The 1,153,433-nt window shown below is 34.7% G+C and overlaps 28 protein-coding genes, 11 long non-coding RNA genes and 1 pseudogene across 84 annotated transcripts; 20 read left to right on the top strand and 20 right to left on the bottom strand.

Annotated features, from left to right (window-relative positions):
- Window positions 1–58,958: 58,958 nt before the first annotated feature.
- LOC126917972 (furin-like protease 2) lies at window positions 58,959–79,828 on the bottom strand. The gene is made up of 4 exons (XM_050725471.1): window positions 79,733–79,828; window positions 60,433–60,632; window positions 59,720–60,001; window positions 58,959–59,452 (listed from the first exon to the last, which is right to left on the bottom strand). The coding sequence occupies exons 3-4, from the start codon at window positions 59,988–59,990 to the stop codon at window positions 59,223–59,225; spliced, it is 501 nt and encodes a 166-aa protein (XP_050581428.1). The 5' UTR covers window positions 59,991–60,001; window positions 60,433–60,632; window positions 79,733–79,828; the 3' UTR covers window positions 58,959–59,222.
- An 825-nt stretch (window positions 79,829–80,653) lies between these two features.
- Window positions 80,654–81,242, top strand: LOC126917977 (uncharacterized). Its single transcript, XR_007711153.1, has 2 exons — window positions 80,654–80,976; window positions 81,048–81,242. It is a non-coding gene; the product is annotated as an uncharacterized LOC126917977 (long non-coding RNA).
- Window positions 81,243–81,418: 176 nt separating this feature from the next.
- Window positions 81,419–108,641, bottom strand: LOC126917965 (40S ribosomal protein S6-like). Of its 2 annotated transcripts, none has more exons than XM_050725461.1 (5): window positions 108,516–108,641; window positions 83,667–83,871; window positions 83,456–83,601; window positions 81,842–82,042; window positions 81,419–81,740 (listed from the first exon to the last, which is right to left on the bottom strand). In XM_050725461.1, exons 1-5 carry the CDS (start codon window positions 108,519–108,521, stop codon window positions 81,543–81,545), a joined length of 756 nt encoding a protein of 251 aa, XP_050581418.1. In that variant the 5' UTR covers window positions 108,522–108,641; the 3' UTR covers window positions 81,419–81,542. The 2 variants fall into 2 exon arrangements, with proteins under 2 accessions (XP_050581418.1, XP_050581417.1); XM_050725460.1 differs by lacking the exon at window positions 108,516–108,641 and adding an exon at window positions 86,723–86,872.
- Window positions 87,373–88,832, top strand: LOC126917964 (importin-11-like). Its single transcript, XM_050725459.1, has 6 exons — window positions 87,373–87,503; window positions 87,595–87,721; window positions 87,925–88,025; window positions 88,116–88,229; window positions 88,311–88,717; window positions 88,801–88,832. Exons 2-6 carry the CDS (start codon window positions 87,599–87,601, stop codon window positions 88,815–88,817), a joined length of 762 nt encoding a protein of 253 aa, XP_050581416.1. The 5' UTR covers window positions 87,373–87,503; window positions 87,595–87,598; the 3' UTR covers window positions 88,818–88,832.
- Window positions 89,776–178,565, top strand: LOC126917975 (uncharacterized; annotated as a pseudogene).
- On the bottom strand, window positions 99,817–166,320 carry LOC126917971 (furin-like protease 2). 4 transcript variants are annotated; one of them, XM_050725469.1, is made up of 4 exons: window positions 166,071–166,320; window positions 101,038–101,237; window positions 100,325–100,606; window positions 99,817–100,057 (listed from the first exon to the last, which is right to left on the bottom strand). In XM_050725469.1, exons 3-4 carry the CDS (start codon window positions 100,593–100,595, stop codon window positions 99,828–99,830), a joined length of 501 nt encoding a protein of 166 aa, XP_050581426.1. In that variant the 5' UTR covers window positions 100,596–100,606; window positions 101,038–101,237; window positions 166,071–166,320; the 3' UTR covers window positions 99,817–99,827. The 4 variants fall into 4 exon arrangements, 3 of the variants coding, with proteins under 3 accessions (XP_050581426.1, XP_050581427.1, XP_050581425.1); XM_050725470.1 differs by lacking the exon at window positions 166,071–166,320 and adding an exon at window positions 123,319–123,437; XM_050725468.1 differs by lacking the exons at window positions 99,817–100,057; window positions 100,325–100,606; window positions 101,038–101,237 and adding exons at window positions 121,610–121,850; window positions 122,118–122,399; window positions 122,831–123,030.
- LOC126917978 (uncharacterized) lies at window positions 102,409–103,035 on the top strand. The gene is made up of 2 exons (XR_007711154.1): window positions 102,409–102,769; window positions 102,841–103,035. It is a non-coding gene; the product is annotated as an uncharacterized LOC126917978 (long non-coding RNA).
- On the bottom strand, window positions 103,212–108,334 carry LOC126917969 (40S ribosomal protein S6-like). The gene is made up of 5 exons (XM_050725466.1): window positions 108,223–108,334; window positions 105,460–105,664; window positions 105,249–105,394; window positions 103,635–103,835; window positions 103,212–103,533 (listed from the first exon to the last, which is right to left on the bottom strand). The coding sequence occupies exons 1-5, from the start codon at window positions 108,223–108,225 to the stop codon at window positions 103,336–103,338; spliced, it is 753 nt and encodes a 250-aa protein (XP_050581423.1). The 5' UTR covers window positions 108,226–108,334; the 3' UTR covers window positions 103,212–103,335.
- LOC126917961 (importin-11-like) lies at window positions 109,166–111,985 on the top strand. The gene is given in 10 exon segments (XM_050725447.1): window positions 109,166–109,296; window positions 109,388–109,514; window positions 109,718–109,818; window positions 109,909–110,022; window positions 110,104–110,510; window positions 110,594–110,857; window positions 110,932–111,087; window positions 111,195–111,235; window positions 111,340–111,707; window positions 111,780–111,985. Coding segments are annotated over 8 exon segments (1,473 nt in total). The 5' UTR covers window positions 109,166–109,296; window positions 109,388–109,391; the 3' UTR covers window positions 111,607–111,707; window positions 111,780–111,985.
- LOC126917980 (uncharacterized) lies at window positions 124,202–124,828 on the top strand. The gene is made up of 2 exons (XR_007711156.1): window positions 124,202–124,562; window positions 124,634–124,828. It is a non-coding gene; the product is annotated as an uncharacterized LOC126917980 (long non-coding RNA).
- LOC126917967 (40S ribosomal protein S6-like) lies at window positions 125,005–130,459 on the bottom strand. Of its 2 annotated transcripts, none has more exons than XM_050725462.1 (5): window positions 130,309–130,459; window positions 127,253–127,457; window positions 127,042–127,187; window positions 125,428–125,628; window positions 125,005–125,326 (listed from the first exon to the last, which is right to left on the bottom strand). In XM_050725462.1, the coding sequence occupies exons 1-5, from the start codon at window positions 130,312–130,314 to the stop codon at window positions 125,129–125,131; spliced, it is 756 nt and encodes a 251-aa protein (XP_050581419.1). In that variant the 5' UTR covers window positions 130,315–130,459; the 3' UTR covers window positions 125,005–125,128. The 2 variants fall into 2 exon arrangements, with proteins under 2 accessions (XP_050581419.1, XP_050581420.1); XM_050725463.1 differs by lacking the exon at window positions 130,309–130,459 and adding an exon at window positions 130,016–130,280.
- LOC126917958 (furin-like protease 2) lies at window positions 164,358–732,133 on the bottom strand. 3 transcript variants are annotated; one of them, XM_050725443.1, is made up of 17 exons: window positions 731,297–732,131; window positions 723,055–723,628; window positions 344,749–344,853; window positions 339,278–339,481; window positions 334,720–335,014; window positions 330,068–330,240; window positions 328,879–329,544; window positions 327,256–327,472; window positions 326,389–326,468; window positions 326,000–326,274; window positions 324,616–324,803; window positions 323,876–324,124; window positions 321,942–322,410; window positions 321,454–321,653; window positions 320,743–321,024; window positions 320,250–320,467; window positions 317,648–319,915 (listed from the first exon to the last, which is right to left on the bottom strand). In XM_050725443.1, the coding sequence occupies exons 2-17, from the start codon at window positions 723,247–723,249 to the stop codon at window positions 319,808–319,810; spliced, it is 3,924 nt and encodes a 1,307-aa protein (XP_050581400.1). In that variant the 5' UTR covers window positions 723,250–723,628; window positions 731,297–732,131; the 3' UTR covers window positions 317,648–319,807. The 3 variants fall into 3 exon arrangements, with proteins under 3 accessions (XP_050581398.1, XP_050581400.1, XP_050581397.1); XM_050725440.1 differs by having other exon boundaries at window positions 326,000–326,468; window positions 731,297–732,132; XM_050725441.1 differs by lacking the exons at window positions 317,648–319,915; window positions 320,250–320,467 and adding an exon at window positions 164,358–164,602 and having other exon boundaries at window positions 326,000–326,468; window positions 731,297–732,133.
- Window positions 167,100–167,580, top strand: LOC126917979 (uncharacterized). Its single transcript, XR_007711155.1, has 2 exons — window positions 167,100–167,314; window positions 167,386–167,580. It is a non-coding gene; the product is annotated as an uncharacterized LOC126917979 (long non-coding RNA).
- Window positions 167,757–173,081, bottom strand: LOC126917968 (40S ribosomal protein S6-like). Its single transcript, XM_050725465.1, has 5 exons — window positions 173,061–173,081; window positions 170,005–170,209; window positions 169,794–169,939; window positions 168,180–168,380; window positions 167,757–168,078 (listed from the first exon to the last, which is right to left on the bottom strand). Exons 1-5 carry the CDS (start codon window positions 173,064–173,066, stop codon window positions 167,881–167,883), a joined length of 756 nt encoding a protein of 251 aa, XP_050581422.1. The 5' UTR covers window positions 173,067–173,081; the 3' UTR covers window positions 167,757–167,880.
- On the bottom strand, window positions 178,455–180,303 carry LOC126917987 (uncharacterized). Its single transcript, XR_007711184.1, has 2 exons — window positions 179,367–180,303; window positions 178,455–179,076 (listed from the first exon to the last, which is right to left on the bottom strand). It is a non-coding gene; the product is annotated as an uncharacterized LOC126917987 (long non-coding RNA).
- LOC126917962 (endophilin-A) lies at window positions 178,947–209,133 on the top strand. 10 transcript variants are annotated; one of them, XM_050725449.1, is made up of 13 exons: window positions 178,947–179,067; window positions 187,669–187,766; window positions 197,666–197,734; window positions 198,008–198,224; window positions 198,473–198,606; window positions 198,767–198,833; window positions 199,783–199,848; window positions 200,435–200,535; window positions 200,706–200,809; window positions 201,284–201,402; window positions 202,684–202,776; window positions 203,526–203,641; window positions 204,040–209,133. In XM_050725449.1, the coding sequence occupies exons 2-13, from the start codon at window positions 187,722–187,724 to the stop codon at window positions 204,157–204,159; spliced, it is 1,251 nt and encodes a 416-aa protein (XP_050581406.1). In that variant the 5' UTR covers window positions 178,947–179,067; window positions 187,669–187,721; the 3' UTR covers window positions 204,160–209,133. The 10 variants fall into 10 exon arrangements, 9 of the variants coding, with proteins under 9 accessions (XP_050581406.1, XP_050581405.1, XP_050581407.1 ...); XR_007711145.1 differs by lacking the exon at window positions 178,947–179,067 and adding an exon at window positions 183,933–184,590 and having other exon boundaries at window positions 202,684–202,883; XM_050725448.1 differs by lacking the exon at window positions 178,947–179,067 and adding an exon at window positions 183,947–184,590.
- Window positions 183,206–183,884, bottom strand: LOC126917988 (uncharacterized). Its single transcript, XR_007711185.1, has 2 exons — window positions 183,572–183,884; window positions 183,206–183,484 (listed from the first exon to the last, which is right to left on the bottom strand). It is a non-coding gene; the product is annotated as an uncharacterized LOC126917988 (long non-coding RNA).
- Window positions 203,257–204,040, bottom strand: LOC126917989 (uncharacterized). The gene is made up of 2 exons (XR_007711186.1): window positions 203,792–204,040; window positions 203,257–203,691 (listed from the first exon to the last, which is right to left on the bottom strand). It is a non-coding gene; the product is annotated as an uncharacterized LOC126917989 (long non-coding RNA).
- On the bottom strand, window positions 213,740–245,491 carry LOC126917960 (SKI family transcriptional corepressor 2). 2 transcript variants are annotated; one of them, XM_050725446.1, is made up of 7 exons: window positions 245,016–245,491; window positions 238,138–238,237; window positions 237,141–237,433; window positions 236,198–236,790; window positions 234,569–234,894; window positions 219,034–219,163; window positions 213,740–216,625 (listed from the first exon to the last, which is right to left on the bottom strand). In XM_050725446.1, exons 2-7 carry the CDS (start codon window positions 238,231–238,233, stop codon window positions 216,525–216,527), a joined length of 1,539 nt encoding a protein of 512 aa, XP_050581403.1. In that variant the 5' UTR covers window positions 238,234–238,237; window positions 245,016–245,491; the 3' UTR covers window positions 213,740–216,524. The 2 variants fall into 2 exon arrangements, with proteins under 2 accessions (XP_050581403.1, XP_050581402.1); XM_050725445.1 differs by having other exon boundaries at window positions 237,141–237,442.
- On the bottom strand, window positions 254,258–268,548 carry LOC126917970 (probable mitochondrial import inner membrane translocase subunit Tim17 1). The gene is made up of 3 exons (XM_050725467.1): window positions 268,345–268,548; window positions 255,061–255,346; window positions 254,258–254,778 (listed from the first exon to the last, which is right to left on the bottom strand). The coding sequence occupies exons 1-3, from the start codon at window positions 268,510–268,512 to the stop codon at window positions 254,579–254,581; spliced, it is 654 nt and encodes a 217-aa protein (XP_050581424.1). The 5' UTR covers window positions 268,513–268,548; the 3' UTR covers window positions 254,258–254,578.
- LOC126917963 (fork head domain-containing protein FD4) lies at window positions 268,728–273,030 on the top strand. Its single transcript, XM_050725458.1, has one exon. The coding sequence runs from the start codon at window positions 269,061–269,063 to the stop codon at window positions 270,276–270,278; it is 1,218 nt and encodes a 405-aa protein (XP_050581415.1). The 5' UTR covers window positions 268,728–269,060; the 3' UTR covers window positions 270,279–273,030.
- Window positions 732,134–732,871: 738 nt separating the features above from the next.
- Window positions 732,872–733,908, top strand: LOC126917973 (40S ribosomal protein S17). Its single transcript, XM_050725472.1, has 3 exons — window positions 732,872–733,013; window positions 733,288–733,439; window positions 733,589–733,908. Exons 1-3 carry the CDS (start codon window positions 733,011–733,013, stop codon window positions 733,827–733,829), a joined length of 396 nt encoding a protein of 131 aa, XP_050581429.1. The 5' UTR covers window positions 732,872–733,010; the 3' UTR covers window positions 733,830–733,908.
- A 1,099-nt stretch (window positions 733,909–735,007) lies between these two features.
- LOC126917959 (ubiquitin carboxyl-terminal hydrolase 3-like) lies at window positions 735,008–744,815 on the top strand. Its single transcript, XM_050725444.1, has 6 exons — window positions 735,008–735,564; window positions 739,718–739,865; window positions 740,384–741,170; window positions 741,975–742,217; window positions 742,557–742,750; window positions 743,128–744,815. The coding sequence occupies exons 1-6, from the start codon at window positions 735,474–735,476 to the stop codon at window positions 743,288–743,290; spliced, it is 1,626 nt and encodes a 541-aa protein (XP_050581401.1). The 5' UTR covers window positions 735,008–735,473; the 3' UTR covers window positions 743,291–744,815.
- Window positions 744,816–751,537: 6,722 nt separating this feature from the next.
- Window positions 751,538–756,577, top strand: LOC126917488 (uncharacterized). The gene is made up of 2 exons (XM_050724394.1): window positions 751,538–751,870; window positions 753,901–756,577. The coding sequence occupies exons 1-2, from the start codon at window positions 751,538–751,540 to the stop codon at window positions 756,295–756,297; spliced, it is 2,730 nt and encodes a 909-aa protein (XP_050580351.1). The 3' UTR covers window positions 756,298–756,577.
- Window positions 756,578–772,957: 16,380 nt separating this feature from the next.
- On the top strand, window positions 772,958–797,390 carry LOC126918135 (LIM/homeobox protein Awh-like). 4 transcript variants are annotated; one of them, XM_050725788.1, is made up of 7 exons: window positions 772,958–773,206; window positions 774,076–774,270; window positions 784,900–785,183; window positions 793,061–793,278; window positions 793,769–794,017; window positions 794,556–794,729; window positions 795,117–797,390. In XM_050725788.1, exons 3-7 carry the CDS (start codon window positions 784,915–784,917, stop codon window positions 795,221–795,223), a joined length of 1,017 nt encoding a protein of 338 aa, XP_050581745.1. In that variant the 5' UTR covers window positions 772,958–773,206; window positions 774,076–774,270; window positions 784,900–784,914; the 3' UTR covers window positions 795,224–797,390. The 4 variants fall into 4 exon arrangements, with proteins under 4 accessions (XP_050581745.1, XP_050581743.1, XP_050581746.1 ...); XM_050725786.1 differs by lacking the exon at window positions 774,076–774,270; XM_050725789.1 differs by lacking the exon at window positions 774,076–774,270 and having other exon boundaries at window positions 795,156–797,390.
- Window positions 797,391–797,683: 293 nt separating this feature from the next.
- Window positions 797,684–818,471, bottom strand: LOC126918134 (LIM/homeobox protein Awh-like). Of its 3 annotated transcripts, XM_050725785.1 has the most exons (5): window positions 818,225–818,471; window positions 814,093–814,194; window positions 804,814–805,130; window positions 799,512–799,966; window positions 797,684–799,029 (listed from the first exon to the last, which is right to left on the bottom strand). In XM_050725785.1, the coding sequence occupies exons 3-5, from the start codon at window positions 804,990–804,992 to the stop codon at window positions 798,821–798,823; spliced, it is 843 nt and encodes a 280-aa protein (XP_050581742.1). In that variant the 5' UTR covers window positions 804,993–805,130; window positions 814,093–814,194; window positions 818,225–818,471; the 3' UTR covers window positions 797,684–798,820. The 3 variants fall into 3 exon arrangements, with proteins under 3 accessions (XP_050581742.1, XP_050581741.1, XP_050581740.1); XM_050725784.1 differs by lacking the exon at window positions 814,093–814,194; XM_050725783.1 differs by lacking the exons at window positions 814,093–814,194; window positions 818,225–818,471 and adding an exon at window positions 812,186–813,492.
- Window positions 818,472–838,086: 19,615 nt separating this feature from the next.
- LOC126918030 (protein arginine N-methyltransferase 9-like) lies at window positions 838,087–841,307 on the top strand. Of its 3 annotated transcripts, none has more exons than XM_050725586.1 (7): window positions 838,087–838,502; window positions 838,568–838,694; window positions 838,817–839,218; window positions 839,292–840,293; window positions 840,366–840,522; window positions 840,631–840,696; window positions 840,771–841,307. In XM_050725586.1, exons 1-7 carry the CDS (start codon window positions 838,340–838,342, stop codon window positions 841,110–841,112), a joined length of 2,259 nt encoding a protein of 752 aa, XP_050581543.1. In that variant the 5' UTR covers window positions 838,087–838,339; the 3' UTR covers window positions 841,113–841,307. The 3 variants fall into 3 exon arrangements, with proteins under 3 accessions (XP_050581543.1, XP_050581544.1, XP_050581545.1); XM_050725587.1 differs by having other exon boundaries at window positions 838,354–838,502; window positions 838,568–838,591; XM_050725588.1 differs by having other exon boundaries at window positions 838,481–838,502; window positions 838,763–839,218.
- LOC126918031 (serine hydrolase-like protein) lies at window positions 841,288–842,666 on the bottom strand. Its single transcript, XM_050725589.1, has one exon. It carries the CDS (start codon window positions 842,277–842,279, stop codon window positions 841,392–841,394), a length of 888 nt encoding a protein of 295 aa, XP_050581546.1. The 5' UTR covers window positions 842,280–842,666; the 3' UTR covers window positions 841,288–841,391.
- A 999-nt stretch (window positions 842,667–843,665) lies between these two features.
- Window positions 843,666–852,957, top strand: LOC126917729 (polycomb protein Sfmbt-like). 4 transcript variants are annotated; one of them, XM_050724948.1, is made up of 10 exons: window positions 843,666–843,730; window positions 844,272–844,540; window positions 844,639–844,873; window positions 844,956–845,155; window positions 845,227–845,421; window positions 845,538–845,802; window positions 845,895–846,631; window positions 846,825–847,080; window positions 847,483–847,832; window positions 848,110–852,957. In XM_050724948.1, exons 1-10 carry the CDS (start codon window positions 843,709–843,711, stop codon window positions 848,437–848,439), a joined length of 2,859 nt encoding a protein of 952 aa, XP_050580905.1. In that variant the 5' UTR covers window positions 843,666–843,708; the 3' UTR covers window positions 848,440–852,957. The 4 variants fall into 4 exon arrangements, with proteins under 4 accessions (XP_050580905.1, XP_050580903.1, XP_050580904.1 ...); XM_050724946.1 differs by having other exon boundaries at window positions 843,667–843,730; window positions 844,248–844,540; XM_050724947.1 differs by lacking the exon at window positions 843,666–843,730 and adding an exon at window positions 843,731–843,879 and having other exon boundaries at window positions 844,248–844,540.
- Window positions 852,958–853,647: 690 nt separating this feature from the next.
- LOC126917730 (helix-loop-helix protein 11) lies at window positions 853,648–1,013,793 on the top strand. Of its 3 annotated transcripts, XR_007711047.1 has the most exons (7): window positions 853,651–854,968; window positions 873,288–873,612; window positions 993,878–994,028; window positions 995,121–995,386; window positions 995,520–995,974; window positions 997,140–1,000,986; window positions 1,001,056–1,013,793. XR_007711047.1 is itself a non-coding variant. In XM_050724951.1 (6 exons), exons 1-6 carry the CDS (start codon window positions 854,886–854,888, stop codon window positions 997,462–997,464), a joined length of 1,602 nt encoding a protein of 533 aa, XP_050580908.1. In that variant the 5' UTR covers window positions 853,648–854,885; the 3' UTR covers window positions 997,465–1,013,793. The 3 variants fall into 3 exon arrangements, 2 of the variants coding, with proteins under 2 accessions (XP_050580908.1, XP_050580907.1); XM_050724951.1 differs by having other exon boundaries at window positions 853,648–854,968; window positions 873,291–873,612; window positions 997,140–1,013,793; XM_050724950.1 differs by having other exon boundaries at window positions 997,140–1,013,793.
- On the bottom strand, window positions 973,751–978,172 carry LOC126917733 (uncharacterized). 2 transcript variants are annotated; one of them, XR_007711052.1, is made up of 3 exons: window positions 977,850–978,172; window positions 974,390–974,682; window positions 973,751–973,831 (listed from the first exon to the last, which is right to left on the bottom strand). It is a non-coding gene; the product is annotated as an uncharacterized LOC126917733 (long non-coding RNA). The 2 variants fall into 2 exon arrangements; XR_007711053.1 differs by lacking the exon at window positions 977,850–978,172 and adding an exon at window positions 974,759–974,998.
- On the bottom strand, window positions 993,306–1,018,628 carry LOC126917732 (uncharacterized). 3 transcript variants are annotated; one of them, XR_007711051.1, is made up of 3 exons: window positions 1,016,596–1,017,286; window positions 1,016,410–1,016,528; window positions 993,306–993,324 (listed from the first exon to the last, which is right to left on the bottom strand). It is a non-coding gene; the product is annotated as an uncharacterized LOC126917732 (long non-coding RNA). The 3 variants fall into 3 exon arrangements; XR_007711050.1 differs by lacking the exon at window positions 993,306–993,324 and adding an exon at window positions 1,017,566–1,018,628 and having other exon boundaries at window positions 1,015,276–1,016,528; window positions 1,016,596–1,017,497; XR_007711049.1 differs by lacking the exon at window positions 993,306–993,324 and adding an exon at window positions 1,015,276–1,015,367.
- Window positions 1,018,629–1,018,767: 139 nt separating this feature from the next.
- On the top strand, window positions 1,018,768–1,022,662 carry LOC126917731 (TBC1 domain family member 13). 2 transcript variants are annotated; one of them, XR_007711048.1, is made up of 11 exons: window positions 1,018,768–1,019,214; window positions 1,019,283–1,019,356; window positions 1,019,482–1,019,607; window positions 1,019,867–1,020,020; window positions 1,020,088–1,020,244; window positions 1,020,401–1,020,599; window positions 1,020,661–1,020,862; window positions 1,020,935–1,021,057; window positions 1,021,129–1,021,186; window positions 1,021,335–1,021,491; window positions 1,021,583–1,022,662. XR_007711048.1 is itself a non-coding variant. In XM_050724953.1 (10 exons), the coding sequence occupies exons 1-10, from the start codon at window positions 1,019,195–1,019,197 to the stop codon at window positions 1,021,410–1,021,412; spliced, it is 1,191 nt and encodes a 396-aa protein (XP_050580910.1). In that variant the 5' UTR covers window positions 1,018,768–1,019,194; the 3' UTR covers window positions 1,021,413–1,022,662. The 2 variants fall into 2 exon arrangements, 1 of the variants encoding a protein (XP_050580910.1); XM_050724953.1 differs by having other exon boundaries at window positions 1,021,335–1,022,662.
- A 4,846-nt stretch (window positions 1,022,663–1,027,508) lies between these two features.
- Window positions 1,027,509–1,028,270, bottom strand: LOC126917489 (uncharacterized). Its single transcript, XM_050724395.1, has one exon. The coding sequence runs from the start codon at window positions 1,028,268–1,028,270 to the stop codon at window positions 1,027,509–1,027,511; it is 762 nt and encodes a 253-aa protein (XP_050580352.1).
- An 11,054-nt stretch (window positions 1,028,271–1,039,324) lies between these two features.
- LOC126917587 (sialidase-like) lies at window positions 1,039,325–1,064,112 on the top strand. The gene is made up of 4 exons (XM_050724623.1): window positions 1,039,325–1,041,464; window positions 1,053,990–1,054,135; window positions 1,054,814–1,055,148; window positions 1,063,654–1,064,112. Exons 1-3 carry the CDS (start codon window positions 1,040,123–1,040,125, stop codon window positions 1,055,027–1,055,029), a joined length of 1,704 nt encoding a protein of 567 aa, XP_050580580.1. The 5' UTR covers window positions 1,039,325–1,040,122; the 3' UTR covers window positions 1,055,030–1,055,148; window positions 1,063,654–1,064,112.
- LOC126917593 (uncharacterized) lies at window positions 1,055,021–1,062,864 on the bottom strand. 6 transcript variants are annotated; one of them, XR_007710993.1, is made up of 5 exons: window positions 1,062,591–1,062,864; window positions 1,062,449–1,062,514; window positions 1,060,175–1,062,352; window positions 1,059,380–1,059,705; window positions 1,055,021–1,055,145 (listed from the first exon to the last, which is right to left on the bottom strand). It is a non-coding gene; the product is annotated as an uncharacterized LOC126917593 (long non-coding RNA). The 6 variants fall into 6 exon arrangements; XR_007710994.1 differs by having other exon boundaries at window positions 1,062,449–1,062,520; XR_007710995.1 differs by having other exon boundaries at window positions 1,060,175–1,061,232; window positions 1,061,309–1,062,352; window positions 1,062,449–1,062,864.
- A 363-nt stretch (window positions 1,064,113–1,064,475) lies between the features above and the next one.
- On the bottom strand, window positions 1,064,476–1,076,039 carry LOC126917586 (phosphatidylinositol 4-phosphate 3-kinase C2 domain-containing subunit beta). 6 transcript variants are annotated; one of them, XM_050724619.1, is made up of 27 exons: window positions 1,075,665–1,076,039; window positions 1,075,464–1,075,548; window positions 1,074,693–1,074,940; window positions 1,074,399–1,074,608; window positions 1,074,062–1,074,299; window positions 1,073,914–1,073,964; window positions 1,073,466–1,073,727; window positions 1,073,163–1,073,383; window positions 1,072,975–1,073,080; window positions 1,072,736–1,072,894; window positions 1,072,423–1,072,652; window positions 1,072,251–1,072,350; window positions 1,071,731–1,072,150; window positions 1,071,444–1,071,645; window positions 1,071,133–1,071,306; window positions 1,070,804–1,071,064; window positions 1,070,534–1,070,722; window positions 1,070,201–1,070,426; window positions 1,069,981–1,070,127; window positions 1,069,647–1,069,895; window positions 1,069,139–1,069,575; window positions 1,068,910–1,069,066; window positions 1,068,061–1,068,296; window positions 1,067,746–1,067,946; window positions 1,066,599–1,066,795; window positions 1,066,274–1,066,521; window positions 1,064,476–1,066,181 (listed from the first exon to the last, which is right to left on the bottom strand). In XM_050724619.1, the coding sequence occupies exons 3-27, from the start codon at window positions 1,074,938–1,074,940 to the stop codon at window positions 1,066,008–1,066,010; spliced, it is 5,343 nt and encodes a 1,780-aa protein (XP_050580576.1). In that variant the 5' UTR covers window positions 1,075,464–1,075,548; window positions 1,075,665–1,076,039; the 3' UTR covers window positions 1,064,476–1,066,007. The 6 variants fall into 6 exon arrangements, with proteins under 6 accessions (XP_050580576.1, XP_050580575.1, XP_050580577.1 ...); XM_050724618.1 differs by having other exon boundaries at window positions 1,075,385–1,075,548; XM_050724620.1 differs by having other exon boundaries at window positions 1,074,062–1,074,296; window positions 1,075,385–1,076,039.
- Window positions 1,076,040–1,076,422: 383 nt separating this feature from the next.
- On the bottom strand, window positions 1,076,423–1,083,086 carry LOC126917588 (cytochrome P450 6B5-like). 3 transcript variants are annotated; one of them, XM_050724625.1, is made up of 6 exons: window positions 1,082,851–1,083,086; window positions 1,081,259–1,082,474; window positions 1,080,329–1,080,899; window positions 1,078,789–1,079,010; window positions 1,077,532–1,077,783; window positions 1,076,423–1,077,044 (listed from the first exon to the last, which is right to left on the bottom strand). In XM_050724625.1, the coding sequence occupies exons 2-6, from the start codon at window positions 1,081,592–1,081,594 to the stop codon at window positions 1,076,878–1,076,880; spliced, it is 1,548 nt and encodes a 515-aa protein (XP_050580582.1). In that variant the 5' UTR covers window positions 1,081,595–1,082,474; window positions 1,082,851–1,083,086; the 3' UTR covers window positions 1,076,423–1,076,877. The 3 variants fall into 3 exon arrangements, with proteins under 3 accessions (XP_050580582.1, XP_050580581.1, XP_050580584.1); XM_050724624.1 differs by having other exon boundaries at window positions 1,082,789–1,083,086; XM_050724627.1 differs by lacking the exons at window positions 1,078,789–1,079,010; window positions 1,082,851–1,083,086 and having other exon boundaries at window positions 1,081,259–1,082,587.
- On the top strand, window positions 1,082,347–1,083,637 carry LOC126917596 (uncharacterized). The gene is made up of 2 exons (XR_007711003.1): window positions 1,082,347–1,082,484; window positions 1,082,581–1,083,637. It is a non-coding gene; the product is annotated as an uncharacterized LOC126917596 (long non-coding RNA).
- A 3,285-nt stretch (window positions 1,083,638–1,086,922) lies between these two features.
- On the top strand, window positions 1,086,923–1,097,054 carry LOC126917585 (uncharacterized). Its single transcript, XM_050724615.1, has 14 exons — window positions 1,086,923–1,089,312; window positions 1,089,550–1,089,738; window positions 1,090,075–1,090,310; window positions 1,090,492–1,090,703; window positions 1,091,265–1,091,341; window positions 1,091,485–1,091,681; window positions 1,091,861–1,092,021; window positions 1,092,401–1,092,569; window positions 1,092,842–1,093,035; window positions 1,093,116–1,093,245; window positions 1,093,332–1,093,521; window positions 1,093,601–1,093,743; window positions 1,094,086–1,094,606; window positions 1,094,710–1,097,054. The coding sequence occupies exons 1-14, from the start codon at window positions 1,087,686–1,087,688 to the stop codon at window positions 1,096,175–1,096,177; spliced, it is 5,514 nt and encodes a 1,837-aa protein (XP_050580572.1). The 5' UTR covers window positions 1,086,923–1,087,685; the 3' UTR covers window positions 1,096,178–1,097,054.
- Window positions 1,097,055–1,153,433: the final 56,379 nt, after the last annotated feature.

Genomic DNA, 1,153,433 nt, shown 5'->3' on the forward strand with positions numbered 1-1,153,433 from the left:
GTTATGCTTTATATCGTAATACTATATGGCGTTATACGTTATACCGTAATAGTATATAACGTTATGTGTTATATCGTAATGGTATATAACGTTATACGTTATGTCGTAACAGTATATAATGTTATACGTTATATCGAAATACAATACAACGTTATACGTTGTAACGATATACTACATAACGTTATACGTTATATCTTAATACTATATAACGTTATACGTTCGAACGGTATACTACATAACGTTATACTTTATATTGTACTAGTCTATAACGTTATAAGTTATATCCTAATACTATATAACGTTATACGTTATATCATAATGGTATACAACGTTATACGTTATGTCGTAACAGTATATAATGTTATACATTATATCATAATGCTATATAACGTTATACGTTATATCGTGATACTATATAACGTTATACGTTCTAGCGGTATACTACATAACGATATACTTTATATTGTAATATTATATAACGTTATAAGTTATATCGTAATAATATATAACGTTATACGTTATATCATAATAGTATATAACGTTATACGTTATATCGTAATACTATATAACGTAATACTACATAACGTTATACGTTATAACGTAATACTATATAACGTTATACGCTATAACGATATAGAATATAATGTTATACGTTATAACGTAATACTATATAACGTTATACGATGTATAGTATTAGTATATAACGTTATACGTTATACCGTAATACCACATAACGTTATACGTTATGCCGTAATAATATATACCGTTATACGTTATAACGTGAAAGTATATAACGTTATACGTTATGACGTAGTACTATATAACGTTATACGTTACAACGTAATAATATATAACGTTACACGTTGTATGACAATTGTATATAATGTTATGCGTTATATCGTAATAGTATATAACATTATGCGTTATATCGTAATAGTATATAACATTATACTTTATATCGTAATAGTAAATATCGTTATACGTTGTAACGATATACTACATAACGTTTTACGTTATATCGTAATACTATATAACGTTATACGTTCTAACGGTATACTACATAACGTTATACTTTATATTGTAATAGTATATAACGTTATAAGTTATATCCTAATACTATATAACGTTATACGTTATATCATAATAGTATACAACGTTATTCGCTATGTCGTAACAGTATATAATGTTATACATTATATCATAATGCTATATAACGTTATACGTTATATCGTGATACTATATGACGTTATACGAACTAACGGTATACTACATAACGATATACTTTATATTGTAATATTATATAACGTTATAAGTTATATCCTAATACAATATAACGTTAAACGTTATATCATAATAGTGTACAACGTTATACGTTATATCGTAATACTATATAACGTTATGCTTTATATCGTAATACTGTACAACGTTATACGATATATCGTAATACTATATAACGTTATACGTTATAACGTAATACTATATAACGTTATACGATATAACGATATAGAATATAATGTTATATGTTATAACGTAATAATATATAACGTTACACGATGTATAGTATTAGTATATAACGTTATACGTTATAACGTAATACTACATAACGTTATACGTCATAACACAATGCTATATAACGTTATACGTTATATCTTAATACTACAGGAAATTGTACGTTATATCGTTGCACTATAGAACGTTATACGTTATATCGTAATACTATAAAACGTTATACGTTATAACGTAATACTATATAACGTTATACGTCGTAACGATATACTACATAACGTTATACGTTATATCGTATTGTTATATAACGTCATACGTTGTATCGTAATACTATGTAACGTTAAACGTTATATCGTAATACTATAGAACGTTATACGTTATATCGTAATACTATATAACATTATACGATGTAACGGTATACTACATAACGTATTACGTTATATTGTAATAGTATATAACGTTATAAGATATATCCTAATACTATATAACGTTATACGTTATAACACAATGCTATATAACTTTATACGTTCTAACGGCATACTACATAACGTTATACTTTATATTGTAATAGTATATAACGTTATGAGTTATATCCTAATACTATATAACGTTATACTTTATATTGTAATAGTATATAACGTTATAAGTTATATCCTAATACTATATAACGTTATACGTTATATCATAATAGTATATAACGTTATACGTTATATCGTAATACTGTGTAACGTTAAACGTTATATCGTAATACTATAGAACGTTATACGTTATAACGTAATACTATATAACTTTATACGTTGTAACGATATACTACATAACGTTATACGTTATATCGTATTGTTATATAACGTCATACGTTCTAACGGTATACTACATAACGTTATACTTTATATTGTAATAGTATATAACGTTATAAGATATATCCTAATACTACATAACGTTATTCATTATACCGAAATAGTATATACCGTTATACGTTATATCGTAATACTATATTATGTTATACGTTATAACGATATAGAATATAATGTTATACGTTATATCGTAATACTATATAACGTTATACGTTATAACGATATAGAATATAATGATATACGTTATAACGTAATACTATATAACGTTACACGATGTATAGTATTAGTATATAACGTTATACGTTATAACGTAATACCACATAACGTTATACGTTATACCGTAATAGTATGTACCGTTATACGTTATAACGTGATAGTATATAACGTTATACGTTATATCGTGATACTATATAACGTTATACGTTCTAACGGTATACTACATAACGATATACATTATATTGCAATATTATATAACGTTATAAGTTATATCCTAATACAATATAACGTTATACGTTATATCATAATAGTATACAACGTTATACGTTATATCGAAATACTATATAACGTTATGCTTTATATCGTAATACTGTACAACGTTATACGATATATCGTAATTTTATATAACGTTATACGTTGTAACGCAATGCTATATAACATTATACTTTATATCGTAATACTATACAAGGTTATGCGTTATATTGTAATACTATATAACGTTATACGTTCTAACGGCATACTACATAACGTTATACTTTATATTGTAATAGCTATAACGTTATAAGTTATATCCTAATACTGTGTAACGTTATACTTTATATTGTAATAGTATATAACGTTATAAGTTATATCCTAGTACTATATAACGTTATACGTTATATCATAATAGTATATAACGTCATACGTTATATCGTAATACTATGTAACGTTAAACGTTATATCGTAATACTATAGAACGTTATACGTTATATCGTAATACTATATAACATTATACGATGTAACGGTATACTACATAACGTATTACGTTATATTGTAATAGTATATAACGTTATAAGTTATATCCTAATACTATATAACGTTATACGTTATACCGTAATAGTATATAACGTTATACGTTATACCGTAATAGTATATAACGTTATACGTTATATCGTAACAGTATATAATGTTATACATTATATCGAAATACAATACAAAGTTATACGTTATATCGTAATACTATATAACGTTATAAGTTCTAACGTAGTACTATATAACGTTATACGTTATAACATAATACTATATAACGTTATACGTTGTAACGATATACTACATAACGTTATACGTTATATCTTAATACTACAGAAAATTATACGTTATATCGTTACACTATAGATCGTTATACGTTATATCGTAATAATATACAAAGTTATACGTTATAACGAAATGCTATATAACTTTATACGTTGTAACGCTATACTACATAACGTTATACGTTATATCGTAATACTATATAACGTCATACGTTCTAACGGTATACTACATAACGTTATACTTTACATTGTAATAGTATATAACGTTATAAGATATATCCTAATACTACATAACGTTATTCATTATACCGAAATAGTATATACCGTTATACGTTATATCGTCATACTATATAACGTTATACGTTATAACGATATAGAATATAATGTTATACGTTATATCGTAATACTATATAACGTTATACGTTATAACGATATAGAATATAATGATATACGCTATAACGTAATACTATATAACGTTACACGATGTATAGTATTAGTATATAACGTTATACGTTATAACGTAATACCACATAACGTTATACGTTATACCGTAATAGTATGTAAAGTGATAGTTATACGTTATAACGTGATAGTATATAACGTTAAACGTTATAACGTAGTACTATATAACGTTATACCTTACAACGTAATACTATATAACGTTATACGTTATATCTTAATACTACAGAAAATTATACGATATATCGTTACACTATAGATCGTTATACGTTATATCGTAATACTATACAAAGTTATACGTTATAGTGAAATGCTATATAACGTTATACGATGTAACGATATACTACATAACGTTATACGTTATATCGTAATACTATATAACGTTATACGTTCTAACGGTATACTACATAACGTTATACTTTATATTGTAATAGTATATAACGTTATAAGATATATCCTAATACTACATAACGTTATTCATTATACCGAAATAGTATATACCGTTATACGTTATATCGTCATACTATATAACGTTATACGTTATAACGATATGGAATATAATGTTATACGTTATATCGTAATACTATATAACGTTATACGTTATAACGATATAGAATATAATGTTATACGTTATAACGTAATACTATATAACGTTAAACGATGTATAGTATTAGTATATAACGTTATACGTTATAACGTTATAGTATATAATGTTATACGTTATACCGTAATGCTATATAACGTTCCACGTTGAATAGTAATAATATATGACGTTATACGTTATACCGTAATACCACATAACGTTATACGTTATATCGTAATACTATATAACGTTAAACGTTATAACGTAATTGTATATAACGTTATACGTTATATCGAAATACAGCACATCGCTATACGTTATATCGTAATACTATATAACGTTATACTGTGTAACGGTATACTACATAACGTAATGCTTTATATCGTAATACTATATGGCGTTATACGTTATACCGTAATAGTATATAACGTTATACGTTATACCGTAATAGTATATAACGTTGAACGTTATATCGTAACAGTATATAACGTTATAAGTTCTAACGTAATACTATATAACGTTATACGTTGTAACGATATACTACATAACGTTATACGTTATATCGTAATACTATACAACGTTATACGTTATAACGTAATACTATATAACGTTGTACGTTGTAACGATATACTACTTAACGTTATGCGTTATATCGTAATACTACATAACGTTATACGTTCTAACGGTATACTACATAACGTTATACCTTATATTGTAATAGTATATAACGTTATAAGTTATATCCTAATACTATATAACGTTATACGTTATATCATAATAGTATATAACGTTATACGATATATCGTAATACTATGTAACGTTAAACGTTGTATCGTAATACTATAGAACGTTAATCGTTATATCGTAATAGTATATAACGTTATACGTTGTATCGAAATACTATACAACGTTACACGTTATATCGTAATACTATACAGCATTATACGTTATAACGTAATACTATGTAACGTTATACGTTGTAACGATATACTACTTAACGTTATGCGTTATATCGTAATACTACATAACGTTATACGTTCTAAGGGTATACTTCATAACGTTATACCTTATATTGTAATAGTATATAACGTTATAAGTTATATCTTAATACTATATAACGTTATACGTTATATCATAATAGTATATAACGTTATACGTTGTATCGAAATACTATACAACGTTACACGTTATATCGTAATACTATATAACGTTATACGATGTAACGGTATACTACATAACGTTATGCTTTATATCGTAATACTATACAACGTTATACGATATATCGTAATATTATATAACGTTATACGTTATAACACAATGCTATATAACGTTATACGTTATATCGTAATACTATTTAACGTTAAACGTTATATCGTTATACTATAGAACGTTATACGTTATATCGTAATACTATATAACATTATACGATGTAACGGTATACTACATAACGTTATGCTTTATATCGTAATACTGTATGGCGTTATACGTTATACCGTAATAGTATATAACGTTATACGTTATATCGTAATACTATATAACGTTAAACGTTATAACGTAATAGTATATAACGTTATAAGTTATATCGAAATACAGTACATCGTTATACGTTATATCGTAATAGTATATAACGTTATACGTTGTAACGGTATACTACATAACGTAATGCTTTATATCGTAATACTATATGGCGTTATACGTTATACCGTAATAGTAGATAATGTTATACGTTATACCGTAATAGTATATAACGTTGAGCGTTATATCGTAACAGTATATAATGTTATACCTTATACCGTAATGCTATATAACGTTCCACGTTGTATAGTAATAATATATGACGTTATACGTTATATCGTAATGGTATATAACGTTATACGTTATAACGTAATTCTATATAACGTTATACGTCATAACGTAATACTATATAACGCTATACGTTAAAACGTAATACTTTATAACGTTATGCGTTCTAACGTAATGCTATATAACGTTTTACGTTACAACGTAATACTATATAACGTTACACGTTGTGTGGCATTTGTATATAATGTTATGCGTTATATCGTAATAGTATATAACATTATACGTTATATCGTAATACTATACAACGTTATACGTTATAACGTAATACTATATAACGTTATACGTTGTAACGATATACTATATAACGGTATACGTTAAAACGTAATACTATATAACGGTATTCGATCTAGCGTAATGCTATATAACGTTATACCTTATAACGTAATACTACATAACGTTATTCATTATACCGAAATAGTATATACCGTTATACGTTATAACGTAATACTGTATAACGTTATACGATATAACGTAATACTATATAACGTTATACGTTGTAACGATATACTACATAACGTTATACGTTATATCGTTATACTATAGAACGTTATACGTTATATCGTAATACTATATAACGTTATACGTTGAAACACAATGCTATATAACGTAATACGTTATATCTTAATACTACAGAAAATTATACGTTATATCGTTACACTATAGAACGTTATACGTTATATCGTAATACTATACAACGTTATACGTTATAACGTAATACTATATAACGTTATACGTTGTAACGATATACTACATAACGTTATACGTTATATCGTTATACTATAGAACGTTATATGTTATATCGTAATACTATATAACGTTATACGATATATCGTAATATTATATAACGTTATACGTTATCACACAATGCTATATAACGTTATACGTTATATCGTAATACTACAGAACGTTATACGTTATATCGCAATACTATATAACGTTATACGTTGTAACGATATACTACATAACATTATGCGTTATATCGAAATACTATAGATCGTTAAACGTTATATCGTAATACTATATAACGTAATACTACATAACGTTATACGTTATAACGTATTACTATATAACGTTATATGTTATAACGATATGGAATATAATGTTATACGTTATAACGTAATACTTTATAACGTTATACGATGTATAGTATTAGTATATAACGTTATACGTTATAACGTTATAGTATATAATGTTATACGTTATACCGTAATGCTATATAACGTTCCACGTTGTATAGTAATAATATATGACGTTATACGTTATATCGTAATACTATATAACGTTATACGTTATAACGACATAGAATATAATGTTATACGTTATAACGTAGTACTATATAACGTTACACGATGTATAGTATTAGTATATAACGTTATACGTTATACCGTAATACCACATAACGTTATACGTTATACCGAAATAGTATATACCGTTATACGTTATAACGTGAAAGTATATAACGTTATACGTTATAACGTAGTACTATATAACGTTATACGTTACAACGTAGTAATATATAACGTTACACGTTGTATGGCAATTGAATATAATGTTATGCGTTATATCGTAATAGTATATAACATTATACGTTATATCGCAATAGTATATATCGTTATACGTTATAACGTAATTCTATATAACGTTATACATTATAACGTAATACTATATAACGCTATACGTTAAAACGTAATACTATATAACGTTATACTTTCTATCGTAATGCTATATAACGTTATACGTTATAACGTAATACTACAAAACTTTATTCATTATACCGAAATAGTATATACCGTTATACGTTATAACGTGAAAGTATATAACCGTGTACGTTATAACGTAGTACTATATAACGTCATACGTTACAACGTAATACTATATAACGTTACACGATGTATAGTATTAGTATATAACGTTATTCGTTATATCGTAATACCACATAACGTTATACGTTATACCGTAATAGTATATAGCGTTATACGTTATAACGTGATAGTATATAACCGTGTACGTTATAACGTAGTACTATATAACGTCATACGTTACAACGTAATACTATATAACGTTACACGTTGTGTGGCATTTGTATATAATGTTATGCGTTATATCGTAATAGTATATAACATTATACGTTATATCGTAATATTATACAACGTTATACGTTATAACGTAATACTATATATCGTTATACGTTGTAACGATATACTACATAACGTTTTACGTTATATCGTAATACTATATAACGTTATGCTTTATATCGTAATACTGTACAACGTTATACGATATATCGTAATACTATCTAACGTTATACGTTATAACGTAATACTACATAACGTTATACGTTATAACACAATGCTATATAACGTTATACGTTATATCTTAATACTACAGAAAATTGTACGTTATATCGTTACACTATAGAACGTTATACGTTATATCCTAATACTATAAAACGTTATACGTTATAACGTAATACTATATAACGTTATACGTTGTAACGATATACTACATAACGTTATAAGTTATATCGTATTGTTATATAACGTCATACGTTGTATCGTAATACTATGTAACGTTATACGTTGTAAAGGTATACTACATAACGTTATGCTTTATATCGTAATACTATGTAACGTTAGACGTTATATCGTTATACTGTAGAACGTTATACGTTATATCGTAATACTATACAGCGTTATACGTTATATCGCAATACTATATAACGTTATACGTTATATCGTTATACTATAGAACGTTATACGTTATTTCGTAATACTATATAACGTTACACGTTCTAACGGTATACTACATAACGTTATACTTTATATAGTAATATTATATAACGTTATAAGTTATATCCTAATACTATATAGCGTTATACGTTATATCATAATAGTATACAACGTTATTCGTTATGTCGTAACAGTATATAATGTTATACATTATATCATAATGCTATATAACGTTATACGTTATATCGTGATACTATATGACGTTATACGTTCTAACGGTATACTACATAACGTTATACTTTATATCGTAATAGTATATAACGTTATACGTTATATCGAAATACTATACATCGTTATACGTTATATCGTAATACTATATAACGTTATACGTTGTAACGGTATACTACATAACGTTATGCTTTATATCGTAATACTATATGGCGTTATACGTTATAACGAAATGCTATATAACGTTATACGTTGTAACGCTATACTTCATAACGTTATACGTTATATCGTAATACTATATAACGTCATACGTTCTAACGGTATACTACATAACGTTATACTTTATATTGTAATAGTATATAACGTTATAAGATATATCCTAATACTACATAACGTTATTCATTATACCGAAATAGTATATACCGTTGTACGTTATATCGTAATACTATATAACGTTATACGTTATAACGATATAGAATATAATGTTATACGTTATATCGTAATACTATATAACGTTATACGTTATAACGATATATAATATAATGATATACGTTATAACGTAATACTATATAACGTTACACGATGTATAGTATTAGTATATAACGTTATACGTTATAACGTAATACCACATAACGTTATACGTTATACCGTAATAGTATGTACCGTTATACGTTATAACGAAATGCTATATAACGTTATACGTTGTAACGATATACTACATAACGTTATACGTTATATCGTAATACTATATAACGTTATACGTTATAACGATATAGAATATAATGTTATACGTTATATCGTAATACTATATAACGTTATACGTTATAACGATATAGAATATAATGTTATACCTTATATCGTAATACTATATAACGTTATACGTTATAACCATATAGAATACAATGTTATACGTTATAACGTAATACTATATAACGTTACACGATGTATAGTATTGGTATATACCGTTATACGTTATAACGTAATACTACAAAACGTTATACGTTATAACACAATGCAATATAACGTTATAAGTTATATCTTAATACTACAGAAAGTTATACGTTATATCGTTACACTATAGAACGTTATACGTTATATCGTAATACTATACAGCATTATACGTTATAACGTAATACTATATAACGTTATACGTCGTAGCGATATATTACATAACGTTATACGTTATATCGTAATACTATATAACGTTATACGTTCTAACGGTATACTACATAACGTTATACCTTATATTGTAATAGTATATAGCGTTAGAAGTTATATCCTAATACTATGTAACGTTATACGTTATATCATAAGAGTATACAACGTTATACGTTATGTCGTAACAGTATATAATGTTATACATTATATCATGATGCTATATAACGTTATAAGTTATATCGTGATACTATATGACGTTATACGTTCTAACGGTATACTACATAACGTAATACTTTATATCGTAATAGTATATAACGTTATACGTTATATCGTAATACTATATAACGTTATTCGTTGTAATGGTATACTACATAACGTTATGCTTTATATCGTAATACTATATGGCGTTATACGTTATACCGTAATAGTATATAACGTTATACGTTATATCGTAACACTATATAACGTTGAACGTTATAACGTAATAGTATATAACGTTATACGTTATATCGAAATACAGGACATCGTTATACGTTATATCGTAATACTATATAACGTTATACGTTGTAACGGTATACTACATAACGTAATGCTTTATATCGTAATACTATATGGCGTTATACGTTATACCGTAATAGTATATAACGTTATACGTTATACTGTAATAGTATATAACGTTATACGTTATATCGTAACAGTATATAATGTTATACGTTATATCGAAATACAATACAAAGTTATACGTTATATCGTAATACTATATAAGGTTATAAGTTCTAACGTAGTACTATATAACGTTATACGTTATAACGTAATACTATATAACGTTATACGTTGTAACGATATACTACTTAACGTTATGCGTTATATCGTAATACTACATAACGTTATACGTTCTAACGGTATACTACATAACGTTACACCTTATATTGTAATAGTATATAACGTTATAAGTTATATCCTAATACTATATAACGTTATACGTTATATCATAATAGTATATAACGTTATACGTTATATCGTAATACTATGTAACGTTAAACGTTATATCGTAATACTATAGAACGTTAATCGTTATATCGTAATACTATATAACGTTATACGTTATAACGATATAGAATATAATGTTATACGTTATAACGTAATACTATATAACGTTAAACGATGTATAGTATTAGTATATAACGTTATACGTTATAACGTTATAGTATATAATGTTATACGTTATACCGTAATGCTATATAACGTTCCACGTTGTATAGTAATAATATATGACGTTATACGTTATACCGTAATACCACATAACGTTATACGTTATATCGTAATACTATATAACGTTAAACGTTATAACGTAATTGTATATAACGTTATACGTTATATCGAAATACAGCACATCGCTATACGTTATATCGTAATACTATATAACGTTATACTGTGTAACGGTATACTACATAACGTAATGCTTTATATCGTAATACTATATGGCGTTAAACGTTATACCGTAATAGTATATAACGTTATACGTTATACCGTAATAGTATATAACGTTGAACCTTATATCGTAACAGTATAAAACGTTATAAGTTCTAACGTAATACTATATAGCGTTATACGTTGTAACGATATACTACATAACGTTATACGTTATATCGTAATACTATACAACGTTATATGTTATAACGTAATACTATATAACGTTATACGTTGTAACGATATACTATATAACGGAATACGTTAAAACGTAATACTATATAACGGTATTCGATCTAGCGTAATGCTATATAACGTTATACCTTATAACGTAATACTACATAACGTTATTCATTATACCGAAATAGTATATACCGTTATACGTTATAACGTAATACTGTATAACGTTATACGATATAACGTAATACTATATAACGTTATACGTTGTAACGATATACTACATAACGTTATACGTTATATCGTTATACTATAGAACGTTATACCTTATATTGTAATAGTATATAACGTTATAAGTTATATCCTAATACTATATAACGTTATACGTTATATCATAATAGTATATAACGTTATACGTTATATCGTAATACTATGTAACGTTAAACGTTATATCGTAATACTATAGAACGTTAATCGTTATATCGTAATAGTATATAACGTTATACGTTGTATCGAAATACTATACAACGTTACACGTTATATCGTAATACTATACAGCATTATACGTTATAACGTAATACTATGTAACGTTATACGTTGTAACGATATACTACTTAACGTTATGCGTTATATCGTATTACTACATAACGTTATACGTTCTAAGGGTATACTTCATAACGTTATACCTTATATTGTAATAGTATATAACGTTATAAGTTATATCCTAATACTATATAACGTTATACGTTATATCATAATAGTATATAACGTTATACGTTATATCGTAATACTATGTAACGTTAAACGTTATATCGTAATACTATAGAACGTTATGCGTTATATCGTAATACTATATAACATTATACGATGTAAAGGTATACTACATAACGTATTACGTTATATTGTAATAGTATATAACGTTATAAGTTATATCCTAATACTATATAACGTTATACGTTATATCATAATTGTAAATAACGTTATACGTTATATCGTAATAGTATATAACGTTATACGTTGTATCGAAATACTATACAACGTTACACGTTATATCGTAATACTATATAGCGTTATACGTTGTAACGGTATACTACATAACGTTATGCTTTATATCGTAATACTATACAACGTTATACGATATATCGTAATATTATATAACGTTATACGTTATAACACAATGCTATATAACGTTATACGTTATATCGTAATACTATTTAACGTTAAACGTTATATCGTTATACTATAGAACGTTATACGTTATATCGTAATACTATATAACATTATACGATGTAACGGTATACTACATAACGTTATGCTTTATATCGTAATACTGTATGGCTTTATACGTTATACCGTAATAGTATATAACGTTATACGTTATATCGTAATACTATATAACGTTAAACGTTATAACGTAATAGTATATAACGTTATAAGTTATATCGAAATACAGTACATCGTTATACGTTATATCGTAATAGTATATAACGTTATACGTTGTAACGGTATACTACATAACGTAATGCTTTATATCGTAATACTATATGGCGTTATACGTTATACCGTAATAGTATATAATGTTATACGTTATACCGTAATAGTATATAACGTTGAGCGTTATATCGTAACAGTATATAATGTTATACCTTATACCGTAATGCTATATAACGTTCCACGTTGTATAGTAATAATATATGACGTTATACGTTATATCGTAATGGTATATAACGTTATACGTTATAACGTAATTCTATATAACGTTATACGTCATAACGTAATACTATATAACGCTATACGTTAAAACGTAATACTTTATAACGTTATACGTTCTAACGTAATGCTATATAACGTCATACGTTACAACGTAATACTATATAACGTTACACGTTGTGTGGCATTTGTATATAATGTTATGCGTTATATCGTAATAGTATATAACATTATACGTTATATCGTAATACTATACAACGTTATATGTTATAACGTAATACTATATAACGTTATACGTTGTAACGATATACTATATAACGGTATACGTTAAAACGTAATACTATATAACGGTATTCGATCTAGCGTAATGCTATATAACGTTATACCTTATAACGTAATACTACATAACGTTATTCATTATACCGAAATAGTATATACCGTTATACGTTATAACGTAATACTGTATAACGTTATACGATATAACGTAATACTATATAACGTTATACGTTGTAACGATATACTACATAACGTTATACGTTATATCGTTATACTATAGAACGTTATACGTTATATCGTAATACTATATAACGTTATACGTTGAAACACAATGCTATATAACGTTATACGTTATATCTTAATACTACAGAAAATTATACGTTATATCGTTACACTATAGAACGTTATACGTTATATCGTAATACTATACAACGTTATACGTTATAACGTAATACTATATAACGTTATACGTTGTAACGATATACTACATAACGTTATACGTTATATCGTTATACTATAGAACGTTATATGTTATATCGTAATACTATATAACGTTATACGATATATCGTAATATTATATAACGTTATACGTTATCACACAATGCTATATAACGTTATACGTTGTATCGTAATACTACAGAACGTTATACGTTATATCGCAATACTATATAACGTTATACGTTGTAACGATATACTACATAACATTATGCGTTATATCGAAATACTATAGATCGTTAAACGTTATATCGTAATGCTATATAACGTTATACGTTACAACGTAGTAATATATAACGTTACACGTTGTATGGCAATTGAATATAATGTTATGCGTTATATCGTAATAGTATATAACATTATACGTTATATCGCAATAGTATATATCGTTATACGTTATAACGTAATTCTATATAACGTTATACATTATAACGTAGTACTATATAACGCTATACGTTAAAACGTAATACTATATAACGTTATACTTTCTATCGTAATGCTATATAACGTTATACGTTATAACGTAATACTACAAAACTTTATTCATTATACCGAAATAGTATATACCGTTATACGTTATAACGTGAAAGTATATAACGTTATACGTTATAACGTAGCACTATATAACGTCATACGTTACAACGTAATACTATATAACGTTACACGTTGTGTGGCATTTGTATATAATGTTATGCGTTATATCGTAATAGTATATAACATTATACGTTATACCGTAATGCTATATAACGTCACACGTTGTATAGTAATAATATATGACGTTATACGTTATATCGTAATACTATATAACGTTATACGTTATAACGATATATAATATAATGTTATACGTTATGTCGTAATACTATATAACGTTATACGTTATAACGATGTAGAATATAATGTTATACGTTATAATGTAATGCTATATAACGTTACACGATGTATAGTATTAGTATATAACGTTATACGTTATATCGTAATACCACATAACGTTATACGTTATACCGTAATAGTATATAGCGTTATACGTTATAACGTGATAGTATATAACCGTGTACGTTATAACGTAGTACTATATAACGTCATACGTTACAACGTAATACTAAATAACGTTACACGTTGTGTGGCATTTGTATATAATGTTATGCGTTATATCGTAATAGTATATAACATTATACGTTATATCGTAATATTATACAACGTTATACGTTATAACGTAATACTATATATCGTTATACGTTGTAACGATATACTACATAACGTTTTACGTTATATCGTAATACTATATAACGTTATGCTTTATATCGTAATACTGTACAACGTTATACGATATATCGTAATACTATATAACGTTATACGTTATAACGTAATACTACATAACGTTATACGTTATAACACAATGCTATATAACGTTATACGTTATATCTTAATACTACAGAAAATTGTACGTTATATCGTTACACTATAGAACGTTATACGTTATATCGTAATACTATAAAACGTTATACGTTATAACGTAATACTATATAACGTTATACGTTGTAACGATATACTACATAACGTTATAAGTTATATCGGATTGTTAAATAACGTCATACGTTGTATCGTAATACTATGTAACGTTAAACGTTATATCGTAATACTATAGAACGTTATACGTTATATCGTAATACTATATAACATTATACGATGTAACGGTATACTACGTAACGTATTACGTTATATTGTAATAGTATATAACGTTATAAGTTATATCCTAATACTATATAACGTTATACGTTATATCATAATGGTAAATAACGTTATACGTTATATCGTAATACAATGTAACGTTAATCGTTATATCGTAATAGTATATAACGTTATACGTTGTATCGAAATACTATACAACGTTATACGTTGTATCGTAATACTATATAACGTTATACGTTGTAACGGTATACTACATAACGTTATGCTTTATATCGAAATACTATACAACGTTATACGATATATCGTAATATTATATAACGTTATACGTTATAACACAATGCTATATAACTTTATACGTTCTAACGGCATACTACATAACGTTATTCTTTATATTGTAATAGTATATAACGTTATGAGTTATATCCTAATTCTATATAACGTTATACTTTATATTGTAATAGTATATAACGTTATAAGTTATATCCTAATACTATATAACGTTATACGTTATATCATAATAGTATATAACGTTATACGTTATATCGTAATACTATGTAACGTTAAACGTTATATCGTAATACTTTAGAACGTTATACGTTATAACGTAATACTATATAACTTTATACGTTGTAACGATATACTACATAACGTTATACGTTATATCGTATTGTTATATAACGTCATACGTTGTATCGTAATACTATGTAACGTTATACGTTGTAAAGGTATACTACATAACGTTATGCTTTATATCGTAATACTATGTAACGTTAGACGTTATATCGTTATACTGTAGAACGTTATACGTTATATCGTAATACTATACAGCGTTATACGTTATATCGCAATACTATATAACGTTATACGTTATATCGTTATACTATAGAACGTTATACGTTATATCGTAATACTATATAACGTTACACGTTCTAACGGTATACTACATAACGTTATACTTTATATTGTAATATTATATAACGTTATAAGTTATATCCTAATACTATATAGCGTTATAAGTTATATCATAATAGTATACAACGTTATTCGTTATGTCGTAACAGTATATAATGTTATACATTATATCATAATGCTATATAACGTTATACGTTATATCGTGATACTATATGACGTTATACGTTCTAACGGTATACTACATAACGTTATACTTTATATCGTAATAGTATATAACGTTATACGTTATATCGAAATACTATACATCGTTATACGTTATATCGTAATACTATATAACGTTATACGTTGTAACGGTATACTACATAACGTTATGCTTTATATCGTAATACTATATGGCGTTATACGTTATACCGTAATAGTATATAACGTTATACGTTATATCATAATACTATATAACGTTAAACGTTATAACGTAATAGTATATAACGTTATACGTTATATCGAAATACAGTACATCGTTATACGTTATATCGTAATACTATATAACGTTATACGTTGTAACGGTAAACTACATAACGTAATGCTTTATATCGTAATACTATATGGCGTTATACGTTATACCGTAATAGTATATAACGTTATACGTTATACCGTAATAGTATATAACGTTATACGTTATATCGTAACAGTATATAATGTTATACCTTATATCGAAATGCAATACAAAGTTATACGTTATATCGTAATACTATATAACGTTATAAGTTCTAACGTAATACTATACAAAGTTATACGTTATAACGAAATGCTATATAACGTTATACGTTGTAACGCTATACTACATAACGTTATACGTTATATCGTAATACTATATAACGTCATACGTTCTAACGGTATACTACATAACGTTATACTTTATATTGTAATAGTATATAACGTTATAAGATATATCCTAATACTACATAACGTTATTCATTATACCGAAATAGTATATACCGTTGTACGTTATATCGTAATACTATATAACGTTATACGTTATAACGATATAGAATATAATGTTATACGTTATATCGTAATACTATATAACGTTATACGTTATAACGATATATAATATAATGATATACGTTATAACGTAATACTATATAACGTTACACGATGTATAGTATTAGTATATAACGTTATACGTTATAACGTAATACCACATAACGTTATACGTTATACCGTAATAGTATGTACCGTTATACGTTATAACGAGATAGTATATAACGTTATACGTTATGACGTAGTACTATATAACGTTATACGTTACAACGTAATACTATATAACGTTATACGTTATATCGTAATACCACAGAAAATTATACGTTATATCGTTACACTATAGATCGTTGTACGTTATGTCGTAATACTATACAAAGTTATACGTTATAACGAAATGCTATATAACGTTATACGTTGTAACGATATACTACATAACGTTATACGTTATATCGTAATACTATATAACGTTATACGTTATAACGATATAGTATATAATGTTATACGTTATATCGTAATACTATATAACGTTATACGTTATAACGATATAGAATATAATGTTATACGTTATATCGTAATACTATATAACGTTATACGTTATAACCATATAGAATACAATGTTATACGTTATAACGTAATACTATATAACGTTACACGATGTATAGTATTGGTATATACCGTTATACGTTATAACTTAATACTACAAAACGTTATACGTTATAACACAATGCTATATAACGTTATAAGTTATATCTTAATACTACAGAAAGTTATACGTTATATCGTTACACTATAGAACGTTATACGTTATATCGTAATACTATACAGCATTATACGTTATAACGTAATACTATATAACGTTATACGTTGTAGCGATATATTACATAACGTTATACGTTATATCGTAATACTATATAACGTTATACGTTCTAACGGTATACTACATAACGTTATACCTTATATTGTAATAGTATATAGCGTTATAAGTTATATCCTAATACTATGTAACGTTATACGTTATATCATAAGAGTATACAACGTTATACGTTATGTCGTAACAGTATATAATGTTATACATTATATCATGATGCTATATAACGTTATAAGTTATATCGTGATACTATATGACGTTATACGTTCTAACGGTATACTACATAACGTAATACTTTATATCGTAATAGTATATAACGTTATACGTTATATCGAAATACAATACATCGTTATACGTTATATCGTAATACTATATAACGTTATTCGTTGTAACGGTATACTACATAACGTTATGCTTTATATCGTAATACTATATGGCGCTATACGTTATACCGTAATAGTATATAACGTTATACGTTATATCGTAATACTATATAACGTTGAACGTTATAACGTAATAGTATATAACGTTATACGTTATATCGAAATACAGTACATCGTTATACGTTATATCGTAATACTATATAACGTTATACGTTGTAACGGTATACTACATAACGTAATGCTTTGTATCGTAATACTATATGGCGTTATACGTTATACCGTAATAGTATATAACGTTATACGTTATACTGTAATAGTATATAACGTTATACGTTATATCGTAACAGTATATAATGTTATACGTTATATCGAAATACAATACAAAGTTATACGTTATATCGTAATACTATATAACGTTATAAGTTCTAACGTAGTACTATATAACGTTATACGTTATAACGTAATACTATATAACGTTATACGTTGTAACGATATACTACATAACGTTATACGTTATATCTTAATACTACAGAAAATTATACGTTATATCGTTACACTTTAGATCGTTATACGTTATATCGTAATAATATATAACGTTATACGTTATAACGATATAGAATATAATGATATACGTTATAACGTAATACTATATAACGTTACACGATGTATAGTATTAGTATATAACGTTATACGTTATAACGTAATACCACCTAACATTATACGTTATACCGTAATAGTATGTACCGTTGTACGTTATAACGTGATGGTATATAACGTTATACGTTATAACGAAATGCTATATAACGTTATACGTTGTAACGATATACTACATAACGTTATACGTTATATCGTAATACTATATAACGTTATACGTTATAACGATATAGAATATAATGTTATACGTTATATCGTAATACTATATAACGTTATACGTTATAACGATATAGAATATAATGTTATACGTTATATCGTAATACTATATAACGTTATACGTTATAACCATATAGAATACAATGTTATACGTTATAACGTAATACTATATAACGTTACACGATGTATAGTATTGGTATATACCGTTATACGTTATAACGTAATACTACAAAACGTTATACGTTATAACACAATGCAATATAACGTTATAAGTTATATCTTAATACTACAGAAAGTTATACGTTATATCGTTACACTATAGAACGTTATACGTTATATCGTAATACTATACAGCATTATACGTTATAACGTAATACTATATAACGTTATACGTTGTAGCGATATATTACATAACGTTATACGTTATATCGTAATACTATATAACGTTATACGTTCTAACGGTATACTACATAACGTTATACCTTATATTGTAATAGTATATAGCGTTATAAGTTATATCCTAATACTATGTAACGTTATACGTTATATCATAAGAGTATACAACGTTATACGTTATGTCGTAACAGTATATAATGTTATACATTATATCATGATGCTATATAACGTTATAAGTTATATCGTGATACTATATGACGTTATACGTTCTAACGGTATACTACATAACGTAATACTTTATATCGTAATAGTATATAACGTTATACGTTATATCGAAATACAATACATCGTTATACGTTATATCGTAATACTATATAACGTTATTCGTTGTAATGGTATACTAAATAACGTTATGCTTTATATCGTAATACTATATGGCGTTATACGTTATACCGTAATAGTATATAACGTTATACGTTATATCGTAACACTATATAACGTTGAACGTTATAACGTAATAGTATATAACGTTATACGTTATATCGAAATACAGTACATCGTTATAGGTTATATCGTAATACTATATAACGTTATACGTTGTAACGGTATACTACATAACGTAATGCTTTATATCGTAATACTATATGGCGTTATACGTTATACCGTAATAGTATATAACGTTATACGTTATACTGTAATAGTATATAACGTTATACGTTATATCGTAACAGTATATAATGTTATACGTTATATCGAAATACAATACAAAGTTATACGTTATATCGTAATACTATATAAGGTTATAAGTTCTAACGTAGTACTATATAACGTTATACGTTATAACGTAATACTATATAACGTTATACGTTGTAACGATATACAACTTAACGTTATGCGTTATATCGTAATACTACATAACGTTATACGTTCTAACGGTATACTACATAACGTTATACCTTATATTGTAATAGTATATAACGTTATAAGTTATATCCTAATAATATATAACGTTATACGTTATATCATAATAGTATATAACGTTATACGTTATATCTTAATACTATGTAACGTTAAACGTTATATCGTTATACTATAGAACGTTAATCGTTATATCGTAATACTATATAACGTTATACGTTATAACGATATAGAATATAATGTTATACGTTATAACGTAATACTATATAACGTTAAACGATGTATAGTATTAGTATATAACGTTATACGTTATAACGTTATAGTATATATTGTTATACGTTATACCGTAATGCTATATATCGTTCCACGTTGTATAGTAATAATATATGACGTTATACGTTATACCGTAATACCACATAACGTTATACGTTATATCGTAATACTATATAACGTTAAACGTTATAACGTAATTGTATATAACGTTATACGTTATATCGAAATACAGCACATCGCTATACGTTATATCGTAATACTATATAACGTTATACTGTGTAACGGTATACTACATAACGTAATGCTTTATATCGTAATACTATATGGCGTTATACGTTATACCGTAATAGTATATAACGTTATACGTTATACCGTAATAGTATATAACGTTGAACGTTATATCGTAACAGTATATAACGTTATAAGTTCTAACGTAATACTATATAACGTTATACGTTGTAACGATATACTACATAACGTTATACGTTATATCGTAATACTATACAACGTTATACGTTATAACGTAATACTATATAACGTTGTACGTTGTAACGATATACTACTTAACGTTATGCGTTATATCGTAATACTACATAACGTTATACGTTCTAACGGTATACTACATAACGTTATACCTTATATTGTAATAGTATATAACGTTATAAGTTATATCCTAATACTATATAACGTTATACGTTATATCATAATAGTATATAACGTTATACGTTATATCGTAATACTATGTAACGTTAAACGTTATATCGTAATACTATAGAACGTTAATCGTTATATCGTAATAGTATATAACGTTATACGTTGTATCGAAATACTATACAACGTTACACGTTATATCGTAATACTATACAGCATTATACGTTATAACGTAATACTATGTAACGTTATACGTTGTAACGATATACTACTTAACGTTATGCGTTATATCGTAATACTACATAACGTTATACGTTCCAAGGGTATACTTCATAACGTTATACCTTATATTGTAATAGTATATAACGTTATAAGTTATATCCTAATACTATATAACGTTATACGTTATATCATAATAGTATATAACGTTATACGTTATATCGTAATACTATGTAACGTTAAACGTTATATCGTAATACTATAGAACGTTATGCGTTATATCGTAATACTATATAACATTATACGATGTAACGGTATACTACATAACGTATTACGTTATATTGTAATAGTATATAACGTTATAAGTTATATCCTAATACTATATAACGTTATACGTTATAACGTAATTCTATATAACGTTATACGTCATAACGTAATACTATATAACGCTATACGTTAAAACGTAATACTTTATAACGTTATACGTTCTAACGTAATGCTATATAACGTCATACGTTACAACGTAATACTATATAACGTTACACGTTGTGTGGCATTTGTATATAATGTTATGCGTTATATCGTAATAGTATATAACATTATACGTTATATCGTAATACTATACAACGTTATACGTTATAACGTAATACTATATAACGTTATACGTTGTAACGATATACTATATAACGGTATACGTTAAAACGTAATACTATATAACGGTATTCGATCTAGCGTAATGCTATATAACGTTATACCTTATAACGTAATACTACATAACGTTATTCATTATACCGAAATAGTATATACCGTTATACGTTATAACGTAATACTGTATAACGTTATACGATATAACGTAATACTATATAACGTTATACGTTGTAACGATATACTACATAACGTTATACGTTATATCGTTATACTATAGAACGTTATACGTTATATCGTAATACTATATGACGTTATACGTTGAAACACAATGCTATATAACGTTATACGTTATATCTTAATACTACAGAAAATTATACGTTATATCGTTACACTATAGAACGTTATACGTTATATCGTAATACTATACAACGTTATACGTTATAACGTAATACTATATAACGTTATACGCTAACGATATACTACATAACGTTATACGTTATATCGTTATACTATACAGCGTTATACGTTATATCGCAATACTATATAACGTTATACGTTATATCGTTATACTATAGAACGTTATACGTTATATCGTAATACTATATAACGTTACACGTTCTAACGGTATACTACATAACGTTATACTTTATATTGTAATATTATATAACGTTATAAGTTATATCCTAATACTATATAGCGTTATAAGTTATATCATAATAGTATACAACGTTATTCGTTATGTCGTAACAGTATATAATGTTATACATTATATCATAATGCTATATAACGTTATACGTTATATCGTGATACTATATGACGTTATACGTTCTAACGGTATACTACATAACGTTATACTTTATATCGTAATAGTATATAACGTTATACGTTATATCGAAATACTATACATCGTTATACGTTATATCGTAATACTATATAACGTTATACGTTGTAACGGTATACTACATAACGTTATGCTTTATATCGTAATACTATATGGCGTTATACGTTATACCGTAATAGTATATAACGTTATACGTTATATCATAATACTATATAACGTTAAACGTTATAACGTAATAGTATATAACGTTATACGTTATATCGAAATACAGTACATCGTTATACGTTATATCGTAATACTATATAACGTTATACGTTGTAACGGTAAACTACATAACGTAATGCTTTATATCGTAATACTATATGGCGTTATACGTTATACCGTAATAGTATATAACGTTATACGTTATACCGTAATAGTATATAACGTTATACGTTATATCGTAACAGTATATAATGTTATACCTTATATCGAAATGCAATACAAAGTTATACGTTATATCGTAATACTATATAACGTTATAAGTTCTAACGTAATACTATACAAAGTTATACGTTATAACGAAATGCTATATAACGTTATACGTTGTAACGCTATACTACATAACGTTATACGTTATATCGTAATACTATATAACGTCATACGTTCTAACGGTATACTACATAACGTTATACTTTATATTGTAATAGTATATAACGTTATAAGATATATCCTAATACTACATAACGTTATTCATTATACCGAAATAGTATATACCGTTGTACGTTATATCGTAATACAATATAACGTTATACGTTATAACGATATAGAATATAATGTTATACGTTATATCGTAATACTATATAACGTTATACGTTATAACGATATATAATATAATGATATACGTTATAACGTAATACTATATAACGTTACACGATGTATAGTATTAGTATATAACGTTATACGTTATAACGTAATACCACATAACGTTATACGTTATACCGTAATAGTATGTACCGTTATACGTTATAACGTGATAGTATATAACGTTATACGTTATGACGTAGTACTATATAACGTTATACGTTACAACGTAATACTATATAACGTTATACGTTATATCGTAATACCACAGAAAATTATACGTTATATCGTTACACTATAGATCGTTGTACGTTATGTCGTAATACTATACAAAGTTATACGTTATAACGAAATGCTATATAACGTTATACGTTGTAACGATATACTACATAACGTTATACGTTATATCGTAATACTATATAACGTTATACGTTATAACGATATAGAATATAATGTTATACGTTATATCGTAATACTATATAACGTTATACGTTATAACGATATAGAATATAATGTTATACGTTATATCGTAATACTATATAACGTTATACGTTATAACCATATAGAATACAATGTTATACGTTATAACGTAATACTATATAACGTTACACGATGTATAGTATTGGTATATACCGTTATACGTTATAACTTAATACTACAAAACGTTATACGTTATAACACAATGCTATATAACGTTATAAGTTATATCTTAATACTACAGAAAGTTATACGTTATATCGTTACACTATAGAACGTTATACGTTATATCGTAATACTATACAGCATTATACGTTATAACGTAATACTATATAACGTTATACGTTGTAGCGATATATTACATAACGTTATACGTTATATCGTAATACTATATAACGTTATACGTTCTAACGGTATACTACATAACGTTATACCTTATATTGTAATAGTATATAGCGTTATAAGTTATATCCTAATACTATGTAACGTTATACGTTATATCATAAGAGTATACAACGTTATACGTTATGTCGTAACAGTATATAATGTTATACATTATATCATGATGCTATATAACGTTATAAGTTATATCGTGATACTATATGACGTTATACGTTCTAACGGTATACTACATAACGTAATACTTTATATCGTAATAGTATATAACGTTATACGTTATATCGAAATACAATACATCGTTATACGTTATATCGTAATACTATATAACGTTATTCGTTGTAACGGTATACTACATAACGTTATGCTTTATATCGTAATACTATATGGCGCTATACGTTATACCGTAATAGTATATAACGTTATACGTTATATCGTAATACTATATAACGTTGAACGTTATAACGTAATAGTATATAACGTTATACGTTATATCGAAATACAGTACATCGTTATACGTTATATCGTAATACTATATAACGTTATACGTTGTAACGGTATACTACATAACGTAATGCTTTGTATCGTAATACTATATGGCGTTATACGTTATACCGTAATAGTATATAACGTTATACGTTATACTGTAATAGTATATAACGTTATACGTTATATCGTAACAGTATATAATGTTATACGTTATATCGAAATACAATACAAAGTTATACGTTATATCGTAATACTATATAACGTTATAAGTTCTAACGTAGTACTATATAACGTTATACGTTATAACGTAATACTATATAACGTTATACGTTGTAACGATATACTACATAACGTTATACGTTATATCTTAATACTACAGAAAATTATACGTTATATCGTTACACTTTAGATCGTTATACGTTATATCGTAATAATATATAACGTTATACGTTATAACGATATAGAATATAATGATATACGTTATAACGTAATACTATATAACGTTACACGATGTATAGTATTAGTATATAACGTTATACGTTATAACGTAATACCACCTAACATTATACGTTATACCGTAATAGTATGTACCGTTGTACGTTATAACGTGATAGTATATAACGTTATACGTTATAACGAAATGCTATATAACGTTATACGTTGTAACGATATACTACATAACGTTATACGTTATATCGTAATACTATATAACGTTATACGTTATAACGATATAGAATATAATGTTATACTTTATATCGTAATACTATATAACGTTATACGTTATAACGATATAGAATATAATGTTATACGTTATATCGTAATACTATATAACGTTATACGTTATAACCATATAGAATACAATGTTATACGTTATAACGTAATACTATATAACGTTACACGATGTATAGTATTGGTATATACCGTTATACGTTATAACGTAATACTACAAAACGTTATACGTTATAACACAATGCAATATAACGTTATAAGTTATATCTTAATACTACAGAAAGTTATACGTTATATCGTTACACTATAGAACGTTATACGTTATATCGTAATACTATACAGCATTATACGTTATAACGTAATACTATATAACGTTATACGTTGTAGCGATATATTACATAACGTTATACGTTATATCGTAATACTATATAACGTTATACGTTCTAACGGTATACTACATAACGTTATACCTTATATTGTAATAGTATATAGCGTTATAAGTTATATCCTAATACTATGTAACGTTATACGTTATATCATAAGAGTATACAACGTTATACGTTATGTCGTAACAGTATATAATGTTATACGTTATATCATGATGCTATATAACGTTATAAGTTATATCGTGATACTATATGACGTTATACGTTCTAACGGTATACTACATAACGTAATACTTTATATCGTAATAGTATATAACGTTATACGTTATATCGAAATACAATACATCGTTATACGTTATATCGTAATACTATATAACGTTATTCGTTGTAATGGTATACTACATAACGTTATGCTTTATATCGTAATACTATATGGCGTTATACGTTATACCGTAATAGTATATAACGTTATACGTTATATCGTAACACTATATAACGTTGAACGTTATAACGTAATAGTATATAACGTTATACGTTATATCGAAATACAGTACATCGTTATACGTTATATCGTAATACTATATAACGTTATACGTTGTAACGGTATACTACATAACGTAATGCTTTATATCGTAATACTATATGGCGTTATACGTTATACCGTAATAGTATATAACGTTATACGTTATACTGTAATAGTATATAACGTTATACGTTATATCGTAACAGTATATAATGTTATACGTTATATCGAAATACAATACAAAGTTATACGTTATATCGTAATACTATATAAGGTTATAAGTTCTAACGTAGTACTATATAACGTTATACGTTATAACGTAATACTATATAACGTTATACGTTGTAACGATATACAACTTAACGTTATGCGTTATATCGTAATACTACATAACGTTATACGTTCTAACGGTATACTACATAACGTTATACCTTATATTGTAATAGTATATAACGTTATAAGTTATATCCTAATACTATATAACGTTATACGTTATATCATAATAGTATATAACGTTATACGTTATATCTTAATACTATGTAACGTTAAACGTTATATCGTTATACTATAAAACGTTAATCGTTATATCGTAATACTATATAACGTTATACGTTATAACGATATAGAATATAATGTTATACGTTATAACGTAATACTATATAACGTTAAACGATGTATAGTATTAGTATATAACGTTATACGTTATAACGTTATAGTATATAATGTTATACGTTATACCGTAATGCTATATAACGTTCCACGTTGTATAGTAATAATATATGACGTTATACGTTATACCGTAATACCACATAACGTTATACGTTATATCGTAATACTATATAACGTTAAACGTTATAACGTAATTGTATATAACGTTATACGTTATATCGAAATACAGCACATCGCTATACGTTATATCGTAATACTATATAACGTTATACTGTGTAACGGTATACTACATAACGTAATGCTTTATATCGTAATACTATATGGCGTTATACGTTATACCGTAATAGTATATAACGTTATACGTTATACCGTAATAGTATATAACGTTGAACGTTATATCGTAACAGTATATAACGTTATAAGTTCTAACGTAATACTATATAACGTTATACGTTGTAACGATATACTACATAACGTTATACGTTATATCGTAATACTATACAACGTTATACGTTATAACGTAATACTATATAACGTTGTACGTTGTAACGATATACTACTTAACGTTATGCGTTATATCGTAATACTACATAACGTTATACGTTCTAACGGTATACTACATAACGTTATACCTTATATTGTAATAGTATATAACGTTATAAGTTATATCCTAATACTATATAACGTTATACGTTATATCATAATAGTATATAACGTTATACGTTATATCGTAATACTATGTAACGTTAAACGTTATATCGTAATACTATAGAACGTTAATCGTTATATCGTAATAGTATATAACGTTATACGTTGTATCGAAATACTATACAACGTTACACGTTATATCGTAATACTATACAGCATTATACGTTATAACGTAATACTATGTAACGTTATACGTTGTAACGATATACTACTTAACGTTATGCGTTATATCGTAATACTACATAACGTTATACGTTCCAAGGGTATACTTCATAACGTTATACCTTATATTGTAATAGTATATAACGTTATAAGTTATATCCTAATACTATATAACGTTATACGTTATATCATAATAGTATATAACGTTATACGTTATATCGTAATACTATGTAACGTTAAACGTTATATCGTAATACTATAGAACGTTATGCGTTATATCGTAATACTATATAACATTATACGATGTATCGAAATACTATACAACGTTACACGTTATATCGTAATACTATACAGCATTATACGTTATAACGTAATACTATGTAACGTTATACGTTGTAACGATATACTACTTAACGTTATGCGTTATATCGTAATACTACATAACGTTATACGTTCCAAGGGTATACTTCATAACGTTATACCTTATATTGTAATAGTATATAACGTTATAAGTTATATCCTAATACTATATAACGTTATACGTTATATCATAATAGTATATAACGTTATACGTTATATCGTAATACTATGTAACGTTAAACGTTATATCGTAATACTATAGAACGTTATGCGTTATATCGTAATACTATATAACATTATACGATGTAACGGTATACTACATAACGTATTACGTTATATTGTAATAGTATATAACGTTATAAGTTATATCCTAATACTATATAACGTTATACGTTATAACGTAATTCTATATAACGTTATACGTCATAACGTAATACTATATAACGCTATACGTTAAAACGTAATACTTTATAACGTTATACGTTCTAACGTAATGCTATATAACGTCATACGTTACAACGTAATACTATATAACGTTACACGTTGTGTGGCATTTGTATATAATGTTATGCGTTATATCGTAATAGTATATAACATTATACGTTATATCGTAATACTATACAACGTTATACGTTATAACGTAATACTATATAACGTTATACGTTGTAACGATATACTATATAACGGTATACGTTAAAACGTAATACTATATAACGGTATTCGATCTAGCGTAATGCTATATAACGTTATACCTTATAACGTAATACTACATAACGTTATTCATTATACCGAAATAGTATATACCGTTATACGTTATAACGTAATACTGTATAACGTTATACGATATAACGTAATACTATATAACGTTATACGTTGTAACGATATACTACATAACGTTATACGTTATATCGTTATACTATAGAACGTTATACGTTATATCGTAATACTATATAACGTTATACGTTGAAACACAATGCTATATAACGTTATACGTTATATCTTAATACTACAGAAAATTATACGTTATATCGTTACACTATAGAACGTTATACGTTATATCGTAATACTATACAACGTTATACGTTATAACGTAATACTATATAACGTTATACGCTAACGATATACTACATAACGTTATACGTTATATCGTTATACTATAGAACGTTATATGTTATATCGTAATACTATATAACGTTATACGATATATCGTAATATTATATAACGTTATACGTTATCACACAATGCTATATAACGTTATACGTTATATCGTAATACTACAGAACGTTATACGTTATATCGCAATACTATATAACGTTATACGTTGTAACGATATACTACATAACATTATGCGTTATATCGAAATACTATAGATCGTTAAACGTTATATCGTAATACTATATAACGTTATACGTTACAACGTAGTAATATATAACGTTACACGTTGTATGGCAATTGAATATAATGTTATGCGTTATATCGTAATAGTATATAACATTATACGTTATATCGCAATAGTATATATCGTTATACGTTATAACGTAATTCTATATAACGTTATACATTATAACGTAGTACTATATAACGCTATACGTTAAAACGTAATACTATATAACGTTATACTTTCTATCGTAATGCTATATAACGTTATACGTTATAACGTAATACTACAAAACTTTATTCATTATACCGAAATAGTATATACCGTTATACGTTATAACGTGAAAGTATATAACGTTATACGTTATAACCATATAGAATACAATGTTATACGTTATAACGTAATACTATATAACGTTACACGATGTATAGTATTGGTATATACCGTTATACGTTATAACTTAATACTACAAAACGTTATACGTTATAACACAATGCTATATAACGTTATAAGTTATATCTTAATACTACAGAAAGTTATACGTTATATCGTTACACTATAGAACGTTATACGTTATATCGTAATACTATACAGCATTATACGTTATAACGTAATACTATATAACGTTATACGTTGTAGCGATATATTACATAACGTTATACGTTATATCGTAATACTATATAACGTTATACGTTCTAACGGTATACTACATAACGTTATACCTTATATTGTAATAGTATATAGCGTTATAAGTTATATCCTAATACTATGTAACGTTATACGTTATATCATAAGAGTATACAACGTTATACGTTATGTCGTAACAGTATATAATGTTATACATTATATCATGATGCTATATAACGTTATAAGTTATATCGTGATACTATATGACGTTATACGTTCTAACGGTATACTACATAACGTAATACTTTATATCGTAATAGTATATAACGTTATACGTTATATCGAAATACAATACATCGTTATACGTTATATCGTAATACTATATAACGTTATTCGTTGTAACGGTATACTACATAACGTTATGCTTTATATCGTAATACTATATGGCGCTATACGTTATACCGTAATAGTATATAACGTTATACGTTATATCGTAATACTATATAACGTTGAACGTTATAACGTAATAGTATATAACGTTATACGTTATATCGAAATACAGTACATCGTTATACGTTATATCGTAATACTATATAACGTTATACGTTGTAACGGTATACTACATAACGTAATGCTTTGTATCGTAATACTATATGGCGTTATACGTTATACCGTAATAGTATATAACGTTATACGTTATACTGTAATAGTATATAACGTTATACGTTATATCGTAACAGTATATAATGTTATACGTTATATCGAAATACAATACAAAGTTATACGTTATATCGTAATACTATATAACGTTATAAGTTCTAACGTAGTACTATATAACGTTATACGTTATAACGTAATACTATATAACGTTATACGTTGTAACGATATACTACATAACGTTATACGTTATATCTTAATACTACAGAAAATTATACGTTATATCGTTACACTTTAGATCGTTATACGTTATATCGTAATAATATATAACGTTATACGTTATAACGATATAGAATATAATGATATACGTTATAACGTAATACTATATAACGTTACACGATGTATAGTATTAGTATATAACGTTATACGTTATAACGTAATACCACCTAACATTATACGTTATACCGTAATAGTATGTACCGTTGTACGTTATAACGTGATAGTATATAACGTTATACGTTATAACGAAATGCTATATAACGTTATACGTTGTAACGATATACTACATAACGTTATACGTTATATCGTAATACTATATAACGTTATACGTTATAACGATATAGAATATAATGTTATACTTTATATCGTAATACTATATAACGTTATACGTTATAACGATATAGAATATAATGTTATACGTTATATCGTAATACTATATAACGTTATACGTTATAACCATATAGAATACAATGTTATACGTTATAACGTAATACTATATAACGTTACACGATGTATAGTATTGGTATATACCGTTATACGTTATAACGTAATACTACAAAACGTTATACGTTATAACACAATGCAATATAACGTTATAAGTTATATCTTAATACTACAGAAAGTTATACGTTATATCGTTACACTATAGAACGTTATACGTTATATCGTAATACTATACAGCATTATACGTTATAACGTAATACTATATAACGTTATACGTTGTAGCGATATATTACATAACGTTATACGTTATATCGTAATACTATATAACGTTATACGTTCTAACGGTATACTACATAACGTTATACCTTATATTGTAATAGTATATAGCGTTATAAGTTATATCCTAATACTATGTAACGTTATACGTTATATCATAAGAGTATACAACGTTATACGTTATGTCGTAACAGTATATAATGTTATACGTTATATCATGATGCTATATAACGTTATAAGTTATATCGTGATACTATATGACGTTATACGTTCTAACGGTATACTACATAACGTAATACTTTATATCGTAATAGTATATAACGTTATACGTTATATCGAAATACAATACATCGTTATACGTTATATCGTAATACTATATAACGTTATTCGTTGTAATGGTATACTACATAACGTTATGCTTTATATCGTAATACTATATGGCGTTATACGTTATACCGTAATAGTATATAACGTTATACGTTATATCGTAACACTATATAACGTTGAACGTTATAACGTAATAGTATATAACGTTATACGTTATATCGAAATACAGTACATCGTTATACGTTATATCGTAATACTATATAACGTTATACGTTGTAACGGTATACTACATAACGTAATGCTTTATATCGTAATACTATATGGCGTTATACGTTATACCGTAATAGTATATAACGTTATACGTTATACTGTAATAGTATATAACGTTATACGTTATATCGTAACAGTATATAATGTTATACGTTATATCGAAATACAATACAAAGTTATACGTTATATCGTAATACTATATAAGGTTATAAGTTCTAACGTAGTACTATATAACGTTATACGTTATAACGTAATACTATATAACGTTATACGTTGTAACGATATACAACTTAACGTTATGCGTTATATCGTAATACTACATAACGTTATACGTTCTAACGGTATACTACATAACGTTATACCTTATATTGTAATAGTATATAACGTTATAAGTTATATCCTAATACTATATAACGTTATACGTTATATCATAATAGTATATAACGTTATACGTTATATCTTAATACTATGTAACGTTAAACGTTATATCGTTATACTATAAAACGTTAATCGTTATATCGTAATACTATATAACGTTATACGTTATAACGATATAGAATATAATGTTATACGTTATAACGTAATACTATATAACGTTAAACGATGTATAGTATTAGTATATAACGTTATACGTTATAACGTTATAGTATATAATGTTATACGTTATACCGTAATGCTATATAACGTTCCACGTTGTATAGTAATAATATATGACGTTATACGTTATACCGTAATACCACATAACGTTATACGTTATATCGTAATACTATATAACGTTAAACGTTATAACGTAATTGTATATAACGTTATACGTTATATCGAAATACAGCACATCGCTATACGTTATATCGTAATACTATATAACGTTATACTGTGTAACGGTATACTACATAACGTAATGCTTTATATCGTAATACTATATGGCGTTATACGTTATACCGTAATAGTATATAACGTTATACGTTATACCGTAATAGTATATAACGTTGAACGTTATATCGTAACAGTATATAACGTTATAAGTTCTAACGTAATACTATATAACGTTATACGTTGTAACGATATACTACATAACGTTATACGTTATATCGTAATACTATACAACGTTATACGTTATAACGTAATACTATATAACGTTGTACGTTGTAACGATATACTACTTAACGTTATGCGTTATATCGTAATACTACATAACGTTATACGTTCTAACGGTATACTACATAACGTTATACCTTATATTGTAATAGTATATAACGTTATAAGTTATATCCTAATACTATATAACGTTATACGTTATATCATAATAGTATATAACGTTATACGTTATATCGTAATACTATGTAACGTTAAACGTTATATCGTAATACTATAGAACGTTAATCGTTATATCGTAATAGTATATAACGTTATACGTTGTATCGAAATACTATACAACGTTACACGTTATATCGTAATACTATACAGCATTATACGTTATAACGTAATACTATGTAACGTTATACGTTGTAACGATATACTACTTAACGTTATGCGTTATATCGTAATACTACATAACGTTATACGTTCCAAGGGTATACTTCATAACGTTATACCTTATATTGTAATAGTATATAACGTTATAAGTTATATCCTAATACTATATAACGTTATACGTTATATCATAATAGTATATAACGTTATACGTTATATCGTAATACTATGTAACGTTAAACGTTATATCGTAATACTATAGAACGTTATGCGTTATATCGTAATACTATATAACATTATACGATGTAACGGTATACTACATAACGTATTACGTTATATTGTAATAGTATATAACGTTATAAGTTATATCCTAATACTATATAACGTTATACGTTATAACGTAATTCTATATAACGTTATACGTCATAACGTAATACTATATAACGCTATACGTTAAAACGTAATACTTTATAACGTTATACGTTCTAACGTAATGCTATATAACGTCATACGTTACAACGTAATACTATATAACGTTACACGTTGTGTGGCATTTGTATATAATGTTATGCGTTATATCGTAATAGTATATAACATTATACGTTATATCGTAATACTATACAACGTTATACGTTATAACGTAATACTATATAACGTTATACGTTGTAACGATATACTATATAACGGTATACGTTAAAACGTAATACTATATAACGGTATTCGATCTAGCGTAATGCTATATAACGTTATACCTTATAACGTAATACTACATAACGTTATTCATTATACCGAAATAGTATATACCGTTATACGTTATAACGTAATACTGTATAACGTTATACGATATAACGTAATACTATATAACGTTATACGTTGTAACGATATACTACATAACGTTATACGTTATATCGTTATACTATAGAACGTTATACGTTATATCGTAATACTATATAACGTTATACGTTGAAACACAATGCTATATAACGTTATACGTTATATCTTAATACTACAGAAAATTATACGTTATATCGTTACACTATAGAACGTTATACGTTATATCGTAATACTATACAACGTTATACGTTATAACGTAATACTATATAACGTTATACGCTAACGATATACTACATAACGTTATACGTTATATCGTTATACTATAGAACGTTATATGTTATATCGTAATACTATATAACGTTATACGATATATCGTAATATTATATAACGTTATACGTTATCACACAATGCTATATAACGTTATACGTTATATCGTAATACTACAGAACGTTATACGTTATATCGCAATACTATATAACGTTATACGTTGTAACGATATACTACATAACATTATGCGTTATATCGAAATACTATAGATCGTTAAACGTTATATCGTAATACTATATAACGTTATACGTTACAACGTAGTAATATATAACGTTACACGTTGTATGGCAATTGAATATAATGTTATGCGTTATATCGTAATAGTATATAACATTATACGTTATATCGCAATAGTATATATCGTTATACGTTATAACGTAATTCTATATAACGTTATACATTATAACGTAGTACTATATAACGCTATACGTTAAAACGTAATACTATATAACGTTATACTTTCTATCGTAATGCTATATAACGTTATACGTTATAACGTAATACTACAAAACTTTATTCATTATACCGAAATAGTATATACCGTTATACGTTATAACGTGAAAGTATATAACGTTATACGTTATAACGTAGCACTATATAACGTCATACGTTACAACGTAATACTATATAACGTTACACGTTGTGTGGCATTTGTATATAATGTTATGCGTTATATCGTAATAGTATATAACATTATACGTTATACCGTAATGCTATATAACGTCACACGTTGTATAGTAATAATATATGACGTTATACGTTATATCGTAATACTATATAACGTTATACGTTATAACGATATATAATATAATGTTATACGTTATGTCGTAATACTATATAACGTTATACGTTATAACGATGTAGAATATAATGTTATACGTCATAATGTAATGCTATATAACGTTACACGATGTATAGTATTAGTATATAACGTTATACGTTATATCGTAATACCACATAACGTTATACGTTATACCGTAATAGTATATAGCGTTATACGTTATAACGTGATAGTATATAACCGTGTACGTTATAACGTAGTACTATATAACGTCATACGTTACAACGTAATACTAAATAACGTTACACGTTGTGTGGCATTTGTATATAATGTTATGCGTTATATCGTAATAGTATATAACATTATACGTTATATCGTAATATTATACAACGTTATACGTTATAACGTAATACTATATATCGTTATACGTTGTAACGATATACTACATAACGTTTTACGTTATATCGTAATACTATATAACGTTATGCTTTATATCGTAATACTGTACAACGTTATACGATATATCGTACTACTATATAACGTTATACGTTATAACGTAATAGTACATAACGTTATACGTTATAACACAATGCTATATAACGTTATACGTTATATCTTAATACTACAGAAAATTGTACGTTATATCGTTACACTATAGAACGTTATACGTTATATCGTAATACTATAAAACTTTATACGTTATAACGTAATACTATATAACGTTATACGTTGTAACGATATACTACATAACGTTATAAGTTATATCGGATTGTTAAATAACGTCATACGTTGTATCGTAATACTATGTAACGTTAAACGTTATATCGTAATACTATAGAACGTTATACGTTATATCGTAATACTATATAACATTATACGATGTAACGGTATACTACGTAACGTATTACGTTATATTGTAATAGTATATAACGTTATAAGTTATATCCTAATACTATATAACGTTATACGTTATATCATAATGGTAAATAACGTTATACGTTATATCGTAATACAATGTAACGTTAATCGTTATATCGTAATAGTATATAACGTTATACGTTGTATCGAAATACTATACAACGTTATACGTTGTATCGTAATACTATATAACGTTATACGTTGTAACGATATACTACATAACGTTATACGTTATATCGTATTGTTATATAACGTCATACGTTGTATCGTAATACTATGTAACGTTATACGTTGTAAAGGTATACTACATAACGTTATGCTTTATATCGTAATACTATGTAACGTTAGACGTTATATCGTTATACTGTAGAACGTTATACGTTATATCGTAATACTATACAGCGTTATACGTTATATCGCAATACTATATAACGTTATACGTTATATCGTTATACTATAGAACGTTATACGTTATATCGTAATACTATATAACGTTACACGTTCTAACGGTATACTACATAACGTTATACTTTATATTGTAATATTATATAACGTTATAAGTTATATCCTAATACTATATAGCGTTATAAGTTATATCATAATAGTATACAACGTTATTCGTTATGTCGTAACAGTATATAATGTTATACATTATATCATAATGCTATATAACGTTATACGTTATATCGTGATACTATATGACGTTATACGTTCTAACGGTATACTACATAACGTTATACTTTATATCGTAATAGTATATAACGTTATACGTTATATCGAAATACTATACATCGTTATACGTTATATCGTAATACTATATAACGTTATACGTTGTAACGGTATACTACATAACGTTATGCTTTATATCGTAATACTATATGGCGCTATACGTTATACCGTAATAGTATATAACGTTATACGTTATATCATAATACTATATAACGTTAAACGTTATAACGTAATAGTATATAACGTTATACGTTATATCGAAATACAGTACATCGTTATACGTTATATCGTAATACTATATAACGTTATACGTTGTAACGGTATACTACATAACGTAATGCTTTATATCGTAATACTATATGGCGTTATACGTTATACCGTAATAGTATATAACGTTATACGTTATACCGTAATAGTATATAACGTTATACGTTATATCGTAACAGTATATAATGTTATACCTTATATCGAAATGCAATACAAAGTTATACGTTATATCGTAATACTATATAACGTTATAAGTTCTAACGTAATACTATACAAAGTTATACGTTATAACGAAATGCTATATAACGTTATACGTTGTAACGCTATACTACATAACGTTATACGTTATATCGTAATACTATATAACGTCATACGTTCTAACGGTATACTACATAACGTTATACTTTATATTGTAATAGTATATAACGTTATAAGATATATCCTAATACTACATAACGTTATTCATTATACCGAAATAGTATATACCGTTGTACGTTATATCGTAATACTATATAACGTTATACGTTATAACGATATAGAATATAATGTTATACGTTATATCGTAATACTATATAACGTTATACGTTATAACGATATATAATATAATGATATACGTTATAACGTAATACTATATAACGTTACACGATGTATAGTATTAGTATATAACGTTATACGTTATAACGTAATACCACATAACGTTATACGTTATACCGTAATAGTATGTACCGTTATACGTTATAACGTGATAGTATATAACGTTATACGTTATGACGTAGTACTATATAACGTTATACGTTACAACGTAATACTATATAACGTTATACGTTATATCGTAATACCACAGAAAATTATACGTTATATCGTTACACTATAGATCGTTGTACGTTATGTCGTAATACTATACAAAGTTATACGTTATAACGAAATGCTATATAACGTTATACGTTGTAACGATATACTACATAACGTTATACGTTATATCGTAATACTATATAACGTAATACGTTATAACGATATAGAATATAATGTTATACGTTATATCGTAATACTATATAACGTTATACGTTATAACGATATAGAATATAATGTTATACGTTATATCGTAATACTATATAACGTTATACGTTATAACCATATAGAATACAATGTTATACGTTATAACGTAATACTATATAACGTTACACGATGTATAGTATTGGTATATACCGTTATACGTTATAACGTAATACTACATAACGTTATACGTTATAACACAATGCTATATAACGTTATAAGTTATATCTTAATACTACAGAAAGTTATACGTTATATCGTTACACTATAGAACGTTATACGTTATATCGTAATACTATACAGCATTATACGTTATAACGTAATACTATATAACGTTATACGTTGTAGCGATATATTACATAACGTTATACGTTATATCGTAATACTATATAACGTTATACGTTCTAACGGTATACTACATAACGTTATACCTTATATTGTAATAGTATATAGCGTTATATGTTATATCCTAATACTATGTAACGTTATACGTTATATCATAAGAGTATACAACGTTATACGTTATGTCGTAACAGTATATAATGTTATACATTATATCATGATGCTATATAACGTTATAAGTTATATCGTGATACTATATGACGTTATACGTTCTAACGGTATACTACATAACGTTATACTTTATATCGTAATAGTATATAACGTTATACGTTATATCGAAATACAATACATCGTTATACGTTATATCGTAATACTATATAACGTTATTCGTTGTAACGGTATACTACATAACGTTATGCTTTATATCGTAATAATATATGGCGTTATACGTTATACCGTAATAGTATATAACGTTATACGTTATATCGTAATACTATATAACGTTGAACGTTATAACGTAATAGTATATAACGTTATACGTTATATCGAAATACAGTACATCGTTATACGTTATATCGTAATACTATATAACGTTATACGTTGTAACGGTATACTACATAACGTAATGCTTTATATCGTAATACTATATGGCGTTATACGTTATACCGTAATAGTATATAACGTTATACGTTATACCGTAATAGTATATAACGTTAAACGTTATAACGTAATAGTATATAACGTTATACGTTATATCGAAATACAGTACATCGTTATACGTTATATCGTAATACTATATAACGTTATACGTTGTAACGGTATACTACATAACGTAATGCTTTATATCGTAATACTATATGGCGTTATACGTTATACAGTAATAGTATATAACGTTATACGTTATACCGTAATAGTATATAACGTTATACGTTATATCGTAACACTATATAATGTTATACCTTATATCGAAATGCAATACAAAGTTATACGTTATATCGTAATACTATATAACGTTATAAGTTCTAACGTAATACTATACAAAGTTATACGTTATAACGAAATGCTATATAACGTTATACGTTGTAACGCTATACTACATAACGTTATACGTTATATCGTAATACTATATAACGTCATACGTTCTAACGGTATACTACATAACGTTATACTTTATATTGTAATAGTATATAACGTTATAAGATATATCCTAATACTACATAACGTTATTCATTATACCGAAATAGTATATACCGTTGTACGTTATATCGTAATACTATATAACGTTATACGTTATAACGATATAGAATATAATGTTATACGTTATATCGTAATACTATATAACGTTATACGTTATAACGATATATAATATAATGATATACGTTATAACGTAATACTATATAACGTTACACGATGTATAGTATTAGTATATAACGTTATACGTTATAACGTAATACCACATAACGTTATACGTTATACCGTAATAGTATGTACCGTTATACGTTATAACGTGATAGTATATAACGTTATACGTTATGACGTAGTACTATATAACGTTATACGTTACAACGTAATACTATATAACGTTATACGTTATATCGTAATACCACAGAAAATTATACGTTATATCGTTACACTATAGATCGTTGTACGTTATGTCGTAATACTATACAAAGTTATACGTTATAACGAAATGCTATATAACGTTATACGTTGTAACGATATACTACATAACGTTATACGTTATATCGTAATACTATATAACGTTATACGTTATAACGATATAGAATATAATGTTATACGTTATATCGTAATACTATATAACGTTATACGTTATAACGTAATAGTATATAACGTTATACGTTATATCGAAATACAGTACATCGTTATACGTTATATCGTAATACTATATAACGTTATACGTTGTAACGGTATACTACATAACGTAATGCTTTATATCGTAATACTATATGGCGTTATACGGTATACCGTAATAGTATATAACGTTATACGTTATACTGTAATAGTATATAACGTTATACGTTATATCGTAACAGTATATAATGTTATACGTTATATCGAAATACAATACAAAGTTATACGTTATATCGTAATACTATATAAGGTTATAAGTTCTAACGTAGTACTATATAACGTTATACGTTATAACGTAATACTATATAACGTTATACGTTGTAACGATATACTACATAACGTTATACGTTATATCTTAATACTACAGAAAATTATACGTTATATCGTTACACTTTAGATCGTTATACGTTATATCGTAATAATATACAAAGTTATACGTTATAACGAAATGCTATATAACTTTATACGTTGTAACGTTATACTACATAACGTTATACGTTATATCGTAATACTATATAACGTCATACGTTCTAACGGTATACTACATAACGTTATAATTTATATTGTAATAGTATATAACGTTATAATATATACCCTAATACTACATAACGTTATTCATTATACCGAAATAGTATATACTGTTATACGTTATATCGTAATACTATATAACGTTATACGTTATAACGATATAGAATATAATGTTATACGTTATATCGTAATACTATATAACGTTATACGTTATAACGATATAGAATATAATGATATACGTTATAACGTAATACTATATAACGTTACACGATGTATAGTATTAGTATATAACGTTATACGTTGTAACGTAATACCACATAACATTATACGTTATACCGTAATAGTATGTACCGTTATACGTTATAACGTGATAGTATATAACGTTATACGTTATAACGAAATGCTATATAACGTTATACGTTGTAACGATATACTACATAACGTTATACGTTATATCGTAATACTATATAACGTTATACGTTATAACGATATAGAATATAATGTTATACGTTATATCGTAATACTATATAACGTTATACGTTATAACGATATAGAATATAGTGTTATACGTTATATCGTAATACTATATAACGTTATACGTTATAACCATATAGAATACAATGTTATACGTTATAACGTAATACTATATAACGTTACACGATGTATAGTATTGGTATATACCGTTATACGTTATAACGTAATACTACATAACGTTATACGTTATAACACAATGCTATATAACGTTATAAGTTATATCTTAATACTACAGAAAGTTATACGTTATATCGTTACACTATAGAACGTTATACGTTATATCGTAATACTATACAGCATTATACGTTATAACGTAATACTATATAACGTTACACGATGTATAGTATTAGTATATAATGTTATACGTTATAACGTAATACCACATAACGTTATACGTTATACCGTAATAGTATGTACCGTTATACGTTATAACGTGATAGTATATAACGTTATACGTTATAACGTAGTACTATATAACGTTATACGTTACAACGTAATACTATATAACGTTAAACGTTATATCTTAATACTACAGAAAATTATACGTTATATCGTTAGACTATAGATCGTTATACGTAATATCGTAATACTATGCAAAGTTATACGTTATAACGAAATGCTATATAACGTTATACGTTGTAACGATATACTATATAACGTTATACGTTATATCGTAATACTATATAACGTTATACGTTATATCGTAATACTATATAACGTTATACGTTCTAACGGTATACTACATAACGTTATACTTTATATTGTAATAGTATATAACGTTATAAGATATATCCTAATACTACATAACGTTATTCATTATACCGAAATAGTATATGCCGTTATACGTTATATCGTCATACTATATAACGTTATATGTTATAACGATATAGAATATAATGTTATACGTTATATCGTAATACTATATAGCGTTCCACGTTGTATAGTAATAATATATGACGTTACACGTTATATCGTAATACTATATAACGTTATACGTTCTAACGATATAGAATATAATGTTATACGTTATAACGTAATACTATATAACGTTATACGATGTATAGTATTAGTATATAACGTTATACGTTATAACGTTATAGTATATAATGTTATACGTTATACAGTAATGCTATATAACGTTCCACGTTGTATAGTAATAATATATGACGTTATACGTTATATCGTAATACTATATAACGTTATATGTTACAACGATATAGAATATAATGTTATACGTTATAACGTAGTACTATATAACGTTTCACGATGTATAGTATTAGTATATAACGTTATACGTTATACCGTAATACCACATAACGTTATACGTTATATCGTAATACTATATAACGTTAAATGTTATAACGTAATAGTATATAACGTTATACGTTATATCGAAATACAGTACATCGTTATACGTTATATCGTAATACTATATAACGTTATACGTTGTAACGGTATACTACATAACGTAATGCTTTATATCGTAATACTATATGGCGTTATACGTTATACCGTAATAGTATATAACGTTATACGTTATACCGTAATAGTATATAACGTTGAACGTTATATCGTAACAGTATATAATGTTATACGTTATATCGAAATACAATACAACGTTATACGTTATATCGTAATACTATATAACGTTATAAGTTCTAACGTAATACTATATAACGTTATACGTTGTAACGATATACTACATAACGTTATACGTTATATCGTAATACTATACAACGTTATACGTTATAACGTAATACTATATAACTTTATACGTTATAACGATATACTACTTAAAGTTATACGTTATATCGTAATACTATATAACATTATACGATGTAACGGTATACTACATAACGTATTACGTTATATTGTAATAGTATATAACGTTATAAGTTATATCCTAATACCATATAACATTATACGTTATATCATAATGGTAAATAACGTTATACGTTATATCGTAATACTATGTAACGTTAATCGTTATATCGTAAAAGTATATAACGTTATACGTTGTATCGAAATACTATACAACATTACACGTTATATCGTAATACTATACAGCATTATACGTTATAACGTAATACTATATAACGTTATACGTGGTAACGATATACTACTTAACGTTATGCGTTATATCGTAATACTACATAACGTTATACGTTCTAACGGTATACTACATAACGATATACATTATATTGTAATATTATATAACGTTATAAGTTATATCCTAATACAATATAACGTTATACGTTATATCATAATAGTATACAACGTTATACGTTATATCGAAATACTATATAATGTTATGCTTTATATCGTAATACTGTACAACGTTATACGATATATCGTAATTTATATAACGTTATACGTTGCAACGCAATGCTACATAACATTATACTTTATATCGTAATACTATACAACGTTATGCGTTATATCGTAATACTATATAACGTTATACGTTGTAACGGTATACTACATAACGTTATGCTTTATATCGTAATACTATATGGCGTTATACGTTATACCGTAATAGTATATAACGTTATACGTTATATCATAATACTATACAGCATTATACGTTATAACGTAATACTATATAACGTTATACGTTGTAGCGATATATTACATAACGTTATACGTTATATCGTAATACTATATAACGTTATACGTTCTAACGGTATACTAAATAACGTTATACCTTATATTGTAATAGTATATAGCGTTATAAGTTATATCCTAATACTATGTAACGTTATACGTTATATCATAAGAGTATACAACGTTATACGTTATGTCGTAACAGTATATAATGTTATACATTATATCATGATGCTATATAACGTTATAAGTTATATCGTGATACTATATGACGTTATACGTTCTAACGGTATACTACATAACGTTATACTTTATATCGTAATAGTATATAACGTTATACGTTATATCGAAATACAATACATCGTTATACGTTATATCGTAATACTATATAACGTTATTCGTTGTAAGGGTATACTACATAACGTTATGCTTTATATCGTAATAATATATGGCGTTATACTTTATACCGTAATAGTATATAACGTTATACGTTATATCGTAATACTATATAACGTTGAACGTTATAACGTAATAGTATATAACGTTATACGTTATATCGAAATACAGTACATCGTTATACGTTATATCGTAATACTATATAACGTTATACGTTGTAACGATATACTACATAACGTTATACGTTATATCGTAATACTATACAACGTTATACGTTATAACGTAATACTATATAACTTTATACGTTATAACGATATACTACTTAAAGTTATACGTTATATCGTAATACTATATAACATTATACGATGAAACGGTATACTACATAACGTATTACGTTATATTGTAATAGTATATAACGTTATAAGTTATATCCTAATACCATATAACGTTATACGTTATATCATAATGGTAAATAACGTTATACGTTATATCGTAATACTATGTAACGTTAATCGTTATATCGTAAAAGTATATAACGTTATACGTTGTATCGAAATACTATACAACATTACACGTTATATCGTAATACTATACAGCATTATACGTTATAACGTAATACTATATAACGTTATACGTGGTAACGATATACTACTTAACGTTATGCGATATATCGTAATACTACATAACGTTATACGTTCTAACGGTATACTACATAACGATATACATTATATTGTAATATTATATAACGTTATAAGTTATATCCTAATACAATATAACGTTATACGTTATATCATAATAGTATACAACGTTATACGTTATATCGAAATACTATATAATGTTATGCTTTATATCGTAATACTGTACAACGTTATACGATATATCGTAATTTATATAACGTTATACGTTGCAACGCAATGCTACATAACATTATACTTTATATCGTAATACTATACAACGTTATGCGTTATATCGTAATACTATATAACGTTATACGTTGTAACGGTATACTACATAACGTTATGCTTTATATCGTAATACTATATGGCGTTATACGTTATACCGTAATAGTATATAACGTTATACGTTATATCGTAATACTATACAGCATTATACGTTATAACGTAATACTATATAACGTTATACGTTGTAGCGATATATTACATAAAGTTATACGTTATATCGTAATACTATATAACGTTATACGTTCTAACGGTATACTAAATAACGTTATACCTTATATTGTAATAGTATATAGCGTTATAAGTTATATCCTAATACTATGTAACGTTATACGTTATATCATAAGAGTATACAACGTTATACGTTATGTCGTAACAGTATATAATGTTATACATTATATCATGATGCTATATAACGTTATAAGTTATATCGTGATACTATATGACGTTATACGTTCTAACGGTATACTACATAACGTTATACTTTATATCGTAATAGTATATAACGTTATACGTTATATCGAAATACAATACATCGTTATACGTTATATCGTAATACTATATAACGTTATTCGTTGTAAGGGTATACTACATAACGTTATGCTTTATATCGTAATAATATATGGCGTTATACTTTATACCGTAATAGTATATAACGTTATACGTTATATCGTAATACTATATAACGTTGAACGTTATAACGTAATAGTATATAACGTTATACGTTATATCGAAATACAGTACATCGTTATACGTTATATCGTAATACTATATAACGTTATACGTTGTAACGATATACTACATAACGTTATACGTTATATCGTAATACTATACAACGTTATACGTTATAACGTAATACTATATAACTTTATACGTTATAACGATATACTACTTAAAGTTATACGTTATATCGTAATACTATATAACATTATACGATGTAACGGTATACTACATAACGTATTACGTTATATTGTAATAGTATATAACGTTATAAGTTATATCCTAATACCATATAACGTTATACGTTATATCATAATGGTAAATAACGTTATACGTTATATCGTAATACTATGTAACGTTAATCGTTATATCGTAAAAGTATATAACGTTATACGTTGTATCGAAATACTATACAACATTACACGTTATATCGTAATACTATACAGCATTATACGTTATAACGTAATACTATATAACGTTATACGTGGTAACGATATACTACTTAACGTTATGCGTTATATCGTAATACTACATAACGTTATACGTTCTAACGGTATACTACATAACGATATACATTATATTGTAATATTATATAACGTTATAAGTTATATCCTAATACAATATAACGTTATACGTTATATCATAATAGTATACAACGTTATACGTTATATCGAAATACTATATAATGTTATGCTTTATATCGTAATACTGTACAACGTTATACGATATATCGTAATTTATATAACGTTATACGTTGCAACGCAATGCTACATAACATTATACTTTATATCGTAATACTATACAACGTTATGCGTTATATCGTAATACTATATAACGTTATACGTTGTAACGGTATACTACATAACGTTATGCTTTATATCGTAATACTATATGGCGTTATACGTTATACCGTAATAGTATATAACGTTATACGTTATATCGTAATACTATACAGCATTATACGTTATAACGTAATACTATATAACGTTATACGTTGTAGCGATATATTACATAACGTTATACGTTATATCGTAATACTATATAACGTTATACGTTCTAACGGTATACTAAATAACGTTATACCTTATATTGTAATAGTATATAGCGTTATAAGTTATATCCTAATACTATGTAACGTTATACGTTATATCATAAGAGTATACAACGTTATACGTTATGTCGTAACAGTATATAATGTTATACATTATATCATGATGCTATATAACGTTATAAGTTATATCGTGATACTATATGACGTTATACGTTCTAACGGTATACCACATAACGTTATACTTTATATCGTAATAGTATATAACGTTATACGTTATATCGAAATACAATACATCGTTATACGTTATATCGTAATACTATATAACGTTATTCGTTGTAACGGTATACTACATAACGTTATGCTTTATATCGTAATAATATATGGCGTTATACTTTATACCGTAATAGTATATAACGTTATACGTTATATCGTAATACTATATAACGTTGAACGTTATAACGTAATAGTATATAACATTATACGTTATATCGAAATACAGTACATCGTTATACGTTATATCGTAATACCATATAACGTTATACGTTGTAACGGTATACTACATAACGTAATGCTTTATATCCTAATACTATATGGCGTTATACGTTATACCGTAATAGTATATAACGTTATACCTTATACTGTAATAGTATATAACGTTATACGTTATATCGTAGCAGTATATAATGTTATACGTTATATCGAAATACAATACAAAGTTATACGTTATATCGTAATACTATATAACGTTATAAGTTCTAACGTAGTACTATATAACGTTATACGTTATAACGTAATACTATATAACGTTATACGTTGTAACGATATACTACATAACGTTATACGTTATATCTTAATACTACAGAAAATTATACGTTATATCGTTACACTTTAGATCGTTATACGTTATATCGTAATAATATACAAAGTTGTACGTTATAACGAAATGCTATATCACTTTATACGTTGTAACGTTATACTACATAACGTTATACGTTATATCGTAATACTATATAACGTCATACGTTCTAACGGTATACTACATAACGTTATACTTTATATTGTAATAGTATATAACGTTATAATATATATCCTAATACTACATAACGTTATTCATTATACCGAAATAGTATATACCGTTATACGTTAAATCGTAATACTATATAACGTTATACGTTATAACGATATAGAATATAATGTTATACGTTATATCGTAATACTATATAACGTTATACGTTATAACGATATAGAATATAATGATATACGTTATAACGTAATACTATATAACGTTACACGATGTATAGTATTAGTATATAACGTTATACGTTATAACGTAATACCACATAACGTTATACGTTATACCGTAATAGTATGTACCGTTATACGTTATAACGTGATAGTATATAACGTTATACGTTATAACGTAGTACTATATAACGTTATACGTTACAACGTAATACTATATAACGTTATACGTTATATCTTAATACTACAGAAAATTATACGTTATATCGTAATACTATATAACGTTATAAGTTCTAACGTAATACTATACAAAGTTATACGTTATAACGAAATGCTATATAACGTTATACGTTGTAACGCTATACTACATAACGTTATACGTTATATCGTAATACTATATAACGTCATACGTTCTAACGGTATACTACATAACGTTATACTTTATATTGTAATAGTATATAACGTTATAAGATATATCCTAATACTACATAACGTTATTCATTATACCGAAATAGTATATACCGTTATACGTTATATCGTAATACTATATAACGTTATACGTTATAACGATATAGAATATAATGTTATACGTTATATCGTAATACTATATAACGTTATACGTTATAACGATATAGAATATAATATTATACGTTATAACGTAGTACTATATAACGTTTCACGATGTATAGTATTAGTATATAACGTTATACGTTATACCGTAATACCACATAACGTTATACGTTATACCGAAATAGTATATACCGTTAAACGTTATAACGTGAAAGTATATAACGTTATACGTTATAACGTAGTACTATATAACGTTATACGTTACAACATAATAATATATAACGTTACACGTTCTATGGCAATTGTATAATGTTATGCGTTATATCGTAATAGTATATGACATTATACGTTATATCGCAATAGTATATATCGTTATACGTTATAACGTAATTCTATATAACGTTATACGTTATAACGTAATACTATATAACGTTACACAATGTATAGTATTAGTATATAACGTTATACGTTATAACGTTATAGTATATAATGTTATACGTTATACCGTAATGCTATATAACGTCACACGTTGTATAGTAATACTATATGACGTTATACGTTATATCGTAATACTATATAACGTTATGCGTTATAACGATATATAATATAATGTTATACGTTATGTCGAAATACTATATAACGTTATACGTTATAACGATGTAGAATATAATGTTATACGTTATAATGTAATGCTATATAACGTTACACGATGTATAGTATTAGTATATAACGTTATACGTTATATCGTAATACCTCATAACGTTATACGTTATACCGTAATAGTATATACCGTTATACGTTATAACGTGATAGTATATAACGTTATACGTTATAACGTAGTACTATATAACGTCATACGTTACAACGTAATACAATATAACGTTACACGTTGTGTGGCATTTGTATATAATGCTATGCGTCATATCGTAATAGTATATAACATTATACGTTATATCGTAATAGTATATAACGTTATACGTTATAAAGTAATTCTATATAACGTTATACGTTATAACGTAATACTATATAACGCTATACGTTAAAACGTAATACTTTATAACGTTATACGTTCTAACGTAATGCTATATATCGTTATACGTTATAACGTAATACTACATAACGTTATTCATTATACCGAAATAGTATATACCGTTATACGTTATAACGTAATACTTTATAACGTTATACGTTATAACGATATAGAATATAACGTTATACGTTATAACGTAATATTATATAACGTTACACGATGTATATTATCAGTATATAACGCTATACGTTTTAACGTAATACTACATAACGTTATACGTTATAAAACAATGCTATATAACGTTATACCTTATATCTTAATACTACAGAAAATTATACGTTATATCGTTATACTATAGAACGTTATACGTTATATCGTAATACTATACAACGTTATACGTTATAACGTAATACTATATATCGTTATACGTTGTAACGATATACTACATAACGTTTTACGTTATATCGTAATACTATATAACGTTATACGTTCTAACGGCATACTACATAACGTTATACTTTATATTGTAATAGCATATAACGTTATAAGTTATATCCTAATACAATATAACGTTATACGTTCTGACGGCATACTACATAACATTATACTTTATATCGTAATACTATACAACGTTATGCGTTATATCGTAATACTATATAACGTTATGCATTATATCGTAATACTGTACAACGTTATGCGTTATATCGTAATACTATATAACGTTATACGTTCTAACGGTATACTACATAACGATATACATTATATTGTAATATTATATAACGTTATAAGTTATATCCTAATACAATATAACGTTATACGTTCTGACGGCATACTACATAACATTATACTTTATATCGTAATACTATACAACGTTATGCGTTATATCGTAATACTATATAACGTTATACGTTCTAACGGCATACTACATAACGTTATACGTTATATTGTAATAGTATATAACGTTATAAGCTATATCCTAATACTATATAACGTTATACTTTATATTGTAATAGTATATAACGTTATAAGTTATATCCTAACACTATATAACGTTATACGTTATATCATAATAGTATATAACGTTATACGTTATATCGTAATAGTATATAACGTTATACGTTATAACGGAATTCTACATAACGTTATACGATATAGCGTAATACTATATAACGCCATACGTTAAAACGAGATACTATATAACGTTATACGTTCTAACGTAATGCTATTTAACGTTATACCTTATAACGTAATACTACATAACGTTATTCATTATACCGAAATAGTATATACCGTTATACGTTATAACGTAATACTATATAACGTTATAAGTTATAACGATATAGAATATAATGTTATACGTTATAACGTAATACTATATAACGTAACACGACGTATAGTATTAGTATATAACGTTATACGTTATAACGTTATAGTATATAATGTTATACCTTATACCGTAATGCTATATAGCGTCTCACGTTGTATAGTAATAATATATGACGTTATACGTTATATCGTAATACTATATAACGTTATACGTTATAACGATATAGAATATAATGTTATACGTTATATCGTAATACTATATTACGTTATACGTTATAACGATATAGAATATAATGTTATACGTTATAACGTAATACTATATAATGTTACACGATGTATAGTATTAGTATATAACGTTATACGTTATAACGTAGTACTATATAACGTTATACGTTATATCGTAATACTATATAACATTATACATTTTATCGTAATAGTATAGGGTTATACGTTATGTCGTAATAATATATAACGTTATGCGTTGTAACGGTATACTACATAACGTTATACGTTATATCGTAATGCTACATAACGTTATACGCTATATCGTAATTCTATATGTCGTTATACCATATAATGTTTTACTACATTACGTTATGCGTTATATTTTTTTTTTATTCATTAGAATATTTACAATAAATTCTTGTTGAGAATTTTCAGTAACTTAGTTTGGCGTGATACAATGACATGGAATATAATAGTTTTATATTGTTGGTTCTAGTAGAAACTAAGGATTTAATCTAGAGGGTATTTTCTTTTTAGTCTGCGGATCTCGTCCGCCGTGTCCAGTAGTTGGGCGACTAGTGGGTTGTGGTGGTTGTTGACTCTTGTGTTATATCTGCTTCTGGCCTTGTGTATTTCATCATTGACTGTAGGTATCTTGGGGTCACGGTGGATTGTTTCGTTGGTAACATACCAGGGTGCATTTAATAGGGATCTTAGCGTTTTCGATTGGAAGCGTTGGAGTACTTCAATGTTGGAATTACTTGCTGTTCCCCATAGTTGGATTCCGTAGGACCAGACAGGTTTTATTACGGCCTTGTAGAGGGTTATTTTGTTCTGTATGTTTAGTTTGGAGCGTCGGTCCGTGAGCCAATAGAATTTTCATAGTTTTTCCTTTAGTTGCTTTGTTTTTTCGGAGATATGTTTTTTCCAAGTTAGCCTCCTGTCCAGGATCATGCCCAGGTATCTTACGGAGTCCTTGCTTGGGATTATTGTGTTGTTAATGGTGACCTGGGGGCAGGTTTGTTTTCGGAGCGTGAAGGTTACATGAGAGGATTTTTTTCGTTTATTTTGAAGCCCCATTTTTGGAACCACTTTTCCATGGAGTCGAGACATCGCTGGAGAGTGGATGAGGCAATTGCCGGGTCTGCGTGGGTAGCTAATAGTGCTGTGTCGTCGGCAAATGTTGCTATTGTTACCTCGTTTGATATGGGTAAGTCGGCAGTGTAGATGGAGAATAGTAGGGGTCCGAGGACACTACCTTGCGGTATGCCGGATTCTATTTGGAATGTTGCGGAAGTGGCGCTAGACATTTAACTATGAATTGTCTGTTGGTAAGGTAGGATTTTAAGATGGAGTAGTACGGGTGGGGTAGGATTTTTTTAAGCTTGTAGAGTAGCCCTTCATGCCATACTTTATCGAATGCTTGTTGGATGTCTAGGAATACGGTTGAGCAGTATTTTTTCTTTTCAAGGGTCTGGCTGATCATGTGGGTTATGCGGTGGATTTGCTCTACTGTTGAGTGTTGTTTTCGGAAGCTGAATTGGTGATCTGGGAGAGTTTTCAATTCTTCTAGGAGTGGAAGGAGACGATTCGTGAGCATCCTCTCGAATAGTTTAGAAAGGGTAGGTAAGAGACTGATTGGGCGATAGGAGCTGGCTTCATATATTGGTTTACCTGGTTTGGGGATGAGGGTGATTAGTGAGATTTTCCACGCCTTAGGAAAGTGTTCAAGGCGGAGGATGGCGTTAAAGATTGATGCGATGAGTGCGATCCCTTTTATGGGGAGTTCCTTGATTGCTTTATTTCCTATTAGGTCGTGACCTGCTGCTTTCTTGGGGTTTAGGCGACTGATTGCTTCTATGATCTCTGCAGAAGTGAAGGGTTGGATAGGAGGGGACATTTGGAAGGGAGTGTGCAGGTATTCGGTGACGTCTGCTGCAGCTATGGAGGAATGAGGTTGGAATACTTCAGTCAAGTGTTTAGCAAATAGGTTGGCTTTTTCTATAGGGCTACGCGCCCATCCACCCTGCGGGCGGCGGATTGGAGGTATTATTTGTGGGGGGCGCGTGAGTTTCCTGGAGGCTTTCCATAGAGAGTAGTTTGAGTCGGCTGTGGGGGACAGGCTGGCGAGATATTTGTGAAAACGGTCGTTATTCTAGTTCTTTATGGTTTTGGATAGTTTTCTAGTTGCGTTGTTTAGTTTGCGTTTGTCCTCCGATGTTCTATGGGTCTGCCATATTCTTCTTAGTCTACGTTTTTCTGCTATTTTTCTTAATATATACTGGGGATATTCGTGTTTGCTGATGGACGTTTTTGCCGGTGTGGAGAAGCGAATAGCGTTTATTATGCTCGTGTTTAGGTATTCCGTGGCTGCTTCGATTTCTTCATTGGTTTTTAGTGAAGTTGAGGCTGAAGTTGTGTGGGTAAAGACTTCTCTAAAGAGCTGCCAGTTGGTGTGTTGGTTATGAATGGAGCCATTAAGTGTATTCTCGATGATAGTTGAACTGACTGTTACTATCACGGGGGAATGATCAGAGGAGAGATCCGCCGAGGAATTGATTTGGACGTGTCTTGACGAGATATTTTTAGTTATGAGGAAATCAAGGAGATCGGGTATTTTGTTTGTGTCGGTGGGCCAGTATTTGGGTCCGTATGTGGTAAGGTAGTTGAGGTTGTTGGTTATTATGCTGTTGAGGAGGTTTTTGCCTCTTACTGTAACCAGTCTGCTGCCCCATTGGGTGTGTTTGGCGTTGTAGTCTCCTCCAGCTATGAATCTATTGCCCAGGGTGTCCAGGAAGTTGTCAAAGTCTTCTTTGGCGATGGAGTGTCTGGGAGGGCAGTATACAGCTGAAGTGGTGATTGTGCCATAACAGTCTTCCATTGCAACATTTGTTGCTTGGAGGTAGTCTTTCTGGAATGGTGGAAGTTCGTAGTGCTTAATGTTTGATTTGATTATGATTCCAGTGCCGCCGTGGGCCTTTCCGCTGGGGTGCTGGGTGTGGTAGAAGTTGTAGCCGTGTATTTTGAGGTAGTTTTTGTCGGTGAAGTGGGTTTCGGATATGAGCATCACGTCTATTTGCTGTTGTTTTAAGAATAGTTCTAGTTCAAATTTGTGCTGAGCTAGACCGTTGGCGTTCCACAGAGCTATTCGCATTAGTTTTATTTTGCTTCTATGCGTATGAATTTGTCCATGAAGAGTGTGAGAATTGACAGCAAGTTGTTAATTTGCTCAGATTGCTTCTCGATAAGTTTTTCGAGTCTGGTGAAGTTATCTGTGTTTTGTGGGGTGGGAGCACTATTTTTTGTGTGTTCACTGTGGGTTTTCGAGTTGTTTACGTTTCCTTGTGTTGCCTGCGCATAGGATACTGATGGTGTGGTGAGTTTTTGGGGTCTTGGTTCCTGTATGGTAATCTCCTTGGTTCTCTGTTTTGGATACTTGATATTATGTAGCGTTTTATAGGCTGAGCATCCTTTGTAGTTCGCAGGATGCTCTCCTTGACAGTGGATGCACTTAGCGGGGGTTTCAGGGGATTTAGTGCATTGGTCATTGGGGTGATTACCTGCACATTTTACGCACCGGAAGTTATAATTGCAGTATTTCTGCGTGTGGCCGTACCTTTGGCACCTTTTACATTGTACTATTTCTTTCTTTACAAGAGGTGGCTCGAACTTAACTATGGAGTTCATCAGCCGGTTGACGTTGTAGATTTCTTTGTTATTTGCTTTTTGTTTTAAATCTACGAAGAATAGCGATAGGGGATTTTTTGTGACTCTATGTCTAATGTTGCTGATGTTGGTTACCTCGTGGCCAAGTGTTTGAATTTCGAACTTTAGTTCGTCTAGATCGACTGAGTGGTGGATATTACGTAGCACCACACGAAAGGGTCTTTCTTGTTTGAGCTGATATGTGTGGAATTTTGCGTTCAAAGTTTTTAGCAACTTAGTTAACTTTCTATAGGCGTCTGGGTGGGTCGGCAGAACTTTCACGTGGTTGTTGTTAATTTTTAACTTGTAGTCCTCTTTGCTGATATCTCTTTCAATGGTCCTTATCATTGACTGTATGTCGATTACGTCGTCAATGAATATTGGCGGGGGAGGGGGAATTCTTTGGGTATGGAGATTATTTACCGTTTCGGTTGTATTCATGGAGTCTTCCGTAGTCTCCAGTATTGAGAATCTATTGAAGGTGGTCACCTGGCTGGCTGGTGGTTTAGCTTGACTCATATTCACATTTGTCTTGCTTGGTTCCAGCTTGCGTTTTTTTGAGTGATGGTCGTTTACCAGGAGAGATGTGTTGCCCCCTTGCCACAGGGGAGGAAAAACGGCGGTGTTATGATTTAGCTCCGAAGAGCCTGTTTGGAATGTTAGAGCCATCATCGAGCTAGTTAATTCAGTATGAAAGAACTAGTCGAGAGGCTGTTAACCCTTAGCTAGGTTTGTTGGATTCGCTTTCGACAGATGGGCGTCACGTGGAGTTTTGTGAACTTCACAGGGCACTGGACACACGTCTGCACGTTTCGGCACTCAGCAGCAACTGGATGGTCACGTGCTGTTTTGTGAACTTCGCAGGGCACTGGACACAGGCCTGCACGCTTCGGCACTCACCAGCGAACTGCCTACAAATTGAAGAGCATATTTATAATTTCGGTTCTTTGATGGCAAAACGGATAATAATATTTTAAATGTAAGATTGAAATCGTATATTAATTTGTTTTCGATTTTTGTTTGTTCTCCAATACAGCAAGAGCTGTTTTTATAACGTATTTTTAAGAACTATAAAATAGCATATGATTAATACTTTAGATGCTTTTTCATAATTGATTGGTTTAGAGGATCAATTTAATGGAAAGGCATTTGGTCAAGAATTAAGAATGAAAATAATATAATAGATAGATTGGTTGTATAAAGAGATAGATTTGAACTTTCGCATAACATAAATCAGGTACATACCTGAAGAGCGACGAATATGGTAGCGAACAGAGCAACAGATATGAGACAAATGGCGACAGCTATAGTCGTAGTCGCTCTTATCGCCAGCGAAGCCGAATCGTTTTTATCGGTCGTTCTTTCGTAGTTTGCATACACTTCAGAAATAGCTGTGTCAGCCGAGGCAAATTCTGTTCCTGGCACTCTTCTTTTACCAGCTGGTGAGCTGTTCCTGCAGCCACCTGTATTAACGTTTAGAAAAACATTGATTAACGCTGATTAAATCCATATTGAGCGAAATAAAATTCTGTAAAACAATCCAAAATTGAATTTGATTTTTTACTAATTCCTTACCACATTTGTACTAGGCTATTATTAATATTGTAGTGCGTACATTCATGGAATTTTTTTCTGATTTCGAAATTATATTCATGAATTTAAACCTTAGAAAATTTATGTTCTCAAGTTATTTAATATTCCTCAGTCCAATAATGACTAATTTCTCTTACCAGTTTCCGGATCACAAAGACAGCACTCTTCAGCCAGCGCCCCCTTCTCGTTACCCATGCAGCAAGGAACGCACTGATTGTTCAACTTATCCAGATGCAATGGTGGCGAACACGCCGTGTAACTAAATTTTCCTGGACCAGTACATCTTCCACAATCGGGAAGGCAATTTTTACAGAACTGCGTCAGGGGATCGTAGTATTGCGCTCCAAGACATTCCATGCAGAGGCCACCCTTTAGCATCGAATGGGGTGGGTAAGAAGTACATTCCATCGGCCCTTCTCCTGTAATGCATTCACGCGTTAATCTTTCTTTCACACAGACACACTTATATGAGATATACTACTGCTCATAAATATGCAGACATTTTAACTGATTTATGATGATACATAGTACACGTACATTGGTAAAGTACATAAATTAATGAGAAATGAATGGCTAAAGATAATATCCAACTATAGAATACAGTATTTATATAACAGTTAACAATTTTTAACTTATAAAAACTTCTTAAAAGATTCACTTTTAAGTGCAGTTTAAAAATTACGATAAAAATTGATATACTTTTCTTAATTTTTGCTTTTTATCAATTTTCATGAAAATGTACATATATAAATTTCAATTGTTTAATACACAAAATTAACCGTGATATCTCATGAGAATTTTTTTGTCATGTTTGAAAAAACCGAAACACGCTGGTATTTCTCTTATATACCTTTGCAAGTACGACAGTAATGGTGACACTTCTGGCAGCCGAAGTTAGATTTGAAGAATCCTTCGGGACACTCCGAATGACACTCGCCCGCTGCTAGTTGCCAACCACGAGGGCAGATCACGCATTGATCTCTTCTGGGTCCGGAACACGTTTTACACGACAGGTAGCATTTCGCGCACTGACCTCGATCGCTGTAATATCTGCGTTGAAACAAGATCTTTCGTTTCATGCATTTATCGACGTTCGTGTTATATAAGATCGTAGAAGTTTTTAGAATTTTAGATTTCTCTGTAAGGAAGGGGTTGAAATATTTCAAGTTCTATGATAATTTAGTAAAAACGTTTTAGGTTTGATAGAAGATCATCTCTCAGTTGCTAATTCCTTATCCAAAAACTAATATATAACAAAATAAAAACTCAACGAATATACCAGAAACGAAAGGTAAAAGAAAACAGGAAAAATATTTGATTTTTCTAAAACAAACTTACCCCTGAGCACAAGAGGACCTGCACTCTCCACTCTGGAGCTGCAATCCATCTTGACAAGCAGTGCAGTTCAATCGAGACACGCACGTTTTGCAAGTATGCAAGGTACGCAAACGGGTCTAGAGGGCTGCGCCATTGAATAATAACCATCGTCGCACTGATACACATAGCGTTTCCCTTGAAGGAGCAGCGATGTTTGACAGGAGACACAATGATCTTCACCAGGTCCAGCGCAAGTTTTACATGAAGTATGGCACTGCTTGCAGTGGCCATTTTCATAATATTCCGATGTATCACAACGATCACGATGTTCAGGAGAGCAGAGGCTTTCTTCGTTCAAGCTCCAGCCTTCATCGCAACTTGTGCAGGTTGACATGGAGCAGGTAACACATCCGGGTGGACATGGAATGCATTCGCGACGCTTTTTGTCCGCTCCATAACCCGCTGGACAAGACGCTCGACATGATCCTGGGATTTATAAAATTCATTTTAAATTAAAGCTTAAATTGTACCGTTGAGTTATAGCTGACTATAATATTAGGTAGAATTGTGGTGGCACTCGACAAGCCAAATATCACCACTCGACACTAACTAGTGTTGGACAACGGCAGCGCAGTGGTTAGCGCTTTTTTTTACGGAGTTGACCGTAATCCTCCGAGCAGGTCGGACCTCTCGGCCCTAAGGGATAAACAGGCGTAGGCCCTAACAGTGAGCGCGGCAAGCTATACAGTGCACAGTAGACAGTGAGAGAGCAAAAAAAAAAAAAGGAAAAACAAAAAGAGTGCTAAACAGTGAAAAAATAGTGATAACATCAACCACTCTAGAATCAATTTAAAAATAGAAGAAGAAAGGAATGAATTCGAAACCAAGGAGGCGGAATCCGCCATAAACTCGTCAAAAAAAGGAATCAAAAGAAAAATTGAAAAACAACAAATAATTAAAGATAGCAGCATAAGAACTGCTACACAAAAGACGCGGAAACTCAATCCGCCCCCAAACCTGGTAACCAGGAACAAAATAAACCCCAAACTAGAAAATTTAAAAGGAGAAGAAAGCGACTCACAAGAAGAGCGCGACGATAGAAACGAAAATATTTTTTTTTTTTTTTTTTTTTTATTTATTAGAATATTTACAATCAATTCTCATTGAGGATTTTCAGTAACTTAATTTGGCGTGATACAATGACATGGATTATAATTGCTTTATATTGTTGATTCTAGTAGGACTAGGGGTTTAATCTAGAGGGTATTTTCTTTTTAGTCTGCGGATCTGGTCCGTCATGTCCAGTAGCTGGGTGACTAGTGGGTTGTGGTGGTTGTTGACTCTTGTGCTATATCTGCTTCTGGACTTGTGTATTTCATCTTTGACTGTAGGTATCTTGAGGTCTCGGTGGATTGTTTCGTTGGTAACATACCAGGGTGCATTTAATAGGGATCTTAGCGATTTCGATTGGAAGCGTTGGAGTATTTCAATGTTGGAGTTACTTGCTGTTCCCCATAGTTGGATTCCGTAGGTCCAGACAGGTTTTATTACGGCCTTGTAGAGGGTTATTTTGTTCTGTATGTTTAGTTTGGAGCGTCGGCCCGTGAGCCAATAGAATTTTCTTAGTTTTTCCTTTAGTTGCTTTGTTTTTTCCGAGATATGTTTTTTCCAAGTTAGCCTCCTGTCCAGGGTCATGCCCAGGTATCTTACGGAGTCCTTGCTTGGGATTATTGTGTTGTTAATGGTGACCTGGGGGCAGGTTTGTTTTCGGAGCGTGAAGGTTACATGGGAGGATTTTTTTTCGTTTATTTTAAAACCCCATTTTTGGAACCACTTTTCCATGGAGTCGAGACTTCGCTGGAGAGTGGATGAGGCAATTGCCGGGTCTGCGTGGGTAGCTAATAGTGCTGTGTCGTCGGCAAATGTTGCTATTGTTACCTCGTTTGATATGGGTAAGTCGGCAGTGTAGATGGAGAATAGTAGGGGTCCGAGGACACTACCTTGCGGTATGCCGGATTCTATTTGGAATGTTGCGGAAGTGGCGCTAGACATTTAACTATGAATTGTCTGTTGGTAAGGTAGGATTTTAAGATGGAGTAGTACGGGTGGGGTAGGATTTTTTTAAGCTTGTAGAGTAGCCCTTCATGCCATACTTTATCGAATGCTTGTTGGATGTCTAGGAATACGGTTGAGCAGTATTTTTTCTTTTCAAGGGTCTGGCTGATCATGTGGGTTATGCGGTGGATTTGCTCTACTGTTGAGTGTTGTTTTCGGAAGCTGAATTGGTGATCTGGGAGAGTTTTCAATTCTTCTATGAGTGGAAGAAGACGATTCGTGAGCATCCTCTCGAATAGTTTAGAAAGGGTAGGTAAGAGACTGATTGGGCGATAGGAGCTGGCTTCATATATTGGTTTACCTGGTTTGGGGATGAGGGTGATTAGTGAGATTTTCCACGCCTTAGGAAAGTGTTCAAGGCGGAGGATGGCGTTAAAGATTGATGCGATGAGTGCGATCCCTTTTATGGGGAGTTCCTTGATTGCTTTATTTCCTATTAGGTCGTGACCTGCTGCTTTCTTGGGGTTTAGGCGACTGATTGCTTCTATGATCTCTGCAGAAGTGAAGGGTTGGATAGGAGGGGACATTTGGAAGGGAGTGTGCAGGTATTCGGTGACGTCTGCTGCAGCTATGGAGGAATGAGGTTGGAATACTTCAGTCAAGTGTTTAGCAAATAGGTTGGCTTTTTCTATAGGGCTACGCGCCCATCCACCCTGCGGGCGGCGGATTGGAGGTATTATTTGTGGGGGGCGCGTGAGTTTCCTGGAGGCTTTCCATAGAGAGTAGTTTGAGTCGGCTGTGGGGGACAGGCTGGCGAGATATTTGTGAAAACGGTCGTTATTCTAGTTCTTTATGGTTTTGGATAGTTTTCTAGTTGCGTTGTTTAGTTTGCGTTTGTCCTCCGATGTTCTATGGGTCTGCCATATTCTTCTTAGTCTACGTTTTTCTGCTATTTTTCTTAATATATACTGGGGATATTCGTGTTTGCTGATGGACGTTTTTGCCGGTGTGGAGAAGCGAATAGCGTTTATTATGCTCGTGTTTAGGTATTCCGTGGCTGCTTCGATTTCTTCATTGGTTTTTAGTGAAGTTGAGGCTGAAGTTGTGTGGGTAAAGACTTCTCTAAAGAGCTGCCAGTTGGTGTGTTGGTTATGAATGGAGCCATTAAGTGTATTCTCGATGATAGTTGAACTGACTGTTACTATCACGGGGGAATGATCAGAGGAGAGATCCGCCGAGGAATTGATTTGGACGTGTCTTGACGAGATATTTTTAGTTATGAGGAAATCAAGGAGATCGGGTATTTTGTTTGTGTCGGTGGGCCAGTATTTGGGTCCGTATGTGGTAAGGTAGTTGAGGTTGTTGATTATTATGCTGTTGAGGAGGTTTTTGCCTCTTACTGTAACCAGTCTGCTGCCCCATTGGGTGTGTTTGGCGTTGTAGTCTCCTCCAGCTATGAATCTATTGCCCAGGGTGTCCAGGAAGTTGTCAAAGTCTTCTTTGGCGATGGAGTGTCTGGGAGGGCAGTATACAGCTGAAGTGGTGATTGTGCCATAACAGTCTTCCATTGCAACATTTGTTGCTTGGAGGTAGTCTTTCTGGAATGGTGGAAGTTCGTAGTGCTTGATGTTTGCTTTGATTATGATTCCGGTGCCGCCGTGGGCCTTTCCGCTGGGGTGTTGGGTATGGTAGAACTTGTATCCGTTTATGTTCAGGTAGTTTTTGTCGGTGAAGTGGGTTTCAGATATGAGCATTATGTCGATTAGCTGGTGTTTTAGGAAGAGTTCTAGCTCAAGTTTGCGTTGCGCTAGACCATTGGCGTTCCACAGAGCTATGCGTCTTGGCTTTATTTTGTGTCTGGGCGTATTAATTTTTCCATTATGTGTGTTAATAGCAATAGCAAATTGTTTATTTGTTCTGATTGTTTCTCTATTAGCTTTTCCAGTCTAGAGACGTTGTCTGTGTTAGGTGAGGTGGGGGCACTATTTTGGGGAGGATCCCTGTGGCTATTTGGTGTATTTTGAGTGCATTGTACCGCTTGGGCATAGGAGTTTGAGGGAGTGGTGAGTTTGATAGGGCTGGGTGTTTGATTGGTTGGGGGGATTGGGATTACGGTGGATTTCGGCGTGCTGGGTGTTTGGTAATTTTCCTCTTTTGTTCTGATTTTGGGGTATTTGCTTGAGTACAGGGTTTTGTAGGCTGAGCAGCCTTTGTAGTTGGCAGGATGATCACCTTGAAAGTGGATGCACTTCGCTGGGGTTTCCGGTGATTTCCTGCATTGGTCGGTGGGGTGAGTACCTGCACATTTGACGCAACGGAAGGTGTGGTTGCAGTATTTCTGTGTGTGCCCATATCTTTGGCACCTTTTGCATTGGACTATCTCCTTTTTGGTTTGCGGTGGTTCGAATTTAACGATGGCGTTCATTAGGCGACTGATACTGTAGATGCTTCTGTAGATACTTCTTGTTGTTTGGTTTCTGTTTTAAATCAATGAAAAATAGGGATAGCGGGTCTTTTGTAACTCTGTGCCTTATATTGCTGACATTGGTGACTTCGTGGCCGAGTTTCGATAGTTCTATTTTTAGTTCGTCGATGTCTGCGGAGTGGTGGATGTTTCGTAGCACCACCCGAAAAGGTCTTTCTTCTTTGAGTTGGTAGGTGTGGAAGTTGGCGTTCAGGGCCCTGAGTGTTTTGGTGGGCTTCCTGTAAGCTTCTGGATTTGTCGGCAGGATTTTTACTTGATTGTTGGCTATCTTCAGGTTATAGTCCTCCTTGGAGATATCTCTCTCTAAGGACTTGGTCATTGTCTGGATGTCGATGACATCATTAACAAATATTGGTGGGGGAGGAGGGCTTCTCTGTGCTTGTTGGTTTGGTGGCGGGCCTGCGATTTCCATGGCGTCGTTTGTGGATTCAAGTATTGTGAACCTATTGTGGGTGTTGAAGTGTGTTGTTTGCTGTTGGTTTGAGTTTGTATTTGGTGGTTCAATTTTACGTTTTTTCGCTTTATTGGCATCGTTGGCGCGTGGAGATCTGCTGCACTTCTGCCACGGGGGGAGTAGTGCGGGGTAGTTGTAAGTTTGCGTGGGCGAGCCTGGTGGTAAAAGCTGGGCCATCATCGAGCTAGCTATTTCAATATAAATAACTAGTCGTGAGGCTATGAGTCAAGGTTCGGGTAGGGGTTAGCTGCGTAGGCTTTTCTTCTCTCTGGCGGATAGGAAACACTTGGAAGGATAGGAGCACGTTATGTTCACGTTCGACGGTTGGGTGACACGTGTTGCTTTCGAACTTCACTGGGCACTAGAGACACGTCTGTACGCTTCGGCACTCAACAGCGAACTGAGAAACGAAAATATGAAACAAAGAAGAAGCCCACAACCTCAACCAATGACTATCACATTAAAAAACAGATTCGATGCCCTCCAAGCCCAAGACCCCAGCACACCGCAACCGCATGTAAACATTATCGATAACATTAAAAAAAAAAACGACGTATTAAGGGAAAAGGCAACCAGACAGCCCACTCCCCCGGTCACGTCACCAATAACCACAAGCAAAAGCCATACCGCCCGGACAAGCACCCCCCCCCCCCCCCCGCCACCCCGCAGAAAAAAACAACACCGCAACCTTCATCAGTACTGAAAAACCAAACGCACAAGGGCCTGCCACCCAGCCACCCCTCTGAAGACCAGGCAGACCACCCCACATCAGCAAAAGGGGCCAGGCCACCCCCCATCAACATAATGTTACAAGACCCGAAAGACACAATAGCACTCATGGAAAAGTCCCTCAAAATCAAGAACTTCCATATCAAAAGAATCCACTCAGGTAAGCACGTACTTTATCTGCAAAACCTAAATGACCACGCGAACGCAAAAAAAATACTGACCGCAGCCAACACGGCCTATTTCACATATACCCCAAAATCTCAAAAACCCCACATATACCTACTAAAAGGGCTAGGAAACAGCTACACAAAAGCGGAAATCCTAGAAGACCTAAAAGCCCTGAAAATAGAAGAAGTTAACTTCACCAAAGTGACGCGATTCACAACAAGAAAATCAAGGGAGAACAACACATTGCTCCCAATCTATATAATCCAAGTCTCCCCCGATAGCAACATTGGGAACCTACTAAAAATAAACAGACTCAACTATCTGAAAATAGCCTGGGAAAAAATTAAAAAAAACGATATCACGCAGTGCTCAGTTCCGCCTGGGCAGGCGACCTAAACGGACGTGCGAAACAGTGCTCCAGTGAAAGTGCGGCAAGAGAGAAGAGATAGGGACAAAGTTAAAGCCAAAAATAGACAAAAAGTGGAATCATGCAGATTCCACCAATAAAAATAATTAACTCCGGTGAAACATTTTTCATAAATAAAGCTACAGACTCTACATATGTAGAGAAAAATGATGACATTATGGAAACAACACAATCCGACGAAGAGCAAAACATACCAATACACCAGGAAGAAAGCTGGACGGTGGCAACCTCCAGCAAAAAACGGAAGGTAACCCCGCTCGCAAGCGCGAGGAAAATTGATACATATGAAAAAAAACAATGGCTACAAGATATCAAACTGCACAATCCATTCAGCGCACTGCCAGAAGAGGCAGCAACGGACCCAACGGAAAGTCCGACAAACCGTACACCCAAACCACCACCAATATACGTAGACGCAAAAATAATTGACCCCCTCATCGAACTGCTAAACAACATCGCAGGAAAACACAACTACATCATCAAACAGATAAAAATAGACCAGGTTAAAGTACAAACCAACACCCCAGAAACATTCAGAAAAATTACAAGATCACTAAAGGAAAAAAATGCAGCATATCACACTTTTCAGCTCAAAACAGACAAAAGCTACAAAGCAGTAATCAGGGGACTACACCCAAAAACAAATACTGGAAAAATAAGTGAAGAACTGGCAAAAATCGGACACCAAGTAAGGTCAATAAATAACATAAACAAATACGATACCAAACAACCACTACCGCTATTCCTAGTTGAACTAGAACCTAAAAACAACAATAAGGAAATATACGATATAGAAAAATTACTAAACACAATAGTAAAAGTGGAGCCACCCAGGCATAAAAAAGAAATCCCACAATGCATAAGATGCCAACAATACGGACACACCAAAAATTATTGTAATAGAACCCCGGCATGCGTTAAATGCGCAAAAAATCATCTCACGACACACTGCCCATCCACGGGAAAAATTGAGGAGGTTAAATGCTACAACTGTAACGGAAACCACCCAGCCAGCTATAAAGGATGTGAAGTAAGAAAACAATTACAACGTAAACTGTTCCCGCCCCTACGAAGCAGAACAATCACTAACACACAAGCCCAACAGGACAGCACAAATCCTGAAATAATTCCAAGTACAGAGCAAGCAACAAACACCAAACCTATCAGCACCAACACCATTGGCGGTCTAAGCTATGCTCAAATAACCAGCCAATCAACACATACACACAACCAATACCACAGCAATAGTAACAATGACACTGCAGAAATCAAAGAACTACTCAAACAATCCATAAAGAACACCGAAATGCTAACCAGAATGATAAGCGAACAAAATGCAGTATTAAAACAGCAAACTCAACAAATCACAGTCATGCTACAACTAATTACAAACGTGCCAAGCAAAAAATAAAAACGGACACTCTAAAAATAGCAGCCTGGAACTCAAATGGCCTGCAACAACGAGCCCTCGAAATTAAAACATTCATATACAATAACAATATAGACATACTACTTGTCTCAGAAACACACTTCACTACAAAAAGCTACTTGAAAATACCATACTACACCATATATGATACCAAACACCCCTCAGGAAAAGCTCACGGAGGGACAGCAGTGATAGTCAGAAACGATATCAAACATTATCTACACAGCCAAGTTAACAAAGAATATTTACAAGCAACCACTGTCACAGTTCAAACTAGCAGCAACTACTTCCAGTTGTCAGCAGTATATGTGCCTCCGCGACACAAAATAACAACACAAATGTGGGAAGAATACTTCCAGGACCTAGGGGACAAGTACATCGCAGCGGGAGACTACAACTCAAAGCACACGCTTTGAGGGTCAAGAAACATTACACCTCGAGGTAGAACACTGGAAAAATACATAAGAAATAATAACCTCAATATATTATCCACAGGAACACCGACACATTGGCCGACTGACCTGAACAAAAAACCAGATCTTCTGGACTTTGCAGTTACAAGGGGACTAAACACAAATAAACTAAAAATAACACCCAACCTCGAGCTCAGCTCCGATCATACACCCATAATAATTGAATACAGAAACAAACCAATTCACTATAGCAAACCAGAAACACTATGCAACAAAACCACCAAATGGCAAACTTTCAAAGAAATAATAGAAAGCAAAATAAACTGCAACATCCCGTTAAAAACTCCTGAACACATAGAACAGGCAGTAGCAACATTGACAGCAACTATTCAGGAAGCAGCAAGGACAACCACTACTCCCGAACCAACCAGCAGACAAACAATAACAATCCCGCAAGAAATACTCGACAAAATCAAAGAAAAAAGAAAAGCAAAAGCAAAATGGCAAAAATACAGAACCCGAGAAAACAAAAAACACTTAAACAAACTTGCAAAGGAAATAAAAAACAAAATAAAGGAGCACAACGATAACGAATTCGCAAAGTTCATAGGGACACTCTCCACACACGAGAACACCAACTACTCACTATGGAAAGCCACGAAAAAAATAAGGAAGCCAATAATACCCGTCCCGGCAATCAGAAAAGCAGATAACACATGGGCAAGAAGCAACGAAGAACAAGCTGAAGAATTCTCCAGTTCGCTGTCGAGTGCCGAAGCGTGCAGACGTGCCTCTAGTGCCCAGTGAAGTTCGAAAACAACACGTGTCGCCCAACCGTCGAAAGTGAACACAACGTGCTCCTATCTTCCCAAGTGTTTCCTATCCGCCAGAGAGAAGAAAAGCCTACGCACCTAACCCCAACCCGATCCCTGCCGCATAGCCTCACGACTAGTTATTCATATTGAAATAGCTAGCTCGATGATGGCCCAACAATCACGACCAGGCTCGCCTGTCCAAACCCATCACTACCCCGCGCTACTCCCCCCGTGGCAGAAATTCTGCAGATCCCCCCGTGCCAACGACGCCAATAAGGCGAAAAAACGCAAAACCGAACCAGCAGACACAAACTCGAACGAACATCCACCAAAGCAAATTAACACCCACAACAGGTTCGCAATTTTGGAATCCACCAACGATGCCATGGAAACCGCAGGCTCACCACTTAACCACCACGCACAGAGACGCCCCCCTCCCCCACCAATATTTATTAACGATGTCATCGACATCCAGACAATGACCAAGTCCTTAGAGAGAGATATCTCCAAGGAGGACTATAACCTGAAGATAACCAACAATCAGGTAAAAATCCTGCCTACGAATCCAGAAGCTTACAGGAAGCTCACCAAGACACTCAGGGCCCTGAACGCCAACTTCCACACCTACCAACTCAAAGAAGAAAGACCTTTTCGGGTGGTGCTACGAAACATCCACCACTCCGCAGACATCGACGAACTAAAAATAGAACTATCGAAACTAGGCCACGAAGTCACCAATGTCAGCAACATAAGGCATAGAGTCACAAAAGACCCGCTATCCCTATTTTTCATTGATTTAAAACAGAAACCAAACAACAAGGAAATCTACAATATCAGTCGCATAATGAACGCCATCGTTAAATTCGAACCACCGCAAACCAAAAAGGAGATAGTCCAATGCAAAAGGTGCCAAAGATATGGGCACACACAGAAATACTGCAACCACACCTTCCGCTGCGTCAAATGTGCAGGTACACACCCCACCGACCAGTGCAGGAAATCACCGGAAACCCCAGCGAAGTGCATCCACTGTCAAGGTGATCATCCTGCCAACTACAAAGGCTGCTCAGCCTACAAAACTCTGTACTCAAGCAAATACCCCAAACTTAGAACAAAAGAGGAAAATTACCAAACACCCAGCTCGCCGAAATCCACCGTTATCCCAATCCCCCCAACCAATCAAACACCCAGCCCTATCAAACTCACCACTCCCTCAAACTCCTATGCCCAAGCGGTACAAGGCACTCAAAATACACCAAATAGCCACAGGGATCCTCACCAAAATAGTGCCCCCACCTCACCTAACACAGACAACGTCTCTAGACATGAAAAGCTAATAGAGAAACAATCAGAGCAAATAAACAATTTGCTATCGCTATTAACAATCATAATGGAAAAATTAATACGCCCAGACACAAAATAAAACCAAGACGCATAGCTCTGTGGAACGCCAATGGTCTAGCGCAACGCAAACTTGAGCTAGAACTCTTCCTAAAACACCAGCTAATCGACATAATGCTCATATCTGAAACCCACTTCACCGACAAAAACTACCTGAACATAAACGGATACAAGTTCTACCATACCCAACACCCCAGCGGAAAGGCCCACGGCGGCACCGGAATCATAATCAAATCAAACATTAAGCACTACGAACTTCCACCATTCCAGAAAGACTACCTCCAAGCAACAAACGTAGCAATAGAAGACTGTCATGGTACAATCACCACTTCAGCTGTATACTGCCCTCCCAGACATTCCATCGCCAAAGAAGACTTCGACTACTTCCTGGACACCCTGGGCAATAGATTCATAGCCGGAGGAGACTACAATGCTAAACACACCCAATGGGGTAGCAGACTGGTTACAGTAAGAGGCAAAAACCTCCTCAACAGCATAATAACCAACAACCTCAACTACCTTACCACATACGAACCCACACACTGGCCCACCGACACAAACAAAATACCCGATCTCCTTGATTTCTTCATAACCAAAAATATCTCGCCAAGACACGTCCAAATCAATTCCTCGGCCGATCTCTCCTCTGATCATTCCCCCGTGATAGTAACAGTCAGTTCAACCATCATCGAGAATACACCTAATGGCTCCATTCATAACCAACACACCAACTGGCAGCTCTTTAGAGAAGTCTTTACCCGCACAACTTCAGCCTCAACCTCACTAAAAACCAATGACGAAATCGAAGCAGCCACGGAATACCTAAATGCGAGCATAATAAACGCTATCCGCGTCTCCACACCGGCAAAAACGTCCATCAGCAATCACGAATACCTCCAGTACATATTAAAAAAAATAGCAGAAAAACGTAGACTAAGAAGGATATGGCAGACCCATAGAACACCGGAGGACAAACGCAAACTAAACAACGCAACTAGAAAACTATCCAAAACCATAAAGAACTACAATAACGACCGTTTTCACAAATATCTCGCCAGCCTGTCCCCCACAGCCGACTCAAACTACTCACTATGGAAAGCCTCCAGGAAACTCACGCGCCCCCCACAAATAATACCTCCAATCCGCCGCCCGCAGGGTGGATGGGCGCGTAGCCCTATAGAAAAAGCCAACATATTTGCTGAACACCTGACTGAAGTATTCCAACCCCATTCCTCCATAGCTGCAGCGGACGTCACCGAATACCTGCACACTCCCTTCCAAATGTCCCCTCCTATTGAACCCTTCACTTCTGCAGAGATCATAGAAGCAATCAGTCGCCTAAACCCCAAGAAAGCAGCAGGTCACGACCTAATAGGAAATAAAGCAATCAAGGAACTCCCCATAAAAGGGATCGCACTCATCGCATCAATCTTCAACGCCATCCTCCGCCTAGAACACTTTCCTAAGGCGTGGAAAATCTCACTAATCACCCTCATCCCCAAACCCGGTAAACCAATATATGAAGCCAGCTCCTATCGCCCAATCAGTCTCTTACCTACCCTGTCTAAACTATTCGAGAGGATGCTCACGAATCGTCTCCTTCCACTCCTAGAAGAATTGAAAACTCTCCCAGATCACCAATTCGGCTTCCGAAAACAACACTCAACAGTAGAGCAAATCCACCGCATAACCCACATGATCAGCCAAACCCTTGAAAAGAAAAAATACTGCTCAGCCGTATTCCTAGACATCCAACAGGCATTCGATAAAGTATGGCATGAAGGGCTACTCTACAAGCTTAAAAAAATCCTACCCCACCCATACTACTCCATCTTAAAATCCTACCTTACCAACAGACAATTCATAGTTAAATGTCTAGGCGCCACTTCCGCAACATTCCCAATAGAATCCGGCATACCGCAAGGTAGTGTCCTCGGACCCCTACTATTCTCCATCTACACTGCCGACTTACCCATATCAAACGAGGTAACAATAGCAACATTTGCCGACGACACAGCACTATTAGCTACCCACGCAGACCCGGCAATTGCCTCATCCACTCTCCAGCGAAGTCTCGACTCCATGGAAAAGTGGTTCCAAAAATGGGGTTTTAAAATAAACGAAAAAAAATCCTCCCATGTAACCTTCACGCTCCGAAAACAAACCTGCCCCCAGGTCACCATTAACAACACAATAATCCCAAGCAAGGACTCCGTAAGATACCTGGGCATGACCCTGGACAGGAGGCTAACTTGGAAAAAACATATCTCGGAAAAAACAAAGCAACTAAAGGAAAAACTAAGAAAATTCTATTGGCTCACGGGCCGACGCTCCAAACTAAACATACAGAACAAAATAACCCTCTACAAAGCCGTAATAAAACCTGTCTGGACCTACGGAATCCAACTATGGGGAACAGCAAGTAACTCCAACATTGAAATACTCCAACGCTTCCAATCGAAAACGCTAAGATCCCTATTAAATGCACCCTGGTATGTTACCAACGAAACAATCCACCGAGACCTCAAGATACCTACAGTCAAAGATGAAATACACAAGTCCAGAAGCAGATATAGCACAAGAGTCAACAACCACCACAACCCACTAGTCACCCAACTACTGGACACGACGGACCAGATCCGCAGACTAAAAAGAAAATACCCACTAGATTAAACCCTTAGTCCTACTAGAATCAACAATATAAAGCTATTATAATCCATGTCATTGTATCACGCCAAATTAAGTTACTGAAAATTCTCAACGAGAATTGATTGTAAATATTCTAATAAATAAAAAAAAAAAAAAAAAAAAAAGAATTCTCCAACCACCTCTGCAACACATTCACACCACACATTATCAACAACAGCAACCTCAAAAGTCATACGGAGGAGGATCCACAAACCACTACTACCACAGCCGACAAGGAATACACCATACCTAAAACATCGGCACAAGAAATTAGAAACATAATTGATAAAACAAAAAACAACAAAGCGCCAGGAATCGACCTAATCAATGGTAAAATCTTGAAAAACCTTCCGCCAAAAGCAATAAGACTAATTACAATAATATTCAATGCAATTCTAAGAATTCAATACTTCCCCAAACCATGGAAATTAGCACAAATCAAAATGTTACATAAACCAGGCAAAGACCCGCACCAAACTGCATCCTACAGACCAATATCACTGCTCCCAGTATTTTCCAAAATACTGGAAAAGATAATATACGACCGCATAAAACCAATAATAGAGACAAAAAAACTAATACCGGATCACCAATTTGGTTTCAGAAACATACACTCCACGATAGAGCAAATGCACAGGCTTATAAACGAAATAATAGTAGCACTAGAAAACAAGGAATACTGCTTTATAGACATAGAGAAAGCATTCGATAAAATTAACCATGAAAGTCTACTATAAACAATTAGGAAACAATTCCCGGAGCAAATACACCACTTAATAAAATCCTACCTAAGCAGCAGAACCTTCGTAATAAAAATCAAGGACACACATTCTCAAGTTAAAGACATCAAGGCCGGGGTACCACAAGGAAGCGTCCTAGGCCCAATACTATACACATTATACACGGCGAACATACCAACAACTACCAACAGCACAGTATTGACATTCGCGGACGACACAGCTATACTAGCCAGGCATACTAACCCAGAAACGGCAGTCAAAATACTACAAGAACATATCGTAAAAATAGAAAATTGGCTACAAGAAAAACAATTAAAAGCAAACCCCAATAAATGCAACCATATTACATTCACGCTACGGAAAAAGATACCACCAAACATCCTATTGAACGGTACGCATATAACGCAAACAAAGCATGTCAAATACCTAGGACTCCACTTAGATCAAAAACTTACCTGGAAACTACACATCAAATCAATAGTAGAAAAAATACAGAAAATAAGGAGACAAATGTATTGGCTAACAAGCCGAAAATCCAAACTAAGCACAGAAAATAAAGTAAAAATATATAAAACGATCATAAAACCAATCTGGACGTACGGAATACCACTATGGGGGACGGCAGCAATGAGCCATATAAACAAAATAGAGGTAATACAGGCTAAAATCCTCAGAACAATAGTAAACGGACCTTGGTACGTCAGAAACGAAGATATACGAAGGGACCTGGGAATGCCAACGGTCAAGGAAGAAATCAGCAGATACTCCGAGAAATACAAATCAAGAATAGCAACACACATAAACCGGCTAGCTGCGGAAGCATACAAAATCACAAATATGGACAGAAGACTAAAAAGGAAGCACCCAGCAGACCTTATAAAGGACATAACCTAACAAACACGAGGATGGTACCCCGCTGGGGGTAGCCACCAACATGCTAATGTAACCGCTAAAAAATTCCACCAAATGTCCAAATTGGACAAATAGTGAATTTAAATAAATAAATAAAAAAAAAAAAAAAAAAAAAACGCAGTGCTACAAATGCCAGCGAATAGGCCACACAGCACAAAACTGTAACCTAAACTATCGCTGTGTAAAATGCACTGAACCGCACGGGCCAGGCGAGTGCAAAATAAAAAAAGAAGCAGCAGTAAGCAAAGAAAAAATCTAATGCGTAAACTGCAAAAACTACGGACATCCTGCATCATACAAAGGATGTCCAAAACTCGTCGAATTACGGAAAAAGATTAATGAAAAAATCACCAAAGCAAAAACAACAAAAATCGAAAGAATCGCCAAAATAAGCCGTAAGTACGTCCCCGAGCTAAAGTTCGCGGACATAGTAAAACAAAGAACAAGCATAAACGAGACAAGTCCGCAAGTAACAAACATAGCGGCACAAGTCAAACAAAACCCTAACCCAACAATAGACTCACCCCAAATAAGCATAATAAATGTCATTGAAGACTTCAAAAAAAGCATACTAAAAACTCTAAGCGACCAACAAACACAACTAAACGAAATCAAAAAAGCACTAAATACGCATGAAGAAAGAATCGATTCCATCTTCAACATCATCGAAAATATAGACGAAGATTAGCCAAAACACACCCGCCCACCAATCACAGCAGAAAATAAACCAGATAAAAGTTAAACATCTGAAAATCATATCAATAAACGCCAACTCACTAATCTCAAACCAAAAAAGATACAGCTTGCTAACATTAATTAAGAAAGAAACCCCCGACATAGTACTTATCTCAGAAACCAAACTGAACTATAGACATAAGGTGCAATACAAAAACTACTCTATAATAAGACACGACAGACCAAACGCTACCCAAGGAGGAGGAACGGCAATCCTCATAAAAAAACCCCCTGAAGTTCAAAACAATACAAAACGACAAAATAACAAACTTCAAAATCCTAGAGACGACGATCATAAAAATAAAAATAAACAATAAGGAAAACTTATTTATCTCCGCAGCCTACGCAGCCTACGGAAACCAGAAACAATTTAACGACGAATTCGACAATCTCTTCCAACTTTTACAGCTCGACAAACAGGAAAACTACTACATAATAGCCGGTGACCTTAACGCCAAACATACCAGCTGGAAAAACGAAATAAACAACACGAGAGGAAACTCCGTCAGAACCTGGCAAAACAATAAAAGCATTTTCTACAAAACAAACCTCTATGGCTCCGAGCTACCCTCTTACCCAAAAGGACGCTCCTACCTAGACATATGCCTAGCAGACGCCCGAATAAAATTCCAAAACTTACGACCAAATAACACTCTCAAAACCATAGACTACGACAGCGACCATAACGCCATAGTATTTCAGATAAGCAAAAGCACATCCGACTACCTAACACTCGAAACGCAGACCGAAACACCCAGGTACAACTACAAAAAGACAGACTGGAAAAAGTTCCAAAACCTGCTCGAACAGAACTGCGACCTAAAAATCTACAACAATGTCAACCTAACAGACAGACAAATCGACTCGTTCATAGACGAAATAGAAAAACATATACAAATCGCCCTACAAGAATCCGTACCGACATTTAAAAAAAAAGACTCCTGCGAGCCATATATAAACTATAAAATAAAAAATCTACAACGAGATAAAAGCTACATACTATCGAAATTAAACAACCTAAGACTCAACTACTCTTACGACAAAAGAGAAGACATAGAATTCCTAAAGTACCTGCTACACGAAATAAAATCACAACTAAAACAAGAATTCGCAAACTCTATAAATCAATACTGGACAAATAAAATAAAAAATATCTCCAAAAAAGACTCTGCTAGCATGTTCCCGCAGATAAATCAAATTTTCAGACCAAAGGAACAAAACTCCATCCCGCCCCTCAAACTGCCTCCAGAAAAAGCCTCCCTCATCCAAGAAACAGGCATCGAGATACACAACACCAACAAAGACACAGAGGGCAACTTCATAATATCAAAAACAACGGAAAAACTAGACATTATCGGCACCCACTTCGCCAAAACTCACACACAAAACGAACACATGGGCCGAGAACAATTAAACAGAATTATCATCGCCGAAACAAACATACTAAAAAATAAAATAAAACAAGACATAGCGCTAAACAAAACAGTCTGCACATTCTCAAACGAAAACACATTGGACGACCCCAAACAGCCCGACCCAGAAATAAACTACTTTACAAACTTCAATCAACTAAGTACAATCTTCTCCACGCTAAACAACAAAAAATCCGCCGGCTTCGATGGCATCCCAAACATCTCGCTCAAACGCCTACCAAACAAAATAAAATGGTACTACACAGTACTGTTTAATAATGCACTAAACAACACGTACTTCCCCAAAAAATGGAAAAAAGCCAAACTCATAGCCATTACAAAAAAAAATAAAGACGGCTCATCACCTGTAAACCTACGACCCATAAGCCTCCTCCCCAACATAAGCAAAGTATACGAAATGATCATAAACAACCCCCTAGCAGCCTTCTGCTCAAAAAATAAGATAATCCCGGAAAACCAATTCGGCTTCCGCCACAAACACTCCACAATCCACGCAATAAATAAACTTACGTCGGATATCTGCTGGGCACTTAACGCAAATCAGCGAGTAGCCGCCTGCCTAATAGACATCGAAAAAGCCTTCGACACCGTCTGGATCCCAGGACTCATTTATAAAATGATTAAAAAGAACTTCCCCGAATACCTAATCAAAATAGTATGGGACATGATAACAAACAAAACTTTCATAATGACCGACGGCTCGCACACTTCAAGCAAAGAATTCTCCATAGAGAACGGCCTGCAACAAGGAACAGTAAATTCCCCGCTACTCTTCAGCATCTACAATAACGACTTACTAAACCTCTTTAACCTCAACACATCCACACACAAACGCTCCATAGCCTTCGCGGATGACCTAATCATCTACGTAACAGGCCGCAAAACCAAAACGATAAGAACAGAACTGCAAGAACTCTTTAACAAAATCAGCGATTACTATCATACATGGAAACTAAAAATTAACGCAAGCAAATGCGAAACCATACTATTCAGACCCATGACAAGCAAAATCGGCCCAGCTGAAAGGGAACAAGTCAGGAAATTCCGCCTAAAAGAAAAAGCAAACGAAGAGAACCTCATACCACACAAAAATTGCGTAAAATACCTAGGAATAAACATAGATGAAAAACTAAATTATAAGCAACACATCGAAATCCAACTCTCCAAAGCCAGCAAAGCTTTTTGGAATACAAAAAGGCTGTTTTATTCCAGAATTCTCGATAGCAAAGTAAAAATCATGTGCTACCAATCGCTAATAAGACCCATTATAACCTACGGCTGCCCAATATGGTACAACATACCAGCGTCAATAATGGAAAAAATTCGCATATTTGAAAGAAAATGCATCAGAGCTTGCCTGAGCATTTACAGATCAGAACACAGCGGATACAGAAAATACATAAAAAACAAAAAAATATACGACTTAGCCAACATCCACCGCATCGACTGTCACATCCTAAAACTAACGAGAAATCACTTCTCGCAAGCCGCGAAGATCAAAGAAAACAGCCTAATCTTCGGCTGCTTATACCCAAACGACGCATACTTCAAAAACACTCTGTTAACAGGCTACATCCCCCCCGAAGCCTTTCTATACCTAGACGAAAGAAACTATCTCCAAGACCAAAACAACATACCCATAATTTATCATATGCAAAGGAAAATAGGAATGAAATCTATTCAATACGAGGAAAACCTAGATGGCCGCACGGCAGATACGAGGTGGAGATACAACATGGCCCTCCCCCAAAAGGATACAGAAGACAAACACAGAAAAAACACAAAAAAATATTGGTGGATACGGAACCCACAACAAAAAACAACAAGATAAAGAGCCACAGAACGGCAACGCTCACCGAATAAAAGTGTAAATATGTAAATAGATAAACAAATATTATACTAATCCCACAGAACATCAAAAATATTTGATTTTTCTAAAACAAACTTACCCCTGAGCACAAGAGGACCTGCACTCTCCACTCTGGAGCTGCAATCCATCTTGACAAGCAGTGCAGTTCAGTCGAGACACGCACGTTTTGCAAGTATGCAAGGTACGCAAACGGATCTAGAGGGCTGCGCCATTGAATAATAACCATCGTCGCACTGATACACATAGCGTTTCCCTTGAAGGAGCAGCGATGTTTGACAGGAGACACAATGATCTTCACCAGGTCCAGCGCAAGTTTTACATGAAGTATGGCACTGCTTGCAGTGGCCATTTTCGTAATATTCCGATGTATCACAACGATCACGATGTTCAGGAGCGCAGAGGCTTTCTTCGTTCAAGCTCCAGCCTTCATCGCAACTTGTGCAGGTTGACATGGAGCAGGTAACACATCCGGGTGGACATGGAATGCATTCGCGACGCTTTTTGTCCGCTCCATAACCCGCTGGACAAGACGCTCGACATGATCCTGGGATTTATAAAATTCATTTGAAATTAAAGCTTAAATTGTACCGTTGAGTTATAGCTGACTATAATGTTAGGTAGAATTGTGGTGGCACTCGACAAGCCAAATATCACCACTCGACACTAACTAGTGTCGGACAACGGCAGCGCAGTGGTTAGCGCTTTAGGTTACGAACGTTTGGAACCGGGGTTCGAATCCCGACGACCGGAGTCCGATTTTTCTTCCACGCACCAAATAACGGAGGAAAAATCAGCAGTACCCCAGCTGTGACATCTACGGCTCCTAGCGACAATTACTCCGGACGAGGCCCAACAACTACAACTATCACGGACAACAAATACCACCTCAAACTGGTGACCCCGACGTGACCGACAGCGAAACAGAGGTATGACCGTGATAGCACTACCGAGAGACTTCCATCATCGCGAATCTAAGACTGTGCAAGCTGGACTTACCGCTACAACGAACACGGAACGGCCCTTCCATCTTCAGCAAACCTGGACACCTCACCTCCGATCGACGCGCAAAGCAGGTGACAGAATACGAGACGATGACCAAGCCAAGAGTGATGTAGCCATCGCAAAGTTCATGGGCATCACCACCAGCACGTCATACTAAAGAGAGGAACAGAGTCCTACGACCCTACCCACCGTACAGAGGAACGCCCTGCACCGTACCGAGAGGTATCCATAACCATATCGAAGACATCGCGCAACATCTGCAAGGATAGGACAACAATCGGCTGACGCTTTACCACATTAAGATCTATAATGTTATCTCTGGTAAGGGGGTATTGTAGCGGCACTCGACAACAAATACCGCTACTCGACACTAACTAAGCAACTAACTCTAGGTTTCGAACGTTCGGGACCCGGGTTCGATTCCCGGCGCCCGTGATCCTATTTTTCTTCCACGCATCAAAATGGAAGAATAATTAGCAGTATCCCAGCAGCGACATCTACAGCCGGCAATTACTACTATCACGGACAACATATACCACCTCTACAATACTAATTAAGAATAATATTAAAATAACCATTGATGTTGATGATGAACTCTATAATTCCACCTTAATCATTTCAGAAACTTTAAAAATTACTAATTGCTTAAAATGATAAGCTTCTACCTTACGTATATGCTGTATAAATTTAGACGAGTATAATAGTGTATATATGAACATTACGAATATGGAACATGTAAGTGATATTACAAAAAGACAAGATATTACAAAAAAAATATAAATATTTATTAGGCTTATATACAACTAATATTTAATAGGTTTATATACAACATATTTGTATAGAATTTGTTAGTTTCATATTGTATTGGACGGTATCATTGCAGTCTTTTACTTTTGAATGGCGGGTGCAGACTGACTGCACGATTTGGAATCTCGTATAGAAGCACTACGTCTTCGCTTTAGTTCTTCTTGATGTCTATTCTTAGCTTCCTTTTGCCGTTGTGCTAACAGCTTCGCATATTCTGCTGCTTGTTGCTTGCGAGCCAAGCAACGCCTCCTCTTTAGAGCCAGTCTATGCCTCTTTCTCTATATAAACATATTTTTATTTTACTATAAACTCCATACTTTTGGAAAATTTTAACTGAAACAAAACAACAATATAAATATAGATACATATATGTACAAACCTGGAGTGTAAGTGGAGTAATAAGACGTTGAATTTTAGGGGCTTTCGACCGCTGTGGTTTGCCCTCTTTTTGAATTGGTCGTTTCACAACGAATCGACGGACATCATCTTCCTTGGATAAGTTAAATAGTTTGCGAATTTTGCTCGCTCTCTTGGGTCCTAAACGGCGTGGGACTTCTTTGTCAGTTAAATCCGGGATATCCTGTAAGAATTTAATCAACTTATACATTAAATGCTTCTTAGCATTAAAAATGTTCTTTAACACGTTCACGTGGGCGCTGCTATTTGTATTTCTCGCCGTGGGGCAGCACTCGTATGGATTATTATTTGAAGGCCACATGCAATTTATAGATAGCTGTTATACGAGTGTGCCCTTGGTTGAAGAAAAAAACTTTGGCAGAAAAAAACATTTATTTGTGGCACTGTAAAAATAAACAAAAAATTTCTACCGCCACAGACGATACAAAAACAAAAACGGGGCCACATTGTGAGTTTTGAAAATCGTAGCAGAGTTAAATTTTTTAAATGGATTGACAAAAGACCAGTTTATATGTTTACTACTTCTAAGAATCACATGTGTACAATTATTCAAGGAAAAAATGATGAAGTAAAGTCTGATGTTTTTTTATAACGATGCAAAAAGGGGTGATGACTTATCCTATCAAATGACATCGTACTGTAGTTATTTACGGAAAACCGTTAAATGGTACAAAAAAATTATTATACAATTAATATGAGGGACTTGCCTCATAATTCCGTGGTACATATATCAAAGATAATTTAATAAAGATATTAATATTTTGCAATTTAGAGAAAAAATTATTGTTCATCTTTGACCAATAATCACCACATTGCAGAAATGGCTATTGAAAAGCAAATACCTTCACAAAATGTTCACATTTTCTCCATTCACATAAAGGATCTGTAAGAAAGTCAAGAAAAAGAAGTAAGGAACGTTATAAATGCTTATATAAAAAAAATTAGAGATTATGCCATGAAAAAAAATAAAAAAATTACGATATACTGCAATCATTGTGAGAGCCAACCAGCACTTTGTTTCAAATGCGTTTAAAAATTGCAAATAGAAATAAATAAACAATTAAGGTAAGGTAATTATAATATTGAATTGCTGTGTTTACTATCGAATTTTTGTTTTGTATGTTTATAATATTGAGATGAAATAAAATAAATCCTACTTCTTTTTCATTTAATAGACGTCAAATTTCCATTTAAATTTTCAAATATTTCAAATGGCGATTTTTTCTAGTTACTAAACGAACTACATTTTTGATGGTACGCACCATCTGATAGAACATTCAAGTGTGAGTCAAGTGTACGCTGCCTGATACGAGACTCAAGCGCGAGCCACCAGTGATACGCGCCGGCGTGAACGTGTTAATAACTTAACTCACTGATCATTACATCCACAGATATGTTGACTTTTAGTGTATCGCTTGTACACTGAGAAAAAGTGTAAATTACATAACACAGTCTCCCAAATCAAAACACGATAGTTAATCTTCCATGTTTACGATAGTATCATAAGATAATAAGACAATTCTAAGATACACCCTGAAACATGGATAATAGATAGAAAGTACAGTCAAATTAATACCTTTTCTCCTTTTTTGACAATGACGAGAGCGAGTACTGAAAGGTTGGAATCGACAATGCATCCACGAACAGATTTACGTTTACGCTCACCATCACGTCTAGGTCTGTAGCATGAATGTCCTTTTGAGAGCAATAAACGTACGCGCCCTAGTTACAGGAATTTTTAAAAAATTAAAATCAAACGAAATTAGAATAAAAAATGCTTGTGTTACCATTAGTCAGAACGCCCTGTTTCATAGGAAATCCTTGTTTATCATTGCCGCCGGAGATACGAACGACATATCCCTTCCATTCGTTACCGAGAGCATCAGCCTCTACTTCTGCGCCCATACGCTTTTCATAAAAAATTCTCAGCTTATGTTCATCGGAGATTTCAAACAGTTTTTGACATCCTGTTGCAGGATACGATACGTTCAACTAAAAAACACAAATATTATACAGCATATGCAAAGATTTATCAGCCGGTTTATTTAATGTACATAATCAAACAAAAATGTTATATATACATAGCCATATAAAGCTTTATTAAAAAGTTAAAACAAAAATTCAAAATACAAGGGGACTAGTAAGAAACTCGTTATCACTATGCTATAAAATAACAGTAGATACAGCACCTTGTAATAAGGCTTAAATTGACTTATACTTATGAAGCATTTTTTGCTTGATAATAGCCATAAAATATATTCACAAAGGTCGGCTGTTTATACTTGTAGAGTGAAACATAGGTTAAACGTCTAAGACATTTTAATGAGGTTATGCTTACTTTCATAGTATAACAATGAAAATTGTAAATCTTAATGCTCTATATGAAGAAAATTTAGCCTCTTGCCTTATGATTTAAGTTCCAATAGTCTGTGCCATAAACAACAAGATCAGTCACATGTCAAACCAATTTATGATTTGGCTGAATGTTCATGTCTTTTTGTAAATGCATGTGTAAGGCACAATTAATTTTACTTTGCAGAATGTTTGATAAATAAATACTACCAACTGATCATTGAACAAGTAAGATTTATTATCTTGAAGTCAATAATAAATCTAATAAATCAATAACATTTTTATTACAATTTCTAAAAAAACATATTTTAAATTATGAACGTCTTGATAAAATTTACAAAAATTTAATAATCTTCAATCGTGTGATATCTTTCAAAGCGTATTGGTACATGTAATGCAACTTTACATCTTTTGCACTCCCACGTTGTTTCACTACGTTTTTTATGTTTTGTGCAAACATTACAAGCTCTTGATGGCTTTGATTTCGATGGTGTTGGATCTATATGCTTGGGAAAATGACCCCAATGTTTCCCATCCAGTCTCTCTGGTAAATCTCCATTCGATAATCGTCCTTTTCGTATATATTCTGGTAATGGTACATTTTTTAGTAATGATTGGGCTATTTCAATTCTATATTCAGCATAAGTCTGTTTTTTGTGAGTATTTATTTTGTTGAATAAAATGTACGAGTTAAACAGAGCAATATCAAAGAGGTAAAAGAAAACTTTTCGGTATCCTTTCATACATTTCCTCATCACAGGGAAGCATGCTAGCATTCGGTCTTGCAGGTCAATTCCAATCATTCCTTTATTGTACTCAATGATACATTGTGGTTTCGAAGTACAATTGAATTAATTTTTTTCTGGTTCAGTAATTTCTGCTATTTTGTGTTTTGTAGAAAGAATATAAATGTCTCGTATATCCTTCCGTTTTAATGCCATTATTCCATTGCAGCTTCTCATTATATATTCACCCTTTTTTAATTTTACTTTACAAAAATCTTTTGGCATATTATTTCTGTTCCAGTGCACTGTTCCAACAACATTAGTTTTATTGTTAATTAAAGTTTCAAACAGTTTTGGAGAACAATTGTTTAAATATAAAGTATGTCCTTTATATAATATTGACTGTGATAGCTCTTTGACAACACCTTCAAATGCACTGTCACCAGAATTTATTTTATCACTACCAGTGTATATTTTAAGGTCATAGCAATAACCTGATTTTGACTCACATAATTTATAAAATTTTATACCAAATCTTACCCCTTCTGATGGATTAAATTGTTTATAGGATAAGCGTCCCTTATATTTCATCAATGATTCATTGATAGTAATGTTCTCTTGCATTGTATATACTTCTTTAAATCTTTGATTCAAAAAGTTTATCACAGGTTTTATTTTACATAATTTATCTGTATTGTTAGCCAAATTGTTATCTGCAAAATGCAAACATTTAGTTATTTGCAGAAATCTTTTGAACGGCATTGTTTTTCAGAAAATTGGAGTTTCTATAACTGCTTTCTTAGACCAATTCATTTGAATTGTTGGTTTTTTAACTTCAGCCATTATTATACATAGTGCAAAACATATTTTGATTTCACCACAGTCTATAGGAAACCAAGTTTTATCTATTTTTAGTCTTTTATTTTCATTGTTCATTATTTGGTTTGCGTATCGATTCGTCTCCATGACAATATTTTCCCAAAATATATTATCAAATATTATATTAAAAAAGTCTAATTCTTTTTTGTTTTCACCTAACTGACTCAAAATTGCCACTTTTATGCCAGGAATTTCTGTATAGTTCCAGATTTTTGGATCATTAGTTTCTTCTTTCCAAATCCATAGCTCTGATTGTTGATGATTACTGTGGTCTTCATCGTTGGTATCATCTTCAATAATCAGTCGCTTACAACGTTTTCGTACAGGAAGTGAAATATCACTACTGTCACTATCACTATTTAAAATATCTATCAAATCACTTTTTGCAATGTTAGCTGAATTTACAATATCCCCAACAACGCTTAATATTCTTTTTGAAGTCATTTTTGAGAATAAATTTCTAATATTTTTCAAGAAAACATATTTGCATATCCGAATGCGGCCAAGAAAATTAGTAAGTATTTGTCGCGTGTAGCCCCAAGAACGTACCACGTTTCTCACACGTATTATTTACTTTTGGTCCGAATGACTTACCATGTCTCTCACACGTGTTATTTATATTTGGCCCGATCGACGTACCATATCTCTCACACGATATTGTAGGATAAGGGGTTAAGTATTCTACGTTTGGATATGACTTGCTTCATGCTACTTATGCCGAAGATAAATAAAATAAGTCTTATTTTAACATTGGTTAGGTATACAGATAAACGAATGTTTCATAAATTATATATATCTAAAATTGCTTATAGCATTTCAATATATAAATTTTTATAGTAACTGTTTGTAATAATTGTTAGATTTTGAAATTATTATTGGATACGTACCTTCATTGTGAGAAGTATCAAGCAATGCAGCGAGCTATAAACAGAAAGACCGTATATCGCACAAGCGGACACTGAATGCGTAGTAGAGTGCGTGCACCGGATATCCGGTTTAAGTCCAATGAAATTTTAAAGTGAAAATAGCAATAAACAAACTCCTTATAAATCTGTAAACAAATCATATCAATACTTATGTTTTCATAGAAATTATAGCTTAAATTTTTAGTAGTAAATTAATTCATCAACGAATTACATTTCTCTGACAAACAGATGTGAAGAAAATTAATAACATTTCTTTCAAATATTTAAAATCACTAATGTATATGTACATATTTTATTATATAGAAAATATATAAATGCAAGAAGAAACATTATTGTTTCTTTATCTTTAAAAGATAAGTAAATATTGAAACATATTCTATCAACAGTATTATTTATACTGTTGTCTATTAGAAAGAACTAGTTTTTAGTTCTGGGATAGCTCTTTGGAAATATTAGAATTTTTGCTTAAATACATGAGTAAATAACATTATCATAATAGGTTGATCATACCTTATACGATATATGAATAATGGATAAATAAATCTAGACAAGAATCGCGTTTTACGAGTAATAAGGTGGTTTACACTATAACAATAACTGTCATTTTGTAGAAAGAGACGAAAGCAGGAGGGGGGCAGCGTTCTGAAATGCCGACTTGCGGGCGTGTGTGACATTTTGATGTAGAGTGTCTTTGATGATTTTCGTCATGTATTGATTTAATACATAGATATTTCCGAAAAAAGTTAAGTTTAGTCGATCTTTTCAGAGGAAAACAAATAACAATGAGCTATTTGAATTTAATGTAAAACATTGAATATATTAATTTTTTGTAGGAAGATGGATGTCGCAGTGATAGAAGTCCTTCAACAAGCGGGTAGTCAGGATCCCACTATTTTGAAACCAGCTGAACAAACTCTAAAACAATGGGAAACTGAAAGGGGATTCTACACTGCGTTATATGTAAGTTGCATGAATAAATGTAAAATAAATTTGATTAGATTGTAAGGAGGCAAAAATTTATTCCTGATCATTTTTATTTTAACTAGCATATATAAGCATATACTATTTGCTTATGTATGTAAGATTATTTTAGGTTATTTATTTTCATTACTAACGAAAGTCTAATTATTATATTGAGAGTAAAATATTAATAATTATTTCAGAATGTGTTTTCTAATCATTCCTTGAGTATCAATATTAGATGGATGGCTATTTTATGTTTCAAAAATGGTGTTGATAAATATTGGAGAAAGAATGCTCCAAAGTAAGTATTCTTTAACGCAATCAAATTTGGCTAATAGTATTAACATCTTAATGTAAATTAATAATTAAATAACATGCATTATTACTACAGTGGAATTGCAGATGACGAAAAGGAATTTCTTAGACAACGTTTAATAGTAAACTTTGAAGAACCTGTAAATCAGTTAGCTATCCAATTGGCAGCTCTCATTGCTAAAATTGCAAGGTAATTGATATTGATTAAATAATTTGTGTTTATTTTTCTCTCTGATTCATAAAATAAGTTAAACGAAATAATGTTGTGCAGATATGATTGGCCTAGAGAATGGCGCTCATTAATTCCAACCTTATTGGATGTTATAAGAGGACAAAATCCTTTGGCCCAGCATCGGGCACTGTTAATATTACATCATGTTGTTAAGTGTTTAGCCTCTAAACGTTTAGTTCCTGACAGACGACTCTTCCAAGAATTAACCAGTAGTGTGTTCAGTTTTATTCTGAATGTGTGGAATACTTACACAGAATCTTTTCTTATAATGGCATCAAATGGAGCAGACACAAATCAGATACAGGAAGCTTTGGAAAAAGCGTTACTTCTATTGAGAATTCTTAGAACACTTATTGTAAATGGGTTTAATAAGCCTTCAGAATCCCATGATGCTATGTCATTCTTAGAAATTGTCTTTGAACGTGCAAGAACTTGTCTTGAATGTCGTTAGTATATTTCTCCTCTGATACTACCCATAATATCAGTTATATATTTGTCTCTCTTAATAATGATTTTTATATAATTCTAGGAAAGACATTAATTTGAAGAGGTATACAGATGGAAGTATGCGATAAATTTATAATTCATTTAACTAAAGTATTAATAGGAGTATTAGAAATGCATCCATTTTGCTATGTAGAACTAATACCAACATCATTAGAATTTTCTGTTTTTTATTGTTTCACTGAAGCTGGTCAAGCCATAGCTTTTGAAAGATTTGTTATACAGTGTTTAAATTTAATGAAAGGCATTTTATTATCTACATACTATAAACCAGCTAAAGTTCTCAAAGGTATATATGATGGATAATGGTATTTTGTAAATTTATGGGTGTGATTTATTAAGCTTGAAAATTTGTTAATACAGATACGAAAAATCCTTTAACGTTGAGAGCAAATCAATTGAGACAAGAATTTTTTACACTTGAAACATTAGCAGAAATTTGTTCAAGGCTGGTAACACATTATTTTCTTTTAACACCTGCTGAATTGGAATTATGGGATACAGATCCAGAAAGTTTTGGTAAATATTTGTATATATATATATAAACATTATACGTACATATATATATATATATATATATATATGTATGTACAATGTTTTATATTTTTTATTTATACTGTTTTCAGTTGTCGATGATGGCGGTGAATCATGGAAATATAGCTTAAGGGTAAATATTTTATAGCCAACTATTTACAAATATTTATAAATGAATTATAATTGTAAAATTATACATTTTTATTTACTTTATAATTAATATTTTATTTTCTTTAGCCTTGTACGGAGTGTCTGTTTGTAGTAATTTTCCATCATTTTGGAGAAGTTCTTGTACCAGTTTTAGTTGAATTAATGCAAAGACATCATCAACCAGTTGACCCGAATAATTTGCATGCTATTCTAGTAAAAGATGCAGTATATAATGCAGTTGGTTTGGCTGCATTTGATTTATACGATAAGGTAAGAACAAAATATCACAAAAAAATCAGTGTAAATAGTCAGTCATCCAGTTTATCACGCTTCTATTTACTAGGTAAATTTTGATCAATGGTTTTCAACTACCTTAAAAGAAGAGTTGAAAATTCGAAGTAACAATTATAGGATTATTAGAAGACGAGTATGTTGGCTTATTGGGCGCTGGACAAGTAAGTAAAGTGCAGCTTTTTAAACAAGTAGGATTTATTATGTAATAATCTTGTATTGTAATAAAATTGCAGCTGTTAAGTTAAGTACAGAGTTAAGACCAGAATTATACAAACTTATGGTTGAAGTTTTGAGTCCTGAAGAAGATCTGGGTGTTCGCTTAGCAGCAAGCGATGCTTTAAAACTTGCGATAGATGATTTTCAATTTAATCCGGAAGAATTCTCGCCATATTTAGAACCAGCATTCTCTTTATTATTTTCGCTCCTAAAAGAAGTAAAAGAATGTGATACCAAGGTATGTATGTATATACTGTTATATGTTACTTTTAAAATATTGTTGTAGTTCGCAAAAACATATTTTAAATAATTTTCAGATGTATGTGTTATACGTGTTATCATTTATGATTGAACGTGCTGGTAGTGAAATAAACCCACTTGTTGGAGCCCTCAGTTCATATTTGCCAGCACTTTGGCAAGAATGTGAAGAACATAATATGCTAAGATGTGCTATAATTTCAACACTAGTACATCTGGAAAAGGTACATCTTTTTTATATTGTTTAATGAATTAAACTATATTAATATAAATCAAATTATTAATTTTGATATTGATAAATCAAATATATAATTCAATGATTTTATTGAAAATTTTAAATAATAGATAATATTTGAATTATTTTTTAGGCTTTAGGTTCTGAAAGCGTCCTTATAGAACCACTAGTAGTAGGTGTTATTGCATTAAGTTGTGACGTCAATCAAAATTGTCACGTTTATTTGTTAGAAGATGGCTTGCGATTATGGTTAGCTTTACTGCAAAATGCAGCTGCGCCAACATTGGCTATAATGGAACTGGCTAAAAATTTGCCTGCTGTATTAGGTTAGTAAATAATTCTATTTGACTATGATTCTTATAAACATGCAGAAAACTTGATAATCTTTATATTTTTCAGAAAAATCATTTGAACATTTAAAATTATGTTTGTATATAGTTCAAGCATATGTAATATTAAGTCCCCAAAAATTTTTAAGTCAAAGAGGAGCGATTATAATCGAAACACTTAGGTCACTTTTAGGAGATTTGAACACGGAAGGAGTTGTAATGATAATGACAGTGTTTGAAATATGTTTATGTGCTTCACCTCGGCAAGGTGCCGAACTTATTAAACCTGTTTTGATAACTATATTTGAGTGAGTATAGTTGCTTCAATATGTTATAACAAGTTATACACATTAATATTTATTTGAATTTTGATCGAAATATGTATAAGGAAGAAGAAGTTACGATGACGATGACTATGTATTTATCTATCGTGGCAACACAACGTTATACGATATGTCGTAACAGTATATAACGTTATACGATATATCGTAATACTATATAACATTATACGTTATATCGTAATAGTATAGGGTTATACGTTATGTCGTAATAATATATAACGTTATGCGTTGTAACGGTATACTACATAACGTTATACGTTATATAGTAATATTATATAACGTTATATCGTAATATTATAATAACGTTATATCGTAATGGTATATAACGTTATACGTTATATCGTAATGCTATACAGCGTTATACGTTGTATCGTAATACTATATAACGTTATACGATACATCGTAATAGATATGTAACGTTATACGTTGTAACGGTATACTACATAACGTTATACTTTATATCGTAATACTATACAACGTTATACGTTATGTCGTAATAGTATATAACGTTATACGTTATATCGTAATACTATATAACGCTAAACGTTATATCGTAATACTATATAACGTTATACGTTGCAACGGTATACTACATAACGTTATACGTTATATCGTATTGTTATATAACGTCATACGTTATATCGTATTACTATATAACATTATACGTTGTAGCGGTATACTACATAACGTTATACGTTACGTCGTAATACTATATAACGTTATACGTTGTAGCGATATACTACATAACGTTATACGTTATATCGTAATACTATAGAACGTTAAACGTTATATCGTAATACTATATAACTTTATGCGTTGTAACGGTATACTACATAACGTTATACGTTATATCATATTGTTATATAACGTCATACGTTATATCGTAATACTATGTAACGTTATACGTTGTAACGATATACTAACGGTTTTAACGACATACATATCGTTATACTTTATATCGTAATACTATACAACGTTATACGTTATATCCTAATACTATACAACGTTATACGTTATATCCTAATACTATACAACGTTATACGTTATATCGTAATACTATAGAACGTTGTACGTTATATCGTAATACTACAGAACGTTATACGTTATATCGTTATACTATAGAACGTTATACTTTATATCGTAATACTATACAACGTAAAACGTTATATCGTAATAGTATATAACGTTGCACGTTATATCGAAATACAATACAACGTTATACGTTATATCGTAATACTATATAACGTTATACGTTGTAACGGTATACTACATAACGTTATGCTTTATATCGTAATACTATATGGCGTTATACGTTATATCGTAACAGTATATAACGTTATACGTTATATCGTAATAGTATATAACGTTATACGTTATATCGTAATACTATACAACGTCATAAGTTATATCGTAATACTGTATAATGTTATACATTATATCTTAATGGTGTATAACGTTATACGTTTTAACATAATGCTATATAACCTTATACGTTATATCGTGATAGTATATAGCTTTATCCGTTATATCTTAATACTATATAACGTTATATCGTATTAGTATATAACGTTATACGTTATATCATAATATTACATAACTCTTAACGTTATATCGTCATAGAATGTAGCGTTATACGTTATATCGTAATAGTATATAACGTTATACGATATGTCGTAATAGTATATAACGTTATACGTTATATCGCAGTAATATATATAGTTATACGTTATGTCGTAATACTATATAACGTTATACGTTATATCGTAGCAGTATATAACGTTATACGTTCTAACGGTATACTACATAACGTTATACGTTATATCGTAATAGTACATAACGTTATACGTTTTATCGTAATAGTATATAACGTTATACGTTATATCGTAATATTATAGGGTTATACGTTATATCGTAATAGTACATAACGTTATACGTTATATCGTAATAGTGTATAACGTTATACGTTATATCGTAATTTAATATGACGTTATACGTTATATCGTAATATAATATAACGTTATACGTTATAACATAATGCTATATAACGTTATATGTTATATCGTAATACTATATAGCGTTATACGTTATATCGTAATACTATATAGCGTTATACGTTGTAACGGTATACTACATAACGTTATACGTTATATCGTAATAGTATATAACGTTATACGTTATATCGTAATAGTATATAACGTTATACGTTATATCGTAATATTATAGGGTTATACGTTATATCGTAATAGTACATAACGTTATACGTTATATCGTAATACTATATAACGTTATACGTTATATCTTAATAGTGTATAACGTTATACGTTATATCGTAATACTATGCAACGTTATACGTTATATCGTAATAGTATATAACGTTATATGTTCTAACGGTATATTACATAACGTTAAACGTTATATCGTAATATTATATAACGTTATATCGTAATAGTATATAACGTTATACGTTATATCGAAATACTATACAACGTTATAAGTTATATCGTAATACTTTATAATGTTATACGTTGTAGCGGTATAATACATAACGGTATACTTTATATCGTAATACTACATAACGTTTTACGTTATATCGTAATAGTATATAACGTTAGACGTTATGTCGTAATAGTATATAACGTTATACGTTCTAACGGTATACTACATAACGTTATACGTTATATCGTAATAGTATATAACGTTATACGTTATATCGTAATACTATGCAACGTTATACGTTATATCGTAATAGTATATAACGTTATATGTTCTAACGGTATATTACATAACGTTGAACGTTATATCGTAATATTATATAACGTTATATCGTAATAGTATATAACGTTATACGTTATATCGTAATACTATATAACGTTATACGTTGCAACGGTATACTACATAACGTTATACGTTATATCGTAATAGTATATAACGTTATATCGTAATAGTATATAACGTTATACGTTATATCGTAGTAGTATATAGCGGTATACGTTATGTCGTAATACTATATAACGTTATACGTTGTAACGGTATACTACATAAGGTTATACGTTATGTCGTAATAGTATATAACGTTATACGTTATGTCATAATAGTATATAACATTATACGTTATATCGTAATACTATACAACGTTATACGTTATATCGTAATAGTATATAACGTTATATGTTCTAACGGTACACTACATAACGTTAAACGTTATATCGTAATATTATATAACGTTATATCGTAATAGTATATAACGTTATACGTTATATCGTAGTAGTATATAGCGGTATACGTTATGTCGTAATACTATATAACGTTATACGTTGTAACGGTATACTACATAAGGTTATACGTTATGTCGTAATAGTATATAACGTTATACGTTATATCCTAATACTGTATAACGTTATACGTCATATAATAATACTATACAACGTTATACGTTATGTCGTAATACTATGCAACGTTATACGTTATGTCGTAATACTATATAACTTTGTACCATATAATGTTGTACTACATTACGTTATGCGTTATATCGTAATAGTATTTGACGTTATACGTTATAACGTTCTACTACATAACGTTATACCTTATAACGTTATGCTACATAATGTTATACGTTTTATCGTAGTTGTATTTTCGATCTATCGCGGGGAGACGCGATCGTTAGATTACGCGTCAACGGGAGTCGTAAATTCCCGTTACGATTAGAATATTCGACACCTCGAATCGTTCGAGCCCCGTATTTCGGTTAGGATAATCGGGGTAGTTGTTGCTGTATAACACTGGGTGTCACAGTGTTATAATAATGTATATTTCCAACACTTTATACAATCACACAAAGTAATAACGCCGTTGATTAAGATACAGGTAACGAAGAGAAGATTTATTCTTAGGTGAGAGAAGCAGAGCTATAGGAGCTCTAGGCGCTTGAGAGCTGTAGGAGCTGTCGGACTTCTGGATACTGTGAGAGCCGTAGGAGACTCTATGCCTTGTAGGCACTTTGAGAGTTGTAGGAAACTCTGAGAGATATAGGAACGGTGAGAGTTATAGGGATTGCAGGAACTCTAGGCACCGTGAGAGACGATCTAACTCTGAGAGATATAGGAACGGTGAGAGTTGTAGGAACACACTGTGAGAGGTTTTTTTTTTATTTATTAGAATATTTACAATCAATTCTCGTTGAGAATTTTCAGTAACTTAGTTTGGCGTGATACAATGACATGGTTTATAGTAGTTTTATATTGTTGGTTCTAGTAGAAACTAAGGATTTAATCTTGAGGGTATTTTCTTTTTAGTCTGCGGATCTGGTCCGTCGTGTCCAGTAGTTGGGTGACTAGTGGGTTGTGGTGGTTGTTGACTCTTGTGTTATATCTGCTTCTGGACTTGTGTATTTCATCTTTGACTGTAGGTATCTTGAGGTCACGGTGGATTGTTTCGTTGGTAACATACCAGGGTGCATTTAATAGGGATCTTAGCGTTTTCGATTGGAAGCGTTAGAGTATTTCAATGTTGGAGTTACTTGCTGTTCCCCATAGTTGGATTCCGTAGGTCCAGACAGGTTTTATTACGGCCTTGTAGAGGGTTATTTTGTTCTGTATGTTTAGTTTAGAGCGTCGGCCCGTGAGCCAATAGAATTTTCTCAGTTTTTCCTTTAGTTGCTTTGTTTTTTCCGAGATATGTTTTTTCCAAGTTAGCCTCCTGTTCAGGGTCATGCCCAGGTATCTTACGGAGTCCTTGCTTGGGATTATTGTGTTGTTAATGGTGACCTGGGGGCAGGTTTGTTTTCGGAGCGTGAAGGTTACATGGGAGGGTTTTTTTTCGTTTATTTTAAAACCCCATTTTTGGAACCACTTTTCCATGGAGTCGAGACTTCGCTGGAGAGTGGATGAGGCAATTGCCGGGTCTGCGTGGGTAGCTAATAGTGCTGTGTCGTCGGCAAATGTTGCTATTGTTACCTCGTTTGATATGGGTAAGTTGGCAGTGTAGATGGAGAATAGTAGGGGTCCGAGGACACTACCTTGTGGTATGCCGGATTCTATTGGGAATGTTGCGGAAGTGGCGCCTAGGCATTTAACTATGAATTGTCTGTTGGTTAGGTAGGATTTTAAGATGGAGTAGTATGGGTGGGGTAGGATCTTTTTAAGCTTGTATAGTAGCCCTTCATGCCATACTTTGTCGAATGCCTGTTGGATGTCTAGGAATACCGCTGAGCAGTATTTTTTCTTTTCAAGGGTTTGGCTGATCATGTGGGTTATGCGGTGGATTTGCTCTACTGTTGAGTGTTGTTTTCGGAAGCCGAATTGGTGATCTGGGAGTGTTTTCAATTCTTCTAGGAGTGGAAGGAGACGATTCGTGAGCATCCTCTCGAATAGTTTAGACAGAGTAGGTAAAAGACTGATTGGGCGATAGGAGCTGGTTTCATATATTGGTTTACCGGGTTTAGGGATGAGGGTGATCAGTGAGATTTTCCACGCCTTAGGAAAGTGTTCAAGGCGGAGGATAGCGTTAAAGATTGATGCCATGAGTGCAATCCCTTTTATGGGAAGTTCCTTGATTGCTTTATTTCCTATTAGATCGTGACCTACTGCTTTCTTGGGGTTTAGGCGACTGATTGCTTCTATGATCTCTGCAGAAGTGAAGGGTTCAATAGGAGGGGACATTTGGAAGGGAGTGTGCAGGTATTCGGTAACGTCCGCAGCAGCTATGGAGGAATGGGGTTTGAATACTTCAGACAAGTGTTTGGCAAATAGGTTGGCTTTTTCTATGGGGCTACGCGCCCATACACCTTGCGGGCGGCGGATTGGAGGTATTATTTGTGGGGGGCGCGTGAGTTTCTTGGAGGCCTTCCATAGTGAGTAGTTGGAGTCGGCTGTGGGGGACAAGCTGGCGAGATATTTGTGAAAACAGTCATTATTGTAGTTTTTTATGGTTTTGGATAGTTTTCTAGTTGCGTTGTTTAGTTTGCGTTTGTCCTCCGATGTTCTATGGGTCTGCCATATTCTTCTTAGTCTACGTTTTTCTGCTATTTTTTTTAATATATACTGGGGATATTCGTGTTTGCTGATGGACGTTTTTGCCGGTGTGGAGAAGCGAATAGCGTTTATTATGCTCGTGTTTAGGTATTCCGTGGCTGCTTCGATTTCTTCATTGGTTTTTAGTGAAGTTGAGGCTGAAGTTGTGTGGGTAAAGACTTCTCTAAAGAGCTGCCAGTTGGTGTGTTGGTTATGAATGGAGCCATTAAGTGTATTCTCGGTGATAGTTGAACTGACTGTTACTATCACGGGGGAATGATCAGAGGAGAGATCCGCCGAGGAATTGATTTGGACGTGTCTTGACGAGATATTTTTAGTTATGAGGAAATCAAGGAGATCGGGTATTTTGTTTGTGTCGGTGGGCCAGTATTTGGGTTCGTATGTGGTAAGGTAGTTGAGGTTGTTGGTTATTATGCTGTTGAGGAAGTTTTTGCCTCTTACTGTAACCAGTCTGCTGCCCCATTGGGTGTGTTTGGCGTTGTAGTCTCCTCCAGCTATGAATCTATTGCCCAGGGTGTCCAGGAAGTTGTCAAAGTCTTCTTTGGCGATGGAGTGTCTGGGAGGGCAGTATACAGCTGAAGTGGTGATTGTGCCATAACAGTCTTCCATTGCAACATTTGTTGCTTGGAGGTAGTCTTTCTGGAATGGTGGAAGTTCGTAGTGCTTAATGTTTGATTTGATTATGATTCCGGTGCCGCCGTGGGCCTTTCCGCTGGGGTGCTGGGTGTGGTAGAAGTTGTAGCCGTGTATTTTGAGGTAGTTTTTGTCGGTGAAGTGGGTTTCGGATATGAGCATCACGTCTATTTGCTGTTGTTTTAAGAATAGTTCTAGTTCAAATTTGTGCTGAGCTAGACCGTTGGCGTTCCACAGAGCTATTCGCATTGGTTTTATTTTGCTTCTGTGCGTATGAATTTGTCCATGAAGAGTGTGAGAATTGACAGCAAGTTGTTAATTTGCTCAGATTGCTTCTCGATAAGTTTTTCGAGTCTGGTGAAGTTATCTGTGTTTTGTGGGGTGGGAGCACTATTTTTTGTGTGTTCACTGTGGGTTTTCGAGTTGTTTACGTTTCCTTGTGTTGCCTGCGCATAGGATACTGATGGTGTGGTGAGTTTTTGGGGTCTTGGTTCCTGTATGGTAATCTCCTTGGTTCTCTGTTTTGGATACTTGATATTATGTAGCGTTTTATAGGCTGAGCATCCTTTGTAGTTCGCAGGATGCTCTCCTTGACAGTGGATGCACTTAGCGGGGGTTTCAGGGGATTTAGTGCATTGGTCATTGGGGTGATTACCTGCACATTTTACGCACCGGAAGTTATAATTGCAGTATTTCTGCGTGTGGCCGTACCTTTGGCACCTTTTACATTGTACTATTTCTTTCTTTACAAGAGGTGGCTCGAACTTAACTATGGAGTTCATCAGCCGGTTGACGTTGTAGATTTCTTTGTTATTTGCTTTTTGTTTTAAATCTACGAAGAATGGCGATAGGGGATTTTTTGTGACTCTATGTCTAATGTTGCTGATGTTGGTTACCTCGTGGCCAAGTGTTTGAATTTCGAACTTTAGTTCGTCTAGATCGACTGAGTGGTGGATATTACGTAGCACCACACGAAAGGGTCTTTCTTGTTTGAGCTGATATGTGTGGAATTTTGCGTTCAAAGTTTTTAGCAACTTAGTTAACTTTCTATAGGCGTCTGGGTGGGTCGGCAGAACTTTCACGTGGTTGTTGTTAATTTTTAACTTGTAGTCCTCTTTGCTGATATCTTTTTCAATGGTCCTTATCATTGACTGTATGTCGATTACGTCGTCAATGAATATTGGCGGGGGAGGGGGAATTCTTTGGGTATGGAGATTATTTACCGTTTCGGTTGTATTCATGGAGTCTTCCGTAGTCTCCAGTATTGAGAATCTATTGAAGGTGGTCACCTGGCTGGCTGGTGGTTTAGCTTGACTCATATTCACATTTGTCTTGCTTGGTTCCAGCTTGCGTTTTTTTGAGTGATGGTCGTTTACCAGGAGAGATGTGTTGCCCCCTTGCCACAGGGGAGGAAAAACGGCGGTGTTATGATTTAGCTCCGGAGAGCCTGTTTGGAATGTTAGAGCCATCATCGAGCTAGTTAATTCAGTATGAAAGAACTAGTCGAGAGGCTGTTAACCCTTAGCTAGGTTTGTTGGATTCGCTTTCGACAGATGGGCGTCACGTGGAGTTTTGTGAACTTCACAGGGCACTGGACACACGTCTGCACGTTTCGGCACTCAGCAGCAACTGGATGGTCACGTGCTGTTTTGTGAACTTCGCAGGGCACTGGACACAGGTCTGCACGCTTCGGCACTCACCAGCGAACTGCCTACAAATTGAAGAGCATATTTATAATTTCGGTTCTTTGATGGCAAAACGGATAATAATATTTTAAATGTAAGATTGAAATCGTATATTAATTTGTTTTCGATTTTTGTTTGTTCTCCAATACAGCAAGAGCTGTTTTTATAACGTATTTTTAAGAACTATAAAATAGCATATGATTAATACTTTAGATGCTTTTTCATAATTGATTGGTTTAGAGGATCAATTTAATGGAAAGGCATTTGGTCAAGAATTAAGAATGAAAATAATATAATAGATAGATTGGTCGTATAAAGAGATAGATTTGAACTTTCGCATAACATAAATCAGGTACATACCTGAAGAGCGACGAATATGGTAGCGAACAGAGCAACAGATATGAGACAAATGGCGACAGCTATAGTCGTAGTCGCTCTTATCGCCAGCGAAGCCGAATCGTTTTTATCGGTCGTTCTTTCGTAGTTTGCATACACTTCAGAAATAGCTGTGTCAGCCGAGGCAAATTCTGTTCCTGGCACTCTTCTTTTACCAGCTGGTGAGCTGTTCCTGCAGCCACCTGTATTAACGTTTAGAAAAACATTGATTAACGCTGATTAAATCCATATTGAGCGAAATAAAATTCTGTAAAACAATCCAAAATTGAATTTGATTTTTTACTAATTCCTTACCACAATTGTACTAGGCTATTATTAATATTGTAGTGCGTACATTCATGGAATTTTTTTCTGATTTCGAAATTATATTCATGAATTTAAACCTTAGAAAATTTATGTTCTCAAGTTATTTAATATTCCTCAGTCCAATAATGACTAATTTCTCTTACCAGTTTCCGGATCACAAAGACAGCACTCTTCAGCCAGCGCCCCCTTCTCGTTACCCATGCAGCAAGGAACGCACTGATTGTTCAACTTATCCAGATGCAATGGTGGCGAACACGCCGTGTAACTAAATTTTCCTGGACCAGTACATCTTCCACAATCGGGAAGGCAATTTTTACAGAACTGCGTCAGGGGATCGTAGTATTGCGCTCCAAGACATTCCATGCAGAGGCCACCCTTTAGCATCGAATGGGGTGGGTAAGAAGTACATTCCATCGGCCCTTCTCCTGTAATGCATTCACGCGTTAATCTTTCTTTCACACAGACACACTTATATGAGATATACTACTGCTCATAAATATGCAGACATTTTAACTGATTTATGATGATACATAGTACACGTACATTGGTAAAGTACATAAATTAATGAGAAATGAATGGCTAAAGATAATATCCAACTATAGAATACAGTATTTATATAACAGTTAACAATTTTTAACTTATAAAAACTTCTTAAAAGATTCACTTTTAAGTGCAGTTTAAAAATTACGATAAAAATTGATATACTTTTCTTAATTTTTGCTTTTTATCAATTTTCATGAAAATTTACATATATAAATTTCAATTGTTTAATACACAAAATTAACCGTGATATCTCATGAGAATTTTTTTGTCATGTTTGAAAAAACCGAAACACGCTGGTATTTCTCTTATATACCTTTGCAAGTACGACAGTAATGGTGACACTTCTGGCAGCCGAAGTTAGATTTGAAGAATCCTTCGGGACACTCCGAATGACACTCGCCCGCTGCTAGTTGCCAACCACGAGGGCAGATCACGCATTGATCTCTTCTGGGTCCGGAACACGTTTTACACGACAGGTAGCATTTCGCGCACTGACCTCGATCGCTGTAATATCTGCGTTGAAACAAGATCTTTCGTTTCATGCATTTATCGACGTTCGTGTTATATAAGATCGTAGAAGTTTTTAGAATTTTAGATTTCTCTGTAAGGAAGGGGTTGAAATATTTCAAGTTCTATGATAATTTAGTAAAAACGTTTTAGGTTTGATAGAAGATCATCTCTCAGTTGCTAATTCCTTATCCAAAAACTAATATATAACAAAATAAAAACTCAACGAATATACCAGAAACGAAAGGTAAAAGAAAACAGGAAAAATATTTGATTTTTCTAAAACAAACTTACCCCTGAGCACAAGAGGACCTGCACTCTCCACTCTGGAGCTGCAATCCATCTTGACAAGCAGTGCAGTTCAGTCGAGACACGCACGTTTTGCAGGTATGCAAGGTACGCAAACGGGTCTAGAGGGCTGCGCCATTGAATAATAACCATCGTCGCACTGATACACATAGCGTTTCCCTTGAAGGAGCAGCGATGTTTGACAGGAGACACAATGATCTTCACCAGGTCCAGCGCAAGTTTTACATGAAGTATGGCACTGCTTGCAGTGGCCATTTTCGTAATATTCCGATGTATCACAACGATCACGATGTTCAGGAGCGCAGAGGCTTTCTTCGTTCAAGCTCCAGCCTTCATCGCAACTTGTGCAGGTTGACATGGAGCAGGTAACACATCCGGGTGGACATGGAATGCATTCGCGACGCTTTTTGTCCGCTCCATAACCCGCTGGACAAGACGCTCGACATGATCCTGGGATTTATAAAATTCATTTGAAATTAAAGCTTAAATTGTACCGTTGAGTTATAGCTGACTATAATGTTAGGTAGAATTGTGGTGGCACTCGACAAGCCAAATATCACCACTCGACACTAACTAGTGTCGGACAACGGCAGCGCAGTGGTTAGCGCTTTAGGTTACGAACGTTTGGAACCGGGGTTCGAATCCCGACGACCGGAGTCCGATTTTTCTTCCACGCACCAAATAACGGAGGAAAAATCAGCAGTACCCCAGCTGTGACATCTACGGCTCCTAGCGACAATTACTCCGGACGAGGCCCAACAACTACAACTATCACGGACAACAAATACCACCTCAAACTGGTGACCCCGACGTGACCGACAGCGAAACAGAGGTATGACCGTGATAGCACTACCGAGAGACTTCCATCATCGCGAATCTAAGACTGTGCAAGCTGGACTTACCGCTACAACGAACACGGAACGGCCCTTCCATCTTCAGCAAACCTGGACACCTCACCTCCGATCGACGCGCAAAGCAGGTGACAGAATACGAGACGATGACCAAGCCAAGAGTGATGTAGCCATCGCAAAGTTCATGGGCATCACCACCAGCCCGTCATACTAAAGAGAGGAACAGAGTCCTACGACCCTACCCACCGTACAGAGGAACGCCCTGCACCGTACCGAGAGGTATCCATAACCATATCGAAGACATCGCGCAACATCTGCAAGGATAGGACAACAATCGGCTGACGCTTTACCACATTAAGATCTATAATGTTATCTCTGGTAAGGGGGTATTGTAGCGGCACTCGACAACAAATACCGCTACTCGACACTAACTAAGCAACTAACTCTAGGTTTCGAACGTTCGGGACCCGGGTTCGATTCCCGGCGCCCGTGATCCTATTTTTCTTCCACGCATCAAAATGGAAGAATAATTAGCAGTATCCCAGCAGCGACATCTACAGCCGGCAATTACTACTATCACGGACAACATATACCACCTCTACAATACTAATTAAGAATAATATTAAAATAACCATTGATGTTGATGATGAACTCTATAATTCCACCTTAATCATTTCAGAAACTTTAAAAATTACTAATTGCTTAAAATGATAAGCTTCTACCTTACGTATATGCTGTATAAATTTAGACGAGTATAATAGTGTATATATGAACATTACGAATATGGAACATGTAAGTGATATTACAAAAAGACAAGATATTACAAAAAAAATATAAATATTTATTAGGCTTATATACAACTAATATTTAATAGGTTTATATACAACATATTTGTATACAATTTGTTAGTTTCATATTGTATTGGACGGTATCATTGCAGTCTTTTACTTTTGAATGGCGGGTGCAGACTGACTGCACGATTTGGAATCTCGTATAGAAGCACTACGTCTTCGCTTTAGTTCTTCTTGATGTCTATTCTTAGCTTCCTTTTGCCGTTGTGCTAACAGCTTCGCATATTCTGCTGCTTGTTGCTTGCGAGCCAAGCAACGCCTCCTCTTTAGAGCCAGTCTATGCCTCTTTCTCTATATAAACATATTTTTATTTTACTATAAACTCCATACTTTTGGAAAATTTTAACTGAAACAAAACAACAATATAAATATAGATACATATATGTACAAACCTGGAGTGTAAGTGGAGTAATAAGACGTTGAATTTTAGGGGCTTTCGACCGCTGTGGTTTGCCCTCTTTTTGAATTGGTCGTTTCACAACGAATCGACGGACATCATCTTCCTTGGATAAGTTAAATAGTTTGCGAATTTTGCTCGCTCTCTTGGGTCCTAAACGGCGTGGGACTTCTTTGTCAGTTAAATCCGGGATATCCTGTAAGAATTTAATCAACTTATACATTAAATGCTTCTTAGCATTAAAAATGTTCTTTAACACGTTCACGTGGGCGCTGCTATTTGTATTTCTCGCCGTGGGGCAGCACTCGTATGGATTATTATTTGAAGGCCACATGCAATTTATAGATAGCTGTTATACGAGTGTGCCCTTGGTTGAAGAAAAAAACTTTGGCAGAAAAAAACATTTATTTGTGGCACTGTAAAAATAAACAAAAAATTTCTACCGCCACAGACGATACAAAAACAAAAACGGGGCCACATTGTGAGTTTTGAAAATCGTAGCAGAGTTAAATTTTTTAAATGGATTGACAAAAGACCAGTTTATATGTTTACTACTTCTAAGAATCACATGTGTACAATTATTCAAGGAAAAAATGATGAAGTAAAGTCTGATGTTTTTTTATAACGATGCAAAAAGGGGTGATGACTTATCCTATCAAATGACATCGTACTGTAGTTATTTACGGAAAACCGTTAAATGGTACAAAAAAATTATTATACAATTAATATGAGGGACTTGCCTCATAATTCCGTGGTACATATATCAAAGATAATTTAATAAAGATATTAATATTTTGCAATTTAGAGAAAAAATTATTGTTCATCTTTGACCAATAATCACCACATTGCAGAAATGGCTATTGAAAAGCAAATACCTTCACAAAATGTTCACATTTTCTCCATTCACATAAAGGATCTGTAAGAAAGTCAAGAAAAAGAAGTAAGGAACGTTATAAATGCTTATATAAAAAAAATTAGAGATTATGCCATGAAAAAAAATAAAAAAATTACGATATACTGCAATCATTGTGAGAGCCAACCAGCACTTTGTTTCAAATGCGTTTAAAAATTGCAAATAGAAATAAATAAACAATTAAGGTAAGGTAATTATAATATTGAATTGCTGTGTTTACTATCGAATTTTTGTTTTGTATGTTTATAATATTGAGATGAAATAAAATAAATCCTACTTCTTTTTCATTTAATAGACGTCAAATTTCCATTTAAATTTTCAAATATTTCAAATGGCGATTTTTTCTAGTTACTAAACGAACTACATTTTTGATGGTACGCACCATCTGATAGAACATTCAAGTGTGAGTCAAGTGTACGCTGCCTGATACGAGACTCAAGCGCGAGCCACCGGTGATACGCGCCGGCGTGAACGTGTTAATAACTTAACTCACTGATCATTACATCCACAGATATGTTGACTTTTAGTGTATCGCTTGTACACTGAGAAAAAGTGTAAATTACATAACACAGTCTCCCAAATCAAAACACGATAGTTAATCTTCCATGTTTACGATAGTATCATAAGATAATAAGACAATTCTAAGATACACCCTGAAACATGGATAATAGATAGAAAGTACAGTCAAATTAATACCTTTTCTCCTTTTTTGACAATGACGAGAGCGAGTACTGAAAGGTTGGAATCGACAATGCATCCACGAACAGATTTACGTTTACGCTCACCATCACGTCTAGGTCTGTAGCATGAATGTCCTTTTGAGAGCAATAAACGTACGCGCCCTAGTTACAGGAATTTTTAAAAAATTAAAATCAAACGAAATTAGAATAAAAAATGCTTGTGTTACCATTAGTCAGAACGCCCTGTTTCATAGGAAATCCTTGTTTATCATTGCCGCCGGAGATACGAACGACATATCCCTTCCATTCGTTACCGAGAGCATCAGCCTCTACTTCTGCGCCCATACGCTTTTCATAAAAAATTCTCAGCTTATGTTCATCGGAGATTTCAAACAGTTTTTGACATCCTGTTGCAGGATACGATACGTTCAACTAAAAAACACAAATATTATACAGCATATGCAAAGATTTATCAGCCGGTTTATTTAATGTACATAATCAAACAAAAATGTTATATATACATAGCCATATAAAGCTTTATTAAAAAGTTAAAACAAAAATTCAAAATACAAGGGGACTAGTAAGAAACTCGTTATCACTATGCTATAAAATAACAGTAGATACAGCACCTTGTAATAAGGCTTAAATTGACTTATACTTATGAAGCATTTTTTGCTTGATAATAGCCATAAAATATATTCACAAAGGTCGGCTGTTTATACTTGTAGAGTGAAACATAGGTTAAACGTCTAAGACATTTTAATGAGGTTATGCTTACTTTCATAGTATAATAATGAAAATTGTAAATCTTAATGCTCTATATGAAGAAAATTTAGCCTTTTGCCTTATGATTTAAGTTCCAATAGTCTGTGCCATAAACAACAAGATCAGTCACATGTCAAACCAATTTATGATTTGGCTGAATGTTCATGTCTTTTTGTAAATGCATGTGTAAGGCACAATTAATTTTACTTTGCAGAATGTTTGATAAATAAATACTACCAACTGATCATTGAACAAGTAAGATTTATTATCTTGAAGTCAATAATAAATCTAATAAATCAATAACATTTTTATTACAATTTCTAAAAAAACATATTTTAAATTATGAACGTCTTGATAAAATTTACAAAAATTTAATAATCTTCAATCGTGTGATATCTTTCAAAGCGTATTGGTACATGTAATGCAACTTTACATCTTTTGCACTCCCACGTTGTTTCACTACGTTTTTTATGTTTTGTGCAAACATTACAAGCTCTTGATGGCTTTGATTTCGATGGTGTTGGATCTATATGCTTGGGAAAATGACCCCAATGTTTCCCATCCAGTCTCTCTGGTAAATCTCCATTCGATAATCGTCTTTTTCGTATATATTCTGGTAATGGTACATTTTTTAGTAATGATTGGGCTATTTCAATTCTATATTCAGCATAAGTCTGTTTTTTGTGAGTATTTATTTTGTTGAATAAAATGTACGAGTTAAACAGAGCAATATCAAAGAGGTAAAAGAAAACTTTTCGGTATCCTTTCATACATTTCCTCATCACAGGGAAGCATGCTAGCATTCGGTCTTGCAGGTCAATTCCAATCATTCCTTTATTGTACTCAATGATACATTGTGGTTTCGAAGTACAATTGAATTAATTTTTTTCTGGTTCAGTAATTTCTGCTATTTTGTGTTTTGTAGAAAGAATATAAATGTCTCGTATATCCTTCCGTTTTAATGCCATTATTCCATTGCAGCTTCTCATTATATATTCACCCTTTTTTAATTTTACTTTACAAAAATCTTTTGGCATATTATTTCTGTTCCACTGCACTGTTCCAACAACATTAGTTTTATTGTTAATTAAAGTTTCAAACAGTTTTGGAGAACAATTGTTTAAATATAAAGTATGTCCTTTATATAATATTGACTGTGATAGCTCTTTGACAACACCTTCAAATGCACTGTCACCAGAATTTATTTTATCACTACCAGTGTATATTTTAAGGTCATAGCAATAACCTGATTTTGACTCACATAATTTATAAAATTTTATACCAAATCTTACCCCTTCTGATGGATTAAATTGTTTATAGGATAAGCGTCCCTTATATTTCATCAATGATTCATTGATAGTAATGTTCTCTTGCATTGTATATACTTCTTTAAATCTTTGATTCAAAAAGTTTATCACAGGTTTTATTTTACATAATTTATCTGTATTGTTAGCCAAATTGTTATCTGCAAAATGCAAACATTTAGTTATTTGCAGAAATCTTTTGAACGGCATTGTTTTTCAGAAAATTGGAGTTTCTATAACTGCTTTCTTAGACCAATTCATTTGAATTGTTGGTTTTTTAACTTCAGCCATTATTATACATAGTGCAAAACATATTTTGATTTCACCACAGTCTATAGGAAACCAAGTTTTATCTATTTTTAGTCTTTTATTTTCATTGTTCATTATTTGGTTTGCGTATCGATTCGTCTCCATGACAATATTTTCCCAAAATATATTATCAAATATTATATTAAAAAAGTCTAATTCTTTTTTGTTTTCACCTAACTGACTCAAAATTGCCACTTTTATGCCAGGAATTTCTGTATAGTTCCAGATTTTTGGATCATTAGTTTCTTCTTTCCAAATCCATAGCTCTGATTGTTGATGATTACTGTGGTCTTCATCGTTGGTATCATCTTCAATAATCAGTCGCTTACAACGTTTTCGTACAGGAAGTGAAATATCACTACTGTCACTATCACTATTTAAAATATCTATCAAATCACTTTTTGCAATGTTAGCTGAATTTACAATATCCCCAACAACGCTTAATATTCTTTTTGAAGTCATTTTTGAGAATAAATTTCTAATATTTTTCAAGAAAACATATTTGCATATCCGAATGCGGCCAAGAAAATTAGTAAGTATTTGTCGCGTGTAGCCCCAAGAACGTACCACGTTTCTCACACGTATTATTTACTTTTGGTCCGAATGACTTACCATGTCTCTCACACGTGTTATTTATATTTGGCCCGATCGACGTACCATATCTCTCACACGATATTGTAGGATAAGGGGTTAAGTATTCTACGTTTGGATATGACTTGCTTCATGCTACTTATGCCGAAGATAAATAAAATAAGTCTTATTTTAACATTGGTTAGGTATACAGATAAACGAATGTTTCATAAATTATATATATCTAAAATTGCTTATAGCATTTCAATATATAAATTTTTATAGTAACTGTTTGTAATAATTGTTAGATTTTGAAATTATTATTGGATACGTACCTTCATTGTGAGAAGTATCAAGCAATGCAGCGAGCTATAAACAGAAAGACCGTATATCGCACAAGCGGACACTGAATGCGTAGTAGAGTGCGTGCACCGGATATCCGGTTTAAGTCCAATGAAATTTTAAAGTGAAAATAGCAATAAACAAACTCCTTATAAATCTGTAAACAAATCATATCAATACTTATGTTTTCATAGAAATTATAGCTTAAATTTTTAGTAGTAAATTAATTCATCAACGAATTACATTTCTCTGACAAACAGATGTGAAGAAAATTAATAACATTTCTTTCAAATATTTAAAATCACTAATGTATATGTACATATTTTATTATATAGAAAATATATAAATGCAAGAAGAAACATTATTGTTTCTTTATCTTTAAAAGATAAGTAAATATTGAAACATATTCTATCAACAGTATTATTTATACTGTTGTCTATTAGAAAGAACTAGTTTTTAGTTCTGGGATAGCTCTTTGGAAATATTAGAATTTTTGCTTAAATACATGAGTAAATAACATTATCATAATAGGTTGATCATACCTTATACGATATATGAATAATGGATAAATAAATCTAGACAAGAATCGCGTTTTACGAGTAATAAGGTGGTTTACACTATAACAATAACTGTCATTTTGTAGAAAGAGACGAAAGCAGGAGGGGGGCAGCGTTCTGAAATGCCGACTTGCGGGCGTGTGTGACATTTTGATGTAGAGTGTCTTTGATGATTTTCGTCATGTATTGATTTAATACATAGATATTTCCGAAAAAAGTTAAGTTTAGTCGATCTTTTCAGAGGAAAACAAATAACAATGAGCTATTTGAATTTAATGTAAAACATTGAATATATTAATTTTTTGTAGGAAGATGGATGTCGCAGTGATAGAAGTCCTTCAACAAGCGGGTAGTCAGGATCCCACTATTTTGAAACCAGCTGAACAAACTCTAAAACAATGGGAAACTGAAAGGGGATTCTACACTGCGTTATATGTAAGTTGCATGAATAAATGTAAAATAAATTTGATTAGATTGTAAGGAGGCAAAAATTTATTCCTGATCATTTTTATTTTAACTAGCATATATAAGCATATACTATTTGCTTATGTATGTAAGATTATTTTAGGTTATTTATTTTCATTACTAACGAAAGTCTAATTATTATATTGAGAGTAAAATATTAATAATTATTTCAGAATGTGTTTTCTAATCATTCCTTGAGTATCAATATTAGATGGATGGCTATTTTATGTTTCAAAAATGGTGTTGATAAATATTGGAGAAAGAATGCTCCAAAGTAAGTATTCTTTAACGCAATCAAATTTGGCTAATAGTATTAACATCTTAATGTAAATTAATAATTAAATAACATGCATTATTACTACAGTGGAATTGCAGATGACGAAAAGGAATTTCTTAGACAACGTTTAATAGTAAACTTTGAAGAACCTGTAAATCAGTTAGCTATCCAATTGGCAGCTCTCATTGCTAAAATTGCAAGGTAATTGATATTGATTAAATAATTTGTGTTTATTTTTCTCTCTGATTCATAAAATAAGTTAAACGAAATAATGTTGTGCAGATATGATTGGCCTAGAGAATGGCGCTCATTAATTCCAACCTTATTGGATGTTATAAGAGGACAAAATCCTTTGGCCCAGCATCGGGCACTGTTAATATTACATCATGTTGTTAAGTGTTTAGCCTCTAAACGTTTAGTTCCTGACAGACGACTCTTCCAAGAATTAACCAGTAGTGTGTTCAGTTTTATTCTGAATGTGTGGAATACTTACACAGAATCTTTTCTTATAATGGCATCAAATGGAGCAGACACAAATCAGATACAGGAAGCTTTGGAAAAAGCGTTACTTCTATTGAGAATTCTTAGAACACTTATTGTAAATGGGTTTAATAAGCCTTCAGAATCCCATGATGCTATGTCATTCTTAGAAATTGTCTTTGAACGTGCAAGAACTTGTCTTGAATGTCGTTAGTATATTTCTCCTCTGATACTACCCATAATATCAGTTATATATTTGTCTCTCTTAATAATGATTTTTATATAATTCTAGGAAAGACATTAATTTGAAGAGGTATACAGATGGAAGTATGCGATAAATTTATAATTCATTTAACTAAAGTATTAATAGGAGTATTAGAAATGCATCCATTTTGCTATGTAGAACTAATACCAACATCATTAGAATTTTCTGTTTTTTATTGTTTCACTGAAGCTGGTCAAGCCATAGCTTTTGAAAGATTTGTTATACAGTGTTTAAATTTAATGAAAGGCATTTTATTATCTACATACTATAAACCAGCTAAAGTTCTCAAAGGTATATATGATGGATAATGGTATTTTGTAAATTTATGGGTGTGATTTATTAAGCTTGAAAATTTGTTAATACAGATACGAAAAATCCTTTAACGTTGAGAGCAAATCAATTGAGACAAGAATTTTTTACACTTGAAACATTAGCAGAAATTTGTTCAAGGCTGGTAACACATTATTTTCTTTTAACACCTGCTGAATTGGAATTATGGGATACAGATCCAGAAAGTTTTGGTAAATATTTGTATATATATATATAAACATTATACGTACATATATATATATATATATATATATATGTATGTACAATGTTTTATATTTTTTATTTATACTGTTTTCAGTTGTCGATGATGGCGGTGAATCATGGAAATATAGCTTAAGGGTAAATATTTTATAGCCAACTATTTACAAATATTTATAAATGAATTATAATTGTAAAATTATACATTTTTATTTACTTTATAATTAATATTTTATTTTCTTTAGCCTTGTACGGAGTGTCTGTTTGTAGTAATTTTCCATCATTTTGGAGAAGTTCTTGTACCAGTTTTAGTTGAATTAATGCAAAGACATCATCAACCAGTTGACCCGAATAATTTGCATGCTATTCTAGTAAAAGATGCAGTATATAATGCAGTTGGTTTGGCTGCATTTGATTTATACGATAAGGTAAGAACAAAATATCACAAAAAAATCAGTGTAAATAGTCAGTCATCCAGTTTATCACGCTTCTATTTACTAGGTAAATTTTGATCAATGGTTTTCAACTACCTTAAAAGAAGAGTTGAAAATTCGAAGTAACAATTATAGGATTATTAGAAGACGAGTATGTTGGCTTATTGGGCGCTGGACAAGTAAGTAAAGTGCAGCTTTTTAAACAAGTAGGATTTATTATGTAATAATCTTGTATTGTAATAAAATTGCAGCTGTTAAGTTAAGTACAGAGTTAAGACCAGAATTATACAAACTTATGGTTGAAGTTTTGAGTCCTGAAGAAGATCTGGGTGTTCGCTTAGCAGCAAGCGATGCTTTAAAACTTGCGATAGATGATTTTCAATTTAATCCGGAAGAATTCTCGCCATATTTAGAACCAGCATTCTCTTTATTATTTTCGCTCCTAAAAGAAGTAAAAGAATGTGATACCAAGGTATGTATGTATATACTGTTATATGTTACTTTTAAAATATTGTTGTAGTTCGCAAAAACATATTTTAAATAATTTTCAGATGTATGTGTTATACGTGTTATCATTTATGATTGAACGTGCTGGTAGTGAAATAAACCCACTTGTTGGAGCCCTCAGTTCATATTTGCCAGCACTTTGGCAAGAATGTGAAGAACATAATATGCTAAGATGTGCTATAATTTCAACACTAGTACATCTGGAAAAGGTACATCTTTTTTATATTGTTTAATGAATTAAACTATATTAATATAAATCAAATTATTAATTTTGATATTGATAAATCAAATATATAATTCAATGATTTTATTGAAAATTTTAAATAATAGATAATATTTGAATTATTTTTTAGGCTTTAGGTTCTGAAAGCGTCCTTATAGAACCACTAGTAGTAGGTGTTATTGCATTAAGTTGTGACGTCAATCAAAATTGTCACGTTTATTTGTTAGAAGATGGCTTGCGATTATGGTTAGCTTTACTGCAAAATGCAGCTGCGCCAACATTGGCTATAATGGAACTGGCTAAAAATTTGCCTGCTGTATTAGGTTAGTAAATAATTCTATTTGACTATGATTCTTATAAACATGCAGAAAACTTGATAATCTTTATATTTTTCAGAAAAATCATTTGAACATTTAAAATTATGTTTGTATATAGTTCAAGCATATGTAATATTAAGTCCCCAAAAATTTTTAAGTCAAAGAGGAGCGATTATAATCGAAACACTTAGGTCACTTTTAGGAGATTTGAACACGGAAGGAGTTGTAATGATAATGACAGTGTTTGAAATATGTTTATGTGCTTCACCTCGGCAAGGTGCCGAACTTATTAAACCTGTTTTGATAACTATATTTGAGTGAGTATAGTTGCTTCAATATGTTATAACAAGTTATACACATTAATATTTATTTGAATTTTGATCGAAATATGTATAAGGAAGAAGAAGTTACGATGACGATGACTATGTATTTATCTATCGTGGCAACACAACGTTATACGATATGTCGTAACAGTATATAACGTTATACGATATATCGTAATACTATATAACATTATACGTTATATCGTAATAGTATAGGGTTATACGTTATGTCGTAATAATATATAACGTTATGCGTTGTAACGGTATACTACATAACGTTATACGTTATATAGTAATATTATATAACGTTATATCGTAATATTATAATAACGTTATATCGTAATGGTATATAACGTTATACGTTATATCGTAATGCTATACAGCGTTATACGTTGTATCGTAATACTATATAACGTTATACGATACATCGTAATAGATATGTAACGTTATACGTTGTAACGGTATACTACATAACGTTATACTTTATATCGTAATACTATACAACGTTATACGTTATGTCGTAATAGTATATAACGTTATACGTTATATCGTAATACTATATAACGCTAAACGTTATATCGTAATACTATATAACGTTATACGTTGCAACGGTATACTACATAACGTTATACGTTATATCGTATTGTTATATAACGTCATACGTTATATCGTATTACTATATAACATTATACGTTGTAGCGGTATACTACATAACGTTATACGTTACGTCGTAATACTATATAACGTTATACGTTGTAGCGATATACTACATAACGTTATACGTTATATCGTAATACTATAGAACGTTAAACGTTATATCGTAATACTATATAACTTTATGCGTTGTAACGGTATACTACATAACGTTATACGTTATATCATATTGTTATATAACGTCATACGTTATATCGTAATACTATGTAACGTTATACGTTGTAACGATATACTAACGGTTTTAACGACATACATATCGTTATACTTTATATCGTAATACTATACAACGTTATACGTTATATCCTAATACTATACAACGTTATACGTTATATCCTAATACTATACAACGTTATACGTTATATCGTAATACTATAGAACGTTGTACGTTATATCGTAATACTACAGAACGTTATACGTTATATCGTTATACTATAGAACGTTATACTTTATATCGTAATACTATACAACGTAAAACGTTATATCGTAATAGTATATAACGTTGCACGTTATATCGAAATACAATACAACGTTATACGTTATATCGTAATACTATATAACGTTATACGTTGTAACGGTATACTACATAACGTTATGCTTTATATCGTAATACTATATGGCGTTATACGTTATATCGTAACAGTATATAACGTTATACGTTATATCGTAATAGTATATAACGTTATACGTTATATCGTAATACTATACAACGTCATAAGTTATATCGTAATACTGTATAATGTTATACATTATATCTTAATGGTGTATAACGTTATACGTTTTAACATAATGCTATATAACCTTATACGTTATATCGTGATAGTATATAGCTTTATCCGTTATATCTTAATACTATATAACGTTATATCGTATTAGTATATAACGTTATACGTTATATCATAATATTACATAACTCTTAACGTTATATCGTCATAGAATGTAGCGTTATACGTTATATCGTAATAGTATATAACGTTATACGATATGTCGTAATAGTATATAACGTTATACGTTATATCGCAGTAATATATATAGTTATACGTTATGTCGTAATACTATATAACGTTATACGTTATATCGTAGCAGTATATAACGTTATACGTTCTAACGGTATACTACATAACGTTATACGTTATATCGTAATAGTACATAACGTTATACGTTTTATCGTAATAGTATATAACGTTATACGTTATATCGTAATATTATAGGGTTATACGTTATATCGTAATAGTACATAACGTTATACGTTATATCGTAATAGTGTATAACGTTATACGTTATATCGTAATTTAATATGACGTTATACGTTATATCGTAATATAATATAACGTTATACGTTATAACATAATGCTATATAACGTTATATGTTATATCGTAATACTATATAGCGTTATACGTTATATCGTAATACTATATAGCGTTATACGTTGTAACGGTATACTACATAACGTTATACGTTATATCGTAATAGTATATAACGTTATACGTTATATCGTAATAGTATATAACGTTATACGTTATATCGTAATATTATAGGGTTATACGTTATATCGTAATAGTACATAACGTTATACGTTATATCGTAATACTATATAACGTTATACGTTATATCTTAATAGTGTATAACGTTATACGTTATATCGTAATACTATGCAACGTTATACGTTATATCGTAATAGTATATAACGTTATATGTTCTAACGGTATATTACATAACGTTAAACGTTATATCGTAATATTATATAACGTTATATCGTAATAGTATATAACGTTATACGTTATATCGAAATACTATACAACGTTATAAGTTATATCGTAATACTTTATAATGTTATACGTTGTAGCGGTATAATACATAACGGTATACTTTATATCGTAATACTACATAACGTTTTACGTTATATCGTAATAGTATATAACGTTAGACGTTATGTCGTAATAGTATATAACGTTATACGTTCTAACGGTATACTACATAACGTTATACGTTATATCGTAATAGTATATAACGTTATACGTTATATCGTAATACTATGCAACGTTATACGTTATATCGTAATAGTATATAACGTTATATGTTCTAACGGTATATTACATAACGTTGAACGTTATATCGTAATATTATATAACGTTATATCGTAATAGTATATAACGTTATACGTTATATCGTAATACTATATAACGTTATACGTTGCAACGGTATACTACATAACGTTATACGTTATATCGTAATAGTATATAACGTTATATCGTAATAGTATATAACGTTATACGTTATATCGTAGTAGTATATAGCGGTATACGTTATGTCGTAATACTATATAACGTTATACGTTGTAACGGTATACTACATAAGGTTATACGTTATGTCGTAATAGTATATAACGTTATACGTTATGTCATAATAGTATATAACATTATACGTTATATCGTAATACTATACAACGTTATACGTTATATCGTAATAGTATATAACGTTATATGTTCTAACGGTACACTACATAACGTTAAACGTTATATCGTAATATTATATAACGTTATATCGTAATAGTATATAACGTTATACGTTATATCGTAGTAGTATATAGCGGTATACGTTATGTCGTAATACTATATAACGTTATACGTTGTAACGGTATACTACATAAGGTTATACGTTATGTCGTAATAGTATATAACGTTATACGTTATATCCTAATACTGTATAACGTTATACGTCATATAATAATACTATACAACGTTATACGTTATGTCGTAATACTATGCAACGTTATACGTTATGTCGTAATACTATATAACTTTGTACCATATAATGTTGTACTACATTACGTTATGCGTTATATCGTAATAGTATTTGACGTTATACGTTATAACGTTCTACTACATAACGTTATACCTTATAACGTTATGCTACATAATGTTATACGTTTTATCGTAGTTGTATTTTCGATCTATCGCGGGGAGACGCGATCGTTAGATTACGCGTCAACGGGAGTCGTAAATTCCCGTTACGATTAGAATATTCGACACCTCGAATCGTTCGAGCCCCGTATTTCGGTTAGGATAATCGGGGTAGTTGTTGCTGTATAACACTGGGTGTCACAGTGTTATAATAATGTATATTTCCAACACTTTATACAATCACACAAAGTAATAACGCCGTTGATTAAGATACAGGTAACGAAGAGAAGATTTATTCTTAGGTGAGAGAAGCAGAGCTATAGGAGCTCTAGGCGCTTGAGAGCTGTAGGAGCTGTCGGACTTCTGGATACTGTGAGAGCCGTAGGAGACTCTATGCCTTGTAGGCACTTTGAGAGTTGTAGGAAACTCTGAGAGATATAGGAACGGTGAGAGTTATAGGGATTGCAGGAACTCTAGGCACCGTGAGAGACGATCTAACTCTGAGAGATATAGGAACGGTGAGAGTTGTAGGAACACACTGTGAGAGGTTTTTTTTTTATTTATTAGAATATTTACAATCAATTCTCGTTGAGAATTTTCAGTAACTTAGTTTGGCGTGATACAATGACATGGTTTATAGTAGTTTTATATTGTTGGTTCTAGTAGAAACTAAGGATTTAATCTTGAGGGTATTTTCTTTTTAGTCTGCGGATCTGGTCCGTCGTGTCCAGTAGTTGGGTGACTAGTGGGTTGTGGTGGTTGTTGACTCTTGTGTTATATCTGCTTCTGGACTTGTGTATTTCATCTTTGACTGTAGGTATCTTGAGGTCACGGTGGATTGTTTCGTTGGTAACATACCAGGGTGCATTTAATAGGGATCTTAGCGTTTTCGATTGGAAGCGTTAGAGTATTTCAATGTTGGAGTTACTTGCTGTTCCCCATAGTTGGATTCCGTAGGTCCAGACAGGTTTTATTACGGCCTTGTAGAGGGTTATTTTGTTCTGTATGTTTAGTTTAGAGCGTCGGCCCGTGAGCCAATAGAATTTTCTCAGTTTTTCCTTTAGTTGCTTTGTTTTTTCCGAGATATGTTTTTTCCAAGTTAGCCTCCTGTTCAGGGTCATGCCCAGGTATCTTACGGAGTCCTTGCTTGGGATTATTGTGTTGTTAATGGTGACCTGGGGGCAGGTTTGTTTTCGGAGCGTGAAGGTTACATGGGAGGGTTTTTTTTCGTTTATTTTAAAACCCCATTTTTGGAACCACTTTTCCATGGAGTCGAGACTTCGCTGGAGAGTGGATGAGGCAATTGCCGGGTCTGCGTGGGTAGCTAATAGTGCTGTGTCGTCGGCAAATGTTGCTATTGTTACCTCGTTTGATATGGGTAAGTTGGCAGTGTAGATGGAGAATAGTAGGGGTCCGAGGACACTACCTTGTGGTATGCCGGATTCTATTGGGAATGTTGCGGAAGTGGCGCCTAGGCATTTAACTATGAATTGTCTGTTGGTTAGGTAGGATTTTAAGATGGAGTAGTATGGGTGGGGTAGGATCTTTTTAAGCTTGTATAGTAGCCCTTCATGCCATACTTTGTCGAATGCCTGTTGGATGTCTAGGAATACCGCTGAGCAGTATTTTTTCTTTTCAAGGGTTTGGCTGATCATGTGGGTTATGCGGTGGATTTGCTCTACTGTTGAGTGTTGTTTTCGGAAGCCGAATTGGTGATCTGGGAGTGTTTTCAATTCTTCTAGGAGTGGAAGGAGACGATTCGTGAGCATCCTCTCGAATAGTTTAGACAGAGTAGGTAAAAGACTGATTGGGCGATAGGAGCTGGTTTCATATATTGGTTTACCGGGTTTAGGGATGAGGGTGATCAGTGAGATTTTCCACGCCTTAGGAAAGTGTTCAAGGCGGAGGATAGCGTTAAAGATTGATGCCATGAGTGCAATCCCTTTTATGGGAAGTTCCTTGATTGCTTTATTTCCTATTAGATCGTGACCTACTGCTTTCTTGGGGTTTAGGCGACTGATTGCTTCTATGATCTCTGCAGAAGTGAAGGGTTCAATAGGAGGGGACATTTGGAAGGGAGTGTGCAGGTATTCGGTAACGTCCGCAGCAGCTATGGAGGAATGGGGTTTGAATACTTCAGACAAGTGTTTGGCAAATAGGTTGGCTTTTTCTATGGGGCTACGCGCCCATACACCTTGCGGGCGGCGGATTGGAGGTATTATTTGTGGGGGGCGCGTGAGTTTCTTGGAGGCCTTCCATAGTGAGTAGTTGGAGTCGGCTGTGGGGGACAAGCTGGCGAGATATTTGTGAAAACAGTCATTATTGTAGTTTTTTATGGTTTTGGATAGTTTTCTAGTTGCGTTGTTTAGTTTGCGTTTGTCCTCCGATGTTCTATGGGTCTGCCATATTCTTCTTAGTCTACGTTTTTCTGCTATTTTTTTTAATATATACTGGGGATATTCGTGTTTGCTGATGGACGTTTTTGCCGGTGTGGAGAAGCGAATAGCGTTTATTATGCTCGTGTTTAGGTATTCCGTGGCTGCTTCGATTTCTTCATTGGTTTTTAGTGAAGTTGAGGCTGAAGTTGTGTGGGTAAAGACTTCTCTAAAGAGCTGCCAGTTGGTGTGTTGGTTATGAATGGAGCCATTAAGTGTATTCTCGGTGATAGTTGAACTGACTGTTACTATCACGGGGGAATGATCAGAGGAGAGATCCGCCGAGGAATTGATTTGGACGTGTCTTGACGAGATATTTTTAGTTATGAGGAAATCAAGGAGATCGGGTATTTTGTTTGTGTCGGTGGGCCAGTATTTGGGTTCGTATGTGGTAAGGTAGTTGAGGTTGTTGGTTATTATGCTGTTGAGGAAGTTTTTGCCTCTTACTGTAACCAGTCTGCTGCCCCATTGGGTGTGTTTGGCGTTGTAGTCTCCTCCAGCTATGAATCTATTGCCCAGGGTGTCCAGGAAGTTGTCAAAGTCTTCTTTGGCGATGGAGTGTCTGGGAGGGCAGTATACAGCTGAAGTGGTGATTGTGCCATAACAGTCTTCCATTGCAACATTTGTTGCTTGGAGGTAGTCTTTCTGGAATGGTGGAAGTTCGTAGTGCTTAATGTTTGATTTGATTATGATTCCGGTGCCGCCGTGGGCCTTTCCGCTGGGGTGCTGGGTGTGGTAGAAGTTGTAGCCGTGTATTTTGAGGTAGTTTTTGTCGGTGAAGTGGGTTTCGGATATGAGCATCACGTCTATTTGCTGTTGTTTTAAGAATAGTTCTAGTTCAAATTTGTGCTGAGCTAGACCGTTGGCGTTCCACAGAGCTATTCGCATTGGTTTTATTTTGCTTCTGTGCGTATGAATTTGTCCATGAAGAGTGTGAGAATTGACAGCAAGTTGTTAATTTGCTCAGATTGCTTCTCGATAAGTTTTTCGAGTCTGGTGAAGTTATCTGTGTTTTGTGGGGTGGGAGCACTATTTTTTGTGTGTTCACTGTGGGTTTTCGAGTTGTTTACGTTTCCTTGTGTTGCCTGCGCATAGGATACTGATGGTGTGGTGAGTTTTTGGGGTCTTGGTTCCTGTATGGTAATCTCCTTGGTTCTCTGTTTTGGATACTTGATATTATGTAGCGTTTTATAGGCTGAGCATCCTTTGTAGTTCGCAGGATGCTCTCCTTGACAGTGGATGCACTTAGCGGGGGTTTCAGGGGATTTAGTGCATTGGTCATTGGGGTGATTACCTGCACATTTTACGCACCGGAAGTTATAATTGCAGTATTTCTGCGTGTGGCCGTACCTTTGGCACCTTTTACATTGTACTATTTCTTTCTTTACAAGAGGTGGCTCGAACTTAACTATGGAGTTCATCAGCCGGTTGACGTTGTAGATTTCTTTGTTATTTGCTTTTTGTTTTAAATCTACGAAGAATGGCGATAGGGGATTTTTTGTGACTCTATGTCTAATGTTGCTGATGTTGGTTACCTCGTGGCCAAGTGTTTGAATTTCGAACTTTAGTTCGTCTAGATCGACTGAGTGGTGGATATTACGTAGCACCACACGAAAGGGTCTTTCTTGTTTGAGCTGATATGTGTGGAATTTTGCGTTCAAAGTTTTTAGCAACTTAGTTAACTTTCTATAGGCGTCTGGGTGGGTCGGCAGAACTTTCACGTGGTTGTTGTTAATTTTTAACTTGTAGTCCTCTTTGCTGATATCTTTTTCAATGGTCCTTATCATTGACTGTATGTCGATTACGTCGTCAATGAATATTGGCGGGGGAGGGGGAATTCTTTGGGTATGGAGATTATTTACCGTTTCGGTTGTATTCATGGAGTCTTCCGTAGTCTCCAGTATTGAGAATCTATTGAAGGTGGTCACCTGGCTGGCTGGTGGTTTAGCTTGACTCATATTCACATTTGTCTTGCTTGGTTCCAGCTTGCGTTTTTTTGAGTGATGGTCGTTTACCAGGAGAGATGTGTTGCCCCCTTGCCACAGGGGAGGAAAAACGGCGGTGTTATGATTTAGCTCCGGAGAGCCTGTTTGGAATGTTAGAGCCATCATCGAGCTAGTTAATTCAGTATGAAAGAACTAGTCGAGAGGCTGTTAACCCTTAGCTAGGTTTGTTGGATTCGCTTTCGACAGATGGGCGTCACGTGGAGTTTTGTGAACTTCACAGGGCACTGGACACACGTCTGCACGTTTCGGCACTCAGCAGCAACTGGATGGTCACGTGCTGTTTTGTGAACTTCGCAGGGCACTGGACACAGGTCTGCACGCTTCGGCACTCACCAGCGAACTGCCTACAAATTGAAGAGCATATTTATAATTTCGGTTCTTTGATGGCAAAACGGATAATAATATTTTAAATGTAAGATTGAAATCGTATATTAATTTGTTTTCGATTTTTGTTTGTTCTCCAATACAGCAAGAGCTGTTTTTATAACGTATTTTTAAGAACTATAAAATAGCATATGATTAATACTTTAGATGCTTTTTCATAATTGATTGGTTTAGAGGATCAATTTAATGGAAAGGCATTTGGTCAAGAATTAAGAATGAAAATAATATAATAGATAGATTGGTCGTATAAAGAGATAGATTTGAACTTTCGCATAACATAAATCAGGTACATACCTGAAGAGCGACGAATATGGTAGCGAACAGAGCAACAGATATGAGACAAATGGCGACAGCTATAGTCGTAGTCGCTCTTATCGCCAGCGAAGCCGAATCGTTTTTATCGGTCGTTCTTTCGTAGTTTGCATACACTTCAGAAATAGCTGTGTCAGCCGAGGCAAATTCTGTTCCTGGCACTCTTCTTTTACCAGCTGGTGAGCTGTTCCTGCAGCCACCTGTATTAACGTTTAGAAAAACATTGATTAACGCTGATTAAATCCATATTGAGCGAAATAAAATTCTGTAAAACAATCCAAAATTGAATTTGATTTTTTACTAATTCCTTACCACAATTGTACTAGGCTATTATTAATATTGTAGTGCGTACATTCATGGAATTTTTTTCTGATTTCGAAATTATATTCATGAATTTAAACCTTAGAAAATTTATGTTCTCAAGTTATTTAATATTCCTCAGTCCAATAATGACTAATTTCTCTTACCAGTTTCCGGATCACAAAGACAGCACTCTTCAGCCAGCGCCCCCTTCTCGTTACCCATGCAGCAAGGAACGCACTGATTGTTCAACTTATCCAGATGCAATGGTGGCGAACACGCCGTGTAACTAAATTTTCCTGGACCAGTACATCTTCCACAATCGGGAAGGCAATTTTTACAGAACTGCGTCAGGGGATCGTAGTATTGCGCTCCAAGACATTCCATGCAGAGGCCACCCTTTAGCATCGAATGGGGTGGGTAAGAAGTACATTCCATCGGCCCTTCTCCTGTAATGCATTCACGCGTTAATCTTTCTTTCACACAGACACACTTATATGAGATATACTACTGCTCATAAATATGCAGACATTTTAACTGATTTATGATGATACATAGTACACGTACATTGGTAAAGTACATAAATTAATGAGAAATGAATGGCTAAAGATAATATCCAACTATAGAATACAGTATTTATATAACAGTTAACAATTTTTAACTTATAAAAACTTCTTAAAAGATTCACTTTTAAGTGCAGTTTAAAAATTACGATAAAAATTGATATACTTTTCTTAATTTTTGCTTTTTATCAATTTTCATGAAAATTTACATATATAAATTTCAATTGTTTAATACACAAAATTAACCGTGATATCTCATGAGAATTTTTTTGTCATGTTTGAAAAAACCGAAACACGCTGGTATTTCTCTTATATACCTTTGCAAGTACGACAGTAATGGTGACACTTCTGGCAGCCGAAGTTAGATTTGAAGAATCCTTCGGGACACTCCGAATGACACTCGCCCGCTGCTAGTTGCCAACCACGAGGGCAGATCACGCATTGATCTCTTCTGGGTCCGGAACACGTTTTACACGACAGGTAGCATTTCGCGCACTGACCTCGATCGCTGTAATATCTGCGTTGAAACAAGATCTTTCGTTTCATGCATTTATCGACGTTCGTGTTATATAAGATCGTAGAAGTTTTTAGAATTTTAGATTTCTCTGTAAGGAAGGGGTTGAAATATTTCAAGTTCTATGATAATTTAGTAAAAACGTTTTAGGTTTGATAGAAGATCATCTCTCAGTTGCTAATTCCTTATCCAAAAACTAATATATAACAAAATAAAAACTCAACGAATATACCAGAAACGAAAGGTAAAAGAAAACAGGAAAAATATTTGATTTTTCTAAAACAAACTTACCCCTGAGCACAAGAGGACCTGCACTCTCCACTCTGGAGCTGCAATCCATCTTGACAAGCAGTGCAGTTCAGTCGAGACACGCACGTTTTGCAGGTATGCAAGGTACGCAAACGGGTCTAGAGGGCTGCGCCATTGAATAATAACCATCGTCGCACTGATACACATAGCGTTTCCCTTGAAGGAGCAGCGATGTTTGACAGGAGACACAATGATCTTCACCAGGTCCAGCGCAAGTTTTACATGAAGTATGGCACTGCTTGCAGTGGCCATTTTCGTAATATTCCGATGTATCACAACGATCACGATGTTCAGGAGCGCAGAGGCTTTCTTCGTTCAAGCTCCAGCCTTCATCGCAACTTGTGCAGGTTGACATGGAGCAGGTAACACATCCGGGTGGACATGGAATGCATTCGCGACGCTTTTTGTCCGCTCCATAACCCGCTGGACAAGACGCTCGACATGATCCTGGGATTTATAAAATTCATTTGAAATTAAAGCTTAAATTGTACCGTTGAGTTATAGCTGACTATAATGTTAGGTAGAATTGTGGTGGCACTCGACAAGCCAAATATCACCACTCGACACTAACTAGTGTCGGACAACGGCAGCGCAGTGGTTAGCGCTTTAGGTTACGAACGTTTGGAACCGGGGTTCGAATCCCGACGACCGGAGTCCGATTTTTCTTCCACGCACCAAATAACGGAGGAAAAATCAGCAGTACCCCAGCTGTGACATCTACGGCTCCTAGCGACAATTACTCCGGACGAGGCCCAACAACTACAACTATCACGGACAACAAATACCACCTCAAACTGGTGACCCCGACGTGACCGACAGCGAAACAGAGGTATGACCGTGATAGCACTACCGAGAGACTTCCATCATCGCGAATCTAAGACTGTGCAAGCTGGACTTACCGCTACAACGAACACGGAACGGCCCTTCCATCTTCAGCAAACCTGGACACCTCACCTCCGATCGACGCGCAAAGCAGGTGACAGAATACGAGACGATGACCAAGCCAAGAGTGATGTAGCCATCGCAAAGTTCATGGGCATCACCACCAGCCCGTCATACTAAAGAGAGGAACAGAGTCCTACGACCCTACCCACCGTACAGAGGAACGCCCTGCACCGTACCGAGAGGTATCCATAACCATATCGAAGACATCGCGCAACATCTGCAAGGATAGGACAACAATCGGCTGACGCTTTACCACATTAAGATCTATAATGTTATCTCTGGTAAGGGGGTATTGTAGCGGCACTCGACAACAAATACCGCTACTCGACACTAACTAAGCAACTAACTCTAGGTTTCGAACGTTCGGGACCCGGGTTCGATTCCCGGCGCCCGTGATCCTATTTTTCTTCCACGCATCAAAATGGAAGAATAATTAGCAGTATCCCAGCAGCGACATCTACAGCCGGCAATTACTACTATCACGGACAACATATACCACCTCTACAATACTAATTAAGAATAATATTAAAATAACCATTGATGTTGATGATGAACTCTATAATTCCACCTTAATCATTTCAGAAACTTTAAAAATTACTAATTGCTTAAAATGATAAGCTTCTACCTTACGTATATGCTGTATAAATTTAGACGAGTATAATAGTGTATATATGAACATTACGAATATGGAACATGTAAGTGATATTACAAAAAGACAAGATATTACAAAAAAAATATAAATATTTATTAGGCTTATATACAACTAATATTTAATAGGTTTATATACAACATATTTGTATACAATTTGTTAGTTTCATATTGTATTGGACGGTATCATTGCAGTCTTTTACTTTTGAATGGCGGGTGCAGACTGACTGCACGATTTGGAATCTCGTATAGAAGCACTACGTCTTCGCTTTAGTTCTTCTTGATGTCTATTCTTAGCTTCCTTTTGCCGTTGTGCTAACAGCTTCGCATATTCTGCTGCTTGTTGCTTGCGAGCCAAGCAACGCCTCCTCTTTAGAGCCAGTCTATGCCTCTTTCTCTATATAAACATATTTTTATTTTACTATAAACTCCATACTTTTGGAAAATTTTAACTGAAACAAAACAACAATATAAATATAGATACATATATGTACAAACCTGGAGTGTAAGTGGAGTAATAAGACGTTGAATTTTAGGGGCTTTCGACCGCTGTGGTTTGCCCTCTTTTTGAATTGGTCGTTTCACAACGAATCGACGGACATCATCTTCCTTGGATAAGTTAAATAGTTTGCGAATTTTGCTCGCTCTCTTGGGTCCTAAACGGCGTGGGACTTCTTTGTCAGTTAAATCCGGGATATCCTGTAAGAATTTAATCAACTTATACATTAAATGCTTCTTAGCATTAAAAATGTTCTTTAACACGTTCACGTGGGCGCTGCTATTTGTATTTCTCGCCGTGGGGCAGCACTCGTATGGATTATTATTTGAAGGCCACATGCAATTTATAGATAGCTGTTATACGAGTGTGCCCTTGGTTGAAGAAAAAAACTTTGGCAGAAAAAAACATTTATTTGTGGCACTGTAAAAATAAACAAAAAATTTCTACCGCCACAGACGATACAAAAACAAAAACGGGGCCACATTGTGAGTTTTGAAAATCGTAGCAGAGTTAAATTTTTTAAATGGATTGACAAAAGACCAGTTTATATGTTTACTACTTCTAAGAATCACATGTGTACAATTATTCAAGGAAAAAATGATGAAGTAAAGTCTGATGTTTTTTTATAACGATGCAAAAAGGGGTGATGACTTATCCTATCAAATGACATCGTACTGTAGTTATTTACGGAAAACCGTTAAATGGTACAAAAAAATTATTATACAATTAATATGAGGGACTTGCCTCATAATTCCGTGGTACATATATCAAAGATAATTTAATAAAGATATTAATATTTTGCAATTTAGAGAAAAAATTATTGTTCATCTTTGACCAATAATCACCACATTGCAGAAATGGCTATTGAAAAGCAAATACCTTCACAAAATGTTCACATTTTCTCCATTCACATAAAGGATCTGTAAGAAAGTCAAGAAAAAGAAGTAAGGAACGTTATAAATGCTTATATAAAAAAAATTAGAGATTATGCCATGAAAAAAAATAAAAAAATTACGATATACTGCAATCATTGTGAGAGCCAACCAGCACTTTGTTTCAAATGCGTTTAAAAATTGCAAATAGAAATAAATAAACAATTAAGGTAAGGTAATTATAATATTGAATTGCTGTGTTTACTATCGAATTTTTGTTTTGTATGTTTATAATATTGAGATGAAATAAAATAAATCCTACTTCTTTTTCATTTAATAGACGTCAAATTTCCATTTAAATTTTCAAATATTTCAAATGGCGATTTTTTCTAGTTACTAAACGAACTACATTTTTGATGGTACGCACCATCTGATAGAACATTCAAGTGTGAGTCAAGTGTACGCTGCCTGATACGAGACTCAAGCGCGAGCCACCGGTGATACGCGCCGGCGTGAACGTGTTAATAACTTAACTCACTGATCATTACATCCACAGATATGTTGACTTTTAGTGTATCGCTTGTACACTGAGAAAAAGTGTAAATTACATAACACAGTCTCCCAAATCAAAACACGATAGTTAATCTTCCATGTTTACGATAGTATCATAAGATAATAAGACAATTCTAAGATACACCCTGAAACATGGATAATAGATAGAAAGTACAGTCAAATTAATACCTTTTCTCCTTTTTTGACAATGACGAGAGCGAGTACTGAAAGGTTGGAATCGACAATGCATCCACGAACAGATTTACGTTTACGCTCACCATCACGTCTAGGTCTGTAGCATGAATGTCCTTTTGAGAGCAATAAACGTACGCGCCCTAGTTACAGGAATTTTTAAAAAATTAAAATCAAACGAAATTAGAATAAAAAATGCTTGTGTTACCATTAGTCAGAACGCCCTGTTTCATAGGAAATCCTTGTTTATCATTGCCGCCGGAGATACGAACGACATATCCCTTCCATTCGTTACCGAGAGCATCAGCCTCTACTTCTGCGCCCATACGCTTTTCATAAAAAATTCTCAGCTTATGTTCATCGGAGATTTCAAACAGTTTTTGACATCCTGTTGCAGGATACGATACGTTCAACTAAAAAACACAAATATTATACAGCATATGCAAAGATTTATCAGCCGGTTTATTTAATGTACATAATCAAACAAAAATGTTATATATACATAGCCATATAAAGCTTTATTAAAAAGTTAAAACAAAAATTCAAAATACAAGGGGACTAGTAAGAAACTCGTTATCACTATGCTATAAAATAACAGTAGATACAGCACCTTGTAATAAGGCTTAAATTGACTTATACTTATGAAGCATTTTTTGCTTGATAATAGCCATAAAATATATTCACAAAGGTCGGCTGTTTATACTTGTAGAGTGAAACATAGGTTAAACGTCTAAGACATTTTAATGAGGTTATGCTTACTTTCATAGTATAATAATGAAAATTGTAAATCTTAATGCTCTATATGAAGAAAATTTAGCCTTTTGCCTTATGATTTAAGTTCCAATAGTCTGTGCCATAAACAACAAGATCAGTCACATGTCAAACCAATTTATGATTTGGCTGAATGTTCATGTCTTTTTGTAAATGCATGTGTAAGGCACAATTAATTTTACTTTGCAGAATGTTTGATAAATAAATACTACCAACTGATCATTGAACAAGTAAGATTTATTATCTTGAAGTCAATAATAAATCTAATAAATCAATAACATTTTTATTACAATTTCTAAAAAAACATATTTTAAATTATGAACGTCTTGATAAAATTTACAAAAATTTAATAATCTTCAATCGTGTGATATCTTTCAAAGCGTATTGGTACATGTAATGCAACTTTACATCTTTTGCACTCCCACGTTGTTTCACTACGTTTTTTATGTTTTGTGCAAACATTACAAGCTCTTGATGGCTTTGATTTCGATGGTGTTGGATCTATATGCTTGGGAAAATGACCCCAATGTTTCCCATCCAGTCTCTCTGGTAAATCTCCATTCGATAATCGTCTTTTTCGTATATATTCTGGTAATGGTACATTTTTTAGTAATGATTGGGCTATTTCAATTCTATATTCAGCATAAGTCTGTTTTTTGTGAGTATTTATTTTGTTGAATAAAATGTACGAGTTAAACAGAGCAATATCAAAGAGGTAAAAGAAAACTTTTCGGTATCCTTTCATACATTTCCTCATCACAGGGAAGCATGCTAGCATTCGGTCTTGCAGGTCAATTCCAATCATTCCTTTATTGTACTCAATGATACATTGTGGTTTCGAAGTACAATTGAATTAATTTTTTTCTGGTTCAGTAATTTCTGCTATTTTGTGTTTTGTAGAAAGAATATAAATGTCTCGTATATCCTTCCGTTTTAATGCCATTATTCCATTGCAGCTTCTCATTATATATTCACCCTTTTTTAATTTTACTTTACAAAAATCTTTTGGCATATTATTTCTGTTCCACTGCACTGTTCCAACAACATTAGTTTTATTGTTAATTAAAGTTTCAAACAGTTTTGGAGAACAATTGTTTAAATATAAAGTATGTCCTTTATATAATATTGACTGTGATAGCTCTTTGACAACACCTTCAAATGCACTGTCACCAGAATTTATTTTATCACTACCAGTGTATATTTTAAGGTCATAGCAATAACCTGATTTTGACTCACATAATTTATAAAATTTTATACCAAATCTTACCCCTTCTGATGGATTAAATTGTTTATAGGATAAGCGTCCCTTATATTTCATCAATGATTCATTGATAGTAATGTTCTCTTGCATTGTATATACTTCTTTAAATCTTTGATTCAAAAAGTTTATCACAGGTTTTATTTTACATAATTTATCTGTATTGTTAGCCAAATTGTTATCTGCAAAATGCAAACATTTAGTTATTTGCAGAAATCTTTTGAACGGCATTGTTTTTCAGAAAATTGGAGTTTCTATAACTGCTTTCTTAGACCAATTCATTTGAATTGTTGGTTTTTTAACTTCAGCCATTATTATACATAGTGCAAAACATATTTTGATTTCACCACAGTCTATAGGAAACCAAGTTTTATCTATTTTTAGTCTTTTATTTTCATTGTTCATTATTTGGTTTGCGTATCGATTCGTCTCCATGACAATATTTTCCCAAAATATATTATCAAATATTATATTAAAAAAGTCTAATTCTTTTTTGTTTTCACCTAACTGACTCAAAATTGCCACTTTTATGCCAGGAATTTCTGTATAGTTCCAGATTTTTGGATCATTAGTTTCTTCTTTCCAAATCCATAGCTCTGATTGTTGATGATTACTGTGGTCTTCATCGTTGGTATCATCTTCAATAATCAGTCGCTTACAACGTTTTCGTACAGGAAGTGAAATATCACTACTGTCACTATCACTATTTAAAATATCTATCAAATCACTTTTTGCAATGTTAGCTGAATTTACAATATCCCCAACAACGCTTAATATTCTTTTTGAAGTCATTTTTGAGAATAAATTTCTAATATTTTTCAAGAAAACATATTTGCATATCCGAATGCGGCCAAGAAAATTAGTAAGTATTTGTCGCGTGTAGCCCCAAGAACGTACCACGTTTCTCACACGTATTATTTACTTTTGGTCCGAATGACTTACCATGTCTCTCACACGTGTTATTTATATTTGGCCCGATCGACGTACCATATCTCTCACACGATATTGTAGGATAAGGGGTTAAGTATTCTACGTTTGGATATGACTTGCTTCATGCTACTTATGCCGAAGATAAATAAAATAAGTCTTATTTTAACATTGGTTAGGTATACAGATAAACGAATGTTTCATAAATTATATATATCTAAAATTGCTTATAGCATTTCAATATATAAATTTTTATAGTAACTGTTTGTAATAATTGTTAGATTTTGAAATTATTATTGGATACGTACCTTCATTGTGAGAAGTATCAAGCAATGCAGCGAGCTATAAACAGAAAGACCGTATATCGCACAAGCGGACACTGAATGCGTAGTAGAGTGCGTGCACCGGATATCCGGTTTAAGTCCAATGAAATTTTAAAGTGAAAATAGCAATAAACAAACTCCTTATAAATCTGTAAACAAATCATATCAATACTTATGTTTTCATAGAAATTATAGCTTAAATTTTTAGTAGTAAATTAATTCATCAACGAATTACATTTCTCTGACAAACAGATGTGAAGAAAATTAATAACATTTCTTTCAAATATTTAAAATCACTAATGTATATGTACATATTTTATTATATAGAAAATATATAAATGCAAGAAGAAACATTATTGTTTCTTTATCTTTAAAAGATAAGTAAATATTGAAACATATTCTATCAACAGTATTATTTATACTGTTGTCTATTAGAAAGAACTAGTTTTTAGTTCTGGGATAGCTCTTTGGAAATATTAGAATTTTTGCTTAAATACATGAGTAAATAACATTATCATAATAGGTTGATCATACCTTATACGATATATGAATAATGGATAAATAAATCTAGACAAGAATCGCGTTTTACGAGTAATAAGGTGGTTTACACTATAACAATAACTGTCATTTTGTAGAAAGAGACGAAAGCAGGAGGGGGGCAGCGTTCTGAAATGCCGACTTGCGGGCGTGTGTGACATTTTGATGTAGAGTGTCTTTGATGATTTTCGTCATGTATTGATTTAATACATAGATATTTCCGAAAAAAGTTAAGTTTAGTCGATCTTTTCAGAGGAAAACAAATAACAATGAGCTATTTGAATTTAATGTAAAACATTGAATATATTAATTTTTTGTAGGAAGATGGATGTCGCAGTGATAGAAGTCCTTCAACAAGCGGGTAGTCAGGATCCCACTATTTTGAAACCAGCTGAACAAACTCTAAAACAATGGGAAACTGAAAGGGGATTCTACACTGCGTTATATGTAAGTTGCATGAATAAATGTAAAATAAATTTGATTAGATTGTAAGGAGGCAAAAATTTATTCCTGATCATTTTTATTTTAACTAGCATATATAAGCATATACTATTTGCTTATGTATGTAAGATTATTTTAGGTTATTTATTTTCATTACTAACGAAAGTCTAATTATTATATTGAGAGTAAAATATTAATAATTATTTCAGAATGTGTTTTCTAATCATTCCTTGAGTATCAATATTAGATGGATGGCTATTTTATGTTTCAAAAATGGTGTTGATAAATATTGGAGAAAGAATGCTCCAAAGTAAGTATTCTTTAACGCAATCAAATTTGGCTAATAGTATTAACATCTTAATGTAAATTAATAATTAAATAACATGCATTATTACTACAGTGGAATTGCAGATGACGAAAAGGAATTTCTTAGACAACGTTTAATAGTAAACTTTGAAGAACCTGTAAATCAGTTAGCTATCCAATTGGCAGCTCTCATTGCTAAAATTGCAAGGTAATTGATATTGATTAAATAATTTGTGTTTATTTTTCTCTCTGATTCATAAAATAAGTTAAACGAAATAATGTTGTGCAGATATGATTGGCCTAGAGAATGGCGCTCATTAATTCCAACCTTATTGGATGTTATAAGAGGACAAAATCCTTTGGCCCAGCATCGGGCACTGTTAATATTACATCATGTTGTTAAGTGTTTAGCCTCTAAACGTTTAGTTCCTGACAGACGACTCTTCCAAGAATTAACCAGTAGTGTGTTCAGTTTTATTCTGAATGTGTGGAATACTTACACAGAATCTTTTCTTATAATGGCATCAAATGGAGCAGACACAAATCAGATACAGGAAGCTTTGGAAAAAGCGTTACTTCTATTGAGAATTCTTAGAACACTTATTGTAAATGGGTTTAATAAGCCTTCAGAATCCCATGATGCTATGTCATTCTTAGAAATTGTCTTTGAACGTGCAAGAACTTGTCTTGAATGTCGTTAGTATATTTCTCCTCTGATACTACCCATAATATCAGTTATATATTTGTCTCTCTTAATAATGATTTTTATATAATTCTAGGAAAGACATTAATTTGAAGAGGTATACAGATGGAAGTATGCGATAAATTTATAATTCATTTAACTAAAGTATTAATAGGAGTATTAGAAATGCATCCATTTTGCTATGTAGAACTAATACCAACATCATTAGAATTTTCTGTTTTTTATTGTTTCACTGAAGCTGGTCAAGCCATAGCTTTTGAAAGATTTGTTATACAGTGTTTAAATTTAATGAAAGGCATTTTATTATCTACATACTATAAACCAGCTAAAGTTCTCAAAGGTATATATGATGGATAATGGTATTTTGTAAATTTATGGGTGTGATTTATTAAGCTTGAAAATTTGTTAATACAGATACGAAAAATCCTTTAACGTTGAGAGCAAATCAATTGAGACAAGAATTTTTTACACTTGAAACATTAGCAGAAATTTGTTCAAGGCTGGTAACACATTATTTTCTTTTAACACCTGCTGAATTGGAATTATGGGATACAGATCCAGAAAGTTTTGGTAAATATTTGTATATATATATATAAACATTATACGTACATATATATATATATATATATATATATGTATGTACAATGTTTTATATTTTTTATTTATACTGTTTTCAGTTGTCGATGATGGCGGTGAATCATGGAAATATAGCTTAAGGGTAAATATTTTATAGCCAACTATTTACAAATATTTATAAATGAATTATAATTGTAAAATTATACATTTTTATTTACTTTATAATTAATATTTTATTTTCTTTAGCCTTGTACGGAGTGTCTGTTTGTAGTAATTTTCCATCATTTTGGAGAAGTTCTTGTACCAGTTTTAGTTGAATTAATGCAAAGACATCATCAACCAGTTGACCCGAATAATTTGCATGCTATTCTAGTAAAAGATGCAGTATATAATGCAGTTGGTTTGGCTGCATTTGATTTATACGATAAGGTAAGAACAAAATATCACAAAAAAATCAGTGTAAATAGTCAGTCATCCAGTTTATCACGCTTCTATTTACTAGGTAAATTTTGATCAATGGTTTTCAACTACCTTAAAAGAAGAGTTGAAAATTCGAAGTAACAATTATAGGATTATTAGAAGACGAGTATGTTGGCTTATTGGGCGCTGGACAAGTAAGTAAAGTGCAGCTTTTTAAACAAGTAGGATTTATTATGTAATAATCTTGTATTGTAATAAAATTGCAGCTGTTAAGTTAAGTACAGAGTTAAGACCAGAATTATACAAACTTATGGTTGAAGTTTTGAGTCCTGAAGAAGATCTGGGTGTTCGCTTAGCAGCAAGCGATGCTTTAAAACTTGCGATAGATGATTTTCAATTTAATCCGGAAGAATTCTCGCCATATTTAGAACCAGCATTCTCTTTATTATTTTCGCTCCTAAAAGAAGTAAAAGAATGTGATACCAAGGTATGTATGTATATACTGTTATATGTTACTTTTAAAATATTGTTGTAGTTCGCAAAAACATATTTTAAATAATTTTCAGATGTATGTGTTATACGTGTTATCATTTATGATTGAACGTGCTGGTAGTGAAATAAACCCACTTGTTGGAGCCCTCAGTTCATATTTGCCAGCACTTTGGCAAGAATGTGAAGAACATAATATGCTAAGATGTGCTATAATTTCAACACTAGTACATCTGGAAAAGGTACATCTTTTTTATATTGTTTAATGAATTAAACTATATTAATATAAATCAAATTATTAATTTTGATATTGATAAATCAAATATATAATTCAATGATTTTATTGAAAATTTTAAATAATAGATAATATTTGAATTATTTTTTAGGCTTTAGGTTCTGAAAGCGTCCTTATAGAACCACTAGTAGTAGGTGTTATTGCATTAAGTTGTGACGTCAATCAAAATTGTCACGTTTATTTGTTAGAAGATGGCTTGCGATTATGGTTAGCTTTACTGCAAAATGCAGCTGCGCCAACATTGGCTATAATGGAACTGGCTAAAAATTTGCCTGCTGTATTAGGTTAGTAAATAATTCTATTTGACTATGATTCTTATAAACATGCAGAAAACTTGATAATCTTTATATTTTTCAGAAAAATCATTTGAACATTTAAAATTATGTTTGTATATAGTTCAAGCATATGTAATATTAAGTCCCCAAAAATTTTTAAGTCAAAGAGGAGCGATTATAATCGAAACACTTAGGTCACTTTTAGGAGATTTGAACACGGAAGGAGTTGTAATGATAATGACAGTGTTTGAAATATGTTTATGTGCTTCACCTCGGCAAGGTGCCGAACTTATTAAACCTGTTTTGATAACTATATTTGAGTGAGTATAGTTGCTTCAATATGTTATAACAAGTTATACACATTAATATTTATTTGAATTTTGATCGAAATATGTATAAGGAAGAAGAAGTTACGATGACGATGACTATGTATTTATCTATCGTGGCAACACAACGTTATACGATATGTCGTAACAGTATATAACGTTATACGATATATCGTAATACTATATAACATTATACGTTATATCGTAATAGTATAGGGTTATACGTTATGTCGTAATAATATATAACGTTATGCGTTGTAACGGTATACTACATAACGTTATACGTTATATAGTAATATTATATAACGTTATATCGTAATATTATAATAACGTTATATCGTAATGGTATATAACGTTATACGTTATATCGTAATGCTATACAGCGTTATACGTTGTATCGTAATACTATATAACGTTATACGATACATCGTAATAGATATGTAACGTTATACGTTGTAACGGTATACTACATAACGTTATACTTTATATCGTAATACTATACAACGTTATACGTTATGTCGTAATAGTATATAACGTTATACGTTATATCGTAATACTATATAACGCTAAACGTTATATCGTAATACTATATAACGTTATACGTTGCAACGGTATACTACATAACGTTATACGTTATATCGTATTGTTATATAACGTCATACGTTATATCGTATTACTATATAACATTATACGTTGTAGCGGTATACTACATAACGTTATACGTTACGTCGTAATACTATATAACGTTATACGTTGTAGCGATATACTACATAACGTTATACGTTATATCGTAATACTATAGAACGTTAAACGTTATATCGTAATACTATATAACTTTATGCGTTGTAACGGTATACTACATAACGTTATACGTTATATCATATTGTTATATAACGTCATACGTTATATCGTAATACTATGTAACGTTATACGTTGTAACGATATACTAACGGTTTTAACGACATACATATCGTTATACTTTATATCGTAATACTATACAACGTTATACGTTATATCCTAATACTATACAACGTTATACGTTATATCCTAATACTATACAACGTCATAAGTTATATCGTAATACTATATAACGCTAAACGTTATATCGTAATACTATATAACGTTATACGTTCTAACGGTATACTACATAACGTGATACGTTAAATGGTAATAGTATATAACTGCATACGTTATATCGTAATACTATATAACGTTAAACTTTATATCGTAAGAGTATATAACGTTATACGTTATATCTTAGTGGTGTATAACGTTATACGTTTTAACATAATACTTTATAACGTTATGCGTTATATCGTAATAGTATATAACGTTGTACGTTATATCGTAATACTTTTTTAAGGTTATACGTTCTAACGGTATACTACATAACGTGATACGTTAAATGGTAATAGTATATAACTGCATACGTTATATCGTAATACTATATAACGTTATACTTTATATCGTAACAGTATATAACGTTATACGTTCTAGCGGTATACTACATAACGTTATACGTTATATCGTAATGCTATTTAACATTATACGTTATATCGTAATAGTATAGCGTTATACGTTATGTCGTGATAGATTATAACGTTATACGTTATAACATAATGCTATATAACGTTATATGATATATCGTAATACTATATAGCGTTTTACGTTTTATCATAATACTATATAACGTTATACGTTAAATCGTAATAGTATATAACGTTATACGTTATATCGTAATATTGTATAACGTTATACGTTATATCGTAATATTATATAACGTTATATCGTATTAGTATATAACGTTATACGTTATATCATAATATTATGTAACGGTTTACGTTATATCGTAATAGAATGTAGCGTTATACGTTATATCGTAATAGTATATAACGTTATACGATATGTCGTAATACTATACAACGTTATATGTTATATCGCAGTAATATATAACGTTATACGTTATTTCGAAATACTATACAACGTCAAACGTTATATCGTAATACTATATTACGTTATACGTTGTAACGGTATTCTACATAACGTTATACGTTATATGGTAATAATATATAACTTCATACGTTATATCGTATTACTATATAACGTTAAACGTTATATCGTAAGAGTATATAACGTTATACGTTATATCGTAATACTATACAACATTTTAAGTTATATCGTAATACTATATAATGTTATACATTATATCTTAATGGTGTATAACGTTATACGTTTTAACATAATACTATATAACGTTATACGTTATATCGAAATACTATACAACGTTATAAGTTATATCGTAATACTTTATAATGTTATACGTTGTAGCGGTATAATACATAACGGTATACTTTATATCGTAATACTACATAACGTTTTAAGTTATATCGTAATAGTATATAACGTTAGACGTTATGTCGTAATAGTATATAACGTTATACGTTCTAACGGTATACTACATAACGTTATACGTTATATCGTAATAGTATATAACGTTATACGTTATGTCGTAATAGTATATAACGTTATACGTTATATCGTAATACTATACAACGTTATACGTTATATCGTAATAGTATATAACGTTATATGTTCTAACGGTATACTACATAACGTTAAACGTTATATCGTAATATTATATAACGTTATATCGTAATGGTATATAACGTTATACGTTATATCGTAGTAGTATATAGCGGTATACGTTATGTCGTAATACTATATAACGTTATACGTTGTAACGGTATACTACATTAGGTTATACGTTATGTCGTAATAGTATATAACGTTATACGTTATATCCTAATACTGTATAACGTTATACGTCATATAATAATACTATACAACGTTATACGTTATGTCGTAATACTATGCAACGTTATAAGATATATCGTAATACTTTATAATGTTATACGTTGTAGCGGTATAATACATAACGGTATACTTTATATCGTAATACTACATAACGTTTTACGTTATATCGTAATAGTATATAACGTTAGACGTTATGTCGTAATAGTATATAACGTTATACGTTCAAACGGTATACTACATAACGTTATACGTTATATCGTAATAGTATATAACGTTATACGTTATATCGTAATACTATGCAACGTTATACGTTATATCGTAATAGTATATAACGTTATATGTTCTAACGGTATATTACATAACGTTGAACGTTATATCGTAATATTATATAACGTTATATCGTAATAGTATATAACGTTATACGTTATATCGTAATACTATATAACGTTATACGTTGCAACGGTATACTACATAACGTTATACGTTATATCGTAATAGTATATAACGTTATACGTTATATCGTATTAGTATATAACGTTATACGTCATATCGTAATGCTATACAGCGTTATACGATGTATCGTAATACTATATAACGTTATACGTTATGTCATAATAGTATATAACATTATACGTTATATCGTAATACTATACAACGTAATACGTTACATCGTAATAGTATATAACGTTATATGTTCTAACGGTACACTACATAACGTTAAACGTTATATCGTAATATTATATAACGTTATATCGTAATAGTATATAACGTTATACGTTATATCGTAGTAGTATATAGCGGTATACGTTATGTCGTAATACTATATAACGTTATACGTTGTAACGGTATACTGCATTAGGTTATACGTTATGTCGTAATAGTATATAACGTTATACGTTATATCCTAATACTGTATAACGTTATACGTCATGTAATAATACTATACAACGTTATACGTTATGTCGTAATACTATGCAACGTTATAAGTTATATCGTAATACTTTATAATGTTATACGTTGTAGCGGTATAATACATAACGGTATACTTTATATCGTAATACTACATAACGTTTTACGTTATATCGTAATAGTATATAACGTTAGACGTTATGTCGTAATAGTATATAACGTTATACGTTCTAACGGTATACTACATAACGTTATACGTTATATCGTAATAGTATATAACGTTATACGTTATATCGTAATACTATGCAACGTTATACGTTATATCGTAATAGTATATAACGTTATATGTTCTAACGGTATATTACATAACGTTGAACGTTATATCGTAATATTATATAACGTTATATCGTAATAGTATATAACGTTATACGTTATATCGTAATACTATATAACGTTATACGTTGCAACGGTATACTACATAACGTTATACGTTATATCGTAATAGTATATAACGTTATACGTTATATCGTATTAGTATATAACGTTATACGTCTTATCGTAATGCTATACAGCGTTATACGATGTATCGTAATACTATATAACGTTATACGTTATGTCATAATAGTATATAACATTATACGTTATATCGTAATACTATACAACGTTATACGTTATATCGTAATAGTATATAACGTTATATGTTCTAACGGTACACTACATAACGTTAAACGTTATATCGTAATATTATATAACGTTATATCGTAATAGTATATAACGTTATACGTTATATCGTAGTAGTATATAGCGGTATACGTTATGTCGTAATACTATATAACGTTATACGTTGTAACGGTATACTACATTAGGTTATACGTTATGTCGTAATAGTATATAACGTTATACGTCATATCGTACACTTTACACCGTTATACGTTATATCGTAACAGTATATAACGTTATACGTTCTAACGGTATACTACATAACGTTATACGTTATATCGTAATATTATATAACGTTATATCGTAATAGTATATAACATTATACGTTATATCGTAATAGTATAGCGTTATACGATATGTGGTGATACTATATAACGTTATACGTTGTAACGGTATACTACATAACGTTATTCGTTATATAGTAATATTACATAACGTTATAACGTAATATTATAAAAACGTTATATTGTAATAGTATATAACGTTATACGTTATTTCGTAATGCGATACAGCGTTATACGTTATATCGTAATAATATATAACGTTATACGTTATATCTTAATAGTGTATAACGTTATAAATTATATCCCAATAGTATACAACGTTATACGTTGTATCCTAATACTATACAACGTTATACGTTATATCCTAATACTATACAACGTTATACGTTATATCGTAATACTATAGAACGTTATACGTTATATCGTAATATAATATAACGTTATACGTTATAACATTATGCTATATAACGTTATTTCTTATATCGTAATACTATATAGCGTTATACGGTATACCGTAATAGTATATCGTCATACGTTATGTCGTAATACTATATAACGTTATATGTTATATTGCTGCAATATATAACGATATACGTTATGTCGTAATACTATATAACGTTATGCGTTATATCGTAATAGTATATAACTATTATACGTTACATCGTGATAGTATATAACGTTAAACGTTATATCGTAATAGAATGTAACGTTATACGTTATATCGTAATATAATATAACGTTATACGTTATAACATAATGCTATATACCGTTATATCTTATATCGTGATACTATATAGCGTTATACGTTATATCGTAATAGTATATAACGTTATACGTTATATCGTAATACTACATAACGTCATACGTTATATCGTAATACTATATAACATTATACGTTATATCGTAATAGTATAGCGCTTAACGTTATGTCGTGATACTATATAACGTTATACGTCGTAACGGTATACTACAAAACGTTATTCGTTATATAGTACTATTACATAACGTTATAACGTAATATTATAATAACGTTGTATCGTAACAGTATATAACGTTATACGTTATATCGTAATACTATACAACGTCATAAGTTATATCGTAATACTGTATAATGTTATACGTTATATCTTAATGGTGTATAACATTATACGTTGTAACATAATACTATATAACGTTATACGTTATATCGTGATAATATATAGCGTTATTCGTTATATCGTAATACTATATAACGTTATATCGTATTAGTATATAACGTTATACGTTATATCATAATATTATATAACGGTTTACGTTATATCGTAATAGAATGCAGCGTTATACGTTATATCGTAATAGTATATAACGTTATACGATATGTCGTAATACTATATAACGGTATGCGTTATATCGTAATAGTATATAACGTTATACGTTTCGTCGTGAGAGTATATTACGTTTTACGCTATATCGTAATACTTTACAACGTTATACGTTATATCGTAATAGTACAGCGTTATACGTTGTGTCGTAATAGTATGTAACGCTATACGTTATAACATAATGCTATATAACGTTATATCTTATATCGTAATACTATATAGCCTTATACGTTATATCGTAATAGTATATAACGTTATACGTTATATCGTAATACTACATAACTTCATACGTTATATCGTAATACTATATAACATTATACGTTATATCGTAATACTATACAACGTCATAAGTTATATCGTAATACTGTATAATGTTATACGTTATATCTTAATGGTGTATAACGTTATACGTTGTAACATAATACTATATAACGTTATACGTTATATCGTGATAATATATAGCGTTATTCGTTATATCGTAATACTATATAACGTTATATCGTATTATTATATAACGTTATACGTTATATCATTATATTATATAACGGTTTACGTTATATCGTAATAGAATGTAGCGTTATACGTTATATCGTAATAGTATATAACGTTATACGATATGTCGTAATAGTATATAACGTTATACGTTATATCGCAGTAATATATATAGTTATACGTTATGTCGTAATACTATATAACGTTATACGTTATATCGTAGCAGTATATAACGTTATACGTTATAACGGTATACTACATAACGTTATACGTTATATCGTAATATTATATAACGTTATATCGTAATAGTATATAACGTTTTACGTTATATCATCATAGTATATATCGTTATACGTTACATCGTAATAGTATATAGGGTTATACGCTATACCGTAATAGTATATAACGTTATACTTTATATCGTAATAGTATATAAAGTTATACGTTATATCGTAATACTATACAACTTTCTACGTTGTATCGTAATAGTATATAACGTTATACGTTATATCGTAATAGTATATAACGTTATACGTTGTAACGGTATACTACATAACGTTATACGTTATATCGAAATTCTATACAACGTCATAAGTTATATCGTAATACTGTATAATGTTATACATTATATCTTAATGGTGTATAACGTTATACGTTTTAACATAATGCTATATAACCTTATACGTTATATCGTGATAGTATATAGCTTTATCCGTTATATCTTAATACTATATAACGTTATATCGTATTAGTATATAACGTTATACGTTATATCATAATATTACATAACTCTTAACGTTATATCGTCATAGAATGTAGCGTTATACGTTATATCGTAATAGTATATAACGTTATACGATATGTCGTAATACTATATAACGTTATATGTTATATCGCAGTAATATATAACGTTATATGTTATTTCGTAATACTATACAACGTCAAACGTTATATCGTAATACTATATAGCGTTATACGTTGTAACGGTATACTACATAACGTTATACGTTATATGGTAATAGTATATAACTTCATACGTTATATCGTAATACTATATAACGTTAAACGTTATATCTTAAGAGTATATAACGTTATACGTTATATCGTAATACTATACAACTTTTTAAATTATATCGTAATACTATATAATATTATACGTTATATCTTAATGGTGTATAACGTTATACGTTTTAACATAATACTATATAACGTTATACGTTATATCGAAATACTATACAACGTTATAAGTTATATCGTAATACTATATAATGTTATACGTTGCAACGGTATACTACATAACGGTATACGAGTTCCGCCTGGGCAGGCGACCTAAACGGACGTGCGAAACAGTGCTCCAGTGAAAGTGCGGTAAGAGAGAAGAGAAAGGGACAAAGTTAACGCCAAAAATAGACAAAACGTGGAATCATGCAGATTCCACCAATAAAAATAATTAACTCCGGTGAAACAATTTTCATAAATAAAGCTACAGACTCTACATATGTAGAGAAAAATGATGATATTATGGAAACAACACAATCCGACGGGGAGCAAAACATACCAATACACCAGGAAGAAAGCTGGACGGTGGCAACCTCCACCAAAAAACGGAAGGTAACCACGCTCGCAAGCGCGAGGAAAATTGATACATATGAAAAAAAACAATGGCTACAAGATATCAAACTGCACAATCCATTCAGCGCACTGCCAGAAGAGGCAGCAACGGACCCAACGGAAAGTCCGACAAACCGTACACCCAAACCACCACCGATATACGTAGACGCAAAAATAATTGACCCCCTCATCGAACTACTAAACAACATCGCAGGGAAAGACAACTATATCATCAAACAGATAAAAATAAACCAGGTTAAAGTGCAAACCAACACCCCAGAAACATTCAGAAAAATTACAAGATCATTAAAGGAAAAAAATGCAGCATATCACACTTTTCAGCTCAAAACAGACAAAAGCTACAAAGCAGTAATTAGGGGACTACACCCAAAAACAAATACTGGAAAAATAAGTGAAGAACTGGCAAAAATCGGACACCAGGTAAGGTCAATAAATAACATAAACAAATACGATACCAAACAACCACTACCGCTATTCCTAGTTGAACTAGAACCTAAAAACAACAATAAGGAAATATACGATATAGAAAAATTACTAAACACAATAGTAAAAGTGGAGCCACCCAGACATAAAAAAGAAATCCCACAATGCATAAGATGCCAACAATACGGACACACCAAAAACTATTGTAATAGAACCCCGGCATGCGTTAAATGCGCAAAAAATCATCTCACGACACACTGCCCATCCACGGGAAAAATTGAGGAGGTTAAATGCTACAACTGTAACGGAAACCACCCAGCCAGCTATAAAGGATGTGAAGTAAGAAAACAATTACAACGTAAACTGTTCCCGCCCCTACGAAGCAGAACAATCACTAACACACAAGCCCAACAGGACAGCACAAATCCTGAAATAATTCCAAGTACAGAGCAAGCAACAAACACCAAACCTATCAGCACCAACACCATTGGTGGTCTAAGCTATGCTCAAATAACCAGCCAATCAACACATACACACAACCAATACCACAGCAATAGTAACAATGACACTGCAGAAATCAAAGAACTACTCAAACAATCCATAAAGAACACCGAAATGCTAACCAGAATGATAAGCGAACAAAACGCAGTACTAAAACAGCAAACTCAACAAATCACAGTCATGCTACAACTAATTACAAACGTGCTAAGCAAAAAATAAAAACGGACACTCTAAAAATAGCAGCCTGGAACTCAAATGGCCTGCAACAACGGGCCCTCGAAATTAAAACATTCATATACAATAACAATATAGACATACTACTTGTCTCAGAAACACACTTCACTACAAAAAGCTACTTGAAAATACCATACTACACCATATATGATATCAAACACCCCTCAGGAAAAGCTCACGGAGGGACAGCAGTGATAGTCAGAAACGATATCAAACATTATCTACACAGCCAAGTTAACAAAGAATATTTACAAGCAACCACTGTTACAGTTCAAACTAGCAGCAACTATTTCCAGTTGTCAGCAGTATATGTGCCTCCGCGACACAAAATAACAACACAAATGTGGGAAGAATACTTCCAGGACCTAGGGGACAAGTACATCGCAGCGGGAGACTACAACTCAAAGCACACGCTTTGGGGGTCAAGAAACATTACACCTCGAGGTAGAACACTGGAAAAACACATTAGAAATAATAACCTCAATATATTATCCACAGGAACACCGACACATTGGCCGACTGACCTAAACAAAAAACCAGATCTTCTGGACTTTGTAGTTACAAGGAGACTAAACACAAATAAACTAAAAATAACACCCAACCTCGAGCTCAGCTCCGATCATACACCCATAATAATTGAATACAGAAACAAACCAATTCACTATAGCAAACCAGAAACATTATGCAACAAAACCACCAAATGGCAAACTTTCAAAGAAATAATAGAAAGCAAAATAAACTGCAACATCCCGTTAAAAACTCCTGAACACATAGAACAGGCAGTAGCAACATTGACAGCAACTATTCAGGAAGCAGCAAGGACAACCACTACTCCCGAACCAACCAGCAGACAAACAATAACAATCCCGCAAGAAATACTCGACAAAATCAAAGAAAAAAGAAAAGCAAAAGCAAAATGGCAAAAATACAGAACCCGAGAAAACAAAAAACACTTAAACAAACTTGCAAAGGAAATAAAAAACAAAATAAAGGAGCACAACGATAACGAATTCGCAAAGTTCATAGGGACACTCTCCACACACGAGAACACCAACTATTCACTATGGAAAGCCACGAAAAAAATAAGGAAGCCAATAATACCCGTCCCGGCAATCAGAAAAGCAGATAACACATGGGCAAGAAGCAACGAAGAACAAGCTGAAGAATTCTCCAACCACCTCTGCAACACATTCACACCACACATTATCAACAACAGCAACCTCAAAAGTCATACGGAGGAGGATCCACAAACCACTACTACCACAGCCGACAAGGAATACACCATACCTAAAACATCGGCACAAGAAATTAGAAACATAATTGATAAAACAAAAAACAACAAAGCTCCAGGAATCGACCTAATCAATGGTAAAATCTTGAAAAACCTTCCGCCAAAAGCAATAAGACTAATGACAATAATATTCAATGCAATTCTAAGAATTCAATACTTCCCCAAACCATGGAAATTAGCACAAATCAAAATGTCACATAAACCAGGCAAAGACCCGCACCGAACTGCATCTTACAGACCAATATCACTGCTCCCAGTATTTTCCAAAATACTGGAAAAGATAATATACGAACGCATAAAATCAATAATAGAGACAAAAAAACTAATACCGGATCACCAATTTGGTTTCAGAAACAAACACTCCACGATAGAGCAAATGCACAGGCTTATAAACGAAATAATAGTAGCACTAGAAAACAAGGAATACTGCACAGCCCTCTTTATAGACATAGAGAAAGCATTCGATAAAATTAACCATGAAAGTCTACTACAAACAATTAGGAAACAATTCCCGGAGCAAATACACTTAATAAAATCTTAATAAAATCCTACCTAAGCAGCAGAACCTTCGTAATAAAAATCAAGGACACACATTCTCAAGTTAAAGACATCAAGGCCGGGGTACCACAAGGAAGCGTCCTAGGCCCAATACTATACACATTATACACGGCGAACATACCAACAACTACCAACAGCATAGTATTGACATTCGCGGACGACACAGCTATACTAGTCAGGCATACTAACCCAGAAACGGCAGTCAAAATACTACAAGAACATATCGTAAAAATAGAAAATTGGCTACAAGAAAAACAATTAAAAGCAAACCCCAATAAATGCAACCATATTACATTCACGCTACGGAAAAAGATACCACCAAACATCCTATTGAACGGTACGCATATAACGCAAACAAAGCATGTCAAATACCTAGGACTCCACTTAGATCAAAAACTCACCTGGAAACTACACATCAAATCAATAGTAGAAAAAATACAGAAAACAAGGAGACAAATGCATTGGCTAACAAGCCGAAAATCCAAACTAAGCACAGAAAATAAAGTAAAAATATATAAAACGATCATAAAACCAATCTGGACGTACGGAATACCACTATGGGGGACGGCAGCAATGAGCCATATAAACAAAATAGAGGTAATACAGGCTAAAATCCTCAGAACAATAGTAAACGGACCTTGGTACGTCAGAAACGAAGATATACGAAGGGACCTGGGAATGCCAACGGTCAAGGAAGAAATCAGCAGATAATCCGAGAAATACAAATCAAGAATAGCAACACACATAAACCGGCTAGCTGCGGAAACATACAAAATCACAAACATGGACAGAAGACTAAAAAGGAAGCACCCAGCAGACCTTATAAAGGACATAACCTAACAAACACGAGGATGGTACCCCGCTGGGGGTAGCCACCAACATGCTAATGTAACCGCTAAAAAATTCCACCAAATGTCCAAATTGGACAAATAGTGAATTTAAATAAATAAAAAAAAAAAAAAAAAAAAAACGTTATATCGTAATACAATATAACGTTATACGTTGTAACGGTATACTATACAACGTTATACGTTATATCGTAATTGTATATAACGTTATACGTTATATCGAAATACTATACAACGTTATAAGTTATATCGTAATACTATATTATGTTATACGTTATATCTTAATGGTGTATAACGTTATACGTTTTAACATAATACTATATAACATTATACGTTATATCGTGATAGTATATAGCGTTATTCGTTATATCGTAATTCTATATAACGTTATATCGTATTAGTATATAACGTTATACATTAAATCATAATATTATATAACTCTTTACCTTATATCGTAATAGAATGTAGCGTTATACGTTATATCGTAATAGTATATAACGCTATACGATATGTCGTAATACTATATAACGTTATATGTTATATCGCAGTAATATATAACGTTATACGTTATTTCGAAATACTATACAACGTCAAACGTTATATCGTAATACTATATTACGTTATACGTTGTAACGGTATTCTACATAACGTTATACGTTATATGGTAATAATATATAACTTCATACGTTATATCGTATTACTATATAACGTTAAACGTTATATCGTAAGAGTATATAACGTTATACGTTATATCGTAATACTATACAACATTTTAAGTTATATCGTAATACTATATAATGTTATACATTATATCTTAATGGTGTATAACGTTATACGTTTTAACATAATACTATATAACGTTATACGTTATATCGAAATACTATACAACGTTATAAGTTATATCGTAATACTTTATAATGTTATACGTTGTAGCGGTATAATACATAACGGTATACTTTATATCGTAATACTACATAACGTTTTAAGTTATATCGTAATAGTATATAACGTTAGACGTTATGTCGTAATAGTATATAATGTTATACGTTCTAACGGTATACTACATAACGTTATACGTTATATCGTAATAGTATATAACGTTATATGTTCTAACGGTATACTACATAACGTTAAACGTTATATCGTAATATTATATAACGTTATATCGTAATAGTATATAACGTTATACGTTATATCGTAATACTATATATCGTTATACGTTATATCGTAATAGTATATAACGTTATACGTTATATCGTAGTAGTATATAGCGGTATACGTTATATCGTAATACTATATAACGTTATACGTTGCAACGGTATACTACATAACGTTATACGTTATATCGTAATAGTATATAACGTTATACGTTATATCGTATTAGTATATAACGTTATACGTCATATCGTAATGCTACACAGCGTTATACGATGTATCGTAATACTATATAACGTTATACGTTATGTCATAATAGTATATAACATTATACGTTATATCGTAATACTATACAACGTTATACGTTATATCGTAATAGTATATAACGTTATATGTTCTAACGGTACACTACATAACGTTAAACGTTATATCGTAATATTATATAACGTTATATCGTAATAGTATATAACGTTATACGTTATATCGTAGTAGTATATAGCGGTATACGTTATGTCGTAATACTATATAACGTTATACGTTGTAACGGTATACTACATTAGGTTATACGTTATGTCGTAATAGTATATAACGTTATACGTTATATCCTAATACTGTATAACGTTATACGTCATATAATAATACTATACAACGTTATACGTTATGTCGTAATACTATGCAACGTTATAAGTTATATCGTAATACTTTATAATGTTATACGTTGTAGCAGTATAATACATAACGGTATACTTTATATCGTAATACTACATAACGTTTTACGTTATATCGTAATAGTATATAACGTTAGACGTTATGTCGTAATTGTATATAACGTTATACGTTCTAACGGTATACTACATAACGTTATACGTTATATCGTAATAGTATATAACGTTATACGTTATGTCGTAATAGTATATAACGTTATACGTTATATCGTAATACTATGCAACGTTATACGTTATATCGTAATAGTATATAACGTTATATGTTCTAACGGTATATTACATAACGTTAAACGTTATATCGTAATATTATATAACGTTATATCGTAATAGTATATAACGTTATACGTTATATCGAAATACTATACAACGTTATAAGTTATATCGTAATACTTTATAATGTTATACGTTGTAGCGGTATAATACATAACGGTATACTTTATATCGTAATACTACATAACGTTTTACGTTATATCGTAATAGTATATAACGTTAGACGTTATGTCGTAATAGTATATAACGTTATACGTTCTAACGGTATACTACATAACGTTATACGTTATATCGTAATAGTATATAACGTTATACGTTATATCGTAATACTATGCAACGTTATACGTTATATCGTAATAGTATATAACGTTATATGTTCTAACGGTATATTACATAACGTTGAACGTTATATCGTAATATTATATAACGTTATATCGTAATAGTATATAACGTTATACGTTATATCGTAATACTATATGTCGGAGATGAAAGAATACTGGAACCTTCCCTTCGGAACTTTGGGAAGACCCCTAGTATTGTAATTTAGATTTCACCATAGCCGAATTAAGAAACTGTTGTCATTCGATTCGACTGTACTTATTTGAGATTTATGATAGTGACCTCGGGCTCGAGGCGACAACCAGTCGCCGAACGTAGTCGCGGTCAAGGGATGAACGTTTTGTCTAACAAAGGCATGAAGTAACCCTATAGCTCTCCTTAAAAGAAATACTTAGGACGGGGCACGACGGTAAGCATTTCAACGATTTCTGTCCCGTGGCTCGCCACACGCAGACTCTATTCTTTGAGTAAGATGATTACCAGATGTCGACGCGTCTCCACAGTACATGTTCAGCTAGCCCGAGGACCTGCTATAAATCTTAAGGTCTGTTTAACTAAAGTCCTTCAAACCGACAAACAGTCCTCGTCCCAGCTACGAGAAAATAGGAGAAATCTATTTTTCTCACCAACGACGCTTCCTCTTCTCGAACTTTCTCCTAAGGGCGGCTAGCACCCTTCCCTAACCACCAACATGGAAATTGACCAATTAACAGTAACGCCAATTTCCCTCACTTTCCGAATGAAGGCTTTTCTCCACGAATCCGATGATTTCGTGCCCTTGGGCACACCCATCATAGTTTTCCTCGACAGCGTTACCGTGATGGAGAACCACTCTCCGGTACGATCTCAAAGACGATTCAAGTAACTCTCAGATACGTAGTGATTGCCTCGTGCATTAACATTGAGTACAACTTAGACGCTGAGGAAAAGTAGAGTCTGTCATCCCCTTGACCGCGGATTCGTTAGTGAGCCTAGGATCATTGTCATTAGCTTCTCGAGTACCTAATTATCCTATTACTTGTCCAATTCCATCATAGTCATATTTGCACTAGTAAATATCTCCTCTATTGCATAATGATCACGTCTAGCGCCAATAGGGATTCGTTTCACGCCCTCAACCCTAACTCAAATCTTAACGCCGCCCCGACATCAGAAGTGGGATCAGTGCCGATTATAACAGTGCTAGAACTTACGATCATCGTGCTCAAGTCGCAAGTCGTGCGCAATTCAGTCGCTAGTGCAAATCGAGTGTGAGACCTAACAATTATCGCTACCACGTTTTAACCCTTAAAATCGCGTGCTCCGACTCCGCTGCATGGGGCGCAGCTGCCAACCTGATTATGGAAGGAAACTATAATTTCGATAACGAGTGGCGAGTCGACTTCTACGTACTGGAAGCACCAACGGATAGATCAAGTCATCTGGGTGAGTCGTTTCCATTTTACTCCGATTCGGGAGCCGAGCGTTCACTAATTAAAGTGTCCGCGGCCTCGAGATTTTCTGGCAAAGGAATGACTGACATATTAGTAATGCGAGGAGTAGGGAATACCTGTATTAAACATACGCCTCCCATTTGTTCATTGTGTGTATTAATGATTTTTACATCGAAGATAGTTTCTCATGTCCTTGCTGATAGTTATTTGAAATATGATGTCGCGATTAGTTGCGGAACTCTAAGTCTGGTTTTTGACGTAACATTACACAAAATAGCCTCGCTATGTGTAAAACAAAAATGATTGGTGTCTGTAATGAAACCACTGCAAACGAGATCGTCGTTAATGAAGTTGACGCTGATGTACATGGTAATAATAAAAGTCGATCAATTTCTCTTCTCGACAAATTCAAAGATTCATTCGTTACGGGTTTCCTACGTATTCGCGTAAATGCAGGCCGGTTAGAAATACGATTAACTGATCCTAACACCACCGTAGGAGGAAGTCCTCATAGACTTAGCGAGGAGGAGCGAAGAGCGGTACGTGAGAAAACAAGCGTTCTAATTAAAGCAAAAATTATAAGGCCTAGTAATTCGCCATTAGCGAGCCGTAACTCGTGAAGAAAAAAAACGGCTCAGATAGATTACGAGTGGATCCCCGAGATCTAAATCAAAGTATCGTCGCGGATCGGTACCCTTTACTCCTTATTGCGGATCAAGTCGCGAGATCGCAAGAGGCGAGATATTTTATTAGCCGGGACATGGCCAGCGGGTTTCACCAAATTTCTATTTATCCTAATCCAACGAAGTTTACAGCGTTCGTTACCCCGACAGACAATATGAGTAGATAACGATGCCGTTTGGACTGAAAAATTGCACCGTCCGTCTTTCGGAGGGTCATTCGCAAGGCCTTAGGTGACCTCGCTCATTCGTATGTTGTTATTTATTTCAATGACGTCCTAATTATTGCCAACTCGATAGATCGAGCTTTGGAAAGATTGAACACCGTATTAGATACCCTCGTAAAAGCCGGATTCTCTTTTAATTTTGCGAAACGTTCTTTTCTAAAGACATCGGTGCTCCATTTGCGATATGTAATTCATAACGGAGAAGTTCGTCCTAACCCGGGTAAAATACACACCTTAAGTTCTTCACCTGTGCCAACGACCGTTACACAACTCAGGCAGTTCATAGGGTTAGCTCCGTACTTCCGAAAATTCATCCCTAAATTCTCACAGACGATGAAATCCCTGTATGCGCTCATCTCAGATAACAGAAATATAACTTGGACAGATAGACACGAGAAAATAAGACAACAGGTAGTTTCCGCCCTGACCGACGCGCCGGTGCTAACGATATTCAACCCCAATTACCCGATAGAACTACATACTGACGCTAGCTCGGAGAGTTACGGGGTGATTTTGACGCATCAAGCCGAAGGTAAGAACAAGGTAATAGGGTATTACAGTAAAAGAACCAGCCCCGCGGAATCCAGATATCACTCCTATGAACACAATACATTAGCTATCGTAAACGCCATAAAACATTTCTGTCACTATCTATAGGGACGGGAATTTCTTGTCGTCACGGATCGCAACTCGTTGAAAGCATCGAGTAATAAAGTACATTTAAATGACAGGGACCATAGGTGATGGGCTTACTTGCAGACTTTTATTTTTGACATTATGTATCGGGAAAGTAAACGGACGGCTCACAAATTTCTTGTCGCGAAACCCCACAGGCGTTGACCCTATTAAATTCGACAAAATCAAAGAGAAAATAGTTGACTGGCCGAAATTTCGGAAGATTGGCTATTAGCGGGACAACGTTGTGATTCTCAAACCTTGGAAATCGTCAAGGGATTGCAAAACGATGGACTCGCGGAAGACATCGCGAATACATACGAATTACGGTTCGGTACTCTGCACCGTAGGATACAAAGAAAAGGCAGGATTCTCTGTGTACCTACAGTCCCAAGATGTTTTAGATAGTCTGTTATTAACCATGTGTACCAGTCAGTTATGCACTTAGGTTGGGAGAAAACGCTGGAGAAACTATACGAGTATTACTGGTTCGAAGGGATGGCGAAGTACGTTCGCCGATTCATTGAGAACTGTCATGCTTGTCATGTTTCGAAAGCTAGTTTAGGTAAGATACAAGCCGAACTGCATTCTATACCTAAGACCAGCATACCCTGGCATACGGTCCACATGGACATAACAGGCAAGTTGAGTGGTAAAAGCAATTCAAAGGAGTACGTCATTGTTTTGATCGACGTCTTCACTAAATTCGTATACCTGCATCATACTCGTAAGATAGATTCCCTTAACACCATTAAAGCGCTTAAATCCGCTATATTTTTATTCGGGAGTCCCTGCCGGATAATAGCAGATCGGGGGAAGATGTTTTAAGGGTAAAAGAATTTCGAGAATTCTGCGAAAGCAAACGAATTAAAGTTCACTTGATAGCGATCGGTGCTAGTAGGGCCAATGGACAGGTAGAGCGTGTTATGGGTACATTGGAAAATATGTTCACGGTAGTAGAGACGACCGGGCGGCCGTGGCAAGACGCGATTGGGGAAATACAGTTGGCTTTGAATTGCACCACCAACCGCGTGACAAACTCGAGCTCATTAGAACTACTAATAGGTAGAACGGCAAGACTTCACGATCTGTTGTTACCCGATAACATCAAAAGTATCGATATCTCCAATATAAGACGACAGGCAATAAAGTGGATGGAAACTAGTGCTAGGTATGATGAGGATGGATTTGACAAAGCTAAAGCTTAAGCGGTTAGGTTTAATCTCGGTGATTTCGTATTACGCAAGAATGAGGAAAGGAATCAAACCAAACTAGATCCAAAATTTAGAGGTCCATTTGTAATAGCAGAAGTCTTGGAAGGGGACAGGTATATCTTAAGGACATTAGACGGTAAGCGACCGTACAAGTACAGTCACGACAGGTTAAGGAAAATGCCAGATGGTTGCACCCCTGCCGAGTTGGATGTCTGTAGTGAAGGCAATAACAGTGACCATGACGATATGAGCACTTCGACCTCGGAAGATCAGTAGCACTATGCCAGTAACACCCGGCAGAGCGAGTTCGCACGTGTTTCGGGGAAATAATGTGATAAAGCTCAGAGAGAACGTGTGATGTAGTTCAAACGCTTTTGTGGTAATAGTGTGATGAGGCTCAGTGAGAACATGCGATGTGACTCGTATGCATCTCGGGGCGACAGTGTGATGAGGCTCAGTGAGAACATGCGATGTGACTCGTATGCATCTCGGGGCGACAGTGTGATGAGGCTCAGTGAGAACATGCGATGTGACTCGCATGCATCTCGGGGCGACAGTGTGATGAGGCTCAGTGAGAACATGCGATGTGACTCGTATGCATCTCGGGGCGACAGTGTGATGAGGCTCAGTGAGAACATGCGATGTGACTCGCATGCATCTCGGGGCGACAGTATGATAAGGCTCAGTGAGAACATGCGATGTGATTCGCATGCATCTCGGGGCGACAGTATGATAAGGCTCAGTGAGAACATGCGGTGTGGTTCGCATGCATCTCGGGGCGACAGTATGATAAGGGCTCAGTGAGAACATGCGGTGTGGTTCGTATGCATCTCGGGGCAACAATATGGTAAAGCTCGGTGAAACCGTGGAACAAAGCTCTATGTGCTCACACGATCTAGAAGACCGAGATCCTTTGGAGTGCGAAATCGAAAATGGTCCATCATGCCGATACGATCCGACTAATAACCTGCAGAATGCAACTATCACCTTGAGTACTAACTATAACGCTACTAATTTTCATTATCTTTTATTTCTTTGCTGCCAAACCCCCGAACAGGATTTGTTGCTACACTGGACCCTTGCCTTATTCGAACATCTAGTTAAATTGTGAATAATGTCAATTGTATCGAGTCTAATGTTAGGAAACTCAATATTTTAGTTACACACGAGGACGTGTGATAGTCAGAATGGCCGTGTCGGAGATGAAAGAATACTGGAACCTTCCCTTCGGAACTTTGGGAAGACCCCTAGTATTGTAATTTAGATTTCACCATAGCCGAATTAAGAAACTGTTGTCATTCGATTCGACTGTACTTATTTGAGATTTATGATAGTGACCTCGGGCTCGAGGCGACAACCAGTCGCCGAACGTAGTCGCGGTCAAGGGATGAACGTTTTGTCTAACAAAGGCATGAAGTAACCCTATAGCTCTCCTTAAAAGAAATACTTAGGACGGGGCACGACGGTAAGCATTTCAACGATTTCTGTCCCGTGGCTCGCCACACGCAGACTCTATTCTTTGAGTAAGATGATTACCAGATGTCGACGCGTCTCCACAGTACATGTTCAGCTAGCCCGAGGACCTGCTATAAATCTTAAGGTCTGTTTAACTAAAGTCCTTCAAACCGACAAACAGTCCTCGTCCCAGCTACGAGAAAATAGGAGAAATCTATTTTTCTCACCAACGACGCTTCCTCTTCTCGAACTTTCTCCTAAGGGCGGCTAGCACCCTTCCCTAACCACCAACATGGAAATTGACCAATTAACAGTAACGCCAATTTCCCTCACTTTCCGAATGAAGGCTTTTCTCCACGAATCCGATGATTTCGTGCCCTTGGGCACACCCATCATAGTTTTCCTCGACAGCGTTACCGTGATGGAGAACCACTCTCCGGTACGATCTCAAAGACGATTCAAGTAACTCTCAGATACGTAGTGATTGCCTCGTGCATTAACATTGAGTACAACTTAGACGCTGAGGAAAAGTAGAGTCTGTCATCCCCTTGACCGCGGATTCGTTAGTGAGCCTAGGATCATTGTCATTAGCTTCTCGAGTACCTAATTATCCTATTACTTGTCCAATTCCATCATAGTCATATTTGCACTAGTAAATATCTCCTCTATTGCATAATGATCACGTCTAGCGCCAATAGGGATTCGTTTCACGCCCTCAACCCTAACTCAAATCTTAACGCCGCCCCGACATATATAACGTTATACGTTGCAACGGTATACTACATAACGTTATACGTTATATCGTAATAGTATATAACGTTATACGTTATATCGTATTAGTATATAACGTTATACGTCATATCGTAATGCTATACAGCGTTATACGATGTATCGTAATACTATATAACGTTATACGTTATGTCATAATAGTATATAACATTATACGTTATATCGTAATACTATACAACGTTATACGTTACATCGTAATAGTATATAACGTTATATGTTCTAACGGTACACTACATAACGTTAAACGTTATATCGTAATATTATATAACGTTATATCGTAATAGTATATAACGTTATACGTTATATCGTAATACTATGCAACGTTATACGTTATATCGTAATAGTATATAACGTTATACGTTATATCGTAATACTATGCAACGTTATACGTTATATCGTAATAGTATATAACGTTATATGTTCTAACGGTATATTACATAACGTTGAACGTTATATCGTAATATTATATAACGTTATATCGTAATAGTATATAACGTTATACGTTATATCGTAATACTATATAACGTTATACGTTGCAACGGTATACTACATAACGTTATACGTTATATCGTATTGTTATATAACGTCATACGTTATATCGTATTACTATATAACATTATACGTTGTAGCGGTATACTACATAACGTTATACGTTACGTCGTAATACTATATAACGTTATACGTTGTAGCGATATACTACATAACGTTATACGTTATATCGTAATACTATAGAACGTTAAACGTTATATCGTAATACTATATAACTTTATGCGTTGTAACGGTATACTACATAACGTTATACGTTATATCATATTGTTATATAACGTCATACGTTATATCGTAATACTATGTAACGTTATACGTTGTAACGATATACTAACGGTTTTAACGACATACATATCGTTATACTTTATATCGTAATACTATACAACGTTATACGTTATATCCTAATAATATACAACGTTATACGTTATATCCTAATACTATACAACGTTATACGTTATATCGTAATACTATAGAACGTTGTACGTTATATCGTAATACTACAGAACGTTATACGTTATATCGTTATACTATAGAACGTTATACTTTATATCGTAATACTATACAACGTAAAACGTTATATCGTAATAGTATATAACGTTGCACGTTATATCGAAATACAATACAACGTTATACGTTATATCGTAATACTATATAACGTTATACGTTGTAACGGTATACTACATAACGTTATGCTTTATATCGTAATACTATATGGCGTTATACGTTATATCGTAACAGTATATAACGTTATACGTTATATCGTAATAGTATATAACGTTATACGTTATATCGTAATACTATACAACGTCATAAGTTATATCGTAATACTGTATAATGTTATACATTATATCTTAATGGTGTATAACGTTATACGTTTTAACATAATGCTATATAACCTTATACGTTATATCGTGATAGTATATAGCTTTATCCGTTATATCTTAATACTATATAACGTTATATCGTATTAGTATATAACGTTATACGTTATATCATAATATTACATAACTCTTAACGTTATATCGTCATAGAATGTAGCGTTATACGTTATATCGTAATAGTATATAACGTTATACGATATGTCGTAATAGTATATAACGTTATACGTTATATCGCAGTAATATATATAGTTATACGTTATGTCGTAATACTATATAACGTTATACGTTATATCGTAGCAGTATATAACGTTATACGTTCTAACGGTATACTACATAACGTTATACGTTATATCGTAATAGTACATAACGTTATACGTTTTATCGTAATAGTATATAACGTTATACGTTATATCGTAATATTATAGGGTTATACGTTATATCGTAGTAGTACATAACGTTATACGTTATATCGTAATAGTGTATAACGTTATACGTTATATCGTAATTTAATATGACGTTATACGTTATATCGTAATATAATATAACGTTATACGTTATAACATAATGCTATATAACGTTATATGTTATATCGTAATACTATATAGCGTTATACGTTATATCGTAATACTATATAGCGTTATACGTTGTAACGGTATACTACATAACGTTATACGTTATATCGTAATAGTATATAACGTTATACGTTATATCGTAATAGTATATAACGTTATACGTTATATCGTAATATTATAGGGTTATACGTTATATCGTAATAGTACATAACGTTATACGTTATATCGTAATACTATATAACGTTATACGTTATATCTTAATAGTGTATAACGTTATACGTTATATCGTAATACTATGCAACGTTATACGTTATATCGTAATAGTATATAACGTTATATGTTCTAACGGTATATTACATAACGTTAAACGTTATATCGTAATATTATATAACGTTATATCGTAATAGTATATAACGTTATACGTTATATCGAAATACTATACAACGTTATAAGTTATATCGTAATACTTTATAATGTTATACGTTGTAGCGGTATAATACATAACGGTATACTTTATATCGTAATACTACATAACGTTTTACGTTATATCGTAATAGTATATAACGTTAGACGTTATGTCGTAATAGTATATAACGTTATACGTTCTAACGGTATACTACATAACGTTATACGTTATATCGTAATAGTATATAACGTTATACGTTATATCGTAATACTATGCAACGTTATACGTTATATCGTAATAGTATATAACGTTATATGTTCTAACGGTATATTACATAACGTTGAACGTTATATCGTAATATTATATAACGTTATATCGTAATAGTATATAACGTTATACGTTATATCGTAATACTATATAACGTTATACGTTGCAACGGTATACTACATAACGTTATACGTTATATCGTAATAGTATATAACGTTATATCGTAATAGTATATAACGTTATACGTTATATCGTAGTAGTATATAGCGGTATACGTTATGTCGTAATACTATATAACGTTATACGTTGTAACGGTATACTACATAAGGTTATACGTTATGTCGTAATAGTATATAACGTTATACGTTATGTCATAATAGTATATAACATTATACGTTATATCGTAATACTATACAACGTTATACGTTATATCGTAATAGTATATAACGTTATATGTTCTAACGGTACACTACATAACGTTAAACGTTATATCGTAATATTATATAACGTTATATCGTAATAGTATATAACGTTATACGTTATATCGTAGTAGTATATAGCGGTATACGTTATGTCGTAATACTATATAACGTTATACGTTGTAACGGTATACTACATAAGGTTATACGTTATGTCGTAATAGTATATAACGTTATACGTTATATCCTAATACTGTATAACGTTATACGTCATATAATAATACTATACAACGTTATACGTTATGTCGTAATACTATGCAACGTTATACGTTATGTCGTAATACTATATAACTTTGTACCATATAATGTTGTACTACATTACGTTATGCGTTATATCGTAATAGTATTTGACGTTATACGTTATAACGTTCTACTACATAACGTTATACCTTATAACGTTATGCTACATAATGTTATACGTTTTATCGTAGTTGTATTTTCGATCTATCGCGGGGAGACGCGATCGTTAGATTACGCGTCAACGGGAGTCGTAAATTCCCGTTACGATTAGAATATTCGACACCTCGAATCGTTCGAGCCCCGTATTTCGGTTAGGATAATCGGGGTAGTTGTTGCTGTATAACACTGGGTGTCACAGTGTTATAATAATGTATATTTCCAACACTTTATACAATCACACAAAGTAATAACGCCGTTGATTAAGATACAGGTAACGAAGAGAAGATTTATTCTTAGGTGAGAGAAGCAGAGCTATAGGAGCTCTAGGCGCTTGAGAGCTGTAGGAGCTGTCGGACTTCTGGATACTGTGAGAGCCGTAGGAGACTCTATGCCTTGTAGGCACTTTGAGAGTTGTAGGAAACTCTGAGAGATATAGGAACGGTGAGAGTTATAGGGATTGCAGGAACTCTAGGCACCGTGAGAGACGATCTAACTCTGAGAGATATAGGAACGGTGAGAGTTGTAGGAACACACTGTGAGAGGTTTTTTTTTTATTTATTAGAATATTTACAATCAATTCTCGTTGAGAATTTTCAGTAACTTAGTTTGGCGTGATACAATGACATGGTTTATAGTAGTTTTATATTGTTGGTTCTAGTAGAAACTAAGGATTTAATCTTGAGGGTATTTTCTTTTTAGTCTGCGGATCTGGTCCGTCGTGTCCAGTAGTTGGGTGACTAGTGGGTTGTGGTGGTTGTTGACTCTTGTGTTATATCTGCTTCTGGACTTGTGTATTTCATCTTTGACTGTAGGTATCTTGAGGTCACGGTGGATTGTTTCGTTGGTAACATACCAGGGTGCATTTAATAGGGATCTTAGCGTTTTCGATTGGAAGCGTTAGAGTATTTCAATGTTGGAGTTACTTGCTGTTCCCCATAGTTGGATTCCGTAGGTCCAGACAGGTTTTATTACGGCCTTGTAGAGGGTTATTTTGTTCTGTATGTTTAGTTTAGAGCGTCGGCCCGTGAGCCAATAGAATTTTCTCAGTTTTTCCTTTAGTTGCTTTGTTTTTTCCGAGATATGTTTTTTCCAAGTTAGCCTCCTGTTCAGGGTCATGCCCAGGTATCTTACGGAGTCCTTGCTTGGGATTATTGTGTTGTTAATGGTGACCTGGGGGCAGGTTTGTTTTCGGAGCGTGAAGGTTACATGGGAGGGTTTTTTTTCGTTTATTTTAAAACCCCATTTTTGGAACCACTTTTCCATGGAGTCGAGACTTCGCTGGAGAGTGGATGAGGCAATTGCCGGGTCTGCGTGGGTAGCTAATAGTGCTGTGTCGTCGGCAAATGTTGCTATTGTTACCTCGTTTGATATGGGTAAGTTGGCAGTGTAGATGGAGAATAGTAGGGGTCCGAGGACACTACCTTGTGGTATGCCGGATTCTATTGGGAATGTTGCGGAAGTGGCGCCTAGGCATTTAACTATGAATTGTCTGTTGGTTAGGTAGGATTTTAAGATGGAGTAGTATGGGTGGGGTAGGATCTTTTTAAGCTTGTATAGTAGCCCTTCATGCCATACTTTGTCGAATGCCTGTTGGATGTCTAGGAATACCGCTGAGCAGTATTTTTTCTTTTCAAGGGTTTGGCTGATCATGTGGGTTATGCGGTGGATTTGCTCTACTGTTGAGTGTTGTTTTCGGAAGCCGAATTGGTGATCTGGGAGTGTTTTCAATTCTTCTAGGAGTGGAAGGAGACGATTCGTGAGCATCCTCTCGAATAGTTTAGACAGAGTAGGTAAAAGACTGATTGGGCGATAGGAGCTGGTTTCATATATTGGTTTACCGGGTTTAGGGATGAGGGTGATCAGTGAGATTTTCCACGCCTTAGGAAAGTGTTCAAGGCGGAGGATAGCGTTAAAGATTGATGCCATGAGTGCAATCCCTTTTATGGGAAGTTCCTTGATTGCTTTATTTCCTATTAGATCGTGACCTACTGCTTTCTTGGGGTTTAGGCGACTGATTGCTTCTATGATCTCTGCAGAAGTGAAGGGTTCAATAGGAGGGGACATTTGGAAGGGAGTGTGCAGGTATTCGGTAACGTCCGCAGCAGCTATGGAGGAATGGGGTTTGAATACTTCAGACAAGTGTTTGGCAAATAGGTTGGCTTTTTCTATGGGGCTACGCGCCCATACACCTTGCGGGCGGCGGATTGGAGGTATTATTTGTGGGGGGCGCGTGAGTTTCTTGGAGGCCTTCCATAGTGAGTAGTTGGAGTCGGCTGTGGGGGACAAGCTGGCGAGATATTTGTGAAAACAGTCATTATTGTAGTTTTTTATGGTTTTGGATAGTTTTCTAGTTGCGTTGTTTAGTTTGCGTTTGTCCTCCGATGTTCTATGGGTCTGCCATATTCTTCTTAGTCTACGTTTTTCTGCTATTTTTTTTAATATATACTGGGGATATTCGTGTTTGCTGATGGACGTTTTTGCCGGTGTGGAGAAGCGAATAGCGTTTATTATGCTCGTGTTTAGGTATTCCGTGGCTGCTTCGATTTCTTCATTGGTTTTTAGTGAAGTTGAGGCTGAAGTTGTGTGGGTAAAGACTTCTCTAAAGAGCTGCCAGTTGGTGTGTTGGTTATGAATGGAGCCATTAAGTGTATTCTCGGTGATAGTTGAACTGACTGTTACTATCACGGGGGAATGATCAGAGGAGAGATCCGCCGAGGAATTGATTTGGACGTGTCTTGACGAGATATTTTTAGTTATGAGGAAATCAAGGAGATCGGGTATTTTGTTTGTGTCGGTGGGCCAGTATTTGGGTTCGTATGTGGTAAGGTAGTTGAGGTTGTTGGTTATTATGCTGTTGAGGAAGTTTTTGCCTCTTACTGTAACCAGTCTGCTGCCCCATTGGGTGTGTTTGGCGTTGTAGTCTCCTCCAGCTATGAATCTATTGCCCAGGGTGTCCAGGAAGTTGTCAAAGTCTTCTTTGGCGATGGAGTGTCTGGGAGGGCAGTATACAGCTGAAGTGGTGATTGTGCCATAACAGTCTTCCATTGCAACATTTGTTGCTTGGAGGTAGTCTTTCTGGAATGGTGGAAGTTCGTAGTGCTTAATGTTTGATTTGATTATGATTCCGGTGCCGCCGTGGGCCTTTCCGCTGGGGTGCTGGGTGTGGTAGAAGTTGTAGCCGTGTATTTTGAGGTAGTTTTTGTCGGTGAAGTGGGTTTCGGATATGAGCATCACGTCTATTTGCTGTTGTTTTAAGAATAGTTCTAGTTCAAATTTGTGCTGAGCTAGACCGTTGGCGTTCCACAGAGCTATTCGCATTGGTTTTATTTTGCTTCTGTGCGTATGAATTTGTCCATGAAGAGTGTGAGAATTGACAGCAAGTTGTTAATTTGCTCAGATTGCTTCTCGATAAGTTTTTCGAGTCTGGTGAAGTTATCTGTGTTTTGTGGGGTGGGAGCACTATTTTTTGTGTGTTCACTGTGGGTTTTCGAGTTGTTTACGTTTCCTTGTGTTGCCTGCGCATAGGATACTGATGGTGTGGTGAGTTTTTGGGGTCTTGGTTCCTGTATGGTAATCTCCTTGGTTCTCTGTTTTGGATACTTGATATTATGTAGCGTTTTATAGGCTGAGCATCCTTTGTAGTTCGCAGGATGCTCTCCTTGACAGTGGATGCACTTAGCGGGGGTTTCAGGGGATTTAGTGCATTGGTCATTGGGGTGATTACCTGCACATTTTACGCACCGGAAGTTATAATTGCAGTATTTCTGCGTGTGGCCGTACCTTTGGCACCTTTTACATTGTACTATTTCTTTCTTTACAAGAGGTGGCTCGAACTTAACTATGGAGTTCATCAGCCGGTTGACGTTGTAGATTTCTTTGTTATTTGCTTTTTGTTTTAAATCTACGAAGAATAGCGATAGGGAATTTTTTGTGACTCTATGTCTAATGTTGCTGATGTTGGTTACCTCGTGGCCAAGTGTTTGAATTTCGAACTTTAGTTCGTCTAGATCGACTGAGTGGTGGATATTACGTAGCACCACACGAAAGGGTCTTTCTTGTTTGAGCTGATATGTGTGGAATTTTGCGTTCAAAGTTTTTAGCAACTTAGTTAACTTTCTATAGGCGTCTGGGTGGGTCGGCAGAACTTTCACGTGGTTGTTGTTAATTTTTAACTTGTAGTCCTCTTTGCTGATATCTTTTTCAATGGTCCTTATCATTGACTGTATGTCGATTACGTCGTCAATGAATATTGGCGGGGGAGGGGGAATTCTTTGGGTATGGAGATTATTTACCGTTTCGGTTGTATTCATGGAGTCTTCCGTAGTCTCCAGTATTGAGAATCTATTGAAGGTGGTCACCTGGCTGGCTGGTGGTTTAGCTTGACTCATATTCACATTTGTCTTGCTTGGTTCCAGCTTGCGTTTTTTTGAGTGATGGTCGTTTACCAGGAGAGATGTGTTGCCCCCTTGCCACAGGGGAGGAAAAACGGCGGTGTTATGATTTAGCTCCGGAGAGCCTGTTTGGAATGTTAGAGCCATCATCGAGCTAGTTAATTCAGTATGAAAGAACTAGTCGAGAGGCTGTTAACCCTTAGCTAGGTTTGTTGGATTCGCTTTCGACAGATGGGCGTCACGTGGAGTTTTGTGAACTTCACAGGGCACTGGACACACGTCTGCACGTTTCGGCACTCAGCAGCAACTGGATGGTCACGTGCTGTTTTGTGAACTTCGCAGGGCACTGGACACAGGTCTGCACGCTTCGGCACTCACCAGCGAACTGCCTACAAATTGAAGAGCATATTTATAATTTCGGTTCTTTGATGGCAAAACGGATAATAATATTTTAAATGTAAGATTGAAATCGTATATTAATTTGTTTTCGATTTTTGTTTGTTCTCCAATACAGCAAGAGCTGTTTTTATAACGTATTTTTAAGAACTATAAAATAGCATATGATTAATACTTTAGATGCTTTTTCATAATTGATTGGTTTAGAGGATCAATTTAATGGAAAGGCATTTGGTCAAGAATTAAGAATGAAAATAATATAATAGATAGATTGGTTGTATAAAGAGATAGATTTGAACTTTCGCATAACATAAATCAGGTACATACCTGAAGAGCGACGAATATGGTAGCGAACAGAGCAACAGATATGAGACAAATGGCGACAGCTATAGTCGTAGTCGCTCTTATCGCCAGCGAAGCCGAATCGTTTTTATCGGTCGTTCTTTCGTAGTTTGCATACACTTCAGAAATAGCTGTGTCAGCCGAGGCAAATTCTGTTCCTGGCACTCTTCTTTTACCAGCTGGTGAGCTGTTCCTGCAGCCACCTGTATTAACGTTTAGAAAAACATTGATTAACGCTGATTAAATCCATATTGAGCGAAATAAAATTCTGTAAAACAATCCAAAATTGAATTTGATTTTTTACTAATTCCTTACCACAATTGTACTAGGCTATTATTAATATTGTAGTGCGTACATTCATGGAATTTTTTTCTGATTTCGAAATTATATTCATGAATTTAAACCTTAGAAAATTTATGTTCTCAAGTTATTTAATATTCCTCAGTCCAATAATGACTAATTTCTCTTACCAGTTTCCGGATCACAAAGACAGCACTCTTCAGCCAGCGCCCCCTTCTCGTTACCCATGCAGCAAGGAACGCACTGATTGTTCAACTTATCCAGATGCAATGGTGGCGAACACGCCGTGTAACTAAATTTTCCTGGACCAGTACATCTTCCACAATCGGGAAGGCAATTTTTACAGAACTGCGTCAGGGGATCGTAGTATTGCGCTCCAAGACATTCCATGCAGAGGCCACCCTTTAGCATCGAATGGGGTGGGTAAGAAGTACATTCCATCGGCCCTTCTCCTGTAATGCATTCACGCGTTAATCTTTCTTTCACACAGACACACTTATATGAGATATACTACTGCTCATAAATATGCAGACATTTTAACTGATTTATGATGATACATAGTACACGTACATTGGTAAAGTACATAAATTAATGAGAAATGAATGGCTAAAGACAATATCCAACTATAGAATACAGTATTTATATAACAGTTAACAATTTTTAACTTATAAAAACTTCTTAAAAGATTCACTTTTAAGTGCAGTTTAAAAATTACGATAAAAATTGATATACTTTTCTTAATTTTTGCTTTTTATCAATTTTCATGAAAATTTACATATATAAATTTCAATTGTTTAATACACAAAATTAACCGTGATATCTCATGAGAATTTTTTTGTCATGTTTGAAAAAACCGAAACACGCTGGTATTTCTCTTATATACCTTTGCAAGTACGACAGTAATGGTGACACTTCTGGCAGCCGAAGTTAGATTTGAAGAATCCTTCGGGACACTCCGAATGACACTCGCCCGCTGCTAGTTGCCAACTACGAGGGCAGATCACGCATTGATCTCTTCTGGGTCCGGAACACGTTTTACACGACAGGTAGCATTTCGCGCACTGACCTCGATCGCTGTAATATCTGCGTTGAAACAAGATCTTTCGTTTCATGCATTTATCGACGTTCGTGTTATATAAGATCGTAGAAGTTTTTAGAATTTTAGATTTCTCTGTAAGGAAGGGGTTGAAATATTTCAAGTTCTATGATAATTTAGTAAAAACGTTTTAGGTTTGATAGAAGATCATCTCTCAGTTGCTAATTCCTTATCCAAAAACTAATATATAACAAAATAAAAACTCAACGAATATACCAGAAACGAAAGGTAAAAGAAAACAGGAAAAATATTTGATTTTTCTAAAACAAACTTACCCCTGAGCACAAGAGGACCTGCACTCTCCACTCTGGAGCTGCAATCCATCTTGACAAGCAGTGCAGTTCAGTCGAGACACGCACGTTTTGCAAGTATGCAAGGTACGCAAACGGGTCTAGAGGGCTGCGCCATTGAATAATAACCATCGTCGCACTGATACACATAGCGTTTCCCTTGAAGGAGCAGCGATGTTTGACAGGAGACACAATGATCTTCACCAGGTCCAGCGCAAGTTTTACATGAAGTATGGCACTGCTTACAGTGGCCATTTTCGTAATATTCCGATGTATCACAACGATCACGATGTTCAGGAGCGCAGAGGCTTTCTTCGTTCAAGCTCCAGCCTTCATCGCAACTTGTGCAGGTTGACATGGAGCAGGTAACACATCCGGGTGGACATGGAATGCATTCGCGACGCTTTTTGTCCGCTCCATAACCCGCTGGACAAGACGCTCGACATGATCCTGGGATTTATAAAATTCATTTGAAATTAAAGCTTAAATTGTACCGTTGAGTTATAGCTGACTATAATGTTAGGTAGAATTGTGGTGGCACTCGACAAGCCAAATATCACCACTCGACACTAACTAGTGTCGGACAACGGCAGCGCAGTGGTTAGCGCTTTAGGTTACGAACGTTTGGAACCGGGGTTCGAATCCCGACGACCGGAGTCCGATTTTTCTTCCACGCACCAAATAACGGAGGAAAAATCAGCAGTACCCCAGCTGTGACATCTACGGCTCCTAGCGACAATTACTCCGGACGAGGCCCAACAACTACAACTATCACGGACAACAAATACCACCTCAAACTGGTGACCCCGACGTGACCGACAGCGAAACAGAGGTATGACCGTGATAGCACTACCGAGAGACTTCCATCATCGCGAATCTAAGACTGTGCAAGCTGGACTTACCGCTACAACGAACACGGAACGGCCCTTCCATCTTCAGCAAACCTGGACACCTCACCTCCGATCGACGCGCAAAGCAGGTGACAGAATACGAGACGATGACCAAGCCAAGAGTGATGTAGCCATCGCAAAGTTCATGGGCATCACCACCAGCCCGTCATACTAAAGAGAGGAACAGAGTCCTACGACCCTACCCACCGTACAGAGGAACGCCCTGCACCGTACCGAGAGGTATCCATAACCATATCGAAGACATCGCGCAACATCTGCAAGGATAGGACAACAATCGGCTGACGCTTTACCACATTAAGATCTATAATGTTATCTCTGGTAAGGGGGTATTGTAGCGGCACTCGACAACAAATACCGCTACTCGACACTAACTAAGCAACTAACTCTAGGTTTCGAACGTTCGGGACCCGGGTTCGATTCCCGGCGCCCGTGATCCTATTTTTCTTCCACGCATCAAAATGGAAGAATAATTAGCAGTATCCCAGCAGCGACATCTACAGCCGGCAATTACTACTATCACGGACAACATATACCACCTCTACAATACTAATTAAGAATAATATTAAAATAACCATTGATGTTGATGATGAACTCTATAATTCCACCTTAATCATTTCAGAAACTTTAAAAATTACTAATTGCTTAAAATGATAAGCTTCTACCTTACGTATATGCTGTATAAATTTAGACGAGTATAATAGTGTATATATGAACATTACGAATATGGAACATGTAAGTGATATTACAAAAAGACAAGATATTACAAAAAAAATATAAATATTTATTAGGCTTATATACAACTAATATTTAATAGGTTTATATACAACATATTTGTATACAATTTGTTAGTTTCATATTGTATTGGACGGTATCATTGCAGTCTTTTACTTTTGAATGGCGGGTGCAGACTGACTGCACGATTTGGAATCTCGTATAGAAGCACTACGTCTTCGCTTTAGTTCTTCTTGATGTCTATTCTTAGCTTCCTTTTGCCGTTGTGCTAACAGCTTCGCATATTCTGCTGCTTGTTGCTTGCGAGCCAAGCAACGCCTCCTCTTTAGAGCCAGTCTATGCCTCTTTCTCTATATAAACATATTTTTATTTTACTATAAACTCCATACTTTTGGAAAATTTTAACTGAAACAAAACAACAATATAAATATAGATACATATATGTACAAACCTGGAGTGTAAGTGGAGTAATAAGACGTTGAATTTTAGGGGCTTTCGACCGCTGTGGTTTGCCCTCTTTTTGAATTGGTCGTTTCACAACGAATCGACGGACATCATCTTCCTTGGATAAGTTAAATAGTTTGCGAATTTTGCTCGCTCTCTTGGGTCCTAAACGGCGTGGGACTTCTTTGTCAGTTAAATCCGGGATATCCTGTAAGAATTTAATCAACTTATACATTAAATGCTTCTTAGCATTAAAAATGTTCTTTAACACGTTCACGTGGGCGCTGCTATTTGTATTTCTCGCCGTGGGGCAGCACTCGTATGGATTATTATTTGAAGGCCACATGCAATTTATAGATAGCTGTTATACGAGTGTGCCCTTGGTTGAAGAAAAAAACTTTGGCAGAAAAAAACATTTATTTGTGGCACTGTAAAAATAAACAAAAAATTTCTACCGCCACAGACGATACAAAAACAAAAACGGGGCCACATTGTGAGTTTTGAAAATCGTAGCAGAGTTAAATTTTTTAAATGGATTGACAAAAGACCAGTTTATATGTTTACTACTTCTAAGAATCACATGTGTACAATTATTCAAGGAAAAAATGATGAAGTAAAGTCTGATGTTTTTTTATAACGATGCAAAAAGGGGTGATGACTTATCCTATCAAATGACATCGTACTGTAGTTATTTACGGAAAACCGTTAAATGGTACAAAAAAATTATTATACAATTAATATGAGGGACTTGCCTCATAATTCCGTGGTACATATATCAAAGATAATTTAATAAAGATATTAATATTTTGCAATTTAGAGAAAAAATTATTGTTCATCTTTGACCAATAATCACCACATTGCAGAAATGGCTATTGAAAAGCAAATACCTTCACAAAATGTTCACATTTTCTCCATTCACATAAAGGATCTGTAAGAAAGTCAAGAAAAAGAAGTAAGGAACGTTATAAATGCTTATATAAAAAAAATTAGAGATTATGCCATGAAAAAAAATAAAAAAATTACGATATACTGCAATCATTGTGAGAGCCAACCAGCACTTTGTTTCAAATGCGTTTAAAAATTGCAAATAGAAATAAATAAACAATTAAGGTAAGGTAATTATAATATTGAATTGCTGTGTTTACTATCGAATTTTTGTTTTGTATGTTTATAATATTGAGATGAAATAAAATAAATCCTACTTCTTTTTCATTTAATAGACGTCAAATTTCCATTTAAATTTTCAAATATTTCAAATGGCGATTTTTTCTAGTTACTAAACGAACTACATTTTTGATGGTACGCACCATCTGATAGAACATTCAAGTGTGAGTCAAGTGTACGCTGTCTGATGCGAGACTCAAGCGCGAGCCACCGGTGATACGCGCCGGCGTGAACGTGTTAATAACTTAACTCACTGATCATTACATCCACAGATATGTTGACTTTTAGTGTATCGCTTGTACACTGAGAAAAAGTGTAAATTACATAACACAGTCTCCCAAATCAAAACACGATAGTTAATCTTCCATGTTTACGATAGTATCATAAGATAATAAGACAATTCTAAGATACACCCTGAAACATGGATAATAGATAGAAAGTACAGTCAAATTAATACCTTTTCTCCTTTTTTGACAATGACGAGAGCGAGTACTGAAAGGTTGGAATCGACAATGCATCCACGAACAGATTTACGTTTACGCTCACCATCACGTCTAGGTCTGTAGCATGAATGTCCTTTTGAGAGCAATAAACGTACGCGCCCTAGTTACAGGAATTTTTAAAAAATTAAAATCAAACGAAATTAGAATAAAAAATGCTTGTGTTACCATTAGTCAGAACGCCCTGTTTCATAGGAAATCCTTGTTTATCATTGCCGCCGGAGATACGAACGACATATCCCTTCCATTCGTTACCGAGAGCATCAGCCTCTACTTCTGCGCCCATACGCTTTTCATAAAAAATTCTCAGCTTATGTTCATCGGAGATTTCAAACAGTTTTTGACATCCTGTTGCAGGATACGATAGGTTCAACTAAAAAACACAAATATTATACAGCATATGCAAAGATTTATCAGCCGGTTTATTTAATGTACATAATCAAACAAAAATGTTATATATACATAGCCATATAAAGCTTTATTAAAAAGTTAAAACAAAAATTCAAAATACAAGGGGACTAGTAAGAAACTCGTTATCACTATGCTATAAAATAACAGTAGATACAGCACCTTGTAATAAGGCTTCAATTGACTTATACTTATGAAGCATTTTTTGCTTGATAATAGCCATAAAATATATTCACAAAGGTCGGCTGTTTATACTTGTAGAGTGAAACATAGGTTAAACGTCTAAGACATTTTAATGAGGTTATGCTTACTTTCATAGTATAATAATGAAAATTGTAAATCTTAATGCTCTATATGAAGAAAATTTAGCCTCTTGCCTTATGATTTAAGTTCCAATAGTCTGTGCCATAAACAACAAGATCAGTCACATGTCAAACCAATTTATGATTTGGCTGAATGTTCATGTCTTTTTGTAAATGCATGTGTAAGGCACAATTAATTTTACTTTGCAGGATGTTTGATAAATAAATACTACCAACTGATCATTGAACAAGTAAGATTTATTATCTTGAAGTCAATAATAAATCTAATAAATCAATAACATTTTTATTACAATTTCTAAAAAAACATATTTTAAATTATGAACGTCTTGATAAAATTTACAAAAATTTAATAATCTTCAATCGTGTGATATCTTTCAAAGCGTATTGGTACATGTAATGCAACTTTACATCTTTTGCACTCCCACGTTGTTTCACTACGTTTTTTATGTTTTGTGCAAACATTACAAGCTCTTGATGGCTTTGATTTCGATGGTGTTGGATCTATATGCTTGGGAAAATGACCCCAATGTTTCCCATCCAGTCTCTCTGGTAAATCTCCATTCGATAATCGTCCTTTTCGTATATATTCTGGTAATGGTACATTTTTTAGTAATGATTGGGCTATTTCAATTCTATATTCAGCATAAGTCTGTTTTTTGTGAGTATTTATTTTGTTGAATAAAATGTACGAGTTAAACAGAGCAATATCAAAGAGGTAAAAGAAAACTTTTCGGTATCCTTTCATACATTTCCTCATCACAGGGAAGCATGCTAGCATTCGGTCTTGCAGGTCAATTCCAATCATTCCTTTATTGTACTCAATGATACATTGTGGTTTCGAAGTACAATTGAATTAATTTTTTTCTGGTTCAGTAATTTCTGCTATTTTGTGTTTTGTAGAAAGAATATAAATGTCTCGTATATCCTTCCGTTTTAATGCCATTATTCCATTGCAGCTTCTCATTATATATTCACCCTTTTTTAATTTTACTTTACAAAAATCTTTTGGCATATTATTTCTGTTCCAGTGCACTGTTCCAACAACATTAGTTTTATTGTTAATTAAAGTTTTAAACAGTTTTGGAGAACAATTGTTTAAATATAAAGTATGTCCTTTATATAATATTGACTGTGATAGCTCTTTGACAACACCTTCAAATGCACTGTCACCAGAATTTATTTTATCACTACCAGTGTATATTTTAAGGTCATAGCAATAACCTGATTTTGACTCACATAATTTATAAAATTTTATACCAAATCTTACCCCTTCTGATGGATTAAATTGTTTATAGGATAAGCGTCCCTTATATTTCATCAATGATTCATTGATAGTAATGTTCTCTTGCATTGTATATACTTCTTTAAATCTTTGATTCAAAAAGTTTATCACAGGTTTTATTTTACATAATTTATCTGTATTGTTAGCCAAATTGTTATCTGCAAAATGCAAACATTTAGTTATTTGCAGAAATCTTTTGAACGGCATTGTTTTTCAGAAAATTGGAGTTTCTATAACTGCTTTCTTAGACCAATTCATTTGAATTGTTGGTTTTTTAACTTCAGCCATTATTATACATAGTGCAAAACATATTTTGATTTCACCACAGTCTATAGGAAACCAAGTTTTATCTATTTTTAGTCTTTTATTTTCATTGTTCATTATTTGGTTTGCGTATCGATTCGTCTCCATGACAATATTTTCCCAAAATATATTATCAAATATTATATTAAAAAAGTCTAATTCTTTTTTGTTTTCACCTAACTGACTCAAAATTGCCACTTTTATGCCAGGAATTTCTGTATAGTTCCAGATTTTTGGATCATTAGTTTCTTCTTTCCAAATCCATAGCTCTGATTGTTGATGATTACTGTGGTCTTCATCGTTGGTATCATCTTCAATAATCAGTCGCTTACAACGTTTTCGTACAGGAAGTGAAATATCACTACTGTCACTATCACTATTTAAAATATCTATCAAATCACTTTTTGCAATGTTAGCTGAATTTACAATATCCCCAACAACGCTTAATATTCTTTTTGAAGTCATTTTTGAGAATAAATTTCTAATATTTTTCAAGAAAACATATTTGCATATCCGAATGCGGCCAAGAAAATTAGTAAGTATTTGTCGCGTGTAGCCCCAAGAACGTACCACGTTTCTCACACGTATTATTTACTTTTGGTCCGAATGACTTACCATGTCTCTCACACGTGTTATTTATATTTGGCCCGATCGACGTACCATATCTCTCACACGATATTGTAGGATAAGGGGTTAAGTATTCTACGTTTGGATATGACTTGCTTCATGCTACTTATGCCGAAGATAAATAAAATAAGTCTTATTTTAACATTGGTTAGGTATACAGATAAACGAATGTTTCATAAATTATATATATCTAAAATTGCTTATAGCATTTCAATATATAAATTTTTATAGTAACTGTTTGTAATAATTGTTAGATTTTGAAATTATTATTGGATACGTACCTTCATTGTGAGAAGTATCAAGCAATGCAGCGAGCTATAAACAGAAAGACCGTATATCGCACAAGCGGACACTGAATGCGTAGTAGAGTGCGTGCACCGGATATCCGGTTTAAGTCCAATGAAATTTTAAAGTGAAAATAGCAATAAACAAACTCCTTATAAATCTGTAAACAAATCATATCAATACTTATGTTTTCATAGAAATTATAGCTTAAATTTTTAGTAGTAAATTAATTTATCAACGAATTACATTTCTCTGACAAACAGATGTGAAGAAAATTAATAACATTTCTTTCAAATATTTAAAATCACTAATGTATATGTACATATTTTATTATATAGAAAATATATAAATGCAAGAAGAAACATTATTGTTTCTTTATCTTTAAAAGATAAGTAAATATTGAAACATATTCTATCAACAGTATTATTTATACTGTTGTCTATTAGAAAGAACTAGTTTTTAGTTCTGGGATAGCTCTTTGGAAATATTAGAATTTTTGCTTAAATACATGAGTAAATAACATTATCATAATAGGTTGATCATACCTTATACGATATATGAATAATGGATAAATAAATCTAGACAAGAATCGCGTTTTACGAGTAATAAGGTGGTTTACACTATAACAATAACTGTCATTTTGTAGAAAGAGACGAAAGCAGGAGGGGGGCAGCGTTCTGAAATGCCGACTTGCGGGCGTGTGTGACATTTTGATGTAGAGTGTCTTTGATGATTTTCGTCATGTATTGATTTAATACATAGATATTTCCGAAAAAAGTTAAGTTTAGTCGATCTTTTCAGAGGAAAACAAATAACAATGAGCTATTTGAATTTAATGTAAAACATTGAATATATTAATTTTTTGTAGGAAGATGGATGTCGCAGTGATAGAAGTCCTTCAACAAGCGGGTAGTCAGGATCCCACTATTTTGAAACCAGCTGAACAAACTCTAAAACAATGGGAAACTGAAAGGGGATTCTACACTGCGTTATATGTAAGTTGCATGAATAAATGTAAAATAAATTTGATTAGATTGTAAGGAGGCAAAAATTTATTCCTGATCATTTTTATTTTAACTAGCATATATAAGCATATACTATTTGCTTATGTATGTAAGATTATTTTAGGTTATTTATTTTCATTACTAACGAAAGTCTAATTATTATATTGTGAGTAAAATATTAATAATTATTTCAGAATGTGTTTTCTAATCATTCCTTGAGTATCAATATTAGATGGATGGCTATTTTATGTTTCAAAAATGGTGTTGATAAATATTGGAGAAAGAATGCTCCAAAGTAAGTATTCTTTAACGCAATCAAATTTGGCTAATAGTATTAACATCTTAATGTAAATTAATAATTAAATAACATGCATTATTACTACAGTGGAATTGCAGATGACGAAAAGGAATTTCTTAGACAACGTTTAATAGTAAACTTTGAAGAACCTGTAAATCAGTTAGCTATCCAATTGGCAGCTCTCATTGCTAAAATTGCAAGGTAATTGATATTGATTAAATAATTTGTGTTTATTTTTCTCTCTGATTCATAAAATAAGTTAAACGAAATAATGTTGTGCAGATATGATTGGCCTAGAGAATGGCGCTCATTAATTCCAACCTTATTGGATGTTATAAGAGGACAAAATCCTTTGGCCCAGCATCGGGCACTGTTAATATTACATCATGTTGTTAAGTGTTTAGCCTCTAAACGTTTAGTTCCTGACAGACGACTCTTCCAAGAATTAACCAGTAGTGTGTTCAGTTTTATTCTGAATGTGTGGAATACTTACACAGAATCTTTTCTTATAATGGCATCAAATGGAGCAGACACAAATCAGATACAGGAAGCTTTGGAAAAAGCGTTACTTCTATTGAGAATTCTTAGAACACTTATTGTAAATGGGTTTAATAAGCCTTCAGAATCCCATGATGCTATGTCATTCTTAGAAATTGTTTTTGAACGTGCAAGAACTTGTCTTGAATGTCGTTAGTATATTTCTCCTCTGATACTACCCATAATATCAGTTATATATTTGTCTCTCTTAATAATGATTTTTATATAATTCTAGGAAAGACATTAATTTCAAGAGGTATACAGATGGAAGTATGCGATAAATTTATAATTCATTTAACTAAAGTATTAATAGGAGTATTAGAAATGCATCCATTTTGCTATGTAGAACTAATACCAACATCATTAGAATTTTCTGTTTTTTATTGTTTCACTGAAGCTGGTCAAGCCATAGCTTTTGAAAGATTTGTTATACAGTGTTTAAATTTAATGAAAGGCATTTTATTATCTACATACTATAAACCAGCTAAAGTTCTCAAAGGTATATATGATGGATAATGGTATTTTGTAAATTTATGGGTGTGATTTATTAAGCTTGAAAATTTGTTAATACAGATACGAAAAATCCTTTAACGTTGAGAGCAAATCAATTGAGACAAGAATTTTTTACACCTGAAACATTAGCAGAAATTTGTTCAAGGCTGGTAACACATTATTTTCTTTTAACACCTGCTGAATTGGAATTATGGGATACAGATCCAGAAAGTTTTGGTAAATATTTGTATATATATATATAAACATTATACGTACATACATATATATATATATATATGTATGTACAATGTTTTATATTTTTTATTTATACTGTTTTCAGTTGTCGATGATGGCGGTGAATCATGGAAATATAGCTTAAGGGTAAATATTTTATAGCCAACTATTTACAAATATTTATAAATGAATTATAATTGTAAAATTATACATTTTTATTTACTTTATAATTAATATTTTATTTTCTTTAGCCTTGTACGGAGTGTCTGTTTGTAGTAATTTTCCATCATTTTGGAGAAGTTCTTGTACCAGTTTTAGTTGAATTAATGCAAAGACATCATCAACCAGTTGACCCGAATAATTTGCATGCTATTCTAGTAAAAGATGCAGTATATAATGCAGTTGGTTTGGCTGCATTTGATTTATACGATGAGGTAAGAACAAAATATCACAAAAAAATCAGTGTAAATAGTCAGTCATCCAGTTTATCACGCTTCTATTTACTAGGTAAATTTTGATCAATGGTTTTCAACTACCTTAAAAGAAGAGTTGAAAATTCGAAGTAACAATTATAGGATTATTAGAAGACGAGTATGTTGGCTTATTGGGCGCTGGACAAGTAAGTAAAGTGCAGCTTTTTAAACAAGTAGGATTTATTATGTAATAATCTTGTATTGTAATAAAATTGCAGCTGTTAAGTTAAGTACAGAGTTAAGACCAGAATTATACAAACTTATGGTTGAAGTTTTGAGTCCTGAAGAAGATCTGGGTGTTCGCTTAGCAGCAAGCGATGCTTTAAAACTTGCGATAGATGATTTTCAATTTAATCCGGAAGAATTCTCGCCATATTTAGAACCAGCATTCTCTTTATTATTTTCGCTCCTAAAAGAAGTAAAAGAATGTGATACCAAGGTATGTATGTATATACTGTTATATGTTACTTTTAAAATATTGTTGTAGTTCGCAAAAACATATTTTAAATAATTTTCAGATGTATGTGTTATACGTGTTATCATTTATGATTGAACGTGCTGGTAGTGAAATAAACCCACTTGTTGGAGCCCTCAGTTCATATTTGCCAGCACTTTGGCAAGAATGTGAAGAACATAATATGCTAAGATGTGCTATAATTTCAACACTTGTACATCTGGAAAAGGTACATCTTTTTTATATTGTTTAATGAATTAAACTATATTAATATAAATCAAATTATTAATTTTGATATTGATAAATCAAATATATAATTCAATGATTTTATTGAAAATTTTAAATAATAGATAATATTTGAATTATTTTTTAGGCTTTAGGTTCTGAAAGCGTCCTTATAGAACCACTAGTAGTAGGTGTTATTGCATTAAGTTGTGACGTCAATCAAAATTGTCACGTTTATTTGTTAGAAGATGGCTTGCGATTATGGTTAGCTTTACTGCAAAATGCAGCTGCGCCAACATTGGCTATAATGGAACTGGCTAAAAATTTGCCTGCTGTATTAGGTTAGTAAATAATTCTATTTGACTATGATTTTTATAAACATGTAGAAAACTTGATGATCTTTATATTTTTCAGAAAAATCATTTGAACATTTAAAATTATGTTTGTATATAGTTCAAGCATATGTAATATTAAGTCCCCAAGAATTTTTAAGTCAAAGAGGAGCGATTATAATCGAAACACTTAGGTCACTTTTAGGAGATTTGAACTCGGAAGGAATTGTAATGATAATGACAGTGTTTGAACTATGTTTATGTGCTTCACCTCGGCAAGGTGCAGAACTTATTAAACCTGTTTTAATAACTATATTTGAGTGAGTATCGTTGCTTCAGTATGTTATAACAAGTTATACACATTAATATTTATTTGAATTTTGATAGAAATATGTATAAGGAAGAAGAAGTTACGATGACGATGACTATGTATTTATCTATCGTGGCAAGAGTTTTATGGTTTTACAAAGATATTTTTATACAGGTATTAACATTTCATATATTGTATTTATGTATTTGTCAATTTGTTAATATAATTTGTGTAAGCATTAAAATAATCATTTAGGTGATAAGCGAATTAACCAGAAAAATGGGTGGAAACGAAGTTAGAGAAGAAGTTGTATTGGGAGAAATAATACGTATATGGGTTAATCGAATGCCATATATTCCTCTACTAGAAAGACGTAAATTATTAGCTCTTGCACTTTGTTCACTTCTTGGACCTGATAGTCCTCCCTGCGTTCTTCATTATTTTCCACTAATAATATCTAATATCGTCGGAACTCTCAATGACATCACCAAACTTGACGACATAAAATGCGAAAATATTGGATATGCCATTGAGTACGTAGAAATTATTCGTACAATACATATAATTGCAATAAAAATCATACTGCTATAAAAGTTAGCATTTTTACTTATTTTAGATCTTTGTCAATTAGTGCGCAGTCTAGTCCATCTCAGCATGATGATGAAGAATATGGAAATAAACACGAACAGCGAAAAAGAAGACTTGATTTTAGTGATCCTTTGCCTAGTATATCTTTGAAAGATACATTACAAAATCAGGTAAAGAGATAGTTCACTTTTAGTTACAATTATGTACCTATTGTATGTTAGAAACCTCAATTATGTATTTGTTATATATTAAAAATCTTTGTTTTTATTTCAGTTACTTACTTTACGCAGATTAATTGGAGATAACCAGTTCAATCAATTGATGTTAACCCTTCACCCAGAAATTGATAAAGAACTTAAACTTTACGTATCTTTATGAAAAAGGAGAAAGTCTAATTGAAAGAGAAGAAAAACAAAATATTATGTTAAACGCCACATTACGTGTAAAAAAAAGCTTTACGGCGCTCTATTATAAAACGGCACTATTTTATTGTATTATATTAGCTGTTTCACTGTACTAATAATGTTGATAATAAAAGACTTGACATTTCAAAATTCTATCTTATTCATTTGTTTAAAGTATATATATAAGTTCTAATAATTGAAGTGTTCCCGCAGTAAGGTAATGCTATACTTAAATTATTTTTATTACAAAGGAAAGAAAGACTTTCATATACAAATAGTTATTTGATTTTGAGCTGGTTTACTCAAATTATTACAAATACTATAATTTAAGTAGTATAATTATAGCAATTGATTGTGAAGAATTATATTCTAATAATCCAATAATCTGCAGTTAAGAATATAATAATACTATAATTATATTTGTTCTATTCCAAAAATTATTAAATTTCGTAATATATATAAGAATGAATATTTAAGTAGAAATAGGCATTTTTAATTCATAATTTTTCCCGCTTCTTGGTGGTTATGATTAAGAGCAATCTAGCGTTGCTGCTGCAAATTACAAACAGCTGTCGTCTATGTCAAATCGTAGCTGGGGGTTTGCCCATTTCCAGTTTCAAATAGTTCTCTGTTCTCACTAAATTGAGGCAAGGTGAGTACTCTAAAACAAATTACATTCATTATTACCCTTAAAATAACTAATTTTCAAGTTTTGTGCAAAAGAATGTTTGAATCAGAATCTTTATTCAATACACGGATGTACTCTAGATAATATTCGATTGGTCGGTGTACTTGTTTGACATATTCATTGATTTTATCCGTTTTTTTGTACATTCAATAAACAATTCAGTAAACACATGTATAATGATATTGCGACTTCATAAATTACAAAATAGGTTTAAAGCGAAAACAAATGTTAAGTAGACGCCATGTTCATTTTTGGTTACTTACAGTAACATCTGTGATTGATGGCGTGGTATCATTGTTATTATCGTTTTAAATTTCGGTGAAATATTTAAATTGCAGACAATACACAAAACACGTAAGATTAAATTGTAAAAAAATTATATACAAGTCTATGTATTTTTTTGATTACAACAAAAACATTGACAATGTTACTGGTTCTATAAAATAGTTTTCACGCTGAATATTATCTAATAACAAGATATGTACATGTGTAAGTAAGTACATTATACATATAGAAATATACTTTCTAGTCGCTAATAACTGATTAATTATGAATGACTTAATATTTGTTGATGATCGTAGTATACGATGCGCATTCAAAGTATATACAGGGTGTTTCAGTAATAATGTACAATCGGCATGAAGGCGATTCCACATGAAAAACGAATTAAAAATATAGATTAAAATTTGTTCATATAGTGTTTCCTTTTCGATAAAATCAAATTTGGAGATTTGGTTCGTATATGTGATTTGGCTAATTCATGACTGAGTACAAATAGGCAATCAGCAGGACATTATCCTGTATGCATAGATAAGTAAAAAATGTAGAATAAAATGTCGTCGTAAAGGTTTCGTTTTCGAGAAAATAGAGATTGTATGTGCTTAGTTAAGAATTTATCTGACACTTGATAAATTTTCAAATTCCATTTTCTCGGAAACGAAACGTTACGTGAGCAAAACTTGTTCTTCGAATGCTTCGAATCTTTTTTTCACGTAGAATCTTTCCCTTGCCGATTGTACTATGATTACTAGGACACCCTGTAGCTCTCGCTCTTGGAATCTTCATTGGACAAAAACAGATGTCATTCATTTCATTCTTTTTATGTAAAATCTTTATATTTTTTAACACTAACTTTTTTAACATTAGTATCCTACTTCTAAAATCAGTATAAGCAGGCTATTTATCAAAATAGCAAAATAAAATAGCAAAATAGCAATAAAATGTCATTAGTAAAAAAAAAAAGAAAACTATGATACGTTGGCATGAATATTCGTATATATGAATTGAAAATTTGCTATCTATTATTTTTGTACAATTCTAGATCTTTCGATGGAATTAATTATAGATACGTACAGGTTTATCTTTGTTAGCATAGATTCTGATAAATGATAAATTGTTATAAGTGACATAACATAGGTTTGTTTTTTAATCTGTATACATATTTATTGTTTACTTAGTAAAGCGACAATCTCAAGAGATAAAATAAATACATATATCGTAGATAGGTTAGTTTTTTCTTTATAATTAATTTCTTTATAACCTTGCAAAGAAATTAATTATAAAATGAATATCGTGTCCTAACAACATCTATAATGATACCATATTCATGATAGAATGATAAAGCTATATGGTTGATACAATTGTAAACAAATCAATTGCATAATAAGAAAATGATATTCAATTTTTTTAAATAAAATTCATGATCGCGGAGCTATATTTTTAACAAAATAGAAAAATGTTATTTGAACATAAAGAATTAACAGAAAATTGCAGAGATATTTCACGTTTCGTTGCGATATCATTGTTTCCTTTTCTGTGTTTATTTTACGAACGTTAAAGAGAGTTCATAATGGAAAGCTGCTCTAGAAAAATGAAAGTAAGAGTTATTTCAATTTTGGTAGATTAATATTGTCTCCTGCTGAACCGGCATATATTTTTAGAACTATTTTCAAGAAACCCGCGTGGGGGTGGTTTGTATAGCGGATGCATACTCAGTATAGGGGGCGTACAAAGCGACAGAATGTTATCGAATGATAGCAGTACCATGACTTAATCGTATTTCTCTTATGATTCTTCGCTGACCAAATGTTTGAGATTTACGAAATTTTAACATTTAATTTTCTCACTTATAGATGACACTTTTATTTTACTTTTTACCGAAGTTATAATTATTGTTCTTATATTAAGGTAATAGTAATTCGAAGAATGAGTTCATGATAAATATCATAATAAATATCATGAGTTCATGATAAATATCATGATAAATATTCATTTGGGACTGCGATAAAAATATTTCGTATCGCTTCTTTGCCCTTTCTTTGCCAGTGAGAGTCATGAGTTTTCAAACAAATATACTTTCTCGCGCCCCTTTCGTTGCATGTAACACCGTGGCCTTTTCATGTAAAATCCTTTGAATTCCCGAGGTGCTAGTGCTGGTCCTAACGAAGAACACCAATATTGCGTATTGCATCATAGACATACCAGAAAAATTAATTGAAATTAAGTAGGTATTAGATAGTGTTTTTCTCATGGATTTGTATATAACTATTCCGTTTTCGTCTATTTCATATTAAAATAGTCTAATTCATATTAAAATATTAAAATATATTCTTTTACCAAATATTATCAATCTGAAAAACTAACAAAAATGGACTTATCACATTTTTTCCTGTGGTTTTTATTTGGAATGTATTTTTAGCAATAGAAATGCTCAAGCTTGTTCACTGAGTATCAAAAATCTTGTTAGTATTTGTTTACTTCTCATTGATTATATATAGTTACATTAATCACTATAATAGATTAGCGATAATTGAAATTATAGATTCAGTTTTATCATTTTTGGAAACAATTGGTTAGTTAAAAAAATTGTAGCAAAATGTTTTAAATTATTTCTTATAAAAGAAGTGTAAATATCAAAGTATGATCTAGCATAGTATTTGATAACGAAAAATAGAAACGAGTTGTAAAATAAAAATTTCGCTATATTATAAAAACGGAAGAAAACGGCAATGTTTCTAACTAAAGATCGATTTTTTCGCATTTTCATAATTTTTTGTTATAATTGGAATTGAACATTTTGTAGTGCATTTCTTTTTTTCGCGACATTGTGAGTAGGAGGAAAGGCAAAACTAGTGTTGTAGATATATAATGTGATGGCGCGAAGTTTCGAGTCAATAGCCTGTTTATAAAAAGATTTCAAAAATTGTAAACCATAAGAATTGTAATAAGATATTATTGTTTTTTGGAAAGCAAAAACGTCAAATTCTCATATCGAAGTAAACGTTGAATTGTATCTTACAATATGCCATTTTTCTATAATAAATTTTTTCTGTCTACCTAAATAATAAAAGCTTTCAACATCAACTTCTTACACGTTTTTCAAAATCTGATTCTGAGGTATCCCATACACAGCAGGAGATTCACGTTGATTTACATCACTTATATAGTTGAGGCAAAAACAGAAAGGAAGAAAATATAGTAAATATGGGCAAATATATGTTGGCAAGATATTATACCTCGACGAATGTTCAAACTGGATCAATAAGAAACAGCGCAAAATCTAACAAAAACTTGTAAGCTACGTGTATTTTCTGCTCGATAAAATCATTCTAAGTAAAGGCTCGTATTCAATTAGTTGATTTGTTGTTTCTGTTGCATAGTTTTGACATATATTATGCCGTATAACCTTTATTAATAATCTTCAAAGTTAACCAAAGTTGAAATTCCCATCAGACAAATATGGGAAATTCGTACAAAATGATGATTCGTACAAATGATACTTATGATTCTAGGTCTAACTTTTTAGTTTATGTAACAAATTGTGTAAATAAAATTATATTTGTTAAGTGTCTTCACAATTAACATAAAGTAACAAAGATAAGTAAAAAATGTAGAATAAAATGTCGTTGTAAAGGTTTCGTAAAGTAAAATTCAAAAGTTTAAATATAGCGCTCAAATTAACGGCAAATTAAATCTCTTCTCTTCTTGATTTTAGCTCTTTGGCTGGATAAGCTGTATATATTATACAATATTAACCCCGGATCTAAACTAAAAACGAAAATATTGAAAATCATCCAGTATTTTGGATTCACAGGCAGTGTAGTTGTCATATGTCCAATATATTTATTAAACACATCTTACACACTATATACTATCTTCATCTAAGTGGCTTAGTCTATATTTTTCGTGATAATATATGTAAGTTATTTCCATTATCATCATGTTTGTTTTAGTTTCTTTATTCATCAATTTTCGTCTTTCAACTATTATTGCCAAAAGATTAAACGATTTTTAATGAACAATGGTTCGGAATACAATACTTCACATAGTGTTTTTATTCTGTATAATCCCAAGACTTACAAACAGAATTTCCTGCTTAAACCTAAATGTTAATATGGGACTGATTGGCAATGATTTTAAAAATACAATGTAAATAGATACTGTTAATATGTTTATTCGTATAACTTACCTACCTTACCTATGCAATCTTCAATGTTACTTTCCTATTTTGCTTATTTCACAAAGGGTCAAACCTAACCTAATCTAATTTTTATCCAGTATTACTCTATTAATTCCACAGAAACATCGTTTTTTGTTTTCTACCTATTATTTCCAATGTCTTTCTACTTTGTTTGTTTTACAAGCAATCAAACATAATCTAATTTATACCTAACATTACTATGCGTGGAATTAATGAATCGAGTCAAAATGAACACTATTCTTCGCTTCGTTTCCACGACCCTCAGCGCCACTTTTCTTTGCTGCCTTCGCAAGCGACAAAAATGCGTGGCTGATCCCGTAAGGGGTTGCGATTAGACGGTGCATGGGCGTAAGTCTAGCGACACGCAGCTGCTTGCAGAAAAAGCTGTAGAAAGAAAAAAAGCGTGTGCACTTGGAACTCATTGGAAGTCCAGGAAAACCCACGGAGATGAGAAAACAGGTTGAAGGAAGGAACGAAAAGGGAATAAGGGAAAGTGTAGTGAATACAAAAGCTTGAGATAATTACGACAAAGTGGAAATAGGAATCGCAAACGAGACAAGTAGTGGGGATACGATGTAGCGAATGTTGAACAGAGATATTCATGTAATTTTTGTGCATGTGACAAGAATAGACAATGCGCGTGGAAAGGGAAGGCATGAGAGTGAGGGTAGAGGGAGTTGGCAAGCGTGAGCGTGAAAGAGTGGGGGAAGTAGAAAGAGATGGAGAATGCGATATACTCTACCATGTTGGTTTGAGAGAGACAGATTGATTTTGGTCGCTGGGTATCGATCGTCGCGTTGAAAACTACCCCTCGAGTCGGAGGCGCAGTGTGCAAAACCGACTACGTACGAGTCGGTGGTGCTCGTGGTGATCGCGGTCCACGCGGATCTCTACGCTTTAGGCTCCTAGAGTTTTCACTTGCGTGTTCATCGCGATTTCCTCAGTTGTGGACTATCCACGGCACAGATCATCAACGGTTTTAAAAGTGCCGTAAGGACGTGTATAAGGTGAGATGTCTGCTCTATCGTTGTATTTGCATCTGTTAAGAATCTTTCAGAAGTTCGATCTATCGTTAGTCCGTGTATTATACTCGATATACGTTGCTTCTTTGGTCCGAGTGTCTTTTATTTGTAGAAAGGAAACAAATTATTCTGGAATGTTTAGAGTTTAGAGTAATCGCCAGTCGTTTGGTTTTCTTGATGCTCTGCACGAATTTTGGCTCATTGGTCATTTTCTGACCAATTTTGCTTGCGGATAGTTAAGAACATATTTTATTACTTTCTTCGTGTTTTCAACATTATCACGATGGTTAACTTCCAGATTGCGAATGACCTCTGTAGCTCAAATCTTAGAAAACTGAAGTTCCCTGCATTCGATTTCAAATATATAGTATTAACTTTTCGCATTTTAATTTTAATTTTACTTTTGTTGTATTTTAATCTTAGTATTGATTGCTCATATTTTAATTTTAATATTAATTATTATTTCGGAACACGTTGTACGACATAACTTTACTTATAAGGTAGAGGATACTAAAAGAGACATATTTTTAACATATTTTTACATATCTTGAAAGATGAGAAAAATGCTAGATTTTAGCTAAATGAATAGAATTTTGGGTGTTTTTAACACTGTCACAAATAAAGGTGAACATAGAGCGGAGACCAGCGCTGTCATGTCAGCACGGGGTCAATTGGAAGGGAATTTAGTTCTATGTAACATCAGTGTATACTTGTATTATTCTTGATGTTAACTGTTAGCAGTCATTATTAGCCCGTTATTAAATGCATAGGTGAATTCTTTTCCCTCCAATGCAACCTTTGCCCTTATTCGTCTGACACTTGTTCTGTTCTCCTCGAAGAAGCACGCGGCTTATTAAGAGGGACGCCATTCGTTAATTCCTCTTTATGAACGTGACACTCTATTTTTGGAGTCACGGAGTTGCTCCATGACGGAAAGGCCTTATAAGAATCTTGCTAGGACTAAAATGTATGATGTAATTTTTTATGAAAATTTGCGTCAGGATTAGCGATGAGCCTGAACACACTGTGAGTAGCACATTCATCGATTAGATTCGAACTCTGTATAAGTGTATTAGGTTATATAGAAAGTTGATAGCATTTCTATTATATGAATTTCTATAGAATAGTGGAACGTTCGAACAAATATTGTTTTTAGTTGGATAGTTTTTGGTTAACGAGAATTAAAGAGAAATGTCGAAAATTTGTTAATGAAACAGCTTTCTTTTTTGAAGTGAGACAACGTTGAGATCTGTATATCCAAGAAGTGTTGAATCGTAGCTAGCATGTTCACCTCTATTTGTCTCATTCAACAAATATGGCAGTGTCTCGTTATTGTTTATCATGGTCTTTATAAATCTTATTCAAATGAAATAGATGAAAAATGAAATACACCAGAAGGCTATAGAAGTTATATGATGAGATTTATTAGTCAAGACGAATAATTTTTTATGCCGACACTCATTGGTAAAGCTACAGATTGTAAAAGGATTAATTCTAGATAAATTTTTTTTAACATTCAGTATGAACTTTTGGTACAATCTGGTATTAATTGTCTAATTAAACAGATAATAGACCTTTCAGATTTACTTATGTTTTCGAAAGTGTCCTAGTACTTATGAATTTATATTTAGTTTCAATTTTATATCGTGTAAGTTTATTTCTGTGATCATTATATTTCTAAATTGTTCCTTTGTTCCATTTCCTCCAAATAGTTTCTCCAAAATAGTAATTGTTTTGTAAAATGATGAATATATTATGATACAGTTATTATTATATTTTCATATCCATGCAAATATATGCAATATTGGAAAGTATACATTACAAGTATGTTCAAACATTGATCAATGAGGTTCGAACACTCTACATATAGGTATCTTGAAAGAAACTACTTTCAACTAGACTCGAACCTAAACGCATCAGATTCGCATCTTCTACAAGTACTTTAGCAAATAAAAATAATAGAGTAGTCCCAAGTAGAATCGATCGAACTGATCGAATAAATTCGATACTATACGATCGCCTTTCCGGAAACTCTCCAATCGCTTAAAGTCATTTTTTAAATACTTACAAGTGCAAAATGTTCAAATAAAATTTATACGAATTCCATATATCATCTACAATTCTATAGATTTTTTCTTTTTTTAGAAAAATTCAACAAGATGATAATGTCTTTCTGATTCTCGTAATTCGATTGCTGATATTGAACTATTCGTTTCGAGTACTCGTTCCAGAGTTCGAAGCCAGCTTGTAAGGATTAAATATTTGGCAAGTAGAATTAATGAAACGTTGTATGTTACAAGTATTATTCGAATTCTATGAAATTATTTATAGGATTTATAAGTTACATATGTATATATAATATTGAATTTGATGCTATCACTAGTGTACAGTCAGTTTCATCCATGAATTTTTATTTTATTATTTCAAACTTGCTTTCATCTCAGCAAAAAGAAAAGATTTCTTTATTCTTTTAGAAGATGTTTATCTTAAGATAATAATATTCTTTTTGTATTTTGTTCACACTTGAGATATTTTTTAGCATCAGAAGAATACAATTAAGTTGAAAATGATTAAAATGCAATAGGATTGTTTAGAATTTTCACTTGAAAAAAAATCGTGAATATTTCTCAAACGTTACTAAACATATATGCAAAAAGCCAATGCAGAAAGTGTTCCAATTTCTTGAAAAAAAAATCTCAAAAAATATCTGAAACGAGGTAGGTATTCTAAAACAGAATACCCTCGTTTAAATATTTTCGTAATTTCTTAATCATTTCTGATGAAATTTTTTCGTCACACTGACTCTGTATACGCGTGTGTGAAATATTGGAACATGTACATGTGTGTCGGCATTTATTACATCAGAAGTAAGTCAGGATGCTGGAAAACGTGGTCGATCGATAACATTGAAAATCATCCGTCCGTGGATGGCCGGATCTGGCGAGCAACCAACCGACTAGTCATAAATTCAAACCCTTCCTCTCTTCGTTTTTCGAAAATTTGCTGCGATCGTTTCGCGACACACGCATCGATTATCCTTTTTTCTCTTTTTTCTGCTTGCAGGCTTCCTGCTTATTTCTGTCTAGAGAGAGAATAAAAGTATCATCATCACCACCATGGCGTTCGCAGGCTTAAAAAAACAGATTAACAAAGCAAATCAGGTGAGTGTATAACTTTATTTAATATTTGTTTATATCGCATTTCTCATGGTACAATCAAAAAGGGGGCTGATTTTATGTGAAAAAATAAATCAGGAGTAGACAATAAAATTTATTTATATTCCACCTCATTTTTGATAAAACTGAATTTGAAAGTTTGCTTAATAACGTGAATTTGTTTATTTATCGTCTGGTACGAGTAAATATAACCAGCAAGAGGTTATTCCACGTGGAAAAATAAATGAAAAATATAGAATACATATAATATTTTCGAATCTAAGGCCTTGTTTTCAAGAAAATAGAGTTTTAACATGTTTAATTAACTTGAATATGAATTTAATTTTTGTTAACCACTTTATTATAACATTCTATATCTCATTGTAGGACAGAACAGGAATACTTTATAATTTAATAACGTAGTAAAATACTGTGGAATGAAAAATTGAACGTAAAATTTAATATATTCAAATATTAAACAGAACTCTATGTTACAATGTTACAAATTAGACAATTTTTCGATTCAAAAAGAATTTCAAGTCTTTAGCACAGGTTCCCAATTTTGTACAACACTGAACACGCAATGGAGTCAGTTGAACATATTATCATAATTAGCAGTTTTGTTTTAATACGCGGACCACCAGTGACCGATTCAGAATCAGAGTTGATCACTTTTTATTTGGAAAAGAAATAATAGACGAAAAGATCAAGTATTTGAGATCGAGTATCACTAAATAAAATAATAAGAAAGTTTATTTGAAAATAAAACCATTTGCAAATAAATTCCAAAATCGTATTTGAAATGATTTATTTATGAATTTGAATTATTTCTAAATAATTTATTTACCAAATATTTGATTGTTTCAAATAATAATAAGAGATAAAGGATAACGAATAATTGTTTTTCGTGTAGAAGGGATGTTAATTACTTTATATGCTGATATTTAACACTGTCCTTTGAAAATCATTTCGCGATCCACACTTTTGGAATCTATGGAATAGCATGTTACTTATGTGTCGGTGTTCAATGTCTCTTGTAATGTAATTACGGTATGCTATGAATATGAGAGGTGAAGTCGCGTTATCCTCGCCTACGCACGGTTAACTGACCGAGATTCGTGGAGTTTTTTGAGGCCAGATTTTCAAGCTTACTTCGTCACCGGGGAATCACCGCTGTCCCTTTGTAGTCGCACGTATATCGCTGACTTTTACTAGGTCACGCTGCGATTTCAATTGCATTTCACCGTTTGATAAATCATTATTATGCACGTATTATGATTTCGAAGACATTGCATATTTCGGTATTACAATGACAAAGAGACGAATAGAATATTTCTTTTTGTTAAACTGGGGTTTGGATATCTATCTAATATATATTTTTTTATTTCAATTTATAATTAATACATATAAACATACATACGTAAATGAATGAAATTCCTTTCTTTCTCTTTGCTAAATTGAGATTTTAAAATTAAATTTTTTTTAAATCTAGAGATTTTAATATACTCCTTTATTGTATTTTTTATATTCAGTTCTTGAAGTATAATTTTTGGTGGTAAGGTATACATTAAACATATTTTCGAATTATTGGATCATCACTTTCTCCTTTCCTTTACTGCTTTATAGTTTTGTAATAAGTCAGAGTGATATTCGTGAAATTATATGGATTGGAAATTATACGGATACAATGCAACAAAGTTTCATCTTATATAATTATCGAACGAAATGTAAATTGATCGTAATGCGGTAACTAACGACACGGATAGATTTTAAAATGCACTATTGAGGTTTCAAATGCAGGTTCAAATGCTATTTTCACTTTAATTCTCGATAATATTTTACAAAGTACTTTTAACAATTTGTTCCACTGGAACATATCGTTATTTATGAAAACTGTCCATAGAAGCATTAGTTATAATATGTAAACATTAGAAAAAGAGAAAGTTTACGCAATTTTTAGTTAATAAATAACATCATACAACTACGTTAACAACATTTAAAATTGTTATAATTAATATAATTAATAAAAGAATTTTTAACTATCTTCTTTTTGAAAAATTTCAAAACATAATAATCTTTTAAATTTAATTTTTATTTATATTCATTGTAACTTCAAATATTCAATTTTTGCTTAAATAATATTATGTTAGTTATTTATACAATAATACTATATTTTATATGTTTACCATAATGTAATAAATTATTATTATAAAGTTTCCACTTGAAATAGTACCACGGAATATATCTTATTAAACTTATTCATTAGAATAAAAGATAATACTCTTTTATAGAATTGAAAGATTATCTACGATCAATTATATAATTTATTTCATGCATTCATAATAATCTATTGATTCTTAATCGATTTTAACAGAAAACTGAAACAAGCAAGTTGTCCTTGGAACAATACGAAGAACATAACAAACAGTACATTAAATCAGTCTTGCAGTGCAATTTGTATCGTTATATCGTTCCTTAATGATCAATTTACCGGTATCCTAAACTGCTTAACGGGTAGTCCTTGTCGATAATTAGTTTTACCGTTATACATGGTTTTATCGTAAAATAATTCTGTATACGTTCACGTCCAACGAAATATTTTATAGAAGTACTTTAATTAAATATTATTAGTATATTTTATTAATAATAATAATATTAAAGATACATTCACAAAGATCAAAAGCATACATTAGTTTAACTTCATTGAATTTCTACATCAGAAATATTTAAATTTTCACAAAATTCGATACAAACATTTTTAATGTGGAAATTTGATGAAGTTAAACTGATATTGCTGACTGAATTCAATTCAACCAACAGATAAAAAATATGGAATTTTCAACGCAGATCGAAATACAATATTTATTTCTTTCCTGAAACTCAATTTGCCTGGTTTACTATCGATAATAATTTATATTTGTTCTTTTCCAATAAACTTCTCCCTTTTCTATTTCTTAGTGTAATTACGATATTATTTTACTTATACTTGCTAAGTTTTTCTTCATTGACGATTAAAAATGAATAAATATTCGAGGTAATTTACTTTTGAATATCGATTTCTCTCTGTTATATCATTAGACTCCACTTGAGTTTGATTCTATCTTCTCGAAGCTTATTATTGTTATTTTTCATTTTTCAAATATACAACATTAATATGAATTAATTCGTTAAACCTCTAGTTCGTAATCGTAAAAGGTCAATATTAAATAAAGGTAAAGTATGGCCATAGAGAAAGTGACTAAGAATAATTACGATTTCATATTGATCGACGTTCCAACCATTAGTACAGTGTTTTGACCCGTGAACAGGAGTCTCGTTCGTCATAATGCGCCTTGAGTGGAACAATTAATTCTTATTTAGGCTGACACTTATTAAATTCGAGATGGAAACGTGTTCATAGTTGTATATGGTTAAAGATAAACTTTCTCAAACCAGGAAAAGTATTGCAAAGAACAATAATTGGACAAATATAATCTTATATAATATTTCAAAAATTATAATATTTTAATCATTACAAATTATATTATATAAAAGGATTTGCTTTGCAATGAGTGATATTCATAGGTATGTTTAAATAAATGAAATACTACTGTACTTAAACATGTACATTATGGTATTTTCAGTTGCAGTCACTAACTATTATAGAACCATTTGTATACAGTTCTTTTCTCAGTGTTTCAGCGTCAAACAATTTATTTTTGCGTAATTACAAAGAAAATATTCAGTGAAAAATTAATTGAAATCGTTATATCGCGAAACAGATAAATGTAATTATTTTGTTATACATATGTATAGTGTAGAATGAAAGAGAGAATTTATGGCAAGATTGTTCTATGAAGTAATGCAAATAGCGGACGATTTCAATGAAGTTCTCCGTGTATTTTATACGGGGAAGACCTTAATTCAAATTTACCGGCTTTTTAAACGAGTCTGGGAAATGATACTCGAGGTTGCTAGAACGACTTTTATTTCAATCATAGAAAGACAATATCCAATTCATGAAAATTTATATTCGCCAACCAAGGGCGTAAATGAATTTTTATCCTTTTGAAGTCGCAGTTCTGAAAGTTCATCATGGCATGGTTTTTGTTAATGTATTAATTAACTTTTAGAGTTACTGTGTATTACTCACTTATTGTTCTTAATGTTCAACAAAAGAAAAGAATAATTTTAAATATACTACAGAAAATTGCAAAATAAAATTATCTTGTAATCTTAAATAATTTAGGTTTGTCAGTTTATTTTTTTTATATACTAATTACAAATATAAAAGTATTATTTTTATAATTAAAAAATCAGGAACTATATAATGGTTTATTTGTTGCGTCAAAGAATCAAATGCTTGTAATAAAAAGAATATGAAAAGAATTCTAATGATTCTCTTTTAGAAATAAACAATCTAAAATATTAGGTATGGTATAAATTATGTAAAATTTACAAAATGTTTACTTTTATTATAGATATAACATAGCTTTACATATTAATTTTGACATGCGTGTAACAATTATTTAGTTTTGGGTTTTACGTAATCGATTTTGTAGCAGTTACATTTAAAATTTTATCTACGAATATTTTAACTACGAATATTATAGAAACGGTGTAATGTAAATTTTGCATGAATTACACATTTACTCAAAGTATCGCAATTATTGCATATAGGTAATAATAATTGCGTTGGCAAGTGCTATTGGTAATAGATGCTCATTTGCCCTTTATAAACATGAAATATGTAAACTAAGCTATAATTATATTTTAATTCTTAATTGTGTTATGTTATATATTAACCATATATTATATATATAAAATAATTATTATATTATTATTATTATTATTATATAAAAATAAGTATATATTAACGTCTGAAATTATTGTGTTTATTTTGTGTTTGATTACGTATTAATAATGTAGTTCCTTCGAGGAAAGAGATTGGAACAAACCAGCTATCTGTACATCTGTTAATTTCTTCAGTGGTCGAGGTTACATTTTTATCTTATCCTAACCCTTTTTTTTTATCCAAAGTGAATATTCGTGGCGAGTAGAGGAAATATACTCGCAGTCATGTGCACTTTAAAGAGAAGGTTATAAGGAAGGATATGAGGAAGATTTCTTCGTACTTAACGTCAATGTATTTCGTCCTTCGTAAACGAAGAAGATTTACAAGAAATGAACTCGTTTGCGCACGATCGAAATATTATTAATACTATTTTAAATATTATTAATACTAAATATTATTAATACTATTATTATTAATACTATTTATAATGACAAGTTATAAAAGCTGCCAGTATCAATAAGAATTTATCCGTGCACAACAGTAACAAACTTGATAACAAAACAAATAAAATTTCATAAGCGGAGTTGAAAAATTATAAGTTATCTGTTTTTATTTTTTGTTATTCTTTACTACTTGAAATTTGTACGTTAGCTTAACGTTATTTATATTGTATCCTAATTCTAAAAAAAAAACTGTTTAACAATAAACGTGCAAAAGCCAGCCATGTGCGCTGTAAGGAAAGGTTTAACGCGAGTAACTGTATTTACCGAATAATTCCTTGAAGCCGGATTTTCATGGTAACCATTCTCAGAATATTTCATCGGCAGTTGTAACGTCGCGAGCATTACAATATAATCGGTGCATAAATTCGAATCAAACAGTATGTAATATTGCAACTACCGGATGTGGGTCAGATCTACTCTAGGACAACATGTAATCGGCAACGGTGCGCTACCTATGTTTCTGCGTGTGATGCCGCTCCACAAGTAGGTCACTGTTAAATATAGGTCACGGTCGTATGGAACTTTCGTCAAATAATCGTATTGCCTGGCTTTTACACTTTTCAAGGATCCCGACATAGTGTTGCTCTCGTCTATAACTTCCGACTCAATTACAGACGACTCGATATTCGCGATTATCTTAGATTTGCTATATTAAGTTACGCGATCACTTAATAGAAATAAACGATTTTCAACTTAGCTTTAAACCGAAAGCTTCTATAATTATAAGATTAAAAGTTAATAACGGTGAAGTGGTTTTAGTTTTTTAGACTTTCTGCAAACATGGATATGATATTATTTATTTCCAGAGTTATCTCGGGATAACTTCATAAAAATGAGAGACTTTTAACTTATTCATTATGCAAATGAATCTCACATATAAAAATACAAGAATAGAAATGCTACCTATAAATTACGAATTGTTCAATAGGAAAAGAATTAAAGTACACATGTGATTAACAACACTCTTGCGATGTTGTTTGAAATTCTATTATATTCATTATATGGAATAGTAGAATGAAGATAATTTCGAATTAAACAGAGCTGAACAAAAACGAGAAGAGAAAGAAAGATTGTGGGTGGGTTCGCGATGCGATATTCGTTGTTATTATGTAAAATGAATTGCTTTCATTTCGCGTTTCAAACATTGTAGACGATTCATCTTCCTCGAGAAAAGATGTGTAGAATATTTTGCTTGTTATTGCGAAAGGGCGCGTAGTAATGTTTGCAATCCTCATTCATACGTTCCCGTTTCATTGAAATTACTTGCATGTTTCTCAAATGAAAAGAATTAAGCCACCGTGATAATCTTTATTCATATATGCAAAGTAAGAGAGAAGATCAAGGAATGGCACGAAATGTATTTATTAAGAAAATCTTCTCGAACTTTTAGATGGATTAAAATAAGTGAAGTAAATAACGAATGAAATAGAAATTATATTTGTATAATCATTTGAATAAATAATAAAAATATTTCACTTCCGTAATGTCCAACTTTGAAACGATATATTTAAGGGATAAAAAGATATAACCGCTCTAGAAAGCTCGTTTGTAGGCCGGATATGATGGACAACCGGAAACTGGCCCGTCTGTCGTCATAAAAGAGAGCATCGTAGAAATCTCGAGCACATATATAGTGATAGTCGATTGGTCAATGTTGGTTAATTGCTCGTAAACCGAGATGATCTTGAAAGATGAAACGAGATTTCCTATGAACGAGAGATACCCGTAGGTCAGAGGCGAGGGCAAAGGATATATGCAGTATGGTAAGATGTTTGAAAAGGGAAGAAAATACCACTGCCAGAACCGATAGGCTCTCCGGATCAATAATACCCGTTGTCAATTGATCTAAAGTGATGTATACCTCTGAAATCTTGGCAACTAGTACGAAGGAACTCTCGACCGATATTTAACTATTTTTATCATGCAATTATCACCGCATAATAATCAATAATCAATATTAAACAAAGATATTTGAAACTATTAATTCATTACATAATCAAAGTCTATGCTATATGAGTTATTAATATAACTGTTTCCATTTTAGATTTATCTAATCGTCATATTATACAAATACATTTTGTATCGTATCTGTATAATACAAATATCTCCACTGTTTTTATTATCGAACAAAAGTTCTTGAATAACATTAACATAAACTTGCATATTCAAATGTATAACGTTGCGAGCAATAGAACACAATAATAAAAAGCAAGAGATTGAAATCTATTGAAATCTATCGCGCGATTAAATTGACGTACTTCCTTCTCCTCAAATAGCAAAGGTGAATTTAACGAGCAAAAATCGAATAAAATGAAAAGCATGTCTATATAATATGAGATATGAAAATACAAGAAAAACAAAACAATGAGTATTTATTTTTTAGTGAACGGTTACAAACCGAAAATGTTCATGTTAGATAATGTTAAATATTTGATATGCTAGTTAAAAATAAGAATTGCGGATCATTCACCCGGTCGAAACGAAAAATGACCTCACTCTTCCTACTTTCACTATTTCTGATTAATAGAGATAAGTTTGCGTTACGTCAAGAATAATACAACTTTTAACAAAAATATTATAAAGTTGATTAATTTTAATAAATTGATAAGTGTAAAAAATATGCTAAATGTAATTTCTATAAATCCAACTGCTTTTTCTAACCAGTTACAATTTTAGGCAGAAAATTGATACGAAAGTTACAGTTTGAAAATTAAACAGACTAAATTAAGCTAAATTAAATCAACTAAGTTTAACAAATTGTAAAGTACATCATTGAGGTTTCAGATATGATTGGAGACACATTATGAAGATTTTAAATGCAGTTTTAAGTATATCATGAAGAAGATAATTATTGTTCTTCGTAACTTTGTTATTGCTTTAGAAATTCATTTAACCAACTTATCCGGCTCGTTTATGTACAATCAATTTCCTGAAACATAATTGATAGAGAAAATATGAAAGAGAGCGTGATAATTAAAGTAGAAATTATACTACTTATTAAAGCAGCGTTAAAAAGATGGGAAATAATACAAAAATTTGTTTTTTTTTTTAATATTTTCTTTTTATAGATTATGAAAATAAAAATAAATGTTTGAAAATAATAAGGAATTGATTGACATTGCGTTCAACTTACAAGAGTAAAAAATTTGTGATTTTTACGAAAAATAAGTAATATAAATTCTCTTGTATTATTTAGTAATCAACATGAATTAACGAGTATTATTCAAGAAATTAAAAATATGCGCAAATAATATTCAGTTCCTGCATAATTATAATCAGTTCAAAGAAGTTCTTTTTTATTTTTAATCAAATGTTCGTTTATACATTTAATAAAAATATGCAATAATGAGTATACATATATGACATGCATTAATGTTGCCGGTTATTATATAATTTATTATATAATACATTAAATAATGTATTATATAATACATTAAATAATGTATTATATAATAAAAGTGTAAATAAAAGTGTAGTAAACATTCATAGAATGAAGTTAATAAAAGAAAAATTTTATTAAATGTGTCAGAGAATATTTACGTAATATACGTAATTATAAGGAAACAAGATCGAGAGGAGGCGAAGATCGTGAAACTTGATTAAGTTAATGAAAAACTCGTTATTAATTTACCTATTAAAAAATTGCTAAATTATAAAATTTCAAGTATTCAATCTCTCACATATAAAGTTAAAAACAATAAAAATTTCTCTAATAAAGACATTAAAGAAGTGTGTTTCATAACTTCTTTAAATTCTATTTATCAGTAATTAGTAGTCGACATTATTTATTGTGAAATTAATAATTTGCAGTGATGGTCACATGTAAGTCAAATGTAATTTGCATTTATTTCAGTAACGATAAATGCAAATGTACTTTGCATTTATTTAAGTAACTCTGCATTACACCGTTATTTATAAGTTCCAAGCACATTACTGCAGACGTATTTTAAGAGTCTTTTCCTTTAATTATTTACGGTAAAACCAAGGATTACTTTCGGAAAAATAGTTACGCTCATCCATTCATGCTTTTGCATTATGATCTCTTTTGTGAATTATTATAAAAAACACTAAAGATTTGTCATGATATGAGACATTTTTCATTCATATAAATTTTATAATAGATAAATCTGTAATCTTATAGACATTTTCGAGTTATAAATGCTCGTCTGTATCCATAAAAACATATATTTAATCCCAGAAACAGTTAAAAAGTTAGAGTTAGAAACATAGAATTTTAAAATTATTCCTGTGGTCTTCAGTTCGAAAAGCAAATAACAACATTTGTTATTTTCGCGTGTACCTGCAGATTTTAAGGTTTTTATGTTTCATGAATTTGAAGGCTTCCTGAATAAACAAAATGTAATCTTGTCATGATTTTCGAATTACCACGGATCGACTGTGCTTAACTCTTAACTGGTATTATTGGATCACAGGCAACCATAACAATTTGGAATTAGATTATTGAATTTGAAGAATGTAAAATATAAAATAAAATTAGATATGCTAAGTTTCAGCAATTTAACATAAGTTACAATAGTTGTACATACATAATCCAACAATACTATTTGAAGGGTAAAATTATAATGTTTAATCTTATTATTTAATTCTAATGAAATTTGTATTTTCAGTATATGACAGAGAAGATGGGCGGAGCGGAAGGAACCAAGCTCGACGTTGACTTCATGGATATGGAGAGGGTGAGTACACGTTTCTACATTTTTAAGGTTTCCGGAAAGTGTTCTTGTTGCATCGCCTTTAACCTTCGATCAATCTTCTCGCCAATGAAACCTTCTTGATGAAATTTGTTCGCATCTCTTTTACTTCAAATAAATGAACTCCTTATGTACTTTGAAATATTATGTAGAAATAGAATTTAGGGAAAAGAAAATAAGAAAACGAAATAAAAGTAGAAATTTGATAATGTAATATCATTTAAGCTAACGTACAGTATGATATAATTTTGATCGTAGAAAACGGATGTCACGTATGAGCTGGTAGAGGAGTTACAAATGAAAACGAAAGAGTTCCTTCAGCCAAATCCAACTGCAAGAGCGAAGATGGCCGCGGTCAAGGGCATCAGTAAGCTCAGCGGTCAGGCAAAAGCCTCGACTTACCCCCAACCAGAAGGTGTTCTCGGCGATTGCATGCTTATTTATGGAAAGAAATTGGGAGAGGATAGTATTTTCGGTACGTTTATTCAGTTCATATAGTTAGACTTAATTAATAATTAATTGTTATTTTAAAACATTCATATTCACCTCCTATCATCAAAAAACTGTGCCGCTACTTTAATTTTCGGAGGACATTCGCATCTCAACCCATAACTTTCGTAACTGCATACCTAACGAAGAAACTAGTAGAACAGACGCATAAATTATGCATCTAAGTACAAGTAAACATTCGGCTCATTAATCTTTCCTAATTTCTGTTCACAGCTCAGGCTCTGGTTGAAATGGGCGAGGCAATGAAGCAGATGGCGGACGTGAAATATTCTCTGGACGACAACATTAAACAAAACTTCCTGGAGCCTCTGCATCATTTGCAGACCAAAGACTTGAAAGAAGTGATGGTAGGTTGGTTACTAAAAAAAGTTGGCTTTTCTTCTTGACTCGTTGAGTAGCGTTGTCCCAGTTTAACGCGACAAGAATACGCGACGAGACAGAAAGAAAGAAAGAGGGGAAAAGTGCATGTATTCGTGAACGGGAATTGATATCCCTTTTTGTTTTCAGCATCACCGGAAAAAGCTTCAGGGACGAAGGCTGGACTTCGATTGCAAGCGGAGACGTCAAGCGAAAGGTATACTTGGACGCGAGTTGACTTTATCTCTCTCTGCGATATTTATTGATTTATTTAAGCACAACACATTGGGGCCGTGCACATTGTGTCCTTGCACACCGTGTACATACATCATGTCCTTGTACAAAAACTCGATGCGTGTCGTTTGCAATTATACGCACGTAGAGTGGCTCACAAAAGCGTTCGAACACTTCTGAAAAACTCTTATGGACATACTATACTTGTTACATATTTTGAAATTTCATTGGTATTGTAGTAAGATAATAGTATGATTTACGTTGGTAAAATATAAAACAGATATACAGTGGCTACACAAAGTATTTACACGTCATTGTATTTATTATTGCATTTACTTACTAATTAATTAGATTCGATTTCGTCATGTTATATTTTATATGGTAATAACAATTTATGACTAAGAAGGAATATTTTAATATATGACAGATAAAAGTTCTGTGTTATGATAGCCATATCTCACTACAGTATTAATGCAATTTCAAACAGTTCTGTATAACACACATAATACATTCATAGAAGATTTCTATAAATATTCAAATAGTTTCATGGGCCACTCTACTAAAAATAAAGATAACATGTAAAGATAAAATCTAAAATCGGACAAGAAATGCAGCTTTATTAAATGATTTATGCGTGTTCTTCCTTCATTTTCAGTTCATTGTCTTAGTTTACAGCCATTCCATTCGCACGTTCTGCTGCATGTGCACTTTGTCATAGATAAATTATAGTTGGTTGATGTTACCATGATAATTTTCTATTTGTTTATATGGGGTGTTTCATCGAGTTAAAATGCAGATCATTTATTGCAGATGATCTTATTGCGTATGAAGGTCCATATTTATTTGCAAATTATCAATCATTGAGTTTTTCAGTTTAGTATGAGAGAAAAATATTTGTTTTCCGTTTGTTTGTCTGCATTCTTAATAATTAGCAACTGGAAAAAGATCAGCCAGTCCTCATTTTGGAAGTCCAGTGAAGTCTTCTTCACCATACACTGGTACGTGATTTCCCTACGTGCAATAGTTATTAAATTCCTCACTTTATTTCCAATTTTTTAGATTTAGTTGCTTTTTTTAGAAACATATAGAATAATCAACACTTTAATTATTTCCCTTTAAATCCATAATCATTATGTTACATTATGTTCATATAAATAACAATCCAAGTTATGATCTTTCTTTTTTCATCTTTGATGTATCTTTGTATATTTTTTTTCTAAAATAAATGTATGTAGATTTATATCATAGTAATTCACAATCGTTTCAGATGATTATATAAAAAATACTAAGTATAACAAATATAAATATATTCAGAAGTGCACTAAAGGTACTGCGAATGTTGAATGTGTTGTACTTATTCTGTATATATTTTCTAGTGAAACTTCAATATCTGTATTATAAATGCTTGTGTTTCGAGAAAGAAGGAATGTACACGATCAAAGCACTTAGGCGTTTCGTATGGTTTAATTTCGCTAACTTTTACTCCTTGTTGTGTGTATATCTTATAATGTATCAAACGTAGGCATTTAAGCAACCCTGTAGTACAATTTTTAATACCTTTACCGGCGCAAACTTTGCGAGCAGGTTCTCACGTTTCAGACGACGAGATTCGTCAAGCAGAAGAGAAATTTGCAGAGAGTCTCCATCTGGCACAATTAGGCATGTTCAACCTTTTGGAGAATGATGTAAGTAAAAAACTAATTGAATGTGTATTAATTTTAACTTGAACAAGTTCTTACATAGAGAGATACTAAATCCTTCATGGAAGAATTGAGCAATTAATGATAAAACTCAAGGATGTTTGCTTATCATTGTTATATTGCTATATTGTTACTTTTCATTGCTTTTTCCTTAGGTTGAACAAGTGGCACAGTTGGCAACATTCAGTGAAGGTCTCCTGGAGTACCATCAGCAGTGTACTGAGATTCTAAGAACACTAACAGAGACACTTTTGGAGAAGTATGTACTGATACAGTATACATACCTCACCAGATTTAGAACATCTTTTATTTTTTATGATTCTTTATAAGAAAATATATAGAATATAAATGTTAATTAATAAATTGTTAAATTATGGCAATTTATATAACATAATTTTCACTTTCTTTATTGCTCTAAAAAGAATTTTGATTCTTTGTGTAATTTATGACTATATTATGTACACAGTATATGAATACTATTGTTAAAGATCATCACAGTGCGACATTATACTTCTGGATCAGTGGAGGTTTGAAATTCGAAGTTAAAACCAATTTTGTAGCAACTTCTTTAACGAAACTCTATCGATCCAAAGATGTAGAATCGCACTGTAGTGGTTTTTAACAATATCTATACATCTTTTACTTTATTATATGAATTTTTGTTTAATTTCTATAATTTTAAGGTTCCTAATAACATTACTTTATGCTATTGTATTTTTATATTTAATCACAGGAAAGACGAGGCAGCGAACAAACCAAAAATGGAATTTATACCGAAGACATTGGCCGATTTACACGTCGATGCATTACCTACATCGGATGCTATGAACGGTGGGAACTTCTCCTTCCACGGTAAAACACATTCACACATATGTTCACATCCAAAATAATGACTCTTGCGGGTGGATTGGCTGTCTGTTTCTTGTTTCCTCTGTCATGCAACATTTCTACGTGTCCTGCAACTATACACTATAGTCGTATACATTGTACTCTTTCCTGATTGAATTTCCCTCGCCATTACTCTGACTGCCAACGGACATTAAGTTTTTGTTATCTTTTGCACTCAAAGGAATATATTACATACACACTAAAATATGACATAATAGTAAGATATAAAAGTCGATGAAATCATATTTGAACTTCAATATGGAGATTGATCTTTTTTTTTTATTATGGTTTCACCGAGATTGTAATAGAACTAACAAATTGAATAACAGAATTTTCCTGCAGTTTCATATTAATTTTGATAAATAATATTATATAATGTCTCTGGGTTTAGCATTTCGTTTTTTCAAATGCTAGAAAGTTATTCTGTATAAATATATATGTCGGAGATGTAGGGACATCGGGCCTTTCTTTAGGAAGATCCCCAATACTTGGGCTCGAGGTGACATAACTGGTCGCCGAACGTAGTCACGGTCACGGGATAAACGATATGTCTAACAGAGGAAGTACCGATGTTGAGGGACACGCTGTATTAATAATCAAGCCCCGGTCAGGGGCAATGTTGGTTTTACGCGGGAGTGCCTAGTAACGGTGCTTGGAAATTTGTTGATATTCCCGATCAATATGTAATTGACAAATGTGGCCGTATCTGTCTTTTATTTTACAATCACCTTGGAGAGTTTACTGTTATCGACTTGGCAGTCAGTCTGAAAGTAACCCAGTGTTTGAGTTAACGCGTCTGCGTGCTACAAAATGTATTCTATTGTACAAAGAATTTACCCGTTGACCGTGGATTCGTTATTAAGCCCAGGAACAATGTCAATAGCTTTTGTTATACTTATTAATTATTACGCGCCTGAAATTTCTAACGAAAACCTGACATATATATATATATAAATAAGGTGAAATTGCTTCACTTATTATTGCTTCACTTAATTAAACATTTAACACGATTACTTACCTATCATCTTAAATGCATTTTATTTTACTGTTTCGAAGCTAAGCATTAACTTTTTTGTATTTTTGATACTTTGAGAAATAATTGTACGCAAGTATGAACTATGTATATATTGACTCACCAACGTAATTTCACGAAACTCATCTCTAACACATTCATTACACGTTATCCGACTGTTCTGTGTGTATACTCTCGTATACCTGAATGTCTGTCCTTTTGACACAATGTAGGGGCAAGTCGAGCCGGGTCTCCGATTCATGGGGATGGGAAGCGCTCGCAGCTCGAGCTATTTCCAGCCGGAAACCCGCCACAATCTGCCAATGGTAAATTTTGCATGGGGTTGGTTTCTCCTATCGTAGGTTTCAATCGATCGATTAATTATTCAATTTCAATTCTATCGCTTTTCGTGCACCGCAAACAGGGCAAGAAAGTAATTACTATTTTGCTTCTTGTGTATCTTCTATCAATGTATTCTAATTTAGCCATTTAACGATCATTAAGTATATACATGCATGTTTATGTAATGGTTGTACATTTCTTTTTGTGTGTGCTGTTATGGAATACTTTGTTTTTCTTAATTTTATAAGATATAGTGATTCACAATAAAACTATGTCAAGGCCGTTATGTTGTTTACTATAATATTATATATATTATAATATATAATATATAATATATTATATTATATATATAATATAATATAATATTTATTGGATTGTTGTAGATTTCTCTATAAAAATTATATAAAAAGTCTGCTTAGAACCAATAGAAATCTAATTTTCTAATTTAATTTTCACTGCATATATAGATCTCAGACATTATCGTATTTATATATTAATGTGATTCACTATACTTCATAATTTTATCTAGATTTTAGCGAGAACAGCTGTTTAAGTTGTTCATCAGATATTACCATACATTTAGTTTTGCATTATGTTTTATTTTATTGAAGATAAAATTCAAATTATTTAGATACTGTAGTGCTCTAATTTAAGACTGTCACAGCAAGCCTAATATTTTGTTGCATTATTTATTTGTATCTAATATAATTCTAAAATTCTTGATGGTTTCTAGCTTCACCCTTGCCATCTCCGAGCAAATCGCCAGCCAGGACTCCGATGACAAGACAACCTTGCTGCACAGCTTTGTACGATTTCGAGGCAGAAAATCCTGGAGAACTCGGCTTTAAAGTAAATATAACACAATTTTCCATTTCTGATTCTTTCTTTGTTTGAGTAATCTGAATTGGTAAATGTATTTAATTAAATAGTTTGTAACTTAATTTTTTGTTATCGTAATTGAGGCATTAAAAATAAAAGTGAACTAACATAGAAACATACTCAAGTGTAAATCACAGATTTTAATGAAACTTATATAGTATGATGTAGTTCTTGAAAAAGTATTTGACACATATCTTTTTATGTACTGATATTCATGTTGAAAGAGTGAAAACAGCTCCCGAAGTTGGATGTTGGAAACATATTTGACGGAATATCTCCGAAGCTATTAGGTTTAGAAAAATTGTTCAAATGTAAAAAAAATGTTTTTAAACAAGTAATGTATCTAACAACGGTGTATTATATTTCAGGAAAACGATACGATCACTTTGACCAAGAAGATTGACGAGAACTGGTTCGAGGGTAGCCTGAACGGTCGTACGGGTTATTTCCCAGTAACTTACGTGCAAGTCGTAGTGCCATTACCTTAAGGAGACGCGGTGCGTCTCGAAACCAAAGACCCTGCATTCGTTCATCAGCGTTTACCACGAGAATTACCTTAAATTAACAATTAGCCTAAAAATCTCTCTTTCAAGATTACTCTCTTCTCTACTGAAATCACTTATTGCGTTATGGTTCGCTTATTCGAAACGGATGAATCCTCAAGTTCTACTCTATTTACTTATTTTATTTCTTTCCTTTTGTCCCCAGGAATAGCTCTATACGCATGTTAATGTACATATATAATGTTATAGTGTCTTTTATCGACGTAAGGACCTTCGCGCGCGCAGATACATATATATATAACACATGACTTACAGTACTACAATTAAGTATGAATACACGTATACACGTACACGAGATATACATGTACACACAATATTATACATCATGAAGTACCTACGATGGCAGTCCACTGTCAAGGGCGGCTCTTTTCTCACTTTTTAATGTCGCCTTATGTGTCATCGATTTAATATCATTAATTTCTCACCAAAGTTTTATTGCACAAAGACATCAGAGCGCCAAGACTGCATTGAAATTTTTCGAAATACTTTTTACCTCAAGTATTTTCCCGTTCATTCGATCAACAATCATATACTCGTTTAGTAGACATAGAACAAAATAATATTGCCTATTAAGTGATCTGCTCGGAATCGATTTTTCAATCATAAATATTTAAATCACTCGATACATCACGTTCATATTTCATGATTTCATTGAACGTTCATGTTTTCATGTTGTATATTTTTTTCCATACATTTGTTATTTGTTCATCATGTTCTCAAGTGCATTGTTCCTAATATAAGGGGAGAGAGAGAGAGAGAGAGAGAGAGAGAGAGAGAGAAAGAGAGAGAGAAATAATTGAAATCATGTCATCCATCTTGCGTTGGTCCGCACGGCGCAGCAAAGAAGAAGCCACATAATTCGTATTATTAATATGGATTCGTATGTTGTATAGTAATTCCTTTTCATTCCTCTATCATTTTTTCAACGTTTATCTCGTATCATTTGTCATTTTTTTTTAATCGTTTAGGTGACACTGACTAGAGAGTTAGAATTTAGTTAAGCGACCTTCAAAATGGCGGCGAACCTCTTCCACGAAGTCGTCGATTAATATTTAATGAATAATTAGAGATATTCCATGTTTTTCATTCTGACTGTTTCGAGTCGTGACGCAGAATATGATTAACTATGTATTTCTGTCAGTCAGCATTTCTAATTCATTTAAAACTCGTTAATTCTGAGTTCCTTCTGTGTTATATACTCAAATTGTCTTCTTTTTTTTAAGATTTTAGTTCTTGTTAAGTGTAACTTTTTAGCAAATTAATTCGAATGACTAGTAAAACGCAATACTTTCGGAAGAAAATAGATTTTACTTTATTAAGTATTTTTAAGATTAGATATTTTAATTTCTATCCTTCCTGGACTTTGTACGAGAGTTCAACCGCCAGAACAATGAAAGTAATTAAGGAACTTGGTTATTTGTTGCCACGTGGATTTTAGGTAAAAAATCTTCAAACAAAATATTTGCTAAGCATAATATTATGATAATGTTAGAGTATATAACTTACATATTATATACATATACAATATATATACATATATGTTGTCGATGACGGCGACAACAGTGATGACTACGACGATGGCATTATTATTACTGGTACTCGTATATTTTTCCATTTACTGTTACAATGAAAACATTTTCCATGATGAAAAACGTTCTTGGCCTTACCTTATATTTTTAACTGTTCCAATATAGTTTCATATAGTTGGTATTTTATGAATTATAACAGTTCGCTAAGAACAACGTTCCAATGTGAGTGCGTTCCATGATTAAAAATTTTATGACTAGGATCTTTCCTAATGTAGAGATTATAACAGATTACAAAATTTCAAATCCGCATATAATTTACGATAGCTTATGTAAATTCATATTTTTATGTGTATATGGATATGAGGACTTCTTTCATCCTCTAAATATTGTCGTCGACACTTTGAATATTTTGTATACTTTTTCATTACATACATTTCCTACAAATGCATAAGGTCTGCAATCTAATTATTAACCATTTAATGTACATATTCGCGATACACATTTCATTTAATTTAACCAATATTAAAATTTAATCTATATAAATTTTTATAATATAACTAATTTCACTGTTTATTTTATGAGCGAAATGAAAAGATTAACAATTATTACCTGTTGATGTTTTCCTGAACTCGTTTTGGTTGTCATGATGATAAAAAGGAAAAAGAGAATCCTAACTTCAAGAAAGATATAAATTATAACACGTTTTATTTCTTGAAGATACAAGATATAAGAATCGAGGAGAAATGAATTGTGACGTTGTTCTTACGATGTTTAAAATTCTTAAGAACGAAACCTAGTTTGACTTGCCACTTGGAAAATCGTTCCGAGTTATCAGCTGATGTATTTGAATACCACACTACTATCGTCATCAGCGTTCAGTCATTGCGAAGATGAAACAGAAAGAGAAAAAAAGAAAACGAAGAAGAAGAGACATTCATATAATTTTATCTATTGTAATTCATCATAAGTCGCATAAAATCTTTTCTGACAAAAAAAAAAAAAAAAAATCGAAGTGTTATCGATGTTGTGCAATATTAAAATTTTAACGTCATGCTGTTTAAGTCACGATCGCTGGATCAGTGTTTCTCAAAGGCACGATTGAAGAAAAGGAAAAGATAAATCTGATAATAGATAAAAAAAATGCCTTCGATGTTAGATATCAATGATCTTTCGAATGAAAGCGTAATCTTATTACGTATTTCTTCTTTCGAGCAATAGAGAAACAAAACTCTCGTTCTTTGTGATTTTTGTCTTCGGCAGAGCAAAACGACGCGAAAGAACGTAACAATTGTAGCGACTAGGTGCCATACAGAGAATGTATTCGTAATTATAATTGCCGAAAATGTGACAGCTTATAGCTACAAAACCACAGGTTGTGATAGCCTTATGTTCTTTCGAGCGTTAGCCGCTGCTAGAGAATTTCGTCAATTAATAAAAATACGCGAATTAGTGAGGCGTGAGTTTCATCTTCCAAGCGTTGTCGAGAATCGTTGAGAGATATATAGTTAGATAAAATCATGATTGGGAAGGTTGGGAATCCTGTAACTTGCGTCCACATGCAAACGATAGCAATATAAGTATCCTCCTGGAACGAGAGACATATCATCGAGGTTATCTTTTTGCGGTTTGAGAAACACTGCACTGGTACATACATACATATGTACGTTTAAAAAAAGAGTATCATGAGGGATTTATTCTCATTGAGTGATAATTATTGTTGCCCTCGCGGACCTGTAACAACAATCTCTGTCAACTGGGAATTATAATACGATCGACGATCGTCGAGGAAAATAAAAGGAGAACGAGATGAAACGATCTATGAATAACTAAAAATAACAGATCGGTATCTTACTCTATAAATGTTGGCTATTGTTAAATGTTGAATATTGTTCTGCGGAGGGCTTGCCTCCTTTTCGAACGATGTAGCACGCTCGAAGCTTCGAATTGACTATTCATTTTAAAGAATTATTTTAGCAGTTTTATAGTGATTATTAGACTGCGAATATTTATGTATTGAATTTATATTATATATTTATGGAAATCTCAAAGTGCAAAATTACATAAAATATTCGAAGTATAGTGAAACAGATCTTTGCTTAGATTTTATTTTCTTAATTATATTAAAAAGAGTGTAAATGCTTACAGTCTAGTAATCGTTATTCTTGTTTTTCTTTTTTTTACCTTTCTTAATAGCGACGAAGAAGCATTTTATATATATAAGTACATATGTATGCGTATGTTTTCTAGGTTATATTTCTTATAGAAATGCGTTATTTGTAATATGTATATGTAGGTAGATTTATGATTTTAGTGTGTTCTGAAAATTCGTAGCGAAAGTTAAGAAAAATTTAACTGGAATTGAAATTTTTGCAATCTATAATTTCACGAATTTATTTTTAAAAAATAGTAATGGGTTTCCTTAAATAGGTTTTACCGCCTTCTAGAGTATTTCACTTTTTTATTTTTCGAATAAGCTTTACAAAGAGCGCAATAAATAACAATGAGACTATACCATATTCAGTGAATGAGACAAAGGTGAATCTATCAGTTACGACTCAAAATTTTTTGAATGTATGAGATTTAACATCGTTTCAATGAAAAAAGGAAACTTATTTTATTAACGTATTTTCGGTGTTCCTCCTTAATTTTCAGCGAACGTTTCATTATTCAATAGAAATCTATAATAAAAATGCTACGAACTTTTTGAAAAAAACATTATTTCAAGTAGCGTATTTTATGTAGAGATTAACTTATTTTCGAACGCATAAATTTCGTTCGGAACGGCAAGCTCTCCGCATTTTAATTGTAATCTAACTATTTCGGGGTCGGGCCGACATTGAATCTATCGCCCCCCGCAGTCACTGAGCATCCTTGGTCTGGAAAACTCGAATTACAGACGCTATCCTTTTTTCTTCCTATCTTATATAGTTTAGCTATTCATTGTTCTTTTATAACCCACGGTTCTTTATTCGAAACTCTTCCTTTCGAATTTCTCGTGATTCTGGTCCACTTATATTTTGTAAGCGTCAAAATGTTTGGAATCCATCGAGAAACACGAAAGAAAGAGGGATATTTTTCTTCCTTTGTTCTTTTTGTAGGTTATGTTTTTTAAGTTTCTTGTCTCTGATCTCGTTTTCTTGTTAATTTGTTTGGTTGTCCTTGACAAAGTGCGAAGAGACGACCAGTGGATGCAACGCAGTGATACTTTCAGACAATACATTACAAATAATTACACTTATATTAATAAATTAATCTATTATGATTATTGAACTTCGATCGAAGAGGAATATACGATATGTACTCGATTTCGATCAATGCTAAATAATTATTATCACTAATTAAGAAATAAAGTGTGCTCTATGTCATGCTACCTTCGGTCTTCAATGATTTCTTAGATCTTTCATTTTTTACATTTTAAAGTAGTTTATTAAACATCTAATAACACTTAATATACTCTACAATTCATTTCAATAAATATTCTATATATTTTCTAACTATTTATTCTATTTATTTCAATCAGTACAATTAAATGCTTTTTTTTAACTGCTTCATAATTGAACTTCATTTACAGAAAACCTAAAGAGTACTGTTAACTAATTTATTCTCAAGTAAAATATAGTAAATATATTACATAATGGAAATAAATATATTACGTTAAAAACATAATGATGTATACTAAAAAGTAATGTATAATAAAAGTTTAATTAATTTTAACACTAGATTTACCGACATTTCGATTGCGTTAAATTGATATGTATCCGAAGAGATATACCACAAAAGTGCAAAACGAGAAAGCTTTGAAGAAAATGAATTTCGATATATATTTATCTCGTTAAATGGATAAGTCAGAACAAATGGTAGAAGAAAAATGTAAACCGTTCGTGTAATTTTCCTCGTGGAATTCAAAATGCATCAAAATGACGGGTCCCCTAAAATATTTAGTTAAATATTGTACTAAATTAAATTTTAGTTATTTTAACTAATTTAATATTTTTTATTATTTATTAAAATTTGTTACAATTTTTTATGCGCAATACATACATGATAAAATATACAAAAATATACCTCCATTTTATAATACTTTTACTATTTTTTACTTTCCAATAGATACAACCAACAAATATAAAAACAATAGTTCTTCATCTCAACAGTCACATTAATTATTTCATTTATATCAAATATCATTCTTAACCTCATTTCATACACATTTGAAATTTAAAAAAAAGTAGTATCAATCGTAAAAAGAAAGAAGGCTTGCTTATCTTTGGGAAGGTGGTTAGGCGTGATTCTGCAGATCATTTGCAGAGTTAACCAAGCCTGCGACATGATTTACTGGGCATAAAAGCTGCATCCATAATGCATATCTGCCCTTCGGTGGACATAATTGTATATGATATTACCCGAGGGAGCACGGTTCTTCCCGGTAACAAGGCATACCATCAACTCAAAAAGAACCCTCATAAAGCATCCTCTCCACGTGGCGTCGCTTCCACATGCTAGTTCGCGCCGCAAGATCGAGCCTCTATTCGCGTTTTCTTGAGCTGCGTTATTATCTGGCTACCGCAAACTCAGCTTGTCCTGAAGTTAACCGCGGAAAATACAGCCTTTTCATGCCCAATTACAGAGCTAGTTTTTCTTTATGTGCTTCTGGTCGTGGAATTTTTTTCACCAGCGTTTAGCAAGCTGAAAAGTCTCAAGATGAATCTCAGGATATATTAAAGGATTTAAGTTATGTGTGAAATAATAGGTAGGTTAATTTCATATTTATTTCAAGTTTTATTAAATTAGAACTTTTTATACAAGATGTTTCAAAAGTAGGCTTTTTTTATTTTGTTAGGTTATGGTATTCATCGAAAGGGATAAAGAAATGTTTAATTAATATACACAGAACATAAAATCGATCAACGAAATAGTAGTTTTTACATTTATAGAAGTTGATAAGTTGATATTTATGGATTACACAATATGGACTGATATACTTTAAGTAAACTACCGTCCAGAAGCATGTAATTTAATTATAAAATTTTTACAGATCGAGATAATTATTCTGAATTTTGTATCTATTTTATACGAGTCATTTTCAATAATTTTAGATTAGCTTAGGTTCCTTTTGTAATGCTTTTAAATAGGTTTTACAAATATTTACATTTTTATTTTGAATGAACGTAAGAACTGAAAAAGAACGTAAGAACAAAAAATAAAAAAGAAAGAGGGAAAGGAAGAGTTCCAGAAATTTGCAAAAAATAAATATCTTTAATCTCATCGAGAATGCCATTTTAATTTGATATTTCAATTGACAACGGTTTGACAAAACAACATCCTTCTGAATACCATTCATTGTTCCTCTTCTACAGTTTAAGAAATATTCGTTCAGGGACGCTTTTCTTCGAGGGAAAAGTCGAATTACTTTCTGGCAGATACAATACCCGCTGCTTGTTCGCATCCCGTAACAGGAGGGTCGTTTTTATTAATGCATGCGAGAGGGGGCACGTAAGCGGCTTACCTCGTGCAATTAAAATGTTTCTTTAAATACTCAGCTTGTCGACTTTATTGTAGATGACTGAAAGTTGTGTTTAAATCCTTGCTTGTTATACTGGTTTCCGATACATTCTTCGCCTCTGCACGAGGGCTATAGGTAGAAACATCATGTTTTTCCTCTCTTCTCTTTTCCAATATAGTTTATGATTCAAAGTTCGCAACATTCGCTTGCATAATGTTTTTTATAATATTAAATGAAACGATTATATTTAAACATATTTTTGCATTTGTTATGACACATTTTGTCATATGGTAGAATTATTTATAAGAATTAATGCAACGCGACGATTTAAATTATAATGGGTTAAGTTAACCCCTTAACCTACGATTTACGTTCGAGAATTTTGGGCCGAAAACGTAAACAAGCTCGCGCAGTCTTCGAGCTATTCGCACGACTTGTGTAGTACGTACTACGGGCTATGCCCGTAATATTTACGTTTGGTCCGATCATCTACTACGGGCTATGCTCGTAATATTTACGTTTGACCCGATCATTGTACTACGGGCTATGCCCGTAGTTGTAGGTTAAGGGGTTAACATATAACGTAACATTGCTATTACTATTGTCATCACTTTAATTGTTTCATTATGCAAACATTTAAGATTGAAAGTCGGCAATGTATTGGACAAAATTACTTCAAAATTTCTGCATCATGTAAGAATCGAAGTCACCTTTATCGATCTCATTGTGAGTGGATTCTATTTTGTGTATTATTCATACGATATTGACAATTGAAAATTTAACGATACCAGTTAACAGTTAAGAAAAATGTAGTATTCATCAAATAGATTATCAATCTGTATATTTTTTTTTATTGTTGGAAAAGAAGCAAGTGGAATTTCGTGAAGTATCTCTATCGATTATAGTCGATCGCAAACGGGCAATATCAATAATAGGCATCGTTGAAGAAACACCGTCTGCGGCTAATGTTCCGGCAAATTGGCTTCGCGAACGAAGACACCGTTGCCTCTCGGGAGGAATCTACAAGTACGACTGGCTTTTCTCGCGCTGACTTCTCCCGTAACTACCTCACGTTCCGACAATACGTGCTCATGTGCCACTGTAAAGGGTCATCTAGATTTTGAAACCGGAAGTATTTGTAAAGGTTTGTTTCGTTCAGGAACACGGAGTGTCCTGCAGAATGTGTTACAAACTATTATATACATAAAAAGGAAACGTGGAATTGACGGTTAATTAGGATTTATATTAGCATTAGATATGTATATTATGCAAATTTTGTATAATTACTATTGAAATATTTTTTTAGTTTTTAATGGCTATCATTTTTATAATTGAATATAAAATTCTGAATATTAAATGCTATATTTTATATTTAATTTATTTTAGTATTATAAAATGTATGTGATATTTTTGAAAGCCAGGAACATTAATTCTTCTGAAACCGTATTTAATTAAAATGGAATTAAAATGATTTATATATGTCGGATTAATGTAAAAATTCAAGTACCTTCATTTTCATTATACAAACTATGAATAATAATTAAATTTACAAGCATAGAGTCAATTAAACTCAAGAACTTAATTTCGAATAAAGCGATTAATCTTATTTTTTTATTATTTTTTATTATCTTAATTACTTACGCAAGAAGTATTAAAAAACATTTTATACTTTCCTATAAATAAAAATTTTAGAAGAAAACTACAATTTTCAAATTTCGTATTTGAAAAAATATATAATATGACTGTTGCACAAACTTCTTTTCTAAACGTTAAAGGTAACTCTCCTCTGCATGTAAGTAGATAGCATACGATCGCGTATATTTTATGAAAAGACGATTGAGTTCTTCATATTTCTGTTGCCGATACGCTTACGAAAATAGTATCGTGAGTACCATATGTGGTCGAAATCTGAAATTTTGCTGACGATCGTCCAGGGACTACAAGCTGTATCTGTTAAGGGTTTCTGCTCATTGGAGCGTCCTCGTGTAAGCGGGAGTGCTCCCCGAGGATTTCACAGCCAGGATACATCCAACGACCAAAATTACACCGTGCATTCTACTATACACCAGTTTCTCCAGTAATCGAAAGAGATTTGTTTTTTTCTGGTTAGTCTAATGTATCTTTGTATTTGTTACATTTACGTGATTGCTTCGTACTTTTGGTTTTCTGCTTTATAATTTAATTTAACTTTGCTGTATATTATATAATATCTTATCATTAATTATATATCTATATTGATATTTTTATATAAAGATTTCCGAAATTAAAAGTAGCATAGATACCATGGAAATATTCTATTTTGTTTCTTTTACGTCTTTTTATTATATGCAAAATAGTTAAAAATTGTTGTGCACGTCAAAATTTTGGAGTTTTAATGTTAACTCATCTCCTCATCTCTCACAATTTATAGGTTAGGAACAAAAAACAAATCGATGAAATAAAACACGATTTATGAATAAATAAAGCATAATCAACATACACCAGTGATCAGAACTTTTATTGTTATTCGGATTACACATAGTGTTTCCATATGCTGCCGCTTACACTTGTTATGTACTTTATCAACAATACGTTTCGTACCACCTACACGGCATCCTTTACAGCTGTGTTGCGTATACACCGGTATTCTACGAGATAAAAAGCAGAGGAAATTACTTTCATCGAATACCGTACCTCACGATACGATATAATAACACAGATTCTCCCCATTGACTGTAATATTTCATGTATAGGTAATTCATTTCCTTTATATGTAGATTCGTAGCTGAAGACCACATGAGATAAATGATAAACAATAAAAGACGAAAACAACCAGTTGAATCTGAAGATAAAAACAGATGATAAATAGTTGAATTTTGATAATTTGAGTCTCAAGGGGAGCACGGAAGAACTAAAATCTTCTCAGAAGCAATTAAAGGGGTGAATTAAAAACAGGGTGATTAGAATTTTAATTCTTAAATAGTATTGTTCTATAAAGTTTAGGTTATTTCATTTTATTTTGTATTTCATGTTCTCTACAAAACTAGAAAATAAACTAGTAGTGAAACTAGTAATAAAGTGAAATTAAATTAAAAATTCCAAAGTTAAGTAACCTAATCCTAAATTGTTATGGTCCCAAATGGTTTAAGTATACCAGTTATGAGTTAAAATTGCCATGAAACGCGAATAATATAACTTATCATGTTTTATCCCTATGGTCTTCAATTCCAAAAGTGTCAATGAAGAGAATCTGTTGATATCTTCATGTTAACTTTCAGGAACATCCGCTCCATACATATTTTCGCTATCTTTTTTATCGGACAAGCGATCGCAACGACTAACCATTCGCTCGAGAGGCTAATAACCGTAAGAAGTACCTATATTGCACAGCATATCAACTCGCGCAGAGAAGCCAATTTCAAGCTGCATTAGCTCCTCGGTGCACTAAGTAAAGTAATTATTACAATGTAAAGGAATCCTCGAATGCATGTTTGTGCATGTATGTATGCTTAGTGAATCGTACTTAACCCTGGAATTCATATCAATGATCGTGAAATCAAAATATGTTTCGTTGCAGAAGTGCTTCAGTTCCGTAGTATGAATATGTTAGGTAGGCATTAATTAATCTCATATTGCCACATGAATAAAATAATGTGCATGAAATATACAATGGCAAGCACAGATTCTTATATTAAATTTTCCTTAATTTATTTTATAATTATTTACTCGAAATAAAAATTTGAACATTGTTCTTTATTTAGGTACAACGTTTGAAAGTATAAGAAATTTTGTATCATAGAAATAAATTCTTTCGTAATACAATTTATAATTGAATTATATAATAATATATAGTTGAATTTACAAGTAAAATTTCTATATTTATACACTTGTCATTGTATATATGTATAATCATTATTGAATTAATGCTGGACAGATTGATTAGACAAAAGCTAAAAATGCTGGAATATCTTTGTAACAGACAATGATAAAAATTGTCAAAGATAGTTTTTGATATGAATTCTGTTTTTTCTTTGTAATTTCTCTGTAATTAGTTAACGTCAAAGAATAATTTATTTTAATTCCAGGGAGAAGTATAATCGAGTATTGATCGTCCTTTCCACAATCAAGTTTCTGTTATCGTATTTGAAGTTCGTGACTAACTGCATTTTTCCTGCCATTTACACACGTCCGTACAGTTCAATTGTTCGTAAAATTACAAAGTTTTGTAATACAACCAATTCTCTATGTGCACAAAACTTGATGATTATACGCATTCATATAGTTCACCATAAGAATCGAAAATAAATATCTCTAGATACGTACAAGTTTTGAGCGAAGTTCTTTATGTATATGTATCTATATCGTGGAAATTAGTTACACGAATATTTATAATAGTGTTTCTTGTGCGAGCGTAATTGATCTACAAAATTAATTCTGAGCGTAAGAACGAGGACGACGATCAAATTTTTTTTGTGCTTTTTTCGTGTCTTCGTGCATTTCATGAGTTTGCTCAATAATAAAAAATACGTAACATTTTTATCCACACTACTCGATTAAGACTAGTTTTGCTACGTCTCCGCGGTGAAAATTGAATGAGATTCGCCTGGTGAAAAATTGCGTCGATGGAAAAATCGAGAGATTAGAAAGTGAAATGATTATTTAAAATAAGGATCTCCATCGTCTAACTTTCTGGGCCTTCGTGCGCAATAATTTATCAATTAATAAATATAATGAATTGTATTGATCAATTCTTACTTTTATTAATTTTAACTTTACCATCGAGAAATTTTGAAATTAATTATAATTATTACTGGATATAGTTTCATTTGTAAGTTAGAAATTTCATTTATGACTTATAAAAGCCAACGTACTTTAAATGAAAATTTTTCAAGTATATTGTTATAGAAAAATCCTGGATATTTGACATTTATTTTTTTAACTTAAAATTTATAAATTCCTAATTTTCTCATTGTACACTTACAAAAAGACAAAAAAGTAGAAGAGAGCCATCAGATCAACGCGCTTTAAACTAATTGGAATTCACCGGATCCGAAGCTGAATGCCGACGGAGACCCCTAATTTACAGTGTCTTTTTGAATTACTCTCTACCTCATTCCCTCTCTTTTCCTCTTCTACTCGTCCGTTCTCTCTTTTCCTCTTCTTTTTCTTTCCATCTTTTCTCTCTCTCTCTCTCTCTCTCTCTCTTCCTCTCTCTCTTTAACCTCCATCCCTCACACTACTTCTCTTCATCCTCTTTCAGCTGCTACTGCATCTCGTGTCGATTAATTAGTGGGCGCAGACGGACTATGAATCTGGCCGTAAAATATTCCTCGTGGATGGCAAGCGGAACAATCCGCACTCGTTCTCTCGTTCGGCTCACTTCCTGCAATCATCATTGTTGAAAATTAACAAAATTCCGCTCCGCGTGCAAAGCCAAATCAAAGGAAACAAACAAAATCGAAAAACCGTTTCATTTATTCATTTAGATTGAATGGGTAATGAACCGGGCGAATAGTCCCCGGCGAAATTGAAAAGTTAGTCGAGCAAGTTGGGCGCGATTAAAGGTGAGCTCTTTCGATCGGTTCCGTCATATCGATTGGTATCTTTCTCTTTCTCCTATTTTTTTCTATGAAAAATTTAGTATAAGAGCAATGTAGTTTTAAAAATAAAAAATAATTATGTTTTGTGGCAGATTAGAATCATAGTACATATTGTGAGTCAAAGATAGTATTAGATTGTGGTAAGTCGATTGTTGTTTTTTGGAACTTGATCGTCGCTAAGAAATTGAGTATTTTTAATGGGAAAAATATCACGATGGATGTGCATATACAGGTTGAATCTAGTAACTGGCTTGAACTATAACTTTGTTCCTATTGCAAATGGAACCAAATTGAGGCAAATTTTGCATCGTTTGTCAAGTTCTATCATCATGCAGTGCGATTTTTTTCAGAAGTGTCTCGGTGTAGTTGCAAGGTACAATTACGCTTTTTTTAAAGGGAACTCTACGATTTTATTTGCATTAATTGATTCCTCGTGAATCATTGCGAACAAAAAAATATTAGGACAAATTTACAAAAAATTGTTTTGTCTGCAACAAATGCTCAGACGTTCCATTGCATTCTGAACATTTCCTCGCTCGTTTCTCTATCTTTCCCATTACATTGTACGGAATTTTTTATTACATTTCATGGAACATTATTGGATAGTTGTAAATACGGCAAATTATATTCTGTAGGGATTCGATATAATAGACAAAAGCTTTCTCTTCAAGAAGTCTACGTTAGTCAAAGCATTTTCGTTTGTTATCGATGATCTCATGTTGGCATTCATATATAAGGTACATCGATTATCTCGTTATTTTCAGCTTACGGTTGTTTTCAATGCCGTGATTCCTGCTCCAGCCGAAGTATTACATGCCTTCATATAAGTAAACGTATGCAACACACATATACATAATATTCTAAACATATTTTTCATTGATTATTTCTGTATCTTTATCTCTGTGTTTTCTCTATGTTTACACGTTAGTATTAATGTTTGAAGAGAAAAACTGCAAGAGAAAGGAAAAAAATATAATGTATACAAAAAAATATATACAATTATGTTATGTACATGCTAAATTATATAATATTAAATTATATAAATGCTATATATGCTATATTATATGCTATATATACTATATAATAGTATATTATATATACTATAATGCTATATATACTATATAATATATGCTATATTATATAATATTAAATTATATAAATTATATACATAATAGTAAAAATATATAAGGAATCAAACCCGATAATTCCATAATCTTTTATATTAAAGAAAATTAGTTGCAACGATCTCTATAATTTAAACAAAGTTGTAGACTGTATTTAGACATTTTTTTAGAAACAAGGAAGGAATTCGTTTCTAACGGAAGGAAAGTTTAAACTTGATTGCATCGTACCATACTTGAACTCGAGAAGCGAAAATGCGCAAGCGTCGTCGGAAATCACGCCTCCTCGTCGAGAGAGGAGTTCACCCTCAACCCCTTTTCCTGTTATTACCAACTCCAAGATCCACCCCCGCGTCTGATATCGAGGCAACCCTCCGTTCTCAGTTAACACTCTGGTCGCGACTAATTACTCTAATTAATTGAAACTCCCGAGCTTCCTTTGCACCACTCGTGCCACGCTAATTACTAATTGCTAATAACAGAGGAGAAACATAGTCCAAAATACCAAGCAGATTAAACGTTTACCAAAGCGATGTTTATCATTTATATTATTTAGCTGTCGAATGGTAATTATTTTACAGAATTGTCTCTAAACGACGATATTTGGATATAATTTCTATTGCTTAGTTGTCGAATGGTAATTATTTTGGAAGATTTTCTCTAAGTGGCAAGCGATAACGTTAGAGATGTTAGGCAGCAATTTCGTTCCTGCTTGGTTTCTGGAGTTGGTTGGAAATAATCATAATGATGCATTGGAATTCTTGAAAATACGTCGAGGATATTTCCATGGATTTTAGTAGGAATTATTTTCGGGTTAAATAGTTGATAATTGATGTTATATGTAATTTGTATTTGTATATTATATATTTTACTATCGACTGTTGAAATTAAATAAATGAATTTATATATATCTTTCCTAGATAAATTCTGTTAACATGATTACCGCATATATTTTTACTTACAACATTATTACTTATAAATTATAAAGATTATACTGTTGACAGAACATTTTATAAGTAAAAAGAAACAATATTTATTTGATATTATGTGACTATATATATATTACATACCTTTTATTACATTGAGATGCCGGTAAAAGCTATTCCCTTGCCAGGTGTCGGGACTTCTTGCAGGTTGAAGTTCTGGTTTAACGTCACGCATAGCTGCTGTCTCCTCTGCTATCTTTTCAGCTTCTCGTTCCTAAGACAGAATCAATCGGAATATCGATTTTAGTTTTTCGAAATATTTTCACATTAATAAGTAGCAAAGTGTTCGTTTTAGTAAATGTTGTTTACAAATATGAAAAACGTATTACATTTAGGGCGCTCAGTAAACCTATTACAAAGCACTATCTCCGTTATTTTTAATATGGTGAAATGCTTAAGGAATGAATTGTTTTGTTCGAAGAAACATCCTATGATGCGAAACATTTTGTTCGTAGTCAAATTTTTCGAGATTTGGAATAATCTAGATGTTTCCGTAATTTGTAAAGATGAAATTTTCTATTTTTTTATATATCCTTATCTTATCATTCCCTGTCTTTCGTACACAAAGTTATACAAAATTCTATGTAATTAAAGTATTTCTCCAATTATTACTATATTACTATATTGTTACGAACACATACGACAAAAGGACGTTTATTTTTCAATTGTTCAGAAGGTTTAACCACTTGAACCATAGTAATCGGATTTAAAAATCGAAGAATGATGTTAAACTTCAGCCATAAACACGTGTCCAGACGTGACGTTCACTTTTTACCGTTAATGACAAGTGACTGAATGGAATAAGGACAGCTAACGTGAACATGACCATCCAATCATCATGAACGACCACTCAGTTATGCAACGATGGCCACAATCCTGTTGATGTGTTGTGACCAACGTTGGTTTACTCGACGATCTATAATCTAAAACGCAGCTACCTGTACAAGCGGGACGCGGTACTTTATTTAATGTTTCCGCCGATAGCAATCGTCAAATTACTTAAATTAATTTAATCCCTCGACACGGCGCCGATCAATTCGCGTGAATTATTCCTGGTTCCGGAAGTTGTCGTCCCTTTTTACTATATGCCACCATTTTCGCGTTTTGGAAATGGTTGGATATAAAGTAGTAGTTAGTGTCAATGTGCTATTTTTTGTATTTTTCATTATTATCATTTGTAATTCAATTATCCTAATGTAAGATATAGTCTATGCATAGTTTTTTGCGTAATTTAAGTCCATTTAAAAATTATTTCAGGGAACATTTCAGTAGCTGCTATAGTACATTTATTTTATGTTTGTCATACGACAAATGAAATAATAATTCGATTTTATTTACTCATATTTTCAAACAATAATAATTAATTGTAACTAATGATTCATTTGACATTATTTATTTATATTTCGAAACAATAAATGAACTAATAATTCACGTTAGTAAAAAGTACAAGGCTGAGACTTTTTAAAAATACAACCTCGCGTGTCGAATGCCTAGTATTCATAGTTTTCGCGTGCTTCGTGTCACGAAACGAACGGAGATCAGGGTATACGCTGATTTTTAAATAATGTCTGTCACGCGGCTGTTTCATAGAACTGATTTAATCACTGAATCATATCAGAAAAATCGATGACACATAATGTGTTGCAAGCAAACCTGCTGTATAATTTCAGAGCATCGACTTTTCTGACTAACATCAGATACTAATCGTACATTTTACTTAAATAAGACACTCGATTGGGAAACGTGTTTTTATGCCCAGTTCTAATTTAGTAAATTGAAAACATAACATATTGGCCGTTCTATTGTTCTAATGTTAATTATTGCTTGGCAATATCAAATATTGGTGTATTAAATGTAGATAATTGTACATGTACATGAAAAATTATTATTAATTAATATATTTTATATCTTATTATAAAATTGATTATACAAAGAAACTTTAAAAGAGATACAATCTGAAAAACATTTATCAAGTAATAAAATAAAGATAGAAGTCGATTATTAGATGCGCGCACGTATAGTAGAAATGAACAATCATAATTTTAATTGCACTTAATATTTATTATATTCTTGCACGCTCAAATCTTTATTGTAGCTATCGTAAAAACAATGAAATATTGATTTATCTTTACAATACAATACTGTATTAAATGAGGATCGTAAAATTGCAGGAGAAATAACAAAATTTATGACGGTTGATATTAAAAGCCTTAAATGAACGAACTCGTATATCGAGGAAAATGTATAATCAATTAATTTTAATCAGTTAATATTTCACATTTGTTAGCACCATTTCTCTTTTATGAAACAAAAGGTTAATAATAACGCTTCGCTATAATGTAGGAAGATTGGAAACATTATCGGAGAATATAATAAAATGTTTAATTTCAGCTACTTAATATTTATTAATGTTGTATTTTTAAATTCCTATATTTATCTTATAAAAACTTGCCTATTTCAATTATATTTTACGTATTATCTTACATGCCCTTTATCACACAGAAGATAAATGAAAAGTAACATTTTTACTGGAAAATAAATTATTTTCTATTTCCTATATTCATTTTCTCTTGCATCATTTCTTTGAAAACTTTAAAGAAAGCTAATATAAATAATAGTACTATGCAAATAACGATAAGATCAGTTTTCCACCATAGATTCTTATAATATGGTTTTTACAAAGATGACTCATTGAACGTTAAAAGAGGCTTCTTAATTAAAATTTTTAATTCCATTTTGTCGTTCATTGGTCGTTATTCGATACTATAATAGATCAGGACGAGTAAGGCGCCGATAAAATTTTCATGGTGTTTGGGATTTCAAGTAATTACGTTTTGTGTACACAGGAGCTTGAGACGCGCTAGGGGCATAAGAGGGTCGATTTATCTATTGTGAAATAATTCAACGAGTCGAAACATTAGAAAGGGTAGATTTTAATCGACAGACGTTGCTCCAAAACATATTTCTTGTGACTTCTTTTCATTTATTATTGTATTTATAGATTATTTGTTATTTAATTTCTTTTTCCAATTTTTATAATGTTTAGCCTGTATCTCATGAAAATTGAGATAATCCTTAAATAAACTGACAAAATACCTACATTCAAAATTTAGCCTAATTTAAAGAAAAATCCGAAGTTACAGTTGTAAGATATTTATTGCAAGTTTATAGCTGTTTATCTTAGTTTGCTAGATGAGATACACCTTAACGAAAATTCCTGTAGCGTCATAGGGGAATCAATAAATCTATCATCATCGTCGTTTATTACTGCAATGAGGTCGCTGCTCGACTATTTTCAATATTTCGAGAAATTTCTGTTTGCTAGAAAATTCCTCGCAATACTATAGAGGTTCCGTGGAGCGTGCATTAATGGCAACATGAAGGTTGTTAATAGACAGCGGTGACCAATCTCTCGCGGATCACAAAGTAAATGTAATCGACGTGGCTTCCGTGGCGGTGTTACGTGACAACATAATCGTTCTACGGCCGAGTTGAATATTTCATTAGAGACTGATGGAGGCATCACGCTTTGCAATCGGTTTTGCCTGTTCGATATCTAGAATCGTGCATCTCTGCGATTGCTGTGACGCGCTCCACGTTACATTTTGAGCCATGATTCTCACGATGCCATGCGGATTGCGAAATTCATATGTTCCGCGCGATTTTACTTCTAATCTCCACTGGTAATTTGTACCGTTTAACTGTCTGGGGCGCAAAATTTTAAGACAAAAAAGAAAAAAACCATAGTCACACAGAAAATTTATTTATGACTACGATCGTTTTGGATGTGTTGTGGACACGTATTGACCAAATCAGTAAGTAAGTAAATACATGCGTTTACCTGTGCGTCCATCAAATATGCATTAGTTATACCTATGGCGAGATGAAGTCGATAGTGTTACTGTGTTTCGACCTTATATTTTAAGGAGGGATGAGAAACATTCCACTTTGAATGTATAAGTAGCTACCAAAGCAAGGGGGCTCTTTATTCCATTATGCATCAAAGAGTTAATTAGATTGCGGATTTTTATGTATTTATAGAGAATTTTAAAATTGCACAAAGTGTACATATGTAGGCAATATGAAAAGTTACTTAAATTACCGAAAGTATAATGATTACAATATTCGGTAGATAATCTTTCACGATATTTTACAAGAAAAGCTAGTTTGCGCCAATACTTTTGTTCATCATCGTATTTGTGTACAAATTTCCTAATTTCTGTACTCTAGTGTTAAGGATATTCGTTTCTCTGCAAATATTCATCGCACAAAACACATTGTATCCAATAATTAAACTATGGGTGTTTATACAAATGCATATTTTTATCAATTCATGTACAAAGATTGGATCTAAAGAGAAATATCTTCCACTCTGTAAACGTTATATGTAATTAGTACTGTGAATATTTTTCCTATTTTCGAATAATATGGGTATTTTATAAATTTTCATGTATTTAAATTTCCTATGACTGCACAAACATCGGCAGTCTAACAATAGTAGTACACGCGTAAATTCGCATAATGGTAACGGAACAGAGCTTGCTAGCGTGATCGGCGAGAAGTATGGTTTGGGAATGCGTATGGCAACGAACAGGTGTTCGATGGAGTAAGGTACCCTATGTATCCTTACAATTGGCACATATGTTGTTCATAACATCCGTGCAACCTCGTTGTATGCGCGAGCAAATCTGAGCGATGAACTGGCTTTTCGTAACCGATCGATTCGTTACGATAATTTACGGATTTCAACACCGTATGCTCCATAATCAATAGAAATGATCGACCTCAGTATCATCCTTTTTATTAACTTTAGAACTAATTATATTAGGAAATGTAGAAAATTATTAGATGTAGAAATATAAAAGGCATAGGAAATTATTTATGGTATTTACTATAAAATAGTAGACGTAATAGCGTGATACTTTGTTATATTCTTTTGGAATGCTTTTCACGTACAAGCCAAAGATAAATAACTGCGTTTTATCATCGTAGGAGTTGCGCATTGAAGACGCAACGAATGACATAGTGTTTCGTTTTTTTCTCCAACTTCCCTGCACGTTCTCACATAACCCCTTGGGTAAATTGTCCGAATAATAGATCTTGGACAAGAAACAAAGGGTGAGGTTAGAAAAAGTAGAGACGATTGCGAAAATTCAAGGTGTACTAGCCAAGCTACGTATCTTAGCAGATTACCTTGTTATTATATCGCTTGTACGTGATAAGCATAGCTGCCATCAGTACTTTTACAGGCATTGGAGAGTTTCAAAAAATTTGAGAACGATTCGTAGGAGAGAAATAAGATAAAACCGAAAAGTAAATAATACGGTATCCATAGATGAAGATAAAGAAGTATGATAAAAATGTATTGATTTTTGGAGAAAATTTTGTGAACATCTATAGCGTAGTATTGGCAAACTGATCAATTATTTCTTAATAAATAAATATCTGCCATTAATTATATATATCATGTAAAATATTTAACATGAAAGAATTAAATATTTAAAAATTAAACAATCCAATTAAAACGTAAATCAGATTATTGTAGCCATCTATGATCCAAAGATACTATTTAACAGTTAAAGCAAACATTTAAAGTAAAGATTTCTTCAATGAAAAAAAAAATATAGAGATGGGCCAGTTACATGTTAGCAGCGAATACGAGATACGTTCTTTTTTCAAATAATCCAAATTTGCTCGAGTAGATATGGAAAACGATCTCATAGTTTCTTTTATTACATTTACATCCCTTGAATCTTCAAAAATAACGAAACATATTTGAAACCTATTATGTTTGCGTAAAATTCGCCATTTATATTATACAGTTTTATATCAATTCCATTATTCAAGAGCTGATATTTATTAAATAATTATCATAAGAAAATTATCATATATAATAACCACTCTACAACACACTTGAGACCTTCTCTGGAAGGATCTTTATCCCAAGAAAGGCGAAGAACCGAGCAATTCAAATCCTTATTATATGTCTTAGAAGAGGAAAATAGGCAAATGTCAGAGAGCGATTTTAGGCGAACTCTGTGCAATTATTCAGTAATTTAGTACGAGAACTTCACCGTATTTAGTACTATTACCAAGGAGGAAATTAGTATTTTTATTTATGCGAGTACGTAGAAGGCGTTGTGTACTTTGCAAGAACTTAAACACGATACTATATGGAAGACTATTTCCATCATGATGAAAGCTTATTATTAAAATTTACTGACAGAACTCAGTCTTCCCTCAGCCCGCCCAGTTTCCGAAAAAATACTCCGCAAAAACCTTTTACAAAAATGAACACCCCTATCACAACGTAACTCACCTCTATCTTTCCATCTCTTTCTGTATCAATTAAACTCGCCGTAGTTAGATGAGAATTTAATCGTTCAGGCAATCCTTTTCGTACAACCAATCGCAAAAACTGCTTTGTAGTACTACACACTGACACGCAATTTGATTGCGCGACAATCGGTTCGTCCCTCTAAAAAACGTCTCTATTCTCCCCTTTGCGTATCCATATTGGTCGAAACTTTTGCTTCTACGTTTACTGGCTAACAAAAATCCATTGCTGTACAGAAACGAACAACCAATGTAGAGAGTAGAGAGAGTAGGAGGAGGAAACAGGGTGAAAGAGGTGGAGGAAGGTGGAACGAGGGGGATGTTGGCGCACGCTACGATTGTTTCTCCGTAATCCTTTATTGGATCAACGGGGCTGAAACAATTGAGCGAGCCATAACGCGAGGATGGGCTGCTGGTACAGGGGCAGACGAGCGTGTTGAGTTTTCGGTCTGGCGATGCCGATGGGCCTCACTTCGTGTAAAGCGTTGCAAGCAAGGGTGGAAACGAGATAGAGGGGGTGTATAAGCGAGGCTGGGCTCCGATGATGGGGGCGGGAAAGGATTTCTACCTACTTTGCTCCGGTTGAACGGAGTTACAAATGGGAGAACGCGGAACTCATCCGCGAGAGGGGATTCTCAACTGGTGCTTTTCTATGTTTTTGGCTTGCCGTTAGATGGATCGGTTGGCTAATTCTAAGATTCGTCTTCGTCTGGTGATTTATAAGTCTGCTACTGTTTCGTGGCTACGTAATTGGTTAGGTTGGGTTGTTATATAGTAAAGTGTTTATAAAATTTTGTCCTATGTTATTATTAATATTAATTCTGTTCAATAACAATCTAACAAATATCCAAGTAATAGGCATTGGTTACTTCTAATGAATCGTTAACTATTTCCTATGTAGGTTTCCGATATAATGAAATTTTAAACTGTCTAAGATTATTCGTTACGTTCCATGTCCTTTAAAAAGAAGAAGAAAAAGACGAAGAACAGCAAGGAGAACGGTAAAAGACGTAAATATATTTAGGCGATTGGTAAAATGAAGGGAGAATCTTTCTGTCGAGGGGGTTAAAATAATGGGACATAAGTGCGATTTGTACAAGTTCGGATCTGGAATGTGAGCCGCTCGTCGCGTGCAAAGTTAGTACGCAATCGTGTTAGTCGAATCACTTCCAGTCGGTCGATCTTGACCAAATTCATAGCGTGTTGCGGAATTATGCCGGGGAATTGATTATGCTGTCTATAATGTCGGCTTTATTCGAGAGCGTTGTCCGACCGATCTCGCGCCACCGGGATTCCCTTCGTCCGCGTTACTTCTGTTTCACTGAGGAATTTTTTAATTTCATCCACTCGTTGATTCATACCATTTTACTACGTCCGCATTTAGTTATAATTCTTGTATGTTTTATTTAAATTTATTATAATAATTATATTTATTTCGGATATTTTTTAATTATTTTTGTTACAATTTCGAACTTTGTAATGTAATTTTGCGAATAATATAATTCTCTTTAATCCTACATATACATATATTTCGCTGATGCTTAAGAATGATTTATTTCGGGTATTTTTAAATTATTTCTTTTACAATTTCGGACTTTGTGGAATAATTTTAGTAAATATAATTTGAACGCCATATTAGATTGGCATAAATTGATATTTTCTTGACAAACGAATTCCATTAAAAATTTTTTTTTTTTTTGAATGATATTTTAAATTAAAAAACAGTGATTATGTCGCTCAGAGATGTAGAAACAAATTTTACAATTATTAAGCCTATGGTATTAAGAAAATTTACTGATGTCGGGAAACATGTAAGTATTGTAATTTTAATAAATATTGAAAATTTAATTTTGTTCAAATTTTGCCAATGTAAGATATACATACCTACTTTGATTTTAAACAGATTTTATTTTTATTTAAAAGCCAAAGATGAATTGTTAAAAAAATGAAAGTGTTTTTTCAAATTTTCTTTAACAACTCGTTATTTAATATCATTATATAAATTCCAAATCTTTCATTTATTAATTTAACTTGCAATACATATATACAAAATTTTATATGAAATACAACGGATACTTCCGGGAATGATAAAAATCATATTATTATAGAAAACGTCTTTATAAATTGCTATGGAAGTAGAGACATTAGACTGACATATTAAGCAGATGTCATGGTCACTTTTTATGCAAATATAAGTTGATCATGATAGAACCTTCATTGCATGTCGGCACAAAACACAGCCGCCATTAAAGTAACAGTAATAAATTAGATGATTAATAGTCTGCATAAATGTTCATTTTATCCACAGAAAAATATCGTTGATTATCGTTATCCAGTAATATTTCTTCGTTAGTTGTATATCTAATGAAAGTAATTTTAGAGCATAACGAGTAGCTAATAAAATAGCTTAGTATGAATTAAAATTAATATTATAAATAAAACATGTGTTATTTGGTAATTATAATTATTTATTATTCGCAACTATTCTTATAGACTAAAAAAATACAGAAATATGTGAAACTAAAATTACAGAAGCAACTTCACAAATTCTTCAAAATTCAATATCATTATCAAAAAGAGGAAAACATAATTAACGAGAAGCGTAAAAATTTCCATATAGGAATAATCTTTCCTTTTAAAATATATCCAAAAAATTATGAAAATGAATCGTTTGCGTTGGAAAGAAGAGAATAATGACATTTTAATTCGAGGGACGAGTAGTAGCATATGGAAATGTAAATTACGCGAGTGTAGTGGCCGCCGCTTATCGTGGTGGAACATTATTTGTAGATTCTCAATTTCGCATGGGAGTTATGAAATAATTTTTCCCTGAAACCCTCTTATTCAGACAGCTGTACTGTGAACACAGCACCAGGGGTTAACGAGTTTCATCCTCGATGCACCAAAATTTCGTCGCCTTTTCATCGATGGTCCGCCCAAATACATTTTATTTTTCGACAGTGTTCAATGCGGCCGGATCATGTTTTTTACATACCGATCGGCAATTTCCAATCGATTCGAGCCTAGTGGAATGGAAAATTAGAAAGAATAGCGCTAGTGTTTACGGATAAGACAATATTTTTATCCATTAAATTGCCATTCAAAGCTTAAGTTCGAAATTTTTAATTAAGCGTTCAACATTAGCCAGCAATTAGCCAAGTTTAAGTAAATTCGACAAATTTTCAAACCCAATTTTCTCGGAAATGAATCGTCGTGTGAACAAATCTTATATCTTTGACTTATAATTTTCACGTAGAATCGCTCCCTTGCTGATTGTATTATGATTACTGAAACATCCTATATATCTTATATTTATTACATTTACCTTTCAAACGGAAAAAGAGCAAACGAAACAAGCTGAATAGTGGAACTCCTTTGAAAAAACCCTATTCGTGGTGAAAATTATTCAGCGTTAGGGCACGTGGCATGCAATTACACGCGTCGCCTGCATGAAACGAGGCTACATACATATTCTCGTGTATATTCTTGTTGGTCTAATGCGATTTGCGCGAGATGCCTGTGGAGAAATGTCATCGTGGGACGAAACGAAGGTCCGCTATGGAAGTTGTGGGCGGTGACTGTTGATTTAATTATAATCGTCAGCTCCGCCCAGCACCCTTCAATTCAATCCAACTTCCACCCTTTATTTTCCCCTCTGCTCTGGTTCACTCAGTGTTTCTACCTTTTCCCTTACCATTTCAAAATGTTTTCACCGAAAGTCTTCATCTTTTGAACGCTACACTTTGTTTAAAAGGAAGGGATCTGTCTCGATTAACTTTTCATTGCGATGGTTAATTTGCATTAAAAGTAGCTATGTAGTAATTTAAAAGAGCATTTGATGTGGGTTTTGTGAGATGATTTTTAGTGAAAGGTTTATTTAATTCCAGTACTTTTTCAAAAGAAAATCTTTCTTAACTGATCCTATATGTAATACAGTTAATTTAAATTTCTAAAGGTGAAGATATGTGTAATTAATAATTTTCTCAAACATCTTATTTCAAGTTTACTTTGTTGTAATAGATATCTGCTGTTATTTCATGATTTGCTGTCTAAGAGTGTTCTTCGTTGTTTCATTTGAATAAATAGAATTATATTACTTTAACACTAAATAAAGTAAACTAAACTAACTAAATAAAGTGTTAGTCTTCCAATAAATGTAAGAAATATATATGCCAATATTTATGGTCGCTATTGTTATGTACATACAGTAAATTATTTTTTTCAATTGTATTACCTACTACTCTCTTAGATTAATGTGTTTCACAAATGTTTGAGATGAAGCGATTTTGAACGATGTAAAGCGATAGGTACTTGAACGTAGCAGGTTCGTATCAAGTGAAATGTTACCGGGTTAACCTATCTTAGAAAATGCTCGTGAGTAGATATAACGTACGTACATTCGTGCGATATAGTCAATTTAATCACAGAGTCCCGAAGGGTTTCATAGTATATAAGGTCAAACGTTGGCATTTCATTTTAAGCAGGGAGAAACTTTGATGATGCTCAACGATTGTTAAAAATGCCAGCTGGACCTTCTTAATTAACGTTTGCCAAAGATAAGATGTAACACGTGATATCCTAAGTATCTAGTATGTTTAAACAATTAAGAAAATATATATAATTATTCGTTAATTTTCCTTCTTTTACTTGGTGTTTGGTGTTTGCTTTACTTGAAAAGCATTACACTAGCATTGCTTGATATGAAAACATATCTTTTTGCATAAAACCATTTATTTTAACATTTTTCATCGCAATCTACATGTTTAAACTATAATTGCTTATTTATATGTTGTCAACGTGTGGTATATTTTAAAACATTTCCAATACAAAGAAATAGGTTTCTGTTACACGTTTCTCAAAAGTACATAGTTGCTTTTTTCCCTCCTGGAAAAGTTTTCTTTCATATGAAGTTACAAGACATGCATATTTTCCTTTAATCCATCCTCTTCTGAGGTTGATATCTTTTCACGTTTGATATCCCTGACGTTTCGCCTTCGCCAAAGTTGGCAACTAGTAACATAGCTATTTGTCGAATAAATTTTAAATGAGTAAATTTGTAATATTACGTAAATCTGTTTTTCTATTTTATCAAGCTAAATCTTGTTTTTTGTCTATATATGTTTAATTATTCTGACTGAGAGCCAATCACTCTAATCATTTGTTTATCTATTTTTTACCTATATATCTTCATCACGATTTACAAGTTACAAAAGAAAGGAAAGCTGACTGACTAAACGACTGATTAAAAAAAAAAATCGTTCTTTGTAGTAACATTTTATTAATGTTTTATAAATATACATTTTTACAAAATATTCGTAGTTAGGTTTTCAACCAATTCTCGCATTATCGTTATCCCAATTTGATTATTTACGACAACAAGTCAATTTCTTTTACTCGAAGAGTGAGACGGCATCACATAATAAGAATTCCAAAGAAGTCTGTATAACAGTTGACGCCCCTTCGAAAATCTAATGGCTCTCCAGACGGTCGAAGCGCAATTAAAAGTTGCGGTCGAAACTAACTAAACCAGCCGAAGTTTGATTTAAACGTTTCCTGGCTGCTGTTCCTCTTCCTGCTTCTACGTGACACCATTTAATTGCATTTAAATGGATGTTGGAGAAGATCTGCGAATGTCTTCGTGTGTTTCCTCTTTAACGAAAACTCGATGCGAGGAGAATTGACGCGAACTAGGGATGTTCGTTAATCACGATCGACCAAAAGGATCTTAATTGACCAGAGGAACATCGCGAAGCGATAATCGCCTCGTCCTTATTTCGTGGCGTTCGAATACATTAAACGTTTCTCGCTTCACTTTTATCCTCATTACTATCTGAATGAATCTATTGCGACGGCTTTTGGAAAGAAATTACGTACTTTTCCTCGGGGTAGTCACATTTTGCTTGGAAATTTACTTTCCTATACTTCCTTTCCCTTTAACCCTGCTACGATCGTTTTAATTTTGATATTTCGATCTTGTTGTTAGCTCAACGGACAGATAACAATTCTTCTATACGATACGATCGCAAGTAAAGTAAGAGTAAAGTTTGAAACAAATCTGAAAACGGTAAAAGTTTCCAAAATATTTACTGTAAGCATAGTGAGCTGTTGTACACAACTAACCACCACCTTAACCATACTACAGATGTGTGGCGAAAATGAAAATACCAAATCCCCGTGTAGATTCCTTTCCTCGACCGATCTGTCCAAGCGAGAAATAACTGCAAATAACGTTCGGGGATTACTTAGTTACCGTGATACACTTGTGGCCCTCACTCTGTGTGTCGCGCGATGCAGTAACTGGGTTTTCCACTTCTCTTGTCCGTGTGGGTACCTTTGTGACTGATATATCTATGGCTACGTGAACCAACATATATACATTCGATGTCGTCGAGATGAGAAGAGAGGAAGGGAGAGAGAGAGATAGAGATAGAGAGAGAGAGAGAGAGAGAGAGAGATTTTGGTGAGTCTCTTCACAAAGTACGGATCTGTCCCACTCGACACCAACAAGGGGGAATTGAAAAGCTGCCTGGCAATCCGGATAGCTTATCTCGGTCGAACCCTAACCTTCTTGTATCTGCCTCTTTTTTCATGTCTTCCTCTCTGTTACTCATTTCTCCACCCTTCATTTAACTCTCATGGATAATTATTGCTAATTGTTAATACTTCTTTTAGATGAGAGTAAGAGGGAACGACGAGTTGAGATTATAGAGTTGTCTCATTAATACGGCTTCGAGAGGAACGTTTTGGTATGAATATGATGTCGCTCGAGGCTTCCGGGTTAAATCCGTATACTAGAGGAATTGCATGAATATTATGCAAAATACATATAATTATACAATTTGCAATAAATTATAATTAGAATAAGAAGTAGCATATACGTCTTTCGTGTATATGATATTTAGAATGAGATCTAAATGTAGAGTAATATTATCTAGAAGCCGACAGGCTCGATTACAGTAGATTGCTGGCTACAACTCGGTTTAATTCGATTAACTTGGTGCAAACTTGTTTGCTAGGTATCACGTAACTCCGAGTTATCTCGTTTTTCGTTTACAGAAGGGGACGGCGTTCACGGGTGGAGCTACTCTTTTTTTTTTTTGCTAACACAAATATACTCCGTTATTAAACGATCAGAATATATAGCTTTATTCACTACTCAATGATTAAAGATCCTCGCTGACGCTCTAATGTATTACTTTCTGAAACAATGTTTTCTGAGAAAACATAGTACATACACTCTTTTTAAATACGTTGGTGGAGGTATTAATAGAATGATCGGATAGTCGAATGACTTTCATTTAGAAGAGTACCTAGTATATTTTTGGTTTCGATATGATAAATGGATATTACGTCTATGTTCACTAAGTAGTCGCAATCTTAATTTTAGTTTTATCAAGTTTAGTCTAGTTACATACTTTTACGGGCCTGTGTATAACCAGCGCTTGCAGAAAAAATCCACAAGATTAATAAAGAATTATAGAGGATAAACAGGAAACTTGTTTTCTCAAAGTGGGCTCGTGCTATTTTGCAATTCCTGCTTTCGATTACTTTCGTGATTTCCTTAATATGATAATTAATTTCCGATGTGCTCGACTCGCAAAACGACAGTAGTCAAGTTGCATGACACTCCATGCATAACGCCAACATAACATCGCGGTCGTTCATTTAATTATATCGCCGGCATAAGTGTATCTACACGCTGTGAGCATATTATGTCCAGTCGATCGCGCGAGCCCGTTAGTTCGTATGGTTACGGAGTATTTACTGACACAATAATTATCGCAATTGACGGGGGCAGCCGCACGAGCAGTCAGACCGCAGAGCAAATTCTAGGGACGTCGAGTAGTATTACGTGGCAGGAAACTCTCACCCTCTTTGCTCTATTCTCTCTCTCTCTCTTTCTCTCTCAGATTTACTTGGTTCGACAGCTTGTATCGACGGTAACGAGAGGGCACAGGACTCCTGTATACCGATCATTAATATTGGACCGAGTTCTGGCTATGTCAAAGAGAACGCTCCTTCGAATCCGATATTCAAGGTGTTAATGGTGTTTGAACTGAAGGAATGGTGAAGGGAGAACTTACGAATCGGGCAGCTTGTTACTCGTAAAAGATTGCTGAAATTTGTGTGATTCGACGGAAGTGTTCATTGAGGTTTGTAATATATTATGGGAAAAGTATCTTTGATTAATATAGAAGAAAGATATGTTAAGTATCTATACACTTTGTCGATTTTAATGAAATTTTAATGTGACACAATTGAAAATAAATCTGTTACGTCCAAAGATGTAAGTCATTGAAGAATATCCGATAGATGAAGCCTGACTTCGAAGACAAAGGTTTCTATTAAATAAAAATTCTAGAAACATAGTGATATTAGTAGCATTAACGATAAGAAGGGTAGTTCGCTTTGTGTTCGCACGTAACTACAGAAACATATGTAAGAAACAAGATGGTAGATAAACTAATTTCACTCGCATTGCTTTTTAACCCTATATTTCGTGTGGATGGGCCACGTGCAGAAGTACCTACTCGAATTAGGACGTGATTGTTGCGAATTACCGATCACGAGTTTGTGTACACCATAAGGGTTAGTCGACATATTTTCAGGAAAGACTTGTAGAGTGCCAAGTGTTTGCGGACCTATCGGTGCTGATAATGGGTGACGATGGGACCTTTCGTAACTTCGTTATGCTTGAAGGGTATAACAATGGTCACGTGCCTGTCGTTCGAAAACATTGTACTGCCACGCTTTCGATTCTAATACTGGGTTAATGGAGTCTCCATTAATTAATACAATGCTTGAAACTACGTCCATGAAGGTCTTTAATATATTGGTTTCTATTTTATTCTCTATTTTTGTTTAAGACCGATGATAGATAATCGAGTCATTAATATAAAGAGCATCGATGAGATTAGGTCTTCTTTTAATTTGTCGATTTTGTTTCTTAGGAACGATATTGGAAAACTGATTCGTTCTCTGATCTGTAAATAATCCTAGCACATAAATAATTTCGAAATAAATTGTAATCTATTTGTAATTAATTTATGCGCTGAATAATCGTACGATGAATAATAAAATTCAGCAATGTCGAATTGTTCAAATTAGAAATTTACTTTTTGCATCCATAAATAATTCTAATGCTTTCTTGTTGATTTTAAGTTCTCTAAAGAATTTGAAAACGGCAGAACGTATCATTTATTTTCATTGTAGACGAAGATTTTTTATTTGATTAATTATCTTTGAAATCTATATTAACTACCCATTATAAATAATCACTCACCGTTTCTCGAGGAGGACTCCAACACTGTGGCGAATTACGACCACTATGACTACTGGTAGCTGAATTTGAAACGGAATGAAGATTCTGTGCAGTAATGTTTAAAGGTGTCACTGGATCGTCTTCTGTTGTCTCTATATCCACTTCGTCGTCAGAATTATCTTCTTTTTGAGATACCGAGGTATCCGATGGTTGTTCTTGAGTCACCGATTCAACTATCGGTGGCCCACGAATTACAGGACGAAAGGCAGACTGATGCAATGATGGATTCACCGTTGGCATAAGCGGTTCTGTTGGATTGGAACCGCTTATTGGCGGTGGTAGAGGACCTTAAAGAAAAGAAAAATGTTATGTTACACTAAGTGTTATGTTAGCTTTATGAAGAATATTAATTATTACGTTAATAGAAAATACAATGATTAGAAATATTTCTGACAAATCTATATGAATAAGTCTCTGAGAAAAAGCTATATGTGGTTGGAAGGCATTTGATTTGTCATTGATGGAATAATTCTAGAATAATGTGAATTAATGTAGTAGAATAATGTAGAGAAAAAGATGAAGAAAAACATTTGACGATAAATCCATAAAGATTTGTAAAAAATCAAAATGTAATATTATTAAAAAATAATGGGAAAAGTAAACGTTCAAAAATAAAAAGTCCGAAAATCAAATAACAATACAATTTTACTAACATGTCATCTGAATGCATAATTGAATTTTCCAATTCTTATATGAAAAGTTCTTCTACGTAAAAATTAAAAACTCAATAACTTTTCTCCCTTCCACGTTCTTCAAATGTGTATAAAACGTCTCAAAGAAGCAGCGCTTCTTTTATATGATATTTTATAGAAATAGGTACACACAAAATATACTACGCAAATAGATAGGTACAGTTGTACATATATTGTGAGTAATCCTGGCAATGAATTCAAAACATTAACTAACGATATTTGTTCGCAGCAACGGTTAAGCTAATCCTCTAAATAGCTTGTGCATTTACGGCTAAAATTCGTTAGTATCACTGGTAACTTTTGCACGCCACTCGAATTAATGGTCGGTTCTCTTTGCACGAGAAATTTTGTCTGCTATTAGTTAAAACAATTTTAAGTGATTAATACTAACTCTGACAAGAAAATGGAAATAGCCATGTTAAATCGATCGCGCGAATACACATATGTATGACTGCATAGTGGAACGTGCATTAATAATTATTATCAAAGACCATTACCTTACACGCGTGGGAACATGATCGTTGCACCGATTAATAATTTTCGTAGCACTCTTCACATTCACATATTCCCTGTAATTATACTAATGAACTCTGCTTCCGCAATGTAATTTCTGCTCGCGACGCGTGTAATCTGCCATATTACGCATTACAATCTGCCTAAACTGCGTTATTAACTATAGAAACGCAAATCTATAGAATTTGGGCTAATTTAAATATAATAAAATATACACGTTCTAGTAAAATATGTCAAATTAAAATATTCCACAGAAATACACCAGTCAAATATACTAAGTGTAATGAAATATATCGTTAAAACGCGTAATTAAATGCACCGAAGATAATAGATCAAATGCAATATCAATGCCAAAAAGCAAATCTCCAAGATATCACGAACTCACCAGGAAAGAGCACTGGTCCTCTCTTAGCGAGCCACGGGAGAGCGTAGGGTGAAAATGGAAAACCGGGTGTCTTGGCGGCAGCAACAGCGGCAGCCTGTTGATGTTGATGCCACACATAGTCCATCACCAAGCTTCTAGACAACGGCAAAGGTAATTCCGGAAATGGAGGGACACGTGGATGCGTGGGCGACGGCACGAGGGTTGGAATTTGCGCCGTAGGCGATGATCTCGGCTGCTTTGCAGGACTTGGCGACTCCCTTGACGTTGGATTATTAAGTAATCGCTTTCTAGTGCCGCCGTTGAACATTGCTTTCACATCCTCCCACGCGTGCACCACCTCGTCCGGCGGATTTCCGGAAAGTTTCATGTGACGACGCCAGGAATTGAAGTTCGCCGCGTCCGGTTGCACGTACTTGTCCGATGGGCCGATTCGGTGTGAATGGAAGATGAACTTGTTGGGGGAGAAGAAGAGGCCACAGTAGGCGCACTTGATGCATTTCGCACGCGAACTGTTATAGCGAGCTGGTAGAAACGCGCCTCGACAGCCCCAGGCGCATTCGTGGTGCACCGAGAAAGCGAAGTCTTCTGGTAATCTTGAAGAAAACAGAGTGTCATTGAATAGCGATGCGGCGATTCTAAATGTGAGAAATTTAGATTCTATGTGTTGGAAGAAAATGTATAGTTCGATATGTACCAAAATGATTAGGTTTAAATAGGTTTAAAATTGTGCATATTTTCAATAGTCGTAAAATAAAAAATTCGTCGCTTTGTCGATTTTGATAGTTCTAGCGTTAAAAATCTTTATATGTTAAGTTAAGGAATTTATTATATTATATGTTTTTATGTCAAAGGAGACACCTTTACATGTTAAAACACATTCTATGAAGTGAAGCAATATGATTCCTAACAATTTTGTGAGATAGCTTGATAAAAGTAAACCAACCTAGGCGGCGCATTGTCGCCGAGGAACGATTTGCAGAGACGCTCGGCTTCCCTTCGCGTAATCATGCCGCATCTTCTGGAGGAAACGGGCATAGCGCCGGCTCGACGGAGGATTTCTAACTGGACGGGAGTGCATTGCACGCAGGTGATGCCCAAAGCTACCCTGCGATTGTGGATCTCGTTGTAACTGAACTGCTTCAGCAACGTGTTGCTTATCTGAGCCAAACATAGCCTTTCTTGACCCTCGATCACCAGGGACACGATGTGAATGCCATAGAGAGATACAGTGCCCACCTGCAACTCCTGATGGTTTAGGTTCACAACGTGGTTCTTCGATGTTAAGAACGATACTACACGAGATACGAACTACAAAGAAAGAAGTAAACAAGATGAAAATTATAAACCAAAGTAAATGTATCTTCAGATTTTATTTTAATCTTTATAATTCTATATACGATCCTTGTATAACAATAATTTACAATTAATTAGCCAACATTGAGCGAGACAAACACGACAATAAAGAAATATGCAATGTTATTTCGTTTGTAAAGTGTTTCATTTTCCCTATCCCAATAAATAATACCATATAATAATATGTAATAATAATTCCCTTGATTTCGCAGAAATTTCACTATATTTTAATTTCTACAATTTCATATATAATCGAAATCTCATATAATGACAACTTACAATTAATTGGCTAACGCTGAGACAAAGAAATAACGTTACTTTGTTTCGGAATATCGCGTTTTATCTGCCCTATCCAAATAAATAATATACAATAATAATTCCTTTGGCTTCGGAAAAATTGTTCAAAAATAATACTAAAACCTTCTACAATAATAATTCACAATTAATTGGCCAATACTGGGACAAACGCGTCGCCAAAGAAATAATGCGTTTTATCTTCAAATAAACGCGGATAATTCGTGATCGCGGAACGTTCACCGGAAACAATTATAAAATAAAATCCCATAATATAAAAACACATGCGATACCTGATTGGATTTCGAATGCGACTGTGGCTGCGGCGATTGTGCTGATTTTTGGGGCGCGGTTATCGGCGGCATCGATAATACCGCCGGCCCATCCATTCTACTGCAACAAAAATAAAAACAGAAGAATATTCCTGAAATAACAATCGAGTTCAGTTTTTACAGGCACTCATCATTTCGCAAAGCCCACTTGATAAATTATTTTCTCTTTGTCTCTCATACATGTATATATACGTACACGCTAATGAATGCTTTTCGAATTACACCGATCGGTTTAAATTCTGTAATATTTTTCAATATGAATGTAATAATACTATTGTTCAATGGAAAAATGTAATATGAAACGCCGTATGTTATTATTGTTCTGTATTGTTGGCATTATTGCATGATATTATTGCGCTTCAGTTGTTTCCGTTTTGTGTTTCCATTGTAATTATACTTATTACGCTCTATTGATCATCTGACTGACCAATGAACATCATTAAATGCAATTTAGATTGATGAAATTATTTTTGTCATGTTCTGACTATTTTGTGGCTGTTTAACCTGTTTATAACACTACATTGCGTTTTATAATTATAAATTCACCTAACAATTCTTTACGTTGTGGTTATTATCACGAAAAATGAAATACGCCATGTTTGAAATCGTATTGAGACACGATCGTAATTGAGCCTCGCAGAAGCCAAATCGATCAACTCCACTTTTTATTAATTAAATACATAAAAAAGTACATCATCGCATTCTTTCAGTTATTTCCTACAATTTCCCCATTGCTAATACCGATATGTGACAAACTTTTCCGTCGCGACGTACGAAATTCAGAATTCCTCAAACACTGCTTTATCTCCAAGCAAAGGTGGCCTCGTCGAAAAGAAATCAGTGACAAAATATAAAAAGTACAGAAGAGGAAGCAGAAGAAAATACGATGGGAGAACGAGTCGCATCGGGTTCCTTATCCTCTTACACTCTTTTCTCTCACTCAGAAGATGGAGATCTGAAATAAGTGCTCGAGTGCTACCAGCAGAGCCTCTTTCCATTAGTTTAACGCGCGGCGAAGATTTCATTTCATTGAGCCCGTGAATTTTTCATGAGAGGCCGTCCGCCTACCAAATAAACCGGTGAAAAAAGGACCCCAAAAATAAAAACAGAGATAGAGAGAGAGAGAGAAGTAGAGGGAGAGAGAGAGAAGCAACCAGAGAGACGCGATGTAGATATAACAAAGAAAAAAGAGAAATAGAGGGAACGATCTGATTTTGCGCAGTCAGGATAGAAAGAGAAAGAATGATCGATTCAACCAACAGACAGAAACGAGAGAGTAAACCAACGACAACCAGAATGCTATAGAAACTAGAGAGAGATAGAGGGAACCCTCGATGTTGATTTTAATTGAAAACGCCTCCATGAAGGTATAGCGTGTATACCGCTACACGTACAACGGTGCACGCAGATAAAACCCATTTACAAGCGGGCATAGCCCTGACGTAGAAGCACAGAGAGCGCCAGTGCTCCAGCAAACGTCCCCGGGGACCGTAGAACGAGGGGGTAATTCAATTTGACACCCCCACCCACGCTTAAACAAGCCAGCACCCATCCAGCCCTCAACTCTCTTCCTCTGTCTTTCTTCCTGTCCTCTATATACGAGATATATACTGCTCTTTGTCTATGTTTCTTTCTTTTCCCTCTTTCTTTTCTTCTGTTCTCTATATTTGTCCTCTTCTTCCATTTTGGTCTCTGGATATATATGTTGTATCTGTATTTCACTCTATTTTTACCATCTTCCTCGTTCTTTCCTTCTGTTCTTTATGTATATATACATATATATATATATACACACACACAGTATTACTTGTACCTTTTCTAGCATGATGGCAGAGGTTGTCTCTCTCCGTCGCGCAAATTAAATTCTCATCCACCGTGAAACAATGCCAGTACCCGAGTCGGAACAACCCCCTACTTCCAGTTCAGCTACCTCCCTCTCTTCAGTTCACCTGCACGGTTGGAAACGTTACAACCCTCCACGACTGCAATCCCCTCTTCTCTATAGAGAAGACTCGGATGCCGTTGGTCAGCGGTTCGACAGATCGGACTCGAATCGACCGCATTAATTACTCGCTACTTACAATTAGTACAAACTAGAAACGGCCGCGTACGTTCTACTAATGGTCGTGGCGTTTGTTCTCCCTACTTAGTGGCACATTCATTAGCTAATTGAATCGCGATCAAGAGAAGCGAGTCTTGCTGTAGGTTTTTTCTTGGTGGCAGAAATTATATCCGAATGGAGATTGAACAAGCGAAAGCTCTTGGATAAGAAGAGACGTTGTCCATCTTTTCAAATTGATCGATATAAGTTACGCTCGATAGGTTAGTTCCAAGATTTTGGAAATATTTCTAATGTAAGCAATTTCGAACTTCTGAATAGAAGCACAAGATAAAAATATGGTAGAAATAAAATAAGGACCTGAAATAATTAAGACCTGTGTTTGACGATATCACTAAAAGTGCCCACAATTAATTTATACGGTCGTCATTATGCGTATTCCAAATTTCAATTGAGATTTTGATCAAACATTTCCAAGTTTTCTCATTTATCGAGTTTCTTTTGCGACTCTTAGCTTTTATAAATTTATACGTCGCTACCTTGCACGAATGCAACAAATCGCGATTGGTTAACTATTTGCTTTATAATGAATTATCGCACTTTATATGAAACCAAAAACTCTTCTAACATTTATGAACTACAGTGTATGCGTATTCAAATACACTTCGTTACCTAACCAATAAGATTCATAAAAAAATAATAATAATTTCTGCACAATGAAACCGTGATTGAGACTGAGGTTGCATCCTAACAGAAAAATCAGGATAGAGATAGAAATAAGACAAGAGTAGAGAGACAGGAGTCGAAAGGTATAGTAAGAGGTTGCAGAGGCAAAAGCGAAAGAGAGAGAGAAAAGATGGATAGACGAAATGAGAGCACGATGTAGTCATAATGGAAGCGCAGAGATTTAACAACGTTACAATGAACGAACAAGCTTACCCCGACCCCGTCTCTGGACCCTCGGAAGCCTGCCGCCGCGCCGCCTCCAGAAGCCCGAGGATCGCAGATTGAATTGTAAAATAACCGAGAGGGGAACAATGCGCCTCGGTACAACATTGTGTTTGCATTTAAATAATCCGCGAGCCCGCGGGTACGCTTATCCTCGCGACTTCGTTCGCCGACTACTACCCTCCACTGCATACAACCATCCCTTATCTTGTATCGTGTCCATTTGTCTCACGTGCACTCTGCTTTTGCGTGCTTATTTCTCCGTGGAAACGGGAAACATTATTCCATACAGTTACAAACAAGCGTATATATGATGGAAAGAGGTAAACAGAGGAGAAAGAGATTTTTCACTGGCTATGACATGGTACGAGAAAATAGTAAGATCGGATCCTCGTTGTTGTGTGGGAAACCTGTACGGAAGCGTATATTTAAGGCTCTAGGTCTATAACTTTTTAATTTGTGGCACGTAGGCTTGTTAGGCCAGCAGGGAATTAGAAAGGGAGCAATTAATATAGAAGAGATATTAAACGAAGTAGGAAAGGGCAGAGCTGTGGGTGAGGAAATTGGGAAAAAAGGAAAATGAAAGGCAAACAAAGAGAGAGGATGTGCAGTTAAGTAGGTAAATTAGGGAATTAGATAAACATTTATAACAGATAATAGGTATATATGGTTAATAGTCAGATAGATGATAGATAGTAAATGCGTAATGGCAAAATAAAGATAAAATGAGGTTTTGTATGTAGATGATTAGAGGATAGTGAATCAAAATTGTATTTATTGTATTTTAGAATACGTTTACGATGAACATAAAATAACTGAAATAGAATTCAAAAGTTCATACATAGTGCTCAAATTAATGATAAAACAAAATCTCTGATATTCGCTGGTTGCTTGTATATATAGTTTATGTAACAATCTATCTATTCGGTTACTTTATTAGCCGATAATAATAGTATGTTACTGATAAGTAGCATAAGTATACGATTTTATCGAATAAAGACGAAAAATCACATTGACCATTGCAATGAATATATCTGATTATTTCTTATTTAAAAAATGAGAAAATTGTGGTGAGACAATAAGCTCGCAGACAAACGGCAGTTTCAAATAAAAAATTCGTAAAACGTAATCAGCAAATAAATATAAAATACCTAAATCAATCGACATAACTACTAGATTATTAATTATATATTTCAATTCAATATTAAATGCTTTTATTTTAACACGAGCACGAGACTGTTTTTGTCTTACATCAGGTTTCTTTTGCAAGCCATTCGTTAATATAAAAACATCTATATTAAGATTCAAAGAACAGCTCGCTACAGTTGAAGGATTTACCCGTCGCAGCAGCGTAACAAATTGCGTCTCTTTTGTAGTCAGAAATATTTACGTTATCCTAAACGGGATGCATTTTAATTCCTCTTTACAGACGTCAAACGATGACTCGTTGCTTCGACAATCTCCCAAGAGGATTACGTAATTTAAACAAGTGCTGTCTGTTATATTCCGCGTACCTAATGAAAAATACGAGAATAATAGGAGAGAAAGAACGAAGTTCCGATAACTGGACACTCACAAATTTTAGATATTTAAAAATTGCCCCCTACAGTCTTTAAAGAGAATGAAACAACCAGCCCGTAATCTTTGCAACCATCTAACAACGGTTAAATATCTGTTAGAGGAAATTTGCCTCGACTTTTAGTGCATTATCTTTTTTCCATAAAAATGCTATAAAGACGTTATCATATTAAATATATCCCTGATTTGTGAAAATTATATAACTATATCTTGGTGCGTAAAATTTGATAGATTTATCGTTCATTTTTAGAAGATTTATGACCCTAACGAGTAGTTATCTTAGTTAAAGTTCAAAAGAATCATAAAAGGTGAACATGTTATGTTCTTTCCTGTATTTGCTGTTCGTATATAAATCGAACGAAAAGCATGATTGGTATGCACACGAGAAGATGGCGGACATATTTCTCGACGATGCAGATGGTTCGATGTCTCGACAAAAAAAGAAGCAATCGTTTACGAGTAGCCAAGCGAAAAATTACTGGAACACGACGGAACTTTAGTAACTCGTGAAATTGCTCCCAGATGCTTGTAATATCGGCGAAACTTTTTCCCTGGGTCACCTGAGCCCCGAAGGCGTTCAACTAATATTAATTCGGACCCTCTAAAACAGGTTGTTGTTTTCAAGATCTTTCGCGAGTTAAATCCAAAGCGATGCACGGCTAATCTCTGGGCAAACAGTTTATGGTGTTTGCTTGGCTATGCAACGTACTATGGGGAAACCAAGCCCCCTTTCTGCTGGATGTAAGCCCTCGATGTCCCGCGGGACCAGTTTACCCCCGTCTCGTGAATCGGCTATCAATTTACTTAGAAACAGCCGTGAAGTGTCAAGCTACAGATTTTTATAGCGCTTTGCGTATTCTTTGAGTTGGTTAGAATCGTTGTTAAAGGAAAACAAAAAGATCGAAATTTTACAATAACGTATAGTTGGTATAAATTTATTTAAAAACTGCCTTGAAAGTGTTCAGCTGCAAATTTTTATAGCGCTTTGAGTATCCTTTGAGTTGAGTCTTATTTAACGATTACCAGTATCATATTTGATAAGTAGTGTTTATATAGAGAATGAGATTTTGATTTTTCATATTTTGTGTTAATGATGCTTTTGATTTAGTTTGAAAGTATTGAATGTTAGAAGGTACAATCTTTTTACTTCCAATTTATAAAAAGTATCTAAAATATAATGAAAATAAAATAGTTTGAAATACAAATCATATTTTAATCCCCATAGGCGTTGATATTAGTTTTGCCAATAGCATTTACATATTTTGAATAATTGCGAAAAATGAGAAATTAAAACCCGACAGCTTTGGTTTGATTAATCATTTCCACATTTCCAAACGTATGTATCTCGCCTGTTTCTTATGACAATTTTAGTAAATCAATTTAGTTAGACTTCTCTAAAAGTCATAGAAAAGGTACATGTTTTACCAAACTTTGGAAGAGTTTGACTTAATTGGTTCTAAAAGAAATTGTCAAATATTCTTCACATTTGTAGAAATATTTTTTTTATGGGTTTTGTAGGAATTTAACTAAATTGGTTTGTAAAAATCGTTATAGGAAACACGCGAGGTTTGCGAATTTAAAAATTATTAAATAAACCAAAGCTAACCGGTTTTAGTTTTTAATTTTTAGTTTCCCGTTTTGTAATTTGAGAAAAATTTGATAATTTTCGTTAACTAATTCACGCACTCTGTCAAAACCGACAAATATCCACAAATCCGAGCCAAATACAAATCAACCCAACGAAACTCCATTCAAAGCACGTGCATCTCACACTTGAGTCTGCACAATCAACTCCTTCCACACTATCACCAATCTCACATATCTAAAATGCGGATATTCATGCAAATTCATATTTTTATGAATTTAAAGTAGATTTATTTTACTTGTTAAATATTGTAATGAATATCACAATTTGGATTTTATACATTTTTGCATTCTATGTGCATTCTGTGCGCTATTGAACTTTTAATTTTACAGTGGCCCGCGAATATTCCTATTCCAATTGCACTCTTGTATCAGTAATTAAAAGAATTTCTCATACTACAAGGAAAACCTTGACATAAGATCGAAACGAAGAATCACGCACATCAATAATGATTCTATTATATTTTTTTGAAACCGGAGATATTCTTTTTATAATAAAAAGATCACGCATGGAAAATAATAGAATTATATTTCTCATAAACGTATAAAAATTTACAGTCTATTAACATGTACTTCTGTCCACTAAAAACTCAATCAATTAAAGAAATACCTGTTTAATCAAGCCTTCCAAATCTCTTCCTTCGCCGATCACTGATCCTGAGTCACGTATAATCCGGCCACGAAAATCCCGCAATCGAAAATCAACCCTCTTTACCTATTTCTCTCTCTTGCAATTTGTCAAACCGTTGTATTTCGAAATATCGCGTTCACACGAATCTACATAACAATTTCTTTCTAACTTACTGATATGCGTTTCTTCATAGTAACTAAATCTACTAATATGTTTCTGACCAGCTCGTCAAACCATAAGGGAATATAAGTTTCACGATAAAACGCAACGTCGCGGAAGATCGAAGAAGTCTTTAGGGATCACCACGAAAATTTCCTAGGATCGTTCCTGCAATAATTCGATCTGTAGAAAATATTTCTCTTTTCACCTCGCTGAACCACGAAGAAACGGAGATCCCACGAAAAAGTGGAACGGACGCGGAAGATCAAGGAGCGCGTTAGGGATGACTACGAGCGACTGTCCGCGTCCAGCATTTCGCTACACTTTCCGAAACGTTCTCGTCGTCTCTTTCCTTCGCTGTAACTTGTTCCTTCGTCGCACGTAGAGAAAAGAGAGAAAGATACAAGGGTAGGTTGAACGTAAAAGACAGAGATAGAAGAGGGTAGCGAAGAACCGCCCCCGAATGAGCTCGTCGCGTAACAACCAACCCCATAGCGACGATAACGGGGATGAAGGCGGAGCTTGGGGTAACTTGGCCGACGGGGGTGGCTGGCTCGCCTCAGGGGTAACTACAAACACGTACTTACCGAACATTATGATCATACTCGAACTCGAGCCACGCACACAGAAAGGACTTCCGAATGAGTGAGGGAGACATGATAAACGTGCACTCAAGGAGACTGTGTTTTCCAAAATGATATTTATTCTTTTTAAAATTCTTTTTAAAAATGATCGAACGAGATTTGTGTTGGAATAGTTTTTCTGATTTTTTGCGAGAGTTATAATTTTGAAAAAATTTGGTTTTGTGATTATTAAACTGCAAACGTTTATACATTTATGAGTAGCATTGAAAACGCAAAAATACGCAGTATATACATGTAGTATACGAAAGTGTGTATGTAAAATACCTAAAATTCAGTGCTCGTTGTAATATTTGATATGTAAAGCAATTTTATATTTTTGTTACGTTTTTTTAACTAACTTCATAGAAGTATAAACTCGCATTAAACCGACTCGCATTACTGACCGCGGTAGGAAATTTAAAAGCTCAAAAATATACAGAAATATGTGAAATATCTAAAATAAAATACTCGTTATAATATTCAATGCATGTCCATTAAGATACGAAATTACATAAATATCCATGGTTTAATTGCGTAAAAGTCTCTATCTTCAAAAATAAATACGAAAATCGTATTTCTTTTGGTGCTCTCAGATGCCCGTATGTAGAGCACGAGCAACCTTTCACGCTTAGTCGGAGCAACCATAACGGAATATCATTTTTTAACCATCGACTATACCCAGTGTGTTCACAGTAACGTCACTGGTGACATTAATAAAATAATGCAGTCACGGATTTCAGGACACTCGAATGCACGGGGCTGGTTGAGAGAAACCAGGGGGATGTGAAACTGAGACGCGACCTTATGTTCGTATATCGTCGCTCTCGTCTCTCTTTCTAGGCGTGTCGAGAGTGAAAGGACGCGTGTCAGAGCGAGAAGGAATAATATAATTGGCAGGGGTCCGCAACAATATTTATTACACGTAGGGGTAGGAAAAATTCTAATGACCAACTGGGGTATAAACTGCACCAGCCTCTTTGCGGTTCGTTAAACGATATTTCGTTAGAGGGACTACGCCAGTTACTTGCAAAGATGCGCACTGACCTTTCTTCTATTCTTTTCCGTATTTCTTGTTTTTCTTTTTATTCAGTTTTTGATACATACTTATACAGTGGCTCGATAAAGTATTCGTACACTTATCACGGAAAACTGTCATGTGTGCACTGTGCATATTACGTGGAACATTTTGAAATTTCATTAGCATTATAACGAGACGCGACTGTCATGATTGCATTAGCAAAATTTGAAGCCAGTCTGAACATGTATATAGAAGTTATATTAGGTGAAAAATTGATATGCTGTATAAATAGCATATAATAAATGTTAAAGATAGACTGAATACTGAGAGTTATTAATATTGCGGCTAATTAATCGTTTAAATGCTTTTGTCATGTGTGCGAAAAACGTATATACTTGCATTAAATAAGGTAAATGTTGAATAAGTGCAGGAAAATCGGGACCCAAGCCGGGAATCTATACAAACATTTTCTCATACTTTAGATATTTTATATATTTTTGCACAACACATTCGTTCTGTGGATTTTCGCATTTTCATAAAAATTCGTAATCTACCACTCTACAATCATAAATTTTCATTCTCTTAGGTCGCTAATAACCCGTGAAAACGATTCTTACGGCTTTAAATAATGGAGAAAGGAAAGTACAGTGGCAAATCAAACGTGTAGCTATAATTACGCACCAACAGTGCAGTCTATAAACCACCATTAACGCTTTGTATCCTTAAAAACGTATCCGAGCAACAGCGAATTACTCACGACTACCACTTATCTTCGGTATCGCGATTGGTTTTTAACAGCATTCAGCCGGATTTGATCGGTATCGTGAAACCCTCTGAAAGCCTCGTGTCTCGTACAAATCAGCCGCACGTTTAGCTGGTACAAGAAGCTGGCTTTAATACCCGACACACAGCCTCATCAAAGCGATCCTTTCAGTACCGATAGGCCACCAAGGGCTACAGTTAACCGTTCCATCTTCTTTTGTCCGGGACCTAGTTTGTGGTAGACTAGCCTCTACACGTTTACCAATAAGTATCTATGTTTCACCAAACAGAAGATTAATTCAGTATAGTTTCATCGTCTGTGAAAGATATTTGTACATATAATTGAGCGATTAACCCTCCTTTGACGTTTTATGTTAAAGTCTTGCTTTAGTTTCGAGATGAATATTGACAAAAATTTGAATATTTCACGACCCAAGGATCAACGGAAGGAAAGTTTCGAAATTATAAAGTTTCCATATTTGAGCGTCCCAGAAGCCAAATTGATTGATCATTAATCGATACTAAAAATACTAAAAATGAGCAAAAGGAAAAAGAAAGAGAAACGAATAAATATCAAGATTACAAAATCACCGTCTCTGCGTTAAAAAACAAAAGTCTGCATTTTTCTCCGATAAACTCTTCGAAAGTCTAAGATCTTTAAGAAGGCAATTCTAAAAATATAGTAATGCTACGTCATCCACAATTTTGTTCTCGTCTACTTGTACGTCGTACTTGCGATACGGCATTAGCATAACGAGTTTCGATTTCGAGATCGTTTGTTCGGAGGTGACGATGCGTGACTAATTTCTGCACGAGGGTTGCACGACGTCACGAGACGCGCAGGTTTCATAGTCAAAACGCCTTGTTACATATGGGAAACGTCGACGACTAGAGACACCATTTCAACCGTGTAACCGTGCAAGTATCGCTGCGGGCACACTGGCATACTGCACAGTCAATTAGTTTAATAGGCCAACAGTTGTTACACGACTAGAGAAAGCAAGGGTGTCCCCACGTCCACTGTCACGCCCCTGAAGAATCCTATTACCGCCAATTGATCGATTTATCCGCGAAATCCCTTGCATTCTCTTTGATTTCTTCACTTTCGCTTGTAATCAGAAACTAAGAACAATAGTTATTTCTTAAATTTTTACGCAAAAAGTTATTGAACAAAAATTAATTTCTATTTAATTTCATTATCGATAATGATTACCAACAAACGAAGAATTTTCCGACCGCCGATAGCCGTTGCCCGTGGTTAAAGTAATTTCTGTCATCCATAACGGCTACCAGTAACCGACAAAATTTTGGTGATTCTTAACCAAAATCATTTGAATCAAGATGTCAATTCTGCAACTCTTGAAATTTTCTATATAACCCTTATAAATTATATATATATATATATATATAATATAAATAAAAATATATAAATTATTTATATTATATATATATTTAGTTATATAAATATATATAATATAAATAAATTATATATAATATAAATATCCCTGATTAAGGTACATCTCCGCAAGATAAAAAATGTCTCTCGTATATTCATATATTTTCATCTTACAAATCGAAAAAGCCAAATCCAACAAATTCCATGAGGTCGAGAAAATAGAGAGGAATCTCTGCAACATGGAACTAACGCGAAAGGTCTACAGCATACGATAGAATACGTCTTAACAGGAAGCGAGATTTTAATTAAAGGGGAGACAGCAGAGGTTCGTTGCGCGCAAAGCGTTATGCATAATGTTATTCGGCGTATCTACTGTAATAAGTGTAATCCGCGCACCCCCGATCCTCTCGACACTAATAGTCCACGGATAATACAGATTATAACCCCCTTCCGTTCCTTCCCAATGAAACTACCCTTCGAGCTTGAAAGCCAAACCTGCTTGTCTGAACTGAACGTGTTTGCTGCTCGAATAGCAATCTGAAACAATTCCGAAGCAATCGTATAAGGTATCGTCGTGGTCAGCACTCTTCCTCCTCTGAAATCGATTCGCGATTATTCGTCTGTTTCCACGATCGCAAATTTCTCTCTCTTCCGTGGCCAGATTGCATATAGTGATTATGGTTTTCGAGATGATACTTTCTTTGTCTTACTTTCTTTTTTCATTTTTTGATAGATAGAAATTTTGTTCTTTTCTTTTATATTAATATTGATGGCGGTAAAAATTCGTTATATCTTACAGAGTAGGGTACGATTATTGGAGTCAAAATGATGTCCGGGTTAAACTAATCCAAGAAATTGATAATTCTAACGACGAATTAACTCGCCTTCTTGGATTCCATTTCTTTAGTTGTGTTTGTGAAAATATGAATGTGTACAAAGGTCGTTGCACGTAATAGATATTTCAAATAATATCTATGTAAATCTAACTTAAATGGCGCTAATAAATAATGTAAGTGTGCGTGTTAATATCTTGACTAATTTAAACTATTAGCAGTTTACTAATTATGGTTAGGTTACTTATAATTGCGTAATTTGAAAATATCCAATTCGGAAAGGTGTGTAATAGGAGAACACAGGGAGGCAACCCTCGGTTAAGTGTTAACTGTGCCAACAAACCCTGTTCCTTTCGCAACCCCTTACAACGTGGCAAAATACACGATGACCCTTTCCACCCTATGAACACTCGAACCTCAAGAGAGCTCGCCACTCAAACGATCGTAAACAAACTTCTGATCTCGTTTTAAACGTTTTCCACGCGTGCGAATCAACCGTCGACTAGCGAATCACTGCAAACATTTCCTTCTTCTTAAAATATAAACTTTATATCCGCACAACAGGTTTCTTCCTTTTCGGGCTTGTTAAAAAAAGCATTTATATGGAAAATCTGTTTCATTTCGATTAAAGAATATTAAAGAAAAAGGTATAGGATATGTATCAGGTTGTTCGAAAAGTATGTAACAAAATTTAAGGAAAAGTACATAAAAAAATGTCAAATGAAGATAACAATATTTTATAGAAGAGGAAAGAGAAGACTTCGCATTTAACGTTAATATTTATTTTTAGTAATTTAAATTTTACTTATATTTCAATCTAAATTTTTTAAAACGTAGTATTGTATGAAATACGACGAAAGCACAATAGAAAAACTGAAAATATCTTTTAAACGAATCACATATTTTCACATACAAGTACTTCAGTGTTTTTTTCTAGAAAAAAAAGACTCATCGATAATTTGGTATATAAAAAAAATCTCTGAGAAATTAGAGTTATTAGAAATGAACTTCTTTTATTTGTATCTATTATGATAATAATAGTTTTTTAAATTATTTATTAGTAGAAGGTTTGTGAATTTATGAGTAGAAACCAGCAATATCTTTGCAGTATGATAACAAAAAATTAAGCTCCGTAGTTTAAACTGCATGATACTGGGCTATTGATCTGATCTAATGCATACCAAATTTTGTAAAAAGTAATTTCATGTGAAGGCCATAGTGTGCTCATCACTGATATAACATCTCTACACGACAATTGACGTAAGTTCATTCATGTTCTCATTTAATCATTCATAACAGTCATTAAACTAAATATAATAATAGAGTACGATAAATTTCATAATAATTTAATAAATACTGTAATTGCATTTGCTACGTGCACGTTTTATCATAATTGAAAGTAATATAGGATAGAAAGAGAGTTTGGGAAAATAGTTAGCCGCAACTAGGCTAGGTATTTACTATTTCAAGGTTTTGTTCGTGGTTGCTCGTAAAGGCTATAATAGGTATCGTCTACAATAGAATATAACCATCGGTGGTAAATTATGTGGGGCACGTGTCCTGGCATAAGTATAAAGAGATTGAGCCAAGCTTTTGTTCGACCCGTTTTCGACCACGTCTCGAAAACGTGTCGAGTTGAGGCATGGACATAAACGTCTCAATAATGGCTTTATTATGCGCTCATTTATACACGTTTTCGGAGAAATATCAAATAAATATGCCTGTCAGGGGAATTTGTTATTTTCTTTTACAATACATATGTATTATAGGTTTATTTGAATATTTTGTTAATGCTCTTTGGATTCTTTGAATTTGCTTAATATCTTTTTATTTTATTCTTTTTTTTAGTATGTAACATGTATAAATTGACGTGTATTATATGTCATTAGAATAATATTAATTTGTGAAATTAAAAAACTTTTATTTCTTTTTTGTCATAAATACAAAACTTTGTAGAGTATTATACTAGATATGAAAATTGATAGAAATATTTAATATAAAAAAAAATGTTTTTTTGTACATTATGTTGAAACAGATTTTGAAATATAAATTATACTTTACAAACGCTTTCCGGAAACATTCATTTTATTAAAAATAATATATGGTATAATTTTCGATACCCATAATATTTAGAAATTAAATATATGAAGCTCTTCGTTAACTTCTAATCAATATGACGCTACAGAGTTTTTCTATTCATTGTCTCAAATTGATTGATATTGATACGATTGTCTCCTGTCCTTTTTTTCCAATATTCTTTGTCATATGATGATACATTTTCATGTTATGGAGTTACCTGCCGTTTAAAACGAGGGCAACTGTTAATAATGTTGAGAATTTGAATATAATATATATTTAATTTATTGCTGATATAAGATAATTTACCACCAGTTGTATATAATACTTCTGAATTTATCGACCGAAGGAAAAATTGCATCATATTGATAGAGTGTAGGTAATTCAGACTTCGTTTGCGATCAGTCAATTTAAAAAAAAAATGGTACGTACATTAGTGACACTGATTAAGAACAGAGTGACATGTAATGCTTTTTCGTGTCCAACATTTTAGGGGTTACCTGACTCTTTTACCAGTTTTATGTCAAATGCGACATTACCGATTTAGTGGTTTGAATTAAAACTAGTCTTGTATGGTACGCATCCCACGATATTTTTACGATATTACACGGCGTCCCACGACGAGTTATCAGTTTATAGCTTAATTGTTATAAATTAATAGTATAGATGTTGTAAATTGATTGTTTAAACTTTATAAATTAATGGCTTAAGTGTTATAAATTATTAGCGTGAATATTATAAATTAATAATTAAATAGTTAAGTTGTGCTGTACAGTCAATACATTGACTAATTTTGTTAATGGTGATACCTGTTTGGTCGGTAAGTACCATAGAAGCTAGTTTACCGCATATTGGTAAATACCTATTATATCTAACGATAACTTAATGGTGACATTTGCATAATACATTTGTACTCACAAATTAAACACATCAATTACATTTATTTTATATTTTAAAATTTAATGGTATTTTAAATAAATTGAATTAAAAAAAATTATTTTACATTCGTAGACTTTCATGCTTTATCGAGTTCAGTCGATAAGTACCATAAGACGTAAGTGATTTGTTCTTAGTACTTGGTCAAGAAATGTATCTACAATAACACGTACTTAGTTTCCTAATTATGAAGTTTGTTAAGAATGTACGCATTAGGGGTTAATAAAAGTACAAAATAAATGTTTTTAAAAATATTGTACATATTTTTTCTGTGTCCTCTACGCTGACTACATATTTGACGTAAAATTTGACAGTGTATCTCGAACCAGGAACAGCATCATAACCATCTTTTACCGGCCGAATTAACAAGATAAAGGAATAACATTTCCACAATTGTTACAGGAATGTTTTTACACATTCTCATAACGATAACCTGAGAAATATGTTTTTCGAGTTTTGAAACAAGTGTGTTATTTGTAGAAAGAAAGACCAATCGGAACTGTGCGTTCCTTGTAATTGTCTACATTACTACATTATCTTCGACATCTCTTCTTTGCCATCAATGAACACAGATCTGGTAAGATAAATCGGAAGAGGTCTAGATCGTTTATTGCAAGGTGATAATGACTGTTTTGACAGCGGCTCGCGCTTCGACCATCATAAACCGTTCTGAATGATGCCTCTTCCAGCCCCATTGTCGTCGACACCGATTGGAATCAATATTTACACTCAAGCCCGTGTAAGCCATGGATTACCAGAGGCTCAACCGATCCTTCCAACCCTTTCTCGATTGAGTCAGCACAGTCAGCGACCGTTCACTGAGAAATTTTGCTTGAAAAGGGTCCCGTACACGCTTTCGTTGTTAAACAGTCTTTTTCGAAGCAACTCAAAACTGTATCCTCGGTTGAGGCCAGTTTGAACGATATATCAAGTAGTCTTTTTCAAAAGTACTCAAAACGATCAAAGGCCACTGCTATGCTTTTGAACGATTTTTCACGCCTTTGAAAAGGGGTCCTCAATCCAGAAGTTAGGTTAAGTCCTCTCATTGTTGGGTATTTATACGGGCCGAGCATCGAACAATACGAAATTTCGTCGATCGTTATTGTAGCGTGTTCAACTGGATGACGATCGCGATGCATCGGTGCACGCGCGTGAAAGCTGCCCTATTCGAGCCGTGGATAATTCGGAATTGGATTATCGCGGCCGATCTGGGAATCCACGATCGTTCTTTAATCAAATAGATGTAAGGTAGGGAGAATGATACTGGTTTGTTTCTTTCTAGTGGGAAGATAGAAACAGAGATTTTTGGAATTTGTATTTGAAGCTGTCTCGTATTGAAATTTTAGCTGATATTTTTAATTGGACACTAATACTTTATAATAGAAAACACTTTATAATTGCTTCAATAGTTTATTACATAACAATAGATAAAAATCTAGATACAGTTGCAAACAAATATCACATACTTTTAACAGCCACGCGCAGATAATGGATCAGTACTTTCTTCTAAAAACTACATAAATCGTTTCTCACAAAACTTACTTTCTAACAAAATTTCCCGCGTTAAAACTTAAACGAAATATTCTTCGCCGCTGTAAACGCTTTGAAAATCACAAAGAATTTCTTTCGCAAGATGCAAATACAATTTGTACAAATACATAACCACTAACCTCACTGCCAAACCTCTAAAAACACTTTTAAAAAATAGAATAGAAAATAAAGAAACTTAAGAAAAGTCCTCATCTACCTTTGATCATATCAACCTCCACGCTATTACCATTCATCTGCATCGGCACATCCACGTTAATCGGCGCACCAGTGAAACCTATCCTCGCTTTCGGCGCAAGTCCGGTGAACTCCGGAAGATTCTCCATTTCGTACATCTGCATGTGTTGAGCGAAAGAATCTGCGTGAAGTCGCGTCGCCATTATTCCGAATCCTTTCGAAATCAGAGATAAAACGTAACGATTATTTTTACAATTTTTACGAGAACATCATCGAGTAAATATCAATTTTCGTTTAAATGGAAGATTGCGGTTTAAGTAGCAGAATATCGGTTAAGGTACCGTAAAGATGATAGATAGATAGAAATGAAAATGAAATACTTTGTATTTCTTTCGAGTGAAGTGTTTCCTTCTCTACGGTATAAGTGTGATGTTCGCACTACGGTGATTTTTGACCGTTAATGGCTAATTTGGATTATAATAATTGCGATGCTTGCCTTCAACGAGAGCTAAGAAGATGCCACCAACGGTAGCGCTGCCTATCATCGATACAAATCCGGTTCTCGCGGCCAAAACGCCTCCAGTCAGCGCTCCGCTCAATATGGAATTCCACGGATCTTCTTTACGACGACAGCGGATCAAGGTGCACTCGATAGCAGAGAAAAGGCCGCCCCAGACAGCAAAGTTGCCGGAGATTTGAGGAACACGGTTTTTTACTGTCGTTAGGCCGCCGTGGAGGCGTCGTTGGAATCCCGATGGTGCGTTTCGGAAACCGATAGCGCTCTGCTCGAAGAGAAAAATGATTAGCTCTCAGCTGGTATACTGCATGTTCCACATAATTAGGACAAAACATCATTGGACAAAATTAAATGAACAAAAGTAACACATATATCCATTCTAGAAGTGACCGCGCTTTAAAGATTTTAAGGTTGCAGTTATTCTTTTAAATAGATTTATACAAAGTTCTGTATAGATTAATCGATGTTTTGATTCTTTAAATGAAAATAATAGGATACTTGTATCTAGAAATGTGTAGTTTATATTTTTAGAATTTCATCAAATTGAACGAAAGACAAGGAAAGTATAAACACGAAAGCATTGCGTTACCCCTTTTCCTATTTCATGTTTGCAGTATTTTATAATTCCTCTTTTACCCTTTTACTCTTTCTTTCTTTTCTTTTCCACTGTTCTTACATACAGTTCCATTCATTTTTACATTACATTTTCAAACTGGTTTTAAATTCTGTTAATAATCATGCCAGTTATGACTCATAATACTGTTAATGAAATTTCAGGATATATTATATACTACACGCATAATATATACATACAAGAATCCTGTGGTAAGCGTTCAGATAGTCAGTGAGCCATTGTATATATATATAAATGACTTACTTGAAAAAGTGTACCACAAATGGCGCCCATGGTGAAGGCACCTCCGCAATCATCCACTATTCTCCAGGGACACGGTTCACGATTATATTCCATGTTGTCAATTACTTACAAGTTGTCTTTGAGACAATAATGGTAAGCATAACCGATCAGTACTATTCTCAACAATATTTCTTCATAAATTTATCGCTCATGGTTTTACCCTCTATTACGTCTGTAACGCTATGTATTATAAACCAAAATCTATTCACAAGTCTTCTTATAATGGTTATAAAAAGAGTATTAATATAATTGTAAAATATTTTTACAAGATTATCGTGAAGTTAGCCTACCACACCCTACTATCGTAAATCACTTGAAACTATTAATGAATGTTATCGATTTCTACCGGCTATTAATTTGCATCCATCTCTGACATATATATAATATTAATATAATAATAATAATAATAATAATATAATATTATATATATAATAATATTATTATTATATATTAATATTATAACATTAATATAATTAATAATAATAATAATATTATTATTATTATATTATATATTAATATTATATACATGTTGATGTTAGAGTTGAAGATACATAGACAGCATCAGGTCCTATATTTCATTTTCATAAAATCTTTCTTTGTTATATGAAAGTTCTACCAAACAATATGGAATTTAATATATTTGGACCTAATTAATTAATACGTAAATGTTACAATAAATCCAACGACGTGTCGACATCTTTTGTAATCATCGTAAACCTTCCCATGATAAGCAGTTTGCGGATGTTCGTGCTAAGCAGAAATTTGTTTTATCCATTAAACGTTATAACAAGCGTTACCTATACTTTGAATGTTTTATATAGTTTTGCATATTCTATGCATTCCTGCAACATTAAGTATAAATGCGTAAAAATCCGCTATCTGATAACAAGTGCCCGAATACTTTTATGGGCCATAATATTTTCACGTAACACTTGTTCGGTAGAACTTGGCTTACTCAACGAAGGGGTTAAGTTTGGTAAAAGCTCAGCAGGGAGCAAATAGTACGTGAGCATCCTAAGTGAATAATAAACATCTCAGTGGGGCTAGACACTCGGGGTTGCGCGTTTAAGGTGGCCATATTGGTCTCTTAGCCTCCGGCTTCGGTTCTTATTTATCCGACTAGCGTTCATCGTGGCGACCCTCCTTGTACAAATGATTATTCGGCTATTATACGATGATTACCCAATGGTACGTGGGTGTAACACGAGAAATAAGTGTGCAGTTTCATGTCGCCACGGGGTCCAATGACAGACTGAATAAATCCATCGAGTGTTACCGCGTATTTAACGCCGCGAAACACATGTTCGTACATCTGTACGTATAAGTATTCTTTTCGGTGTCGCTTCCCTCCAGTTGCTTTCGTAAATAATTATTTTTGGTTCGTAATATTGTCCTTAGCTTATTAACGTAATTTGACTCGACTTTCTCTTTCAATGATAAAACGAGGTATATATGAGTTATAGTTAATATTGACCAATAATTAATTCGTTTTAATTTCGGTAAAGACCGAAGAAGATCATTTAAAGTTACCTGAAGATACGTGAAAAAATCATAGTACATATACATATAGTACATATGCAAAACTTATCTATTTGAAACACCCAATTAATTTAATCATTTCACAATTCAAAATTTCGCTACAATTTTAAGTAGATATATAGAATAAGGATTGTCCGAAGAAGGAAAGCACAGTACATGCATGGCCAGGCTTTCCGCTACTCTTTTTCAAATTGAATCTCACGAGCCGACGTGGTTTATGGCATGCAAATTGGGTTCGACCTCCTCTGCTACCCTTTCTGCCAAATCCTAATCCAATCCGCTTCTACGTAGTCTACCTACCCTACACTTTTGTACGAAACACCAACCTGAAAAGCATAAGCACCTTACTACCAACCTTCATATGACAACTGTTTCCACGAATTTTTCGTATTTTAACGTCATTTGTACCGCTGCTCTTCAATCATAACTTTGCATCGGAATGCTCGCATAGAAATGCATTTTCGAATTACCTCTATGTAATAAGATAAATTTATACAAATATTTTAATTCACTTACTTTCGTTTTACTTACTTACTTTTTCTTATCTTTTACGAGAAAAACGTAAATATTACACACATCCTGTTATCCGATCGCTATACACACAAGTACTATCTACCGTTCTTTGTATAAAAATTCCCAATTCAATTTCAATACTTTTCGCACAAAAATATACAAATTCTTATGTGCAAATGAATATAAGAATATTACAATTCACAACAGAAATGAAAAATCGCGAAACAACCAACGAATTCCGAGAAAGGATGAAGCTAACAATAAGAATCTATAAGGGATAACGAACAAAGGAATCTATATGACAATAAGGAATAATAATTTGCAGTAGACATCGGGATATCAAGATCGAGAGACATCGATATTATCGGACAGCTGTCGCGTGGCGTGGTGGTTGTCTCCGTGGCCGGAGTCGGCAACAAAGGGGATCCCCTGTTTTGTTAATCGTTCTCCATAATGGAAACTGAAAGGGGTCCTTGTGACGAGTCGCGACGTAATGTTAAATATGTACGTGTAAACGGTCGTATCGCGGGGTGCGGCCAAACCACGCATAGTATTCTTTGTAATAGAATATGAGATTGAAGTATTAGGTATAACATGAAGTATTAGCGATTAAATGACTGGTGGACTTGTGTGGACGAGTACGAGGTTATCGATGAAGATATCGAGAATAATAGAAAACGCAAACTTTTTTTACTCTGACCTATATCAATCCTATAAATAGTATCGTTACATTATCGATGACTGTAATAATTTACGTTTGATTACTAAAATACACTTCTGTTCTGTACTCTAGACTCTCCGTGATAAAGATTTTAACATAAGATTTAAAGGCTTTATCGTAAATATTAATATTGTGATATTAATTAAAACACAACAGAGAGACGTTTAATTAAGGAATCGATGGGAAATCATGTAAAACAATAATTCGCTTCGTGATTTACGTGTGTGGAGACACGGCACCCTATTTCTAACTTAACCAACCGCTTAAGCACCTCGCACGAACGACAAAAGGGTTTCATCCCTGAAACTCCTGGACGTACTGATAGATTACACAAATGCTCTTTGCGGGAACAACATCGGGAGGGTTGCAACATCAACGGGATCCCATCGACAGCGGTTACCCTAAAATATTCATTTGAAACTTCGCTGACGTTGGCGACATTTGGACGTTAACCATGACAGTAGAGTAGCTTTGATCTTGTATTCCTGATTGTCGATCGGAAAGGACCGTGATTTTTTCAAATCCCTTGCATCGATCTTTCTGATAGCTAATCGTCCATCCTAGTATTTATGTCGACTGTAATAATATGTCGAGTTCTGTTATCAAACACTGTTAGTAGAAATAATTCGTGTCTTGAGATTAATATTATTTCGAACAGGCTCTATTTCGAGTGACTGTCAATTGATATCGTCTATTTTTAACGACTTAGGTTTTTGAAAAACGATTGTTAATTAGTATTATTTTTAACAATGTTACGTAAAACTCGTGGCGGTCTATGAAATTGTTATTCTCCACAGATTTTGGCTATGTACGTTGACACGGTTCACTAACTGAAGCCTCTGCTATGGTCCATATTTAGGGAACCTAGGAAAACACTCGACTTGTTGCAACAGCCGTCCACAACCCTGTCTATGTTTCAGATCGTTCTGAATACCATTGTGTTCCTGGGCCTGGTCCACTAATAATAACGTGTATCCACGCCGACGGTGTCATGATTCTTTCGAATAAGCAACTCTTCGTTTCACAGAATCAGGGCTACGCACATTTTATTTGAAATGAAGATAATATGGAAGCCGTACAAAACTGTGTTGCTTAAGGTTCTAAGTCTATAAAGTAACTTTTTCTTTTTTATGAAACAAATTACGTAATAAATATTATATCTATTAAATTCTTTCGAAATGAGCGTAAACTAAAAACGAATTCAAAAGAGAAACTTAATGATTCGCTGTAGCCTTTTTGTACGTATTTTGCAATAAATTATTATTGACAAACATTTCTACAGAGTGAAAAGTAATCGCTAAACGGTCGCTGGCTTTTTTTTAAATTAGTTATAGACGGTTATGGGTTTCCTCTGAGGAGCAACAACCTCGTGTAAAGATGAATGTGTCATGCTTGGAAATGAAAGCAAATTACCGTCGTCTTCAAATTGAAAATGATTGCTACTCTACAGATGAGTATTAGTTTCTAGCGGATAATCTTGGAAATAATTTCGGGATAATTAGAAATTGCTAGGATTGCACGCTACTAGAAGAATTTTTTGAATTCAATAAGAGATTTTGTTGCGCGGTTATTTAGAATTAGTATATGGAAGATATCGTACAATGGTTTTAACTATTTCTTAGATAATGCACGTTTTTATACAATCTTAAGCCTTCATCGCTATAATTAAAGAGATAGAATCTAAGCAAAGATATCTTTCACCTACTAAATATTACGCTTGTCGCTGTACTTCCAATATTCTATATAATTTCGCATCTTTTAGTTTTCCATAAATGTATAAACATCCGCGAGCTAATCATATTAAATTTGCAAATAAGAAGGAACGAATTTTATTTATACTATTAACGGTCGATGCATTTTTTTGGAACTCATTGACGCTTTGTTTCCACCGATCCGAGAAACTTAAAATTTGAATCAGTTAAAATCCAAAAAGGGGGACGAACCAACACTTCCGACCACGTTTAAATCAAAATTTTCGCGCGAAGGCGCGCCAGAACCCAAGCGGAAGTCCTCGAGATCTTTCGAACCACCTTCTTGATTTCGTTGTCGACGATGTCCGCTGAAACGTGACCGCTTGGCCGTGTAACAGGATTAGAGGGAGGGGGACAGATTAAATTTCGAGATATTTAGCCGGACCGCTGCACCCGTCTACTCTTTCTGCTAGTATGGCGATGTCCATCGAAGGGAATAGTAGGATTTTCGGCAATATTTTGGGTGTTTAGCCTTTGTCGCGGGACACTGACCATTGTCGCGTGAAATGATGGGCGTGGAGTTACCGCGTGAAAAGAGGAACCAGCCACCTTCTTCTGTCCTTTCCCTCCATTCTCTTCGCCCGTGTCCCTTACGCGCCTCTTTTTCGAACCACAAAGGGCCTGTGGCCCGATACTTAATTTGCGCTGCACGCGTTCCGATGACTCTCGAATTTGCCATACTTTTGCGGCCTTTTCGAACGTTCGAGTTCTATGGCGTTGGGCTGATTGTCGAGGAAGCGGTCTTTGAATTGTAATGTTGGTATAGTACTATGGGCAGCCATAATGGAAGCCATCAACACGTGTATCGTGCATTTTCACTTCTTACAGTGCTGCATTTGACAAATAGTTCTCATATATACAATACTTTCGAAACTTTATACATATTTATGTTTATCCGACGTTCGATTCAGAAAGTGGGATAATTCGAAAAACGCGTTGTTCGAATTGTCACTGTAAGCATGTTACAGAGGCAACAATACGACTGATTATGAAAATTTTACTCTTTTATCTTCGTAATTTGGTCGGTGAAGGATGGTTATGACACACTTCTTGTGTGTGATTCGACTGAGAACGTGCAATTTTATATAGGATACCTCTATCGATTGACTTGATAGCGAAAACCTTCACGTATTATCGTAATTTAATTAAAATAATAATTTTCGAATTTCACAAAGTTTGAGAAGGCTTTCTCCATATCATTAAATAATCATTTTCCAAATATTTTGAGTGTAACGTATAAATTTGACCAGGAACTTTATTCTTTCCTTGAAGCATTCACCCTCGAAAACTCTATTACGTCTATCACGTCTCGTTAAATCTCGAAAGGCCACAGATGTAAACAGAAATGGCATCCCGTGGAGCGATTCCCTTCTTCCTTCGCTTCCGCTTTCAAGTGGCGATTCGTTATTTCATCGTTGCGCGCGTCATCGCCTTCTCGAGGGTACTCCGTGTTCTCGAGTGCTTCACTCTCGACAGTTTCACGCCTTGAAAACGAACTACTAATCGATGTTAATAGCGTTTCTTTCGGGCTTTTTCGAGTACGCGTGCTGGCAGTTTCGCTTTCTTCAAGATGTTTGGTAAATATCTGTATTGATCGTTGAAGGGTTAAAGGATTTTAACAGATGAAATTTCTTTCGGAGATTGGGTTGGACTGCATAGATTAAAAATGATATTATAGAAGGACTCGTTACAAAGTGGCAGATACGTTCCGATGTGTGTAATTAGATTACAGATTTATGTAAATTCATATTTCTAAGTTGTGTAAAGCATTATTTCACGTGCTGAGTCCTATAAACGGTATTATACTTTAGATATTTGATGTATCTTTGCAGAACATGTGCATTTCTCTACCTTCAAATTTTCTCTAAACGCATAAAAATCCGCGGTTGATATATGTATAATATAACATGTAACACACACACCCATATATATACTACGTATACATTAGATATAACATGTTACGAGTAAAACACTTCAAAATCCATTAAACTCCCATACAACTTGTCACAATTTGCCACATAACCATTTACCTACATTATCCCCAAAAGAAGATCCAAGAATCTCGTGAAATCTCATGCCGGGAAACAGGGAAGCCCCCGACGGGACTGGCACGATAGAGTTTATAAATTATGAATATTTAAGCAGAGAGCGAGACAGCGAGCGCAGCGTTCTCTGAAACGATATTTTCCTATCTCGGTGCAATAACGTCGCGCAACGTAAAAGGGATGCTTAGGAAACAGGATGGTACACGTCACTAAAACGGTAGCATCCCTTTGAGAGCCAGCGTCAAAGCTAATGGACCTTCTCTCTTCTCCACAAGGTTCTATCGTGTTTCTCTTCGCCTTGTACCGTTTTCTCTCTTCCTTTTCTCTTCGGTACACAGGGTGTTCCAGTAATCGTCGTAGAATCGACAAGAGGCCATCTTAACGTGAAGAAATACACCGAAGACATATAATACAATTTCTTCATATGGCGCTTCGTTGTCGAGAAAATCGAATTTGAAAATTTATTTAGCGCATGCGAATTTAGATATAGGTAATAGTGCATAATCGACGAGAGATTGTTAGGTGTGGAAAGACAAGAGAGACGAACGAATCGTTGTATGGGTATGTGTGCAATGTAAATGTATATGTAAATGTAAAGTTCACCTGCTCTGTGCCGCGAGGCCGAAAATTCAGTAAACTTGACTAATTGGCAGGAGGTTGTTCTAAATGCGAAAATAGGCGAAAAACGTAGAGTAACATTCTCTCGTTCGGGGCTTCATTTTCAAGATAATAGAGTTTGGACGTGTTTAGCTAAGAATTGACACAGAATTATACCTGAATAATTTTCAAATTTCATTCTCTTCGTAAACGAAGCGTCCTATGAAACGTTTGATTCTACCTTTTTCGACTTACTTTCACCGGAACAGTAACCTCTTCTCAATTATTCGTTTCTATCCAGTCCGGAACTAGCCAAGTCTAAGTACGCTTTCAAACTTGATTTTTTCGAAAACGAAACGTCAAATGAAAAAAAATTATTCTACATCTTCGACTTACCTTTCATATAGAACTACCCCTGTCTTATCTGTATCATCAATACTGAAACACCCTGTATTCTCTACATGGTTCTTCATTTTCCAGGCTGGCTCTCTCTCTCTCTCTCTCTCTCTCTCTCTTTCTCTCTCTCTCTCTCTTTCTCTCTCTCTCGTTATAAAGGGCGTCACGGGGGCCGAGGCCAGAAGCCCTGCTAATGTTTAGTAGCAGTTGATTACAAGCTCGTTAGAATATGCATAAAGCACCGTTGTTAAATGCTCTTTCTCTTTGCGTGGTGTGCTGGAGTGAATTTAATGGATGCGTGGTGCTACTCCTGAGCCGTGTCTGAGCACGCGTGCAGCCGCAGAAATGTTGCTGGTGTCGCTCGATTTGGTTCAGAGTAGGATTTTCAACGGAATGGAGGATGTGGGAGGGAGTGAAGTTAATTATGCGAAGGGAGGATGGTGGTTGTATGGGAAATAATATCTGTAGTTATAAGACGTTAAAGGGAATTGGAATATTGTTCGGGAGAATTGAATGGGTTGCGAGGAGGATGAGATGGAAAATGGGAGTTTAAGGAGGAAGTTGTACCTAGTATAGCTTTGTGAAATATCTGCTTGCCTCGAGACATTCAAAAGTGTTAGAACATCTCCTGTTTTCAGTAAAACTTCGAACAAACACTTTTTAATAAAATTGCTGGTATACTCGCTTTATCGTAGAAAATATCAAGTTGAACGAATAATGAAAATATAATTCATCTCTAATATTTTCTAGTTTTCCAGCAAATACATATAACTGTTTCGTGAGTTTGATGCGTTCTGTTAGCCAATCTGACTGGTATCGCAATGGTATGTAAGCTATTCAAAGTTTAGTATTATCTACATCCCATTTCTTTTATTCACAGAAACGCGAATTCGTAGTAAAAATTCGTAGTTTAATTAGAATGATACACTAATTATACTTTTAATTCTAAGTAGAATATTATGTATTGAATTTAATTCACGCGTTGTTATTTGGATTCTCGACGATTTCAAAAGCTCGTTTCCGTTGCCTGGAAATCTTCAAGTTTGGTTTATCGGATCCTACGTTTTCGCGAGCGTTTAGAGGGAGTTTGAAAACCGATTAGGAGTGTATTTTGAAGCATCAAAACTAACAGATACCTTGTGCAGTCCGGCTACACGAAACTCGACCGTCCATGCCTCGAAGTTGCTTGGTCGCCTCTCTACCATGACATTTATTAACCTTGCCATCGAAGTTACTCGGTATCTATCTGTTCTGCCCCTGGATTACATACCTGGAGTATTGGCAAAGCAGAGATTAACGACTATGTGGTTTAACAAAGTTACAAATAGCTCACCATCTAACGATAAAATTCATTGTCCCAAATCGTGTTCCATTATATTCCAGATTTTAAATGATATCGTTGCGTGATTTATTTGGAAATTGTCCAAGATGAAGAGAAAAATAGGTGTTTATGATACTTGTATTATAGCACTATAAAGGAGAACGACATTCTTATGCAGTCAGTTATAAAGGCCTAAATACATCCTTGAAATATAAAATATTACAACAAAGACATTAGATGTACGAAATTTTCTGATGCATCAAGGTACATATTATTAAATTGTTACACAATTTATTCGGTTTTAGCTTTATTAAGGAAAAGAAAGCCTCGTAATGTCTGATGTAATTTTATGCCGAAATTACCAACAATGTTTCAACCTTTTTAATATTCGTATTCTGTATTATGTTATTCGTATCTGATTTGCAATAGTTCAAACATACGCTTATTTCGAAATAAGTAGAAATATTCATCGAAGGAATGCTTACTTAAATATCGCCCTAATATGCTCTGTCTAGAGAAGTACCAACATACTCTATGCAGAAAAGATAAATTAAAGGAAGAATACGAATCGGCAACAACCGCGAGGAAAGAAATGGGAGAAGCTGTCAATCGAGCGCCATACATCTGCCACTTACCCGGCCTCGATCGTTACAGTACCTTTTTTCCCACAATGACGCTCCATTTCGTCACAATTATCGCCATTATTCGCCGCGAGAAGAGCATTTTAGCCACGCTACACAATGGACCGGTATCTATATACATTCAGCCGATGCTTGCTATATCTACACTTAGCTAACACACACACGCACACACACAGACGCGCGCATAAGAATTATTCACATACGTATCGCGCGAGTTGGAGCCGAAGCAAGGGCAAAAATCGTGCGGCGATCTTCTTTCGTGGATCGTCTCTCGTTTTATTGTGTTTTGACAGCAGGTTTCGTGTGGCCACCGTTGCTTTCTTCACGACAAATGATACTGTTTCCTTGGCTACTGCCTTGAGATCTTATCCGAACGAGTTTTTTGCCGCGAAAATAACAATACGGACACTTGAATGATTCCTATTTCACAATCGTATCTGATCGGTCCTAATATAGAGTTACTGGAACATCGGGATGAGATAAATGGGATGTTGGATTTGTTAACAAATTCTTCCTTTCGTGAAGTAGGTTTTGTCGCGAAGGTAAACGGTGACAGTTCGCTGTTTGAACGAATGACCATTCTTCGTTAAATTCCGATTTCATTCGATGCATATGCTGCTTCCAATTGACACGAGTCGGTATTTCCGTGGACGATACATCGAAACGGAAGAACGCGGGAACGCGACAGTAGTAGGGGCGATATCAACGAATCATGAAGAGGTGGGGGGCAGTGAAGGGGGCAGAAGGGTGAAACGAGGGTCACGGAGGGGCGCGAAACTGTTATTTGCAATGAAACGCAACAATTGCAATCGGAGTCGATGCACGCCGTGTCAGCGAGTTCTGTAAACGCGCCATATTGCAGCTGGGCCGCTCGTGAAAAATAGTGTTTTTGTGCAAGCCGAAACGGCAGATATGAAACCAGCATGGCGGATGCTTACAAATAGTTGCAGGGCGGCGCCTCCATATAAATGCGCGTACCGGTTCATTTTTCTCTCTCTTTCTGCGCCTCTCTCTTTCTTTCTCTCTCTCTCTTTCTCTCTCTCACTCTCTCTAGTTCTGTGTCTTTTGTTGTAGCGTTCGTATGTAAAGACGAAAAGGATCTTGTGAATGAGGGACCGTGTTCGTTGCTACGAGTAAGTGGAGGGAATTCTGAAAAGTGGCCCTCCCCTTTTTGAATTAGGTACCTAACACAGTGACTAAATAGGTGATTTGGAAGTTGGAAGTTTGGTCGAAGTTATGGAGCAATGATTTCTCTGCTGGGAATACGAGAATCGATTAAAATTTGTTTGTCACAAAGAGTACATACGGTATACAAGTAGGTACCCTCTCGGATATTCAGCAATCATAAATATACGAATACATTTCATATAATATAGAATAGTTGTTATCTCCACGTACAGTGGTGTGATAAGTTATCATCAAAATAGATTCTTTGTTTTATATTCCAAACGTGATACCTAAAAAAGTCTTAACTAACATTAAGTATGGGAAACATACGTAATCGTATTCATCAAATTCTAGATTTATCAGTTTTTCATTCAGGTACGAAACAAATTATGTAACCCTAATTGTATTTATCAAATGTCTTCGTAATGAACATGAAATAACAAAAATAGAAGTCTACAGTGCAGTTGTCATATACTCATTCGCAACAGCTTATTTACTATAATTATTACTATTTATTATTTAATATTTTCGCAACTCATTTGTTAATTTACATTAATATTACATGGTGCAAATATATTATTACAGTATTACGCAGCAAAATCAACTTCGAGTAACTACTTATAGACTCGACTTTTTGTTACAATTACGGAGGAAAGAAAAAAAGTACCTTTACCATTAGTAAGAATTATGTAATGAAACACTCCCTAGCTGAGTATGAAGATTAATACATAAGTAAAGAACGTTACGTGTTCAGATCCGTTCTAAAGGAACGGAAGTAACAACGTGTGAAAGGAAGAAAGTGTTTCTGAACAGGTAGGTACTTCCGTACCTATAAGAAATGTTCTTGGTTTAGAAAGTATCTTAGTTTCTACTATAGTTTTAAGAATCATATAAAAACATTTATTGCAATTTCATGTAGCTGATTATAATTACGATAATATTCGGTAGTTTTTCATAGCAAATGTAGAAAGTTGAAAAATTTCGACAAGTCGAAAATTATAATCAGACTGTGGAAATTTATATAAATTCATATTTTTGTGAATTTAGTTAAAGCAATTATATTTGTTTTACACCTGAAGTTTTCTTTAATTCGCGATAACGATAAAATCACATCGTACATTCCATGCTACAACCTAAACTCCTTGTATAGTAAAAATCTATCACAATACCAGTCACTCACACAATTTCATCCGAAACCTCTTCCCACGACATAATCGTACAACAAAACTTCGCTGCTCATCCGCACAATATGTCGTAACTAGATCGCAGATTTTTACGAATTTATGAAAAATTTAAAATCACAAAATTGCAGGGAACGCGTATAGTGCGCTAAAATGTGTAAAATATTCATGGTACAGTACTGGCTACAATATCTATTACATGAATTAATCATGTCGCTATAAAGCTAGTTATAGTTTCTTTCTTCCTTCTTTTATCATTAATAAGACATTATTCCAACTTACGACTTTATCGATGAAATTATATGCGTGGTTCCTGTTGAAATTCTTTCGTTTTTTTTTTTTTGGACGATAATAATATCAAATAAATCTTAATCGCTGTCTTGAGTGAATTTCGTGTCAAGAGTGTCACAAGTCAGAACGACAGTATGTAATAAGGAACAAAGGAGGATAGTGTAATAAACGGAAGTATACTTACCCCATACTTGGGTCCTTTGCTACTCAAAACACATCGTCTCGTCTCTCCAGCTGGACTTCGATCGGCAATGATATCGAGCTTCGTATCGAAAGATAAGAGAACCGGGCAGCATCGGCGAGTCGCGCCGCCGCCCCCGCAACAGATACGAAGCTCAGGATCAATATCCATGGTGGTAGGTGTGGCGGGATGGCAGAGGGTTCCATCTTCGACCGTCCTCTCTGTGCTTATTGGTCGGAGGATCGTTTCACGGGTTCAGGTCTCGGCATACAAAGCCCGCACTCTATTCCGGGTAAACGGGCGGAGCTTGTCGTCTCTCCCCTAGCACCTAGTGGGGAGAAGCCATCGGTGCTCTCCTGGCAGACGGCCGAATCGTAAATCATGACCAGTCGGTCGCTCGAAGCGCATCGTGGCAAACAGCCTGAAAACCTACGGAAAACATCGGTCGCGATCGATCCACACTCCGTACCGATCTCTAATTTCGTTTTTCACTTATTCCAATACCACTGTGCTTCGTCGAACTCAAGCTCAAAATTCATTCGTGCTTGCGACATTACGAACTATCATACCAGTGACACCTATTAAATGTAAAGATATTTCATAAAAATTCCCGTTATTGACATATGAATTATTATTAAGACACTGAATGAAGACTGTGAAGTTTCATGATTGTGGTAGTGATCTAGGATCCTAGACAATTGGTTTCTCAAGAAACGACCATGTGCAGCAACGAGAGCCCACCGCCAGCCAAGGAGCCTCTAGCCGTCGGTCTGGGCAACCCCATGACAGGCTTCTTGCCTGGACTGGAACACTATAGACTTCAATTATACCACTACGCAATGGCTGAGAGACTGAGGCTGGCTCAGCAGCTGCATCCCCAACATCCAGGCGTGGGGCATCCTCCATCCAGTGCTCCAACACATCTAGGGATGGGCCCAGGGTTTCCTGCGCCGCTACCATTATATCCGGCTGCAGCGGCTGCTGCCGGATATCCTAGTCGGTTAGCTCTGTCCATGGCCCTTCTTCATCCTCATCATCAGCGGATACCGGAAGAGCCCAAACCTCAACATAGTTACATTGGCCTTATCGCCATGGCGATCTTGTCTTCGCCAGAGAAGAAACTCGTACTATCGGATATCTACCAGCATATATTAGAACACTATCCTTACTTTAGAACACGGGGACCAGGCTGGAGGAACTCAATAAGACACAATTTGTCACTGAACGACTGTTTCGTTAAATCAGGAAGAAGTGCTAATGGAAAAGGTCATTATTGGGCTATACATCCAGCGAATCTAGAAGACTTTCGACGGGGAGATTTCAGGAGACGCAAGGCTCAGAGGAAGGTGAGAAGGCACATGGGTCTAGCCGTCGACGAGGAGCCAGATAGTCCAAGCCCACCTCCGTTACCAGCCACGCCACCTCCTCCAGCTACTTTAGGACCCCCAGTGGCTTCTCAGCCCATGCCGGGAATCTGGACACCGCATCACCATCATCCACACCATCAACAGCAACAACAGCAGCAACAAACATTCCAGAGTCAAACTCTGAGGCAGTCATCGACTTTTCAACCTTCGAGGAAGAGACAGTTCGACGTCGCGAGTCTCCTTGCGCCTGATGACCAGCATCAGATAGAGTCCGATCTCAGGCCACAGAAGGCAAGGAGGTTTAGTTGCAGTGAGGATGAGTTACATGATCTTCAGGAGCCTGATCAGGATGAGGAGGATGTTGATGTGGATGTTGTGGCTGAGACAAATGCTCTGCCGTCGCCCAACACGCCGTCGGCCAGTCCTGAGGCTAAGGTCATCTCGACGGCTGGTCACTGGACCAATCAGGGCATTCAGAGTGGGCAGATTTCGGGACTTCATATTCAGAGCCATCTGCAAGCGAGGAATTATTACGTGCCGGCGACCTCCAGCAATGGGTCCAACGTTTAATGGAAGATTTCGCGTTTATTACTCGAGTTCTTTCTGGTTCGAGACTAATTACAAACTGTTCGAGGTGGTTGGAGGATTGTGAAGGTGAACGATGCTGGGAGTAAGCGACGTGTAGAGGTGGATAAAGAGGTGATGGATAAGAGGTCGGGAATTCTTTTGATGGACGGCTTTTGGCCTTCTTTTATATTGTTTAGAGGGTTGGTATTTGGGAAGTTTTGAGGCACAGTGGTCCACGAACGAAATTTAGAATAAAATTTAACTAGATGATACGAGAAAGGGAACGATTATGGACTGTGAATTGTGGATTTTTATGCAAGCTCGTTATTTTCACGAGTACAGCAGCGCCTTGATTATTTGAACTTACTACTAATTTATACTGTTTAATCTGTGCATAATCGAATAACTTTATTTTCATATCAAGGAGAATTATTTATTTGATTACGATTATGTTTTTACTTTAGTAACTATTTTATGAATGTTGATATTAGATAGAAATAAAAGCTTTCGAATAGAAGTGTCATAATTTCATCCAATTTCTATTTTTGTTTTGCAATTTTTGTTGTCAGAGAACATTCCTAAATTTTTCACTAGTCATGATGTTCGAATAATTGAAGTTTTGCTGTACAAGAAGTATGGAACTGAAATAGATATTTGTTTTATCTATAAAAAATTAGAAAATATTTGAAAATTTAAAATATGAATTAAAATTATATTTTTATTTTAGATACATTGTATATTTTTGTGTATTGATGTATTATTTATATTTTTGCACTTTAAAATGTTGGGTAAATGAATAAAAATCCATAATTTAATAATAATCTTTAGTTTACAGATTCTTTAGGGCGATTTTCCAATAAATTTAACGATCTTTGTATTAATAAATTTTGATAAGTTAAAAATAAACCAAAGGATAGAAAATTAATCATTTTAGTCTGTAGGATAAATTTTAGTTATCTATAAAGAAGCAATAATTAAATATATTTAATCGCGAGAACAAAAATTTACTGAATTAATCAAATTTTGAATTGTCTGATTTTAAAGTTATATCGTTATTCAACTCTCGAATGTCGAGTGTGATAATAAAATTCATTAAAAAGTCCCTACTCCAATATCTTTTCAACGTACAAGAGTCATTAGTAGAAAAATTCGGAATTATTTCACCCGAGTATGTTATATATTTTAAGATTCTGACTCGAGTAAATCCAATTTATTTTTAGAGCACAAAATTAGTTAGTATAAAGATCCAAAATTATTTTAATTTTATGCTCCAAGAATCTAAGTCATGAAATTTCGATTTTGGTCCAATGTGCGTCGCTAAACTAAGCTGGTGCTAATTAGTCGTGCCAAATTGCGAAATTGTTTTAGTTCCTTCGACTATGCCAATTCGATCCTTCACCTTGTAATTAGATTAATATTTATCTAATTGTCTTTGTAAATATACATATGGCGGTTTTTGTTTACTTGGAAGTATGCGGCGCAATATGTTATTTTCGCGTATTTTTGGATAGAACGAACGAATTTCCCACTTCTCCATTAATTGGCTGTTCGAACTGATGTCCCGTCGCTTCCGGTACGAATCACGATGTATCTTTCAGTTCGAGTCCGGTACTTGAATCCACGTATCGTGCAACACGTGTTAGGGGAGAGTCTATGTGTACTATATAAATATAAATGTATAAGAATACGTGTAGTCGAAGATTTTGAGCTTAGAATTCCATTATTCGCGAATGAACATCAAGATGGACTATTAAAAGATATCGTACTTACTTCCTTATAGATATACGTTAAAATCACTCAAAAGTTTCAGCACTTCTCACCTTTTCTGTAAAATTGTGAGACCTGAATTCTTTTTATTAAATTAATAAGTAAGTTAGTCATATATTTTTATCAGTCGATATAAAACTACGTGGTATTTATGGCACGGGGGGGGGGGGGTCGTAAAGTAGCTGGAGGTGGTATTTATAAAGTATTTTTAAATCAAGTATTTAATTTAAACGTTCTTTACTTCCAGTCCTAAAATCTCCTCGTTAAGCTGCAGTTCATTGTCATAGAGGGTAAAATTATCAAAAAAACTTCTCAAAATGCAAGAATAATAACGAACGTACATTAATTATAAATATTTGCGTTGATAGTGGAATTCTAGCTTGGGAACTAAGAAATTTGTGTAAATAGAAGAAGGATGCCGTAAAATAGAAGATAATATGTCTCTATACGTAATTTCATACGTTTTTCCGTAACTATGAAATTCCAATGTGGGGCATTACATCAGACTGAAAAGCAGACCCGCCTGTTCAAAGTGTAATATACGAACGTTCGAAGGTTTACCGATAGTCTCGTCTTTATTATAATCCATATATCGTCTCGGACGATATACACGATATATGAAGAATATTATTCTGTGCAACTTCTCGCCCCTTCTGTATGTATGTATATGTACCTATGTATACGTGCCTACGTATAATTGAGATGTATCACAATTAACATACAAACAAACACAAACACATGCAGACGCGAATAAATATAAATTGAACATACACGAACACGAACCATGATAGACAGATAGATCGCGGTTCTTACGATTCGTTCGTAAATGAAAAATGGCAAATGAGTAAATGGAAAGAAATATAGACGGTTTTTTAAAGATTACCTCAAATAACACAGATACGTGGTCGATCTGTCTCTCTTGATTCTCAGCGCGGAACTGCCGCATCTCGATGCAATTGAAGCTGAATAAAGTTTCTGTTCCCATGAATTCTCGATTCGTTTTATTCTTCACCTGCCACATTTTCAACGTGGTTCGACAATTTTTAGTTTTAGACAAGAAAGGAAATCTGTACAGGACTGTATGGTTAAGGTTCTAGGTTGATAACTTTTTTAGGTGGAAACAAATGTTCATTAAGACAATTTTCTAATTTGAATTTCGCTAACGCAAGAGAACATTTGAGAAATTTGAATCAAGTAGTCTGAAGAATCTTCTTCCCTTTGTAAGAAAGTTAAATTGATTCCAGTTCAATTCGGCGGGAAAGAGATATACTTGTTATGAACGAGTGCTATGACCAAAAATATTGCAAAGTTTTATTGCTCTATTTTGTGTTTAAGACAAAATAAAAGATTTGAAAACAAAGCACAAGCAGTAAGCATAATAATATATAAGAAGCGTACAAATATCTTGACATAGATAATATGTATAGTCCATTAGAAGGTTGAAGATATCACGCATAATGATTTGAACTATGAATTCAGTGAACTTTGGCTGATGATAATAATCTAACTCTGCACGTACATATCTCAAACAAATGCAGGAATATAACTATCTTTACACAATTGATGAATCTCTCTCTCTCTCTCTCTCTCTCTCTCTCTCGATATAAAGTTGTCAGTTTTTACAATGCAATAGATCGGTTACTGAAATCACGTGTTAATTCGTTATCAACTAAACAAATGTTCATTTACTAAAACAAATCTTTTATCGGTTAATGTAAACTCTTTAAAAGCAATAAAATCGAAATGAAGATAAGAATAAAAATACTAATAACTACATGAATTATACGATATGATATTATTGAATGTTATTCACTATCCAATAAACAAAAAAATGATATTAAGTGAATACGAGTGATGATCATAATTACCAGGAGCAAAGTTGCTTTCAATCATAATTCTTGACAATAATTATACCTGAGTATAAAATAATTAATAATAGACGTGTATACGCGGCTTTGGGTCCGATAGGATTAAAATCACGTTACGATAAATTAATCCAGAAATATCGAATATAATTATTCACTAATAGAATAAAAATACTGTTATTTCAAAAGAATTATTCCTAATTACCAGACACTTCATGTTTTTAATCTTGTTCCAGCATCTCGGAAGCATTTACATATTTCGAACACGCGTTGGGAAACTAACAGCGTTGCTAATCCTTCAACACACGAGAATATCCGTGAATCCTTATCGTGTTCTTACGTGCATCGACTAAATGGCCACGATAGAAGCGTTTGTTGTTACGACAAGTAAAGTGCATAGCCACATTGGCCACTCAGGATTTTCCATCGGTGCACAAATGTACACGGAATGTTTGTGTCAACTTTTCGCATTTTTCTGCGTGTCACGAAACCCGTTTGAGAAAAAGGCGGGAAAAATAACGAAGGTATTCGTGTTAAGAGCGGGATTGCACGCGGTTTGTTTTTCGAGGCATTTCTATCGGCGGCGGCTTAAAATCATCGATGATTCGTTCCCGTCAGAAAACAACATCCAGCACACGATTCAATACACTTTGAGGCTGTTTAACGATTTAACGATTAATTATGCAGAACGTTTCGTATATGCGTTTTGATGTTGACTCGACTGAAACGTGTTTAGTACATCTTTTATCATTAGCTTCATTCGAAGATCGGAAACTCCAAGGAATAACGTGTCTTTGAAAGAGACAAATTATTTGGGAACTTTTAAATACAATTATTGGAAGGCTGTTTTTGTCAATAATAATCTTATATTATAAATATTCTCCATCGAGGGTTACGTATAAATGAAAAACTCTGCCTTTTAAATAATTTCGACTAAAGTATACCTGAAATAACAAATTTTCACGATAACACAGTATTACCGACTACTTGGACATTTTGAAAAATAAAACATTCCGGATATTATTATTAAAAATAATTTGTTATATTTATCTCTCGACTAATGTCTTCTCTACTACTACTTTTTTCTTTCACTTGTATCGTAGAATAATTCAAGCTGTGACATACTTCATGAACTCTTGTTTTATCAATCAGTTTTTTCTTCAAATCATCGCTTCAATTTTTCAGATTGCAGAACGACACAAATGGAATAGATAAATATTATTTACATTCACTTAAATCATAAAGTGCGTCGATGTGCTTAGTATATCTATGTATACTTGTGCACAGTGATGACTAGTCGATCGTTCATTTGCTTATTGCACATATTATACTTTCAATTATTGCAACGTAACTTCTTTAGATAATCGTATCAGTGCTTTAAGTTCGATAAGGGGACGCGAAAATCATATGACAAAATGTTTTAACATACAAATAAGACAGAAGCGATGTTCGAAACGATTTGCTAAAAACCTGTCTTATCTAATAATATACTCGAATGTAAAATATAAGTGGAACACTTAACAAAGACCTGGTTTACGATTATCATGGTACAATACCAGTAAGATGACGAATTATTAGTATTATATTTTGTAAAAAATATTACATATATCAAAGTTTCTATATATTACGTACATATTATGTTTCGAATTTTTAATTGAAAATATATATACCTTGCAAAAGATCATTCAAATCAAAAATATAAATGTGTATGTTGTAAATTCACTGAAACGTTCATTAAAAATTATGAATTATTAAACTAAATAATATGATATGAAATTTTTATTCCAAGTTTATCAAAATAATATAATATGAAATTTCTATTAAAAATCATGAAATATTTACGAAAATTGAATTTGAGATTCGATCGTGAATCTATATCGGTATACCTACGAGACAAAAATAAACGAGATATTTTTTAATTTTCTTTATATTTTTGTATGAAATTTTATAAAAAGAATTTATTATTATAATGCACGTTAAGTAGATATAATCGGGTTTAAAATCGATAAAAATCGATGCTATTTTGCAGGTGTTTGGTAATGATAATGCGACGATAATATTAGGCCGTGCTTAAAGCGTGCTTTCAAGAATATAATCATTTTGTTCGGTGCAGCTTTTAGCCGAGTTTTTGATTTTAACGGTTCGCTATTAAAAGTTTTGCGAACAATTTAGCCGACGGAATCGTGTTCAAGATACAGCGTTAAAATTCGTAATTAACCGAGCTGCGGCGTTCTCGACGTGCTAAATATGAATCTCAGCTGCCATTTGAATTTTCACGGGAAATCGAATTCAAACGCTTCGACGATTCCACAAAACTTGTAAAATTTTAACAATATCCTACTTACCATATTTTATAATAATATTCAAATGTATTTGGAATATTCGAAATTTATATGCAAAGCTAGAAGAAGTTTGTCTAATCGAAATTTAGAATGAAATAACAACAAATACGACAGAGAAATTAATAATACGAATGCCGATATCGATTAAAATAATAATCGAGAGATACGCTAAATATAAATGAGAAGAAATTGAACGTTACATCAGCGTAGCCTTAAAAATGATTTAAATCTTCTTATTAAATCATTGAGAAAAGAATTTCAGCAACCTGTCCAAGGATACGATATCTTCAAAATCGAGGATTATAATATTCATGCAGGGGGATTTGATTGAAAAAATTGAGAGGCTGAGGGGATGAGTGGTCGAATCAGGGATAAGGCAAAATATTTTTTCCCTTATAATAATAATAGGAGAAGATTTTAATGCCAGGAGTATTATAATATATAATAAAAATATTACATACTATTTTTTTTTAAATATAATACAAATAACAATAGTGAAGGAAAATATTTCTAAAATATCTCTAACAATGTATAAGGCTATACGACACGATTTCGATCTATCATGCTGAACAAAGAAGCATTGAGAAAACCGCATTTCTTTTCCATCTGTCTCCCGGTTCGTGATTTCGTTTTATGGTCAGCGTTACGCTACGTCATTATTTGTTAAATATTCGAAAACTCGGAACGATAGTTCGCTTAGTGGGTTCGGAACAACAAACCAGAGCAACGTTTGCATAGTTACAATGGGCTTTCCGGCAAGCAAACGCATCTGACTGTTTTTCTAACACCCTGTTCGTGGTATAGAATCTTCTGGGAACGTAAAGAACTAGTTCGAAATGGATACAAGGAAGAATTTTCACATGACCTACGTCAAATTTTAGTTTAGTGGAAACTTAAGAACAAAGTAAAAATTTTGAAGGAAAGGTATTACTTGATGTATAACTACTACGTAAAGTTATAATTCTTCCAAATTTAACGATAGAAGGTAAAATATGTCTAAAGTCTAGAAATTTTCAATTAATTTTTCTATCTGAAATGTTGTCTTGCCTATATTATTGTATCATAACTTACAAAGCACGTTCTGAAGATTTGTATTTAACGTCTTATCGTTAACCACTGTTATTAATTTCTCTTCTATAAAAGATTATTTAACAAGTTTTAAACAGATCAATCTTTTTAAAAAATTATAAAGTTCAACCTATTATAGTATTTGATCAAACGGTGAAAAGCTTGAAATTCATAAACCTATATATAAAACCACATGAAATCATAAATATTTGCCATTAATCGAATTTTTCCAATTTTTTATACCGGATTGTTAATACAGAGTTGTTAATTATTTTTCAGAAAAACATTTCTTATTATTTTAAAAAATATTTATTTCTTTAAAAAATCATATTTCTTTAAAAAATCGCTAATATCATTTGAATCACTATTATTAACGATATTTTAAGGGATGTGTAACTACTACATAGTCGACATTCCAAGTTGCTGAGATTTATTCACGTTGAAATATTTTCAGAATCTTGGAGAAACGAACAACATCCTGTCCCGTGTCCGTGTCGTTTGTGATTGTCGGAAGCAATATTTAACAAATTGCTTTCGTTTCCATCGCGGGGCTTCCCTCCTTTGTGCCAGTGTACTATTGAGGATCAGGTTGTCGCTCGCAATACGATCGTTTAAGGTTTCATTTGATGAATCGAGAGACAATGGAACACTTTATCACAGGAACTGGTAAATCTTGCATTGTTGCTGGCAAAGAACTGGCAGGAAAATCAGAATACTGAAGTACCGCCTGATATTGTCACGTAAACATTTCTATGTTATAATGAATATTTAATGAATCCTTCATAAACGAATATTTGACGAATTATTTACCAGAATCACACGTTATTTAACGTTGAAAAGGAAATCGGCTTGTAGAATGTTATATATCTACTATTCCATCGAACGTGCACGATGCACCTCACATAACGATCAGATCCTTGTGAGCGAAACAGTTAAGAACCGTTCAAGGAAAACAGATTATCTTATGGATTTTCAAACAGCTTAGAACTAATGTCTTTCTCGTTAGGGAAGATTTATTCAGCATTATTTGCGATAAGATCAGACAACATCAGTGATACACGAACCAATTTTTTAAACTATTGTCTAATCCTGAGATGTAATTTTTATACAAAACAAATTATTTATTAAAATTCTGTATATAGAAATCTGTGTATTTAACTTATCACAAGAAAATGCAAACATATTTCGTCATAAAATATAATATAAATAAAATATAGCATAGAGTGACTCATTGTCGTTATGCAAACGATAGCATTCGTTATAATATCTGATAGATAAAAACAATTCTTTATTTAGGTGGAATTTTCATAATTATATTCGTGTAGATATGAATGTCATAATATTACATACAATATTGACTATATAAATTCCGTACAGTGTAAGGTCACACACAAAGTAATAATTGTTAGAAGTTCTAATAATTTCTCAGGTGGCCCACCATTTCATTTCTCATAAATATCCCAATATGTGTTTATGAATTCAAATTTTCACTTTATACAATCCCACCATCGATAATACCTAACCACAAAAATTCAGGAACTTCCACAAATTCTTCTCATGTCGCGCTTCCCTGATTCCTCGACAAACAGGAAGACAACTGTCAAACCTGCTCCATTTTCACGTCTTTCAGCCAACAGCTCAACCTTTTAAAAATCGACAGAAAGATCGCAAGTATGAGATAAAAAGTAGGAAAATCGGATGGAAATCAGCGTAGGTTCGCGATGCGTATCGTCGCCGGACGTATTTAGATCAGATTGCCGGATCGACCGCGTCCGTTCGCGTTGTTTGCTACACGCTTGCAACGCGTCATGCATATACATGCACATAACCGATGATGCAGCCGGAGCTGGAGCGTATGCATGTGGCGAAACTGGCTACGATGCGACCCGTGTCATACACACCGGATGCACGGTGGTACACGTATGCACACGGAGTAGAATACACACACACCTGTACACATGCATATACGCGCGCGCACAAATATGTATAGAGTGATTCTAAAATCGGGCTGCAACTGGGATTGATGCGTGAATCTTAACGTAAAAAAAAGTGAGAAATTTAGAATAAGATTCCTTTAGAGGACGCTTCGTTCTGGGGAAAATGGAATTTGAAAATTTGTTTGGAAGGCTAAGATAGAGTTAAGTATTTGAATCGGAGAATAATATTCGGGTCGAGTTAAGTAATTTTTATTGGAATTTTAGAATCATTGAACCTTACAAATTTGTTGCTTTGAAAAAGGTGGTACGAAAAAACGTTACACTTTTCGATTTATTTCTACACAAGAAGTCATCGTCTTCGCGACTATGATTTTGGTAGCACATTGTATACATATAGACCTATGTACACAGATACCTACACATATACGCAGGTATGTATGCGAACAGAGTTCGATCATAGATGATGAAGGTACAGTAGAGCAGAATCGGCCGGTGATCTTGTTACCTCGATAGTTGTTACTCTGCAAATGGATTTGCGGCTGCGTGGATTAGGATCGCCTATGCATCGAACCACTGACGCCAAGGATGCTTTCCGCTTCCCTCGTCGGAAGAGGCGGTATTGTGTTATCATTATGGAGTAGCCTTTGAATTAATCGAAGTACGTAGTTGGTTTGATCGTGTTGCTTGTTGATTATGAGGCTTTTTGATTGCGTTAATTGGGGGTGGGAAAATTGGTTACCCGTTAATTACTGTCATAGGTAGAGGTTCCCTTGAGAGAAATTTGTAGCAAAGGTTATAGGAATCTTTCAGTAACTAAACAGACCGGCTTCACTTTTCGTTTTCTCAACTTTTTGGCTTGGATACGTGATTACGGTTCAATTTCTATGTAAAAAGAAAAAACCAACTGATTAATTCTTGCTCCTTAATAGACTGCGAATATTTATGCGAATTCATATCTTTATTAATATAATTAAGGAAATTGTCATCTCCTAAATATTATAGAAAGTACTATATCTTGCATATTTTCTATATTTTATCCTATTATTTATATATATTCTGTGGAATTTTGTGCTTTTCAATTTTCCATAAACGTATAAAAATCCGCAGTCTGCTCATTACGAAATATCGCGAGCCACTTTCCCATGAGACACGACCGAATGAATGCGAAGGGCCTCGGTCAACACTTTTGTCCCGCGGCACGCAGGTAAAATATTAGTCGATCCTTCGAGCGGCGAACAGGACGCGTAAAATGGGAACTCCCTGGCGGTTGGCTGCACGAACCAAAAGCCTTTGGAATGCCATGGCGTGAACTCGGTCTGGCCTTCCCTTCGTATCAGGTGTTGCGCGATTCCAACGCCTAATAATCTATTTATAGCCGCCATTGTCAAAATTGGCTGTCCTGCAATGTATTTTTAGGATCGACCCACTCGGCAATTGACAAATAGATCGCGATTCAGGAATCGAGAGCGAAGATGTTTATCTGGCTATTTGCGCGTTTCCGGTGCACGAGAGGCGACACGCCGAACGTTTTACAAAAGAATCGTATCTTAAATGATGAATGATGAAACGAAAATGGAGCGGTGAGAAGGCAAATGGCTAGAACGAGATGGAAGAATACAGCGGAAAGAGGGTGGCGGTTAAACATTTGGTATTTTCTGGTCGGATGTGGGTTCTTGAAAGTGAGGTGTGAGCTTTTGGAGAGATGAAAAGTTACTTCCGGTTAGTCGACGGTGGATGTTGAAGGTTTTAGGAAGATTATTTTATTAATTATTCTGTTATCAGGTGTTTCATAATTAGTTTATTATTGAAGGATTTTGGAGTACGCTCGAAATACTAATCGTCACTGTGAACAAAGATATTACGAAAAGTAAAATTCTTAATATCTTGTGTTTCGTTCTTTCTACAATAGCAAACATAAGCTTTGGAAGCGATATTACTTCGTTTTTTAATATATTTCGAACGAGATTTTGCTCGTTCTTTCTCAACGCAGTATATTGCAATAAGAATTTTAAATTGACGCAATATACAAGACGCGAGTTTGAAGCAGAATATGAAAGAAAGTCACAGGGAGTATTCAGCGACTGTTACTGTTACATAATCTGTCGCGTTTGCACTGAACGTTGCCATCAAATCACAATATTGTTAATTGGACGCGTTGAACTGTGGTGTTCACGCGTGCCGTGACTGCTTTTGTCGCTTACAGGCATTACCGTTCCCATCTCGCGCAATTATTTTTCCTCCAGAATGATTTTCGTTGCCTCGATACCTCCGAACAATTGAATCGTTCCGGACTTCCGATAGAATTGCCAGCGAAAGTCGAGAACCCCGCGGCGACAACAGCTGCATCCGCAGAATATTTCTTCGTCGCGAGATACAAATACACCAAACGTCGCGACAATGGCTTGAAAAACATTTCAAGGAACCTACCCAGCACTGTTGCAAACTACTTTATTATCGCTCGTTCGTCTCGAAATAATTTCACCCCGTGGATTTCATCGCGATTTTCGTTTATTTCAGATTGCCGGGCTAAGCGAAAATCTGTTTTGTTGGATTTGCGTCGAAAGAGGAGGAACAATATACGATTTGTATTGTAGTTGATCGTGAAAGTAACGAATCAAATTTTGTATTTTTCAGGTTAGATTTGTGTTTAAAGAAACATACATTTCATGCTTTATGAAATTGTATTTTCGTATAAGTTTCGCACCTTATCATGTGGTATTTTGATGCGACATTCCTACAAAAGTAAAACGATTTGAAAATCGTGATTTTATTTCTATAAAAATTTCATTTAAATGCCACGCTCAGCTTCGCATCTTACTGTATACCGAAAACACGGAAAAGAGTAAAATAAAATAAAATACGAAACAAATAAAACAACAGAATCATTTGGGGCATTCAAAATCGATGAAACTATAACGAAATTAACTGGTTTGATCTGGTCGAATGGAATCGTGGAAATTTTGGGAAATCTGAACGCGGGCAGACACTGCTATACACCAAGCCGCTGTTAGCAAATATTTTCCAGCGACATTCGCATTATGAAACGGCGTCGTGTTTTGCGAGAATTCGGCTATTTTCTGTGCTGGGAGTACGAAGCGAGCCGCGGTATCGACGCCGTTTATTTATCTGTAGCCGGCGTTGGATCGCGCGAATCAATCAATAGCTGCGTTCAATTCGAAACGCGCATTTGTCGACACGACGATGCGTTGCCGTGTATCCTGTGTAGAACTTTTAACACAGGATGCACGGGGGTAGTCCGCACGCAGCCCGGTTTTCAAATTCGGGAAACCTTTGCACCGCCTATTATCGTCGCGTTAATGCACCCTCTAAAGGGGGCGCAACTTTCCATTTTTCCATTCGATCATGTGTGTTTCACGTATGTGTATATGTAAGCTATGGTGTTTTTTTGTATCGGAAAAATTTGGTGTATTTTTTCTTTCTACGTTTCAACGTCGCGTGAACTGTACATATATGGTTACTAGCGACCGATAATGAGGATTGAAAATGTTATTAGGTTTTGTTGTATAACATCGAACCGCTCGAAAAGGAGACTCATGTTTTATGATATGTAGCGTACGAAGCGATTGCACGTGGAATATTTGGAATTGATAAGTGATAATTATGTTATTTGCGGGATGTATGTGACCTTGAAATGTGTTTTAATGAAATACTTTATCTGCAACTTTTATCAGGCTGAAGTTAACTGGAAATTATTGAAATTATTTGAAAGTCGGAATTTTCGTTCTTTGACGACGTACTTTGAAATGGAATGCAATTTAAAACAGAAATGCAGAGTATTTGTTACTTTTTCGTGACGAGTGTAGTGCAATAACGTTTCACAGACGAGTTATGCGGCTGATGAAATTGGTGACTGTAAGATAATGCACGCAGTTTCGCGCAGCGCCATTGCTGAACGCGATTTTCGCCATGTGGAGGAAATTTAGCATGGAACTATTGTTATGAAATTATGGCTAGCCTCGGTATAGCAACGGCTTATGAAAATAGAGTTTATTACGCGTGTATGTTCGCGTAACCGTGTAACAAAGCAGCCAAAACTTGTAAATATATCCTAAAACACGCTGAAACTTTTTTATCATCTTATTTTACATTCTCCGAATGAACCTTTTCATTTTTTTGTATTACATAATGATTAAATATCTTACTCTAAATAATACAATAGCAATAGAATTACATTTTCATCATATTTCATAAGACTTTAAATTTACAGTGGGTTAATTTTCACTAATAGTATCAATTAAGAGTTAACGCTTATTGTTAGTGGTTTATGGAGTTGCTATAGGTATTGTACTTTGTCTTTCATATAAACGAAATGCATTATAAATATAAAAGACGTTCTACTGTATACAATTTTATGTTATTTGTGTTATCGCCTAGTATGAAATTCTATAATATGTGATCATATATTATCATAAGATCGTTATACAGAACCACTTAAAATCATTACTTAGCATCATTAAAACCTAGTTTAGAATACTAAAGAGTCCTATATAGAGAAGGAACGATTCGAATTTTCCTGAACGATGGCAGGGAACGGGAAGTGGGCACTCGTGAGGTATTAAAGGACACTCGATTGGCCACCGTACTTAAGGGTGTAACCGACCGCATAATCAGGGTCACGGCTGCTCTTCCTCGAGAACTCTCTTCCCGTCGGCCAGCCGAATAAATCGGAAACAAATTCGACATGGAAAGGCCTCCATGCTTCGAGGGCCGCCGGCAGGGATTGTCTCCTGCGACATAATGACATTCGGCCGTGCGTGAAGCTGCCTGGTTAGATTCAAAGTGGTCCATGGAAAGCGTCTCGAGAGGGCAACACGCCGCAGCCCGATTGTCCCGGACGACGCCTCTATGCAGCCTGAATTTCGAATTCGCGTAAACACCCCAGTGTATTAAGACGCTTACGTGTCCTGCCGTTGCGCTCTATTGGACATTCGAGAAAGAGGATGATGTACGACGATCATATGTCGTAGCTAGATTGCGGGCCTTTATGCATTTCCATATTTTTACAAATGCAACTAAAAAAATGGAACCTACGTAGTGATATTTTTCTAACTCCTGGCATGAATATATATTGTAACAAATTGCACAATATTTTATGTATTTATATATTCTTGCATATCATATACAATTCTGTTCATTTCTATATCTTCGAGATTCGTAAATGCATAATGCATGATCACCGCAAATGCATAAACATCTGCAGTTTAGTCGTGGCGAGTCTTCGCGTGTCCATTTATCTAACCATCGATGTACTCGATGCAATGGAACTACAAAACAATTAACCTCGCGGACTCAAACCCGAGAAATCGATCTTGCAATCGATGAAAGGGTTCAAAAGCTTCATCTCGTCATACTCATATATAAGCTAGAACCGGGATACTGGTTACTCGAGACGTTTCAAAAAGCGAGCAAAAGATGAGAACGCCACTTGTACGAGATATTATATGCACACACAGGCAGCAGTTGCTTTTGCCGTATGTTTGCCATGCGGCTCCCGGTAGCCATGCAATCGAGGTGTCTTCCACGGTATTTCTTTACACACGCACGGCTTTCTTTGCTCCTCGAGCGTGTACTTTTCCACGCGCTCACCGGGATCGAGAGGTCGAACGTAACCGCGTGGCCGGCTAATGGACGCCACTCGAGACCACTTTGACCGCGGCAAACATCGACCACGTTTCTTGAAAACCCATCCGCGACTCTTGCCTCTCTTCTCTTCTCGCTTCCCTTACCTGCGACTTCTTGCTTCCTGCCTTGTGTACCGAAAACGCTCCACAATTACGCGAAGTTATATAGTGAATATAAAAAATATTGTCGCACATCCTTACTTTTGAGCGAAGCATTTTTGTTTTCATTAGACTCTATACGTTTCATTTTCATAGTCTCAGATTTGTTTTAAAAGAGACAAATTTCTGAAAGGGTTCATTCCATGCAGAAACGAAGTCGTACAGGTTCAAAGAATGTTCGAGGACATAAAGTAGCAAGGCTGCTGTAATACGCGTATTAGCTAGCTAAATGCTCGTTGTTCGACTTGTCCCGGGAGAGCAGAGGGTAAAATTTTGCCCGAAGGCCTGGCAACCATCTTCCCAAGGGACATGATCGGCACCTCGACTCTGAATCGGACTATCGAGTTTCGTTTAGGGTAACCTGACAAAACTAGCCGCCCTTAGGTTATTAAACTTATGTTCGTCGAAGATCAAAAACTTCGCGCTGCGAAAAATTCCAAGTCGAAGAAGGTTGAACTTTGAGAGTCAGCTCTTTCAAAGTCATACGCGGGTTCGTGAAAGTACGTGTAGAAACCCCTTCTATGAATATATCATTCGTATTATAAATGAAACACAGTGAGCGTTACAAAATAAATAAGAACAGTATTCATTTTTTCGTATTCACAGTTTGTCGAAGAGATCAAGTTTTTCAGAGAATGTCCAATAGACGCACGAATCAAATAACATTTCCAACGCAAACGTTTTAACGTTTTCCGCGAAGACTTTCAATACTTGTACAACGACCGTTATGAAAATAAATCATAGTTACATATTTAGCACGCTTCTGTAAAGAGAAGATATATAAATGTTATTAAATATGACACAATTCGCTTAGATCGGATTTCCCGTGTGGCATTTCTTGATCGATGCTGATTGCGTGGCTGTTACACGAGGAATAATTGATCAATCCAGATGTCATTGCACTACCGCTGGAGAGCAATGTGTTCCACGATACTCGGAATCTTCTGAATGATTACCATTAATCTGACACGAAGTAATTACGCATCTGATAATCTCTGTGGTTTTTTTATTTATAGGTATCTGTGTCTTAATTACGTGGCTTGTGTATTTAGAAAAATTAAAGGGAGAATCTTAGATAGGTGAATGTAACGTTAAACTATAGTCGATGAGGTATACCTATTTCAATAGCAATTACAGCACATAATTATAGAATTTTCAAGATTTAAATAATACATTTTTATTTGGCTAAAATTATAAAAATCCGATTAAATTTTCATCAATTTTGTTACTTGTCGATGCAGATCTTGGTTATTTTAAATGCGTTACAAATATGTATGTTGCTTTTTAATGATAGTTTTCTTTATGGAATAAATTTCGTCATCAAGTTTAGATAAAGAGCCTTCTAAACAATAAAACAACCTCACAAACTTTAATAATTACCAAGTCTTTTACATTTACCTTTTAAAGAACCAATTTTATTGTGTCAGTTGTTTCTTAATAAAATTTCCAAGATGGTTTGTTTCTTTTCTTACCACTAGACTATGGTTGTTTCTGTAAATTCGTATTTTCATAAACTCGATTAAAGAAGTGGAATCCAAGCAAAAATTCAGTTCGCTTACTAAATATTACGACAAGTACTATACTTTGGATACTTTGTATATTTTTGCATATTATGCGCATTCTATGAATTTTGGCGCCCCGGGGTTTCTTACAAATTCATGAACATCCGCTGTCTTCTGACCACATAATCGGTGTTTCGTACATGAAACATATATAATATAAGAAGAAAGAAGAAATATATAAGAAAATCTATAAAAATTGAAAGTTTTTCGTTAATGTCATAGTTACGAAACACAATGTATACCGTGAGTTCTAGTCTGGTAATCGTGGCTGATTCTACGGGGGTAAGAAATTAGTATTCAGGGGCGTATCCGCGAGCGTTTATTTTCCAAAGACCGGCAAATAGGTCTGTCTGATGGTGGTGGTGGGAAGCACCAAGGGTATTCCATCGTGCTACGTACTTTCTGCCTGAGCCGTTTTGCGAAAAGCACGACCCGGTGTAATGGGCATGTCGTCACAAACTGTTGGGACGCTTAACCGACACAGGCGTCGCGACAAAACGCGTCGTCTCGTCATTCCAAAGGGCAAGGCCGTCGAAGGGAAGAAGAAGGACGACAGAATATAGGAAAGGGATGGTGAAAGAGGGAGAGGATGAGGGATGAAACGGGAGACAGAGTCAGGGGCGGTGCATGTCGGGAGCAAACTACAGCCGCCATCTTGCACGTGAACGGAATTTCTAAGGGTATACAGCGATCACAGCGTGCCATCATCGACGACGTTGCTCCGACTTGTAACCTGCGACGGTACAGTAACTTACGAATGTATTTCAACTCTTTTGGAAACCTTTCGCGAATATATTATGCGCCTGTTGTATAAGTAGACTGCGGATTCTTATGCATTTATGTAAAATTTAAAGACACAAAAATTGCAGAAAATGCATAAAAATGTAATAAGATGTCCAAAGTACAGCGTTCACTTGTTATACTTTTTAATAGGTAAAACGAATTTTCATCCTCCTTCCTTCTTCCGAGTTATACGTCCTTCATTGTATCCACAAGAATATGAATTTCTGTAAAAATCTACTATCTACTTATCGCTATTTCTTGTTTCGTACCATTCTCTTAATCTAAGTTAAAATACTGTAATAATAATTCGTCTCCAACGATATCAAATATTCTGCCATCACGCCATTTCAAACATCAGATCGGTCAAATTATCTCAACCCAAAGCCAAAACTGAACCCTATACAGAACGTAACTGGCAAGCACGGCTCGTATTCAACGTATCCTTTATTTCACTCTATGCTTGAACGTGTTTCCCCGAAACAATAGCGAAACCGGCGACAGGCCACCCTTCGAAAACGTCCTCGTGTGCTCGTATGTCCTTACACAGTGGCAGCGATTAGCATTGGGTCCACGTAGACTCCCTAAACACTATACCCTATTTAGGCTAACTTGGTAATGACCGAGGGGCTGCTAATCGCTAGACAGGGTTACTATTTCGTCGTACATGCCAGCCTGCGGGTAATTACAGGACTGGTGACGTTGAATAAGCTCATTAGATTTTTTTTTCTTTCCTTTGTCTCTTTTCTTTCCTTGTTTAATCGAGAAGCACGCGTCACGGGTATTTTAAGATGTTCCGACGTTAATATTGTTATTAAGACGTTAATATTAATTACCTACATGTAGCGTTGGTTGTGACAGCGGTAAATGTCAACTTGAGAAATAGAAAGGATTATCTGTGCATCTGCAGCAGGTGCGAATCGTTGCTTCGTTAGGATGTGACAAGTGACATTTGACGGTAACAGGAGGATTGATCGGAGGAGAGGAAAAGAATGGTAAATCGTGAACTTTAAGGGATGTCGAAGCGTTTGTCGATATATTGAGGATTGTACAGAGTGTACATGTCTATATAAGTACATTGACTGTAGAAGATATTGGCATACTATTGTATTTATTATAGAATTTACTTACTAGTTAATTAGGAGTGAGTATATTAAATTTCACGCACTTAATTTAGTAATGCTTTTCTGTGATAATGAAAATTTGATATCTACTATGAAAATAAAATACACGGAACGAAGAAAACGCCCCATTGAAAAATAAGCATATGTACCAATATCTTTTGTAGCCAACGTAGGTATGTAAGGGAAACCTGTACGAAATCGTCTACTCAAGATTTATAGGTTTATAACTTTTAAATATTAACAAATTGTGTAATTAAAATTATTCATTAATAAAGTAAATTTAATAGATTTCAATACCTAAGTGTATAAAGTTTTGTAATATTAAATATGGAATCTATCATGCTTAATAATACAATTCTACCTTAATTTAATCGAATAAGTATTTCTCTATTTATACGTTCACCACCGTAAGTAAATTTCAGTTAATAATTTACACAACCTTGAACAATAACCCGCGAAGGTATGTTAATTAGTTGACACAAATTCGGTAGTCAGCCTCGAAGATTTCCTTTAAACTCCCCTCAGATCCCTGGAGAATCTCCGAAACTCGTCAAGTGGACGAACGTCCAAGTTTTTGTAAACGATCCAGCAGCTCGCCGTGTATACCAAGTACACGCACACAAACTTGTGTAATGCTTTTGGCTTCTTCTGTTGAACTTTCTCGGAACGGATTAACACATTCGCTGCTACTAAAATATGGCTACTCCACTCTACTTTTCAACTCTTACACGTCTTTTTCATTAAACTAAGACTATCTTTTCACGTAGAATCACATCTTTGTCGATTACCCAGACACTTACCGAGACACTCTGTATTTTCTTGTATTTAATAATAATTTTCAATTAATGATCTCCTTGTATTCAATAATAATGAAATAATTAATCTTATATCCTTCGATTTATTTTTAATATATCGAGATTTATTGGTAGAAAACTTCTTAATTATCGCAACTATATAAAAGGCTATGCCACTAGATTTCGTCTCTGACCCAGTATATCTGAAGATGTGGCAGTGTGTGAGCGCGTTAGCACACAAGCTGGGTCGAAATGGTCCGTTTGTCGTTTTCGTCGCTGCTACCGCCGCGTAATGGAGTGCCCACACTTCAGACTTTGTGAGTTGCTCCACGGCTATATGTATAAAGAAACATTATCAGCGGTCTTTGCTTGTCCACTGGGCAAAGATAGCCGGTTTTGTTGTGAACTGGAATGGTTAAAACGCGTTTTTTATCTTATCTGTATTGGTTTGTGTTACGTGGTGGATTTATGGTATAGTTTCTTTGGTTGTTTTATGTTTGATTTGTAATTTCGATGTTTGGTGAGATTAAAATTGTATATCCTTTTTATTTCTTTAATTATAATTATACATCTTCCTTATATTAATATATTTGATATGAAATATGCATTTGCGAAGAAACATAATCCTGCACGTAATATATTTATGTTGCAAGTTGTATTTGTTTCACCTCTTCGATGATAAAATTAAGGATCGAGAAAAATAATGAATTCCCATCGTTCTTAAAGAAATAAGGCACGTACATATACAAAAAATAGCCATTAAAACTCAATAAAACATTCATCTATTTGTTTAATCGTAGGAGGATTTTATTCGTGAAAGTACACTCGAATAATAAACTCGTAGAGTGTGAGTGAGCAACTCCGTTATAAAATGTACCATAATGTACCATAGCGGTACAGTTTTGTGTAGCCAGTTGTGAAATCTTGAAAAGCGGAAGCAAAAGATTAAATTCGGCTTTTTGTCGCGGCGTTAAGAAGGATCAAAGTTGGCGGAACTAACCAACCGTAAGGACCTCTAGGGAGATACTGCACGATCTTTAAAACTAATTCTATAGCTTGGCTGTGTGAAAAGAATTATTGAAAAACGATGACAATGAATACCTTACAGAAATCATGAAATCTGTAGCTGGAATAAGAAAAAAAGGAAAACACAAGATGAACGTTTGTTGAGTTGATAAAATTTTACTGCGTTTTAAGATACGTAGCAATAATATGTAATTAATGTCGATCAATAATTTTAGACAAGGCGAAACTATTTTAAAAGCTGCATGCTCTTCAACGATTGCTTCATTTCTCGATCATGCGCGTAAAATAAAATTCATTCCTCTCTATATAAAGAAGAACTCAATGTCTCCGTCTCTATGAACAGCATGCAGCATTGTTAACATTTCGATTCACGCATGTACATACAGACAGACATAAAGTCTATACACAAGACTTTTGTGACTATAAATGCATGCGATATCATCGACAAAGAATGACGTCGGTAGCTCGTGAGGTTGATACGTGCATCGTGGTTTGTTAGTTAAATAAACATCGTGAAAGTTGCTCTATGTCTGACAATATCGGCGCCATTGTTGCGAATCACGACAACTGGCCATCGTGGAACATCTTAGCACCTATTGATATCGTTTCCTTTCGCGTAAGAACTTTTAAAATACTACTGACTATACCGATGAGTTTGATCTATGTAAAGACCGAAAGATTAAAGTGTTGATGTAAGCCGAAAGTCAATTCAGGAATGCGGTCGAGAGTAAATATCTGTTGAGATAGCCTACCTCTTTGTAAAAAGAGGTATTGACAAGTTTTCGTTAAGAGTAAAAAGGGTAAACTGAAAAACACGCGTTAAAACGATTTTAAGGGAAAAATCAAAGGTTTTAATTATGGAAAAACGTGAAGTGCGTTATAATAAATATAATCAATACTTAAATATTATTTATGGTTTAAAACGTGTATATTTTTCTACCTATAGAAAAATTCATTCTCGATATACCGATAGAATCTTATAATGAAAATTATTTCGAATAACGTGTAGAGCTTCGATCAATCTTAAAACTTAGAATCTACTCGAACGTACGTTTGCATAACAAACTTCCTATAAAATAAAAGCAGAGCGATTTGTCGCACCTCGAAGTAGCATTAAATATCGTCAAACCACAAACACCGTTCTTTCAGAGATGGAAGGATAATTCGGCTTCTATAATTCCGAAGCTAATAACAGACGAGTAGATTGGTGGCATTCGGCTTAAGATCGAAATTAAAAGAGCCGGATAATATCATAATTATATGTCGTAAATGATAGCAACGCGCGATCGAGGGATTCACGTTGAAAACCGATCCAGACATCGAACGTTCAATAAACGTCGAATCACTGACAATATTGTTCCGCTGTTATTTTTATTCGAAACGAAACACAAGCACAAGACAAGAGATTTACAGAGAGACGGCCGGGTTGGTATTTCTAGCCTCGTATCTCCATTGTGAACGTTTGAAAAGCGGGCTTATATCAGTGTCAGATCGGGGACCAGGTACAATGGAACGAAAAGAAAATTTCAACTAATTCCAAGAGATGGAACCCACTCGACTGGGTAATTTCGCGCGATGAGTCGGATGGTTCTGTGCTCGGTTTCGAAACGGTACTTCATCCTCGTCCATCCGTTTCTTCCTTCTGGACCCGTTCCGATTCGAACCACAGAGAAATCTCTGTGTAAACGTCGTAAACACTCGACTCTCGATTTTCGTTGTTTCGAAGGTGATTTAGAAACCGAGTCGGGTTTCAATCGTTTTCTCAAGAGACGACTGATGCACTAAACGACAAAAGGATAGCACGAAAAATTTAATGTTTCCACGATTTATACGCGATAAATATATCTATTTTTCAATTCCAATTTTCCATACTCCAAAAGAACGCTTTCTTCCAAACGATGCGCAAACTCTAACAAAATCAAATCACGCAAAAATTAACAAATTCTCGTAAGCAACGTCCATCTTCCTATAATTAGTCTTTACCCTTTCACATCTTGCGATTGCAAGTTTTTCCCGATAATTCCTCTGAAGAGCCGAGGATGGGAGAGGTGATGGTTCTTTTAAAATGGCAACAGCGGTCCCTTCCTTCCTGTCTTCCGATTAATATTCCGCTGTTTCGACCAGGCCGCTCGCCGAGAAAAACCAAGAAAAATAATTTCCCATCTCTCCGGCTGGCCTGTAACCTTCCAGCTCGCAACCCCTTCGCGCCACCCCCCCCCCCCTTCGCCGGGGCTGGCTGCAGCCAGAAAAGCAAGCGGAAAACGTAGGCAGAAAGCTGAAACCCGATGGGCGCAGCCAGGACGCGCTAAAACATGCAAAATCATGCAAATTGCGTTCGTTCGAACACCCTCCACCTCGTGTGCCTCCACCTCCATCCTACATCAGCTTTCTCCACGTTTTACCGATCCCATCGTGTGTCTTTCTCTCTTTATCCTCGTCTTTTTTCATCGTCGTTTGCCTCGTCTTTAGCGATGGGCTCAAGTTCAATACCGTACTTACGAATCTGAGTCAAATCAAATAACAAAAGTTCACCCCATAAAGTTAGAATGTTACTTTTTAAAATTAAACTTCATTAGGATTATTGTATATTATATCATAATTATATTAAGAAAGAAGAAACTTACTGCAATGGTAGTTTATTCGTTTCAGCTTATTAGCTCAGAAGTTTAATTTGGTTACGTAGGTTGCTATTATATGTTTCTTTAAGAATTATCTTAGCTCTAGAGCTGTTTTTGGTTTTGATATAAAGCACGTTTATTCCTTAAAACTACCTTAAACTATCTCATAAACTACTATTTACATTTCACACTTTACGCAGTCTCCTTTGCTCATCTCCCCTGCGCCTTTTTCTGCTTTAGAAGAAATGTATTGTGAGTCACTTATATTCAGTACGAAGAAAATTTATAATACTTCTCGCAACTTTTAAAATATCGCTCGTCGAAATATTAGAATATTCCGAGTACCGAAATACTTGATATCAACAAATTTGTTATATCATATTTTCAGATATCAACAAATTTGTCGCTGCGATTTACGCCCTTAGCTTCTGTGAAACCTTTTAACGGGCTCTTTTCGCTATTTTACGATAAAATATTCGCTCTTTGACGTAAAGCGACATTGGAGTCGAAACATCAGTGAAAATGCGTTAACGTCAATGTTCAAACCTACATGCAACGTACTTGAGGCCATCACTACTCGTCTCTTTTTCTCCACGTTTTTCCTCACCCTTCGCTGTCCTTCTTCTGTTCTCGTTGCCTGTTTGATTCTTCGAACGTTTCGCGTGTCTCTGTTCATCTTGGTCGCATCCCCTCGCGAGTGCCAGCGTCAAAAATGTTTCGACGATTGCGTGCCGTGGCGTTTGTTCCTTTATTTTTGCCGAGGGGTGGAATAGCAGGCTGGGCGGGGCTGCTGCCCCCGGGACACAAAGGGGGATGAAACTTCGCCCGCCATATTTACGTCTCTACGCCGAGTGGGAAACGAAAAAAGCTCCGGAAAATCGTTGTTGAGCCATTCAATCCTTTTTTCGTTCTTCGCTGTCATCGGGGACCAAGAGTTCCACCAAGCGAGACATATACTATAGATAGTTACAGAAAAATTCAAAATTGTATTTTTGTATAATTGTTCCAGCGGAGTAGAATGGAAGGTTGGTTAGAGGAATGATTCTTATATAATTTGATACGTGCATCTTTCCTTTTTATACTTTAATCTTTTTATATACATCAATTCATGAACACGTGTTGTTTGTTTGCCGTTTCTTTCGTATTATTGTTTCAAAATTATATTACTGATATCGTGTCTTGTGTTTCACAATTTTATTATTTCTCTCGTTCCAACGAAATGAATAACACGAAATGTTAGGTGCGTGTAGGATAATAAAAATCAGTGTATAAAAAAGATCTCCGTGATCGTGCTACGAACGTCGATAAAGGGCGGTTTAATTAGTAATTCTAATTAATCCTATAATGAAGATATGTAGGTCCGTGGGAGATGATGCTTCCCGACATTATATATCCTTTATGCATGAAGAATAATGCGTGTTCAATTATAATGGCTCTACTCTCAGGAATTTGGCATTCCGTTTCTTTTGTGGTCAACGAGGCACGAGCGACTGGAAAATAAAAATAGATGGAAAAGAATGAAAAAGGAGGAAATAACAGGAAAGGGAGGAGAGAAAAAAAAGAGATTGCACGGCACGAATGAACGCCCACGCGCGTATTATCGGCTATACTTGCAGCAACCTACCGCGAATTCGCCAGTTCGTCAAATGCAGCCATACGTCGTCGCGGTTTTAATCAACGCCGCTGCAAATCCCCTCGGCGTCGACTCTTTCATTTTTTTTTCCTCTACGTTTTTTTCGTCGGTCCATCGGCCGCCTCTTCTTTTTTCCACCAGCTCGCTTTTCTTCCTCCTTTTTTTAATTTCATTAGCCGAACAGCAGTCGGATTACGCCGGACCGGATCCCGAAGAGGGATTATTAAAGCTCGGAAAAACTGCCGGCAAATGCGGAAAATATGCGGAGAAACGACACATGTGTTGGTAATGGAGTATCGCAGGATTCTATCGCGAACAAGATAAATCAGACGCAGTGATCGTGGAATGATCAAATGATATTGTTTATTTGTTACAAGAATGATACGAGGGATCAATTTCATTTCTCCAAATATCGTGTTAACGCCGAAGAGGCTCTCGTTGAAATCGTCTTGAGCGACAATGACGCTATCTTAACTAAATCTTTATCGCGAATTTCGCATCAAGAGGACACTTTAAAGCTTAAGGCAGCTTTAAGGGCAAATATGAATTTCTTGAATTAGATAAAGATATGTGTATCTTGAATTCGACTTGTATGAAATCAAATAAGTATACTGACTATAAGTATCGACTAATCAAGAAGGAGTTTTCTATAAAAATTTCGCCTCAATATGTAGCGCCGCACCACGATATGTGTATTTCGAATGACGTAGACAATACGTAATGACGTTCATAATAAAAGAATTATGTAACAATCTTTATGTAATAACAAAAATAATAAAAAATTCAACAGTAGAATAGCACTATACACCTACATATATATTTAAAATCATAAATTCATCATTCGTAATAAGAAAAAGAGTTCTATATAATAGTAAATATTCATCTTCTATGTATCATAAAATAGATGTTCGTATCAATTCAATTATGATAAGTTAAACAAACATATCATCGTCTGATTACAAGTTGAAGGGATGCAACGATGTAATAAAAAGTGCCAAGTGAAAATAGCGCTATGATACGTACAGCGGCAAGACACGAGTTCAATAAAATTGGACAAAAGAGATACTCTGGAAAGAAAAGACGCGAAACTGGTTACAGAGGGCTAGCCGATTTTCTGGATCGTGGCACATAGGGCGGTTCGCGCGTGATTTGCGCGATTACCTGTAATGACGCTCGATCTCTCATAGGGGTCGTGAGCGATCCCAGTGTGTGGGTACAGCTTCGTGACAATGGTCGCTCATTATCGGCTCGCTATTGGCCTATTGTTGCCGGTGAGAGAGCCGGAACGGCCTTACCGACTGCGGCGAGGAGTGATACCGGCTCCACCGCATCAGTGACTCGTCCTTTTTCGACTTGTCGCCAACCGAATCGTATTCCAAATGCCGCATGCCGCGAATCCGTGGTGAATGATAAAAGGCGAATTTCAAACGATCTATGATTTTAATGCGACCTACGCAACCCCCTTCCACCTACTCTGCCCGTTACCAGAGTACGAGTCGAGGCATAATGCGATGACACCAGGTGAACGTGACACTCGTCTGCGATTTTTCTTGAATAACCAGTGGAAGTTGGATGAAAATTAATAGACGGAGATTACCTTTACATCTTTCAATATTTCTAAGAATTAATAAAAGTTAGATGGAAATTAGGAAGGTTCAGATGGAAGTTAAATTTTCGATTGCGATGAGAAATGAAAGTTCGTTCATTGGGTATTAACGCATAGATACAAGCTAATAACTTATTACATATACAGATTACTCTTTTGGAGAATTCTTCGATGACTGGTGATTACTTAGTAGTAAGGATCCTTATAATTATATAGGATCGGCGATTATTTTATGGAAAATAAATTTGTTGTTAGAAAAATAATGCTATGATATTAAGTGAACGTGACACTCGTCTAATAACAGACAAGTTTTTTCGCCGATTCAAGTAATATATTTTTCATATTTTTCTTGTTGAATCTAAAACAAGTACAGGATATTTCCTTATTCTTCCGTTACTATATTAGACTAGTATTGTCTGATAATTAGAAAACGGATATCTATGGGAAATTTAAGAGTATAAAAAAAATCATAGAATGCACGTAGTTTGCAAAAATGTAGAGAATATCCAAAGACAAATGCTTGTTATAATATTTGACAGGTGAAACGAATTCGCGCTAAGTCCTACTCTTTTAATTGTGTTCAGAGAAATATGAATTTGCATAAATATGCATAGTTTACTCGTAATATATGAATTTGATTATTTTGTGCGAATTTCATGGTTGAGTTTTAAGACGTAGAAGCTTAGCTGACAGAAATACAGCTACCTTATCCTCTACTCTACTTTTAAGGGTTAAGAACGTTAAACGTAAATCTGGAGTAACAACGGTGGAGCACCTGTCGATTCGCCGTAGGCAGTGGCTAAGATGTTTGTAATGCGAACAAGTATCGGAAGGTCACGAGGCCAGTAGTACCTGCCGGAAATTTGGCAGCCTGAACCTAGCCTTTTTGTAATGAAGAAAGTCCTGCGCCCTTTAAGATTAAAGCCGCCCCATAATCGGCTTTGCCGGAACAATAAAATCGTCCTGAAAAATTTAAAAGAGGTAACCCAACAAACAAACCTCTTTTTACTAGCACAGTGACAGAGAAAGAAGCGTCTGATCCGGATTTACTAATTTCCTAACTTCTCTGCATAACCCTCTAAAATACTCTAAATGCTTGAGATTTGAGATAAGTTATATCTACGTTTGCCTTTGCGATTGGAAATCTTATTTGGAGGAAGAGATTTGTAAGGTGGAGTGATAAAAATCTGGTAAATAAATACATAGGATATATCTATAGTGATTATGGTTAAAGTAGATACAATGAAGTAAGTACTTTGGTAAATTTGCGACATATTAGGATTTGAAAAGAAACAATGAGGTCCTTAAGTAAGTAAATATTATTCCTTTATCACACTGCAACGGTGATAAGTTGTATTTGAACATTAAAGACAAAAAGATGTTTCTGTTTCGTTCAAAACACAAAAAGTGTTCCAAACTTTTGTTTCATTTAGTTCTACCTATTTAGTAAGAATTATTATATAGTATTATTTAGTAATATCTATAATATACATGCGCATGTACATGTGCATATACAACGTACAGAAGAAAATTATAATAGAATATAATATAATAGTTGTTAGTACCTAATATATATAGTAGAATTTTTATTAGCGTAATAAAATTTATTATTAATAGCGTAATAATCCGAAATTATAAAAAATTTAACTTTCCCTGAAATAAAAACATTTCCTACTTATAACAGCGATATAGGTAGCTCAAAAATCCTAAAAACTTCGATTTCCCTGAAACAATAAACAAAGAAAAATCAATAAATAATTTCCCTAAAATAGTCCAACAATAATTGAACTCATTGCTTCCTCGGCTCACAGAAGACAAAGTTTACACTCGAAAGCAAAAACGAAAGGCAACAATGGAACACAATACTAGTCGCGGTTCGTCTTTTCAAAGAGAGGTCCGTGTGGATGAAAGAAAGAAAGAAAAGAGACGAAAGAAGAACGAAACGAGCAAAAGAAACGATCCTGTGAAGTGCAGTCAAAGATGAAGACGCCGAACAGACAGGAGAGAAAGAGAAATTGACCAAGGACCAGTAGGAGGAACTCTCGAAGGATAAACCTCAGGTTGGCGGGGAAGGGACGAGGAAGAAAAGAGCAAGAAAAGAGGGTGGAAAAGGAAGGAGGATTCGAATCTCGAAGCAGGCAGGATAAATAAACGCAGCGCGCCGCCCTCTCATCTTGAACACCTCTATTTCGCTGTTCGAGACGCAAGTCATCGTTCGTTTCTGACCGTAGGTATCCGTTGGAGGAAAAAGAAGCAGATGAGAATGTGGAGGGGCCAGGAGAGAGCCATCTTCACCTTTCGTTGCCCGCTATGGCTGCTCGTCATTAACCTTTTCCCCGATGATAGCGTTCGCTGTAGCGTGCATGATACAATGGTCGCGCATGAAGAAGTTATATGGATTGAGTTTTCAGAATGAGCTCGATTACCGTTGGATTATTTTTTTTTTTTTAGATTGGACCTTTTGGAATTTCTGACACATACTTTTATCTTTCAATGAAACGCCTTTTACGAAAAATATGGAATATTTTTAGACTACCAATATGTTATATAATATTACAAATAGTATTTGTAGACTTACTAAGTGGTATGAAATTTAACATACATGCAGCTGATTAATTGGTATGCGAATGCCACAATAAATACGATGGTGTGCAAATATGTTTTATAGTAGCTGTAGTTGCAATAAATATTGTCGAATTTTTCGTTAACTTCGCGTACATTTAATAAATGTATATGTCGCAGTATAAGTGTAATTTATTTCAACAAATTGCAATCCATTATAACATTTTTACATGATCAATTATATCCTACCACATCGTTCGGATACTTTCGTTACTCACTATATGTCTGTTGTCGTAAGGCACGATGTCTCAGGTTCTATGATGATGGCGGCATCGCGAGGTGATTACAGGGCTCGTCTCATCGGTTGAGTTGCAAGGTCGAAAGCTCGTCGAATCCAAAGAAGGAAAGAAAAGTTCATAAGCAACTCGCCGAAGGTGTCTGTGGATAACGCAAGCGGATGGTGATCAAAACCGGCATGAAGACTGCACGAAGGGGTTAAAAATTTTGCTTATATGTACAACGGGTAAGGGTGAGAAAGATCATTGAGAAGGATAGAAGAAATAATTTACAGCGGATAGAAGTAGAATGGAGGGTAATTTATTCGTGAAGTGGCATGATTTTATATTTTCTAGAGCTTTACTTTGAATCAAGGGTTTTGTTTTCATTTGAAATTTCTTCCGATAGAAATCGTTCCTATATTTTGTTTATAATTACATGATGTAATAATTTTATAACTGGATGAGTTACATTATTGCATATTATAGGCGCATAATGAACATTCTGTAAAATTACGTTACTACATGGCTCCGATTAAAGTGCTGATGACACGCTTTTTAATTGTTAATGCGAGAATTGTTGGCCTTTTTATGAAATAAGATTACATAGGAATTTACAGAGATTCAGAAATTTTCTATAAAAATAACTTTACAAAATTGTTAGTATTATTTACAACGTCATTCTGTTTTTCGTAGCTTTGTATTTGTTAATATTAAAGAAATAATGTTTCATGCTTACGAACTCACGTGTTAGAGGAGTAGCAGTGTGTTATTACCAAGTGTAAATCAATACTATAGAGAGAAAATGCAGAGTGTAATACGAAATTCGATTAAAAAAATTAATGTATTAGATAGAAAATTTTGTTTTACTTTCACAAACGACTAAAAATTATATATTTTGTTATCTCGAATGCATTAATAACAGATATAGTCGAATATATGTCTGTTCGATCAACCGTATAAACGCCGTGACGAATGATAGTCGCTTTCCTTGCTTAAGGGGTTACGGAATTGATTCTAAATCTTGATAGTTACGCTTTAACGAAGCGAACATTCTAAATTGAATCTAAGTGAATTACTTTGAACTCCTGCGTCAATCGACCGTTTTTACGTGCAAACGTTCGCGAATTAAATAACAAAAATAAATAATAATTATTAATGTTGAACAATTATCTTAGATCAATTAATTTTTTCAGCTACACGAATCAACGTTTTGCAACGACAGAATTATAACTAAATTCATTACTGTTTTAAATGTAAAAATATTGAAAATTTCATACTTAGTTTCAGTTTAACTATTATTATTAAATTTCTGCGTATACTGCGTATACTCAAAATATTTCACAAGAACATTATTGTGCACGTAGTATAGCTCCCCTAAACCTCATTATTGCAAAATATCAGATTCAGACTTAAGAAGCTATATACTTGCACGAAAAGGCACAAAGAAGGAAATTGATATTTTCCAAGTTTTACAATATAATATTCCTAATAAAAGCTTCTTTTAACAGCATCTAACCTTAAAATATCTGAAAGCAAGCGTCGCTACATACTTGATCATTAATCATATTCCCTTGTACTTATTTATTTCAAAACACGAAACAAATCTGTTTCATTTCATCGTTAAAAAGGAGAATCCTGTTCGCGACAAGATAATCGGACGCGCGGTCGGTTCTAATCGCATTAATCGCGCGAAACCACAACGGTTTCTTAATATTATAGGTACAGCGTATTCAGGAAGGATAATAGATGGTAGTATAGGAGTGGATTTCGATCGGTGGCGCGTGTGTATAATAACGAGAGGAAACCCGGAGGAGCTTTATTTCCCTCGGGAGCTTAAAAGGCCGGTCCCGGAGCCCATTCGGCGAGAGGCGAGCAAGAGCAAAGACGCGGAAGATCATATCGAAGCAGATAATTGGTCGGTGATCCTCTCTCGAAACCCTAAGCGTCTCGTTCTCTTCTTCGTTCGACGTTCGACTCGTTCCATCGACATCAAGGGGAAGGGGGAACACCGTGGAATCCATGGATTGCTTTAATTAAAAGCAATCCTGGCTACCATCGTTCTTTTTTACTTATTCTTTTACTTGTTCTTATTCCTCTTCTTCGTTTTTCGCCCTTTTTTTCTTCTTCTTTTACGTTGGAAGAATAAAATTGCTTCGTCGATATCTGATTATCCGGTATTGGTCTACTTGAAGATAGTCGCATGCCTATGAACGAAAATTGTTGCTGCGAGAATATGTACACCATCGTCAGCGACTGTCTGGACATATTAGGTAAAATCGAGCAATCTTTACGGAATCGGTAAAACTTATATTCTTTAACGCAATTTGGAAATGTTGTATTATAATTTAGGATGTTTAAGTTAAGTTTAGTACATATAAGTAATATTACAATACACAACTTTATGGAGAAACAAATAATCTACAAGTGAAGTGAAGTGTCAGATGTAGAAATAAAATTCAGATCTTGGACAGTCCTTCCAGACGTAGATCTTTATCACACGTTTTTAGTGAAGAATTACGTGGCTTCAATTATCTAATAATGTACGTCTTGTATAACACATACTCAAACGTAGATATATTACGCAATAATAAAGCCAACTCCATCAAAGTCAATTTCACTTTCGTAGTCTCTTCTCTCTTCTACGATGAAAAATCGCCAAAATAGAAGATGAAATCTCTAAAATTCGTTTAGAGTACCATTTACTAAAAAGAAAAAAAAATAAGAAAAAAGGAAATGACAGAAGGGACGAAGAGTAGGAACAACGAGCGATCTTGAAATTGGCGATTTTGTTCTGCCACGAGATTCATTCGATGCCATCGGCGTGGCACGCGTTATACATGTCGAACGACAAAATGTCGCGCTTGTGCGTGGTTACATGGAGAAACGCGCGACCATCGAGAGGGAAGCGTAAAGACTCGTGAAAGCTTCCGGAGAGACAAATTGGCGTGAAAACGCATTTGCAGGGGCAGGGACGTTTCCAGTTAGAGGGCGAAAACGCCAACCTACCTAGCCATCCCCCTCGTCGTTCGCTAATGTCAAACATTTAGGTCGAAGCGTTCGACTAAATACACTCACTCGTTGCTCGTCTATCATTCCGCGCGATCGCTCGCGAAGAATAGCGCGATAATGAGCGGAGCGTAATATATTTTACCAAGCGGTACCAAGAGTCCCGATGTTGGTTTTAAGACTTTCGTACGAAGAGCCGAAGAAGGGTGTTTTTGGTATTCTAAAGTACGAGAAACTCGCCCGTACAGAACCGTATATTTCAGGTTTCACATGCATATAGTTGTTGGATTTATATTTTCTATAATCATTTTTACAGTAAAGAGACATTGGCTCACGAAGCCATAACTGTACATTTACCATAGAAAACTTTCTATGTCTATCACTTATTTTAAGAAACACCCTTTAAGTAATACTTAACTGTGTGTTTAACTTAACTTAACAATTAATCGAATAATTTTCAATTGAACAAACATGAACTCTTACCTTAAGCTAAGATATTGTACACGATTTTCGTTTAACTGTCTCATATTCTACACCATATTTCTCGCGACTATATTTGCAAAAGCCACTTTCATTATTATTTCTTCTAAGTTCGCTTGCTTTCGCGTTTTTCGAAGGATTAGACGATAGTTTATGAACAGTAGTGTTTGGAATATGATCTTTTAATAGGGCGGTTTTGTCTTGTACGATTGTGCCTGAGAATGTACGAACATAATTTTCTGCTTACAACTAGATACGAAAAAAAAAACGATCGTCAACAATTTTCGAGATACAATGTAAATAGATACTGTGAATATATTTGTTAGCGCAACTCATTTGACTCGTTCACAATAAGATCGAAGGTAAAACATTGAAACAAATCAATCTTCTATCAACCATTTTTGCACCTTTCAACCTTCCTCTTTTCTTCGTATTCTTTAATTAACTGCACCATCCCTGAAGTGACTCAACCATGGTGTCAGTCACGCGAAAAATTATAGAGATTTCAGCATTCACAGAGGTTCGTTGGTTCAGCCGTTCACAGAAAGCATTTTCTTTTGGTCTTCGATGCCGGAAGCGAGCAAAAACGATCGTCTCTGGTGTGAGGCGCTGAACGCAAGCTCTCGCGTTAGTTCCGCAAAGAGAAAGAGAGCAAACGAAAGAGAGATGGTACACGTTGGCACACGAGAATGTAGCACGAAGACACAGGCGGAAAACGGATGAACACGTGTGTACACCGCTTTCATAAGCATTAGAACACTTATGAAGATTTAAGTAAATCTAAGAATTAGTAGGAAGCTGTTCTTAAGAATAATTAATACGAAATTCTTAAGAATCATATACCATGCTAATAGTTGCTTTAAATTAAAGTACTTTGCAAATAAATTACATAACATACTTTCGCCAAATTTTTACCACACACGTAAATAGGGTATATGAAACTATTAACCTGTTAATATGAAACTTATATGACTAACAAGTTTATAAAATTCTGATAGATCAATCAATTTCTTAACGATTTGGATTAATTGTCACGTTTCGTACGAAACCACCAGATGTCCTAATACTTCTGAATAGAGGTGTACCTACGTATATATGTATGTGTAAGCGCGTGTGTTCAGCGAGGATGCCTGCATGCCAGGTTAATACAGTAGCCGCGTAGAGTGGAGGGTGGCTGCTGATGTAATTTTTGCCCGTTTGATGTCTTTAATGGAATCAGGCGCGTATCTAGCAGGCGCCACTCAATTTGCAGGGTGCGACTAATGGCTGCCGAGAGGTAGACACGGATGGTCCGACGAATGCCAGGCCAACCCCTCGCTGCTTCGTTTGGTCACTCGCGCTCGCTTGGCCCATACCTGTCACCCCACGGACTGCTGCTACCTATTTCCACCTAGTACCGCTTTAAATACCCCCGAAGTACCATGCGCGCTCTTCATCTTCTTCCTATGTTCACAATACCGCGTACGATCGTTTCTAGTTTAGGCGAATTTTAGACTTTTTGATTCAATTGAGAGACGTAGTACGATCGTAGTTTATATCGCAGACGAGTCGTTATTTAAGTCGAAAGTATATTAAAATAATATTACTTGAAAATTGCTTAAAACGTCCATATTCTGATATGTGTAAATAGATAGTTATCGGATAAATATATAAGTAAATGAGACTTCTATTCGAATCAACCAATCAATTGTCCAAACATCCACTCTACACAAATAAACAATTGAACCACCTTCATTAAAGCCTGTCGTTCCCACTACAATGAAAGACATCGTCGAACAATTATCACCAAGTAACAAGACGCTATATAACACGATGCAATTAACAGAGGACATTTTTGCTTCTATATAATATCTCGAATGACAGAGAAAGACAGAAGGCAAGAGAGACAGCTGCACTAATTCGATCGAGTAGCGCTTGTTCAGCCGTTTTTCGATCGCGATCCTAGGCAAGGAGCAGGCTCGCAGAAAGGGCAAATAACGTCGTTAGGAGCGACTAATGGAAGAGCCGCGAAAATTATTGCTCAAACGTAGCGTATTTATCGCGTCTGCTATCTCTGCGCTCCGCGCTTCTCCCTCGTCGGCCTGCCAACGTGTAATGTATTTTAAAAGCGTGCCTTCCGAGGGCGGCGTCAAAAGCCGATATAAAATATGATCAAATAAAGCGAGCGGGAATTAAATTTGCCGGGCTCTTTCTCTCCGCATCACAAGGTACAGAGACTTCAGCCTCCGTCGAGAAAATTGCGTGAAAACCTTCGTTTCGCATACTCGCGAATATCTACCCTAATTCCACGCCATGCCGCAAATCTATACTTGAGTGTGTGTTCACGATTACGTTTTTTTAAAGATATTTTTTATGACTGACCTCCCCCGAGAGATTTTATATATCCGTATTTATTTCTTTTATGTATCGAGTCGTTTAATATAATTAATATGAGTTTACAATTTATCGTAACATAATATGGTGTCATAGGATTCTGCATATTTAGCAGGATAAATCCAATTATACCGCATTTTCCAATTCTGGGATTGATCAACATATTTTTTAAATTATGTATATTTTTTTTACCTTTATGCTCTTACTTTTACTTTTACTTTTACTTTTCGTTTATGTGCTTTTTAAATTACTACATATATATTATTAATAATTAAACTTCTCGTCTAACAACTTTAAAATTGATTTTGAATGTTTTATTTATCAACGATATATTTCTCAATTTTTCAATCAATCACTGTAGTTTCTGTAGTTGCAATATTTCAGATTATATTTATTAATAACAGATCAGATGTCTTATAGTACCTATCACTAACGTACTATTGATGATATTTATCGTATAAGATATAGAATATTTTATAGAAGATTAAATATTTTTCAAAATGAAATAACCTAATTCAAACTTAAAATTGCTGGAGTTACGTATGACATAGAAATGCTATTTAAAGTTCAATAATTTTCGCCTTCCTTTCGATGCGGATATTCGTGTGAAACTTTCGACGTTTCGTTTCACACTCCGCCCTTTAAAGATTAAAATACAAAAAAATCTAAAAATTCGATTTCAACCTTAAAAGTCTTCTCCCCCTGCAAACGAGCCCCGTATCTCACAATTCCCCCATATCACACGCTGGCAAAGCTAATTAGTCGCTGTTTTACCGCGTAAAGTCGGCTTTAATCGCGGACAGGAGGGCGTCCCCCCGGTAAACGACATCCGGCGGGCGTGTACGCGCGAAAATAATATTTTATTCATACGCCGTAGAACACTACTTTTCGTTGGCTCGTCGCCTCGGGCTATGCAACGCCTGGGGAACGGTCGATGGGCTGGTCGACGACGACGTGCTGGCCCTCTGCCTGTTTCTCTGGAGAACGGTGTATGTTTCTGTTTGCGTATGTGCAAGCGCGACGCACGCAAAAGAGAGAGCAACTGCAAAATGTCCCCGCTGCTTTGTACACATTTGCATACCGCGTTTCGCGTGTGCCTCCCGACGCGTGAAATCCGGCCATAGCTGCTTCACCTTTTACTGTTCAGGTTTGAGACAACTGAGTGATGTTGGAAGAGGTTTGAACGTGTTTTATAATACGTTATGGCTTGTAGGTTGGAATTTTTTAACGAAAGGATAGAATTTAGGTGAAAATTAATGGATTAGCATACTTTTACAGAAACCATTATGCTTGATAAGAGCGACGAATTGTGATTGCCACAGAAAAATATGAATTTTATAGAAATACAAATTTCTATAAAAATTCGCAGTCCATTCGCGAGAAGCTAATTTTAAAATCGTGAAATTTATCAGAAAACGTAAATCTATTAGAAGGATAGGGAAATTTTGTATTGGTTTCGCGAAACGCAATACAAGTAGAACGAAACGTTTATGGAAGTTGGATCTGGCAGCTCGCGGTCGGGTTTTCATAAGCCAGGGAATAACGGCTGGCAAAATGTTCCAGACACTTTGTACACATTTGCATACTGCGGCCCGTTTATGCGCGGCATACATAATTTAACCCTTGCTCTCCATTGACGGTTTTGCATTCGCCAAATACGTATAATGTTAGTGGCGGGGCGGCTAGATTGTCGGACGGCCGTTTGCATCATTCTCCTACTCACTCAGATCGTTCCTTGTTCTTTATTTTTCGTTTCTTCTTTTCTTTTGTTTACGTTTAGTTAGGTTATTTTCCTATTAAAAAATATTAGCTTTTTAATAGATTCTTTTCGATTTCTTTTTTCTAGAAGCTTTGGAGAATACGTATAATACATTTGTTTAAAAAATAATTGTTAAAAGTTATGCAACGTTCTAATGGGAATCGATTGCTATACAAATACTTTGTACACGCTCACTGTAGTTTATCCGGTAGCTCGTGAAATTATATTTCTAGTCTCAAATGTGCACGCAAAATGGACATATAGAGATGCAAAGGTGGATCCAACGGTGGTGATTCGATCGAAAACGTCGTCTAGGAATCCAGCGAATCGCGAGAGGCCGCGAGAGAACGCGGAACAATGCGACCACTCGAGCGCGAGCATTTAATTGTTTCCGCTCCTGTCCGCCGTCGTTTTCATTTCTGCGGAGCGTCTCTAAGCGTCTCCCCGCTCGTTAGGTAGTTCCTCTCGGAACCGGAAGATGCCGATGCTAAGTTACCCTCTCGCCCTCATGCCCTGTTGAGGCTACCATGGTCTCTCGTCTATCGAAAGACCGGTTGGTACGACTTAATTCACTTGTTTCGAGGGACCAACCTCTGCGGTGATGAGCTCGCGATAACGATACTGTTTAAAAAGTAAGACTGTGATCTTAAAGGAATTTTTCAAAAAATTAAGCAATTGAAAGATATTCGAAGTATTTGGGGTAATATGCGAATTATTAATAATTTTCTTAAAACCTTGTGCCTTGCGTTGTGTTAAACAACAGAGATACAAAATTAGGTTTACACAACAAAATATATATTTCGTGTATCCATATAATTATCTAAATACTATGTCATGAAGTCAAAATTTCTATAATTAAGCTTTTCATCGCTTAATTTGACATTCATCTAATAAAATTTTGTTGCGCAGGTTTGATAATACTTTAACCATATAATTAAACCTCTTTATTCTGACTCTAACAAGTAATTGTATTTCTTCGTTAAAAACGTTCGTATATTATACGTCAAGGATATAGATATCCATGATACATTATTGCTATCGAAACATATGTCATGAAACATGGTCAGCGATGGTTGCACAGGCACGTGACAGGCTGGCTTAATACAACGAGATCACTATCACGATTTTATAGGGTGCTTGTGTACCTTGACGAACAGCTCAATCGTTTCGAGGATCAAGATTTCTATATTGTTGCCGCCACGTGCAGCTTTACGCTTAAATGTGCAACACACGTCTGTATTTAATGTCTTGTATTTACTCATAGATAATTTCTGATCGAGTTTTCATAGATCAGTAACGCAAATTACGCCACGGTTTCACTTCGTCGAGAATGATCAATGAGACTTGATTGGAACTATATAAAACTGCTTCTGGTTAGTGTCGTAATTAGTCGAAGCGAAATGTGTAACAAATTCTTGAATCGTTATATATAATTAAAAATTTCAACACATTGTACGTAGTGAGTAAATTAACAAATCTTTGTATTTACTGATAGATTTATAAACTCTGTCCGAAGTTCATTAAACATAGATGAATCACGTGAAGTTACCAACGATTTACCTTCGATGTATTTTGAACTGAAAACAAACGGCACGTTCAAGAACGAAATTGCTAGAAATATTAACCTTAATAACGAAGAAATGTTTATATAAAAGAAATTAGTTATAAATAGAAACCAATCGAATCGTTAAAAAAATTTGGGTGATATACACTTCCGAAACTCAAGATTAAACAAAATAGTTGGCGAATCAAATCGAGGAATTCCATCTAAATTACTTACAAAATCAAAATTATGTAAGACATCGGAAACTTCACAAAACCACCCGCTTCAAAAGTGATTATATAAATCATCAAAACTATTAACTCTAAGTGGAAACGAGGAAATATCTTTTGATGCGAAGATGAAAAGTATAGATCCTCCCGATTTCGATTCTAAAACTCTTGATTTCCGATTTTTCGATGATACGTCTGGGATCAGAGAAAGGGATAGATAGATAGATAGAGAGAGAGAGAAAGAGAGAGAGAGAAAGAGAGAGAGAGAGAGAGAGAGGAGGCAGGACTGCCGAATCAGTCTCCCCCGGGATTTTCGAGATGGCTTCTTCCCAGCTTCCGTAATCGAGTCGCGAGCCAGAGAGCATAGCACACGCGTATACTAAGCGCGTGCGCGGGCACGCACACTGGCGCTACGCGCAGATCCATGATTCTATACATCCCTCAAATCCCGCAGACTGTGTATAACCCGTAATCCACTGGTCTATTCTGCGCGATACGCCGCGGCTTGGTGTATTCTGACCCGGTAATATACGTGCGCGGTCCATAATGTAGATGCATGTTCGACGTGTACGTGAACTTGCACGAACACCCGTAACAAACCTGCTGATTCTTATGCAACATATTTCATACTTTTATTATAACGTAACTAACGCAATGAAATATACATAAAGATTTCTTTCACCTGTTCGAAATTTGTTTACATTTTCGTATGATACGTGTATTGTGCATATTTTTAGACTTTTAAAGTTTCCATAAATACGTAACGACTGATTTTCTGCAAATATGTACCAACGCTGTATACATCTTTGAGTATTTCAACTTATATAGTAATTTATATAAAAATTTTCCTATAATTCCTCTCTTTTCCACGGACTATGCCTCCTGTAGACTTACCTAGATGCGTTACGATACGAACGGGGAAAGGTAAAAAGGAAGACCCTGGCTGAAGCACGTCTCTGGTTAGGTTTACTTTACCGATCGGTGTGGATCGAATAGAAGACTGTGATTCGATGTCCTTCGAGAGTCTGCTCCGTCTTTATCCCCGTTGATCTTGTAGGAGGAAATTGGAATATCCGTGAAGCATCAAAAGTCTGGGATTCGTTCTAGCGACGCTAGTTGCTCGATAGGAATGGTTGTTGGTGTTGGTTGAGAACCAGGCGATTGGAATGGATTCCTGGATTAGCGACCGCGTATAGGGCTTTTTAAAGGCTCTTTTTCACGTAGTTTTAGTTATACTGGAAAATTGTTCAAATGGTTTTGGCTGACGTAGTAGATATTGCGAATGGAATTGTTAACGTGTTGATAATTATTGAAGTAGAAGACGAATCTGAAATATAATATACACCTATGTATCTCGTAAGTGTTCTGACATTTTGGTCGATTTATAACATCATCAAAATCGACACTTATAACAACATGAATTAATAGTTAGAAATTACATTTACTACTTCTTAAGTCTAAATTATACACGTGTATTTAAAAATATAGCAATGATATAATTGGTACGAGAAAGACGATATATGGGAGTTGCTGAGCGTCGTTGTCCGATCACAGGGCGTGCAGGATATGGCTGCAGTTGCTTGGCCGATGCTCCTAATTCCGTCGGTCGCGCGGACGTCAAACAAACAACCGGCAATTAAATGCAAATACGGCTAATGCGTTCTGGGTCGAATGTGCAAGTCACCGGGCTCGTTATGGAGATCCACCCGCGGCCATGTTGTTTCCATTCTCGGCTTGTACGCGTTTACACGGCCCTCCCTGTCTCTTTCTATCGTTCCCTCTTTGTGTTACCGGTCGATATTCAACGTGTTTTAAACCCCACGCACCGGAGATCGAGCAAGTCGAAAAGCAACCAAAGAAAGATGCCGACGTGGATAAAGCGGCACGCACAAATACACGAAAATATCGATCGACGATCCGACGAATTTCAGCCTTCTGACACTCCTTCTCATTCTTCGGACGCATTTTGGACGGAATGTGACTGTGACTGATTCTGATGGAGAACCGAAAGCGAACTTGCCGTCAGGTTAGGTATACATACGTATGATATAGCGACTGCGAAAAGTATTGCCACGTAATCCTTATTTTCTAACGACCACGTTTTCCCACATTTTTGTGGTCATGTGAGAGTGCTATTAAACGATATGAAATTTGATATTGAGTTTGATGATATCTTTAAATTTTCATTAATATCATAAGCAATTGGTATTTTTCAATAAATGTCATATCGATCAAACATATAAATAATACATATTACAAATTACATGTTTAAAAGGTTAATACGGTTATCGTTGGTACGGTCTCTTTTTTCTGATCTTTATCTCTGCGTCTCAGATCAACTTCCTTTCGTTCGAATATAAAATACAACACAAAACTTTCTTTCGTTTTTGTTCCGTCTTGGAATGAACAAAAGTACATATGAAATCTTTATTGGCAAAGCTGCGACGATGATATAACTTAAATATCATGATTTTGGGGAAAAGCTGGGTTAAATGTCTTAAATCGTTGTAATTTTGTATGATATAATTATTCAAAGTTCAAGGATTGAAATTCAGTTCTTTCGAAAACATTTTCATCGCGGCCAAATAATCGCTCATGTCAAGAAAAATACCTGAAACAAGACACACCAATTCTTTTTTCCTCTACTAGTTTCCTGGTCTCCCAGAGGCATCCTGAAGATATCGCTTATCATTACGAAGTTGCACGTATTTCGTCGGACGTCTAACGGTGGATCGGTTATATAGAATCCTAACTGAATCTCTTCTCTCCGAGGAGATCTCTTCTCGTTGGCTCCCTTCTCCATTGCTTTCCACGCCACACACCACACATTTGTTCTCTATCTCTCCTTTCCTTTCACCTTATCCCCACTGCTTCATGTTCTGTTTCTCTTCCTTCCACAAGTTCGTCGTCCTTCTCTCTTCGACGAGTTGTTATATAGGGTGTCCCAGTAAGCATACGATGCAATCGACAAGTGGCGATTGTACGAGACAAAATAAGTCGAAAATATCCAATAAAGTTTGTTCGTATAGTGCTCTGTTTTCGATAAAATCGAACTCGAAAATGTGTTTAGTATATACATTGTATGTATGTATGTACATTTGGTTAATTACGGATTGGACGCGAGTAAACAATCAGTAAAGACTTAACGAGTGAAAAATGCGGAATAAAATTTGTTGGTTAGAGATTTCATTTTCAAGAAAATAATATTTAGACGTATTTAAGATTAATTTTAAAATTTCATTTTCTTTGAATGCGTTCTACAAAAAATTTTCATTTTATATCTTCGACTTATTTTTTCACGCAGAATCATCCCCTTGTCGAATGTAGCATAATTATTGGAATATTTTGTATATTGTTTAGATTAATTTAGTTGCTTTATAAAGTACAATTTATTTCTTAAAATTATATAATTATTGTCTTAGATCAATAATCTATTAAATTTCTTCAAATTTAAATTCAAAAAGTCCAGATAAACACACATTAAAAAATTCTAGATAAATCTTTCTTGATCTAGTTGTATGCGACACCCTGTATATAGTGATGTTTCTATATAGGAGGTTTTGGGTCTTTCTCTGTCTGTCGCGTTTTGCCAGCCCCACCCGTCCCTTCGGGCCACCAATCCTGAGTAAAGTTTGTTACACAACTCGGCGAACTTTCGAAAATGGTCTGCCTCCGCCAAGTAAGCTGTTCTTGGCTCCCTCGTTAGCCAGACTTTCCTCTTTGCCACGAGACTTGCCAGCTATCGCGTCGGACAACGTATAGAACAGTGTTTCCCAACCTTTTTCAGGTCGACACCCTCTTTTCTAATAGCCAAATAACCTACAATCCCTCCCCTATATAGAAGAAAAACATTTTTAATCTTTAGTGTGGAAAGGTGAGTCTTTCGTATCTGACAATTTGATCAGAACTCGTAATACTAAATCTTCATGTGTTTTATTTTCTACTATTTAGTAGGTCATCCCATAAGTTCGTTCCGTTTTTCGAGCGGTTATATATGTTAAGATTGTTTACATAGCTTTCAGTTTCATGAAAAAATGTAATCCCCCTCTCGTTGTACAACTTCTTCCCATTTTTCAAGTGCATTGGTCCCTTATCGCCGTATGTTTATAAATCGACACATGAAATGTATACACAAAAGTCGGCACGAACTTATGGGATGACCTAATACTATATAGTATATTTGTTAAAAATTTTATGTGGAGAAGAATGTACGAAGACATTATGTGAATTTCTTCAGAATTTTTTAGACTATCACCCACTGAAAGGCGCATCAGACATGGAAAACACATTTACGTTGATACTGTAAATATGTTTATATGGTAAGGATTGATGAGATAAAGGAAAAACGTTAAAGGTAGGTATTTTAGAATATAGTTTCTTGTTTAGAAAATTTTTACAAAAATTCATACAAACACCAACTCAGTAGTTACATTAAAACACTAAAACAAAAAGAAACTAAGTTAACATCAACCTCAAACACAAAGGAGCGCTGTAACAACCGAGCAAAAAGCTTCATGCGCTGTACCAGTCTGTGTTAATTGCAGATTTCGTGGCGTGGGATGCCCAACGACTTCTGTATATGACAATCTTCTATACTGCGAAAACGTTTTTACCTTATAACAAAGAGCAAAAGCCAGCCCCGTTGTATACAAAGAAATCCCAGTTTAGTCAGAACTCATCAAGATAATTCACCATCGCTTATCATTAACTGGTTCCACGACCGATGCCCATTACCATAAATATCAGATATGTAGATACGTTAAAACACGTTCGTAGTTGGTTTCGTGCTCGACACATTATGGAAATTGCGTTTCACTGCACTACGTGAATTTTATCGATCTTTTTACGTGATACTTTCTGATTTTTGACTTTACTTATTAAGGCGTTCTTTTATTTTAAATGAAGCAAAATGATATAATTACATGTATAACCGAGAGATTGGTATCTCGGGAGTGATTAAAACGATCCCTTTTAAAAATGATTGCGATAAAGACGATTGTTTTTATGGGAGAATGCACTTGCTATAATGCACTCTTGAGAATGGTGGCGCGCCTTGAGGATGTATGTTACGCCATCTGTTGGACAGATATGATTGTAGTTAATGAAGATTAATAATAAAATCATTTATCAACGATTAAATACATACCATACTAATGCATAACATAAAATTTGTATCAAATACATTAATGTAGAAAGAAAAACAAAATTCTTATCTATATATTTCATAAGATCAAATTAAAGAAATTCACGTGAATAAATACATGATTCGAGGAAAAAATCATTATAATCCATATATTTCATAAAAAAATTAAATATATTCTCAAAACTGTACTAATGTGAATCTACAGAATTTTTATGAAAGATTGCGAATATCTAATAAGTTGTGCAAAGTGAAAAGATAAAATAAGTATCTGTATTATCGAATGACGATAAGATAGTTTCCCACAAGAAATTCTCCTAATCATCTGTGCTCCCACCACAGATTAATCATTTAGGGTAACAAGTTATCAAAATCTACGAAAACAGCAGAAGTGAAGAGATTCTCTTTACTTACATATGATTACATGTAAACCATAGTTGTGTTTATATTTGTTATAAATAAGATAAAATTGACCCTTGCATTACACGTCTCGTTGTAGGAGCTATTCAATATATTTATGTACCTATGTTTCAGCCTTTAATATTTAATGCTTCATTAATTATGTAGTAGTTATCTATATTATCGACAGTGTATTTGCTTTTTTATATCTTTATACTGTTTGCTGAGTAGATATATACATTTATTGACTTTGTTTGGCTATACATTACTTTGTTCTACTGTCAGAGGTCTATTCAATCGTTTATTACAAGTAGTATAAATCAGTATTTAGTCTATCCTCGCTGTATCACGAGTCAGTCCATAATTTAATCATGTATAATTTCACTGCGATATAATTACAGATACAGTCACAAAAATAACGTAACACACTGAATGTTTTGTTTAAAAAAATTTAAATATATCCAACAAAAAGTAAAAAACAGAATTTTTTGTTTTCGTGGAAAAAGACAAATCTAGACTAGGATCGTTTTTGTTATGATTATAAACCCTTCAATTGCATGCAGTCTGTCGCTTCCTCTTTTATTTATCTATTCATGTACTGCGCGAAGTAATAAATTTTTGCCCCGTCTTCTTTCTCACCACTGACCAGATGTCAACTGTCGTTAATTTACAGCTGTATAATACTGTCAAATTCGTAGATTTATCGCCATCCAGCTCGTAAATTCCGCTCTGAGAGATTATGTGGACTTATCTTTCTGCCGTGGTATAGAATTATAGAGAATTCACAGCTGTTAAATCACTATGACGATTCGTTAGATCTTCTTGGGATTAAATGCAAAATAAAGGCACTGAATGTTTCCTTTATATGGTAAACACTTACAAAACCGTGCATTTAAGCTTTTAAATCTACAACTTTATTTAATCTATGTAATAAATCGTGTAATCAAAATTGTATCTATTAAGTGTTTTACAAATGAATATAAAGCAACAAAAATTAACGATGAAACAAAATCTTTATTTGTTGATATCTTTATTAAATCTTTAATTTCTTATCCAATTTTGAAGCTGATATAATAACTGATTTAAAACTCTTAAAAGAAAATTGTCATTTTGCTGATTGAAATTTGCATACGTGATCACCCTGTATTTATTTTGAATTATACCATATCAAATTTATCATACATGGTCGATATATAAATGCAACGAATGGAATGGTATATATGTATAAATAGAATATTTTATCATATAAGTGGAATTAGTTTTTGTTACAAATGTTTAGCTCGTACAATACTTGTATCTTCCTAATTTATACAATACAACGAACTATCAACAAGTAACGAAGCTTATGTTGTAAAAGAACCTTCCGTATAAGGCTCATAAAGTTCGAAATAACCAGGAAGGAATTCATTAGGAGAAGATTGAAAAGAATAACGGAAGTTGGAATGTATTGGACCATAAGAAGTGATTTCGGAGATAGCAAACAACGATTCGCGTCGTGGAAGATAGTAATATACGGTCTGTCGATACGTCGATCGAGATAACCGGATACCCGATAAATTCGGCGACGATAATTCGCGTATCTCTACTTTTATCAGTTTCGATGTCGTACCGTAAGCGGATATCGTAAATTCGTGAAGGTAAATCCCGTTTGCTTGTGTGCCACCATTTTATCACGCTATCGCTTTAATTATACCAACCACTATAGTTTTACGTTCATCTTCCTTCATTTCCGCACAATCGATCAAACATAGAAGAAATCGGAAGAATTTATACAAAATTATTTATCAGTTGCACAGCATTAAGACAAGTTATTTATTAACAGTTAATACAGAAGGTTAAGAATGCAAATGGAAATGCATACGTGTGTTCCATAACCTCAACTACTCTGAATACATAATCAGATGGCATGCCCGATCGATCATTGGGAATTTTTATTTGTTCACGAAATATTTCGTTCGATATTCGTTAGCGTCCCACGGTTGAAAAATACGCTGCCGTATGAGCAAAAATCCATTCCGTTGACTGTGTCACAATTAATATAGCACTGATGGTGTGCGTGCGCGATATACAATTTTAAATAGTGTATTCGACGTTGTGTCACAGCAAGCATTTCGATGATTAATACGCGCGGAAATTTCGAACCAATGACGAAACACCGGCGACACCCAGCAGACGGTGAATCATGACAGTGTGCACGATTCGATAAATCACAGCTTTGCTCTCGCGCTATAATCCACAATTTTTTCAACAACTTCTTCGTACACTGAAAAACGTAAAGAAACACGATGTCCTAATCTTATCGCCTGCTTCGATTATGATGATGTGCTTGGAATATTTCAGCTTTTTACGAGCAACGGTGAAAATTAATTCTATAATCGAAAGTCGAAACGAATATCCATGGTAACCCTGTTGTGTGCTTTAGATCATCTTCGATCGAATAGTATTCTTTTATATTTTTAGAAAATTTGTTTAAATGTTTAGAAGGTTTTCCAGAAAAAATACAAATTCACTTTGAACAAAATTCATGAGTGAAATTTCGTTTAGGATGTAAATGGTGAGACGGGCCAGTTAAATCAGCAATATCTGGTAGTTTGGAAAATTCGTAGTGAAAGTTAAGAAAGATTTAGCAAGAATTAAACTTTTTGCCGTCTATAATTTCATGCGTCTCTTTTTTGAAAAACCGTTCATGTTTTCTGGTAATGAATCCCTTCGAATAGCTTCTAGAGTATTTTATTTTTTCATCTATGTGTTTGGAATAAATTTCGTAAAGATCACGATAGATAATAATAAGAGCCACACTATATTTGATGAACGAGACAGGCAGAGACAAACACTAGTCAGGATTCAAAATTTCTTGGATATACGAGATTCAACATTCTATCACAAAAAAAAAAGAATAAATCTGTTTTATTAACGAATTTTTGACATCATCTACCTAATTGTAAGAGTATTTTCCCGATGTTGGATTATTTGATTGAGATTTATAATAAAAAGTCACGAACTTTTCGAGCAATTTAATATTTGAATAATTAAAAACCATCAATAACCGTCAATAACCAAAGGAAATTAAAAGTAAAAAATTAGAAGAGAATTAAAAGCACGAGTAATAATAAAAGATAAAAATATCAATCATTAAAAGGAAACATTCAAAGTCTATAAAATACAATGAGATTCTCGAAGCATCATAAAAGGTTACCGTTAGACTGTGTCGGTAACGTGTATATTCCATTTCACTGTTTATTCTTTAACGTTTCATTAAGTGTAATGGCTTGCTTTCCATTACCGGCAAATGTACTTTCAGTCTCGTGGTCGGTTTGTCTGTTATCCGTGCACTTGGTAGTAATTGCTGGTGAGCCTAGCGAATGCACTTACCTTAAATGACGATCAGAAGATACAAAACGGCACTGTTTGCCTGACTTTAACGTGTTCCGTATTCAGGAGAAAAAAACAAGCATTTTAACAAAACTTTAGATCCACGAGAAAAGAAATTAGGAAAATTAGAATATTTAATCAGTTATTTTACAACACATTAATAAAAAATTCCTTTTCAATCTTGCTAAATATACAATAAAACTTCACGTCATCAAGGAACGTTATGAATTTTCTGAAGTATTCCGATAAATTATTTCCGATGCATGAAGGTAAAAATATTCAATAATCATTACTCAATAATGATATCTTAGTGGGAACACGAACTCAAAATATATTTAAACGCCTGAGTATGTGTATGTATATAGATATATGTATATGTATATGTATATATGTATATATTTATAATCGCGTTCATCATAAAAGTACAATAATAGCTTTATATCAAATCACGAGAAGAAATTCAATATTCACACGGTAGGCGCGGACAATTAGCTCTTAAAGATACCGATTTACCGAGGACTCTTTTCGTATGTTCTTTTTGCATATTTTCTCTCTTCCTCACTCTCTTTCACACTCTCGTGCTCTCTTTTTCTTCTTATTAAAAAAAAAAGCTTTTTGTGTGTGATACATCAACGAGTATGATCTCTTTTCCTTATCATTCTTCCTTTCTCACTCTTCCACTCTCTTTTTTTATTGCAATAACGAATAAAACAAACGATGCTAGAGCAACGCGGAAAATGTATAATAGAATACTATATAAACAAAGAAAAAATACATAGCCAATGTAGCAATAACAACAGTTACAAAAGAAACGCAATTGGCTGTTTCGTTCACGACGGAATGACTGATACACATGCTGGATCACAAAGAAATCTGAGTTCACATGCTTCTGACACAGGATGTCAAGTCTGTTCATTACACGAGAAGAAAGTTATGTAAACCTTTCTTTTTTCTTATACAGAGAAACAAATTCCCTTATTCTCCTGTTTCATTCATAATCTTTCCTATTTACTTCTTTCGCCTCCCCCTTTTGGTCAACCTGCTATCCTTCAACTTTCATACTCACATTATCCAATGAAACATTTTTTCATAACCTATTTTAATCTGTTAACCGGGTCATATCCATAATCTTAAAGTTAGGAGTCAATAAAAATTTTCAAATAGTTTGATTTTAACCTTCAGTGGTTATCGTCACTGAAACTTCAAACCATATAAATACTATTACAATGTTATTATTTGTAATCACTGTGAATAACCATTCTTCTACTCTTCACCTAATATTTAATTCTGTTAAATTCAACTTTATTCACTTTTTAATCCAGGAGAAATATGCTGCAAATAACTTTCTGCGAATAATTATGATAGCCTTCAAAGATTAATTATCTCAAATATAGATATACAATTTATTTTCAGTGGAAATGAAATACGGTATTAAAATATATTCATTCAAATAAGGAGATCGTTGTCTTCGAGGTTAGGAATCTAAGTGATCTCGGTTAACAGGTTAAGATGCTTCGGATTACATTTATCTCTAAATTGAAATCAATACGCAGTGCCCTTCACCATGTAACATGAAAAATCATCAGAAATATTACAAGAACAGAATAAAAACAAAAAAGTTATACCAGTGAGACTCGTAAAAATATTCGTAATTAAATACAAGAACGAGTCAGTTGCACAGTATACGCACCGCATTCATCTTCGATAGATCGTTTAAGTACGATACTTGTTCGATTTCGATTCACAAGCTTATTTCCACCTTGGGTGCGACGTGACGGTCAGGATAGTAGGCACTAAAAAAGGGCAGACGAAACGGTGCTGTGTCAAGGGCGTTGTAAATCAGGCACTTCATAATGTCCGTCGCCCTTTTCGTGTCGTTCGTCTACGAACCATTGAGTACTTCCGGCTTTTTAAAAAGTTAATTCGCCGTTTATACACTCGTGGCGCTGTTATGCACTCGACAAAATCAGCGATGCGCCTGACCGTTCAAAAAAATATACCTAAACACCTTGTTCACCGCCATTCACACAACCGCACTATCAATTTTATTATATAGCGAACAACAGTCACACTTTCTTCGTACAGTGTGCCAAAAAAAAAGTGAAATGTGTCTTTACTATCACGTTTCGAACGAATTTCTCTTGTCCCTTTCGTCATTCTTCCGCCATTTTGTCCATTCGAATTTTTATACTTTTTCATTTTTTTTTCTCTTTATCACTCGTTTCTTCTCCTCTTCCTTCGATACATATTACTTTATTTTGTTCTTGTTACTTTGTTGCATGTTTCTTTTGTCTCGGATCACTTCGAACGATCTTAACACGTGGTTCTTTTAAATCTTGATCGTCACAGATTTTTAATAACCAACACGTAAGTAAGTTATTGGTTTATTCGTGATCTTGAGACTGAATGACCTTCTTTCAATAGGTCGTGATGGCTGGTTTGGTTGGATCGGCGAGGTTAGTTGGATTTAGGTCATTAGCTCCGTCGTGTCATCCGCGTATACATCGTCCGGAGGTTCCACCCTCACAGCTAGCTGCGTGTAACCCTTGTTCGTTTCTCTCCTTCCTGACATTGCCTACAAATTGAAGAGCATATCTAAAATTTCGGTTCTCTGATGGCAAAACGGATAATAATATTTTAAATGTAAGATTGAAATCGTTTATTAATTTGTTTTCGATTTTTGTTTGTTCTCCAATACAGCAAGAGCTGGTTTTATAACGTATTTTTAAGAACTATAAAATAGCATATGATTAATACTTTAGAAGCTTTTTGAAAATTGATTGGTTTAAAAGATCAATTTAATGGAAAGGTATTTAGTCAAGAATTAAGAATGAAAATAATATAATAGATAGATTGATTGTATAAAGAGATAGATTTGAACTTTCACATAACATAAATCAGGTATATACCTGAAGAGCGATGAATATGGTAGCGAACAGAGCAACAGATATGAGACAAATGGCGACAGCTATAGTCGTAGTCGCTGTTATCGCCAGCGAAGCCGAATCGTTTTTATCGGTCGTTCCTTCGTAGTTTGCATACACTTCAGAAATAGCTGTGTCAGCCGAGGCAAATTCTGTTCCTGGCACTCTTCTTTTACCAGCTGGTGAGCTGTTCCTGCAGCCACCTGTATTAACGTTTAGAAAAACATTGGTTAACTGATTAACGCTGATTAATTCCATATTGAGCGAAATAAAATTCTGTAAAACAATTCAAAATTGAATTTGATTTTTTAATAATTCCTTACCACAATTGTACTAGGCTATTATTAATATTGTAGTGCGTACATTCATGGAATTTTTTTCTGATTTCGAAATTATATTCGTGAATTTAAACTTTAGAAAATTTATGTTCTTAAGTTATTTAATATTCCTCAGTCCAATAATGACTAATTTCTCTTACCAGTTTCCGGATCACAAAGACAGCACTCTTCAGCCAGCGCCCCCTTCTCGTTACCCGTGCAGCAAGGAACGCACTGATTGTTCAACTTATCCAGATGCAATGGTGGCGAACACGCCGCGCAACTAAATTTTCCTGGACCAGTACATCTTCGACAATCGGAATGGCAATTTTTACAGAGCTGCGTCAGGGGATCGTAGTATTGCGCTCCAAGACATTCCATGCAGAGGCCACCCTCTAGCATCGAATGGGGTGGGCAAGAAGTACATTCCATCGGCCCTTCTCCTGCAATGCATTCACGCGTTAATCTTTCTTTCACACAGACACACTTATATGAGATATACTACTGCTCATAAATATGCAGACATTTTAACTGATTTATAATAATACATAGTACACGTACATTGGTAAAGAATAAATTAGTGAGAAATGAATGGCTAAAGATAATATCCAACTATAGAATCCAGTATTTATATAACAGTTAACAATTTTTAACTTATAAAAACTTCTTAAAAGATTCACTTTTAAGTACAGTTTAAAAATTACGATAAAAATTGATATACTTTTCTTAATTTTTGCTTTTTATCAATTTTCATGAAAATTTACATATATAAATTTCAATTGTTTAATACACAAAATTAACCGTGATATCTCATGAAAATTTTTTTGTCATGTTTGAAAAAACGGAAACACGCTGGTATTTCTCTTATATACCTTTGCAGGTACGACAGTAATGGTGACACTTCTGGCAGCCGAAGTTAGATTTGAAGAATCCTTCGGGACACTCCGGATGACACTCGCCTGCTGCTAGTTGCCAACCACGAGGGCAGGTCACGCATTGATCTCTTCTGGGTCCGGAACACGTTTTACACGACAGGTAGCATTTCGCGCACTGACCTCGATCGCTGTAATATCTGCGTTGAAACAAGATTTTTCGTTTCATACATTTATCGACGTTCATGTTATATAAGATCGTAGAAGTTTTTAGAATTTTAGATTTCTTTGTAAGGAAGGGGTTTAAATATTTCAAGTTCTATAATAATTTAGTAAAAACGTTTTAGGTTTGATAGAAGATCATCTCTCAGTTGCTAATTCCTTATCCAAAAACTAATATATAACAAAATAAAAACTCAACGAATAGACAAGAAATGAAAGATAAAAGAAAACAGGAAAAATATTTGATTTTTCTAAAGCAAACTTACCCCTGAGCACAAGAGGACCTGCACTCTCCACTCTGAAGCTGCAATCCATCTTGACAAGCAGTGCAGTTCAGTCGAGACACGCACGTTTTGCAAGTATGCAAACAAGGTACGCAGACGGGTCTAGAGGGCTGCGCCATTGAATAATAACCATCGTCGCACTGATACACACAGCGTTTCCCTTGAAGGAGTAGCGATGTTTGACAGGAGACGCAATGATCTTCACCAGGTCCAGCGCAAGTTTTACACGAAGTATGGCACTGCTTGCAGTGGCCATTTTCATAATATTCCGATGTATCACAACGATCACGATGTTCAGGAGCGCAGAGGCTTTCTTCGTTCAAGCTCCAGCCTTCATCGCAGCTTGTGCAGGTTGACATGGAGCAGGTAGCACATCCGGGTGGACATGGAACGCATTCGCGACGCTTTTTGTCCGCTCCATAACCCGCTGGACAAGACGCTCGACATGATCCTGGGATTTGTAAAATTCATTTTAAATAAAAGCTTAAATTGTACCGTTGAGTTATAGCTGACTATAATATTAGGTAGAATTGTGGTGGCACTCGACAAGCCAAATACCACCACTCGACACTAACTAGTGTCGGACGACGGCAGCGCAGTGGTTAGCACCTTAGGTTACGAACATTTGGAACCCGGGTTCGAATTCCGGCGACCGGAGTCCGATTTTTCTTCCACGCACCAAAAAACGGAGGAAAAATCAGCAGTACCCCAGCTGTGACATCTACAGCCCCTAGCGACAATTACTCCGGACGAGGCTCAACAACTACAACTATCACGGACAACAAATACCACCTCAAACTGGTGACCCCGACGTGATCGACAGCGAAACAGAGGTATGACCGTGATAGCACTACCGAGACTTCCATCATCGCGAATCTAAGGCTATGCGAGCTGGACCTACTGCTACGATGAACACGGAACGGCCCTTCCATCTTCAGCAAACCTGGACACTTCACCTCCGGTCGATGCGCAAAGCAGGTGACAGAATACGAGACGATGACCAAGCCAGGAGTGACGTAGCCATCGAAAAGTTCATGGCCATCACCACCAGCACGTCATACTAAAGAGAGGAACAGAGGCCTACGACCGTACACGGAACGCCGTACACGAACGACCGCACCGTACCGAGAGGTATCCATGGCCATATCGAAGACATCACGTAACATCTGCACGGGTAGGACAACAATCGGCTGACGCTTTATCACATTAAGATCTATAACGTTATCACTGGTAAGGGGCTACTGTGGCGGCACTCGACAAGCCAAATACCACCACTCGACACTAACTAGTGTCGGACGACGGCAGCGCAGTAGTTAGCACCTTAGGTTACGAACGTTCGGGACCCGGGTTTGATTTCCGGCGCCCGTGATCCGATTTTTCTTCTACGCATCAAAAGAGAAGAATAATTAGCAGTACCCAGCAGCGACATCTACAGCCGGCAACTACAACTATCGCGAACAACACATACCACCTTAAATAATAAATTCATTCGAATTCTTTTAAAAGAACATGTCAAGTGTTTATTGCTTTCATATAAAATCTATTCATCTTATTTTATGGTTCAATAATACCAGTTAAAAGTTAAGGGTTGATTTAATATTTAATTGTGGTTTGATTAATTTATCGAGGTGAAAGATACAATTTTTTACATCTAATTTTGTTGTCAATTTTTATTTGGACCAATTAGTTATGAGAAAACATAACAACAAATTCCACCACGACTTCCAGTACTCCTTATTTTTATTCCATTCAAACAGAATAGCTAATGGAGAATGAATCGATGAAACTTAAAAGCATGATTTATTCGAAACACTGAGCCTCTTACGGATACCTAGCTACCAAGAGAAATAGGTTTCTAGGTTATCGGTTGCACCCGAGTGTCGTTTTTAAGGATTAACGTCCGGACGACTACGTACCGTTCAGAGAAAACAATCCGGGTCGACAGGAGATGCATTGGTTCTCCGCGGTGCCATTGCAAGTTTCACACGTGGAATGACACGGTGCACAGTTGTAATCTTGTGTTTCGTAGGTGTACAGGGGACAGGCTGCATAACACTTGTTTTCGTACATAACAAGGTGATGCTCGCAACTGGTGCATTTGTCCGGTCTGTCCTGGCAACTGGCGCAATTCGCCTCGCAGGGTACGCATGTACTGTTCTCTGTATCTGGAAATATCCGATCACTATTCATTTAGATTGATTTTGTTATAATTTTTTGTCATTTAATATATTTGTTGCGAGTAATGCACATGGTGCTTCCATTCAATCTTTTGTATTTCCTGTCAATGCATAAACAGCGTCTACAGTCTATTGATTAGATCTTTTAAGTAGAATAATTATACTTTAATAGACTATATGCATAAAATCTTTTGTTGTTCATCCAAATTAATTTTAATTAACAAAGAAAAAAAGGAGAAAGAAATGGATTAAGTTAATTTTAATTCAAATTCAACGGAAATTATTCCTCGTACTTTAGTATTTATGAGATCTTTAACTTTATCTTCTATTTCTGTTACTAATTTTAATTCGAGAAAATTTAGAAACAATTCAAAAAGTTAGTTTCAATTGAATAAACTGAAACTATTTTACTAAATTTTCTACTTTATTTATTATTTTACTTTACCAAATCGGTTTTATTTCACCGAAAGAACACTTACTCTCGTAATATCCTTCCGGACATTGCTGGAGACACACTGCTAGATCAGTAACTCGTAGGTGAGCAGGTGCGCAGGAGAGACAAGAATCCTGGCCAGCCCCAGCACAGATTTCGCAGGATTCATGGCAAGGCCAACAGACGCCACCTTGATTTGGAAAACTTCTCGGCGGACATCGACTCACGCATGTACTGTAATAACGATTTTTCAAAACAAAAATTCTCTCTAATTACCACCTTACCGTCCTAAATGTTTTCATCTCTTCTTCTAAGTCGTATTCGAAGGCTAGCTAAGCATACCTGTTAATTACACACTTTATTCGATTTGCCAAACGTATAGGTAAATCTTCCTTGTAAAAAAGCAAACAAACGGTGTTTGAAAATTAGATATGCAATGCAAATATAAAGAAGTTAATACTGTTTCTACAAAACAGATGTACGATGAGGTAATATAGGAAAAGTAAAAAAATTTTAATAACGTTGTATGTGTGCATTGTTTCGTTCCTAGCGTGCAGTTTTAAAAGTTCTTCTTTAACATCTTATTTTTAGAACGGTGTAATTTAGAAAAATTGCAGATTTTTACCGCTATCTTTTTACGAAAGATACTTTTGCTTCTAATTGGAATGGTGAAACCCTTTGTCCGAAGTTTTTCAGCAGGACAAACGCGGAAAGATGTATGTAAAGTATAGAAAGAGGAAAATATCGAGCGTTATAATTGTAGCACATGTAAAAATTCCTCTTGGCCAGCGACAGAACATTTTGCACAGAATACGTCGGAAATTAAACCTGTTTTGTATGACGTGTTATTTTCAGTTATATATTTTTAAAAATTTATGTGATATTTGAAATGTTTTTACTCATTAAACAAATAAATTTGAATATATAATCATCAATTATTTATTTGAAAACATGTATATGAAACTTAAAACATATCTACTGAAAAACAAATAAATTTGAATTTAACCTTTCCACGCTCGTTAACTAATTGCTAATTAACTAATTTAACTAATTCCATTAACTAATTTAAAACGTTACTTTAAAATGTCATCAGATAAAATCATTTTAAAAACCTTGCAGGTCATTTCTTCAGTGTAGATCTGATGCTACTTCAAAAAATGTCGGCACAAAGTGCAATGCTCAATGCGATTCATCCGAAAAACCATAAATATGTACCTATGTTACCTAATAATCATCGTGGAAGCTTAAAATCTCAAATAATAATGCTTAAATTCTCTAATAACTTCCTACAACATTTAAAGTTTATATTATCTTCTATCTTTATCTGATAATACTTATAAACAAAAGACGTATTTGTATTAAAATGAGTCCATTACAATAAATAGCATGCAAAAGAAAGCAAGTAACAAAAACACAAAGAGCTTGCTTACTTGTCCAACCGGTAATTCTTGCAAGCAATGCACTGCGTGGGTCCTTTTCCATAACATCCCTGAGAATCACATTGAGGATCGCAGTCATGAAGAATCTTTCTAGTAGTGTCCAGCGAGTCATCTCCGACTTGAGACGAAGACGATGGCGAATCGAAAGAAGATGACGTATCTCCAGGAAGCCGATTGGTCAGGATTGGCGCTGAAGAACCATCTAAAGTTGCCACTGATGCCTGGACATTGGATGCAGCTCCGACATAGGGGTAGCCCTGGTAACCCTGAAAGGTAGACGAAGGAAAGAAGTCGACGTCGCCGCGATGGCCCAGCGCTAGCGGATCATCGTCTACAGGAAATGGATAATGCGCGGAGGCGTACGAAGAATGCGCTTGTACCGGGTTAAATTGTCGTGTCCGTATCCTGATCGGGTTGGTCGCGGTTCCGTAGAAGATCAACTGCCACTTCTTCAGGATCCCTGTAACAGTAGAGATTATAATTATAATATTCAATAATAAAGTCGATATTTGTCATAATTGCAGATTAGAAAAATTTAATTTTGTTATATATGGTATTGCAAATCTGAATAATCAAGTATAGTTATTAATAGTATTTTTCATTTTTATATCCCTCTTTCGTTAAAAAAATATTTCCGTTAAAAAATTTCTCCACTAGTTGGATATATTTATCCTTAGATCTAATTGTCCGATGATAGCATGAGTGACGCGATTCCTGAAAAAATAAACATTAAATTAAATAAAAGAATATCTTCTATTTATCGTAACTCTTAGATAAAAACAGTTGCCATCTGTTAAATATTTTATAATAAAATATAATGTGATAAAGAACGTTTAGTAAAAAAAGTTACACTAATATTCATAGTGTATCAATTTTAAACTCCTTTTTATAATTATTAACCGTGTTTTTTTTATAAAACTATATGTTTAACGTTTATTGTTGTAAAAAGTTTAATATATTCTTCATTATATTTTAATTTCAATATATTTTCGAAATTATGAATATATGGCAAAATATAATTGGATAATATAACAAAAAATGAAATTATAATTTATAGAAATTGAAATGCATGATTAGACAAAAATTCTCATTTTAATTTATATCGACATTTTAACCCTCCAAATGAGAATCTTGTTCAAACATATGGATCAAATGATGAAATCATCAGACACACTTAACACCATAAACACCAATTTATGATATAAATTCGCATAGCACTTTAATCTTGAAGCGATACGGTTACTTGCCTGGAGAATTCACGTGCCGATTTCCTGCATTAATGATCTGCAGGGTCCATCGGCCGTCCGCTTTCTCACTCCAGAAATGCACGCTGAGGAAAGGCCAGTCATCGAAGCTGGAACTAAGAACATCTCGTGGCCTCTCAAACAATAATGTCGATGTAGTACCCATTGGAGAGGTCAGCAGTAATCTCAAATTTCCACGTGGGAAGAACCTCAAAGACACCTGATCGAAAATTATTAGATATCGTTATCTTTCCAAAGTACTAAAGTATAAAATACAGTATAAATACCGTTAATTCTATGTAAATCATTTGCATTACATTTATGCTTTACATTTAGAAAGAAATCAAACATATATCCAATTATATGTACATGTATATAAGAATGTTCATCTGAAATAACTCATTATGTGTTGAATTTAACAAGATATTTGAAATAAAATTTGTTGTATTCGAGGCGCCTGATCAGGTAAATACATATAGTTGAATAACTTAATTTTGATCTTTTTATCCCTTGTATTTTCCGCGATATTCCACAAAATCGTAAACTTAGCAGATATTTTGACTTTTAATGTACGAAAGACAAGGATAGTCACGAAGCGGTATTTATGTATTTACGTTGTTTTTGTCACAGGTTAGTCGGATATAATAAATTTTATTTCCAATATTTTTTGACAAAGTCAATAGGTAACGAGTTATTTCAGGTGGTTATTTTCATTGATTCACCCAATTAGATATTCGCGGAATGCGGAATTATCGAACCAAATTGAATAGAGCAGATTTTGCACGGGGAAAAAATAATTTTTTAAAATAATGTTTGCGAGTATGATTTGTTCGGAAATGAGAATATTCTCGTCATACATTATTTTTTTTTGCGTAAGAATACCTTTCAACTCGGTTGAATACATTTTTAATGGTACAATCATTTAAATTCGCGTGTTACGAATAGTACGAACATTTGCAAGTTTCCGGCCATAGAAGCGACGAATTCACGGTATCATTAAAATGTAAATTTTTTTTAAAGCCGTTTTATGAATCATAAGCCAGAACAAAATATACATTTACATATATATAAAATGAAAATAAATGTTATTATAAACGTTCTTGCATTTTCTCTTCCTTCCGTCAGATTTTTGCATACAATCACTTTATGCTCTTTTTTGTCTAATCGTTTGTTTCCTTATCCTGAAATATATCGCCCCATAAAAGAAGAATCTTTATTCATGTATACATGGAGAATTACAAGCATGGGTATAACATTATCTTGTTAATAAAAATGTAAGACAAAATTCTCATTCTCCTTTTCCATGCATAGCTTGTTAATGAAGATATAAGACAATAGTCTCTCTCTTCTTTTCTATGCATTGATTTAATACGTTTGTTTCCTGAATCTTTGGTGTACTCATTGAAAATATTCAATTCGTTTGTGATATATTTGTAAGTGTCCGTGATGCGAAATTCTAACGGTTGTGTATGGACATCGGTAATTATGCAAGATACAATGAGCGTGCGATAATGAGTGATTATAGCCACCATTAATATTGAACAAGCGTGCGGATAACTATAATCGCCATTAATAAACGATAAGCTTCAAAATATCTTATTGTATCGTTCCTGTCAAGTTTCTTACCTTGCACTGTACGTGTTCTAGGAACCGAACCTCGTTCAAAGAGCCAGCGCACCCAGTTACATCCATATACACACTGAGCGTATACCCATAGGTTGGATCGATACGCCTTTCCTCGTTGATCTCATCGGACTTGCAGATATGTTGAGGCGGCACGTTGGTCCACTGCTCGGCCAGGTTCACCATAGCCCCGGCGTCCATGAGCCCGTAACCGAATTTGTGGGAGACCTTTCTCTTCACTCCATTCAAGATCCAACCTGGTTCCTTTTCGAGTGGTCCTGATCTCGAGGTGAGTACCACCAGGTATTGCATATCCCTCCACGTGAGGCTTGGATTCGCCTCGAGTGCTAGAGCAGCGATGCCAGCAGCCAATGGGGCCGAGGCGGATGTTCCTGTATGCTCCACCGTGCAGATATGATCTGGTCTCAGTTTCGCGTCCATGTCTACCGTAGCAACGCTTTTGTCGTTGCCTGGTGTACCAGACGAGTAAGTTGAAGCGAGCGTTGAGCTGCATTCTTCGAGGTACCATGGTTTGTAGCCACCCTGAGTCGCGCTGGAGATGGAGAGGGTGAAGATGCTGTTCGTGTAACCGTCGCAGTTGCAGGAATCCGTGTGCCGACCACCGTTACCTGACGCCCAGACGAAGATGGAACCTTTGCCTTTGCGACCCTGTTGACATTATTTTTAATGATTTTTGAGACTTTGAAGTTTGGGCTATGTGGTGAGGCATTTACTCTTAAATACATAGAGTTGCTGTTTGGGAATATAATGCACTCTTTGTATATATAAAGTACATATCATTATAAATAGTTATTGTAACATTTGTTATATTATAACATACCATCATAAATGCATATCATAAATGCATGGTGCTGATACTTGGAACCATATTATACAAAGTATACAAAGTGTATTATACTTCCAAATGGGAACACCATGGATTAACACACCATTACAGAATCAAGATCTAACAAATATACAGAGAGGAGCATAGCTGGGTTTATAATTAGAAGTATCATATAAATAATTTTTTCTTGTCGATTTACTCAATTATTTTCTCATTTGTAGAGTGTTCTCTTTTTCCGCATCATTCCGAAAGAAACTATACTAGCATTAACCGGTTTTTCTACCTATACATTTAATTTGTATGTGGTAGATGAAGTATTAAAGAATTACAGTGAAGGCAACTTACGCTGGTGACACCATAGATGAACGCCCTCCTGGCAAGAGGGCCTGGGCCATCGACAGTTTTGCCATCGTCTTCAGGGCCCCAAGAAGCGCTGTATATGTCGATATGATCAGGATTCAATCCCAGCGCTCTGGCTTCGACGGCATCGTTTACCGGGCCATCGAGCATTCGCACGCCTGAGAACATAGATGGTATGTGCGTTAAGCTGCATCTACACGATATAGCGAGACATTGCTATATATCATGTCACTATAACTCGTTAAACTGCATCTACGCTATATAACAATGTTACATAATATTCCCTTTTTTTGTTTCCATAACATGTTATATAATGTTGCCATATAACGTGTTTTGTTATAGGTATATACAGTGTGAACGTATTTTTAGATAGCTCTCCTTCTCGTTACCCCTCAAGTTCGCCGATTTCCATGGAATTCGCGCTTTCGACCCTCCATCCAAGAAACAAAACAGGCTAATCGGTAAGAAAGTAGAGACCCTATGGAATTCTAATTACGCTGTTCTCCCCCTCTTTTCTCTCTCTTCCTTTCTTCCTCTTCTAGTTTAATCATTAAATTCCATCGGAAGGAAAACTGGTCTCTCCGATGCCGTTGCGCTGTTATACGTTATTCTGAACGCGTTAAATCGAACACGGAGCTGTTGACATGCATTTTAATGGAAACGGGCCGATAATGTTATCGGAACTCGATATTCTCTCGAGATGAAACGACTTATAACTAGCGACGGACTTAAATCGCGAGAAGATTTGAATGTTGACATTACAGTAATGAGTTCGATAGGATTGTAGCGTTTTTATTATGAACTTCCATGAAATAATGAAACGTATTCGCTTACAAAACTTACTCGAAAGACATAGATGGGAAATGAAGCTAGAAACTTGTGAAATTCTAGAAACTTGTGAAAGCTATCCGAAGAAAATTATTCATTACAAAAAAACGGACAATTTTTCTAAGAAAGACTTGTGACGTTTTAGAGGGTGAAAAGTTTAATCTCCAAATTGTTGCTCTGGAAGAATGGAAAATGTGAACCATGGCGTTATTTTCCTGTAGTCTTCAAATAGAAAAATCCTAGTCGATTTTATTTTTTATTAGCGTTATCATGTAATACTATGATACGGTAAAATTTACTTTGAAAAGTTAGTATTCTTATTTATAAAGTAAACTGTATTATGAAACTGTATTTGATTTGTATTTATAAGTATACATATTGAACTTGATTTATCTATTTTAAGCCCATTACTATTTATAACGATAATAGCGTGTCGATATCGGTGTATGAGTAACGTTTAAGTAATCGTCGCGGGATGTGAAAGAAGGAAGTAAATTGAATGCAAAATGCGCGAATTGGTGATAAGAATGTTCGCAACAAGCCAATGGAGATGTGATTGCTCGAACGCGATTAAACGGCGTAAACGAGATCGTTGAGGATGAAATTTTCTCGCTCTCTTGGGAGTTAAAGAATATTAAACTGAGACTTTGTAGATTAATCGAATAAAATATGTATCTGTGGCGTCCTTTATTGATTTGGGAATTATATAATGGAAAGGTCTTTTGAAATTAATTATTTTTTTATCATTTGTGAAATTGTTTTGTTGATTTTAACCCTTTGTGTATTCATAAATGCACTCTATGTTTAAAAAAACATTTTATAGGAATTGTATCATTAAGTCTAACAACAAAGGAGCAACTTTTCAAAATCATTCTCTTCGCGAGGACAAACTATATTATATGAGATTAATTACTAAATGTTGTAAAAGAGAAATGAAAATTAATAACAAATTAATAGAAAGAAAAGAAAAGAAAATACACATGAAATACATACACTCAAGTTCAAGTTCAAAGAAAAAATCTATTTTCATCATGTATTTGATTAATTTATTGATTATTTAATCAATGGATTAAAAACGACAACAAAGATCACGGGGGACTGAATAGCTGGAGATTTTCGTTAGAATTGTTCTAGTTACAGAGAATTTAGAAAAATAGGTCAAGAAGAATTTTAATGAAATTAATCAGACATATTGTCTGGAAATTGGAGATACTATTAGATGGAAATGTTACAGTTTATGTGTATTGGTGGACGCTATGGAGGCGCAAAATTTATGTGCAGGAAATGTCTGCAAGGGTGCGTGATGTTAATTTTGAAATGGACCCATTGTTCAGAGTTCCTAACAGATGATAGTTTCAAGTGTCAACACCCGGCAGACAGAATACCCGGAAATTGTTTTACGAGGAAAATGCGCCATATTCGGGCTACTGTTTTAGATTACATTGTATAAATAACTTGCAAAAAGTTCTTCAGAGAATTAATACATTATAAATATTTATGGATGACAGTAAAATTAAAACTAAAAATAGAAACTAGAAGAATTATAATTAAACTGACATTTTCATGGTTTTATAAACACAATTGAAGCAAATATAAAATTCCAAGAAAACATTATTATGCTGCTTTCAATAGTTATGCAAATTGAAAATTGCACGCGATGATCCATAATTTGATTATAATTAACATCCGCGGAATAACGCATAATTATAATATTAATACCGTGGGTGAATTTGATTACACAAAATTGTTAAAGCATCTGTGTACTATGATATTTGCTTCATTAAACAAGTAACTTTTGTGCAGATCAGTATTTTTCAATACTATTATTTCATTATTTCATCACTATTAGGTCATCCCATAAGTTCGTGCCGATTTTTGTGTATACATTTCATGTGTCGATTTATAAACATACGGCGATAAGGGACCAATGCACTTGAAAAATGGGAAGAAGTTGTACAACGAGAGGGGGCTTATATTTTTTCATGAAACTGAAAGGTATGTAAACAATCTTAACATATATAACCGCTCGAAAAACCAAACGAACTTATGGAATGACCTAATATTATGTAACTCTTATAGTATAATCTACAATAATACTACTTCTACGTCAATAAATATTTTTCTACGTTCCATAAAAAAATATCAGGTTATTTTATGAATGTTTCTCTCTTTTTTAGAACTAATACTCGTTTATTGAGTATCCACTGCAATACGAATATTCTTCTCTTTACAAACGGTTGAAATAAACCAATCCCTTCTTCACAATAGCTTTTCATTTGTTTACTAGTTTTCGAAATTCTATTTTTAATAAATATTTCTGTTTTCTTGTTGATTTTTAAAAATACCTGTATAGTAAAAGCTCGGTTATCAAAGGAATCTCATCCCGAAAAAATCGGATCTCGATCATGTTTTCTGAAAAAAAGACGCATCAATTTCCTCGCAGAATTTTCGTTTCCAAGCATGCAATCGCGTGCTCCGCGTACCATAGTGGGGGTAGCATTAGTTACGCCACGTCGCAGTCTCCATTCAGTGCACATTTCAATTCGAATTTGTAGTGTCTTTTCATAATCTTCTGCGTTGTTCTATGTTTTATTGCTTTTTTAAATAAATAATTATTAAATAAATTAGTACTGGGCCGAAAAAATTCTTAAATCCAGTTAAATAGAGACAGTTGTTAAATAGAGATGAAAGGAGAAATTATACCTAAATATGAGGATGGCGTTTACATCTCGGATTTAAACTAATTAACATACAATACCCCATGGTTTTATGGAAAGGAATTCCTCTTACTAAAGTATATATTTATTGGATTTACACGTTCTTTTTATGTAAAATTTGATGCATTTTTATTGTCTCTATATCTGACTTTATGAATTAAATACCGTTATAAAAGTATAAAGAAATAATTATTTGTCGTTTGGCAAAGGATTAATCCATTTTATATTAAGTATTCTTCAATTTTCTAATATATCGATATACGAACAATCTTTCCGGAACCAATTATGTTCGACAACCGAAGTTTCACTGTATTATTTTTTATATAATTTGATAGTATATCTATTGCTCGTCTTTATTCTTCTTCTTGACAAATGATAATTGTTTGCATAAACGAATTTTAGAAACCAATGCAATAATGTCCTTCGGTCGCGTGCTAAACCATATTCACGGAACCTAACCTAACTTAATCTCGTAATTCTCGATTCTGCAAACCGAAGTAAATACGATCATTTCCCAGAAATTTGTCAAACTTCATTTTCGCTATCCTTTCGAATTGGAACTCGAGAAAAACATCTCAGAAAAGAGAAAGAGATCGCAATTCGTATAGAATAACAGCGAAGTCGCATCTAATAAAGAGGATCGTGTATCCGAATGAAATTTAATTCGCTGCAGTTGCGCTTTCATTCTGGAACGGAGTTCGCAGGAAGCTAGACGGTTATTTATAGCGCGAAACTTTTACATCCTTTTTATCTCCTTTTTGAAGGTTTTCTTCTTGAAGGTTTTGAATTTTTGCACAAGTAGCTCGATTCTTCTCACAATTTTAATCGATTCTATAATTTTCTATGTATGAAATTTATAACTAATATACCTAATATAATTCTTTGTACTGGCATAACTTGTATAGTGTACTGAGAAAGTTAGTTGTAAAATACGTCTTTTTCCCATTTTTTTATCATGTATGAAAGTGTAGTTTAGAGCACAAAAATCTATACGTCTTTTTGATCTAAATTTGTAATTTTTTTACTAGTTGTCAGACTGTTTTATTAGACTATTAAGTGATTAATAACAAGGAGAAATTGATAAATTTTTACCTCCTATGCTTGCATTGTAGGCAACACCGACACCGCAGTATTGGTTGAAGGCGACCGCTGCAACCTCACCAGCACAGCGTGTTCCGTGCTTGTTGTCACCGTTGTCTCTTGGCATTGGGTCATTGTCATTGTCATTGATGTCTGTGCTAGCTTGGTGATCATAATTCAAAGCCAGGTCCGGATGATTCGTCTGTATACCGTCGTCGAGGATCGACACGACCACACCTTTGCCAGTGTAACCCTTTTGCCATGCTGGGCCAAGATTCATATCGTAACCATCCTTAGCTCCGCCGTTCTGGAATTAGTTCAGTATTATTTCTTGATTAACATGGAGTAGAGTGTAAACGATCAATGATATCATTATAAATGACATTATTCAGAAAATATATGTGTAGCGGCACATGAGTCAGAGGACAATTCAAATCATGTTGTTGTTTTGCCTCGGAGTATCAAGACTGTTAGATTACAAGTAATGTAAGAACAAATAAACTCCGTGTAAAACAATGTCGTCGCTATATGCAACCGTCGAATGAAGACGAATTTGAATTTTCCGACTCTCCCCCGACCAGTATAAATAAACGGACGCGATCGCGAGTGACAGTACATAGCGAGACATAGCGAGTACATAATGAGTTCAAATACAGTACATATTGAGTATCTAACAGCATCTAGAGTATATCTTCGAGTATCTAACGAGCGTCTATCAAGTCACGCGATGAGCATTTACGAGTATTTATTCCGCGATTTTATTTTGCGATTTATACTTCGTACTAACGACTAACGTCTACGTTTGTATATTAATTTATTGTCTTAAATATATTCGACGGTTACAACAATAAGTAATCTCATCATTAATCCTCACGACCTACGTCCTCTTCACACAACATCTACATATGTATACATGTTTGTTCCAATAAACCTTACGTACACGATTAATAACTATTGAAATTACTAGAAATTTAATCGACCACTGTTGAGAAACTAATAAAAATTTTTAAGGTTAGTTGGAGCTATCAGAAAGAGTATATCTTCCTCTGTAAAATACTATTTGTTCCATTTCGATCCAACTTTCCGTTGCTGAGATATCATCGTTTGAAGAGAATCGAATTTTTCTGTCGCACATTCGGATCTTCTACTCGCGTCCCTGACCAATCACAACCTCATTAATTGTGCGCTGGCCAGTGTCAGACAGCGTATGCGTTCTTTTTTACTATGATTACTACTTTAAGCGTACGCATATCCTGGAAGAAATGTAGGTCAGATCGCTACAGGCTGGCATTCATAGCTCTATACACTTATTGTAGATAGGTATATCTGTTATGCTTCATAGCGCTACACTTTCGGAACCAATTTAGGTGTCTGATGAAAACGCATTATTAAGGGTTTGATTGTTATTCGAGTAGATAATTACTTAAAAGTTTCGTGATTGTTTTACGTGTCAGGAATGTGACACGTGAGATAAAACATTAATATCGTTTTACCGAAGTTTCGTGGATTTTTTAAATTTTTACATAAAATACATAACATTTTACATAAAGTAAAATTACACCCTTCATTGATCTTCCACGCGTCTTCGCCCATAAAACAACACACATACCATGTAATGGTTGCCTTGAAGTCGTGCAATAGTTTTATCAATAGTAATTTTTCGTATAACACATAATTCAGAAGAGTCTAGAGATATTTTATCGACGAGACGCGTCGTTCCTATCCTTCCACATTCGACAGCCATTCGTCATATAGACAGAAATTTGATTAGAATTATATCGAAGAGTCCCGACGTTGTATGAACAATAAATTCATTCATCCTGACACGTACGGAACGTGATTTACCGTTATTACAGCGTTTCGTACACGAAAGAACCGGCTGATATTTATGCACGACCATTATAGGAGTTAATTAATTTCAAGTATTGAAAACGTGATATTTCATTTCCGACAAAATACGTTATTACCCAATTGCATCCATTTATTTCACCACAGTCTACAACACGTATATTTCTTGTCGGCAAATCTGTATATTTCAAACCGCAATTCATCGTTCGCGTTTAATACAACTAATTTTGTTCAGATGTCCTTCATTAGAATTCATCTTTCGATGGTTTGTGAAACAAACATTAGCTCACTAGCTCTGTAATGAGACAGAATTATTATGGTTAATTAGTTCGTCAAATTTGAAATCAATCTAAAAATGTCTCTAGAAGAAATCTACGAGATGTAGATTGCAAATACATATTTAGTAAAAATTTGATGTACGTTATATACGTACTACTAAGAATTGTTAAATATGATCCTATTAAACATTGAGATTTATTAATATAATGAATAATTGGCTTTCGCGATCTGTGTGAAATATGTATTTTGTAATTTCTATGTACGTATATGTATTTTCAGATTTGTTTATTCACCAATGTAATCATGATAGACGAGTTTTATATGTACTAAAGCGAGATTGGATAAATATTTAGTTGCAAAATTGTTATAATAGTCGCGTGATTATTAACATGATAATATTAGGTCATTCCATAAGTTTGTGCCGACTTTTGTGTATACATTTCATGTGTCGATTTATAAACATACGGCGATAAGGGACCGATGTACTTGAAAAATGGGAAGAAGTTGTACAACGAGAGGGGGATTACATTTTTTCATGAAACTGAAAGGTATGTAAACAATCTTAACATATATAACCGCTCGAAAAACAGAACGGAACTGATGACCTAATACAATAAGTAGTCATAATTGATCATAAAATATGAATTTTTTCGGAAGTTTATTCATTCGGAATATGTGTTACGCATTCCATATAATCTCTCTCTTCTAATGTTATTTTTTCTACTTTCTATGATTTCAACGGATTAATTACATCGCAAAAGTATATATGGCCAACGCAAGCATCGTTCGATGTTTCGGCGATTGCCTTAATGCAGACCGTTGTTTGTATGTTTCGCGTATCTTTGACGCTAATCTGTTTATCTCAATCGTAGCCTTTATCGAGCGTGGGAGGTTCGCGGGAAATTCACTGAATTTCAATTGAGGAGAAATTTTCGCTCAGCTCGGTTGCTTGGCAACCATATCTCTGCCGGTTTGTCACGGTTAAGTGACTGAAATTTTTAACATCTACGGTATATCGGCCTGGAAATAATTTGATTTTTTACATTATGCCTCTTTGTGCGTCATATATTTCCAATTATTTTTATTTTCGTCGCATTCTGGTTGTGTCACTGAATAGAAACAACACTTATTTTCAATTTCTTCTAAAATTTTTTTTAATGATACATATAATTCTATTTTCTCTTAAATAATGAAAATTCTTATGTGTGAGAATTTATGCAGCTAATGTTTCTGTGAAGTATATTAACACGCATTTTTTGTGCTTCGATAAAACACCATGTAAGTTATTTATTTCATGTAATAATATTGCATTACTTCACTGTATGTCATTTAATGGTTAATTTATCAAACTCGAAATCATGAATCTGCAGTTTTATTTACAAAAGCCTTGTAAAATTCAATTAACAATTTGCACATTTTCTATCGACAAAATTTCTTCACGCTTGCTATAAACAGTGAACATTTCACGCAAATATCTCGAAAACAGAACGCAAAAGTTGAATAACGTTTAACAGAAAATTAAACGAAGGCAATTTTTTCCGAATAACAGAGTGCAAATGTTTTAACTACGAATCGATTCGGTCGCGGCACTGAAAACGAGAAAATGGAAAATTCGATACGGATTGTTCGCGGAAAAAGGAGGTGAAAAAGGATTGCCTGTTAACCGGTTAAACAGAGGATAATTGAATGAGGCGAGCCATGCAAGAAAAGTGGGAGCGTTCCCCGAACGAAGTACAGAGAATATTTAACAAGACCACGACGAAACTATGAACCGCGAATTAACTCGCCAAAAATAAAAGAAAACCTATAATAATTGTAAGAAACGTAATAAAGGAAGGAGAAAAGGAAACAGGCATGAAACATTTATATCAATTTATCTCCTTTTCACGATAAAAGTAACACGTAGTTTGCTTACGTCTTGTTTAATTGTCTTTAACTCGAGAAAGAAAATCAGTATCTTTTTATACTCATAGAAAATGAAATGGTTCCGAAACGAGTTAGTTTCAGAAATTTATATATATGCCCTTACATTTGGAATATTATAATAAAAACGTTGCTTCAACAATTCTTTTTAAACGATTTACTAACTCATTCGCTCTTGAAGAAAATAGTGAATATTCTTTATTAACTAGTAAATATATGTGCAGAAATCCAAGACCAAAAACCTTATGATTTCCTCAGAAAAAAATCCTCGAAATATCCGAAATCCTAAAGCAGAATACTTCCATAATGTATTATCAACGATAAAATTTCTAGGAAATATCAATCTCAGTTCCAAAAAGTAGACAGAAATATAGATTCGACAAATTGGAAGGACGAAGTGAATCCGGAATACGTTATAACTGGTACATCGTTAAGTCCGCCATGTTCTCGAAACGTAGTCTCGTCACGTAGTTCGTTTTGGTTGAGGTTTCAGGGAAGTAAAATCGAAGGGCCCACTTACCAGGTACCACTGTTCCTTAAAGAGCGGATCCGTGAACAGGTTTTGAAGAGGCACACCTCTGTTTCTTTGTCGATGGAACGTGGCCTGCCTAGAACGCGGTCCAAACTCATCGAAAAACGCCGGATAATCGGCGAACGAGAACGTCGTGGGCACGAAGTCCCTCTTCTTGCGTTTCTTCTCATGTTGCTGTTGGAACCACCGTACCTACAAAAGAAAGAAAAGAAAAAACAAACAGATCTTTCTTTAGATTTTGGACTTTATATCGTATAGGTATGAATTGGAGAACATTCAAAGGAACAAGAAGCGTATGTTTGATTTGGTTACATGTCCTGGTTCTAGGTATGCGTTAGAACACAGCTCGTCAAACTTCTATAAGCCGAAAGTCACTTTCGGAAACGTTTTCGAAAATGACACATTCGAAGACTACACGAGGTGCAATTGCTGTTGATTGATAGGCAATTTAAAATTCATTTGGTGTAATTGTTCGAGCTGGGAGAAGTTAGACAAAAATGGTAACTCGGAATTTTTTAACTGAGTCGTTGTGAATTGTTCATACGACGATTCCGATATAATTAAATAGTACACAATTTTGTTTATAATTGGAGTTTATTCGCAAACAACTTTACTTTCAAATAAATTTATTCGTTTTATATATTCTATTTTTTGAGTAATCACATATGTGGCGGCACTCGACAACACATATTTGACTGCTTTAGTTCTTATTTTCAGTTCGAATAGAAAGTGTTCGATGTTGGAATAGATTTGGTTTGAAAGACGAGTTGTAAGACTAAAGAGTTTCAAGGGAATAAGAAATACGTTTATGTGGGTATCCTTGGGGTGACGTTAACGTTAAACAAGATTGATTTATCGTGGCAATGGAATTGAAATTTATTTCGCTTGATGTGATCGGTATTCGCATATCGCATGAAATTTAGCGGTTTTAGCGATTAATAGAGTTGTGCGTTTAGCGACGCGTGTGCTTTTGATGAGATTTCATATGGAATTTTGATACCATTTAAATGCAATGAAATATCGATAACGATTGATTGCTCTCGGTGGCGAGTTTGAGAAATTTGTTGGTTTAAGGTAATATTGTAGTAGTCAGAATACATGTGGTTTTTGGAACAATAATTATACGAATTATTTGATTCATATATTGAAAGATTAAATAGCTTTTTTGAGTACGTTTTCCAAAAATCGTGAATTATCGACCATATTGAAGAAGGAGAAATTTGCTATAAATCATGTGTACTCATTAAATGAGAAGATTTAGAATAAAAATATAAAACATGATTCTCGTAACATTAATACAGGATCAAAATATTCGTATGATTTTCGTATGTGAATTTAAATTTGGGAAAAGTGTCACGAAAGTTTCTGGAGACATAAATTTGGTATTTGAGGAGATTCAAGATATTTCCTATTCCACCTAAGCAATGTTTTAACGCATAAATTGTTTCACGGAGATTTATGAACATAGAAATTACATAACAGTTCCATTCCAAGATTTTTCAAATTCTGAAACTAATAATCCTCACAAATCTGGAATAACGAAACAAAACATATTCATGGAGAAAGAATATTGGATGTTTATGTATGTAAATTATTTTGGTTAAATATACGATATTCCAAAGAAACTACGTGCACTTAAAGTTTTATCGTATAAAATGACATATTTTATAAGCACTGATCTAGAACTTCTATTACATTTCTTTGAGATCTAACAATCTGCAGTAGTACCAGTCTATTGGTATGCTGCTATTAAGAATTTTGCGTATTCACAGTTCACACGTGGCACATTTAAGCAAGCCCACGCCAATTTAACAGGAAAAATACGCAGGCGGTGGGAAATTCCACGAAATATAAACGAATTCGGCCGTATGGCGCCTTGTAAATGGCACCATCGACGAGTACCGTTTTCGCGGTTGAGCTTCGACCTAGCGGAGCGTGAAACGCGCGACGCCGCGGTCATCGTTTCATTCATATCGACGCTAAAGCCTCGCCACGAAAATTCACGGCCTCTGAATTTTGGCCAGCAGCCAAAAGTTCCTAGGATTCGTCTACGTTCCGTGTCCGTAAGTGTCACGGTCGTAGCATTCCGATGTTTGGAAAAACGCGACGCTGAATATGTAGAGATTTCAAACGTTCTGTGTTACGTGCGTTCAATCGCCGAAAAGTTTCGCTGTTAACTTCTAACCGATGTTTAACTTTGTTTCCAGCTTGAATCAATTATTTATTTAGAGCTGTAAAAACGTGACTCTGTGGATTCATACGGAGATTATTCGATAAATTTACTTATATCACAGATATTTCATTTGTAAAGTTTCATTTGGAAGATTTTTTTTCTAAAGATTTAGAAAATCACGGATATAAAAACCTATGATATAAGGGAGAGAAGGAATGATAATAATGAATAGTAGTTGTAAAAAAACAAAAAGGATATAGATATATGAGAAAATAGAAAATATAAGTCTATTATAGAAAAAGATGGATAAAAAAAGTTAAATTATCATAGCACGTTAGAAGTTAAATAATTGCAACGTTGATCGTCTTAATTTGTAATAAGATACAGAGAAGAGGTTGACTCGTTCGGAGATGCTATTTAATAATATTTCATGAATTTAAAAAGGTACATTGATCGTTTTTCAAAGCAATTTAATTCAAATTTTTATGATCATAACTAATGAAATATAAACTAAACAGAAATTTGTTTTATCTACTAAATTCATAACGAATATTTTAAACATTTTATATATTTTTACACATTATGTGTATTTTGTGTAATTAGCACTTTCGAATATCCCATAGCCACATAAGAATCCGTATTCTAGTGATTATCAACGAGTGCATCGAACTTTACTAAGTAAAAATATATTGGCTTTAATGGTTCGTATATAGTTAAATACGTAGTTAATAGAATTCAACCGGGTGATTAGAACGTTGAAATTAACAAGCGAGAATGATGGTAATCGTAACGCACAATATAGTCATTCGATTTATAGGCTATTAGTAAAGTTCCGTTGGTTTGAATAAATTGAGGGATAAAACAGTTTGGATAATTGGTTGGTTTATGTAACGATACGCCGCAGCAATTTTCGGTACGGTACAAGTCAAATTAATGAACACGGCTGATTTTTATTTGAAATCCGATCAATACATGATTATACTGAAACAATCGTGTATTAATCAGGTTAATGAATGACTGTGAGATTGATTTTACACAGTTGATAAGGTAGATAACTGAGCTGTGTTTTAGAGAAAAGGTGCATAAAATAAAATAACGAATTGAATGAATTGTAACAGTAGTTTATTTAATACTAACTATTTGGGATTTCTAATCTAACCTTGCTATGGCGTTATAATTCCTATAAATTTCTAGTTTCCAGTAAATCACTGGCGTACCGCGTAAGTACTGTTGATAGGTAATACTAATCTAGACATAACACGCCATCTTAATCTTACATGACGGCTGAGTAAATGCTACGTATGTATGTATGTATATAGAGGAAGATCCTAGGTAAGGACGTTACAGTGTTTAGATAGTGCAATTGCTATGTGTAACTGTTTGTTGTAAAAGCTGCTTTCTTACAGTGCATCGTTGCTTGATCGATATAATCCATTTTTTATACACTTTATTGGGAAACACATTCTGGTTTTACAAACTTTGATGAATTAAAATATATAATATTACTTTTATAAATTTAGATACCCTAGGTATATAAATTTTTTAATAGCTGATTAGATACTTTTGATAATGTGACAAAAAAGACAAAATGTCCTGAATAAGAGTTGGTATTAAATCAACCAATTACAATAGTCGTCTTTGAGTCATGTATACCTGAACATTATCACACTTGAATTTTGGAAAATTTTAAAAATTCGTCGAACTAGATGGTTATTTAAAGAAAAAATTAATAAGAGAATATAAAAATGTAGGGAAATATAGGACAGAGTCTTTCGAAAAATTTAAAATATCTAAAATGTCTGCAAGTACATTTTTAAATAAAGATATTCTACCAAATATATTTTTCAAGTTATTAATTATTTTTATCTTTCACTAAAAATACAGAATGATTCCCACACAGGTAACTCCTTTTTCAAAATTAAACATCCTTTTTCACTCTATAAACCAACTTAAGACTGATTATCTTCGAGAAATCTATTTCTGTTTCGGTTGTTCACAAAAAAAAAAAAAAAAAGAAAAATACTTTCCATTAACAACACAATCGGTTTGGATATCAATCGAATGAACGAGAAATCCCGATTAATCGCTCCTCGGGATATCTTTCAGTTATTTCATCCATTCGATGATTGTTTCTACAGCTTCGTCATAAATACACATTACTGTGTGCTGTAATGGTTCCGTATTTGTGGAATAAACCTTTTCAGCGGCGTTTCATCTCGCATCGAAGTGCTTCATCGGCGAGAAAAAGACAATGGCTGCAGCTGAAAAGATGGTGCAAGCACAATATTATCTCTAGAAACAGCGCGATATTCCGCCGTGTTTTTGCTAGCTGAAGAGAGAACGAGAACACCGTCGACGATCTGAGACGGTCATCCGATGGCCACTTCTCTGTTTTAATGCTACGTTCCATGCTTAAGACTTTTCCCTGCCTTTTTATAACTTTTTACCGTGATAAGTATTATGGGTTGGTTACGATGTAGCGAGTTACTGTTAGAAGAGTTCGGTATGAAACCGACAGGATAATCAAGAGATTTCAATTGAAAAATCGCAAAATTACTCATACCTGAAATATTACCACTTAAGAACGAAATTTTCTGTTTTCGATGTACGATTATTAGTTTGAAGGTTTTTATGCGTGTATGATAAATTTAAAGGTGGAAAAATTCGCAGAATGCGTATAACGTACAAAAATATATAAAACATCTGAAAAATATAATATCAGAAAAGTTTTTGCTTTATAAGGAAATAATGGATGTATAACATTTTCCGTTTTATATTATTTTATCGAATTACGTATGATCTATTTTGTTCTATCAAAATAAAGATCACAACATTCGACAGAGTAGATTTCATGTTTGTATAAAAATGCGTTGGTATAAAAGACGTGTCTGTAAAAGAAAGGCATTTTTCGGACAACCTAATATAAGATATCATATATTACAACGTAACAAGTGTCAACAAAGTTTTCACGATATTTTCATAAATTGTTTAAATCGTTTCTTTCATTCGCAAGATAAACCAGGCAAACACCGTCGCCAAGAGATGAAACAACTTCCAACTTCGAAAAAAAACAGCAGGGTATTATTTAACGTCGAAGAATATTACCATTTGAATTACGCTGGCAGAAAATTAGAATGCCAAGATAAACAATGCGCCAGGCACGATGACAGACGCCGTGAAATTACGCTGCTTCTATATATTTCGCACCTGTACCCGTGTTAGTTGTTCAAGTTTGATGAGTACCCGCCTTTACCATTTCTGACACGCCAAAGATGGAATCACTTACCCTCGGTTCATCCCTTAGAGTCTTGTGATGCGATTCACTGCTGGAGAGGGATCTCTTATGAAGTCGTTTGTCAGCGAACAGGAAGTATTCCTTCAGTGCTCCAATCTGAGAACAAACAAAACCAGCCTCTGTTAGTTTCGTGGTTGTTCCAAGCGTTAACAAGTTTTGCATAATTATTCTAATTTCTAATAATAACGTACAGTGACTGCAAAAAATATAGACGCATATCTTTCCTTTTTAATGAAGCGTCGCAATCATGTATAGTAATTTGTATTTACTCGTTTCTACCAACAAACATAAAGCTTTTGTTTCGTTCTTGAATTACTAGGATAATAGACAATTCTCCTGAATTCAAATAAAAATCACATCCTTTTCATCTCTATACCCATTCATGGCTACCAGCTTGAAAATTGAAACGACAATTTCTCGGGAAATGTACTTTCCAAAGTGCTCATCGCGTTTCTTAATGGATCCTAATGGTACATTTAAAGGATCTTGAGGTTTATTTGCAATTTCCGGGTAGTATGGACCGAAGAGTATCATTGAGAGTGAGGAGAAAGAGCACTTTAAAAGGTATAGCCGTTCACTTTTCACCGGTTGCTTGATAACTCGATATTATTGACCGCTACTACGGGGCCAAAGACAACAATGAAAATGTCTTCTTTCAACATTCGTGTGTTCCAGCGGTTGTCAAACTATGCCACGATAACAGATATACATATATATATATATAATTTATCAGAAATTCTGACAAAATATTTGAATAACGAGAATGTTCATCAGGAGAGTTTTATTCCTGGTAAATCATCGGATAAATAATTCCAAGTCAATTCTTTTCTTAATTTGCATGTTCGTCCAGTAAAGAGTAATTTTTTGACTTATTATAATTTTTTCGAGTTTAGTATAAGCAAACTATAAATTCCTTTTTTCCGCAACTAGATAATACCTTGCGTGTTATGGATTTATGTGAAAAACGTCAGCAGTTAAGTTCAGACGCTGACGAAGTTTTTCTGAAAATGATATTGCGTGTTGCTGCACATCCGCGCACTATTGTAAGTTATCCATCAATATTCTGTCAAGGTTCACTACACTCCATCGACTTCGTTTCGAGATTTGTTATCTTCAAATAACAAAACTATACTTCTACCATAAATTTAAAAACAATCACTCGGTAGAGATACAAAATTCTAATAATGAGTTGAATAATTAAACATATTTTTGAACCATTATAATATTAATCCCAATTTAAATGTTATCATTTCTATTCTTTGTTCCATATTTTAAAACGAAATAAATAAAATATTAATTTCTAATGTTCCGAAAATAAGTTTAATATTAAAAAGATTTCGACTTCAAACAGAAAATTTCCATTATCTTACTATTTTTCCCGAAATAACAGTCTCTTTCCTATTTCCTGCACGCCTAACTTAAAAACTTCGAATATTATATAAATTCCTATGTTTACTACTAAAACTAAAACTATACTATTTTCTTACTGTCAAATGTTAACTTAAAAAAGTAAACTTACAAAAGAAACAACAAAACTTTTTACGCTAAGTATACCATAGTTTCTTTCAGTGTTCACACAAAACACATGAAAGACACTGTTTCCGAGGGTAACCAGCGATCGCCAGCGGAAGATCAGAACTGTCGGACTGTCAAAGATCGCCAGAAAAATATAATAGTATTGGCATCTATCAAAGAATCTTCGGACAGTTCGCGATCTGTTCGTTGCTTATCCGACAAAATCTGACGTGTCCTTCTTTTCGATGGTTTCGCGAACTTGTCGTATATTGACCACAGTAGTGATGGGATCAAGTTCAATATTTACTTACAAATCTAAACCAAATCCAATATACATATATCAATATATAATTCATTTATAATCTTATGATTAATTTAATAACTCATTGTACTTAACAAGCGTAATAGAATCTTAATAGTATTATCGTATTTTCAAATTTCTGAATTCTTGTACGTTAAAGCCGTACGTTATTAACATTTTCAAATTTTTACTTTTAGCTATTTTTTATTTAAAAATTTCTTCTTAGATATCATCAATTTTTAAATTGAAATCAAGAAATCCAGTCAATTATAACAATACCTACAATATGTTTCATATTGATCCAGTATAATGTGGAATAATGTTCAAAGGTACTTTCAATGTATCTACTTGAAGCCATCACTAGAGGTTTCAACAGTGTTTGAAGAATTCTTGGCCAGTTTCAGGGCGAAGTCATTAAGGTTTTTCTAGCAAGTCTCAATCGATCCGCGGCTGGACGAGAATAAAAATGTCGAGAAGCATTGGCGTAGCGTGCACAGAACCAAGTTGTTGGCTTGATTTCCCAACGTGCACGGAAATCCATTTCACGAGAGAGCAGAGAAACGGCTTTGAGAAACGCCGATATTGTTTTCTCGTCGGTCTGCGCGCTGATTTAAGACGCTTCGGTGCCAGGCTTTCGTCGGATCTGCGGATCCTAGAGGGATTCTTAACGGCGACCCGCGTTGCTCCTGTGACCGACTACGCTTCCACGATCGAGTAATTTCGAAAGGATATTCCACTGAACCAATGGAGCATTCATGAAAGGGTGGAAAGAACGAGAAAGGGAGGATGGAAGTTTTTCTATAGATAGAGAACGTTATAATCGATTTGATTGAATATTTCGAGATAATTGATCCAGTTATAAGTTGATTTACGAATTATTTTTTGAACATTTCAATAAAAATACATTCGATAGTAAAAATGAACAACCGCGCATTAGCAATTAATTACGAAACAACCAAAGTTATCTAACAAGGAGGTGGCAAGAACTATGAAATCTCGCATGAGTTGGTTATGCATTCGATGCTTTAAGTTGATAGTAAAACAGTTCCGATAGGATTTGGACGAACGGTCCTTTGTTTTCGAGAAATTAATCGAGAAATTATGTTCTTGGTGCAGCAATTTCTTATGTTTTAAATATTCTTACTACAATTTTCATTCGCAAAATTGTAAGAATATGCAGGAATACTATAATAAACAAAAATAATCAAAAATGTACTAAAATAAATTGCAAGATTTTAATATTAAGAAAAACGTAATATTAATATTAAAAGAATTTATAAAATACGATATAAGAAACTCGTTAATTTTTCGAAAACAAAGACACTCAAATTCTTTTGAGGCTGCTTTATTATCAATTTAAAGTATCACATGCACATACAGACAACTTGTTTGAAATTTCATAATTCTCACCATCTCTTCTAAGATGAAGCACGCTGTTAAAGATTCAGATTTCTAGCAGTTTTAAAACAAATTCCTTAGATATCCGAAGAAATTCATATAACATCTTCAAATAATTCTAAACTTAAATTATTATAAAATTTCTGGCAAATAATTTGTTTAAAGACGGTTCTACAGTAAGTGATAGATATTAAAATCACACAAACTCTAGCGTCCTATTCGAGAAACCCAAATCCGTTACCTTTAAAGAAATGTATAAATTGATAAATAAATATGTATGTACATTGTACACTTTGCCCTAGTAGTTAAGGTCCACGTGGCGCTAGTGTCGCATCAGCCGATTCTCATAGCATTTCTGTTATCAAGTTGTCCAAGTAGATTATCATTAATAATTGTCATTCGTTTAGTCATCTTCGTTTCAGGGTTCTCAGTTCACCTACGAACTTCTCGGAAGTCACGTAACCGCGATTTTCTGACGGTCAGACTTACGTCTACGGTACTTAACGGAAATTCCGTTGCCGAACCTAACCCGCAAGCCTTAAACTCGGGGGCTTCTGTGGTACTCATGTTACCTTAATTCGCCGTTGTCCAAGGACGATAGTGGAAGCAAAGCCTCGACGAAGGACGTCCGTTAACCAGTAGACCGATGACCCACGGTATGCGGAGGTTATCGTAAGGCATTCTTGCCTGGTTTGATTTAGTGGCTTCCCTTTAGTTGCTGTGGTAACTTAATCGTTATCTGCTACACTGCCTATATTCGGCCCATGCTGCGCTTGTACTCGTTCACCACGTACTGTGACCTTCTCTCTGTATGTACACGACCATGCAATCCCTGTTTCAGCGTCCAATGATAAATCACCTGCGCACTTGCTACGTCTATCCACTTTTCATACCATCCGGTCGCTATTTTTTAATTTTGATTTGGTAGATTTTTATGGGATCTTTCGATGTCTAATTCTACGTCTCACACGGTATTTCCTAAACGTGTTCGAATGGAGTGGTCGAAAATGAATTAACCTAATCTAAACTGTTAGAAGTCTACGATCTAATTAGTGTTAAGAATTAAAAATTACGAACTCGCAACAAGAAATTACAATTAATGATATTAGTGATTTGACAAGCGACGAGTTCTACAATCTTGTATCAAATATGATAATCGGATAACTCGTAGTTCATAAAATTTCATTCGTTTTATTGTCAAACTTGTTTCAACATACGTAGACAAATTTTGGCTGTTTAGTAAATTGTGGCTTGTGACTTTTAAAATATCGCTAATAATATTAGTTCAATCGAGCAAGATGTCTCACGTGGTAGAATATAGGTTTGATCTTGTACATGGGTAAAACAGGAACTTCGTCATCGGCTAACATCGAACGCAAAACCGCAAAAGCTCTATGATCACCGATTCCTCTGTCCGCGATGCTGAACACGTAGCAGCGATATCGTGGCCTCACCCTCTCCGCCAAACCGGATATAGGCAACGGATACCGTGGCAGCCGCGTTTCTGCTACCTCGCAGTGTGGTTCGATACATCGAGAAACGAGAATCGAGAACTGACCAACGAGAAGCGAACCACGCCGCTTCATCGGTGAACCATCTAGCTGACTTTCTCTTTTGTTTAAGAATTGTCTAACAATTTAATTCTGATAACATCATTCCCTCGAATGTACCCTTTTTCCATTCTTTCCAAGGTTTTGCTAGTAACTCTGTAAAGTAATTCTACTGATAAATAAATAGATGATATTTTGTTGTTGAAATTTAGTAAATTTAGTTGCTTCACTTAATTGATGCTTTCGTCCTGTTATTATTATAGAGAAATTATCATTAGTTTCGCATATATTAGCATGCATATATTTTATTGCATATGTAGAAGCATATATTTTGCTAATTTTTATCGGCACTCGAAACTAATTTAGAGGAATTCACTATCCGTTGAAACCTTGAACGACAATAATTCTATTGTCTGTAGGTATCTCTGTCCCAAAAAAAAGAAACGCAGTGATAGTGAAGAATAGTTAGGAAATGAAAGCAGGGCCGTTTGTGTATTTTTCTTCTTTTTTTGTTTTTTGTTCACAGTTGTCGATCCATAAAAGCGATGGCAGTAACAATGGGCGCAATGAGCGACGGACCTTAACTGGCTGCGGCATTGTTGTTTCGCGGAGGCACTCGTGATAGGTCACTTCTGTCGATACGAAATCCACGGGCGAAGCGTATTCAGTAAAAGTAAAAATATCAACGCGACATATTGTATACCCACATACGGTGTCCCACTAACCGTGGTGCAATCGATAAGGAGGCAATTCTATGTGAAAAAGTAAATCGAAAACGTAGAATATCATTTTATCATAGTGCGCTTTACTTCCTTATTATACGTTTCTAACTTATCTTCACACGCAGACTAAACTGATGTCGATTATAGCTGTTTAGTTTGCAATTAACCAAGTTCAAGTAAACTTAACAAATCTACAAACTCGGTTTTCTCGAAGCGTCGCACAATACGATATACAGTGGACAAAAATCGAAATAATCATTGTTCGATTTTGTCTTATCAACGGTGATATCATTAGTCCGTACATAATGTGGATGTAAATAATAATTCCCCCAAGATGGACAGAGAATTGGTAAAAATCGTTTGTACATCAGAACTTAATTACTCGAAAATTATCTCCCTTATTCATTGTACATTTTGCTCGTCAGTTCTTGTCAGATGGTACTTGTTACACCTTAGGTATGGAGAATTTGAGCAAAGATATGTAGAATTTTGATTTCCAATGAAAAAATTTCTTTCATTGTTTAAAGAGCAACTTAAAAAAAAGCTGTTCAAATCATTCTGTAATTTTCATCGTTCTCTATCAGGAAGATTATTGTATTACAGTGCTATTTAGATTACTTTTTGTTATAAACTGCTACACTGAATATTTCTTATTTTTTTTTAGTGAAATCCACTCGTAATCATGACTTGGTTGAAGAACGGATGTCTAACCGCGCTTATTCCAGAAAATTTTTGAAGTTACACAAAAACTCTGTTCTTTACTGAATGTCAGCGCGATATCTGACAAAACGGAAGGGAGGATAAACGATTTCTGCATGACATGGGAAATGACATGACGATGGAAAGATTGTTGCTGGCATCGGCACTATTTATTTAAACGTCACCGTGTGTGGCTAGAGAAAGAAAGAAATATTCAAGATAATTCAACTGCCAGCGAGTAAAGGAAATTCAAACAAAAATCTCATAAACAGACTTTTACGCGCATCGGATCTCCTGATATCAAGTTTCAGGAAAACTGCACGTTATATGCATTTTTTTTATCTTTGTTTCAAATCCTCGTTCAAATGCTGCATTGCGCGTAATATGGAAAAATTTTACTCTACATTTTCGATTTGTTTTTTTTTCCATGGAAGCGCCTCTTTGCCAGTTCTATCATAATTACTTGGACACCCTGTACATCGACGGTCATCGTTTTAAATGGAAGGAGCGAACGATATTCAACGCACTTTTCAAACGTTTCCCAGGAATATGAATTCGCTTTTTTCCGCCCCCCCCTTTTTTTTTTTTTGAGGAAAGGGTGATTTTCCTTTTTGATACCTTTATTTTTTTTTCATGCATCGTGTCTCGTTGTGATATTGATCCTGATCGACGCACGTTGCTCTAGCTTTGAAAACGCGGGTGTATTTAATTGTTCGAAAGCGGATCTTGCGCGGTTTTATACTGACCACTTTGCGTTATTCTTTTACTGCGTCGCTGCCACAGTTTTTAGTCGCCAATTGGTACAGTTTACTGCGGTGATCGTGTCTGTGGAAGTAGTTTCCAGAGTTTAGAATTTTTTACGATATTGGAAGCACTTTCTTTTTTGTAGTTAAAATTCCCGGAGGAATTGTTTTTCCATTGTGAGATTTATTATACTCTGATCTAATTAACTAGTATATAGATACAGTAACGTACAAATATCTTTTGTAGCAACAGTATTAGTTAATAATTATTTTCTACCATTAATAATTATCAATATTGTTTTCTTCGAGCTTTTTGTATAGTGCTTGACGAAACGTGTAACAACACTCGCTAATGATATTTAGTTTGAATTACCCCTTTACACATACTAAGACGCGCTCGTAGCGTGTATTAATTTGCTTATGGCCGTGGCATGCCATAACGTCATCGACGTTAATAAGCGGCACGAAAAATGCATTAACTCGTTACAAAGTAATCCGACGTCTTTACACCGTGTTAACGCTATAAGTATCGTTACTTTTATCGTTGCCTCAGCTCTACTCTACCATCTTCTAACGAACATGAATGAACGAGATCATCTTACCCTGTCAATTACATTGATAATCTGGTTATTATTAACGGAGGAAACTAGTGGCCGTACATGTGCGATAATCCACCGTTCAGAGAAGAGATTGAATCACGACGTGTCACTGAAGAACCGAATTCGATCTTCTTCATTTTCCAACGTTTTTAAAGGAAGTTTGCTTTTTCAATTTACGAAGCTTTCACCTTTTAACATGTAAGAAGCCAAACCGATCAATTCAACTTTCTATTCGTTTCTTAATTTCATTATTTAAGTATATGACTGATATTTAATTCTCAAGAAACAAATACTCACTTCCATAAGTTCATTCAACTTTTAGTTATGTCATTGTTGCAGTAAATGATTTAAAGTGGGATCTCAGACAGTTATTGTTTATGGCAAAGTAGATCTACGAGACGTCTGTAACTTATATTTTTACGATAAGTTAAGCACATTGGCGCCTATTTATTACACTGATAGCTATATATTGTGTAGAGTATGATCGTGTCAGAGTTCTTAAAAGTTGCACGTCTTGAATCGATGCTGAGTACAGGTTTACACTCGGGATTACGTCAAAGCAGAATTTGATATACGAAGGACAGCTCTTATCTGGGTTATTCTGGTACTTTAGTTCTTTCATTGTAGCGTAAGAAGCAATAAGAAATTAACGATTAATCTCATTCCACGAAGTTCCACAATATAGTGTAACTGTGTCACGACATTTTTGTTTCGTCATGATAAAACGCAAGGAAAATCCATCGTCTTATCTATTCACTGCTTTTTCTTCTTTTTTTTCTTCTTCCTCTTCTTCTTCTTCTTTTTCTTATACGATATTAAATTTTAAGTAAGAATGAACATGAAGCGATCCAATAAATAGAATAAGTAGCCAATTCAACGAAATAAAGAAAAAAAGAGTAAATGGAAGGAAAAAGAAGAAACATTCAAAGGAATCAATCGTCCGCGCCATAAAAGAACATCCGTTTAGATCCAGACTCGAAACGGAAGCCCCCATTTTATTCGATAATCCGTTTGCACTGCTTAAGTATCAGTATATTGAACCCCTGTATCAAGAACAGTCATTCCATACGATTTTTAAGAGAAAAATTAGGTATACAATACATACAGCAATTAAGAAATTTACTTTATTTTATAGTTCCTTAGTAAAAAGTAAAATTGCGAGACGTCAGTTACAATAGCAGAAAGTTCATTAATTACTAAATTTTACACACGTACGTATTAATACATAAAACATGTATGTAACTTGAAATATGTGATACTATTTTATTTAATTTAATATGTAATTTAAATTGAACATTTTCAGACATATAAAACGAAATGTAACTCTAAAAATAAAAATAAAAATCAATGTCTTCCTAAAATTTACATTAAAATGATTCAGTAACATTCTTCCAATTAGCAAAACAACCACCTCACCTATTACGATTTTAAGATGAATTCCCTCTATCGTTCACCAACCGAACGATCTAATTTCTAATAAAGGGAAGGGACGCGGTCGAGCACACAGCGAAAACCATCGAATCATGATCATTTCTTTTCCCTGTCTCTTCTTTTCCGTACGACCAACGAACGAGTAGAAAATATCGACCCTGAAACGAGACTGGACCAAATAAGCTGACGATGAGCCCTGTTTCGAATCAGCGAAGTCCAAACCACACGAAGAGACCAGATAAGCAGCCGGGAAGGGAAACGGTTGGAAACGGCAAGAAGGAGCGCTAAAATTCCAGAGAAAAGTAGAAACGGAGGAAATTGCGGTTTGGAATTCTGACTGTTAGACGAGATTTTGTGCTACTTTCGCCGCGATGCTTTGCTATTTAACGCTGTATAACGTGGAAAAATCGAGAAATCGACGAAATCAGAGAACTACGAATATCCTTTAACCTTCCAGATAAGAAGATACTTTGCACCATGCAGAAGACAATTTTTTCTTTTTTAAAATAGATATTCGAATACTCGTAGACGTCTTTTATGAATACCTATATTATTTACGTTATAGGAAACATTTGGAAACACATAGTAGTGTTACGAGACTCGACTATCATGACTATGTATATTAATAAATAAAATTTGAAATCAAACTAAAATGTAGAAATTACAAGATATTTAATGGAAACAATATATTTCGCAGAGATCAGAAAAGTATTGAAGCGGTCGATTAACCATTATATTATTAAACTTAAATATTCAGTGGGATCACGTTTAACACTTATTACATGCTTGAGATGACTATTCAATGTTTATACTAATTTTTTGCTAGATATATGTTTGCAATAAATGTCTTGTAATTTCAACATACATTTTCAGATTGGTTTCAACTTAGACTAATATAATCATCACAATCGTCCCTCATTACACTGTTAATGAAATTTCAAAATGTTCTATGTAAATCTACAATTTTTTATGGTTTCTATGGAAAAACTTTCGTGATCCAATATAAGCACTAAAAAGTGAAATGAGAAACTTGCTGTATAAATATTCATATTTAATGACCAACGTGTTCTATACACATTTACTATAACTTTCCTGGTTTTTCCTTCTTTTCTTGCCGCGTGTCCATTCTTCTATTCGCGAAGCGCGATGATTCAGCCACGAGTAAAACACCGTTGTCGAACAAAGCCGGAGCGGAATAAGAATGAGACGCGCGTCTCGCCACCGGTGAAAAGCATGTTTTTCCGGTCATTAGATCCCGTTCCGGCGATAAAAGGGTGGAAGAGAGAAAGCCAGAGATCGTTAGCGAACCGTTTGCCGGGAGACCGATAAAAGATCGCGTGAAGAACGCTATGACACTTTCCACCATTTTGTTATCCACCTTTAGCTCGATGCTCGCTCGATGCTCGCTCGATCCCTCGAATCCTCTTTCTTTCTCGCGCCAACGTTGATGGAAGAACGATTGTAATGATTTTGTGGAATTTATATTACGAATGTTACGTAAATTTATGAAACTGAATCTTGCAAGCGTGGAATAATTTTAATTTTTCTTATATAATTATACCTGCGATGTGTTTCAATTATTTCTCTATCGATCTTCGAGTATAATAATAGTAAAGTAATTCCGTTTCTACGAGAATGTTAATAGAACACTATGATCGTTAAAATGTCTAAAACAGACCAACGTTTTCCAAAAATGATGCTCAACCTAGAATTTCAATTAATTAGGCCACTAATTAGCTTACTGCGGCGATCAATTAAAAGAATGAAAAAAGAAGAAAGGTTATATAATAAAAATGTCAAGCTTAAAATACACACATATTCGTAAAACAGCGGAACTGAAACAAAGAAAGCTCTTCCATCAAGTCAACGCACACCTTTGTTTTGTAAAAGCAGAATTTCCTTCCAAACCAGCGGCTCGTGTTATCAACAAAGTCCCCTTAAATCGTGGACAATTCAACGAGCTTCCATCATTTTCTAGCAACGGCTGTTCCGAGAGTCTACTCCGGGTCTATTGTGTAAAATCGTCCACGTACGAGTCGCGTCGAAAAATAAAGAGACAATTACTTGCAGTGAATGCTACGTTTCCCCATACGATTCGCGGTTTTGCTCTCGGTTTTTCGAGCGTTTCTTTGTTACAAAATGAAATATCCAAAGGGAAAATTATCTGCGCCTGCTCTAGAATTTCTCGCCAGTCTATTTTACCATCCTTCTGCGTATTCTAAATGCATCAAACGCAACGTGTTCCTTCTATAAACAAAACGAAAATTGTTCCCACATATCGCATAGGTCGAAGTAGAGATATCTAGACAGAGATGAACGTGTATTCTAAAAAATTGCAAACTGTTCAATAAATACTGGGTAAGAATAAGAGATGAAGAAAAATTAAGAGGAAAAGAGTGTTTAATAAATACAAATAGGAATCAGGTAATTTTGTCGTTACTAGATCGTGCATTTATATGAATTTCTAGGAAATTAAAGAATTCAGAGATACGTAAAATGCACATAATATCCAAAAATAAAATAATATATCTAAAATATAGTACTCGTTGTAATATTTACGGTATGAGATAAATCTTCATTTAATTTACATTTTTATTTTTATTTTAGGAAATTCCATTTCTTTAGTTGCGATTATAGAGGTATGAATTCACGTAAAAAGCCGCAGGCGAACAAATTTTATCAAACATTCTTCATTTTACAGAATTTCATCTCCAGCATCAAAAAATGAAAAATCGACATCGTGGAACGTTAACAAACGTATTACTCAATGCCTGACGATATATTTTTCACTTGGGATCAAAAGTTGATTTTTAAAGTCGTCTGATTGATAGGTTTCGCAAGTTTGCCCCGCAGGTAGTAGGATCATATCGTCTTTGAAACAGTTGAACGTTTAGATTGATGACCGTGTGTATCCCTAGAAGTGTTTGGATAGGTGTTTGACCTTATCTTGACGGCTTATTTGTCAGCGAAGGGACGACTCCAAGCATTATATCGTATTTAACTACGAAAGTTTACAAGTATCGTTTCGTTGCAGCATAGTGTACTTCGTAACAAGTTGACGTTGCTCTATCTTTTAACGAATACTTGAGTTCTGCAAGTCAACAGAGTTCTTCGGATATATCGTTCTGTCCATAATCCGTCTATTTCATAAATTTTTCCTCGGAAGGAAAAAGAAAGAAGAAAAAAACATAGAAGGAACTTAAACCCAAGGTATCCAAGAATCTTCTTTCTGTAGGAGAAAGAAGGTACAAAGTCTCAGCGGGGCATGCAAGATAGAACGATATAGCCTGCAGCGTGATAGCAGACAATTTCCTTGAAGGGACGTCCTTGAGACGATGTTCACGATGCATGTCACCTGCAGAATGCCAGATCGAAAATCAATTTCCGGTAAACGAAACGGAAAACAAGGATTTGACACCCGGCCATCACATATAAATAGAGGAAGGAAAAGGACGTGTCTATATATCGTCATGTCCAACAGACGTCAAGGAACAGACGTTTTAACGCGAGTATTACGGTAATTTTCTTGTCCATTACAAACACAGTGCAGAAAAAAAGGGAAAGCAGAGAAAAACGGACAAATCGATGTTATAGGTTACTTCTTTGGTAGGTAGGTTCGTTTTTCCCACAGTGACTTCTCGCTTGGAAAACGTCTTCACTGCTTTTCTTCGTCGGTCGAACTATGATATTTCAGTTTTTGTACAAGTTGATACGTAAAGCGTATCTTGGAGCGTATTTACGTTTGGATTATACAACCGTTCGCTAAAGTGTTCGAATATAAACATTTTATTATATTACGTATTTTATACGAAACATTTTGAAATTTCATTGACGCTGTAATGAAAGTCGACTGTCGTAATTATGTTCGTCAAGTTTGGAACAAATCTGAAAATATAATATAAAAATTGCAAGATATTTGGCGCAAGTATATATTTCACAGCGATCACGATACAATCTAAACAGTTAATTATCCATTGTATTAACGAGCCTCGATACTCAGTCTTCGTCAAAATTAAGGAAAAATCTTCGATTTCGGCACGACTTGTTCATACGGAAAGAAATTTCTTAACTTTCATCTGTACGAAGAAAAACTCTGTAAAAAATACAAATTCTTCCCTAAAAATACCGAAATCAATTGCAATTACAATATAACGGTCAAAAGGACCGTTCATTATAAAGAAATAACAGGATAAAGCGCATTTTTTGCCACCTCGATACACGAAACGCTCACCGAGATACGAGCCTTTAAAGCTCGCACGACTCTCTGAATGACAGTCGAAATTCCGGGAAACGGTGTGACCTACTTTACCACCCTGCCCCCTCCCCCATGCGGAAATACGCACAACGTGGCTAGTAATAGTGAAAAAAAAAACACTGAGTCAGCTCTGTCACTGACCATCCCCACAGGTGCTGCGGTTGAAGCGCGTTACTGAATGGGTGCAAGTGAGAGAATGCAACTGTGCGTATGAGTGAGAAATATTAGCGTGCGCGCGCAAAAGAGAAGGAGAGAAGAAGAGAAGGCGCGCGCAAAATGCAGTAGGAGTGTGCGTGCGTGTGAGAGAGTGTGGCTGTACGAGAAAGAAGTCCGAATGCGCAAGTAACGACCATAAATACGTTAACAATTGTTTGTAGAGATATCAAAACGAATCGTTCGGTACGTTAAACGTTATGCGATTCCATTTAAAGAAATATGTGTATAGGTGATTATGAAAGTGGTGTGTCGAGAACCCGAAAAGCATCGTGATTTTCTTGCTTTTTTTCTTACATTTCTGTGTCATGGAAGAATTTTTAGCAAATAGATGTGAAATGAGATGCAAACAACACGAAGATGTCATTTACATATTTATCCGTGGTCGTCATATGTTGTTTTGTACATGAGTCGTGAGACTTGCCAGAAGAAGAATAATTATTACATATTTTTGCATTACGCCGTTAAATAAAGGCTCAGGTATGGGGTATGGTAATGTCTCGTACAAAATATTTTATAAAAGATGAATGGATTCTAAAGCGGAATTTCATGTTGTAGATGTTTCGTTGAAAGGGGGAAGGCCAAAATTATATTATAATTTACAGTTTATCTCCATTATATGCAAGTGACAAAAGAAAAATATATAATGGCGTAATGGATCTACTACCCTACATTCTGCATTCATCATGAATATTTTAGAGCCATTTAAATACCAGAGACAGAACATGTTATCGAAGCAGAGGACAATTAATAATTAATTGTGCAAAATTACAATATATATATAACCTAAGTAAATAAATCTGTTTATTTTTAATTTGTTTTCTTAATAAAATTCATTATTTCCTATTATCGTGAATTACTAGGATATATTATTAATTTTAAAAATGATGTAAGTCATTGAAGTATTTAAGAGACGTATTCTCGAACAAGTTAATCATGAAATTGTACAATGATATACAAATTTCACGTTGGAAGATCCTATATTCCGCGAAACATGTTATACCACAGTGAAAATATATTTTTTAATACGATCGAACGCAAAAGTCTAAATACCTAGAAACGAAATACATGTAATACGACTTACATCAGTTTCGTAATTACCGGCACACATACGTCATGTTTATATTATCTTTTCATACAGCGGGTATTTTGCCAGTACTTCGTACCTATAGATTAAAATGAAACACTCTGTATATTTGACGTATTTTTTCATCTAAACTGATCTCCTCGATTGAGCAATTATTATCAGAACGCATTGAATATATCTTATATGGTCAGATAAGTTTTATTTGATTTGAATATCGTGGGAGGTAACAAAACCTATGATCGCACGTGGATCATTCGAAAAATGTGAAAAATCGACGTGGTCTTGACAGCGGTGAGCGAAAGGTCTCGAAATAAGGATAGACATATGGACACATGGTATGTACGCGCTGGCAAGGCTACCGAGCATGTAAATCCATGCAAATGGAAATGCTGGCGGCACGCTTGCACTCGGGGGATTGCAAAAGGACCGGAAGGATAGATAGCAAGGGCTTCGAAATTCTCCTTACCAAAGGTGCTTCGGGGATTCCGAATTCGCTCCACTTGCAGCGATTATTTTAGCAGTTACTCGAAAATATGGTGCGCGAGTGCGAGTTGCATTTTAAACGCAGATACGCAGACTAAAAGTACTTATGCAAACTTATAGTCTAATATAGTCTAATACCTTATAGTCTAATTATAAACGATAATCAAAGTTTTAGCCGTATCTTATACACAATCCCCCCTTTTTGATACTTGCATTTATTATATTTATTTATTTTGTGTGTTCCATGAATAGTTGGTTCGTTATATAGATATTTCATTTTTCATGCGAATATACAACGTACGATGTATCTGAACGTAATAGTTTCAACATGGACGTGAAACGAGATTTCACTGTCATCCGTGTCGTTTTAACAACAGTCCATGATCGGAAAACGTGAAACAGTTGGCAGCAATATTTCATCGTTAATATTTCACCGAACCTCTTTCAACCGATAAATATTAAACGAGTCCCCTATCGCTTTGTATTCCATCGAAAATTCAAAACAATTGGTCGCATGCTGGCATTGTGTGGAGAAATACGAAGTGGAAAATCAGCACTTTTTGGGAACTCATACCTTCCAAAGTTTAAAACGAACAAACTTCGAAATTAGCTAACAAAAATAATTTAAAATTAATTCGCAAATGAACTGTTAGAGCTTAGTTATACAGTCACTTTCATTTTGTAAATTTTGCATACTTCTTTGAATTATAATCACAGTATGTCAAAACTCTATGCGTTTCATAATACATACACAAGTTCGATTATTTTACGCAAATTTCAAGATTGAATTTTAAAATTTTGACGTTTATTTTACTCCATTTATAACAACTAGGGATGAAGAACAATGAGATTCGATTTAATATTTCGTATCTTAATTTTTCATTTCCATATAATCGAAGAACACGAGAGCTCGAATCCCACAACAATAATATAAACAGACACTCAACCACCGCTTACAAAAGATGAACGAAACCAATCTTCGCGTAAGACCACCAGCATTCCATCAAACCCTCGTCCGTCGAAAACATCTCAGTACCACCTCTAACTCTTCCTCGTCTCTCTCCGATAACTCGTCGATTTCGAACAGGGTATACACCGCTCAGGGCGCTGAGAAGCATCGATTCCCTTGTACAGCGAGCAGATCCACGTGGAAGAGGGCAGAAATCAATTTTACTCTTTACGATTCATTCGATTGAAATCGGTTTGCTAGGTGGAGAAATGCAGCTGACGTAAGCGAACCGCTGTCAGCCGTAAAAAAATACCTTCGAATATAAAAGAAAGAAATATAGTTTATTTGCTGCGAAAATGACAATAAGTAAAAAAAAAGATCGCAATTTTAGAGGAAACGGTGTAAACTATATCGGTGTAATGATGGATCCGAGTTTCCTTTCGTGATGATTGTTGAAAGTTCACTTATGTAAACTGCAAATTCTGAGCCACATTATTATTGCAGGATATGAGCGATATAAATAAAAAAAAGAATCTGTACAAAATATCGCATGCAGGGGAAACAGAGAGGTAGATAGAGAGGTGGTTCTTTTAATGCCGCGAACCGTGTTACCATTTACGAGAACTGCCAGGTTATCAACGATTTGTCGTAAATTTTTATTGGCTGGCCGGTTTGAGATTCGTGTTGCGTTCTTCCGTGTCGAAAAGATTCGACGAACTCGTATTTTTCAGGGTTCTCCGCGCGAGTTTGCGAGTGGAAAGAAGAGAAACGATATGACTAATGTAGAATCCTATCTAAGCGATTTCGCGACACTTTCCGATTGTTTTCGCGGCCGTAGGCTGAATTTAATAGAACGTGATTTCTAGTAGGTGTCTTGAAATTGAAACAGAAAGAGAAATTCTTGCCGATGATTTATTTCTTTTTTATCAAACTTGATAATTTTTTGATGATTTATGGATTTGTTCGATTTAACAATAATATGTTTTTTATTTAAATTTCATTCTATTATAATGCCTACATAAATTATAAGATTTTTAATATACTGCATATTATATTTATTGTTATCATTATGTTTAAAATTAAATTAATTAATTAACTTTGTAAACTAACTATTTTATACACTAAAACTGTTCACAGATACCCATTAAAAGAATCTACATATAGAAATATACGAGCATTAAATGGATAAGTAATACATTCCAGTTTTTCGCGTTAAATGGTTAAAATATTTCGATGTAAGATTCTGTAGAAGTTTTATAACTATTCTATGTTATATTATAATATTTCATCGTGCTTGACATAAGTACGTTTGCGTACTGTTGCACTAGTTGCAAGAAAATCTGGCCTTCTAGTAAACCGGAGGAAATTCTATGAAAACACTTTGAAAGACAAGAACAACAATTTGTAGAGCTACTGCGTCATCGAAAACATGGACTAATCATCTTACTATAACATTATTTTGAAAGTTTACAACGAGAATAAATTAAATCCAGTGTTATCGTAATCTAGTGTTAACATAATTCGTTAAATCTAATAATATTGCAATTTTTCATTTTTATCTAAATAATAAAAATGATTTATGGTGAAGGTAACTAATGAAAGAGTGTTTTGAAATTCAAAAATTAATTTTATCTTTAATTAAAAGTAACTTAAAAATCGATTTGATTTTGGTATCTTTCGACTTGGACGACCATCAAAAGGACATATATTTAAGAAACAGGACAGAGTGTTCTGTAAGATTATATCGTGAATAAATGCATGTTAACAGTTGCATATTTTGTATAATAAAACGTTTATCGTCCTATTCATAACAGTTATATTATTCCGGGTTATTAACTGCGTCCTCCTTTTAAGACACATAAACGCCATTCTTAAGGTGTGCAATGAAACTTTTATTACTATTGTCCTGAAATAACTTTCAATATCAAAAACAATAATCCATCTTTACTGTTTGTATGAAACCTATTTACTTCACCTAAATCTTAATTATACTATCCTATTTATTACAGAAGATGAATTATTGTCACAATTCTATTACAAGAATTTTTCAATTCTACAATTGATCATTCTTATGAATTTAGACTCGTTAATAACAGTGAAACCAATTAATTGTTGGAAAAATGTATTTAACTATGTGAAGATTATTTTGAAAAAAGAGGCACACACATGCTGTTTTGTAGAAATCTTCCGTTACTGAAATTTTATTCGACAAAACGACATTCCGTATGTATTAACAAAAATTGTGAAATGAAATTACGAAATAGTGCTTTTGAAATATTTTAGCATATCCAAGAAACGAAACGATCGAATATAGCGACAAATATGAAAACATCCGATCGAAACATCCAAACTTAAATTATTTTTCTGCAAACGGTGTTTTCTCGTTCATATCCAACTCCAACTAATAAAACGTAGGAGAGGAAGCGTCGTGCGGATGATCATCCAACGTACCTATCCTCGCCAATCTTAAATCGACATGTCGGAGACAGGGTGGTTCGCGGCTGAGAACATCGATTCGACTTAATTAAAATCGATATGAGCAGTCGATAAGGGGAAATATTAAAAGAGTCAGAAGGATGAAAAAAGGTATACCTTAGGAAAGCTAGATGGAGATAGGTGAACGAACAGGATGGCTACTATAGAGGATAATAAAATTTCAGAACTTTTAGGGTAGATAGTACTCGTAGTACTAGTTCTAGTACAATGAATGACAAAGATGGATCTACTAAACATGGATCTAAACGTTAGATGGTATTTTCTAAAGTTTTAAGCAATTTTTCTTTCGTTTTGGAGCTGTTGTGTATGAAATACTACTGTATTTTTAATACAAATGTAACAATCTCATTGGAATCATTAGTTTGTACGTATTATTTTCACTTCTCTACGTGAAAAAGTTTCAAAGATTTCAAAGTTCTCTCTATTTTTCTAATTATAAAGTATCTCCCTATTCGTATTCGAAGTTAGTACAATTTATGATCTTATCGTATACAATTTTATTTCTTCATATGTTGTTACTTGTTTCTTGTAACATTAAAACTACACAAAGATAATATGTTAATTTTTGTACGTTTTCAACTCCTGAACGCAATTCATTCCCATAAACAAATCATTTCCTCAAAAATGTTGGCAATTAATTTGATGAGTCAACTCGCCTTTGCTTGACGATATTCAAGTGACGAAACATTTTCGTTCCTATCATTCGATTCATTTTTGTCGAAGTTGTTTCCCATGAGAATTCGAGAATTTCGAACGAAACTGCTTAACTTTCCTGCATTGCGTTACAACGTGCTTGGTTCCAGAGTCGTGAATGCTTCTTCTGCAAGTGGCGACGAAATGCTTAAAATTTTGTTCGTTTGATTTACGACACTTCTCGCTGACTCGTCGGAATCGGGCGGAAACGGATCAAAAGTAGAACATGTTCGTTGGAAGGCGGCCGTTTTTGCATGACGATGGATCTACTCTGCTCCAGAGAGTTGTTTGAGAGAAGTTGACTAAGAGAAACATAGTCCAAGTGATTTTCCACCAGAATTTCTACAGGAAATAATCCATTTCACAAATATTATATAGAGTGAATCATGCAACTAGGACAAACCACAGTGTTAAAACGGCAGAAGATAGACAAAAATTTCAAAAATGAAAAAGTTAAATGGGTCGGAGTGACGCATCGCATGGTGCATCGAAAATCGAGGCATTTTAAAGATTTCAAGGTTATCTCTATTTTCTCAGACAAGACTATACATTTTTTTCTACATCACTCGATGCATTTTTTAATTCTCCATAAGAGAATATTAGATACTTGGGTCGATAAATGTTTAGTTTAAAAGATATTTTAATTTTAATGTTGTACTTTAACATTTTCCTTGCCCTCTGAAGGAACGATTAATCGATTAGCATTATATATTCGTGGAAAATCCTTGACGAGCAAAACTCTGCGAATGTACAAGTAGACTAGTCTTATATTTTAATATTTAACACGATCAGCCGAAAACTTTTCAAAACATTTTAAGAATTTATGCTCTAAGTGCTTAGCGCTACCGCGAGGACGATTCGCAACATTTATCACATAACTGTGGCGAACGAAAACGAACCAACAACAGAGGCGCGTTTGCGGCAGATGACGATTAGCGAGTGGAAGAGAACTTTTGTTCAAAAAATACCAATTAAATCGTACGGGTTGGAGAGCTGATGCAATAGCAGGCAGCTAGGTTGATTCGAGGCTGCCACACTTTCACAAAAGCAGCGATTGTGTCGCGGCTGCAATAGAAATATACGCTGGAAGTATCATGAAACAGCCCGACGTGCATTATTGTCGTGCTGAAGGTATTGTTACTTGCTACAATAACGTTTCCCTCCACATAAGCAATTACCAGCACGCGTCGTTGATTAATTGCCTAGAATTGATAGAGACGCGCCTTTTTGTCTCGTAAAACCTACGAGTTTTTTTTTCTTTTTGTTATAGATGTACTAGATATAGATATTGACATAGAAGGAATTATTTAATTTATTTTCATACTCACGATTCTGTAAACAGAAAATAACGTGGCTAAGTGATTCACAAGATTTTAGTTTGAATATTACATATATAGAGTGTTTTGAGTACCTTTGATTTGAATTTTGTATTCTGTTTTATGTGATGAAAGGTAGCATAAATTTTTATGAATTCTATATATATTTCCAATTTTAGCAATATAATGACGATAGATGTGTTTAATTACTAAATTAATTTTTATATATATTTTCAGATTCGCTTCAAGTTTTACCAATATCATCATAGACATGTTTAATTGCAGCGTTATTAAAATTTCAAAATGTTTTGTCCAAAACATATATTATTATTAAACATATATATTCATAGGAAATTCCTATAAGCTCGAAATAACAAATAAAAATATCACTAAAATAAATAATGAAAAAAATTACTTAATGTTTATTAAATGATAATGAAATAATAAACGGATTTATTTGAAAACCGAGTTGTTTATATTTTTCCATGTAAATATTTACAAAAAGGAATTTCTCCTCGCTTCTGTTTCTTATTTCCTTAACTATTATTACCAGTTGCAAATAAAGACATGAAAAGCGACTGTGTTCGAAGGCGAGACAAACCGATAGCCGAGCCAAAATCACTGGCACGGAAGATTGCAAAATTAAATTCATCCACAGCAGTTTACCGGACCGTTCGATCCTAATTAGAGAGTCGTTCAGGACGAAGGCGGAAGAATCCGCCTTTTCGTCTGAGTCTCCTCGCCAACGCGTAAGAAGTTTCTTACTTCAAGGATTCTAAGAAAATGCCAGGCAACTTTCTTACGAATTCCTCTTGCTTTGTGGTCGAACAGACCGCGGCAGGCCGCATGAAATACTTCGAGGAGAATGAAATCGTCGTTACGCTTCCTTCGCTTCGCTTGTCCTTTCTTCTTTTCAATCGCTTCCGCGACGGACGAACCGCGCGTCTCTGATAAAATTGATCGCAAGTTTTAATTGCACGAGTTTCCACGGAGCTTTATAAATAGTCAATCGTTGAATACACTGGAAATAACCATATTTGCGGTTGTGCGGCTTTCGATCGTATTTTTTATAGTATGTCGCATCTTCGTCCAAGGCGTACGCAGAGAGACATGGCCGCGTGGAGTCACACGGGACAATGTTATGAGAATGAATTTAATTATTAGAATAACCGAACCGTTAGTCCAGGGTACTTGGGACACGCAGTGCCTATTAAATTTCGCGTTCAAAATCCAACTCGGCGGCCATCTCTCTCTATTCACCCTGCCTCTTGGGTGCCCCTGAATATTAGGGGGCTCGCGGGAAATCTTGGTCGTCTCGATGGTTGGATATATCCCAGCGCCTGCGTCCTGGCTCTCTAACTCTCTCTCTCTCTCCCTGCCTCTCTTTCTCTTATGCTGTCTGGCGGTTCACGGATACAACGAGATAACAAGGATGAGGCGGAGATTGCTTCATTAGCTGAAACGCGTAATTGCACCGTCTATTTGCCCTCACGCTTATCGGGAAGAAAATATTTGCGCAAAGGACGTCCATAATTCGTTCGTCATACGACACTCGAATGTCGACGTGGTACTTTTGAATAGAGACACGCGGAGCAAGGGAGATGGGTGGAGGATACCGAATTTCCCGGCGCTTTCATCCGGGGACGGAAAGCAAACTTTCGCGTCGACGGTCGCGATTGATTTCGCGGAGTGGAAAATGAATATTTTTGCACGTGTATGTGTGCGATGGTGAAGGTATATAGTCCTGTTCATAAGTACAGCGAAAGCTCGACTGTTCGAACCAAACCGTAAAACCATGGCTATTCGGATGATCGAATTTTCTCGAATAACCGGATGATTCTGTTTGAGAGAACATTTATTGTGAAATATTTTGCAGATACTCGCATATACATTAGTATTACACAAGTGCAAATCCTTTAAATCAAAATTTAACAATTTTCTTCGGTGTCTATTTTTCTCTTCTAATCCTCATTTTTTATTTTTTTAATTTTATTTCACGTCGTGTCAAGCATTCTTATGGTCATTAGCGGTTAACAAAATACGTAATAAGGATATTAAAAAAAGGAAGAAAGTGTAAAATACAATAATGCAAGTTATAAATTTAAATAATAGTATCCATACATTTTGAAGGTATATTGTATATAGTGCAATTGGAGTACAATACAGTACAATTAATATAAACTTGAATTAATACGAAACAATGTATGTTAGTTTGCGAACTAAGTCGGTAGCTTGCTATATCACAATTGGTGATAGAAATTAATATCTTGGAGAAGATAAAGAAGGTTTTCGCTATGTATTCTATGACTTAGATATGTTCGAATCTCATTTGGAAGACCAAAAATTTATTTTTGTATTGCGAAACGTTATTGCAATTAAAAAGATGATCCACAGACAAAATACAATTACTCATTTAGCTTACTTTTAGTTATAAGATGAGAGTGTGTCAGCTTAGCGTGTTCTATTAAAAAGAACTGTTGAACTTTTACAAAATATATTTGTACGTATTTTACGTATGTTGGGGCGAGGTAAACGCCGTTTCGACGTTACGATGTTTCTTATCTTTCTCTCAATTTTTCTTACTTGCCAATGTTTGACGCTTCGAAGCATCTTAAACTCGTTTCTGAAGCGACGAATGTTTTCGAGTGTAAGTGATATGAACGTTACCGATAGAATTTAATCTATAAATGCTAATAATAAGATGGTTAGAGAAAAAGAGGAAGTGTAATCGGTAAGAAAATGCAACACATATTGAATACAAATATATATTTCTCTTCCTTACTTCTTAGACGGCACCGTTCGGATAATCGAACGTTTCGTTAATCGAAATTCCCATAATCGAATCTTTTCTTAATCTACGTTTTGATAATAGATATCGTTCCTTTAATCGGGCTTCTGATAATCAACGCTTTACTGTGTTATATATGTCTACTAGACAGAGATTACGAGAGCATTATTCGAATTGTTTTGATAAACAATTGCAGGCGTCGATAGACGTATGGAGGAAGAGGAACGACGATGTCGATACCATGTATCGATATCATTTATTAAAACATTTGTCAGTAATCTAACATGTGTTCTAGACATTTTTAAAGTAAAACCAAATAAAGAAGATATCTTTTTTCAGCACTCGTCATGGAAGCAGCTTTGAAAAGAATTTATTACACAACTCAATGTATGGAATAAAATAGAATTAGTTGGTTATTAAATTATTGCGTAATTAAGATTGCAATAATTTCAGAGCTATTTTCAAACTTAATATTATTTTCTGTAAATATGGTGATGTAACTTATAGACGAACGTCTACGTGCCTCGAGACGACTACAAAACGTAAAGAGATGGAATATAAACGGGCGGATGGCGAACCAGTTTTTCAGTCGAGGAAAAGTCGATCTGCGAGCAGTTTCGGTATTTTTCGCGGATTACAATGAATTGGAACATAGATTTGTGATTCGATTCGCGCGATGCTTGAATCCAGCCGTACGATGTGTTAACCATTGAATGGGAAACGAGGCACCGATACATCGGCTTTTGATTTTAAAAACGACGTCCAGAAGGAGACGCCTTTTCGTTGCCAGTTCGGGATTTTATTTCAACCGCTTTAAGCAATAAATTTCGCGATATGAAAGATTAGAAGTCTACAAGAAATATGAAATGGAACTTTTTGAAAATTCAATTGAATTGAAAAGATAAGAGTACTAGATAAAGGACTTGATTGGAATATTAAACTTATATATCGTATGGTAAGTACGATAGTAAATAATGCATTGGATATTTTGTAGAACTTTGTAATTGGTTCTAGCGAACCAATACAAGGAGACCAATAACGAGAGAAGAAAATAAGAGTAGTTCGGTACAGTAAATAGATATTGTAGCTGAGATTTCGTGTACCTATTCGATGCAATCTGCTAGAAGTTTGTCAATCTTTTTCGAAAATGTTGACAAACTCTCCATTAGGGGCTAACAGAGTTGCAAAAGTTCAAATTACTCTGCGAACTCTTGCAGAATCGTAAATCAAAGCAGGTAGATAAAATTAAAGAACAAATATTCTTTTTTACATGAGTTCGAATTTCAGGCCTGAAACTCTGCACATTAATTAAATTATAAGCTTAAATGATAAGCGAGAAAATATTTTTTTGTAAATTAACGTAATCTGTACGTAGATTGATTGGAAATTGGTCAAAATTGTAATGGTGCAAGAACAAGAATTCAAAATTCGCTGAGAAAGTTTCGTATTTAAACGATTCAACCTTACTACCCAACGCAAAAATTCGCAGTCTAGTATTAAGAGATAATTTAGAAAGAGTTGTCCTTAATTTGAATTTTGGCCTTAACGGGCTCAAAACTGTATTTGTGCGACACGAAATACGTTACTGATTAGTGATCATTGCCTGGCAATTTCGTATGGATTGAATGATTATCAAGCACATCGATTCACGGTTATCCTTGCCAAAATGGACTATTGGAAATTACTTACGACCTCGTATATGGAGCCCAATCGATCGAGTTGGGCCCTTACATAGCGATAACCGTATATAACGTACGATATGGTGATTTTCCATGAAAAGTTGCGTATTATCGAAGAAGAAAGATCAATATCTACAGCAAATTCTAGACCGCAGTTGTGCGTGTTGTAAATAATTTGAAATTGTTATCAAGTATCGGGTTATCTAGTTCTTGTATTGTATTATACTTGAATACTCGAATGTTGCAGTACTTCAATAATAGAATATTATAATAACGAAGCATAATTATTTAGAAATAATTGAATGTTGTTGAAATTGTGCGTGTAGGTTGTATAGACAGTAATGAAGTATCTACTGTAGTGCAGACAATGAAATGTAATTTAATGTTACGTGACTATACATTTCTCTATTAGCTACAATTCATATAACACCCAACAGGATAAATAATGCAATTAAGATACTTACGAAAAACCAATTATTCAATGCGTACTAATTTTCCGAGTGTCGTTCAAGTGCGTGAATTGCAAAGTTACGCGACTGACTGAATTATGCCGTAGCTAAAGAGGTCATCGTTTCCTTACCTAAAACACAAAATATTATATATACATATAGATACAAAATAATATATAGATAAGACCTTAAGATTTGAATTTATGAGAAAATTATTATATAGAGTGAAAACAGAGATAAATATCGCGTGATCGAATGTGAGTTTGTAACAGTACTACTACCATCGTCGATAAACCCGAGAAATGAAACGAGATCTATAATAATGTTACAGCAGATAAAAGTACCGTAGAATAAGAAAGGAATAATTTCTTGTACAAATGTAGGACTAATGAGGAAAGAATTTGTGTAGCGATCGATAGGTTCGAGTGGCTCCAAAATTTTTTGCCTGTATCAGAGTTACTGGCGAGAAAGTCACTTAATGAAAAACGCTAATTTCACCGATATCGAATTGGTTCACATTTCAGGATCACGCGTTAGCCTCGTTATACCAGACGATTGGTTCGAGCAGGACGTAACGCAATATTCCATCGAACGAGACAACGTGAAAGACGTTTCCTTTCGCGACAGTTATATTAAAGGATTGAATTTGATATCACGTCCTGATGAAAGAACGAATTTCAATATGAGTTTGTGCTATTTAAAGATTCGTAGAGATCGTGATACCGTCTGCAGAAGCTGATTCTATCGCAGATGACATGTATAGTAGATAAGACGTTTATAATATCCGTCATGCTAATTCTTCGAATCCAGATAATGAGTTTCATTATTAGGAATTTTCTGAACCAAAACAATCATATTTTTTATCTACCACATTTGTAACAGCTATCCTGACATATATATTAAACGTACTCATCATTTTTGTCAAATGAAGTTTTGTAAAATTACAGCATTTTTTCCATATTATTAATCTTCTGCACCACTGTGTAATATTATCCTTTTTCTTTTTTTATCTCTAACCATTTAAAAACTACAGCTTGCTCGAGTTACATGTATGTACATCCTCTAAATCCAAAAAATTCAAAATTCCACGATCATCCATCAAATCCCTACAGACCGATGTACACGTAGATCCTTTCAATCTCTCACAATAAAACCGTATAACCAATTTCCCAAATAAAAAACAAATTCCCCAAGTTTTCACAAGCCATCAAACTTTAATCAACGTTTTCGAACGATCAGCTTTTTCACGAATCGTCGAATCACGCAACCTTCGTCAAAGTAAATATCTATGATGCGACACTTGCGCGCTCGATCGACGAGCTCGGCTGGAAATTCACTCGCGTCTAAGTATTAAATATTTCTCAAGTAGGGGCGTTTAATCCTGACCACACGTAATTCCACTTACTTTGATATCGTCGCGCGGATCAAATCGACGCGCGCGTGCGGCTCAGCGACGACCTAACAGCCGTCTATCGTAGCTTCCAAACCGGAATTTCATTTCGCTTTAATTGAACGCAGGGTTGCGTTCCACGATGCCACTAACAATCCGCATCAGGTTACGACTTTCTCTATTTTATGCATTTCCATTTCCATGCGTCTTGGTGTTCATTGGCCCTCGTTTATTTATGAAAATACGTATAAAATTGCATACTTAATCGTTTAAATGGCGATACACTTTCACAAATTGTTCTCTCCAAACGCAAAAAAGACTGACCACGCTAACTATAGATACGTCCAATATGATGTTCGCAAACAGTTCGCGATTAATTCGTCGTCTGTTTTTCATTCGTTTGTATATCGTTCGCAAACGCGTTTGTGAAACATAGTAACGCCACGAGTAGACATAAAATGTTTGCGGACATCTTGCGAACACTATTTGCGAACAGTGTTCGTGAACTGTTCATCTGCGAATAAGCGCTTTACAACAACATTATCTTTACGATGCGTGTAATGTAACATATGAAATTTTTCTTACAGTTTGATTTCCCAATATTTTCGATTAGTGTTTCCAAGTTGATTCAGCAATTTCAAACGGCGCGTCCTTATTAATCTATTAATTATATTCTATAAGTTCTCTATGGGTATTCGATTCAGAGATTGAGCCGATTACTTGATTATTGGACGTAGTAATTTGCTGCTATATCAATCGAACGTAATATCTGCGTAATGTTAATATACGTGTGAGGCTAAAACAATTTAATAAATCTTTTGCACGTTGAAAGTACTCAAGTAATTGACATAGCATAATACGATGTTATGTTGATAAGCGTGTTACTTGTTAAATGGCAACGAAAATAAATCGTCATATGGATGACCAAATGCGTGAAATTATTTTATAATAGATGAAACTAATATACGATCGAAATCTTGGCATGTTTATCAGTATTTTATTAACAATTATGTTTATTAATAATCTGTGTCAGGAGACAATGCAGTGTCATTTATCGATGGAATTCGAATGATTGAACGTTCCTGATGGATTCGCTAAATACCTGTCGTGATAATAAAATGAAGTTAATTTTTGTACACGTTCGATAAAAATCAATTCCTATTTAATATTTGGCAATCAATGCATATCAAAAACAATTTTCAATCTATTCGACAGTGAAATTAAAAGGGAAAAGTTAGTATTCAAGGAGGATACAATTTTCCATTCTGCAACGAAATTTATTATATGCGGTAATAAAATTAAAAAATTAAAATTCGATTGATGTTCAATTACAAACAATTGAATTTTTTTCTTTATTCAATGTTGACATAAGTTTCAGAAACTTCCGTAAAAATGTAATGAGAATATCGGGCCACAAACAATGTCACGTATACTACAATCCACCCACGTCAACCACATTTTTCGTACCTTCCTTCTCTTTTTGTGAAACATAAAGCGAACGTGAGACAATTGTCTTATCAAAATAGCGTATAAATATGCGTGAGACGTTCACAGCGATCGAAATTCGATCCTGATCTGGCCATTCACGTTGTCCCCAGTTTACAGAGTTGTTCGCCTAGGTGACGGAAGAAACGAAATTCAGGATGCGCCAATGGGATTTATGCAAAATCGGGATTTCACCGCAACCACGATTATCCTGGCTACTATGGTGACTAGATGGGAACAGCCAGCGACAAAATGTACGTATACACGATTAATTAGAGCGTTCCGGTAACTGGCTTCCGCATAGCTACAAGCGATAACATTTCAATACGCTGTAATTATGCAAAAACTGTTAAAAATTCTATAAAATATTGATCAGCCTTATTGACGTTTTGAGAATCATTTGTTGGGCTATAGAATCGTTTTAAAAATGACTGTGATTGATGGGACTAATGATGAACTATTCTGGTTTTTGGCGAATGTCTTTCGCTTAAAAATTTTTCCAGGCGAATTTTTACTTTACTAATGAATGATGGTATCAGCATAGTATATATTGTGCAACAGATTATAGTTGGTATAAGTTATAAAACGATTAAGTTTGAAGAAATGTAGGATAATGTTGGTTCTCTGAAATGTTTGTCAAATTATGAAACAAGTCAAAGTCTTATTAAGTATCGCGTAATTTTCTGAAGATATTAATGGTGGACACTGACAATATCAAACGTAGGTACTGATATTTGATTATTTTTAAAGTTTTTTGTAAGAAACATTAGATTATACATATTACGCTCTGGAAACATTCGAAAAACGCAAGAGTTTGCAATTTCGCTGTCACAACATTGTAGGATTCGGAAAAACCGAAATCCAATAAACTCGTATATTTTTTCAGCATATTGTTTCGATCGAATCAAACTCGAATCAAATTAGCTACGATTCAATTTCCGACATCAATGGTCATGTGTGGTAGGCTGAAACATATCAAGTGTAACCTCGAAACAAACCAGTTATTCTCAACAACGCTATCCTTTCGCATTTCCCATTTCAAGTATTGAAGATTCAGTAATTGTACATTATTATTTGGAAAACTGTGAAGAATAAGATTTTCTTAAATGAGTTAAGAATTCATTTTTTTATACAGTTATAATTATTATGTACGTTAAATATGCAAAAAAATATACGACATTTCCGCGAATAAAATATACAAATATGTATAAGAAATATGCAGAATATGTCAGCAGTATGTTTCACGTAAGTTTAATATGTCGAATATTATCTACGGTATGATATTTAATAATAGATATTTAGTAGTCGTACAAGAACCATATTCAACGATATGGAAATTATTTCGATTAAATAGAAAATATTTTGAGGAAATTAGTTGCAATCAAAATTTCATATTTTCTTTTTTTTATTACTTAATTTGTACTTTACAATTTGTCCAGCTGGACATAAATTTCATATTGACTCTATAAGATTATATGCAGATCGTTTACGCGGTGAAAATGTTCCCCTAGATAATTTACGCTATTCGAAAAAGCCGTTCGATTCATTGGCATCGCATTTGGAGGCACTTAAGGAGAAACCAATCAACTTGCCGGAAAATTGCAACGTGTTCCTCGTTCCAACAACTTGTAAGGAATTTTTCAAGTGAGGGGTTTGGATCCTATCCAGAACTCTTCACATTGGACACACTTGTAAACTTTGTTCGTACACTCGAGCTATTCACATTTTCATGCATTTCAAAATGGTTGCCGCTTTATTAATTTAGAGCGAAACTTCCATTCAGACCTCTGACGAAGTTTTCATTATACGCTTGATTAAATCGCCAATGTAACGCGTTACATGCTAGTTTTGTTACTAGTCTCTTACAACAAGTATCTGTAGAGCCACTGTTAGAGCAGATCTTTTTAAACTATTTACAAATTCAATAAAAAAATAATGTTATTGAATTATTTAGATTGTTTCTGCAATTTTTATTGTATATGGCCTTCAACGCCAGAAAATTTTATCTCAGGATAATATTATAATAATGTATGGTTAAAAATACGTATCGGAAATTATAATGGATGTTTGAGCGATAAATATGTGAAATACAATCGTAGTTTTGTTCCTACGACGAACAGAATATTGTCAATCTAACGCAGACGTGATATCTTACCGAGGTGGCGCGTGATGAAACGTAAAAAATGTAAAAGAGAATCGTTACAAAAAAGAACGTTAGCACAAAATCATTAAATTTTCGGTGCTACTAGTTCCGTGAAATTGTTGTATGTATCATACGTGCATGATGCACAGTTCGTTGAATTAACAATGAGGTTCGTTACTTTCGTCTCTTAATTAGTGCTCAGTATGAATCGGTAAGCCTCATAGAATCACGTATGAAAAATGACACAGAATTATTATGATGAAATTCCATTTCAGAGAATTACGTTTCTCTTTGTGTGTACTTCTTTACGCTAACAAGTTCCGCTTGTTTAATTAATAATGCTTGTTGTGCGAGTATGTATATTTTAATCATGTAAACTTTCTTCGCGTGTTATTACGATGAAATATAGATGAAATGAAATGAAATTGTCATTGTTAAATTCAGTTAATTTAATTATAAAAACGTTTCTTTCCTTTTGCAGTAGAAAAACAAGTATCTTTTTCTTACATTTTCTTATTTTTTTCTATATTTAGATTGAAATTTTCGACTGAAAACTTGTAGATACGCATGTGTAGATGTATTCTCCATTTAATTAAGTAATTTACGTAACAAATTATGATACAGATTATAAAAACTTAATCATAAAGATCTTCTTTTCTCTCTTTCAATAGAAAGAGATGTCTTTCTCTTTATATTATCTCTTTTTATATTTAGATTGAAATCTTTGATTGAAATATAAATACACGCGTATAGAAGACTCCTTCATATAATAAAATAATTAAAGTAATTAACGATATTATTTGTACAGATTATACTACTCGATTATTTATAGCATTCCCATCTTTTTAACTTGCAAGTTTGATTTTCAATGATTTCCAAGAAATGTAGCTTGAAAATTTCTTTCACATATTCTTGATAAAAATAAACGCGATATCAGTGATATCGTATTTGTATATGTAGATAAATACACATAACCTTTTTGCAATTGGGTACATAGGACTTGGCGAATATATATTGAACTTAAGGAACAGGAAACAGAAAAGGATAAAGATTTACGTGTTATACATATTATATCATCCTATTATCCTCTGTCTTTGGCTTCCTGTAAAATTCTCTGAAAACATATCTGTAAACACACGCCAGCCTTCTGAACAAATTTTTTACGGTGAATTAAGATTCTGCTCTTCCTGTCTGTCGCCAGTTGGCCTTCGAACAGTTCGCATTATCGTAATACAGCAGTAACGACCGTTAAAAATGGGAACTTACCGCATCGTTTTCATTGTTCGGTGGGATCGGTGGATCCCTGGCAGGAAACCGAGCGTGGATTCCAACGACAGTGTGTCTGCACTAGTCTCGTTTCTTCTCCTACTCTTTCATTTTTATCCCATCTCCACTCTTCTACTTCCTTCTTCCCTTTTTCCTTTCGATTTTATTCCCTTCCATATCTCAGCGACGCTCGACGAACCCATTCTACGCGCGAATTCGCGAAAGTTAATGCTTTCTTCCTTCCGTTCCCCTCGCGAGAGCCTCAATTTATAATCCCCCCATGGCTCCCATGCTGGTTCAGGTTTCGACTACGGAAGCGATATTATACAAGAACAGCCGACGAGGCTGCGTTATTCCAAGTTGGCCGAAAGTTAAACGGAACCAGTCGCTAGGTTCCGATCTCTCCGCCAAACATTCGATCCATGGAGTTATAGCTTCGTTACCTCGATCAGGAGCAAACGACGAACTATGTGAAAGGGTTAATCCTTGGCCACGCTGTCCCTTCTGACGAATATTTTTACGAGAATTTGTATGTATTTATGAAAATTCAAAGATGCAAAAAAGCATAGAACTCACATAATAATATGCAAAAATATATAAAATATCTGAAGTAGAGTAGGTATTTATTATAACGGGATAAAGTATAATATCCAAACTGCAACATTTTTTATCTCAATATGTCTTATCGCGACTAATTTAGGTCACTAAAGGCGAGAATGAGGGCCATTATTCGCGGGAATGGACGGTTTTGAAAATTCGGCGTTATGAACGTTTAACTACTGAACACATAACTGTAGAATTCCGCGTAAAACCGTGATCATACAAAGCGGCAAGCGGTAAAACAAGTGTCAATGCTGTAGATGTCAATGTCAGCACCTATCGTTCCCCATGTAATCGCGGTCTAATGAAAAATAAAAAATAACTCAAACCTGGTACAATACTCACGATTTAAATGCATATGAAGTAAGCCATAAATAAGTAGGTTAAAAGTGCAAAATTTTAAAAAAGGTGTTGTCAAAATCCGTGAGAGTGTTACACATCAACAGGTTGATTGAGACCTTTTATGCTTTATTTCCGCGAAAAACGACTCTCATTTTCCGCTTCAGGCACCTCAAAAAGGCCTAAAAAGTGTCATTATAGCCGAACACTATACTGGAATCTTATAACGCTTGGTAGATAAAACAATTTTCTACCTAGTTTCCCACATTTTTAAGTGTATTCACACAAGTCTGAATGTGAACAAATATTTACAGTTTAGTGACGAAGATGTTTGGTAAAATCTACATACGCGTCGATTCAGCGAACAAACGGTAAAAGGACATTAATCCTCTGGTTAATGTAAGAGTAGTAAAAAATCCCCGGTTGGCAGTTGGACCGAATTAAAAGTCGCCAAGTCTGGTCTTAAACTGGATCTAATTTCCAACGAGTAAGCCGGGACAGATCAACCCTTATTACGCTTGAATTCTCCGGAATATCTGGATTCTTCTACGCTTCCCTCTCTTTATCTTATTGATGTTCTATCAGATATTTCCTTCTAGTTTTCTTCCTTTTCTCCTATTCTTTTGGGATACTGATCCTTTGCAAATTCTTTTAATGGGTGATCCTGTTCTATCCTTACAGGATAATGAATAATATCGGTCTGATCCAATTTGATTATGAGAATTATGGTTTTGTGTGTTCAAATTAGTAGATCTGAGGCTTTCAACAAACATTTTCTTATTTAATCCCTTAACCTACAACTACGGGCATAGCCCGTAGTAGATGATCGGGCCAAACGTAAATATTACGGGCATAGTACGGATCATCCTACTACACAAGTCGTGCGAATGACTCGAATACTGCGCGAGCTTGTTTACGTTTTCGGCCCAAAATTCTCGAACGTAAATCGTAGGTTAAGGGGTTAATATTAGGGTCTTGGCAAAAATTTCTTTAATATCAGACTTTCAGTAGAAAATTTAAAGCATTCTACGATTATCTCTTCTTGAAATATGAAAATATTATTGATATTTAACTTTAAAGGCATTTTCATCCCCTAAATATGAATGATTGCGGACAAAAGATACAAGTCGATTATATTTTGCTATAAAAATTGTGTTAAATTATTAAAAAGTCTTATCGTACTATATTTAGGTGAGATATCTTATTAATGAAATCTACATTGCTAATTATAGTATACAAAGTAATTATGCAAAATATCAACGAATAAGTTTCTCGTGAAATACTGATATGAGAACTAGAAAATTATTTCACGTAGTTACATTAACACAGTAGAATATCGTTACTAATATATGTCATTAAATAAATAACACAGATAAAACTTTTCCGTTACCAAAATATGTTCATATCCAGAAATAAATTATTTGTTACCCCTTAAAAATTACTATCGATCAGATTTTACGAAAACTTTACATCCGCAACAACTCCTAAGAAAGTAACACAAAAGTAATTGATAACATGAAGGTTCTAATATCATATAATAAATCACCTTAAACTCTCGAAACTCGATCAACTTATCAGTGAGTCCATTGCAGCACAGTAGCCAGCCAAAAACAGAAGTTCACGGTGGGTCTACGCGAAATGTACAAAAGAGCCGCGTGTATGATATTCTGGGCTATCGCAAGCTACTATTCGCTGACGATGTCTCCGGCTTCTATCCATTCTGATTATTATTTCACCAGTTGGCAGCGACGAACCCGGGCTACGTGCAGCTATTAGTTTCCATCCGTTAACTGGCTTAATTGTGTAACTGCGTAACAAGGCCCCGCGGGCAACCGCAAAAGTGTTAACAGTTACAAACGATTTACGCGTGTGCTAATTCAGCACACAAAGGAACGGTCTACTAACGGGAAACACCTCTTGAATTCGAATTCTCGAAATCAGAAGCAGCACAAGGCGAATTCATTGATTGGTACTGACGAGAGAATGATCTTAATTAGTTGACTTCAATTTTAATGAAGCTTTGCAAGTTTTTAGTATACATATAGGTCTCTAACGATACATGTGAAATATTGGACCTAGTTTTGTAGTAATTTATTGGACCTATTTGATAACTTGAAAGATATAAATAATTGAAGTTATTATATGTACGTAGATTTGTATATGTGATGTAACCACAAGCAGCGTATGTATCAATATCGTTAGGGAGATGTAACGGCTAGTTCGATAAATAAAAAATATCCGAGTCATTCATAGCGCTAATGTTACTACAAAGTACCTCACCATTATACTACTCTTTACCATCCCACTATGTAGCGATGTAGGATATATCGTAACACATGTAGATCGTAGCATTTATTTCACTATAGTTACTCATTGTATCATATCACGTCGTTTTAAACTTTATATTACATTCTACCATTATGTATTATATCTCACTTTATCATAAGTTAGTACGTAAAATACCTACCATAAATATGTGTTATTTGCCCATATTCTCAATACCAAAGCAAACCAACTAAAGACAACCTATGTACAGCATCATGCTAAGTATAATGAGTTAGGGATCAATATTGAGACTGTGTGCGCTTCGACTCGAAGCCTCTAGTCTAGTGTTAAAAATTATTATTTTTGTTAACCTTCGTTCGTTTTAGTTGTCGCACCACTCTGTTATTATTGCATTACTTTTCTGCTTTGTCATAGTAAAACGATCATTACGAAAAACAAAAAAAAAAAAAAAAAAAAAAAGAAAAGAAAGGGAGTGCGATGAGCACGCGGCTGACAATGCAAAGGGATTCGAATTAGCTACTCGTTTGCTTACACTTTTCTTTTTTATTTCAAATTTCATCCCAGTAACAGCGTGCATGATTCCCGATGTTAATTATCGTACATACAATTAAAGCATAAATAAGTCCGTCACCACGAACACACAACAAATGATCGTTTATCACATGTGCATTTTCTCTTTTTTACACGAAGTAGGAAAGCCACTTGATTGACGTTAAAAAATGTTTCGCGAGAGGAAACTAATTTATTAGCATACCGTGCGTACTTTAATACTCTTGCGTACATATTGTGGAATATATATTCACTATCGTGAGTTTCCAATAAAAATATAGATACTCGGTTTCACCTGAAAGATAAAAGTGTAACGTGTAAGCTTGATTTGACGAAAGCTAAAGAACGAAATTTCGATAAGGGTCCGCTTAGATGCAATCGAGTGTCGTTTATTTCAATATCATGAACTTTCCATGGAAATTAGGTACTTTATTTCGTTCGTGTCACGACGTGCAAAATAGCGCGTCCTAATTGGGAAACTTCCCGCGCAATCCTATAACTCAGCATCCTGAGAAAATCGACTAACGAACGTAACGTTTCGACCTCCAGAGATTTCGAGCTCGAAGAGAAACAGACTGTATGCGCGTACACACACTATATAGCGAGTTATGTACATCTTGAGGTAGACACAATCAGCATGAAATGGCGGATGGAGTTTGCGGAATTGCTCTGTCTCGATTCAGCGTTAAATTATAAGTTCGACGAGCAAATTTACGAACCGTTATTTGTAAAAGAAATGTGTAAGAAGTTGGTGTCTGGTACGATTATGTTCTTCGAATACTCACAGACTTGGAAATACGGTAGAATAGTGTTCGTGCAACGCCGTCAGAAAATTGTGAGAGCAAGAGAATTGCTAATCGGCATCATCTGACGGTGCTGCATAATTTCTCTCGCGCTCCAACCCCTTATTCCCAAACCTAAACGTCTTGGAGGCTTTGTGAATGAACGGGAATGCATACACGCACCTACTGTTCAATTACGAAGCTTCCTTGGAAAACAATCGCTGAAATCACACAAATCTGTACAGCTTGTGTGAATCATATGCGTTGCTATGAAATACGTAGTCGTAATCAAGGTTACGTAGAATGCTTTCATCTTGTGCGAAGGGAAAATGTTAGATGCTAAAAGCTAATACTAAACTTTAAAATTACACAGTGCTGCGTTTAGACTTCAAACTAGTATATAAAGTAATATATAAACTATAGAAACTAAAATGTATAATAAAATAAATTATTAGAAGCAGTAAAATTCTAGCTAAATGTTATTTGAATGTTATATTTCTTAGAACCACTGTTGGTCATACGTAAAATATTAGTTATATGGTAAGAAATATTAGTTAATGCTTGTTATGAGGCAAATAAGGTAATAGCAAATTGTCCTAGTGGGAAGATTATCTAACTGCGATTTGTCCTATGATATTATTCTATCGGGGCATACACGATAGTATTAGAAGTAGATTTTGCCCGTTATTGGTTTGTATCTTAGGAGCCTTAGTGTATCGGTTAAATAAAATATAAATCGAAGTTTCAATGAGTTTGACTAAGCATTATTAGTCTCGAGATCCCACTTCTCTAATCTCGCGACATCTAATACACCTTCTATAGGTCCTATCTTCGGAACTAGCTCACTAATAACTTTAAATTAGTTACTTGCAAGTTCGTATCGATATCGATGTCAAACGTATTGTCTTCTCCGAAAGAAATATCCGACAATTTCTACAAGATTCTGAGAAAAGTACAGATCAGATAGTGCTTAATGTTCGAGCAAATTAGACACCTTTCGATCCTCGTACGTTGAACGCGTACGTTAAATATTTACATATTCAAAGTAATCGTCGATCAGATATTCACTTTTACATGTTCAATGAGACATCCACGTACGTCCTGTGTTAATTTTTCGTGTTCCTATTAAAATTTTAACTTTTATCGATTGTCACTATGCGGATTTTGATGCATCTACAGGAAATTTCAAAGTGCAAAAATGCACGGAACGCGTATAATGTGAAAAAATATATAAAATACTCAAAATATTATGCTTTTTATAATACTTGGTAGGTAAAACAATTTTCTATAGTCTGTACGTGTCTTAATTATATTCTCAAAAATAGGAATCTGCATAAAAATCTATCTAAACAAAGCATTAACGAAAACAGACACGTCCGTATACTGATAAAAGACAGGATGGGAAGAAAAAATTGATAGAAACCGACAGGGCGAGGTGAAGATAGAAAATAGTTCGGAAAGCAAGAGAAATTAGCGTAAATTAGCGGCAATTATTGTCCAATGGAATTTGTTTGGGTTGTAGAGCCGCGAACCAATAGGTTTGAGCTGCAACCTGACAGTCGAATCGTTTCGGTTCGTCGGTTGCTCATCAGGCAGTTTTTACGCGTGCATTTGCAATTTCATCGATCGAACTCAGTCACAAGAGGGAAACTAGAGGAACAGAGAAAAACGGATGAAAGAGAGAAAAAAATTGGAAACCGCGTATGCGGTTCGTTTAACGCGCAAACGAGGGAGTCATATCAGTGGAAAACAAGCTCTTCCCGGTCAACGACTCGGCATGTGATAACTATCGATGCCGGTTCCAGTCTATTGTAACCTCAAACGCGAAGGGTGAGAGCCGGGAATCCACAAATTCATACATAGCTTGCCTCGGTACAGGATATATTCGTCGTGGTTGCATTTGAAACGTTTCTTGCACGGGTTTGCGACCGATGAAAATATCGAGTTAGCAGGTAAGCAACGGTTGCAATTGATACGAATGTCCTTTTGGATTGTTATATTACTTATCTTTGTATTATGTTGTACAGAGTGCCTCACACAATTAGGGCAAGCTACAGTTTTAAAACGGTGGAAGATCGAAAAGAATTAAAAATATTCTGCAAGAAGAATCTGTCTGCATATTAGATTACAAATTTATATAGTTACATTATAAAGTAGCATTGGATTATAAAAGACAAATATATCAAATATTGAGTATATTACATAACATGGCAAAATGAATCAAATATTGTAAGAATCTCCTCTATCCTCCTAAGGACAAAATTTTATTAAATTATAATTCTATGTACTTTTTTTACTGGAAAATATCGTCAGGTTACGAAAGTTCAACCGCCTGAGTTTCTAAATTTCCTCTGTCGGGCACTCGATATGTCACTTGCCCTCTCGGCGCATCGGTAATTAAAGATTTTAATTATAGGAGCTCGACATGGAGACCGACCGAGCCCTGTTTTATTCATCGTCGTGCCGCGTTTCACTCATTCGCCGTTTGCGTTCCATCCATTCGTGAAACGTATCAGCGCGTTAGCTTGGACAGCTACGTAACGCCGGGGATCGTCGCGACGCGACACGACGCGACGCTCTGAACGAGCTGAATGGCAGACGCGAAGTTGGCGCTGCTCGATCAACCCGATAATTAGCCGGTGACGTCTGAAAGGGGCGCCTCGGATCGACGTTCCAGCTTGCTGCAACGAAAGATCGAGAGAGAACGAGAGACTGAATGAAACGACGAAAAAGGGGAAGACGAAGATAATGGAAAATGGAAAAAGGGCGAGGATAGGAGACGCTCGGGCGCTACAGCAATTTCTCCACGTGATAATTATTTCGTTGTTCGCTAGTACCGTCGATAATCGCGATGATTATGAAGAAAACCAACGCGTTCGTACTAATAATTTTAATTAATAGGAACTAGATCCTCTGTATGTATTTTTATACATTTTTTGCACAGTTTGAAAACGCAGAATTGGTTTTAAATTTGACCATTATGTGCTAATGAAATTTCGAAGTGTCTTATATAATACATACGATGTAAACATGAAAGTTATCTTTAACCCTTTGAGTGCTGAATACTCGCGGCCTATGCGGTCCGTACGGACAGCGCGCGTCTAGCGCTGACGATCGCTGTGGACGAAATACTTTTTCGTTAGACTGAACTCTGTTGATTGACTATTCAAAGCGCAAATCGTAATAAGTTATAGTAATTCTTTTGTACGAGATTAAATGATCAAGAGCGTTATTTTTTAGCTATTTTTAATTATTTATTATAAACATTGACATTTACAGTTAACTAGAATTTGGGTAATAAACTAGAAAACAATAAACTAGAAAACTAAATTTAGTAAATATAACACAAGTTAATAATTCAGTTGTGTGTGCAAAATTTCAAAACAATTATCGATACATAATCCGACATCGCATTTTCTGCATTCCCTTATTTTTCACACAAACAATACATTTTCTTCTTGATAACTAGATGCGACTGTCCGCGAAACAGGTAGACAACTGTTATAACGAGACATTATCGGCATTTGTTTACTGCCGTTACTAAGGGATGCATTTATATTTATCTCACACAAACGTAATAATATTACTTCTACGTAGGTGTTCGGAAAAATTGAAAGACGCATACATGCGTCCTTAGTCCATGCCGGGCACTTACAGAAAACGCATATATATATCCTTAGCTTACACCGATAGCTTTCGCCAGACGCCTATATGCGCCCACAGCACTCTAAGGGTTAAAATATTTTCATAAGCCAGCGTATGTATGAATATCGCTGAAACGTGGTTGTGTTCAGTTACTTTACAAAAGGGGTTTTTCTAGAAAGCGATTGCTGCTATGTATGTACATACGTACTTAAAGATAAGATTCATCACGTGCGACGCCTTTCATCCGCGTTTCGTTATCTCTGATCAGATTAAGGCAGTCTTTGAAGATTGTGGCTTTGATTTTCATCGGCCTTTTCGAGTCTTTTATCGAGACACTACATACGTAGCGAGTTTCAAAAGCTAATGAAAATATGGTGACTGAAATGAGTTGCTTTTATAATCTTGAGTCTCTACTATGTCGATAGAGCCTTGAGAATCTTTTAAATTATTCTTTAAATGAAAATTTTCAATGTGTTGGATATAGGTAACAGAATGTAAAAGATTGTAAATTGTGTGTCATTTAGAATTGGTTAATTCATTCAGGGTCGAACAGTAAAATAATGCGAGTATTGAAACAAATCGTTAGCATTATTGAAAGATTGTTCCATCAAGGTGTAAAAAATTTTATTCACTTTACAAACCGAAAACACAAAAGAAATTTCCAAGATTTGTAAAGGAATATACGTTATAAATGCATGAATTCCTCCAAATTCCATAAAACTGTAAAAAACTGCATGGAAAAGTGGCAAGAAACCGAACTTTCTTTTCATAATAATAATGGTATTAAAAAGCAGAGTACATATGTGCAACACTGAATATGAAAGAATTAATTCATTTTTTACTTGTTGCTCAATTTTTCTATTCAATATTCGTTTCAAATTTCTTCTTTTCAAAGAGTGGTACTGTACAGATTGATAACGTGCCCTCTTAAATAATCCATAATAATAGCATGTAAAATATTTTCATTTGCGACTGTTTATCATTAGATTTTATTTCTTTTTTTTAAATGATAAATTAAATTCGTCTCGTCGAAACAACCCTTTATATCAGCTGTAATGCAGTGTACACATCCCTCGTTAACAACGGTAGATTTATCTATCATATCCATCTTCATTTTTCTTCTTTACAAAAGCCACATTCTTCATGTTTAATCAGAACAAATTCAATATATCATTTTACTAAAAACACCGTTAAAACTATCTTTTGCAAAATGTATATTATTTATTTTCCTTATATTAATATATTGCGGATTTGGATAGCGTTCATATTTTTACGAACAGAACCAAAGAAATGAAATCGACGAATTGTAATGTATACTCAACTTCGAATCTTTTATAATATATTGGTATAGATTTTCCAATTTATCTGAAATGTATAAAAATTCATAGTCTAGTTATTAATAAGCGAAGCAATAGTTTCCAGTAAACTGAAATCCAGTTATATCAATAGCTTACACGGTGTCTCGTAAAGTCGACTTGTGCTGTTCTAGATTTTATGCATCCAACTCATTCTTTTTCCTGCAAGACTGGATGAAACATCTTATAAGCAGTCTGTACATTTCCAGTAGATTCTCCGTGGTTAATTTCTGACGATGCATGGCTTTCGCGAAGAATTTACGTGGACCCGTGTCCGGGTTTCAAGAGCAACGAGATGTATGCTTGTGAAATAAGTTGTGCCGCGAGATTCTCGGTCCTCCGTCGAGATTCCTCGCCCCGAGCTTTACCCCCTTCGAGCTTCTCTTACCCTAGGTCTGTCCTTACGCTGAACCGGTTAAGCTGTGTCGATCCCCGCGGTCGGATATTAAACGCCAAGGTAAATAAAATTGAATTCAACCGAAGAAAGTTACGCCGAGACATTCTTTCGTTCGCCAAGCAGAATTCTTCGAATTATTCTCGAATGTATGCACAGTTGAATCGCTTCCACCTCTCTTTTTCTTTTGTTCTATGAATGCAGACTGAATTTTTATCGAAATATTTAATCGAGATCCTTTAAAGCAAAAGTTTTAATAAAATTGGTATGGTTTTAAGGAAAAAATTATGGTTAGATATTATTACATAAAGTAAAAAGAGATGTAGAGTTAACGCAATATTTTGATACATCAGTTGTAACAGTTGAAAAGTAGAAACAATATTCGCTAGAGATTGTAACAGTTTCAAAATTTGTAAGATTGTAAAGTTATCATCTATATAAAACTTTCGATATACATACGTGAAAATTATATCCGTATCATTGTTTTCGACAACATCAGCCGATGATTTTATAAATTTAACTGAGTCGATGTACGAAGGATCCACAGGAGACGGGGGAATGCCAAGTTTTTGGCATTTCTCAGTAAACAAACATTTATCTTTCAATATATAATGTCACAGCTTTATGTTTTCTCATACATATCACATGAAAATAAAACGTTTCGTTCTTCAATTTTTATTTATAATTTTAAGTAATATATAATACGTTAAACCGTAGGAAAAAAGAAGTACGTTGTACACCTTAATTTCTTGTGACTATTGTAAAACTCAGGAAGTTTTTATTCAAATTAATACGACATAGCCAGTGATAAAGAGCATAAACAGGAATATGAAAAAAATGTTAAACTCAAAATTCGTTAAAATTGACGTTGCCCCTTTTCCCTTCATATATTTGCAATATATACTTATTTTCTATATTGCAATATATATGTATATATACATAAATAAAAAAAGGACATGTTTACGTATCGTGGATGCTTCCTTGTATCGAATTTATATTTTACGCTGGTTTTTCCGCAATATTCGCTTCTCTCTGGCCTTACTTCATCCATCGTAACATTAATTACGAGCCCCGTCCGTCTGATTCACGACAGCACGTGAATTACAAGAGCAACAACGACAAACGTTTCCCACGAACGTAAAAGAAATATGGTTGAATCGAGAAACGGAAACACGAAAGCACCAAGCTCTTAACAATGGAACAGATAGCATCCTATTCTAATAGAATTGTACAGTCTCGTTCTTTGAATATGTTGCTTGCAAAAGAGAATTATCTATTCTAATATCTTCGTTGGTCCACAAAATACGCATTTATTAGTATTATAATAGCTCCTCGTATTTAAACGGTATTAAATCGGGATATGATGAATGGATAAAAATTGCTTGTTTTTAAACAAAGAACGTGGAATGTACACAATATTTCTAAAAATTTATTTGTTTAAAAAATATAATAAAAGACATCATATCTTGTTAACATTCGTTATAATATGTTGGTCCATTTTCATGAAATGTTTACATCTACAAATTTCAAACAATTATGCAAAATATGGATAGATTAGAAGTGTTATATTCGATATTATCCTTTGGTCGTAAAAATTGTCCAACTCCTAACAGTTTCCGATCTACGTAATTATGATATGCAATGTTTCATTAGTTTTTCGTCGAGTAAGCAAAATTAAGAACCATCTATATCAAATGATTGAAGTCGTCGATCATCTTTTCTTTTTTCGTAATTTTTACGTTAAACAGAACAATTACAGAGGTAGACAGGGTAAAACAGAAGAAGGCTCGTTTCATGAAGATCTTATGCCAGCAGGTTGCGTGAAAACGCTTCTAATACCTGAACAATAGGATCCAGAAACCTTTCGTGTCTTCTCTGGAATCGCCATGCGAGGGCCTTGAATGCGCGTAGCGGTGTGTCACTAATATACGAAGAATGAAGGTTAACACGCTTCCAATTCTGGAGGAATGGACACGTATGTAAGTCCTGACACGGAGAAGAAAAGAGCTTGCGAATGATACTCGTTCCACGAACCAGGAATAGACGATTCTCGTGGCAGCGAGACTCTGAGAGATTTTCGCGTACTGCGTTTTCGACTTTTCTCATTGTTGTCAGCCGAGATACATACCTCGAATTCACCGGGATAACAAAGCTACCCCTTTTGAACGAGGCGTAGCATGCTCGAAAAAATTCAAGCAAACAAATCGCTGCCATTGTTCCACAATTGAAATTCGTAAATAATCCGCGGCGAAATAGCAAGTCTGAAGGATTCAAACTTTAATGGGCTTTCGTCCTATTTTTTCATTCTCTTCAACATAAAATGGGTCGTTTTTAATTCTGGATTAATCGTTAAATCGGTTGATTTTGGCGTTAAAATGTCCGAAATTCATTCCGATGTGCGATCAAGATTTATTTAATATCATGTGGTTTTTGTTCGAATTTCAAGTGTCTTGCATTATTATTATCTCATCGATAATTTGTAAATTTTCAAGATATCTATTGTTTGTTATATTTTCTGCCTAGTTTATCGTGGTTTAATGATGAATATTTAAAGATCCGATGCCGTTATTGTCAAGTAAATTTGTAATCTCCTTACAAGTTTTAACTTTTAAACAATCCTAGCTATTTATTTATATGCTAATTCAGTCGCTGGTTTCTCACTTTTGTATTCCATGTTTCAATTATTCTTCATTTCCTTCCTTTCTCTTCGGTTATTAATAATTCATTCTCTTCCACAATTCCTCCTCCTCGTCTTTCATGGAATCGATTTTCATCTCAATTCAAATCGTAACGTTGCAATATTAATACCAAGTATTTCATTATAGTATATAGAATATAATTATGGTAATTACATTATAGTTATTAGTAAATTAATAACATAAGACAGGAGTAAAGTCTTGTCTGCCACTCATTTTAATGAAACTGAACAATTTATCTAGAGTATTCTGCCTTTAGAAACGATTCATCGTTCCTTCATTTTGCGCTATAGTACTTAACAGATTGCAAAACAGAAATGTAAAATCAGTCATAAGGTCGGAGTTTAAGCAAGCTTCCCTTTTTCTTTTCCAAAACTCCAAAACGAAAGTTTCGATCACTCAAATGAAAAACGTTTTGTTATAGCGCAACGATAATTACATCGACGAAACATAATTATTTAACCTTTGAATGTATGATTTTTCATGAGTAAAAAATAATATTTTTAAACCTATCTATAACATTTAGACATTTTCGATATCGCTTTCCCAATTTTTCTCCGCAATTACGAAAGTACAAAGAAAAGAGTTAACTAGGAAGAATCGTTGAATTATTTTTATCATTACGAGCAAGCCAGTGCTTCCATTCGTCGTTGTCGTATCTCGTATCTCCTACCTCATCTTCGTGACTGGCGCACAGTATACTCGGTTCATTTATCGTGTCCCGTATTTGTATTCCATGTTATTAATATTTTCTGCTAGAATCGCGGTTATTCCGCGATTCAGAAACTCCTAAAAGCACATTTGTCCTACTTCAACATTTGTAACGGGAATACGACGTCGCTGCCAACCACACGACTCGATTTAAATCTCCTTTCTACCTAGACGAACGGAATTCGCATAGCACGTATGATCGTTTCACATATTCCATTATTTCGAATTACCATATTGAACCCATTATCATATATTTATTATGTTAATATTCTGCATAATAATATTAATTTAGCAATAAAAGAGCACATATTTTACGCGAGTCATGAAAACAAACAACTTTGCTATTTGTATAATGTATTAATTACCTGATAAGAATAATTATAAACATCTTTATCAGGCGATTTAAATAAAACTTTGCGTTCTTCGTATCTATCGAACAAAAAGATTGCACCGTTTTAAACGCGATATTATTTTTTTACTACACTAAGACCCGCTTTTAAAAGAGTCAATTAGGATCGATCGGTTTCGTATATGAAAAGAACAATAAAGACGATACCGAAGATAATTCCGGTCTTCGAACCACGAATATACAGTAGATTACCATTATTGGGTCCTTTCGGAGGACGTGAGACTCAGCATAATAATATCGCACAGTAAAATGTAATTAGTCGAGAAATTAAAAGTCGAAGGATAAAAATAAAAGGCTAATTACGTGATCTCGTATTGTGAAGGAGTTTCGCTTCATTTTGAGTTTTAATTGATTATAGTTTTCATTCAACGTTCCTTTAGAAACTGAATTAAATGTACGTTCAAATATTTGAGATGAAAAATTACATTATACAGGGAATTTATAAATATAAACTGTAGGACTTTTAGCGAATAAATAGTACGTAGTTAAATATTCATTAGAGCGTTTAAATATTATAATAGTTGCTAATAAGCTGTAACTAAACTTCATTATATTAAACGTTCCTATATTTTTTACTTAGTGATATCGTTTATTATACTTACTGATAATCCAAAGATAAATATTCATTAAGATGTTTGTATCTACCTTGAAATATTTCATTTCAATATTCTACTTGGATGTATTATTAAACTTTACGATTTTACTGAAGACACGAATCACGAAATTGCCAGTATTGTAACATATTTTTTTACAACAGTATAAAGTTTCGTAATGACATAAATCATACGTTATATAAATTACAAATTATTTGATTGTCCACCCTATTCGACGGAAAATTCTAAAATTATAAAAGAGAAGTCTTTAAAATCCCGTTCTACATGAGAGATTTAATTAAATTTTTAACTTTGATAATTAACACGGTTTACAAACAAGGTAGTGTTAGTGATGAAATGTTACATACTGCAGCCTTACATCCTTGGAACAAACGAGATTATACACTGTAACACCACGTCGTACTTGTTCTGTGTTCTTTAATATGAAACTTCAAAAGCCATCAAACTATAGGTAAATCTCATTCTTTCAACCGCACGCGAAAAAATTATATCAAACTCTGCTGCATGTATAATATATATGCTAAGTTGTAACATTTGAAATTTTCAATTTTGATGCATCTATATCCTAAACTTTATTTTCTTTTTATTAAAAAAACATCTTCCTTTTTGTAGATAGACTTTCTGCAGATCTATTAGATTGACAGTAAAATTAGGTGGTAATGACAAAATCCGCAATCACTTAGTTGCCAACGCAATATAATCTGCCACTTCAAAAACAAAAAATTCTAACTAAAACTATTCATAATACAGTCAAATACGGCATGACCAAGGTAAACAGCCTCTCTGCTGCTCTCGGAGAACAGATAGGAGGTGAAGGACTGTGGAAGCGGAAGCGGAGGCGGTTTGGTAGCAACCAGAAGGAGGAGACAGGTCGCAGAGGCTTCGGGCTACCGAGATAATAGGCCAGCGATTAGCGGCAGACAGGACGCGTGTAACCGGCGCTGCTCGCCGATCGAATATTAACGAGCGCTATTATTAACGTCCGACTTCCTATCATGGAATTGAGCTGTGTCTCTAAGCGCGTGGGCGCTGTCATGGCTGCTAACCTCGTTGATGCATTGGGTCCACTATCCTTGTCGCGACCTAATCGATTGTATTTTACGAAAATTGAACGTTCGACGCCATTGAGGTTGCGAGCGGAGAACGCGCCGCGTCGAACCGACCCGCCGTTCTAATTTCGTCGCGCCAAACAATCGATGTTAACGCAATTAACGCCCTTGGATACCTTTCATACACGTCCGAATACGTGTGTGTTAATTTAAGGCTGAATGCCTGTAGAAACGTGTACAGATTGTAACATGTTTCTTACGGATTTTATACTTCGCGCACACATTGTTGGGCATTAAAAAATAACATTCCTACGAACAATTTATTACATTAACAATTTCAAGACCTTCTTACATTAGTATTATGTCAAGTACTTTTTCATGGTAACGGGTATTTTCTATAGAGATAATTTACGATACTATATCATTTGATGGCTAAGCGGATGTACTTTAACCGTTTGAGTCCCAGGGGTCTTTGAAAAAACAGGGTCGAAAAATCCCGAACAGCACGGTAATGCTTGTCTTAATCGATTGCGAAGAGAAACAAGCAGCGTAATAGCGCTCGTCATATTTGTTGTTTTTATGAAATACATCTATATTATTATATATCCGTACTATTTAATTTATAAATATTGTATGTTTTGTTCAATAAAAATTATTGAGAAGATAACAATGAAATACAAAATACCGTCAGTCGTCCGTAGCGTTCAAATGTACTGGGACTTTTCGACATAAAATCTAAACGGTTAATATGATGCAATTAGAATATACAATTTGTTAGTTGCAAAGGATATGTGTGTAAAAGTTCGTTAGAATAGAATATCAACTAGAAGTATAAGTTAAACGATTACTACATTCGTTAATAAAACGGACGAAACGTAAATCGGACATGAAGTATTCTGGTCTTCGATGAGTTTGCAGAGTGAAATCAAATTAGGTAATTAAGATGGAGAGGTGCGCCAGTGAAGTACTTCTTGCGAAGGATGCTTGATCAGAATTCCTCGGAAAATTTAGGCAATTAATGAAATCGCCAACCCGACGGTGTCGAGTGCTATAAACTTTAAAATACCGACATTCGGTGATCAAACATTTATATGCTTCATAAATCAAAGTAACCTGTCTTCTGTACAGTTTTGAAAGCTTTACGATATTGCTTTTATATATTATATGAAAACTTCTGGTTGCGAAAATTATTCTCTAATCTCTTAGGTATTTTGCATTGATTGTTCAAAATCATTGTGATTGTATATTTTTTTATTTGTTTAATTTTAACGTTGTGTCTTTTATATATAAAAAAAATAACATTATTTAGATTATTAAAAAATTTAAAAAAAATTGCAGTACTTATCCATGTCTTTATTACGTCATACGATCGTTTATCGAGATAAACGCTAGACTTTAGGAAAGATAAAGAATAGAAAATCAAAGAAAAGAAGTGCAAAGATAAAATTTTGTTAGTTCGTCAATGTATCAGTTTGTTTACGGAGAATTGAAAAATGTACAATTTTTTTCAATAAAGTGATCGATTCCGAAGCGTCAAACGCTTCTCGAACAATAAAATCATTTACATATATCGATATTTCGCAGAATACTATCGTCTACATAGAATTCTTACATTGACAAGAGATTCACAGTGAACTGCAAATAATTTCCTTCATAGCACAGAAGCAGTTTCCTTCATATTTACTCTACTTTGTAAATATAATACGATGATATATCTTCGCAAATATACTATTTCTTTATGAAATTCTGAACTCGTATTATTGAACAGAGGCTGAAATAACTTGAAACAAAAGTACATATGAGATGTATTTAATATTATTTAAATAATATTAATATTATAAAATAATATTTTATTAATTTCGAAGAGGAATATATTTCTATTAATTCCTTTTGAAAATCGGTGAATAAATTTCTACATATGTAGATCATTCACTTTATTCCATAATTAACACTTTGAGGACTGTACGATTTGGCAAGCGTATAGTCTGAATTCTCGCGTATTTTTAAAGCGATTGAAAGGATTCAAAAAGTCACTGGGAAAGTTCGTTCCTATCTACATTTCGGTTCGATATATACTTATTGAATTATACAGGTACCATTTTGTTCCGCAACCTTTCTCTATCTTTCACGCAAATATTTCATTTAAATATTTCATTCTTCCAGAACTTCTCCGATTTTTTGGCGAAAAACTTTTCAATATGATCTTTTATGTCAACCAAATTCCTTAGAAATCAGAACGAATTTTCCAAGCAACATTTAAGAAGCATAATATTTTATTAAAAATCAATGAGCATATTTAAAGATACTTCTAGTGACGTTTTTTAGTGTGATATGCTTGAAAACAATTTTCCCGATGGAGAGGTACTAAAGAAAATTTATTATTTTATTAAATTCCTTGAAAATCAGAACGAACTTTCCGAGCGACCAATATTATATCTAATATATTGATTATTATTATTAATTTCATTAATAATTTATTATTAATATTAATCATTTCTATTAATTTATTTACATGAAATATGTAATACGCGAATTTGCGTCTCCAGTCCGCAAAGTGTTACTGCATTGATAGCAAAAGTGGACTGTTATATTTGAGTTTATAGAATTAATTTATTCCGATAAGCTACATTGATCTTACGAAGATTGAAGCACTAATTTTTTAAAAATTAAATCCAGAGATCGGAACAGGTTTTGGCATAACAGATCGGAATTGGTTTTGGCATTGAATATTTTCTGTTCACGTTTGTCAGACACCGAATTATTTAGCTTGTAGCAAATACAAGGGAAATTGTAGCCCGATGAAACAGAAACATACCTATCTTGTGATTCTAAACATGTCAACATGTCAACTACGTCAACGACTGACCACAAAACCATATCCACTGATAATCCATATTCAGCCATCATCATATTATACACAATGGAATAATTTTCCTAAAAGTAGTTTACTTGCATTGATTACGTTACTAAAGCATCGGTGAAACATATCAATCATAAATCAGCCGTGGCCGTTTTGCAATCTATGATACAATACACCTGAATCTTTATCATTCAAAGGTAAGTATACAGGAAGAAAGAATTGCCTTTAATAAGCAGAGCCTAGAATCCGTACTGAGAACGAAACAAATGGAATTTAACTGCAATCTCGACGGGATTACTTCGACGTGGCGTGGCTTGGAACGAAGTTGATGCTCGTCTTATTTGGAACCTTCGTTGCTTCGAGAACGCGAACAAGTAGGTGGAGAGGGAAAAGAGAGGCCGAGAGAAAGAGATATCCAAGAAATTTCTGCCAGTGAAATGGCAAATGATCCGTAACACCGGCGTTAGAAATTCAAATAAGAAGGCTCGCAAGAGAGACTTTTATGCCTCCGTTCAACACCGTTTAAGCGCAACTCGTCGACCCGTGCAATGAAAGCACGAAACATTTTCCGCGAGCCGTTCGACAGTCTTTCCAGAGACGAGTTCACTTCCTGTTGTTCGTTAGAAATATCCTAATTGGTATTATAGCAATTAAGCTAATGGTTGGAGTGACTCGTTAAGAGGCTCATTAAGAAAATAAAGGAGACTGTACGGTAAAACAAGTGTACGGTAAAGTTAAAAACATGTACCGTGCGTGTCTTCGTAATTCATGAAAAATGTGTCAATGTGGCCACTTGGCAGCTACTTGTCGCTATATCGAAATGCTCGCCAACAGAAATTTATTCAAAAATCGTGTGCACTGGAGTGAATTAATATCTATCAAATATTGTATATTATTATCGAATGAAATCAATATATCTTCAACGAAATATCACATTCTCTGAATTCTGTAGTTCGAATCGTTATCACGCAACAACGCATAATTATAAGAAAAAATATAAGCATTTAAACAACACTTTCGTATGTACATAAATTTCCTTCGTTTCACTTTCTTTTAGCACATTATTATATGCACTAACCCCGGAACTCAATTTTTCATCTCATTCCGGCGCAAGAAAATGCTAGAGAAGAATGACAAGACATGGAATTTTCTTGGACTTTCAAATAATAGAAAAACAAAGAGGTTCATGGCTTCGAAGGGTGATAGGGGTCGAAGTGAAAAAAGGGTTGAAAGAAAGGGGTGATTTTAGTCGCTGACCTCGTAATGAATAACCCGGAAGAGCCTTCGGGCTTCGACCGAGAATCGGACTCTTCTCAAATGCCGACTGTCCATTCTTTTTGAGCAATCATGCGACAGGCAAGCATAAAACTGAAAAAGAGTGAGTGGAAGAGAGAGAAAGAGAAAGAGAAAGACAGAGAGAGGATAGAATTGGGGGATGGTAGGGGTAATGGTCCACAAATCACAATGCGGAAGGACAAAAAGTTTGCCTCGAAAGAACGGAATAATAAATCTTTGAATATCTTTAAATACAGACGGAAATAAAGGAACCGATAGTTCACGATTTATCTTTACATCTCGTTAATTGCGCCGTCTGTCTCACTCTCTGGTGTCAAGCTGAAAATCTTATTGGTCTAGGCAAATGAATTACTTTAATTGCACCATTATTTTTAGAAGTAAGCTTATTTTTGTATTGACGAATAAACAATATTTTTTCACAACTTTTGCGATCTTCATGTTGTTCGACGGCTAAGATGGTTGGAAAGTAAACAATTCCTAAAAAAAAGATGACAAATCTATCTAATTCTGTCAATAAGCATTATTTACATTTAATTTTATACTCAATACGGGAACAATTTGTTTTTATTAAAATTCGTTTAAAATTTTAGTGCATTATGTCTTGGTTGTACCAAGAATATTAGAAAATAAATGTTTTTATTGCTATTATTATTTTATGTTATATAATTTCATTTAAATTTACAATCTTGTTGTTTTTATGCTTTTTAAAAATGTCTTTCATACTGATAGCCTGTACATTTTCTATTTAATATTGTGTATCAATGTTCCATTTAATTTGTGCAGGTTAGAATGAAAATTGTCAGTGACGCGTACAAAGGAAATTAAAGTGAAAAACAGAAAAACAAAATTACTAATAACAGTCAGCGTTATTACTGCAGTACCATAAAATATCCTTCCAATTTAATATCAAAATGATCAGTATCAATCAAATGCATTTCAATCAAATAGGTACGTTCCACATTCGACAAGCCAAGTCTGGCTATTGATGAAATGATTTCACGCTGGCTACGAAATAAAATGTCACCAAAAATTATTATATAATAGGATAATTCGATTATATATGTATTTCTTATTACAAAGATGATATAATATTATTATTAATATATCTGATAATGTAATGATATTTGACTAATATATTTGATATAATATATTATTATTATTATATCTTATTATTAATATAATATAAATACTCGTTTATATATATTGTTATACAATATAATTTATACTAATGTTATTTGTATTGCAATTTCTATGGTAAAATTTCATTACAATCGCACATTCTTGATTACGTTCACATTCTTGGTTACATTTTTCATTCATTTGACATTATGTATCATCTTTTCTTGATTTTTTTTATATATCATTAGATATCTTTGATTCTTATATTATATACAGTGACTTACACTGTGTCAAGTCAATTAAATATTCTTGATATTAAGAGATCTTCGGATTTTTTATATCTTTATTAAATCTTTTGAGGAATAATTTAGAATTATTTAAAACTATTTCTTACTCTTAGAATTATTCATTATTATTCTATAACTAGGATCTTCTTTAAGCAATATTTATTGGCTAAACTTGTGAGTGAAATTATAGTTACTCTGTATAGAACACTAATTCGTTGACGCGGTAAGTAGAATACCCCTATATGTGTTCAGACAAACTATGATGTGCGATCACGCATTTATTATATTATGATAGGTGTGCTATTTCCAGTATAAAGAATATATTCTTTGGTTTGATAATACATTTTAATCGATAATATATTTTTTTAATGAAAAACATTACGAATTTATTTTTGCTGCTATAAAGAATAATACTTTCAACGATAAATTGTTAGATAAAAAAATGCACATATTTTAGATTTTTAATATTATAATACGAGATCACTTTGCCACTTAATAATGAGAAGACGACTATTAGCATGAGCGAACATAATAGCGAAAGAATAAATCTGCAAATAACAAAACACAGGTTTCTCAACCTGCAAACTCATCATACGAAAAGCGGAGCAATTTCACTTAGGAAGATTAAGAAGACCATAATGCTCCTTCTTCACGATATTGCACAACTCCTTCGCAACCTATTATCGTGCGTCATTAAAAATGCAAAAGACACTTTAGATAAACAAAATTACCGCCCCATGTTATAAAATCGTCAAGCATCTCAGCATGCTAATAGCTTAGCTTCATTCTCTCGAGTGACTGTCCAACAAAAATATAAAGAAATAGAAAATTCTATAAGAAAAACCAAATATCTTCATTTACGTGATATCGGAGTAGGAAAATTAACGGAAACAGGCACGACAATGGATATTCATAAAGCAAAGTGGTTGATGCATATCATCCCTTAACTATCACCTACTTAATCGTTCCTCGCTTCCACTTGCGTAATCCTAAAGCACATTTTCGAAATTTATTTCGAACAAAACGCACTCGATTGGCATCGAGATGATCGTTTTGAATGCGTCGATCCTTTCCACCTTTTTTAAGCAGCTTTACAACCAGAAATTTATCAAACTCTTCCATGTGTTTACACGTATGTGGATCTGGTGCACGCTCGATTTTGTATAGCCGTTAATTAAAATCGCCGTGAGCACTCGCGGATGCCTGGGCGATTAAAATTTCCGGGAAAAACGATGCAGGTGTCGCGATACCTCAACTAGAGCTTCTAAAATGCGCCCACGTACAGTCGAATCGATCCTTGTCAATTGATCAAAATGTCCGCGGAGAAATACGATTGGCTGTGCTTTAGCTCGCGGCGTCTAATTTAGAAATTGACCTCGTTAAATCTCTTTCGACAATAATTGAGTGAACGTCTTTCGCATCTACGTTGAAAAGATCGCCTGTTCTCCTAGCTTTTTCGTTCTTTCCCTTTTTTCTTCCTTCTAGTCATTCGATTGAATGACGTATAGTGGTTGAATTATCACGAGTAATCTGAATAGAGAAATTTATGGGACCACATTTTCATAGCTTCTCATTTATTTTAAAATTTTAATAATGATGATTTTATTATATTTTACGCATTTTGTAATTTTAATAATAATTTTAGAATTTTACTAAGTGGTACAAATACAACAACGAAGAGACGAAATATCCTAATATTTGATCAATATCCAACTATCAAGCAATCACGAACAATATTTTATTATAGTAACTTACATCCGTTATAATACATCCGTTTGTAAATATTAACACACTTGCTGATTGCGTAGAAAAGCAAGTCATTAATTAAAATTATCAAGAAAATGAAGATCAGTCAAGATCACATATTTGTGTGATATAACGATCCGGAGTATATAGAACAATTTCATAGAAATTATTTGCAAGACAATAAATAATTTACGATAATAATCATAATCATAATTATTAATTATTTTATTAATATTATTAATCACGAAGTGTATCTACAACCTTTTTTTATAATAAAACCTTCTATATTTATTTTAGCAATTCAAAATCTTCTAATAGTCGTTGTATTATATACTGACAATTTATATGCATTATAACAAGTTTCCTCAAATCCTTCATATTAACAAAAATCTAACATATCTGGAATTGAATAGCCTGAAATGGCTCTGAAGGCTGATGAATCGGTTTCCTATACCATGTATCGATTCTACGTTATTCTCGTATTCTACGTCCGAATGCCGTGCACAATAAGAGAGAAGAAATATTTGAAACGCTCAAGAAACATTTTTAACATTGATTGACGTCGTTACTATCCTCATTCGTTGTCTCTGTCTTCCCATTCGTATCTTGTTAAGAAACTGTACCTAATATTTTTGTTTTCGGTAAAATGCAACGTCCGTAAAATTTCTTTATGTATACATTGATTATAGTATATAATAATATAGAGTATATAAAATTGATTTCATATCAACCATTACGGCCAATATAATTGGGATATGGTTCAGTTCAATATAATTCGGTATAATTATGATCAAGGATGATTGCTTCAACGGATGAAAAATTACGAATTCATATTACGTTACCATTGTTTGCAAATGGCGTTTCTTAGTTTCGACAAGTTTAATAATAGCTCAACGCTTGACAAGCTGAGACATCTTCTATTCAAAGTCGTATTTCATTCATCGAGACATGTTTGACTAGCTAGATTTATGAACTGTAATCCTGTCGAGGTTCAGGCTTCGTGTTAACGAGCCTGTTATCCTCTTTCACGGATTGACGGACTGTAGAAACTGTATAAACTGACCGAAGCATGGTTCTATGTATCACTGCATTAAACATGACCATGGAAATCTCGAATTTTCAAGATCTACATATAAGAAACACGAATGAGAAGATTATCATTTATCGATCAACGTCCAAACTTCATTTAAATGACATAAGTTTCTCGAACGTTTCGAATCGTCGTAAACAGTAAGAACGTCACATAAAAGGCGAAATTGATGTAACAAGATACCGTACTTGTTGGAGCCAATTCTCATAATCAAGCAACCAAAGGCTAAAACAGATGAAGAGGGGTAACATTAAAATCCATCAAGACCTTGTACGTTCCACGTATCGTTCTGAATTCCAGGAGCCGATAGAACGCGAAATGCATTTTCCTATAGCCAGGAATTATTGGCTTTTCATGCTTCAAAGGCCGTACGAAGCAATGAATCCTTTTCATCGGGGTGCAACGTGGTGAAATTAATTTTAATCTCGTTGACGGCGTTTCGGCCAGCTCTTCGACCTTCCCCAACCTCTCCACCCGCCCCCCTTTCTCTTTTACTCCTTTGTCCTTTCTATATTTCTTTCCTTTTCTCGCATTCCTAACAGCGAACTGTTGACACTCGTGTTTCACTCTAAAATCGAAGGGCGTCGACCTACGTACTTTCTCTTAATCAGCCCTTTGGCCCCTTTTACTCGTACAATCCGTAACGTAACAAAGCGAAATCTATTATTTCCCTCTGTCTTTCAATTCCCGCCTCAGTGTTTGTCCGTTCATTGGTCGTCTATCTGTCCTCCAATTCTCTACTTTCCATTCCGTGCCTTTTTCTCCTTCTCTTTCGCTCGCCGCGCGTCTTTGTCGCTCCATGTCCCCGTGCAATCTCTGCAGACGAGACACAATTTCGTCGCCGATCGGAGTGAATTACTCCAGATAATTTAGTTTTCCTCCTTTGATGGTGGACCCAACGTGACTCTCTGCCCCGCTGCTCCACGTTCATTGTTCGCCAATGAAAATAACAGGTGAAATCTGGGCGAACGTTAATCGCTTGATCATTCGGAAAAGGAAGTTGCTGTTACAGATTTGTAACTGCACGTTATGCAGCCTAGTCGCGAAATTTTACTTTTCAAAAAGATTTATTTCAGAATTTTAGAATTTTTAGCTAATTCGCTATCGACTATTGCATTTGTTCGAAAACATATCATTAGAGACGGTAATTACCAAAGTACCTCGGACACGTTAATTCGCTTATCTGCAAGTTAACGACGCGAAGGTTCAAGTTATCGTCATTGAAGATTACGCTCGAGAGATGGGAGGCGTTTAAATTCCTGCCGTTTAGAACGTTTCGTTGAATTTCAATGCAAATTCTTTTTCATCGCACACATTTCACGCTGTATGCGTTTTAAAAGACAATTACGTCGGGTATTGCTGCGAGGACGATGCAATCGACCATAGAGTGATTTCTCGTATACAAACAAATCGAGATTTCAGAACGAAGTTTTTTTATGTTCCAGCTTTTGATTTCGCAGAAATCGTCGATGTCGCTATGTTACTGTGTGATCTAAAATTTATCGAAATATTTCATAAAAAAATACGTATCGTAAAGTTTAACAAATTTCTATTAAATGAATACAACATTTCAATACGTTCGAGTTTTAAAAATATTGTTTTAATGGAAATTTACAGAATTTGTTGTTTGGTCAGCATGATATTATATTCAATAAAGGAAAACAAATTGTAAACAATAAACAATAATCCCCTATACGTATGGATCATTTTCTTCTAAAAAATTCTTGGAAGAAGAAAATTTATTTTGTACGGTTTGATATTTGTAACGTATTACTATTAACTTGATGTGTGTGTTAACTTAAATTTCGGGCCTTCGAAGAGATTTGTATCTTCGACCTTAAATGAAATCTAATAAACCCTTTAGACCTGTGGTATACGTTTGACTAACTTACGACGGTCGATGTAAGTTCTATAAAACTGTCGAATTTATATTCTTTGCTATTTGTATATATTTCATTAAAAGGTAACATATCCCTATCTGTATAAAGTAGCTGCCATTTGCTCGCCAAAGTAACCAGCAAGTACACTAAAATACCGATGAAAACCATTACATGCTATCGAAAATAATAATGTTTTTCAATGAACGTGATACGAAAGGGGGAATAGGATAAGCTGGTAATTCGTTAAACAAAGTCGAAATGCTGGTATATCTTCTCAAAACACGAACCGAAGGGAAGCACTTGATCGGAAATGGATTGCTCCGTGTAAAAATGGAAAGTTGCGAAAATGTATGGATTGGTACGATTCGAAAAATGCTGACCACTCGACATCAATGGATTTCCTTTTGCCGCGTGCTTCCGGTTTTATCGACGACGCGAACGCGACACCGTGATCAAATATCCATTTGCTTTTCGCAACGTGCTCCTGCGAACACGTTCTCGTATGTCTATTGCCGGAAATCGAGAGTACGTTTCTCGGCGACGATCGAATGGAAAACTGTGAACCAAAAAAAGAAAAAGACGAGGAAAGGATAAAAGCGACGGAGTAAGCTCTGGCGTGGCAAAATATTTCATTTCTAGATTCAAGATGAGTATCTCTGTAAGGGAAAGTTATCAATCTTGGCTTCAGGTCTGAGTCTCGGGTTTACCGACAACGATAAAGAAGAGCGAGCTTCTTTCCAGATGAAAACTTTTGGAAACTAGTGGCAGTTTATCTTTTTTCGATTAATGATCTTACGAAAGTAAGTTATTTATATCTCGAACATTTGGTATTAATCGCGTACTTACGCTATGAGATTAAGAAACTAATAAGGGGTGGAAATTTTCGACGATATTCGGAAACTCCAAAATTCCCAAATAAATTGGAAAATTAAATTTTGAGAATTCTCGTTCCGAGGTTCGAAGCCAGCTTAAAGATCGAATACTTGGCAGGTGTACATGCATCGTCGCCTATCTAGTAGTATCCGAACCATGGAAATGAACCTTGTAAAATGAACATTGAATATTAAATTTGATTCGAACTTACAAGTCCTATCACTAGCTATTACGATTTACAATCTCTATCCTTGTTCACAATTCAGGCTGATACGGTTCCGTTTCACCTGTCTTGCCTAAATCACGCTGCAAGTTAAACAAGTCTGCAATTATAACGAACCATTAATTTCTGACTGGCCTCGTTTGGACGAGCCCACTGAAATATTTGATATCCACTCGACGTTCAACAGACACGATCAGATCAAGACGTTCTGAGAACCAGCCTGTTTCACGAGCTCTCGTTGAAATGAAAAGTAACAGTGGAAAGGAAAAACGAGGATTGGTGTAACGAACTATCGACACCATTGACAAGTGTAAGGTGCGTGGATGAATAACAAAAGTTGAAAAAGGAGCAAATCAGCATTGGAGACGAACCACGTGATGCAAAACAAGCTGCACCCCTTCTTCGTCAACAGTTCGATCTCGGCACTGATCGCTTCTGCTTGTAATTCGTCATTTTCACTTGCCCTTCGTAGTGTAAAATCCAAAATAACCTTTGTTTCCCCGAAATACTCAACGTCCACCTCATCCAAAACTCATTCCACAATCTGTTCCATGTCTTTCCGCAAAAAAAAAAAAAAAAAAAAAAAATGATCGTGAACAGTCACGGCGCGATGGAAACGGCTCGCTTAAGCGTTAACAAATTTATCCGGCGTCCATCAGGGATTCTAGGATTCTTTCAAGCCGGGAGAAAAAGCTGCGCGCGTTACACGAACATACTCATACCGTTCTCTCGCGGAACGAGATTAAAAAACACAGAGCTCGCACACTTGTATGCGCTCACACACGCTTCGTCCGGGATACAATCCCCGATAATGGACCGAGCGAAACGGAACGTGTTTCTGGTGTCCCGTAATGGGTCCATTGTGCCGCGTATCGTAACGGAAGCGAATACAGTTTCGTTTAAAGCGTAGGAGAGAGAAATCCGTAGAGGGTCGTTGCGTATCGCTACGCATCTCTCCGATCTAGAACATGGCTTCGGGCGAGTGTCGCACATACTTTCGGTTTCGTGGCTCTACTATGTAGCAGCGTGCATAGATACACACATACACACGTGTTTTACGACTGACTTCTCAGTGTAACGAGATGGATCCTGAGGATCGTTACGTATCCATGCTGCTTCGCGTTCTTCGGTTATCTGGCGTTGTTACGTGGACGAGAAGAAAGTTACGATGTATTCTTTGCGCCAAATCTATTTTTATAGGACTTTTATATCATACACTATTGGCGATGATACGTCACAAATTCACTCCAACAATCACACAACTGAAGAGTCATGATTTTAAATGAGTCTGACCGTTTCGAATCGTGATAACCTTGCAAGAACATGATTAATTATTGACTACGAAGAAACAATCCGCAGAAGGTTATTCCACACGTAAAGATAAGTCGAGAACGAAAAAGCAACAAGCGGGTCTTGTTTCCAAGAAAATGAAATTTGTTTTAGATTTTGCTTAGTCTATATAATTTTGGCCAATTATCGACTGGATACGAGTAAACAGTCAGTAGGAGGTTATTCTGCATGCGAAAATAAATGAAAAACGTAGAATAACATTTTTTCCACTGAAAACTTCGTTTTAAGGCAAACAGAATTTGGACTTGTACATTGTTCAAATTTCATTCACTCGGAAACGGGGCGCCCTATGAAAATATTTCGCTCCATATTTTCCAAGTGTTTTTCTTTTTTTACATTTAATCTTGGCTGATACCCCGTATACGGAGAGGAGAGAAATCGAAACAGAAAATACAAGATGCTAGGAAAGGAAAGACGCTGTTGCCACGACGTCTTCCCTATCATCCGCAAGTTCCGCCTTCCTAGGAACGAAGCTCGTTTCGCGGAAGTAACGGTTTTGCTAATTGAGCCAGGCCCCTTCGGGATCACGACTGCTCGAAAGTACTATTTTCCTATCTCTGTCGGCGTTTCTCGTCGTTGCCTTCCCTTTCGTTCGCCATCTCGTGGCTGCTCCACTATCTATCCGTCTTCTCTCCTTTGATAATAATCATCGAATCTGAATGCTCACTTCTATCCTGCTGCGCCTCTTAGTTGTCTGGATTTTCTTTTTCAACGTTTGTATCCTTTTCGTTGGTAGCCAACAGAGGCTACAGCGAAGCTCAAAGGCTTCGATGAATTATTGATTTCCCCTAGGTAAGTGGATGGACTAAAGAAATGCTAAGGAACACCGTTATCCGCTGGATCGGAGATACATACTAGGATTTAGTGTCTCTCGGATCACTTGGAAAATATTGTCAAGATGAAACGCCAATGCAAACGATTCGATCTTGATAACCCGTCAGATTTTTTGCCTGTGTTTACTTTATGCACGATGCATTTAATGCGTATGAAAGCGAGATCTATATACAACGCGTACAATATTATAGGATTTTATTTATTCAGAAATTTATTCAGAGTATTTATTAGAAGTTAGGGTTTCTAATGATTTCTATCGTATATGATAAGTTTATTGATAGATAGATTTAGAATGAAATAAACAGGAAACACTGGTTATTTAACGTGAACTAAATGCAGTAATGTGTTATAACTAAGACAACTAAATAGATAATTTACAACTCACAACTAATAGTTTACAACTCATAACAACTCGGAAGCTCTCTCTTGACTCAACTCTCGACTCCTCACAACTCGACTCTTAGTTAACAACTCCCCGTTAATTCGTCTTTCTCCCTTAAGTATCCCTTTGTCTTTTCTCATAACCCTACCACGTACGTGTTCCGCAACCGTCCACGGTCGTGGTCATGTAGGCCTTTTTTCTGCGTAACTATTCGACTGAAGGACCGACGACACATTGATGGGTTAGGAAAGAACGGCAACACATCCAAACCAGCTGGCTGCTGAAACGAGCATAACTCTCATAGAAAGAAAACTAAAAAGAAAACACTCCACTGATCTCACTAAAGAAATAAAATAGTCAAACTTGAAGATGGTATCCGGCTGGGGGTAGCCATCCACATGTTATTTAGCAATTAAACTAGAAAAATTTACCAAATGTCCAGCTGAACAAATTGTGACGTATAAATTAAATAATAAAAAAAAAAAACATTGATGAGCCGCTCGGCCCATTGAAGTTTCCAGATCCTTTTGGCCTGACGGCACTTAGGCTTTTTTGCAATGTTGTTTATGAATATTTCTTAGGCCATCTGTCCACGATACTACAATATGGGTATCAAAGTTTTCTGTGTATTCGAATATCTTCATGAGCCAATGTATTCGTAAAGAGTACCAACAAGTATTCGAATACTTACGTAAACCTGCTAACTTGATATTCGTCGAAACTGAACACTTTTTAAATGATAAGCAATGTCTTTCTTTGTACATAGCGCTTCCAAAATTTCTCACGAGAGAACGATGGATCCAGATGATCGACCGCGGCATTTAAAATATTTGCAATAGCTGTGCGCGCTTCTTATGGCGATTACTTTTCCGATTTATGGTCAAATAAACTCTCTATAGAACATTTTCAAGAAGCACGACTTTACGTTCGGATGATCGATCATAACCGCGAGCCACGTAATGCATCCTACATAGAATAGCGAAATGGTTGATAGAGTTTTCAAAGTAGATAACGATTTTCAGCCGTAAAAACGTAAGTCATCGAGGTTTTCACAATCGCATAATACATAGAATACCGTTTCGTTTACCATAAACGAAGCGAAAATTTTACGTATCGTTGAGTTAGAAACAAAAGGATTATGGCACGTGGAACAGATTCCTCGACCATTTTGCACAATTCCGCAAACATTAGACATGTTCTGTAAGAAAATTAATTAACGATCGAAAAGTTGATTGACGATTAATATTCAAAAATATATTTAAAAATTTTCGTACAATTATCGTATCATTTAACTTCATACTTTATAGGTACATGTACAAAGTATGTTATTATTAGCAGACTAATCATATTAACGTGTTAAACATTCATATTCGAAATTAATTCGTATTTCTATCCAGTTTCGTTGCATAATACGGCATTTAATTAATCAGTTATTCTTACTGCTGGCAGCAAAGGGAAAAGGATTTTAAGATCCACTGGATTAAGTTCTTCTGGCGTCTTTAGGGGGCTGGAATTTAATCTGAATTTTCCCTAATGAAAGTCGTAAGAGATTATTAACGATACCTTATCTAAAAGGAGCGTGATAGTTCAATGACAAGGGTTTATAAATAAACACAATTTACAAAAATAAAGGAAATAAGTTTATAAACAGGGCAGCAGATTATAAAAACTTTTGTTTTCTTCCATTTATACGTATGATTTCAGAGAATATAAAAATATTACAATATTTTTACACTCTCACACTTGTACATAAGTACATGAAGCGAAAGAATTTTCGTTGTAAATATTGCGAAAGATTTAATATTAAACGATATTGTTTTATTATTCGGTTCATTATTCGTATTTCGATGAAGTTGCTTTGAAACGAAAGCAATTTATGCTATGAACTTTTTTCGACCAGTGTTGGACACGAAATATGAAATATAATAGTAGACACACGACTGTCAATAACATTAAATGCGGACTTGACAAGACCATTGTTAACTTTCAAACAAGAGCAGTATATGTATAGGGGAGATGAATTCCTCTATTGATACCTCGTAACAAATTTGATTTCGTGCGAACAAGTGAAATTGCGTAATATTACTCGTAACCAATCTCGGGAAAAGGGGACCGACGAACAAAAGGTTGCACTTCGTTTACCACTTCGATTGTTTCGTTTCGGAAAATCGAATGTTCGATGAATCACCTAAATATTATTAAAATAATTTGCATTTGATATAAAACAGTAAGAAATTCTATTATATCGTGCTCTTTCTTAGAACTTTAGCAACAGGTATTTTCTATGAAATTCTTGTTATAAAAACTTCTATTCTCTATATAATCTATTTTCATTGATTTTCGCTACACATGTTTGCCCGACGAGTCAGCATTTGAAATTCAAGTAGTTTTTCTGAAGTTCGTTAATTTACAAACTTTAATACGCCACAAGATCACCTCTCTATTGTTTCATATCGGTACGGTAAATACGCATGTTATTTTAGAGTCAGTGAAACATTCTAAACAATACCCTCTGTGCTATTTCAAAATCGAGCATACAGCGAAATTCCTCCTGAACGTCGTTCGGCCTTGTAAACCATTCCCAATCTATCTTCCCTTTTTTCTCCCCTTCCCGCTGCGATGCACCGCGAATTAAGCGGCAGCAAGGAGTAATTTGCCGGTCTGTTTCCTCCATGGTGAACAAACCGTGCCCCTTTTCTCCTTTTTCTTTTTTTTTTTTGTGAAATAAACTCCCCGCTGCGGCAGAGAGGGCGGTCCCGGCAAACGCTAGTTCATGGACAACCGGTACGCGTCGTGGACGTAATTGGGTCATAAATATGTATCAACGCATGATCTCTTCCTCCTCGTCAGCGGCTGAGTTATGTATTTTAATTAGGGAACGGTTACTAAATATATGCTTTTTAATTTCGGCTCGGGTAAACAAATTAACGAGCACGAGCCAGCACCTCCAGCTCGCGTCATCATATTCCACAGTGTTAATTGCCACGTGACGAATGTCCGGGCACGATAACAGCGGGAGAACGTAATAGAGAAAATTCTCAGACGACCAAGTCCTTTTTACACGACCATGTATTTTATTCGCTACATCTTTTTTTCACATTCTTTGGACCTTCGTCTTCGAGCCTTTTTTAAAAGGAACCAACTGCTTTATATTAATCGGATTAAACACACCGCGAGTACAGTGACTACGGTAAATGTTGCCACTCTATTGTATTTATCATAGCATTCGTATACTGATTAATTAGTAATGTTAGTATTAGTACGTCGATTAGTAATTAATTTTTTATTAGCTTCCGTTATGAATTTTCTCAACAACCTAATAAGATACGTAAACATCTCAGGTTTCAGTGCTCATTAATTGACATATAGATACATAGATTTTTGAACTTCGTGTTACGTAGAAGCATTCTTAATTCTTCGCAAACCTAATCATACGCATAAGAGTCTAATAATACGAGTTAAATCGTTCCGAATTTTCGTCTAAAAGCGTGAAGAGAAAGCTCTGTGCGAAAATGGCGAGCATAAATTCATTTGTTTGATCCGAAAAGCCGTGGATCCATCGGGGATAAAAATTTCGTTGGAAATGCCAGCGGTGTAGTGACTATAAAATTTGATGAAAGACTTGCCAGGACAAAATATCCGAGCCTCCGCAAAATATTCCTTCTTAATTCTCCTCGTTGGAAGCGCTTCCAACGCGCGAGCAAAGAGCGGTAAAAGAGGTCGTCGAGTCTCTCCCTTCCTCATCCGCATTGAATTTTCCTTTTGAGCCTTCGAGTCACACAATAAAACACGCGGATTTATTTATCGCTTTGAGCCTGAAAACTGAGAGCGTTCCTTTGGAATCGGAGAACGCAGCGGCCTCTTAGGGATGCTCCCTTGACAGCTGGCAAGATAGACACATAAATCTCATCCCATTAGAACAGAAGGAACCGAGGCGTTGCTTCTAGCGATGGGATCAAGCTCGGTGTGCAGTATGTAATTGAAGTGTTCAGAAGCCGATCATTGTAGGGCCATTAGCATTAAAGCCGAGATAAATAAGGTTTTTAAGGATTAGTTTGTAAAGAAAATGACGATGCTAGTAAAGATATAAACAGACGAGTTTTATTACAAAATAAGATATAGATGAACTGAACTGCTAAAGAAATGAAAAAAAGCCGCCATGGTTGTTTAAGAAAAATCAGGTTGAATCAAAGAATTGTGAGTTATGTCAAATGTCAACTGAAAAATTTTAATGAATCAAACTATGTATTTGTCTGAATTATGACTTTACTTGCCATTCCCTGCATCAAGGTTCATCTTATTTTATATTTAATTGTATTGTAGACAAACTTTGGCAAAATGAGTGGTAATGCGAAATATAACGTAGTAGATCAAACATGTGCTTCTTTTTCATTTCTTTCACGCTCTAGGTAGAGTAAGTTTTGAAGAACATCGAGCAAATCTTTCTAAAGTTTTCATTTCGCTTACCATCATCGCGATCAGATAAATTTTCCTCGTTATCAGATAAATAATCGGATCCATTACCGGAAAAAAGGTAATTTTCTAATAACAAAGAACGCGTATTTTCATTTTTTTCACTAATGGTGTACATAAAACAGCGTACAATTATTTTTTAAGTAACAAACAACAAAACATAAACCTGACATGACGTTAAAGCGACTTATACCGATTGTCCTCTTGCCTAGTAGTAGTAGTCGTGGTTAACACAAGTACCGAAATCTATCGCATACTTATGGAAGTAATGATTTAATCGATTAATCAAGTAAAAATTTCAACGGTGAAGAAAATTTTCGAATTAAGTAATAATTATACCTTGTAAATCCGAAACAAACCCAATGCCAAGATTCTCTTCATACAAATATTTATCTGTAAGATGTAAACGTTCGTCCATCGTATTATAAATCTGAACTCTTTCATTTACATTTTTTACAATTACTTTTACAGGATATGTATAAGCAATAAAAGCAATATGAAAATTCTTAATAGTGACACATCTGATATTTTTCAACATTCATTTTCAAAGAAAATTGATCTTACTATTCGCCTAATTTATATCGCCTAATTAAATTGCGCTAAAACTACTAAAATAGTTACATTTTATCAGACGTCTCTCGAAATTATGAATATTTCCTATAAAAAGTTGATAGGTGTTCTTTGTCTCTGATATCGTAGATATCATACACATAGAGAAGATTAAATTTTTTTGAAAGGTAAAAATTGCTTTTCAGTCCTTGGATTGGAAAAACATGAAAGAAATTAGTCTCTGGGGATTCGAGGTGGTTCAAAGCAGATAGAATACGATTCTGTGGTACCTAACACAGTCCATGGTTCACTTATATCAGGATTACGATCCTTCCGCGGTTTGCCACGCGATAAGATCTTATGTAGTATCAAAAGTTCTTCTCCCATTATTCTAGGAGAAATCTACGGTTCTTTGGAACGAGAAAAACCGTTTGTTCCTAATGTCTTTCTTCTCTGATTCTTCTAATTTTAACCCTTAGATGGTGGAGACTGGGTCAATCCCGACGCACGCAGACATATTTCACGTTTATTACTTTCTACATTCGAGTATTAACCAGCTTACCAATGTATTTAGTATTTTATGGAACTGACATAAATTGCGTAACAAGCGATTTAAACGTAAAATGAACTAGGAAACGGTGCAAATACAATCAATATCCGAGTTCAAATGAATTTTTATAATATCTTTAATCTTCGTCATGAAACAAAAATAAAAAAAAAAGAAAAATTAGAAGAGATGATTAAATAGAAATATTTTTCACATTTTAACATTTGCTTTCTGTCAATACTTGTTACAATACATGGTTGAACCAATTAACACCATTTTAATTTAGTGTAATTGAAATTAATTAGGTACATGCATATTTACAATAAAAAAAGTGTTCACCTTTAATCAACTTATTTTAATTATCGTACATATTCGATATTTCATTCAGGGAATTTTTTCTTTTGTTGGTAATATTAATAAACGACATTATTTTTTATCACATTATAAGCAACAGTTTTACCATTTACTTTCTCTAAAACTGATTGCATCTACAAGAATTTAGAATTAACTCCAAGTTGGATTACGGAAAGATTTATATAAATATTTCTTCTCGCATGACGTTCTTCATTTTCCACCATTAAATTCAAGACACGACTGTAATAAAGCAATAACTTACTTTCATACAAAATTTAGCTCGTATCACGTTGGTAAGGAATATATTGCGCGTAATTAGTTCAGAGTCCTTTTGCACAATTGCATCATTAATGAAATTTTACGACTAACAGAAATTAGAAATTATTGCTACTATAAAAATATTTACATTGGGCATAGAGTATTTTCAATGCAATATACAATTTTTGCAAAAAAATCTCAATGAAAATAGATTTGAACAGAACAAATAAATTCTTGAAAAATTGTTGTACTCCACTTTTTTCACATACAGTGAGAGTTACGCAGATTCTATGATATAAATGCATATCTGGTATTTATTATATATTATTATATATCTATTATACATAGTTTCTTTACTTGTTTTACCTTAATATACAGTTTCGAACAAGCCTTCTCTGTGTTAAGTATACTTACATGTCATATTTAACAAGCGATTAGAGATTGGTTGTTCGAATGTTAAAAGCACATTACGATTATTCAAACATTGCACCGAAATCCACTCAGTGTCTTAGCCTGCTTCAACGTCGAACATTGTTCAGCTCTGCTGTCCATCGAATAATTTATCCTGTCTGTTATAAAGCATGAAAATCAACGGGATGGCGTGTGTGAAGGCGGCTGGATAATTCGGGAAGCCAATGTGACGGTCAAATCGCGCGGTCGATGATTTGTTTGCCGTGAATACGGCCATGACAATCCTTTCGCATTTAGATCATAAAACACGGAGGATATGACCGGTCGCGTCGACCGTGTCATCATAATCGCTTTGGCGAACAACATCGGGAAAAACGAGTCCATAATTCACGGCGGTGCGTGACGACTCGACTATAGCTGACGGACATTGTTGGTTTTCGTTCAATTTATGTACCACACCACTTCGTCACGTCGATTGATGCGTGCACATTCACTGGCACAACCGGAATCCTCGAGGAAACGACTGTCTAATATATCTGTCGAGGATAATCGATCGCTATATAGGGGTCACGAAAAACGTGTGAGTACTTATACGTATTTTACTGCGATCACGTGACATGATTTTAAAGGAGAAAAAAAGAAGGTGGAAAAAACATTTTTGAACGAAAGAGGAGCAATTTTTCTTTTACGAAGAATGGTCGCCATCGATGATCCAATGATCAAATTTATTTAGATTGGAACGAGAGATAAGTATTTTTTTGAAAAGAAGTTTGTGTCGAAAATCTCTGAGATTGTAAAACGATAGAAATTTTCAAAAGTAAATACATAAATGAGCAGAAGTCAGAGATCATAGCAAACGTTTCTTGAATAATTAGAGGATACGTTTAGCAAAGGCAAAAGTTTATATCAGGACAAAGTTTCATATCGTAACTAATCGATTCGAAAATTAACCACGACGTAACAATCAAGGATTGTTCATGACTTCGGAAACAATGATATAAGTTTAAAAGTTTCAATTCACCGAGGTCTTTTCTCTTTTGCAACGTGACGTATTATTAATATATTCAGATTATTATTTTAGTACTGTTACGTATTATTATATGTTTTATTTGATTTCAAGTTACGGTTTCTGTAACATGAAAATAAACTTTATTTCAAATATTTTTCGAATGAATTGCTTTCGTCAGGCGAGTGATACGATAAACAATCTCCGGACACATCACGATGCTCATTGTTTTTTGTGTATTATCGATTTTTATTATTCGTAATGAACGAATAATATACGTGGAACGAATGACAAATGAGATATTGCAAATAAATGCAAGGCTATACAAAACGTAAATATTAAACATTTGGAGCAATCACATGCATAAAGAGATAAAAGATATTTGATATTTTTGAAAAATTATAATTAATGAAAAATTATATATTTTTGAAAAAAATGTCGCTCATTTGCTGTAACAATAATATAATTTAAAACTTGCAATCTTTTAGTTAATACAACAAAAGAGAAGTAGAATAAAGAAAGATGATAGTTGAAATAGCATGAATCTCGAGAATTTCTGGGTAATCCGCGAGAGTCAGAAATTAATCTAAACCCGGCAAACATCGATCGAGAGTAATTCGTTAATGTAATACGTGGATTCGGTTGATACGTGAATTCACGCGGTTTCAGCTCGTTTATAACACCGTGGGTGTTTCGTTTGGTGCTAAGAGTCGTTTAGTCATAACAGCGATAAAGCAGTCGCGTGCACATTGAACCGGGAGGTGAATTTTAAGCGTACCGGACGCGATACGATGTAGGTTATTGTTAATAATATCGTGCCGTAACCGGTAACTCCGTGTCATTAATGAAGTTTGCTGTGCGTTTTACCATTTAGCGTTATCGACGCGTGGCTGCGGTTCCTCGTAGCTTGCTGTATCATTTCACGAAAGCATACGTCAGGCGCGTTAAGAAATAAGAAGCGCCGACTCGTTAGGATTAGACATTTCTATCAATGTAATAATTTTTTATTGCATCATAGAATAATTTGAAGTTTCGCGTTTCCGTTAATGATTATGTTGTTTCTGAAGATTTATTTATTTTTTACTTATTTGCCAATTTATTCGAGGCACGTTTAGATTCTTACATAAAGTAGCGCAAAATAAAGTAAATGATAATGAACAATGTAATAATTATTCACGTACTTTCATATTCGAAAGAAATAAAGAACTTTGAAACGAAGCGTGCGAAATAAAATGATCTATGATATCGCTAGCTTGGATTATGATCCTTTTATTCCTTCAGATTCCTTTCTATTTCAGTTTATCTAGCGTTTGTCTCGTGCCACCAAGAATTACACTAATGTAGTCGCGGTAAGCACCGACTGACTGGTTTCTGTTGCGAACTGAAGTACTCTTTTGGGAGAACAACTCTCAACTTAGCCTGCAGTGATTTTAAGACGCTCCTCGTAAAAATACCTCTTCTAACGGCCACGATGAACTGGGAAATGTTTATCGGTGTCTGAATTTCCGATGCTATCACCTCATACTTTTATAGAACAAGTGTCATTGGATTTATTTTATGAATACGAAAATTTTGTACTATGAAAAGTGAAATATACATATACAAGCTGAAAAAAAGGGAAAAAAAGGACGCTGAATTGGAAAATATGAGTACGCACAAATATTTCTCGTAATCGTTGTAGCTTCTTATTTTACTATTGTTAATAAATCAATGTACAACTTTATCACTACATGGCGTGAAATCATGGGAAATGCATATCTTGAGAACGAAATCGTTTCTTGGAAGGGACGCGAGACATTCGAGGGAACATGTACCAGCAAACAAGCTCAATTTGTTTCCTGAATATACGAGCGTTTCAGCAAATGACGACATAATGTACCGTAAGCCTTCGTGATACTATCGTAATATGCCGATAACGATCGCGAGAACGTGTAATGGAAAGTGGTTGTTACGCACCGCGAGACGGCGTATGCAAATAATCGCGATGCATCCGAGTGTTTACGCGAATTTCCTACTGCAGCGCAAAATGTTTGAAAAAAAGCCTGGCCAAATTTTGGTATATATATGGAGGATGTCCTGAGAATCTTGATACAAGCGGCAAGAAGGCAATCCTACGTAAAAAAGTAAGTGGTGAAAAAAACCTATAAAATGCAAATCGTACGCGTTTTACGATCAAATATAAATTTTAAAAGTTTTTGGTATATTTTATACTGTATGCTTGAACATTCGACGTTGATACTACTGTAATCCTGTGAAAAATAATTTTGTCCATTTATGCATAAAAATTCGATATTATAAAGCTGGATATCAGTCGAATAAATTATTCACTATGATTGCTTTATGTATGCCATTAGGATGAGCACGAGATAGCCGAATGTGGAAATGCATCCCATTCTGTGCGTTATCTTATCGAGTAGCAAAGATCATGCTTTCTATCAGACTCTACAAACTCTAAATTGAGTACGTACTATCATCTAACAGAAATTAGCTATCACGTAGTATAATATCATACTAACATTACACACTAAAATATCAAATCGGTATAATGAGATGTCGAACTTGTACAAAACTATTATGATATTGTCATTTAGTTTGATAAATTCACATTTTACTTTTGAAACTATCCTCATTCTGAGTTATCGCACTCTCCGTGCGAAATTCACTCCACAATCTAGATTTATTTGATATTTCCTGGTTATCGTTTGAAAAAGTTTCAACAGGAGTCACGCGTATTATTTTACCGATAAAGTGGTAAGTTGAAATAATACTTTATTAAAATGATTAAAAAAAGAAGCAAGTTATAATTACCTTTATAGCAATAGCGCAGGATACGACACACTTTTAGTAACTTTAATGAACTTCACGGCTATTGTAATATCATAACGATACAACTGAATACATCATCGTTGAAGTGAACTGATAGCAGCAAACATAAAAACGCAGTAGCGCTGTTCGTGTGTTAAGTTTCGGAGGCTCATTTATAGGACGTAACTCGTAAAAAGTACTAAAAGCTATCAGCTTTTCTCTTAACCAAAAAACTGCACATTTTGCATTACGTGATTATTACAGCGAACGAGCGATATTGCAAAAGTCCATCATATTTTTTCAAAAATATGAAATATCATCGTCTCTTTATACCTATACCCGAACGCTCAGCATGTTTAATGTCTTCCATTCATTTTGATTAAATTGAAAAACAGTTTGAAATCCATCAAACGTTAATCCAAACAGTTTGCTCTCATTCTCTCTGTTTTATGTCATTCGCATCTCGATGCTGCATTCCATTCCGCAGAACGACATTCCTCCACGAACAGATGATTATACTGCTAAGTCAAGAGACGCAGGAACCGCGGCATCCTCGGTGAGTGCGTAAATCAACACTAGCATAACTTGAGAACGCGTTACTAGAAGACTCCGTCAAGCTTTCATACATACAGAATTCTCGCGCTTTCCTCGTAATTTCCTTTACCCTCTACAGCTACTGTCTCGCCATCTACTGGGTGTTCTATTAATTTTGATCATTAGGACCATCGATAATCTAAATATTAATTAATAGGCATAATTTTGGAGTGGCTTTTTATAAGCAAAATTCGAAAAGAAGAATAGAAATTGGAAGAAGTTGGTACGTTTCTACTCAAAAGTTCTACTCATGTTGTTCTTTGTTTAATGTTAACGTTTGTAACTCGGATAGCGCACGATGTCGTAAATGTGTTCATTTCACGTGTATCCTAAGTCAATATCTGAATTCTCAAAAAAGAAAAATCATCCGTCGAGATACGTATCTGAATTCTCAATAGATTGAAACAATAGATTTAAACAAATAGAAGTACACGTTTCAAGGTAAAAAGCTTGACATAAAGCCAAATTTCGTATTATATATGCAGGAATTTTCACGAGTAACGAAAGAACGATCAGTCAGTTAGGAACCTCAGTGCAGAAGATTAAGACAGTACACCCTGTATATAAAGAAACACACAGCCACACCCATACACACCCTCCCTCCTACAAGATGTCGCGTGTCTGTGCACGTCAGCGGAAACGAAAGTTCTGCGTCTCGCGGCAGCTTGCACGGATCTTCGTCGACGTGCAAACGCGTACAAGGCAACGTGTTCGCAAGCAGACCAGCATGGCAACTTTATGGCTTCTCTTCAGGGACAGAGGACTTACAATTGAATCTCGCGTCGGAGAGCCTCCCATCGGATCCGATTTTCACTTTTCCTAGGTATCTGATTCCGGCTGTAAGAGATTCCTCGGACTAAATTTCGCTGATAGCTTGCGGGTGCCCCGTAAAAACCCTATTTATGGACTTTTCTTCGGTGTGCCAGCCTTGGGGCGAAGACGTCTTTCCGTAGGTACTTTAATATTTTACCGATATTACCAGACTATCAGAGCAACCCTCCAGCTTCTTTTCCCTCCTTCTATTTCGCGCTTACGCGTCTTCAACAAGATTTACGAGGAAAGAAGCTGGAATAATTGTTGCGAGATTTTTATGGCGCGAGTTGGATACACGGATGAGCGAATGATTGTGAAAATAAGGGTAACAGTTGGTTTTAATGGTAATTTTCGCGTCAATAGGAATCTCGTGTGATACCAGAGTGTAAAATATTAGAATTAAATAAAAAATTTCTCTTCTAGTATAACAGAAAATTCGTCGTGTTTCTTAGGATGATACAAAATTTTAAGCTGGTTTTTTTGAATTCGCTAATGCCGTTTATTACATTTCAATATAAATCGATCGACCTCAGAATAATCCTAAATCTTTTCCATCGAACTTCGTTTAGAAAAACAAGTTTCTCTGAGTAAACAAAAATTAAGCACAGAATGTCGAAGAATAATCGTAAGGTGGTCTTTTATAAGGTCCCCTTTTTAGTTTCCTCGGTTTGGAAAAGCGTGGATATTTTTGATACTTCAATCCAAGGGAACACAAATGAAAAGCTACAGCCATATTCACAATAACAAATGGAAAAGTCATACGACTTCCGTTTGAAAGTATACACAGTCCCATGTTCCTGTAACGTTATATTATTTTTCCAACCATTTTCTCCCTCTATATTCACTTTCTGAGCAAAGCATATGTAAAGGTGCGCACGAAGCCAAGTATTCTCGAGAGTCGTGTAACGTTAGGGAAGAGAAATTAAACGTCTAGAAAATTTAGATTCTAAAAAATATCAATTGCAGAAAGATATCGATATAATATACTTTGCGAGTTTGATCGTTTACTTGGTTATCAAACGATAATATTTTTATGCCATTGCTGATTTATAGGAACTCCCAATGTTTAACTCAACTATTTGGTAACCATCAATATGTATTATCATGAATCATTTCGGTCACAAAATTCATGAATTAGATTTAATCGATTATTCGTCGATATTCTTATGTTATTAGGTCGTTCGAAAAGTTTCTTCCGTTTTTAAGGAAATAATGAATGCACAACATTTTTCGTGTTATATTATTTTATCGAATTACGTATGATCCATTTTGTTCTATCAAGATAAAGATCACAACGTTTGACAGATTAGGTTTCATGTTTCTATAAAGATGCATCGTTAAAAGACCTGTAAAAGACGTGTCTGTAGAAGAAAAACACTTTTCGGACAACCTAATATTTATATTCTAATCAATAAGCTCAAGTACCCAGAAGTAGCAATGCTACAAGCCAAACTTTAGCTTCAAGGGCAGGCTACTTACTTAGAAACGTGGACGATGACTGTGTCTAAGTTAGCAGCTCCTCTAAACGGTAAGAGAAAGAGAGAACAGAGGTCGCTGTAATTAGTTTTGGCTTCTCGCCAATGTTTGGTCTCACGTGTTGCCTCGTGCATTGTCCGGTACACTGATCCCTTAACAACAATTTTGAATGTGTGGATTACGAATTTTACGCTCTTTAATGTCGCTACTGGACTTTATTCTTTCGTCTACGACCCGTTTCTTGGCAATAATCTCGTCATTTGTTTACACTTGTTATCATTCTCTTTACGAGATTGTATTTACGTTTCCTTCGTACTATTTAGTGGAATTGTTTGAGTAACTTCGTTTTGGATACTTAGTTCACAATAACGAATTCAGGTCGACATACATAGTTTGAAAATTTCATACAGAAAAGTATCGAGTACATTGAAAAGCCTACAAACCACTACAAACCACTATTTGTCAATGAAAGTGAAATTTGGGTTTACGATTAAGTTTAACAAACATTGTTTAATAAATCGATTAAAAATATATATTTTAATAAAATACTAATTTCTAAAACAACGTGACTTTACCATTTTACCAATCTTTTTAGGAGAAAGATGATACGTTTTAATATCGTTAAAAATTCAGACTTAATGAAGATGTATCTATAAACAATCCTTTAGGGAAAATAAATATAAGATAATCAAACATTATTGTTTGACTGTGTTTGTCGTACGGTAGTTGTGTCAAGCTCCATGTTAACGATTGGAGCGAAGTTTGGGAAATTCAGACATTGAAAGCTGCTTAACTAAGCTCCAAATCAAGATGAAACCATGGAAATCTGAATACTTCGATGGATGTTACGTAATTGATTCCTGACTGAGCTCTGATTACCAAAGCTCAGACACTTCGGTATCTAAGATGAATTGATTGGAGTCGATACATACTATGTCAACACTTAGTTTTGAATCTAATTTTCCGAATATATCGTCCTCCTTTCCGCTTTAATCGCAATTGTCCTCGTTTCATGCTATTTTCATGAAGAAAAGAGAGAAGCAAAGGTATTTAGACATAGTGTTTAAATGTTAGTTCGAATGGAATAGAAATTTAGAAACACTTTAATACAATGGGGCCAGTAAAACGTGTCTGTTTTATCGTCTTTGAATATTCACTATCGGTGGTTAAGTGGAGTTTACGATCGTTATCCTAATAGGTATGCTTTATGATGTGCATTGTAGTAACAATTAATACGACAGTCACTGCATCAACGAGCTTCGTAGATATTATCATTATCATGATCTTAATTGATACAGTAAGTGTGTTATGGTATTACGTGGTATTACAACAGCGATATACGATGCATCGATAACTCGGACTCAGCAACCTATTTATGAGTCTACCAGTACGTGAGAAATCGAACTGATATATTTTATCGCTTAGTATTATTTTGCTATGTTATAATTAGGCTGAATTTATGCTCTTAGTTCTCGAGCACGTATAACGTATTTTTTACGTAAACTTCTTTCGTAAACGAGTTAAAAATGTTCAGAAGTAATGTTTGTAATCGTTATTTTATGACCTCCGAAATATTTTAAATGTACTACGAAACATTCCTTATATCGATCTGCTTTGAATTCTCCTTACATGTCCTCTTGGCCACACAAAAGAACTGTCCCGAAGCATGTCACATGTGTCACCCACCACTCACCCTATCTCACCTAGATTTATTCCTTGTAGAAATTCCTCTGGACGATATCTCAATAAGAAATTCCCGTACAACGTGCTGCCAACGGGTCTGGTCACCTGTAGTTCTATCAAGAAAAGACGACTCGACAGCATCTACGTCACGCCACGTACAATGTCGTACTTCTTCCACGTGTCCTCCTGACGTACAACCTGTCTCATGCAACTAAGACAAGTTAAATCCTTAAAACGCTTGGAGATATAGAAAGATATCGTGAAACAAAATTGTATTAGCTGCTGTATAATAGTATGTATCGTTTTTAGACAGTAAAATTACAAGTCTCTTTTTTCAAACAGGTTTATATTTTCTCCGATGTTTTAGACTTCCGATCGATGAATTTTTACACGTTTTATGGGAATGTTTTGTATTCTATAATTAGCGATTTTAGTAAGATCAGTTGATTCAATTTTATAATAGTTAATTCAATTTTATGATTACTAACAAGTTTGTCAGATTATTAATTTATCTATTTATTAGGAATTTCAATAACGATGATTCCGATGGGGTAACATACAAGGTGTTTCAGAAGAAGTGGTACGATCGACACGGGTTTATGTGAGTGTATTTCTTGCGAAAAAATAAGTCGAAGATATAGAATTAACAATTTTATGTTTGGGGCTTCCTTGTTGAGAAAGTTATGTTCGAAAATTTATCCCCATCTCCACGCTTTCAACTTGACCAATTGCACTGTACGTTACTATTTTGACAACATTTGGCCAACACGATAAACTTAGGCGAAGCTTGTCTTCGTCATTCGCGTAACAGCTCGAAGTTCTATCTTCTCAAAGTTAAACTAGTGAACCAAGAACGATTAAATTCGATGACTTAGGCGCGAGCGTGCAAACGTGAAAATTCGCTAATTGAAGGCAGACCTATGGCGTATTTAACGAAGTTGGAGGCGCGAACGTGCAAAGCGTGTTTCGCAAATTCGCCGTGCTCGAGATAATAAATCAGTCGCTTAATACTCGGCTCGTTACCACGGTGGCCGCGCAGGTTGACCTTGCTTTGGCCAAGCTAGCGGCCGAGCTGGTTCTCATTGTCGGTCACGCACGTGCGTACGATGCTCGTGCGCGCAACTTCGAAGAGTAAACGCATGTACACGGACGAGCACGTATACGACCGAGAGAATTATGCGCTTTGTCCTCGTGTCCACCGTCACCCCGTAAATTTACATCACCTGTACCGACTCCATCCTCGTGCGACTTACTTCAGAACTGTGTTTGTAAGTTTACGTGGGTTTATGTGAGCGTATAGGTTTAAAAGTGATTGATGGAAGATTAGCAGCATGATGAAGTTCATCAAAGAAAACACCAACTTCTTAGACATAGATTCTTTAACACGGATCTGTTAGAAATTTCAGCATGAATTTACAACTTTTTTCCGCGATAAACCTTTGCTTCCCTTCTTTTTCTTTCACTGTAGCGGCACACGAGTACACAATTTGCATTTTATATACAATTTCCCTGATATAACGTCATCGATCGATTTTTCTTCGAAGATAAAAATTCTAACGCGAACTCTAAGATGTTTATATGATTCTAATCACAAATGTTATTTGTCGAATCCTCCTTTACACACAACATTTTTTGTAACTATTTAAGCCAGTTTTAGATACTCGCTACTGTAACATTGTGTCAGATAAAAAGTTTAGAAACATTATGTTGTCCGTTCTCTGTAACAATGACAACTAAAAACTTCACTCAAATTGTATTATTACTTATTTTTAACTTGTTATTCCTCTTGTTCAAAGAAAAGAATAACGTCGTGCGTCTGGATACAAAATTTAGCTTTTAAATATTTCTATGTAGGAGGATAATGTTGTTGTATAGAAAGATAACTCATGATACCCCGATTTTTCGTTTCTTTTCCAAAATTTATTACATGATCAAGATCCTACCATGTGTTCCTTAGTTATCCAATTTAATACGCGCACGTCGATAATTTGGAGTACAATTCCTGTGAAAGCGAGATGAATTATTTACACGTTAATGTGATACCGTGCTCGAAATCTTGACGCGGAAACTGGATATGTAGAGACGTTTCAACAACGGTCCGACAACAAGTACAGCGTGCATCGTTGAACACTCGATATTATACTGGTATGGTGAACTCGGAATCCCGTTAATTCTCTACGGTGGTCACGTCGATAACAATAGTCATCCGTGACAATAGGAACTCTGTTAGCAAAATTCAAACGTGGCCGATGCAATACCATATACATGAAAGTTGTAATTGAAGTTGACTACGGTAACCACGAATATTGGTGATATTTTGCTTAAAATGCGTGTCTAGTTAAATTATTTTACGCATTCTACGTGTCTGTTCTTCTTGGCTGTATCAAACTGAACAAATTTAATCCCGTTGAAAAGAAGAGACAAAGTGTGGAAGATCGGAAAGGAAAGATTATTTGATCGAATTTAAAAAATTTAAAATACACATAAGCAAATTCGGATTTGTATCAATTTAAACATAAAGATCATTACGTATCAATTTATAATTATTACAGTATTTAATTATTTATTAAATGTTTATTAATTATTGAAGGAAAAATGATCAAAGTATGTAATTATACTTATGAAGTTGTCATTGCGGTATTTTTTTCTAGATCGAATAGTAATAAGTAGCGTTAAATAAATAATAATAGAAGCGTTAAATTATTTAATAATTGTAATAATTATATGAAAATTTATAATATATTTTCTTACACCAAATCATCTGAATTCGCCAGCAATTGTGATACTACTACATACTGACTGACTGTAATAATATCTTAAGTCTTAAAGAAAAACGTCTAGAATTTCAAATGGAACGAGATACATCTTTTTCCTGAAACATTAGTAGTGAGCTTTCATAAAAAAATTTCGAGATTCATCTGTGAATTCATAAAGCCAGGTATGTTCACACGAGATTCTACGATATATACGAAACGACGATTAATTTGTCAATAATAAAGATACGACGGAAAAACCTTCCATACAAGGTTTTATATCTGATATAAGGATCGTTTAATAAGGCAGTATCCTTAAAAGTACAGGAGAGCGGAGCAGAACTAAAAGTGACGTGACATAATGCGACGCAGCACATAATGTGATACCAGATAGCACACGATAGGACAGTACATGACATGACACGACAGAATACGACACGATGCATGACACGACATTACACAACATGTGACACGATACGACAAAACGTGATACTATAGTGCAGGACAAGACGAAACAAAACTAAAAGTAAACCTGACCTGTAGCGTCACTGCTTCAATCACGTGAATTGCTCTTTTCTCTATGAAGGGTGGAAATCCGACATAAATACTTACAATACGGATAAGATACTTGCAATGTGGTTATACAAAGTACTTGCATTATCCTTATTTTCCAACGAAGCTTCTTTTTGTCAGATTCAATATTTCGTTTTACAGACAGTATCAGAGTATCAAGTTTCCTTAGCCGTACGAAAGTACTACTGAATGATACGAACTTTAAAAGAGTACGTAGTTGAGTATTGGTTAAACGCTAACAAGATTTCGAAACTGTATTCTAAAGAATTATTTCCTACGTGTACTTATTATTAAACTAACTCACAAAAGGGGGAAATACTCGCCCCTAAATGCGTATAAAAATCTGGCATAGCATCTTCAACATCTCTGATGTTCTGTTATCAGGACTGGGGGATCCCGGGCAGCCAGTTTCCGATACGCTGATCGAATTGATTGCTCGAATATGTACCGTTTCAGCGAAACAATATGACTGGCATTTACGCATCAAGTCGTTCACATCGGAATCTTTGCAACAATAGTAATACACTTGCATATCGATTTGCGGCGGTATTCAAACTGGAGGTATATAGACGGTGCGGGTTTAGTCTCATCGATTTCAACAACTCTCTCTCTCTCTCTCTCTCTCCCTCTAAGGTGTCTCGATATATTTTTCCATTAAAACCAACGCATTCTGTACGCAAAAATAAGATTAAAATACCAGATATTTTTCCTCTAACTTCTTAATGAAGGATTTCTAGGCTTTTCGTTGCACGACATCTTAGCCTTATTTTTACTCATAGAACACACTGAAAAGGTATAGAACACCGTATATATAGGTGTCGTAGTTACCAGGCTGATTAACAACGACCAAGCTAACGACCGTATTGCGCAGAATGTCGGACAAGGAAGTTTTATTCCAATATAGAAATTCACATGCAAACGACGCGAATTGCGAGACTATTCAGGTATAAAGAGAACTAAAGCGAGCCTTGGCCCGATTGTCTTCTCGTTAAGCCTGGGATTAACGTCGCACGGGCAACCGTATAATTAAACGCATGGTACAATGCATAATAAGTCCCTGGCCCCTATTGTAGCAAAGTATTCATCTTGCACAACGTGCATTGTAACTTTCGATCGAGATTACCGACGGTTAATCAACCGATTTTCGATAAAAAAAAAGGTAGCTCTTTGTCTTTCTAATTGACGAGAATAATCATCGGTATTAAGAAAAGTAGCATTTTTCGGTGAAGTGTGGCTCGTTGTGGGTTTGATGCGCTTAAAGCGTGAAAATTAATGTCTGTGGACATTTTTCACCAATAGATTACGTCTGCATATTATCGTTTGTCTAGTTGTTAAATGAAATTTTCATTCGCGCTCACTGTTCCTCTGTACATTCTATTTTTCTCGATTTTCTTCGATGGTCGAAACGAAGGTGGTTAGAAAGCTTAGAGCGTACGAGTATAAGAAAATGGAAACCCGGTCACGAAGAGTCTGTAAACCGATTCGTTACGCGTCGCGTTTAGCTAAATAGCGCAGAATCGTTGAATTTCTTTTACAAATGGCAGGACAAGGCAGAAACCGATCCGTTCTTTGGTCTCTTACGATTCCTCGCCCTTGCGCTCTCACGAGGATCATTCCGTGGTTCACACAGCAAACGTTAACACCTGACGGAGTCAAGTGCTGTTTTATCGCTAGTTAGGGAAAATAGGCGGTGGATGCTACAAAGAGCGTATTTACGCTACAGTAGAGCGTATTCGCGAAAAAGAAGATATTTACGATGTAAAGAAACGTTGATACTTGTTATAACGTTCAATTTATTTGTTCACGAGTTGGAGTAACGTTCAACTGTCAATTTTCCGCGGAATAAGCTGAAATTATTCTGTACCGAGAAAATAAAAATTTCTATTGGCCGATGAGTGTAGACTAATAAGACAGAATATTAAGTATTATTTGGTGATAAGTTGATTGAAATTGTTCAAATTTCTTGAATCTCTGAATAGTCAAATTGTGGAACTCCTAATTCTCTCAAATCTTACATTTCAAGACTGAAAAATTTTAAACTTTCGAAATTCTAGGATTCTAAAGTTCTAAGATTCTAAAATTCTAAAGATCTAAGATTTTAAAATTGATAGATTTCTAAATTTTTAATCAAATTTTGCGAGTTTCAAGATAAATTGTTTAGGTTGATTCAAATATTCTGCTGACTGAAATATATTAAAAAGAAATAGTTTATCATATCTTTACCTCGTCAAGTGGGGATAGCGATGGTAAAAAGCCGTATGCCGACGCGTTTAAACGACGTCAATTAATTTTGAATGAGTTTTGGGACACGAGGAAGCTTTACGACGCGATACGTTGGTTTAAGGCTTGGAAAATATTCATTGCTGGTATAGCAAGAGTAATGTATATATTGAATGTGGAAATGTAGGTGGTTATTAACTCTTTTATACGGTGATAAAACGACGAATACCCAAGAAGTGTGTTTAAATTTATTTAGCTTCTTCGTCGTAAAAGTTTTTTTACTTTTCCGATGCTAGATATAAAATGTACGTAAAATGTTCAAGCACAATATTACATGGTGCAAATATAAATTTTTACAGTCAAACAATGTATAAGAAGATATTTAACATTTAATAGCGCTAATGGTAACATGGTACAGAAATATTCAATCTACCTGCGCTCAATCATCAACTGTTCTTCTAACTTTTAAACGGCATTGTATACCAAACGGAGTTTAGCTCTTCAATCTATGAGCTTCGAGGTACAGGTGAATTCTACGAGAAATTTCCCAGGCTGCGTTTGTTTTATACGAAAACTCGTTTTTGGTTGTCATGGAAACAGATCTTAATACCATTCAAGAGGAGAAATAATAAGATTCGTAATATTACTGAAATTCATGTACATGACAAAATGTAATAGAACTAATTCGTATTACCAATACCGCATATACCACGCATTATCCAATACCACTTATTCAGTTTATGACAAAGATAGTGTCTCTTAATTCCCAAACAACAAAAATCATAATGATAGCAGATGCTATAGATACATAGATTTGTATAAAGTAATAATAAAATATAAAATAGTAGCGTATTATAAAAATTTAGAAATCATATTTTTCACAATTTTTTATGCAACGTACATAACAAAGAATACTTTTTCCTATCTTATCTTCCTTCTTTTTCACCTACTCTTAGATTCTCTAGAAGATCGTATGAAATGCTGTAGTAAATAAAAGCTGTGGTCTTCATTTTGCGAAACACGCAACGAAACACAAGAATAACTTCGAGTCCTTTGGAAATTTGTTTGTTATACACGAGAAGAAAAGTTCGATACTAATCCACTTTTAAAGAAATATCATGACACGCTTCATTTGTTCCAATAATGGAGCTACGCGTTCAATTCTTTCTTACTAGCTTCCAGGTGCGTTTCGTTTCGAAAAACTTTCAACCGATACAATCTTCTTGGTCCAAGTTTTTTCCCTCCATTCTCGATTATTTGCTCTTATTTCTGCAGATAACGTTCTTCCCACGACTATCTGCATGCGACTTGTTTCTGGAACAGCTTGGCCGAGATGAAGAAAGTCTTGCATAGACACGTTTCTATTCCAAAACGTGCCTACTTTCGGTTATCGGATCATTTATGAACTCCTAGAAAATCCACGAATAAATAGGAAAAGAAGCGTTTCTTTTTCGTATTTACGTCGCGCGAAGAACTTTCTTATCCGATGAAGTATTTTGATATTTATCGTGAATCGTACAATATACGTATACATCGACAATTAATATTTCGTTGAGCTGCTTCTAGATTGAATAATGTCATTTAGACTAATCTGGCATATTGTCAATCATTACTTGTGTAAATATTGCAATTAGTTTCCTTCTACAGAGTATCGAATTTCTTCCTATAAATAGTTGAAGTATTAGGTCATCCCATAAGTTCGTGCCGACTTTTGTGTATACATTTCATGTGTCGATTTATAAACATACGGTGATAAGGGACCAATGCACTTGAAAAATGGGAAGAAGTTGTACAACGAGAAGGGGATTACATTTTTTCATGAAACTGAAAGGTATGTAAACAATCTTAACATATATAACCGCTCGAAAAATGGAACGAACTTATGGGATGACCTAATATAATTCGAATTCTATACGACACAATTTATAGTAGTAATATTGTATCTACGAGGGAGTGAAATTGAGTTAGAAAGAACGTAGAATGATAGTTCGAAACTCGAGGTAATATAACATTGTAATTATCCATTAAATGAAAGAGAAAAGCACTTCATGGTAATGTACAGCACGTGTCTGAAGAGTTTCAGCCCATCAGCATACATGCAACATCTCATAACATGCAAATTCTTAGGGACGGTGCAAGCAAATTTCGAGTAACAAGTACACAGGAATAATTTATAGCAAGGTAACTAAAAAAAAAAAAGAAAATCACTGAAATTACTAAGTAAATTTCATTTGTCTCGAAGCTACAGATTTAAAGTAGTCGTACGATTGTTAATAAGAATTTATTATACCAATTACTCCATAATCGCTTGATCACTACAGTATCCACTGTAATGTAAACACGTTTTAACAGACACGCGACACTTCATGAGCAACAAGCAATCACACAGAACAGAAGCTAACAATAAATACCCCCTTGACAATGGGGGACGCATCTCTCTGAACAGAGTGGACCACTTAAATGACTCGCCATGGGACCAGTTATAAGTGGCTTACGGTGCTGCTAACGTAAGCTCTATTATTCGACTTGCAGCGATCCGGGGACTTCTCTCGATCGTGCTCGTTCGGCTAATACCGTTAATTACTCTCTCGTTGAGATCGCACTTGGTGGCTGGGACCGCCTAACGAACGCTAATTGGACGTTGCCGTGACATCGTAATGCCAAGAATACCCAGCAATCTGTCTGGCTATCTCTCTTTCTAGTCCAGTCTTTCCCGTAAATTATAGTGACACTGTGCTGTCCCTATTAACGCACACTTCGATCGATGACCGTTCTTCTCCCCCTTTCTGAAGATTTTATTCGTTACATTGTGATTACAAAAATATTGGCACGTATCCTTATTTTTCAATAGAATGTTTTTTTCTTTTTAGCAAGTTCTATATTTTATTTTCATACTATACAATTTTTGTGGTCGTACGAAAGCGCTATCGAATAACACGAAATCTAATATATTTGGACTTAATCAGGTAGTGTGCAAATGCAACAGTAAATATAATGCTGTACATACAGCGCTTTTTCTAGCTGCTTTATATTTATTACATATTTGAAATGTTTGGTTAATTTGCAAGAATAAAAGCGATGAAACACTTTGGGTTACGAGTACTATTATTTACAAGTATGATTGCTGACACTTCCAGTTGTGACGAGAGGACAACAAAATTGGCAACTTCGGATTATAAGGTATTTTAAAATAAAGACTGTTTAGGGAAATTTGTGAATTTTGCGAACCAATAGGTTTGGGAATCCTGAAAACCAATCGCGTTGTATCGTATCGCTTTATTTGCAATTTTCTTCGCTGGCATATTTCAGTCCCAGTTTTCCAACCCCAAATCTTTTTTTCTCTAACAAACGATACCCGAACATTTTAGTTTTTTTTCTATTCCCTATCTTTCACTGACGCTACGCGTCACTTTGGATTCGATATGTTTGCACGATCCATCGGTGTCCGCGCGAGCTATTCTACACAATGGTTGCTTAATCCCGATGTTCCATCAAACTCCAGCGTGCAAAGCTCGCGATCCGGTCGGCGAAGGTTAAAGCCTGGGGGGCTTACAGGTTACGGGTCGGGTTACGTAATCAATCCAACCTGGTGGCCGAAGCTCTTAAGAGACAATGCTTCCTCGAACAATCTCCTTCGATCGATTGGGGATTGTCGCGTGAAGCCAGCTTTATATCCGAATCTCGTCTAGTTATTTGCTTATACGGGGCACGTGCTTAGCTTTGGACCCGGGTTATGGATGAGTTACACGTAGCCAGAGCTGGATCGAACCGCCAGGGCTATCTTCGATCAAGTTATCGTTCGCCACCAAGATCTTGCTTCTCTTGGTTCACCGGCCGCTATATCGTTCGATCTATCGAATCGGTAACAAATGCGAGATCTTGGGGGAAATTTGTCGAAAACGTGTATTTGGTCCGTCGTGGTGAAAAATGATCTATACGAAGAGATATAGAGAGATTGTATATGGAAGACGGTTACGAAAGATTAGAGATTCGTGGGTTCGTGTTCCTCTTTCCAGTTGAAATCGTCAAATGCTCGTAGTCAAGTATGGAATAAATGATGTCAAGTATGGAATAATACGTGTCCAATAGGGTTTAAAACGAGCGTTCATAAATCTTGTACTCAAGCGACGCAATAATGTTGAGTTGGGCTGCCATGCACAGATAACTCTATTCTGCGCATCACGCTAATGAACACCGGAGCAAATTAGCCTGAAACATTATTAACAAGTAGCAGTAGATTGTCTATAGAATGTTATTAGGAACAGATTAATCTAACCTCTTACGTTATCAAATCATATTCCTAGCGCACATTATACCTCAAACGTAACAAACACGATTTGCTGTCATCATTAAATTGAATTTTAACTCGAATCTTACCTCACAGAACGGAGGATTAATTAGAACCAGCTACATCACGCTAATGCAATAAATTTCTCTCTAGGAACTTGGATTTATTTAAAATTTAGGAAAAGATTATCGGTTAATCACTCGACAAAAGTATCGATTGATTCATCGAGAAGTCAATTCTATTTTCTACTTCGTTTTGGAAAAGGTTGATAGTACGTAATTAGCTGTACCGAACTGCAATCGAAATTTGTCTAAGAAAGAAATAATGCCATCTAGAAGAACAGAGGAAAATAAACGAGAAACAGTGGAAGTTTCTCGAGTTAACTAGAAAAATAGAATTAAGTTGTCGTGTAATTCGGTGAAATTGCTCGATTAAAGAGGAACGTAATGAGATTTGGTTAATTAAGAGAACACGAGGCGACGCATGTGTCGTTTCCTATGATCTACCGTTAGAATGTTAGCTGATCGCGTTGCTGCCTGGTCAAAGTACGGAAGTAAACTTGCTACTTCGTTTCTAGCTAACTAATCTTAACGTTAACAAGAACACGTGTTCTTGCACCTCTTCTACGAGGAACGCACACACACACGTAATTAACGAGCCTGTGTAATAGTTAAACTTCCGTGGACTTTGTCGCGTAACTGAGAGCATTGATCATGCAGTTCGTTGGTAACTACTAATCGCTCTTTGTTGACACGTTACTAGCTTCGAATGTTGTTAATGTTGTTACTAATTAAACTCAGCTCAGCTTTGGCATTCAGTGACTATTTCCTCTTTTCATCTTTGTTACGTTTCTTTTTCTTTTATTTCTTAATTACTTTATCGTCCAGAATTATTTTATCGTCGGATCCTTAGAATTCAGCAGAATATATGTGAATGTTGGTAATTGGAGACTCATGTTTCCCGTTCTAAGACTTTCCGAATTCTAAAATTGATAATACCTAGAAATTTGAAATAATTAGACAAAATAGCCGTTGAGAAAGTATATTGAATGGTATGAAAGTTACTTTGATTAACATGTTCAAGCCGCCGTGCTTTTTCATACGCGTCTTCTTCAATAATATTTGCACTTTATTCCAATTTTCGTTAAATTGCATTTTTATAAATTGAAATCGGAAACATAAATGGCGTGAATCGCCAGTGGGTTAGGCCACTTAATGGTAAAAATAATGTGTGATCCACTGATGACCCACGCCGCCAGATAGAAACGCAGATTATGGCTCACTGACGGGTCACGCCGGTTTGAACGTGTTAAATATATGATATTTTGAAGAGAATGCGTGCAATTAAAGTTTTGTTGCGTGAAACAACATTTACTATTTGTTTTTTTTCTCACAACTTTTTATTTCACAGCATATACAGCCATTATGTGTCTGGATGAGCAATCTTCCTGTATCCATACGAATGGGCTGTTGTAAGAAGCCTGGTGCGCGTCCGCAACCAAATATTTTCTCGAGTATCTCGTGGTGAAACACCGATTACTAGAAACAGCAATTCACTCGACCACTGCTCAATGAATTTACGAGCTTTAGAAAGCTCGAGCGATTCCAATAATTCAACGCCCTGTCTTTGTATCGGATAAGGATATCAGGGCATCCATTTGTTAAAAGACAATACTTTGCTTCGAGACGTAGCAGTTTTTTGTTTTTTTCTTTCTTTGCACGGATCTTCTGCTTCGACCACATATCCACCTGCCTTTGACTTGTATTCTTATATATACGTCCTTAGAGATCTTCGTTTTCCGTTAAAAAGTTCATCGAACCGTAAGGAGACGTTCGCAACGTTATTTCACGGTACAGAAGTAAATATACAGGGTGTTTCCCTAATTGTGATATAATCAATAAGGAGGAGATGCCACACAAAAGAATAAGTCAAGAATAAAGAGAAAAATTTTGTCGTATGGGGCTTCAATTTTGAGAAAGTGAAATTCACAAATTGATCAAGTATACATATTGTGTGGCAATCCTTACTTGAACACCTATAATTCGACAGTCTACTCTCTCAACACACGTCCTCAACACTCTACTTTCTTTGGCTTTGCACGCAAAGATATGCATTTTATATTTTCGATTCGTTTTTTCACGTAAAATCGCCCCTTGTTGACAATACCATGCTTACTGGAACACCTTGTATAAATACGTATATATGTATACACAGGTGCACAAAGTATCTGCTTCTGCTTAGCCACTTAAGAATCAGCTCGCGCCACGAGCGACGTGGTGGACCTTCGAAATGCCACGCAGAGACGTTTCTTCTGATCCATGCAAAGTGGACCGTACTCAGAAGCTTCGCTTTCCTTTTCCAATTTTTTTTTTTTTTTTTTTAACTTGCACTGAGTCGGTATCAACGGTGCAAAGGAGAAACCAGCTATTCATATTGTACCGTACATACAGTAGAGTCTTCGTTGTTCAAACTAATAGGGAGACGAAACTCGATTTGGATAACGAAATTTTCTGATATGAAATTTCATTTATTCGAGTGAAGATTAAGATTAATTGATAGAAATATTTGATTGAGAAATATTGATGATTGAAATATTTATGGATCAATTCTACATACGCTGGGAGCAGAAAGTATTCGTATTAATTTCAAAGAAGACTTCGTGATATTGTTGTTTATTAAATAATTTCTTATAGACAATGAGTGTATTCATATTTTGGGAAATCTTTGGAATAGATGTAATCGAAAAGAAGAATTAATTACTTGTATAACTTGTGAAATTAAGAAGAAACAAAAGATCGACAGAAATATAAAAGCGATAGATGTTTGTACAGTTCTTATTCCGAACTGCTTGCAGGACAGTTTATACTGTAAACGCATCATATCATTGTTTCATAATCATGATTGATATCGCCAGTATGTTTGGAAACGTTATGGGCACCAGTAGCAGTTATAATTTCGAACTGTTCAGAATCATCGTGGAAAAATGGGACGTAAACGTGCGGAAACTACGATAGAGGAAAGAAAAATGATTACTAATTTGCATAATCAGTGTAAAAGTTTTGCAGAAATTTCACAAATTGTAAGCAGACCTCGTTCTACTATACAAAGTATAATTGATAGGTATGGAGTACAAAAAAGACTGCAAAATAACTCAAGAAGTGGACGTCCACGGAAAATTAATCAGTATACTGGCCGAGTTATTATCAAGATGATAAAACGAAGTCCAGAAATAAGTACAATAAAAATAACTGAATACCTTAAAAATAGTTTAAATATTGGTGTATCTATTAGTACTGTGCGTAGTTTTGTACGAAATCAAGGGTTTCACGGTTGAGTAACCCGTGGAAAATATCCTTTCGCAGGCGAAGGGATATTTAATATTTTCAGGTCTGATGCACATTGTACGACACTTGAAGAAAAAGGAAAAAAAATAAAGAACTGAGATCACTCATTGCAATTACAATTCATCGGTGCAATAATGAACCACAGGGTCTATATTGACATTTCAAAATACATTTTGTTCCAGTGCAGAAAAGATGGGTAAAGATAATTTCGTTTTCACACACCATAAGGTGATTCAAAGTATACTGTGTACAATACGAGAAATTATACTGATGTAATGCAATAATACTGCGTGATATAATAACGTATTTTGAAACTCCTGCAATCTTTGGATATCAAACCTATAGAACACTTGTGAGATTACTTGGAACGTCAAATTAGAAAACGTGAAATTTCTTGAAAAGAAGACTTTAAAAAATGTGAAAGAGGGAAACAAGTACTCGCTACGCACAACAACGAATTCAGTCAATTCAATGCCTAAAAGAGCTGCAGCAATTATAAAGTCAGAAAGATATCTTGCAAAATATTAATCAACTGTATGCTTTAATTTTAGATTGTTAAATTCATTTAACTTGCGTTCTTTTTATGAATTTTTGGAAATTCACGAACTATGTGAATACTTAATGCGTGCATACTTCTGTCAATCTTGTGTTCTTTTCTTTTGCAAGTGATGCAAGTAACTAATTATATTTTCATCGTATCTATTCTAGAAATTTTCCGGAATATATACATATCCATTGTTTATAAAAAAATTAGTTAATAAACAACAATTTCACAAAGTTCTGTTCGAAATTGATTGGTATACGAATACTTTTTACACCCTGTGTATGTAACTGCATAGAGTTACATTCTTTTTGTACTTCGAATCATCGAAGCCTTCCTTTGAATGCCATGAATGCTTCGACATGGAGAAAAAGACACCTCTCCATCATCACTTTCCTTTGCTATTTTTGTTTGTATAAAATCGGCATTATTATCGTCTTTATCACAATGAAACCGTTTCATTGCGTCAGTATATTTAAGGTTTCTCTACTGTTGTCAGCATTAGAGTAATTACTACGTGCTTTAGATAATTTCCATATTATGTTCTTGCTTTTTAACGTTTATAATCGTGGTTTTCTCAATACTGTGTATTTTTGTTCATTCTGTTGCATTTACATCACTTTCCAGTTTTTTTTTTAATTTTGTCGTCTTTTGTTCCCTCAGTTAGCACATCATTAGTTTCATAGTAAATTCTTATAATCAGAATTCACTCTATCGAAGTGATAAAATGTGTAGATATTTGAAACGGAAAGAGCAACTGTTACTGGTAAATGTTATACTCGGATAATAGAACGTTTGGATATTAGGGTATTCGGATAATTGGTGTTTGCATAAGGCAAGTTCTATTATACTTTTAAATATATTAGCAATTACAAAACTTCATATAAAAATTCGCAAACAATTCGTCAAATTCACGAGATAAGATCGATAAAGAAGAAATTCTAGAAACTTTACATAGGAAAACAAAAGAGTTGCAAATGAACGTTCAAATTATACACCACACAAATTTTTCTCCTTATTGACGAAAGAAATCTTTCTAGCCTCTTTGCTTGGATTAATTTAGCCCATCCTTTGGAAATCAAGAGAACTCGAAAATTCCAAATGAAACTCGAGAGAATTCGAAGTTGCTGCGCTTCTCAATAACATATTACAACAACAAAGATGTCGAATTTTGAAAATGGGTAAACAAGGAGATTATGAAGGCAGTTTCATGAAATTAAGGGCGCGGCATTCCTGCGTTGCACATCTAAGCTCCGTGCACGGAGGATTCGTAGAACGAGTATGCAAAATTCAGCAAACCGGGCAGAAAATCTTCATCGGCGTTCTCACGCTCCTATTTTCGCCGACAATCCGCCAACATCGTCTTAAAACGAACTAGAATCTGCGTTTCCTGTTAGATTACGTTTCGAGATTAAAATTCTTTCATTCTTCGAACCTTCTTATATTTTTACATCGACGCTTTGATCGCTCGTATTTTTGAAATATTTATTCATAAATTACCGTCGAACAATGTTCTAAAATTATTTAAAAAGATATTTTCATTTAAAGACGTCATATTTTCATTTTCAGATTGTCACATAACTTTAATTAAAAAATTTTTTATACGCGTTTCGTTATATTTCATGAGAATACAGCATAATTCTCCTGTAATTATCTTTATACTTGGGTTATTACTGGATTGCGGATATTTATGTAAATTTATATTTTCGTGAATACAATTCGAAAGAAGATAATTATTTTACTAATTACTAATTACTAAATTTACTTGTACATATTAAACTGTAACATGTACATTGGATATAGTATATTTTCCAGTATTATATGTATCTTTGTATTTTAAAATTTCCTATACATTTTTTAACGCATTTTTAAAAAAAGGTGGTTATCCATCGATGTTGAAAATATAATGATGATGAATGTATAAATAATATTCGTAGGAAAAATTGGCAAAGTTAAATAAATGAAAAAAATTTGCATGAAAGATTGATTGACGAATGTGCAGCAGCAACAAATAAACAAAAACAAAAACCCGACAGTTAGGACAGCAATATTGGTCAACAATGGGTGAAACATTCGTAAGCGTTGTTTCGCAACGCGTGCGTCAATAACGGAAGTGTTGAGGTTAATGGTCTATCGATTTGTACTGTATCATAAATAGCATCCTAAACGACTTTTCTGTACCTTTTTCTTTCGCAAAGTAAAATGTACAGATTTTCTTCCCAAGAATCTTGCCAAGGTCTTTCTTTAATTTTATTTTCTCCTTCGTTTTCTTGTTTTACCGTGCTCTACAATTGATGGTTTTCCTTTTCGTTTTAACCGCTTCAGATCTTTTGTTCGTTTTCTCTTTCTGTTATCTTCTAGATTTATACGTTAGCCATATATTTCTTTCAATCTCGTCAGATGTTTTCTACCTCCTATTTTTTCGATATTTTTAACAATATCTTTCCACCTTTGAATCTAATAACACAAAAGTCGATTGAGGAGATTTTCAGAGGAAACGTCTATAAATCAAAATGTTTAAACAATCTTGTAAAATTGAGCGTTATTAATGTTACTGAACTGATAATCATAATGTCTTTTAAAGAATCTTGTTTTTCTTATATTTGCGAAATGAGAAAATAATTCAATTATTTGACCAAAAGAAACGCTGGGTTTCTATAAAATTCTGTTCCAAATCTAATTTTTTGTATAAATATATACATTTGCAAAAAATTTCCTCGATTCTACCGTAATATTTAACAATACAATGATATTTTCAATTTTATTGTTAGACGAAACTGAAGTATTACAGTCGTCAGTATGACGCGAGTCTTTAAGTTTCGTGTTCGATTGACAATGGCGACGTGTATCAGAATAGTCGAATATGTCACTCGAATGGAATAACAGGCTTAGAGAGAAGGAATCTATCAATAGTAGTTCAGTTAGTAGTTAGAGCTGTTGTTACATAGCATCCGCATCGATCAATCCTCTATCGATCCATGCAGTACAGCGTACAACACTAACGTTAAAATATTGTTACCGCAACGCATTAAAGTAATGCTGTTAATTTTACTAATGACCAATTAACTTGCGATTATCAATATGGAGAACGGCGATAATTAACTGGAGTAATTTAAAATTGAAGATTTCCATCCGCTTTTACGTTCAGCTTCCGTATGGAGTTTACGAATTTCTTCCGCTGTGTTCGTAGAAATATAAATTTAATATGTATTGGTATAAGCACTCTGTTATGATAAATTGAACAAGATACTGTATTTGAATTATAAAAGAAAAATAATGAAAGTGTGATGGATGCATCTGTGTAATGTATAAGATAACGAGTAAAGATAGCCAGGGAAGAAGAGGAAGACGACTGGCAACGCAATTATGTCAACCCCCGACTGTGATAGATCATCATATTAAATAATTGTCTTTACCTGTGGATAAACTCGAAGTATATCAGTTATACGAACTTTAATCTTTCCTTTCTGGAAAATCTGATGTGATTGATTAAACAGGTGTACATTTCAATTTCAATTCTAATCTGGATTCACGCTTCAATTCAGATTGGAATCCAGATTTATTAATTCAGCTAAAATATATATATATAGATAGACTATAGAATTCAAACTACACGCCAGCCGACATCTTTACTTTTGCTTTGTTCTACCGGCAATCATTCCCTGAATAGAATAAATCACGAGAGGAAACGATTCTCAATTCTCTAGGTAGAATTTGTAGTAGATTTGTTATTAATTGTTATTGTATTTAATTCAATTATTCCCAAAATAAACTCGATTTTCCAGAATCGATCGCCTGATTTACCCTACGGATTTACGTTATTACTATAAAGTCCCTGATAGATTCAAATGTATATGCTATTTCCATATTTGATACTATACAGAAAACAATCACTTTTAGAGTTGACAGAGAACTTGTGAATTTCATTGATTGAACATATTGTAAATAAACGACATTCGAAATTTAACTTTTATAGAACTAGGAGAGAGGATTAGAGAGGGAAAGAGAGAGTGTGAGTGTGTGTGTGTGCGCGCGCGCGCGCGTGCGTGTGTGTGTGTATGAAACACCTCCAACAGAACTATTCCAGACTTTTTTATGTCGCTGGATTACAACTGTAAATGAAGGTTAAGGTGTTTTGCAAGTATTTTTGCAAAAACAGGGTCACAGCTTTTGTCAAATAAATGGCTTTCTAAAATGCGGCTTTCCCGAATGCACTCATAAAGAGTCCATTAGGGGCAGAAAAGTGGTTGTTTATACCTTGTATTTTTACATGTGCATAAAATGGAACACTTTTCGGCTGATGTGTTGCAAAATGTACAGTTTTGGCACATTTATTGAAATATTTGCAAAAGGGTATAAATGTTCTCTCGTTATGTATGTATAATCACGTGCTTACAGTTTATTTTGCATTTAAATGACATACTCAGATACTTGTTACCGATATTTTACGTCGAAATAAAAAATGAAGAATAATGCGCATTCATAGTTCAGATTAAAGCTGAATATTATTCCTCAAAATATTGATTATGGTGCTGATTATTCGAAAAATCAATTATTTTCCATTTAATTTTAATTTCTTTCGTCGAAAGAGGTTTTATCATTTCAAATTCCAATAGAACAGAGTGCGTTAATTCAAATTAAATCTTATCTCAGTGCTTAATTGTATAAAATTCAGAAAATCAACAATCAGAAAAAATTAAACATTAACGCATCGAAAGAGGGTTAAAAAGTGTTCTACAATTAATAAAGTTGTATAGTCTGGAACGAAGATTACCGCCTGAAGCGCAATAATTTCTGGAAAGTCGTCGCTGTATACGGTAATCAAGTGTTTTTCATCAGTGTTATTAATGATATACAATAAAGCAGAGATACAATAAGAACCGAGATCCCCACGTCGAAATAGATTAATGACAGGACAATTTCGCGTATTTTATGCGCGAATAGATGCTCCAGAAACCCAGATATAATGAAAAAGACAATATCGAATCAACAAAAGAACACGAATCGCTTTATCTATTTAAATAATATCGAGTTTTATACTTCCAGAGTTTTAAAAATATTCGAGTTTTTGTTTTTAATAAATTCACAGGCCACTACGACCAAACTAGGATTATTAGAAGAAGGAGATTAAACTTTTGGTTGATGCGAGCAAGAGCTAACGTCGTTGTATAATTAATTACTGAAGCGACAGTTTCGTCGTTAGTGCGAACATGGCCTCAGGAATGTTGGTTGAAAATTCTATTGTCTAATTCAATTTTTTTTCTTTTGCATCTCCGAATCTTTTAAAATATCAACCTCTACATTTTTAAATTTTCTGAATTCTCATCATTGGCATTGGGAGCGAAGTGTTTTGACGAAATTACCAAAGTAAAGAAAGATTATAGTAATTTAGGGGATACAGTGTTTTCAAATAGCCACTGCTAATGTCAACGATAGAAAGATACATTAGGAAATTGGTCGGAGAATCTTACTCGGAAAATCGAAAACTTACATGACATTTCTTGTAGAAGAACCATAATCTATTTCTACGTCCGAAACTTGATCGAAGGTAAACTTCTACTAGATGGGGCGAAACTTGCAAATTTCGTTGTTCTCGATCGATCGAACTTTTCGTTCAATTTCCAGGGACGGTGCACCGCGGTGATGAGTTGGCCCTAGCAACGGAATAACATTCTCTCGCCTATTCGTTCAACTAACAGATCGCTAAATTTAAGTAGTCAAGTGCTCGAGAAGCGAGTCGTAACTACTATCGAATTAAACAGTTTGTTACGAGATGTTCCACTTTCGACCATTCATTTGCAAATCATCTTTAGAAATGTCTCTCTCAAAAAATCAATAGAACCATTGTAATTTTATAATAAAACACTATAGTGGAATATAATATCATGGATATAATAGAATATTGTACATAATAATTAATTATACTCTGCAAGTAAAACTTAATAAGTAGCGTTGTAATTTTCTACATATTGTTGCACATATTATAGGATTAGTAATATCGTGAATCCTCTTGTTCTGTTATTTCAAATTTTTGAGTACACTTTATTCACGAAAAATATGGAAAACACAAAAAGGAGTTGAACTTTTTTAATGTTGCCACTTGTGAAAAATTATACGATACGTAACTGAACGTAATAAAAACTTTATTATAATAATCTAATACTTTTACTAAAATAGAATCTGGTTTATTGAAAGAGTCATATTAGAGAATTTCAAAAGCTTTGAAAGATTATATTTTTTGATAGTTTAGAAAATGTTATGCAAGGGGGAGTTACTTTCACATTGTTCTAGATTCTATTATTGACATAGTATAACATCTTCTTGGCTCTTCACTTTGATATAGTTTATATCTAAGAGTTACATGTTTTATGGTTCACGAAAAATGAAGCAGCAAATAAATCTGATTCAATGGAAAACAAAAATTGCGAGGCTTTCTGTGAAAATTTAACAACTTTTCCGCCGAATGAATTCGCATTGGTTTTTATTTATAATTTATAATATTACATGTTACAATATTAGGAACATAGTTGCAGAAAATAACAGGAAACGTGTATTATTCGTAAATAAATGCGATGAAATTTCTAGGTATTAAATTCACGTATATAGATACGAAATTACTGATGAAAAAACCTAATGCTTTCAAAGCTTTCTTCTGGAATATTATCTGAAAAGATACTTCTACATTTAAATGTCGCCCTTATGACGAGCAATTCTTCGTCTTTTCGTTACAGTAGAAATTCAGTAGAATAACCACGAACGCACGTGACTAACACGGAAGTTGACTCATATAACAAAGGATACGTGTGATGTGACTCGAGTAAACTCGACACTGTGTCAAAGTTCGGCTTACTTACGAACTCTGCTTAACACGTACACCATAAAGCACGATTGGTGTCATGACAGTTAAGTATAAGTTAAGTATAAAATATATGTAAATTTACGTACAAAGTATAAACACACACACACACACACAAATATTTTCTATGTTATCTATCCAATTACATTTATGTAATCAAATTTCCAAATATACCGACATGATGATAATTTGATGATAATACCATTGCCATTCGTTCTTAATTCGCGAATGGATCTCGAATGTTATCTTATTCTATGGTTTGACGTAAAAGAGCAGGTCACGAGGAAAACGAGGGTCATTAAGGGGGAGATTGATGTAGGCGATGACGTTTCCAGGAACATAAAACCATCGTTTCATGAGGAAAGTGGGATCGAGACGATGGTTAATGATTCCCACTTGGAATCGATGAAAGGAAAAAAATCTGACTTAGTAATCATTGTTTTACCCCGATTGGTTTCTCTGGTTGACCGTGCCGGGAATTGGAAAGAAAGGGGCGATCCAATTTCTATCCAACGAACGAGAAAAAGACGAATTAGGGTGCATGGAAAAAGCATCGTTTTCTCCTGGTAATAATTTCACGTAGCGGAACGATGACATCTGTAATCGATTCCGGTGACTAATGATTCGCGTGACCAAGAAAACTCCTCTTTGGCTGAAAAATATATAAGTGATAAATAACTTGGGATAGGTTTTTCTTCGTCGAATATTAAATTCATTTATTTTATTACTTAGAATAATATTGTTTTTCATACTGCTTCTCTGAAATCTTCTCTAGTATAGTATAGTATATGCTTCTTCTTACTCTTTTAAAAACAGAATTTCGTATAATTTTCTACCAGATTGCTGTATTCATCGTATTTATTCAAACTATTACCTTTATTACTTTCTCGTTCGTTTTATTTATTATTACGTGTCTTCGTGAAACTTTCATATATTAAGTGTGTTTATTATTAAAATAAATATTCATACAAAATAAGTAATATAATACAATATCTATTGGTTTCAATATTCCGAAAATTCGCTATGTAAAAAGAAAGAAGAATATAGAAATATGTAGCTGGTTTTGCAGTATTTTTCTTGCCATATTGTGTAATTAGTCCTTGAGATTCCGGAAGAATCGAGCCGGTTGCCGATTAACTAATTATACCGAACAAAAGACTTCATCAAGTCAACAACAAGAGGATTACGCGAGAAACCTGGAAAGTTTCAGGAATCTCTTGGTTCTACGTTCGTGGCGAGCCTCGACACGCTGCAGTACGATTTGTTCAGATCAAAAAGAACTCATTTTCCGCTAACGGTTCATGACTGTCGTATTAAGAGAAATCGGATTTAACAAATCTATTTGACGTTGCTAATTAAATCGTTCGTCCAATGGCTGAAAATCCATTGCCCTAAATAAGATACATTAATTAGCACATTATACAGGTATAGTAAGCTGTTAGAACAGATTAATTTTGTGTCTCAAGTTATGAATGCTAGTAATTAGTTAAATAAGAACTCGGAAATGTCATGTCTTTGATCGATACTTGTTCATGTTCATGTATTAGGTCATCCCATAAGTTCGTTCCGTTTTTCGAGCGGTTATATATGTTAAGATTGTTTACATACCTTTCAGTTTCGTGAAAAAATGTAATCCCCCTCTCGTTGTACAACTTCTTCCCATTTTTCAAGTGCATTGGTCCCTTATCGCCGTATGTTTATAAATCGACATATGAAATGTATACACAAAAGTCGGTACGAACTTATGGGATGACCTAATATTATATTATTGTTTCTCAAGAATTTCAAACAAACTATAATAACAAAATTAGTTCATTTTTATACTCTAAACATATGTTTTCGAAACTGACGACTATTAAATTGATAAATTCTTAATTATTAATAACAATTTTCTTTTCCAAATACTCGTCTCATATATAAAAGAAGACTTTAAATGCAATTAATTGAACGTGAGATTGATATCTGACGACAAATTGACAATAAAGACAGCATGCAGGTAAGTCGCGAAGAAAATCTATTTTTCCTGGAAACGGGGAGCTAAGAACCAAGTCACAATTCCAATTTATTACGTAGCTGCCTGATACATCCCAAGAGAGTATAACAAAGTGAAGACTCGTTTTTTTGAAGTGGACAATCTTGAGGACTGTGTAGTCTTAATTTACAAATATATCTATAAATGTACCCGTAAACAAATATATCTATAAATAGTAGTTCAGTTTACAAAATTTATATTAAATACTACGTGTTATCGATCGCGTGAAACGTTTTATGGATTTTACTTTGGAGAAATTTCGATATTTTCACTAACTTCGACTCTCATTTTATCAGATAATGATCATTAGGTATACTTTACATGTTAGATTGTTATATTAAAAATAGATCTAGAAATAGTAAATAAATATAAGCATTTTTTAATCTAACTTATAATTTAATAAATATCTCACGACGAATTACAACTTAAAATTTGACAAAGTTATAGTCAAATTCTGCGCCATAATTTACGAAACTAATATGACATGCGTGTGGTTTAACGGCGGCTTACAATTAGGAAATGCTGTAAATGTTTCCTCTAAAGTTTCTTGTGGCAAATTACGAAAACAAAAAACACATTATGCTATGCATAAGGTATGTAACGATGTTCTAAGCCCAGAATTCATGTTCGAATTTGCGGCGGCCGCGTATTAAATCATACAACTGTTAGAATATTACCCTGCAACACGGCTATAATTGAAGTTTCAAATTTGATAAATAGTTGCATTCACGTTCCAGTTTAATGAATGTCTGCGATGATAATGAATTTGGCAAATTGCCTATGCGTTTACAACCCATTTATAGTTATCACGTACTATCGTACAAAAATTTGATAATACACAGAAGTTTTAGCAATTACTAATTTTATGACATTTCTTTCTCTCTTCCTAAAAATTTCATTTATTGTCGATATTCTTAATTTCGGGTGAAAGTGCAATTACAGACATGTAGGATTTTTGGAAATATTTAATTCCATGTTCTGCCATATAACTAACTGAAATGATTCAATCAAACGGTACGCGGTAATACTTTGCTCAACGGGTCAGTGCCAATTCATTGATCGGGGTGTCATTGGATTTACAAATTTATCTGCTGCAGCATTTCGTTTCATTTGTAATTCCAAGTTTTCCGACGAATACAAATCAGAGTTGATTAAGGATTATGTATTTAAAAAAATTTCATTCACCAACAAAATTACTTTCGATCATTCTATACGATTTCAATTGAAATCGAATTGAAAAGGAAATCCAGACAAATTTCGATTAATTTCGTTTGACTAAAATGTGTTACACAGCTTGATTTATTTGCTCTTTTCATCCTAGATTAAATGAATTACAATTTTATAATAGATATTTTTTAATTTTTTTTAATTTACAAGGACATAGACATATAAATATAACTTTTTAACCTTTCGCTTGTTCGATTGAAAAATACGATGCATCTATTTTATTTACATACACACATGTTTATTGATATACAGGATGTGCTATTTGAATCGATCCCTACAAATATCTCCAAAACTATAGATGATATCGTAAGGTATTTCCAAGAGAACATAATTTGTCAGTGATATTTTTGTAGATAGAAACGTAGAGGACATATTATACAGGTCAACTTTATTGTTTTGATGGAACTATATATTTTTGAATATTCTATACTAATACTTATTTAATAATGCCAATAAAAAGTTATACGTACACTAGCGTCCAAGAGTTTAAGTCTTATTCGATAATCAGAGTAATATAACTTTTTAATAGAAATTTAGATGATCTTTATGAGAGAACGAAATGTAAATGATATTTATATGAAATTTGGCTTAAACTATGGGACAATTAGTATATGGTTATTACGATTAAGCAGTGAAAATATAGAAAAATATTCGAGAATCCTGCATTAAAATATTTATTAAATCAGAAAGATAAACTGTTTTACACGCTCGGTATACCTAACCACTATCGATTCCACTATGTTTAATCTAACAACACGTAACTTTGCGAGCATTCTATTTGGCTATTCAGGAACATTGACAAAAAAACACGGATCGATCGGATGCAATTTTCAGAGCGTAACCGAACCAGTTACTGCGTGGAATAGTCGAGGAAAACGAGAGGACGAAGTGGAAGAGTGTCCTTGGAAGAATTTGCAGTTTCTCGTTTGCGTAACATCGCGCTAAATGCATCGTAGCAGACGATCCTTACTTTCGCGATAATGTCTTACGTATTTAATTAGACTTACTCAAGGATGCCTTTGCTTATTACAGTTATTTTTCTCTGCATAATTTTGTAGTGCGTATTAGAGTTGTATAACCATGTTATTATCTTCATTTTTACACGATCTCTTACATAGATAATTTAAATTTACATCGTTGATCTCTCTGTTATTTATGATGTAAGAGAGTCTTCGTTAGCCAATTAAAATAATGATATTTTCCAATATAATGAACCATTCGGAGGCCAAACTGTTCGTGTCTACATTTTGTAAATTTCTCGGTTTCTTCGTTTGAACATGCGACGTATAGACAAACAAACGACGTTCCATATCCATAAATTCACTTGCTATTAAAAAATGGCGTAATTATGCATAGCTTCTATTCCAATCATAGCAGTAACCATTGACATACGTTGCAAGCCATTGTGATCAAGTTTGGTTGATTTTCTACGATTGAAGCTGGACAATTAATTTTTTTTAAATAATCACGTTGTATTGCTATTGGTATTGTTTGTATCTGTTGTTTAATGTTAAACATGGCTGGCAATTGTCATTATGACGGAATCTAATGGTTTAATATTTAATATCCCGCAATATATGTTCAGAAGTTTTAGTTCGAGAAAACTAAGATGAATCATACCCCTTACTACGAAACCATTCGAACACTTCATCGCTCACAGAAAGAAAATAGTTACAGGAATGCCGGTTAACTGGCTTTAGATGCAATGGATTAAACTAGAAAGATTAGAACTGTACTATATAAAATTCAACAAAGACACAGAATTCAATGCAAGACATAAAAAAATTTCAAACAGGAAGATCATCAATTTTACTATATCTATAGTTTAGTTTTTATTATTATATCCCTGTGACAGGTCAATAACGGAAGAAGATATATGCCATCCGTCAAACGTTATTAGTATACACATTATAAAGACAAATCGAGGCGATTATTTATGAAGACATTAATAGCGCTAATAATTAATACATATAAAAATAACTAGAATCATTTGTTGAAGATTTCTTAACAAATAAAATTATAATACATTTTTCTGTGTTTAGTTACCTTACCTACAGTATCATTTCTTTTTCAGTTGCGAGACTGATTAGCTCCACAAGTTGGTAGAAAATTCAGAAAGACGTAAACAGTTTTTTTACAATAAAAGTTACATCTTAAATATATCGCGGTGTAAAATCCGTTTGTTCGCAAATTGGTAGGAAAATTTTAGAAACTGAGGTTGTAAGATCATCTCTTTTCTCTACTTTTTATTTTACGGAGTTAATCAGTTTGGCTTCTGAGTGATAGTAATAGCAATGATTGTCTTTAAATGGTACAATTTAATTATTTATTTACGATACAATTGTAATATAATATTTAGAAGGAAATTATTCGATGGAATTAGTGATTTAACTAGTAACTATAAATAATAATGGATTTTTCAGTATGAAATAGGTGATAGTTTTTAGATTATGAATCTGTATTCCTTTTTTGTTATTTCAAATGTCTATTTATATTTTTTCAGAACTTGGTTGTTTATTACGCTAGGGATGATATTAAAATTTTTGAAGCGTTAAGTTGAGGCATAATTCAAAAAAAGTCGGAAAACATTGCTGCAAAATTAAAAAATCCATGCAAGTTAACCTGGGAAACGGTCGAGATCCTTTGAAAAAATTTGTCGACGGATCTCCTATGTAATCCGTTCCAAACAGAAATAACGTTCAAAACTAGCGGATATGACGCGTGTTTGTACATACGGAGCTGCTCTAAAATGTCGACATAAAGAGAATCAAATCGCCAATTTTCTAGTTTTTTTCCACCTCGCTTAAACGTTCGCTTTGCCACGCGTGATTTGCTAAATCCACTTTCATATGTTTGTAAATGAACTCGCGCAATAATCGATAATAATTTACCGAAAGAAAAATCATCGAGGAAGAAAGAACAAAGAAGAAAACAACTGGGCGAAACCGGTCAATGTCCAATTTGACGTGGACGTCGTTTGACGTACGAACTTTTTTCGGTAAATAAAAATGAAGAAAAAGCTTTCTTTTATCTTGGTAATTAAAAAATGGCACACTGACTTTTATATTAAAGGAGAAAATACACTCCCTCTTTAAAGAAAGAGAAGTATGTAAATACTGGGTATCAAAGGCCTCATATATTTTACATCGGAGGCGAAAAATTATTCAGAATTTGCTATACAACCCGGAGAAATGCATTGGGTTGGCAACTAAGTTATTGCGGATTTTGTCATTAGATGGTATTAACAAAATCCTCATCACTTAGTTGCGAACCCAATATAATACCAAACAGAAAAATATATAGATCAATCGAAAGCAAGTATATTTGAATTATTATATTTACAAATATTCAAACAATAAATCTTTCTTTCTTTTTATTTTCTATATTAATAGATTGTGTTACATAACAAAAAAAAAAAAATATATATATAGATGTACAAATTGTGAAACCATTAAGTTTTTGCCATCTTTTTGTCGCGTGGTGTAACAATATCACTAGATAGGGAATTCTAATTAATCTCGCGCGCAACTTCATCACATATCTCAGTCAATTCTCTGTATCCTATCTTCCCCCTTATGGATCCAAGAGGAAAATTTCAAACGCCTCCTTCTTCACCGTACCTCGATTTCTATCCTACAGCGAGCAGGGCGTGTTATTATCAGCGAAGTCGTCGCTCGATTAATGATTCACGCGACGAAATACATCCGCGTATTTAACAACGTCTGCTGCCACTCTTTCGTGGTCGCAGACATCCAGACGAAACTAAAACGCGAGTCGAGTCACAGCCAGAAACTCTTTCGGTGTTTCCGCTTTCCCGTTCTCTCCCTTTGCTGTCTTTTCTCTGCCATTTTTTTTAACCCGTTTCTCTGTCTCGCCGTAAAAGAACCTTTTCGTTGCCGTATCTTTTTTCAGTCGTGTGATTTCTCTACTATCGCGTTTCCTGTATGTGTTTACAATATACAGGGTGTTCTGTAAATTATGGCACAAGCAGAGAAACGGTAGTTTTACATGTAAATAGATAAAATGTATGTTTGAAAAAACTAACTGAATACATATGTGTTAACTCTTAACTATAAATGTGGATACTTCTATCATCATCAGAATTGAAGAATGTTCTTGGTAATTTGATAAATTGCCATTATTATACTGCTTGGTATCCGGGAAGAATCTGATTTTCACAGATATAAGGAGGAATTTTTAATTTTTAACGGTTGAGAATGTTAACGATAATGGTAGACAATTTAATAGTTAATATACCTCTAAGAAAATAGTTGGATTATTGTTAAAAATGCTTTGAAGGTTCGACCATCGGTAGTGAAGCTTTGTATGAAAAATTTCATACTGTCGACTTATCTTTCCACGTTGAATCTTGTCATAGGACACTCTGTACATGTCTACAAAGACAAAATGTTTAGTTCGTTACCGCTCAAAGCTGATTTTTGATGTTACTTGCGGACGTGCACTGGATATAAAGCAGAAAGAGGAACATTTTGTTTCTTCCCGCAGCACGTGGAATTAATATCGTATAACTGATTTGATGGCGGATGTCAAACGAGTCCACAGAAATAGTATAGCAATTATTCGAGAGCGATGAGACCTAACTTAAACAGGGGACATGTGCGACGAGTTGTCTTTTTGGGGGAAATTTGAGCAAAGCGTGCCTCAGTTGATTTCGAGATTAAAACGTAATTTAGCTGAGGAAGACTGTGGATGTTCATGCATTTATGGAATATTTAAAGGTGCAAAAGTGCACAAAATACACGTAATGTTACAAAATATCTATAAAAAAAGGAATTTTTATGCATATTCAAAACTGAGTAATATTCAGAGATACGATGTATATACATATGTAAAATATAATCATAATGGTAAATGAAACAAATCTCTATTTGATTCTTAAATCACAATAATATCTACTAGTAGTTGTATGATTAATCATTCTCTATTTTACTATATTTTAACATGATTTTTCACAAAAAGATTAAATGACATAGTAAATGTTTTCTAAGAATACAGATATTTGTTTTCAAGGAAATTTATTATAAATATATAAAATATTGAAACACTTATCATAATATATACTATATAATTTTGGTATATTATATATTAATTTATTGTACAATATATAAAGATACTTTCGTATTACACACACTCGAAAGAATGAAAATAACTCTCAATGGCAGTGAATTAGTCGACACAGACTAACCAATTGCAATCGTCATTCAGCATACAGTGTGCACTGTGCACTCAATTGTACGAAGCGCAACCGTACTCTTCGTTACAGCATTCTACCGTATATTTACAATTTGAGATATTCCTTCGTCCAATGTTTAACTCGGCAGCGATTGTAATTCATAATTCAACGCAGCGCGCGGATAAAATTCATGACAAAGCAAAGCAAGGGAAAGGAGAAAACGAAAAAAAAAAAAAAATGGAGATCCGTCTCAAAAACGAAAACAACGAGGGAGGAAAAAATGCACGAGTAAAATTGCAGAGAATTTTCCAAGCTGACTACAAATAGCATTTCACCGAAACACACCACCGGAGCACGCGGATAAAACAAATTCCCTCAAACATTTTGCATTCAGTCTTTAAACCGCTATGTCATCCAACTCCGCTCGGTCAACATCAACGTCACCAACAGGAAAAAAATGTATACCTACGTATCTCCACGGAAATTTAGATAAAAAAGGGAAACTTAAAAACAAAGGAACGAAAAAGTCAATCGACGAGAAAAAGCAACGAAGTGGATCACCTACCTTAAACATTAACCGAAGATTCCAAGTTTCCGAAGTTCCAAAACCCCAATTATTTCAAGATTTCAACTATCGAAAATTGTAAATTAGCTTAAGTAGCAGGAACAACACATTTTATGGGATTAGGGAAACGGTGCGATGTGCAATATGCGATAATTATGAACTTGAAATCAAAGAGCATACATTCTAGAAATGTTCACACTGTAGTGCATAATTTTCATATTACAAGGGAATACCCGAAAATGCTGCTAGTAACCAAAGTAAGATGAAAGAAGAAGAGCAACTGAAAGCAACATATTATACAAAAAATTTCTATACCAAGATAAGATCGCAATAGGCGACAACCACTAGCCGATTATTAGTATTAATGTTACTATAGTTAATACCAGCGTTCGGAATTTTAGAATTCGGAAACACCGTAATTAAAAAAGTCCAAAACCCCAAGAAATTACGAACCTAATTAATACTTGGCAAATATATTGAATGAACTGTTATATGTATATTTGAGTAAGTAGTATACGAATTCTGTTAAATGAATCTTGGATATTGTGTAAGCACACATTGAAACTGATCCTACCACTACTTCTGTTCCAGATATCCGAGGCAAAGGGGAAACGCAGGAACGAAGAAGAACCGTGTCACGGAAATGTATTAGTGAAACGTACGTGCACGGAGATCGGCGTACAATTATGCAAAGCGAGGCTCATTTTAAATGTAGAAACGCGAAGTACCATTTATGGTCGGCACCACTACTGCCGTACCAGTACCTATGTACCAATACTACTTCACGATTTCTACAGAGCGTTTCACACATATACCAATTCCTTTTGTTCCTGTTATCTTTGTCAAGTAAGAAACCTTCGTACATCGTCACGCTATATTCGTAGGATTAATAGGATAAATATTTTTATGAATACTTTTATCATTTCTGCAAGGTTTACTAAGAAAAGGTACGAGAGAAAGGGGTTAGGTTGGGGTTAACTTCCTACAGAGCGTTTCACACATATACCAGTTCCTTTTGTTCCTGTTATCTTTGTCAAGTAAGGAACTTTTGTACATCGTCGCACTATATTCGTAGGATTAATAGGGTAGATATTTTTATGAATACTTTTATTATTTTTGCAAAGTTTACTAAGAAAAGATACGTGAGAAAGGGGTTAGGTTGGGGTTAGGTAAGAAAGAAAAAGAAATTACAGTAAAGTTCTACATACGTTTATTTCTAACGTGACGTAGTAATTTTCAAGTACGATTTCATAAGTAGGATACTTATGCATTTGTGAGAAATTCTAATTTGACGAAATGCACAGAATATCAGTTGAAGCTTAATTTACATAACTCTACTTCACCCTATATTTTTGAAACGCACTGTATACGGGATGTTAGAGCTTATACAAGTAGTATACGCCAGAAGCAATGCGCGCTGTGCTTTTTCGTGAAAATTCGTCGTCGCCACCGTGATCGTGAAATTATTCACTGATCTTGGCTAGTTTCGGTGTCTAGTCAGCGACCCAAGCATTTGTAAGCCTAAGCCTCGTTCAAAGAAGCTTGTTAAGTTAAGGGTGAGGACGTAATTACCGAATTTAGATCTGAACTCGCATTCCTCCATGCTTTTGCATATTTAGGTTCTCTTTGCTACCATTGTCTTCGATATCAGGAAATTTGGTCCGAGATTTTTTAGTAGCAAAGAGAAGGGTAGTTTTGGGAATGGAAAAAACATTGTGAATATTCAGAACAAGACTACACGAACTTTCATGGACCGAGACCAATTTTCAAGATAGGTTAAATTATCCTTTGTAAGGCAGATTAGGATAATTCGTAAACTATTAATCTCTAAATTCTGTATTTATACAGTGTTTAAAATTAGTTGTAATAAAGGTAACCGAGGGAATTGCGAAAAACATTGAAGTTGATACCTAAACATTCGAGACATCTGAATGAAAATTGCTGTTGTAACAGTGAGCAAAGATGTTGGCTCGAAACATATAAAGCTACTTTTCTTATCGTGCCGTATGATTATTCCAGGATGCAACTGTACATTCTTTCGCGGGGCATTATAAAAAGTCGAGAAGGTAAAAAAGAAAGTAACATTGTAAGAAAACGAAAACTATGGGTGCAAGTTGATTATGTTGCTTCTCTTTGTATTATGCGGTTATTTCTATACTATCTCCGATCTTCCTTGGTCTTAGCTTTCAGACAGATTAAGGGAGAGAAAAAGAACAAGCTTTTATATAAAACAAAGATGGTCGTTAATGAAAAATGAAGAATTAAACATGCGAAAATTACTTACATGAACAGGTTCACTTCACATAATACTAAGGGAAGTTTCAAACCGTAGAATTATACTTCAAACTCACTTGAAACAAGCGAAAAAATTAAGATTACTTTATATTTTCCGCGTACGTACAAATTATATCTGCAACTGTAATTTTCGAAATTTTAAAATCGCAGGCAAATTACAACATTGTTTTGTGGAAGAATGAAATCAGAAAGCTTCACCATCAAATCGTAATACCTAATGCACTATCTCAAGAACTATGCAATCTGTCAATATCTTGATAAAAGGTTACTGTGCTTTCGCATCTTCCATATTAACCGAGTCCTACGTGTTTCACGTGCTAAAAGAAGAACCTCATCTACGTCACACGATGTAACAACTTACCACATCGTCGATCACGCGAGTTTCACAACCACATTCCATCCCTCGCGCCAACGCTATACACGGTGCAAATGGTTGACGCTTTCAAGGGAGCGCGAGGCAACATGAATGACGGAGGGCAAAGCTGATCGACGACCAGAAGAGTTCAGCCTCTCAGTCTCGAACATGGAATTTCATTACTGGCGAAACTTTCGACATAACCGGCAAGTTTTTCAGCAACTTTTATGCACTTTGCAAGTCCGTGGACCGCGCCTTTCCACGCGGAAAACGGACATCAGGCCGACGGAAGAAACTTCGTTCTCCCCCGGGGGATGCAAAATTCGATGTGTATAAACTGTGGAGATACCCACGTGAATGTCGAGTTGAATGAAAATTTCGCAGAAATTCGGTAAATAGGTTCATTTTGTTTTCACGCGGATAAAATCTATCTATTAGATCTTATTTGACTAATATAAAATTACAAGAACAAGTATCTTATAACAGGACATTTTTTAAAAATTTGACAATCATTATTTTATTCGCATATTGAAGATTAATAACTTGCATCTGCACAATTTAGCATTAATATATTATAATTCATATGACAAATTATTAAAGTTACTATTAATAGTTACGGAATGATCATGAATCGTTGCTCTATTAATCTAAATCATTAATATTAACAATTATTAAATAGCTATTGAAATTATTGCGAATCACTAACATCAACCTGATTAATCCATAAATATTAATATCAACAATTTAAAACGCATATGTAACTATCATCTTTAATCTCAAAGTCGACGAAGCATAACCTTCAAAAGAAATAGAATCTATGAACTTTGGAACGCAGTTTAACTAATCCCCGCGAAATATACATACGTACGGATGTAATAAAAGAAGAAAAAAAGAAAAGAAACATAAAAAGCCAGATTTTCATTCACGCTCTTTATAAAAAAAATGGGTCACGATCGTGAAAGATCTTGCCATTAAAAGAGCTTCGGGTCAAAGCCTTTATAATTCGACATACATATTTAGCATACTGATGCACGAAACAAGCCGTAACAAGTGGCGTTCCCACTTTCACGAGGAATAACGAGCAGGAAAATCAGCCACGATAAATGAACGAAATGGGTCGTCGATGTCTATGATATTACGGTGCCATTTGTTCGCGATTTCGTTTCAAAAGGTCACGTTTCAACGAGACTGGGGAAAAGAGAGACCAAGTATACTATATATATCGAAGAAGGCGAAAAGCACGAAATCTTGTGCCGAAAGTTTCTCCTATTGCTTGAGCACTAAGGAAGCTCGTTACATCAGCTCTGCTTTTGACGATGATATACAGGGTGGTCTAAAATTCAGAGTAGAATTTAACGAGTCAATAATTCCTTTGTTAGGGAGCCAATTTTTTAACGTATGGAGACTTACTTCATTAAATATGCAAGATGATATCTTTTAAATGAGCGTGATGAAAAAGGAATATCTTTATATCTATTATACATTATTGCTTAGAAAATTTAAATAAAATTCTCATATTTTCATATAGATTATGAATTTTAAATTACATGCATGTTCTAATAGAATCGTTAATACTGCTTTATATAGCAGCTTATACCCTTTTTATTGTAAAAAATACAATTCCTCAACGTCTTTATTAGATACCTAATTTTTGTCAATTTTGAAGCTAATGTAACTAAGACTATCTCGAGCAGAGATATATCTCCGTCTGTTCAAGACCATTGAAAAAGTAAGGATTTATGACACTGCTGAATAGGTCCTAAGAGTGGTCTTGACCCGAAAACTCTTGAAGGGCCAACAGTGTCATAAACTATTCGCGAAAAGAAGAAAACTTTTATCCTTCACACCGTCATCTTAAGCGATCAACAGCTAGGCAGATGCGAGAAATTAGTCGTCAGTAACTGTTGTTTTTTATCTTACGAGAACCAAGGGCCATCACACACGAAGGGCGGAGACGTCAAGGAGTAGTTATCAAGATTAAGGTTGTGCCCCCGCCTTACGAAACCCCCAGGTGGTGGACAGCCGGATACGACGGGCAGATTTAACCAGTCAGTAGTAGAGCACGGTTCATCTGTGTCTTACAAAGTTCAACAGTCGTGATCCACTTGCCGAACACGACAGTCAGTTACACACAGTCAGTCGTAGAGCACGGTTCATCTGCGTCTTACGAAGTTCAAAGGTCGCGATCTGATCGTCGGACACGACATAACAGTAAGTATTTTGTATCATATCTAGAAGGGACAGTCCCTTAATAGTCAAGCATCCAATAAATTCATATAGTCCATTTGGTAATCAATTTGTCTTGCCTGCAACTCATTTCCTTTGTCAACCTTATCACAACCGCAAGTGTTCGAGCGCGCACACCGCCTATTACACGTTATGATTTCATAGTATTACGTATTCTGTCATTATTTATAAGGTGCGTTGCAAAAGCTCCCTTTGTATTACATTCACGGGAATCTTCTTTCATTTCCACCGCATTGTTGACGCGTTTTTAATTAAATTTTCCGAATCAAAGGAAACCATATTTGTGAGACTAGTAGATATATAGAAAAATAGGGGAAGTTATTAAATTTGTACATATGAAATTTGAATTAATGTTCTTCATTTGCCTAATGCGGTCTCACAAAATTACACTAAATTAATAATTAATAATAAATTTGTAAGCATAGGAAATATTATTAAATTTAACAAATTACTAATTAAATTCTTAATAATTCTTAATAAAATTCCATCATAAAAATTCTTAATTTTAAAATAAAATTATCAAATATGCAAAGCAGTTAGCAAGTGCACTAAAAAATTGATGAAGGTCCCATCAGAAATAGCAAAGAATTTTTCAAAAGGACGGAATACAACAAGTTCATAATTTGCTAAAAGAAAAAAAGAAAAAAGAAAAAGGCAAAAAAAAAAAAACAGGGGAAGACAGCGGTAAATGATCATTTTTATTCACAACTATTCATTGTTCGCGTTTAGTGTTGAAATTGAGCGTTCGTGCAATCATCTCCCAACATCCTCGTAATGTATCGCAACGATGCGAGAGCTGCTACGAATTTGTGGCTCGTACGTGTTCGTTCGGGTATTCTACTCTCGAGGTGCAGCAGTTTTTGACGGAAGAAGCAGCCGGACTCACAAACTAACCACTTTATCCGGTAAATTCCGCACGGCGAGACTTTTGACCGTGCCCGACGTCGACAATGAAACTCGGACGTAAGTACGGTAACGAAATTCAAAGCACGTTAAACTAAATTAAATTGTTTTGGCAGTCGAGAAAAGTCCCCATGACCGGGGGACGTATGTTCTACAGAATCTCCTGGCGAGTTTGAAAAACGAAGAAGGCGAACTTATGAGCGTTATTTTTATGGTGTACAAGGAATATTATTTTTTAGCACGAATATATATAAAGAATATACATGTATGTAGAAGGTGTTAACACCGTGATTAATGGCTAAGAGTTAAGAATTATCAAAAACTGGTTTTTATTATGTTTGAAATAAATTTAGTAACTTGGAATATGAATCTTATTTGAATTTCATTGTTCGTCATATAACGTAATGAACGAAAGAAGCGTTTTAATGACAATTATTACGTATTAGAATGAGAAGAAAGCAATTTTGTAGAACAATACGGCTGATTTTATTTCTGTTTTCTAATCTGCGTCGGGGAATTTTTAATCACGTTATAAATACGTGATTTTTCTGAATATAATAAAACGCTTTGAAATTGCTAATTAATATGTTACAGAATCAAATAATATCGCGAATAGTAGATGAAAGTGTAATATAGAATACGTGCGAAAATTAAATATTGTGAAAATAAAATAACTGCTTGCTACTGAAAAAAAATGATCGAAAAATCACATTTCTTTCTTACTTTTAAGAAAATTATTTTCTTTTCTTTCTTCCTGATTAAACTTATTCCTGATACGCGCAACGATAATTTTCGAATGTTTTGTTGTCGCAAAGTTACATTTATAATGTAACAACTTAATGACACATCTGCTGAATTACAGAAATTCACAATGAGATTATTTCCATGAAATACATATATTAAATTCTAATAGAAATATTTGCCCGTGCTATTAATTTAGATGAAACAAGAATAATTAATGAGTATTACACAATGAATATTATATATGTTCTAAATATATCCTCAACGAAATTAACGATATAATATAATGTTCTATAAGTCTACTATTATATTCAAATTTTACCATTATAATAATTTTATGAAAGATATATCATCGCCGATCGGTATCAAAGAAATTGAAATATGGGAAGCTTTGTAAAAGAAAATGTGATATCGTAAAGACAAAATTATTGCACCGAATAAATTATATTAGAACAATAAGTGCTTACATAAACATAATTATGGAACGAAACATTAATACAATTCAGATTCTGCGTTCATTGTTCCCAAGGAAATACGATTTATTGTTCTGTAGTACACTGCAGTAAAACATTCGTAATATCGTTCCTGTTTCCTATAGCACATGAAAATTCGCGATTTTCAATCGAAAATAAAGCCAAGCTGACAATGAGATCATAAATTAGAATTGAGTGTAAAACCAAAAAAATCCAATTTTATATAAATCTGCAATTGTAAAAACTTCTTTTGTATAAAAATGTGTTTCAGTTTCTGTGGCAACCGAATATTCCACGTGTTGTTTACTTTTGACGCTTTATGCATTGCTTCATTTATCCTTGTACAATAAAATTGTTATAAATGCACCAACATTTATAGACTAATAATCTAATAATAGAAATAAATAATAAAAAGAAATAATAGAAATAAAAATCTAATAATCTAATAATAAAATAAACTTAATAATAATAATCTAGTATATTACATATTTGGTAGCAAAAGGAAATATTAAAATTCAATTCGAAATATTAGATTTTCAAAAGGGAAATCAATTCCATATTCTAAATAGACGAAACATAGAACAATAATTTTATAGAAAATCTGTTTTCAACAAATTCCTAATTACATTTTAGTGCAGTGGAACAGCAACCGGGAACAAACGACCAGAACAAATGTGTACAAACACTATAGAAAGGATCTGTGTTCCTTGACCAACCCTTTAAAATATCAATTTTACCGACGACTCCATTCACAGAGAGTTTACCGTGTAAATTAAAGGATGCTCCCTGATTACACTGTTGCTCGTTACCCACTAGTGAAATAAGAAATAGCCAAATGTTCCTGTTTCACAGAAGCCAATCGATAATAATTTATCGAGTTCGCCTAATTAAGCGTAGCTTTGTTTGCAACTTGTTACCGTTAATGGCGAACGAGAAGTCATTAAACGAGGAAAAGCGCGCGGAACTTTGATTTATTTTGCTACGTGTTCGAATAACGAGCTATTTGTTAGCAAACTGTCACCAGACTGCGAATAATTTTCATTTTCACGTTGACCACAGGAAAGTTTGCCAAAAACAGCCGTGAGCAGTTTATGTAGTAGATCGTTCGTTGAAGATAGATAGACCGAACTCACCGCCTAATTATGGCGACAATTGTTGATCACTTTGATGATTTTGGTTTAATTTGATTTTGTAGAATAGCGCAGCGCAATTAGTTTCGCGTGTTTTGTAATCTATACTGAGTAGTTTTCAAATTGTAGTAGGTATAATTAAAAAGAATGTGATTCAAATAGGGTAGAATTTTTTGTGAGGGAAGTGAACATGAAAAATAGTGTTCCGTTCGAAGAAATTGTATTTAAAAAGAATGTTGGTTTTAAACGAATTAAATTCATAAATGTAATGTCTGTCTTTAAGAAATTAAATAAAAATTTGTCTTCTCCCTACAAATGTAATGTTGATTATAATGAATCTATAATGTGGTAGTACAAACTGTCTGTTAACACTCCTGGAATATTTCCTTAACCGAAGAGATGCCATAAAATGCCAGAGAAATTATATAGTTATATTATGTCAATAAATTTACCGTTTCACGCTAGTAAATAAGCTTCTTTTAGTCAAATATACTTTCGTGTTTAAATTTGCCATCTTTTTCAACTACTCTTTAGTTACACGAACGGTGAAAAATTTCAAGTTCTACTAAAAGATCCGTCTCGGTTTACTTCCGCGTATTAATTGAAAATATTTTACGAATATCATTAATATTTACGTTTAATGTATTCTCCAATATGTTGTATATAAATAATTATAATTAAAATAGTATAATAAAAACAAATAAACATACATACATAATCATAATCCTGTCGCGATAGAAATAAACGTTAATTATATTACGAACATCCAGGTATTTTAGTAAAACAAGAGAACTGGAATGTTGACGAAAGGTCAGGACCGAAAAATACAGAATCACGTCATCTAATCATCGTGAAAGTTCGAAATGTAAAAAGCGAGAAGTCTTACGATTAGCAATTCTAATACAAATAGACAGTAGTCGGAAATTCCACGCAGAAATAAATAATATATGACATTTATTAGATATCAACTTTACCACTAAACTTTCTGCCACAACATTCAACATTGCCACAAAATAACTTTCAGTCAATTTCTGCAAGCCATGGAGATTTAAACGGAAATAATGTAACAAGGTCCAGCCGTCCATTTTGCAACACGCGTTCCAGGCAAAGAGGGCGAGTTCAACCGTTACAGAATCGTGAAAATAAACCGAGAAATTCGTGTTTCGATCCAACAAACAGGGTGTACACGTGCTCACAGCGTTCAACGTTCTGCCTTTGCTATGGAGAGGAAAGGAACGAACTGATTGCTTTAGATTAAAGCAGAAATTTACTTCTCCCTTACATTTGCATACGAGCCACGCTGCCGCTGTTATTAGATGCCACTCTCGCCACCGTTTTCAAATTTACCAATACCAAGGGCTGAGTGTGCCGTTTATTGGCAAGGATTTACCAAAAGCAATTTCTTTATGCGATAGCATTTAAAATTTCGCAGGAAACGGGATTTTCTCTTTCGCCGGCGATCGAAGTGGTTTCAAGAGGATTGCGGTCCAAAAAGATGGAGACGAAACGTTTAATGGGCAACTATATGTGCGGCGAAATTGAGCGTAGCTTTCATATCAAATTTTCGATGAAAGCAGCATGCACATCCTTTACAGATACGGAATCGATCATGAAGTTCTACAGTGGAGGATAAAAGAAAGTTCAAAGAATAAGCAGTAGAAAGACACGACGATTAAAAAAAAGAACAGTTATAATTGATAAAAACGTAATACATGTAATAAATGTAATAAACTGTATAAACTGTTATGTAAATTTTGTTGTCAGAAATATTGCTTCCGAATTTAAGCGATGTGATTATATATGTACAGACTTTTCTGACTGTTTGTATATGTAATATTCATGTATAATATTCATAGTCAGTGTTTTTTTTTAACTGCAAGTGTTCGAGGATACGATATAGAATAGACAATCGAATTTATGGCAACAAGTGCAATAGGGAAGGAGGACTCCTGAGGGCGTTTCCAGCTTACGTAGCACGTCATCAATTATCGGAAATAAAAATGGGAGTACTGGCAGGAAGTTGATCAACTTGAGCGAGGGTTCATTCTATCTGTAACTTGTCAAGGAAATAAGAAATGTGTCTGCAGATAATATACGAGCAACCTAACTCCTTGCATGTAGAGAATTTTTTAATACAATCAATCAGTAGATACCTGATTCTAAGATACTTTTGTAAAAAGACTAAAAGTTGTTTCTCGATTTTGAATTTAGTCACACGCGTATACATATATCTTATATCTTGCGAAATTCCAAATGTAATAATTGGGCCAAGTTATGCTGAAAGCTACCAACATTCAATCATCTAAAATTGAGTAAATCTAATTTGAAGATTTTCATAAAAAAAGAAGTGGCTTCATTTTTATTGGCTATATCCTATTTCTTGTTGTTGTTTTATGATATTTCTTCATTGCTTATTTAATAGCAAGTAGTATAACTAATATGAAATTTGGAAATTTTCTACGAAATAATTATATAAGTTTTAAATGGAATTACGGCGTGGTAGTTTTAATAATTGCATGATGTAAGCAAAATTTTTTAGCAAAATAAAGCACAAAATTATCGGATCCGGCTGTGTTTAATTAATTCTTCGTCATTTTAAGGGTTGCTGGATCACTGTGCAACTTATTGTGCAAGAGTTCTCACACAAGACGTAAAAGAAACAAATGTATCTGCACAAACAAACCAATCCATCCAAACAGTGCACTAACCTTTCCATTCGTAACAGACCAATCACGAACAGAAACGAAGCTTTCTTGCGCAATTTCTTGTTCTGCAGGAGTTTGCGCGCATTTCTGGACCCCGGGATGACTTTCTGTGAAATGAGAAACTGGGCGTGGAAAGTAGCGAGAAAATACAACGAACATACACGAGCAATAAAACCGACTCGTTCACGGTAAGTTATAACGGCTGCATCGTATTTCATGGATACAAATTGCTAGAAGCGTACGCAGCACCGCGCGTGGACAGGTAAGCGATGAGAGGACGCGAAACGCAGATTGGAATCCCGTTGAAAAAAGGACAAGAGAAGCGCGAGTGTCGATCCACAACGAATTACACTATTGTTTATGTGTCCCGATCTGCGATTGTAACCTTGCAAAAGTGCAGCTCGAGACTCGTGCATCTGCGACTGTTTTTTCTTTTTCAAATGTCAGACTGAGAAAACGAGGATGGTTTATAGTTTTATAGCATAAGTTACAAACTGATGTTCGATATATAGCATGGAATATATAATTGTTACAGACGTGTGACAGCCCATCTAGATATACAGAACGAAAATCGCGAAATAGACAAAGGTCAGACATTCTTTCTTTAAAAGATTGAAATATTATATCCTGGAGAAATGAAAAATATCAGATAATAGTAAGATACTACATGCTTTATATTTTCATGTTACGACAAAGATACAAAATAATGATTTATTTGTGGTTATTTTATAATTTATTTATTTTTTTTTTATTAAACCATCTTTTGAAAAAATTCAATTGATATTCTCCATTAAATTAGTGATTTGTACGTTTCTACAGTGTAGGTACAATTTTTAATTCTTCGATCAATGCAAGTTTGTTGGATTCACTGCGTTTCAAATTTGCAGCAACAACTCTCACGGCGTTCAAATACGAGTTGATGTACGCGAAAGGAATTCGGTAACAACAGAGTTTGCGCAACATTCCTAAATGGATGCAGGCTCGAAATTCATTTTGTACAAGCGAATTACGCGACGATAATGTTCTTTGAAGGATTTCATTCAAAAAACAACATGGCACGAACAAATACTACACAAAAGTGCTATATACTGCTCATTGCGTGAAATCCGTACAAAGTACAATATGAAGTTTCATCGCGAACACAAAAATTCTTTATAAATCAATGCAATAAGAGATAGAATGTTTCTACAAATCAATGTACCTTAAGAATTTATCAACAGAATTTTATTCGATCGTCCCCTGTCAGCTGCACGCAGAGATTGAAATTTTTCGTCGTAGTCGAACCAGAGAAGGGAGAAAAAAGATAAGAAACAAAAAGGAAAAAAGAAAAAAAAAGCTAAAGAAAGACACAGTGGCCATCGATATATCGAACTCGCTGCGTCCTTTTTCTTCGTGGACGATTTTACGTAAAGTAACGTCTTTTCTCGGGTTCCACGTAACCAATTCAAGAAAGCCCGAGTTCTCGTCTTCCTTCGGACACGGAGTAGCTCGAGGGCAACAGTTTCTTTTGTCGCGTAAACGGACTGGAAAACCGTGCGACGATTTTACTTTTACTCTCCTTGCTCTACCCATCGTCGGAGCTTTCGTGCCCGGAAGAATGACTACACACTGTCTCGGATTCCTTTCGAGAGCCTCTCGTCAGATTAACCTGCTTCAGTCGAGATCAGAAGGTATATTTCTTTTCGAGGCATGTCGTGTGAAACTGTGCAACGAACGAGTGACTCTATATATGGCAAAGTACATAACTGAGACTTTTACAACAACACTTTGAATAAAGGATCACTTTGGTGAGTTACATTTCAAGACAGTTCTCCCTCGTTTCGAATATGTAAATAAAGTTGGTTTAGACAAGTTTCTTATTAAAAAGTAGAATCTGATTCTAGGTTTTTCATATGGGCACTTACTTAACATGTATAAGAGGTCGTAAGTACCGGGCTAGTGAAAATGACGGTAAAGAAGTGTCAAGAAAGTTTCGAACGACAAGTTTACGTTTCTAGAATAACTTAGAGACGTTACACTTCCTCGCCAACGAATTTCCCACAAGCGTCGTTGCACTGTAGTCTTCCGAGAGACGTGTAAGTAGGAGAATGATGTACATTGACGGGTGGAAGTTGCCGGGCGGAAAATCGCGAAAAAGGGAAAGAGCACGAAAAAGCGAAAAGTGGAAGTGTTTCCGTTATATTGTCTTCCTGTCAATGCACACTGAACTTTCTTCTTTCAAACGCAATCCACTGACTTTTCCTCCACGAAATTTAAAGGGGCGAACTACCCTGAGACGTCTAGAAACGTAAAGTTTGGTAACGTTTACGAGCTCCTAAACAACAGAAGTCAATCGATATTTCGAAAGAATCTGCTTCTTCCTTTTATCTCTTTTAATTTGGTGCATTCTCACGCAACTGTGATATTATATATATTGTTATCATTATAAAATATCTGAAGGATGACAATTTTATCGTAATTTCAAATGTTATTACATAGATCTAAGTAAACTGAAAATAATTATAACTTGTGGCAGTGTCGAAATTTAATTTTTTTTTTAATTTCTTGGTTCTTTGAAATGCTTTAAACGTTGATGGTAATGCTATAGAACAAATGCAGAGCTACGGATGGAAGGATGCCACGTCGTCCTGAAATTACGAAATTTAGTAATCTTCGTACTTGTCACCGTGATATTCACGATCTGAATGCAGGTCGAAAAATTTCAACAACTTTAAATTACGTTTCTGTCACGAAGTTCTGGTTCGTTGGATTCGTCGTGTTTGGACGAATCTGTGGAGGTATAAATAATTATTAGAAATAATTGTATTAAGCATTATTAAAACAGAAAGTGTCATAAGTATTGGGACACTTGGGGCAAAATCAAGTAAATTATTCGAGGATTAATAAAATATTTGCGAATTATCATTTTGTCCAGAATCTGCAATTATAAAACCTGATACGGCCAACACTGTAACAAAATTCCTGCGTGTAATAAAATTCGATACTTCTTTAATTTATATTAGCTGTTTATACAAATATTAAATATAATTAATATTATAAATTAAATATTAACACTAGAATTACCACACCAGTCAAATTGACTGGTTCTATAACTTTATAAATGTGTCAACTCTTGTTTAGGAATCATGGTCCCAGATGGATTAATAATACCAAAAATGTACTACATAACATGGAATTCCTTCTGTAAGAAAATAATAAATCAATAAATGTAAAAATATTCTATTATTACGTATTTTTTAAATACCAGTTACTTTGACTGGTTTTGATAGAAACAGTTTTATGTTAACTATCAGTAGTTCTAGTATTAAAGATTAATAATATTTTTTGAAATAACAAATTAAATACCATTATTAATATTCGCAAATGTATTTATTTCCAAGTATTTAGATTCATTCATATAGAAATTGATATAAAACGCGAAAAATCTTTCCACATAATAAACGATTTGTTTTATTACCTTCTCTGATAATTAGAAAATATTGCATCTTTAGAACTCAGCTAGCAATATAAAGCAACTTGCATTTCCTTCAGAAATTACTTTCGAACCATTTCTCAACTCTTGGCCATACTTTCATTAACTTTCGTTAACGCGTGGAGAACCTCGCTTTGCATAACAACATTTAACGATGAGAAGCAAGGAGAGAGAGAGAGAGAGAGAGAGAGAGAGAGAGAGAGAGAGAGAGAGAGAGAGAGAGAGAGCGGAAGAGAGAGAGAGAGAGCGGAAGAGAGAGAGAGAGAGAGAGAGAGGCAGAAGGGGGAAGAGGGAGTAGAGCTTAATAACGACACGCTTCCCAGTGAGACCAATGACTCAGAAAGTAGCATAATTCATACATCGTTGTCTAACGCTAATTAATCGAGCGACGACGCTACGTGGCTTAACACCGGCGACGTAATAATACACGAATAATACACGAATTTATACGCGATAACTTCCTAAATAATACCGTTTTCTCTCTTAGTTAATCGGAACTTCCATTTATCTTGCTAACCTTCTGCAATTTGATTCACTCAATGGAATTTTCGCTTTTGTATTTTCCAACGACTTTACGAACAACGGAGAAACTTCGACTGACGATCAATTCTTTAATAAGGATAACAATTTTCATATTTCAATCTTGTTTTCATTTCAGCAGACAAGGAGATTTTTAATGTTTTAGAAAAATGTTAAAGATATAATTGAAATGCTTGGCAAACAACGATGCCAATAACATTAATAATCTAATAACGACGTTAATAACGTAGGTATTAAATTCGAAACAACGCAATATAACGGAATACATGAATTTTGCAATTTTTATATAATAACTGAGAGTTTTGAGCTTTAAAGAGTTAATAGCTAATTTCGTTTGATGGAAAGTACTTGATTTTTTATAGAAAATCCAATATCCAGCGAGTGCTCTTTTTAGAATTGCGATTGGTCTCATTGGTTTTATTCTTAAGCACGTTCTAAATAGGACTAAAAAAGGCCAACTTTTCCGGTGACTAATGGAACCTGGAAAATTAAGCGTTTTTGCTGGACGTAGCAGCTCCAAGTAAAAGGTTTATGTTTGTATATCTTTGCCCTGATTCTGAATGGTATATAGATCCATCATCGTTTTGAATTTTAAGGAGTAACAGAATGAGATGTAAATCAATTAGTAGAAATGTTGAGAGTTGCTGGAATATTATATAAACCACATATAAACAACAAACATTGAAAATGATGCAATAAATTTGGTCTTGCTTAAAATATGTTATTATTATTGCTTAAAATATGATATTGTTATTATTATTACCATTATTATTATTATAGTTATTTATAGGCACATGAACTTCGAGGTCAATGATATGACCGCTGCGACAAGCGGGCGATATAATCTCTCTTAACCATCTTTTGGCACCTCACCAAACAGCATCTTGAAAAACTATCCAAACCGTGACAATCGTATCAGCGAGCAGACACAGCAAGCTCGTGACAAACGCAATAACGACAGACGTCGGTTGTCAGGGCGTGTTGCCTAAGTTTCCGTGCGATGGCACATGGTCGGTGAATTTTCCCTGTGGCCAGTTCGATGAAGAGCCCGTGGACGATTAATACGTGTCGCAGTGGATGCTCACGCGGTCGCTGCGTTTAAATTCCAGCCGGATTTCATAATTTTCCTCCGTCAGCGTTACGTGTACGTACGCTGACCGACGCCCAGCAATTTGTCGGACGTGGAACACGAGATCTATGGAAATGCGATGAGAAATTGCGATTTTCCCCGATTTATGAAACACGAACACCTGGAGATCCGTGAACATTTTCGGACTACGTGGACGCGCGAATGTTTGCACGAGGATCCTGTGTCATTTGTTCTGACAGACCCTCGGCTGTCACCATGTATTTCGAGTGAATCTGCATATGAGATCCGGATAACGATATTTTTCCGTCATTTTCAATCTGTGTGAATCGATAATCTTGCTATTGTGCACAGTGTTGCGCAAAAGGCTGCAATCATGAATCTTGATCATCTTGATGGATGATATTAGAAGGATAGACTATAAACCGTACCGCACCGATTTTTGGTTACCTTCCGTTCAAGCCGCGTGGGCCGTATACGCTCCACGTTATTACGATTAATAGTTTTGCTTATGCCTTGCAATTTTTTTAATACTGCAAACAACAAAAAATGAAGAAAAGGGTGTATTGTTTGAGATGTATTAGACATCAAAGCAATAAATGTAATTCTTAAGGAATTGTTTTAACAAACACATGGTTGACATTTGCTCTATTGAAATTCCAAATGGTTTGAACGAAAAGTTCAGCGTGGGACGTAGCAACAAAGCTACAAATTCCAAAACAGCGCAAGTCCATTTTTCGATACTGTACTAGTAACTTCTTAGACCTTTAGTAGAAGACTAGTAACTTACTTAGACCTTTTCCTAGAAATGTTCAATCATACTTCATGCATTCCTAACAATCATGTTTTCTAATAATATTCAATCACCGACAATATTCAAAATATAAACGTAATGAAGATGTACGTGATACACAAACAGGAAAGATCAATAAGATTAATAATCAGTTAAAGAGGACCAACAAAGAAACTTATTCTCTAGAAATATTAATCGGTGGACTTGTGCTGTTCTAACGTATTGTAATCTGTTTCTATTGTAATTTCAATGAAACTATACGTAAAGCAAGCGCGAACAAAGGGAAGAGGTTTCGTTAAAATTCTTCTGGTATCGATAATGCAGAAACGGGGGACATTTGCAATGAACACGTCCTCACAAAGAGCTGTTGTTTCATAACGTTAATGCAACCACAGACACTCGAGTAGAGCATTACGTAAACAGAACACGGAAATTGTCAAACCAGTCTAATGTTGTATCACGTTCGCTGATACACGTGTCCTGAAATCCCGATAACGAACGTTATTTGTTCGCACGCTTAATGACCATTACGATAATTACCGGTTTAAGCGGTACGCTGCACTGAAAACGGCCATCGTTGATGCATCGATGCATACTGCTAAGTGGAGAGTATCGATTCGCCTCCAATACACGATCTTCAATTTAAACGAATAATTCGCGTGGCCGATAAAAACCACTCCTTAAATTCAAACCTTTTAAACTCAATCTTCATAACTCGACTATACACTTTTCCAGCATGCTGAGGATGACTTCTTCCACGTTGGTAGGCAGTAGATACAAAGCACGAAATATAATAGTCACAGCAATATACATATACTCGTCCAACTTTGTGTATCCGATTTATCGAAGGAAACCAAAAACGCAATTTCTATTGACATCTACACTGATGCCTCGAGTCGATGAAATGCACATAAAAATCACAGGGAAAGAACATAATAAACAATTATAAAATTCAATAATCAGTTGCTTGAAGGGTAACTCTTTTTTCGTTTAACATATATTTAACATTTCTCTACCTTATCGAACGTTTGAAAAATTTAATTGATTTATTATCTATTTTTACAAAACATAGAGACATATCTCTGAACCTATCAAATTGTTCCAGTTTCAGATATTATATACCTGCCTTAGCCACCGAGTGACATTACAATAAAAAAAAGAGATTATCGATTGTTATCTTATTTTTAGATATTTAAAAATCTCTTTACAATCTAACATTTCTAGAAATCGACCAAATTGTCTAGCTATTTATAAGCAGCAGGGCATCGTTTTTGCGTGAAGTATAGAGGTAAAGTATGACGTGGCCCAAAGAACACGAAGAACTCGTCGTGCTTTCTGTCGTCTGTCTGTGAGTTTACTTAATCGAGTTATGGACGCTCTGCTATACGACCCGTAATCTCGTTATGCGACCGAATGATTTCACTCGTAAAAACGCCAACCCGTGTACGCAGTCTGACGCGTTTTTATTATTAATCTAGCGGAGCTATCACGATCCCATAACTCATTGCGCGAATTATCGCGTCTCCTCTCCCATCCTACCTCTTCATCCCTATTTCTTCCGCAACTCGTACTTTGTCGTTGTTTTGCTCTTAAATGGAATAAATGAAAATTTGTTCGAGAGGGAAATTTGCCAAAATATCTATCTGTCAGATGGACTATTTTCTCTAAATTTAATTGAGATCTTTTGCTTACGACTTTGTCTTGAAATCGTAAATAAGCTGTGAAATGAGATATAATTAATAATTAATTAACGGAGAAACTAGAAATACAAATAGGTATGTATAGACACTTATTTAGTATTAATTTAAAGCTGGTAGAAAATAAATCGTTATTCGATCGTGAGTATCCAACTGTGTATATAAAATGGTATCACGATATTGCAATCAGTAAAATGTAATACTAGTACAATGCAAATCTCGATTTAAACGCACAATATGGTTAAGTATCTGATAGTCAAGTTATACACGTATTATCAACAATTAAAACGCTGTGACGTAACCAACTGAAATGTTCTTAATGAAATTCCAGAAACATTTGTCGACACGTGACATTGCGCGATTCACGTGTTGTAGGAAGTAATTCGCGCGAATTGAATCGCGCCATTCTGATCAGCTTAACGGGTAGCGGAACATTTTGTTGCCAATCGCACATACACGCTATCCAGCCCTATATAACGAGTTGCCAGTTCTGCATCGGCATTTTGTTTCCGCGTATCGTAACTAGCCATTATGATGTTTAGCATTATAAGCGCAAAATACGAGTTAAATTGAAATTTGCTCGTTAGAGTACAGCGAATATTCAGCGATAATAGATGCGACATTGAACGGAAGCAGGAAGCAAATTACTATGCAATAGTAGATTCATGAATTTGAATTTCGGATATATTACATAGGAGTTAATCGACTTTCATTTTGATGATTTGGGGTGTAAATGGATATTCAGTTAAAGGTATAAATAGACTGGTAAAAAAGATGAAGATCGCAGGAGAAAACAATAGCAAGTGTATATTCATTGATTTTCTGATTCTGGCCTTATTTTATGACCAAAACATAGTATATTAATTAGCTGGAAAGAAAAATCCACGCAGTTCAATTCGCTACATATTCGAATACGTGTAATTCATTGTTTTATGTACGTACATTGTTCATCATGTGTAAACGCGGCCTTAAAATACAGTGAACCGTAAAACACCGCACGAAGGGCTAATCATTGTCGCTTATTAGCTGCCTACCATTGGAATTAAACTGAATTATATAACAAGCCGATGTTCCGTGGAAACAATGATTGGATTATTAACGTTGAAACGTGGCATACCTACAACGTGCATCGTTTTCACAACCAAAATACCTGCAGCATTTGCGTGTTCGATTTCCGAATTGTTGAGCAGTCGCAGAACGGCGAATATTTTACTACATTTTTCTAAAGGAACGTTCAGACGATCAGTATTACATTGTCAATATTTGAGATTCTCAATATTGTATTCGCAATATATACATGTTATGTATGTACCGATCGTCTAAACGCTAACTTATGTACGACAATGTTTAAAACCCTAAATATTAGTAATAATATCGATCGTCTGAACGTTCCACGAACTTATTTCTAAAAGATGCGCCGCCACGGAAGTGCAAGGTCTTGTCTTTTCTTTTTTAATGGCGCATATCAATATGTATAAACATCTTCTTAGAATAAATTTTAATATTTGCTACAAAGTGCGTCAAAATATCTGTACATTTCGTATAGTGCGACAAAATGGGGCAAAAATAAAAAAAAGAACAACTTTTATCACAAATCACACATTTCAGTGTAAGTCCACCTTCCAATTGAATTAACGTACCTATTTATACAAGCGACATATCTTTTATTATTCCAAATGGAGTTTGTTATCGAAGATAAACACTTTTTATTTCAATCGTTTTTTCTATTTTCTTCCCACTTTTTTGAAACGAAATTAGTAACGTAGATTTTGGTGGCTTTAATTGGGATTTTACAAAAATAATCCTCAAAACTCCCTCATGATTTTTAGTGAAAATATGCGTACATGTATGCTGCAAAAGATAGCGAAAGAATTAATTACCTCCACCTGCCCTGCAATTTTTAATAATTTTTTCTGTAAATCAGCGACGATCTGTTACGAATAGATGTATCTTCGATATGTGTCACATTATATAGGCACCTATTTACATTATATTGATTATATTTATGTTATTATATGTTTATTTATGGAAGACAATTTAATAACAGAATTTATATACAATAGTTGCAGTAAATTTATTAACTATTTGCATTTTCATAGACTATTTATAAAAAGAACCATAACATTATTGTAATAAATTAAAATATGCATGGATAAATCGTAAAAAATCGAAATTTGAATTTGGACCTAAATTGCCTTTTATTCGATGCATGGCGAGTCGGCATTCAAAAAGAATTTAAGACCAATCACTGTCTAAACACATTCTGAATAATTTCACTAATGGGAAACCCATGCAGGATCTTGCTACATTTAATGTTCCAGATATGTTGATCTTGATCAAAATATTCACCTTCACAACAAACCTACGTTAAAGTCAATTAAAATAATCAGATGTGTTCTTTCTCGTTTTTTATCTGAAATTGGGCTATCGAATGAAAATCGTAGAATTGTTCTTCCAATTTGGCCACAATCCCTGCTCCAGAGGATCGTTTTTTACGTAGAAAGCTTGTTTCTCGTGACCATGAGTCCCTTCCACGACTTTCTTAGGAAGGAGACGGTGCAACAGGCGGTTAGATATCGACTTTTATGAGAGTGGCGAGGAGAGAGTCACGGTTTGGGGGAACAGGACTATCGTGGTCGGATGTAACAATGTGAAGATACGGAGAAGACGATTTTTGTTAGACCGATGGTATGGATTAAAGGAAGGAATAGGCAACTAATGCTCGCGAAAGAATCCTTATATATCATAAATAATCTTCGGTATTCCTATCGTGACAAGATAATTTTTAAAAAGAGATATTAATGAATTCCTAGAAATAACAACCGTGGAGTTATATATAGAGACTATCGAACGAATTACGATAGTTATAGTTGACCATTGAAATGGTTTCGAGCGAAATGCGCATGTTTTGGAGGGGAATCTGGGATATTTAATTCAAGATCTTTGCTTACAGAGAAAACGTCTTTTTGAGTGATAGCTGTTCCTTGAGGGATGTGCTTTCTTATAGGCAGAAACCAGCAAACCTGTTGCTTTTCTGTGTGAGAGACTCAGGCTTCCTTTTCTCAGGCATGTCGATCACACACAACCAACGAGATTTCGCTGATAAAAGGGCAGCCTAGGGTAAAATGTTATCGCGATACAACGTAAAAAAGGAAAATAGCGTGTATGGTAACTCGATCGTTCTATTCTATGTAAAAAACAACGGCGCGAATTAACGAAATTGATAAATTCATACAACTAGAACGAAACATGCACCAATTTCAACTAATTGGATTTCGAATTAGTAAGAAAATTAGTAGAAGATTTATTATTGGTACGATTGGAAAAATTTTCTGTATCTCAAGATTGACTGTTTATGAGCGCTGAGTACAACACCGTTATTAATTATCAATAATAGAAACACATATCGTTTATGAATAAAATAAATAATAAAAACATATTTGTTTTTGTGTTTTTATAACGGAGATACAACGAAACGTATAAAATTGAAAGTCATTTTTCTTTTCGTCAATATATTAATTAAATTACTCTCATGTATACAGAGAGCTAGCAAAGATTCTTCGTCAAATATATTTTCATTAGCTAAAAAAAGAGTGCTCGGGAAGCACGTTAAATTAAATTATCTACCGAACAGAGCGTGAAAATAACCGGGCAACAACTTCATCGAACCGCAACGTGGTCGACTCGAAATGTAATTAACCTCGTCAAAGCTGACCGCAGAAAACATCGCGAACTTCCATTACGAAATTGTTCGATGCTGCGATAATTCACGGGGTGTCCTCGACGACACAGTCGCGCAATTCCATCACGCTAATCCAATTAGATGGATTAAATTGATCAAGTACGAAACACAATCGCTACTGAGTAAATGCTCCGGAATTGATGCCATTGATGCTCCTAGTCTGCTTGACACTTTGACAACCATTGTTATACATGGCATTCGAAAATTTGTAATTATTAGATATTAGTTGTGTTTATCAAATAAGTGACAATTGCTTCTTCATTAAGCAGGCAGTAAGAAAACGTAAATGACTTTGTTAGTGTTATTTCAAATAACTTCATTGAAAGATTAAAGGAAAATTTAATGATTTACATTGAGCAAGGTTTTTAAATTGAATATTTACATAACATTATTATATATTTATATCTCTGCTCGAAAGTTCTAGGCCAGTTCTTACATATGTTTCAAAATCAAAAAATGAATTAGCCGCCAAAAGAATAACCACGTGAAAGAATACTATTCGCAGCTTAATATTTTCAAGAAATAAAAGCTGAACAAATTATTATATATGATGCTGATAGGTGTATTTTAATAATTTTATACAAAAATGTATGAAATTGTAAATTTACAGTTTATATCAAATAAGAAAACTTCATCAAAAATAGAATGCTAAAAGCTTTCTGATAATAAAAAGCAGACAAGTTTGTATCAAATTATACCAAATAGAAACAACTCATTAATAACCAATTAAAAAAAAAATTATGCCAGATAGAAACATCTCGCGAATAAACAATATTTTGTTTAGCAAATACATCATCAAAAATAATTATCGGTAAGCTTTCTATATATCTGAATACGATCCAATGCTACCAAAAATTATATCAATACGATGAAACAACAATCCGGTCGAATATTCCTGAGCATCGTATGTCAATGGTTCGATAATCGAAAGTAAAGCGGACCGAAAATCTCTTGACTCGTACGAATAACGTTGAATCAGCAAAACTTCTCGATTAATCCGAATACGCGTTTAAGCGTGGCTTTCTACCGTCTGTAACGTACCTGTTGCTCTTATAGGTAAAACGGGACACGCGAGTCACCCGGTTATTCGCTACGTGCTCGTTCACCTGTTTCGATTGCTCGAATATAGTTGCACACCTAGCGATCGACTATTTGCCTCTTCGATCGAGACTCGACAAAGGATTCCGTGACAGTTTATTGCACTGTAATGCACAACACGCGTTAAGTGCGCTGCACCAAGTGTCACGAGCACTCCTCTTTCTCTGTGTCGGTTCAAAAGCTTCTCGCCAACGGAGGCGTCGTCCATTCTACGACGATCCATCGTGATCTATACGTTTCACCTTAATTGACTGTTCGATGTAGCAGCTTGCGAGAATTGTACGCATGGTCATCGACGAAAAAGCATTATGCACGTAGAACCGAATTAGAATTAAAATACGTAACGTGGTCGTTGTGTGCTTCGAGAATTCAATGGCACGCGGTGTTATTTTAATTTCCACTGTTTATCGTTGGCTGCATGAAAAATACATGTAGATTTAAATTACAGATGTCGACACAGATTTATTAATTTTCTACGAAAGCATTGTGTTGACTACTAAGTGATCGCGGATTTTGTCATTAGGTGGTATTGAATAAGATTTTAGGCTTTTAGGCTTTTCTTGGGACATGTGTTTTTCACCACGATTTGTAATTCTCGTTTTTCTATTACTGTAGATTTTCAACATGTTCACTACACTGTATTACATACATAGGTACATACGTAATCATTGCAGACTGGATTCGTTTATTTGTACCTTTGTTAATTAACTGAATTAAAGCTACAAATTATTAAGATTTATAATTATCACGAAGATAACTGGTTCGTTATGTATGTATTTCCTATTGTAAAATCTACCGTATGGAGAGTATCCATTAACCAATACGTAAATAATTATACACAAAATCCACAAGAAATTATTTTTTTCTTAATTTTATGACATAATCATTGCAGCATACCACCATTTTAATCCAAAGTGAAAGAGATAATGTCGTTATTTTCCCAACCAGTATATTATATATATATCGTTTCTTATCAAAATCAAGATAGTTAAAGATACGGTTACCGACAGGAAGGGGAAGCACGATTCGAGTCTATGCACGAGACTAATTTAATTGATGATCCGCTGGAGGATAGGTATCTTGTTTCAGGGTCACGTAACAAAGGAGCCTGTACAGTGCGCAGTTATTGCACGGAACGAAACATGCTACGACATCAAAAGAGACGCGATCCTACAGCCCTTCTTTGCTCTCTACACGCGGTTTCTATAGAAGGCGATGACACTTCAACTCGGAAGATCGTTGCGGCTATTGAATTTCTCGCTATTGCGTATTTCCTAGACGAGACGACGCGACGCGTCGCCACGCTCACATATACATACAAGCGTTAGCGATTTTGATAGAAACACGATGCTCTATATAGAATCTTCTTTACACTGCACTATATACGGTAACGCAAAAGTATTTGACTACTTAGAAAACTTGATGTATTAAATGTTCTTATAAAACGTTTCTAAATTTCATCAACAGTTTCATGTTGGAAAAATGTAAAGCCAATCGAAAAATATATATTTTTATTCGCGTAGAGTAAAGTAAAAATGAAAACATGTGTCAAACGATAAACATAACTTAATTTTCACAATTTTACCAAAATTTGCTACCAAAAAAGATGTCACTTGCATCCCTTTGATTCTCCATAACTCAATCGTAATGAAACACGATTGTCATAATCGTGGTAGTGAAGTTTGAAATATATTCGAAAATGCATGTATCCGCACATTCAGCCTCTATCTTCTCTTCAACACCATTCTTTTCTTCTATACCAGAGGATTGTCACGTTTGTGTGTTATGTGTCGTGTAAAATCGTTTACTTTAGAGATATGCGGATCCATACTACAAGGTAGGTTTCACTTTACAACCTAATTGAGGCGTGAAGTACGGTCTACTGTAGCGAGAATTATTCTGTCTGAGTTTATTCTCTGAAAAGAATTGCGGCGAATGAATGTCTCAAATTACTTTGTCCAAGAATACTTGGCAAAGCGAATGTATTCTTTCTATTAAAACGATATCGCGTGGCAAGAAACTAGAGAATTAAGTGGTAAAAGTTGCGAATGCAATCGAAATTTGAACTCAACGTAAATAGAATAAAAGATTTTGTAGATTTAGAAAAAGATCATTTGACTTTAAGTTTAGATATCAAACATTACGTTCTTGTCTTTAACAATATGACACTTCATCGGATTTTATATCAGATTTCATTTTAACCGACACATTGAAAATACTGCAATAAATAAAAATCACATTTTAGAATATCAAAAATTAATTTACTTTAAAATACGCTTACTATAAGGCCATATTTATTTTCAGCGATGAACATTTTAATCACTTTTTAAACATATTTCCAATGAAACTTGATTGGGTTCCAGATCACATTTCATTTTAATTGAAAAATCAAAAATTTTCTACAAACTAAAGTCAGTTTATTTTAATATGCTAACAAGTTATTCCATTTTCTGTTATAAAAATGTACCATTTCTAAACAAGTATGTATTGTAACTTTTAATAGAATAATTATGTCTCTACACATTTAATTTTTTTTTATTATTAGAAATTAAATTTTTAACTTAACATATAAAAAATACTTAAAAAAATTTATCTTTCAATAGTGAAAGACTGAATAAAGTAATGGTGTACCAAATTTTCTACATATTAACTTTAAGATTTATTATTGCCACTTCTGGCAATAATAATGCGAATTAAACCTAATAATACGTACCAGTATAATTTAATAAAACATCTCTATCTGAACATTATTAATATTGAACAATCGTCTGCGTACAAAACCGAACTCCATAAATATACAAAAATATTCTCTATACATGTAATAAAATCTCTATGATATAATAAAACCTATAGGTCTACAGTATATTTTTCAAATTTTATTTCTGTACATAAACAATAGTCACAAATATTTTTTATGTGACAGAATTTTATATCGTTTGAAACAATGGAGCTGGTTCAATAAATTCAACCAACTCAATATTATTCGAAATCATATTTCACTTTGATTAATGGTTTGACAATAGAATGAACACTAGAGAGGAGTACTTGTTAACGACAAAAATTAATTGTCACAAAGGAACAAAGAAGCGAAATTAAAAAGCAATAAAATACTAGATTGTGCAATAAGTTCGTTCATGTGGAGTAATATTATATAAACGTTACTAATGTTAGTATGATATAGTATAGCGTAATATGAAGACACTGAAGATGTACAATTAATAATAATGAATTGAAGATGATGAACAAAAAACTGATCTATTCGAAATATTGATTGGACTCGAGCTGTTCTGAAATTTATGACATCAATTTTAAGGCACATATTCATCAACTAAATGAAACAAACCGAAATAAAAGTGTTTGGAAATATAAAGCACTAACCATAAGCGGTAAACTATAGTGGTGCTCTCTGGTTTAATAATGCTTTCGCACGTTGTTGCGAAACCGCGATCCGCTTCAATTGCCATGTTTTGTATGTATAGCAGAGAACAGACAGAATGTTAATTAGGAAAAGCTTTTTCGTGGGCGATCCACTCGTACGTTTCAATTACTCTCCGCGGAGCTCAATTTCAGTAAAAGTCATGGCCCCGGGAAAACTTCGGTAACCAACTTTTTCTCGCGGTTACAATAACAAATTTGATGGCGTTGTGAATTTGAAAAAATTTCAACTCCGCGTATTTCATGCGAACATTGCCAAAACGTCAGGGTTGTGGGAGAAGGGGAAAGAATTAAATTTGTTGCGATCGTCAATCCTTGCAATCTATGTACTCTTTATTCGTTTTCTTGTCTTTCTTTCTCTTTCAGTTTTCTGCAGAATTTTGAAAAAATTTTCGCCGATAATATGGAAGCAGGGATAATTACAGATTTGGTCTAAAATTTACAAAAATTGCTAATATACTAAACTAATATTATAATGACTAAAGAATAATGGAACAGTACGTTTTAAAGGATTAAAAATTCAATATAACAATACAGTTCCCAATTTTTCTTTCAATTTATAATACTACGATGTAATACCTTGATGGTTTGTTTTTTATATTGCAAATTTATAATGCCCTACTTGAGGTTCTATAAAAGAAATTAATCTCCAATTTTTTCGAGTGAAGTAACATATTAGGATCGTCGTTGACCGTGGATGTCGCTGGATGATGACGTATACACTCCTTTCATTGCTTGCAACTGTGTAAAATGACGAATACAGATGACCGTTGACTATTGTGGTTTATTAATGCGTGTGTGTTCTGGTCCTGAGGAGCTTACATGCGTTGTATGTACCATACTGTTTAATTCTTCATTCTGTTATACCTACCTTGTGTCCTCTACGCGGTGTCTCTTGACACTGTGACTATAATTAACTCTATCTAAACGTTTTGATTCTGCTACTACTACGAATAACGGTTAAAAAGTCTACGTACTTTGAAATTCTATTTAGAAAATTCTGTCGAATTTTACGCGATTTCAGGTTTACGCGTTTTCTAAGTCCTCGTGTTTATTACATTTCCAGAATGCTGTGTCTATATTGGTAATTTGAACAACACTACAGAAAGGACGATGAAATTTCATTGATTACAAGAATCACTAGACAGCTTATTGCTGTATGATTGCTAAGAAACTAGAACATTTATGCGAAAATTAATCGAACGAATTTTTTAGGAATCATCGAAAAGTGATTTCATAGTATTTCAGATAGACGATATTAGCTTCTGTTTTGTATTTTGATGGAGCGGGAATGATTTGTTATAAACTTCTGCCAATTAGTGAGTTTCTAAATTGAAACAAATAATTGCACGTTAAACGCAGCAATTAAAAAGAAACGTTCATAAATCGTCAATAAAAAACAAGATACAAATGTATCTATAATTTATTTCAAGCTTTGAGAAACTTTTTTAATTACACATTTTAGATACAAACAATAGAAACTTAAAATAATTCGTTGCTAAAAGGGACGAAAAGTTTGTTGAAAAAGCAATCACGAAAATTATGGATGGAAGATAAGAAAATATTTTCAGAAATAGTTTTAGAAAGGTTAAGACAATTTTCGAAATTTTTCACTTCGAAATTATTGAAATACTTAAGTATACACGTTGCATTAATAGCGCAACACGGTAAATCTTTTCAAACGTTATCGAACAGCGATTTTCAACTTTTAAAACCAAAAACCGAAAAAAGCCGCGTAATGCAACGAAGTTAAAAAGCTTCACCCTTGGAAACCAATTTAACGAAATACTTTAATCCCTCGCCCCTGCCCCTTTGACTTATTTCGTTGCAATAGAATTAAAGAGTAAAAGGAGAGAAAAGAAAAGAAAAACGAGAATAATTCATCCTAAATAGTTTCGATCGTTTCGTGGATCAGCATTATCGAATTCACTCGAGAGACACATCTACTTCCTCACAATTGCTCTTCCTTCCTCCTGTTCGACCGAGAACCATTAACATTTAATCGTCTCAAAACGTTTCAATACGCGCTACCAAGGAAAACTATTAAGATGCTCATTCGAGTTAAAATTCTGTGAGAACCTGATCTGATGCTCACAGGAGTACAGTTCCGTATTCACGGTGTTGAAGAAAACACAGACTGTAAAGGACAATATTCGACAATATCGTAAATATTATCGCCAATGTTCAAGATTTTCAATGTTGTATTGACAATATACGAAGTGTTCGAAAAAGTCGGGACAAAACTTGTACTAGTACTCGTGTTAATAAGGTGAAGTAGGTAAAAGGAGTTTGTCTAAAGATGTTGGAAAGTGCTTTATTGAAGAGTTTTAAGGGTTTAAAGATTTCCAAGAAAGTTGTTCTTAAGACTCGTTATACAGAATCGCAGACAGACGGAAACGCATTTACTGCTATTTCTACAACGTCAGGAACATTCGAAATAGTTGGGCGATCGGTAGTTCGACGAATGGAAGCCTGCATTCTTGCAGTATGCAGGAATTTCGAAAATTTGTTATAACTGTCAACTTGTCAAGACAATTAATGCAAATTTTTGTACGCTTCTAACACTTCTATAAAGCATCTGTGGACGTAACTTTATACGATCTTTTCTTTTACTTACTTGACGTCATCAAAACAGAGTATAAGTTTGGTATATTGATCGTCTATAACTCTAGAGTTTAGAGTTCAGAGCAGTGCCGTTCAGCAGGCCTTTAGTCACATGTTTTAAAGCGAAGAGGAAGGGGTATAGGCCACGTAAACCATAAAAAGCCATACAAAACCATACGTTATCGTTTAGTGAATATTTTATTATTTAGTTAAATGTTCGGTTGCGAAACATAATTCTCCTGTGTTAAGACGAGCGATTGTTACTACGTACATATTGATCGTGTGGACGCTCCTTATGATTACTAAAAGCGTATGATTACAACAATCAATGAGCAAGTATGCATACAACACGAAACCAAGTGATATTATCACAAAGATGGTCTTTTAACGTTCTATACCAGAGAGACATGTACTGTGCGAAGATGAAAAGAATTCGTGTAGAAGAAATGCGGGTCTGATTCGTTGTTTCTTTACACATTCAACACAATCGTAAAGCTGACGCGCGCGTATTGGTCGTAAAATGTCACATATACAAGAAAAAAAAGAAAGAATAATGTAACATTGCGTGACGGTGATCGATAGAGAGCATTACCTTCCTTGCTCCTGTATCGTCTCACGAGACTTCTTTCCATCTACGTGTTATACAAAATCATCCGACAGGGTAAAACCGTGTATCTATCTCCGTATCTCCATAACTAATACAAAAAATAAAAAAATAAAAAAAAAAAAAGGAAAAAGGAAGAAGAAACGAATTCAAACGAAGAGTGAAGAATGTCGTATCCGCATCCTCATTTCTCTTTTATAGAGTGAAGTGCACGAAAATTCAATTGTTGGTGATTGAACGCTGACCGGTGAAGAGTTAGTTGAATTCTCAAACAAACTTGACAGGGAACGTGTTAACGTGTAATAACAAACTTTCTACTCTCGGTTGATTCTCGAGTTCTCCTAACTACGAGCGAAACTGAAACGAAGTATGGGAAAAATAGCTATAGAAAATATGAAACACAAAAATAACAAGGAACTCACGACTTAAACCGGAGCTTAAATAAAGCTGGCTTAAAACTGAGTATTGCTAACGTCTTGACTGTTAGAACAGCTATTCGAACTGAAATTGTACGAAGATCTGGCCTGGAAATCACGACACCGGGGGTAAGTTGAATTTTTATTACGTGTCGAGTGGACCGACGTAAGTAGTGCGAGACCTCAGGATGTAGGACGTGGGACTTTTCTACTTTCTCGCTGACCTCTTTCGTCGTCTTTGTAGAAAACGATTCGCTGGAAATTTCCGACTTGAAATAACTTCTTAGTCATTTCGTATGAAAATGTGTGTTTCTGCTTTTTATTTTCTCTTTCCTATTTTTTGATTTTAATAAAACCAGTGTTCCAGAATTATCGTATCTGTTTATTTTTGTTTGACGTCATCGTAATGTAGTTGAACAAATTTGAATCACGTGAATATTAGTGTGAAATGTTTTATGGACGAATATTTATTCTTATTGAAATATAATAAAAAAATAAAATTGAAATACGACAAATAAATAAGTAAACTGCGGATAGACTATTCAGTCATATTTAAAATGGTTAACATTTCTAGCACAAAGATAGAATACACAAGACAAAACAAAGTAGAACAACTTCTACTACATATCTAGCCTAATATTGTAGCTTATCGTTAATTTCGTTTCTTTCACTAGAAGTATAACAACTACGTGCGAGAATACTAATTATGCATGTATGTTATGACTATCTTTCGTGTATCGTACTCCTTTAACACAAAATGTCCACCACCATAAATAAATAAGTCTCAGATAAGGTAATCGTGGCATAAATTTGTGATAATACGAACTAGTATATATCTCGAATAAAACATTCGCTTTTTTTATACATTCTAATTTTCTAAATTTCCCTAACTTGCTCGACGTGTTTTATTTTAAACGTTCAGATATGCAGATTTCCTGGAAGCAAAACATTGTGACATTGTTAGTTATGCAATTCAGATATTTAAATATATAGCGTGGAAACGAAATACGGAAAGTTTTATCATTGTACGATTTTCAAAGAAATAATAAATTTCTCGTTGGAACACTTTTGGAAGATTTCAAAGGCATAGAGAAAATGTTAACAACGATTGTTCGAGCAGAACTATTGAATCTTCCTGTAATTCTTACGAAATTTTAATTCTACGAAATTCACCGCTTTCGATAAATGTATGACATACATATCGGCAATTTCTATTCAAAAGCAAAAAAAATATTGCGAATCACTCGCAAATTTTAATTAAAGATCGATCTTACTTTGCTCGTGAATACGTCATGTGTTCAATGCAATTCAAATTGAATTTTAATAAATTGAAGATTTTAGAAACGATAAAGGATTTTTTCGTATGTATCGTAAATTAATTTCACGATAGTGCGAAAGCCATCGTGCGCGTTTTAGATTTAGGCTGTATATTTCGAGATAGCTGTACTATATTTCATGGACATCGGTGGAAAAAGTCCGGTCGAATTTATCCCATTTCCGTTCCGCAATTGCGACAGAGTCGCAAATTTTCTGCTGTGCGACGGGGGAAATTTTCAACGTGCCAGCGGGGCTCCCCTTTTTCCCGGTTGGTACAGCTCTTACGGCGAGTTATAGAATTTCCTGCAGCCCTGCAGCTTTCCTTAACGCTCGATTTTTCAGCAAGGAAAATCGCGGATACTTAATGCGTCGTAAACTAAGCAATTTACGGGGAGGTTCCACGTTCGAATAAAGCGCGAAATATCTTGCCACACGCAGACTGTACACCATCCACCGAAACTATCCTTCTAAGTATGAAATTGCTTCCAAACATTTTTTCTATCGTATATTTGTCAAATAAAATTGAAAAAGGCAATTACGAAATATTTTTATTCTACCTGATTCTAGAAACAAATTTATATTTCAGGATAATTTTTTCAATGAATTTCAGGTTTGAAGATTGTGATAACTGTTGCAAGTGGTGTCTGTCAACCTTTATTGTAACTATGTTTTGTACGATTTTGATCGAAAGCAATCGTACCTCTGATAATCTAAATCGTTCACTGCGCTTTGTGTATATTTATTGATTTTACGAATGTGAAAAAGCTAGTTGAAAATACTGAACATTATTTTTGTAGTTTATTACATATATTTGATAAACGCTGAGAAAAAAAGGGATCTATTAAGAATGAACAATTTGCAAGCTGCGATTGTAATGCTCCATATTCTGGATAATATTAATAATCCTTAATTCAGAACGTACATCATTCATGAATTTCATTTTAAACACGTTTTAAACGTAAAGCATCTAACACTTTTAACCGTATTAACTTTTAACAATAACGAACTTCTAAAAAGGAAAGAGTATCTAGTAATAAACCAGTCTGTAATAATAATGGTTCAAAAGGAGCGAGGTGAAATATTAAATAAAGTGAAGTGAAATAAAAATTGAGATAGCAATTTGGAAATAGGTTAATCCATGGACCTCAAGTTACCAAGTTTTAAATAATGCAAAATTCTCCGCCAGGAATATACGTAACATATTATGCACCTTTTAACGAGTGGCGAGAAATTCGATAAAAAAGGGGCAACGCGTCTGTTCTTTTCTCCCATGCATTGCGAAACTTCGTAATTTCCATCGTAATACCAGCAGCGGATTTCGTTCCACCGAATAATTTTCGAAGTAAAACGAGAAAGAGAAGGACATTTGAACCGGTGGAAGAAGAAGATGCGAGTTTTCCATTATTTTCTCGCATTATCGTGACAAATCGTAACCGTATCACGAGTCTGACATTCGAATTAGCCCTGTCCACATGTACTATAGTAACAAGATTCTGACCAGCTATCGGAAAGTTCATAAAATTCAGTATTAATCTTTTCACTGGAATCAGAATGTTATTTCGAAGTGGAACGAACATTTCCGCATTCTGATTAAGCGATGTACTGGCTTCATGATTTCCAATTTTCTTGTCATTGTAGAGTAATCGATATTTTATAGGACAAGGTTATTTAAATCAAGTCAAGTACCTACAACTTACCTTGTATTTAATTCGGTTATGAATCATTTTTGAGCCAACTAAATTTGAAAACAAATTACTTCGTTATTACTGACATGATGAACGGTAGAATATGTCGCATTGACAGCTTGACAATCAGAGTTTTCTACGAGGATAAAATAATTTCTACTTGTCAAAAGGAAAGTTTGCTCGATTAATGTTAATATTTCCGAGAATATTACGTCTGAATGTAATTATTATAATTCGATAATGTACATATATCACTTTATTTCAGTTTATTTTATCAGTTCCTATATAATATCGCTGGTATAATATTACCATAGGGTTACTCGAATCATTTTTCGTTTTTGATATTATTTCCTTTTGCCGGATTCAATGTACTACAAATTCAACGCACTGGTATTACAAATTCACGGTATAATAAAAGTTGTATAATATCATTACACTCATAGTATTTGCATGATTACTGTCATAGATATTTTGCTAAAAAAGATTGAAATGCATCGAACAAAAATTAAAATTCTACTGTACATTCTTGTGTTGTTGCGAAGAAAGAGAAACATGCGCGAGCATCAATTTATCAATCACGATGATAAAATATGACACTCGTGCGTGATATTTAATTCTCAAGCGATTAATGTGACACTCGTTGCTATATCCACCATTAAGCGAGTACAAACGCAGTGCATAAAATTAGGATTAATCCTGAGATATCCTGATTCTAGTTGGACGTAGTCAGAGCTGGACAATTCCCTAACGTGATAAATCATTTTAATAGAAGCCTCATAAATCATCACCGAGGCTAGGATAACTGTAATATTTGACAACGTCTTGAAAAATTAATTTTTTCCCCCGAACAAATTAAGGTATACTTTGTTTTCACGTATCTTGGCATCGATATGGAAGGAAAGAAGAAAGAAAAAGTAGAAGTGGGATAGAGATGGAGGAGAGAAAAAGAAGAGTTTTCGTGCATTACGACATCAAACTATTAATCAACCGCAGCTTCACCGTTTATCAGAAAAACTGAACCCTTGTTTTTTAGCCACACTGTATCTTCCTCGCAACTCCCAGTGTTTTATACGAAATTCTCAACGAGTTCTCTCCTTTCTTCTGAATTTTCTCCTAACGAACGCTTTCAGCTATCTCTGTAAATCGTACGAAATCATTTAAGAATTGTATTACTATGTTTGACAATGATTTTTAAAAAATTGTACCCTAACGATTTATGAAAATAATTTGAAACTAAGAATGTACTATGTACTGGAACATGAAAAGAAGGAGCGTATATCTTTCTCATAATTTTCATTATTTTCATGAAAATATATTTTACAGTGAAATTGTTATTACGTATACTCTAATTTTTATTAACACGTTGAAGAAAGATAACAGAGATCAAAAGGCTGAAAGAGCTTTCACAACGTAGCTACTCTTAAAAACAAATACGTTTTCATGTCTGCGGCTAATTTAACGAATGTAACGTTTCTCTTTATTTGCTTTCCTGATTCTTTCAATAGGATTATCTGTTTCCTGGTTTACCATCACCCTTTGTTATTTCTCTCTTTCGCTCCATCTATTTTTCTTTCGTCCCTTATTCCCTCACGCATTCATATTTTTGCAAGTTACAGAATCGATGGAAATTGAATTGTCGAAATTAAATTACAACCCGTCGATTTACCATGTCGGAAATTTCATGTGAAAATTCCGTTGAAAAATTACTATTTGATAACAGGGAAAATTATCGTTCGACTTTTCGTTCGTATTCGATCAATATGTGTTTATCATATTTGAGGATTAAATTAATTAATCATTGGGCGGCGAAACGCAGGAATATTTGAATTTTAATTAAACTTCAAATTTCTAGCGATAATTAAAACAGATTAAAATAACATCGGGCTTTTATTATAAATAATAATACGTTTCTAATTCGATTCTTTCAACTGCATTTTCTATAAATTTGTAAATTAGATTTTAATACAAGGGTATCTTTTAAATTCGTATACCCGATGAGTACATAAGTTTTACGTCGCTTTTTTTCAAATAGTACGAAATGTGAGCTTCAGAGGTGCTTGACATTTTCAAACTACTGATTTTTTTACTTTTCTGTGTTGAGCTGTAAATAGACGAGGAAAACATTTGATGTCACTTAATTTCCATATTATGCAAATTTCAGCGAATTCTATTAGTGGATTGGCGAAGAACATTTATAGGATTCTTTTATTTTTATTCATTGGCAAAGTTTTTCTGACGAGATTATAATTTATAAAGCGAATAAAATATGTAAAATTGCTGATCACCTCCCCGAATATTTTATACGAATTACGTTTCTACATTCCAACTCGTCTCCCTAGAAATTCCACTCTCTTTAAATCTGAATCCTATCAAACTAATTATGCCAAATGGCTTTTATTGTCTTAATATTTATCCACTTATACATAACTGCTAACCTATAATTGCTACTGCAATACCATCGACTTCTTTTCTACGTCTTTAGCTTCTTTCAAACTATCAGTTCGCAGCACCGCCATTTGTATATTCCATCTTATTATTTTTGTTTTGTTCTTCTTCATCTATGTATCTCGCTTGTTATCTGTATTGGGTATTGTTATTTGTATCTCAGTATCGTTATCTCATTTTTTTCTTTTGCAACTTCGTCTTCTGAAATACTCTGTAATTATTAATTACAAGTTCGTTAATTAAAAATAAACGTTAATTATTAGAATTGGAGAAGGAGACGAGATAAAATGAATGAAAATAAGAAATCCAGAAATGCAAAAGCTCGAAATTATTAACTATCAAATTAGTAAGTGTAGGTCATGCAAACTTAAATAAAAGTTTGCAACGCAATTTTTCGATTGTGCAGTTCCGATCAAGAAGTTCCTTGGAAATTATGCGAGAAGTCAATGACTCGAGCGGTTTAATGCTGATTTTCTTAAAACTGTTCTATCGGGATGGTGTTAAATGAAGCGGGAAATTAACGTTGCGAATAACTTTGGCGAGGTTACGCCAAGCATCTAATTAAATGCAAATTTTTTTCGCGCGGCTGCGAAACTTTAATATAGTAAAGATTACATTCACGAAGGATTTCTATTAATCATCTAAACAATATGGAGAAACCACGGCAGATAATCGTTTATTCATATCAAAATTTTTACGAAAATAAAATCGTCTTTCTCCATCCTCGTATATACAACATTAATCGTGTTCTTACATTCCTAATATTTGCAGAAGTATGTTTAAGAAACAAATCAACATGAAAGGAAAATATGTAAATTTAATTGAAATTAATAATATTTATCTTAGCTTTTATAATACATGAAATCAGTAAATATTATCTAAAATGCTACGATACAATATATCGTTGTATCGTAACAAATTGTAATCAATTTCCGCGACAATATTTTATAATTACTAGCATTATTTAAAATATTTCGTGAATGTCCTTTCATTTATCAATAGATTAATGTCAAAAAATCATATTGAAATAATTGTGAAATAAAAACATAAATAATTTCGCCATCCAGTAGAATATTTATAAAATGTCAGACAGATAATGATTTGATACCTGTGACGAAATATTCATATAGAATTAAAACGACTAAATATTAATCAAACCTGTTCCACAGATTGTACGCGTGACAATCAGTTTGTTGCGTGTTTGATATCGATGAGAAGGAGGATCAGCCATCCTAGTATTTCAATGCAGCGAGTGAGAATTACATTAGACGTAGATAGAGACACAACTACGATATTACAGGCTTCGGTACTTCATTTAATTAGGCAGCATTGTGATATTTGAAATATCACGGGAAATATCGTATTTCTCGACTCGAGCCATTAGGTAGGAACTAATATAAACGTGATACGTGGATATTACTCACGTACTAGCCGGGTTTTACGTTACTCTCGTGCAGAAACTCACCTGAAACGAGAAAACAGAGCTTCGTTAATATCTTCCGCCTTACGTGACTTGCAAAGAATGAATTAAAATCGTAACTAAATTAGCAACTGCAAATAACTATGGAACACTCATACAAAAAAAAATCGTATATTTAACGTTCTAAGTTTGTAACTTTCTAATTTATGCAACAAATTGTGCAATCGATAATTTGTGAATCTCTATGAATTTTTCTATCTTTAAGTTTTATATAAATACATAAAAATCCGGAGTGTAATAGTCAGAATCGTATTTACCAGATGCGTTGCAAATCGATAAAATACGCCGCTTCTTTTTCCCATTTTTTCTTATTACGTCCGCCACGATGTGATTTAGAATCGATAAGACCTCAAGATGGAAAGGGATGAAAGAGAACAGGGGAACAACGAGTTAGGAATTTAACGAGCAACATGCTGTAGAAACTAGCGAATGTCTCTGGTTTTTGGGGGCACCGGTCGTGAACGAAGGCGGAAAGGGAAGGAGAACAGGCAGAACGAATCGCGTCACAGAATTCTGATTATCATCGAAGTAACACAACGTGGATGGGATGGAGACGAAGAAATTTACCAAGAATAAATCACAGACTTCATCGTGAAGCGTAAAAAGAGGTTCTTATAGACTCAAGAGACGCAAGTTTCGAGTCTGTTATTAAATGTCTGTCATTATATGTTAATTCCAAAGTCTCTTCGGTGTTCTCGCTTGCCTAATCTTCCAACAAATTTGTCTAGAAAAATGGCAAAGAACGGACAGCTTCGAGTTTTCCTGATTCGATGTCCGCGAGCTATGTTTTCTCTGAATGGTCGCCACGTTATTGAAACTTCTCCAAACATCTTGTATTCTCAACTCTCCTCGCTCCTTAACCTGGCAAAACGAGAAGAGACGAATCCATTGGTAAAAATACAAAAAAGGAAAAAGAAGGAGGACCCGTGTAAAAAGGGGAAGAATTAAAAAGGAAAGAGACCGCGAAAGAGAAGAAAAAAGATGGAATAATGAAAAAAAAGAAGGAAAAGGAGCATCGTATTATCCTCGTAACCCCGGGGTCATAAAATTCCGACGGACGCGGAAAATTGCATGCCGCGGCAGGAACAAGAAAATACAGAGTAAGAGAGGGAAAGAGACGACAAAGGGAAAACGATGTTACGTCTGGAACATGTAATGGCGACCGCGCGTCCTCGTCCCTCGGGAAACTTCCGCGGAAGTGTACCTTTCGCGTGGTGCGTTCTTGCTAGCCTTGCACACGAATAAGAGGCGAACACCATCTTTGTACCTGCGGTTCTCTCAGCCATTAGTATCGGTCTCGACAATGCGACAGACATGCGTCACGCTACGATTTCGATGTAAATTGCACGCTGTGAGAATTGTCGCCCCGAATATTGGGCTGCGAAATTTTCTCTGCGGCAGGGAATCTGAGAAATGTCGCCGTGAAAAGGTAAAAAGATGAATAAACTGGGTCTTGTTACGTAGGCAAATTTGTAGGATACGCCTAGTTCGCTTATATTAGTTCAGACTCGGAGAAGTGACCGCTAATTCTATCGGATGCGGGCGGAAGATAATTTCCATGGGACAAACGAAAATTTTTTATGTGTCCGGGTATTTTGCGATTACCGGCAACGACGAGTTCCGTACGTTGTCTGTACTACAGTTTCCTGTACTGCATCGACTGTTCTGTGAGACGGTGTGCGCTGCGTCACGCGGATGTTGGATGTGTTACGCCACGAGGCTCAGTATAGGTCATATTTCTAACCGTCACTCGCGGTCCTACAGTGTCACAGGTAGATCGTCTTATCTGCCCGACGGAAAACATACAATGTATCGACGAGCGCATAGTTGTCACCAAGCAGCGAGTTCGAGAAACGTCGATTTCGGACCGTTATTGCATCCACACAAAGAAGGTGGCATACGTGATCATAGGCGCGAACGGTAGCATGATCCGAGCGTAGGAGGAGTCGTCTCCCCGAGAAGCAAAGAAATGATCGGTGAAGAATCAGTCTCTTTTGAAGATTCAAACAGCATACGTTGAGAGGTCTGATGAATAAAGTCGCTAAGTCTAACGAACATATCGAGAGATATCACAAAGTTGAGGCAACTTCTGTAACACATTGACATTATTTATCACCAAATAATGTGTGTCGCTTCATTGTTATTAAATTGTTATTAAATTGTTATTAAATATACAAACTATATTAACCTGTTAATACAGTGTTAAATTCATTAAACTACCTCTGTTATCTTAATCCGAAACAGGGGAACGACTAATTCGCGGCGTCGATTATACAAATCGTAGCGACAATTTACGCCTCTTACTGGAGCGTTTTCCTCGCGACGGCGTCTCGCCGCGAACGGTCGTAACAGGATGTTTACCAATAGTGACAAAAAAAAAAAAGAGGAAAATAATTCGCCTGCAAGGTACCGAATTTAACCAGAAGTTAAAAGCTCTTACTATTCTGTAATTTGTTCTGATCTAAATAATATTTTCAAAGGTAAGATTAGAGATATATTAAAAGTTCATTGATGCGCGAAGACAAGCGACTCGACCGACTCTGCAGAGAAATAGCAGCTTGTTTTCTTTTCTCTTTTTTTTTTTTTTAGACAATTTGTAGACAAACGTACTATGATTCTTTGTTGTTTCAAGCAAAATAAGTTTCAAAAGGAAAATATCGTACTTTCCCTTTTTGTTACTATGGCTGCAGAATATAAAATATTACATATCGAATCTTTGTCGCAGAAATACAATTTCGAAACCTGTGATATATTTTGTATTCAAATTCCATTGTTTCGAATTTGGATAAGAGCTTTGAGAAATTAGCCTAATTAGGAAATAATCGTACATTGGTCACCGACTATTACCCAGAAATATTTCATTCTTTATTTAAATTAAACAAAAGAGTAAAAACCTGTTCTCTTGAGATTGAGCCTAAAGTTAAACGAAATCTTGTAAGTCAGGGATTCCTTTGTTTTGTATTGCGCTGTTTTATTTTAAAGGTATATTCCTTCTCTTTCAATGAGAAGTGAAATTGTATTAAAAAAATAAAATTCCATAAAAATCCTTCACTTTCGAGAACTCTACTCCCTCGAACAATAGCTAACGTACCGTGAAAAATAAAAACACGAAAATGGGACACACGCTTTGTAATTCACTTTTCCCAATTCCCCTTCATCGATCGGGAAGCTTCGCAACTCTCTAATCTCCAACCGCGGCTTGCTTAAAAATAACGCTTTTAGTTACCTTTGAAACATTTTTCAAATCCACTCTGGCCCCAGTTTCACGTAAAAACTCGGAAAGGGTTCGTTGTACGGGATAAGCACCATTTATTCTGTTAACTGGGTATAAAACTTCTGTTCTACGTATTAAACATATAACAAGTGCTTCCAACGATTCGAGATTATTAAACAGAAGGTCAAGATGCAAGCGGTTGCGTTTTATTAATAAAAATTCAAGATAGGATAAGTGTTTTCATTTTGCTATTAAAAAGGCACGGTATAGGGGAGAGTCGTGTAGTAGAAACCGGCGTACAATATCGAGCAAAATTAATTCTGTCTTTTACCACCAGATATTAGCACTTTTATTTGAATAAAAAATAAATATAATGATTCTGTGTAACATATTTCAGAATTATCGTTTATTCCATTATTTTCGTTGCCTTGACGCGTTACACATTGATATTCCCAGCGTTGAAAGTTATTTTCTTCTGATATTTTGTTTCTCAGGTAAGCAAATGTGTTTTTTAAAAATATTTTAGTATAATTTATCAGATCAGTTTTGCAATTTTTTTATATACATTATAAACATTATGTATTATATACATTATATAGAATATTTCCACGTGTTTGTTGTCAAATACCGATTAATCAGTCGTCAATTAGTACAGACCAAATTCTTTTTATCTGCTCAGTTCAATCTACCAGCAACTGAAATTAAATTAGATGTTCATTTAATATTTCTTCTACTTTCTCGCGCAGAAAAATGTTTGAAATCTCAAAAGAGGGAAAAGGAAACTGGACAGACTAGAACATGAACGTTAGCTTGAACTTTTGGAAAATAAAATGATCCAGAGACAGGCCGATAAAGCTTTTGATATTCCAAAAATGACGAATGTGAAAGCTGGGCATACGTCGAATGCGCAGGCCAAGAAAATATTAATTATTTTACTTGTGATATATTTGAAAATAAAATTAGAATAAAAATATGTATTCTCACACCTAAATGTTTCTCTTTTAACATTATTGATCATTTAGACCGAAAAATTCACTAATTAAATAATTGGTCGGTACTACTGGACGATAATTTTTCGTTTCCTACAAATTACAACATTTATGCTCTTGTCGATTATCAATTTTTATAATCGAATTTCACAAAATTAATTTGTCTCCTTTTATTAAGTTTCATTTATACTACAAATTCGTTTTTTAAATTCTGATTTAATCAGGTTAAGTCGGTACTGCACGACTTTCCCTTAAACAAGTGTTTCCATTGTGTTATGTAGAATATAGAAAAAGGAACAAAAGAATTAGAAAAAGTTGAAGAAGTTTAGAAAACTTAGGAAAATAATTTTAAACAATTCCAGGGGGCAAAGCCAAAGTATGGAAATTAAATTAAATATGCATGTACATTTTATATTTCGAGAGAATTGCGTGGTTAACATTTTATTTTAAAAAGTGGCGTTCAATATACTATGACTACGAAAGGTATGAAGCGAAACGTTCCTTCAATGGAAAGACTTTTTATCGAGTTTTACATTTAATTTTCACAGTCACGTGAAACTGTCAGATGTTAAATGATTCAGAATTTAATACACTTCAAGTTAATCAATTAGTATGTAAATGCTATAATAAATATAAGGATATGCAAATACCCTTTGATAACCATTCTATATTAATATATAAATTCACAAAATATATATTTAATGCGATCTAACATATTGTGTTCATCATTGTCGTCTACGATCGTTTCGAAACTAATTTCTGACAAAAATACTCTTCTCAAATCAGAAACGTGACAAATGAAGTCAATTGCCGTACTGTACCGAAAAGACGAGTTAACGAAGGTTCGCACGAAGCTGGAAACACGAGCTACAATCCGTCGAGGATTTTCCTTCGGCGTTTTCCAGGGATCCTTGCTCCGCACCATGAATTTATCGTCCCTCCACACAACGGACGTCAACGTAAATCGTGGCTGAATGACCCAAAATAAACTTGGCGGGGGAACGGAGCGCGCTTGGTGTCTACCGCATTGGGGCCATAATTTAGCGCTAACCAATATCGCCTAACCAAGAAGCGGCTGAATATTGCGTTCCAAAGATAACACTGAAATTTGTAAGCTTTATCGGCATTCTTTCGCAATCTACCTACCTCGCACTCGTTGTTCTAATCTCTCGTTGTCGCCAGTTACCGGTTGTTTTCGCATTTCGTGCCAAATTCATCGTCAAACCGCGCGAAAATATTTTATAGCGGCGGAGATAAAAAGTATTAGAAGATTTCTAATCCTTCGAAGACGAACTATATATATATATATATATATCTTTTAATTCTAACAGTGCGAACTTGAAATCGCGAGTTCGCCTCCAAAGGATTAAAAATCTACTAATACTTTTTATCTCCACCGCCATAAAATATATTTTAAATATTATTTAGTTTATTACTAAATATTATTTAGATTAGAAGAAAAATACTCCACTGTTTTATTATATACATATATATAGAAAATAAAAATAAAAATTAAAATTTTAATCTTCGGATATATATATATATCGAATGGGTCAGGAGAAATTACCGTGATCTAATGAAAAAAACGTTTCGTTGGAAAATACGGCTACGTTCAAATGCTTTCTATAGTCACAATCGAGACTCATCGATCCATTCTCGCTGACGATTCCCATTCGAGTGCACGGCCCCGATTACCCTGTTCCTCGGACTTGTTCGTTTCTCTCTTGGTTTCTTCCATGGTGACTTGGAGCAGAACGATACGCACCCCTCCTCGCTGCAATTCAATTATCCATTTGACGATATGTTCGCGTCTTTCTGCTCGGCGAACAGTTTTAACGATACCACCCGGTTCGAAACGAGCTAGCGGACGAAACTTATTTCCGGTCAGATCTCTCGTCTCTTGAGCACCGTATGCAATCGAGTGGTCGCGTGTGCACCAAATGAGACGAGAGAAGAGGCGAATGGAACAAACTGACAGAGAAAAAGGAATAAAAATGGATCCATTACGCGAGGGATCTTTCTTTGTGGAGAGAGGAAGGAGGAACGGAGCAACTCCAAGAAAGCCAATTAACACCGAGACGAACGCTTTCACTCGTCCCGTATTTGTGTTTTGCATGTGACACGCGTTCCGTGTACTTACACATTACTGCACTCTTATTTCTCGTCCTATTGGATCTCTTATTCTATAGAATTTTTAGTCACGAGACACTCACATACTCGTTCAAAATTAATAAATTACGGATGTTTATACAAATTAATAATTTTATGAAAACGACTGAAAGAGAACTTATTTTATCTAGGAATTTATTTTACCTAATAAATACCGCACTTTTGACGTTTTATGTATTTTTGCATTGCGTTCAATTTTCCATAAATCTATAAAATTCAGCAGGCTAATAATAATCAATTTTCATAAATAAATTACGAGTATAGAATATTGTTTTTATATTTCTTAATGTTTGCATAATGTCAATTTGCATAATGTACAGAATTGATACAAAATGTGATGCAAAATTTAATAGATATACGTATGTAGACTTTTTTGACGGACCGTATAATATCTATCTTACATTTCAAACACACGTACCGCTCGTATTCAATACAAATAAAGAAGAAAGTATCGCTTCGTTTCCCAATCGACAGCATCCGACAGCGAAGCAAAACAACGATCGAATAACTTATTCCACTGTTCGAATCCTTCGATATCGTTTACCCGAGTTAGAAGAACGAGGCAATCTGGTGATGTTGCCCTTAAACGGTTTAAAATTTCCGTCTCGAAGCAGCAGGCGGAGGAGCAAAGAATAAAACCAACATCAATTACGAAGCTATAGAGACATCCTTACGCGATGCTCAGCTAATTTCACCGGGACCATTCGTTTTCACAAGGCGAATCTGAAATCTTAATGTGACTTACGGGTCATCGTCACCATTTTTGCCATTTTTCTATTTACACGGTCGCTGGAAACTATTTACGAAAAATGAGAAAAATCTCTGGTGTTCGGCTACAAGCAGCAGAGAAAAGTTGAAAGTTAAAAGAATAAAAAAATAATGAGGTAGATTCTTGCCTACAAGTTACTGATTATAAGCCATCAATTAAACAGTTACTAATAATAGACACGGTAAATAAAATAATAAAATGATATTTTTGTATGGATATTGAATTTTATTAAATTTGGTATAAATATATAGAGAGAAGAATAAAGGGTAAAGTAAAATTTTATTATAAAATTTGATAAGAACTATATTTAATATCAGCCTACCAGATCACCAGCTCGTTTACTGAATGACTAAAAAGTTTGAATAACCTAGATGCTATATATACATAAATGGTTTGATTAATTACCTAAGCGGCAGTATAATATTAGCGAATGCTAAAATAAAGTTTCTTTAAAATTCAACGATGAAAGGAAGTTTCATACGAAACTCCTCTCCGTTCATGCAAATGTCTCCTTCATCCGGTTGCAATCTCCTTTTTGTTTTGAAAGTATCGTACGACATTAAAGCTGATTCAGAATATCTTCTACAGACACACAACGAGTGCTGGTTTATTTAAACCGTCTATTCTCGGCATTCATCGTTTGCAGTAGGTGTTATAGCATCTGAAAGCTTTGAAACTGTACCGTACAGTGTTTGCGAGCTGTGCATTCATAAGCGTTACAGTGGCTTTAAAGTTCCTACCAATTTAATTCCGCGTCTAACTAGACAGGCCTAACATATTTAACAATTAATAAATCAATAATGACATTTGTTTAGGGTTCTATTTTTAATACTATTTATACTTTCTTATTTTATTAAAATTACCCTTGCTGCGACCTACCAACTAGGTGGCAACTGTTCGGTCGAGATCGCGAAACTTGAATGATATTAGCGCTCAAGGTGGAGATCAAGATATCGAATAAGCTTGTGTTTAATAGGTTTATTTTAACTTATTTATTCAGTATATTTAGCATAAATGAAAGAGTATGAACTGTAAGTAACAGAGTTTACACTTGGGTGAGTGCGTGATGAGACTGCCATCTTTTGTAGCGCCTCCCGGTGCTCATATTCTAACTGCCAGTCTAGGGAGTGTATTTTAGTCAACGTTATCTGTAAAGTGGGATTTTGTTTCTGCCCAATCCTGTAACTATCGAACTGTCATGGGCGTCCCGCATGTGGAGCGTTTTGTGCGTACATGGTCGAGAGTGCATAACGCAACGTCCAGTTGACGCCATCGTCCTTGGTCCATTGTCCAGTTTCATCGGGTGCCTAGGTTTATGCCACGTGATTTACTGTTAAGAAGATCAGTCGAGTGCTTAAGATGTCAAGTAACCTCTCGATGAGGTCCGAGTTGTAAATCATACAATATACAGTGCGGTAAATTGCAACTGTGCAAAAAATAACAAATGTGCCGCCCGTACTACAAACTGTGGACCATCCAAAATCCCGAACAGCTGTCTTAATTTAATCTTTAAACAGCTGATATTATTTACATACATTATACATACTAAAATATCACGCTTTTAATCATCAAACTGTAAATATTTATGCGTTTATGATGTAATATAAGAATATATAAAGTAGATATTTTTATCTTTAGAAAATAAAATATTCTTTCATTCGAGCTTTTCTTCTTTATTTGTATAAAAAATATGAATTTCATAAATATCAGGAAGAGGGTCTGTCTTGTTTTGTCTGAATCATATCTTTTTCAGACCATGTTCTACCATTTGCTTCCAATGGAACGTCTAGAATAACCATCAATTCCAATTAGCTTCATCGATCTCGATCGTCTTGATGTACTTTACACATCAATCAACAGATCCAATTCTAATCAATCCGAACAAAATCCGGCAACGATCAAACCACTACTTCGCCTCGTGAAAATCAAGTAGCGATTGAAACTCCGCAGCCACGAAACTTCAAAGAAAGTCAGATATACACCCCACGGGAGTATCAACTCGCGTTAACGAAACTTCTACCTCGAAATACGTAAGCGTTCCCCACTCGAATCAGCCCTTGCGTCGACCAATCAGAGAGCAGATTGCTCTGAAACGAGGAAATCTTCGAACATCTATCGCCTGCAGTGAAAAAACTGAGAAAATCATGACTCTTGGCATCAGCGATAGCTACAAGTTCGATACGACTTATAATCAAGTTCAATATACTTACAAATTCGAATTGAAGTTGCTAGCAAGTATCTGGACATTTTAGTTGATTTATAGTAAAATCATAGTACGCGAAGATCGCAAGAGAAGAACGTATTGTACAGGACCAATTTAAAGATACAATATGTCGTCAATCTATTTTATACTGCCAATTTCTCTAGTCTCACTCGACTTTAGTATTAAGCACGTCTTTGTTGGTTTCTCGAACGTTTCAGGAATATTAATCGTTATAACGTTAAATCCCTGGGTTTGTTACGAAACTTCGTAGATTTCTCAATTACTTCTAGAAGACTTGTTTCTTTATGAGAAGAAACGCGTTTTAAGTGCACTCGCGATGACATACATCCAACTTACCATCGAATTAATCACATTCGCTTTTATAACGTTATCTAACTGTAGTTTCGTTAATTATAGATATATATAATCTATAATAAATCTTTTACCGGATATTCTTCATGCTGTATGAATTCAAGTAATTCTGTATATCGTATCCAAATATAAATGTTAACAAATATACCGTATAAAATTAAATACAATTATATATAATAATATTCTTCATGCTGTATAGAATTATTTTTGATTTATTATTTTGTATTAATTGCCGCAGCGAAATGTTGTTGATCCTTGATAGGTTAAACTATTGCTGAGAAAAATCTGACCAGATTGGCCAAAGAACGCAAGCTGACGGTTTCAGGTTGCATGCAAAGTGGCAGCGAGGGCCCAGGGGTTGGAAGTGTATACATGGTCGAATAAAATATGTATAGACGTCGCTGGTGTAGCGAGAGAGACTTTAAGGGCAAGTTTCGAGCCGTCTTAGGCGGCCTCGTGGAGTTGCAGCGGGTTTCCTTGGCGAAAGGATCGTAAATGGCGTGGTTTGGGGCGCGTCTGGCTGCGAGTTTCAGACTCTTAGCTGGAAGAGGCCTGCGATCGACCAGCCGCGAAAAGGGGTTTCGCAACGCGAAACTCGCTAGACCAGAAGGATCGACCGCGTCCTCCGCTGCGCGATAAAAAAGCGCACGCTGCGCTTCCACTCGAGTCTCGAGCGCGAGAAACTTTCAACGAGATGCCGTGCATACCGGCACACGCTACCGGCACCGATCTCCGGATTAAATGGCAGTTACGCTAAACGTCTTTCCGGATTTCTTCGCACTTTCGAGGAGAAGGTACACACACATACACACAAATATATAAGGAAGAGAAGAGAGACTGAAGTTGGAGAGATTCTGTGCACAGAATTACGAAAGTACTCGAACACTTGTAGACACATTTTATGAATGTTTCATGCGTGATATACAAAACATTTCGAAATTTCATTAGCACTATTATGGGACTTGACTATCGCATAGTGGTGAAGTTTGAAACAAATTTAAAAATGCATGTAGAAATGCATGTGAATATTTTAAAATACATTATCGAGATATTACGTATTTTATTAATTAGCAAAGAGATTTCAAATAAATGAAGAGATATTTAGTCCAAGTAAATATTTTGCAAAGATCGCACAAGTATTTAAACATTCAACTACCCATTATAATAAGTAACATTTCAATTCAATTATTCATTATACTAATGGGGCTCGATGTTCAGTGAGACAATAATTAACACTTAGTTTGTAATAATTATTAATAACACCATCATAAGCTATATTGTTAAAAGAAGATATTTATCCAGGGATTGAAAGAGTCATGGAACTTTTTAATAGGCTCTATTTAAAACGTGGACCGTAGAACTTCTGTAGAAAATGTTCTCACATTATAAGTTTTGATGAGAACAGATAAAGAAAAGTTCTTGAAAATAAAAGTTTTAATTTGAATAAAACTCATAAAATATAAAAATAACAATTTTTCTGTAACACCAACAGATATTTTGTTCATCAATAATAAAAAAGTTCTAAGTTATTGGAACAAATACCATATACTATTCAATGAATAATACTAAATAACTACCGCAGTTAATTTGATATTGCAGATATGGAATTTATTTGTAATAAAGTTCAAAATTTGTTTGCGTTTCTTTTTGAAATGAACAGTTGGAAAGCTACGGTAAAGAAAGATTAAATAGTATAATGTTCCGTAGATATATACCCATATATACTATTATAAAAATATACATAATATACTATATATATATATATATATTATATAAGAGAGTTTTTATATATTTCAGTTAGTCAAGTTCTTTTTTCTGCTCGATACTTCTTATAAAACTGTTAATTACTTACCTTATGATTTTCATATCTTCTATTAGATAAACATATAAATAATTCGATATTATATCGTTAAATAAAACTAGTACCTAATACTTTGCTACTTTTATTTATCTTATGGAACCTTTTTTAATACACGTTCTAAAATAACTTGTTTCCATGAAACTTTTGATACAGATTATAAAATATCTGTTTCATGAGAGCACTTTTTAAAGAAGTTTCTAAGATTTAACGTTTCTTTTCATAAGAATTTCACAGAAACAGGTGTTATCTTAAACGAAACAGAAGTTCCAACAGAATTTTGTTAAAAACTAAAGGTAAATATTTCTTTCAATGCCTGCATTTATCCCAATAAATCTCAAGTATACCTATTGAAACTGCAAAGAGTTTCAATAATTATTGCTACAAAATTAATGAAGATCTTTAAGCCCAGTTAGAGTCGCTAGAAAGAGTAAATCTTTCCTTGCAAAGTGCTTTCCGTTTCATTTCGATCCTACCTGCCATTGCTGACGTATCATCGTTTGAAGAGAACCGAATTTTTCAATGATTATCGTTGTATCTCTCGCATGCTCGGACATCTCACTCGCAATCCGTCATGCATAAATCACAACCTCGTTAATAGCACTCCAGCCAGTAACAGACAGTGCCTACATTTTTTATTTTTTCGTTGCTATTACTACTATCCACTAAGCATACGCATCTCCTAGAAAAAATGTAGGACAGACCAGTGTAAGATGCCATTCATAGTTCTATACATTTTGATAAGTCTATTATAGTTTACAGTGCTGTATCTTCAGAACCAATTGAGATATTGATCCAAATCAAAATACATTACTAAGGGTACACTCATGACTATCCTACTTGGGTACTTTGACTGAGTAAGTAACACTTAAAAATTTCATGATTGTTTATAAAATATTCATACATAATTTGAAGAGACTTATCGTTGACTTCGTTTTTTATTAAGTTTTTCTAGAGAGTTATATATAGCTTTTCATTAGTTTTCGCATAAAGTTCAATGCAAAAAGATTTGAAGGAATTGGGTTGTGTTCTAATCCAGCATTTTCCCAGTTATGAAACGTAATGTCGTTAGTATGTCTGTTCTTGAACGTAATGCACGCCGAAAGAATTCCTCAGGCGCCGGCTGTTATTAAAAAGTATTTGTCAAGCCCCGGTGTAGTACTAATTTCATTTGAAAAAATGTCCCGCATTTTTGTAGGCTATATGGAACGCGTTTATTTCGATGAGGAATTCTTGTTCTTCATATGAAGAAATTAACATACGAAGAAATTATTTTATCAAGATGTTATTTTAAAATACATTATCGAGATATTACGTATTTTATTAATTAGCAAAGAGATTTCAAATAGATGAAAATTTTCATTATTGAAGGTAAAATATTTTAAAATTAGTTCAACTCTTTCGAATATGTACAATTCGTAGTAACCTTCTCACATAACATAGTAATCGAATATTTTTGAAACGCAATTATCATATGCATGAGCTTGGTAGGAAAGCAAGATAATGGGACTGTAAAACCTTCATCTCTGGCTATTATATTAAACCTATCTTACGTTTCACAGAGACTCTAAAAAGTTCGCAAACGAATGCGATAATTGTTGGCAATGTTAGAACGCAAATTAGACTTACCAGATTGACAACATTCAAAGCGATGTTTTCAATTTAAATTTCATTTAGATTCAAATTGAATATTTCGAATCGAGAAAATTAAAATTCTCCTTGTACAAAAAATGCTTGTAGGTGTGCAATTCACAATCTCTTCACGTGTCACGTACTCGCACACATGAATCTGTGCACCGCCATTACGTTATCCGGCCACGAAACCATTTTCGAAACAGGGATTTCGATCGTCGCGACGATAGTAAATCCCAGCGATACGTCGCTGACCGTTTAACCGCGTCACCCTGTTAAGGCTGATTTATATTATCCGTTCGGATACAGAGACACTGTTGAAATTGTTCTGTTTCAACCAAACATTGTTCTAAGTTAATAAACCTTCAAGTTACGTTGCAGATGTATGCTGATCAGTGTTCTCCAAGGAATATTTTATTAAAACGAAAATGATCGCCATCGCTCCGTGTCTAAATTGCTAAACCACTCTCTAAACAAAACATGAGACATTGACGAAAACGTTTCAGTCTCTGTTTTGTTTCAGTCCGTCTCGTCATCCAGCCATCGTCCTGAAGACGATACCCTTTGAAAAATGCAACGGTCGTTCCTGGGTGTAGTGAAAAATCTACGTGAGTACGTACATATACTACGTATGTACACACTATGGGGAACAATGGAGTCACTTGTATTCGGACCAGACGTCTCGAGCTGCTTTCCATACGAACATCGCGCAAGGACAGGTATCGCTTATTTGTTGCAACAATAACATAACACGAAAATTTTACATTACATTTATATTATTAGTACGTTCCCATGCTTCGTACTACATATCTATATATATAAAATCAAATAAGAAACAACTGAAAATTGTGAGTTATGTTGTTGCAGCATGAACTCTTATAATTAAACATTTTTCTAGTTGCCATTCTCAGTCATGAGAAAGTGTAATTGATTTTCATGCTGAAAGCTTCGTAACGATGGCTCAACAGCTTCTGAATATTCGGAATCGCAATTAGAACCGCTTGGCCGTGATCTCTACAGGCTGGCGCGTCCGCTGACACCTTATGCGGCTGGTTTCCGGGACGCGGAGGGTAAGCTTGATACTATATGAATGGTAAGTGAGGGGTACAACGGTATTATCGTCGGCGCGGATACACGAAGGGAGTCGAGCAACGCGTGCATTTGAATAACGGGATAACGCTTCCGCAACAGAGTTGTCCAAACGAAGCGTTTTGCTGGGCAAACTATGGAGAAGATAGGTGATACGGTATACATAGTCGGTAGACTATGTGCACTGAAGAAGAATGTGTGCTGGTGTCGCTACACTTGCTACTAGGGGATTCTTCCTAAGAGAATTCTGGAAAATTCTAACCTAACTGTTTCTTTCTTATATGCATTCTCTGTGATATCTACTATCATGGTACTATTTGGGGTTAGGTTGGGTTAGGTTGTATTTCCATATTTACGATACAGATATGAGAAAATACGTTACTGCTAGCAGATAGCTAAGGATATTTGATTAGGACTGTAGAATATTTATGCACCTATGACTAAAATAAAAGTAACAAAGTATGAGAAATAAAGTATTAGGTCATCCGAAAAGTTTCTTTCCTTTTATAAGGAAATAATGGATGCACAACATTTTCCATTTTATATTGTTTTATCGAATTATGTATGATCCATTTTGTTTTATCAAAATAAAGATCACAACGTTCGATAGATTAGGTTTCATGTTTGTATAAAGATGGGTTGTTGTAAAAGACGTGTCTGTAAAAGAAAGACACTTTTCGGATAACCTAATACACATGTTTGTCAACGTATGACGAGAAGGATGTTGAAAAGAAGTAAAGAAAAATGTGTAAGTTTAAAAGAATTTCTCCATTCAAATATAATACCTCGTCTGGCGTTTGGAACTAGAATTGATTAAAAATTCCTGTGAGATATGTTTCCCTGCTATGAGTGAAAGGGTATACTCTGCTTATGAAATAGTTCACATTCTTACATAAGAAATAAAGATTACTACACAGGAGAATTGTTTGAGAAATTTCCAAGTCTGGTATTTCTCCATTAAATAATACTGTCACTTTGACGTATATTCGCCATATTAACTTTCAACTAAATTTTAATAACGATATTTCGGATATTTTTACAATTAGCAACACGTTCCTCTTCTATGTTTCAATGTGTAACAGACAATTTTTATTGAAAATTGTATTAAATCAAAAATCTCCAAAAGGCAATATTCCCGTAGCATGGAAAATAATTAGAAAGTAAGTAGTACATTCGCTGTTCTCTCTCATTGTCAGTCTCACAAAAGAATCAATTTAACAATAGTAGCACAATTCTACTAATCCATGTGACGAGTCACGAAACAAGGTCGGCGACAAATCCACGTTCTTTCTCTTTCTCGTTAACCACGATACACCTGGCATAACTGGGACAGCCCCGTCATACTTAGCTCGCCGGGATAATAATAATAATTATCGGGAAATGAATCTACAAGCCGTACAAGACGCGGTAAGAAAACAATTGTTTCGTAACCGTTTCCCAAGCGTGCGACGGATTTCGAACGAAGCGGGAACAACAATGTCGGTCGAATGTGGATCATGCTGCTGAGTGTACTCGCATACCGTTTCATGAAAGTATTTAAACACTTACCATGGAAAACTTTTATGTTTAGATACATCCCGTATGACTCAATTTTGTAGAAGATTTTGTTGATTCCTCAAATTATTCTACATACAATTAGCAATAAAGAAATTGTTTACGTATGCAATTTAATTAGTACTTGACGTAGCTTAGTATTTTACTTGATACTACACGTAACTCTATTGGTTATAAAGAATAAATAGAACGATTTTCATTTGAATCTTTCGTAATGTTGTAATTAAAATGCATTCTGTCAAAGATAAGCAAGTGCTCTGATACTTTTCAGTAACGGTGTGTATGTACACACACGCGTTTCTCACGTTTCTCTGTTATTCCAGACGTGTGCACCAGAGCCGGTCAATTTCGAAGATCGGCGTCACACAATAACGAGGACACCTTCTGGAATGATCGATACGCGTACCTAGGGAATGCATCGACATACCGTTCACCCCTGTACACCCCTACATCGTCACGAATCAATGCACGTTGCGCCACTTCGCGATTTGCTCTCGAGCTCCGGTCACGTGATTGATGCGGACTTTCCGAATTCGATAACTATCTACAATAGATCATTCTAAAATCTACGGTATACACGAAAATATTATATCTGCTACTTTTATAGTAACGATCAAATTTCACGCGAAATTTCTAGCGGTGAGTTCTGAGGCACGATCTTCGAAAATGTTAAAATCAGTAACTTCATGATCGATAACTTTTGATAGAATATAACAAGACTTTAACGACCTATGTGCTTATTTTTATTATTTCGTCTTGCGTAATATATGTACTCTTGCCGTCTCTTGTTTCACTCAATCGCAGTAAAACGTTGAAATAAGATATTGCAAATAGAAAAAAATATTCTTTAATTTCTGTTGAAGTTTTTTCAATTTAGTATATAATATAATTATAATTTTAAGAATAAAATTAAGATGAATTATTTTAATTATTTTAATATATATATAATAGAATATGATACCTATTATGCAACGATCGAAAAATTGTAGAAAAAATTTCATAGAGAGATTATAGAAAAATTACAAAACGTTTCTATTTAATAATATAACAAACCTTCCTTACATTCAACAGTAAAGAGAAATTTAAATTTAAATTGTAATTAATATATATATATATATATATATATATATTTACATCAAGCAATTTTCCTCTAAATAACGTACAAATACACAGTTTGCCCGATTTTCAGAGCGTAACTGTTTAATTATAAGTTTAAAGTACAAGTAATTATCATAGGCTTAACATTTTCGCTGTTTCAAGCAAACATACTCGCTTGCAACTTTGAGTATATTCATACTATTAAAGCGATACAACTATTCTATGCCAGTGTGTAACTTTCATTAACGAGAGCTACGTGTTAACAGTAAAATATTTTTTAGCAGGTAAAATAGAACTGATATCAAAGCCAGCAACGATTATTAAGTTAATGCTGCTACTTTTCAATAGTATCACTTTGTAGAGGAAACTTCGTTCATTAAAAAATAAAACTTATATTCGAACATTTTAATTAGTATTAATGTAATGGTAATTGTTTCCAACTTTAGTAAAATAACTATGGAAAATATATTTCAGCTTTGGTACTTATTATCAGAATTTGGGTCGATGACATTTTAACAGAAAACATTTTGATTTTAAATGCGTCAAATTCCCTGTATAACCGAATATTAAACTAATATTATAAATTCATAACTGGCTCGCCGCCTATGCAATATTGCGATCAGTAAATTGCTCTCAGCGAATATCTCGTGCAAGGCCTGATGAGGAGGCACGTGTGGACCGCGTACGAAATATTTCGAATCGCGCGGTTAAAAGGTGAGCTTTGAACGTGCAACAATTTTGCCTAACCTGAAACGCAGCTAATATATTTCAAGACTTTCGATATTGAAACCTATAATCAAAAGGTTTCTCGTAAAGCAGTCGAGGATCATAAATTGTTATACATATCAATATGTAATCCTCGATCTATGTAATAAAATAATATATATATACTTTTAATACTACGATACTTTTTGTAGCCGCTATATACACGTACTTTGGTAGAAGGAAAATATTAATCGTTGATATTTCACCGGTGACAGCGTCGCCGATATAACGGGGCGTTAAATTGATACGCGGCGTCCCTAACGGAAGTCAGCGTTTATGCAAAACGTATGCAGCGCATCGAAATTCTAGCTGATCGCTTTGGCATCATCACCGGTGCACAAACTTGGACAAGATACGATGCACCAGCGAGAGGCTGACAACGTTGACGTTGACGTTCACGTTAACTGCAACGATACCAACGAACACAGCAGCTACACCGACAATACGGATCGATCTCTTATACCCGGAAGAATGAAATATATAACGCGCGTACGCCGCTCGGGAATTGATAACTCTACGTCTATAGAACCGCGGTTCCGTGTTTGCCTGCTTTCTCTCTCTGTTCGCTGGAAATTGCAGTACCCAGTCGAACCAACGAGAAAGGCGCTACACGTGGCGTTACGTTAGATAGATAGATACATACAATGGCTAGAGAAATTATTGGCACAATATCGTGGCTCGTTATAACATTTATATATTAATTAAGTTTGGGTGTATTAAATATTGTATCATTTAATGGTACATACATTCGTATGACTACAAAAAATAGAATCTTATGGAAAAAATACAGAACCTGATAAGCAGACGCTCCGTTACAAGATGTTACATGCCAATATACTTTTTGTAGCTACTGTATGTCGTTACATACAGTACGCTATATATGCAACTGTGCATTTAAAAATTAGAAGCGAGGATTTTGTTCGAGACGTATATAGTTTGTACGTATATAGTTGGACACGACTTCCGCCATGTAATGTTTTTAGAATTTTTCTAGAGCATCGTATGAATTTTTAAAACACGTACGTTGTAGGTATTGCTTTAACATGTTGACTGTTAGGTCAAAGTTGCATGACCTTTCGCTTTGATTGAAATTTTGTTTCTCCTAGAACTCGTCGACGTTTTCAATGCCATTTGAAAACAGCGCGTAACGCTAACGTGACCTCTCTGGCCTCTGGAAGCAACCAGGCCATCATGCCCACGTGTTACGATTGAGCGTGGAAGAAATTAAAATTCATTAATCTCCTAAAATTGTACGATTATAACTCGATAGTAGCCTTCCTCTGCGATCGTGCTACGAGCCACGACTGCGCGTATTCTTTTGTTCTAGATGGAACAATGTTCATGCAAGTCATACGTTTTTATCGATCGCCTACCTTCCTTAAATACGCGGCTTAAGGCTATAGAAGGGAAACGTGATACAGCCTGCAACGATCCGTCATAATACGCCACGTGTATTACGTACATCGTGTTTCGCGGCATTACCTGGCATGATTAAGGTTTCTCGCGAGAGCAACGTAAGAGAAAACACGAAGTTGCGCGAGAAAGGAAGAAAATGGAAAGACCTCGTCCCGAGTCTCTTCATTCGGCAGAGTGGAAAAAAAGGAGGAGTAAGGGAAAGAAGAGGCTGTAAATCGTTGCAGTCGAGGCGGTAGACTCTTAATAAAAGAAGATCACGAAAGTCTTCTGTCTTTTGAAGCCGTCCGAGTAGTGTAGCACGTTGAATACTATGGTAGACTATGACGTGCTGGAGGTTACGAGAAAAACGAGTTTACGAAGCTGCTGGCCATGCTAAGAGATAGCGATGGAATCAAGTTCAAAACGTATGATAGTAAGTAGATTGGAGATTTTAATGGATTTACAGGAAATTTTAAAGAACAAAGTCCGCGTAATAGGAAAAAAATGTATGAAATATTCGAGGTATAGTATTTTCTGTAACACTTGGTAAATAGAACAATTTTCTACCGAGCTGCTATTTTGTTAATTATATTTTCAGAGATGTGAATTTCCATAAAAATCGGCAGTTTGCTCATAAATATATGGATACTTTACTATTCATGAAAATGGTAGAAAACTTGTTTTTCAACTTATTCTTGCTTTCATGAAAAGTTTATAGATGGCAGAAAGTGTGAATCTAGTTAAATCTTCGTTAACCTCCGCTACGAATTTTCCAACTAATGTAATGTTAATGTTCGAACCTACTTGCGACATACTTGAGTCCATCGCTACCGTGAAAACTGAGCCTCGAGTGTCGCCTGTTCCTTTTGCCCCAGCTTTCTTCTCCGGGCTGTTTGCTCTGTTTTGCGCTACGCCAGAATTTTTCCTCTTTTCTTGCTGTACGTATTCGTTGATTTTTCCTCTGGTTTCTCTTGGTCCGCGTGGTCGTCTCGTTCGTCCCTTCATTGTCATTTCGTTTCTCTGAAACTTTTCACCGTGCCCGACCCTCTTCCTGTTAACTCTACTAGTCTTTCTTTTCTCCTACCCCCCTATTTTCATTTTCTCTCGTTGAGCTAAGTCACCGAGACTTTCTTCCCCGTTGCGCTGGTTACAGGAAAATTCCTCTGGTAAGTAGCACACTTCGCGGAACCTCTCCGGGAATTGGAAAGGAGATTATTATTTTCCTTTCTTCGTCTTTCGGTTTCGATTCGATTCGCGATTCCAATAAGAATGAAACGAAAGCTCGAAACCGCGCCGCTGAATCCCGGTATTACAGAAAATTGGATAAGATTATTTGAAATCTTCCGGTCAGATGCAAATCCCTTCACGTGATTATAATAGCCAAGTATCAAAATATAAGAATATATCGCGGATAATGAAAATTGATTGGTGAACTGCTTCTCCACCATTTCTATGCGATATACATATATATGTATACGTATCTACACGTATGCACACTCCAAATATTATACAGTTTATATAGCGATCTGTATAAACTTCGGAATTCTTTCTTGAGAAAATGAACTATTTTGTAACCCATCGTTGTTGGCCGTGGCATTTTTGCAGGAGCTAATTTTCGTGCAATGCTGTTTTCTAACCACTCTTGAAAATTGAAGAAAAAGCAATGTAGCGGCACATGAGTCACCGGAAAATTCGAATCGCAGGAGACTCATATTATTGTGCCGTGGAATACCAACGTTGTTTTGGTTTGCTAGCCTCAAAGGTAAACGAACTCCGAATAAAACATCGCCGTTATTTGTAATCGTCAATCAGAGTTACATATGAACTCTAACTAACTTTTTATAATAACACCGTTCGATACAAACAGACGGACGGATACAAATCATTATAGCGAGTCATTATAGCGAGTCATCGATACACGAGTTTCGTGCGTATATTAATTTTAATATAATGGACAATTACGAATTCATCACTCGTCTCTTTAGTGAACAAACAAACACGTATAATAAATCAGCTCAGCAACATTCTCCACTATCGTGAGTGTAATTCTCATCTTCAGCATCAGAATCATTAAAGATTTATGCCTTTTTTTTGCCTTTTCTTCTAACATTCACATCAACCGAATCAGAATTACGTCGCTCAGACGATTGGATAAAGTATCTGCATAAAATTTACTGTCTCTTCCCCCGTCACATAAGACGAAAACGTTCTAATATATAACCTTGGTTGCGAGGACGTATTCCATAGTGACGTACATATATGATACACGTAACCTCTGTCTGTACACTCGTGTGATTTCAGCGATTGTTTTCGAAGGAAGGTTCGCAATTAATTGAGCAGCAGGTGTGTGTATGCAGCCGCATTAATTCACAAAGTCCTGAAGACGTTTAGCTTAGGCGGGTAGAGAGTTGGAGCACGAGAGAAATTATGTAGCACCGTCAGATGACGCCGATTAGCAATTCTCTTGCTCCCGTTTTACCATTGATGCGCTCCGTGTAATCTTGCGCCAAGTAAATGTAACGCGTTCGCTCAGAGAATCCATATTCACTTGCGGACGCAACAGGATTGACAACGTGATGTCTGTCAAGTCGACTTCGCCCATGCAAACGAAAATCATCGGAGTAACTGAAGTGTGCTCGAGGCTTCCGGAACAGGATTGTTCTCGTTAATCGAATATAAATTTCTTTCCAGCATGTTTAACTTCAACTTTATTTCATAATACCGAGTGAAAACTATGATCTTGGTCTGTTAATATCGGCCAAGCATATTGATAATGCTGCGTTTTCTTTGAATTTCGAACTATAACTTTTATTACAAACGTGAAATTAGTGATGTTGAAATTGGCCATGTTAAGCTTGTTATTGCAATGTATGTAATAAATTATGATACTTTTGATCTAGTCGTGCGATACTAACGCCATTTGTGTGTTAATCGTTATTACGAAATACATACATAATATTGGTATATTTATGCATTTTTTAAATTATTTATCATGTCCAGTTTTAGCAAAATTAGCAACACGTAATAAATTATTTCTTTATACCTCATAATAATACCGTTAAATACGTATACCGGCCGTGTATTATTAATTTGACCATACTCTGACTTCAATATTACATCTTACTATAACACAAGTGTGAATAGTGTTTTACCTTATAACATTGCATGGTAATATACAGAAACATAGGCACATTCTAGTTTCCGACTACTAAACAGATTCATAAATATTCAACAAAATTACGCAAATTCACGCCGCTCGAAAAAGTGATGCATTTTACATCAGCAAACTTCGTCCTTCCTAATGTAAAGAAAAAAAGAGTATTTCTCTATATCTTCTGGTAATTTCGAAATTAAAAAGAATTATATTAGCTGAATTTTTTCAGCAGAATACGGAAACTTCAATCTGCCATGATTATTCGAATTGTATGTTTAATTGTAATCTATCCTTGGTAAGGTTCTGTTAAACAATTTCAATTTCACGCGACAGGAAAATGTGAACATGCGAGAGGTTAACAGCTGAAAAATTCGAAAATGTGAAATGTTGCTAATTCGAAAATTTAACGACTCGACGGTTGGAGAAATTGAATACGCGAAAACTCTAATATTTGAAAATGTAAAATTTCGAAGAATCGGAGAATTTAGAATTGGGACAGATACTCGAATGAATCAACTGTATGAATGAGTATGTATAGGAGCTGAAATTTTCGATTAGCATTATTACAATCCGGAAGAAAAGGAAATTCACTTCTGCAGGAAATTGAAAAAGGGAGCAGGGGCGACAAGAGTCTTGGTAATTAATTGCGAAGCCGCGAATGCGCCGAGAAATAAAGTATCATCGTTTTCTATGACGAAGAAAGGAAGAAAACGGAAATGACGAACGAAGAAGGAGGCAGAATGGATTTATGAGTGGAGAAATACTTCATGCTGGGCAATCGAAAACGACGCTAAAATAGAAAAGAAAAAGAAGCAAAAGGACTCGGTGTGTTTCCAAGAACGCTGCTCTCACGAATTTTTGAAACACCGACGCTGCAGGCGTCATTGTCATATCTTTTGCGAAACTTTCCTCTGTAACTTTCATTATGACAGCTTTTCTGAAACTGGAGATTATATTCGATAACGATGAATATTTATGAACGCGTCGAATAAAGAAACACAGCAATAAAGTTTTCCTTAGGTAAAAGAAACGGTAAATATATGAAGATCAATGATGAAACAAGTTCAACGAAAACATCTTTCGCGATATTAATGCAAAGTTCTTATTAACAGAACTAAAGAAATGGAACCTGAGCAGAGATTTGTCATCCATTATATATTATAACGAGTATCCCTGTACTTTTAGAATTTTGTATATTACTTCATTTTCTAATTACTTATGAATACAACAGTAATTACCAGACAGAATGGAAGTTTATGCAATTTCACATTTTTATTCTACCAGGAAAAACAATTTTCATAACAGAAAGGTAAAACGTCCTTTCATAAAAGTTGGAATTTTCTATCTGCATTTGTAAAAATATGAATTTGCATAAAGATCCGCAGTCTAATTATGATACTACGTATAATATCATATTAAACGGGGTTTATGCAATCGTCGGAGCGAAACTACCAATTACTCTGACATCTCCGATTTGTTGCAAAATTTTCAGCATTATATAACTAATAATCGACTATTAAGAAGAGCAGGAAATGAAGTAACTACTTCACTATAACGGTATATCTTCGCAACTTCCTCTATATAATATATTATACTACTGTTAAGTCAAATTGCAACATGTCTGTCTTTATTATTGCGCAATAAGTAGAAAAGAACCCTTTCTCTAATAGAAGCTTCTAGTTATATAACAAATCCAAATTATATTATAGTTGTACAGAACGTTGTAATATTTCAATAGCTTTTAGTATAAAATTATATCTTTCCCTGATCTATAATAATACATAGAAAATCTATAAACGAACATGGCCGGAATAGATGTATTTTCGTTCGATCCGTTTTAGCATCAATTCAAGATTACCAGAATTATATATACACAAATATTTATTTTTCATTGTATCGAACGAGTTATTGGAAGGTCGAGCGCATCTCGCTGTGCAAATGACGTGACTAGTTAAATCTATTTTTCCACCGAATGCAAAATGAGTAGATAGGTTTCACACTGTAAACAAATTGTAAAGGGAAAATTTCAAAGAATTTGCGTTGTTTCTATTCTTATGGAAAAAATGGCACGGCAACCTTGATTTTTATTCATTTTGCAATATCTTTTGTTGTTCTAGATATTCTTAGTGATTTATCTTCTCCTTTCCATTAGTCTCACAATGCATTATTTCTCTCGAAAGGAAACAGAGTCACTCTGTTTCTCTTATGGAAGATAAAGGTTAGTTTGGTCAAGTTTCTAGAAAGTTGTATAGAACCTAGCACTTCTTTGAAACTACGATGTTTATGATACAGTGATTCACTATTAAGACATGTACAGCGTGAGGATTGCTATAAATGTTAAATTTGTTAAATGATGCAGAAAAAAGCATTAAATTCTAACAGCTCCTGCCAGCATATCTTAAAGTAGCGAAAAATCCTCCGTTACAATTGTCAATATTGTTCGAGTATACGCAAACCATACGTTTCAGTTAGAGACATACATGAAAAATATAATCTTCTCTGAACTGTTTGCTCTGCGCAGAGTTCACATAAATGTAGTTCTACCGTATTTACATTGAACATGACGCGATTGGTAAATTTTTCGACTTGTCGACCGAACTAAACCAACAGAGTCACAACTGAATGGCTGAGTTGGAGCAGAGAACAACATCGGGGCACCCCGAAGATATAAAGCAATGCTCTGGTAGCTGGTTCTTTAGCTAAGGAAATTTTACAGGCCGGCGATGATTAAAATACGGAAGCTCTTCGAGCTGACAGGGGAAAAGGCCGTTAAACTGCTTCTTCTTCTACTGGCCGCGCTTATTGTAAGGGATGAAAATTAAAGGTCGTGGAAACGACACCGCTCACGGCCGAACAATGGTCGCAGACCATCGCAATGGAAAATGAATGGCCGTTTTGCATTCGTAACGAAAGGAAAATTGCGAACGCGTATCCACTAACCTGCGAGTGTAGAAGAAACTTGGAAGAAGTGTCATATCGTTCATTTTCTGGAACAATGACATAACTCAAAATTTGTAATATTTTGAGTTACTGGTACAGAAAAGACAGAGTTGTATCTTGTACCTTTTCACTGGTAGAGTCCTACAAGCGAGTCCTTCAAAAACTCATGACGCGAGGCCAGTTGTGTCGTTACTGTATCACTCGGAAACTGTAATAGTTTTAAGTATTCAAATTCCTTTTCCCTTAAGTCATGATTTTTGAGTTATATTATTGTTCGAGAAAATAAGCGATGTGTACTGAATTAATTCTCTTGATTAAGATCCACTAGTTCGCTGTTGCTGGATTTTGACTTGATTAGAAGAAGGAACTGCGTCATCGTGGCTGCTCTTCCCATTCTCTTGGTTATCACGATTTCCGAACTTACGTTTCCTCGACGAAAGCAACTCCCTGGAGTATTTGCTCAAGGCCTGAATTTAATTGGAGACCCTCCACGTAATAGACGTTCTGTCATGCGGAGAATAATAATCGAGACCGCGCTTTGTCGACAACACCATCTATTTTAGATCTAATTTTCCGATGGCATTGCAAAAAAGCGAATAGAAACGTGAAGACGGTGAGTATGATTTTCAAGGGACGTTAAGAAGAATCGTGGCGAAGCAAAACCTTTTTGTCGTATGACAGTATCAGAAATGGATCGCGGTTGCTTAAATATGCCAAATATAAGTTTAATACATCGAATATTATTTAATTGGAATTGGAAATGTCTTCGGGTTATCTATCGTGTTAAGTCATTTAATTATTATTTAATTTATATTTATTGATAGATATTTAGCGATACTTTTTCAATTGTACTTTATTGTGTTATTCGTTAATAATAAAGCGTTATCTCATTATTAGGTTTTTCAATTCTTTTAAATTATAATTACACTTTGAACAAAGTTACTTACATATTGAAATATTTAAATATCGGGAAACAAAATTAGTCAATATGCGGAAGCCACGTAAAATGCTTCACATGCATACCTATATAAAATATGCTTAATGGAAAAAGATTAACACGTAAAATTACAAACTTCAATTACATCCTTTTGATATATGACGTAAAAAATTTTCAAGACATTTCCACGTGTCTATCAATCAATATTGGTCGGCCACTGATATTCCTTTCACAATAAGCTAATAATATTATAATATATATAATCTGGATTCACAAGAAGCTGAATGTCCTTTAAAAAATAGATAAGATGAGAAATTTCATTCTCTCAGAAAATTCTAAATTAATTGATTAATTTCTTACATTCAACTCGAGAAAAAATGAAAATCTTATAAAGAAATCGAAGATTAATAATGTTAGCTTGTTTTAATATTCGTCTATTTTTCTCAGACAAATATTTTCCGAAATATAATTTAGCAGATAGTTAACATCGCAATATCGTCTTTAAAGCTGAATATAGGATAATGTATCGTTTCTCTTGCCTTGGCTGAGAAAAAGTTCCGAGCTTGTTGCCTGATCAAACTTTCAGTATTTTACTTCCAACTTCTCAATGCTCCCTTTTTACGACTTGGAATATGAAGCGTACAATCGCAATACCGAAATGGCTCCGTTGTGAATATGCCGTACAATACGAAAATAACACTCTAATGGATTATTGACCCTTCGCATTATCTCCTAATCTTCAGTTGTTCAATATATTTTGGAAATCCATATATGAGGATGATTCTCTGTATTTGTTTATGAAAAGAACTATAAATATTACATACACACTGTTAAAACTTTTTCATAATTTGGATGGATATATCTCTAGTAAAAGATCATATTTTTAAAATGCGAGTGGCTAAAATTCCAAACATTTAAAATAAATATTTAGCAGTAACATCGAACCTGCTCAAAGTACAAATAAGTAAAAGTTCAAGCAAGAATGCAGAATTTTGTACAAAAATAATGCAAAACCCATAGAGAAAGCAGCTTAAAAGGAAATTCATATTTCTAAAGTGAAAACAATTAAAATAAATTATACCAATAATAAACGAAACACGTATTCGCGGAGCAGACGAAAAGGGAAGAAAAACGAAAGCCACTTTTCACGACAAAAGGACAGCTTATTCTACTTAGGAGTCCTTTACAACCCACGAACTTTAAGTCTCCCCGTACCACTTCATTGAAATCTCGTTCTCGAGCAAGCGAGGTATGGAAAGATTTCGAGCGCATGGTGACGCGTACGAAAGCTCCGCTACAAGTTTGCAAATCCAATAGACTTCGGCGTTGGTATGTCGTTAACCTCCAGCTACTCGCTGTTGTTTTTTTCTTCCATTTTCATTGTTCCTTCCTGACTTTCTACTTTAACCAATCTTGTACGTCGCTACCGCGTACCTACGTTCTACATATTATTATACGTACATTTATAGTTACTATTAAAGGTATTTATCGTAACATTTACGTATCAATTAATTAGATTCAAGCGTATTAAGTTTCGTACCATCCAATAGAACTTTCATACGACTATAAAAATTTGACGCTATGAAAATGAAACATAAAGACTGATAGGAAAAACGTTTCATTGGAAAATAAGTATATTTGCTAATACTGACGACTGCGCGTTACATTGAGTTTCTAGGAAAATCCGTAGCGAAAATTAAGAAAGACTTAAATAGAATTAGTTTTTGCGATATGTATAATTGCATGAGTATCTTATTTCTTTCCTATGTCGAACAGGTAACAGTTATCGACATTTCTACAATAATCAATTTCCTTCTCTACGAGTTAAAAATATGCGAACGTTGAAATATTTTACAACTTTAATTCGCGATTTAAACTTCTTCACAGTCTGACGATTTACCGAATTGTTTCGACTTTTGAATCTCACGACTCCGAGAATCATAGAATCATTACGGGCTCCATATATAATTCAACATCCGTATTTTCAATCTCATTGGAATTTCAAACGTCTACAAAGCAGCAAGGACCACCAGAAAATCCTCTTTAAACATTCTCGAGCAATTACCTACTACACAACTAAACCGCACGTCGAGTCGCTAAATCAAAACAACTGTCCCGATTCCAATTGCGTATTCAACAGCCTCTTCCATTCGAAACACTATTCCACTCTGCTGAAAATATACCATTCGAAAATTAAAGTTACAATATCCGATGAGAATATCTTCTCTTTTTCGCAATTTAAACGCAGTACAATCGGCAAGTAAGTGATTTTCGTTTAAGGAGTTTCTTTTCGCGGTAACTGAGTTTCAAAATTTGTCAAATCTGCTTGAACTTGGATAATCGCCGACTGGGTACAAAGGGACAAATAATTGGCAGGCAGTGATCTTACGTGACAAAATAAATTAAGAATATATTGGGTTGGCAACTAAGTGATTGTGGATTTTATCATTAGATGGTATTGACAAAATCCGCAATCACTTAGTTGCCCAATAGAACCAATAGAATAAATACTTTCCTTTATAATAACTTTATAATAACCCAATAGAATAAAATACTTTCATGCGGCGCTTTGTTTCTGAGAAAATAAAATTTGAAATTGGTCATTCTCTTAAATAGACAGGTTGCAAATCATCATTTTGAAAACGAGGCCTTACACGAAAATATTTGTATTTTACATTTTTCACTTATTTTCCATCTCTGGTCATTGATTGGACAAGTTCACGTATAAGAAACAAATTTGCAGATTCGATTCGCCCGGAAACGAAGCACCACATGAAAATATTTTATCCTATATTTTTAATTTACCTTGTCACGTAAGATCGCTGTCATGTCAATTGTATCGCGATTACTGAAACACACCGTGCAACGGCTAAAAAAATTAAGCTTGAAAAAAGGGGAGAGATATTTTCTTCATGACGATTGCGCGTATTCATTATTTATACATGGCCGGCAGTTGTCACGCAGTGCACACAAATTAACTAATAAAACAACGGGGAAACTAGAACTGGAGCAACACTGAGCATACAGCATGTACATAAGTACCCTGAACAAGCTCGCGCTAGTTTACTTTTTTCTCACCGTGACTCAGCGCAACAGCGTAACAAAGTAAGTCTCTACAGCCCCTCGCGCGAAATCTCATCAACGATTCCCGTCATCAACCGACCCGCAACGACGAACGCTTTAAAACCAGCGGTTTCACGAACGGTCCGCGGCTTGTGTCACGAACACCGAAATGGTTTAGCCGTAATAAAGATAACAATGATAACGATTCCCTAGACGAACGTCGTAGGATAAAAATCTGGAAGATTCAGAGACCATCGTATCTCAGCAACTTTAAAGTTTTTATAAAGCTGGTGTTGTGGAGAAGTAAAAAGTCTTTGGAAAAGACACTTTTCCTTGCCATGTAGATAGTCGAATTATCAACAGTTTTTTTAGTTCGAACTATTGATTTTATGAGAAATTTACTTCTCTAGTTAGTATCGATCATCTAGGGACGATTATGTTATGTAGTTTTACGATGAAACGAATATTGACCAAACATTACTCTCGTATTGAAATTCACGGATATATATTCAAAGATATCAATATCTGTAAGCACCAAGTTTCGTGAAAAATTATTGAAAATTATCAGAATTGTTGCGTAAATGATCTTTGGAAAACATATTAAAAAAAAAAACATTTAAAGTCTTAAATTAATAGTTTTCTAAAATTGAAAGTTACAAAAATATGTCTTCCCTTGGAGATTCTTAGACTCTATCTTTGCCACTGTATAAAAATGATAACACATACGCAGCCTTCATCGAAGAGACAACCTTCTTTAGTTAGCTTCGAACATATACGAAGTTTGCGTCTCGCGAATTCGCGATGGTGGCATAGAGAGAAAAGGAGGGCAGAGGTTGAAGTCGCGTCTACTGTAGCAAAATACCTATGCATTATGCATGGGGGCAACTCCGTGCTCGTGCCAAGTGTGCCCTCGTGACTGCGTGGCGACTGCATGTAATTTAATTTAACAGCATCGTAAGAAAACCCAGCACCAGCTTCGGGCTCGTTTGTTTCCGGTAGCACGCGTCCTCGCCATCGGTCTGTCGCGATATTTCGATCCTCGAACGCTCCTCCGTGTCCCTTCATATACCTATTTCTCTTCTTCGAATTCTCCATCGATCTTACCTTTCGTTTCGTTTACGATCGTTCTCGTTCACCATCGTTTCGGCAAACAGCAACGAGAACTTTTACGATAGAAGCAGGAAACTCTACACGTAGGACTTTCGATGTCCGGTGAGTTTCGATTATGCGAGGCTACGACGAGGCGAAGTAACACGCTAAAATGTGGCTAGAGAGGTGGGAGGGGGGAGCGCAGGAACATAACCGTATCGTTATGCGTTACGGGATATTGCAGTTGCATTATGGGCGATGTAATTGCGAATTCCGCTCGATTACGAGGGGAGAGCGCGAGGGCGGAGAGGTACGTGCCTGAATTTGCGATCGGATCAGAGGGATTTGCTTTTATTCGGGCTGCTGTCAACGGCTCCACGTTGTGTATCTTTCGGATACGCCTCGCACGCGGCCCCTCGATGCGCGGATAATCGCGTCGCCTTTCGACGAAGCTAAAGCTCGTAGAGAAACGTGCGTTGGAAACCAATGGTTAGCGCGGAGAACCCATGCGATTCATCATTTGACTCTGCTTCGCTATGGTGTCGCGCTTCGTGTTTTACTCGAATAGATTGCACGGTGTTTCGTACGCTTGCCGAGACGTTTTTTGATTACGCGGTTGAAAGATTTGTTAGTAGTAAAAGATTGACTACGACAAGTGAAAAAATTGTTTCTAATGAACGTTTATTCGAAAACATTATGGCATAACGTTCAAATTAAAAGTTCACGAAGTTCTATGTGATTTATCATATCGGTATATTTTTCCAATTAATTATCACGAATTTTGATTTTTGCAAAGCCTTTTAAACGATTACAAATTTCCCGATCCAGAGACAGTACGCAATTCAATATTTTCCAATTTTTCAGCTTTTCCACTTTTTCGATATGAAAACAATATTTTGTGAAACTGATAGCCGAAAACATCGTATTTCGGTAACAAAAATACTTGCGCCAATTCCAGCGATATGTACTCTGATTAATTAACTTGTTTTAGTAAAAAATTCAGGTATAACTGTATTAAAAAGATATGCAAATTTCGAGTTTCATCGTTGTCGCAGGAAATGCGCGATACACAAAGCGAACTTACAATTCAGCCCTTACATCGAATGCGTCTTAGAAAATCTGAAGCGATCGTTCTAACCTCTTTCCGGTACTTCGACGAACCATCGTTCAAAGTCAAAGACCTCCATTCCCCCTATAACCCGATCTGAAGCCGTTAAACTCGTTCCGCCTCGAGGGAGACATTCCCGAACGATAAGCAAGATCACGCTGATCGACTGCGAATGATCGCGTTTCGGCAAGTTTGCTGGCGTAATGGAATTACCAGTTGGCCGGTGGACCTGATCGAGCCTGTTCTCGCTAGCGGGAACGTGAAACAGCTTGGACAAGAATCGAAATCGGATAAAAGGGCGGCGTTCGCTCGTCCAGAGAAAAATAAAGCAGTCTACGCTCGCGCCCGCGTAAACTTTCTCTCTTTCTCGCTCTCTTTTTGAATTCTCTGCCTCTTTCACAGCGAATGTAGCTGTAACCTGCGTTCCCTCTATCCCCCCAGGCTCGAGGAAGCCCAGAAATCCCTCGAAACTCGAAGTAAGTTTCGCTTAAACTCAATTTTCACGGCGAGAGACCGGTTGAACGATGTACTGGCTGTCGGAGTATCCAAGAACCGCGAACGCACACTGTTCGTGACCGGAATCGTTCCGCTCGCTCGGTTTAGCATAATTCCGGACAGCCACGACACTTTATCTTCCTTAAATCGCATCACTCGACGACCCACCAAGTCGCGCTTTCAATCGGCGTACTCGCTACGCCACTTTCGTTCCTCTTCTCTTCTTCTTGGATCATGCACGAGGAAGCCATATATTGTTGTATGCTTATCGTTGTAAATAGTTTGCTAGTAGATTAATAAGTCTCAGGGTATCTCGTAATTTTTTCATTAGCGATGTAAAAAGAAATACATGAAATTACATCGTCGTTAATTTATACGATGAGTGTGTACAATATTCTTCGAAATGTTTTGACAGATATTATTCGAATACCATTAGTAACGCATCAAAATTTCATATAAAATAATACTGGATCGAGTAAATATCTTATCCTATTTTATTTCTGAATGTGAACTTCATTCACGTGTCGATACGCGTGCCTATTAGTTGATGGTTGTAAATATTAGGTTTATAAGAAATATTTATTTGAAAAGAAATTTGATTATTTTATTATATGTAAGAAATATTTATTTAAAAAGAATTTTGATTATTTTCTATCTTCTGAGTTACAATCTTTGTATCATCGCACAGTAGGGCGTTTTTCGAAGCAAGGTTCGTTCTTCTGTCAGAGTGTCCGCACGAACGGCAGTATCTACTGTAAGTAGTAAAAGCGTTCTTGGATCCGACAGCGATATCCGACCGTGCTATAAAGCGGTTTTCGGTGTACCGCTGCTGCGGAAGTAAATTCTAGCGGGTCGAATTCGTTTAAGAGCGTGTTTTTGGTTTGGTTTTCGATCGTTTTCGATGATCAGAGAAGTTGTTTAAGACAGATTGTATTGATAAGGTAAGATGATAAATATCGTTTGATTTGTAAGGTTGTTGGGTTTAGTACATACGTTCACCGGTGATATCGTAAAAATTTTTAATTTTAATTTCGATAGTACGTATTTTTGAAAAGTATTAGTTTATATTTTATATTTCTGTAAAGCATAGTTTATTAATGAACTTAATCAGAAGCCAGACGAAAATCTTAATACACAAGAAGCAACTTGTTCATTTTATCGAGTTGAAAGATAAATCGACGAACATTTTCTTTTTCTCTTGTATAATTCACTACTTTGAATTATTATATGCAACTACTCAAACAAAAATTCGCTTTCCTGCAACAAAATTTGCAGGTCACAGCTGGTTCCTCCTCGCTAATTACTTATCTTTTAATTCATTCTGTAAAATATCGTGCTTGCTTGGATTCTCGAGCCCCGTTTTTAACACCATTTACACCGTATAATATTTCCGAGTATAAAGCAGAAATATATGTAAACGCGTTATACATTTGAGCGAACATCTCAAGTCGTAGATTACACAAGAAGAGTAACGTTTCGCCAGACAGAGTGCAGCTGTGCACAACAAATGCATATTCTGCTTTTAAGAGATATAACAAAAGAAAGTCGGAAGTTAAAAATTAACTTACTACTGAATACTATTAAAAGTTAAGTATTCTAATACACTTACTATAGTTACTCATAAAATTATTCGTCGGTAAATAATTTTTAGAAATTTACAAATTTAATAAGTTCCAAAGTTCTTTTAACTAATTTTCCTTTCTTTTGTTTAAAATATTCCTTGCTATATTCCTCATAGAATTATTGAAAATATGCAAAGAAAATTTGCAACTAGTAAAGAGTATGTTCTTAGAAATTTTTCGATTTAGACACTTTCAGAAAGTGTAAAATCTATTAGTCAATTCTTTTTTTTTTTTTTAGTTTTCAAAACTAAGAAAGGAAACGCGAAAGTACGATATGTTCTGCAAAAACTAATTAAATTTATGTGAAATATTTAAAATACTCGTTAATTAACATTTTCAGCTAAATTCTCGTATAATATCAAATAATTGAGTTCTTCGTTGTTAATTAGCTACACCAAGAAATTCACGAATTTATCTTAGAAACATTAAATTTACAGTTCCAGTAGAAAATTTGTCCACTTGTTGAAATACCTGTATCCTATATATATATATATATACAAATGTAAATAAATAAATATATATATAAATATATATATACACATATATACGCATATATAGATATTAAAGCACACATAAATACATATTGCTTGAAGGTATATAAACGTAGTCGAAAGAGAAGATTAAATTCATGACTATATAGCAAGCTTTCCATGGCGCCCTACATAAAGCTAGCTTATACGACATAAAGTGCAAGGATTTGTCAAGTTGGCTTGAAAGCGAATCTAGTTTCTCAGAAATGGAACAAAAAAAGCGGCGTCCAGGTTCATTTACTACTGAATTATTTAAAGTGTTTCGTCATAAATTGCGAAAAGTCCAATACTCTGTACACGGTATGTAAAAAAACATATTTTGCGTGTGTGTTGAAAATTTGTATAATACCAAAAATACGTATTTCTATAATTATATTATTTTATATAATATATATTTTATAATATATTTTATAAAATTATGTACTTTCTACGAAGATAAAAAATCGTGACTCTTCCTACATACGATTTTATTCAATAGCGCAAGCCATTCGTGCATATTTGCATATTGCTCGAAGGCATGCAAGCAGGATTGAAAACGAAAATTAAAATCCTAACCAAACGACTCTCTCTCTCTCTCTTTCTCTCTCTCTCTCCTTCACACTGTAATCGACTACACATAGTGCCAACTACACTTACGTACAAAAGTAAGTCTTCTACACAAGGTGTATTTTACGTGAAAAATAAACCAAAAATATAGAAAAAAAATTTGTCACACGATAGTATGAAAGTATTACCTAAAAATATAACTGGTTACTTATTATGACGTTACTATTTTACAATTAAACGATCTAATACTGCTGTATTTCATTGGTAATTTGGGTTTAAAGGATGACGAGAAGATACTCGCGAATAATAGCAATAAAAATCCGGCGTTTCGTGTTTACGACTACCCAACAGATTAACTTTCTTTTCTTTTTTCATTCTCCAACCCTGTCTACGTTTTATTTTTCCGGTTTCGTAACTTCACTGTTTTCCTCTAATTTCCACTTCTTCCTTGCCGCGACTCTTCACCATTTTGGAGCCATGTGAAAATATCCTTGAATTTGTTGTTTTACTTTGTCACTTTCCTTGAAAATTTGCCGATACGTTTTCTTGTTCCTTCTCGTCTTTTCGGGAAGAGGATTACTTTTTATTTTAATAGCTTCTTTAGTTTCTTTTCATCTTTTTATTCCGCTTACTTTCGCGCTTCCTCCTCGTTATTGCCTTCATTTTAAACTACCTTCCACCCCCGTCGTTTCATTTTCATTCTCGTTTGTCCTCGATTCATCCTTCGTTTTTTGCTCGAGTTACTAATTAACCGCTTCGTTTAATTTTCTCTTAGCATTCGCGCTTAATTTCCTGTTTCTTCTTACGCGCTAGTAACTCTATTCTTCTTCATTCCCATCGACTTTATTAGAGCTGTTCTTTTTCTTTATTCATACCATCCCACACTCCCTTTTTCATTAGGGCGAAGATTTACTCGTAAATTCGTAGATATTTCGCGCGAAAGTATTAGGCAGCAGGTTTGTTAAGGTTTATAGTATAAAATTAAAAAAGGAGTAAACTTTCTTGAAACAAAATCTTTCGAATAATCTTCTACATATAGGCTACCTATAAGCTTAGGTATATTTAATCTCTTAATACATATACAAATTTTGAGATTTACTTTAATCCTTGTTGCGATATCAGCGTTCATTTAAAAAATTGCTTCTTCATTTTATGACGACTTTTAGAATTGTAAGAATTTGTTTATAAATTGATACTTGCACGTTACAAGTAAAAAAGAAAAGTAATTCGATTTGTCAAATAAATTTTCAATGAAAACATTTAAACAATTTCTGATATAAAAATTCTTATACGCAGCTCGTTTTCACGAAAATCGCAAAAATTGCAAAATTTAGACCTTTGTATTTCTTTAACGAATTCGAAATCAGCAAAAATGATGATTTAATCCTTTTTATATTGTCCATCAAAATCTTGTCCCTCCATTTTATTATTGCTGTATTTCAGTTGTATTATTTAACATAATACTAAGTAACGTATTATCACACATGTATTTAGGTATCTACATAATTTAACATGAATATAGGATTGTCTACCGCAGTACAGTACTATCTATGTGTACAATTTAATATGAATCTAGGACTGTATAATATAGTATAATACTACGTATGTCCATAATTTAATACGGTCCCAGGATCCTCATTGTTTACACAGTATTGTAACATCTAGATTAATGTTTATAATACGTGATGAAATGTAATACACTTATCATAATTCAAAAATCAGATACGCAATTCCATATTCTAAAATTTTTCTAAAATTTCTCTCGCAAAAGATAAATTACGATAGGCTGCTCCTTAAAAAATTAAAAATGATAAAACCTATTCGGAATAAACCCAACTAACAAAGTCACGAAGATTCAACGACAACCCTATCATTAAAAAGCCTATTTAAAACGATAAAACTCATTCGAAATAAGGAAAATAGATAAAGAAACCCGCAAAGAAACCTTTTTCATCGGCATCGACAAACGCATATGTCCAACAAAAAGCGGCCAAGACAAAAACCTCGTAACGCTATCATGTAACTCCGTGTAGAAGCTTGTGTCTATTCCAGAGTCAGTGAAACAACAGCTACAATCCGTAAAATGGATACCTCCAGCAAACTTTATCCCGCGTTTACGCGGAAAGTGTTCCATCAAGCGTAGAACAATTAAATTCTTTCGTAACTTTTCCCGCTTTTCCCTGCTTCGACTTCGTCTGCTGCGCCTGGCTTCCTCGTTACGCGTACAACACACTCATTTTGTTTCCTCCATGAGCAACGTTTTCATGCTTGGCTACCAAGATGTCGTTGATCTTCTCGTGGACGAGGCACACGGAACGTTTCTCGCGATAACGAGCCGCACCACTTTTCGGCCTCGACTACCCTCTTCAAGTCAGCGACGTAACCGTTTCCGCCCGCTTCTTCGCGCCGACACTTCGTTAAACGCGTCAACTATTCGCAACCCTGTGTTTCAGGCTAGCAGTTTTCGTAACAGCAGACCACCAGCTTTATGAGACGACTTTTCGAGAATGTCGCCGCGCCGCTGCATTAATTAAAACGTCGAAAGGTGGAGAAAAAAAAAGGTCGGCTCGCCTTGGAACAGCTGGTTATTTCTTCGAATGGATCGCTACGTGCGTAACAATCGCCAGGAATATTTTCTCGAATGGGAGGATACATCTTTCGTACGATGAATCGAGGAGTGAGGATTGAAGGGTGAGGCTAAAGAAATTTTAATGGTCGATGAAATGAGGGTTGCTTGGTAGTAACCAAGCGATATTTAATAACGACGTCCTTACGTAAAGTTAAAGCCGCCTTTTCAAAAATAATGCATGGTACTTGAACATTGGAATGGAAAATTTAACTATCGCACGTATTTAGTTTGTTTAGAATCTCGAGATCTTCTCAGCATTTTATGACGATACTATCTTCTGTGCGGTATATCAAATAGAATGGATATTTTGCTTCAAAATGAAATTGCACATGAAAAAATGTTCACATTTTCGCGTACGTAATTGCTTATTTTGCAGTTCGTGGAAAAATATTCAAAATATTTGACATAATAGTAATACATGAAGATTAATAATTTCAATATTAATGATAATATTTGTAAGATAGAATTAAGAAAAAAGTTCTTTTAAATCAACAGCCAATATCGAGTCTATATGAAACAACGATGTTTAAATTATTAACATTTTCCTGACAAATGCAGACAACAAATATTATTTTATTTGACCAACACTCGCCGCCTACAGTGTCCAAAAGTGACTCTGTACACTCTCATCGGTAAACAGTTAGCAATTTCAAATGTTTACATTCGCAGCTTTTTGTCGTCCGCCAGTCGGACGACTTGCAATTGTTTTTGCAAATATTACCTTCCGACGTGTGGTCGTTTAAAAAAACTTTTCGTCCAATCGTTTTCATCGATGTCGAATTTTGAAGGAAGATAAAGTGTATTACTCATTTTGATAAATTATTTCAGGTGGTTCACTGAACTATCAGATGAACAGATACTGAATCTCATTTATTAGCGATGCAAATATTTATTTATTTATTTAATTCTAGAAATTTTAAGAACGCAGAGGGATAATTTATAGAATAAAAAGATCGAATGAAACATTTTTGAAAAAAGTCTACTTTAACGATGTACGTAATACATTTTCTACAAGGAAAATATATAAATATTTGGCACTATAGAAGTGGCACTGAAAATTACAGCGATGTAAGTCAAGAAATCTGAAACATGTATTGCAATAAATTTCTATTGACAAACACTTTGATATAGTGGAAAGTAATTATCAAACGGCGGTCTTTTTTTTTAATCAATTATTTTCAGTAACGAAGAAATACAAAATGAAATTCCACGGATGGAGAACGTTTACATGGAATAGTTAAGCAAGCGGAAATCTGCAGTTTACTCTCGAAAACTGCAGGTTATCCGGATCGTCTGGTTTAATTACCTCCATCGAGGGGCACGTAATTGCCGGAGAAAGCCAGACACAAGGGACTAAATAGTGAAAAGGGGTGGCAAATGGCACGATTGTTGGGAAATCTTAAGTCGTAACGAAGATCACGATCCATTCGTTCGAATAGAGCAATTCCTCGATTCTGACCATGTCAGAAAGAGTCGAAGATGCTCGAACGATCGTCGCATAGTTGCGAAAGAATCTCGTAACTGTCCTCGCGGGAGCAGAACTGTTTTCGTTCTCGTTCCATCGGCTATGTTCACTCGCGTCTCATCGAGACTTGGCAATTTTCAATGGAATTCGGCGAAGCTTAGCTGGTCGGATCGACCATACGAAGGCAAAGTTTCCTGGAAACGCGTTTGTTGATTCATTTGTCAGCGCGTATCGTTTAAAGAGGAATGCCAGCTCGATTGAATCTGAGTCTGAGCGGAACGTTGGAAGACACAACGCTGGGTGTAAATGTATGCAATTGCTGACATTTTTCTCGTATTTATATTAAATACAGGATATATCATCAAAGTTCGTAATAGAATTTCTGCAGAATTTTTAATTTTACGTTGACAAGATTATTAATTGACCACAAACTTTAATCCCTTGACGTGACGATTTAATTGAAATTGGCTCGCCATTCTATGCTTTTTATACAACGTTATTACCATTATCTATATACATTGTATTGGTATAACGAGTCAGATTCGTCATTTGCGGTTAAATTATCACGACGAGTTACGAGTTATTTGACGAATGGGCTGAGCCATCTATCATGCTATGTTCATTTGAAGCACACAAGATCACAGGCCAAAACGTTTGCATTCGTTTCAATGAATTCCTTTCGCGGTTAGTTTTCAATGGGTGCTCATCAAACGAGCAGAGCTGCAAGAAATGATCAGACGCGTGATAGTAGCGATCGTAATTAGCGCGGCGAATACAATTCCGACTGCGTGTACGTACGTATCTCTAGGGGGAGTGAAAAACTGAATTAGCCGGCTTGTCCCAACATTGCTGGTCTATCCTGGCCCCTTTGAGGGGATTCTGGACCGCGATTAATCTTTCCTCTTTATCCACCTCGTATATTCCCTCTTTTGTTCGGGGAAAAATATATTCCACGCGATGCCACTCACCTTTCGTCCAGCTTATTTATTTATATAGACCGGCTAATATTGTGTTCGTGTATTCGACGAAGAATAGGCTACGAACTCACGATAAATCTCCACCGTGACTATGGAAAGAAACGCTCCTAATGATCGAACGCTATGGTTCTTCGATTTAATGTGACGATAAATAGCGCGGAGAAAATTTGAGGAAATATCGATTGGACTTTTGAACTAAGACACTTTTTGACATTGTACGAGTTATTAACGTAATTGTTTATATAGCAGAATTTTATGTATTTGTGAAAAATTGTAATATGCAAAATATCTTACATTTGAATTAAAGGAATTGTTACCTGTTGCAATTTGTCGACTCATGTCGCGTGAACGTTTGTATAAGACACCTGTTTAATAAACAGATGAAAAAAAGATATAAGTGGAGATATAAATAAAGAAAGCACAATTTTTCGAACTAAAGTTCAGCTGAGATGCACTTGATGTTTAGACAACAAGATGATCTGAATTCAGTATAGAGATAGATAACAGAGATCGTAGTAAATCCGTATTACCATTGCCAGAACTTGGGGAAAGACTGAGTAGGGTTAGAGACGATTGGTGGCAATTAACAGCTTTGTGTTTTGAATCTTGTCTTCGGTTATGACCTCTTGGACCTTGGTAATGTTGCAGATTTAACTCACTACGTTAATCTCTCCGATTCTAATGGATGATACTTGAGCGTTCTGAATCTCGTTCAGAATATTAATATGCAGAAATGAGGAAGTACGATAGTATATTCCGTGTTAATAAGACGAGTAAATTTACAATTCGAAAAGTTGAAAATATTTCAGTCGAAGTTGTTGAAGATTTTTCATGTGTTATTTTCAAGTCTTTGAATAAAGTATCTTTACTTTGCTTGTAAACGAACAAAATTATCAACAATCAATTAAATTGTCTGAAATTTTAAATAAACAAATGATGGCGATGCCTATGATATTTAAAAAATTCAGAATTATTCATATATTTGTTCATTGACAATAAAATTGCCATAAATAAAACTGCAAATTTCATAATTGTCTGTTTTACACCGTATTCGTTATTTCGGAGGAAATTGCAAATGAATGTCGATTTATATTTAATTTTCAAATATTATGGCATAGGAATATTATTTTCACAAAATTACCACTTTCCACGAGAGTTGTCTCATCAAAAATGTCATTTTAAAATCAAATTCTCGAAATATTCATTACATTATGTAACATGAAACAACTATATTATAATTATACATAATTTATATAAATTATACATAATTATACTATCTATCATAATACATCGTACTAAAGTATCGTACTAAAAGAAATCGACTATGACTAAAATGAAAAGGAAAGAAAAAATGAAAAGTACAAAATGGCAAAAAGAGAACAGATAGACTTTCCTATAGTCAAACAAACATTTCCCAACCCATTTCGAATACTCTCCATTTATACGCATATTATATCGCTTCTAAAATTAAATTGAAAACTTTGGCTTTTAGTTTTTACAACTTTGCCCTTGTCTGCGGAAGAAACTCTCCTTACGGAAACGCGACACGTTGACAAAAAGCGAATTTTTTTTACTCCCTTTTCCGCGGAAACGAAATTATCTATTATCGGATATTATACGGTCGAACAGCAGAGGCTTTCGAAGCGTAATTTAAAAGTTCGACGGTAATTTCATGGTTCGCGTTTTAAAACGAGCTTGGAGCAGACTCATTTTCCTCGTTTTTCATTACAGAGCTGCTCCACCGTATTTTGGAAGTGATATGAATACGCCGGGAGAATCCAGTTAGCGAGTTACCTAATTAGGTTGAAACGGATTAAAAGATAATATGAGAATCTTTCTTTATGCTCTCTCTACCGATGAATAATGGCGGTGTCATTCGCCAGGAGATACCCAGCACACGAGAAGGATAGACATTTCTTTTTGTTTCTGTAGAAAACGCAATTTCCTCTCTTTCGAATGGAAGACAGGAAATCACAGACTGAAGATATTTCGTACGGACTCGTGAAATTCATGGATTAATTATTAATAGGTATTGCTACGTTCGAATTGAAAGTATCGATGTTCTTTAAAGTTTGCTATATTTTACCGTAGTTATTTAATCTTCTTTCTACTCAGTTTTCCTTATTTTTCCTTTGAGAAGTCGACAACGAAAATCTATTGCACATGGGTGTATAAAATAAATTTAAAACTAGCGTACCAATTTATAAAATTGCGACCCAATAGTTTCCTTTTCTAGCGGGATATGTGATAAGATTCTAAAATTAAAAAATTTCCAGAATCCGAAAGCTTAAAAATCTAAAAATACGAAATGACAAAGTTCCAGAAATTCAAAAATTCTAAAGATATGTAGAGGAATTCTCATATCTTCGCGATTTTACATCCTCGCATCGTTTCTCTTTAAATCGAAATTCCAAATTTTAACATATCCAAACGACATCGCGCAAATGAACATTCAATTTACGCCTGTCAAACGATCAGTTTAACTGCGCCACTTTTTTCTCCAGCAGTTCGTTAAAAAGCAAAATATCGTAAGTAGCTTCATCGCTCAAACTGGACGCGTATTTGAAAAAGGAAAATCCGCAGATACCAAAGTTACGTTAATTATTTGTTTTCAACCAGTTTTCTTCGAGCTTACTGCCGGATAAAGAGAACTCGGTTGAATTAGTTTCGCTAGGATTAATCGTGTTCGCTGTTAGAGTAACCGCAGGATTCCGGCGAGCACTCGCTGAAACGGAGCCATCTCTCGATCCTCGCCGCTGGATTTTAAACATTTTAGTTGCTATAGAGATGAGAAACGCTCCTCGTTTTTTCCAGACACTATCCAGACATTTTTATAATATTATAGAGAATCGAATCGTTCAAGTTCGATTTACCTGTAATTAAATAGTTTCATAATTAAAATAAATTCTCTCGAATAGAAGCACGTGTATAAATCGATAATACAAATATTTGTAACTTTCGTTTTTCTTATGTCCCTTACTTTCTCAATAGATTTCAAATTATTTATATTTTCTGCAATTTTTTTTCTCCTCGTTATTACACGTGTCATTTTAATAGATTCGGTAATTAGCCATTCCGAAAGAAACCTAATTTAAGCAGCAAATTGATGTTGCAACGGTGGAAAAGATGGAAGTGAAATGATTAATTAAGGATCGTTACGCTGGTGAAAACGAATATCTATAATTAGTGTTATCGAGGCGAATTTATTACGTAATCCGTTTGTAATTGCGTCGATAATTTTGTGAAAGCTATGAATACTAAAATAACCATTACGTTTGTTAGATACCTATACATGGTATATTTCTGGTAAAATATTTTAATATATTTGTTTTAAACAATTACACTCGAGAAACTTAATTAAGCAGATCAATTATCTATCTATGGTGTATGTAATAATGTAAAGGCATTTATAATATCTACACCTTCTCTTAAAACCATGTATCCAATGTAATTAGCAATTTATATTCCATAATATAATATTCTGTTAATAATTATACTCAGTTCTCACAGATGTACATACAAACAGCATAAAATAAATGTTTTTTAATTACATTTGCGAGATGTACGTAGCTGTAAATTCAAAATAATCCGTCATAATTGTTTCTTTCACTTGGCTATGGTATTCGACCGTAATCAGTAAAATTAAATAATTGATTTTATCAAAAATTCTTTTTCCAAGTTATACCATGCGATCATTATTTTCCAGGGAGCTAATTTCTATTGTATCTATACTCCTACAACTGATAATGCTAATTATCTAAAAGGATAGCATGAATTGACAGTTTGAAGCTTTATTGGTTCAGATGATAACACTACATCAAATAATGCTAGCCGATATTTCACTGAATACGCACCAATAATCAAGGTTGATGTCTTCCACGATTGAAAGTGAAAAGCTCAATACGCTTGTGACAGCGAATGGTGACTGATTGACAGTCAATTGATCAGTGACTAATTGATAGCTGTACTACGTGTAAGGTTACCTAAACATAGGTTTAACTTATTGACCTATTCTTATTCGATGCTTGGCTATTTTCAAAATCACAGCTTTCTAGCGCAAATGAAAATTTTATCAGTGAAATTTTATAAGATCCACAGTCATTGACGATATCAAATTTTCTTGTATAACTTTAATAAATTTCGTAATAGAATGAATAGAAGTACCTACGTAAACAATGGGAAACACCAGACAAATCGAGATCGTTACAACCAAGCGCAGCTTCTCAATTCGCAATTTTTCTCATACAACGAAATACCATAACTCAGTTACGATCCCGTTTCTTCCTAACCTAACCCTACTGATGATTCGAAACTTCTCCACTTTCGTTTAGTCATCCATCGATCCGTTACGACGTTCGTTTATTCTTTCTAACAGCTCGAACGCAGAATTCCGCTGAGTAACAAGCTGATAATTACTCGCCGCAAGCTAGTTTGGTGGTGAGCTAACCAACGAAATCTCATTTCCATGCGACCTGCGTTGCCGACGTTGGAACAAGTCTCCGACAACCAGTTTCTTTACGACAGTTTCCATGAGATGTAACACGTTTGAGAAAATTGAGTCGACGACGTTCAAGGTGTGTGCTAGCAATGAGATCCAGTTCGATATGTAAGTATACATACTTATAAATTTCGAGATCAACTTCGATATTCGAGGTACGCTTTATAAATTTCGAATATTTCTCACAGGTGAAGTACGGCGAAATACTTGTATTTTGATTCTTTGAATCCGTAAAATTTCGAATTTTCAATTTTTAGAATTTCAATCGAGTAATTGTAAGAGTTTTATTCTCATCGATATGTAAATTTTAATACGTCTTTGTTATTATTTCTGTATTTAGAGGTAGGATCACAATAGCTGTTATTTTATTCTTTGGATAAATCGATCACACCGATCTGAGCCGAAAAACCTTTATTGCACTTTCTTACATGGACTAGGGATTAAAAACAAAAGAATATGTTAAACCTATCGATTAAATTTATCAATTTTATCTAGAACTATCTTCTAGTTACTATTTGCTGTAACTAGCGTATCTGCACATGGATGTCTGTTCGATCGACTGATTCCTTATATTTATTTTCTTTTAACTGTAGTTGCCAATCCAATATTTCAGTTAATGTCTAATCGATGGCAATGATCTATCGCCTAGCAGAATTTCATAGTAAGCGATTCTCTTTGAAACCGTTACGAATCCTCCTAATGCTGTAATGCCAATATTATAACCTACTTGCCTAATTAACCTAATCTCGCGAAAAAGATACAAAACCGCAGAATAGGGTAGCGCGGTCCGGAAACGCGCGACGAAACACGCTGGTTGGGAAAGCGTAGAAAAAACAGAAATGGCTGGAGCAAATTAAAGGAACTTCGTTAGGCCGTTGCAATAATTGATACGCGGCCTCGAAAGCTGGTTGGCGGTATTATATTCTTAGGAAGAGGAAGAGGTAGGGGTAGGAAAGTTTTGTTACGGAGGAAAAAAGACTGCTGTCGAATAACGTCTGCGTTAACAGTGGCGAAAGCAGCGTGTTGGAAGGTTTTTATTGTGCAGGAGTTACAGGAAGTTCGCTGGCGATGAAACGCGAGTTATATTTCCATTCGGAAGCGCGGCTACGGTGTTTCGAAGGGATGGGGGTGAAGAAGGATCGAATGAAGCACGAATGGCAACCAGCTATGGTACTTCGATGTGCTTCGAGTGGAGACTGTAAGTTGTACGAAGAGGTTAATGTTTCAGTATTTGAAGATTCGCGCTGGATTTGTTAAATTGTAGTGGGAATTTGGTACTGGTAATGTATCGAGGGATAAGACTGTTTTATATTTTATGATTTAATTTACAGTTCTGATATTACAATGTACCATTCAACGACTAGAGGTTAAACGATACTGTTTTTAAAACTTGTTGAAAAATTTGGTTAACGATTTGTTTTATTCCTTAAACGTAATAAGATTTTTCAAAACGTAATAAGGCACTTGGGAATTGCTAATTTATGCACATTTAAGTACTATATCTTTCCGGATACTTAAGAAGCTCGAAACATCCAAGAGACATTTTTTACTTTCCTACTTTCATCAAATTTAACCCAATTTCGTAATTTATAGAAATAAAAAAAGGAAAATACAGGAAACAGAAAACAGTTCCTCTAACTATGTTTTAAGAGGTACTTAAAACCGTTCGAGTCCCAAGAAGCACGATCGCGCTGTTTAGATTTTGTGTCGAAAAGTCCCAGAACATTTGAACGGTACGGACGGTATTTTATATTTCATTATTATCTTCTCAATAATTTTTATTGAACAGGACTTGAAATATTTATAAACTAAATAGTACGGATACATAATAATATAGATGTATTTCATTAAAGCAACAAATATGACGAGAGCTATTGCGCCGCTTGTTTCTCTTCGCAATCGATTAAGACAAACGCTATCGCGCTGTTCGGGATTTTTCTACCCTGTTTTTTCAAAGACCCTTGGGACTCAAACGGTTAAGGCATCGATTTAATAAAAAAAAAAGAAATACGAAAAACTAATTGAATTAATGAGAAAGTCGATGATGGCGAAAGTCAAGAAAGTACTATTACATAGTAGTAGTTAAAAAGCGTGTAGGGAAGAGACTACTATTAGAAACGAACTGTATGGTTGTCCGAAACAAAACAGACGTTCGACTTGCGGTCAAAGGAAATTAGTGGTGTTCGCGGTTACAAAAAATTGGTGTTGCCCGTGTTTGCTAAAAAATTAGTACTCCTTGCGGTTGAGCAATTAGTTGTACTTATGGTTGCGGAAAAATTAGCGCTACTTGCGGTTCCACGAAGTAGCAGACAACAATGAAATTTACAACGGCATTTACGTTTGCGATTTCTTCTTAAATTCCATTTATATGACTGAATTTTTGACATAGGTGTATTTAAATTACTTAATAATTACCTAAATTAAATTAATTCTTTAATGAGAAGGATTTAGATACATGTATGATACAGAATTGCACAACAAGTTTTTTTAAATTTTCTGTTGAATTTTAGAAATGTATTACCTACAGTTTAAAACACAAATATATTTGTTCGCGACTTTGCTACGATGTTACAGCTAAAAGTTAAATTATAAATCGTGTATGTATATATTGCTCGATCATATGTTCCTAGGAAACCAATTCTCATCTTCATTGCGTTTAATTGTATAATTTTCATAAATATTTAAACAATTAATATCACGATAGTACACATACATCATCCAGACACGTTTAGCCCTTGATGATACATAATCTTCCACGTCAAGTTCATTATCGTGTCATTATGTAATCTATCATTACGTAATTCAGTCATCGTTACTTCTTCAAAATGATCGATTCAATTAGGTCGGTGAATATCAAATAAAATAAAAAAAATTGCAATTGCACGTAGTTTCTATAGAATATCGTATCTTCAATTCCGATGTAATTCAGTAGACGTTCTCGATTATTTTGTTTCATTATTCCAAATTTATAAGAATTACCGATTTTAACAATTCATCGGGGAAACAGCTTTTTAACGATTTATCAAAGGATTTAATCCCGTTCTTAACTTTCGTGACAAATTTATTTGAACAATCTAACGAGACGACAAAATGATGAACGAACGTGGTATTAGAAATGACTTGACATGTAGAAGCTACGCGACGATTGAAATATTCATACGAACTGCACGTCGAATCTCGTTGGGAAAATAATTTGTCGACGGACAGCAAACCGAGCAAACCAAGTTCGCGAGCTCCTCGATTTCAGCAAGCTTTCGACCGCGTCCGAGTAAATACGTTTCCAGGGATTAATAATTAAGGCCGGGGTCAGAGGAACCGGAAAATCCGCCGATAAATCAACGGACGATGATCTTTCAACGCGATGCTGCCGAATGGACTTTCCATGCTATCTAACCTCCTCTCTACCATTGCAACATTGATAATACGCTTCATGACCGTTATCGCCGCGTACCTATAAATATTTTCCTTGACTGAATGCAAGTGCAACAATATATGTTCCTACTTAACCCATTGTATTCATGTGTGAGATACTGGCTCTTTCGGAGAATGTTCTACCAACTTGTGTTTCAGATATGTATACATAAACTATATTTATTATAGCTTGCAAGATGACTAGCTTTTTTATTTCGCCCATCTTTTTCTTTTACTTTGGTTTGAATCAGGAAAGGTCTCAATTATTAAGCTCTCGAGCGATTTATTGGCTTGGAGATCAAGTGGATGTTGTTCCAATTCAATAGAAGGGATTTCATGCAGATAATTTGTGTTTACCGATCAGTTAATGAACATTTTTTGGAAAATATCGGTCAGCTATGTTCGTAAGGATTAGAAGCAGAGATATACGAATATATTTTGTTATAGTTATTGCAACAGCACAAACATCGAAATGTCTCTAGATAAGAAATTTCTAGAAAATGTTTCTCTGTGTACATGAATACATCGTACAACAAAGGAGAGGAGGGAGAGAATCAGAGCAGAAAAGAAAAGTGGACGCGAAAAATACGCGTAAAACTAAGCAAATGGCGGATGCGTCATTCAGAATAGAAGAAGAATAAGCAACACAGCGAAATGTTCACGAATGCGTGGAGACAAGGCGGCTTATCGTCTTATTTGCACACGTAACGCGCTATTTCGCTATCGTTCTCATCCAAAGGCTCAAGATATGCAAATTTCCGTCGCATGCTTCCGAAAATCCGCGCTTAAGTTCCGCGAATGTGGTGCCGTTTAACTGTCTCGAAGTTCTCTCGCGTCTTCATAAATTGTCGCCACGATCCTCCTGAAATTTTCATCACGATTATCTTGAAATTTTCACGCATCTTTCTCATTTTTCTTCTTTTATTTTTGTACGCTCTAAATAATATCTCTATAGAACTTTGATTTATTTCAATTACTTGCAACTCTATTTTCAATCATTTAACCAATTATTTCAGCCCTCGACTCCAAAATTTCAAGAACGTTTGGTTCTACGTGCCTCGATTAGAAAACATATGAAAAAGAGTTTTGCAAGCTGATAGTGTAAATTTCTGCAAAGTTCAGGATTCGATATTAAAATGTCGAAGCTTGGTTGGCTTAAATAACCCTATACATTGAATCATATGATAGATCAGCGTGAATTTCGACGAGTAAAAGCGAATGAAATTAAAACAAACCGACAAGCAACGCTATAGTGTTCCATTTAGCTTTGACTCGATGAAATTGAATGCAAACGTTGAATTCGTTGGTTTAAATTCAATTCTTCCGCGAACACCAGCCGCTCGATTTCATTTCGGTCCGAAGTGTTTGCCTACCCTCTCACGAAGTTATTCTTCTTATCTGGCTGAGCCAGTTGTCTGTTTCTCCACGTCGCATCGCGTCGAAACTATAGTCGAAACTTTTCGCTTTCCTCTCCGGTTTTTTCTTTATTTTTGTTTTTAGATTTATAAGATTGCTCAAGAAGAAGTTAATTAGTAAATATCGGGGGAAGGTACTAACCATATTAAAGAGTGTTGTAAGCTTTTGGACAAAATCATTGAGATCTTTGAAGTGTGCCCTATCTTACATATAATTACCACAACATGGCGAAATCAGCAAAAAAAAAAAGAAAATAAAAACTGATTTATATTCTATTAATTCAAAGTTCGATATATATTGAATATAGTTTGAATCGGAATAAATTCCATCTTGGTGCTAGACACATTAATCGTTGATTAATTTTAATAATTCAAAAGATTCTGAATATGAATTTTACTTATTTCTTTATTGAAATCACTAAATATGCCACACAATCGGTAAATGCGTTAAAAGATTGGTGAAACCCAAGTGAAACGATATTATTTCTGAAAGTATTTCTGAAAGAGTAATATGAAAGTGGTAGGAAACAAGGGGCAGACAATAAGCTCATAATTCGCTTAATAATTGCACGAGATCCGAAGACGCTCTCGAGAAACACGTTCTGACAGCCATCTTTGCTCTAACGGCTCCTTAGGAAACACTCTGCTCCCTTATTTCCGAATATCGTCGCACCGTGACACCTGACCCGTGATTACCCTCGAAACCTCGCCACACCGTTGCACCTACACCGTCTTCTCTTTTTCCTGCTCGTCATCAACGAACGTCCTACACGGAAGTGCACTTCGTGCCTGGACTTCCGTACCTGTTCTCAAGAGGCCACGTCTCTCCTCCCTTCTTCTTCCTTTCCTACAGCTACGAAATGCGAAGACGCTGTTACCTGACGATTTGTGTGTTCCACCGAGCGAGGAACGTTATTGCCTCGCGTTTTATTGCCAAGTCTACAATATCTGAGCGAATATTTGATAGCTTGTCGTCGATCTTGTCACGAGGAAGCTTCGTTCGTCGATCGATGAATGTACAATCGTGCCAGTCTCAGTTAGGTGTTTTTCTGACTTCCACGTGAAACCAAGTATCTAAATCTATATTATTCGGCAACGATATTTCATTCGTAAGGAAGAACTGAATCGTTAATTAACGAAAATAAAAAGATCAACATTAATTAAAACTTAAACTCGATCGAACGAATACGCTATGTAATGGTGTGTATAAAAGTAAGGAACATGTCGCTTTTTAAGTTCTACTATCCATTAAATTGAGTATTTTAAAAAAACTGAAGATGAATTGCTTGTTATAACGCTGTAAAACACTTTTGAGAATCGTTGGAAGCAAACTCGCAATACTTGAAAGCACAAGAGACTTAATAATTCACCACGATATACGTGTTTTGGAATATATTTCTATTGATGAGCAGGTAAATATAACGGGTGAGATCTCAGGCGATCTTTTGTTTATTTTGTTCGTGGATAGATTGTTGGACAAGGCCCTGCGAGAAAGTTTCGCGCAATACCTGGAGCATTCGTCGCGATGCTAGTATTTTATTCTGCGACAGTATCCTTTTTTCGTTGCATTTCCTTCTTTTTGTTGCTTTTTTTTACTACCATAGAACCTCGGAGATTGCTCTCGAGGGTGGAATAAAGCGGCGCGATATCTTTTACATTTTAGATTTCTATCTTTGGAGCTTAAAGCGACGATTCGAGGGGATTCACGGGTTCTGCCTGGCGTGAGTTATTGATTTTAGTGTTCATTGCGTGTTGTTACGATCGTGAAATATGCGTGACGATGATTTCAGATGTTCCTTTATGCGACACAAACACAAAACAATCCCTTACAAGATATATTAAAAGTAGTTCAGACTACTAATATTATTATTAAAATTCTTGTTAATACCTAATTAGTAATACGAATAGAAAACGTTCAATTTGAAAGTACGATTTAAACGACGAATTTATTTATTGCCATTTATTCTGTATCACTCTGTGTTTCCGGATAATGACCGAAATTTGTTAGCAGTTTCCCATTTCGCTAGCTAAATAGAACAGCAAACCCGTGTTCTTTCAGTGACAAAAATAACCTCTTGGAAGGACAGCTCTTTTCATTCCCCCGCGTGAAACGAAACACGAAATTACTTCTCTCAATTGAAACCAGTTCAAACAAGAAGCTACCGCCGAAGTAGCTATATAAAAATCAGTCTGTAACACGGATACTCGAAAATATCCTATCGAAGACAATGCAAACCAATAATCACGACCATGTATAGCAAAGTGTCATATGCTTGGTTGAGTTTGTTCGCTTTTCACTGACATACAATGCATTTGAAAGAATGTTATAAAAATCGTTTATAGAATGCATCGACTGCATTTGTGACGATACATTATGAATGATCTGTCCTTCGGAAGATATTTCGTTCGAAGATGAATAAATTATGTTAGATTTTAACAATATATACGTACCTTAAAGTGGCAAAACAAAGTGTATGTCGACTTTCGTGACTGATCCTACACATTTAGGATGTACGAAGTACACCATTAACAGAACCAGTAGATAATAATATCGGAAGCCCCGTGGTGGCAGAAAATTATTAGAAGTTATTGCAGAACAATGGTGCCCCAGGGGAGCGCGACCATCTCTTCATTCGTTGCAGAATTAATTTCCTGCATTCCGTCGAGAATTTAACACTCGGAGTTTTATAATTTAATCGGTCCTACCAGCTTGCTGCTGTATAGGAAATCGATGCGTTATATCTACACGCTTATTTTCTTCGTAATCACGACGAAACGTGGAGCAAGGGATTCGCGAAGAAACAGCGATATTGTTTGGAATTTTCAACAAATTCCATGAAAGCTTCATTACCTAGATTGTGCATCTTCCAATAATAATCATTGTTTAGAATGGGAAATATCACGAAGTGAATTTTTCTCAACTTGAAGAAAGCTTCACAAGTAATGGCTAAAGGTAACATAATTTCTACTTTTAGTTTACGTTTCAATGTGACGTCCGTTGCTACTTAACCTTCGCGATTATTCATTAATTGAGTTACTTCCAATTATCCGCCAGTGGTTTAACTTGAAAAGCCCTGAAATAGGCCAGAGCAACTAAAGTTAATTAAAAACTTTCTACGAATGTAAATGTACACTCTTCGCCGGTATAACTGAGACAGGCGCTGTATATAACGGGCGAAATGCTTAAGATTACAAATAAAAATGTGTACACGCCGTTTTACTTAAGAAATTAACAGATGGAATTAGGTGAAACATTTCATGCAATGAATAGCAAGTATTCCAAAGAAAACGTTTCTTACTGAGATCCAATGAAATTGGTTTTTGCTGTAAATGAACAATTTACTGGCGGAAGAAAAATTACACAGTCAATAAAGTAAATCATTCTGAAACGAATAGCACGTTGCAACTAAAAGAATAAATTTATGTAAATTGTTAAAAGAATGAAATTGCTTCAGGAAACAAGTTTCAAACAGACAATTATCGATAACTTGACTATTTGGTTCTTAGTAACTTTGCCAGTGTAATTCTTTTATAATTACGATACGTCTGTCGATAATTATGATCGAATACGACATATGAAAGACTTAAACAGCAATTCATGATAAAGACAATGCATCAAAATAAAATCTCAAAATTTAAACTATCAAAAATAACAAATATTCTCATCGTATATTTTAAAATGTTCATGTTTTTGAAAAAAGAAACTTTTGGACAATGCCAGCAATACAGATAGCCTCGACGAAATGATTTTGATAATTCTTTGTTTGACATATCTTTACGTGTAAATAACGTTAAATACTTTTGGATTTCTGCTTACCCTAAGATTAAATCCAGAACAGAGGCTGGTGAAAGACGAAGAATTCAGTCGTTTTCCATTACTTAATTACAGACGTTCGATTGAAAATGCGATGCTCATGCGGTATCGCGATAATATCAACCCCGTGGCAAACCGGCACACCGTGAATGTACTATCGTCCTCGTAATTGACTTCTTATTAAGCAATTTGACCATTAAGCTGCTATATGATAGGATTTCCTACGACGCTCGAACGAATAAGCTGCATACGTTCGACATTTAGCAAAAAAAAAAAAGAAAAAAGAAAGGAGAGAGAGAGAGAGAGAGAGAGAAGGAGGGACGAACAGAAAAATTCAAACGCGAGATCGTAGGATTAAATAAATTTGCATAGAAATAGGGCGCAACCCGAGGGAAATGCAGAAAATCGAAAAAATCGTAAATATGGTTATTATGATAGTGGTAACACATTTTATAGCTCAATTCTACATCGTGGTGGTGTTTACAGTGCTGTAACTTATGTTAGAGTTGACCTTATTTAAATTTTTCGAATAAGTTGTATCTTTGAAAAACCTTTGAAATAAATATAACATGTACGCTGAATTGATAGCGTATTTCTGTTTTCATTGTTTACAATTGCAGTTATTTTTAATCGCAAGTTCTTTATATCGATATAATCGGAAAATGTATTAATAAGCTAGTTATTATCGAAAACTTAAGAAATTTATCAATTTTAGACTTGCAGTATGAAATTTAATCATCTTGTAGATATAGTTCTTCGTATGTGTAAATATTTACGAAATGCACAGATATGTTTCGAAAAAGAATGAATTGGAAAATCAGTATTAAAAACACAACAACATGAAAACTATCAAAGCACAATAGAGAAGTTTAAGTTAGCTGACAGTGATATAGCGAACGTTGATTATGGTTAATACGCGATATGCTACAATACGTCAGTTACGTAACTGTCAATTTAATAAATGTCAATCATAATAAACGCAACCTATAATAATAAAAATCATTTGAGAGGTACATTATACGTAATATGAAAATATCACAAACCGAGCTTCATCTACATTTTCACTATCAACGTAGTTACTGACACATTTACACGCACATTTATAAATGAACGTACTTACGTATCTACAAATTAAGGAAATTACAGAAAAAAACACGTAAAAACGCTGTTAAAACTAAAATGAATTAAAAATACTATTGAGGACACATTTACAAAGCAATTGCATGTGGCCACTTGGTCGATGTATTTCACACATAACTAGAATGGTTCAATAAACTATTGATAAAAATACATATACATGTATACGTGTAATAAATGGAAATCGAGGACTGACAAAGATACACAGAAGTATTAAAAAATGCAGTGCGACGAATCATGCGTCGTATCATAAAAATATATTTTCATATATACATATTAAATATTCATATGTATAACACAGACACGGAAAGAAGTCTCGCGGGTGATGTTACGTTCTTTTCTTTGTATATGTTGCACTATGTTGCACTCGATCAATATCAATCAATCCGGCATTCCTCTCAGAATTCATTCATTTCCATCTCCGCACAGTACATATATTTTGTTTCGCTTAGCAATTATTTAAAAACAAAATGGAAAAACTTCTTTTATCACACGATGGATTTAACGAACTGCATTTTTTATCGTTTTGAATGATTCTCGACTGCCATTTACGGAATAAGATTCACAAAATGACTTGATAGAGAGAATAAGGAAAATAGTAGAAGGAATCTAAGCGAATGAAGGAGAGAGAAAGAGAGAGAGAAGGAGATAGAGTGCTTTTGGGTTACGAACAGCTTTAAAGTGGATCAGGACAGAACTATGTAGTTTCGATCGTCACGCGAAGCTCTATAGAGGGTTCGTCGGCGGAATGATAAGCCCGAAACGACGTGCCCTGGCTCTCCTCTCGTAAATTAACTGCCAGTCAGTGGAGCGTTCGTTCGCGGACATATAATTTTAACGACACACCCCCTTACATACGTCGGGGCCAAAGTTCGAGGCTTATCTACACGAGGATGACTCGAAAGCTTAATAAGCGGACGAGACGGCCGACTAACGAATGGCAGTACCAGTTTGTACGATCGTGGACAGAGGTTAACTGGGTAGAATGTATATAGATATTTAAGTTTGCTTGGTGATCGATAGATAACAGTTTGCAACTTATTTTCCTATACCGTATGCAATAATGAACCGTTCGGAAGAAATAATACTGATTAACTGCGTAAATTGAAAAGCAGAAGAAAGTGATGATCAGATAGCGAATTTTTATAGAAAATGACAAATTTAGAGGTGCAGGAATGCATAGAATGCAAATAATCTCCAATTTATTTTTATTTTAATCTATCCCTAATTAATTCGAGTACTTATAAAAAAATTATGTTGTAGATTAAAAATATTTTGAAATTTATTTTCGTCTATTTTCTTAATTATCATATTAGTGAGAAGTATGACTGACGAGAAACCAGCAAACAGCTGACTGTGCGAGGATAAAAAGGTTGACTGCGTAAGAACGAAGGGGTTGATTATGCAAAGGTAAGAAGGTTGACAACGTAAAAGAGAAGACGTTGACTGCGCAGAGGTAAAGAGGTTCACTCTGCAAAAGCGAAGAAACGAACTTTACTTCTTAATGAATCCTTTGGCTACTTAAGGCTCGTGAAGAGTAAATTTTACGGTAACATTTAAATAACTTGCCATGTATTCTTTCTCATCTTTCACCCTAATTACATACTTTCTAATCCATTTTAATTCTTTCACTCTTCATATAGCGTATAAGTAACGTTGTATTGTAAATTTTGATTAATTGATTACATCATAAATATGTATGTTCTTAATAAAATTGCAAATTTCACTTAAAATGAAATAGCATCAAAATAATTTTAATTACGTGTGTCTTCCTTACAGCAGCAAATTTACGAAATTTAATAATTTACTCGTTTAATTTTTATTTGTCACTCATTTACGATATTTCGGTATTTACAACACTATCAGTAATTGGTAAAAGATAATTTTTCTCATAGTTAGAGAAATATTCGCGGTCCAATAAGAATAAAATAAACCCTACAAGACAGAAAATCTATAAATCTATAAACTATCTGACATCAATTTCTTGTTAAAATTATGAAAATTATTTTACTTTAAAAGTAGATGTTCGTGACGAGAGAACATTTAATAAAAAGTTTCCAATACATGAAAGAATTTTTTTATATCTACATAGGAGCGGTTAGTTACTGATAGAAACTGAACAGAACGTACTCACTTGCAGTTCACATTAAAAGACTTAATTTTCCATGGACTTTAAAAGCAGCTGCTTTAACGAGTCGATAATGAAAGGGCAATACCCTCTTTTACATCGTGTTTTACTGATAACGAATGTAGAATTCAAAAGACTGTAATCGGAGCGACGCGATGAAAGGAAGCGAGTAGAAAGTATAGGGTGAATTTGTTTACTAGTAAAAAACCAACCAGAAGAAAATCTTGAAAATCAAGTTACTAGAATTTTATTTTTCAATGTTTCTTTTCGTAATAATGTAAGGCAAGACATTCATTGTTTGATGAATATAAAACTTAAATAAATAGAACACACAGAATGAAGCAGGCATACATAAAGTAAAGAATAGAAAGACTTTCAAATACTATTTTAATGCAATCTTAATAATTGAAATAGTTAATAAATACAACAAAATACTTTGTGTATCCGGAACTCTAGTATAAATACAATAAAAAAATCGAATATTAATATGAGACACGTCCATGATATAAAACTGTCAGAGTAATTAAAAATTCAAGTTCCACTCGTAGAGAATTAAAGAACGCTGGTTCTGAACAACAGAAAATGTAAAATGTGTTGCATTTTAATGGCGTTACACATAAACAGTTAAGAAAGATTATGAAAGATACGACGAAATAGCGTCATGAGAAAGTCTCACGTCTTCTGTTCCGTTTATGAATGAATTGGACCATTGTTGCCATTGTTCTTTTATGAAAAATGTATTCTCTGACATATTCGCACACTTTTAAACGAAGTATGTTCCAAAATAGATCTGACAAGAATGAAATACAAGGTGGAATAGCCTCTTAAAATAGTTGAAGAGGCGTATAAGGAAAGCTAAAGCTTCTTAAGCTGTGCAACAAATTTCCGTTATGTGGTCATTAAAATCGAAATTACCGCAAAATGAGAGTACGACGTCGCGATGCTTAACTTGAAACTGCGCCATTTGCAATAACTTATAGGGTGCGATGAGTTTTATAACTTGTGTCTCATTTGTTACGTATTTCAGTGTCATTTTTCAATTTTAATGTAGCTTGTAACTATGGAGCTTTTAAATCTATTTAAAACCCAAAATTTATATTTATATCTATTAATATTCTTTGAAACTTAAAATAGAACAAAATTCTTAATGAACCGTATTATAATTAATAAATCTTAATTGTTTGAATAAAAGTTATTTTGAAGGATAATTAAAATTTCGAAACGTAGCTCTTATAATTATATGGCTAATACTGTTACGGGTCACGAAGAATTTCGATGGATTTCTAAAAATGTAGCAACAAAGACGGTTTTTCAGAGCAAGCAAAGGTAATTGTAACTAACACATCGTTTGTTGAAGTTTTCACGATGCAAAGGTTTACTCTTTTCCTGTTCCCAGCAGCAAAGGGAGAAACAATTTTCCCAGGGATTCTTCTCGAGAACGTAATGCCAATTAGACACTTAGCTTTTAATGTAGCAATTACGACAGTGAAAAGAACAGTTTACTTTGGCTCCAAAACGACTCTTCAAGGAATTGTATATAAATTTCCAGTATTTTTTCAAACTCGTTGAAATTAAGGAATTACGCTCTCGAACGATGTCATTGCTCGTACTATGACGTTATGGGCCTCTAAAACAATACGTAGGAGCAGAACATTTCTTTGTTAGAAAGAAAAATTATTTGCTTTTATTATGAACTTTCATGTTTTAATTAACTGTTAGGTATAAATATAAAATGAGAATATTTTGCAATTGAAAGCAAACGATGTTCTTGATCTGCTATTAACCCATGGATTTTTATACAATATTTCAATGAATCGATTAAAGGGATTATATTAGATAGCGAATAAAATACAGATATTTACATACATTTGATAGTTCGCCTTTGATCAATTCAGAAGCTGTCTATATGTAGATCTGATTCTACAATCTCCCTATACCCTCTCTTCTTGTATACATTTACCTGGCTGTACGTCACGCTCAAACGAGGGATCATAACGAGCGGACATTGATATACTCCAATGCACTATCGATTGATCGACATTAATCTTATCTTCAAGACTGGCGTATACAAGGACGACCGTAATTGATTCCGGGATTAACAGACTGGTTTCCTTTAATTAGGTTCCTTTGCCACGGTATTGCATTCTGTATCTTGACCCTTAGAGGAAATATCTGGATCATCGTGAAGCATATATGAGATGAACTGCTGAAGGGTTTTAAATTCCTCTACATTGGTCTATTTTTATATTAAGTCGATGCAAATGAGATTTCGTGGCTTTCAATGTTGAATTTACCGCGTTAATATATGAATTATCATTAGTGAATTATTAAGACATTTACACAAGAATTATTTTATAATAAAAAGAACTCGTATAATCGATATTGCAATAAACTTGTATATAATTAAATTGAATTTCTTATTTACTTAGATTTGGTTAAATTAGTTAAACCTGGCTACATAATCGTCAATAAATTATTGAAATTTTTCCATAAAGATAATAATTATCTGCCAAAATAGTAATTATCTCCTGGAAGTGCGATAAATCGAACAGATAATCACTCGTATTACAAGTTTCATTTAATTCAAAACGCAGAGCAGATTTATCCTATCAAATACTTTATTCAATTTTTCAAAATCCAATTAGTATCGTCACTTAACGAATCGAACATAAAATGGTCCGTGAATCTTGCATTACAAGCGCCATTTAATTCTTAATGCATCTACTATGGTGTATTTCGACCTGTTAATAGCGGCAATTAACAGATTGCAGCATTCCCTAAAGCAAGTCTGATCAATCGCAGTTCATTTCACTGGCTCCAGTCAAGTGCTTTTAATAATACCATATTATACTAATGGAAGATCTTTAGAATCTTTCTTTATAAATAATTTCCAGCGATATCCGAATACCAATCGCGTAAAAGATTTTGAACAACAAATAAGTAATAATATACAAAAATAGTTTTCTTCCAAAAAGAGATATTTGCCCAATAACATAATCTCACAAACTAAGTTAACAAGTGCAAAATTTTAAGAAGTTTCAATGAAACAGTTCAAAATGAAGGCTAGAAAAGAAACATTATGCTATTGTTATACAGTATCGGTATGTCAATAGCTAATCTTTGATCGAACAAGAATTGAGAAATATGAACGCGAAACGTTAATTTGTCTTTTAACGAAAGGACATTTATTTGGCATGCGGCACGGGAAGCATTATCGGTCGGTCGCTTCATTGTTTAAAATTAATTTCCTTCTCGTATCGAATAAATTAAACTGCTCATTGCTCATCCGACGAACAGTATCGACGCGTTCACAAAGAATTATGAGCCCACGGAATATATTTTGTCTGGACCATAAAAGAGAATATCGAATACTAAATACATACGATTAATTTCAAACATGTCAGAAGACTCGATTGGCGATAAGATCGATTATGCTGGGATTTTTATTTATGACTTTGAACCTAGTACAATTCGCTCTGCATTTGGATTTTGCTTTTGTTGATTTCGTGAAACTGTTGACTGTAAAACTGACGTCAGCTTTACCAAAGCTTAATTCATTTTGGTGGATTACCAGGGATATCTTTGATTCTTTCAGAGTTTCACAATACTAAACAAAAATATAAGGCAACTTGTATATTTGTATATGTTCTGTATCTAAAAAAAGAAGGAATTTTATTGATTTTAATTTAATTCTATTATTCATTTTTGAAAATCTTAACCTATTTAAGAAAGCAATATAAGTACCCTAAAGCTGTAAGTTGTCAGCTTAAAATGTCAGAAAAGAATGTTTTGAATATCTGGTAAAAATGTAAAATATGAGCATGTTTTAGGGATATTCAAATTCGTCAATAAAAAAAAAGGACATAACCTCGCTGAGAAACGAAAACAAAAAGCCTCTAAAGGAATAAGATACGAATTCCAAGCAAACAACAAACACGTTCAAGTAAAAACATTCGAGGCAAATTTCTTTCGACGTTTGCAAGTGCCTTCGAGCTATTTTCCCTTCGGCAACCATTTCACACGACACCCTGTATGCGGCAATGTCACGATATCCGAAAGTACACAAGGAATAGGATCAGCGAAAATACCGCTTCTTGGCTTCCATCTCGAAGGCAATGATTCCTTGCTTGTTATACGTCAACCCGCTCGAGTTAGATACAGATGCATCGATTTCGGTGGAATACATTTCGTTCGAAAGATCGAGACCTACAGAATGACTTGAATTTTTGAATTCCTGTACCTTCAAATTTTTCAGCTTTCAAATGCTCGAACTTCCGAATTTTCGCATCTCTGGTCTTCCAAATTTTCGAATTTCCGAATTTTCCACGTTTCGGAATTCTAGGTTCTTGGAATCGTTGAACTTTGGATTTCTAGGTTTTTGAAACTCTGAGATTCTCGAGGTTTCAGATCTTTAAATTGCTAGATTTTCGAAATTTTCGTATGGATTACAACATATTTCTGTAAATATTATTTATTACGTTTATGTATTGAAATAATCTTTGAAATAAATCATGTTATACGTCATTCTATATAACACGATTAGAGAGAGCAAATTTTCCACGTAACAAGATACCTAATGATTATGTTGTATCGTTTGTACTTTGGTTGCTAAAAGCTAATTTGATATTCCTTCTAGCGAGATTATCATGCAACATTCACTTGCAGCAGCCGCAAGATCTAAGACAGCCGACGGTCTATCTGGATGCATTACAATCGATATATGTATCTAACGTTTCAGAGATTATTCGATAGTTCTGATTCAGACGCGTGTTTGTGAAATTTTCATGATTGTTAATAGCCTGATGTTTTCATAAGAATTATCTCACGCAAGGCTAGATAACTCGCCTGACAAATTTTTTCTTTCTTTCGTTTTCTTTCATCGAATCGACTACAGTAACGTTTCTTCGTTATTGAACAAAGACTAGCTGTAATAAAACGTGGAAACCGGTTGCAACAAGTCATTATTGTCTGCATTTTTCAAGAACAATGAATGATTGGTCGCAATCCCTAACAGAAATCGCTGAATTCGTAGAAAACCACAGATAATGAATGGGTTTTTGTGTCCGGCAAATAATGGAGATTGAGATAATCCCTCATGAGAAAGGCGATTGGCGACGCTGTATTTATTGAGTAGAAGTCGCATGTGGAACGAATGTAACAAGCGAAGAAAATGAGGCTATCTCGATAATCCATATCCGGAAATAATATAACTGGAATTCCTCGAGCTACCGATAGAAATACCTTCCGAGGGAATGCGAAACCTTTTAGCCTGGAAGGAAACGTTATTCGTATAATATCTGGAAGAAAGTTTCTGTCATTGCGCGAAGCGCGAAACAGAATATTCGTATCGAGATCCAAATACAGTTATTTATACTAAGTATATTTATGATCGAAAAGTTTGTAGCATCTTTTATCTCGAAATGAAACTAAAATTCTCAAATTTCTAGAAACCCAAAAATTTCTCTCAGATACTGAAACATTCAAATAAATATTACTTTTAGTTGAATACTAAAGAAAATTAATTAATTAAGAACTGAAATATTAGATTCGACACAGAATCCTTTTAAACGTATTTAATGTAAATCGATATTGTTATCTAAATCGATTTTCTACGTATTATTAGAGTACTGAACTAAAGAATTTCTTCGATTTTTCTGGAAATAGGTGACGGACAAGGGGATTGCTAGATTTTCAAAATCTCCAGAAATTGAAAAGTATAGAAAGGTACGTAATTCCTGTTCCTACAGCTTCGAAGCGGCGACATATAACTGTACCAGAGAACGTGCACACCGTGCACAACGACGAAGTATGAAACACAATACTGTTGACTATATCTCCAATAAACTTCAGTCAGATTTCAAATAGATTTGAAACGTTATCGAAATCTATAGGATCACCGAAGTCCAGTTGAAACCTGCGCTCGATACAATACTCCTGCCAATTGATTTAGGTGAAAATATTCAGATTGAGCCGCTAATATCGAACCATTCATTTTTAAATCAAATTTCTTGCTGCTTCACAAGAAATATAAAAAGTGAAGGAAATCAATGTGTGATATATTATACAGTACTTTTATATGTAGGAAATGTATTTGTAAAAATAAGAGAAGATAGATGTAAAAAGGAAACAACTTTTTACAAATTTATCCTACCTCAAATTAATAAAACATAATTCATCCTATTATCTATCAAGGGTTTATCCAGTTTAAACAACCATAAAAAATTTCTCCTATCTACGAAGATAGATAGATCTTCTTATTTGATGGTGGAAAGATTTGTCAAGACTTCTCTTAACCATTAAATATGTTGAGAATTGTATGGGAACACTGAATTTACACTTGGGATTAACATTAGTATAGTCGTATATTTATTTTATGGACGATTTCTAGAATATTCATCGATACACACTTGCACGCGTCTCAGCACTTTCTTCCACACCCGACTGTTAACCGACTGAACAGTTTACATTCATCTGTTTCCCAGACGACGCGTACACACATACCTCCATACACTGATACCCACATACAAGTATCTCTACTACGCATTTAACCCAGTCCAGCACACAAAATTATACATATCTCAATAAAATAAAAAGATTATAACATGATCTACCTCTATCTCAACCCCTCACATTTAGTGAATTTCAAGCTACTATAACCTGGCCACCAGCGCACTTAAAATTCCACCAACCTACGCGCAAGCACCTCACCATAGAAAGGCAACGATTCACCCACCCCCCTCGATAAATTCAAATCCATAGCATCGGTGTTGCATCCGCTTCATCAAGAAGCTTCTTTTTGAAGCATATCCGCTCGAAAAGACACTAGTGGTTATTTAAATTATCGACAGACATCCTTATCACAGCAACCTGACAAAGACTATATAGCAAATTTAATCGAGAAATCGTACGAGGATCGACAAGTTTTTCCACAGGAGGCGAACTAGCAAAGATCGTCGTGGCGGTTAATGAAGTTGCAAATCGAAGGAAAAGCGAGACATAGGAAGCCTCGGGCAGTTTACTCAAGGATCGGCTAAAAAGTTTTTGCTTTCCACCTCGCTCACCCACTAAAAGTTTCTACTTTGCATAGCCATTGACTGCAACGTCTTTCTCGTGTCTCCATAATTTGCCCATGTTAGAAAGAAATCGAACTCAGGACGTTTCGTTTTCTCAGTAATAGGCTCAAGCACATCGCAAGTGGGTTCGAACGTTGATCAGCTATGTAGATATGAATTCGGACATATTTGGTTCTCATTAATAGTATGCGAATTGTACTGAAGTATACAAACTTACAAAGTAATGATTAAAAGCAGCACTTACTACGTTTCATATGGAATCATAAAACTAGGAATCTAAATTATGTATTGAAAAACACGACAGTAATATATTTTACTTTTTATGATATACTCTTATTACCTGGTGGTTGATGGTGATGAACCTAACTTCGCACCAGCCGGAGGAGTCATCGACGAGTGTCATACAATATCGCCTCTTCCCAAACAAGGGGACACGCCTTGGTAGAATACACGGGGTTGTCCAGACTCGTCATCACTGCCACGGAAATACCATCGTACTCAACGTTTTGTCCCCAAACATAATAAAGGCCATTCTCTCGTGTCGCGATAAGCACAACACTTCTGCCTTCGCATTTGTTGGCAGTTTCTCGCACAATGTCCGAGAGTACCTCACTTAAGATACTTCACAGTAGAACCAATTTTCGGGTTATCGGCTTTATTTGCACTTGATCCGCCTCTTTTGCGATGATCCTTGCGATGACGCACATTTTTGCGTCTCGACTTTCCCGCTATTGTCGCATTTCATCCCGCGTTTCGGCTCGTTTCACTTCGCGCGTCGGATTCCTGCGCAATTTTAATTCACAGCATCTCGAAAGATGGCAGCTCATCGTATGCAGCGGAAGGTTTCGAGACTGTCCGGTAGTATGCGCAACTGTATGACTACCAACAGATCTTGATTGATTTCGATCGCCAACGATCCAATTCCGCTAACTTATCCACCGCGTCGAAGAAACGTCAAGACTATCAGCTCGCGTCATCGCTATCTTGCATATTTAGTGACACCAAATGAACCAGGAGCGCAACCTTTCGCGTTCCTGCCTTTGATTTATATGTTCTTTAATTTCAACGTGATATCTCTTACAGTCTCGCAACCCTTTATTTACTTGATTTCCGACCGACTAATAGTCAGCACAATGACCAACCATGCCCTCGACTCGTCCTCGGTCCATCTTGCCGCTACTTCGATCGATGCCGCGTCGCTCTGAACAGCCTCTTGCATGGGAATAATAGTGTCGCTTACACTACGTTATGTGTCATTTTTTATTAGAATAACACGCATTTAAATCTTCCAGGTATCATCATAGTTCTCTTTGTAAAGCGCTACGAACTTCAATCTCGGCGTATTCATTTTTCCAATGTAGCGTGCAACTTCCTGATTCGCGGATTGTAGTTATTATTCTAAACAATTGCAGCTTGTACTTAGTGACACGTATCCTGAAGATTTTCCGTTTCTCGAGATTGCCGTGTGCCTAGAATACTGGGACTATAATTTATAATCTATTCTCTACATGACATTGAGCGCGTGGCCACAAGAGAAAGCTGATTAGGCGAATATGGGAAAGCAACGCTCATTAACACTACAGAGCCGTATACATACGTGTACGTATATATAAAAAATTGCGATATATTTGTCGTATATCATCTACGATCATCGTAAGCAAGTGAGTCGCTACATTGACCGGTGGTCGCTAACCCCAGTCGGTATTTCCAGCACATCATACACTACCATATACTTGCATTGAAGTTAGAATTTTTTCTGTCAAAAGACCCTTCTTAGCCTATCGTATAATATGGAAATCAAAGAATCAACAGATAAAGAGTTTATCATGCAACGAAGTGGCAGGTGATGAAGTTGTAACTGAAAATTCGTACATTCCAGAATTCTATAGTTCTAATTCATATAGTTCGAATTCATATAGTTCGAAAGTTCAAGGATTTAAAAATTTCCCAAACAGACTTGATTCAAATGTATAAATACGTATTGAACTTGATTTCATTGCTATATATATGTAACTTCTGTCGTCGTATTTTTCTGCAGAAAAGAACCTGTCGAAAGAAAGAAGCACATTCTTCCAGCTCGGCGTTCGCTTGATGAATGGTATCTCTTTCGCAAACTTTAACAGAATTACTTTTTCGTAAGAGTGCACCCTGGACGAGTATTATGGGAAATGTGCGTGCGGGGATTGGAAGGGTTGGGAACGGAATTCCGGACTCTGGAACCGCGAGTGCTGGCAAGTTGGGGTTATCGCTAGGGGAGATAGGAAGAAGTGGTGCTTTTTTTATGAGAGTCTCATGGTACGTCAGAGTGGATTGTTTGAATATGGTATGTTGGAGAGTAGAATGACGAACGTTTCAATGCTTCGTTTTTTTGAACGACTGGCTGAATATTTTAATACTTGCGAATATGTGGATATTCGTTGCTTGCATGTTATTTTACTTTCTCTTGTATTAAAATTAAAAGTAGATGATACCATATATGGCGACTGGCAAAAGTAATATTTACCATATAAAATATAGAACTTTACCAATATGAAAATATTTTACGTAACACACGTAATATATTCATAAATGTTTAGTTACGTCTACAAACCAGTGTATATACTACATAGTTATTATTTATCTTTTCATATTTTTACCAAATGCTTATCAAATTTTATTGTAAAAAGATGAGTGGAAATAAAGTTACAAAATTTGATTAAATCTTTCACGGATTCTACAAAAGTAGTTCTTAATCCACTTTTCTCATTCAATTCTCATTATTGACAGTTCTATTTTATTCAATTAGTTCCTCTAGAAGCAACGGTCGTCTTCAGATATTGTCATCTATTCAATTTCACTTATTAAATCATAATTTATTTATTCAGAGATTCAGTTTTTCTTAAAATAGACACAACGCTCTAGAAACAGCTTATCCTCCTTCAATAATTAGAGACAAAAGTATCAAAATGTAAAAATGGGAAGAGAAATAAAGTTTTCTATTATGCTCTCCTCCTTTTATTCCCCTATAAATATATTCACATACATGTGATTGTATATTATACACAAACCGTTACAGTAACAAACATACACGAGTCGAATATATTAATAGCACAGAAAATATTTCTCTGTTTATATTTTTTCGAAAACCACCTGTACAAATACTTTTATCTACCACTGTAATTCTTTTACACGAAATTAACAATCAACACGCGTGGTAACAAGTTCCCATCGACCGTTCGATTTTACGCAATTGCAGGTTAATTCACAAACACAAGCGTTCATGTTGTTATCTTGAACAATCAAACTTAATGCGAACAGAGATTCGTGTTTGTTCAGTTGGCAATTAACTAAAAAAGATGTTAACGGGTTAAATGGGCCGAATAAGACTCTCAGGGTGACCTGGACCAAGAAAAACAAGCACCGCGAACGTATGCCATTTAGAAAATAACGCTAATAAACGTGGTGTATGACCAAAGGAGTTGATATTCACAGTCGAAACGATCAACCACCATAATAGATCGCAGACGGTTCTAGCTGGAGGAGCTGACGGCTCGATTAACCGAAAGTTAAATAATGTCACGTCATCCCGTGGTAATCAGTAGCTGCCCTTAAATTAGCTGGAGGATACGTATCTGCGCCACTGTCACGTAGTTGAGCAAGTTTTTGTTACGTTGAATTAGAACGTACGGACGGTGATAGAGGGACGTGATAATGAAAGGAGAATTGTTTCTGTTGCAAATGCATGGGTTCCATGGAGAAACAGATTGGATGGAGTGATTAGAAGCTTTCCTCTTGGTCGACTTAAGAAATGAATTAAATATGATTAAATGAATCATTATGGAAATTACATAGGTCGTTTTTAAATTAGGATTGTATTGTATTTGAATGAGTGAGTTGAACAACACCACAAGTCCAAAAGCTACATTTTGGGATATTTAAACTGTTCAACGGTTTAGTCCTTTGAAAAGCTCAGTAATTTCGTTTCTTTATAATCTCGCGAAGCCTTGCTTGCTCTAATATATATGCCATATATGCTATAGCTCTAAGTAAACTGAAAACAGTTAAACCAATAATTCATCCACTAGCAAAAACTGGACTCGTGCGTGTTTAGAATTTGTAGCATCAACAATTGAACTGAACAGGCGAAATCAAACTTTAACTAAAAGATATTTTTTTCATGGGTTCGGAAGGAAAATGTGTGATTTGTAAGGCATACAACGTGCGATAAAACGGAAAAAGAAGAAGACACGAGCAATCACCGGGTCGTTTCCGCTTTACGGTTCCGTAATATGTAGCGATGTATCGGAGTTCCAATTAAACGGCGCCAACCATCCAAAGCATTGCGTTTCCGTAACCGTGGCAAATAGCGTGAACTACCGGCTGTCGATCGTTTCCTTGCGTCTTGTCGACAAGACGTGAGAAATTGTCGCGAGAGGTAATTCGGAGTTCGGCAACACCTCCCTCGTGCACATAGGCGAACGGAACTTCGCGCTGATTGATAAAGCAACGCTGCAAGATGACGTTCGATCGCGTTGTGGTTCCCCTTTTGATACATTCTCGATCATCCAGTTCCTTCCAAATCGATCCCCTGAATTTTGTATAGAAATAGTAATTTTATTAGAGTTATAAGTTTATTAGAAATAGTAATTACTTAAAAGAGACTCGTGAAAATGAAAATCTTGAATATTATCAGATAGTACAGTTATTGTCATGTATACTTAAGAATTGTTTCAACAAATTTGATAAAAGCTACTATTTTAGATTTAAGATACACAAAAACGTCTTTCTGAAATAATTCGATAATTAATTTCACGATACCGCTATGCAAATTAATAGAATATTTTATCGTAAACGAGAATATAATATCCAATCATGAATGAGCGTAAATAAAAAAGAAAACAGCAGAATCACACATGTATAATAACGAACCTTTTCTCGATACGATGGGGAAAATTAACGAAGAAGAATAGCCGTTGGTGGTTCGTTTGTCAGACAGCGTTGGTGTAACAGTGCCAGATGGCATGGAATCTACGAATCGGCCAGACCGCAAAACACCCCTATATACCGAGTGGCACGTTGATAAATGTGATTTTCGAATATGATTTAACGCCGAAAGGAAAGTAGTGGTTAAAAGAGCAGGAAGAGAACATTGGGAACTCCATTAACTTTCGATATATGGCGAAGCAAGCCAGTTTCCGTTTTTTGGATTAATAACGTTCTTCCGCTCGGAAGTCAACGATCTGCTGATAGCGATATATGAGAGAAGTGACGTATGGTATGCATATGACCACTTTAGACAGTATAATGGATGTAACAACTCGTTGCTAGAAGTTGCAAAAAGATTATTCCCAATTTTTTATCCTTTTTAAGTTTTCAATTTTTTATCCTTTTTAGTTTTGTCGGTCTTTACGACCTTTCAGTATTCGTCGATAAAAACTGAACGTTAGTTGCCTACAAATGTTTTATCAGTGGCTCGAATCCATCAATGGATTCGTGCTGGTATAAATCCATCAAAGACATATATCACCAACGTGCAATAACTTTGCAACCTTGAATCAAGGAGAAATCTCTATCGATGTGACCAACCATAATCCTTTGGTTTCCTGCCGATTGCGGCTTAGCTATCCCTTTTAGACACATTGAAACACGACAATATTCATACACGTAATCACTATTCGAGTATTTTTATAGGAGAAGAAAACTATTACGACAATATTCTAATAACTGATATAATAGTAATAATATAATTATATATAAAATATAAGATATATATAATATATAATGATATAATAAATGACTACTAAAACAATCATACAAAATTCTTGTTCTCAAAATATTTGTTGCCACACAAAGTTGAAATTATTCTCGCTTTTCTACAGTATTTTCCAATAATTATTATAAACATACCTTCAATATACAAAATATACAACATACAAAAGTAATGTAGGTGAACATTGATCTTTATTTAGATACACGTATAATTGTACACACATATTTATCTTCACTATATCATCTTAATTAATCATTTATGCATAAGGCAGAATGTTCTGAAACATATCTATAGAAGATATCTACAGCGTCGATTCTAAAAAAATGTACATACAAAAACGTCGATCAAGACTTATTTTCTAAATTATAATAATTTGTGTATTAAAATACTAACCTTATTTCTTCGTAACTCTCTTCAAAATACACATACACACACCCCGCTCCTTTTGTTCATGCTCGTAAACTAATTACCTCATTACTTTCGCTCTCGTAAACGAGATCAAGTAGAACCAATAACACGAACTACACGTCGTACCACATTCCTTTTCGCATTTTCCCTTTTCTTGTTTCTCAGTCTCGTCAACTGCAGTTGATATCTTTCGAAGCCGGTTTTTATCTACTAGCAGCAGTCTTCCTCGATTTCACGCCTGCCCATCTAATTAGCCTTGTATCTAATTAATAAAATTTCCCCATTTACCCCAGGTAATAGTTTATATTTCATCTACCTGGGTGCACGATTTAAGCGACTACCTGTTAAAAATTGATCATAGAAAACTTTTATGCCCATATTGTATGCGTTGTGTAAACATTCTAGAAAGAGATATTATTGACAACGATCGTATTTCTATATAAACAGATTACGCAGACGAAGAATGCACTCGTTAATTGCATTAATTCGAGAAATTCAAATATTTCATACGCTATCAAAAAATATGAACAATGGTTCAACTTCTTCAGCGAATACCACTCTCTAATTTCTGGTTCAGTAATTCAATTATTCCAATAGCAGTAACTATATAATATAGCATATAAAAGGCATACAAAGTTTCGTGGAACGTTTTGTTCGAAAGTATTTCATTTATTTATATCAATTTTTAATTCATTATAAAGTGTTAATTTATTATAATTATAAATTCATTATAAACACTCGAAATTTCAATAGAGAATTTGTATATAGCTAAGTACATTGCGTTTCACGCCTTAGTGTTTAAAAATATAAAATGCATATCTTGCCGCATCGACTGAAACAATTATTTGCTTAATGCGTTTACTATAACATATTTATTATATTCAATGAAACAGAACTGTAATAATTAATTGCGATGTTATCGTATTTAATTATATTTGTTTATGGTAAAATTCGTTGATATATTATTTAATGTTATAATGTTATTTGTTTGTTTATTTTATTGGTCATTGCATTCGATGGAATACAGCAAATATCTACATTTATAATATTATTCGTATTATTTGTATAAATCTCGTACCTCTAATTTAGTTCAAGTAATTTAATAATCGTCTTTATGTAAAACTGTATGGACTAAAATTGTTTAGGTTCAAGTAAACTAACTTCGATCAAATACCTAATAACAGAAAAAAGAGTTTGAGAAACCAATACAACAAACAAGAAACTATAACTAATATATGTTACATTATCTATATAGTGATTATTATTCCTTTTAAGTTAAGGAATAGTTTAAAGAACCACAACTTTATTTGAAAATTGAAAAGACGTTTTGTGCCAAATAAAATAACATGTTCATATTGATTTGACGTAATTTATTAATTCACCGGTTAAAAGCAATATCGTATCGATTATTGCAGCTAAAGGTATAATATTCTACGTAAAAAAAGGTACAAGTATATATTTTATAATTACGAATTAAAATTATGTGTTCCTCAAAGAGTGTTCGGAAACAATATATTTCTACTATAAATATACCTACCGATTTACAACCACGTGATTCAACTTTATTCAAATCATTCCGTACGGAATAGTTTCAAAAAAAAAAAAAAAAAAAAAAAAAGGAGAAAAAGAAGAAAGGAAGAAGAAAAAAGAGGGAAAAATTTTCTTCTGTATTTTTGCCTATCCTCCAGATAACGAAGTTAAGTCGACGAGAACCGAGGGTAACTGTGATTCCTATCTAGCGAGGTTCTTATGCCTACGGTTTGGCTGGCGCGTTCTTTCGTCGAATAATCCGGATTACAATGGCAAACTTTCTTTCTTCTTCCTTCCGTGGAAGCTTGCACCGGAACAGCGGCTCTCCGAACTTGCGTTTTGGCAAAGCCTGTTGGACCATTGGACCTTAGAGTAGCTCGTTCGCGGGGCACGATGGACCGATTCTGGCCAGGATCCACGCGATTCTCGAACCAGGAAGAAGCTTCTTCCTTGTTATGTCGGTTCTCATGCCACGTTCGAGAGGATCGAACCAACCAACGAAAGCATTCGTAAGAGTTTTAAAACGAGCGACTCCAAGTTGCATCTGGATCAGTTGCTCGAAGATATTGTACGTGTATACCATGTGTTCCGTTATTTGAAGTATAGTCATGTTCTTCTTACGAATTATTTTATTTCATTGCAGTCCTGTTCGCATAAATATAAGAATTTTAGATCCATAGCCTTTTAATCGATTGCTAAAATACTTTTATATCCATTTTCTTTCAAAATTGACCAATATAATCATAATAATCGTGTCTCGTTATAATAAATCGAAAGTTCAAACATTTATACGCCAACTAGGTTAAAAAAATGTCGAAATCCAAACTTAAGTTACTTAACAATGTACGGTGTCCAGATTGTTCGCTGATCGAAAATGAAATTTACAGTCTCTTCGTCCACCGAATCCTCGCTGATAAATTGTCCGTACGTTTCCAATTTTTCCGACGTTCGTTGTCGATGGAATTCGCTGAATTACCATTGCTTTAATTAAAACTCTCTCTCCTTTTTACCTTCTGCTCTTCTTCTTGTTTCTCTAATTCGTCATCTCGTTTTTATACTTCCATCCCTTCTTTTTTACCATGATCGATCGATTTCTTCGTTCTGTATCTATGAGTGGCTCGAGTGTTGTTCGTGATAGTCGAATAATGAGTTGTCATCTTTCGTTTCCGCGTAATTGACGTGAATTCGCGATAAAATTTCCGGGCTGAGTCGCGACACGTGCTCAGCAGGATCGATTCCACGCTCCGCCAGCTCAGGCAATTAGAGGCGTATAATAAATCCGCGAGTTGGGCTCGGGTCACCATTATTCCTCGACAAATCAACCGCTGATCATTTTTGGTAGCATGCTAATTGGATATCGACTTGTTGTTTCTCGTTTCGTGAGGAATTTATACACGAGCGTAGCCGTAATTTTGATTGAACATAAATAAAATATTTCTATAAGTGCCATAGTATCTTCGTCAGCCTGTTTTAAGTACAAATTCAATTATCGAAGTTGGAATTGATAAAAACGATTATGACAATAGGAGATAGAAATGGTAACAAGATCGAAGTTAATTAGACACAAAGTCATACCACCGCATTAAATTTCACCAAATGACATAAATTTCATTGGATTGTTCGCTCATTATGCCACCGATGTCTCTCCCGGGACGAACATTTGCCATTTACAATTCACGACACAAAGCGTAAATGATCGATTTCATCAATTTTCACTGAGTATCTTTATCGCTGTGGAAAAGTGCATTCTGAAAGAGCGCATGAATAAAACATAATTGCTGCGCTATTTTAATGTGCGCGAATGCACGCTTAATTTCCAAGCCGACAATCCGATTATCTCGATCGCGTATCTCACAATTTTAAACACATTTCATCTTTCAACGTTCGCCAATTGTTCCGACTCGTTTTTAATTCAAAATATAAAAAGCACCTGAAATGAAATTATTATGGAGTTTTTGTGCGTATGTCGATGATAATTAAGTACTTCTATGCTATTGAATATATTATATCTCAAGTTATGTATTATAATAAATTGGTATGTATTTCTTTCACAAAGTATGCACAATTATCGTTTCTATAAAAGACCGATTTAGAAAACGATGGCACGTTGTTTTATCCATTTGTCGTTTGCAACTGGATTAAGTAATTTTTTACCCTATCGCTTCCAGGTTATCATCTCCCCCCTCTCCAAAAAAAAAAAAAATAAAATTATTGTACCAATTTGACATCCTAACGTAGTGTTCTCCAAAAATTATAACGATTCCAGATATCTAAACTCGTGTTCCCTAAAATCGCGATTTTTCACTTATTGTTACTAAGTTTGATCAGAAACTTTCCACTGGTTGTACGAGTAATACATTTGTGTTCAGAGTTAAAGGCAGCGCACGTTCGCCTCTTCCATGGTTTAGACTCACCTGAAACAGAAAGATAACGCCGGAATTAATTATGCAGTCTGGCGCACAGACACGAGGTCGGTTTGGTTGTTATCGTCAGATTACCAAATTATTCGCTATCAATTAGAGAGCAGCGCAGATCTATCGTAGCCGCGATCAAATATTAATCCATCAAGAGGCCCACGATTTAACCTTCGTTCTTCGTCGTTTTACGCCGGGCCATGCAAATAATTTAGCATTAAAATTGAACGGTCGGATTAGTGCCGCGCGAAGCATTAACGAGGAACGTGTTATCGAATTTTAATACCCACTGATATTTCCACGATTCTTGAACAGGATAATGTAACGAGCTCTGTATTCGGAAAAATCAATGAGCTGATTAATTTGTTATTAATCGTTTGATCACTGACCATAATCCCAGATAGCATTTAATAATAAAACATTGTATATATCGCACAATGTTTTATATTTACAATATATATATAAATACAATATATATATAATTCAATGTTATAAATCACTCGTTCAGGGTACCCAATTTCCATATTTATAGTTCACAATTATTCGATATGATAGGATCTTCCATACTCATTATTGACTCAGGTCAGTTGATCAAGTCCTGTAACGTATGTATGGACAGACAGCATATCATAGTATATGTATAGTTTGCATACAATATTCATAGATACTGTCACTATGCAATCTGTCTGCATATATGTTGCGTATCCATATGTTGCAGAACTTGAACAACTGGCCACAGATTGTCTGCAGAAATCTTCCACGCAGACAGCTATCTGTAGACTGTCTGTAGCTGTCTGTAAGTCTATATTTACGGAGATGAGAAGATGGCTAAGTAAAGGACTGCGGATTTGATTGGTGTTTGTTGCTATACTTTAATATTTCATTATCGTAACAGTAAGGGAAAGTGAGGTAAAACCAGAATCCTAAAAATAAAATGGCATAATTGTGAAATTAATATTACTTAAACAAAAATTGCAAGCGTAGTTTTTTAAAGCAATATTTTTATTAAAACGACAAGACCTACATTAAATTTTTACAAAAAAGAAAGAAAATCCAGAAAATAGATTTATATACAATATAGATTACTCAATATTATTCCTAATATCTGTAACATTGGAATTCATACAATTTTTAAAATTCCCAATCGGTACAAACTTTATGGACACACCCAAAACAAGCTATACACTGGAACCAATCTTTCATTTAATCTGGATGCAGCATAAGATTTCCGATAGTAAATACAAATATTTTCGTTCCTATTATTAGAAAAAATCGAGTGTCCGATTTTATCTCGTTAAGCTTTGCCCCAATATACAATTTTATAAGTATTACAGATCATTGGTGCTACCATGGCGAATTTGAAAAGAACCCATTTACATATTCATACCTTAATGCGTGACAAATAGCATAATTCATATCAAAAATTCATATACTTAAACAATATCAATAATAATAAACTTCATAATTCTATGAAAGTTGTATCACAGCACCAGAAACACGGAAACCGTATCAAAATCTACGAAAACCATGCGTATCGCGATCGTATTTTGTTTATGCACTAACCAGAAAACGATAACTGATGGTTGCATTGACGCAAGAAAATTGGAGAATTTTTAAAGTAATAACAGATCTCCCTTTTGGTCAGGTCTCCTATGGAAATACAATGACTGTTTTACAGCAATTAGTAGCTCTCAGACTTCATATTAATGTAAACAATTCAAGTTAATTAAAAAATGTTTACTTTTTCATTTCGTAAAAATAGCTATTAAAAGGAAGGATACGTGTCATTTAATTTAACCTTAAAAATCACTGCCTCTATTCACCCCTTAAAATTCACATAATTATGTTTCGTACATGCAATACTATTAATGGAAAGTAATTACCAGTTTATAAACAAAATAGATGATTCGGGGTGTACGAGAAACAACTGAACGTAAATTAATTTAACCGCGAACGAAACGAGAAGAGAAATAAAGTAAAATTGATATTAATTTTGAAATTGAACGTCACCTGAATCACGCATAATAGAATGAGGAAACAGAAAATGCGGAAAATAAAAGAGTATTTTGTTAAAAAGTTCGTTCCAACGGATTTCGCGTACGAAGTTGTTGATAATTTTTTTATGCCGACAGCTAATGAGAATAAACGATCAAGAAGTTATGATGAAGATGGCGAATTACACCAATTACGATTCTACCTAATTGAATAAGTGTTAGGCGTTAGAGTAATATTAAAATGGAATATGAAAAGCTTTTTTATTAGAACCTTCTTCAAAACATTTAATTATTGAATATTATTTATTGAATAATATAAATCAGATTAATAATTTCAGATTAATAAACTTCAAAAAGCAAAATTTGCTCCGACAAAAAAAGTAAAATAAAAAACAATGTCCGATAGAAGCACGTCAAAAATTTTAACGGATTATTGTGTTTGCAAAGAATGTTACTTTAGCTAATTACTTTTGATTATAAAGTGCTTTAAGGTAGATTTTAGAAATAATAATGCTTCGAAATGAAAGACTATTTTTATATTTTTTGATACAATATTCTACATTTATCTACGTTTCATAGTAAGTTAATAGAATAGAAAAGAAATTATTTGGAAAATTCCGTTCAATAAAATTCCTAGGACTCGCAAATCACCTTACAATTCTTATACCTCATCCAAAAGACCAAAATTCACGATATAGTTGAAAATGTTAAACGAAAACTTGTGATGAGTATTTCTAAGTATTCGTCAAGTGACAACTACCTATATGCCAATCTTAGTAGATTTACCGTATCTTACGTAATTTCCCATTCGGCGTAATCACCATAGCCTCGATTCCCTTCAAAAGCGTATCGTTTCTCATCTATCAACATGTATTTAATCAATCACGTAAAGATCTCACACAGACGGAATTAATAAAGAGACACAGACATACAGGTAATACACAGGTACTTTATGCACGAGGGAGTTTTGAAATTAGAGGTACCTATTGATCCCAGATACGCTATCTCTCGCTGATAATTTCGATACTGCAGCCATCTGGGCATAGAGCCGAGTTTCTGTGTGTGTTTGTAATTCATAACAAGTTCGAGGAATTACTGTTTCTCCATTCGCATTCAACGTCAAACGATTATTATGCATGACTCTTCTGACTTAACAGAAAAGAACCGCGAGATACATGTTGCACGATATCGAATCCTACCAAGAACGCAGAAAAAATCAGATCTACGATTCATTTACTGTAACAATGACGTAACACAACATTTATTTTAATTGTGTTTATACAGCCTGTACTTCTTTTAATTGTATGTGAAGAATTATTTAAATCTATACAGTATGAATGAATTTATATCTCCTGAAAACTGTTTAATCTTAATATTGGAATATATATGATTGGTGCGTAATTTCACGAGGATTAACCTGTGTGTATATGTATTTCTATCGTGTCCGGTCAAAATGACCGGTAATTAAAAAAGTAATAGTTTTTATGATTTAACATAGATAATGGTCAATTTATAACTGAAAATATATAAAATGATGAACCTTCAGGAAATTTCGTCCAAATTTACTTCTGTTTAGTTTCAATTATAGACTTAAATAAAATTACACATTTATTTATATAGAGATATATCTTATTCACCTTCGCTGCACTTTTACAAATTATCTTATCACAAAATATATTCTTTCTCGCATCTTGAACAGATTTTTGTAGTTTTGCTACCTTTACAATATTTAACTTCACAAGTTTTTCGTGGTCATGAATCTGAACTTGATTGCATGGGTTTTCCCCGCAGTTCTTTATACTCAGCGGCGAGTTCTGTAGCTAATTGGAATAAAAGTTCCCGTCTTAAAATATTTTCACCTGTTGTTTCTTTATACAAAATTCAGGCATTTATTCCGGCTAGGTCCAAAATGCTGAAAAATACCTGGAGGGATCAATTACAAGATTTTGACTTTACGCTGTATTTTCTTGACATCTGGTCCACTATGTCTACATCAAATTTTGTATCATTACAAAATCTAATCGTTTCCGGTATACGTTTGTTGCTTGTTTCAATTTCTATTGCTTTATGCATTGAACTTAGCACAAACACATTCTTTGTTGGTTTGCATTTGTATACTGTAAAGGAAATTTGATTTGAAATAAAAAGTTTGCTTGAAAACAGAGTCATTTTGTCTTTTCGATTTTTTGCTATCTTTGGCAATTCCCATTTATTTTCACGGATTGTTCCAACAATTGTAGTTCTTTTTGCAAGTAGCTTTGTGGCCAGTGATACACTCGTAAAAAAATTATCTGGCGTTACGTTCCTTCCACATTCTATGAATGGTTCCATCAGCTTCAGAACAACGAATTCTCCAAGTGGAATTGAATTTTCTCTTTTCTCATCCTTTCCCAAATAGGGAAATCCAGTTATTATGTACTTACTATTGACGTCACACGCCAACCAGAATTTTATGCCCAATTTATTAAATTTACACCTAGTCTTCGACGGAAACAACTACTCACCAACAGTAATGTTTGCATCAGGTTTATAACAATTTTGTGAATTCTCTATAAATTTGCCCCATACTGTAGATACCATTGCAAATTTATTGTTGCGTAAACGTTGGCTTCTTTTGCTCTTCTTATTAAAATGTATAAACCTTATAATTTCAGCAAAGTCACTCCTGCTCATTGTTCTTGAAAAAAATGCACGTCCCCAAATTTTATTCCACAAATATGAGACATCTAAATTCTTTGCTTGATATGCACCGCGGGTATATAGCAGAACAATAATGCATCTAGTTTTGTTGCATCTAGCTTCCACTTAGTCCCCAATTCTAAATGCTTCTTCTTCTGTATATTTTATTATATGATCCCTTATACGGTGATCAATGATAAGATAAAATGCCCTCTTTACTTGATCTTTCATTATATACCGTTTAGCAGATATCCTGCCAGACCTGACATATCCTTAAAGGTATTCTGATCTGATGTCCTAGCAGGTTTAGGACTTGCATCTATTTCTTTCCAAACTGTTCCATCGATTCCAATTTCGATACGTTGGTTCTCTATCAAACTCACTCTCTGCTGATAATCTCTTTCTTTTTTGTCCTGGACGTAAACGTTTATTTATAATATTCTCCTCTTCACTATAGCTGTCTAATTCTGATTCGGTTGTAAATAGGTTTTCATACGTTTCTATGCTGTTTTCAGTTGCTGAAATTTCTCGTTTATCGCACTCTGAACAGTCTTCTTCTATCTCCGCTAATTTTTTTAATAATTGTTTTTTTGGAAAGTCTTGACATTTTTAGAATAAATATTTATCACAGAATAACACTATGTACGGAATACAAAATTATTGTCAAATTTGATATGCTTCACTTTTTCTTTTATAACAACTTTACACAAAAACCTCTGAGATGCTTCCTCTCTGAGTTTTAGAGATAACAAGTTTATATTTCGACTTATTGACTAACAAATTCAGATGTATTCTGGTCGAAAGGACGATAGCAAGTAAGCATATGGTCTGTGACGGCGATATTTATACGAAAATATTACTGAGTATTGGCCTTTCTTCACCAACGGTTACTCAAGGGTGGAGTTAGGAAAAACCCGCTTTTCCCGTGTTTTATCGCAATGAGCGATAACCCTAGGAAACTTCTCGACTTTTAAAATGTTTGTAACAATGGAGGGTAAAAAATGCTAAATTTTATAGCGGTTCCTTAGGATTGTTATGGATCTGAGTTGATATGTCTTGACAGCTGGTGGCCTTCTTGATCGAGACATGGATTATGGTTTATGACAAGGTTACGAGCGTACCAGTTGTTATTATTTGTTATTACTGTTTTTGTTTGTCATCTGACCTTGAGATAGCCTTTTCTTTGTACTGACCGTCCGCTATAGGCAAGGCAGAATACAATTTTTTCTTAGAAAAGAAAAAAGCAAACCAAAAAATATATCGTATGCATGTTTTAGTAAAAGTCAGAAATTATGAAGCGATATGATAACGGTTAAATATGGTTACATTTGTGTAGAAGTTTGAAAACGGTCAATTTGACCAGCACTGGTAGATTTAGTGTTAAACGATTTATTTTGATGATTAACTGCTGGTATTTTTCATGAAACAACGTATACATTACATATCGCATTCTGAGTTATGTCGTTGTTGCAGCAAATGAACAATACGTTCATCTGCATAATTACAGTTTCACATATTTATTTATGGTTGTTATCATGCAATGTATATTCGTAAGTTTCTGGCAAGCTTCAGTAATTCGTTGAAAAATAACATACAAATTATGTAAAATGTACTGTCAGAGGAAGAAAGGTAGACAAAAAAGATTATGTACTGTCAAGAAAATATAAATTATACAAAATTAATGATTCTTGACGTTCTCTCAAAGAGATTCAAATTTATTACACGACCAAATAGAGAACAATATGAGATTGCTTTCAAATATTATAAATATTCACTGCTTGCAATACCGATCTAAAATTTCATTTTAGTTTAAAAAAAGGCAGGTATTCTTTCAATTTGTAAAGCAATTCGCTGTTCACGTCCAATTTAATTTTGTAAAAAGTATCTTTTAATGCATAAGGAGCATAGTGTAACGTGGAATAATCGTCGATTCGAAGCTTTTGGTTGCCTGTCACGCGCAATAATCGTAATTTGTAAAATTTCCGTGTGAGGGAAATGCCAATAGTTGGCTGAACGGCCAGCGAATGACAATTTATTCGATGTCATTAAATACCGCGGATATTTGCCAGGAACGATTATTCGACCGATGTTTACATCAGAAAAATGTTCAATGTTTGTAACAATAGAAAATTATTGTTTCCACAAAATACACTGGGATCGATGCAAATCGTCTGACCTACTCTGTTGCATTGTGTTATGAACGACGAGTTATTGTCGCTCTATTGGCGTTTCAATCTAGCGATCTTTATTTTTAAAAACGAAATTTTATATTTTGCTTAAAGAAAAAATGATCTTCTAAAGCACTTTCACACATTTTACTTATACAATTTATTCAACAGCTTTTTTCACTTCAGTAAGGCGAATTCTGCAAATATGGCAACTAGATAAAAGTCGGTCGAGTCACTTTAAGCCTACGCGACCACGTGCCATCATTACGGGATTCTCAGGATGAGCAAAGAGTTAAGTAGATCTTGATAGACGTTAGGAGAACATTTTATTTGGTTACTTGAAACTTTCAGAAGACAAGATGATTAACTTCGGCTTTTCTAAATTTCTCAATTTTATTTTCTAGATGTGCAATTTCTTTTGCTATAAAACAAGATACGAATCAATGATACGTTAGTTTCTTAAATTATTAGGTTCACATTTATTAAACGTGAATAATCAAAGGCTTAAATATATTAATCAAAGTAAATTAAACGCATAGATTTCAAAGAGATACAGAAAGTGACGTATATATTCGATCACACGTTTCATCTCGCTTGTCAAATAAAAAACTTTCAATTCGTAGAATTTTCCCGCTCCGCAGCGATGCAACATCTTGTCCCTTTTAATATCTCAAGGTGGCCTGTCCTTCGTGTTGTCGAACCGATTTATCTGTCCAAAAACTCGTTTGCAGAAACGATCGGACGAAAGGTCCGCTTTGATCACGTACACGTTCACGATGCACGCCAGATAGCATGGTGCATGTGCATTGCGTGGACAGGGTCGAATGTAATCAACTCGAACCAGGTCGCGACACGGACAGCCAGGATCCTCTCGTGACTCGACGACGTCCGTCGTCGATTTCCACTGGATTTCGTTTTGTGCGATGGAAATTACATTGTGCTGTTCAACGATCGGCCTGCCGCGTTTTCTCTGATTGCGACCTCGAAAGGACGTCCGATTTCTTAAGTCGCGAAATGAATTGATGCTGCTCGAATATATCCTCTGATCTACGAAGATATATCTGCAACTTGGAAATAAATTTCATTTCTGAAGCAAGTGAAAAATTGTCCACGAGATATTCCGCGCGTAACTTGTAAATTTCACAAGTAAAACGCGATATGTAAAAGACGAAGTGGTTAGCTCATTATCTATGTTAAGGAAAAAATTTTAATTTCAAATAGATGAAAGCAATTGCCCTATTACACAATGACTTTTAACTGAGCTTTATTCGAAGCTCGCTCGTTTAAATAATTGATAACACTCGGTCGGTTAATGGTGCTACTTATCACAATCATTTACACACTGCGTTAATGTTACCGCAGAATTAAATTAGTTCAACCATTAATGGAATATTTAGTCGCACAGATTGTAAGCTCAACGATCATTAAGAATAATAAACGATAATTGAGTTAAGTTTTGAATGTGACACACCGGTAAGAAGTACCTGAATTCGAAAATTCAGTAAGCTTGATTTGAAGAACTAGATTTTTATTTTCCTCTTCAACATTTCAAGAACGTAGATAATACATTAATTGCGCCGTTCCTTGGTTTTGTATGTAGTATCGTGGACAAAAGGCCTAAGATATCGGTCGAACCATAAACAATGTCGCAAGAGCCGAGACGCCGTCGGGTCCATCAATGTGTCGTCGATCCTTCAAGTGAATAGTTTCGTAGAAAAGGCCTACGTGATCCTGGGCACGGGCTTTCGCAGAACACATGCATGGTGGGGCTAAGAAAAGACAAAGGGATGCTAGCCCATGGGGTATTAGCTGGTTGGGAAATCAGACAGTGTTAGTTGAGAAGCAAGAGTGAGCGAGTGCAGAAACCGGAGAGAGTGAATCGAGAAGTCGAGAGCCGAGTATGATAATAAGACGTGCGACAATATTGTAATCAGTTCGTTGTTTTGAATATTATTTATTAAATCAAAACATCATTACTTGTCCTTCCTCTAAGACCCATTTAAGTTACTACATGTATGAAGTACATTATATATTGATCATTTTTGCAAGGTTTGTATCTCTTGTAACAAATTTCTCTTTAACCACCGAGTAGTATAAAAATGAAAAAAAAAAAAAAATGAAATCGCCAAAAATAGACTCGTCGTGTATTTCTCGTATAATCTTTAAATAACTTCTAAATAAAAGATCTGCTCACAGTATCCCAGTTTTTCTTTAAAAGACGAACGATATCCTTCCTTAAGAAGATGTTCGACCGACTACCTAAACGAGGGCACGCGTTTTTCGTAAATAATCGAACCGCAAGGAGCCTGGAAAACGGGGCTTCCGGTGGAAAAAACCGGCAAAAGGGAAGGTTGAAGAAAAACGATGACGTAAAGACTTGGTGCATTAAGGTTAACGAATCGGAAGTACGCATTGGGGAATAGCAGAAACCGGTGAGATAAGAAGCGGAGAATGCGCATGGTTTATGACACTTCCGTTTGAAGCCACACAGTTTCCCTGTCTAATGCCCTACGCCATTGCACGTGATATCTCTTTTTATATCCATATTCATATTTGTGTCTTTCGCGCAAACGGAGCTCGGGGTGCTAGCGACACCCAACCGTAGCAAGCATGTATCTACAATTATATATTCAACTGCAGTGAAATGAAATGAAAGCAGTCCCCTCTCATCACTCATCGATATCGACTAACCAATGGACATCGCAGATCGTTGCCCTCACTTTACTAACGAAAAGTGTGAGCAACGAATCCGTTTTCTTCACTCAAAAACCACACCCACACCGAGTTTTCCTCCGTAATTGCATGAGAGCAAAGAGTCAGTCTAACTCACTCTGTCAGCCGGTTAATCTTCTTCGGTCAGTCAAAGTCTACTTTACAGTCAGTCTACTTCATACAGTCAAAGTCTATTCAGTCGCCTTTATCCATAACTCTCGTCTACGCCCTTTATATCATACGTAACGGTGTAACTCATTGGTGTAATAAGTTTTGGAAATATACATTTTTATAACTTTGTTAATCGCAGTGTTATACCGCAACAACCACCCCTATTATCCTAACCGAAATAAGGGGATCGAACTATTCGTGGTGTCGATTATTACAATCGTAACGGGAATTTACAACTCCCGTTAACGCGTTTTCTCGCGACCGCGTTTCGAAACAGCGACAACTCGAAAATACACTGGGGTATTTTTGTTTCTTGCGGTATTATTATCTTGGACAAATTTATTTGTCAATAATTTGATTATCCAACGTTCAAATACTTTCGTGCCATCCATCGATCTAATCTATTTCCGTTATATGAATAAAATTCGTGAACAGAGGGTTCTATATATATTGAGCCGGTTAAATACCTATAACCATGCCGAAACATATGAATATTTGAATATCTACAGATAGCAATAACGTTGAACCTTCCATTTCTATGATTCTCTCTCATGATTTTCATCGATGATAAACGATTTTTGCAGAGTCGTGTCACGGAAGAAAATTATTTTGACAGAGATCATCAGCCCCGACGGGATTCGCCAATATCAAATTCAAAGCTTTGATATCAAATGTAACATTCGTCCGTGTTTCCGGCCCCAATGAGTTCTCCATATTAATTATAAACATTAAATTTCATTACGACGCTGGGCAGAATTCCGTCTGATCGTAAATGGCAGTTGAAATTTAATGACACTCGATCTCAATCGATGAACGTGCCACGAATCTCTGATGAATATTATTTTATAGTAAATTCAGAATGATGGAAAGATTAGAGCTTGCGGAATGTGATAAAACGAGTGCTTTGTTCTTTTTTTAAATGTTGTTATATAAATGTAAATGACGTTTATTAAATATATTTGAAGCTTTGAATTACAAAGCAGCATGAGTCTATTTTCATTCTAATTTTCAATGGATACATATTTTATTATGTTTGCATGGTATAATTGTTTCCAGTTTAGTTGGGACTCCTAAAATCTGATAAAACAGTGTAATAAAACATTTTTTAATTATCTACATGTTTAAATATATATAATCTGCATAAAATGCATTTGGAAGTACCATAAATTCGAAATTCAGTACCTTCAATGACTAAAATAATAATACCTACTTTTATGACAGGCTAAAATCATAATTTTTGACAGAGTTTATATTTAATGCGTTGCATATTTCATTTTTTTATATCCGTTATGAAATTTTATCGTGTAATAAAAAATTATGTTTCATTAAATTCACCAAATGAAAAAAAAGACAAAAGGATAATTCGATTAAAACACGATAACTTCTATTTGTTTATCCAACGAAGCGAGTTTGCAATTTGAAATTCCACTCCGTGCTGCGTTTCGAAAAGTCAGAAAGGAAAAAAAGGAAGGGAAAGATGTAAGTACTCCTGCTCGTTTCCAGGACGAGAGAAATAACTAGAAGAATTCAGGGTGAACTGCAGTCGTTTCCAAGTTCTTTGGTTTCAAAGGTATTCGGCGAAAATAGTTTTACCGGATGGACGAGCAGATGACTGGAGGAAGCCAAATACAAAAGATTCATCCTGCAAAAGGCGCGAGTTTCGCCAGTATTTTGGAATTAACGCGCTTTTCTCTCGTTTCTCTATGAGTATGGTATTCAGTCTTTCTAGAACCAAAGGTTCAAACTTTTGGATTGAACGTTTTATATCTAGTATTAGGCTGAGTAATAAATTCATCCATGTTTCTTTAGAAAAGTACATTAAATGTTATTATTTTCACATAGAATGTCCTATTTTGCTATAAATATATGTCTTTCATAAAAAAAATATATTTATCTAAATCATCGTATTCATCGAATTATTGAAGTTTGTACTATTTCATTATTAAATATTTCAAGATAATATTGTGAATAGAATAAAATACGAATTTTGAAAATATAGAAATATTGCCAGAGAAACCGGAAATAATCGAAAGGGCGGGATATTCGGCGAAGAGTTTTTCTCTAGTTCGAGGATATGTAGAGATCCACTTGGAAACTTTGAAACTTCTTCGAGTTCCGACTGCGTTAAAAGCTTCTTCTGCTTTAAAAATTATTGCGTTCTGTTTGCTCTTTATGCGTATGAACAAAACTCTCCTACTTATTCAACTACAATTTCCTAGAACTTTTCTCTTCCATAACTTTCACTCTGTTTTCCAAAGGCTATAAAGAAGATATCGATTAATACGCCTTTACAGCAATTATTAATCTCGAGAAATTAAGAAAAAGAATCGAATAGATGAAGAAGTGAAATTATGAAATGAGAAAAACTAGAAAAGAAGAGAATGAAAATAAGAAAATCGGATATTGCGATAAATGTGGAATATAAAAAGAGGCGAAAGTAGTTAAAAACAAGCCTCATATTTCGTTTGATATTTTATAGATTTGCATATCCAGTGAGGCGACTTAATTTTCAGATTCGAATTCAAGGGATACGATTATATCATTTGGGACATTATATCAGCTTCCGATTTAATTATTTACATTTCTGCATCGCGTACGATTGTAATAGAACGCCAGTTACATAAAACCCCTGCAGACAAATTAATTACCATACGATACAAATGCAGAAATATCGAATGAGCATTAACGTAACAATAACGCCGCGTAGATAAGATGGACACAAGAGTGAACAATTATCAAGGTAAGTAATTAAAAATTTTAAATTGTAAACTGCTACAATATTTTTTTACCTTTTCTTCGTGTTCCTTTAAAATATCTAACTCTTATGTAATTTGAATGCAATTTAAATAATATTTAAACAATAATGAATTATTTCTACTATTATTTTCAAATTCCCCAGCTCTATTACAGACGAATGTATCTATTAATTATAATTAATTAATTGTATTGTACCAATGACATTTCTTCTTCCTCTGTGTGTGTGTGTGTGTGTGTGTGTGTGTGTGTGCGTTTAAAAAGAAAATAATCATTATGTAAAATGCTATAGAAATGATCTGCAATTTAACCAAAATTTCTGGTCAAATATCTTTATCATTTTTTAAAGTTCTTATAATGAAATCCTATTACAGGTTAATACATATTGATTATAATTAATGAATTGTATTTCGAATTTGTTATTCATTATCGAAACGTACTGAAATTTCAGAACTTCTTGGAAGCCTGTTTCATTACTACGAGTAATGAAATTTATATATCGCTAATTGGATCAATTCAACATTTAAAATCATAGTCTCTAATTACTGCATAATTTATACCAGACTTTACAATTAATTTCCCTAAATAAATCTTTCGCTATATTACCAACCTTGTACCAACCAACATATCATTAGCATAGCTTAAAATATTCATACATAACCAGCTACCGAATCCAACAAGCTGAACCTACTACCATTTGCCGGAGATAGCGTCGATATTTTCGCGGCCTCACCCATTGTTCGTTGCAAATAGTCCGAAATCGCATCGAAAAGGCTGACCGATTAATAAGGTACAAGCCATTCGCGGGCCGACATCAGCGCTGGAATCCGTGTAACTTTCGCGATGAATAGATGCCCCTCCTTCTCTATGCCGTGTAATCGTGCATTAATGATGCCTGTTTGCGGGGTTAATAACGTGAATTTTAAACCGAGCAGATCGCGACGCGTGCGCTCCAATGCACCGACCTAATTAAGCGAGCGAGCACATCGTGTCGATTCGAAAACGCTATCGAAACAGGATTCGCTTTTAATAAGCCCCGATACTGAATAGAATTGTCGCCCTAAGTAGCGATGCAATTAACACGACATAATATTGACGCATTATTGATAATTCCACTGCTAATACTTATGCATTCATAGAAAATTCGAAGGTGTAAAAGTGTACGTAACGAACGTATTCGAAGCAAAGTGGGTGTTCTAATATTGAAAATGGTATAGTACTAGTAGATTTGGTAACGGTATGATTGGTAACGGTAATATCGTTTGATGCTCCATCAATCTATGTTTACGCAGTCACTATTCGTCACTAACTACTCTCGTTACAATGGTTCTCTTTTTAATACGCTGACAACACTCCTTGACAACGCTGACAACACACGCCCGATATCTCCCAGGCAATCCCTTCACGATACTACATTATACTACATTCCTACAATATTAATAAAAATATATGAATATGTATAAAAATGCACGGTTTATCGACGATACTCGAACAATTGAATAGCTAAGAATTTATGGAAAATACGTAGAAAATTATAAATAATCTATGTATATAAACTACGCTTCGTATAAGTTTTCCAGTGATTGTCAACATATTATAATACAGCCTTGGGAATCGACGGAAATAAGATCGGAACTTCGATACAACACGATATTAAATTTTATCGCTGGCATCGATAGGTATCGATGCGGCGTCAGTCCAAACACTAGCTCGCTCTTTCTGTCTCCAAGACGTGTCTGACTATGAATTAACGCGGTATCGTGATTCTGTATTTGCGTTGAATTTACGTCCGCACGGTCCGCGCGTGTTCTGGCAATTTTGGTTTGTTAATTTGCGATATGGTCTGAGTTTGCGTTAGCGCGGTTGGATTTATTAAATAAATATCTAGTAAAATTTCGTGTATGCTCGGGCTGGTCGATATTGAGTTACGAGAGACGGTGATTTTTCCTGTCACGATTAACCGAATTTCGGAACTGTTGCTGGTAAATAGAGAAATAAAAATATATATTTACATAGACGATTTTAAATATCATCGTATATAAAAATAAAATTACCGAACTTTCGTAATGAAAAATTTCTTAAAATTTATAGATACTAGATTCATGCAACAAATTTTCATACATAATAAATGTCTTCTAATTCCACAAATTTCCATAGAAAATGTACAGAATAAACATGAAAGGAATAAACTTGAATGAAAAATCGATAGAAAACTGTCGTGAGTAAGGATAAAAAGAGGCAGGATGTTTCCCCGGAATAAACAATAGCTGCTCGAAACTATTACATTGATTCCGCGATATCGATTTCCCCTGTTTAAACTGGCAATTCGGGAGATAGTTCGACGAGGAAACTCGAACGGCAACTTTCTTCGCCGTCTGGAGTCGTCGCGTCCTGACTACCGTACGATGAACACACGAATACCTCATCGTTCTATCCTTCGCCATTTGTTCTGATCGGTTAGTTACGAGCCATACGGATCTTTGGAAACTAGCAGCCAACGTCCATCAACCTCTCGATTCTCTCCGATCGAGAAACGGAGACGCTGCTGACGTAAACGGTAACGTGCTACTGTCGTATAAACCCGTGCAATTTCCAAACTTCCTTCACTCTATCATTTTGAAAACCCAAGAGGGAATGTTCTCAGTCGATTCTGCTATGAATTTATTTCGTGGAGTAATATCATTCTGTTTTTGGAGGACTATCTCTAATACACGTGTACGCTCAAAATTCATAGAACATCCTTTATTTTCTAGTATTTACGATTTTATAATATAGCGTTTCTATATTTTTTAATAAAATTAGCGATTCTTTTGTATTCTTTACTTTTTTACCTAATTTTTTCTAATTTTAACCCTCCGCTGGCAATATGATTTTTCACTAACCCAGCCGGCATTAAGTTCCTGATATACTATACAACTGGTACTTTACGTTTTGCAACGTTTGCAACGTTTTGCAACGTTTTTGCAATAAAAGTAAAGATTCGATGGAAAGTTATGAAAAAAGCGAGAATTTGTTTAAAGGTTTTGTACTAAAGACAAATATTAAAGAAGTTATTGTACGGTTTTATCTATAAGATTATGATATTTCGAGAAAACATAAAGAACTTTGCCAGACCTTAGAAAAGTATAATTACTCTGAGATTTCAATCTGCGGGATTTTTAAGCGGATTATTTATTACTGGAAAATGATATGAGACGCTCATCGAAAAAGAAAGGTGCGTATCTCATGCTTATTAACGTATGAGAAATATAGGAGCTGTACGTAAGATAAAAAAGTTATGCATACATAAAAATTCACTTAATTAGCAAAAGATTGACGTGGAAGGCGATATGGATCGCTAAAGAGACAGTGTTTATTTTACTCTTGTGATATTGAGAATCGAATTAAACGCAGCATTTGATTAGTCAAGGCCTTGTAGGTGTAAGATATTTTTAGTTGCGGGACCTTTGTTTCGAAAAAATTGAACAATGAAAATTTCATCTGGACCTCAACAACCTACATTGCCGGCGGAGGGTTGAAATTAACTTCAAACTTTCGAGGGTATTCAATGTATTTTTCATATATATATAATCATTATTATAATATAGACGATGATGATGATTCTATAGAACGCAAGCACATCTATACAACGAATTCGCATACTTGACAAAATTTTTTGAACCGAATCTGTGAAGCTGGAGGTGTTAGTATCAAAAAAATCTAAACAAGCGCAATATGAATTCACAGTGTAACGAATGCGATTCACAGGGGCAGAATTAACCAGGGCGAGAATAAATAGCGATGTGGAAGAAAAGTTCGTGTGAACCTAAACGATTTTATAGAGGCGTAGAGATCTAACAAATAATGTTATTAATAGTCTTAAAAAGAAATAATAAATCCGCTACAATTCTCTTATTTTGTTCCAGATTTATAAACACACACACAAGACACACGAGAAATAAAAAAGATCGAACGAAAAGGATAAATGCATAAATGTTCACTGACCAATCTGTTCGAGTGTACTCGTCGAATTTATCGGATTCGGCTGATTTTCACAGTTTCGCGCTCTTTCGATGGCACATTTCTCCGTCAGATATTTTGTTAAAATATCGGTTGGTTGTTTATAACCGATATTTTGCCTCGGCTGGTGGGAAATTTCGCTGTGCTTACGTAGTCTCTTTATTTGCACGTACCTGATTGCGCCAAATGTTTGACAGCGAAATGTCTCTGTTGTCCGACATAGTTTTCCTTTCTTTCTATCTTTTTCCTCTCCTTTTTGTGTCAAGCGACACAGTACCCCGAGCAAAAGCGGACAGGCAGCAATACATTTTACCCGAGCATGAAGTTTCAATTTTATGGCTGATAAAAATTAATAAATTATCGGTGGGTGCAACGAGGCGCGTTATAAATTATCAGTTCATAAAATTGGTCCACGTCATCGGCAAAGCGCGCTTGCATCGCGATTACGCGACCATTTTGTCGAAAGGGGGAACAATCGGCGATTTCGTCGCATTCGTGCTGCTTCTTTTTACCCACTGCACCATTTAAAGAAGTTCGACAGAAGAAACTGTGCGAAAGAAATTCAGACTCCGAGAAGAACGATCGAATGAATTTAGATTAAACTTTCAATCTCGTGCTCCAGTTCTCTTTTTTTTTCCTTCTTTCATTTTGTTTCTCTGCTGCTCGTTCGATTTACGAATAACTGGATCTATTGAAACGGTATAAGTGATCGATTTATTAGCTCGTTTTAGGAGGTTCGAAGTTTCTTAACAAACGTGAATTCGCTAAATCTAACTCTGTATGACACACATGGAAACTGTTTTATAATTGATTTTCATCGACTGTTTTATGTATATATATTTATGTATAAATTTTGATGGACTAAAGATGACGAATAATAGGAAATTATTCCTACAGTGTTCGTAATAGAATATCGCTATTAAAGTTTCAACAGAACGTTATTATTAAATTGTTTATTTGAACATTTTCATTTCATTCCATATAATATTAGGTTGTCCGAAAAGTTTCTTTCGTTTGATAAGGAAATAATAGACGCACAATGTTTTTTGTTTTATATTAATTTATTGAATTATGCACGAACATAATAATAGAAATAGAACGAAATGGATCATACTTAATTCAATAAAATAATATAAAACAGAAATTATTGTTCATCTATTATCACCTTATGAAACGAAAGAAACTTCTCGGACAACCTAATACAAAGTTTCACTTGGTATAATTTGTCTTTTCATAAATTGTAGTTTGCACGTCTCTGTGTTTTACAACGTTCCATCCGATACTTTAATTCCTTTTATTATAATACAAATTCAACACACTGCTGTCATCAGATTATAAATGGTAGTAACAAATAATCATTAAACTGAATGTAGTCTGTCGAAATAAAAAGAAGTGCTCTTTGCTCTGAAGCTTACCCCCATTTGCTTTACGGGAATACATTTTACTGATTTTATCGCGTTTCTGTTCGTTTTAATTTCAACACATTATCCATGAATCAACTAGGTAATTACACGTCGAAACTACCTTGTTAATTCAAAAGAGCAATATCTTTTTATCCTGAAATATCGCCATTGTTGTACTTCTTCATTAACAGTGGAATTATTATAGACTGATTTAAATCACTGAAATCATGTAATTGGTTAAATGGAAATATGAAATAAGGAATTAAACAAATAATTTTTCAAACTCTAAAACGTTATAAAACGTATAACAACTGTTCAAACATACAAAATGTAGACGTCAGTATATTACTTAGCATATAATTATGATGTATGTTTGTTAAGTTTATTTATTTCATTTATATGATTAATATAAATGAAGAAATCAAGCAACTTAGGTTGCTGGCATAAACGTTCACATTACTTCGTTGAAAGTTGCATACGCGAACTGACTTATATAGAATAGTTCCGAGTTTCGCAAGTCGCAACGGATGTTAAACCTAAATATGTCAATAGTAGTAAGTACACAATCGTGACATGTGCGATACGTACGCAGTCACGAGAGAAGAACATTCTTCGTTTTCAACGCTCATGCATCCTCCTTGCCATGTCACGATGATCGTATAAATTGCAAAACGTGACAATCCATACATGTCGTGTGACTCGTGTATAACAATGCAGGTATTCACTGCTTATAAGGGAATGCTATTTCACAGATACCGTTACTACAGTAGCCGTAACTTTAGTTAACAAGTGGCAAATAATATTTTTATCGATGAAAGAGTCTGATAAGAATGTTATCGGTGTTTTCAGTTTCCTGTGTGACTCTTCATTCGTTTATCGCCATAATAATAGCACCCTATTTTTAAATTAACATGAAAGATCAATATATGATTAAGCATAATGCAATCAGTAAAATGCTAAAAATAAATATAGTACAGAATATAATAATCTCAATTTTTTCTTCAACTCTACATTCATTATGTACACATATTATATTTATAAACATACGAATTTCATTTCCAAATTTAACATGACTGATTATCAAAGTTACTACTATATTAACATTTCAGCAGTAATAGGATTTTCAATATTTCAAGACAGTTCTATATTCTACACTCAAATTTACCACGCCAAAGTAACAAAATTAATCAATGTCTTTCTCTACATTCGACAACTTGAAAATTTTCCAATAATATTGATACAACCGTTCAAAATAGTCGCAGATTTCGTTTCCAAATTTATCGCGACTAATTACCAAAATTACCCAACACCTTTTTGAACGTTGTTCGGTCGTTCAATATTTTATCCAATTCGTTAGCTACTCTCGCGAATGTAATATTCTCTCTAATCCTACGTCGACGACATATCCCACGAGTCAAGCAAAACACCGAGTGGATTTCAACATTCACGTAACCAAACTGGTAACAATACGAGAGATCGATTACCGGTAGGATAGGAGATATCGCGCCTGGGGAATCCCAGTGTCCGAACAAGGACGCAAAATTTGTGGCCAGAGGAAACGACGAACAAGCGTAAAACAGCCTTACGCAAAATGCGTTCGTTAGCGTGCAAATGGATCGGCTGGAAATGGCCAGACCGTAAAATAATCTCGTTGCAGCGGGTGTAGCTGGCTCAGTGCGTTCGTTAACCGTTCGTGAACCACAGGAATGGACGCAATTACCAAGGACAAAATCGAACCATTTCTCCGGCTGACAAGCATCGTAGGATCTCGAATCGTTTTCCATTCGTACCTCCGCTCTAACGACTGTGCAATTCTTATTTCTAATGGAAATAGCAAATAAAAAATATTAGATAATCGAAGTTACGAATTTGAAAACAACACGAGTGCAGTTTTCGACTTATTGACGAGTGCAGTACTTGAACCTACAACGACAGTGAAGGAAACTAATACGGTGCCGGAATAAGGTAGCATTTTACAAATATAAGATTTTCCATTCTACGACTTCGTACACTTAAAATTGGCGTTGTTTTAATTGTGTTAGTCAAATATCACCGAAAAATATTATCGATGAAAAATTCAAGCTGCTTACATCCTTACGAATAGGATTAAAGAAACGTAGCCTAAACAGTTTGTTTTGTCCTTTGAACGTTACTGTGCCTAGAAGCTTCGGAGATTTGTAATTTCTTTGTATATTACAATTTTCGATAAGGACGTAGAAATTTTAGAAGCTGAAGAATGCACCGAACGACATTAAGTAACTAAATCTAAAAAATTCGATCGGCAAAAACATTGTGCAAAACCGAATCAATGAATATTTCTCGTCGCAGGCAAAAAAAAAAAAAAATACCATCGCTGCTGCGCGTGACGCTTTTCATTGTGCCCGTTTTAATTTTTCGGTTTCCAGTTTTTGTCTGATTGCATATGCGTGTGCGTGTGCGTGTGTTTTTATGAATTTAAGTCAAAAGGTTTTAGAGATGGAAAGAACTACAATGAGAATTGGGCCGATGCAATTTCATTATTCTATTTTCTTTCTTTTTTTTTCGCAGTGAAAATAAGCATGGCGCTGGGCTGAGAAATTGTTTTTGACCCACTTCGCCGTGCACACGGTATTTCCGTGTTCTCAGCTATGAGAAAGTTGTGGAAACTCTTGGCGAGAGGACCCCGCACGTTTCGAGATTCGTTAATCTGGCTGCCGAATGTAAAAATGCAGTTCCTTTAAGCTGGCAAATGGATTTTTAATAGATTGGCCATGTTGATGATCAAAATTTCGAAGAAGATCGTGTTTATCGGGAAAAATGAAATAAATTTGATAAAAATAACGAAGTTTAAAGAATCTAAGAAGATAATGTATTCCATTCGCTAAACGTTACAACAAGTACTACACTTTGAATATTTTATATATTTTTTTTATATTATATGAATTCTCTGCGTTTTTGCATCTTTACATTTTTGTACGAATACATAAAAATCCGCAGTCAACTGATCACTTATGAAAAATTCGCGAGCAAAAAAGATTAGTGGAGCGTGGAATGGTACAAAGAGATTTGCTTGGTGAATGGTCTCGAATCACCAAAATTCGTGGCCTCTACTTCGATAACGGAATGGCTCGAATCGACCTCGTCCCGCCTCGTTCTCATCGTCTTTTACGTGACACTTTAACGGAACAGACTAACAACGTTAGTAGAGCGAAGAGCAAAGGGCGACTAATTCGATTCGCTAGACAAACCCAACTTCGTCTTGTTTTGCACCTTCAGGTCACGAAGATCGGACTCATTTTGTACGCAGCTTGCACTCAGCAAATCTAAACAATTCCGAACGTTGTTACCAGCTACGACGATCCTGAAAGACATAAACCATGTTTATATGCAATCGCCATAAACAGGCGATTGTTTTGGAAAATTTCAAGAGACGTGCGCTTTTGGAGAAGAAGATTTCCAAAATGTAACCGCAATGAGGAAGAATCACAATGCCAATTTATGGTGGAAAAGCAATTTAAAAGTATGGTATTCTATCGATCTTGGAAAAATAGATTTTCAAACATCACAGGGTGTATTATTGTACTTAAATTTCGTTTTAACGGGCCATTTTGCGAGCTTCTTTCGTTTCTACGTATAAAGTTGCAAAACTAATAATTGGTGCTAACTATATACAATTTTATAAAAAATATTATTTCCACATCTACGATATATTTGTTATCTAAATTTATTATAATTTATAGAGCAAACATGATCATATCTTCTACCCCTTTTTTGTTTATTTTTCAATATTAAAATGTTAATTGAGTTCCTTAGAATTTAACCTATAATTTATACAATTAATTTATAGAATTTATATGTAGAATAAATTATAGGATAAATTATAAGAAATTCAATTAGCATTTTATTATTAATAAATAATAAGGGAAAAGAGGAAGTTATGATCACCAATAATTTAGTCAGTTTAATCAAATTTTTATAAGAAAGTATTTCGGACGATATTAAAAAACAAAGATATATAAAGAGCTTGTGAAAAATCTTCGGGACGAAAGCAGTACGCGTTGCAATATCAAATCGTAGCTCGTCCCTGTGACAACTACCCTTTCCTCTCTTCCACCCTTCGTTATATCTCGTTTTTCCCAACGATTCGTAAAAATCGCTCGACACGCCGAGAGAATGGCTGTCGAAAATCAAAGGGCGCTGTGGAGCATTGTAGCATGCACGGATGTTTGAATTTCTCACGGTGTCGTAGGCGCGAACAAATTCTCGACAATTTTTACGCGGTGTTACTGTGTACTGCATCGAATCAGAGAACGATTTGCAAAGCTCTGTGTGTGTCCTCTTTCTCTTTCTCTCTGTCACTCTCCTAAGCTGATCGCGTCAACCAGGTTTGTCTAACGCAAATTGTTCCGTGTACCACCTGGGGACACTTTCAATTTTCCGAACTGTGCATCCGCTAAACCTATGTTTAGAAGATAAAAAATCTGCAATATATCAGTTTAAATTGATGATACGATTCTGTTGTTAATTTACACTTGAGAATTTAAGAAAAATTGTTAATCTGTTATCCAGATGCTGTGTAATATCAATGTTCTGTCTTTTTCAATATTACCTGCAAATAACAATTTGCATCTGTCTGACAATAAATTGATCAATTGAATCACAGCAATCTGGTTTACACCGTAATTTGATCAATATTATCGATGAAATAGTATCGCAATTCTCTTGAATCTTCACCACATTTAAATGTCACCATCATTCTGTCTTATTCTGTCTCTCCTTCGTTCCACTATCCCCCTCTTGCCTCTATCGTTTTAATCGACAAACTGGTCGTCGATTAGGAGACGAAACGAGCGGGGAATACGGCCTCGGAACTGGCTGGAAACTCAACGATTCACAAATGGACTCGAACGGATTCGAAGAGGGTAGTGATCTACCCCCTTTGCTGGCTGCCTCATTATCCTTTTCCACGGGCCGGCGACGCTAAGCAAATACTCGAATCTGGACACGATTGTGAATTACACGCCTCTAAATTTGTATGCATACAGGTGCACAAGCTATTCCATTTAACACCAGCATTGAAATAACATTGTTGTTCTTAACGTTGGAAGGAAATGATCAAAGACGGAGCTTTGCAACGAGAGAAAATTTTATGACTGTGATTTTAATCAATTTTTATTACATTTTGTAGATAAAGGTATTGTTAAAAATGAAACCGTGTATTTCGCTAAGTTTGCTGAACTTTAATTTATTTTTTATTTCATTTTCTACACGGCAAATATCTAAAAATTGTACAAAGGTAGGAGCGACCACATGCAAAAAACAGTGAAGCAAACAAGAGAAAAGCATCGATTGAACAGTAAATAAACGATAAGTAACAGGAAATAAAGTATGCGGTAACTGCAAATAATTGGCAAATTAAAAAACCTGAAAGTTTTACTGAAAAAGTCATAGTGTCTGTTGCTTTGAACGCCGATCGAAAAAGATGATCAAGGAAGAAAGCATTGAAACATAAAAACAGTTTATGAAACACGAAGAAACCTCGTTTGGAATCCTCGCTTGATTTCATTCCACTTATCTTGTTCCGTACATACATAGTTCACTCGGTGTAAAAGGAAAATTAACGTTTCTCGTGGTGAATTCATCGCGTCCAGGCAAATTGACCCTTATTTAAACCGCTTAAAGCGGTCGAACCGACCGAATTATCAGCCGTTAGTCTAACAGACCCGTGAAAACGTGTCTGTTAATTCACTTGTCGGCTGGGGGAGACCGGAACCTCAGAAATTTGTGGACGTGAAGGGTGACGAAAGGATAGATCGAAGCGAAAGGACGATAAGCAGAGAAGAGACGAGAGAAGAGAAGGAAGGGACTCGATTGTCGAAACGCAACAAGAATGAACGAAATCGTACCTCGTTTAGTGAATCAATGTTCGTGCGTATTTCTCACCTGACACCAACACTATCATTAAAAAATTATATTTACAAAATTTGTACGTATTCGTGAAAAATCGTAATATGCGAAAAGATTGTAATTTTCGAATGAAATTTCTTGGCAGAAAGTTTAGAAGGTGAAACAAATTTCGATTTAAGTTTGATTCGTTTAGTTGTATTTTTCTTTTTCCAAACGAGTACATGACTACTAGTTTTGAAATTATGTTCAAACTGAAGAAAAACAGCGATAAGATTTTTATGTTGCTTAAAACGTTATTAGATAGGTATAAGTAAGCTGAAAACAGTTATGCCTGGAACTTATACTATTTTATTGTCTACCAGATGGACTTGATCCTTCTGAATGTTCCTTGAACTGGAATATTATAACTTTTTCTAGAAATTCAGCAGTGATAAGGAAGGAAGAAAGGACACTGTACAAGTCCGGAGAACGTTGAACAGTATGATACGGACACGTTATTTATATTGCAACGGTATATATCTTATTTGTGATAAGTTTCTTTCGCAGTAATTTTATCCAAGATTGCAGCGAATCTTATCTGGGAATCCACTTTGTTCGCTTTTATGAAGAACTCATTTTTATGAGGAATTATTTCCATGGGCTAGCATTCTTGAAAAAGAGATGCCGAAGATGCAATATTAAGCAGGAAAGAAATTTAGCTAGGTATTAAATGTTTCGAATTACACATTTCCATTTAATTGTAACACTCGTATTTTATCTCCTGACATCTCTTTGAAACATCTATTATCCAACACTCTTAACATTACCGTGATAATATATGCAATCGTTAATTTAAATACTTTCTTATATTTTTTCAAATATGTAAATAACAAATATATAATTTATAGAGTTATGTTCAATCGCGCTTCCTTTGTATCTCTCAAAACCTGCAAACCTATTTTTCTTTCTTATATCTTTCTATTTCTTGAGAAAATAATCCATATTGTTGCCATTTTATCTTTAAATCTCATGGAATCATGTTCTGACTAAAGGGAGATTAACTTTTAATTGTATTTGATAACGATACGTTCCGGTATTTTTCTTTTTTGAATATTATATAGAGAAAATTATGTAACTTTCATCGTTAATATTATTCTTGATTGTATATTTTATCTACGACATGGAACCAAGAAAAGTATAAAAGTATTAATTAAATTGTACAAAATTGTATATTGAGGTAATTTATGAAGATATTTCTGCAAATAACGGAATTGTTTGAAAATAGTTTTATGAGATTTTATAACACCTGAGATTTTCGTTAAAAATAAAAGGTGCAAGGGTTCGTGAAAATTTCAAGTTGAGAGAATTGCGAGTTTAAGATCTCTCAGATTCTGCCTTAGGATGTTTGAATAGTTCCGAAGTTCAAGAGTACGATAATTCAGAAAGTTTCGTCGCCGGAATTTAAAACGCATCGAGGCTTAAAAGCTGATCTATTACCTATTCCTAAGTTTAGATTTTTCCGCGGAAGCTTCAACTTTCCCATGCGGAGCTCAGAATGCACAAGAATCTTTAGAAAATTTTTAATGAATCGCAACTTTCTTGGTAATCTATTTCTTACTGCATAGAGAATACAAAAATACGCGATTTACATATTCTAAATTAATTTTCTCATACTGACGTTCTTATTTATTAAAATCAAGTGACTCTTTATACAGATAATTTAAACAAATATGTAATTATTTTTGTAATGGGCTGTTGAAAGGAAATAACGTAACATAATTTGATATTTTACATTTACTTTATTGAAACACATTATTTATCGTATAATAATTGACATTGTGTTATTTGAGATATACTTGTAAAAATTATTTTTTCAAATAAATTTTCCTCGACTCTGAAACTTAATTAATTAAATATAATAATAACAATTTCAAGTAATACTTGCTCAAGCCTGTTTCTAAACTATATAGTCTATTAATTTATGGGACACTAAAAAAGCACAATTAACCCATTAAACAAACTCTTTAAAACGGCAAAACACCTGTCTGTGGAAATTACAGGATGAAGGAAGCGGTTTGAAATTTTACTTGACAGCGGCACGATTCGTGTAACGACAAGGGGTCGAAAAGTGGCGAGAAAGAATGGAAAAAGGATAAAGGGAGGGTGGCGACAAGACGATCGTGTCGCGTATTCGCTCACGTCGCCGTGTACGCGTTGCACTCGGCCAACGAACAATGCATTAGTCTCCCTCATTACCGAATGCAACATGCCAATTAGGGGAAACGTGCAACTCGCGCTTCCTCTTCCGTCGCTTGTCCCATGTTTCTCGTTTATCTTCAACGCCGGGACAAAAAACATACTGCCACTTTCGAGAACATTCGGCGTTGATGCAGAGGGATTAGGAATTTAGAAATGAAGAAATTAGAAATTCGAAAGTTGGCAAGAATAATTAGAAAATTGCTAAAAATATAAGAAAATATAGGAAATTCTTCGACGATAATGACTGTAACAACATGTTAGAATAGAGACGATGTTAATTATGAAATTTCTTTTTAGAATAATACGAATGTTAGTGTATGATTATGGATACACGACAAGTGGCTATTTATAAGAATTATTTTTCTGAACATAATTTAGAACGCGGAAGTTTGATAAAGTAGAACGTTCGAGAATAATTGATAACTGGACCGTAGAATTTTACGCATTTTTATATTTTCATGAACGTCACGAAAAAAAAGAAAACAATTGGAATTTAAATAGAGATTTGTTTCACCAGTCGAGTATTACAGTAAACACTTTATTTTGAATATTTTATGTATTTTTGCATTCTATATGTATTATGTATATCTCTGCGCACAAATTTCAAATTTCCTTTAAATACATAAAAATCTACAGTCTATTGATAACTGTCGATTCTGCGTGTCGCCGAAAACTGAACTACAATAAAATCGAATAGACCTGAGCATATTATCTTGTTTATATACGAAAATGCTGATTGATAAAACATATCGACGCTATTGGCGTTTAATTTCCAGCTGGTTCGAAACATTTAATAACTTATCAACGTCGCCTTACAAATTCATGAAGCGTTTAAAAAATGTACAATTTATTTCGCTGGAAGGCTGAAAAGAAAAGTGAATTAATCCAGTGGATTTTGCGAAAGGTGTGTTTCTTCTAAAATATAAAAAGCGCGCCCTCTATTATCGTTCGTTCATCCAGATGCTAGAATTAAAATTCCTAAAACGAAGATGACCTGGATCCGATTTCGAAGCGGGCGTGCTCATCTGCATTTCAAGCGTGAACTAATTCAGCTTTTTTTACATGCTTCCCTGGACGAACGAATTCCTTAAGCATTAGAATGTTATCGTGTCCCTGTAATTCTACGTGTAATTGTGTTCACCTCGTTTTACATGATGAAAAAGAAAAGGAAAAAAACAATGCGCAATAAAGCTTCGCCTGCATTTGTCGTACTTTGTCTATGACGTGCGGAAAAATCGACTCTTTTGTAACAACAGAAATAACTTTCGACAGTTTGATCTTTTTTTTTTATGCTAATAGTGTTTTAATATGCAGAAACTAATGCATACATCATGATTTGCAAAAATTAACATGTAAATGATACCTTACGGGAACAAAAATTATTCGAAACGTTCAAGTATTAAGAGAAGAAAAAAGAAAAAGTGTATAATTGGTTTGAGAAGCTTGAAAGAGCACATTGTTTCCTCGCTAAATTAAAATTTCGACGATTTCGCGTAATAATTTACCAAAGTTCCGTTGCGTGCACGTACAAACACCGTTCTACATAACGTAAGCATTTTCGAGTAGTTATAGGCGTAGCGAAGTGGTAAATAGTAATATCGCGTGCCCAATAAAACTGCAGCAAATAGCACACAACAAGCTGTTTAACTCGTTCAATCACAGTTTCGCTCTAATAATTCACTTGGTTCTGTATTTTCACTTTCATCCAAAAAGTCATTCACATGGCAAACTCGATTGTAAATTTTTAAAATTACACGCTGCTTCCGTATAATCATTTCAACACGCTCGTAAATCGCCCGCGACACAACATTGCTAGAGATTCACGAAAACTCAATTGTTCTATATAAGTAGGAAAACTCGTAACTACGTGGTATTGAATTGAATATGTAGTACATTTGAATCGAATCTAATACTCAAGGTGTGCTTCATAGGACTTGAATGCTAATCGTAAGACGTAGTAGTTCGCGAGTGGCTGCGTGTTTCGAAAATACACTTCATTATTTCGCCATTTGCGGGAATTGTCAAGTTTCCAAATTTGCCAATCCCCGAACTTTCGTATTTTCACGTTGTCAAATTTCCGGAGTATCGAGCTTCGAGACTTAACAATTTTGCAATGTTGGCACCTCCGAGTTTTGAAACTTTTCAATTCCGCAATGCTCGAGTTAACAGGTTTTTAGATTTGCTAATCTTCAAATAGCTCGTATATTATTCTATATATGTGTAAATACTTCGATGTTCACACGAATTGAAACTGCTCGATTTATGGAACCATTAGGCAACGCCACTGTATGACAATTTCTCTTGTAAACTGTTTAAGCGTTGCGCTAATTATTGAGCTATGCATATATTGTATAAAGTACTTTGGCAATGCAAGAATTGACACACACCGAAAAAATATTGCTATTGTAGCAATTATAAACTCCTGCTGATAATATTTTTAGCCCTTGCTCAGTTCCTCATTATTTTATAACGTATTTTAAAACCTTCTCAAAGTCACAAACCTAAACCTCATTCGCATTCATACTGCGTTGAAATTTTTTAAACAGATAAACCTACTCGATTTCACGAAACCGATTATTACTCGATTTTGCAAACATGCAATCGCTAATTATATATTTTCGATGGTCGCTAACGACTTTGTCGTTAATGGGATCTATCTTAGAATAAGCTCACGAATAAATGAATTAAATATTATTCGAGAAACGTTCTTTAAAATGGCGAAAATTTATTTTATATTATCTATGTATAGATTATATATTGTTTATCGAATGTCGAAACCTACTTGCGACGTACTCAGGCCATCGCTAGTTAATCTAGAAAGGCCGATCGAATGACTTTCGTTTGGTTGATCGAGCGTACGATACAGCTCGGCGAGGGTGGGAAATTGGCGTGGTCGGATATCGAAAACTCTACTGATCGTTCATCGATTCGAAGCATCGCGTCGTCTAGCTCGTCGTGTAATTCTTAGAACGGGCCAGCACTGCTTGAAACGATTCGAAAGGACGCGAAATCAAAGGGGATTTCAGTTTGTACGTCCTTCGTGCGGAACATTTTTCATCGGTTCGTTGACCAATGTTTTCGACAGCCTGTTTGCTATCTAATACGCCTGGAATCTGCGATTTGAGGCTGCACTCTGCACTCTGCACTTTGACCGGTTTACCATCCCCTGTTGCCTCCGTTTTTCTCTTTTCAGAGAAGCAATCAAATAGAGAAGAAATTATTTCGTCTTTTTAGTTGGTTGCAAAGTCAAATTCCCATTGTTTCCTTTCTTTTCCGAAAATTATTTGCTACCATATTCTATTACATTCTACTTGAGAATTTCTGCTATTGTGTTCTACTATGATTTGCTATCATGATTTGCCCTCGTCAAATAATTTAAGTTAAAGAATTTTGTGACTCTCTTCCTAAGTAGATCATTTGCTTTGAATATGACGACAATGGAATGAAATCTGTATAAAAGGTGTAGCATATATTCTACTATGTTTAATAAAAAACGTGGAGAAATTCTTCTATATTGAATTACATTTTCATGTATATACTTGAGTTTAGTAAAAATGATTACAAAATTCATTTATAACCAAAGTAATATTTTAAATAAAAAGATTAAGTCAGCAGATTTAAATTAAAGATTAAAAACTTGTCTTAATTAAGAGATCAAAAACGAACTTCGTACTTAGAAGTTTCACGAAGAGAAGCAAATTGAATCATTTCAAATTGCTTTATTCAACCTTTTTGTATTTTTTATACAAAATGTTCGTACAATTCTAACTTCTACTTATCCTTAATTACATAATCTGTGACGAAATCAAATGGTCGCGGCATAAAATTTAAAATGATCCGTCATTTTATGTCGAATGTGTGAAAAAGTTCTGTCGTTTTTATTAGTATTACGTTTGACCTCGCTGTAATAAATGGGAAAACTTTTAATCGCCATGCAGCTTTGCCGGCTTATTGCGCGTAGCTTTAACTATAAAATATTTTAATTCCTCGAAAAGGGATTTCTTCACGAAATTTCATAAAGTACATTTGCAGTTTCATTATCCGCGACCATCAAGCTCAACGATACCATGATAATGATTGTCCTTTCTGTAAAAATGTTCAAAAACTAAGTTTAATCTAAAAGTTCCTATTGTTTTCTTCTCGTAAACGTAACCCAATGCGTCAATGAGTTTTCTCGAATATCTCGCATTTTGTTTTAAGCCTTTCCTCAATGAAATATATTGTATACTATATATTTGAAAGGCAGAATTTTCCAACATTTTTTAGGAGATGGTTTGTTGCTTTAATTTCGTGAACGAGTATTTTTTATACAGCTAACAAACAAGAATTTTATTTTAATTAATATAAAGGAAACATATTTGAAATTATTGTCATCAATGATACACGAAATCAAAATAATCCAATTAAAATTATTCTTGTTAATAACAGCGATAGCAGAATACTATAACAGAAATCAAATTGAAATAAAGTTGGTTATTTAATCAAATATTACCGATAAATATCATGAAACGTGTGCTTTGCATGGTAGATTCCAAATCTACGCTAATCGTTATTGGATTGCGTAATTACCAATCGCCAGAGCAGCTTGTAAATGGCGAAATCGTCGACGTACTTAAATTGCAAAACGTGATAGCGCATGGGAACAAAGGAAACAGTATCCATCACTGTCAACCTCGTTTCTGGGACCTCTTGGAAAACTGTGAACGAAATTTCACACAATCAACTGACAGAACCATCGCTGAAAGAATTGCGTTTGTTACTGTGTTTTCATGAAACTCAATTTCTTTTTTCTTTCATTCGATCTATTCACAATTTTTTCTCTTCTTCTGGTTTAGTTCCTAGCGTTATCAGGCTTACGGTTTGAAAAAAACTAACTTGGGCTATGAATATTTTTAGGATTAATGACAATACAATGGCTGAATTGTAAATATATATATTTTTATCATAAATCGGTCTGTATTATATTTTTTTAATGAATCTATAAATTACATAATAATAAGTTAATTATTATTGATAACGTAATATGTAATAAGTTGCGATAGTCTAAGTTTAGAAAGTGCACTAACAATTATTCTTTTTAGTTTAATTTTTTATTTGATTAAATTAAATCTGTTCGAATTAAATATATTAATATCTGTTTAAAAGACATTTTGATTCAAAGATATCGACTTTATAGTTCCTTTTACTACTGTTTTTCTCTTTTTATACTCGATTACTATGAATAATTTTTACTTTCATAAATTATAGTTTACGTACCACGAGTGTTTGATTAAATAACTCGAAACTAGAAATTGAAACAAAATAAATCGTTGAAATAAATCGTAAAGTAAAATTGTAAATTCATGATACAGCGAGAAGTACGCAGCTTTGAATATCTCTTAAGCTTTTCAAACCTTACTTATGTACTTATTTTCTCGTTTTATATACGTTTCAATGCATAATATGTGTCATTGTTCCCTTCAGACGTCGAGTGTTCTCACTAATTGCTTCTTGTAATTCCCGACTACTTTCTGTAAAATAAAACGCGTCTGAAAAATAATTCCACTCTCTCTTCTTTTAACTTCTCTTAAGGATGCAAGAAATTAAAGAAAAACAATTATTTACAACAATCATAAACACATGATCAGTGAATAATTCATGAAATTTAGCGAAACAATCATTTTATCGAAATTTATAGATTAAAAAATCTTCCAGGATACTATTAGTAACATTCACTAACGAAATAAAGAAATATAGAAAGAGGAGAACTTTCTTGAAAATCCAAAATTATCGTGAAAACTTGAAATCGGTTTCAAGCGTGAAATTCGTTGATTTTAGCGAGTGCAAGGATTCAGAGGGTGAAAAGATTCTAAGTCATTGGAAATGTCTACGACAAATGCGCGAACGCCCACACGTATGTTTCCGTGTAAGCTTACACGATGGGGCAATTAAAGTGATCCAAGTTCGAACAAGTGCAACCGCTTCGACATTGGCACGCTCTTCAATTTGCGCCTAACGATCCAGGAATAATGGTCAGCGCATCTGTCGTAATTAATGGTCACAGTTGCGAGCAGGTGAATTGATCAAAGAAATCATCGAGGGATTAAAGTGCTTCACGCAATCTTACGTCATCACGCACCACTCAAAGCAAAACGAAACTGTTTGATTTGGCTTGTTCCTTCTTTATTAAAAAAAATTTTTTTTTCTTTTATTTATTTATTTATTTGTGATTCATGGATTTACGATATCTCATCTCGTATTATACTATTCTCACCACAAATTATCTCATTGTCCTTATAATCTCACTAGATTAGAATTAAAACCAAAAGTAAGCTTAACATAGATCTCGACCTGAACTTAAACATATTAAACAATTAAATATAAACACATCTTAGACCTATTATTTTTGGTACGAATTAATATATCCTCATTGTGCGTGTCTTTGGCACTGTTCACAACGAATCTCATAGGTTTCAATTAATTAATACGTATCCAGAGCTGTTCCAGTTAATAATTAAATAATTAAAATAAATAAAAAAAATAATAATTCAGGTTCTGGCCCATTCCCGTCTCCGTTCTCAGCTTTTCCTCCTGCCCTCTCTTTTTGCTTTTTCTCTTCTTCATGGTTTTCTTCGTTGCCTCTCTTCCTGATTCTGTCTCATCTAGAAATTATTTTTTTGTAAAATTCCTCTACGCTCATCTCCGCTTTATTCAGGAGTTAATGTTTTCTTTAATTCGTACAATATCAATTTTACATATCAATACTAAATATCGAATAACTTAACTGACGAGGAACTAATATTAGCATACACAGTTGTCAAAGCAAAAGTTGAGATCCTTAAGTGTGTGTTACGGTGTACAGCGAGGAAAGGGAGATATTGCTGGTCGGGTAGCTTTACCAAAATTCTAGCGATAAAGTTGAGAGAGTAACTTTGTCCCGTCGTAAATTCAATCTTTACGAGCTCACTAAAACTTTTAATGCGCGGGTGAACATTAGGATCAGGCCGTTCCTTTCCACGTCGATTCGATGCAAAGGTATTTGTCGCTTCTCGTTGGCCAAAGGGTAACTTGTAAATTTCTTTTTCCCTCTGTTTTTCCAGCAATACGGTCCTACAGGTGTAAGAAGAAGCAGAAACGTAATTTTGCCAGAGAAAATTATTTTTCCGAACGACTTTTGCACGAACTCGAGAATTTTACACTGCCCGGTTATTCTAACGTATAAAACTCCCGATAAATGCCAGTTTACACCAGTTAGGAGGATCGACCTTTTACAAAATCCTTAAAACCTGTTTAAAAATGAATGAGTTTATTATTAACTTAGCAATCCGTCATATAAAACGGTGTACTTCACACTGTTGTTCTCCTCACTTCTTCTTCTTCATTCTGTATCTCTTCACATCTCTTCAGATACCTGTCTTTTTTTCAACTATTTATTCAACAAGCGTGGAATACAGAAAAGGTATAAAAATTACATTGAATAGTAAAACCAAATATCTCATAACTATGCATATTCCAATATTATCTATTGAAATATAACACCCATTCCTGGTCAAACACGAGGTAATGTTAAGCAAGTATTTTTTTACTTTAATACTTTATTTAATACTTTATTTGAAAAATTCAACTTAATGAAAAAAATGTTGACAATTAAATTTTATTTAAAAATATTCTATTACATTCTGTATTATTCAATGATTGTGAAATATTTTATCCTATGAAATATTGTTTAAATGAAGTTAAATAATTAGTTACTTACAGTTTCAGATTAAAGGCTTGAGAATATTGGGCTTGAAAATCGAATACACATTGCTACAGACATTCTTACACATCAAATTTAATTAATTGCACATGAAAATATACAAAAATCAATAACAGCCGAAGCTTGGGACGAAGGATAAAAGCAAAGGCATCCTCATCTTTTTTCTAAGGAAAAAAGAAAAAAGTTAGCTACTGTAATATAAAAGTTCGCCGTTTTCTAAGGTATTACAAAGGAAGTTAGCGAATTTCATAAAAGTAATTTAGAAACTTCCCTTTAATGAAATCTTTATTAGACGGGACTTCATTAAGCGCACTTTTGATCAAATAATTCGCTGTAATAATACAGGTTATACTTTTTATAATATTACACTCCAATGATGCATATTTTATGCTTAATTTTGAATAATACGTTCCCCACAATAAAAATATTTCATTCTTATCCTTCCAGTATTTTTATTTTTATTTTTATAACCGTTATCGCGATTACGATATTGAAATAAAGTAAATTTTTTAAATATTTTTTTGAAATCAAATATATTAAAAGTCTTTTTGTCCATTGAAGTGCAAACAAGACTAATACGGCGCAGTATTAATTATAATCCATGGATCGCAGGCAGCATGACTAAAGCTTCGAACAAATAACGCGGTGATCTCAGCACACAATGTGCAAATCTTTTTCATAGTGACACATCCACCATACTTTAGCCGTTCTAGCTTACAAACCATAAACTTCAACCGAATGAAATTAGTTTCTCGGGCAACTACGAACGAGATCTAGAAACCATAACGAGTTATAGGGAACTAAATTCGCCCGGTTTCATTCGGTGTCGGGAATGGCGTCGGAATATACGTTTTATCGCGGTTTCGCTTTACACCGGATTCTCGTGATGTCACCTACAGATTTCGTGAATCGCCAGAGTTCCTAAGCTAATAGGACAGATATGGTCCATATCGGGGATCGATGTGCTCCTGTTTCCACACGACGTTCCGCAGAAATTTCTTCCACTTCCATCAGAAGCTAACAATAAGAGAGTTCTAGTCAATTGGATATCGCTTTTAACGGATGGAACGTTTCCTACGGGCCATTTAATGGCCGCATAGATGGCGCTATCTTCGACGCGACCTCTGAAGTTCGACTATAGATTTTAGATCGTTCCGTTGAGGTTATGTTCCATGTATCGCTGATAGATTATGGACGAAACCGGTGAATGTTTCGCGGTAATCTTTGTCGTTCGATCAAGTTTAAAAATGGCCATTTGGTTTGGAAAAGTTTGTTGATGATCGGCGGAGTGGAAATGGTATTGAAGTTTCAGAAACAGCATTTTATTGTTGAAATCTTGGATCTTGCGAATATGTAGCGTCGTAGAATATCGGCGATCGAATATCAAGAATAAAATTCGCATCGTTGGTCATTTCTGAGGCTCTATGGATATTGGAAATAGGTCCACGGTTTCGCAGAAATTTATTGGTGATTTGTAAGACCGAAGCGGTAGCAAAGTTTCCAAAGGATCTCTGTATTTTTAACACTCCAATTCTTTTAGACTAAATTCTTTCAGTGGTTCTTAACCCGGGTATACTGCAACCATCTCGTTGGTTATTCAAACTTTTATAATTTGATAAAATTTGTTAAGCGTTTGTACCATTTTCTCTGTTTATTGATACATGTAATTCAAGTTATAGAACATTTAATTCTATACAATTCTATAGAATTCAGACTACTCGCGAACAGACATTATTACTTTTGCTTTGTTTTACCGGCACTCATTTGCCGAATAGAATAGATCACGAGAGATCCGAGGACCGACGACACATTGATGGACCCGACGACGCGATGGTTTCGCGACATTATTTATGGTTCGACCGATATCTTAGGCCTTTTTCTCCACGATACTACATATATATATATAATCAGACGGTCAATTCTGAAAAATCGAGTTTATTTTAAGAATAATTAAATTAAATGTATGTATATGTCGGAGATGAAAGGGACACCGGGGCCTTCTCTTTGGAATTCTTCGGAAAATCCCCAATATTTTAGTCTCTATAATTTAACTCGATTATAATTGTCCGAGATCTGTGATAATGAGCTTGGGCTCGAGGTGACAACTAGTCGTTGAACATAGCCGCGGTCACGGGATGAATGTTTTTACTTAATAGAAGTATGGAGTGATCCTATAGCTTTCCTTAAAAGAAATAGTTGTAGCGGCACGCGACAGTAAACATTCAAAGGATTTCTGTCCCGTGGCTCGCCACACACAGACCCTATTCTTCCGGCAACATGATTACCAGATGTCGATGCATCACCACAGTACATTTTCAGCTAGCCTGAGAACCCGCTATAAATCTTAGGATTTAGTTAACTAAGGTCCTTCCAACGAACAAACAGTCTTTATCCTAACAGTCTCTAAATCTATCACCTACTACGGGAAGATACGGGAAATCTAATTTTTCACGAACGGCGCTTCCCGCTAGCAACTTTCAAGGGCGGCTAGCATCCTTCTTCAACCACCAACATAGAAATTAACCAATTAACAGGAACATCCATTTCCCTCACTTTGATGATCTCGTGCCCTTAGACACACCCCATCATAGTTTTCCTCCGCAGCATCATCCTGACGGAAAGTCATTCTCTCGTGAGGTCTCATTAGCGAATTACATAGCGTCTTTACGCTCGTTGAATATTCTACGTTTTAACAAAGAGTTAGTTCAGTAACACTTGTACCGTAGACAAGCAAATTGAGTACAACTTGCGCTTTGGAAGAAAGCGCATTTTGTTATCCTGTTGACCGCTGATTCGTTATTGAACTTAGGATCATTGTCATTAACACCTCGAGTATCTAATTACCACGGTTATTTGTCAAATTCTACAATAATCATATTTGTGTTAGTAAATATCTTCTCCATTGCATAACAACAATGTCTGACTCACCAAATGAAGATTCGTTTCACGCCCCTAACCCTAATCATAATGTAAACCCGATATATATATGCTTCACTTTTATATTTCCACTGTTACACGTGTATCATTAACTTCCAAACGTAGTTTGCCCTTTGAAGAGTATCACGTACCTGCACTTCTCAAAATTCGTGATATTCCTATTATTTTAAAAACTGCCTGCAGAAGCGCGCCTGAATACATCGCCAAACACCTGGTTCCCGCAAAACAGAAATGTAGAACGTCGTTAGACTGGCAAATAGCCACGATTCGAAATCAACCATGACAAATTCACGCCATTAAGATCGTAAACGGCGTTCGTGGGAAATTAGCACGTCACGGGGACGATTCGTTGGTGGCTTCGTTATTTGTAACTGGTCAACACCGGAGGAAAAACGTGCGGTGGAAACGGGTCTCGAAAAAAGATGCACGGCGCGATGATACGTTAAGTGGGCTGCGGTCTCTTTTAATTGCCAAGAGGCCAACGGCGTTGACTTTTGTTCCGCCTTTTTGCAGCTCAAGGAAATTAATGATCGCGCCTGTGTTTCGGATGCTATTAATCTCGTCCAGCTGTCACGAACCGAAGTAAAAATACGCCTAGACAGTCGCCGCCTACGTTCACTATCGAGCAATTATTTTATCTTCCGCCAACCCGGAATAACGTTAATTGCCGGACACGTAAATTCTCCGAGTTACGTGAACACGTTTTACGTTTCACGGCATGGAAAAGGCTGTTAAGATTCACACTCGGAAACGGTGTGTACGTATGGACAATAATTCGGAGTTTTTGAATACGAGATGATATTCATTCGTTTGCAACGATGTTGAGAACTATTTATTTCGACGATCATTGGTCGACGGTTGATATTCTTCATAAACGTTATAAGAACATGGTAGAAAGTTAAGCGAACCAGTGTTGCGTGTTTGATTAAATAATTGAATTTCGACAATAGACTTATACTTCGTATCGTTATACTTCACGCGTATGTAGGTATTTTAGTACAATAAACTTCATGTTATACATGTTATACAATCTGCTTGTTCATTCGTGAAGTGTGGCTTCTGTCTTTTAGCAGAAACCGACATGTCATAAATTCGCACATAATCAAAGGCTTCAACAGGACTTTCTAAACCAACAGGCATTAGCTTTCCTGAATTGCTCGTGAATTATACTCCATTTCTAGTTTGTGCACTCGCGTATACTTGTGCGCAGAAAACTATCTCGAAGGGAACATTTTGGCCACTGATTTACGTGCCATGTTTCCACGGGTTGGATTTTCAACTTCCAGAAACGTTGGAAATCAGAGAGTTAAAGAATATTGTAACCCTTCAATCCAGTCAGTAAAATATTTAATCGCGCGTAGATTGTGAATTTTTATGCGTTTAAGATAAATTTTAAGATACAATACATTTTTTTTATCATTTAAATCGTCTTTATTCCAAGTCAAATTATTTGGAAAAATTCTTTAGGATTTCAACGATATGTATTTTAGATTACAAAATATTTAAAATAGTTATTATACTAGTAAATACTAATGAACATATGATAAACATTTACGCTACGAAGTAATAAATTCCAAATTATAGTAATAATTGTACTTAAAGAGCTGCATTTTAATTCACTTGAGCCGATCAGAAAACGTAATCTTACTCCATGGTAGCACATCGCGTGCTAATTTCCATTATCCGAGAATAATTCTTGGCAAAGAAAATTAAAACGTTACCATAATTTTTGCACAATGAAACGCGGTGTGTCTTGTTAAGACTTTGTAGATGGCGGATCGCTAAAGCGTTCGCATAGTTCGTTATCAACGTTGAAAAGGCATCGGAACTTACATGAAAATAACTTAAACGCTTGGTAAATGAGTATATGTCACGGAAGACTAATAAATTTACTTGTGAAAATGGCAGAGGAGTTTGTAATCGCCGAAGTTCGATCAAAAATGTTGCTACTAATAGTTTCCTATGTATTATTGTAATTATTATAATTAGTATTACTACTAAAAGAATTGAAACTTCATAATATTTCCGCTTGTAAGCCTTAGGATGTAACTTTTAATCAAACTTTCACGTTTAATAAATTACGAATTTTAAATTACTCGCTTGATAAATTACAAAAATTCGGAGCGACGCGACTGCTGCTAATAGTTGCTTTACAGATGTTACACCACTTTCTCTTAGTGCATGATGCGGCCTGCATACGTGGCTAGAAGAGTCTACGTAGAAAGTGAAACAAGCATTCACGCAGCTCGCCTACGAAGCACTAGTATTTAGTTTAACCCTCCTATTGTATTCACGAAGACTTTCGCTAATTACATAACGGCTAAAGTTGTAGACATTTTTGACAAATCTAGTAGGACGAAACAGTTTCGTGTTTTATGCAAATAGTATACATACATCACAAAGAAATATCTATAATAGAGAAAATCAGGAAACTTGATTTCAATAAAATACAAAATGCAAAAATCATAGCATTATTTGAAAATTGAACTCATAATGGAATTCATTGCTTCAAATTTTTTTCATAATTTATAACTTTCCGCATTGTTCCTCATATTAAGTTTGATCATACATTAGTAAATGATGTTAACAATCTGCTAGAAAATGTTACTTGGAAAGTTGATCTTTGGTGATTTGATCGTGTTAAAGTAACTACTTCAAGAAAAACTCTACATCTTTATTTATGTATATCCCGGAAACTGCTATTACGCAGAAATATTCTAAATAAGGAAAGGTGTGTATTATTGAGTTGAATAATACATTATGTTTTGGGTTGTAAAGTCTAGGAACAAAGGAACTAATTAACAGATTTCTATTTATGTTCCCTGTAGCCTCTAGTCAAAACTATAAGGTTAACTATTTTGATAATGTCCTTTCGCTATAAATATGTGAACGTGCTCCCTATGATTTCATTGTCTAGTAATACTAAGAGAATAAGGATCTGAATCAGCATAAACTTATACTTGTACACTATACTTATACTTATACCTTTAATTATTTCAATATACTTTTCTATTACAAATTCATCCACTCGTTCTTCAATCAGTCAACCTCAACCTCAACAGATCGAAAGTCATCGACATCATATGAGACTCAAAACTATCAATTATATCGAATCGATTTCTTCTAACAAACCAGACATCCTTGGTTACGGTTACTAAAAGCTTACGGCTCTATTGGCTGCGATTTTTATCAACTGACAATCGTAGGAACGACAGGAAGACAGAACGTTCGGTCGAACGAACGAAACATACCCAACGAAAACGATTTCTAGCGACGTTCGACAGCTCTTCCTTCTGAAGGATAATTTATACGAGTCGCTTGAAAATCGAAAGGATTCCAAAGCAAGCGATATCCTATTTGAAATGTTTAAGGTCGTAGTTGTGAAATAAATGAATATTATAATTTACGACACTTGCAGTAAAACAATCTAAAAGCAATAATTTTCAAGAAGTTTGGACGTATGTTTAACATCTTTCCATTCTTTCGTTTACTAAAACTGGTCCATTTAAGTAACAGCAGATAAAGTTTCTTAAGAAAGAGCTTCCTACGGCTCTCGGAATTGCTTTGTACTTTAAAGTTTTTACAATGATTCTATTCTGAGCTTCGTCAAAATCTCTATCTTTCGATAATATCGTAATTCCACGAAGATTCTTTTATACAGATAATTTTTAACTTTGTTAGAAATTTATATCTTCCAATAATATCGTAAGCTCAAACGAGCAACTTAAATTCAATGGAAACCTGTTGATTTTTCTCTGTTATTTTATTATTATGGCAGTAAAAGCGGATATTATTGGATCACTCGAAAAGCTAGTAGCGTTTTTATTATGTATTTTTATCAAACAGTAAAACGAAAAATAAGAACAAGTTTTTAAGAAACAACTCGCGAAAGTACAGATGGCAAAAACCCTAATTCTAATTAAATATTCCTCAAGTTTCGCTACGAGTTTTTTGGACTGTTTAATAAAATACTTGGTATAGTATCGAGAAAGTATCGATCCGATTAATTATAAACGATGACACCGAGTGTCAAAGCAGGAACATTAATCTAATGAATTATTTTTATCGTATCGTACTAATGGAAATCAAATATCTCGATCGTGGTTCGTTATTCAACGATGCATAATCGTCACCATTTATTCTTCGTGCGTCATTAATGTGGCTGCATATAATGGCAAACAGTGTTACCAATGGCCGTAATCGATTGCACGCGATTTATACCATTACTGGTATGCGGAACATTGACATTACAATTACTAAATATCGTTTCGAACAAACAGTTAACTTCATTATATCGCCGCAGTCCACCCGACGATTCCTCAGAACGCTCGAAATAATTTGGAAACTGTCCAGATCAAAAATTTCTTTCGAAAAATATCATTATCAAAGAATTACAATTACTTTATTCAATTGTTAACCAATTTTATTGTAAGAGATATTATTATATCTCTGTCTTTATAAGAAAATTTATACTGCGAACGCTTTGTTTAATAGCTGAGATACCGATTTCTATGTAAACTATAAATATGAGAAAATAGATTGGATCGAATAGAAATATCAAAAATGACAATAAATGTTACAACATTCAGAATAGAAGACAACCAACATTCTTGCCATCTCAGCTTCGTTAACACTTAACGCTCCAAGTGTGCCTCTCAAGCATCACCGATGTGCAGTGTTATGAATATTGTAATCAAAATTACATTTCTTCTGAGATGAATAAAGATTCTTTCGAATGATTTTAATATTATTACTTACACGTCATTGTAGCATTTAAAATCTGACACTTAAAAACTTGAAAGTCGAAGTATGATGAGAATAAGTTGAATTTGCCGGTCGATATTCACAATTAAAAGTGTTAAGGGTTAAATTACTGCTTTGGGCAACGAATTTAACCTACAAAGGGAAGTCTAGTCGACAGGTCGGCTTAGGTCAACAGAAAACGCCGCGAAAAATAACGTACGCGCCGCGACACGCGGCCACTGAGTCATCGCATTTTTACAATTCGTTCATTCGATTCACCGAATATCTGATGTCACGGGAATCGAGCGAAAGCATCCGTTATACCAGCTTGCAGCCACGGTGATCTCGTTTGCAAAAAGAATCGCCACTTTTTCAATACCTCCCGAGGATTTGCGGAATACGATCTGCGGATTCGGCTAGTTTCGCGTAGAGCCGCTTTAAGAAACTCGACTGAGAAACTCGCAGCATCGTCGAATTGGCCTGCTATCGGACAGTGTACAGAATTTCTAAAATAAAGACAATAAAATCATTAGTTACAATTTCTTGTTACACAAAACTGCAACTTTCTATAGCTATGTAAAGAAGAAAATTTGTCGAAATCTGGACTGGAATAGTTTCAGGAAAACACAGTGATTCAAGTTGATCGATTTATCCTCGAATTTCGCATTCCAACGAGCTATGGAAAATCCCTTTCGTCGCGTCCTCCTCGATTTTCCATACGATGAGTCCTCTACTGCTTAACCCCTTCGCATTCTATGTTGCGCGCCACTCTGATATCCTTATTCTCGTCGTAAAAGCCCTCGTTGGCTCACGTTGTAAGTGACTGATATTTACCTATTGAGAATCTGAATTTGAGAACTATTTGAAAATTCGGAAACTTCTTGGAGAATTGTTACCACTTTTGTAAATGAAGATAACAGTCAAATTTCGATACTTCCTTATTCTATTAATTTATAATGAATTTATATGATAGAATTAATTAATTTATATAGTAGAAAATGTTTTCTCCATGACGAATTTCAGAAATTAATATGTTTCTCTAACACTTTCGTGTTACATATTATTTTACTATTTGCAATATTCAAACTTATCGAGGTTAATTAATTAAATAATAGTAATAACGGGGTTATTGATTTCCTCATGGGATTCTAAGTTATAAGACACTCTCTTAAAGACTATCTCGTCTTACAAAGTAGCTTAATTTTTCTCTTATTCTTCTAGGATTTCTAACATTCCCCCGTATCGTTCAAATCATTTAAATTCAATCAAATCATTTATTAAAGAACTTGGTGAACTTGCCCATTCTGTTCTTGCCCCACTTTTTTATTGAGAATATGCATATGTAATATATGTTTTTCTTGAACAATAAACGTTATATATATATATATATAAAATCAGTGAGCTATCCCGTGGAGAAGAACCATACTCGCAACCGCATGGGTGGTAAAGAAAGGGTTAATCCCTTGATTATAAAAGTGTATAGTGAACTCGAGTGTATAGTGAACTATTGTAACCTTTAAATCACACAGTTCGTTCACTTCGTTCTATTAATCTTTCACGCGGCAATTAAAATATTTCCTGAACCCCCTCGGTGAAAACTAAATTTCCGGTCAGTGGTACACCACGCGAGTAAACACACAGCCTGATAATTGGCGACTTGCAACCTATAGAAGGGATATATGATATAGAGGAACACAGAGGACGAAGGTTTCTGAATCGCGTTAGCGCTCGTTCAACTTCAATTATACACGGATTCCACGAGAACGGCCGTTACAGGAGGATTAATTAAAATTGAATATCTCGTTGAAATTTAATTGCATGATCAAAGCGAGACAGTAGAACGAGGGGCAAAACGTGGCCGACCAATAGCCGACTCCGCAGGGATAATCGACGTGATTGTCGGCGTCAAGCCGGATATGCGTGGTCTCTCGGTCGATTTGTTAGCTTTTAAGCGCTATTGCATCCGTTCGATAATACGCGGAATAATTTGATAACACCGAGGCAACGTTACACCGGCCACGCGTGCATGTTGCACGTGTGACCGGTTCCAGATCGATCGTGGAGAAAAAGTGGCCTCTCGACCCTCTTCAACCTTTCGTTTCTGCGTCTACTTTATATGAAAGCTCCTACAAAATCGTATATTCATGATCCGAGGCCTACAACGTTTTAATTGCACAAACTGTTCGAATAAAAAAGCAATCACTTTTCTCATATGAAATTTCACTTTCACGAATAAAGATTAACTGACGGTTTCCTTTTTGGCTGTCGAGTCACATAATTCATTGAATGTACGAACCATCGACTTCCTTTTTCGAACGAATGCTTTGGCATGCGAAGGCTACTCTTCGTCACCAGTTACATTTATTTGTTTCCATTCGTGTAAATTCGTCGTTATCATCGTCTTTATCTCAGTGAAGCCATTTTATTACATCGGTATATTTTAGGATTTTCTACTGCTGACAGTAACACACGAATCTACGTGCTTTGAGCAATTTGTAATATCATGTTTTTGTTTCTTAATTTCTGTAATTGTGGTTTTTCCAACGCCGTGTATTTTTATTTTATTCTTCTTGTTTCAATTTTTTCTTTTATACTTCCCATTTTTTAATTGTGCCGTATTTTATTTTGTTACTTAGAACGCTGTTAGTTTCATACTAAATCCTAATCTTCAGAATTCATTCGATCGAATACAGGAAAGAATACGTAGTATATTATACTAATAAAATGTGTGTATATTTGAAATGGAAAAAGGCAGCAGTTACTGGGAAATATTATGTCGGAGAATGGGTGTTTGGATTAGGGTAGCGCTACTGTGAGTGCTTAAATAATTTTGTAATTTAGTAAATGCAGTAGGACCTTGATTGTTCGAACTAAATAGAAAATACAGTACAACATTCGAAGGTTTAGATCTTCGAGTTACGCAGTTTTCGAATAAGAAACGTTTAACAAACGAAAATTTATGTTGCGGAGACTTTACACATGTGTTAGGTTTTTCGATTCATAAATATTCAAAGACGCAGAGACGCGTAAGAAATCTAACGGTAGACATTACACACACGCTTCTGACTGGACTAACAAAAAACAATCAGTTTGCATGTGAGTAGCAAAAACGCGACAAAGGACACTAGTTTCGGCGGAAGAAAGGGGGACACGATGCTTCGAGTTCCAGAGACAGCGGTGATAAAACTTCAACTTATAACTTCGATTTGTAGAGGTCGAGCTTCTCCGAATTCGAGTTGCAGAGATAAAATAACGCATCTAAACGCGGAGAAAATAAATCGAGATGAAGAAAGTTTATATTTAGATTTACAGAAGTGGTTACAACGAAGCAGAAGAGAAAAAACGAAATTGTTGTCGTATAGAGGATTCCAAATTATAGATATTCGAGTTACCGACATTCTGCTATACACACGTAGAAATATCTAAGCATTCGTTTCTATATAACACCATATGAAAGCACTTTCTACTAACAAAAATTAGTTTTTTCTTTTTTGAAAAAAAAGTAGCTAACGGTAGACGAGAAATCAGAGAAACTTTCTTAACTGGGCCAACGTGAAGACGTATCCTACGAGATACAAGAGGAATTATCTGAATTGGTCGAGACATTTCGAAGAAATCAGCGAACATACATACAAAAAGGAAAAAGAAAAAGAGTATACTCGTCGAATTGAAATATCTTCTTTCTTTTTCGAAGTCGATATAAAAAGCATTGCCCATTAATATCGATAATAGGTGTTTCTATCCTGAAATCATTATTGGAAATGGTGCAAGTCTTTCGAATAATACTGTGTATCAAAGGGTGCCATGTGATCACGCTGAAACCTAGTTTCCATTCTTATTCCGGTCCAGTTTCGAATTATAAACCGCAATACTTTTTCACCTCCTTCTCCTCGCAACTGTCTCCCCTTTTATCGTTGCACACTGTCGCGTACCTGGTTCTCAATCCCTTTGCTTCAGTACACCACCATCTCTCTGTCTGTCTATCTTTCCTTCTTTCACAGACTTTTCCGCTTATTTCACGCGGGACGTGTACGTACACATGTTCCAGCGATATCAAGAACGTGCTATCCAACGACCGCTCGTCGGATATCGACTTTTCTTCCGTATTCCGCCGAGAGACGAACGACTCTCGTCGACGAGTAACGTCGCGATTATATTTTCTCGCCTGGAATAACGGCTCGTACGATTGTCTACCACACTTTTCCATTGGCCAACGTGGCCAATAACCAATCGTTGACGGCAACTTTGTTTCTATATTGCGTTCTATATATTTCCATACTTATTTATTTATTTGTTCAGTAGTCGATGGTTTACATTTACTCTTTTAAAAGTAAAATAGATTATGCAAAAAAAATCAAGCGAATCGTGTCGCAATTGAGAGAACTGTCTCACGCGAACCATTGTACCAGCTAGATAAAATCAGCGAGGGAAATAGAGCAGGAAATTCTTGCGGTTCTTTGAAATATTTATCAGGACAGCCTGGTTGTAAGCAAAGATCACGAGAGAAGGGCTGGGCTGTGCCGTGTTGGACGAGAAAGTCCAGAGATTTCAGTATTGCCAAGAAAATCCAGCGAGGATCTCGTTTGTTCAGAGAAAAATTCCTAACGACTTTGAATCTCTTCCGCGGAAGAACTTCTAACAGGTGGAACAAAATGGGGGATCTTTAACCCTCGATGGTGTAGCCGTGACACGGCTGGCGAATACCGGATCCTTTCCACCAGAATCTCAACTTTCCTTCTAACGTTCTATACTAAGAGTTCAAACTTAACTTTTATCGTATTATTTTTCAGAATTTCCTTCTTTTCATTCCTTTCTTTAAATAACGTAATTCGTATTGCTTCTATAGAATAGTTTTCTTTACCAAACGGAATTTTGAAATGGTTCTATAATAGTACTGAAAAGATATAATTCACCAATTATATTTCTTTCTTTCGAGCTTCTCTTCTTATTCGACGTATCTGCGCCAAAGGAAATAAAAACGAGAAACGAATGTTTCTTCGAGAATATCGCTAATTTCCCAAGGATTGAAATTGCATAAAAGTGCATAAAAAAAGCGCATCAAAAATGCAGCGGAAAAGTTTCCTCGTAAAAATATTTGTTTCCAGTGAAGTTACACGCGCGACAAGTAATTTTCTAAGGAATATCACAACGAATATAATTACGACGTAACAATCAGGCGAAGATAAAATAATTTTGATATCGTCACGTTAAATTTATTTCAGTGATTAAAACGCGACCGATGAAAGAATTTAAGGCGCACCTAGCAGACATTAAGCTCAATACCGTGCTGATTTCGCTGTAGATTCGAGGAAATGCATTTGACGAATGGGGAACGCTTTATGGTATTATTGCCCTGCGACATGAGCGTTCTCTGACTTCTAAGAAATCAACAGCTACATAATTGCATGCAACTTTATATTAAGCAGAAAATAATTTCACGTACGATTCTATCTTACTATTAGGTTACTCAGCGGTTTCGTAGCGAAAATGAAGAAAGATTCGACTAGAATTAGGTTTTTTGCATTCTATAACTTTACGAGTCTTTCTCAAAAATGATATTAGCGCCCGATTTTATTTTTCCATTTCTTCTTTAAACATTTATTACTTCTATTTCCTCGAAAATGAATTTTACGAAATGTACATTACTATTCCGAAACCTTGTATACAAATATTCAATATATCAAGGTACAGTCTCGTCAAATTATATTCGACATCGATCATTTTCAATTCGCCTATCTCGATCCAATTCGATCATTCTGCTTTGAGATTGTTTAAACGATCTCCAAAAGACGTGAAAGATCATTCTATTTATATTCCGAAACGCTTTAGTAACTATCATTCTGCGAGTCACGGAACATAGTTTACGTCGTGTTGGCATTCCGCGGGCATCAGTTTATGCATTGTATCTTCGATAAACTGGTTCTGCCTGTTCAAAATAACAAATTAAATCCTTTCATGTTGATTGTTCGCGCGATCTAAGAAACGAGCTGCCGATGCGATGGAGTACTTTCACAGACGATGTTTCGAATAATTTCAGGTTTATTAGGCTGCCGCCTCTATCCTCTCGAGAACCAATCTCTGGCAGTTTGTTTGATCGAGGTCGAACGATATGCACGAACCGACGATGGATCACGAAAGTCACGCTTGTGATACTTGTGTTTCGTGAGGCGAACACGAATTTTCAAAATCAGCAGAACGAGCAATTTGCCGGGACGAGCTATTTCATTTTTTACATCGAATGCCAAATTCCATTTGCTACAGTTGCTATTATTCAATATTTTGAATCGTGCTTTCATCTATTTCCATTAGTTTGCTAATTGGATCATCCCTTAATCTTAATATACGTGTACGAGGATCGTCCAAAATATACTACTTGTTTACGTACAGAAGCAACGTGGAAAACGGTGGAATGTACTTATAAAAGGTCACCTAGCTTCTTTCGTATATCGACATAAATTATACCAAATTTTGTGTTTAAATATTTAATATTGTCGTAGTATGATACGTCTAAAATGATGACACGATTTGAAAATCCCGTCGACGCTTTTACGATTTTCGAGCACTGAAAACATTCTTGCGAAAGGAATTCACCACCAAATTACAGCAGTTTACGGTACGAAAATCATATATGAATGATTGGAATGACGATAGGTGCGGGAATTCGATAGGTTTAGAGAAACTAGGTGTTCAGGCACAAGGACATGCCTGCAACTTTGTTGCAAAAGCTAGACGCATCGAACGAGCCAGATTACCATTTTCTATTTTCTTTTTCTTTTTTTTTTTTTTTTTTTGAAACTTAAAGAGTTGTTTGGTCGATAACGTTTCGCAAGAACCGACGATTTAAAGGACTGCGTAAGACGACAGTTATGTGAACTGGCGGGGGAATTATATGACGAAGGTATACAAAAACTAGTACAACGTTATGATAAGTGTTCAAATATAGGTGGTGACTGTAATGAAAAATAACTTAGTATATATATTAAAGTAACAAATGAAGAAAACCTTTTAAGATGCATTTGTATCGTTGTTATTTCAAAACAAGTATTACTTCCTGGACGATCCTCGTATAAACTTTCATAGCAAGAAAAAGTATTAATTGTTATTTCTTGATTTCCACATACGCTCATCGTCATTTTCAATCCAAGTATATTTTTCTGCTATTGATAAGTTACTTTGGTTTGAGAGAGATACGACGAAATCGTTGTTGATATGGTTAATTTTTGATTCCAACTTTATGCTAAAGATTTTCTTCAGATATTAAGAGACCTTTTATACGTTGAAATGGAAGCATACTAAGAAATGAAAACTCGATGATCCCAGTTGTACGACATATTAGAGACGTTAATATGTACGTGGGAATTATTTAAATAAATACTTTCTTATATTGCAAATATAAATATGTCGCAGAAAGTTTATAGATCTAATTTATAGATTATAAATCTATAAATCTATAGATCTAGCGCATTTATAGATCTAATTCTGTCGCCACTGGACACTAAAAATTATAAACTCGAGTGGAAAAGGAGATACATAAAAGTGGCAAACATCGTGTAATTATGTTTCTTTTACGTCGCGCGGCTTCCATCGCGGTTTTCGTGTTTTATCTCGCGACCCGAAAGTCGACAAGACTTTCTTATACGCGTTTGCTGGAACAGATAGCACAGCGAAATAAATTGCGATTGTTCGATCGTACGTAAGCACAAAGTACGCTCTCCCGATATATCCCTTTTCTCGCCTGTACAAAGACATTGATAAAGTCTCTTCACCGATCGCGCGAAAGTATTTGACTTTTCGCCCGAACGATCGGTACTTTGTCGGAGCAGCGACATACGAGTTACGGCTACGATATATTTTCTCAATAGAAAAATTTCATTCCATATAGAAAATCGATCCGTCGAATAGAAGTGTTGGAGCACGCGAGAAGTTTTGAATATTTCATCATTAATCCGTTAACTTATACGATAGTTGCAACAATTCAAAAACTGCTTTAATATTAAATTATGGATTATTATTATTATGGAAATTAGTTATTTATCCAATATCGTTCACGTGGCAGCTTCAGAAATTCGCTCGAAGAAATTAACCCCTGGAAAGCGCGAAATATAATCGTTTCTCGAATACTAATAATGGAAAAGCTACAAATTTTGAGTTTTATCGTGATTATAGCAAATAAACGACATATTATAATGTACGTTCGCGAGACATTCACTGTAACAATAAAACAACAAGCTCGAGAAATTGCCTGGCATATAGGTAATATGTTTCACTCGAAACGAGTGACGTCGAACAATCCTTTTAAATCTTTTTACATCAGTTTGATATACATTGTACGGGTTTACGAGACGTTAAATAAGTTAGTAAGCCCTGAGGCAACGTCGATTTGCGAGGATAAAAAAGTTTATTCGCGAAAGCCGCAGACGAATCACTAGTACGCACGCGACAACGAACACTGACGAGGGCTTTTTTCCAAACGTAATGTATAAATCAGAAGGAAAAGAGGTTTTGTCATTGGTACCGAGAACTGTGTGTTTCACTTGATGGACGCAAATATGTGTCAGCGAATATGGTTAATTTTTGTTCGTGATGGAACGTTGAAAACGTTTAAAAATGTTTGCCCAACAATGGAGGACTATGCTTTTATTTTGTGCCAGGTCTTGGAATCTATGTTTCATCAGAATTTCGAATAAAATTATTAACTACTATATTAATATATAATATAATTACTATAAATTTAATTAATATTCTTCGAGTATTTAGGATTTCTGATAAAATATTGTTCACGTGTAACATAGATTGGAGTTTTGTAAGTAATATTCAAATGAATGTAATTAAAAAATATAGTGGAATTTTTATATTCTCGTTCCTGACAGCGGTTGTTTTACTCTAAAAGAATAAATAAAATACGAGGAAGTTCTGGTTTCTGCGTATATACATAATCGTTTAACAGGGAAATTAAAAATAGGTAGAAGCGCGAAATAGTCTCATAATCAGAGAATGGCGAAATTTCGTGACGCTTGCGGAAAGAGAAGGGAGAAAAGAGAAAGACCACGATATTTTAATTTATTTTTAAACGAGGCCAGCAGCTGTTAAATACAACGAACAGCGTCGAGTTTATGACACGGACGTGATTTCTTCGTTATTTTTTACAATATCCATAACAATCTCCATGCTCCATATCTAACAATATACATGTTCTTTTTACTTTACCATTCGGGGTATTCAAATTCAATAACTGAAACTTCTTTCTCTGAAACATATGAGAAAGTATAAATGGCTATTAAAACGAACATTAATCCATTCAAATAACCTCGTCCGTCTACTTTTAAAACTCGTATAAAAGGATGTATGAGATGAATATGCATCGCTTCAAAAAGAAGGAACAGAACACTTTCATACTTAATTTTTTTCAGACAATCTCCTCAAATGAAGATAATCATTTGAATTGATGCGTATGTACTCGTACGAAGAATATGTACAATAGTTACTCAGAATCAATCATAAATCGATCGGTCATATTCAAGGCTACTCAGCCATGTATCATACAAATTCATATGTTCTCCATATTCAAATCAGTTGCTCAATATTCATCTTTCAGCCTTAAGCTGCATGAAAGTCGCGTACCTATCACTGACATATTAAATTTCGTCTAGTTTCGCGACCTCACGATCATCACATCGCATCTAACTTTTAGATTATGCGAGCATCAGAAACCAGAACTCCCACATTGAATCAAGTTGCCTTCATAATGATATTAAAACATCAGAATACATTATATTTTAATTAACATTAAAACGATATGTCAGCATCTCATCAGACGAAGCTATCAATTTCTTCTTACAAATTTCTCACTTTCATTGTAATTAACCAATTGTTTAATAATTATTTAGTTATTTAATCAACTTTCAATCTTCAAACAAAGAAAGAAAAAAAATCCGCTCATTCCTATTTCACCGCAACCCAACTCCACTGTACCACGCAAAGGATCGAATTTTATCATCTACAGAGCGTAACAAAAAGATTCTGCAAGTTCACAGATAGCGTTCCGTCGGGAAATTTCCACGGCGAGGGAAGAAACATCGACGAAACTTTTCGAGACACGCGCGCCCACGGATCAAGACGCGTCGCCATTATCCAGAAGCTACTTCTATTAAGCAAAACAACTTCGTCTTTGTCTCGAACGCGTTCTTGCGAGGCCCCTCCGCCTCCACCTGGTCTGGAAAAATGACGAGGCCAGGCGGAAGCGAAGCACGCGGCGAAAAACACGCTGGAGACGCCACGTTAGTCGCGTCGCGACGCCGAACAGAGAATGAGGGGACGATTCAACGTGTCGAAAACTTTGTTCGCCGCTTTCCCGGCGCCCGCGCCGCCAGAAATTTCTGGCGTCCCATCGAAAATTAGGAAAACGACGGTAAAATGTTGGCGGTGCTCCGCTGGCTATTTGTCTCGCGGCACGCGTCAACATCCGTGTAATTCGGTTAATTTCGATGTAATTACGCGAGCAACGGAGACAGAGAGAAAGAAAAAAGTCTGAAAAACAGGAAGTTGAATAAGAAGAACCTGGACGTTGGAAACTTGTAACCAAAGACTGGTAGGTGCAGTTACTTTGTAAACTTTTTAAGATAGGACAGAGTTTTTGATTCATTTTAGTGTATTTTTTTGGTTTAGAAAAATTGATTTTTGAAATAGACGTCTTGTATGATTAATTTCTAATTGTAAATACTTTTCCATCTCTCAAAGCACGAATTTTTCCTTGATTTATTAATTAATATATATAATATATAATATAATACTTTTACTCTTACGTCATATTACTAATTGATTTCATTAGTTACTTTTCAGAAATTTTAATTTTGAAAGAAAAGAATTCGTTAGTATTCAATTTCTCTTTCGCATGTCTTTTATGAATAATATATTTTTCGTTATTCTCACAACAACGTTCGTGTAACGTCAGGTTACTTTGCTGAAATCGTTTTCCTTACTCACGTTTCGTAATATTCATACAGCTTTAAATCACTTCTAGGCTTACTATGATCATATTCCGTGGAAAATACGTGTAACATACCTGAAACAGACAAAGTAATTATTAATACACATTTACATTTAATATGTGCTTGACTTTAAACTAATTCAAATACATATGTAACATTGCACACACATAGTAGGATAAAAATTTTACCAAGGAATAATTCTAATATTTCAAACTGTACCTTATGTTAAAAATTTTTTGATCGAGCCATCTTAATTCTAATTAAATGTCAATGTTTGTATCGAATTCATTTCATTCGCCAATTTCTATAAATCACATAAATGAATATAGCAATATAAAAGTTAGCTCAACTTTTCAATTCACCTATTGCCTTAAATATCATCTTTCGAACGAAGTTTAGTTTACCAAAATGAACATGAGTTATTAACTTTAAATTTATCGTTTCTCGCAACTGTATCCTTTGAAACGTTACTTACTTTCCTTTTAAAAGATTCCTTTCTTTCCTCTAAGATCGTAATAAACCTCTTATCTGTTTCTTTGTTCTTGTTAAAACCACATTGTTTGAGAATTAGTCGGCACACCATGTTAAATTATCAAAGTTCGAAAGAATTCGAATTCAAACACGGCTCTTTCCTGAAGCAACTCGCGTCAGCCTCCTCTTAACATGCAAAAATATCCCTAAGTTCTTCAGCTCTTAATTCGAATTTAGACTTTTCATGGTCTGGTAAATGAATAAATTAAGAGTATCACAGGTTACTTCTTAAGTTCTAATTCGATAGGAGAATTGCGAAAACGTGTCGCGAATTTAATTTCCACCATTATTTCTAATAAAATACGTTAGATACACTTTTGAAGACAATTAACACGCTACCTACAGTTATTTTATTTTTTATGTATTCGTCCGATCGAAATAAAAAAATTGTTATACAATTTTTGAAGATTGTAAAACACGGGGCAAAGGTTTTCCAACGAAAGCTATAATCTTAACGTATCTAAGAAAAAGATCACTAAAATGAAAAAGGTTGTAACTTTTAAGTTATCATTTTTTTTTTTTTTTTATAAAAACTTTCTAAAAAGGTATTCATTTTGATGTTTGAAGAAGCTCATTTTTGTAAAAAAAGGAATCTGCAATTCTGAAAAACAAGCGTATGTATTTCATATATGAACATTATACAGGTGAAACCTCAAACTTTTATTGGGGTCGTCTATGCACCGCGTGACCAAGAAGAGTTAAATACATTTCAGTCAATACCAACGTATTCAGAAAATTTCCTTCAAACAATGTAACTATCGTTGCAGTTCCACTTTTCATAATGATCAAAAGACCGAAATAGGAACATCGCAGCGACGTATCGAGCGACCGGCACTTTATTAAAAATGTCGCGCAATGGCTGCGAAAAGGTGTAATCGGTGTGATCTCATCCACTATCATTCAACCTCATCCAACCTCCGTCAGCCTCTGCTCCATCAAATAACTCAGAATTGCCGATGAACTGTACCACGATCGTAATAGATCAAAGAGTTACGCGACACGTTTCGATCCGTCTCTCTCGCATTTGCACGCGTTTGTACATTCGCGAACACACGTAGGTATAGAATATCGGCTAGGGTGTGTTGCGTTTGGCCGTATCTAAACAGGGAATGATTATCGTCAACTACATACGTTTATTCGTTCGCGTTTATTCGTGTTTACTCACAGAGATTCGAAACACGAGCAAATTGTACCATTTCTGCGTTCCTTTCTCTTCCCTTGAGCTTTGTTGATTCTCATCGTTCCATCGCTCCATCCATCTGTCTTTATTTAGCAGAAAAGTTTTCTTATTCTGATTGATTAACAAATATTGACAATGTTAATCATAGCGAATATATATATATATATATTTTTTTTTTTACGGTTACAGATATTCAGATACTGAAGTATCTAGACTCCCTATAAAGACATGCAGAGTCTAGTTAAGAAATAAAATCTGATCTTTAATCAGAAATCACTTGGTCAACAGTTATACATATCTTCAAACATCCATCATCGGAATAGTGCTGTTCATACACTGATACCACTGTCCATACGATATTACGTCAACATATGAAAGGGTAGATAATCATGACCCAGCCAACGCAGTCTATCGATCAACATCGTTACGTCTAATTCTCAGCTTTACTAACCAAGCATACCTGGCGCGCAACTCTGTTTCAACCACGATCGACGAAAAATGACGCGCATAAATACGTGTTCTAAAAATTTTGACATCATGCGTCGCACCTGTTGCGCCTTCCATAATTATTAAGCGAACTGAAATCCATCGATTTCTTTTTAATCTGTTTTTAATCTTCTTAAAATGGGTAATATAAATCTTATCAGGTGTCGTCGTGTTTATTAACGCTATCCACCAATCGACTTTTTACATTCAAAACATTGATGCGATTATTGCGTTTCATAAATATTAATATAAAATAGAAATATTAAGATTTGGACCTTAAGATACCAAAATGGCAGAGAAATGATTAAATTAAATCCTCAATGGCTAGTCTTAAGTGAAATTTAATAATTAATTAATATAAAAATTAATTCCACGCCTAATACTGTTATTTAAGGAAAAAGGAATTTCAACAAAAAACAAATCTTACTTTAATTTCTTAATTATTACGTAATTCAGCTCTCGGCTTATTTTATTGCAATCAATGAACACTGAGCCGGTTAGGCACTACTCGAATCCAACGATCTAAAAGATGTCGTCTATAATTAAGCGGATTAGAATCTATTGATGCAACACGTTCGACATGTCCAGGGTCCGTTTTGGCCACCGTTTGATTAAACGTCATTCTGTGGCTCTTCGTCTATTTGCACGTATTCCAGGGCAAGATCCAAGCGTGTGCGCGCTTTTGCCGCGCCGCGCGACGCCATTTACGCTCACGAGGTTTATATCGCATGTACATAATTGCTATGGTGATTGACTAAACCTGTTAATAGTCACGAATCTGACGAGCCGTATTACCGCAAATTTCCACGTGGAAACGTGATCGTCGACAAATGCTGAACGAACCCCCACCGCCTTTGACGCTACGCCTCTCGATAAAGTGCCAGTTCGACAGTTATCGAATGGAAAACACGTTAATTAAATAGAATAACTCACAAAATAAGAACTTTCAGTATGTACGCCAGCTGTTGATTTTTACTACTTGCTATTCACAGTGGTCTTATTGCAGTAATTTTCTGTTGGCAAAGAAGAGAAGGTCTTTTTTTAGAATGTGAAAGTTTTATGGAATTTGGAAGCAAATACGGAATTGAAAGTGGATGTGGTTATTAAAGGGGGTAAATGAATATTTTACTGAAGAAAGAAAGGTATGGATATTTGTGAAAAAGAAGTAAAAATTATTATTATTATTAAGTAAATTAGAGATTCGTTGTAGATGCAAAGCTTAATGGTAGAAGCAATTTGTAAAAAGAAAAGTAAAATGCTAAGGAACTCTAAGGAAAGAAAGTAGAAAAGCTAAGAGGAACTAAGAAAAGAACTGAGGATGTTGTTAAACTAACAACGCAACTCGTGTACAATGGATAATATTTTCTTAAATAAATTCGATTTGTTCATATTTCCAAACACATTTTAGCAACTCCTTGAAAATTAATTTTGAAGTATGATTAAATGTATTATTTTATAAAAATCAGTTTATGGAAAGTAGAGAAGATCCACAGCGGAACTTCAATAAATCAGGATGAAACTTTATTACGTGGTAAATCTTGCGACAGCGATTGAGTTTACGATACATCAATCGCCTCCCTGAGACTTGAAGTTCTCAGAAATTGTAGACTTTTCCAAGCCTTAAACCACATAATTAACTCAATATAGAAAAGTTATATATGAATTTTTTAACTACAGGAATAATGAAACAGTCACGTCTTTATCAAATTTTAATAGCTGCAATCTAAGTTTAAAATCAGATAATAATTATTAAGGTGTTTAACGTGTCTCTAAGTATTTCTGAGAAGCTCATTTTCTGAAGGTATCCCGATACCTATCACGCACGTACGTAATAATTTGCCGGTTAATTAAAAAATTTTAATTTTAGTTTCAAACAGATATTAAAATTTGACTGAAAAGAAATTTGATGAACAGTATACACCGGAATATAAAAGATTGTTCCGCGTTATGAATTCTGAAATGAAATATAAATGGAAAATATGTCGCACGTGTTGAGAATAATTTCAGCCGTAGTAATTTAAATACTAATATTTTTCAAACTTAAATTAATCAAACAGTTATAAATAATTATTTTGCAGATAAAAGTTTTAACTAATCCAATCGTTATAAACAATTATTTCCTATCTATAGAAAATTCCAGGTTTGGAAAATTAAAAAATATAAATTCTCCAGAAATCGTTATCATGACCAAATATACAAAGATGTTTTATCTGTGATAACTGACGACTGTCAGTTACTATCCTATTTTATCGTCACATGTACAAGGAAGTCTACCCAAAGATGATGTCGTCTTTAGCCTAAGGTAACGTGCACAAATGTGTGTATTCGATCAAACTCAGCGTAGGTATCCGGCAGTGGAGATGCAAAACCGGAGAAACACGCATCCGATCGTGCACAGCATAAAGACGAGGCCACGTCGTAATCACAGCTATAGCCGAGGATTAGCGATGAATGAGTCTTTGACCAGCGTACGGCCATCAGAACGTTTAGAACAATGCCATGATCCGGGTATAGATGCATTCTCGTCGATCGTTGTTGATAAGGCGTGTCGAACTTCGCGCGCTATCTGTAACGATGAAAATTAGATGATTCTCGAAATTATAATAGATAATGGGTGCTTCTGTAAAATAATTTAGTTGTAGCTAGAAGAATTTGTAATTTTAGCTTGGTGATGATTTCAGCAGACTACGTGTATTTATATTTATATGCAAATTCCTATATTTATGAAGATAAATAAAAGAAGATGGGATTTAGATAGAAAATTCTTTTACTATAATTAATATGTAATTTACTAGAAGAATAACAGAGTAATTCTCGATGTTATAACTTCGTCTACGTTAGATCGCAATATTTAGTAGAGAAAGAACAGAAATTCTAAATCCTAAATTAAGGTATGTAAGCATTAGGCTAATAATAATCACCAGACATCAGTAACTTTCAAGAGATCAATAGAGATTCGAGCAAACGGTATTCGCTGGAAATGCGAAATCGTTTGATGTCGACTAAGTGGAAAACGAAATGCAAACCATGCGGGATAAGGAACGTTGTGCTCAAATGGTCCTGCAAATTTCCGATCTTCCTTTTTATTTTTATTTGCGTTTTAAAGTTTTAATCAAAGGAAAGGAATTAACACGTCGCAATTTAGACGAGTGTCCTTTCCTTTGGAAAGCGTTTTCCTGTTAATTGCGGTGTATTTCTCTAACTGTGTGGTCGTCGACAAATCGATATAGTATACTTGATGAAACAAAAACAAAGGATAAATAATCTCGACCGAACGGCAAACGCAATTTTGCAAATGTGCAAGTTACCTTAACGAGCATCGTAAAACTTTATTCCTCAAAGTATAATATGTATCGACTTTACTATTTTTTATTTGTAAAATTTAAATGCAGTTGCAAGTTTGTATCTGTTTCTCCATTTTCACGGTTGTATTTCCAAAGTTTGCTTTTTTACGATAAAAAATGTTTTTTATGTTTTCTGCAGTATACATTATTTACCAATGAAAATGGAATCGATATGTACTGAAAAGGAAATGTATTGAACAGCTTTTCGAAACAAGCAACTAACATACCTTGTAAAATGTCTTTGGATTATTTTATTAAAAAACACTGTACCATATAGCAAGATAATAAAAATAGACGAATGAAAATTAGAGAAAATATTTCCTTTAAAAAATGAAAATCATAAATAGCACTAAAGCTAGAAGTTCAACCTAACTATCCAATTATTGTTAGTAATTATTAACTGTTTGAGAAGACAACATACATATACGAAAGATCTCAACTTAATATTCCCTCATATCGCTATTTGAAACAATGCAACCTTGCACTATCCTTACACTATCATACACACATCCATGTAAACAGCCAAGCCGACACTCACAATCAGTCCCATTCACCATCCTCAATCGCTTCATGACACAAACTTCCTCCGCCTCGATCTCGAATCATCACTATCGACCTACAATCCTCCCATCTAAACCAACAAAGCGTCAGATTCATCGAGGACGACGATCATCCTATCCTACTGTCGTGGATGAGCGATAATCATCAACCGATGCGTGACGATCGACAAACCAGGTTTCGTGTCGCCGTCGCGATCGTCTGACTTCCTCTTAAGTTTGTCTCCATCCAGATCACGTGTGCACGCGGTCATTATTCGTTTTGGGTTATGATCACAAAGAGAATGCGTCTTCTGACAAACTAATGTTCTGACCAAACGTAACTAAACTTTATTGTAAGTCGTTAACAAATGATTGCTCTTTAAATTAGTTATGGAAATAAGCATTACGATTTTCTACACGTTTCTTCTATATTTCCCATTTTATCGCCCAAGACATTAACGCTATGACGACCGATGTGCGACAGCTATTCCAATGACGACTACGACGCGAGTGCACAATAAATTTATGCATTTCTTTCAAATCATTTATTATTGCTACCTTTACCTTGTTGCAGAAGGAATCCTATCGCATAAAGCTACTATCCTAAAACTTCTGCACAAGTTTGATCGTTGTAATATATTCGTGAGAACGTTGCTTGGTCGGAAAACACAATTACTGTAACCGTAGCCTTATACTGTTTCTATGTCTAGAAACAAGGATACAGAGAAGAGCCAGGGGCCAGATAGGTGGTCGTCGCGCATATCCAGCCTCGTTATGCGGATGGGTACATCGGCTGGTACATGGCCGCTATTATTTGCAAGATCGATAACGGTTACCTGCGGGCGCCACCTGAGGGAAAAAGAGGACATCAGAAGCGTACGATGCATATCGCCCAATACCAACGGACGACGTAACCTTACAGCTCAGGGCTGTTCTTCCATCACGTTCTTTCCCTCTGTATCTGCGATTTTCCTTCGATTTTTCTTCCTCTTGTCGCACTGTTGCTTCTTTTTCTCCTTTCTTTCTTCGTTTTACGTTCAATGTCTTTCTGTCAGCGTGCTTTCCTTCGTCCAGCTCCTTCTTTTAACACCTGAAACTGTGCACTGGCACGCCAGGACTCTGCTCCCGCTGTGACTCAGAACACATTCGTGAGCTGACTTCGTGTCGCGCGTTCGTACGCCATGTTTATCTCTCTTTCTTTTTTTCTCTTGGATCGTGGAACTTGACTAAAGAATGGTATCAGAATTCTTGAAATTTGGGCGTGTCGTTCTTATTTTGGCACTTCTACAAGTGATTACGAGGCCGGGAGAATAGCACGGCTTTCAATAGTTTTAGCGATGAGTGTTTTCTTATTCAATTCACTGGTTACGAAAATTAACAGGTACGTTCAAATTCTAAATAGCTTGTTGTCTATGTCGTTTCGCAAAGCAGCAAAGGATTAAAGAAATTAATTCTTTTTATAATCGTTTATATATTTTTATTTACGAGGTTGCTAAATCTTGCTCAAAAGTTATCAAAGAGTAATATCATATCGGCTGTTTAAAAGCAAATTTCGCCACAGGCTTACAATGTCCAACTTCTCAATGTATCGACAAGTCTTCCAATCATCCATTCCTTTCAAACAAGACGTACACAAGGCGCGCCCATGTACATATTAACAAGACGACTGGTTTTATACTTGGCGATACAAGCCGGTCTAACGAGCCTAGATGCATACATGAAGTCTCAGCTAACTACAAACGACCATAAAACGCCCATCAAATCGGCATGTCCTGAAAGTACAGCAATATCGCATCTACATGACACACGACCGTCCCGCGGAAGTCATTATACGAACAGCCATCGTAAAAGTTCTTGAATCATTTGTTCCGCGGGAGTCTAGTATCGTCATGGTCAACGTTAAATCGCGACAAAGTACTATAGTAAAAGAAGTAAGAGACACGATTCTCTTACATTCCAATGCTCGAAACTCGGTTACGCGTATATTCAACTACAATGCAGTGTAGAAAATGTCGTTAATTGTTAAGTTGTTAGACATAATTAGCTTTGAACCGGTTTTATGATGCGGACGCGACTACCCTGCTATTTTCAACTTTTAAATTTTATAGGCATTTTTATCGCATTTGGATAATTTATGGTCAATTTATATTCGATTTATATTCAATATTCTCGACTCTTATGGAACATTATTTTAGCGTGATAATTCTAAAATCTTAATACTTGACTTTTCATTCCAAAACAGCTCTATAAAATATGAGAAATCTGACGTATCATGTTTTTCACCAGTGGTCTTCGTGTTGTTCGCCCCACGATAATTTCCATTCCTTCTATCCAAATGTCTGACGAAACTAACTGCAGTTTCAAATTAAGCCATCGTTCTCATATCCAACGCGATAATGTGGTCGTCGTCATACGGCCGAGATAGGTCCGTGCTCCTTCTCCTCATACCGGTAATTGTATAAAGTTGAAGAAACGGATGGCGCGGTCTGAACTTCTCAGGGGCGGCAATTTAAAAGGTCGGCACTCGGCTGCGCAGGAAAATTGCATTTGTTCGAAGGAGGTAGCCATGTATATACATATAGCAGCGCATTATCGCGTTATGCCTCACTTTAAACGACTACATTGTACGTTTAGAACCGAAGATTTACGGTCTTGAGGGTGCAACGGCGTCAGCCTAAATGGAAAAAACTGCGTGGATTTAATCTACCTGCGATGACCTCGCTGTGCATTCGCTTCTTCGCCGGTAACAGCGATATTATTAGAGGGAACACCCTTAATGCCTTAAAAATGGCCGGAGTGCTGTTGACGCGGACAAATTAACGTTTCAACGTGTCAAATCGCTATGAAAAACGTCGTTTCTCGAAAACCGATGAGATATCGATAAGTGAGATACGAGATGACGCGTTTGTATTTCAAATGGAAAAATTTTGTGGACATATCTTGATTTCATAGAAAAGAATGCTTTGTGCGTTCTTTAATTTCTATACTGAAACGAAATGAAATGAAATGAAAAAGTCATCAATCAGAGAAAAAGACAAGGAAGTAGGTTAATTAACTGTCACTTTGTATGTGACTTTCTCATCAGATAATTCACGTACCTTCCATTGTTCCGCTTAAAGTTGTTAATCATGATGAATACATGATTTATAAAAATCGTATTGAGGTGATCATTTCTAAAATTAACCACTTTCTACGTTTCTATGACTGCAGTTTTAAGAAATTAATTATCAGTACACTCTCAACGATGTAAAATATATTTAAACAACTAACGATCTGCAGAGAAATTGCCTTTGCACACTGGATACTTTCAATGTTTTATATATTTCTGCGCATTATTTTCACTCTATGTGTTTTTACAAAATCATCAACATTCTATCAGACACGCTTGACCCATAACCTTTACCATCAATAACTCTTGATCACAAAACAAGGAACGAAAAATCAAGTTCTCTGGGTTTTCTCGAGCTCTCAAACCCAAATTCACTCTCAATGACACAAATCAGCCGAGAAAGACCCTACTTCCCACGCAATTCGTTCCACAAAGCACCACTTCAGCCGAAAATTTATTGACGACTGTAGTCCACGGAGCTTCTTATTCCGCGCATTAAACGACCATCCGCCTATCATTATCGTGGTCGCATTAAGCACGCGCTGGCTCCACCGAAGAGAAATAATTTGCCAAGTTGCATTAACTTTTACGAGCGTCCCGAACAAACGGTAATAAAGGGTGGAAGGGGTGTGAGAAGAGAAACCAGTCGGTTGGAGCACGTAAGTTGCACGGCGTAACAATAAGAAGATACGAGCCGGAAACGGACGTCTCGCAAAGCAAACTTTTCCACGGATAAGAATCTAAAAGTGGCGGAGGCACGGCCTCGTGGCGTACGAAGGAAAATTGCGTCTGGTCGTGGCGAAGATGCCGGTTATCGTGGCATATTATCGCATCGTGCTTCATCTTAAATGACTGCATTATGGCGGTATGCCGCCAAGTTCGCGGCCAACTAACGAAACCCCCGAGCTACGAAAAAAATGAGGATGAACGAGGTAGAAGAAATATGCATAAGACAAGTCCGTGATAGAACAGATAGTTGCTGGTGCAACGGTTTGCAAACATAAGCTTCTAATAGTTACAGGCATCTACTTATTAGGGCGTCAGCAATAATAATCAACATTAGGCCGGATTTATGACGCGGATCTGATATTTTTGCTATTTTTAAGTTCTACATTTTTCACTGGCATTTTTACGTGTTTTGTTTTGGTATCGTTCATAGCCAGAACTCCAAATTTCTAGGAATATCGAGAAATTTGGAGTTTCTTCCTGCATCTGAAAAGTAATTGACGCAACACGAAAGATTTTCACTTACATTATGAATGTACATGGAAGACAACTAAACTGCTATTTTGCGGGAAAAACCGAACATTTTCATATGTGCATTGTAATTTAAAATAAGCAGTTAACAATCAATTCGTAACGGGTTCATAATTCCATTAATTTTAGCTTCTTCGTTGGTGAAATCGTATCGTTGGCAATGACTGGGATTTTCATTTTGCTGTGTGACACGGGCAACCACGGTTTACGCTTGAATACCTTTTCGAATCGATTGGCGAAAGAATCCCGGTGCAACCACGTTGCTGAGCGGCTGCATTGTTTGTAATCGATTTCTTCGCGCTGTCTAGACTCATTATTCCAATGGCTCGCGTTAACTACGCATTATTGGCTTCTGGCTTTTTAACTAGTTATTAATAATTCTTTTGGTAACATGAAATAACTTATCAATCGTTTGTATTATACAAAGAAGCTACTGTAGCTCCGATTCTTTCGTTTTATTCACGCGTGAAGTAATAATATTATTCTTTCTTCTTAACGTTTTCGAATAGAATTGAAACAAAGAAAATAATCATCGTTAAATAATATCTGAGAGATAGGATTTTTATATTGTTTGAAGTATTATTAAATACGTCTGAGTAAGCTGGAAACATTTATACCAGCAATTCACACAGTGAGAAAAAATTTGCTTATTCCGTTTTCCAATTCATCTCGCTTCAATTTTTAAACGTTTATTAGTAATTGATATATTAGCTTCAAAACGATGCGTCACGTTTACTTGAGTTTCCCAGCGCGTTTTCGAATGTCCTAATATGTACTTATGAAATGAGTATACAACTCATAGCGCAAACACGTTGCATTTCGCTTTCGGGCAATAATCCAGATCTGATTCGCGTCGCGTATCAAGCAACGATCCTCTCGTATATTATCGTCATGTATCGCGACTATTGCATCCGCGGCGAAACGAGTCCGCGGCCAACCAGTTTATCGACTGTCCAAGCGGAACGTGTAGATTACTATTCCTCAAGACCGAGTCGAGCCGCGAAATTGCATCTAGACCAAACCGAATAACCGATATCCTGCCTCTCTCCAACCCTGAGAATACCACGGATTTTCTCCTGGTAATTGGATATGAGTCGTCGCTTTGAGACAAAGCTCCTCTCGGCTACGCCTCAGTTTCTGATTATTCTGTGTTCGAAGGTTGTAACCTAGGGAACTTTGATCGACGAACGATCAAGCTGTGGCACAGGACTCGTGCTCCTGGCGCCAACGATCGAGACCAGAGAGAGAACAGCTTTCCAAAGAGAGTGGAGTAGGTTAGGTGCAGTCGATTGTGTGTGGTTAAGCGTGTCTTTCTTGGCCGATTGATTGCATTAAGCGAGGATGGATGGATGATGGAAGGTTTCTTTGTCGTAGCACGTTCAACGTATGCAAAGTGAACTTAGATGCACGACGTAATTATCAGACTGCAAATATTCATGCACATTCATATCGCTCATTCGTTGCAACAATGACGGGACAGAAAATTTGCAGTTTTCGGTTACTGATATAAAAAAAAAACCCGTTTGTTTTTCGTATCGTTCGTGAATTCAGCCGTGCGGCTGAGCTTCCGAGACTTATCACACGGTCGATAACGAACGAACATTTGAAAATTCATGCGGCTCAACCGGCTGCATATCGATTCGGTGGAATAATGAAACATGCTAGGCATTGTCGCCTGCTGAGAGACGAATGCTCGCGTCGCGGCTGAAATTTTGATAAATGATGCCACGATTGCGACAGCAATTAGCAATCGAAAACACAAATGTAGTTTCAACAGATTGACTGCTCAGTTTCCAGCTACACTGGTCATAGGGAACGGACGACTCATAGATATTTTCGACACGCTTCAATTTCTGCTCCTATGATTATATATGACAAATTGTATGGTTTTGTCACTGGTGTATGATCCTTTCATCTACCAGTTTCATTTGTCACAATTTGTTCGATATCCGTAGATTAAAGCTTTGTTACGGCAGAATTAGAACAGAGATCCAGAATGTTATATGTTACAGTAAGCAACATTTTATAATTTAGTACTTTTCAATACTACAATACAATATTATTTTATATAGAATAGAGTTTTATAACTTATAAACTATAATTAAAGAATTAGAATGTTTGGGTTCCAATTTTGCGAAAAATTTGATTGTATGATGTAATACCAATATTGATATGATTATTTTAATTATTTTTTATTTAGCTGTAATATTAATCTTCATAGAGAGATTATTTATTACATATGATACAATATAGTTATGAAACGAAGTACATGTTACAGATATATTATCTTCCTAAATTACTCAATTACGATTATTCAGAAACAAATAAACTAAATTCGACATTATGATTTTCCAGTACATATTCTTCAGATAGATTGATTCAATAAAAAATAAATTAATAAAATTTGGACAGAATTATTTATTACATACGTATATGAGGATAAGGAGGGATTATTTGAATAAGAAACAAATCTTGTTAAATGAACGTTAAAAATTCTTAAGTGATTCTGAAGAGAAAAAAAATTGAAAAATCTAGTTGGAGAATTGGTAAGCTGTTTCTTCTGCAATTAATAACAACGTTATGATTAGTCGCCGATCTTATCAGTATTGGTACAGAAGCTTTTGGCCTCGATATCGGATTTTGTTTGGAGAACGAGCGTGTTCTGATCGTGTTCCCGAATATCTTCACCACGTTTGGATACAAATTGAATAGAAATTCGAATGGAAATGATTTACATGCGGCGTGTTCCATTTTACTTCAATATCCACGTCGATAACATAGGAAGGAATATTTCGAGAAAGGATTATGATTTTCCAGGCACGCAATGTGTTTGTTATTGGATATTTCTAATTCAGCTTTTATTCTTGCTGTAATTCTTTGCATTAAATTGTTGACTGATATTTAATTTTTAAATTAGATTTTTATTCGACGATTTCTATAGGTTCGTTAGAATAAATTTGCAATATGTATTTTTGTAAGAAAGAGTCTATTTTACACCATAGTTTGAGAAACAAAAATATTCTGTCTGGAATTCAAAATGAAATACGTAATGTACTTTTTTCCTATCATTTAAACGATATTTTATAATAATCCTCTATTCTTTCGAAATATCGGTATCTTTTTTGCCTGCAAACTTTAACTATGATATAGGCACTTTCAACGGTTTCTAAACGTAGTCATAACATCATTATCATCATCATTATATATTATTATTATTATTACCATTTTCCTCCTATCTTATCGACATTCATTAAACCAGTTACATATTTGAGATTAAGCTAACAGTAACATCTACTTACTTAATCATTATAAATATCTTAATAACTGTCTAGATAGTTTAGCTTTACTATGTTAATAATCGTTTACTTAATGTTTCTCGCTCTTTCAGTTTCTACAACAAACATATAATAAAGTACAGTTAATTAAAAAAGAGGTATCTACCGCAATGTATATGATGTTCGAAAACGTTTGGATACCAGTTTCTTTTCAATATAGCGCAATTTAATTACAAAATTACTGGCAAAAGGATCTATGATAATTTTATTTTACATTTGCAGGATATTACCGTTATTTAACCTGATCTTTACAAACCTTGTACGAAAGACACAGGCAAGAAGTGATGTACGCCAGAAGATTTTAAAAGATATTCGAAAAAATTCATTAACGAAAAGAACTGGACAATTTTTCACGGAAACATTCACGAAATTATACATCATAAAACATTATAGTTACATTTTTCTCAATCTTCACCACGAATTTTTTTGAACAACGTAATAAAAAACGGAAGCAGGGGTAAAAAAGGGGTGGAATTTTCTGCTAATTCTTCTTTCGTCCTACGCAATCAATTCGTTGAACGAGCCACAATTCGATGCTACGTGACCTCTGCAACCGTCCAGATTGATCGCCTCGACCATTCGTTCGTAATAGATTCACCCGACTTTTCGACATCGACTTTCATGGCAATTGTATTATTCTCTTTTTTTTTCTTTCTTTCTTTCTTTACTTCTTCGTTTTATTGTCGCGGTCATCGAGACGCATTTCGTAGGTGATACGAGATCGTGGTCGGATTTTCGAACGAGCATCGTTTCCTTTACTGCACGTGATCCTGTATTATGTCGACGAGCGTGTGCACGTTCCAGAATCGGCAAGATCTCTTGATCTGCCGCTCGTTTTGTAGGAAACGGATTATCGACGAATACGTTTCGAGAAAAAAGTCCTCGAATTGATAAGAGTTCGCTGATAAACTCGAGAACTTTACCGTTTCTCGAAACCTTAGAATAGTCGTGAAATCTTAGGATTCTTTATTTTCATTCCTTTCATGAGTTCAATTGTCAAGATACTCGCCTATTACCACAGAAGCTCGGAAAAATAAAACTTCAGTGTGTCGATTTCTGATTTACCTTTTCGAGGAAGTTTCAAGTTCAAATGATAATTTCAAAGTTTACTTATTAATTTACTATGTAATTTCGTAGTTTACTTTCAAGTAACTTCAACTTTTCAGGATTAAATAAATTTGTATTAGAGAACTCATTATTTGATCTTGTATTTGAAGAAACAAGATACAATAGAATAAATGGAGAAGTATAATAAATAATTCAAGCGTACCTTGATCTGCAGTTTCTTTGGAAGTTCTTGAATATTTTAATGAAATATTCACGTCATTTTTATTTTGGAGAGTATAATTGTATATGCATGTTTGTAACATTTGATATTTCGATATTATTCATAACTATTGTCTTCTCTTATATTTAAGAATATTTCTTATTACAAGACTAAAATATTTAAAGAACCGTGTAATACCAAATAAAATAAATATATAAATATGTAAATAAATATATCGCAATATTTAATCTGCTTGCTGATTTTCCAAATTAAATGAAACGAAATAGAGTTTCAAAATTATTTTTCTATAATTTAGCAATACAAAAATTACCAATTCGAAATAGTTTTATTGCATTTGGATAAATCTCGCGTTCAAGATTTAAAATTAACATGATAAAGATTATTATATCGTTAATATGAATACCGTTCGATATTATCTTTTTCTCACAAAAGAGCCAACAGCGGTTCCATTGTCGAAGAAAATTATGCATCTGAAGCATATTGAATAAAACAACGTAACACGGAATCACGAGAATAGCAGCGGCAACTGTAGAATCTGCTTTGGATTCGTCGCGAAGATAATTGCGTTTTATCTGCTTAATTCCTCGAAGAGGATTGGCCGATGTATAAATTGAATAGCACCGTTATAAACGCTTCGAGTCCGGTTGAAGTTAGTTTCGCACGGCGAATATATTACGGCCGGCGAATCGCATTGTCGACCATACCTTTCGTGTTTCACATTTCCAAATAGGTTTAATATCATATCCGGTGGAACACCCTTGCAACACATAATTCAGGGGCGCAAAGTTTCGAAACTGACGTTGCACGCGTACTCTGCAGATGCATTCTTAGAACTGTAACGCGTCCGCGCTGTTCATTAGCCGCCCCGATCTGTATGCTGGTTAATTAAATTCGAGCGTGTATCGCGCCTTTCCAACGCGTAGGCTGTGTTAAAATGTTAAGGGGCTCAACGAGCATAATATTTAGAATAGAAATAAAACGAAAGCGAATAAATAACATGAAAATGGAAAAGTTGTTGGCAAAAGTATTCGAATATATGTAGGAACCTTTTATGAATAGGTGTATATTACGTGTCTTATATATAATATGCCATGAAACATTTTAAAAATTATCAGTGTAGTGAGCCTCAATTATCATAATTATACTACGGTTAAAATAAATCTGAATATGTACATACGTAGAAGCTAAGAGGTATTTAGACTAAGTATACATTTCGCAGGGACGATAAAAATATTTAAACGGTCAATTAGCGCTCATTACGTGTTTTAAAATAGCTATCCATACTATGTACTAATGTTAGGTTCTCAGCGAATATTTTATTTCTATCCTATGTACACATTCGGCTATCCAATTTGACCAATGTAACCTTGGCAGTCGTGTCCCATTATAACAACGAATGAAATATCAACAAATTTTATATAACACGTATGTATATGGACAGAAAAGACTTGATAAGTTCTGGTATGTTAGATAAATTATGGTAGGTATTAAAATAATTAAAATTCTTACCGATGATAGCAGTTGAAAGTTAACAGAAAAAATGAACAAAAATAAAAAGCAAAATTCTGGAATATTCATCCATTAAGGCCAATATAGTCACATATAAAAAAGATCACGAATTCGAGATACCATTTGCGGGGAACAAAGCGTTCGCGTCGATTTTAATCCATGGCGTTAGGAAGCAACAAAATCGTTATGCCGAGGGCTCCGGACAAAATTGTGCCCAGGTAGAGGAGGTACATGGGAATTATTAAATTCATTATTCCAACAGCTGTAGAGGGTCGGCGGCATCCATACGCTCGTCACGCGTTCGCACGCGTGTTGGCTTATTATCTCGCTGTAGGCAATCCGTTCTGAAATAAGCGTGTACGTGAGCCTGTACATGCGCGGGCAAACATTCATGTCCATGTCAACGGGGGACCAGAGCGGACCAGGATGCACGTGCGCTTAACGTCGCCGGTTTACATCGTCATTCTGATAAATCCCGCTTCGACGCACAGAATTTCGACCCTCGTGCGTTAGGATTTCACGCCCAGAGCAAAGAAGACAGAGATAGTTCGATTATAGTTCGATTGGGACATGTCGGGCTTCGAGTGGATGAGACGATTTTTGACCCGTCCTTTCTTTTTTCTTTTTTATTATTGGAACACCTGGTGTTGTAGTGAATAGGATAATTAACAGGAGCACTGTAGAATCAGTCAAAACGACTGATCCAGATTTCTTGCTTTTACATCTTTTGCAAATATGCAGATGTTTCTTTTTATTCAAACAGAAACGCAAAATACATGCATATATATATATATATATCAGGTCTGTAAATATGAAACCGGAATTTGCCTATAGATGGCCCTAGCTGATAATGTAGTTATCACTAAACTGCGTCATTGATGCCAAAAGTCTCAGAATAATACAAGTTTCATATAACAGCATAGTTTGTAATAGCGTTGAACATGTCGAATTTTGTGCCTGGAAACTACGATTTGCGGACAGCATTGATTTTCTGTTACCATTTGAAGAAAACTGTTGCAGAATCGCATCGAATGCTTGTCGAAGCTTACGGTGAGTATGCTCTTGGTACATCACAGTGCTTTGAGTGGCTTAAAAAATTCAGAAGTGGCAATTTTGACGTGAGGAACGAAGAACGTGGATCAGAAGGGTGTGATCTATTATGAGCTGTTAAAACCTGGCGAAACCGTTAATACTGAGCGCTACCGACAACAAATGATCGATTTGAATCAAGCTTTGCGTGAAAAACGACCAGAATATCAAAAAAGGCAACACAAAGTAATTTTGCTTCATGATAATGCACTATCACATACAGCAAAACCGGTCAAGGAAACGATTGAAGCGTTCAGTTGGGAAATACTTTCGCACGCGGTTTACTCACCAGACTTGACTCCGTCCGATTACTATTTATTTGCATCGACGGGACACGCACTTTCTGACCAGCACTTCACTTCTTACGAAAATGTACGAAAATGGCTCGATGACTGGTTTGCCTCAAAAGAGCGACAGTTTTTTTTTGGCGTGGCATCCACCAATTGCCAGACAGGTGGGAAAAATGTATAACTAGCGATGGGCAATATTTCGAATAAAATATTTTTAATCATTTTCATACAATAAACGTGTATTTTCTATACAAAAATTCCGGTTTCATATTTACATACCTGGTATATGTATTTTTATGAATGTAATTAGCAGAACAGGGAACTTTGTTGTCTCCTAAATATTATAGACTGTTGGATGTTTTACATATTTCTGTACAGCATAAGATTTTTGTTTATTAATAACGTATAAGCTTGTGTGCGATTTACCATAGGAGTGTTTGGCGCATAGGTCAACTTTTACGCTGCACGCGTAAAGATTTATTTCTGCTTGTGTTATCGGGACGAGTAATTTTCCTATGAAGATTACTGTGCATAGTATAAACAATCTGTCTTCAAATTGTCCGTGAATGCATAAATTTGATTACTGACTTATTAATGATTACTCACTTATTAATTCTACAACAATGTATTATTACGTATTACTACAACGTATTACTCATTCATTAATTGTATAAAGTATACAATCACGCGACCATTCCACTCTAAACGTCAATCCACTTCATGCAAACAATGATTCTTTTATTTCAAACGCAGCCATTTCTACTAGCAACACGGTTAAGCTGCCCGTAACAACCATCAGAGTAAGCCATATTTTTTCACTCGAAATTGCAGACTACGCTACATCAATTCCATGCGCTCCATACACTTGTAACAATCGCATAAATGTTTAACGCTTTACAAGCCAACGATTCTGTTCAAAAAAAAAAAAAAAAGAAAACGGAGGAGAAGGGGAGAAAGAAGGAACGAAAGAAGAAAGAGAACAGGTGAAAAACCGAGGAAACACAGAAAGAACATAAACCCAGGAAACGCTAGAAGCAGCTTCTACAAAATTCATTCGCCAGGACATTCCGATACTGTAGCACCGCACGTAGCGAATTAGATCCCAGCCAGGTTGTATCGGCTGGTAAAAATTTGATACGAACAAGTGGAATCGACGAAAAACACTATAAAACCAAATAGTTCCCGATACAAACTCGATTTGCATATATCTGTAAGCGGATGCCCGTCGCTTCCTGTCGAATTTTTGTTGTTCCATACATACACAAGCCGAGAGATATTCAGAGAGGATTTGCGATAAACGTTTGCTTTCAGTCGAGAGATTTAAGAGCAGCGGAAACTAACAAATAAGTCAGCAACTAATGCCCGCTAAAAACCCGAACACCAAGAAAAAAAGACAGGTTTCGTTGACAAATTGGCTCCATCTATCGAACGCAATGTCCAACCGCATCACCAGACCTTTCTTTCTGTTCTGAATTTTATACGATTCCCGTAAAAATCGTATAAATCGTATAAAGAGACAACGGTTATCGTGGCCTCAGGGCTGATATCGTTCAACTTTTAGACAGACATTAGGGCGCGTCACGTGACCGAGATAGGATGATTCTTACGGTGAAAAAATCCCCGGTGATTGGAAGCACTCTGTTTCTAAGCTGTCGACCTGATCCTGGTGTTATCGTCGTACGTTCGTCTTCCTGAAGTCCGAAATCCCCTCCGGGGAGGACAACCGTGAAACGTTAAAAGGATCGGTTCCCGTTCATCGCCAGTCCCGAGTAATAAAATAGATTAGATCGAAAATAAATCCGCATACTTTTAGCAGACTCGAACCGGAGATAACCGAGCTACGATTGCCGGTCAATTTTTATTTTAACGACACGTTCAACCCTTTACCTTTACGCGCGCTATGCACGAATACATATCTATGTACGTTCAGGACAATTTAACGCAATCGTTGGTGCTAAAATATTATTTCTTTTTCAAAACAGTATATATTTCTTACGCCATTAGTTTAGCTAATAACTAGCGTTTTAATTTTGCTGTTTTTGTCTTCTTTTGCTGTTTTTGTCTTGTCTTCTTAAATTCTTCTTTGTCAAGACATATCGACTCAAAGATCTAAAAATTACGTCAGCAGACATTGTTTTGGAAACCTAATCTTATTTCGGACCTTTAATTGTTATATCTCAATCTCGCTCTTATTTCAGCGAGTAAAAGAATTTTTGTACAACGTTATTTATTGTATTTATTGTATTTATTGTGTTTATTACATACATTGATCTACATAATATGTTGGATATTTATGTACATGAATATTTACGTACTTTTGTATTTAAACAAGTTACTTACTTTATTCGTCACTCGGGTGGAATAAAAGTGTGGAAGATTTATTTGATTCGATGGACGATGTTATTACGACCTTTGGATTTTTCGACGTATCGCAGAGCAATTTTTAATAGTCCGGAAGTAAAAAAAAAAAATCGGGAATTCGAAGGTGCATCATTCAAACGTACACACTCGATTGAAAGCGACAACATTTTTCATAAATCCAATTCTAACTTCGATACAGTGAAATTGAGAAACGAAAAAAAAAAAAAAAACGAAAAAGGAGAGAGAAAGAGAAAGAATTTGAAAACTATCGCATTCATTCGGTGGAGAGGCCTTTCGAAAACCGAAGTGAATTAGCAATTGCAACCGGTTTCGATCGATCATCACGACGGAATCAAACAGCGGCCCGTTGTTTGTCAACAAACACAAAAATATGATATCGAGTCGTTTGCTACCTTTATTGTCGTCGCACAAACAATAGGGAGATTTTATAAAATAGGAATGGCGAACCTACTGAAACGAGAGATATCGATTTCCGACTGTCGAAATGTTGCTTTGCTGCGGGCTTCCATTGATCCAATACAATCACCGCTCCAGCAATAAAGATGGATTCGCTTTAAGTCAGCCAGAGTTGCAAAATATACAATAATAATTTTTCCGTTGATGAAAAATTAATATTGACTCTATTGCGTTTTTTGCTCGTACATACACGCACACACGTTCTGTTGCTTTATTTTTTATAAAATCCTTAAGTTGCTTCTTCCGTTTATCTCTTTGTTATTTGTTATATCAATGTATGCTTACATATATTAATATGTATGAATAATATGTGATATGTAACATGCGAAAATATTATAATATTGTTAGAATGTAAAACCATGCACCGTATGCGTCAATAGAGGGTAAAAAGTAGAATAAGTTAGAATATCAATCTATTCAGTGAAAATTGAGAAAATTTTTATCTAAAAGCCAAACAAAGGAACTAAAACACTTTGAGACACAAAAACAAAATTAATTACTTGGCTTTCTTAACCAGTAATAAAATTACGCATTCCTGGAAGACCCAAGTCACATAAAATGCCCTCCTAAATCAGCAATCGGAATTCATTCCAGTGTTTACACTGGCTGAACTATTGAATTCATAAATACGGCTTCATTGCGGTTAAGTGGTTCGCACTTTCATTTATTTCCCTGCAATCCACTCGAATCTAAATCGACCGACCACCGTCTGCTCGTTCCGCAAACACATCGAAAGCGAGAAGAAGAACAGAAGGGAGAAAGAGAGAGAGAGAGAGATCTTGGAAGACATCTCGAAAAGCGGGTAGGAAGGGGATGATTCTAAGTGGCGAAAGGTTTCGCGGCTGACGCGAGGGTGCTTTCGATTAAACGGATAATTAGGCTCGAGAGATAGATGAATATAATTCGAGGAAAGACGGGGCCAATTTATTTCACGCGAATCTTCACATTGCAGTGATTCACTCGTTTTATAGACGAGAATAATTCTATCATGATGTCAGATAGGGAAGGGAAATTCCAATGATGATGATTTAAATCAGAATTGAAAAATATGTTCGATACAAATATTGAATAACTTAATCTACGTAAGTGTCCTTATGGCATTTTAACCTGTTTAGAAAATTGGATAATGTAAATTAACGCGAAAATACAATTTTTCTAAATATATTCAATTATTTGTTTCTTTTCGAGCATGTGCCTTATAGTGGACATGTACATCATATCGCAGAACTAAGTTTTATGATATGATTTTCTATGTTCAAAATTAGCCTCTATAATTATTATATTATTATATAAAATAATATTTGCAAAAACAAATGTCATGTATACATTATAATAATTAAGGAGGTTAAATAACTTGCGTCGAAAAAAAATATTGTACGTCCAATATAACGTTCAACGAAAATAATTGTTTAGGTTATTTTCGTTTCCTTTCATTTTCGTGTAATTATTTCGTGAGAAACCACTCATTTCTCCTTTCTTTCTCGGACAGGGGCTATGGCAGGCTGCTCGTTCATCGTGGATGGACAATGATCGAAAAATTCTCCGGAAAATCCAACACCACGAAAATAACGTGGTACGTGATTCTCGGTTAATGGAATTTAACGGAACGTTAGTGTTCCTCCATTCCAGTTAATTTAATTATCGAATTAAAGATGAATGGAGTTTCGTTAAATGAAAAGGTTGACCGTTGAGCTTTCGTTAATTTCGGTCCAGGAACATTCATTCACTCGTTTCCTTAACATCTGACACACAACCTTGAACGAATAAATTAACGAGAATTTATTGATATTTTCTTTAAACTTTTGCTTGAAACGAGATTGATTATGAGAAAAATAAAATATTCAAACGTAACGTCGAAATACAATTTCTAAATTTATTAAATTTATTCAACTCGATCGAACGGAAGTTACTACTAAAATTGTACGTTACATTTAGACGAATAAATAAGTCACAACTAGATTACTGATGATCGTGCAAATTCAAATTGTGTACGTATCGTTCAAGAGATAGTACGTAAATAGAAATTCTTCCCGATTCTGTCGTATCGTATCGTGTATCGTGTACAAATTTATATTTTTACAGTTACAACTAAAGAAATAAAATGTAAACAGGCATTTGTTTTACTTATTAAAAACGTTATGGTTTTTATACTTTGTTTTGGATGTTTTATACGTTTATGCATCCATGTGTATTCTGTGCATTTTTGTATCTCCAAATTTTGCATAAAAATCCGCAGTTAATTTATGATCGATATTATCTAACATTATCGAAATCAATGAAAAATTCTCCATTCTACCGTATAAAATCCGCCATAATAAGCAGCAAGACATCAGAAGCTGTTCCAAACCATCGTAAACTTTTTCACAAGTTTAATTAAGTTGGCCGTCATTTAGATGGCGCACGATTAAACAGCAAAACGGCGGGAAATACGAAGGCTTCGACCTTCCAGATTAGTAGATAATGCTTTACGAGCAATGAGCCGCCGCAACCCTTCGTGAGAACTGTAAATTTTACTGGAAGAGGAGCAGTTGGGTGGAAGGGAAGATTCTCCGCTCGTTTCGTGACGAGAGATAAAAAAAAAAGAACATAGCGGTGCACGAAATAGGCCGTAATTTTTCTGGACGGTTACTCCGCCGTGACACGTGGTTCGTGGTACTCGTGAGCAAGGTAATTTGCGAACGAACAGACGTTTATTAATGGATCCTGGTTATCTGCTACTTCAGCCATCCCTGTACCTTTAATTATCGCATTTAGTCTGATAGAACAAATGTTCTCTGCGTGTTTCTTTTAATTGTAGACTAAATTCAAGATAAAGAGATATACTCCATTGCTCATAAATATTAGGACATCTCGTGGTTTTGTAAAAGATGTAATAATTTGTTTAGGTTATCAAACAAATCATTGAAACCTTAACGTGCAACTTTGTCCGATCTAACCGACAAAAAATGCACAATTTTGACGATTTTAATCACAAAACATTAATTTACATACTATTGTATAGCACACAATGATATTAAAATATCGAGGCGAAATACTATATACATGCAACGAATCACAAATATTTAGATTCGCACATTGAAATGTATTTACAAATCAAAATAGCCATCGCGTTATTTTAGATGTTATAATTAACAGAAGAATTCTGAAAGTCAATAGCGGACCGTTATACGTTGGTCTTTGTAAGTTTGTCCGTCGCGTCCGTTATTCCACCGTTATCTTTTATTCGATTTCAATCTGAGAAAATCATTTTCAGCGGACTGCTTTCAGAAATAACTTCCGGGAAGATTGAAAATATTTCAGAGAAACATGGTGCGCCATGCCCTCGTAAGAGATCGAATGATAAGATATATAACGAGTACATAATAAGAGCACAGCCTATACTCAAAGAATTTCCTCAATTCGAGATACTATTATATTACCATATCTTGATATGTAATCTAGATTTTTATTTCGACACTGGAATCACGAAAGAGATCCGTAGCTCGATGTGTCTTCTCTTGGAAAATTGATCCTGAATTCGTGATGGTTCGAATCATTTCTTGAAAAAACACCTCTCTCCCAATAATCTGCCAACGAATCTACAAATAAATCCACAAATACATTCAAAAGCAAATTTAACAAAACCACGATATCCTGATAAAGCGCATCTATCGAATCTGATAGTCGTTCGAACGTAACGCGATAATCCGGTCGTTTTGCTGCTTCCAGTACGGGTGATGTTTCATCCACCACTTTAGGTAGACGGAACGCAGCTTCTCGGGATCCGCACAAAGGGAATTAATACCGACGTCAGACGGCGAATCCGTCTCGCAGCGAGATTTGACGCCTATACACTGCTATACAGGCAAGCCTTTGCATTTCCCTTCGCGCGTTTGCTCGAAAATTATACGTATACACGCGCAGCCAACCGAGCCACGATGCCGTGTAAGAGGAGAAGCGGTGGTTGCGGAAGAGGAGGCTTGGTTACTGCAGCTGCCAGTAATTAGCACCGCAGAATAGCGTGGCCCGCACTTTGCATTCGTATGCATGCAACAGAAAATCGTCGGTAGTGCTACGTACCTTGTACAGAATCGACGATGCATTCGATTCTCCCCCACCTCTTCTCTCACTCACTCACTCTCTCTCTCTCTCTCTCTCTCTCTCTCTCTCTCTCTCTCTCTTTCTCTTTGTCTTTTTCTTTCTCTCTGTGACTCCAGTTTTATACCTTCGATACAACCGATTGCTTTATTGCCGCTCTCTTGGTACGGTTGAATAAGCATAAATTGGTTGAGATTGGAATAGGTTTGAATGAGGTTTTAGGTGATTTGAGCGATTGTGTTTGATGGAGTTTGCGAGGTTGGAGATCGAAGTGAATTTGAAGTAGATTTCAGCTGTTTTAGAACCTTTGATTCTTTGAAATCTGTAGATACAATTATATAATAAGCAAAAATAAATAAATAAACATGTGAATAAAAATAGATTTAACGTAAGTTTTTTGTAATATACTTGTACAAGTAGTACATGTGTATATAATTATTAATGAGGATTAAGATGTACATAGGTATAGTAGTGTTGTTGCCATGGAAATAAAGTAAATCCCACGTGATAGATATTCATTATCTATGCATCTCTTTAGTTTTGATTACGATTCGTAGGTGGAATACATTTGCGCAAGTGACCAATGTTATTCCTCTAAACATAAGATCTACATATGCAAAGTGTGCCATTACGTAGACACATTAATATTAATGCCAATCTAAATATGCAGTACAATTCGTCTAGATAATAGAATAATGATGATTCTATTAATAATAGTCATGTTGATATGTTTTCAATATATGTTCAACATATTGATACGTTTTTATGCTATCGTAGTTATCTGCAAGTTTAGTTTTACTTTTGTTTTATGTTTATAAACTATGCAACTTCAAGCCAAATTTCTAAGCCATCAGGCTGAAATAAATAAATAAATACAATACAATAATATTCATGTAATCGTAATTGAAATGAATTAATATCGATTGAGAAAAGCAATGAGGCGTCTAAAATTGTTTAAGTACGTAAAGTAAGACATATGCTGAAGAAATTGAGCCATATATGTATATGTTTATATTCCCAGGGAAATTTAAGTAGACGATGCTGTAAAATTAGAATTCCACCATGTTGTAACTGATATTCTAGATTTATGAGAGCTCGTAATGAGCCATTTCTCTTGATATCCCCTTTAGGGCTGTTTCAAGTCTTATGTAACATAGTAATCATGAAGCAACTACATATTTACGTAGATTTTAGTTCACGAAGTTAAATTTAACATGGTTCCTCTCCTAGCAATAAACCTGAATTTATCGCTTACTTTCATTAACTATGGCCCTACGTGATAACTAAATTAATGTAAAAAATATAATCGTTTATATAGTTTAATAGAATAATAATGTAACATACGAAGTTAAATAAAAATTTAACAACCGAAAGTTCGCCCAAAGCCGAAAGGCACGGACTAAGCAACAATAAAATAAATAAAAATATAACCGACAATTAAAAAGTTAATGTATCATGAGGATCAAATATTCGTAATATATTTATGTTGCTCTAAAAATTACTAATCGATTATTTCATAAAACTAATCTTTTACTTACATATTACACTTATTTGCCCAAGTTTTTATTATACATACATTTTCTATCTTATAAAAGTACATTGCATAAATCATAGCTATAAAAATTTCTCTATTTTTATATTATTCATCTAAAATTCTATTTTTCTTCATATTACGAATCATGTATTATACCTTTTGTTCATGTTTAAACATTCTTCGTTTCAGAAACAATAAGTTATTTATAAAATATAGGTAACTCTTGATGTTCACTAGCTCCCGATTACAAGTGTGTCGTTTTTATTTACACGATTGACACGTTGCATCGCATTTTGTCTATTTATTCCGATCGATACATCATTTTGCATTTTGTTTGCTCATTGAAGCAACGCGTCGCTCTGTATTTTGTTTGTTCGTTTAGCGGATGCTACATGTCGTGTTTAGTCCGTTTATTTAATCGACGCTCATTTCCGCCAATAGGGCAATCGTGAATGCTCGTCAAACGCGGTATATTTTCAAAATCATCATCGCTCTGAGCGATGTGTGCTTGGTATTGTTTTTCTGTCAAAGTGGATTTTTCATCTCCCAACCATTTATCCTGTACGCGGTGCAATAATATTTTCTTTCCCTTCTTACAGTATGATCGATATACATACGCACTATTATATTCATTTTCATTGCAACTTTTTAAACTCCCAAAATTATTTATATCACTAGAGACGTTTCGCAAACTGCACTTGACAAAGTTTTGTAAATGCCGAGACAAGGAATATATCAAAAATTTTAAGAACGATAAAGATGATACAAAAGACAATTTTGCTAACAGTTTTATTACTGGCGTAAAACGAATTGAATTTTACGGCTTCTACTTTATGAAAAATTGTAACATAATTTATCATGTTCTTTCCCCGGTTCTTCGTAAATATGTAATTTATAGATTGCGCATTTCTATGCAATATCATATTTCTATTAATACAATTAAAAAGCGGGATCTGAATTTTCCGCGCGATTTATTCCACTTATTAAATATTACAACAAGTACTTGGAATATTTTATATAGTTTTGCATATTGTGTGCACCCTATGCATCTTTTTACCTTTAGATAAAAAGTCCGAACGAATAAAAAGTCCGCAATCTATTCGTTAATATTTAATTAATCATCGATAAAGAACGGTTTCTGCTGATTGAAACCGCAAGTTGTGAAAGAGTAAATAGAGCGTATCTTGTGGTAAGTTTCGAATGGCGTCTCGTTCAACTTGGAAAGTGGCTGAACGCAGAGAATTTGGAACAAGGGATTCCGTTAGAGGATGAAATAGCCGTCCGTTGTCCGGGGTTAAACAGCTGAGTGGTAGATTCAGCGGAGGTAACCGGTAGAAACGTTTATGATAGTCCAGAGATCGCGATTTCGCTGCCTCGTATTCGAAATGCAAAAGCTCGTATCCAGGTTAGCCGTGAAAACTAACAAGTATTCGAAGCACGTGAATTTGAATCTACGACATGGAATATGACATGACAAGACTGAAAACGACCCCGAGGAGTGTGAAGTTAAAACCTAAAACTGCTATCACGAAATATTTCAGAAGATCATTGTGTTTGATAGTGTTGAAGGAATTTGCAAATATACAAAATTCTTAATATTCCGAAAGTTTTGCTTTTCTGCATTGTCGATTTTGAATATGAATTCGAATCGAGATTAACATCTGGCGTTTTGATTTGTTCTGTGGCTACGCTTATTAAACTTAACAAAAAATCTGCATATTTTCCAAGAAATATTTTAAAAAATCGTTATTCTCGATAGTTTTGCGGAAATTTACAAATTTTAGGAATTCTCTGAATTATAGAAATTTCCCTCTTTGAAAATGTTAAAAATCGATGCATTGTTTTGGGAATTTGGAATTTTAATCGGACTCCAGATGTATTCACATTTATAGGAATTCAGAGAAATGTAAAAACAAGATTCTAACGATTCCGAGAGAACCATCGTATTTTTAATATTTCGCTCAAAATATATTGGTTATTTTCTAAAAGAAAAAAACATTCAACTCTATTGAAAATTAAATCTACAAATGGAAAAATAATAAAAATAAGAATTTGAAAAATCTAAAATCAAATCTATATGTAAATCCGAATAAAATAGTGGCTTTCGGAAATATTTAAAATTCTCGTATTTCTGAATTAAAAATTAAACATTACCAAGCTTGTCGAAAAATAAAAAATCGTCAAATAACAAACAGTTAATAATACGAAAGTTTTCCAATTGTCTATGTTTTTAAAATATCTTCGAAAATTCCTTTCTCAAAAGATTTACAAGAAATCCTACCAAAATGCTGCCACAAACTTGAGAAAACCACGATTATTCCAGTTTCATATTAAGAAAAGCTGTAAGTTCTGTATTACAACTGCAAAAGTTATACACCGCTTGCGAGCAAGCTCGGAAATTCCACGAACTCAGTCGTAAGGGAATGTAACTGACAGTGTTGCGCGAAATCGTTGAATTATTCTCGCTAACAGACTGGTTTACGACAACGTTTTTCGGCTATTTTGCCACCGTGATATCTTACTGCTACTCAAATAAAATGAGGATGTTGAACACATTCAATTTTTTATGGTGAACAGTAAACTCGTTGATACGACCGTAATGAAGTCTTGAGGCAACAAAAGACAAATTACATACGTAAAATTGATTTTTTTGATATAAGTTTAAACAAGCTTGGGTCATCAATAGTTAGGATGTCAATTTTTCAAGTACTTGATAGCTTTAAAAATCCCAAGCTCTTGGTACAATTCTATTAGTCAAAGTAAGTTTCTTTTAGCTATAAAGTTCATTACATTCAAAATTTTATTCACTGTTTCGTTCGGCTGAAAGTCTAATTTGAATAATCGATAATTGGTAAATTAGCGTGGATATATTAAACCGATAATGAGTTGTTTCCAAGCGTTTCCGTACAATTGGCGTTTTATCGTATCAACTTCAATATCGTGAAGTGGCCGGAGAAATTGAAAAGATTAAATAATAATAAACAATATTTTTCTCTCCCGCCTGTTATCGCTATAAATGTTTTACGAATTAATAACAGAGATGCAAATTTTAATAATATGCTACTTCGCGAAGTAAACAAACAATAATCGGTTTTATGTCTGTTTATTCATAAAAATTAAGCAGAAATTGCGCGTAATGTATTAAAAAATCATCGAAAGTTTGCTTCAATAATTTCAATAATAATTAAGGTCTGCACGTACGAGAGCAGTCAGCAAATTTCCACATATAATATTTTAAAACCAGTAAAAGTATACATAGAGAATAATGTCTATAGTTTTTGTACTTTCACGTAAAAAATTATTTATTTCCTCGCATTTCCTTCCTATTCAATACAAAACTTTCTTTCGCGATGTTTTCTAAATTTTTATTCCGGAAGTATACCTCATAGTTATGTTAGATCGTAAATATTTTTAAAATCGATAGACAAATGTACGAACACTTGTTTAAACCGTAAAAATGGCAGATGTAACGAAAGAAGAGGAGTATCATTTATGTACTGTTAAAGAAAAGTAGCAGAGCAGAGTGTAGTTATACTTCGGATCTAACGAAGTTAAGGATGGGACGGACCTTCTCTGAAAGTTTTTTAATAAATAGAAGAGTATGCATCTCCTTCATGAATATGTAGATAGATCTCCTTGTTAAGATTTCTTGCAGTATGGTTTAATATTTCCTCAGCCCGTTTTCGACTTTTTCCCTTCGTTTTCAAAGTTCTTACAGAAATTCCAACGTCGCAAAAGAGAATAACATTACTATTGTTGTGGAACGCAGATACTTCTTAATTACAATTCCAGCGCGAAGAATACGATCTTGATGTATGTTTTATTCATTATGACTACTTTACGCGCGAAATTCAAACGAAGAATTGCACCGAATGCTACGAGATTAATATGTATTCAAATAATCTAACATTTGATGCATGGAATTGTTGTGGATGAAATTGCTTGGAAATTCAGATGATCGATGTCACCGTGATCAATATTTTATTGTCTTTAAACGTATTTAAACAAAATAAACGACGTTACAGGATTACTGTTCGAATAAGCTAGAGATCATAAATTAGATAAATCAGGAATCTACCAGACAATAGATACCTCAATAATCAGCGTTTCGTTCCAGTGGAAATAAATAAATCAGCAAATCCTCCGCCAAAGAATGCTGTTACCTGCCACCATGGAAACAGGATCTTCTTCAGATTTCTTCAATAACCTAACACGTTGGTTGGACGAACTTGGTCTAACATTTACACAGAAGGTCTGTTATCGACGCGGAGCATATGAGAAATGCTGGTGGTGGGATCGAAGCCGGTAGAAAAACCGTTTAAAAGAATCTTGCATCCCACCTTGTAAGCAACTTTCGTGCCGAAAAAGTTTGATTGGCACGATGTTCGCGTAGGCGAATAGAGAACAAAACTTATCGCGGGAACTCGTCCTATTAGGGGCATTCCTGGCATTCGAAGAAGCAGCCTATCGAGGAGCGCGATTTCGAGAGGGGTCGTACAGTTCGTGAAACTTTGAAATCTCGATCTAACTTTATGAAGTGTGGCGCCAGCCTCACGGTAGTTCGTGCCAGTAGCATGGCATTCGATCGTTCAAGAACTTGCCCTTAATTTCACTTCTTCATTCTCTTGTTCTAACACCCTTTTTCCCAAAACTGTCCAAACGATTTCATTCTGTCAGCGAGACATCTGTCAACTCGTTACAAGGTAATTGTAAAACGAAGCGTCCATTTCTCTGGCTACGATTATACGCTGTATACGCTATACATTATACGCTGTATACGCTACATTATACGCCGTATACACTACATTATACGCTATAATCATATCACTTTGAGCATTTGTGTAGTAACTTAATGGGTCTAGAGCAAGGACAAGTAAAGGATGCTTTATTTGTTAACAAGTTGGTATAGTTCGTATATTTAATAACGATGAATATAATGATAAAGCGTGACAGATTATTCAGTGATAAACAATGTCAACGTGTTCGTTCGGCTTAGCGACTTTATACACCCGACCTCTTGACGTGTGCTCTTCGAATCTGCAAAAAGGACTACTTTGACCTTAGATCATTTCGTGGTCTTCTCGGGGAGAAGGACCTTCACTACGCTCGGATTGCGCCACCGTTCGCGCCTATGATTACATATGCCGCATTCTTTTGAAACAACAGACCGAAATCGACGTTTCTGGAAGTCGCTGCTTGGCGACAACTATGCGCTCGTCGAGGTATTGTATGCCCCTCGTCGGGCAAATAAGGCGATCCGCCTGCGACATTGTAGGACCGCGAACGACGGCCAGAAACGCGACCCGTACTAAAACCTCGCAGCGTAACAAAGCGTACATCTCTCTCTTTTTTTGATACTACATTTGTAATACAAACGAAAGTAATTTCTCATGCGGCAAGATACAAGAAACTTCTTCCATATTGCCATGTACATGTTTTTTTGGTACATATTTATACTTTAGTAATTTGATGATACAATTTCTTTCAATCAGTAAATCAAGAAAGTTCTAGATCTAGAGTATCTCAACCCTTAAATATCTAGATATATCCTATGTATAATGCTCGTAATATCATTTGCATTTTGACCTATTCATCGAAGTTCATCGTTCCGACAATCGTGCAGATTCGTGCATTACACGCAACGATCCTCATTAGGTGATACGACGACACGAGTGTAGAGCGTTGGAATAGTTAACTGCGAATTATCCAATATGTAGGATGCCCTTGTCGTAATCTCTCTCATAAATGTCACCCTTGAACACGGGCTGGCCGTTTGCAGCGTTCGTCCCAAGATCGGTATTTCCTCCAGCTGGTTTTCTCTCTGTAACCCGTCTGATCCATAGATTCGTCAATAACAATCATTGCAACTTAACACACGTCAGTTGTCGCTAATGTCGTTTGCCTACTCCCTCGCGATATTCTCTCATTAAGCTCGTTAGAAGCCACCTCCACGTCGAATTAGCGTGGCCACGTAATGCAGGATGCGTGGAAATAGCATGATACGTTGATATCTTGATCCACCACTGTGCTGTTAAACCATGTTTCACAAAGTTCTTCCCACCGGTTAAATTGCCACTTATGGCATCTATCGTAGATATTTAATGTTTGCGAATAATGTACGTTGTAAATGCATAATTCAATTTATCTATCTATTTCGCAGACCATCCACAACTTTGAAATATTTCTGATAGAAAAATGATGGATTATAGCGATATGATGTGATCCGTTAGTAGTATAGCAGGTTACATTGGAAGTTCGTTTATTCGCATAGATAGGAGATAAAATAGTTGGGATGTCTGAATCGTTCCTATAGTAGAAATTCGCTGATTTTCCACATTACCTATAATTTGCCGATCAAATGGACGGAATTCACATGTAGATTGCTACATACGTTCGGCCATTCTGTTGGCTAGTAATATAATTGAAATTGGAATGACGTTTGCCGGTAGTTTGTAATAGAAACATAATAATAACAGCTCGCCAGAAGTTTAGTAAATCGAGTAATCGACTAAAATGCAGCGCACGACGTTGTACTGTATTAGAATATCTCGCGATATTGTAACAATGCTGTAATCATTTAATGTAAATAAAACGACATTGTACGTCCATACTCTCGTTCTTTAATCTCTTCAGACAAATTTATTAAATTTGTTTGTATTAAAATTAAATTTGAAGCCAGAAACATGCAATTATGTTTCGTGCAATTATGTTTGCAAGAGAAATATTAGAATTATGTAACTATTTCTGCGAGAATTTCAACGCGCTGTATAATTCACAATAATGATTCGGCATATTACTACGTGTATCAAATTTCTCTACGCTGAGCTTTACTGTGAGCTTACCGGAACTATACAATCTAATATCCCATACGGTGTACACCGCGTAGAGAAAAGCTAGGAATTAGCAACAGAAGTTGCATCGCGTTTAACGACACTCTAAGCTTGTTTCAACGACGCCGTTCCACTTTACGGCCATTTCTATCGAGCTTCCGGAAAAATCGATGCACCGACCATGGTCGAATCAGAATAGATCGCGGTCGAGTGTCGCGACACTAGCTCGTGCTATGGTTTCTCTTCGCCTTTGTTCGAACCAGCCACGACCATACACGGCCATCGATAAGCGTTTAAAAGCTGCCCGCCACGCGACACTACCTCGTTGCGTGAAAGCGTACTACACTCTTTCTACAGGGTAATCCTGTCGATAGTTTGATAGTTATGTTAGATAGCTAAACATGGGATTTCCTATAAACGTCATCTACCAGCTGACAAAAGTATTCTAACGTTATTCGATTTCTAATGATAAATTACATATATCAGCAGATTGTCAACGCTATTACGTTGTTGCAACGTTGTCTTCCAATTAATTTTACAGCGGAAGAAACACTGCGTATACCGCGATTTCGCGTTTTCAACTGCCAGAATATCTCGTTTAATGTTCGTCCCAAGGAACGCCGATGTTCCGCGCACGTGCTCTAACCACCGATGGGAATTGGAATATTCCGTAACCGCGGTTTTGTTTCGAGATTTTAATGCGATGAAGATCTCACTACTTTTTTACCATTAGCCGAAGTGGCATTGGAATTCGTGGGAAAATGAGAAAAGAGGAAAAATATGAATTGAAAGGAGTTTACGTAAAATGGAATAAAATAGAATAATTCGGTTTTAATTCTTCGAAGTCTTAAATTGTTGTTTAAGAATCATGATATCGATATAGTGTATATTTCGCATTCTTTTTGTTATTTTGAAGTCGAATGGTAGTGATACTATATTTACTCTGCGCTACTGAGCTGGTGTTCCAGAGACTGCGCCGATTCTATCTTACTTATTCTCTTCCATTCTGTTTATAACTGGATATTTGTGTTGCGTCTACCTTTCGACAGTATTACGATATACGCATTCACGCAAATAGACCTACATAACTTGTTCAGTAAGAAGAATTGTCAGAAATGTTCTATATCTATACATAAATTATCTGTATGTTTCGTAAACTCAACCTCAGGCTCCACGTCCTAAACACGAGATGCTTCGACAGTTGTTATGTATAGTTAAGTTATTATTATTGAATTATATACAAGAAAAGATACTTCGAATAAGAAAGCTAAATGTGGCAAATTTTTACGTTTAATTAATTAAATAAATTTCTAATTAATTTTATAATCTATAATGTACATCTCATTCTTCAAAATCGTGACATTGAACGGGGCATAACTATATTCATTTATTTTACTAATCGATTAATGTGAACAACAGTATTTTGTTCGAACGAAATATTCGAAAAATACACAAGTATATCCGCAATTAATTACAATTTCCATGACTTTTAATTTCCGTGTCACATAAAAACGAGCCTTAAAAATACGAGAAGCTAGAAAGAAGAATTGCGCTACACGAAATTGCCTCGTTCGCGGGCAACTCTTTAAATTGTCGACTAATGTGACACACGCGAGTCCCTTCAACGCTCCTGTAAAAACACTAAAGAAAAAAGCAAACTAAAAAAAGAAGGGAAAAAAAAATAACAGGAACGACAGGAAAATAAGTTGCCACAGCGAAAGACGGCGGACGAGAGAAGAGGCCGTAAAAACGTTTCGGCATTCGAAATCGCCGCGAAGCGAACCGAAAGCGAGCCACGAACAGGGGAACAATGGTTCAGCGCCGCTCGTTAAAACATTAAAAGCACTTTTGTCTTCCGTGGCCAGCTAAAAAGCGGCTCTGATGGCCTCGAAAAGTCCGCCTGCATGCAGCCGGCTGCCATGGGCTCGAAAACTCTGTTCTCCTACTGTTCCAGTTCCTCCTAAGTGTTTCTACCCTTTGCGACCTCCAACCTCTTTCCTTAACATCTAGCGATGGGATCAAATTTGTTGTGCCGAATAATAAATATTCGATAATTTAATAATTCGAGTTCAATGTTTAAGGTTTGCTGCAATAGAGTTCGAATGCTACTCATAAGATATAATGATTCGTTCGGGTAATCGCAAGTTTCGAAAATCAAGTGATAACAACTTTACTGAATTTCCAAGAATTTTCAAGTTACGAAATTTTCCAATGTTCGAATCTCGGAAGTTTAGAATTTCAGAGTTTGAAAGTTTAAGGATTTTGAAATTTTGCAAGTTTACTTGCGACGTGTTTTAACCCATCGCTATCTCTACTTTTTTTCGTTGACTGACAAGCGTGATGGTACCGCGCAAAGACACGGCAGTGAGTTTCATTTTCTTTCTTCGTTGGTTTTTTTTTCAAGAATGAAGATTGCGCTTCTATTGCAGAGAGATATTGTGCTTCTATCGTAGAATAAAAAAATTTTATTGCTATGGTCTAGTAAAAGATGCAGTGGATGCTTTCTTGGGATTGAGCAGTTTCAAGTAGAAATGCGGAGGTAGCTTTGTGAAGAATTGTTGAGAAATAAGATTTGATGTTAAGATATAGGTAAATAGTTAGTGGGATTTTTAAGTTCCTTGCAGGGTTCTAATTGTGTTTCAGCTTAAACTTTTAATTTGAGCTTTCATACACTGATGTAATTTTAATACAATAATATAATCTTCCTTGCTAACGAATCTTTCGCTTCGTTAAATAATAAATATCAATATGATACTACTTACATAAAATACATAAGATTATTTGTTGACCCTCAGAACATACCTATAACAAAAAGAAAAAGAAGTTTCAACATATGCTCGTACATTTTCGTGAATATTTTTTAAAGATATATCTTATTTGCTCTTCGTGTAAATATAAAAAGATTCGATTGACATTCAGAAACGGAATGCAAGAATTAAACAGTAGAACACGACTTTCTATGATAATTCTAATCTACAATCTGTAAAATACAGAATAAAATACACAAAGCTAATAATATCGATATATCTCTTCTTCTTTATCATGATTTGTATCATGTACTTTTATGCTGAATACAAATTCATTATTCATTAATCAATAATATCCATTCCATAATACAGATTATGGAGGATCAGTAAAATAAGAGGATCAAACGTATATCTAAAGGATCCTCATATTATCGGGGTTGAAACCAGTATGTACTATCCTAATCACGTAATTCATTGGTCAGCATCAAGCAATTGAGCAAATTAACCGAACAAATTTCATCAAAGGCGTTATTAAGTTTGTTTCCCTTAGTTGGCGAACAGATTAAAGAGAAAACTAGGAAACTTTAATGCCACCGCCTAACGAACTGTATCTGTATCTAAATACCATCTTCTCCCTCTTTTCCCTCTTAATCTTGCTCTTTTGCCACTTCTTTGCGTGATATCGCTTTAATAAAAGGCTGACCAAGATTACGTCGTTCGAATATACCAATTACCATTAAACATCGCGCGACTTGCTCAGCGAAAAACATCCATTCTGTGAATGTTCATTTTGTGGAAGTTTCGCAATTAAACGAATACATTGGCGTCGTGGATTTAAAAAAAATGTACGAATATACGAAAGAGTGATTAGGGTATATCTGTGAAAAAAAGTATTTTATCTTGTATGGCTTTCTTCTATTTGAATAAAAGTGTTGTATTTTATCATAATATTATAAAGAATTGCGAATTTTGTTAATAAACTCTCTGTGGATGATTTTCTTTGGAAATTAGAAACTCGAATTAGAAATTAAACATTCTCTTAGTTATTGCTTAGTTATTGCTATTATAGATTCGTATATTGTATTATATTCGCTCTGAATATAATCTCCTTTTAGCGATGCAAACTTATTTTTACCCATGTCGAATAATCTGAATAGATATATTGAATAGTAAACTTCAGTGGACATGCAAAAGTTACGCAAAATTTATTTTTGTACTAGTAAAAAGCAAAGATAGAACTTTCTGTAAAACAGATTCTGAATAGTTGCTCGCTAAGGATATAGGACTGATACTTATAATTAGGATTATACATATAACTAGATTTATCTAGAATTATAAGTAAAATTCTAGATAATTTAAAGAATTTTCTAACCATTATTATTCAAGTTTACCTAATTCTTTGTAAATACTTACTCGTTAAAAACAGGGAAATATATGCATAATATTGACAATACACTTAAGAATTATTGAAATTCCAATTGAATTGTATCACTGCATAGCGATTGAAAGTTATCAATCTACATTTAAATATTAAAACTCCGGTACAAAGACATAAATTTCATGTGTCCTATCAACCAACACATTCAATCGAAATGCTGAAGTTTGTACTACAATGTTTCTACATCGAAGCACAAACACGTCGGCATCGATAAATTCGTAGGAACGCGTGAATGAAAACGCATAGCCCCAACAAAGGCCCCTCAACCTATCTACGTGTTTGCGCATCAATGCGCCTCCACGCCTTTATCATTTACCAAGCTTCATTAGCATACAGTTGTGACAATGCAGTGACGCGTCGCGTTATGCACAACAAAGACTTTCATTAAATTTATATGGTGATATGACTCGAATAATTAATTGCTGCTGGACTATTCGACTATACGTATGCGGATATACAGGATCTGATCGAATAACACGTAAAAATGGACACGACGTGATTGCTCATGGAAAAATAAGAAAAAGATATAGAATGAAATTTGTATATTCTTGGTTTAGTTTTCGAGAAAACCGAATTTGAAAATTTATCAAGTATACTTGAACGTGACTAGCGAGAAATAAATAATCAATCTGAGAGTTCTATAATCTCTTGCAGATTAGGACAATATTTGCTCGATACCTGTGCTGTTATTCTGCTTTTAGAATTTCTGTTGTGATTTAAAAACTTTTTCGACAGATCATGGATAGTAATGAAGAAGCTATGTTTAATGAATAATTCATTGTTATAGATTCGTCCACTGAGGCAAAAAACAAAAAATATCATAACGTTGTATTAGTATCAGAATGATCGTAACAATTAGAACTCCAACTTTTTCTGCGCACTTTTGTGAATTAATACTTTATAAATATGCAGTATGTTATAAAACTTTACAAAGAGTAAAAGTAAAGAGTAGCCCCTTCTCACCCATCTGCTAGTAACATTAAAAATTGTAATTATTTAACAACATGACAAGTTCCAAGGATGAAAGATGTCTGACACAGTCAGAATTAAGCTAAAATTTCATTACTTATTTGAAAATACAACTTTTAAAATTTCATGAGAAAGATCTAAAATCCCACTAAAAAGAATGCTAGCAAAAGATTTGAGAACTATAATAATAAACTGTTTAAAAAGAGTTAACATTCAATTCTAATTCGCCGTAAAAAGTTAAGAGATGTACTATCATTTGGGATATTTTAAGAGAACTCATTTTTGCAGTCAAAAACAGATAAAACTTATAACTTTTGCTGCCTTGCATAGAAAATATTAATACGCATATATCTTCTTTTGTGTATACAGCATAGATATAAAACTATTCATTATATAAAAATTATGCTAATTAAGCTTGTACGTCTTGCCTTCGACTTTTGATGATTTTATTAAACGACATCACGATGATCGTCAAATGCTTCTATTTTTCGTGTGTTTAACCAGAGAACAGGTTTCACAGTTATCGAACTATCGATCGCTTCTTCCTGTCACTCGTAAAACGTCCATTCGAAATGAGAAGGAATATGAAGGATCACGACATCCTCTTCTCGGTGAATAACGATCGCTCGTACGTGGAGCGAAATTTATTTTGGGAGACGTCGAACAACTGTCGCTTGCCAAAATGTCTTCCAATACTTGATAAAAACTAGACTGCAGACGCTTATGCAATTTCGAAGAATCATTTTGAAGAGTTATTCTGAAGAATCATTTCGAAGAATTTCGGAAAGATTATTTTGAAATGCGTCGTATATTTTTCGTTGTAGGAAAAGTATCGATCATAGACATTATTTTCTGGAATCATTAGGTGACAGTTTTTCAAAGACGATGAGCGTAATATTAGGTGTACTGCGTTAAATAATCATTCAATGTTTGGGTCAACAGTATATTTATTAACAAGTGTCTTCTTTTGATCGCGTCGCGTATTGCTCTCGGTTTCGCTAGTCAATCTCGCTGCGCAGTTACAACTCGACTTTATCGCTTCCTGGTTCAAACTTAACCTGTCGATCGGATTCGATTCTTTTCTTTTTGTCGCCCCTCAATATCCCCACTATCCACGCGTTTGTTAAGCGTCCGCGATCGTTGACACGCACGCCTTCTTCTCGAACATTCGACGGAAGGACCGTTGGGATATTGATGGCTCATTGGGCACTTCGCTTCGGCGATATACATTGTTGTCGAGTGCCTCCACAACGACTAAACCAAATTACAAATTGCTACCATGAATTTTTAAATGCATTTTCGATGCATAATAATGAGAAATAAACGGTGCTTGAAAATAAATTCATTCGCGTTTACTCAGTAACGAATAAATTGACACCAATGAATAAAAGAATTAATTTTTATAATAGAAGGTCAATATAAATATCTTCACCATCTATTCTCACATATGTATGTTACTGCACAGTTAACTTTTAATTGAAATGCTCTCATTCTCAAGTACGCTTAATCTATACAATATAATACAATTAATTAGCTTTACATTCCACTTTATAGACAAACGTGTTATGAGAATAGTGTATTTATCGCCTTTAGCTATCGACCTTACTGGGACGTTTGAACGTTCAACCTATAATTCCGATGCAATGGCATAATCATATGAAAGTATTACTAAATGATACGAAATCTAAGATACTTGGCCTTAATTACGTGTTACGTATAATAAATACAATGGCTCTTTTATCAGAGATCTCCCGAATCAATTTCTCCCCTTAAGAATTTGTCGCCCTATCATCCATTCCAATCCATTCATTCTAACCCGCAAACAAAAGACGAAATCGAAAAAAGGGGGAGAAAAGTTGGAACATTTAAACGTTCGATCCAAAGCCTAGCATTCCATCAACAACACTCGGTGGTGGGATCAGTCAATGTCCCGGACATTCCATCGGGTCCTGCTTCTTCTTCCTCGGCGAGCAGTCTGGAGGCCGCGCATACGAAAGCTCCGGCAAGCAATCTGTTCGCATTCATCACCATCTGCTCCGTTCTACGAGGGAGAGAGAGAGTTCCAGAAATCGTTCGATTCGCAGAGCGCGAGTAGAGAAATTCCCCCATCCCGCAGGAACGGTCTTGTTTCGCTTATGAAACAAGCGTCTCGTTTCCAGAAGCAAATAGCTGCGGTGGACGAGGTTCGTGCGACCACGGAACTGCTGCGACGCCCTCGTTACACATGCCTAAACTAACCAACCTCGAAACTAACCTAACCGCGCTAAGCCTTCCTCTCTACTCTCTCTGTGTTTCTACTAATTTCTACGGGGTGTTTCAAACAGTTGAAGCTATGAAACTTAGGTTATAAGTAGAAATGTAGTTCTTTCTATTTTTATGGATGCGTATATCAAAAAAAAAAAAAAAAAAAAATTGTGGAGGCTAACCAGTGATTTGTTTCACTTATTAAATATTATAAATAATATGTGTTGTAATATTATAAGAAGAGAGTTCTTTGAATATTTTATACACGCCTATTATTTTTGTACATTCTATACGTCTTTAAGCTTTTCAATATTCCATAGACGCATAAGAATTCGCTATTTCAGTCAAGCTGATTAATTTGTCTCGTAATTCGCCAATTTCGATTATAAATCATTTTTAAAGCCACCTACATTTGAAAATAGACTATTTGACATGTTATTAGAGGCATGTTAAGCAGTAAAATATATCGTACATTGCCTGTAATAAGTGTTTCACCGTTTCTTATATTTATTCAAAACGAAATGTACCGAAATCTATTAAAGAGCCGTAAAACTTCATAACAAATGGCCCATTCGTTAAGCCTTTTCTGTTTGTTTTAATAAATACTTCTATTGTCCTATTTCTATCGCTGCAGCTCAATTTTGGAACACCGTGTGCAACAGTGAACAAAGACATGAAATAGCACCGAAAACAGAGGAAGTGGACGAAACGGAGCAGCTAGGATAAATGAGTGTACAAGTAGACACTGGATACGTCACAACACTGTTTCAATTTCACTAGCCTGTCTATTCTCGGTGTGTCTTCTTTTTGGACTTATTCTACAGCTCTTCATTTCGAGATCGTCTCTGTCATTCGAGAAGCTCGATGTAGAGAAACGTAGAGAAAGTGGTCAAAGACGAGTGTGGTTTATTCAGTGGACGGTTCCGTAGTTCACGTAGTAGTTCTATCGATGTTCTTCGATGTTGCGGTTGCGCTCTTATTATGGGAAGAGAGAATAGTATTCTAATGGTGCAAAGGGACGATCATTGAGATTTTTATTTATTCTCCTTTGTTAGTGTGTTTAATGAGTAGCTACTATAATTTCACTGAATTCAGAATTGTTATGTACCTATTTATGGGAATTTTAGTACTACACAAAATGCATATCATATACAAAATTATATAAAATATCCAAAATAGAGTAGTCGTTTTGATTAATTTTTATTTATTTTCTTTTTTTAAGTTGGCGTTACGTTTTATTTGGTTGGATTTAATTAGCATTTTTATGCTACGGCCCATGACCATTTCGATCAAATATTAATTCGTAAATTACTTTATAGCTGCAGGAGGTTTGCATTTCTGAGGTCCGGATCAATTAGGGCCACACGATCAATGGCGATACATGTATGTGTTTAAACCCACGATCCATGATACACACGAACAATTTGTGGACACAGGTTCTGCCCTCCTTAGACCTAGTCCCTCCGTTAACCTACAGCATCATCTTGCTAACCTCTCAATTATGAAGGAAGGCAGAATGCTTAAGATCCTCGGGATTTCAGACATCCACCGATTCGTTACTCCAGCCACCGCCTATTATGCACGATTTAACATCAAAACTAGTGATTGTTGGTGTGCAAAACTGATATTAATCAAGTCACAATAAAAACATTCAACAGGATGAGATATCTGAGATATTACTAAGTTTAGCGAAAAACGTTGTAGATCAAAGTAGAATCTTTTCAAACGGGACACATTTTGATGTTACATATTAGTTTTTATACGTAAACACATTCAAATTGCTTTAAACGAAACCATATATTTTTATAAAAAAAATTGTAACTCAGTTAAAAAAAAAATCATTAATTTAGAAGATATTACAATTACAACATTGCGTTGTTATTGTTGATTTATCAAATTTATCAAAAGACTATCACCGTGAACTAAACCGATGTTACAATTTTAAGCTTGTGTTAATAATCTTTATCGTGAGGAGTGTAGAATAGAAAATAAAAAAATACCGTAAAATTTAGTAACCTGATACAGATTATTATCATTTATAACCCAATGATACCGTTTTAGGATTGAAATGATTAAACAGTTGGACGAGTAGAGAGGAAAATTGATAATAAAATAAAAGGAATAGCAAGAGTCGCGACTATCAGCGGTCTGAATGGTGACGTCTTTCAACTGTTCCTATCGCGTTCCGTTTCCTTTCTACCTGTGCCTACACAAACGTAGAGACATCGACGCTGGAAACCTCCTCGTTCAAACAGTCCCAGAACTTAACCGCAAACAGAATCTCGACTACGGTTTTGCCTCTGTGAGGCAAACGACAGAGAGCCACGCCAAGCCACTATCGAAGGAAAGCAAGCGTGTACTGGACGGGATAGAGAATTGTAGTGTAACCGAGCAAAGGTTGATTGTACAAGAGTAGTAAGTTCCTCTACCAAAGTAAATTTTGTTCGATCAAAGGTAGTTTGTTTTCGACCAAGCCGAAAATAGAAGTTGGGCTTTAATGTCTTAGAAATTGGTCTTCTCGCTGGAATTAAGTCAATCATAGGCAAATTATATTAACTACGTCCTATTGTGAATTCGTTGTTTCTAGGAATTTTCTAATAAAACTTTTACGAAACATCCTTTATACTACATAGATTGACATAATTTTGCATACTACATATTTTTCTTAGTCAGAAAATCATATCATCCTAAAAATCGTTTATTGTCGTTCGTAAAGTATTGGAAGCTGGTAAATCGACGATAACCGAGGTACAGAAACCACTTCGACCTTTTGGCCAAAGTTTGGTCCGCTTTAAACGTAGCTTCCTCTGCTTTCACTACGTGTATGATGTTGGATAGAGCACCTGAGCTTTTAACCGGCAACGAGCATCGAAACTACGCCTTGCCTCTTTCTCAAGGGAATCGAGGAGTGCTAGCTGGCCCTTAGAAAGCGATACGTGGCCCGGTTAACCCCTTAGTGCCTCGGTTTTATGGTCGCGACGTTGTAAATGCATTAAGCCGGCGACCAACGATAGCAAACCCTTGCCTTACACCTTGGGAACCACGCGACTTAGGAAACCAATATGACCTTTCATTTTCCGAATACTCGATAACAGTAATAATGTTGGTATTTGAAAAAAATGTTGGTGTCCGTACATACGAAACATATTTTCTGGACGTAAAATATTCATTAAAATAAAAGATAAGATATTTTGCATATTTTTCAAAACACATAAGGTATCAATTTTAACTTGATCGATAAAATGGAGATATTCATTCTATAGAAATTCTCTCGTAGCTTCTCCCATTAATCATGTTCGACGACGGATCGCCATCGTGTTTGAAGAAGCGAGCGGCTAACCGTAGTCGAAGCATCAGCTAATATAATTATGAACACCATTACCAGTGCGTATAATAGGATTCTAATGAGTTAGTAGTTAGCGGATATTGTATTCGATTTGACGGATCGATCGCGCGGAGCATAGCCGCGTAATTGGTTACGTTCTTTCAAGCGAATGAAAATCGATGAAACGAGAAAGTGCGATTTTTGTTGTTGATTATCGATCAATTACCACATTTTTGTCAGAATTACATACATATGCGCATATAAATACTTGATGACTACAGATATTGGTATTGGTATTGGCATATATATATATACACATTGTCTTACAATGAAGCAGTTTTTTACCAGATACAACATTTCGTTTTCATAAAATCAAACTTTTGTAATCATACGAAAGTACTTGTTATTAAGTGATACGAAAGGTTCCAGTTCGCAAGTATAGACTTTAAAATTTACACGAAACTTCAAAGAACACCAGATAGAAATCAACGAATAAGCGACTCAGTGTAATGAATGCCGAATTTACTTTGCGTCTCGGCAATAGGTAGAGTCGGCGAATTTACCGAAAGGAAACAATTCGTGCGATTCAAGCGTTCTATTGGAATTTCGTTAGCGAATTCTATTGGATTTCATTGAAGTTTATTTATTTCAGCGGTTTCAGAATGGCTTATGAGAACGTTTATGTGAATTAAATATCGTTTGTGCCGGCATTTGAATTTTCGAGATAATTAGACTTGCGTTTCTCTCTGTTTATCATGATTTTAAATAGATTAAGGTTCAAGGTAAGATAAAATTGATTTTATATGACAATTATTGTGACTCTTTATACATCTGTAACCTTTTATAGAGATCGGTTGATGAAAATTGTACATAAGAATTTCCCAGATTTCAAATGACGATCAATTTTCATTTTGTATGTATTATTAGATAATATTCATAATATTTTATAAACACCGAGAATGTTTTGTATAATTGTTTCATAAACTGCATAAAAGTCCAATCTTATGGACGCTTTGCAACCACGTACACTACGTGTATTTGAAATTAAACTTCAAACATGGTACAAATTCTAGTTAATACAAATTTTCTTCGCATCTTCTAATAGAATTTTTCAAGATATTTTGCTGCGAACAAAAGAAAATGCACAATAGAAAATGGACCATTACTCAATGCAACAAGTACCTACTCATAACGCCATGAATGCGTTTCGTGCTTGGGAATCCGCAAAATTTATCATCGCACATATTTAGAATGCTTTTCGTTGACCTGTTATGAACAAAATTTCACTCTGCAACTGTTTCACTATTCCTTTCAATTTTGTTTTTCTCTTCTTAAAAATCGTAAACTCTTCAACGCTATTTGAAAACCATTCGGCGCGTGACAATTACGTGTTAAACGAATTATCAATCACATTTTATATGAAACTAAAAAGTGTCTCAATACCTGTGAAAGGGAGTGTACATTTATTATCCGAATAAACGCGCGATTGGTGGTATGACGAGACGAAAGGGTGAGTCATGACGCATTTTCGCGAACAATTCGGAAACATTGCCATGAAATACGCATTCTACAATTCCGTGGGTCGCATAATGCGATGCACAGAAACCGTGGTTACCCCCTCTCTCCCGCTCTCTCTCTCGTTCTTACGCACAGAAAAATTCTTTTCCGCCCCGACGACATTTCAACGACGTCGGAAATGCGTCGTTCGTGGAACGCTTTATCGAATTGGAAAACTGCTCGTCCAAGCACAAGCGGTAAAAAGTGTATGTGGCTGTCGCGGTCTTTTAAAAGAAACCTTCTACAGTACGAAATTCAATCCCGTTCACTTGTAAAGAAATCATCGGCCCTCAAGCTTCCTTTTACAATACTTTTGTGTTGTGTCGTTAAGTATGCCACGAATATTTGATCTACAGTTCTATGCATTCACGATTGTTCAAGTAACGTTGTCATATTATTTGAATTTTTCTGACTGAAATATTTCTCGTGAAAGGTATGACGACTACATTTTCGTTGACTTTTTGGCTTTATAACCAGAAGAACCATAAAAATGCTGTCCAATAATTATCGTAGAGGCTCGACTTCGTCTAAACTGAAATAGCTTTTTCCTCTAAGGCAGTTAATATTTCGCGTATTTCTTTCTTTCTTTGGATATTTTTTTCTCCATACAAGAAAAAATCATATCATATATATATATATATATATATATATATATAAACGTGCAGATAAATAATATATATATATATATTATAATTAAATAATATATATATATATATTATTTATCTGCACGTTTGTTTTAGTTATTTCGTACATATTTTTATAAATTGAGTATAAATATTTGATCATGCGTCGTAATAATTTCCGCGCGTACCTATCTGCATATCGAGGTTAAAATTTTATTTATTTCAACGAAGGTGACTTTTGCAAAGGTAAGTAGATTAAAAATGTTAATCAAGAAACACGATAAAAATACATTATTTCAAATGATCAAAGAATTATCCAGCGGAATAATTTCATAATTTATTCGATCCTGTATGTTTGAAAAAATTTCAATAAGATGACACACGCGATGTTGAATATCCGGCGAAAAAATTGACGTATTAAATACGCTGTATCTCTTTCGCGCCAAAAATATTCCAGGGATATTCCAATATCTCTTTCCAAAGATTTCTTTTATCTTTTTGAACAAAGTATTGCACAGAGAATATTGAAAACTCCAATGAATTCATTCCGAGTGCAAACAAACCCTGATAGAACGATATCGATAACCATATCGTACGGATATTATTTTGAAAAAATGCGGCCGATTATCCTGGAAAACGATATCGTTGCTAACTGATGAAAATTTCGCTTCTCTTTCATCAAATCGTATACGAGATATTTATTATAATCACCTGATTTAAAGACATTTATAACACTTCTGTATTAGCGACAGGCGTTGGAAATTAGCTTTGAGTTTTATATTTGCGATCCATCCATTTGGAGAAAAGTTTCTAGGAGAGATCGAAATTGAATTTTAATCGAAGTCAAAGTTAGAATTATGAATTAGGTTTAGGATTAATAAACTAGCAATTATTCCACTCTTGTCACTGTTTGCTAGAAAAAACGTTAGATTATCTCAATGTCTTACTACTATAATGCTATACAAATTCTAATCAGATTTTTATCCAAATTTATATCTTTATGAATATAGGGAAAAGCGTGGAATCCAAATAATAATTTACTTCATTTATGAAAAGATTATGACAATTATACCACTTCCTAAATTTAATGTATTTATCTGTTTTATAATCCATATTTGCGCCTTTAAATTTTACGCAAATCCACAATCTGCTAATTATGATTTATTACCTTGTTGCGACCTGAAACAATCTGCAACGAGTTAAGCACCGAATTATGTAAATTCCCATTAGACCGTTACGGGAGGGTGGAGGGAGGAAGTTTCCGTTGTAAATCTTCGATCGTCGTAAATGACCAAAGAAACCATTATCGAGTGGTAGGAAGTTCAGAAAGGAACTGCCACGGCTTATGGCTCGTTGAAACAACGGAGGAACATAACACTCTTTCACACCGTCCTTCGTGGTTCGTTGTTTCGCGGCCTTTTTCACGTGAAATGGATGAACAAGGCGAAACGAGGAGCTGAACCTAGGCAGGAAGTAGTGGCTAAGCGAAGTGACGATATTACCAACAGTTTGGCCGCGTTCAAGTTAGAAAGCAGTTTGCATCTTAATTAAGTAATGACATCATGCAGAGGACAGTTGATGAGAGCACAGTTCAACCCTCAACGTTCTCCTCTCACTCTGTTCACCACGCTGCGCTACTTTGCTTTAGATATACGTACATACAGGGTGTCTCAGTAACTATGTTACAAAACGATATCTCCGTTATTATTAATAATACGATAATTTGTTCCTGAAACATTTCATCGTATCGTAAAGAGAAACAGAAATATTGCTTTGTAACAGAATTACTGATACATGCTGTGTACACATACATTCTCGTCATGTTTATGATAACATTTATAGCTTGGAATATTTTTGGAAATATGTTTATGCGTCACAGTTAAATTTTATTCGATGCCGTTTTATTATACGCAACATTAATTAATTGTACTTTAATTTAAAAAACATTAAATAAAGAATATTTTAATATACGCAACATTAAAATGGTTGCGTGTAAGCAACGAAATTTTATTTCTTTTGAAGTTGCTGATACATATAATTATAATGTAATAAAGCTTGTTTCAATTCGGCTAGTTCTATCGAACGAACCCATTTAAACTATCTGGGAACCATATCGTACGAATAAACTGCGGAACAGTAATTAAGAAAATTGTTTGGTACTGCTTAATTCAATCGGATCAATTCGAGCGAATTAAACTGGTGACATTAATTGCAGGAAAGCAACCATTCACGGGGACGAAATGAGCCGCTCCTGGAAATCTGAGATTGAGTAATGAGCTTTATGTCAATGACAATGGCGGAAATGTAAGGAGAAAAGAGGCGGTCGTGGCATAGACATGCCGGCAAAAAGCCAACGGTCAACCACGCGACCACGTATAGAACACATATAGTAAACAGGAAGAAGGAAACGAGACTACACACGCAGCGTTTAGCGCGTGCCATTCACCGCCTGATTCCTGATGCCATCGCGATTTCTCGCATAAATATGCCATTTCGTAAGAAACGATGCGTTCGCTATCATTTTTTTAAAATATTACTTTCCGCATTATGAAAGATGGGAAATCTTCGTAACCCGTCAGAAAGTCAATGAACTAATTTACCAACTATGACTAACCCATAAATACCTAATTAACAAAACATTCATAAAAATTATTTTTAAAATATATCTCTTTCTATTCTCTTTGATTAATTCATAACAGGAAATCACGGCTTAATATCTTTTAGACCTAAAGATCTAACCTGGAAAGGTCCAACCTGCCGCTAACAAAATCATTTTATCTTCAAATTCTTTAATTCTATATTCTATAAATCTTTAAATTCTTTAATTAACTATAAGAAATACTTGCCCATTTCCTTTCCAGTTACATATAAATATTTATATCCCCAAGGATAAATGGAATTCGAAATCTGTCCACGTCGAAAGACATTCGCATACCGTTTTACGAAGGTTTCGCGAAGCGGACATACCACGAAATCTCCCTCGTTGCTTGCTGTTCGAAAGAGTTCTACGGTGTCAATTCGAGGAAGGTCGCGCGGACACACCTGGTCTGTCTCGTCGATCCCGAATAGAAAAGAGTTGTTCAGGTCCCCGTATCGATATCCCGGAAAGCTCCGGTTGCAGCCGCGCGCCCGTTTCACCGGAAGAATTGAAATTCCGTTCCCGTCGCCTCGGTTTCTCCTCTGAAAGCACTCACGAAAGCCGGTTTCACGATTCTCGCCACTGTCAGAATGTTAGCTGTCGATGCATAGTATCAATTGACGAACTGCCCGTCAAAACTGAGCACCGAATTTTCCTCTTTTTTAACGATGCATATGAACTACGTGTGGGTGTTTATATACAGCGGTTCGAACACCCACTGTAGGAAATTTTTATATATACATCGTGTGTGTTAATAAAACACGCAAACAATATAAGATATTTCGAAATTTGATTATCACAGGAACGAGTAGAACGCGGGTATTTATGCAAATTCATATTGTTATAAATGTATCTTAAAATATGAAACCTGAAAAGAAATTTGTTTCGCCTGCTAAATATGTTACTAACTTCTAGCTAATGTCTGGATATTTTCTGTGCGTTTCTATGTATTCTTGTATCGAGAAATTTACGCGGTATATGATAATGAAACGCGATTGTAACGATTATATCGGTCAAATTTGAGATCAATCAAAAAATGTATATCAGTAAAGAATTAGTCAGCAGTCGTATAGCACGAGCATCTTAAGCATACAATAAGTTTTAAATATAGTCTCTCTGAATATCGAGGTTTATTAATTAACTTATCAATTACTTTTGTGATTTCTGCGAAATATATATATATATACTTCCATTAAATATCTTCTAATTTCTATATATATTTTCAGATTGCTTGCAAACTTTACCAACATAACCATGGTAGGTGAATGTCATTACAATGCTAATGAAATTTCAGTGTTTCGCATAACACGCATAATGAGTTTTACCACTCGATAGCCTTAAACGGGCAAAACTGCTAACTCCTACGAACTTCTTCGCACTTGATGTTTAACTGCACAACTTTTAACACAATTACTTTAACGTTCGAGATTTTGCACGGGGCCGTGTATTATGGTCAATTCTAATTTGTTAGCCAAGATTTATTTTAGGGTCTAGATCTCTCAACTCTAGTGCCGATCGACATTTTCTAAAACTAGAATCGCTCGAATTTACTGCCCTGAATATTTCCTGCATTATATTTATCCAAGCAGTTCTACGATTAGATTGCTATATAACCGTTGTGTGAAAAAAATGAAATTTGCAAGATAAGGAATATTTTCTATACTTTTCATATGTTTCATTATTCTAGATTGTATCTTTGTCGTCTATCTATAATATAGTATATACACCCAGAATATAACATTTAGATATACTATACCTATAGTTTCCAGATTTGAAACGCTAGGAATTGTAAGTGCGGAATTTAATCTTAAAGCTTTAGGTACACGTTGAGAATTTGAGTATTTTTACATTTTATTTTACAAAAAATATATTGCCTCCATGTTTTAGATTTTTCAACCCATACTTAAAATTTATATATATATTATTGTATTATACATATAAATTATTAATTTAAATATACAATATAAAATTTGTTACGTATTATTATTATTACTGTTACATATTATGTCCCACTGATGCTTCAAACATTTAAATAAATTATTTGCTGCCTTCAATTTATTTGTGTTCTATGAATATACATATAGTACATAGATGAAGAAAGAGATAGTGCACTACTGTATGAGTGCGTGCCAATTCACGAGCGAACCTATTTAGGATACATAAGATACATACATTTCCTTTCACTCTCTTAGGTAGAATGTTACGACGTAAACTTGGCCGCAAGTGAGAGCTCCTAAACCTGTAACCACTCTCTATAATGCAATCTTTTTGATTTCTCATAAGACCTTTTAACATCTCACCGTAAATATAAATGAAGAATTCACGTGTTATTAGAAATCAGTACTTACATACTTTTTATTTTTGAGGAAATAGTTTTCATGCGAAGTTAGAAACGTTTTCTCGTAGAAATTTTATTAACGTGGCAGAGTGGGCACAACTCTATGTAATTTTTATTCTGTGTGAAATGATAATATATTTAAAACTTAATATAATCGCGATATACAATCAATGACAAATTGTTACAACATTCTTGCACCGATACTTTTATGACTTTTTAAAGTGGCACTTTTATTACTTTGCTTTATCAAATTTACATCAAATCTTAAATTTCATAAAAATCATTAATTCGTATGAAAATCTGAACGTACTAATTCTACCAGAAAACAGATAGTCTTTCATAAATAATATATATTCATACATATACTTGAAAATATATATTCGAGTCCTTGATCTTATTACAAGAAAGCTCGCAAATTTTAGGAATCCATAAATTTCAGAATTCTGTACACCGCTTTGATTCTCCCGCATCTGGAATAAAATCTGGAAATCCTTTGCACATCACGCATGTTGTCTCCATTCAGAGGATTCGACGTAGGTTCTACGTCCTTTTCCCACAAAGTGACAAAGCCCGTTTCCATCTCTTGCCATAATTTCGACCCGCTGTTAATATCCCTGGGATTATTCACCTTAGAGCAACGGAGATTCAGGGCTGATGCTATATTCGTATACAAAATTGTAAACCATTATACCGACTGCCCAGAGATTCTTCAATTTGTTAAGCTTACTGCTCCATCCCGGTCTTTTAGGAGATTCCCAATATACCAATTTCCTTGTACAGAACTAATTATGCCTCTAGTATTCCCATTAATCGTATTTGCGAACATGCTAATTTACTTGCCCATCGATTAGACTTTCTTCGCGGATCGTTTTCTGCATTTAAGAAAAATGCTAGAAATACTTTACGTAATACTTCCGCGCCACTTATTATTAGTAATCTTAATTATTTGTTCATTTAATATTATTGCATTCTTCTTGTACGAAAGAGTCCAAATCTTATATAAATAATAATAGTAATAATAATAATGTTCAACCCTCGCCTGCTTTTAGCCTTCTTTCGTTAAAAAGTCATTCTCATTTTCGTTAAATAATTCTCTTTCAAAAACAGAAAGACAAAAAGTTCCGTAGAAAATCAAAGAGATTTAAAACCAAACCGAATTTTCCTCAGTGAAATCTCTTTCTTCTCTTTATCGGCTTATCCCACGGCACGATTCATCTTGTTTTCTCAGGCATGTCGCTTAAAATAATTACGCGACCCAATTTTCTCATTCGAATGTGCCTCGTACCGCGCGCATCGCGATATGTGTTAACGCGATTACGTGCGTTGCGTTGTCTTGCTACGAACAGCCGGACCTGCTAGTTAAACGGCTGCCACCTGTTTCCGATTTTCTGGTCAGTCATTGCGTTCTCGGACGCGCAAACTAGTTTCTATGTTGTAGAAGGTTTTTACGATCGCTGGCTCAACGAAATGTTCTCCCTTTATACAGACTGTTCCAGTAACTATGATACAATCAGCAAGGGAGCGACTCTACGTGAAAAAATAAATCGAAGATATAGAACATTTTTTCGCGTGGCCCTTTATTTTCGAGAAAATCGCAGTTGAAAATTTGTTGGGTATATGTAGACGAGCATGTCCGTTATTTTTGACTTTTGGATTTTTTTCACGTCACCCTCTAGAAGAATTCCAATTAATACGAAAACTAATCTGCAAACGATTAGAGCTCGGTTGGATGAGGGAAAAGCGTGCCCCTAGGCCCTTAAACATTTTAATGATTATTTAAATATACATAAAGTCGGTTTTATTCGACTACCTTCCAAGTTATAGATTATGTCAAGAAACATGTTAGATAAAAGATGTAGATCTAGACAAGCAGCGTGTTTTATATTCTATTCCCTAACTTTTTTTCATGCGACAAACGTTCCAGGAAAAAAGCTTCGACGAAGTAGTAAAATTCATCTTTAATTTTAGGAATTGAAACGTGCTTTGATCATCGATAAAAATTAAAAAAAAATGCACTTTTTTTATTTTCGATCCTGCGCTACTTTCTAGAAAATGAAAAGAAATCCTGTAAAAAAGTAACCTGCCTACGAGAATACTCGTATTTAGAATTATTTAATCAGCTGGTCTTGGATTCCGTTTCGCGACAAAGACCGTGACGGATAAAGTTTCGTTGCTGCAAACTTGCTACTGTATTCTATAATTGGTCCACGTGAACAGCGGCTTGTAGTCCAATTCCGTGCACGCGTTCCTACTACGCTCGTTTCGGCTTGCCCTCTTAGCACGAATCTCGAAACCAGGTCTGTTTGGTCAGCGGTTTTGTTGATCTTCATGGGAAGATAGGGTTGGGAGGACATTTTATATTTTTGAGATACTTCAATTCGTTTCACCGAATGTTTTGCAATGGTGAATGAACAAAAAAAATGGTGTAGCTCAGATTTACTTGTAAAATTCTGTGCAAATCTGTAAGAGTCGTAAGAGAACTTTCGTAAGAGAACTTCCGAATCTAAAATTGAAATATATTAGAATCCATTGTTGTTAATTTAAAAAATGTGCGAGATTCGAATGTATACTAACGTGTTATTACGTTATTAGTGAAAATATTCTAATACAAATCTAATTTCTGTAATATTTTGTTTTCTCTCGAGGATATATGACATATGATCACGATTTTATCATGTTGGTATTTTGCTATATTGTATGAAGCATCTCGCGTGACCGCGGTAAGATTTAAAGCATAGTTTTTATGATCTGCTTGCTGATAATTTTGATTGCGTTCTTAATATTTCATGATTAAGTTCTGGAATTAATGAGCCGGCGGAAAGTATACGTTACTGTCTCGCTTTTACAGATTATTTAGTCAGCGTGTAGCTTTAACACTAATTCCCGGTAGAACAGAAGTTCAACAGATTGACGATAATTAACTCTTTAGAAAATATAGAAAACTATCTCTACATAGTAATACGTATATTTCGTTAATGAAATTTACCAACAAGAGAATAATAAAAAAATAAGGATCAGGTATTTGTTTCATCTCATACCATCGCGCCAACCAATTTTTAATCTATAACTTTTTAACGAATACAACGAAAAATTCATTCAGCATGTGAAAATATCATATATATAACGAAACAAACTTACATACAAAGCTTCAACGTTTCTAAATCTTAAAGAATAAAAAATCTGTAATCTCCAAAACACAATTAGGTCATAGAGACCTAAATACGATACGATAGATGGGTTAACGGGTGCAGCCTACACGTCTAGACAACATCGCCGTTACTCGGGCGAATGCGTTGCGAATTATAGAATGGCGTCACTTTCACTTGGCACAACGGTATCGTGTGCGTTTATGTATAGACGTTTCGCTGCGCGTGTCTATTTGCCGCTCAGCTATTTCGGGTTTCCCTGCATCTCTTGGTCGTTTTCGCGCGCTAACTCTATCGAGGCCAGAACTTACGCGCACAGTCGCTCCTATGTTCTAATTTAACGTTCTAATTTGACGTAACCGCGTTAAGAGTACACCCGTGTGTCTGCCACCGTACGAACGTTAAGATAACAAGCGGCCGACCGGAAGCCAACATTTTTTTAGTAAATGCTATAAATGTTCGAGCGTGGCCACTGGTGTTGGGATCGATTCAAATAGGACACTCTGCACGCAATTGTACAAAATGCTCATTACATAAAATAAATCGCTCGTTCGTTGCAATAATGACGTAACTCGAAAATCACGATTTTAGGGGAAACGAACGTTCGAGCGTTTTGATCCGTTATAATTATAAACCACGCCCATTCTGAATGAAATCTGAATTATTTCTGTTTTGTACAGCAACTTTCTGTATCTAAATTAATAATATAAATATATCTGTCTCAAGCTATTCGATACTAAAGTCATAAAGTAATTTTCAAGAAGCCGTGTAAAATTCTTAAGTTCCAAGGTGTCTGTGATTACACGTTACTCGGTTTTTACCAAAACATGCAATCGTTTCTTGTTTGTCATTCATTCGTCCGAATGACACGATGGTGATGGACGTCCCAGTGACACGCAGATCGTTATGACAGAAGAGCCAATTAGGCTTGATGCAGGCATCGAGTGTCGTTACGATTTTCCATTGATAACGGTGTACGATTCGACAGCTTTATACTTCCAATAACAGGGTTGCACGTTCGCGTGCATTGCATCCTGAGAAATATAAAACCGTCGATTTAATATTGCGAAATCGCAATGACAGTGTTTACATTGGAAGATATCACTATCGTGAGTCAACCGACAATCGTCTGCAATTTGTCATGCAACTCTATACGGTCTTTAACCCTTTCCACAGAATTAGTACCTCTTTATTCTCAAGATTTCCTACATATTTGCTATACAAAAGATAGATACGTAAATATTGGATCATCCCATAAGTTCGTGCCGACTTTTGTGTATACATTTCATGTGTCGATTTATAAACACACGGCGATAAGGGACCAATGCACTTGAGCTTAGCTGATCGAGAATAGGCTAGAGCAGATTTTCGTGGGTATAAGATCGTAATATAATGAACACAGTGACTTCTAACAGTAAAAAATCATGAGTGAAATGCGTATCCATTTTCGACATCTCATGTTATATGAATTTCGGAAAGGAAGTTCTGTAACAATTTCCACGAAAAACATATGTGCTGTTTACGGAGAAAATGCGCTTTCATCTCGCACCTGTAGGAAGTGGTTCCAACGTTTTAGAACTGGGAATTTCTGTTTAGAAGACGAGGAACGCTCCGTTGTCGTCCTCAGACAGACGAAGATAAAATTCGGAATCTTGTCGAAAAATCACGAAGTTTGACAGTTCAAAAGATGTCAAATGTTCTGAAAATACCTAAGACAACGATTCATAGGTGTTTAAACGACCAGGTTTAATGAATAGGAACAACGTTATCTTCCATCATGACAACGCTAGACCGCATGTCGTAGCGAAAAGCGTTACAAAAAAATTGTCTGAATTTGATTGGGAAATTTTACCACATCCTCATATTCCCCAGACATTGCCCCATCTGATTACCACCTGTTCAGAGCATTACAACACTTTTTAGTAGGTAAAAAATTTGAAAATATTGACATTCTCAAAAATAGCTTAGAAAATTATTTTAAAGAAAAACAAGAAAACTTTTATCGAGACGGAATAATGGCCCTACCAGAAAAACGGGAAGAAGTTGTACAACGAGAGGGGGATTACATTTTTTCATGAAACTGAAAGGTATGTAAACAATCTTAACATATATAACCGCTCGAAAAACGGCACGAACTTATGGGATGACCTAATAGATATATCGTATCTCAATATCGAAAATTTCAAATTTCCCAGATTCCAAAATTCTTTCACCACGAATTTATTGAAAAGTGCATGGTTAACACGTTACTAATTGTGAGTTGTACATCGTGCGATATAGGTTTGAAGTTAATTCAGCTTGACTCGGCTAAAGGAATGTGACGCTTGAGTGATGATCACGCTCGCGTAGAGAACTTCCCACAGGCCTCTCTACTTTTTAATCAAACTTTGTTAATTTGTAGAACTCGTTAACTTGAGTTCGCCCGTACCTATTTTGAGATTGGACACTAGTAACTTATGAAATATTATTAATTAACGTAAACCATGTTTTACTTTCGATATGGATCACTCGCATGATAATACGACTATCACATAGTCATCAACCTTTCGCAGTTCGAAGTTTAACTAAATTTGAAATTTTATTTTATTCAATTTTTCGTGTTATGAATTAATTTAATAGAGATACGACAATATAAATATATCGTTGGTTATGGAAATGTTTATAATTTGAATAAATTTTCATATTTCCAGTTTTTTAAGTTTTAAAAGTGGTATATCTATTCAAAATGAATCAGTTGAGATAAAACAACAAACGTCATCCAGGCTGCATGGGGTTAAATATTGGTCGCAATTGTTCGCATTGACAATTTAATTAAAGTATAAATAAACTGTTAAAAACACGCTACAATTGCTAAACATTTATTTTATAAAGTACGTATTTATTCGTTCACTTTCGTTTGTTATTTACGTACATTACACAATATTATATATTTAACGATACGTATTAAAAAGTAATTTTGTAAACTTTTTCTTACTGGTAAACGATGCTTATGATTTATCATTGTAATGAAAAGGAAAAGTAACCTTATTATCAATATAATAATAAATTTTAATAATTCCGAATCAAAATGAAAAATATAGAGCAATATTTTACTTATAACCGATAACATGGTACTTTAAAAACATATTCTTAGCAGTGCCTTAAGGTGTGTCGTACTAAATGACCTATGGTTTTAAGCATTTTACTACCCCTATTGTCCTCTTTCGTGGACTGGTTTGGAACAAGTGTGACCCAGTTACTCGTTGAAGTATACAGCAGACGAATCTAGGAACTTCACTCAACCGAAGTAGACATAAATTCAAAATTTGCAAGCACAAGCTCGGTCAACCTCTGTCAATTAACCTCTATGGTTCAACCTCATGAGTGATTTTCTGTCTGAGTAATTCTACAATAGTATACATGTACTTTGGGAGAGCTTCGTAAGCACGCTATGTATACTCCTGCTTTAAACTACCTGCATACGTAGGTAGGTTACAATGCCTACATTTTTAAACATAGCCATTTAGATTAGATTGCGAGGAATTATCTTACATTTTTTAATATCGCTTTTCTTTCTTTAGATATTAAAATTATGCTACTGAGATACGACTCCCAGCATTATGTTAGTAAAATCCAAAAGCAATCTGGAAGTGTATGTAAAAGTTATACGTAATTTAACCTTATTTTTTGTTATTTTTTAAAGTATTTTTAGTATTTAATTTTAAATGACGAGACTGATTCATCATGGTAATCTGATAATTTTTTACAATTCTGATTATTTCACTGCTGTCTTCCTATTGGAAGTTTTGTCTTATTATCGTTACTTTTATATTATCCTGTCTAATATTTCTAAAAAGGAAAAGATCGCTATTGGCAGAAAATATAAATCAGCGTGTAAAACCGTGAAAGCCCAACCATCGGTCCTAAATAACGCGATCGTTACGAGAAGATTTCACGGTACTTCCGGAATTAATACAAACGACGCCGATACGTTATCGTGCCGTGCACGTACAGTTCTGCCGTAAAACTGGCGATTGCACTTTAACCGCCAGTCATTCTCATTTACCTGGATCATTAAGGAAATCATAGCCGGAAGGCACGGAACGTCTCCCTTGCCTCGCCTCGTGTAGTTCAATGGAATGCATCGGATGGCTCGTAATAATAAGTACGATTGCCACTAAATACCACCATGTTCTTCCGCTAGATACGACTAAGCCACGGAATTTCAAGAGCAATAACCAAAATGGAGCATTGTGTATGACTTTCGCGAGTTTAAAAGTTAGCGAAATCGTATTTGTCTATTTATCGAGTAATTTTTTGATCGTTATTTCACCCAAAAAGGAAATAATCCGTCTGATATTGTTTCAATGAGTAGAATTAACAATGTGGAATTATTTACAATCTCTTTACAAAACAGCTGATTTACGAAATCTTCTCTTGAGAGATTGTATGCAAATCCTTTACGAAGGGGAAATTCCGTAAATTAATCGTTTCACGAAAAAGTTGCATGCAATTCTCCATTCTTCTATTACTAAAACAATATTATATCGATTCAAAGCAATTTGAATGTTCGAGTGTTATTTAGTTTTAATTTGATAAACATCGGATCGATCTACAACGATCAACGCAAAAGAGACGCGTAACACTTCATCGCGAGAGTATTATTTTACATCAGCCGTAAAGTAATTTCTCCACAGTCCTAGCTTGTTTTTCGTGAAAACTTGGTTATTTATTACCGAAACGAGCCAAGATGAACGTACTTTTTTGCATCGAAGAAACTTTCATCGGCTTAGCTAGGCGAAATATCCAAGGCGACAGTATCATAAAACTCACGATGGTATCATTCGCGATAAGTTCACGAAGAACAATGAAGGCAGTAAGAACTTAACATCTAAATTAAAATTTATTTCTTACTCTATTTTATTGAAATAAAATCTCCTGCAAGATTAACCAAATCTATATCTTTCATTGCATATTTATTCTTCACCTGATATCACTGGACAATAGATAGAGTCCAATTTGACTCAGATTAATTCCAGGGTATTTAATTTCAATTTATATTCTATATCTTACGCGATAAATATCATTGTTCGTGGTTTCTATCGCATAAAACATAGAATACAAGTTAAAATGAAATAACCTAAAATCACGAACGTAGTTTCTCGACGATATCAATCGAATACCTATGTAATTACTATAATTCACGACCATTCGTCAAAACACGCATACGGTTGCATTGAGATCATAACTTAACGAATCGGTGACGTCGAAAGTTTTCTTTTTCCTGGTCTGCTGCTAAGGTAACGCTTGATTGCGATGAGAAGTTAATAAAGTGCCGGGTAGAAGCGTCGTTACGGATACCCCAGTGCACTTTCCGCGCGGGAAGAACATTAACGAGAGGATGTAATGGAGGCAGGCACGTCTGAGAAAAATATGGTCGTTCGTTTATCGTGATAACGCCCCGGCATAGCTTTTCTCATCCTATTTTCCACGGTAGTCGCTGAGGCGCTTAAAAACATTGCCGGTGTCGTCGCGCGGCAACCTGGAAATGCAATTTCGAAAATGATACCTGCCTCTTCCCCCTCCACCATTCTACTTGCGCTTCGTTTATCATTCGTTACGCTCGTAAATATCGCTTAATCGAATGATACCTCTGCGAACAAAGTTCAGTCCGCTGCGCTGGCGAAAACGACGCGAATATCCGCCAGGAAATCGAGTTTCTTTGAAATGTGAAGCTACACCTGCTGAGGAACGAGCATGTTTACGCAATGCGCACACAGCATTAACAGCACTCTTTAGAATACGACGTTCTAAAGTTTGTCGAACGTTAGGGCGAAACGATACATACGAGGAACATTTTTATTCCACTATTCGTGACTTTCAATAGCGGGCAAAAGTTGCCTTACGTGATTTTAAAAAGTTATGTACATGTGAAATTATGAATTTTCTGGCTCTAAAAATTCTAGTATTAAGAAAGAACAAAGAGACATTTGTTAGCTAAAGTTTCAAATTCCGCGTTTTTAGTTCTGCAAGCTAAACCGACCTAGTTTCTTTCTCAAGAATGAAAAATATTTCGGCCGAAAGATAAAGATATAACCATAAAAAAATTCTGAGTTACTCTAACCTTCATATGATTGTAATTTATTTGAATAATAAATTATTCTTATTATTCTAAGCTCTTAATCAGTATCTATATTAATTTCGCGACTCGAATTTGTTATAAATGTTATACTTAAGTTAAGCTAGTAGGTAAAGAAAGATAAATTGAGACGAAGTACACAATAGGAAATAAGAATTTATTAACAATGTTGACCCAATTCCTTTATTAAACCCGATGGCGTAAAGAGGCTTTTGGCACTCTATAAAAAGAAGGCTGAACCGCCTTCCTTTAAAAGGGTGAACGAAGGTACGCTTGAGGATCTTAAATGGAAGTGCTACACAGCTTTAAACTTTTTCTTAATCTCGATGGATTATACTCGAAACAATTTTTAAAACAACGCAAGAAGAAGTTGAGGAACTACGGATAATGCAAAGCATGTCGGACAATGGAGGTTTTCCTTTTCCCTTGTACAATCTTATTCTATTTGTTTTACTATTGTGTTCTAATTGTACAAGCTATTGCTTTTCTTATTGCTTTGCAAATTATTTTGCACAATAATATTTTTAATTAATAATGATTGTTTTTATGTGAACGTACTTTATATTGAAATACTTTTAATTTCATCTTAACAGCTAAAAATAAGTAGTCGCGTTGAAATATTTTATAAATTACGTTTATTTTACTCTGATTGTATAATAAATATATCATGTAATAATTGTTCTTAACGATACCAAAAATCAAAATATCAAAATGCTTTCAATTTTATCCAGGTAAAGAGTTTCTGAAAATTAAAATCTATTACACAAACATGTACTACACCTTATTAAGTACAATGTCGTAAAAATGTTTGCAAGCATAATTTACCAAAAAGACTAAAGAAATTGATCTCTACGTTTTAAACGTACATATTATGTATCTGAAATTCACCTTGGTATTCTCATTGCTTAAAATTGCTGCGGTCATAAAATTATTCAGCCATCCAATATAGAAAACGATTTACTTTCCATCGTGAAACGCGTTTTTCAACGCTCAGAGACCCAATTAAACTGTAAAAGAAACGCGCCGAAATGATAAGTTAGGCTTGACGAAGGAAGCAATCATCAGGAAAATGTAACAATGAATTATGTTAATCTAACAGGGGAGTTTCGCTAACAAGATAATTACAGACAGTATCGCATGAATTACACGAGGCTGTAATTTAAGTTTTCCTGATTTTACAAGCTCCTTAGGACGCGTTTGACATTTAATTAAGTCGCATAATTACCGGCATGGTAATTTTTCATATCAACCACACCGTTCGTAAGTAACAGCCTTCTACTAGAGGGGACGACGACACGAGTCACTCTCATTCGTAACTATGGAAAAGTAGAATTATTCGACTCACCTAAGTTTCTGCATCTTGAAGTACAATACTGAAACTTGAATTTAACTCTCAAAATCTACAGTAATGATATGTAACTTCGTTACATTTATTTGTAAGATAAACTCTAGTCTAAAAATGAAAAAAGAAATAATATATCTAGAAATAAAAAAACAAAAATTATAAAATAATCTAGCTTGTTGCGTATTATGAAACGTCATTAATCTGCAATACAACAACGAAAGGAAACATTTTCATATTACTAAACAGACATTGCAAAATTATTATTGTGAATTGCTTAATCATTATGCTTATTAATTATTATCTTTCTTAAATCATTAAACTATCAAATTTCCTTTACGGACGAGTGCCTCCATCTGTTCGTTAAATTAAGGCTAATTATTCGCTTAACAAAGTGTGTGTATATCGTTCAGAACACTATGAAATTCCATAGCCAGCTCAGTCGAACCAGAACCATTCACCTCGGTGAATTTATCGATCGTTACAACCGTGATGGTTGCGTTCGCGACCAATACGTAAATGGCTTGAGAAAATGCGGTAGGTTTCGATCGTTTCGACTGCACGGATAAGTCGAAGCAAGATTTAGAAGAAACTTAGAAAGGTAACGTCCCTTGGTTCTATTTCCGCGAGGTATGGTCGTTAGTTTGTTGGTTGAGTTACGACTGCACTTGCCTATTGATAATTTCTAAACATTGATTTTTCACTTACTGATAAAGTTATCGAGATACGACAAGGATTCATGAATCGATGACAAATTTTTCTCTCTACTTTTTCATCTTTCTTTTCTTTTCTTTTTTTTTACCTTGTAATAAGTGGAAAATAGGGATTATTTTTTATCGAATGTGTTGGTACTGTGGCTACAAAATATTGACGCGCACATTTTTCCCTTTCACATTCCTTTACTCTTTAATTACAAATTTTGGAACCAACATGGAAGCGTTATATCGAACACCAATGAAAATCAATTGAAGGTCCACGTTATTTTACCTTTAAATAACACAACATCGAAAAAGGAAGAAAACGTTCATGCGTTTGCAAACGCTTATTTATGATTCGCTGTCGAAAAAAATAAAAATAATTGAAAATTGGGAAAAAGCCACATTTCATGATTCTCATGGTTTAGCGTTATCATACGAGTGAAATACCGCGTCCTGCACTTTTCCTTCGAGACATATATTCTCCGAGAATCGTGGATGCTAAGTAATATAAGGCTGTTTAATACTTCACCATATTGACTTTTATCGTCTACTTTAATTTATCCAGGGAGTAAAAAAGTGTTTATAGCTGGAACATTTGTGCACTATAATTCCAAAAAGTTACTAGGAAAATTGTAAACGATGAGGCTGGAGAATATTTCAATATACAAAGTGCAGTTTAAAAGTCCGTTAAAATTAAAATTTTCCTACCGCTAACATTTATCTACTATAACAGGAACTATACTTTACATGTTTCATCCGCATATTATACTTTTATTTGCATATTATGTACATTCTTTCCATCTTCAAATTTCCTATAAACTAAAAATCCGCGATCTAATTAGCGCAAAACTGTGCACCTTTAAACTTACGCTCTCCATAAAATTGTCCACAAGTCTAAGTCTTTTATTCTCGCAACAGACCATCCTCGTCCTTTGAGTTCTTCAATAGCGTAGTCGTAACAAATCGGTCACGTTCCAGCGTGCGGTGATTACATTTGATCCTGGAGATGCTAGGAAAAGTTCTAATATGATCATCCAATTACCAGAATCGCGCACAAAAGAGCGTTTGCAGTGACAGAAGAGCTCCCTTCGACGAGACGCTGCTCTAACGAACGTTCCCGGTCGTTAATTACTATTCTCGTTCATAGTCTCAGCTAGATTCGCTCTGTCATCGCTTCAGCCGGTTCCTTTATCCGCCTAACTCGTTCTTTTCACGGAATATCATTTCGCATGACATATTTAGGCCGATGCGTCCTGTTCTCCGCTGAAAATTCAAATAATTGTGCGCGTCCGCGATATTACGGCGCTATAGCTGATTCAGAAACCATTTTGTCTGCCGGAGAACAACGACATCTCGACGTATCCTCGTCAGACGAGAAGAAGATTGGAATTATGGATTTTTACATGCCTCCTAATGTAACGTTTTAAAGCGAACGCGATACCGTATCGTTGAAGGTAATTCAAGGTCGTTCGTGGTCGTTTAAGAAGGAAAATAAATTACTTCGAGACAGCGATCGAACACCTGGGCGATTTACATTGCCAATACAGGTATAAATCATCCATCAAGCGATCCATTATAGAATGCTACTATGTTTTACAGTGTAAATTGAAATGATACCTTACTAGCACTTTGTTGGATTTTAAGAAACGTAACTTGGTACATAGACAAGATACATCTTTCGATTTAGGAAACCTAAGAGATGAGAAAGTGTGTCAATCTAGGAGGATCTGTTTTCGTGTTTGGATTGTACGCTTCGAAGCGTGAAGTAGTTCCATGATGTGAGCGAGTTCCTGGGATTTCGGTGAAGTTAAGATGAGAAACGATGGTACTTGGATTGACGACTATTTGTCCGGGAGTATTTAGAAACGTCGAGCTGCTGTTGGTATTGGTTATCTCGAATGTTAAGGTCTGCTGTTTTATTTAACTAAAATATGTGCATTTATGTTACTGCTTCAGACGACTTTTTAATTTATCTCTATTGTGTTTTCTTGACAATGAATTTACATAGTTAATAATAATAGTCAATAATTTAGCAAAAATTCGAAAAAAACAAAATACGCTGCTACTCCTCTGAATCTTAGTAGATTGTACAAATTAATGACAAATTAATAAGTACAGCAGACAGTACGTAATACTTTCTTGTGGAATTACCAGATCACGCATCTAAATTATTTATAAAAATACGCAGCGTTTTATTATGGAATAAAAAAAATTATCGAGAAGTCTCAGACAACTTTCTTGTGGCTCCATGATGTTTTGAAATGCAGGGGATTAATATTTAAATAGGCGTTACGCGTCAAGTTTAGCAGCGAGCTCTTGGAAACGATAAACGTGTGAAATATTCATATTTTCTAAACGCTCTTAACATCTGTAACACGCATTTCCATTCTTCAAATCTAATTTTCACACTTGCAATTGCACGTTTAACGTTCAACTTCGTTAAATCCGTTTAACTATTATCGAACTGTCTATTAATGCTAACCAGATGATATTTCTCTGTTAAATACAAATATGACACGCACTTAGTACGTTAGTGAGATTTACAAATTCTCTAGTCAGAAGATTTCCAATATATGATTTTACAAACTTGTTAACACACAGATATTAAATCAATTCTGCTGTTTAAACTAATTGGAATAGATTCTAATGAAACATGTAACATTTTAAAACTCATTTTTAAATTAATATTGAAACGTGTTGAATACGTGTTGCGCGAGTGATCTTTCTGCACAATCATCATTTTAGTTTAAAGACTTATCTTCTTTAAGTTAACGATAGCGACCAAATGTTTAGAATAGAAGATAATTGGAACAGAACGATTCTACATGGGAAAATTCTGACTCATCGTGCCATATGGTTGCATCCGTTGCATGGAGAATGCTTTAAGTCTAAATGCAAAGGTTTTTTCCCCCGAAGAGGGGTTGAAACATAAATATTATCAAGAATTTTCAGAGTATAAGGACATCTCACAGTTAAACTAATATTAGTAGTAAAAGCTATTTACAAAAATAAAAAGAAAAAACGAGTAAAAAGTAACAGGAATAAACAAGAGAACATGTTCATATAGATTCTATTTTTGTTATAACGCCGAATACACGGATTTTTTCAATTATTTGTCTTATCATTCTATAGTGTCCATCTATTTCTACATGTGTCTCGAATCAAATACATAATAATTCTTTAAAGATATTAATATTTTCCTAATCATTCGTTCTAATGTACGTATCCCAAACAATTCCTATTAAACGAATCTTATAACTAACTAACTAATTATAACTAATATCAACGATAATTCGATCACCCTGTATATAAATGACGCGCTATGTACCACATCTATCACCCTATACGGATATACTTTAACACAAAGTTCGCGAATAATCCAGCAAGTATGCTAAAAGAAATTCATCGTATTCTTCCCAAGACACGTCGAGTTCCAACCTGAAGCAAAAATTCCGAGCCGCGGTGGTCACCACTCGAAAAACTTCCCGTTCCGGTTGCTCAGCGAGAAAGCATCGCGAAGCCGGAGGATATCACAGGCCACGCGAGAATAATCTTAACCCACGCGCTTGTTCGCCGACTTTCTTATTCGAAGCTGGAGAGTGAAACGCTCGGCCAGCGGAATTGCCTGCAGAAGCGGCCTACTTCCGCTTCAGAACGGAAGTAAAGTTGCAACGAGCGCAACGAACATAACCTTCTCTTGGTCGTTACCTTGAATGGAGCATTTGCAGAAACCGTAGCTGGCAGATATTGAACTGACCAGAAAGTCTCTTCGCTTTTCGCTAAGCAAAAAGACATCTTGCCGATTTACGCGACCGAAATTGTACAAGCGGCGAATAGTTTTGGAAAATCGAGCATGACTCTACTATTGTATTATATATTCGATATATTTAACTTTCTAGATCTATAACTTTTCAATTGGCCGATCGAACGCTTTTATGATCTGTTTTAAATGCATGAAATGTATCTGATAGTCATGTCTCGTCGCTATGTTAATGAAATTTCGAAGCATCTTATGCAATTTACATAATACACATTGAACATTTTAATCCTATTCATACAAATAATAACTATTTTCATTAGACGATCTGTTTCAGAATTTAGAAGACCGTAGACTTAAAACCTTAAGTAGACAGTTTGGTTCTCAAGAGGCCACCAAATTGTGAAGAAATCAGACCTACCTCCACGATGCTAAGAATGTTATCAAAGAGGTCATTGGCAAATTTTGGAATTGTTTACGGCTCAACAATCCCTATAAAATGCACCATACAGTAAAATGTACAAGATCACCGTGCAAGAGAAACCTAACTTCCCTGCATTAACCAGGGGAAATTAAACCGCCCGCAGTCCCATTCTTGCCCAACACATGTTAATAAAACAACCAGTTTCTGAATGCGAATCATGTGAATCACCAATAACCATACAGCAAATTTGATTGAACTGCCCTAGACTTTCATCTGACGAAATTTCGTCCGAAGGAAATGGCTGCAATATCGAAGCCAGAATGATTCTAAAAGCTTTCATAACGCGTTGGAGGGTGTACTTTTGGCAGTCATTAATGGCTTCACTGTTAAAATAACCATTTCACCATAAATCATTATAAGATAAATTCGTAAATGAACAAATAATTAGACAGTTTTGTAAGTAAATGATATATAATGGGGTGAGGTAAATAAAAAGGGGGCGAAGATTCGGACCAGCTGGCAAATAAATATTAACAGATGCGCGCCAAGTTTTCCTTCACGCAAATAACATTCCGAACGAAAACCGCAGGCGCTTCCACCACCGGTGAACCGTGAAATTTCCACCCCCTTCTCTTCTCTGCACGTGAGTGAGATAGTTTCCGGCTTTCGTAACAGCCGCAGAACCTTTGTGTCGCGATCTGTATCCGCGTCGGACAAGGATCTCCGCTTCGGCAATTGAAAAGTGGAAACTCTGATAAAATCTTGCCTTCGTTACTGTTCGCCGATCGAGAGGGAGAGCATATTTATGAATCGGTGAACGGGAACGAGAATTACGCATTGCACCGAAGGAGAGATATTGTGTGCCAGAAGTTAGTGGCGATTGCGTGTAATTTTATACGGTTATCGAATTCTTGGATGAGATGTGGTGTTTTACGATAAAACACGATATTAAATATAGGCGAATTTTCGTGTACCTGTATTGATAGAAAAATTGTTTTATAGCGTGATCGTACAAAGTTTTCACGCTACTGCTTCTCAGCGTGTTTCTCGCAAACGATAAGTACGAGGGAGAAGATGAATGGTTCGAAGCGAACTACATATTCACGATAATACTTCTTTCGCAAGTGATAAACTGCATGTGCATTTCGCAGTTGCACTACTTCTTTTTGAATGGGAACCCTCCTTTTCTCTGCATATATAGAATCATTTTGTCATTTTACGAAAGAGAGTATTGAAAAAAGTACAGAAAACTGATTAGTTTGTGAGATACTTTAACTTTAATTTCGTAGAATTTACCATATGTAAGACAAAGAAAATATAAATACACGAGTACTGCGTTACGTCTTTCCTTGTTTCTACACGTGGCATTGGAGTGCTATGTGAGCACATCACATACAATGTACACGTATATCCATGTGAAATTATAAAAAATGAATTATTTGCCAACTTTCTATTTTATACATTGCCTCTCGTGCACTTTCCCTGTAACGCAGAAAGTAACCTATGTTTACAATTTGAATGCGTAATTCGTCAATTCTCTTAACAATGAAAATATTGAATAAAAACGACGTGACACTACATAACGGGATTAATAAAATATTCTATAAAGACATGTTTATACGGACAAATGTTACCATTAAAGATAGGAATTGATTGGAAGAATTACATGGGGTATGGCTTACAACTTACAACCGAAGAAGTGTTCTTGACAGACCAATTGACTTTAGATATCGTCTCATTTGTATGTCGAGTAGATTATACAGGCAACTGTGCGCGTATTTCTTGGCAAATGCCAACACTTTCGCTTGCAGATTGCCAACAAATCAATCTTCTGAGTTTAATGAACGTGCGTAAAGAAGAAACTCGAGAGGCCTAGCATCTTATGAATCAGCAATCTAATTATAAACATATACATAGTCAACTTCTGCTTCAGCAAAATACAATTAGTTAGCAACTCTAAAAATGTCGCCTAAAATAACACTGATCACAACAAAATTTTATCAACAACAAAATGAAATTCTTCATCTATGCACACCGAGTTTATCTCCCAGACAAAAGGGTGATTCTGTGTGAAAAAATAAATCGAAATAAACCGAAAAGAATCGAAAAAAATAAATCGAATATACGGAGCTGTTTTTACGAAAAAATTGAATTTAGGAATTTGTTTGGCACATTGTTGGCCAGGGAAGAAATCATCAGATAAATAGTAAAAAAAAAAAAGGCACTCAGAATAATCCAGAAGTTTGTAAATGGGCAACAGTTATCGACAGAAATAGAGAAGAAAATGACCGGATTAAGGACAACGATGTGACGGATTAAAAGAACGGGGATTATCTTTATTGGAACATCGAAAGCAAAAGCAGTGCAAGTAGAGTCAAAGCAACAGACGAGCAGGAAACTTTTTCTACGATAATGGATTGTAAAAATATAAGCCTTTAAATCCTTGTTCCAGCCCCTTTTCCGTCTCTTTCCCAAATCTCGCGCGGTAAACAACAAAACGACATTCGGTTAGCAGAATGGTTGACCAAACGAGACTCGAACAAATCCTACTGTCTCTTCTTCCTTTTGTACAGAGCATCCTTTCGAATTAAAAGAAATTAAATCAATCAACCGTAATACGATGGAATTATAGAAATTTAGCAATTTTTGTATTTTTATAAATATAGATTCTAGTTTGCTTTGGTTTTTATTATAAGTTGTATCAAGTAGTATTATATGGGATTTAATGTAATTTTATCAGAAATGTTCATAAATATTCGCGGTCTTATAAAAAATAATATGTTTCTTTCATTGTCCTCCGCAATTCTCACTTTACTTGAGCCTCTAGTTTAGAACAGCCTACATATAATAAAAAATAACAACTATCAATTCAACGCGACATGGGTAGCGACTATAAATTTTTAGCAAACAGCGTGATTCATTGGATCATACGCCGAATATCGTTCAACATGGTCGTCGAAATCTGCTCTCACGCTTTTCTATATATTTTAACCGAAAAAACGACAACCAGCGATACATCTATTATACTGATTGCATGGATATGCATACCATCATATTTACAAACTTATCGCTACTTTTATAACATGCATAAGTGTAAATTAATGATAATGGCCGTGGTGTACATGCGAAAATTGAACTAACTTGAATTTGCAAACGTCGCTACTGAAAATATGTCGCCATTAGCTGTAATGCGTCGTTAAAGTTCTTCTGGCAGCATTTTTCTCATATGTAAAGTTACAAAAACAAAATTAAATAGAACTTGACAAATATTATAAAATTACACATGAATTCCTTTATAATTATAGAATTATAATTTAAATTTTACTCTCTACATATTTATATATTTAGATTTTTCATAAATGTATAGGCGTATAACATAATGTATAATGTTAATACGATTAATTAAATTGCCAACGTTAAATATGACCAGAAAAACTTCGTAGAACAACATAATAACGTCTTGAAAATTACAAAATTTGTCTAACAATACTAAAATTAATTAAGCAACGGTACAAAAATTTTGTCAATATAAAAATATTGTAAATGATCAACAAGCGACACAATTTTTCTATGGTTCTAAAATTCAAAGTCTACAAGCTAAAATACCGGAACTTATTTAAATTTATAACATTTACAAATCAACGTCAACGGATGTTCCAATTTCCTCGAATACAATGAAAACCACGTACCTACTACTTTCCTGACATTTTTGATACAGTCCATTCATTTTCCTTTCATTTGCATGACACAATACAGATATCCAAAAGTGTAATACTTTGACGCTCCAATATTTTAGGAACAGACTGAAACGAATGATTCTTTACCAGTCGGATATTCCAAGCTTCCGTTTTCGAACATTTTTCGTTTTTGTTCCATACGATGACGAACTGTCTCTCGATGAAACAGCGAGTTTCTGTTTGTTAGAAACATGTGTGGAAAATCTTCGAATTAATGAAACATGGCGTGTAATGCAAAATCGCAGGAACCTCTTTCATTTATCTTAGGAATCTGATTCCATTAAATTAATAATTTTCGTCGATTCAATTTTTGGTAACTTCGAATTTTAGAACGCGAAGCTGAAACAAAAAAAATCGTAAGAAATTTTACGACTTGACGGAAGAATTTGACGTTATGTTTATATTTCGCTTGTAAATGTTAGCAATATGCCCAGACTGTAAACTCGCATGATTTGTCACAGCTGCGAAATATTGAATTTTTCCGATTTTAAAGAAGCGACACAAATTCCGATTTCAATAAATTTCCAGCTGATTTTATTGCTCTCTCCTCGTGTAAACGTTACACGTAGAGAACATGCAGAGAGAACGTTAAATAATAGAATTACTATCGATTTTAGAATTCGCCTTTTCAGTTGTTACATATGGTAGGCAAAAAATAATGCCTCGTTCGATTTTTACGAAATATTCTTTTTGCTAAACTGAGTGGATAAATGCGATTAATGTACACGCAAGGTTCAAAAAAGTACTCGTAATTTATGCTCTTATTTATTATCAAAATGATATTGCAAAATATGATTCCTTTATTTTGAGTGTCACTTTGATTTCTTTAATAAAGTCGTATAACTTAGTTCAAATGTTATGTGAGTTATAAATTCTACTACAGGAAACAGTCTCTCGTCAAAATTTTCAAATTATCGCTAATTAATTACAGCTGAAAGTTACAAAGACTAACTGATTTCAATACACAGGAAATATTTCAAAGATAGTCAGTGAAACGTAATTATAAGGTATTTAACAGCGAAATGCCTACGTAAACAAAAGCCGTAGAGTTTCCAATAAATTTCAAACACAGAATTCCAACATAAAGAGGGAAAAGTCGCCGTTCCATTGCCATTTCCAACTAAAATTGAATAAAAAGCACAACACACCGGTTGGCCCAATGCAAACCGTTCCATCAAATCGGAGGAACAAGGAGCGGAAAGGTTCCCGGAAACATAATGAAGTGTTTGCACACGCGTAGCCTGCTGCAAAGCGTTCAAAGTAACTGCTTTATCACAAGGACTAACCCGATAAATGAATAAAACTGCAATCTTCAGTTTTCGCTGAGAAAATAGGCACGAGAAAAGGGATCAAGACTAAAAGAGGGGAACTGATCAAGGGAAACTCAAAGAAAAAGGTAAGGAACGGGTGAAAATGGAAAACAAAAGAACGCTCAGATCGATACATTCGCCTTTATCGTGCGCCTGCTCTTCGACTCGGTGTGCGTACTAAGAAATACAGGAACAAAGTGCAAGCTGCGCTTTCAAGAGTCGATCCCACGATCGTCGATTCTAATCTCGGCCAACTTTTACCTCTTCTTTCGACTGCAACGTCTTCTTTTAACGTCCACTCTTAACACACGGACGCGTCACGTAAATGGGAAATCGGTTTACCGACAGAGTTGCGACTTTTGTCGTTGATTGATATAAAAGGAATATATATTTATTATATTTTTACGATATGTACGTTACTATTGTTATTATTTTGTCATAAATAAATCGAATCCTTTTTATGCATAAACAAGGTACGCAATTAATACTATTATAGTAATTGTGTAAATATAAAATCTACTTGGGAAAACTCTCTGTAATTTAAAAGAAGATATAAAATATAGAATCGCCAAGAAAGTTTGTGCTGCTGGTGACTTGGTTTGCTAAATTTGAAAATCTGGTCATAACATCGGTACGTTAGAAACAAGAAGTACACAAGTAGAGATGTAAACGTATAAGGATGTCTGTCCCTTCTAGCAGACGCATTGATAGGTATTGATTTTTTCAAGAATCTTCAAACAGTACACGTTAGTATATGTTAAGTATTTCAGAAAAATAAGTCGAGTCAAGTGCAATCCCCCTATATCCCAAGGTCGTAATATCAAACGTATAATAGCTGAATGGTCATGATCAATAGCAGTCATCGGTTACCCAAATTTATACACGGAATATCTAAGAAATTTGTGTTATACTTCTACTACACTTCCTATAATAGAACTATATTTCCAGTTATCTCTTATGGTTTTTATAGTACGAAGACCAAACGATAGACGCAAATTCCTAAGAAGAAGAACGAAACTAAAATATAATATTCCAAGAGCAATAATACTGAAGAATGTAAATTATAAATATAATTTTCAATAAAAATATAATTTTATGATTTGCTTTATATCGCTATTCCTTTTCTGTTTAAGTAAAAAAAAAAAAAAGGGGAGAAAGAAAATTAAACAGTTCGCATTTGCTAAAAGCTGAAATCAATCGAATTGATGTAGAACATATCAGAATAAAGGAACACAAGAAAACTTTTTATATAGTGTCGCATTGTATGCCGTAAATGCAGGACGACGAAGATGGTACACTATTGTCAGGAAATTGACCAGCGGAGATCATAGGATTAGAACGCACACGTAGCTGAGGGGTCCACGAATGCTGAACTTCCTTTTTAGTAATGAAATTTTCACTACATGCAGTTTCACGGAACAGACCACGTGTATAGTTCCATAGCGCGTTAAAACACAAACAAAATCGACGTCATTACGGTTACCGTGGGTGAAAAAACCTTTACGTGAGAACCATACCGTTTTAGGTTGATTAAAAAAAATTAACGAAAGAGCTGGGGTATTAAAAATCGTATTTGATATCCTTACTTTACACAGTCAATGTTATTACGAAACGCTTTTTAATAAAGATCGTGTTTTATACGCTAATGTTCACGATTATGGTAATTATCTTTATATTATAGTACGTAAAGTCGTTAGATCTCGATTGCAGTTTTTGTGGAATATTAACAAATAAGTGTCGTTGCAAAAAATTGAGGTTAAAATACATAAATAAATTTTTGTCAGTTTGTTAAATATTCATAATTGTTGAAATTTATATGTAAATAAATCAATAATAGACAGTTGCTTAAATGATTAGTTTATTTACACACTGATATAAGAATTAAGATGTGTAATTATCTTTATACTTATACAAATTTTATACTGAATGCTATCAAGTTTAAACTTTAAGAGCTTCATACACTGACATTTACTGTATCCGTTGTTAAACATGTCTCTAACATGTCTCTAACGTCCTTGGTTAACAACACTGGACCAACATAAGATACATACGTGAATTGATACATACGTCTCCGATCAACAATGTGTTAACACGCATTATTAAATCAAAATATTTGTTCATCGTACACACTCGAGCACATACTTCTCTACCCGCTACTTTACAAGTACCTACTTAGTATCACAAAGTTTTGGAGTTGCAATCGAGTTTTGCGCCAAAGGAGGATCACAGACGCGGTTTTAAGGACCGCACGGAGTCGAAGGATGTGGTGGAAAGTTGGCCGGAAGCGGGTGCTGTCATCTTGGAATTTTCCGATGCTCGTTTTGGCTCGAATAGCTTCAGCTGACGCGGAATCGACCGGGCAAAAGTTAATTTCACAGCAACCATCGACTTCACCGTTATAGTTTTGTCAAACAGTCCAAGTCTTCCTTTTCGGCTTCAGTATTGCTGGTGGAAACAGCGTGTTATGGATATTGATATTTTCTTATTATTCATTTAACTCATTAACAGAATTAGCACCAACTTTTTTACAGATTTATACTTTTATAAACACGAACCAAGAAAATGGAACATAGCCAGATATTTGTTTTGTCAGGAAGCGTTTTTCTGGTAAATTTTTATCACGCTCGTGTTCACTCTGTTTCGATATACTTCACATTTTTCTAGTAATTTCTTTCTGTGACATTATTAATAATTCTCAGAAATTAATTTTTTTAAATAAAGTAGCGATTTTTACAATATATGACGGAAATATTTATCGAAGATTATCGCGTTATTCGATCCTTTTTATTATTTTCAATAAAATCTTGGTATTTCGTATCAAATTCGCTTTAGAACGTGCTATAAAAAAAGTTACGGCAAAAGATCTTTAAATCTCGAAGACTTAAATTTTTCTGAAAAAGTATTAAGGAGATTCATCTAGACCAGTGAAGCTTCTAAATATATAAATTTTGAAGATCGAACTTTCGAGTATAGTCCTTAATCCTTGAAATATCAACCTGAGGTCTCATTTTACTTTAAAAATTTGAAGCTTAAAAGGTAGCCATATTTCGCCCACATGATGTCGATCAAAAAGTGCTCCATGTACAAAAATCTGGGCGTCTTCGGTCAGAAATGATAGGACGAAGGATTCACTTTCATAAGCGTCAGAGATCGGACAGGTATGAAAAACTGAAGAGTCGTACGTCCTACTTAGGCTCAAATTCCTGTCGAATCAAGTAAGAAGGTCGGATATCGCCATCGAAACTTTAAAACTGTCCAATCGATTTATGGAATTCCGATATTATGACCGAGAACGCGGTCCTTGACGAAAAGATAAGAAGAAAAGGATAACGAGAGAAAGGAACAGAGAAAGAGAGAACTTCGACTGCTTTCATCGGTAACGAGAAATTTCGGTTAAAATGTGCTCGTCAATGACTGAAAGCAGGAAAGTTAAAACGTATTATATTGGTATAATATAAAAGTTGAAATAAAAAAGTTCCAGCTGGATCTATATTATACGTATGCAGATTTCTGTTCGACTAAAAATTGTTAGACTGTAGAATGAGCAATAGAAAAACAGTTCCAATAAAACGATTGTAAAAGCGAAACATTCGTTTGAATTGAAATAAATTTTTAAAGAGAAGATGGTAATTTTTAAATATTACGATAAGAAAAAAATTGGATAATATTACGATGAAATAATTTTATTACGGAAGTTAATACGATATTATTAGGTTAGAACGGATCCTGAATTGCAATTATTCCAATTTCTTAAAATTATGATCAATTTGATAGACGAAATGTGAAAATCATCGATATATATATATATATATTGACCGAATGAGTTCGAACGAAATGTTTTGCTGTTCTCTAGCACGTTTCACCGGATAAGAGATTTAATAACGATTCGTGCCGGGCTGCAATCGCTTGGCTGGTCGATTTTTACGAGATCAGCGTGAGACAGCTTAATGAAATTCGGAAAATTTACACTTTTATCACGACATTGCGCTGAATTAGCTAGAAAGTTTCGAGGAAAATCGTGCGGGACCGCTATAAACCTGGAAATCATCGGTGTAACATCTTATATAATTCGCCGGGCTTGTTGGTTGCTGGAGAACACCGATGAGAGGGCTGGAATTACGCTGGAAGGGAAAGAGTTTCCCAAGTTCTACGGAAATTCACCTTTAACTTCTGCTTTTAATGAATACTTGATCGTGATGTATCACCCAATATTACAGATTTAACGGGACGAAGTTGTAAAGTTCATAAATGAGGACAAAATTCTGTAAAATCTTGCTAACTTTCGCTTTATTTAAATTATGCAGTTTATTGATAAATTTCATTGTTACCTGATCTTTTGTTAAGAAACATATTTTAAATTGAGTTGAATTAATTCAACGTGGTTATCCTATTGAACAAAATTAAAATTAAATTACGAGCGAATATTCTAAGAAAAAAAATATTACTTTAGCTTTTATCGATTTTACCTATTAAACCCTATACGCTGAAACATTATACTTATACGCAAACATGACCTCAACAAATTACCTACTCTCATTCTCAACGCTCTCATGCCTAAAACCGACGATTCCCTAAAGTAAAACAAAATGATCAACAGACCCAAACTAAACTCTCTCATCGCTGGAACCAGCTTCTCTGAATTACAACAATCTCGCAGCATAATACACATGTGCAAGTATACTGGTCGAAATCCTGGCTAGTCGCGAGGACAAATGTCGAACGAGATTACGGACAGCATTATCGCGCAACCAACTTGGAATTCACACGGATACGACATTTAACTCCCCTCGAATATGTACCGCGTTAAATCTCCGTCTATTCCTCTAACTTGGAACCCAGGACACGAAACAATGTGTGCACTCTAGTGATGGGACCAAGTCCAATATGTACATACTTATAAATCTGAATCAAATTCAATACCTAAGATTCACTTCGAATATTAAGTTAAGATACAGAAGTTCGTTCGAGTATCTCTATACAGTTCTTCCATAGATCTACTTACAAGTATGTACTTTGATATTTGCACACGTTTTTAAATTAACGAATTCTCGAATTTTCGGATTTTGATATTTTTCAATTTTGAGCTCTTGGAATTTTTCAACTTTCAAATTGCTGAATTTTTAGCTTTCCGAATCTTCAAATTACTTGCCAACTATTCGATTTTCGCAGGCTGATTTCCAAACTCAGAAGGAGTATCTATTGACAACTTTCGAAAATCTACTTGTAACTACTTTGATACTCGAACGAATCAAACTTCTTACAAGTAGCAATCGAATCGCAAGAGTCGAAGGATCAGCACTGTTTCATTGAATACTTAGAATATGCTTATGAAAATTATAGACAATAAACGAGATATCTATACGGATAAATTGTTTGTTAAACGTTTGAACTCGATCAAATCTGATATTAATTTAATTAACCGATATTTGAAGCTGTTTGCGATGTGCTTGAATCCATCGCTAGTGTACACAGTTGCTGCGATGATCACGAACGCGATGATTACCCAGAACTACGCTAGAGACAGTTATGTCAGTTACCTGTGATTTCGCACCTAAGTACGAGCGCATACACCGGCCAAGTTTCCTCTCTGATTACACGTGCAAACGCCCCAGCCATTGGAAGGAGACTTTGACGATCAACTCAACATCACTTCCAAAGACGCGCAACATCGTCAACGTTTTCCTCGTTGCATCGGTGAGACGGTTCCATTTAACTGATGGAAATGCACCGTGTTCGCGACGATCGATGTTTCGTTACCTTCGTTGAACAAAGAATGCAGATAAAAGAATATCTTTAAGAAAAGATAAATATATCATTAGGAAAATCCGTAGCTAAGGTTACTTCTAAACTGCTCGAGAAAAAATTTCCAAATTTTATTCGTACTTAGATGATGCCTTATATTTCGTCCATTTTTCATTATGACTATTCCTATCACTACAATGTGCATGTTTTTGTCACGATTCATACTTCTGCTGTTCTTACATTTCATTCCTTTAGCCCTACTTCGCCAACGTTATCTCCTTACTTGCACCATCATTACTTCTCTTTGTTCTCGCCGTTTCTCTCGCTTTTTGCCCCTCTTTCTTTCGGCTGCTTACCTCTTTCTACGCGATGTACCTTGTGCATTTTGTTTGTCACTCTCATCAAAGGGCGGTGGCTTTAAGTCTCTCTGACTACGCTTGAAATTCTACGTCCTAGATTCCCGTAATGTCACAGACGTGGAAATGTACCGTCTTTGTTCTCCCGCCACACTTCGATCCCTGCTACGCCTCTTTTCCTCTCTTCAACCCCATATTCGCTTCTTCTTCCTACACTTTTTCATCTCCTCGTATTACAGTAGCTACGTCGATTGATCGTGATAGATCTCGCTATGGACGCGCTTATACAGATACAAGCAACGCGTTATCACATTGCGCACCAGACATTCTGTTGCTGATCACGTCCAACGATCAGCTATTTTTCGTGGAAAATATTTTTAAATTACTTATAATAAAATATATTAAATTACTTATAAATTGGGTTGTTAGTAATTAAAATTCATTGTCTTCTTAAATATTTATCTTCCAGAAATAAAAATCTCATCTTAACGTTATATGCGTCTTAAAAATACGTGTTAATTATAATTGTTTACGTACTAAAGTTTACGTACGAAAAATGTTTTAAAGCGTAGTAACAAGAGCTGCGTCTTATAACATTACACAGCATTATTATTGCAGCACTACAGATAATATTATCATAGCATACAAATATAATAATGTAACACCCAAAAAGCTTTTACATATTGAAATTAAAGAAATGAATATGTAGATAATAATACGTATCGCTAGTATAATATCAGCAAATATTAAAGATTATAATGTTGTTATAGCATAGTGTTGTACAGTATAGCATCGTGTAGCACGGTGTTACAAAGTACATACATAGGAAAATATGCGAGTTGGAAGAAACGAGAACGCAATTTAATCAAGGAGGAAAAGCTCTGGAAATTGCCTCTCCTCTTCGTCTTCTATGAATTAAAACTATATCGCTTCTTATCAGAAACATGCCTAGTTCAGAAGCGTTCTCCGCTTCGAAATCTACTTCGGTTTACAGGATACGGGGTTTATGAAGTTTCACAGGAGCGCAAATCCTTTTGAAACTCAGTGATAGGACAGTTTTAGAGGATCTTACATGCGGATTAGCTAGAGGATATAGCGAAAGCAATATGAAATTTATGGATTCTTCAAAGAACTGTTTCTATGAGAAAACACGCTTTTAATTTTAACAGACACGTATGTCTAATCTTATGTTTCTTTCATTCACGAAAAAGAAAAATCATTAAACGTAATCTGCAAACTACGGATGTTTATGGAAATTTATATTTTTATGAATAATACTGAAAAGGTAGACCCTCACGAAACATTTGCTTTATCCGCTAAATATTATAATACTACGAATATTGTACTTTGAACATTTTGTATATTTTTTTATATTGCGTATATTCTATACGTTTTACTATGTATCTTTTTTCCTACAAGTGCATTAAAATCAACAGTCTATAGTATTCTGTAACAAATTAACGCTATAATCTTTTTGAGATACTATATTGTCACCAAAAAAGACGGCTTATGAATTTTAATGAGAATACCATTATCGACAATGAACACTGTACATTTTGCAAACACGGTGGTAAATGCGGTGCGAATTCGGTTAGACATGGAATGTAATTTTTGCACGAGCAAATGTTACACATTTCGACCGGTAATTGTTGCAAATTATTACCATGGGATTCTCCCGACCCGGAATCCCGGAGAATGCGATATACGCGACGCGAAAAGCGTCTCTAAATGCTCGTTTGGCTATTTAACTCGTTTGCCAAAACTGCAAATTTCACTGTGCAGATGGAAAATACTGAAAACGGTTCGCCGACAAGGCTACATGAAATAATGTTTTCTACTACGAACGAAAAAAAAAAAAAAGAAAAATATCTGAAAAAATATTTAACCAAGGTAAATTCGTTTTAGAAAGCGTCCGCGTGTCTTGGAAAACAAAATTAAAATATCAGGACAAAAAATGAAAGAAAAAGCTTGTAGTTACAGATCTGAACTCTTTTTGGGAAATGAATGAAGCGTGTCGCGTGCGAGTTCAATTTTGTTATCAGACATTTATTTAAATCTCGTTTTAAAACGAGTTAAATTTTAATCTGAGAAACACGTTTAGTGGTCGCGTTTGATGAATTAGATACGTGAGCTTACATTAATCGCTACTTTCTTGACATCGTTTTTCTCTGCTAATTAACTGATGTTGTTTTCCGCGTTTCTTTCTTCAATCATATTATAATTGTATATTGGTGTGATACAGTGTATAAAATTACGATTTTGAAAAAGTAAACTAATGAATATTAGTGTGAGATCACTTACAGAAACACGATAGTGACATCGTTTCTCGATCCTTGAAACATACCTGTAACAAACAAAATGTTATATTTGTTATTATTATTATCATTTGATAACAAGGAATACACATAAAATTCAAATAATATTAAATAAGTTATAAAAGAATTTATAGAAGTGTTTCTTCATTATTAGATACAGTAATTTGAGTAATTAACAATGTTCCATTTCTGTTACAAACGTGCAGATATTTTCGTGTGCAGATGAGCCATTGTAAATCATCGGAACTGCGAATTATATGAATTATACGATACAACACAATGTGAAATCCTATAATCGAAATAGGTACATCTCTGTTCGTGGAGGAACAATCGCGTGACACGGGATCGCGCGAAGCGATTCTTTTTCCCGTGGGGTAATGACCGCGACACGGATAACGAACGAAATCGATCCATCGGAATTACACAGGGCTACGGTCCCGTTCTCAATTTACCGTAATGGTTTCGATCCCCGATATTCGATCGCGATAGAAACTTATAACCGATCCGATATTCGTAATTGCGCGCGTAAACGTACCTCTGGGATGTCGCGAACCATGTCACCACTAGATGTCGAATAAAACTCGACTCAAGCTTCTGATAATAATCGGCCTTTTTATTCCCTAGTCTCTCCAGCAGCCAACGAGCAAAGCAATTTGCGATTTCTTCCTTCGATTAAACCTCTAAACGCTTCTCTTTTACGATCATCCGATCCATTTTCCATATACAGCGGCTCACGAAATTCTTTCAGCGAATTATAGCATAGAAACGAATGTCAATAGGTTCATCGTTCTAACAATTATGCAAAGCTGATACCTTGACGTAAATCTAGCGTGGCTAAATGATGTTATAAATTGGCAAGAACTTCGTCCGAGGTTAAACACTTAAACGCTGAAAATAAGTTAATTGATATTTAAATGCAATCCATCTGTTTGAAGACTAAAACGTAATATGTATGTGTATGTGTTTTCAACCAAAGAATAATTAAGATCTATTCGAGAATGAAAGGTAGATCGATTCATTGGTAAAAATCGTTTAAGAATAACCTGCGTGGCCATATTTTATTCGTCATACTGATACAGAAGAGTGATATAAGTAGGGGTCAGTAAGTATCTTATGAAGCTTCTATTTATGGAAGTGCTTAACATCGTGAAGATAAAAGACGATCATAAATAGAAGAACAATATTTGGTGGTATTTATTATATGAAAAGTAGATTATTAAGAAGCTTATTGAACAATTATTCGTTTATGTTATATACAATTTACAGTCCACGAAAAACTACTTCGTAACATAAAATTTTCTTTTATCAGAACTAATTTCTTGCGCTTCTATCTGTACCTTAAAGAAGAATTCTAAGAGATTCTAGAATAACCAATAGGAAGAACACACAGCAAAGCAGATTAATCTTTTAAATAAATTATAGATAATTGGTAAATTAGATTTTGTAAAATTAGTTTTTCTTCTAAATTACAAAGCTACCTACCCTTGCATATTAACGAAGCAAATTCGAACTAATTAGTGAGCAGTTCTAAAAATTACGCCATAGAGAGATAACAAAAAGAGAAAGTGAAGCAGATAGCCAACGAAAACTTCGAATGTAAAAGACAAATTGTACCCTGTAGTAGTATGAAACCGTAGCGGGTAGCGGAAGTTCTGCGACTTCTATAGCGGAAAGAACAAATGGAAGAAGGACGGACAGTGAGGCGAAAAGACAGCGAGAAAACGACTTCTACTAGACTCGCTCCATTCGAGAAATTTATGCGAGCCTTGGCACCGATTCTCGGCCGTGGGTTGAGGAGATTATGCCATCGACGTATGGCAAACCCTGCTGCCTAAAGCCTCGTTTCCGGATCCGCGTTTCTTTATGCGTTCTCTTCATCATGCACGACTGTCTCGCCCCTGTACAGGACACACTTGGCAACCAACTGAATGAAACGATACAGTTAGCAATACGATTTACGAGTAGCTTCGGATAAATCATATTTTTGGCTGCTATCGCTGTCGTTGGGTTGATTGTGTCACGGATAAAACGAAAGGCTTTATGTATATGTACGAAAAATCACAATCAGGGTAAACCAGAAAAAATTGCATCACAGACACAAAATACAATACGCCCTATTATCATCGAAATTAGCCCATGCGCTGTACAAACATTCTCCGCGCTTCATGCTTTTACCCAGGTGAAAATGCGGGAAAAGTATATCCAAGCATGGCCCCATGAATAACGTAGCACTTTTACATTTTATGAATTCAGCGAATTAATTCAGTGAAAAATCGAGCGCACAAAAAGCAACCCGTTTAATATCTCCTTTAAAACTCGCCGGTATAAATCTTCATTATGAGATACGAGATTCCAAATGTAAACACAAATAAACTTGCATAAAACGTGTCGTTCCATATACTAAATTACTTTTTACGCGGTTAATGCGAACCAGACCGTACTGTGGCTTCATTAACCGACATAATCAACCAGTGTAACTAGAGAAAGAAAAAAAAGAAACATGTCGAGGTTGCGTTATTATTCAGGCCTCGTCACCATGCATTAATAAAAATGTAATAAATTGATTAATTGGCGAAGGTAAAAAGGACTAGCGACGCCGTCGCAGTTTATGACTTTATGTAGAGCTTTAGTGACAATTAATGCGCATACGCCGGTTAGGAAAGACAATGGATAGATAGAAAGATAATAAAAAGGAAAAGTAGTAATGTTATTGCATTTATATACCAAATAAGTAGAATCCGATTGCAGGAAATTTCATATCATTTTTTTACGCTTATCACGTCACGATCGAACTGATCATCTCGTAAGTTATAACGAATCCCTGATAAAAACTTTCTAACCAATTATCAATATTTTGAGAAACAACGGCGTTATTCCATTCCATTCGATTTAATGTACAATGATAAATCACCAAAACGAACCGATTTATCAAACAAGCTGCATTCCAAAATAAATCGACAGAACATGAGGCAGCAAACATTCGAAAAGAAAAATTACTTTTTTAATCAAATAACGCGAACTAATTGGTCCGGAATAAAAGTTGTACCAATACCAATCGCAATTACTCGACATTTATCACCCGGCAACGAAGAGCAAGAATAATTTGTCTTGAACGCAGTGCAGACACGATGCTCCGATAACTGGTTTATCAGAAAATTGACTTCTACGCAATCGACGATCCGTCGAGTGCATTCTTGTTTTCTATTGCCTCCATTATTCAAAGTAGTCGGCTGTCAGTTTGCGTACGCGTGTTTTAAATTCCAGCTAAGCGAGCAAAAGAGCGCTAGTTGTCAGGAACAACTGTGTACATCCCTGTTCATATCGCACGTAGAAAAAATGAGCATGTCCGAGAAATGAATTTTTTATTAAATATATGTTTGCAAGAAATAGCTTGCCACTTCTATATACATTTTCATATTGGTTTCAAGCTTGACCGATATAATCATGACGGTTATGTCTCATAACACGCTGCTAATGAAATTTCAAAATGTTTCATACAGCACATGCAATATATAGCAGAAGAGTTTCCTATGGCAAATGTTCAAATATTATATTTTCGTGCAATGCGTTTCAATTTTCAGTTACAAACCATCACCGTAAAATATTTTACCATTTTATAACAATTACTATTTCCTATGTCCTCTATTGCGACAATAACGAACCATAACACAATTCTTTCCTCACGAGAAAATAAAAATTCAATCACAGAGGATGAAAAAGGGAAAATAGTTATTCAGCAAATTGCGAACGGTGCGTGAACAATGCGGATGAAGAGACGTGGAGGGGTCACACAAGAAGCAGAAGCATCGATGCGCAAAAACCGCGGTGCACGTTGCAGGAAACCGGTAATTGCGGGGCCATTTCATAGCGAAGAGTAGCGCGTTTACACATTTCGAACGGAGGGACGCGGCATGAAAGCAAAGCCTCGTACGCATGCAAATGAGAAGCACGCGTTTCGAACAAAAGAGAAAACAGAACACATCGAGCTGTACAGGACGGGAGAAAGCCACGTGGAAAGGGACAGCGTTACAAATTATAATCAACATTTTATCATAATCATCTGCAACCATAGAAACGATATTCGTTGCTGGGGAATAACCGTTCAATCGAAGCGATGAATTCCAAAACAGCGCGAGTCCATCAACTAATATCTCGAAAAGATCAGATGTTTTAGTTCGTCTTCTCTAAGGCGGTATGCAGCCTTTGTCGACTTTAAACAATCGAAATTATTTTCTTCAATTTTTTAAAGCTTGATACGCGTGGAATATTGCGGTAAGAAGATATTTTCAAATTCTAAAAAACGGCCAAGTTATAAAACTGATTACATTCTTTTATTTTAGAGAAAGATTAAGTTGAAGCTTTAAACGCGTTGTTACCGAAACTTTTTTTATTGACCTTACACCCAATAAATCTCCGAAACTTGTTTATCCGAATAATTTGAAATTTTTGTACGTTATTCACCTACAACGTGGCGTACGATTTCTTTGATATCTTAATCTATTGAATTTTTATAGATGTTTAAAGTTGATTCTTTTTCAGCAAAAACGACAATTTTGGAAAAATCGAACGTCACGTTGAAGATAATTTATTCCGACATAAGTTCGCGCAAAAATTTTTTATTTTTTGCAATCCAGTCATATTTGCCGCTGGATACGTGCAGATAATGTTCTACCACTCCGCCAATTTGTAATTTTATGTAATAAAAAATACATGAGCATAGTGTTAGGATGTTGTTTAAAAATTCCTATAATAATCTTGGCGCTTTACAGAATGCTTATAGGCGAAAAAACATGTTAGATTTACCCTATTTTTTTTTGGTCTCCAAGGTTGCATACACTTTTAATTCATTAATTTTAACATTGTTGGATACCACTTTTTCTGTAAACAAATTCGTAAAACCACAAACCTGTACTGTTTTGGAGTAATTTATTCTGATACTTTTAATCGGTTTATTTAACAAATGCTATTTAACAAAAAAAATGTTTATTACACTGAACATTCCCAACTACAAAAATATTTCCAAGATAACATTCTAAAACTACGGTTTTCGAACATTTCCTCGACCAAAAATAAACAGCAGAACGAAAGAAATATTAAAAAAATTATTTTGGAAAATACTTATCAACTATATATGTAAAATTTTTGCATATATTGCGTAGAATTATGTAAATATTATTGTGCTGGTCGTTGTATTTGTATTTCAATGAATGGCGTTGCCAGGATGGGAGGTTGCAATTGTTGGAGGAGAAGGGCAATAGACACACTGCGATTTATGCCTTGTGTATGGAATTAAAAATTGCACTTTTCCATACGCGCACGTGTACACGCAAAATCATGAACGTGAATAGAATTTCGAAGGAGCGAAGGACGAAAAGAGCACACTGATAAACCGATAACAGATCGTTAACAGATAGTAGGTATGCAATTCATTCTCTCGTCGTAGCCCGAAAAATCAATTGCGCTTTACAACGTAGATGTAAAATTTTGTAATTAAACCCTGTGTACGTGCTGAAAGTACTTCGGCTCGTTTCATTTGTTACGCGGAAAAAAGATGCTGAAACTGAATTTCACTTTATTGTCGTTGGCGATTTAATATTGTTACACTAATTTCGATTAAAATGGAAAATTGAAACGAAAGACGTGAAAGAACAGTTTAGCAACTTCCATGTACGTGCATTTATCTAGCGCGAGAAGATCAGGGCCCGCTAAACTCGCTTACAAATTGTAATGCACCGTGGCTCGCGTGTCAGATGTATACCGCTCATTTAGCAGCAAGATTTTAAGCACCAAGTAAATTTGACGCACCTGTCGTAGTAACGACACTTGTCCCTGCGATCGCCAAGATTTACGACAGTGTCGCAGGGGAACTGTAAAGTCAAGGACCTCTCCGTGTCGCTATGCTATGTATAACGAGATAAAATTAACGATCGTTTAAACGTTGACGAATTGACTCGAATAAACCAACTGGTGGCGCTAGCGTCGTGTAACTTTGTAATATTCCAAGATTACTGGCGAAAGTAATGATACTTTGCTGTTTTATGGCTGAATGTTGCTTATATAGAAACCGCTGGCAATTTGCTAACATTTAGTAAGATTGGACATTGTCGAAATAAGCTTCTACTCGAATCAATTAATTGCTTCTACTCAAGCTACTAGTCGTTTAAACTTCTACTCAAATGATTATTAGAGTGAAATTTTGGTTTTATTTTATTTATTTTATTTATTACCTGATTCTTAGTGGTCATTAGCGGACACTTGCAATTATTAATAAATTTTACGGACTTGTTTGATTTTAGATGTTTATATGCTCGTTTATATACTTCGCTAGTTTTAACCGTGTCAGCCGACCAAGATGTTCCTTTGAACTTTCACTGATAAACGCGATGAAACAGACGAATGCACTGCTAACGATAATTCGTTATATCGAAACTATCGGCTTTCGAAAGATTTAACCCACGCGGAAACTTCGAACGATGATAATATTTGAAAATGATGCGATACGGTGTTTCATACGAAAATTTCACCAAGAAGTATCGACTTTAAACACATGCGAAGCGTTGCGATATTTTATGTGTAAAATCTCTTCGAGATAAAGTAAATATTCTGTGTAAAAAAAGAATAAAATAGAAATTATGTAAATTCACATTTTAAAATAAATTATACAATATTTACGTTTTGCAAAATTGACGGAATAAAATCTAATATAATTGGAATTTCTCAATTTTTTCGTTTCACAAAGATTCCAAAATATGTATATCTACATTCTGAATAATATCTTTTTATACACAAAATTCTTCATTAATAAATTACAAATACTAAATATAATATTTATCGAAATGTGTCTAGGCTACATTCTGTTACAATCGTGGATGCACAGGTTTTAGAATCGACGGAATAACAAAATATTGATCTTTCTCTAGTATAGATATAATATTTGTTGGGTGTTGACGTTCCCAGGGGGCTTTATTACAAAATCAGTAGCAACAGCACGAAACGAGACGCAGAACTGCTTAACAAAATTAACCGATCCTTCTCTATTACTGATTCTATATCAACGTCTGATAACAACGAGAAAATTATTACACTTTCTTAACACTTAAACACACGATTCTCGTAAATATAATAAGATACTTTGTAGCTATTTTAATGAATTTATGCAACAATATTATAGGAAAACAATTTTAAAAATCCATCTCATTTCTTTTGTACTTTTCATTTCAAACAAACTATAACATATAATGATAACAAATATCTGAACAATTATGTAAGTAAAGTCTTATAAAGCCTTTAATAACTAATAAACGTATAAAGCTTCTCATTGCAATTATTAAAAGTTCTATTAATTTTTACTTTATTGTAATAAATTATTGTGAATATAAAACATATTCGTTAATTAATTCATTCATTTCAGCTTCAAATGACCCTATTATTGGATCTTCAGTACAAAATTTCAAATTTCATCTGCTAATATCCCAGTGATACTTATAAATATATCTAAATGTTATTTCGCAGAAACTCGAAATACATACATACAGTATTGAATCTCGAAACGATATTCCAAATCGAGGACGATCTCCCACCTAACGTAATTGCGCATCGTACGACAGAGATCTGAGCAGCGAGGCTACAAAATTGATAAAACTATTTAAAACAATCTAATTAGTGCTTTCACATTCCTATTTCTAAAAAGTTTCTCTGAGAACATCCTAAACGGAGAAATTAGAAGAAACATCAAATTGATGCTATTTCCAAGATCATATTTATCACAATTAAAATACGGATGTTTATGCATTTATGATAATTTTAGAAGCGCGAAAATGCATAGATTTTATGTAGTACATGAACATATAGAATGTTATATTAATATTTACATCTATATTTAGATGTATTTATATTCATATTTATATTTACAATAGTTAAATATTGTTGAACATTACCGATATTCCCAGCAAAAATTATACGACTATAAAATATCCGTTAAATTTGTTGATTCGTAATATCACATTCATTTGTATTATGATCGTTAATTATTATAGAAATTTATTCACAGAAATTAATATGTATTTCAGAATGATATTGCACAAAAGCATTATTAAAATTCATGAATGTTGTATAAATTATGAATAGTTGGATAAAAGACGGTTACAACCATGTATTTACACAACTTTCGTGTTATCAAATGCATTTCCGACATTACACGTTCACTACATTATTAGCAAATACACACCTATTTCGAAATATTTGTTGTACCTATAGGAAATTTCATTGCATTTAAAAATCTAATTATAGACAAATAACGTTACTACAAATTATTGGGCAATTTATTCCAATGTATTTGAACAATGGCGTTGATCAAACAAAATTCTATTAACAAGGTGCATTGTCATTAACTACATAATCGACTTCAAGTGCAGCGTGCATATTGCTTAGCGTCAAGATTTAGCAAGGGCGACAGGATTGTTAGGCTTCCCGGGAAATTAATCGAATGCGTTGACAATATGCATTCATGGGTGACAGAATTTCGGCGGAAATAGGAAATCGTGATGCTCTAGGTACAATCGCTATTTGACGCGCGTGAAAATTCTCCAAGAAACTTGGTTTGGATTATGTGCGTGGCGATGGAACTACACACTGTATGTACACAGGAAAGAGCAACTGATTGTAAGCGGTAAAGCAAGAGAACTGACTCGGAACGGAAAATATTTTTAAAGTAACGGATTTCAGTTGAATTATTTTGTCCAAATATCATACTTATTGAAATTTGTAATAGTAAAAAGAGTTACGACCATATTTTAAAGCATTCGCGTTTTTTATTCGAAACGTTTTATATTATATAATATATATATATTCCTATAAACGAATATTGATTTGTTATCTTTTCTTACCAACCGCCACATGGTCCATCACATTAGAGTCACCGTCGTGATAAATAGACAAAGTTATCAGGGAGGAACGGTAGGGAAGAACAAGAATATCGGAAGATTATGTATGCGCTTCGTCGTGAATTTTCTAGAGAATTCATCAACAAGATTGTTTGACAAAAAGGCTTCAGATTAATTATTTCAAAGCACTTCCTTGATTTATTATTATTTTTTTTTAAAAACGTTGAAATTATATAGTTTTAACGGAAGTTTTAAATTAAATTAAATTACTAGACTTTAAATTAACAATCTAATAATTTAGAAAGTGTACAAAAGGTGAATGAAAATTTCTGCAGTTTCTCCAAACCAGGATTGAAGGTGTTTGCGAGATTTACGCCTTGAAGGTGGAAGTTAAGATGTTTAACGATGCCAGGCCATACCGTGAAATTTGCAAACATCCTTTTTTCGTGGCAGCAGCAGTCGTGTTATTCTTCGCTTGAAATTCATCATGCATACTAAGCATGAATATGCATCTCAGCTTCTTCGCCGTTATATCGCGAACACTGAGAAAACACTCGTTCTTGTTCAATTAGAAAGAGATCAGAAGGCAAATCGCATTTGCATAAACAATGGATTACATCGATTCCTTGAAACGAATGTTACAGGGATAGAAAGATTTTTAGGTTACGTGATTATAAAATTCTGCATATATCAGATGAATCAATGATTTTTGTGTAAATAGTTGACAGAAAAAGGCAGAAATGTTGAAAATAAATCCATTTATAAAGTAACTATATAATTTTAATTGCATAAAATTTAACAGCTATATAAATTCGTATAAATTTGGAGAGCCATTCATTATATAACCACTAAGACAAAAATTCTTGGAAATAATCTTAAAAAAGATCTTTATAGGACGAAAAGTTTTTTGGGTCAAAAATATTAAGAGTACTAAGCGACATTAAACTGATAGACATTCGACCTAGTAGATGTAGCTATCTGCAATCATAATTTCCTCGACGACTCAGAAATTAAACGATTAATATAAAATAACAGCGAGGATGCTATTCTAACTCCACAAACTTCGAATCTCTGCTGCCTGTATTTTTAATTTGATGAATTTAAAATTTGTAACACCTTCCTCCATTAATGAGTTGTTTCAACAAAAATATCTCTAAATTTCGTTATTGGAAAACGACATTACTTATTTTCTAACTATTATACGTAATCTCTACTTTAATTTAGTACAGGGAAGAAGACAACGGTATTTGTTGCGAATTCTCGACTATAGAGCAACCGATCAGATCAAACCGATCGGTCGATATCGCGTACCTCGAATGACTTAACGCTCAAGGTGGAGGAAGTTTAATAGATCGAGTGTTAGAGTAATCCAGCACTATATTTGCACTTATTGTATAAAAGTAAAGTGTGATGTTATGAACACGGCGGTAGTAAGATCTTGTTGGGAGTGAAGTATTTCACCCGTACGGTACGATGTCTAATGATGAACTGTCCTCCTACGTTGCTGATTCTCCGTACCAGCCGTTGGGTTTTGTCTGTTCATCGTGCTTTTTCGGCTGGGCTTTTCCCGGAGTTTTTTACCTGATCTCGGAGTCAGATTTACAGCTCGGGGAGGACATGTAATTCGAAATTTCTTAAAAAAGGGAATGGGACTGTCCGTGCCATAAACGGACGGCCAGTCAAAATTCTGAACAATATTTGTAATAATTTTCTTTAATAAGAATAAAGAAATTGGAAAAATAACAAGTAAAACATATTTTATTTAAAAAGATTGGAAGGTAGAACAATTTTTCGCTTTCTTGGATAAGTATAGGTATAGCTACGATCATTTCTGTTCATTAACCGCTCAAAACATTTGGAATCTGAAATTATCAACAGCTCGATATTTATTCCTACACAAGCACACAATATCACGTTGGTGTAAGTTAAAGGGAAACGAAAGGATCTTCGCTTTTACATGCAGATACTCAAACGAAGCAACGATATTTGAAAGCAACCTTTCGACGATATTTATATCTATATTTCGAGAGTCGTGATTCCATTGGCTACTGAATTTTCTGCTGTGGCAAAGCCGGCGCGGTATATTAGTTTTCACCCAATTTCTCAATTTCCTAGAGTTGCTTCCGGACTTTGCCTGGCTTTTGTGTGGACAATCTTTCTCGCTACCGGAAGAAACGGAAGTAATCTAACTTTGTTTGATGAGAATTAATAAATTAACGATTCCTCCCCATTCTCTTTCCTCTCTCATGTATTTTGGATACGTCACTTAATATAAAACACATCGAAGGCCTTCGTTATTATATTCTCAATGTTCAAAGAAGTTCTTAATTATTATACAAATTCCGAGAGTTACGCGAATCAAAATTTTTAAATACTGCCAGATCTCTACCTTCGTTTAAGATAACGTCATCCGGGTTAAGCTCGAAGAGCTTAGAGAATTCCTCTTGTAGTATCTCCACTACAGCAATAGCATAGGAACACCAGCTGATGCTACATTATGTGTGGAACATATGTATTACAATAAGCACGGTCCCCACGAAAATGTTAATGTCTTTGTTTTTAGCAATAAATCACGGACAATCTCGACTTTTGAATAATATGCTAAAATTATGCGCACAGAGACACATTACATTACATAAATTTCTAAAAAAGTAATCAATGCATTTCATAGATTAATAGCAAATTAGCGACAATAAAATTGTTTCAGTTATAACGTTTTATACAATGGATAAAAAAATTAGTGCACGACAAAAGTTTGGCTGACTGCAAGAAAAGGCACACGGAAGTCTCAGACCTTTATTCCGAGTATTCGCGACTTGAATTATTTACCCAGCAGGTTCCTCGAGAGTACGCGCAAACAACGAGAAGACGTGTTTCCACGATCGACTCACGATCCGACGTTTTGGTAAAAACAAAATAGGATGGTCCGTGAGAAACGGCCACGTTTAAGATGCATAGGATTTCCCTTTCCTTTCCACCATTCTTCCGCTTTGAACGAAATACTTTTCCTACACGAAAAATCACTAACATTCTCGATTATTTTTTTATCTTACCTCGCAGACTCGCGTTACGTTTTCCTCGTAAAGGTTTCATGACTCTAGACTCTTGGAACTAATCAAGATTATTTCACGAAGTATATAATTAAAATATATGATTAAATGTTAAGATATTGAGCAGAGTATCTTGCGTTTCTATCTGTTACTGAAATAGTTATGTAGCACAAACGGAAATGATATGACGAAGCAGAGTAATATCAAGGAACGGAAGTAGCAAATATGTACTATAACATGCTGTTCAAAATGGCTAGAAAAAGGATATTCGTAAACAGTTAATATGTATCGAGTATCGACTGATATCCCAACATGCAATATGTATATTTTGTTATATATATGTATGTATGCATTAAAGATCAAATAAAAAAGTTTCCGAATACGAAATATGTAATAAATTTCGAATAAAACGTAAACTTATTATAATTTCATTTAGAATACGAATATTAATTAATATGATAATGAATTCTAGCAATAGAAAGATGCAAAAGATTAAAATTTGTATTTGTATAATAGTATAATTTAAGATAACAAAATGACTTTAATTATATGGAAATATTTTATAGTCTGATAAAGGAAGTGTACTTTTTAGAAATTATATTCACTTCACTCTTAACTGATATTAGGTCATTCATTATTCGTCAAGATTCATAATAATTTCCGAGCTTTTAATTTCATTTAATTTTATTACTAATTTCTACCGCGAAGAATGTAAAATATAATATAACATTAAATATCCTAACTTTTAGTAACCTAACATGAATTATTACGATCATTTAGAAAGCTGCAGTACTATTTGAGAATTAATTAGCCCGACACGTTCGAATGTTGTGTTAGTAAATGGGTACCAAATGTATACGGTAATAGAAACATTAGAAACTGAGATGTGAGACTATGAGAAAATGCAAGAACCATGTTGGACAATTATTCGGCTATACGCGAACAAAGTCGATAATGGTGACCAAACTGCAGTTCAAGCAATGCCTGAATTATTACAGGAAGGAAGTTTCCTCGAAAATTAATTTAAACAACGCTTTGAACCACGGATGCAAACTATAAACAGCATTTCGTGAAATTACGCGAAATAATTATAGTTCGCAGGACATAACTAAAACGTTTCGCCATATTTTGACCTATAGTATGTACTTTGCTGCATCTAATGGCGAAGTATAAATAAATTAGGCATAAATTACAGTTTCTATTTAGAAAGTGTTTGTCAATTGCAAAACAAATAATACGATAATAATGAATTGTGAAACTGAGAAAGAGTGATAGGATGATTAAATTTGAATTCACATTCAAATTTCCAAACTTTCCTGTATACTTTTTATGTATCCTTTATTTAGTTCATCGTATGCCAATAAATTTGAAACCTGTACAGCTTTCAGAGTTTTCCCAATTAAATTGGAAAGCTTCCAGAGTTTTTATTTAACGATAAGGGAAAAATATATGGAGAGAATATTTTAAACATCGTATTATATTATATCGGTAATTGGTTGGTTGACTATTAATTTTGAAGCCAAAATGATTCAAAATGTAAAAAAATTACGTACTCACTCTACGATATTCAGATGGAAATGAGAATCTTTCGAACGAACTCACCTATAAAAAAAAAGAAACATTTCTAATTTCATTACTAAACATATATGATTTTTATTTTTTAATATTTAACAAATACGTAATTTTGAATCTAATAATCAATAAAATAGTAACCAGCACATTTTTAATATGCATCTTTATCAGATATGTACGTATTACAAGTGACGTTTTAATTTTTCAATTTTCATGGATTCACACATTTTCACATGTCACATTTTCACAATTCACAAGTTCCTTAATTATCTCGTGTTGGCTTTCACACAAGCGAAAATACAATGTTCTGACAAGATTACACTGTTACGTCCACACTGAATTATACACGCGTGTACGCTATCACGCTGTGCGCTATAATTAAACTAAACTGCAATAAACCTATGTAAAACAATAGATTATGTCAACAAAAAATAATAACAATATGTGTTCTACCTGAAAAGAATAAACTAATGAAAATTATTTGATCATAACGAAGCATGAAGCATAATATGCATGGCCATAATTATGATAAATTAATCACGGCTTTAGATAATTCCATACACATCTTCAATTTCATTTATGCATAAAATATATGGAAAGCAGAAAATCAGTCTGAATGCACGTATATCTTATAATTAATAAATTTTGTGAAATATTATACATTCCACTGAGTTTGATTCTTTATACTGACAATATTTTATGAATGATATAGTAGAAGCCCTTTATACGGATTTCCCATATATAAGTATACAAAGAATATATAAGTATGAAGATAGATTTATTACGAACATATTAGTTCGCAGAGATTATAAAAGCAGTAGGACAATCGAATAATACACGGTTTCGCAGAAATCTGCCATTATTTGAATTTTCAGAAACGTTTAGAGTTGATTATCTCGCAACGAAATCTAATTAAGATTAGAAACAAATTATCGTAACTCTTTCATTCATACATACGAAAGGAAGCCGCGCTCCATCTGATAAACAAGTCATCAACATACGATATCGGCGATATCGAGATTGGATCATGGAGAATGTGAGTGGATAGGAGGCGAATTATATCCACGACATCTCATATCACAATCGTGCCATTCCACGAGAAATTTCCCGGCCGTAACATCCATTTGAAAACTGGTCCATGCTTGGATTTTCCAGCGGCGAGATTTTATTGGCCATCGAAATACATGGCTGCCTCGAATCGTCGATGGTGCAAAGGCTTGACGTGCTCGTGCCGTCCTTGAATTTACGTTTACGGTAGTCACCGGAACGTATGTAGCATCAGAGAGCGGACGTGCCAATGCACAGATAGAGAACGGTCTATGGGAGAGGGGATCAGACCCAATCACCAACTTTACGATTCGTGTTCGTGATATTATACAGTTGCTCAGGAAACTATACGAATACTTATAGCATATATCTTTTATAAATATACTACGTTTATTATATGAAATACATATTTTGAAATTTTATTAGCTCTATTATGAGGCTTGGTGAAGCTTGGAATAAATCTTTGTACTAAAAACTCTCTCGCTATATACACAGTTGATTGATCTTGTAGTTTCTATATACACTTTTAGATTGGTTTCAAAGATCGATATAAGCATGTTAGTCGTGTCTCGTTACGGTGCTAATGAAATTTCAAAATGTTTTTTTAAACGTTCGTTAAATATTCAAATACTTTTGTGGGCAACTGTACGCACAGTTCTGTTAACGAGATCTCTTTTATAGTTTCAAGGATGACTGGTAGACTGCTAGGATAGATCATAGATAATTGCTAACGTTGACGGATTGTAAACCTTGTGCGATGGATACTTTTTGATTAGTCATTAGTGACATTACGGAGTATGGCAATACCCTGTTTGATAGACCATTACTTTGTTACTAGAGCAGGTTTAACGGCTTTGATTATTACGCTGACTTTTAGTTACTGGTTCCTTAGGAAGGGCTTTGTACGCGAATCAGATTTAATTCTTCGCGTGCTATATATTAGTGTGCCTATAGGTAATTGAAGTAAAATGTATATCCATAATTGAATCTATTATATATATGTACTCTCCGTAGTAGCATGGACTTTGTAGTTGGACGTTTTGCAATAGATTCAGTTTTAAACTATCGGAATTGACCTCCGCGTTTTCTACAGTCACCGTATTTATTTATTCTATATCTTGTTTTCTCGGTATTAACTTTATAGTATTATCATCGCATTCTTGCGAAATATTTTATAGACCATTGCGCGTCTAATGCCTTTTGTGTCGAAATTCCAGGCATGGAATGCGATTTCTTTGCACCAGCGAATTAATAATGTCACTTCGATGGTTATTCGACACTTCATTTTTATTTTGATTGAGATTTCGTTCGCGTATGTGGACAATGGCAAATAATTCTTACGAATAATGCTAACGATGCAATTCATTCGAGTGTCAACATATTTTTCGTACGTACAGTCGATTATAAAACAATCTGGCCACATTAGGTACTTATAATAGTATGTACAGTCGATCACAAAAGTCTACGTGAACCCATTAAATATAAGATATGTGGTAAAAACGTTAGCTGCACGAATTTTTCAACGAAATTACGGAAAATGATGAAAATGACGAGATTTAGGAAACCTCCCACCCCAAAAAAAAGAGCAACAAAATTCCAACCTGACAACGCGTTTTAAAAATATTTTTCTCGAGAAAAGTTATAGAACGAAGAAAGAGCTTTGGGTTAATTTTATATAACTCGAAGACTTTTTGAACTCTAATGGCCCACTCGGTTCTTCAACTTCGAAGCTACTTGAACTTTGTAATTTCAAACCTGAAGAAATTCAGTTTTAGGTATAATTCGGCGACTTTTGAAAAGTTTCTAGTCAGACTTTCTTTTTGATTTGTCAAAACTTTGGTCGTATTGTTCGAATCGCTTAAAAAGGTTGCTTAACATGTGCTACCATTGTAACTCTCGTTTAATTGACGTTTATTAACGCGACATCGGCCAATTTGCTAGTAACAAGAAAAGCATGTAAGCCACGATTGCTATACTGCTTATAACGATATAACATGGAGATTTTTTACGTTCAAATGTGCCATCGAATTATCGAGTAAAGTATAATATTTTCTAAGCAATTGATGAAATACGGTCAGTGTTAAATTCATATGTCCATATAGTTCATGCAATCTATATAATCATATGAATTGGAATAAAAACATGGAATAGGTAATATCTAATAACCCATCCATTTCTCGAAGATATTATCACAAATATCAACTCTAACTTAGAAAGCCACCAAATGTTATTTTAGGAGAATCTCAAGGTTTCATAAAAATAAACCTACTATTAGAAAAATAAGAATAATAATCTAAAGAACCTAAAGTAGAGTAGAAATTATAACTGTAAAAAAATAATAATAGTATGTCTTACAGAATCTGATATATAGCGTAGTACCCAAAATTTTGACAGTACATTAGTATCGCGATTCTTGGAAATTAAATAAAAGTAATACAAAGGTGAATTTTAAGTAGCTAAATGGAGAGAAAAGAAAGTAAAGAAAAGCACCGAACATTTGGACGAAACTCGCTGATCGTGAATCGTGAATCGTTCGGAACCGTAATTCTTGCAGAGAGTGGCAATTCCCTCGAATACAATCAACGTAACACTTCTTGAAATTACCATGGCTAACCCGGATTCGCGTACAAGTGAACTTCTTTCAACGACTATGCGCGAATATGTTCCCTATGGAACTGGATGTCTCGTTACGACACCGCTGGTCACATTGGAAAGGAAACCACGAAAGAAACCCATCAACGAGGGAAATAGAAATAGAATAAAACAGAGTCAGATAGATTCGACAAATTTTGATGTAAGGAAATTTCGTATGTATGTCGATGACCACGCATCCAATAAAATAATATTCATACAAAGACGCCAATATTCACATATCGTACATCTACCTCAATGTGGCAAGCGAAAAGACAAAATTGCGTTAGTAGACGAAAGTAGGCCGCACGTGTGACGATGATCAATTTTAATCCTGATTTCAATTTCAAATCATAGCAGATGTTAGGAATTATTCAATACAAGTTGTACACGATACTTCAATGTTAAAACAGTAAGTATTAAGCCCATCACATATTATAACTGCGAAGAAATTATGGCATAAAAGGCAGGCGATGTTAAATAAAGATAAGAAGGAAGAAAGGCGCAATACGCAACATACAATAAAGAAGAAAAGAAGAGAACTAACTCAAGAATTCATCGAAAAAAACTCTTCTTATACCGAATACAAAAAGTATGTAGTATTCTGAAACACGAACCAGGAAGCGTGAACTCACAGAGAAGAAACCAAAAAATATGATACAATCAAACCACATCCAAAAAAGAGTTCACGCAGAGAACCAGAACCAAATGGACAAAAAAAAAATATATATATATGTGTGTGTGTGTGTGTGTGTGTGTGTATATAACAGAAACGCAAATCAAACATGTCAGTGGCAAAACCAAGTATGTATACAGAAAGAGGGGAACGAAGAAGAAATCGAGAGTAGCGTGGAGAAGGGTGAAAGAACGAGGAGAAAGTCGGGAAAGAAGAAGGAGAGGAGACTGTGCGGCGAGTCCTGCTGCGATGGTTTTTGTGTTCTCTTTTGCTCGGCTCGAACATAGGCATGCTCTCGATCCAGAGAGCAGAGCCGCATCTGTGCAACGGTATATCGCTGGTAAACGGGTTCCGTCGGTTCTGAAGTTACCGGTTTCCTTCAGCAGCCAATACCGAGGCCTGTTCACGCAACAGACGCACAGCCACGTGACGAGTTTCTGCTCGAGAGTCCACGCTGAAATTTCTGTTCGACGGTAAGATGACGTTCGAGCGGTAACGGGATTCCCGAATAGTAGTTCGTCAATGTTTGTTTATTTGTAGACGTGGGTGAAATGTGAAAATGATTGCGTCTGACGATTTATTTTCTAGAATGCCTTGTGTACTACGATATACAGTAGAATCCCGTGTAACGGGAGAATGCAAAATGTTTTGAATAACAAAACTGTAATGAACTATTAATCATCGCCTTTTCAACTGTTTCATATTAAACCATCAAGTATGTAACACGAAAACTGAGAAAAATCAAGAAACATAGAAAACATGTTTTTCAATGAATAAGAAGGATAAAAATGAACGAAGAAAAATGTGGAAACATTAAAAATTGAGCCATTGGTTTAAACTAATTACGAATTTTCGTTTCTACAAACCGCAAACTATAGCGATTATGTACTCGGTAACAGTGATATCGGCGCAGTTCACAAGCTGGCCGAGAATTTTTTCCCGATAAAATCGTGGCATAACGCGATACCATGATTTTACACAGGAAAGCGTAACGATATTATTTTTAACTGCATCACGCTATTTCATGGTATTGCGGTTGTACACGTGCACACAAATACGCACTAGCTTTTATACTGAAATTAAAATTCTGGGCGTTGCTGTACACATAATAGGATTTCCAATTTCTTTGCAATCTTTTAACTATGTCGCAATCAAGCTTAAAACAGCAAGATATTGTAATAAGTTCTTTACTAACGAGGAAATATTATAAAAATATTGCTCCCTTCTATTTTTTAATAAGCGCAACTAATTCAATTTTGCATACTTCTAATCAGACTTTGTTGCGTGATACCTTGTACCTATTTCGTACTAGTGCAGAAACTGAAAATTTCGAACTGGCTTTTTAGTCATAAAATGCAGTTATTACAACAAGTATAATACACTGAGTATTTTATATATTCCATGGATTTTTGCGCTTGAAATTTCCCATAGATTTATACAAATTTATTTAAAACCAGCTGTAGATTTTTTCCAAGACCAAAAACAACAATGATTCGCCATTAAAATGCTCGTAATCGGATAAAATTACGACGTTAATTCGCAGGAAATAGAAAGGAGATTCGAAACAGAGAAAGGAAAGAGGAGTCGAGGCAAAACTCGAGGGAAAGTCAAGTATTTCCATGTCGGCTATCCTGACATTTTCGTGTGGAAAAAAACTGATTTTCCTCGGTCTGTCGAGGTGAAACGATTCGCGGAAATTGTCGAGCAGGCATAAATCCGACATCCGGCACCTATATGGCGTATCCACCTCCAAGCCAAGGGTGAACACCTTCTCTTCGCGGTCTCCACTTTTCCCCAACGACGAAATAAAAACATTTTTCAACCGACCAGGCCCCAACTTCTCACGAACATCGACACCATCGGAGTAGTCGACCAGAAAATATAAATCACCGCTTCCCAATTCTTTCTTCTTGTCGAAAATCTTATGCGTCCTTAGTACTTTTATACTCCGAATTCTCTGTTCTATCGAGATCCAGCGGAAAGAATTGGACACCCAATTTAAAAAAAAATGATAAAATTGACCTCTAGATCTCCTCTGCGTCTCTACCTGCGAAGAAACTATCCGTACCATATTGCGTATTTCTTTATACGTAACATATTTAAGTATACCGATTTCTTTTGGTGAAATACGCCATAAATCCGTTTTATTTCGTTCTATGTTTCCAACTGGACTCTTTTATGCTATCTACGAGAGGTAGAAATCGGCGACGATAACCAGTCCGAGTTTGGCTTATTGTCAGCCAACGAAAATTAAATAACTAACTAACAAGGGTAGCTAATTATAGCTAACGCGGATATATGTGTGTACGTAACAGTACATAAGCCTACGAACATGTTCAAGTGTAATAGGATATAAAAATACAATTAAATACGGAAGTAGTTATTAATCTACTTAAATAATAAGTATTTATATTAAACTATTAAAATATTTATAATAAAAATATTTGATTATTTAACTTACAAGTAGATTATTTGCGTTTTAGAGCACAATAGTCACAGAGCCAGACATCGATTATTTTGAAAAATAATACTAATAATAATTAGGAAGTTGTTTGATATAATGTCCGAAACTTTGAAAACGTGGAGTATTATTATAACCCTTGAGGATGTGTTATAGAAAATTGAGATTCGTGAAAATATAGAGATTCGCGATAGTATTTTGTTGTTTAAGAAATATAAGTCTTGAAGACGGAATAATTTGTGAACGTTTATGGGTATTTCGTTTAGCTGGAAACGGTGGAATATCTCACGACGAATTAAAGTTATCAAAAAATGTTTTAACAAAAGTTGTTTATAATGGGGTAAATTATTTTTTTCAGGTTCAGTAGCAGGGGAGATTATGAAGTCAGGTTTATTTTTTGTATGGAACCATATATTTTTTAATATTAAGTTGTCCGGAAAGTTTCTTTCGTTTTATGAGAAAATAATAGACGCACAACGTTTTTTGTTTTATATTATTTTGTCGAATTGCGTACGTTCCATTTTGTTCTGTTGAGATAAACACCGCGACATTTCACAGACTTGGTTTCACGTTTATATGAAGGTGCACTATTGAAAAAACACGTTTGCGAAAGAAAGACACTTTACGGACAACCTAATACATTAATCGATCCATTTTGACATTCCTTATTAGTCTATTTGTGTTGAGAAACTACTAGTTTAGCAGGTATTTTAACTTCAATTTGTAAAATTTAAGGTGTGGAAGACAAAGACAACGTAAACACAATAATACCGCTGCGCGTCGTTAAATCGTTCGATTTGGCAAATTAAAGATAAAATATTTGATAATCTAATACTTTTTTTGGTATAAATAGATGAATATTTTTTATAGAAAATTCCGAGATGGATCGATCAATATATTAAGAGATATACGATTCCATTTAAAAAAATGACGTCGCTTTTAAATCTTCTCCATTGCTCGACATGCAAAAAAAACCAATTTGCGTAATGCGATGTCCCCTTTCGAACCAAACAACTTTTGTTAAAACATTTCTTTGATAACTTTAATCCCTCCTGAAATATTCTACCGTTTCCAATTAAAAAAAACGCCCTGTAGAAATCGGATTCTAACGAACTTGAATTTATCTACACGAGATGCTAGGATTAAAATTTCGAAATAACTCGTTATATTATCGATTATAAAATTGTATAAATTAAAGACAGCGTATATCGGACTTTAATAAATTTAGAGGTATATGTGTAAAGTTCTTCAATCCGAAACCTGTTTCGATGATGCACGATTATGCTGATATCAAACCAGTTTCGATAATGTTCGAATGCTATTACATAATATATACAACTTGTAAACAAATTTCTAATGTTAATGTCATGATCCAACGCCAGTTTATTCAAAAAAGAAGATTCCTACAGAAAGATATCATTATGTGTACACTTTCGATTTATTCTTTTTTACGTGCATCGATTCACCAGCTTCCGAGTTTCATTATCAGTTTGAGAACACCTTTTATATTGTTCTTCGTTATACTCAAATTTCTCTACTAAAATACTGTACTAAAATACTAAATACTAAAATACTGTACGATCTTCGACGTAGCTATACATATATAGTTCTATAGCATTTGCGTTCTTTGTATCAGGTTCCGTAATCACAAAGTTGTGACTATCGAGTTCCATAATGTCGATGTTATCTATATCGAATTCCCTGACCCAGGGTCGTTATTAGATCCTGTGGCCTATGGTCTATGTCTATACTATAGACCATAAACTCTATGGTATAGGAATTATGCGTATCAAATTTCAAGATAGTCATTCATAGGTTAAATGTCAAATCCATTCAAAATCTAAAAAGAACATTTCCAATCATAAACGGTATGATCATGCTCCAGTTTCTTTAAAAATTAGCAAAAAATTTATAAAATGATGTCTTTACGCCTCTCGTCTGTTACAACAACGGGATAATTAAAAATTTACGATCTTAGAGTTATTAACGTAAAAGCGGTTGTTCTTTGTACCTTTTGTGAATTGAATTCTGTAAGCTTCCAAAACCTACCAAGTTGTCATCGTCGTAGTAAATACTCGTCGACGTGAAGCTTCTTCGAAAAGTTATTACATTTTCCACGCTAGGAAATGTCACGTTACATTTTTCTATTATTTTCTGTTCGCCAGCCACGCGTACGAACAACTGTTTACCATTAGTCTCAAGGCGATTGTAAAACATTCGCGTGTAATTCGGACGAAATTATTTTAGTGTTTGAAATGGTCGCAGGAACCATACAGTCTGTATCGCCTTCCGGTTTCCTTCGTTTTCTTTTCCTTAAAACTCGACTCGGAGGAACAGTTTCGCAATGGTTGCGCAGTTCGACTCTCGCTCTCGACGCGAAGTACCTGCACTTTGGCTTATTGGGTTATCCCCTGGGTAATGCTATTCTAACTATTGAATTTCACTCGAAAAGTGCCAGTATTTAAGTTTATATTCGAGCACGTTTGAACATGTTCGTCATTGTTGCTTAGAAAAATAACCGTCTCTCCCTTTACGTTGAATTTGCATTTGTAGAAAGATAAAACGATAGACGATAAATGATCTTTGGTATAACACGTAGGAACCTGTAATTTACAAATTTGATTTTGCTCGATTGAAGTTTAAATCCTCTAACTAGAAAAATAGTAAATTCATAATATAAAGAACTTTGTAAGATTCATAAAATTTCCCTAATAATATCGATTAGATGGAGGAGAAGGGTCTTATAAAGCGTAGCATAAAAGAGAAATGTAGACAAATAGGTATGCCGAGATACCTGGGCGGCACCCACACGTGAGAAACACGAAATCCTTTCTCTGAACGGCCTCGCCTTAATATTACATCCACGAGTGAACTTTTCTGGAGCAAACGAGACACATTGCCGTACCAACGTCCTATATAGCAACAACGACCATCAAAACACGTTTAAATCGATTCCCCACCATATTGGATACGGTGATTGTAGATATCCAATGCCTTCTAGATAGACCTCTCCCATCTAGAGAGCTGTCCACAGCTCCTTTTGCTACGATAGACAAAGAAGGATCGAGCAAGTAACGGGCAAAGTTACTAGGCAACGTTCGTGATCCATAGAACCTCGAATGTTTCTCATTATTTAATACAACAGAGTTTAAGAAGGATAAAACTTACGTAGAACAAAATGTAGATGGACCGTAGCTTTTATAGTACACATTTACTTATTACCATACCGTCAAATGGAAGAGAAATTTGCATGAATGAAACGCTGGATACAATCTTTATATTCGTCTAATTGCATTCTGTATATCCACAAACGTTTCGACTTCGAATTTCCATAAATCTGATGATATAAAGTTTAGAGATTCAAAGGAAACAATTCCATTGTAACGTGGAAACTCGTGAATCATCAGAAGTCTTTGACGATCAATGTAAATCGTTCATCTTTTGTCTTTTAGAAGGAACAATAAAATGAAAGCTTGAATACAAATCGACGATCGTGAATACCAATTTCATTTCGTTTCCGTTTTCTCCGCCGTGAGTATAGAATAACATAAATAAACGGAAATTTAATGCAAACGCGGAATAAAGAATGCAAACATGATTGTTATCGATTAAAACGATACAACATACCATGATATTTATCTTTGTATTTTTGTAAGTTATTTGTTAGCTAGTTTGCTAGTTATTAATTGAATTAACCAGTTGAATTAACTTATAAAAGATAAAATAATATTTTTCTATTACTTTCAAGCTTTACTTTTTATTTCTGAAAGAAAAATGCTTCTTCCAGCCGTCTTACGATAATAAATCGATTGTTTATCGTAAAAATGTCGTTCTTACACTCACGATTTGTAACGAACACATCAATCGTAAAATCGCAACAATTTCTGAACGAAAGACAAACGACCTAAACGTTAAAAAGCAGCAAACTATCGATATCGTTGCCCCAAAAGAGTCGTCAATCGTCGAAACGAGTCACATAACACAAAACTCGTTGACCTCAAAACTGCGCAAAATAAATACCGCGGAATACAAAAAAAAAGGGCGAGTCAAATCACTAACGATAAAATGTGACGAAATTTCACCGAGAGCAAAACCACGCAGCGCGCGATCAAAGAAACCTACATTTAACACGCTTTCGCGTTAATTCCTGCATCCGTCCACCATTTTTCAAGCTGACCGACGATTACGCGGTAGCCATTCGAAACTGAATGTTTAAAATCCATGACGCGAGTGTCGGAAATTTCGCTTTGAAAATTTCCTAGTATGAATGACTCTTAAGAATAAATATTTCATATCGATTATTGTTTAACAATGTGTGTTCGTGAGTTTTACGGGTGAACACTTGACAATTAAAAACGAATCGAAAAAGCACAGTCATTGAAATTGTATATAAGCATCCTTTGGACTGTGATCATCTATCTAGTTGTAGATTTTTCAAGAGAGAAAAAAATTTCATCTATCAGTGGAATCCGGCGTAGTTTTGAACAATCAAACACACGAATCAAATTATTATTCGAAGCTAGATGCGTCTTACAACAAGTGAAAAAGCTGCAAACTTTCTATCTGCAACAAAGCACACGAATGCAAAAAAAGGCCATCTAGGATACATTTGGATATTTACGACGAAAAACTCGAGAACCGAGAACAAATGGGAAAAAAAATAGTTGAACCGCGAGCGCAAACATAGCTCGTTGCAATGATCGCGATGCATCCGAAACAAATAGAAGCCGCATTTGCCAGAAACTGGTAATAAACTTCCATCTCATGACGCATTTACGTCCCAACAACACACCGTTCTTCTACCTCTTCGATACTCCTCCGCTCTTTTTTTGCCCTTTTGTTTCGCTCTTTTGTTCGCCAACCTATCGCGCAGTTCAACATGGAAAAGAATCGCGCCGATAAAACGCTCCGAAAAGAAGCGGAGCACCTAGAGAAATAGAGAGAAAGGATACTTTAACCGTACGTCATCCCTGGTGAGATAAAAACTTTGGCTGCTGGAGAAATGTAGCCTGTGTGCAGGTTCTACCAGTCGAGATGATGGAAATTCCACCAAACGCCGCGAGGAGTCGTGGAAAACGCGGAAATTATCGTGGTTCCACGAAGATTTAGGCACATAATAGAGCGAAAGTGCTTCAATATTTAGCATTGGTAACTTTCCATCCACATATTGTATGAAACTTATGAAACATTTTGAAATTTCATTAGCATTGTAATGAAATACGATTAGAATGATTATACTGAACAAAGAAATCGATTTAAAAATGTATGTAGAAGTTTTTTCGAAATTAAATAAACGAAGATACAGATGGTTATTCTAAATTTTAATCATCAACAGTATGGCAAAACATGATGTTATTTTGTTCGTATATTATTTGGCATATCGAATGCGAAATGTTTAATGCTCCTATTTGGGAACATAGAAGATTAAGGTTTTCGGTTTATCGAGAGGATAATAGTAAGGATAGTAATAATAAATGATAGTAAACGTAATACTATTTGCGGATAGTACCGGTGGTTTGGTTACCTGAGTGCGTGGAAATTGTAGATATTAATATTTACTACGCTGGAGGCATAATGAAAATTCAACGTCTACTGCTAGCAGAGATATGAATAATTCAGACATTATTAATTCGTTGTCTTGTAACGTGGAATTACATTTATATATCGACCACAGTTTAAATAGTGGCAAGGATTAATCATGATAAAATTTAATTTTAATTTGAATTACGATATCAAAATATAAATTTTTCTGTATATGTATCTACGTCAATTTTACTTCGTCGCGATATTTGATTCTGCATTTAATTCTCTTACTGATCATTTGAATCTTTGTTTTATGATTTTCCTCCAATCACAAACTACAGAGTCTAAGATCATTAATTGAATTAAAATTTTTAACTTAAATTTTTAAGACAAAATCGACTTATAATTATCGAAATGCTATAAATAATATAGGTAACACCTATAATAATAAAGGTATAATAATAACACCTATAATCAATAATATAGAGCTAATTATTAAGAATTCGTATTATGTCATTATATATTATCGTAACATCAGATTATAGAAAATACATACCTACCACAGATACGTTTTCTAGAAATGTATATTTTTCTCCATTAAATACAGGTGCTGCACGCAGAAAAATACACAAAATACAGACTGATTGGCCCGGTATACAGCAGCGAAAAATTGAATAGCGAAACATCCAAAAACCTTGACAAATGGACGAAGATACGAGCGGTGGAAAATATCGGACGCAATTCATGCCAGCAGTAAACTTAATTCCAATGGTTTTTTATTCAGTTGTTGGCATAACAAGGGTCGCAAATTAGTTGGAGTCACGAAATATCTCCCCTGATAGTTGACACGATGAATTTTTTCCCAATCGAACAACGAAAAGGGATGCGGCGTCCAGTGGCTGCATAAAAGTGTAGCCGCAAACGAACGCAGTTTGATGGTCACAAAAGTCAGAATCACGAATGCAGATCGTGAAATTCGCACACTCTATACATAGCTACACGCTATACAGGCGGACGAAAGTATTCGAACACTTTTAGATACGTTTCATGAATTGTATTATAGGTGTCGTACTTTTACGTCTTGAAATTTTATTACCACTGTTGCGAAACTCGAATATCAGAGTTAATGAGACGTTCTTACAAAATTGCAACGATTATAACGATTAAAACGTTCAAACTCGATTTTCCTAAAGTCGTTATTTCTACGTTATATCGTTATTCCACCGAATAAGCTGTACTGTTGCGAAAGAGGATTTTTAATACTCAAATCAAGTATCATAGAGAACATTCAGCAACAAATTGTATACAGTTTAACGATCGCAAAAGCTTGGATCGGGAATGCAAATCGTGAAATTTGTAGTAGCTATATGGAAGCTAAACGTGATATATAGTTTGAGGATCATGAGACTTTTAGGTGGCGATAACCGTTCCGGTTCGTACAGCGGCCTGGTTTGAAGCAGCTGTAAAATTTTTTCGATGCGATCGTCATCGAGGGCCGCGAACGATACTTTGCGAAACGCTCGTGGAAAGGACACTGTGATCCGGTGATAGCACGCGTCCATTACACCCGCGTGTAAAAATGCTATTACTTTTTGTGGTAAAAGTATGTATCGTATAGGGTGTCTCGAAAAAATAGAGAAACGAATTTTCCAAGTCCTCTCGGTACTAAATGCTTTCGCATTGTATTCTGTTCTGTGTGAAAACGAAACAACCGAAATGTATTATATATTTTCTGAATGGCGAGATATATTATTCGTAAAATAGGAGAAGAAAAATGTTTGTTGTTTGGAAGTGCATAATGGTTAATAATGAAAGTTCGCTATAACTGTATTTAACTAGCCGTATTTTAAACCTTGATCTAGCTAATGCAGATAATTAGTGTCCTTCCCTTGGAATAATTATCGGCACAAGTTTTTATGCCTTCGCCCTATCCGCTCCATTTAACAAACTGATGTCTGACCTTAACTAATCCGAAGTTTAAAGTTGCTGCTTGCGTTGCGTTGGTCGATGTACATTCACCAGCGCTATAGTTTAGTTTCACGGCAATTTTATGGATAAAATTTAACTGACAATTTTGTTTCGTTGTGTTTGAAAAAGTTTCGAAAGTTTCTTTATAAAGTTGGCGCAAGAGAATAACGAAGGTTGCACGGTTAATAAATAGACGATTTCTTAATGCACAGATTATTTCAAGCGATAAAAATAATATTTAAGAAGCGATTAACTGATTCGTAGTAAGACTTGGAATAAGAATGAATAATATAAAGTAAAGAGAAGGTAAATCGTATGAAGGGATCCTCGACTGTCATGGATTATTCAACAGCATTAAGATGAATAATTAGAGTTGGCAGAAAAGTGCAGGAGGTGATTAAAGTAAGTTCGATGGTCAAGGTTAATAAACTATCGAATACCGATACGCCAAGTCTCTGAGAACCGTGTAACGAGCCATTCCTCTTAATTCCTCCCACGGGACTACTTCCACACTATTACAATAACTACTTTGGAACAATAGCAGCGAACAGAACACATTCTCAAAATTGAGCAATGCTATACGCACTATTCCCTAGCATCTCCTGATAACTACCGATAGAAAGAGTTTATCATTGGAAACATATAACATCAACTATAAATAGAATGAATGGAAATTATGAAATCACAAGCACGATAATAATGTAAGGGCTTCACGATGTTATATTGCGTTCATAATACGGATTATGTGTTATTACATATTTAATATTTAATGAAACTCGAGTATTCGAAAATTCGAAAGTTGGGATTTTTTTAGTTTGAAAGAGAAATTTGAAGACGTAAGAATTTGTTCAAGTATCTGAATAGTTGTTTACAGATTTTTGAAATTTAACGAAAACTCGAACCGCACACATAGGTAAGAAATATCTTGGGATTAGTATTAGTAGCCTTTGGTATTGAATTTCATTAAAATTTCTAAGTACATATTGAACTTGGTTTCATCGCTATTCATTTTTCACATTGGTACACGCGAATCGTGAAACAAGCCACGATAAAACTTCTAGAGCTCGAACGTTATCACGAGAAAGATTGTTTTTATCGCAATCTGCGTAACGCGTAACTACCAGAAAAACTTTTAATTGTGAAATAGCCAAAGTGTCCTATAAGTTTTTTTAATAGTCGAAACAACACGAGCATCGAGTTGGAAACACGCGAAAGTAAAACCTGAAACCTGTTATCAAAACTATGTCAATCCGTGGCGATAACCGCAAAACTTTTGTAATGAATTTAGATCGTGGCGTTTTTGAATCGTGCTGAGTTGAACACGCACGAATAATGGGCTTAAATTATGTAGTTAATCGAGACCGCTTAAACTGAAGTGACTGAAAGACGACGACCAAGATAAAGTCTCTCAAAGAGCTCCATTGATAATCGCGTTTTTCGTTTATATCTTGATTTTAAATCTGTCTCGCCAATGCGTGATGTTTGAAATCGCCAAAATATTATTAAACAGCGCTATATATAAAATATTGAGAAAGAAATGCATTCTCAATTTGTTGTTCATTTCGTGTTCAATGGAAATACAATTTACAAAAGCCATTAAGTCGACAAACGAAAATTGATTTTAAATTGTATCGCATAAGAGTCCGTTACAGTAAAATTTGTCAAACAGATGTAAAAGTTAATTAGAATATTAAGCAGTAGCTTTCTCATTTCACTAAACAAATACTCGATTGATGTTCAATTCTCCAAAAATAGTTACACATTTCGAGGTAAATGGCTACTTGAGAGATAGTGCTCACAACATCATCACCCTTTTCTGGTCTTCGATTTATGGAGCTGATCAATGTGGTTTGCCACTCATCCCATAAGAAAAGTCAATCATTCCATTTTAGCATGCTAACGGCGAGATATAAAAAGAAAGATCGAGACTCACCTGTCCATAGTTGTCGAAACCATACTTGGCGGCAATTTCTGCGGCGACATCCGGTCCATCCGGGATGTAAACTGCGAACTGGTTGCTGAAAATCGGCGTAGGTCGCGACCGTGGTCCAGGTTCCGACTTTACCAACAGAGCACCGATCAACAACACTAACAACACGCACAACGAACCGCCCTGAACGATGATCATCTCGTCGTGGCCGAATGGACAAGATATGTTATACTACTGTTCTTTAAACACCGCGTACTTCTTTACTTTTTTTACCCCGTTACTTCGCGTTACGAATTCCGATTTGCCTATCGAAACTATAATATTTTCAAACGTCGAGAATCCGCGAGCAGAATACGCAATTCGAGAATATTAAATTTCCCGTGAAATCCAGCAGGAGTGGAGAATCTTCACTTAATTTCCGTATACCATTGCCACGAATGTTTCGCCGCATCCGAATGACACGAAGGAAAAGGATAAAGAGAAAAAAAAGATGTTGAATACGTCAAAATGGTGATACGCGACACGATACTAGCGGAACGATCTCGACTCTGAATTCTTCGGTCGTTGCTGTTCTTATCTGTAACCAAGAAATAGAGAGAGAGAATTAATAGTACGATTGAAAAAAAAAGTGGCCAGCATTCAAGTCACGACGCCAGAAGGATGTCATCGGGATGTTTGCGGTTTAACGATGTTAATTATTATCAAAAAGATCCTCCCCGAGTTTTGTACACATGCTGAATTTTATATCGACATTTCTGAAGCTTAATTAATGAAAATATGAAAGAATTTTTATGCGCGACTTCACGTTTCAATATCAGGTATATACAAAAATTTTGATATAGCATTAAAAGTCTTCCTGTTTTGTTGAAACGTCTAAATAAACTTTCCTGAGAGAAGCTCGTATAACAGGAATGTTGTAGTAGCCTGTAACAAAACACGGCGGTCAGCGCTTAAATTACAATGCATTTAAAACGATCGCGCAAAAGAACCACGAACGGAACAGCAATTTAAAAATTGAAAACCAATAAAATGTTTCCTTGTACTTCACTCGTGTCGTCGCAAAAGACATACAAGAAAAGGCTCGATAAAATCAAGCGCTTCCACGATGGTCTCGGCTCCTCCCGCCCACGTTCTCTTTTGCCACGTACAGAGCAGAGAGCGTCCTTCGAAGGATTTCGAAAACTATATTAAAGTCATCCATGAAACTCCCTGGATTCTGTGTATCTCCATAGAATCGGAATAGAGAGACGCGACATGATAACGGGTGAATTATCACAAATAGGGTATCCGAATATTCGGATATTAGAATTTGAAAGACAGCACGCGTGGAATACCAAAAGTGTGTGTAGTTTCATGAGAGAAATGATTGAAAAAATTATTGGTCGTAAATACCTATAATACTAACACAAGTGGCTGCAAAAATTATTGGCCATTGGCACGTGCCTTTACTTTCCAATATACGACAGTGTGTTATCATATACATTCCATTTTCATAGTATTAAATTCTAGTTATATGAAACCTACTAATAAATGATACAAAATTTAATATACCAACCTAACTGATTGGATCTAATCGGTTAATAAATAAGAAGATACCATAGCAAATAAAGTGTGTACCAATAATTGATGAATGGCGTATATTCAATATCAGAATATGAATTTAATATGTTATTCCCTGTTTAAAAAAAAAAAAAAAAAAAAACGAATTTTTTTGGAAAATCACACCTTACAGAGGAAAATTGGTTTTGTATAACTGCTGGAAATATTGGAGTTTTGCTATAGATACTATCCACACGCATTTTATAAATGCCGCAATCTACATATGTCGCAGTCCACTGAAGCCGATGCTACACATCCGAAAACCATTTTTCATTTGCAGCGAAAAAAAAACATTGTGCAAACATATCAAACCCTGGTGCGGAACCTCACTAAAATTTAAATTTCCCGCTTGTAAATATTCTTTTAATAATCCTGTCCGTATGAACCTGTTTTTGTAGGATAAATTTCAAAATATGAATATTCGATCGAATATATGCAAATGATTTATGTCTCTAATGGAAATTAGATCACTGTACATCAAACATGAGAACGAAAGTTTTCATCAAAATAAAAAACCATGAAAAACTAACACCTGACTGTCGCTTTTAAGCATTATATAAGAAGAGAAATTGCAGTCGAGTCACTTTTACCCATCAGAACATTGACAAGAACTCTCACGATGCCACGTATGATGCCTTCGTACGTAACGTTAAGCATCAAGATACTTTTTATAGACACAACATACTAATGCCGACTAACGAATATGATCAGCTTTCCATGTTCCTTATTTACTACGGTTTCTACCACTAAATATTATACCTGTCAGATACACACTCCTATTCGTACAAGCCAAACGAACAAGCAAGGTTTAAACAAATACCATGTAACTTTGAGGAACAAACGTTGAACCGCACCAACGAACCAATAACCAGAGCGTTACTTAACCAGTACATAATCGGATCACTGACAGAACTTAGCGTTATGCTTGGCGTCGATGACGTCAAGATTCGGATATTTTTAACCCGCACAATACCAATCTACAAGAGAAAATCTACAATGTTTGCCATTTTATTCTTTCGAAAATTTCTGAAAAATAACGTTACACGTGTAATAGCGTATAGCACAGATTACTTCAAACATGGTTATCGAACTCCAATACGTTTCAGGTAGGTTCGAACTTTCAAATATTAAACGAACTAGTTTTATCTATTTTTGAAAAACTCGAAGCTACGAGAATCTGCAGAACGCACATAATACACAGGAATTTCGCGTAAAATGCAATGACTTGATAATGAGTTCAATCGGGAGACAAGATTGCGGAACGATTAACCAGGATTGATAAACGTCTCGTGATTCCGCGAATGCCACACAAAGAAGGGAACGACGTCGCCAACCGTTCGAATAGAATCTACCAATTTTCTAGCAATTAACCACCGGCAATGTTCTTCCCATTCGCAGCAGCAAAATAGAATTCTACGAAAGGGTTGTTCGCGCAAAACCGAGCACCAGCAAAATTCTTTCGACGATCGAATTTAAATAGCGTGTAAAGAACACGAGTGAAGAATAAAGAAAAAGAAAGCTTAGCGAAGAAATCGAGAAGGAAAAAAGCAATGAAATATTCGTCCGATACTTTTTCTTGCGAAAATCTCTTCTTAGCGGAAAATTTTTATTCAAGTTCAAATATGAACATTTATGAAATATTTCTCCGTGTATCTATGCTTTTTGCTTCCTATTTCACATTGAGTGAGTTCACATATAGTGAAAAAAGCGCCGACTTATGTTTGTTAAAATACGTTAGCACTCGTAATTCGTCTATTAACCACCGCAGTTCTTCGTATCTTCTCATTTCTTCTTTAAACTGCTTGTAAATGGTTTTTGTCTGAACTCTAGCCACATTTTTCGGGTATTTATCGTGCGACAGGTTCATTCTCGTGTATTCTATCTCACATATTTATCTTTTATAGCGCTATGTATATCATCCTGTCATACACTGTGCTTTATAGAGGAATTTCATCATCGTTGGAGAAACGAACGATGAAAAATCTTTTAACCCTCCGGCATTTAACGAGCCATAGTATTTTCATATTCATCCTAGGCTAGTTTATACAATCTTGTGTAAAAATCTTGGGCCACCTACCAAACACTTGCGTTTTGTTTTTATTTTTTCGCGAATGAATATAAAAATACTCGACGTTAATTCAAATCCTCTGATGATTAAATGTTCTTTTTAATGAATATCTAACATTTTCCCGGAAGTAGCTATCTTCGAAACATCGAATATTACACTCGCATATAATTGCGAGCAGTTTTCAAATGAAACCAAAATCCACAGTGAACGTGTTAAACAACATATTGGTTGCGTCACAAGGACAAAAAAGTGGGGGAGAATGCTTACGATGGTTCAAGGACCGTAGAAAGCATGAGATTTGCAATTCCACGAGTGCTGTTACGTGTAAAATAAAAGCCACTCAAAGCGTCATAATACCACGACAAAATATGAATAGAGATAATATTATACAGGATGTTTAAAAATGAATGCTCCTCGAATGTCAAGTATGAATAAAAAATAAACGTCAATGTACTATTTTCTTTAAAATATATCGAGAATGTGTAATAAAATGAGACTTTTCTAAAAGAAAAATCTCTCGTTCTTTTCTCTCTCTTTTTTTTTTTAGAAAACTGTACAAATTTAGTTTCTCGTTAAAATTAATCATATTTATGCGCAGCACGAAGAGAGATGTAACTGTTTGTAGTTCAAGAGCTCATTTTACTTTGTTACAAAGCATTGAAAACGCGGTTAAATTGGGGACACACGAACTCCAGCCGACGTGATTTGAATATTGAGTATTCAGACGCTTGAATAGTTCTTTCTTCAAGGCACACAGAACGAGGTATAATTTATGGTGCGACTGGAAAGAGGAGATGATGTGATGTAAAATAGCATAGACAAAATGAAGTTTTTGGTACGGCGAAAAGTTTGGTTTTTTTACAGGATCTATAACGACAGATCTATAACAAACAAAAGTATTATATCATTAAAAGGAATTAATATTTCTTTGCTGTTAGACGTCGAAATAATTTGTCGTTTTCTAACACAATTGTTAAAATGTTGTTTAAATGTTGCACTTACTGTTACAGATTGTTACTGGAAATATTGTTAATAGAAATTAAGTATAACGATATAAACAGCTATGAACGTCGTAGAGCGTTTAGACGATCAATATTATTGTGAATATTATTGGGAATATTATTGTCAATATTATCGTAAGATACCATCTAGACGATCAATGTGTATCGTTTACACAATGCTGAAAACTCTGAAATATCGACAATAATATTGATCGTTTGAACGCTTCTTCAGTGTATGTGTTTTGGTAGAACCTGTACAACATGTTTGTGTACATCTGCGTACAACTGTCTTGCGTACTGAATTCAATTACCGATGACACGCGTACTCACCAAGAAGACGCTGATGACGACAACATCGGACAAACACAGGACGGACAGTTTAGCGACAACTACACTAATGAATACGCGAATGGCGATCCGTACACTTCATTAACATATGCTAACTGTATCAAAAATTACTAGGACGATTCTTTGCGAATTTTAACATTTTATTGTTGAAGATTGATACCAATTTGGTTTCCACTTTTCTTATCGGATAGAGGTTACGGAAATTATTTAGAGGTTTCACGGGAAATTATTTAATAACATCTGTAAGTTTTCAAAAAGATTATTAAAAAAAATAACAATTTAAAAACAATTAATTTATAGACGTTAATGAAAAACACTGATAAAGGTAGACTTGCTGGAAACGCGATTTTTGCGTCATATGGAACAATACCGACATTACAACATTTGCGTCTCTTCTTATTTACCAAGTGAGGAATAACTTAGCGGTGTATTAAATTATATTTCTTTGATACGAGATATCTCGTTATATTACATTCTAAATATCTTACGTAACGATAATATACAATATGGTAACTTTATTCGAGCTGATTGATATTCACATTTAAATGCGGCTTAGTAGCTTATCGTTCGAAGGAGGACAGTGAAATAAAGAAACGTGAATACACGAAAGAAGGAGAAATCAAATGGATGAGTTAAACGAACGATCTAGACAAAGCTTAAGACGTTAAAGGATGTTTATTTCCTTGCTCGTGGATTTCTCTGAAATATTCCGTCATTATCGTTAAACTCTACTCGCAGCAATGTGGAAATAAATACGGAAATAACATATCTGATCGAAGATGCATGAAATTAAGATTTATACATAGATAACGCCTGAAGCTGATTTCATTACATAATCTACTTGTCTTTCTGTAGCTAATAAATATCCATTTACAATATTTTTATTATCGTTCTGCAACTCTAGCCCTTTTATTACTTCAAAGTTTAACTACAAAATTTAATTAAAATTAACCTACCAACATCATATTTGCTATTGATCTATCATACAATATATATTTAGCTATCGAGAGAACAATTGTTAATAACGATGACTTCATAATCAAAAATTCGAAATACCAGTTAAATGTATTAAATATTTCCATAAAAAATATCACAAATTATAATACATCACGTTCAAAATTTACATATACAATCAACCTTCATGTAAAGTAAATCCTCTTCTTTCGTAAATTTACATATTACGAACCTTGCATAACATCGTTATTCTCAATGCTTACTTTACAGAACAGGAACTACCTTGATAAATCAGAAATTATACAATTTCTTTGGTAATCATCACATCTATACGTTTACTATCATAATGAATAGCGTGGAAAAGTAATTAACTAGTAATTAATTAGTAATAATAATGATAAATTCGACATATTCTGTATGGCTTTATTATTATACATTATACATATATTCCACACGTTTAATTATTTCAAATCATCTAATACGACCAATAGCGCAAATCATTTCACAACTAGGGAAACACGCATTATCTCCAAACGACAGTAACCGTACGTCCCATTATGCAGCCGATAATAAAGTGCTCTTAATACCGACGCTTCACGCACAAGGTCGCAGCCAATCACGTCCGTAAACATACATACTCCAATTTGAAATCTAATGGAAAACGAGAAAATAGAGCTGGTAGATATCGACGATCGTTGTATACGTGTGTACACGGTATACCATTACCATATATACCAGTGGCAAGTTGAAACTCGTTCGATCAGGAAAGAGCAGCCTGGAATTTTTTGTCACCAGTGTAGCAAGCTCTCGAGAAGACGAGGTCGCACGCAAGCCGGGACGCGGGAGGGAGAAACAAAATTTGTATTCGAGCAAATCATCACAAAATCCGTAATACGTCCGTGGCTCACGAAAATATTAAAACAAAAGTCTAATGTGCGTGTGAGTGTTATATGAAACATTTTGAAATTTCATCAGCACTATAAAAGACACTGTCACGAGTCATGATTGTATAATTTAAAATAATTTAAAAATATAAAAGTGGATGTGCACTGCAAATGTATCGTACATATATTTAAAATTTTTTGAGAGAAGCGAAAAATTATTTGGCATTTTACGAGAAAATTATTTACTAAACGCATCTTGTTGAGAAAAAGAAAAGACTATAGGAAGAGCATTGGTCAATATTACTTTTGTAATTTTCTCTCCTTAGTCCTTGAAATACTATTTTGACGGTTTTGACGGTTTTTTTAACATAAGACTGAATTATTTTGAATTCTGACACTTTTAACATACATGTGCAACATATTTAATAAAAAATAAGATGACTGTACAAAATAGAGTTAATAAATAACGCCTTGAGTAAAACTTGATTCTTATACGAATCGAAAAAACTAACCTAATTCAACATTGTTCGTAAATTTCGAACTTTATAGCAGTATACTGGAGGAAGAGACATTAGATTTACAAAATTTGCTCTTGTTTCTATATATTTTCATCACATTAATGAAATTTGAAAATATTTCGTCTAACACACATATTCATAAAGAAATGTTGGAATACTTGGTGAACCACTGTATTTCTGTGAACGAAACGCGAAACCGTAATTAGTTTCGGGTCAGAAAAGGTCAGAGCGGAGCATTAATCGGAACTAAAAGGTTTTTCGAGCCCGCATGATTAGAACACGACACCGCGATATTTCTTTGGCGACGCATCGCGCATACGATACAAACCTGCACACACGCGTGGCCACAATCATTTTTCGCACGCCACTCGCACTGGCCTGAATTACACACGCGCGCGTGGCTCCGCGAAACGCCAACGCTGCTTTCACAGCCTTTTTTTCCTCTTACGAGCGCAACGCGTGCACCATTCCGCATGCGAATCACGGTCAGCCTCTATTTTCGACGAAAGTGAAAGAATCGAGATCAACGACCCTACCGCTCACGGAGAAATTCGCGAAAGAATATCGACAGTTAAAATCCGCCTTCTACTCGCCAGAATTCAACCAACGAGGAAAAAAAGCACTAGCTTAATCGGGGAACAACATGAACGAGTTTCACGAAGAGAAAGTCTCTGGTACACGAGGACCTCGAGATGTCAGCTGATAGAAACAAAGACTCAGAAAGAGCCCCGTAATTGGTCGTTGAGAATAGACTATAATATACAAAACTATATAATGGAGACACACACCAATATAAAGAGGTTAGCTGTGAATCACGCGACGTCAATCATCAAACGCAATTCTTTTTTTCATTTTAATAAGAAATACATTTACCTCTGTTTAGATATCACGCGGCGTTAGGTTCCCACGAAGTATGGTGAAATTTCAGCGGAATTGCTTGAACGGTACAAATGTCACCAACTTTGATATATGCACGAAAACGACTATGTTTTGGCAGTGGTTCGCGGCATGTTCTTCCGGCACGAGGTCTGCGACGAGGTTAAATGGACATTAACATGTGCGTGAAAGGAAAACACGACGGCACCCACGCACTACTCGAAGTAAATTGTCAGAAGAACGAGGCCGAACTTTCGAACCGATCCATCGATCATTCCAACCACTACAGGCCAAGTGTAGCACCGCACTGACTGCTCTCGCCGTTCACCAAGGCGATAAACAAACTCGTCGCCTCTCCCTCACGAGTCTACCCTCCTTCTCCTATCAAGTCTCTTACTCTCGCTAAACGTTTACTATCCCGCTTCCGCGGACAAACGCCGACTGCCGTGTGCTGCTGAGCGAAATTTCGGTCTTTCTCGCACTGCGGCGTTAGCAATATGGTATGATCTCACTCTCATCACTCTATCTCACTCACTCTAACATTATACATCTCTGTTACATTCCCTCCCTCTTCGCTCCTGCTCCGTTTAAGGCACAGTGCTGCCACCATGCTTCGCCCCCACTATCGCATCGCATCACAACTTGTCATCTGGCATTCTTGATTTTTTGACATTTTATGAACGCTCGGTTTAAACTGGATGATATTTGGTAATCGGGACCGTTTGTAGTTTCGAAAAAACTGGATGTCACTCGCGAGAAGAGCAAATAAGACTCGTTTATGATGACTCCATGACGCGACAACGCAATGTACGACATGTTTTGAGCCACTGATAGTCTGTACTGGAGCAGAAACTGTATGAAGGGTGGTGGTGCCACCCTACTGCAATCAATTGCAACGTGATTTTGTTTATAGAAAAGAAAATCTTTCGTTTTGACAAGTAAAAGTACTCGAACTTACTAATATAATCAATATTGTATTTATATACTACAAAGCTATTTACAATTACAATTAAATATTTATATAAATATCTATTGAGTTAAATTCCCTACATTATCTGCTGTAGAATATATAAAATATTACAAATATTATATCTCTTAAGTAAAAACTTATTAAAATATTATTTTTTAACCTTATTTAAACTTAATTTTAAAATTTGAGTACAAATTTCAAATTTTCTAATTTAATCTTTTTTACTTATCTTCTGCAAATACGTAAATAAAATTTCTGAAGTAGACTCAACGTAAGTTCTAGATGTCCCTAGTGTAGCTATTGATCCACAGTCGTATATACAGGTCCCGAAACCCCCCTGGTCAAGAATGTCACAATGATGCGGCGATCTGTGTTTCTTTAATCTGCCACCATTGGCGTTGCTGCAGAGTAGTCAAAACAAACGACACAAAACCATAATTCTGTGTCCCCTAAAATGAACATCAATAAATTTATTTATGAATAAATAATATATACCTAATTGTAAAATATTATACAAATTATGAAAAATGATAAAAAATTCACTTGATTATTTCCACCATGTTTTACTTTCTTGAAATAGTTTGGCCATTCGACATCAGCGCCCTATATGTGGTGGACAATGCACGACCGTAATGCTGAGTGAACATGTTAATTCTCCATTTGGTCGTCGGTATTGATAGTTCTTCGTGGCGGTAGCATCTCTCTTCCATTTTCTCCGCCTTTACTGAAACGGTATCCATCATGGTACGTATATTTTGATAAAATCTAGAAAAAGATCTAAAAAGCCAGTAGTAATCCGTCATCAAGTACACAAACGAATTATGTAGCAACATCATATAAATTATTTTATACTGAAAAGTTGAAATATTTACAGTTAAAGTGTATTATAATAGATTGTTATCTTTTGTTACAAATTTTGAGGTTATACGAATGTGTTTAGAGTACTTTCCAATATTTTGTTTTAAATGAGTGTAAGGTGGATTAAATAGCATGAAATGGAATATAAATATGATTTTAGAGTCGCGTCAGGACAAAGACGGTCAAAAAGGCCGCGAAGCTGATTATCGAGAAATACTATACTCGATTGACCATGGATTTCCATACAAATAAAAGGATATGCGAAGAAATTGCTATTATCCCCAGTAAATCTTTGCGAAACAAAATCGCTGGGTACGTATTTACTAAATTGTATGTTTTGTGTTAAAACATTTTTATGCCAAAAACTAAATCCTAATTTATAGGATATTAGTGTATTCAATTCCTTATTTAAATCTATTTCAATTTTTTATTGAATTTCTTTATCCTATTATTCTAAACAGATTTGTCACACACTTGATGAAGCGTCTGAGACACAGTCAAGTACGTGGTATTTCCATCAAACTCCAAGAAGAAGAGAGAGAACGTAGAGACAACTATGTTCCTGAGGTGTCTGCGTTGGAGCACGATATTATCGAAGTAGATCCAGAAACCAAGGAAATGTTACAAATGCTTGGATTTAACAACATTCCAGGACTTCAACTCACACAATCCCAACTACCACCATATAGCAGACGTTCTTAAATTTATTTGTTTATATTAAATAAGATTGTTAGTATTGCACTTTTGAATAAAACTGCAAGCTGACATTCTAAAAATTTTATATTCTCAAATTGATTTTTACGTGTAAACCTGTCATTCTTTCGAGTGTGTACATATATTGATTTCCTTATGGTAAGTAACAGGCTACTGTAAAATAAAATACATGTTGAGAAATATATTAAATTCTACAAGCTAGAATTAGTATAATTGATTATCTGTACTTTGATAGAAGCATATTTCATATCCATTTATAAAAAAAAAATACAAATCAATTTTAATGTTAGGTTTTGAACTATAAATGGTAGAACGTGAAAAGTTTAAAGTAAAAGTACGCGTGCGCAAAGTCGGCCATTTTAATCGAACTTCTGTACTGTAGATTATAATTTATAATAATTTATTATTAAAATTAACTTTTTCGTTTACTTTTTCCAATATTTTAATTAACAACATTATTGAAAGATATTAATATTAAATTGCTTCTTACATTATTTTTACACATAAAACGAATATGATTAAAAAGTTTATCAAATTCATATTAAACAATTTATTATTTTGCATTAAATTATATATGGTAGAAGTAATCGTAATGTTATATTAAGAGTAGCAAAAGTAGTAAAAAATGTTACTATCGTGGAGGTTCAACGGTATCGATTTCCCGCTCCAATTATAATTATATATCAAAGTTATGTACAGTGCATTTAAAGCATATATACATACTCTCAACATCAACCATTTTCGCCTTCCCTTGCACGAAGCTCGTCATTTTAATCGCAAACAGAAACTGAGTAATCCTATCTCTCGTATCGTATTTATCAGCGATATCGTAGCTCAAATTGCGAAAAGCCAAGGTATCGCATCGAATAAAGTTTATTATTTCGAAGTTTATATAATGTTTTGCAAGAGATAACGGGGCTTAATATGCACACGACTGCATCGATGTGACAATGAAATGCATCGTCGCCCTTCCAACGGCACCCACGCGGTTGAGCCGGACCTGGACAAGTTGTTCAGAGGCTGCGCGACCTAGCACGATCCAAGGCTAGGTAGCCTAGCACAACCTGGTGAACCAGACGAAGTTAAGAAGAAAGAGGAAGAGAAACGGAGAGAGTAGCTGTAATCGCACACCTACGAATGTTGGAACTCTCGGGAGCAGGGAGGAGAGACCGTATAACCGGCGAGTCAGTCGACTATTAGTGGTCTGTGACTCTGGAGGTAGCCCGACCACCGCAGAACCGAGCCCGACGCAGCTCGGTTGCGTTCGGTCGGTAGTCGGGGCCAGTCGGGCGCTCCACTGCTCTTTTCGGTCTGGTCGTTTTCCTCAGTCCGTCGTCGTTGCGCATCGAGAACAGTTGCACCCTTTCTTTTTTTCGCTTAAAGACATACAACGAAATAGTCAAGCCAATCTTTTTCGCGCTATGTGACAGATATTACGGGGCACCAAGAGTGTACCCCGCTTTCTCTGAATATCATTCCCACCCTATCCTTCCTTCTCTACCTTGCCACTACACATTCTCCTTTGCCCAAAGAGAGAGAAAGAGCACACGTTGTAAACGCAGGCACGTACGTACGCAGGCACTCGCCGACGAAGGGGCCACGAGGGCCCCGTGGAATCGTGCCTAGGAAAACATGGAGTGTCCACATCTTGCTCAAAGCGTCCAATTCGGTGGTAACGACGTAGAAGCGAATTGTACGAAGGATCTACCGTTCGTCTGTGCAGGTAGGATCTTATAAAGAAATCGTACCGTTATCCTTCTTAGCAGATTGAAAAAAGATGTATTTAGAAAATCGAAACCTAGCCCCCATGAGATCCTTTCTTCTTAAGTTGGATTCTATTTTGTACTCCTTTCTCGCTCAAGCCCGATCTCGATCTTTCCTTCACCTCTATTGTCTCCCATCTCCTTTTCTCTCGTTTCTTTTGCGTTCTTTATCCCCTGTGTTCTCGGTCTTGCTCTTTTTCTCTCCCCCCGCCTTTCTTTCTCTTCCTCTTTCTCTCTTTACCTCTCGTGACCGCGGCCCCGGCCGTTCCTCTCGCGGCCTTGAGCCGTCGTAACCGACAAGATGAAGCGAACCATTTCTCTATTTCCCTATAAAGATATTAATGCATGTTTTTTATGAGAGAGGACACGAAAGTACACGTTTACGTTCGCTTTCTGTATTTCACGGTCGATACACGCGAATATCGATGATACTTATGGATGCACGACTCCTAGTACTATTTGTATGTATTGTGAATTGAACTCCCAGCACGAATATGTATAGTACTTACATCTTTCCTCGATAGACGCGAATGTGTACGTGCCAATACGTATGAATGCGAGACAAACCTATACGCGCGTGTACGGTTGTACGTGAAAGTCCACTCCTCTTCTTCATGTATACATGTATATATGCAATATAGTATCTGTGTGTGTGTGTGTGTGTGTCCTCCGTTCATGGGTGTCTCTCCACGGACCGAACAAGAGCGTCGTGGACGTGCGCGTGTGCATCGTCCTGCTGGGAGTTCTCAGTATGCGGCGCGGTCGTCATTGGAAAATCAATACCAGACGGCACTAATCAGCTGGCCTGAGACCTGTCATTAGAACTCGCCTGATAAACGTGTTCATCGTTTCACCTTCTTCGTTTTTCCTAATTTCTTCCATTTCCGCTTGTCAACTTGCATACATCCACATTCTCAAGAATCATCTGAGAGATACATTTGAAAAGCAATGAATAGAACAATTTAGCGAATACTTCTTCCTTGTTTGAGACTTAAAATTTTTCTCGTCTGATATTTTTATACCTATTCTCTATAGTCATTGCCTTTGATACTATATTTAAAATAAACACAATACTTTTATTACATACATTTAAATCTCCCTTGCCCTATGTGTTCTCCCTCTTAAGCTGATCTTCGCTGTAGACGGAAAATTTCATAATACAGACTCGATTCACTCTGTTCGATAATCGATGCTGCACTACGCCGTCTTTTTTCCTTTAGCGACCTCTTACAGTAGAACAGGCAGGAAGAAACGTTTCACCAAGATTCGAGTCATTTAATTGCAACATATTCTTTTAAGAAAATCTGAAATTTCATTTTCTTGATTTTGATATCTTTGATCTTTCAGGATCGAGAAGAATCTATTGAATTCGCGAAGCATATTTATCTCTTGTCTGAATATCCGAGCGAGAAAGAGGAGAAAGGAGGGAGGGAGAGGAAACAATAGTGGAGCAAAACAAAACATGCATAGTCAAGGAGAGAGTATTTCAAAGGTGTATTAGCGCGACCGATGAGTCAGACCAGCGATGTTCTTTTTTTTTATTATTCAGTTCGGGTTAGGTTGTATTTCGAAGTTTTCCGAATTCGTCAAGATGGTCAACATATACAAATATCGTTGAAACGATACTCCCTGCGTCGCGTCGTCGTCTCTCCCGAGAGATCGTTCACGCTCAACGAATCGCAAACATATCCAGGTTGCAAGATCAATTTAAATATCTTGCAAGGAGAGTGACGCTGGTAAAAATTACCAAGCCCGACTCTGGCGCGAGTCACGCAGGAGAAAAATCGTCCCTCGTGGGCTATAAAAGAACCCCATGTTCCACACCTTCCCCTCCCATCCCTCTTCTACCTCTTTTCCTGCGCTGCAAGCTGGTTCGGGTACGACGTTGCAAAATCGATAACGGCGTCGTTGCTAATCGGATGCCTCGATACGAGTCGTATTGCTCGGGAAACGAATTTTTCCCTCATCGTTCCTTTTTCTTCTCTCGGGATTGCACCGAACCGAAGAGTCTGCTGGTGCACGCGTTTGTCGCCTTTCTTTATCTTTATCTGGTTCCGTCGCTTGGACAATGCGTCGACGAAATTCTTCAACGACGCAACACGCAGTAGGCGTGGCGAATCGTATCGTTCGTTACCAACCAGCGAAAAAGAGACGCAACGATATGACAAAAGAGACGGACGAGTAAAAGGATGGATACGTGGCTCGTTAGATGATTGTTGGTTACCCTGCCAGCTTTTTTTCGTGGTTCACGTGATATACCTCTCACACCAATGAAATGGTCAACGATCGGTCGTCTTTCGAGTTTAGGATTTCTCAGACTACCTGTATGCAACTCTATCGACGATTTTTATTTGATTTTGACCTTAGCTGCACTGACGTGATCTTCCAAGAATACAGCGTGATGCGCAACGTATTTTTACATCAAATTGAGAATTATTACCCACTTGGAAATATTGAACATTCGATAGACGTGACTCGATTGGATTATCTTTTTCGATCGATAATGAAACTTTGATTATAATCTAACAAAACTTACGTTAGTCTCTATGATACTTTATTTTAATAATATACACATATGTGCAAGATATAATACCTGATGTTCCAAATTATCATTTGCAGGTTATCAACTCATTTTAAATTTCGATGTAAAACTATATTTGTACATTTGAATTTTATGCACAAAAATATTTTTTCTGTTATATAAATATAAGAAAAATTTTATTCTATCTTAAGATGTATCATTGTATTGTTTGAAATTGATAAAAATACTGAATTCAATAGTTATACAATCTCAAGCAATATTTCCGAACAATCTTCTTTCAATGTGTATAACGTGTAATTAAAATTCCTAGTACATTTTACAAAGAAATAAGACAATATAATTTGCACAGGGCGTGGGGTTATAATAATTCTTACACGAGATTGCAAAACAAATGGGTGTGTACAGGGATACGTGCTTCTAGAAGATTGGATTTCAGTTGGCCTACCTATGCGATATCTCAATTTTCATGTACTCGTGCTTTTTTATCTTTAGCAATTTTACGTCTTTCTCTTTTATTCTACCGTTGCAAAGTTTATTTAAGTAGCTAGAAATAGTCAGGTATCGAACCAAGCAATCCAAAATAAAAATGATCGAAATCGATCCAATTGCGTGGGCGTAGAATTTTCGAATTTTCTTTCGAATTTAGTAATTTCATTATCGTATTTAATTACTGAAATGTATATTATTGGTATGGGTTCAATTAACTTGACATACATCTCCATAGATTTTACTCGCTTTTAAAATCATAGATACGTCATGGCGCTGAAAAAATATACGTATAAGAAAGGGGGAAAAAAAGAAATGTGCATGCAAAATCTCAAACTTGATAGCACCGCGAGACATTTTGCGATCGATCGACTGCAAAGGGGGTGTGTCGAACAGCCTTCCTCCCATTCACCCTGGTTTTACGCGATCTCTTGAGAATTACGTAAGCCGGGACGAGCCAAGAAGATAGTACACCGACTTGGGACTTATATTATTTTGTAATGATCGCCTTTTATATTTCCTGAATGCACTAACTTTAAAATATTCTAGGAATTTTCCAAAAATAACTGCAGCTAGGGTAAAATCCAAAAATATCGAATTTTGGTAAAAACTCGTTCAAATTTACGAAAATCGGAATTACAATATATATAATATATGATATTTCCATTATTCTCGGGGTCATCTAACTAAGAACAAAACTTAGGTTCATAAAGACTAAGATAGTAAGTTGTAACGCGTTACAAATAACGCACCATTTTTATAGTATAAAAATCGTCATTATTCTAAATATCAGGTAAATAAGAACAAGTATTAAGTTTAGAATCAATAAAATAAGAAATTATAATTTTTAAGTTTAGAATCTTCTACAATATTTATACCTCAATTCATATCTTGAAAAAATAAAAGGGTGAGATCCTAGAAATGAAATATGTATAGAATTCGACCATTTCGAGAAACATGGCTTTCAATCTCTGTTACTCGTTAATTTTATATCAGTTTGCAGTTTTAACACAAAACGATAACATTTAAACTAGAATGCATAGCAAGGGCAATGTTTTTATCAAGTGCTTTGTTATTGTCGATAGTATGTGGCACTGAGAAAAGTACGTGGCTCTGTTTGTACTGTGGAGCCATTCACTGTGGACGATACGTGGCAGGCCATGCATTACAGCATCACGAAGAAAATAATCAGCACTGTGTTTGTATCGACTGTGAGAACCTGGCAGTATTCTGGTAAGTTAAACCCTTCGCTTTCGCCATTCTCCGCGACACAGATCGACGGTCCGAGTCTTCCTCGCGTCAGTTGATACGATTTTTAATGTCGCCAACATGCCTCTTCCTCTCTATCATTTTGTTTGTTAGCGGCAGCCATCTTTATTAATATTAGCAGCAATATGTTAGCTCGACCGGTACAACAGTCTCAGGAACCACAAATAAATTCTTTCCATTTAATCCTGAAAAAAAAAACAAATCTTGTCTTTCTCTTTTCCATATTCAATTGTTGGTTTATAACCGAAATCTCAAATTTTATAAGTATATAATTAATATAGATCGTATTTTCGTCAAATTTGGTTGGAGGTTTCGTGTACCATAAAGAATGGCTGTATTTAGCCACAACGCGTTAAGTCGTAGGTAGTCATTCATCGAATATTCGATATCAAGAAAATAAAGAATCCACCCACGAACCCTTCAATTAATTAATAGCACGCCGATCCTGACTTGTCAGTACTTACAAAGGCATTCATTTTCAGTTACATGTGTGATGAGTATGTAATTAACGACACGACGAGCGGCCAAATTGAGAAGATACGTCGCGTCACATTTCGCAAAGATGAGCACAAGGAGAATGAGGAGAATTGGAACACGTCGCCGTCTACGACGCCGTCCTCGAGGAGAGAGAACAGTGACGATAACGACGCGGACGCCCTGTGGAAAGCGGAAGTGGTCGTAAGGAACCTCCGACCGAGAACAGCGCGGAAGAGGCTACACTCGTTGGATGGCACAAGCGGGGACAATCGGCCGGCGACCAAGCGTAGGAGCTCCAAGATAACCAAAGAGAAGAAGGTCGTCGGCCTGAGAAATCTCGGCAACACCTGTTTTATGAATGTTGTGTTACAATCATTCAACAACATCAGCCATTTTTGCGAGTATCTCACGCAGATGCCATGCCTAGAGGGCATACCATTCGACGAGCCGCCCACACATAGAGGGCGAATCGTCACGCCCGGTCGAGCAAAAGAGTTCATGAGTGACGCCTTACTCGCGGAAGAGCTCAGGAAGGTACTCCTTGGTTTGAATCTTGGTGGCTCAAACGGTCAAGCCATTTCGCCCGAATGCCTTTTCCTTGTCATCTGGAAAGTCGTACCAAGATTTCGAGGCTACCAACAACAAGACGCTCATGAATTTCTTACCTACATGTTGGACAGACTGCACACCGAGCTCTTGCAATTGTTGCCCAGACTGGGACACGAACCTCTCGGTCTGCGCGGCAAGCAGAGCATCGTCACAGCCGTGTTTGGAGGCACCCTTCTTAGCGTGGTAAGTCGTAGGATTGTTCAAGGAGGAAGCTCTGTTTAACCCTCGGTCACCGATGATCAAACGCTTTGCGGCTCGATGATGCTGTATCATTCTGATGCATAACATACACTTTATGTATGGATTTCGAAGAAATGTTCTGTGATGAATGATTCTAGAATTATTGTTATTACACGAGGAATTTATTTCACTATATATAAAAGTTCCAAATTTGGTAATACATATTGTACTGTATCGTACTGTTTTAAAGTGATACAGGACAAAAGTTTTTCAGGAAAACCAGAGATGATGTATTTAGAAGCTCACAAAAACACATATTGTTGGCAAAAAGAATAGAAAGAAAAGACAGTGATTGAATATTATTATTGTAATTTTGTTTCCTTAATTTATTGCTTAATTTATTTTGGTAGTCTAATCTTAGAATATTCTAGTTAAAAACATTTTAATTATAAAAAAAGTGTACACAAAAGAATTATTTTTAGGAAACTTATTTTATTACCAAATTTAAGAAGGTATAATTCCACTATCTCAAAGCTCTATCAGCATTGTTTATTGCATATAATACCAATGTCTACTTTGGTATTCTACTGGTGCCTACTTTCTATGCATGACACAACTTGTATCAAAATGATCCGGCACTCACCAGGCGAGGGTTAATGCGTTTCCGGTTACATTTTATTATTCCAATACGAAATGACGAGAGGGAGTGCCCTTTCCGAATCAATATTGTTTTGGAGAGTCATTTTATTATTCATTTTCTTCTTGGGAGAAGCGCGGACAAATTATGGATCGCGTTTCCTCGCGCAGGTCCACTGCATGAACTGCCGTACAGATTCCAAGACGCACGAGCCCTTTCAGGATCTTTCACTGGATATACCGGACAGATTGCAGAGACGAACGAAAGAACAGGAAGAAGTATGCAGTCTTACATACAGCTTAACGAGATTCTTCAAAGTCGAAGAGCTGGCCGATAGCGAACTATACTTTTGTGACAATTGCATGGGGAAACAGAGATCCACCAAGAGGTTCTGGATACACAGGCTGCCTAATGTTAGCATACTTTTATTAACTATTTCATTTAGAAGATATTTAGAAATATTTTTATAGAATATATTTTCGTTTTGTTTCGAAAATATTATAATATATTGAATCTCTTTACGTTTCATTACTTAATGTATAAATGTATGTTTCTATTTTGTATTGATTACATTATTAATTTTTATAGTTCAATACATACTTCATTGTCTGTAATTTCAAAATATAATTATAATCTTAAATTCTCTAAATGAAATACTTTTAGAATATTTATTATAATATTCGTCTCCATATATTAACTTATAAATTTTCTTTGGTTGTAACATATAGTTTAACAATTCTATTTTATTTTAGGTGTTGTGCCTTCACATTAAAAGATTTAGGTGGTGCAATTCCTATCGCTCGAAGGTGGACACACAGGTGGATTTTCCGATGAAATCACTTGATATGTCTGCATTTACGGTGCGTGGCGTGAGTGGAACGAAATTGGGCGCTTCAAATAGTCACTTATATGACTTAGCTGCCGTTATTGTACACCACGGTTCAGGGTATGCTCAAACGTCTTTTTTTATGTTAATTCTACATACAAACTGATTTATTAGATCATCAGAATCAGACTCATTCATAATTTTTTTTCAACGAGCCAATGTATATACGATTTTATATTCTGATAAAAAGTTATCGAATTAAATAAAATCTGTAAATTATGAATTCAGAAACATATATCATTATATCCATTTTAAGATGGCAACACACCACAAGCTAAACGTATATTATATTTGTTTGTACAAAGCAAAATTCAGTATGTTTCATCAGTCTTATAAGTATTCCATAATTTTTATATTGTAAAATCAATACTTTCATCTATTGTATAACAGAGCTATGGTATCTATTTTGAGAATAAATATTGGAATATCCATTTTAGTGCTGGAACTGGACATTATACTGCCTTCGCTGTTCACGACGGACAATGGTTTCACTTTAACGATAGCTCTGTACGACCAGCAACCACGGACGCAGTCGCCAAGTGTAAACCCTATATTCTGTTTTACGTGCGGAAAGAATTCTCCATTCCACCTCCCTTGTGACGTCGTTTCCCCAGTCAGTCCCGTCCTGATGGTGCGAGCTTCAACGACGATGATCATGAACGAATAAACAAGAAGTAAGCGAAATTCGAACAGACGAAGTTGAATGGTGCATATGCTAAAAGGGCCAAATGGAAGAAGTCAGAAGATTTAGACAAGTTTCGCGAAGTTTCTAAAAGAGGAAGGAAGAAAACGCCTATTTTCGATTTTTTCGTTTAGTATGATTAAATATAGACTTTGGGTATGTTTTGTTAATGATAGGCGATAAACATGGATTTCAAAGAATTTCAATCGACATATTTCTTATAAAAAAATCTCAACATCGTATAGTATCTATATTACGACGTTTAGCACGATGTACGAGTATGATATTCGACTCCTATCCTCGTAGTCGTTCGAAGCGAAACCAAACTTTCATGTGTTCGCGAATGAGCGACAATTAATTAGTTTTTATTTAATACGTATCGTTTTTATCGATTTCAGTTCCTTTTCTTTTTTACAGTTATTGATTAAACGGTAAATTGATTGATAGACAAAAATAACGTTAGCAATATATGCTGTGTATATCGATCAGTTGTTTCTGTGTACGCACGTGAACATGTAAGGGTATACACTGCGTGAACCGAGAGCTTCCATTCCTTTTTTAGAAACGGTAGAAGGAAGAAAAAACTAAGAACGAAAGAAAGAAACAGCGTACTCTCGAGGCAGATCGCGGAAACGCATTGCCTTTAAAGTTGGTTTCTTTTATGCTCCTTTTCGCCGGTCTCTCTCGGTGGTCGTTGACCACCTCTCTTCATCGAATCGATTAAAGCTCCTCCCGGCCACATAGCGGAATAACGCGTAATGCGTACCTCGTATATATAGTTTTAAATTAAAACGAAAACGACTGGTCTTCTCGGTAGATAGATTTTTTTCTAGGCTTAGAGCGACATCATCGTTATTTCGAGGGAGCTGGTAAGCGAAAATACCATATAGAGCCAACCAACTCTATTACTTCGAAAAACATGTTACCTTCATCCTTGGATACTTAACACATACACATGTGCAGATACGTCATATACCCATGCGTACACACGACAGATCCATACATACGATTATCATTCGAGCATACACATACGTGACTACCTATACGCGAATCGTTTACATGTGAGTTGACAAAATACACGTATGTATGCATGTATGTATATAAACACGTTCTCTCTTATTCCCTGCCACTCCTTTTTCCCCACAATTCTCGACGGCTCGACGGCTCTTATGTGATTATTTAAAGACTTATTTTTTCTATAATGGTAACGATAATAACGATAATAAGTTAAAGAAAGCGTAGCGAAAGAATGTTTTATTAAGGCGATAAACTCGATAAACGCGCATCTTCAGCAAAGATTCACTCGTATGCAAAGAAGGGAAGCAAAAAGAATAAGAAAAGTAAAAAAAAAAAGATGGAAGTAAGCGTGCAACACTAATATTGAGAATAAATGAGATATGTATGAACGACGTATAAATAAAGAATATGAACGACGATATCGTACTCCTATTTGTCATGACTCTTGTTGTTGATTTTCGATGTATATTTTGTCTGCAGATATTCACAATTAAAAAAATGTTCATATAAAGATGAGTCAGAAAAGACTCAAATTGTGTAAATGAGTTAGAACAATAATCGAATACATAATTTTGCAAGTATACACATATAGATAAAAAAGTATCTTGAAGTTTGGCTAACAACTAAAACAAAATTTCCAAGTTAATTTGCAATCATTTGTTAATCGTTTATGTATGTACATACATAATTATAAAAATTCAACAAACATTCGTTCTACCGACAGAGCATGGGATACAAGTGTCAACCTTTCTTTTTCTGTAATGACATACGAGATCTCTTCTTTACCGACGATGAATTGTCATTTATTCTTGACCGATATTTGGAAATCGAACCAAATGAGATCGGTATGATCATTCGATAAAATCGTAAACAAAAACATCCGCTCTGCGCATTTCTATTTCTTCTAGTACGTTCAAAATTTCTGCTCTTAATGGATTCGTTGCAAACATTTTCGTCTAACTTCGATGTCATGGTTAGAGAATTTGTACGAAATTTTACCCGATTCTTTCGTTTTTCCATAGAAACATCTTGTTTCTGTTTCTCATTTTTTGGAACAAGCGCTTTAGTAGAGGTCTCTGGCATTCCTTGCGCGCTTTTTACAAAAAATACCGAGTAAGGATTTCTTAATTTATCCTCATCTACTTCATCGGCTATTTCTACATTTTTCTTCCCCTTTTCGTGATTAGAATTTTTGAACGCTTGAATCCATAAATCATCACAATCATAGCGTCTGCAAGGATTTTCAATACTCGACAGCCTGTTTTTACTATTTTTCGTATTAGACAAATTTTTGTTAGAAATAATTGACGACCTTTCGTCTGGAGAGTCGGGACTAGGTTCAGGATCACATAATTTTCCTTCCAAACTCTCGTATTTTTTAAATTCCTGTAAAGATGACGATTCTGAGCAATTCGAGCTCTCGCATTCTTCTTGATAATCTCGATTTTTGTAAATGACGCTAGTTACCTTCGTCGGTCCAATTCCGTTACCGCATCTTTTCGGTCTTTTCCATCTGGCAGAAATTTTTTTTACTAGTCCTTTCATCCCAGAAGATTTTAAGTAACGATTCTCCAGTTCTGTCTGCACCATATAACTGATAATATCCGCGGGTGAATCCTCCAATGCATAACCGGCCAATCTAGTTATACTCGGGTGCGTGTCTAACCTGTACTTTCTATCTTCCTCGTCTTCGTCCAGGTTGCCTAGTCGACCAGGTACCTTGAACTTCATCGAGGCGATGCTCGTTTTTTCCGAAATCGTGAAAGGAAATCTGTCTTGACTCTTTTTCTTAAACCGTGGTGAGTCTCTTGATTTGTCGCAGCGCAGCTTCGACATCGAGGAAGAACCTGCGAGAGTAAATTGTGGAATTTCATAGAATTTCTCTGTAAAAAATGCGGTAGTATCTGATTGAATAGTTCTCGTTTGTTCAGAGTTTAAATTTCTTCGAATCTGCTCGACTGCTAGTTTTTCTAGCGAAAATCGAAGCTTGTCAGTAACTTTTCTTGGTTTGATTAGTTCTTCGTCCTCTGCAGACGTGTTGAAGGATTTAAATTTTCTTGAGTCTTCGATCAGAAACTCCTGACAACCACCGTCCCCTATTTGATTCTCGAATAAATTTGTTTTTCGTTCTTCGGTGATTTTTTCGAAACATTCTCCTTCGTAGGTATTATTTAGATGTTTATCTCGGTAACTTTCTAAAGGAGAACTGGTAGATATATTTCTTGGAGAAAAAGTATTCAATTCTTTAGATCCCTCTGGCTCTTCGATCTCTTTTACTGATTCTCGAGTATCGTAAGGTGACGAAGTTTCTGATTCATTTTCCGAAGAAATATTTTGCTCGAAAATATTTTGTTCGTTTTTCTTTTCAGACCTTTTTGGATTATCAGAAAAATTCAAGGACCTAAAAGTGTCTATCGTGTGACGATTAATAGAAGATTCCTCACAATCCTGATTCTCTTTTCTCGCAGTTTTTGATTGAGCGTCTTCCAAAATTACATCCGATTTTTCCACACTATCCGACTCATTTTTTATACTCTCCAAATTGAAATATTTTTCTTGTTCCTGTGACTCTATTTTCATAGAAGATTCGGACATGATCGCATAATTCTTCATAAAAGGTAAATTTTCATGTGATGTGGAAACAAATTGAAGATTTTCAAGTGACGAGGAATTGCTTCGAAAAGTTTGTCTACTGGAATTTCTTGGACTCATTATTCCTTTATCACTTTCATTAAATTTGCTTCGAATTGATAATTTGCTTCTATTACTTGGTATTTTTATAGGTATCTTAGATTTTATACTAAGAGATGATCTGCAAGATGTTGCAGATGTTAATTTACTTCGATTCTCATCGGACTTTGAGAAACATACATCCATCGATAAATTATTTTCAGAGGATCCTAACCTAAAAACTGTCTTGCTATCAGTACAGGATTTGCTGCAAGTATTTCCTGAAACATCTTTCGCTGCTTGTTGTTTCAAGGACGCGTTTGACAACGCTATGATCAAAGCATTTGGATCTAAATGTCTCTCCGAACAAACTTTACTGTTTGGTGATGTTGAGTATGATATTTCTCGTGAATTTAAAACTAGAGTTGGTACGTTTATGAATTCTTGGCTATTGCCATTTTTGCTTCCATGCGAATTATGTGTTCCTTGGCTATTCATGATAGATTGTGGTGAACAGCAATTTTCTCCGTTTTGTGACAATTTTGTGAAGTCGCTGACGAAAAATTCTTTAAACGAAGAAGCTGTACTTTGATTTTCGCTTGCATTAGATTTAAATGGCGGAGAGGTAATATTTTTTAACTGAGAAATATTAATTTCGTTGTTATCGTAATTTAATATACATTTCGATATTGCTTCCTTGAATCCTTGTCCATTATCAGCATTTGAAGAAAATTCTGAATTGTTATTTGAGCCATTTCCAAATATTGAATTTTGTACAATAGTTTCTGGTGACGCTACACTTTTTGGGGTTGAAGTAAAGTTTTTATTTTGAGAAGGATCGAAATACTCATTTGCCACAATTTCTCGTTTGTTTTCATAATGAATCTTTTCACAATTAGTATTTTCATTAGAAATCTTTTCACAGGTAATGAAAGTTTGATTTTCACAAAATTTCAAATTTGGAGAATTAATATATTCCTTTGCGATTATTTCTTGTTCATGTTGATCAAAAATCTTCTCACTGCTTTGTTTAGCATTTTCATTATAAATATTTTCTCCAAAATTTACCATATTATTAGACAAGGTTTTAGAAATTTTATTTTCCAGAATGTTTGCGGGTATATTGGGATAAATCGGGGTTTCAAATACAGATCGTGGCGATTGTAAGCATTCTTTATTATAGTCACGAATTTTTTGTCTAGCAGAAAAGAACATTGGCTCATCTACAGTCTCTTTCATATTTTGACCACAATCGCTTCTCGAACTGCCCAATTTTCTATAAAAAGACCTTTCACGCGGTGTTTTTCTTAAAGGACCCACAGATACGAATGTTAAAGGTTCATTTAAACCCTGCTGTAATTTACTTCCACTGAAATCCATTCTTGGAACAAGAGACGAAACATTTTCAAGATAATCATTTCTCGATGAATTAACAAGTGTTTGGTTAGACGATCTTTCCGAAGATAAAGATAAAGTATCGTTTAGATTTTGTATCTCCAAATTATTATTACATAAATTTGGAGAAATATTAGTTTCTCGTAGCGTAAGAGGCATTAAACGATCAATTTTGTGACTAGAACCAATTCTGTCCGACATAACCTCAAAATTGGAATCTGCCTCACTGCCAGAACTAAGATTCTGCAAAATTACTCCACGACAAGGCCTATATTTATTGTGTAAAGAACTTTTCAACGAAATTGGTGAAATTGGTTGCAACTCAATTCTATTTTTCGGTAAATTTTCGCAAGATGTATCAGGATAAATATGGTGGAACACGTTTTTTTGAGATCTAGAGGAATCATTATTTGTCTCTTCCTGTTGATTACGATATAATCTTGCTGATAATGATGAATGTCGTTGAGTATTATTTCTTAACATTTCGATTTCTACCGATGGATGTTGCACCGAATATTTTTCTGACATTCCTTTAACTTTATTTTCGATCACTGAGCTTCTATTTGATGTTTGGCTGTTTTTGTTGACTGAATTGTCTTGTAAGTCGGAAGTACTGATTTCACTGGGATTCGAGACAACCATATTTCGATTTGTTTCGTTTTCGAGATGAATTTTCGCCCTTCTTCGCACTCGTGCGTCTTTTGCTTTGAAATCGCCAAAAGACCTTTTGGGAAATATTGTTTCCTGTTCTTCTGTTTCTTCGTTTTCCTCAATTCGGTTGCTTGTTTCGTGGAAATAGAAATCTCGTTTTCGGGATAGACGACGGTTGATGTTAATTACGCGACTAGCCAGACGTGTCGCTTCATTTGGTGATGGATGATGCTGAAGACGCTTCTTGAGATCGGATGGCGAACTTCCTCCGGAACTGCTATCGCTTCCTGTGTTCTCTTCGTCTTCGTTAATCGAACAATCTAATCATTAGGATTACATAAATTTTATTTATTTTAGGTTCAAAGCATAGAAAAATTCTTTACAGTTGAAATCATTTTCATTTGACTTGTATATTATTATACATTACGTATATTATATATTACGAAAAATTTTCGTAAATCTTGTAAAGACGCTATTTTTAGTCAAATAAAATGCTATAAAATTTTACTCCAAAGTTTGTGCAAGATTCTACTAATTATATTATTGATTATATAATTATAAAATGAATATGTTATTATATATACGCTACGAAGACCTTTGGGATGACTCTACATTGTCAAATGACAATATTATGTATTTAAGGGTTAAAAACAATTTTAATAACTCTCCAAAATGATTTATTAAATAATTTTTCAATCTGTATTCAATGTTTCAAAGTTTTAAAGTCTTATTTTAGCATTTTAGCGTAGTTTCGTCATGAAATTTAGTGATATATAGAAGTACGTATAATAATATTTAAAAAGTAATGGATGTTTTAATCATCTTTAAAAGCTAAAGAATTTTGATCAAAAATATAGTTTCTTTTTCAATTCAAAAGCATTACCTGCTAATATGGATTTTTAAGGATCGACTACTTTGCATTTAAATTTTTTGTTCGCTGAGAACAATATCAGTTGCCGCTCTAAAAATATTGCTATCACGTCATTAACTTTATTCGATGATAAAAATGTCGATATTCCTTGAACTTGCGATGTAAAAGAGGAATGCCAGAGGTTATGAGATAGAAAATGAATTAAAAGTATTTTCAATCATTCGATTATTGTACATATAAAATATTATGATTCGACTTAATTATATTTAATTATATAATTGTATAATTATATAATTATAATTATATAAATTGTCATAATTGAACCTTCCAATAATTGATAATGATTCAGAAAGAAATTAAAAATAACATTCGCCTAAATAATAATAAAAGTTTGTATTTAAAAATTATAACTACACACTGACGTTGTTATTAATTATAAATTAAAATAAGAAAATTAAATAAAAGATGAGAATGAAGCTTTAATAGTAACAGTACATGTAAAATTGGAGAAAATAAAATTCCTACCAGCAGAAGATAAAGGGCTTGGTGTCTTCACTTCTTTCACTTCTATGTTCTCCAGTATCCTGTCGTCGTTATCTAACATATCGGATCCGTTAAGAACATTCTGCCGATTTTCCATACACGGAGTATTAAAACAGGTTAGCAGAATATTTAAATTACTCTGTGCGCGACACAAAAAAACATAAGAAGTCATTCTGGTTAACGAAACAACTAAATCATGGACACCTCTATTTGAATGTAGTATTTTAATTGATATTACAAAATTCTATTTCTTTTAAATCTTTCTATTAGTCAGGTGTTTTTAATTATAATATTATAAAACAATAGTCCTTAATAAGTGTAAATATTTGAATTCCTTCAACCTCATTTTTATTCTATAACATTTTTTTATAATTACATATATATAATTAGATAGTTCGTGTATGATGATACGAAATTCCATAAAATACAAAATCCATAATTTATTTTATACCTTGTTTAATTTCCTGATCAAATGTTGTTCTTCTTCGAAATATTTAATAATAATTAAATATCAATCGTACTAGTTGAATATATGTATTTTTTTAAGTGACGTCTGTGATAAAATCATATTTGATTTGGAATGTGTTATAACGAATTCCAAAAGGTAGCGCCACGTATGCAACAAATTTTATCAATTTTAACAGATATTATATTTACCTACTGATAATAAAAGATCTGCAATAGACCATTTAAAAGAGTTATAGAATCGTTCTATGAAGTTTTCAAAACCAGGATAACAATTCATTTATGAACACACTCGAAAACACTTGACGATGGATATAATTAATCTGCTCGCAAAAATGTCAGCGAAAAAATGCAATTAAAATAAATAATATAATATAAAAATAATTTCATTTAAAATTTGAAGTGACACACTTAAAATCAAGTAGCTCATGAAGAACAAAATTCTGTGAAATTCTAGCGCGAAATTTCAAATCGAGCAATGTGAATTCTTCAAACACAATATACACATCTAACAGTTTTTAGGCAATACAGTTGTCATTTATGTATTTTGAACATGAATTCCTTCGCGGACAGCCCATTATTCTTTTTTATGGATAGCATGTCACCTATAATTTCTGTTAGAGCTTCCAAAGATATACGAAGAATTGTTGAATTATCGGATACAGGTTGTGATGCCAGATTACCAGTATCTAAAATTGCACGACATATCAATCAATCTCATTTCCCAAAATTGACCAAGATAAAACAGCACGGAAATTGGGAATCGTATTGCCCAGAAAAGATCGAAAATAAATCTTACGGAGAAAGATTTCGCGTACAAAATGAATCTGACGCAATGGATACTGAAGAATGTTTCTTTATTCTTAAAGAAGATGGAACTAATCAGGTACATTTTACTTAAATCAATTATGAGTATCTACAGTTATTCAAGGCTTAAACGTTTTTTTTTTTTATTTATTTATTTATTGAAATTCACAATTTGTCCAATTTGGACATTTGGTGGAATTTTTTAACAGTTAAATTAGCATGTTGGTGGCTACCCCCAGCGGGGTACCATCCTCGTGTTTGCTAGGTTATGTCCTTTATAAGGTCTGCTGGGTGCTTCCTTTTTAGTCTTCTGTCCATGTTTATGGTTTTGTACGTTTCCGCAGCTGGCCGGTTTGGGTGTGTTGCTATTCTTGATTTGTATTTCTCTGAGTATCTGCTAATTTCTTCCTTGACCGTTGGGATTCCCAGGTCCCTCCGTATATCTTCGTTTCTGACGTACCAAAGTCCGTTTACTATTGTTCTAAGGATTTTAGCCTGTATTACCTCTATTTTGTTTGTATGGCTCATTGCTGCCGTCCCTCATAATGGTATTCCGTACGTCCAGATTGGTTTTATGATCGTTTTATATATTTTTAGTTTATTTTCTATGCTTAATTTGGATTTTCCGCTTGTTAGCCAATGCATTTGTCTCCTTGTTTTCTGTATTTTTTCTACTATTGATTTGATATGTAGTTTCCATGTGAGTTGTGTATCTAAGTGGAGTCCTAGGTATTTGACATGCTTTGTTTGTGTTATATGCGTGCCGTTCAATAGGATGTTTGGTGGTATCTTTTTTCGTAGCGTGAATGTAATATGGTTGCATTTATTGGGGTTTGCTTTTATTTGTTTTTCTTGTAGCCAATTTTCTATTTTTATGATATGTTCTTGTAGTATTTTGACTGCCGTTTCTGGGTTAGTATGCCTGAAAAGTATAGCTGTGTCGTCCGCAAATGTCAATACTGTGCTGTTGGTAGTTGTTGGTATGTTTGCGGTGTATAATGTGTATAGTATTGGGCCTAGGACGCTTCCTTGTGGTACCCCGGCCTCGATGTCTTTAACTTGAGAATGTGTGTCCTTGATTTTTATTACGAAGGTTCTGCTGCTTAGGTAGGATTTTATTAATTGGTGTATTTGCTCCGGGAATTGTTTCCTAATTGTTTGTAGTAGGCTTTCATGGTTAATTTTATCGAATGCTTTCTCTATGTCTATAAAGAGGGCTGTGCAGTATTCCTTGTTTTCTAGTGCTACTATTATTTCGTTTATAAGCCTGTGCATTTGCTCTATCGTGGAGTGTTTGTTTCTGAAACCAAATTGGCGATCCGGTATTAGTTTTTTTGTCTCTATTATTGTTTTTATCTGGCAATATATTATTTTTTCCAGTATTTTGGAAAATACTGGAAGCAGTGATATTGGTCTGTAAGATGCAGTTTGGTACGGGTCTTTGCCTGGTTTATGTAACATTTTGATCTGTGCTAATTTCCATGGTTTGGGGAAGTATTGAATTCTTAGAATTGCATTGAATATTATTGTCATTAGTCTTATTGCTTTTGGCGGAAGGTTTTTCAAGATTTTACTATTGATTAGGTCGATTCCTGGTGCTTTGTTGTTTTTTGTTTTATCAATTATGTTTCTAATTTCTTGTGCTGATGTTTTAGGTATGGTGTATTCCTTGTCGGTTGTGGTAATAGTGGCTTAAGGCTTAAACGTAAATCAGAAATTTTAGTTAAATTAAAGAAAAAATTTGTTATAGACATATTTAACTTAATACTTTAGTTTGAAATGTATATTTTACGTTTAATGTTTACAAATTTGTAGAAGACTTTGCTTTCCGAATCTTTATATTTTATTCAATACAATTGCCTAATCTATTTTGTATATTATGGGTGAAACTTATGCCAGAAAATTGAAATTTTTTAAAAATCTTATTTAACTCTAAAGATGTTCTAGGCATTTAATTGGTCTAATTACTATGTTAAATAAAGGAAGGCTTGTTTCTTACCATTCTTCTCTTTATTCTACTTAATTTTTTTTTGCTAATAAACAATTGTTTATTTTTGTAATATTACACTAAAAATACACGTTAATCATTTTGAAAACATTTTTCAATAAAATTTTCCCGCTTTCTTCTTTCTTCAATTAATTCTACAGTACTACCGGCAAAATCACTCTCCACATGAAGATTTTACTGAAAACGTAGAATTCAAGAGAAGTCCAGGGCCCAAAGACTTTAGAACCAAATTAAGAGCATCACCCGATAGATTAAGATCAAATTCCTGTGAACCAGATGACGGCTCTTACGAAATCTTAAACACCTTTCGCAATAATCCTAACATAACTCATGAAAATATTCTAAACGATATAAAAAAAGACAATCCTTCTCAATCCTATCCAACGAGACCAAAAAGTGCTGGAGCTAAATTAAAATTCGCTCGTTCCAATTATCCTAACAATAGATTAGATGCTAACCTTATTGATCAACCTATTATCGATAGAGGAATGGTCTCTGCGAAACAAGATTATTCAGATGAATTCATATCCAAAGAAATCCCACGAAATTCACCAAGATACCAGAAACTTCACTGGCAAAGACTGAATATGTCCTCTTGCAACGACACTGAAAGTCATATCGACGAAATATCGCATAGAAATCACAGATTTTCTAGGTACAGTTCAAGGAACGAAAAACCAGTCAGTTCAGCGAATTCAAATAAAATATCAAAAGACTGGATTGAATTGACTCCAGACAGAATTCGGTCCAGAACATGGTCATCACCTATAGATCGACGAAAAAAAACACGATGTTTTTCAAAAAATGTCTATGAAAACTTAGATCAAATTGAAAATAAACAGGATAATAAAATTTCAAATGACGAATATTCTAAATATTCTAGGTTAAGAAATACGAATTCTAATCGTTCCATAGACAAACCAAGACTATTCGTGGATCGTGCAGTGGATAAAGACAGTTTATCTGACTTACGAAATGTTTGTACATCCACTGAACATCTTTCTAGCTCGACTATTTTTGACACGTTGTCGAATCAAGTTGAAAAGAGTAATATTAAAAGTAGCTTCTGGGACTTTATTCCATTGGACGATAAAAATAATGGAAAATGCAAGGAAGTTTCTGAAAATAAGAAAATTGGTTATCCATATCAACAACACGTTCCTTTACACAGTAATACTTATCCAATTCTGAAACATTCAGCGAAGAATAACGACGGTTCAAAATGGAAAAATAGATTTTTGCAAAACGATTCTGTGAATAATCCGTCGCCATTAATAAAACGTCAAAATGCATCAGAAACTACTGATGATAAAAGAAGCTTCTTTGTTTCTTCTTCCCATAATGAACGATTTAACAAACCTTCAGCAAACAGCAAAAAAGTAAAAGAAGAATTAAATCCTAACCTCGAGAAAAGTCGAATTACGATTCCAAATATTTATAAAAATTCTAAAATTGTGGATTCTATAAAGAATCAAGAGGAATATAAATATGAATCTAAGAGTCAGAGTAAAATCGAAAATAAACATACTTGTGGGTGGACAAACAGAGCAAATAAGTATTTGAAGAGACCAGGTAGCGTTTTGAAGAATGAAAATGATAACAAGAAGAAAATAGTGAATGCTAGCGACATCTCCAACGTTACCAACGATCAGAAAATTAGAACAAATATTATGGAGAGAACAGCGGCATGTTTGAAACGAAAATTAGATAAATCGAAGATTAAGGAATATTCGACGAGCAATCAGCCCTCACCAATAGTGGTAAAGAAGAAAATTCGTTCCGAAGTATCAGCTTGCTCCAAATTACCGATAAGAATAGGAAATCGTCGAAGATCAAGAAATCCAATGACAAGGGATCAATTTGATTTCAAGTTTGTTTCTAAAGAAGAAAACAAAGAGATAGAGATGAAAGAATTGAAAGAAGATCCGTGTAGGTTAAGTTCTGTGAGATCTCGAACGAAACCGAAAATAAAACCAAGTGTGAAGTTAGATGAAGCGATTGACTTTATCGACACGGTGAAAAATTTCCAATCGATGGAAAGTGGAGGATCTAATTTAGAAAATAAAAATAGAGTTAAGGATTATTTGGTAGATAATTTAAAAGCGAAATCAATTTTAATTGAAGATCGCGTTGATAATAATTCAGTTGATAACATAGGTACGAAGGAAAATTCGTCAACTTTGATAGATTCTTCCAAAAATGCGAATCTGGAAATTAATAACATCGTAGATGGAAATAACGAAGAAATGAAAATTTTGAACGTGGAGGAAGATCAACGAAAGAGAAATGTCACGAACCGTGGACGAGAAATGAATCGTAAGAATGGTTTGACGAAGGAAATGGTTGATGGTATTGCGAGAAGTGGTCTTAAAGACAAATGTTGTTTTCGTTTGAATGATGAGGAGGGTGTTGCATGTAATAACTATTATAATAAGGAACATAAGAATTTGGACTTTTTTCGATCGCGAAAACCTACAGCAATCAAATCACAGTTCTGATATATTGAGATTTAATTATCGAACTTAAAACGTTAACTAGATGAAATTATGAAATAAAAAATAAAAAAGATAGAATTGAGATAATACGAAGACGTGATAATTACACATCGCAGACTGTAATTGATTCGAAAACTATAATATGTATTTTTTAATTTCACATATAGAACACATTATAGCACAGAGAACACATAGAGAACATATAGAAAAATTGTTATTAATATAAATAAGTTTTTGTTCCAGTTTTACTTTTGGACGTTTCTGAAAAAAGTTTTGAACATACTAGCAAATGTTAAAAATTTATTTAATAAAAATTATATAGGTTTCTGAGTTATTCTAATAAAATTATTCTGAATTTCTTATGTATTTACAACAGTATTTTTAATAAATTCTAGTTTTAACTGGTCTATTTAATTCTGGTCAATCTTAAGCTTCTTGTTAAGTAAGAGGTAAGTATATGTATAACTTTATTAAATAAGTATGACAGTCTTATTCTAGTAAATAATTCGTTTATTAAATTTCCCGCAAATTATATCTGCATTCATATGATATCACTACCCTTCCACAAACATTTTACAATATGCTCAAATCTACCCCCGAAACACGCGCAGAGCCGCAGATACCATAGAATTGTTTTTACCATATTTCGAATTTCTACAATTCCAATTACTTACATCAATCGGGAATATCGAGCCATAGAAAAAGAAGGTTGTCGTCATGTAAGTTCGTACAGATGGACAAGGCGTGTGTGTCAACTTACTATTGTACAGGGGGATGCACCATGGGTTACCTCAAAAGAAGATTCCGAATGATACCAATTATGTCATCAACGCACCATACATCCCACTGGCTCCGTTCGCTCGCTGTCATAGCATGGATTACGCCCGCATGTCAACCCCTGCCAGTCGCGCCACCCTCGTATTTTTGCTCTCTCTTTTTCTCTCTCTGTGCATTCGTCTCTGCGGGGATCCACACAATGTCAGAATCAAAAGAAAAATATGTAATTGTCTTTATTTACCCTTCCGCCTTTTTCACGGTCGAATGAGAACCTGATACCATGGCGGGAAAATGTGTGTAATTTTATAGCAAGAACGTAGTAGGATTGAATAAAAAATTGGAATTATGCGGCTACTGTTTTTTTTTTTTTTTTTTTTTTTTTTTTTAGTGGCAAAACTTGCCCCTACTTTTGAAGATTAAACATGCGAAACTTTGTGTCCGTTTAATAAATTTTTAAGGTGCCGCAAGGCTTTCTTTTGAAAAAAAGAATTAATTAATTTCTTCGTCTCGTCATTATCCTTGTTATATTGGTAATTATAATATCGTTTTCTTATCAAAGAAACTAGTTGATATATTAATATGTTCACTAAAAAAGTTCACATAATTCAAGCTTCATAATCCAGATCAAGAATCGAAATTATACTAAAGATAAAAATTGTTCTACGTTCCCTCTTTTTTTCTTTTTTTTTTTTTAAAGTATCATACTTTTTGTATTTATTCACTGTAAATACGCTTCACGTAATTATTCCTTTTCAGGAATTTCAAATCCGTCACATGTAATTTCGAATATGCACAGGAGGGAGAAGATACGCGGAGGTCGCCTTTAACGTCAGACACATCTAACCCTCTTTGCACGTGTCATCCCAGAGACTAAGGGCGTGAACTCACGTCCACGCACGCCCACGCACGAGGGGAAGATAACCGTTGCAGGGTCACTCGACACGACGCTTCTCTCGCACGATCTTCCTCTCCGCCCTGTTGGAACGGCGACGTGTAACAACCCTTACCAACACGACTAACTTTCTCTCTCTGTCCAACTTTCCCTATCTCTTTCCCTCTGTTAGGGTTGCACAATCGCGGCCTGATTGATAATTTATACGGTGCGTGCAGGTTATTTGATTATCTGTCCCCCAACTGGCCCTCTTCTTCTGCATTTCGTCTCCTTTTCTGCACCATTTTCCAGTCTCCTCGAACTTTATCTTCTTTCATTCACTGCTCTACATATTTTTTTAGATATTTCTGTGTAATAGTGCGCGTCATATTCCTGACAGGGAAATATGAAAAAAAAGAAAAACCACCAAAATTATTTTGCAAAAAGTTATTATTAGATACTAAAATATTTCACCGTAAATTTCCAGGTACCGAAAATGAGGAACAAACATTTTTGAGGAATCGAGAATCGAGTGATATCTAGCTTAAACGATACATTCTTTTAGTTTTAGAAAGAAAAATACGTGTTGGTTGGATTAGACAACGATCTAATAATTTGATTATGCGGTTCGGATATGGCTGTTTCGTGCAATCCTATTTTTGTAAATTTACTTTTGTTGTGATTTCCGATCTGTTCTATTTAAGTGAGATGCTAAAAATTCAACGCCACTTTAACCGTAAATTAATCTGATTTCAGCTTATTGTGTGGCATACACGTGCATGCAATATCGCCCCTTATCAACCTTGCACGTTCCGGATGTCGCTTAGAATATTTTGGGGTATATCTAAGCCATTGCACATGTCTGTCTAGAATGTAGGACGTAAATTTACGTATATGTACACCCACGCTTACGAGGAAGAATATAATAGCATCAGTTCCTTAATTAGCATGTTGTATACACTGTACGTGTTCTGTACATAATGAAAGAACGAACGACCTTTGCTTTCGTATTTTAATATCTATTAGGTTGTCCAAAAAGTTTCTTTTACAGATATGTCTTTTACAACGATATATCTTTATAGAAACATGAAACCTAATCTGTCAAACGTAGTGATCTTTATCTTGATAGAACAAAATCGATCATACGTAATTCGATAAAATAATATAAAACGAAAAATGTTGTGCGTCTATTATTTCCTTATAAAACGAAAGAAACTTTTCGGACGATCTAATAATTTGTTGTTCTTAACTATCGTACGAACCATCATCGAACATTGAAAGAGATCGGAATTTTCTCTACCATTCTATGTAAATCTATGATAGATACGATTGTTCGATACAATTTTACGTCAAATTTGATTTCCGAATTTAAAGTTTAAATATATTATAATTTATCAAAATAAATAATATAATAAAGACAAATAATAAAATATATGTATTACGTATAATGGAATGTTTTCAATAAAACATATACACACATTGGTACAATTAGAAATTAAACATTTTTATCAAATTTTAATGTAAATATTTACAATGTTTGCAGATTGTTAACAATGAAAAATCGAATTATACGCTGTTTTATGACGTATTTGCTTACTCGAATCTTACTCGAATACGTTGAAGAAGACCGTATATATCTACGTACAGATACATATATAATACGTATATGCTAACAGCGTTTCAATAAGCTTCGGGGAATTACGCGCGGATTAATTTCGATACACTGAAGGGCCTTAGGGCGTACCCTTTCGGAGTCTAATTGGGTTGCACGCGTACGTGGCTACGTGTGTACAGTTTCTCACTCCTTTCGTGCGTGATCTACGCGCTTCATCCTGTGTGTACATATTTGGTGGGTTCTCTATTCAGCGTTACTCCAACGTACAGAAACCACGGAATCCTTTGCCACCTCAAATTTGTGAATGCACGCGAGTATAATAATTTGGGTATATTGGCATGTGACAAGATCGATTCCAATAAACTGAGTTGTAATATCTCCACTGAACGAATAAAGAAAATGGTAAATTTCAAAATTGCGAATTTTGAAAATTCACAGATGTGAAAGCGCACAGATGCAGCTAATACACAAAGATCACGTTCGAATTCGAATTTGTCAAAGATCAAATACAAATTTTATTTGAAGTTTCGGATTTCATCACTGCATCTGAGATTCTTCACGTTCTTTCTTTATCGATCTCGTAATTTTATCGATATATCATTTTATTGATATAGTAAAAGCAATCGACCGGAAAGATCGTTCGCGCGATACAACGCAAAGGAAATGAATAAACGTGAAAATCTGGAGCGTGCGTTCCTCTGCTTCGCGAAGCGGAATGCAGCCATTAAATGATGCAGCCACGCGCCAAAATAAAGGATCATAGGGGAGACTACCTAAATAAGTTTCCTATAGCCGCAGGCAGTGCACGATTGTGCATCGAACTGTCGTAGGACACGAGGACGTCCAACGTTCTCACGTTTTTGACGCGGTCGGTTCAAAACGTCACTTTTGACACGCGCACTGTTCAACGAACCCTCGAAATCGTTGATCGACGCGGAAGACGACACGTCTGACCTCGGCGATTTCTTCTCGGATCACTGAAGAAAATTATGCTTTGAAATTGTATGAGAACCTTGTTGTTCTGTGTTCAGGACCCTTGTTAGATAAATTAGGAGATATATCAAAATTTAAGTAATTAATATTAGGAAGTTTTTCCTAAGTGCGCTTACGGAAATAAATTATCCGTTTCTTGAGAATCGAGCGTTAATTGCGTTATCCGTATAATGAGATCGACAAACACAAAAAGCGAAGGCGTCGATGACGATGGAGTGTGAGAGGTTTAATTTCGAATCAGATTTCGAGTTATCGGTCGGTTGTGTAAGGATTCACATTGGAAAATACAATCCTATTAAAACTGTATAATACACGACACTCGTCGGGTAATATCAAGCTTCAAAATAAAACAGACACAAGAAATAAAATTGAACGAAGGGATCGAAAGAAGAAACAAGATCTGGCGATCTCGAAGCGTATAGTTTATTTATCGCGATCGATCGACGCCGCGAGTGGTTACACTGCGAGCGCGTAAATGGCCGCGAGCCTTTATTTAATAAGTTGTTATAAATTAAAGGGCTACCGCATATTAAACCACCCTCGGCATATTTATAGTGATTCTTAAGAGAGTACGCCGAGCGTACGGATATGTAAATCAGTGGGGCCGCCGCGCCGCGCCGTTTCAACTTCGCCACATTTCGATCCTCGTTCGTCTCGACACACAAACACGCGTTTTCTTCTCTCTATATGTACTCCTTTACTTTGTTACCGTACGTCCATTCTGACTACTAGCATTGCTACGTGTGTGTACTTATACAGCGTGTTTCAGTGGTCCATGTACAATCGGCAAAGAGGTTATTCTACGTGAAAGAATAATTCGAAAATATGGAACAACGTTCATTGGAATTTTGTTTGATATATATGAACTTGGCTAATTATCGACTGGTTACGACTGGGTAAAAAATCAGCAGCATGACATGGTACCTACGAAAATAAATGGAAAATGTAAAATAACACTTTTTCGTCTAATGCCTGGTTGTCAACAAAGTAGGGTTTGAACGTGTTTAGCTAAAAATTGGACCGGTAGACGCGATGAATTTTCAAATTTCATTTTCTCGAAAACGAAGCGTCGCAGGAACAATTTTATTCTTTGAGTTATTTTTTCACATAGAATCATCTACTTACCGATTCTACTATGATTACTGGGACACCCTGTATATATCTAGGTATATGTACGTTTGTGTATCTTGAATGTATATAAGACTGAAACCGGAGGTCCAGAGCCATACACAAGCGTAGACACGCTTATGAATTTATCTTCAGCGATGAAACGACAAACGGTTTTAATTGCCGCCCCGGGCTACGCCAGAGATCGCCGCAAGTCCCGCGGGATCCTCCGTTTCTTCTTTGCCTCGTTATCTCGTACTGAAGAAGCTCCGATAAGCGTTTAGGCTTTAACCGTTGTACAACCATTGCTTGACCAGTAACGCGGCTATTTTTTGCTTTATAGCTCGACGGAGCAAGGGTGTAGTTTTTTGGGTCCGAAAAGTGGGAACAGAGAAGAAATGAAAACTTCTCTGTCTATTTTAATTTCTTTATTTTTATTCCTTATGAATCTTTCTGTTCTGTAGACGATATTCGAAATACCTACGCCACTCGTATGTAATTGATGATTGTAATTTTATGTAATATCTTTATGTTATTATTTTCTATTATTTTTCATTTATATTAATTAAATACTACTCTGTCATTATCGATTTTGATATTGCCATTATTAATTATTGATTAATTTCACAATTTTTCTATCACCGATCCAGTGTCTTGGAATTAATTATATATTGAAAATCAATTGTTCGTAGTATGAATCAGTATATCATAATTTTTCAACAAGAATAAAAGTATTTTCTCGTGTAATTTTCTAATCAAAACTTTCAGAATAGATTCGTCAGAATCGAAGGACGAATAAAAAGAGAAGCGACTGTCGAGATTCTGACTGTAGTCAGTCTCGAGGGTACTCGAAGCCGAAAATGGCAAAGAAGTCGCAAACGGCAATCACGGGCTAAGTGCTAACCCAATCAAGCGACCTTCTCTTCGCTCCTCTGTCTTCCTATCGCACAAGGAAGGGAAGATATTCGGTACCCTCGAATTATCCTTTCCGTTACAGTTCTTCCCATGAAACGCGGCTTAATAGCCTTAATACGAGGCGATATAGACGAAAAATGTTGGCAAACTTTTACAAATTCAAATCTGCAGTTTCCCGCATTTGTAGATACTAATTTCGCAGGATATATTATTATCGTACTTACTAAAGTATTAAAATAACGATAAGAAGGAAATCACTTAAATAACAGCGAATTCAAATGAAAATTTTATGCAAATAATCCTCGCAATTGTCATTTCTTCTTTGTGTATCTGTGGTATCAGATACAAAACATATATTCTTAAAATTTATATACATTATACGAATACTATTTCTGCATAACTTTTTTCGAATCTATATCAAATCAATTTTAAACTGCTTATCAATCAACTCTCCGCTACGATTCACGTTTCGCACACATCTTCGAGTGGACCGTGAAAAATTACCGTTTGCGAAAGAGGATCCCAGTCCATAAAAGTTTGGCAAGGCCTGGCCCAATTCATTCTATCGTTTCTCGTTCGCACCTCATCGATACGTTAGAGAAGTCCGCCAGTCTTTTTGGGGTATCGTTAAACATCGGATCGGCGTTCATCCTATTTGCTCGTCGTACGATCGTCCATCTTTCAAATCCTTTTCGCGGTCTTCTCTTTTCGCCACTTTGCTCCTCCGTACGGTGCCTCATACATCGTCTCCTGCGTTCTCCAGACGTTTCTGTCTTTCTTTCGTTTCAACCCCTCTCGCGGTCACGAATATCGTCCCTTCATAGTTCATATATCAAACGCTTAGGCAAGGCGGCGACACATAAATACCCGTACACGGTATATAAAAGCCAGCACCTCCGGAGGATATCCCACCAGGTAGAATATATTAACCCAGCCGGGCCGCGTGGGTTTCACGTATTTTCGGGGACACATCGTCTCTTCCCGTTTTACTATCTCTCTTCGATAAATGGGTAGAATTCGAAACGCGAGTGTCTGACGAATGACTTATGGCCAGCGGCGTGCTTTTAGCTTCTACGAACCACTATCGCGAGGGATTATAGCGAGCCACGCAACAACTGTGATCATCCAAGTGGCGATCTTCCTTTCTTACAGTGAATGGCTGATTCTTCGATAGTATTGGAATAGTATTCCGATGATGATAATTTGGAATATTGAAATATTAGAATATTCGAATTTCTGGATACTGGGTTATCTTGTAATTACGAAGAAACCCGTATGCTTAAGGTTCTGGGCCTATTACTTTTGAATTTACGAAACACATTGTATATAATCAACGTTACGTATATCGAATACTTTCGTGAGCGAATACAAAATGATAAAGATAAGAGTCGAAAGTTTAAATATATCTAATATTCGAATTAACGATAAAACAAGATTTCTCTTCTTTCTTCGTTGAAGATAAGATCAAGTTGAAAACACAAGAAACATAATAATTCATTACGTGTTCTGCGATAGATTTTTATTGACAAAGATTCGTATACAGAGAAAAGTAATTGCCAAGTGGCCGCTAGCTTTGTTACTTAATTAGAACGTTAAAGTTCCGTGCTAAAACTACGACTTAATTTCTGTCCAAAAACTCAGCCAGCGTACTATTTCAAAGAAAAAAGAATAAACAATTTAGATTAATCACTCATACACAGAAGTAACAACAGAATGGAAGTGGAAGGTATTAGGTTTAGTAGTATGTTTCGCGAGTATCAGAGGAATGGCAGCGAAATGAACTTAACCAGAAGCGAGAGAGAATCGAGGGTGCAGTTTGTGCTAACAGCGTTTGATCTCGGTTTGTCCCCTGGGATGCTAACAATGCCTTATGTCAGTTCTGCTGCTTACACGCGTAGTCTGTTGCTTGGCACGTATAAGTTCACGGCTGTTCTCTACCCAAGAAGTTTCCAGGATAATCCGATCATTGGCCCACTCTCTGCCGAACCAGGGACCTCATTGTCGTGTTTATAATGGCGCACGATGGCGTTTGTCGCTGTTACAGTTGCAAACGGTACAAACGATCCAATTTTCGTACACGAGGGAGCTAGCAATTTTCCGAATGCACGAAAATTTCCTCGTCGGGGCTGTCCCCGTGGACCGTGGAAATCGTTACTGTTCCAATTTGCATTAATTGAGACGCTGAATCTAGGGAAGACTAAATTTGTTTGTACGTGTTTTGTAATACGAGCCGGAGTTAGTTAGTTCTGTAATCGGAAGCCATACTGATCAACTCTATATTTCAAGGGAAATTTTCACGTCAAGGAATTTTAACAAAATATGGTATCTACTATATTCGGAAAGAAACTCAATAATTTCGAATGTTTAAAAAATCTCTTCGTGTACATTCGCTGTCTTATAAAGCTTTATCGTTCTATCGTTTCATCGTTTCATAAAACTTCGAAATTTTCGTTCAGAAGTTTATCCTTGTCGATGATTGATCTTCGAAACATCTCGCTGACTATCTCACGCGTGAGTCAGTTCACGGTTTTGTAATCAACTATGCAAACGATCCCTAGCGCAATAAAAATGACTGTAGGTATGTATCTATAATGGTGCCGCTGCGGGTTTTTGCTCGTAAACGTTTCTGATGAAATACGCAGTAATAACACCGGGTTGAAAACGTTGATAAGCAAATACCTATACCTGAACCTGTACTCGCGTATAACGTGAGACCGACGAGCTGCATGAAGCAGATAATAGTAGCAGGCATATGTACCTCGTAAGCGGATTGCTCGATATTATGTGGACATTGCAATTTCTATATAATTTATAACGCTTTACGATTGCTAATGATAATCATAGTACTCGAGCATAGTTTGAGATTTATAATTTGCTTGAACGTGAACTTTTTCAGATTCGTTCTTATAGCGTCGAGATCGAGGAAGGCTTTTATTTCGTACTGACAATGAGTGGAAAATTTGTTACGCCTATTCCATAATTATTAGCATTTCGAGTGGATGGTAGTCTAATTAAAATTGCACGGGATTATGAAATGCGTCAATTAACGAATATTCTATTTACGTTTCATACGAAGTAAATTAATAACCCGGTATTGCGCGAACAGTGATTACGCTAAAAGCAACGAAGTGGCTACTTGTAACGCAATGAATTTTCAGAAATCTGCTAAGAATTATTTGAAGAACTTCCAGGAATTTCTGGGTAATGGTATCCACAAAACAAAAAGCACGTTTGCTTCACGTTATATTTTAATATTTACGATTCCAGCCTTCCAGTCGGCAGTGAAATCGTAAAGAGTTTTGGAGCGACAGATCTTGGCCAAGGGCGGAGACCGCCATTAAGAAGACCTTATTAATATTGTAATTCTCTTTTAATACGCGTAAATCTAGGATCTAGACAAGCCCACCTCGGAGACTGTTTTATGGTGATTCGCTTTCTATAGATTTCTTCCCTCGATGCAATGGTCCCCAGAGATAGCTCTTCCTACTGATCCCAGCGACGAACGCTCCTAGCAAATGCGAGAATTATGATTGAACTATTTTACACAACTTAACAATTTCAATCATCCGTCGTAACGATCGAAGTGTGTAAAATAATTCGTGAAAGTATTGGAATATTGGTAACAAATTTTCTTGAATATACGTCTATCCACTTCGTTATCTTGCGACTAAAAAAGCTTGAAATCACAATTCCTTCCAGTAGCACCAATATCATACCATCGAAAAGAAATTCCACTGTCGGTTCTGATTTTTAAAATGACGAACACGAAATATTCGAAAGATAAATAAAAAAATAATGGTCCTCCATTCTAAGATCGGACTTTTATAGACAAACGATCTACGAAGGTTTATTAGGAGAGCTATTACAAGCGTGACATTCGAATATTAATGCGGCAATTAAAATATGTTAAACAGCTACTTAATACTGTATCAACATCCATGTGCGTACACTATGATAAGGACGTGTGCGTGAGTATCTCCAGAACGTGGATAGCAGTATTTCATATTTAACGCGAAACCGTAACTCGCCGCGGCTGCTGCTTCTTGTTGCCGTTGTTCCTTCTTTTTTCGATTTATAATTTATTACCGGCCGCCATTGTCGGGCCACCGCGGCACGAATGCCTTTTTTCGAATACGACCGATACCAAAGATCCGCGCACCAGATACACGCATATAAATATTGGACGTGCGCAAAAATTTTATACCTTCGCGAGACGTGTCACTTTTCCATTTCGACTAAATTTATCGTCGCGATTTTTTGGTTCCATCATTCGTCGACTGTGTATTTCGAGTATTTATTTTAATCTGTGTCCCATCTCGCGCGAGTACGTCCTTCGTATTACACATAGGTAAGCAATTTAGGAATTTAGAAATCTACAAATATATTTTTTTATGAAATTTCAGCCTTAGAAATTATGTAATCGTAATATCGCGGAATTTGAAGATTCAGGGCATTAGGAATTTACAAATCTGGACTACTTAAAAATGCAGACTGATGTAGACGAAAGCCCTAAAATAAAGCTGAGAAAAATAAAAATGTAAATTCTCTTGCCTGAAACAACCGTCTGCAAAAAGATTCAAAGCGTTTTCAACGCCACATTTAATCGATCCAATCCTAAGCTCTTCTTCCTCATTTTCATCTGTCGAAGAATCGAACCAAATATCAGCCAAGAATCGAACCACAAAAAGATAACAAGTACACAAAAGTGAAATGTCCAAACGTCCAGAAGGAAGAGAAAAATCTCAGCTGTGTTCACGACAAACGGTGTTCGAGCGTGTACCGCATTCACACGCGTCATTTACCAAACGTCCCTTGCATCGCTTTCCATAGCCACGGCACGAACGCAAAAGCCCGTGCGTCGATCTGGCACGTAGGTAGAGGCATATACACACATAGGCTCGGTTAACAAACGAACACAGATATCTCGTATCATCGGCGGATGAGTTAGGCGGTCGGTGCGAAGTCAGTCAACTGATGGTGCTGGTATGACGTGGTAAATTATTTATTCACCGGCGACTGCGGGTGAATAATGGATCTTCCTTCGCCGCGAATGGCACCGAGAAACGTTATTGATCACCGAAATATCAAAAGTAGGCGTATCCATCACCGATGGACCACCATACGCACATAAACGTGTGTGTCGAAACGAACCCGGTAGAAACGCGAGTTATATAGCAAATATACACCGTGAGCCTAAATTCGTGACACGAGCGAAGTCAAGGAGAATTTATGGTACAAGATAAGGTGAAAATCAAGAGTAAGAAAAATTGCGTTGGAGGCTTCGTTTTCGAGAAAATTGAATTTGAAAGTTCGTCGAGTAAGCTGTACCGGGCTACGTAATTTTTAATCAAGCGTGTTTAAACTCAATTCTCTCGAAAACCAGATTTCAAGGGAAACTACTTTGTACTGCGTTTTCGACTTATTTAGGATGACCTGTCGATTATCGACACCTACCCGATCGACGATTTGTCAAACATACATATGCTTATACTTGACAAGTTTCCGAGTTTCGAGTTTCTACAACATGAAGATTCCAAGGCAATTTCGTTATCATCGATTTTCGTCTTATTTTACATCGTACAATCTCCCTGACTTGGTTTGTACCACGAATTTAGGCCCACAGTGTATATCCTGAACTATACATACACACGAAGGAGAGAAGAGATGGAAGAAGAGCGGAGATGGACAGACAGACGGATGGAATGCTCGGCCTGCATCGGGCCCTGTTCCGACAATAAAATCGATTTTTCATACGAGGCATTTATCATACACCCGCGATAATGGGTGTGTATGGAGATACGGTATAAATATTTCGAGGTAAATAATCGTTAGCTTTCGAGTACCGGAGTGTGGAGAGAGCATTAATAATATCGGTGTCCTTTTCACGTGCTAGAAGGAATTGACAGCATGGTAGAATCCTTCGTTACCAATGAGCGAGCGTAACTGAGCGTTGTGTAGAAATGCGCGCGGTCCGGTGATGGTAATAAGCGTCGAGATCCTTGTTCATCGCCGTTTCTCTTCCTCCTTCGATCGTGTGGAAAGTTGTGGCAATGGAGGGCATGAAAAATTCTTCCATTGGTTTCGTGTGGTAGGTATGCTTTAGTTATTACTGTACAGACGGATTAATAAGAGAATTTTGGTTCGGGCAGAGGATATTTATAATTGTAGATAATATTCATAGATTAATATTTGCGTAGACGTTTCTTTTAAATCGATAACAATTATCACATTAGCAATTGTACATCGTTAAGTTAAATTATTTTTCTATTGGAGTTCTATCTATTTTGTTCGAAGAGAATTTATTTGTAACTATGTTAGAAATATTTGATTATTAGGTATGCAACTATGTTTACATCGAAACTAAAAATACGTAGTTGAATATTTTTTCAAAGATCGGAAGAAGATAAAATGAGAATAAAAAGATCGATTTCTATTCAACTCATAAAAAAACTGAATGAACCGATATGGAATAATCTCGGAGAAAATACCTAGAATGTATTAATCCGAGACTCGAATGCAAAGATCGAATAGAAGAGAAGAAGAGACAAAAGCTAGAGCAAGGTTCGCTTGCATAGATTCTAGGGAAGATAATTGTTTACTATATGGCTAACCTAAATGGACCTTTTTACCGAGATAAGAACGTTCGTTTGCGAATAGACCGCTATTGTATCTGGTTGAACGACGATCGCTCGACCGTAGGACACTTGTCGTTGATAATTTGCCCCCTCGATCTCGACAATCCATCCGAAAAATTTCGTCGATTGATCGGACAAAGGGGCCACGAAGCGCCTGCAGTGTCCACAAGTGCGTACTTCGGAAGTGAATAGCAACACCCTCTTTTGAAAATCAGCGGGATACTAATTGCGCTGACGACCACGAGGAAACCAGAATTTGGGAGCATTTTGAATGTGGAAAATGAGGATCGTGGAACGGAAACGTTTAGCGTATGGATTCTTTAATTCTTCCGGAAGTATGAATTTATAGTAACGAGCTTCAAATTAAACATTCTCTGTGAACTGAAGGATTAATCGATCGTTACACATACCTATTCATTAAAATTAAAATATTACTAATATTAAGTAGGTACAATTAAAATAATATCAAGTAGGCAGATATAACAGACACGTTAGTTCCGATAATATTTTTTAGTATCACAATACATAGTCGAAAACAATGTTATTCAACCAGAGAAGTTAACTTGCCTAAAAATTTCTGCTTGTAACGTGAACGTTTCAACAAAACCAGACATCGATTTAATCATCGGACGCATTACGCTGGAACACTCTATCGCTCGTCAAGCGTTGTTCACGAGCAAGAAACTGCAATAAATCAGTCACGAACGAGCAATACGAAATGACGGAAACAATTCAACTTTGTCCATTAACATCGACCGTTCCTCATCGTCTGTCTATCTACATACAGCGCCGTGCAAAAGCCTCGGATCATCTAACAAACAGCAACGATTTATTTTCACTTATCTTTTGGATATTTCAAAAACGTTGACTGTTATAACAATAGGATGTTATCCTAGCTACTCCATCGAGTGTTTAATTATTTTTGCGATTAGAAGTTAACACGCATTCGCTTTTGATAATATTAACGTTTGTATCGAGATAGAAGCATGCTCATTTATTTGTAGATACGTATTTATTGCCTCAGTTCTAATTATTTCAAATTATATTCTAATCCTAATTCTAAATAGTACGGCTCGTTTGCTGGAACAATAACGTAGCAGAAAAATCACGAGTAGTTGTAACGTAAAAAATCTGCGATTCTCGAATGGTTTAAAGTCCCAAGACTTTTGCACGGTACTGTATTACTCACTGATCTTACGAAACGCCGAGCCTCTGAGACCGTGGCTGAAATAGAAGCGAGGCGAGAAGGCTCGTAACAACGTCCGTGACAAATCCGCGTCGATTAATCTCTCTGCCGACACGAACGTGTCCGTTTCTGTTTATTAGCATCGGTAGACACCAGCCGTTTACAAGGTGTAACTATGTGGCCAGGTGGTCGATCGTGAAACTCGACCACTGAAAACCCTTGCACCGAGAATGACCCCCAGCTGAGAATTCTCCTGGCTTCTTACTTTTTATTTCTCGCCTCCTACGGCGTTACCTCTTCATCTTCGCGTTGTGCGCCACCGCCGATCTGCTCCAGGTCCTCGACCAACGAGCAGAGAGCCGAGTTCGCAGATAATTACACGATCGATATGCTAAACATCTCTCGCCTCAATCACGTGAATAAACGGAGGCACGTGGTAAATTGGATTAACCAACAGATTAGGGCACCTACCTATGAGATGAGTGGTCTGCGTTTGTAGCTGTCAGAGTGGGTTTTGTAGGGAATTCTGGTACGAATGTGATTTTGCTATGATAACTACATGTACATGTGGATTCTTGTCTGTGTTAGAGCTATAATAATAGGTTTACGAAAGTATTCAAACACTTGTAGAAATCTCTTATATCACGCGTATTATACCAAACATTTTCAAATTTTATCTTTTTATTAGCGACTTCGAAATAAGTAGGGAAACATAACATTGAAATTACAATTAAGCAAGTATAATCTATATTTTACGAAAATATTTAAACCGTCGATCATTGAACCTCGAATTAATGAAAATTATTCGATGAGACCATATTTAACATTTATTGCGTAACTACATGCTTCATGGTTATCCATGCCGTATATAGTTACTAATGTTTCACTAAATACATGTATCTACCTATGTATGTTTGCAACCAATATCTTATAACTTCTGTAAGTATGCATTTTCTAGTTGATTTCAGATCTGTATCAAACTTCGTCAATGTACCTAATCATGAGAGTCCTGTCTCATTACAGTGTTAATGAGATTTCGAATGTTTTACATAACACGTTACCTATGATATAGACATGAAAATGTTCTATGGTAAACGTGCAAATACTTTCATGAGCGTACATCTGTACACAAATACTACAGTGTAAATGTATTGAAACCTATGCAGTGGACACGCGAGAAGCGTGAGTTTAATCTACTAACCCATAAGGTTGGACAGACGGTGCCGACCTAAAGGGGATCGAGGATAAGAGATACAGTGGACGAAGGGGTATATCCCATGCGAACCTTCATCCAGAGGTGGACTTAAAGGCTTGGGATTCTTATTTCCCCATAAATAATTTTAATGACGCGCCGCGGCAGTTCGGGTATAGGGCGAAGCTATGCGAGAGCCGTGTACCTGTAGCCAGGCCTCGTATTGTTATTTATTTTATTCGTCGCATCTGAATAACAGTCTACGCGCCAATACATATATGTAGGTACATATGTATACATATTAAGGCGTATGCGTGTGGAAATGCGAAAACGCAGCTTGTCGTCGCTATTTTGAATATTTCCTGTACGTCATTTTTATATAACCTTATTCGCTATTCATGGGGTTTTAATTATAAATGGGATAATTATGAAATAAAGAATTGACAGGAAGCAGAGGCAAATTAAGCGAATCAAAGAGAGGCTATATATACTAAGTAAAAATATAGGGAAGTTGCTTATTCGATAGACAGATAGAGATGTTATTCGAATGACGAATTATGTGACTCATCTTTGATAATTATATCTACTAGGCATGATACAAGTACTATAGCCCCAGCGTAGGTACAAAGTACCAAGTATAAGTTTGTCCTGCATACAGGTACCTATAATAAAACAATAATAATAATATCTAGTTTTTTTTACAATTCTACAGTTTTATATCATAGCAAGGCAATCACGTGGCTTGTAATTTGTAAAATTTCCTCGCAAATTTTATGTTTCTTCCTGCCAGATCCCGTCCTCTTCCAGAAAATAATTTATTAATATTTGCAATTTGTAACTCTTAGCCTGTAAAATTTCACTAATAAAATATTAAGTTCCAACAATAATATTCGTATTATACAACAGCAGTTACCAGCAAGGTACCAGCGCAACTTCCCTAGACCCAGCCAGCGTATTTTATAGTTTGATTCGTTCCAAAATTCCATTTGTCAAACACCGCAAAAATTCCCTTTCTCCCAAAATCCGAAAAAGTTACCAAGCTAAAAACAGATCTCATCGTAACCTATCACAACACGCTGGACAATTACGCTACCCTCGTCGAGCCATCTCGAGAGAAAGATCTTCGAGAATGATTCTTCTTCCTACCACGCTCGCCACTCCACCAATCGAAAAAGCGTATCAACGTTAGCTTGGTGGGAGAAATGATGCGCTCGTGTGCGCCTCGTGATAGTACACTTTCGTGTCGCTGGGCGGGTCGTAGCTCCACCAATGAGACACGGCGTAGCGACCGTGCCTACGCGACGCCGAGGCCACGCCCACGTTTTTAGTGATACGATACCTCGCAGCGGGTCGTGCAGAGCCGCGACCGTGTAGCGTAGCTCGGCCGGGAATTACGTTATTATACGTCGAGCGCATCGAGTCTCGGGCCATGCTGCGCTCCTCGGGCGTAGCTGTCGCTTGCTTGCGCGTCGCGTGAACGCGTTTTACCTCTCGTGCCGTGCTGCGCGATGCCTTTGGGATCGCGGATTACGCCCCTGTGATCGATTATTATCTGAGGAGGGATCGGAGGTGTACAAGATCGTGGAAGTGCCTGGATCTGTTTGAAGAGACAGTTATGAAGGTATGTGGATGTTAAGAGGTATTTTTGAGATAAAAGATGTTGTAAAGGTGGTTTTTGGGGGTGCAAGAAGGTTCGATTGGCAGGTTTTAATGCGAAATATTTTTTAATAATGTTATCTGTTATATGAATAGATCATTAAGTAGTTGGAAAATATTAGGAGTAGAGCTTTTAGAGTTTTGGTTCTTACTTATGTATCGATCTAGAGAGGCAGTTATAAGTATATGTGAATATAAAGCGGGTATTTTTGGGGTAAGAAATGTTTGAAGGTGGGTTTCAGTATTTACGGATTACTTTTTAATAATCTTGTAGTAGAAATTACTATAGAATGTTTTTAGTTTATTGTAGACTTATTTTTTAATGATTCATTTATTAGAGGCCCCGCGCAGTAGCTCCGATTTTTCGCGTAACAGTTTCGCCGCTAAACAGCGAAATGATTTGTCGCTGTGCGTGTACGTAGCAGTAGAGCTGTTTGTTTTCGTCATTAGTTTCGCCATATATATATGCTACTAGAGAAACAGTTTTGTCGCTAATGCACGCGTGTTTATTAATTTTATAAGACTGACGACAATAAGAAAACAGATCAGTGGTTATCCAGTTGCTAGATGTTACTAGATAAAAGAGTGGTTCTGGAGTCGCATCGTCGAATGTGGCAACGTTCGTACGAACAAATGGCCCTTTCGTGAACGACAAAATCGTCGCTAGTGCGCGGAGGCTGCTTATAGAAAGGAACATGTAATTGGTTAAAAGTTATTTGCGTAAGATATGATATAGAAGATAAAATAGAAAACGGTAAAAAAAAATTCACAACGAGAAGTTACAATGAAAAGCTCCCACTTGCGCGTGATTTACCTCAGTCATAAAATTCTTAGATTCGTCGCGGTCTGATGAGGTTGATGAGCGTTGGTGGACAGTAACACCAGGCAGAGGAAAAGAAAAAGAAAGAAACGGTGTGAACGGATGGCGGGGAATCCTCGAGCCGGATCAAGCGACCAACCATAACTTTGCATCCGTCGTGTCGCAAGGCGCGGTCGTCTCAAGCTGAAGCAGCTACATGCTAAATATATGTACGTAGCTACATATATAGGAATAAACGAAATAGAGGTAGCGGATTACGGTCGATCGGTTGGCGCGATTGTCTTGTCGCGATGTCGATCGTGTGTCACTGCTGCTATCTCGCAGTGAATGTTAAGTATCGCTGAATCGAATACAAGCGGTCTGTTCTAATGCATATATACTCGATGCGCTTTCCGCGTTATCACCGGCGCATTGATGCGTGTCGATGCTCGAATCACAAGTTTAGAATCGCGGAGACATTGAAAATTGAATGTCGTAAGCGGTTATAGACAAGTATATTTATGAGTGTATGTATTAAGATAGGGTTATTTGAATCATCTAATCTTCGACATCATAAAATTCAATCTTCAGCTTTGTACAGAACAATCAAACTTGTACGTTATGAGATGCCATCGATCTTCGACTAATAACGAAAGAATGAGAAAACATCGTTTTAGGTTCGGCAAGAAGAAATATCAGAAACTGAAAAATGATTCGAGTAACCCTATGGTAAGATAAAGCCAACGAGGAAATTAATAAAATAAACAGAAGACCGAATAACTTGTAGAAACAAAGTAATATGCACGCGGGTAGCCGAGATCAGATTCATCACAAGACGTTTAAGAGGTTATATCTTAACGTTAATCTTGACAAGTAAATGATCGACGTTTTTTCTCGATATTTATTAATATTTCAACCGTTAGCACTTGTTTATTCTTTTGCAGTTACTTAACCATAATTACTAATCGTGCATACAAAGAAAGCACCGGTAAAATCTATCAACGAATAGCAGAAAAATTATGTTTACCTACAGATCTCTAAGTGGTCCACGTTTTGGTAATCATATACCTATTTAATAACGCTAATTGAGGGTTAAGGAACTGTTAAACCCTTTCAAGACCAACGCTTCTAGATTTGCGAGAAAACTTCTATACCCTTAATTTTCCTGTATATAGTCAATCTAAATGGATAAATGCATAAATGTGAAAATAACTCCTTAAAAAGGTCGGTGCAAAAGAACGATCTGAACGTAAAAACACGTCTTGCACGATCGTTGAATGTCACGATTTGTAGGAACAGGTCGCGGTGTCACGGGCATTTAAGCAAATAACCACGTGCGCGTCCTTTCTGTATCGTTTACTGTCGCGGCTCGTACGCTTCGTTGGTACCGTTCGTCCTCTAAAAACGAAGCCATATAACTTCGGATCAGGCTGATGCGCCATTTTGCGCCTTACGCCGACAATTTACTGGACCACACACGTACTCACAGTACCATCTTGAAAGGTCCTTTCGTATAACAGCTCGTGTACTGCCCTTCGCGTGGGATGTGCCTCGTCTCTCAGATCTGATCTTACAGGTATTTACGATTTCGCCCCGTGTCTGCGTAGGTATACTTTATAGATATTCACTAGCAAATGAGCCACGGCTTTAACGAATCATACGTCGCATTCGTTCCGCCACGATATTTTTATGCGCCTTATAATTTCTCTTTTTTTCCGATTTTCGGTAGTCGTACGTATCACTCACGGTAATTAGAAGAATTGTGGTTGGAGATTTGTAAGTACATATTATTTTACGACGCGGCTAATCTGTTCCGGGTAGAAGAAGCGCTTAACGAACATGTCCATTGTAGATAATTTTCAATAGCATGCTTCTGTTTTGTTGCGTCCACGATTGTTAATACGTTTATACTATATTTTATTGTCAAATGTAGCTGTGATTTTGCTCGTTGCAACTTCCGGTTACGTCGCGCGTTTGCTTTCTGGCTTCTATGATTAGATTGCGCTTTCTCGTATACTTCTGACATTGTTATACTATACGTGTAGTTTACCAGATTTTTAAAACATATTGTGCAGTGTATAAATTGCTGTAGTGCATTATAAATGTTAATGTGTATACTGCGAAACAAAATCTACTGAGAAGATAGAGATAAAAGTGGAAGAAACATTAACCTGTTACTTGTTGGTTTATTAGTTAGGCATTTTGCGAATAGACACAAATTGCCATATTACAGTTTTTATCCTTTTTCGCTAAATAATTTACTGTTTGTTAAGTCGAATGTAAACGTAAATTTTACACTTCTGAGATAGAGCGTTCTAAATAGATATTTGAAATCGTAAAATTTCGAACAAATATTGGTGGAAGACTTGGAAGTCAACATCATTGCGACGTGTCTCCGATCCCATAGATCGTAACTCTGGATAATCCGTTTTATGAAGGACACCAGTTAGATCCACGTACTTCTTTTCGTCATTAATCTTGCTTGATCTTTTGAAGTCTTCACCGTTAATTCTAGTTTATCGATCCGATTCACTTAACGGGTATTTCGCCACTATCTAAAATACCAAGTATGTTTTTACTAATCCATTAAACATTTAATATTTTCTTATTTAACTGATTCGAAAGACCATCGTGTCGATATAACAGTATTTCGGTATTCTTTAATTACATCTTAGCATCTGTTTGACTGAAGTCTGTCAAAGTAGCGGATCTTAGTTTCCTCTCTTTTTTGCAACTATGAAGATCACGATCATGGTTTTGTCAAAATCATTTTTTATTTTTATTATGATTTAAATGTGATATGTAAAAACGATCTATCACATTATTTATTTATCCTCATAACACAATCTACTTTATTCAATCAATTATAATTATCCATATAGGCAATAGCTACCTATATTTAAATAGGTACATTTATCGAAATTGATTATTTTAGTATTAATTTTATTTTAATATCCTTTGGATATAAACATTGATAAACATTCGTCGATGTCATTCGTAACTGTTAATACATTCGCAAATTTATTAAACATTTTTCTTGTCCACGTTGCCTATAGTTTCATTTACATAAATTCTGTGCTATACATCAGTGACAAAATATGAAGAAAAATGAGCAGATGTTGCCAGAAAAGATAGGTACTTATAGGTACTTAGCCGTTAAGTATGTATAATTAGGAACATAAAATAGTATCATAAATCACGATGAAGATATCATAAATCAAAAGTAAAAATACTTTGGAGATTTTCACCGAGCTTATCTTATTTCACCGATAATTATTATAAATTTGCTATACGATAATAAGGTGTTATATAGTTTCGTTTAGTACTTGTCACATTCCTGCGACCGTAACGTAAACGTATTAGAGATTACTTTAAGCTTCCGATATATAGGTACAAAAATGTATTGGAATAATATGATAGTGTGAACAATGAACACGTGACTATTAGAATGTTAGGAGTGTATTACGCAGAAAGGTGCATTAATCTTAGGAGAATAAAATTGTTGATTATAAAGAAATGTACAGTTAGAATCCATTACCGTTTGATGAACTACCAACGGTACTGCGTAGTAGGAAACTTTAACAGGAAATGTTTATAATCAGATAGCGAATATTTATGTAAATTTGTATTTTTCTGAAAAATAAATCTCTAACGAAAGAAGATAAAATTAAAACAATCTTATATAAATCGATTGTTGGAAACGTGTTCTATAAAAATAACAAGTGTCCAGCCATATTTCGCACGCTCAACGTACTCGTCGAAGTCAAAAGAAAGAGAGAAAAAAGAAAGGATGAAGTAAAAGGAATCGGCATGGAGAACTGCGGATCGGGGTAATAAATTGATTCGACGTGGCCAAGGAAACGCGTCACATTAACATATGTTTGCATTTTATTAATAGAGTGCCAGAAGTGTGGCTCGATTCGTTTTGCTTCTACAACTATCGCGATATATTATCGCCCCTATTTCTCATATCGATTTTTTTCTCTTAATTCGCGGAATACACACTTTGTCATCGACGCGCCGACATTTCTTCGCGCGACCGTAGCGAAACAAAATTGTTCCCCTATTAGCATAACCGCCACATTTCGCTTATACACATACCAATAACAAAGTATAGGAAACTCGTATAAAATCATAGATATGAACTTTAGATTCTAGAATTATAATTAGACTGCAGATTTTATAGGAAATTTAAAAATACAATGTTGCACAGTATGCACATAATTGGAAAGAAATCCTGTAGTCAAGATTGTATTTATAGGTATTAAATAGCGAACGTAAAATAATAAAAATAAAGTTAAAAATTCCAGACATAGTACTTACATTAACGATAAAACAAAATCTCTTCTTTAGCCAATTTCGGCCTACGGTTAAAGCCGTATATACGTAACGATATTATCTTACACAATGTTTATTTAAGTAACTCGCAGTATATTTCTTACGCCATAACTTATGACCCATTTAAAAAGCAAAGAATTATTATCTTATTGGATTCACAAACGTAAAATAAATGATACCTTCGCAAGATATATATATATATAATATTACACTACCATTTACAAAACTGCTATCACCCCGTTAATTAAAATCTTCTCACTGTCTCAATATGATGGGCTCCCGAATTACATACCAACACGACTCCCTCCTGCGGTCGGTTTCTTCGTCATTACGTAGTAAATGATTCGAGATAATCGCGAAACGAATCTGCTGCCCGTGCTTCGATCCGCCACATCCACTCACAGCCGTGCTATACATCCACTAGAATAAGAATGAGAAACCGACAAAAATCATGAAAAGTCGACGTATTATATTGTGTCGCGTGAAAACGAAAAATCGGATGGCGATTTAAATAGATTTCGAGTGGCTTCTCTAGAAGATCCATTGTACCTGCGGGGGATCGTTTCACCCCATAGACCACAGTATCTTTATGGTGGGGAGGACTTTTCTACGAAGGCGTGTAGAGGCTCGTGCCCTTGGATACCACTCGAAAAGCCGCTGGAAACACACAAAAACCCGGCAAGCATTATTTTCAGTGGAACATCCTTTTTCTCCCCCCCCCCCCCTCCCTCACTCACACGCACACTCTCTCTCTCTCTCTCTCTCTCTCCTCTTTCTTTTTCTTTATTGTTGTGTTTGTCTCGTTTTATTTCGAGCGGTAGAGTATCGTCTGAAAGAACCAGCCGAAAGAAGGATGCCCGTAGTGGGCCACTTTGTCAACTTGTCACCTGGGTTGCGGAGGATGCGAGAGAAAACGAACGAAAGGCCCCTCGGGATCAAGGGAACGGCGATCGTTCTTGTTCGCACCAGGAAGTCTTCGCTTCTTCTCTTCTTCATCGAGATATTTCTTCTTTTTATTCCTTTCTTCTTTGCGTTCGATTGAATGGAAAAGACGTGGCTCTTGGAGTTTAAAGGAGTTGTAAAGTATTGAGAGTTTGATCTTAATTTGATGGTTGCTGTGATTGGGTTAACTGATCCTAATTTTTAGTAGGATTTTTAGAGAGGGAAATGTAGGCAAGTATAGACGATTGTGTCTTTTTCTAAGATTCGAAAATTAACTTGAAGTTCAGATTGAATTTTATCGTGAGAATGTTGGCTATTTATTAAAAATTAACGTAACAACTGTTTCGTTGTAAATATAGTCGCGTATTCTAATTTTTCTATTGGTACTATACCTTGAATTATTCCGCATATTTTATTGTGCTAATTTTTGCAATTATTAATTTCCCATTAATTGCACACACACCTTCAATTTGCTTATAAGTTTCTCAAACGCATAAATTAAATAGAAAGACAAATTATCCCAGTCATTGGATAATTATTCAACTAGGAGAGATAAAAGTTTCACACGAAACGAATTAAACGATCTACGTAAGTAAGTAAAGGAAATGAATATAGAAAATAGGGTCGTAGGCATAGCTGGCACGTGTGACTATACACACGAGTATAGCGATATAAGTGTTACACGTACGTGTAAAGTTCATATACTTAATCACGAACTTGCATAGCCTTGCAGGTGAGAAATTCAAGTGGAAGGTGGTGTAGGTGCGAGGTTAATTAACGACTCGCAGATAATTTGTCGATATTGAACACGCGTAGTAGACGGTCTCTTAGTGAAAATCAATATATTTACCGCTTTGTAATAAAAGTTGATCTGAAAATACTATTATGGAGAAATCGTGTTTCGTTTCTTCCTCAAGTTATAGCGCAATATAGACACATAATTAATGGAATCATGTACAGTTCGATTAAAACGTATTTGTTCGCTTTCTACCTTTCATTTATTTATTCGTTATAATAGTAGTCATATTCGTTGCAACATGACTGAGACTTTATACCTTTTCAGATTTTATACCGAGATTATTTATGAAAGTCGTTTATACTCGCGATTCAAATTTCGCAAATTTCGACGATCTTTACGAAACCAAGTTAAAAAATCGTTGCCTAAAATATGTAACACGTCTAAAAACATAAATTCATCAAAAATTCTATCATCGATTATGCATCTATTCGACTAAAGAAAATAAAAAGAAATATTAATAAAAAAGGTCTCTAGAGAATTTCATTGTTGGCATTGGGGACGCGTATTATCGTTATTACCTCGTACCTACCTCGAGTGACATTGGCGGGAGACAAGCGGTCGAAGGGAAACGAAGAAGTATCGATTTCAATGGACACCGTGTCGCGGTACCGAAAGTGACACGAAGCCGCGAATACCGTAGGAAAGCGCATACTGGGACCCCCATAGGACCTCCCGTCGACAGGCTTTCAAGTTTGAAAGTCATACCCCGGTGGTGTGCCTCGTCGTCGACAAGGGGACCGAAAGCGAAACCACTCGAGAGGCAAGAATGGGGCCTCATGGCTATTCTGAATAGAGGCGTGTACAAACCCGGTGTACGATGCCACACTGCGAAACCGTTCACCGATCTACCTTTGTGTAAATAAGGCAATAAGGCGAGCCAAGCGGGATTACTCTTCGTTTAAGTCTGCAGATCGGATTATGCGAGATACCTTGACGTTTTTAGGTAGACAGGAAAGAATTGTATAAGGAGGATGTGGGGAAGCATGCAGTTTTAGATTATTTAGATCAGCAACGAGTTTGATCGTTGTTTGAAAGATATAGACATAAAATATCCATAGTATTGTACTCTGTATAATATTTAACCCTTTGCACTTCAAATTTTAATTCAATTTCGTTACCAGCAGCTCCCAACGCTTTTAAGTCTTTTATTTGAAATTTACTTTAATTGAAAAATAAGACAATTTAAATAAATAAAGGAAGAACCAAATTCACTTAAATACCAGTTTTATTTGCACTATTGTTGTATTTTGTAATTTTTAAGTGTATGATATATCTTGAAACAATTTCCACGATGCAATCTTGGTTTTCTTTAACACGTTTCACAAAAAAAGGCGGGAAAGAATGTCGAGTGGGACTCGATAAAGGAACTCCTGAGATAAAAACTGATATTGAGTAACGCTCGACATAGGAGTGCAAACGATTAACAGATAAATCAGTTTTCTGCCTAAACTCTATTCTTTTAACCGTATCCATGAAAATATGAACTTGCGTAAAAATCCGCAGTCTACTTACGAGCTTTCGTGTTTCTTCTGACATTATTTTCGCTTAAACGATATTAATTAAATAGAACCTGATTCAATATATTGTCGATATCCAAAAGCTAATTACAATTACAACTAGATATTTAAAAGCGTTTAGTGATACGTTATCAATTAAAATCATAGCTTGTTGTTCTCTAGAGAAGATTCATTCGTTTTCAAAATGTCTGCGGCTCTCCTGTTATATTGTTTCAAACGCTTCCTAATAAAAGAAAAAGAAACAAAAGAAAAAAGAAAAACGAACCCAAGTAGAAACGACGAAAAGAGAAAAAAATTGAAATTTAAAGAAGGACGATCAGTGAACTTCCGTCCCCTTGTAGGAAGACCGGCTTCTGAAGTATCATTCTCATAATAAACTCCGAAAATCACGCCCCTGACAGGCCGTGCGACCGCAGAAAGCAGGATTCGGAAGAGTCCGGGGTTAGGTACAAATAGGAGGGTATGCCGGTTCACCATAACTTATGGGGCTGGTCCTATGTGACGAGAACGCGTCTCCATGATGGGCACCGCATGCGGAACCTTACAACACGCGTGTTCTCTCAAGCGTTAGGTGTTATATAGGTATAGAAGCAGCACCTACGAGGCTTGCAGGTATTACATTACAATGGCATTATGTAACTCCCATACGCCACCATTGTGGAGCCAGTTGTGACGTATGGTTAACCACCAACCATAACCAACCAAATGTTCGCACGTTCTAACTGTGTAAGGATCTGAAATACGTGTGTATGTATGTGTACCGGCGTGGAAGTATTGATAGTATTTTGGAGACAGAAGACATACATAATATTACAAGATCTTTGAGAGAACTGTAAGAGAACAGGGTTTATAAAATTAGTATTAATCTCTCTCCTATGAAAGATAATTCGACTTTTAAATTTGACGCTATATGTAGTCGTTTGAATTTATAAAACAGACTAATCTTTTTCAAAAATGATAAAACTAATAATTAATCTAATAATTAATAATAATTAAGTAAAGTCTCGAGTCTCGAAAAATAATTGTATAATTTTTATGAAACTACATAACCATCTTATAATCGAATAATTCTAATCAATTATATCGAAGACCATGTAATAGTGTTCTAGAATATATAATTAACTACAACGTAGGTACATAGTATAGTTGTCCTCTACAAAACTCGAAGTTCAATTAGAGAAGGTTGTATCTCTATGAATCTCCTCTTTCGCTTCTTTGAATCGCCGCGTTTGAGTTCAGCTAGGAGATTCGCATGCTTTTTGATATCGCGAGGCATATATTAGGCTAATAGTCCGAAAAGAGTCTAATCCTCCGTTTTACGATCCCGCCTCGCATGCAACCGCGGCTCGTTATTGTCACCTATAACTCTCTCTCTGCTGGGCCAACCGCTAACTTGTGGGTGTAGAAGTCGTGACACACGAATGAACCAGTCGAAACGATATAGCCGGCGATATTTTAACCACGGATTTATTACGACGGAAGAAAAGGCCTAAAGTCGGAAGATTAACGAGCGACTTGCGATCAAGTTTATGTTTAACGCAAATTTCTAATGTTGCTAAAATGCGTGGGCTAGATCGTGCGACCATTGTTTTAGATTATGCAAGTAAGTACAGAGTGGACAAATTGCAATCCAACGAACCAACCGATCTTTCCCAAAACATGTACTTCCAAGTGATGTACAGTATAAAAGACCAGAAAATAAACACACAAGCAACCCCTCCATCGTTCCTTACGAAAGTTTATTTACTCGGCACGCCCCGCTCGTTCAGAAATCATTTAGCTCGTAGCATTCTGTAGCTCGATCGAATCGTGAATCCGACACGAGTCGTCGTAACAAGACCGCCGACACAATGACGGAAGGCGGCTGGACGCCACGGTTGCCCATTTAAGCATCCCATTGGAGTATTCCAATCCCCATAGAACCATCATGGGGATGTTACGGGGTGGGTTGGCCACATATATTACACCGGTGCTCGCAGGACTTGCGTGTACGACACAATACGAATCTGTACGCGAGGGCATGCGTGTCACTATATTGAAAGGGAACGTCGACTTTGAAGCAGAGGGTTCGTGCTACCTTCCGCAGATCCGTGGTTATGTTGGCAACGGTGTAACGCTTCCCTGCAGGGTGCCCTTTTCGCTTGACCAGCTGCTGAACGAAGCTGTATGAGAGTTTGTAAACGGAGAATTAGCGGAGACTTCGGTGATACGTTGATGTACATCACGCACGCGGCTCTTCATGGCGGAATGCGAAAAAGTTTCTCGATGGATCTACGCTGTAGCTGTTCACAGCGTTTCTATTACGAATTTACATCAGATAATGAAACATAATAATTCACATAATAAACACTAGAAACTTTCACTAGGATACATATGTCCTTCGTTACAACATGGATCGAAAGGGTTAATGGAAAATGTGAGAATGGTTCTTTATAAGAGAGATGGCAAAATATAAATTGCAAAATGTGTAATTCTAGTTAAATTTTCTTTAACGTTACGAATTTTCCAAACAACCTAATATTTAAGCAGCTGTTTTATAACAATGTATTAGGTTATCTGAAAAGTGTCTTTCCTTTACAGACACGTCTTTTACAACGACGCATCTTTATACAAACATGAAACCTAATCTGTCAAACGTTGTGATCTTTATCCTGATAGAGCAAAATGGATCATACGTAATTTGATAAAGTAATATAAAACGAAAAATGTTGTGCATCCATTATTTCCTTATAATACGGAAGAAACTTTTCGGACGACCTAATACAAGTGCTTACGAAGCTGGGCCAGTCTTCGCACGATTGTTCGATACGGAGAAAAAAGAATAGCAATGCCATAACGAAGTCAACGTTCCCCTGTTAGATTTCCTGTGAACGGTATTGTGCCACGCTATACCATGCAGAATTCAACAAACAAACTATCGGATGTTCTTGTCACGAAACCTATGACATACTTGATGGATGCGTGTGTTTCGATTAATCTGTTTCGATGCAGTTTACTATGCCTGCTATCCTTTCCTACCTTCTCAAACGTGCGTACACTTTCGCGCTCGAGAATTTTCTGACACATTATTCGTTAAAAATATTTTGTATTTGAATTGTCATATATTATTATGTTATATTTTGTATATTTTTAGTAGATACTCTGATTCTTTTAAATAGCGTACTTGTACACGTACAGCTCACTTTACGTTACAGCTTTCGTTCGCGATGGTTAAGCATCAACGTTTCCGAGTTTTTCTCACGCTTGCTTCAATGACATTACAGACGGAGATAGAAGATATGACGAGCGATGGCGTGTGCGAAGGCACCGGTCCGAATCTTGCTACAGCCGAAAATGCCGGCGGGTTGATAGGGCCGGAAATGTCGCCAAGCGTGATGGAGTGCGGCGGATGCGGAGAACGCGTCCGTGAGCGCACTGTTCTTTGCGTCGGCGGTCGAACTTGGCACTCGAGGTGCTTGAGGTGCTGTGCTTGTGCCAGACCGCTACATGATCAGCATTCCTGCTTCTTGAAGGGCATGAGACTCTACTGCAGGCATGACTACGCTCTGTAAGTTGATAAATAAATCTCCATTGTTAGTAGGTATTAGAGCCCCTTACATGCAAACTAATAGAGAGACAAAAATATTCGGATAATAGAACAATCATTTTTCTGATGTTAAATTTCGTTTGATACACAGACGATACAAACGGACAAACATATACAGACCAAACAAATTGTCATTGTTTGCTTCAATATGCCTCCTATATGCGAATTAATAGAGAGATAAAAATATTCGGATAATAGAATATTCGGATAATCATTTTTCTGATGTTAAATTTCGTTTGGTCGCATACAGATCAAAGAAATTGTCAGTTTGCTCCAATATTCGAGAAGATTAATTTAATTTGTTTACATAAAAAAGCTATTAGTTAAATGAAACATATGTAACGATACATAACAGCATATCTATGTATCACTTGATAAAGCAATAATAATTTCTATATAAAGCGATGATAAATAGCTTTCAATCGTCTTGGTATAGAATATTTACGTCATCTTTGCAACGAAATTTTATAGAATTTTACTTTTATTAAAAATGGCTTTTTTATGAAGCGCACGAGAACTTTCGTGGACGGGTAAATTTATTTATAAGATTTCAGAAAAATGTAACGTTACGTAGAAGTGACAGGTTACAAATAATATCAGTAGCCAGAAATATTCTCATACGTATATCTGCATATTATGATACTGAAACAAAAATTCTGTTACACGCTCAACGAGGAAGCTTAAATTAAAAACGCGCTCAATCAAAGATCGAATAATAAAGATAACGGAGTTTATCAAGGGAAACTGCAATGCTTTAGCGTATATAGCTACCGTAGTAGTAAAACGAGACATACCGCGAAACATAAATCGAGATCAACAGAACTCGTAATTGCCATTGCGTCGTCAAAGATCTACGTTTCCTTGTAGCCGCAATTTAGTGGTCGAAAGAGATTCAATTATTGCGATAACAAGCAACGAGAAGGCAAACCTGGTTGTTATGTGTAATATTCAAATGTGTGTTGATCTATCGATAGAATAATAAACCGTGGTAAAAGAGTGGCGTGCCATGTTTTCATTATCAATGCAATAAATAACAATTCGTTGGAAACCTCTTAATCGACCCGCACGAACGAACTAGAGTATTGCCTTCGTGACAATCCATAAGTGACTCTTCGATCGATCGATTGGTGATTGTAAATCAATGTTAACATTTCTATAAATTAACTGTGTTGTATGGTAAATAACTGTTTTATCGGCTACGAATTAAGTTGTTACATTACTGAATGCAACGGAATGAAACTCACAGGAATTTATTAATATTCCACTGTTTATAAATCGTTGAATTTTTATTATAGGGTACATGACTGGAAATTTTCGTTGGAATTGAAATATCGATCATACTATCTGTTACTTTCCCTAGAGAAATTTTAGAATCTTGCAGATCTATCGATTCTTTATAAATCATTGAATTTGTATTATTCGCCGTCAGAAACTTTTGTTGAAATTTTGCACTAGTTATAAGATAATGACAACTTTATACAATTTAAAAGAAAACATGGAGAATTATGAAAGGAAATTTTGTTTACATCTCTTTAAAACTGGGCCGTATAGTTTCATCTTACAAAAATTCAACTACTTCCTCTATTTACTTATACAACGTAAAGATACGTTGTTCGACATACATTGCCTTGTAGCGGAATCGGATAATGACTGATCGAAAGCTGTTTGTTTCGGATATTTTCGTAGGAAGGATGACCAAGGGACGAAAAGAAGCTTGCAATGACTGTTCGATTGTACGCGAAGAATTCGAATCGAACACTTTCCAACGTGTTTATCCAACTGTCAATCAACCTTAGTTCGGTCACCTGGCTGTTGCACCAGCCTGTCTAAAATCACGTATCGTGATATCCGATCGTGACGAGCGACCGGTATCGCTGTCTATATTATCGAACGCGGAAATCAATGTAATCCTCAGAAGAAAGGAAATGAAAAAGAATAAAGTGAATTCATTGTGTATTATGTTATGGTACTACTGTACTCTACTGTACAGTCATTTCTTTCGATTTCGAATCTGATGTGTTTCTATAATTACTTTGAACATGAACTTGTCGAAACGAATTTTATTGTCCATCGATTTAATGTTTCAGACTTTTGAAAATTGCATTAAACTCGCAACTCGACTCTCGCGGAATAATGTGGATAATTATTATTCTTTAACACTTTGACTGCCACGGTTTCTCCTGTGACGCTACGGTGGTAATTGGTGATCGGAGCGCTTGAACTTCTTACAATTGTAAAAATTGAATGAAAATTGAGAATTAGGGCATTTTGAGTATAACCGATAAATAGAAGATACTTTGAAATAAAAAGTGGCCCATTGAATAATTAAACATTTTTATTAGAACATCAATAAAAAAGAATGAGAACAAATCTTGCATCTAACGATGCACTGTGTTTGCATCCATATCTTTGATGGATAATCTACGAATATTATTATAAACACACCTTAGAAAATAATCGTAAATGCTGGTTTATAATCATATAATTGAAGTTAGAAGTGTGAACATACCTTACTATTATATATAAAATGAGCAAATACTGTTTACTAATATCTTCTACACGTTTCAACAATATATTCTGGACGTTTTGCTTACGACGAAATAACGAATGCGAATGGTTTGTTGAAATAAACGAAGCTTTGTTATAATATGTCGTTATCAACTGTTACCAAGGCGCCGTGGTGGTCACCCGTGACCACCAATAAGATAAACGGTCCATTGGGGAAGAATGTTGTCTTATATCATCAATTTATTATTACTTTGCCATTATATGCTTTGAAAAATAAAAATACTCCCGTGACGTCCTAAGCGAAACATGTGATTTTGACGTGGCAGTCAAAGTGTTAATAAGATACCTACGATGTATACTCTTGTTTAGCATGCAGACGTTAGAAATTCAAATAATAAAATAAAGAATTATGAAAAGTTTGGCAACAGAGAGTCGGCAATCTCTGTGAAGACAGTTGCGGGATTTTTTCGTGGCGTGGCTGTCTTTTTGAGGGTCAAAGTCGTGTATATGCGGGAGGTCCTGAGGAATCTGCCGCGTAATTTTTTCGACTGACGTTTTTCGCCTCGTAATGCTGGCTTACGATGACCCGGTCGACAGGATCCACGACCCGTAGACACGTCGACAACCGACTCGGAAAGAAACGAAGCCACTATTTCGATTTACGCTCGGCTCGCCGTGATAAATGATCGAAAACTATACCGTGGATACCTCGAGAATCGAGGACACCGCTTCACCGAACCTTCGTTCAATTCGTGATTGAAGTGTTGATACAATGTGACCTAATTAATACTCCATTGACGCGATCCTTGGTATTTTCGATTGGAATGGGTGTAGGTATAAGTGTGTGTACAGTCAGTCACGAAAGTCTACATACACCTATCGGTTTTTGTATATCTGACTTGGGTATCAAAAAAACTAGAAGCGTACTTCATCACAAAATTATTTACATTTATTTATATCAATACGATTAGGCATTATTAAGGTGTTTCTAAGAGGAATTGAAAAGAAAAGAACAGTCAAAGTATTTGATTTAACTTGGAAGAATGTTGGCATACAAATTACATTAGACATTACAAAACCTTTAATTTTTGTAATCGATGTAAACACGTGTTTCGAGTAATCGTAAAAGGAAAGAAAACCGAAACAAATTCAATACGTGGTTCTAGTTTTAATAACATTTTTCAAACGACAAACTCTGTTGTTATACTTATATAATTTACAAGTTAATCGTCATCAATCATACAAAATACAGACCATTTCAAGGTGATAGAGTTTAATCTTCGACGAACAGGAAACAATGAGATTGGTGATTTTATAAGAAGCTTCCCTGGAGGATTAATTTTCGTTGTTTTCGGAATTCATCTTGCCGGCTCTCTGTGGATAGGATCTGCATCGGTTATGATAAAAGAAAACTGACAATCGCTTGCTCAAAATTCAAATCCCTTCCTAGAGATTGACGTGGGCGAAACGAGAAAGTTGTTCTTGCAAGCAGGATAAATTAGTGCTTCGCTAAGAGACAATAGGATTAAAACGGTTTCTTTTTTGTCGCTTGAGTATCTGTGTGAGATTCAGAATTTACGATTATGCATTACAAATGTACATTCTTCTTCTTTCCTATTAAATCGCTATGAATTGTTACAGGTATTGTAGAGTCGACCAGACGATATATGTATTTACAGACTTGTAGCTTTTAAAAAGTTCAAAAGAAAGGTTTTAGTTCAAGCACATACGATTACAATGATTTGTATCGAATGATTTGTATTCAATAGCTTATTATCGTGTAATATGCATCGAAAGCTATGCTGTTTTGAATGAAATGTGTGATTAGGAAAGATATTGGGTGTGTTAAAGGGATTATGTTCAATAGAGTGGTGGCATTGATCTATTAAAATGTCTTGATTTTTATACGCTCTCTTTACTTTTATACTTTTCGTTACATTTGAAAAATTCTTATTTCTTAGTATAGAAGAAATCTTATCGAATATCTAACAGTAACAAACTTTAGGAATCGAATTAGCCGTACATCAAAATCCACGATCAAAGCTCGCTCAATTTCCTATCAAAACACGCTTAAAACCCTCCACAACGCTAATTAAACTTCAATACCTAAACCACCCTCTGATACTTGCAATTTCCACAACCAGTCACTTATATACTATCCTAAAGCCTCGCTTAAACGAAACTGCAGCAATGTCGACAACGAAATCCTCACACCCCGTGTTGCTCGTTTTCTCCGTTCGGTAACATCGCCTGGAAACTCCTCTCTCAAGCTCTCTAATACCATATACCCAAGCGAAGAGGTAGGAAACTTTTTCACTGGAAGCTAGGCCGGTGTAAACGGTAGCCGTGTAGCGGCAAGACACGAGCATGCAACACGACACACGCACGCACGCCCAGATGAATGGCTGCAGAGGTGGGTGTTATGGGTGCATCGGTGAGCCAACAACCCGGAGGAGCGTCCTCGGTTAACGACAAGCAGCAGCACGACGGTGGCTTCTTCACGGCCAGTGTGTCCGGTGTGGTCGCTAGTGTGCGCCACGGCCGGTAATTAAACAACGACTAGCGGCCATTAGCCCATTATCATATTCATGAACACGGAAAGTGCATCCCGATTCCTCGTCCGGTTCCTCCGGCAACCGATCCCAGCCTAGCTGTTTATACGATCTGTGTTCGCGAGTCCCTTCGTCCCCCTCGCGAAGATATCTTATGGGGCCACGCGACTACCCCGGTGGCCCCACCACCCCATTTCCAACAGAGAAAGTAACGAGTAGTATACCGGATGGGACTAGACTATATCAAGACTATAAGCGTGTTTCGATCGGGACATAGTTACTCGCGGGATTAAGAGGACGGTTCGGGCGAGAGCGAGCAGATATTTGCACGATACGCTTCCGAGTGCAGCGATGCTAATGGAGTTGATTGTTTTGTAGAGTATGAAGTACTGACGAGGTATGGTGAAACTGGGTGCGGGAATGGATGTATGGAGAAACGAATATATACCGAAGGTGTGGAGAAAGGGGAGTGTAGAATTGAATATTTATCGTGTACCTATGTAATGAAATCAGGAAATTAATAAAAAGCGAAGTCAATCAGTTTGACATTTGAGAAGCTCATATGTCGAGATAAATCGATAAGTCGACGAAGAATAAAAGGTTACGAAACGGAGAGGATTTTTTTTTTCATATCGCTCCTTCTTCGATCGAAACTATTATAGAAAGAGATCGTCGGAGTAAAAGAGTACTTGTACGTATATACTTATGTCATAGAACACGCTGTACCATGAAAGATTGCTTTCCAAGATGAGAGCTGGGAAGAGAAACTTCTCTTCTCTCAACTTTCTTCTGTTCTTTCGAGTCTTTCTTCCGAAGACGCTTTCTAATGAAATTTTTCATTTCTCTTTCATTCTTTTCGTGATTCTTCTTACATGCCTTTCACTAACATCCATTTGTTTTTAGTGTGTTGCCATATGTAACAAACTTATTGTTTAATGTTTCATCGTGTGCCAATAGTTCGTGTAAAATGTTCGTCGAATGAAACTAATTGTAAGATTTTCCAGTGTCGATTTCCCTTCTAACATTTCTGGCATTGCAGATAGTATTTTCTAAATATCTTTTTTCTCCTTGCCACTCTATTTTCTTCCTTTTGCTTCTACCATCTACACCTCTTCTCTCATTGCCTATCTATTCCCTCAACTTCCTCCTTATCTCACAACTCTCGTTTCTCCCTTTTTCGTCTCCCCTCATTTATTAATCCTTTTTCACTACGGTGTTCCCGCGCGGCAGCGCGAGTTTACATACACGCAAACATACTCTTGAAGGTTGCAACTCGCGCTTCGGGGTCCTGCAGTCATTTATTTGTCACAGGACGACCGGTACAGGCTGGCTTGTTCCAGGTAAACGCGCGTTCGTGCGCGACGCGTTATCTAAGACCGTTCTCCCGAGTGCTCTGCCGCTCTTCGAAGTACGAATTATTTCTCCCATCGACCATTGCAATACGCGCACATTGATAATCGACTCACACCGTGTGAAATCGTACGCCGACATTTTTGGAGCTCCTCTCATCTTCTTTCACGTATGATAATTTCGCGTTTTATTGGAATGTCCGATGCCCGGCTAATGGTAATTCCTGATTAAATTTAAATTATTTCGTTAACATAGAGATTTTAATGTAGTCTCAGCTAAATATACGCAGTTTTTAACCACGATGAAGTGGTGGAATTTTTGAACTATGGATTCGCGTGTTGCGTTGTGACTTAGAAATTGATATTTGAAAGCCATAAATGGAAAAGTTGCGTATACATATTTCCCCTCTTTTGTAAAAGAGTAATTTTCTAATTCGATATATTGTCAATCAAAATATTATTTTAGACATTTGAAAACTATTAAAGCGTCAACTATGCAGACTAATATTAATTAAGACAAACTAACGTAATAAGCAAACTAATATTATCAGTTTCTTGCAACTTATCATCTCGATCGTAGAAACTATTTAGAAAGATACAAATTCGCATAAACGTTCGCCGTGTATTAACAATGATATCAATTAATGTCACAGTTTTATTCTCAAATTCTCTATATGGTCAGCCGTAGCAGGAAATTCACGATCGGACTAGGCGTTTTTCTGGTTGAGAGCGCGTCGATGGCCGGTTTATCGACTGCTGAATGTTCGAAGACGGGAAGAGCAGAGGTAGAATCGTTGACGCGAAACGTTTTCTTTACACTTCGCGGCGAACGCGTTCGTTAGAGCCGGACGAAGTTAAATCCTCGAGGAGCGAGCTACCATCGTTGAATTTATTGGCGCCATTGCCGCAGGTGGCCGCGTGCTGCGTGCCTGCGAATTCTTTACGACTGCTTCGGATTTCCCGGCATGCCATGGCATCGTTAGTCACCCGGCTCTTTTCATAGAAAAATTCCGCATTCTTCGCTTATCCTTTTTGGTCTCCGTTGATAAAATTAATGGAAAAGAATGGGAACGTTACCTGGAATTGTCGTGAGATTCAGATCGTTCGATCCTGAAGAAGAAACGTATGATTTTCTTGACTTGAAATATAGCAGTTACCTACAGCTATCTTGTGGGTTCTAATGTAAAATATACACTAAAAATTAATGCCAAAATATTTGAACGTTTACCATAGAAAACTTGTGGAAAATTTTTAATTTATGAATAGCTAGGTCATATGTTTTAAACGAAGGAACTTGTTGCATATATTTGTTATACATTGTCCAAATATTGTTGCACTTTTTATATATCGTTATGCTTATTTACGTTTAAAAATCTCCAAATTTCATCGATTACAACGAATAAAATTGTCTGAAATTATTTTTGTTTAGCACTTTTGGCGCAAAGTGTGCGAAGTGTGGTCGAAGCGTGGGTGCCGGGGACTGGGTGAGAAGAGCCAGAGAAAGGGTTTACCACTTGGCGTGTTTTGCATGCGACGCCTGTTCTCGTCAACTTTCCACGGGCGAACAGTTCGCCCTCTTGGACGCCAGATTGCTTTGCAAAGCACACTACCTGGATGTAGTCGAAGGCAATAACACTTCTTCCGATGGTGAGACTATGCCGATACTTTATTACGTTACCACAATATCTCTAATTAAGCCTTTCGTGTTCTATGTTGCATATAATTATAACATTGGCACGTTCATTGCTGGCCGGATGTCGCGTCTTATTTCTCTCACCGCTTGTTAAGTTTACCAAATAAGTAATTCGATCGTAAAGCGATTTAACGATTACGAAGATATAGAAAATCGCTATTTACAATTCTGATATTCGAATGTCATTTCCGCTCAAAAAATGCGTTTTATTTTATAAGTATGTAGTTTGATATATTCTCGGTACATTGTAATCTTTGAGATTATCAAAATTTGTGGTTTTAGTTCTTTGCGCCTGCTTTTTATATCGTTAAATCTGGAAAAAGCTTAGGGTTTAAGTTATTCGATGGTGGAATAAAAAAATGACAAAATGAAATCTACAGACTCGGAGGGAAAGATTTAGTGGCGTAAGCAAAGGTGGAACACCTCTAATTGGTACTTTCGCAGAAGGCGGTGACTCGGAGAGCGGGCACAAGAGCGGTAACAAGGCGAAGAGAGTGAGAACCACGTTCACGGAGGAACAGCTCTCTGTTCTCCAAGCGAATTTTCAACTGGACAGCAATCCGGACGGCCAAGACCTCGAGAGGATAGCGCATGTGACCGGACTCAGCAAAAGAGTTACGCAGGTTTGGTTCCAGAATTCTAGGGCAAGGCAGAAGAAGCATCTGCACACGGGCAAAATGAAAGGGCAACACGGTACTTCTTGCGTTTGTTTCTTTCACCGATATCTGTCCGATTTACAGCTGTCTAGTGAGACGACATTTCTATTTTATTTTCTTTGTTATTCTGTCCGCTTCTTTATTACATCCACGTTCTTGTTTTACATTTATTTCAATACTATTTGATCAAGAGGTATTAAAGATTCTGAATATTTTGGGGGAATAAACGTTAGAAACTTTCGAGTAATAAATTTCGGTAAAGGACGAAGTTATATGTCGAATGTCTCATTTCGATTGATTCATGTTAATATTTTTGAGATATTTTTTGTATAGTTCCACGTTTGGTTTCACAAATTTCGTTATACGAATATTATTTCAATGCAATATTTTTCTTTTTCAAAAGCAAATATGTGTACGCAAAGTATAAAAGCAGATCTACAGGTTCTGCTTTTTAAAATGTCTAACGTTAAATACCTATAGGTGACCTTGAAATAATGACGCATGTGGTTCAGCATATTAAAAGTAGCAAGAATTATCATAGCCTAGAATCAAGGAAACATCGTTTGCTGTTACAGTTCATCAGTCACCACCAAATTCTACCGCTTCCACAGGCGATTTCAGTCGGCACATCAATTTACATCTGACCTATTCGTTTCAACATCAACAGCAACACCATCATGGCCCCCAACCGCCGCAGCTGAGTCCAGCTACGTGCAAAAGCCCAACGCCATCCCTCTATCATAATCATGGTAAGAATATCAGAGATTTTCGCATGTGTGGGAAATTTGTTGCATGAATCTATTGCTTTTCTTTCAGTATAGCAGTCTTGACAGAGTATTCGATTAAATCGATAAATGCGATATTTTTCAATCAAATTGCGTGACATATTCTTGAGAAAATAGTAAAAGATTTTTCGTTAGATTTTTAGCGAAATTTCCAAGAATAGAGACGTTAGGACTAAATTATCGGTTGAAGGATCGTAATAACATTAATTTCTCCTCTCAAACTATGAAATTAAGGGGCAAAGTGCAAAGGGTTAAACGTAATGATGAAGATTATCTGCTTAAATTCAACAATTAGAATATAACGCGAGTTTATCAATACCCAAGGACGAAACAAAGTTTTGCTTTGAAAAGGTCTACTCTCTATCGCAACACCGTCAACTCTGTCTTCAGGCTCGGAACAATCGATGGACGAACTGTCACAAGACTCGATGATGTTGTCGATGCCGAACGAGGTTTAATCGCCGCTGGATTAGCCGCATATTGTAAATATTCTTTGTTTAATCTTAAGGTTTCTTTCCCACGTTCATGAATTATTCTTGGTGAACGCGTTACTCATTTCGACTTTATTTCTTCCACCGACCATATAAATAGAATATTATTATTAATTATTATTAATTATTATTAATATAGAGTATTATTGTTATTCATTAAAATGTCGCGATCGAAGCTTTGACTTTGAAAGGCACAAGCTTTTTCTCGATATTCGTTAAAAAAAAATTGGCCAAGTAACACAGACGATCCTTGTCCATATTTATCTTTCACCAAAGAAGCGAAAGAATATTCTATATCTTCTACTATTGTCCAACATATTCCAATTTTTCTTTTTCTTTTATAAAATATCCATCATATTAGAAAATTGCTGTGAGTATATCCGTTATTAACACGATGATAAAAAAGAACTGAAAAAATTCGGCAAGGATCGTTCTTGCTACGAGCTGCTCAATTCTATTGTATGTAAAAAGACGCAAGACGAATAGAAATTCTTTAAAAGTTTTTCTTCGAAATTTCATAGAACGTCGAAATAGAAAGACTTAAGTACTGAAATATTTTTTATCGTAAAACGCGTTTTTAAAACACGTTGATTGATTACTTGTCGTACTTTAGTATCAACTCTACAATAACGTATTTATTCTGTTTATTGACCCTTTGAAGCGAGATAATGTAGGATAAATAAAACAAATCAAGTCTCTCACCTCATCTGTTTCAAAGAACGTGTTTCAAACGGTTCGACGGAATAATCTACATTTTAGTATTTTAGAATATATTTTATTAATGTTCATCCAAATAGGAAATAAACAGAGGTAAACAATTTTTCAACGAATTCTTGTTTTTTCATACTTAATATGTAATAAAAAATAAGTTTATTTCACCTTCTGGAACTACTTTAAATGGCTACGTGTACGTAAAAAGTAGATTAATCATAATTGTCCCAGTGAACATGTGAAACGTATACGCTTTTTAGTTATAAAGGTCAAATGATTGATTGAGAAATAAATAAATTAATCAACGTTTCAGAGGGTTAATAAAGTTAACATTCTCGATACCTGTAAAACGACATTATTGAAGCACATATATGTAGACCGAATGTTTTCTATGATTTAGAACGAAATCCGCCCAAATCGTTGTTAACCTATTAAGATTACCAGCAAAAGACGTATAGACGCGAATTTTTAAGACTGGACGGTAGCACAGCTCTCTCGCACTGGACGTTAAGCTTATTATAAATAAGTGACTACACTCAATGTTCCATGTTACGCGCTAACAGATTTGCGTGCACAAACGTGGAAGTGAGTTGCGAATATTTCCGTAGCGATTGATAGGTGAAGATCAACTCGTAACGCGAGAATGAGATTAATCCTCTCCGTATCTTCTTTCAGCGTCAACGTCACGTTCGTTGTGTAGTAATTAATTTATGATAATTGCGATATTGCAAATGGAAAGGATTAATCGTGTGTCTTAACTTGTCAACCGAATCATCCGTTAACCAGGTATTTTCTATATTCGTAAAATTTCTCGTGAAATAAATTGATTTGAACTCTTCCAAATATAAATGCAACATTTAACGATATTACTAAACATAATTTATAATTGAAATATCGAAGATTTATAAGTAAAAGAATGATTATTTCTAACAGATTGGAAATGCAAGTGACGATTTAACGCGTTTGCCCCGGTTGACAAGTTAAAGTTGATTTACGAACTTCGATTACAAGTAACGAATGCCCTTCACGGCCCTAAAGAAGCGATAAATGTAATTTTCCTTCTTTTTGAAAGAATAGAACGATAGTTGTCCTCACTTCGATTGATCCGCGGAATAACCTGATGTAATCAGGCTATCGTTTTAATAAAACGTACCTATAAGATCGACTATACGATTAGCGTAAACGAGAAATTCGAGTCGTCCGGTGTCCCCGCCAACTTACCGAGGTTTCCTGTTCACTCGAGTCTCTGGTATCCCGGGGTACATCAGAAAGCAATGTTCCGAATGAAAGTATCTTTTACAGTGTTTAGATAATTAATTGTGTAACCGTAAAAGGATCATTATTTAATATACACACGACACACATGTACTGTGATGTAAATATTGTAAACTAAGTATATATACAATATAAAATGTTGCACATATTTCTTTGTTTCCGTGTTTGTTCCCCATCCTATGAGTGTGTATCTTTGAACTTTATTATCTTTGTTTCTTTTCTTTATTTTTTGACTTTTTAACAAATTCAGCAATTTTGGGAGTCTTGGGTTTTTAAGCTTTTTTTATAAGCATTATTATTTTTCTTTGTTGCAATTTTTTTTTTTTTTTTTAATTTGATAAAGGTGGAAGAGGATATAATAGAAAAGGCACAGTATCGATATAGATAAGACACCGTATGATAGAAACACAAGGGCCTCAGGTTTGAAAGTAATAACACGTGTTAACAGTAAAAGACATTTTTATTATTAACAGTACGGTTTACAGTATTGCGATAATGTGTGTACAACATTGGGAGCGATATCAAATATTCATGCACGATTTCCTTGAAATTTATATACAAAAGCTACAGAATACATCTATGTACAATCTTATCTTAAAAATAAAATACTTCATGGGACACGCGTATAGTGAGAATTTAAATAATACTAATGAGCCGTGTCAATGTTGCTAAAAATTACTCGTTTTGTAATCATTGGTTTGATACTGTTGCAAACTGTTGATTTTAAATTGAAAAAAGAACGAATAATAATATTAGCAAAATTTGAAAGAAATTAATGTTATAGAAATATTCCGACTTTTCTCAAATTGAAAATTTAAGAATCTATCTCGTGACAAATCAAATTTATAAAAAAAATTATGAAAAACGAGACCTTTTTTTACAAACACTATCAAAATTGTAATCCTACTTTTCGTTTCATTGCACTCTTGCCAAGTAAAAGAGTTAAGTAGACTAATTTTAAAATGCAAATACAAGTTACGAACTATTGCAATCGAATCAGAATAAATAATGATCGTGTTTTCTCCATTCATATACTAGAATCCTCACCATAGAATATTAACCTATTTCTTAATATCACTTTTACTTCTCGCTTTGTTTGAAACAATTCGTTTTGTGTATGTACAAAAAAAAGACAGAGAATATCTCCATTATTTAAAACTTATCCTTAAGCGTTCTAGAATTCAAAGAGGGTTCGTTTTAAATAATCTTTTTAAGTAAAACCTTGACCATACTTTTATTTTACAATTTTCCCTAGCTGAAACCATATGCAAATTTTTTAATCGATCGATATTCGAATAATCAAATATTTCCTTAATGATAATCGAGGTTCTACTATATTCTAAATTCTCATAAATCTATGAAAAAATTTATGCTAAATTTTCAAAACATTCGAATGAATTAATGTACCCTCTTCGAAATCCTAGAACTTTATAATTTCTTCCTCTCTAATAGATCGATGTTCTTCTAAATTCGAACGCTAAATTTTCCATTGCAAACAATATTAGACTTGGAAACAATCGACGAAGGTAAAATTCGAAAGCAATGATCACCGATATTGGACATTGTTACTAAATAAAGTTAACCCGTTTGATGACAGAACTGGGCTTGAAGGTGATTGGGCGTTGTCGGGGTTAGAGGTGTTAAAGGAGTGAGTGGTGTCAATGGACTGCCAGGACTTTCGCTTCCTACGCTGCCGCCTTGATACCCCCCTAAATAGGCACCTACCATGTTTACACTGGTTGGGTACAAATCACCTGGATGATGTTGCATTGGTGGTGAATGGTGCACTAGATAGGAAATGAATTATTTTTTAGGAATGACAATATAGAATAGTTATAAGAAAAGAAAGAAAAAGTTTCAAATTTTTAGTAAAAAAGATCCTACGTGTATATTATATTTCGTCTTTTTCAATCCAAATAATGCTACTAACTGTTTAGATAGTTAGTACGTTAATGCACGAATCTAAAGTTCAAATTACGAAATGTCTGTAATATTGTTTCATATTAACTCATACATTAATTCTATAGATTTTGATTAAGTTCAATGAACAAGGAAGCATAAACCATGCAATACTAATTGCCCTCTCGTATTGTCGTATTTTCTGCCTGTAATTCATTATCGATATGCAGAGGCATCTACGTACATTTTGTATTTTCTGTTTTAATTTATCGTTTATATTTTTCCATTTTCTTCTTGGAATTCGTTGTATTCGTTCATCGGTAATATTTTACTAGGAATTGCAACATTTTCAAATAACAAATGTACTTACTTTGCGTTTTGATCTTTCCACTGTGTTTCTTCTGCCTGGCCCTCGAGTTCTGAAACCAGACTTGCGTCACTCGTTTGCTCAGTCCCGTAACGTGAGCTATTCTTTCAAGATCCTGGCCATCGGGATTGCTGTCTAACTGAAAGTTCGCTTGCAAAACAGAGAGTTGCTCCTCCGTAAAAGTGGTCCTGACCCTCTTCGTCTTGCTGCCTTTGCCACCGTGCTCGGAGTCGCAATCTTCCGAGGATGAGGTATTGTTTCCTTCGACGACGTCGAGATAGTGAGCCTTGCAGAGCAATCGGGCATCCAGCAGGGCGAATTGCTCCCCCGTCGACAGTTGACGAGAACAGGCGTCGCAGGCGAAACAGGCCAAGTGATACACCCTTTCTCTGGCTCTTCTCACCCAGTCACCCGCACCTACGCTTCGACCACACTTCGCACATTTTGCACCAAAGGTTCTGAAATGTCGAGAAAGAGGGATTTTATCGTACATTCAAGATCTATGTACCTTCTTCCACCTTCTTCCAAATGTTGAGAAAGAAAAAATTCTATTGTTAATCCACAGAGCTAAGGTTTATTATTAACTTAAGATTTGTTTGTTCTTCGAGATTTTTCCTGCACGAGTGCACGAGCATGCACCGAAATTGTTACGATACGCTTGTTTCTGTATTAGATTAACGCTTGATCGACGATCAAGAAAGTTTATTTAAATTTCGTAGAATAGAAGAATTGGACGAGGAGAAGACAAGAATGAAAGAGGAGGAGGATGAAGGTGCTATTTTGGTCGAGGCTGCAGGTTCATTCAGGACCTCCGTGTACGAGAATCCGATGGTCCTGTCCTCATTAACATACTACTCCGCCACTCGATGTCCTTTAGAGCGCGTCAGCAGCGTGGTTTAAGGGTCGCTCGACCTCTCGCGATTCGCCCGGTAGATTACGTCGAGATTATCTGGACGTCTCAGTCCCGCGGCTTCCCTCGCCCTACAAATGACTCTAACCCTTTGAATTTTAGCCGCCCGACACCAGGAAACGGGTCACGATCTTACGAGTGTTGCGTTTAAGAGGAGAGATATAAGCGATTTGTGGATGGCTCTTACGAAGAAACGATACGCTCGTCTTTTAACGAGATCTGCTACGATGATAGGTACACCACGGATTTTTATTACTTGGGTGTATGATGTAGAAGTGAATTTGATAGAATCTATGGAATTTATTAATTTCCCTCTTAGATTTCTTGTCTTCGTCTAAGTCCACTGATTCGAACTTAATAATACTCAATAGCTATACAGAAAATAATTCTATAAGGAAACAGAACTTCTAAGCTCCACAGGTAACTTGTTGTTCGCAACGAAGAATAACTTTGTTGTAACAACAAAGAGAAAAAACATAAGTAGCATAAGTGAAAAAGAAGAATTGTGGATCGACCGAAAGGTTGGTTATTGTATGGAAAAATATGGTAAGCCACGGAAGGATTAGTCGGTTCACGAATCGCATCGTCACCGTCGCATCCATGGTATTTTCGGGTATTATTGGTTATGCTGATCGCGCACAAGGCACGCCTAGAAGCACGCAAGTATCTATTCATTCTTGACAAGACATCTATACCTGACCCTGAGTATCTTTTTAAACCTCTGAAAGCTTCGCCTAGAACTTAATAATGTGTACCTACTTATTATGATTATTTTATTATCGTTATTGGTCGATTCTTGCAAATAAAATATACATTTGTTTTTTTAATTACTTTAACATTACTGACAATTACTGAAAAAAATTCACGATTTAAAATAAATCATTTTACGCGATCTCTTTGAGCTTGAAGGTCCGGTGAAAGTTTGAGGTGTCATTAGCATAAATAGTGGCGCCACCCCTTTCCTTTTCCGGCGCGTTTACGTCGGATCAGAGCGAAATAAGAGACGGTCAGAAGCAGCGTGTAACCAGACCAGAGGAACTGGTATTGGGTATCAATAAATCTTCAGGGCCGTACATCGGCTACCAAACGACCCCGCCCTAATTTATTCATTTGTTCTTCCACATAGGCGGGCCCTATAAGTCAACGGGGGATTAAGTCGGCCGCTATCCGACCTCTGCACAGTAGAGAATTCATAGTCCCCCCTTATACCTCCGATCCTCATTCGACTGCATTCGATTCTCGCGCTACGAAGCCAGATCTCGATCGCGATCTTCGATATCTTTTAAGATATAAATCGGCCGTGTGATAAATTATTACGTTGGCGATATTTTACGCTTGAATTATCGTTTTTGGTAATAGAAGCAAGCCATATAGTAACGTTTATAAAGTATGAATGGAGAAATTTTAGCACGAAAAATTAGAATTCCTTAAATTTAGAATAATTTTGTTATTACAGAATTACGTATCTAGTATTTTAGTTGTATTATATTGTGACTTATGCGAAATCAGAGAGAATTGTTTGAGTTTCATCTTGTTTATATCGTGTCTGTATTTAAATTTTATTCGTCATATCAAAACTCGAAGAACCACAAATTATGTTATCTAATGATCGTGGAAGTTCCAAATCAGAAATATAATTTTGATTGCACAAATTGTTTCATAAATTAAAAAAGTAATAGACCTAGAGCCGTAAGTATACGGTTCTGTACGGGTTGCCCATATTTTTCTCTGGAGAATACAAAAACAGGCACGCGTGTGCGTGGCTGCCGAGTCACCAGCAAGAACTGCCAGTGTTCCATCTAAAGTCTAAGGAATTCGCCTCGTAAGGCAGCTAGCTGTGATTCCCTCTCTTTGGTCCACCCTCGTGTGTCGGTGCTTTTCAAGCAGGGGACGGGTGTCTTTTAAATTAATAAATATTCGCCGACGTTATTCTCCTTCCACGATCCTTTTCCTCGTGTCGTTTCTCAGCCAAGAATAAACAAAATTAAAAGAAAAAAAAAAAGGAAGAAAGAGAAAGAATGGAAGGAGCAGGATGAACCAGAAATCGCTCTATTAGCCATGCCAGCGTCGAAATTCCGGTTCTCTTAATTCAGTGTGGCCGATGCTGCGCGACAGGGAATCGGTCGCCGCTTTAATCACGACCTTATCGTTTCTGCCTTAATGGCACTTAAATGCGAATGCCTACGCCCTCCTGAGAACGATTCGAGACACGACGCTTGCAAGCCCGGGGGTAATCTACGTTTCTGCTACTGCGATTTCGACGATTTCCTAAACATGCCGAGGAGACGATAATTTCGAGCAATCGAGGACGTTCTGCTCTCTTTTACGTAGCTATCTTTGAAATATCTTTTACTTTCAGTTATATAGAAATACATAATTATACTACATACTTGTTCTATATTTAAATCCATCCTCGTTGCATATCTTATCGCTAGTTTACGGATTTTTATACAAAGTTACGTTTCTATAAACACGATTAAACAGATGGATACGAAGCGGAGACTTGTTTTGCTCGCCATGTAATTGCTTCGCACTTATAAATTTCCCGTAAATGCATAAAAATCCGCACTGATTTTCTATATTTTATACTTTACATTTAATTCTTACATACTTTCCATCTGTGAAAGTTTTATATTACTGTCATATTGAATCTGATGCAAATTAAATATAACGCGTTTATTAACCGTCTACTATAATATGCTCGCTAACAATCTATTTAAAAGAATCTAGTCAATATACAATTGTTAAACAAAACCCATTGTAGGAATTTAAATCACACCAGATACACACGTACATTATTTGATTCGTCTGAAGATCGCATAAAAAAATCCATCGCTTGAAAAGATTCGCCATTGCGAATATTCGTATACGGCCCGGGTCAAAACCGGCGTCTTTTCTTTTCGTCTCCAGGGACTTGTAACCGCAAGAAAACGTCAGATGAGATGTCCTTTATTCGTAGCGGGCATCGAAGCCCGGCTTCAACGTCACATCGTGACTCGCATCTCGCGCGTGAGCATGCGTGGTACACGTATATGACGTGAATAGCCGACTGTACGCGTGAGGTCCAAAGAAGAAGAAGAAGACGAAGAAGAAGAAGAAGAAAGTAAAAGAAAAGAGAAGTAAGAGGAAGAGGAGAAGAACGAAGAAGAAGAAGGTTACATCGGAAGACATTAATCACCCAATGGTGAATCTCTCTCGACCCTATGTCGAATACTCGCGTAAGGATATCTGTTCATCTGCGGGAATATCTGCACCCACGTGACGGCCACGTGACTCCAAAGACAGACAGCTTTTAGCTAAATCATTATAATCGTGCTTTTTTCACTTTTCCGATTGATACGTTTAACTCTTAACTGGTATCATTGAGGACTATAAAGACTAAGGCTTAAGTCGCTTAATCGCAGAAAAATAGCGATAAGATATTTAATCAGTAGACGGCGGATTTTTTACGCATTTACGCGAAATGTAAAGATAGAAAAACGCGTAAAATGCAAAAATATATAAAATGCACAAGGTACTTACAGTACCTACTCATTATAAGTTTTAATTATAAGTTTTAATAAGTTTAATATTTCTCTAATAAAAGATATCTACGTTTAAGTTGTGTTTTTTTAATCGTGCTCATAAGAGTGTAAGATTTGCATAAAAAAGCAATTCATCAAACGAAAGCGTTCCATCATTCGATCGCGATCTGTAATCGACCAAAAGGGACAGTTAGCCCGCGATCCAGAAGCGACACGAAGGATTACCGATGAATCCAATAATATCCCAGCTGATCGAAGAACAGACACCCCACTGATACGTAACCGGTGAGCAAAGCCAAAGCTTAAGAGGACGTTTCTCGACTACCACTCGTGAACACCTGGAAAGAATGACCGTTTGTTCGACTTACGGAACGCTTCTCGCGGAATACGCTGACATTCGTATAACAGATATCTCGGACACCCTGTCGAGCAGCTACTTTCAAAGGATTTTATGAACAAGTCCCTTGAGATAGATTTCGAAGGGTCGTTCTGTATTACGAACGAGTGACTCGCTAAAATGATCCCAGTGGCTTTCGATCCCTTTATGCTTGTTTAAGGGACAAATTGTTTACTTTGTTTTCGTATTGTAATTATGACAAACAGTGGCTAGCTATGTATCCTTATTTCTCGATGATTTCATCAAGTTTCAATAACACGAACTTTGATATGCTTAGATCTAACTAATTAGTACGTAAGTGTTATAATGAATACAGCAATGTGAAAATACCTTTTGTAGTGGTGTACCTTCAGTCCCATAAATCAGCTAACCTAACCAAACAAACTATGTTCCCCATTGATGCAAAAAATTACGGTGGTTAAACTTGGACAACGAGCTCCACTGACCTTAGAAATAGAAACGAGTTGTACTTACAAGGCGTAGTCGTGCCTGCAGTAGAGTCTCATCCCTCGAAGAAAACAGGAGTGCTGATCGTGCAGAGGCCTCGCACAGGCGCAACATTTCAGACATCTGGAATGCCAGGTACGACCCCCTACACAGAGGACAGTCCGCTCGCGAACGCTTTCCCCGCAACCGCCACAGTCCATTTCCATTCCATCGTGACTGTCGTTGTTGTTGATATTAGTAGCAGCTTTCTTTATGCTAGTTACGTTGTTGTTATTGGTGTTCACGTTGTTGTTGTTCGAACAAAGGATGTTGTCCGTGCAATCTGGCTCCGTCTCGATTTCCGTCTGCAATTTTATTCATTTTACTTTGTTAGTCATACTTATTTAGTTATATAGTTATTTATAGTTATTTAGATGATCGAAGATTTCATTGTCGACGATAATTTTAAGAACAATTAGGAAGATTTCAGCCTAGAACGAGATTGTTGTAAAATTAAATTCGAGAGAAAGTATTAGTGTAATTTACGTGATAGGCAATTTATTGACTTCCACAAATACTTTACAATCTGCCTTTACATTGTACTAGTTTGCACCCTTTAAAGCTCTGAACAGCAACTCTAAGGCATCCTGTACAAAAAAAGCCATCGCATACAACCTTCCTTCGATAAACCTTTCAAGCAGATGCTGCAAGTCTCTACCTAATGTCATCGTGAATTTAATGCCAAGGCATTAAAACGAACATTTTACATGGAATACCGGGATCGATGGAAAAGAACACGAGCCACGGTATTAACGTTATTAGAAGAGAGTCTCGCGCTGGAATTTGTCGGCTAGCGAAACCAGTACGATCGATCGATTCATAAAGCATCAACGTGTCGTACGAGAAAAAACATCATTAGTGATGGGATCAAGTGCCGAATCGAATCGAATACTCGATGTCCTCTTCATGTCTTGATAGATGGATATAATATTTCATTCGTCGTACTTGCCAAATATTCCATCTCTGTTTCAACCTATATTTTAATTACATTCGTAACTATATTCCCGAAGCCGATTTTCTCAAGAATGAAGCGTCGTATGAAGAAATTTTATTCGATATTTTCGACTTGTTCTTTTACGTAGAATAGCTCGCTTGCCAAATGTACCATTCTTGTTGAGACATTCAACCTAGAAAACTGAATAATCATTGAATATTCGAATCTACTTGCGACGTACTTGAGGCCATCGCTAAACACATAGTATAAGACGATCGTTTCCGGGTGTGGAGGTACGGAAAGGCTGGCTGCGGGCTCCAAATCTCAATTAATACTCGGCAAAGTGAAATAATAAACGAGCGGACGGCCGCCGGCTGATAAATGATGCCGCTCTTGGGCATGATCCCTTCGTTCCTCAACGACCGGCCTCAACGATTCGCATGACTACGCACACATCGTGTATCAAACGTGCGTACACGCGAAACGACCTTTAGGTAGGCGCAAATTTGTTCATTGTGGATGGTGAGATTTAAGCGATACGCACGCCCCTAAAGATCGTAGCTGCGCAGCTTCCTTTTAATTGAATGCGTAACGCAGGAGATTTTACTAATTTTCAAGTTGTCTTTTCTTTTCTTTCTCTTTTAGCTTCCAGTTGATTCTTCAGGATGGGGTGTGCCAATATAAATTGCGTATAATTTTTATAATCTCTCGGAAGTTAATTATATTTTATAGTTGACACGAAGAATCCAGGGAAATATGAAAAAGTTACATTAAATTATCGTTCTATTCGATCTTTAATAGCAAATGGCAGTCATCGATTAAAATGCATTCATTCTTTAACAAGTCGTCGTTCATTAGTCAAGAACCGCTTGAAACAAACCTGTGGTAGAGTTTCGAGCTCGATTAATTGACACTCGAACGACACGATGCAGCTGGTTAGTTTTTTTTCCTCTTTTTTTTCTTTTCAGTCCCATCGTGTTGTTAGAGGTTTGGTTAACACAAAGAGACAAATAAGTAGGTACAACGAAGAGAGAGAGAGAGAGAGGGAAAGGTTGTCATTGTGAGTGCGTAGAGAGATAAACGCAAAGATAACGCGTATCTGATCTGTATGCAATTTTTTTCTTATCGATGTCGCGGCACACGTGCTCGTGAATGCACCTGTGTATTCACACGTGCGTGTATTATGTATAAGTGAGTACACTGAAACAGCGAGTCTTGACTTGATTATATTAATTGGTACACGAGTAATGCACAAAGGTTATTGTTCCCCACAGCGTGCAATCAATGAGTTAATTACATTATATTCTTCGATTTATTGCGTTTACCACGTACTTCTCCTCTTTACTGTTTTATTCGTACATTAATATGGAAAAACTGTTCTATCAACCTTCAGGAAATTAAAAATTTCAATTTATTAAACGTTTATTTCACTCTGCTGCGACCCTTAAATTTTTATCATTTTTATACTTCAATCTCACGCTTATTTATTTCGCGAATATGCTGGACAAAAGATTGGTACGAAAACTCATGTACATATATACCAAGAACAGTTCTTTCAGATTTTGCTTAAACTTGAAATACTTTTTAACGTCAGAAAAACACGATAACGACGGAAAGAACGCGGCAGAGTTAGAACGAGCGAAGATTTTCCGAGAACGTTAAAAAAGGGTTTCCTCGATCGGAAAATAAGCGACGTGAAAGAAAAATATTTCAAAAAAATTCACACTCCGTCATAAACAATTCTTATTCGTCGGCTTCAAATTGAATTCGCCGGTTTAAACGCGCGAACTAAACACACAAACGAACGAAAATATAACGTGAATCGCCGTGAAAACGCGAAACATATAAAGAACAGGGATATTGCACAACAGATACCTCAAGAAAGACAACATCGACGACAGCCAATTTCGAAGACGCTACACGAACACGTCTTTTTCATTTCATCTTCCTCTCTCTGTCCTTTCCCTCCTTGTCGTAGCTTCTCCCGTCGGCCAGTAATCATTTCACGTTTAACTGGACGGTCATTGATTTATGATCTGCCGAAGGCAAAGTTGAACTTCCCACCTGTGATTTATACCTTCTGGCATTTCGATCTTCCCTCGGAAAGAGAGCTACGTTTCTCTTCGAACGTAACACCGTGTCGATTAATACGCCGTGTCGCGGATCACGGATTTACTGGCGCAATTATCTCGATGAAATAACCGGAAGATCGCGTGGTTAAATAGAAAATATAATCCTCAATTCAAGTCTAGCAGATTTTGGTCCTAAATTTAGTAATATTTTCGATTGCCCCAGCTTCGTAGAGAGCAATTTACTTTGAGCAATTTACTTCGTTAGAACATTCGAGGGAAGGAAGAAATACAGTTGTATGAAGACGTTCAGCCTAAGAAATGATAATAACGCGATTGCTTCGATGAAAGATCACGTGGCTAGATAACAGTATTTCCAATCCTTTAATCGAACCCTTAATTTTACAGTTGAAGAGCTTTTTAAATTTATGGAACGCATAAACGAATCGTTGCTGATTTATAAGAAATGGTAGAAGGAAGATATCAAGAAACACTGGCAAAAAGTTTTTGGATCGAACGTATTAATACGAAATTTGTTAAAAACATCCATGTGTCAGAACTACAAAATGCTGCCGTATTAGGTCGTCCGAAAAGTGTCTTTCTTTTACAGACACGTCTTTTACAACGATGCATCTTTATACAAACATGAAACCTAATCTGTCGAACGTTGTGATCTTTATTTTGATAGAACAAAATGGATCATACGTAATTCGATAATATAATATGAAACGGAAAATGTTGTGCATTCACGATTTTCTTATAAAACGAAAGAAACTTTTCGGACGATCTAATACAAATACCCAAATAATGGGAAATTGAAGAGGAGTTTAACGTGAAATACTTAAATGACAATAAACTAACACAAACTTCCATTTATTACGAAAAAGAAGCGAGATGAAGAACAAAATATTACACGGGAAAAAATTGCCGATCCGATTTGTTAATTTAAATAATTGTAAGTATTATTATTTTGGTACGTTTCCATGTGAACGTATTATTACTTTGATGCATTGTGGCATTGAATTAACGAGATATTTATAATCTGAGCGGGGAATTTCTTCCCACGATAGTCGGATAACCTGACGAGGTTCTTCTTGATTCTAAGGCCTTCTCTCGCGAATCAGTCTTTTCAATATTCGGATTTAGATCTGGACTGTTCGCTGGTCATTTCATTGTTTTGATGCTGTTACCGCGTAAACAGTCTTTTACTACTTTCCTGCGATGACAGTATCGTCATCTTAAAAAATACAATTTCAAGAATTTCCAAACGAATGATCATTATTTTCCTCCAATCCTCCACTGTCCAGTTTGGATGTTTCTTACATCATTGTACGCGTTCTCTTTTATGCTTTTTGTTATGAGTTGTTTTGTCTTAGTTTTCTGAAATGAAAAACTTATCTCATTTAAACGATTTTTGACAATACGTTCGGAAACGTTCTGTGCTGATTTATCTCTCTCAAAGTTACTCGTCTAAAATTTTTCACAATTTTACGCAATTTTCTATCGTTTCGACTAGTTGCTGCACGAGGACCACTACATCTTTCGCTCTCAGATACATTTTCCGTTTCGTCACATTCCTTTTCTGAAATTGCTAATGATACTTGGACTACATCCTATGATTTTTGTGACTCTTCTCTGGCTATTTCCTTGCTGGAGAAACTCGATTATTCTTAACTTAACTCATGACTCACATTAAGTGCCCGTTAATTTCCTATTACTTTTTATCACATATAATAACGTATAATAAATGTATTAAATATAATAACATATAATAAAAATTATAGTTCGAAGACAGGAAAGTTTTTAAGAAATTTTTTCTGATTTGATTTCTTTCTGCCAGAGATTATATACCTAAGTGAATATACCTGCGTTTTCTATAAATTGTATTTTAAACCACTGAACTCAGTGAATTCAATTTCGTGGAAGATCCCAAGATATTGGAGAAGAAACGACGAAGTTTGACCTGTTGTAAATTACCCCTTGAATTTCGACCGGTTGCTTTTCTGTGAATCCCTGTAAACTAGGGTTGCCATTGTACATCGACCATCGAAACATATAACCTGCCTATTCTTTGGTTTTCATATTGATTTTTCCAATGCGCAGATCGCTTGGGATTAAACATGTTGTTAGATAATGTTCATACTTTTTTTACAATTTGAAGGATATTGTAAAAAATCGCGCTATTTATACATACATGTTTAGCATTTAATGACAGCAATAAAGAAAAAATTAAAATTACCTGGTTTTTTACGTGAAAATTACGTGAAAGAATCGTTTATTAAAATGTGACAATTTAATGAGAGTGGAATAATAAAATACCTATGTATATCGAAGCACAAACAAGAATGAAAGTTGCTATGACGATAGCGTGTATAGCGTTTGAAACAATGGGGTAGTGTGAGATGACAAGTGATAATTCACGAAAAATCAATGGGAAAGAAAATTGAATAGATATTTGTGTAATCTTTATTAGCATATCGAATACTTTCGAGAATTGATATTTAATTTGATAGGCGAAGCGTGAAAATGTTTCGTTTCTAAACAATAGAATTAATGAACTGCAATTTCATAATATGACGTTCGATAGCGTTATTATACAACGAAATCATCGAGCTGCATTTATTACATGATAATAAGAATTTATGATTAAGCGCGATCCAGGCTTGATAGGTGCAAATGAGAAACTTGAGATAGTAGATAATATTTCAACGTTGCAAATTATCGGTGCGCGTACGTATATTTCCTAATAATGTAGTTATGTATAAATTCAAAAAGATATAGTACGTATAATAAGATATTCGAAGAAAAAATTCGTATCAATTTCGATCGAAGATCCTCGTAACGAAATCGATTAATTCCTATAAATCGTTCTTTAAATGTAAATATTTTACACGATCGTAATTCGAAAATTCGCAAGTAGCTTTCTAACTCAATTATCGCGAGAGAAGAATCGAATTTTCGTTGAAAGAAACGAAGAAAGAATTTCTCAATCGTTCGTAAGTGGACTCGATGCTCGAAGAATGCAATCAACGAGTAGTTGAGTAGTTAAGAAGAATAATAGTATTCATTTTTTATTCGTCAACACTTCGAAACGACGGAGATGAGCTGACAAAATGAGAAATGCTAGGGTGAAGAGGTCAAACGGGCCTCACTACCGACTACCGGACATCGACGATCCTCGTACACATCCGATTCGTCACTTTGCTACACGGGACGGACGTTTAATGGCACGAGCGAGTATACCATTCCCAGTGATTTATCGGCCTTATAAGTTTCGCCGGCGATCGTAAATAATTTTTCGCAATATTTCAAAATTATCATGGCCGTCGCGTCGTTTCGTTCCAGAAACAGTTTTTAAGAAAAACTTGCTGCCAGGACATTATGTGCGTTCGGTGTGACGTTTATGAGTTTAACATGCAGGATCGTAATTGTTGTGCAACAACAATGACGGAGTTTAAAGTATTTAAAGAACTGAGATAAAACGTTTCAATGAATCATTAATTTTGATGAATTGGTAGGATATGTTTTAATTATAACGAAGTGAGCTTTACATTGGAATATTAAATTGGATTTTTATATGAAAATTATATTCAAAGGATAGAAGTGCAATGTTTCGATGAATTAAAATAATGAATTCTATAACGAGACGTAAGATATTTCTTTTAATTGCAAAAGGCTACTCTTTTCAGATTTTACTGATTCGATATAACTTAAAGACAATTTGAAAATTTATTTTCAATGTTAGAATGTAACAGAGTTATATATTTAATTTTACTACTCGGTATATAAGTGTTTAACAAGAACTTTTTATTGATAAAGAGATTTCTAATGTCTTTTGACAATGTAAACAAAAATATATTGAACATGTTCACATTGTATTTCATTAAGGTACTATAATTGGTTATAACTTATAATTTTTAAAGAAAGCTTTTTGACCTCCAACGATAAAACATCGAAAAACTTTCGAAACCCGCGCATCGCTTCGCTTAAACAAATGATTCACACCTGTTCATACACCTTATATATATTTCACATATTCGACTTACGTTTATCTTCTTTATCTACCTACTGTCAATGAATCGAACAAAATTTTTCACTATCTTATTTAATCTTTCATAATCGATAAACAAAAGAAAACTAGGTATCTAAGCATGTATACATATGTGTTACTTCAAATCGTGATACATACATTATTTAAATACATGCGTGTATTCTTAACTAATTTTCGTTATCGCAAAATTTAAAAACGTTGAAATAAATAAATCTTAACAATGTTAGATAACAAAGCTGTCTAAACTATTGCTAGACACCTACTATCCGACGATACCATTTCAGAGTTAAATCTCAATCCACTCACCTTCATCTTTCTTGAAATCGGTCCAGAACTTCCTTTTATCTCACAAACTTCCTCTCTTCATTTTCATAATCATCGAGCAACCAAAAAAAGAGTCTGCTGATACCAAATACACGTGCTAAACTGACAAAAACATGTCAGTAGTTAACCTATATATATATATATATATATGTGTAGTCCACAAAGTCTCTTCACAACACCTTGAAACTAAAACTCGCGCTACGATCCGATAACTCTTTCCAAACGAGTAAGTTTCAGTATCAAACCAAAGAAAGCCAAACCAGGGAACTCGCGAGGAATAAAAAATCGCGGATCTGTAGGATCGAAAAGGATCGCAGAAAATACGCTGTCCAGATCCGTGGCCCGGGGAAGACTGGCATCCTCGATCCTGCCCCTTCCACACTCTGCAATCGCCGCTTCGGTCTATCACTCACACATTCACACTGTGTATTCACGCTTCTTTGCACTGTTTCCACTCCGTCCACGTTCCGTGTATGTACACATGTACGCGTGTGTTAGAACGTCGGAGACTGAATGGTGGGGAACGGCGTTGCGTGACTCGACTCGGGGTTGTTCACGGCACAGGAACGATGCTTTTCGGGACGAAGACCCCTGAACGACAACCAGGCTCCGCCCAATCGACCACGCCCATGTTCCATGCGCGAAAACCCACCACTGAGGGTTTTGATATCGTAAATTCCTTGCGGAGCAGTGGGGGGAAGTCGCGAATCACAATCGAATGGAATTTCTGCGGGCAACGTGTTCCTTATAGTAGAGTTGGTTCTCTTTTTTGGTTTTTGCTGATCGCGTCTCTCACTTTCTATTTCTTTCCACGTTCCTTTTGTCACCGGCTTCTTCCTTTGAGTTTTTGCGCCTTCTTGCAAGAAACTTTTATGCATATATGATACAATTGTGAACCATAGGATTTCGATCGCGTTTTTAATAGTGCGTTACACTTTATTCGACGTTTCGTAAACATTGCAGTTCGCTAATTCTATTCATAAAATGATATTCTAATTTTAATTAGGTGTCTCGTTGCAAAATTAGCTTTTGCCAAAAATTGAACACTGGCCAACGCTTGTCAATTACTTTCATTCGTTTTTCTACTTCGCTTAACATTCTTCCATAAAATAATACAACAATTCATTCGAATCATTCCATTTGTCCCAAAACCGTTCGTTCACTCTCCTTCGAATCAATCAACCTAAGGTAAACATCATCAATGTCTCGTTAACCAAAAGTGTAACCTACTTCATTTTTAAACCGTCTTCTTCTAATGCAAAGATACTGTCTCTCATTCTCCATCTTCCCTCTCCTTGTATCTACGCATAATTCAAGAAACATTGGATTTCACGGATGCGTGCACACGCGCGCCATGGCAATAAAAATAAAAAAAAATGCGAGGGGTAGGACCAAAAAACTCGTTTGACAGTTTTCCTCGGTCTCGAAATGAAAAATTCATATTCATCTTAGACGTGGGCGTAAACGGGTCGCTCGACTAGAGCCGAACACACTTATACACTTATTTACACACCTATACAGAGAAGAATATGGTTCGGATAGAGAAAGACAGGAGTTGGAGAGGGATAGCAGTGATAAAAGGCGTTAGTCCATTCCAGGATGATTTATGTGTCGGCGGGGCAGAAATACAAACAGGTGCTCGAACCTCCTCGAGAACCCAAACTCATCGAAAATAAAAAGGAAGAGAAGAAATATAAAATATATATCCATACAAGTAGGCACATATAAATAAATGCTGGAAAGGGATAGTGTACGTCTGAGGGTGAACCGTGACTAAATGGTCAACTCGGTCTTGCTTTTCGACCTTGCTTTTGGGGACAGAAATATAGAGAACAAATGTACCAAAGTAATACCGCTACTATCGAAAAATTTATTAAAAAAACATTTACATAGCAAGAACAAGCAGCTACTGTTGAACAAACTTGGAATTGGCCAGAAGAGATTTACACGTGCGCATTCAATTTATGAATCCGATCACCAATTCGTGATATCTGTAATTATGAATATTTAAAATTATCGTCTAGAGAGACACATGCTTTCGAATTATCTTAAATGTGTCTCGCTTTTTAGCGAGTCTCGCTCTAAATTCTAAATTCTAAATCCGCAATCTACTAACAAGTTGACGAAGTTTTGCGAAAATCGGAGATTACAATTATTAAGACAAGTGACATTTTAACATTTTCAATATTTTAACATTGCAACGATAATTCAAAGTTATGAAAGGGAGTAATAAGCACCTACGTGTTCACCTTCAAAATCAAATAAAAATTACATTTACGAAATTTCATATAACTTGGCAATTCCACGAACAGGAAGTCATTGTTTTTCATTCCTTACGTGATTTACATGGTATCAATGTATCGGTTTGCAAGCTGGGTCCTTACTTCCGATACGTGACATTTGGTGTATATCGTCAATCGCAAATATTGATTCTTATCGAAATCGAACAAAAACTTGGCGAGTGAATGATCGATAACTTTTTAAAGAATACTGTTTTATTAACTGTGGGATCACGTGATCGTCACATGCAAGCATCGATGTTTAAGCTAAGCGGAAAGATATCGATTAGGTAGGTAAGTACGTATTATATATTTTGAGGAACAAACGCTTTTAACGTTCAATAAAGGAAAGTTTAACGTTCAATAAAAAGAACATTTAACGTTATCTACGTTACTTGAATCGATATCGGTTTACGAGTTTCTTTGAAAATGCGTTCAAATTGCAATGACTATGCAAGTGCGTGATAAATGGTAAATGGAGCTATGACTTTTTACGTAAATTTAATATCAGAAATAAACATCTATCCTGTCTCTGTTAAAAAATTGTTATGTATGTAAAATCTTTATACAAAACTTTTTATAACAAATTTTCTAAATGTCATCGTATCAAAAGTATTCAAGAATTATATATATATATAGTGAAAGACCCATTTGGTTTCGAGTTTCACCGTAATATGAGTTTTTACCTGAGAGGAAAAGCCTGCGCCATTTCTTGACTTCACAGCAAACGACAAAACCCTTGCATTCCGAAATGATAGAAATTTCCTCGAGTGTGAAGTAGGTAGGATTCGGAGCAGAAAAAAAAGAAGGAACACCTGCTGCGAAACTGCATGCAGATGTATTCCGTGTTGCATATTCAAATTGGAATCCGTGGACCGATTTGACGACGATGTTAAACAATAGATATGCAAGAGGAACTGTCGTGGAAAAGTATCTCGAAAGCGACTTGAGGAATTGTTCAAAGCGGAAAAAAATAGTTCATAAACTTTACTTTAAAATTAGTCCTAACTTACAATTTATTCGATTTAGGATAAAATTTCAATTTGAAATAAAGGATTTTTCTAGCTTTACTCCAAATTAATTCTATTTAGGTTTCTATTTTGGTTTCTACAGGACGATGTCGTTTTAATATCTAACGTCGAAATTCGACATTGATAAATTTTGTTACGAGCAAGAAATATTCATAGCTATTGGATTCAGAACTATTGGAATAAAATATTATCTACCTATTTCCGCCCCTTCCCTTCGTTTTTCACTCAACCAATTTCATTCAACCACCCTCGAACATCAGACGTACGCACCGGAAGGGTTGAGTTCCACTCACAAAGAATCCTTTACCTATAAAAGAACCAACAGAACCTGAATCCTCCCCATTTATCGCGGCGTTACTCGCGCCTCCACAGCCGACCTAACATTTTCGAGACAAATGCGCGTCATACGTTCCCGATGCAGCACGATATGCCCTATTTGTTAAGATCATCGTAGGCGCGTGTGCACAGGTTCGCAAAACGCGCTCGTGCACCAGCTGTAAGTAGGTACACTATCGTTCATAAGTATTTGGATTCTTTACATTCTACCAAAATACATGTACAAATGAATTCTTCCTGTGGTTAAATATACCGTGAATTTATTAGAAATTTAAACGCGCAAAAATTATGCGAAGAATATAAATTTCCATGAAAAACCGTGATCTGGTGACAGATTAATTAAAAATGATAAAAAAACAGGGTTTGCGAAGTAACTATCTCTCTATCGGCAAAATTTCTTTCGCTTCTCGAATCAGATACGAAAAATGCGTGTGTATTTTGACTAATTAAACTAGATACATCTTGTGAAAGATAACCAAGCAGCTGGATACTTTTGAAGCGTAGTGTAAGAGTGCGTAAACGCGTTTACGCGTTCAAAAACGAGCAAAATAAGGTGCAGGGTCCTCGCGATCGGCAGGGAACGGGCCATTAGTAACGCTTACCCGGCATAAAGCGAGAAAAATGGCAGTCGAATTATCTCGCTAGTGGGAGCGAGACTGGACAAAGGTTCTACCTCGCGAGGACACGCGGAGGATCCTCAAAAAAGGAGCCACGGGGTTCCACCGGTGCCGATCCTGGCAAAGGGAGCGAACAAACCGTTGCCCGGTACTCTTCTGTCGCGTTAATCGATACCATCGAAAATCTCGTTCGCGACCGACGTCCTTTCCTCCTTGGAAATCGCGCATACAGTTGCTCGCCAAAGTATTCGAACACTTGTAGACACCTTTTACGAATATACTATGTGTATTATACGAAACGTATTTTGAAATTTCATTGTTCTGTCGTTTTATTTCAAATAAACGTATTTGGTCAAACAATTTGAGAATAATAACTTTTAGTATTTAACAAGATCTTGATTTCACATATAAGCTGTTATATCTTCAGTTTCAATGCAGATACGGCTTTCTTACTTAATATACATATAGATAAATTATTTTTGTGCTACCTGGCAGTAAAGGCTTGATTTAAGCGAAAGTTGCAGGTACAATTTTTCGTCTTTAACACAGTAGTGTTACGAGATTGGGCTATTATGATCGCATATACAAAAAACATAAGATTCTAATCGATATATCGGCCCTTAATAAATCAGTCAGTTTTAATAAATCAATAACAGATATCGCGTTAATGAAAGATCGATCAGTCATACATTTATTTCCGATTTATCGAATATAAGTTAAGAAACGTTACGATTTTTTAGAGGACGCGAGTAGGTCGAGGTCAGGTTTATCAACGTTTTTCTTAACGTCAAGCGTCTCGTGTAAGATAACGGAAAAAGAAACTCGGTTGCTACGTAGTAGGATTTTAACAAGAGTTTGCATGTTTGCACAGCAGGCGGTTAGCTGCGAGTGACATGTTAGCCTGCTTTCTCGAATTTGTATTCTTTTATGGAGTATCGAGGGTTGCACGACAATGGCCCATGAACGTTGGTCGCTTTCAAATGCGAATAGGTTTCTGGACTACTTTTATCATGATAATGCCGTTTGGATGTCGGAAAATTTCTTGAAAAATACTTGGAGAGAAACTGCGAACATGGAAACGCCTTTGGCTGTGTTAAATATTCGGTGAAAGAAGAAAAAGAAGGGAAGAAACGTGTTTTTAGACACGATTTACATTCGTCCGTTTTCCACGATTTCCACATTCTTTACTTTCCTACGAATGTCGTTTACATTGTTAACTGAATCATGCATACCAATAACAATTTTTTTATATCTTTCTTGAAATATCTTTTAACGTTGAAAGAATGCAATTGCGTTGAAAATGACCGATAGAACGCAACAGGATCGAAAATCAAATATTATCATGCAAGAAAACATCTACCGTATCTTGTATATGTACCTTGTATACGGTACGAATTACTATCATCGTTAATCGAGTCGTTCAAAATCTACGTTGATCGATTCTACAAATTAAAGAGCAAAAGAGAGTGACGACGTTGCAAAAATTTTTGAAATTTATCTTGAAATTTGCTATCATCTACACCACTTTCTTCCAATAAGCGAGCTTATGAAAGTAAAATGGAAACAAAACGATATGAAAATTCAACATTGATCCAGTACTTTTAGAATGAAATGGAGAAATGAATCGAAAAATGAAATTGATTATGTTTCTGAGAAATTCAATTACCAAGCTAAAACACAAAATACCTTCAGCAGTTATCTCAAACATTCCACGTCCTCCCGTATCATGCAAAATAATAAGTCATCCCAAACACATACCGGAGCCTGCAAACATCCCCTGTCTCGCTACAGCCTCAACTTTCACGCCACTTCCAGTCGAATCAACCGTCAGAAGCCGAAAGTTCGCTTCTCCGTTATCGGTGATTGAATTACTCGATCCAAGAGCGTAGCTGAGGAAGAGAGGGAGGAAGACAGACTTTCGAACTCTCGGTCAAGAAGAAAAATTTCGCGAAAGCAGGGAATCTCTTTACTCTCTGAAAGTACTTACTTCGTCGCGTCAAAGGAACGACGGAGTGATACAGCGCGCAGAAGTGAAACGATCGAAGAGAAAGGAAGAGAAAAGAGAGAGAGAGAGGAGCTTGCGCGCGTCGAGGGGGTGGGTTTCGTTAGGTCGGGCGCAGTTTTGATGATAACGAGCGGATTTGCAATCACGACTACATTGTGCAGGATCCTGCTGTTAGCTAACTTGAAGAGGGATGAAACTCAGACGGGCTGAGATCACAGAGCAGGAAGCTGAGAGCGCGACGTAGACGGAGGATGAGAGGTACACGTTGGGGAAACTGTCGCGCGTATTCCTTCTCTCTACATCAGTGTTTCCCAACCTTTTATAACCGTCAAATAATCTATCATATTCGCCCTCTCTGTGTTACTCACTAGCAGTAACAACGAGATAACTTCAAACTTGCAGCTTTTCACTCATTGATACAGGGAAGATGATTGTTGTTGCTGTTGTTGTTATTGTGTGCACAATAACAATCGGTTGAGTTCTGTAAGTGATTTTCCAAAACCTACCACGCGAGAGAACGATCTATGAAAATATATTGGGACTTGTAGAATTATAGGGATATTTGAGTGGTCTGAACGTCAACATCTAAGAATTCAATCTTGTACTTTGCACGGAATAGTGGAACTAGTTGAAGCGATATTTATTTTCTCATTCTTTCGTTATTATATTAGAGACTAATGGTATCTGATAACATACAAAAGGGGTCGCGAACTGCAAGTTGGGAACCGTGGTACTGTATCGTTCCTTCTCGGTCCTGTTACGGTTCTCGGCGAACGCTGGAAAGTGGAAATCCCGAAATTACAGGACTATACCGTAGACAGTTGCAGCCCCCTTCCAGTACATAAATATCTCGTGAAATTTCCGGCTGTAAGGCAATTCCTCGAATCCGCGCAGACGTACAGCACCGCGATGGTTACGCTAACGAACGTTAACGATACGTTTGGCTAATGAACCCGACTGCCATTGAAAGGTATTCATTTTACCAAATCTGTATTTACGAGTAGTTTTTTTCATTGTTTCTGGTTATAAAGTACGAGATACGCTTCTTCTGTGAAAGTTTTTAACGGGGTATGTTGATGTAAAGACTACATCTGTTAAATCATAATATTGACAACATCAGAAGAAGATGAAGGACTATATCATTCGTCGGTTGAAAAACTTATTTCATAATACGACTGTTTAACAAAATTATTTCTATCCTACATCTATAGTGCTTTAGATTAACGAAAATATCACCACTTAATATCGAAAGAATCTAAAAAGTTATATACAAATTTCCAACTATATTCATTTTCTATTACCATAAACATTTATATTATTGTTATAATAAAATTTGTATTAATACTAAAAAATTATATAACAAATTCCAATTATATTTAATTTCTATTACTATAAAAATTTCCGAAGCCGGTAAACATCATTCGAGTATAACAAAAATCTTTATCAGTAGCTTTAATCTTTTCATTCAGAGATTAAATACTTTCGTCAGAACCTTCGTTTCATTGCCCAGCGAAAGATTCAAGGTAAACAAGGCACAATACATCAATTGTTCGGAACAAGGTCGTTGGAACGTCAAAATCGGAGGTCCGACAAATGATTGATCTTCAAGAAAGAAAATCACGGTACAATAAAAGAACGGTTTTGATAGCGCATGCCGATGATTCTTACTCACCTGCAACAGCACAGGTCATTTCGTCATCGGATGGGAATGCCATGAGTTTTCTTAGCGTATCCTGTGGGACGTGTCATGCTCGAAGAAGACGTAAAAAGTCTGTAATGTTTTCGTAACTGTAGCAGCTTCTTTCGAAACATAATAGCGCGTTGGAAAATGGTGCCTCACCAATTGGAGAGAATTGAATAATCGAACATCCATTCCGAATTACTTTGATTCATTGATAAATCAGTTTCCATTAATATAAATGACTATTTTCAAATAAATATTATCAGTTGCAAATTGTTCAATTTTAAACATACAAAATCCTATTAATGAATTTTGGGAATGAATATCGTGAACACGGTTGTGTAGATATATTTTTTATGAAATTCGAGTAATTATATTTACGATATTAGATATAGATTGTTAAATGGAGGAGTAAAACCGGTTGACACTAAAATAAACGATACATGATAACGAATATAAGACAATAAGAAAACTGAAGGAAAATAAAGAATTCTTAGTTATAATTACAATTTATATAAACAGATCGCATATCATTTTTTAAGGTGTAGCAATTAAAAAAATTCCACTTGTAATAATATTTCTACAGCTGCTGTATGCTTTACGTTTCTTGATATATTTCAATATAACGAATAAATATAAAATATAACGAGCTAATAAAGAATCCATGTGAAATAATAGCTTTTATTAACTTACTATCGAATCTCTATTCACAAATATCGTTACAATTTCCTAAAAACAAAGAGTAAATCAAACTGAGATCACAGAAACCACATAAAAGCGATGAAAGTGATCTTTCGGTGGCTTGGAGTATCTCAACAAAATTCACCAAATTTAGATTTCGACGGTTTAAATACCGCTATGTATACAGAATTTCTGCTCGCTATCAGAAGTCACGAATGGCAGAACAAAATTTTGTCCTTATATATCGTTTCACGCAGGAGCCACGTGTATCTCCAAAAACACTACGATCCCACACAAGTAATATTTCCCAATCATCCTCATAATCCTTAATTACACCCCTCCAATCACGTTATTATTCACTAACAAAGAGAGACATGAAAAAAGAAAAAGAGCGAAATAATCAGCGACAATCGGCGTTTAATTTTTACGCGAAATTTTTACACGCTATATTCAAAGATGACTCGTTCGATCGTTGAAAAGTGTCAATCTGTCGACGACGAGAAAAAGATTCGATGTCGGCTGGCTAACGGTCCAACATAGATGCTATCGGCCTCTCTCGTGACTAATTATCGCGAACATTATCAGCGCGTCGCTCGATTCAAGCTGAATCATCGGCGAGGGCGCACCTGAACTCTCCCCGCGAGGAAAACGACCTGTTCCCAGGCGAATCGTGCGAATAGGAAACGGCAGTGCATGTATATGCATGTCGTCTAAGCCTCAGGACGTATAAACGCACCGATCCCCACGAATTAGAAACGAGATACGCGTATAGTAACGCGCTTAGGTTTGTGCTCGTATTCAGAGGCGATTCTGTTCCGGATTAGCGATGATCTCCTTTGTCAGGGTAACGATCGGTGTTATAGGACGGACTAAAGTTTGCGTGTCACACAATCAGACGATCGACACATAAACGATAGATAAATGGAAAAACAGATTGTTACTCTAGTTAACACGTTATATTACATACATACATCATGGTTCTAGAGACTAAGAATTTTCTTTCATTTTTATATACTCACCTATGACATTTGATGTAGATTATGAATTTTGGATTACATCCAAGTGTTTTTTAATATATATTAAAATATTATTTAATTATATAGCGTTAATATATGGTTTTATTTAATATATACGTTTCATGGATAATACCTGTATTGTAATAATTCGTTTAATTTGATATCATCTATATTTATTATAGAAATTATTAGGTTTAATGAATTACTACACGATGTAGCTCATCCGTCATTATTTCCAATTTTGAGATCAGTTATCCTCGTCTTTTATCAAGAGATGATAAACCTTACCTTGGACTAGTATTAGTTTCCTATTAATTTATGTATTGTACATTCGTGTATTGCCGTTAAGAATCGACAGAAGTGTCCGGATACTTACGAACAGCAGGGCATTTACATCTCCCCCTTTGGATTAAAAAAACGAAACCACTGATTCCCTCGAATCTACCACTGTGGCCATCATCATCGATAGCATCACAGTCGAAATGATCGCGTGGGACCGCGATTCGAGTGAATCGCGAAGGAAAATCACAGTCGTAGGTTGCTGCACTCTCACCGACGTCCTAATAAGAGGGTGTGAGGGGGTGTAAGTCTAATATTATGTAATAGGGGCCACGTGGCAGGCATTCAGTGCCCCGGAATCGAATTCGGTCAGACCTCGAAGCTTGGCTCGGGCATCGATTGTCGTAGGAGAAAGGAACCGCCCGTATTCCACATAGCTACGTTCGGTTTCATCCCTCTCAAGTCAACGTTCACAATGAACTGCACCCCGTGGCAGCCAGTATTCAGCCTTTAATCCGATTATTCCTTTCGAATCAACGAACACCGCGTTTCATTTCGTTCCGTCCACAGTTACGAACGATGTTCGACCTGCGCATGTAATACGGGCGGAAAAATCCCGTGTAATCGGTTACATCTCGACAAGAGAACCTTCTTCTGTTTACATATCATCACGTACCGGGGTACACTGGATTTTGAGTAGTTAAAAAAGTCAGGAGTTTTGTACCAAAGTACCAAAGTATTGGAACACTTGGCAGCTGCACTTATGACATATTATGTGTACGTTATAATAAACATTTTGAAATTTCATCAGCACTGTGTTGAGATTAGACCATCACAGTTGGATACATTGATAAAATCTAAAACAAATGTGAACATTATTTCGCAAATTTAAACAGTAAATTATATATATGTTTGGTTGCCCGAAAAGTGTCTTTCTTTTACAGACACGTCTTTTACAACGATGCATCTTTATACAAACATGAAACCTAATCAAACCTAGTCAAACGTAGTGATCTTTATCTTGATAGAACAAAATGGATCATACATAATTCGATAAAATAATATAAAACGAAAAATGTTGCGTATCCATCATTTTCTTATAAAAAGAAAGAAACATTTCGGACGACCTAATATATAAAACAAATTATCAATTATTATATATGTAACAGTCCATTATATTAATAAGCTTCACGTTATATTAATAAGCACATTATACTCTTAAGATAGCTGCCCACGCTAGCATTTCATGAATCCTCCAATCTAACATTCACGCTTTATCTTCTTTTCCTTTCGAATCCAAGGTCACTAAACTGATAGTAATACTCAATCCGAACAGTAACGCTTACTTCCAATAAGATTTTCGAAGAATAATCTGACGATTGACAATTAAATCACCACCACCGATGTGCTTCACCTTCCTTTTTCAAATTGAGTCGTCAACATTTCGCGACATTTCTTCACTCCCCCGCGGATCTTTGCGAAATAAATAAACGAAGTAGCACAGAGAGTGGCGTAATGGCGTTGAAGAAGAAAGAAATCGTGTCGGCCGTGGAACCGTGTATGGTGAATTGGTATTTAAAAATATGCATGCCGACAGATGCGGTTTCCATGTCGCACGCTTCCACCGGCTCCCATAAATATGATAAGGCCCTATAGAGAGATATACGAGCCTATAAGCCGGTTTTGCGTACCTACCGACTCGATCCAACCGACCGACGATTCTCAAAGCAAAACGAGGAAAAGAAGATTAAAAAAGTGCAAGAAACGAATGGAACAAAGATTACGCGTTAACTTTCATTAATTGGACGGTTAATCGCTGGTTCGTGAATCCGATGACGGTGAATGATGCCACTTTATTCTGAACAGAGTAGGTTTTGTACAAATCTTTCATAAAATAGAAAATTAAACGGTAAAATGGGAATTTCAAAAATTGAAGATTCCAAGATTCCGAGGCTCGAAGATTCGAAGATCTGAAAAACGTGAGATTTCAAGATGCAAAAATTCGAAAACTCCTAAATGTTCAGAATCCGGAAATTTCTATATCTTCACGCGGAAACGAATGGATCGAATATTATAAATTTAAGGTTCATTGATTAGAGAGTTCATCGCCTGTTCATGAAACACGATACTTGTCATTTTACGGAGTCAATATACCGTCTGAATGTCGCAATTATCAAAATCTACTTAAACTTCCAAGCAAAGGGTCGTCTCGACAATTTCGCGTTTCAGGGCAAAATCCGCGAGAACAGCGTCGCATCGTTGACGCGTTCGCATCACGGCCACCCCTCTCCCTCCGTTCGTGTTTTCAATGGTAACAGAGGTCCCGGTGAATTTTCACGTATCCATCCGTGGAAAAGTAAAATGGCCGTTGGCGTGCGTACGGCCGTTGATCGATAAAAGCGTCGCGACGCTGGGCGTGTCCGCCGCTGCAAGCCGCCTTCGCAACGCCCCGCGAATCGCCGCGAAACTCTGAAAGTTTACCCGTGTCGTCGACAAACGGCGCACCTACAAAAAAGCGAAGACCTCCTGCTAACAAACTCCGTGTCGCTCTCTTCCTCTTCGACCTGTTTGCGTGTAGATTAGAGAACTATATTTCGAAGATCGAATAAATCAAAAATGCCTGGTTTTTCTCCTTCTAAATTCGCAATTTTCTTTTTTTTTTCTTTTTTTTTCTTTGATCTAAGAAGTAGAATACATTAAAATAGTCCAATATCGACAAATTAATATTCGTTCAATATTTAATAAAATTTATATTTAATCAATATTTAATCAAAATCGAATAAGTCGAAATCTTTGAAAACTTTTGCATCTGAATAAATAATTGCAAATGGAACGCACAGACAATTCATTACGATAGCCTCCAATATACGCTCAAACTATTATACTTTTCTCATACCACATCGATCGTCTTTCATTTGGAACGAGAAGTTAAATGGAAACTAGCACACCATCTCGTTTCTCCTTGCGACGATTCATTTTTCCCTTTGTTCTGGACGGCTTTCTTTATTTCAATGGGTACGTAGGAGACGATGGAGCAGCCAGGACGAAGGAACATAAATGGATTAGGAGGGTCCTGCCGGATGACTAAGTTTTAGTCGGGCCAGCGCCGGCGCCAAATCCAATTTGATCTTAACGTTAACTCGATCTCGCGTACGGTTACACGGTGAATTAAACGTCGTTGACAACAGCAAGGTAAGCGAGGTCTCAAAAATACCCCCCGTGGACGTCGATACGAACCAACAAGTGGCGATCATATTTTTCATCCCTTAAGGGGACGACCTTTGGTCAAGCTACATTTATCTGTCGTGTATTGATTTTTAATCGAGTTTTATTTTAATAGAGAATAAGCAGCTAAGTTAGTCGATAATTAGACCGTGGAATTTTATGTATTTACGAGAAATTTAAAGATTCTAAAGTATATAAAATACTTAGTAAAATACAAACTTAAGAGATTAGAAAGTTACAAATTCTAACGTTCCGAAATCTCGGAATCCTAAGACTGGACAATTCCGCAGTTTCAATACTCGAAAATTACAATATTCTTATAACGATTTTTAAATTGCCAAATTCCTAAGTACCAAAAGCTTCCGATTCACGAATTTCCAAATTCCTAAATTCCTAATTTGCCAAATTTTCAAATCTCATAATTGCCAGATTACTAAACTTCAAAGTGCGCGGATTCCTAAATTCTTAACATCTTAAAATCCTTTCGCAAGATCATCACCACGCGTTATAACGAGATACAAATATTTATTACAATCTACATGAAGCAAGTTCCGTTAAGACGTTAAGTCATCTACATCACCATCTTCCGTAGAGCATCAAAGCGTTTCATATAACTCGGTATCGTGCTCCTTCATCATCCTCAAAGGATCGTGAAACGCTATGGCGTATACAGAAGCCGACGTAATCGTGGCGAATCCGATTATACGTTAGCGGTCCTGGTGCTGACTTCGCGATTTTGCGACGTTCACGTGGCGTAAACGCGACAAGGAGGACTTCTAGGTTGGACGATGGATAACTGAAAAAGTGTGGAATCTCCCTGCTGGTTTCATTGGAGAGGGTCGAACGTCGCCACGGAAGATGATTACACTGCGGAGGGCGGACTGATAAAATTGGGGAGAACAAGGTGAATTCGGATGGCTTGGGTCCGGTTTATCGAGCTGGAACAACAAGCGGCAATCAGGCATAACTCGATCATTTCATTCTTCTACGTCCGTGCTCCGCCCTCGATCTTCCTGGCCCTTCCTGTGTCGCTAAACCCCGGACTGCTTGCGATACACACGCGTAGAGGTCGATTCAAAAACGTGACGTTCAACTATGTTTCATTATAATTCTTTCTTTTTTATTACGAATTGGTAGCAAGAATTTCTGTTTCACGTGGTAAAAAGTGTTACGATAGATTTTATATTTTAATTTTTCATTAAGAAACTACTGTACCGTATTAAGCGAGATATTAAAAATATTTTTTTTTTTTAATAATACAAGATGATTTTAGAGTTCCTTTGGAATAAACAATGAGGATGAACTTTTATTCTCTGACTCTTTACGGCGAACATGACTGTGAGTAGGTATGCCTCCCCTATACAGAGGAGCTCGGCGCGGATATTCAGTTTGCGTGAAAAAGAATTAAAGAAAAATGTAAGCACAAGCATTGAAGAAATTAACAGATGTACCAGAAGCTGATTTTTTCCAAGTTTTCTTCGAAACAAGTGTATTTTTAATACGTAATTAAGCACGGAATCAAAACAATAATTACAGGTGTTAAGTAATTAGTATTAAATAAATTACTTGAAGGCCGACTATATTCGATGCTATTGTAGTATATGGACTATAGTTATAAAATTTTAACTTTTCTTTCGTAATAACATCTAAGTGTAACTACTTTAATTATTTAACTTTTCTCGTTGTCTTTCTATGAAAGACCTTTGAAACTATCTGTAGCCTCATACTATACGTATACCTACAAAAGGAGAAACAACGTCAACGATTGTACGAGTTATATATCTTCGCAGAATCTCTCCCCCTGTTTTATCTCGACGAAATCGCGAATCCTAAAATCCCAAGTTTCTCGGCAGCGCGAATCTACAGGGTTGGCACGTGTTTCGAATATAGCTAACTTGTATCAGAACAGAAGAATATATCGACAAACAACGAGTATCTTACTTTCTCGCAATCACAGTTCTTGAAAATATTTCTCTTGCCTGATTTTAGTTCCTTACAAGTTATTAATGAATATAAGTTTATTAATAACGTAAAATCGCATTAAAGCACGATACTAGTGAGAAAATATCGAGATCTTTTCCTTAGGATTTAAAGCTACGCCTCTTCTACTTGGACGAACTTCAAATTCTAATTTCGAGTAATCGACAGGTACAGTTATATGCTGCACAATTATATGAAACGTAGAATCTTATAATAAAACGATTGTAGCGGCACATGAGCTAGAGGACAATTCGAATCATGTTGTTTTTTTGCTTCGGAGTATCAATATCGTTAGGATACACATAATGTAATAATAAATAAACTCCGGGCAAAAAAATATCGCCGCCACGTGCAACCGTCAAACGAAGACGAATTTGAATTTTCCGGTATTCCCTCGACCAGTATAAATAGACGACCACGTTCTCCAGCAGTCAGTCAGTCGTGCGAATCAATACTAGTTTTATCAGTTAGTCTCGAACGATCTTATTAACGATTTATACACTATCTTTAGCAAATCCGTTAGTACGAGCGTCTTAGCGAATATTGTCTGTATTTATTTATTTACTATTTTAAAATATACTTGACGGTTTTAACTTCAAATTATCTCGTCATTTAAACAACAACACAACCATCCATCCTCCATACGCTTCATTAGCGTGTGTAATAATACTGTTTGCTGCCATTGTAACGCTCGCCATTGTATATTAATGATTCCAACAAGCATATCAATACGTTATCCACATACAAAATTCCAATGTAAACGAAATCCAAGAAAGTATAAGCGAAAAAGAAGTTGCACGGAATTCGACTGGAAAATCTGCATGCAGATATTACGAGCGTACAGAGAGTACACTAGCTAAATATTATGCACCCCCGTGGTTGGCTCCTCATTGGTCGATTCGGTGGCTACATACCGCGCAGGCGGGTTATCAAGAGAGGAGGGGAAGAACGGGCTGCAAACCCCTAATTTCTGGAACAATAATTTCAGTGATCGGCACGGTGGTCGATTTGCGAATCGCATTACGCCACGCTCAAAGGGCCAACGAGACTCGATTCTGTTAGTAAATTCTGTCGGCCGATTATTACGATTCGGAACGAGCTGACATATGTAATGTATGTATGCGAAGGGGCCGAGAGGCGGTCTGTTTTCATTGAAAAAGCTCACCTTTCTTTCCGCGCCTCGTTTCTGCCCGTTAATATACATAATCGATGATTCGAAAACGATTCGAAGAGAATGACGTTGTGGAGGTTGAAGTATTGTCAGCTTAGGTGTTTCCTAATAGTGCATTTGACGCAATACACTATTTGTTTTCTTTATGAAGAATAATTCATGTGTAGCAGACTGTGGTAGAGTTATTTGAATCACCTAAGCTTTAACATTTTAAAATTCAATCTTCACTTTTGCACAGAATGGTCAAACTTGTTGTATATTATGAGACACATTATGAGAACGACAGAATAAGAAAACGTCGTTTAAAAAAATATCAAGAACGAGAAAATGATTCGATTAAGCCTACGACAGTGTATTGAACTGCCAATCATATACTTCATTTGCTGAGACTAAGGTCGATGACTAAGGTATGAAACTTACAGGTATATATTAAGGAAATTAATATGAAAAATTATATAATGCGAGACAAAATAAAAACCATTGTAAAATTGTATAAAGTTTCTATAAATTGATCGTTTTGATTATTTTGATAGTTTGAAGTTATTGACCAAGTTATCTAATACTAATTAATCTACAAGTATCAAATAGGAAAGAGCCAAACTGAATTTTTTGAAATGCAACTCTTTTTGGATAGAACAGTAGATGTAAACCGTAGATAATAGAATTGGAGAAAATATTCCAAATATTCAACGTCCTCCGATTTGGAATGCGTCCCAGCTTTGCACCTTCCTGTACCGCGCAACATTATTCGGTCCACTTGTCGGCACCCCTCTGCGTAGCAGCCCCTACACAGCCACCCTTTCGTAATCCTGTTAGCGAGCACGACGCTTCCACGCACCTACGCAATGGCCTGCCTACCCCCTTTGTTCCTGCAGTCTAGCAAAAAACAATGCGCGACACGGATCGCGATTTCGGCGATTGTCCAGTCAAAGAAACATACAAATTCGGTAGCTTTCCTATCTCCAGGGTTTTTTTGAAAATTGAAAGTTTTGTTAACCGTTTAGGAAATTCCAGAAGTTGTAACAACGAATCTAAGTTTGCAAGATAACTGCTATTAAAATAGGATAAAATATAAAGATGTTTCGAACACGAGACGAGGCAAGTGGGGAAGAAAAAGCGATTATGATGTAAATTGATGGAAATGATCGTGAGGGATGATAATTATCGCGGTGGAAAAATGCCAGTTGATACGGTTGGTCGATCACGAGTTTCCAGAGCTATAGCGAAAGCAGATAGAAGAAGAGAGGATTACCGATCGCAAGATGTGGCATGGGGCTACGAATGGAAATGGCTGGTGGCGGGTACAACCCTCTTTTAGCTTTCTTTTGGACGTTGCGGCTAATTTGCGGCTACATGGTTTGACAGGAAGGAAGGAAGCGATCGGAAATGAAGGGAGCCCGCCAAGATAAAGGAAGAAATAAACTCCTTCTTTCCTTATGATTTGCATGCAATTTTCAATTCCACCGACACTGTTCCTTTGATGTTTCCTACCGATCGTTCCTTGATTAACGTCCTATTACGCGCCCACAGGATCCTTTTTTTCCTTCTCTTGCTTCGTCTCACTAATGTATCGTTGGTAAGTATTAGGTGTAAGGTAAGTTCGTTTTCGTTTCTTTGTGTTGAGGTTAACTGATTGAAGAACGAGTGGATGAATTTGTAATAGAAAAATATATTGAAATAAATAAAGATATAAGTATAAGTATTAGGTCATCCCATAAGTTCATTCCGTTTTTCGAGCGGTTATATATACTAAGATTGTTTACATACCTTTCAGTTTCATGAAAAAATGTAATCCCCCTCTCGTTGTACAACTTCTTCACATTTTTCAAGTGCATTGGTCCCCTATCGCCGTATGTTTATAAATCGACACATGAAATGTATACACAAAAGTTGGCGCGAACTTATGAGATGACCTAATATAATGTATTAGCTACAAAGAACATAAATAGAAATCTATTTATCAGTTCCTTTGTTCCTACACGTTGTAACCCAAAATATAATGTATATTCAAGGGTACAATAATATGGACCTCTTCTTATTCAGAATATTTTTGTTTCACTAAATTCTATTTTCTGCGTAATAGTGGTCCCTAGATCACGGATATACATAAATAAAGATATAGAGATTTTCTTGAAGTAGTTACTTCAACACTTTGAAAGAACGGGAATGATCTTATAGTTTTATATAAAATCTATTTAATAAACGATGTACATGGGTAATGTATTATTTGTTCGTTTATTTGTCTGCACTGTACGAAGAGAAATAAGAAATTAAAGGAATAATTGAATATTTCGTAGCGAATTTTTCATAGGTATCTTCTACTGTTTATACAATTGAAATAACAATTTTTCTGCCATTTACTACGTGGTCTGATCCAAAAATGACGGGACTACTTTCTTTGTAACTCAGATTGCTAATCCTGACAAAACTGCCATAAATAAAACACGATATTTGATCGTATTTTAATATATTTCTCATTTTAATAAAAATAATCAGATAATTTACTCATTAGGAAGTAAAAATACGCTATTTCACTTCGTGTTTAGTAATTTGTGAAGTAAAAAGATTGAAAATTTCATTACTACGCATTGAAAAACATGCTTTTCCAAGGTAACGTCATTTTTTGGAACTGATATATATTGATATATATATAATTTATCTTAATGAAATTGATAGCGTAAGATTCGTTTTAATTTTTACTATATATTGATTATTCTTATCCTTCTCTGGTTGAACTAAAATATACCGAGGATTTCAAATTGCACCCCTCCGAACGATTCGAACGTATCAATTGTTGCGCATGGGGTGTTAGGCACGCGATAGAACGCGACATGTGCTACCAGCCGCCACGATTCACCCTGTGTCTTATAAAACGAGAGAATAGGGTGGCATGTACAAAAAGAGAGTGACTCTTGATCGTTCGACGTCCCTTTGGTTAATTCTTTTCACTCGAGTGCATTTCTCGAGGATTAACCCCGCAATCCACTGCAACCACCAGAAGGGGTAGAAGAATTTACGACATAATACAGAGAAGATAAAATTCGAATAACAATTTCGAATCTTGCGACGAGAAATTGACTCAACGCTACGATATATCGAATAACACATTGATGGTTCATTAATTAATATAACGATATTGAATGGTTAAATAACTAAAAATCAATACCCAGCCTAACGGTTGAAAATTACTACACAAATTGACGATGATCGATTCTCTGATCTTCATTCACAGAAAGTCTCTTTGTCCATTTTCACGTATATCGCGGGAAAAAACTCGAAAGAATCTCCGGACTGATTTTTATTAGCATCGGGATACGGGCTGGCATAAAACTACGCACAGGGCGACGATAACGAAATCCTCACCCTTTTCGGTGCACCCTAAAGTTTAGCGATCTCTAATGAACTGGTAGTCCGTTAGTTAGTCTAACTCGTCTCTCTTTCTCTTTCTCTCGCCTATATACCGGCTGTGCTTACATACGCGCATGCATACATATGTACTTTGCTCCATTGGCACACACGAAGTGAAGAAGAGTCGGAACAGAGAGAAAGGGACGTTGGGACGCTACGCACACGCGAATACAGATAAATCCTGTTAGCCGTAGCCGGCGCGAGAGCAAAGCCGAATTTTCCCGGCTCGCATCTGTGAATATTTGCCCGTGGGTAGCGCATTACATGCGCGTTGTAATGCGCTCTAACTACGCTCTGTGTCTACGATTCGACGCATCGGACGCCACGCACACGATCAAACGCTGCAAACAGCGGCGCGATGCGTGCTTCGGGGCAGCGTTAAATTTACATTTTTACGGGATTACATTGGTACCGTTGTACCGATCGCATGACCACTCCCATGGGAGGATTAAGCGATATAGTTACAGCTGTAATACAATCGGACGTCTATAAGACTAGAGTTTTGTTCATTCCCTTCCGTCCCACCATGTGGAAACCTCTACAAATCTGTAGATGCACGCAAAAATACCAAAAAATCAGCTCCAAATTTTCTATTAGTCGACGCTTCGAGGATCAATCGTTTCACTAACAAATTTTCTAATAATAAAAAAGCTACTACTATATAAATGTTCGGTAACTATGATTTACATAATCCAAACGCTAATAAATTTTCTAGATAAATTTAGAAAAGTTTCGATTCCGCTATCCGATTGAAAGCTGAAGAGCTTGTAAGCAGAATTTTTAGCGGCTTTCCAATTACAGTTTTCCTAAGACCAAAATTATTAATCGCTTCCCTCTACCTCACACATGTACATCCTTTGCGTTCAAATCAATGCACGTATGGATATACCTACTTGACACGTTCATCACTCAAAGGAAGTTTTCGTTTCTGGGAAGGCAGGCAATCGTTACGTCGCGTCGGTCGGTTCGTTTCACGCGGAGGATATAAGACGCGTGATTATTACTGACATGGGTTTAAGATTAATGCTACCACAACAGAGGTGGAGGAAACGAAAGAATGGAACCAGCACGCTCGTTCTTTGCGCACCGTGTTTATCGTAATATGTTAATGCAAACTACAGAAACGAAGGTAAAGTTCCAAGTTTTCAGATCGGTTTCAAATCTCGGTAACATGATAATGACGGTCGTAGCACGTTACTAAGCTACCGATATTGACATACATTTATATTTTTCTCAATATACATTCTAATTAAAAACATCGAATCTAGATAAAGAATCGTTTTGTCGAAATATTAGGTTGTCCCAAAAATTTCTTTCGTTTTATAAGGAAATAATAGATGCACAACATTTTTTGTTTTATATTATTTTATTGAATCATGTATGATCCACCTATTATTATTTCCTTATAAAACGAAAGATTTTTTAGGACAACTTAATGTTAACAATCACTGCTACACTTCTAATATTTTATATATTTTTGCATGTTATGCAGTTTTTGTATCTTTAAATTTCCCATGAATGTATAAATATTCCGTGGTCTTCTTGTTACAATGCTAATGAAATTTCAAAATGTTTTATATAACATGTATAATATAGCGTACAAAAGTTTCCTGTATATTGTATGTATTGTATATAACATGACGCGATATTTCTATTGACGCCTAACCTGAACTCGCTATCGCAAGGCAAGCACCAGCGAACGGAAATGAACGTTACATTCCGCAGAAAGGATCAATGGCGGTGAAGCCAAACGATACTTTTCGCGATTCGATCACTCCTAGAAGAAGAAGAAAAAGAAGAAGAGGGAGAGGAGAAGAAGAAGAGAGAACGGTTGTCGGTGTAGATGTCTATCGATCGCTGATAATCTATGATCGAGACGTCCGATGGCATCGAGTTATTATGTAATGGGACGACAAGCAGGAAATAAAATCGACTTGTAACATCGTGACGCATCTCGCGGCAAAGCCAAAGTCACGCACAATGCATGAAACGACAGGTAGATACGAGCGAGTACATTCACCGACGTAAATAAACGATTAAGATCTTCGATGCAACGATATCGAACGACCGACAATATTGGACCACCAATGAGCCGATCGTCGATCGACGATGTATTCCTTCCGGTCGAATCTTTCGATGACAGCACTTGTATCAGCCACCTTCCAATTCCTTCTTCCGAGCATAGCTTGAATTCTTACAATTTGATCTGCGCATAGGCGAAAATGATATTCGACCGAGTAAGGATATTATATGCAACTAGCTACGTATTTTACGTAAAGTACAACAAATGAAAGAAACTAAGTCAAAATTTCCTTTCATTTTATTATTTTATTATACGTACTTTGTCGAATTACGAAGCAAATAATGTACTTATGGTTGACTCATATATAATTCCAACTCAAATGATCCTACCGTATTTAAACTTAAATTGAAGATTGAGATTAAGGTGAATCAAATTTTTAACGTTTATCGTAATGATACTTAAAGAAATGATAAAGTCAAAGTCAAAGGGGTTAAAACTGACGGCGCGTGTGAACGTGTGCGATACCCTCATCCCAGATCGAGCCTGGTCTCTCGACCAGCAACAGGGTTATGAAGTTGACGAATGTGCTAAGATCACCCAAAGGTGACTGGCAGATTGTTCGCCAGCGTTCTCAGCGGTGGTCCATGCTCGCCACAGCTCCGATCGATAGATTCTGACCTTAAACGAACGCTTCGCCACGCCTCTCGAAAAATGATAGATTTCTAGCTAACCCGATTCAGACTTCGACACAGGCCGCTTTGCGATTAAGCGATTTATTGCGGCTCGCGCGTCCCTGCTTAGCGGGTCAACGTGTGTGGCGTGTCAAACGGGCAAGAACACGGTGCTAACGCAACCAGATAGAAAGTATTCGAACGTTTAGATGAGATTACTGCGCGATTACAAAGTTGTTTGACGTTACAGTATTATGTATAGGTACTACTGTTCAAAAGTATCTGGACATTTGCTTATCTTAAACAGGGTGTACGTAGTTCGCAAATCCTGTCGATCAGATCGAAATACATCCGTCATTCCTCAGATCAAATTAATTTAAATATATGATCAGAAACCAAAATTTAAAACCAAAATCTTCATCTTCGCAAACGGAGGTTTGCATCATTATCACATTGATCAGCTTACATTATTCTCTTGTTAGCGAGCCGATAGAAAATTTTGCAATTTGGTATAACATGGTTCGAAAGGAGCTTTCAGATAGTTAAAATAAATTTTTTGTTGATTCTCTTTTTCTCGGAGTTTTCAGTCTCCTTTAGTTTTTTATAGATAAACCTGTAACATTTTTACAGCTATCTTTTAGCGGATATCGAGACGAATCCAGCAAGTATCGTAACAAATATTTCTCTTTCTCGTTTCTTTTTCAAAGTTTTGACATTACAAATGGCAGCTTCCGTGACGTAGTTGATGAGAACGAAGCACGTGTTATAAAAGCGGCCATTCCAGCGCTCTTTTAACGATCCCATCATCGACCGTAAAATTCGCGATCTCTGATTAGCCGAAAGTCCAGGTTATAAGGGTAGGAAGATGGTCTGAGAATGGTGAAGTAAATTTCAAGGCTCTGCCTTAACGACGGGGGCGTGTTTACGGTAGGCAATGTCCCCTAGTTTTTGTCCGTAATTAGGCATCTGATATGGCGGCGCTCTTAATCAAAATTTGATCGCCGCGAGCATCCCTCCCATCCCTCTACGCCCAAACTACGCAAAAATCCACGGATATTAGCACAAACGTCTTGCAATCCCTTTATGATTACGGTCTACCTCCGAAGAGCCGGCCTGAGATTATAAATCAAGCAATCAACCGCTATAAAAGTCCGCCCACGCGCGATCGCGAACCTCACTTTTTTCCGCGATCAAACGACGAAATTTTGTTGGTGTTTCTTTTTCTCAAGAGGATATTAAAGCTTGGAGCTACGGGACGAATTGGAGGAAGAATTTTTTGAAATTTTGTAAATTTGTAAAATTTATAATTGGGATTATTGTTACGAGATGAATTCTTTCCTTACATTCTATAGAATATTTTATAAATTATAGATATATATACATAAATGTAATTAATATTAAAATAAATAATTATTGTAATAATTGTAATAATTGATACAATAAATCTAATTTATAATTTATATCTATTCTCCAGAAAAATGTGTCGAAACGTATTTAGGTATTTGTATCTAGATATGATTAGTTTGAAAGATATTTAATTTTATTAAACTTCTATATGAAAGACAAGAAAAACATGGACATGGAGATAATATTTTGCCTCTTTTCTTGTCTTTCGTACGATAAATTATCAAATGCATTCCTTGAAATCATTTACCAAATACTCGTTGGTCATTTCCTCTTACCTTTAATGACGGAAGCAATTTAGATGTCCGATTTAAAATTAACACCCTGTATACATATAAGTAGATACATAGATATCTTTTCAGGTTATGGCAGCAACCCTCGAAATCTGGCGTCGCGATTGCGATTCTCCACGGTGTGGCAGGATTTCTGCGCGCGGCGCGGACGGGCCGAGCAAAGACGATTGTTGCGCCAACAAAATACGCGAGTGGCCGGTCCAAGTGAAAAGAAATCAGGACCAGTCCGGGCCCGGTGCATTGTCGCGGCTAGAAGCAACGCGTTTATATATAACTGAGGAGTTTAAGAGCACAATACGGCATAAATCAGCGATCATCGCGTAGCCTCGCGCCTGACCAATTCAGAGGGAACACGCGTGGGCGTGTTGCCGCACGCGCGACCCGAATCCACTCCAAATCGCGTACCTTATCGCTGATTTTCCGTTCTTTACGAGCGTCGATAAGAGAGCTTAGCCAGATTGTAAGAGGCAAGCGACGATTGTGATTTAAAAGACTATGTACATACCTATTTACAAACATACATTGGAATTGTGAGTTTGATAGGTATAAATAGCAGATGAAAATTAGTATGTTGATTGGTATATATGTCTGTTCATAATATCTATATTTAATAAAAATATAAATATAACAAGTATATTAGGTTAAGTATATATTTAACTTATTATATATCTAACAAGGAAGTCTGAATTTCCAAATAAATGTAGTAAATAGATATACATATACCGTGAAAATATATTCGTATTCTATAAGCAACCGTATCGTATTATGCATGTAAACAGATAGACGTGCATCTAGTTCGCAAATGATCGAAACGTATTCTGATTTGTATTCGCTGGCCGTGCAAGCCCAATCATTCTATTTGCCAGTGGATGAGACGAAATGAAATGAAATCCAGAAATTCGGCTTATTCTACTCGCGAACGCGTCGGCTTTATTACTTTCATAATAATCATTCGGATCCTCTATGGATAGAGCGACGAATGAATATCTGATTAATTTGTACTTGCTATGCATTTTCTACATTGTATTTCTCACAGAAATTGTTTGTATTAATGAATAAAATACGGTATAACACATTAAAAAACAAATTATGCAAGATAATTAAAGAATCGTTTATTTAGTTACATTCTGGATAGAAATAATATTTAATTGTTAATATTTAATCAAGTTTTTCTACAGAAGTTCTACTGAAAATACAAACTTTTATAGATTCCAAGAAAAATCCTATATACATACATACATAGAAATTCTATAGGAAAATCTTTCTAGATTTGAGGTTAACTAACAATCTGGATTTAAATATTTGTTATTTTAATATTCATTTTAATATCCGCGCAAAATGCAATAGAAAAATACAGATGCTTCTTTGCCTAAAAATACTGATCAAGATATTCTCTAATAGAAGTAGAGAAGATTTTCTTTTCAAGTAATTATTTCTTTTTCGAAACTATCCAAACTGTATTTTAAATATTTCACATACCCATAAAAGCATTGATAGTATTTAAATTTTCCTTTTATTTTGAAACATCTTGTATTTTAATACAGTTTTCTGACTACTATATTACCTTCCCGTTTTATTTTTGAAACAAGTAACTTCCATCCATATATAATTTTAATTACACCCTTCTTCTTTTGTATTTCGTATTCAATGAGTAAAGAAAATGATATAAACAATGAATATAATAATTCAGTACAAAAACCTCATTAGGTGGTAGATCTATTCTATACTTTATCTATGGTATAATTCCTAAAATCTCAAAGATCAACATCTATATAAGTTTCTTTTTATCTATGACATTATAGCAGTAGATAGCGTTCTGAGATAAATAGTATTAAGTTGTTCTTATACGATGATAGGCATATAAATAGGAAAATATTACAGTTAAAAAGAGTCTTTATTAATTTTATATTTCTTTATGGTGTATATATGTGGTTATGTTCCTAACAATAAATAACTACTTTTGCTTAATTTTAAACGATAAACAAGGGTATGCTTCCTCATGATAAATATAAGGAAGATATCATATACTATTAAAAATGCAGAGAGAATTAAACGAAATAGTTGAGAAGTCATTACAAAAAGCTTACGATCATAATAGAACTGGGAACGTAGGAAAAGCATATGCATATTATACGGTTGTTGCAGAGCTATGTCCTCCAAAAAGATTAGAAATTGAAGAAGCATTTGTTAATGTTCTCTGTATGTTGTTATTTTATCAACAGTACTTTTTAAAGCCTAAAAACTTAAAAATGTTTTTATTTAAGGTCAATGGGGAATACAGTTAGCAGGTGAGAATAGATTTGCAGATGTTGTTTTATGTTACAAACGTTCATTAGATATTTATCCAAACAATCCTCGTATGTTAAATAATTTTGCAGCGCATCTCTTAAGGTAATTTAACTCATTGCTTGAATTAATGTATTATCAGTCAATATAAAATTAATTTTTTGACGTGACAGATATCATGACCGCTAAAATTCCTTATAATGAGGAAAAAAACTATATTGTTAAAGGAATAATGATCCAATAGAGGCAATAAAATACTTAAAGAGAGCCCTGCAAGCAAATCCTAGTTTTTTACCAGCAGAAAGGAACTTGGAAAATGCATATAGCATGGCTGTAGATAGATGGCATTTTCCAATGTTAAATGACAAGCAGAGAAATATGGCATTTGAGTGTGTAATTCGCAAGAGAATTTCTCAAGGATATGATACTGTATTAGATGTAGGAACTGGTACAGGGTTATTAAGTTTATATGCACAGAATGCAGGTGCTAAAAAAATTTATGCCTGTGAATGTTCACCAACGATGTTAAAAATTGCGGAGAAAGTATTTGAGACCAACAATGCCAGAGACATAATATTATTACCGAAACTTTCTTCAGACCTTGTAATCCCTACAGATATTGCAGAAAGGTTAGTTCTACGATAATAATAATTATATAATTAAACCAACAAAAAAGCTTTAATTTCATTCCTAATCTTTTAGAGTAAAATTAGTAGTTACAGAAACCTTTGATGCTGGTTTATTTGGAGAACATGTGATACCATCCATGATGAGCGTACATTCAAATGTTTTGGATAAGAATGGCATAGTAATACCAATGGGTGCTACACTTTACATAGCTGCTGTTGAATGTGAATATATAAGAAACAAATCAGCTGTGATGTTTGATAAAATAAAACATTTTTGTCCTCTAAATTTTGATAATGTGTCTGTATTATTGGATGAGGAATACTACGACACAGACAATTTAAAAAATGTGGAAGTTAATTACATAGTAGAACCCACAGCGTTTTTCACTATCAATTTCAACGACTTGTCAGACTTACAACAATTTAATACAGATGGAATAAAAAATATTATAGATATAACGTGTAAACGTAGTGGTACTATAGATGGTTTAATAACATGGTTTAAGTTACATCTTGATGAGGAAATAACAATAGACACTTCAGAAAAAAAATCATGTTGGCAAGTTGCCATTTTTCCTACAATACCAAAATCATTACAGAAAGGTGATGCAGTTGCGATTAAGGGAGAAATGTTGAAAGGAAAACTTAAATGCTCATATTCATCAAACAATTCTCAATGTGATAACTACGATCATAAATTTTTGTACCGTTTACCAAAAGAAGTCATAACGTTTTTAAATGATGTAGAGTACATAAAATTACTTACCGAGGTTAGCAAATCATTCACTAACAAAGAAATACACAGTATTTTAGATACTTCCCCATTTCCTATTTATGGATTAATATTACTAAAGGAAAATAAGCATAGCAATATTTTATACTACAAAAATGAAAACATAGCATTTCAACAATTTATCAAACAAATAGCAGAACAAAATGGTTTCAAGGATAAATTATGTATCATATCAAAATATAATCATATTTCCGATTCCTTAGATACTATATTTATTCATGATTTTGACATTAAAGGAGAATTGAAAGATTATAGTGAGGAATATAATCATGAATTTTTTCGGTAAGAATATATTTAAAAGCTGTGTAATTACATTTTGTTTATAACAGAATGAAAATTTTGATACTTTTACAGATGTTTACTTAAACCAAATGGCATTTTGTTGCCTGAACAGATATTTTTTGTAGGTCAGCTTGTATTTTCAGATGACTTGCCAAATATGGCTTATGTAGAAGATAAAAATTTACAAGATATATCAATGTTTGCATTTAATACACCAAATTGTGAAAAGGTATATTTAAGAAATCTGTTTAATATGTTGCCTGTCAATATGTTAAGATAATTTGTGTATTCATACTTAAAAATTAATACCATATTACCATATAATACTCCTTTACAGGAAACACATAATACTTTTAATAACACAACTTCTTATGGTATTGCACAATACATTAACGAATTTAAGGTAAAATATAAAATGTTATAATAAGACAATATAATTACAAATTTTTCCCTATGATATTATGTACAATATTACAGATAAATCAAATTTTTGATTTGAATTCGAGTTTGTATTTGTATGAAGCTTTATCCGATATAAATGTATTGATAGAAATGAGAGAAAATGAAGTTGCTGAACGTGTGATAAATTTTGGAAAAATAAGTGCAACTAATAATAAATTATTTCCAAATGCTTTAGTATGTTGGTACAAAGTCAGATTGACGTTAAATCATAATTATGATACAAAAAGAAATGGATCGTTTATGAATCATATGGCAATATTACTAGAAGATGAATTAAAGAATTCCATTTTACAAGGTAATGAAGTATGTATAAAAGTTCTGCAAGGTGAAGGTATAATTCGGGTAAAAGTAAAATGATTTTAAAAACACAATTTTTTACAATTATTACCAATTTTAACACTTATACATTTTTTTCACATTTTTCAATAATTTAAGTACATATAGTACAATACAGATTAAAGTGTACATACTTATAATAAACTTTGTGCATATAAATACTGTAAAAAATAACTTACATTAAGTACTACAAAAATAAATTTAACATGAATTATATTCTCATATATCCCCTTTATGTAGTGTTATATAATAAAAATTATTTTATAAAAATATATATATTTTATAGAAATAATAAATAATTTACAATTTACTTTGTAAATTATCATCTAGAAATTTACATATATGTGGTGCTACCCACTCGGGATAATTATTATGTACATCGTGATTTCCTCTGACTTGAATTACAGTAAAAAGATCAGGTTTGTTAGTAATTGATGGTAATGTTTTTACAATTTGCAACAAAATATTTACTCGTGTGGAATTATCCGCTATAATTATTAATGTTTTAGTTGTATACTTTTTAAAAATTTCCTTGTGTTGCTCCATTGTAAAAAATGGTCTAACAACATGTCTTAATCTTGTATCACGATTAAATTTGTACAAATCACCAACCTTAATGACTGCACGTTTGAATAAAGCTTCTGCAGCCTCCATTCTTAATGTCTCAAATCTTTTAAATTGCAAAGTATACATAATTTCATCTTTAGTATAAAGTATATTAGAATCTTTAGTATAAGCGTTTAAATTATATACATCTTGAATATAAGGAACAATATCCTTAACCACAAAAGGTAGAAATCCATCGAGTGCTACAATTTTTTCAAGTCTTCCAGGGTACAAAATACTGAAATATGATGCAATATGAGCTCCAAAACTGTGTCCAATATATATACAGGTTTGCCATTTTAGTGCATCCAAAACAAACAATATCGAATGGACATAATCAAAATAATGCAATGGCATTCCAGGTGGCATTGGAGATGAAAGTCCGTGTCCTGGCAAATCTATATTCACATATTGGTATTTCTGTGGAAGGTGTTCAATTAACCTGTCAAATGTACCAGCATTGTCTAAAATACCATGCACCATTAGAACTCTTTTTTCTTTCAGAGATCCATAGATCTTGCCTGCAATATGACCCCATGGTACCGGGAATTTCACTTCTATTGATGTTCTTTTTTGATTCATATTAATTTTATTAAAATATTTACTTTATACAAAATAATCCCTTTGTTATTTTATCTTCCTTTATGTTCTGTAGGACTAAAAATTCTTATTTACGATTAATCTTAACTGTAATTATATAAAAATACTACAACAAAAATAATTGCCGTTGTAAATTATATACGTATATGATTAGAGTCCAAAGCTCAAAACTAATGATAGTTTTATAAGTCACAAATATTTAACGCAGTAATAGAATGTACTAATCGTATTCATAAAATATTAAGTGTATTACATAAATCCCATATCAGGAATATATATCTCATATTCACATTATTACAGAATACTGTAAAGAACATAATTTAACATTTTTTTGTTTACATTTCATCATTTGATAATTAAAATTAGGAATGAAATGTTTAAGGAATGAAACATGTTTAGGAAAAAAGTTACTATCTATTTCATAAAAACAGTGCAGTTTATTAGAAAAACAAAGACAATTGAAAATAATTATGTTTCGATGTTTTAAATGTTTCAATGGTTCTAAAACATAATGTCATAGCTTCTGTAAATATATGTATATGTATATATGTCGAATTATAATTGCATATTCGTTATTTTCTTAGTATTGATTATCCTAGTTAGAAAATTAATAAACATAATTTGTACTAAAAGAATTTATTTCTTTATGAAAATTTAAACAAGAATGTTACCCCTAAAGTCTTAAAAATAATAATTATTATTATATATGACAATGTATTTAGTAAACAGTACATGAAAGTATCTCTGTTTGAGATATTCATAGTATGTCAGGCATGCACAAAATGAGAACCTCTTATCTTCCATGTTGATTTCTCACGACTCAATTCTCGAACAGTTTTCCCTATGCTTCAACCTATTTCGGTATTGAATGTCGAGATTTGTTTATATAATCTTGAATGAAACTTTTAGAATTTAAACATATAATATGCTAAAAGAAGATGCATTAAACTTTACTTACAATCATATAACTTTGTATTTGTATAAAATTAAATAAAAACGAATAACATTTTACATAATAACTTACTAATTTAAAAGATAGAAAAAAAGTTATATTTTTAACAATTATGTTTTTTGAGAATAAACCATCTCATTACGAATGGTTAGAATTATCAGAAAGGATGATTATTAAGAATAATAAAGTACCAAAATTGATTATTTAAGATTTTATCATAAATAAACAAACTTATTGGTAAATATGATTGAAAATAATTATAATTATAAAATAACCAATCTTCTCCCTACTTCCGCATTTTTCATCGTACCAGATTCTCGTTATTCGAAATAATAATAAATGGGAAATTAAAGTTTTGTATATACCGCCAAATTTGTATGATATCGATGATTGATATCAGGTGGCGTAACAATTTGCACACCACTTGAATATACAGGAGTTTTCTGGCTCTGCTTTGTCATGGACATGCAAGCTTCTAATGGTTCGTACTTGTTTTCCTACGCTATGTGATATGCTCGCGCGTTAAATTACATCGTAATTTATGATTCTGGGACTGAATACTTTACACAGGATATGGTGTATCTCCAAAGAGAAACTTCTTCTTTTGAAACATGTTTCCCAGTGGAAAAGGTTGAATAAATGTTGATTTTCAAAGCTTCGGCGTCGCTTTGAGAAATAAATCATATTGAGTTTTTTTTGCACATTTTATACGACATAGAATAGAATTCAGATGCGATAGTATCAATTCAAAAAACTGTTTTTTTGTAATAAATTACGTTCTGTATAGCAATTTGTTAAATGAATTCTCTTGCATGTACTAAAAATCCTTCGACCTATTAAGCATCATAATTTAATCGAAGTTGCAGTATTTGTAGAATATACTTTGTCCTACATCAAATATTGTTCGTCCGATTGTAATATCCTGTTATTCGATACTAAAAGATATTAATATATATAATCTGTCTAAGAGTAATATTTCAATCATTATGTGAATATAGGAATGGATATTTGTATGAATTCAGTGTATGCTTCCATCCCTGGATTACCGGAACTAGGGATGGTATGGATGGGAGATATGATGGTACATGGAGAACCTACACATGAACTTATGTTGGATCCACGTCAAGCTGAAAGTCCTTTTTTTCCTCATGGTTCAAATCCATATGAAAATATTAGAAATCACCAAATCGCACCTACAACTATGGTACGATATCTACCACCTCAGTTCCCTAATGAATGTTCAGAGCCTGATGAAGCTGTGGAAGCTGTTGATTCCCAGGAAATACAACAGGTAAACTCTAATCCTTTAAACACACATATTTTAATTTTACATTGTACCTATAAGTAACACGTACACAGTAATATTTACCATCATTATCGTTTTTTCAGGAATATGATTCACAGTCTGAAAGACAAGAAATGACTGAATATTTGACATTAGAAGATTACATTGGTGATGAAGAACGAGAGCAAGTTGTAAACAATGCAGCAACACAAACTACTCAGGATAATCGCAATAGGAAAATAAAACCTATAAAGCATCCTGGATTGGTTTTAAAGACACCAATTGCATATCAACCACATACAGATTTAAATTTTATTCCCATTCGTAAGGATGGTATAGGTTAGATATAGAATTCAAGATCATAATTATAAATTGTAAATTTATTGATGTATAATTGTAAACTTCTATTATCTTGTTATAGCTGTTTGCGAAAAATGTGGTGCTATTGGTGTGAAACATGCATTTTATACTAAAGAACGACGATTTTGTAGTAGGGCATGTGCAAGATCTTCAGAACATACAGCTCCTACTGCTGATTCTACATATAGTCCATCACATTCTGTAGAGGCACACACATCTGTAAATTCAACTTCTCCAAATGAGTCTAAATTAACAAAGAATGTGAGTTACATGTAAAAATAAGCTTTAAAAATATGAAGAAAAAATCATACAATATTTTTTAAATATCTTAGGTCATATTACAAGAAGAAACAGACATAAAAGAATCTTTTGAACTAGAGAAAGAGAAAGTTATATCAGAACCAGTAATGCCAGAGGATTTACCTGTAAGAAGAAAAAGAACTGCTGAAATGGCAGGTTCTTATGATTGGACCCCACAATTGACAGAACCTGGATTTTGTGCTGCTCCAGTATCTTGTTTTAAACATGTCAGTCTTCCATACAATGTTAATATAGTACTACATAACCTCTAATTCAGATTCTGATATTTTTGTTATTATACTTTGAATTTTGCATAAGTTTTATTTCAATTTTCATGTTTCAGGCACCTATATCAGAAATATGGGATAATATCACAGTTGGTATGAAAGTAGAGGTGGAAAATACTGATTGTGACGAAGTATGTGAAGCTTTCCCAGATTCCTTTTGGGTTGCTACTGTGTTACGTATATCTGGATATAGAGCTTTGTTAAGGTATGAGGGTTTTGGACTCAATGATGATAAAGATTTTTGGGTATCTTTGTGCTCGAATGACATACACCCTGTAGGTTGGTGTGCAACCATTGGAAAACCTCTTATTCCACCTAATAGTAAGCAAACATTTATGATGCTTACATTGTTATGGATCCCTCTTTGTTTTTGTACAAAATTTGTAATAATGAATCATAATAATCCTTTACAGCAATTGCTGATAAGTACAAAGACTGGAAGGATTTTCTAATGAAACGATTGACAGGTGCAAGAACATTGCCAACTAATTTTTATAATAAAGTTAACGATAGTATGAAGTCGCGTTTTAGATGTGGATTTCACTTGGAAGTCGTAGACAAAAATAGAATCTCGCAAGTAAAAGTAGCAACGATACAAAAAATTGTGGGTAAACGATTACATGTACGATACTATGATTCGCCACCCGAAGACAATGGTTTTTGGTGCCACGAAGATTCTCCACTTATACATCCTGTTGGGTGGGCAAAACGGGTAGGACAAACGTTGGATGCATATCCTGAATATTTAGAGCGTGTGTCAAAATCAAAATTGTGTGAAGACGACGCGACTGAAGACCTTTTCTATGTGCCAAAGAACCATCATGTACATCTTGGATACACATTTCGAGAAGGAATGAAAATAGAAGCCATTGATCCTCTTAATCTCTCTGCCATATGTGCAGCAACAATTATGCAAGTTTTAAAAGAAGATTATATAATGATCCGTATAGATAGTTATGATGAAGATGCAAGTGGTGCTGATTGGTTCTGCTATCATTCATGTTCACCTTGTATTTTTCCAATTGGATTTTGTTCTCAACATGGATTACCACTTACACCACCAAAGGGCTATGATCCTACTACATTTACATGGGATACATATTTAACAGAGACGAATACTATACCCGCTCCTATGCAGTTATTTAATAGGGTAACTACAGAAATAATTTTAATAATGTAATAAACATTAGAAATAGTATTTTTCATAGAAGTAATAAATCTAAGAAATATTATAAAACCTTTATAGAAATACAAATTTTATAGGTTTTGTACTATTTATTATATTTCGTATTCATGTATAACTATATTCATTGCTTTTCAACATATAGAAATTTTCATTATAGGAAATACCTCAACATGGATTTATTGAAGGAATGAGGCTCGAAGCAGCTGATTTAATGGATCCTAGATTAGTTTGTGTTGCTACTATTACTAGGGTGATTGGAAGGTTATTAAGAGTACACTTTGATGGTTGGGAGGACGAATATGATCAATGGCTAGATTGTCAGAGTCCTGACATTTATCCAGTTGGATGGTGTGATTTGGTTGATCATAAATTAGAAGGGCCCCGTGTACTCAATAAAAACACTAGTCCTACTGGTAAATACTTGTTTCATATTTAAAAAAAATGTTATAGTTTCATATTTTAACCAATTCATTGCCAGACAAATTTAGAACATCTTGCCCTAGGCGTCAAGATTTTATTTAAAAAAAAAACATGGAATTTCACAAAATCTAATATTTAGTTGCAGATATAGTACTAAAATGGTATTTACAGTAATTTGAAAATGAAAAAAAGCACTACGAGATAACTCGTAGTCGGCAATCTTGGTACATACGCTTACCACGAGATATCTTGTAGTTGGGAGTGAATGGATTAAAAATATTTTCCAGAATGAGTTTTGTTTCAATATTATTAATATATTTTTTACTATTCTTGTGTGCCAACTTCTGTTTTCTTTTTCTAATGTCATAAATGAACATGTTCATTTCATTTCTTAGTAAAATCACCAAGAGGCCTTAAACGTAAAGCTAAGAGAAAAGTGAAAAAAAGCAACAAAGTATCTTGCGCGAAAAACATTCTACCTCGGCACAGTGAACGTATTAGTACGGCTCGTGAACGCGAACGAGAAGTAGAGCCAGCCCAAGGAATAAAAATCGAAAGAGAACGTGACTTGGAAAGCCTACCAGAACAAAGAAACAGGGAACCAGAACCAGCAGAAGAACCAGCTGGACCTGATCAAACTTTACCTAGTCCTACTACTGGACAAGGTCAAGCATTAAATGATACTCAAAGTGAGATACAAAGCCCTCCACCACCAAAAGAACGAATTGCCACGTCGTACATTAATGTAAATATATTTTGATATTTTTATATTAGAGATGAATATCAACTAATGAATATCAACTAATGAATATTAATTAATGAATATTAATGATTGATTAGATATAATATTAAACTTTTGAATTTCCAATCCTATATAAAATATTCTATATTTATATAGTAAATTAGTGAGAATAACGTCTAGACATTTATGCATTTAATATTAAACCTTGTTAAATTTTTGCTGAATTTCACATATAAAAAAGTTTTAAATATGAATATTTAAAGTATGTGGTATGTTCCAGGTAACATCTGCTTCTAGCAAATACATCCCAAGGCTAGCAGATGGTGTTCAAAAGAGTTCTGAATCTGGTGATTTAGTGCCATCTGAGTGGAATGTGTTTGATGTTGCACAATTTCTTCGTGTTAATGATTGTGCAACATATTGCGATAATTTTAGTAAACGTAAGATAGATGGAAAAACTCTATTAACACTCACTAAGGACCAAATAATAGACCTAACCGGTTTTAAAGTTGGGCCTTCTTTAAAGATATATGATCTTATTCAACAATTGAAAATCAAAGTGAATCCAGCTCAGGAAAGGTTGAAATTAGGATTGAAAAAATTATTATAACAAAGATAGTACATAGATAATACCATGAATAAGTTCCATCATTGCATACAAATAAACATGGATTTACAGGTAAGGCATATAGATGCAAATAATTAAAAATTCATATTTCATCATGGTTATATACAGTATTTGTTATATACTTTATTAATAAAATGTATGTATATAATAAAGTATATGTGTATAAATATACATATACATATATGCATACACATATGAAATTAGGGAAAGGTAAAGATAGAGATCCTGCTCTATCACTTAGGATGTAAATTTGGAAAGAGTACCATTTATTTAAAAGAGAAAAAAAAGCCACAAAAAGACAAAAGTATGAGATATTTTGTTTTGGAAAATAGTTAAATATTATAAATTAAAAATATAATTTGGTACTTATTTATTTATGCATTTATACACGTTTAAGATTGGGGTTAGGTTAAATTTGGTGTTTGATAAAATATTAGTTCTAATTTAAATGTTTTTCAAAAAATCGATTCTTACAAAATCTGATTATCTGTAAATTACTTTTTGAATTAACAGAAATTGGAATACCAAACTACTTTTTTGTAAATTAAAATACAATACAATAGTTATTTTAATGCTTGCAAATAGATACATGAATTCCAGAATTGAACGAAACATATTTAATACATATTTATAATTTCATGGAGCTTAGACTAAAACTAATGTGGTATTTGGTAGAGAATACAAGATTTATTTTATATTAATATTTACATGTATATATAAATTTCTATATAAAATATCAAGAGAAATTCATGCATATATATTGCATTTAAACATTCTTATATATATCAGAAGTCATTTTATTATTCTGACAACATTTCTTTTACAACGCCGTTATTTGTAAATCCATGCTTTCACATTGCACTAAATTGATTACAGATGCATGAACCACATTAAGAAAAAAGATACTAATGTATATTTAAAAATTTTTTTAAACAAACAGAAAGTTAAAGGGTGTAATTTAAAAGGGAAAAAATTTAGAAGTAAATCAACAAAGATATATAATATTTAATACGAAAAAGTAAAAAAGAAGGTAGTAAAAATAAATCATAAAGTACAAATTAGTTTCCGAGTATCAATTCATTACAGCTTCAATCATATTTGCCTTGACGATATCATTCACAATACTAAATTAGTTTTATATATTTTAATAGATTTGTTGATTTACTATCTACTGTAATCAAGAGCTACGTGTCTGTACATAATTAAATAAAAAACGGAATGGTCAACTTCTAATCTTGTAAATATAGCATTTAGCACAGTATTAGGTTTAGCTCGTTTTTTTTTGAAAAAAATAGAATGAAGAGAATGTAACCACAGTGTAAAAGAAGCATAGCTATTAGAAAGTGGTTGATGCATTTGTATAACACATATTGTATCTATATGTAGCTTTATAATCATTACAGTAAAGTAAATCAAACCAGTCGAGTAAAGTCTAAGACTGATTTGTCTTAGACTCTTTAAATACTATTTTTAGTACGATAGGGTAACATTGTTACTCTCTTTATTTATTCAATATTTTGGAATCTCATGGTACCAATTCAATTTGGTTCCTAAACGTTTTCTTAGCAGTTAATTGATATAAGGTTGGATATTTGACTAATAATCACTTAGATTTTATTGTGACGATACTTGTTTTTGTTTATAATATTGATTTGCTATTGCACATTAGCAATGTAAAAAAAAAAGTTTTTAATTTGGAAAAATATTATATGTCTATATCTGCTGATCGAAAGAAAAGTAGTAAAAGTTTTCTTGAAATCATCATTGTGTACAAATTGGGAGGCATTATAAATAGTGTTATAAACTGACAAAATTTTGGTTCTGCTTTAAATACACTAATCACATTACTGTGAGTACAAAAGAAGAAAAAACAATATTACTTACAAATTAAAAATACAAATAATAACAGATTCCTACGTGTTATATCAATCAATTTTAGTTTGAGAACAAAATAATGTCCGTTGTAAAATTTAACACTTAGCCAACCGAATAGCAGAGATCTTCCCTCTGTGAAGAACATCACTGCGTGACCGAACGGGGAGATCTCTCTTTTTGACTTAAGCAACGCATTTTCTTCATCTTTTTTTTTTTTTTTTTTTATCAGTTATTGTTTAACTGGATTTGTCCCCAATTAATTGCGCCATTTTTTCTGCTTTTATAAAGTACAGTATATAATAAAATACACCAATTTAGGAGTATTAAAATTAATTAAAAAGCTACACTATCAGTTATGACTAAATAAAGTTATAATCCATACCACACTGTAAAATAATATTAAAATGAATTATGAATTTTTAATTTCACGTACAAGTCGTGTTATTTATCTTTAGTCATCTTTAATGTCTTTAATTCTACCTATATTTTTTTATGCTTTTAATATATATTTTTAATTTGATGTTTTGTATAAACAATATGTGAAATCGTTAAATAAAATCATTTCCGTAAAATATAATTAATCACTTAAATAATTTTTAGACTTCTTTGTTTTTTAAGTAGTGAATATTAGTCCTCGATACTTGGAAATTGCGCGGTGGCTAAGTGTTAACATAATATAAAAATCAAATATAAAAATATTAATTTTTTAAATTTTTTGTTCGATTTTGAAATGTGAATATTACAAAAAAATTTTGTTTTGGTTAACACGTTGAATGCCACAGGACACTGGTGACTGGCGCGCCAAGATTTGTAGAAATACATAATTTGAACAAATATCAATAGTTATAAATTTGTTATTATTACCATCGTTACTATAATGGTATGACGAAATTAATGCAGTATAAAACATATAAAAATAGTTTTATTTATGCATGAAATGTAGATCTATTATTATGTGCGCGCCCCCGTCAGTGGCTGTCGAACATGGGAAAACCCGCTTTTTCCGTGTTTTACTTTAATGAACAATAACCCTAAGGAACGTTTCGACTTGAAAGATGTTTATTTAATATTATAAATATTATATATTTATTATATATTATATATTTGAATAAGTATGACCGAGGGATGGATTATGATTTATGGTAGGTCCCGGGACGTAACAACATAGAACAATTATTTAGCAACGCGAAGAAACAACATGAGATAATTGATAATCGCAAAATAAGTGAATCGCACGAAATCGCACTTCAGCGCCACGGTGGTCACCGGTGACCTCAGTGAGATAAATTCATTAATGATGATTATACGCCGTAACATATCTCTTGTAGGTAATATTTCATCATACGTATCGCATAATAAAAAATTCATCGTGGCGCCACGGGCAATCCCTGTAAGACTAGCGTGGCATTCAACGTGTTAAACAAATTATCTGTTTTATAATGATCAGATAATTTCAAATATACAAACGCACTAAGGATGAAAAATCTAAACGATACATGTATTTATGCCAATTTTTTTATACGAATCATCGAGCATTTGAATAATACTACATATTAATTCAAATAGAATCGAGCAAAGTCTAAATGTGCACCTTTTCTGAAAAAGATATTACATATAATCAGCCAAATAGCGCTGATTACATAGCTGTTTTATAAGGTATTAGCAAAAATGCTTCGTGATTTCATATTTACATACGTATCATATGCAATTTGTATATTGCATATTTGCGTTCTGCGTAAGCCATCGATTTGGCCGAGGAACTCATATATGCGTTTGGCGAAAACTGATAGAGCCGAAAGACTCATATATGTGTCCCAGGTAAATGCGTCGCTATGAGCGACAAACTTATATACGCGTTCGGAGAAAACAACTGATAGAACCAAAAGACTCATATGTGTGTCATTTTATTTATCCTGTGGAGAATCTGTGCATGTACATATGTCTAGAATTTGACATCTTGGAGTGTTATGAACGAAAATCGCGTCTAAGCAGAAATGTGCGCTGGCAATTTTAAATGACTATCGTGGCAGCAGCTCGGCCTCACGGTACGGTTGACTTCGAACTGTCCCGTCCGCAAAGGGTTAAAGACATATTTTAAACATGAGATCAAGACGAAATTTACTTATATTTCCAAAGTTGCAAATCGGGAAATTCAAGATAGAATCAACAATTTTCAGGATTAATGAATGAAATAGAGTAAGAGAATGAGGATCGAAAAAACCTAATATTATTTTCATTTACTAAACTGGATTTAAGGCGTATTCATAGTTATCTCTTTCTAAATCATAACAATATAAAACCCTCATTTTTTACGATGTAATGTATAATTAATATAAACAATAACTATGAATACAGTCTCTAAATATTAATTTAGCCTGTCATTGTATCAGAGTATGAAAAAGAAATTCCGCAGATAATCAACAGTATTTATCGATAATGGTAAAATAGGTTCAGAAGTGAGAACATCTTTTATTTCCTCTTTTTATTTGTAAGTTCATCACTACTACATTTCATTTTATAGAATTAAAGAAAGAATGATTATGAAAATAAATGTTTTTCACATATATTGTACAAAAAAAAACTATTTGCAAATAATGATGGAAGTACATTGTTTATATTAAATCATCTGAGTGTTTGTATTTCGGTTGCCGTTCCGTTATTTTTGCATGTGCAATCGTCGACCGCCAGATGGCATTGGCTGCACGACTTTTCACAACTTATCGATTTAAACAAGCTTATCGCAATTTCTATAGCAAAATTATTTGAAGAATATTTTATCGAAATCTTATTTATGGAAAATCAAATTATTTAGAGAGTCTTAGGAAAGTTATTAATTTCTAGTAATCGACGAAACTAATTTACATAAGATCTTGTTAAAATGTATTATTTTTTATACTTATATTTTTATCTTTCACACATTGATAGAGAAAAATTCGAAAAATGTAGCAATTTGTGAACGAAGACAGTGCATTAAGATCGTTTACAATTTTACAATAAAAATTATACATATATACATAGTTAAAAGTACAAATAGTCAGTTTAAATTATAAAATTACATTATTTCAATATTCAGAGTACGGATAAATTGTTAATGAATATAGTAGAACATTTTTTATTTATTATATTGATTTACACATAGTTTTGATTTTTGATTATTCATCTCTGCATCGACATAGAGAAATGCAGAACGAGGGACTTATGATGTATGATACGTGCGAGGAAGCAGCGAATTTTTATTGTCAACTTTCGTATCGTGTAACATTGCGCAGAGAGCTCGTTGAAGGACCAGGATAGAAGGTTGTTGGATGTGTACGCGCGCGGTCACGGCTATACAAATGGTTGGGGGTTAGTGTGCGTGGGTTTAGTTTCGCGCAGGTGGGGGAAGTGGGGGAGACTGGCGTATTCTATGGGCGGGGCCTCTGCCAGCTGGCAGATGTTTCCCGCGCGGCCGCACCATTCCTCTAGCGTAAACCTACGCAGTGTGAAAGTAGTCCCTTCTAAAGCGATAAATATTTCTAACAATAGCTCACCAAGCAGACAGCTAACGACGCCAGTGATCCGACGTATGGCAGTAGATAATCTGCACGCAACTACCTGCGGAAAACCGTAAAAACTTGGTGTGAAACTGAAGATGAGGTGATGTGCGATTGGTCCAAAGAGAGTCATTGTTCAGGGCAGAGTATCATGTAGCGTTCACCCTAACCGCGTACACTAAACTTGTAATGAGTGCCTCGAAAACGCTCTTCCAACGTTCGACACTGTGAATCACGTCTATGTCGTTGTACTTCGTGGAAACATAAACTAGATTAAGACAACAAACTTCACCGTGTGATTATATTTTCGTTCCTGCATATCGTTTCTACAGTGCGCGAGTGTTATTTGCCTCAAGTTTCATGACAAAGTTTAGCATGTGCCACGTGATGATTAGGTGTACACGGACGGAATGATTTGCTTCGTGACAAGATTCGTGAGATGATTTATTTGAAATGTAGTATCAGTTTATGCAACGTCGGATATTACTTATCGTAATTTTCGGTATATTGAAAGAACATATATAATTAATCAAGAGTGTTATCGTGTAAACGCGATAAAAATAATTAGTGTTAAAAAATAAAGAATTTCTAGGATATATAAGATTTGAGAAAAAATTTGTAGTAGAAAGTGGCAGATGTCCAAAGGGGCGTCGGATGAACCATAGGTGTTGACGGCCCTGAAGCCGGCGGCGGAGTGATTCGCGGCACTCTGTGGGGGCCCTCAGCTGTTTCCCGCCAAAGATCGCCATTACAAAACGCGTTCGGGCGTTGTGTGTGCGCCGCGCGGAGTGGCTGTCCCGTGGACGAATCTCGGTGCGTGCCACCGCGGTCTAAAAAGTTAATTAACGAGTTCCGTGGAGGATTTGCGTCACGTTTGCGTGAAGTGTGCGCGTCGATTTTTTTCGAGTGGAGTGCTGCGAAAGAGAGAGAAGCCCGTCGTCTTTTCGCTGCCGTGACGACGGCTGCTGGGACGGTGCGGGATCGCGCGGCGGGATTCTTAGTGCTGCGGACCAACGAGATATGTCAGTGTTTGGTGGCGAGGATCGTATTCTGCTCGAGGAAATTGTCGAAACCACCGAGGAACAGGAAACCAATTTGTGCGGGTGAGTCTTTCTCTCATTGATCACAGAAAAAAACGACGACGTGGAAAACGTGAAATTGCTAGGAATGTGCACGGCCATGTGTCGACTGGGAAAACTCGTACCGAGTTACATATGCGTTCGCGTGTACGTCAGCGTTATGTAGTATATAGAGCGGTGCGGTTTGACACGCCACGTCATTTATGACTTCAATTCTGGTGCGAACCGCGAAATATGATGGCTGAGTCAAGAATCACCCATGTCACTTTTATCATTAAATCCAAATTTATCTAATTTTGTTTCGTAAATACTGCGTCTAAAATAGGTGATTAAGATGTCTAAGATGTCGCATGCGTCGGATCGCGAGGGTTAAATACGCGTAACGTATTTTTCGTGAATTTTGACCGAGATGACACGAATTTGTCAGCAAAGGAAGGCGTACTCGTCCTCCTTATCAAGTCATGCCGATTCTAACAACGTTCAGCGGCAACTCTTTCTGTTCGCCATCTCAGTCGTTGTTAGCATCGACGTCGACGTCGCGGTGGCATTGGCGAGACTTGTAATCGTGACACGGACGTAAAACGTGTGTACAATACAAACAAAATCCTAGTAGGCTCTCGATAGCCAGCTGTCGCGAAGCCGGCCGGCCGGCCAGCCGGCCGGCACAATAGTCTTCGCATTATACGATGCTACTACGTGATATTTCTTTGAGTTATAAATTGGAGACTTCTTTCTTTCTTTGAAGTTAGTGTTTATTTTTGTTGTTGGAATGATCGATAGAGGCGAGTTGGGAAATATTTTGCGAGGTTGTGTCAAACCGGACCTTCCATGCGTTCACGCCCAAACAAGCATGGCGCGGGAGTCACTGCCGATATATCAATTGTTTTCTAACAATATAAATGTAGAATTATTGTGAAGAATTGTAGATTTTGAAATTTTATATAGAGTCCTTTTTCATCTTATTTAATTATTTGTGATGTTAATAGATGACAAATAGATGTAAAATTTTGTTATAGCTTGCGTAAATTAATTTTCGATATTTTCAAATATTTGTATATCACACAATATTCTATTAAAATTATAAGAATGTTTTTCATTGTCGTATATCACGTAAATTAATTTTAGTTATTGATGTTTTTGAATATTCATATATCAGAGTACTCTATCGTATAGTATATTATATTCTAGGAAATTTGTAGTAATTTGCTATGACGAGCGTAATATAAACAGTAACTGGATGGCTACGACGCGGTGTCGCTATTAATCGCTTTCTTAGAACGTTATCTCTGAACAGGTTTAAAATGCATATACGGTACTCGCGTTTGCATTAACTCTCTATGTGTTTGTTCCCCTCGCGACGGTGTTGCCATCATGAAATCTGTCATCAATTTAACATCATAAAATCATCAATCAACGGAAGTATCATTAAAAAATTGTGAAAAACACATTCTATTTAAGACGTAATGAGTACGACGCAAATTTAAATTGGCACGTACTTCTAGATTATGTTCATGGATATGAATTGAATATCATAAAAATTACAGAATTGGGACAAAATGTAGAACAGATATGTAAAGTTTTTTATAATATAGAGAGACGAATGAACAATTTCTCCTTATACACAATTCTAAAAATTCCATGAATTCTGGAAAACCATTTCATAATATTATGTATATGTATATGTAAAGTATTACAATATAGAGATAAATTTGTATTATCATGGCGTAAATATTGCATGAAATAGACACAATTTATTCCACTATATAGAATTTTGTAAATTCTTCAAACTCTGAAAAAGCTTTTCGCAACATTACACACATGCAAAATTTCATAGTATACAGATAAACATTGTATGAATCAAAGCAAACTTTTCTTTCAATACACAATGCTGAGATTTCTTTAGATTATTGTTTACACCAGGGTTGAAACTAAGTGGTGTAGTTTTTAGTATCTCTTTGCAGCAGTTATAGAGAAAAAGGATGTAAAAAGAAGGGAAAAAAAACAAAAGGACGAGGAAAGCAAGTTCCTTTGTATACGGCCGAGTGACCGACAGACCAGCCAGGTTATACTATGTGCGTTACGTAAAGCCACGTTTGTTGCACAATAATGGGTCTCTATAAATAACTCGAAGCATGCCGCATCGGCGCGACTTCTTGTTTACATACGCTCATCATCGCGCTGCATTACGTTCACTTACACTTTACACAGATAGGCTTCGATCTATCGTGTCTAGGCTAAACGTGTGTAAATCGTGTTCAAGGTACACAGTCTGCTCGCGTGTAGTTGTGAAATTCGCGAACGTTGACTACTTGTCGATATTACACCAGGCACAGCGCCCCGTATGCTTTCTTTGTCCGTTTGGTTGCGCGACGTGCACGCGATAACGCGCGTAGGTAATGCAAGAAACTACTACAGACGATATGCGTGTAATAATATATATATATATGTACATGTGCACACACACACACACACACACATGGTGTAAAGGAAAGCTGTACAGTGTACGCCATAATTGATATAGAGCTTGAATGAAGAAACGAGGAAAGACGTACGATTTTACATGTGTATGAAAGGCTCGTTGGAGGTATCAAGCGTAAATCATTGCATTAATGCACGCGGCATACCTTACGTTCACGCCCGCGGTATGTTTATATCTATTTTTTTTTCTTGTTTTTTTTTCTTATTTGTTTTTCTTGTTTTTCTTAGATTGGTATGAGTGAATAATGATGAATGTAGGTATAATGGCGAGCATGTAAATAGGAAATATGTTTATTTGAGAATTTAAGTATAATTGTGTTAAGCAATGTCACCATACAAATATATGTATAAATACATTTGAGTAAAAGTTTTACATCGACGATCTAACCTTGCTTTTACTTTCTTAATTTTGCTTTACGCCTATGCGTAGATTTCCGTTATATTTTTATTAACAAAAAGTGACAGCAGTTTGCATTTTAATTACATATGTAGAAATCTAAATCTAATTTATTTTACTACGAAATTACAATTATATTATATGGTCAGATAACATTATATCATATCAAGAAAAACTTGAAATCAAAAACAGTTTAAAAGCGTACCTGTTTATACTTAAAATAAAATACAATATTTAGTACATAACAAACGAAGAAAGTAATTTTGTATCATTATATCATTTTTACCAATCGGTTGATGGGTATTTAGGCACTTGATCAATTTTTGACTTACTTTTTTACATAGAAACGTTTCTTTGCTGCATGTGATTCCTGAAATACCCCATGATATAAAATATTGACTACTACCAGCAGACGCACCGTGTGCGTCAATATCAGTAAATGCGTAAATGTTAAATCATCATTGGCAGTATTTTTTGGTCTTACTTCTTTTCCATTTGAAAAGCGAAAAGGATAGTCGGATTATTACGAGAACATCTGATATGTGTTTATGCTTTCATCACACGATCCAGTGTATCAGCTGATTAAACGTTTTGCTATTACATAATCGAGCACGATTGATACATACTTCACCGATCATGATAAATTTTCTCTCTCTCGCGGTTTATCGCTGCTTTGTACGCTGATCAAACGTTTCACATATATATGCAATGTGTCATTTAGTCGTTGAAACGATGCGTCACGAATTTATAATTATATAGTCGGATAATTATTGTCAAATATTAGTCACTTAAGGCGTTTCGATGTTTTTACATTGCTCGAAGTGTAGATGGAAATGACATTGTAGATTTAAACGATTGAATGATTAAACACTGTGTTATACGTTTGACGGTGTAGAGTTAATATTTTTATTATGCATATGTAATATCATATCAATTTATTAAAATGTATAAAACAGCACAATAATTACTTTATAGAAAGATGTGTTATTCTATAAAAATTTTTATATAGCAATAAAAATATCGTATTTGCGTAGTCTTATGTTTTTTTATATTTATATTTTCTGTCTACCTTGTTTTACTTTTAAAACAGTATTTGATTAATCTTCTCACTATACAAAATAATAACTTTGCATCGAAATGTTGGAATTTAAAAGTCTAGAGATTTAGGAATCGAGGAGTAGAATTTCATAATAGTAAAAATAGCTTTGTATGCTATAGGTGTACGAAAACTTTCATAACTTTCCTTCGCTCTCTCATTGCCTACCAGTTATCGATTTTATTTCTCTTTTGATCGCTCCAACCATCAAGAAAACATCAATCACGGTCGATTCTAACAAAGTTAGGTTACATATTATTGGGTTATTAATTTATAAAAGAAATATTGAGTTACCGTCCACCCACCACTTAGTTTTTTCTCTATGACATGTTTTACACACACATGTACACACAAAGCACAGATATAATTAATGTCGCTCGATGCCCTATCGATTTTCTTTCAGTATTTACGTCAGCTAAACCTTTGTCGGTGTGCGTGTCATGCTGTACTTATTAGTTATTATCACCACATCGTTTATCAAGCGTTGGAAAATAAAACTCGCTCGACTGATGGTACTTTTTCGTTCGCTCGTTTGCACGACTTAATAAATCGGTCGAGCCAATCCTGACCACGGTCAACGTGATTGCACCATATCGTACGTAGTTGCCTTTTTACGTATACATGCGCTTATAACACACCTAGATATATACACGTATTATGTACATAGTATTACGAGTAGCGATGGGATCAAGTTCAATACGTACAAATCAAATCCACTATCCAAGGTAGTTAGCTTCATACGGTTCGAAGAGTACTTGTAAGATATAGTCAAGTATTCGATCTTTGCAAACTATTCTCGAACTTTGGATACTGAACTTTTAAATTCGAAAATTTCGAATTACTCGAACTTCTACATTTTCAAATTTCCAAACTGAAAAGTTACTATGATAGTTCTATATACGTTTGAATTTGCGACTTACATACTTCATCCTGTGATTAGTTACGAGTAGTCAATTAGAGCAACAAAGACAGCTGAATGAACTGCACAGGAAATAAGAAAGAGAGATAAAGAGTTTGAATTGCGCATTGCGCTTGCACCAGGTCAATCTCCGTGTATGAGTGCACTTGTACTTAATGCAGAGTTACATACGTAGTATGTACGTACATACCAAAGTGTCGTGTCTCTTCTTTCTTTCTTTCTTTATTTTCCTACCTTTGATTTTATGGATTATTTCAACCATCTGTATACTATGTATGCGTCGTTTGATGCGGTTAATGGTATTAAGCACATAATGACGACATTGAAATTATTGTACAGGGTCATTCACTGAAAACAGGCTGCTTTAATGTCGTGAAAAATAGTGACGATGAAAACTGGATGATTCGATTGGTGTAACGTGAAACGTGCCTTACGTTTCCGAGGTCGTTCATTCTTTTTTGTTTTTTTACTTTTTTTATTATTTCTTTTTTACTTTTTTACTTTTTTCTGTATATATAACGAAAAGCGAACGCGTGACCTTAAACTTTTTTCTGGTGATCTTTGAAATTAAATTTCTCTAATTTTAATGTAAATTGAATTTGATATAACTTGAGCCTCGTATTTTTGAGTTTCAATAGTTATTTTCCATATGAAATTTGTTTTATATTGCGTTTAAATCGTATTGAAAATTTTGGAGGTTTTAATGTTACTTTAGTTTTGTTTTTCTTATATTTACAAAATAAGTAAAAAATTCATAATTACTTGACTATGTGATTAGAAAGTGATTTTTAAATGAAGTTTTAGTAGCGTGTAATTATATACATAGAGAATTATGAAACAGAAGGCTGGCAGATTTGTTGGATTTATGCAGAATATAAACAATGCGGTTTAGCTTGTAGGTATCGTGAAAAATTTTCTTATCATATCTGTTAGATATGGTCTATATTTTCTAATGTAATAAGGAACATTATACGAGCGACAAAAAATACTAATGGTCTTATAATTGTTTTGAACGTCATTGAAAGAGTATGTATACTATCGTTCCAAAGTAAAATTGTTTTCTGCCATGTTAGTACCCGAACATTTTTTAATTTACTCTATATATATTATTATAAATATATACGATCATTTATCACAGATAAAAAAAGATATTAAGAAAAGAATTGTTTACCTTCTGAAACTACTTACTTATTTATCGTTGACCTTTAAAGTATGTATCTTAAACAGAACAAAGTACAGTAAAACGAAGAAAAGCGTGCAAAGTTCACATTGAAATCTTAAATTCCAATAATCTTATATTTAGTGTAAAGATATTAACGTGTCTAAGGTCAGGTTGTTAGATTCTTACCTACCTATAGATTCGTCTATTCTTTATTCATATACGATATCGACACCTGGTATTTAATTATTTGTTCTTGCAGAGCAGTAACTTCACTGATTGAAATAAATTGCGCATTTATATATATTTTCATAAAAATCGCGATCTTATAAATTTGTTTTATCCATTAAGAATTATGACGAATACTTTTATGCATTATGTGAATTTTACGCATTCCTGCCTCCTTAAATTTCACATAAATGCATAAAAATCCGCAATCTAATCATGATAGTCGAGTCTCATAACAGTGCTAATGAAATTTTAAAACGCGTACGAATACTTTCACGAGTAACCGTACATGGACTACTTTGTTAAATTATATTTGACTCCACTAGAATTTTATGTGACGGCGTATATCAGCCAGCCGAATTGAAATTCCTTATCTCACTTTACCCGATTCTATAATTAACTGTGATCGCGAAAAGTTCTCGTACAAATTCGTAATTTCTTATCAAGCATTGGCTTCATTCGTTCAAAATCGGTCCGCTTAAAAGAGTCACGAAATTTTCTGGCCAATGCTGGTGACGTTTCAGAAGAACCGAATCTGAGTTTTCAAAAAGTCAAACTGATTAGCCAATTGTTCTAAATTTCTCATTTCATTCCTCGATTGTACCGACTCGAATGGTGCAGCTAATGCATTTTCTGAAGAAAAGTAGTTTGTTATGCATATTGATTAGCTATTGTATCGGGTGAAAAGGTTTACCATGAAAAGCATAATACCGTTTCTTTGGATTTGTACGCAAAAGAGGTACGATGTCGCGTCGCGGCGTCACGTCATTGCACCGCAAAATCTCAGCACTTGCCTGGCCTCGTCTAGGAATGGACTTAACACTTGCTGGAACTGTATATATTTTCAAATCTCGTTATTTCTCCGTATCTACGGCCAAAGGTTAAATCTTATAAGTATTACAACTTAACTTAATCTTAAGTATTATACTTGCAATTAAAAGGTAAATTTATCTGTTGCCAATCTTACAGTAACGTGATCGACAGCTTGATGGATGTATCAATGTCTTCTGATAGGGCACATAAGATAGTAGGATAAAAAAGAAGTTTATTGTCGAGATTACAATTTTGCAATTCGTTATGCCATTCTCATATAATACAGCGATGAACTTTTTTTTTCTTTTTTTTAATTTTGTTGATTTTTTTTATCGTACCATAGTAGGCAGCTAAACTACGAAAATAGTTTATACAGTCTTGAAACGCCTTTCAGTTGTGGAGGCTGGCAGCAGACAACAATGGTTCCTCTGTTGACCTCTTACGCTCCACATACCCACTGCGTACTGCAAACTCATGTTACATACACACATGTATGCGAGTATTACTCATGAATAAAGTCAAAGGGACCAACCTCAGACGGCAATAATGCCTCTGTCTGACGCCCTTCCTTTTTCTCTTCTTTTCTTTTCTTCTCTTTTCAAGTAAGCTCGCACGTTACTACTGATGTAGCTTCATAACTTCATCTTCGAGTTTGCGTTCAATTTCTGAAAAAATGTCTCACTTTCGTGTTACCTCTTTCTACGCTATTCTTCACAAGTATTCGAATATTTTGGTAGTAACATTTGAATTTATAGTAATAATAATTTTGAATTTGAATCACCAAACTATAAATTTAAATTATTTTATTTAAAAAAAAACAGTTTTTTAACAAGCTCTTGCAGAGTGGCAAATTTTACTCCAAACCACACTACCTTAAACATTTAGGAATCATTTTATAAGACCATTTCCGTGTATAATATACGTAGTTGATGCTGTTGGTTCTTTGCAAAGGATCGTTTGGTCCTATTGGAATCATCTACCTGGGTTTTTAGTCGTGGACGTAAGATAGAATAACGGGTAGCCGGTTGTTCCTTTATTCGTTGATCTTGGATCATTCTGCACCAGGATTTTGAAAGCAAGATAAAATATACCCGTGCTTAAATATTTATGGGAAGAAAGAAAGCATTTTAGAGATATTCTTAGCTTTTGGACATTATTGTTTGGCTTTTATCGGACTTTACAATTATTGTGACAGATTTCTACGAATTTCTTTCTTCGTTTCTTCCTAGATTTTTATATGAAATAGCGAAAGTAGCTTTGAAAATTTAAAATGATTTTAAGTTACTAAATAATTATTCCATCGATCCTTTCCCGAGTGCAATATTACATATACACAGCTTTAAGCAAGGCTCTATTTCAATTAAATGAAATAATCTTTATTTGCATTGTTAAAACATTAATATTTTTATTCTTGGCTTAAAAATATAAAGAACGTGTGATGCCTGTGTCAGGAAGTGTAAATGGAAAAGAAAGGAAGAGAGTATGGAAACATTCTTGGAATCTGACGCTGTTACAAGTACAAAATTACCGGCTGTCGTTGGTGGTTGCGTCAAAATCAGACAGCTGGTCGGCCGCGTCGTTTCACGCATCAGGGCACTCGCATTCCGATCGTCATCAATATAAATTGTCATTGTTTTCGTCGCAGGTGTTGCACCGACTGATTAACGGCCTGGTCTATCTACATTTAAAGAAGAGTGGTGTTTGAATCGGTATTAGCTGGTTTGGAATGTCTGTCCCGTTTTAAAATACAGTTTGAATATATGTTAGATGCTTTACTGAAATCTACTTTTTCTTTTGAACTAAAAAAAACAAGTAATAAGATTTTAATTCGAGTGAACTCTTAATACGTTGTTTGCTGCGTCGAATCTCGTAGCTTTCCATTATGACTGAAATTTGTTTTCTTTGATTTCATTCAAAAACAATTTGCGCAATGTGGCGTCACCCGCTTCCGGAAACAACTAGGCCACGACGCCAACGTGATGTCATAAGCAGTTAACGCGTTAATAAAAGTTTTTTTATTTATAGAATAGTTAAAAAAGAAATGAATTCTAAATAGATTTCAATTTTTATAAAACAAATATAATTTATTTTCAATGGAAATAAAATAACTCATTAATTTAGAAATGAAGTTAAAGAAAGGATATTTTTGGTGAAAAATGTTGCAACTCTAATCACAATTTGTCATATTTTAATTAGGAGCTGTATTAAGCAATAAAAATGAAAATACGAGCATATGTTCGAACACAAATTCATCGAGCTCTCGTCGTGTTTGCGATTACCGGCGGCTACAGATAATGTTGCGCCATATTACGAAATGGTACAATTAAAATTAAATAATCTTCGCGTGTATTAGTCGCAGATACGAGAATGTATATACAAAGTGCAATTTATCATACATTTATTACACGCTGTCTCACATTCGAGTGATGTTCTCCTAAACGAATATCACATTCGCTTATTTAACAATTTATTTTTAACGACTTCGCTCAACGGTATATACGTGTAGGTATGTATACCTTCTACTTATACGATTAATAGGATTTTCAACTCGAAGCCCCATCCGGAAGGTTCACCTCAACACATATATTGTTCATAAACGATTCGATTGCATCATCTGAGAAACCACAAATTCCCCCACAAATCTTATTAGAAGAAAAGAAAGAGAAAATAAGAGAGACTGCTTCGTGCCAAAGAGTACGATATCGAAATTTTTTTATATCGCACACAGTTATTCACGTGTGTCAATCAAAGGTCAGTAATAAACAAGCCATTTTATCTTGTTCAATTTTCAATATAAATACATTTCTTATCATATTTCTTGATATACATTATACATATTGATATGTGTACATGATTTAATTTTAATATAGTATTATTTTTTTTACGAAACTCCTGACTTGTACATACATACCGTGTTCTTCGTTTGAAATTTTTATTAAAAAGCACGTATTACATATAGTTTACATTATAATATACACATATGTATATTATATATATATATCTTCCTAGGAAATACTTGAAGAATTAAATAGTAAAAAATAAGAAAATGAATGTGAACCGATACGATTTCGTGCTACAAGGTAGAGACGGGACTGCGACTAAACGAAGTAAACGGGTAAACGAAGAAGAGCCAGGAAGACGAGGAGAACCAGAGACAGCGGAGGCACGTACACCCGACGCGACGTGGCGCCCGCTGGCCTGTGCCTTACGTCACATAGCTAAATATATGCCTGGCCGTTCCCAATCTCATTCCCATTCTCGTTCTTCATTCCATCCCGTGAGCTAATACGACAGCAGGCATCCTTACTCTGGCAAAGACGTCCGCGAAATTGTCCTCCACCTTTCCCTCTTACTTTGTTTCTCTGCATTCTGTAATCCGATCTATTTATTATCCTATCATTTGTGTCCATTGAATGACATTTTTAAATTTTAGCTTTTTTCCTTAGACCATTATTAACGAAAAACTTATCGAACGAACCACTATATAATTATGATTTTGTGTTGATCGTTGAATGACATATTAAATTCCGGGAAACGTTTGTCGGCTTTGAAAAGCGGTAATAAAGAGCGGCAATATTGGTGATAAGGGGTGATAAGGATGGCACGATACATTAATGTAAAAATGGTTCTTTGAAAATATGAAATTTCATATAATCTCATCTTCATTTTTTAATTTCTCTTCATAATTTTCATAACATAAGAAAGATATTCTATATGAAATGAAGGCTGATAAAATAAAAATTTAATTGCTGTTATTAAATTAAAATTGTTAGTGTACTATTGGAATTTAAAAAAGTAATTAATAACAAAATGTAATGAACAAATGTAATGAAATAAAATATAATTAAAGGTAAATTTTAACAATATAGTATTTCAACTAATTTTAATAATATGTGTATATATGTATATATATATTAATTGAAATGTAATTTTACTGAAATGGGAACGTAATTTATGAAGTGCTCTTTATTCGAGTGAGATACACTTAAAAGGAGAATTTAGAATAAGGAGAAGTGGCTTAGGTATACACTGCTCCATTTCGGGGTTTGTTCTTGATCCTGTTAACATCTGTCGTCGGCAGCTTCGTTTCTAGAAAAATTTCTGCACGGCAGCTGCCGCTGGCAACAATCTTTACGCTTATTCGCTCCTATTTTTTCCTCTGAAACCACGTTGCTCAAATATCTTCCTAACGAACTGTAATTGAGACTACTGGAGACAAAATGACCAATATTCGAATTGAATTCACGACATGTTACAAAATCTCACAGAACAGCGAATTGAATGTGTTTTTGGGTGTCAATTTTCTTAATTTTTTTACATCTTTAAACATACTTCTATTTATATTATATATATACATATGTTATTTATTTAAAATTACATTCAATAATATTTTAAATATATCTCCACAAGTTATCTATTTATTACAATTTTATTTATTTTTCAAATTTTTATTTTATATATCTACGAATCTACTTTTCGTATGCTATAGAATTTGTAGGATATTATCAATTCATGAGACGGGAAAGAATTTTAACAGGGTCCAATCGTTGCGTTCTGAGAAACAAAATGAAAGGAAGGAAAGAGAAGATAGGCCTCCGCAGTGCGTCTGATAGGCTTCGTTCATAGGGAGAGTTTTTCCGAGGTTGGGTAGCTTGGCTAGGGTGTTCAAACCCCAACATAAACCAACAGAAGCACACAAACGTAGTAGTAGTACGTATACATACCTATACAAGCACATTTGAAGAGCGTCGTGCAGTTCCCCTATTCTACCCAAACTTAGCCTTGGGTCTGTATACCGAGTGACTCAACAAAATTTCATTCAATTTATTCAATATTATTCAATGTTCCTCTTCTTTAAGCATTGCGATTTAGCATCCATTGCATGTTTCTTAATTCATGAAATATATCTTTAAGATGATTCAGTTTTTAAGATGAATATTTTTTCAATAAATAAATTTATCCTTTTGTTATTTTTTTTATGTTAGTACGTTTCTTAATACTAGAAAATTAATTTCGTATAAAATAAAAAATCGTTCAATCTGTAAAACATAAACTCCGATATTCTATCGTTATATCCAAAACATCGAAATTATTTGACTAAAACCATTATACGCGCGTCTTGATAAACAAATATGGTAACATCAGATCACTGCATCTCGCCATGTAGAAACAAACAGATTCGAAAATAACCAAAGTATACTCCGAGTTCTGAGTAGCGTATTGGAAGTGATGAATGAACCGAGCAGGCTTTTCAAACGCCACGAATTTACTCAACTTTTCAATGAACCTTGACCTTTCGACAGACTGTACTTCAAGCCGTTTGTTTCCATTGGAGTGGCTGGAATTGGTCACAGGATCGGTTAAAAGAGAAGTGTAAATCTTACAACTTTTCATGTACGCAATAGTTGTACATACAAATATGGGTGATTAAAATATTTTGGGTACGGTTTACATTAGGTTATTTAATCTTTATTTGATAGAATACAGAATATAAGGTAGAATTAAGGAACCTAAGAATTAAGCCTAATTTCTTTCGTAAACTCGAATCTGAAATGTCATACTGTGGGCCTTCTCTGACTTCAACAGGATGATTTCATTTACTAAATAATTGCAAATAAAAAGAAGCTTTGAGCAGCACTTTTAAACATTTAAATTGTTTAATTGTAATCTTAGTGATCTTTTGTTGAATTTGAATGGATTCTTTTAAAACTTTTTACATGTTCAAAATGTACGGAAACCGCGCCAAACCTGAAAGAGCCTAATGTGAAATATGATAATATCAATGAATAGTGTGCCATTTTAAGGTTAAGTATAGTAACTTAGCCCAGATCTAAAACAATTAGGCGCGTTGTTATCTATAAGAGCGTTCATATAGCAATTCTCGTGACATACAGTATCGCAATGCCGGGTTTTCGTGTTTTACATTCACAGATTTTTCTAATCGTTACATTCTAATCGAAAATTAAAAATCTTTTCTGATCGTTCAATCGTACTAATGAAGCTTCATAATGTTTCATATAACACACGTAATATACGTATCCATAAAAAGTATCTATAGATGTTAGAATACTTTTATGAGCCAGTTCGTATAAAAGTAACTTTATGGTCAGCGTTTTGACTACGCGTTTCATTGATCCTCAGTCCGAAAAGTCGAAAGGAAGTTTCTCGAATTGGTCGGCTAGTGACAGCGTTATCGTAACCGTCGCGTAGCTGCGTCGCTTTTTCTCCCCGGTTTTTTTTTTTATAGGGCTCGACAAGACATCCTTTCCGGTCGTTTCCTAGTCGCTAGCAGCTGATAGGCAGCCAGAGATAGCGAGGCTCGTGCGAAGGCACCGGTAACAACCAGCTGAGTGGCGCCAGCCATCAGCTGTTGGTGACTCACGCGAGAGCACCGCGCCGATATAACACAACCGCACAATCCGCGTATTCTGTCTCGCGGCTCGCTCACTGACACACGTCTGCGCATGCGCGAGACGCTACCATTGCTACACACACGCGAAACGCAGACGTGGCAACGCAACGTTCGGATACGAGCGGTGGATGTGTAGATACATATACATGTACAGCTCATGATGGTATTCGAACAACTAGTGTTTAAGAGGGATGCTTGAAATTGCTATATACGGGGTCGTTCGTAACTGGTGGTACAGGGTGATTCTATGTGAAAAAATAAGTCAAAAATATGGAATACAGTTTGTTTTATATGACGCTTTGTTTCGAAGAAGATCGAATTTGAAAATTCATCAAGTCTACTTAAACTTGGCTAATTACCTAATAATTAAGTATGTGTAAACAATCAGCAGGAGGTTGTTATGCATGCGAAAATAAATCGAAAATATAAAATAAAATTTTTCCTTTTAACACCTCATTTTCAAGCAAATAAAATTTGAATATGTTTATGTAAGAACTGATTTCATACAGGCGCACCATATTTTCAATTTTATTTTTCTCGAAAACAAAGCATCTTATGAAAAGATTTTATTCTACGTTTTTAACACATCTTCATACGTAGTTTAGCTCCGATCGATTATTTACTCTTGTTCAGTCCGGAATTAGCTAAGTTTAAGTATACTTGTCAAATATTCAAACTCGATTTTCTCGGAAACGAGACGTCATATGAAAGAATTTTATTCTATTTACTTTTTCGCCTTACTATTTTCGCGTAGGATCGCCCCGTACTCAATTGTACCACTAGTCATGGACCACCCTGTATATTTTCAGTTTGTATAATTGCCAGCATCTGCATGTTTTTGCGTGTGCATTTATAAGAAGAATAAGTAACCATTGGAGTCAATTCGATAAATAAGTTTAAAGGAAGTAGTGATACGTAATTGATAATACGAGGAAAACTGGACGAGAAAATGATTATATTTGTAGCAAAAGAATAATCCAAGGGCTATGTATGTGTCGTTCAGAGAATATTTATAGTATGAATGTACTACAAGTTGCTCATTATTTGTGTTTATAAATTCTACTGATGATGTAACGTACATTCATTATTAGTAACTATGACTTATAAGATACCTAGTATAAAAATACATCTCTTAAAAAAATCTTAAGATATTACCGCAATATAGACGTATACAACAATATTTAAATTCTGTATCAAAGTAATCCGGTATTTCCTAGTTACAATATCATTCAAGCATTTAAAATTTTAACTCGCGTGTTACATATTTTGAATAAATTGAATGTACATTTTCAAAGTGCTTTTTCTTAATTATGCATTCAAACTTTCGAATTTAGTTTCGAGATTGCTCGTCTTACATTAATACGAATTCGAATTTTGTAATTCTTACTAGATGAATCTACAAATCCAGTATTCAATTTGAAAGTTAAGTATGCACATAAATACAGAAGCCTCTAATGTTCTACCTCTCAGGTTCAACGTCGTTAGTGCTATCTGATACGATAACGCCTATTCGACGAACACGTGGGACGCGATAAACTCCAGCTCCATGAAGAATGTTTATCATGAACTCGAAAGAGTAGACCTGTGTTACTCGACGATTTTGAAAGCATCGTAAACTCTGAAGTAGATGGTATGATTTTTCCATTTGGACTGACATTCTTTCCAAACGAAAATGGCGTTTGTGACTAACAACGGATCATCGGATACATTTATTAAAATTTAGCCTTATAATAGTCTTACATACGTATACAACGATTGTAATTTTAATTTTAACCCGTAATTTTTCATGATCCACTTGAAGATTACATAAAGTATATCTAATTGCTGTGGAGAGTTGATTGATAAGCAATTCGAAATTGATCTGATATAGATCTGCGAGCTGGGAAAAACTAGACAAAGATAGTAATTCTCACGTGATCTTCAACTGAATCGACTTTGAATTATTCATCCGACGTTTCTCAATGAGTATAATCCTTTTAAAAGCATGTACTGTGTAAGATATTCTAATATTGTACCTAATATTTGACTCTACCCATCCAAAATCAGTTCACGACCTACACTTTAGAAATGTGTCTGTATATAGATATATAGATATATAGTATATAGATCTCTATATGTATATATATATATATATATATACATACATATAAAGGTCTGTGATGAAAAGGAAGGTAGCCACCTACTTAGTCGACCTACTTCTACGGGACTGATCCGAGTGAACTCAGCGGGTATCCGACGAACGAGCTGACGTCACAGCAGCCAACCATCCAGCCAGTAAGCCGTCGGCGTACCAGCTGATCTAATGTAACCACTCGATGGGAGAATGCCATGTGGAATTCTGCTGCGTGGACCACGTGTTATTATTGCATATCCTGCAGGAAGTACGATGACTTCACCAGCCGTTCATTCATACAGTTCCTTCTTCAAATTCCTAGAATCTGCAAGTTTCGCCGTATAGCGTGTTTGTCTTTAAAATTTGTTGGTTTTTATGTTTTCACATTTGCCAGAGAAATTAGATTGCAATTAATGATTCGTATAGTTCTTGTTAAAATTCTTCGAAATTTTAGTTTCAATTTCAGTGTACACTGTAGTTAAGTTTAAAATTTCCTCATCTATAATGTCTTTTGTATATACCATTATGTTTCTTTTTAAATTTCATTCCGATTATTTGATGGTAATTTTAGCAATTTCAATCATAATAATGTAAATCAACTAAAATAGTTCTCATCTGTAAAATCCATCAAATATTGGTAAATTAATCTTCTGTTACTTCGAATAATGAACAACAAAATAGGAATTTAAACGGGTTGTTAAAAAATCAGCGCTAAAATATCGAATACAAATGCAAATACGCATAACCGTTTCTCATTTAGCGAACCGATTCTTCAATTTCCACAAAATCAAATAAATCATTCGTATAATATGAAACACGTATGCCCTATATGTAGGTATATTATATACATATGTATATATTGTGGTGCTATTATCGGCACGCGTTGAACGAATGTTTCAGAGAGCAGGGCACAAGGTCACGGTCTTTCCCTGCTGACTCATCTCACATCCGCTATCCCGATCTTTTCCCTCTTTTCTCTTTCTCCCTATCGTCTCCGCCGCACCTCCGTGTAATTTTACCAGATGTTTCCTAGCGGCAGACGCGCCACCCATTTCCCATCTCTCTTCTTCTTCTTTTCTCTTCACCACCAACATTACCGACCAGAGAAACATTCCCATCTCCTCTTCATTTCTAAACTATTCATTACATCCGTTCCTGTAATGGCACACCGTTTAGTTCAACTGTTAATCTTCCACAAATGCGTACCTCCTCTTCCTTCTCTGAGGTTTCGTGAATCTCGTGTTTGGAATCAGATGCAGCTATTGTTTGTTTTTGTTTGATTTTTTTTTCTGGTCATTATATTTTATTTTTTTTATTGGATTTTCGAAAGCTTATAGAAAGTTTGTTTCAGTTGTACAAGTTTTTACAATATTTTCAACAGAGTTCCGCGTTTTTAGATTGCAATATTCTTGAAATTAAAGCGGACCCTCAAATAGTATCACTGGAATACTGGATGGCTATAATACTAATTTATGTTAGATTACTAAAATTTGGAGTACGTAGTTTTATTTCGTATTTCACGTTTACCGTGATAGAGATCCGTAATAAAGCTAAATTAAATGAATGATTTCGACATTAAGCAATCTAATCCTAAATTCCTATGATCCCCAATGGCTCAATGCCAGAATATTAAAATACGAAACAAAGATAATTTTTATTGTGAATAAATTGTGCGGGAACTCCAGACGCAATAAAGTTTCAATAAATTGTCACGAAACTAAAGAGAAGGATCGTCATTCCCAGAGCATGATGTTGAACACGCTGAGCATATTCGTTTCAAGTGTAGATTGCAGACTCTCGAAAAGCATTTCGTCGTAGCCAGAAAAGAGATAACCGAAAATCAAAGAGACGAAATGAAAGAGAGGACACTGACACGGACTTGGGTATATCACTTTCTATGTGCACCCCATATGACATCCACGTTTCGTCGAGTTTTGTGGCGGCTCTAAATATTTGATTTACAAGCAGATAAGAGATAGAGATAGAGATAGAGAGAGATAGAGAGAGAGAGAAGAAAAGTAGAGAAATGAATGTGCAGACAGAAATATAAAAACGGCTGTTTGTCTGGATATAAGGGCTTTTAAAGAAATTGAAAGCGTCGTGCTGTTTGTTTCACAGAAACTACATAGCAGCCACGACTTATCGACAGTTAAATTCGCGGTCAATGAAGCGAGACATCATTGTCGTCCTGTGGTTACAGTTTTCAAAGGCTCTACACTGCACGCAATGTCAGCACTACATGAAATTATTCTTCGCGTATTCGTTTTTTCCCTTGTACAACTTTTTAAAATGCTTTTTATTATCCAACGATATAGATTTCTACGTTCGCCACGTATTTCAATGTCAATCTTTCGTATTATTCTTTTCAAATGTTTAGTTGGAAGAAAATATTCACTTTTCGATCCTTTTTCAGCAATAAATATGAAATCCAGTATTTAATATAAGAGGAGATCGCTGATTTTTTTCTTATGACTATCCATTCATACAATAGGATTTTACTACTATAATCTTATCTTATCTTATAGTATAAGTTTAATTAGTAATGTATTTAAAATAACATTAAGGGAGACGATATAAATACTTAATTCTTGTATCGATGAAGCCAAAAATTAGCAAAAGTTTCCCATAAGAAAAGAGTTAAAGAAATCAGAATGAGTTTAGTGTTAACACTCACAAAAGCAAATAAATAGTCAATAAATATTAAGAACGTATGATTTTTGTTTGGCAGAAGCATTGGAACAATAGAGGAGGGCTCGGTGACCACGAGCGTGACGGTCGCCGAGGTCGCTGATTCGCAGGAGCAACAGCAACAGCAATCGAAAAGCAACGGCGCAGTATCTCGCCGTGTTGCTGGTCAGAACGTTGCGTTGAGCAACGGAAATAGTACCAGCAACGTCGGCCGCGTTACACCGCGAAGCCATATGGAGCAGGAGAAGCGTATGCGGCGAGAAATCGCCAACAGCAATGAACGACGTCGGATGCAAAGTATTAACGCCGGTTTCCAATCTCTAAGGACGTTGTTGCCACATCATGAGGGCGAGAAACTTTCTAAGGTAAGTCCTATATTCTTATCTTCTTTCCCCCTTACTTTTTTAACTTACAAAGAATTAGTGTGCGGAATCATCCTTGTACAAAGAACCATTGTTTTCACGCTTGAAATTCGACATATCAATTTTACGAGGAAGAAATTTGGCATGAGAAATAAAAACTCGAAACCTTCATCGAAATCAAGCTAGCTGTGATGTGTGAATAAAAAAAAAAGTGAATATAGGATACTCTTGTAGGTTTTTCGAAAAATCGATCGATGAAAGTTTTTTTGAGACAAGCGTATCATACTACATCATTAGTTTTAGACGCTTTGTCTTATCGAAAGCAACATTGTTTACTTCCTTCAATAAGTTACCTGTGCTGGAGGAAGAATTTAATCCCCATAATTCATCTAGTCATCACACAGATTGACTCTTTGAATTCGTAGTGCTAGTTGAATGCGTGCGTTTGATATCTAAGGTTAGTTTCTTTTTAGGCGTAGTCATTTTTAAATAGATGATAGCGCTATATTGTTGAATGAATTCAAAGGGTTGATTTCTTCAATCAATCGTAGTCAGTACACGGTTAGTCATCACTTGCACGTATCAAAAGAAAAATGTTGTATTAGATTAGTGAAGATCATCAAGAAAAATTATGGTAAATTGCCTTAACGTTTCTTGGCACGAAAATTTTATTCTAAAATTTTATTACACTGCCGATTAACACCAAAGTATAGTTTTATTTAGTTTTAGGATAAAATACGTATCTTTTCTGGTTTTTTTAATATTTGGAAAATGGTGGACATTTCGAGATTAAGTTTACAATATTTATAAAATTGTTCGTTTCTTTCGTAAATTTAGACCTAATTATTTTCTACTGTTTAATATTAATATACATATTAAAATCAGAAAAAAAAATAAAAATAGATTTATCATATTTTTTCTTGTGGTCCTCATCTACATATTCATCATTTTCTTTCACTTCTTCATAATTAATTTTAAAGTAATATTTGATTACATCGAATTAAATAATTCGATTGAAATAGTGCAAAATGTGCAATGCGTACAAAAAATTATTCTTATGCCGCACCTTTTGCACGTGTTCGAGACTGGCGGTAGCCACAATGTCGCATGAGTGGTGTACGGTTGTTCAATAGTACCACTCTGCAACACTTCATTCATCCGACCTACTCTTTCATTCATTGCTCTGTGAATATTGCGTTCTTGAGATGTAAAATTTTGTCAATCTTTCCGACACTTTCAATATCATTATTTACTGCACTCAATCAGATTAAATATATCACACTATGAATTAAAACCTATCCTCTAAACCGAGCAGCAGATTCATAGTACAATTTAATTAAATATAGTTGAATTCACATGACACGTATACTATCAATTAAAAGCTGACTTCGAAAATTAGTAACAAATTGAGAATGAATGTCGTTTTCATAGTGTTCTATATTTATTGTTATGAAAAATTCATATATTTTTTTAGATCACGAAAATGAAGAAGATGGTAAAGAGAATATATGTGGTTATAACCTAACTGAATAATAACTCTTATTTAAGAAATTCTCAAAATCTTCATTTTCAGTCTGCTATATAATAATTTTCCAGCTATAAAATATGAAAAGAAAAATACATAATAAAATATAATTTATATCATATTTTCAAATAATTACGATCTCGTTAGAAGCCGTTAATTCTCCGAATAAAATATATTACAATGATAATATTTCGCCGCCGTGCTGATGCTACGTGGTTCTTAATAGGATGTCGTTTCTACTAAGGTTAACACGTGGAACGGAAACGGTAACCTGTTTCGCTTTGGTAAAGTGAATTCACCAATGAAGCTGAATCGTTCTCTCGCGCGAACGTAGAGGAAGGAATATTACGCAACGAATGGTGTGTGGCTTCGGGGCAAGCGGCAAGCTTTTACGAATTGTCGCCTCGGCGTTGTTCGACTAATTTTAGCATGTGAAAGTCGTCGTCCGATCCCACGCCGTTAAACTAGATTCTGTCCGGCTTTCGTGTGCATGTATGCCTAGTCATGTCGGTGGCTTTAATCGTTCGTCTCGTCAATAGTCCAACACAGTGTGACACTGACCGCTTTAGTTTGCCCTTATACGGTTGCTTCTCTATGACGTTGTGAATATCAGCTGACGCCTGTTATCGTTTAATTGGAGATATGCGTTGACCAATGTTCCTAGCTATCCCTTCATTGTATGTGTAGTTGATATTTGATTAGGGATATTGAAAACTTGGGATATGGTAGAGATAAATATTAACTTTTTATAGTACTATTATCGATTTTGTTGAAAAGTTGGAATATAGTTGAGGGGAATGTTAAATTGTGTATTAAATCTTCTATTGACACACTTTTTACTACGAATTATAAATTTTAAAGTTAGCTAAAATACTTTTTACTTTAATCTTTAATGTTTACACTTTACGCTTTATCTTGAATGTTAAAGTCTCTTTGATATCTAATATCTTAACGAGCTTAACGAAACGATTCTCATAAACAGTCGTGAATAATCTGTCCACGAAATCTGCAATTGCGTAAATTTTACGTTTATCTATAAGCAATTTACCTACTCGTTGGTAGGTTACGTGATACATGGACGATATCTGAATGCGACGTGTGTAATACGTATACACGGATATCCACGTATTTACGTGCAAAATCAGCTGTTAATTCACAGCAGTGGTTACGAGTCACGCGGATATCACGAGGTTCTAACTGACAGTACTGACGTTCGTAAAGAATTCTTTTGTTTCAAAAGTTACAATTACAAATTAAAAATGAGTATTATAGAAAAATCATGTCTCAAAAGAAGAGACATAATGTCTTTTATAACGAGACGTAAATACTCTTCAAATAAAATACTCTTCAAATATTTTTTACAAAAATAAAACGCAAACAAAATAAGAATATCTAAATTTACGATCAAATTAATTTTACTACTCTGCTAAATAGAACCCAAGATTGCCATATAGATAGAAAAGCAGCAGTTTCCCGCTACTTTTCACGTAGGCTGTGTATCTACATACAACTTCTTGGTGTCTGTGTGTAAGCGCGTACTTTCGCAATACGATATTTCGCGAACCAGTCCTCGGGCCACATGGTTCAATTCCCACGCATTTCTCTTAAGGAGATCGCTCTGTTCCTTTTGTTCTTTTACTCTTTCCTTTCTTTTTCGCCGCTTGCTCTTCCCCTCTCCCTCTCCATGCTTCACCCTTTTTATCTTTTTCCTTGTATTTGGCCTCGCTTGCCTCCATCTTTTCTTCATTCTTCTTTCTCTTACTCTATACGACGAAGGCCAAGCTTGATCGACGAAATTTGCTGGAACCCTGGCCCACTAAAAACTACATTATATACTGCTGTTCATAAATATATGAGACACTTTGATCAATTTTTATTAATAGTACATGCATTGATAATACGAATTTTACTGAACTATATAAATTAATGATAAACTAATGCTCAAAACCAATAATTACTACGTTGTAGAATTAATAGACATGATATGATATTTAAGTTATTTATGTAGAACGCTTATCAGCGTTGTTTGAAAATTCAATGTACGATTCGTTGAAGTGTTCACCGATTTTAAATATTAAAACATGCTATGACGAGTCATGATAATGTTTGTCTATCAATTTGGAAGAATCTTCTCTATCTTAGTTACAGTTTGCCAATTTTAAATGAGATGAGGATAACGACCCTCTTTAACAAAAAAAATCTCTGTAACGTTTTATTCTATAATGTATTAATTTTTAAAAATAAATTTTATGGTGTCAGAATATTTTGCAAAAGCTTTAACGATGGATAACATTTTGGTGAATTTATTTTGAATTTTATAAATAATTAATTGGAATATATTATAGAAATAAATGGAGTTATTGGTAGTGTATATATACTTGGTGATTTAACTCCCTTTCGCTACATAACGAATATTGACGAGACCAATGTCCAAATACGAACCCATCTCTTTTTTGCCGATGCGGAACTTTTTGCTCGTTACACGCGACAGCGACCATAGGATACAATACTCTGGAGAACTTATTTCTTGTTAACCATTAAATCCATGATTTTTTCAAATTAAGATTACAGCAAATCACATTTCCGCTTTTTATGGGAAAATCACGTTAAAATTCTGTTATACTACCAAGCAATCAGCAGTTCTTTGGAAACGAAAGAAAGGAACAGGCGATGACATAGGCGTAATCGCGTAGTCTCGAGAAGTGTCGCGTCTTTTGTAACGGCAGCAGCACAGCGGCACTTTGGAAAAGAAGAAGTAAAAATGAAGGAGCGCAAATGAGCACAGACGCCTCGACCCATTTTCATTTAGCACTCGCCAGACAAAAATAAAAATAAACCGCTCTCCTCTCTCTGTTCGTGAGTCTTTTAACGAAACTTGCATCGTGCCTCCCGCGGTTATGTGTGTTGTGCGTGCGTGGGTCGGGGTTGTTTCGCACGCATAATCGTGCTTTTGTACCGCACGAGATCGATCTCGCATGTAATACAGCCCTCGAACGTATTTGCATTGAAACTGCCTGATTAATACTGGTAACCATCGGCTCTCGGTCGTCACGCTTCATTTTTTACGCCTGTTGATAAATTTTCCCTCGCGAAGAAATACAAGAATTTTCTGATCTTTTGATAGAATCAAAATGGTAAAAATAATCTTATTTATAGAGAACCTTTATATAGAGAATAATTATTTATTTTATTATAATAGATTTATTACTATTATGATAAGTGAAAAGCACGGAAGGAATTAACAGAAATGAGAAGCAAAATTTTGCATCAACAAAGTTCCTTCTCCAATGTTTTCCCTTGTACGTTGTTTCCGTGGTTCTTTCTCTGCATCTGGATCGTACGTGAGCGCGTTTCAACTTGGTAGGAAAGAACGGCGGGAACCCAGACGTCACGTGCTTCTCCTTCTCCAGCTTGTTTCGTGGCAATGGTAGTACTACCGCTGCACACAGAGTCCAATAAGTTGCTTTGCGTCGTTGCCTGCGTCGCGTATCCTAACTTTTTTTCGCCACTCATTTTTCGCGCCGCACTTTTCCTTATCCATTCTATATACACCGCAGATGTTAACACTTTTCAGCATCTAAAGGCGCGTACCCACTGACGAACAGTTTTTTATATTTGGTCAATTTCTTAATTCTTATTCATTATACATATCGTATTCGATAAAATATATCGTTTTTCAGTTGATAAATTAACAAGATTTAATAAGAAAATTGTAGATATTGTAGATATTAGAAATATTATAAATAAGTATTATGACTAGTACTATATGTACTTTGGATATTCAGGTATTTGGATATATAGTGTTTAATTTTATAAATTATTTAATTTTAAATGTATTAAAAATAATATTAAGACGGCCTTTGTCAGGTAAAATACGATAAGGTAAAAGATATTCAGGTAAAAGATATTCTAAAATTATATGCAATATTTAATCAAAATTCTTGTGAGTTACCTGTAACTCAACGATACCAATCAAGAAATATTATTTGCAAATATATTCGTGAAACATAGTGGTACTTTGAGTGAATATAAAATGCTTGCGAACTTCTTGGAAACATCGTTCACGAACTGTTCGCTGGTACACGCCTTAAGGAAGATTGTATACACATGAGCGTACGCTACATATTTCTCGACTTCGTTGGCCGGTTTTGCAACAGCGATTCATTCGGTTCGCGAGTCATCCTTTCGTTGAAAATCTATCCTCCGTGTCGAATGATACGCTTCGTTTCATACTACATAGGGTGTTTCGGAAATATAAGAAGAAAAAAGAGAAATGAAAATGTATTATTAAAAACGGATTCACATTATAGAAGTGGGTTTTGGTATATGAAGACTTCTTTTTAAATTTTTAGAGATTTTCCTTTTTTCTTTCTTTTTAGACTTGTTTTCAGTAATTTGTTTTTGGTATTGAATTTATTGTTATTTAAGCAATTCAATATTTTCACGAATATAATTTACAATATAATTGAAATCGATCTGATTCATTAAATATTATAATTTGATATTTTATATCACGATGTTTCATCGTATAACGTAGTAAAATGTTTAATTCATTTAATACAAAATTTATTCATGTTATTTAAATTCATACATTTTATATAACATATATAACAAAATATTTCATCTATAAAAACATCCAACTTATTTCTTTGATAAAAAAAAAAATGAAAATTTACAAATTCATGATTTTGACATAAAAAGAATATGATATAATATCTCATAGCTTGAAATACAATAAAATTTTATATTAGTTCAAGTATCGAAGAAAAAAAGATGGAAGCAATTATTTTCATTGTCGGAACAAACTTGCTGTACCAACTGAATGATGGTGTAGCTGGTTCAGCCGAACGCCAGCTAAAACGTATGGGCCCAGGAGCATCTGGGTCATTTTACTCTTCTCTCCGCAATTCCCCTTTCCATCGGTTCGGACCCTGTTCGTCCCTTTGTCTCGAGCTTCCCTACGGTCCCTCTTTCTGGTTAAGCCGACCGACAAAGGTCTTGCCATCAGTATATATTATATACCTGCGGCAGCCGATACAGCCGTTGCTTTCTACAAGGTGTCCCAAGCGGACAGAAGAGAAAGTTCCACAGGATTTTCGACTCACAATCAGACCACGATACCAGCAACATGAATTATTTTGTTTCGTCTTAGGTTGAATTTCGTGTCCCAGTTTCTAATATATATATATAATTGACTTCTCGGTTTCATAGACCAAGAAAGGGACTTGGCTTACATATTTCTAACACTTTAACGTACTTTAATGTACTTTATTTAGAACACCTATCATATCCAAAGATCCACACCCATTCACACTCCCATCCCAAACATACATATCTCATCTTATCTGTAATACTAAGTTTAAACATACACATATTCCCAATTCTTAATAATATTACGTAAAATATGGAACTTGTAGCAAAGAAATCGAAATGGAAAAAATAAGCATTTGTATACAAGTTACTAACGATTTTACTATAAATTTTATTTAAAAAATTAGACTTGCATATAAACAATTCAGTTAGTTTAATATCAATCTTTTTATAACAATTTATCGAGATTCTGTAGTTCCGTAAGTTGAAAAGCTTATACATAAATCGTTTTTATAGTTGTTATTTCCTTGAAGCTGAAATCTTTCCGTAAGATAACATCGTAATGAATAAAAGCAACTTTGTAAAGGTTGATATAACGTGTGAATCGCAGGAACAGCTGAGCGGTTGAAATTCGAATCGTTTCGCCGTAGTAAGTAGGTTATTCAATCACTCGATTATTTTACTACGTCGAAACAATTTCCAGAAATATTATATGTATTCTTCTATTTGTTGGAACAACGAAGAAAAATCAAATTTCTTGTTCAATTCGTATCTTAACTCTTGACCTCGAATCTCCTCCTCTGTATAACCACTTAACACTTACCAGTTGACAAGTTTAATTTCAACAGTATTAGCGCTTCTATTAAAGTTTCGTTTTTCCTCTTCAGGTTTCAAAGTCTAAAAGAGAAGAGGAAAAACAAAACAACGAAAAAGATATTCCGCGTATTTCTAAGAGGAAAATTATAAAATATCGTCGTGACTTAAATATTAATTAATCATAATATAGTAATGTACATTGTACATAGATGTGTACATGCTTTTGTGAGCCACTGTATAGATATAGCAGACAACATGTGGTTGCAGCGATTGATATGGGGAAGTGACGTGTCGAACAGAGAGCAGTAACGGTATAATTAAGTCATCCGTAGAAATAAATTAGCACCGTGATTGCATTATAATCGTGTCTCTCAAGTATCTCCCCGGCCTTGTAGTTTAGAAGCGTGTCGTTGGTACAAATATGCATGCGCTTCGTCACCTAGGAATGCAGAAGGAAACTCGAAGCCGCAGTCTCGTATAACGGCTTGTGGTATAGCTTCACCAACCGGCATTAAAATACGCAGTATGCTTCCTTTGCGATATATTTATTCGTGGATACAACAAAAATATAATAATCTATCGAGGAAAAGTCGTCTGGTTATAAGATGTTGTTATTATGTTATCCGTGTTGTGAATACTCTAGAATCCCATATAACGCGACAAAATTATTTATAGAAATTTTATATAGATTATTGCCTGAAACATGTAAGATAAACAGACAAGAATAGAACTCGTAATTGATTTACTACGCTTGTCTTCTATGCTTCGTTGTAAACTTGATTCATTCGTGACATACAAACGTATACGTCTTTGAATTGATCCTGAATCGAAAATCATTAAAGTATTTACTATATCGACAAAAGCGTGAAATGCAAATTCTTATACTTAAGTTCTACTTTTTCTTTATAGCTAATTCATATACATTTATATTTATATTTAAATATACGTTTATATTTGTATAAACATCCAATGCAATCTATTCGCGAAACACATAATTGAGAAATTTTATAGAATTTACTAACAATGTTACATCATTTGACCTCGAAATTAAGTCGTTGTTCATTTAGTATTAGATTTGTATTGTTCTACCTGTTTTCACGATTGACGTCGATTGAATTATTCGTACGATTCATGACCAGCGCAAGAAACTACGTTCATGATTAATTCTCTCGCAGACCTCGTGTAAATCACGTTTACGCGCGTTGCGCGCACAGAAATCGGTCTCTTTGCTTTGTCACGTAATAGCGTGAAAAATAGATCGTTCTAGTTATTAAAAGCGTGCGTGGAGTTGCATTGTGCGGTGAACATACGATAAAAACGTGAGAAACTTATGTAGAGGGTGCTCAGTAGAAGTGTCTGATGTTAATTACGGATCAGGTGTAACAAAGGATCATTTTGTATAGAAAATGCAGGTATATCCATTGGGTTCTAAAATGGAATTACGATATATTATAAAATTTGTGGTAATCGTTATTAGCTAATAATAATATTTTAAATTAACAATATTTTACAAATTATTAACATTAATAAATCGTCTCAAACAGCAGCAATAAAATTATCCAAATTTTTGTTATATTAATAACTGAGAAACAGCAAATTTTTAGATATGTCATTAACGTAACAATAGAACAATATAGGGCAGGCTTTTCTCCAACTTCGTTAGCTCCTCGTATCGAAAGAAAGTGGATGCAGGTCTTTGTCTCGATGACCTGTCCCCAGACACACCTTAGAGTTAGGAGTCACCGTGCGTATTTATAGAACGTGACTAGCGATTGTAGTGCTATTTGTCGGTAACAAGTTACCCTAATGACGCTATTGTGCGTAACGACTGTTGCACCTGTATTTTCGCAGCTTCGTACACGGGAGAATTTTCATCGACTTTCTCCTCTACGCGATTTACCCGAAACGAATACCTCAATGGATTTCTTGAAAAATTCCAACTTTGCATAAATAATCTTGAGAATCGAATAAATCTTATAACGACGTTTTCTGTTAAAGTTCACTTCTGAGAAAATATCCTTCGATGTTTTGGAAATAATATCTAAATTTTCAAAATTAAGTTTTTCCTTTTTACACTCACATTTTAATAGCGCGACTGTTTAAGGTTTAAAATTCTCGCATGCTTTGTTTCCCGCTAACATTCTTCTATATATTTCCCTGGGAATGAAATGTTACGATCGTTTGCGGAGAAGAATCCTGCGACAAAACAGACAATGATTCTCGTCGGACTTCATTAATTACTTTTAATATGTCCCGTGATTTAATCGTGCTGCCACGCTCTGTCGTTCCTGTGCAGCTCGCTCGTAAAAGTCGTGGATGTCAGAGATACGGTGGTTGCAATTAATGGATAATGCCATTTCATTCTACTTCGTCGTTTTTTTATTCATTCTCTCTCTCTCCCCTCCCCCCTCACGTTTCTCATCTTTTCCTTGTTCCTTGTGTTAACTCGAATACTATTTTCGTAACATATAACTAGACTGCGAATTTGTATGCGCTTATAGGGAACTTCAAGGTGAAAAATTGTATAGAATGCACATAATATACAACAACTTATAGTACTTCTCATAATATTTAGTAGACAAGATAATTTTCTACCTAGGTTCTAGTTTTTTATTTATATTCATAAATAATAATACAAATCTGCATACGTATCTGCAGTCTACTTACAATATTGTATCGTAACAAATAATTTTCATTACCATATCTCCTATATTCTATATCTTTTATGTTGCTATATTCTAAAAATTCTACGAACTTAGTTGCGTCTTTCCTTACGTTACAAAGAAGCTGTCTTCCAGTAACTATTTACAAATTCGTCTCTCGATTTTCCCTATAAGCGAAACCATGATTAGGCGAAAATCATTTCGAGTTGGACATAGCGAAACAACCACGATAAGAATAGTAGTAACAACACAGGATAACGAAGGCCACAAATCATTACACGATGTCGGAACGTTCAACTGCAAGTCGTCTCGGGACGCATTTTCTTCCCGTCTCGAGCCCGCAAAGTTATACTCGTAATTTACATCAATAGCGGACAGACATCTGCGACAGACGTTTCCTCCGGGACACACATTCTTTTTTATGTCTTGCTTTTGCTTCGTTGTCCTCCATCTCGACATCTTATTCTATTCTCACGATGATAAACACAACCGATAACACGTGTATTTTGATTGGTAATCTTGCAACGAGTATTGTCGAGTATTGTGTAACGAGTGTTCTGCCATTCTTAAACTACGAATTTTTATGCAATTTTAACTTTCACATTATTTTTAAGATTGCATATCTTTTCTCTAATGGTGTCTCCTTATCGAAAACCGTATAGTTCTGGTTCTAATTTTATAACATTTGAATTTACGAAAGAAATTGTTGAACCAAAATTATAATCATTAGACGCCTCCGTGATAAATAAATAATAAAAACAGAGCTCCAATTGTATTATTTAATTGGTGAAATTTTTATCGTAACATAAAATGTCTCCATATATATATCGATATATGTACATATATGATGATCACTTCATTATGGTGAAAAATAATTACCAATGATGGTTGTTTTTTCTTTTTCTTAAATTAATTACAGAGATAAGTATAATATATGGTTTTGTATAGGTTTTTTCCGCTTTGTTGCTAATGAATGCGTCTCCCAACTGAAAGCATTGTCGGGCGGTTCGAAGGCACGCGAAGACTCTGGTTTGAAGCGTCGCTGAAAGGAATTGCACAAGCGTGTATACTTTCTCGCAACAGGATTTTAAGGGGTTACACGCGTACGCGTTTTATGACTGCCCCGTTGGAGGTGGTCGAAGGCTCGCTCGTATAACCGAGCTTCGACGCTCGTCACGCGTATGAATATTTAAAATTGCAGTCGTTCTTCGACATTCGTCGGGTTACGACGTACGCCGTAGGTATCGTGTCCTCTCAGCCACTCTAGACTAATATGGGTATCTCGAAACGTAGAGAAAAGGTGACTAGAGAGTCGAAGGAGATATAAAATACGGAATAATATGATCCTCCGTTTATTTATTCCTTTTTTGTTCTCGGAAGAGGCTTGGGATATTTTCTGTTGGATCTTTAGTGTTGAAAGTAAATCTTGCAAGGCTTAAATTCAGATACGATAGAATCTTGCTTATCCGAATCAATTGTGACAGACGTTGTTCGGGTACACGAAATTTTCGGATAATCGATTAAGTCTGTTTCCACGAAAGAGAAGATTCTTTAGTTCGAAGTATTTTATCTCCATCGTGATTAATATTACGTAGGAAGGAAAGCTTTTTAACAAAATTTCTTCATTTTGATAATCTACTTCAGCTTACTATTACTATGCCTGTCTCCCTTACTATTCTTCTCTTCCTTATTAGCAACCATTCCCCAATTTTCCATTAACTCTGTCGACCCTATATCTACGTTTCAGTGAAAGATTCCTGATATGACTATGTGTTATCACATTTTGGATCACGGCCATCATAATACGTTTCATTGTTTCATAGAAATAACTCACAATAAAAACGCGGCGAGCTTCTCCAATGATCCAATATACCACGTACAGTACTTATATAGAAATTTAGGGACCGCACGAGTCACGTGTTAGTGAAATGGAAGTTTGTCCAATTGTGTCACGAAAAGGGTCGCTCTGGGGTCGTGGTATACGCGTACTAGCACAGTGTACGCGAATAAACTATAGTAACGTTGAAACACATGGAGGAGAGTGGGGAAAAAAAGGACGTCGTTTTACATGCCTCCATTTGGAATAAACGAGTGTACGTAATACGGTGTCATTATCGTCGCACGCGACGAGACTTGGCGCCATGTCGAAGTCCTGTTCCTTCGTGTTACCACACGTATATACGACTATATCGTGCGGTATAGTTATCATGTGGGCATTCTCATGTATTTATGCATGTCACCGTGGCTGAACAAGCGTTCTATAAGTAACATTTCTACATATGCATTCGTACGTTGTATCGCGTTCTTTCTAATCCAGTTTAATTGCTATCAATGATCAATCGAGAGCGATACCGAAGTGAAACGAGATGCATACGGGGCCAAAATTTTGTTGTATCTACTATTCGCGACTTTTAATAGTGGACGACAGTTGATCTCTATAGTGGTATTTGAATTAAAATCCAAGTCTGACGAATAAATTTGTTAAGATATCGCAAGCGTATAATGACATTTGTAAATAAGGATTTGGAATTGAATTAATAAAAATTATTACTTCTCATGAATTCTTTATTTCCTCGCTAAGTTACGAATATCAGTTTACATTTTGATGCCAAAATATCAGTAAATTTACAGTGTAGGATCAAGGAAAAATATATTATAATTAACGGTATAATAGAAATAAGAATGGCAGAATTAATTAAAATCGAAATGTCACGAGTAATTAATGTATTAAATACGATAAATTTTAGTGAAATTTATTTCACTTAAATCGAAACGTCACCAAATCACAGACAATAAAATCGATTGTATTGTATAGCGTTTAGTACTGTTGTAATTTCGTATTCTTTTTTTTCTTCCTCCTTCTTGTCATTTGACTGGCGCAGCGTTACATAAAAATTCTTACGTAAAAGTTGCGGGGAACTTGGGATAGACGTTGTTTCACTGAACGGTATGTAGATGATGTGTACAGAAAAGCTGAAGAATTTTTACGAGCAGTTTTGCAATAAAATACTACTTAAATGTCTAAACTGATGAAGAATTTCGAATAATCTGTTTTTCTTTCCTGTTACAAAATTTTGTTTTATTTTACATACATTGCATTTTTTATAAATCACTCAATAACATACACAACGATCAAAGATTAATATGTTCATCCATTATTCATGAAAATCTAAATCTGCTGTATATATCACGTTTTATTTCAATTCTATTCGCCTTTATCTATTACACCGATTACACATTTAATCTTTTCATCATGCTAACAAATTCAGCCGGAGGATTCTATATATTTGTCGCAAGTCGATTACTAGCCACAATTGACTGGCTTACGCAATAGTATTGATTTTATCGCATATTCATTTGCGATATCGTAGCAATAATTAATTTACTGAATTACTCGTTCCTAATCGTTGTAGTCGACCATAATTTATTATTATTCGTTATTTAATAATGTATGCTTACGTAAAGATGGTGTTTTCGTGTTCGTTTATCCATTCAGTTATTTCGTATAATTGTTTCTCCGTAATACACTAAGTTATTCTTATTCGTAATCGTGAATACTTGGACAAATGTGAAAGGCAAATTGTAAACCTGTTAATTACAGTGCGAATAATTGTGTTGGCTACGTAGGGTACAATGATAAATTATAATGACGCTCATGCTTTAACGAAAGAAATACATATATCGTATAACATCGTGTTATTTATTATGTACCTGTTCTTTGATCATTTATTATTTATAAGGTCAAAATTTTTTTATGTATTTATTTCGATTCAAGTTTCTTGAATACTTTCTAAGAATTGAGTTCACGGTCATACTTATATATATACATAGTTATATTTAATACATTTTATAACATTCGCAAAATTTTAATTTGTGCATGTTATAGATTTTTAATGTGCTTTTTACTGTAATATTTTATTGCGGAAGAAGAGTTGTGTTGTCAAGAGTGATACATTTAAGGAAAGTAGATTTTCTAGAAAAATTGGGAAATTCTGATTAGATTATTACACTTATTATACTAAAATTATTATAATTAGGAATATAAAGTTAGAGAGTTTGGGAGAGGCAGATTTTAGGAAATAATTAGAAAAAGAAAAGTTTGTTTGATGGAGTAAAAATTTCGAGGGTATTGGAGAAGAAGAAAGAAAAGGAAAAAGAAAGAATCAGGCAGAAGAGAAAGAAAAGCCACAGAAAACAAAGGAACCGAACGCAGACGCAAGTTATTGGCCTGTTTACCTCATTGCCTACGAAATTATCCACTCGTTCGACTGGGCAATAGTCTGCGGTAATGTGGCCAAACGAAGGCCACATTGTCCGTTTAAACGCCGGAAGAAATAATCAAACTTACCGAGACATGTTCACTAGCGAATATTAAACGCGAATTTTCTCCTCGTTCAACTATCGATTCAAGAAGCAATATATTATTATGAAACTTGTATTCTTGAACCACAAAAAACAAAAGAATTAAAAATATCCACACTACCTTTCAAAACTACGATTATGTTATTACAGAATTCATAAAGCAGAATTGAAGTACAATTACAGAATCACAAGTCAAAAGTGTTGATAAATGATGATTAAATTGTTTTTGAATATCTGCAATTTTCTTAATTCAAAATCTTTTTTTTTCTTTTACAAAAATTCGTCTCTTTCAAGACTTAAGGAAAGTATATTTGTTGTTTTTATGAAAACATTCTTCTACAAACAATATTGATGTTTTCATGTCTATAAACTTTCTGAAGCAATTTCCCGGCTAAGTTTCATCATTCTCGCGAGAAATGTGAAAGTTTGTAAACAATCGTAGCAGCAGATTAGAAGAAGTCTTACCATTGGGCACTACGCAAATGATTGGAAATCCTTTTTCAGGAAAATGTGATGATATATAAAACAGCATATAAAACAGTAGGCGGGTGAATCTTTTTCACATCTTCGCAATTGAAGTATCGCAATTGCTGTTGCACTGTTGTTACCAGAAAGTGAAGTAAATGAGCGTATTTGTAATTACGCAATAATTAATGTTTCACTATTAACGCCATACTAAAAGGAAACTGCGTATTGTTGTAAAATAAAGATAACTTCTCCTTTTTTTTCATAATCATAACTATTCGTTCATTATTTAAACAATATATCAAATAATTTTTTAATTTTGAAATTTTCTAACGAGAGATCATTAGCTCTAATTTTTGCAACTTATCTGTCATTTGTTTTATACGAAAGAAGTTCGTAGTCGTAATTTAAATCATTAAAGTTCTAATTATCATAACAATATAATAGCGTTCGTTCGTATATTGCTAAAACATCGTGATATTCCCTAAATGTTTACAAAAAAATATTTTCTATCGACAAATCAAAAATTCAATAGTAAAAGATTGATATTCGAGACATCCTCGAATCCTACAACAAAATTAAAAAAAAAAAAAAAACATATTGCTTAAAATATTGTACACCATCTAGTGAACAAACCTAAGTTTCTCACGATAACTCACCGTTAATTACACCTAACCTAACGCTAGACGACATAGAAAAATACTAGACAGCTGTTTGCTCTACGGAAATATAACGGGGTGGGAAAAGAATGTAAGAATTCTGGTTAGTCTAACGAGTGACACAGAAGACACATGGCATAGGGTAAAAGAAGGAGGACAATAAAAAGAAAACAGGCACACAAGGTAGAGGCGATACTCTCGATCCATTTGACCGAGTTTTTTCTCATGTCGGTTGCCTTTTTGCCCGATCTCCCACTCGTGGCACGAACCCGCCTTACGAGATCGTTGACCGAATGACACGGTGAACACAGAGTACGGAGTCACTCGTTCACTCGCGACGTCGTTAAAGTCGGGGGAAACAACAGACTTGGTTTTATCGGCGCACGTGGGACAACCTTATCGGATGCACATCCGCTTTATGCGTCTGCATTTATCACTAGCGCTATATCAGTGTTTCCTAACTTTTTTCTTCGATCATGCGTTAATGCTCAATGATTTTTATATCACCCTGAATGAATCTAATACGTTTATGGACAAGCGTTCGTTTTATTTCAATTTCAATAATGGCGTAATTTTTGACTAATGAAAAATCTAACAAATAACTGTTAGATTAATCGGGAAGCAGCATGTAAAAACTGCTATATGCTTAATAAAAACTGCGTGGACGTGTTTTCTATAATATTCTTTAAACATTAACTGAAAATAAAGAATACACGAGAACTGTAGAGTTGTTTACCGGGGATTTTTATCGATTGCTTTTAGAAAAAACTCTTATTAAAATACATTTATGGGACACGTATAATACCACCATAAAAATCTTCCAATATAAATGTAAAGGTCTTGAGATTTCAAAAATCTTAATTTCATAAACAACAAGGCAAAGTACATATCGCAACTTGGCATTGATTGTTGTGACGCAACCCAAAAAATGTAAATTTCAGAGGAGTGGCTCTTTAAAATTTACATTTTTGAAAATACTAGACACAGGTCTGATTAATATAATTGCTTGTTGAGGCGAAATTGATGGCGTCATAAATACTAAAGAAATCAAATTGGAGATTTTTTCAGTTGTGCCACTATCAATGCCAAACAGCGATATATCGCTAGAGAAGAATTTCAAGTAGTCGGTTCGAAACTTCATAACCCTTGGCATCGGAACCGGATTCTGAGTAATTATTTTCGTCATCGAGCTGCAAACAAGCGCAAGAACTCATGTGCTCTTGCTATTTGTAAACAGAGTGTTTGTCAACAACGACCGGGCCAGTTCATTACGCCCTCCGCTACGTTTGCCAAACGAATAAGTCCGCGATCATTCAACCCGACCTCCTTTTTTCTTTTTTCTTCTTCTTTTTTTTGAAGATCTACCATTGTACAAGGTCCTTTAAGAAGCCGAGGCAAGAAAAATATGCGCGCGGATCAACGATGACTCGTAACATCAGCGCCGATTACGGTAATTAATCTTCCATGGTTCGTGCCATTTGTTAACATTCACGACATGAATGGCGCCGTTATTAGCCGCTCACAATCTTTCAGTCTCTTCTTTCAGCCGATGCTTTTGTAAGATTACATGTTTGCACGGCAAACAACGAATTATTCTAATTAACTGTAGTTTGTCGAATAAAGATTTTCGAAATGCTTATTGAATTTTTTCATAATTCACGTGTTCATCCTTAAATTTATTGATTGGATTGAACACGTTATCGGAGTTACGAGTTTTTGTGTCGTTTATATCGACGTCTAATCTTCTTACTGTCCTATGCTTTCGAAAAATCGGAAGAAATTTTAAAACGTTTATCGAGATATTTGCATTAATTACGTTAACTGTACGCAATATCTAGATCGACTATATTTCTAAAAGAAAAGCAAATTATCGACAAATGAAATACTGGAAACTGTGAAAGCTGGAAACAATAGCCATTTTGGAAAATCACATGATAAAGGATAAACAAAGGGATAAACGAGTAAATATTGGGATTGGTCGTTTTATTGGAATGCAATTCGTTTGGGGTCTGTTTGCGGGCATTGCTCGCATTGTTTCGCCTGTCCTTGTGTGTAACGTTGTAGTCGAACCGCAAGGAATTCGCGGTTCAACAGTTCGATCTATGGATCGATCATCCATTCCACGCACTCGAAGCCTGCATTTACGTGCACCGAATTTCGCGGTACAGTCATGGTATGTCGCGAAACTTTATGTATGCCGGACTGGCCGCAGGTGAACGAACCTGATTGATTCGTTCTCATAGCGTTTTATCACACAAATACAAGCAATTTTAGGTCGACGAATTCTTTAGCTTTTATTTTTTACCATTCTCGTACCAAACGTATAACACGATCGGAAACAAAAACTTCAAACCAAAAACAAAAGTAGAAAGAAAAGAGGGAAAATCTACTGGAAGCAACAGATTGCAAATAATTTAACGAACGTGTATGTTCGTAGCTCGTATAGGTGGCGTTCATGTAGCATACCATGATATGTGCGAATATGCATACCACCCTTTGTAGTAAAAGGGTTAATCTTATTGCGGGTTCCTCTCGACGAGGGAGAATTACGAGTAGAGGGGAGTAGGACGACAACTAACGTAGAGAAATTGCATAACATTATTAATTGCAATTAACGTTGCGTTACATGCTCACGCAATGCTAAGCTGATTACAGGCCAGAGATCGTACGAGTGAAATCTACACGCAACATAAATGCTCTCGGTAGTCTGTCAGGCTGCCATTTGCTGATTTTAGCGAAGTCCTCGACCGTAGCTTTAGCGTTATAAATTTCAGGATTAAAGCGTGATATGAGCTGAATAAATTCATGGATGCACGCCTGGAGCAAAAAGATACCGCCATGTGTTTGACCAAGTTAGGGAAAATTAGATGTACTGTTTCATCGTAAATACTAGACGACGGGATGATAAATAACGTAACATTTCGTACCGGTTCGCTGGTGTTACTTGGCGTTTCGCGCGATACAAAGATTCGCAAATTTCGAAGAGTCTATTCTACAAATATTTTAAATAGAGGAATCCTGGTTTTTATCTAGATGATTCGAAAATAAGTCAATTTGCAAATTACAGAGAGAGAAAGTTTCAAAGAAATTTCACCGTAAGATATATCGCGAGATTGCTGTACAATTTTTTGGGAATTGGAACTTTCAATTGCACCTATTTTCTCAATTCTCTGTAACATTTAAAAATCTAAAAGAAATGCGCTAAAAATTCCAGAATATCAACAGTAACCAAAACAATAAGCAGCGTATATAAAAATGTAAAGATACGAAAATATTTGCAACATAAATAAGATATCCCCACTATAACAATTATAACAGAATTACAGTTGGAATCGATTAACTTCCAAACCGATACGTATGATCATCACCGTTATAACATTTCGTACGATCGATTCTATCGCTGTGTGGCTTATATCTGGCATAGGTCGGTTCATAGCCATCGCTGTCCGCGATTGCATAAATTCAGTGCATAGGCATGAAGCGTAGTAAGTAATAGATATAGTATAGTACACGCTCCGCGTACTATGAGTGGCCACTAAATGGAAACGTGAATGAAGCTCGGGTATGCAACTGTGTTTCTGCGATTCAAAGCACGGATAAGGAAATGCGCTGATTACGTGGACGGAAAGAGCCGGAGGAAGAAGGTAGTATTATTATGTGACGTTACGTGCGTAGTACGTCTTATCCTAATCTGCCGAACCAGTGAGCAATAGGCTCTGATAACATCTCTTTAGCTTCTCGTGTGTGCTGTGTATTCGTAATGTGTACCGAGGCACGTAGTAGCGCGACCAGTCGCTCGTTCCGATGAATGAAACGCTTTGAACGTGGTCGTGGCCGTTTCAAGAATAAACTCCACCTTTTTTTTTTTATCTAAATAAGACTTTGATAACGCTACTGGTGTGTAATTTGGTCTCTTTGCGAGGTAAATATAGAAGCTGTGATTTATTATGCATTCCATGTATTTCTTCGATTCATTAACTCGAGGCTAGGAATTTGTATACTTATAGAAAATTTATTTACTTTGCCAAATACAAATTATTCCGGATTAGTTAACGAAGACTTATTACAGATAACTGGGAATACAAATTCATGAATTATTGTAAATGTTTACCGGGTAGAAACGAGAAATTTCAAATACGTAGACGATGATCGTTCGTATGAAATTTCTGCGAGGCAGCTCGAGTCGCGGAATAACCGATTTATGGAGAATAGCTCGATAGACCAGTTTCACCATGGAGAGCAACTTCTAATTGGAAAAGAAAGTTTGAAGCTTCGGTACCGCCGTTATCCATTAAAGAAGTACGTTTGTTAGACGATATTTGACGAGAATGCGAAATTAATCATTAATTTTGCACGTGACATGTGTTCTTACTACAGCTATAGAAAAACTTACGAAACCTACTATTCAATAACCTGTTATTCTCTTTATTAGTTTTATTCATGTTTTGTTCACGTTTGTATCGTTACTAGTTTTCTTTCATGTAACGGCGATTGTTAGTTTCTTTTTTTATGCGATTGTTAGTTCGAAATTCAACGAAATATCTTTTGTGCATCGAATTAAGAAATTCATGAATGATGTGGCAGATTGCCAAATTTAAGTTACGTAATTTCTAACGTTCGCTCAACCTTTACAACTGTTTCAACATAGGATATTAATAACTAATTATCGCTAAATAGTTCTGTGTGCTTTAATTAATTGTTGTAAATACTTTGTAAAGAATATAGATAATTCTGTCTTGGCATGATAAGGATTAATTAATCTAATCTCCTCATAAGTCTGATAAAAATGATAAAAAATCTGATATATTTACCTAAATATATCATAAAACGTTACATAAAATAATAAAAGTGCGGATTAATGAATTCAATGAACAGTAGTATTGGATTTTGTCTTGTGTCATTTTTAATGGAGCGTGACGACAAGAATAACGATGGTATTCGTCAATTTCTCGTGCATTTCGTGGACATTTTCGCACGATCGAGGGAAAGCTAAGACGACGACTATTCGGTTCTTAACGAAGAAACTAAAAAGTCAGTGTAACCGCGTACGTCATCGTGAGAACGTTCCTTCCATTCTCGGGTTCAAACCTGATCCGAGAGAAAGCTGGTTTGAAAATGCGATACCAGACAGCAGCCATAAACCAACGGAATCGACTGTCGATATTATACCGATCCATATCGTTTTTTGACGTTTATTGAATAGGTAAAAGACGAAATCCCGACCGACAAGTACCTATTATTTACTTGGTCTATTTACTCCGACGTTTATTTTTTTACATAACATATACACGTAATACGAAGAACTTCGTGATAAAATCACGTTTAATGATTCAGTGTTTGAATGGCAAATTCGTACAAAGGATTTCTTACGAAGTTCTAATACCACAAAATAGAAAGAGTACAATAGATGCGTATTTGTGACAACGTATCGGTCCCCTGGTTCTTTCATGTTTTGTAGATCGACGAGATGACGAACTCGTGAAAAGAGTACTGCGAGCATTGAATACGTTACATTCATATAGACTGCCGATGCTATCGATCGTTTGATCGAGGACGACATAAAGGGGACACGTGAACGTAGGAATTACATTTTCACCTATTGTCAAGGTGTTCCTCTAGCTAGAAACATCCATTAGCAGAATGCATTGACATTAGCGATACGATTGCGGATTTTTATGCATTTGTGAAATATTTAAAATTGTAAAAATGTGCCAAGTGTATGTAGTATGCGAAGTACATAAAAAATATTCAGAGTGAAGTACTTGCTACAATATTTAATGGGCGAAGGAAATCTTTACGTTGCGTTTCCTCGGTCACGTTAATAGAAATATGGAATTGAATAAAAATCCGCAGTCTATACGTTACGCGGCTAATGACATTTGAAAATCTTTTGTGTAAGATACGTAATATAAAACATACATAAAAGAGTTTTAAAAGTCTTGAAATACTTTCGCGAGCAGCTGTATGCAAAATAAGATTGCAAATAGGTATCGGTGGATGGAACGTTTATAAAATACTGTTTCATCGAGACTGTTGTCCTGGTTGGTTGTGCGTACGACATTCCAGTGGACGTGGGCGGGTCGACGGACGTGTATTTCGCGAATATTATACGATTACGTTCTCCCAAGCCATTAGGCTCACGGTGAAAGAATGCAGAAGGGAACTCGTTAGCCGAGGAATGCTGGTTTATTGATTTTACAACGACCATTATCAGAATCAGATGCAGTTGTTGCACCTTCGCGTTCCACGCGCGTTCGCTTATTATACATTACACTTCGAAATGTTCTTTTCACGCATTTCATGGACACGAAGGCGTTGAAATGTTTGTAATATCGAATTCTATATTAAGATCAAAGATGTAGAATTTTCTTAATTTTCATACGATCGATCAATTGGACGAAGAGTCCTGTATTAAAATCGTGAGCGTAACATCTGTGAACGTACGCGAGTATTTTCTATTGACCCGTCGATGCAGTTTTGCGTGTGTTTATCGAAAGAAAAATTCCAAATTACTAAATTGCTAAATTTCCAAATTGGCGAACGCTCGAGTTTCTAAATTTCTAAATTCTTGAACGCCTAAATTCGAAGATTTCTCCATCTGTAAGTTGCATATTCTTTTTATTAAACAAGTTTCTATGAACTGTGTGACGTACTGGAGTGCATCTCTAATCATTAATTCACTCGAAGAGATTATTTAACGGAGTCGAGAGAGCGTGCGCATTCGATGCAAAACAATCCCAAGTCTTGGCTGCAGACTAACTCGTAAAACTTGTACTTGACCCTATTTTCACCACGATAACTACTGTTGTTGATGTTATTGCCGTGGACTCTGTACGACTGGTCGTCGATACAGACCGCAATAAACGAGGGTGAGTGACTATACAATCAGCGTTGAGCATTTATCGCGCCACAAATGCACATTCCGTTCTTCTCCGCAGATTATAATCCAATTTTATCGTCTTTTAACTACTACGATAAAATAGACCTGCGTAATCGGAAATTATCTCGTCGCATAAAAGAGAATTAACCGACCAAAGAAATTATATTTTATATGCGGAAAGATAACATGATTATTGTGTTGTGCGTATCAACTGGAATTCTTCGCGTGTAATTATAGCTGCTTTGTAATTGCTATTAGTAAAGTTCATTTTATTCGAAAATAATTTACTCGCGAAGGTACGTGAACGCCAATCATAGAAAATTTCTACGTAGATGTATCTTGTGTATATCATATGGAACATTTTGTTATATAAAAGAGAGAAATTAAACAATTTTAAAATTTGAGAGCTTGAAAATTTCTGCGAATATTGAAATATATACGTAGTTACAATTAAACGTTCGAAATATGTTACGAGTAACGCTCGATCACTATGAAGTAAACCTTGAGTATTACATTTGATTTGAATCTGTACGTACGTAAATTGAACTTGATTCCGTCGCTGTTAATGACTATCCAATCAAAGATGTGAAAAACCAATTTGCGTGTTCTTTCTATTTTTCGCGTTTCATCTACTTTCTTTTATCTCGAAGACAAGTTATAGCGTTTGATTGTGTTTTGGTCTGGAACCATTTAATGGAGCACCGTTCGACAGTCGATTCTGTTAATTAAAAGATCAGTTATCGGAATTGGTGGACGAGCAATCCAAGAGCAATTTCAACCAAAAAATGCAATTTGTTTTGCTTGATTGTTTCGATTCTCCCTTCTGCCACTCGATGGATTTACTGAATAAAAAGATACTAGATGGCGGACGAAATATTTGTTATATGTGTGCATATATATTGAAATTTTGTCTGGTCGAAGAAATAATAACTCTTTCTCCATTCGAATAGTTATAAATGAAGAACATTTATTTATTAAACCCATTAAGAAGTAAGTAATAAATGTTCTAAGTGATGAAGGTGATGAAGAGATATTCAATAAATCCTCGGAATTCTTTTCTTTTTTACAACTACGATGTCCAGAAACGGAATTCAACGATGTAAATTGACAGGGAAAAATTGCAAATGAATCGTTGTTTCTTAATGGATTAAAAAGATTCTAGTGAGTTTTTGATTATTTACTGGTGAAATATGTGATCGGATGTTGTCATGAACGAGAATAGAATTATCTTCTATTAGCGTTCTACTAGCTGTTTTTTACTCTTTCTTTATCAGACAAAAAAAGAGAAAGAGGTAAATGTTGACCTTTAGTACGATTGATATCTTCGTTCATTCATGCATTGCGTTATGTCAAAACGACTTCGAAATGAATGAGTTTACATATACCAGTTACGCTATTAGCATACGAAAATAGAAATTGGAAATCTAATTAAGAAAATAATTCTACTGATAAGTAACGCATATGAAGATATTGAATAGCAAAGCGAACCAAGTTGCACAGTACGATTCACACGCACAGGACACGATTTGTTGCGTTTCCACGCGACTATTTCACAAGCGTGGCCAGCTTTTTCGCGTATACGGACAGTTGACCACAAATGTGTCATCTAGGTTCTCGGATATCTCTAGCGGAGCGGCGTTGCGTTTCACAAAATGTGGTTCCAGAGTGTGCAAATAATTTCGTAGTTGTTTCTCGATCACACGTTGCCCCTTTCATTATAGGCGAGAAAAATATTTGCACTTACTCACAGACAGAACGTTTATTATACATTCGACAGCTATAGTTGTTTCTATTTGACAATTTAAAATAAAAACGTCGATAATACTGACTAAATAACCAAGTATTACACGAATAACTATTTTAAACACATATATAATAATAATAAAATAAATGTTTAAAGATGTTTAAGATAGATACTTGGATACTTGTGTGATTTCTGCCAAATATATATATTACAAGCCTTTTATTCGATTAGAACGAAGACGAGATTAAAATATTAAAGAAATTCGGGGATCGTAGCAGACTTAAATAAGAAGTGTGATACTGTAGTAGGTGGTGAATCCGTGGAGACGAGAAAAGACGAGGAACACGATGACGATGACAACGACCAGAATAACACGAGAGTAGCCGGTGTTTGTAGTTGTGTGGCGCGTATACGGTTTCAGATCGACGGATAGACGAATGAGAAAGGACGGACTGACAAACGGATAAACGGACAAACGGACGAACCGACTGGCGGGAGTTGGAGTACAGACGCCACATAGCCAGACAGTGAGTACCGTGCTATTTTCAGGCTGCAGTCGTCTACCACGCTGCCAACCTAACCTTACTTAATCCCAACCTCAACCTTACCCAGCCGGTCGAACTCGGTTTTCTCTCTCTATCTTTCATCACGTTCCACGGTCTTTCGTTCTCTCTCTCTCTCTCTCTCTCTCTCTCTCTCTTGCCAGAGTTGTCTCGTTTTCAAGCGTTCCTCGTTTCTCCTGTATGCCGCTTCTTTCTTCAGATCGTTTAATGTTGCATAGCCTCTCTTTTCTGTGCTCTCCCTGTTATTCTTATCTGTCGATGGAGTTTTTTCTTGTGGATTCTGGAAATATTTGGGGACGACCCATGTCTATGACGGTGAGTTGTGTTTCCGGAGATACCGTCACATGTGTTGCCTTATTTTGATATTAGGATGACGATTAGGAACGCGGAAAATTCTTTTCTATTCCGTCTTTCCTGTGCTTCTGTGTAGAAGAACGAGGAAGATGATAATAGCGCGAGATACTATTTCCACGTTTTCATAGATTTCATATAATCTTCTATTTTCAAATTTTCCATAAACGTATAATTTTCTATGTGTCGGTAAAATGAACGACGATAACGTAAATCTTAAATTTTACGAAGATACGTGATGACAATAATTTTGAAGTAAACATCTTCGTCCGAAAATGAAAACAGCGTTGGACAATATTCTACATAGTCGATTCGCGTCTCATTTGACATTTCGCATAGTATCATGTCGTAAATAAAGTTATCGCGCGCAAACGATTCCCTGACAGCTTTGGTCGATCAAGATTTATCGAATTGCCACGCATAACTGCTCCGAATTATCAGCTGTCGACCATAATCGAGTCACGGGTCTTTGTTCGCAGAACGTGCCGCCTGTCGAAAAAAAGATTTTGCCATGTCTTATGCAAATTACATAGTACGTGGTTGACTATTTCCAGTGATAAGTTATCATAATTGCTTATTTTTTTTTGTTGGAAAATGAACAAAGCGGAAGCGATAAAACTCTTAGAACTAACATTTAATACCTAAAACCCGTGTCTTCCGATTACAACAGTCGCTCTATGCACTTTGCGAATTCATACGTTTTTCATCTTTACACGACAACTTACATCGATAGTCGATAAATTAGAGTACCGACAAATGAATAAGAAAAGAGCGCGCATCGCGTTGAAACACAAATGTCGAACACTTTTTAACCTTCTTTTCATATAAGTTGCATAGGCTCCTTTTCCTTTTTCTTTTCTTTTTTTCTTCGAGGCCTTTGGCAAGAGATTCGCCCTGTATTTTCTTAGTTGGTCCGTTGCTTCGTGAAAATTACCATGATGATCACCGGCCAAACCACGATGTTCACCCCATTCCTCGGTTGACCGTCGTAAAAGTAAATTGGAGTGCAGGGAATATAAAAATAAATGGGAACGATGTTAACCTCCGCAAGATTTTGCATAATTGCATCGGTCCCGGAAGTCGCGGGACCGTTCGATCGGCTGCTTTGTGACGTCGAACAGGGCTAATTGGAAATGATAGCTAACTGTTCGAATGTTTTCTTATATTTGAGATAAATTCATTTTTGTGCACATTTTTTAAATTTTTTGAGTTTTCAAATAGTTGTAATTTTATCGTAGGCTGACCTCTTTTTATTCTACGTTGATGAGTAGAGATAGTGAAATAATATCGCGTGGAATCATCGCAGGTTATTACATTTAAACTTTTTTTACACCTTGTATTATATTATTTGACTTAATTATATATATATCTGGATTATCATATGTACATCTTAATTTATATTTTCAATAATACAATCTGTCTTTGAATATGTATGTTTTGTTATACGTTATGTGTAAAAGTAAAATGTTTTCTATATCTGAATAACGAAAATGCATAGAAAGAATGGCTTACAAACGTTTTGTTTGCACGATCGTTAAAAATAAAATAAAGACAAAAGCGGAGTTCTTCGATATTGCGAACACTTGCACGAGGCAAGGGAAATGTGGTCATTCTTATTCCCGTAATAGTTAACGTTCATGAATGAGTCGTTTGTTTTACAAATTCAATACGAGACCACCGGGATAGCGACTTGTGGAAAGCTCTACATTAAGGCTATCGATTATAAAGTCGATGATCGTGCTCGAGTAAATTGAGAGCGTACGAGAGAAACTATCGTTCCATTCTCAACGATAGAAAGTTCCCCGTAAAAAATTGATCACGTTCAGTTACTAAAGATGGTCCAACGAGATACTTTAATATTCTATCGCACAGGTACCGGTGGTTTATTGGCTCAGAGTTTTCTCATCGAAGTTCCATTCTGTGTTTTAAAATCATATTTGCACGACTAAGACTCTCTTCAGACCTCTTCTCCTTTGTATACTTTTAGAAACTAAAAAGTTTACGCAGTTTTACGTTAAGGAACAGTTCGTATTAGGTTTTCGAACGTCTGCAATTTTTACGGTTAGCTATTCTTCGCTGTTTTTGCGTAATCACGATATACCTATTAACAGCATAAACAAATCACGATTTATCGTTAAACATTTTAAAATTCATCATTTTTTTCTATCCTGCCAAATAAATCAATCAGCGATCAGCGAAATACGCAAGTACAAATCAACTTAAAAAATCCCATTGAACAAACTGCACGTGTATCAATCTGCTAATTTCAACGAGAGCGCACGCGTCTTGTTAAACAGTTTCAATATATCAGCCCTTAGTCCACTGGAATTTAATAGTCGCATTATGCCGGTCCTCCGGGAAAACGTTGCAAGCTCGTCGAATAAAAGAGACTGAAAAGAAGGTATAGGAAGGATGAAAGAAGAGGACGACGTTAAAATACCAAGGAGGCGTACATGAACGAAACCGGTCTCTCTCCTCGAGGTGGTTACACAGGGACGAAACCGTGCTCGAGTTCAGATAACGAGGTTGCCAATGCAGTTTTGCAAAACTGGTTCTTCGTGCAAGATTTCTGGCCAATGGGCCAGCGGTTCTCTCATAACCTCTCTCTTCCCTATATTATTCTTTTCATTCGTATTATCTCTCCTCTTTCTATATTTTCCACCGAACAGACCAGTACAGTAGATGGAACAGATACAGAGAGGTCGTAAAATCGGTTAGCAATTGAAATTTACAAGAGTCTATGGAAATTGTTTATCAGACCCAAAGACGCAACTTTTTCGCCTAATTATAATCTATATCGTTTCTATACGATAAATAGATTTACAAAAGTAAATCGTTAATTTTTTTGCCAGTCGAATGACAATCGCGTATTTGGATAGCGGGATTAAAAAATTGATAAAAATATTCGAATAGAATTTCGCTTCCGGAGAACTCATATGTATATGAATATTGCAAATTTTTTAAGTTAAGAATACGAGTATTTCAATGAATATTAATATTATACGGGTCGATGACGTGACGCTAGCGCCATGCGAGCCTCAATTACCAGTTCACGATATACTGCATTCGAAAAGTTCGTAGCGTTTCTACTTTTACGAGTTTCTATCGAATAACGAAACATTCGTACAAATACCGCTCTTGGTTGAATTCTACGAGATATCAAGGATCGGAAATTCGTTGATAAAATAAGTTTCCTGTTTCAGCGAAGCAAAGTTGAATCTCATGTAACCAAAAGAATTTTGTATCGTTGTTATATAATATTGGTATCGTGGCACGTGAAATTGCTAATTTTAGAATAAACGACGATCAACTGCGAGTTATAAACTCTACTCAACCTATATTTTGCTTAGCATATTTTCACGTTGTCCTTTTATATTTCCTTTGTGTAATAAGTTCTTTTTTGTATTGGTTTAACTATTTGTTGAGAAATGAACAATATGATGTTACCGAACGAATTTAGAATATTATTCCTATATGAGTTTAAGCTGGGCCACTGTGCAGCTGAAACAGTACAGCTGCGATGAGAAATGGATACTATACGATAATCGTACACGATCTGGACAATGGTTGGATGCTAATAAAAATTCTAAACAGACGTCGAATTCATCGAATTATGATCGAAAGAAGGTTACGATGATTGTATGATGGTCTGTAAAAGAAATAATTAATTATTCTTTTCTGGAAAAAGGAGATGGCAACATCCTACTGCCAAGAAATTGATTAAGGAATAGCTCGTATTATTCGACCAACGTGGACCTATTTTTCTGCGTGACAACGCTCGACCGCGTATATCACAAACCACTCTACAAAAATTAGCTAAATTAAGATATGAAATGAAATATATACACCATATTCTCTTGTTTCGCCATTTACAGTTTTTAAAAAATAAGATATTCGACATTCGAGAAGTTGCAATCGCAACATTCGAAGAATTTCTTCGCGCCAAAACCACGAAGTTTTATAAAAGTGGAACGTGCTAATCGGAGTCTTATTGGGAAAAGATCGTTAAAACTAATGGTTCATATTTTGATCGAATAAAGATTATATTTTGAAAAATATATTGTTATATCTATTACTATATATCGTTATCTCTTTCGACAAACAAAAACGGCAATTTCATGTGGTACGACCTGTTATCGTACCTCGTTGCGTCGCTTCTACGTACTATACAGCGCGTGTTAGAGTCTCGTCTTAATTCCTGATCGACCAGCCGACACAACTGACCGACCAGACGATGTAACGACGAGAAGAAGGAGAGAAGCGAACGGTGCAGTCGGCGGTTTCTACTTATCGTGTTATATCTGCCGGTGGGTGCCGTTGCGGTTGCATTTGTGGCGTGCTTCGACTTTTTATACGGCCTTGAACGCGGCCGTCCGATCAGAACCAGGACGAGAATACTCGGCTCTGTCCCGAGATAGCCAGCTGTCTCAATCGCGCCTAGTCTTATTCCTCCGCTGTTCGATAACTCGATACATACTCGCGTCTCAACGCGATTTTTCTTCACCAATGCTCTGATTAGACAGAGTAACGCGAGTTATCATGTTGCGCGAAAAATTATATAGTGCTATGTTTCTCGTAGGAAACGAGCTTCTGCGTCTAACGTGTACACTGCGTTGATATCGGAATTCTTGGGAAAATTTATGAATAAGTAGAGGATTATCGTAAACAGATGAATAATTGGTTTGGTTTAGGCAAGATTAGGTGGAATATCGATAGCGTGGCTAATAGGCAATAATAAGCAATATGTTCATTGATTGCTACGCATTTTTTGTTTGTTTTTTTTTTTTTTAAATAGAAATTTCATACATCTTCGCGAGAAATTTCTTCTTTTAATCTGCCTTCGCTATCGTTGGAAGTTTCGTTCCTTTTTTCCCCGTGAACGGTAAATTATGGCTCTTATCGTTTCCCTGATATGGAATATATAGTTCGAACGGAAACCCTTGCTGATTATTCTGTCTGTAGTTGCCGCATATTGCTGCGAAAATATTAACACGCATCGTGTAAAAAAAAAGACAGAGAATATAGTTTTTATAATTGTTACGCAAATACTCACGACGAACACATGTAGCGATGTATCATTTTGCGGTGAAAAATTTAAAAGTATTAAAAAGAAAAAAAAATCCCTCTACGTAACGTGCCCGTGTAAAATGAAAACTATAGATTGTTCCTTTTCGCATCGTAACGAAACTTTACACGTACTTTAATAATAGCTTCTCTTATGTAGAAAGTAATTTGAACAATTTTAACAGAGCGTCACGAAATTTAAAAAGCTGAATTAAAAAGAAGCAATTTTCTGAATCAATTACGCCTATCAGAGAAGTCGTTATAAATCACACGACACCATGATAGTAGAATTGCACCGACTTAAATTAAACATACAAGTATAGAGATAAATGAACTCCTCAATTACGTTAGTTGCAAATGGTACGTGTTTGAAATACTAGAGGAGATACCGAGTGGTTGCTTCTCGAGTCTAAATGGAGTCTGGATATCAATGTGCAAGCCTGCCACCTAAGTGTTCAAATATGTATCTTCTTGAGCCAGTGTATACTAATATAGCCGTATCTATATATAGTCGTATATCTTCTATATGTATTTCCGATTTTCTTTATCTAACGCAATCTAGCAATATCTCGATTTAATTCTGTATATACACACGTGACACGTTGATAAAAGGTTTCTACGTGCGGAGTTTGTCAGGACGTCGGTCTACGGAGATTTGGTGTTCCGTGCGTGAGGTTAGATCGCGCGAGAATACACGAGTTCTGCTCGTAAAAGGCCAGCCGGCGGCTAGCAGGGCGCGGCACAAGGCTCTGTGCTCGCTACTTTTATGAATGAATGCAGTTCGAGTGGGTGTGCGTAGTTGTGACTGCGCCTCCGCGCTTCTCCTTCACGTGGTTTGTGTGTGCGTGTTCCCTGCGTGTTCCTTCATGTGTACAACGTGCGTACACGAAGCCGGGGACACGGAACCCGCGATGATGATGCCCGTTCCGTGGACAGCATTCTGTCGTTGGCCGCGTGGTCGTAGCGCGTCGACACACCTGGAGTATCGCCACCGTTGTTCCGTGTTTCAGACGAGCGAATCTGTTAGATCAGTGTTTCCCAACCATTTTTCGGATCGTGTCTCAGCTGAACGCCTTTAAGATTTTGACGCTCCACGAGCACCAAGTTCTCGAGAGTTGTTATATAAATAGGTACGTGCTTCGAGTAAAATCAAGCACGAGAAGCTCGATTATCGTGATTTACGAGCACGAACAAAAAATTGTGGGAGAGTATTTAGATTATTTAAAAGCAACGTTAACGCGATCGACACTTTTTACTTGCAAAATTATTTCCAAGAAGCAAAATGACCTGTTCACGCTACGTAAGAAGTTATCGTCCGACAAATTTCGAGATTCTCCTGTTACCAGTGGAAAAACACGGAGATGTACCATCTATCAACGTTCTTTCGTAAACAACGAAATGAAAAAACAGAGGAACGAGGCATCTCGATCATCGACTTTTTGCATCACACTCCCTCGAACTCTCCTCAAACTTTCAACTATCACAACAGGTTATACAGCGCTCAAGATTCGCGGGTCTCTCCCTAAAATAGAATTTCCTAGCACCCGCAGCTACGGGAACAATACACAGAAAATAACGACGTAAGGCGAAATACGACTAAAGAGCGTGATAAAGGGTGGAAATTGGCGCGTTCCAGTCAATATTCTTGGTGCCTATCGAATACTACGTATAATTTGAAAGATTCTGGTTCACGTCCATCCTAATAGATTAACACGATATTTCGTAGGAATTCGTAATACAGTCGCCACGAACTTTTCGAATAATCCGATATCATTCGTTGCTGATCCACTCGAACGAGAACGTCTCCTGAGAATCACGTTCTGGCATATGCACTTATGCAGTGGTACACGATCGCCGCCCTCGCGGCGCATGCAACGAGCACGATGGCATCCTGCTCGTCGTAGGCTTGAAACGAGCGCCGTAAATCACAGTGGGACAAGCTTAAAAGTCTTTTAACTCGCTGGCTCGTCTGGCGGACGTGTGGGCCCCATCGCGGGATCGAGATCGGTTGACTTTTCGTGCCTCGTTGCTTTCCACCCACCAGAGCGTACACGCGCACGTGCTCATGCGGGTATATAACTGTACCGTGTGCGGATACACGTTCGTGGAAACCAGCGTTCGAGCCTGTCTTTCACTACAAATATAGTGCTGTGAACGGTCGTGTTCTACCAATGGGGGAAAAAAGGAGAAAAAATCGGTGTAGGCAAGAAAAAGAGGGAGGACAGATAGGAAAACACGTTTGATAGGCGTTCGTGCTAAATTTCGCGAATTCTTGAGATTCCGATATCGGTTCGCTGAGTTTCCTTATGGACGAAGCCAGTATGTGCGACGTGTGATTCATTGCGAAACCGATGTACCCAGTCTTTTGTTTTCTGGCGAGAGAGAAGATATGTAGAATGCGTTTCCACCGTTCTTTCTTCCTCCATTCTTTTTTTTTTTTTTTTTTTTGTCATTTTCAGGAAGTAATTATTAACCCTTTGCACTTCGAATTTTATTTCAATTTTGTTACCAGCAGCTCCCAACGCCTTTATGTGTTTTATTTGAAATTTACTTTAACTAGAAAATAAGACAATTTAAATAAAGAAAGGAAGAAAGAAATTCACTTAAATACCAGTTTTATTCACACTATTGTAGTATTTTGTAATTTTTAAGTGTATGATATATGTTGTAACAATTTCCAGAATGCAATCCTGGTTTTCTTTTTCACGAAAGAAGGTGGGATTGAAAAAATGTCGAGTGGGACTCGACAAAGAAGCTCCTGAAATAAAAACTGATGTCGAGTCACACTCGACATAGGAATGCAAAGGGTTAAATATCGCGTAATCGAATGTTAGAATTTTATCAGAAAAATTGCAATCAGCACACATTTCCTTTGGTTAATGTAATTTTGGTTCTTAATATGTCGCGCATGAATCGAGCGTATCCTATGCCTTAAATCTTATAACGAAAATGTACGATAAATTAATTTACTTCAAATTATTTATTGTATATTTAATTTACTCAAAACTGGAATTTATATCTACACTAGAGATATTTCTTATGGAAGTATACAAATATTTATTGAATTACAGCGGAAATATCCTTCTATAAACAGAGAAGCACCACGTGTTTCCTCGTTTTAAACGAAAATTACAGTTCACCACGGATTAAGGAAAATCATTTTGTAAACGGAAAAGCACTACTTCAAAAGTTTCTTGCTTTTTAATCGGAAATCACAGTTGGCCACGAGTTAACTGAGCGAATGAGTAATTTACGTGGAAGATATTTTATTTCGTGAAACGTTCGATATTAACGGGGTTCAGCCTCGAATCTGATCTCGGTTAATTTCCATTTCTCTTTTACCTCGAAACGGCTGAAGGAAATCTAATCCTGGCATAATTGAAAGTTAAGCTAACGTAAAGCAAAGCAGAGCGATTCATAATTTGATAATACCTAATAGCAGCCAGTGGAACGGCGCTAAGATTCATAAGCAGCGTTCCATGGATACTATGTTTCTTTTTGAACATTGAAACTCCTTATCGAAGAAATTATAGAGTAATGGTACATCTTTCCTTGCCACAGCCTTTAATTTGACGATCTACTAAATCACATAACTGTATTGAATAGAAATTTTATTGGGCAGGTATCTTTTTGTTCATTTATTTTAGATATCCTTTTATAAGGCTTTATTTGAAACGTTTCGCTTATTTTGAACTACAAAATAATCGTCAAATTAGCAAAATATATCGATGATAATTGGAAATCTTTATAGAGAAAATTATTCTTTTTTTCTAAGAAATATCGTAGATGATTTTACATGAACGTAAAGATAACCTGATAACAATAATTAATACATAAATAATTCGATATTATATTTATTACAGTTCAAATCTTAATTTACTAAAATTCCAGAATTAATTGACTATGAAGCTAGCAATAGCAATCCAAAATTGACGATACAGCGAATGATAATTGCTTTATTTTAAGACGAAAAAAGAAGTTGCAAAGACTAAAAGACGTTAAATTAATCTCGAAATGGAGTGTTCAATAACATTGTGAAACGCAGCACGTAGAAAAAAGACCAGGCATTGAAATTACTGCGTTTAAAAAGGAATCGAAAAGGCATAGCTGTGCAATAGTAAGCAAGACAAGCATCCTAGAAGCTGATCAATTAGTTGTCGAGGGATAAATAATGTATCGACGCTCGATTAGATCACGCGTCGCGTTAATTGGACCGCTAATTAATCGAGGTCGATTACTTACCGCAAGGGTGAAACGATATCCAAGTTGAATCTGTGCCAACTTACTTTTCAGAGAGTCCTTTAAAACCAATCGTACTTACTTCTGGACAGCGTCTCGACTTTTTAGTCACCCTTTATATAAATCTTTATCCTATATATTTTTATAAATGTAGTATCGTGGACAAAAGGCCTAAGATATCTGCCGAATCGTAAACAATGTCGCGAGAGCCGCGGCATCGTCGGGTACATCAATGTGTCGTCGATCCTTTTTAAGTGGATAGTTTCGTGGAAAGGGCCCGCGTGACCCTGGCCACGGGCGTTTCGGGACACGTGTCTCGAACGGCGGGAAAAGACAAAGAGACGTTAAAGTCAGTATTAGTTGAGAAGCCGGAGAGAACGGATGCAAAAGGTGTGCAGAGTGTGAATTGAGAAGCGAGAGCGAGCGAGTGTAGAAGCCGAAGAGTGTGAATCGGGAAGTCGAAAGCCGCGTCTGAAAATAAGACGTACGACAGCATTGTAATTATTTCGTTGCTTCGAATATTATTAATTAAATCAAAACATCATTACTTGTCCTTTCCTCTAAGACCCATTAAGATACTACATAAATATCTCTAATTTCAATTCTAGTTGTAGTTTATACAGTTAATATATTCATGATGTCTTCGTGCTTTAATTTTTCTTACTAATTTTTAATTTCTACAATTTAATATTTCTATAACCTTCGAAAGCAATACCGTTCTTTCCCCCTCCCCGTTTTAACAGAAAGACCGACGATATGTAAAATTAAATTTCGAAAAAGACAACGACGTATTAAATTGATAATTCGATAGAAAAATAATCGAACTGCTGTTGAGGTTGAGATTTACGATAAAATCAGAACGAAATCGAATAAAGTAAAGGTAAAAAAAAACTGAAAGAGAGAAAATGAAAGAGGAGAAGAAGAAGAAGAAGAAGGAGTATTAGAAGACGTGCAGTGTATTTCCTTGCATCATGCCAACAGTAAAATTACTATTTCTCTTTGTTCAACGAGACGGTTAATACCGCCTTCTTACGGCACCCACTTTCTTTCCTCTGCTTTCTATAGCAAAATGGCTTTGCCTCGTCTTCTTTTCGCTTTTCTATCCTTGCCTATCATCGTTGTTTTATTCGCCTGTCTCTACTCTACAGACTCACGGCTGTCTGCCGCGTATCTTCTGGTAATTTGCGGAACTCTGGAATCCAGGAATTCCGTTTCAGAAGGTACACTTGTGTGAATATCACCGCGGCTTCAAGGAAATCATCTTGTTTTAGCCAGGATTTTCTTCGTCTGGTGAACCAACCATTGTTTATGTAAAGTTCTTTACAAGACGAGAACAGTTGGCCAGATCTTTATACCTTAGGAAATTTTTAACGATATTCTAAGAATTATGCGCTTGGAATTTTTTTTTTTCACGTTAGCAATAATTTATGAATATCGTTAGCATTAATTTTTAAGTTGTAAGAGAAGTTTAGTTCCAATTTTAATCAATTTTTGAATATTTGTAGGAATTATTTGTACGTTTTGGAAAATACGCCTTGAGCACATTGGATATGTAATCGCTCTTAACTGGTACTTGTTTGAAACTTGCTACGTTTAGTCTGTCATTGAACTTTGAATGTTTTACTAGAACAAGCTACGACATTACATAAAGTTCGAAGTTGCACAAAGTTATAAGTGAAAGGCGTTATTCGAAGTGTTCGCGGTAGTTGGCTATTTATAGCGTATTATTAAGTATCATTTTTCTAGAGTAATTTTTCTAAAAACAAATTATTGTAGAAACGTAAGTTAATGTAGACTTTAATGCACCAAAATATTTCTGTTTCTAAATATTTCCAATTATATAATATTTACATTATATAATGTAGAATTTTATCTCTTCCAATAACAATATCCTACTTCGTAATCCCATTTCACAATCCCGAATATAATCCGTAACCGTGAGAACAAGATCCTTCAAATTCGCTTGCATAGAATTTGAATAAGAAATAATCGTTGTCACGAAACATCGTATTTCTACATGGTATTATTTATTGTAGCATAGGCAGCTTGTCCTTATTTCTGTCTGCTGGCTCGTTCGAACGTTCCTTTCTGAACTATGGTGCAAATGTAAACGTCCCTCGACTAGGGCGATGATCTAAGGAGCATCGATATTACGAGCCAACTTCCGGGATTCTGATGGAGATACAATTCACGAGGCGCAGAGGCGTGGGCGATACGCATAACTCGTGAGAGTCTTTTGTCGGATAATTCGTGTATGTAGTACGTATAATCGTTAGGAATGGACTTAAGTACGTCGTAAACAGTTTCGTCTATTAAGTATTATAGTAACACTGCATGAGAATCTGTACCTAAGTGTATAAATCGATGTTAAATTGATAATCAAAAGCAACATTTAATATGTTTCGCATGGAACCGCTCGATTATGAATCTTTATTACAAAAAAAAAAATTTAATCTTATAGAATCACTAGACCATAAATTTAAATAATTATAGCAAACGTTTAAATAAATCCTATTTATCGTTCATATCGATCGTACTGGATTTGATTCGAAATTGTAAGTACATATTGAACTTGATCCCATCACTAGTATCCTGCAAACGTAGAGAGTTTAATCGTCGATCTTATCGTCCTCGTGTTACACGCTACGTTGCGATTAACCATGGGGCACAATCTGGCCGACAGTTCCAGGAATTTCGGTATTTCTAATAACAAATTGCGTTGTCTTATCAAATCTCAGAGTTGTCCGTCGTTACTGATCGGTCAATTAATTTTCACCGCAGGAATCGCATGCGTGATACCATTCGAGAAATTATATAAACGTGCGGTTTAAAAGGAACACATTTTTTTAACTAGCCTTCTGTAATCAGAATTTTGTATATTTATATGGAGGAAAAATCGATGGGAAAAATACGCTTGGTGCAAGAGAAGAAATAAAAACGACGATCAAAGCGCAAAATGAACGAAAAGATTGATCAAAAAATAATCAACTCTCATCGAGATCTAGAAAACGTAAAAATGAATCATCGTTGTTGAAAGTCGTATTTTTTCGAATTCTCCTCGAGTTTCTCACAAATTTACGATTCTCTTTAGAGAAGAATTTCTTTGTTATTTTCCTTGAAGATATATGTACCTACTGCAAATACTGGAAGTAAAATTTCCTTTCTCCAAACGTAGAAAGAAATCACAGCATATCTCGACTATTTAAATGCTCCCAAACACTTTCGCGGGAAAGAAAAAGCGAGCAATGATAATTTGGTTTCTCTTGGGAGTTTCAAAATCCATCGTCATCCACGACAACTCATCTCATCAAGACATCAAGTCAAAGGGGATCTTCGTGTCTTGTTTCAGGCGATCTAACCTAACCTTGCACTCTGTGTCGAGTATCTCAGTGTAGGTCCAGTTCAATATTCAAAGTATATACTTTCCAACGACAGTTCGAAGCCGGTTTTACTCGAAGGCTTGCAACGTTAAAAGCAGTCTCTTTTCTTCCCTGTCTCCTTTATATTCCTGTTTCCTCCTCTGCTGGCCATCGGTACGCCGCGATTTCTCCTCACCCTTCGATGAAATAATAGGCGGAAGTGGTCCGCTTTGCCAGCGGTCTCTCCATTTTCTTACGTTCGTGTTCAAAGGCAATCGAACTTTCTTCTTATTCCATTGCTTCGTTTGTGTCACGTCTATAGTAATCTGCCAAATGTCTCCTCAGCAAATTGCAGAAAGAAGCACGTATACAGAAAATAAAAAACAAAGAGAGAAAAAGAAAATAAATATATTGGGTAGCACGAAAAGATCGTACCGTTTTTATTAAAAGCATCTGTTCAATAAAGAAACGTTCGAACAAATATTGCTACTTGGAATGAAGTATCTCGATGAATATGAGTACCGTAAGCATCAGAAACACGATACTAACGCTACGCGAATGATAGCTAGCAATGTACAATATATTGTACATGTATGCCTTCCTGCAATTCCTAATTTGTTTCTTGTTTGGCAGATTTTATCAATCAAATGCCTGTGGCAAAATGCGATAAGACTGAACTGAACGATAAAGTCGATCATCATAGGTGGGCATATGTAAAGCGGTTGCTGGAAAACGCGATATCAGATGTACGAGCAACCGCTGCCAGCATACCGCAAGTCACACGTTCTAACATTGTTCATATCAGGCCAAACCACTTGCTACGATGTTCGTTCATGTGGGATTGTCATTAGTTTCCGTGTGTTATCCGCGGAAAATTCTAACGATTGCTATAAAATTATTTCGGGGAAAAAATGCGTCTTAGCGTTCGCCAACTTATTACCTACGACATTAATCGTTCCAATTACTTTTAATTGGAACTTTTTCTCGTCGAAGTTACAAAATCTTTCCAGTTTATGTTACGCTTTGAAATGTTTTATAACGTTAGCTTATGTTTCGTCAAAGTAACTCAAAGGACGCATTATTGCAATAATAAGAACGTATTATTGCAGCTGAATTATTTATGCAAAGCCGTTATTAACGGTAGCATTAAGTAGAGATATCGAAATGACACAATTTCGTTATAAATGTCATGATAAATGTTTGACGAACGCTTGTAAAGGACTATGAGTAATTTATGCATTTACGAAGCGCAACATCTTGCGTATCCTTGTATCCAAGGCCTCTCGATGAGCACTGAAGACGTTGTTGAAAGACAGGCAAGGAGAAGTTGAATATCTTGTTACGAGGCATATCTAAAATATATACATTTCGGCAACAGGTACTTTACTTACGAATAACTCGAGGTATAATAGGCTTTGAAACGTAAATCGACTTGATGAATTTCTGACATTAATTAGCTGCTACTGCTACTGATGGGGGCTGAGCAAAGAATTTATAGTTCTGGGAAATGAACGTCCATTCGTGATTACCGTATTTTCGTTTCAATGCATGCTGCGCAATATTTTCATAAAATGTTTACTTTGACAGTTCTATAAATCCCTATTCGCAGGCTTTGCACATAAAATACCACAATTCTAATAAAGCATCGTACAATAACACGTGTCTTCATCAACATTAATTTTCTTCCTTTCGGAATTGTCTATCTATAGAATATTCTATGAAACACATTTTTTTTTTTTTTTTTTTTTTTTTTTTTTTTTTTTTTTTTTTGATTACAAAACGTCATAATATTTTCGTTTCCCAGCCGCTTTTTGTTAATGTTCCATTCCTCAGTACGCATAACAGTGTTGAATAGATATAAAATCAGCTAGCGGAAGAATATTTTTCTTCGTTTTTACTATCCATTGTCATCCTCGTTCGAAAACATCTACTGATTTCACACTGGTTTCTAACCAAACGTGTGTTATATTCAAATATACAAATATTTTGCTTGTCGGAATTAATTGCACCGAATGTTACCATAAGTATACAAAATTATTCAAGTAGTATGTTTTCCATACCGAACTTACCACGTGAAACAATCTTCATTCGTTATAAAATGATAAAATCCTATCATCATACAGTTTATCTACTTACTTCAACGTTTGTTATATAAAGTAAATACAGAATTTTACTTTGTTATTTAAGTTTAGCGGAATTTAATACCTTCGTCAAATTTTATTTTGTTAAATTCAAATTCTATCAAGTTCTGTAATACAGTTATCTATATTTTATTACAAAATTTTAATTTAATAAATCTTACGTACCTTGATAATCGATCGTATGAAATGTTGATTCTACCAAACTTCATAATAGAATTTCTGACAATTTTCTCAAAATACTCCCATATCTCCATACTTCTTGTAACCATTCAAAATCTGTATCACCAAGCAATTTTAGCGATAAACTTCGCTCGAAGAATCCACATAACATACGCTCAAACATGACCTCTAACTTGCCAAGAGTTACCATATCATATCTTACGTAACTTGAACTCAAACATACGAAGCGATTCTGCAAGCAGTTATCCCTCGATCCTTATTACACCTGCACAAACTTTGTGGAAATCTTGTACTCCGACCAACTGTGTCTACTATTCTCCATTTCGTTATTACCAGTCGAACAGTCGAATCTAAATTCGGTTGTACGACCTTTCGATCGGCGACAAATAGGCACGAGCCTAAAAGGTCGCGATAGGTTGGGTTCGGTTCATGGTTGTGTCGCTTCCGGAGCTTCATCTTGGTCGAGCATTCGGTCAGATCCCAGAATGGATCTCGGCCACTCGGCCGGGTCAGGTCCTTTGAACCGACCTGGTCGCGAGCGCACACACCTGCACCACTCTCTAATCGAAAAAAGTAGAAAAAGAAGAAGACGTACGACTGTTCATGTTTCGCATACAGAGACTCACAAAAATAGTGGAACATTTATAGAAGCGTTTCGAATTTTAAACTTTCGCGATGATTAGATGACATACATTTCTGGTTCTTCGGATTTCGATCTTGTTTTTACCAACAGCTACGTAACGAACAAGTGTGTTACTTTATATTTAGAAATTGTATTTTATTCACTGGCGCTAATGAGACAATTATCATGATTATATAATTCAAGTGAATATCATGATTATATTGGTAAAATTAAAAATAAACCTAAGAACGCGTTCATATAGAAATTACAATGTATTCACTGTATACAGTATAAATAATAGTGTTAAGCTTAAAATAAACGTCAAAATTGGTTCCTCTAAATATCGTGGCTTATTATAGCGAGTAAAAGAAACAGTACTGTAGTGTCCTGGCCGCTTGTCATCCAATTTGACATTTTAATGCGTCGTTGTTACAAAATTATCCCAAACATTCAAAAACGTTTTCGTGATTTTTGAGTTATGTCATTATTGCGGTAAATGAGCGATATATGATGTATATAAAGAAAATGTATATAAAGTCATTGAGTCATGCATGCATATATATGTAGATAATACATAGGATGGTGTAAATTTGCAACAAGGTCACTTGAAGCTGCGTCGAAGATTTTCCATGTTTTATTTTTTTTACGGTTCGCGCGCCGCTGTTATTCAACGAGGGCGTTAACGAGATTTGATTTTTGAGCGCGTACCGCGTCTTTGATGTTCGGCTTACCGAGCCGGCTTAACTATCGATTCGTTTCAGTGTTTGTGTTTTGGATAGCCGCAAGTGATAGCGAACAGTATTTTCGTAGGTGGATCTGGGCCCTCAACTAATATAATATTAGTACGTGAAACTTTAGACACAAGTTACAAATTACCAGTACAACAAGTTTGATAATAGAACGAAGATTGATGTTTTATAAATAAATTTTATAAATTACAAGTCATTTCATCATCATAAATTGCAAGTTATTATTCATAACAAGCACCTACATAGCACCTACATAAATATCATATTCTACTACATCAACGGAACACAGCTTTCACTCGACATTATCTTCCTATAAAAAATAAAAAGTTTTCACTCATCTTTAAATTCCTTCTATTAGACGAGAGGATAGAAAAATATTTATCGCGATAAATATAACCGTAAGAATCAGTATTCTGTCGAGAACACCGACGAGAAATACAACGTAGTGTTGATGTATCGATGTATCGGTGCACAGCGAGGGAACTGCAAAGTTCTCGTCTGAAACCACAGCATCGAGAGTTCGTAAACCTCGATGTGCCGTAAACTCGGCCCTGAATACGGAGCTTCTAACGAGCCACGATACGGATCCCCTTCCGTGATTCCCAATACAAACCAATTTTTCTCAATGAACCGCCGTCGATAATAGTTCGTAATTTCTTTCACCGATTTTTCTCTTTTCTTATTCGAGAGTCCAATAATCATTGGACGATTTCAGAGAGTCTTTTGCCAGTGGTCATAATTAGGTGCTTTCCATGTATATAATATTATCGTACTGTTTTTAGTGAAAACGTTTCATCTGATACTGTTTCATCTTTGCAGAAAATTATTGTCAACATTTTTCATGTTCTAAGACAGGTCATATTGTACAGGTTGTTACGCAATAATGACTAAATAATGAAAAATACCGAATAATGAAATGATTAAACTTTTGTTCAAAATTAATTTTTATCGTTAGATCTCGATGACACCTAATATGTTAATACCAATACTACTGCTAAATTATAGTATAATTATTCAATCGCCTAATTCAAACTTTCAAAACCTAACACCCAACTTTCAAAACTCTCGTGCTATGAAATCAAAGATTCAAAATCAAAGGTCATCATTCTCTATACAGAAGTGCAGTGAAATGTAAACCATGTAAAAATAGATATCTGTCAATCCTAATTACACCCAGCCTACGCTACACGTATGCAGATTCAAATAATCGATCAAATATCAAAGCTTGCAAACTCCGAAACCTCGAGACCAAATCAAAGTTCACCGTTCCTTCTCCCAATCTCGAAATGTAAATATCTCTTAATGCCATCCTAACCGCGCCAAATCTGTTACCGACCTATACTATCTTATACACCAAGTGAAACACCAAACGACATAACTGCGTAGAATTGTACGATACATGATACAGTAGTACGAAGACTAGCGTAGATCGAAAGAAGAGACATCTCTCAAGCTGCATAAACCTGCAACGAAAGTTGTCATTCTCTGAAAAATTATCTCAAAATCCAAATATGTATCGCTCAATCCCATATTAACCACGCCAATCCTACAAATACTAAGCAACCTATCCTACACTTGTAACAAGAGTCGCGAAGAACGCCAGCTAGCCAGTATATCTGCGTAACATCGTACCATACACGTTACACAGAATCATATAGCGTGGATTGAAGGATCTCTCGGAAGGCATCGTCGGCCCCGAAAGCTCGTTGGCTGTCGTAGGAAGCGCAGACCGAGCATACCATCCAGTCTGGCCGCCTGGCTGGCTGGCCAGCCGGTCGATCAATATTGCCATGGCTACGACGTGCAACGTGGAGGAGAAAGAAGAGAGGAGGCGGAGTAGGTGGCGGCTGGCTGGCTGGCTAGAGAGAAACACGGGGCGGAGGGGTAGTTGCTCATATTCCGGTTACACACGAGAGGGTTGAGAACCAGGTCTGATTCCGGAACGCTGGCGTGGAGTGGGGAATGGTGGAGGGGCTGGATGTACGGAGGTTACAACGTAGTAGTAGAAATACGTACTGCTACGTCACGAGACCTACACCTTGCCCCACCATGCCAGCCACCGCCGCGTTCTACTCGAGCGATTCATGACGACGTAGAAACTGCTGCTGCGCTTCTCTCGCTCGTCTGCCGCGGCGACGTTGCCTCGAAAGAAACGCTGACACCACCCGGCCCCTTTCTTCCCAGATATACACTCGAAACACGATCGCGAAGACACGAGTAAGAGTAATTCCGACGTTGTTTGAACAGTGGTCGATTTATGTTGGTATATAGACGAATGATTTAGAGAAGATAATGATTAGACTGCGGATATTTATAAAGATTATGCAGATTTATTTTTGGGAATATAATTTAAGAAATGTAATAATGATTTATATATTGGGTTGTGGGTTCCTTGCGGCTATTTTCATTGTTTTCTTTCACGCTGGCTATGTAATTTTTATTTTTTATCGTATCATGAGGATATAGAAATGATGATAAATGTAGTAATTGTATTATGAACGCTTTTACTTCTATAAGTAATTTCTTGATGGATTTAGCAATACACCTCTGGTATTTTAAAATATTACGATTATAGAACAGTTTGGAAATATTTAATTTTAGGAATAATTGCAAACCAAATTAACCTAAAGCTGCCGTCTATAAGAACTTTGCCCATTTACATACTCGTCATAATTGCACTGCCAACGACAAAACCATATAATCAAAAATATCCCCGCTTTCCACTACAAACCATTAACAATCTCTCGAATCTCTTACTTCGTTATTTATCTAATGACGCATAATTTCCAATTATGCATAACCACACATTTCTAGAAGAAATTTCCCTAACTTCTTGCCAATAAACGTAAAAACGTAACAGATGTAACGTCTAAACGGAAGAAAACAAGTGCCGGAAAGAAATTACATTCGAATTAGATTAAAATTGGCATAGCAATTTGTAGGGTTGTATAATGGTTTCCGCGCGTTTCGAGAGTCGCTGGCCAGCTTCGTTAAATATTATTTATCGTTTCAATTTGGTTGTAAATGGATCACGGTTGGGTTTATGGCTTTCTCGAGGTAAGGAAAGCCAGAGTGGCCACGGTGTATCGAGTTGCGCACGCGCACCACGCGATTCTCCGCCACGATAATATTTCGCTACTTTGTGGCGAATAAAATCGCGACAGGCTCTCCGTTACACTGTTGAAAGTTGTCTCCGCGTGTGACACATGCACTACTCGGCTGATTTTTCTTGTTTCGCTTCCGCATAGAAGAGAAACGAACGACCTACGCGTAATCCATGGCATACAATGATCCAACAAACTCGTACGATGCATTGTTGCTAGAAGCTATATTTGCTAGGTTAGAAACCAATTCCTACTAACAATAATTTACAGAATTTAAACAGGCATCATTTATCTTGCTTGAAGAAATGAAAAATAATTCGTTTCTGGACTTCTTTTATCTGTTCATGGACAAATACACTACGATAGTATCTTAAAATGTAAATTAAAATAAAATTAAGATTACAGAACAAAATTAATGCTAAAACACACCACTGACCATAAATTCTCAAGTTTCTACTTTCGATATCTAAAATTAGCGCTTTGATAATCGTGTTAATTTTGCAATTTCGTTGTACATTTTCCAGCAACTATGTTATACCGAAGTCAGCGGTGGAATCGATTCTTCGGTTGAACAATGTTGATTGCCGCATTGTCTTCCAGTGAATGTTCGTTCGGAAGCGGAGAACGAACAGGGGAGGTTTCGAAGGTAGATGCACGCTCGTGACTGATATCCATATTGCAACAATATAAAGGGGGAGAAACCTAAGTTGCACGCGCGTTGGCGTGCAAGAAATTCCCCTTTTCCGTTCCTCGTGCTTCGCAACGTAGATATACGTAGATATACTCGATTACTGCTACATTGTCTGTCGGCTACCAAACGAAAAAGAATAAGAAAAAAGTTTGATATGATCGTTTTTTAAGGCACAAAATAATAGGTTGAATGAAATGAACTGCGCTTAGTAGCTGATTCATCTAGAACAGGGAACTCGGGTAATTAGAAAATTATTACGTTGCAATATTTGGCAAACGTTAATAGTAAAATTGGCAAAAATTAAAATTAATATTACGTTTGAAAATTGACTTACAATTTACGAGACAAGGATTTGATAAATTAAGGTTAGAACTGTCGAATTTATTCAGTGTTATATTCTGAATGTATTCTAAACGAAAACGTTTGTCTCAAATGTATGAAAAGATTGGTATCCGTCAATTTATCTTTTAAGAATGTAATATTACACAATAAATAGATAACGTAAAGTATATAACTGCGTAATAATCTCAAGACGGACACATCCGATGTTCTATATGCATACACTCAGCTGGAACATACGCTGCGTCTATAGGAAGACTTCGACTTCCTTTGTTTCACGGTTGGCCGGCCTGCGAAAGCAGAACATGCACTATTGTACTACAAGCTGCAAGAAAACTATATACAACATACATTCTACGTAGACTGTAAGTCGATGAGGGAGAAATCGATTGATTATGTAGCGAAACGCGTGGCGTGCCAACTCATGAACCTCGAACCTTTTGTGATCGATCGATTCTCCTTCACTGTTGCAACCCACGCGAAAACTTGCCGATTTGTTCGAACTGTGTCCTGTTCTACCTTCGACCCGTTAGTTTCTCTGATTTAACTGCAATCTCATGGTTTTTTTCTTTCATTTATAGAGCGATCATGAGACAAACGTATCTCGCTCCCTCACAAGTCTCATAATTTTTATTTTTATATAATATCTCAGAAAAGATTAAATTTTTGTTATTCTGTTGAACGAGTGGTACACAAAATGTATTTATCATTGATCATAATGGTTCCTTAATCTTTTATCAACGAACACACAAAATTCAGAACGTAGTACACATGGTAACTGCGTATAAACTTTGAAGCGACTCTCGAGCGCAAATGACGAGTGTTTGGAGTAGAACAGACGAGATCGAGTGGCTGCTTGTATTTGAATAGATTCCAGAAATGCACTGTAAAGTTTCGAGCACAAGAAGATACATAGCATGAGATAGTTTCAAGAGCGTGGTGCAATCGAGCAAACGAATTTAGTCAGTTTCGAGAGTCATAGGGTTTAATCAGTCCTTCATCCTCCATTTCTGTGCCATCAGAACATTGTTAATCGTCTTCTTCTATGCTGTGTTTCGTTATGTAACATAATCAAAACGCTTCTGTTATTAATATGTTATAACGATAATACGATTTCGAGGTATTTTCATGCTAACAACAAGGATATCATAAACAAGAATCTGAAAATGTCGCCATAAGAAAGAATTCCAGAGGATTTATGTTTGAAAAGCGTTCATATGTTAGATAAAGAAAGATTTGGGGTCGTTGCTTACACCATCTTTTCCATCCTTAGTGTAAGCAGAATATGCTCCTAAATTTTGGTCAGCTGTTTTTCTCGTGTATCTTACATGTACAATATTTTTGCTGCGAATATATTTAGAACAAGAATATTTGTTACAAAGATTATTTTCTAGTTTCTAGCCAAGTGCGTTAGTAGTAAAGTAACTGGGACTATACTGGAAGGCCACGCGACTTCGACCCAGAAGTTAACGTGTTAATTGTTCTTTAAATAAAGCTTATGTTCTTCCTAGGTTGCAACTTTTGCTTTAACTTCTAAGTAGACTAGACTACGTGTATCGTATTTCGCGGAGCGTGCATCTTGTTTCTTTTTAATCAGACGAGAAGAAGGCAGGGGATACGACATTCCATAGTAGGCGGATAGTCGATGTTTTTGTTTTCGCTGGCATTTATTATTATTGTGCAGGGTAACCTACTGTCTTCTACATCGCTTCTATTATCCAAGAAGCCGCATTTGTCGTGTCATAATTCGCGTACACATTGAACGTAGTACGAGTATTCGTACGTGAGTGCAACGTACGCGATCCTGGAATTGGTATCGAGATGAAAAATTAAAAACTTGAATCAACGAAAAGCTTGACATTAAATTCTTAAATTGAATAAAATCATAATTTTTTAAACTACATTTATACCGGATATCGTGGCATTTCCTCGTGAAACAATACTCTGGTATATTGTATAAGTATAAATAAGAACTAGATATGTGAGAATATTGACAAACTGGATTTCCTAGTTAATAAATTAATTTTATTAAATCAAATAGAAAGGTCATTTTGAAAGTGTGGCTTATCGCATCTTTCCCTTGTAGTCTCCAAATGGTGTGTTTATAATATTACTTAATGTATTTTTAATCTTCGTTGCTTAAGATACTTCTGATTTATGAGAAAATTACATAAACATTCGTCAAGAGGGATTTCAATTACCCTGGAATGTTACGCAGATGCGTACGAAGCTCGAGTGCAACGATTGCTTGAAACAACAGACGTAATTGCGACGTTACGTTCCTTCCTTTCACATTTCCTTGCCGAGATTACTATTATTAAGAATAAAAAGCACACGATTTTCCTGCGAACATTTTATATCACACGACACGGAAGTTTCGAAAAAACGAGAAAAATTCAAGTATAAATGTACGATATAGAGAAAAACATGTAGTTCTCTAGAGCCAATACTCGCAAACCATTTCCGTTCGATAATCCAAGTAAACGGAGAAAGTAGTAGATACGTAATTTTCTCATTTAATTTATATTACTCGGCAGCATTCCTCTAATTTAAAAAAAAAACATGGCTATTTTATTTAAAAAATTAGATTATTATATTATATATATAAAATTAGATTACATCAAAATTAGCTGTAATTGTTATTATAACAACTATATACTACATATTGTTTCCTCATAATACAATAATTCTAAATATAATTAGACGATTTAATAATTTCCTGATGATATTTCAAATATACTTGAGACTTAATTGCTTGACAACGAGGTACGAGACAATTGTTGAAATTACAAAACTCGAAATAAGATGGCAATTAACAATAACAAAGTTTCGTTGTCAGCTTCTTCTTCCAGAAGAACCGAATTTAAAAATTCGATAAATACGATTATATTATTAATTCATGACTAAGTATGTTCAGACTACCTAATACTTATGAACGAACGGCTGTGTACACTGTACGTGTTACGTATGCAACGAGGATGCAGTGCTCGCCGACGTTCATATTTCTTGTCGACGACACACGAGGACAGAGAACGCGAGTTCTTACCGTGCACGCAATTCAACTCGAGTCGGCTTGACTCGATACGCGCGGCGAGCACTTTCTCATTAATGAAAACTCTACTTTGCTTCTCTCTTGTGGTGCAGCACACGTTGCTTTACGCATTCTACGCGGCAGTACGACGTGCGTGAAACGAACGAGCCTTGTGCGCATGCGCACACACGGGGTGAGTACGCGGCCATTCTGCTTGATATTTTAATTGGATCAGGCGTCTTTTTAATTGGGGCCTGAAATTAACGCCGATTCGCAGTCGAATTGTTGCTTACCGCGTCGATGTTAGAATCGGTTAAATGTTTAAAATGATCGTCCGATAACGTTACCGCGTAATTGTTTGCGAGTTAATTAACGATTGATAGATATGGTCCTGCAGTTTTTAACGAGAATCGAGAAAGCTTCGATCGAAAAGTTCAAATTGAAAATTATTCATTTTATAACAAAATCTTAGCAATAAATGGATGACTGCAACGTAGCAAGCATATAATAATTTATAAGCTTAAAAAATCAATCTTTCGATGCGAAACAGCCATGAAAGAAAAGAAAATGTTGTGTGGATGTTGTCAACCTTGACGCACTTAAAAAGATCGATCGATAATCATAATATCGTGTCAGCTTGAAGGTTAGGATCGTAATTTGCCGTAGGTCATGTCCATACGTAGAATTCTTATAAATGACATGAAAGTTTTCACGACGCAGTTTACACAAATGTATTACGCGCGATAATTAGAAAATTGTTTACTTAATTGAGAATATTAAAAAATCCCGAAGAATTGATACGTAATTACGCGTTTAATTTTTCCCTAATCTGAAACTTTTATTTCAATGAAATTTCAAATCTCATTGATGTATATACGCAACTAGCTAAAAGTTGGTTGAAATAAGTCACGGCACGTGACAACGCGGTGTCCAGTAGCCAGGAAGGAAAAAGAGGTTGACGAAGAAGAAACGCTACGAGAAATACGTGTAGAGAAAGAGACGGAACATGGAAAGAGTGAGCGAACGATCAAGGGGAGCGTAGACTACCGGATGTGACGTTTCGCCCTTCTAAACATAGATACACGCCATGCAACTCTACCTCCTCTTCATCGTCGTAATGTTGTAACGTTGTAACGCCTGCTTGCTCTGCTCGACTCAGCGTCGGTTCCTCCACTCTCTCTCGAGCCTCTACTCAAGGCTACTACTGTCATCAGGAAGTCAGGGCCGTGAAAAAAGACGCCAGCCTTCGTCGCGTTCCGGCCTGTAGCGAAATATTTTCAAAAGAAAAAGTTAGACGCTTGAAGTTGTTCCTTCACTTACTCTATATATGAAGATATACTCGAATAACGAACATCATAATTTATAAGCAAACTGCAAATTTTTATGAAAATTTATATATACATGTATACATATAAAAATAATAAAATAAAATGAAAGAGGCAGAACTTGAATAGAAATTCGTTTTATTTATTAAAAATTATAACAAGTACCGTACCTTGGATATTTTTTGTTTTCCTACGTTATATGCATTCTATCATACGCAATTCTTGCGGTTTTAGATTATACGAATGCATGAAAATCTACGATCTATTTATAGCACATAGATATTTATAACATAACAAAATGTGATAAGTTGTATTTTTATAGTGGAGTAATTTAAAGATCTATCGCAACGCTGTTGGCCGCTATTTTAGAAAAGCTCAAACGCCACATACGTACTTCAAGAATCAACAATCTATATTAAGCTTACGTTGCGTCGTGGCGATACCTCGCAATGGTCGTCACTCATTTCCACTTCTCTCGAACATTGGCAGAGAGGTAGGTTAGGGTCCAGAGGTTCGTCATTGCATTGCGCCTATGACAGCGCTGCTCGTTGAAAAATGCACGCAACGTGAAGTAACGTAGCAAAAGAAGCTCACGTCCTACAATTAGATAAAGCCGCGGCACCAACGTAACTTCTGATTCATTCACAGAACCGCATTACGTAATTCCGACGCCTGGTACAATGAGCAACGCCTGCGAGTACGTTATCGCTGCAAATGTTGTCGATTGTAAATCAACGTTTTATCGTGTCGTTCGGATTCTTCTAATTCGATTCTTCTGATAGAAAAAAAGCATTTGTGGGTTTCGTAATGAACAAAGACGAGTAAGCATCGGTGATGAAATTCATTTTATAGTTTATGGGCTAGAATTTAATTTTTTATTCGCCTACAAAAGGAACTTCGCTTTATGTATTGCTTTTTTTTGATAGGAATTTTAAATATTTTCGGGAAGGGATTAACTAACAGAAATAAATTTCGTGTAAAATTTATTAAACAAAGTAGCGGAGGGTTGGCAACCCTTGTTCCCAATCTCTTCGAATTCTCCCCTCTCTTCAAATGATTTAACGACGTGTCAGCGACACTGGGGTACACGATAAACGCAGAAGGGCTGTCACCATTAATTATTTTCTTTATAATTGATATTAATAAACACGGTACACGTTATTGCATCATACATTCGTTACACAGTCTCGAGGAAACGCGCGTTTCTTAGAAAGGGTGTAACGCTAATGGCGCTAATTTATGACGCCACACTTCCCAAACAACATTCCACGTATAGTTTCGTGTGTTACATCCTCTTCCTGCGGAAATAAATTCAGTGTTATTCGAAACTTCCGCGAAACTTGTTACTTAAATTGAAATCTCTGAATACTATATAATGACTTTTAGTCATTTTAATTTTGGGGGATTTTATGAACTTTTTTATTCAAATTAAGTATAAATTATATATATATATAAATTAAATATGGTATAAAACATACTATAGTGTTCGGCTATTTTATTGTATTTTTGAATTGTATAGAATTATCGTTAGTTCTATTTCTATTATTACACAACTATTTTGTTTTTCCTTTATTATTTTAGCAGGCTAGGGCATCTATCTTCTTTTTTCCAATTTTTCCAACTTTCTCGTATAATCCAAGTTAACAAGGATGATTCCGTGAACGCTATAACCGCGAGTGTTCGCCTTAATCGTAATTGTAAGCGCAAACATAGCGTGAAACGATAAGCATTTTATTTTTATGTTTATTACAGGTAAGTCTGCACACTTCATTTGCGGTTCAGGAATTCCTACCCTGGTACGTGCTGCGTTCCCTGTGGTTAACAACCGTGAGTCGATGTTTGAAACCAATTCTTCTTAAATTGATTTCCTACCAAATCCGTAGCTACTTAATAGACTGCTTTTACATTTAATAAACATTTCCTCCGTTTACGTTTTCATACAGAAAACGTGTACAAACTTATACATTTGCTTACCATAGAAATTTTGTTATATCAATTCGTAGATTACATTTGCTTACGTGAATTTTAGTATATAAAATTTGCACTAAAGAAATTGAAATGGGGAGTAACTGTACACGAGAAAAAAGTCGAGCATCTATTCACATACGTACTTTATAAGAAACCAGTAAAATCAACAAAATGTAGAGATGCACCGTTGTAAGTCCATAAAGTTTCTACGAAAAATTATACACTGGTCATTTTGACCATTCTCATAATTTTAATATTAAATTCTACGGCACAGTATTAATAAGATATACAGTGTGTCTAGTTTGAAATTTTAAATCTAGTGATTTTAAATTTAAAATTAGCTATACGTGAAAATAATTCGGAACTGGACATGGATGATAGAAAATAGGCAGAAAATTGAAGAAAAATATGATTAATTTGGGCCACGAAATTGCGTTACGGGTGTTGTGTGAGCGTAATTTCGGTGCAGACCTTGAAAGGTCACTGAGTCAGCTCATCACTGATACTGACAAATCGAATTATTCGCACCCATGGGAAAACGAACGGAAAGAAAGAGAAGAAGAACATGCCTGATTAAGTTTTCGTAATATCGAATAATAGTCGCGTCGCGATCAGCCTGCACTTGTCATTGAAGCCGATCCAATTCGGATAGGACTTTGGATAAGTATTCATCTACAGAACTTCAGTTGTGAAAGATGTTTACCAACGAAACTTCGATATATAACGATTCGCAAAATAATTTGAATACCTATTTCATGTAGAAAATTTGTATGAATATGTGTATTATACGTATTATACGAAACATTTGCAAAGGTGAAAATTCTTTAACTTTAAGAAAACTATATTATGTCTTGCTTGAAGCGTATAATTTACTCTTTCAATTTATAGTTCACGAAAGGTGATGAAATTTTGTGCAAAATATAATGTTTTATAAAGTTTTGCAAACAGTTATTGATAGATGTTTCATACAGTACAAAAATACATATTTAATCCCGCAATCAAATTAAACTTTTTATTCAGTTTTGATAACATTAAATTGATCGATATGGAATTTATTGAATTTTAAAATTCCATCAAATGCTAGAAATTACTTACGCGTATGCATATATGTCGCTCAAAATCAAATTTTCCTACGTTTTGAATTTTCATTTTGTTAATTCTACACTGCCTAGAAAATGATGGAGCGGGTGCGTGTCTCTATTACGTATAGTCAAAGGTTATTGACATTTTCTATGGTTCGTAATGGCACGTGATCGAGTTCGTCGTAAACGACGGAGCAGAAGAATGCTTTTTGCGGAGTGCGTATACGTGCCTCGACGCGATTGTCATATTTGGTATACTGGTGTGAGAAAACGAATAAAGGCATTTGTCACATGTGCCCTTAAGACTGGCTGGACTTCACCCTGAAGGGTTGTAATACCGCACAATGAAGGGCCTTCCACACGTGAATGCCTCGATGAATCGTCCGGCAGATATAGAACCCTTCGGTGACTTTCTTTTCTTATTTCTATTCCTATTTCGTAGCCACTAGATTTTCTTAGAAACTACGAAATTTATGCTTTTCCAAGGAATTTTAATCTGCTGAAGCCACAGCACTTAGGAGTCTGCTAGGAAAATTTCGATAGTTACGTATATGCAGATAAATCTTGTTTCTTAGAGGTTTGTTTGTTCGGATTTGAAATGATTTCAGGCAAATGGTAATGGCTATGACATTGCAAAAATTATATTTAAAAAAATTTATTCATAATTTATGATCGTGCAAATGTTTGTAAGTCTTTGCATAGTGTTCTATAAACATAGACTGTGTGGCATATAGATTGTCGCTTCAAAATATTTCATCATAGACACTTGGAAAAACCATATTTTTAAGGGTCAACGTTTGGAAATGACCTCGATCATGAATTCACTAGAAGTGAACTTGATCCTCACGGGGGGAAACGAAACATTTTAAGGAAAAGAGGACATTGTTTCTTTGGTTCGAGAGCTGTGGAGGTCGAGATTCTCTGCTAAGCAAAATAACAGGAGAAGTGCACGGAGATCCTTACGGTTGGGAATTCTGCACAGCCTCCGCCTACAGGAACCTCAGACGGGAGCATCGATCTGGGCGTCGGCCTCAAGACAACCCCTCCATCCCTTTTCCACCCCTCTACGCTTCCTTCATACTCTTCTCTCTATTCCTCTTAACCTTCTCTCTCGTTTTATCGTGTGGAATAGATAGAGAAGCTTTGTCATGCCTTTTTGCTTTTTATTTAACCACGGAAACTTGGCCCAAAGTGGACCAATTGTCCCGTTATTGTTTTATTCCGCTTTTCCCTTTCCAGTATTTACAGCGTGCCGAGCATCGGGTTATTATTGTGTTTTTCTTTCCACCCTTCCTCGAAAGTTTCGTTTCTTCTGTGCCAAGCCGTGCTACCCTTTGACGACTACGCGTCACTCGTTTCACGATACTTGTTTTTATCTTTGAGGAAATGATTGAGAAGGCTCTTGGGTTTTTAGTTGTATTTTTGGAGTTGACTTTCGTGTCTAGAAAATTATCGTTAATTAATCACCGTGATAGGTCTTGCGATCGAATATGATCGATATGGATGTATCGAATATGTATATTAATAACGTGGAAAACGAAGGGTAAAAAGGAAATATTAAATCGTGAACAGAGTAGAATAGAACAGAATGGAGCAGAGTCAGGACTGAGTCGTGTTTCCGGCAAGTTCCAAGCTGATGACAAGCTCCAAGTGACGAGAGCACAATGCCGAGGAGACTGTCCTTCCTGCAGGAGATGAGTTCTTGATTGCACTGACGTTACTGCGGACGCAATGTCAAGGCGTCAGAGAGACACCAGAAGTGCCACCGAATTGCGATCTGAAACCGTTTCCTTTGACCGTTTGCGCATTCCGTGCCATCTTTCCCTCTTTTTCCTATCGTTCTGCATCGAATATCTGCGAACGTTTATTTAACCTGGAAACCAAAAATACTGTAGTATTTTTGTTGTTTTAAAAGTCGAGTGAGATGCAGCTTTACATTAAAACTATATTGTAGTAAATTTTCAAACCTTATTTTTCTCTACTAATAACTTAAAAACTGGAAATTTTGAGTTATATCATTGTGACGGTAAATGTGCGGCAACGCATTGGTAACATGAGAAACGTAAAAAAGTTAAAAATTGAAGAACTTAAAATTACATAATTTTTTAAATATTGTTGAAATAAACAAGCTATATTTATTTAGAAAATTATCTTTTAATCGTTCGAACGATAACGAAAAAGGATCAGTCGTCGTAAGAAATAGCTGTTAAGATTCATCCATAGTTTAAAATGAAAAATGCATCGGATTTCCATCGTTCTCACGGGGACTAAGACGGTTGAACGTTTCATGATACGGTTGGTTGTCTAGTTTTTCACTAAGAATACGCGTAAAAACGATATTCTGCCTTGGTTCGTGCCTACTATGTTTCATTTTATCAATGCACTCGTGTTCGTCCCATTCTAACATTGTTTCCTCTCGTTTCGCGGCTGTTTCATTTCGTCCCTCTGGCACCTTGTACACTTTGGAGAAAATCACAGCAATGGAATGTGTTTATGAGCGTCTCCGTACTTTTGTGCCAAGCGTTTTCCTGGAGAAAGCGCGATATTTGCTCGAGACGTTACGAAACAGTAAAAGAAGCTGAATTAATTGTGAGTATGCTAATTATTGTCGAGCGATGTTTGCTTAAACGATTTTCGTTGCTTTCAGTTTAGAAAGAAGGAGAAACGTTAATAAGTCCTAATAAGATTTCGAAAAGCTCCAAACAATCAAACGTACGGGTTTATAAAAATTGCAATCAAATATTCGAGAATCAGAAGTCTATCAAAAAAGCAGAAAACGAAATAGTACGTAATTGAGGATTGAAGAAATCAGTGCGTACCATCGAGATTCGCTATTGTCGTATTTTCTTGGAAGTACGGAACTGATAAAACCAACGAAGAAGTGCTGAACATAGTCACGTCTCGGAGCATCATCAACCGTAGCTTCTCACGAAGCATGTCGAGAAACGTGCCCTTCGGCGCCTTCTTAAAGAAGGGTAAAAGGGACATACAGGGAAAGAGAAGTTTCACTGGATATGCCGTCGGTGAAAGTCAGCCCAGTAGATATTGGGAAACCAATATTATGTACAGATTAGATCGTGTTTTGTATCGTCTGCTATCGTAGTAATTTCGAGTAATTTTAAAATTTGTGAAAAATTGATTAGATTTTAAGGCAAAATATTGGGTTAGTGCTTCGAGGTGAGGTTTGATCTCGTTTATTCTTTATAGTATTTTGTAGATATCCAATATCCAAACTTTCAACTTTTATTTGTTCGTATTTCTTAGTTTTGTCACCCAGATTCTTGGAAGAGTATGTATCATGCGTCATCTCTGATACTTCGTCATTCCTGCATGACATGCATTTTAAGTTGAATAGATGCTTTATTAATCAACGACTCAGTGAGTAAGTTTGAAGAAAATAACTATGACTCATTTACGTAGTAGTTCAATTTTCTAGTCTTTTCTGTGATATAAATATTGAAAATTCCTCAAAAGTTATCCTAACGTCTTAATACAATAAGGACAAGTATCTCTTAAATAACCTGACATAAAATTTCCTCTTACTTTTTTTTCTTCGATACAAAACAAAACTTAATGAGATAAACCACTCGAAATGAAATCCTTTGCATACCACGGAAAACAATGCAGACATCATCATTACGCATGCAAGATTTATTCTCTTCACTATACCCGACGTCTTTTTTGCCAGTCATATTTCCCTTCTCAGCTATTCAAACCGTAGTCCCTCTCACGGTCAACCGACCACGCGATTTGTCCGCGTCCCAGGATCGGTTATCTTTTGGCGTAGATCCATCTCGTTCGTCCGATATCCTGTCTCGATCACGACTAGCGTGGAAAAAAGCTCGCAAGGACGATGGTGTAACTATTCCGCGTGATTAGAAAAGACAGATAAACAGAATGTGACGAGAATATCGCTCTTCTTAGTTAAAACATTCTATCTAGTAAATTTTTATTTTGAAAGATGCAGTAACTCACGTTGTATAACGCATAGGATATGTACAGTGGCAACGAAAAGTATTCGCACATCATTGTATCTATTGTAGCACTTACATGCTAATTAATTACGTCTGAGCGTATTAAATTTAGTCAAATCATTTAATACAGTCCTTGCGATACTGTGAAAATGAAATGTAAAATTTCATAGAAGAACGTATCATTGAAAAATAAGGATGCGTGCCAGTACTTTTTGTAGCCACTGTACATACAAGTTTTCTATGATAAGTGTTCAAATACTTTCGTGAGCATATATTTGATTGTAAAGCGTGTGTTTCTCGAGCAACACCTTAGTAACAGCATTGCAAAATCCAGGGAACATAACGCAAGCGACCGGCATAGATCACGCAAAGTGAAGCAAAGCAATGTACTACGTCGCACGCGCGTTGTAACGAGATCACTTTGCAACGATTGCGCACCGTGTCGCCGCAATGGCATCTATGCCTAAGGTAATTGACCCGTGGCTTGCGTTACGCAATTCTTAACTGGGTTCCAGGAGACTCTGATTCCACGTACGCGTTAACTGCCTTTGATCTACAGTCACCTGCACTCACCGACGACAACAATAACGACGATGCTGTGTGATCGACGAGCACGACGAGGCGAACGAACGTTCTCTCCAGGGTCGTTCGACCGCGTCGATATATAAGGTGTCCCAGTAATCATGCTACAATCAGCAAAGGGATGATTCAGTATGAAAAAATAAGTTGAAAATACAGAATAATATCTTTTCATACGACGCTTCGTTTTCGATAAAATATAATTCGAAAATCTATTTAATATGTGAACTTGTCTAATTATCGACTGAGTGCGAGTAAACTATCAGCTAGGAGTTAATTTACATGTGAAAATATGCGAAGAATATAAAATAAAATTTGTCCGTTTGAAAACCTCGTTTTCGGGGAAATAGAGTTTGGATTTGTTTAATTAAGAATTGGCCAGGTGCGTTTCAATCAATCAATTTTCAAATTTCATTTTTTTCGGAAACGGAACTATTTTCATACGTAGAATAAGCTTCTGTCGATTACTCACTCCTGTACAGTCGGAGTTGTTGTTGCTTTGAAATTAAGGAATTTGTAAGAATAGTATAAAATAAAATAAAGATCGTATCGAGCTGCTCGAATGAGATCGATTTGGAATCGATTGTATGACCATGTGAAAATAGTTGCGACCCATGCGCCACCTTGCAGACCCCGCCAAAAAAGTTGTAAACGTGATCAGTAGATCGCCATTATGGACGTCTCGTGTTCGTTGCATAATGTTGTCCGCGTGTATCGGTTACATTACTGTTAAAAACTCAAATGTCTAGTGTGTTGTCTTAATATATGTAATTAAGGTATCTAGTGTAAAGTCTTAATATGATTAAATGTGTTATGTATAATCTTAATGTAATTGAATTGTGTTCGCCAGAAGAAATTAGTAGTAGCGTTTCGTTGGACCAACAAATCTGGCAAGATTGAACGTAGAAACTTCAACGAATACTATTTCAAATAAATAACAGGTTAGTAATTAAAGTGGTTTCAAGTTGTTTAAGTTTTAAATAACTGAACTAATAGAAATGAGGTTTTACGCGTGTAAAGGTATATTGTATTCTCTGTAAGCGTCAGATATACATAGCGTGCTTCTGAACGTTTCCAGTTGGATATAAAGGTACACAGAAGTTTTCTATCAGTGTGAGATGCTTATATTACAATACCTTGAAGAAGCACATATCTGAACGAACAGAAACGTTGGAAAATAGGAATAGGAACTAAAAGAGATTATTACATTTCTTCTCAAAAGCTTTTCTACCTACCCAATATTACTTTTAATAATATTGATGTAAGTATTGCGTTCACACAATTTTTATGCATTATTTCACTTCTTTATCTTCAATGGCAGCCATGATTTCGTAAAGAGTGCTAGGTCGGTGTTCTGACGCTTTCGTCAAATGCGTGAGTTTCGTTGCTTCATGAAAACGCTACAATGAAGCTTCGTCACACTGGCCTACCATCATATCTCCTTGCTCTGGTAAATTACACGCTGATAAGCCTCTGGTGGGAACGTAGTAGTCCTTGCGAACGGGCAGTTCACGCGGTGATTCGAAATACTGCGACGTAGGGAATGTTATTTGGAATTTCAAGCGATCCTACCTGTTCCGAGTAATTTTGGCGGTTGTACGTTAAAGGCGATTAGTCGGCGAACGACACGATCGTAATTGTTCCATGGCAAGCGGCAAGAATGCTGCCCACAGCATGGAGATACCAATGCCGATTATATCCACAGCAGGCTATCGACAATGTATCGGCTGAGATGCGTGGATAAGTCGATGACGAATCGATAACGCGAAATATTTCGTCTAATAGAATTTCTAGATTAGAATTCGCCTCTTCTTCTCTCTCTTATTTAATAGATGTCACAGTGTAATTGACCTTCTATTTCTTTCTCTCTTTTAAGAGAAGAATTTCACGTTTTCTAACCTTCAAAAAATATCTCAAGTCTAACAGCAAACTATAGAATAATTCTTATTTCTGTTCACGATTTCTCTCTTCAATTTTACGTTAAAGATTTCCTTAACACGTTAAAAATCTTTTTAATCTAATTTTCTAATAATTTAATCCGTTTCAATTTTGCTGAAATAAGAACAATATTAAAATGCAAGGATTCAAAGATCGTACTATTACGATCCTATGGTTAGCCAACAATCTGGTTTAATGGGGACTTCCGTGACAAGGCAAAGATTTGTTGCTCGTTGTATAAATGAGAAGCAAGGATTGCAAGATCCACACGATAGAAACGGTGTCGGCCTGTAGCTCTAGCTACCTCTAAAACCAAGATCATTGGACATAGCATGTCTTTGGGCCGAACGTGTCCTGAATCCGTGGACATTCCAGAGCTATCGGTAGAACGGAACTCGTGACGATCGGATGATATCCCAGCTCTAGAATTTCTATTTCATTAACCAATCGGCCACTCTGTTTCCAACAGAATGCAGGAATTTGTGTTTCCTTCGCTATGCTCAATCGATCGATTGCTTTAACTGTTTTACTGATTTCAGGTATCTGTAAACATTTTTAATTTATCCTTCCTTGTTCTCAAACAAAGGACCGCAGCTAACATTAATCTTAAAACAAAGTAAATTTTGCATTTTGTAAATTCCAATTAGTAATTTCCGTTTAGTATTAATATCGATGTGAATTTAGATACGAAAGTAAGTTGATGAGTTCATGGCCAGACGTTATATGATATTTATCTATAAGTTAGGTCGTGAAATTTTCAAATCAGCCTGGTAAATTGCTAGAATATCGGATTTATTTTGATGGTCGTCGTGCATAAATCTACTCGCTCCCATCTGACTAGAAATTACTTTCATGTCATGTCCGTCATCGTTATCTCTATAGCGTTTCAAGTATAATAGTTCAAAATTAGTGCATACACGCGTTTATCATGTTTACACGACACGGCATAATGTAAAAATGAAATACATATCTTTTCATTCAATCTGCAGATTCATCTCAAGATACTCAGTAATGTCAATACGTATACACCATATGTATACGATCGGCAATGTTTGTCAATAGAAATATATGTAATAATTAAGATAGGCTTTGATTTATTATATCGTTTGTTGAAAAATAGCAATTCGTTATATCGTAACTAGAAATCCAAACAAGTCGTCGAATACGGTACATTTGCCGCTTTGGTCAATATAAATAAACATTTGCTTTATTGACGAAACCATTATATATTAGTCGCGAATAATCTCAGAAATCTTCCTGAGGCTAAGCACGCTAATAGACAATTTTTCTACAAACACACTTTCTCCACATAGCCAGCATACCGTGCCAAACAAATCATTTCAAGTCCCCAACGAATTTTCTATGTTTAACATAAATTCACTACATTTCTTTGTTAATAATAATCGATACCTAATGTAATCGAATGGAAATTGTTGAATCAGAGATTCATATATTTACCTTAAGTTTAGATTAAATCACTTAATTTCGCTATCACATCGTTAGTTACATCAATCTTATATATTTTTTAAAATAGCTCTCGTCTCATCAATCAGGTTTTGGAAACCTTGCTATAATAAATGTGGATGTGCCAATATTTTTCGCAGCCACCGTAGATATAAAGACGTTAGACACGCTCCTTGGAGTTCGTTTCCGAAAAATACCCAAGGCGCGAAAGCGTGGCAACGGTCGCTGCGTCAGCTTTACAACGCTGCGATTCGTTAGCATGTCGCGTCGGTTTTACGAATAGCGAAGCAAAGATTTGTGTAGGTCGAGCGCTCGTGGGAAATCGCCTTTTGTCCCCATGGTTCACCGTTTCGACCCCCGTTGCTGTTTCTTCGTCGTTAACGAGCGGCCTGATAAAACCATGGTAAGTTGGTATGTGTAGTTGTAGCGGCAATAAATCAAGTACCATCGTTCCTCGGCACAGGACATTCCGTTAATGAGCTCAACACTCGTGGATAGGTCGAGAAAGGCGTTGCCGCGTGCCGCTTTCACGAAGTGTCGCCATGATCGAGTTCGACAAAAATTTCCTACCGATTCTGTAGCATTTTCGATTCTCTACGCCTGTTCTTCCATTCGAGCGCTGATAAGGAGAAGTTTTAGTAACTATCGTGCAAGGAAAGTTCGGCTTTTTGATTCCCTTTGTTATATTTTATAAGCAGGGTGCCGAGCTCTATACAAAGTCAGTTCTTTCTGTGAAAATAATTAAAGCGATGGATCCTGAGAGATTTGATCAATTCGCTGTATATTCTAAAGATTAATTCTATCTTTGATAGTTTTTATTTTATTTTATATATATTTATTATATTTTATATTTTAGTACGCCGCGTGCATTCTGTATATTTTTGCGTTTCTAAATTTATGACAAATGCATAGAAATCCGTACCCTGTTTAGAAAGGAATCGGTGAGCTGAGTTGTTAAGTTTAATTTATGTTAAATTTATACGAATCTTTTTACAGTGTATTATGAGAAGATTCAAGGAAAGTCGTCAAGTATAGCGATATTTAAAATTATATGCTTCATGAGTGAAACAAATTTCTATTTAAATTCTATTTCTTCAATTATGTTTATAAAAATATGAAATTGGATAAACATTCGCGGCCTGGTTATTACTATGCAATTATTTCAATCACCGACTTTCGAAATGCTATTAAAAAGATAAAAAATATATACATATATATATATATATATATTCGACTATATTCAAATGCTCTAAACATATGATACGACATCGAGATAATTTGCTTTCCGCGCGTACAATGTAATATGTAATACATCAATTCATACTTCAAAGTATGATTCATGGAGTGTAGTAGGTAATAGAGAAATGGACGTCAGGTATCCAGAACTATGATTAATTAATTATAGTGTTACAGCTCAATCGCTAATGTATTGCAATGTATAGTGAATGTGCTACAACAGCTACAACATAAGTCAACCATTTCACGTTGTATAATATAACCAAAACAATTTATTCAATATAATTTATTTGATACACGTTTCTTTCCCAGCATACATAATACTAAATTTATCAAACAATAATTTTAATAATTTTTACAAACTATGAATGTTTATAAGAATTCGACGACTATGCTTTCCATTATAATTCATTTCATTATCGAATGCTTCGAAAATCACTATAGAACGTAATATTATTTGAAGTATTTATTGGTAATATAACTTATGAATAACGTTAAATTTTCCCTGGTATTGATTGATATTTATATATATAAAATCCTTTTTCACCGAGAATTATTGCCAGAGTTCGTTGCACAATACGTTATTTTGTTTCCATCGTTGGAATTATTGAACTCGTATGATAAACATCTATATACATACATAATGAATATTTTGATGCACGGTAATAATTTATACCGAAACGCAGGCTGTTTTTATAATTTTCTAGGTTAATCAAGATATTCATATTTAAACCTCCCATCGACGTTAGTATAGCGTCACTGAATAGTTACACGTAGTAGTTAATCTCGGTTACTTTATCAACACACTGTATTTTATAATATATTGGATTGCTCGAATATTTTGTATTATTTTTATTATGAATTTCCATGAAACGTATTGCTATGATCGTGATCCGGAATATTTAAAATAACACGCTATTTATCGCGGTCTTTACAAAACTTGTGCAAAAACATAGGCAAGAAACAAAATACTGCAGAAACGTGAAAAAGCTATTCATAAGAATTCGTTAGCGAAAAAGACGAATAATTTTTTGAGAAAAATCTCATAAAGTTATAGTCGGAAAATCTACTTCCAAATAAATCTTTCCTAGAAAGGTCAAAACTTTCGCTACGAGTTTTCCGTGTAACTTAATAAGCGATAGAATCCAATAATGTGAATTAACTAAAAAGAAATTTACTTTTGTCTTGAATGGTTTAAAAGAAGCAGAAAAAGTAGAATTGCGCAGTGCGGTATATTTTGTACGCGATGAAAGTTTCTACGTGACGTGCATTGCCGATTCGATCTTTACCTCGTGATATTATTTCAAATATTGCACGTGACGAATCGTTTTGTCCGAATACGTAAAAGGTGGCTGTTTTTGAGCCAAACATGGTTCGGTTCGCATGAATTTCCTACGGACAAGACGTGATACCAACGAAAGAAACGCGAGAGCGGCACGATATCAGAGTTTACAAGGCTGCATTGGCTTTATTGTTTTCCCATAACGATTCTATACTATCGATATTACCAACCGGTTGCTCTTCCAACCACCAAACAATCTTGCAACAAGCTAGAATCTGTTACGTAATGCTTTTATCTGTTAACTTTGCTCTACAGGATAACAAATTTAACGCTTAAGATCGAGCTATTCTGAGAAAAAATAAAATGGACACTGTGAGTTGATACACTGTGAGTCATGGCTCATGAGCATAAAATCATTAAAAACTTTTCAATTATTATACAGATATATGATTTTCTCTTTTAATATATTTAATTGATTATGTAATTATTTCGTTATTAATTATTCAAGAGGATACAATACAATTTTACGAAATTCTTTTCATCAGGAAACTATTGCTTCCAGCAGGCGAAAGGCTGCTATTCCGATGAATAATATTTTAAGTTGAAATTAATTGTTACAAAGGAATGTGTTTCTTTAAGTTTCTGGAAACAGCGGTTATTGACAGATATGTTTCTTTTTCTGTTTCAGGTACGTATTACAAATCTTCTTGGAAGCATTAGCATAAATGAGTCAGCACTTAAGATGAAACCTACATTATTTGTTACAAGGTGAGATTTCCTTTTCATCATTTGTATTTTCGAACAACGTTCACGTAGTATTTGCAAAATGTTCACGATGAAGCTCGAGAAAAGGTAATTTCATGGGAATTAAGTAACATCGATGCATTGTGAAACCTTTGCGTTACTCATGTGCATAGAATCTCCGAATGTTTTATTAATGGAATATTAAGATATTTACAAGCTTAACCTCATACCGTTGAGTTATTAATAAATATCGATTAGATGGTTAAAAATAAAGATACAACGTGTTTCAAGACTTTTGAACGAGATTGCATATACAATATACAAGTGGATCGATTGGTAATCGACAACGTTCGAGAACATACTATACACGGCGCAGCGTACAACTCGTGTTACAAATTCGCGGGTTGAATTACGATTCGATCGAACCTTTAATTGGCGATAAAACCCGTAAGACTTCGTTTTTTTCTTTGCATTAATGGAAAGGTGACACGGCCCATGTAACTGTGCAATGAGACCCGACGACCAACTCAGAGCTCGTTATATCCGCTCTGTCATACCGTATACATACTTTCTTTTGCTTTCTTAAGCGACCGTCAGAGGTCGTCCAGCACTTCCGGTCTTCGTTCTTTCTGTCTCAAGCTTTATATTATTATGGAAAATAGACCCATGCAAATTCCGTTTCAAATAAATATTTATTTCCATTTTTTCTTCGTACGTATAAATTGACTTTTGCATAATATTTCATATTTAAATCGTGTGTATGAGGAGAAACTGGAAAATGTAAAGGGACTGTGTGATTTTTCGATCGATCAAGTGAAAGTAAGCGATTGTGTTGCAATCAATCACAATCTTCGACAGCTGTTTGTATGTTCAGAGTAATAATCCTTTATTCGGCTGTCTTTCGCCGGGATCATTAATCAGTTTAAAATTAACGGTTCTTTGTTTCACTGGCCCGAGGAAGACATATTCCTGTTGTCGTACGTTATCTGCATACAAAATGAAACGAAAATTCTGAATCGAACAAATTGTGAAAAGTTGCAACTTTAGAATTCTATGACGTTTAATGGAGACGAAAAGGGATAAATGATACGATATCTTTTTTTTTTCTTTAATTTTGAAATGTATTAACAGGTATCAACAGATGAATTCGAGTATCTACGTATACATAGAAAAATTACAATAAATAATTCACAGTTTATTCAAATCTACGTAGTAATCAATGTATTCTTTATCAAAAGATGGAAAAATTCCTTTATTTTTTTGCCTTGTTGGTGCAATCAATAAACGAAAATTAATTCGTTCAATGAAAATTCAACGATATAATAAATACAAATAAATATAGCAAAGTTTGGCCGTGGAATGGCGATTATTTAAATTCGATTAAGAAACGATCGACGTGGATTGCCATGGCAAATCGAATCTATCTCTTTAGTATACGACCAAGCTGTCAAGCTGTCACTCAAGTATTCTATTTGTGGAAAGTTACTGCACATTCGTGAAAGCGGACGGTCTGGCCTGTCGATAAAAGGAAACCGAGACCGTGTAAACAAATGCGAGACACGCGCGTCGCTCGTGTACGCGAAAAATGAACGCTGTTATTACCTTCGTTCACAATATTTTAAGCAATTAGGGAATTGTCGATTCTCATTTATATAATTATCCGTAATTTTGATACTAATCTAAAAATAATTTTATTTCAATGAAGTATTCACAGGAATAAGTAAATTATCAATTAATAAGGATCTTAACGCGATAATTAGGATAACTATTATGTCCATAAATCCATATTATTCTCTTAATTATGATCGATGGCGAGCGTAAATGCATCTGAGGATCGCGGAGCCTATCTCGCCTAAGAAAAGCTCTGACGAATGGAAAATTCATCCGGACTACCTGACGATGACAAATGAACGATTCTGCCAGCTTTTTCACATGACTGAAACGATACAAAGAAGTACCACCGGCGCTGTATACTCGAAATAAACTGTTTCTTCTTCGAACGATACATTCGCTTGTAAATAAAATTATGCTTATGTCGAAGACATTTAGCGAATAAATTATATCTTTATCTTGATCAGGATCTTTGTTAACGCATTCACGATTTCGACGATTACTTTAATTATCGTGATCTTACTATTACTTTATTTATCGTGAAACAAAACTCATTTGAGAGGCATGAACGAGAAATAAAATACTTTAGAAGACTGTAAAAGCTACTCGAAGGAATCCACTATCGAACGAAAACGAATAATTTTTCCACGGAAAACTCGTATAGTCGTATAGATAGCTAAATGTCTAATTTCAGTTAAAACGAAGACACGGTGGAATTAACTTTATAAATCTGAAAAGTAAGATTAAGTAGTGAAGTAATATATAAAAAGTAATATATATATATATATATAAAATATATATATGCGCATGAACGCAGTATTATCAACTTCTCGGAACAAGCTAATATATTGGGTGGGCAACTAAGTGATTTTGTCGTGAGGTGATATTGACAAAATCCGCAATCACTTAGTTGCCAACCCAATAATAAACAAATTTTCTCAAGGAATCAACTTTATTTGTCACGGTGGAATTCTGGTCGATCAAGAGCAGCATTTACCGAGGTTACGTCTGGTCCGTATGCATCAGTCTCCGTACTGATATTTACCGAGTATGTCGATCGCATAACCAGTATGAATCATTCAAGTACCAGCCACGTAAATATCGATGGAACGAGCAGGCGGCTCGCAAGAAAGGGTTTCTAGTCAATAATGTTCTTGATAAAAGTGAATTACGATTGGTTCGACGACCTATATCCGTATGGCGAAACGCGAATTACAGACAGTAGGAATTTTCCAGATTACAGGGCCACGTTTCGTGACTGTGATCTTTTATAGACATCGTTCGGATTCGAGCAAGTCATTAACCTAATTAGTCAATATGTACTGGGGTCGCTTTGCTAATTCAGGGAATCGCGTGTTGTCTATCGTTTTCTCGTTCTAGTAAAGTCTCGTATTTTCTCTTTCTTATTTATTTATTTCTTTTTCGAAAATGTCTACGTGTTACATATGACATCCACACAGTCTATAGGGAATTTTATTTTTGGTAATGACGTTGTTTGTTCAAGGACACGTTTTTCGCGAAGGTTGTTGACTTATACTATCGTATCAGAATCAGAAATCAGTTACAGTGGAGATGAATATATGAATGTTATCTTTTTTTTTTTTTTTCAAATTTTGAAATTTTAAGTTCTAGAACCGATAAGACAAATCCTAAAGGGTTAATTAAAAGTTAAATGTATATTCATGATCGGTGTTAAGAAATGGAACAGGACATCTCAGCTTCTAAAGTACTCAAATATCAGAAATTACAAAATTCTTTCAGTTTAACGAAATTCATTATTTATCATTCAAAACTAATTCTCAATCTGCTAATGTAATTAAAGATGAAGAAAGAAGGGAACAGTCACTATTTCTTTCCTCCTTTCAGTTTAAATCACTGTATTCGTTGGAGAAATTGAAACAAGTCATTCAAGTTGAGTTTTATTTCCGCTACATCCAGCACTTTGCCATGATTAAGCCAGCAGTAATTCAATGTAGAGTTAATTGCCGCTTTTAACGCTAATACCGGGTGTAGCCTGTAAAGTTATAAATTATTGCTGCACCTTTCGACACAGTGTGGTATACAGCTATGTCTTGAAACGATGCATTAGCATTATGAAGTTAACCGTAAGCGGTTTCATCGAAAATACACTCGATATTTTAATTCGAGAATTCTGAGATTAATACAAGAAGTATTAGAGATAGATACGCTTGTCTCATAACTTTCAATTTATCTTATTATCTGATAATCAATTTAATAATTCTATCTCGTAAATCATAAAACGTATGGACGAAATATGCAAATGTACAATTTTCTTCAGGTTATTAAGCATGTATGGTATAGCTGTAACAATTCGATTATATATTTGAATATTGAAGTAATTCGCGAAACAGGAAAAAATAATTACAAATATGTATACATGAATATTAAGTTGTTCGAAAAATTTGTAGCCAAAGTTAAAAGAGACTTAAATAGTGTTACATTTTTTGCTACCTATTATAATTGAATAACTTTGTCTCCATAAGGGAGGATATTACTTCGCAGTATTTTATACGAATGAATATTAAATAGGTATTATTCTCAAATTTTTCATTAACTTTTTCGGCTCTACTAAGGCATATACGATCCGATGAATGTTTCTGGTGCACGTTGAACACTGTGTGTTATCTGAAATATTCTGCATCACGAGCATCACGACGATTTCGTTGTTTCATACAAATTCATAGAAACGCTACGAACTTTTCGAATAGTCCAATAACTTCGTTCACAACGATTACAAACATGGAAAAAGAGATAAGCTCTATTTACCTAAGTACAGACGAGTATTGGAGTCTCGATTCGTCAAAGGGAAAAAAAAAAGAAAAAAGGAGGAGAGTCAAATAATGAGAGAGATAATGAAACCAAAGGGAGGGACCGTCCAAGAGAGTAAACGCAAATAGCAGTAGGCTAGCCGACATTAAATTTGCATTTATATTGTATTCCGTAATTTATGACACCGACTTATCTCGTGGCATGGATGTACGTGCTCGTAATTGTTTTCTCTACGTGTACGTACATACGCACCGAAAGCCCTCGTGGCTTGTACGATCGTTCAAACTACCCGACAAAAAGAGAAAAACTGGCGAACCTACTAAACACAGACAGACAACGGGGGAAAAAGTGAAAGAGCTAAATGCAGAGGGGAGGAGAAGAGAGGGATGACGACGATGTATAGAAGGGGTTGAAAAGTGAAAAGGGTGGGGAAACGAGGAAGAAAAGGAAACAGAGACGATAAAACTGGAGGAGGAACGACGTGGAGAGTTCAGAGTTACGAGTTGTCGCGAATTATAGAGGGTAATCCAACAAGATTCACGACTCTGGTTTGAGGAGAGGAAAAAAGTAAACTCGTGTATTGTCCGTTATTCATACGCATACTTTTTTACTTTAATTTTCAAAATATCTTTATTTATCGAAACAAAAGTTAGAACATAACAGATTACGGTTAATTATAAAAGGAATAGTCAAAAGTAAAAAGAAAAATAGCGAGAAGCAAAAAGAATTGGAAAGATTCTTTGTTTTTTTTTTTTTTACATTGTCGGTGTAATAAAAGAACAATACTTAGCATAGAAAATTTTTATGGATATACAGCGTCTACAAAAAGCATTGGCATATACCGTGTACGCTTTAATATTATTTCATTTTATTTCGCTTTCGAAAACTTTTATCAGTGGCTTTCACTTTTAGCAATATTTTATCATTCCTAATATTTATTTTCTACGATATAAATTTAATGACTACGTGGTAGGTACATACTCGTAAAACGGGATCGAGACGATCGAAACGAACGAAGAACGAAACCACAGAGCGAACGGAAAGAACTCGGTCACAGGCGTTGAAAGGCTGTAATGGGTTTACACGGTGGTCACTTCAGAAAGGACTCTTCAGTTTATTGGCGTTTCTGAAGCGAACCGTTCTTTGTGTCTCCTTCAAAGATTGCACTCGTCTCCTTTACTACTTTTTAAATCTAGCTAATATTTTCATGATAAGTAAACTACGAATTTTTATGGAAATTTATACTTCTATAGACGCAACTAAAGAAACATAATTTAAACAGGGATTCGTTTTACATATTGGAAACTATAATGAATACTACACTTTAAATATTTTATAGATTTTTCTAATATATATGTATTCTCTGGATCTCTGCATCTTTACGTTTCGTGCATAGAAACCCGCAGTCTAGTAATAATCCATTAATATCATCGAAATTCCTCTGAAACAGCATCAAATTTATTAGAAAAGCTTATCTAATTCGACTTATTAGAATCGAAGATTTATTTCGATGAATATTACTGATTTTTCGTGACCTTTACATCAGGTGGTAATAACGAAGTACGATAAATTAAGTACTTGCTTTTCACGCACTGTGTTAACATCTATATTGCATACTCGTGCCTGCAATTAATTCCTTTAGAAGCGTACAATTTAAGCAACTGCGACGTTCGAAGATATAATAATAAAATTCAATAACTTCGACTTTTAGAAATTATCTGATGTACCGATGTCTCGTGTCATAAAGGTGGCACATTTAGAGATTAATAATTAAATTAAACGAAACATTTCAAAATTAAATGATTTAATCGTAAATATCTTTATTTTTAAATATGCTTAAGTAATAGGTCTATTTCTTCCTATGTTTTATAATAATAAATTGTACTATCCAAGAAAAATCTTTCTGCGCCAAAAAATACATACATTTATTATCTACAAATTGTGAAACCATTTCTTGGGGCGTGTTGTGTATCTTCTTATGGCGAAGCGTAACTTATCTATCTACATTCTCAATAGTTCAACTATTTTCAACACAATTTTTTCCCAGGAATTTGTCAGAAATCTTTCGATGTCAACAAAGTTAGGAAATATCGTGGGTCATCCGGGTGCTCCGTTGGTTAACGTTTTAAATGCACTTAAGTATGCGGAGGCACGCGCGTGCCAGACGAATGGCGTAAACCCAGACAGGCAACACCGGTTTACGATATAACTAGTGAACAAACGTACACTGTTGTATATAAGTATCCAGACAGTTTCGTAAAGTGTATAACAGTATATGAATTTTACCGAAATTGATAGATAGTAGCAACATTTTCTATCTTCGAGTTGATAAAAATTAATATTCCATTATATGTAACAGCGATGATCAGGAAGATTAGAATCCTCGAAATTCGATTTATTCGTAATCTTATAATTAAATTACATTCAACGTTCTTTCCTTTGCTTATACTTTTGTTCTGCAATGTATAATACATCGCGTAAGTATTGGTCAACCAGATATTCAGTATAGTCGTTCACGCGTGTCAAAAGTTAACGCTGCACCTTGCAACCTTCTCTCTTTTTTCTTCTTGTTTCACACTTTTCTTCGCCACGTTATCGTAATTTCCTTTGTTCCGCATAATAAGCCGATGCTGATTGGTTACGTGACCTGGCAGCTTCACGCTGTGTCCACCGTGTCGGAGACTTTGAGACTTTCCTCTTTCTTTTCTGCTCACGACTGCTCGTTTGTCAATAGACGGGAACCGTTAACGCGCAGAATAATAGTCATGCAAGAAAAGTGTAATTAAAAATGCATTAATATTTCGTTTTTCAATTTCTCTTCTACTTTTATTTTTCTTTTCTCCTTTGCATAAGATTACTTAGTACTTTACATACTTTATTAATTTTTGCCTATCTGCAAAACGAAATTAGCTTACAAAATTTAACTGACATTCGTCATACATACATACTGATAAGATTAGTTAGTAATTTAGTTTGTAATGGTCACGCGAAGAATATATGTAGTTGTGAAATATGAAAGTTTGTAGCGTAAATGTAAAATGAGTTGAAAGTTGGCTTTAGCGATGATACATGTTAGAGATGGTTTCAAAGAACTATAAACATAATGTATATGTATGTTAGAAATTAACAGATCTTAGAATAGGTTGTCAAGTTTCTTTATTTATTTTTCAAACTGATTGTGTAATACAATTTCTACTTACTTTGCCTGCTTTAAAGTAAGAAATTATTCCGTGAAATATAAAATTACGCGGTGAAACATTTACTTTTCTCGTATACAACAATGACAAGCGAATCGTTTAATAATTTCTTTAAAGTATCTAGTTACAAGTATCAATCGTTCCATAATAGAAACTTTAATCATTCTTTTAAAATAATAATTCTAATCTAATTATCATATCGATAAATTTAAACGATAATTAGGTGAAACTATGGATCTTTCACATATTATCGCAATCAAGCATAGAAGGTAAAATATTTTCTCTGCCATAAAAATAACTTACTTTAATTCTAAAAATAGCGTTGAATCGGTCCAAATTGATAACACGGTATATACGCGTATAACCTGATTGAAAGGTTCGCAAAAGTTCCCCTTAAACGGAATAACAATCCATAGTTCGATCAAATCGTCTATCAAATCGAATGAGTCTCTCGTTCTGCACACCGGCGAGGCAATTACACGTGGCCATTCGTGGAGATTAATAACCGTGACGGAAAATAGACTAATATTACCACGATATCGCCAAGAACAGGTAATAAAAGATACAATAAACCGGCCGTAACGGTCGATGAGATTACGTAGACACATAAAATCGTGGAAAGAAAGGTTAGGATGAGAAAATCGCGTAACCGGTTAAGAACATCGTCAGTCAAGTCAAATCAAAGATTATCGTAAATATCCTAAACGCAATTGAAACGAACGTGAACGATGTGATTATAGTTTATGTCGTTTTCCCTTTTTAACAAACATTTTAATTTCGAAGGGAGTAGACACTTTGCAGAAAATCCTCGGATTCTATCGTCTCTCCCATATAAATATTTAGAGAAATAAATAGCGAAATGAATATTCTACGAATAAATCGATGGAACATGCAAATTTAATAACTATGGTAGGAACCGCAACACGATAAAGCTCGTATGCAAAAATAATTCGTATCTATTTCACTCGTTACGAGTTAATGCGTCGGCATAAAACTGGATTTAATCGTGTCAATCGACGCGTGCACGCGCAATCATTTGCACCGTTGAAAAGCTAAAATTTATAATTCTACTGAGTTATCGTATTGTATTATTAGGATGAAATTCGGAATTTCGTTACAATTACATTGCACACTCCATAGGTAGGACTGATTTTTTAATATTATTCAGCGAAACAGTGAAATATCAGAAGTGCTTTCAGATGTGAATGATGGCTTCCATCTTCATTAACGATCTAATAATCCAATAGCATACTGACACACTATTTATTAAATCTAGTTGCAATGTTATTCTCGTAAAAAAACGTTATCGACAACTAAAAATCTTAGACATCACGTCAACTACGATATTACGTAAAAACTTGTCAGAAAAATTCGAGAAAACTTCGTATTTTCTCTAACATGTAGCCAATAGAGTGAAAAACCAGGGGAAAGCTGCGTACTTCTATACTATATAGAAGCACGAAGATCGCAATATGTAGTTACCCTAGAATCCTCTTTTAGATGTTAGAACTCGATATGATACTTCTTTTTGCTTTTATACCATTTTCCATCGCTTGTAAGATGAACGTTTAATGGGACACTCGATTATCCATGACGACATCCTCGGGAAACCAGTCTGACTAAATCGAATCGAGTCGTTTTCGCGATTATTTTACAGTTTACTTTGCATTTTTGAAGAAGGGCCGGGAACGATAGAATTCTTCTGATTTCAGCGGTATGTTAATGACTTTTGTAGCGACTGCAATTCATGTTCTTCAAATAAGTGCGTGTACGAAAAATTTAAGATAGTAGGGGAGGTTTTTGGTGGTGGATTAATTGGTTGCGTGCACGTTGACCGATCGGTACATCGAAGACGTCGGATAAAATGGAAAATAGAAAACGAGCACTTCGTTAGAATCACGACATTAAACGATTGGATAGGCACGTGGCGTCACCTTTCTTCCTATTCCTTTGACCTGATTAATTTTCGCGATATTTTTCGCCTAATGCCGCTTTTATTTTTCTGGCTACACCTGGTAAGGGCTTCGTTTGCCGGGAAATAAATCATCAAGAATATTAGTGAGTTTTTGATTCTCGAGATTTTACCCTTACTCTGTTTTAGTAGCCTCGTGCCTGTTAACGTTAGATGTTCGTTTAAATACATATTTATATACTTGTATATTTATGTAAATTCTTGCCGATAAACATTGTATACGAGTTAAATATTTCTTGTAGTTGATAGTTCTCAATTGACGAATCACAAATTGAGATTGAAAGTAAAACTGCTAAACCGTATCTGACTCTGTCTCTCCATAGTTTGAAACTTTATGAGCTACAAATTGATATTAAAATAAAAATTCGTAGGTTACACGTCTTTAATTTCGTCATTTCATAGTTTGAATTGTTATGAATCAAGAATTATTAAAATGAAAATTCTGAAGATTTCACGATGACGTATTAAGAAGGTTGGAGAAAACCGGAGGGGAAGGTTGTGACAGCATAAGTAGTACTTATGCATACATTTTGAAATAAACAAATAAATAGAATAAATGAAAGCTTGTACATATTTGTATGTATTTCTACAAATATATGCTCGCTTGTATATATTTTGCAAATTGCCAGGGCAAAAAACGAAATCGTGCGAGTAATCTCACAATGAGTCACTCGTTCTCAGTCCACGTGGCTCTACGTAAGAAAGTCAATGAGTTTGTTGACTCGTCGCGCCGGCAATCATTGCCAAGAAATACCCAAGCTCGCGTTGCTTTACGATTCTGAAGTCTGAAGCAGTGTTTGCGTTCCATGCAGGATATCGCGCAATCTGCACGGTGTGCACTGTAAACGATAAAACAAGTGCAGAGACTTATTGCGTTTCAAGATACATTACATGAAATACAGTGTCAATTCCTTTTTAATATTATGATCATTGTTATCATTCTATTTCATTACTGTTTTATTATTGTTAACGCATTGAGTTGTTCTCTATCGAACAAGCATTGCTCTCGGTTCCATACTAAAGACAATTGAGGGAAATAAAACGAGTTTCTTTGCTTCGGCGAAACAATGTCGTTCAACCTCGTATATTCTCTAATATGTAACGAGAGTTGTTCAACCTTCGCAACGTTCCTTCAAACTGTTGATAGGATTAGCACAAACTACGTAAACAACGAACTGGAAGACGCGTCATGCATTTTGCTAGTTACGGAGACGTAGAGTAAATCGGGAATCGCGCGATGCAAGCGCAAAATCGCGCGTGACTCAACATGTAAATGTTGGATAGCACGGCTATTAATTTGTTACGTGTTTAACCCAAATAACCATTCCAGGATCGGTAGACGATCCGGCCACGTATTATAGGTGCAGCTAATGCATGCGACGACTATGGGTACGCCGAGTGGCGCCAATCCCCATAAGGCAAGGTCTGCTATCCCGTGACACAGTCGTAAGGCTGTGTGTCGAACATCAGTGTATGGCGACGCCGAGGAAAAAGCGAGGAGAAATTTGTTATATCGAACAGCTGATACGTTTGTGTGCACGTTGCATGGTGAGAAAGTCGGTGAATGGTGCGACTCGTAACAGCGAAAAGCTGCATTTTAAAGTCGACCCCGATATCGTTGCGATAGTTTCCTATTTATACAACGACGAAGGAATATAATTGTTTGGCTTTTTAATTAGAAAATGTGTATCGACGCTTTCGGAGATTTATTTGTGTTGAATTAGGAAGTTGGTTTTATAGTTTGCTGGTTTATTGAAAATGATAAAAGCACTAATATAATATAATATTAATTAAAAAATCAAATTCGGGTGACAAATAACGTTATTTTGCCTCGCACCATTGTAACGAAGTAGGGTGGAACGAAAGAATGGAATAGAAATTGTTCAGAGAAAGAATTCGATACGAGTCACGTAAAACAGTATTAAACGCATGGTACGCATTCTGCGTATTCGCGTATCGATAAGATATCAGCGTCTAGGGCGATGAAACTCGAGAACATGCATATGCCACGGTCTTGATATGCGTACGATAAAGATTTCTCCTATCTTACTACCTGGAATTCGTAGTAGACAGAAGGGAGAAACACGAAGAGAAAATAAGAGATGAATTAAGATCCTCTTGTAAATAGCGTATGTCTGCGACGTTGTGCATTGCAGACACATTGTTCAAGCATATTTCAATAATAATTTGGAAAAATCAAAATTCCGGCTTATCCGTATTTTGAGTAAATTCTTAGTCTGTATAAAGAAATTTATGTGAAAATTGATAAATAATTGCAAGTACTTTGCACACGATTTCGTAATGATGTTCGACGCAGCTGTTTTCTCAAGATTGCTGTAAATATTGCTGCTTGATATTACATGGTAGGAAAAGTTCTTGTGTCTTTTTAGGCAACAAACTTTATTGTCCCTTTCGTTACTATGAGAGGCTATAATGAGTCGAGGCGATTTTTATACATTACGAGCAGCTGTAGTCGCTGACCACGAATCTTTATACTTACACTGTAGATGATTATGGTCGTACAATATTTACAACGCTTACATTTCTCTTTTCTTAGATAATCTATATGAAGAATGATAAAAGAAACGAATTATGATATCAATGTCGCGTTTGTGACGTAGAATTGTGTTCTTATGTTAGTTTAATATACTTGTACAGAGTACAATTTTTTTTACGTATATCCAAGAAACTTTATAATTTGTGCAATAGAGGGAAGATAGTGTTACAAAACGAAGGGAGATGGTTTCTTGTGTATAAATAAATAAAAAATTGTAGAATAATTTTTGATACGAAGTTTCGCTTTCGAGAACATCGAGTTTGAAGCATTTATAAATTATTTTTATAGGTGTAAATGGTAGAATCCGGATTAAACACAAATGAATAATTAGCTGGAGGTTATTCTACGTGTAAAAATATGTAAGAGATGTAGAATAAGATTTTTTCATTTGATGCTTTTAAAAAAAAAAAAAAAAAAAAATCGAATTTAAAACTTGTTGAATATGCATAGAAACTGGAGTTTCTCATAAGTAAATGAAATTTTGTATCAAAAATTATCAATCTACGTCTTCCACTCGCTTTTGCTTCAAGCTACAATCTTTTTTATGCTCTGTATAAATATGACATACTAATTATGCCCATTCTATTGGATATAATCTGTATTAAGATTTTATACAGAGAAGACGCGTAGCAAATGTCTATGATCACATTACTAAAATAAACGGAGATAAGATTACAGTTAGATTAGAACTTTTAGTTCTGGGAAAGATAATATGGCCGTGCATAGAACATCGTAATAACAAATAGCGAACAGGCAGTAGTCAAATAATAATTGTAATTTATCGTTTAATTTTATTATAGTCGTAATGAATCTTAGCAATAATAAACGATAACAAAATTTCGAATAATCATAAGTATAATATTATTAATAAGAATTGGATGAAATGGCACCTAATCTAAATCTATGTAAACCATAAATAAAAGATAAGAATTAGGTTTGTGTTAGGCATTATCTTATTCGGCTGCCATGAGGAGGCGGCCTGCAACCAATACTAACACATACGACGTCACGGATGCATAATTACAGGTAGAATTCACTGTAGTGGTGCCTATAGTTTTTTTCAAATATCTGGGAAATTAAGACTGGGCGGCGCTTAGATGTATAGGAAAAAGTTGTTCAGAATTATGTCCCTGATAACATATTAAAAAATCATTGAAATTCAAAATGACGTCATCTTTATAGATATAATTTTATCGATAATCGTCGATTATGAATTTTTCAATCTTTATAAATGCAACGCAATAAATACGTATTTTACGGGAATTGAACATTAGTAATAACTTGTATTTTTCTTCTTTTCTAATTTTATTTATTCTTGCATAGTATGCATTTCTATGAATTTTGACCAGCAAATTTTCTGTCAATGGATAAAATTTCGCAATCTATTAACGAAAATCAACGCGAATGAAGAGAAATTAGAAGGACAAAAGAGATATCGCTGAACGCGGGAATAAGTGAGGTTAGGAACGCAGACTCGTAACAATGCGTGGCAGCTGCGCATAGACGCGTCGCATTGTTACGTCACCGCGATATCTCAATTGTCTCTAGAATGGCTATATTATTTATATACACGGGTTTATGTACCTGCTCATTTGGTATTGTTCTCTTACGCGACTACTTCACCTCCTTCTAGTGGCGACAAATTCTTAAGTAGTATCTATATGTATGTACATATTTGAAAACTAATTGGAAACAAATTTCCTGAAAAAGAGAAGTCCTTCAATTAGAACGTATCTACCTCTTCCGATTATCACATCCAAAAGAACGAAGAAAGAAAAGGAAGAAACAAAAGCTTAACCCAATTTTCTTGTTCATTTTTCATCGTCGGCCATTCCATCGCTCTTATCGATCATCCGCTTCCTCCTCTCTACACAATTCCTTCGCTGGACCACCTCTGGACTCCGTTCCCCGTAATCGTTTTGTTCCTCTTATTACTTTTCCTCCTCTTCTTCTCCTCGTTCTTCTACTCGGTTCTTCTTTTTCTTCGGGCCACGTAGGCCTTCTCGTTGCATTCCACAGGCAGAGCGAGTGGAAGGACCTCGCCAAGGTAAGCGGGTCCGTCGTTCTTGAATGCTGCTGTTTCAGACGTTGCAACCGCGACACTAACACTATTCTACACGTGTATATGTTAGTTATACGCGTGATCTTTCCTTTTTTTTTTCTCTTTTTCTTTATTAGTTTTTTCCTTTCTTTGAGAGCGTAGTACATGGCACGCATGTTTCCCCCATTGACGTTCACCGCTGCGATGTGGTGCACCTGCCGTGTACTCTGGCCACCTTTCGATTTTCACAGCCATCGTTATACGCGTCGCTGGTGGTCCCCGTAAATTTTGGTTCTCGAGAAGATGGAAATTTAAGGGCCTGATTCGAATCTTTTCTACGTCGTGGTTTCTTCATTGTGGTTTTCCAGAAATGTCGCAATAGATGGAGGATAGATTGTTGAGGATTTTGTAACACTTTGTTCAAGAAAGTTAGTAAAAAGCAATAAAATTTAAATATATCGAATAAACTTTTCTTTTTACATCTTCAATTATTCTTTACGGTTTGTCGATGCGGGCATTAGGTATATTTCATAAAATCGAATTTAAGAGCTGTCTATATTTTAATACTATCTACGGAACTTTCGTCAGAAATAAACAATATAATGTCTAAATACTTTTGAAAGATAGTGTACACGAACATCTTGTGAATTTTAGCACCTTTTTACGGTTCCCTCGGCAAACACTTTTCCCTGAGTCTTCGAATATCGAGGACAGTTCCGTTTACCGTCTCTTGTTCGTTTCACTTAACGCCATGAGTACTTCTCGCGCGTTTAACACAAGATAGAAGAGCGAACGGTTAAGCGTTAATGAGACACCTGCGGACCAATAACGGAGAAAGAGGAGGATCGCGAAAGCCGTGTCGTGCCTTCATTCTCCACGGAATAGCTCATGAATCCGTGGAACTTCCGCGACTATATGCATTGCAAATTCCTCTGGTTTCCTCGGTCAACGTCGATCGACGTTCCAGGAAAAAAGGAAGAAGCCAACGACCGTCCCTCAACGAAGATTTCTACTTTTAAACATAGTATTGACTATACTGTGAATTTTTTATTGTGAATAAATTAAACAACAGCAATCAAATATTAGGTTTAGGTTCGAAGAATTCATAGCAAAAATTAAGAAAGATTTAACTACGATTAGACTATTTATCTCTAACTCCAGCTATCTATTCGTAAAAAATTATCGGTTTTTTCAATTGTGAATTCTTTGAAGTAACTTTTACAGCTTTTTAGCGTATTTTATATCATGTCTATGTCTTTCGAATAGGTTTTGAAAAGCTACGAACAATAACGTCGAGGATTTTATCCAGATAATACAGGTAACTATATCGTATCATCGACAATTCGATTTGCCAATCACGAATCTCGCCAACCAATAAAAGCATCGAAACAAGATTGAAGTGCGAAAACATCGATCTCTAACCCGCTGCTGTTCGAATAATACGTTTAACGTGCGGGTGGAAGCCAATGAAACGGAAGTCAACAAATGGAAACAACGTGGGCGTGAAAGTTGGAAAGGTCGACTAGGTTCGATCATCCATCAATTTGATCGTGGAAACTAATGCAGGTTTATCGGCAATTCCGGTTACGTCGTTTCCCGAAACGTCGCGTCCCTTTGCGGTGAAGGGCCGTAAGTCGAGCATAAATCAACCCTCGTTGGCAAACCCAAACACACCTCGTCTCCTTCGTCTCGAGATCGAGAGCTACCCGTAACGCGACGTTCAAACGTTTCTCACGACACGCTGGCATATCGAATTTCCACGATTTATCGTCCAATTAATCCTCCAATAACAATGTAGCCAGGTAGGAAGAATCGTTCAGTTTTTAAAAAGTAAGAGAGAGCCTCTCTTCTTTACAAATAGATACAGAATATTCTTTGTTATTTGCTAGAACGTAGCAACAATGAAAATGGAATTTTTTTCTAGGACGAATATATTTCATTTTCTTTTCTAAATTTCAATATTCAAATTCTTTATACAGAAGATTTTATTCTCAAAGACTCGTGAAGTTATACATGGTGAAATGTATAATTCTTCAGACAAATCATTCTTAACCGTCGCAGCAAATTTTTCGAACAACTTAATATTTACGAGCCGGTAATAATGCTCTTGCAACATTGTAGAACAATGTTGGGCGTGGTTGATTTGATATCGTCCAAGTGCATCATCCTGCCTCGAGAGGGAAACGAAAGATAGTTTTATTGCTGACTGGAAGAAAAATAGTTTTAACGACCGGTACACGGTACATATCTGAGAATCACCAGTTTGTTTACGCGAACCTAACGTTCCTTAAGACGGTCGAGGAGAAACCGATTAACTGTCGACATATTTCACGTGAAACGGGAACTGTCGCGACGCGAGTGCCGCTAGAAAGCGCACAGGAAGTTGTTAAGCTCTAGCTTGGGGCGGCTGTTAATTAAAATAAGTGCAATACAATGTTTTCTGTCCACCTACGGTACTGCAACTACTGCTTGACGTCAGATCATCAAACCTGGTGATTTCGAAGAGTATAAGAATCGTTATCGTTGTTTTAAAAAATTCCGTGGTTAACTTAAAAATTCTGTGGTTCAGTTTTAATATTTTATATAAATACAAAATTTTAGTTAAATATATACAAGTTTAGTTAAATCAGTTTATATAAGCTTAATAGGACTCTCGTGTGCATACAAATTTACAAGCCGATAATATCAGTGAATTCACAAGTTACAAATTACAAGTTGTAGTAGAATAATTAACACGTATTTGCTAAAATTTATTTCATTTTATATCATTTATTATCAACTTTTTTTATTGTTATGTGAAGGAAGTTATTAATACAAGAAACTTGTACAATATTATTTATTTCTACGTATCTTCTAGCTAAGATCTATGCAAATAAACTAATTCTTCACTAGAATACCTTTTCTGTGAGCTTCAAGAACATGCATGTAAATTAACACAATTCAAAAGAGATACATCCATTATTTGGCTCGAACACTATAGAAAGATAAAATCGAGGATTCTCTCAAGAATGTAGTTTATCAAGCAGTGATGTGCAATTATGAAAAACAATGGTTATTTTCTCGTTTCTTTTCCTAATCTGTTATAATTCTACGATCTAAAAATCTAATCTATCGTCCAGAAATGATCGACGACTATCGTTTTTGTTACGAACATCTCAATCCTATACGTAATTTTGCACTGAGAGGCTCTGAACGTCGAAATCCCCTCGCTAGGTCATTCACGAGCTCTGAATCGAATGGGAGTAGGTCAACGTGTCTGGATCTGGACAAGCTAGTCGGATAATCACGGCGGGAGTATCAACGTCGCGAAACTTTCTTGTCTGTATTAAGGGGGAGGGGGAGGGGACAATGTTCGTCACCGCCAATTAGCAGCTAAATATAGGTGACAGTAAGAAGAAAGAGCAAGAACTCGAGCAGCAAAGCGACACGTTTTGCGATATACGGAGGAGACTTTTCGTTAATTGGCAATGCTGTGCAAGAGAACGTCGTGAATGAGTTATCTGCTAATTATGAAATCCCGACACAACGTGAAATAGTTGGAGAAGTTTGAGAAAATTTACCGAATGACCAGAAACTATTGAAAGGTAAATAAATATGAGGTATAATTAGGAGTTGTACAAGGGTGAAATACCATTACCATACCGATACATAATACAAAAAAGTATTAACCTACTTGTACCGAAGAACCACTAGTTTAGCAAATATTTTAACTTCAATTTATCAAATTTAATTAATGTAGGAAAGACAAGGAAAGACGCGAATCGGTATTCTGTGCAATGCGTTTACATCGTGTTTTTCTTTCATGCGTTAAATTTGACAAATTAAAGTTAAGATATCTGCTGCGCTAATGGTTTCTTTTTTGTAGAGAACGTCCAGCTGGATCGACCAATGTTGTACAAAAGATACGAGGTATTAAAAGATCAAAATGTGCTCATCTGATCAGGTTCCTTAAATACAATAAATTTCAGTTGAAACATTTTTTGATAAAGTCAATAGATAGCAAATTATTTCATGTGGTAGTTTTTATTGACTTATCCTGTATAGTCCTTCGAACGTAATCACATTATGTCAAAATAATTCACATTTTGATCTCTCCATCGTTGAATATTCTAGACCTAAACGTTTCCTACAAATCACACATAATTTTCGATAATTATAGTCGTAATATTCCTTACAGATAATTGCATATACATTTCATGTAAAATTATTTAACTCGTTCCTTCGATAGTTAGTTGACCGCAGATGACTTAACCTGTTCCCGTTGCATTGCCAATGACGCAATACCAACATGTCTGCCTCACGTGGACGCAAAAGCATAGCCGCGCGTTTGTCGTGCGCGTTGCAAATACTTTTTTTTTCTCCATGTAGTCGAAGCATTTACCAGGGATGTGCCTACGGTAAGAACGTGGAATTCCAGCGGAGTGTTGCACGGGTCATGCTCGCGCGAGCGCTAAGAATCGAGCTGGTTCGTTCACTCGTTATATAGTTATACGGTTGCCTTCGCGTAACTTTTGCACAACGCAGCCACGTTTTATTTACGCTCGATCTGGCATCACGCTGAAAATACTGGTCGCATTTTCCATCGAATCGTTCGGAAGCATCGAGCGATTCCATAAATTGAAATGAAAATTGAATTGAAGGAATCTATTAAAACAATAAATAAATCAATAAACTTAAAGAGCTCTGACATCTATAATATAATAATTCATGTTCACTGGTATACCGAGGGGAAAAGAGAGGCATGCAACTAATAAATAACAGCAAGACGATGCATGGAACGAAACGACGTTGCGTAAGAGGACGTTCTCGAAGAGAAATTTGTTAATGCTATTTATTACGATTGCAATTGTATAGGTAATCGTGAATGAATGCAACAACGGGGATAGGAGCTGCGCAAAAACTGATCACGCGAGAACAGATTGCAAAGCCAGTTGCGTTACTTATGGCGCCTGTAAATTACGGGTCTGAGTGGAGAGAGAAAGAGAGAGGAGCAAGTATTGCCTCTCGCCACACCTCTCCTCTGTCGTGTTATTGCTCTTTTTCTCTTTACATAAATATTGTGATGCCTGCTCATGATGGAGCAAACGTTGAATTAACAAAGGGAATTCCGTCACGTTGATTGTAAAAAAGAAAAAAAAGGAAGAAGCGAAAGAATCGTATGCACATCGTATGTACGTTGAAAATAAAACTGAACGTTATGCAACGCGAGTACAGAAACGTTGTTGATGAAGAGAGTGATGTCACGACGATGGAATTCCATTCAATACGCGTGAAATACTTGTTTTTATAATAAGAGCATATTTGCGACCTCACAGAACATGTTCTCTTTATTGAATTTTTCTACGTTCAATTGTTAATTTGTATCTATATTTTCGTTATATTTGTAGATTTACATGTAGATTTATTAAATTTCTATTTATATCATCTATAAGAGAATTTACTCGAGTACAGTCTAAATTTATATTAATCCGACAAAAATGGAATAATATTAAATCAAAATGGTAATTTTTCAAAAGTTTCGTTACGTATCATTTTTATCTCTTCGAGGGCTTAGGAAAACAGCTAGAAATATTGTACTAATTTTACACATATTCAACAAGAGAGGACAAAATGTTAGCTTCATAGAATTTCTTGGATACTGACGTTAGATGTTGCAATGCCATCGATAATCCTGGATGTTTCATAACAATCTCATTGTAATTATGGACGATCATGAAGATGTTTCAGCGACTTTCTTCTGAACGGAGGCTGTGGTAGCTGTTCTCGTCAGTCGTAATTGAAACAATTAGACCGACACTTTGTTTTACCGGCCATGTAATTTTCGTTCTGCCGACGTTGTCTACAAAGTTGTTCCCGCGCTCAGGTCCAATGGTGCGTGTCTTGCTGATAGATAGGTCGACCTTAGAAGCGAAATAAAAAGAAGATCTTGAAAAAGATACAAATCAACCATGTTATTCCCATGGTAAAATACAGTAGAACCTGGATTATCCGAGACGATATGAACCGGGCTTAACGTGGATAATACGGAAACGTCTATTAGCGTGCATAAATCGTACAATAAAATCGTAGAAAAATTTTGACAATGCAATATTGCGCGTATCCTGTGTAATTAATTAACATCTAGGTGTAATTAATTATTTAATCGGTTGAAGGCTTGATTAACTGCTTTCACAATATCTGACTATGTTTACACTTTCCTACTTTTCATGTAAAAATTTCAGCGAAAATGTAGTTGTGGCGCGGTTGAAAGCATCTCGGATAATGCGGAACTTCGATTAAACGGTACTCGGATAACCGAGACTGTACTGTATTCAAAATATAGAAAGTACAGAGAACATATATCATTCTATACTCTTCGTTCATCTTACGATTCAAAGGAACAGCAATCCATCAAAGAAAAAGGAACTTTTTCCAAATGAAATATTCGATTGCAAAGTAAATATTCGTTTCGCTTGAAATATACTCGCATACTCTGGAAGCATGTCCATCTCGTGCGCATAATACTCCCTCGAAAGCTTACTTCGCTCGTTCGGCTCTATCGGCTTTTCAGATCCGCATACCTCTCCCGTGAACCTTGAGTATTCTGTTTGCAACACCTCACACCGTTCCTACCTGTCTTTCTTTCTTTCTTTCATTCTTTTCTTGCCTCCTGTTCCCTGTCTACGATTGCCCGGCACCCGGCACCCATCTAGCCTATGCTTTGTCTATTTATCTCCCCTATTCATAGCCACGATCTCTCTCGATGAATCTGCGCCGTTGTGCGGCATACCGCGTCGCTCCCGTTTCTTTGCAGGCTCGTTGCCGGTTTCCAGGCCACGACTTTTCACAGTATTTTCTATTCTTCAGATACGATAAAGGCAAAGCTTCGTATAGTTGTACAATTTTTAGGGAATCGATTTAACACGTTGACCGTCGATGACACCACGTCGGTGTCACGCGCAAATGTGTTATGCATGACGTCGGAAATGTTGACGATTTTTATTAACGATACGTACGTTCAGCGACAATGAGAGGTGACTTTGGCTCAGAACTGCTATGCTTCGAATTTTCGTATCTCAATCTTATACTCTTTTTAACAGGTTTAGATGATGTTGAAAAGGGCGGTTGGATAGTCTCGCTTCTGAAAATCTCAATCATCGTTAATATTCGAACGGACGAATTATCGTTGCAAGTGGAGATCTACTCGTAGCTATTTCCTGGAAAAGCTTGCCGGTTCACCTTGTGTGGAATAATGATCGGTTACGATTGCCGCAAACGTACTTGACAAGAATGCAGTTTCACTCGCGACGGCCGCTGTTTTTCCGCTGCCATCGACCGCGACCAATGGCGGTTTAAGATGTCGGCGAAAGGATTTCTATTTCCATGGAATTACGTTGTCCGCAAGATTTATTGCGCCGTTTGCTCTTCTACGACGATTTCGCCCGTCAGGAATATCGTTCCCCGTCGTTCTCTTTGCAATATTACATTCTTCTATATCCTTGCTCACATAAACCAATGATAAATTGTTACTCGAGATCTATTTTCTGATCTAGCACATCTGATTGAGTTATTAATAACAAAAGAAGATTCTTTCTATTAATATGTATTTGAAAATTAATAAGTTCGTATGTAAGTTAGTGATAGTGTAGACAAATATAATTAGCCCTTTAACGAAAACCTTATTTCACTTATAATCTTATTAGGCATCATTTATTATTTATATGTTCTTCTATTACTTGTTATGCATTCATGTCAACCATCGTAATAATTTCTTAGCAACAAATAGATCATTAACTAAGAAACTATATTTACTATGTATGGAAAAGGTTGGTTTGTTTGAAAAATTCAAAAAAAAGCAATCATGATATTTAATTAAAATTCTTTAAATTGATCTTCTCAATAACGAAGAAGAAGAATTTTCATATATTCATATTCATTAATATTCATATATGTTTATTGGACGATGTAAAGACTGAATGCGACGATCAAAATTATCGCAATTATCGTAACCTTGTAATCTGTAATATTCTGAAAGGACGAAACTTTCACAAGGACGATTATGAAAAACAAAAGGCGAACTAGTTCTCCTTCTCGTATATACGCAAAGGCGCAAGAAACACCAAGGACGATGTCTTTGATCTTTTCGTTTAATGTACATAAATCTACAAGCTGATCATTTGAAAGCGTACTTATTCACCTGCATGCACGGCAGTATTAATCAATTATTATTAAGCAACACGTTTCAGGAAACTCGAACATAATTTTCTTTTCTTGTGTTAGCGAAGGATACTATTAAATGTGTTTTATGCACTGGTGAGGATTGAAACGTTTTTATTACATTCACTCGATAAGTATTCAAAGACGTCTTTTAATCATTTCTATGGTTGACGAACCTATTCACAGAGGATTGTCAAAACACAGGCTGTTTAACCTAAGAGAAACCTTCCGTATTCCTATCGAGTCAAGTTCGTGATTAGATTCGTTGGATATCGTGACCTCGATGCATTTGTAGATTCCAACGTACACGCTGGATGACATTGATTAACGGCTATCGCCGTTTCCGACCTTTTCCTCCTTCGGGATCCTACCGAGAGTGTAATGCACTCGGTATTTTTCTCTACTTGAAAACTGGTATGGCCTCGACTTTGTCAAGGTCGATTTATTTATACTCGAAACACGCGTGTGTCCCGTGTCTAGGAACGTCAGCTAGAAATTGTACGAATCACGATTTTTAATTGCAACGTTGCAAAAATCCAATTTACTTTGACATGTTTTCTTCCATTTTCAGCCGATGCAAAGATAATCTTTAAAACGGACCTCTCATCGTTTGATCAGATAATGAAGTTTAAGCAAATTTTGTTGCCACGCAAAAGAATATGTATGCAGGCAATATGTATTTTGTTAGATAAAATGTGAATTCGACGAAAATACGTTTTATTGAAATTTTACTGAAATTTTCCTATGAAGTTCTTAAACATGCTGATATTCGCATATATGCTTATCGCTGTAAGTATTAATAGAAGATTTTTAATAAAACTAATATTTATCATGGATTCTAAACTGTTAACTTCGTTTGTTTATTGGTAAAATCCATGTTCCATATTTGGATCAAAAATTATTTTGAAAATGATCAATCTGTGTTAACCTCTGCGATCTTCAACGAAGTCAAATTGCGACTACTCTTGCAGGCAGAGTTGATTCATGGACTTCCATGGCTCTTGGCGTTCTTTCACGTTCTTTCACGATCTATTCATAGATCGTCGCTTCTTCCTCGTTCGCCATTCGCGAACCAGCGCACCAACACCGTACCTCTTCTCGGTTGTTGCTCGTTTCCTACTGTTTTCTCGTTTCCGCGATACCAACCGATAATCTTTGCCTGGTATCGACAAGAAAGCGATAGCACGCGCTACGAGGGGGACGTGTAGCGTCTCTCGTCGATCGATTCAGCGAATTGCTCGACGAAGCGTAAACCCTAAGCGGCCATTACGGCAGAGCAGGATGAAAAGCCTCGCCAGAGTCGACTACTTTACTATCGTCGAACGACAACAGAGAGAAATTCAGAGAGAGAGTGTCCATTAGTGATAGCCTCAAGTGCATAACAACATTGACCAAATAGACAAGTGTCTGGATACTTTCGTCGACTATTGGGAATCTAAGGTTTTAGGAATTTGAAAATCTAGAAATTTAACGATTTAAAAACGCGGAAAGTAGACAATTTGGAAATTTGAAATCTTGCGAATTTTGCGAAATCTGCAAGTACCGATCATTTCGAGATTGGAAACTATTACGACAGAGTTTGTGAATATCGAACATTTGGCAAATACCTACAGTATATCTTCCAGACAATATTCTATCCCTGTGTAGCGAACCTTGGACGTAGAATTTGATTCAGATTTGCAAGTAAATATATATCTATGTATTAAATGCGACCCCATCACCTGACATTCCTTAGGGTTTTGCATGTACACTGCAGTCGCTACTACCATCGTCGCTGCTTTGGTCACTGGAGTAAGCCGAAAGGTCATTGACTTTGACACGCTGAGCTTTCGTGTCCAAACGTTTCGCAATTTATCGTTCGACTAATGTGGACCACCGTTCATGATGATTGTGTTTTGCGCGAATTTCACGCTGATAATCGTAAGTGTCCCTTTGTACATGTACATGTGTGGTGGGTTTATGTGGTGAGCGAAGGAGGAAGTGGTTGCTTCGACAGGTTTGATTTTAATTGTTGGGAGTCGTTTAAGCAGGCGAGGTCCTACGAGAGGAAAGCTCATTCTGATAATGGAGTTTCCTATTATTTGTAGCTAGAAGAATATTTATGTGTGTGTAACGTTCTAACGCGTAGTTTATATGTATATCAATTATTTATACCTGTTAGCAAGATTTATATAGTTTGTAAATATGAAAATTTATATTCTAAAAATTATTTATATAACGTTATTATTTTCATCTAACAATGATTTCATACCGATTAAACTTGCAGTAAAATAAAACTTCTCTGCTTTTTGATTCTGCTGAAAATAAAACGTTGAGTCGTGCGATAGATTGTAGTAAATTCGGGAATAGATAGATATTTAATTTTGGAAAATAGAACTTCCAGGATAATTATACGCGGTGTATGTCGCGGGAAAGTCAGTTCGTAAATAGACGTAGCCGCTTTATTACGATCGAGAGAATAGGAAGTAGATTACTGCGGCTATTAGTTCGCTGTCACGAACTTCCTACGTCTTGCATACTTGGTCTCGCTGATTATGGAACCGCGTAGGATTTTATGGAATATAACGCTTAAACATAAAGATTTCGATCATTTCTCTAGGTGAAGTTAATATATCATTGAGATAGATACGTTCCTGATCGTTTGTTTCGTATCGCGTTTTAAACGTGATTTAGTAATTCCGTGTATAACAGTTGGTAACGTATTGCTCGACATAATTACGTTTCTGGGTAGTTCAGACTGCTAAATTCAATATTGCAATTCGATAAGATACGCATCCAATACAATAATAGTTTCATTGGACGCCATCTATTTGCTTGAACTATCAAGAAATTAATGAAGATATGATTAACACGAGTAAATGAAATAATATGATACTCCTAATTTTTTGATTTTCTAACATAGCTGCAGCTACTCTATTTCTATCTTTTGAAAATCAAATTTAACCTTCTAAAGCGCCTAACATAGGCATCTAAAGTCTTCACCTCCTAAGATTCAAATCCAGCTTAAATCACCTAACCTTAATATAGCTGTCTAAGATGTCTATCTTCCATAAATCAAAGCTAACCCTAATCTCGAACACAATTTCCTGGATAGTTAAAAATCCCTTTCTCTGCCTAATAATAAAAACAGCCGTCCTAAATTCTAAGTTGAAAATCCCACGCTAGATAATCAATCGCCAGCGTGAAGTATCTCGAAACCATGGATCGACGCATGTTAGGTTCTCCAAGTCCCTGGCGTCCCGTTAGCACGACGTTTAGTACGATGCAGAGATGGTAGAAGACAGAGTAGCGTACACGGGAGAGATCGACGTTCACTCCGCCTCCTCCTCGTGTCTCTGGTTCACCGGTGGTCGCAAACAGGATTGTGTGTACCTACTACAGGATTTCTAGCACGGTCGTTCTAATTACAGGTAAAATCAGGAAGCGGAAGGTTAGTGGTACTGGGGCCCGATGAATCATTCGATCGATCGCCGATAATGAGTTTCGTCATGGGCGTACTTTATTCGTGCCACCCACGTGGCACGGACGCGAAACACGTGAAAGAGTGGCGTCAGTTGGTGTCTGGTGGTACCAGGCAACGTTGTTGCTCTCTTGCATACTGCGTCTCATTCCTCTTTGCTCGTTCAATCGGATGCGTCACAGGAAGCCGAACGCCTGACTGACTGGCCGACCGGCTGATGCTCCTAACCTATCGTACGGTCAATTCGTTTTATTCTACTCATTTATCGCGTTAGCCAATTGGCGTACTTTGCCGACCCGTCTGATGCTTCGTGCTTCGTTGCTATGTATTTGAAGAGTACCAGAGAAAGGAAAAACATTTGATGAGGCACTCTTTCAGCCTTTTTATACAACAGCAATTTCACAATTTTGGTTTCGCGTTGGCTGCACCAACGATGGTCAGAACACTCGCCTTGGTCGATAAAAAGCCGTTTTCCATCGATTCTTCGTCATGCGGAGCTTGAAATACGTGGAATTTAGTACGGTGTTTTAGGTCGAATTGAAAAATTGAAATGATAGGTTATGGGAGTTTGATAATGGTATGCGCTTATGAATAGCTATATTTCTTGGCTAAGGCAATGTATTAGAATCAAATAAGGAAGTAAATGTGCTTGCATTTTGAAAAGATACGTATGAACTTGACTGGTAGATTAACCATTAGCTGATATCGTTGATCGTCATTGATTTTCCTGTGTAGGTGTATAAACTTTCAAACGTAGCATTCAAATCGAAAAATGCGTAAGTACATAGTATGAAAAGTTATAAATAATCGTTTGATATATTTAAAACGATCCTTTATCCGGTTGCATTCAAGGTTACCGATTATCTGCTCTCGAGTGTATGCGTCATCACGGCGATACCCACGAAGTGGAGGACAGCGTTCACGAATGTCCCGTAAAGTAAAGAAGAGAAGCGTTTCGAATCGTTCGAGAACACGGTGTCACTGCTAGAGGTGACACGTAGGCGGACACGTTTTATCGAGCAGAGATTGGAATTTCGAGTCGTTGCACGCGTCGTCTTTAGTGATGGCCTCAACCGGGTCGCGAAAGTTCGAACACTGACCGATAAAATAAGTATCCGGTCATTTTTGTTATTTTGTAATAACCAAAGTGTACAAATCAATGATGCATTAATCACTCCAAGTAATATTTACTACTTTTTATCGCATTATCAGACTACTAAAAATATAAATTATTTGTTGAAAGACATTTTTATTGCGTATATTACTACATATATTTACTATTAGATATTACTATTGTATTATTATCATCGGAAGTCTTTTTACCAATATACAAGATTTTTTTTAACCTGTCTTATAAAGATTATCTTAGAAAAGATTAAAATTTCGGCAATTTAAAATTCTGAAGATTCTCGGAAGCTCAAAAAATCCTGAAGTTTGAAATTTCATGGAAATATTAAAGTAGATACCGATAAGACTTTCTACACTTATAAAATTTCGAACGAACCGTTATATCGTACGATTAATATTCGAACCCTGTACAGCGAACCTTGGTTACTGAATATGATTAAAATTCGTAAATACATATTGAACTTGATCCCATCGCTAGTCGTGGTACGTGAAAGTAGCCGCGTACCGGATAGACGCACGCGACTGCTCGTAGGCAGTCAGTCCGGTCGCGGAGATACGCCCAGGCGGAAGGCCGCCAGGAATTCATAGACAATGACTTTTCTCTCTTTCTCTTTCTCTTCCCCTGTTTCTCCCACTCTGTAGTACACGTCTGCTCGTCGTCATTCTCTCTAGCGTTCGCGGCACTCCACTTCCGGGTCGAGCCAGACGCTGCTACGCCGACCGATCGTTTCCTGTCTCTGCGACTAAAATGGCGGGAAAACGCGCCGACTGCGTCGGAGGTAGGTATATATGTAAATCGAGATATGTATGATATACCACGTGTAGATATATCGGGATGTATCGGAGGTCAACCGTGTGACTTGAAATCCGGATGAACAAACGATCCTGTTGTATGCAAATTGGACGATGATTGGTGGATTGGTGGATTTAGATAGAAATAGGGTTTGAATGAAGAGAATAAATATTTTGCTGGCCTTTGTTAACTCTTGACCTTACTTTCCCCAGCTTCATTCGACACAGTTAAATGGAGAAGAATTTTTAAATGAATAAGTGTCATCATCTTGATGGCCTTTAGTAATCTTTAACTTTCATTTTCTTGATAAGCTATAAAAGAAATTTTAATATAAAATTTCGATAGTACGTTAATCTTTTGTATAAATACTTTTAGTAAAAATTCCAAAATGCATTATCATATTTTTCTCCTTGTTGGAAATTCAGAACGTTTTTTCTGAATCCAATGCTTTCTCTGATTAAAATAGCTCTCACGTCAACATGTAAAACAGAGACGTGCTCTTATTGTTAGTTACTAAATGTATACACCAACTCTAGTAATAAATACATATAATTTTTGAAAACTAAACGACAGGGTGGAGTTATCTGAATAAGCTGAATGATTCATGATGAAAAAACGTTAGTCATCCAACGTGACTTTACCTTTTCTTTTTGTTCGCAATAAAATATTGGTGATGCATCAAAATTTCCATGAAAGCAACGAATAAATCATTTGTGTTTAATGTAAACCGGATTCAGACTGAATAATTAAGCGTCGGATATAACAGGCTTTTCTTACTGTGCACAAAATCATATTAAAACTTTCACATCTTTTCTCCTCGAGCTTAAAGTATTACAATATTACGTAATATGAAATATTAAGGAGAGATTATGTGAACTTATAACGTTAAAATATATTATTTAATATTTGTTTCTAGAATATTCCCAAGTTTTTCGTTTCTAAACGCCAATTTCCAAAATTCTAATACTTAAAACAGTTGAAGTCTATATGTTCTTTCCCAATGATTATCTTAAAACCAATCTAAGTCTTTAAAACCTTCGAATAAGTTACAACAAAGCTCAAAAGAAAAAGACAGACTCTTGATTAAATGTACGCAGTTCCGAAAAAAGAAACCTGAATCTGTCCATGTTTCACTGTAGCATGAACGACGAATAAATAGAGAAACGGAGAAAGAGAAATTAAAACTAAAAATAAAAACAAGCGTAGAAACGTGTAGCGTGGTGTACATAAACCGGGCACATGTGGCGAGCACGTTTTCGTCCGTGCAAACAGAATGAGGAAGACCCGGCGTAGATCCGGGAAGACGAGAAGCCGGTGGGGTCCACAGAGCTTAGTGCACGGCTTGCTGCGCGGAAGCAGCAGCTGACGCGTCGCGTGACGTCACGGCTTGCGTGGGTCGGCGTCCCGACGTCGCTCGATATCCCACTCGCCCGGGCGACGCTCCTTTCTACTACGTATTCCCCCTCTTTCGCCTCTCTATTCCCCTCTTTTTCCAGAGGTTTCTCTTCTTCCTTGCCCCTCTTCTGATTCGTACGCTACTCTCATTCTCTTTTCGTTTCCGTTCCGTTTGTTCCACTATTTTCCTCTCAACAGCTTTTTTTCTTTTTGTCTTCTTCACCTCCTTACTGCTTTTTTTTCTTTTTTTCAATTAGGTTTTTAGTTTGTAATTTTGAGAGTTATCGTTTGGTTATCATTAGTGAACTTTTAGTAAGGAAATTTTTTCGAACTAACTCCTGCAGTTTTCATGTGCAAAGATACACAAAATATTCAAAATATGGTGTTCTCTGTAATTCCTACTAAATAAACCAACTTTCCTTTTAAATTTTGTTTCTTTATTTGCATCCATGAAAATAAAAGTTTGTATAAAAACGCGCAATCTAATTATAACTAACATTATGATAGTCTCCTTATATCCACAAATATAGGCGTACCTAGCTCAACCTAATATATATATATTGTTTATCGTAGCTTTCTCATTTCCATCGTGATACATCCCATCGAGTCTCTGTCAGTCCACCCTTGTCTTCTTTTTCTCCGTTTCATTTTCACATTGCATACTCATCATTCATTCTTTATGCTTTACAGTTTTTCCGGGATCTTTTCATTTCACCACGTCCACATTTCGCTGCGCGCTCTCTCAGTCTTTCTCTTTATCTTTTTGTCCGTCTTCTCGTTATACATGGTTGTCTTCGTAATCATGATACAATTAGTAAGATTATTCTACGTGAAAAAATAAATCGAGCATATAGGATAGAAGTTTTATACGGCACTCTGTCTTCCATAAAATCGAAATTGTTTCAAGAAAATAGAGCGTGGACGTGTTTAATTAAGAATTGGCACACGCATATTCGTGCGAACCAATTCTCAAATTTCATTTTCTCAAAAACGAAACGTCCTATGAAAAAATTTCAATCTATATCTTCCACCTGTTTTTTCATATAGAATCTCCCCGTGCCTATTGTACAATGATTACCGAAACACCCTGGAAGCAGCAGCGAGAGGGAGTCGCTGGTCATCTTTCTTCTAATCGCTCCCTCTCCTCTCGTGCTGCTGCTGCAGAGCAGGGCGTGACATCACGCCCGTTGCCCTCGCCCATCCCGTGTCGGGTGCAGAGCAGCGCTGCTGGAACTCACCCTGGCAAGCACCAAAACCAAATAACCCCCTTCTTGCGGAGGCTGCACGTATTACAGGGCTTGCATCAACTAGCCTCTGGCGAGTTCGTTGCCTCGCCGAGGAGTTTATTCCCTATCCCTCTATGACAACGTGCCTCTCCTGCGTATTCCAATATCTCGTTGTTCAAACGGGATTTTTATCTAGTTATCTAGCTCTTTTCTGCGTTACCGTCCCTGATCCGTTTTATGTTTTATACACAGTTATTTTCGTCTTCTGTCTATTAGCTGCCTAAAACAAAACAGATCTTCCCCTGTTTTGATGAATATAATCTAAACCATATGTTAATTGTTAACGTGAAAATTGTGAAAGATTCCAGAAGTGGATATCGTAATAAATTATATTTTGGAATTAATGTTTCTGTTTAAGGGCATTAATTGAACTGTAAAGAGGGAAGGTTTTAATACAGCATAAATTGTATAGAGTCGGTGATTTAATCACGAGGGAGAATGGAATTACAAAGCATCAACAGGGCTGAAAATAGGAATGAATTAAAATGGAAATTAGAATAAATGGAATAATCAAGTTATAAAGTTAATTCAATAACAAAGTTAATAAAGACAAGTCAGTTTAAGGTAGATTCTAATTTTCCCAAATGTAAATGTAAAATTTATTCAAGTATCGTCAATTCGAAAAAGGATTATTTTTCTACATTTCGCAATATTATTTCACTATATAATATAATTTTCTTTTACTGCATATATATAAGGAATAATGCATTTTATGTCTCCCTATACCACAACACAATATTTCACAATACAAAACACATATCTAACACGTATAATTCCTTTTTCTGTTTCAGGTACGTATAAACAATCATCTTCACTAGAACAGTGACGAAATCCCATATCAAACTTCACGAAGTTGTCTTCTCTACACTCTAATACCAAGGTGCGATCGTGATGATAAGGTAGAGTTCTGCCACTTCTAGTGGCGCTTGTATATGAACAAAACGGAGCAAGTTCGCACGTAATGTATCCCACCTTTGTCAGATCACACAAGGTTTGTTCTCCGAACCTTTTGCGAGTGGCCCATTTACGGATCGGCACAGTTTCGAGAATCGGCGAATTGAAGGCTCAGTCATAGCCTTATCGAGAAAAGGGACAGCGTGTATGTGTGAACCTGAACGCCGATCCATACATATATATGTATATGTAGTTGTGTGCAGACGTCAAACCGGGTCGGGTTGTCGGGCAAACAGTTTATTGGGGATGACTGCGATTACAGAGAGAACTTGCTGTCTCCTTTCTTCGCGACTCGTCCTGTCGACATGCTAACGCGATCTGTCCGGATACACGTTCTCTCTTTTTTCGTTCATTTTCGTTTTGGTCTCGTCTTTCGTATTTCTCTGTTCGAAACGTAAGGACGGGATGCGAGAAAGGCTTTGATAGATCTCGGAGAAAAGCAGCTTTGGCTCGTTTAGTTCGAACATCAGTTACTTTTTCAGAATGGTATTTTATGCTGCTGTTGGACGATAAAGATTTGAAATTTTATTTTGTGAAGTTATAATTGAAATATGATATAGATATATCGATTCACCTGAAGGGTAGACAAGATTATATTGCAGTATATGTTATATTTTGGTAATATGTCAATTGCATTGCTGGATAGCGAAATTGAGAGATTTACAAAAGATGTAGGTCAGTTTTTTTCTGAAGGCTCAATTATCTTCACTAGACAGCAGATGTTTGTACATATTCGTACTCTCATAAATTTAATTAGAACTATACTTTGGATATTTTCACATATTATATGCATTCTATGCATTCTTGTAAGATTGACTTCCCATAAATGCGTAAGCATCCACAGCCTAATTATCATCACGCAATGTAATAACAAATAAAATTTCTGATTTATATTAAAATATTTGGGAGTGGCGTCAAGATAAGCGCGCGTTTGAGAAGTCGTTCGGCGATATTCGGGAAGATTCGGTTCGATTCGGTTGATTTCAGTCAGCTGGCTGACAGGGCGTTGCCCCGCGCGCGATGCACCATTCATTACGAAGTGCTGCAACTGCAACGAGCAAACCTAGCGCAACCAGACTCTTCCCCCCCCCCCTCAACTGCCACATTCACCATCCCCTACTCAGTCTCTCGTTCTCGAAACCCTCCCTCCAGAGAGGCTCGATTCTGCTTCCACTGCGACTGCGACTGCGACCGACCACCTACTACTACTCCTACTACTACTATTCGTACTCTACTACCGCGCGTACGAGACTACTACTACTATCACTACTACTACGTACGATACTTTTATTATCGCCTTCATCCACCGTCACGGCTACAATCGAGGTCGTACCTAATATTTGCCGGAGAATTCTGTCGCAGCTTTTAATGGTTCCGTTACAATTACTACCTCAACTTTACCAGCAACGCCCAGAGAAAGAAAAATGAGAACGTTTTGGCTCGTTCTGCCCCGCTTCTCTGCGCACCCATTGTACTTCCGCCATCTTCTCCCTCATTATCGACAGAGCTGTGTCTACGGTCGCGATGAATGACGCCACGGTTTTTTAGATTCGCCCGTGAGTATTGATGGATCCTTTGCAAAAGAGTGGGGGAAGTAGCGTACATCTGGTCGCGAGAATGCTTTGCGAGAAGCTTTTCAATGAGTAGTGAGTATTGTATGCGCAGGCTATATGTGTGTAGAGCTTCTGTACGCGGTCTGCGATTCTTCCTTCGACATTTTTACGGCTAATGAGAGAGCGTGCCCCAATTGCACAGGTTTTTAAAATAAAATTCAATCGATCGCAGTTTATGAGAATGGAAACAAAGGGTTGGCTTTATTTGGTGGATTGAGAATTATGGAGATGTATATAAGGAGGTGTTTCGAGAGTTCAAATTTTTCACAACTTTTTAAAGCATCGTCATATTTTTTTATGATTTAATAAAGTATCGTTAAATCTGTATGGTAGTAAATAAAGCAGAACACTGTTTTATTTTGAAAGATATCATCTCTTCAATTTCATAACTAAATTTTCTTCGTAATAAACTTATTCATGCGTCAATCGCAGATTATTACACATAATAGGTCACAAGGTTGCAAGTGCCTTCGTTAATAAACTATCGTTCATGATCTAATCAAATCTTAGGAAACATGATTACTACTATTGTCAGAAAATATAGACAACGACTGTCGTTTCGTTTTTGATTTAATGACAGACGATTTTCTCTGAACCCAAGTCGCATAAGTGAGAACAATGTAAATATTACATCGATGTTTATCAAACCAACAGTAATTGCAATGAATTAGCAAATGATGTATGAGAACGTCGGGTAACTCGTCGTTCGTGTTTCTTGTTTATTCATCTATACTTTTTCAGTCAATTGTCATTAATTTTGTTCTTTATTTTATTTGAATTTTTTCTTAATTCTTGCTTTATAGTTATTTTTTGCATTAATGTTCACGCTGTGATATAATTGAAGGTAATTATCTAATAATTGATGCAATAGTATTACTATTATCAGAAATCCTGGTTGGCGCCAGACATTCATTACAATTATTAAGTAATTTTCTATCGAATATTTCTACAATTATCATGGGCAATTTTATAATTTCTTATAACGGATAATAAGGTGCACAAATTGATTCCTATATAAGTAGATTCGGTGATTATTTCATTATTACTTATTTTCAAGCTTTATTGGTGTAGAAATTGAATTTGTGATTAAAGCAGCAATAGAAATGATTGACGTTTAAATATCGATGCAAATCGCAAAAAATGTATTCTTAAATTTTATATTATAAAACAAAGATAGAAATAAATGTTTAGAAGTAAAAAGTTACAAGTAAACGTTACATCGATTAAAAATTAACTTCGATCGATGATGCGAATCAAATATTTTAACGTTTCTTGAAGATTCTTGAGAATCGATAAATCCTATTAGAGAAAAATCCTCTATCGCGAAAACAAAGCAACAGCACGCGCCACGCTTGATACGCCCTATTAATTGCTGTTCTTTTTTCCCTGGACAACAAAGAACGCGTTTATATAACTATCCGCTCTCGTGCGTAATTACGTGGACGGTCGATCGCAGAAAATGAACAAAACCATCGGTTGCCGGCTATCTTCTCTTCTCTTTTATTATAATTCGCCCGGTAATTATGAGTGAATGATAGATAGGCGATGAAGTCGAGTCTCTCACGCTTGTCTGACGTAAACGCGATTGCTGGCACTAGGTCAACACATAGGCCAAATCAAACTTAATGTACTGATGTTTTAATCATTGCCAATCATCGTGATTATTGTCGTGATTATCGTTTTGCGGTGTTAGGAATGCTTTAGCGATGATTCCATGATACAGTCATATTTTATCGACGTTTTTACTATCATGCTATTATTCAATCGTTATATTTGTTGAAATTTTCCTTGATCTAAATCCACATACAAAAATCTTACGTATCGTGTCAGTTATATAAACAAAAACATATAGCAGTTTCAAAGTACATATTTCAAAGTATTACGAGCGCAAGTATATAATGTAGAATCTATTTTAAATTCTCCAAGTAAAGAAATTAATACGTGCAATAAATTATCGATCCAAATAACCAGTTAGCTCGGTTTCGTCGTTTAACAAGTTAATTAAAGGACATGTATCAACGGATCAAAACGATCAGCAATGAGGGCCGATTTAACGAAAACAATGAAATAAACGCGACACCAGGGAAATCGATGTTTCGTGCGCGTGGACATGCACGACGAAGTGGTTACGAGCCACCCTGGACGCGTCTGTCCGCGGAATCGCGTGTTCTATTGTCGGCCGGTGAAAAGTTATTTTTAACGTCGATTTTCTCAGAGAGAGACGCCATCAGGCTCTCCGCAAAGCGCCACTGACCTCGCCAACCGCCGACTGTGGTACACCGCGAAACTCATATCTGAAATGTCACCTCTTCTCGGTTCGTTCAGCTTCTGTTCTCTACCCGTTTTTCTGATCGCTTTTATTTCGTCCCCTCTGAGGCCGCCTGGGACCTCTCGCGTTTCATCCGATACACCCTCACCAGTGTCCACCAGTGAGAATAGTGCACGTTCAATTTTCAGAATCATGATCGTGAAATGGACTTCGATAAAGACCTATCCGATATCTTTACGCCTTTTTCACGAGTAAATCGATTTCCCATTGGAAAATTTCAAGATAACAAAGATACTACACGAAGGCATTAGTAACCTAAACATTGCTTTAAATAATTCTCACGATAATTATCATATCGGGTTATTATCGGTTATGATTTGTTAAAATTGCTGATCAATAGAGGAAGATTACAGAGGATTATCCTTATTTATGTAGAAACGATTTTTCTGCAACTTGTCTTTCTTGATCTGGAGAAACCACTGTGACATCGAAATATTAGCCACGGCTTTAGTTTACTCGGCCGACATTTCGTGATTAAGTTCTCCTGAGGCCGATATTACCGTCAGTCTGTCACTGTTCTCTTTGAAATTCAACATCAACGGTGACTACCATTGCTCCATTGCTGTCGCTGCTTTTTTTTCTCCGCAAACAGTGTCGGTGTTCGTTGCGATAGGTTGAACCAGTGCTTCGAAGTTAGTAGAGTAAATATTAAATTCAATCGTAATAAATTCTGAAATCGATATATGGAATTGGTAAAAAAAATGATGAAGGTTTTAACACTTTACCGACCGATAGCCAATTAATCGGTTTTTGTCACCGACATTTACCGACCGATAGTCTACTAATCGGCTTTTTATCGCCGACACTTACCGACCGATAGCCTATTACTCGGCTTTTTGTCACTGACAATCTTTTTCATTATTTGAATAGTAATTTGTTATTTAGTACTAAGGTACCTTGCTCAGTTGCGTCAGTTCTGTTGCTTTGTAAGATCCCACAGCTTTATACCAATTTCAAAAACTTATCGTTCGCGATGAACGAAAAGGATGGTATTGGAGAGTCTAAACCGAAACAGAGCCTGAGTTGCCGGTCGGACGTGCGTATGCTGTTGAACCGCTAGCGGTCGGTAAAGTGTTAAGACAGTGTGTTCTTAAATATTTGGTCAAGTATTTATTAGATATTTAGTTATTATTTACTTTATAGTTAGTTTGTTTTATATTGAATATGTAGAATGTGTAATAGTAAAGAAATTCTTAAACAGCAGTACACGTGAACGCAGACTAAGTACCTGCTGGTTTCAGCAATGAAGTGACGCCGAGACACGTTGACCTCTACGTGAATTTGCACCGTCATGCACTTAACCGTGCACCATATTTGCATACTACCGAAGATTGACTACCGATCACTGCGAGATTTACGCCTTTATGGCCTCTTCAATCTCGATCGTACTTTTCGTATCACTTACACCTTATTGAAATTATAGATCCGGACAGGTGACTCGAGCAAGATGGTCTTCTGATAAATACAGTTTTGATCCTTTGTGTTGTTAGTCTCTCAAAGGCTAATGACGATAACGTTATCCTAGAAAAAGAATTCTTTTTGAACGATAATTTAAAACGATAACACGTATAATAACAAATAACGCAATAAAACTTACGTTTACAATTTATATCTCTGCTCGAATATTCGCTACGTATTAGATTGTTCGAAAAGTTTCTTTCGTTTTATGAGGAAATAATAATCACACAATGTTTTTTCTTTTATATTATTTTGCCGAATTACGTACGATCCATTTTGTTCTGTTGAGATAAACATCGCGACATTTCACAGACTTGGTTTCACATTTGTATGAAGTTTGCATTGTTGTAAAAAACACGTTTGCGAAAGAAAGACATTTTTCGGACAACCTAATAATAACAAGGCGAACAGAAGCGAGGGATTCCAGCATATCAAATTACATATTCTATGGAATTCTTATTAGCATAATCAAAGGTTTATACGCGCGTATAATAGCGTATATATCAATATAATTTATCGCAGTTATGATTAATCCATGATGTCATTCCACCCTCGATAATAAAAAAAATTTGCTACATGTTTCTCTGTGCTGGTTTATCCTCATTTTTGTTATCCCACTAGTGTGCCCATTTCCCAGCACGAAAAATGTCCTGTGAAGTCTTTTTTGTCGCATTGCTGCACACCGGCTCAAACCAGCAACAGACCCTGTTGTGACTCTCAGAACTGGATGCATCATGTTGCCACTAAAACACGTTGTTGCTACGGCCACTTTTTATATGTGACACTTTTTCAACATTGGAGAATGAAAAATAGTGCTAAATGTCTTCACGGTTCGTTTCACCGAGATATTCGTAAGTTGTTGTAGGATCATTTTTTCCCCAAACGATTGGAATTCCTAAAGAGAATTTGTTTTTGCGAGTTTGATTTCTTTGAAGGGATACGCCAATCGAATTAGGTGCTAATGAAGATTAATAGATGGTTTCAGTGAGTTATTGTATAAACAAGTAAATGTAGTACGTAGACAAAGTAAAATTCAGTGTATCTAGTTCCGAATTATAGTCGTCAAGAATACACGAAAAGTACGCAAATTCAACAGAAAACTAAGTTCAAAGCCGTTTCTCACGCATCTAACCCAACGAATCCATCGACAATAAACGACCTCGACATCACACACTTCTTCCCCACGAGTTCTCCAAATTTCGCGGTACAATCACGTTAAAAGTAACCGAAGGGAACGCGAGCGCTTGGTGTTTCCACAAACGATTTACCATCGAAACCCCCTGCGTAGGCGCGAAGAGACGTTGAAAAAGCGAGAGGGATTGAAGATGAAAGCAAGAGGGAACGTGAAATGCTTCGGCTAGACGACGATGGGAGTCCGCGTGAAACGTGGCGATGGAATGACAAGTAGCGGTTGAATCTTTAATCTTTCGCGACGTGGGATATTAAAGTTTCTCGAGAGTTCAGCAACTACTTGAAATACCACGGTAAAATGGAGTTTAAGTTTCGGCTGTGGTCGAGACACGGTCTGCGCCACTCGAGAATGGCAATATCGATGGATATCGATTGGCATCTTTAATGCATAAATAAGAAGGAAGTTTCCATCTTCTTTCTGTTCTTTCAATTCGATCGAATTCTTTCTTTCTTCGCACCTTCTCTTTCTGATCTTGAAGAGAAGTTGTCGCGTGTCCTCTTCTTTTCTTTTTCATCTACCTTGTCTGGGTTGTCACTCGGACTGCGCGATGATATCCGGTTCTCCATGAGAACACGCGCGCCATCTGACACACCGTAGATTTTAATCTCGCTGCGTGCAGATCTGTCTGATACGACGCGTACGGAGAAAAAGTAGCTGGAATTCAAAGGAAATGTCGGCGCTCCGGATGAAACAGAAATTGATTCTTTCTTTGTGGAAAGAAAAAAAATTGTAGAAATATTAACTCTTTCAGTAGCAAGCTTTCTAGATTTCCAGAGAAATTCGCTTTTAACCATTGTTATTATCATATTAGTATTACCAATAGTAGAAAATAATTGAAGTTAGTATATTAATGATAACCGTTCGTTACATTAATAATTAAAATACTTTTTCGCAGTTAATTAACGCGCATATATTATTATTTGTTCGCTATTAAAAATAAAGAAAATAATAATAGAATTTCAATTTTGTCAGGAATAATTCATGATTTTATTTCTTCCTTGGTATTTCCAATTCGGTAATACCATTAATTCTGTCATAACAATTTTCTGATATTTTTTTAAGGTATACACAGCGCAGCCGAATTTCAAGACAGTGTGACAGAAAACAAATATACATTTCGGAATTGTTTTTTTACGTAGAGATCGCTCCCCTAGAGATTGTGCCATGATTACTGGGATACCCTGTATAGCGGAGTAATTTCTATTTGCAGAGGTTCACTGAAAGCGGGGCTTTCAATTCGAGTTTCAGTCGATTCTGGACGCGGCACGTGATGCTAATATATACCTCTCCACCCTTTTGTTGTCAACTAAAAGGATGCTACGCTACGCTAGAACTTAAAGTTCATTATTCGCCGGGGCGATTCAATGAAAACGCCCACACACGAGCGTACGCGATCGCATGCGAATGAGAAAATATGCAGAGCAGGCTTCGATCGCATAGTTAATGCGACACGCGTGCATACATACATAGGAGGACGTGTCTCTTTGAGGCTCCCTCTGGCTGAACCGTGCCAGCGACCGTTAAACCTGTCATTTCGTAGTCTTATCGTTAACGCGCCGCGCTAAACGAGTTGTCGAAACCGTGAATTATTCAAAGCTTTTTTGCAACTCCACGCCGAGGTGGATAAAAACTCCTCTTTGCTTCGAGCTTCCAGTGTTTAGATTATTTTTCGAACAAATGGGATAAGTACAGATTTAAAAACGAGCTCCCTAAACCTTCGTAGCTTGGATGATTCTACTATAAAAATGATCTATCGTTCGATGATGATATGTGAGAATCTTCCAAATTGCATTTTAGAATAAGAAATATGTTGGAATATTTGGAAAAAGTAACTCTGCTTCAAAAGGGAAAAATAAAGTCGCATAAATTTTCTTGAATCAAGTTAACCCGAAATCACTGTAAAATGTAAAATCACTGTAACGTGTAAAATTTGCATTAATGGAAGGCTATAAACATCAGGAAGCTTTACACACAATCCCATTATTCTCCATTTTTTTTTTTCTAAGAATTTTTAATATATCTGTTTAAGGCTACTTACCAAACGTATTAATGAAAAATAGAAAAACAAAATAATGGCGAACGTTGAAAAAGGACGATACAAAAGGAAGAGGTAAGCGATGCGACGTATCGACGACAGCGTAGCCATTGTTCGACGCGATTGTTCTCTACAATTCCTTGATTGTCGCGACTTCTCAAGGCGTGTAGAGAAACTTCGTACGAAACTCGTGCACACATATGTATGTACAGACGAATAAAGAAAAAAAACTTAAGCGGAAAAGAGAGATAAGTTGGTAGACGAAGGGCATTGGGCCCCATGCGCGACGATAATTTTCATGGAAGACTGACGACCGCTTCATGGTCGCGGAATGCAAACAAACCATGTCCAACGAGTACGACGAGGACTAGCGTCCTCCTCTTTCGCGCATTCTCGCGCGCAGCGTGCAACGTGGCGCGTGTGTTGCCTCAAGCTCGATTCACACGCACTTAGCCTAGCAGCGCATCTTTTTGTTCCCGACGTGTCCCTTGGATCAAGTTCACCGCTTTGTTCTACTTTGTTACCTCCCACAGATTTCATCGCGATGCTCTCGATACATTTTTCAAAAACATTCTGCAATGGTTGCAGAGATGCTACCGGTGTATGAAAAAATTGATTATTTTTCGCGCTTTCTTGTTCTTCACTTTGGTGAAATTACTAAGAAATATAGGACGCTTCGAGCTGCGTGTTTAAGCTGCGATATAAATGAATTATGTTTAAAGAAAATAAATGAATGACGTTTAAAGAAAAGAAACAAAAATCTAATCATCTACGATCCTAATTTAGATCTAATCACCTATAAATTAAACCTAACTTAAGCCTAACCATCGATAAATCCGTTCGAAATAAAAATCTCGTGTCGTTAAGGATCTATGCACGTTAATGATCCTAACGAGATCAGTCGAATCCGTAGCTCGATCTAGGTCAGGCGCGCGTGTCGGTCATCTAAAATCGCGACGATCCAAAGTCGATGCTGTGGTACCGTTGTGAACGCAGCTGCACGGTGTTGCGTCTCCCTCTCCTTGTCCAACAGTCAAGGTCAGGGTCGTCCACACGTCCAGTGACTCGACTCCGGCTTGCCATCCAATGGGCATCGTGTCTCCCATAAACGGCCACGTGCTGCTACACCAGGCCGCGATTCAACCGTACATGCCGACCAGCAGAAAGACGATCACGACCAAACGTCGGCTATTTGATTATTTTCTCTGTTCTCCGACACACGTTCGGATATAACCTTCTTAAAGTATCGAGGTCCTAAACTTTAAACTGTATAAAATATCGTGGTTCTTTAACTTTTTTATGTTGATCACCGTGGGACAGAAACTTTATGTAAAGACTTATTGTACCCTTATGCCAATATATAGGAATGTAGTATAAATGGTATATATAGTACTGGTATCGCAAACAATTTATTTATAGTAATTATTGCTGAGTTTTAGATTATATTTATATGCTGTTTGATAAAATTGTGATTAAATTTCTGTATTGAATTAAGTTGGTTTTATGAAAATCGGTGTAAAATTTTGTTAAAATTTAGTCTGTAAACGTTCTAAACAACCTAATACATGAATGCATGGTCTATTTACACACGAGCCTGTTTAAAAGTCAAAATGGCATCCCGACGAGACTCAGGGACGTTTCCACGCCGATGACGCTCCCCCACGGATGTTCCCATGCTCCTTCGGTGCATAATATCGCGAACATCACCTTCATTCTTCCTACAGAAACACTATATTTCTTGCAAATGATTTCAACGCCAGGATGCGTAGATTGCGTTTAATTAATGCTTTCGTTTCGTGGTATTGTGTATAGCGTTTGGAGTTATTCGGTCGCGATGGCTGGAATCTTATTTCTCGGATGACTGTAAACGGATTTACTGGTGCATAGAAACATGCATAGGTGGTGGTGTAGAAAATGAACAAAAGACAAACAATGTTGAAAGAAAGGTAAACTCGTCAACTTATTTGCTCGTAACGTCGACTTCTCCACTTTCTTGAATTTCCAAGTGGCAACGAATTTTTCGCGACGCGACTAAGAAATCTCGAGATCGCCGATTCTACAAAGACTTACGGCGCTGCGTTGTCAGAGATCCTGTGACGTTCCTACCACAGATAAGGCACGATTCGTCAAACGGAGCGAGCACTAGAGTTTTAGTCTGGCGTACACACCGTGTATTTCACGCTGTTGTGTTTTGAAAATGTTTCGATGTCAGCCACAAGAATATGAAATAAAAGAATATAGTTTCAGTTCAAAAATATAAACACGACTTTCATTATGATCAGATAGATAATTTATAATTACAGTAAAATTCTACGTTAAACGTACATAATACACATATATTATCAAGTAATAACACTGTGAATTTAAGAATCAATAACGTTCAGGAAACGTGTAAACTGGCATAACCGCGCGAAATGTCACAGCTGGCCTGTAGAATGTACGATAGATGAGTAAATTCGTTAGATGACCTTGACCGTGACCATGAATCAAGCCACATGAATCGCATGCAGCCGCGGTCAGGCTGTCAGCTTATCTACTCAAACATCGAATCTGGAGCACGTTAACTAATTACCGGCTTTTCCATGGCTCGGGCTGAAGCCGGTAATTGCATGGCCGTTGCTATCAGTGTTGACTCTCCTGGGAATACAGCTGTCCCACCGCATTCACTCCCGGATTAGAGTGTCAGATGTATTCTCGTTCCGCTGTTTTCTCTTTTAATTTCCTCTCCCTACATCGTTCGTTCGACATCCAACACATTTTTTTCTGTTCTCAATTTTTTCCGATGAACGCTCGTACAACACGTGCGAGATACTTCGAGATGTTTCTGATAAAATTGTACGAGATCAAAAATTAAAGAATTTAAAATATTTTAAGAGACTTTTTTTTTAATTCGCTTTTGTAATGTTATGGTAAAACGAAAATAGGGATTTGTTGATTTCTGTATAGTGATTTTTGTATAGAAAATGTATGATTTCAAATAGAATCTTTGAAGTGAAATAGAAATAGTAGTAGAAGATAAGCTCGTACCAAAATATATGCAACGCATACGCTGTCATACCTTCGATTTACGGATTTCGGAGAATACGACGATATCGTATTCACGGCAGACTGAATCGATTCAAGTTACCTCTATCGTTGTTATTTTCTGTTGCTTCGCTTCGCCATGCTCCTTTTACCTGTTCTACGCTACAATTTATCTCTCATTGATGAAATTTCATATTTCAATCCGCAGTCACACATAATATCACAGAATTTCATCGTAACTTCTATACTTGATTATTTTTTACATAGTTCTGATATTTTGTTTCATTAGAGATATTAATGTTTCCCTCGGTACACGAACCACGTCTCGCGTTTCTTTATGAGCTCGTAGGAACTTCGCGTTATCTTTCCTAGTTGAGAGATTATCTTACCAAATTTCCTTGTAATTGGAATACTTCATAGACCACTTGCGATCCAACGCCTCCGAGCTGGTTGTAACTTCGATACGTTATAGAAGGGGGCATCTTCATCAGGTAAATCCCTAAATCCAGCCGAGAATAATATTAGTCGAGATCCGCCCGTTGCACCGTTCATCCGATTAATGTTTCTAAGGTTCTCGATCGATGCCGTTAGATCCACCACGGTGTCTTATTTCTTGTGAATTTTAATTATCGGTGTTCCTCGTCGTTCTTCGTGCACATTACGTTTCTACGAAAATAGAAGCTTTGAACAAATTAATGGAAGCATCGTGGTTAATATTCCTAGACTACAGAAATTGTAGAGAAATTGAGTAACAGAGAACGATTGGAAAATTCGGAAATTATTCCTGTGGTGGATGATGTGACGTGTTGTTGATTAAATCAATAATGAGACGAGTTAATTTAATTAATTATATTTACAGATATTTTAAAATGTAGAATACAAAGTTAATCGCAAGCGTTGCTCATTTAATGTTATTCGTTATAAGATTGCACGATACTGTGGTACTGATATTGATTCGTGCGAGTGACTGACTGACTGACCCGATACTGATATTAATTCGTGCGACTGACTGTGTCTGGAGGACATGGTCGTCTATTTATACTGGACGATGGGGGTACCGAAAGGTTTGAACTTGTCGTAGGTTGTAAGTTTCACGTAGCAGCGAAATTGCTTTGTCCAGAGTTTGTTTATTACATTATGTGCGTCGTACAGTGTTAATCCTCTGTGGCAAAACAACTAAGTGAGGCATCTTCGTATCGCAACGTTCTATGACGCATATGCCGCTACATTTCAATGGAAGGATAGTATAACTATATTTTCTACATATTTTAGATAGTTTCATTACATATAGTCAAAATAGTTAGAAATAACTTTCATAACAATCTTTTGTTGCGTTTATAAAAATATAGATTTGGATATAAGTCGGCAATGTAAACATAAGGATTAGTCATTATAGATGCTTTTATTAGCAGCATCTGTGTATATTTTTAAACCTAATACGTATCTGTATAAAAGCATACTTTCGATTCACTTATCCCATTTCCCAAACTAAAACAGAAGGTCCTCGTGATATAACCTACTCGACCAAAAAATAAAGATAAGAAGAACGAAGTAAAAGAAAGAGAGAAATAAGAAGAACGAGGAAAAGTAAGCGAGCAACGTGTAATGGATAGAAAAGAAGAATCTGAACGTGGAACAACGAAACACGCGAAGAAACACACATTCCCGAGGGAACACGGAAAACTAATAGTTTCTCGAGTCTTTAAATAATGGAAACGATCAGTTGCAATCGATTTATCGGCCACCACGACATACCTCTCTCCTTTCACCGTCTCTTTCCACTGCACGGACATTCCCATGCGCATTCCAGCCGCGCGTCTGCGCTTGCATTTTGTAAGCAATTAACGTATGTACGTACGTAAAAATTAGAAAGATATGTAACCTACAAAAGCGAATGATCGATAATATACCTAATTTGTAAAAAAAAAAAAATCTTAATAAAAAGAAAACTGATAGTTCACAAAAATTTTACAATTATGCGAATAATTAGAAGAATTCACAACTTTAAGAAATTAATACTCAAAAATAGAATATTCGTATTTTTTAACAACACAAAAATGTATCAACCGATGACCTACCTAAAAGGAGCGTTAAATGCCGCAGATTCGGAACTGGACAGTTAATCAGAGACGGTTAATCGAATTCGACGTTGGCACAAAAGTGCATCGAATCAGTCCCGCCCCTCGAAAGAAGGTCATGTCGATTGCGGGACGACATGGCAATGCGCGCCGGTTGACGAGATATTTTGGCCATCGTCGCAGTTTCTCGGTGTTTTTGGATCGGCCCGTGGCCGCTACTCCAAAACGGCCTGCCGACTCGCCGGGTGTAATGTCCTCGAGTGCACGTACGAGAGTACACCACGTTCAGAATGCGGTTGCATAACGTTGCCCCCACTTGTGCTGTTGGTTATCTGCCCGCCACCGACTCTCCTTCCTTTCTTCTTCTTTTTCTATTTAGCTCGTCGTCCCTTCTCTTTTCAATGCGGTTGATTTTCGTTGACTTTGCGTTTTTGTTCAATCGATTTTTCCTCTTTTCTTCGACCCTTTCTTTGTGGCGCACATGACTGCAAGTACGGTTCTCCTTTTTTTTTCAATTTCGATTCACAATTTTTCTTTTCTTCTTTTACTTGTTTCCTATTCGAATGCTCAGGGAACTAATTTTGAAAGTGTTTGATGTTTCATACGCTTTCGTAGGAGCGATCGAGCAAGTTCAAAGGAATGCGGAGTGAAACTTGAGTAAACGTTGAACAGTGGAAAAATGGTAGTATATTTCGACTGGATAAAACAGATGATAATTTAAACTTTGCAGTTTTTTGAGGGGAACTGAACGCAGTTAAGTCACTATTTTCTCTTTTCGTTGTATCATCGTAAGGTACGGGTTCGTGCCTTGGCAAGATGTCCAGCTTTTCCCAAGACCGCAGAACTCGAATCCACTTAAGTTATTTTTCTTCTCTTACGTTCTCATGCCAAGTCCTCCAAATTCACTAGCGAAGATAGTCAATTTGTTTCTATGTGGGATATGTGTTTTTAATATGATAGCCATAAAAAACATCTCTTATTCCCTTCTCTTCCGTTTAACTCGCTAAACTAATACCATCTTTGTAAATTACGTCATTCGTTTATTCCTTCTCATTAAATTAACTCTGGCACTTCACATATGTAAGTTTGTTTGGTGTAGAATAGGTAATATGATTTATGGGAACTAGGATTGTGTGATAAGTTTTATTCAATGTTTTCCTGGAAATCATCTGTCTGTTTGATGTATTTTGAAAAGGTATTTTCAAAATCATATCTCTCTTTAACTTCCTGAAAGATATTTCCTCTAATTCAAACAATTAACATTATTACAAACGATACTCTCTTTTACAAATGACCAACACTATCTTCAGCACTTACTCGCGATCTATTTTCTTGGGAAAATAAAAAATATTTATATATATATTATATATATATAATTATATATATAAATAATACAGTAAAAATAACATAATTCCATATATGAATCTAAATTATTACGCTCTACAATGACAGCGATCGAGTGTTAACATCAGCTGAAAACGCGTCAAAAGCAAAGGAAATCTCAAAAAAATCTCACCTGAAGTTCCGCGTACAAAAATATTTCACCACGATAATAGATGAAATTCTCCTCTGGGAAATAATTCCATTTTAAATATTTGCAGCTATCTGTCAAAATGAATAAAACAGGGTGCAAGACAAAGGGAAGAAAAGAATAATGGTTGACAGAAAGAAAAATAGAAATCCCTCCCATGGTTGAAACACAGCCTTGTTGCCTAGCTAACGTAAACGTTTTACTCGCCCACTGCATGGTCTATTAAAGCGAACGAGAATTGCAAATTACCTGCATTCGTTCGTCTGTCATGGCACATTGCGGTCAAGCGTCCCGGCGCCAGACGACGCCGCAAACGCGGCACACCTCGTGTCTCCAGCGTCCACCGGAAACGTACAAACATATTCCTCGAGGAAAACCCTTTGTGTCTACCTCTTTTTCAAAGAATCAACCTTCTTTTTCTATTTTTTGACTCTTTGAACCTTCGTTGTTGCCGGTGGTCGATTGTAGGAACGCACATTGCAAGGGAAATATTCTTACCTTTTGTGCATTTTTATCGCGTGGTTTTAAATTTCTTTTTGGGTTGGTGGTATTTTATATTAGAGCCATCGAAACGCGAAGAATGCAGAAGCGATTTATATCATTTCGTTCATCTTTGACTCTAGGTTTTCAAATTTAACAATGATACTTTATTAGAAGAAACCCGAAAACAGAAGTTTCAAACTAAATCGAAGATCCAAAGGTTTTCCGGCCTCGGTATAAATCGCAGAATAGCGTAAACGCCGAAGAGTCGCGTCGATTTCAGTCATGTCGGTTCGAGTTAGGTTAGTTTCGTCTTTCAAAGACAGATTGTCGAGTAGGAAGTGGCTGCTGGCCAAAATCGACTGAATTTACTGCTGGACCACCCCTATAGTGCCGAGATTCTTACTATTACGTCGTAATTACCTTGACAGACAGCTTACAAACGCGTTTTCAACTTTCGAGAGGATGGAGAGTGCCGAATTCCCATAAAATTAACATTTTATTCGGACCATTCATAACCACGGCTTGAATGTGATTGCAGTTTCAAACTTTTTAGGAGATTCCGCAGGCTTGCTGGGTCTTTTTTCTTCATTTCACTTTTTACTGAGTTTTTTTACTGTGCCTCGGCGAATCTCTAATTTGCCTGAAATACGTCGAATCCAAATTCACAATTTACTGTAAATCGGGATACTTCATAAATTTCTTCGGAAAAGAAGTATTCTATGAAGAAATTTTATTACATATTTTCCATGTGTCTCTCGTATGCAGAGTTAGACCTTTGGCAATTGTACCACGATTATTAGGATACCGTGTACAGTCGGTACGCACGAGAAATATCTACAGTCTACATGATAAAATTTATTCGTTTGTAACGAGGTTTAAGCTTGTAAATTCCAAACGTCCGGATCTTTGGAGGTATGTAGTTACGTGGATACATAGCTACATTTACGATATTAGATCGGTAGATGTTGACGGATAAATAAGCGGAGAATGGTGACTAGTACTTACTCGACCGATTCGAGTAGACTTAAATGAATCGATCGTTTAGCGCGAAAGGAACAAGCAATACGTCCGGGATTATGTAATGCGAACAGTTGCAAGAAAGGAGGCATTCCTTGCTCGTGTACTCAAGATTAGCAATGTTATTTATACGTATCTACTGTCTATTGAACAGTCTAATGCTTTCGAAAACGTTATTTATACCTAATATTGCATTGCAATATTACGAACTTGTATTTGAATTTATCGAATATTGTATGTAACTTAAGGAATTGCGAAGCAATATTAATTCTGTACTTTTAATTGTTTGCAGAAATGTTGAAATTTATATTTATAAAGTATGGTAAGTTGCATAATATTCACCTTGGAAAAAATGTAGATAGAAATGGAAATGATGCTATATTCGTATAAAAAATTAAATTACATTGATTGTCCAGAGGTTCTTCAGCTTGTTAAGCTTACTGCTTCGTTTAGGTCTTTCAGAAAATTCCTAATTTTCCACACAGATCTGATTATATTTTTAGTAATTGGATTAATCGCATTTGCAGATGTGCTAATTTACTTGGCCATCGATTAAACTTATTCCGCGAGTCGCTTCCTGTATTCAAAAAGAAATGATAGAAATGCAATGCGTAATTGACTAATACCAATGGCGCAGCATTTATGGTAACCTGTTGTTGTTACCAATTGCAGGTATTTGTTCATTTTATATTGTTGTATCTATTTTTCATATCAAAGGGTGTCATCCCTACATAAATAAATGATAATAATAATTATCATAATTATATATACAGTATCATTATAATAATTGTTATTATTATTATCAGATAAAGTCTTTCCGTAATTCTGCTCTTTGTTGCAAATCCTTTATGAGAAAATGTATTCCTATCACTAGTAATTAATAAAGAAAGAACAATTTTGAAGGGGCGTGTATAGGTAGATGAACTAATGTTTACAGTTCTAGAAGAAGAACGATCAGGAAAATCACTTTTCTTGAATTCGTTCCAGGTCTATATTGGATCTACGCGAATCTACATAATGGATCTGCATGTAATGGATCTCGTTTGAATTCTGTCCAGATCTAGAATTAATGTACGTACATGTTCGATTTAGATTCGCTTGCATCGGTTTCTAGTTTCATCCAGTGACACAGGATTCGTTTATCATTATTAGGTAATCAACTTTCTTATTAGTGGTAATTTATTGCAAATACTTCCTATAAAAATGTGCATAATAATTTGCATTATATATACAATTTGTTTCTGTTTATAGTAGCAGGCAACCTATGTACGTATATAATGTTTTATTAGAAATACAAGTATCTTATTTAAGTCTTTATTACAAGTCCCAGACCTGAAAAAATGTCTTTCGTAGCTAAATGGTCGAGTTAATTAATTAACAAATGCTATTTCAAATATATTTTTTCGAAAATTTACTTCTCCGAGTTCTATTACTCTTCTATCGTGCATACACAATACACAACGAGGACAGCTCAAAGCCATCGCTTGGCGAGAGAATTCTCTCCCACCGAAAGTCCTGACTCGGCCCTGGGGAGAATCGAATCGTTTTCTTCTTGTTGTGTCGGCGTCGGCGGTGTCGGCATTCCAAAGACCGAACACGATGCAAGAGAACGGCCACAGCCGGCCACCTATCGTACTCGCTCTCACTTCGTGCTGCAGTTTCGCGTTCCTTTATGATTCTGCGTTCCATCAATAAAATCCACCCTCTAGCTCTCCTCTTTTCTTCACCTCTTCCTGTCTCGCCTTATTGTTTTCTCACCATCCGGACCACTCGATTAGCCTTCTTACATCCAGTTCTACTAAAAAAGAAAATTTTAAGGCAATTTTCTGTCGTAAATCGACTATTTTCCCGAGCTGCTGAGAAAATCAAGATACGACAGCTGTGACCGTGACTGAATGGGCTGACGACACGGACCGATCGATAGGAGCGAAAGACTAGAGGGCATAATGCTCTAGCGCGCAGCTGGCGATCGAAAGAAAGGAAAGTTCACAGCCGTAAAGCGTGATTTTAGCTCGTGACCCTACCTGCTGAACTCATTTCCACGCACAGCTACCTCATATTCTTTGCAGTTTCGTGCAACCGGTAGTTCTATTGATATCAGGGATCAAATTTATCGAAATAGATGTGTCAAGTGATCTTCGAAATATTAAGTTGACAGTTCAGACTAAATATTTCTAGTAGTATATTATTAGGGCGGAACGAGAAAAAAAAACTAAGATTATGTGACTATTTTCTTGTAATAAAAGAACTCCACTCTTTCAGATTAAGCATAGAAAACAAAAGAGTTAATTTTCGTTCGAATGAATTTTTAGGTTCCTACGCAAACAAAACAGTTTTAGATAAATAAATTCCGTTGAAGATTTTTGTATTCACAATATTTTAATTACTTATGATATTTCAGTTCTCATAAATTTTGTTTTTGAAATAGTATAATTCTATATAATATTCATGTTATTTCCGTTATCCGCAGTATAATACGATTAATCCTTTGATTATTTACTGTAGTAACATTAATTAATGAGCATTGTTTGTTTGATTGTTTACAATAATAACATTAATTAATCCTGTTATCTTGTTTTAATTTTAAAAAAAAATGACTGTGCATTTTGTCGTGACACGTTGTTTATCAATGAATACACGTTTGTTCTATCAACGACACGCTTCTTAAAGAGTTCCAGCAAAAGCCATTTAAAAACGCATAAGATTTCATACACATAAATAAGACTCAAGGTCGCGTAAGTAGTTGGCAAATTTTTTTAGCGTCACGTGTGCTTGTTTTAAGTAGGAAAAAAGTTAATAAATTTCTTTTTGTTGAATATACTAGACGAAACCAGTGAGTGACGTTTTATTATAATATATCTTGAAGATATACCTTTTAATGACTGTTAAATTTAAAACGTTCACGTGTTCAACGCGTGATGTAACACGTTTATATAACACTAAGAGAAGTTTTTTTAAATTCCTATATCCAAGAATTGTTTTAATTCAAAATTTACGATTTTCCTTGTGTTTGATATTTATTACATACTATATCACTACCAAGTAGTGACACACATAAACGCTACATTACTCGTAGAATATTATCGTTGTCCATTTATTATAAAAGGAATTTATATATAGGGACAATTATTAAAGTTTTTCGTACGCAACGTCTAACATGATTTTTTAACATTTTTGCACAAATAAAATTTCATCAAATCGAGCCATTGAAAATGTTCAGAAGAAGCAATTGTTCGTACGAAACTTTCTGAGCGGAGTTATTTAAAAAAAATTGCCTGGCCAGTCGATTCGACTGGCCGCTTCCTCTCCGTAAATCGCTATCTGCAAACGTTCAGGAAACGTTCGAGGATCGACCTTGGCCCGCCACGACTCTGCAGAATGGTATTAACAAGATTTCGGCACGTGCGTCGGAACTCTGACCGAGCAGGCCGTACGTGTGGCCTTTCGGCTCCCCTAATCGTCATAGTCGAAAAACGGCCTAAAGTTGGCATCTCCTAAGCAAAATTCAATCTTTCGATTTTAACGTTGAAAAAATATTTTTCTTTATGAAATGAAAATCCTCCGATATGTAGAAATTTAATTATATATGCATATAACTATAGTTACTCTGAAATGTATGCGAATATATGAAAATTTCTAAAGTACAGCAGATTATCGATCTATGAAACGTAGAATTCTTTTTCGTATAGTTCTGTAATTAGAGGATATACAGAAATAAGATTATGAAATTTTAGAGCAATAAATATCGATACTAGCGTAATGTAAAAAATTCTTGATTTGTAATACCTCTATTGACAATAGTAACACATTTATATGAATATTCATAACAAACGATATATTATTTTTTGAGAGAGGAAGCTTTATAAGCCGCTCCAAAATATGAAAGATTTTTATAGCATTCAGAGAAAATGCGTATGAACACGCGAACACACGATTTGGTCACAGACATTGCGAGTTCGAAATTGAAACCTGGATGATTTAGCTAGATCACGCTGATCCCGAAATCATGGCAAACAACGACAACCATTTTTATAGCTGTTTCTTCGTATTGCCGGCGTCGATTGTCTAGAGGTAAAAAATGGGATTGCCTCGAATTTAAGCGATCGAGTCACGCGATACATAATCAACTCCCAGTTTGGTGTTTTATGAGCTTTTAATTTTTCTATCTTCTCTTTTTAAAGGGCAAAAGAAGAAATAGAAATGAGAATACTCGTGATATATATCTAGCTATAACTTTTCGAAAATTAATTAAATTCTAATATTTATAAAATAAATTCTAATATTTATTAATACCCCTAATAAATTCTTAAATATTTTACATCTTCAGTTGGAACATTAAAGAACATGAGAAAATTCCAATTAAATATTTAACATTTCTTTAATTGTAAAGAATATCTAAATATGTATTTATTTTTGTGAATTATCAAAATTCTTTTAGCTTTATTAATTAAACAAATTTCGTAATTCCGAAATGAATTAAAACATACGAAAAGGATTAAAATCCGCGGATTCTCCAAGGAACGCGGATTCGGTTCCATCTGGATCGTTTCCGGTTCTCAATGTTAACTGTGAGTTTTTAATTGCACAAACAAAGAAAAACATGCGCGCAAAGGGCAGCTCTTTTCGTTCCAACTCCTTGTGCCCTTGACAGATGCCGAGTGTGTTCGCGATTATGCTCTAAGATCGGGCTTACATACATGCAAACGCAATAATAAGTATACGTGTAGAGACTCGTACCCGGTTCCTCTGATATTATTCTTCAGACATCCTTTCTCTTTTTCGTCTTTCTCTGGTTAAGACTTCTCCTCTACTCTAGTTTCTTCGTCATTTTCTTCTTTTGGTCTTGTTACAGCGCACCTTTGCATTCTTTCTCCGCCTTTCTCTCCTCTCACGAGTGATCTTTTTCGTTTTGTTGCTTCCTTTCTGTCTCAACCTTGCGGTGTTTCTCGTCTTCAATATTTCCATGTGTTTTACGTATTTATGCGAGTAGGAATATTTTAGGAAAAGATTTTTTGTTGATCGTAAGATCGTTTTATGTTTTCGTCGGAAGAATGACAACTTTTTGGCTAAAACTTTTTTCAGCTAGTTTCCTTTTTCTTATTTTTCTTTTCTTCCGACGCGAACTATATTTAGATCGTTACTCGCCCAAACCGAAGATTCAATCATATGATGTCATAGATGTATGTAAATATGCATGATTCGCAATATAACGTATCGTTAACATTTTCTTGACCTCTCTCACACACTTAATACGCTTACACACGTTTGAATTAGCTGCTCAGTTTATGCAGATTCATATTTTTTTATTGGGCGCAACTTTTCTATAGAAATGAAACTTAAATAGGGCAATTTATTTCAATTGTCATATATGCAAATATTGTATTATACTTGAAGTATAATCTGTGCGATGGACAGATTTCAATATTAAAATATCTAAATGGATTTTTTAAGTGTCACTTGAAATGAAAATATCTTTTTATTTTTTTATTTTGTGATCTTTTATTATCTGTTTTTATATCTTTTTTGACATTCTATGTTTTCTTCAAACCATGTCAAATACATCTTCATCATATATTCAATACCAAATTTATATCTCCAAATTGATTTTTCCCTTACGTCTCGTCGCGCTGTCGTTGGAATCGAATGACTTTCTTGACGAGTAATTTTTGATCAGATTTATCGCCATGCCTTTTCATTTGCCCTTGAATGGCGCTAGGTGATGCAACTTTGAGATTGTAAGCCAAACCAAGCCACACGAGGAGATACGGTACTCTGGTGAACAAACTAAATTTTTCTGCCATTCGATAGTCCCGTGGAAGAACGTAATGAAAATTCTGTCGATCTTCATCGAATGTTACGATCGTTGCTATAATAGATTCCAAAGGTCAGATCCTCCTGAAATGTGCACATAAATATAAGTATCCTATTTCATTAGTTGTGTCCACAAAAATATGGATTTGAAAAGAATCGCATGCTTTGCAAATTCTATATTTCGTACCTTTTATAATAAATAAACTTTATAAGATAATTGAAACCATATGGTTACTCTTATTTTTAATAATAGTTTTTGTATTAGTAGAAATAAACCCTCAAAAAGTTTAAAACGTATAAACTTTAGCTCCACTGATTTTATTTTAAATTCTCTTTTATATACGGTATATCGCTTAATTCGTGTTTGACTTCATATTGCGAAATATCATGTTCAGCAGTCTATGTATTTAAATTCTAGAAATTCTTTGTCCGTGCTTACACGCGAGCATAGACGAATTACATAGAGTTTTAACGAGTTGTGAAATACTTTCTCGTTATCATGATATTTTGAATTTAATAATCCAGCCTTTCGAAAGAGGAACAATGTGTGCAACAGAATTTAATACAATTACGTTAAATTAAATTTTAATATATTCATACTTTAATGTAATAAAGTATATTAAAATCATAGAATAATTTCTATGAAAGCAACTGCTTTTTTATGCTCTTATGAATCTACTTGGAAATTAGTAAATTAGAAAAAGAAAAACAAGATTTTTCTCAATATAAAAGAGAAAATAGATAGATAAATCATTTGAACAATTATTTTTAAAATAATAAGGAACAAAAATAAAAATAGTTGAAATCCTATATTACGATTAAAATAAAAATTAGAGAATAGGAATTATAGATTCATAGCAAAATAACCATAAAGCAAGACCAGTGAAAAGAGCGCAATTTATAATACAATAATTCTACAAAACATTTTTTAACGTGAATCCTGATCTTGCTTTTATCGCATCGAGAAATGCGTCTGAACCTACAAATTAATCCGATCCAAAACGAACAAATCTAGAGCATAAATGAAAAGAAAAAGTAATCCAACGGTTGCAGGAAAAAATTATTCATGAAACCAGTTCTTCGATTAACCAGTTAAATGTCCTTTGCATCATATGCATAATCACAGTGAAGACGTTTTTTAAATGTATATTACTTGGAGTTTCGAGTGGAACGAGTTTCAAGAGAGAAACAGCTGAAGATGGCTTCACGACACACACGGGCATCTGTTCGTTGGCCACCTGTCGGCAGGTGCAAAACGTACAGCCCGTTACCTTCTACTCCTGTATCAATTGGCCCTTTTGTTTTCGCTGCTACTACCACCATTCCCGTTTTACTACGTACTACGTGCGTACGACACGCGTACGTCGCTGTTCCGGATGTTATCGACTCGACCACAGACTCATGGTGGTCCTTTCTTCCCCTTGATAAAACCCTTTAAGCTTCAGCCATATAAACAGGAAGCATCTTACGCTCCCTCCTCTTGCCTATTTATTTTGTATTCAGACGCAGATTGCGAATAATTCTTTGGGAACACCTGCGTGTTGAATGAACCTTTATTCTTTTTAAACTCGGCCTAGTTCCGCTGTTTCTTGTATTGGTATTTTATGAATTTTAGTTTAGTTCGTTTCGAAGGTTTTTATTGATTGAAAGTATAGCAAGATATGCCAGGATGGCTTTAGTAGAAGTTCGTTCGTTCTAGCGTCAGTTTATTTTAAAAATATATATTTTTATATCGAAACAATTTTTATATCGACAATATTCGAACACCACGATATCTGACAAATACGATGTAAAAATTATTTAACGAGTATTGACTTAGAATGGGTGGAATAGATATTGATTTAGGTAAAACGTGTATAAAGATAAAAATAGTAGCAACGCGCGCTTTGAAGATCACTTTTTAAATCTTCGATACATCGTTGGGCCGCACTCGCAACACTTCATTTTAATTTATACTTTGTATCTTGTATCTTACACGATAATGATCATCGATGATATTTATCGCATAGATTATAGAATACAAATTATTAACGCACTAAATACACCAAATAAGTATTTATTTCAATAACATGGCATTCTTATTTCAGGCTGCGATACTTCAGCAGACTGCCGAATACATATACCAGCTGGAGCAAGAGAAAACCCAACTGCTGTCACAGAACTGTCAATTAAAGCGACTGGTGAATCAACACGAGGGTGGCGATGTTCCGATCAAGAAACGCAAACCGGACAATCAAGGTGAGTGTGCTCACTTTGATCTAAAGGAAATTGACAATTTTATTTATAACGATTATAATGTGTCATTAACTAAATAGTATGTATCTTAAGTTGAAACTATACAATACGTCTTGAACACATACGTCTTATACAAAATTGCGAATCAAATATTTGTATGATTTTACTACGACCATAAAACTAATCTATCACTCTTGGAGGAAGAGCGCAATCTGCGAACGGACGATCACTAATTTACCCGCGTCATCAGAATAACTTGCTTTATGATACTGACTCATCGGGAAGATTCGTCGAGGAATTTTTTAATTTGTCGGTCGAAAGTGGTGTGGAGATTAATATAGGAGTCGTTCGTCATTTTCGTGCGAGTAATTACATTCCTGCAGGCTCTGCCGGATATTTTATTCTGTTCACAAGAGGGAAGAAGTCGCAATCCGATCGATAGGATCGAAACTTCGTTTACTTTTCTTTGACTCTCACGACGCGGCGCGATTAAATTTTCAATCTTACGCATCAGATAAAAATAAGGATGCTTCCTCTTTGTCTACGAAATCATTGATTTCCACCGACTAATAAATTATTTGAATATAATAAGCGTTGATTTTGTGATCGTCATTCTTATATTTATGATAAGTTTATAAACTCATAACCTTTATACAAACTTCCATTTCATGACTATTGAAAAGAGATATGACGAAGGAAATTTTATTAAAAATAAAAAGAAAAAAAAACATACGCACACAATTTAAAAATTCTCAGCGCGTTATTAATTAATTCCTCATTTTTTAGTTTTGTCTTATAATTCCAGTGCAAGTAATATCCTTATTAAGAATGAATTTATTTACTATATATTATATATTTATTTTATTATATTTATTATTATTAATTTAGAAGTCTCGAATATATCATATATAAAATATTAACACATTCTATCCTAGAAAATAGTTTACTTTCAGAAGTTAGTTTTGTGAATTCTATTCTCTTCGAGCAAATCGACGATATGAAATACATGTAGAAACGTTAAATAGTGTAGAACTTGATCTGCTTTTGCTATATGTGATTAAGTAATGAATTAACGATGGAATTTGTTTGTTTTAGGAGGTGTCGTGGTTAGTCTACCAATGCACGTTAGTGAAAGCGGTGACGAAGGATTGGGCAGCATGTCCCCAGAACCATTGTCGGTAATAACGGTGACCACAGAGGGACATTCTGTGGTCAACAGTGAGGTGGTAGAACTCAGACGACAGTTGGAAAGGGAACGTCACGCGAGGTTGCATCTAGAGAAGCAGATGAGAGCTATACAGAGTCAACTATACCCGGAAAGATTCAGGGATAATCAATTGATCACTTATCAGCCTCACGAGGTAAATTATTAAATAATGTTCTTCTTTTTATTGCATTGATAATAAATAATATAGTACATAGAAATTTCTCTTAATTTGTGAGAACAATGTGTAGAATATGAAGAGGGTGAAATTCTCAATTCCTGTTCTTCAGGTGATTGAACATACGGACAACGTGATCGCTCAAGAGACAGAGGAAGCGGTAGCGGCACTGCAGGTAGTTTCCGTGGTGTCCTTGGCACCGGTTGGCACGACGCAGACCGTGGACACGTCTAGTCCGGATCCAAGTTCACCACCCCTGTCTCCACAACCCGCCGATATGGTACCAGAAGAGATCAAGGAGGAAGAGACTGGACCAGGTTCGCCGAAGATCGTAACGTTTGGTCAGAACCAGGTGTTCTCCGCAATTGACGAACAGACTACCGGTGACTCTTTTTCCTCGTCGAGTCGCGTCACGTACGCCACGACTACGGGGGAGTTTAAAAACGCGTCACCTCAATATATCACCACCAGCCCCAGCAGGCCTTTCTCACCAACCGCGGAGCCGCAACGACTACCAAGCGTCCTCGAGGCTGCTATGAAAGCGGAACCGAAAGTAGAAGTTGAAAGGTGAGTGTTCTGGTTTCCTGGTTGTTATTTTCTGTTAATATTATTATACGTATTAATATATTAATGTTGCTGGTTACGTTATGAGTGGATGCAAATTTGTATTTTTAGGAGAATAATTAAAGGAACAGAACTGTATATTTCTGTATATTATATGGGTTCTGTGTATTTTTATATCTTTGTTATATATAATAATATAAAAAATATAAACATAAAGGTCTGTAACATATTTATAGTGCAACTCGTTCCCAGCTTCTGTTTATATGCAACCTCCTTTATAGGTATTAGAAAACTTATAAATAATTAATAATATTGTATTGTAATGTATGAATAAATATTAATTATAAAATAATAATTTGAAATAAATAAAAATATAACATTTTATACATGCATTGAATTTTATATGTATTAAATTTACTGTATATAGATTATAGATATAACAAATTTTATAAAAAGGTATAAAAATAATGCCAAACAGAACGGTTTAATAAATTGATTATTCTATAGGTGGAGTCAATTTTTAATATTAATTTCGTATAATATATCACGTCTTATATAATATTAAGAACATTTCTAGAAAAGGCAATGTGTCAACAAAATTTATATCAACAAAATGTGTCAACACAAATATCAAAATGTGTCAACACAAATGTGTCAACAAAAATATCGTTTTGCTTACAAGATATGTGTTTCAATTTTATGATGAACTTTACGTGATACATTTATATAGCCTGCATTTAATATGTAGGGTAAATGTCAAGGTAAATAGTAACACATGTCTTCATCTTATTAATATTTTATGATTCTTGTTATGAACGTCGTGCATTTGACTGATAACAAGACTTCAAAACTGTAAACAGCTTTCATAATTTATTAAATAATTTTCATGCAGAATTATCAAATTTTCAATATTATTTTCGAATTTTCTGATACATTTTACTAACACAAATTTATTATGCTCGATGAAATTCATTATTATCATGCTGCAGGTATTTATACATTTATGAGAAATTTAATTGTCAAAATGTACAGAATGCACATAATATTTAGTGACTGGAACAAAGTTCAATTTGTTCATATACATACATTAACATAGGAAATTGCATAAATATGCGGTTTGTAAAACTACATGATAGCACGTATAAAAGAAAAATCATTCTAATTCCAGGTTGCCGTCGCCTTCGAACTCCCTAGACGACAGTTCCCCTCAGGCGAGGCTTTATTTAGCGAACACCTCCAGACAGAATCTGGAAACGATCGTGGAGGCGATACGTCACCTGGAGGGGGACCATCTCTTCAGCGACGAACCAGCGCAGGACATGCCGCTGGCGTTGACCAACAAACAAACGGTGAACACGTCGAGCAAATCATCTACTACGCCAAGTGCGTCGCCGACGGCGAAGCAGCGGCTACTACAGGCCGAGTTCCTCCAGTTCCACAGACAGCAACAGGCCCAGCAGCGACCGGGCGTGATCGTAGTGAAGCATTCGTGATCAAAAGGCGCGTCGCGATCAGCAAACTGAACGCGCGCGTTCGCCATGGCGAACTCGCCTCCGCTCGAGATTAATGGACGGTCGAAAACCCGCGACGCATCGAGACATCAAGAGACGCATCCTTCGAAAAGGGTGTACACAGAAACACGTACGTTAAGTATCCAACCGAGAGAATAAAGAAGAAGAAAGAAGGATGTTTCTGCGACACAGTCGACGCTCGAGTCGGAGGCTCCGTTTCCTCGAAGACGCTCGGGACGCCTCCTTGCGTTCGCTGTTGTAACCGCCGACCGACCATTGTATCGGTGTTGCTCTGTCGGCGTTTTCGTATGTTCCTACTGCCTGTCGTCCGCCGTCGTTTCGAGCATAGATCTGTCCCCAGAGTCCATCGAGATTCAAACCTGTTGCTGTTTACGTTCGAGGGATTAGATGATCGTTTATTGGTTAATAAGTATCGACAGATCAAACGAGAAAGCTATCTAACCACATACTTTCTATCGGTGGAGTTTGAGGTTATGAAAATCTCGAAACGAGGGTGGGGCCAAAAAGTCGAAGCTCGACGAAAGGATCCTCGCCACCGAGTCGTCGAAATGTTTCCCTCGTCCTAACCTTACTTTTCATCGCCCACTCCAATCATCCTCTCGCTAGTTCTTGTAAATACCACCGATATATTTTCCTCTTAGTTAGGTTCTTCATCGTGTTCCATTTCCGTTTTATTTTTTTTATTTTCTTTCTTTGCAATAAGAACACGATGGTGAACCCAAACGTTTCCCTCATTCCCAAGAAAGATTCTTCCCTGTCCTGCTGTCATCCCCAATAACACCCGTAATGGGGTTGAATCGTTAGTCTTTTCCCAACATTCATCCCCTACATCACTTCGCAAATCGAGACAGCGAAGCGGGCGTTTCTCTCCTCGTGTGTTAACGAGACAGGATTTTTCATTTTCTTTTTTCTTGTTTTTTTTCCATAGACTTAAGGCGACATGCTACCACAATAATAATTATTCCTAGGTCGTAAGGCTGCGTATGCTGTATGTCGTACCGATATATACATATGTACACACGATATATACGTATATACATGAGACAATGTAACGAGTACGATCCCCTTCCGCGAAATGTGTATATACATATATGTATATGTATATGTATGTGTGTATACGTATATATGTATATAGATATATATAATGGATATATACACACACACAACATACACACATTTGCGTTTTCTTTTTTACATTGTTACGAGAATTCAAAGAAAAAAGGAAAAAAAAGGAGCATTCTATATATATACATATAAAAGATACTTATAGGAAGCGGATACACTCTCGACGACGCCGTACATTCTTTTTTCTTTTCTTTTCTCTGTTTCTTGTTTTTCTCTTTATGTTTCTGTTTTTTACGATGTTCATATGGACTTAGTACCATATTATTCGAGTGATAGTTCGATCAACAGGATCGATCACACACATTGTACGCATACTACACGTATATATGTGTATATGTATATATATATATATATATATATATATATATATATATATATATATATGTAATATACGTATATGTATATTACACATACACGCCGCATGCTTAATATTTGACACACATTAAGATGCACCTAAGCGAAAGAGCCATAAAAAGAAAAATACCGATTGTTTCCATGAACCAATTTAGGAAGAGAAAACGAAAAAAAAACGGCAGAGCGAAAAACATAGTTATCCAGTCGAAGAGTGATCTCGTCGCACGAGAGAGCACACGCGAGCAAGAAATTCCGTTTAATCTGTGCCAAATATCGAGTAACCAGACTTTTTGTTCCTTCGTAGATAGTAGTAGTGCCAGCGACGAAAAACAGAAAATTGGTAGACTTGGCGTTCGATCCAAAATGGCGGCGATCAGCCGCTGAAACGATGATCATTCACTCCCTTCTCGTAAATCGTGTCTGGCATGCATATTACGACACTCGAGCTCGCGAGGCAGACTTTTTCTACCGTGTGTACACTTTTTTAATATTCACTTGTTCTCCTAACCTCAATCGCGAGACGAAAATTCGAAAAACCAAAAAAACATATAATAAAAAAATAACAAAAAAATATATACATGTATGTATATATATATATATATATATATTGAAACGCAGAAGGCTGAAACACTGGGAGCAATCACCATCAACAACAATGCTTCGGTGATCCTCGCAACAACACTTTTCCCCCAACAATTTTTGTACGTCGAACGAAGCACGATGTTTTTAGGTTAAGAAACTTGAGAGAAGTGAGCCATGATTTCTTCGTGCCTTTTGAAGGGAAGAACGATCTACTCGATTGGATCGAACGCGATTTAAATACCGATCAATCAAATATCGTAGAACTTTGTTTATCTGAAAGCTGAAGTTATTCATGGAGGAAATAATGTGCATATATAACAAGAGCCTATACTATACATGACCCTATGACAAAGCCATATTGATCATCTGTATAAATTGAAAAGTAGAGAAGAGTGACGATGTTGCAGACACTATTTCTTAATCTTACTTTAGAATTTATCATTATTTTTGTTATCTCTTTGCAATAAATGATCTTGTGAAAGTAAGTCATTTGTTTATTGAGAATTGAATATTAATCATGTAGTCACGCAATGAAACTGAGAAATTGACAAAAAGTGGTGCTGATCAATTTGGCTTATGAGGCGCTTAATAAAAGTTCATATTCAGGATTCTCTTGCACAATAATTTATCATAAATATTAATAAAATTAATAAATTGACAAATTATGAATTTTATGTGTTAGACTTCTCTTTTATAGGCACATGTTAAATAGGATAAGCAAATGACTTGTGATTTGTAAAAGTTCATTTATTTTATTATCAAAAGAACTTATTAATACTGATAATTTGTAACTTATGATTAGTAAAATGTCACTAATAATACTAATTTCATTGTGCAAGAGGGACCAAATAATCAGTTAACAAAATTTCGTTTCAATAAATGAAGTTCTACTATATAAACAGACACACATACATTCGTTTGAGTTAAACGCGTCTCTCTCTCTCTCTCTCTCTCTCTCTCTTTCTCTCTCGTTTTACGTTGCATCTTTTTTTTCTTAACCCTAGAAAAATAAACACGGACTGAATTACCGACATAACGCATGCGTCTAGTTATTTTTTTTCTTTGTCTCTTTTCTTTCCAGATCGAAACAGTGGATCCTTTCGATCGCCATTCGATATACCGACACACGGTTTAGTTTTCCATGCGATGAAGATACGGGAGAGTGTGTATGTATTGAGTTTTGAGCGAATATGTAGTATGCCTATCATCGAGAGGGATTTCATTGTTAGATATACATACACTTGTGTTTATAAGTACATAAGCAAAAGGCAGACGCAGAAAGAATTATGAGATAAACGAGGATGAAACACTGGCGTAAAGATTAAGAACTTTAGTTAACGTTTAGCAGCTAGAGAGTACGTAGGAATTGTTAGCAGCGAGTACACAATGAAGATACAACCATGTTATTAATATTGTCTATCGGTATGATAAATGTGAACGCTAATCCGTAATTGTACTGTGTGTATATACTATTATAGCGATGTTACGTAGGTTATACACGTGATTATCTAAGGCCGACGTTAAAAAGCTTGCAATGGAGAAGAAGCATAACGAAAGAGAGAAGAAGAAAGAAAATGGAAGAGAGTTTCAGTTTCTCGTACCTGACGCGACAACTTTTTCTATCACGCGTTCATCGTTTTTCTACGATTTTCAACGCCGCTATTTCCACGTTTTTCACACTTCGTTCGCCACGAAAACATTTCGTGTCGCGACAGGTACGGAGAGACCATTTATATAAAGATAGGGTTAACCTTTAAAATTCCACGATGAAAGTGTAACTAATGGAACTTTGATATATCGTACCTTCGAGGAATTAAGATAAACCTTGTTCAAGGATAATGTACAAAAATCTCGCGGTCGATGTTCGCGCGAGGACGCACGAGGGCCTAAGAAGTCGAGATACGAGTTTTCTTCGATCATTTTCATCTTTTCTTTCCTTTCCTAATTTTTCTTTTTTCTCTGACGTGGAAAAAGATAATTCGACGATTTCTTCGGTAAATTTCGTCAATCGTTTTTTCGAGAGTGATTTTATACGATTGTAATGGCGTGTATGCGCGCGATCGATCTCCCCTCTTTCGGCTCTGAATGCGTGATCACGCGTACGCGACACTTTTCGTTTTCTCGTGTTTCTTGCTACTCGATAACGTGCGTTTTGATAATTTAATCAAGTCGCGAATAAAATATGAACATGAATATTACAGATCTGCAAGGAAATTAAATTGTCAGCGTTTATCGTGTCAATAATATTTTTTTAAGTTTTAATAAATCAGTGTTATTTAAACGATACTTCACACTTTCATTTATTAGAATATTTTCTTCTCTATGAACACTCACTTAATGATGTCTCTTCGAAGTAATAGTTTTCAAGCGAATTATTTGGAAAAGACAGCCACTAATTTTTGTGAAATTAAGGTTTGCGAGAACTTCTTCGAAATGATAATTATTGAAAGGATATTGTATCTTGTAGCAAGGAACACTTGTAATTTAAATATTTGAGCGCTTCCATAGATTATGGAAAAGCTTGTACAATGTATACGAGAATGTTGCGCGCATACATTGCGTCTAAATGTAAGAAAGAAGCAGTGACGAATCTAGAGTACACGCGAGAAAACTACATACGCTATGCATACGCATTTACACAGCTTACTTTGCGAGCATTTAGGGGAAAAAGCCTTAACCTTCCTAAGGCTTCGTGCAACTCGATCAAATCTCGTTTTCTCTCGAGCCATACTTGTTCGAATGTTATTAAAAATCTAAGAATTTGAGAGAGAATGTACTTGTTATATCTTTGGCGAACAAATGCAGGCCTGATTTAATTATATTTCGTTTATGACGAAACGAAGTTCTTAGGAATGATAAGAGCCACGGTGAAGAGTACGGTGATGAGCAGACTGCGGACTTTTATGGGAATCTATGGTTTTATAAACACAACTAAAGAAATAGAATTCACTTGATCAATGAACTTTATTGGTAGAGATTTGTTTTATGTATTGAATTATTGATATGTATTTTATATATATTTTTGCATATATTATATGCATTCTGTCCATTTTTATCTTTTGCATAAATGCATAGAAATCCGCGGTCGGATGATAAACAAAAGTATTGGCATAGATCAGCTTATTTTGTAAACTTTTATGTGGGTTTGTAAAAGACATGGTTCTTTGTTTATTTTTTTGTAAAATATAAGGAGCAAAAGTTGCAAAGTTATGACATTTAATTTTGCCATATTAATTGTACCCATTAAGGACAAAGCAACGAAATAAAGTTGCAAGAATGCAATATTATTGGAAGACACAAATACAGTAATTTATTGTTTTATGAAGATAAAAGATATGTTTTTACAATAATAAATACTATATGTGTGTATACTATATACATATATAAAAAAATCAGAGTAAAAACAGATGGTTATATATTTTTCATTATTTGCGAGGTAATTTCAATACAGTTTCTTAACAATAGCGATGAAAATATATTACAAACAAAATTGAATAAGCAATCGTACGTTTTGCAGGTTTGCACAGAATTATTAAAATCTGATCTGTGCCAATATTTTTATTCATTACTGTATATACAGACTATAACTTGATGAGTTGGTGTATGGGTGGGTCTATCATGCGTTTCTTCCCTGTAATATATTTCTCGTAAAGTTGGTTCGCGGTAGAAAAACGCGTTGACGTGTATTTTGTCCAGTGTTTGACAAAAAGCGCTTTGAGGAAAATCAGATTTCGATTATTATATCCATTCTATGCTATTAAATAATTATAAAATAAAACATTAACGATTCCAATATTTAGTTATACTTCTATGTTTGAAATGAATTACTTATAATTATCAAGCCTATGTATTATGAAAATAGTACTCTTTCGTCCATTTAAATTTCGATATACAATGTACACGTAGCAATAGGAATTTCTGATCCAATTAAACTTTGCAAATCCGCAAAAATATTAGAGAAAAAATTTTTAACTTTGTTACTATCAACAGCGATTAATTTATTTTTTATTTTTCCTTTTTGGAATACACGTCAACGTCCTCGAATAGTTACGTTTAAATGTGTTATCGATTTACAGCTTTTAATAATTGATGAAACAAATACTCGGAAACAAAGGAAATTCCTCCAATTTTTACCATAAATGTTTTTTAATCTACCATTTACATCGCATACAAATTGAAGATCTAACAAAGAAGATAAACTATATAACAACGCAAGAACAAATAAAGAATGCAGAAAAATATAGAAGAAATGACGGACTTTCGAATGGCGTTTCATTGAACCTGTTTTTATACATTGCTGCATTTCTTCACTCAAACGAAGAAACGATTTAAAACGATATACACACATAGACAGGAAGACAGAGAAGAGAATATAGAAGCATTTAAAACGCCACTTTAGAATTCGATAATTCCCCCGGTAAAAAAGAAGAAAATAAATAATATAAATTATACATATAAATTCACGAAACAATGGTTGCTATATCTTCATTATACTTTAACATTACTTAGTTAAAAGAATCTTAATAAGAAAAAATTAGAGGTAAAATGCGAAGAGTCATCATAATAGTTTAATTACTATTATAAAGAAAAGAAAAATACAGGAAGAAAGAGCAAGAGAAACGAAGATGAAGAATAAAATAAGAGAAAAAAAGAAGAAGTAGTGGAAAAAAAGGAAAAGAAGCGACAAAGAAGAAGAAGAATCCTTTTAACATTTAGGCGAGCGTGGCTGTGCGAGCGATTATGAATTAATTAGAGGAAGTTTAATGTTAAGGCTAATTTCGATTTGTACTTTTTTTGCGGCAAATGGCGACTGAAAGCTGTTCCTTGATCGTCCACTGCGAATACAAAATGGACGATTAACTGTCTCCTGGGAATAAAGAAAGCAAACGTTTCTTTTTATATTCTTCGTCGTAACTAATATATATTAGAATTTTAATTGATAAAAAATATACTATTCAGCTGATATGTATGATTAATCTATTTGATCTTAACGTAACTTTTGTCTGTCACTTTGATTTCAAATGTCTCATTTAAAAGAAATTCAAGATTCTATCGAAGTTTTAAACGAGGACGAGGGATATTAAATCGATTCGTGTGCTCTTGAGTGTTCTCATCTCTCGAATAAGTAAATGACGTTGACAATGAGACTGAAAATAGTTCGAGAGAACGGAGTGCCTCTGATAAATCGATCGAGCATCGTAATTATTTTTCTATCACACTTTCGGTCGCCACAGGCCCAAAATCGAGGAAAAGAAAGAAGCACTGTGCATATTATAAATCCTAGAATGTTAAAATGACGGCCACAACGTATTGCGTGTGTAAGGTTAATAAAAAGATGTATGTGAATAGCGTTAAAGATTGCGAATTTGTTGAGAAAGGAGCGTAGGAATATAGGAGAGAATAGTGTGCGTGAGAATTGAAGTACACTTAGTGGAACAGCGAATAAACAAGATGAATAAGCGTTAGGTTCAAAGGAATTCTCGTTTTTTTTTTTTTTTTTTTTTTTTTGAGAATAGACCTGAATAACAGAATTTAGAGATAAATTCTTCGAGATGACATTCGTTTAAGGTGAGAGAAAAAACGGCGGTTTGGTTGTTTCCTTTTTCTTTTCTTTTCTTTTCCGCGTGTTTAACGTGTTTTTATTTGTAGGAAAGTCAGAATGTTCGTTTCTTGAATTTTACGAAGACAAACGAAAAAAAACGAAACAACAAGGGAAAATACAGTTCTTTTTCCTCTTCTTATAGAGTTAAGATTCAAATTAAAGACTGTATAAGACATTATATACATGCGGTTTTTCGAACAGCGTTCGACAATATTCGTGTATTTGATCGGCCGATAAATCAAAATTAATTTTGATCCTCCGTTAAATTAGACCTAAACACATAGTACTATAGTAGGTTGGACACATCTAGAGTCTCTAAAAAATAATTTTTTTTCTAAATAAATTAGTTTAAATAAAAATCAATAAATTTTTTCGTATCAGTGGCAAAGAAACACGTTCACTCGATGTTTAATGGAAATGTTTGGAACTGAAAACAGAACAATTGATAAAGACAGGGACGTGAAAAGAAAAAACAGAGGGAAGAATTGATGGAACAATTTTATTGACTTTGAGATCGATGAAAACCATGTACCTAATTAGTTCGAAGCGCCGTCCAATTAATCGTTCAAATAGAAACGAGAAGAATGGGTGGAAAATTACAAGCTGTCGCGAAGGGAACATTGTAACAGTATTAGTCTTTTTTTCTCTGTTCTTTACGATTATTTCACGAATGTAAATTGAAAAAGGACATGGAATAGAAGAATTCGATTTAAATGGCGGTGATACCTCGATTATGTAGCGATCTGACAAATTGGCGGCTATTTTTTTTTCGTAAGTTTCGATCGTTGAAGAATGTCTAGTCGTTAGGAGCTAATATACGTATATGATAATCTGTTTTATTCGCTCAGAAGAAAATCGAGAAGAAATCCATTGTGATCGAGGTTTCATCGTTTAATTTTCGGCAGGCCCTCGAACATCGACTTATTGTTGAAACGAAACGAAAGAAAGATTATATAATCTTAAATATAATGGACAACAAAACAGAAAACAATGAAAGGAAAGAAGAAAATGTTCCTCAAGTTCAAGCGCTACGTTTGCTTCGTGCGTCTGCATTCCCTCGTAGAAAGAACAAATTGAAGAAACGAAAATAGAGATGAAACAAATTAGACGAAAACAGATATGAATCACGGAAGAAACAAGAGAAAGCCGAAAAAGAAAATGAGGAACGTCGCAACGCGCCGTAAATTCCGTCTATATAAACACATGAAATGAAATATTGAGAACAAAAGTGAACTGGCTCGATAAACCAAACAATTCTAAATAACCTAACAATAATCGTTATTAAAATAGTGGTAGGCATAAAATATGCGTTGCATCGACGATTTCATTATTTGGCTTTCATTTGGAACAAATGAATTCCTAAATGAATTAATGTCATAAGCGACACATTATGGAATATTAAAAAGTTCGCAATGAAAAGTTCGTTCATCAAAAATTGAATGGTCTACGATATTAAGAAGAATGCGAAATCCACTTTTGTTTCCAATGTTTCGAACAAGAACAGACTGCCATTGATTCGAATGTACTCGTTTTGTAATCAATTCGTATAAAGAGAAGAAACAAACTGTGTACGACGGAAAGGGAGAGAACAATGAATGAGTGTCCGAGAACGCGTGAAACCGTTCCAATAATTAATATTCACATTTACTCTCACTTGCAAATTCACTTAAATAACATTTTCAAAATATTCCCACATTTAACTCTAACTTTACTTTCTCTTCCTTCTTTTATATACAATATTTTCATTTCAAACTCATCGACACGATAGAGATTGTAATTTTCTTGCATTTCTTTTTTCTTTGATATCGTGGTGCGTAACTTATTAATCGTCGAAATTTCACGGGGAAGCTTGTAAAAATAAATCATTGTTCCGAGCGACGAACTCTAATTTATCATAGATTTATATAGAACTATACTTTTAAAAGCTGCGATTTATAAATTATAAATATATTAGAGAGAAAACGATGTTTCTAACGATTATTATTTTTTTTCTTTTTTTTGTTTTGTTTTGTTTGCGATCGGCTCTTGTTTTGGAGAAGATTCTGCGATTCCTTGTAGCTATAGGAAGATTTTTATCGATATAATTTTGTTGATTAAACTATTGAAACATTGGATGGACGAACGTTTAAACGGGAAATCGCACAGCGGAGAGAATACTGTTCGTTCTGCCATCTTTTTTTTCTTTCCTTTTTGTAATCTAGGCTGTAATTCTTAATTTTATTCTAGAATTCGTAAGGTTTATTTTGTAATCGATCACGAGAAAGAATGTTCTTGATTTTTATTTATTTCTTTCGATACTTCTGTTAAATATGTTTCTTCTTTTATCAAATGTTCACGTAAAAGGAAAAAATGAGAAAAAATAAATTCGCAATGGTACAGCGCTATTCTTTTCTAAACTTTCTTCCTTCTTAATTTTTTAATGAGAACATTCAATAAGATATTGAATTTCACGTACTAACAGTCAAACAATGCGATATTGAGTCAACCAAATCCGAGATAAAAAATGGAATTGTGAAATAACGAAATAATATTATTAACATTTAAATGTTTCTTCAATCTTAATACATCCTTAAGTTTATTACCCATATTCGAATATTCATCATTTACATAGTGACTTTTATTTAAAATTTGTCGGACAGTAATTGTTAAAATGCATCAAGAAGACGACTTTGTTTCGTGTAAAAGATCGATAACTTTAAATTTACAGTATTCTTATCGATGTGTGGGTTAACAAAGTGTCGATTTCTGCGGGATAATAAATAAATTCTTTCGTAAATTCTACTAAACTAAAAACAAAAAGAAAAAAAAAAAAAGAAAAAACAAGAAAAACGAAAAAAATGTGGAAAGAGGTGAAAAGTGTGCGTGCGTGTATGCTCGGAGATTTAATTACCACGTTCGATGATCGATAAACCGCTATCTAATTTACACAGGGCATTTAGTGCCAACGACCGTTACGAATAAGCAGTTACGAATAATAAACCGTAATTTGATAATAATTAATCGTGTCGTTTTAAGAATAGAGAGAATGGATCTAGTGAATTTTTACAAGAAACACCGGACTCTGCGCATATCTAGAAAGACTGTCGTTCTGTTCATCCCGAAAGGGAATAAAAGTCATGAAGATCAACCGAAAAAGATAATTAAAATGGAATCTCAACTTGTTATCTGTAATTTGCCGAGGAAGACCAACTTTTTGTACATTTTACAGAGTTTTTGATAGCTTGTAAGACGGATATACGTGAATGTTCTACCTTACGCATGCAAACACGACGAATTTTTATTCGATATGGAAATATTCTAAAATTTGTCCAATGGTTTTTATTCTTAACAAACAGGAATGAAAAATATATATATGATGATGACTAACTTGGCCCTGCGTTAGCCCGGTGTAGTGAAAAATATTTTTTACAAATGGCATCAAATTTACTTTTTCAAATAATTCCTAATACAGATTTAATATCTAATACGAAATTAATTAATTATTTTATAAAATCATTTTAAATGAAATTATACACGCGTCTTTCTTTATTCTCTATTATAGGAAAATTAATAAAAATATCAAATTTTTTACTTTAATGAAAATATGAAAATAGTACGAAAATATATTAATTAAACGTTTAATTAAAATATTGTAAAAACACGGGTTAACGCGGGTCTAAAATAATCTTTTCTACGAGTTTCTTAAAGTCATACACGATTCACCGCCCTAGTTTTAAATTGCACATAACAAATGTATCTCTGGTGACAATGTTAAGTGCCTAATATCGCAGCTCGCACTCGATGCGACAAGAACGTCACGTTCACGTGTATTTCTGGCAATGTATTAAGTTGTCCCGAAAGTTTCTTTCGTTTTATAAGGAAATAATAGACGCACAACATTTTTTTCTTTTATATTATTTTATTGAATTATGTATGGTCCATTTTGTCCTATTATTTCCGTATAAAACGAAAGAAACTTTTAAGATAATCTAATGTTACATCAAATCCACCAATTTCGTTGTACATATATTTTAACAAGTTCCGAACAAATCTCTTTGAGGGAAGATACAAGATATACTAAGCAACATCGTTTCTTTTTTCACTTAAAAATTCTAATTGCCAAAAATCACGTCCACGCAAGCTTGTCAACGTTTTAAAAGCCTGTTCGTTTCATTCTCAATAGAACTGAAAAAAAGATGCTACGTTCTTATCGATCGATAACAATCAATCAAAGAGATTCTTTTCCTCAAGCACTTTTTAACGACAAGCTCAATGAAGTGCAATCAATCGATAGACACGAGAGATCGCAAAGATTGTCGAGTTGCGTTTTCCAGACAACTCGTGCGGCAACGAAACAATTGAAAATTCAAACAGATCCGAGTCAATTCAAACATGTAATTACGCATAAATTAAAATTCATGAATAGATGAAAATTAAAAAAAAAAAGAGGAAGAGAAATGAAGGGATGGAGGGAAATCGGGAAAGAACAATGTAACTCTCTATAAAGTAAAGTAACCCGATTACTTTACCAAGGTTGAATTTCCAATAAGCATCAGACGTACACGTTCACTGCTTTCGATTAGACACAGTTACTGCATCCCTCTCTACATGGGACATTTTCTGCAAGCACGAGACGCCGCGTGCTTCGGTTCCACTAAACGCAAATCGCTTAACTCAATATGAACGTGAAGCATTTGTTTCTTTATGCATTCGTTATTTAGTGTATCGTTGTTTAGCAAAAAAAGAAAAGATTCTTTACATATAAATAAAGTGGAATACAGTTTTAAAACAAGCCGAACGTACTACTTTATTGTATCGGTATAAATGCGTCTGTCGCGTATGTCAGACGTACGCGTCTGACGCTTATAGGAGATCGCGCCTTTAGATAGCCGATCGTTAATTTATCTTTTATTTATATAGGCGTAGACTAACGTGAGATTGTTGTAAATGTTCGATTTCGTTCCCTCGCGTACTTCTGTCCATCGAATCTTATTGTTTGATGAATAACGCGTATAAATTCACTGTGCTCGCTGAGAAAATATGTGAAGAAAGCGAAAACAAGCGAAGCACGCGTGAAACAGCGAAGATTCAACGGAGATCGTTAATTAGATCGGTGAAATAAGTTGTTTTATCCCGAGAAATCGGTTGATTTTATAGGAAAACGAAGAATCAATTTTTTTCTCACGAATTTTCTATTTCGATGTCTATTGCAAAAATCGACTCGTGGTAATCGAGGGCGATTAACGCGATTTGTTCGTACGTTTTTCGAATGAATTCGTCGGAACGAAAGAGAAATCGGGGATGAGAAGGCAGACAGGAAATGTGAAGAATAAAGAAACTTCTTGGGTGAAACGAATTAACGACATAGAGCGTAAACGTTGAGAGCGCGTATATTCCAAGCTGCTCGTAGTTAGAGAAAAGGAAAAAAAAGAGAATTTAAAGTTTTAATAGAAAACTCGCAGAACGAGTCGATGCTCGAACGAGCAAGCAGGGGATGGTAGATTTAACACTAGAACTATCAAACTTGTCAGGATCGCGGATTTTAGTACTTTTGTCTTTACAATCTCGTGTTTACAAAATTTGTTCACTTCCAACAACTTGTAAATTAGTTTTCTCACTTTTAAACACTTAAATGTGAATTTTTCCATTTCTAAAGAATTGAAACGCTCATTTTTATTGAGATAGAAACATAATCTCGTAGATATATCTATTTACTTTTATTGTGAAATTGAAATGTATGTATATTAGATTGTAATGTATTTAAACACACACATAAATCGGTAGTTCTATTGTTAAAAACGGATATTTTCTTTGCTTTTCAAAGGATCTTGCTTAAACTAAGTCAAGCGATCCTTTTTGTTGAAATATAATTTAACTAATTAATGTAAACACGTCTACTAGATTTTTAATCGATGCATTTCTTCCAATTAAGCGAAAGAGAAGAAAGCTGACCGAAATTCACGAATCGTAAGAAATTCTAATTTATTTCGTACAGTCGTTATTTATTTATTTCTACGGACTCTCGTCTATAGACTGCGAATGTTTATGCAAATTAACATTTTTATAAATATGATCGAAGGAAGCGAAACCTAAATGAAAGTTAGTTTCAGTCACAAAATACTACAGATGAGTATAAGAGAAAAGCATAAAAGTATATTTCCCTTGACTTTTTTTATTTCTTTTGTCAGTTACAATTAGCTAAGATAGTCAAGTTAAATTAGATTCAGAGACGCAAGTTTTCTGACAATAGGCGATGAACTTATGAAATTTCTAAAGAATTTTTTAGATTCAAACGCATAAATATCCACAGTCTGCTCATCTATCGTCACGCGATTGTTAGTCGTTTTAGTAGACACTTTAGGGGATAAGATAACACGCGTTACTTGGCATAATTTGTTTTATTGAAACGAGCTCTAATGACTTCCAACGTGAAGATCTATTCCGGTCATCAAAGTATTAAGAAAGAAAGATCGTCGAATCTTGTAATTCGACGTAAATGAATAAAATAAGAAAGGAAAAGAAAAGAAAATCGAAGGTTTTCTAGAAGACCAGAGACTGGTTATTAAAAAACGGCGTTCCTTCTTTGAACTTTGATTAAAGAAAAGGAAGAAAGGACGCGAACTTAGATAGAACTAGGCGTGCGTACAGACGAAAATGAAAAATGTGCGAGAGATGGGGCGAAAGAAAGTCGTGTATATTTGTGTCTGCGTGCAAGAATTGTGAAAAAGAAAGGAAAAGAGATAGAATGGTGTATTCTAAGCGTCGTAATAATTAAGGATGAAAAAAAAAAAACGTAAAAAATAAAAAAGGTATGAAACATACGACTGCACTGGAGCGACTTTAGCGAATCGCGAAAAACTGGCCGACTTTGTATCTCGTTTTTCCACTTTATTTAACTCTTCCGGGCTTCAGGTGTTGACACACGATATTTTATAAATATTTAACAGATTAGAATTAAATTGGATAAAGTAACAAATGAGAATAAAAAAAGAGTGCAAATCATGATGGCAACCGATTAAAGGTTATCGGCTGATTCATAAATCGTGTAGCGAAACAAAGTTTTGCAAGCTGGAAAGCGAGATGACGGCGTCACAATGATCCTCGAAGAGTTAACTTACATTTGGCGATTTCGAATTCGCTCAGGTCGACCGATAGGGTTAAGATGTACTTGGTTACTATATCGACGACTAGAAAAAATAAAAACGTCGGAGAAAGCTCGGAGCGGATGTTTCGTGCAGACGCAACGGGTTCGAAGACCGGTCGTTTCCAAAGAGCCGCCAGGCGGTGTTTGAAACGTTTAAAACGCACCTAGACTTAAAAAAAGAAGAAAAAGAATTAATTAGAAAGGTAGAAATAGTTGATAAAAACAAGAAGACGACTTGACTTAAGGCATGTGTAAAAGACACGCGAACCCTTGCAAACTCGCATAAGAAAATAACTATTCGAGAATAATATATTATCTTATCGGATAATATATTATACCCTTATATGAAAGATAATTTATTATATTAAATAACGTATTATTATATAAACGGCGATGAAACGTTGCACCATGTCGATCAGCAATAAAAAAAATTAGACGAGAACAAGAGAAAAAGAAGAATCGAGGGTTGCCTGTATTCTTGTTTTTCAAATTACGCGCTGTTTTCGTTGCGCGGTAAATACGAAATGAAAAATGTGAATTGTGAGACGTAGACGAATTAGAAATAGAAAAAAAAAGAAGAAAGGAGGTATCGAAATGAAAATAATGAGATAACGAATGAAACAGATGAAAGTGCAATGTTTTATTGTTAAACTCGACTCGCGCGATGCACGGAACGCGCCACACGAGCGGAAAACACTTTGAGAAAAAATGTCTTCATACTATTTGCATATTGCTTTATTGTTATACGAACATTGTAACGATACATTATGATTAAAAGTAAAGGAATATTAACCCGGCGGTATCCATCGATTCTACCGGCGGTTTTAAGCCGTGCTCAAGAAATTACTGTGTGTATTTTGCCGAAATATTTTTTACGCGAAGATACGAGGCTCGACTTTTGTCTCTCGACACTTTCACACTGTCGACTGTTCACACTTTCTTTTCCATTTTGGTATTCAGATAATCTTTAAAATCTGTTCACTGATCGTTTTTTTTTTTTTTAATGAAGTTGCAAGATTTAAAATGTTATGTATGAAAACGTAATTTCATTTCGAACTTTTAAACTTATATTTGAATAAAAAAGTTTTAAAAATATGTAGGTAGTCGAGACTGTAAGAACGACTTCTGAAAAATTAATTTTATTCGAATGAAGAAATAAAAATCGGAAGAAGGATATATGCAGAGTGTGAGAAGTACGAACCTCGTGAACCTTCGTCAGGAATTCCCTCAAATGACTGCACTGGTTATGCCCACGCATAGAATTTTGCCGCTTCCCCGAGAAGGCTCGCTTTAAAACCGCCAGTACGTAATTCTAGCTATTACGCGAGATTCGTTCACATATTTACAAAGGTGGAGCATTTTAATTCATAGGTAAAAACGGAAACGTTTTACTTTCCCTTCTTTTTCTACGTACTTTGTATATTCCCAGAATAACCATCCATTTAGAACGACGGTATGTAATTATGGACTAAAAAAAAAAAAAAAAAAAAAAAAAAAAAGAGAATTATTACGACTAAAACACGTTCATTTTACTGTTAATCAACCAGATTTTATTGAATCGAACGCGTTGATGTAAACGACGACTAATTTGTCGTCGTTAAACGTAATGATCTTCGTAACGATGTGACTCAATTTAGTTTTCCGGACTTAACCACCCCCTGTTCTTGTTCAGATGCGTATGCACGCGTGCATAGAAATGGAATCACGCGTACTACGAAGAGACAAGAAAAAATGATCTCAACAAGAAAATAGCCGCCTCAAACTTTCGAATGCTTTTTCACTCCGATTTCTTCCGTTAATTTTCTACTACATTTTAGATTCTAAAGGAGTTTCTCTTTAGATTCTAAAGGAGAAATTTCCTTTCTCGATCAACGAAATAGAATTTGTATCTTTTATTTGTAAGTAATCATTGTCGATGATCTTTTACTATATTTTTCGTTTTATTTAATATTTCCTATTTCTTTTTTTTCTTCCTTTTTCTTTTTATATTTTTCGTGCGATAGAATACGCGTTTTGAGAGATGCCGAAGACTGGTAATAAATACGAAATCGAGTCGCATCGTTTCATCGACATTATTATCGTCGTAAAGATAACGTATAGTAAAACCTCGCAAATCTGTCGACGTTGGTGAAGCAATCAACCGGTTTCTTAGAGACTATAGAGAGGCAAGGGATTGCGCCAATAGAGAAGTACAAATTATTAAATGGAGAGAGAGAGAGAGAGAGAGAGAAAGAGAGAGAGCGTGAGAGAAGAACCGTAAAAATGCGAAATAAAATCAATCATTCGAGAATGAGATAATTGTGACCAATAACGAGTGAGGTGTAACGTCTGATTGTTTAGTTTCATCGCTTTTTATTCATTACCTTTGATTATATTATTGCTTGTAATAATTCATTCGAGATACCTTGAATACAAAAAGTAATAAACAATGTTAGCCCGTCTCTTGTCTTTCTTATCCTACTCCCAATGATTTATTCTATATTAGCAGAATATGAAGGAGCACGCGAAAATCCTGCGAAAAGCTGTTGACTGAATACGACAAATCTTCAAAAAAATGTTTAACATTCTTTCCTTAAATACATATATATGTATATACATACGTGTATATGTATATATGCGTATACATCGTATATCAAATCTTCTTCCCCTAAAATCCATATTTCAATGATATTTACAAATATCCATTCCTACAAGTTGTATATAAATCATCGAAAGGCTAGAATATACGAGAAAAAAATTTTCTGGAAAGAATAAGTAAGGAGCCACAACACGGAAAATTGGGGAGGAAGAGCAACCAAACACAAGAAGCATGGCTATACGATTATCCGAATATTACCTATATAGTACATTGTTCTGTTTTTTGTATTGCATTATATTTTATGTACTTGTTGCAATATAGGATTGTAGGACTATACTATGTACATTACATATCCGAAAGACATTGAATAATGTACGGATTTGTGGTACGATAAATATACTAACAATATGGATTAATAAAAGGTAAAAATATTTATTACTTATTTTTGTTGTACAAATTCTATTTTATTCAAATGCTTCCTTAGATCATCTGCGAGACAACTGAAACAAACGGATTTATTGCGATAACAAATCTTCAAATGTATGCTTTAACGTAATGTATTTCACACTTTGATTAAAGTTCAGATACTTGCACATATTCGGTAAGTTCTTGAAATAAAATTTTGATGAATATCCTGTTGGAATTTGTCGGATTAATTTTATACGACATAATACTTGCCACGATATAGAATCGGTAAATAGTAAGTGAGCAAAGAAACTTTGCTACATTACGGAATTTATTTGTATCTAAACGGCATACTGTATGATACAAATCCTGAGAAATTTTCTTAAATGATGTGACATACATTTTATTGGTCGCACAAAACCGACCAGACAAAAATCTAAAGAATTTTTATATGTTCTCATTTCTACACGGCAATCTAAAAGCGCCTGACAGAGTTCACTTTATTGTCCAGGTTATAGTTTTTCATTAATTTGCCTGCACATTATTCAAAATCAAAATTCAAATTCATGAATGTACTGTTAAATATGTTGTTCTCCTATGCGCAGTTAAGTTTGTCTCTGTATTATCTACTATCGTGTTTTCTTTCCCTTTTGCCCTTAACATTTGAACTTAATATTTCTTTACCTAATTCTTCATCTCTACCTTCATTATTAATATATTCTGCATTAAACTTAATACATTTAATTTATCTTGAGGATCCGTTGCTTCGTCTAACGTTACCGACTGAGTAAATTAATCTACAATATCAAGCTCTTCGGGAACTGCTTCATGATGTTAGCGATTCGAGACTGTTCTCTCTGACTACTGAGAGACTAACTTACTCTACGACTGCTTGGAGCTCCAAAAAGCTCGCACGAGACTGACATTGCTAGATTCAATGTCTAGCAAGTCTCAAAACGAAAGTGCCTGATCAGAATGCTCATGCGTTACACATTGTTTATTACCCTGATCTTTGGCGAGAAAAGTGTGAGTAATATTACCAAGGATATACAGGTTCTGCACAAGTTCTAGTGATACCCGAACGAACTTCGATTAGGATTGACGAGTCAATATGCTATTGGGACTATTATTACTCACCTATTAAGAACACCATAAACATGGAAAATTAAAAGCGTTGACTCAGAAATAGCCTTTTAATTACGGAAATGTGCGCCATAAAATTATCTCCGTCATCAAATTCTCGCAATTGTTTGCCCCTTCGAACGAAAAGATACCTATGTTAATGACCCTCCAGGTTTCTTATTTCACGCCTTATGAACTTACCACATTAACAGTTTCATCTCCATTGTACTTTCGTATCCATCGAATGTATGTACGCGTATATGTGTACACGTATGTGTGTTGATGTAAGTATGTATATGCACGTTACAGATCAGCCACATTCACTTGCGAAAAATGTGAAACAGTTGAGTCAGTATGCTGAGTATCTATAAGTTCTCTCATCCTGTTGGTGTACCAATATGTAAGTTGGCTATTTCATTGGGAAAATCACTTGATTAAATACTTACAAGAGGGAGTCACAGTTGTGGACATCGCATTTGTAATGGCACTACATGGAAGCTATAGTTAACATTAACAAACCACTAAACAGTATCATTCAACAACTGTTTAAATATGAAATACTTTCCTGGATAACTGCAAACCTCTCATCTTGTCGGATGATCGTGCTATTTGTTTATTATCTGAAAATAAGCAGAGTATTCTAAGCCATAATTCCACCAAAGTAAATTGAAACCAATAAGCTCATTATGTAACTAATTCAAGCACAACACAGTTTACATATGATATTTATTGGACAAACAATATAAATCAATGCTGCGGGCAGTACTAATTGACCTGCACAAAGTATCAGATAATGCTTGAGATGGCGGCCTTGTTTACAGATGGTAAAAAACAAATACAGGAAAACAAATATAATAAATATCCGACAAACTCACAGAGTCCAAACGTAAATGAAGTCACGGGCAAAGGTCGATACAAAATATGTTAACAAAGGCGATCTACACGACAAAGCTAATATGATAAGAATTGACTTCTCTCATCCTGAAAATAATTAGAAACCACTGGATCAAAGTAAGAGACATCGAAGATAGTGTTAAGCTTAATGTTTAGTTCCAACTACCCTTAATACTTCGAAATTACAAAATAAACTGGATACACCTCGACTGAAAAATTCCTACATTTAGAGGCGCAAGTTCTGAATCAGAGGTCAGAAAATATGCTTATAACTTACCATCACAATCGAAAACTACAAGACAAAAGAATACTTCACGAACTGAACAACTATTCTGTTCGACTTCAGACATTGGTTATTGCGACAATTATAGGAAGAATACCAACCTTTATTGATGATTGACCTGAACCACAGGCGACAAGTAATGTACTCAATAGAATTATGTATGCTCTGCGCATAAATACATATTATACAACTGTATATGGCAATTACTAAATATGTAGAATCCTCGTACATACTATTCAACTAACACATAATAAGTATATGTGTGTATTACTATAGTCTGTAGAAGTCTTCGATAGTATTTAGCCTTAGTTATTGATATATTTATATTAGTATTGATTTATATATAGTTGATTATATTCTTCGATTAGATTTGATTATAATCTTTAATTATTGATAATATTTAATCCTAATTCGTCTTTGTCTTAGCTTCAAGTCTCGATAGAATACTACATATTGTAAATTATTTGATTTTGATTGAAAGTTCGTTTCGATTTTTAAGGAATTTTGTCGACATGAAAGATCATATTGAGAAGTTTTTCGCCGAAAAACCTGAGAGGTTCTGGAAGGATGGAATATTCGAGTTACGTGAAAGATGGAGAAAGGTTGTGGAACAAAATGCCATCTATATAATTCAATAAATGTATAATGAATCGAAATGTAAATCGGAACGAACTTTCCGGACAACCCAATAGTAATAGAATAACGTTATGGTAGTTGCTTAGAAAGTTGCTAATTCGGATTCGAATCCAGCAGAAGTTTGCATTTTATCTATTTTTGTATCATTTAATAATATATTTACACTTGTGAATGAGGCGATTAGGATAATATGTTAGGTTATAAATGCATTTTCAAGTTTGAAATTTATGTAAAATAATGTATAATATGTGGTATATAATATGTAATATGTAATACAGTATATAATATTTATAAATATATATAATACGTAATATATAATATTTTTACGGTAAGATTCGTAAAAAAGAGAAACGAAAGAAAACAAAAAAAGTAGAAAAATAAATGAGAATTAGTAAACCTTCTGCCGGATTTGAACCCGAACCAGCCGCGTAGTAAATACGTATCGTAGCATTATAGCTACAGTACGTTTTGAGGCATCTGTGTCATATATCTGAGTTACTCGATCCATATAAAGTTTAAGACAAAAGATATTTAAAAAACGAAAATCCATTTTAGGAAAACCTATAAGGTTTTTGTAACACTATACGATTACTACAACTTTCACGTAGTGCCGTTTGGAGAGCGATTTCCACACCTGTATCTTCCCCTTGTTACCCGTCGCTATCCCGCCACCACGACTGCGAGTAGATTGTGCAGAAACTGTAGTTCACGTGCTTGTAGTTACGAAGTCACGAGTATAAAGTGCCATATTGCTATGATAAGAAAGATTATTCCGCACCCTAATACGAGACCCTTGAATCATTGTTTGATGTAAGCGGTCGATCAGTGCGTAACAGGAAAAATGGCGGTTAGTTTGCCTGTCAATCTGGCCGGCCACTGACAATAATGTAAGAAGTGGGTATTGCTCTACGCCCACATGCCTATTGAATGCCGATAAGAACATAGTGGATTTCTTGTTAAGCACCGCATGTGCCGCGCACAGTCACCATGAGTATTTTAAGAAAGAGGTAATTATATTACGAAATCTTAGTTGATTTGAAAAATTTTCAGTTATGTATACTTGTTCTTTCTTTAGATTATATGAATTCGATGATGCACTAAACGCTGAAGAAATAGATCTTATTAATCTCAAACGATTATGCTTCCATGGTATGTGTTTTATATATGTGTATATATATAAATATATCTTTTAATCTTCTTTGTGTGTCGCAGTGGATGTTGTAATAAATGGATAGATTAGAAAAGCTTACTAATTGATGGTTAATTATTTATAGGAATACCAGATGAAGGAGGTTTGAGACCTTTATGCTGGAAACTTTTATTAAATTATCTACCTTCAACAAGAGCTAGTTGGTCAGAAACGCTTATTCGTAAAAGAACGCTTTATAAAACATTTATTGGTACAGTTTGTTTCTCTTATTTGATTTACAGTTGAAGATCACATGGAAAAATATGATAAGTTAATACCAAACTCAGATGGAAAGATAGTTTTGATGTGAATTTAATTAACATCATATTGAATTTTATTGTTCTTCTATAAAAGATAAATATATATATATAATATATAAATAAAATGTAACTCATGATGTTTTTCACCTGTGGTTTTTGATCATAAAGGTATAAATAATGAAATTAATCAGTAATGAAATTGCATTGCAGAGGATCTCATTGTTACGCCAGGTGAAGCAAATAGTGATGGAGAAAGAGTAGATGTTACACTTCACGATCATCCATTAAATTTAAATCCTGATAGTAAGTGGCAAACCTACTTTAAGGATAATGAAGTTCTTCTACAAATAGACAAAGATGTTAGGTATGTTTTTGACCATATGCTGTAACAGTTTCTTATGTGTTAGAAATATAATGAATTATATTTATAGGAGATTATGTCCTGATATATCGTTCTTCCAACAAGGCACCGATTATCCACGTAAAGAGATTGTAAATGCTAATGGACAGAGACGTTTACATCATAGAGTGCAACATACAGTTTTAAGAAGTGCAAATGTAGAGAGAAAGGGACTGGGTATCACTAAGGTATTTCATATTTAATGATACTATAAATAAAAAATGGTATTAATGTTGATTCTTATGCTTTATTGCGGATGGAAAGCAGCAGGTAACACCGTTTAACTACTTCAATTTCATATCTTAAGTTAGTGTTGTGAAAAAACTTCATTTGTTTACCTATAGATAGCAGTATCTATTAGAAAAGCTACAGAAGATTATGCACCACTAGCGGAAGGTGGTGAAGCTCATTGGGAAGTTTTAGAAAGGATACTCTTTCTGTATGCCAAATTAAATCCAGGACAAGGATATGTACAGGGTATGAATGAAATTGTTGGACCTATATATCATGCATTTGCTTGTGATCCTGACCAAAACTGGAGAGGTAATCATGGAAAAACACACTTTTAAATTCTTTATATTTCACATTTACATATTTCTTATAGAACATGCAGAAGCAGATACATTTTTTTGCTTCACCAATCTGATGAGTGAGATCCGTGACTTCTTTATAAAATCACTGGATGAAGCTGAGTTTGGAATAAATTCGATGATGGGTAAGCTCACAACTCAAGTCAAAGTTAATGACCCTGAAGTTTGGATGCGTTTGCATCAACAAGAATTATGTCCTCAATACTATAGCTTTAGGTAAGCTAATAGAAATAATTTTCTTTTTTTAGAAATTATTATTTTTATAAATAAAAATTATCCTCTCTCTAGATGGCTAACACTTCTTCTTTCACAAGAATTTCCATTACCCGATGTCATGAGAATTTGGGATTCTCTTTTTGCTGACGAGAATAGATTCAGTTTTTTGATACATATTTGCTGTGCCATGATTTTGTAAGTATCTTTTGTTGTAATAAATTTTAGTTCTAAATATGAATATAATTTAAGCATGTGAAAATTTTCAGACTCTTGAGGGACCAATTACTTGCCGGAGACTTTGCTACAAATGTTAAACTTTTACAAGTAAGTTATATTTCCTTTATACCACATAGAAAATTAAAACTGAATGTACGTATATCTTTTGCACTTAAACGAAAAAATTATATTCAGTAAGATATCCTTTGAAATATTATTGAATTTAATGCTTATATTTATTCTGATTTTGTTTTAGAATTTTCCTTCGGTTGACATCCAAATAGTACTTTCTAAGGCAGCTGCATTGGCAGGCAAAAGTCTGAACTCATCGTAACGTGTAATTGTGCTGTTTCATAAAGAATTGAAAGTATAAACGAATCGTTTGGAATGGAGTGCTTAAACATCCTTCAAAGGTATATATTCCTAACGCTGTTGTTCCCTTTGTTTCTTCTTATTTCTCTCATTTTCTCATTTCTACAATGCAAATTATGATCTTACACATAGGCCTGAGCATCCTTACGCGAACAACTTATCAGAACTAAAAGAGTCGTTCTAAATGGTTCGCATAGATATATACATATATAGATATAACGTAAATACCGTATTACGTGTAAGAATCGTTGAAACGTAAAATGATTTTAAACAACGTTTTATACTCCCAAAATATAAAAATTTCTCCATTTGTATGTCTCTGGGAGGCCGGGATTGGTAGAATCTAAATTTGGCTCTCTGTTTCTTTATTAATCGAGATAAAGAGACTCATTTAACCCTTAACAAGAAATGAAGTGAGTTGTAAACTCAATGATTCTTATCGCATTTCTGCAGATATATTTAGTTATTTGTTATTGATAAGATTTATACTTAAGTATTTTTTCTTTATTTTTCTTCCTAGAAAATTGATTGCACTTTAGCATGTTTAAATTTATATAAATAAGTGAGTTTAAATATTTTATGTAAATTAAATATTAAAAGGATGTTACATTTAAAAATTTTATGTTACAGTATCGTCATTAATCTTATTGTTATTATTATTATTTTTCTTTTTTTTTTTTGATTGAATGATTCGATTAAGATATATACATATAAATAGCAATAAAAGAAAGGAGCAAGTTTACTTTTAAAAAGTAGACATTTTGAATAAAAAGTACTTTTGTTAAGGGTTAAGAAAAACATAAGAACTGTGCTGTGAATGAAAAATTCAGCCATATTAAAGATCTAATCTTTGTTATGTCCAAAAAAAAAAAAACGAAAGGAACAAATGTTTGGATATTCAGAAAAGCATTTATTAGTAAGTTGAGATTTCATAAAAATTTCTTAACGAAAAAGGTGCGAAAGGTAATCTAGTAGTTATTGAATAATTACAAGAGCGCAGAAAGAAAATAAAGATGTGCGAATGCGTCTGTAATACTGGCTGATTCGACATACATTTTGTAATCATTAAACACTAATATTATTATCGTTTGTACGCGCAATAATTACGTACTGTGTTTAAGTGAAATATTATATTTTGTAATCTTATTTTTGTAATGACCTGCGTCGTTTGTTCTGCGTTTATAAAATAAAAAAATGTTATATTTGCATAAATTGTTTTCTTTACAATTCTATATATATTCTATAACCCACCTTTTCTATCTGTTTATCTCACACTTTGAAGTTTTGCGATTTGTTTTATTTATTAACTTGCGAATGTTTTACCATTTAAGTATCACTTTCGACGTTATCGATTGAGTATAGAATAAGATTGCACCGCCAGCAATGGTTGAAGTAGGAACTCATGATAAGCAATAAATAAAATAAATTGAAACTAATGAAAAAATTAGTTAAGAACACATGAAATTTTAAGCGAAATTGTATGAAAAAATATCCGTGAAATAACTGTCGAAAATTCTGAAAATTGACATCAAATTCCAAAAATTATCGACACATTGTTACCACCTTCAAGATTGCATACTCTTTGTCTCTACAAATTTTTTCATTCGTGCGCTAAATTTTCTGCTCTTAAATTTTTCTTGGAAAATGAATTTTCAGGAATTTCAGAAGGTTTCGAATACTTTTTAATGCTGTTTTATCCTCTTAATATTCACCAATTTTATCAAAAATTTTCGTCATTTTTTATAACTTATTACTTAGACTAATGGAAGTTAAAAAGGATTTGAGGATTGTGGATGTTGGAGGGATTTTAAACAATTAAATGTTTCGTCAATTTGCAGTAACCGTACAATTGTACAATAAATTCATCATTTTCTGTACAATAATTTGTGTAATTATGTAATTCTGCAATGATTTGATCCTGCTGTTTGATCGATAGAGCCAAATCAACTCTTTTTTTTTTTAAATCTTTGTTTATTAATTCCAGGTTTTTTACATATTTTTTTTACATGATTTTTTTCCAGAATAAACGCTGAATTCTAATTGTAGGGTGGTACAGGCAAAAGTACCGATACGCGACGGTACGACGTAGCCATGCATTATTACATTTTTTTTTTTTTTTTTTTAAGATTATTATTGTGCCTTAAATTTAAGTCGCTGTTGCGCTGTGCTTATGTACGATATTTTAATTTATGTCCTGAAAGCCTGGACGCAAAAACAGGACAGTTCGCAGCCAAATCAACTCTTGTCATGCGAAAATGATCAAAAACTTGTATGCTCGTACGGTGCAGGGTTTTGCCGCTCATTTTCTTATCAGCGCTAAGAACCTGATCTCGGCCAACTTCGTACGGCGTCGTCAATATTCGGCGGCGTTCGAATGATGCTGATTGGTTCGTTATGTACAAAGATTCCACGAATTTGAAAAGATTCATTCAAACATATATTAATATTAATTTATTGTTACAGATAGCCGCTAATATTTGTTACTCTATGATAAACTATTAGGATGGCTGTGGTTTCACTTTATTAAAATAAATGCATACTTTGTATAGGAAATGAAGGATTTAATGAAAAAAGATTGTAAATACTATTATATAAGATTATAAGTAAGAATATAATAAGAAACTAAGACTAAAAATATTTTAATAAATTTAATGTCATGAAATAGAAAAAGATGAAGATGTAAGTAAAGCTAGACATGTAACAATCAAATTTCACGAATCTACAATGCAAATTTCAATTTCTATATTATTTAATACAATTTATATATAAACCAACAATTTTGAAATTTCCAATTTCTTTATCACGAGTAAAAATATTATTTTAATATCATGGTCCCTATACATATCTAAAATTTATAAATATCCACATGAATCGTAAAAATATTTCATCATATCTAAAAATAGATCAAACTTCATAGATGAAGGTTCAACAAAATTGAACCAACGATTCGAGACTTGTCTACCATCTTGAAATCCTCGTCTTCGATCTTTCACCACGTCCATAAGATTCTATTTGAAAGAACGGGTCCTGGTTTCGTTGGAGAGTGGTCGAACCGGTTGTTCCAAGGCATGCCTTCAACTTAGGACAACCTATCCTGGAAATTCCCGTGCCGTTGCATTCATACGAACGTTAAACAAGATAAAGAGGTGCCCCAATATCTGTGCCCTCATAGGCGGAGTCAAATGATCGAATCCCCAATGACCTCTAGTTCACAGTTCATGGATTTATTATCAAATTCGAAACATAAAACGCGGATATAAATTAACGTGGACAGTCTTATTACAAGCTCCGGATCAAATCTAACTTTATATTATACATACCTATGTAATAGAAATCGTACTATATATTATGTATATATTTATATATATATACAATGACGAGCAAAAGTGTAAACACACTCCGCTGATTTTATGTAAAAGGCGATACTACGACTAATTTGTCAAGTGATCGGTAAAGATTAGGTAACAGTAACTACAAGCTACGTCTGATTAACGAAATGTAATTTTGTAATGTAATTTTCATTGACATTAATAATATACTGAATATTTTATAATAATTGTGTTTCGAAACAATGTTTATAGTTTTGCACGTTTCGTCAGAAACGTTTATGATAGCATGTAAATGTCAGGGAAACGAAACTGTCAAGAAGCACTGATTGTCCACTACTTCGCAGTTAACTGTTCCACTCCATTGTTAGATTACTTTTCAGTTTGATATGCTTAATCCAAGATGAAGCCACTTAGTGAAGATAAAAAGAAAAGTATTATTTGTTTGTGTGATAAGGTTTGTCGTTGCGGCTAAATTGCAGAGAAATGTGGTGTCAGTCATACGATAGTTGCAAGAATAAGAAAAAAGTATGTTAGTGCAGCATTTTCTTCACAAAACGGTAGACCGCGACTTATTTCGGATAGAGCAGCACGTGAAATTGCACACTGTATTCGGTCGGATAGTTACAAAACACCAAAAATTGCTGGTCAGGAAATCGAAGTAAGTACTAGCGGATGGACCATTCGTCGCTCTTTAAAGAGAATTGGTTTAAGAGCGAAGAAAAAAGAAAGTAAACCAGCTCTGTCAAGCAAAAATATTAAATTACGAAAACAATTTGTTGACACCTACAGATTCGAATCCGACGGAAGGTCCTGGTTATTGGACTTCATCCGAGAATAATGATCAACCAGGTGATATAAAACAAACTATGAAGTTTGGAGGTGGCTCAATTATGTGTTGGGGTTGCTTTACTCACAGAGGTGTTGGTCCCTTAGTTCGAATCGAAGGTATAATGCGAAAAGAGCATTATTTGACCATTCTACAAAGTAATTTATCTTCTGTGACTAATTTTATTGGATGTAATGAAGGTGAAGTAATATTTCAACAAGACGGGAATCCAAAGCATACTGTAAAAATAGTTAAAACCTGGCTAGAAAATCAAAATTTTTCTCTGATGAAGTGGCCAGCACAAAGTCCAGATATGAATCCGATCGAAAATTTCTGGTCCATTTTGAAAAGAAGGCTGGCAAAATATAATAATCTACCTTCAGGTGTTCATGAATTATGGGAAAGAACACAACAGGAATGGTACAATATTGAACCACAAATAATTAAAAATTTAATTGACAGTATGCCTCGTAGATTAAAAGCATTAAAAAAAAATAGAGGAAAGTGAACGAAATACTAGGTTGAAACCTTAATTCGACTAGTATAACACTAGGTTTACGGGACCCGTCAATTTGACGGATTTCGAACTTTGAAATGAAATATCTCAAAAACCATAGCACCAATTTTAACCATTTTGCATCGTAAATTAATCATTACATCTAAAGAATTTATACACAAAATTATTTTTTCCTAGGCTTTCTAATTTTTGAAATCTGTATGTAGTATATCTATCTCTACGGGACCCGTCAAATTGACGGGTAAACGAAAATACGCATTTTTCTTTAAAAAATCGATTTATTCAAATTAAGTCTGAAAGGAACAATATTAGGCTTCACATTTAAATAAATTATTAATAAATAAAAAGTCTTTTTTTTTAAATTATCGCTAAAAAAATAACAATAACGTTAACGGTACAGGGTAATCATATCTATTGAGCACATTTTTTGCAAATATATTGAGTGTTCTCTGTGCATTTTCCGTATACGATCTTTTTGCAACATATACAATAATTATTACTTCTATTTTTTTTGCAATAACCCACTTGGCAAGTTTTTCGCACTTCTGACGTTAAAGGTGACAGTAATGGAGCGTCTGATCTTTGGCAAATGTTCTCCTTGTTTTCCCCAGTTAATTCCTCGGCTAAACAAAATATGAATTCCTTCCTGGATATTTTCGATCTGGTACACTCTTTATATAGTATCCACGCGTTTATCGTTGCCAAATCCAAAATATTGAAAAAGACTTGAAGGGGCCATCGGAAACTCCCTGCTTTCACACTATATTTGCGTGCCATTTGGTCAACGACGTCCACACCAAACTTCGTTTTATTGTAAAAAGCAATGGTTTCTGGAACACGTTTATAATTATCTTCTATTCGTACACCTGTATGTTTGGTGCTTAGAAGGAGGACTTTTACTTTAGGTTTACTTCTATACACAGTAAGTGTGCAGTTTTCTGATTTATATAAATCTGAGGGAAACAAAGTCATCTTGTCCTTTTTTTCCTTCGCTGATTTTGGCAGTTCCCTTTTATTCGATCGAATGGTCCCAACCAAAGTTGTTTTTTGTGCTAGCAATTTTTTAGCTAGCGGGATGCTTGTAAAGAAATTGTCTGTCGTTATATTTCTGCCTCGTTGTAAATATGGTTCGGCTAATTTTAGTGTTACAAACTCGCTCAACGGTATTGAGCATCGAGTTTCATCTTTCCCCATATAAGGGAAACCATTCAAAATATACTTTGTTTTGACGTCAACTGCTAACCAAAATTTAATGCCAAATTTATGGGGCTTATTCGGCATATATTGTGTAAATCTGCACCGGACTTTCGTTGGAAATAATTGCTCATCTATTGAAATATTTTCATATGGCTTATAACAAGCCTGGCTATTGCTTATAAACCTGTTCTATATTTCAGATATCAGTGCAAATTTGTCTGTTTGTAATCTTTCGGATCGTTGATTTTTTTTGTCAAAACGTATGAATCTCAGAATTTCTGTAAATTTATCTCTGTGCATTGTGTTTGCGAAGAAAGTGGGTCCCCATTTTTTCGACCATAGATAAGAAGCTTTCAATGATCTCGATTCATATGCACCCCGAGCATATAGAATTCCTAGAAAACTATGTAACTCAGCAACTGTGACTGTCCAGTCTTGATTCAAAACTCGGCGTGCTTTGGTTTCAGTGCAATCTTTTATGTGTTTCATTATGTTTTTGTCAATTATTAATTCGAAAGCACTAATTACACAATCCAACATGATATTTCTCTTAGCATAGCCAGTAGATCCTGCGATATCCTTGAATATCATACGAATGGGCGTCCTACCCCTAGATCCGCCTGCTTTCAATTTTATCCACTGTGTCCCGTCAACTGCAATTTCAACTTCATCCATTACATTTCGAGATGTGCTTGGAATGCTCGTCTTCTCATCCTCGGAGTCAGAACTAGAAAAAATACGCATTCTTTTCTTGTTACGATACAAGAAGCTTTCCTCTGCATTGTCCGAAGATTCCTCTATCTCTTCACTTTCAATGCATACAGAACTTTCGCTGTCGTCTTCGCTTTGGCCTAATTCATACTGATCTTCTTCGGAGGTATCCACAGAACAATCTTCGTTGATGTTGATAATTTTGTTCAATGTCTTATTATATCTCCTGGATTTACTCATGATTGCTAGAAAAGCTGGATTGGTGAAAATAAAAAAATACTGTGCCCAAATTCAATTACCCTATTGTAAATACTTACAATAAACGGAGACTGTCTACAATAATTTAAACTTCTGCACACTATCTTTGAGAAATGTTCTGACACTGTCACTGTAGAAATCATACTGAGAAACGTTTCTTGTTTTAGAGATTTCGTCGGCATAGACATAAGCGATTTCGTTGAAGACTAAAATAAACACTCGGGCCATGCAATCCGCTTTAGATTACATTGTCGAGATCGATATCAATCACGATTGAGAGATGCCGAATTGGAGGTATCTTAGTAAAGACTTTTCTTTCATTGTTATATTTATTATTGCAGGAATGACTTTACGAACGAAGCAAACATATAAGGTTTATTTCCGAAATCAGCTAAGCCGTCAATTTAACGGGTCTCGTAGAGATAGATATACTATATACAGATTTCAAAAATTAGAAAGCCAAGGAAAAAATAATTTTGTGCATAAATTCTGTAGATGAAATGATTAATTTACGATGCAAAATGGCTAAAATTAATGCTATGGTTTTTGAGATATTTCATTTCGAAGTTCGAAATCCGTCAAATTGGCGGGTCCCGTTAATGTTATTGTTATTTTTTTAGTGATAATTTAAAAAAAAGACGTTTTATTTATTAATAATTTATTTAAACGTGAAGCCTAATATTGTTCCTTTCAGACTTAATTTGAATAAATCGATTTTTTAATGAAAAATGCGTATTTTCGTTTATCCGTCAATTTGATGGGTCCCGTAGGATAATTAAAGTGCAAAACTGTAAACATGTTTTGAGATGTCCATTTTTGTAAAATGTTCTGTACATTATTAATGTCAATGATAATGAACTATTACATTTCGTTAATCAGATGCAGCTTGTAGTTACTGTTACCTAATCTTTACCGATCACTTGAAAAATTAGTCGTATTATCGCCTTTTACATAAAATCAGCGGAGTGTGTTTACACTTTTGCTCGTCACTGTATATAGGATACCTTAACCGAAATAATAATTTCGTACACGTTTTCTTAAGAGAGCATATGCACATGTTATTAGTTTCATACATAATCCATCTCATTTATCTAATAAACAACTCATTTATCTCATTTCTTTTATAAAAATATATCCTATCTTTCATCAAGCAACTCAGATACGTGTATTTTTACAGTTTTCAAATAATTTCTGTAACGTATTTCGCAAGAAACGTATTTATTGTTTAAATTAATTTATACGATGGAATAGATATTCAAGATGGCACGACACTTATTGTCTATTCATAATTATACTTTGCGCGCAGCAAGGTAATTCCTGTACCTATAATTTACTAGGTTCTCATCAACCGCTGTCAACCAGACCGTACTATTTGTACACCTGAAATTCATTTGACATTGTTGTCAAATCTATTCCTGGCCATCTATCTGGTACTCGCTAACGTTACCAAAAATGCAGTGGTTCTCTATGAAGAACAAGTTGAAAATATAAAATAGAATTTACTTGTCCGACGCTTCATTTTCGAGGAAATCGATTTGAAAAATTTGTCAAGCTGCAAACTGGACAAGAACTAGAATAAATCTACGTGCATGAGAAACACGGAAACGTAAAACGAAATTGTATTCTACATTTTCAGATAATCTTTTCATGTTGCATCGTCCCCTTGCCAATTGTATTATACGCGCAATTAGCTTCGTATCATGCCTTGTGTAGTAAACCTTATATCGAATTTTTCGCTTTATGTCACAATACGTATAATTCATGAGTGATTGCAGTAAATTAAAGCTATGGAGAAACTTCGATAATTCACGCAGTTTGATGCTGAACGAATTCATATAAGAAATTATCCGGTAGTCGCTCACTCTTTATTCCCGAAATGTGTACTTAGCTGCCTTGGTTTCAGCTTAATACCTTTTCAATGGACGAGCGACGCTGCCTGGGTTTCTTCCGAGTACGAAATGCAATTTTTTTTATCTAGGGTGAAGTTAGGATAATTTGCTCAGACAAATTCGGTCGTAAAATTTTCTGGACTTACTACACGTGCAGTGACAAAGGTCCCTCGAAGGTACGGCAGTTGCAACGTAATTACCATGCAATAAAATTAAAGCCCTTTAAATGCGGTTTGAAACCGTCGTGTACCTTTTGGTACACGAAGGAAAAGTGATGAACTAAACGTCCATTGGAAATAAACGTACCTTATCTTTTACCGTAGTCAGGTAGCTTTCACGAATTTCTTCTTTTTTTGGAAGGGACTTACCATTTTTTTTTCTCAATATTTTTTACTACGATCTTTTGTACCCTGCTGTCTGGTATTTTTTGTTTATTAATATTTTCGAAGTTACAGCGATGCGTTCGCACGAATATGTTTATTACACTACCAGACTGCGTGTTTTTATGTAAATTTACGTTGTTGCGAAAAAAATACACTTGACATTAAAAATTATAACTATACTCCACTTTGGATAATTTATACGTATATTGGCGCGTATCGTATGCATTTTTCAAGATAATTTAGATTTATTTGATTCATTCGATCGATGATTGGAATGATATGATTGATCAGTCTACTAGATAACGATTACATGAGCTATAAATTATATACAAAAAAAGGAATTTATATTGTACAATGTATTGTTTGCATACTTGACTTGATAATCACGTCCATAAATTATGTTAAGATTCTGTTAATTTCTTTGCTTGCCGATTAACCGATCGTAACATTTTATGATTATATCAAATATATAATAATCGTTTAGGGAATGGAAATTCGAACTTCGTGCTATCTATTATTCAACTATTTAGATTTCACACCTTCATCTGCATTAAACCTTTCTTATATAGTATTGTTTATAATAAAAGTTAGCGATATCTATTTGAAAGAAGTATATATACCGCATTGTATCGGTGGATAACGATATTATTAATAATTTACACAGGAATGACAAGTTAACTAACACAAATGAGAATGATACTTATTTCTTCGCTTTCCAAATGACGGTTTCAATTCGTACTACAACTCGTATCAGGACGATTTTTGTTTTTATCCTTTTAGATTTATCGCATTTTTTATAATAATTATCTATTTCGATTAAACGTGACGATTGCGCAGGTGTAATATTGTTGGGAGTATCATGTAATGGATTCTATGAGGACAAAGGGCTTTTAGGTACAAATTTTACATCGGAACAATACTTTATACAAAAACCACACAAGTTAAATATCATAAATGAAAATGATATTTATGACATTTACTCCTTCTCTCTCTAAATGACAGCATCAATTCATTCCAGAAGCTGTATACTTATGACTTTTTCTTTATCCTTTTAGGATTTCTATAATATTAATCTATCTCGAATAAACGCAATGATTACCTAGGTATAATATTCGCAGGAATACAATCATTTCATGGGCTCCATAAAGACAAAGTGCTGTTAGATACAAATTTTACACAGGAACATACTTTGTACAAGAACCACACAAACATACAGAAATACTTTGTACAAGAATCACACAAGTTAAGTATCATAAATGAGAATGATATTTATGGCATTTACTCCTTCTCTTTCTAAATGACAGTTTCAATTCATTCCAGAAGCTGTATACTTATGACTTTTTCTTTATCCTTTTAGGATTTCTATAATATTAATCTATCTCGAATAAACGCAATGATTACCTAGGTATAATATTCGCAGGAATACAATCATTTCATGGGCTCCATAAAGACAAAGTGCTGTTAGATACAAATTTTACACAGGAACATACTTTGTACAAGAACCACACAAACATACAGAAATACTTTGTACAAGAATCACACAAGTTAAGTATCATAAATGAGAATGATATTTATGGCATTTACTCCCTCTCTTTCTAAATGACAGTTTCAATTCATTCCAGAAGCTGTATACTTATGACTTTTTCTTTATCCTTTTAGGATTTCTATAATATTAATCTATCTCGAATAAACGCAATGATTACCTAGGTATAATATTCGCAGGAATACAATCATTTCATGGGCTCCATAAAGACAAAGTGCTGTTAGATACAAATTTTACACAGGAACATACTTTGTACAAGAACCACACAAACATACAGAAATACTTTGTACAAGTACCACACACGTTAAGTATCATAAATGAGAATGATATTTATTACACTTACTCCTTCTCTTTCTAAATGATAGTTTCAATCCTTTCCACAAGGTGTATAAGTGTGGCTTTTTCTTTATTCTTTTAGGATTTCTATAATACTAATCTATTTCGAGTAAACGTAACGATTGCCTAGGTATAATATTCGCAGGAGTACAGTTATTTCATGGGCTCCATGAAGACAAAGGGCTTTTAGGTACTAATTTTATGTAAAGTTACGAGACGTCGCGATGCCCTTATGTGCCATCATGTTTCCCATAGGTGCAATAATCAAGTGGTTGCGACTCACAGCCACTGTGCTGCAGTATAACTAAATGTTCTGCATGGAATTTGGGATAACCAACGCAATCGAACTTATTAACACCTTTTCTAATTCGGTCATCAAGGAGATCTCCTTTTAAGTTTGTAATTAATTCAATCTTTTGTCTTTTTATATTCATCAAAACATATAAATAATGTATGTATATGAATATAACTTATGTTTATATAAATATATATATATAATTCATATAGGTAGATTGATATAGATAGTAGATTCGTTTATATTGATTCATTCGCATCAATTTATATAAATAAAACGCTATCTATGGATTCTGTCGATTTTGGGTAATATATATTTTAACTGACGAGTTTATTTGTCTATGTTCCTAAACAGGGTAATAATAATAATTGAAATGATAATAATCCATCCATTGTCTTGTTTATCATTTATAAGCTAGATAATGACGTTCATTCGAAATTTATGTGCCAATTTATAATCTCGCAAATTAGTATTATAATGTATAGTTTTATGTTTCGTTTGATTTATTATTTGATTATTATGACAATAAGGTAAGTGGAGGCGGACACAGTGCGGCATGTCAGAAGCAATTAACGTTTAAATAGAAGTAATATAGTCGTGAAGAAACAATTATACACATATATCGTTGTAAATCTTCACAATTTTAGAGTTAAATTTATTGTTAAATTGTGTATAATGTACTTTATAATTTGATTCGATGTTAAAATCTATCGAAGTATTTACTGGTGAGAAACTTGAAATAAATAAAGTGCATCATGTGGAGGGCAGTTGTAAGCGCTTGTGTACGCTTTCACCAAAGAAGTGTTTATAGCGCTATAAAAGAAAAAAGCATGTTTACGGTACCGATCATTAAAATCAACTTGGCGAAGAAAGAAAGATGTATTCGTAAATTAATGTTTTTTCGAGCTCACGCAATTGTGATCCTTATACATACGCGTGCAAAAATATGGAAGAGGAATAAATGAGAAAAGAAATTATTTCGTCTTCGTTTCATACGTATATGTACATCGTTCTATACTAAACACACTTTCGCAAATACTTTTTGTAGCATTTTCATATACTCTTGCTTTCCAATGAAGCGCATTTTTAACAAATCCTGCCTTTCAGTCTTATAAATCTACATAATGGGCAGTAAGCACTGCTTCTCTTAACTTCCAAGATTAATGTTTTGTTCTCAATAAAACTGTCGAGTCACCGCGACTTATATACGTTGTTATGCAAATATCGCTGTCCAATTGTGTTCTCAATGATTACGCGTAATCTGCGTAAAGAAACGATTGACGCAAATGTCAGCGGTTTGAAAACTCTTTTAAGTACGCGTAATACCGCACAAAGATAGGTGCCGTCACTTTTTAAATCGTTTATCTCTTATCTCGTCTTACGTGTATGCGTTTCAGCTCTTCTTCGCGCGAGATTTCTTTCGTACATCCTGTACATGATTGCTAATATGATTTGATCGTTAACACGATATGATTGCAAAATATGATAACTGTAAAATTTCGTATAGTTAGTAACTAGATGCAAGAAGATATATGGACAAAAAATATCAAGGAATATTGTTGGAATTCTTTTTCAAAATAGCAACTATCAAATGGAAAAATTTAGTAAAATAAATTAAACGAAGAAGAAAATTTTAAATAAATTGTTGGCATTTAATGGGATACTTGCAAATTTCTTTTATTTTTGGAAGGTGGAGAATTTAAAGTTCCTAAGTGGGAAGTTCATCGCGGAAACCGAATAATAAATCAAACGTTTATTGTTCTCGAAGTGCCATTTTTATAGGCGACAATAAATTTTCCATTTCCCTCGGCTTCTACCTCTCTCAACCTTCCGGACGAAACGTCGGTCTATTTACAAAATATTGTATGTACAGTTTGGTAAAAGGTCAAAATTATATTTTAACTGTATTTTAAGTTAAGTTAAAGTTAAATTTAAGTTTTAGGTTTTATGTTAAAAAAACAAATAAATTGTGAAGCGCAGATATCGTAGAAAGTAAAAGTTGTTAAATTACATTGGGATGGAATACTTATGGTAAAGGAGATTCTAAAAATTTGCAAAATATATTTAAATGTACATAGTATACGGCAATACATTCCAAATAATGAATAAAATAAAGTTCTCTCTAGACTTCTGTAATTGTATCTTTAAAGCTACGGATAGACACAAACATTCAAATTAAGATAGTGAAACGTGACAAACATTTACGCACTAGAAATGCCAATGCTGACACAATTTTATGATTTATTGAAACGGAATAATTTTATTACGGTTAGTTTCGAAACTTTTAAAGAGGTGAATATAATATAGAGCATCATCAGGTCAAAGCCAGACGACGAAAAATGCAAAGCAGAAGGCAAAAGGCATGTTTAGTCTGTCCGTGCAATGTTGTGTACAATTGCATCCTATTTTTGATCAGAACGGTAATATTTCAAGGTCCTTCTTGGACTCGCATCTGTGTATCACTATTAAATTACCTTAAGCCCTAACTTATTTCTTGGACCAAACATTTCCTCAACCTCTAACGGCGAAAATTATACAATACGGTAGAGTCAACAAATGGTCCTTAAAGGCTCATTACCGTTAGGGAAAACAGTTTACGAACCTAGAAATTTTTAATATTTCTTACCTTTTCTTAGCGACTTCAAACTTTCTTCCGACTTTCCTATTAAGCATTTACGATTTGTTTAGTTTTGTTAGTCTCAGCTGCTACTCAAATAAATATTATGAAATTTCTCGATACTATACATACATTTCTCGATACATATAAACTGTATGTATCGTATTATATAGATATAAATAATTCGCATTTACTTGCTACCTTTTAATTGTTTTTCACAAGTGAATATCTTTTAGGAGATATATGTACATTTACTTCTCATTCTACGATTAAGCGAAATCCTGGTACTTCGTATTTTGTAGGAATTATTTTTATAACAATTGAAATTTGTATTCGCGCGTGTTATGTTACAAATTTTTTTTTTAGCATCGATATACATTTTTACTTCTAACTACGTATACTACTCGCAAGTAGAGAGAATATAAAATGTTTCTGATGTTTTAACACATTTATTTGCCTGTAATTTGCCATTATCGCGATGTCATAACATTTTCGCGTCTCAAAAGTCGTAAACTAACCGTGTAATTATAATGTTTACCATAGCATGTGGCAAATAGCAGGAGACCGAAGGAGGCCGAAACGCTCTTTACAAGATTTTGTAATGATACCTTGACACAGGACATCTTCGACGATTAGCAACTTCAAATATCTTTTGAAGCGTTAGTACGCTATCGATCATGTGACAAAGGGAAAATCACGACGTCATGTTGCGCGAACTAACAGAAATATGAACTAGTCGATCATTAGAAATTTTCTGGTTTTCCCGATTATTATTCGCTACAATGAATGATGGATATATCTATTACCAACTAGGTTTTTAATTGTTTTTACTTCGTGCGTAATATTAATTTTTCTGATAGCTAGATATTAGTTAATAAAAAAAGAAATAAGTAAACAAATGCAATACGTAATAGTTTTAGATAAATAACAACAAAGTGTGAAGTAATGTACGAAGTAATGTATGAAGCGTGAATGTAACAAAGTATTTTGAATATTTGATACTATTTACCTACTACCCTACTTATCTATTTATCCATTAATTCTAACGAGTAATTCACCATAAAAAAACATGTTTAATATCCCATAAATCTCATTTGGGACATAATAATCTAAGGAACAATAAGAAATAGAATCACACAACCATTATTATTAAATAATGATACAGGTGTATGATTATTCCTTAAGAACTTATACAGTGGAAGTTTAAGTTTTAGTGGAAGTTTAAATGAAAAACATATCTTTAGCGTTACCTTTAGATAGTTGTGAGTAACGAAGAAAAAAGGACGCTATGAGCGTGTATAAGGTTCACAGTAAATTTTTTTATAGACAAACAGTGTTTCTAAATCTTCGAAGTAAGAAATTTAAAATAAACGAAGAAAAAACAAAACTTATCCTCAGCAATCATTTTAATTAGATATTTTTGTGTACCTACAATGCTGAAACAAGGCTGAAGATTAAGGGATGATGGTAAAAAATACGGATTCACAAAAAAGAAACATCATAAACGGTCGAAAGGGAGCATGATGAACGGGTACCGATAGTCGAGGCGTATCTAATTGAACAATAAAAAGGGACTTTAACGGACTGTCAAGCGTTGGCTACATTGTCATGTTGTTAGTCAATATTGTGACACTCATCACTATCGGTGCATTTGTGCCAGTTTTTTTACTATTTAGATATATAATCGACACATGTTTCATAGGTATTTTATTTTGCCGATAATTTATGCATACTACTAAATATACGCATTGTTGCTCCGATTTCTGACTTAGGATTATCCCACGATAAACTGGTAGCAAGCCTAATATATGCAAATAAGAATACCGCCTAATGATTTATTCCAGCTTTGTAAAAAATGTAAGTCATCGGCAAAATCTTCGACACCAATGCATTATATGTATAGATACATAGGTAAATGATAACATTTCTTCTTTAAAATCTCTATTATTTGATATTTAGCGTCATCAACGTTGATATCCTCATTGTCATTTAATGCTATGTTAGATATGTACGATATTTTTCATACTCATCGATGATTTAGAAAACACTTGTAATAATTTAGATCTTCAATGAACTCTCGCTGTCAGTGTGTTCTATATACAATACCTAATAAAAGTATATAGTAGTGCTATAATTTGGTTTAAATCAATTTCCAAAGAAGATACGATCTGCGCTCATAAATTTCAATAGTAGCTAACAGTTGAATCGTATATAGCTTAGATTAATTCAATGGGGAGTGTGTATATACACGCGTGTAACGTAAAGAACACTATTTCCAAGTCACTTGAAAGAAATATAGAGTACTGATAAGCAAGGGATATCTCGATTATTATTGCTTGGAAATAGTACCTATATAATTTAGTTGGATTGTCCGTGAATTACATGCAATCGTTTCATTCTCATTTTAAATACTCACATTATACCTTATGTAAACGTAATAAACGATAATCATCGATTTTAATCACAGTTATGAAACCACACAAGTTCAAGTTTTTGGCTTTAAATCATTTCCGTGGCCGGGTGATTTATGAAGTCGGCGCAGTGCAGTTTATAATTGTTATACATTCCTAATTATGTATGATTTTGTTACGACCACGCAATAAAGTATCAGAATTTGCTGGCCTGGTGCAACGAACGCGATGAGCTATGCAATTTCTCATTGCGTTTCTCTCTCTTCATTTCCTACGAAAAATATCTATAGGTACATATATAAACACTTATATTCAATGAATATGATTTATACGTATGTAAATATTAAACGATACCTGTACATATCTATGCAATTTAATTTCAATTTTATTAAATTATATTTATGCAGATATGAAATATTTAATTGAATTGCAAACGATTATTTATATATATATATATATATATATCACCTGTTACTCTTTTAATGAAAATTAATACGTACCTATAGGTATTATACAACGATGGGTACGCCAATAGAAACAATTTATTTCCATAATTCGCATAAAACATGTATACCAACGGTTCTTAACATTTTATTTACCACAGACCTTCGTTAAACAATACATTGTTCTCGCAGATTCCCAAGACATGACAGGAAATTTATATCCTAAATATGCCAAATATGTACCAAGTAACAATCTTTCTGAATGGAAGAGATTCATTATAAATAAATAAATACACATATCCGAATAATATGATCACAATTTGCATGTGTGAGGACTTCGTGGTCACCGCTGATCTACACTATCTTTCTTTAAAATAATATTATTATACTATAGGACGGAAAGTTTGCAAAACTATATAGCGTTTCGGACAAAAGTAGAACTAAAATGTATATGCTATATTATATATATATAACTAATACATATATAAACAACTATGTATCTATAGTTGTCCATAATCTTCTACATATATTCTACATAACTATTAGTTAAAGCAACGTTTCACTTAAGTATTCATTCAATAGCAACTTGACTTCAATAGCAACTCTTTGAAACCCTGAAAGCTATTGAATCCTCCATTTTTAACAAACGTGTCGACGAATTTTGATTCCAAAGACCAATTATATAACACGAACTCGTTCTATATTCGAAAACCTAAAATAATCCATCTCCTCCGACGATAAAATCTCGATGAAGCCCAGAAACTGAACTTTCTCGCGTGTGTACCGATCTTCATTAAACGTCCCCCACCATCACCTCGCGTAAACATGCAGAGATCCTTCAGATAAATTTCCATAACCTCGTCCAAGTGCTATTAAATGGCGACAAGTGCGAAAAATGTTGTCTATTTCGCGTGTTTCACGTTTGGTTTACATTCGCGGGGGTGTGAGAGCTGCCTTCCAGCAATTTTTATCTGCCAGCGATATCTCTGGCCGTCGAAACTTTCGTGCGACGCCATTACAGCTAACGGTAACCACGCAACGCGTTGATTGGTTGTGTGGTACCAGTGGTGGGGAGAAGTTCCCACCCCGGGCGTCTCTACTTCTTGATAGCTTCGCAAGTTTGGTGATCATAGTCTAGTAAACCGTCGTTGTTATAACATCACGCACGCGTTTGTTGTTAGAGAGAAGTGTGTCTAGTCGTGAATTTATACTCAATAGTACGGGACTTAAAATTTTTGTGTATCTCTACTTTGCTTCGAAAATTGAAGAGAAAACTTCGATTGTTTCTGGATGTGAAAGGTGCGTGGTTTAAGTGATCAACTAAACAATTAAAAAGTTCGAGTTAGGTCAAACTAACAAAACTTTCGCAATGAGGAAGTTATCAAATTTTTAGAATTGGTTTCTGTTCACTGTGGAACTCGTCACAGTGACAGAAATAATTCTTTCGACATATAAATCTGGTAATTCCAGATTGACCACTTGCATCAACATTATTGACACTATGAGACGGACTGCTTGATAACCACACTTATTCATTTAATAAGATGTAACCGTGGCAGGCACATAATGACGAAGGTTTCTAACCTACGACACAAATTTTAAAAACAAGTTGTTCCTATAAAGCTTAATTTATGTTTATTTATCGCTAGACAAGAACTAGCGATATAACGCAGTAAAAAAGATAAATTTAACTTTTAATAAATTAATGTTACATAAGATTTAACAAATTTTAATAATTGTTTTATATGACTAAGTTTTATATTACTAAGAAAAACTATATTTACTAAAAAAGAACTCGTAATTGTGATACAAGAAATCTAGTCTATACGAACCTCGAAATTCGTTGCTCAACTGATTAATAAGGATTGACTAAAAAAAAGTGCTCTTGTCGAGGGTGTACAAGAATAATCGAATTAAATGGGAGACACATGTAATATCGGAATGGTATCTTACTATAATTCTCTTGCGATGCTTTGCCAACAACAAGTACCTGGCCAGCAGCCACTTCCACAACAAATACCACAAAATAATTCTGTACAACATAATTCGGCACCAAATAATTCTGAATTAAGTAATTCTATACAACATAATTCTACACAACATAATTCCACGCAACATAATTCTACGCAACATAATTCTGCGCAACATAATTCTGCGCAACATAATTCTGCGCAACATAATTCTGCACAACATGGTCCGCAACAAACAAACACCACAGCCGACGGAGGTCAGCAATATTGGTATAGTTATCCACATGAGCATCCACATGTATCTTCACATGGATCTTCACATGGATCTTCACATGGATCTTCACATGGATCTTCACATGGATCTTCGCATGGATCTTCGCATGGATCTTCGCATGGATCTTCGCATGGATCTTCGCATGGATCTTCACATGGACATCCACACACATATCCACATATGCATACATATACACAAAGACATACACAAACACTTACACAAACACAACCTCAAGCACAACCTCAAGCACAACCTCAAGCACAAGCACATACACATACACAAGTACAAGCACAAGCACAAGCACATCCAAATACACATGCACATACGTTCCCACATACACTTCCTCAAACATTTTCTCATACACTTCCTCAAACGTTTTCACATACACTTCCGCAAAATTTTTCACAAACACTTTCACATGCGCTTCCGCAAACGCTTCCACAAACACTTGCACATACACTTCCGCAAACACTCGCACATGCACATACACAAACACTTTCGCAAGGACTTTCACATACACTTCCACAAACACTTGCACATACACTTCCGCAAACACTCGCACATGCACATACACATCCCCATGGATATCCACATGTCCATTATCAATCAACTGGACCACAACAATATTTGGATCCGGCAGAGATGATTCCTAATTGGCCGCCTCCTCACGCTTACCCGTACTCACACATTCATCAGTATCAGTATCACCAGTACCAACAGGCTCAGCTGGCAGGATTAAATGATTGGGGTAATGAAGCAAGTGGTCCTGTTATAACTGAAGAAACAAGCCCTCCCGTTACTGCCAGCGGGAGCGAAGTTAGTAATCCAGAGACTTCGTCTACTCCACCAAGGAATAACGGCAGCAGTAATGTTACGAATAGTAAAAATATTACACCGTCTAGCACTAGCAATAGTGGGAACAGTATTAATAGCGCGACATCGATGAGAGCCGCGCAGATCAGAAGTCCCTACGAGTGGATGAAGAAGACTTCCTACCAGTCTCACCCCAATCCTGGTTAGTCTTATTTTATTTTATTGCTTTACTTATCTACTTTATTTTATTGCTTTACTTATCTACTTTATTTTATTACTTATATGCTCTACTTTCTTGCTTTATGTATTTTCTTTAGTTATTTTATTTTATTTACAAGTTCATTTTATTTTCATTTATGGATACGATTTATTTCTCGTATTTGGGGGAAATCCGCACAAAACTGTATATTAAAGGTTCTGGATAATTTTTCTTTTTATGAAACAAATTGTGTAAATCAAAATTCTATTTTTTATTTATTTAATTATTTTATTTATCCTTTTTATTTTTAATTTACACCGGATTTATTTAATTAACTACGGAAACGAGTATGGATATATGATTTTGTTTTGCTATACGGTTTTGTACATGTTTCCCCTATTGGATATACATTGGTATATTTTGTTAGTCATATATTATTGGTAAGCATATACTTGTTAGTTTTTGGTGTCGGCTGGTTATAGAATTGGTAGCATATGTAAAAAGAAAATTTGGTTCGTTAATTGCAGTAACAGAGAATTTCCATTTAATATTCAACGTTCGTTGCGTCTATTTGATCGTATAAAATAACGCTCAAAATATAATACGTATTTTTATTCCTCCTCGAAATTTTCAAATTCTTTCTCTGAATTGTAGAGTGTTTTGATTTCCTACGTTATAATTCGTATAAAATTACTGATCACGAATGTATTAATAATTGATTTTTCGTACACGATACTGTTTACACAACACTCTAATCAGAATCCGAGATTGGTAGTCATTTTTGGCTTAAGAATAATTAAATGGAAAGTTTAGTCTGGAGAATTTGATCTTCACTTTCTCTGTCCTTATATCGTTTATTAACCCTTCGCAGTGCAAACGATTCCTATACAAATCTTCCATCTACAATCAAGTACTCGTATTAATATTCAGATATCGTTCTATCTCGAAATTTATTATTTTTGAGAGAAAAGACGTTATTTAAACGTCGAATCAAATTAACCACTATGCTAACATTTGATATTGATATTGTCCAAAGTTAGATCTACAGATATAAAATATCGTATTATGTCGCGAAAGGTCAAACATTGATCAACAAATTACGAGTAATTAAACAAAAGACAATGAGCAGAGACACGCGAATCACGTTGTTCGCTAATAATAAACACCAAAAACGATAATTATTAAACTTGTAAGATTAATTGATGTAGGTAACATTATACAAGAAAAAAGTAGATAACGCGATATTTATGCGACATCGTATTATTGTTACTGATAATACTTTTTAGCGTAAGAATCGTACCTTGAATGAGATTTAACGAATAATAGGAAGAAAATGATGAACAAATTTCGATCACGGCTTTCTTGCACAATTTACTTTATATTAATCTAGGTATTAGCGCAATCTTACAAGTTACAAGTAATTAGTAAATTATTTTTTTTTTTAGAATTATGATAAATGTAGTAGGTTTCTTATTATACTATAATAAATCTTAATAAATATGTGTGTATATATATATATGTAGCGTTAATAAATTTTTTCATAATAAAGTAGTAAACTCAGTAATAAAATTTCTATATAGTAGAAATACTTGTTGCTAATGAGTTTGCTAATGAAGGAAAGATTTATAAGCGTAATTTTACAAATTAAACAAATCGCAAATTAATTGCCCTATTTTACATAAAATCGTAAATTGCAATTTACGTTAATACAAATACGCAAACGACGTTACAAAGATGTTTCTGAGCAACGTTAAAACAGTGCAATTTTGCGATCTGTAGTTAAGAAAATTTAAGACATTCTTCACAAATTACAAAATATTGTTTGCGGAATTGAAGTTTATGAATTATAAAGAACAATTTTATAGTTGTAAAAAGTTTCGCTGATGCAATCTGTTTGGAAAATTATTGTGCAAGGGTATCTGAAAGTGCATTGATAAATTCATGCAACGAATTTCAGTTTTTTAGAACGATCTTGCCAGTTTATGTCTCACGATTTAAAGTCAAATTGCTTCAAACAATATTCTAATTGCTGGTATTTAAAAAGAATGATAACTGACATGATGGGATGAGACGAATTAAAACGTTTCTCGTTAATACGGATAAGGTTGCCGCATTAATGGAGCTTCGATTATACCTTTAAAATATCATTTCGTTTCTACATGATTACATTCGTTTACCCCTTAACAATGATATGAAAATATCAAGTATAGATTATATATATAATTTGCTACCTCCTACTATAATTTATTGTATTTTATTTTATGCTACACACTAAATACTGTGTTCAAAATATAATCATAATTTCATAAAATATTCTATTATTTATATATCTGGCAAATAATACTTTACCTACGTATCAATCAACGTCAAATAAATTAAAATCAGTTGACATAATCAAAATCGAGCTATTAGGAAATGCAAGAAATTTGTCAAATTTATCGGTGAATTATTAATTAAATAGAAATCGTAATTATAACAATTGTTCTTTAAAATTGAAATCATTCAAAAGTAGCGTTAATTAATAGCTAATTGAAGAACGTAGAGCGTAAGATTCTATTGATGTATAAATCGATTGAAAAATCATTTATATTTTCTTGATAGATGCCTATTTAAATAATTACCTATATAGCCTGTAACAAAACATCAAGTTACGAATACAATAATACAACAAACTATGGCAACCTAGGACGTTGGGTCTCTATGTCAACAGATATGATATTTATATATTAGTACAGTATTCTACAGTATAATACATACAGTGTCTCATGAAAGTATTTGAAGGTTTATTTAACATAAAAAATTTGTATGTTCATATTGTATGTATTTCATAACACATTTTGCACTTTCATTACACAGTATTATAATGAGACACGACTGCCATTATTATATGTATTGACAAGTATATATAAGTATATGACATGTATATTATATGTAATACATACAAGAAACTAGGAGAAATTTACTGCAAGCATATGTTCAATACAAAAATTGATACACAACACAACCGTTTTAAACATATGAGATGGTCCCATTGGATATTCAAACTTATTAATATAATGGATTGTTTAAATACTTTTGCGATCATTGTCAAATATATCCTAAATATCTTGCAGTTTCCATGTGCATTATCAGATTTGTTCCAAAGTTGACGAATTATGATAAAGTATCCCGTTATTGATATATATATATGACTTATATTATTGGTTCGTTAGATGAGTAACAATTCTCAGAATGATTGATAAATTCACGTTTAGAGCTTATTTTCGTAGATATCTCGAAACTGAAAATTCATATAATGCCGATCTTCTATCAAACGATATCGAACGATAGCAAATTCACTCTATTTCACGATACGCGAAAGATCATTTCTGTCGATACACATAATCTTAATATAGTTTACTTGAATTAGTGTTAAATGAGAAAGACTTTTAAAAAAGAATCGTGGAGAACTCGGCGCACATCGCACTCGACTATACATAAACACGTCTCTGCGGTCTAGATACGGTGAACAATGTAAACACGGTAACAGACGAGCAAACATCTAATTGCTCTCAAATATTTGTGAGATAATCTCCGTCCTCTTGCTGTCGCCTCGATTTTTAACCGGACCAACGAAACTCAGAACGCTACTCTTTCCAGTCATCTTCAAGTACAAAAGATTCGTTTCTTTCAAAATTCATCCACAGTTAGTCAAGAAACATGTCAAGTAATTTTCTTCCGAGTTCCGCGAGTTTGAAAGTTGTCACAACGAAGTTGAACGTAATTTTAAAATTACGCGGATTTTTCCATTTTGTAGCAATGCTAAAGATAAATCACATACATGATAAGATAAATTACCATAGAAAACTTTTATATTCTCAGATCTTTTGTTTCAAATTTTATCGATAGAGTCACGACAGCCTGATTTCATCGCAATACTTACTAATAAAATTTCAAAATAAAAATTAATCAAATTTTTTAGCGCTATACGTTTACATATTTCACGTTGAATTTTGTTGCAATTGACATTATAGATTCATAGATATTTATATGTTCATATACATGTTTCCTGATTTACGTGGATTTTAATTGTTTCGGTAAACCTCTCGAATGTCTGTTAATTCTTCGTGTACAGTTTATGGATTGAGTTTCGTATTACGTGATGTATGTATATATGATGGAGAAGATTTATAGCTCTTAGAAAATTTCTCTGCATAAAACTTTTCCACTGAAAAATTAAAAGGAAACGAGACGAGAGTAGAACATTGTCTCTAGATATTACTTACAGCTTTGAAATACCACTTGAAAAGTTGTATATCTTTATTAAAATTATTGTTATTTTCATAGGTAATTATAATTAAAAACAGGAATTTGTTAAAATTCGTAATGAAGAAGACTACAATTTTTATACTCCATAATAAAGAAGATTGAGGTTTTCTTAAACTTCATAATAAAACTCACGCTACGGGAAAGAACTTGCTTCATATATCTCTAGTGGAATAATCTTAGAATGAAGATATCTATACGCTCAAACAGTCAAATATTTTCTACTATTGCAGCATGCAACATAACTGCAAGTTGCAACGCAAATGCAAGTTCTCCGATTCACGACCTCTGCATCATTGACGGTACGATATCAATAGTTGATATTCGGATGTGCACTGTGTTATTTTCTAGCTATTCGTGAATATGTCGTTAATTAGTAATGAATAAAAGTGTTTATTCATATAGACTAGCTTCTCTCGTAAATATATATGATTTTTTACTTAATTCTTTTATGAAATATCACTTTTCAGGGACGCAGGAGATTATGATATCGGTTTCGCTTCTTGAAATGTTTATATTTGATAACCGTTAACTGAAATTTATTTGTATACGTACTTTTGCTTCTATTCCAAAATAGTTCTAAAATTAATTTCTTAAATTAATTTTCAAGCAATTAAAGTCTTGTGTTTTTCTAAAAATTGTATTTGTAATTTCGTTGTAGCCTTCAATATTTATTTTTATTTATTGCCTTTTCTTTTAAACTCAAAAGTTGCTTTACAAAGAATTGAAGAAAGAACCAGACTTATACAGAATATTTAGAAGAAAAGTGAGATTATTCGATAGTTTGCATGTCTCAATTAAGTACATCTAAACTTATAGTCGTTAAGTTTGCCTTGCCGAATGTAAATTTTATATTGCGGATATATTAGATTATCTGTTAACCATTTCATGTTTATGATACGAATATCGATGATGGAATTATTGCATGATATAATCATTTGCATGAATTGTATGCTGCGATAATTTATAAGCGATCTAAATGTTTCTTCTACTATATATTTATAACTTTTAACGCAGTTGCTTTTCATATAGTAGCATAATGCCAGTAATAAAAATCGACAATTATGTACATAATTGTTGATTAAATTCTTCAACTAAATTTATCAATTAAATTAAAGATCGAAATCGTTGAAAAGTTTACTGCTACTAGACGTAACATTCTTAAATAATCCTAATTCTCTGACATCCGATTTTCGAAGTTTCCAGTATTTTCAATTCTCTAAGCTGTAAACTCTGGCGTTTAAATCGCCCATAGTGAGGCTCCCAAACTTTTACGGATCGACACCTACTTTGGAAAACAATAATTTTTCACGATCCATTCGAAGGTCGCATGAAGCACAATTATTATCGAGACTTGATTTTCACAATTGACGCGATAGATTGTTGACTCGGAGAAACTAGACAAAAACAGTAATCCACGCGTGATCTCTAACCGAATTAATTTTGAATTGTGCAACCAACGATTCTCGATGAATAAGACGCTTCTAATGAACATTTAAAGAACTTTCATATTTTGATATTTAACTGGGCCAAAATCAGCTAGCGATCCACACACTTTGTGAATCCATGAATCATATTATACAGAAGCAAACTTCCAAGTATTTGCTTCATTTCGAAGTATAACTACAGCCAAATCATCAGTGGTGTAGCACCTTACAATCGTGAGGACATCACGACTTTCCTTTCCTCACCCTGTTTCCTTCCTGCTGCTAAATTTCACCTTTTTCTCATTTTTCGACCGTTTCACAGCCCAGCGTCCCTTCAATACCTTCTACCGACTATTACCCGGATTTTATGGTTATATTGCAGGCAGCCGCTGTCTCGTATAAAGACGACACTCGGATGATTCAGAATACGTATATTCGCACGCTTCTGGCTGTATGCGATTTTTCCTCGTGATTATTAGTTATAGTTGGCGTGCTCCTTCGAAACGACCGCATTCTGCTCGAGTCATCGTGATAGAGAACGCGTTTTCTTCGGATTTTATTACTGACGCCATTTTGGTCACCTCGTGAGAAGCTGAAGATAGAATAAAAATGTTTATGCAAATTTGTATTTTTATAGAAATGAAATCCAAATACAGGTCGGTCTTACCTATTCAATCTTATTAATATTCTATTTTTAATGTTCCGCGTATTTCCCCTAATTGTCAATTTCGCACGAATGCATGACGGTCACGTTATAATTATAAATTCACGCTAAATATACTCGAATATAAATCAATTGGCTTATAAAACTTTTGGAAGCAATTTTATAGCGTAAGTCCATCTAAACGTTCGACTATTATGTCATAAAACTTCTCCAAACGGTTTGTTTTGCCAACAATGAACTTTCATTAAATCGGTTACCTGTTATGACTGACCAGGATAATTTTTACTTTCTACTTTGCTTTCCTAATCCTCTTAAACCGATCCTTTTATGTTATATTTCATCCATTTATACCTGCAGCTTAAGAACCAGCTAATGAACTTTGTCGTGTCAATAATCAATTGAAGGACAAGGAAAGAAATTTTACTAGGTACTTTCTATTGTACTTTCTAGGTATTTTCTATGTACAAAGAGTTGGCGAAATTTCAATTCGAAAAGTACACTGTAGGTATAATTATACCCCGAACCTCTAGGCATCCTTGTTACTAACCGTTACTTTAGCCTTGTACATTTAAATATCTGAATTTTGACCTGACTCGATACGCCGTTGAGAGAATCCTCTCTTAAACTTACCCAAACTTAAAGTTCTAAAATAGACGTTTGACGCTTATTACAGAGAACTTTGTATTTCCTTCCTTTGTCTTTCTATCCCCTTATAAGCAGGAGATTTTTCACAGAAATAAAAATGCGTATCGGAAAACATGGAATCCATAAATAAAGAAACTCTTACGTTCAAAAAACGTTTGAGCGATTTGGTGACGAGCTAACTCGTCTTTTTCGCTTAACAGGTTAAAACCCATCATCGTGCATATTACGAAGCACGTGCGAGGCACTCGAGATTATGATTCAATTAAATTCGTCGGATCAGTTAGATGAGATTTTTGCAAATCATGGTTTCTATAAATATCGCGCACTCGTATGAGCGCCGTTATCGGAGATAAAATTGCACAGCGATAACGATTTCTACGATTCAGAAAATTACAAATATTACGTTGTATATTCTGTGATCTGGACCTTTGCGGCTGGAAAAGGTGCATGTGTGTCAAGGAATTTTGAGCGTCGCGCGCCGTGCCGTGATTGATCGTTGTTTTCGACCACCAAGAATTTCTCGTCCTATCGATGTTAGTTACAAGGTTAGGATTTATGTAAACTTGCTTCTCCGAGCAATTCAAGCGAGTACGTGTAGTATTTATCCAAGGATTCTTGTAAAATGATATGATTCTCAATATAAACCTAGACAGGTTGCCTAGATTTCTAAAGATACAAAAAGCTATAAAAGTATAAATTCGTATAAACATCAGCAGTCCATTTATTAGAAATCCAAACTCTAGCAGTATCTCACAAAGATTAAAGCATATTCCACATATTTAAATAAACCGTATTCTCCTGTATATTTTAAGTAATATTTTCAACAATATTAAAAAAATCTTGTATGCGCGTAACGAGATTAATCAACGAAGCGACTACTGTATAGCTAACTATAGAGAAGACACTTGATATGTAATATACAAATGTTGCATGGCACAATAGAGGTAATTGTGATGTCACTGACGAATAGTACCCGTGCGAGTAGAGAAGCGCCGGTTCAAGTAGAGTGGCGGTATGGGGGTCGCGGTTAAGGGGGTGGCAAAGAGAACTCGAGGACATCGACAGGAAAAGCGGGACACGCGCTTTCACCATTTCGCATAGCGAAATGGAAGAGCAAACGCTATAATGGGGTAGCAACGAGCCCCAGGAGTCCTCTTTCTTTGCTCCCTTGCTCGGGCTCTCTTCTCGTCTCACTTTTCCGCCGGATAGTACGCAAAATATTCTTCCCTCTTGCTCAATCAAAATACATATATAGCGAGGTGGAGGCACAAAATCATGACGTGGATTCGTTTTGATTGAACTATATGTGTACGTCCTAAACGTTATGCTTGTACGGATCAGATTAATTACAACATAAAGGGTTGATTTCGTAGCGAATACCTAAAGTCGACTTTCAGGAGATTCGTAAAATTATTCAGAAAAGTAGATGTTTCACACTTGGTTAAAGGTAGGCGCGTATTCTTTCGAAAGAGATTCTTTTGTAATCTCTCTACAAATATTGCACGACACGTTCCTCTGTGATGCTCAAATTCTTCCATTTGTACTACATCGTGCTGACGATTTACATTCTTCCGTTCACGTTGTTTTTTCTTATCGAATAGTAGAGAAGTTCTTACAACAGGAATATCTATGTGAGATACGTGCCATACAAATCTTGTGAATTAATTATTTGGATAAAGAACAACTGGCTAACGCTGAAACGTTAAGCAATACGTTTCCTTACAGTAAATCTAAGAAACTTCTAAGGAGAAATCTAAGAAACTTCTCGCACAGTAGTTCTCGATTTCGTACTTTTCTTGAAATTGCAGAGTTTCTTGCTACACTTGAAGTATCAAAATTGTATCAAAGAAACTAAAATGTAAGATACATGAACAAATACATAGGAAGAAAAACAAGTTTTGACTCGTATATTTTATCCATATGATTGAGAATTATTGAAATCTCTGAAAATTCACGGTTCTGTAATATTCCTCTTTCGAATAATAACATTTCTATGAACATCTTTGTGACGATTATAATATTCTGTTTGAAATAACAATATCTGTATGGAAAATAACGAATTGCCCGTTTTGATCACTTTAGTAACAAACGCGAGTAGGTTAAAAATGTGTCAAAATTCGTATCAGAACTGATTTTTATGAAGTTCTTTTCTGAAAGGGGAAGATGAATGATGCACGCGGCGTTACAAGAAATATATATGTCAATGCGTAATAGAGTAGGTACTTACAATGGGTGAAATGAAATTATCATGACTGACCTGGTGTAACAATTACGCTATTCAAAGTATAAGTAGATCGAGTGTTGACAAGAAACCGGTCGGATAATCGTAGGTGCGAGTTCCGATATCAGAGAGATGAAAAAAGCCGACGGTAATCCTTGCCGACTCACACAACTATGCGGTTCTTACATCGAAAAACCGACCGTTCTCCCCTTCAAACAACGTTTTCTCCTCTGGGATTTCCGATAGACTTTTTTTTCGGATGTAAAAGTTCAAGTGTATACAACTTTGGACGGTTAAAAATCAAACAGTTGCAAAGAAATTGGCTTTTCACCTATTACATCGAGCGGATTAATTTCGTGTTGGATGGCAAACTTTTTCGTTTTATTATACTGGTGTCTTTGTATCTTCTATTTTATTTTTCAGTTTTAAATCTTTTGAAATGAAATTTTCTTTTAACAATGCATTGCAAAAAAAGAACTTATCAAAAAAGTACGTGGAAAGATCTGTCGAAATTGAAGCACACATAATGCCGTAGCGTTTGGAATTTTTTCTTCTTTCCGTTTCGATGACAATCTTCAACGACGAAATGTCTGTCGATAAGATTTAATAATGTTTTATGCTTGTTTATTGTGCATTAAGTTTCATCGACAATTACGCTTAACATGGCAAATATTTGCGATTCTGACGAACGATACGTGTACGCGCATTGTCGAAAAAGAAATGATATTCGAATATTTATACACGATTGACTTTCTTCTTGTTATTTACAAATGTTATTCGCCGATTTGCACATATTAATTATCGTTTTAAAACAATAGTAGTATACCTACAAGGTATTGTATAAGTATACATGCTCTCATTTTCTTTGAATTTGTGGAAAATTATTGGTAACTTCGATTAAATTGTGTTTTCTATAGTCTCTATCATGACCAATAAGAATGAAAAAAAATTATAAGAAATGGCATACTTTGAATGTTTTATACTTAGACTTCTGCACATTATATGTATTTTATTACATATTAAATCGTCCGAAAAATTTCTTTCGTTTTATAAGGAAATAATGGATACACAATATTTTCCGTTTTATATTATTTTATCAAATTACGTATGATCCATTTTGTTCTATCAAGATAAAGATCACAACGTTTGATAGATTAGGTTTCATGTTTGTATGCATCGTTGTAAAAGACGTGTCTATAAAAGAAAGACACTTTCTGGACAACCTAATACTATATTAAGTACCTACATATAATTATTGTAAATAATACGAAGTATAAGAAAATAGGATCTACGAACTGATACGAAAAATTCGCCAAAGTTGTATCATTATAGTTTTCAAATTAATATTTCTAAAGAACTTCTTCTTCTTCTTCTTCTTACTTACTTACTTACTTACTTAGAAAGGCAGTATAAATCATTCATAGAATCTTCTTACTTTGTGAAGCTCTTCCATAAAACGTTCTTTTTATCAAATTTCCAAAAATATACTATGCGTAAAACGCATTTTATATTTGCGACGGGGATCGTTTCATTACTTCACTATCATTACCGCGAAAAATTTTAAATGCTCATAGGTACACGATAACGGTCGAGCGCAATCTGAGTAAGAAATTCGACGTGTCATAATATATTGTTCTAATATTTGAACAGCTATGATACCTATGTATATAACATATCTTTCAACCCCATTCAAATATACAATACTCAAGTCTCCATTTTCCTCCACACATAGTTAATACTCTTCAAAAATCGTAATAATATAATCTTAACAGAAAAAAGAGAAAATTTAAAATTAGTGGCTTTTATAAATGGCTTTTATACAATCAAACTTTGTCAGTGTATTCTACGGGTACCTGTAATCGAGTAAAAGATGTTATATCTAGACGTCATTTAAAGCTTTATTGAAAAGTCATAACAAAAGTACGAAATATGAAGAGAGAACAATACCTTGGTCTCAAATAGCATCGCTAATTTGATAACATCGCTGATTTGGTTCTAAAATCAAATAAATAAAATCCTGGGACATTTCTCATAAAAATGAAGTTATTGTTTTTATAAGGAATGGTTTTTAAATATAATGACTTTGAATTTTCATTTTTTTAGGATTTAAACTATTACGATTTTTAAGAGTCTGCGGTACTTGTGAAAGAAAACGCAGTATCAAATTTGAGTATTACATGTATGGTAGTAGAAATTAATTTCTCTTTGGCACAAACGAAGAGTTACTATATAGTAATCTCGGTGATTCGATGCCAGCCATGCTGTATCCATGTATATACCATCGAAAAGTCTAAGGTCGAAGCTTATTCGTGATGTCTCGAAGGCCTCGAGCACTGTTATCGAGGAGTGGTGGATTAACGTGCACGCCTTTGATCTCGCCGGCCACCGGCCTTATCTAATCGTTTTCCTTTCTCCCGTTGCGTCTCTTCCCGCCCTCTCCGTCAGTTTCGCTGCGTTTCAGTTTCCTTCTCATTTTGTGTATTTCGTACTCTGGTGTATAGTAATCGTTTTCGAATGCCACGTTGAATTCGCACCATCAACGACACAGACTTATCGGTATCTTTTTTCTCACTCATTTTCTTCAAATTCTTCGTTGCTATATAGTAATGAACCACAGAACGTTCTCTGTCATTCATATACAATGGCTCGCTAAAGTATTTGGACGCTTACTGTAGGAAACGTCTAAGTAGTATGCTTGATTAAGCTTCTAAAAAGATTAATACAAGCTGAATTGATATGCCTGTCACTGCATGTAGTAGATAATGTAACCGTTTGATATTAGGTAAAATTTCTTCTCCTTTAGTATTCTAACTGCATTAGAATTAAACTTACATATTTTTCCTAATTTTGTGAAAATTCTTTATTAATATTTTATGCAAATATGGACTTTCTATATGTATTACTTTTAATTTTTAATGTAATCTTTAATCTTCCTATAATTGAATACATGAAATTTCTATCGAAATTTCGGACGAGTATTATCCATTTTGAAGTTACGTCGTGACTTATCGTTCTTTCGAGGATTCCTTCACACGTGTCATGGGTGTAGTTTCTTTAGTTGTAGTTTAAAAAAATAGTTTTTTCTAAAATTATTATAAATCATGTTTTACTTACATTACTAATGGGCTTTAGTACGAGATGTGTCTACTTGTATGATCGTCAAAAGCGTTATCTTCGTTATACGCGTTATTGACAAGAGAATTAGGGAAGCAGATATTAAACGTGTAATAATGTCGATCTTATCTTCGCCTTCGTACTTTTTACAGGAAAAACCCGAACTAAAGACAAATACAGAGTGGTCTACACAGATCATCAGAGGTTGGAGCTTGAGAAGGAGTTTCACTATAGCCGTTACATCACAATTCGCCGCAAAGCTGAACTCGCCGCTAATCTTGCGCTCTCGGAACGTCAAGTGAGAAATTTACAAAAATAATAGATAAAAATATTTGCAATATTAAAATAAAACGCGACTTGCAGAAAACAAAGAGTTTTCAGGAATAAAGAGGCAGGTTCGGCATGTAAATTGTATTTTTTAAGGAGGTAATATTTTCTATCAGATTATTAGATAGTATTGGACTTATTAGTATAGGCTGTATACGTATACTTACCATATGATGATATCATAAGTAAGTACAATTTTCTTTGTTAAATTATATGTTCAACGTATCTAAAGAAACTTATGGATTTTATATTCGATTTTATAAACGCACGAAAAATTATTACTATAAATATTACATACATATATATATAAAGTCGCATAACTTTGATTGATTTTGATTTTGCTGGTTCCCTGAAATTATTGTAATATGAAGCCGCCTTAATCATTTCTCAATATATAATAAACGGCGAAATCGTTAAAATTTATCTAACATCTAAACACAAACTTAATTGGATCAGTAGGCATTAGTGAAATAAAACTGCATTTGTATTGTGGCAATATTCGTATAAAATATTTATATCTTGTATTTCGGAAGGTCTAGAAAAATAGTTTCGAATCTTCTATCCTTAAATATTACTTAAATGCATGTTCTATCTCCCGACTATATTCCTAAACACACAATCTAAAAGTACCACCATTCTTCTGTTATAGGTTAAAATCTGGTTCCAAAATCGTCGCGCAAAAGAACGAAAACAAGTTAAAAAGCGCGAAGAATTGGAACAGAAAGAGTTAAGAGCAGCAGATGCAGTACCGAATAATGCAATGGCTAATCTAACGATTGGAGGATTAGCCGAAATGGGTGGAATGATTGGTTATGAAGGCAGTCCGCCGTCTCCTCGTCCCGGACCATCGCATCCAGTCATTTAAGGTGCGTGATAGCTGCTGTCCACCCAAGTAGCCATTCCCATTTGCTGTGGGGTTGTGACCTAGTGCCAGTGATTACAGAAGTTTCGTCCAATTTCGCAAACTCCATCTAACACATGCTGGTAAGAAGACGTATGAATTGAAGCGACCGGCATAAAATCTTCGCGAAAAATTAATTACATTGACTAATAAATTAATGTAAAAGACTTTTCTTTCATCAGATTTTAAATATATTAGAGAATATTTAAATAATTCGAATGTTAAATCAAATGTAATAATCGAATGTTAAAATCTAAAATGTGATATTTTTGAGAAAAAGACTTTTATAATAACTAGAATTTCCTGGTTATAAAAAATAAATAAATTGATATTTGAAAATGTTTATGGAATATAGAACTGATGAATGAAATGCAATATATTGTGTTTATAGTATGTAGAATGCGGATTTTTATGTAATTTCATGGAAATTCTGTAAATACATTTATGACAATATTTTATAATAAAATTTTAACGAAAAATGCGTACATATATTATGTACATGTAGCGATAATTATATTTATAACGTTAAATATGATATTCATTGTTTAAGTTGAATTAATTTTAATTTACTTCTATTCTTAGTTGGCTTCACAATCTTTATCTGTAATTTTTATACGCTTATGAAACATTGAAAGAGAAGCAATCGTTTATAATAAAAGAAATTTTATTCGATAGAAATGAAACTAGTATCTCATCAGGTTCCTAAACAGTTCTGGAACAGATACTTGTATATTTTCCTTGAAATTATAGCTTCTCAAAAAATGTGAAAGAAATTTTCTATATCTATTTAATAGAAAATTGAATAATAAGATGAACTCGAATAATTAACAATGATTCAAAAAGCGTATAAAAATTACCAGTTATAGTGAGCCATCTAAAATCTATTTATTTATTTATTTATTTATTTATATAAAATAAAATCTGCTGTTTAATTATAAAAATAAAAAGAGAACAATTATTTATCGGATTGTCAAGATTAGAACCTGTAGGAGATATTAGATTTTCGCACATTCTTTCTTATCCTTTGGATATTTGTTGGAATCGGATATTATAAATTCGAAGATTCCATATTCAGCTCTTTCAGGTTCAATTCTGACGTTTTGCGTTCATCTTTTATTATATTAAACAGCAGATTTTTAAATTTCAAATTATACAAAAAATTTACAGAAATTTACAAATTTGCAAAAATAAGTGGCAAAATTTTCAAAAATTTGCCGTGGTCTTTAATAAGGAAAAAGATCCTTATTTAATCAAAATTATAATGAATATCAAAGTTGATAATTAAAGTTAAATTTTTGTTTGTACGCATAAATATGAATTTCCATATAAATCCGTATTCTACTTTTTATAAACAAAATTATTTCAATTTTCAACGGACGGAACGGAATACAAAATTTTTATAAAATATATATATGTATACACTTTTCCGAATCGTGCGCCATTTTTTCCAAACGCTTTGCAAAATATGACAGTTTGTTCGTATTTAAGGCATACCCTCGGCTATAATCAGTTCTTGGATTATCAAATTTCTGATATTTTACAAAACACGAATGGTGTCGGGAACGTCCAGCGTTTGCCTTAAATCACGAACCACTGTGGATATCGGCATATTCGTGCACTCCGAGTAATGTGTTGAATCATATACGAAAATTATAATTAAAAGATCAGAAAAAAGAAGATGGTGAAAAAATATGTATATATATGTATATATATATATATATATATATATATACACACATATATATATATATATGTATGTATGTATATATGTATATTATATTATATTACATATATATATAATATATATATATTTATATGTGTGTGTGTATGTGTATTATATTATATATATATATATATATATATATATCATATTACATATATATACATATTTTTTTTAGTTATTTGTATATCAATCTAATGCTACGTTCTAAGAGGCGTCATAAAAGATCGTTTTTGTATATATATCTTTAAAATTTTTTAAATATCGCTTGTACAAATTAGACAAGCTAAAACGTTTAGCGTCAAGTCCTCCAGTTCTTTTTTTTATTTATTTTTCCTATAAAAAACTTGGATACTCTTTTTTATTTTCATTTCTTTTTCGCCAATCGTAAGATGATATTAGACGAATGAACGAAAAATTCTTCGATCTTTTTTTCAAATAATTCGCGTTATATAGCGAGAACTTCTTTGTTGTAAATATGATTGTGAGGCTCTCCAAATACTTTCTAACGAGATAATCATTATCTCATGATTATAACGATAGGTAGTTTTGGACGACCTTATGTATATCTTATGCTTAAAGCATATTTTAAAACACCTTTTTCAAATTTTAAGATGAGAAGTTACACAGATCGAAGATCTCATATTTGTTTCATTTAATTCATTCGTTCAGTTATACTAAATACATCAATAACATTTTATTAATGTATTTGTAACGTGTCATCTCGTTACGAATTGTAAATAGAAAAGAATTTAGGACGCTGACAACCCCTTTGGTACGCATTAGTCTGTTGATATACTGGCCAAACAAAAAGAGAAGAGAAACGAAATTAAAAACGTTTCTAGTGTGGGAAGAAACAAACTTCGTGTGTAAATTGATCTTTTTCAATCACTTATTTCGTACAATTTTCTTTGTGCAATTTTACGATAAAAGATATCGAATATATTAAATTTGTGATACAATTCAACGCAATGACTTTAGAGAATTTTTAATTTTTGACAATAACAAATGACTTTCCGTCCCATTTTATTATATATAGATTGATAAATAAACTTTCTCGTTATAATAAAGAGCGTAGTTTCTTTTTAAACAGGCACCATGCATTTTGATCAAATTTAGAATTGTTTATGAACTCATTTTGAAATCAGTACAAATTTGTGTTTTTACATTATGTTAACATGTTGGCATGCAGAAAACGACAGAATATGATGGTACAATTTACAGTGCGTAAACAATTTACAATTTACAAATTCTGTTCTCACCCCTATTAATAGAAACGGTAAAATTAACACTTTCGTGAATTATAACTCAAGATATCTACCATGTAGTATCGATTTTACAATTAACAGCAATAAGATTAATCTTAAGCATGTTTTTATACAAAACAATGTTTTTCTTTATAATTTAATTATTCTTATTGATTATGTAGCACCATGATATCGAAGTATCTTAATTAATTATCGACTGTGATTATTAATAATTTTATGAATTAATTAGATATTTATTGAATTAATAATATCACTATTAGTATTATTATTATTAATATTAATATTAATATTATTAATATTATAATATTATTATTAATATTATTAATTAGTATTATTATTATTACTATTATTAATAATAGAATAATAATAATAATAATTAATGTTGTTGTTGTTACTACTGTTATTTCTATTGTTATTATTATTACTTGAATTAATTATTTTCAAGGAATACTTCTTTTTACAAACTTATCTTTATATTCTTAATTTTTGAGATATAATTAACGAAGTGTATTGTTATTAGTGCCCGTCATTTCTAATTTTTACGTATCCGAATCAGAGAGAAAATTGTGCAGTTACATACGTGCCATATTATCGTAAATTCATTAGGAAATCGTTCGAAATCGTGTTCGCCGCAAATCGAGAGAATAGAAGATCGAAAAATAAATGCGATAAAACACGAAATTTTTCATTTTTCATTCATCGGCTTATGCTATATACAGTGGTGAGCTTACGAATAGTTAAAAGAAAATGTCCACTCATAAATTCAATTAATTACGTCATTGAAAAATATAAAATAACTAAGTGTTCGATCATATCAAATTCGCATTTAGTAACCAATTCTGAAAATATCATTCAGAGGATAGAGGTACTTAATTTGTCTTTCGAATGTGTCAATTATATTTGTCATGACTAAATTAAATTCAATTTAGTATATATAAAAATTTTTTGTTTTATTTATATACTAGCACCACTGCATGTGTGTGTGTATGTATATATATATATATACATATCTATATATATATATATATATATATATATGCATACATATATAAATTATCGCATTTATAAATCAGTTAAAATATCCTACATAGCATTTTCTTCACTTTCCAAAATTAAAGTATTATTCCCTTATTTTTTACTTCCGAAATAGAAAATTTACATTGTACAAACTCTCGCGACATGATGATGGAATATATTAAATCAAATTCTAGGATTTTCGAAATTCTTCAGATTCTTCAGATGTTCATATAATAAAGATAGATAAGATATTTGAATCATATAAGGAGAACGATATAGTAATAGTATAATTCTATAGAATGTACCTACCTACGTAGGTGAAGCATGCCTTAGAACATGAGAAATGTTAGCATGCATTGTTGTTTCTGATCATGGCCAATTTTAATCCTTCATTTTTATTACCATCTCGAGACTCCGCGTCTGGACTTGTTTTTCTTCTCGTCCCTTTTTCCACTCTTTCCGTGTTAACGCGTTTTATGCTGGCTTTACTGCTACACCTTTTGAGTTCTCGGTCCTGAATATTTCGAATTTTTAACGACAATAAAAGAAACGAACGACATTTGCGAAGAACAGAAAATAAGAATTCCGCGGTTTTACGTACCGTGTGCTTTTAAGAGCGTTTGCAAGCTTGTAATCTGTAATTACGACGTTAGTATAAATATAGGATGTTTATGCGAAGAAATAGCAAGAATAATCATAATGTATTTTACGGAAAATCTCATATGGTTTATGTGAAAATACATTTACGTAAGCATTTCTTAAATTATTTTATATAATAATTAATTATCATAATATATACTGTGAGTGTTATGTGATCGTTAAGCCTAATATTATTTTGATATGTGATCATTATACATTGGTAATTTTAAAGTACACGGTGTTACGTTTACAAAGTTTAGTAAGAGACATTTTATTCTTTAGCCGGCTATAAATTAATTTCTTTCATTTCTCTAATTTAAATTATTGCAACCAGGGGTCAGATAACGAATAGGATTGGAATATTTAAATTGTTTGTAATATATATAGCAATTAATATTGTTACACACTATTACATGGTATTAACAATCGTATAAATATCAATTGTGTAATCCAAATATTTGTTACCTTCAGACCAATATATATAGGACCATTCATTTTTAACGATCATCGTACAGATTAATAGTCTCTTCTCTAAAACTCTTAAATTCCGTTATATTAAAACTCGAAGATCAGGGTCATAAAATGTAGAAATTAATACATGTACACATTTAAATTGATATAAGAACGATCGTATGTTACATGTTTGTACACTCTTGGCACACGACTGACGCGATATTTGAGCTTGTATTCATTTATATACTGCTCGTTAACGGAAATTTACAAATACATTATAAATACGTTAGAAATACAAATCATTAACGACCAGCAATTACTAGAATACTACTAAAATTCAACGAGGTCAATTTTCGATCGTGAAACGCTCTTGGAGATCGTCAAATCTGTAGAATAATAACGTATCATTTACGACCTGGCGATTTGTTTGCGATACGGAAAAGTTCCTTGGTTTGTTTCAATGACGGCTCTTGAATGGCTCTCGTTAGATCGTACATAAATACAAGCATAAAAACGTGTAATGCGGTTTATGCGAATGGCCAGGCAACGCGGTAACCGATTCCAAAGTGTGTATTCAGTGAATACTGAGAAAGGGAGCAAATAAAGCAAGACGAGACGAAGCTGCGAAGGTGGCAACGAGTCCCATGGGAGCCCTCAACTTAACTACCAGATCGATGTCCAACCCCGACCACGCTTCATCCCCTGAAACCAACCCCTGCTGGCTTACACGCTACCGAGTACTCGTTCCCTCTCTTCTCTGTCCTCCATCTTCTACTCGTCATATTTGTTTTTTTTCTCGTTCTTCATTTTTTTGTATATACATATACGTATTGTTTCTTGTGTATTCCTTTTTTATGTTGTATTATGGTTTTATATCCTTGTTCTTTTGAACAGTCTTCTTCTAAATATTGTTTATGTTTTCGTGTACTTTTCCTCTTGATATGTTTGTTCATCTTCATTAATTTACTTGACTTCGCTTTAGTGTATTTCATTCATTTTTCGTCCTATTCGTTGTGTCTCTTTTTTATCTCTTACGGTCACGATATTTTTCTGCTATTTTCCTCGCAAACCTATCAACTGTAAGAAAAACAATTACTTATGAGAAAATCGTATACATGGCTAAACACTACGTATAAATATATGTACGATAAGTGTTAAATACTCTTTAATATATTTAAATTAGCATATGTTTATCTCGATATACTCCAAGCGTAGTTTCATTATTAATCTCCAAACGACCATTCTCTACAAACCCTTTTAACTCAATACAACTTCAAACTATATACATGTTGCTTGCTTCCAACAACTTCTTCTCTGTATGCCACAATATCTATGATTTACAATCTTTACTATACAAAACAAGGAAAAAGGAACAGCCTAACCTAAAGATCTAAGCGTGGAAATCCACGATTCCGTAAACTTCACTAAGCACACAAAGAAGTCAAAAAGTGCTTCCTCTTTCTTCAAAACTCACACATACAATTCTAATCGTATAACCACAAGCTTTTAACATTCCCATACATACATATATACGTATATACTAAGTTCTACAGTATCGCGCCATGAAATAGTAAAAATCAGGATCTGTAGAGGAAGATAAAAAAGGAAATGAAAGGGATGCGCAACGTCTTTGAAATTGTAAAGGTACGTCGGCGATCCTAACGTAATTGGACCCCGAGACGTAACAACGTTTCACGTATACCGAGAAATTCCGGGGGATAGCTTTTTGTTCGAGTTGCGTTTCGGTCCAGTCGGTCCAGTCGAAAACACCAAATAGATACTTTTATGGGGGGCTATAAAGGTCCTGAATCGAGTATCGATGGTTCCAAAGGGGCTAATCTGCGGATGAAAACTGTAATAAAACGTCCGACCTGCGTATGTATCTGAAATCCTTTTGCAGTAATACGCGCCCTTACTTTGAGCGCTCAGGTAGCACCCTGACCTGAATATTTTCCTAAAGGAAAACATATACTGTTCCCCTGTTTTAGGTTAGTTTGAAATTTTACGAGATTATACACCTTGCGTTTCTATATACTTATATACGTATAAATAAGGTATCGGAACTGACGTTTCCTTGATATAGAGCAAATCATAACCTCGGAATGACACTTTTGTATAACTTTAGGTTATTTTAATTGTTTATAGCGTTATTCTTTATGATTTCGCTACATAATCACTTCTGTTTTTGAACTGAAAATTTTAAAAACATTACTTTGGTTTTAAATGTTTCAAATGAGAAGAAATTCTATAATTTTTTATATATATATACATAATTGATAAACTCACCGCTCTGAATTGCAAGCGGTGGAAAAATCCTATGGATCCATTGACTGTTTTACCCGGTCGGTATTTCTATTTCTCCGGTAAAATATCTCATATGAGATTTAAGTTTTTCATATCTTATTTATGATCAAATTTATAACAATACCTTTTTCCTATATATTGTTCCACATGTTATTTTTTAGAAACAATTAAGTTTTCGTGTATTTAGTCCCAATTTTCTCCGCTGTGAATGTTGTAATCTTATTCTGCGCTATAATCGGTAATGTGGAAAATGATAAAAAGATCGATAATATCACCAACGAGGTATAGAATAGATTTGATATTCAATACTTTTTGGTGTCATCTTTTGTCATCACGCAGAACAAAATTACGCTTTATAAGGCCGTAATAAAACCAGTCTGGACCTACGGAATCCAATTATGAGGAACAGTAAGTAATTCCAACATTGAAATACTCCAACGCTTCCAATCGAAAACGCTAAGATCCCTATTAAATGCACCCTGGTATGTTACCAACGAAACAATCCACCGTGATCTCAAGATACCTACAGTCAAAGATGAAATACACAAATCCAGAAGCAGATATAACACTAGAGTCAACAACCACCACAACCCATTAGTCACCCAACTACTGGACACGACGGACCGCAGACCAGATCCGCAGACTAAAAAGAAAATACCCTCTAGATTAAATCCTTAGTTTCTACTAGAACCAACAATATAAAACTATTATAATCGATGTCATAGTATTACGCCAAATTAAGTTACTGAAAATTCTCAACGAGAATTGATTGTAAATATTCTAATTAAAAAAAAAAAAAAAAAAAAAATCTTTTTGACGGTCATCTGATGTTTCATACTGTTTCCTTATGAAATTACAAATAAGGCGGAGAACAGAACATTTTGCGCATTGAGTATAGAATTCTATACTTCTGCAATACGTACTTGTACTCCAATCTTATTATGATACAACAGATTGGAGTGGTAATTTTTTTGATTATCCGAATATTACAAATCAATTTTTATTTTATTGTTTGAAATTAATTTCATGATTCATCAAGTTTTCGCACACAATTTACTTAAAACTTAATATTAGAATAAACTTATTCAATCAAACTCATCTAATCAACAATACTAGAATAAATCTTACGCTATGTGTTATTACATTTCGCAATTTGTTAATAAACTTTATTCTTTTGTGTGATACAGGATCGGTTTTGCTGTGACACCAAGGAGCTGCAATAGAGGAATCTCCAGTAAATCAAGAAACCAAACTGTAGTTAGCTTTAAGTATCAAATTTGTAGGTATCGAATTTATAGTTTCAAATTGTTTTGGCTTAATGCCAAAAAAAGAATAGAATTAAGCAATTTATAGAGTATTGAATTATTGATGAGAAATTGTATTTAAGACTTTACATGTGGTAATAAAGGACGAGATTAGTAAGACTAATCGAAATATTACAAATTCTATATGCTACGTAATGCACTAATACATTGACAACACAATGTAGATAAATAACACAATGTAAATAAATAACACAATGTAGGTAAATAACACAATGTAAATAAATAACACAATGTAAATAAATAAAACAATCTAAATAAATAGCACAATGTAAATAATAGAGATTTTGTAATGAAAAAATAAAGTTTCAAGAACCAGTGAAACAGATCATTTTATACTTTGACCTTCATCGTAGGGGAAAGGTTGGCTTATGTAAAGATTCAACTCTGCTTTTCATAGCTGCAGATATCAAAGGTGACAACAAGGCTCGCGCTCGCACACCTCGAGTGTCGCAGAGCAGTGACAGATACAAAAATTCTTAGCAATTATATCGAAAGGCCAGCAAGACGTTGGTAAATCGACATCATAAATGTAACATCCATCCTGTACTTCATCAGTGATATTGACACTGACGAATCTTTTATAATGATTGCTATGTTCGCCGTGGGGAATTACGGAGGACGTAAAAAAGATTCTAATTTTTTGGCTGGTCACAAAAATATTAAGGAAATGATTGAAATCCAATATTGAATTATTTTTGTTTATATTTATGTCACATGATTAAAGAAACAAAAGTAAATTCAAAATATAAATAAATTATCCAAATTTACATGATTCTATGTCACAATATAAAGATTATAGAAAGCACATGCAAAAGCATTTTATAATGCAGAAGCAAAAAGTTTGAGCATTTTATTAGCGCAATTCCTTTCTCACAATTATAATATTAAAATTTTTTGTAATTGCGAAGAAACGGTGCAACTTGTACTATTAAATTATCTCATTGTATTTTAAACATATTTGTAACGAAAGATTAGATCGAAGTTAATTACATTAATACACTAATGACAGAAGGTTAGAAGAAATATAATAATAGAAGAATTATATTAATTGTATTTTGCACTTTATAATATTATTAGTTTCATAATAAATTATGATAGTCAAACTGTTCATAGTAAAGTTCCGTAATAAAATTCTTCTATAAAATAAAAGTGATGGAAAAATATTAATGTATTACATGTATAATCAAATTAATATTTAATAATCTTCCGTCGATAATGTATTAACACAAACTTTCATTTTCGTTATAGTGTATACTTTTTATCTAAAGAACCAACATAAAATATATTCACAATACGTAGACTGATTACAAAACATTTATAAATTTTAAAGCATATTTACATAATTTCATTCTCCTTTTTCAGGATAAAATATCCCTTAAATACACACAAACATATGCAATTTTTCCTTTATATAGATTTTGCTATTTTATATAGACATATTTTGATTTTTATATATAATTTAAAATTTGTATACGAAAGTAAAAAATGTCTCCCTTCTTCACTGTAGGCAAATAACTTATAATCGAGCAATATTACGCACTTATAAAGATCTATATTGTTACATCTCGCTATTTAGGAAATCTTGTATTTGATTTTGTTATAATAGAGTAGCACAATAAAGTTTTAATTTACAATTATTAATATATATCATACTTAGAAAGTATCTCTCGGTAGAAATAGCATAAAATATCTTTCATAAGAACCTGTTTATCAAATCCTTATTAAGATGCCAATAAAATTTCCTACTGTAAACTTACTGGTCTATGCTTTTTAATAATTTCCATCGAATACTTGTAAAACAAAATTCAAATTCATTATCAATATTGTGACTAAATATATGCTAGACGAGAAATCTATTACTTGTCAAATTTTGGCAATTTCTTGCAAAGGCAGAATAATTTTATGAAATATGCCTCTTCTGTTTATGTGCTGTTACAATGTTACAATTGAATATGATTTTATATGTATAATTGATTGTACGACGTTAGCTAACTTTTTAAGAAACGTCTTCCCTAAACATGAAAGCATGTATCAATGTCATTTAAAGTGATACATAAACACTATTTTTTTATTGCACTATTGCGTGCATAGTATAGAAATGCTATAATTAGTATTGTGCGATTAGAATTACATTTTCTTCACTCTTATCGAGAACAAATTGTGAGCATTAATAAATCTCCTTTTCAATTTGTTAATTCGTTCATTGGACGATTCATTCATCGAATACTTCCAAGCGAAAACCACTCAATTGTTTCGGTTGTTAAATCGATACGTCCAAGAGGTAAGCGTATTCCACCAAGAAATTCATTTTCTTGTAATGTGTCATGATTCCATATTGTAGCTTCCAGAGTTCTCTCTTTAATCACGTCTAGAGCCATTCTATATTCCAACTGTGATGAACATATACATATTATACATCCGAGAATTTTAACTCAACCAAAAAGAAACAACAGCTACTGATTTGTTTATTTAAATTCATTACCATTTCCATAAACGAAGGATGACAATTTTTCTTTACAACTTTTGTTTTTCGCTTTGTCTTTTTTGAAGGATCAGGTTTAAGATAAACTTTAACATATGTATTTGGTTCCTGACAATTTGCTACTTTGGGTAATCCTCTTGCATGATAGACCATCACATAAAATGCTCCACGTGTATAGTGAAGAGACATCTTAATTTGTCCGCTTTGTACATTGTCTCTTACAGGTTTTTCAGCCCACCAATTGCCAACTAATAAAAAAAGATGATAATGACATTTACAATATCTCCAAATATTAGATAGCCATATTGTGAAAAAAAGCATATACCTTTTACTTTACGTAAATGAATATCTGCATTTTGTTGATCTCTCAACAAAGGATGAAAGAAAGTATATACTAAATCACTTTGAGAAATTTCTGGTGCCATCTTGAATAAACTTACAAGGAATTTCTCAATATCCGCTCGTCGTTTATCAGCAACTTGCTTTATGTTAGATCTTCCAACACTTATACCACTTGGTAAGCTATGTAAAATAAATATCTATTTACATTAATCATATAATGCTATTTTTATAAATAAATATTTTACAAATAAATTATATCAATTTTTTATGAATTATGACTAATTATGATTACTCACGAAGATAAAGTAACATCTAAATTATTCTTGTAAATTTGACTTCAAAGGAACTTTTTTTTATATCGAAGATACTAATCTGATTAGATAATACGAAATATAAGATAGCACAAAATTCTGATATCATATTATAAAAATCTATCAAACAATTCAAGTAGCAATAATAAAACGCATTGTCATTTTATGTTTACACTTATTGAAATTTGTACTATTGATTGTACATTTGTTTGAAGTGTTTGAATATACATTTTATACTAAAAAGGTATGTATTATGCCTTATATACATTTTATACTAGGTATGTATTATTATCAAATTAAAAAATATATATACACATAACATTTAATTCTGCATTGTTTTAGAAAAGAACATCAAATTAAAAATGGGTATTATTAAACGTTTCCGTGCTCAAATATTGGTACAAAAAGCTTCGTCTAGAAAATCGATTGCGCCTGAATTTTATCGAAGAATATCACAAACTGCATCACAATCGCAGAAAAACATAAATAACAATATAAATAACAAGAAAACTATTAGCACTGATATTAAACAATCCAAGTCTTCATCCTAACAATAGAAAAATAAGATAAAGTAAAAAGTTATTTGCATTGGATTCAATATGTCGAATAATCTAGACTATTAGACATAAAATCTTCTGCATGATGTAGATAAATTAAATTACTATATACGCTTAATCTCTACAGATATGAATCATATATGATATTATATAAATTATTATTAATATATTATTGCTGATTAACAACTGTAATATGTACTTTAATTTATACTATAAAAATCGTGTCATAACATAAAATTGCAATAAAATATACTTTACTTACCTAGCAAGTTTTGCAAGAGGAAAATGAATGCACAATTTTTGATAAAATTCACAAAATTCCTTATATGATCGGAATAAATAAGTAGGATCTGCATGACCTTTTCGTTGTATACGCAAGATATACATATAATATTTTTCAGGATCATATCGTTTTTGGTAGCCATGCACTTGAACACTTGTTAACTGACCTTCCTGCTGCATTCTACAGTGAACATATAGACATTTTTCAAACATTCAATGTACTTTAAGAAGTATAATTTTAAATTTTAAATTTACATTTAGGAGCAAATATTAAAAAGTATATTAACAAACTTACGTATATGTACGTGGTATAAAAGATAATAATGCTCCATCATTATGGTCGCCCGAAAATCTAAGTTGTGCTAAATTATGTAGAAAAAAGTTGAACTGTGTAAACCAACTTTTAAGTGAACTTTCTATCATTCGGGCAAATGTTGCAGCTGCTTCAGGATTTGTTTGCTCTGGAAGAAGAGCTTTTTGTACGTAACTAACTGCATCCACAGTCACACCAGGAATGCCAGACGAAGTCATCTGTGAATTTGTATAATTATTCATTTTAGATTTGTTCACCAATTCTTTGATTTCAATGTCACTGAGCTTTTGTTGTATAATATGTGATTTATATAAATCAGTCATGTTATTTTTTTCAAACAATAAATCATCCATTTTTAACACCTATGCTCTTGTTTGTTAAAATTATTTATGATACAATAACTTCTATGATATTTTTAAAGTTAATATTATAACCGTTTGTTATTAATATATTGTTTGTCGCTTGTTTGCTTTACGTATAAATGATTAAAACTGCTGCATTGTTCGATATTACGGAACCTCAGACGATAAACGCTAATTAACTACGGACTGTATATAGTTTAGCGTGATAGGCGGACCACTTTCTGATAAAACGCGTGGATAGGTCCTTCCGTTGCGGTTTTATTGTTGTCATAACTTAGTAATGGTTTAAATTATACTACCAGCAAAAAAAGTTCAAACTATCCTTTTGCCTTTTTAATTCAATTTTGTAAACAATTAGGTCTTTTATAGTAAACGACTAGACTACTGTCTAATAATATTTCGATATAAATTTTTAAATTGTAATGGCACAAAATCCTTAACATATACAATATAACAGGAATAGACGTACCAATCCAAAAAGATGAAGAATTAGATTTCCATGCTTCCGCACTACATTAAATGCTTGACAACACAAATCCACGAAATGATGGAACTTGGCTGATGGCTTGTCTCCACCATTTATAACATAGGCCATATCAGATGTCAATACAAATGGTGTCCTATCCCTAATTAAAAACATGAAAGATTATAATTTAATTTTATAAGTAGTGAATACATATAAATAAGGATACATTTACCTTTTAAAATTTCCAAACATTTGAGCATCACCTAAGAATTTCCCAAAATCAATATGAAACAGGTGACCTGATGTTTTTAACATAATATTGTCGTTATGTCTATCACAAATTCCTAAGATATAGGTAGCAACACTATAACCCGCACAAGATGCAGTAAAGTTTTCTACTGCTCGTTCATACTCCAACTCTGAAGGATTATGTTTTGCCAACCATTCGGCAATAGGTCGATCTTTAAATGATCCAGTTAGTCCAAACTCAACCTGTATTTTTCTCAATGTTTCTGCATTTGTAACCATTTCTATCATCCCACGTTTGTATCCAGTAGGTACGCAAGCAAATGTTACCATTTTAAGATCAAGACCTTCTTTTAACCAAAGTTTATCCATTATGCGCATCATTTGAAGAGTTAACATATCTTGTTGTAAATCGTCTCCAACCTTAAAGATTATTTTAGTATAAAATAAATCATAATAAATTATAACAGTAGGTATTTGTTAACTGAACATACTTTAAAAATCGCTGGACAAATTACATCATCACAGCTAATAAAGTTGATTTTCAATGGAAGTGTAAATGATGAAAAGTATGAGCAACTTTGTACATTTATACCAAATACTTGTTTACTAGGGGACAACGGTAAACAGGTGCCATCATCTTCCATTAATTGACAATGTATATTTTGTAAACCAATTTTGAGCGCATCTAGTCGTAATGATTCTTTCGTTTGCTTAATATTTTCCGCTACTTCATATAAATTCTACAATATTATGAGTTACACCGTTAACATTTGCTAATTTATACAAAAATATACGTTAAAGAAAGAAGGAAAGGAAAAATTTTACTTTAACGAGTAATTGTTGCGTAAGAAAACTATTTCTTAGTGCATCCCCAATGACGGCTAGTAACGCTCGTAACATCAATTGTAACCTTCTATGATAACGTGCTGAACTAATATTTTTATCATCCTCTGGTGTAGTTTCAGCAGAATTCTGAAAATAGAGTATACTAAATATACTTGTTTAAATTTCTAAACTAAAAGAAAATTATTCCAATCTGAATTACTTGAGGACTTTGTCCTGGTAACGCTTGCGTTAGTAACCAATAGATGTGATGAGCTACCCGTGGAGAAAGTAAAGCTCGTTCTAATAAAAACTTTGTAAGAGGGGACGTTTCATATGTTTCGTGCTTCAACGCTTGTAATAATTGAGGTAAGTAATCTACAAGTTCATCATTACTCAGTTCTCGAATCCATCCAACTGCCATTTCTCTAACTTTCATATCTGGAAAACTATAAAGTATCTTTGATTAGTTGTACAATTATCAACAATCTCACATACATATATATATATTTAGTACATTGAAACATATATATTTAAAACATTAAAATATATATACCAAGGTAACAATAATTGCAGAGCTTGGACAGGAGGTAAAGGACTCCAAATTCTAAGAGATGCATGAAGATCAGGCAAACATGCCCAATCCCAACTATGTGCAGCCAAAAGTACTTTAGGTAAAGCTTCAGGTCTATTGTGCAAATAATGTCGTTTTTCCCATAGAATTTCTCTTTCTTCAACAAGTGGTCTATTAAAAAATTAATTAATTAATTAATAGATATATAGATAGTTTATTATTAATATTTGTAATTAAAAAATATATGTATACCTTGAAAATGTAGTTTGCTGTGTGATATCTATTAATAATTCTTGTGTGTTCTGATCCAATGAATTAAAATCAAGAGATTCTACATCATAATCACGTAATTCTGTAGGAAATAATACTCTGCCACCATAATCAGGTAATTCTACACCAATAATAGCATGCGTATCTCCATGAGGATGAATCCCAGCTGCTGGGGCTGGGCCTAATCTTTTATCAGCAATTGCTGGCCAAAGTGACAAGAAAAAGCTTCCTTGACTCATAACTCTGTAAGTAAAAATATAAAAAAACATATAGTAAAATACTTTCTCACTTCAATAGATGTAATCAATTACCCTTCATAATCGAAAAATTGTATAGCTCCCCATCCCAATTCTTCTTTTTGCATGGTATTTTCTGCTGATGAATTAGATTCATGATCAGTAGGTTGCAATGTACGGCCATATAAAACTAACACTAATCTTGCTTCTCTTGGTACTTGACATACGCTTATCCCACGAAATTCTAGCCTTTTATACAAAAAAGAATATATACTAATAGTTAATTTTATTATTAATAGTAATAGAAGTAATAAAATAATAGTAATATTTTTTATTAATTAAAAGTAATAGTAATGTTATTTAATAGTGGCTTTTAATTTTATTACCATGAATTAAATAAAATTCTTGGATGAAAATTAGAACTGACTGCCATAGGTTCAGATAAAACTGGATTTCCAACAGGTCTTGTTCCGTGAAATATTTGAGCTGCGATGATATAATCGTCATGTTTCCATGATCCTGGCAGTCTATGTAATGCTCCAACACGAACTAGGATGGTATCTAATACCTCAGACGATATTAATGTATCTATCATACAAAAATATAATAAAATTAATCATTTCTATAATTCATTATCTGTCAAAATGAAATTTTATAATTCTAATGTTCTTACTTGTTGGAACTTCTCCCCTGCTATTTAATTCAAAATCAACCCTAAATGCATGACAGTAAGTTTCTACAAGATCTTGAATTGCATCGCGAATTTTTCGACAATGAGATGCAATAACATCTGGAAATTTTGTTCTTAATGTCACTACGGAATAATCACCATCTTCATGCAGAATTTCTGGTTTCTTGCATTCTATATTTGTTGTATGAACTTGGGGTAAAAATTGACAACATGCATTTACGAAATTATCAACAGCTTCGGTAATTTCAAATGTCTCTATGTTTCCCATTAATGCACATACTGCTTTTACTGCTTGGACAACACTACGGGGTTGCAATTGTGGTAAAAGGCTGGAACCATGATTAGTAGTTGCTAATTGTATGGCAGCAGTTTCCACGCGTTCCATTTCTTTTTCTACAGTTTCTACAATTTTTTATATGAAAATGCGTAACTATTACTTAAATATGTCACATTTTTTTTCATAAAAATTTCATTTCATAAAAATTATTTTTTGTTTTCATACCTAATAAAATAAGAAGTGTATCGTACGAAATAGGTTGTACTGGTTCATTTGGAAGAATATCTTCTAACTTGAGACATTGATCACGATTATCATCTTGGAGCTTTAAACAAAATTGTGTACGTATAACATTAATTATTAATTAAGATATCCTTACATTCAAAAAAATACTTACTGTTCGTGTTATAGACCGTTTTATTTGCGCTTTAGTTAGGATAGCTAATTCAATGTCTTTTTCTAATTTGATACATTGATGTATATATTCGTACTGAGCTAAAGTTGTATTAGATGCAAAATATTCTGCTAAACCCCATACTCTCAGACAATATTTCTCTATATTTACTATATCTTCATCTTCTAAGGAACAAGCGACATTAAGAATAACATGCTCAACACTACAATTTACTGAAAAAAGATATTTTATGTGTTAAATTGTTGAAATTTATTTCATAATTTTTTTATTATAAATTCTATGTGTGTAAACTTACCATCGCATGTAAAAGAAATGGACGGAGTATTTTCGTCAGAATCCATTAACTGTGGATGTACAACTAATTTTATACTTGTGCCTTCAGGATATAAACTTTCCATCATTGGACTGATTACATGTCCAATGTTTGTACTGGGATCATTGAACGGAAATTCACCTAAACATATTTTGTCAATTAATATACATGTATTGTAAATTCTATAAAAATACTAAATTGTTTACTTATACTTTACTAACTTCGAACAGATTTGATCATGTCATAGAAAGCTCTAAGATCGCAATCATGAAGTGATGGTCTAGTTTTTCTCATTGTTACATTTTCATACAAGCGTGTTTGTCGTTTCTGTAATATAAACGATGAAGATTATTAAAACTTTAGTTATTAATTATTCATTTAAGTAATTAAACATTTAAAATAATTTTACTCTTCTATCTAAGGAAGTTCTTCTTCTTTCAATAGTATTCCAAGCTGATGAATTTCTAGGAGGTAGTGGTGGTGGTGCAGCTGGAGATACTGCTGGAGATTTAGCAGACTTTTCCACAGCAACATATACTGGATCTGAATTAACACTTTCATTTGTGCTATACATGTAATCGAAAGGATCGAATGGATCATACACTGATCCACTCACTTGCGATTGCATTTCTGCTTAAACATATCATATTATTATTATTAGATATTTATACAATTACTTTATTTTATTTATAAAATTTCAATAAAATATTACCATCTTTATGTCCCTGTGTGCTATCATTCTGATCTTCAATCTTAACAAGTAATGGATCAAATGCTTCTAGTACACTAACCCGAACATTTGTTTTATCATCTACTTGATCAAAAGAACTCAAATCTATAAGATTATTATTTGGCTTCTTCTCTATCACTTTTAATACATTCAGCTGTTCGTCATCCATACAAAATGTAGGTTTTTGGACACCACATATAGAAGGAGTAATACTTGGTCTATAATTCATAGGTAATGGAGGTATCTGCAAAAAATTATTAAAATTTATTCTTTAAAAAAATGATGAATATTATTGAATGTTTGTCTTTTAAAAAATTTCTATAAAAAATAAGTTACAGATAAACTTAAAACTAATATTTTTATACCTGACATTATTAAATTGATAGTTGAAGATATTAAACTGAACGTAAGATTTATACATAATATATACCTGAGAATGAGTAAGAAAAAAATTTTTTAAATCATTAAGATTCCATGCAGGCTGCAAGAATCATTAACAAAATTATTGTTACAACAAAAAAAAAAAAACATATTCCACATTAACCACTAAATACTGATGAAGATATTATGATATTTACCTGTGGCGTTATATCAGGTACATTACTGTTAATACTACTAGATCTTGACATAACAGGACTAATTTTTGGAGTTCCTGGTGTACAAGGCGCAGTGGAAGATCTAGGCCCTGGGGAAAGTGATTGATATCGGAAGTCTCGAGAATGATAACCTGCAGAACTAATGCTACGTGACACTCTCCCTTGTTTTTTCAATAATGAGGGATGAGTTTCCCATCTTGGCTCTACAGTCGCTTTTCTGCTATGGAAAAATAATTATTAATTAATAACTATTAACTAATAATTCTCCAATGTTTTTATAAAATTTATAATTTGTCAGAGTGATTAATTGTATTCTTACGAAGGTGGAGGTGGAGGTGAACAATAATCATTTAAATTATCTTGCTTCACTGGACTTGTAAATGTAATCAAATCAGCAGTATGTTCTTGACTTGTGGTGGCTGTTGTTGAATTTCTTCTAGATGGAACTGGTGGCGGTGCTAATATCACAGCATTTCTAGATTGATTAGTATTACAGGAACCAGGCCTTGGTCTACTTCTACACTGAAATCTACATAATTTTTGTTATTATAAATTCATTTTAATTTGTGCAATAAATATATGGTAAAATAAAAATGATACAAATTTCATTTACTTTTCGGTTTGTGGTGTATTATCTCTTTCTGATGAACTACTATGCACAGTGCTGTTTCCATCACTCTGTGGAACACATTGTTGCTGAATATTATTAAAATCTGATCGTTGCTTTTGTAATTTAAATTTTTCTAGTGCCAGACTTTCCAAACTCATTGCCTGAGCAAGTTCTAAATCCTCTTGGAATTGACGTTCATAATCAATCACCGCAGATCTTTGAGTACTTGTATTTCTACTGTAGTGTGACATCTAAAATTAAATTAAAAACTTGTTACTACATTATAGAATGACGGAAGCATGAAGAAAATTAATATATATATGTATATATATTCAAGATGTAAATATGACAAACTAGTATGAGTAAGCTACTAATAATATAAACATAATACATATATTTTAAATATACTTTAACCTATACCTGAAGTGCATTCACGTAAGTATTTTCATACATTGTTAACGAAATTAAATTAAACAATAACATTAATTTATTAATACAATAACATAGTTTTATGTTATTATTATATATCTTACTAATTTACACATATATGTATCTTAATAATGTAGTTCTATGTATTAAAATTATGTGATGAAGAAGATAAAAAAAGTATATAAAAAAGAAATTTCTCAATATTGGCTGCAATTATGTATCACATGAATTAATAAAAGTGAAAGAAACATATTGTTGGTATAGACCTTATCATTTAAAGGGCTGCATTATCAATTTAAAGTTCCAGGAGTATTATGCGTCTAGGTAAACAGATTTACGGCTCACCCTAGCATTATTTTCAGCGAAGTGTCTCGCTGTTGAAAAATCTTCAAGCAAAAGACCAATACAGTCTGAGAAAAAGCACTGTCACCTAATCAAGGAAATGACATTTTCAATCGTATAATTAGCTGTCGTGTACAAACGACCTACTGTACTAACTGTACACACGTAGATACTATGTGTATACAAATCGAAAAGTGCACTGACTTGAAGCTGCTGCCACGGATAGACAATGTACTGGTAGAGTAGAAGTAGAAGACACAATAAGTGTATCGTATGTACATACAATGAATGTATCGTATATACGTGCACGATACGTCTTACAATCAATACAACGATACGATGTAACGAAAGACTGGTTATGGTGCGGATGTAATTGAAAGTGGTGACGGTATACAGTTAGGTTACATTAACTCTTTCCGGTGTATCGACTATTTGGATGGTTAATCTATTTAACCTGGACGGCGAACCTTATTTGATTAAAGCTGATTTATACATGGAACGCGTAGGATTGTTTACAGTTAGGAGTATCTATCTATCTATATATATATGTATATATAAGTATATATAAGTTTGTGTTAGTAATATGTATAGCTCTATGTGAACCTTCTTATGCGAAAGATTATGTCCGTTAATTTTATTCTTTTTTAATACAAGATGTCTAGTTGTGGTATAATAGAGAAGAGGATAATTTTAAATAATTTTGGAGGATAATTTTGTGGGAAAAAATAAGCCGAAAATATGGAATAACATTTTTTCATATGGTGCTCTATTTTCGAGAAAATAAAAATTGAAAATTTGTCAAATTGTGTCAAGTAGTGTTGATACATCGGATCATGCATCCCGATTTTATGCATATAGGTTGCCAAAATCGGTCTTCATTTGTAATCGATCTGCTAAACGAAACATTTGATCTCTTTCGCACATCGGTTATTTATTGTCTATAACAATAACACATACACGGATTCAGATATTTGTCGTGTATTAATACACGTATGATATTTATTATATTAATACATTATAATGTTTAATGCATAAAATGTTTACAAAAATATAAAGGTTTCATTTGTGTAACAATATCATTTTCAAAAACAGTGCAATAACACTAACTATAAATACGACCCATTAAGAATGTACAAAGTAAATTATCCCGTTCATAATTACTAATAATTATAAATATATTACTGATGGTAACCTAAAATATCACTGAAAATTAACTATTGTAGAAAGTAACACTAATAATTTTTAATAAATATTCATGAAATATAAGAATAAAAAAAAAATAAAATATAAAAAGTGAGATTAAAATTGTTCTACTGGCCGCATTAATACTAAGATAGTTAATAATATTGATAATTTCTTTGAGGTATTTTAAGTACACGACAGACATTGGTGGTGTCCTTTTTTAAATTTTGCAAGTTTAAGAGTATTGTATGATTTTAAGCCAGAATCCTTTTTCGCTAGTTGTCACGAGACTTCGTCTACTAAATTTTATCGGCGTTATCGTTCTCTCGCATGTTTCCACTCTGTGCTTTCTGAGAAACGAAATTATCCCCACTTTGATTTGTAGCAATGCGAACCGCATACCTGAAACAAATGCAGTGCCGTTAATATAACAATGTAATCTTTCTGACGTCATTTGATATAGTGTATTGTAGGTTATTCATCACTAATGATTTGTTACAAGTTGTGATCTATGCTAGATCGCAATAAATCATGTTAGTATCTTACTATAGTATGCTACCATATTGCGTGATAAATGCAAAATTGATGTATAATTTATATAATTGATAATAATGACTTAAACGAGTTGACAAACAGTAAAAAAAGCATTTAAATTTTAAATTTCTTATTGATAAGTAAAGATATCTTTTTATATGGAATTTTGTGATAGTTTTTTTATTGCTTTTCATATTTAAATTTACACAATGGACAATTTTTCATCTTAAAATATTTGTAGTCTATGATGTTCACTATTTCAAAAATAATTTTTTAAAAATATTATTTATACATTTTTGAATGTTCAGCTTATTTTTAAACAGTAAAGTTAACTGAAATATAATATTTAATATACCTATGCAATTTCGAGGTCCCTCGCCAAATGGAAGATACGTATAAGGATGCCTGGTTCGTTTATTTTCTTCTGTAAATCTTTCGGGATCAAATGTTGCTGGATCCGGGTAATAATCTGGATCATGGTGAAATCCATAAATTGGTATGATCACCCGAATGCCTACTGGTAATTCAACTTTACTTCCTGGTATTTGGTATTGGTGCTCGCATCTTCGGGATAGCATTGAAGCTGGAGGATATTTCCGTAGCGTTTCTGAGAAGAATTTAGTAGATTACACTATGTTTTCAGTAATATTACATTAAAAGCTTAGATGAATTTTGGACATAAATAATCATTTAATAATGAAATCCTATTATAATAATAATTCTATAATAAAATAATTTGTTTTCCAGCATTTATTTCCTAGTTTATTATAATAAATTGCAGTATTATACCTATAACTTTGATATTCCGTAATTAACAAAAATCCTTGAAGGAAAAACAATTTTTTCTTTAATATTTCTTTGGTTCTTTTAACTCCTAATTTTAAAAACTTTTTTCATTTGTTCAGTTAAATCAATATCCTGCTCAATTTAAGCACGAACGTGTATGACGAACGAAATAACGTGTATGACGAAAACAATTGCTTTTCGCGTGGAGGTGTTAAGTAAACAAGGCCAACTTCGTCTCTTTTTAAATCGTTCTATTTATATCTCACTGTGGGTGGAATAAGAACTTAATCAATGACACAGTGCAATTGAAGGTCATAGTAAAACACAAAAAGATTACAATCATGAGGATGAAGATATGCATACATAAACATTTATATGGAATATAAAATCTAAATAAAATCTGAAATCTGTTATAAAGATCTATTGCCTATTTTATCACCTAAATTTTCTGTTCTTAACAAATTTTGTACGCTAAGTAATTGGTAATTATAACAAGGATAATTGTAATAAAATTTATAGCATACTTATAATGGTTACGCTCTGTACTAGTAATATTTCATAAAGTAACTTTGATAAAATAATTAATTCATTTTGTTAAAAGATCGAGAAATTGTTGAAATTCTAGTAATATCTTGAGATAGATATTTCCGAACTTTTCAAAGAGATAAGTAACTTGAAGAAATCGACTTCTCAGAAACTAATGATGACAAGCAACATACTATATCAACACAGCAAATAATAGGAGTAATCATTACAAGAATATCTTATGACACATTTCAAGGTATGCAATTTACGTGCAATCAGGTCAAAGAAAATGCATTTATACCTGCAATAACCATATCAAGATACTTCATGTCTTGGATAGCATCGTAAGACAGTTTGCCATTTCTGCTGTCAATGGCGTCTTGTATATCGCGTCTCGTTTTTTCCTGAATTTCTGTATTTAACGCCAACTCGTGAAGACAGAAAGCTATGGTGTTCGAGGACGTTTCATAACCGGCAGCGAAAAACACAAACGCTTGCGCTGCAATGCTGTTCTCGTCCAATTCTATAAATAACGATACTATACATGATAAAGCATGTGGACAAAAAATTTCTTTATCGGTCACCAGTTTGATAAACTTTCAATATGGACACTCCTAATCGTAAGAAGAAAGCTATTTTGTAATTTTTGATCGCTAATTGTGAATCGTGAATCGGCATAATTATGAATTAGATTATTATGAAACGACGTATTTTGAAATATTTATGGATAAGTATGTATAGGGAAAATATAATTTTAGACATTTTCAAAGTAAATAAAAAATAAATAAGAAATTAACAAAGTAATTTCGGATTGCTTTCCAAATATAAAATCTTCTAATTATTTTAGACAATACTAATTTTGTTAGAAAATTAATAAATAAGCTATTGATATACGTAACACTGTGATGTAACCAACGTTAACTGTGAATTTTAATTACGAATTGATAAAGCTCCTCTTATACGTAGTTAATGAAACGTTTCATTAAAGGAGCTGCTACATTTCACTGACATTACGTGAATCTTGCAGCGGCTATATGTATAAAGCATTTACTGTCAATCTTATCCTGATTAATTTTTACAAAATGATATCGTTTGTGGTTAGTCATTACAAGTACTGGAAGTGTACAGCAAATAGTTCACTTATTGACTGAAGGAGACTTATCAATTATGTAACTCTCTTCTTTCATTGATACAATTAAGTTATTCAGAACCGATAGAAGCCAATATAGAGCAAACGCTAACAGCAGCGAATACATTACATTTATCGATATTTCTTTATATAGTGCCAAGTTCATTTATACAAAAAATATTAACTGATATAACAACTTTCTAACAAGCATAGTTGTACAAAAAACGTGCATGTTACTTGGCATTGGTCTGCCAAAAAAATGTGTGTCGCAGTGAAACGGTGCAGCAGTATCAAGCACATACCAGACCACATGTTAAGGCGAACGACAACATTTCTCTCGTAAAGCGTACGATTTATCTTCGTATAAAGTAATCTATATAAACGATAGGAGCAAGCCGATACACCCATACGACAGTTTATCCTGTTGCTACTTGCTACGATTTCGCAAGAGTTTTTGTGTTTTTCGTCTTCAAATTCTACCTATTATCATTAGGTTGTGAATGTTTATGCAAATGTGCATTTTTATGAACGTAATTGAGGAAATGCGTGTTCCGTGCATTTTATCAGCTTTCTACGTTATTTCATTTTCTATATTTATGTTGTACTTCTAAACATTGTGTTTATCTAATTTTCTATACTATTCATTTATTTCCCATAAATACATAAACATCCACAATTTAAACACCATTAATCTTCATATTTAACAACGTACCTATCTCTTCAGTAATTTCCTCATCTTCGTCATTGCAAACTTGTCCATTTCCACACTCGTCCAATGTTCCTTTATTTTTCAATTCAATTAACAGGTCCATAAAGTCGTGTCTCTTAATACCATGTTCCTCTCGTTCGTTAATCATCTGCGACACTACATTCTTGAAAAATTTGCTTACCTCAGGATCTATCACTTGAACATCCAAAAATTTGTACAATTTTGGCATGGCTGTTCTAAGCATTCTCCAGAGGGTAGCTGTGTAACTTGGTTTCGAGAGTTTCTTAGCAGCCCTGTGAAACTCGGATTCCTCATCGGTGAGAGCATTTATTTGTATGCCAAAAGCACAGCTGCCAATGACGTCTATCGTAAATTTTGCCGCTAGCTCGCGAATCTCAAATGGACGATGGGTCTCGGAGGACGCGTCGATTAATTTTTGAAACTCCTCGCCGCACTCGGCCAGCAGGTAGAACATTCTTTTCAATTTGCCGGATGAAAAGGCTGGGGTCAGTTTGGATCTCAGGCTCTTCCATCTTTTTCCTTCTAGGTTGAACAAGTGGGCAGATAACGAGTCCTAGGAAACGGTTATTCATTTAAATTAATTGTAATTTATGTTTTTCTATTATGTATTTATATATATTATGTATTTTATGGTTATTTCAGATCTATTCTAATATTCTGTGTATATATGTTGTTACAACGTACGACGATCTTCAATTTTGCATTTTTTACAAATAATCTATATCAATAATAAGATTCTAATCTATTTTGTATTGTTATCGTTAAATATAACTAAATTTTCAATTTTAAATTCATTCAAGTTTTCTATTAGCTTTAGCAGAACGAAATTTGTTCTCATATTTAAAATACTTATCATGGTTAGAACCCGTTATGGGCACGACCAATTTACATAACAAAACATTTTCCTTTTACCTGTGAGTTTACCGGTATTCCACGGTTCGTGAAGCAAGCGAAGCTTTTCACGCAAATGTCTTTCACGAGGTCTGGGTCCCGTAGGATCAGCACAGGCGACGTAACACGGAACGCTCCGAAATACCTCTCGTCTCTGAACCACTCATACATATCTTTTATACCTTCTGGTAACGATTTTTGGAACAATAGCAACGACGCAAAATTTCCAAATAATACTGTAGGTTTTCGGAAAGGGACGCCACGGTTCTTCCAAAAATCGAATGTCGACGTAAGAAAACAATATAAAATACCTAGCAATAATCCTGGTAATAGAAATTTCTCCAAAATACTCCACATTTTGAATTCGCTACAGAGTTCTTTTCGAAATACAAATATAAAATTATTTTTCCAAATCAATAACTATGACGTTCTTCTGTTCCTTCTTTATTTATAAAATTGAGCAATATATTCGCTACATGTCATCTCATAATCTTCGTTGTTTTTCTGCTTTTTAAATAAATTTTCGTGCACTATATGTATATTCGAGACCAAACATTTAAATAGGTGTAGCAATCTTTTACGAATGTATTATGTGTGTTATACTTTCATATTTTACAATCTCATTAGCATTGTAACGAGGTAGCTATGAGGAAAATGTTGCATATAACGCGTACAATATAATACATAGCAATTGTGTATGGCAAGTGTTCCGATACTTTTATGAACCGCGTTAAAAGATTCTTCCCTTTTTTGATTCAACAGTCGTATACATAATGTATTACGTCTGGAGCGGCGGATATCGGTTCAACGTTATCGTCGCGAGGTCAATAGTATAAAACAAAGGATTACTCGACGTTTGTCGTGGCAGTTCTCGAATTACGCAGTTCGATACTCCGATCGAATCCTTGGAGTTGTTTATAGAAGTACACTTGTCGACTGACTCACGAACGCAGTATTTGCACTCTCTTGTTTCTCCCAGTGAAATGTCAGTGATGAACGCTCGTTCAACTGTTCACTGTTCGCACGCGCAACTGACGTTTCGTGCGAGCACGTGATTATCAGGCTGTCGAATTCAACGTTCGAATGCTAAGCGAGCGTTAATTCGTTCCGTTTAACACCATTTCGAATATTAATATCGTTCCACTAATCGATTCCTGTAATTTTACTGCGTGTGCATTTTATCGACTTACACGTCGATTTTGAACGTCGAATCGAGATGTTATGCTTCCTATGATCACTGAAACAACGTATGTAATTTTAAAATTTCCTACAAACTACAATTGGTTATCACTTTGAATTAATTTTACACTTTTGTCTATTTCACGCATACAAAACAACATTAGTTTTTAAGCGGGAAGAATGTAATCAACCACATAAATTCACAACAATTCACTATCGAAGTTACGCAACTATAAACGATTGTATGATGTATCGGATTTAATGAGGTTAAGGCATACTGCACAAGTTTGGGGACAACAAGAAGAATAGGAAAAGGAAGAAGAGCGAAAGAAAGGAAAGAAGAAGAGGGAAGGGGACGCCTATCGTTCTCACCGAAAGCTAACCTCCCACCGACTGGAAATCATGAACGTACGCACGCACGCATTTATAGAGACCTTGTGCTCCTGCTCCGGCTCGGGTTCGTATCCAAACTCGTGTTCCGGTCGAGAGCCGCTCGTTTATCTTCAACAGCTTTTCGTTCCCTCTCTCTGCTACCCGGATAATTAGCCCCAAGATGTATGCTCGTTTTTACGCACGAATTTCCGTTTAAAAATGATCGATATCATCTTAAGTTTGTATAGCTTCTGTTTGCGTGAGACTTTTTATTCATCGCCACCGTTAATAAACCGAGGCTATCAATTATGATCTTTTAAAAACTCTGTATTATATTGCTGTCATAACGGTTAAAATTTTGATGTTATTATATGAGAAATTCTTATGGTTATATAACATGGTTATGATTCGCTAATATCGTTGTTCTTTTAAAATTTGATTTTCTTGTAATTTTAACATCTTTATCTTGAAATTGGTGTTTAGGAGTGTTTTTAGTTGTTAAAAGTTTAGCGTTAAGTGATTTAGTATCAATTAATGTTCCAGTGTTTTGATACCATAATATTGTATTATTTTGTTATTACTATTATTATTATTGTTGTTGTTGTTGTTATTATTATTATTATTATATGAAATTTAGTAATTTTGCATATCATACGCATTTTATGCATTCTTGCATCTTCAACTGAACGAGTACCAATCAAGTCATATATAAATGTAAAAAATATAACAAGTTAATCAAGTTATTTATTTTGTATTTTATATTTCATATTTTATATAGGGGAGATTATTAACTGTAGCTCTTATTTTATCGTTCGGATGTAAAATATGAAATAAAATTAAATAACTCAACGTTTTACTTTAATCTGACTCACATAATGATATCATATAAGGACGAACACGTAAAAATATGATACGAAGTGGCAAGAAATGCAACTAAAAGAGAAAGACTAATCCGCGAAAGCGTGAAGTCATGCGGAAATTTCAGAATGCGTTATATGCAGAGATAACGTAGTCTACTTCGTTTTGAACGCGTGTCTGTCGACAATCTGTAACAAATGAAAATAGATCTTACTTTTACTACGAGATTGTGATCTCTCCTTCCACTGCTTTTAGAATGAAAACAGATGGTTGAGCATGGGGGACCTGGTTCGACTCCTTCCTGCGTGCCTTTCTCTACCTTCTATCTCCTTATGATGTATGCGACTAGGTTACCAGAAAAAAAAGAAAAAATTAAAAGCAACACGAATGAAAACTCGTAGCCACAATATGCAGCCGATTCTTTTTTTCATTTGCAATTTGTTTCCTCGTGTTATTATTATTTATTAGACGAAATGATAGGTTTTCTTTAATACTGTAAATTAAGATTAGATTAGGTTTCTACATAGATGTAATGCTCATGCGTGTATGTTTTATGAACAAGTTGTTGCTGGGTGATATTTATAGAAAGAATGTTCCGATTTATGAAATGAATGTAAAGTAATTTGAAATTGAATAAGTGTATTTCTGGTTTCTTAAAAGTTAAAATTGGTTGTCTTTGGTATGTTTCATAAATCTGAAATTGAAATTCGCCCTTAAAAGTATGACAAATTTTGCTCTGCACGTAAACAGATAGAATCTATACCATTTCATGATTGATTACATCATAAAAATTACGGACTATGTACATAAGCTTAGCAAATCTATCCTATCGTAGATATGTTTAATTTTTGCGCTCAATTTCACACACGATTCGTGTCATGTAAATAATACAGAACTCGTATTACGCATTATATAATTTTTGATTTTTTTTTAACTTCATATAAAATTATTAATGAGTTTTGGTTTTTATTTAACTTGTTGATTATATATGGTAAATGTTGATCAATAACTGTCAATATATTATACTCTTTTTTTTACATTTTATACACTTCAAACAAGGTTGTATAAGATTTACATAGGTTTGTCATCTTCTCTGCAATCTCAATGCAAATGAGTTATAAAATAAACCTAGTGACGGCATATAATTCACAAGTTTTGCTGCAAATAATGAATATGATTTCGAAATTTGCAAGTCAATTTTATTGACTAAAGCGCGCCTGTATTCGTAAAAATGTGGGAAATGTCGGTAAGATATCGATAAAAGATATATGTTACAGTCTAGTTTTCTACTATATCATATATAAGTAAGAAGATTCATATTTTATTAGTGTTTTATCTATTTTCCGCGATGTGGCTATTCGTTTCAGTTCAAATTCTCAGAATTTTGTTACTAAAAAGTTTCAAAATAGTAGAATTTTCTATGTATTTTATTTCATGCATGTATTTATTATGCTACTTCTTTTTTGTTTGAAAAAATTTCTTGTTCTCTTGTACTCTGTATTTCAATCCTTTCAATAGTTACGTATAATTCCATTATGAAGTTTCGCTCTTGTTATTTATAAAAATTAAATTTTAATTACAGTAGAAAAGCTACTAAAAATGTAAGGAACTTAGAAAATTCCAAATATATCATTCGTATAATTTTAATTTAATAGTAAACATTATAATATTGTGTTTTATTATAGTAACCTTTTACCATTATAGAGGAGAACAAACGTAATTTTTTAGAAGTTACGATATGCAACAATACAATAATTTTTACATTAGTTTCGTTACAATATTATAAATTTATATATAATACATATTTTATAGTTTATTGTTCTTATAGGTAGCGTTAAATTATATTTCCCGAATTTCATTTAGAAAATCGTACTCAACAGTGCATTATATAACATAATACGTAACAGTTGGCTTGAATTACAAGTGTATCGTGAAGATATTGTACGTTAAATGCAAGTTGTCTAATATGGAGTAAATATCGTTAGAATTAATATTGGAGTTTAAGAATTATTAAGAACTATTCAATTTTTAAGATAACGACATCGACTTGTCTGTCTGTCTGTCTCTCTCTCATCTAATTTTTTGAACAAATTAAATCTTACGTATTTAAAGGATGTGCGTCTATATTATGATTGAGTGACAAATTTAGCAACTAGCAATATTTAGAAAATTTTTGGAGACACCAAGCATGAATCATAATTTACATATAGGTTTCTTAAGCTCTTTCGAAAATTTTCTGTATTTTTCGAAATAAATTGAAGATAATTTCGAACAAAAATACGTAGAAAAAATTTTCTACGAAAAGAGAAACGTATTTCGTTTATTTATTTTTTCCCATCTTAGCTTGAACAACGAAATATTTTGTACACGTAATTCTCTAACAATAAGTCAAGCATACTTTCAAATACTCGAGCAAAATTTTTCAATGCAAGTATGTCAATAAATTGAACCCATCATCAAGCCATCATTAAAAAATGAAGAAGAGCGATTTAATTTCTTTTAAAATTTTTCCAAAACCTCTTATCCTTTCTTCTACCAAAAAAAGCTAATACATCAAGTGTCAGATCTAAATTTCGATCAATTCATGATCCTCGATTCTCAACATCTGGATGGCTCCCAAAGGCTGCATACCAGACGGCGCATCGTCGCGCTACTTTATCGCAAAATTCGTAACCAGATGCTCGAAGGCGATCTCGAGTAACCTTCGTCTGATCGTGGGCGTCGCTTCGACTCGCCACGAAACATTATTTTCGAACTGTACGGTGGGAAACCTCGGTGAAACCTAACTTTTCAAGCTGAGAGGACCATTGCGCAATCGAACACACACAAACCACACTAATCAACTTTATAACGAAAAAAAAATAGTTACAATATTTTACCAACATTTCTGTGCAAAATTCATCCTGGAACTTTTACTATTTATATTATTATTAATAATACAATTTATTGAAAAAAATAATACAATTGTGGTATGCATGTGCACCATTGCATTTGTAGGAAAAGTTCTACAAAAGTATTCTTTCAGCTATTCATCTTCCTCCTTTGAGAATTTTGTCTAACTGCACTGATAACTAAGTTACGACCTGGAACAGTTAACTGTAGATTATTCTGAAGAGTGGAAAATGCGAGGGAACGCACGGAGGCGACCATTATTCGCGCACGTGCAGAAGAGTTTCGCTGGCCGCCGCGTCGTGGCTCAGCAGACTCCGAAATGTTGATGCTAAATAAAACTCCTAGCTGGTTGGGACGATGCCATGCGTTCTAATTTTCACGAAGGCAGATCGCTGGCCCGGGACGTGATCCGCCGCGTCGTTTCGAGCCGGATGATTCGATAGTCTTTCGAAGCTCTCTCCGGGTTACCTGTTCTTCGTGGCAAGGAGAGGGAAGTTTACACATAGATAAACGGGAAAACGTGTCTTTCGAGACCAAACAAGGAAAAATCGGTGTTAATTATAGAGAATCGTTTCGATAAGCGAATAAACTCGTACGCTTATGACGAGACACGGAAAGGTCGGTGACTATTAGAATCATTCGCGGCGAAAAACAAAAAGATCTCTTTGATAGTCCTTCGACATGAGCAATTGGAGAATTGGTGATAATTCGGGGAAATTCTTTCGATCAACAGAAAAATTGGTCGTCTGAAACGAGATACAGGAAAGCTCGTTTGCGAGTACTTTTATACGAAAGACTGGCAAATTGATGACGATTAGAAACGATCGTTGCTGCGTCTATCGAGAAAAGTTGAATCGTTGCGTACTCTAGTAATTTATTTACTTGCCTACTAATCCTTCTCCTCAAAACGAGAAAGTTGAGCAACCTGTGACGATTAGAAGAATCGTGTCAAAATTGGTGTGCGATTTACTCATCCAATTAAGACTTTAAAAATCCTTCAAATTAAAAGGTTGAAAAACTTGCGAAGATTAAAGAGAACTGTTACGAAATAGGTGTTTGTATCTGTAATTATAAGTGAAGAAAAGAAGCAAATTTTGAAGCTTCCAGTGGTGAATCGTGGGTTCTTCCATGCGAAGGTTGCGGTGACATGGCTGCCGCCCTTTTGGGCAAGTGCGTTGGATTACTGGCTCTGGTGTTGCTTCTCTATAGTTGTTGCTATGGCTTCCGTATTCGAGATCATCCATCGTCGACGGAGCAACCACATCGCGCCACCTGCACTTCCATCTTTGGCAGATGCCAGGAGAAGACGATCACGGCCACGTCGAACAAAAAGTGGCACGACACTTCGCGGCTTGCCAGTGCTCCTAGGAAACCACCTGTCGAGCTGACGTCAACGGATGACGATAGAGTAACAGAAGAAGAAAAGTATATGAAACATGAGGGAGGTGAACGTGACTCTGATTGGATAGAGAAGAGTCTTGAAGAGGATGAGGATGACGAAGTGATCGTGGAGATAGAAGAAGATACTGACGAAGTAATTATGAGTTACGATGAGGATCAGGATGAAAGAGAGGAAGAGGAGGAAAAAAGTGGAAATGATGATGATAGTGATGAAGAAGAAGATAGAAAAGTAATTATGAAGAAACTTGTAGAGGATACCGAGGAAGACGAAGAGAAGAGCGAGAAAGTGGATTCGAAGAAGAAAATAAGCTTGGAGAAAGGTTTGAAATCTAAGAAACAAGAGAAGGATGAAAAGGACGAAAATGAGGATGAAGAAGAAAAACATGGAAAGAAATATAGGAGAGATGTTCATGGAAAACTGGCTGCAAAGAAACTTGTAGAAGATATAGAGGGAGATGAGAAGACAAGTGAGAAAGTGGATTTGAAGAGAAAAATGAGTTTAGAAAAAGGATTGAAAGAGACAATGAAATCTAAGAAGCAAGAGAAGATTGAAGAAGACGAAGACGAAGACGAAGACGAAGACGAAGACGAAGATGAAAACGAAGGCGAAGACGAAGACGAAGACGAGGACGAGGACGAAGACGAAGACGAAGACGAAGACGAAGACGAAGACGAAGACGAAGATGAAAACGAAAGCGAAAGCGAAGACGAAGACGAAGACGAAGACGAGGACGAGGACGAAGACGAAGACGAAGACGAAGACGAAGAAGAAAAAATTGTTTTACCTCCACCACGAAAACTAGAAAAAGTTAGACACGCGGACAAAGATAAGGTTAGGTCAGCAGAAATAGCAATTGTTACAGAAAAACCGAAGGAAATACCAAAAGTAGAGAAGAAACCAGAGGAAAGCGTGAAGAAGATTCAAAAATTATATGAAAAGAAGTCGATGGAAGAACCATCGAAGCTAGTTGAAGCCACGAAGAAAGTGGAACCCGTGAAAATAACGAAAGCTGAAATCGAATCTTCTGAATCGAAAATTGTCGTGAAGCCGGAAAAAAAAGCGCAGATTTCAGTGAAGACAGAAGAAACGGCGAAGGTTTCGGTAAAGACAGAGGAAAAAGCGAAAGTTCTGGTGAAGACGGAGGAGAAAACGAAGGTTCCGGTGAAGACGGAAGAAAGGACAAAGATTTCGGTGAAGACGGAAGAAAGAACAAAGATTCCGGTGAAGACGGAAGAAAGGACAAAGATTCCGGTGAAGACGGAAGAAAGGACGAAGGTAAAACCGGAAGTGTCGAAAACACGGGAACCGGCAAAAGTGAAAACAACGAGTGCTCAAGCTCCGGCTAAAGTTACAGAAGTTAAGCGATCCGATAGTGAGTATCGTGAAAGATTGAATGTCGTGATTTGTTGATTTGTTCTTTGGAATTTGCGGAAGACACAGTACTTGTAAATACAAGATCAAATGTAGTTATTGGAATTACGTCGATATAAATCGTTTCATCCAGTATAATGTAAATCGTGTTTTATCCAGTTGTCCATGGAGAAAATCATCGCAGAAAGAAATCTTTGTCGAATTTTTGGAGTAAAATGAGTATGATATTGTGTTGCAGAAGATGAGTCGAAAGTAAAAACGAAAATGCACGTGGAAGCTTCTTTCACTTTGGCTCGATTGAACGAAGCGATACTACGCGTACCGACATTCGTGCCAAATTTCACGGCCGTTGAGAACTCCGAATGTCAGCAGCATGGCAAAATCTTCTTACGACAATTACGGGGTTATAAGTTATGGGCGTTGCAAAGTAAGTCACCTCTTTTTTCCATATGTTCGTTCTAACAAATTTTATCTATTCGACCACGTTGAGTATTGATGACATTACGTTGGCGTCACACATGAATAATTCTCAAATGGCATCGGAATGGTCGACGAGTTTGAAAAGAAATATTTCAGTCAGAATAAAAAGCCACGTGATTTCGGTCCAATAGTCAACGTATTATATTTTCGAAAATGAAATAATTAATCTAAAGTTGAACATGGTGTTTGAGTTTATTCTTCCTCTGATTTTTCGTCTGGAAATTTTCCGAATCATATTGTCAATATTTTATCCGTTTGTGTTTCATTGTCTCTATGGGATCAGTGTTAGATTCGAGCGCAAAAATTCCATCGGGTCTATTGCGAGGGAACGTGAATCAACTTGGAGATTTTGACGAGTGTTTGGGTGTGATGGCGCACGTGAAATTGAATGAAAAAACGATAAGGGTGCAGGGCAAATATTGTTTGGCCAATATAGATTTGTATCCATCTCATCCGGACATGAAGCTTCCGGTTAATATGATGCAGGCACGTTCTTTCATAAGAGGAAGTATGTATGATGTAAGTGAATGATTTTATTTTTTTGTTTGCATTTTATCAACGATATTGATCTTCTTGCTGCAACCAAAAGCACATTGTTTTCAATACCAGTGAATACTTTCCGTACTTTTTCATACCGTGAAGATTAATGAATGATCAAACTTTCGAGAAATTCTATTATGATGAACGTTCACTTTTTCAGCCTGGTCACTTCATTCCAAAATTCACGACGGTGAACTGGGCAGTGTGTCTTCCAGCGGCGTGTTCCGCTGAAGACGCACGAATCGTTGTCGAGGAAGCATTGAACGACTATAACTCTACCGTAGGAATTACATTCATGGTAGATGTCAATCCTAACATGTGCTACGTCAAACAAAAATCACGAAGCTATTCGAAAGAGACGATCGGTGTTCTGTATGTATTTATATTTATAATTAAATGGCGGATTTTATGCATTTATGTGAAATTTAAAAGGTATAGAAATGTACAGAATGCATATAACATTCAAAAATCATCAAATTATACTCGTTATACTTACTGTGAGTGAAATAAATCTCTGCTTAACTTCCATTTCTCCAATTGAGTTCACAAAAGTGTAAATTTGCATAAAAATCCGCAGTATATTTTTAATTATCGAATTAAATTAATTTAAGGAATTCACAATCGAGCTCTATTCTTATGAGAGACCATTAAAACAATTTTATTAAAACGTTAGAACTACTAGATTATTTCATAAATATGTTTTCTATAGAAGTTCTTATAAAATTATTAAAACTACAGAAATCCATTTTTACATTACGTTCTCAAAGTAGGCAAAAATGAAAATAATTTTCTTTTTATTGATAATTGTGGGTTCCTTCACAAAATTCAGATATTACAAAATTCTTCAATTTTCATATTATCTGATTAAAAATTATAACAATAATAAAGTGAAATATTTAATTTCTTTTTTCTTCTTTCCAATCTTCTTTACAGATATTTCTACGCAATGATCATCTGTCTCGTCGCTGTAGCAACCACGAGAGATTATTTAGTGGTGTCGGAAGGAAAAGGTAGATTCTCATAACGTTTTATATTTTCAGCAAGTTAATGGGCTTAAAAAATCTTCTAAATTTATTTAAGTAGTTTCGTTTCAAATATTTTATTCTACGTACGATGTCACAAATTTTTATTACACGATCGTTGGTCTTTACAGGAAACTATTCGGAGAGAATAATAATGTCCTTTTCCTTACGGAGAACCCTCAAATCTTTATTCAGTAAAGGATCCAACTATGCCGATATTACATGCATTCATGGAATAAGGACACTCGTCACGATTATGCTTTACATTGGTCATCAAATCATACCGATTTCGATGTTGCCATTTTCCAATCGAATCGAACTCACAGAGGTAAGGATAAAGATTTACATATTTGCTCAAACGTATTAAAACAAATAATTCCTTATTATAATACCGCGGATTTCTATGAAAATTCATGTTTTTGTGAACTAAAGAAATAGAATTAACATTTCTCTTCATTGGTTTTCTGTGTCCTTGAAGTTTGCGTTTAATGTCTGGTGTTAAAATAGGTAGCGAACTCTCCTATCAGCTCGATAATGAGGGTGTCAATGGTTTACACAGACGCGTTTTTATTGCTTAGCGGTGTCCTAGCTGCTTTCAACATGGCGCACGAATTTATAACACGGGGCGAGATTCGATGGTTTTGCCGTTTTATTGCCAGATATATCAGGTAAGTTATGGTTGACTCATTTGATTATTAAAGTTATTATAAAGATTATTAAAGGACTATTAAAACAATGTCAGATATTTTATTTCACGTTCTCGCTAATAAATTCATTTATTAATTTATTAACAGTGAAATTTTTCTTTATATCAGTGTATAAATATTCTTCTATATAATTTCGCTATTTCAGAAAATTTTGAAAAGTTGTATTTGACTTCAAAGTTATATTCTTATTCAACCAAAATCGTTACAAATATTTCACTGTATAAGAAAAGGATAATAAAATCAAATATCTCAATTTGAATTTTAACGCCGAGTTCTTGAATTTGCATTTTGTTAATTTCTTTTATTAAAGTATATTGATTCTTTCGATGCTACTTTTTAGACTCACTCCAGCGTTACTCGCAGTGGTATTTTGGTACGCATTCATAATGGAGCACATTGGATCGGGACCACAATGGAATAGCGTCATAGTACCAAATGCAGAGCTTTGCAAAAGCAACGCGTGGACGAATTTGTTATACATACAAAATTTCTTCCCCTTCGAAGAGATGGTATATAAGTCGTTTTGAAACTGTGCGAGGACTTCGCAACATAATCACAATTATAATCCTATTTATCGATTATCATAAACAAAAACATTCCAAATTATTCTAGAAGATTAACTTCGTTTTCATCTACAATTAGATCTTGTGTTTTTTCAATGTTACTAGTGCACCAATCGTCGTTAATTTGAATTCTATTATAAAATTAGTCTTTGCGTTTCACCAACTTGATTAACTTCGGTCAACCTCATTCGATTTAACAAATTTTTCTTGATCGATAGTGTGCAACCCATACCCACCAGTTGGCTTTAGACATGCAATTGTCACTATTAGCCCCAATGTTGGTATTCTTCTTAGAATGCAGGCCTATCATTGGGATTCTTGTAATATTTTTCTTCGTCTTATTGTCAGCTACACTCCGTTACGTAGCAACGATGAGCAATTATCTTTCCGTTGTTGTTTTCCATGGAATGTCGTAAGTATATCTTGCCAATTTTCAATATAAGCTTCTTCATTTTATATTCAATCATTTTAAGCGCAAGCCCTTGGTTTCAGATTGAAGCACCTTTACAGGACTGCCAATTTAGTTTACGCATTACCATTACATAGAGCAACGCCGTATATATTTGGTATAGGACTTGGTGTGTTATTACGGCACACAGGAAGAGATGTCAGAATCCACAAGGTATAGTAGACTGCAGATAAGATTTATTCTACAATTCAAAATACCGTGACCCATCAAATAAACGAGATGTATCGTACTAATTTCAGGTGTTAGTGATCTTGGGATGGTTGATCGCGATGGCCTTGGGATCCTGGTCGTTATTTTCACCATGGCACTTAGCCAGAAGGGACTATGTGTACGATGCTGAAGAAGCAACCAATTATGTTGTGATCAGTCCAGTCTTTTGGACCTTGGCTTTATGTTGGCTCATTTTTGCGTGCTACACCAATCACGGAGGTCTTTCTTAAATTATTGAATATTAGGCGTTAACACACAATTTCGATTATTTATTAACAATGCTAATTTTTATTTATAGGTATATTAAATAGATTCCTTTCGAACTACTGGCTATTACTCTTCAGCAGAATATCGTACGCTGTATATCTAACACAATTCGCAGTATTTTTCTACAATGTTGGGACCACCAGACACTCTAGCGAATTTCATCTTCACAGAGGCGTATGTATAATATGAATCTCGAAAAACAGCATCCACATCTCTTGTTAACCGAGTAAAATGAATTAACTTGTCACTCAGATCCCTAATCTCTTAGATATAATAATCTCTATATTTCCTTTCAAAATTAAAAAAAAAAAAATAGAGACTTCTTCTTTCTTAATGCGTCTTTATGTCTTTTTCTTTAAGGAGAAAAAACATTAAATTTTCTGTTGCAAACAATTACAATTAATTTGTTGCAATTAACATTCAATTTCATGAATTTTCCGAACTATTGTATCTAAAAGATGAATCACTTAATAGGTTAAAATAACTAGGATACTAAAATAAAGTGTACCTTTCCAGCTAGATCTTCTGGAAGCAGCAATAGTCATAATCATCTCTATCATCCTAACCTTATTCTTCGATATTCCTATGCAAGAGATCAAGAACGTGCTTATGGAGAGTACAGACTCCCTGAACGCAGAAGTATCAATATCAGAGAAATCAGCAATCGTCGAGTCTTCAACCTCAGAAATCTCGAAAACCTCAAAAGCTCCAAAATCAGAACTCCATGAAAAGAAAATGTTCGAAGAAGAAGAAGTAACTTCAACAGGCTGGGACTGGCAAAGAGACATAGTAGATGGTGGTGCAAAATACTCCAATGAGAGCATAGAAGACGAAGAACGAGTAGACATGCCTATCTTAAAAAAGTCAAGTGGCAGAAGACGATCATTTATTAGTCATGAACCATCTGAAGCCGAATATCTGTCACATTGGCTAAAGAACGATAACAAAAGATTCTCAAATAGTACTGAAGACTATAGAGATCGTGGAAGAAGAAGCAAAAGCAGTCAAAGGGATTATCAGGAGAACGAAGCTTTAAGGTGACTATTCATTTGTTGGAAAACATTTTTATATTGAACTTTTTTCAATATAAATTCAGTTATATACGATTAAAACCATAACTTCTACTCTAAATCTTTCTAGAGCGCAACAAGAGCGAGAAGAATCAATTAAACGAAGCAGACGCTCTCTGTCAAGAAGCCTCGACACTAAAAAATTATCTACACGGGACAGCGAGGACGAGGAAGACTATCCAAGAACCAAATATGAAGAAGACGAAAATGATCCGAGGTACAGGCGATCGCAGTCCAGAGGAAGATCCGTGATCAGGGAATCGGACGATTATCGTTCCTGGGACCTTCCTAAAGATTCCAAAAGACTTCCCAGAAAATCCGAAGAACGCGAGCCTATACAAAGACAACCAAGAGTCTCAAAAACTTTTTCTTCAGAAAGCGAAGAAGAACATTTTCCTCAACAGAGAAGAATTGAAAAGAGACACGTAGAACCAAGGATCAGCGACGAAGAGGATTGGGAGAGCGAGTTGAGAATACGTCGAAAGCAATTCATGGAAAAATTGGCGACACGAGATCCTGCATCTGAAGAAGAAAACTTGATCTCTTTACGAAGATCTTCAGCGGAAGGAAAGCTAGCATTGCTAAAAGATCCAACAGGAGATGACAATATGGATTCCTGGACGGTTAGTGTAGGTTCGCGTGTTGCTCAATTAGGTTCTTCTCAAGAACGAAGTGAACCTGAAGACGACTATATTCGACGAAGAAGAGAATATCGTGAACAGGCTCCACCTCCAAGAGAAGACACCCAAAGCGAAGAAGAAGCGATTTGGGATTCCACAAGAAAATCTTATACCAGTAGTAGTCAGGTGACTTCTATCGAAGAAGACGACGATATTGATACTTATAACTTCGTTCTAACAAAAGATAGTAAGAGAAAATCTGTTCAGGACCTTTCTAGGTTACCTCAGGAAGATTTTGACTTTGTAGAGTTTGAATTGACTGTTGGAAAGAAAGAGGGTGAAGGTTTACTTAGGTCTTCTTCTGGTTTGTATAAAAGAGAGTCGATTATTAAAAGCCAGGCTAGTGAAGAAGATCCTGAGTATCTTCTTCCCGAAAGGCCAAAATTGGTGCAGCAGGAGAGGGAGCATCCTTTTAAGAAAGCTTGGCAGATGCAGAAGTCTAGGTCTGAGGAAGATAGCGCTGCATACATTATTAAAGAATCTAAGGAACAATCTAAAACAGAAATGAAATCGAAAGATGACGAAACTAAGGAGACTAAAGAAAGTAGAAAGGAATTTAGTGGAGAACAGTATGAAGACACTGGCATGTTTGCTGATGATGAGTCAGAATCGGTTATGCTGGTTCATAGTAGTAGTGATATTGATGATAACACGAGAATGAGTTCGAGGTCTGAAGAAACGGAGTCAGTTTCAACTGAGAGGAGTAAGAGTTCTAAGAAAAATAGTGTGAAGTCATCGGATGTTGAGGAGGATTCTCTGAGATCTAATTGGCCATCGGAGGAGGAGCAAGTTTATAGAAGCGGTCCTAGGAGTAAATCGGAGGAGACAGAGTGGAGCTGGGAAAGAGAAGAGACTTGATGAAATGAGTGAGTTATGGAGTAAGAAAAATGATTATAAATTAAATATAACGAAGTAAATTATTCTGCTTGGATTGGTTGAGAGGGAAGGGGAAAACGAAGCGGACTGGATTTTGGGAAGGAAGGAGTGAGGATTTGAAAGGAAAAATGGATCATTGAGGAGTTGATGATTGATAGATTTAATTATCGTTCCGTGAGAGAGAATAGAAAGAACGTATTTTTACAATCGTTTTATTCTTATGCGTGTAAAGAGGTGGAACGATTTACAGTCAAACAGAAGTCTACGTACACCGCTACTTATAAATCACATAAAGCTTCTAATACATTAGCTACACAGAAACCGTGTACGAGTTAAATAAAATCTTAACTTTTGGTGTTGATAAAATTAAAATTAAAATTTCGTCCCAAGAGTTTGTGAGCTAAATGTTATTATTATTTTAATTTCTTCTAGATATATGTTAATATATTGATCAAATTCATTTTATGTCTTAATGAGAATTGAGTAAGATATGTAGAATTTTGTGACCGATTGTACATCTTCTCTGCAGTTGTCTCCTGTTTCTGGTTTCAAGCTCAAGATCGTTTATCTGTATTTAAATCTATCGTCAAAACACATAAGTCGAATGTAATCGTGGAATTACAATACATGTTAAAAGCATTGCGAATGACAAGACCAAATTATGAGACCATTTTCCGTAGAGTATAATAAATTATTCGTTAAATATAAATATATTAGCATTGTAAATGAATGAGATAGTAATATTGGAAAATTCCGTATTTCTTCGGTATTTATGACGTTCCTTATCTTCTTACATTTGATGGAATTTGTTTATTGTAAAGGATGCGAAGAATACTAGTAATAAAATTATGCTAAATAAGTGTCTTCCTTATGAAATTTTTTAACTTAATGAAATTTCATTTTTTACAGCCTTGTTTCAATATTTTTTCAATGCTTCAATATTTCATTTGGAATATTATAATTATTATTATAACAAATAGAAAAAGATGCTTATTTGAATCTGTATTAGACAAATCAGTCGCAAGATTTAAAATTCTATTCTAAGATTTATTTTCTTATTATTATTATATTATTTATTTTATATTTTATTCTATTCTAACATACGATGTAATCAACTCAAAGTCTGTTTAGTTAATGAATTCTAGCTGTGCTTTCACGACTTTATACATATTTAACGTGACCACTGGCATATTACATATTAACATATTAACAGTTATCTTCCATAGATTGAAAATTACATACTCTAAAACGCTACAACTTTCATTTACTTTCATTGTACTGTTACTTATAAATATGTATTTTTTTTTAATTTGATACGGGAAATATACCCACGTATTTCCCCTTCAGAAAAACCAAATGAAGCTAAGGGAACATATACCCGCATTTACGCGAAGGAACCGATAAAATTGTGTAAACATGAAATACGGCGAGGACGTGATCTTTCGATGAATTTACGGGGAGCGAACGGATATTTGACCGATTCGTGGGATGTCTACGGTATGAAGACTTCGCTGGTCCCGTGTGACAGGCGTAAACGGGACGAGCCACGGGCGATCGCGCAGGCGATGTAATGAAAAGCACCGTAAGCGGCTGTCTTCTGCGGTTGGTGTCTATGCTGAACGGAAGTAATCCCCGTGGCACTATAAACGCACGCGTACATCACCTACTACCGGATAACGTCCAGCCGAGAATTAACTTACGAGCAAACGACGGCCATTATGCGCTTGTACGAACTCTTTACGAGGCTTTGTGTCGTAAAACAACGTACCGCAAGGCAATCTCTTCTTTTGGTCTTACTTTTGAAGCTACAACTTTCCCTGGAAATCGTAATTCTATAAAAATACAGTACAAATACGATATAAAGTACGGTCCATTAATAATGTAATAAATCAGTTGAAAAATTTATTTTAGCTTGTATCAATGCTTGCTTAGACTATTTTGTATAATTGAACTAATATTAGTTTTGTGTGTAATCGTGTATACTTCTTGTACGATTGAACTTTCGTATATTTTCAAAGTTCCAATTGAAACTTAAAAATTTAAGAAGCACTGGGATATTATAGTATAGATTCAATATTCGAATGTTTCGAAATTTTGTCATTCTCTCATCGATTCAAAGAATGAATCAAAATTCATCTGACGATTATTCAGGTTCAATTGACCAGGCACGATATCCTACAATGTAGTTGGGAATTTATATGCGTATTAAACGCATCTCTGCATCGACTAGACGTTCTACCAAATTATTATCTAGCAGAATTCTAGTACGAAATATACGAATACTCGAGGACTTCGATAAGTGGTTCCGGTCCCTAGGCGTTTCTCAGGTATGAAACCACAAAATGGCATAGCCATCGCGAACCCGGACGTTCGAGGAATTCGAAACGGTCGAAACGCGAGTGGTACGACCTTCCACGGATCACTTCCTAGCAGTTTGGACTACCATGCTTCACGAGGCCGTGGCTGTGAGCGAAAGCTTGGAACGGAACCCTTGAGATTCTAGAACCCAGGGCCACGAACTGCATGACCCTTCATAACATAGGAATGCGACCGTGGTTCCGATTCACGTGTTCCGATTCTATGACAATTCATTAATAAGAATCTTATCTTTACACTCTTGTCTCGAATCACCGATGAAAACTGGCTAGTGCAAATTTTCGTCTTCATTAGGTTAGTTTAAGTCAATTGCTAGTTTTCATAATAACATATTATACTCCAATGGCGTATATATTTTTTTTTATATTTTGGAAAAGAAAGTATATCATATAAAAGCACATCTGACTGAGTGTTCTGATTTTAATCCTTGACCTACGCTTCAATACACGTCTGAATATCATCTTTATTTCTACAAATAAACAAAGGATGTTATTAAAAAATACACTAAAATATTTGTGCGTAGCTTATTCTAAGCAGCTGTGTAACATCATAGCCTGTCAGTTTAGAGCTTACTTGGAACGAAACGTAGCTAGAGATACCATGTACACAGCTGTCAGTATTTGTGTACGTACGTGCACGTGTATCAACAGAAGCGCGTGTACACGTGGACGTGAAGTTGAAAATCAACGACGCTGGAGAAACACGATGTTCACGTAACTTCTCGAGTAGGAAAGCGGATAAGCAGCCTATAAACGAGGCGACGGACAAGAGATCACGTGTCCGGTGGGCAATATTTTTTTCCAAAGATGAGGATGGCATTACAGAAAATTATTAAAATTAAATTTTCAAAATACAATGTAAATAGCGCAATTTATCTATCGATTATCAAAACGCTATGCATAATAGGTTTTCGAGAATCGTACAAAATAAGATCGAATCGCACAAAAAATCTTAATATTTCACAGCAAGAAAGTGTAACAAAGACGGCAATGCGTATCCGCATCCGGACGAATAATGAAATCCGTCACTGGATAATAAAATTTGTACTTCAACACCAGCGAAATATAAAATATGAGGATATTTTATTGATTGACGTCACGTTGTACGTTATACGCACAGTTTCAAGTACTCCACGTAGTAAGTTATAGGTAGCTGCAACGTATCTACAGCCACTTGAAGGTTATTGTTAGTTACTTTGCGAGAGCTGTTGCGTATTCGCACAACAATCCCGGATCGTGTAATGCGGCGACGAAAGCTTTCCTTGCATGAATACCCAAGTATGCAAATGCCACTATGGCATTAGACGTTTCTCTTCGTCTTTGAACATCACTCGAAGCCCGTCTTTTTCTCTACCACTTAACGCCTCTTTATTATTACAGCTTCTGTTTCATACGAATTCCGTTTAACTGATAAAGCGTATAATTAGTTTGTAGGAACGAAAATGAAATATGAACGAAAATATGAAGAATATATGAATCGGTTAGAAGCCAAAATCGTGTTCGGTTAATCGTTTACTCTTCTTTTATGAAAGCAAAAAATACTTAATACTTACGAATAGGAGAGTATGTACATACGTGTTCGGCCAAAGAAAACATCTTTAGTGGCCAAAGAAGTGCCTCTTTCGTTGCACAGAAGCTGAATGGGCGATGTGTCTGCTGTAGCAGGTAAGACAGAGGCGTGCCTCGAGTTTACTGTAGCACGGTATTTATTTTGGCAAGTACGTCGAGCAACGGTTCCAGGAGGAAGGCTGTTGTGTGCATGCTGGAAACGCTACAGACGCAACGGTAAAGGAACGCAATGTGGAAATCATCGATTTCCGTAGTCTAGCCACGTCGCGTGCGATGGAGAGAAAAGGACTGTCTTGTGCTTGCACGATCTACTAAATATATATATGTCGGAGATGGAAGAACACCGGAACCTCTCCTCGTTACACCTGTAGCAGGACACCTTCGAGGATGTGACAGCCCGGTTTTCCCTTGGTTTTCGCTTGCGTTTCTCCGCCTCCAGTCTTGTCCTCTCGCGGCACTCAGATACTTTATGTCCGTGCCTACCACAGTGGTAGCACTTGTGTCGGGAGTCGAGAGGCTTATGTCGTTTAGCTTCAGGACCCGCGGAGGAGTTGCTTAACGAAGACACCGGCCTCTTCACCGGGTAGGAGAGCACTGCCATTTCACTTGCGAACTGGTCCTCGGTCTTGATATCGCTTGTAAGTGCCATCCGTTGGATGCGCTGGTCCAGTGAGCCCATTTGAAGGAGCACGGTAGCGTTGACTATCTCGTCCTTGGTACACCTTTCCCACCTCGCCATCAGGAAGGAACGGAAACGGCTACCGTAATCTCCCATGGTTTCGCCCTCCAGTGGTGCCCCATTTTTCACCTTCCATAGCGCTGTGACAGCTGTTTCTTTCTCACCAAAGCGTGTAAGGAAACGGTCTTTAAACTTTGGCCAGGAGGAAACTTGGGTAGCAGGTACTTGCGTAAGCCACTGCGCTGCCGAACTTTCTAGAGCACCACTCAAGGCAGAAAGTAGCGCACTGCCTTGTAAAGGTTTTTCTTCCATGATCAAGTCAACAGTCGCACACCATACGGCTGGGTCGGAATCCGCGATTCCGGGGTTAAAACGCGGAAGCGATACGTTCCTAGATGTTTCACTCGGTCTTTGTTCTCGCGGCTGAGTTATTTGGCGCACGATGGCCATGAGTTGTTCCATCGTTGCACATGGCCCTGATCCCACTTCTGATGTCGGATTAAAGTCAGGATTATGGTGAGGGGCGTCTAATGAATCTTCACCGGAATTCGCCATTGCCGTGATACAATGAAGAGTTTATTAACATAGGCTTATTAACAAGATTAGGCAGTCGTAGAACTAGTGATAATGACCTTAGGTTCGAAACAAATCCGCGGTCAACGGGACTCTTTACTCTTTACTCGTCGGCAACGTCTAGGTTGTACTCGCAGTTAGCACGTGGAGTAAGCACTCTGTCGAAATAATACATTAGTTGATGAGATCGTACTCAAAACCCTCTCTCCGTCTCGGTGATGCTGTCTAGGAAAAAACTGAACTCTCCTCTCGCGGAGGGTGAGGGAAATTGCCGTTATTGTTAATTGGTCAGTATCCGGAAGTGTCGTTCGCGGAAAAGACTGTTTGCCTATTTTCGTTAATTAAGGCTTAAGGTTTATGACGGGTCATCAGGCTGGCTGAACATATTTTGCGAATATGCCTCGACATCCGACAATCAACCTACCCAAAGAATAGGGTCTGCGTATGACGGGCCACGGGACAGAAACCGTTGAAGTGCTTACCGTCGTGCCCCGTTCCAAGTATTTCTTTTAAGGAGAGCTATAAAGTTCATGCCTTTGTTAGACAAAACGTTCATCCCTTGACCGCGGCTACGTTCGGCGACTGGTTGTCGCCTCGAGTCCAAGCTCACTATCATAAATCTTGAACAATCGGAGTGACATTTATTTAATCTAAATTACGACATTACGGTATTTCCGAGAATCCAAGGAGAGGTTCCGGTGTTCTTCCATCTCCGACATATATATATATATGTCTATACGGGATATCTCGAGACAACTCTCAGTTCCTATAATACTTAAACTAAAGGATATACGTTATACACAATAAAATACATACATATGTCTGTTAATATTATATTATAATATAAATATTATATTAATTATTAATTAATTATTAAAATTTCAGACTAATACTATGACCGTGAATATAATCAGATAAAAATATAACATGAAACAACAGTATGTAGTATTGAACACTATCGGTTTCGCTAATAATATAAGTTCAAATGTGCGGGATGACGTTGGTATTTAAAAAAGACACCCATATTCTTATCGGAATACTTTCTCGTTTAACGCACGCGCCACAGTCATCTGAAGCGCAAAAACGGTTCAGGTTGCGTGGATATTAGAAATCATCTGGGGAGAAAAGAAATTAAGTGTCGCATCGAACCGCAAAATCTTCTCCTCCGGTGAATCCAGGCAGAACTCATTTAACGCGAGAAATACTTTGAATAGCAATATCCATTATCACGGAGTTACACCCGAACGAACACCTCGTTCCATCGTAATCGGATTAGGCCTTGAAAGACAGAACGAGAGGCTGCATCGAGTTCGAGATAGAGCAACGAAAACGATTGGAAGGGACCAGAGGGCGATAAAGATGAGGTAGAAGATGAAAGAAAGGAGGAAGAAGAGTATGCTTCAAAGTAGATGAAGTACCGTCGCGTAACTGCCAGTACTACTTTAATCTGTAGAGAGAAAATCTTGTAAATAATCGAAGCAATTATCCAACTCGTCTGGTAAAACGGTACAAAGTAACATTACGAGACTTTTCTGCATCACGGAAGATGAAAATAAGCGGACAGTTTTATTTCATTATCAGCGTCGACGAATCGATTGATAATATTGGCTCGAGCAGATGAGCCAAAAGCGACTCTTTCCTAAGGAGATGTCTCGTGTTTAGTCGTCTCTCCACGCTAAGGGAAATTGCTGCGTCGGAAATTGGGTGGCAGACCGCCCAGCGAGTGTTTGACGTCGCTCGACGAATTGAAACTTACTACGACCAGGGAAATGGTCGTTGGCAAATGATATCTTATGAATAGATTTCGGATGTTTATGCAAATTTATGTTTTATTGAATACAATGTAAGAAGCAAGACCTAAATAGAAATATGTTTTATTTACCAAATATTATAATATGTACTATGTTAACATTTTTTATATATTTTTACATATTATACGAATTCAGTGCATTTCTGTACTTTTAAATTTCCCATAAATGCATGAACATCCGTAGCCTACTTATATGTTCAAGGTGAATAGTATCCTTTTTTAGGTATAAGGTGGCATTAAATTAAAATCGAAAAAAAGGATTTATCATGTTTTTTTACTTATGATAGAAGATGCAGAAAAATTCTACAAATATCTATAAACGAACAATTAATAGCAACTGTACGTTTCACGATCTGTTGATATATGGATCAATTTTTTCATTCAATTCGATATGATCGTCGCTTCTACGAAGACTGGCACGGAGAAAGGAAATAAATCAAATTCGTTGAAGAGTTAAAGGGTCCAGGGGCTCGATAAGTGGCGCTTGACATTGAATTATGAATGCGTAGCGACGCGAGTAAGGGAAGGGTGTCTAAAGACGAAACGATAGCGTCAAGAGGGCGACAGTTAGGTGGTAGAAGCGTGCCGCAACCGATCCCACATCGTAGGTATTATAAGTTCTGTCGAATCCTTCGTGGGAATGAGCGGCTTGCTCTTGCGAGATTCACCTCTGCATTACTACTAGCTCGTCCCAAGTGTAATCTCTAAGCTCCTAAAAGGTGCTCTTCCATCCCAACTCAACCACTCCGCTATACTCTATTTGACGGTTCTCCCTTTCTGTAAATCTAGATTGGCAATGATACCAATCATTTTAAATATGTGATAACAATAATAAACTATGGAATTTTATAATTTTTAGCTTTGTTAGTATTCTCAGTACAGCTTTAAAAAACTATGTTAAATAAATGTTTACCATAAGAATCTTTAATTTTTGTAGAATATATATTCCTACGTCGTATAATAAATTACCTTTGGATAAACTAGAATTTGTTGTTTCGCATACAATTTAGTCTACGCTATTTCCATAGCAACGTCGCGAGATATTACAATTTTTCAAAAGACTAACCTCGAGAAAAGTTGAGCTTAGAAATATTCAAATTTCATAACTTTGCTTTGCGATATCTATTGGTATCTATCAATTTGGAGTATTAGGGAGGAGCCACGAACTGAAAAACATATGTAGCACTAGTTGGAGATCTCGCCTAGCTACGGACCACCCGGGAGTCGCGATAGCCCAGCAACCATGACCTCAAGATCGCGGTAACTACTCGGATAACCTCGAGGTCGAGAGAGCGGCTTCGATCCACGCCGAGGTCGAGCCACTAGCCACGGACCACCCCGGAGCTAAGGGATTCGTCACAGGCTACTCGAGAACAGAGGACCGTGGGTGAGCTTCAAGGCGATTGTATGTAGTTGAATCGGTTGATTCTCTATTGGGATCTTTGACTTTGGTGTCATGGGTGTCATGGTAAAATCTGTGTATTTCAAAGTTTTATAACGACATGATTCAAGATTTCTCTTTTTAGATCTCGATTTTTCTAATCTGATGTACACCCGCGTTCACAAGTATTAGATTAGTTTTTGAATATAATTTAAGAATCATACTATAACGTTGTTAGAAAAGTTTTATACGAAGTAGAAGCGCAACCCAGAAACGTTTACCTAAAATCTCTACTTCTTATTATATATTATATTCTTCTTACATTATGTATGTGATAAAACTTAATATTTAATTGCGCTACTTTCTTAAGTTCCAAATTATTCTACGAATTTGCGGCTAATAAAAGAAAGTAACTTCATTTTAGTCGAGAGAAAATAAATTGTAACACCTTAGCGTTACAGAGATTTAAACCATTCAACGGAAAAATTAGTGGAGCCCACGAGGACATCGATTCATCGAGACGGCTGAAGGGGCCGATGCCTTTCAGTGGCAATGACCCGCGAAATTGCTTTACGCAATCGGCCATTATGCGTCTGAAAATTTCGCGAGGCATTCGAGATCAACCCGCCGTTTGATGTGATACGAATATTATATATTGTTCATTGTCGGCCACGTTTGATTGCACCGATCGCGCAATTATCGATGCCCCTCTTGCCCTGTAATAAAATTCAACCGCACGCATCTGCACAGGGATCTATCTACTGGAACGCATGATGCGTAAACGTACCCAACAAACTGTTTTGAAACGTGTTGGAATGCCGAATGCCGGAAACCAGATGATCGAGGAAAAAGCAGCAGGGCGATAATGCACACTTAAATAGTTATTTCATAAATAATTTTTAAAATATTTTCATCAAATATATATATAATATTTATTTGACAATGGAAAATTGTCAATGAAAAATTGTGACATGCATTTACAAATAGAATAGAAATGTTAGGATAGCAAAGCTAGAAACCTGCTGGTAGAAAGTTTGTAAGGAACATGTTGGTTCTTTGGCTGATCTGGTGATCTATTATAAAGATGGGAAGTCCTTTTGCGACGAATAAGGTGCTTTGTCTTCTATACAGAACGCTCTATCGTATGACATGACAGTTTGTGCAACAAGTCACGAAGCTTCCTGACGTTTTCTTTGTAACTAAATACAAGAAGACAGAAGACAAAGAGCTTAATTACTTCGCAACGCTATTATCCGGATTAAAGGAGGGAGAGTGTCTATTAAGGAAAGTACAAGACTCAATGAAAAAACGGCTTCAATAGGGAATCCCAGCATTCAATCGACGAATATCGATCTGAACGCGATAATTACCTTCAATTTGTGATTATTTCGAGAACGTTGCACTTTCAACTTTCGGTCCAATCTCTTGAATTAGATAGCTTCTTTTTATTCTAACTTTTTCTAATTTATTTTCAAATGATTTGGATTATGAATACCGCGAGACAGATGATTTTCTGTTTATACTTAAGACGCATTTCTTAGTGTTAGAAACTAAAGTTTAAACATCTTTAATTCTGAATGTAGAATGTATTTATTTAGTCTTATTTTATACACTTTTCATATTTATTTATGTTTCACTAGCCTCGTGTACTAAAAATTTGTTGAAGAATATATATGATATTGTATTTTCATAAAAATTACTGTAATATCAAAGAAAGTAGATGGGATTTCAATTGAAGAATATGAAAGTGCTGGATAAATTTAAAGCTGAAAATAATTATAATTGTAACTTCCAATGCAATTCAAAAAAAGTTATTCCAGTTAATATAACCTGTAGAAATCTGCCTTTAAGACTCTTAAAATCTGCCCTAATTCTCACTCTTCGAAAATGTTCCTTCTATGCAAACCTTCTATTTAAAACAATTATTTTATAACATAAAATTTAAATAGAAATTGTGTCCATGTATGTAATAAAATTCTTTATGGTAAAATTCATAGGGTGCATGTATCAATTAAAATTTTTAACTTGCTGTTTCTTTGCTTAAAAACGATAAGAAGTATTATCGACTCTATTGAAACTATCGACAATATTTTCTTCAAAGCTTACTTACTTTTTAAAAGCAGAAAGAAATTTTGTCATCAGAAAGACACATTTAATGTACGAATAAATACGTTATTTATTTCCAAAAATGACCTGAACTATTAAGTGATCACATTTAAGCCTCACCATGAAAGATTTCACAAGCTAAAATCATAACTTCAACCCTGCTCTACCATCTTTTCCCTCGCAACAACACTCTTTGGTGTCATGTTATAGGATACATGGTCTCGAAAACGCGTAGCGTTAGCATTATCATCGGTGTCAGAGACCGTCATTGGCTTAATTGGTGTTGGTCGGTCGAACGTTTCGCCGGTGGTCGGCATGTATTCGGTGCAACCGTGCAGTTGAGCGCAGCCACGCGTGATTTCCCTCTGCACGGCCATCTGCACGCATCACAAACCCCAAAAGGGTGCTCTTTCACCCAGCCACCATCGGATGGGTGGCCAGCCAGTGGGTGGCAAGCACACGAGATATTGCCGGTTGCCCGGGTGAAGAGTCGAGATGGCGGCTGCGGTGGACTGAAAAGCGACGATGCGCAACTTCCAAAACAAACATACGACTTTAACGGCACGAATCGTTTTCTCGTTGGAAAACTGCCCTGGAAAATCGACACGAACTTCGTTGAACGGAAGGCCAGGCCGAGTTATGGTCGTCAACTTCACTCTACTCGTATTCCGCAACTCGTCGATTCCAAATACTCGTTATTTTTTCAACGTGGCCAGACGAACCAGGATTTGCCGTCCGTTTGTAACGAATCGAACCGCGAACCATTTCGATCACGCGCCACCGTTTTTACGCTCGATATTTTTGCCACTAGACATTTTCTGGTAGTTTTTGTGGACGAGATTCGTGATTTTTGGCTTATTGTAGTTTATTTAGGACTATACTTTATTGGGTTGTAACAAAGATTGGTAATGTTTTTGTATTAAGTACAAAATACAAAGCTATGGAATTTTATTATATTATCATGCAATATCTGAGTGTCTTTGTTTCTGTCTTTTCGGAAATTTTCGGGTGGTTCAGTTGCTGGGAAGCTTTGTGATTTTTGGTTTATTATAATTCAGTTAATTCTGCTTTGTTACTGATACACTAATCTTGTAATAGCAAAGTATCGTTTGAATTATTCACGGGCTTTATATTTATTTATTTCATACGAAATATTTTTTTACCTTTCTGCATATATTTATTCTTATTATTCAAGTTAGTAGTCCAAGTCGAACTATAAACGAGGAATTCAAAACACGATAAAAATACCATCTACTAATTTCTGGAATCCCCAATTCCAAAAACGAACGATTCCTCTATTCTCAATTTTCATTGGTGTTTCATTTGCCTACTGTTCTCCATCATTTCCCAATCACGGTCTCATCAGCATAAAATCTGAGATATATCAGAGGTCTTCTAAAGTCGAACTAACGAACGATCCGTGGAATCAAGTCGAACGAGTGTCTTCGAACGATTCGAGGGTGCAAAAAGCTCGTTCGGAAGAGGAGACGTAGTATTGTAGAAACGGAATGGTAGGGCGGAGACTGGGCTGATCTTTCCACTGCACGGAGGAGATAGCAGGTATTATCGGGGAACTAATTAAACTGGAACATAAGAAATAAAATAAAAGGAAGAAGGATTATCGTTCGCAGCATAGAGCGCCGCGTTCCGTTCCGACATCTCCTAGCGTTAAAGACGCAAGAGCAATCCAAATACAGAGTAGGACCACGTATAACGCTAAAACATAAAAAATTTCTATTGCCTTCGTGTAACGCGACTTGGAAGATAACAATGAAAGTGAAATACGCTTCGCAAAGAAATGATACTGAAAGAAATATTTCAACAGGAAATTTATACGATGACGTTATATGAAAATTGAAAATACGCTAAAAAAACAGATATATGTATATAGATACACGAAGAAGTTTTTCGTTTCGCGACTTTATGCAAACTGTTCGGAATTCACTATCTAACGAAGTAACGCGGAGTGTTATGTCGAAGGTTATGGTAGTAAGTCGATGGAGATGGTGTCTGTAACTGCAGCGGTTCTCCTTCTACGGGCATTACCGTTGGTACCGGTGCCGGAGGCCGGAAAATAATTAGGCTGCAGGCGAGAGATGTAGCGGATATTATAGCACGTTGCCTGTTACCTTGCTACGCCGCCGACTGAGCTATACAGTTGTTGTTATCTAACTTAAATGAACCTTGTAATAATATCGTTAGAGGTATTTCGGCACTACCAACAGCCAGCCTCTTTTCGTTACTTCACTGTAGACGATGTTGGATCAAGAGTGCTATATGTATAACTATGTATAGTAGTACGTGTTGCATCGTGTTGTTAGCCATATACGTAAATGAACAATAATAATTGGAGAATGTGTAGAGAATTGGTGTTAGATAATTATTAGTAGAAGGATTAGAGAGAGTATGGGTTACGAAGGAATTTCATAGTTAATGTTTGTTTATATTGTGACGAAGAATTTCATATCTTAGGAGGTTACGGTAACAATTTATAAATTCGTTTAGTCATTTACAAAAAACTAATCTGCGATTAATCTAACGATTTAAGAAAATATTGCATCTGTAACTAGGCTCCTGCTTTAGCGGTGATAAAAAAAGTACAAGTGAAGATTCAGATTGTTTCAATAAAAGAGTAAGTCACATCGTATAACAAAAATAAATTCAACAGAACAAATAGCTAATAGATCTTAAAAAACTAGAACTAAAATTTCCAATGCAATTTATTCAATTTCCCATTTTGTCTTATGGATTCTATTTTCAAAAATCCCCTTAATTATTCCTAACAGATGGAAATATCCTGTGACATAGGTTGGCAGATTCGACAGTGTCCACGGGAAGCCTCGTCTAGCAAAATTGCTCGTCGTCAGTCACTTTGTCGTCAATGACAGATTGGCGGCGCGTGGGTCGCGGCATGACCGCTTCAACGCGCTGGAAACAAAACACCGACGCTTGTTTTTCAAACGATTTAGGCGTTGTTTGCCCGTTACGCGACGCATCAGAGCGCAAAAAAACGGGCCGTTTATTCCGTGGAAAATCTCGGAATTTTTGGCTCCGCCGGGAATGAGCGGGAGCCGAGCATTTGACACGCGACCAGACCGAAATTGATTGCGTTACACGTATCGTTACTTCCTTCGCCGACCGCGCAACCAGCCGGTCAGGTATCAACGTTACATTCGTGTACGTCTTTTGCATGAATAGTTTTAACAGTTATTTGAGCATACTATGGGGTAGACAGTTTACAACATATACCTGCGTTCATAAATGTTAAGACACTTACAGAAAGTGGAATTAACTTCAAAAATTGTAGTTAAGAATATATTAAAGCCTTTTTTGACTAGTAATAGAAAGTTTAAATTCATCCCATAACATATTACCTTAACGAATGTCGTTTAATTAATAAAACGTATGATCAGGTAATAGTATACTGTGAATGAAAGTGTCGCGAATGAAATCGTTTGGAAGCCACTCAAAGCGAATTAAATCGTCGTCTAACCGTAATTCTTATCTTCGTTTAAAAACACTTCTTTTAGACTATTTACCATGATCTTTAAAATCATGGTGTATAAGAGGTTGTTCAAGCGGAAAGGAAATAATCGATCGACTAAATAGCCTAGCCGATATAATTCTAAAAATCAGCCGATCTTTGAAAAATGCTATTATCGCGGACAGTCATTACATGTGCTCGGCCAAATTCCGCGAAAACATTTATCGCGGGAGAAATAGTTGAATAAGCTATCTCAGGATTGCATCAACTCTCGGCCCATGATCTCCAATTTAACACAGACGGTGCTCCAATTACGAAGTTCCCGGCTTGACTCGCTCTTTAAGGAAAGTGTACAACGTTCCGAAGTTTTTAATGCTGGCTTCCTCTAGCGAACGGCGATTGCTAATCTCATTATAGTTACGACAGTGAGTTTATCGTTTATTATTTCGTGCGAAGTTAGTAGAATCACGTAGACGATGAAGCATCAACGGAAGCAAACAGTTGTATAAAAAGAGTAGTTGTCGCACCTTTATTCATTATAGTATTCCAATTTCAGTTGTAGGAAATGAAGAAATTTCATTCGTTGTATTAATAAAAATTGCTTGTTATAGGACCGTTGAATCTGTCATAACCTATTATGAATATGGGAAAAGAGAGAAGCGTGTACGCATGGCCTCGATAAGGGGTGAATGGACAATTAATAGTAAAGATGGAATAAGAAACGCGAGCGGGTGGCAGGCCCGAGTTATAATGACGAGGCATTAAATAACAACGGGAACCGTTAAGGGATGACGAGATAAAAACCTTCGTGGATCGTTAGCAGGCGTCTCGGCCATTTCTTATTCTCTCTCTGACTACTTTTCTCTCCCTTTGCTAAATGGACTCTTTCGCTCCTTGTCCAATATCTTTCTCACTCGTGCCACAGAACAGGTCTCTCGCTCAGATTGAGATTTTCTCTCTTTATCCCAGTCTTCCCGCTCAATTCTCGCGCCCCTTAAAGAAACTTTTAATGTAATTGCCGCGGGACGTGAAAACCGCTGATACCGTTACCCCTGGCCCGAAGAAATCCGATCCGTGAAAATAAGTCGAGATAGCGTCCCACCTAAAATCCCACCCACTTACCCTCTTACGCTTCGCCGTTTCCTTCGATCTCCTCTTTCTTCCTCTTTAATTCTGCCTACCCTCTAGCCAGAGCTGAAGAGGCCTCCAGTTTCCTCCCTTTTTGCTACTACCCTTCTTGGTTCATCGAAAAATTGTTTCATCTGCTCGAATGCGAAGTCTCGTTTAATTTCCAACTTCCTGGTTAGCCTGATAACAGAGCACGGAGGCGACTATGATGGTGTTGAAGTCGTAATTTTCAGGTTGGATTGTACAACGACTAATTTCAGATTTTAAACAGAGCAAAGTGCCTCGTAAACGACGAAATACCAAATAAAATATATTTTATACTATGGTACAGACAATGGTATGTTACGAGAACTAATTCTATCGACAAATATTATAATTTTATAATGGATAGTTTTTACGAATAAAGCTAGAATGTTATAATAAACAAAAATGCGATAACAGACATGGAAAAATGTAATTAATTGCTCTGCGATTACTTCATTACCATCACATTTTCATTACTATGGTAAAGACCAAAGAAAGGGATATTTGTGGATCTTCTTATAAGGAAATTAAAACATAGGAAAAAGAAAAATATTAAATAATTGGAATATATCATATGTACTTAGAAACTCGATTAACAAATTTAAAAGATGAATGTGTTATTAGCTGTAAACTAGATGATCTCGTCAATAGCCTTAGCACGAAATTAAATCAATATCCGTTTAATTTACAATCAGAATATAGATTATTGACGAAACCACCATCAATCACGAACATAATGTAAATTGCGTTCGATAATAATGCAAATCCTCTCATTTGCCTCCAAAAATGAGCGTCGACTCCTAAGACAAAGCAGTCTTAAACACGGCTGTATCGGTAAATAGGAATAGCCTGCTCAGCAGTGAGTTTCGATGATTCGATAATGAAATTTAAAGCAGGAAGAAGACAAGGGTAAAATGGAAGAGAATACTGAAAGAGTTTCCTAAGCAGGGATAAGATGTCTGGGGCAACCTCTGCGAATCCAACGAGTAATCCGAACCTCGGGATATTTTAATCAGGTCGATATCGCAAGACAAGGATACCACCTTGTATTTACATATCAAAATTATTGGAGCTCTCCGTGGAATTATCGGGTGACTATCGTTTCCTGAAATGAAGCCTCTTTCCTGGAGATCGTCTGCGATCTTCTAACGACCAATCGGGACGCTCTGTTCTTTGGTTATCGGTGGTTGTCGACCAACGGAACAAGGAAGCCGTTTTCAAAGACCAAGAAAAGATCTTTAAATTCCTTCGCTCTTTGGTGAGCAGCTTTAATTACTTGTCGATAGTACAGCCTCGTTTCTTTCTTTCGTCTGTACCGTTCGACTGTTACGTTAGAATGTCGTCGACCTCTATTTATGTATACAGTAGACTCTTGAATAATGCCAAGACGTCGACTAACTACGTAGTTAAAAATTTACTATCGATCAGAAACACTATTTATTATACCATTCAGGTATACCTCGGTTCATAGGTATCAGGCCATCTCCTGGTAGTTGAATTACCGAAACGGTAATTAATCGATCACGATAGTGAAGCAAAAATTTTTAAGAATATAAGAGGGAATTGTTGTATGAATTAGATGCAAAAACTTAGAAAAGTTTACCTACAGTGTAAATGGAAATTTGGAATCAAATAAGAAACAAATGGCTATTGTTGGAGCAAATGAGCGACATTTTAGGTATTCTCTAGTATTCAAGCGTTGAAGATTCGCGCCATAACGCGTCACTCATGGTCTCATTTGAAATTCCCCTTGCCTAATTCGCGATCCAGGCGAGCAACTCCCGTTTACATAATTCTTTCGGAATTCGCGTCGTAGGCGGCCGCGAAGTTTTCCCTTCGTTATTTCCCTTTCCAAACCGATTAATACAACCAACGGGAGCGATAATATCGCAAGGATATGAAAAATGCATTCCTCGCGGTATAGTTGATGGCGTGGACCGTTGGGAAGGGTCTAAACTTTCGAGACTTCGGTTTTCACAGGCCTGGGCGCAGTTTCTTCTCAATGGTGAGACACGAAGCGGGGCGGAAAGGGGTAAAACGAGGGGTGCAGAGGGTGGTTAACGGTGGTTAAGGGGAAACGAAGGGAGGATCGACGAGGAACGAAGGCTGTACCGTGCCGCACGACACGTCTCGTTCTTCCTCATAATAATATTTAATCCGATCCATTGCATGGTACAGCGGTTCGCTCTTACCCCAACCTTCCGAATCTTTCAAGGTTTTCTTGCCTTGAAGAAAACCCGCCATCCTGGATTTGTCTCCCGCAACGATATAGATCCTTGCTTTATCTACCTGCTCAACTACGCATTTGATTAAAGGGAAATCTTATTGGTAATTATTGGACTGATTGATCAATTAATTGAATGTTGAATGATATATGTCATTCGTATTATGTCTCTTTGATAGATATCTATATAAATATATGACGAAGTACTTGGGATTCATATGGGGTGCGATAATAATGTTCCCAGATTGTGTGAGTAGAAAAGCATACGTATCATTGATGTATATTAATTGTTTGGCTGAGGAAGAGTAAAATGTCTAATGTGTCATGATACTAACTACTAACGGTAGGTCAGACCAATAGAATGTTCCACTTGCATTGACCTAACTCATTGCGATTATAAATGTCTTATATATAATTCTTTTATTTAAACCTTATTTTTTAACCTTAATTCCTCCTACAGACTTCATTTTTGGCTTTTAATCATTACAAAATTTCCATTTTAGTGTCCGGTTTCTAATTAGATTTTAATTATAACTTGAAATAAATGCAAGAGTTTGAGATAAAATCTCGATTATTATTACTAAAAAACAGAAATATAACTACTATTACGTACTTCAGTACATTTTATTTTAAAAATTCACCTTCTAATGTTCTGCTTTCAATCACACTTCAATTATAGTTTAAGATAGACGAATGTCCTTGAAATAAAACTGAAATTATCATTACATATTATTAAAAAATATAAGAAATGATACTTTTGAAGGGGAATATTAGAGGAAGAATAAATTTTTGGGGTATATGGAAACCGCTTTAATCTCGAACACACGAGCTAGAAACAGTGCGGTTTCACGGGCTGGTGCATCCGCTTTGTTTACCGGTTGCTAAATTCTCGGCCAATTATATGAGGTTTGTGATGCGTCTCGCGTTTAGCTTTTGTATCTTTACCGTGACAGAGGTCTCGTTAAATTTCACCTTGACTCTGAGGCTGCCTCGGTCGTGAAGTATACTTCAAAGGAAAGCAGAGGTAAACGCTGTAACAACCCTGAACGTATGAAAGTATAACTGCAATTAGTGCTAGGAAACGGGCCGGTGCTTCTGGAAAATTGTAGTGCAGAATTAACAACGTACTCATTCCGTATTTAAGTTTTGATGACAGACTCGTTAAGAGTGTAAAACGTTCGACGCATTTCTCTATAACAATTCTCTTTCCTATTTCTGTTTGATAAAATTATAATTGCTCTTACAGGGAACTTCGTTTTTCTTGTATTTTCAAAATAAATAAAAATTTGATAATGAATGAACCATTTGACTAGAAATATATTTACCACAAACTAGTAGGTTCTCCTCTTATAATTTTCAAGGATAGATATTTATAGTATATAGTAGATATTTATAATAGATTTATCACCAACTGTAATTGCAATGTTTTTAAATTAAATTCTACTTTGAAAGAGGTTTCGACATTAGCTGGGTTTAAATTTTGTGTGAAAAATATATTTTCCAGGCTGTTTAGTGAACAAGTAGAGTAAAAAATGTTCAAAGCGCCTCTTGTGAATGTTTCCAGCTTTTAACGGTTGGGGCTGCACAACTTCGTGATATTAAACGTGTACTTAAAAATATCTATGTATGTATGTTAAGGTTGTATGTAATACAAAATTATATCACGTATAAATGTGAAATATTGTTAATAGAAATATTTATGTATTATAGGAATCTATGTATTTATGAGAATAATGCATATAATACATAAAAAAATATCAAAAATAAAATACATGTTATAATGTTTAGAGAATGGCATAAATTTTTATCTCTTTAGTTCTATTGATAAAAATATAAATTGTGCGCCAAAATAGTAGTGGTAAAGAACTTAATAAATATTCTGGAATGAGATTCCTTAATTATAGGTGCGTATTTCATACTTGGTGTCGTTATGCCAACATACCGTCTCAAAATTCCTAGTAATTTGGAGAATGTCCAATGTGGAAAGGAACTAAATGTGAAATTCTTTTCAAATCTTTTCCAGAAATTTGTACGTTTTATAATAACATTCTCATAAAAATATCTTTACAGTATCACTTAATATCTTATTAATCATTTATTTATAACTGAGATCAAATTAATTCTAACAAAATTTCTTAATCCATCGAAAATGTAAAGTTTGTAGAATTTCTACAAATTTTTTAATTGTTTGTGCTCTTATTGACATTTATCGAAATTGTTAATAAACATTCAGCTCAAACAATGCTATTAAAAAGATAGAATTTTTAGAAAATTTCAAATTCTAAGAATAATCTTCCCATATCTATATGTTACTATTAATATTTATTTGAATAATTACTAGAGATCAAGTTCGTGAGAGACACTATTATCGTGCAATTATAAGATTCTTCCTTCCAAGAGTTAGTCATAAAGTATAGGATGTCTATCATCTGCAGATTCAGATGACAGTATCCATTTTCAAGGTCCAACTCTGGAAAAGTCTTTTCCAGTAGGGAGAGATGGCTGTTCGATAAAGCTTTATCGAACGAAAGAAGAGCAGAAGCTAGGTATGCCGGGGCCATTTTTCCATAGCTTGATCTATGGTATCAATTTGACCGCGGCGAATTCTTGGTTGACGTTCGAAATCGTTATTTATTACTCGCAAGTCGATGGAACACTGAGCCAACCGTGAAGCGAATCGGACCGAGAGATCGAAAGTGAACGAAAGCGTTTCGTTTCTACGCGTTCGCAAGTTTATTAGTTTCAAAAATACAGTTTTGATCAATTTAGTTCAAATATTAACCTGTAACCCTTATAAAAGTAAATTTAATATAAAACAGAAAATCTATTCGAAACGCAAAGGATTATGGAATGTTTTAAATTATATAATATTATTCGTTCCTATATATTCGAAATTTATATAAATTACTTTAACAAATAAATTATATTTATCCAACTTTCCATTGAATATAGTACAATAGCTATCGATCAATCAGAATCTAAATGCTAAAGGATCTTTCTTTAATTATCTTCCCTCCATACAAACGTGCACGCTATTGCACACTTACTACAAATTCGTGAAAGAGTAACAATGAAATTTTGCGTAAACGCGTAAACGTGTCAATTTCATTGGCTGGGATATCGAAACGGGAACGATGTGCGTGAACGGGGTCGTAAATACGATTGGAGATGGCATTAGCGCGACATTTTAGCGAGGAATCGATGGAAGAATCGGTACGGTGGTAAATCGATTATAGAGGTTGCCACCTGCATCACGCCGTGGGCGTATTTCAGATAGGTGGTGGTGGAACGAGAATGGAAGCTGACTTATTATCGCGACGACTGGGTAGATTGGCCCGCGGTATGAATGATAAATCTCCACTAGGCAAATACAGTAATTTAACATTCGCTAACGAGTCATCTATATGGTAAACAGAGGGGTCCGCTGGCAGCTCACGGCTGCCTATACCGCAACCACCTCTGCTGCCACAATATTAAATACCTCTCGCCCGCGCATGGATTTAACCGATGAGCTAACATTTGGGCGAGTTCCCAAATTCACTTTTACCACGATACATGCCACCGTGTACAGTGTACAGGGAGAGACGTTATTTCGGTTCGTGTCGCCGCCTCTTTCCTCGAATAATATTTATCGGACGCGGAACAAGCGAAACAGCTGGCCCTTTCATGTTTTTCATATTTTACTCTATACTTTTTATATAGTTCGTCTATAGGAAAAGTTGAAAGTTGTCTCGTTGTTTTGGAAAATGCTCGATATGGAATTAGAATTTGATGATTTGAAATTGAAGTGTTTTTTGATATATGTATAGAGTAATTGATTTATTTGTAGAAAAGTAAATAATTTTTTTCTGTTAGTTTCTAATAGGTTAGTATAAGCTTTAAAACGCTTAATACGCAATGTTATATATAACCCATTTTCAATTTTCTTCTTGACTCTATTTGATTTAAGAAAATATTTGGGAATAACTGATCATGAAAACTGATATACAGAAAGACATATGCATATGAAAAGTGAATAAACCAACTAACCATACCGATGTTTTGTCTGCTTAGATTTGTCTACCTTAATTTTCATTCGACAATAATTGTTAATTATTAGAAAAATTCATATCTTCATAAAGTTAATTGAAGGAATAGAACCCAAACATCATTTTGTTTTATTAATTAAATGTTATAAATTATAACCACTACTTTACTTTGAATATTTTATATATGTATTAAGTTTTTCATAAGTACAAACTTAACGTACCGAACATTCTATACTTTAACATAACACGTAGAATATGTTTATTCGTGCGTATAATTTTCACATTGACAAAGGGCCAAATCAATAGAGATTTCTAACAAGTAGGTGATCCCTTTCCTTCCATTCTATCTTCATGGTAACGTGACAGAGTCGTGAATGGGGCAAAGGTGCGTACAGCAAGTTGCTGAATACTGGCAGGGTTGGAATTTAATTTTCCGGTTTCATTGTGAAGAAGTTATATCGCCTAAAGGCATGCACGCTGATGCTCCTCTTACTCTGATGCTGTGCGTTATTATCATCAAGCAACGCATTGTGAATACTATCGTAAAACGTGCGCACACGATGATGCGTATTGAAAAAATATCATAAAAAGGATTTCGATGTTTGATCTGTTAAGCTTATTTTATTCGAGGGGAATATTTCATTTCTTGAGAAAAGATTGTTTATGCAGCGTATGATGCTTAAAGTAACGTATAAATAATATTATTCTTCATTAGAAATTCCTTTTATCAATAATTATAATTAGTAACAGTGTTAACTTTACTGCGTGGCTTTAGCCATCTTTGACCAAATCATTAAATAGACGAATTTCTTCTAGAACCTATAAAACTTAACCTATGATTTCCAATGAACGACTAATTCTATAATTAATAATTCTAATAATTCTGTCCACTTGCTTTTTAGTATTGAGAATAATACGATTGAGTAACATAGAATGATTTAATCCTTGAATGTATCATTTTTTCGTATACATGTAACAATACTTATGAAATTACTGATATATATGTTACAAATCCATAGAAAAATAATTTTCATAACACATCTTACCTTTTTATAGCATGCGTATAATACGTAAGAAACTTGTATACTAGTTATTGTAACGTATGAATAATACATTAAACACACGAATACACAACTATCAAATGAAACAAAAATGCAGGACAAAACTTTTAATTGCACCATGTGATGCAACACAATACGTTTGGACAGTTAACCAAACGATTGACTGTGATAAAGGAACTAAAAAACACAGGATGTATAACTGCCATCTATTGTCCTTTAATCTAAACAGATATTGTATATCGATACTTTCCTTCATTATATATCGATACTATCATACATTATACACATATCGATATTTTCATCCAACATTCTAAATTCTAACGTAATTGTTGAAGTTCTCAGCCGTAATTTCTCAGATAACATAATAACCAGAATGAAATAACACTGAGACATAAATAAAGAAACAGTTTATTTGTGAATGAAGGACGTATCTATTCTCTTACGTGAGTACTTTATATTTTAATTTAATTAATAATAATACAATTAAACACAAGTATATTTTATACACGTATGTAGTACATTAAATATGTTCATAAATGACGTTGGTATATACTTAAAAGTTAGATTTCATTATTGATTTAGTTAGATTTCATTGATTTACATAAAGAATATTTTTGTATCAATGTATTCTCAAATCATTACATTCTTAAAATTCTTTTAATATATATATTCAATTTATTCATAACCTACACGTTGTCCTAAGACGAACTTCAGTCCTCATTTTGATTTTACATTCAAAATTTTGCAACATTAAAAATCTTTTTCGATTACTGAAACGAAAGTAAAATTGAAATATAAAAATTTGACGATTATTAGTAAGATTTAAAACATAAGAAATGAAGTTCGATGTCGAAGACGAGGAAGACAATGATTTATTATCCTCTTGAAGTGCTCTTTCCTTTTGTCGGCGATTGCGTTTGAATTCGTTTAATTTTAGAGGAGTAATTAGAAAAAAGAAAGAAGGGACGGGGCCAGCAAAACCAGAGAAGGAGAAATTCGAGCTGGCAACATGAATATCTTTTTATCTCTCGGCGGCTATACTCGAAGCTAGGCGTAAGTGCCCATTCATACTGGCATTCAAATTGCGAGCTGGAAGCCGGCTCCATTATTTTTTATGGTGAATACGAAGAAAGGGAGGTGCTCGCGTTTGTACTTCTCCAAGTAATTACATCTCGGGTTGATCGCCCGTGATTTTTTTTCATTTTGCGATGATTCGCCTCTTCTAGTCCCTCGCCGCTTTGTTTCTTCGCTTTTCATCTGGTCTTCCCGATTTCTTTCTCATCCTTCAGCCATATCTTCTTTCGTTACATTTACAAGAGCCTGTTGATTCTTATTATCGAACAATTTTAAGGAAAATTTGCATTTATAGGGATATAAAGCAAATAAAATAATGTTCTCTCATTTTGACGACTATAAAATAATTTGAGACTAAGTTTGGCAGTGGAGAGACTATTGATATTTATTATCGAAGCATTTTAAGGAATTTTAATTACATTCATTCATTCAGCGTTTTACAAATAAATAAAATAAATTTTACTCGTTTTGATAATATTTTATTTCTGTTTGCTTTTAGTATTATTTATTGTCGTATTTGATAGATCATATTCATATTTCTTATTTTTACGTTTTATTAGATTAAGAAAGAGAGCGGAAATAATTTTAATTGGAATAAAATCTTCGTCTCGCAAATTACTCTCTTATTTGTTATGAATTATGGATTTAGCCATGTATCTGAAAAGACAAACGCAATTATATCGAATAAGCGTCAAATGATAATAGGTAATCAAACCATAGAAATTTGTAGGTCTTCCTTTTAATTAACAATTGTACCGAGTGTATTGGTCTTTCAACGGATTAACCTTTATGCGAAGTTATTACATTTATTAACGTGATACAATGCAATTTGAAACTAACCGTAAATGCAGGAAGGATAATTAATTTCGAAATATCGATATCGAAACGTTCTAACAATTACATTACCTTATTTAAATTAATAACTTCCAAATCGAAAACTTGAATTGTATGTGGAGATTAGGTTAGGATCAGATAAAACCACAAAAATAGCTTTTCTTTCACATCTTTATTAATATTTTAAATTATATGCGGACCCTTTTACCACTGAACCACTCTCTATGTATATGTATAGTACAAAGATCATTAATATATAATTAACGCATTCACTGTTGTTACACAAATACTGTCTTTTTGAGTTTCAATAAAAAGGTTTAAAAAGGAAAAGAGAACGAACAAAAGAGAAGAACAAAAAGTTATTTAGTGACAAAGAACAATTAGCAAAACAAATATTAAATGAAAAGATGTACCATATGAGTTAGATACGGTCAACAAAGTTGTAATGAAATTTCTAACAAGTGGAATCTTATTATTATTCACAGTAGAACGAACTAGCAAACGAACAAGATGAAATGGTACAGTATCGTTGTGAGAAACGTGGTTAGGATTAGGATCGTTCGGTTTGAGGAGTAGGTAAGTAAGTTTAGTTACTTCGCGTGCATAAACACACGGCATTACTTGAAACAACAGCGGACTCACTCAGTTGAACGTGAGTGCTTTTAGGTTAAGGTAGAATGTTCCAACCCAGTGCTTTTTCATTAGCAGCAACTACTGCTGAGCATTGATTATCAAAATTTATCGTGACACGCTGTTTGCTTCGGATAATCAAATCTTTTAGATAACCTTTGATTTGGAATTTTCTTTTTATATGAAAGAATATCATTTACTTTAAACTGTTTTATAAATATTAATAGACAAACAATATAACATGTACAGACAAAAATAATGAATTTTAGTTAGTTTAGTTCAGTAAAAGATATTCTCTTAATAAAACATATGATTTTGTTTTACTTGTTACTAAAATTGTATTTTAGAATTCAGAATACATATATGAATTAATAATTTTAAATAAATGACCGAACCATTTACAATATTTACAATATTCCGATTTTAACACGTAATTGATTTCGTTTCTTGACAAAATTTGATCTTCTCTGTTCAAAATTTAACTCGACATGCCGGAGACTTTAATTTGACGAGAATGAAGTGAGACGGAAATACTTTCTCAAACAGCGTAATTATGAAATACCGTTTGATATGAAGATTGCGCCGAGGAGAAGAACAATAGGTGCCAGAAAGTATGGAAGACATAGAATTGGAGACATGGAAAGAGAAAGTGAAAAAGGAGGACAAAGGGTAGTTGGCTTGGATCGAGACGAATTCGGATTATTCTCGATTAATTAAATACCAACCAACAGCTGAAGCTTTCCTACACAAAGAAGGGCAAGAAAAGAAAAGAAAAGAGAAGAGAAAATGTACAAAAGAGAGAGAAGGAGATTCCCTATCTGCTGAAAGGTTTCTAGTTAAAGACGAATTAATTAATTCCTGGCGATGTTGTAGAAAGGGACGCGAAAGAGAGGTTAGGGATTAAATTTGCCCGGCCGACTTTCTTTCACGCTTAATCCCGTCGCGTTACATATTGAACGTAGGAAGAATAAAAGGTGCAATGCAAACGAATTTAGAATTCAGCGAGGACCTTTTCTGAATGTATAATTCCGCGGTTAAAGCGGCGGCCCGTTTGTAACGCGGAATTTCCTGCACGCTTCGAAACGTGCCGCTATGTATATAACATTGAATTTCTAAATTGAAAATGACATAGACGTGTATGGAATTCGTACGAAGTATGGTACGACGTTTAAAAGTCGAAATGCAAGACGCGATGGTAATTACAGTAGTGTTTGGACATTATGTGGTAGCTATTTATCCGTACAGATGTATTTCCACGAATTGACAGAGATTTTTTTGATGAATCGAGTTTTATTTTGTAACTAAAACAAGAAGTCAATCGTGGGACCTCGAGAAACTAACGTACAAGCAGTTAGAACTGTTATTGTAACAATGCATTTACAGAAGTTCGATAAATAAGAAAACAAAGGATTTTAGGACCATTTGACAGGTGAAATTAGAAGGCAGAGAAAGTGAGCCCCTTTTTGGCAACAGTTCGTAAGGAAAACAAGGATCGAGTGATGACGAGGCACGGAGGTGGAAGAGGGATTTCCCGAAATCGTGCGAGATTAATCCAGAGTGGCGTGCCGCAGGCGCAATTACAGGCACAAACAATGGCATCACGACAGCGTCATTGTCCTGCATACGATATAAAAAAGAAAGAGAGGAAAAAAGAGAAAAATGTAAGGTCCCTAGTTTGTAATCACACGCTACAATTGTCTGAGCGCTCGAGTTTGAGGAATAATTTCAAATGGCGAACAAAGGGACTGGTTCGATATAGCGCAAATCTAGCGAAATGCAAATTATGAATATTTTAATATTGCCATTTGATATGATGTTACATCAATGAACAGCTAATAGCTATTTAAGTAGCTACTAAAGAAATTCCAAGGCAAGAGGTTAACTACCCTTGATTGGGGTAGTGTTGAATGAATTTATTCGCGTATATGGCCACGAGTTATTTCCATCACTTCCTGGAACTGCTGCCTCGAGGCAGATAACCTATAATCCATATCGACGACGATCTAACTGCTTTAACTCATTGCGGTCGGAGCAGTACTTGACGTTTAATTTCGAGTAGTTCATAGTCAATAAGTTTTGAAATTTAATGACAAATACCGAAAGTAGTGAGATCTAAAATAGGGTAATAAAACTCTTTAGTTTTGTCGTTCACCTTTTTACCCTTTTCTGTCCTCTTTTCCTTAACATTTCTGCTTCTATATCGGTCGTTGCGACTGCAAGAGAATTACTATTGAAAAGTTACTTTACAAATTAAAGTAAATGAAATTAAAAAAAGTTTCTGCTTTGCAGCCTGAATTTCCAAGGAAGTTTGCCAATAGAATGGTACTCTTGCATTCGACCGTGTTCCCAACCATGATGAAAGGAGGAAACTATTTTCTTTCTTCTTTTTAACAACCTAAAGTCCCTCTCTTTTACTTCCGAGCATGATAACGCTAATGACATTATATGCATGAGTACCAATGAGATCTAATCCGATTAAACTTGTGATACATTGTAATACTCATTTGTTAGAATTTTATATACGATAACACATGGAACAATTATTTCACTATTACAATATTATGAAATAACTGAATCAGTGGTAATATATTCTGATATTTACGATACTAAAGATATTTTCCGTACAAATTACTAACTGTAAGATTTGTAAAAGTATACAAAGAAATGAGGGATGAATTAACGACGATAGTGTAGCTGATTTACTTCTTATAAAATATTGGTGATTGGCGTTATCCACTTATCGGTCTTATCGAGTTTACGCCAGATAGAATGTGCCTGGGAGGAACGATGCTGCCGCGGGCGCTTGACTTTTTAATTACGTGTCATAAATTGGTCGACACGCTCGGCCCGTTTCAGGACACTCCATTTTCTGGGTGGCCGCAAGTTCGATCTACCACCTTCGTGCTTTGAGATAAGCTTCTCGCTGCTTCCACCATAAATTGTCTCGCTTGATAAATCGACCGGGCACCAGACTATCCTCCATGTGTATGTAATGCCTGGCAAAATAAAGACAACCGTGAAAAAGTTTTTCTCGGCAAACTTTTCGTATTTGCGCCCATAATATATTCTGGGTCTGTAACATTTGAATTTATGTATCGAGTGCTTTTCTAATCAAATAGTCGAATCATTATGAAATGTTTTATTATCTTGTAAATGTAAGAGGGACATTTCTTAAAAACTATTTCTTTAGAAAGTAAAAATTTCCTTTGCAAGGCATGATACCAAAAAGTGCAAGTTGCAGCTATGTGGTACATCCGCTTCCGATATCTGCGGAGGAGCACTCGTAGCGGCGTGGCGGACGCCGATGATTCATGGCGTTTGTTCCGGGAAATAAGTAGCGCTCGACCACCACAAGCAAGGCCGAACAGGGTAAAACGAGAGGGAAGGTGGCTGTGTGGTTACGAGAGACACGTTGCACGATTGACAAATCCGAGAACTCATATGCAATAAATCGCGGCTGGAGCGGTTGTCCCTGTGAGTTTTTTGTATTTATGGCCGGTGAAGATGCAGCTAGTGGCATGAGGAACGTCGCTAGGAGAGAGAAGGGGGATGAAGATAGGTAGCAGCGTCTGCGTCGGCGTCAAGAGGAGGCAAGAAGGTTGCCAACTTTTTCTCATGCATCGATATGAATATAAATAACCGAGAGCCGGCCACATGGAGACGTAGCCTGCTTTCCTGCACCCTTTCCAATCTGTTTACTTCCTTCCTCCTACCTTTGGACGTGGCTCCTGGTGGAGTCGATAGGCTGTTAGGTGATTATAGAATTCTAGTTACATTATAAAATTCTTTTATAGTAGACTTCCCATTTCTCTGTGTTATTTTCAATTTTAATAATTTAATATTTTAATAAGATATTCTGATAAAATGTAGTACCGGGGCCAGAAGGCCTAAGGTATCGGCCGAACTGTAAATAATGTACCGTTGGGTCCTTTAAGTGAAAAGGCTGCGTGACCTTGATCACGGGGGTTTCGGGATACCTGTTCCGAAGAACGGGAAAAGGGAGAGCGTGCAGAGAGCGTGTAGAGTGGGCAGAGCGTGTAGAACGTGCAGAGCGTGGAGAGTGTGCAGAGCGTGTGGAGCGTGCGGAGTGGACAGAGTTTTTGATTGGGAAGGAGAAAGCTGCATGCAAGAATAGAACGTGGAACAGCATTGACCCATTTGGATACTACATAAATTTTGGGGGCTCGAGCCGGGATCTAGAGCGCTAAGTGACAAGTGAAAGGGATATTTCGGAACGATGAGAAACTACATTGCAGGAGAAGCAGATTTGACTGACGAGCAGGTGGCTCAGATGCGAATACCTGAGTTAAAAGACGAACTGAGAAAACGACGGCTGAGATTAACGGGTAGAAAGCGCGAGCTGGTAGCGCGATTGCTGGCTGCGGTACGTTTAGAGCGGGAACACGGTGCACGAGAAGAAGACGACGACGACGACGATGATTTAGAGGACGACGATGACGATGAGATGGGCGTGATTGGGGACCGGTTAGACGGCAACGATCCAGGGAATCACGATCTCAATAGTCAAATTCGGGCGACTCCAGGGGGAAGACGTCGAAGCTAAGACGAGCGTAAGTGCACAGGGTTAACGTTTGAAGACGTGGAAGGCTCGTTAAAGAAATTTAGCGGAGATGACCTACCGAATTTAACTCAGTGGATAAGAGATTTCGAGGAAATGGCGGAAGTGTGTGGCTGGTCGGACATCCACATGGTGGTTTTCGCGAGGAAGCTTCTCACAGGCTCTGCTCAAGCTTTCGTACGCCAGGAACGATGCATGAAGTCCTGGGCGAAGTTTAAAATGGCGCTGGTAGATGAATTCGAAGACGCAGTGAGTGACCGGCAGGTACATCAAGAGTTAGCGCACGTACAAGAACCTCACTACCATGAAGCGATCCGCGATATCATTAGGGGGTATAAGCCAGAGAAGACGCGGGATGTCGGGATAACCGCGAAAATCGTGTTGAAAAGCGACAAACCCGTGGTACGAAGATCGCGACGGCTGGCGCCGTCTGAGAAAAAGGAAGTGGACGGTTTGATGGAGGCGTGGACAGACGAGGGTATTATAAAACCAACGGACTCGGAGTACGCGGATACCCCGAGTAGAAATTCACTGCCGGGTGCTGTGTATGTGGCTGAGTGTGAGGACGGGCTGATTGCACGGTTGAGAAGCGCACAGAAGAAGGGCATTGAAGTCCGTAAGATTTTAGATGTCGCAACGTGTAGTCAGGCCGATAGATATGTAACCAGAAGATTAATCGACGAAGAGTGGGGCGTGAATTTCGAAAAACAGCGTCGTGAGTTACGTGAGGACGCGAAAAGGAAGATCGCTGCGACGCAAGAAGAAAACAAAAGGAATTTCGACAAAAGACGGAAGAGTGCGAAGCAGTACCTAAGGGGAGATCTGGTAGTCATTAAGAGAACTCAATTTGGCCCAGGTTTAAAATTCGGGGGAAAATTTTTAGGTCCGTACCGGGTATTGCGAACAATGTGGAATGACCGATACATGGTGGAGAAAGTAGGGGAGCATGAGGGGCCTACGCACACGTCGGCGACCGCCGACTTCATGAAGCCTTGGGTCCTCAACGCCGAAGACGACGCATCCGACGATAGCGAAATTGAAGACCACATCTGAGGGCAGATGTTATTGCAGGATGGCCGAATGTAGTACCGGGACCAGAAGGCCTAAGGTATCGGCCGAACTGTAAATAATGTACCGTTGGGTCCTTTAAGTGAAAAGGCTGCGTGACCTTGATCACGGGGGTTTCGGGATACCTGTTCCGAAGAACGGGAAAAGGGAGAGCGTGCAGAGAGCGTGTAGAGTGGGCAGAGCGTGTAGAACGTGCAGAGCGTGGAGAGTGTGCAGAGCGTGTGGAGCGTGCGGAGTGGACAGAGTTTTTGATTGGGAAGGAGAAAGCTGCATGCAAGAATAGAACGTGGAACAGCATTGACCCATTTGGATACTACATAAAATATCTTTCTTTAATATATTCAATGAAAGAATACGATGTATTGTCGAAGCATCGATATTTATTTTCTGTCTAACAAATAAGAAATTACAATAATTACTTCAGAAACACTTCGAGCGAAATTCTTCAAGAACGGAGATCGAACTCCGCGTATTCTCTGCATTGATAAATTTATTTCGTAAACTACCGAAGAATAATATAACGAGAGGAGAAGAATGCGTTAGCCGGCCGCTGCGTTGTAAATAATCACACCGAGGAAACAAACGTCTTGGTACTCGATGGAGGGTAACTCGACTAGGAGCCGTGAATCTTCGCTATTGCAACCAAGGATGAGGAAACCCTCTACCCTACGGCTTTCCTTAACGAATGCCACGCAGGTACGATTGTTTAACGCAGCGAGCGTGAGGAGTGAAGCTTTTAGTCAAGACGAATGAGACGACTAGCTCAGTCTCGGCACCAGCAGCAGGAAATTGCGTTTCATTGTAGCGAGACGGTGTTTGCTTCCAAGCTACGATACCTACAGCCACTGCTCGCTGTTCGTTCTCCTTCTAGTCTCTCTCTTCCTCTTGCCCTTCCACCTTTCATCCTCTTCGTCCTTCGTCGCTTGGAATAAGATACGAATGACAATTACACCAGAGCAGATATCAGGCCTTGCTTCGCCTAAAGCCTCGTTTGCAGGACCTTAAAATTCTCCCAGTTGCCCCGCAGAAAACTCATTTCCATTGTTTCTACACCAGGCCATCCTCTGTACTTCTCACCAACTTGTCTCTCGAAACGTGCAAACAAATCGATGCGCTAGAACAAGCTTCGTATCGACGCGATTCGATGCTTCTTCTTCTTCTGTGATCTTGTCTTTTACGTAAGAGACACGGGATTTGTTACAAGGATCGAGGATACTTCAGATTGCCTGGCTGTTCCGTTTGCAATTGTACACTTCCACTGAAGTGATTTTTATTTATTTAAGGTCGCACAATTAATTAATATAGTCGGAAGAATATTGTCTGAAAACAATTTCTGGTAATAAAGATGAAGTTTAGTGGTTTTTTGGTAAATTTTTAGTAGGTAGATTTTTAAGTTACTTGTTTCATTAGTCTTATGTAGGAAATGGTCTATGGAGGATTTTTATACAAAGAATCTATAGTGGCAAGGATATAAGTAAGGAAATACTAATATAGTCTCATACTAAACTCAACGTAATTTAACTTATGATGTCGTGTAATTCTTATAATTCTAAGACAAAGAGAAGGTTGGTATAAACGAAGTATAACGAGCGAAATGGCCGGAGACGTATTCATGGAAGAAAAAAGGGTAGAGTGGATAGTATAGCAGGAAGACAGACAGTATTATTGCTTTAATCGATCAGCTCGATAATTCTATTACCATTTGCGTTATTCAAATGGTATTTAATTTTCCGCAACGTTACCTTTATTTCCCGATTTACATTTCATTCGTTCGGAATTGTCTCGCTCCCCTCTCTCCCTCCACTTCCACCAACTATCCCATCCGTTCTTGGTGCTGGTACGAGTTCATTCTTTCTTTTTTCTTTCACTTTTTTTCGGGGTCATTTAAAAACTGCGGTCTTTCGCATCTGCATATCGTTAACCTTTTTACGGTACGCTCCTTGAAATTCGATTGCCCTCGCTTGAAATTGCATTATTGACATATTGAAATTCAGTTAACCGTGTTCTTAAAATTTGATTACAGGTGTACTGTAAAATGTTGCGACCGCCGGTATTTCGAAAATTTTATGGATAACTATGATAATACAACGTTTGAAAATGGAAACAGGGATGAGGAATGAACATGTTGGGTAAGTAAAAGCAAACTCTATTATTTATCACAATATATGTATAGTTCCTTTCAAAAGTCTTAGGACATCTTCTATTTTCAATATAATTTTGAAATTTGGTACAAAGTGTGAATTTTAAGTTGTTGATACTTTGGTAGTATATATTTTTTTATTATACATTAATTCAATCAAATTGAATAAACTATTGCAACATAATTCATTTATAATTTCATCTAATTCTGGGCTAAATAATGTAATAATTGTCCTGAGTCCAATTGTGATGATATACTCCTCGTCAAAGAGATAACCCACGTGAAGTATCTTTAATTTCTCAATGATGCGTGCAAAGTTTTTTGTCTGTAACGTATAATATCAAAACATTATGAGCTCAGGATATGCGATTCGTTAAAAATAATTAAAAATATTATGAGGTTTAGTGTATAACAAAAAAAAAATTGTTCTATTTTAAGGACGAAATGATAGCACATGTACAATAAGAAAATAATAATCAATATAAATTGTATCTAACAATGATTACTTATCAAACATATATACTTATTTAATAATGGGTACATCCCGCTTTAGTTTCTATTACTTCTATTATACGATTTATATAGTTTCTGGATATAATTTTGACTTAACGTATCCTATTCGCGTGCAATTTCATTTTTTAATTCTTGTACGTGTTGTTACTGCTTTCCATTCGCGCATAGGCTGTGAACAAGTTCTGCCCAGAAATTTTCAATAATATTAAGGTCCGGAGAGCCGTAAGCCACGGCAAAATAGATATATTATTTTCAAAGGTCCATTTTCATTTTCATGAACATACGAGATAATTACTTAAGGAGAACTAAATAAAGATTATTCTATACATAACCTTTAATTCATTGCGTTTATTGGATTGCCTTGTTAAAAATATTTTATTGAAAAAGAATCCAAATTTCTTTATTTTTCTTGGTTTCATACGGTGCTATTTTAAATTTACACAGCGCGACAGGATTTAATTTTCTAATGCAACAACTGGAAGAAGCGAAGGAATATTTCATTTCCTATTCGCAGACGTTGATCTTGTTATATGTACGTATATTTGAAGGGAAATCTAATAAAATTAAGTTGCGAACTACTATCTTCAAATGTATACATACTGATATTAAGTTGAGGACCTCTGTGCCAACAGTTCCGAAGTCAATTACGATATTGGTCTGTCGTTTGCACAGACGCAAACTTTATCTACGGTTTGTCTAAACTTTCTATACGTTTTACATTGATGCTGTGTAACATATGCCGACTTTACTTTACTCTTTTGAACTTCCTAGAAAATTTTCTCATAAATATATGGGTACAAGAATATTGGCATAACACTTCTGAAGTTTCATATTCCTATTTATTTAAGAATTTCTTCCAATTTTGATGCACATACTTTCAAACGAATAATTTCTCTTCTTTTATTTTTATTTCGTTGACACAAATATTTAAAATACTTTTATTATGCGCCATGGAAATTCTTTTATTTTGTAGAACATTTACAACATAAAAACCGTTTCGCTCAGTACTTAATTTCTGGCCCATGTTACGTTCGTGCAATTTCGCCAGCTCTTTAAACGATAATTGAATGGAAAATTAATAAGATCCACAAGAGCTACGAAATCCTATAAGCCATCGTACAAAGTGGAGTATACCGTTATAAATGTATAGTAGGCGCTTATGGCAGGAGTTAAGCGAAGAACTGTCTACGATTTTATGAAATTGCCGCGCTAAACGCGCCCGATTTAAGAAAAGAGATCTCAGAATCAGAAATTTTCGGTTGATCCGTCAGTACATTAACCAAAACACCGGATTTGTATAATTCGATTGTTAAATCAGTTGCGTGGGTCACATTTGTAGTGGAACATGAGTTATAGGACGAGGCGGATCGAGAGCGACTCATGTTGTTGTTGTGCCTCGAAACACGGACACAGCTTTGACGCACGAAATATAACGATAGATAAAATCCGGACAAAACAAAGTCACTGTTATGGGCAACTGTCGATCTAAGACAAATTCAAATTTTCCGATTCCCCCCAACCAGTAGAAATAAACGGACCGCGATCGCGAGCGAGTCAGTATATACCGAGTATCTACGAATTATCGATCAATATCTACGAGTTATTATCCGAATTACAGTTATCGAGTTATCCGCGCGCGATCATACTCTATCTTTGCGAATACATTTGTACGAGCGTCTCTCGATGGTATTTATATTTATTCCTATTTATTCTATTTATTCTAAATATATTTGACGAATTGCAGCGGCAATTTCTAGTATTCTAAATTATTGATCCTCACACAATCCATTACACATTCTATGAGATGAATAATATAATTTTCAAACTAATGATACAGTTTAGGAAAAATTGTGTATGTAAATTACATATGCATATGTAAACCTGGTATATGTAAATATATATATAAACTGTGTTTGAAGCGAGGAAAAATAAACAAATCAAGGAAATAACATCGATTCGACGGTAATTACGTGAAATGAGCGAAGTTCTGGTCTCGGTGCTATTGGTTTCTCATTAGTGGGCTTGTTTTACCTAGACCGTTTCTGCAGTTCAGGTGAAAAGTGCAAGGGAGCAAGAGTAATAAAAAAAAAAAAAGAAATAAAAAGTGTTCGCGCCGAAGATTAATTTAATTAAAGCACTGTCGAAACTACGAATTTCCACCAGGTGGAAACAAAGGATTGGCAAGAAGGGAAAACAGCCGAGTAGTCTCCTGGCGCGGTCGAAAAACTTTCAAGTACAGGCTAAGAGAGGGAAAGAGAGGTAGGAGGAAGAGAGGAGAAGGAAAGAGTCGCTGAAAATTCTGGTACCTTGCCTTAGCTTATCCAATCACCATGGGCGATGTCGGTTTTCTCGCGGAGTACCTATCGGAAAGTTTCTTTAATCAAGTGTTTGATCAGTGCCCGCTTTTCCTTGTATTCATTGTCTTCGTTCGTTGGCAATCAGGCTTCATTCGAGATACCCTTTCATGCCCACCATTGCCCTTTCCTCAAGCATCTATTTTTATATCGATCTTATCGCGTTACCACGCTATCATGTTTTGTGCTATTGTAAGTTCTTTCTTTAGTTATGATTATCATTTTTGACAGTTTGTTAAAATAATTGTGTTTCTTAATATGCGTATTTTTAATATCACATTTGTTGTGGATAGATTAGAATGAGATTCTTTGTTTAACGGAAAAACGTGTATTATACAGGTACATATTTTTTTAGAACGTAATATGAACATAAAATATTGTTCTTTGGTAATGTCATTTCTTTTCAATTTAAGAAGTGAACACAATCACGATTCCCAACTATTTTACAGTTAAATGAAAAATCGTTCTCTGTTTCTCATGAAAATGAAACAATGAAGCAAAGCTATTTGTAATTCAATGAATACAGAGAAACATTTATTGATATCCAAGATGAAAGCTTCGATTTCCGAGAGAATTAATCAAAAAGAAGCGAGTCGATAGAGAGAAGAGAGAAAAGAGCCATAACATCGAGGTAGTCGATAAATTCACTAGAAGTTTAATTTCATTTTATAGGCGTGATACTTTAGCGAAAGCACCCGCACTTTACACTAACAGCGTAGTGCTACCACCAGCAAAGGTGTTCGCCTTCCACCGTTCAGACAAGAATTATACATTACGTGGCTTTAAATCATGGCTTAAACGTTACCTAGCGTAATTATATCGTCGTTTTTAAAGATACCCTTAATACACTGCTATATGTTCCACGATTCTCCATTAAACTTTCGAGTCGGCTATTTTCTTCCTATTTTTACTTCGGTCGCTTCAATCTTTTCACAAGTATACAGGATTATGAATAATTGTTATAAAGAATTCATTAGCCATCATAAAGTTACACATACATCGACGAACACTTTTACACCATATAAGACTCTCTTACGTAAGCCACCATATGAAACATTATCAATACACAAAAAGTTTTCAATTCTATTTTCTGAAAAGCATAATATAGCCACGTAAAGCGGTTAGTCGAATAATTCCAGTATGCAATACATAATGATTCCTGGTGGAAAGTGAGCAAAACGGTGCATAAGGAGAAGCAATAAAACGAGCAATGGAGCTTGTGAAATTATATCAACGGCCGTTCAAGCTGTCGAAGCGGGCCTCTCGCCTTATCGATAATGCGTCTGCAGAAGCAGCTCGGTCTTTGTAATAAATCGAGCTTGGGGACGCAGTTAGAGGGGATCAAACTGACGTCTCGGATACTAACTCTTGTTCTCTTTCTTTCTCCCTGGCGTGCTTGATATCGCTGGCATAAATCGATATAAATTTTCGAGGATTCCGAACCGGCCGATTCGCTAGGATATACAGACTCGTTTTTCAGAGTTTGCATCCGATATAGAGGAGGTTGCGTGCATTCACGCGCATTCTAGAGCGAGCATATGCGTTTTATGGCGGCTTAAACGAATGGTCAATCTTGCAAAGTGAATATTTTTCTGAGTTTGAATCGGTTCTAGCTTGTGGTGATCGTAAGGGAGTAACTGTCCCGGACAGCTTTAAAACGTACAGCAATTTATTTTACCGAGGGTTAACGATACTCCATCGATCTATGTGCTTCTTCTTTCGGTTTATTGGTTCAACTATATAACTTGCCGATCGAGAATCGTCATAAAATCCATACGATTAATATGGCGTGATCGAAAGAAATATAAGTATGAGAACTGATATGACAATTCAAACAGTCAGAAATTTTGTTAATTTGTAGCAATTCTAACTCGTGGATTCTCTTGTTCAATAATTTACTATGTAATTAATATTACAGACTTCTCTTTTATGATTTACAATATTACATTTATAAATTTCGATTTCTAAGTTAATCAAATAATTTCTAATGCGCAAAATTTGCTTTTAAAATTCCATTTGAATAATCCAGATATAAAATTGTTATCCCAAAATACAAAAATCGTCTGTTCTAGAATCTTTTAAATCTCATCTACAATTAAACAAATCTTTACTTAAATTAAAGATTTGCTACTTTTCAAACAGAATAAGTTTGCATTGTGAACAAAGCAGAATGCACGATCTCCGTTGCTCTTTGACTATTTTTCCGGTCGAAACGCGCGCTCTTACGATTCGTATCAGTTATGTACGGCACGATGCCGGGGCTTCTTCGTGCACGTGCACTACGTCATAATCGAATTTCGAAAACGCGTTGCCGCGCCGCTCTGCCCGTCCGTTGCGGCTAACTTCGCCGCTTTTCACGCCAGGCTAGCCCAGTAATTCGATTTCCACGAATTATCACTCATTTCGCAAAAAGGATAAATGTAAACGTGAGCCGAATCAGCTTGGCTCGCTAGTGCGCTTTCCCTTATCGCAAAGTCCCCACTCGTGACGTAACCTGTCGAAAATATTTGATTCTCCCCCGAGCTTTTCGCTTTACGAGTTTGTCGTGAAACGACGTTTATCGTTCTCTTTAAACCTTCGACTTTCTTATCTCGTGTTATCTGCGATTTATTATCGTGATTTTATTTTATCGCGTTATCCAGTTTTGTTTTTATTCAAATTAGACATTTTTTTATTAGAAAATAAAACAGCAGTTGGGAAATTTAATAGTCGGAAAATTTAGTGATTGGTAAGTTTAATAGTTGGAAAATTTAATAATTGAAAAATGGTATTTGGCATTTGGTATCTTTGATAGTAATTTTTATTATATTCAAATTGTCTAAGGTTTGAAAAATACACAAAATTTAGATATTAGATACAAATATATTAAAATATGTGATTTATAGATGCTTTCTTTATAAAGCTTGCAATAATTAGAGCTATTTAATTGCTTTAATATTGCAACGTAGTGAAAGCGATGGAGATATATATGTATATATAGGTATTATTTTCGTTTAAAGAATGAACTTTTCTTTCTCATGATATATGAATTACAATCCAGACTTTTGCATTATATGCAGCAACAGTTAAATATCAAATTCGATATATACATTCTATGAAGTAGTTTATAAAGTTTATTCTACTATATCGTTATTTGCTATATGTTTAAAATTACATTCACTGGAAACGTTCAAACACATGGGTGTCATCTTTCCTGTGGTGATATTTCAATATCACCAAAAAAATATCGTGTTTTTATAGCTTGAATTTTTCGATATCGTTTACAAGTATATAACAGTTGTTTATTCACTGTGTTAGAAAAATACATCCAACTTTTCTTTTCTATTCCAATATTACGATAAGATAACATTACTGTATGAATTTTTATCAGATCTTCTATTAATTTGTTTCCAAAGAGTTTCAGTTTTTTCTTTTCAATGAAACGATACTTTCTCTTAAAATGTTCTATTAAGATATTATTCCTATCAACAAAACAGCCATAGACATTTCGCGCCCTACTTCATCTCCTTTCCAAAACCATCCGAACAAACCTATCGTCAATAATTAGTAAAAATTTAATTTTCATCCCAGTGTGAAACAAAGAAAAAATTCTGTCCTAAAAGATTGAAACTCTTGCACAACCCAATTTCAAGCGGTACAGAGGGATCGAACGAACGTTCGCGAAGGGATGATCTCTGAAATTGGTCACGAGGATCGGCGTCGAGCGAAGTCGCGCAGCTCGCAATCAATCTCGGTACAACCGTTGTTCTCGACGCCTCGTACGTTACGAAACGGGACAGCCACCGGTAGATTCATATTAAACGATATAAAGAAACAGGCTGGTGATTTATGCGCACAAATTGTCCTGTCACCATACTGTTCTTTCAGGACTTGAGGAAGCTGGTTCACGTAACACGGGGGCGCGTCGGTTCTTCTCTTTTTGTCGACATCTTATTGTCCTTCCTCGCGTTCTACAATATCTGCTGCATTAAATCCCGCTTTTTCGCCATACTGCAACGCAATATGGTGCTTCCGCTCTTCTACCTTTCACGCCGTTTCTGTGAATCCTATCCTATTTTCGATGTGCAGTGCTTCCTTTAACCCGATATAATTTGGTTTAGTGCTGTTTAACTTGGTCGATTTGAGAAGCGAGTTGATCGTAGCTGTGTGTAATGCAAAGTAGTGTACGTTGAATAATGCGAAGGAGGTATTTTTTTAGTTGGTTGATGTTTGCAGTGATTTGAGAATCTTAATTTGGATTGAGATGTGGCGTTTCGGAATATTTGTTGTATTGATCTGGAATTGATTAGAAATATTTGGAAATTTAGTAATCGAAAACTTTTGTAATTGCAACATTTATTACTTGCGAAGATTAGAAATGACAAAATGTAGTGATTGAAAAATTCATAAATTCGAAAATTTATTAATGGGAAAGTTTGGCAATTGAAAATTTTACCAGGCCGTGAGCATTAAAATCGTATGAACACGAAACTTGCTACTCCGTTGATCGCACATTATCATCGATGTCACGAGATTACTTTGTTCAAAGCAAACATGTAGGGAAAGAGAAGCGTAAAAAGGTGTCGTAACGGGGGTTGTCAAAAGCCAGCCACTTACCATAAAATTGTACTTTACGCGTTAATGGTACTCTTTAAAAACTCACCTGTAAAGCACAGCTGGTTCGTATGAATTTTTTAATGGAATCGAGCCTGAATCTTTCTTCACGTTTTTTGCGTTCCCTTTTTTATTTGTGGTTAGCAAACGCCTGCAAGGTATTCTCTTTTGCTTTCGAAGAAGTCGGGCCGGCCGAGTCGCTTCTGATTCATTTGAGGACTTCGTCTCAAGCGAGTTAAAGTTTCACAAAGGCCACGGAAACTTGAATTTCTTTCCCTGGAACAACTGTCCACTGTACTTGAGATTCCACGCGTAGTGAAAAGGAAGACGTATGCTGAATTCCTATTGCTCAAAGAAACCGATTTACTCGTGGCATGCCTTCTGTGGACAAAGACCATAGCCACCACCAACCCACTGTACCAATAATGACCAGATTCTTTGCGATTTTACTGCATTTTTTAGTTCCTGATTTTCTTACGTATTTTCGTTTGTTTTTAGGGGCTGATAATAATTGGAGAAATTTTGTACTCCTTTTGAAGGCTAATTTAGAGAATTTTCATAGAAGTTACTGCATTCTTAATTCCCATTTTTTTTGCATGCGTAAGAATTATGTTAGAACAAAGAATGTTGTTTTCTCTTTTATTTTTTTTTCTTTAGCGGTTAAAAATTGAGAAACACATTTACTTTTCAGTAATATTATATCGATAATTTTTGTAGTAATTACAGTCTGACATTTTAAGAGTTTGCGTTCCTTTTTAATGAAGTAGACCAACAGCGATAAAGTTACAGTTCGAGATTTTAAGTATTCGCACTTTTGCGTTTACGCAGTGCAGTGAGTAACAAAATATTATATAGCTTTTTTTATGGAACTCTGTATGACAGGGATATGGGATAGGACATAAGAATTGCGCAAGGCTGAATATCAAAAATGGAGAACAATACTTCTCGGTAACATCTGCAGAGACACAGGGACTGATAGATGATACGGGTTATTTAATATGAAATCTTGTACCGCCGTTTTAAAAAAGGTTAGGGAATCCGGAAATTCAAAAAATTATGGAACCCTGTATGCAAATAGAGTAAATTGATCATAAAATAAACTTATTTCTTGTTCATGTTTTCGTGCTACTTTAGGAGGCGAAATCATCCCGTAAAAAAGGATATAGAATTTTCTATTTTCTAAAAAAAGATCCAGATATAAAAAATTGCATTTCCTTTTTACTCGTAGTTTGCAGCCGATAATTCAATTTATATTTTGTCACTACCATTTTACAACTTTGTTGCATTATTTGTAATTAATATTAAAGTGAGGTTGTTTATTATTAAACGTGTTGGTTGGTTTATTAATAAAGAGACTAGTGATAAAATTGTAATAGTCAGTGCATATTAAAATCACTATAAGTACAAGTACGGAGATAGTGTATGCTAATCGTAATCGTCGCTCGCTCAATTCTACTGTTCAACTCTACCCTCGCTATTCGACTGCATGACTCGCTATAATGCCTCGTTATAATCACTGTCCTAGAGAGCATGTTCGTCTATTTGTATCAACCTGTGTTATAAAAAGTTCAAATGTAACTCCGGTTGACGATTACAAATAGCGACGATAATATTTTGTCCGGAGTTCGTTTACCTTTGAATCTAACAAACCAAAACAACGTTGGTATTCCAAGACACAATAATGTGAGTCTCTCCCGATTCAAGTCTTCCGTTGACTCATGTGCCGCTATAAAAGTACAATAAATAAACCAAAACTATTTCTAATATAATAAAACAACACCGCGATCTTTCTATTAAAACAAAACAAAAAATTCTCACAATACTTTTATTTTTACTTTCCGTAAAACCTAAACTACGCTAACATGAAATCGTATAATCCTTTCAATAAAATCATCAATTACTACAACAAAAGCCTATCCAAAGAGAGTCATTAGAAAAAAAGTATCCAGTCATAAAGAAGCACATCGAATGTTCCATCGAATCGCAGCAACGATATGCTCAGCAGTGTAAACGCACTTCCGGACCCGCGCACACCTACGCAATCTACACACACATTCATACAAAACGAATGAACAACGAACAAAAGGAACCCACGCAGAGAGGAAGAGAAAAAAGAATAGAGGGGAAGAATGGAAAGAAAGAAGAGAGAAAGCACACGGATAGGAGGCAGAAGGGTAGAAAGTACAGGGTGTCCCTGTAACCGTGATTGAATTTTACTTACAATCAAAAGAATATAACAAAGAGAAATTTTCAAACTCGAGATTTTCGGGAACGAAATCGTATGAATAAATTTTATTCTGGTACATTTCCAACTTCTTTTTTTATGTAGAAAGATAATTACGTAGAACGTATAACCGCTTAACACGGAAACGCTTCACTGTATAGTTTAAAAAAATAATGTTTGTAATTGTCATGTTTCTCGACATATCAATGGATTTAAGTAACTCGCATATTCCAGCCAACTAAACCAAGATGTAGGATTTCTTCCGACAATAAAAAATGAAATGAATTTCATCAGAAAAGTTCAAACATCGAACGATGCACGATCCGGTGTACGTTTGAAAACATTTAAATGGCACCAACTGCTTGAATCGGTATTGCGAAGACACCCTGTATAGGCGGTGCGTGTACGCGGGGCTCACATTTGTCCGGCGTGGATGCTACGCGATAGAAAATTGCTCGTTCAGTGAAATTCGGACCGCGGCCGAGCAAAAGCTTCGTCGATCTCGAGTAATTCCGACTCGCCCTGTCTCTTCCTCACTTCACGAGAATGGAGGTAATTACCGGATTTCGGCGAAATCCATGGAGCGTAGGGCATTTAGAGCTGTTATAGTTTCGACGACTCGGCACCGGGCGACCGGCTGCTGCTGCTGGTGCTCCTGCTGGCCCACGTCAAAATGAAACAGCGCGCTGCCACGAGAGGAAGAGGACAGAAATGGTGAACGACCAACGACGAACAACGAACGAACGCCGTTATAACAAGGGCTAGTTAGCGCCACCGCCGCATTACCCTCGCGTAGTTCTGCCGTAGCACAATGGCGACAAATTTCACGCGCTATATCATCCGGTCCGCACACCATCGCCACGAAAGACGGAAGACAAAGTGAGCCACCGCGACGATGCTAGCCCTCCTCCCCTCGCTATCCTTTTTCTGGCCCTCAGGCTTCGGATAGAAAGGCCTAATAACTACTAATTCTTCGGGTTTGTTCCGGCCGTTTGTTCACTACTCTCGGATTCTGATTTGCTGTTGGTTGATAGTTGTTGAGAATGAGGGGTTAGTATATAGGGTGGAATTGTCGGTGGTCTTTGATGGTATACATCAAAATTTCTGTACGATCGGGAATGGTTGAGTAGAGGACGAAGACATTGACTTGTATCTTTGTTTTCTTCTTTTAATATACGAAGTGGATATTTTAAAGATAGATGATAAGATGATAAAATTGTGAGAAATAAGTTTGACAATGATATGGAGAAATATGAAAGTGTAAAAACGAGCAGAGTATACACAATGTACAATAACATACAAAATATCCAAGGCGTAATACTCGTTCTAACATTTAGTAGGTGAAAGAAGATCCTTTATATTAGTTCGTAAAAACATAAATTTCCAGAAACTACAGTCTATCCATGACAAAGTTACGCTCTAAAAAATATTAATCACGAGGCTCTCTGATCTCAAAAGACCAAGCAACGATACGAGGGGTGGCTGAAAGGGGTGGCAGGTTGGTTCATTGAATACAAAGTGCATTACTCGCCTGGTTGGCGAATGGCAGGCCGGAAACGGACTTTCGGAGGTCGTAACAAACTTATATCCCGTGCCTATTCCCGAAGGCCGTGTGGCTTTCGATTCGAGATTGTAAATAGTCCCGATGTCGATCGGTCGCCCACAGGGGAACTAAGTAATTTCCATCGAATCGAGCGACGACCGTTAACGCGAGAAACGCGCCCGACTCCCGACACGGAAATGAAGCTTGTCACTCAAGCGAAGCCGCGAGGCCAGAAATCGCGAGAGCTCCAATAGCGTCGCACGAATTTCTCCTGCAATTTCTTACCACCGAGACGTTGGCGGACCTTGACTTCTTTAACGACGTGCGTGCACGCGAGCGATGACGTGTATTGTACGTTTCTATGTACGTCTGGTTCCGGCCTGTCAACAGAATATTAACATTTGAAGGCTGAGACGAGAGGTAACTTGGAAATTGGAATAGTTTATGGGGTTGCTGATAAGATATATGGTGAATTGAATATAGATTAGGGCCTCTGTGTATGAAGCGATTCGGAATAGAATTCAGTATTAGAAACCCGTACGAAAGCGCATGCTTAAGGTTCTAGGCCTATAATTTTTAACTTCATCAAACAAATCATGTAATCAAAATTGTGTTTATTTATCGCATGCCTTCAATGTGAGTATAGATTAGAACAAAATGATAGCTCTTATGTACAAGACAGACGAAGATCTTATGCATAATCTAATATATCTTAAACTAGATAACATCACAAATTATTAATTGAAAATTTCCTATTAAGTGGGAAGCTTCAGGCAACCTCGACTGTCCATTAAATATCAAAATTGTATCGCCAATAAGTCACTCTAGCCGGCATGCTGCTCCACCAAGCGATTAATCACCGGCATGTCGCGTTTCCCCCGTTCGCAATTAACGTTTGCTCGTGTGTTTCACGTGCGTCTCATAAACGCATCGTTCTATCGTCCTCCTAGTTTCAACGAAGACAAAGCACTTTCGCAAGATCCACGACCATATGCGTTTTCCATACACATTTTCCAAACCCCTGCGTGTTTCGAGTGCCTGTGCTCGAGTGGCTTGCGAAACACCAGCTACGAGAAATGAAATCCTACGTCGAATGTACACTGTGATGTTTTGTCGCGTGCTGTTGGGATGGAGACAAGTATTGGAAGCAGACAAAGAAAAGGAAAGAAAGGAATGCGAAGGAAAGGAAAAGCAGCCGCTTTTTGCTTGATGCATCACTCCATGATACGAATGGATCGAAGGCATTGCGTGCTTTTGTCGCGTTGCTGCACGCGCGTTCCGGATATGCCGTATGCGAGTACACGATCGAAGGAAGACGTTAGTCGTTGGAACTAAGCGGAAGGATCGTGAACACGCGTTCCAAATGCCGACGGTATTTATGCTTCGGTAAACATTATCACCAAGTTGATGCTGCATGGCTGCACGACGGAATAAATAGGATCTTTATGGCTATAGAGAATTCCAATATTAGGTTCAATTATATTTGTAGAATCGTTTATTACGTCTTAGAAGTATGAAATCATCGAAGAAGATTCGATTTCTATATGACTCATTTGCTTCAACAGTAATACAAGTAAAAGTCACGATTTTAGGAAAAAACGAGTTTGAATGAAACGTATAAATCATAGAATTTTATCTATGTAGTATAGAATTATAGTACTGGATTACGATACTTAATCTAGAATCTAGATATTTGATTAGATTTAAAGAGTATCAATTTTTTGCAGTTGTATGAAGATGTTAGTAAATGATATGAAATTTAATATACTTGGATCTGATTAATTAATTTGTAAATGTTATAATAAATACAATAATAGGCAAATACCTTTTCTAACTACTGCAGGTTAATACCAAATTAAATGAAATGCTAAATGAAATTACGCATTTAAGGATTAAAGAAATATTCTATAAATTTTAATTAAGAGAATATTATCCATACATAGATATGTCCTTTATCTCCCGCTATGATTATCATTGGAACGTCAAATAGATGGCGCCTATATACACACATGCAATGTTGCAAGACAGTTTCACCCTCGAGGACAGGCTGGCAAAGATTCTTGGAAGGTCACGCGAGCCCAAGGGTCATAGCGAGTAACGAAGAGGTCGAGGGGTGATAATCGCTGGGATACCATGAATTTACCCCTTGGCCCCACAAGGCTGTAGATTGCCGTCTTCCCTTTCTCCAGAAGAAACCCTTCTTTCCCTCCTTATTGTGCCTGCTACCTGGTTAAAATATACATTTGTACGGATGCCATTCTCCTCTTCCGTCCCTTCTTCTTCTATCGTTTGATTTATCACCTGACAACGCTGTTATTAAGTCCGCAGTTAGATAAAGCGAGATTATTTCGGCGCAAACGCTGTTCCAGTTTCTCTTTCGTCTCTTTCACTCCTGGGACATTGAAACGAATGTCATGGAATATGCGGTGTAAGATGGATTACCTTTAATGCGAGAGGTGAGAAGGTTCGATGGGGTTCAAAGTTGTCATGAAGTAGGCAATGGAAATTTATCTAAGTGCAGATTTCCGATATTAGAAATTGGATATTTGAGAATGTTGCATGTTGGATAATTGTACGATCCTGTTATTCGCTTTAAATTACGTTTGATGAGAAAAATACACTAATTTACGCCTGATTTTTATTGAATTCCAAAATTTCTTCAAATTAAAATTGATGAAAATTTGTCGATAAACGAATGAAAATATTACCGAGTATTAAAAATATCATTTACTATGATTGAACGTAATGCGAGACAAAAAATTTTTGATATAGTTCGTCCAAAATTTCCACATATTTTTCATTTTTGCAATTTATCATTTTTAAGAAGATCGATTAGTTTTGTGAATTATATAGAATAAAATCATTGCAAGCTTTCGACATACATATATGGATTCTGACAAGTATCATGGAATCATAATTCCAAAACAACCCTTGAGAAGGATACCCTAGACAGTAGTTTGGTCATAGGGTATCGTCAGTTGAAAACTTGTTCAGTTTACGAACTGAATCCTCAGTATAGCGAAACTTTCTTTGCTTTCCCATTCCAGAATTGGTAACAGGCTTCTAAAAATGTCCGAACTAGATAAATCTGTTATTTTATTTAAAGACAATTAATTTTAATAGTTATTCTTGCTGTTTTATTGTGTGTTTATTTAGCATTTTCATATACTAATTAATTGAATCCAAGTATTTACATTAAATTATTTAGTAGTTTCTTCATATGACTACAAAATTCTGACTATGACAATAAAAAATAGAACCTAATAAAAAACGTCTTCACTGTAAAATGAACTTATATACTGTAATACTGTATCTCTCATAAGTATTAAATCGAATACTAATTTTTTTAAAGCCTCCAATAATTTCCTAGTCATTCTTCATATTGACTACACTTCATATAAGTATCTTAATGTTTATGAACGAGAGTTTACACATATTACCGTATCACTAAAACATCCTGCTCGTTATTGCCTTTTGTCGAGGTCGCGGATCACGTGAACGACGCGTTTCCTTTAATTAGCCGGCAAGTTTCATTGTTAATGGAGTGCATAAGACAGCTGTCCGACAGCATTCCGCCGTACCACCGGAATGTCAGGTGTGTTTAACCATCAACCGGTAACGGGTACTACCAACGTAAAGGAACGAACACCCCGTAGAAGGTCGAAACTTCGCTTCCTAGACAACACCAAGGATATCTCGCAGGTCCCACTAGTGCATTTAGAATAAGTTACGGCATCATGAGATTACAAGTCTGTAGCATAAACCCTCCTTACACTGGCTTGCTAGCTGGAAGACCTCCGTTGGCATGCCAGCACCATTAATTAAGAGCTTCTAAGGACTGGAAAGGGTGCAACCTTCCGTACGGAGACAATGTTTCGCGTATTCGGTACCGTCCATGAAAAAAGTATTATCCCGGTACAACAACGTGTTCTTGGAAACGTACCAATTACCCACTTGGCGCCTAGACAACCAACCAGATCCGATAGAACGCTCCTGCTTGTATTTCTATAGCTGAGTGCGATAGTATTTGAAGGGAATTACGGCGAAGTAAAAGTGGGGATTGGATTACAGGTAAATTTAAATTTGTTTTTGGTGATGTTGGATGTGTAATGAAATGGTTTGATTGAATTGTAATGGTCGATTTAAAATTATTACTGTAATTTCTGTGAAGAAGAAAGAATAAGAAATGTCGTATAACAATTTTATTGAGAAAATCAAGTTTTGATGGACTTTAGTCCATTAACGACGAAAGAAACAATCTTTTATAATATAGAGTTGGAGAATATGATTGAAAATAACGCGATCTTAATTACACGCGGTATTTCGAATCCAATGAAAAATTGTTATAATAATGATAATTAAATCGCATTTCCGGACTTTGCAACTTTAACCATTCTAGTCTGAAATATCATGCACCATGACTACTGTCCACAACGTGGGATTTACTGACAGAGTTTATTACAGGGAATAAATCCTTTTGTCGACGCAGTAGTCACGTAGTTGAATTATTATACGGTGGAATTTAAAATGTACAGGACTTACTATGATTTTTCGATGAACAAATGATGGTGTATGAATAAACAAATCAACCTAATGAGTAATTTCGAGTCGATAAAACTTTTTGTAACATTCTATACAAATCGTAATAGATATATTATTGATAAAACGATGTAATATAATTTAAAAATTATGATTTATAACTTATTGACATTCAAAAAGTTGATATTAAATCTAATATTCAATTTTTGATTGACATTAATTCCAAATTATTATTAATTTTCAAGTAAGAATAAAATAAATTTCAGATACAAATCGTTTTTGTACAAGGTCAACATTTTCATTACATCTGAATAAAATTTACAATTAGATTAAGTAGAAATGATTATTACTTTAGCGTATACTTCTTACAATTATCCCTATTAATTCTCACATCAAATTCGTATTCATGTATAAAATTCCACGCGTGTATATAATATTATTATTTATTTATTTTAAACTAATATTCGTTTTAAATTAATCATTTATTAATATATTATATTCCAAATATGTAAAATTCGATCTCAAACACACATAATCGACCAAATACGATCGTACCATACAAAAATTCCATAAATCGCATAAAACCTAAGAAAAAAAGAAAGTTCACGCAGGCAGATCAGATTTTTGCTCGTAACGTCTGCGAAGGGATAAGAAAGGAAAAGTATTGACATGCGAATACAAGAAGTCCAGATGATGACTATACATGTATAGAAGGTAGGGATAAGGCGAAGGCGTGTAAGGCGCCTAACACACGAACAGCCATGCAAGCAGACTCCAAAGGTCTGGGTAGTAGACGTTAGTAAGCGCGACTACGTGGGTCTGGCGAGACCGGGGGAAAACGGCTGCCTTATCTCCGCGCACCGAGATTGACTTCCTTTCTGCCCATTCAACCGCTCAAATGAGTTCCTTTGATAACTGTTGTGTGATCGAGTGTGCTGAATACTGAAGGTTTCGAGCTCCGGCCCGCGAACCTGCCAGGGATGCCTCGCCCTCTGACTTCACCATCGAAAGCCAACCTTCGCGAAAAACTTTTCGTCGTCAGTTGTCACGGCTCCGTGGCCTTGAAATTTTCACGATTAACGTGTACGTAAAGATGTTCACGCTATTCAGCTGGTTTTTAAGATTCTAAAGATTCTCTACGTAAGAGTTTCATATAGATATCGAATTTTACTAATTTTGCGGTGTAATAAAACGTTCGACTGTAATATGGAATGTAAAGTGCCTTTAGTTTAAAGTGCAAGCTTTTTTCGTCATATCTACGGATTTTATCTTGCTATAAAAATAAAACTTTATGCACAGTAACTTAATAAATCTTCTTATGCAATAAATAATATTGTATATCTGATATATTACAAAATATAATTTTCGTTACCAATTATCCATTTAATGTTTAATAAAAGATTTGAAAGTTCGAGAAGAAGTTTACATGAATTTCATATTTCCCTCATAAAATTCCATCAACCTCTAAAATCCACATTCATCATATTAATTTCTTAATGTATCCTTTTCCAGCAGTGTCACTCGAGATGTCGTCATAAATAAATTACGAGGAAAGTTTATTAGTTTATTAGTTTTCGAGCGAGTCGACAAGACGAGGGTGTAACGTAATTACATGTAAATAAATGTATGGGTCTGGATAGTTGGCTGGTCGGAGTTGGCCAGGTTGGTAACTAAAGCCACGATATAGGCGTAAAAGGTATATTCGCTGGATGTGGAAACCACTTTGGCTTCTTTTACTCTATCCCTTCTTAGTTTTCCCCTCTTTTTCATCCGCCTTCTTCTTTCGCTTCTTTCTTTTCCCACGTGTCCCTTGGCCGTCCTCGGTAGGGGTGTGTTCTACTCGAGACGGTATAATTTTCAGGAGCACGTCGCAGCACTGCGCAAAGTTTTTCTTTAATATATTCTTACATGCGCCTCCAGATTAGATTAAAACGGCGAATGCATGAAACGAGACGCGGCATTGGCTACGGTCGCGTGAAAGAACGCGAACGTAGTCGTATTTGTATGATTTATTTAAGTGGCGCGCGTTCACGGAATTGGACCAAATGGAAGTTGGAGAGAGTAGTCTAGATAAGATGGACGAGTCCAGACGAAATCGGATGAAAAGCGAATAAGAGATTAGACTAGGCGCGTTTGGCATTACGCTGATTTAACTGGAGATCCTTGTTTCATATGTACACTTGATGAGAATTAGTTGAATTTTCGATGGTCTTGAGTTTAATGATGTCGCGAGAAAGGACTTCAAAAGTTCTTTGCATCTCATTAATAATATAACGAAATTTGTAAGTTGAGCCCCTCTGAAGGCAAATTGATCAACTTCACTTTTTATGAAGTTATCAATTTTATATTACCTAGATACGTAATTCAATATGTAATTCATCATCCCAAAACAGAAATCATATTATCATAAATTTATTTATCATCAGGAGATAACTTAAATTTCAAGGAAAATAAAAGAAATATACTTGCAATTGTTATTCCTCTATGCATTTTATAAGATTATAAGAATTAGAAACAGTCGATGTTTTAAGAATGATATAATCGAGTGAAATGCTGAATTATATTTCTGGTTGGATATTAAAAGAAATTAAATGGTAAATTGAATCTTTTATTAAGACAAATTTCTTAGAAGCATTTTTTCAATTTTAGTCGAACTATTCGATATAGAATTTTAGTCGGAAGAAATAATTAACCATGCATTTATAACATAGAATTTTACCGTTTGATTTAATGATTATGAACAAATATTAATGAATAATAATAAACCGATAGTATTGAAAACCTGTTTCAATCAATAATGTTTATTAATATTCAATATGTTTCTCATTTATTAGAATTACTGTTATAAGCCGTATTATTATTATTATCGTTAAAGATTAATTGATATCAGAGTATATATTTCATACTGGTATTAATTTTCACATCAGCATTCATTAATGTTTGGATTAATGTATCTAACTTATGCTATTCATATTCTGCATTTACCTACCTATACGTACTTCTATTTAGTCAAAATTATGTTCACATATCTTTAGTTACTTTAACTCAGAATAAATTTATATAATTTTCAAAAAATTATGTCATTTCCTAAAATCCTGTACGAATAATCTTCAAAACTCTATAAATTTAAACAGTGGAATTTAAGTTTTGTTTCATATTTAATTTTTGTCCAATTTTATAATCTTAAAATTCTAAAAATTACGGGAGAGATTCTTTTGTTGTTAGAATAACATATTCATACACAAGTGCAACGATAAGAAATGCAATCGATGTTTTATATTAGAAATATTTCTATTAATTCTTACAAAACTCTATAAGCCCCATAAAACCCCCAGATTTCTTTTTGACAAAGTATTCAATCAAAAATTATCAGCATCCGTTCATTAATTTAAAAATCGTAATTAATTAATTCTTATAACTTCGTTCACATTATTTCTGAAATGATGTGAATAATATTCTCCACGAAAGTATTAAAAACACAATGTATAGGGGGAAGATGTACATTTGTCTACTTCGTTATGAAACGTTAGATAAAAAGGGAGAAGTAGTAGCTGTTGTCGTGGTTGCTCTGTATCGCGATTATGGGTAGTCTTCTTGTGCGTGGCAGAACGTATTATTTGGCAGCCCTTTGGCCGTGAGAAGCCGCGAACGCGTTCGCAGCTGAAATTATGTGCTCGTTTACTCCGAGGCCCCGTTATCATGCGAACAGTTATGACGCCGCGAGCCACCACCGTGTGGCAAAATTACATTTCCAATTCATGAAATGTCAGTTATACGGGACGTAGGATGACTGAACATGAACCTTCGCAACGCTATCTAACGAAAAGAGCACACAAAACCACTTCTTCTGCCCACCTTTCCTTGGACCACGTGTTTCGAAACAATGAGGTCGTTTAATCGGATGCCTGTCCAATTTCGGTCGACCGATGTCGCTCTTGAAGTTTCCAAATTAGCTGTTTTGTGTTTGGAATAGTCGTCTGTTCTGATAGCGTGTAGAATAGAAGAGAATGATATCATGATTACGTGAAACAAGATTTTTTTATTCTGCTTGTTAAATGATCGTTTCGATTAAAATTTTACAATTGTCATGATTGATTTTTAAAGGCATTTTATTTCATAATTTGTCTGATTGCTTGTATGTCGTATATGTACACATGTCGTTCCGATAATTCAAAATCATAATCAATCTTCTTCAAAATAGCAAACCTCCATAAAACTGTAAATTATATACAATAACAGGTGTTTTAAATCTTCAAATATGTTAAGTTATTTACCAAAAAGGTGTATCTATTTACTAAATGAATATTTGTTATCTTTTTCAGAAAATGAAACAGTTTCGAATTTTTGGCTTCGCCGAAACGAGGGTTAGCAAAATGCCAATAGGGTAAAATAAATTTTATCCTTCTTTATCTTTTACGCATGAATAAAGATAATGATCTCGAGTTATTGGAAAACGGTGCGCCCCGAAGTGAAGTTTTATACTTATAGCCGTCGATAACTATCTCGGGCAATATCGATAACTTTTACAGGAAGCAAATTACTGGATGGCATTTTCGAGATTCGATCATACGTCGGTATTAGTAATATTTTTTTTCTTACGGTCCAGGAAAAGATTCTGGCAAATCTCCTCGAAGGCTTTCATGGCATCGATAAGGTCCCAAATCTAAAAGACAAGAAAGATAAGGCCGCCTTAAGGTATGGATCTTCCAGAAGTCCATTTCAAAGGATTTCTTCTTCCCCTTCTTATCTGATTGAAAAATGATAAAAAGTGATTTTTATCTCTTCTATATCAGTGAATTAAAAAAGAAACTGTTATAAACATCATGAAAATTTTCAATTTTTATTAAGAAATATTCTAATTTTAAATTCATTACCATATTTAAATCAGTTTGACGAGGTATTCTACTGCATATGGAATATCGTATAATTAATTATCAAGTATAAGAAATTTTCTATAAATGACATGTATTGAATGCCATAAAAATGTATAATGAATCGTTAACATTCGATATATTTAAAATTTTCTTATTCGATACAAAATTTTGGATATTAGACTAATAGTAGTTATGTCTTTTTGACATTTCTACGTGTAGGATTAATATCCTAATTCATAATACGTCGTGCCAAATTCTTTGACAACTTATAATAAGCATGTTTGTTAATAAATGCTAGTTTATCGAAATGACAATTAAGCGGTGATATAGTCTATAAAGTAATCGAATCATAATGGTTGTGTGCGTTTCTGAAGGATTTAAATGGAAGATAATTAGGCAAAGTTATAATCAAGCTGACCAGCGATTATGTCACATAACGGTCCATCAGATAAAGTGGAAACGAAGCGTCGGTTAAGCATATGAGCCGACGTTGCGTACACCATCGTATTTACTGGACGTTTATTGAACATTCTGAGGATTTGTTTACATTGCGGATTACGACGGTTCGCAAGCATACCGTCGTCATCCCTCTGTATACCAACAGTTGACACTACGCTCTCCTCCTAAGGCTTAATCTCATAAGATGCGGACAAATTGGCGCTGATTGAGTTGCACGAACTCGTCATTACGTTCGCTTCACCCGAATATTTTTATGTATGGATAAGGAATTAATCGAAAATATAAAAAGATAAATATATATGATATTTCGAAGAAAGAATACAGTTATACAACATTTGATGTACATTAACGCAATAGAAAATTTGGAAAATGAATATATACTTAAGTTAAATGTGATTTTACATTGTACATTATTATAATGTAGGAATAGAATTCAATTCAAGTGACGCGCCTCTCTCGCTACTAGATATTGATCTATAATCGATTTATGTTACACTGCGCAGATGATATGCGCAAGATTGTAACATGGTGGCATTTTGTGCACGTCTAGTTTTCGGTTTGTTGCAATTATTACTATTGTTAAGTGTATTCGTTTGTAAAACTAGTACTTTTCCAAATAATTATTGTTAATAGAAATGTTCTTCAACAAGAATATCGATCAATCAGTTTTCCACACAGGTTAGTTTTCTCTTTAGAAGTCTGATATGTAAATATACTTAGGAAATTCTCAGAATGGTTAAATACAACTATTATTACAATTTTCCTTTACAGTGCAATCTCAAAGCTGAATGAAATCAATACATTCTTCAATGAGAATATCAACGAAGCGACTAATATGAACGAGTATGTAAAGTTTCCAGTACAGGTTAGTTTTCTCTTAAAGAATCTAATACGTACAATACAAATATGCAATACATATGCACATACAAATATTTAGGAAATCCTCATGATGGTTAAATACAGGTATCATTAGAGAGAATTTTATTTTTATAACATAATTTTAACTACAAAGAACTAAAAGAAAACAGGAATAAAAGTTCAAAAATTGATATTAAAGATATTTTCTAGAGAAAGGGAAATATTGTTGCATTTGTTAAGTTGCGTAAGAAGGTTCTTCAGTTTCGAAATGGTAGACAGAACATTTTAAGGAGAATAGTATGGTGGAACAACCAAAACAGTAGGACGTTCACCAAAATGCGATCCATAATCGAAAGATAAATCCTACTGGCAGTACCGGCTAATCTTCGAAAGTTCTTTACTCTGCCGATAAATTTCTTCCTCGAGCGCACACAGACTTAAAGTGTACGCTCGACCGCGTCTCGCTAAAAGAAAATTAAGCTTAACGCCATCTCGTCCGAGATAAAAACAGGGAATTCTTTTTGCCTGTGAAATTTAGTGTCTCGTTTGTAGAATGGTGATCGCGTATACACTCTTGTTCATAAGTATCGGAATGCTTTTTAATTTCGTATAAGATTCAATAATTCGTTTTAATCACCAACCAATCGATTAACCGATCATGATTTTGCATTCTATAAAAATATTTCAAAATTATTTGTAATAGTCGCAAAAGGACGAGCAATGTTGAATGTAGGAACCCTTTATTTAGCTTAAGATTCTATGGTCGTTTCTGTATTTGCATAAATTTCAAATCTGATGATTAAAGGCTTTAATAAATTCCTGTAATTGTTCTAATACTTATGAACGAGAGTGTATCACTGCAGTACTTGATACAACGTAACTTTTGTGCGATGCATCGTCTGTCTATTTACACGTTACTAACGTGATTTATCGAAGTTGTTACTTAAATACCTGTCGCGAACCCACCGAAACCACAGACTCTTCGACTGATGTGATTTCTCTTTATTTGTTCTTTTGGCTCATTCTAAAACGGGTAAGGTGTCCTCACTAATTTATGTTCGTACCAACTGCGAGTAGGAAGACAGTTTAACGAGGAATCGCCGTGATTAAGCGGAAAAAAGACATTCATTTTGGCGAAAACTTTCATTGTTTGTCGCCTTTGATATATACGCCGGCAAAGGAAGTTACATAATGGCTGCGTTGGGTTCTGTTGCTTGATTGTGAGGCTTGTTTATAAGATGTTTGTAGATAATTATTTGGGTGATTGTGAGTAATTTTATATTTCAGTTGTTCAAAAATATTTAATATTTCTAATCACCTACGTTACTAATGCATTTTTATTAAATCCAATGTATTTTTGAACTTCAGAAAAATGCAATTGCGTCGAGAATAACTGGAAAGAACGCCAGCAGGGTTAAGGTCACGATCGGCGACATTTCACGTTATAACATGGCATTCCGTGAAAACGAAAGGGAGAAGATGGGGGCAAAAACTAAAACTCTGCTGGCTCGGGTAGTGCATTATAGGTTTATGGTTTTGCGATGGCATTTATAAGGTTTGCTCGGCTTGGTGAGTAAGTTCCACCAGTGAGACTCATCCCTAACGTTTGGGGTGGCGATGCTGCAAAGCGCGTCATTATCGTCATGATATATATACCCCGTGTGCCATTAATGCGTCTCGGACTTCCTTATTGAAAAATATTGGACTCATTCCGCATTAAATCAACGACTTGCCCTTCCTCTCGTTTCTGTCTATCTTTTTCTTTTATTTTCACTTTCTATCGCTTTCTGGGTCACCCATGGACTAGTTTCGTCACGCCACATATTTTCTGTCTAAACGTAGCAATTTCTAGGAAACTGACTTTTTTGAAAGTTGGCAATGGCTAATTTTTTCCCATACTATAAATTGTATTCGTTGGTCAGTTGTTTGTGTAGTTTATGTCATGAATTATTTATGAGATCGGTCGTATTTTGTTATAATTCACTTGTACTTTGTTATTTATAAATAATTATAAAGTAATTATGGAATTATTAAATCACTAAATAATACAAATAAAAATATCATCACTATATTATAAAATTGACACACGAGTCAAATTTGAAATCAAAATGATATTGAAATAAAATGAAGTATGTACTTGTTAGAAGCTTCTTGAATGCGAGGTATAGTATTTCTTATTTGAAAAGTGAATTCGAACCTTTCGAAGCTTCTTATATAAGCACGATTCAGTGCTGTATGAAAAGGTATCGTGCGTTGAACGAGCAAAAGAAAGAAAGAAAGAAAGAAAGAAAGAAAGAAAGAAAGAAAAAGAAAAAAGTGGAGCAAAGAAGCGAATTTACTGGTAGTAGTTTTATTTGTAAGCCATTCTGTTAGAACGGTGAATAATTAGGGAAACCCGCTCATTATCAATGGTAACTTAACGAGAAATGGAGCTTTCGTTTCCTGTCTAGACAAACTGGCTTTCAAAGACGGAAGGCAAGAAAGTAAAACATTGGATGATCCGACATAAATCAG

This window comes from Bombus affinis, chromosome 6 (genome assembly GCF_024516045.1).
Source record: "Bombus affinis isolate iyBomAffi1 chromosome 6, iyBomAffi1.2, whole genome shotgun sequence".
Classification (NCBI taxonomy): Eukaryota; Metazoa; Arthropoda; class Insecta; order Hymenoptera; family Apidae; genus Bombus; species Bombus affinis.

Excerpts from the sequence above, each read along its gene's own strand:
- LOC126917968 (XM_050725465.1), bottom strand. Across the intron at positions 169,940-170,004 it reads ACAGGGCGTTCTGACTAATG|GGCGCGTACGTTTATTGCTC; the intron begins GTAACACAAGCA and ends TCCTGTAACTAG. Across the intron at positions 168,079-168,179 it reads TTACTCCACTTACACTCCAG|AGAAAGAGGCATAGACTGGC; the intron begins GTTTGTACATAT and ends ATGTTTATATAG.
- LOC126917967 (XM_050725462.1), bottom strand. Across the intron at positions 127,188-127,252 it reads ACAGGGCGTTCTGACTAATG|GGCGCGTACGTTTATTGCTC; the intron begins GTAACACAAGCA and ends TCCTGTAACTAG. Across the intron at positions 125,629-127,041 it reads TTGTCAAAAAAGGAGAAAAG|GATATCCCGGATTTAACTGA; the intron begins GTATTAATTTGA and ends AAATTCTTACAG.
- LOC126917965 (XM_050725461.1), bottom strand. Across the intron at positions 82,043-83,455 it reads TTGTCAAAAAAGGAGAAAAG|GATATCCCGGATTTAACTGA; the intron begins GTATTAATTTGA and ends AAATTCTTACAG. Across the intron at positions 81,741-81,841 it reads TTACTCCACTTACACTCCAG|AGAAAGAGGCATAGACTGGC; the intron begins GTTTGTACATAT and ends ATGTTTATATAG.
- LOC126917964 (XM_050725459.1), top strand. The coding sequence starts at position 87,599 with ATGGATGTCGCAGTGATAGAAGTCCTTCAACAAGCGGGTAGTCAGGAT. Across the intron at positions 87,722-87,924 it reads GATTCTACACTGCGTTATAT|AATGTGTTTTCTAATCATTC; the intron begins GTAAGTTGCATG and ends TAATTATTTCAG. Across the intron at positions 88,230-88,310 it reads CTCATTGCTAAAATTGCAAG|ATATGATTGGCCTAGAGAAT; the intron begins GTAATTGATATT and ends AATGTTGTGCAG.
- LOC126917959 (XM_050725444.1), top strand. The coding sequence starts at position 735,474 with ATGGAGTGTCCACATCTTGCTCAAAGCGTCCAATTCGGTGGTAACGAC. Across the intron at positions 742,218-742,556 it reads GGATACACAGGCTGCCTAAT|GTGTTGTGCCTTCACATTAA; the intron begins GTTAGCATACTT and ends ATTTTATTTTAG. Across the intron at positions 742,751-743,127 it reads ATTGTACACCACGGTTCAGG|TGCTGGAACTGGACATTATA; the intron begins GTATGCTCAAAC and ends TATCCATTTTAG.
- LOC126917962 (XM_050725449.1), top strand. The coding sequence starts at position 187,722 with ATGGCGTTCGCAGGCTTAAAAAAACAGATTAACAAAGCAAATCAG. Across the intron at positions 187,767-197,665 it reads AGATTAACAAAGCAAATCAG|TATATGACAGAGAAGATGGG; the intron begins GTGAGTGTATAA and ends TTGTATTTTCAG. Across the intron at positions 200,536-200,705 it reads TCAACCTTTTGGAGAATGAT|GTTGAACAAGTGGCACAGTT; the intron begins GTAAGTAAAAAA and ends CTTTTTCCTTAG.
- LOC126917970 (XM_050725467.1), bottom strand. The coding sequence starts at position 268,512 with ATGGATATTGATCCTGAGCTTCGTATCTGTTGCGGGGGCGGCGGCGCG. Across the intron at positions 255,347-268,344 it reads GCAAAGGACCCAAGTATGGG|AGCGCTATCGGTTTCCGAAA; the intron begins GTAAGTATACTT and ends CTCTTCGAGCAG. Across the intron at positions 254,779-255,060 it reads CTTCTTAGCTCTCGTTGAAG|GATTCGGAATAATGGCGACG; the intron begins GCAAGCATCGCA and ends TGATTTCGAAAG.
- LOC126918135 (XM_050725786.1), top strand. Across the intron at positions 785,184-793,060 it reads TGCAGGCATGACTACGCTCT|CACTTTTGGCGCAAAGTGTG; the intron begins GTAAGTTGATAA and ends ATTTTTGTTTAG. Across the intron at positions 794,730-795,116 it reads ATCCCTCTATCATAATCATG|GTCTACTCTCTATCGCAACA; the intron begins GTAAGAATATCA and ends TGCTTTGAAAAG.
- LOC126917730 (XM_050724950.1), top strand. The coding sequence starts at position 854,886 with ATGTCAGTGTTTGGTGGCGAGGATCGTATTCTGCTCGAGGAAATTGTC. Across the intron at positions 873,613-993,877 it reads AGGGCGAGAAACTTTCTAAG|GCTGCGATACTTCAGCAGAC; the intron begins GTAAGTCCTATA and ends TTCTTATTTCAG. Across the intron at positions 995,975-997,139 it reads CCGAAAGTAGAAGTTGAAAG|GTTGCCGTCGCCTTCGAACT; the intron begins GTGAGTGTTCTG and ends TTCTAATTCCAG.
- LOC126917972 (XM_050725471.1), bottom strand. The coding sequence starts at position 59,990 with ATGGAATGTACTTCTTACCCACCCCATTCGATGCTAAAGGGTGGCCTC. Across the intron at positions 59,453-59,719 it reads TCTTTGTGATCCGGAAACTG|GTGGCTGCAGGAACAGCTCA; the intron begins GTAAGAGAAATT and ends ACGTTAATACAG.
- LOC126918134 (XM_050725783.1), bottom strand. Across the intron at positions 799,967-804,813 it reads TGCAGGCACGACTACGCCTT|AACCTTTGGTGCAAAATGTG; the intron begins GTAAGTACAACT and ends TCGACATTTCAG. Across the intron at positions 799,030-799,511 it reads TGGAAAGATCAAAACGCAAA|TGCACCATTCACCACCAATG; the intron begins GTAAGTACATTT and ends TTTCCTATCTAG.
- LOC126917963 (XM_050725458.1), top strand. The coding sequence starts at position 269,061 with ATGTGCAGCAACGAGAGCCCACCGCCAGCCAAGGAGCCTCTAGCCGTC.
- LOC126917960 (XM_050725445.1), bottom strand. The coding sequence starts at position 238,233 with ATGGATGGGCCGGCGGTATTATCGATGCCGCCGATAACCGCGCCCCAA. Across the intron at positions 237,443-238,137 it reads CGCATTCGAAATCCAATCAG|GAGTTGCAGGTGGGCACTGT; the intron begins GTATCGCATGTG and ends CTAAACCATCAG. Across the intron at positions 236,791-237,140 it reads GGCGACAATGCGCCGCCTAG|ATTACCAGAAGACTTCGCTT; the intron begins GTTGGTTTACTT and ends GTTTTCTTCAAG.
- LOC126917587 (XM_050724623.1), top strand. The coding sequence starts at position 1,040,123 with ATGGGAGACACATGTAATATCGGAATGGTATCTTACTATAATTCTCTT. Across the intron at positions 1,041,465-1,053,989 it reads CCAGTCTCACCCCAATCCTG|GAAAAACCCGAACTAAAGAC; the intron begins GTTAGTCTTATT and ends TACTTTTTACAG. Across the intron at positions 1,054,136-1,054,813 it reads TTGCGCTCTCGGAACGTCAA|GTTAAAATCTGGTTCCAAAA; the intron begins GTGAGAAATTTA and ends CTTCTGTTATAG.
- LOC126917488 (XM_050724394.1), top strand. The coding sequence starts at position 751,538 with ATGAATTCCTTCGCGGACAGCCCATTATTCTTTTTTATGGATAGCATG. Across the intron at positions 751,871-753,900 it reads AAGAAGATGGAACTAATCAG|AATTTTCCCGCTTTCTTCTT; the intron begins GTACATTTTACT and ends ATTTTTCAATAA.
- LOC126918031 (XM_050725589.1), bottom strand. The coding sequence starts at position 842,279 with ATGAATCAAAAAAGAACATCAATAGAAGTGAAATTCCCGGTACCATGG.
- LOC126917588 (XM_050724625.1), bottom strand. The coding sequence starts at position 1,081,594 with ATGTGGAGTATTTTGGAGAAATTTCTATTACCAGGATTATTGCTAGGT. Across the intron at positions 1,080,900-1,081,258 it reads GAATACCGGTAAACTCACAG|GACTCGTTATCTGCCCACTT; the intron begins GTAAAAGGAAAA and ends ACCGTTTCCTAG. Across the intron at positions 1,079,011-1,080,328 it reads GGAAATTACTGAAGAGATAG|AATTGGACGAGAACAGCATT; the intron begins GTACGTTGTTAA and ends CGTTATTTATAG.
- LOC126917489 (XM_050724395.1), bottom strand. The coding sequence starts at position 1,028,270 with ATGAGTAAATCCAGGAGATATAATAAGACATTGAACAAAATTATCAAC.
- LOC126917973 (XM_050725472.1), top strand. Across the intron at positions 733,440-733,588 it reads TTGCGAAACAAAATCGCTGG|ATTTGTCACACACTTGATGA; the intron begins GTACGTATTTAC and ends TATTCTAAACAG.
- LOC126917958 (XM_050725440.1), bottom strand. The coding sequence starts at position 723,249 with ATGATCATCGTTCAGGGCGGTTCGTTGTGCGTGTTGTTAGTGTTGTTG. Across the intron at positions 344,854-723,054 it reads GTTTCGACAACTATGGACAG|ATTGGAGCACTGAAGGAATA; the intron begins GTGAGTCTCGAT and ends GTTTGTTCTCAG. Across the intron at positions 326,469-327,255 it reads TCGGCACGTGAATTCTCCAG|GGATCCTGAAGAAGTGGCAG; the intron begins GCAAGTAACCGT and ends CTACTGTTACAG.
- LOC126917585 (XM_050724615.1), top strand. The coding sequence starts at position 1,087,686 with ATGGCTGCCGCCCTTTTGGGCAAGTGCGTTGGATTACTGGCTCTGGTG. Across the intron at positions 1,091,682-1,091,860 it reads ATCGAATCGAACTCACAGAG|GTAGCGAACTCTCCTATCAG; the intron begins GTAAGGATAAAG and ends GTGTTAAAATAG. Across the intron at positions 1,092,570-1,092,841 it reads TCTTCCCCTTCGAAGAGATG|TGTGCAACCCATACCCACCA; the intron begins GTATATAAGTCG and ends CTTGATCGATAG.
- LOC126918030 (XM_050725586.1), top strand. The coding sequence starts at position 838,340 with ATGCAGAGAGAATTAAACGAAATAGTTGAGAAGTCATTACAAAAAGCT. Across the intron at positions 838,503-838,567 it reads AGCATTTGTTAATGTTCTCT|GTCAATGGGGAATACAGTTA; the intron begins GTATGTTGTTAT and ends TTTTTATTTAAG. Across the intron at positions 839,219-839,291 it reads CCTACAGATATTGCAGAAAG|AGTAAAATTAGTAGTTACAG; the intron begins GTTAGTTCTACG and ends CTAATCTTTTAG.
- LOC126917971 (XM_050725469.1), bottom strand. The coding sequence starts at position 100,595 with ATGGAATGTACTTCTTACCCACCCCATTCGATGCTAAAGGGTGGCCTC. Across the intron at positions 100,058-100,324 it reads TCTTTGTGATCCGGAAACTG|GTGGCTGCAGGAACAGCTCA; the intron begins GTAAGAGAAATT and ends ACGTTAATACAG.
- LOC126917586 (XM_050724619.1), bottom strand. The coding sequence starts at position 1,074,940 with ATGTCACACTACAGTAGAAATACAAGTACTCAAAGATCTGCGGTGATT. Across the intron at positions 1,073,728-1,073,913 it reads TTTTTCTTACTCATTCTCAG|ATACCTCCATTACCTATGAA; the intron begins GTATATATTATG and ends AATTTTTTGCAG. Across the intron at positions 1,069,576-1,069,646 it reads TTTGTCCAGCGATTTTTAAA|GTTGGAGACGATTTACAACA; the intron begins GTATGTTCAGTT and ends ATAATCTTTAAG.
- LOC126917729 (XM_050724946.1), top strand. The coding sequence starts at position 843,709 with ATGGACATGCAAGCTTCTAATG. Across the intron at positions 845,422-845,537 it reads CAGTATCTTGTTTTAAACAT|GCACCTATATCAGAAATATG; the intron begins GTCAGTCTTCCA and ends TTCATGTTTCAG. Across the intron at positions 847,081-847,482 it reads TAAAAACACTAGTCCTACTG|TAAAATCACCAAGAGGCCTT; the intron begins GTAAATACTTGT and ends TTCATTTCTTAG.
- LOC126917731 (XM_050724953.1), top strand. The coding sequence starts at position 1,019,195 with ATGAGTATTTTAAGAAAGAG. Across the intron at positions 1,019,357-1,019,481 it reads CAAACGATTATGCTTCCATG|GAATACCAGATGAAGGAGGT; the intron begins GTATGTGTTTTA and ends AATTATTTATAG. Across the intron at positions 1,019,608-1,019,866 it reads GCTTTATAAAACATTTATTG|AGGATCTCATTGTTACGCCA; the intron begins GTACAGTTTGTT and ends ATTGCATTGCAG.
- LOC126917969 (XM_050725466.1), bottom strand. Across the intron at positions 105,395-105,459 it reads ACAGGGCGTTCTGACTAATG|GGCGCGTACGTTTATTGCTC; the intron begins GTAACACAAGCA and ends TCCTGTAACTAG. Across the intron at positions 103,534-103,634 it reads TTACTCCACTTACACTCCAG|AGAAAGAGGCATAGACTGGC; the intron begins GTTTGTACATAT and ends ATGTTTATATAG.